We start from the raw sequence: 1,135,100 nt of genomic DNA, 5'->3' as shown, positions 1-1,135,100 counted from the left end.
TTAATCGATTGTTAACAGGTTCACTGCTGACGTATTTCTGCTCACTGTAAAGCATCAAAAAGCTGTAACTTATTAAATTTACATCATCGTTGATTTTAGGTGATTTTATTAGTGATTAATTGGATTAAAGAAAAGTGAGACACTTGTATTTTATTTATTCTTTTTGTAAATGTCTTTTAACAACAGTCCTGTTGACGTAATGTACTTGCGTATTCTCGTTTTCTCGCCTGTTTTATTTAACACTATAAAGATATAGACACCGAAGTCTTGGAACGTTGAATTTAGAAATGGACCACATGATACGTATCTCTTGCACCTTGAAGTTTCGATGTAGCCGTATTTACATTATGTCTGCAAATGACGCAAAACCTTCTCATGACATTAATCTTAGAATTTTAGGTTCTGAAGGCTTGATATTGCGAATTTATATCTTTAATATACGAGGAGAAGACGCTATGATGTGTATGTAACGCTATATGTCTTTTCAAGACAATAAAGCTGTCGTCGCCAGCAAATTAGTTTACGCATTACTTATTTGAGATAAGAGACAGTTGTTCCAGTTGCTCGAAGCTTGAAAATTTATTGCTTTAGGAATTCACAATCATCATTTGAAAAAACTTACTTATTTCATCGTATGTTCAATTTATATGCATAACTTAAATACCCGTAAGATTTTATTAAGCAAAAACAAGATATAGTACTTTTATACCGCATCGACTATTATTGAAACAGCTGACACGTTTAAGATAAAGAAATTAAGAAAGAAAAATTGATTAAAGTTGATTAAATACAGAATGAAATGGCGAAGTTAATAAAAAATCTATACTTGTTGCTGTTTTGTTTCCAGAACAAAGAAAATAGTAAAAATTGTTAATGTATCACACATGATATGATTTTGATATTGTAAATTGACAAAGAACTGGTCGTGTCAAAGATTCTTACATTCTTGCACGAACACTGACAAATATCAAGATGTTATGACGTAGGACTATATAATTGCGGAAGTGTAACAATATCCCATATGTTTTACACACAATAAAAAGGAAACGCACTCGCATGCGTATGTCATGCGAACTGTTATAAGAAGTCAACGTGAGCAAAATACGTGGTGGCATCGTTATTAAATACCAGGGCCATTAGTCGAGCATCGCCTTAAACGTATCTGATTTAATGCGTCAACCATAATCTTGTTCCTCTTTCTCACCCTGTATGCACCTCCAGGTATTTCCGTTCGACTTTAAGCGTAATTAATATTATCATATAATGTGCTAACTACACGATCCTTCGTGCAATAAAGTAACCACTAACGTAGAAACTTTATTCTCATTAACAAGTTCCAATAATATAAGAACTTGTTAATCTTCTAGTTTTCATTGATCGTTATATATTAAAGATAATCTGTCAATTGAATATATCTATATTGTATGTTACACAAATATTTGCAAAATATTTAACAAAATTATATAGTGTTGTTCATAACGCTTTCCAATACAGAGTATTTTAATTATGATTTACCAAAAATTAATTAATCTCGGCAACATTCGTACGCTATTGTAATATATGATATTAAATATGTAATAGTAACGCGAAGTACATGTTTCATTGCGGATAAAGTAATTAATATTTTCTCATGAACAAGGTATGCTACGTGGTACCTTTTCACGGATTATCCTTCGTACGCTCGCAACAAATTAACTAATAATAACGTCCATTCATTGGCATGTCGAAGGCTTGGTGAAATGTAGTATCGTACTCGCTCTCAAATTATAGTTTCCTTGGCAACAACGATGTTTCAGGATAATAAACTCGCAATCCTGCGAGGGAAACATTACGCGAAACTCGTTATTTCACAACCGATGAATTGCGGATGCGATTCATGAAAACGCCGATGTCCATCGCTGATCGTTTAAAACTTTCCGTCTTATGCGTTGAGACGAAACATTTCGCACCAAAAGTTCTCGAATCTTCCTCTTCGAAAAATGAAAATTAATATTTTTATTGGTAATATTTTGAGTCAATTTTATATAATGAAATAAATTTTTTAGTGCTTTTCCTATCCTTTCGTATTCTTTCCAATTGTGGGTCAATTGATTAATGTTATGCTATTAGCGATACTTTGAATACGTTGATCGATGTAACAAGAGGATTATATTTCTAAACAATTTTGGTGAACGAATCAAATATTGGCAGTGAAAGGAACACTGCCTGTTTAATATAGTAATGTCTTTGCTTAGTGAATAACTGAAGAGTATATATATATATATATAGTTAATCGATGCTTTTAAGATATTAGCTGTTTTTGTAAATGATAGAGTTTAATGTATCATTATCGTCTAAAATTAATATGGTGACTATTCTTTTTTAAAATTATATCAATTACGAATATTCCACAATCCTAAGATCTTATTAATATCTACATGTAGGTACATACTTGTTACCTAGTTTCAAATCCATTAATAACTTAGAAATCATAAAAATTCTTAAACTCGTTAAATAGTACTACGTACCACATGATAAGCGATGTCTGCCATTACGGCAGAATAAGAAATAAGCATTTGTTTCGTTATAAATTCTTGGAATATCATTTCATTCTCCTCATTCGTAATAACGTAACATTAGTAATGGATTTAAAACAAAATATATTAATATCATTAATGTCCAAACTGATTCATTTTAACTGAACTGTTTCTTTACTTGTTCAGGATCCAATTTAACTTTCCTTCGTCCATGAGACAATGGAAGTTTCGACAATACATCTCTCGCATCTTCTCTCGCGTACGTTTCACGTTTACTATATAGAAGAATGTACAACATTCGTGTTCTTGTTAACTGCTAGAACAGAGAAACTTCTAACTTGTTGGTCGATCTTCTTCTTCCTATTTCTAATCAGTATAGAAAGTTTCGCACAAAAACTCATCGCGATAATTGTTTGCTACCACAATGATCTTCTTATGCTATCTCTACTATGATCATGACTTATTAAGTAAGTCAATTATACCTTTCCAATCGAATAAAAAATAATAGTATCAATTATACCTAACATGTTGTTACTTTATTTAATTCGAAGAACAGCAGCGCTTAAATTAGAGATTAACAAGTTCGTACCACATAATAACTGTGATTAGCACTTTTTCTAGTTCATTTTATAATTAACACGTTCCGTGACTTGCGTATCGTCAACAGACGATAGATACCGACGGCTATAATTTCTTATCAACCGAAGAAAATATTCGTTTATTTATATATAAATGTAATACAATATAAATTTGAAAGGTTTCACGCTGTTAATAATTCACATACGTCTGCCCTGCGCATTAAACAATTCAAGCCGCTAATGAATTATATGTACAGAGAAAATCCATAATCTATCTCCGTCTCTACAACCTGCAACTTCCAACTTACAAATCCACCACTATTATTAAAATGATTTATCGTGCAAGTATTAATAATTTATTATACCCAAAATTCGTGTCATAAATTTTTCTCTAACTTTAATTTTATCTTCTTGATCCTTAAATTCTACAAAAACCTTTAACTTTGATGAAGATCCAAATTCTCGATACAAAGAAGAGCGCATATGCTACGTGTCTCCGTATACCATCTGCTTCAAAATCCTCGGAGAAGAGTATCTGGCAAATGTCCAGTCACCTCGATCCACATATCAGTTCGCCATCAATTTCGTTGTCTGGCCCGAATTTCACATTTCACATTGAAAGACGCGGTTAACATAGAACACAGAACGCTGTTACTCCTCTGGTAGAGTCTCGATGGATCGTTGTCGAAACAGCTCGTAGCGGAGGCTCTTCAAGGTTGCTCTGTCCGCTCTCACATAGTAATCTTACGCAATAGCACGCAGAGGGCTGGGTGGTTCGTTCAGGGGTGTCGCGAGGACAAGCGTGAGCCTCGGGCAAGCGTGGAAGCTCTGTCCGCATCCCTGCGTTCAAGGTTGATTTATCGAAGGTCGCGACTTTTACGAGCACGCCGCGCTCGTTCGAAAGCGAATCACCGTTAACCATCGCACCGGTGCCGTACGGTTCTGCAGCACGTGTTCAAGAGGCGGGAGAGTCGATCGATCGGCCGATAAAGGTCGAACGGATTCGCGGAAGATGAATCCCGTGGAATCCGTCACGGATATCAAACGTGATTGTAAAACGAGCGTACGATTATGCAAAGGAAACTGGCGTTGTTATGCATACAGTATTATTTACAGCATTATTTACGGCGCGTCTACTTAATGTGTATTTTGCGTTCGATTGATCCTTTTGCGTGTGCGCAGGAAATATCTTTTGATGCATTGCAGCTTACGCGAGGTTACATTTTAAGAGAAGGGGATATTTCGAATCTCAAAAAAAGAAAGGGAACGTGAAATTCCAACGTTTATAAGCTCGTATGAAAAACGTATTTTGGTGATTAATCCTTCTGCCCTTTCCTAATGGTAGAAATATCTTGCAATGTGTTGAAGTGGGTCCCACTTTAAGGAAAACTCCACATCTTTTCTAATGTTTTTGCCATTGAGTATTGTTTAACTAAATGAATTTGAAGGGCTCTCAGCCTCATAGCCTTTTCTAGGAACCTTATAAGCCTTGCACAGATGATGCAATGAAGCAATACAAACTAGTTTTTAATTAATTATTTAGTATTAATTATTTTAGTTATTATTAGTAATTGTATAAATACCCATAGATCTATGGCTTCGAAGTTCTTTAGTAAAATAACGCGGGTCTGGATTAGCATACATATTATACTTAAACTTGCTTAAATATATTTTCTATTGTACATTCATCCACGCATTTCCTCCCTCTCTATTACGAGATAAAACCTTAACACAATGTATCGGAGTTTATTTTACACTTTGGAAGAAATATTTCATGTATTTTTTGATTAAAGTAGCAGATATATCGCTCATAGATTCAGGTAAAAATTAGTTTACGAAATATCTTCTCTGCGGATGCGGCAGGATAACGATACTAAATGTAGGACACGTTAGGATGTTTCGTACGAAAGAAAAGAATTTGAAAATCTTTTGCAAACACATTCTTTAAAAATCTTTTTTATTCCAAATGACAAATAGTTCTATATACTGAAGAATAAACGTTCAAAATTTTTAGACGCAAAGAGTCGAATTCTCTTTACGTCAGCATCTCCATCACCGTCATCCTACCTGTTCTAGTAAAAACAGGTGTAACGAATAAGATTTAACGAATTGTTTCCCTAGGAGGTTGTGACTATTGACTTAAGGGTTGTTTTTAATATCAAATCATAGCTTGGAGTTTTGCTTTCCAGTTATTTTTCTACACGAGTTTTCTACAGCCTGTTATTATCCCTCGCGTTGGATTTTCATGTTCCGTGTTATTACTTCCTGGCTCGCTCCTATTTACCCTGTTTTCTCGCTCAATTTGCAAAACGCAGATAATTAGGCGATAAAAGTACAAGGTAATTACATCTTTCTCCATTATGAACAAAATCATTGCTATTTTAATTTACATATTTTCACTCCAGATTTATTGTACTCATAGAGCACTACGAGAAAAGAAAAATACGCTCTGTACTTTTCTTAACAACCCTGGATCCTCCTATCAAGCGGCTAGTTGGTAGGTTTAATAAAAGCAACTTTGCTTCATTAGGAAGTTGCTGTTATTTCACAGGAGAACGAGAATACGCACGAACTTCCCACGAAAGCGTGCTTCTCGAAATTACGCTAAAACTGCGTACAACCTTTCCGTTTTCCGGTGTACACGATCCTCCTATCATCTCATCTAGTTAGATTTTCACGACTGAAATGGAGGCACGCGTGTAATAACGTCAAGGAAATTAAAGATCTGGGATTTGAAGGTTTTCATCTACATAACACAGCGTTACCAGTTCGATCGAAAGAACGAATGACTTTAATTTCGCTTTGATCGGGTCAACGAACTCGTAACTTGAACGTCGAGAATTACCAGCGCGATTAAAACGAAATATCGACAAGAACAAAGGAATGTAATTAAGTCATTTGTTACAAAGCGGAGCGAATTTCGACGAAAAGCTTGGTTATCGAACTAGTTGCACATCGATCTTATATATGGAAACAGCTCTTCCTTCAAATAATTAACCATGCTCGCGTTTATTAACAGTTATAACGTGCTTCGACAGAGTTTCATCAGTTTTACGATTTCAGCATCGGTCGGATGTCACGTATTGATCAGTAAATATGCGTTTCGATGTCATAGTTGGCTATTATTTCTCATTAGTTCCAGATAGTGGTATTTGCGATGTAGAGATATGGAGAGAAAATGAGAATTTATGCCTTCACGATTGACACATGGTATTTAGATTCTCTTATCGTTATTTAAACAAAGTGGCATAGCTGTTTGTATGAAACTTTATTTGTTTCAAATTTTCTGAAGTATATTTGAATGGAAAGCATAAAATTCGGGATTCATTATAGTTTCGTGATTGTTATGTTATTACAATTATTCAGCAGTATCTGAATTCCTTGAAATTCTATGGCTTCTCTACTCTTTCTTAGAACAATTGTGAAATATTCCGATATGAAGCAAACTGTTAGGCAACTACGTATACGTTACTTCGTCCTCTTGCGAATCTTATCTTCTCTCGCAGCGTTTCTCCCTCTAACGTTTCGCTATCTTGAGAATGAACATCAAAAACGATAGGAGTCGTAGGAAATCGAACCGTGGTTCGTTGAACTCGAACTTCGTGCAAAACGTGATCCAGAGATCGTGGTTCCTTCTTGTATCCGTGTCATCGAACTCCGTGATAGAGATTCCGGCCTCGATTCCCTCGCTTTCACTGCATAATATTTTCTAATCCACAAGAATTGTTTCAAAACATCTATTACGTCGTCCGAAAAATTTCTTTCGTTTTATAAAGAAATAATGGATGGATAACATTTTTTGTTTTATATTATTTTATCGAATTACGTATGATCCATTTTGTTCTATCAAAATAAAGATCACAACGTTCGACAGATTAGGTTTCGCGTTTGTATAAGGATGCATCGTTGTAAAAGACGGGTCTGTGAAAGAAAGACACTTTTCCGACAACCTAATAGTTAGCTCCAAACCTTTCAACAATTTTTTATCTCCTAACAGTAGAAACAATTATTTCACGAAAACTAATGTAAATATATCTAAGTAATTGTATTAATTATTAGATGAAAAGTAACTTAATAATTATTCCAAGGAGAAAGTTAACGCCTAACAATAGGCAACGATTCTCTTTTTAATTACAATCGTTAAAGTATATTAAAAAATCATTAGGCTTCGTTCTACGTATATTCTGTAAAATTTTAATCACTTTAGTATAGCATAGTTGAATCAACAAGCTATTTTCGGATGTCCATGAAACAATTTACCATGGAAAATAGCATAGGATACCATGCATCCAATGATGCCATTACTGAAATGAACGACACATGACAGCGTGTAATAAATACTTAGATGACCATGTAATCTTGAAATACTGCAGCTGCTATGTTTACTCGTTCTAAATAAGCCGCAGAATTTCGCTATAATACACGTGAGATATAGATTAAGAGGTTGTTATGATTTCATCATCCTGGGGAGCACTCTATTTTTCCTTAACTAGATTACATTAGCCAGTGCAATTACACGGGGCGACACGACCTGGAAAACCAATTGACCTAAGTCCAATAAAACGTTGACACGTGCGTGACGAAAAGTATGACACGACCCGTCAAAAGGATCTATCAACTACGTCACGTAGCTGGTGACACAAATTTCCAGGTGATCTATTAATTTACCACTTCTAAGTATCATCTCAAATTGATCAGATATTCTTATCGCCTGAATTAATGAACATTGTTTGCATCAACGTCAGAGTTTAAGGGAAACGATACTCCTAAACTATCAGCAACAAACAAGATGCATATCGAGCGAAGAATTCCTCCAATAAAGCGCCCTTAAATTGATCATTTAAATTGCCAAAAAGCAATTACACGAAATCTGTGTTTCCGAACGCGGTGTCAATACCAATGCGAAATAATGAAATACACCCGCTATCGAACAATACACCGAACAAGTGGCATTTAAAGCAAGCGGAGAATGCCCTCAATAAAATACCTCATAAATTGCGAATAGAAATCGCACGAAATCCCTGTTGCCAAATTTTCTCTGCCATCCCATAAACGAAGATCGACACCCCGTAAAACTGTCCCGTAAAACTATCAAATACCTACCTAACGAAACTTGTTTCGTCATGCCGAAAAATCCCCAACATCCGCCGTGTCTCTTTCATTACCATGATGTAAAGATTATTTACTATACGGAGTCGACGGGTGGCCCGTAGGTCGTCGTGGTTCCTCGAGGTTAACTCGTTTAACCTTCTCCTACTGCTCGTGTGCCAAGAAACAGCGTAAGAGAGATAAGAAGGTCTGACCGATCCGCGATTCGTCTCCGTTCGATCCTCCACTTCCTCGTGTTTCGAGGACGCGGATCCTCGCGTGTATTGCGATATCTCGCAAGCACAGCAAGATATAAGTGAAACGTACGTCACGATCCAGTTGGTCGACCCATTCGATCCGGTACTGTACTCATCGTTGCATCGTTCTGGGAGGTCGTGGCAGATTTCAGACGTCTCGTTCGCTTCGTTTCATGTTCTGGCCGAGTTTCAACTCGTGACCAGCTGGCTGGACAGCTCGTCTTGTCGCTTCACGCCGACGCTCGTGTCTTACGAATTGCTTCGTTCCCTTGTATTAAGCCTTTCTGTATTAGACACGATGTTTGCCTAATAGGAAATTTATTGCGACTTCTTCGCAGTATTCTTTCATGTATTTGTTTCTTTTTGGAATGTTTAGTAGTCAAAGCCAATTGGCTTTCGATCGTTTATTTGTTTCGGAAATGTTTAGTTATCGTGTCTTTTCTGTCTTTTCTTTTGGATATTCTCGTTTCTGCTTCTTAAAAACGAATTTTTAGCTTAGAATTCTTTTCAATATTTCTGGAAATTGCTGCTATTATCCCTTTGTGCTATGGTTTCTCTATTTTCTTTATTTTGTTTGACAGGTTCACAGACTATTTATTGGAATTTTAGCAAGTTGATGAAACGTAGTCTCTAGAACACGGTGCAAACAACAGGTAAAGAGAGGGAAGTTATGTGCATAAGGGGATTACGCTTCTCAAAGTTTCAAGTAGAGATTCTATTGTAGAGTTGTGTTTCATCGTCTGTACGGTTATTTTTTATCAGACGACCTTGATACGTGAGAGGATTTAACAAGCTTTGGTCTCCCATGTCGTTTCAAGTTCGTGTCTCTCGAACGTAAAACTTTTCTCGTGATCTTCTTCAAAGGGCAGCGTAACACGTTTTTCATAGTAAGTTTATTAATAAAATAAAATATGAACAAATACAAAAAGAATAAACCCTTACCTACATCAACATCGGTCAAAAGTTTGCACTTGCTACGTATTACACAGAAACCAAGAATTTAAAAAACAAAAGTTAACTTAGAATTCTGCCATCTTACGAAATTTTGTTAATATCATTATTTGAATTAATAATAAAATTAGCAGCCGGTGGAATGCAGATACGATTGAAAAGTAATTCCGAAATTCCAAAATGAAATCCAAAGCGAAATGTTTGGCTGGTAGTTGTACAAACTATGATTAACATAAACAGGATTTCAGGAAAGAAAATTACTTTGTCGTTACATATATAATATATATTATATTTCCATATAATATATCGGTACATGTACATCCACCTTCCGATACGATACGATAACATCCATTATTGTATTTTTCATTAATAATTAGTAATGCATACACGTGCGTTTAAAATTTGAATAAGAGAGATGATTAATCTCGTGTCGTGAAAACGCGAGTTTCTCTCTTTCTCTCTCTCTCTCTCTCTCTCTCTCTCTCTCTCTCTCTCTCTCTCTCTCTCTCTCTCTCTCTCTCTCTCTCTCTCTCTCTCTACATCTCAGGAATCAATTTTATTAAATAGCTTCGTTCGATTATTCTACGAATCGGCCGTGATCATCCTCGTCAGCGATAAATCCATAGGACACCGACGTCTGATTGTTAAAAGTGACTAGAGGAAACACCAATCAGAAGACAGTAGAAGACCTATAGAATTTTTCTATTTCAATTTTTCTATTCCGTTCAATTTTTGATCATCGATCGAACGAGATGACGGCCTGAAACATCAGAGAATCGAGCCTGATGAAATGCTTTATTCACTATTAGTTGTTCATCCTCTCTGTATGCTAGTTTTATACAATCTTTTTATTTTTATTTTTTTTCTTTTTTTCTATTCCTGGTGATAATTATTTTATGAGGATAACAGGCACGATTCTCGATTACATGATAAGTGTCTTACGAGGAACAGAAAGTTTCAAGGGATTCATAGCAAGTATATTGGCAATGCAAAAGTCTATCACAAAGCAAAACGCCTGTTCGCTAATTTTTTTCCATTTTGTACCGTTTTAAGTTAATACAATTTAATTGAGTTTTCATCGAAAATAATTATGGAGCATGAAGTAATCGAAGGCTGACAGAATGTAGGCGAGTTTTAACTTAAAACGTACATCTCCTTGCGCTAGATACAGACATACAATTATTGTTGCATCGTTCGTTCAAAAACTTATTATCGTCGTTTAAGCGGAAGAATCGGTTTCCTTAACGTACGAACCGCTTCGTATTCCTTTTTCACATGCTACTCGATAGTTCCATTCGCCTCTTAGAGAAACTAAAAACGATCTATAGGAATGTAGTAAAATGCTCAGTCAAACTTTATTTCCTTACTTCTCGCTACGTCTCGATGGGGTTTGAGATTGCGCAAGGCCACGAAGTCCATCTTAATTAACAATAAAAACAAAGAAACGAAAGGACGCAAAGTGTAATAATTTCATTTAAAGAATGTAATAGGAAAACATAAGAGTAATAAAAAAGTGAAAGAAACTGGAAAACTGACTGTGGATGAAGTTTATCGTTCGAGTATAATACACGAGGGAGGTAGATACGAGATGTGCGAAGAAAATATAAGTAAAGAAAGATACCAACCAAAGGGATACATAGACTTCGTCGAGTATTTTCAACGATAATTAAAAAAGAAAAAAAGAAAAACCGAGGCAAAGGCAACAGAGAAAAATACCATAAAAACTCACACATTCGGAAGCTCGCTATTTTATCGATAGGTTTTTCTCAATGACTGTTTTTCTTCCATCGCACGCCGCAAATGAAATTCTATCGGAATCTAATCGATAACACGTAAAACTTTTAGACCGTGAACAGCGGACAACGGTAAAAAATTTGTATAAGAAAAACGCTTAAAACTGCAAAGCATTCGCAGATGGTGAAAAGGGTAATAGTATGAAAGAGGAAAAATATGGAGATACGAAACGAAATTTTGAAATGGAATTGTACGAGTGGTGCAGATAATCGCGTCGCGTGCTAAAAGGAGAAACGTTCTCGCCGAAAGAAAGGGGAAGACGGATGAGCCGTTTAGCCCCATTTCTGAAAGAGACCCATTCGTTGGCACTGACAGTTTGAGCCCCATAAATTGCATCTGCAACTGGAACTGTAGCAGCAGTCTTTTGGTCGGTGATCACAGTTTCCACCCCGTCTTATGCAGGCTCGCCTAAACAAGTAGATCAACGAGGTACGTCTACTCGAGATTAGGGGTATCTGAATAATACGTTGCAGAGACATCGAGACAACGATGGGAGAAGGATGCGTGTAAAAATATTTTCCAACTTTGTTGTCCAACCTTCGAGCTGCATGATCTATCAACACTTTGACTGCCACGTTGGTCATATACGACCAGCCACAGTTTCTCGTCGTCTGTGACTCCACGGTGGTCATTAATGAACGAAGCGCTTCAACTTCTTACAATTGTAAAAATTGTATGAAAATTGACAGTTAGGGCATTTTGAATATAACCGATAAATAGAAGATACTTTGAAATAAAAAGTGTCCCATTGAACAATTAAACATTTTTATTAGAACATCAATAAAAAAAAATGAGAACAAATCTTGCATCTAACGGTGCATTGTGTTTGCATCCATATCTTTGAGGAATAATCTACGAATATTATTATAAAATGTTATATTATAATAATAATCGGAAATGCTGCTTTATAATCATATAATTGAAGTTAGAAGTGTGCACATACCTTACTATTATATATAGAATGAGCAAATACCGTTTACTAATATCTTATACACGTTTCAACAATATATTCTGCACGTTTTGCTTATAAACAAATAACCAATGCGAATGGTTTGTTGAAATAAACGAAGCCTTGTTATAATATGTCACTATCAATTGTTACCAAGGTCACCCGGGACCACCAATGAGATAAACGATCCATCGGGGAAGAATGTTGTTTTACATCATCAATTTATTATTATTTTGCCATTATATGCTTTGAATAATAAAAATACTCCCGTGGCGTCCTGAGCGAAACATGTGATTTCGGCGTGGTAGTCAAAGTGTTAATTAATTAATCTATTAACCATTCTTCGAATCGTTTCTCTCGAATGGAAAAATTATTTTCTGCATATAACTATTCCGTGGATAGCAGGAAATTAAAAGAGTATTTAAAAAATATGTCAGAAGAGGAAATTTTAATTCTCAAATAAAAAATATATTAACCGTTGCAAGTGAAATTCATAGTGGATAAAGAAGATTCAAATTCTTTTTAATTATTTTCTTCAACTGCTTTACTGCTAAAGAGTTTTATCTTTAAACTTGTTGCAATTTTGCCGTCGAATCAGCGAAGGAAAGTATATTTTAATGATATGCAGATTAAAATCCAATCTTAACGCGAATGAGGATGTGCAGCGGTGTTTTAATTCGGATATCGCAGCGCAAAGGTTAATTGGAAAAATAAAAAAATTTCTAGAATTCTTAAAATTCTTAAAGGTTGATTTTCTATTTAACGATTATAAGAAAAACATGCGTCTATTTAATAAAAATATAAAAATTCCAGAAATGGTATTCGGAAGATGATGGGGAAGGATAAAAATTGGGTACAGTGATACAATAAATACTCACTTTTGTTGAGCAGCTCTCATCAGATTCTCCAATGCGTTGTCTGTATAATCCGAATCCGCAACCTGCAGCGAATCTTCCTCTGTAACGCACATTGAAAGAGTCGTTAACACCGTAATTACGTTGTTAGTAGAGCAAAGAATAATTGCAAAAAAGTAGAAATCGTAAAAATTAAAACTTCCATTCGAAAAAATATTCATTTTTTCCCACTAACAGTGACAACAGCAGCTTTTTCCGATAATACAGATCACGACGAATTGCATTAGTCAGAGGAAAATCGAAGGGTACAGAAGAAAAATGATATAAGCGAGAAAATCTTTAATTAAAGGAATCCGCGATGAAGCTGATAAATTTTGACAGAGAACAATTTCCTATAAAATTCTCTAAATAGATACGATGCATTTACCACTAAGAAAGAATTCTTTCTGTCGGTGGAACATTTCACTGTGCAAACTTTTACAACAGCTACACTGTATGAATTGTAAAATAAGTAGCTTTACAAAAGAATACATCAACAATTACATAAAATTACTAAGAAAGAGAGCACTTTGAATAATTCAGGATTGCTTTCTGAACCGTTGAGTGGTCTGGTCTTTGGAAAAATCGGTTGCCTGACGGAAGGAAAAAGAAAGTATCGTATAGCTAGGTCGATCAAATGCGGCGGCGTCCATTAACAGAGTTCATAAAAGGGTAAATTGTATCGCGAAGAAGAGGAAAAATAAAAATAGGAGCATTTCCTGAGCAAACCCTTTCAACGGATATATATATTTAGTTGGCGTGGTCGCCTACGTCCTTTTCTACTTATATTTCATGCAAATTGGTCCGCTTCTTTAGAGGATACTCGTTTCGCGAATAACGACATCCAGCTCGGAATTATTGACTCGTATTTTGCGACAATGTAAAGAGGATTACCAAGTGTAATACGCGCATCTGGCGAAATCGCAACAATAGCTTCGCTTTATTTGTTTGAAAAGTTACAGCCAATTAATCAAGAAACGTTTCAGAAATTGTACAAATAATAGTAATAAATTCTGCAAGGAAATGATTTAATTCATCTAGAGGATGAAATAAATATTTGTAGAGGAAGAAATATATCGTAACAGATTTGCAATTTTTGAGGAATTTTTGTTAAAATATCTTTCAATTGTGACTATTTATTTTAATCTGTGAAAATGAATACATTTTGTTATATTTATGTATTACTGAAGTTAGATATTTCACAGTAGAAGTTTCAGGATTTCAGGATCCTTACATTCATATTTGTGTATAGTGTTGTTATCCTTAAAAACAATCATTGAAGCATAATTTGTCATTATCTTAAACGAAAATACAAAATACAAAAGTACGTTTATCCTCCTTTAAAACAATAATTATAACCTTTGTTATATTCATTAATTAGATGCAATTAATTAATGCGTTTCGCGCGACAGCGACAAATTTGCGAAAGGCGGTTGGTTAAAGACTGTGATTCAAAAGAATCAATTCCTCTTTGGTGAATCCCATTCAATACGATCCAGTGAACGTTTCCAGATAAAGCGAGACATCGCATAACCGTAGCAAAAGTTTCATTCAAGAAATTACTCGAAGCGAGGAAAACATTTAGCGAAGATATTCGTAGTTCATTTTTCAACGACCACGATAAATATGTAAAATAAGTGAAGAAATAAAAGACTGTAATTGGCAATTTATTTATCATAGTAAATAATTCGAAGGAATTTTCAGCGAAGTGGAAATTCGAAAAATTTACTTCCACGCGATGAAAGATGTTGAATTTAGTTTTTAGAATGCAAAAGTCTTGAAGAAAAAGTAAACTATTTTCAATGAAAATTATTTGATACGCGTTACTTTATGAAGATACTTTGCAAAGCGGATCACGTAAATCATTGTCCTTAACAGGGAAGGTATTAAGGTTTGCAAAGATCTTGATAGAATCTCATTTTCTACTTTCCTCCCCGAAAGTCAAACATCATCGTCATCCTTCGTAAACATATTATTTGAAATTAGCATATTAAAACTGTGGTTAAAAAATGTTTGTTAAAAATTTCCAATGAAAATTTGTAATATTCAATTTAGTAATTTTAAGAAATTTTATTCTAAGAAATAATTTAGAAAATTTAGTAATTATTATTAGAAGAAGATTCAATCTCGATTTCATTCGTCGGAGTTAAAATTTTGAAAGATTTCAATTTATTTCAAATATTTAAACAATCTGATACGAACTGCTGTATCATCAAGTTCGTTGAAGCGAGCAAATGTGATTTTTCATCGCAGAAGCACCTCAAAAATTTCCCAAATAATTCATTTTAACCACCATCCTAATATTATATTTTAAAACAAATTTTACATTTTATACTCTGCATGAACAGCCTCTTACTCTGATCTATCGACGTCGTTAATCGCCCCAAAAAACCCTACCCTACCCTTCCAATCTCTTTCTCAAACACTAAATTTTTTTTCAACAAAATCTTATCATAAATTCCCATATTAAGTCCTATCCAATTTCCATAAAATTACCATTAAAACAAAATAAAAAAAAGGAAGTAATATCACCGGAACAGATACCTGCAAGATCAACCGATTTTCCATTCAACTTTCTTCAAATGTAATCATTTGAATTGCTCTTCCTTCGGTTAGGTTCAACGAATAATACACTTTAAAGTTCCAATTCCAATTCCAATGTTCCATTTACCAGAGTAATCCTTTGATCGAATGGAGAAATCAGTTCGCTCGAGTTCCGATCCGAAAAAGGTAGCTGATATTAGAAATCGACCCACCAAAGGGAATTCATTAATTCGTCGGGATAAGCCCAACTCTGGATTCTAACGGAAACAGATCGTATGGTAAACGCGCAATAGCAAATTGGTTACCCGCGTTTCCTCATTTTCTTCGTCGTCTGTATTCTCATCAACAGCCTTAAAACAGGATTAAGGTAATCCAACGCGTTGCCTTTGCCTCTCGTCTTTACTTCCGGTCGGTCGCGCACGACAATGCTGTCGATGTTTCAATATTCTCGCGATATTGAGGAATTTCTTAGGAAATTTCTTCTTCCTTTGGTCAAGAGATTTTGTGAAATTTTACAAAGTTTTTCCAATGGAAAATTATGATCGTTTGCTGGAACGATTCGGAAGTGAACCGAGCATCCTGTGTTTGTTAGATTTTTAAATCGATAGTCGTAATACGCGAGCTACGACGCCTATTTTGGTAGCAAAGTTATTTGCTAGAGAAATTATACGCGTATTAAATTATTGTATGAGTATCTATTTAGTAATATTTTCATTTCTGATACCTCCGATAAGTTAAATTTAATAAATCGTAATAATAAAATAAATTATTCAATATTAGATGATTTATTATTAAATTTTATTTAGCCGAGCTTGAAATTTTGTAATTTACACAAGAATATAATTAACAGAGAAGGGAATGGAATTTACAAAATTTTACGTATGTATTTATCGAATGCATACCATATGTATTACACTGTCGTAGTAAGCGAAGGTAAAGTTAATATGAAAAAAATGTATTCATTTCACAGGAATTTCCAATATATTGGAAAATTGTATTTCGCAAGGTTCATTTAAATTCACGTAAAATCTTCCACATTAAAATCGACCACTGTCGCCCGACTAATACACTCCATGCTAAATTTCGTATCGTGCTATACGCGTGTTACGTAAGATTTCCGGGCGAAGCCATCGAATCTAATTATCCGCACGTTCAATTAAAGTATCGCTTAAAGCGGTTAGCCAGATCGACGTTGATTTCATTTTCTTTTCAATCATTGATTGTTGCGTAACGCGCTTCCATCGGATACTGTTTCGTTCGCACCAATTAGTTACCGTGATAAATATAATGTTACCTTGAAAACGTATTATTTGTATCGAGATATTCAAATCCAAAAATTATATTCCATTTATTAACCAACTTTCCTCGAAACGCTTAACAAGATTTATCGAAATTAAAATTAAAAAATTGTATGTTAACAACTTTTCAGGGCGTAATCTTTTCACTGCTTCAAATTTTTAAGCGTCTAAATATACATAGAATGAAAGAAACTATATAAATATACATAGAAAGAAAGCAAAATTTGTGAACATTGTGACAATATATCGACTCTGCAGAGAAGGCGTAATGTGTATAAGTAATCGCTACTTGAGCGAACATGCCAGCGCAGTAGATTCGAATACCAAACGTCTGATTTCATACGGATTTATACTACTAGCCGCGCTCTGTAGAACGTAACATGGCTCTATCGAGTTAAATACAGCGTATCGCGATAAACTAAACTTTGTTGAATTTCTTTTAAATATCTAGTATAGAACATTTGAAGTGCACCAAATTTCTAAAAATTATAGAAGATTTCTATCGAAATGTCGTAAAGGATTTGTATGAGAAAACGAAAAACAAGAGAATATTTCAGGAAGAAAGCAAGATTTACAACGAAAAATTGCTTTTCTACTCTCGATATTTGAAATGTAAATTCATACTGTTACATTGAGGACACTTTTTTTCACGTTAAAGATGTTCATTAACTAGCAAAAATTTAATTACGCTTTTATACTATCCTTCGAGGAGATAATTAATAAAAATGGATAAAATGGACGTAAAATTGAATCGATTCTGAATTGCATTTAACTATTTAGTCTCGACAATTTAGTGCAATTGACATTTAAATATCATTATCATTGCAATTGAACGCTTCGTGATTGTCACGACAAATAATCATTAGCGTACTAATGCGATTAGGATATGTCGATCGTATATCTTTGAAACACGCTGGTTAAACGCGTTTAACAAGCTTTGAATATGAATGGAAAGTCGAACGACTGCAAAAATAAACGATACTATATTTTCTTCCTATTTTATCACCCACGCGAAGCTCGAATTACGTCTCGTTATTATGACGCTATCTAAGTTCACTTGAAACGACCTAAACTAGAAATGTCGAAACTCGAAGGAATCTAACATCTAAATATCGTTCGATTGAAATTTAAACAAACTGAATTTCAAGTTAAATTTGACAAGCAATCAGTTTCAACCCCCAACAGGAAACATCTACGCTTTGCTATAAAATTTCTAAATTGACCAAGATTTTACGAATAGCGTCACTCCCCAAAATCTCTACCATCTAAAGACAAACAAGCTTCGTTTCAATTTTCGATCTTCGATTCACCCTGGACCTTCTGAAAATTTGATGATTCCCCATAGTCACCACACCGATCGTCATCTTCAAATCCACGTCGTCTTTACCTTCGCATCCACTCCCTCTAATTCATTCGCGATACTTTTCCAATTGCTTTGCGAAACACACTCAAACGCAGTGCAGAAAATTAAATCGAAGAAGGAAATAAAATGAAACGAAGAGGAAGAGGATTCGTTCGTTACTCACCGTCATCGATGTAGGGGCTACCGAGAGTCCTGTCAGCGAAGACGACGAACAAGCAAAACAACAAGAACAGGCTGAACTTCATGTCTTCCTCTCAGATAGAATAATCAAGGATCGATTGATACGTGTACCGGGGATAGCTGACTCCTACTCGTAGAAGGATTCGTACCCTTTCCTGACCGTGGCCGAGGTGCAAGTGAGGTTTCCACGTCGGACCGGTAGCTTATATAGACGCGGGAGGCGTGGCGATCTCGCCCCCACGAGGATCTCTTTGCGGAGGGTGAGACCGTGGAGAAAACTTCGGTTCGAGGTTCCACGCGCTCGTACCGCGATGTCTAGACAACGTTGTACTCGGTGCTTTATGAACCAGGTTGGGAGAAGGTTCGTAAACCCAGGCGAGGTTAGAAAGTGGAGAGGTGAAAGGGGGAGGGGGTGGTGCTTTTTCGAGGGGATGCCACAGTGAGCTTAGGGTGGCCACCACCCTTTGAACGAGCAACTGGTTGCGAAGCAACTGGTAACCTCGCTGTGTGCCTATCGGTCTGATTATGTGGCCCGTAATACGATTTACGTTTCCGTCACGTTTCCCATCCGGCTTACCTTCAATCGCTTTATTTATTTTGCATCTACTTATTTCTGCGTCCGGTTCTTTTCTCCAATTCTATGTATCCTGAAATAAGATTGCAGAAAGAACATTTTGAGATGCTGGTGTTGAAGGCGAGTTTGAAAGGGTTGGTAGAAAAAAGAAGGAAGGATCATAACACGCAAGATGAAATATCGAAGGTTTTTTTTTATAGAGAAAGTTTGATGCGATGGTCTTTTTATGGGGATTTTACGTTCCCGTTTCGTGGTGTTATTTTGATGTTAGGTGAGGGTTGAATTGGCACGGTAAAGGGATAGGAAAAGGGTTCGCAAAATTTTTGATCTCAAAGAACGGCAAAGTAAATATTTGATGAAAGTTCATAGGGCAAATTTCATAGCTCCACCTACGATACGAAATATTTTAGCGATATGCGTAATACAAACTTCATTGGAGAGCAATAAATGAAATAAATAACAATTAACTCTTTGAATATCGATACGCAAAGAATTAATGTAAAATGAACAATACACTTATAAATAAACAAAATTTTTAAATTGCATTACTCGCAGAGAAAATAAACTGAAAAATAAAATATAATTTACCTAGATAATCCTGCAGTTATAATCCACGTGTATCGTTAAATTTCCTCCCTCAAATCTGATCTTCCCTCGTTCCAAAATTCAATTTACGTTCCGTTGTATTCGCAGCTTCAGCACCGTGTCTGCTTTCATTTATACATTCCCGTTTTCAGTGGATAAAATTGTGCTTGTTTTAACTATCATTGGTTTAAATATCGTCTATTATACTCGCAGTCATATCGTCTACACAGTAACATTAATCCATGAGATACAGACACCTGTTTATTTTTAATTAACGGGCAAGTTTATAGCAGTTTCGGGAAACCGCCCTACGCGAATATTTTTCTTCCTTTCATTTGTTATCTCTCATAATGTATTATTCCATCTAGCCAGTCAATTACGAAACCGTGGTTATCTGCTCCTTTTTAATAAGCTGGTTGCTTGTTATAGGACATTAATCTTCCTGTATACCAAACAGTGGTACAATGGATGTTAGTGGCAGGGATCAGAGAGACTATATTTTATACTTCTCCGCGTAGTCTTTGCGCGTATATCCATCCGCGCAATGGAAAATTATTTTTACATTGTTCCATCCATCTGCTTGTGTAGCTAGTAGCTTCAGGCAAAAAACAAATCTCAGTTAAATGAAATTTGTATCATATACCGATTATCGTTAGCTTTGTAGCAAGAAATCCAGAAACGTATGGGCGCAGCCCAATTTTTCTTTAATTTGACATTAAAAAATGTATCGAGGATCGTTATTAATTTTGAAGTAGTATGCAGAAAATATTTACAATTTTTCCCTCAAGATTAATTTTTTCAACGAAGTGTATTCTTTTCAGTAAATTTAATCAATATGATTTGCAAAGCTAACAAAAATCTATTTATCGCAAAAGTTTATTGTGGATCTCACCTCTTGAAAAACAAACACCGAGATTTTCTCCACTCTTCTTCTCATTTTTTCTTCCAAAGAATAAAATGGCTTGTTTCGCCTTATAATTCCGTTTGATCATCGAACTTGCAGTTAATTCGGCCGTTTAATTCTGAAAACACATTGGTTCGCTCCGCCGCACTGCAGCGATTGGAATTGAATGCGATTCGGTTGACTCATACTTTGTATCATTTACGTTCCATAATCGCAGCACCGAACAATGTTTCAATTACCGTTAAACAACACTTACAATGTTTAAATTTTTAATGTTGAAGAATTCGGAGGAAGAATATTGTGAAATTTTACATTCGTTAATACAAGTTTAATCTCGATGTGTATTAACGTATTGATAAAAGTTTAATTCAGTGTGCAATATTTCAAAACTAATTTTCGACCACGTATTTATTAGTCGAAAATAAGTTGAATAAAATTGAACGTACAATATTTATGTTAGAATATCGACTAATTATAAAACGAACAAGCACGTATTCTATAGTTTGATCGTACGTCCAATACGCGCGAAAGTTTTTGGTTTCCAAAAACCAAGACGATCGTTTTCCAGCGTTTCATTTTTTGCGAGCGATTTCTTCTCGCTTCCTAGCGCTTCTACTCGGAAATGTATACGAGTCATAGAACGACATTCTCTTCTGCACGTAAATTCCTGCTAGAAACAGTGTGCATTGCGATAAAGGAAAAGAAAAAGCAAGGTCTTTTACGTTTGTTGTCGTCACAACGAGACCTCAATGGAAAAAACCATGCACTTTTACATACCTTTTTCTATTCGATGTTCGTATGTACTCGTAATAGAATAACCGTTTGCCATATTATTGAGACGATATTATGAAACTAAATTAAGACTGCCGGAGATATTTTTTGCATGAAGGCTACTCTGTGTAAAAAAATATTTTTTACGAAATAACTGCAACGAATGTGTGCAAGAAATGTTGCGAATTTCCGATATCGTAAACGTGGGTTGCAACGTACGTTTCCAGTGACATATCGTACGGCTGACATTGTTGAACAATATTGACCGAACGAATCAACCTTTAGCGTAGATTTACGTAATAGTTATTTTAGAAGTTGCTTGAAATCGATGCTTTATAGATTGCTCTTTGAATTATCGAAATCTCTCGATTTGAATGCAGTCGCAATTTTACGGTTGAAAGCTTCTCAAGAGCTTACATTTGGAAATAAAAAATGATAGGTATTATTGTCGGTCAAACAAACACTTGAAATAAAATTTTTTAAATCTAGAATGATTTTTTTAATCATTCTACATTAAATGTGTTTCGAGATTGAATCTTACAAAATTTAACATTTGTAAATTAAAAATTTTGCAAATTACGATATTAAATTGGACTTTCCGGAATTTGAAGTTCCAATTTAATTCCTCAGAAATGAAAAATGCCAATTCAAAGTAGCGAATCCATAAGATTTAAGAGTTTCCACCTTCTTCTTCCTTTTCTTCTTACTTTCTCTTACGTTATTTCCCGTGATTCGTCATCGATGAATCATTTACGTAACTTCCACCCACTCGATCGGCCATCGTAAACCGACCCTAGAAACTTTATGCTACAAAGTAACGAAAGATAACTTCGAGAGGAACTTGGTGAAAATGAACAGAATAAACTCGTTCATCCCCTGAATTCCGGAAAGAGCAGCAAAAAAGACACGCGCAACGAAGAAGCCTCATTTGTCTTTTGAGGAGGGTTCGAATAAGTGCGTGGGTAGAATAGCAAGAGGGCTGTAGGAGTTAAAGGATATCTATAAGGTACGAATTTCCTCTTGCGAGTAACGAGGCGAAAATATTGCTCAGACAATTCTAGCAACATTGTTACTTGACGAAGATTAATTACTCCACGTCATTACAAACAGCGTAAGATTTTAATTATGCCTATCTTGTTACAGCACACGGTGTGTATACGGCCCTGCTACAGATCCACAAAATTATTTCCGCTCATTTGTATATTTTGTCTTCTTAAAATTCTTTCAGCGAAGAATTCGTTCGAAAGAATTTAATATTTATCGATTAAATAGAACGTATCGTCAATAAAACTTAAAGTGTATTGCAAATGAACTAAATTTAATAATATAAGAATTTATATTATTATACCCTTCATCCTTCAAGATATTCAATTAATCTTAACGAAACTTCGCATGTCGATATTAAATCGTTACAAGGTTAAAATAGAACATGGATATCTATTTTTCCAACCTTAAATGACGAGAGAAGCAAAAAAGAAGAAAAAGCGAGAGAAAAGAAAGCGTAGGCGACTCGCATCAACAAGGACGTACCTATAACAGGGAAATTCGATGTCATGTCCTAATTGGCGTTTATAGTACACAAGGGTACCATGCCTCACCTCTTGTTATATCGTCCTCTATAATGGATCGCGAGAAATCGGAGAATTATTAGACGTCGAAAGGCCTTCCTTTCGTATCCCTTTATCGTTCATTTACTTCACAATTTTCTGAACTTTTCCACAATGAATTTTCGTTTATGATTAATATTGCTTATTATCAAAAATTAAAGTAATATCAATAACAGATTGGAAATCTTCTAAACAAAAAGTCTTATACCTACTACACCTAACCTTCTTTCCTTTTCTCAACTCATTGTCAACAGTGTAGTAGGTTAAAGATAGGCAACTTCAAGATTTTTGTAACCTTTTCGTTGAATTTTACCAGGCATGATCGTTGATCATTGCGAGAAATTTTTATAATATTCGTATTATAAATAAAGAAAAGTCATGCTTCTAGAAGTGGAAGACGAAGCACGTGATTTTATAACGATATATAAAAAGGATTTCCCATCGAAGAAAACTGGTAGACCAAAGGAATACAGGTCACAACCCGAGTACCCTCCGCCTTTGAATAATTTAAATGGCCCTTACAGGAAGTGTCTGAACACGCAACGACAAAATGCTGCTCTTAGCTTAAACGAACAAACCGAGGATCCTCAACAAGCTTTAAACAGAGTAAACAAGTAACAATATTTGGAATTAACAATTAGTATATGAGTAATACCTCGTAATAAATATTTTTGTACTACGATATTGGATTATAATTGAAAAGCGTTAAATTCTTTTAATGTAGCTCATTGTGGAGTTGAAGTACATCGCATGGATTTTGAAACCAGACTTTAAACATGTAACAGTGTTAATATAACTTTAAAATATTTAGATTCGCAAGAAATATCCGCATTTAAAAGAATTTCTTTCGGAAGTTGTACCAGATGAGGATCTAATCGAAAGAGAAGAGAACGAACTTAAACAAACTGTGTATCAAATTGATTATTCAAAAGGTTTTATTTTAAAAATACAAATACAATTTCATTTACATACATATTTTAAAATGCAAATTTGATAATATTAGGAGATTATTCACCTCGTGCGAAAACATATGGAAAATGGAAGGACATTCGTTTAGCGGAAGATTGGATCATATCGGAAACGACTCAAAGGAATTCCTACAGAAACCCATGGAAAATTGCAACAGAAGAATTGATACGGCTAAAGAAAGCAAAGAAACCTCCAGACAATTTAATACCCAATAGAAAAGAAAGAGAAATTCTTCGTATAAGGTAGGAAGGCAAGATTACAACAGTTCTGTTGGTATAGATAAATATTATTTATCCACTAGTAAATTCGTAGTAAATCCAATAAGGATTTAAAATATCACGAGCAACGATTATTATCATTTGTCTTTTATAAAACTTTCGTACTTATATATATAATTTTATAGTAAAAAAGTAAGTATCCGCTATTAATTCTATAGGTTGTTACAATTTATTCTTTCTAGAACTGGAGATTCAGAATACGATGCAACGATAGGTGCTACCGGAAATCGAGTAGTAAAAGAATGTTTGTTTGGTCCACCGTTGCCAATTGAACCACAAATATACACTAAAGGACCCGACAGTCCATCGTCTGAATGCTCGAAAATTCTGGCAGACAAGAAATTTGTACTTCCTTCTAACATAATCTAATCTTTTGTCTGATCTTTCGGTTACCTCCCATTTTCACCAGAAGAAAATTATTTTCAGTAATCACTTATTAAAATTGAAGATAAACTATTGGTGAAGGATTACGTTAATTAAATCATCAGACACGAATTATTACAAAACACAACCCGTGTTGTTTTGCTTGTACATAGCCACTTTACAAATATATTATTTCCTATTTTCACTCAACTTAATTATTAATTTACAATAGTTCACATTCACACTGAACACACAGTATCATATTCCACGTATATCTTTCTTACATTACATTCGTACAAGTTATTTACAATTTTTCCCTACTTTAAGATCATTTAACAAAATATTTATGTATGAAAGTGAAACATTTCATCTCTTTTTATTTTAATTTCTTTATGTCTGTAAAGAAAAATGTGCTGTATTTTAATATGTGTTTCATTACATATGAGAGAAATTAATTATCATTATTTCCACTTTTAAAAACTAACATTTGAACTTTAGAAAAATACCATTTTAATAATATGTAAGAGATACATGTAGGAAAAAGTAAATAATAACCTAAATATTACAGAATTATTACAATAATGTTATATTTATCTGCACATATACGTTGAAATTAAAATAATTTTTTAAAAGTTTCAAATATTTGCAATCATAAATGTAAAGCCGAATTAATTTTTTAATAAATTTTCAAAGATTCCAACCATTCAGATAAATTACACGTTACATAGCCTCCCTTGTTCAGCCAAAATAGTTAACATTTCAAGATTAAACATGTTATTTACATAAGCCACTGCAAAAAATATGAGTAACTTCTTATAATATATTCTTAACAATTAACTATATTCCATAAAGCTTTTTTTCAGATTAAATTAATTGTACTCGCACGTAAAATTGTACAAAAAGTCTTATCGATGTACACACTTTTTGTATTTTGTTCATTCATCATTATAATGGAAGCTAAGATTAATCCATTTATAAAATCTAATCTAAAAATAGTACCCAGCACGTAACAATAAATTATATAGTTCAGTCTCTCGATTGAATGTGGCGATATGATTTGTAGAAAAATTTACACGTTTTGAAATTATAAATTTGATATGTAACACTGCAAACATTTTTTATGTACACAAAGTAGTACCAAATTTCTTTCACCAATTTCATTATAATGAAAGTTGATCTAATTTTGAATCCAATTTTCCGTTATACCGTGACATAATACTAATAGCAATAGTGTTAACCAAATCTGTGTTAGACTACGCACAAATTAAAAAAATATAAGTAAACCTTTTCATAACCTTTTCGTAGTATATACAGTTTTGATGATTCTTCACAGCATCTTGTTTTCAAAAACTGTTTGCATTATATCTCGCTGATTATTTACAAATATCAAACCAATCAACCAAGTTGATTATTTACAAATTATACTTTTGGAGATTAATGCAAACATATGTAGAGTGTCATCACTAACACATTTTTCGTTTTTGACTGATTAATTGTTCATTAATTACCTCAACTTCTAGTTAAACATTTATTTACATCAAGCAGTTGTTTGAGGTAACTATATCATCTTGAGAAATCATTTCCTGAAGGGGAATACCTTGTTTCTGTAACAAATGTCCAGACTTAAACTTACTTCAAAATTTTTGTACGTCATTCGAAAAAACATTTATATTTACTTCAATGACAATCGTCGATGCCATATTATCTGTGTCGTGATATTGTACACCTACATTTGCTGCTGTTATTGCTATAGTACGAACGGTATTGGTGCTGGTCGAAGTTGTGATGTGCTGGGTAATCATGGCGTTTTCATTTGCTCTACTGGAACCATTACACTCTTATATGCGTAAAATAATGAATGAGACACTGTGTTTATTTCGCATAAAGAAATATAATAAGAAACAGATATATATATATAGAGACTTACTTTCGTTTCTTTACTTGACCGGAATGAAAACGACCGCCTTCGCCACGAATTCTATTCATTGCATGTCGATGACGAGATTCATGGAGGTATTTCTGTAAGGAAATGCTAAGTTCATGTAAAGTGCATGAGCAATAAAATATATAATATGAAATTAATGGTAACTAAACATATATTTACAGGTCTTTCTTTAGGTATCTTCCCCTCAGCTTCTAATTTAGCCCGTGCTTGACGACGTTTTAATATACGCCTATATTGCTTAGCATTTACATATAAAGGTTCTTCTTCAAAAACTTCTGCATTTGGCAATGCTACCCTTTGAAATTGCGTTTGTCCGCTATTTCCTGGTACCATCTGAAATATCAACAACCACGTATGTTTAAGTGTCTCAAGAATACCTAGTTCATATTAAACTATGTACTTAAATTGTAGAGTAAAGAAACTAAAAAAAAAAAAAAAATAGACATTATGCTGTCCTTGTTGCTCCATAATCACTACAAGTCGGTATAATATATAATACACAGACTATGTAAGTGAAAGAGACACTTTAATAGTAATCACCATGAAAACATTTCCTGCCTGAGTCGCTGTTGCTGTAGGACTTGCTAAGGGTTGTACTGGTGTTGTGGTTGCTGCAGTAGTTGCTGGTTGCGACGTTGCTCCAGCAATTTGCATAAGATTTCCATTAATATTAATTACTACCAAAAAAATATGAAATTAGTATGCAAATTTTGCAATTTAACAACAACATTAATCATATACTTTTATACCTGTTGGCTGTGCTTGCTGAACTTGACCCTCTAATTGTACTGGCTGATAAATGTATGTTTGTCCATCTGGAGTTTGAATGATTTGAGGTGTTTGTGGCTGTTGAATTACTATTTGTTGGCCTGTACTGGTTAAACTAGACACAGGAACAACTTGTATTTGTCCATTTGGTGCTGCCATTTGTATAGCTTGAGGTAACATCATTGCTTGACCTCCTTGGCCCATTTGAACAACCTGGACGGTTCCTCCGGCACTACCAACCACAACCGCCTGCCCTTCACCCAGTTGTTCCATTGTAAATTACTCCTATCGCTAAACAGAAGACATTGACCTTACAACAAAAAAGACAGAATGCAGTTATATTGGAAAGTAAATTAATAGAAAGCTAAGTATAAATTCTCCGGTGGAAAAAGATAGGTTTAATGCGACAAAGATGACTACATACATGTATGTACATACACAAAGACAAAATTTGTGCATACACGTGAACTCGTATATACGAAGGTTCCATGAATCATGCAAGGGAACTTTCGTGTTTGTTGTATCAAACTAAAGATAAATAAATGCACTGCATAGAAAGGTTAGAGTCTCGATAATTTCTTTCATTCTGTCGGGCATAATTTTGTCTCGTACGTATTGATAAAGATCGCCAACGTGGCGAACACATTGAGGAACACAAGAGCCCACGTGCAGAATGTTAGATACGTAGGAAAGAGAATCGAGGCCAGCCAGCAATCATCACCTTCTATCGGGCAGAAATCGGTTCCGAAGGATATTGTATCCTGTTCTCGGTGACATGATTAACGTCGTATTTTCGTGATCCTTAACACGCAGTGAACGTCGGCGTACGAAACGAAGACCAAGTCTGCTGGATGGTATTCTGAATGCATGGAACGACGCGAATTTCGGACGAGAAACGCTCGTCTCGACAAACATGGCCGTGCAGAAAGACTTTTTCAAGCACAAGAAGACACGGGTTCGCAATTGGAACAAGTCACAAAACGAAAACGCGGTTAATCGTACAACGATGCGCGGTCGTACGCGTACCCCGTTGATGTTTGATAATTTGTGGACTTACATTGGATATTTTCGTGGGCACTTTCCCAATGATTGGTCGGCAAATTGAGGACCAATGGTCGGCGATAGAGAGTCCTCGGCTCTTGTGTATTGGTGGTACTGAACGGGGGGACCTGCCAGTCCGATAGCAGCCCGATGCCAGACCGGTCGATGCCCCTCCGCGCCTCGACGCGCCCAACCAATCTACTGGCTTGACTTATCCCCACCACCTACTTCCCGCGCTCTCATCAAACTTCGCGCGTTCCTAACAGCTCATTTCCCGCTTCCTTTTAAATCGATTTACCGATGTACTGTCCGTAGTGATCACTTTTCCACATTTTTATTATTCCCGCATTCATTTACCGAATAAAATTTCATAATGAATTTCGTAATTCAATCCTACGATATTTCAAAATAAATACTCTATATTGAATAATTCTGTTCAAAGTCGAAGTTTCTAAATCACGAAATAGTATTAGAGTAGTAAAATAGTATTCAATGTGTAAAAGGTGAAGCATTTAAATACGAAAAGAAAGTATTTTTATAAATATATTTTACGAAATAATAAATAACCAATATTGACGGTCTTTATGCGTTTGTGCGTATAGCTTTGATAAATTAATTCTTACAATTTTCAATAAACGTAGTTAATAATCTAACAAGTGCGGCTTATACAACGTTTAATCATCGTTTATTGTTGACTATAATTAAGTTTATTTAATATGACTGTTATTCACAAAACAATATATAATTTTACAATTTATATTGTTTATTTAACGCATATCAATTAATAAGGATGATAGCGGAGTAACAACTATAATAATTTTAATAAAATATAAAATTAACAAATTTTGATGAAGAAAATACATATAAGAAAAGTGGCAATGAGTAAAGAATATAATATTAGTAATAGTACTAATTTATATAAATATCACATGTGTACGTTTAAGTTAAGAACTTCTCCTCACTTGAAATTGTACATACTTTTTGCAACACTGTAGCAAATATAAAGTAAAAACAAAATACGTACAATATAAAAAAGACAAAGATGTGCATGTTAATTAAAATATACACTTTAATATGAGTAACGAAATATATTCCAGTCGCATTCGTGAATATTAATTGTTACTGAATCTACATATTAACTACCATGTTTCATATAATGCCGTTTACGTACATGAAATATTTTTAACGCTGATGGAACGTTAAAAAAATGTTAATTATTTACTTGATAAAACTTAATTTTGTAAATTTTAATGCGAAAAATGATAAATTTATAATATGATTGCGTTTATTAAATTATGACAAAATAGCCCTTTTATATTGTTTCTCGATATACATCTTAGTGGAGATTAATAACAGTGGTTTTCTTTTTACAGTATCGTATATAAATTATGGAAAAGCACTACCAAATTCAGCTTTTTCATTAAAAACTGGTCGTTTGGAAATATATTAACTTGTAACATCTTAAAACAATTTTGTATATTCAGAAACTGTCAAGCCATTTTAACATTTCATTATTAAGAAGTAGTACCTGAACTTTTGTCTACAATACACCAGATTATAATGCTTCATCAATATTCAAATTCAAGTAAGATAGGGTGGAGCTAAAAGTCCAGGCTATAAAAGGTTCCAAATTTAAGATCTTCGTATGACAAAGACTCGCACGAACGCTCGTAAACGAATGACGACTCTACAGTCCTTCCCACCAATGCTAGCTGTCTAAATAACATTTTGCGATATTCAACCGACTGTTTACAAACGGAGATTTAAAATTCAGGACATTTTACCCGTCGGACGTTTAGCCCCACTCTATTCTAAAATCTGAAGTAAATTCAGATTAACTTATCGAAAATTGATTTTGGAAAGATGTATGATGTTTTTAGTGTTGTGTAGTACAATGATTTCACTCAAGCAAGATGTAATCCTGCTGAGGAAATGCCAAAAGATCACGATAAAAAGGGAACTACTAAATCTTCCTTGTGTTCAACATTAACATCTTCTAATGCTGTCACAGCCTTATGGAGCATTTCTGTTATCTATAAATAAAAACATATATAAAAATTAATAAATATTTAAATAATAGGATGTTATATTGCATATAATATATGTTTACCAGTCCTTGATCTTCAGCATCAAGAGGTTCTGCTGCCAATATTTTTTCTGGGGCAGGAACATCTTTGAGTAAGCAAGATGTACTATCAGGTACTTTAATACCTCCAGCTTCTATACGTTTAGAATATGCACGTGATCTATCCATATATTCGTGCTGTTCTAAGTTGTGTGAATCTAGTGCTCCAACATCTATTACATTACTGAAATTAAATATTTCAACATAATAAATTGATCCTTATTATGATATTCTATCAAATAACGATAAAAAAAGGCAACATAAACATAAGGACTAAGAAAGGCAGAAACAAACACTCACGCAGCTGTTTCATGTAAAATTCTATTTAATGCACTTTGTTCATCTGTTTTTTTGGGTGCTGAACTTGCATATTGGTTAACATAATCATCACTGAAAGAAAAAGAAATGAAAAAGCTTGAACAACTTTTATCTATATCATATATAAATATATATATAAAAACACACCTGTGTACTCTAGGTATATTTGTGTTATTACTGACAGGATCTACCAACAAATGTGTCCTTTCATTTGCTTCCCCACTCTACAAAGATAAACAGATAAATTACATGTTTTAATTAATTTAAATTCTAGTCTTTGAATTTTATTTCGATTTTATAAATGTGAATCATATAAGAATATAATATACATTTTGACTATTTCAGTCTTGTATACGTAATCCGAATAAGTGAAATTGCGATAAAAGTTTATATGTATGCTTTAACATATCTAATGTTATACAATAAATTGAGCTTTCAAAACATCCCACTTGACTAAAATAATTTAATTTATTACCTGCGGATCGCTGTCTTCTTTGCAAAAACTGTAACAACATCCCATACTTATAAATGAATTGTTAACACTTTATAACCAGTGACGTATTGCTACAACGTATTATTTTTAATCTTCATTCCTGTATACAATCAAGTGAATCAGCTCTGGATGTGCCGATACTGCGCTTCAATCACTATCTAGAAATGCAATATACTGCGAGAGGAATGACAACTAAAGTGATTTATTGAGATGGATTTATGACAAAAAGAAACTAGCCAATTATACAAAGTGCAACGTGTGACAACCTTTTTAAACCAGATACGAAAACGCTAACAAAAAGGATATGGACATGCGAGATGCAACGTTCCTCTGGTGGGATTTATAACGTACTAAATCGAATAACATAACCTTAAATATTCACAAGATAACGAGTGTACGAATTTATCGTATTACATTGTTGTCTAAATTATTATCCATCAAAATATCAGACTTATCCGTTTACTATATAATATCATATAAGTTCTATATACAGATTTATACATGTATATCATTCAACAAAATAGTATACTAAAATAGAAAAGGAAATGATTTTTCAACTTTCTATATAAATAATACATGTTCATTTCCAATTTTTTCTTAGACATTAATAAAAACTGTTGAATTATATTTTTTTAAATTAGTAATATAATGATAATACTATATATATCTTTAAATCTTATAAAATTGGTATTGTAATTGGTAACTGAATAGTATTAAGGAAATTTTAATTAAAAATACATCTACATCATGGCAAGTATCAAGGTGTGTTCATTTTTACATTTTAATTCATTGATGTATTGTATATATGTATTTAAACATAATAATATCTTTAATACGTAGTTTTATTTCCAGGAATTACCAGAGTTAGAAGTCTTTAAAACAGTATTATTCCACTGTATGGTGATAATAGCCTTACCTGTGTTTTCATTTTTTGCTAGCAAGATTTTTATTTTTGATGGTATGGAAGCAAACAATGCTATTAGAATGTTTAACTTTTTTACGTACATTTAAAAAATTATATTTCGTTGATGATATTTAATAAAATTATATATATATATATATAAATTTAATATTTAGGAAAAATATTAAAGAATAAAATAGTTTAACATAAACATGAATAGTAAATAATTCTTCTTATTTGAGAGTATTTTTTGCATATTTTTTAATCTAGTAGCCAATATTTTATACCTTTTATGTACAAAATTTATGAATTGGAATGTTACATGTACATAAATTACTTAATACAGTACATCACAATATATACTTTTGATTATTACATTAGTATATATCCATGATATACACATATTTATGAATATAATTTTGACATCGTATCAATATTTTAAACAAATTTTTATACATTTTAGGATTATTGGGGCTCAATCAGGTGCCAAGCAACGTGTATTCAGCTGGAGTTGCGATTCTTGTCTTACACGTAGCTTTGGGCGCTTTTATATATCGCGCATACTTCGATGATCAATCGAAGACACAGACGAAACGAGATTAATCATTTTTTTTGTATTTGAAACACATATTGATTAAGTACACTTTTTTGATAACACATTTATTCGTGTATAATCATTGAAAAGAACATGTTACATTGTATTGCGTTACATTCTGCAATTGCATACTTTTTTGTTAATGTTTCGATATTTTCCTCTTGTTTTTTTTTTGTTTAATGATGTGAAATTGCATGAAAGACGAATATAACTGTACTTGTACCAATTAATGAAACGTAATTATTAAATAAAAAGAAGCAGTGACATTCCCACACAATATTTGCATATTGTACAGCATAAACCTTACAATATACATATATCTATATGGAATATAATTCCATTACATATATTTTGCTTTTATATTTGAGAGACCTTGTAGTTAGATTAGTTTATAATTTCTAGTGCCTCAATAAATCACACCAGATGCATAAATTAATTGTAGTGCACTTTACGATCACAGTACTAGATCAGGGGCGAATTTATAATCCTTTATAGTATTTAGGCTGATAATTTCGAAACAGCTACTTAAAAAGATACAAATACGAATTTTTAGAAAGAGGAATAAAATACAGAAGATTATTACAAAATTTCAGTACAAATCCGCCCCTAATGACACTGAATAGTAGCCATGTACTTTATTTCTACCTTTAAGGAAGAATAAATAACAAAATAAATCGTGATCAATATACAATGCAACACAATATACCACTGATTCCTTTTTAGTACCAATAAACAGTAACGTTGCAACTATAAAAAAAGATATTTATCAAATTAATTAGAACACAATTTGAAAGGCAAAATATTTTACTTTTATGAAAAACTATGAATTATGTACAATATACCTAACTATAATTTCATTTCTCGTAATTTCATGTCATCAAAGCATTGACAATGTTGAAATATCATAAAATATACACGATTCAAGTTAGCAGCCCTTTCAAACATACAAAGCTGTAAGCAAATCCTAGAACAAGCTTAATAAATTTCTTTAATGAAATATTAATTTATTTAAGTATCTTAAATGCAACAAAGGTTTATGTGACAGAATATTTTGCTGTCGGCCTGGGAAGTGTTGGAATGAATGCTTATTGTAATTAAATACATAAATCGCCTGCGATATTAACTACTTCACAATTTAATTTAGTCATTAGCTCTAACTTAATACTTGTTCTATACATTATAGGACACAATGTATTAAATCTTACTGGCAATGAAATCAGGGATCTCTTTAGAGTACTCCACTGATAAAAATTTTGTTATGCTTTCCTAAAAGCATATTAAAGCTTGAAGAATTTTGTAATTACATTACAAAAATAATATTCCTGTAACGTCCTAAGAAATAAGAAAATTGTTACAAATATTGTGTACTTTTAACTTAATTGATTATTTTTCATAAACGAATACAATGAATACATATACACGTGTCAAAAAAGAAAATTTTTATACGTTTTTCAATATAAAACGAAATTTAAAAATGTCAGCGCCTATCTTTATTTATTCCATGTTCATTTCTATTTTTATAGAAATTTACTTGAATGAAATAATTTTATAATAATATATTATTTAAATTAATTGAACGTAAAATATACATACAACTTCGTTTAAGTGATTTAGAGAAAAAAAGTTCTTCAAATTTCAATATACTTAGATTAATGATAGTTGTTCTTAAATAGGTTAACTTATCAATAAATTGCAAACTTAGCAATAAATTGTGATGGGTAAAGAAAAGAAAAAACAATCGCATCTGCTAACTAAAAACATATCAGGCGCTTTTGTGACATGATAAAAATGACTTGTGTAATGACATATTTTCGTTATTTTAATCATGGTAGATTTAATAATATTAAACACACATAAAATGGGATGACTGTTACTCAACATCCATTTTTTCTTCCTGGGGTTGTTGTTGTTGATTGGTTTGAGAGTGAGCATCACCTTGACTATTTTGATTATTTTTTTGATGAGTTTCAGAAGCTTTGTCTTTAGGTTTCTCTTCTTTTGGTGGATCGACTTTAGGTTTTGGTTTATTTAAAATTGGTACTACAACACTATCCAGTGACTGTTAAAACAAAGAAAATATGTAAAAGGCAATATCTATAAACGTATCAGTTATGCATTAAATTAGATATATGCTTCAAATACCTGTTTCTCTGCACGAATTTGAGCTACAGTAACTGGCGGTTGTTGTGTGCGAGGTGTACTGGCAAGAAGCATGCGTTTTTCTTCTAGCCACGTCCATTTTTCTTGCACTATTTTTTCAACCTTCTTTACCTCTTCTTCTGTTAGGTGGGAATATTTATCATCCTTTCCATTGGATGATCTAATGAGATCTATCCCTTTTTTAGCAAGTTGCAAAGCTCCTGCTAATTCATCAAGAGCGTAGCCTCTGCCTTCAAATTCCATTCGTCTTTCTTTAATTGGTTCACCTTGTGACTAACAAAAAATATACAATTTTCAATTTTGAAACGAAAATGTTTATTTGGTATCTAATACAAAGTATAAATATAACTTACCTTAAGGCGTGTTAACCGTTCTGAATAAACTTGTCGCTGGCAATCTTCACCTTCTTCATACAGCCAATTTTCAGTTTCATCTAATGTACAATAAAGTGTTTCTTTGTCATCTTCCGTAACAAATGTGGACAACTGATCCTCCTCCGACAGTTTAGCACGTAAATCGTAAACATATTCTTCTAATGCGTTACGGGCATCAACACGTTCCTTTTCTTGTTTATCTTCAGCAATCATCTTGGACTTGGATTTTAAAAAATTTATTAATATAGAATATACGAATTATAAAAATTGTACTAACATTTAAATAAATGTAATAAACATAATTTACCTCTTTTTCCAATGCGGCATCCAAATCACGCTGAGAAAGTCCGTATTCACACATATCCACTGGTAAATCAATGGTACGAATAGGAACTTTCTTTTTACCCTTACTTTCGTCATTTTTATCGTCGCCCTGAAAAATAATAAGATATCCAAATGAAATATTTTTATCTATCTATACATATCTACAATAAAATTTATATTAAAATTTATTTTTTTATTATTATAAATACTAACGAAAGAAATATATATAAAACATTCTATGAAAATTCTTTTATCTAGCATTCTTAAGAATATTAAAAATGATTCCTTATTCTTAATGTAATAATTCGTAATCACACACAATAGATAAAATAAATATAATAATGTCATAATAAAACTGAAACATTTTAAACCAAGGCACACAAACTGGAAGTCAGGTGATGATAGAAATGAGTAGAGGATAAAGAGGGGCATTATACTTATGCGAGCAGTTTTCAATTCGTCTTACTTTAACTTCAAGATATATTATGTAGTTATATAGAGAAAAACATTTACATAAAATATACGAATCGAAAACCGAACCGCATTGCCTGCCTTCACAATTTTAGCACATTGATAGCTATTGCATTATAAAAAGTTACTGTCTCTTTTCCTTCTGCGACCCAGTAGAAAAGTAACTGAGCAAAGACAGACAGCACGGCGTGACACAGCTGTATCTTGGACCCATATGCATCATAACACTTTGCATGAGATTATAATATGCATATGTTTATATTGATAATCGTTTTCAAATTAAATATTCTGACTGCGTTATTTTCTCTTATATGTTGCTATTATTAACCGAGTTTGCAGAAGAAATCGACACAGACTTAAAACCTTTGAGTATAACTAAATATCATGCACTAAAGAAACTACAATGTGTAGGAAACTTCTAGGTCATAAATAATTTATATTAGATATACACGAATCAATAGAATTTGATTAATTCATCAATGTATTCGAAATAGTAAATAAGTATAGAAACATATCACAAACAATTACATTGCAAACGAACCTAACATTTTCAGATCTTAGTTCTTTTAAAATGATAAAATATGCTTAGGAAAATGTTTTTTTGAAACAGTGAATAGTAACATATATAATACGTAGCACGCGGTTCTCATATCATGCAGGACATTTCATTTTATGATTACAATGATCTTATAACAAGTAATTGACGATGCTGACGTGATGAAAGAAATAAAAGTCTTATGCCACTTTTACACGCGACAAGCTATTCGCGTAACCATTGATGACTTATAATAATAGAACAACCTAAGCAAAAGTCACAAATTATTGCACATGTTTCAATTAACATATGGGTCCAAGTAATGATAGTGTGCCGCGTACCGAGCTGAGCCAAGAGAGAATCCTGGAGGAGTAGGAAGGGGCAGAACCCCCCGCACCTCTTCCACCATCATCAGCATCTGAGTTCCGTCGCGTTTTATCCATGCTCACCTAAACCACAACAAACTCACATAGTCATGCATCAGACATTCAAAGCATCAATACTGTTCTTCTACAAGAGTGTATTCCAAAGAATGAATTTAATGAGTTTCCATTTAATTTACACTTCGTTGTAGTATAATCGTTATTTATGCAATAAACCTTTTTTTTAAAGTATTATTTTATTTGACATACCATTATTATTTAGCTCAACAAACAGTTAGATAAACCTAACCCTAACTTAATATAATTTTATGAATGTATTACAAAGTAAATGTTATACTAAATGTTAATATTATTACACATAAGTTGATAAAAAACGACCTTAAATACATATAATTTGAATGAAAGGTCAAGTAACAATGAATATACATACTTCAGGTGCTGGTGGTTCATTTGCCTGTGCTTCTTGATCAGATTTATCTTTCCTGTCTTGCTGCTGATCAACGTCCATGTTATTTTGCTGTTGCTGCTGTTGCTGTTTCTCTTCTTCTTCTTTTTCTTGTTGTGTGAGTTCACGTTTCTCGATCAATGAAGCCGAAACAATAGTAAGAATTCCATTCAAGTTTATCCTTACTTTTACTTTTACTTTCGACAATTCACCTTCTGGCGTTGGCTTTACATTCTTAATTGTGTATGTACCTGTAAAAATGTTTATATAGTAAGATACTATTAAGTAATAAGAAAGAATTATTAAATAATAAAAGAAATTAAATGCTTACCAACATGAGTTCGAGGATATGATGCTAATGGCATAGTATAACTTGCAGTGAGGGTAAATGGATTTGATCGATAAAATGTCAACGTTTTCGAGAATGGTACAGAATGATTGTGTCCAAAGATCTCCATTTCACTAAAATAATAGCACAAAAATCAGAAAAATGTATCCTTATTTAAATATCCTTAATATTATACATAAAATGCGAATATTAATGTACCCGTCTTCTCCTTGAGTAGGATCCCAAGTTAATTTCAAGGGATATGGTTGAATATCAGTTACCGAGAAGTCACGAACTCTAACAGCAGGACTCAACATCGCACACTGAAGTGCGCATCCTCGTGAAACCGCCTCATCTTGATTTAATGTCATAGATACAGTACGACCAAACACTTCTTCAACCAATCGTTTGATAGCAGGAACGCGACTAGAACCACCCGCTAATTCAACTGAATGAATGTCTTCTAACTTTAATTCTACAAAAGGTATTATGGATTAATATATAATTAATGGAAAATATATTTTATGTAAAATTAAACAACATGTGTAACAACATTAAATGCAAAATAAAACATACTAGAATCTTCAAGGCATCGACGTAAAGTCGATTCAACGCGTTTAAATAAGTGTGCACACATTGCTTCCATATCTGCTCGTTTCATTTCACCATGTACATCTTTCTCATCCATAAAACATTCAATATTAAGAGGAAGCATCGTTGAATTGGCTGACATTTGTTTTTTCAATTTCTCTACTTCTGCTAGTAGTCTTATATATGCACGTGGATTGTTATGCGGATCAATATTATAACGTGATTGAAACTCCTTACAAAAATGTTCTGCTAAAATAGAATCTATATTCCTTCCACCCAATTGACTATCAAAAGTACTAGCTATCATCTAGAAATAAATATAACATTTATATATATGTAGGATTATTTTATATTAATTTTGTTTTTGCAAGTATATAACTATTACTACCAGTTAAGATAATTAAACTCATTACATACCTTTAGTTTTCCTTTGTGGAATGCACAAATGCTTACTTGTAAGCTTGCATAGCCACAATCAACAAAGACTACATTTCTCGGAGGTGCATCAGGTGCTGGTAAATCTTGTTTATAGATGCCATAGCACAAAGCAGTAGCTGTTGTTTCATTAAATAATCTAAGAACATTTAAACCAGCAATTCGTGCAGCATCAAGCAATGCCTGACGTTCAGCTTGTGTATAATATGATGGAACAGAAATAACGCAGTCATTAACAACAGTTTGAAGAGCAGTTTCAGATATATCTTTTAATTTTGTAAATAACATTGCAGTTATTTGCTCAGGTGAGAAAATGTGTTCCTCTCCTAAATATTGTACCTAAAATTTAGAAATAAGTATAAATATCTTTGCTTTGTACTTGTTACATAATTACTTTTATCATTATAGTTTTTATTGTACAAATTATATATGATATGATTCATCATGTTTTAACTGCTCTAAAGAGATATAAATAAGATATGAGTCCCTATAAATGTGAGAAATCTGGCACAACGCCCAGATTGAATCTAAGTAACGTCTAATATCACATTAAATAATTACAAAAAATCATATTATTTACCCATAACATTTTGACATGTTAATACAATAATTATTACAATTTTATAAAATAGCTATATATGTTATAAAATATTAATAATATAACCATAAATCATTAAATTTTATTGCTGAGATATGATAGAAAAGATATAATTCCATATCTAAAAACAACTTACATGTATACCAATACTCCCATCTGACTGATGAGTTACCTTAAAAGGTAATGTCTGAAGCTCTCTTTGTACCTGTGGGTCATTATATTTTCTACCCAATAATCTTTTAAATCCATGAATGGTATTTTTCATATTGGTCACCATCTGATTTTTAGCAGCTACACCAAGAATTCGATTTTTCCCACTGAATGCTACACATGATCTAAAATCAATATTTATATAAATAAAAATTTCACATACCACAGCATGCATAAAATTCACATTATATTGAACAAGCATATGTACATCAATATTCTACATAATTTCTAGAATAATCCAATCATCCTGAAAGTCCACTTTTCATACTGAAGTATATATATGCTAAAGAACACAAAAATTTTGAATTTTCAATTTATTAATTCTCTCAGTAAAAAATTTAATAAAATATTATAAATTATAAAATTATGAGAGAAGAAATTAATAATAAAACACCTATTACGTGCATGAAAAATATCAGTTTTTTTATTTTAAAAACGTAAATTTTAATAACATGACATTTATATAAGAACAGAATTAATAAAAATAAGTTATATTTAATGTTTTAACAATTAATAATGAAAATATTAAATTATTAATATTAAATTATTACATACACTTTAATATCTTTATTTTACAAATATTTCTTTTTTATATTTTAAACATTTTATTAATATTAGATAAAAAGATATAACAAATATCATAACAATTTATTTATGTAATAATACGATTATCAAATACTATCGATCTACAAACGAGTAATACATATAAGTTCGTCACATTCAGATACAAATTTCGATAACTCAAACGTAAAAAAAATAACAATTCGTATATATTTTGTACACAAAGAATGGGAAAGTAATAGTAGTAGTAAGTAGCAACGTCACGTCTTATTCATTACACTTATTCTGACTTAAATCGATTGTTGATTCCGTTTTACATGACTACGCCAAATTCAAATAAAGAAAAAATAGCTCGTGGACCATAACTACGTTATGGACTTTTTTGTACTTCTTAGTCATGTGAAAGTAAGCGGGTATGCTTAAATAGATAAAACGATTTGAACATAAATGGCAATGATCGAATACTGCATCATCTACTTTACATACTACCTGTACAAAAATGAATTATGTATTACTACTTTTAAATTGTTCTACTATTTTTACGTAAAATTTTCACGTAAATCAGCGAAACAAGAGAAATATTTGGAGATACCGGGTAAGCACCGGTATCTATCTACAAAAGAGAAAAAATTAGGTATCGATTATTATAATAAAAGAAACTTACGGTGTATTTCGAAGACTGTAATCATTAGCTATAGTTTCAATGCCTCCCGCCCGTGCTACAGCCACATAACAGCTTTCGTTACCAAAGTCAATTCCGATCACGGACATAGCAGCCATGGCTGAGACTGGGTACGACGTTTTCTTTACGACACTGAATAAAACTATCTTGCGTAAATTAAAGATTAAACGTTGATCCTGGACAAGGATAGACGAGTGATTGATAGTCGTTTAGATTTCGCGTTAATAATTATCTTGTACGGTGGATAAATTCTCGCTCTACACTCACGCAATAGTCTGAATGAAATGCTCTCCGCACGGTAACTGTGATTACTTCTTTCTGCTAACTTCTGCTGAAAATTCACCAATCATGGCGCTGCGGTATACGATTCCTATTGGTCAGTCGGCTGCTCTGGAACATTCTGGAATTATGCGCCATTGGAATTTTCCTCTTAGACATCGTCAGTTTCATTTCTCGAAGGATCGAAAATAATGGATCGATATACTACACTATTTTGCTACAAATTACCATGTCTATATACGAATAATCGATTAGAAGAAATTATGCTATTACATTTCCTTTCTCCCCGCGTATCGTTTCTCGCAGATTTTGAATTTATATATAGCAAATTTTGCGCACCAGTATGATTGGTTTGCACGACGGTATGTCTGTTGTGAAACAAATTTTGAATTACTGTAATTGAATATGTTACACAATGTCATTTTACAAATTTTTACACAGTTACTATTTTTTGATTATACCAAGGTTATATGTGGAATTAATGAGTAATATATATATATATATATATTACAAAATATATATATACACACATATATTACAATTATTACTATTACATAGAATTATAATTGTAAACATATATATATATATATATATATGTTATATTTTATATGTATATGTATATACAAACTGTATGTAACGTTGTAATAAAATTACTTATGTCGACTATATTTACGTATATAATCAAAAGTTGCTTCCTTAAGTATGTATATATTATATTATACGTCAGTCCAATTTCATAAAATGTTGCATGATATGTCGCGCTTGTATACAAGAGCGTGATATAAAGCAATCTTGAAATAAAGCGGTCAAAAACGTAAATATAGTGTGATTTGTATTACTGCAATATTATATGAATTATTGGCAGTTATTCAATGAATTCATATATCGATATACTAGTAACAAGTAGTAGATATAATCGTGTAATGTAAAAATCATACGATCCAAACGCATAAGTACATGATATCCACATTTGTAAAATGTCGCGTCTGTGTAATTTACGATTTTGTTCAATTATAAAAAAGAATAAAAATTCAACGACTTTGATGAATAAAGGAAATCTATGGACAGCAAATGAAATAAAAAGTGTGTTCTATAAAAATGGTAAAGGTTATGCCCAGCTCTATTGGAAACTTCAGGAACATATGTATCCATTATATAAATTTTTGGATATGTTTAAATCGAAGGAAATTCGCCCTTTATTAAGAAGAATGAAAGTCTTACGAAATAAGTATGACATTAATGATGAAAAAAAAAATTTCAGAAACTTAGGATTTATACTAGGTGGTATTGGCATAACCATAGCTCTTTGCGAAGCCAAAAATCACAGAGGTATATATTATTAAAGAAGATATGTCTTTGTATGTGTGATTACATGGAATAAATATCCATTTATTATCAATATTTTTTACTAGATAAACAGTTTTTTCTGGCTGCAAAATATGGCAATATTCGAGAGTTAACAAATGTGAGTATAAACAGATATTTCATTATAGTGTCAATTACTAAGAAACTGTTGGTTTGTAGATTATAAAAGAAGGTATTGATGTAAATGTGCGCCATCCATTAGGTTGGACAGCATTGCATCTTGCTGCTATTAATGCAAAACCAGAAGTTGTGAAACTTTTATTAAAACACGGAGCAGATGTTAATGTTCAAGATGAATTCATTAATGTTTATGGAACTGCTATAGAAAAAGGATTACATACTTTGGATGGTACAAGATTGAAACAAATTACAATAATTAAATAAAAATAGAATAGTTGTATATATTATTCATATTTTATAAGATATTGCATAAATTTTCAAATTTCCAGTGCTCATGATAAGGGAAGAAGAATTTTGTGATCATTTGAATAGTAGGGCCAGTTTCAGAGGTTTTACAGCATTACATTATGCCGTTTTAGCAGACTCTAAGTCTTGTGTACAAGCATTATTAGAAGCAGGAGCTGATCCAACAATGAAAAATGAATCAGGATATAGAGCAGTAGAATATGCTAAAGATGGAGAACTCAAAGAAATGCTTATAAAACGTGCGATAAAATATGATGAAATAATGAAGGAAAAAGTACATATGATTAAAATCAAGCTTTGATTTTTATGTAGTACTATTTTTGATCCATTTTTTTACCTGATATTGTAAACAGGAATTAGAAGAACGTCGTAGATTTCCACTAGAGCAACGTTTGAGACAGTATATTGTTGGACAAACTGGAGCAATATCTATTGTTGCATCTAGTAAGATTTATTCTATATGCTTAATAATTTATATATAAGCATAAGGCATATATAATACTTTTTGTAATACTCTATGTAATTGCAGCTATTAGAAGGAAAGAGAATGGATGGATAGATGAAAAACACCCCTTAGTATTTCTTTTCTTAGGTTCATCAGGAATTGGAAAAACTGAATTGGCTAAACAATTAGCTGCATATATACATAAAAATAAACAGGAAGGATTTATTCGATTGGATATGTCAGAGTATCAAGAAAAACATGAAGTTGCTAAACTGATTGGTGCACCACCAGGGTAAATTTTATTCCTATTTATCATGCTATATGTATATTTCAGATATTATAAACATAACCCACCAGTTATTTTTCTTTTTTATTGTATCGATTAGATATGTTGGCCATGATGATGGTGGACAATTAACAAAACTTTTAAGGAAATGTCCAAATGCTGTTGTATTATTTGATGAGGTTGATAAAGCACACCCTGATGTACTGACTGTTTTGTTACAATTGTTTGATGAAGTATGATTACTTCTGTGTGTTTTATTGAATATATGATATTAAAATATTATATCAAAATGAAAATCTAAATATTTGTTTAGGGAAGACTCACTGATGGTAAAGGTAAAACAATCGAATGCAAAAATGCAATTTTTATAATGACATCAAATTTGGCAAGCGAAGTTATCGCTGATCACGCGGTACACCTTAGAGAAGAAGCTCAACGTGTAATGGAGCAAAAACTGGATAAGAATGTTGATACAGAGGAGGATCCAGAACACATTGAAATATCTCGTAAATTTAAAGACGAAGTAGTATGTATTAATTTCTTTAAAATATTTTTAAAAAATTTTTAGAACGAATTTTTTAAAAAAATGTCCTTTTTACAGGTCAGGCCAATATTGAAATCACACTTTGGTAGAGACGAGTTTTTGGGTAGAATAAATGAAATTGTATACTTTTTACCATTTTCTCAATCTGAACTTATATCGCTAGTTGTAAAAGAATTGGAAACTTGGGCAGATCGTGCGAAGAAAAGGCATAAAATAGAATTGAAGTGGAACAGAGAAGTTTTATCACTTTTAGCCGAAGGATATGACACTCATTACGGAGCACGTTCTATTAAATACGAAATTGAAAGACGCGTTGTTAACCAATTAGCTGCTGCTCATGAACGAGGTCAATTAGGTATGTAAATTATTACTAATATTTAAAAACAATTTTTTCAAATTTTAATGAAATATTGTTTTTTTTCTTTTTATAGAAAAGGGATGTTGCGTATTACTTAAAGTGAAATGGTATAAAAATGGTGCAAATATAGCGTTATCAATACGACGCAAAGGTGCAAAAGATTTTGTCGATCTTTCTACAGAGAATTTGACAACAAATGTAAATTCGGCATTTTAATACCATAAAAGATTATTGCAGGTGTATAATTTCAACAACTGTAGAAAATGTATTATAGCTTGATCTCATAGTGCGTATAAATAAAAAAATTTGGGATGTTTTGTATTATTTATTGTAGGGATGAAACAATGTTTGTAATAATAATATATGTTTAATAATGCGCGATAATTTTGAGATCCATAACAAAACAAAATGTAAATAAAAATTATAAAATCCATCATATCCGTACAAATTTTTACAATTTCTTTCCATTACACTCTACACTTCGTTTCTAATATATAGATGAAATGAAATATACGATTCTGATGGATATTAGTAATTCTTTATTTTAAATCGAATCACGAGGATACATTACAAGAAAATATCGATTACACTTCACATTTAGGATACATTGTACATTCTTTACGACGTTAGTAAGACTAAAGAAATTTTCAAAACGTGCAGAAAATCAGTTGTGGAAACTGTTTCTCTGCCTTGCTTATCGATCGCCCCGTAGTACCATAAACCTTATTTCTTTCATCAATTATTATTTGTACAACGATCATAATCCAAATAGTATCATCGAGTAGTTCTAACCACTGGGAATCGCGATAGATGCGAGCGCTTTCATTTGGTTTAAATATTATTGTGCAAGGCAAATTCAGGTCCGACAAGGGGGTGTCCATCTATGTATTGTGAAAAGTAGCCGAAATAATCGACGCGTGAAATCGTTCTTGAAATAGGCGCATGAAAGTTAATGGTAGTAATACGATAAAAATGTAGCGTTTACAGAACTTCTGTTTCATCATTTATGATGAATGCGGAAACACGAAATTCATGTAGTCGTTACATGCCGTCACAACTATTACAAGTATATTCGGAATGTTAGACGCGCATATTGTATTAGACACCCAAAATGATTGTTTTATTACACGGTATACGTACAAGAACATTTTTATATGTATATAATATATACATATAAGATATATAAATATATAATATATATATAATATATTATATATGTATATATAAATAAAATATGAATATATGTGTACATATATGTCTTTTTTAAATATAAATACCATGTATGTGGAATATAATAGAAATACTGTTAAGTATAAGTTAAGCGTACGATTCGGACCACGCTCATAATTAGCTAAGCGTTTCTTCCCAACAAACCTTTTTTTTATTTTCACCAACTGTTACGTGTTGCGTAATCATATATCATTATATGTATATGTATATGTTTATATAACATATATTTATATTTACTTATAACATACTTAACGATGATCAACATTTAATTTTAATTTTTTCTTTTACCAGGTAACGTTTGTCACATTATTAGTATTCTCGCAGCCAACGAATCAAAAACATTTTAATCGCTGTAATACACGTATGTACGAGCCTAAAATATTTATAAGTACGGCAGGTTCCTTAGTCGAACTCTCTTAAATTAACAATAAATAGATATAAGCTCTGAAATTTTCAAAATTATCGGTATATATGATATGATAAACTTTGGTCGGAAATGTTCACATTTTCATTTGGTTTTCTTTATTTGTTCTTCCTCGTTATCTTTCGTATAAATCAGACTTCGTTATTAAATACATAGAATTTGATTTCTTGTTTCTGTATTTATTTATTTCTCTTTAACTCTTTAGCGGTGTTATATGTCTAGCAAAAGTGTGAAAAAGGAACGTAATAAATCGAGAAATATATATTCTATTATTTAATAATAATAGTTCCTCAGTAGATCCGTATGATATATCTTACTGCTTCCGAATGTTCATCCGCAGAATAATTTTAAGACTTATGTCTAAACGAACGTTACACGATAATAGTACACGCGACAATTTTTTGCATTTTCTGTTGCTGCTTATGTACTCGTAAATAATTACGACATTAACAACGATAACGCGATTATACTAATTTATCGGAGGAGAATCGTTTTCATTAGGCTTTCAGTTCGTTTCTAATTATTCAATGGCGCATCCACGCACACCTTGTACTTCTCTGAGGTCAGTTTTGTTGCACAGTACAAACTTAGGCCTAGGAAGTACATATGTATGTATACTAGTCAAAAATCACTGGAGTGATTTCAGACTATAATAAAAATCACATTAGGACTAGAAAAACATATCATTTACCAAATTATTCATCCTTCTCTCTCCTGTCTTTTATTCTTCTTTTTTTGTTTATTTTTATCTTTTATTCTATCGCCATCTTATTTATTTATAGTTCAAATCATCCTTTGAATGTCTTATCTTGAAATTACTTCGAGCAAATAATTTCATGATACTCTGTAACGGAAAGTACAGTGATGTGTTTCTTATCATTTGAAGTACGATTATCTATTATCACTCATATTCGTTACCACGAATAGAATAATTATCTTGCTGATTGTGTAAGGTACATTTAGCCGCCAGTAGAAACAAATACAATATGCATGTAGTGTATATACGAAACGATTGTCTCCTCCATACGCAAATTTTTCTTCTTCTTCCTTCCTTCAAAATGTTCTCCCATCCAATTTCTGTGATACGATTCCCTGTTTAGGAATAAACGAATTGTTTATCTCACAATACGTACCGTTTCCTTTAGATTAGACGATTCAATCTCGAAGGTCATAGTAAACCTACGGAAAATCTGGTGCAGTGAAGTATCATATTAATAGATTCTCGAGGATTGAGGGACATCAATCCTTGCGATTTGCTGAAACGGACAATAACGATGTATTTTTTTCGTGGTTTTCTTATTCGTCAATGGTCTCGAGTACATCCATAAAAGCGGTTTCACATATATAACACTGCTACTGTCGTTTACATATACCATTTAGCGATTATTTATCTTATGCTTTCTGATTGTACTATTTCCTTCGCAATCCAGCGAGGAAGTGAAACAAAAAGGAATAAAGAAGAAATTGTGTCCACGTTCCCATAAAATGGCCACGTTTTGTTTTTTTAGAAAACGGTACGCGACGAATATAACATCGATTGATTTTTTTGCTTTTCTATTCCTTTCTCTTCTTCTTTTTCTTTTAGTGTAACGTGTGCCACATGTCGATGGTTTTCCTCGGTGATTGAGTCATATGAAGCCAGTGTTCTCTTCCTTGACTTCCGCTTCCTTCCACTCCACGAATCACTCCTGTGGCTGGACCAACGATACAGGAACCGACGATTACGTTCCCTCCGATAAACTCGTTGCTCGAGTCCATCACACATACCTTGCAAAAGAATTAGTTCAATTATTTTATCAATTTGAACATTCCCATTTCTTTTTTTTTTTTTTTTTTTTTGCATACGATGAAAATGTTTTTCAGGAATATATTCCGAGTATTAAAATTGATGGATGTAGCAATTAGATCTATCGATATCTCATCACTGGGTTCAATCCGTTTCTGTGTACTACCCTCCTATTGATCGTGATAATGAATAATGATGTTTAGTATGATGAATGATGAATCGCTATTTGTTTGTAATATATAGACTGGCATGTTAGAGTTGCAAGGACTACTTTTGCAAATTTATTTCCTCCATTTACTTTCTTTCTATACCATTACACATCGTTTTACTTTAACGAAAAGTAAGATAGAATTTCAACAAATCACCCTATTTCAGAAGATATTTACAAATTTGTGACAAGTGTTTGAAAAAGTATTCTCGGTTCCATTGTAAAAGTTCCAGCGAACAACAAATTTTCTCTCATCTATGAATAGCTTTCTAAAGATCTATAAATCTTTACTATCGTTGTACGATATATATCTCATCATATATATTCTACGAGCTTCAAAATTTTAGACCAAAAGGTGATCACGCGAAAGAAAAGGTAGCGTGTCGCTAAGACTATTCTGAAGTTTCCAATCAGCTGGAATTGCCTATTTTGCAACGTTGGATCGATCGCTTAACTCAAGAATCATCCTTGAGGACTTTTATAAAAAACCACGGAAGTTCATCGATATTCAGTTTAGACTCGTCGTACGACTACGAAGATCATCTCTTTCTTGTTTATTTTTTTCTTTTTTTTTTTCTTCAAGGCTTTTTTCCGGACGCGACAACGCTCGTCGATAATCGCGACCGACATTTCGCCAACTCGCTATGTAAGCACGCGATTTCACAAAGCAAATAAATTTTCTATTCAACTAGTACAGGTTTCCACAGAGATAGTATAAGCACGAACTTCTGTTTTTCGTTACTACTAGCGTAACATTTAGCGTAGACGAGAGACGCGATATCGCTGCGGTTTTGTAAATGACACATTTGACAGTTCAATTTGTCATTCTTAATCCTGCAATATAATAGTAGGTCTATTCTACGTTCTCTACTTATTTTTTTCTCTCTGTGTAGTTTTAAGAGACGATTGGTCAGTTTTATGGATGCTTCCCGATTTTTTTTTTTTTTTTTTTTTTTTTTTGGCATGAAAAAACTATTTAATCGTAGCACTACGTTTGTTCGACGTGGTTGTTATACGTATGTACACATTTGTTAACGGATCATCTTTTGACGTCTTCGTCATCTTACAGAAAGTATTATAATCACGGTATTATAGTTCAATAGAGACAATTCGATATCAATTAAATCTGTTTATGGTTTTCGCCAGTGTAAATATGATATAATCTTTGCTAACCGAAAGAGAACGACGTATAAAAAAATAAGAGATCCCTAAATAAAGCAATCGTTATTTAATATTTGAAAGATTGGTGAGATCAATTGGCGAGATAGATTAATAAAATTTCTTTATTTAGGATTATTGGGTTGTGTATTAATTTCAATACGATCTTGTAGTTTTGCAGGGTCTAAGACACAAATTTGTCACTGCTGCAAAATTTCACTAAAAACCCACGTTAAAAGTCTATATCCAGCGAGCAACAAATAAAAACGTATCGATGAAAATTGTTCACGACCGAAGTTGTGGGAATTGATCGGAGTTCAACTCTACGGGGATCTGGTGTTTTCTAAATTGTTGCTAGGTTTTGTAAACGACTCTATGATGTAAATCAATAACTTGTAATCGACGGAACTCGTTTATAGTTGGCAAGGTTGCGTGATCCCGAGAACAATGCTGCAGAGTTTTACGTTTCGTGGAAATGGCTGCGGAGATATTGCTTTTGAAATATTCGACGCAAAGCAGATGGGATCTATCGCATGTAAAATAACTTGGCTGTATTTTACAAAAGTATGCACAAACATAGAAATAAGGAACTTCGTATTTAACGAAAATATATTTTACTTATATTTTATGAAAAACTCGTACTCGGAGCTAATTATTCCTGCAACGAAATTTTTGAATATCATTTTAATAAATGGAATTCGATACTTTTTGAAACTGAGTGGTTTTAGTTAATTATATCGATATCTATAGCGATAGCTTTATTAAGGTCAAAAAAGGACAGTCATTTTTTATCCTTCTATACTTAATTTAAGATAGATTCGTCGATATTAAACGAAACGAAATAGATGATACATACATGTGACTATATTGTAACTTTGATTCTTTTTTTTTTTATCATACTCGAATTACAGAAAAATTGAACGTATACACGTACTATGCCAATACGTACGTCGATTATTAAACAATTTTAATATTTCGAGCCATTAAACAAAGTTGCAAAGTGTGTTGAATTTTTTCGTTAATACGATTTTTATTTTAATTTTAGCATGATCTTTGACGAGAAGGAAAAAAAACGGCGAGCTACGTTTCGCAACATAAAATTTGAAAATTAAATTTTTCCCATGCTGGTGAAAATGTGATTTTTCTCTCTTGTTACAGAGCCGTATAATATAGTTCGAACGCTCACCCTCGTGGAATTTTGTTATGCATATCAATACACGAACCGTTGATTTAAATAATATTTTCAATGGGACAACCCACCGACATCCGACTGTCGTCCAGAAGATAAATCGTGTGCCTGAAGGCTCTTTTTCGAATTAATTACGCCAGAGGAGGATAGTTAGTCTACTTAAGGGTGACTCGTATAAAAAGTGGAACCTAGTGAACGTGACTTAATGAACAGTGTGATTTTAATATCTTTTATTTACCACGTGTAATAATAAATTATTCTATACGGAATTGGAAGTATGTGAAAAGTTTAATGGAAGACCGATACAATCGTATTATTTCCCAACAATAAGATAAGATAATCGAGGAAACGATTCGTAAAATCTGTATTTAAATGTATAGGATTTTGTTTCAAATAAATCTCCAAGCTTTGTGAAAGAAAAAAAGAAAATTTCAATCGTATTTCTCTTTTAATTCACCAAAATTTGCTCCGATTTTTGATTTAATGGAGTAGCTTTCTATAAAATGTCATAGATATAATGAAATTTATGAAAGGCAACGGATATTATATTTTTGAATCAGTTTGATTTAAATTATTGCTCTGATATGAAATCGATATTTTGAAATTGCTTCTCACCAGGACAATGGTTTTATTTACTCGACGATACGAGAGCCTGCATTATGGTGGAACTAGAAAAGCTTGATTAAACGTTGCACGTATATCTACCTCGATGGCTGATGATGCAAGATAGTTGGCAGGAACATTAAAGGACATTGCCTCGTTCCAAACGGGACTGGTTGTCGCTTTTCTTACAGCAGTTTTCTTCTTCTTCACTCTCTTCTCTCCGCAAAGGAGATTTACTTTCACGAAGGAATCTAAGGTTTCTTTGTCCTGCGTAACACAATCAAGCGCGTCACGTGGAATATGAAAATGCTCAAATCGTCGATATCTTTCACGACGCAAACGAACGACAGCAAGGAAATGTCAATTTCAGACATCAATTTAAAAAGGAATCAGCAATCAAACGAAACGAAACGAAAATGATTGACCGATGACCTTATGACTTTTTAATAGTCGCATGAACCAAAGTTAAGTAACGAAAGTTGATGGGAAAATTAAAGAATGAAAAGTAGAACGATTATTAAAATATGTAAATAAAATAACAAGGAAATTTGGTAAATTCGATTGAGTTACCTGTGGTGGAAACAGATTTCGCGCCTTCAAAATCTGTACTGTTAATCGTTCGGCACTGGGCAAATAAGAGAGCGACAGTAGAACTTCTTGAATTTGTTCGGGTGGCTTCCGTTCACGTTCAATGTCTCCCCAAACTTCTTCGGTTGAGGTAGGAGAATCTAATCGTAAAATATTTAGTGGTACTTTGACAGAACCTACTATGTCATTCCTGGAGAAACGATCGTAATCGAGCACCTGTTAGACAGAAAAAGTTTGACTCGATTAAATCACCAATTTGCTGGTGCGCGCAACGTGAAAAATGTAATTTATAACTCGTATCATAATAAATGTTAACGAAATATTAGCCTTTATTGACCGAAGGTTCTGCTAATATTTGTTAAAGGATCGATAACATATTACAAAAATCTTTTTATATGTCGAAAAGAAAATTAATAAAAAATTAAATGTCAAAAAAGATCGTGTTTAAATAAAACTCTGTTTGCACCAAAGAGACACGAATAATACCAGTATAATTTATTTGAAGATAAAGATTTTTAAACAAAGTAAGAACCATCCGAATTTGATACATCTGTTTCTCCATTTACATAAATTTATTGATTTCAAGTTCGTAGAAACCCGATGGTTTTGCTATATCGAGATAATTTATTGTATTACGAATGTTATCGAACCAATGAAACAAATGTAACAGATTCCACTTTTTCCAACGAAATAACACACAAACGAAAATAATTGTCGAATTGTTGTTTGATTTTGATACATCGAATAAATAGAAAAGAGGACTTGCGATATTTATTATGATCGAACCTAATAGCTAACACGGTAATAATGTGTTAATTGCCTGTAAAACTAGAGTTCTGTCTTGAAGTTCGTCGTTGCTGACGGGGAACTTGAATTGTTGGTCGAAGAACGGATTCGTCTCGTTACGGTATATCTGTGTCTGTCGTTTTCTCGAATCCACTTCAGGGCTGAGCGTCAGCTTCACGTAAGGATCGTTGAATCCTCCTTGATCACTTCCAGCCAGATCGTGAGCCTCGATCAGGTGTACATGCAGGTCCGATCGATCGAAGTCGTATTTGAATCGCAAATGCAGCCGGCCTAAACTCTTTCCATTTCTAAAATGACAGCCAGCATGAAGACGTGCGTTATTTCGACTTCTATTCGTTTCTTATCGAACGTATCAAGTGATCTGAATTCGAATGACACGTGTTCTCGTGGAAATGGTAGATGTATGTCAAGTTGACTCGAGTTGGAGGACCAATATTAACAAGCATAAAACTGGAGATGATATTATACACAACGATCGTTGTTTTTCTTAAGTTATGCAATATATAATTGAATGAACTTTGGTCTCTAAAGAGCCTCGTTTAAATTAGCGAATTCAGATGCTTAAATTGAAACGAGGCAGAGTTCGAGCGAAAGTAATAAGAGAGTTTGAGAGCATATATTTTATTTGAAGTAAATAACAAATTCAGACAGGCCAAGCGTTCTTAGATTGCTTGATCTCAAGTAAGCTAATTAATTTGAACAACGTTCGATAGTGGCAAAGTGATTTCAAATTGCTCCAGCTCATATCGATTGATGTCGTAAAAATTATGTAAAATTCCATACATTGGATTTGATCGGAACAACGTATCACAATCAAATGGAACGTAAAATTGTAAATATTTGTTACTATTTCGAATCAAGCTCGAAATACTTATCTATCAGTTATTTTCAGTTGGTGTCGAGTAGGTTGCATCGTATTTAACGATAAACACGAATCTACATGCGCACATTGTTTAGTCGTATACGTGGTACACGTTCTAATTAGCAGACGCGGTAATACGAAGCATTAACGCGTTCTTTGCTTATTGACCAGGGGATTAATCATCCGCGTGTCTCGCGTTCAAGTCAAATAAAACAGCTGACTTTCGTATCAGATTGCAGTATATCCGGTAACTCAATCCTTTTAGATGCTTTGCGTGTTCCGGACAGGAATAGATCGACATGTAGGTCGTGCGTATGTGCAAATATAATATGCGTACCTGCAAAGTGGGCTAAAGATCGTAGGAAAATATTAAACGTCCACGATAAATGATGACGCGTAATAATAGAAGCATAACGTTTCAATGGTATCGAATGATTTACTGTGAATATGATCATGATCTGAATATATTCCATGTTTTCTTTAACTGGTTTCTGGAACAACTGTAGCGACGTGAATTGGCGTGTTACGAACACGCACAGGATGTTAATACCGTTCATCAGAAATATCGTTTTAAAGTTGCGAAAGAGCAGCATAACGTAAGAATGACAAAGATTTGTGTATCAAATAGGTTCGTTAAAATTAGATGGTTCATTTTAAATTTTGATACGTATACATATATTGAGAATTCTATTGATTTAATTATCGAATAAAATTAATTTAATATTGATAGACTTTGTTGGTTGAACATTTAATAAATTTTATTCCTATTAACCGTGGTCTCTCATGTAGGAATAAAAAAGGAAAACGAATATTTGCGTGTTGGGTGATAAAATCTTTTGCACGTACCCTCGAGCCTTAAGATAAATAGGTCCATCTCTTCGTTGATAAAGATCAGGTTGTATGGAACCGAGTGGTGATGCTGGGGGAGGTGGTCCACCTTCGCTGTTGCATAAAAGGAGTACTTATTACGGTTCAAGATTATAGATTAAAGGTAATCCTTATAACAGAGATTTCTTTTTTGGATAAAAAGATTATAGGTGGGAAATGATTGCGAGGAGCAAAATAAAAATCAATAATTTATTCAGCCATGCACGATCAAACTGTGATTATATCAATGGAACTTAACGTCCATGCAATTCTTCATTTGTTATCTACTGTAAAGTGACTTTAAACGATTATGTTCAAGATTACATCGTATAGATTTTAAATGACAAATAACGATCTTCGTCTGGTCACGGAATGATCGGAGAATACTTCACCTTCCAGAAATGCGTGACGGTGGAATAAGAAGAGGTGAAAGACTTCGACCAGCTGATCTGGAAGCTACGTGGGCAACGCTTATCGAGGAACCACCACACGAAGAGCTCACACCTGTTGCCAGAGACGACAAAGAGCTCTGAGATGGTGACGCATTATTGCTCAGAAGACTTCCCGAACAACTGGCTGGACTCCCACAGCGTGCATCTAACGATGCTGCACGTCCAGGTGATGGTGATCTGTGCGTTTCGCAATCGAGTGCAAAGTGCGTGTCAATTTTTCTTCGTTATATAATCAATTACGAATAATACGAAGATGACGGGTGCAGTGAATGGCCAATGAACGACTAATGAAAAATCGATGTTTAACGACATGTACTTTGAAAGAGTGGTACCGATAACGATAGCAATAATACAAAGATCGATCCCTTGTAGTAGATTAAATTATTACTTTTATTATTTTTATTGTGACAGTTCAATTTATAAATAAATTACGACCAACTCTCCAATTTAATATTTTACGATATGATAAAATTTAATTAAGTCTGATATTAATGTACTACACGATTAATTAAGAAGTTCTTGAACGCCGTCAATATATTTCTTGAAACATTTGTCTCGCTTAATCGAGAGTAGTCGAAAAAGCTGGTCAAACTTTTGTCGAGGATCGCTTTGTCAGATTAAGAGTTCATTAAACATTCGTTATCCGAGCCGTCATGCCTGAGCTATGTCCGAGTAATTAACAAGATTTCATGAATTCAACGAAAGTTCGGATATTCGTCCAATGTCGTTTAATAATTCTAATGGAAACGTTTAATTTCGATTCTTTACATTATTCAGAACGTCCATCGCTTATAATTATTCATCTACCAAGAAAGAAACAAATAACGTAAAACGAATTTTTCATGTAGAATATAATCACACGAAGAAAAAATTTTGTCGTGCAACTTTGTTCAGTCATTTCACGTTAAAATCGCTTTACATTTTATAAATAGTCTCTCGTATGCAGAATAGCGGGGTTGATCGAGATTGACAGAAAAAAGCTCTTTTGTGTTATCAAGTTATTCGATTATATCTTTAATTAAATCATACCTCGAACTCCTGCTGGGTGGATAAGAAGAAGCAGCGTGCAAAGGGTCCCGATGATGGTGGTACCGTCCATCAGGGCCAAATGGTCGAATCTGGGTCGAAGTTCCAGTGCGATGGATGGACGGTCCAGGAGCACCTTCCAACGAGCTCTGCGAGCTCACCGACGAATTTCTCGTGAACAATCGTCCCATGCTTCCGGATCCGCCACTACCGCCAGGATAGCTTCGACTTTGATGCGGCAAGCTCCCTGTTTCAGATGGTAATTAGATGTAATGTCGTTTACAGGCAATATTGACGAAGCTGGTAACGAAGCGATGATCAATGAGTCCCCGTCTACTCTATTATTACGTTCCACTTAACCTTTCGAAGATTCCCTAACACGATTGATCAGAAATTTCAGTACTCTCGCAGTGATATTTTTTATGACCAAAAATTGTTTTTGAAGAGAGAAAGATCATTTAGAGTTCAATGTCATGGAAGCGCGGTGGACCAGAAGAACGTGAAGCGCTGAGGTCTGATACAACGTTGTTTTGAGTTTACAGTGGTGACACTATGTGATTTGATAAATTTACATGTGTTTTTATTATAATTGTCGTATTCCTATTTTGAAATGACAGGATAATCTCAACAGGATGTCGGATCTTAATCGACACATCGTACAAATGCAAGTGGAAGAATCAAATTCTGTAGCGACACTCGACAGCAAACTTTCCAACAGTGTCTGTCCCGTGGCTTGCTACACAAAGACCCTATCCTTCGGATAAGATGATTGCCAGATGTCCAAACATCTTTGTAGCATATTTTTAACTAGCCTAAGGATCCGCCATAAATCTTAGGATTTCTCTAGCTAAGGTCCTTCAAACGAACAAATAGTCTTTGTCTTAACAGTCCCTAAATCTATCAACTGTATATAGGGAGTGATGTTAATAAATGTACTGTTAATTATACTCTAGTACTTCTTCAGTACCTATCACGACCTATCCACCTCAAACTGATCACGTCGGGGTCACCAGTTTGAGGTGGATAGGTGGTGATAGGTACTGAAGAAATACTAGAGTATAATTAACAGTATATTTATTAACAACACACCCTATAATTCTAATACTCGAGATTGCTGAACAGAATTCTAATTATCGTCTTGTTAACTGCCAATTTGTCAGTGTTATACTAAATTTCTTCTTACTGCAATTAATTTCTTCACAGTCAATCGTTGCAATGACGCCGTTTTATATCGAGTTGCAATTTCGATCGAGTAAAAGATAATTTGCTATACTGTGCACGTTCCAGCCACGAGTTTGAAGTACAACAGCGGATTACTTGGCACACGTACAAACTTTTCATTTTCGTAACGTAATTTTAGAGCGCGACAGGAAAACTGGTATCTCTTGTCGATTGGTAATTTCAAAAGTAAGGATGGAAGAGATGGTTGCGATATAGCGAAATCGTCGAAGATGACAAGGTTCGTGTTATACTAATTTTCTAGTGAAGAACCTTACCTGACTCAATGACCACGGAGGAGCATGGCTGCACTGCGTGTTGTTCCTTGGCAACATTAAATTCCTGAAACAGAATGTATTTGTTAGAAGCATCGTTGGAGTAGAATTTATTCGATTTTTTCCACCTATCGTTTTGTTTCTCCGTTTCCAGATAAAACGAATTTTTTCAAAACACACGTATAAACATCTGTAAAAATAGATTCTACAGAAAAAATGATGCTTTTTGCCACGAAACAACGCAACATCCCGTCGCTGTCACTTATCCAGGAATAAACATTTTTTTCTTTTCACCTCCTTTCCTTTCTATTGTAACAGTCTTCTAAATTAATTGACCATTTTTCCACTCGTAAACCCGTCCAGTGATAACTCGAATTTAAAAGAGAAACAAAGCTAACAGTTTCCTTTAACCAGTCAGCGGAACGTTTACCCCCCAACATGCAAAAATATGAATTTCGATTTCAAAGTTAAATTACGCGCACGTACGTGCTATCAAACGCGTTCGTGTTACGTGTACGCCATACAATCTGGGTCAGCGTAAAAAGAAGAAAAATATCGAAAACGAAAAAAATATTGGGATGGAAAAATGGGAGAGAAGGAGGAGCACGACGAAATGCGGCAGAATGTCCGTGTTTCGATGTTGCGTAATATCGTCCGAAGGAGCCACAAAATTTTTAACGATTCGTTCAATTTCCTCGAAATATTCGACACAATTTCTTCGCATAATTTCCGACGCTTTTTTTTCCTGTTTCTGAACGAATCGTGTTCCCGTCCCAAGAGATCCTGTTTATTCCTGGATCCGTAACTAATAATTGTAACACGAATATATCGGCAAACCAGAGGAGGTCTACAACTCGTCTGTGCTTTTTGGATATTGGCAACGGACACACTCGACGCCGGTTGCAAGAAAACATGGAAATAAATCGTTCACTGATTGGGCACAGGCACCAATCAACAATTTTTAGAAAAACGTCTAAAAAATGTTGTTAACAAAGAAATTTAATTATTTCTTTTTTTAATGTAGAAAAATCTATTTTTTTATTTGTTTGTATTCATAAAATCTTTTTGGAGAGTTGGAAAAAGTTTGAAACACGTGCAGTGTGTTTTTAGTGGAGAATTTTTAAGCTGTTTTTTTATATCGAATATTAATTTTTCATCGAATCAATATTTTGCAAACAAAATTTTTTCAATATGTTTAAGTAAGTTTTACAAGTTGATGTTAAATATTAGTTAATAAAGAAATAGTAACAAAATCGTTTCACTACATATTGCGGTATTCTATTTAGTTTTGAAACGGGATGGCATCTAAGCAAGCATTTCCGCGGTTACGTAAATATTTGCACACAATTTTGCTACCAATTTTGCAACCTCTATACCAGGTAAATATCGAGACGTTCGTTCAATCTTTTAAATTCGCCGATAGCAAATCTGTGTACACATGGAAGATAAGCAAATAGTATTGCGTACGTTGAAAGTTGTTCGAATAAGTTGCTGAGAAATTGCAATAGAAGAAATTACTGAAGACGGTTTTCTTAAAATACTTGCAAAATAAGTTTTGTTATATCTTCTACAAATGTTATTTAAACATTAACGTGAATAAAATAGTAAAATAAAGAATTGAATATTTTCCAAAACATAAAACGATATCAATGAAAAACCAAAAGTTATAATAGCTTTTTGCATTTAACGATAAAAAATATCATGGATGGAACTAAAAAATGTTGTGAATAAAAAAATAAAGAATTAAAAGTTGATCGATCAACCTAATATCCTGCTGTCTATCTACTATTTATTCTTTAGTTTAGCGACAGTTTTGGTAAAAAGGTTTATACAACGCGAGAAGATCACGTGAGATTTCGTGCGTTTACCAATTTTCATCGAGGCTTAAATAGATACGCGTACAATGTATAACGTCACGCGCGTGGCTGAACGAAACAAAGTCCTTTTTCGTTCGTTCCTCGTCCAATCTTTTTATTATCACTTTCTAATTCCTACCGATATTCGTGCGTTTCCCAAAGGAAATGTTTTTTGGTTGTTTTGTTACGGACTGAATCCAGGAAACTCTGAATCAGAAAATTGAAAGAATTGAAACTGTAGAACCGGTTTGTGAACGCTACAGAAAAATCGTAAAAATTCGAATATTCTGCTCGTGAAATCTTCCTGTATTTCCGTGAATATAACTTACGAGAGAGAAGTCTTTCAGCTTTGATAAAAACCAGAAACAAATATTCTTTTCTTCACTTCGCTTATAACCTTGATACACAAAAGAAAACACTGATAATAAAGGCTTATCAGATAAACTTCTAAAAGAGAAATCGCTTTTCGTTAAAGTGTTTTTATTTTACTGTCAACTATAGAACGGGGAGAGACTATTTTGATCAGAAGCAAGACTAACAGATTTATTAGCTAATTTCTAAGAACAAATGATCTGTCTTTCTGTCAACTCGCTAAAACGTGTTACCTCGTTTTTTTAAGCGACCTCTAAAAAACATTATCGATGAATAAATGTCGCTCGGTTAATTAATATCCCTTATCTGGGCGTTTCGAGAAACATCGTAGATCTTCTCTATAAATTATCCTCACGCTAATCTTTATAACCGTCCTTTAACTCTTACGAGGTAACAAACAGACCGCGATCGCCGCGCAATTTTAACGAGGTCGAGGATACAAGCTAATTTCATTTCCGTTGTCACGATTCATCAGTTGAGCTTCGTGTTTTTCTTTCGCACTTTCTACGATTTCTAACGATCCGAGAAATATAGGGTAGCTTCATTAATTACCTCTCTGCCAGCTGACTACCACTTATCATATTTTCATACCACTCTGTTTCACCTATTTGTTCACCCTTCCCATCTTTTTCCTCGTTTTCCGCTTTTCTTTGTCGTTTAACCTTGCTCCAATTTCTCCACAAAGGAGTATAGGTTCAACAGTTGCGAAGTGCAAAGAGAGGTCCTGGTCTATCGATGCGTTAATTAAATTGTTTTGCCATTTCGAAACGCTACCGAAGGACGTTGCTGTTCAGAGATTATCACGGTGAAACGATTGCCAGATTGGAGAATATTGGATCGTTGAATCGTTTGATAAAATTCTCCGATAACGCGAAATCTACTTGCGAATCGACGCTTTAATTCGGAGCGAGATACCGTTTCGCGAAGGATATTTCTGTCTGCTCGGGGCTAAAAGGTAACAAGAAATCGTTCAATTCCCAGAGCATGGCGGAGAATCATTGCTTTTACGTATACTAAATGTTTTCTTGGTAAATATTGTCACTGAGTATGTTGCACGATACTGTAATACTTTGACTGTACTATTTTGTCAATTGACATAGGGTTTTATTTCTTAATTGGTAGAGTAGTTAAATATGTCTTTCATTGATTGAATTATAGATATTTTTGTAACGATTTATTTGTACAAAGATTCAGTGACTTTTACTATATTGTTATATTTATACGAAGGGCGTGTTGTTATATCACATTTGCATATGATAGAATTAAATTTAACTTACTTAAAATTTAGTGTTCTTTAGATAAAATGTTCCATTTCATGTTTGAAGGAATTTGTAACTAAGAAATGATCTAGTTAAGGTGTAAGTATAGAAATACTTTGGTTCATCGCGAGAAAGGTTATAAGTTCTTATGATAGTGGAGGGAATCTTTTAGAGCGGAAGAGGGGAGTTGCTTTTAAGTTTCCTTTTCCCTATGAAATTCTGGTAATATTGCCTCTTTTTAATTCTCGCAATAATTACCGCAAGCAAACATATATGAAAATGAAATTAGGTCGCCGTACAAACAATTTTCAACCGTAAATTAAACGTCCTGTACGCGCGTATAGAAAATATTTTCATACATAAACACGAAGTTAAATAGACAGGACTTGAAAATTGTACTGTACAACGAGTTTCAAATGAAGTTTATAACTTTCTTGATGCGTGATAAATAAAATGGACCTTCATTCGTTCAAGTTATCGTATTCACATATATATTGTATCTTCATTCATGATCTCTTACTGAAAATCCACTGATAACCCTTCAAAATTGTACCGATTTTTCCTCAAAACATATTACGTAAAATGTCAAGGATTATATGATATGATGTGACACGTAATGGAATACACATACAACAATCTTACGCATTCACCTGTTGTAACGGTGAATCAAATCGAGAGCCTAACATTATTCTTGGAGATACTTTCAGATCGTTTCGTGATCAACAAGATTAAAGCGCGTTTATGAGAATGCACATGATATAATAAATAATAACAACAACAACAATAATGATAATAATAATGTAATAATAAAATAGGTTATATAAAACTAGATATAACGCTCGCTACGCTACTTGTCTGACTTGTCTGAGGCGCAGCAGCTATCCGTTATATTCTACTTGTCTGACTAGGCAGAACAGTCGCTCGGTCTACTCTACTTGTCTAAATAGGCACAGCGTTTCTAGCTGATTTACACTACTTGTCTGACAAGGCATAATGGCCGCTCGACCTATTCTACTAGTCTACCTATACTTATACCTACCGACACAACGGTCATAGCTGATCTATACTACTTGTCTGATTAAAAACAACGCCTGCCCCTGTGCAGCTTAAGCTACTTACCTGATTAGGCATATCTTTAAGTGGCGCTTGTTTACACTACACTATCTACTTAGCTAGGCATAATGGGTTACTTCATCCATGTTACTTATTTAAATATGTACTTTTATTTTGCAACATCGAGTATGACGAAATTAGCAACATACTCACTCGTGAAACTCATTTATTTCATTTCTATGGTTACACATACGTGTAACATTGAAAACGTAATCTACGATTTTCCTGAATCCTTAATGTACCCTGTTTATCCTACCTGTCCCATTATGCGCACGCTCCCAGCGAGCTTTTGCTTCGATAACAAGTCTTGCAACGAAAAATCATTCCTCACATTATTTCATAATATTTCACATGTCATGTTATTTTCCCTTTATACTTAGAAGAAACATTTTATATTTCAGAAGTTCCTAGATAGGAATAATTAAAATTTCTATCTTAAATACCTGGCACATTGGTTAAGATTCATTAAAGTCAATTAACGGCTACGCACGCACAATTACGCAATTTCCATGTTTCTCATCTCGAAAGTCAATGACAGTTTTTTTAACACCGCGATAGCCACGAATCGAGCAATTCGAACGATTAGCGAATTTATACGACGAATATCGTTGAATTCACATTAGTATTAATTTTTATTATTTAATTTCTATCATTAGATTTACGTTATTTTTCCCTTTTTTAATGAGTTGGACTAGGATATCCGTGATTATTTCAATATGTTTGCGACGATACAATGGCCAAGGCATATTTCTGTGCATTCAACAGAGAATTGCCATTTTTAGTTTGATTCTCCCCTTAGACCTCTTTATTATTCAAAGGACTGTGAAAAACTGCGGCTGAGATTAAAGAGATTTTATTTAGATGTTCGGAACGAATGCCGTGAAAATTACGCTTGTGATATTGAGGAATATCCTATAGATCAGTGATAATTGGAATTACTTTTTTATATTAAAGCGAAGTTACAAATATTTTTTTCTTTAACTAATCTAAGAACGTTTTATAAAACATTAATTTCTAATTTCTATATATTTATGTTTAACATATTCAAATTTAACATATTGAATTAACACCTATTAAACGTATCGTAAGAAATAAATTTTGATGTTTTAATACTTAAAAATATTTATAGATATTAACTTTCCGTTCCAAATATTCTAAAAATAGATTTCTTTCGTCACTCATATTTGGCTACTGAGCTTCTGCCACGATTGAACGTTATGTTCATTATTCTTTCCTTCTCAAAACTTAAAGGAAAACATTCCGAGGCTGCTTTATATTCAGACACCGCTGATTCTTGTCTAACTGTCCCACCATCGTTCTGTGTTGCAGTGAGCTTGCAAGGAAATAGGAGGAATAGGAAATAGGAAATAACGCTTCCTCCTACTAACAATGAATCGAGGCAAGATCGAGTAGAAGTGAACTCGTGCAGCGAAAGAGAATAATATTAAAAGCACGGGGATGCTCGTTCCAATCCCCTCGATTTCAGCAACAATCGGAAGCGTCGCTTCTTCGTTTACGTTTCAAACAATTCAAACGTACGAGAAAACTATCCGCCATTGTGAATAAAAATACGGAGATAAACTTGATAGAGTGAATGTAAAATTATCTCTGTTAGTTCTTTCAAAGTGATGCTCATGAATGCTGTGCAAGCTTGTGGCAAGCTTCATATGTTGAATAGATTCGCAATCGATACTGCACGTTTCAAAATGGTCACTATTTTTATCGATAGGAAATGACAGCGATAAAAATTGAACTAGTACCCTACGAAATTTATTTTGATCTTATTTCATCTAGATGCATCAATCAATTTTAAGCAATTAGAAATGTGTATCAAGAATAAGGTGTAGAAATGTAGAGAAGAATAAGAAGAATGAGAAAAATGTGACAAAATGGATAGAAATCAAAATTTAGAAAAATGGAATATATATGTAAGATTGTAAATCTCAGGATAATTCAGGGGATCGATTCTGAAGTCTGAAAATCGAGATTTATTGTCAAAGTATTTAAATAAAATACAGAAGTAAACAACAATTGATATCAATCTATAACAATAAATAACAATAAATTACATAAACGATAAATAACAAGTTCTGTGCAATGTTTACCTGAAAATCGAGAATCGATTTTTAACGTCCTAAGCTACCGATCTTTCTCCGTCAATCTTCAATGTTTTAAATAATTATTCTGTGATCTTGTCTATCTCTGATGTTGCTCTCTGTCCGTCCGTTTGGGAAATGAGAATCTCTCAAAATGGTTGTCCGTAAAACAAAAGAGGGTCGCTCTGTCCGTGAAAAAAGAAAGTCGTGCCATCCGTAAAACAAAAAGAGTCCCTATCCCACGTGAACTCTAGGGAGTTTACATATATAATTAGGTAATTAGAGTAATTAAGCAGTTGATCATTAAAATTGTATTTTAAAGAACAAAAGAAATAGATGAATGAGTGGCTAAGTTTAGTAATGTGATATTCACTTATATTTGAACACCAAGTATTGTTCTTTTCGTACTTTCCATTCTAAGAATCAGACCATGTTCTGACAAATTTTATGTCGAAAAGAAATAAAGAAAAGTGAAGTAAAGCATTCATATTGACATAATAAGGCGTAAAAATGTTGAATCTTCTTCAAAAGTGATAAAGTAAATGTCGTTTTACATAGAGCGTTTAAATAAACATTAAAATTTACCGTAGGTGACGACAGCGAAACAGCAAGCTCAGTTATAAAACCGAGCATGAGACAATTCCAGTCGTTTCCAGCTCCTATCGTATTTTCTTGACAGAAGAATCTCTTACTTGCAAGCTACAGTGCTTAAGAATGCTCTTTTCGAACATGCTGCACGACTGTTGTTACTTTTGCACATAGTAGAACAGACGTTACAGTGTAATCAGTTGTTCAAGAAACCACTTTTAGCGACGAATTTTAAAATTGCATCATATTTGTTTATTTATTTTAATGGTCCTACTGTTAGGAAAGATCAATTGTTGAAGGTGCTTCCTTCATCGTTACATTAATATATTAGGTTGTCCGAAAAGTTTCTTTCGTTTCATAAGGTGATAATAGATGGACAACAATTTCTGTTTTATATTATTTTATTCTTAGACCTAAGCACTAGATTCAAATAGAATCAAACATACCATAAACACTTATTAATCATGTCATAGTACCACGTCAGATAAATTTACTTAAAATTTTCTAACGAGAATTGATTGTAAAATAAACGCAAAAAAAAATATTATTTTATTGAATTAGGTATGATACATTTCGTTCTGTTTCTATTATGTTCGTGCATAATTCAATAAACTAATACAAAGCAAAAAACATTGTGCGTCTATTATTTTCTCATAAAACGAAAGAAACATTTCGGACAACCTAATAATTTCTTCCTCTCGCTGGGTTCAAACAGAATTCGACCATAAATAATAATTCGAAAGTTTTGATAATTCGAAATCTTGAAATATTTCTTCCGATAAAAGAATATTGCTATTTGCTTAAAAATCTAATAACACGCGTTTGACTTTTAATTGTCATAAAAATATCATTGCACTTCCATTGTCTTGATTAGAATTAATCAATAGTTTTTGGTGGCTGGTAAAAGGTGAAAACAACTCGGTGTTGTTTGTTAGTCTTTCTGCAGTTTCTCGATTTCCATTCAATTTTCCTTTTCTCGAAATCTTCGTGAATTGAAATCACCTGTTAAATTGGTTTGCGCCAGCTATTACCTTTCTCGTATACGTCCTCTATCGCTGTATTTCTTGCTGGAATAAGGAATAACGTTTCCAAAGGTACAGAGTAAATCTTCATTGTTCCAGTTGGCGGTTGCACGGGTGGCTGTTCGCACAGTTTCGTACTATTTCTTCGGCTAGTAAAAACAATCCCTACCAATTTTCGACATTCGCGCTCGTGTGTGAGAATAAAGGCGTTACGAAATGGCAGTACCTCAACATTGTTTTTAAAATAGACCATTATTTTTTATTATCACGGTTAATGCAATATTTTATACTTTATAAAGTTACGTCGTTCAACTTTGTTTAGCTTCAGTTTCCTTTATGATCAAAATATTAACTGAAAATTTTCCATTATTTCGTTATTACTGAAATTTTACAAAAATTACGCAAATATTATATCTTTTATGAGAAATGCAGGAATATTTCGTATTCGACTAAAACTATAACGACAAGATATAATCTACATCGCGTATGTATTTTACAAAATTCAATATTAAATTTTACAGAAAAATGTTGATCTCCCATTGATGTTTTCAAACATTCTGCATAAGTAAAAATTTAAAAAAGCTCGAAGGGTGCGTATATATATGAAACGAGAAAAAAGGTAAATAATAGGGAAGTAGAAATACTGAAAATGTTATAGTGAAGTTGAATAACTTTTTCTCGATTTTTTCAACTACTTCTGCTCGACATCGCCTCATTAATAGTTCTTACAGTCAGAAGAAGTGTACTCCATGAGGTATTTCAGTACGCCACGTATACTCAACGTTCGATTATTTGATCTAGAAACCTCTATGTTTCCTTTTTTATTTCTTTTCCTTCTATTCGCTATTTTTCTTACAGTTTTCCTATTATCCGCCTGTTGCGAATTATCGACTAAAGAGCAACCGGTCAGGTCAAACCGATCGGTCGATATCGCGTACCTTGAATGACTTAACGCTCAAGGTGGAGGAGGTTTAATAGATCGAGTGTTAGAGTAATCTAGCACTGTATTTGCACTTGTTGTATAAAAGTAAAATGTGATATTATGAACACGGCGGTGCTAAGATCTTGTTGAGAGTGACGTATTTCAGCCGCACGGTACCATGTCTGATGATGAACTGTCCCTCTATGTTGCTGATTCTCTCTATCAGCCGTTGGGTTTTGTCTGTCCATCGTGCCTTACCGGCTAGTCTTTTCCCGGGGTTTTTTACCTGATCTCGGAGTCATTAGGTTCGTAGCTCGGGAAGGACATGTAATTCGGAATTTCCTAAAGAAGGGAACGAGCCTGAACATCGTCTATCTTACGATGTTTTAATTTTTATACTGTCTATTTTATTTTCATTATTGCTGGTTCGTGATTGCTAGTAAGAAGCATTATCACACTTTTTCATCCCTGCTTTTTACGCAAGCATCTCCAGCGTTCAGAATCAAATTAATGCATTTGCTTCAAATGAGATTTATTTCTGGATCTTTGGGATAAAGCAACGTTGTTTTCGTTCCGCCAATAAAGACGTCATAATTCTTGTAATAACGTTTCCAGCGATACACTCGTTTCTTGCAGCTGGATTCTCGTTGTTTAATAGCTTTGAAAATACGTAGCTACTTTCGAACAATGATAGTGACACAAGTTATTTGTCTGAGCGTACTACGATAGAAAAATGAACAATTTCTCGGCGATTCCTTTTATTTCGCCAATTTTATTTAACCAAAAATTTATGCAGCCGCAAATTTTCTTGCTTTGAAAAATACCGACATTATTCTTATTCCCAAGTGTCAGAATCTTAATGGATTCCTAGATTACTCGATTCTCAGGTTTCTAGATTCCTAAATTCCTAGATTTCTGAAAGCCGAGATTCATAAATTTCTAGGATTTGCAGACGAATAAGTCGGAGATGCTTTCTCGAAAAGTACAAGGGCACAAGCACGTCTCTCGTTTAAAAATCACAAAGTCTAAGTGATTTCGCAACGCTTCGATGAACGCAGAAGCGTTGATCAACATTCATGGTAGATTTAGATCGAGCGAACAAAGTAGAAAATTGTTGCGTTGTTTTCGTTCAACCCGTCTTATATGCAAGTAGGCATGCACTATGCTCAAGCATGATTCGATGCAACGTAACGTAATTACATGGTCGGGCGTAATGAATGTTCGTTAATTGTCACTTGTCTTTTGATTTGTGTTTTTCAAGCGAATAATTACGCGGGTTTTCAAAATCACCTACGAGTTATTCCGCTCGAGAAACGCGTGTAACAGGTACCGTGTACCATAGACAAGTCGTGTCTCGTCGAAGACACTAAATTAAAAACGTGTAGATAACGTGATTTAACATAAAAAATAATTTAAATTTTGTTTCAACGAGTGGTTCAATTGCGGATGCAGACGAACGAGGATTTAATTAAGCGGTAGAAAAATTTGTTCCCATCGATTACATCTACATGACCGAATAGAGTGTGCTTTTTAATTACGTAACATCGCTCTTGCTGAATGCAGAAATCATTCGGCACGGATGAAATACGCTGTTAAAACAGAGAGTACGCCCGTCACGTTGTACGCAGCTACATTATTGAAATCGTAGCTTTTTCGAGTTTCGCATCAGCAATCCGATGTTTTAACCATACATATCGGATATTTTAACGTTGTATACGTTATTTATATTTGTAGAATTGTCAAAACAGAAATTTCAGTCGCTTCGCAGGATTCCTCCTCTCCGTTGGATTTTCTATCTAAAGAGCTAGTATTTTAAATACTTATTAAAATTAACTTCAATTAGAATGAGAATTTACTTTTTGGTGAACGGTGTGACGTGTTGTTGGTTAAATCAACAACGAGACGAATTGATTTCGTTAAATATATTTACAGATATTTTAAAATATAGAATACAAAATTAATCGCAAGTGTTGTTCGCTTGATAATACTCGTTATAAGATTGCGCGATACTGCGGTACTGATACTAATTGTTATGCTGATTCGCTATATTTTTTCGCTCGACTGATGATCTCGATGACTCGATACTGATATTGATTCGCGCGACTAATTGACTATGTCTGGAGAACATGGTCGTTTATTTATACTGGTCGAGGGGTGTACCGGAAGGTTTGAGATTGTCGGCGGTTGTCGGTTGCACGTAGCAGCGAAATTGCTTTGTCCAGAGTTTGTTTATTACATTATATGCGTCCTACAGTGTTAATCCTCTGTGGCAAAACAGCTACGTGAGGCATCTTCGAATCGAAATATCCTAAGACGCATATGCCGCTACAACTTCGTAGATAAGATCAGGTAAATTTATCGATCATCATTAGACTGCAAATTTTCACGCATTTATGGCAAAATCAAAAGTGTTAAAATATACGGAAAAATGTATAAAATGTCTAAATTAAAACGCTCGATATAATATGTAGTGCGTGACATCTGTATCTGTGTATAGGTTCCATTTCTTCCTTTGAAGTTCTCAAATTATTGAGCACTCTCTAGCGAGGTCTCAACTCTATGGAAAAAAGGTTCCACAAATGGCGCTTCAAAATAAATGAAAATAAATCCAGTCATATAACCTTCACGCTGCGAAAACAATCCTGCCCATAGATGATCATAAATAATATTCCAATTTCAAACAAAGATACAGTCAGATATCTGGGCATGATCCTGGACAGAAATTTTTTTCTTCTTTTTTTTTTTTATTTGCGTTTATTTTACAATCAATTCTCGTTAGAGAATTTTAAGTAAATTTATCTGACGTGGTACTATGACATGATTAAGAAGTGTTTATAATGTGTTTGATTCTATTTGAATCTAGTGCTTAGGTCTAAGGTGTAATGTCTTTTTAGCCTGCGGATCTGTTCCGACGTGTCGAGTAGTTGAGTAATTAGAGGGTTTTGGTGGTTGTTAACTCTTGTGCTACGTCTATTGCTGAATTTTGATATTTCTTCTTTGACTGTGGGTATCTTGAGGTCGTGATGTATCGTTTCGTTGGTGACGTACCAAGATGCATCTATTAGGGATCTTAAGGTTTTCGATTGGAATCATTGGAGAATTTCTATGTTGGAATTACTTGCTGTTCCCCATAGTTGGCTGGACAGAAGAATGACATAGAAACGGCACATCGTAGATAAATTCTACTGGCTCATTGACAGACGCTCCAACTTAAACATACAGAGTAAAATAATGCTATGTAAAGCCATATTAAAACCTGTTTGGACCTATGGGACCCAACTATGGGGAACAGTGAGTAATTTCAACATAGAAATTCTCCAACGATTCCAATCAAAAACTCTAAGATCCTTAATAGATGCACCTTGATATATTACCAATGAAACAATACACTGCGACCTTAAGACACCCACAGTTAAAGAAGAAATATCCAAATTCAGTAACAGATATAACACAAGAGTTAACAACCATCAAAACCCATTAGTTACCTAATTACTTAATACGACAGATCAGATTTGCAGACTAAAAAGACAATACCCTTTAGATTGAAGCATTAGATTGAACTAGAATCATACTATAAACTCTTATAATCCAAGTTACAGTACCACGCCAAAATAATTTACTTATAATTCTTAATGAGAATTGATTGTAAAAAGTCTACCAAATAAAACTATTGAGTACGCATGAGAAAATAAATCCTTAGAAATTCAAGGGTTTCCTAGAACCTCAAGCAAGCAGAAAATGGAGATGCTTCGTGTCAAGAAAAGTCCCATTCTTTATCTTTGTGACGACATTCGACGACAGAACTTTCCGACAGCTTCGCGACACAAAGCGCTATACCATCAAAGCGTACGGCCGACATGCCTAATGTACCATCGATATTCCTACGGTCCTTCCGCCGAATATTCGGAAGAATGCATACGCGGCAACGGTCGCGGACGTCTAACGAACGCGTGTGTAGTGGGGATATCGAGAGACAACAAAAGAAAAGAATCTGTCCAAAGATTCATTCGATTTTGAACGAAGTGTGAAGAATCAAGTGTAACAGCGGAGAAATGTCACGACCGGCACACTTCAAAATCGATATGCTGATGACGGAGACCCACCAGACGGCAAGGGAGTGCACGCTGCAACAGAAGGTCCAGGGCCCAGACCCGACACCTGGGCGTCGCCCCCTATTTCATAAGATAACTACTTGAGTAGGGATGCGACCGAGTTGTAAGAGCTTCAATCTTGGAAAGTCGCGGCTGGAGCTCGGAATTAAACTATCATTATTGTAGTCAAGGTGTTAGTAAATAAAATCTCTTTTTTTTTATTTTCATCTTCGATTTTTTACGTGACGCAAACATAGTCAAGAAGCGAGGATTGTTCATTGTTGATTAAATAAATTATATTGTTGAACATCGAGAGTATTTCTTGGGCACCTTACATCAAACACCTCATTTTATTTGTTATTATAACTATTTAGAATCATGGATGTACATAGCGATGTATAAGTTTGATCTCAAGTTCTCATCTCAAATTCGCGTATGAATTTTAATTCTTCCACGTAACATGATGAAATTTCTCCTCACGCATATACAGTATACACGAAATGCATACAAGAAAGTTCAACGTGTACAATATCTTGTGTATCGAAAAGCATCGCATCGGTCGAGAATGCAATTTACATCATTATATCACGAAACGTATCACCAGTTTGGTACGCTGAAAGCTTCTGCTCCATAGTAGACATAGGCTCTGGAGCAATTAGTAACTACAATGACTATCGAGCATCTTGGGTTAATTTCAGACTCGATTACTGATATTCCTCCTCCCTCTCTCTCTGTCTGTCTGTCTCTCTTATACTCTCTTTTGATCTTCACTGTTTGATCGAAATTAAACCTTCCAACAATTGCGTAAGCGTCTTCTCAGAATTAGAAACATGGCGATAGAGAAACATCAAACAAGTAAAAATTATTGTTCGAGCAAGATTAAGACAGTATTAGATGGTTACAGTTATGCAAGGTACGAGGAAAGGGAAAGTGAAACATTTCGATTATTGCGCTGTAGAATGAGTTAAGCAGATTGGAATTTCCAAGACAAACTAGTCGCTTTCTTAAGCAGATTATTTGTATTCTGTAAATTTATTTATTTATTAGATGTATTTCTAACTATTTCCAAGATTATTGCTGTCAAGTTAGATTATTGGAACTTTGCTAGCGCGTAGAATGTGAATCAAACTTTCTCCAATTTTTCACATATACATCATCCACCTGTTATTTAAATTAATTTCTACTTTTTCATTCACGAAGAATATCATTATTAAACATTGGATAATTTTGAGATCTAAATTTGTTGTCTCGATCTTGCTTTCGCTTCAATGGAAAGAGGATTTCGAATAATTTAAGAAAATCACGTAATTAGAATCAGCAATCGCATATGAATAACCGATACTTTATTACACCTCGCATACTTAAATGTCCTAACAATATACGTAACAGTGTCAATGTCGCAGATATCAACACAGTAATTTCTTTCATTTCCATAGGTTTTTGTCTGAAAGTTAATAGGTTTTTTATTCTGTCAAATCTCAACATATAACGAAACATACAGCGTTTGCAAGCTGAAAACTTTTGGTCACTTTAGGTATATTCCAACGTATAGTCCAACCACGAGTTACCGCAAAACCAGAATTACCGGATATTCGAAATAATCGGTGGACAACGGGCAACGAAATTCACGCGACGGTTTAATTACGTATCGACGACCGAATCGTTTCTTACTAATTAATTCAGGACGTCGCGTAAATATTGCAATAATCATGCGGTCCGTTAATATTGTTCAAGTGAATTCAGGCCACAGGTAGGCAAATAATGAAGTTTGGGATCAACGACCGGTGGGCCGGTGCCACTGCGACTGCAACATGCTGCCCTAAGCCTACAATAGCAATGATGCTTTCAGTGTGCCTAATTGAAAGTGGCAATACATTTCGTGTGTGTAATAATGGAAATTACATTGTGTGCACGTTACTTCGAGAAGAGGCGAGTCAAAATTCTATCTTCCAGAGACACAGTATCCGATGTACTCTCGATATTCGCTTCAATTTACAACGCAAAGACGTTTAACATATTTTACGACCTAATTTTGTTCAGTTCAAACAAATCACGTTGAAAAAAACAAAAGAGCTAAACAGTTGCGAGAAGCAAGTTCCTCTAATGATCGATTTACATGCAAATATCATATTGGTACAGTATGATGCTATTCGTGCGTAAGATATTACACGGTATAGTTATAAATATATATTACTTGTATACTAGAAGGTTTTTAATAAATGAATAAGTAATAAGTTATGATTTTTTGATTTCCTAATTTTGATAATAATTCCGTTAGCTAAAAGCGACTAATATGACGTAGTTGGAAAAGGGAACGAGCTTGTTAAATTTAAAAATTATTCTCTTGTAAAAGACAAAGAATATTAATTATAATCTTCGTATAGGTATTATCCTGCTAATTGATCATCCAAGGGAAATATGTTTGAAGAGATGTTCAATTTATTTTATTTCAAATTCATTGCATTTAAGCTTCATTAACAATCGCATCTTTGATTAAGCCACACTTATCGGTAGAATGTTCCCGTCATACCGATATCGATCGATGGTTCATTAATATTCCTGTTGACGCATGTTTCATACTTTTAGCATCATGAATTGTCGTACTTGTTCGCTCCCTATAAGCGTAAAACTAATTCGAATGTGCCGAACGCATTTGCATATTGTCCATAGCTAATCTTGCTTGCAAGAGTCTATAATTAACCAAAACGTTGTATACCTGTAATTTAGTAATTTGCATGTAATTCAAGAGATTGAGATACCAATTTGCTTGTGATTCACGTTACAGCACACACTTCTTTTAATTCAATATCCTTTTACCAATGTTTTCTAATTTCAAAAAAGGAATTTCTTCAATTAAATTCTCAATTCTCTTAAATTTTAATTCATCTAATATATTATCTAGAATCAAACATACGATAAACACTTATTAAACACGAAAGTACCACGCCAGAATAATTTACTTATAATTCTCAATGAGAATTGATTGTAAAATTCTTCCAAATAAAAAAAAAAATCTAATATATTACATACTTTTTGCTTGTGTACTTCATTAACGTATAATTGGAATATAAATTTCCAATCGCATATATCTTTCCCGTTAAAATATCAACATTTCAAAAAATGAACTCTTTACTGGAAAATAATTTCAATTATGAAAATATCATAACGAAGCAGGAGAAAAGGGAGTAAATGAGATTAATATAAGGGAATGGTATCGATTTAGATGTAAAGTGTCCAATGAAAAGGGACAAACGTAACATGAATAGAATAACACGTAATAACTCGACTGGCTATCGCCCAACGACAAGGATACGATTATCCGACCAATTATTACTAAATGAACATGCAAATCGGATTCACATCAACTCGTATTATGGCACACATACCCAGCGATTATACATGCTCCAATTCAGATAGCGGAGATCTGCATACGTAAATAGCAATTTTGATTTCGTTTCTCCGTGCGATTCAAACGATAAACGAGAAGTTTATAAAATCTTTGAAATTTTTTACATTAAAATTTATTCCACTGTTCCGTGAAAACTATTCTTGAGTAAAAAGAAAAAAGAGAAATTGCTCTATCGAATTGTTAGCATGAAGTTTTAACCTTTTCCCACGAGGATTTTTCGCTCTTCCGAACGATTTCTCCGGCAATTGGCCTACCCAGCTGTAGTAAATAACCAATCTGTGTGTTCCACTTTGGAAACATGGTCGTTTCCAGAAGCATCAGCGATAGTTGCACGTCAAACTTGAAATCGATTCGTTTGTTGCATATTTTAGAATATTAGCATCGGTAAGAGAAAATTGTATTCAAGACACTACATAATAGATAAAGACAGATATAATGTAATTTTAACAAATTTATTATTAGCGTTTTTTAATGCGACATTTTTGGAAAATGTTGTGTTGCTAAAGGTCGACGGAAAAAGACCTTTCTGTCTTCCTCGTGAAATATGGAATAATAAATGAATAAATAATGTGACATATATTTGAAGTTCATAAAATAACTAATACAACCACCATGATTTAAAAATGTTCTTTAAGCCTATTCGTAAAATAAAAAACGGCGGAAGATTAAATCCCAGTAATTCGTACAAATCATAGATATTACATTCGTGGAAATGCAAATGTCGCTCTTTCGAGTAAAATCCCTGTAGAAATCAATGGAGACCGGCGTAATATCTACCGTGTCAAACAGCGTTCGACGCGTAAAATCCTATCAGAATGGCGGCATCAGGATTTTGCTTCAGGAACACGCGAGACCTTGGAAAGATTAATTGTCACGATGAAAGGAAAAGCAGCGTTTTAACAGGTCAAGAGAGAGAGAGAGAGAGAGAGAGAGAGAGAAAGAGAAAGAGACACACACACAAGTGAAATTAATATTTCGTCCACTGCACGCATGAAAATCTTTTGTCCATAATTACACGAATACACTGAGATAAATTGATATTTGTTAAACAATTAGTCTATAGTGAATCGACATGAACTTTTACAGCTTATTAGACAGTGCGTGTTAGATTGTCCCAAAAGTATTTTTTGTTTTATAAGGAAATAATAGATGCACAACATTTTTTGCTTTATATTATTTTATTGATTTAGATTTAAGCATTAGATTCAGCTAGAATCAAACATACTATAAACTCTTATAATCCAAGTTACAGTACCACGCTAAAATACTTTACTTATAATTCTCAATAAGAATTGGTTGTAAATAGTCTACCAAAGAAAAAAACAATTATTTTATTGAATTGCATGTGGTGTATTGGAACAATGGAACAAAATGGATCATACATAATTCAATAAAATAATATAAAACAAAAAATATTGTGCATCAAAGCGAAAGAAACTTTTGAGACAACTTAATATGTTACTAATGTAGTATCGTAAACGAAAGGCTTAAGAGATATCGAGCGAACTATAAACAATGTCGCGAGAAAGTGTCGACAGGCCCAGCAATGTACTGTCGGTCCTTCGATCGAATAGTTTCGCGGAAAAGTCCTGGCCACGAGCGGTTGCGAAACACGTGCGTGGTGGGGCTAAGACAAAAGATATCAGGCTAAGACAAAAGACAAGAGGTTGCTAAGGGACAAAGACGAATAAATAGTCAGTTTGAGTTGAGAAGCCAGAGAGTGCGAATTGCGTTATCGAGATAGTGTTGCTAGCGTTGTGAAGAGAGAGTTGGATCCGTGGTGACGTTGCAAATTTATCTAGTTGTCTTAATTATAATACGTTATTGTGGTTAGTTCACGTTAAATAACCGTCGTTTCCTGTTTAATCAACATCTGTTTAATCCATTTATTGTAAGTAAACTAACTGTAGTAAAGATTCTACACTAATTTGTTTTTAACAAAGTAAGTATTATATTTTACTGTGCTTTTGCATTGTATCAGAGTACAAAACGTTCAAAATTATTGAAAGTTACAAAGAAACTTGCTTTATATTTTCTTAAATTTTCGAAAGTATGACATTTTTTGTAAAAGTCCATCTCTATTCTCGATTGTGAAATTTTAATTTATTTCGAAAATATAAAGGAAAGAGATATTTTGAATGGCCATTGTTATAATTATATTCTCAAGCGTAGAAAATAATAAATTCGCCATTTCGTCTTACGGATCTTTCTCCTTGTGGTGGCCCATGGCACTCGACAGCAAACTTTTCAACGGTTTCTGTCCTGTGACTTGCTACACAAAATCCCTATCCTTCGGACAAGATAATTGCCAGATATCGAAATATCTTCATATTTTTAACTAGCCTAAGGACCCGCTATAAGGTTCTTCTTAGTTAAGGTTCTTCAAACGAACAAATAGTCTGTCTTAGCATTCCCTAAATTTATTATCTACTACGGAAAGATACGGAAAATCTGCTTTTTCTCACGTACGATGCTTCCTGCTAGCAGTTTTCTCTCGAGGGCGGTTAGCATCCTTCCTCAACCACCAACCTAGAGATTAACCAATTAACAGCAACGTCCATTTCCCTCACTTTCCTAACGAAGGTGTTCCTCGACGAATCCGATCATCTCGTATCCTTAGACACACCCCATCATAGTTCTCCTCTGCAGCATCATAGTGAGGGAAAGTCAGTTGGTAGTTAATAGTTGACTAGAGTTCCTCGACGTATCTTGAGCAATCATCATCCGAACTCTGCTGAATCGCTATCGTAACGCATCGTCTTGAAATTGAATTTATAGCCGCGAACCGCTAAGTGCAATTGCGAACTCTACGTAAAATGTACATTGAGAGTATTGTTAGTAAACATAGTGTTAATCCACTTCAGTTTCAAGTTGAAACGGAAAAAATCCAAACCTGGGAGAGATCAATATTATTGTACCTTTGAATATTAATATTGTTTTAGGTTACAAGGTCTACATTGTTACTGCTGCTTCTTGTAATCTTCAGCTAGAGATACACAAGAAGGTTAACCTTTTGTGGTAACATCCGTTAATATAAATATATGAACGTGCTCCCTATGATATCCTTTTGGTATTGTAATATTGAGCGAGCGAAGATCAAAATCGGCATACACTATCTCTGTGCATATACTTGTTTCAATATATCTTGTTATTACAAATTCAAAGTGGTGACCCCGACGTGATGGAAAACGACAGTGGTGAACGTATTGTGATAACAAGTAACAAGTGCTGTGGTGTCGAAGCAACAAATGCCAACAAAAATGTTTGCACGATGTGCACGCCACGGAGTGCATACAATCCGGATTTTCAATACACATTCCGCCATTCTGGCCCCAAAAAATCGAGCTATGATTCGTCCAGATAGAAAACCAGTTGAAGCTCGCTCGCATCACCGACGACGAGAGAAAATTTTCTACGACTGTGGCGTTCATCGAGTTACAATATTTAGATCAAATTTTTGACATATTTGACGACCTGCCGGCGACAGGACGATATGAATGGCTGAAAAGGGAATTTATTAAAAAATTCACCGATTCAGACCGTACAAGAACGCAGAAGTTCATCGACGACGAAAAAATTGGCGATAGAAAGCCGTCACAGTTCTACTGGGATCTGAGGAAGCTCGCCCCCAAGTCGATCTCGAACGACTTCGTGCTGGCAGTCTGGAAGAATCGCCTTCCCGAGAATATGTAATATGTCCTAACCGCCGTGAGCGTAAATGAGGCGACGACCTTGACGAAGGTAGCCGACGAGATGCACGAGATACGGTGCCATGAGGAACGAATGTTAGCAATAAACACAAGGCGAAATGCAACGAACAGCGAACAACAACCTCGCGCCTTAAGCATTGAAGACAAGCTAAGTCAAAGAGAGGCGCGAATTAACGCGCTGAGCCTCAACAATCGGCGCCAACCAAGATCACGCTCGAGACGCCGCGGATCGCGTTCCAGTAAAAGAGACCAGCTGGACAGGCCATGCTACTACCATGAGACGTTTCAAGACCAAGCAAGAAAGTGCCGTACCCCTTGCAACTGGAACCAGAGGAAACGAGACGGTTCAGTATCCCGCCGCAGATCCCCCGTAACAGACAGGAGTTCGAGGATCTCCTCCTACGTGCACACCGGCGCCAACTTATGCGCGAACCCATGCAATAAACAACGCGAAGGTAAAAATTTTATCATAGAAATGAATAAGAAAACCGTAAGAGTTTCCATAAACCGTGTAAAATCCGCTTTTGTTGCACCAGACAGCGTCGAGCACCAATAACAACACGAAGATAGAGCCGAAATCCGCAGCGCGTTAATCCTGCCCGAAATCCAAAACGATTGAAACGAAGGACGAGCAATTACGAAGGAGGAAAATGCGAGAAATAAGAACGCCGCGTGCGCGGACAAGGTAGTCCATTTTCTGAGCGAGTTCAGTACAATTTAAATAAGTCAATGGAATAAGCTTGGTATGTAAAACCTACCTAAAATGTTGTCACTGGTAAGGGGAGAGATGTAGCGGTCCATGACCGTAGAAAAAGTTTAAATTGAAACGGAAAAAATTCAACACTGGGAGAGATCCATATTATTGCACCCTTGAATATTAATGTTGTTTTGGGTTACAAGGTCTAGATTATCATTGCTGTTTCTTGTAGTCTTCAGCTAGAGTTACACAAGAATATTCTTTTATCTAAATATATTTTGGTATTATAGTATTGAGCGAGCGATGATCAAAATCTGCGTACACTATCTCTGTACATAAACTTGTTTCAATATATCTTGTTATTACAAATTCATTCACTCGTTCGTATCAAACAAGCCTACACGTCAATCAGCTCATCCTAAAATACTCTCCAATTTCTTTGTGTAATTATATAAATAATTATAACATACCTATATATAATATTACCTATATTACCTATATTAAATACTTATAACATACGTACACGTATACAAAATCACGATTCGTCAGAATTTCGTAACAATTCTCATAAACACAACACCCAAACGTCGTGTTTCGTGGGTGTTAGCAAGGATACCACCCCCACCCACACACACACATACACATACAAACACTCACATATCGTCTTCCAATATCGCGCTCCGTTATCGCGACCTTGCGTCTGGAAAATCAACCGTAAGCTTAACCTAGCCAACCCAGTATCTAATTCAAAGTGTAACGCGTCTGCCTAATAATCTGATTATGAAGATTAGGAAGTGACGTACTAATCGAGCAATCTGTCGGTTAAGGTCACTCGAAACTAAGGACGCGTTTCCACGGGGTCTAGTTCAAGTGCCCAGGGAGCTCGTCGTTGCTCGACAGAAATGGAATTAATTGTCCGGAGTTATTGGGATCGAGATTTAACTCCAAGAGAGAAAATGTGAAAGTCTTGCGGTGGATTTACGTAGGCGGTAGTTGCTGTCTCGGATATTATATTTATGGAGGGTAAACGTAAATCGCCTACGTAAAAAATATAAAATGGTTAAATTTGTCATTTATTTGGTAACCAGTTATTAAAATAAATATGACATTTTCAAATTAATAGAAGATTTGTAAAATAACTATATTAAGGACGGATGCGTTATAATAACCAACTATTAACATAAATATGGAATTTTCAAATTAATAGGAAATTTTTTAAATAATGTGCCGCTACACTATATTATAGTCCGGTGCGTTATAGTAATATAATAATAATATTGTAATTTTGGAAAGGAATTCCAAGAATCTAATGCGTCTTTAGTGGCCTAGAAACAACATTTACATTATTTTATTTCTATTTTTCGACTATTGCATCGCGACGTTTGATCAATAGCAATATAAATTTAAAATACGCAGTTTTTAAATAACTATTTTTTTTTTTTTTTAATCATCGACATCTCGATTCTTAGACGAACAATATTCTCCGTCAACTTCGTTACAAAATACATATTTCACTCGTCACTTACATACATATTTCACACTTCAAACACGTTCGATGCATATGTGGGAGAGTGGAACTTCCATTTTTCAGTATCCTCCTCCCGAGAAAACGAAGACCCTCGTAGATGAACCTTGTCGACAGATTTTATATCCTACAAGTTGATATGATTTGATTGGATAATAAAATGAATCAGGAGAATCGCAGGTGTCGCGATTGACGTCAATGAGGAATACCTATCATGTCATGCTCGTCCATGATAATGCATAAAAAAGTTTTCGAGAAAAGGGAGAGAAAAGTCTATATTCCTATGGGTATAGAAAATTGAACGATCGACGTGGAAACCAGGAGGAAACCTATTATTTCAAATGTGTCAGGGTTGTGCCTGCCTCGTTATGCAAGGTCTTTCTCTTACTACGCATTTTCAGTTTCAACAATTCTATCAGCATCGCTTTCATCTTATTTATGAAACTTCTACAGTTCATTTTTGATATGGAATTTAATAACCAATAGACAACCCTAGCATTTTATAAATCTAACAAAAAAAAAAGGGCATCTAAACAGTAACTTGTTTCATTTATTAAATATTACAACAAATATTCTACTTTGGATATTTTATATTATGTTTATTCTACATATATATGTATCTTTGTACTTTTACATTTTTTATAAATGCATCAAAATCGACAGTCTACTTGTATATAAACATCATAAAAATGTTACTATACTCGTTAAACATAGGAGTATTATAATTTCGCAAATCTTTCACTTTTATCGCATAGATTCTCTGTCACTTGAAGATTAGTTGTTGTTCATTTTAGCATCAAATAGACGACTCGAGGGGCCAGCAAGACGTTTCACCTGTTAACGAGTAACTGGAGGAGCAATGACGCGTCTGCTGGTAGGTAAACACTGGTTCCATTCCCTGCCACAATAATACGCTCTTCAGTCTGCTGTTTCTCGATCGATTCTGTATCAATTACCCGCCCCCTTCGCTCGAACTCTATTTTCTGTTCAGCTGGTAAACGTAAGCGAAGTTTTTCCCCTCGTTTCAAAGTACACGAGATATCATCGAGCGAGGACGATAACAAAAACGCAAATGCACTTTACCATCGCGCCTTCAAGTGGTTCCAACAATGATGCACGATAAAGGCATCGAATGATAGAGCTAACGTTCTCACCCTCTCTCTCCCTCTCTCTCTCTCTACTCGTGACGTCAGAGTGATTGCTTATCACCTCGCGCACCACTCTCAAAAGCGGTTTCTGCATAAAAGACGGGGCTGCTTGAAAGGCGACAGCTTATTCGTATAATCGATATGGAAAACGAATGACCATAGAGAAACAATTGAGACAAAATGCGAGGGTTGCCTATGAAGGTTCAGGTGTTATCAATTTTGCATTAAAAGCGAAGCATAGAGTTCGTAATGAATTAATATAAATTAACTTAAATAGAAATTTAGCAATAGAGATCTTAACAATGGTTTGGAACGATGTTCGAAAGGTTTGCAATAATAAGGAAGTAGCTTTATATTTAAATTATATTTGTTGGAAATGAAGAAACATATACATATGCAGATTTTATATTCAAATTACGTATTATACGAGTGAAACCCAAATGCTGGAAAAGACAGAATCTACTTCTCAAGAATAGTAATCATCTTATCATTACTCTATCACAAACACTGACGCAAACAATGACATAAAAGACCATCTGCCTCTTCTACAGGCTCTGACCTATCGAGATCATGCAATCCACATCAAAAGCCTGTATACAATAACCGGTTTCGATGCTTTACTGTTTCACCGTTAGCTGTAGCCCTTTGTCTTCCACTAAATTGTTCTCTTTGCTTTCGAATAAAAATTTCTGAAAACGATGGCTATTACATCGTACCGATGACAACTTATCATTGGCATTACTTATCAAGAATCTAGAGGATCCTTGATCCGCTTCAAAGCGGATTATGTCTGTTCTTTTTCTGAATTCTTAAACAGCCCTGACTACGTTTGTTCTATATTGTACGAATTTAAATGGATCGAATGTTTGGTGAATATAAATCCTGGACTCGTTTGAGCATCGAAAAAGTTATCTTTCATCTCCTGATCGTGAGTATAAAAATTTATTTCACGCTTTGTTGCCTTATTACTCGAAGCGAGGAGAATTCGAATTTCCTTTTATCTTATTTTTCATATCAATTATAACGTTCTTTCATCATTGTTAAAATTCATAATCACACAAAGGTAAGTTGCATTCATAGTTAGACAAAAGTTATTCCATCGAAGATATTTAAAATCTGAAAGGTATTTAAAATCGAAAAAGAATTAATAACTTTTAAAATCCTTTAAAATCCTTCTTCGAGGATCTTCTCGTTGCAACAATGTAAATCTGATTATTTTTCAACTTCTAGTCTATATGTTTATATAGTATTCGGTAAAAAAGACCGATTTTTATAATTTCCAACGTGGCTTTTGCATTTCTAATTTACATCATAGCAAATCGCACATTATTTTTAGGACGAATATTCATCTTTTCTCAAATAACATCGATCGATCAGGATCAGAGTCAGATGAATACGGAGGAACCACTTACGCTACACGATCGAGTACTTTGTAACAAGTTTATCGCGTATTTCTCGCGATCCTGTTCTACTTACCAAGCAAATACGATACATCGTAATCGCTCGATCGAGCTAGCCATATTTATCCAGCAGCAAAGTAATGTGGTTCTGCCCCTTAAGACATTCCGCTCGTATTTCCTTCTGACTATCCTGACGTTTTAATACGTGCCAGTTATCGATGCGATCCGATCGATCGAAATTATTAATCCAGGGCTGGCAATTTTACTCTATACATAATTGCACGATCGTTTTAATGTAAGACTTTGAAAGTATGAAAGAAATTGTGGAGAAGAAAATTTCGGAATTCGTTTTAGACGGCACGGTGTCGTTACCCTGTTTGCAATTTCCTAATGTCCGGAATTCCATTAGCAGGGACGCCAGTTCCGTTGCTTTGTTTCAAGGAGGAAGCTCAAAATTGCGAGCTAATGGTGCGTAACAGAGTTGTTACAGCCGTTAGGTTTAGAATATCGGTCGTTCGCTCGCGGAAACTGCGTTTTCGTTGTGTTTGATGACGTAAGCTACGCGATGGGGTGAGAAATTAAGGATGGCGCAGAAAATGTGTTGGTTGTGATGGATCTGTTCGGAGGCTGTAGATTATTATTTCTCAGGAAACGAGAGAATACTTTGTTAGAGAACAATCTCGTTCTCGTATGAGTGCAAAGCAAATTGCGTTACCTAATTTTGTATTTTATTTAATTATTTTATTCTTAATAATTTTAATAATTTTCTATTATTAACAATCTTTCTTAAATTGATTAAACTTACATATAAACGGCAAGAATAGAAAAAACAAAAAAAAAAATGAGAACTGGTCTTTTGAGATTTGAAAATTTGGAATGACGCAAAAGAGGAGAGGAGAAGGAATTTGCTAGGTCGGAAGAAAATTTGGCAGAGGAAAAAATCGGTTCACTGAGGAACAGAAACGAAACATTTCCACTGCCAATATGACGTTCAGAAAAACTACCAATGTTACGATAGATCGTTATTTAACAAGAGTATCGTTCGAAAATATTGATAGAGAACGGGCAAAAAAAACAGGGTAAAAAAAGATCAAGTAAAAGGGAAAAGAGAAAGCGCAAGAGGGGAGGGAAAGGGAATGGAAACGGGAAGAAGGAAAGAATAAAAGCAGAAAGTTGGGCACGAACGTACGTCAGGGCTCACAGCTCGATCATAAACGTACCGTGGACGATCGTGTTTCTGTCAGCTACTTCAATGCCAATTAACCGCTCTTCCGTTTCTCACCGAGTGGAAAGCATCGATCCGCGGCACGAATACCGAGTGCATCGCCGGCTAGGAGGCTGCTTGCCGGTCTTTAATTAATCGCGCGTGACAATCATTGCCTGTCGTTCTTAAGTTGGAGCCCGGAGGGCGCGCTTTACCCCGATCGGCGAAGACAACTCTCAACGACTTTCGATCGAACCTTGATAATCGATTTTCCGTCCATCTATTTCATTAACTGGGTATTAGCTGTCCCAACACTTGCTTTACGCGAAACAAAGTTTCTTTCCATCACGACGAAAGTACCGAGAAATGGTAAAAAAGAGAGTTGATCTACACGTGGAGAGTTCGAAGGATTTCAGCTATCTTTGAAATTGTAGACAATTCTTTATGGCTTTAAAACGGATTCTCCATTAATTAAAGCATAAAGCGTTTGTAAGAGAAAAAGTCAGTTGATTTTCGTTTGAAGTAAAGCAAGTATAACGTGTAGAATACTACGTTTTTCTTTAATTATCCCTTTTGTGCACGTTTATGTAGTTTTCTATGTACTCTGTTACGTCGAAAGATAAAGTGACCGGTATATTATTGAAATTTCAATTTTTCTAATTTTCTACCATCTTTCTCGCGTATATCGAACTTGTTTTCAAGACTAAATTCCAAATTCGAAACATTAGGAACTATTAGTTGTCGCTCGATCGGTAAAGTGGAGCTTCATCGATCGCGGCTGTTACTTTCGTGGTGACCACTTGGCAACTCGCAGTGCTGTTTATCACGATCCAAACTTCGCTTCCATCTATCCAAATCCTCGGTTAAAGATCGCGGTATCTGTTCAACAAACAGAAGAAGAAGAAAGATCGCGTTCGCATAAACTGCGAATTCTCTGTCGCTTTAAAGATTTCGGCATAAATTAGATTCTAGCGAATCGACATTTCCCATGATCTTATAAGGTTTATAAGATGCACTATTATCTAATTTGTCGAAGCGTTTTGTCATCAGCGAGGCAGAATATTTAATAGAACTAGCAACAACCTATCGATTGACTTTGAAATTGAAACTTCATAAGTTAATATGAGTGTTACGGCCGTTCGCGAAGAGACTCGATCGCGAGGAAACGCGTCAGCGAGAGGCGTAAATTCTCGCTACGATTCTGATAGTCGATGCCGCGAATCAGTCGTTCCTCTGTTTCGATTAGGGTAACAGAGGTAGTTCAAATGATTGTAACACTGAATTAACAGGGTTAATATAATTTTTAACAATATTTAATATTATAATTAACACGTTATAAATGATTTAACGATGATACAACTAGTTTATTATTATAATTCGACTCCACTTTATAATATTTCTCGACGTATTCGTTTGACTAAGCGACCTTGTGATTTTATTTCTCTGAACCTCTCAATACATTCGGTTTGAATCCTCGTATGATACTGATTGCCCTTCGATTTTTTCCTTTGTCTTCTCTTGGAGACGATCCCCACCATGCTCGGGTCTCGCAACCGTTCGCCTATGATCACGCATGCCACCATTTTTGTGTAGGTAAAATAACGGACCGAAGGCGAATCGATGTTTTTTAGAACTCGCTACTTGACGAAAACTATGCGCTTATCGCTATATTGTGTATATTTCGTCATGTAAGACGATCTGTCTGCGACACTGTAGTACCAAGGGAGACGGTTAGGAATACGACCTATAGTGAGCCTCGGGGCATAACAATGAGTTTACGATCTTCTTGTATTTCAATGACGTTTATGAAAAATACAATATACGCTATGCACGAGTACAATAATTTTTTCTTTACAAGCAACGATATTCACAGCTGCAAATATCGAAAAATAAATGAAAAAAGATATCTCGTAGCAAAATATCGCACAAATGAGATTTTGTCACGAGATAATTCGCCCGAAACACTGCGCGAAGAACATTGCGTCGTGAAATATGTATCTCATCTATAATTGCAACGAGGTTAATTGCTTTTCCTAGCTTTTTCTTATTTTTCCTATTTGTATATTTATATCTCAGTATATATCAACAGCCACTCGCTTACGTTTAGGACTTTTTATTTTTTTTAATGTATCGTACGTTTATTAGTTTTTCATAGAATGTAGCGACCCCAAGTATCGAACGAGGATATATATAGAGAGTATACATAGCAGAATACATACAAATCTGTTAAGGTACAGTTCAATCTGTATCAAATATTTATTCAATTTGTCAAAAAGTACGGCCATAAAGTCACGTCGTTGTTTCACTAGTATCATTCAGCAACTATCTACTTTAATATTCATTTCGTGCCAGACCAAAAATTCCGTCAATCCAATTACCCCTGATTTTCTGCGTCAGCTCTCTTGGAGCAACATGAAAAATTCAAATCAAGTTTCACTATCGCGATTCGTTCGGACGAACCACTGACACTATCAGGCCCATTACGTACACCGATCGTTGAAACTCGTTTCGTTGCTGCTCGCGGTTTCGTTTATCTCTGCTGTGCATTTTCCTTCAATCTATTCCCTTCCGATCTCTAGAAGCCCATTTCCTCAAACAATCGAGGATCGCGACGATACATGCGCTTTATAACATCTAAAAACCAAAACAATTATCCAGGTTGCATATGCACCTTGCAAAGAAATTGATATTTAGTTTGCGTATTCAACGAACTGTGCTGGAAATAGAATCGTTCGAATTACGGAAATGGTCGGAAATACAATAGAATTGGTCAAATAATAAAGAGAAACGTACGAAAGTTGAAATTAAGATCTTGTTTAGATTAGAATGGAGGGCTCGGTGGAAAAATTGTACGAGTACGTTTCCTCAAAATATTGTATTTTTCCTCAGGAATAAGATAAGTAGAGGAAATAAGGTTGTCGAGATATTCACGTGTTTCCAGATAAATTGGATACACTGTACGTCTCTAATTTTGTTGAAAATTTCCATGCCTCTCTGAGGATCTATAATATTATGCTTCGAATTTGGAAATATTCACGATACGATACCTTCTTGCATTAAAAATCTTCTCAGTCATTCTCTTTCTTCCGCCGTTTAATTTTCTCCCTGAGCTCTTCAAATATTCTTTCAAACGACAATTGCTAATATATTCTATTGTTCGAGCTTTACTTGCGAATAAAATAAACTTCATTTACTCCGTTATATCCTCTTCCTTTTGAGTATAAACGATACAAAGGTCACGGTCATGCCAAATCTGTTGATCTTTTTTTCAACTCTTTTTTTCTTGTAATAACAATATATCGAGAGAGACCTAAGTACATAAGAGGGAGTTCGTTTGTGCAGCGTTAACGTTAGCAGCGTAACAATCGTAGAGACCGAGGAAAAATGAGGGCCTCGGCAGCGGAAATCGCATCTTCTTTCCTATCGACTGGTAAGCGATGTCTTAAGCGAATTCGCCATTTTGCATCCGTTAATTCTCTGTTGTTATTACGTCGCTTGAGCTTCGAGACATTATAATCGTTTAGACCAATTTCCATATAAAATCAAATATTCTTTGTTATATAATTTTTTATAACTTTGATTCGTTACTAGACTACGTTAATTTAGGTCAATTTATATTTTTATAATCAGAACGTAAGAGACGCAATTATAGGGATTCGTTTCTTTCTCTATAATAAGCATTTTACTTTGGATATTTTGTACTATCTGCGCATTCAAATTTTTCCTAAATGCATAAACATTATTTATTATTATTTATTATATGCATAATATTCTAAATCGCGATAAACATTATGTTATCTTATAATATATATATAGTTAGCACGAACTCCTAACGAAATACAATTTATCTCAGATAGCAATCTTAAAAGAGATCGTTATCACCGTAAACCGAACACGCGTTTGAAGATGATACAGCGGCTATAATCGAGTTGCAAGCTTCGATTTCACGTAGGATATTCAAGCACGTGGGCTATGAGCTTATAAATATCAATCAGACACTGAATGACCGCACAGCCGCGTACAATAAATTTCAGATTTACCAGAGAAGCGAATAGACTCGATAAAATGATCGTGGACGAGAAGTGACCGATACGTTTCTTAATTAGTACGCAAACAAGCATGACGCGCATACTTGCACACGCTTTCAAAAATAACATAAAACGTTGCCCTCTGTTTGCACAGTGGCCAATTTGTCCGGCATATGCAACTGTTTCGTACGTAAATCGCGACCTCTTCTCTGCAAATTGTGTATGATTCGTGTAATTCTTCTCAATGATCCATATCTGCCTTTGCCCGTCATTTAATATTGGTGAATGCAATTAATACGCAATTAATTGTAGGCGGGAGAAAATTACGTGTGAGAGCATGTCGGTATTGGTGATATTAAATGTATTTTGTGCACATCTTTCTTATAATAAATTTATCCAAGGACTTTGTTACATGTTTCATGATCTTTGGATTTTTTCTGTTGCATCGCGTAAAATTAACATCACAACAGCTTTTTGATTCAAAAGATAAGCGATTAATTGTAAGCGAAAGAAAATTACGTGTGAGAGCATGTGGGTGTTGGTGATATTATTAAATGCATTTTATGCACATCTTTTTTATAATAAATTTATCCAAGGACTTTGTTACATGTTTCATGATCTTTGGATTTTTTCTGTTGCATCGCGTAAAATTAACATCACAACAGCTTTCTGATTCAAAAGATAAGCGATTAATTGTAAGCGAAAGAAAATTACGTGTGAGAGCATGTGGGTGTTGGTGATATTATTAAATGCATTTTATGCACATCTTTCTTATAATAAATTTATCCAAGGTCCTTATTACATGTTCAATAATCTTTGGATTTTTTCTGTTGCATCGCGTAAAATTAACATCACAACAGCTTTCTGATTCGAAAGATAAGCAATTTTTTGGAAAAGAGATTATAATAAAAATCTGTTTAATAAAAATGCTCCTTGCAAACTATGGTCTTCCCAAATTTGAAATTCGGACAATTTCAAGAGAAAATGTATGTACAGAAACGTGAGACTGAATATATGTAGACATAGAGATTGCAGGGTGTGTGATGTGTTCTAGCAAGAACAGACTTTCATAACGATGGAACTTTCCGTGAGTGGAAATGTTGCTTAAAGAATACAGACAGAACTTGATGATTTCCTTACTAAGCTGATTATTCTAAACGCGTGACCTAATCACAATGTTCAGAATCTCCAATAAATTTCGCAACAATATTCAAAATTGACTACGAAACTTATCCAAAACTACTTTGTCCAGACTTAATAAATGAATACTTAAACCAGAAGCATAAATAGATATCTCGGCATATTTTCTCCTATGTTAATATAACAAGCCAATTTCCATTATACTGCGGAATAGCCAATTTCTAAAATCTACGAGATAAGCTTTATCACAGATAAAGGTCAGGTTATAAGGATCGAGGATGATTGTTCGTATCGGTTCGCAGAATTTCCAGACGCACGTTTCTCACGAATCACGTAGGCTTCGTTAACGAAGTACTAAATGTAATCGAGGACGAAGATAGGAGATCGATGGCGAATAGGGAACCGGTGGTTGGAAGCCGCCAGAGCAAAGGAGCCAATTAAAAAGCAATTTCGACGTTGCCGTAAAAATATCGGATTAATCTAATTTCGGCTTCGTTATCTTGGATTTAATCTTTGTCGAGGCGGGTCCGGCGTTCAAAACTAATTTACATGTATATGGGAAGCGAACAGCTCTCGAGCGACCATTTATATTTGCAACTGCTCCGTCCACTTCAACGTCTGCCGTCTAATCGAGACACGCTGTATGCCGGAAAATTTTCACCAACTATCTGTAACTACCATAGTTGATTGCTCTTTAGAGCACGACCGTTTCGTCGTTTTACGGAAACGACGCGAATTCCACTTAACGTTCGCTGCGTTTCGCTCTACGTTTAACAGAATGACGCTCGGTTTACATCGAAACGAGAAGATGAGAACGGACACACTTATCATGCCGCTGTAGCTCAGTTTTCTCACTGCATGTGAAACCGAAGCCAATAGATCACGTGGCACTTGTTTTACGTAAAACGATAGTATTTGGTGCTTTCAAGCTTCTATGCGGTAGACGAATAGCATATTTGTTTCCGTATAGCCAAACCTCCTTACTTTATTAAATAATAGAGGGATCATTACTTAACGATTATCATTCTTTTCAAGAAATACTCGATAGGATCTCAGCTGTGCTTGAAGGGATGTTTTGAGTTAAGTAAAACAACGGGTCAACGTTAATAAAGTGGCCCCGATTGGTTCGAAGTCGAGTGACTTGACGATGAATGAGACGAGGATGAGTGTAGAAACTTGAAAAGATATCTCGTATCAGGTAAATTATAGTAATAAAATGACTTCAAATTGCTTGAACTCAGATAAAACTTGTTTTCAAAACGAGAGGATGTAAAATGTAACCGAGAAAAGTTCAGATTGATATTACACAAAGGGATCGATCAAATATATTTATCGGATTTAGGACAAAGTCTAGGATTTTCCAGCCGTTTTATATATTTCCTCGGTTTTTCTCTTTCGTCTTGCTTTGACGTCATGTCGCGGGATAAACGGCTGTAGGAACGATCGCAATCGCGTCGCGAGAACGACATCGAAAATAAGAATTGACAAGGCCTTGTCCGAACGAGTGTTATCGACACCGCAGCTTTAGAGCGTTTCTGTCGTTAAAAATGTTTCTGGCGTTAAAGATGTTTCTGTCGACAAAGAGAATTGACGTTCCTTGTTAATTGAATCGAAGCGACCTTGGATCTCTGAAACGAAAGTTTTCACAATTAGCAGCATCACGGTCAGGGTCGGTATGATCCACCACGAGGAACCATGAATCGAATCCTTGTATGGAGGATTAAAAGTCAAAAGTCCAAGGATATGTAATCGAAGAAACGTTCTTTTGCGTCAAACCACGAGAATGTAAAATTAATGCGTTGAAACAAGGACTTGGAATAGATCGAGTTCGATGAGCTTTTAAATATCCTACGATGTTAAAATAAATATAATACGACAAAGATAATCTCGTTTCTTCCTTTTCTAGCTTTTCTCAATTCCTTCTGTATGCAGGATTTCTCATCCTCTATCCTTTTGTATACATTGTATTCAATTCTGAACTACAATAGTATTGTTAGATTATAAATACGATTTGCGTCAAAGGTTTAGGTTACTTGATTTTCAAGTTCAATTTTTAATAAAGAGCGTGAAACTTAAACATTGTTGTAGATTTGAAATTTAAACATATTGTATGTATGCTCTTCATTTTACTAAAATATTCCACCATTTCAACTATTTAACGAGTACTATTTTTTGTCCACTGATTTTTCTTTGAATTGCAGCACAGAGAATTCTACATTCTGTAAACTCAATCTTTTATTATTTACAATTTTCAATTTATAACCCTGTGTTTTCTCAAGGAAAAAGAATGAGAACGAAGGAAATCGTATACCTTTGTAGTTGTTAATTCCCATTGATGAATAAACTTTACGAAAGCTGATAACTCGTTGGAAGAACGAGGACTAATAAACAGCTCGTGATAACTGCAAATCGCGTTACTACGAGTAATCGAACTACTTGCAGAGTTCTCCTTGGAGACGTACTTTTCTTACGCTTTATTTGGCGACGTAAACGCTTCGTTATGCCAATTGCACAAGGACCGCGAGAAGAAATGTTCGCGCCGAGGCGAAAAGGAGAAGAGAAATAAATCATACTACAGACTTCGTTATCGTGATCGTACGATGTAACCAGAGTTCTTCTCTTTTCCTTCTCCCTCATTATCGTGATATGATTTACGATCGCTAGTCGAGATTTTATTGATCGAAGCCGATTCCAGACTAACGTGAATTTTTTCTAATCTGTATCGTTTCAATGGAATGCATCGCATTCCCCTGTAAACGAATAAGGGAATCCTATACACGAATGAAAAGCTGTTGATTGTGACAGAGAAATCAGTTACCATTGGCTGTTTGATTGAAACTGGAACGGCGATCTATGCCGATAGCCTCAACCGTATTGATGAGAGTGATTTTGTCACTTGGAAAATATAAAAGAAATTCGAAACTCTGTGGAAAACAAGTCAAATGGTATTTAAGTATATCAGAGTAGATAGACTTTTTTTTTATTTTAAAAAGGATGCTAATCCTCGCACGATTCTACAATTTCTATGATTCAATTGCTCTTCAATTTCATGGAAGAAGAGGAAATTTTAATGTTTCTTTAAGAAGAACTTTCAATATTTTAAGGAAAGCTTTATTATGGAATTGAAACGAGAAATTACGTTCACGTGTTAAGAATCATTCTCTCATATATCTCTGGGAAAGAAATTTTTTAATAATAGAAAAACTCAAGTCGAAAATGAAATTATAGCAAGGATAGTTTTTATTTTATTGCGTTAGTTTGCATCGTCGTATTTCTCTGATAAAAATGTTTCTATCGAATCTAACGAGAATAATTGTCTCTTACGTGCAGACTGCTATCCATCTGTACGAGGAATGTGACCTAATTTCAAGTTGTTTAGGACTTTTCTAATTTTCAAATGAAGTACAAAGAGTGCCGAGAAATAAATTTCAACTGCAAACAAGGTTCATTATCGCTTTAAACTCATTTGTAAAGGGACAAAGGAAGCAGAGGAAGAAAATTTACTTCCTCTAGACGCTAACTAGAGAAATTCTTATTATTATGTACCAACTCTGTAACTGACTATAAATATTCGTTTTATATATATAACTGTTCCGCTGGTAGGTATACTACTTATGTATCTCGTGGCCTTTATGTAGAATACGATTGACGGAATTTGATTTCAAAGTAAAGTCGATGTGTCATACGGAAGGCATCGATTTAACAAGAATCCATTCAAATCTTTATGCGGGGAAAAACCACTCGCTACTTAATATAACATTTCATTGAATAAACTTTTATCGAATATCGACTTGGTCTCTTTCGATTGGTTATCTTTTTGGAGTTATACTATGTTACAGTTGAATTACATTTATTATATTTATTACTTGATTTAAATCTTCACAATTATTTTCAATATTAAAATCAAATTTCCCATTAATAAAATGCAAATAAATATTTCATGAAATTTTTTTTTTTTTGGTATATCTGCATTTTAAGCGACTTAATTTTCACAGTTTTTCAATATTAAAATAATCCTCGGTATATCGATATTGAAATATAAATAAATATTTCATATAATTACCATTCCGTGTATTTGCATTTTTAATTAGCTTAGTCAAATATGTACATATATTAAACGTATTAAAATCTCTTAGATGTATTGGAACGTGAATAAAATATGTCATGTAGCTACAAGCAACCGAATACAATAGAATCAAGCGTATCGTATGTAATCTTTGCTAGATTGGAAGTAACAGTAGCTATGCTTTAAACGCGATCAACTGCCGTCGATCATCGATACGTTTGTGTTTCTCGTCAGATATCGCGTCAAAATCACGATATGTTTAAATGCAATGACCGCAGCAAGATCGATGCAACAAGTGCGTCTACAGCTCAGACAACGACCACCTGCTTTTTAGTGTGGAATGCCATGGAGCATTTTACAAGAAATTTCCCCCGGGGAACTGCAATGTTTATGAAAACGTATTGTATCCTGAACGTCGTCAGATTACCGAATTTACGTACACGGCATATTTAGGAGAATAAATTTTTGAAAATTCGCTGATCTTTTAGAATCTCAAACAAACAGAAAATGAAGGTTTCTTTTTGGAAGTAAAAGTTCTGTATTTTACAGCAGGGAACAAAATTATTCGCACGCCTTACGAAATTGAAACAAACAAAAGTTTAAAATTGAAAAAAGCCGTTTTTTTTTAATTTCAACAAACGAGTAGAGTTCTTTTCTCTTGAAAGTTATATGGACCGTCTCATTAGACGACGCGTAGAAAAAATTTTGGGAAAATGCAACTGATCGGAATCGTGAACAAAATAGAGAACAAAGATCGTTTCTATAATTCTTTCTATTCGAGCTCGTGATAAAAATTTCAAGAACACATTTTGTAAATTTATGTCAGTTATATACACGCTGAAATGTTATCGAAATTGTTTAACTTGCTGAGCTACAAATGGTTAAAAATTATGAAAATTGCAGCATGTTTAAGAATTTGAGTCTATAATTATAATAAATTTAACGATTCTTAGATTTTTCGATGCTTGCCTCTTGTCTCTGCACCAGTCAATCAAATTTTCAGCTCAGTATACAACTAACATAAATCTGGAAAATGTAATTTAAAATTTTCATTACGGACTCGAATAGAAAATTTTAGAATTTTGTCCACGCATCATCCAGTAAACTAATTCATTTAATATCGCCAAAAAATTCAACTCGTTTGATCTAATTTTAGAAAAGCAATTCTGTTTTAAAGGGTGTACGAATACTTTTTGTCCCTCACTGTACATATAGCCTATTTTATTTGTTACTATAACCATCAGGTTTCGTAATTCCATTAGTTTTGTACTTTTCCTATGAGAATTTAAAATCCGAAGTGGTATGATGTTATCCCTGATCCATTTTTCTTTAACCCAGTTATTGGTCATATTGAAACCTGAATGACCTTTAGCAACTCTCTCTACACTGTTTTTCCCAATATTGCACTGCACTTCACCTGGCTCACTATGTACGATGTCTACATCTACATTCTCACGATTCTTCTTAGAATTAAATTTTTCATTTGGGAAAATTGCATCGTTCGTATAAGACACCTCGCACGAGATTTTTCCCAAAAGTTCAACAATACCTTTGACTTCTTTCGAATGCTCGTTTAGAGGAATTACGTCTCTAGTTCTCCTTCGTATTGTTTTAAAAAATTGGATAATGCTCGGAAAGAAAAATTAAAAAGGAGTCCACTGTTAAATGAAATTTTAACTCGCGAAATAACCTGCAGCAAATCGATTTTCAAAAGTTCGATGCTGTTGTAAATTTTTCCAGATGTCTACGAGGTAAAATTTTATTAGTTCCCAGAACCGAGCAGGATAAAATCGACCAATCTATAGAAATGAAAAATATCCATCGTCAAATGAATTTCAGTTCTCGGAACGCGGCAGCTTGTTTTTCTTCAATGTAACTTAAATCTTTGTGTTCTTAACGTCATTGCATTGTACAGTTTCAAAAGAACTCTGAAATATCATTTCTTTTAATCGTCGATGAAACGAGAATAGAAGAGAAGAGAGAACGAGATAGTGGAAAATAAAGCGCTACATCGTTGGCTAATAATACGTTTTCTTCGAATGCAATTTCTGTAAATATCGGCCGATGTATAAACGCACTTCATACGGAGGAAGAAGTGATACAGTGGCAGAAACAGAGCGCCATCCTGGAATAGCGTGTTTACTCTAACCTGGGAAGACAAATTATAACGCCGGACTAGTATAGTTATATTCCGTTATCCGATCTTGAAACTTGTTATCGGGAAACGTAATTGGATATTTTTATATCTTTCCCCTTGTTTTTCTCCCCGACGACGATTTTTGCGCGTTCTCCTTCTTCGATATCGGCCGGAAAGCGTCGCGTACTTCGCTTTTAAATAACAAATAACGACGTGATATCCGATATGTGGTAAAGTCCATTTACGAGCAGGAACGAGAGATAAAAATTGGAGAAAAGATAAAAGCAGCAGCGGAACATGGGGCGCGTACAAACTTCGAAGCACGCCTCGTTGTTTTTAAATATGTACGTCGATTTTTCGTTTCCATTCTATTCCCGTTAGATGCGATCGACTTCAAAGCTTTCAATTTATCGAAACCTCCCGGGTGTATTCAAAGGAGAAAATAAATTCCGGGATTCGATTATCCGACGACGACGCGTCTGTAAAATAATATTTTATTGAAACACAGACATGTGCGTTCTTTGATGGAAATTGCACATGATTCCTTCCATGCGGTTCGAGATCTGAATTCTTCCAGGAATAGATACGTCTATTTAGTTGATGTTTAATATATCGCGGTAGGTAGAAAAGCTTAAAGTATGAGTGGCGTAGAAGAGCATCATAATTTTACAAAATTACGCTTCACCAACGGGATAAAAAATATTCAGTAAAAATGTTACTATTATTCACATGCGCAAGTAGAAGCTTTTCACTTTCTTTTGCTCACCCCTATATTTTTTAGTATATCTAATGGTCTTATTAATAAGTTATTAATTTATATGTGTGCTTGATTTATTAAAGTTTTATTAAGATTTATTAAGGTTAAAGATTAGTTCAATTCAGTTTGCTTTTACGATCAGGTGAACGTATAACAGGTTGATGTTGCAAGCGATACGCCGAGACCAGAAATTGATTTCAGAATTCGACAACTGACGACAATTATATATAAATTTAGTGTTGCAGAAATTCATAACATCTTAATTTAGTGGTTGAGTTAATCTTTCTCGCAAGAATGTCGGGATAATACGTTTCAAGGTAATAAAGGCTCTATTACAAAGAAGGAGTTTGTTATATTTTTTCCGCCGCCACTGAATCACATACTGCAACACGTAATTTCATTATATTAATTAATAGGATTATATAGCCCCCGCATTGAATTTTCTTGAATTTCAGTATATTAAAATTCCTACTATTGTATTCTTATATTAATTATTAAAAATGAAATCTGTCCGAAAAGATCTCGTTTTCATCGTAAATATTTATACATTTTAATTAAATGTCTTTTTTAAGTGGACATTCATGTGATTTCCCAGTGCTATCGTTTCCTCGTTAATTTCTTCCCAATTATGCATAAATCCCAGCAAATTCTCGCATAAAGCACGACATCATTGACCCATACGTGTTTCGTAATATATTTATATATTCTTCTAAAATGCATTTTACGACATACGAAATTAGGTCCTGCGAAATATTTACCTGCCACGCTTTTAACGAAATTAAGTCCGGAAAGAAACGTTGAAGAAATTTCTAAGGCTTCTTGGCGAATTATTTTTCGTCGATTTCGACGCTGATTTGATTTTTTCCTAATACGAGCACGACATCGTTAACTATTCGAAAAGTGTCGAATATTTAATCCCCGAACGACGGACGATGCAAATACTTATCTCGATTTTCTTCCTTTTCTTTTCGTTCTTCCCTCTCCTTTTGTTAGATTAATAATGACAAACAGCATTGTTACCGCTTTTTATACGCTAAGAGGTTTCTCGTGTAGCTTTGGAAAAAGTTACGCTTAACGAGATCAACGAATATGTGAGGACAACGAAAGAAATTATAATAAAACGGGAGCTCGGCAGAGATCTCGAAACGCAACAATTTGTTTTCATTATAACCGATGAACAATTTTTTACCGTTTGCTACCCTTTCAAATAACTACCGCAAACTTTCTATGGATACGTATCGCGTGTAACACCATGAAATTTCATCGGTGTTGTAACGAGAGTCTGACACTGTATATCCTATCTTGAAAATGTATATTTCAATTCGAATTATGTATAAAGAATGTCGCGTAACACGTTAAGAGTTCGAATAAATTCTTAGTGAAAGAATTTGAACAACAGCTTTAAAAGTCGCTCAACAACTTTTTCAATCAACGAATTTCCAATAAGAAAAATCTATTCTCTAATTTAAAGCTGCTCCGTTGCTCCTAAAAAAAAGTATTCGGAACAAAAGTACTGACCTCCGAGCTGGTGGAAGTAGTGCTGTCGGCGCTGTCGGTATTGGCCACGGAGGATAGCGGTGATCTGTGACTCCTTTGAGCCCATTTGTCTCTTATGGTCGCCACACCGGTGACAACCCCAAACCTGCTCGCCGCGTTTCCGATCGACGAGTTGCCAGATTTCCCGCCAGCTTCGCTGCCCCTGCCGCTTCCGCCTCCGCTGCTTCCACCGCCGCCTCCTCCTCCGCCTCCCCCTCCACATGCTAGCTCCAGGACATCGCCCAGTACTTCTGACAATTTTCCCGGCACCTTGACGAAGGTGTCCAATACCACTTGCCGAGAATAAAAGACGTCGGGGTCCTCCGGGACCCCTCTTCGTCTTCTACCCCGCGCTTTCTTCTTCTTCTTCTTGCGTGTTCGCTTCGATAAAGGTCACGGTAATTCCACTTGCGACGACGGCTGCTCGGTCCTCGCGTGTTCGCCGCGGTCTCGAGGCGAAGAAACAATCCGCTTTCGTGCCAGAGATCGATCAGGTTAGGTACAACCAAGCGACAGTCGACGTTCAACCTGGATTAACGTAAACGTAAGGTCACCGCGGCGATAAAATGCAGACCTTGTTTGTCCGTGTGTTTTGCGTTCACTGTTCTATCGTCGAAATTTGCCCGAGCGGATAGCGTATCGTGACATTTGCCAGGAAACAAATGTCATGATATCGCGCCAGAGGATCGTTTGCTTGGTCTTCGACGCGAACAGGACGCGAGGGATATCTCGAGAGAATCGACGAGTTGCTAGGCTTTCGAATATTAAATGGAAGCCTTTAATGGCATCGTTCGAGATCTCTTGGGAAAAGCGGCATCGAAATTCTCGCCTGGATCATTCTACTAGGCTGTCTGACGAGTTTAAGGACTAGAAGGACTCTCGTTGGTAGAGCTGTCGGATGCATTCGATACGATTTCGTGAAATAAACGATTTTATCTCGAGACGAGAAGAAAATACCACCAATGAAGGGACTCTGTTCAAACGAAAGTCCAAGTTCCATTCGGATTTCCATCTGCCTTGAGCTTGAACGCGGCGGAGATAGAGCAATGGGTTCTATGAAGTCGAAACAACTTTGCGCGATCCTATTCTTCGATGCATTTAGCAGGGAGATTTAGCGAGAATTTTCCTAATGATTTTTCTCTGACCAGCCACGTTGGCATTTTACGGAACAAAGCGCCGTGAAACGTGACGTATCGAATCGCAAACCTAGAATTTTCATCGACTGCCGTTTTCTTTCCTTGACGAGATTGAACGCGAAATTAATTCGGCTGATCAAAAAATGTCCGAAGAACAACCGAATGCAGACGTGCGTGAATTTTTCTTCTATATAAAAATTGATCACGTTGTAACTTTCCCTTCGTTGGATAATATCGACAAATTTTGCAATTATTGTTAACTATGTATTTCGACTAAACTATTCTGAAATCTTGGAATCTTTCAATTTCAATATTCGAAAATTCGAGAATATTTAACTTTCGAAACACTCATCGATGATATTAACCCATTAGTGGAAAGTGTTCTGTTAGTACAAACATTCCGTCTTTAATTTCTTTCAGTTAATTCAAGCTATTGAATTGCGTTTTTTAATGTCTTGCTTATGGAACTCTTGTCTCTAGATGAACAAGTGTAAGTATTTATAGCAATATGATGAAACTATTTCGTCTTCAATTACAGAAATTCTTAACAAATTTGGGTTTCGAATAAACAATTTTTTAAACACGCTACCTCGACACGGACTATTGTCAAATTTGGTTTATTCGCCGCCTCTCCTCGCCCCAAAAAGAAGAAAATAAAGAAAAGAAGAGATGACGCGCCGCTTCAAAACAACGATTGCCATCGATCTATCCGACGTTTGCTAAGTTGGGAAATTAAGATTCGTTTCGCTAAACACGATGGCCGAGGGGTGAAAGTTGCGATTTGGAAAGTTTGGCGACGCTAGCCTTCGGTTTTTATTAGTCTCAGTGACAAACTTCGAAGGACACCGATGGCAGAAGGATTCAGACGAGATGAAAACAACGACATAGCCTCGTGTTGTATTTGAAACGAAGATCGAGCATTCGGCCATAAATTCTCGCTCGAATGCTTTTGTGCATCCAGCGAGAACTTGCAAGCAAAATGTCTTAATTAGCTTAACGAACGAGACGCGTGTAAATGTTCTGCAACTTCTGTATCCATTTTCACATCGATTTCAAATTTTATCGATACAATTGTGACTGTAGTGTCTCATTAAAGTGTTAATAGAATTTCCAAATGCGTGTCTGTGTGTATATTATGTAACACACATATAGGAAAGATCAGTCATAGTGTAGTAAGTCGTAAAATTCGTCTTGGCGTCAGTTACAATCCTATCAAGTCAGAAATACATAGTGTCAAATCAAAGACTAATTAACTTTCATATTGCTTTTGTGAGATTAACAACGCAACAAAAATGGTATATTAGACTGTACACCCTGTATATACTGTATATGCATATATATGTAGAAGCACATATTCTATATCTAAGGTGTCCAAATATTTTCGTGAGCCACTGTATGTTCGAAAGTGAAGGATGATCCAGAAGAAGAGGAACATTTGTTCGTTTCAATTTTATCTCCATATGACTCTTTCTCTTTCTGTCTGTTTGTTCGAGTTTCATAGCAGTAGCTTTTTAATGGAAGGATAACAGTGTCCTTTGATGCGTCCAGGTTAAACTTAAAGCGGATGAATTTGCAAGGAAACCTGGAGAAACAAGGGTCGAGATGACGATACTTTAAAGTTGGCCAAGTTGAAACAGGCTTGAAGATACACTTTCCATGCAACCTTGCATCTTCCCAACGAGCAAGTTACAAACAAAATTCCTTAATTACTTAAGCGAACCTGCCACTGAATCGCTGTAGAGTCATCAAGGACGCAGCTGATAACTTACTACGTTTTTCTTTGCCTATTGATATCGATTTGTCAGGCTAAATTCGTTCTAATCGAGTTTTTTACACTGAAAGAATGTAGATTTTATAAATTTTTCGAATAATCAACAGAAGAACGAATATCTTCGTTGATAGTCCAAACGAAAGCTGAACGTAGGGTAAAGGCGATTCTTTTCCGAGTAGTCGAAATCAATGATTTTTCCGTGCAGTGAGTGATTTTTCAAGAAGAAAATAATCTCCTTACGCGAAATATTTTTAAGTTTCTTTAATGTAAGAAACATATAAATTGTCTATAGAAAGATGTATAAATTTATGCAATTTTTATTTCCAATATTTTTCTTCTATCTTTTATATTTTATGATAATTCTATAATTTACGAGTTCCTTTAATTTTTATCATATTTTTGGTATAAAAAAAAGGTGAGATATTTTAACGAGAAATTGTACACTGTTATTCTTTAATTGCAAGACTTAAAATAAAATTTCAGCTATCCGTTGATGTTCATTAAACTGTCTAATATTTCCGTAATTCCAGCCATTAATATCAATGAAATCTGCAAAATTTCTAGCAATTTTCTTTTATACCAGTTACAACACGTTATATTGTGCTCGCACTTTATTGGATTTACTAGTTTTATACTCATTAATTTCGTTATTCGCGTCACCATACATTACATGATATAAGGCGCTGCACGTTAAATTTTAGATGAAATTTGCAACTTATAAGCGGCTCAAGAATGGAGAATGTAAGGAGCAGTACGTAACCTGAAGAGAAAGGGAACTTTCGAGAAAAAATTCATTCGTCGACAGCTTCAAAGACTACACCTGCGTCGAAAGCTATTTGCAAAATTAATCAAGCAAATTCTACTTTGAGTTTAAGTTTGAGCACTTGATCCTTTCTGAAGGAAACGATGTATGAAATTAACGCTCAAGTATAATAGTTCCCTTCATTTCTTCTAAAATATTCTACGGGAAGATATTACCAATCGATAATTTGTCAAATATACAAGGTGCTCTTTTAGTTCCTTCGATGAAGAATAGTAGCATGATTCACAAATATAAATACAAAAGATATTTTACGTGAAATTTATCTCTACCGATTAACTGTAACAATTTTGTTTCGAAACTGATATGGGAATATTTCATAGCGGAATACACGAAAGGTGGATTTATTACGAAAATTATTTCAACAGAAGAAATACGATACGATAATCTATCGCTATCGCTATAATCGATCACTGTAACATAAGAAAAATAAAAAATAAAAAAAATTCATCGTTATGCTTATAGTCAAATTAGTATTATTCTCCCACTGTTACTGATAATTTCTACTTATTGGCAGAAACGAAAAACACTGTGTATGTCGTGACGAGTAGAACGAAAAGGATTAATTGATCGGCGAAATAAAAATGGAAGTATCAAAGACGGAAAGAGAAATGTCAAACAATGCTGAATTGTTTTCCTGCTCGAGAGTCGGAGTAAAAAATGGCGAGGCCGATCACACCACCTGGTCACAATCGATATTTACTCTCAATTGTTGCTTCCGTTCTACTAACTTTGGCGAAATCATCTCGTACCTGTACGTGCATGTTCCTTAATAACTATCGATAATCTCGTGGACAGTCAATGTTCCAGGTTGGCAAACGTCCCAATGGAAGAAGCAATTGTTCCAGAGCAAAAAGGAACCTGATAGGAGTGATCGATCGCGCGTGACACCACTGGAACGTAGGAAGAAAATAATTCACGATTAATCGATTAATTATGTGGCTCAATCATTTCTGTACAATTGACGAGGCTATTTTCTTTACACCAGAGGATACAATAAATTTATATATCGAAGAGTACTGACGTTTTTGATGATAGATAGGCCACAGAAAACTACCCAAACAATTCTATTTGATGTTCGATCTAAATAAAAATTTCGACAAATATGATTGCTACTTATGAGTATGTTGCACGAGTATATAACATAACTTACAATTAATCGATGAATTGTCAATCATTTGTACATACTAATCTCTTTATTCAGTTACGTTATTCTGTTCTCGTTTCGTTTTTCTTGTCTTCGAAATTATTGACTATAGAAGTTTCTGGTTAAAGAAGGATCCGGTTAACAGGTCAAATAGCCTAACAATTCACAATGCTACACCATTTGTTTCTCATTTCATCAAGGGATACGATAAATATATATCGAACGATAGGGAGAGACGTTTAGAGCATAGATAGAACGAAAAAAACTACGATGAATTTGGAATAAAACCATGGGAACAATCCTATGGTAACAATTCTGTTTAATACTCGATCTAAGTTAGAATTTCGGTAGATTCGGTTGGAACGAAGCTCGATTCAGAATTTCATCGGCGCATCTCGCGTATACGTGTATATTTCGCGGACGAATGAACGCCGCGTTCCTCTGACCCCGACTCTCTGCTGCCGAGCGGAAATCACAATTAATTCGACGCGTCGAGCGTAACTGAATAAAACGTCCTCACATTACATTGAACAACTATAACGCGTTATATCGAATTGAGCACAGTCACCGACCAGATTCACGAGGTTCAGTAACCCTCTGCTGATTCGACATCCTGCCGAAACGTTCAACCTTCTGTCCGCCCGGACACGTCTCCTTCTACTAAAACGCCTATCCACGTACAAAACAGTTTCACGCACTTAAGGAAAAGCCATCACTGATGAAACGATACGCAGGAAATCGACAGTATCCAGAGACATTTTAGAAACTTCCAACAAAGAGACGCAAATCCAATTCAGAATGTTCCGCGAATCCGATCAAAGCAACTCGCGGCCACTTCGTCCGACCAAACGTCCAGTCGTACTACTTCGCGAGTTGCCTTCTTCGAATAAGATCGGGACACGTTGAAATCACGCGATCGAACGCCGACAAACCATAAACAACTATTGAGAAACAATTTACCGGGTCAGCTGGATTCGATATCAACCGGTGGAATAGCGACTGGATCTTCTTCTATCTGACGGAAAGCGTGTGTGTGTCCCTCCTTCGTGCGCTTGATACGTGCGTCGCTCACCACGTACTATTTGTCTCTGTTTTCCGATATATCGCCACTCTAACCGTGTTCTAAGCGTGTTCTAAACGTTCTTTTATCGTGCGTAGTCGTAGTCTCGTCGTCTCGATTCTGCTGGCGTAGTGGCCTGGCTGCGACTAAACTACTCTCGACCGTGTATGCGCTCCCTACGCCAGGGTTCGTCTGCCACCAGAAAACGGCGATTCGTGGATCGTAGCCAGAGACAGAGGGTGGTGGTCGAATCCCGTTGGTAGGGTGAACGGAGTCGCTCATCGACAAGCAAGACGGAGAGGTATCTATTCCGTTTTTCCAACGATAGACGAAGACAAAGCTATCGGGTATGTACGAGTGTTCGCTACCAGCAACATTGTGTGCGTTCTCGCGTGTACGTGAAATGGGTGAACCGCGAGGTTAAACGAAGAAGGACAGAGAGCGAGTATGCGTGCGTCGCAACAGGTTACTCTCCCCTTCGATACGCTCCTGGAATCCTCCTCGACCCTTTTTCCCTCTCTATCACCGCGCCTTTTCTTCGACCTTCTCTCCTCGTATTCTCGCTGTATCCTTGTTCCATCCTTCTCTTTCACCAGTTGCTATCGCTTCGCCGTTCCATCCCTTCGACCAATCCCCTTCAAATTCCACCCTTAACGCCTCCTTCTCTTTTCATCCTTTGGCTTTCTTCCTTCCTCCTTTCAACCTCCCTCGTTCCGGATTACATATCCCCGCAAGTTGTTCTCTACGTTTTCGTCTATTTATTTATCTACCCCACGGTTTCTCTCACCCTTAGCCTACTTGCCTTTGTGCACGTGCGTGTGCTTCGATCTCTCGACGACTGGAAATTTTAACGTACACGGAACACCGGCAAGCTTGAAAGCATCAGCTTTAGCCGCGACGTATGTCGAGGCATATAACAATTAATACGTTTGTTTAAACACGATGTACTATAGGAATACGAAGTAACCCAAATTCGATTTCTAGAAAATATATTACAGCCTGGCCATCCAAGTAAACTAAATAATCCGCTCTTAGTTTGCTTCCACCGTCTAACTGTTCCTTGTTGAATCTTTGTTTACATCTCTCTCGTGTTAAATTTTGACGAAGACCAAGGTCGATCGGTAGAGTTTGATATAAAATCAGTCTGATTTTTCTAATTTATTTCTTTAATTTCCCTCGATGATGAGATCGAAGATACGTGGCGATCGAGAAATTTGACTTTCTGTTCGTTGAATATCGAACATCATCGTCCTGGAATACGCGTGTATCGATCCAACTATCGCTGGATAACGAACTTGACGAGAATTTGTATGGGCATTTATTACTCCACTGGCTGATGAACGTCTTTTCACGTAACCCAACCTCGTAACCCAATTTTCCAGTTGATCATTAAGCTTAATTCGCATCTGAATTTTCATACGAGCACCTCGACTTCCGTCGTCGAAGATTTCCCTCCGTAGTACTTCGCCTTTATGCATGTTTATTACGCTGTATAATCCGCTTAAGTCGAAACGTATACATAAGTGCGAAACGTCGGTCGTTTCTAAGATCAGTTTACACGAATCACTGCGTAAGATCTGAGCGACCATCAATCCTTTAACGTCTTGTATTTGAAGCGTATACAGTTTATATATATATATATAAAGATGTACTATATATATTGAGAGCATAATTAGGACGATGAAACTTTTTATTTTATTTTATGGAGACTGGAAGATGTTTGGCGCTGAAGAGTTACGTTATATTATTTAAACTACTGGAATATCTAAAGTACGAGATTCGTATGACAGGAATCAAAATGGACGATAAATTATGAAAAAAGAAAAACGGACTTCTGTCCATATATCTTATAAAAATTATTTATTATAAAATTTCTAAAAATTAGATTCTTAAAAGTCTAATACTATTAGAAAATTTCTAAAAATACGTCGTTGTAAATATAGAAGAATTCCATGAAAAATTACGAATGGATCGTTCTGGTAATTCCAGAGTTGAAAAAACTATCGTTCGTCGATCTTGCCAGATCTATCATCGATTATTAACATTCGCCTTGTCGAGTGCTTCGCCCTGCTGAAAGTTTCATAATTTACCAAGCATTACTGCGCTCACAATGCACGTTTAATTACGTACGCTTATGTTCGTTCGTTTATCATCGACGCCGCGGTATTAATTATTAACGAAAGTTTATTTTCTCCTGTTGCGACGCACTAAATCATCTATTACATAAAGAAAAATTATTTTGAGAAGGAGAGATAAAACGATCTGTAAAAGAATTAGATTTAAATATCAATTAAAAGAATGGACAATTAACAAACGATGTGGTTTCAACAAGTACAAAGGAACGATGCTTCACCGAAGTTAGATAATGAAACGAACAATGGAGCTTACGAAACGGTAATAAATTAATTATAATTAATCAGAGATTATACGGAATATTTCAAAAAACAATTTTATTTTAAAAATCAGCCCAAGCTTCCCTGGTAAACCAATTTTCCCTAATGAATATCACCGGTTCTGGATGGCTTTGAGAAGCAATAACAGAGTCGGGTCGCATATTGAATGTTTTAATACGAACAATGAACACACAAGCCCTTCTCGTGATTTTCAATCTTCGTGCCGCGGTACCAGGAAGAAAATTTCATTTTTCCAGCAAAGATTGATCCCAAGGTCAAGGGACCAAGTCAACCATCCTTTCCTGCTCGAGCGAAGTAGCGCGTCAAGGTCGTGTCCTCTCTTCAGCTCGTTCCGGCTTCGTTTACAACGGAGGATAAAGTTATTAAACCTCGCGGGAAATTACAGAGGGAGGCCGCAATACCGGCGACTCGAAAATTTCTCCGCAGAAGTTATCACTAATTTTGCGAGCCACTTATCGCTGGCAACGATGAGTTTAAACGATTTTTCAAGCAAGATCACGGCAACCCGTAAACGTAACGCAACTGTGTTCCGCTCGAAGGAGAACACTTTTGACGAAGCAGTCGAGAGTAAAGGAACGTAGATAGGTAGCTCGTCTGGCAATTTTATAATCGGCCCCCGCGCGTCCTTTTACCCGGAACTGTATCGCTCAAAACGTTCTCGTTTTAATTACGAAGTTGGAAACGGTTGCGATAGAGTGATTAAGAGGTATCATGCAAAATCCTGCCACTCTGGAAATTCTTGACACGGGGATGATGTTTGTTGTGGCGGGGCAACTCTGATTTAGTAATTCTATAAGTTGGAAGTTTCTTTAACTTTCTATGTATCAAGTATATGCTTTCGGAGAGTTTAACTTTCTTTTAACTTGTCAAAATGGCAAATTGATTTTTAATCTTCTGCTTTCGCAATTATTAAAGGCATTCGAATGGTCTTTTGGCAAAATTGATTGGAATTTTGATTTTTATCGAGTCGAAGACACGATTATACGTATTTGCTTTTTATTATACTGCTTGCTAATTAACTACATTTCTTGTAATATTAATTATAATCATAATCTGTTTCATAGGGGATTTGTGCTTCTCGCGAAAAGTTAAAAATATGTAAATCTTTGCATGAACGTATGACATTGATTAAATATATTTTTATTAGTTATTTTATGGCTCGCAATAAAGAACTCGAAGTTACAGCTGGAAAATTCGACAAAAGATTCAATGTAATTCATTTTTTGCACAGTCAAAGTTTATACTCCAATCTGGCTTATTATTAACATTGTCTTATTAAAGTTCACGGTATTAACATGTTTTCAGTATTATGCGGAAACATAATGACCCTGTTGAAACGGTAGAAGGTGTTACTTGAAAAACTCGAAAGAAATTACCATTGAATTTCTACGTTTTTAATCTTCCTACTGAAATTAACTTCCGCGCGAAACACCACTTGAAACGTTCCGCGTACTTCAACCGGTGACATAATCGGTACATGAAAACGAAAAATTTCAAACAACGAGATTCAACAAAGAAACAATTTTCTGTCACAATTACTCCTCGTATGGAGTGCAAATATTATTTGATCGCAGTCGAGTTTCCCTTACACGCACTTAACAGGAAAAATGAACCTTTTAATTCTTCGCGAGTACGCTGTTCAATGAAAATCCACAGATCTGTTCGCGACGAATTAAACGCTCCAGCAAAAAGCCTGAAATTTTCTTCCCAATAAACGACAAGTTTTATTAAAATCGGTAATTTATTTCCACTTCGCTAGGAATCAATATTAAATTTACCGAAACGCGTGAACATTCAATAGCATTCATCGGAATAAAAATCCACGCGTATAAAAATCACATAGATAGCTTCCTTGCTGGGATTATAGTACGTCAATGCAGGTTACAGCAAAGAAATCTTCCGTAACAAATACGCCATGTATCTGACCAATCTTTCCAGCGGACAACTTTTCAATCCTCCTTGAGACTCCACGGACTTGTTAAAATCACCGAGGTCCACCGAATGGAATTTCATTGCAACGACCTTGTTTCCCTGACTGCGATCGAAAGACCAGGAATTCGTTCGATCGATTCTACGGCAAACAGAAAAAGAAACATCCTGCTCTCAGTCGGAATCGTTTCGCTTCGGTGCGCAATACAACGTATGCACTTCACGTGTAACCTGTGCATGCTTACGCGTGGTATGCCGTGTCTCGATTCTTTCGCGCCTCATTCCCAACTACGCTTTTGCATTATAGATCATCGTGTCTCGTCGTACTTACCCTGTTGTATGGAATTTTAAACGAGAAACTTCCGTAACCCGGCCCTGTCGTAATCTGCATTTTCAACTTTTCATCAATCGATAACGGAAGATGTGGAAGGATAGAAAACGAAGAACGAAAGAGAAGCAAAGGAGACGGTTTCAGAATTGTCAATTTCTCTTATCGATGCACGTTTAGAAATCAGTATATATATATATTTATAAAGAAATAATGGATGCACAACATTTTTCGTTTTACATTATTTTGTCGAATTACGTATGATCCATTGTGTTCTATCAAGATGAAGATCACAACGTTCGTCAGATTAGGTTTCATGTTTGTACAAAGATGCGTCGTTGTAAAAGAAAGACACTTTTCGGACGACCTAATATATAAATAAATTTTGCCGGATACTGCGGCGACTGATCCTACGTAGAAAATAAATATACAAGTAATAATAATAATAATAATAATTTAGAGGGAAATTTGTTTCAGTTCCCGGCGGATCGACTCGGTGCTTAATAGACGATCGTGTTGCATGCACGTGATATGTTGTTATCCCTGGTCAGGTTCTTTACGTAAACTGGAAAATTTCATTACTTTTAGAAGAACGAACGATAGTCTTTAATCGATACTTGCCATTTTATTAAATAAATGTCGTTTTCTTGCGGCAAGAATCCACTGATTTTTGTCGATGACTTTTTTTTATAATAAATTATATATTAGCTTAATAATTTCTTTTTCCTGTATTTGTTTGTTTTCTTGCTGAAGGTAATTTAATTTTATTGGCTTCTTTCTTTTTCTTTTTCTTTACTTTTCTTGTAGAATATAAAGATTCCTTCGTAATATGTATTTATACAAGGAATCTACAAAAGGATATTTTTATCTGTTTCTTCAATCTCATTAGACGCTAACAGCGTTTCCTTTTGTAGCAAACTTAGTTCAACTTTAACGAACACATATTTTCGCAGCTAATGAGAATCGATTCCTAATCTATATATATGTATGTCGGAGATGAAAGAACATCGGGGCCTTTTTTGGAATTTTGGGAAGATCCCCAATACTTTCGCCCAGACTTTTTATTATAGCTGTACTTAAATAATAAAACTTAGAAGTAGTTGTTTATGATTTGATCCGATTATGTTTGCCCAAGATTTATGACAGTAGACTCGGGCTCGAAGTGACACGTCTGATCGCTAAACGTAGCCACGATCACGGGATGGACGTTTTTACCTAACAGAGGTATGGAGTAGTTGTATAGCTCTCCTTAAAAATATAGTTTTCCCGAGGGGTACAGAGAGGTACAGAGAAGAGTATATAAGTGCAGTTCCACTTGGACTGTTAGTCCAGGCAGTTAGTTAAGTTCTACTTGTACTCTGGACAAGTAAGTTGAGTTATACTTGAATTGTGGATAAGTAAGTTCAGTTCGATTTAGACTTTGGAAGAAAACGCATTTACTATTGCTGTTATTGAACCTAAGATTATTGTCATTAGCATCTCGAGTATCTGATCACCACGGTTACTTGTCAAATTCTGCAATAATCATATTTGTATCATTAAATATCATTGTATAACAACAATGGCTAATCCACATGAAGATTCGTTACACGCCCCTAACCCCAATGAGAACTCGACATATATATTTATATCAACTACCCACGAGATTAGCTCTGTTTATCTTCATTATCTTATTATATCGTTATTTCTTCCTTGTTCATCGTAAGAACAGCTTGATTTCGTCGAACGCCTTTGTTTGTCTCTCTGATGCTGTGGTAATAAATGGTAAAAGAAAATCGGTAAAAAACGCGTTGAATGACCTGTGGTTACGACTACTAAAAAAGTAAATACGAACACGTGTCGTCCGGGAAACAAGTTCATCGTGCAATTCCTTTTCACTTCGCTTTCATTTCCATTATTTCTTTTACTTCTCCGCATCGAAACGTTTCAGGCTATGATTTGCATGCTTCGTTATCGGAACGTTTGTTGCGAGAAGCAACTAGTGGAGTTCCAATAGCGCGAGAAGAGAGTCCAGTACGTGTTTGAATAAGCAGATCATAAATGAAAAATGTTTTTCTACGAAAAGAACCGTACTACTATTCCCACTGATTAAAATAAGAAACGTTTCACTAGTCCTTAAAGGAATTTCAGGATCATTTATGATATTATATAGTCGATTAATATATAATTTTCAATAGCAATGCAACGTATGACCTATTTTATTATTCATTTTTATAAAATGATAAATAATTTAAATAACCTTTCAAATAATATTTGAACAACTTTTCTATATCTATAATTTCATAATATAATTATTCTTGATAATAATAATAAAATAATTAAATTATTCCTATAAATAAAATTTAAAAAATAAATAAATTCTCATTTTAATTATTTTTATTAGAGGAATTCTTATCCTATTTTCATATTTTTAATTAATAAAATATAAAAAAAATCAATTAAATTTGTTTTTTTTCCTAGTCTGATTGATATGAAACAACCATAATGAAGACTATTCCTTTTTTTTTTTTTAATCGGTAGTTATAATTTGTAAACGAATTATGAAGCAAAAATTAAAATGCAGAAACTACATAAAAAAACATATATGTACATTTGCTGGTTGAATGATAAGGATCATTTATGTCATGATACAAACAAGATATTTCATTCGATATTTCGAATTACTCGTATATAAGTTATATATACGTGTATATAACAATATATATAGCTAGAATCTGGCTTATACAAGGTTTATTGCGTTGTTCTCTGCCGATTAAGAAAAAGCACCGGGTCCGATTAAAATGCAAATTCCAGTGAATCGAGGTTCCTTGGTGTAGCAAGGATCAAGTAATTTCTTATTAGTGGTAGCGCCAGGTTACGCGAAACATTAACCTGATTATGAAGTGAAATTCGTGGAATAAACCGCGCAATATAAAACCGTACATTCTGTCTTGATTATACGATTCACGCTTCTCAAATAATCATCTCGCGATTATGTTGCCCAATTATACATTCAACTATACATTCATGCATTATAATATTTTTACGATGTCACGTCCCGCGCTCCGCACGAACCGTAACGAGAACAAGAAACCACTCTATACACAAATCTAAATAAACATACCAATAACCGATTTGCAATTTGAAACCGTGTTTACAGTATTTGAAGTGAAAGGCAGTTAAAGCCGCTAAAAGCTATATCTTGCGAAAATTTATCTATGTTTTTATATTTATCTAATTATGTTTTCATAATGATATTGAGACAATTTAAATTGTAAACAAAGTCGTCAGTTGAACAAACGTTGGAGATCTTCCCAAACATTTTCAAAGGAAGGACCCCGACGCTTTTCCATCTCCGACAGATATAAATAAATGTAGCGACTCAGAGAAGTCAGTATAATAATTATCCTTCGTCTATCGAATAACAATATTACCGTTCAAAGAGTTATCATTTTGTCAACCGAAGAATTTTATATCTGTCAGTCAATTGTCAATATCAAAATCGAGCAAGATTTGAATAAATCATTAGATATTGTTAAACTACTTTCAACCAGCTTTAATCCTCTCCCGTGCTAGTATCCCTGCACATAGCAGGTTAGCCGAAAAGTGGAATCGGTTTTCGCCAGTAGCACCAAACTCTAGTCGACGCTACCCGTAACGTTTGAAATAAATAAAAATTTGAAATAGTCCTTGGACTATTTCTGGTGGCAGCAACTACCAATTTCGATCTCAACTTGACTTAGAACAAATAAATACGTAACAACGATATTAATTTATTGATATTATCGGTATACAACAATTCTATACGATGTTAATTATTACGAGATAGGCAAGGCGTCTCGATTAAATTGGAACATTTCATTTATCTTCAATACAAGACGACCTATGATGACCTATGGCATTATAGCCTTGAAACGACTATAGACACTGAAATATCGATGTTTCGATTACCTCTTCCAGACACATGTAAAATGCTCTTCAGCAACTTTATTTCTTTCTGTACGTCGTAAAATCTTCACAACATCGTAGGTATCGAAATAGACCTTTTTATCATAACTGTAACGTGTGTTGCAAATAAAATGTATATAATATTTAATAAGATGTAACGTAAATAAGAGTGGAAGAAATACTTGTCTATTTTGAAATATCGTATCTCGAGTTTGTCCGATCTTTTTGTCGTTCATTTATAAAATTATCAATGCAAAGATTAGTAAAAAAGTAAAGAAATTGTGTCACGCCACCAGGCTTAGTATAGGCCGTATTTCTAACCGTCGCTCACAGTCCTACAGTGTCGCAGACTTATCTGCCCGACGAAAAATATACAATGTATCGACGAGCGTATAGTTGTCACTAAGCAGCGAGTTCCAGAAACGTCGACTTCGGTCCGTTATTTTATTCTCACAAAGAAGGTGGCCTACGTGATCATAGGCGCGAACGGTGGCGTGATCCGAGCGTAGTGGGGGTCGTCTCCCCGAGAAGACGGAGAATTGATCTAAGGGCAATCAGTACGTTTTGAAAATTCTAACTGCACACATCGAGAGCTCTGACGAATAAAGTCGCCAAGTCTAACGAATATCGAGAAATATCAAAAGTCGAGTCGAATTTCTATAAAGCATTAACTGTATTTATCACTAAATAATTTGTGACGTTTTTATTATTATTTAATTTATTGTTAAAAATACAAGTTATATTAACCTGTTCACACAGTGTTAAATTCACTGAACCACCTCTGGTTATCCTAACCGAAACAGGGGAACGGCTAATTCGCGGCGTCGATTATACGAATCGTAGCGAGAATTTACGCCTCTCGCTGACGCGTTTTCCTCGCGACCGCGTCTCTCCGCGAACGGTCGTAGCAAATTGTATTTTTTTTATATAACCGAGCCAACTTTGAAAAATCTCTGATCATCTGTGTCAGCTTGTGAAACGAGAACGTAGAATTGCCACGTGCTATCAAGAAACTGTAAACGTATTACTACAGAAACAGAGTTATGATCAGAATCGTACAACGATAAAAAAAAAAAAGTTACGCCCGATAAAACCATGTCTGTGTACGAGCACGCGTACGTGATATGCTTCTGGCCGCGATTCTTTATTAATACCTGAAAACATGGCAGCTTCGACGATACAAATTCCACGAGATACGCCGGCCACCTACACGCGTCAATTTTTTAAACGCAACACCTTCCAATGGATGTATTGGGTTGGCAACTAAGTGATTGCAAGTTTTGTCAATACCATCTAATGACAAAATCCGCAATCATTTAGTTGCCAACCCAATACATTTACCAATACACCATTGGGCGAAATTCAAATTCAAATTTCGATATATATTTCGATTACGTATAGATATGGTGACTTAAAGAAGAAGAAAATTAAATTAACGTAACGATATTCCTTTTGTATTTCGTACAAATCACCATATCGAGAGTCTATTTCCATGAAGCGTGAAATACCGTTACTTCTGTTAGTTTCGTAGCATAGAAATCTAGAATCCGCTATTTGCTAGACTAAGCTCTGCAAGACTTTATATTTTTGAAAAATTTTCTCCTTGTTTTTACCAAAAGGCAATATCACGGGTGGAGCTATCGAGGAAATAATAAAAATTCCGGAATTTATCCGGGCCAGGCGAATCCCTGTGTGCCGCCTTTTCGCCATTCGTACTGTGTACGTTGCGTTTCGAAGGCACGATATCTATCGTTGTGGAGCGCTGTATCGATCCGCATTCCATATTCTGGATTCCCGGTTGGAACGGCCAGTTTCTGTATCTGCGCGCGTACAGGTAGACGCGATAAAGGAGATTACGAATTTCGTTAAATTATACAGCGAACAGGGTGAATTTTAAAGCCAGGGAAAAATAAAAGCAATGGCGATATACTATGTTTCCCCGCGCTTATCTTTCTGTATCCTTGCCGAACCCACTTTCGTGAGTTACATTCGCAACGATCGGTACTTGTAAGCAGACTTTGTCGAATCGAAAAGCGGAAAGTCATACGTAAGCTGCGCACGAGCGACGAGTCTTAATCGGTTTATCGTGCGAAATTTCCATGAATTAAGCGCAATATAGCGTAAGTTAATAGATTTTCACGAGAAGTTTGAGCGTCAAACTGATGGACGCAACGCGAGGAGTAAATTGTTGCTCTGTTTCTCACTGTCTCGAGAACATGGATTTTCTAGGTGTGTCATTAAATGCCCGTGAACAACTGTCGTTTGATCGATCGTTCGAACAGAAACTTCGTTTTGTCTCACGGCAGAGTATCATTTTTCGTTCAGATTCGATGAAAAAATAATCCTTATGCGATAAGAAGCAATTAAAAGGTATTAGTTATTTTTTGAAATTCGTGTATAACTGTTTATTTCTTATTATTAAATGAATTTTGTGTTATTATTATTATTATTATTATGAATTATAATGACTTGTTGGTTTGGATGTAGAATTATTGGCAGAATTTTAAGCTGCGAAAAGTTTAAGGTAGTAGAAGAAAATTTAATTTCAATCTTTGGTTAAATTTATCCATTTCAAATATATGAGAAAGTATGGTATTTTTAATATTTAACAACAAGTAGAATAATATATGGAGAATTTATGTATTTTGAGTTACATTATGTAAAGAAATTCTGTTGTAATATACCCTTCGTGATAAAATTTATCCAAAGTCGAAAAATAAATATCGATCATCGATAAAGGGAGAAGCGAAGATGAGGAATATATGTTTCTTGTTCATCGTTGGTATTTTAGAACATGGAATACAAAACATAGGCTAGATAATGGTAAATATAAGGTTCCATAAGATGGTAAGTCCATACTTTCTACCTCGCCTGTGCCTTCAATCCTCATTTTATAACCATTTTATTTTATAACCAATGAGTGATAAGAAGGATATCAACGTTATCACTAGAGAAATAACATAAAATACTGACAATCTGTTTTACCTACATCGAAACGACAAGTTCTCTCTAAAAGCTTATCGATTACTTAAAATCTTTACCGACCCTGCTTTGTCGGTATTTTCCTAAATAGTTTTATAGATCTGTACTTTATCCACAGAATAAAACGAGGAACGAAATAAACTGGAATGAAAATTCAATTTAAAAAATGAAACAAAAATTAAAATAGAATTAAAAGATACAAATTAAATTAAAATAATTAAACATTGATTGCTTATCAAGAATTCTATAGACATTGAAAAATTATAAATTATCGGAATATCTAGAATCAAAGTTGATATAATTCTACTAAAAATTTCATATTTATCGATACTGCACAAATAAACTCTAAATAAGTACTACAATTAAAGCATTCGCGATGCTTTTTTCAATTAAATTTCTGTATGTACATATTGATTAAATAAATATGTTCATGACACATACGTGGATTTCTCTCGAACAACGAAACTACATGTTAACAAGCTGACACGTGCACAACAGCCACGTGGCTGTTACTAACGAGTCTAAAAATTATTTTTTACGAGTGACCTCTGTACGCCCTGTCTTGGAAAAACGTTCTTTACGAGTTTTATAAATGAATTGACATACGCACGTTTATTTTATTACACGATCGTTTTCCTTTTTCATCATTACTTTATAGAAACATAATTTAATTACAGTTTAGTAAAATATTTTTTTATTTTTTAAGCATACTTTTCCATAATAAATCAAAATATTGATACTTTTATATCATATAATTTTATATTATATAACATCAACGATACCGAATTAAATCTTTGTTAATATTAAAAACGAAGACACTTTTATCAATTTATAACTAACAACAATAAATGGTTAAAAAATTATTTCACGAATAAATTGTACGAATACGAGAAACCATTCGGCATCGATCAAACACAGTAATTTTTAAAGAGTAATTGTTAGAGTTATCCTGGATACCTTTAATCTTAACGGAACGCGCACGGCATGGCATTGAAACAATTATACCTTCGCATCGTGCAAACAATCAATTTTCCTTAAATTAGTAGCTGACTGTTAATTAGCAGAGCATGTAGTTCAATTGATAGCAGTTACTAATAGGATTTCGAACAGTTATGGTACGCGCTATGCAACGAATCATTATTATCAAATCTGCATATGTAATAATTTCTCATCGAGTCGTGAATTATTCGACTGTATATATACATTTTTAAATAAAAGTAAGAAATAACACAATCGTAAAATTTAACGTATAAAGAATTGAAAAAATTGACAAATTAAACATTTTTCCATTTTTCTGTAAAAACCGGAAAAACCTAATTAGATGTTGTGGATACAAGTTAATTTTTCATGCATCCAGTATGTTAGTCGATCGATATGTTAGCGTTTGAGAATATGGCAAACTATAATGCACATGTAATGATGTGTATGTGTTCCGGACAAAGAATATACGGGTGTATTACTGCACTGAAAGTAACGGTTCATGCTATTAAGCTAATATAAACAGTTGGGTAATTACGCAATGGTTCAGAACGGCTCCAAGTATGTTGACGTTGGTCAAATAATACCGAGACCATTAATTAATGGTTAATTTTTTTGCACGTCGAGTGATCTAACTGCAAGTGAATTAAGAACAGTGTTATTAAAAATCTATTACTCATCGATCGGTCAATAAGTTGACGAAACTTTCAGTCATCTTTCGATATATATTTTAAATTACGTTATAAAATATAAAATTGAATATGGAAAAATGCCAATTTAATGCTATCATTTGGAGCTAATTGATTTTTATAATGTTTATTAAAGGTAGGAGAAGTTGGGAGGAGAAGAAAAAACTATTTTACAAAGTATTCTGTCTAATTAGTCATAAAATTTGTCTACCTAAAGTAGTAAGTAGAAACTGAAATTAAAATGAATTGTACCATTGTACGAAACGCCGCGTCTGACTAATCACAAGCTTATCTACTTAGAGTAGAATTGTATTAACGAAGCTTCGCGTCAGACTACTTAAGACTTAACGTAAGTAGTGGAAAATAAGATTAAGAAGAATTGTACTAATGAAGCTCTGTGTCTGGCTGGTCACGAGATTTATCAACTTGGAAGTTCACGTGGTATTTTAAAAGTTTCTTTTACAAAATTACGAGAATTATTTAAAAATATAACTGATAAATATTCTTGTAAATTTATCATACAATAATATAAAGAAGTAAAATTTCTTATTTCTTATTAAAAATAAAAATAAAAGAGAGATACTTTTCGATCCTTTTGTTAAGCTAAGTTTTGTCTTAAGGGCATGAAATTTTGCATTACTTGAAGTAATATTCCAAATTACGCGATATAGCATCTACATAGTTATAAAACTATCCCACGCAATTTTGTGCCATAGATATAAGTTAGGGGAAACTTACTTGTGCGTGGTATTTAACATGCTAGATCACATCAAACTTACATATAGAGTATAGCCAACTTGTAATACCTCGTGTATCGATGATATTCTCGACATGTGATCAGAATAAATCTTAATTAAGCGGAATAGACGATTATAAAAATTGGCTGCTTCAATTAACTAGTCACTAATAATTTCGCAGATATTGGAATTAAATATTCGAAACAAATTCATTATACTTTTTCATATCGATTAATAATTCGATATTTTTCACTGAACATTCTAAAAAAATATCAATCTTAAGAAAAAGGAAATTATAAAACTGTCCAAAATTGTAAATTTTACAAGAGCAAATCACTACAAAAATTTAATATTGTAACAACTATGATTCAAATCGGGCAACAATCTTTTTAATTTATCGCGTTAATCTACGAACGAATATCCCGCGATAAAAATATTTATAAAATCAAACATACGATTCATAAAATTTATGAAATAAAAGAGCTAGAACAAAATTTCTAGTTTCCTATATGACAAAGCAACTTCGTATTCGAGTCACGTATAGCGATTCATATAGAGAAGTATATCTTACATACCGTAGTCTGCACTGCATGATAATTCTTTTGCTGTTTTCGCCAACAATTGAGCACGTGTGACGCGGAGGCGTCGTGACAATGCTCGGAACAGCCTTCTTGTCGTGTTTCCGACTTCTTCGTGCCCGGTGGATCTGGCCAACGATCCAGACTGCTCCAGTATTTTCCCTTTCGTCTAACCGCGTAATATCGATACACCACTATCGTCATTGCGACGAACAGGGCCAAGCCAGTTCCAGCGGCTGCCCCGAAGATTGCCGAGGAAACCATATCTTCCCTCTTTTCTTATCGCACTTTTCGCTCGATTTTTCCTTCTTTTTGAACCGTTGCCGCCAGTTAGATTCTCTTCAGCCTGAGATCTGAAAAAGGTTGGTTCCATTAGAACGAAAAAGAAAGCTTCCAAGATCAGTTTGATTGGATCGTACTCGTTGTCACGTTATACTTTTCCTTCTGGAAATTCGTTGGCATTATTGCTACCGAAACATAGTACATTTTTAAGAGATTTTTCTGTGAGGTTACGTGACATGTGCAGCGTGTTCCTGCCTCTTGCAATCTTAAAGATGAAAGTTTATTTGTTCGAGAACGATTTGGGATCATTTGAATAGATACTAAGTTTCACATTTATACGGTTTGAATCGTACGATATGATATATCGTAACGAAATTTGGAATATACGCTGATATAGGTAACCATAGCATTAGCGAATAGAAAGTTATTTTATGTCTAAATACAAATTGGAAATCTAGAATAAAATTCTTTCACTTAAAGTCTGAACGAATACATAGGTATTTTGCCAAGAATTAATCTACGCATTCAGTTTTCATGGAAACGAGGGATCAATTAAAAAGATTATATTCTACGTTTTTAACTGATTTTGCACCACGCGTTTTTCGCATATCAATACACATTTTGTGTATTTAGCAAGAGTATCCGAAGCTTCGGATAATAAAAGGATAAAGAGGGTGGAACACGGTTTCCCACTTAAAATTATCATTAAGCCGCTTTGAATTAAATCACTGTAAAATATTCCCAGCTACTTTACTGCTCTCCACACGTATTCAGATATATATTTCTTTTTAAATTTTTTAACCTCGTGCATATTTATTCCATGTTGCTCCTGGAATCGTCCGAATGATCGGCGTTCATTTTACTAACTTGCTTCGGGGAAGAATGAACATAGAATGGAAATTACCGAAGCGTGCCCAGGCTCCAAAGGTCAAAGTTTATTGGTCAACATCAACTACGTGAGGAAAAAAAGGAAGAAGTAAGAACGATGAAAAAAAGTTTAATACGCCTGCCAACATATTATACATTTCGCCGTAATCGTTGCGTTACGATCGCGTTTACGAGGGTCTTCTATGCGCGGCCGACCATTTAACGCGAATGGAGGGAAACCCTGAACGATGCGCAGACAACGAATCTGTGAATTCCCGACCCTGTCGATTTCGACAGGAAACTTACGAAGTGTCGTTTCTTTGCCTGCTTTTATTTGCCACACAAACCGAATTTCCACGTCGAAGAGATAACGAGAAGGGAAAGAAGAGCAGAATTATGTCGTTGTTTTACGGTGATGTTAATAAGATCATAATCGAAGAGAATGATATAAATTGCGACAGAAGAAAAATTTCGAGATGTTTGATACATTTCGTGATAAAGTATCATTGTTTGTCTCAACACGCTGCTGATTGGTTTATGATAACAGACCTGCCTTTATGCGTTAATTGATGCGTTATATTAATGAAGGTAATTAAATTTAAATATCATCCATTTTTCTGGAGTTTTGATATTTTAATTATGGCTTAGTTAAATCCTCTAAAATAACTGTAAACGCGTAATAATGTTAATAAGAATTTCTTTAGGTTTAATATTGTTAGTCTATGTATACGAGTACATATATTCTTTCGATGCTCGCTTGAGTCGACGGTTCGATAAAGAATGAAGGAGACACCTTTAGGTGTCTTTCTTTGCTCTCCTGTGAAAACCTATGAAAACTGAAACCGAATGACGAACGTAGAAAATTCTTTGCGAGAGAAAAATTTTGTTGAATTTTATACAGACGTCTATAATGGTATGTGTATGTATATATGTATATAACATATACATTTGCATATACATATATATATGTATATATATGTAGATATATAACGTACAAATATACATATACAGACATATGTATATACCTGTATGTTTATGTTGTGCATTTAATCCTAATTGTAAATATCTGTACAAAATTCAAAACAATTTTCTTCATTAAAGAATATATATATTTAGATACATAACGTACAAATATACATATAGAGACATATGTATATATTTGTATGTTTGTGTTGTGCACTTAATCCTAATTGTAAATATCTGTACAAAATTCAAAACAATTTTCTTCATTAAAGAATATATATATAGTATATGTTTATATATAGATATAGATGTATTTAATATATATATATCTTCGACTAGCCGTTCATTTCACAACCATTGTATGAATTTAATTATCGTATAAATGGTTAAAAGTTATGGACTAACGTGGAAATTAGTGTGTCCTCGTTATCGCTCGAACTTCAGGAATCTGAGCTTCTATCTCGCGCCATCCATTTTCGTCGTTGAATAGTGACGCTCATCGTGCAATTTCCCAGTCGAGTAGAACCAACAGCTTCGTCCGGCACGCACATGCACAATCCGACAACGCAGGGCTTTTGGCAAGCTCGTTGAACTTTCAAGTTGACATCTTGCTCCTGCGTCACGGTGCGTATACCGTGGATTAATCTATTCAGTTGCTATGGCGATGGCTTATCTTACTATGACGCTTGAATCAACGTATGATAATAAAAAGGAAAATGGTGCATCTCGTGAATAAGAAGATCGTGGAATCTAGGAAGGTATAGAAGGAAAGAATAAAATAGACTGGAATAGAGGAAAAATTGAAAAGCTGATCGAAGAACGTAGAAGACACTCGAGTAGGAAATGTAAAATGTCTTATGTAGCTTTGAACGAAACAAAAAAAAAAAACAATTCGAACTTTAGAAGAACTTTCTAACGATAGAAACAAACAACTGAGCGTTATTTAAAAGTGGATAAGAATTAATTAAGTCAGTTGTGCGGGCTGTTGACGTGCACGAACCGATCGACTAACATGCATATGCAATAGCGTCGATCGTACGATCCATAGAGCCCTCTCATCGATTAATCCTTTGATTGGCCGCGTTTTCACGTTTACATCGAGGCGGTGATTACATAGTCGCTTCTTCGCTATCGCGAAGCATATTAAAATGCTAACATGATCAATGAATCGTACGCAACTATCCTACCTTTTCACTTGTCACGTAAAGCTGTTGATTGATTGATCAAAACACGTTTCGATTTTTCAAAATGTTGTTCTCCAAAAGTGAAATATTTTACGCGTTAAGATAACTTCAGTATTTGTGATACATGTGTACACACAATACATATGTCGCAAATTGTTAACAAATGAGAAGCTGATGAAATCGATAGGATGTGGGGTTACACAAATACGGGCTGACCTATTTTCAGTTGTTAATATACATATTTTGGAATGTGCTCGACTCTCTATTTTTAAGGCCAAGCAAGGGAAATTATTGCATAGGGGCTGCAAGGGAAGTTCAATGTCATTTATGATACGCCAAATTAAACTATATCTATGGATATGCGACTCTATCACTGTGTTATGGAAATAAGTGGAAATTGAGTTTGGAAGCTATCGAATAACTTTAATCTTTCCATGTCAAATTGTTCTCAGAAAATATAGATAGCAAAAAGCCACTGTCTTTTAAAAATATAGTAAAAATACAATAGAAATGAACATTAGAAAATCATTCGTCGGAATTAGACTAATTCTTGCTGATGAAAATGTTTGTCTGAACATAATCGTAAATCCTATCATTTAAAGGAGAAAATGTAGATAGTGAGAATAATCAGTTTGAACATAGATTCCTGCCATATGTATATGACCTTCGGTCATATAAATGCAGTTCCACCGTATAGTACCGACATAGCCATATAGCTTAATCTTTTCAAAGATAGAATTACACTAAGAACAATCAATTTTGCTAGAATATGTGAATTTTAATATATCTTTTCTGCGTTCTCCTCTTCTTTTGGTAGAGTATGTGAATTTTAATCCTCTGCGTTCTCATAAACGTGATTAATATTCACTGTGCAAGAGCGGTGATTAATCGAAGCTCGATATTCCTGACAGTTTTAAGACAGTTTTAACAAATTCATGAGTTTCGTTTGAATTTAGACACGCGTACTATGCAGACGATGTCTATCGGATTATAATCTTGTTAGAATTGCAAGAAACAAAGAAGAGCGTACACGCGATTGCGGAAGATGTTCTTTAGGGGAGAAATTGGAGAAACGTGATCGAAGGGATTGGTCGAAATTGAGCATCAACGAGATTCTCGACTTAATAAAAAAGAATGGTTGAGATTCTGGTCGAATTTTATGGCAAAATATCTGCAAGAACATTTATTACGATACATATTACAAACAAGAATTACAACGTGGAAAAAGAATGGAGATGAAGAAAGAATCAGAAGACGTAAATGTTCAAGGTAATCATCGAAGAAACATAATCTTTTTCTTGTAAGATTTATAAAATATCCAACTGTTTTTTTTTCGTGTTAATTTCTTTCTGTCTTTCATTCCTTTTTAAATGTCGGAATGAGCTCTTTATTGAAATAATCCTTAATAGGATTGTCTTTTAAAAAGTCGATCAACTGCATTTTATATTAATTTTATAATAGATTGTATAATTTGTATTTTATAATAATTAAAGAATGTATTTAAATAATCATATAAGCATTTATTGGATTAGGTTTTAAATGATTGAGTGGCATAATTAATTGCCCATATAAAATCTATCTGAAATGTTAAATTTTATTTGAATTTCACTTGAAACTTAATAAGTATACTTTAAAAAGCAAAATAAGAATTTTCCATCAGTCGTTTCTTTGTTTGACGTCAACGTAATATTCAAACAACACAAGGTGATAATTAAAAATGCAATAAGACAACGGTGAAAATAAATGCACCAGGTGGAGATGAAAAGTGAGAAGGTTATTATTCAAGGATAATATGGCGATATTCTTAACTTCTTTTGTGTTTGGCTATTTACAAATAGGCGAACGTTTCATTTTCCTGTCGGAAAAGAATTTTATTTTCCAAATGCATCACCCATATCCATTAGACTTTTTTCTTTTATGAATATATACGAACGTGGGTGAAACTCTGATGTACAAAAAAAAAAAATAACTCCACGTGTCTGTATATTGCAAGCCTTTCATTTAAAAGCATCTATATATTTATTAAATTCTCTTTGAAAAAGTCGCATGTGAATAAACCACGAAAAAATATTTCACAAAATAAACGCACGATTATTATCCTTAAACTGAATCATTAATAGAATATTAGAAAATTAGAAATTTTTGACGATGTACATTTGATATTGATTTACGTACAAATTAAAAACCCGGCGAATTTGGTATAAAATTTTATAGTAATCTATGTGTAGCACATACGTAAAATTTGATGATATAGCAATAAGCTTTGTATGATAATTATTTGTTGGCAATGAGAGCGTTGAGTAAAGTTCATTTTTGTTTTATTTAATTCATTAATACGAGCAATTAATCTATTCCTATTTTTTGTTTATTCTATTTATTATTGTGTAATTCTATGTGAGCGCAAACAAAAGAACTAAATATCACAATTATTCTCTAAAATGTAATTCCGTGAATAAAATCACCTATACGTGTTCAGCAGTGTGCAATAACGTGTGATTTCGACCATCAGGGAAAAACAAATGAGATTTGTTCATCATCACAAAAAACGTTCATACTTGTTGAAAATTGAACCGTCACGGAAATAACGATTTGCACGGTCGATTGCACCGCAATCGAGTTTATACAGGTCAACGTGAAAGTAACAACAAACGCGATACACAAATCTAGAAGGAAAAGTTGCTGCAACTACGAATTAACGGCTTACAAGTTAAACGAGAAAAAGACTAAAGGCGCTAATTGAGAAATGTTTGAAACATTAATTTATCAGTGGCCAACGATGTCAGGTGATGAATCGTTTCTGTCACCGACGTTTTTAACGTCTTCTCCGAGGCTTCGACGTCAATGTCAATTTTATCGCGAGGGTAATCAAAGCCAATTTAGCATGGTATTTACGCAGTTCGATCATAAAGCTGCTTTTATAGCGAGGGATAACCAAACTTGCGTTTCGCGAACGAGAGTAGCTAATTCAAAGTTTCAGATTTCCTAACATATATAAATAAACGTGTTCTTCCTACATGAAATGGATGAAGCCAATAAATCGATCGCGTCCGATACGAATAAATTGAAAATTAAAAGTGTCGGAAACGCGAAACGCACCAGTTAGAATAAAATGTGTTCGTGGAAAATACGCGACAAGTTGAAATTCACATCGTTACAAAGTTATGGAAACAATCACAAAATTGTTTCGGTGAAAAGCTTCCGAAACCATATTTTGGATCGTGGAAATATGCACAGGGAAAGACTGTCGATACAAGTTAAAACTTCTGCCGATTTTTTCGATTCGTCCAATTAAATTATCGTGCGTTTGCTGTTTTAAAGCTATTTTTAATTACAATGGTTTAACGATTGTTCGTAAAAATTCGACGTATATAATAACTGAAGAAAAATAAATTATACAAATGAAGATTCCATTACTTTCTGCGCTAATGATATTGAATTAACTATTGTACTACCAACACGAACCAATTGCCGTTTTGTCGTAAATTGAAATTCATCGTATCGTTACCACAAACCGCAGTCACAATTTAGAGTGGATGTTTACTTTGCGGTGGACAATAATCGTGATATTCAGTTCTGTTCACGGCTGTTCGTGTAATATTATGTTTTTTTATAGCTGAAGTAGATACACATAGACTAATTTCTAATTCTATAATAGAGTCAATGACCCTAAGGAAATGGACATTTCTATTGCTTAAAAATTAAAATAATGCAATATTTTAAACATCGCTTCATTTATATCAAGGGGTAAAGAAATTTCTCATTTCTTTCTTAATCATGGAAACTATTATCCTAAAATTTGGCTTTGTGTTAACTATGCTATGGTAATCGGTATTATGGGATTAATTAGGGGAACTTGCTATTTTAGGATCTCTCTATAATTACCGATTAGAAGTATTTTAACAAGCCAAGTGCTAGGGAAATGCTATGATTTTCACGTGACGCAAGTGAGTTTCCGAACGAGAGTAAACGAGCCAACAGAGTAAAATTAATGGAAGTTGAGAACAGAGGGACAGCCGTCTTTGATTATTTTGCCTAATCTCGATTCCATCTGACGTTCTACTCCATTCGGATATTTAATCGTCCGCGAAAGAAATGATTATTCCCTCGAGATTTCCGTCCTCGCCTCGTCGAGGTGGTATCTGCAAGCGCGTAAAGTAAGATGTATTGATCCTTCGTTAATTACTGTGGCCGTTCACGCCCGGTCCTTCGATCTCGGATAATCCATTCCGAAGGCTGGATCCCCTCTGTCTTCCCCCGATTCTATTCCCCCGATTAAACATCTCGAAAAATTAAAAAATTACACCAAGGAAGAAACTTAGTGGATGATAATTAACATCGGCGCTGCTTTATGGTGTGCACGAATTAACTCAAATTTTGTCTGCACGATGGAAATTTGATATATAACTAATTTTATCAATATTTTTAAACTGTCTCATTCAATTCTCAAATTAAGTGGAAAAATAGTACCGATGTGGAATTGATTGAGAGGGGGGGCGGAATGTGGACTCGCGGAGATTATATTAGATCTAAAGTAATTAAACAACTTGAACGGAAGAAATTATTTTAAGAAGTAATAACGTTAAGAGATGAAGTGAATTGACGAGAAATTTATTATTCTGAGAAATGTAAAGACGCGGTTGTATGGAACGTAAATGTTTATATTGTACATGTATTTATTTTGTGGAAGTATCGTTATAGAATTGCATGTACAGCGACTTGTGCATGAAAGAAAATTTGAGCAAGGAATATCTCTGAATCAAAGCACGTACCTAACGTACGAAACATTGCCCAGATCATGAGTTTATAGCATCTACTCTGACAGGAGCAGTATAATATAACGAATCGCGACACGGATCTTCTACAAACATACATGACTTTAATTCAGTGGTATCTGCGATTCTAATGACAATCTTCAAAGAACCTTAAATGAATCCTGAAATGAATACTTTTGTTGCATTAATAAAATTACTATTAATTTACTACATATGTATAAAGTATTGTATTATTAGAACAGCTATAAGAAAATATACTATTTTTCAGAAAAAAGAAAAGATTTAAAAACGACGAGAATTAGAATGGATATTTTTATGTACCGATACAGTAACGCTTATATAATTTATATAATTTCTCAATATAACGTACACATACTTGATGTTTGTATCCTACTCTATATTCTTATGAAATGATCGACAGGAAAGATAATTTAACTCCTTGCACTCGAGGAATTTTTTGGTTGGGCGTAGCAGCTACTCTGGATGATTTAGCGTATACGTGACGCGTATCTTACAGCTAGCGTAAAATGATTTTATATACAAACTAACTTACAGAAAAAGAAATTGTAAATATAGATAAATTATTAGAATATTTTTTTTTTAATCTTTGAAAATATGATTTTATAATATTAATTTCTGTATTTTTTTTTTTTTTTTTGTATGATAATTTATAAAGTATTCACCAAGATGCATTCTTGAATATAATTGACCTCATTTTTCAACAGTTCAAAATCAAGTTCATCTTCATTTGAGCTAATTTCACTTTCGAAAACTATTTTTTTATGGTTTCTAAACTATAATACTTTTGCCATGATCGTCGAATCCGAACTAACGTTGGAGACGTTATTAGAACCATAGTTTCGGAGGGATATGGAATTAAATATTTTATCTCCATTTTAAATACACTTCCTAACAAAGAACACAAAGAGCTAAGGAACCAATTTACAAATTAATGTTGCACTTACATCAATTGGAGATATCGAAATCTAACATGAACAGGGACTGTTGCTTCTCGCTCGTCATTGGAGTTGAAACACGGAACGCCGTGGTGGCTGAATAACTACAGTTACAAAAATATTCAAAATATTAACATTCCGCCGGAGAATTTAATTTCGATATCGAAGTCGCTATATATCGTTTAATTTTGCACTGGGAAACCACTTATTAAGAGGGATCGACTCATTACTTATTCGCAACGTGACTGAAAATCAAGATGGAGGATGAGAAAGATACTCTCGAGCACGGGATTCTCTGTCAGAAGATACTAAGATTAGAGGATTTCTCGACAGTTGTCCGAGCATTAGCGTTATTTAAAGAAACTCACGAACCGATGAAACTCAAAGACGGGAAATCTCATCGGAAGACGACTAACGTTCAACTATGATCAATTTTCTATACAACTAAAATGTTACACAGAAATTATTATAGATACAAAAATAGAGTTTGTTATTCGTTTGTATATTTAGAAGTATATTCGACTTTATTTTGTTATTTTATTTCAATTTTTTTTGTATTCTAGTGATCAGCTTTCGCTTACTTTGACAAGAAGTATCGACAAAAAGTTTCTCGAGAGATTTAAATAGAGATTTCATTGATCTCGTTATTTCCTTTGCCTTTACCTTTCCTTTCCACCACTTGAAAGTAAAATTATTTATAACTCGAAAATATATAGCTTCTCCACCGTCTTCCGTATATTATATCTTCAAAAGTTAAAGTTACGTTATTCTAATATATGTCATATAAGGAACGTGCTTTTTAAACAAATAAGGCAAAATCGAATTCTTCCTACTTGAGACTTTTAAAATTCCCCAGACGAATTTTGAGCTTTAAATTCAAATTTCTTCGTTCCAAAATGCCAAGTCTCTAAGTTAGTGAACTTTAAGGTTTTTGCTAATTAAATGGAAGAAAAAACCAGACTGAAATTTGCCGCATTTCCTATTCAAAGTTACAGCACAGTAAATAAACAGTAGTAGTTGATGCATCGAAAAATCAGTATGCATTAAAAACAGACTATTACAGTATGCAAAGGCATTTAAAAAAGGATGTATCAATATCATTTGCTCTACTTTATATTCTGTTAAAAAATGGAAAACATTTCTTGATATTCTTACATACGATGTTCCTTGCAGTTTTATGATAAAACATCCTTTAATCTTTTTTTCCTCTTTCTTTTCTTGTTTCAAAGAACAGACTATTTAAGATGAGAAACAGAGGCACAATTTGTTCGTTTCAATGGCAAAATTCGTTGGAATGTAGGGGTGGCTGGGTTCTGAAGAATTCTAGAAAGAACAATATCATTTCCATCGGTAATTCGGCGATCAATAGCGGGTCTGATCGTCTCGATAGCGTGTCTTGAAAGCGAATGATGAGAAAAATCAGAGCTATAGGTACGAGGGTAGAAAGTTTACGATTTATCAAAAGTTACGGATTTCGAAAGATATGAAACTCGTGTGTACACTATGAAGTAAATCAAATTTCTTTCTGGATATTCCAGCCACACTTTATCTCGTAACTCAATCTTGAAACGAAGAAATTCTGCTGACGTGTGTGTAGAACTTTCTGATGCAAAGTGAGATTAATTATTATGTAATAATTAAATTTAAAATTAATTTTAAATCTAATTTTCATATCCCACTTTCGTCCCTTTTTCGATAGATAACAAAACTTTAGCATAAAATTGAAACAATAAATCGTGTATTATATATTAACAAAGATCGTTTCATATTTTTCTTCAAAGTTAAGAAATCCTTTAATGACAAAAGAAGACGAAACGATCTTCCAAGCAACGACTAACATTACAGTTTTCTCCATATATTTTCTCCAATGAAATATAAACGAAATTAATAATTTCGACTGCGTTATAGTTTAAATTATCAATTTTAAATGTGCTAAATATTTCTTCATTCGTCGTCAACATAATTTCTTACGTTATACAAACTTTCTACGCTGAATATTTTTTTTAATCCTGCTTTAATCTTGCGCCGTGATGAATCCGTAAAGTCGAAAAGTTTCTTACTACGACGAAAAGAGAACGACTCTTTTACAAGTAAGACCATCCATTCCGAAATCTATCCCTCGTGGAATACCTATACACGTATACCAAACTAGGGACGAAACTTTCCAACGGCCAAAGAAACAAGTAAATTCCCGATATTTCGCCGGTATCGAAGATATCGGATTCGACGAAATTAGAATAACTAGAAACGATACGTATCTCTAAATTTTCAATAGACTGAGATTTGTAGAGAAAAAGAATCTATCGAAGCACATAAAGTAGTAGATTTTTGGGCGACTGAAATCGCCCAAAAGAAAACTCCTTCGACTTTCAAACCCTTTTCATACGTTGTACAATGAAGAATCCGAAGGAAATGGAACGTTTTAAGGATACCTTAAAAACGCAACTCCTGCGTGAACAGGAGGATCTATTGGCAAATGTTGCACGATTGTAGCGTCAACGAGTACGAAGGATAGCGTCAAAATCAAATTGGAATCTTTTTATTATCGTTTTAACTATTGGTATTACTATAAGGAATTGGTAAGATTGGTATTATTATAAGGAATCTTCGTTCCTTAATTAAAATTTGTTTCGTTTTGAGATTATAATAAACGTATGATAGAATAATAAAAACGGAATTCTTCTTCAAGATTCGTCTATCCGCTTAAAGCTTCGTAAATGGAATTCGAAGATTTCATCGGTGATATTCAAACTTTAACCTTTTTCACCCTATTAAGGATTTCTAGGAAATTGTTTAAAAATCGATAAAATGTTCTCTGATGCTTTCACGGCGCATTACGTTAGCAAACATTAATTTCTTGTTGAGCGCATTAACTTCTTCGTGACTATAATTTATACAACATAAAAATGACATAAGGAAATTTTCAAATTAGAATTAAAAAGGGTGGAATACTGATATTCCGCATATCGTGGTGTACGCTTCATACAGAATGTCTTCGAAATACCACGGCTCATTCGCGAGATACCAGATCATTCTCTTCCTCAGATTAATGGTGCTTCAGAGCGGGGAGTTTATCTCCATCATAAGTGTTGAGCAGATAGCTACACTGAGTATGTACCTATCCACTTAACCGTTTCTCTTGAAACTTCATGAAGGATAAACCTGGGCCAACACGCCTGCTGCCCAAGTGTATTAATCGATTTAGCAATATATCAATCACCTCAGCTGTCTCTCGTTGCCGAAATTCCAGGCTATCTGTCCCATCAAAACCGCGACAAACAATGATAAGCGACGACAAACTACGAGATTAATTTGATTTTTGATCTAATCATGATGTGCAATTAATCTCGTCACGTGCATCCTCGAACTTGCGTACTTTAATTTTATTTGTAGCAGAGACTATAATTTAATTATCCTTATCAATTTTTACCTTTTTTCAAATTTTCTTTTTATTATTCGAAGATTCTTTGTCAGATATGTTTCACTCGTTCAATATATGCAGAGAAATGCAAAAATCCTTTTCAACCCTTGAAACAGAACCAGAATTCTTAAACTGAATTGACTCGATGAATAATTACACTGTTCACCAGGAACACCAGGAACGAATTTGCGAAACGTTTTTTCCCTAGAACCGACAGTTTTCGAAAAAATCAATTCTGAAAAAGAAATTGGAAGTTTTCAACTTTGCGGATGTTTTGTGCTTTTACAGTAACAGGTATCGAATTGCTGTTGAAATGACAATATCCTGCCCCGAATAAAATGGTATGTATAATATGTATGTAAAATGATATGTAACGATATGTTGTTGCATTCTAAACATTTAAATATGTTTGAACAACGATGGAAGTGAAAAGGACACCTAAGACGCACTGTTTGTTGCTTACACTTTTCACTTTATTTCAAAAACAAAAGATGTAGTGGAACATCTAACCCCAGTATACGATATAGCAGATATTTCTTTTAAGGAAAGCATCAAGAAAATCTAGAAAATCATCTTTGTTTTCCAATATAATTCGCGTGTTTAGCGATTCCGTTATACCGAATTTTTATATTTTGATAAAATAAATCGTCTGACGAAATACTACGCGATAACGCGGCAAATAACTTTTGTTTGTTGTTCTAGCCAGAGTTGATCGATTTTGTAATTAATTAATCAAGCCGAGCAATCAGTCAAATCGGTATTTCTGTGTTATCGTTTAACAAGGACTTTTCAGGATGAACATGCGTCACCTCGTTACACGAAAAAGAGGCAAAAGAATGGAGGACACGTTTCAATTCCGAATAACCGAGTTTGATTCCCAGAAAACGAACCGTGGCGAGGATTTGAAAGCTGACGACTGTAATCGAATAAGAAGGAACATGAACTTCGAAAATTAGAAATTTGTGAGTAACACACGACGTTAATTGATCTGCAGATGAAATTACAGATTTCAGCTGACATTTGACATACACTTTTTATAGATTTCAACTTTGTCTATCTTCTAACTTCTTTTATATCTTTATTATTTTCAAAGATATCAATTTCCTTGTTCTATTATTTTTTAACTTTTCCACATTTTCATTATCCTCTCTCCTTGCTTATTATCCTTTCTCTTCTTCATTTTTATGTTCCTATTTTTCATACTCGTTTTGTCATCAACTCTCTTTCTCTCCTTTATCTTCTTTTCTTATCCTTTAGAACTCCTTTTCCTTCCTCTTCTTTATCGTCCTTTTTCTTAGAAACCATTCTCTAAGCAAATGACGTAATGAAAGCGAATACGAGACAGTGATGTCTCAAGACTCAGATGTCTAACTTTGTCCTAATTAGAGTCTTCGCTTTTATTGTATGTGCAGCTATTGTATCAAACGTATTACAATATTTTACTCGTAACGAGCGACGCGTTATCAGTGAGGTGTTCGCGAGATATAATTAATGCAATTACGGTATTCGGCAGATAAACTTACGAAACGAACTATCAGCTGTATACAAACACAAAGACAGGTAATCAAGCATCGATGTGTCTCGGGTACGTTTCAGTTGAATACACCGAAAGTTCGTTCACTGTTATCACTCTGTAATTAACGCGTTGTGTAATCAGTTTCTCGATAGAGAACAAACTGGAAGCGCGCCGAATACGAACAACCCCAAAAAACAGATACATAGAAAGTGATCAAACACGATGTTCACTATAATGCGAATAAAAATTCTTCTATTTTACATTCATTGGCATCTAATTCTGTTTCAAGTATGAAATGTTAAATAACTTAAAAGTGCTCGACACAGGTATACTAAATTTCACTGAAATTGAAATATTTTTATAATTAAAGCGCCGAATAGGAACAACTCCAAAAAACAGATACATAGAAAGTGATCAAACAGGCTGTTCACTATGATGCGAGTAAAAATTCTTCTATTTTACATTCATTGGCTTCTAATTCTGTTTCAAGTATGAAATGTTAAATAAATTAAAAGTGCTCGACACAGGTATACTAAATTTCACTGAAATTGAAATATTTTTATAATTAAAGCGCCGAATAGGAACAACTCCAAAAAACAGATACATAGAAAGTGATCAAACAGGCTGTTCACTATGATGCGAGTAAAAATTCTTCTATTTTACATTCATTGGCTTCTAATTCTGTTTCAAGTATGAAATGTTAAATAAATTAAAAGTGCTCGACAAAGGTATACTAAATTTCACTGAAATTGAAATATTTTTATAATTAAATCCATATACAGTTCAACTATCAGAAAAGAGAATTTTCTAGCTATTTAGCTTTAATAAGTTTAGAAAGACGAAATAACAAGACGTTTCTCTCATGGAATATGATGGGAAATGGTCGCAGGAAAAAATACGAGCGTAAGAATATGAAATATATGGTGTATAACAGATATTACGTAAAAGTCAAGGGACGAAATCGACATTTTTTTCATTTTATTGAAAGCATGTTTCGTTGAAAGAGAAACTTCAAGAACCTTTCTTTCCACAAATTATGTGTATTCTCATCGGATCTAACTTTGAATCAGTTGTTAGTATACGGAATTTCCACTTGCTCTCAAACTACTAACACGAATTTTAATTGCACGGGTAATTACACTACTTTGAAAATTAACTATTTCGTTGGAAACACAGATTTATACATCGATAAATGTTTAAATATCGAATTATGTTGTTGGTAGCGTTAATAAAATCTGTACGCTGGTTTCCTCGAAACCAATTAAATCTGTAAATACCTCGATCGATAGTCTGCTATCGATTCGCAAGTTATAATACAAACATCTACTATTGGGAGTAAGTATACCGAATATGCAAGACGTTAATTAGAATGTATTGATTATTTATCGTACACACTTCAAAGAGAATGTTGGAAATTCTTAAAACAAATTCAATGACTTATCCCAAAAATTTATTTGAAATAGTTAAGAATGAAACAATTTCTCTACCTCTTTTCTCAATTAAAATTAAGAAATTAATCCTTAAGGCCATGTTCTCCCTACTTGAATCAAAATCCCGCAACACTTAGTGAATTTAATTAATAACATGCCATAAGTTATCTTTAAAAAAAAATATTAGAAATTTCTGAACCGATTTGAATGACTTGTAATAAAAATCGTTCATAATAGTTGAAGACAAAATCGTTTTTCAGATTTTTCTTTGATATTGAAAATCCTCAAAGCTATGCCTTTCCTAATTCAATCAAAACCCAATAAACTTCGTTAATTTAATTAATAGATTGCTATTAATTATATTTAATAAATTATGCCTGCTAACAGCTATAATGGATTTTACAGATAGCATAGATGGACATTAAGCCGCAAAATCGTTCGGCGGCTTGAGAACACACAGAAATCAATACAAACAATTGCTATAACAGGATACATCGGACACCATTTTAGCTTATTTCTGTCATCTAATTCATCGAATAAACCTACAAGTGGTTCCGTGGAATAAGATATCGATCAGAGGCGCATCAGTCTATCAGTAGCTGATTAAACCAATCAACCAGTTAACTTAATTCGGTAACTTCTTGGCATCTGGGAATTTGCAGTCTAAATCCATCACTCTAATCGATATTCGTCACATCGATACCTGTTAATGTGATTTAAATTTACTATAACCCTTTTCATTAATCCATAAGCTACCGTCGTTAACAGTTTAATTACAAGAACCAGGTGAATGAACTTGGATCCAATTTGAAATCACCCACGGCATACGTGAAATTTCTCCTTTTCCTTTGTCTCTCAAGCATAACTTCGACAGTAACAAGGAGCAAAAACGAGACGACGATTCGACCAAATTCGATATTCAACCGAACTGCCAACTCATTTCACGCTCGTATAACGAACTAATTAATTGTAAATTTAGGATCCCGTTATCAAAAAATATATATAAATATCTATATATTATATGGCTGGCTGAGAATCATAATGATTTAAATCGTTCCATTTTTACGTTTATCTTTTATAAAATAGTATTCTGTACTTATGGTTATAAACAATTCCTTATATTTTATCACATCATGAAAAGATACTACGGTTGAGAACAAAGTTAGAAATCAATTACGAAATTAAAGTGACTATTCTCTTAAAGAATCGAAATACGCGATTAAATAAAAAAATTTTCTCAAAATTTTAATTTACGCCGCAATGATTTCCAGCTTGTCGTATATGTAGAAGAAATACAATGAATTTTTGCTAATAAGAAAGTTTCTTTTGCCTGATATATTTTCACCGATTTGAAAGAAAGGAGTATCACAACAATAGTGGATGGATAACGTGTGGGCGACAGCTTCTACGACTGTGATCATTGAATACCAATGAGGGAGGCCGCGTAAATAGTCCTGCTCCTGTAAACAGCCTCCTCGACTCGATCGAAGTTACGAAAAATTAATGGATGGTCTAGGCAAGGACGAGGATGGAATCGACAATTTCTATTTGCATTGTTTACGACAAGCATGATAGATTAACTTCTGTAAGGAACAGCTTTTGAGTTAACACGTGGCTTAGAGTTTGCTCTGCAAATGACGTTAAAATATAACACATAATTAGAGAGACTATAGAAAGATCAGATCTAATTATACACGAAAACCAACCGTAGGATTTCTAATAAGCTAATAAATTCGAATAGGAATCTAAGAGACAGAGATTTTGGGATAATACCGAAGAATATTAAGAATAACGTTTTTGTGTGATTTTTGTATCTTTGATTTGCATATCGATCGTAGAGAATTTGGACGTGACTGGGACACATCGATTAACCGTCAGATTTGTTTCGACTGTATTTTGCACTCTCAATATAAATCGAGATATCGTAAACTTATGAAAGCGCTGTACGTAATCGGTTTAGAATGTACGAACTACATATCTTCTCCTCGAATTAAAATGTTCTGCAGCGTTTTTATGAAATCTTTTTCCGGGTCACGTAAAAAATCTAACAAGTGTAAAACATCTAACAAAATCCATTGCTGTGCATTTACGTTTTTAACAGCTGTATTTTAATATTTGCATTAAACAATTGTTTGTATACTCAATTGTTTACTTCTACGAGGTGGAATCTTTTTAATATAGATATACACGGAAATGTATGTTAAAAATGCGGAAAAGTATAAAATTCTACGATTCTTTTGACATAAACGTGACGCTTGCACGTATTTTTTATCAGACTTCCGATTTTATATTTTTCCGTTTTAAAATTGGAACAACAAATTTTGCCCAGATATTAATTGAACGAGACAATGGAAGATTTAGTCAGGGTATTACAAAATTATAAAAGCTTTTACAACATTCTGTTTTCGGATAGTTCATCCACTCTGGCCCGAAAATAGCAACGGTCCTCTAATCGAGTTTATCGGTTTTTCTTTTGTGTCGCTTAATCGACTTGATTGTAAAAAGAAACTGCGATAACGAGTTATTAAAATACATTTGTTTGTACAGTGAAATAAGAAAGACGTTCCCGTATGATAGTTTATGCCTTTATATCAATCGATAAAATTCGTCAATTAAAAAAGAACGGAAACTTGCGACTTAATCATGAGCGTTGATGTATGTTTAATCCCAATATTCCAACGAGTAAATAAGATCTTTGATATGAAGAGTAATTAATGAGTGGATTTATAAACTAAGATATATAACGAATTTTTGAAAATGATAAAACGACCGGATTAAATATTAAGAAAAAAATACTTTTAATCCCAAAACTTCCTAATTTTAATATTTCTTAGACTTCTCTTCATGCCTTTGTTTTAATATGAAACGAAGGCTGTAATGAAACTCATAAATAGTTCCATCAATTAGCATTAAGGATATCATATTTTAAATAAATAGATATAGCAGAAGTAACTACTTATTGTAATTGTGGATACACATGTTGGAAATATAATTATTTAACAAAATGTCTTCTAAATGATTAATTCGTTCAAGGCGGCATTTGTGGCGATTTCGTCAATGTAAATAACAAAAGCCACAGGGAGGTTCTTGCATAAAGTTGCAAGTTATGCGAGCAACTGCACAGTGGGATTAAGTACTATTTCAGAAGGATTACCACAAGAACTGAGAACGAATAGAATACATCGTATACTTTACCCTTGGGAAAGTTTCAAGAAATTGAAGTGCCTTCCCAACTACGTATCTCTCGCCGGCAAAAGAACAAAGTGTGCAGAGCGGATGGAACTTCCTGAACAAGAATTATGTACTTCGGAAATGAGAGGACAGTTTCGAGCATCATTATTCTTTTAACTTCGAATCAAAACTATTCCTTCAACACGGTACAACAAATTTCCCTAAAAAGAGGGAAACTCTATTAGTTGTTCGGTAAGCCATTTTATTTTATATTATTCTAAATATAATTATCCGCTGTATCGAAATATCAATGCAAAATATAACGCGCATTGTAGTTCGAAGCACGATCTTCCTTTTCCTTAATGTAATAAATATGTAATTACGTACAGACTAGATATTAATAAAATTTATTTTTGTTTTAGTTTAACAGCTCGAGCTTCGGCTAAGGAAAATACGACTTATTTACATTTCATGGAAAATAAAACAACTAAAATATTTTGTTTGTTAATTGCATTAGTCGAGTTCTCTCAATATCAAACTCCCCAAATCTACACAGATTTTAGAGAAACATTGCCTACAACTTTGTCAACTGAACAATAGCACAAATTCCATTAATAATATCATAAATTCCAATAGACATCGTAAATCACTATACTTGATGTTGTTGACCGTTGATTGTTACTGTCGATTTCTAAACTACAATATCTGTCGTTGGGCGAAATTTGCAAGTTTGCAATAACATGACAATCTGCCAAATGTTTAGTAATAGAACTCGATCACACACTCGTAACATGACGTTATTAGGAAAGATCAAAAGTCCAAACTCTAAACTATCACGTTTCAACGTTGAATCAATTACGTTTTGAGTTATTGTCGTTGTATATTTATTAATAAATTAAAATAAAGAAGAATAAAAGGACTCCACAAGGTGCCCACGCATTTATGCGGTTTATAGTGTTAATATTTAAACTATGGTTAAGCTGAATATGTGTCCTGATGAATGAAGTATCTAAAGAAAAATTTGCAATTTTTAATAATGTTTGTTAGTTATGATGAATACACCCAAAATCAAATAAACTTCCGGACAACTTGTTCGAAAAACAAATAATTTTAAAATCACTAACTAACTAAATTAAAATAAATAAATAATTAAATTAAAATAAAATAAAATAAAAAATAACTATATTAATTTCACGATTTTTTCATTGTACAAAATAAAATAGATAAGACAAAACCAAATAAAAAATAAAATTTCATTTCCAAGTAAGAAATAATAAATAAATTATTTTTTGCATAGTTTAAATAATTTTTATTTAAACAAGAAATTAAATTCTTATTCGCAGCTGAAATATTATTTTAATTTGTTATTTATTATTTAATACGTAAATAAACTCATCGCTGATACTCTAAGATCGGTGAGTGAAAAATAAGGAAGAATGAAAGGGAAAGAGGCAAAGAACTGTCAGACATTTAAGCCTTATCGATCCTCGACGTTAATAATGCCAGTGATAATATCTTAATTCCTATAAAGATGATTCTAAACATCTACTTGTTGGTTAAACATATTAATCCAGCTATTCCATTAGTTTATAATTTTCTCGACAGTTACATATATCATATTGCTCCTCGAGCAATGTTTATTTAAAGAATTTTAGACGACGTTGACAACATATTGTCTCCGAAGAACAATCGTATCGTTTGCCAAAGTGTCGTGGTTCGTAAGATTGGCCGATGTTGTCGAGCTCGACAACGACTACGACGAAATTCAGTCCCACACTAAAATACGTCTACGTGTAAGTACGTATCTATCGCAACGATTGACTTCTAATATATGTATCAACTGTTGTAAAAGTATTTGAGTTATTGATGTTTCCACCTCTGCACTTGATCCCGTGATCGTTCGAATTATTCTTTCTACTGATAATTCCGAAAAAAACTAAACTGCCGGATTTCTCTTATAAACGAACTTCTTTAACCTTTTTTTGTGTCAGAAACAGGTTCGTAAAAGAAGTTCAGATTCATCCGTTTTTAATTTAAATCGAATCGTATTTTATTTAACTGATCATCGGGCATTGAATTTGACAATATGTAGATTCGTTTTCTCTCGCGAAAAAATCATATTTTATATAACCTTTGTTCTACTTTACAGTATTACTGCGTTCGAATGGAACAAACGAATCGTTAAACGTTGAATCTGAACCTATTCGATGAAACTTTCATTTAACGCGACTTGCCTCGTAAGAACTCTCTTTTGCAGCTTACAAATGTCATGAAACGTTGTTTTAGAACTTGCCTCATCCGTGCATGTCTTTAATGTTTTAGTTTGCATCATATAATTTCACATAATCTCTAGGCGATACCTACCAGCTAATTCGAGTCACGACTAGAGATACGAGCTAAAGTCGACATTGCACGTGTGCTGTATGCCACCCAAGTGAAATAAAACGTTCTGTTAAATTTTAATTATTCGTAACGTGCGCTTCAAACTATTTTTACATCAACATTGATTTCTTCCCGCATTTTACATTTATACGATATTATACACGCAACAATTTTTAGGGAAATAATTAAATGTTACTGCAGTTTCAAAATTAATTTGCCACAGCGTATAATAGTAATAGAAAGAGAAACGAAATTGTGTTTTTTATGCAAAATTGATACGATCGAGACCATGCAATTCTGGGTAACAACAACGAATTTTTACCAACGCCGTGCCATTAACGCGAATTCCGTGTACCACGAACGGAAACCCATTAAATTCACCGCCAATTGTTCATTTCACTTAGCTTTTTCGATAATTCTCTCATTTTCATAATATTCGATACAAAGCTTTATTCGTGTATAAGCAACAATGAATTTCGAATTGAATGAAAAATGGAACAAACTACTATACAATGTATCTCGCAGTACTTCGATTTTTCAAAAAACAAAAAATTCTATAAGAAATTGATTGTTTTTCAACTTAAATATAAAAAAACTGTTAATTTAAAGCTTTAAAAATGATCTTTTTTTTGAGTTGGCATAGTTAATGTCGGATAACTCAATTCCCGTATTTATAATCTTTAAATGTAAACAAGACAAACCTTACTCTTGTCATATGCATACGTAGAAAGTGTAAATACGACACTTGAATCCAGAATTTTACAGGAAAATTCACACACTCCTTCATATTAATTATAGGTTACGTTAGTTTCATGTAACGGTGCTAAATGACAAATATGGATGCTTAGCGACGATTATAAACTACTTGAGATGGCTAGAGGGCGGCCTACTCCCAAAGGAGGTCTTGGCTAAATAAAACGTAATATGTTTAGGAACACTTCGGGATGCTGCCTAAGCGTTCTAAAATTATCGGTTGAAGTTAAAGTTTTATCGGTTAAAATCAACGTAGGAATATAAACTGCATCCTTTGCTCGTCTTTTAGAATAAACATGACATTTTTATGGTCAAACAAAGGTTAAAATATCACACGTGTAAGTAAGAATGCAATGAAATTCAAAAGGAGAGTAATCTTTAAAACAGAACAATCCGTAAAAGTATCCATTTTATAAAGAAAGATGATGCCGTGAAATAATGTTTTCTTCGACAAAATTTGTCTAATATTTAAAATATAACTTCGACAGAAAATTTCGGATTTAAGGAATAAACCAATAGTAAGGAATTTGATTAATTTTTTTAACTAATTTCGCTCATTTTTCAACCTTTCGATATTTCCTATCAAGTCGAACCTATTCCGATTTTTTCGATATTGAAAATTCTCAAGCGACTCTTATTGAATTCAAGCAAAACCGTTCTATTATCTGATAAAATATCGGAACTTTGTCAAAAATGAAAAGAAATAAAAGTAACTCTGGTAATACTTCTGCTCGTTTCTTTCAAAGTGATTGATAAAAGTAGGCAGTTTTCTCTGATGGAGAACCTAGTACAAGATCATTTTATGCTTAAACATCTAACATTTTATAGTTAAAGAGTCGACATAGGCAGTAATTACGAGGATTAAATTACAGAGAAAAAGTCCTTTGCCCAGAAGAGAATTACTTCAGTGAGAAGAATTGAACATAACAACTAAGCCATTATTACAATTAATTTGATCGTCACTGTTTCTTTTATAGTTTACTTTCTGACATCTAAATAATAAAGTTACGAAATAAAATTAATTAAATAATGAATTAATTTCATAAAATTGATATCGATTTCAAATTTTATTGCTGTTAATTCGCAGTAATAATGCTTTTGTTGCAAATAATCACTGATGTAACAAATAACCGCAATCAATTATGAAACAGATCGAAACAGGCGGGCTATAAAATCTGAATGACACGAAATTATCTGACATTTACCCGTCAATCGGTCGGGTTTAATTAAATCATTTCACGCAATCGTATTAACAAATCGAGCAAATCAATTTGTAAGTATCGTTTCTTCTCAACAGTCCATCATTCCATGTGGTAATTATGCGTTTGATCTTTCCACGGAAATTCACCTGAAAATGGAAACAAGATTTGATTCACAGACATGAAAAAGAAGAGAAATAAAATGTATTTTTTTTCACTTTTTTTTTATATGACCAATACCGCTCGTTTTTTTTTCGGTGTCAACTGCAACTCACGCTGTACATGACGTACATCAATTACACAGATCATTGCTCATCCATGGATGGTGAAAAAAATGTAAAAACGTTGCTAGAGTTGGCGTAAAAGATAATTACGTAATAATTTTAAACTTGAACGCTTTTATACGAGACATTTCTATAATCTTTCGATTTAACAACTGTTATTAAAGCGATTTTATAGTGAAATTACATTGGCATTTAATTTTTGTAAATTAAAAGCATAAAAAAGGAGCAATAAAATAAAGGATACCGGCCCTTGTTGCGGCATTAACAGAAATGGCAATAACTTTTGCAACAACTTATAACGAGACTGTTATTCGATAATGTTTTTTAACGAGGATTATTGGAATTTCTAATTGCGAATTCTGTGAACGATGAGATAAAAATGAGTGCAAATTTAATTTTGCTGAATTTCCCGATAATTTGATTAATTTATCACAGAGATTAATACTTATTAGCGTCCTACTTTTATTCCTCATAAAGAGATTTCATAAAATTGGCGGAATTCTGTTAATTCACGAAATTATTTTCAAATAAATAGCACGGAAGTATTCATAAATTTGTTGATGTAAAACCTGTATAATATTTATGCGAATATTATACCTATTCTTTATCTAAACATGTATTTCCATGAACCACTTAATCATCTTAATTAGTCATTAATTACAACGTAATAAAAAGTCAGATACATTCTACGTTGTAAATAAAGGAATTTATCGTATGAACAGTCGAATGCTCCATAAAGCCATCTTTCATTTTATGCAATAAGAGGACACAATGTTGAAGAATTTTCTTTGTTTTCCACTCAACGTACATGTTATTGCCACAATAAAGAAAAAGCTATTTGACCTATCTATATTTAATATAGAAGTAAAATTAGAAATATGAAATGTGATAAAGGTGTCCAAAATATTTGAAAAATTTAACACCGGTACGATACAATTTGAGATATTTTGTGTTTAATATTATACAGCTTTACACATCGTGAGATAACAAATACAATCTGATTTTCCTTCCGTCACTTGAAACGTTAAATCGGCGTACCTTCGAACCATTTATGTCCTTATATTTTATCGTTATATCAGAATGACTAGACTGTGACAAATGATTATAGTCGGTGACAAATCACTGTTGAGAGAAGAATATTGTATGTGTGCCAGAAGGGACACTGATTTTATCATTTCATCTTCACAAGAAATATTTCCCGCGAGAAATTTCTAATTCTGAGATACGTAATTTCAAATTTCATCTAACGTGATTGGAAAATCTAACTTCAGTTTATAAGAAAAAGAAGGAAAAGAGAAAAATCAGAGTTGTTAAAATAAGATCAAACTAAATTTCCTGATTAATAACTTTGTCGGTGAAAATAATGATTTATGAAACGATGTCGTGTTTCAAAGCAATGCGCATTAAGTATTACATTAAACAGAGAGGAAGCAAGACAGAAAGAAAGAAATAACGTCAAACTAGATTTTTATATACCCATATTCAAAAACTTATAATTGCGTTGGAAACTCGCAACGTAAACTAATTTATCATAGCTTCTTCAAATTTTATTTCCTCTCTGTACATGCCGTTTTTCCATAGTATTTTCCATAGTATTTTCACCGAATTAATATTTCGCTTTAAAACAATTCTATGTTAATAACACAGTGCACAACGAAGTAACGAGTATCTTAACTTTAATAGATTCATGAAATAACTTCAGAATCGTATTAAATTTTCCGTGTAATAGCAATAGTTTACTTAATATTTCATTGAAAATCTGTCCAATATCTGTAGGGCCTGAACTAGGAAAAAGGGGGAAAAATTTTTGCAGCGACGAACAAATCTAAAATGATGTTAATATGGCAGTTGTGAAAAAATTCAATTTGCATGGTCGTTAGTTACTTTTTTATGGAATTTCACGATGGTAAATTCCAGAATCTTTAGGCTTCAGTTTACATTTGCTCCAGAAACATCAGAAATTAAAATCCGGGGAAATACAATATACAAATTACCTGTTGACTTCGACATATTCTACGTATTGCCGTTTTATCTATCACGATAGTGAAAGCTTTCGCTGAGCATTCAAGATAAAATAATATAAACTACTGGCAACTTTTCTTATTTGAATTTTATATTATTTTATGTCGTTTTCGAATGTTTATATTGCATATTAATATTTATTTTGCATATTAAAGGTATTAAATTTCGATGAGGAAATTAGTAATACTGTCATCGCGATCAACATGTTTCATGAATTATCTCATTTTGTGACGCAATATTTTTCCTTTGCGGTGATGCTTACGTTTGTTTTATAAACAAATGAAATAATGAAAAAGATAAAAATGTACAAACAATTAAAATATTAAAATTCTAATCTGCTGAAATTATTTCAATAAAATAATTTAAATTGTATCGTCATAAATAAATATTTCATCATTCGCAGAAGTTATTTACCCGAAATTCAATATTAACTCTCAAAATCTAATAATGACTTTAGAAAGCATTTTATTGATCTCATTACATAGCAATGGCACGCCGAAAACCTCGAAGAATTTCATAAAAATGTGCGATATCTCAATCGTATTCTGTTATCTCGCCAATATTAAAATTTCCAAATATTCACCCCCGTTTTATATGGGTACTGTGTGCTACGAAATTACAAATAGAATGAAACAAATTGAAATGTTATAAACTATCCGTATACATGACAAAAAGAGAAATTTTACGTGATAAGTGAAAACAATTTAAAAAAACATGAACGCCTCAATGGGACAATAACACTTTTTTTTCGCGTACACTAGAATTTACCTTTCGAAAAGCTGTGACTTGCGATTAGAACCGTTTACACAGCGAGCTCGATAAGCAGTATTGATTCGCGTGAAAATTTTCCTCAAACCACGGTTTGTTATCGGAATATCGTCCAGTTCAACTTGGTAAGCTTCTGTGCCATCGGTATCGGGTATCTTCACAACGCATTGCTATTTCCTATAACGATCGGATGATTGAGAGAGGTAACCAACTAGTGATCGTATTTCAAAACACAGCTGCCACTCTCGAGCGCAATTACTTGCGTAGTTCATACACTCGCGTGAGAATTGCCTTAGGGCAACAACAACAACAACGGCATACTTGGATGTTTATGCTTGAAGAACCGTAGACGAGATACGTTCTTGAAAAACAGACAAATTTTATTTATGAAACGAAATTACAGGAATTATAAGAAACGAAGTCCGCTTTGTGTATGTTTAATAATTACAACTTCTATTTAATGTAATACTATTGTTAGAGATTCTATGGCTTTTTAAATTTACGTAATAAATAGACTAGAAATCGAAACAATCGAAGCTTGATCGTAATACAATGTGTCGTATAGATTGAGTATGATTTATAAGAATTTTAACTACTATGTCACTAGCTTACAATTATTTCAGACGGCTTGTACGTTTTAAAAATGTATTATACTCACAGTTACAATTCGCAGAGACTTCAGGGGCGGCAAATGGTTAACGAAATCGCAGGAACGCGCCGATGTTGAATCCGTTTGTCAATGTGCACGAACGCGCATATAAATCCTTTTACGAAAATTGAGTCCTAGGCAACTCTTTTAGTAAGGAAATTCCAAACACTATTCTACGATTTCACAATTAGTTCCTAGTCGGTAGAACCAATTTCTCAGAAAAGAGGAATAAAAGAAGAAACAAATAAAAAGTAAAAAGAGAAATAATAAACACGTCTTTTAATCACGAGCAAAATTAATTAATAAAAATTCTTTTGACTTGTTTACTCTGAAACGAATTGAAATGAGAACAGTTTATAGATTGATTTTGTGAATTTACGAAAAATTTATTAACCGTATCGATAAACGAGCTAGCGAGTTACTCGAAATGCGAAACAGTTCTTGCTCGCATCACGGCGCGCCGAGAACTGATCACCTTTCGACGTTGCGGATTCGCTAGAGGTCGGTGGAAGGAAAGCGAGTGGGGTTTAGATTAATATATTAATATAAAATATAAATATAAAATATAATATAAAGAAATTAATCGATAACCGAACAAAAATGATTGTTAATTGCGCGTTGTTCAATTATACACATATGATAAGACTTATTTTATGTATTATTTTACAGAAATTTGAGAAATTATTTATACTCATATAGAATACACCATTGTTTTAAAATTCTTCATAGACGTCTTGTGCTAGCTCAAATTAATTGAACATCATCGCTCACAAACAGAATCACAAACAGATTACACGTATAAATAAATTATTAAATCTTATAAAATAAACATGTATATTTATTATATTCATATCATATTCAAATATTAAGAAATATATATACATACACATATAATGTATATATAATTATACTTCATTATAATAAATATAGTATTTCAATATATTTATTATTTGTTTGTCGCCATCTGCATACTAGTTCGTTTCTAACTAGTAATTTTAAATAATTTTTCATTTTTCTCATATTTTCCATTCTTTTTCAATTTAGATATATTTAAAAAGATTAAGTTGACCTGTGGCAAATAAAAACTATTGGATCATATTTTAGAAACTGAAAAAGTATTCAAAAATTTTGAAGAATTTTTTAATACACAAAAGTCTCTAAAATACTACATGAACTTAAACGACCTAGTATGCATTGCGGACGACATCAGGAAAAATAAGATTGCAGTCAGAATATTATATACTATATTTCATTATATTTCATTTCAGACGATGTAATCGTATATTTTACTTTTATTATACTTATTAACTGAAATTTAGTTTTCAAATATTTAATGGTGTAACTTCAAAGTTATATACATAGTGTATTAATAAAAGTATATTATTATTATTGTTGCCATTTTCGCTCTAAAATCTAATTTAACTTGTGTAGTAAAAATCTAAAAGTTTTCATAAGCCCTATCTGTACGTATATATAAATATCTGAATGTAATAATGAAAGAGAGGAGAAAGGTATTATATGAAACGCAATCATATAAACCGGTCTCGACACTCGCTAGGGAAAATCGCTCAAAAATTGAGTCGTGAGAAATCAACATGGAAGACAACAAAGTTCTTACGAGATAGACAGAGGTAAGTGAAGTATCTCTGTTTCTGTCTGAGACATTCATAGCATGTCACGCATGAGCAGAATGCTTTATGGATGCTTTATGGTTTCGTCAGTACTTTCAGTATAGGAGTGTCCAGACCTGTCTGTACATCATACCTCCAGAGTCTTGAATACTTTTCATGTATATATATTGTGTATACATTCTTACATACACACTTAAATATCTTGTATCTATATTTGTACATATGTATATCTTGTGTATATCTTCCCACTGGTTTTGAAGAAATGCCTAAAATTAATTTAAAACTAGATTGATTTAAATGAAATTGGAAGCTCTTATATAGACCCTACCTATCAGAAACCTAATTCTATCAAAAAACTAAAGATATTCTCATAAATCTTACCTATCAGAAATCTATAGGATTTTTTTATAATTCCTGTATATATGTACAAAAATTTAAAAATCTATTTATGAAAATACTATCGATATAAAAGCAAGCATGATTACCGACACTAAAGTGATGCTTTATTTTGCCAAATTCCCGCCTAGTTGACTCCTGATTGGCTGGAGCAGCGAAATTGTATTATCATTAAAAAAATATATTATAAAGTAAAATATACGCATATACTGTTTTTTCTCAATATTATTTAATCAAACATTAATTACGAAATATGTATTATTTTTAACGCAATATTATTCATATTATTAATCCTAGGAACTAATTTTCTTTTTCAAGTAATTTTTATTTTTTATTTCTTTTATATTATTAGATATTTTAGCATATAACGTGGAATTATAAAACATTAAATTATTCAAATTTACTATTATTTGCAACTTCATATAAAAAATAATAATCACATGGTACATGCATACAATTATAATTTATACATAGAAGCTATAACAGCGTTTAAATATCTTTTAATTACATATGTTCTAAATAATCCTATTTTTATATTATCGGATTGTATGTGGATAAACAACATGTTTTAATTTTACTTTAAATTTACTTTTATTAATTTGGCAACATTCTTACTTTAGAATCACATTCTTCTAGTACTCACCAGAATGTATCTTAATTTGTGCGCGTGCGTAGTTCCGTTCTTTCCTCTTCATCATGGCGGTGAGTGTGGAGTCATCGTTTTGAAAACAAATTTTATAATCTTTAAATATCAAAGACATCATGCCTAAAAGGAAGATTGTTTATATATTACAAAGAAATCATCTTTACTTATTTAACATTGATCAATTTCTTTTTCATTAATACTTTAATATTTAAAGTTTTATATATGACAGTTAGGCAAGGTTTATCAGCATGTTCGCTAGTATAACCTAAATTTGTTTCATGATGTTTATAAGACTTATGGAATAGTTGCTTATAATACTAATTCAAGAAATTAATATGAATAGATTAAACATCTTGATATCATAATTTATTGTTATAAAACAAGTCAATATTTCGAATATTTTTTACGTTTGTATACAGTATTTAAAATGAGTAGTTTTCGTTGAATGAAGCGTATTGGCAAACTTTTTTTCAGGATGTAAAGAAAGTGGTAGCAAAAAAAGTGCGGAAAGAGCCAAAGGATTCATCCAAGAATGTGATGCGTGAAGTACGCATTCGTAAACTTTGTTTAAACATCTGTGTCGGTGAATCTGGTGATAGACTCACTCGTGCTGCAAAGGTACCAATTATGTTATTTGTATTTTGTTCATTTCAAATTGTTTTAACTTCTATGTGTTCTTTTATTACATCATAATTATTGACTTATATATGTATTATATATATATTTCTATATCTCTAATAATAAAAGTTGGTTTCTTAAAAATTAATCTTTTTTGTAATTAAATATAGATTAATATAAATAACGATTTTCAAATTAAAATGTTTCAAATTTTTGTAGGTATTGGAACAATTAACTGGACAGCAACCTGTTTTTTCTAAAGCAAGATATACTGTGCGTTCATTTGGCATTCGCCGTAATGAAAAAATTGCAGTACATTGTACAGTACGAGGTGCTAAAGCTGAGGAAATTCTTGAACGTGGATTGAAGGTAATTCTTTACTGATAAGAATGTTCTACATTCAATTTTTTTTTTAAGTGTTCAATTTTGCTTTTCCTTTTAAAGGTACGGGAATATGAATTGAGAAAAGAAAATTTCTCTGGCACTGGAAACTTCGGTTTTGGTATTCAAGAACACATTGACTTAGGAATTAAATATGACCCCAGCATTGGTATTTATGGCTTGGATTTCTATGTTGTACTTGGACGACCAGGTTAGTTTATGTTTGATATTATATAATAAATCAATATATTAAATATATGCACATCTGGCATAATAGTTACTACTATATTCAAGTTGTATCTATATTTATACAATATGTGCTAGAATATAGGCTTCGTATTTGCAACTCATGCTCACTTATAATACTGGGTGTGTTACTTAAATGAAGCTACAGTTTATAGTCATATTTATTTGAATATTAACATTGTTATAATTCTATTTTGATAAATTAAGAATTTAAATTGCAGAATATTGATCCTTTTACTTAATTTTAGAACTAAGAGCTATTTGATGCTGTAGACACTTTATTTCATAATTTATCTCTCTAACAAAATGACCTTTTTTTATTCTAATCAAAAATTTAATAGAGGATATAAATCTCTGTAGATGACTTAGACATTCAGCCCTTGACCTTCAGATATTGAGAGTTATCATAACTGAATGCCTTAATGCCTGAATTATTAGTTTTGAATAAGTTAACAGATTTTTTCATATCATTACCTTTATTTACAATCTATATGCATAGATTTATTTTAATTAATATAAATAATACATTAGCTTGTGTATATTGTAACTGTAAAAATTAAATCAAGCTATATTACAGTATAATCAAATATTCTTTTATATACAGTTCGCAATATTTTCTTCTGTTAAGGTTTCAATGTAGCTCACAGGAGGAGGAAAACTGGGAAAGTCGGTTTCCAACATAGACTTACCAAAGAAGATGCAATGAAATGGTTTCAACAGAAGTATGACGGTATTATTATAGCTGGGAAGAAGTAATATACGTATTTGTATTTTACAGTTCTTTCATAAAAATTTTAAAAATAAACTATTTGTTTAATCAAATTTTATTAATACCTTCATCACATATTTCACTATCCTGCTTATAAATATATTATTTGTCTAAGAAGCATAATTTGAATGCCAATTTTATAATATTAATGTTTTATAGAAATATTAGAAACAGAATTTTATAAATTGTATAAAGTTACTCAATTATTAATTTTATTACAGAACTTGTTTCTAATTAAGAATCGGTAACGTAATACTTCGTATTATAATAAGGAAAGGTTATAACAAGTAGATATACACTAATAAATTAGAATTTTAAAGACTTTATTAATGACTACTATATCGTCACCAGTGCGTTAATACATGAGTAGAATATTTTGACACATTCATGTTTCCATAAAGAAGATAACATAAGAATATTCCACATACAATTTACGCCATGGATAACTAAGGCATTGGTTTTAGCTTAACATTTAGTTCTTCAAATAATTATCAGATCAGATTTGTGAAAACCGTAGTAGTGATAGTATAGAATGTGAAAATACAAAAGGCCTTGTTGTATCAGTACATGATCCTATGTATTATTTTTTATATATGACTTATTTATCTATGCTATGTTTTTACAGAAATTATGAGTGAATAAATTAATATGGAAACTGGAACCTCATTGAATATCTTGACTTTTAAGTGTGCACATGCTTCATTTTAAATTATGAGAAAGGAACTTCATAGTTGTAGTTCTGCATATCTTTTAGAGCAAAGATACTACTTAGAGATGTGAACACATCGTTTAAAACTGATTTTGTCACACATTTCACTTTCAATTTCAAATTTTATTTTTTTCTTTTTATGATACACATGAAACATATTAGACTTTTCACCTTCAAATAATAAGGATAACTAAAGCAAAACGTTCACATTTCTATTATGAACACATTCTAAATATATTTTCTGAAGTGGAAATCAAAATTTGATATTTACCTAATCGTTATGTTTTATTTTTTTTATCATTTACCTTTAACATATATCTATAAAATTAAGATACTCAGGGTATTGGAAAACTATATTAGTACATTAATCTAATCTTTTAAATTTGCGTAATTTAAGTAAAAAATTGGTAATATAAATTTTCATTGCATGTACCTAGGAAACTTAATTATGATAATAAATAAGTTATTTGTAATAGTTCTAACTCAAATAATACAAAAGTGCAAACATTTCCGTATGAAACACTTATATAACTTTTACTTTCTGGAATATATTATACTAAAATTTGTATTATTGAATGACTGATATTATTATAAACACATCAGCTTATTATATGAGAATAAGCTTATTTTCCAGTACCCTTATACCGTGATACTATTATGAAATAGTAATAAAACTTGATGTATAAGGTTTATATTTTGGAACTCTATTACCTAATTAATATTAGGATACTTGACAGCAATATAGCAAAGCATATATGATTTTTTTTTGTAATCTGCAATTTATGTTTAATAATTTTTTACTATTTAAATTTATCTTTGGTTTTAATCTAATGGTACATATAATCAATCATTTCAAAACATGTGAAATAGAATTATAACAGATATATAAGAAATGTGCTTCTTTTAATATTCACATGTGACATCCATAAATAGTTACACCATTGCACTATAATACTCTCTCTTATCTACCTAACTCGACGTAATCAGACAGATAAAAAGGCAAGATATATCCCTCAGTCTCCAAATTGTTTCTTTATCTGGACGCCATATTCTTAATGATATAATTAAATATCTATATATACTATATTCTTCTTAATAACAATTAGATATATGTTGAAGAATTTAAATAATCTTGCAACATTAATTCACATTCTGTACAATTAATTCAATATAATATTTATGCCATGGTAAATTATACATATACATAATGCTTTCTACTTTCCACAGTAGAATTGATAAATTCTTTCCCTTTACCATAGATATGTAAATATATTTAATCTTTTGCATTGGTTGTATTATTGATAAATAAAGTTAACACATCAAACATATATGTATATTACATAAAGTGTATTTTATAAAACATACATTTAATATATCAAACATGTAATAATACTGAATGTGATAGTATAATTTGTACAATATGTTACATAATGTAATGCACGTTATACGTTCATAAAAACTTTTTAATATTTTTTATGGTGAGAATTGTAATTATTAGTTACTACTATGTAATATATTAGCTAATGTATTGTCAACCAATAATTTCAAGTGCAATGCAAAGGATTAAATCATTTACTGTACTCTGTACTTCATACATTTATACATATATGTATATACAATCTATATCACTTTTCATTTTTAATACATGTTTATCTGAGTCAATTAAATACCAAACTAATAACGCTAAATAGAAGAATTACTCTTGATAGCTTATATTATAAGCCTTATGACATATGTTAAGCACTTTGCATAATGTTACTATATCTTTTGACATGTTTTATTTTTAAAACATACCACAAATATTTTCATAATATTTTATAAATTTAAAATAAATTTTTATCATTTATTATTCATTTTCAATATTCAAAAAATTGTTAAACATATGTTTATGTCAGTGTAATAATTTCAGTGACTGAATTAATCAAATTGAAGATCTACATACAACAAGTTAATTCTAAATTTAGAACATAATTCAGAATCTATTTCATTTTTGTTGTAGAAAATAACTTAGTAAGTTACATTTATATAAAATGTAAAGTTTTGTTATTTAAAACGTAATTAGAGAAAGAAAGAGAGAGAGAATGTTTGCAATTGCTATATATTGAATAAAAATATATTAAAGTATTTATAAATTATAAATTGTAAATTATTTTAGTCATAATATAATAAAAACAAATTTATATGCAAAAATATAATAAATATCAAATTGTTTAATGTTAAGTGATACTCACTGTATGTTCATGAAATTGTATTCCATTGAATTTTCATATTACATAAAATTAGAAAGTCATAAAACATGATGTAAAAAAATATTCTTATCATTGTAAGTTATCATTTCCTGGATATAGCAAGTAACAATTCTCCATATTATCAATGTAAGAAATTTATAATACAATTAACTTTTAAATGATTTATGCGAAATAAATAAAATCGGTGAAGATAATTGTTTAATGACTTTCTTATTGGTTAAACGAATTTATTTGAAAAGAAAGAAAAGAAAAAATTAGTAAAATACATGATATGAATGTTTTATATTGGATTTCAGGTAAAATAAAATTTTACGTCATCAGTTATAAAAATATATAAGGTCACGAACAAAAGTACTGGCACAGCCTTTAAAGCAAAATAACTTTTTTAAAATTGAACCAATCGACTTAACTTGCTTTGAGAAGTTAGAAGGTTGATCGACAGTTGGTCGAAATCACGAAGCACATAGTAAAGGTCATTTTTTACAACTTTTTATCTGAGCCAGCAATAAAAATTTAAAAAGTATACTTTGTTGATTTATGTTAGTTATATATATGATGAAAATTTCGTCGAAATCTGTTAACGTTGCTATAAGCTACAAAGGTTAAAAATTATGAAACACAGTTTTCGTAACGATAATAAATCTATATTTTTGTTCATCTTTCGATACCTGTTTGTTTTTGCATCGACCGATTTCGATAAAATTTTTCGCGAGTATATAGCTGACATAACTCTTTAAAACGTGTTGTTAAAATTTTTATTACAGGTCCAGATAAAGAAGTCGTAAAAAATGACCTTTACTATGTTCCGACTAACTGTCGACTAACCTTCTAACATCTTTAAAAATATCAAATCATTTGATCCAATATAAAAAAATATATACTGTTTTAAACAGTAATTTTACAATATTTTTGTTCATGACTGCACAACAATATTATTTGCTATTTTACTAATGCAAGTATGTAACTCATAGTTTATGTAGACTGATCTCAAACAAAATGTAAGTCAAAGATAATTCATACCTGTTTACATATTTTTCAGTTGGCATTTTCTAAGAATAAACGAATTATCCGGAAATCCTAGATCTGTATATATTAAAATTTAATAACTAAAATGTTGAAAATATTACTTTCTTATTGATCGATATATTTTATCAATATTGTGCTTTTCAACTTCTGTGAATCCTAGAATGCTTTCAATTGCGTTCAGATGCCCATGATGATTTTCTTTATCCGTTAAGAAATAGTAAATCGCCGATTTTAGGAACTGCAATGTGATCTCTGGATCAAGGGCACCTTGATTATTTCGCGCTTCTATGATACGTCGATACATTGCCTGTTAAAAAAATGATATTTGCTAATAATATTGTTAATAACTTTTTCTTTACAGATTAACTTATGTGCTATTTGAAATTTGATACATTTCTTGGTTGTGTGCTGTAAATATTCGATTCAGATATGGTGTCAAATGAATGAAAAATGAGCAATTAATTATATATATATATATATATAATAATAAATGTATGTTATTGAAAGCTATAAACACACATTGAATGAAAAACTATATTAAAGTATATATATATATGTAGACATGTATATACATGTATATTATGTAAAGTTGTCTTTTTTTTCAAGATCTGACATGATTATAGTGATGTGATTTGTATGAAATGGTACAAGCATGTGATGCTTAAGCACGTGCAAACTTACATTAACTGAAGGATAATAAGAGGCTGTTTCTTTCAAGTGCACAAAATAATCTGTATTGACCTAATAATACTGCATAATAACAGGAACCACCTACATTTGTGCTTAACAATAACAATTCGCATGCAATCGCTGTGGCGAAGCATTTCAATTGTAAATACATTCTCTCATAAATATAAGTTCCTAATATGTATAACTTATAAAGGAAAGCACGTGAAACCAATTCTTGCCACTATTATAGTTTAAAAGCTAATAAGCTTTTGTTTTTAATAATTATCAAAATGATAAAATCTCTTTACAAATTCAGAATAATTTCTACTTTTTATTTATATTTCTTATAAGTATTTTTTCTGTAAGCAAAAAGCAGGTACCTATAAATATTAGTTATTATACGGCTAAGCTATTTTTAATAAACAATATGTTTGTTGATTATATATAAAAGTTATTATGAAAAAAATACTTAATATATTGACTAAAATTGATATTAGTATTATATAAGTTCCTATTATATGTAACTGACATACTAATTGCACTTAATACAACTATGAATTATACACTACTTTTTTAGAAAAATAAAAATAAAAATATATGCATTCATATAAACTATTTAACATTATGCTTACACATTTATTTTATATTTAATTTCATGCTTGTGCTAAATTAGGATATATATACAGCCTGATAAAAAAATTGCTCAAGATGTAATAAAATAAATTATGCATAAAAATAAATTGAAACACGATATATACAAATATAGAAAAAAATCTTTTTGGATATACATGTTCTGAACAATAATTATGTGGTGTTACTACAAAATTAACAATAATATTAGAACAAAATATAAGGTGGAAATGAATAAATAACAGTGAAAGGTTTATTCAAATATTAAAATTTGCAAAATTAACAATTTTATTTTGTTCCTTGCTAAGGAGAGAAATGCAGATATTCTACTAATAAACATTTGATATTATAAGAATCCATCATCTTGCAAAAAACCTCAAAAGGGCAAAAATAGAAAAGAAAGAAATATTCGTTTGTTTGTGCATTTGTACGTGAACAAATACAACATTAATGCTTAAAAAAGAGTGGATGAGAATTGCATCACGTGGCGATTCAGCAAAAATACAGACCTTACGTGTGCCAAGGACCCAGAGAGAAACAGCCTCCTGAGCACTTAATAAACTTTGGCTACGATCGGCTGAAATGTGAGGTTCAGGCGAGTAGCTTGTGTCCTGGAGTGTGAGCGGCGACCAAAAAAAGTGGCACATCATTAGTACAAGAGAATTGTGAATGACAGAGATGCACAGAAAGTGATGCGCAAACAACACTGATTCCTAAATTGTATCTTTTTCATTTATATTGAATTATTATGCATTATTTAAAAGTATTAAAAGAATGTAATTTTTTAAATCTCTATGAACGGATTTCAAACTTATGTAAGCAGTGTGAGAAATATAAAATAATAAATGGTACTGTATACAATCTTAAATTGTTGTTGTACTACAAAGAAGTATAAAACATCCTATTAAAATGTTTTTAGAGTTTATATGTGAAAAAGATAGTTAAAATAATTAAATAATGCTGGTTGTGAGTGCAAAAAGAAAAAGAAATTGATAAAATCAACAAATAAATGATATCAGTAAACAATATATGTATAAAATATTTAAAATCCGATAATACAGATGTTTCAAATTCAAAATTCAAAATTGTCTTTAGTATTATAAATAATAATTATATTAAATATTGCTTGTTATTATAAATACACTGTTCCCATATTAATAGTATAATTTAGTGTTATTATACAAGTTATAACAAATTTTAATGTGTTAAAATGAAGTTCATGCTACATATTTTATATAGCAATAAAGATAAAGCTTCAATTATAAATGACGTCAGGCATAAAGAATTTTATTCTTTCACTTTTAATGTGCACTGTGTATATTACTATCATAAGTATTAACTATATATAAGGCGATCCTTTTACTAGTTAACTCAAAGACGGCACCATCAATCACATCACAGCGGTAACATCGTGTCAGTATACGTATATATATAATGTACAAATGTACATATATATATTAGAAGCCAATATCGCCTCTGTGTCAAAGTAGACGGCTGTATAGCTGTGTGTACATGTAATCGTAAAGTGAAAACGGGAATATATGATGTGCGATGTAATCGGCGGTGCTTTTGAGTTAACTAGTGAGAGGAACTCCCTGCATGAAAGTAAACATCGTAACTAAAGCAAAAATATTTACCTTGATATTTTCTAATTCTGCTTGTGTAATTGTTAATTGTTGAAGTAGCTCTGCAACAGTAACCTTTGGTGGTGTTTGATGCGCATGTTCATATATCTGTAATAAATATCAACTTTTAGTGTTTACTTATACGTTTAAAAAATACTAAAAATAGTAAATATAAAATATTAAAAAATACTAAAAAAGTTAAAAGCATTAAAACTTTGTTTTGTTATCTCTTAAAAAAATAAAACAGTTAATATATTATGAAATTTTGTATCATGTTTATAGATTCAATGTAATGATCAATGTGCAATGCACCTGATCAGCTTGTTCTAGGCGTGCAGCTTCCTGCCCTTTGGCATACATTCTCAGGTACATTTGTTTATTTCTTTCTTCTTGCTCGTTTAATAAAGCCTTTTGTTCAGAAAGTTCTGTTTTCACGGTTTCTAGTTCCCCTTCTAATTCACGAGCACGAGCTTCTGCAGCATCAACAGAAGGCCTCACTTCGCAGTAACGTGTATTAACTTCAGCCAATTGATTCAATAAACTTTCCACCTGTAATATAAAGCAATTAATTATGCCAATTTTTAAAATACATATTGTATTAATGTATGTTGTTTGTTAATGCATTCTTACGTAAACAATTTATTTCTATTTTTACTGTAGTTCTAGCGTTTTACTTATCATGTAACATTAAGACTAATAAATTTCTAATTTAGAAGTCTACTTAGAATTTTTGCTTTTAAAAAACATTTATTATTTTATATCATAAACATTTCAAAACTATACAAAAGTTTCATATTAAGACATCGATGGTGCATAAGTAAAAAGAAATTAAATTATATTAATATTTGTGTATTTAAATAATCAATAATTTTCCAAATATTTAGCGATACTATAGGATCTGCACCGATCGACTTTCTCAATGCTGTGTTCATGTAAAGCGGGCAATAAAACACGAAGCTGTTAGCTCATTGCACCGAATTAATGGTATTGTGAATCAATACGTATACAAAGATGTTTTGCAACATCTTTTATATGATATTAAAGATATGTTATATATTAAAAAATTTGCGATTATTGATTTAGTTATGATCTTTTATCATTACTATTCTACATTTTATTAATCATTCAATGTTCTTATGAACCAGACTTCTTTGACTAAACTAGACTAAATACGAAACTTTCATTTTGTTTATTTTTTATGTAATTATAAATATTCAACAATATGATTATTTTATTTGATATATACCTTGTCGTTGTGTTTTTGCTTGAGTTCTTGAAGTTCGTCAACATGTCTACGATGCATTTCTTCAATTCTACTTTCATAAAGATTCACTAACTTGCGTCTCACTTCATCTCTTTCTGGTATTTCTGCAGTGGATCTTTCAAACGTATCGGATGTACTATTTTCGGGAATTGTATTAGGCGTTGCAGTAACATGTGTACTTTCTGGTTGCACCTCTGGTATATATACAGAATCTTTCGAATGGACGGATCCGTCTTCAAAGTGACCCGAGTCCGCAAGAGAGGAAGGTAGATCAGAGGGGGCACATTTTTCTGGAGTTTCTGGACTTGCGACCTTTTGTAGTGTACCTTCGTCCGGTAAGTCCTTGCTTGGCGATTCAGGTGAAAAAGGATTGTTTTCTCGTACAGTGAGTGCATCGCTACTATCCGTTCTTTCATCTGGGCTATTCAGAGAAGCTTTGTATAATCTTAATTCCACTACTTCCTTCGTTAGTCGAAATATCTCCTGGTCTTTCTCTTCAATCTCCTTTCGCGCTTCTTTTAACAAAGCCTGAATAATATGATTTTTATAATGATGTATATTATTCAAAATAGATGTTCTTGTTCTTATTACGATGATAAATGATACGGCGAAGGTGCTATATGCATCATATTATTAATATTACGAGGTGACATTTACTTTATTTATTTAACCAAAGGGTAAAAATACTTGACTACCATGATAAAGTATAAAAAGGCAGCTATTTTTAGCTTAGTAACTTACATATCGAATTACATATCGGTACATATTGATATATGTATTAAAAACATATTGACCGTCTTCACGAAGTACTTAAAATGTTAATTAAACTGTTAAAATGAAAAAAATTACAAATAATATGCAGATACGAAGAACGTATCTAATTTCATAAAAGCATTATATTTTTTGCATAGAAAATTTCTCGTAATATTTTGTTATATTTTATAGTCAAACGATTTGATAGAAGTTTAAGAGAAATATACAAGAAATATGAAGCGAGTTCATGTCTTAATTAGAGGCTCTAGACGCGTTACATTCTCTTACCGTCTGCGGTTTGAGACTGATATCATTACGAATGTGTTAATTATTGCAATAATGTGTTAAGTAAAAATTCCAACGAAGAACATTCCAAACAAAAAACAACGTTAGTTTTTACCTGAAATTTTCTAACTTGTCTAGCTGCTCTTTGAGTAGGCGTAAGATATTGTTCATTGTCCCCGGTATGGTTTGAACAATGAACAACGTATTTTCGTGATCTACCCGACCACGTGGTACCGTTGAGAGCAAACGTAGCATGGTCACAGGCGCTTGCGGTACTGCAGGCACTTCCGTAGCTTTTTACGCTTTCTGCATCGCTGTCATCGGCAATCCCAGTGCTTGATCCTCCGGAGGCCGCGTGTCCAGGTCGCGGCCTCGCCGGGGTCAATGAAAGGCTCTGCAGAGTAAAAAAAAACGAGACGATAGTTTCATTAATTTCGAGTAATTTAACCCCTTAAGGTCCACTTTTATTGAAACTGAACCTCCGTAATATTACGTAGTTGTATTCTATACATTCAATCTACTAAAAAAAGTGAAAGTCTTTCCCGAAAAATAGATCTTGTTATAATTTTATAAATTTTATTTATGTAATAAAATTCGTCCTTAAAGGGTTAATTTTTTTTATCAGAATTATTATCTCATATTACTCTTGTCATTTTATAAATAATTTCGTTACTATCTGTTGGATTAATTGAAAGCATAAGCATTATATCAAAGAACGTTACCTTATCAAAACTTAAATCATGCGAACCAGGTTAAGTCAACTACACAAAATGTACTTTCTTATAAAAGATAAGTTACAAATCCCTTAGAATTATTACTTTCTTTTTATATTTATGATTTACAAGATTATATCCATTTTGACTAGCGTTTCTTCAATATAGTATTTCTTCGTAGCTAAAATAGTATTTTTTCTTTATATTACACTGTATTAAATAAGAAAAGGAACACTAGAAAGGAATTATTATTAAGGTAAACAGTTAAATATCTTTTATCAATGTAATAAAGATCATAGATATATTTCGTTATAGCACACAGAGTATTTCAAAATGTGTGAAATGAAGTTTATACGATGTTGAGAGTTACAAATTAAGTTTGGAAGATTATCTTGAGATTTTATAAATTTCTCACAGAAATAAGAAAAAAAGATAAAGATAAATGTTGAGTACATTATATACAATATATATTGTTCATAAAGTTGAAATAGGAATCTGAAGAAGGCTGAACACGTAGTTCGACTAATGCATTATAAAAAAGGGTTACTCATACATAGAAAACTAGAATTAGTTTTGTAAAAGTTAGTAAATAACGTTAACAAGCAAATTAGTGTTGTGAATGGTTAAAACAAGTCATTTTTACCACGTTTGATTTCTATTTTAAGTAATTTCTAGTTTACAAGGTTTTTAAATAAGATTTTCTAATGTCCCCATTTATTTATCACAATCGCATTACTGTTAAATATAAAAGAAGAAAATTCATCTCGTAACATCAGTCACTCATAATCAGTAAATAATTCCACGTTTACATTAAGGTTGCATTCGAAAGATTAAACGTAAAGAAGAGTTCATCGCTTTTATATCTGGTTGACCTAAGGGTAATTTACCTTAGACTTAAGGAGAAGCTTTCTTGCTCTCTGACTAGGAACTTAGGAAGTCTGGTTTGAAAGTGAGGCAAAATCAAACACCCCATTGAGCAGAAAGATATGAAAGTCTTCCTTAAAGGCGAGAAGCTTGTCGAATCTGCACGAGAACAGTCTTCAAATAAAAGTGGCTAAAATGTTTTATAAATTACATACTTTTCAATAATAGATTACGCTTGATAAATGTGTCAATTATAAATACACTTTGTAACGAATAATGTATCACGCAAATTTAGTTTCCGTTGTTGCAAAATGATTTTATATTTTCGTGACAAGTGGACTAAAGTAAACTCGTAAGTCAGAGTGTCAAAAAATATTTCATTCTGAGCACGCTTTTTGAAAAGGAAAAGATCATCACATAATATTCTATCGTCTTTATTACCTATAATGAGGTGAGAAATAAAATTGACAGTATAAAGTCTGTTGAAATTATTGTACATTTTAGAAATAGTTATGGAAATATAATTATAAATTGCAACTACGGTTTCTTAAGGTAAACTGTAATTATTAATTAATTTTTAGTAGTCTACCAAAAAGACGGCATATTTTTTGTAACAAGGAAAGTCTACTTTTAGAACAAATTAAAAAAAATGCATATTTGTATCAGTACGATATATACATAGGTATTATTTAACTCAAATTTTTGTACTCTTGGATTGGAAAATACCCTTCATAAAACACATAGGAAATATTACAAATTTAATGGCACATGAAACTTTCCCTATCATGCATATTGACGCTGGTCTTTTTTTGTTTATTAAATATCAATTCAAATAAACAACTGTATATTATCAATATCAAAAATTGAATTAGCTGCTAAGATCAACATTCACTGGCGGACAATTGCGCCAATTTCTGTTATACCGCAGATGTCGATAATCGGAATATTTCTTGGTTCTTTATTTTTCTCACTACTTCGATGTCCGAAGAAAGAAGTGTTGTACTCTTCCGCTCAATTGATCAGTTAATATTAGAGTAATGTTATGCAGATTACTAAATAGTATTATGCACATTATGCAAACGATAAGATAACTGATATATATATATGTAAAGATATATATAATAGATATAATAAATATAATACATAAGATATATATATATAATGCATTTATATTATATTATATTATATTATATTCTTGTTATATATATTATATATTATATATGTATATATAAGAAAACGAAGCAAATCTAAAGTTTATCAATACAATAATGGGTAGATATATCTTTACTGAATGTTTAACAACTTAATTTAGACTTTAGATGATGATTACAGTCAACACCAGAATCTATAGATAGTTTTTCATTAAAGCTGATATTATGTATATAGTATTCATAGACCGTGCCGTGAATGAGGTTTGAAGCTAGCGTTAAGAATGAGAGAGTTAAACTAACGTAACACCTATTGGGATTAAAGCGTTGATAAATACCGAGCACGATCTCGCAGCACTACGATCTAGGAGCAATGGAGAAGTTTCATGTGCGCCGGCGCATTGCTTGCAGAAAGGTCAGACTGTCTCCATATTTTGTTGGCTATCTTGAATCTACTTGAATTTGGATACAATTGATATTTCAAATTTTGTCTAGGTAAGCGCCAGGCATCTTTTCATGCATACATGACGTCCCTCTTGCTTTTGTGTCTGTCTCTATGAAGGAAAGCGGCTCATAATGGAGGTCGTTACACGTTTATACGATCCTTCGCAAATATTTCTTATTTATTCAGGTCAGAGAAAGTGGAAAGTTGTTTATTCAATAATAAATGAACTTTTCAATTACAGCGAATGAATCGAAAGGGCTTTATTAAACGTGATATCAAATATATCAAAGGGAATCAAATTTGGCAAGTTGCCTATATTTACTCCATCGTTTGAGCAATTCCAATTTATTCGTTATTCTATGTTATTTAATGACTCAACTAAAGGATAACGCATTAGTTGTGCAATGGAAATTTTATTATACTGTATTAAACTTAAAAATAAAGCAAAGCTTCGATACGGCATATGTGCTGTAGTTATATTTTTATGAAGTCCGTAAATTATTGAAACTATTAACTAAAATCATAGCTAGAATAAATATTTTCTGTAAACACTACTATAATTTATACTACTATAATTTATATATTTTTTTCTGTTCCATATCTGTCACAATTATGTGTAACGCATAAAATATTATTACAATTATAAATAGTTACACGCTTACTACAATTTGAACAAGAAACAAAGAAAAAAAAATTTATGTACACGTACTTGTTTTACACCTCAACCATTTTATTAACAATAAAACGATAGTTTACCATCATTATTGCCTACAAAAGTCTACCGATGGTTGACAATAAATTCTTTAGTACTTGCAAAAAACAGTTTCTTTATACCGCGTTTAATATACACTGATAAGGCACGTATCATCCATATATCCTTTCTCCACTACCAATCTATACCTTTCAATAGCTTTTGTGTTTTAATCATTGCATTATAAATTGCACGAAAACAGAATGCAGTCTGGATATAGTCAATAAGACGCAATTGTCAGCACGCATCTGCGATCTGCATCGAACGAAGGATACGGCGTAATATTGCAGAAGGATGTAAGAAAACCACTTGGAGCAATTTTTATATAGAATATACATGAAAGATGGCTAATATCGGTTGACAAGGAAGATGAAAATACTTACGAGAGATCGTTGTCGGGGTGATTCGGTTCCATTCTCCGTGATGACGGGAAAAGTGCGATGGTCCAGATGATGGTGTTGCTGGTGGTGCAGGAGGTTAAAGCGACGACACTGTTGATAAGACCTACTCAGACCCGCGGTGACCGCGGTACTGGGTGGTGGTGGTGGATGATTCGGTGAAACTCGCTCACCGCGCATGCGCATGCTAACCGAACGACGTAGACCTGTCGGCGAGGGACGTGGAATTCGAGAATCCAACGAAGAGGATACCGAAGATACTGAGGGTGACGGAACGGCACTCGGTGCACTTCCTGTCGTGTAAACCACGCTGTTATCGGCATTGACCTTGAGCGTGCTGCTATTGTTGTCAGTACATGTTGCTGATTCTGACGATGCTAAGTCCATCGAGGGTGATTCATTGGTGTTGTTTACATGAGCTGAATAATCTGTATGCATCGATTGCGGGGAATGCAAGGACCTTTCGCTACCGTTACGAACCATCCTGTTGATTTAACTTATCTCATGTCTTCCTAAAATTCCTGTGCAAAAAGATCAAACTTCGTCGAATTTCACTTATAAGAAAATATGTACATATATGGATAGCACCAGTAAAGTAAATTCACTTTACATATATTTTTAATTGTTTATCCTATTTTGCCTTAGTTACTTGTTGTCAAAAAGGAACAAAATCTAGCCGATGGTTATAGTGATTTTGTAGCAGATGGAAAGATGTAAAATTATATAAATTATATATATATATATATATACATATATATTTACGTAATTATAAATCTATTATAAAATTATAAAATACTGTTAATAAATAAAATATAATGTACTATCACTACTAATGTAGTATTTACGTATTGTAGTTAATAATACACAATGAACAATAAATATTATATGTATTTCAGTTTTTAAAATTGCTCCGTTTAACTGTATAGTATGTGAGAATCTATCCCGTTTGTTAAACGGGATCATACATACTTGACTATAATACCAGCACTAACGTGGTTTATTAACATTTTAAGATTTCCATTCAAAAGCCGGAAATTCATTGGAGTTTATAATGCACTAGCTGCAATATTTGTAGAAAATCAGTTGATGATGGACAAATATTTATTAAAAGTAGAATTTAATAGCAATGTTTATACAGCTATAAATTTGTTCATTATTTTGTATGTTTTAATTGAATATTGTATTTTAAGCTTGCGTAAAAAAACTTATTCTAATATCTTTTTTCAATGTGACTACGCGATTAATTTTGATATACAACAAATTTTATATTTTATTTGTATGAAAAATTTTATTCTAAGTTCTAGATGTACTAACTATATCATGCTGAAAACTGGTCACTTGAAGAATATCGACCTTGTAATACAAAGATTCATTGCGTTGGATTATTCGTTTTAATGGAACTATTTCCGTTCGTAACAAATTTGTTCACAAGTATACTTGCTCGGTATGAATTTTCTTCGTTAGTACAAAATGAGTGTACAACTCATAGAGTTTTGAATTGTTTGAGAAAGTAAATAGTTATAATTTTAAAGCTATTGCAATAATTCTTTTTTTTTTTTAAATTTTACCAATACTAAAATTATTCAACCTTCATTACTATATATCACAAAAATATTAAAATTATTTTTATAAGTTATTAAGATAGTATAAATATAATCCATGTTTAATATTTTAGAATTAACTCAAGCCATGTAAAACTAAAAGCCGTAATTGAAACCTGCGTACAATTTAAGATGAAAAATGTTGGTTAGTTTTCAGATGGTTATTATTTTAAATTATTAGATAGGTAAGAACCTACACTAGTGTAGAAAAAGTAGCGTAAATATTAAAAATACAATTAAATGAAACATTAAGTATTGTACGTGTATTTACACAAGAAATAAGATATGAAATTATTAATTAACCGAGATGTGTCTACATTTGTCTTACATCGTTTTACACTTGTGTATCATTATGAAATCAATTGTATTAAAAGAAAACTGTTCTATTGTTAAATTAATTAATAAAGAATCCGAGTAAAAGAATTATGCTGACTAATTTGAACGGACTTTTACACCCCGAAGGAAAGGCAGTTTCTATCTTCATTTTCACAGAGTAATTCGACTAGATTTTAATAATAATAAAAAAAAGAAATCGTGTGAAGGTAACATCTTCTCTAGCTTCAATGACGCGTTATAATAGAGACAAAGGTTATTAGGTTTATTCTATAGTGGGTTAAAGGAGTTATACCGTTATTACAATTACAATCTCAAATTTTCTTATTTAATTAACGTTCGTTTGGTTTTATTTGAAAATTTTTTGCAATATCTTCTTTTGCAAATGTCGTCTTTTAACAAAAACAATATTTTTTGCGTAATAAATAATTATATGATGAAAGCTTGATATTTAAGACGAAATGCTTATGTACGTATCCTTTATCATTAGTGATTAAATAAACGTTGCATTATCAACAGTTTTTTTAGATACATATATTTAAATGTTATCTTATCTCTTTTTTACAAAATGCGCTTTTTGTTTCTTATCACATACCTGTAAGATTAACATTACTTTAGAGAGAGATAAAACATGTATGATTTTTGAATGAGTTAATATTTTTCTACAATATCTTCTAATAAATATTACCAACATACGAAGAACGTGAAATTTTGACACTCAGCGGTCGTGTATTCATTCGCAGAATTTTATATTTGTTGATATTTTCTGTCATGTAACTAAAATTCGTGTGGTTTCGTATCATTGTATCGCACACAACCGACACGAATTAGAGCAGGGAAAGGTCTATTGGTATAAAGTAATCGATCATTTGGTGTCCTATTTCAAGAACATGCTGCAGCATTATGCAGTGTCCACATTATCCTTAAAATTCTCGAAACAATATTACTCTTTGCATTTTTCTTTGATTAGGAAATAAATGCACGAGTTGATAGTGATGACATGTTTTAAAATTTATATCTTGTATTACCATACTCATTTTCTTTTAAAATATTCACGTTAAGTGCTTGGTAACTATTACATAATCTTGCATCTGCTCTGACTAGTTCTTACAAAATATGAAAGAAAGAAAAATTAGAAATTAAATCGATGTACGCATGACTGCTTCGAATTAAGTAATTTACATAGATAAAGTTTACCTATGCTGTACCAGCTACCATATTTTGTAAGTTTCTTATGACGTGTCGCACGAATGGGAAGTAATTAACAATTAGAAAGTAATAATTAAATCAGGTAAGGAATCGTATCTTACCTTTGAAACATGAATTTGGAATAATAACAGATTCCTTTGCTTGTACAAATCTTCAGAAAGTCCTAACATGTATTATAGACGCCTATGTGCAATTACTATGATTATGAGCTTAGAAACGAAGATAAAACACAAAAAAATTATGGATAAGGAACATTTGGTTTCACTATTAATTCGTGCCACGCGGGCTTATCGTGTGTGAGAGTTGAATATAGCTGCGAGTATTAATTCAGCGATTCTAAATCTGTTATACAACGTAAATTATAAGAATATGTTTATGCTAACAAATCAATGTTTATGAATTATGTAAGGAATATTCGACGAATAAGCCACTGAACACCACTTTCATCGTCGTACTTTTAGCACTTTTAGAATAGGATTAAATAACATGCTCACTACCCGAACATTATCCACCCACGATCCTAACACGACTCGTGCAAGCAGTGTTGCATTAAAGCAATCGCGAGATGTCGTATTGTGGGCACCGATCATTGACAATGTCGTGGTTTTGGTGTATTAGCGCCATCTAACAATGTTTCGTATACAATAACAATTGACTGATTGTAGGTAAGTCAGGTATTTTAAAATCCTAAAGTTGTCGTTTTCCCTCCTCTAGAAGAGGGTTTTTCCAATAAGCGGTTACTTATCCGACGACCAATGCGTGGCGCTTTTCTTGCTCTTCGTTTATTCGGTTCCTCGTTGCGTCCATGGATGTCTCATTGATTTTGATCCCCTTAACTACGACAAAAACAAATGACAAAAAAAAATGAGAAATTATAATGGGACACCGTATGCATTTAACTCATCAAATTCGAGCAGAGTGTATATACGTGTGAGCGAGGGGCGTTTCTAACGGCTATTTATTGATAGTTAGCAGGCGGCTTTTTAATGGATAGGGATGTATGTATGTACAGGATAGATCTAACACTATATGGATACTCGTCTGTCACGGCAGTATCGACGAAGGACTTTGTGTCTCATGTTCTGCAATAGCGACCTCGAAAAAGATCAAAATGTTTCTAACGCTCTCTATTTCTATGGTGAATATAAAAATTTATAATTCAATTCAATCGTCGAACGCGATAAAAATGGACTTGTCACATCTTACGGGTCATGGCGTCACATGTAATATCAGGTAATATATACTGTAATATCATTAACTAAAGACAGAATAAACGTGAAATTAAATGGGACCTTGTCTGAAATACCGACCGCTAAAAGTCAACGTTTCTCACGCCCTCTATAATTTATAACGTTATCGCGACGATTGTAATTAATCTAAACGCGCTCTGTTTATTTAAACAAAACTTTAGGTAGTGTTCAATTAAATAAATTTTTGGTCATTGAATTCATTTATCTGAACGAGAAATCGTAAATGTTTAGAAGTTAGGTATTTGTCGCACGACAGGTTCAATTGAACAGAATTCTATCGTAACATGAAAACAATAATTCAAAATAATCTTATATTAGACAGTAAAACAGAGTTGTGTGTGTGTGTGAAAACATGATATTTATATATTTATTAATTAATTAAAATATTATGATCGGTTGTAAAAATTAAAAATTTTGTAAAAGAGTTTCGAAAAATCTGTTATTATTACAAACTGAAATATTACATAAATTCTTTTCCCTTTGGTCAATTTCATGTTTAACTACTATAATATAATTATTTTTGCCATAAACTAGCGTTTTCACTTACTTATTAACAGTTTAATTATTATGTTATGACATTTAGATCTGATTGTGTTACATTGGAAAAATCGTTAACTTTCGACTGATTTTGACAAGGTTAAGTCACTTCGTATGTGTATCACAACAAGTATATATAAGTATACAAGTATATGAGTATCGAACTCGCACGCAACTCACATAGGCATGAAACCTCGTACACTGCGGATCGGAAGAAAATATACCATTTATAAAATAACTCTGCTGTTAATTTTAACAATATACCATTGATTTATAATAATTATGCTATTAATTTATAACAACTCTACAGTAAATTTAGAACAGTCACACTATCAATTCGTAATAATTAAATTAATAATTTATTCCTTTTTATCTAATATTAACTAAATCTTTGAAATCTCTCAAACGGTATCTTATTTCCATTTAATTTTATATTTTAATTTTTAATGCAGTACTTCAGTTTTCATTTAGCTATTCACTTAACTATTTCAAATACAATCGGTTACAACGCAAAGTATTACTATGTATACAAATATATAACTATGGATAGAGTTTATTTAACACTTCATATCCGTACAAAGCCACAAAATCAAATTCTGTTCATGGATTTGAGGAAGCAAATAACATGGCAATGAAAACAAAGGCAATGAAATCACGTCATCCAATCATACATGCTACGATTGGTAAGTTACATGGTTTGGTTCTTTTGATAATAAGTTCAATATTCAAACATGATTATTTAAGTTTACATACGAGCTAAACTTCCACGACTTCTACTCATGCACGATTCAATAATTTTCTAACGACAATCAATAACATTTTTATTGACAGATATTTGAAAGATATCTCTATCTTCGTGCATAAGGTTAACAGAGTCATTTTTAAATTTCATTTCTGTCTTAATGAACTTAAATTTCTTGTCATAACTTATGGTACTTTCTGGTTTTGAAAACATATTTAATGAAATTATTCAAGAGTCAAATATAACGTGATTTGGTGTCCATAAATTTCCTACATGGGAATAGATAATACTAACTTGCACATGATATGTGTGCTTACAAGTCTTTTAGATACATTCAGGTCCTTATTAATAAATTTCAATACTCAGTACTCCTTTATTATCAAAAAGATTTCCATGTTTTGTTCCCGCTAACATAATATTAATTACTCCTGTATCAAATATAATACAAGCATGTTTAAGAATCTTTTACACAATTTATCCAGTTTCTTCTGTCCAATTATGCATTAAATTAAAACAAACGAAACGTATAACGTAGAATAGATATTTTATTGATAAGTAGAATTAATTTATGATATATGCACGCTTTTTGTACAAAGATATATTGTTTAACTTAGAACGAAAGGTTGAAAATTTCTTTATTATTATTTTTAACAGACTGTTATAATTTCATTTTTTTTAAATTTTGCTTCAAGTTAAATATTTTGATACGAAAGGCTGCCGATAGGACTGTGATCTAATGTACTTTAGTAAGGACGTATTTATTGTACCATCTGTACATTTTAATATTCTTGGATATAATATACGGTATAAGTTTAATAATATTCCAACGGTCCATAAAATACCTCAGATTAGTATCTATTATCTATAGTTTAGTTTTACTTTTACCTAGGTTCTATTTCTAAGATTTCGAATAAATTAATATTAAGCAACTGTGTTAAACGGTGGAGGTCAACGAAGGACTCATTGTTTGTTTTTCGTTTTAAGTCGTAATTTCAAACATTAGTCTTAACCCTGAATTTTAAGTCCCAGCTTTAAGTTTTATCGTTAATTTTAATCATTACTTTTAATATATTTGTAAAGATCGATGTAGTTGATCGATATATTTGTTCGCAGAAATAAGATTTTGGTCATCTGTTTACTCTTTTCGTACATTTTCTTGTTTTTCTCTTTCGTTGGTCTTTTACTCTATTCATCGGACGTAATTTATTTGTTTGTACAAAAAGGTTGTATCCTACATTATTGACTCATTTTTACACATAGAATCACCACCATGGAACTACGTTATGAGCGATATCCTATATCTTTTATCTGTATTAGTAGATCAAGTAATTAGAACTCTTCTTGAAATAAGATATGTAAAATATAATGTACACATATACATATATTGAATATTTCATAATATATAACATTCTTGTATCTATATCGTATCTATGCCAAAACTTTATATCATTCGCATCTAAAACTTAGATACATGTTCAAAAGAGATTTTATCATGATGAATTATTCAATACGTATTTACATTTCAGAAAATTTTTTATTTCACGATATTTAATCTCACATATACATACGATAGTTTTATTATCTATGATGTAATTTTAATAAAAACATAATCGAACAATATATTGAAAATATCTTTAAGAGATTTATAATCTATTTCAAGAAAATTTATTTAGGCAATACACAAGGTGGACATGGACTCATACCTGGACAAGGTAATACACATTTTTGCGTTACACTGTTAAATTTCAAACTGTTTGGGCACGTAAGATTATATCTGATGATCGTTGCACCATTCACGTAACAGAAATAATATTGCTGACAAGTGATGTCACTTGCTATTGGAAATCTACCATTTGTAACGCATGTAGGACTTGGCGTCGTACTTGGCGTCGTACTTGGCGTTGTAATTGGCGTTGTAATTGGCGTTGTAATTGGCGTTGTAATTGGCGTTGTAATTGGCGTCGTACTTGGTGTCGTACTTGGTGTCGTACTTGGTGTCGTACTGGGCGTGGAACTTGACGTGGAACTTGGTGTGGAACTTGACGTCGTACTTGGCGTCGTACTTGGCGTCGTACTTGGCGTTGTAATTGGTATTGTAATTGGTGTTGTAATTGGCGTTGTAATTGGCGTCGTACTTGGTGTCGTACTTGGTGTCGTACTGGGCGTGGAACTTGACGTGGAACTTGATGTGGAACTTGACGTCGTACTTGGCGTCGTACTTGGCGTCGTACTTGGCGTCGTACTTGGCGTCGTACTTGGCGTGGAACTTGACGTCGTACTTGGTGTCGTACTTGGCGTCGTACTTGGCGTGGAACTTGACGTGGAACTTGATGTGGAACTTGACGTCGATGATGCAATTTGTTTACAGATATAATTCGAAGACGATGTGCAATATTTTAGCGAGGGATCAAATACCATCGAAGGTGAGCACGATGTATCGTATGACGTGAATTCAGCTCCGTTAAAAATACATATATAATAATTAGCACACGTTCCATCGTTGATTTCAAATGCTCCTTGCATTACACATGTATGGTTAGATGGAACCATTTGAAACATCCCAATGGGAATCGAATTAAAGATGAAAAGAATTTCAAACGCAACGAGGAATACGTTCATTTTGCGTATCTTACTGGTTTACAGAAAACAATGCACATTTGCCGAAAATCAAAGAGAATATGTTTCTTAGTTTCATCACTGCAGCGAATATATTACCATCGTTGAATTTATTGTTTTATTATCGCGTATTACGAATATCTGTTAAATTCTAAGAAAATACGAGCTGAAAATAAATATCTTATGATACTTGGTTTATGAGTAAAAGAGATATGCGGACTATTATTGCTTCCTTGTGTACGACATATGAACGTATTATTAACAATTAGTCTTCCTAGAGCTATTTTCTTCTGAAAGAATTTATGAAAAACAACCAAGAACATAGCGTAAGAAGAAGAAGAAATTAAATTTTTTATTTCACATGATATACGTTCTACACATTTTGTTCGGTAGTAAATTAGCTAAATTTTTTTTTAAATCAAACTGCTTCTTAAATTTAATATTGAAATATCATTAATCTGTCCAAATGATGAAAATTCGTTTGTCTGAAACAGAAGATACTTATACAAGCTTTGCTAGGTAATTTGTAAAGCGCAAAAAATTATTTATTTGAGTTTAATGAAACGATCCTGATTACTTAATCGATTAACAAGAATAAGTATATATAATAAAATATTATATAGCAATAAGCAAGTATAATGAGTAAACACAGTATCAGATATTGTAAAAAATGTATTTTTATTTGAAATAGGTTACTCGGTAAATAGAGTATATTATAGTTAATCGGTTCACCAGTTGTATGGTTTGTAACATTTATTTCGAACAACCCCAACAGATACGTAAGTTAAATCGTTTTCCAACAGGGGGTTCGCAAGTAAGAAAACTTTCGTAGAGATATGCATTGTAGAAGAGAGATTGGTAGGTAGAAAAGGAGTTCGATTCTTCGAGAGTAAGAGAAAGGATGAAAGAATAGAGAAAGAAAGAAAGAGAAGAGGAAGGAAAGAAGGAGCAAATGTATATAAGCGACTTGCATGAAAGACGCGCCAATGGACTCTCTCTTTGACCTTACTGAAGCGTGCACCTTTCTTCCCGTTTTTTCTTCGTTCTCCAATCTCCTTACTCTTCGAAGTTTTCTATAAGATCCTTCTATTTGACGTCCTTGCTCTTCAATCTTGATCTTGCCGTGAGGAAGTTCAGTAACTCTTTCACATCGTGCACTTTCTGATTATGTGTTACCAAATATAATACATCGAGTTTACGTCTCGTTCTTCGTTGTAATCTTCAAATAGTATTTGCAGTGATTTCAATAAATTCTTTTTTATCGAATTAAAATGTGTGACCATTGAATTAAAAAGTTTCACCTTGTTTCTTGTGATATGTTCCTGACGAAATGGACCTACATAACAGTATGCGAAACATGAATCTGCTTCGAGTGAGTATAAATAACATTTTAAAACATTATGAAAGTTTATTAAATAGAGTTATATTTCGTGACATAGTAATTTTAACTATTAAAACTTACTGTGTTAAACATGTAACAATAGTCCATTGATTAAACAATGTATCTCATATCGACCAAACTTTTTCCGTACCTTGACACAAGATAAGTAGCAAAAATTGAAGTTAGAAATTTATTTCTTTAATCTTATATTACACATTGTACATATTATACATATATTATATTTCTTTATTTACTCTATATTGAATTTTACATTTATATTTAACAATTTATATGTAATGTATGTATAATAATGTAAGGAAAATTATAAAATTTATGTTATTAAAATTATAGCTTGCCATATATGTATATACCTATACACTGTGAAAGTTTAAAAAGAATAGCGAGGGAGTAGGTTAATTTGTATGAAACAAATCTGACAGTTTCAACCTAGTGTTAGCATTAGTAAAGCTTGTTAATTAAGTTTTCCCATAGTTCTTTTCATAAAACTCCAACAAAGCTTTTTCATAGTTCTTTTCACAAAACTTCTCACAAAGTTTTTCCATAATTCGTTTGCAAAAGTGTACTAACAATGAGACTATTTCTTTTCTGTTTTATTATCGAAAAGTTGATTAGAGCATCGATCTAAGTATATACCTATTGCTTTAGGTACAAGAATAAAATGAAATGCGTGTTTAGAAGTCGTATAAAATATTAATTACTACTTTATTTGAATTTACTTACTTAAAGTTTTGTCGATAAAAATTTACTTTTGTAATTAATTATTCTACGATGTTTAAAATTTAACTTCAAAGGATGAATATGCAAATAGCTCTTAACTGTTAGAAATATCCTCCAAATTTCTCCTATATCTTTTTACGTTTCTTCAATTTTACATTTACAAATTAATCTATTTTATAACAGCATCAATTATTTATTTAGTGTTGTATGAAATAAGTGTTTGTTTAATTGAAACTTTTGTTTGTAAGGATACACTCTTAGTTACAAATTAATGGTTAGAAACTCTATACATATGTATTTCATTGATTTTGCATTGTACTTGTGAGAGTAGATGTTCGACTTTTTAACCATAGATTTTATGAGGCGAAAGCTATACTGACAGAGATAAATTACTATTTTTTACAATAAATTTATTTATATCATATAGATACAATTTAACGTCTTATTAGCGAATATAATATATAATAAATATTAATTATGTTGCTTTGATTTTGTTTTCAATAAGAATTTTTCTAAATCTTTTTGTTTATAACTTGATACAAAAAATAAAAAGGTGGGAAAATAGAACAGTGTTATTAATTAAAATAATTTATTTCTTATCAGAAAGTATACTTTTATTTTCCTTCTCCAATTTTTTCTTCTTCAACTTTTTAAAGAAGAATTTCTACAAATATTCCATGACATAAATAATAGCACTTTTCAAAAATATAATGAAATTAAATTTGTTTTACTCTAAATATAGTTTCTTTTAAATTATTATGTTATATATTACAAAACATGTTAAAAATATAATATTTATTGGAATGAAACATTGTATAGTGTTTATGTTCTTGTACATAGAATTCTGTAGAGGAGCATGTGCTTGATTTATCATGCAACGCGTACAAGGCGAAAGTTAAAAATCACCAATTCAAAGTCTGGTAAAACGACGCTCCAGGGGCATGACCAAATTTAACTACTATTTTAAGAAATATACCTACGACTAGTCTACTTTCGCTTTGCGAATTTTCAATTACCTGAGATTGTGAATTTTCAAGGAAGATAATACGTGTATTCATTTTCTTTATTTTATGAAATAGAAGTTTAACTTATTTGTAATAATCTATCACTCATAAGTGTTCGTAAAGAAATTTAGAACTAGCTTAGTATCTTAGTATATTGATTTCAAGATTATAAAAAAATTTCTTACATTTATAACGAAACCACTTTCAATAATATTAACGTCACCTATTTTTATTATATTATTATTTTAAGAACAGGAATTCAAAAATTCAATAAAATCAAGATAGAAATAAGATGTCAATTAGAATAAAAATAAAAGCAAAAATATTAAGGACAGATTAAAAAATAAATGCTTTATAATGTTCGTAATGGAACAATTTTTAAGCAATTTTTTTAATAGGATAATTTCTATAAACAATACATATTAGTATAATTATAAATATATATACCTTTAATATTTAAGAAGTAGCAAACGTTTATTTATTATTAACAACTACATGTCCAGTGTTATTTTTTGATGATACCTCCCATGAATTTTTATAGCGTAGCATTTGAATGCTCCTTTAAACTTCTGACTACTGACCATTTTGAACCACTAACAAACTTTTTGGCAGATTTTCAAGAAACAAGAAATTAACCTGTAGACATGTCCGGTTACAAAAGCTTCTGAAAGTTAGGTCTGATTTGTATACGTCGTGAATCGCCAATCGTTCACGATCCAACAAAGACGTGAACGATGTGAGGGAAACATATGCTCGACGCTTTCGAGTGATCCTTGTCGTTTGGCATAGTGCCAACATAGGAGCGAAACTCTTTCGTCTACGACCTAAATCTGTCGCTTTCCGTTTGCACGTTTCTTCCTCTTATCAGTGTCAATACCGATCATCTTCGAATAAGCTTTATGGCCTTATTAAACATTGACGTGACTCATAAAAACTTTCGTCTTCTGACAAATATTTGTGCATTATATAAATGTCACATGATTTATATAGCATTTAACCTTACCAATTTTTTCTTGTCTATAAAATTTTCAACAACAAGATACTCTCACAACTAACGTTATTAGCGAAATGTGATAAGACTGGAGTATCAAATTATCAGTACTGATAGATTTTCTTGTTTTTTATGACAGTAACAAGATTGATGATAAAATAAGTACAGTTCTACAAGTGAATTTTATAAATTACAAGCTGATTATCCTCATTCATGTAAACTTATAAAATTATAGAAATTAATTATGGAATAATAGTCGTAATAGTATGGAATGTATGACGCTTTGTATGTGTTTATTAGTAACATTCTAACATTCTAATCATAGTATTGATTATTTAGCATTTAAGAGATAGATCTCTGCTTCGACAGAAACATAGAAAAAACATGATTTATGGGTAGTCTTGTTTACATTGAGAAAACAAGAAAAGTTCAGAAAGTTAATTTTTATATTTATTTATTATATATTTTTATACTATTTTATATTTTATATTTACTCATCTTTTTTTATCATTATATTATAATGTTGCTGCTGAACTAAATAAAATTTATTTCACAAAATTAAGGAAGATATTAAATATATTTTATATCTATTATTTCCTGACATTCGTTTAAAAAATCTAATGCACGTGATAATTATACCTCTCATTATCAAGGTATTTCCACAACTGTCCTTCCTATGTAAACTACTTCGTTAAAACCGTTAGAGCTTGTTCGTTGTGAGGAATAAGACTTCAAGATTTTCACTTTATCTCTTCTCATCAAGTTCTCAAGGAATAGAGCCTTCCTGTTTGAAAGTTTATTTCTTACTATAGTTACATCACAAAAACGATTAGAATTTCTTTCTTTAATACATTATTTTATATACATAAGATGGCATGTAGAGTAATTAAATTATACATTTACATAAAACACAAGCGATGGAATATAAAGTGACCAAATTTTATTCGCTACTAAAATAAATCTTACTTTCTTCGTATCAATATCGCAAGCATTCATTTCGATTTCAATTGACTTATATATTTCTATTTTCATTTAATTATAATTCTATATCATTTAAGTTCATTTAATTATACGTACGAACGATTATTATAACTAAAATTAATATAACTGAAAAACCTGCAATATTAATTACTTTTTATTATATTTTTTTAAAAGTTAAATGTCTTAATATTAGAAGATCCTATTTGTCGTTATATTAACTTCATTAAAATATCAATGAAGAACTATAACAACGAAGAAATATACAGACAGACATACATTTGTTTGTTACTCTACAATTATCCTCCCTACGATTAGAAGATTTAAGGACAGCAGAAATTATTTTCGATAAGCAGAATGAAAGCTTTCTGATATTATTTCGATTTAAGATAAACAGCCAGAAGAAAATTACACACTCGTTATTGGCATTGGTTAGTCTCGATTAACGTCGGCATTTATTCTAGCACACGTGTTGCTCACACGAGCACACCAACACTTTGTTGAATACGCATTATACTGATTACATGCAACCACATATTACATCTTCTCACTATAGGTCGACTCTCGTAATACCCACAGCCCACTTACCTACATTACTCCTGCTACACAAGTGTCTCTTATATACTTCGACTATTACCGTGTGTGAACTACCTATTCTTCAATGAAGAATAGTTTATCTCACGATCAAATACAACCGATTATATGTATACTACTTTTCGGTAGCCAAAATTAGACGACAATGTAATTTTAATGACTCTTCGTTCATTCATTTCATTTTAATGAAATCTTTATTAGTCAAATTGTATTAGTTGAATAATAATTTAAGACTTTCTTTTACTATAATATTCCCTTCCTTCTTAACGAATGTGCTTTAAATAATAAATTTAATGCGAACGTACTTTATGTAGGATAAAAACTGGGAAAATACAATTTTCGCCTTGAAATGCTTCGAAATGAAAAGCGTTTCAATTCTATGAAAAGGCAAAAACGCGTTAATATTTAAGTGATAGCACATCGACGATGTTATAATTATTTCCTTGTAACTTCGACATTGCAATTATTTATTTTCTCTATAAAACTTATTCTATCTGTATATATTGTAATTTCTAGAATACAAGTTCAGAATGTTATAACTTTATAAAATACTTATTTACTTCCTTACACGTGCAAATAAATGTTAATTTTTGATTTTAAATGTAATTCAAAATTAGCTATAAAATAATTTTCGACGCGTAAAATTATCGAAATTAGAATTTCGCTAGAATTAAATATATTTGTATAATACTTTTTTTTATGACTTCAGAGATTTTATTATCTTTATTATTAAAAAATATTTCATGGTTTTGTTAAAGGTTCCCTTTTCAATACATATTATTGTTTTATATATCATATTACTCGTTATAACGATAGAATGGCTTGCTTATGGCTGGCTTGAAGTTCACTATCCTGTTAAAATGTTATTATACATATTATCTATTTTAAGTTAATTTGAAAACGTAATAACAGGTCAAGTAACTCTGTCTACTGGGACTTGTTTCAAAGCGATAATACAAAATGATATTGTTTGCTACTTTCGCTTGAGTAACTACTTCTTATCCGTTGCTAAGAATATAAAGCACACCGAGTTTGATGTTAATAGGTTTAAAAGTGATATGAGGGATCTCTTCCATCCTTTTTTTTCATTTGTTCACTTTCTTATGCAGTTCCGGTTCTCGCTGTAAGTACGGTGATCCGCGAGTACTCTCGTTCTCTCTCACACGTCCGCGCATTTCACGGTAAACGTAAAATAGCACGTGGAATTCCACGGGAACACCATTGAATTTATGTCTCGTGAGAAACTCGTAAGCAATAGTTGGTCGTTCAAATCTGTTCTGCACTCGATTTTATGCTATCCTTGCTCCCCTTTCACTCCTCACCCTTTGTTTTCGATAATTTAGTTGAATATCAGAACTTACAAACATAATAACGAAGATGAAGGCTGCTAATTATTCCTTACTCTTTATCATGTTGCAGAAATGTTTCTGCTTGATTAATTCAATTTCTATCAAAGATCTTATTTTTAGATTAAATTAAACAAAGATTTTCATATTAGAAAATTTTCTTATCACCTACGTCTATGAGTTTTACCTTCTGTTGGAGATTATGGTAAAGTTTGATTACTTTCCCAAATATTTATGTCTCATCGAATCAATAATGGACATAATTAATTACATACAAGACGATAGAAGAAGAATATTTATATGTATAATTATTAATATAAGTAGGAGAATACGAAAAATTAGTGTAATTGTCTAATCCAAGTGAAACTACATAGTTCTGGTATAATTCAGAGCGGTAATGAATGTTCCTCAGGAAGTGACCCACTTTAGTTTACCCTGTGTTTATTTTCCATGGTTATTGACCATTGTGAGAAGTGCACAAGCTTTTCTAAGCGTATTCGTTCATGAATTTTCATCTGCTGTTAGGAATGTGATGTATTTATTTTAATTATCATTGAATATATTTATCGAATATTCTAAAACATGAAATTTTTTATATCGCGCATAGTTTTGTACTAGAAACTATCTGTATGTAAAATATATAAATATAATAATAAAAACGGTTTAAGTTCGGTGTTCATCTTTAATCCAATTAACAACTTATATGCTTTTAGGTTACGTTAACGCTATCACTGCTCGTTTTTGCATGCAGTACGTCATCATGCTTGAAAAATGATCCAAGTGAACCATCCTTCGATAATGGTCCAAATATTATTCGGCGCAGTAGAAGGGCCGGATTAAGTGAATATTTAGTCCCACCTCCAATACCGAAACCTTATCCGGTGAGGTCTGGAAGAGTAGCAAATCCTTCGGCAGCGGAATCTCCAGGATACTTTACACAATTGATGAGCTGGTTGAACCCTTTTAATTATGTCTCTTCAACTTCTACGCCTCTAAAGACATCACACCTCGAACCACCACCTCTTTATTCTCCATTAACTCAATCTTACAGCCCTCCACCATATAATTTGCATCCTGCTTTGCAGCCTGGACCGTCTCTCCATCCTCCACTTGGACCTCAAATTGATCCATCTTTGCATTCTTCTATCGGTCCATTTCCTCCTGTTCAACATGCCGGTCCACTTCCTCCTGTTCAACATGCCGGTCCACTTCCTCCTGTTCAACATGCAGGTCCACTTCCTCCTGTTCAACATGCAGGTCCACTTCCTCCTGTTCAACATGCCGGACCACCTGTGGCAGCTCCTTCTAGTGGACATCCGGATACATCTCTTAATCTTCCTGCTCGCCCATCCTTACAATTTTACAACCCTTCAACGATCTTTCATGGTATGCAACGCGCTTTCCCAACTCCGAAAGACAATCGCGGTAGTTACGTAGCGGCAAATAAAGGGAAACATTGTAATCCTTGTAACAAAGTTCCTTGGATTCCGATGCAAGATAGCGGACTTCATTCGGACAAGTATCCGCTTCCTACGCAACTTTCGAACGGTTATCTTCCTCCTAGCAATCAAGGAAATCACGACGTCCAATACGCGGCTTCGCATGAAGTCAGAATACCAGAACTTTCTCAAATACCTGTTGAACAAACACCTTTCAACAGCGCATTACCGCACCCACTGTTGTACCATGACACGATACCTCCCCTTTACAAAGCAGAACCCTTTAATCGGCCGTTTCAAAATCCTTCTTCAATCGAAAATGTGGAACATTTCAAATCACCAGCTTTGCCTGTGACACCGTTAACTGATCAAGTACACAAAAGTCCTGATGTTAAAGACGAGCGTTATAATATTTATGGTAATGACGATCAAAGATCCATTGGAACAGAGATTAATCAAGGACATGTAAGTGCCATATCTAAAAGCCATGAGACCGAGATCAACAAAGAGCCTGTAGACCACAATGAATCATTTGATAGTTCGATTCTCGATGCTCAGTCTCCAGGATCGTCGAATCTCGAAAATCACGAATTTCCTAGTCAAAGTGGTAACGAATACCATGAATTCTTTCATCCAAATCCAACTCTTATCACCGATTTCAATTACTTACCGCCGGATCTGAAACCTTCGGCTAGCTTCGCAACTTCCACCTTCCACAATCAAGAAAGCGATAGTTTGAATTATCAATATTCCGGCGATTTGTCGCCTAGCGGCAGTGTCGTTAAAGATTCTCACGTAACGACGCAACCGTCTCTTGTGAGTTCTTTCGTTTCGGAAGAAAGGCCGATACACTTTGAGGAATCGCCGCTGCTAGATCTGACGAAAAAAGACGAAAGTCGCACCGATATACAATGGCCAACTTCCACTATTGGCTATACCGATATCGATAATGTATCCGACAATACAGCGAAGACAACTACAGATTATAATTTAGGAACCGAAAATGTATTTTTTGAAGATTCATCCGATTCTGTCAAGTCGACCGAATCCTATTCTCTTCCGGATATTCAAAATATTAATAATGTTTTTGGACCATCAACAATCGCAACCGTGGATTTCTCAAATAGTAATATTAATCAACATGTCGAGACGTCAACGGGTAGTAGAGAATATACAAATCAACAAGACGTTTCGTATATTCCACCATCTGGACAAGCAGGATATTTGTGGCCAAGTTTGTTAATAAATACACCAAACTTGAGAAACCATTCATCGAAGAATCACGGTTCCTTGAATCATCCTGCTCGATGGAATAATTCTTTCTCAGGAAATAAGAATTCTGAAAAGCAAGAGAGTATAGATACGAAGGATACGCCAGATACGCTTCAAAAGCCACAAAATATGAAGCGAAATAAACAAGTGAGCAAAATTATTCATATGAATGTAGTTAGGATTTTACGAAACTTAAATATAACAGTGGAATATATAAAATTCGAAATTTTAATTATTTATAAGTAACATAAGATATTCATTTACGTATTCAGAAATTTTCATTGAGACTTTGTTTACACGGTAATTCATAAATTGTATGAAAATAAAGTAAAATTCGATTATCGATGACAAAGATTACGAATTTATGAAAATAACGTAATGTTTTAGGTACAAGTTATTATACCATACACGTCGGAATATACACCGATTCCGTTCCAACAATCTTACGGAGATTGGAGTATCAAAACTAATTTTGAACGTACGCAGCCAAGAAAGGTTCCTTCTCGAACCGGATTGAACGCCGATAATTATCTTCAACAAGAATCTAGGAATGATATTCAAGTAGTTAATCAATTTCAATCACAATTTAATGTCAATAACTCAAAAAAGTTGAACGTGCAATCGATAAGACCATCTTCAATTACGGTAGAAGATTCGAAAAGCACTACAACAACAAGAGCAAACACTTCCATCGATGTGCGAAGGTTGCAAAAGAATATCGATAACTGGACAATACAAGTGAGCTTATAGATATATAGTTAATTATTTAATTATCATTAATATAAGTGAGATATATCTCGATGCTTCTTATTATTTATTACTTATAACTATCATATTTTTTCTTTCTCTTGAAATCAAAATTTTCTTTATTCCCCTTATTTTTGGAAAATAAAGAGTCGTCGCATGTAATAATTAAAATTTTATAAAATTTTGCCATCAAATTAGTCTTGTCTCTTTAATTGTGCATCATTTGCATTAACTGGTAAAAGTATCATAGCACATATTCGCGATGATTGATTCTCACCTTTCCGAATCTTTCAGCATTATTAAAAATGATACTAATATGTTGATGCTTTTTATAATGAATATCCTTCTTATGGTCATAAAGAGGAAAATAACTAATATAAGATTTTTACCCGTAGGAATATTCAAGACCTACAACGTCTAGTACAATTTTACCTAGTTCCTTGCACCCTTATCTTTCGCCATCGAAGAAAATTCCAACGGAATACTTAACAACAACAGAACCAGCCGATCGTATAAACGAGTCGAAAGATCACAATGAAATTGTGAAAACTTATTCTTTGGCTGGCTTTAGTTTCAACGAGATAGAACATGAAGGCTCTGCGAGTAATCGTATCGAGGAGACCCAATCGGTAATTTGATGCGATTCGATTGCACTTCACATTTTACCTTTTACGTATTTGATTATTTAATCTATTTTTATTATACTACTACGTTATATAATACAGTACTAGTAATAATAATTCTGTGTATCTACATATAATAATCGGTAAATCGTTATTTTATTATCGTCTAACTTATAAGTGACATTATACAACGATACTAACTGATATTAACAGTAAATTATAAAATTAATAGCAAAATAATATTATTCATATTGATTGTTCTGAATATTGATTTCCAGGCCGTAAAGGTTCTACGAATAGATAAACCGAAAGTGACAATTAACGACGTGCACAGCGTAGATAAGCCCACGATAGAAGAAAAGTCAACATGGAAGTCAGACTCTGTATCGATATCATCTATAAATAAAGAACGAGTTTACGTGGTAACGCCACAGCCGATATCACAAATACCCTCGAAAAATGATGTGGAAAATCGTAAGGGGCAAGGGGAGACAGAACAACCGGAGCAAACAAGTGAATCGACCGCCAGTGACATAAGCAACAGCAAGAATAATTTCAGTGAATTTGAAGCGATCGAAAAAGCCTATCAAGTGCTTCCGCAAGCGGTAAATAATCTTGCTGTTGCATCTACCGGGAAGGAAAATATTCCTTTGTGGGGAATTATGGAACACGAAGAGTTTGCTTCTTTGAATTTGAACGAAAATGACGAAGAAGCAACAGAAGATATCGTGGATGGGCCGATACTTTATTCTGGGCACTCAAAGGTGATAAATTATCGAAAATATTGAACATATTTTGTCAATTATTATCCTTCGAAATGGTAGAAATATTGCTATTTGTTAATTCTCTCTCTCTCTCTCTCTCTCGTTATTTATAGATAATTTATAGAAAATGATATTGTTTACAGGTGTCACGAGCTAAACGATGACAAGCAAGAATCTCTTAAATATGGAGGCTGAAAAACACAATTTTTAATTGTGAATAGTTAATTGTTCTATCGTTTTAATCTTAAAGACTTTCTATTACTTGATTTGCGTGTAACAGGACACGAATAAAATTGTTTTAGCGTTTTAAGCGTACAACCTGAACTTTATTACGGCCAGTGTAGACTTATACGTATTATTATATAAAAACACTAAGATGATTATTTGTAACATAATTAGATACGTCTGTCAAAAGTATCGTGTTACGAGCGTTGCGAATTAAGGCTTAATTTCGAATTTCCCCTTTTTGCTATATACGAAGAATTGCTATAAAAATACAATTTCATCGACGTAATTGTTATTTGATCGTGTAATTACTTTGTAAATACGTAAAAGTAAATATACTATAAGTTTAATAAATAGGATTAAATTAATTGTAAGTACGTACTGACAAGGTTGTATCCCGAAAAATCCATAATTATTTTTGTAAAATAATGGAAAATTCAACAGTTACAAGTTGCTATAGACCGTCGAATAGATTAGATCATGATAACGTTAATCATTACTCTGATGTTGTTAAAAATCTCTTTCAATTCTGAAGTTGAAGTTTGCCTTTACAACATTAAAGAGTAGAACACAGAGTGCACAACATATATGTACGCGTGAAATGTATAAAAATAAACATTCTTCGACTCGACGAAGTATAGTTATAAAATTAAAGGGACCATTATCCATTTTTTGGCTATTTTTAAGAGGGGCAGAATCAATTTTGTAATGTACTAAACCCTATTGTACTACTAATGTAAATGTAAACGTAATGTAACTAAATTCAAAGTACATTTAGAAGTTAGAAACTCAACTTTATTTTTAATTATCTGAATAAGTTTTTCTCTGGATATATAACTAAATATACGTTTTCTTATACCGTCACTTTCGATGATTTTGCACACTTGGAAGCCACCCAAAAAGAGCTATTTGTATTCAGATACTACAGCGATGCACTCTCATACGTATTCCGCGTACTGTGTGTTTGACAATGTTTAAGACTTTCTCGATTATATGGTGAAAGGAGACCGTATTCCGGTTCACGTTGTTTCATCAATTGAAAAGTGCGACCATTTTACCATGATTTCGTGACTGAAATTTACGATGATACTCTCTAATTTTATTGTGCTTTAAACTTTTACTGGACGATACGAGAATTATATCAGAAATTGGTTTAAAGCTGATTAGAAAGTTCTAAGAATGAATACTTGTAAAAAAGAGACACATTTGTATAAAACTTTTCTTGGATTCGTAAATACATATTGAAATTATAGGAATTATTAATCTCATTCTCCTTATATATATTGACTGAATACATTCAAAGAAGAATTTGACTTTTTATTAACTTACTTCTACCTATTACAATAATCTTAAAGAAATATTTTCTTATAATCTGGAACATTAACAAACAAACGAATGCTTCTACTAAATGTAATAAATAAGATATATAAAATACTTTTTTCAAAGTACCAAATTATTTGTAAATTATAGACCTAAATTATATATAAGTTATAGATGTGTATATACATTATATATACGTGCAAATATTATATACACACGTGTAGAAAAATAGAAAAATATAAAATGACGAGGCGTATGTATATTTCCTACGATGGAAATTAATTATTTCAAAATAGGGTTTTTACAAAAAAATGTTTATTCACTTAACTTATTCAAGCATACATATATACATATGTACAATTACATTTGTACCAAACCAGTTAGAAATTCTTGGCACTATCATGTTTATTTTTGAATATTTACATTAATCCATGTAATCGGCCCTTTTTAAAATATGTAAAACGTTTAATCCTTTGTGTTATGCCTTTAATAGCGTGTGAGAACTTTTACCGGAAGATTCTGAGAAAAAAGAATCCATTGTCGTTGTGCGGAAGATCGTGATTGTTAAAAGACCTGAGTTGCGGTAACGAAACACTTCACATCATTAAGTCTGTTCTGTGGCAAACAACATTGAATAAGCACACGACCTTAATTAAACTTGAGATGATATAGCAGTTGCTGTGATCCGTATAGAAAGTGCTGTACAAACTTTTCTTTAATAAACACTATATGTAAGTATAATCGTTAATACTTTAAATGTCGCATCAAGTATTATTTTTAAATACATATAGTAATTTTAAAAATTAGTTAACAAATTTTAATTATTCTATTGGATAGTTCGAAAAGTTCGTAACAAATTTTTTAAGAAATTACCTATGAACTTATTGAATAATTTCGTGATTGTCTTATTAAAATATTCTTTTACCTTTCTCAGCGATAAATTGTTCAAAGCTGTTTTGCAGGCATCTAAGGTGTGTTATAATGTATTTTTGTCATTCAGAATGTTTTGTAAAAATTTAATTAAAACGAAGAATGGATGATTAAGTGCATATCCAATGTACAGATGCATGGACGTCCAGTACCAGTTCGGAAAAATAAAATCTCTTTTGTCAATTATTTCTGTATATACAGCGCGCGAAAAGTAATCAAACTGAATCTCTATTGATATATGTCAATAACATTTCATGAGTTATCTTAATGAATACATTAAATTATAGCCTAACGTCTTTGTTGGTAAACTTTAGTAAATATTTAATCTTCTTATCCTATGGAAATATTTTATCGACTTCGTTTTTTCAGTGGAGAAACGTTATACGTAACATCGAACGTTGCTCAAAATTTGGAAAAATCACAACTACAATGCGCGTTATACATACCAATGGCAGCTCGTGATATACATTGATTCAAGTTTAATCAATTAAAAAAATTATTTTTAGTTACGAATAAGTGTATAGAGTATAGAGTCTTCAACAATTCAAGGAGAGTCTCGCTGCTCTTTTCGTTTCTGCATTTTTTTCTTTCGGATGATTAACATTTCCACTGTCCATATTATGACTGTTAGAGCCGTAACACAATTTATCACAATTATGCAAGGTGTAAAACTTCCAAAATTATCACGCATTATACCTACAATAATTACAGACAGAAAAAATGAAATATGAATAAAAAATGAAATAGTATAATTCCTAAAAATGATTAAATGTATCCCGTATTCCTTGTTTTTCGTATATAACACGTGTAAAAAATATATTTTTTTAAGGAAAATAGAAAAAGGTTTGACCGAATTTAATTCTCCGACGATAACACTTGTCGTTATTAATTCCATGTGTAAGATTTCCAAAAACTATTTGCAAGAATTATTGAAACTCAATGAATTAACAATTATGTGTTAGATACTATAATGGGCACTTTATAATACATGGAAAAAGTTCACATTAAACTAAATAGGAAATTTCAAGCAGTCTATTCAAAGTATGAATTTGACTTGTAGAATCATTCAGTTAAAATATAAACGTAATTGTGGCAAGAAATGTAATAATACTACTAATAATACACATAATAATAATACATATAAATATACTTGATGTATTTTAGTTTTGTACATACCAAGCATAGGACCGGCACACAAAAGAATTGCTCCATTTACAATCATTTGGATTCCCGATGCGTTAGGTAATTTATCTATTGGTACGTAACAAGGTATTACTAAACTCATGTATATTGAACGTATCCCTTTGGCAGCCCCCAATCCAACAGCGACGATTATCAATGAAATAAATTCATTGACGAATAATAAAGCTGTAATGAGATTAAACAAATTCATGTTACGAAGAGATATTCTATGCTAAAGTAGTAAGTTTGAACATATGTTTTAAATCTTAAATAATTTATCGTAGCTAAAAATGTCCTTTCACGTGCTCCATAGGCAAACTAGCTCGTTTCTATTTAAACTTATCTTTCTTACTCTACTAGATTCGAAAAATTTGAAAGATTACTATTAAGTCAAATTCTAAATTAAATCAAAAATTTGTCCATAAATGTTGGTCTACTTCCAATAAAAGTAAAAGATTCAGAGGAAAAAATTCAAGGTTGAAGCACTTAGATCATCAACGACCCAGTTTACCTATGTAGACTTACATCCTCCGTGGGCAAGCTGGGTCGTTTATACCTACAACTTGGTTTTAAAAAAATCTGGAGATATTCTGAGATATTTTTATCAAAGAATTCTTATCAACGCCTCTATGTATATTTATGAAAAATCGGTGAATTAATACCTTTTTTTTTTTTGACGAGGCAAGTGCTTATGAAACATTATTTTATTTTTAGTTGGTTAATTTAGAAATTAATGTTCTTTTATTAAATATGTAATAAACTATACGATAGGATGCTTACTTGATCGACTGATAATTAAGAGGCATAAGCTTCCTAGATACATTATTCTTGGTGGTTGGTGAAGCCACTCTCCGATAAAAGGAGCAAGAATTCTGAACATCAAATCTACACTGGCAATAACACTCATTACAGTCGCTATTTGATTGTTTGATATCTTCATATCCGACAGGAAAAAGGGTGTTAATTGAGAGAAATTTATTTCGGCAAAAATAGCTATGGACATTCCTAACATTATATTTACATAGATTGGATCTCGCAATAAATCCAGATCAAAATACTCTGATATCGTCTTGAATATTCGTTTTATGGTCGATTTCTTTTCAGACCTAAAATTCATTAAATCTGATATTAAATACAGTTAAGATATAATATTTTTATTTTTTACTCCCCATTCTTTGAATTCAGTATATCACTGTCTGTTATCATCCTTCAGGATTCGAGGGATTAAGATTTATTAAAGCTGTTTACAGCAATCGATTTGAACACTCATCCACGAGACTTCTTAAGATCCACAAAATGAGAAATTCGTACCAAATATTCTTTACAATTCTTTTGAAAAGAATACGTATATCCTTGAAAAAATCAAGTATTTAAAACAAATATTTATTTTTCAAAGTACACTTCTCTGTATTTCGAATCGACATTTATTATCACACTAAGAGTCGTACAGAGCGATGAGAAAAAATAGGAAAATATTTTTAACGAGTGATTGTACATAACAAAGTAAACCAAAAGGCAATAATGATCAAATTATAATTAAGGTTCTCTTTTTTTAATTATATATATATTTAAAAACTTGACCAAAAACTACCATACCAATCAACAATTTCGCGATCAAGCGTTAAAGAAGCAGTTTTACGTTAACATAATATCCGATATACGCTTAGTTTCAACAAGAAGACAGTAATATATTATTCGTGTATGACGAGTTTTCTGAGATTCACACTAGAACATGCACACGCACAGCCATACATATACTTTATATTATTAATTTCAGTAAAAAGTTTGTGTCCAAATAAATCTCATTCCCTTTAAATTTCACGTTAATCCGAATGTGTATACATACTTTCCATTGCTGTCAATATTTGCACTTGACACTGCGTTTGCATGATTTTTTGTTAATAATGTGTCGTTTTCCATCGTACTTTTATAATTATTCGTTTCAAGTTCATCTATGCTACTGCACTTAGTTAAAGGTTTCTCCTCAAAAATTTCTAAACTGCTGCCGAGATTGATTGTTTCAATGCTTTTTACTAAAATAAGAACGTATGTATTTCCAATTATTTATTTTATATTTTAATTAGTCTTGTTTAAAAAAAATTGATATACTTACACCGACGATTACAATGCTGAACTTTTCGCCGCTCCTTTCCCGTTTGACCATTTTCGGTAATTACGTACATATCAACTTCCTTTTCTCCTAACGAAGCTGCGTTAATATTTCCTTTAATTATCATCATTCATATAATTAAGGTGCACTAGCCTGGATATATCATAAATCAATCGCTTACCACTTAAGGTTTCAGACATCTGTCGAGCATAGGGTATATCAAATCCATATATACTTCCAATTTCTGCATCGTGATCAATACTTGAAAGAGTCGTTTTTCTTTGTACAATAACTAAGTCTAATATTGAACTTTTAAAACTTTCTTCGTCTTGGAAAATACTGCGCTTCCGTTCTAAAACAAATTTCATTTTAATCTAGAATTTTTCAAAATTTTGTTAATCTTGCCGACTTTGAAAATAATTATAAATGGAAAGCTAATTAACAGTCCATTATTGTTTTTATGATTAACCGTATAATTAATTTTGAAATAATTAGAAAAGATGAATTTGAAATAATTATAATATAAATTAGAACATAAATTTTGGGTAATAATTGCAATTAAATAAATACCGAATGATAGCAAAATTAAATAAAAAAAAAAAGTTTGTTTCTGTTCCTACTCCTTGAAGAAATGTTTACCTCTGATTGTATTTTCATTCTCATTCTTCGACGATTCACCGTTCACACTTTCTGATTTAGTAGCATTTTTCGTATGCCATTTAAGTGGATGAAGTAACGAGCTACCTACTAATGAGTGCAAAGTGAACGCTCCATATAACAATATCGTACCCTAGTAATATAAAATTGAAAAATGTAAAAGTTCTAAATATAGGATTAATTAAAAGTTTCTATTTGAAATTATTTTTATTTAGTTTAAGAAATATTATCTACGAATTTCATTACACAATGTGTAATGTAATATATGTAGCCAAATGTATATGGTAGAATTAAAATATAATTTTCTTTAATAATATACAATGTGTTTAAAAATACCTGAGTTCCATAATATGAAATTAATAAAGTGGTCACTTGAGGCACAATTATAGGGCCAACTCCAATAAGTGTCATTGCTAAGGATATTGCGCGTCCCCTTTTTGTTGTAAAGTAAGAGTTTAACGCATACGAGAAAGCAGACGATGTCATCGACGTACCCAATGCTGTGTAGAAAAAATACTGTTTAGAATTAAAACACAAGTAACGTTTATGTTTAAATGTAATATTTTTCATTTGGCATGGACATAAATAGTTAATGTTTGCTTACGTAGATAGCAAGGGCGCCATAAAACAAAGAGTTGACATATTCATAAGATTATGTAATGATCGTTACTCATACTTTCTTGGTAAACAATGGAACAAACTATTCTTAAATTAATTTAAAAATAGGAAGCAAGGCCTTCCTCTTTGCAGAAAGGCAGCAACCGTATTCTATTTACTACGCGAAGAAAATACACTACATTAAACGAAACGATAGAAAAGAATTTTATAAATAGTTTTTTTTTAAATTAGTTTTTACATTTTTTTCTATTTGTAAAAGTAATGAAAATATACAAGTGCACAAGATAAAGAAAACACCCTGTATATATGGTAATTTTCTTATTATTTATTTATATTATTTAGATATTCAAATAATTGCCTTTTATAATAGTATACAATGGAAATTTCACTTACATGCGAATATACCATAGAAGATCATTAAACAGGTAAAAGATTTGGCAAATGCTGTCATAATTACTCCACTGCTGAATATTATACTACCGATCATAGCCATTTTCCTATATCCGAAAAGTCGTAGAAGCGGACCGTTTATCAATCCAAGGAGCATGCCGAAAGCTAAATTTGTATTAATAATGATCGTTCCTTCCGTCGCAGTGAACCCAAAACGAGGGAAAATATCTTTAAATACTAATCCAAAACCTTGCATAATCGATACGGTACATATCTATATATAAGAAAAATTCAATGCTATTAATAATCGCAAAAAAATTCATTAATATACATAAAAGTACATCTTCAAGTATGAACTCAACTAAATGATAAAGCCTTTATTTCGATTAATAAAAAGATAGAAATTACCCTGATATAAACATTATTATTATTTTACAAACAATAGAGTACAGAAGCCACTTAAAAGAAATCATAAATTCTTTCTTATGATAAAGTAACGATATGAAGTTATCATGTTACGGGTGAGGAAATATTTCAATTCTAAATAATGAAAAAATTGATACTTAGGCTTAATAACGACATCATGACGATCATTTTGTTAACTGTACTATTTGAATGATGTAGTAAAATATAATAGTTGCTATAAATTTATTATTACGTTTAACGTACCCCGCTCATTGAATATGCCAGGACAATCATCCAACCCCAACTTCCATCTGGAGGTAATTTAGCAGTGTCTGATACGCTCATTTTGTTTTTTTTCTTTTTCTTTATTTTTGTTCAAATTGTATCACACCATAATAAAATATTATTGCAGTGGCTTCTTTATTTATATCATCTTCGTTCACAGAGCATTAACAATAAAAATATATTAACTTTTAAATAATCTTCTTTACAATTGCTCGGTTAACATCTTATGTATATTTAAAAGTTATATTACCTAATGTTGCGTTTCATATGGTTATAGCATTTACACTTAAACGAGATTAATTTCTAATAACACTGATAGTGATAACAACTTAAGAAATTAACACAACAGATTAATTCCTAATAACAAATAACAGTGTTATAGCGTAAAAGGTTTCACTTATTTTTTAGTGAACACATCTTGCCATTTTTTTCAACATAAGAAACATGAGTCACACTCACACAATTTCATGACAATGCACTTAAACGAAACTAAGACAGTTTTGTTTAAATAGAGTAATTACAATAAACGACGTTGATATCAGTCTTACATTCCTAACATGGCAGGTACTGAGAGAAGTTTTCGTACAAAGTGAATTCTACCGTGTAAACGGTAAAGTCAAGTACGTACCGCTGATTAATCTAATCTTTATCTTTATAATGCTTTGTCATTGCATATCGCGTAAACTGAAAATATTTCATTATTAATGTGAAATCATATATTGTCGTGTTGTCCTAATTTTTGTATTTACGTCATTTGGCACTTCAAGTGTATATAAATATCACCCGCTTACATTTTACGATTTACGTTACAACAATGAATTAAAATTGTTTATAATAATACGAAAGGATAGATAATCAGTAGTATTCATCTAAAATTCTATCTAAAATTCAATGTTAACATTGACATAATTGAAATACATTGTTAATTATTTGTTATCTGTTAATACACATGTATATGATCATACACCATTTTTTGTTATAAATAAATACAAAATACGTGCTTGTTTATTTGTCGTTGTAAAGATTCCATATCATAGAAAAACACGTTGATTGTCGAGGAAGTTCAGTTTCAGTGATCTAAATGAGACTGAACTAACAAACGGATTATTTTCTGCTAATTCATAAGTTTGTTTTAAATAATGAAAATCTCCATATTCAGAAAAAAGGGAAACAAGACGTTCTATTCATTCTACGTCAATGAAAAAGAAGAAGAACAATACTCGGTGTTAGAATAGCATGAATCGTCAGCGTGTTAAATGTTTAATTTATTTGATATCTTCTTCTTCTGCTCTCGTTGACTTTCGTTTCGTAAAGTAGATTTCTAACCACCACGAAATTGCAGTCAAGTACGTAAAAATGTTCAAAACATGAAGCATAATTGCGTAATTTAAAGTTACGTCTCTAATCCAACCAACTATTGGTCCTAAGGTCAATGAAACAATACCACTAGTTAAAAGTTGTATACCAGTCGCAGCCGGAAGCCTCGACAGAGGAACGTGATTAGGGATTGCAAGGGCCATAAAGATTGTTCTCAAAGCTTTTCCAACACCAATTAGAACCACAACTGCCAAGGTAACTCCAAAATTTTGAACGTGTGCTAAAACTGAAAGAAGTTGACAGACATATACAAATTATATGTTCTTTATATGATGCTTCTTACGATCTATATCTATGAAATTAAATATATCATTTACATATACATATAATAGTATACATATTATAGAAATGAACTAAACAACATCATAGAAATACGATAAATCTTGTCATTCTATTTCTATAGTTTGATCCGATAAAAATGAAAAATTTAATTGGTTCTTCTTAAGTACATATTACGTAGTTCTAATGGGAATTATGTAAGTAGGCAGAAAGATAATCCATAATGCTTAGTATTATACAAAACAGTAAATGATTTTAAATACAAGAATTCATATATTAACGAGATAGTACTAATTACGTGTAAAATATTATTAATCAAAATAATCGAAAGACGAGAGATGACGTTTTATATATCATATTGATAAACTGAAGGTCAAAGTGAATAGACATTCTCAATTTTATCATTTCCATGTAATTAGTTCTATTATATACTGAAAGAAATTACTAAATTTCAAGCAAATGACTGTATTGATTCCTTACCAATACGACCTGCCGCCATTCCACAAACACCGACTAGAAAGAAAGTCCTATTTTGCCACCCGATAAAGTCGGCAATAAAAGGAATTGTCAATCTAGTGACCACGTCGAAACTAGCAAGAAGTGACATTGCAGTCGCAATTTCAATTTTTGAGAATCCACGTTCGCCCAATATGAACGGTGTCAAGAGCGAAAAATTTAACTCTGCGAAATTAGCGAAGGTAATACCCAACATTATATTTACGTAAATAAAATCACGAAGAAGATCTAGGTCGAAAAAGATTATCAGTGCTTCCAAGAACGTTTTCTTTGTCGTCTCCTCGACACATTCCTAAAATTAATATATTTTTCTATGTTACTAGTTATCTATTCTTTTATTTTTAAATTTTCTTATCTCTTCATTTTTTTTCTTTGCTTTTCTTTTACACTTTTAAGACTCTAATCAAACTTACTTTTTTCAAGAATTGATTATTTTCATATTCTTCGAGTATTATTGTATTTTGCTGCAATTTATGTTGACAATTTGGATCTTTGCAATCTTCAAGATACGCACCATGCTCGCAAGATTCGCTAACGATAATTAATGGAGCGATGGATGATTGATAACTTAAACGTCTTCTTCGACTTTTTTCTGTCTCACTGTTTGGTCTGTAAATAATTCTAACGTAATAGTATATTTCATGTACGTATGTATATATGTATACTTATGCTTATATTTGTATCAACTAAGTGTTACATAATATTAATTACAAAATAAATAATTTAGAATTAGCAATAGCAAAAAGCTGATTTATTTACCATTGAAGATTAAAGTATTGGAAGATCAAAATATTTAATATCAATGTCAGATTTGACAGCGAAATACCCATATTGTATATATTTACCTATTAAGATTTTTAAACGGCGATTTTTTATTAAGGCTGGATTGTCTACTTAAATTTATTGATGGTGTTGGGCTTGGACTCAATGAAAAGCTTTCCTTTCTCGATGATTTAGACGTCATCGACGTAGTTGAAGTATTTCTTCTAGAGAACCTGTGTATATTTCATTTCCTATCTTTTAAATTGCTACACATAAAAGAAGCTTTTAGATCTTAGATTTATTGCACGTAAAAACGACGTGCATGCAAATCACGTTATTTAAGAAATATTACTTAGTGGAGTAGGTTAGCTAGTTTACTACCTGCGTATAATGCGTCTTGCTTAATAACTGAAATATAAATTTATGAAGTTCGAACTGTAACATTACGCTTCAAAAGAAACGATTATTTATAAAGAATCATTATCGTTGAACTAGTTTGTCATTTTTTCTATTGTTATTTTTTTATTGTTTCTTATCACTTTCTACATTGTACACTTCTAGTGACAAAACGAATCGTTATGAATCTCAGTTTTTACTGTTATTCCATACATTTTCACACCTACCATCCATCATTAGCTCGGGACATCATTGGTGTTCCAGAACCTATTACGTCTATACCGGAAGCACCATATTCTTCATCGTCATAATACAAATATTGGCTTCCAAACTTTCCTTTCACAAGATTCGAAATACTATAATTACTTTGCGTATCCTTGGCAACATTTTCCAACGATCTATTTTGAGAAGTAACATTCGTTGTTGTCTACAAAAAATATAACTACTTTTTAATACAAGTTTTAAACGTTAATAAGAACCATCTCTTGACATTGTAATTGTTTCTTATATTGTTTATATATGTTATTAAATGATTCTTACGATAGCTATTTTTACGCTATACCTCATCAATCATTGGCAATTCTTCGGTATTCACGTTTTTGTTATTCAGAGATTTTTCTATATCTTGTCTCTTTTTAACATGCCAAGAAACAGGTTGCAATAGAAGAGCACAAACTACAGCATTAAATGCAAAACCGCCTAAAATAAGTATAGTACCTTCCATACCATATATTGGCGTCAGCAATGTAATTATCTAGAAATTAATATAATTATTACTATATTGTATCAATTATAACTTAGCTCTTGTATTAAGAAAGAGCTAAGTAATATAGTATAACACAATGAAATAGGAATATAATATAATAACTAAGAGTTCAATGTAGGAATATAACTAGGAATAAGAGTGCAGCAACCTCTTCGTAACTGGCTATGGGCCTACTGTACAAATAAATTATTACATTATTGTGTTATTATTATAACTTAGCTTTCGGAGCTAAAAGAGATAAGCAACATTTAATATAAACTCATCTTTTCTGTGGAAAAAATCTGCTAGAATTAAAACAGTATGTACAGCTGCTCATATTTTCTTTTTAAAAGTAATTTCATGATAAACTTTTTTATTTCGTTAATACAACATAGCGCTATTTAAATATTTGTTATATCATTGTACTCGTATGTCGACATTTTTTAAAACTATATTTTTCCTCATAGATTACTTTTATAGATTTATAGATCATACTTGCAGGTATGATATCTCGAGTTCTTAAAATGGTTTCTTAAACTTTAATGCAACCATAAGAAAACGTCGCAATGTTTAATCTCGGTATCTTGTTAGTCAAGAACACAATGCTCCGTACATTTATGGCTTATGACTAACAAGTAACAATCGTGTATGTAAAGTTAGTCCTTGAACAACGTAAACGTTGCTCTACATCGTTTTGTCGACTATTCATTTATATTGTAAGGAAATATTCAATTTCGTTATACTTCAGAAAAAATGATCTATTCCACTATATTAATCTAGAATCAATAATTTAGGAATTATTTTATGTGGCACTAATTTTTTATAAAATTAAAAAGTTGTTACACAATTGATAATTGCACGGAAATATTTAAGTATAATCCACCTGACTTTTCTTTATTTATTGTACATTCAAAAATTATTATTTTCTTTCGTATAAATTATACTTACTTACTTGCGGCATTACTATTGGTCCTATGCCAGTACAGGTCCAGCTAAGGCTAATAGCAGTTCTTCTTTTCTTTTTGAAGTAAGCATTTAAAACTAAAGTATTTGATGACATCGTTATACCGAGTCCAGCACCTGAAATCAGCAACTCAAACCTTAAACATCTGTATTTTAATACTTTTTTTTTTTAATAAACTTATAAATAGAGTATCATCGAAATTTGCGCGATGAATATTTTATCATGTCGTTCTTTATATTTCACTGTTAACATTACCCAAATCTATTTATCTTGTATTATCACCTTTAACCTACCGTATAAAATAGAAAAGAAAATTACAGCTCCGATAAAACTTCTTGTCATTGACAATGCTGTCATCGATACAGCACAAATTAGAGAGCCTGCGAAAGCTACCTGCCTATAACTGTATTTTCTAAACAGGGGACCATTAGCTAAACCTACAATGTAAAATATCTTTATTAAAAACTTTTAGATAAATTCGTTAATTTATCACTGTTTATAATCATGGGGATATGGTACAAGAATAACAAATAGTAGTAATAATGATATTAACACTAACTTTACCAAATGACTTTTGTCAAATGACCGGTTTCAAAATTTAATTTAAAATTGTACATTCGTTGTTATTTCTTTTGTTCATCTAACTTAATGTAAATTCTTGTATTACCTGATTAATCAATTTCTTAATTTTTGTTAATATAAGAATTTCCATAAAGTTGGATGAACAAAAAAAAATGACAACGAATGTACAATTTTAAATTGAATTTTGAAACCGGTTGTTTGACCAGGCGTGTCAGTGTTAAGAAATATTATAATAAAATATAAATATCATATAACGTAAACAGCGTGATAACGTAAATAAATTACGCTCAACGTAACTTATAGATTAAAGTTTCTTTTCGCTACTTGAAAAACATGTTTAAATTATCGCAACTACTTAGGCTTTCCCATTTTAAATTCTTCTCAAGATCTATGACTACAATTGTTTGTCAGCAAGAACATTCGTTGCATTTAATTAAGTTTGATGAATTTGTGGGATATTCGTTCGTAATATTACGTAACTACCATTGGCAGCATGAAATGATAGGTAGTGACTGCACCTAGCGATACGTTATAAGATAATGGAAAAGCACAAAATCCCCATTCGGTGTTAAGATAAAATCATGCTTATTTTTATCAATACCACTGTTACGCACAGTAACGCACTGTTTCATAAGCTGATAGAGTTTTATATCGTCATGTTTAGCGAAAAGGTAATTAATGATGAAACGTAGTTAAAAAAATTACGAAGCATGTAAGCGAAAAATCAGTACGGAAGACAAATAATTGGAAAACAACTTACCAGTGCAAGAATTTACTGCAAAATTTATATTTATTATAGTCGTTGTTTGTGACGAATTGATTCCCAGTTCTGCAAATCTGTCTCTAAATATTAATCCGAAAGATTGCAATATTGTTAATATACAAAGCTGTAAAAATTCCATTCATAGTTGATTATACTTTTAGTAAGCGTAGATTTCCAATCTAAAATATTTCTTTATGCGAGAATGAAAATTTAACGATGATATCACACTATTAATAAGATAAGCTCTAAATTGTAGAATCTAATAAAAATGACAAATTTCGTAATTAAATTAAACATTACATATTTCTGATTTACATTTAAAATAAATCATTATAGTATAAACAATAAGCTTTATGTAGGAAAAAATCTTTAAATTTTATGCATCTTTGTTACATTAGATCATAAATCATATAAAATTTTTAACGTTGGTTCAACGTTTTATCATAAAATTGTTATTATATTATAGATACTAAAAATTGAGAATAACCATAACTTACATTAGAAAATCCAGCTGCTACTACTATAACCCAACCCCAACCACCATCAGGTGGATCAAAATTTTCATCGGAATTATGTACATTTTCTGTTTCTTTCTTTGGCATATTTTCATTTTCACTAAATAACTTTTCGTCTTTTTTAGTAGACATGATTACATGACTGAGTTCCACAAGATTTATACGGAAATTTGTGCATCTATTAGTTTTGTCTATATTAATCTGTTAAAAATAATGAACTAATACCTGAAAATATTAAGAAGCATTACACGTTTTGTTCTATTAAAGTTGCGATACAAACATTATTAAACGTATAAGACATTTTAAATTAACACTAACAGTAACTACCAAACTCTGTATTATTAAATATTTATTGATTAAAACAAGTATGTTTCGTACACGTTTATGGATCAAAAGTTCTTTTGCTTTATTCTACTAAACGCAGCAATTTTTTTTTTTTTTTTTACTTATGCGATATATGTATGCAATGCTATGCTCCAATTTAATGTTTCGAATTATACAGTTGGGACACGTTTATATCATACGTTTATAATATCTTGAAATTTCATTACGATGAAAGAATCGAAGAAATTGAATAATCTGTGGGTTATTAAATGTATTATACATTATTAAAAATATTATTATAAAGTTCCTAAATAATATCGAACGAGCATAGCAATACAAAAACATTTTCTTTCCACTATTAAACTTCCACTTAATAAATTTTTACTTTTAGAACTCAACACTATATTAGCACATACAACGACTCGACTCAAATCAACTTATCTAGATTATAGTATATTTCGCTATGTTAAAACGAAGTTCTTAATGCATGTAAAAAATTCATAGAAACTTGAAAAACAATGATAATTCTCGATAGACAGTCTGCGCATTCGAAGCATGAAAAGTTAAACTAACGTGTCCACAGTTGCAATTCAAGGTGTGTATTACATCTTGAAAACACATTGACTCATGCTTGATGATGACTGAGATTAACATTTGGCAACATTTCTTAGCTTCGGATTATGCATCTTGGACGTTATGTTATTCAATGACTGCGTCAGAGCTAAATATTATCTGCTTTACATATATGATTAGCTATGATTAGCCCACCAAGCATAAATTTATTGTTTGCAAAAGAATCTCATGTTGTACTAGAGATTCGTTTGAACAAAAAGAGCGATAACAATGTTGCATTGTAATGCGACGATGCTTATCAATTTATACTTGAGCTTTATTTACTGATTCCATGCTGGAAGCTATTGTTTTTCATATTTCATTTAAAATATGTATATTATTTGAAAGATTTTAATACATTGCAATTGTATGTGGAGTGCTTTAAAAAACGTTACTAAAGATTCTGTAATGTTTAATAGTACATATTTACTGAATATACATGAAACTGTATAAGTACAAAACGTTCAGTTTGTGCTGTAAAATTATTGTGTCATGTAAAATGATTATCAACTATATGCCGATAGTGCAACAATGTTTAAATAGATAGTACTTACGTATTCGCACATGTAATATGTATGTCAGCACGTATGAACGTATATATGTATACATATATATATGTATATATATATATATATATATATATATATACGAGGTCTCCCACGTAACAAATTGTCAAAAAGTCAAACTATAACTCCGAAACTGTAAAAAAATAGAAAAATATTTTATTAAGCGAAATTAAACGGTTTCAAATAACACACGATCGGGATCTTAAGTCACACATTTTTCATATCTATTTTTAAATCTATTTTTTTAAGTAGATTTATAAATCTTTTTTATAGATCAATCTGTACTTGTACCTGAAACTACATAGTTTAAAAGATTTCATCAAACTGAGTGTATGAAAGGCAAAGAAAAGAGAAATATGGAAATGTTGCGTGGTCATTTTCTATATAATAAATTTTACAAAATTAAGATTAAAACATACTTGAAATTAATCAGTTCTCGATATAAGTGCTTTAATAGCTTTTTATAGAGAATATAAAGATCGATCGATGTATACAAAAATTTATAATTCCATTTAAAGATATACAGGTGATTTTTAAATATTCAAAATAACGCTACTTTCAGAATGGACACTTTGGATTCTTTTCTATCTTCTACCGTTGCAAGATCATAGCATGTCCGGCTGCGTGGGACACCCTGTACAGAACAACAGCAATGTTATGATATCCTATACCTATAAGACCTATTCAATAAACAAAAGGCTCAGCTAATCTAGCTTTAGCTCTGCCGTTATTATTGTTGTCATATCACACAAACTATCTCGAATAATATCTAAAATGAGTCATGCTATAATTAGATCGATATGTTAACAACAACATCAATCAAATACATCGTCATTTCCAAAATTTAACGTACATCTGTGTGATGGTGAAGATCAACGAAGTTATAGAGATCGCGCTAAATAAATTTATTTTTGTTTTTTCAGAAAATATAACAGTTTAACAAAATTTTTTATCATGATTTAATAGATTTTAGCGAACTCTAAACATTTTTCTCTTTGACTTTTGAGATGCAAGATTTCTTTCTGGCAATTCCTGGCCATCCTATTATGATACCCTTCTTTACGTAAGGTTCTTCAAACTTTGTGTTCGTTTCCTCAAATATACTTTTTCTAATTCTTATTTATCTAATTCCTATTTGTCTAATTTTTATTTGTCTAATTCTTTTATAAATTTTATTCTTTCCGTGTTAATTCCTGGATTTATTCTTATCTGTCTGCAAGTAAATTTACCATTGATACTCGATAATAATTTCTTTTTTTTAATTTTATGCTCAATTTTGTGAATAACGTAAACACACACATATGTTTATATTTGTTATGTATGGTTGATATATGTTTATATATATTTTATAAAATCCGTGATTTACTATTGGACATAAGTTTTATATCTTCGCACGTAATTGTATCCATCTGAACTAAACATGTTAATTTACTTTTATTTGGATACATAGCTATATCTCAAATATCTTTATTGATATTTTGTTCCTTTTTACATCTTATTTTTATTATCTTTTGTGAAATTTAATCTCTTTCTCTGATTTGTTTTATTAATAGTCTAGTTTTTCCTTGCAACACAATGTATGGTACAATACAGTAAGACTGCCTATAACGCGAGACATACGTTCCGTGTTATACAGATTTCGCGTTATATGAATCCAAGAGAGCAAAAAAGAACTATAACTAAATAAATATGTAGACTTTTTTTAGTATGACAAAATAATATGCGTTCCGCGATAATAACTTTTACATAATGCACACTGTAAACAAACCCTCCTTGTCGCACAAGAGTTAATGCAAAACTGAGTTTCGAGTCAATTCAAACGTACGCATATTTTCATATCAGAAATGAGTCATTTCCAGCAACTTCTTCATCGCGTCATACGCATAGCGCAATTTTTAGTCCTTGTTATGGAAGTACCACGTTACAGAGTGTCCGACTGTACAGTACAGTATATCTATAAATTTAGGAATTGGTGTAACTGGTATTCTTTATTTCACCAATGTACATCAATGTCACCAACATATAAGTTGTGAATATATTATGTATTGATATATAATATAATATTCTATATACTATAACTATATACGTATATAAAATACAGGAATATGTAAAATAATAATACTAGTAAATATTAATATATTTGTAAATTTATTACCTACATCATAAGTGCAACATAAAATTGTAAACAAATTATTTGATAATAGAATACTTACAATATATTTGTACAAAAATAATTAAATGTAATCATTGTATATTTACATGATATTTATCAATAATTAGCAAGTGGTTTACGTTTAAGATCATTTATCAAGTTTAATAATTCTGTACGTTTTGTACGTACTAATTCTTTTACCCGGTCATAATTACATCCATCCATGTTTTCATTTTTTAAAATATGATTTGTAATAACATCTGCTAAACATAACACATAAACTCCACAATCATAACCATTGTCTTGTTGTGGACTATTTACCTCAATAAACTTCTTGTTAGGTTCATTCTTATCAAGTACGCAACTCATTACATTCTCTGCAAATTGTGAGGCAATAGTACCATTATATCCTTTTGCCGAATCAAAATGATAACATGTTTTATTTCCTTTACAAAATATTAATAAACTCCAATGTGTTCCTCCAGCTGCATCTTTTCTATCACAGTTATTCAAAGGGAAAAGAATACATTTGCATTCTGATATACTAAAAGGATCCAAAAATATAATATATTGTTCTGGTTCTGTCATTTTTAACAATTGCGTTAATTCAGGACTAATAAAGTAAAAGTCCCTTTTCTCATTCTTGTTAAATGTTTCATCCAGATATTCAAAATAAAATCCTATTATAACATCATTCAACCAGTGTGATCCTTGAAGCAATTCAACATCACTTGCTCTCAGTAAGCAGTCGTAGTAGCTCAAAACAATTTCATTTGATGAATCTTTTGCCATGTTGTAAAGCAATCAGAAACAATGCAGATGAAAATCTGTGGAAAGTTAAATTTGAATTATACTTAAAACCATACGATACAGCATATTCATGTGAAATAAATAGAAGCAAACCATTTAAGCTAATGTATCGTGATACAATAAATTAAATATTTAACAAGTTAATGAAGTTTAATGTATATTAACATTTTTAAATCGCAATGTCATTTATTCTATTGTTTTTAAGTAAATATTATAATATGTGAATAACTTTTCTGCTTTATGTTAGTACCATGTCCTGCATATTATATATATTACCATAGAAATTTAAAGATCTTTTTTAACAACTTTCTTCATCACTTTCGACATAACGAAAATCAAACCACCTTTGTTTCTTCTCTATGTACTAAATGTAAATTCGAATCCTCTCGTATCTTATAACGTATGTCATGTATAAATTAAAACATAAAATAGAGAAGAAACTTATATAATATAATAAACAAAATTTTCTTATGACAACAGTCTCACAGATGGCGCACATCCATTAAACATATTCTAGTTTGAAGTTAGAGGATTTGTTTTTATTTATCTCATGATATACAATTTTTCGTGTTTCGATTACATTGGCAACAATAACAAATATTCAACCTGATAATATCAAGCGCCTCACTCTGTAAAATATTTTCTTTTTGACTTTCCCGCATTTTATGACGAACCTTGCAGTTCTGCCACGGCGCAGCGCATTAAACACCACCATTTGTGAGCCAATGCTTGTGTTTCACATTTCACATCAATACGCCACTCTCGAATATAAATTTTTAGGGTCTAACAATTTGAATATAATATGTCAATCAATAAAATCATATAGACTGAAATATGTAAATAATAAATATCACAAAAATTCATTGATAAATTTTTTATTACCACGTATTTCAACAGTAATAAAAAAAATAAATTGAAAGTACGAAATTATTTCCAAATTATTTTCAGAAGTTAGTATTTTATAGTAATTTCTTATTCATTTTCCTTAATTGCAGCAAATACGTCATGAATCTTTTAAATTAGCTTCTGACGCGTATTAATTCGTATAAGATAAACTTTTTCTTCTGCAGTTCTCCACAAGTAAAAGACCATGGACGTGATATCTGGTAATCTCGGAGGCTAAGGCATTGGAATTCTTTATAGAATATACTAGTAAAGTTTTGCAGAGAAAGATTGGAACATCCTATATATACCTTGTAGATCTTTAAATACTAAGTTAAATTTTGTCAAATATTAAAAATATTTCTTTAACGTATTGATATATGATAACTAAATCGATATCATAGAACAGTTAATTCTATTTACAAATTATAAATTATGAAATAGAACCTTCTTTGGCTGGGTCACACATCAGTATGTATAAATAATATTCCTTGTCGAATGTCACCACTTCTAAATTTATGTAAAAATTCATTTGCTTTACCATCGAATTCGGGGCAATTTAACATCTCCGTGACTGCAGATTTTCCACAAACTATAATCAGTGGTTTGTCGAAAGCTAGTCTGATATCAACAACAGGTCCATATTTCTCAGCTAATCGACATCAGGTATCAGCATAATATTTCGTTTGATTTACTAATCTTGCGATATTTAATATATTTTCAATGTGGGGTAAATCTCGAGGACCTTAAATTTTAAAAAATGACGAATGTGCATCATTAAATATTTAATTGTTTACATACAAATATATAATTTAAAAAGTTCACATAATCGTATTGTGAATGAAATTTTAACGGTCGTTATAGTTGAACGATATTTTTATAATTATTACAATCACGAGACATAGAACGCCAATTCACATTGTCGGCTCAACAAATGTTCACGATACATTAACTCTTGCTAAATAAAAGATAATAAATAAATGATTAAGCTATTATTACGTGTCCGTAACTAAACGTTATGGTACGAATTTAAACAAAGTCCCTTACTGTTATACCTTCACAAATCTTGACACGGTCTTAAATTTTGATTATATCTAAACATTGCTATCTCTTTATCTCCTCCTAATAACTAAATAATCCCGGGCTCCCGAGTCTTGAGTCGATTTCTTCCGACTTTTGCCGAGCTGATACAAAGTTAAAGCACCCGCTCATGCTGATACATAATTACTTGTGGTTTAAATTAAATTATTTATAATTATTTCGTATGAAAGACATTGTATTAGATTCACTTTTATTATTATTAAATTATTATAAATATTATCCCTGTCCTATAAGAAATCGTTATATCCACTTCTTTCCCATCATACGAATTCGTTTCAATAACTTAGGCAACTTATTAGAATAGAAAAGTATCACTGCAGTAATTAAATCGTAGTAATTAAAAGCATTTCGAAAAATGTATTGATTCAGAAGCTATTGAATATTTTAAGAAACAGAATAAATACGGTTACAATTTGTTGCTAAAAGTGTCTAGATTTTAACGAATGCTGTTTTTCATTAATTGGAAAAGAATATATATATATGAGTTAATGTACGTTTGTATGTACAATATTTGTGTAAAGTATAGTTTCGTATATTAACACGATGACGTATTTGAATTTGAGAAAAATGTAATTCACTACCTTCACTATTTCACGAAATTTTTAAATCTGCATATGTATGCCATTTAAATCTTAATGAGCTACATTCTGTAACGAAATCGAAAACGCAACTAATGAGAAGAAATATAAGGTTACTACTGCTATTTTCTTAAAGACGTAACGCAAAAAGCAACACCGATTATCCCGAAGCGCGTTATATAGAGAAAATGCATAGTCCTTTCACTAAAGTATCAGTTAAGAGTACTAAGGTTCAGGTATGAAGTTTCAAACATGCTTCGATCGTAAAGAATTAGTATGCAGACCCGAAATGGTGTAACGTATGTAACAGCGGAGTACACTTGCTAAATAAAAAATTAAGTACCGCAATTGATTTAAACAATATAAACGTATTAACAAGATGAAGTTGAACAATGTTAATCATATAGGATAATATATAAATTTAACCGTTTAAGTTAATTTTTTCTTGATATTTTGTTTGATACGATAATGGTAATTTCAATGAAGCAATATTATCTTATAAAAATACCCATAGCTCGTCTCTTCATGGACACATAGATTTAGTTCCATTTGGCTACGATTTTATTTTTCATTCATAATGAAGACACTTTCAACGGGAACAGAAATGTCAATAAGACCTTGTTAATCATTATAGACAGTACACTCTGCTACAATTCGTTCGCATAATCTAGGAATTATACGTTTTCCTCGAGTATCCTCCTCCTTTCCTGTATACTCGCTGAGCATACGCGTTCATCAAGCTCTGATTTTCACGCACACCTTCCCCTTCACAAATTCTCGCACGGAATTTTCAGTAGCTGCATACCGAAATTGCTTCAACTATCTAAAATTGCAGTTAATAAAATAAAATAGGGTAGTAAGTACTAATATTAAGTACTATTAAAATTAGAAGCTGAAAATATCCACTGACCTTTAAGAATGAGGTCCCGTGGTCATCTCAAGGTAGATCATCGACCGTGAGAAGTTCTCTTCTCCAGCCTCCCCACTCTATCCCCTTACCGTCACCCCCATTTTCCCCCACTTCCACTCTCAACAGCCAGTATCATACACCGCTGTGACACACTTCTGACTGGAATTTTTTTCAAACATGTTCCACACTTCAGGGTTCAACGATCCATCCAAGAGTATGATCTGTTACTCGGTAAGCACTGCTAGTAGGACACTGATCTCGATAGCTCTTGAAACGTGTACAAGGGCTGGTACGAAAGTAATGCCTGTTCTTACTGGCTTACCAATTTTTAGATTATCGTTTATCATTAGATAGCAAATATTCATGCAAATTCATATCTATGCAATTCTCTAAGCAGAGATTTGTTTCAGCTGTTAAATATTGCAACGAGTATTATATTTTGGGATATTTCATATATTTTGTCGCATTCTACATGCATTCTTGCACCTTTAGATCCTTTATAGATTACGAAGAAATGACAAAATTCTAGCCCTGTTTGCTACATGTAATTGTACGATGCTTACTGTATTTTACCTCATTGACGTTAAATACGAAACATAAGGATTAAATAGTAATTACTTATTATTATAGGGGATCACCTATAGGCGGTATACTAAGAAATACTAGGGAAAATGAGCGAAAGATTCTAAAAATATCAGCGATAATTAATGACAAATTTAGACAACTTTCACTGGTTTTGTGTTCCGGTATAAGTGTTAATGTGTGTAAATAGTCATTCGATTTCTTGCATTTCACTTTTTACATACTGAATTTACGTAAAGTAAATTTACGTTAAAGAAAAAAATATCATGTAAATTATGGAAAACTTAATTCTGTATATACATAAGTAAAATTACTTAAAACATTTAAATATTAAGGTTATCGAGACTTTCAGCAATGTAAACTTCGTTTTAATTAAATATAGAATGTTTACATTATTTTTCGACATATTAGTTGCTTATTCCGTGATGAATACAATTGTGACAGTTATAACATTACTTTTTTCGTTGTTCCACGACCTTGGATTTTCCAAACAAGTTCTAAAATTTATAAATATACAATTTTGTTTTATTTAAAAATTAAAAGTATATTTGTTAAAAAATGAATGATTGGCATTTAGTTCAATAACGAAAGAATATTAATGAAAGTTTAGTTAATTACGATATTATTAATTACATTGTATTATTATCATTTTTCAGTATATTTAATAATGTAAAACATTTTTGAAACTGAAAATATTATATATCTTGTAACATATCACAAGTTAAACAAAAGGATATGTTAAAAAAGTATTTACATAGCTCAAAATTTTATATATAATTTTCTAAATATTTTATAATATTATAAATAAATAATATAAAAATAGGAAACTGCAAAACTGAAAGTGTTCATATAGAATGATATTCGTTCAGGAATTTCGTTCAGGAATTTCGTTCAGGAATTTTGTTCAGGAAACAAGCTTAAACATCTTCATTTACTTTTTGCTTTCAATTGTTAGAAACGCTTTCATTTATTCGATAATTTCAAATGAAATATCGATTATTTCGCTCCACTTACTTTCTCTCTCGTATTCGTACGACACCATTATTTAAGGTGAACTTGTACGTACAACCATCTCTCGTAAGTCGTGTTCTGTTTTCATATTTTGTAAAGTAGGTTTCTCATTTTCCGCTAGAGTTCCCCTCGCATATGCGGTCACGTGAATGCAAAAAATTTGGAATTCAAGCATCTAAGACGTGAAACCGGATTTTGATGGAAGAAGTGCTTCCATTTAAAGGAACGAACTAACGACACTTCAAAAAAGTTGCGCACACGCGAAAAGGGTACTGAACGGTATAGCTTCTTTTTTTTTTTTTTTTAAAGTCATGAGAACTTAAACGAACACGAAGAAATGGAAGAAAAAGAGAAAAGTAATGGTACCGCAGAGAAAAAAAATGTACACGAAAAGGATTTACCAAAGAATTTTTCATTTTATGCAACGATTATCGTACAAAGCTAGTCGAAACGAACGTACTTGCAAGTACGCGTGCTAATGCGATGCAGGAAGTAGAAGAAAGCGCGTGTAGCGTGTACGCTATTGGAAATGTAGGTGATTCAAAAAGCGTATTGTCAAGCGTGATCTGTCTGGTTTTCATTACGCATATCCGCCCATTGCGGACACAGGAAGAATCATACACAGGAAGAATAGAACAAAGCGTATTTTTTTTTTTAAATATCCTGCAATCAGATTCGTGAAATTTTTTGGAGAACACAGAGATAGAGGCAGGTAGAAGTGGGAGAAGAGGATGAGGAATTGATGAGGTGCTAGAGAGAGGCGGAGAAGAGAGGAGAGGAGAGGAGAGAAAAGAAGAGAAGGGGCCAGAATGACACCGTTTGTGTGTTACTCATTGTTTTGCCGAAAGTGGTAGTAGTAGGGCGCAATGGTGTTAACTACGTATTTACTAAACGACGAAGGTGTAGTGGTAGCCGTTCTAGAACGTCAGATGCTAGCGACGAAGGAAGTGGCTTTCATTAGTAGTGGTGGAGGTGGTGGTAGTGAGCGCGCGGCACACTTCGCGCTTCTCTTTGTAAGTTCTCACAGTACCACGCACCTTGGCTTACTCTCGCAGGTGAAATAAACTGTTCCTTCAGCGCGATTCCATTCCGTTTATCGTACCCGTGGAATTATTCTCTCTTTTTCTATGATTATTCGCGTAATCGTGTTTGTAAAAAATCGAAAATCTTAATGTGTTCAACCACGAGAAACGGCCTCGGTCCTGCTACTGTTACTAGTGTACTATGTCATTGAGAGGATCTGTTTGAACGAACGAAGAATCAGATTTCTCTCGGCGACCTTTCTGTCGCCACGTGCTTCGTGTTCTTCGCATCTTTTTCGCAAATTTGCCGATCCTCCACGCGTACCATTCACCGAATTGGCCAATTAACAAGCCAGGTAATTTCTTTTCTCTCCGAAAATAATTTATTATCTCCTTTTCCTGTAGAGAATCGCATGAACAATAGATACTTATACGACGGATTATATTACTCAACTTATCCTTGCCTTTTGCAATATTGTCAAGTGGCTGCTAGAACTCCACGATGGTCGATCTATTTGTTCCAATATTTTATTAAAATTATTTCGCTTTAAGATGACGCACCTGTGGAATGTATTTATTCAGGAAATGAATATGAAAAATCGTTCCCAAGGAGCGTTGGATAGCAAACGAGTCTTAAAAATATAGGAGAAAGTACACGGTCAAGTTGAATCGCGAGGACAACTCTGTAGAGACACTACTTTAATTCTCCGCTATATTTACTCTGCTTGTATACTAAAATTCTGTATAAAATAAAATGAGAAATGTGAATATTTGTATGTAATATAAATATATTATATATATATTATATAGCAATAGTAAAAAATCATGATCTATCTATAGATTATATTATATGCAATATAATTGAAATTATACTTAATAATATGTAAAATTATTTAATCAAATTTATTAAAATTCGATAATTATAGAAATATAACGACAAAGAAAACTTAAAAAATACGATTATCCTATTATCAGCGATGAAATCATGAGACATTGTAATGTTAGATAAATAAAAGAATAACAATGATATTTCGTTATTTCTGTATAGATTACACTATGATTAGGATTGCAACTTTAATATATTATATTACATAATCTTTATGTATATTTAATTTATTGCATATAATATCGTATAATATATAATATATAATATAATATAATATAATATCATATAATATATAATATAATATAATATAATATAATATCGTATATTTAAACGAAATCGCTAAGAAAATAATGAAATAAGGAATTTTGTATCGAATAAAATCTAATATAATTCTATTGGAATCTAATTCAAGTAAAATATGATTAGTAAAATGCTCAAATTTATTCTAGTTCGGTATAATTTAAATCTTTAGATTTTCTCGAACGAATATAGCTAACCGTTGCAGAGATTTTATAGAAGTACGTATTTTCTGATTGATCGACGACTAATTTTGTCCGAAGCCAATAATTGTAACCCAATTTTTTTAGCGAAGCCTTATATTTTTAGATTCTCGCTGACTCCGCTTAATAAATGATTATTATGTTCCTTTCGACATAAATCGATTTTAATGCAAAAATAACGAGGAAAATAGGAAATAGTATAGAAAATGTGAAGAAGCATATAAAAGTTGAATCTATGTGGATTGAAAACGTTTGATATATATATATATATATTATTTATTATATATATATATATATATATATATATATATATATATAATAACGTATTGCAATTTTCTTTAGTTCCTACTAGTTCGTTATAATTCACATAGAGGGATATCAAGCCTTGATCTGATTTTATGCATCGTGTAAGCCTGAAATGATACCGTTTTACAGTCATTTTATCTATTATGTACTACTAAAGTTATAAAGCATAATTTTGCAAAAGTTAAACACACAATTTGCAATTGCGAATATTACACAAATTGACTGATATTAGTCACGAGTAAATCGTAATTGACTTATATTAGTCACGAATAAGTTACGAATAATGTATAATAAATATATGTAACAATATTAATATTACATATAAAAATATATGTAATAACGAATAAACCTATAGCAGTATACTATATATCTTATGTAGTATACTACATAAAAACGAAGAATGACGAAAGGAAAATGTAATAACAATAATAAGATATTCCCCGTACGTATAAGTATGCGTAACAAGCTTATTAAATATGCCTGTAATACGTTATAATATTGTCGCTTACGTGGAAAAACAACTAGTTCCTGTTAATTAGAAACAGTATACTATCGAAACCAATAAATTCTTGGCATCGAAACTTTGCTCCTATGAAATAAGTTCTTGTTTAATTCGCAGAATGTATGGACCGATTTTCTTCGTTACCATTCTCGGAGCATTTCATGAAATTGCCGCCGCCTCGCAACACATTAACAAAGATCTCACGAATCACTACAATGCTCGTTTTCACGTTTACGAAGAACCGTACAGTATCGACTTCACGTATCATAATTACGAGCAAATGAGTCGTTTTCTTCGAACAACATCTCTTCGATTTCAAAACCTCACTGCCTTATATTCTATAGGAAAATCCGTGAAAGGTATGCTTCTCAAGAAACTTTCACTTCTTCTACTTACAATTAGTACCATTTTAGTATTAAAATATTTATCCAGATATATTCTTGTTCTATGACTGTATTGCGATATTATATCAATTACTTAAATACAAATATGTCTTTGATTTCTGTAACGTTACATATCTATGATAAAACAAAGATATACATATTTTACAGGTCGCGATTTATGGGTAATGGTTGTTTCTTCCTCGCCTTACGAACATATGATCGGTAAGCCCGATGTAAAATATGTGGCCAATATACATGGGAATGAAGCTGTAGGTCGTGAATTAATGTTACATCTAATTCGCGTAAGTTGCTGTATAATACATGTCAGAACTTCATTAATCCAAATTTCTACACGTTCTGAGGAAGAGCAGCGTTATATGTGTATTTACGTAAAAAAAAAAAAAAAAACGCCTGTATTTCATAGATAGAATTTATCTGCATATATTCGAGGATTTTATACCAATAGTTGATATTTCCGATAGTTATAGAATGCATTAATATCCCTTGCTTCTGCCTAAAATGCTTTATTACTCTTTTGATATTGTGTGTTATAATTATTTATGTATACCATTTTACTAAGTGCATTTTTAAATGAAACATTTACATTTAACGCGTAAATTCGAAGCGAAATTTTTTACGTAAATAATAAGATATTTTAAAACTTACTCGCTTCGTTAAATATTTGTTACATACGTCTTTTTAACGAAATGTAGAAAGAAAGGAGTAAAATTTAAGAGAAAAATAGAGGAAAAGAAGTTATTTTTGAAAACTTCATGAAAAAATTCGATATATTTGTGTCAATCGAACGATTATTCAAATAATGGAAAATCTTTGATGATACATTTCAGATTTTAAATTCTCCTCGCATATACATATACATATGAAAATCTCTTTATAATAAAGCGGTATCAATATACAGAAATTCTACTTCTTACTTCTAGTTCCTTGTCACCAGTTATGGATCAGATCCATATATTACGTGGCTTTTAGACAATACCAGAATTCATATTCTTCCATCAATGAACCCCGATGGTTTTGAAGTTTCAAAGGAAGGATATTGCGAAGGTGGTCAAGGCAGGTAAGGCTTTACAATGTTTCTATAATGTCAAAATTAAAAAATACGGAATGAAAGAAATATAATTTTACTAAAAGCAAATACACAGTAAAAAGATTTTGGGCACGTGTATGAAATATATTTACATCTTTTTCTTCCTATCTACTTTTGTCGTAGTAATTGTTCAGCTGTTTTTAAGGTATTTTTCTATACCATCTAACTTTTTCTTACGTCTAAACGAATAACTATGTTCCTTTAGGTATAACGCACGCGGTTTCGATCTGAATCGAAATTTCCCCGATTACTTCAAACAGAACAACAAAAAAAGTCAACCGGAAACAGAAGCTGTAAAGGAATGGGTCTCTAAAATTCAATTCGTTTTGTCTGGAAGCTTACACGGAGGTGCCTTGGTTGCAAGTTATCCATTCGATAACACACCTAACTCGCGTAAGTTTGTTTTTATACGTGTTTATTGTACAACATTCGTCTACTTTGAAATGTATTTCATATCTAAATTAAAAGATAGCAATATTATATTTAAAAAATACATAGTTGAGAATATAAATTAAGATAATAATGTCCTACACATCCGTATCTAAACATGCTACAACATGGCACACTAATGCTGTGATGTGAATTGTATTACGTAATTAATGTAATTGAAAGTAATCTGATGGTATTGTATAACTTTTCATGCTGTCAGGAATATGCCGGTCAGCGCCATTATGTGCAGGTATAGTATATTTACTAACTTGCTAAGAAAATTAAGGGTGGAAAAAAGTGAAAGGACTCTAAATAGATTTGGCTTTATCAAACTTTTCATTGGAAGATAAATAATTTTTTATTAAAAGGAAATAATTTGCTTCGGATAATTCAACTATTTGTTTTAAAATACTTGGTTTGTATGTTAAACATTAAAGATATCATCTCAGTCAACTTAGCTTCTACGGAAACAGTGAGGCGTCTATCTCAATTAAAAGTATATCTGTCCCGAATATCAAATATCCTCCGGAAGAGACAACACATCTTCCTATCTTCGTATTATGTATTGAAAATCATTTGTTTTGACAATCACTCCACAAACAAAGCTATTACCTACTTTACTTGCTTCTACGAAAAGAGAAAAAAGGTATTATTGCTATCGAAGATATAACTGTCGTTGGTATTTGCTTGTAATTGAACAACGACATAAGATTTTTGTAAATGGAGATTTTACTAAATTTTAATAGCAATGAAATATCTCACGTCAGTATGACAAAATACAGAGGCCCGACATATGAGTGTGTCCAAGAGTCTCTCGGAATAAATTGTCAATGAGTTAAATAAATCATAACTTGTAATATATTTAATGGATTTTATAACGTAATTCTATCAGTTCTAACTTCTTATTTCAAAATGAAAATTTTATAAAAATGTTACAAATCTTCGAAAGGATATATCAGATCCAAGACGTATACGAACAATTTAGTGTTTCAGAGTTATACTTCGGCGCCGAGTATTTGTCCAGACGATGACGTGTTTCAACACTTATCGTTGGTGTATTCCCGAAACCACGGATCTATGTACCAAGGATTACCCTGCTCGCCATCTCAACCCGGCTTCAAAAATGGTATAACTAATGGAGCACAATGGTATCCACTTACCGGTGGAATGCAAGATTTTAACTACGTGTGGAACGGATGTATGGAAATTACATTGGAACTTTCGTGTTGTAAATATCCTCCTGCTTCTGATTTACAATTTTACTGGGAAGAAAATCGCGTGGTAAGTTATTAAAGTGGCAAGAATATATCTCAAAAGACCAACACGTTATCGAACATTTCTTTGCAAGGTACCTTCTCTCGGTTCCTGGAATTATCTCGCCAATGTTTTAAATAGATGCTTAATATCGAAAATTAATTCGTGAAAGTCATAATAAAATAATGCAAACACAGTTTACCGTAATTGAATTGATACTATATGTGTACTTTACTTACACAATGTATTTTAATTTTCTTTTTAGGCACTCATTAAATTTTTAGCGGAAGCTCATAGGGGTGTCCGTGGATTTGTTATCGATGAAAATGGAAATCCCATTGAAAGAGCATCTATTAAAGTGAAATCACGAGACGTTAGTTTCCTTACTACGAAATATGGTGAATTTTGGAGAATTTTACTGCCAGGAATGTATAAACTAGAGGTAACTTGTTGAAAGTCAAGTTAACAATTTTCATACCTGCATCATCATTTAATATGTTCAAAACTCAAAATTGTGATAAATAAAGCCAATGTTATGTTGATATCTTATAAATTCAAAAATAATTTTAAACCACATTCGATACAATAATTTAATTATTTATACGATATTTATCGTTTTATTTTGTAGGTATATGCAAATGGATATCTTCCACGTGATGTAGAATTTAGAGTAGTAGAACAACATCCGACCTCTTTCAACGTAACATTATACAGAGCAAGTGTAAGTAGAATTTAAAGAATACATATGTATATGTAAACAAATACTTATACGTCCATTTTCTCGGCTGTTTTTGTTTACAAAAATGGCTTTGAAAATATTTAAAATCCATAACTAAACCTAACCGAGTCATCATATTTGATTCGAAGACAAAGATTCAAGATGTTATCTCCTCCCTTTCTCTCCCTCTCTCTCTCTCTCTCTCTCTCTCTTTATCTTTCTTTTTTCTACCTATCTATCTATCTATCTATTTCTATCGAAATATCGATATTTTTTTATTAATTGAAAGCTATTTTACATGCTTTGATAATAGAGACATCCAGGTGAGGATGAAACTGGATCCAATTTTTACAATGGGAACAGGGACCATATTAATCGGGACCATGTGATACATTTTCGACCACATTCTGGAACCAATACTGCGTCCGAGACAAATAGCGGAATTTTTTCATCCATTAGTAACGGATTCAACTCCTTCGTTAATAATTGGTTTGGGTGATTAATTATGAGTTAGCGGACAACAAATTGTTTAACAACACTGTTGTTTCATATTAATTTCATAATGATCAACAGAAACGAAACGATGTTGAAAATGTTTATCATTATTTGTTACTCTATCTGTTGTTATAAATGATGATATAATAATTTACAAAACGGCTATTACTGATGAAATTGAATCGGCTTCAAATAACAAAGAAACTTACTTTGTTATCTGAAGAAGTTCAGAGCAAACACGCAAAGCTCAAATTTAAGTATATAGATAAAATTTAACGTGTAGATATCATAATTTACATAGTGAACAAATATTTATATTTTCTTAATTTTACATTTCTCTATAACTTCGATAATTTATTTTTTATATACATATGTTCAGATTTCTTATTTATATTATTTAAAAATTAACAATGTGTATTAATTATTTTTATTTTTACTTTTATACATGGTTTAAAGTATTTATTAGTACTGGGAGAGATACTTAATCTTCCAAGAAAATTTCACTTTATAATAAAAGATATTTATGTTAAACACTTAAAAATTAATTTCCATAATTCTATTATTTAAGCAAACGAGATTATTTCTAGAGGTTTCTTCTCGTTAAGTTTTAATAGATCCATTTTATTTCTAATCTCCTAATGAACAAAATTCTAGTCTCTTAATTAAGAGAACATCAAGTTTTACAAGTTAAATTAATTAAAAGATGATTTGAACGAAAATTAAATGTTTCATACGTCAACATTTATATCTGATGTTCATGATATAAGATATAAATATCGATTAATTGTTCTTATAATGATCCGAATTATCTACTCCAAAAATGTCATGAAACAATATTTGATACAAGGAATAACATTTTTTCATGGGTATTCGTAATAGTTCAAATTCATATCACATATCGTATAATAAGGAAGACTGTTTAATGAAACAAAAAAATTACTCGTTATCATCTTCTAATGAAAGTAACAGACGCAATTATTTTATATATTATATATATATATATATATATTATTTTACTCGCACACAATAAGATAATGTTCAAAAAAATAGTTTTTAATTGCACTGTTTGCAACATATGTATGAAAAGGTTTATCATATTTGTTTTCTACATAAGAGGCATGCCGAAATATTGTGCCTTCACTATCGAAATTGTCATTCTCAAACTTCTTAAGAATAGCATCAAAAATGGCCTTAAAAATTGCGTGATAATTTTTCATCTTTCAATGAGAAATTATCATTTATTACCTACTCAAATTATGTTTTGTTGCCCTCGTATAACGTCTCCAATTAGTCATACGAATAAAATAAAATAAAAGTAGCTAAAAGTCGAGAATTCGCATAACGAAGGGACCTGCTGTAATATATTTTTCTTTGCATATTAAACACAAATTATATTTTTTAAAATACGCGTATATATATATATTAAATAAAAGAATTTTAAGCAATATCAACGTTATATGCTATATAATATTTTACTATAGAAGCCGTATCAACAGACAAAATATTTAATTTAAAGACAAAATGCAATTATAGCGAAAAAGAAAGTTATTGCAATATAGATAGTACGAGAATCTATATATACCGTAAAAAAATTATATTCAATGTTTTCAAGTACGAAAGTAATATTTTTCTAGAGCATTTAGTATCCAAAGAATAAAAAATTGAAGTATAGATACGTCAATAAAAAAGAACCTTATATTATAACTGAATTATACAAAAGTGTATTAAAATTTTCTAATTAAAGTTAGTTTAAACTAGCTATTTAATGTATTCAAGTAAAGCAGTATGTGTGTTCAGTGCAATTATTCAAAATACTAATTGCGATAAGTGGATTTCAATATTTTTAACTTTAATAGTTAATAGTTTACGGAAAACGTAGTTTCCAATAAAATGATCCCATAATATATCTTGAACAAACAGTTTTGCACAATAACATATTGAGAAAAATTAACTTAATATTCACAAATAAAGTATACTTATAATTGATCTAATTTTTAAGTCTGCAGAGAGTAACAATAATTTTGTATTTTCCTTTATAACTTTGTACTCTTCTATATATTTGTTTTCTTTAAGTTGGTAACACAGTTACTAATTGTAAGTATAGCACGCAGTATTTAAAACTGTTACGATTGACTACCAATTTCGATATATTATTTTAATATGATCAATATTTCTGAAATTTTTGATTATGTAATAACATTGATAGCAAATCGAAAATAAAAATTTAACTGGAGGTTAAATTATTATCGAAATCAAATAAATGTAAGTACTTAAGTCATACATTTAAAGCAAATCATTATTTCATATTACATCGTAATTTAGAATTGTTTAGTAAATTTACTACCACGATATAACGAAATAAAATAGCTTAGAATAGTCTTAAATATTAATTCAAATTACTGAAGAGGATTTTAAAACATAAAACTACTTATCTCCAGCTAACATTTCCTTTGTTATCTTATTATTATTATTATATATTTGTACTTTAGACTCAGTGCCTGTTACAAAGAAGTTATTGCATTCTTATTACTAGTTTCTTCTACTATATGTATTAGATTGATATATTGAATTCTATCTCTTGAAATAGAGAAGCATTGTTATCAACTCTTATTTAAAATGATTTAAGTTAAACATTTTCATAACTTTCCAAATGAATTTTATGATTTTGTAATCATACTAAAAAAGTAACTACCGCGTAACTTTTTTAGTATTATTTACAAAAATAAAGATAACCTTGATTATTTATTGAAAAAAGACATTTAACAAATTTTTGGTACTGCAATTTATTGTTTGATTGAGTGTTGACTAATTTTTGTTTGTAAAATTCTTTTTTGTTCGATTATAGTAAAACTGATACTAATATTTGAATTTAAAAAACAGTCAAATTAAAAATTAATAGTTTCTAATAAATAACTTCCACAACTTCTACTATTATTTTGTTTAATTTAAACAAAACAATTTCTCCTTCAAACTATTTTCAGAATGTACAATGACTGAAATCATTTTCGAACTATGTAGTAACTCAGCTTGATACACATTAATAGTGCGAGCATTTAGATCTCTCGGCGGGAAAACTTATGTACTTGTATGTATGTATGCGTGGCTTTTAACATAGGAATTTTATATTTCCATACAAGAAATTGAGAAATGTAAGATTTTAATCTATAATTTAGGAAACATAAATACAAAAATCTCCGGAAATTCACTACCGTAAAAGATTATTTAAAGAACATATTAATTTCCATTCGAAAATATTCAAAGGTAATCTTGCAATAGATCATTGAATTCATTTTACAAATTACTTGAAATATAATGAAACGGATATTCTCAATGAAAATGGTTTTATTCTTGATTCATGAGTTATTTCTGAAGTAGATGGTATAAAATGTAAACTATGTAAATATATATACGTACATAGAAAACGTAACAGTTGTTACGTAAGTTAGAAATGTGTTGGTTCACATGCTATAAATAGTTCACACATTTATTCTATTTTTACTTTTATACAGCTTATTGTTATCTATAGCTCACTAACAGAAATCACAGCTTTTGTTTGTATTTTTGTAGTATCAACACTAATATAGCAAAGTAGTGAAATCGTCAAAACGGAAAGTTTACATTATATGTATACACAAATATAGAATGAAGATATATATTTGTTATGTACTATAAATAATATAGTAGAAAGTAATTTAGAATACTAACAATTAAGTTGATTGTAGTAAATAACAATGATGACTGTATTGCATAAACAGTAAACACTGCCTTGAATGAATCAGAAAGGCGACATTAGTGACAATGTAATATAATTAAATATTAGAATTTATTGTTTATGTCTATTGTATCCTTTATTTCATGTAATAAATGTTTATGACATGTTAATATTTTGTAAGATTTTATTAACTTTGATAATGTAATATACAAATATTAAAAACTACACAGTAACAAAAAATATTTCGTCTGATCGCAAATAATAGTCCATTTTATCTTTTCCTAAGTGCAATTTATGCAATTTTTTATTAATTATTAGGAAACAACATACATTATTTTTTAAGACATATATATTACAATATATCTACGATAATATACAGTATACATATATTTCATTTAGTTCTAGCACAAAAATTATGACAGATGAATAAGTATACTTTTATATATTATTGCAGAAACACCTTTTCTTTTAATTATTTTAATGAAAATATTATGTATTGTGTTAACACTTAATCGAAAATAAATGATAGCTAATAAGTTATTTATCAAATACTAAAATTATACATAAACATCAATTATATATAAATATTTTAATTCGTTGTAATTTTGTTCATAAAAAAATAGTTACAAAACTTCATAGCTCTATTAATTTTCTATTAAATATTTGAAAAGTATATTATTAACTATGTTAACACATATCCAATTTATTATTAGTGGGTGGTGCATTCAATCCACCAATGTCACCAGATTCAAGTTGTTTAAGTAGGCGAAAAAGAGCTGCAGCTTCTCTAATGCGGCTAAATTCAATGCAAAATGCTTGCACTTCAATAAAGAGTTCTTTCACATTTATGATTTTGTTCCTAATTAAGGATTGCAGAAAAACACAAACCAAACGTACTAAACGATTCTGCATATAACGATCTTTTATAGTTTCACAAGTAGAAATGCAATTACTAATGTATAAATGAACAAATTCTGTAGGTAGATCCACAGTAGTAGTTAACCTATTAACTACTTCCATTGAATGAAGAGACATCTCCATATTTACCAAAACACTAAAATATTCTGTTATTTGACTGGATTGCATAAGTTTCAACAAAACCTCAATTGCGATCAAAGGGTTATTCTCTACCAAATCTGGTAGCTTTCCTGGAGTAAGACCAATATGATATACCAGTTTTGGATCTCTATCCAATTCATTAACAAGATGCTGTTGTTGTTGTAACGTCAGTACACTTTTGAACGCTTTACCCATTAATCTGCGAGCTTCTGCACCAGCACAATTTGAGACACACATATTAGTATCATATTCAATTGTAAATTGAGATGGTTCTGTTACATTGAACCATGGTAATTCATCGACTGAGCGATAAAGAGGAGGTACTAATCTTAAAAACTCAGGTTGATAACTTTGACTACATAAAGGTGGATCATTGGCTGTTAAAACTTCTGTCATATTTTTTGTTGCATTTTTATCGATCTCTGTTACTTTAGAATGATCCATATCAGGTAAGATCACAGGATTTCCACATTTAGCGATGGAAGGTAATTCTGAACGACGCTCTGCTAGTTGTACTTGTAAATTACTTAAATCAACAGGTGGTATAGATACAAAATACAATTCATCCACAATTTGTCTTGGAGTTTTCTTTAAGATATCCTTTTGGTTATATCCCAATAAACTTATTAAAAGATTTTTTTCACATTGTGATAAAACTGGTATGTGTCCTGAAAAATTTGTCTTTGGTACTCCATTATTTGTATCTTCTTGGGATCTTAAAACCTGTACAAAAACAGGCGCAAATGGTGTCGATGCCAGTGTTTCTCCTCTATAGAGATCAAATAACAATGCAACTGCTATTATACGTTGAACATTTTTTGGCAATAAATCTATATGCTGTAAAAGGAGAACCAATGTCATTCCCACTTTAAATCGATCTTCTTTCGGAAATATTTGATGTAACTGATTACAAAGATTTTCCAAACTCGTATCCAGGTTTTCTTCTTCAAGGATATCCAATAATTTTGTTAAATCTTTCGGAGTAAGCGTCATAATGCCTCAATAACAGATTGAACTAGGTTATAGCATCTCGATTATATTTTTTTTCCACGATTATATTCATGAATATCGAGGATCAAATATAGTAATTCATTTCTTAAATTATTAATTACATATAATATATCAACTTACAGTATTTTAGTATTATATACATTTAGTTTTGTCACATTTTTTAGTTGTTACTTTACAGGTTATGACTAGAATACATGTAGGATTACATGTAGGAATATATGTAGGAATACATATAGGATTCAATTATACCACCATACTATCAACTCAATTGAAAATAATGAACCATTTCTATCGTAGTATGGAATTGAGTGTTATAGAATTTTAGAAAAAACAGTAGAAACAGTAGAAATATATGTACTATATCGTAGTAACAGCAAACTACTTTAGCGCTATCTATTTCATTATTTGTATCGCGCCAATTTCAAAACTCATGCAATATATGTATATACATCAATATAATTTCATACATTTGTTGATACATTTATTTACAGATTACTTGTGTCTCAAATAATTTACAAACTTATACGATTCTTTTCAAAAGTCCATATTTTGAAATGCTCTATTTCTTTTTATTGTTCTTATTAATAAATATTATTTAATTAGTCTAAAACTAAAAACAAATATATATAAACAGTTTATATATGAATATCTCTGGCTACACTGTACAGTTCTGTTGTTAATATTATATAATAATAAACAGATACATATTATGTATATGTGTTTTCAAATTGTTTATTACAAGTAAATAATACTCATATATAATATGCTACATTCTTAATTGTATATATGGATGTAATTATTTTTTTCATTAACTAATTTCTTACTATATATATATATATATATATATATATATCCATATTTCATCCATATACAAATCTTCAATACATATCTTCATCCTGAGAAAATACTTAATATCTAAGATCATTATATGTAAAATTTCAGCTTACATAAAGAAAGAATATTTTTTTCAGATTACGATCTATATCTTTTTGCTTGAGAATTTCCGGTGTATAGAAACTATATAAATTAGAAAGAACTATATATATGTATATGTATAGAAATGGCGCATTATGACACGCTCAAAGTATAGTTAGGTTTGCTAAGATCAAAGATAGTTGTAAGTTCGATCATTCATAGTTTAGGGAATTTATAATTATTATCTAATAATATTAGTAAATGTAACTTTTTATAGTAATGGTACTTTTAAAACAACCTTTTTCCTTTTTAAGTCGATTTACACATTATTACACATCAGCAACAGTTTAGTTGAGTTTAGTTAAGTTTAGTTATCCTTACGTAAAATTTAAGTGATAAATAATAATCAATAACTAATAATGTTCTATTTTCTAAAATTCTATTTTCTTATTGAGTAATTTAACATCATATGTGAAAGATTTGAAATTTTCATTTCCTAATTACCTCTATACACATTATATGTATTCATCTAAATTACACATTAATCATTGATTTATTATCATTTTCTTAAATACTTTTACCAAATAATATATACTATTGGCTGATGTATGATCATTCAAGAGTTGTGAATTATTCTTGAGAAGTGATCTGTAAGAATAGCGGCGCGTGCATTTTCGCTTTATAAAAATTAATCCATATAAGAATCATTTCTTTACACTCCTACGGCTTACATTCATGCAATACTTCTAGGCTAGGTATGAGGTATGAGAAATACGGTCAGCTCTGAAACGGTGAAGGAATGCCAGGGTCCCCCACTGATCTCGCATACTCGTTCCCCCCTGCCCCCGGCCCCCTGTAAATTGTACAGAGATGGAATCCCCACCTCATAGGCAGAAGCACCTGTTGCGCAGCTACCTGTTTTACTCGATCCATGGGGCCGTTCTCTCTTTTCTCTTTCTCTTACTACTTCTTCTCTTTCTCTTTAGTATCGTGCACGGTGTCACGGCAGTAGGACGGTCTCCGATCGCGGTGCTGATTCTTCGGTAAAGGGCAACGACTCACGAAGTGAAAATAATGTCTTCTTGTGCACATCGAACGGAATCGCGGTGAACAGTGTGAAGCCTAGTCTGTTCAAAGGTTTAGGACGAATATTTCTTGGAGAAGAAACGTGAGTACGCTGCAGCAGCCAGGTTGGAAATGCATCGAAGGAGAGTTTAAGAAGGAGCAATGGAGGACGAGCCACGGGATACCTGTTTTGGGGCAGGAAATGTGGCAGGGGCTGTAATCGGTACTTTCCTTACAACAATTCTCCTGCTGCTGGTTGCTGCGCTCCTTTACAGACAGTGGCGTAGGCACAAGGGTGAGTCCTCGTATTTCATAGATATAGAAATCCTATCAACTGCCGGTAATAATGTGTCATAGGATCCGTAATGACAGATCGTGGTTTACATTCATGATCCTGTGTTCGCTCGAGCGCGCTCTAGCTGTTAAATTCAAGCTATCGCAACGACGTTCTTGCGACAACTAATTTGCTCATTCAAAGAATCAATGGTATTTTATCATTGAGGATAACAATTTGTTGCACTTACCGACTTGTAGTCATACTTTTACGATACCAAGCATATGCAAAGTCGATGAGGTTTATTGCACAATAAATCGGAATTTATTCCTACGCGTTATTTCTCCGCAACTTCTATAGAAATACATCAAATGCACGATGCAAAAGAACTCCGCCCTGACACGCGGAACAATTATATATATATTTTCTAATCGATCGACTGAAAGTTGGGCAATTTAGACACAATTGATGAACTGATAGATGAAAGAAATACAATTATGTAACTAATCGATGTTTCTCAACAATACAACTTCGTGATGTAAAACATTTTGTAAACCAAAACATCATGTGTCATTGAAGATATAGGAAAGAACTATGTATTGAAATGACCTACTAAGTAGATTGGTTAATCTTCAAAGAATTATCATACAAATTTTACATGAATAATTAGAGATAATATCGCGATACATATTATGGTAAAAGAAATTCAAAGAAATATTCCTTGCCATTTCGTACATTCTATCAACGTGTGTTGCATATTACAAACCTTTTCGCTATTGCGTCGCAATTGATGCGTATATCCACGCAAAAGGTAGACCTTGAAGTGCCACTCGAGAGACACAATAAGAGACGAAAGTCTCTCTAGCTCGATACATTGGAATCTCTATCTGATGGAATAATGTTTACAGATTAGAATGCAAAATATCTCCTACGGAATGTGCATTCTTTACTTTGGAATCCACTTTTAGGATTATAGAATATACTACATGTGGAACGTTAAATTGGTACAGAACCTATATAGATAGTTAAGCAGTATTTTTCAATTAAAAATAATATATAAATATAAGAAGAACTACCAATTCAATTTTTTAACTTTTCTCCTTTTCTTTCTTTTCTTTTATTTACCTCGGAATTACCAAATAGTTAGAAAAAATTATATATAATTATAATTACGTATATCGTTTAGCTTAAATGATAATTGCATTTATAAATATTTATTAATTCTGTTTGAAATTTAAATCACACGCAAAATTAATGTGTAGAAATGAAATTTTCATCAATTGCGAAATGAATAAGATTGTATAAATATATAATGAAAATAAAAGTTAAAATAATAATAACAAGTACAGTAGGAAAACATATTAACAGTGACAAATGAATGTTGTTACTTAAAAATGATGTTACTTAACAAGTATCGAATTATCTAGTAATGGATAAATGGAATCTGATATTATCTGAGATAAGCGATTCAAATTATAAGAACTCTGTTATAATTGAAAATATAACTAGCAATTAATTTAATGATAAAGATTTATTTATATTTAATATTTTTTAACTTTTATATAAATGTGTAGAGAAACAGACACATACGTATAAAATTAATCATTATCTGGTCAAATGATGAGCATAGTAGTAAAGTGATAATGTTTCAAAGTAAATTTAAAGCATTTATCATAAACAAATATTCTTGAAATACACAAATTGAAGTTATTGTTCGTACAAAGGGTAGTCGAAATTTACTTATACTATCTCGATAATATACTACATATACATACATATACCACGCAGTCTGTGTACCTTCTATAGTACTTCTCGGTACGTATATGATACATAGTACACAAGTACATACATATATTCTTATTATAAATTAGTTTTTTTAATTGTGAATTTTATTATAAATTAGTAGAAAGAACTGAATAATAACGAAACTTACTAATTGTGTAAATTAAATCTATCGGGGAAAATCGAACTTACAAGATGATTTAAGTTTCTTCGTAAATGAAAAATGCACTTTGAAACAACCAGAATAGCATGTAATTTTTAATATATGCGTAAACGTAGTAGGCAGACAAGAGTATGCTAAACGCGGTAAATAAGCGCAAATCTGTAGAATGATGTCACCGTATGTAGTAATACAATTTACGTAATATCTCTCAAATATCTCTAAAATGACCAATATCCATTATATTTCCTTATATACATAATTTTTTTATATTAATTCGACACGTTGTTTAATACGTTGTACATATGTACATATAATCTATTCGTCTAGACCGTTAAGTAAATATGTAATATTAATTAGTAATAGCGTAATAAAAGAGTTTTCTGTTGTTCATATAACACGCATTTGTATCTCAGTTTTTCTTTCAGGATCGTAAAACTTAACTTTCTTGACGCTTATTAAGATCCGTCTGTATATTATAACAAATGAACATAAATGAGCACGAACAGGCGGAATCAGATAATTCAAGCAGTAGCTGGCATCAACGAACTACAACGATATCGAATAAACGCGTATTATACATATACTATGAAAATCTTATTCGTTCTGTTAATTAATGTATCTTTTAAAAATTTTCTTATTTTTATATAACATATCGGAATATGTTACAATTTGTAAACAGAGAAGGAGTAATTAAATTACTATAAGCGTATTTTATGCGATAACAATGTCATGTAAAAAAATATATCAAATTCCGATAGATAGGCAATATGGTTAAACGAAAAATAATATTTATTTAACATTTACTGAGATAGAAAATAATTTAAAATTCAAATACTTATATAATAATTTTCGAGGCAAGTATTCCGCCATGAGAATTTATTTTATTTATTATAAAAGTATATTTTAAAAGTAGGATATAAAAACATAAGTCCTATGAAAACATTCATTTTTAATGCTTTGAAATAATTAATCTCGATGAATAACAATATCAAACAAATATCTTTAGGAAAACACTTAGTACTAGTGACTGATCCAGAAATCGTCGAAGAAGCCTATGCCTTTGACAATCCTTGTTTCAAGGATGTCACAACATCGTCAACTAACCGAATTCGAGAGGTACCGGTGTCTCTGACACCTGGAGATACTTCAAGCAAAGATTCTGCACGATGGTCTACCTCCTGGACATCCTTAGGACTGGGCTCGACTAACCGCACCGACAAACGAAAAACTCTCGACGATTCGTGCCTTGGAGTAAGTTTTGTCTCTTTTTCACCCGTTTCACGATGTAATACAGAAATTATATTACAAATGAAGTCATAACGCTGTAAGAAAAATACGAAAAGAATATGCATATCTTGCTCTGTAGTAAGCGATGTAAAAGTTTTATACGAAGCAGGCTACAGTGATTATAAAATAAACATTTCGTTTCAATATTCCAAACATAGAAGGTATTGTGCATAGCCAAATTTGGTTGGATGTACAGTTAATCTAGCCATCTTCGATACGTGCCTTTATGTTTCTTGGCGTGGAGGAAGTCCATGGTGTATGAGTCGAATTATAAAGCTAATTTTTACAAAATGAACGTTTGAAATGTATGTAAGAAGTGAATATAAAAAGAAGCACGTAATATAATAAAAAAGAAGTTTTCTATGTAGATCAAAGAACATTGATGATTTAAAGGAATAGGAAAAGTATATGTTAAATGCCATTTTAATATGTGTAATATGATTTATTGAAAGAAATAATACTTTCAATTAGAAAGAAATAATAATTGCAATTATCGATGATGTGTTATTTTCAATTCGGCTAATCAGAGATTTCTTTTTATGCAGCCGAAAGCAACAAGGATCAATATAGTTAGTTTAAAAAGCCGAGATTTCACAGGGCTGGGATTTAATATTTGTGGCAATATGAGAGAAGGAATATTTGTTAAAGATCTTCTACATCGTGGACCTGCATCGGAATCCGGTCGGATACATCCAGGTTAGTCGTAGGTTATTTTTATACCCGAGAACTGAATATTTTAAAGCAATCGTTATACCTTTATAATCAGTCGATAATTAGTCAAATGTAAATTTACTTGACATATTTTCAAATTCGATTCTCTTGAAAACGAAGATTCAGATAAAAGAATTTTATTCCACATCTTTGACTTATTCTTGTACGTAGAATCATCCTTATTAAATACTAAATATAAAGCAATAAACTAAAGCAATAAATTTGAAGAAACTTAATTCTTTTCCATTATTATATTCACAGGTGATCGTATAGCTAGTGTAAAAATCAGTTTTCGGAATATGGTTTACGAGGATGCCTTAACGATTTTAAGTTATGCTTCCCCATACGACGTAAAGCTTGAAGTAGAAAGCGGTGGAATTGGATCGAAGCCAACCACACTTTTGAAAAAAAGTGTTGGTCCTAGCGCGGCAAGAATTTGTCATCCTTTATACAGGAGTCAATCAATTCCAGAACTCTCACAATCGAAGAGTATTGCGAAGAGACTCTTCATAGTTGATCCGAATGACTCTATCAATTCTAACTATTCGACGATGAATTCGACTTTAAAATCCACAAAATCCACACCAAATAGTCAAATATTTGAAAAATGTCATGACGAGTCCAAGGGTAATCACTATAAATTTGGTATTAAAGTTTTACCCTCCCTTGATGGAACTGTTCATCGCATTGAAAATCAAAATGAACATAACACAAATCTTGAAAGAAAACATTCAAAGAAACTCGATACAGAGAAACATTTGTCAAATATGAACGAAGCTTCCAGAGTTGATGACAAAAAGGAAGAAGCTCAATGTCAACAAACGTCACAAGTATTGCAAGTTCCTAAGGGAAAAAATGATACCTTCGAACTGCATAACGATACATTAAATAAAAGCAGCAAACTTAGTGATACGTCGATTCATGTACCATCCGAAGTACCAACAGAAGTACATAACGCAGCTATGGCCGCTCGTAGAAACCGAAAAAATAGTTCTGAGCTATTAAATATCTCAAAAAATATAGATTCCATCGAGGTAGAGGATTCCAAAAATCAGCAAAAGAATAAAAGGAAAGCTCCACCACCACCAAAAAGCAATAATTACGATATCGAATGTACTTCTACTATGAAGAAAGATTCGTCGACTATGAAAGAATACGATTTGAGAAAGGAAGATGAAATCAATAGTATTAATGATTATACGGATTCTTTATCTGAATATATAAAGAAAGTACGCGAAACTACAGAAAGAATAGATCCACGTGTAGAAGAAAAAGTAGAAACTTTGATAATTGATGGAAGACATTCTGAATCTGACACTGACAGCGAAATTCAAAACAGTTTTACGACTATCGAATTGAACTCGGCTGATATTACAATTCATCGGACACCTGTACCGGAGACAAATAACGACGAAGATGAAGAAGACGATGTTTACAGGAAAGCTGCGAGCTTAGGTGATCTATCAAAGTACGAATGCAGAACATCGGCAACACTTGAAAGAGCACAAAGTCTGGATATGACTGATACCGGCACGAAGAAACGTAAAGCACCTCTACCACCAGAGGATATTAATGAATCTACGGAAGATTTAACTAAGCTTGATCAAATGGATACTTTTGATAGAAGATTATTGAAAAAGTCAAACGAATGGGGTAATTTAGAAGATGTTGTATGGCGTAAAAAACAGGATTCGGAAGATAAGTCGAAAAAATCAAAAATTAGAAAAAAGAGTAATGGTTCGCTCGAACGATCTAAGTCTTCTATAGAAATTAAGTTGAAAGATGAAACTTCTAACTCGAAAGAACTAAATCCTACAGACGACGAAACTAGTATCGAACTTTATAATCTTCCCTTGAGCAAAAGACTTACAGAAGAATTTATTCATGCAGAACGAATGTTCAATCCAGATGAAGATAATTCTCTGATCAGAATTGTTAATGATGGAAATGTTATTAAAAGTCCTACAGTTGAAGAAGTAGAATTACAATTTAGAAAGAAAATCTCATTACCCGATGATTTTAACGATGATAGTATGATACTAAATGAACAATTTTCAGATAATGATGAAAAAATAGTAAATAAAGATTTCGAGAAAGCTTTGAAACATTTTGAAACACATGTACAAAAGCCGACATTGTTAGATTCCTCTAAACATGACATATTTCGTTTCAAAAACTGGAAGGAAGATAGTTCATTAACGTCGAATGAAATGATTTCATATGCCGGTAAAAAATCTGTCAATGAAGAACCAGTGACAAAAATTAATATTAAGAGAGGATGCCATGCGTGCGATGAGAACTGTAATCGTCATGAAACCTGCAAGAAAAAATCATTTACAAAAAGATCATCAACCCCAATACCTTTACAAGACTATTCTCCCAATTCAATGGAAGGTAGTAGTTCCAACTCGATAACAATTAACGACGAAAAGGAACAAATTTCGATGTCCCATATTCATGGATCGACGTTTAAGGATAAAGAAAGTAGAAATGAAAAATCATCACTAAATTCGAACTCGTCGTCAAGGCGAGTAATTGGAGTCCCCATAAATCAAAGAATCGATCGAGAAATGAATGACGAAGACGAAGACGAATACGAATTCGGTTCTGGTGTAACTATAAATAACAAAAACTTATTTGATCGTGATGATCGTCGTAACATTAACAATATCAGTGTTTCAAGTGGTGAAAACAGTGAAGATAGCGGGTTAGTTGGTGAATCAATGGATTATAATCCACAAGACTTTGATAATCGACCACCACTCCCAGATACGCCAATGCCACAAAAAACGACTTATATTACGGAAATCAAACTTTCTACTAATAGAGAGGAATTTCAAGAAGATGACAACGAGAGCAGTGAAACGCTTTCCACAGTGGAAAGTAAGGGTAAGAAACCGATGCAAAACGAAATCAAAACGACTTCAAATGGAAAACCTACAACTAATAAAAAGCCTCCCGTTCCTCCCAGAAGAACAGACATTACGAAATCTAACAAAAAAGGAAATACAGAAAAACAAGTTATTTATGTAACCGAATATAAATCTAATGAATCGAAAGAATCAGATGGTTTAGACGCGTCTCATGAAATCAAACAACCAGATAATTGGTCCGCAGAGACATGATCGATAAATTATTTTAGGAAATAAGAAATAAAATTGGACATAAGAATAAAATATTAACGAATTACAAATAATCAATAATGTTTTCGAGGTTTTAGATTGAAAGTAATAAATACATATTATAAACTGAAGGAGCAATTCCAAACATTACAAATTATTAGCAACATTTTTTCTACTAACTATTTTTTTTTTTTTTTTTTTTTTTTTTTTTTAGTACAGGAATAAGACAGATATTATAATCAAGTATGAAAATTTTAATACTATATATAGCTAAAATTAGAATATACTGTACTTAAACTTCTTCACACGGAGAAATCACATCGATCATAATATGTATGTACTACTTATAGTGCTCATCCTGAATAGATCTGTTCTTGAACTAGTCGAAGAAAATTTTATCTAGTATCTTCCTCAATTTTCTGAAAAGACTGGCTCTTGTTTAAAAAAACATGTTTTTTGATCATTTGATAAAAATATTTGTTGTCATAATTATGTTTATTTTATAACACATTTCTTATTTTAAAAATGATTACAATTAGAATTTGTATTATAAATGATTCGTATCTGTGTAAAATAGTACAGTATTAAAGAATATCATGCATACCAAAAATTGTATGTATTTTGCACGCGCTCTTTTAAACATCATATTTTATTACAATAATAAGAAATTACAAGACTATGGTTTAAAATATTCCAAAAATTAATTAATGAAATTATTAATACATTTACATGGTTATAAATGAGCAATAATTATACAAGTCCATATTATTGAAATTTCAAATATAATAATATTAATTAACTTAAACATATAATTCATAGAAACATTATAATTAGCAAAATCACTCAAAATTCACATTTTATGAAAACAAATTTAAAATATTGTATATTTTTAAATATATTAATTATTGCTATATGTATATATATTTGAATATTTTTTATCTATCGAATGCTCGTATACTATCAGTACTGTGATAGATGATCTATCGCAATAAATGATTTATGCGTGTATTAAATCACGATTTATTAGAAATTTACATATACATATGTATAATTATTAAACAAATTTTAAGACAATAAGTACGTACTAACTAATGACCATATGATATATAAGAATATTAATAGTAAAATTATTGATTTGATTATTGATATTAGATGATATTTCACAATTTGATCAACACAAATTCAGTACGAGGCAAAAATATTTATTATAAGTTTTTCTAAATTTTTTTATATGTGTAAAAATATAAATATTTATGAATATGACTGTAGTAAAAATTCATTTTTTTATATTGTACTTTATATTAACGCAATATTAACAATAATAGGGTAACATGGGGCAAAGCAAAACTGTAACAATATGAAATAATGTTGTTATTATAATGTACGAATATTATATAATATCCATACTATTTTATTACCATACATTATCATTTCATATAAAAAATAAATTAATAATTATAATAGTATCATTTTTTAAATATAAAATGAATATTTTTTAAACACTGCTGATAATTATTAACATCTTTTTGCAAAAATAACTCATATGAAAGCTTATAAACAATGTTTATATTATAAAATGTACATAAAAAATATAATATAACGATAAACGACGACAAAACCAGTTATAAAGCTTTGGTTATACAAACAGTATAGCAATATGTTTGTATACGTTATCAAATTCTATTATATTATTATTTTACCGAATAAAAGTTTCTCTAGTAAACTTCTAACCCTCTAAACTTTCTACACTAGAAAATAATATGTTCTATCTGTTGTAGGAATCATGATTTTGATATTTTCATAATTCTTCTATATAATCATATTTTCTTCACTTCAAATGAATATTAATACAGACAAATTTACAGCAAAGTAATCATCATTGAAGAAAAATACAAAAAAATGACAAAAATGTAACAATCATCTTTACCTCATGTTACTCGTCATTTCACTGCAGTTTGCTGCAAAATACTATGAATATATGTATACAGAATTTTGCCACATTTGTTCATTGATATATATTATATATAGTAAACATTTAAAGGTTCTATTTCATGTCATTAAATCCGTCCACTATATATTGTTAATTGAGAATATTTGAAAAACAAGGGAACATAATAAGACATTATATTATACGTATATATGTATATAGGAAAATTTCAAGAAGCTAATTATACATTGATTTAACAGATTAGTAAAATAAGCAATTAATAATTTGTCATAATTATAATTACATGATATTATCTCTCACTTTATTCATCTTCACTTATAAATCATATCAACATTTTGTATGTGCATGTAATTTTAGGGTAGGAAGTGTTTCAAATTATTATCTCATCAATATATATTTGAAATGCAAAAATAATCACACAGTTTTATATTTAAAATTGTTATTGACGCAAATCCATTTCATCATGGCTTCAATTTCAAATATAGAAAATTATTTCTTATAGAAAAAAATAGTATTTATATATATATATATATCATTTACATAAATTCTAAATAAATCTATTCTTTTATACTCATCTTATAAATTAAATGAGATATCACAAATATAAATATAAAAGCATACTTTCAAAATTATTATATCAACCTTTTTCATATTTGGAACTTGACAATAATTTAATACATGTATAGGATTTTGGTTGAAGTATGGGTGCTTTTTCTAGTCTGTTTATTCGGTAACCTGTTTTAGAACCATCCCGTGTTTCAATTATTCAATAAGGCTATGTGCATACGTGAATATCATAATTCGAAAAATAATTTCTTGTATAAGAAATTAAATAAATATATAAATTATGCAAATTATGCAAACAAAAATACCTTAATTTTTAAATAAAATAATGATATATGTTTCAACATGCCTTAGATTGGTATTGATAGTGATAACTAAATTTTATTTCTTGAAATAATTTTACATGTAAATATAAGATCATGTTTGCTAAAATAAGTCATCTATTTCGTAATTTCTTCAAAATTAAAGTGCAATTTTATTTGTTAAATAATATATATGTACATTTTTATTAAGAAAAAGAGTGTACAGTTATAAATGTTTTTTGTTGTAAATAGAGGCCAGTTACAGATGTTTCGTTATGCATGATTCAATTCGAGAGGCAAATGATCAAAAATGAAAACTTTATTATAATTAAATTTTCTTTAGAGTTCTTAATATTACTAAGACTTAAATAACAGTTTGTAATTTTTAGGAAAGTAATTAATTAAGTAAAATTTCTTTATATGTACGCCAAAATAATGTATAATGTTGAATGATTTTACATTTTTCTTAGTATTAATTTAATAAATTAAACAAAACAGATTAGTTCATTTCGATGTTAAAAAAAGGAATTGAAATTTTAAAATAAAAAAAAAGGGGAATATCTTTAGTAGTATTTATCTGCTGTTAAAGTACTAATATTGTCCAAGGACATTTTGTACTAATCTGTAAACAATGCTATTTAAACCTTCCCATTTCTTGTATATTGCTATTTCTATGCGTTCCTTAATTGTTATGTACTGTGAACGATTCTTATTATATAAGAATCTAACAAAATGAAGGACTTTATTGAACCATATAATCATAAACTGCAAAATATTGTAATAAAATTATATACATTAATGTTAAAAATAAAGAATCAGACAAGTATTTACTAACAAAACGAATGTAACAGTTTAGAAAGTATCTATATAATACGCATACATATATTAGACAAAACTCCGTTTTCTGTATTTAAATAGACTTCTTGCAACGATACGAAATTTTTCGAATCGTCTGATGTATGTAAAATGTTGTAAATATATGTTATTGATACTTATAATCTGATGTATTTTAATCATTTCATTATATAGCTATGAGACCAGTTTTCTTCTATGCTTAACAGGATTTAAGCAATTATGATAATTAATTTTTGGTTTAGCTGTATAAAATAACAAACATACAAATTTGTATGTATTTTAAAAATATTTTTCATATCTTCACATTTAGTTTACAATTTCGTTGGCAACGATAATATTTTTATAAATTAAAAAATTATCGATAAAAATTTATCGAATTGAAGACACTACTCGAAAGATATTTCAAATGAAAAACTGAAGACCACAATTTCGTATAAATTTTAATTTCGACGTATACGTTTCATTTCGACTGAATTTTATCTGATAAAAGTAAATTCATTACAAAATACTGAATGACACACACAAAAATTTAAATAATTGTATCTAAACATATATTTATGAAGCGGTTGAATAAGAAGGTAACTATCTAAAAATCCAAAATCTGTAATATATATCATAAACTTTATACGTTAAACATGGTTTAATTTATTATGCTAAAATTTACATATTCACTTTGAGTAATATTAAACATATATAATGCATATTTAAGTAGCAAAAACTGTTATGGTATACAAAATACATAAACTTATGTTCGTGAAAACAGTACAATTTTGTCTTGTAGAAAATATGACAACAATATTTTTAAATATAAAATAAAAAAAAGCAATTTAGGTGTACATTTACCACTTAAAAATAATAACATGAATTCGTATGTATATATATTTCAACCTTATTTTAAATTATAAATGTTTTTATATTTTAGTAAATTGCATTTCAAAATAGGTATATTCCAGGTATAAACATTAATAATTTCCATTCTTTCAACTTTTGTTTTCATATTATCAGATGTTTTAAAAATAGTCACCAAGGTTATTCATATTTATGAATAGGTAAGCAAAATTAGATATAATGCTATATTATACATTTAACTAACATATTTTGTACATCCTACCATATTTTATTAAAATAATCTAAGGAATACTCTTATATATATATTTAATTATTAGTTATATCAAGACAAAATATCTGTCCAAGTCAAATTAATTTCTTTATATACCTTTATATACCTATCTAAATCTATCATAATGTAAATTTACAAATGAATCCACTAAGTTTAATTTTTAAGTAGCAGACTGTTTATAGTTCTTTGTACTCATTAGCTTTTTACCACACATTGCACATATAGCCTTTTTATATGCACATGATTGACAATAATGTGATCCAACTTGATGTACTTTCTGTCTACATATTCTGCAAGTTTCAAAGGTAACAGTATAGGGATTAAATCTTGCCTTCCCTGCAGAAAGTGCTTTATTTTCTCCAACTTTACGTCCCCCACTTTCTACTGTATTCCGTGCACCACTTTTCCAAGGATCTGGAGTTATGACTTTTCCTAATTTTTTTTCACATTTTTCACAGACCATTTTGAATCAGACTTCAAATTTCAATTCTGAAATATAGTAAAACTTCGTTATATGTGATCTTTATATTACATTGTATCATAAAATTAAATAATAAAGGTTAGATTTAGGACTAATATGTATGTAAAAAGTAATGAAAACTGATAAAAAAAAATTAACGTGAAATTAAAATAATTGGTCAATAACAAATATGCGTATAAATTTTTAATATTTTATATTTTTAAATTAACAAATTAAAATATTTTAATTTACCTTCAGGACTCTTATTAATAATTAATGATTAATGATGATCTTATTAGTGATATTACTCTTTTATATAACTACACATTTTATATGACTACATCCCACACTAGTTTTTAATCATGAACGATAAGTATAAATATTCGAGATATTAACTGCAAATAAATAAATTACGAGAAATATCTAACCCAAATACCATAGTCTTATCCACGGTCATATACACAAGTCTCAACATCTGGACTAGACACTTACATATCGAAAGCATAGTAGAAACCGCTCGAAAATTGAGTCATAAAAAAGCAACATGGAAGACAAGAAGATTCATGTTCTGCGCATGTGTAACGTGCTATGAATGTCTCACACAGAGACAGAGTGCTCTACTCATCTCTGTCTGGCTCGTAAAAACGTGAACTTTGTTGTCTTCCATGTTAATTTTGCATGACTCAAATTTCGGACGGTTTCCCTATTGAATACCAAGACCTGTTTACATGGCCGTAGTCTCAGTCTCATCCATATCTCATCACAATCAACAGTTATTAAATATATATAGCATCTAGTTGTAATTGCGCATCACTAATAGATGGCGCTTTTCTGATTTAGTTATTATTAATATCAATAAAAACTGAATACATAAGATTCATATTTGCGCTCATTGTATATGCACTTCCATATATACGTATGGTATATACACATATACAATCATAGATAAACAAAGCATATACTAAAATTCCAATAGCACTACACTTCTTAATGTAAAAAAATAATAAGGATAAATTAATGTTTGTAATATCTATATATATATATATATATCCTAAATATCTTTATTTATCATACTTTATATTTTAAATATTGGGCATGCACACACACATAGTTCAAGTTTATAAAAAATTACGCATACTCTATTGTTAGAGCAAATAAATTCATTTTATGCATTATATTAATGTATTTTATTACAGTTTATGTTCTAAAAACTTAAATATTACATAAAACTACAAAGTGATAGCATCTAATCATTAAAACAAAAATTAACCTCTTAAGCGGGGATAGCGGATATATTTGTTCCTGTTAATTGTTCGCTTGGCTCACCAAGCGAATACATGTAGATATCGTATTCGATAGTAAGATAAACATTTCAATATTCTAATGCCCCATTATGCAAAGGACTTGCAAAAAAATCTTTCATTTCTTAAGCGTTAATTTATTTAAATAAATTTAAATTAAATTAATTAATAATTTAATTTAATTTAAAGGTTAATAATTAAACATATGTAGAACATATTTTTTCTTAACATAACTATGATTAACCTGAAATATACGTTACTTGTTTCGAGATAATAGTGTCATTATTTTTATACAATTGAAATGATTAAAATGTACAAAGTTGGTAAATTAATTAAAAATCACTGTTTTCTTATTATTTCATTTGAAAAAATGGATTCTTTTTTTTTATTGATGAATGTAAATTGTAAAGTACCTATACGTACTATATAGTTCTTCTTGAACACGAAATAAGTAAAACATAGACTTCTAAACGCGATGCAATCAGAATGCAACAAACTATGCAAGTAAAATATAATTATGTATACATAATACCGGATGATACATATGGACAATGCATACATATATATGCATTTCTATTGTATTATTACCACTAGCTGACATTCTAAAAGAAACAAAACATACGGAAAAAATATATTATTATATATATATATACGTTTATTGTATTTAGTAATATTCTCAAACACTTAGATACTTTTAACATGAACAATGTACTTATCTCTGTTGTGTTACAGTGTTTACATCGTATATCAATCAATAAATAATGTTTACTTCATACCATCTATCTGATTTTTGCATAAGAATGATATACATATGTTTAGATAATGTTTAAGTAATAAAAGTATTTAAAGTATTTGTTTTAGAAAAATGAATAAAAACCGCAGTTAGTTGGTTGATTCCCTTTGATTATCTATTTTATGTTCAATTCTTGTTCAATTCATTTATCAGTTGTTTAAAACTAAAGATGTGATTTAAAATAGGGCAACCATTGCCTTAGATATAGCAACTAAATAACGACATTAAATTCTGTTAAATTCCTAAATAAACTTTTGATTCTATAATCATAATTTTATAAACATGTTTATAAACACAAAAATAATGACATAAAATTGATAGTAATTTATTAAGATATAAACGCATTAATTGTATAATTTTTCTACAAAAAGCAAAAGAATCAATTATATAAAGCAATATTTTACCTATACATATGTATAGAATATATCATTTTAAGACACATTGTCCTTAAATATCTTACAATAGTTTAGTATGACAATAATTAATTTTATATTTATGTATTTAAAAAAACTTTTTTTTATTACATATATGTATATATATATATGGTTAAATCTTTTAGAGGCAAGCAATGCTTTTCTCTGTATACGATGATATTCTTAATTATACTTTTGGCTTATTGAATTTCTGATGGACAAATTAACTAAAAGCATCAACAACTCTCTGTTATAGATAACTTTACGTAGTTAGAACTGGCGCTGACTTTCGTTAGTTTGATTAGAATCACACGATCAACCCTCTAGTCGAAAGCAGCAAGCAATGTTAGTGGAGTAAGAGGGTTGAAGGAAAATTCGACGCTAGGGGTGGCGTACAAGTGTTGGGCGCCATCTATTCGTTCAGTGTCTGACTATCCTCTGAAGACCTGTGTACTCGCGACCGTATTACCAGATTATTGCGACATTTCGTGTGACAATTTAATTCAGTGCATCGTGTCATAACAAAGTGACGAGTGAACGCATTAAAACGGATACAACAAGGTAAATAGAAACGATAATAAAATTTATCCTAAAAGACTTACTTTGTTCGGGTGGCTGCCATCCTCGATGCCAGACACGCGTTAACATGTTGGATCGATTCCTCTTTCTCGCAAGTCGTATTGCGATGGGAGACTCCAATAGAAGACCTGATTACGAATTTTTAGTCTCTTTTTTATAGTGAAAACATGCATTTTACTTCATTTCGTGCATCAAACGTCCATCTATTTTCGTTAAGTTCGCTCAAAAATGCATAATTTGATGTTCAAAGAGGTCAAGTCACCCTCGAAATCTCTGGATAGAAAGACGCCTACAGCCAAAGCCCTTCCTCTATTTTTTCATAAAATTTCTATTAAACGCATATAAGTTCATTGAAATTTCGTTGATTTACACTCATTTCAGATGTAGGTTCCATTCAAGTTTTCTTTTCTTTTACGAATGCAAATACAAATAAGATCGTACGATCGATTTTTCCTTGAGATTTTTTTAGATGTATTATAAGTAATAAATTCAATCTTGATTCTTAAAATATAATCCAGACAGACAATAGATAATTTGTACGTATCGGACGACAGGATTTGCAATATACATGATGCTCTCATTTTTAAACAGGTGTACTCAGTACCCATAAGTCTGCGTTTCATTTTTGTCAGAAATATTCATAAGAACAGTCGCTATACAATCAGATAAATTCTATTTAGAAATCTAAGCACAACCTTTTTTCATGATATTTGTTTTATACTATATAATTTACTATTGGTCTATAATCTTTAAAAATGAATATTTAAAAATGATTTCAAGAGAAATATTGTTTTTTCTTTCAATAAAAATTTTGCTGAAATGATACATAAAGAACATAGGTATATACATATTACAATTTCCATTTAATCAAAAAGCTAGTATTTTTAATAGTAAATTATCGATAATTATTAAAAATTATTATAATTAAAATTATTTAATGCGATTTTTATGGGAAAAAATGTTGAAATATGAAAAGATTTCAATGTATGAAGCACAATAAAACACAGTTAAGTATAATTTTGGATAATTATAGCAAACAATGGTGAATAAAAATAACAATGCCAATTTACATAAAAATTCAGCGTACGCAAAATATGAAATACATTTAATTGTATAATGTATATCACTTCCTCGATTATTTCCTAATAATTTTTAATTTATGTGAAGATAATAATAATGAACTTTGTTATTTTCTATATAAATAAATGCATAAAATACATTGTCTTAAATAGCGCAGATTTAACTAAATATGTAATCACCGACACCGTTTTTAACATTTTCTTTCAATCGCAAAATCGAAAAATTTTAATTATCAAATTACTGAATTTGAAAGTTGATATACTTGTATATAAGTACTACATGGATATATATCCATTTTTATTTCCGAGTGATTATATAAATATTACAGGAAAGATATCACAACATTTTAATACTCATCATATGTAAATGTGTACAAGCATTTTATTATTTGCACTAACTTTCTAATTTCCGTTTTTTATTTCTCATTACATATCTTTTGTTGCAAAAGCAAAAGCAAGTTGCAATCTCTAAATTAAAAACATTCACATATGTATATACGACTTACATAATTTAATAACATGCAAAATTATATTACGTATGTGTAATAACTACAGAAGTTTTAGAAAATCTTTTTAAAAAAGGTATTAAGTATATAACATTTATGAAATTAAATATCAATCAAATATCAACTTAAAAATTCATTATACTAATCAAATTATATTTTGTTATATTAATAATGTGTAACATGAAATATATACCACAAAACCATAATATAATATTATTAGCTTTTCATTTTGATTTTTATAGTAATTTTTTTATATTACTAGCTACAACCAATGTAGAGCTAGTATCTATACATATATTTACATCGGTACTCGAGTAACTGAATATTTTTCATAAACTTTTTTTGTAATTGGTGTTAAAGTTATTTCGTATATTTCATATGAGTTATATTTTTTAATACCTTAATTTTTAAGTCAGAATTGCAAGATCTATTTTCATGCGAACAATCCGCATATCTCATAGACTGTCAAACTGACAAATGAAAAAAAACGAAACTAACCTATACAGTAACGAAAGACGTCATCTACCGCTGACAGCACACGTGACGATTAACATGCTAATTTCAAATAAAAAAGTTCGTAAGATAGTTTTGTATAATATGATATTTTACAATGTAAATTATCAGTTATTTTCCTTCCATCATACTTACGAGTTAAAAACGAGTTATTTGCTAGCATTTCTTTATATGCACATGTACCAAAAACTGAACATTGTGCGTGTGAGAGAAATAAACGCATATCCATGACAACCTGCTATTGTAAGCTTAAAGTTACCAGCAGTGACTAAATTTAACATATACATAGATATTTACTACTACATCACGTAGATAATACTGTATAAAGTTCACAAAACTTATGCTATTAAGATTCATTACATATGGAAGAATTTTAAACAAAATAAAACACATTTTTGAAAATGATAACTTTCTTAGATTAATTTTCATTGTTTCATTGTTTCATTACATTATTATATATATTATAGTAGTAATATTCATTTCTCATACTTCAATTATTAATTGTTATATTTTTGATAAATTTTACATTCATAACTTATCGTTTTAATGTAATTTATAATTTTTCTGCATTTCATAGCGTTGGTATCGTACCAGACATCATCGCGGAAGAATAAAATTAATTATATTCGTATTACACTCATAACATACATACATGCTGAAGGTTAAAAGTAATACTTATAGGTTTATAAAATAATATTTCCATAGATAACAATACAATCTAATACATTTTAGAAATTTACATTTTAAGAATCAATAAAACAAATCAAATTCACTTACGTCTATTTTAGTACAAAAGTTACACCGAAATACAATGTCTTTTAATCATATGATACAATATTTAATACAAATTATTAATACAAATACAATATTTAAGTAACAATACAATATTACAAAACGTAATAATGTATCTTTTATATATAGAAGTATAAAATAAAGTTGATTCTTTGATTGCTTTGACAAAAAATATTTTATCTCATAAGTGCACGATTTCACTCTGTTTAAATCTTATTTGTTATCGAAAAGAATAATAACTATCGCTTCTGGATTAAAGTGTCATTTGTATGATTCATCCCAATGCTTGTTCTCAGGAAGAATGAGAAAAGTAAAAAAGGGAACATGGGAGTAAAAGAGATAGGAATAGAATGTTGAAATATACAGTGCAAATTATTATAATTACGGATATGCACATGTCTCGAATTAATCATAAAGAGAAACAGGGTCAATACAATAGCAAGCTGTGCAACACCGAGGTAGACTTAAAATGTGCCGATTGTATCTACTGGTGCCAGTGACCTCCTATTGATTCCACGCTCAACGAAGCACGGGCCAAACCCTCGTCTTCTCTCTAGCCCTTTCTAGTATACACTTTCTCGTCTTTCATCTTGCTTTCTTTATGTTTCTTCTGCTAGTGTTTTCATGTTTTCCTCAAATCCGCAAACTTCTCATCCTTTTGGCTTTGTCTCATTCTGTCCGTTTATTTTGACTAGAACTCGTCTTTCTTATTGTATACTTCCTTTCACCTCCTGACTTTTCGCTCTCCTTTTAGCACCTTTTCTTTCTTTTCACCGATTTTCATGTCTCATTATTCTATCCAGTTTCTTGCACCATTGTCATTTATTTATTTCATTTTGTCTCCTTTTTTATTTTCTTGTCTGCTGTTTTCCTTTATTTATTTCGCATAATTGTTATGAAACTATATTATGTGTCTAATGACAATTATGCAAATACATTTATATTTCGTAACATAAAAACGATATAAGTAGAATCTTAAAAAAGCATGATGGCAAAAGAGAATATAGAACAAAATTAGAATTCGGTAACAACGCTATATATATAGTAATGATATATAATGATATATATGTCATTACTTATGTGATTTGTTAAAATAAATGTAGGTCTGATAGATGTTGTGTCATTGAGTTCTTTTGATCTAAATTTTACAATTTCTGTAATAAAGGATATAACTTTTTACGTTATTAAAGTGTGAAGTTGAGTGGTCGGTGTTATGTATTGAAAATACCACGTGCTATGCATATATGTATTTACCTATCAATAATTTAATCAATAAGTGAGGTACCGGTTTATGTTTAGAGTTCAGGACTGTCCAACTTTATAAGTATTTACCGTATCGTAACAAGAATATCATAGTAAACATATTCTCACAATTTTACACTGTATTTTTTTTTTTTTTTGCTTATTATTATAAACATTCTTTCTTGCGATCGTATTACATAAAATACTTTCATATTAATTAACAAAATAAAATAAAATGAAATTTGATAAAGTAATAATACATTTTTACTTTTTCATGTTCCATTTTTTAAAATAAAAGTAAAATTATGAATAAGAATTATGTATATGTATTAAGAATAATCATTATATTTTAAGTTTTTTTAAATTTTACTGCTTGTTTATCAATTTTAAATGAGATCTCTAACAGGTTATTATTTTCTTCGTTAAAGATTTAATATTTATTGCATTGCATATTAATGATTCTTTACACATCAGTAAATATATATTGAGCAAAAGATTAAGATTATTAATTAGATATTAATTATATGTTAAGCAATATTCAAAACTTTCATCTGATATAAAAACACCTAACAACGTAAAAATTTAACCATAATGTAGTAGCATTCTACATGATACGGATATATAATGTTCCAGAATGGACAGGGTATTAAGAGAAATGAATGTGGCGTGGCGATGACAAGCCTGATCTTGGAAAACGCAGACTTGAACCGACTTTTCCCGAAATGTCGGCCTAGGGGTGGCCCACCCCCGAGTCCGGGGGCCTCCACACAGATCAGTCAGCCGCATGAGAGCCTCTGCCAGAAGGAGGCCGTCTCTGTTACCACCAGCCTCACGACTAGCCTCACAAATACACTCGCGACTACGTTCGCAAACACTCACTCTAAGAACACACATTCAACGCACTCACAAGCGATACCGGAAGACATGATCGACCTCGAGCGTGATATCTCCGATAGGTAAATTTATATTGATTTACCGATCAATGACTTTCTTCTAATCGGTAATTAAAATTAATTGATATAATAGAATTTTAAATGTTACAAGTTGCATTGCAACCATTAACGAACATTATTTAGACCCCCAAAATATTTAAATTATATAAATATAAATAAAAATATATTGCGACGAATGTCCAGTTTAAAAATGCAATGTTTACTTGCCAATACTTTATACAACTATTTAATTAATTTACTAAGTTTCATTTGAGAAACTAAATTATTTACTAATGCTTTGTTATAATAACTAGTAATTTAAAAAAAATTGCTTAAAAAATAAAAATATATACAACAAAAATAAATAAAAAATTTAATGTGTAATTTTTTGTTAGAGTTATATTTGAAAAGTACTATTCGTTGTTAATAATAGTTTATATTTGAAGGAAGAAATATTGTACATTTATAATCTATATTTTAAATACATCAGTAACTGTATTTGTGTAATTTTAGGTACTACACTGAATATCATTTATATAAATCTTTAAAATATTTGTGGAAAATATAGCTTTTTAAAATTCCTATATTTTTTACATCACAAAAATAATAAACATTGGGATAATTCATAGCTATTTCATAGAAAAATAACTTCATTTTATGACATTAAAAATATTAATAAGAAGAAAGTGGTATTGAAAAATAGAAATAAAATAATTAACAATCATTATATTACATATAATATTTCTAGTGCTACTGTAAAAATGTTAATATATAAAAAATCTAGATAACCGTTTCTAATCATAAGTAAAACTTAAATAACTTGTGTAGTTCTGTATATATATAAAATAGAGAATCTTTTTGTTATAGCATATTGATTTAAATAATAAATTAATAAATCAACTAATTTTATGGATGATGAATTAAAGCATGAATTTAAATCTTGGTAATTTCACAATATTGTATTAAAAGATGTAATTTAGTTTGTACTGGTTAAAATGGTTTTAAACAAGTTTGTAAGCTAGAAATATGTTTTATTTATTCATCAAGATGCAATGAGACTGTAGACTAAGAAACATATATACAAATGCATTTAGTGTATGGAAGATGATAGTGTATAAAAAATAAATAAATAATATTAAAAAATTAATCAATAAAAAATTTCATATTTAGTGAAGAATTTAATAAGAACTGTCATTTATTGGATTTTTACTGAAGTGTATAATCATAATGATAAATATATGTAATAAATAAAATTGATTTTAATACTTTCTAAGATCTTTAAATTAAACATAGGTAATAATCATAATTACTTTTTTCTTTCCTAGGACAACGAACATGGTGTCCGGTTTTACAGGTGACAGTCAACTATCTGTTGGTGTTAGCAGTGGTACAAGCAATGTTGGTGGTCCTCTTGGAACATTTAATTCGCTTGGTGCACTTAATACTAAACCGCTTTCTTCAAGCTCCTCGTCTGCCTCTGGACATAGTGAAGATGCACAACAATATGGTAGCCTTCCAGGTAGTGATCAGCAGAGTCATTCACAACAGGATGATAGTGGGCCTGAGGAAAGCCCTGTATACATTTTAACTTCTGCAAAGGGTGATCGCAGTTACAAATTAAGGGACTCCAGGTAAGTTACTTTAATTATATTGAAATATCTCTTCTGTATTTGGGGAATATATATGTAATGAGCCAAATTAATAAATATCAGAATTATATTATATTTTCCATAAATAGACTGTAATCTCTAATCTCTAATAAACTATAATCATTAATTATGTATATACAAAAAAAGATAGTACAATTCACAATATGCGTTTAAAAATATATGTTTAAAGTAAAAAATTTATAAACACACTGAATAATTTTTTAAATGTAATAATAAATACTAATGATAATACTTTCAACAAAGGAAAACTCAATATATTACGCTTTCTAAACTTTTTCAGGTAATTAAAATTTTTATTTCAAAATGTTATATTAATTATATTAATCTCAAAAAATTCAGATTGTGATATTAAATTTCTAAACAATGTTTTATATTTAATATTGATATTTTTTAACATTGTGTGTTTCATCATAAAACAAATTACATTTTCACAAAATAAGAGGAATGAATAATTTACTATTACTTTTTTAATTGCATAATAATTGATTTATTAATAATTGATTTATTTTAGTCTCATAGCCTATTACAAGAAAATTGTTGTTGGGTTCTTATTTCTAATTTCTTACACTATATTATATTCTTATATTGATTTCTTAGTTACTATGCTTTTTTAATTCTGTTATCTTTAAATTCAGTATTTGTAAAATATCTAAACGATTAAAGAATCAAATATTTATAAAAATTTTACCCACATTTTGAAACAATCGATAAACTTGTCAATGACACAATCGAAGTTTAGTCGATAAACATTACACAGCAATTGATGTTAGGTTAGATTGTATCACTTTTTGTTCTTAAACTTAATTTGTGGTGATTAATGAAAAATGTATATCATATAAACTGTTTATTATTATATTAACAACAAACTTTTATATAAACTAATTTTCTTTATTAACAAAGTGTAAGTACTAACTATATAATAAATGATATAGCATAATAAAGTTTCCTATACTCTTTGTTTACATTATTTTACAGATACTATCAGTACTCATTTCGTAATGATTTTAATTAAGATAATCAGTTCAAAGTGTCTTTAACAATACCATTTATTACGATGGAAAGTTATTTAATATAAATTTATTAAATAATATCGACGAAAACAATGTATTTTCATCTAGTAATTGTAATGCCTCTTTCTTATTGAAATTTGTTAAGTTGTAAAGCATTAAATATATTTCAGATGATCGTATTATTACAAAAATTTTTTAAATAATACTATTAATACTTTGTATTACGTTTCACATTTTTTCAAGAAAATTTATGAATAAATTTAATATAATTAATGATGTAAATTAATAAGTTATTTATGATTGCAATAAGAAAATATTGATCTCCTTTCGTAACTTTATTTTTAATATAATTATACATATGTACAAAGACAATACGGTTATAATATTAATGTAAATAAATATGAAAATTATATTAGATTTTTCTTATACTATAAACATATTTCTACAAATTTTCATAGATATTTGATATCTAAATAATTTATAATAAAATAAATATTGACTACATATTTTGTGTTCCCATTTGTCTTTTGTTATTTTCTACTGTTGATTTTACATCAACATTAGTATAATATTTCATAGAATATAGTAGCATTTAATATTTGTATTTATGAAATAAATAATATGTCAGCATATGTTCCAAAAATTTTATGTTTATTCTATTTAATTATTTAATTCCTTATGTATTCCTTTTACATTTTACTTCAATGGTGTTTAAACTTAATTTAACATGTAATAAATAATCATATAAACAAATGGATTAAATATAATAAATAAATTTAAGGTATTAATGTTTTATATTTTATAAATTTTTAACTTACTATATAACAATTTAATTTATAAAAAATAATTTTTACAAACAGTGTTTTAAACGTTAATTTAAATAATTATTTTTTTAGAATTATAGAAATTGCTGGTGGACGAGAAGTTTTTTCTCAGAGTCGAGGTAAAGTAGCAGCTAGAAAATCACGCTTTCTTGCGGCATCAAATTCCTTAAATAATGAAGACATTCAAACAGATAACAAGCTATCAGTTAAAAGAAATAATAAATCACCAAACACTCAAACTATATGGGAATTAAGAAGCCGGTAATTTGAAAAGTATTATCTACTTCTAATACACAAAATATATGACAAAATTGAACAAGAAAAATTTCATTTATTTATACGACTATCATATTTAATCAATTAGTTGTATATTATTTTTCTGATGAAGGATTATATATAATAATACAAATTATATATGACTGAATTTTTAGATGCGGTGATACAAGAAAGCAGCGTTCTAATAGAGAAGTTACAGAAACTGTATTTTCTTCAGAAATACATTCTGTGCGACATAATCCAACAAAATCTATTGACTATGATTCCCCTAAGAGCAATCACAGCAATCGTATTATTAACTATGACTCAATTTTGAATAGCAATAATGTAGAATATGGTATATCAAAAAATACTGCGGATCTTGATTATGGATTGTCAAAAAGCTGCATAGATTATCAATCAAATCACACTACGCCAGCAAGAAGCATGGCTATCGTTAGTGATGGTGAAGTAGTTGTCTTTGACGACATTGATGATAATTGGCAAAATTTACGACTAGACTTAACTTCTAATAATACCAATCAAGTTACACCAACTAATTTAAGCCTCGAAACTGAGGAATCTCAAAGAGGTCGCATTCCTCCAGAACCCTTAAGTTCTAGCATTGGAAGTACACCGAGCCCAACAACGGCATATCATCGTAATACTTCAGAATTTTTTAAGGTGCATATTTTTATTTGCTTGTTTTATCTATAATATATATTTTTTACACAATTAAATAAATGATCAGATTTCATTACATCTTCCTTTTTGTAGGATGAATATAATAAAATTATTTAAAACATTTAATATAGTAAAGTAATTGAGAAGTAAAATGTTTTTTATGCATTATTATCCAAAATAAAGTTTTAAATACTATATAGAACATATATTTTTAGGTTATTACTCCAGCTAGTGATTGTGAAGTAGACTCACCATCTTCGGAACGTAATCACAAAGTAACAAGAGTAATTGGCGAATTACCCATAGCACAATATTCTGAAAGTCCACGACGTTATGGAGTACGTGATACTCAACTTCCATGCCTTTTGTCATCACCATCTGTATACATGACACCAAGGCCTGGTTTTCCACAGAGAGTATTACCGACAACACCAAGTCATAATGAGGTATGTTTCAACTGAATAGCTATATTTTCCTGTATTATTATACAGAGTGTATAGTGTAGCTTAAACACCTTAACAATTTTTAGTCTTTTATAAGTTTATACATATGTATAATTATCTTTAAATTTAATAAAATTCAAGTTTGAGAAAGAGGAGGGATGGTTACATTATTATATCAAGAAAATAGAAATTATAGAATATTTTCATGTTTCTTTTTAGAAGGAGGATACTTCTGCAGAAATCATCGTAGAAAAGGCTGTGGTAGAAACAAATATAAATTATTCTGATGATCAAGCTGTAAATGCCTCTCCTCCATCTCCTAAAGTTGAAGATGAAGAAGAAGACTCTTTAAAACCATCAACTATACCCACAGATAATATAAGCAATCTAGTATCGTCTGGTGGTAGTACATTTGATTATTTATATGAATTCTCAGAAACTCGAAAAGTACTTGAGGAATTCTTTAAATGTCCACCACCAACAAAAGAAAAGGAAAACAGTACTGAGTCTTTCCCATTTCAGGTATCAATATTTTCTTTATTTTATATGTATTATAATCGACAAAAGTAAAATTTACATAAATACACATTTAATATTATAAACATTTTAAGTTTATTCATGCCTTAGTTAAAGCTTTAAATTCTTTTAATGTAACTTTATCTTACAATGTTAGCATATGATTTACATTAAAAAGCATTTTCTGACTTTTGTTGCTTGTAAAATTGATTTTTTTATTATGGTAATTATGTTTCGAACTACCGCTTATAATCATACTCTTTTCTCAAGGATTTGGATTATGAATTGCGGAGACAAGGAGGAAGTGCTTATGTTGGTCAACGATTAGCTAGTGGTCCACCAACAACAGAGGAAGTTCTAGTTCATGAATCTCCCAAGAAACAAAGAGCAGATTTTCCACAAAATGTAAGAATATTCATACAAACAAATTTCTAAATGTGTGTATATATAGTAATTTTTATTTGTATATAAGCCATTAATCAAATTTGAAGTTAATCGTCAAAAATCGATCTACAATAAAAAAAAGACGAAGTCCAAAATATATTACATAGCATCGTTTTACTTAAAATAAAATTATATTTACTTGAATTTTAGTATTTTGTCTCTTTTTAGGCCGGTGAACATGAAAATAATTTCTTAGACCTCTCAGTAGGTACTGGAAGTAGTGAGGATCTCGGAGAAACAGAGGTTGGATTGCAAGTCGGGCACTCTCGCAATTTTACGTTGAGTCCTGAAACAACTGATTGCGACAGTAATTGTGGAGATCTCGATAGTGAAGTTTCATTAATGATGATGGATAATGAATTAATACCAGCTAGTGGTCTTCTTGGATCAGTTGGTGATTTAGGAAATAATTCAGATTCATTGAGAATATATGCTAGCATGCCAGTTCTTGAAGATGGCTTATCTAGTGGACACGCCAGTGATACTGATAATAATAATCCAACTGTGATGTTGATGAAGCGACAAATTAATGAAATTGAAAAAGAAATTATTCAACGTAGTCGTATTAATGATAGTACTCATCCAGCTACCACGGAGAATGATTCAGTTGGGAAAGATCTCTCTGGTTTAAATGTCGGCAAAGATATTTTGCATTCCTTAAAAACTTCATCGCCTGATCTATTTGTTCCTAAGAAAGAAAATTCATATGATACAAATGAGCTTCAGCTTGATGGTTTGGATCCTCTTGGCACACCGCCACCACCAGCACCTCAGGCTAGACAAAGCGTTAATCTAGAAATAGGTGGTGAAGTTGAAGCTGCTATTAAAGACATTAGAATGGCTTTGCAAAGGACTAAGACTTTACCTGTAAAATCTTCTACAGAAGAACCAGCTGAACCTAATGTCAGTCCTATTTGGATACCAAGGTATTTCACTTTCTTTTTTTTAAAGTTTATATTCTTTTATTTGTTTTGCAAAATTTGTATATTTTTAATACGAATTAAGGCAACAGCAATTATATTCGAATTTTAATTTATAAGTTATGTATTAGTATTTTTGCTATTTCTCTTGTTCTTTGAAAATTTTAAATAAAATCTTTCAGTATCATATTCCATTCTTTTAAAGTTTGCATTAAAATGCCCGATATGAGCAATAAAAATTACAAACATGAATTATGTGTACTGTTAAACATCATTATATTTACATAAATAATTTATAACGTAAGATTTTATCTATTCTACAATAGTATTTATTGTTACTATCATACACATCAATCCACAGAGTATTCTTTATTGACAGTAATACGTATATTTATTTTAATTATTATAAACATCATTATTATAAATTTTTAATCTGAATATTTTCTTATATAAATATTTGTACTGTTTAAACGGCATAGTCTCAATAATCTATTGTAAAATTAAAATATTAAGAATACAAAATATTATAAAAAAGAAACTATTTTACATAATAAATTAATCATTCATATTTGTATTTGAGATATAATTACTGTTCTTTAAGAACATCTAACTAAAATGTAGTCTATCGGATGGCAGGCGGAGAATTTGCGTGGAAAATAATAGCGAAGAGTCGGAAGTTCGTCGTACGGGTGAAGAAGCAGATGTTGAAATCGAGGAGGGTCCAGATGAAGAAGAGGCAGATACTGACCTCGAAACTGATCGTTTACTTGGACAGCAAAGAACAGACGATCAGGGTTTTTACGACGACAAGGTAAGATATATAATAATAAAATAATATTATTCAATAAGGTTTTTTTAAATCACAATTTTATGAATTGACGAAATAGTCTTCGCGCAAATTAATAAAATTAAAACACACCTCTAAAGATAACAGTATACATATATGTACTATACATATAAACTGAAATCGTCATATATTTTGTTACAGGCGAAATGTACAATATTAAAAAATAATATCTAATCGAAGATACCGAATACATATAGTACCGTTTTCTTTCTAGTGCGAACTTTAACTTTTGTCCACTTTTATATTATTACAGTTATCTTCTTATTTTATCATGTTATCTTTTCAAATCTTGTATTTAAAAAATTACTGTTAATTTTTCTTATTCTAAATATCTATTATAAAAGCATTTATTCAGCAATTTAGAATATAGTCCTTACAAATGTTGAACCAGGTTCTGTCAAAGATTTTTAATAATTTTAACCTTTAATAATGAAAATTAAAAACTTATCGATATTTATTATTTATTCAGCAAAATTTTTCTTGTTATTGCCATTTATAATTCGGATTATACAATTAACAAAATACTTTGTATTAAAAATATTACTTTTTATATATAACCACGCAAATATATGTATGTACAAATTATTATTATCGATACTCTATGTTCGAAAGTATCTGTTGATTCAGTATTTTATTAGTAAGTAATTATGTACAGGGTGTTTGAAACTTATTTGTCATGAGCATCACAGCGTTATTTTACACCTCTGAATCGTCAAAGATCTGCAAAAAAGTAGCCACAAAATCGACTTTGACCTTGTTGATATTAAAGGTCAAAATCTTTTTTGTTGCATCGCATTTTACTCATCGTGAGGACAAAAAGTATCCAAGGAATCGTAAGTCGTAACTCAATAGTTTTCTTGGGGAAAAAATGTTAAAGTTCCATTAATTTTCAAATTCATTTTATTTGTAATTTGCTTATATTGTGCAGTCAGATGCAGGAGAAGTAGCATCTATTGTCATACATAGATACTCCAGATCCACTATTATAAATTCCATATCTCCCTTTTTTTTCTCTCTCTCTCGCAGCTCCGAACTCGCATTTCTACATTCCAAATCAATTTTTCTCCCAGATTACGCCCTGACTTTAGATGATAAGAAAATTGATGAATCGGTTGACTAGTGTGAGATGGAGCAGCATCATCGATCGATTCAACAATTTTTTTATCGTCAAAGTCAGTGCGTGATCTTGGGGAGAAATTTGGTCGGAATGTAGAAATGCGACTTCGGGTATAAGAAGGACTAATAACGAGAAAGAAAAAAAAAAAGAGATATCGAATTTATAATAGTGGATCTGGGATATTCATGTGTGACAATAGATGCTACTTTTCCTGCATTTGACTGCCAATTGTGCATAAGCATATTGCAAAGCGAATTTTAAAATTAATGGAACTTCGACATATCTTTTTTTTTTTCAAGAGAACTATCGAGTTGCGAACCACGATTCCTTGGAGACCTTTCGTCTTCACAATGAGTAGAATATGATGCAACAAAGAAATTTGATCTTTAACATCGAGGATTCAGGGTGTAGAAAAATACTGTGATCATGACAAATCAGTTTCGAATATCCTATACATATTAAGAACAAAACTCTTTTATTCATTAAAGATTAATAATTCTCATATTATACAACTTATTTGATGATATGATAACATATAATTGTTCAATGGTCTTAATCCTTTATTTAGTAATACAAAAAATATTTTTAAAATATTCTGCAATATCTAAGAAAAGTTCAGTAAAGTTCATTAATTATAAAATAATACTATTTAACAATAAATAAATTTAATAACAATAAAATATCATTTAACTAAATAAGATACTAAGATAAATATTATAGTTTACAAATGTTAATAGTAAATATTAATTTTTAATAAAGAAAAGGAAATATGGGTTTTATAAAGGAATTATAAAAACTCATAAAAGTAAAATTGAAATAGTTTCGTGTTTATATCTTATTTATATTTTATAACTATTTATGATTAGAAAAAATTGTTGAGGTAAAATTAACCGTTATTTTTATACAGAAAATATTTTAATTTATTTCACACCTTCTCGATCTTTTATTCCTTCTTTGTATTCTGCGAAGAAAGATATTATAATGCATAAAGACCAGTTTATTCAGAATACGTTAAACTAAGTAAAGGATTAAAGTAAATAAAAAATATGCCTTAGGTAGTGCATGATCTGTGTAGGGGTATTATCTTAAGGGTAAACAGACTAACATATTAAATATAATTGGTGTTACATAGGGGTGGAGGAAGCCTAAGACTAGGACAATGTTACCACCGATGAGTGGAAAAGTGCCAACTCCTAAGCAAACTCCCCCGAAAAGCCTGAGTGTCGTTCCGGTAGAAAGCCCGCTAGCACCTTCGGAACCCTTAGCTTCAACCTCAGCCTGTGTATCCACTTCCGCTTCTGCCTCTATTTCACCTCCTCCAGTAGTTTCCGTTATTCAAGCCCCGCCTTCCGATTGTGATGTTACTACTCCCTCACAACCTACGACAAGTCCACAGAAGACTCCAGCCAAAAATTCTCCCTCGTCCCCTCAGAGTCTCAAGGAATCCAGCAACAAGGTGAAAAAGGTGCCCCTTCAATTACATTTCATCAACCTATCTTCTTTTATTATGGCTGCTACTAATCATACTGCTACTACTCTCTTTTCTATTCATTTATTATTACCATTAGTGCAAGTAACATATTCAGTTAAATAACAACAAACAACAAATACCAATTGATATATTTACTACAATCTTTGTGTTATTTATTCTTTGTTAAAAAAAAATAATCTCTCATTATTTAAATATTAAATAATTATCAAATAATTATTAATTAAATTTTATCAAATATTATTAATTAAGTTAAATTATTATTATTAAATAAATAAAAATTAAAGGTACTTTTCTATGTTACAATTGTATATCATATTTTGATATTCATAAAACAATTAATAATTTCTCATGAATTTTTTTCAAAAGGATTTGTTTCTTATTTTATTAATTTCGAAAATAAATGTTCGATAAAATTATAATGCTTTTGGGGTTTTTATATCTATATTTATACCTTATATTTGAATTCTGAAAATTTCGAGTTTTAGAGTAACTGATTGCATTTATTTGTAATCTTAGTACAGTCCTCCTAATCAATAACATCATTTGCTATTTCTTCCACTATATACATAGAGACCATTATATGGAGGATTCAGAAATCAATCAGTGCAAGTTCAACTTTCCCTGAAAATGAATTACATAGTCCAAAAACTAATCTATTGTTAAAATATTCCAATTGATAAAGTAGCTACTTTTATACATAGATATACAATAGATTTCAGTACTTATATCGACCACTGAGTTACTGGTTAAAATTATTCAGCGGATGATCAATGTAAGTCACTTTAAAGTCGCGTAAAGTATACGCTTTGTTGTTTATTAGTTAGAGAATAATCTCAACGTGAGAGAAAAAAATGAAAATATGCATTTTGTGTTATCAGAAAATTATCTTTCTTCTGATAGTGGGTCTAAAGATAATTATTTAGGAATACTGCCCTAGATTTCGATGATTTTTTAAACTATTGTAGAAATTTTAAACAACTTTTTCCTTTGCATGTTACCGGTGGACTCTTTTAGTATTTGCAAAAAACTATCGCTAGCACTACAGAGAGTTCTATCTATATGCGTATACCTGTGACGTAGTTTACATCCATCAGCCATTGATCTCTTTATCTTTGTACCATACTTCACAAATCGAAATAATTATTCACAACTGCATACGCGAAGCTGCAAGAAATATGCTCGAAAATTTGTTCCGACGGGATAATGTCAATAAAATATAAAGCTTAGTATGAATTATAATTATGTTATTATTACCCAAATTATATTAGTCATAACGCAGCGACCAAATTTTAAAGACTAACTCGAACATAACATTTTTAATATGCTGTTGTGCACGAAACTGTAATACTAAAGATGCGTGGAATACTCAACCTCGTTCAACCTTCGTTTATATATACTACGTATAAATAAAAGATAAGATTTGGGCTTTCGTTAATTTTTTAAATCCGACCCAGCGAGGCGGTTAGCAAACAAACTAACGCACATTGCTATGGATGCCCAATTATATTCACTGTAACGATACCGATAGATTCTGCGAATATCTCGGAAACTAAGATCGAGTGGCGGTTACATGTATAGAAAAAAATTGCTTAGAATCATGCCCTTAACGACATATTAAAAAGTTATCGAAATTCAATGTGACGGCAGCTTTCTAAATAATTAGCAAAATTTGTTGTAAAGAAAGTTTGCAGAATGATCTTCTACTTTATGAGATCAACATATGAGATGAAAAGCCACATTGTATCCGAAGTCCAGAGTATCGACTCGTGGAAGAAATTAAAAAGAAACACATGTTTAATCTGATACGTTATACTCCGCTGCATTATTATAGGTTTTATCGAATCTTGCCTACAATAAACGAAAAAACACCAGCATTCATATCGAAGGCAAATCAAATGAACTTTGATGCCAGTGGCTTTAAAAGTGATAATCCGGACAAATATTTGACATGTCACAATTCTTTGGTTTAATCTGATTTCTATTAAAAAACATGGCCTTTCTTTCTTTCTCTTACAGTTAAGCTTATTCGTATGTCATCTTATAATAAAAATCGCTTTTTGCATCTTTATTAGTATTATCACTTTTTTAATATTTATATTTACAACTATATAAATTGTAAAAACATTCTTTATTTTGGTTTCAATGCTAATGGACTTATACTGATTTGCTTCTGAACCCCTCATATATAATTTCCATCTTTTCTTCCTTTTCGGTGATTAAATATGAATTGTATAATATACTAATCTAAAGAGATACATATCAATGCAATTTACAAATTATGTATACACGAAGTAGTGATAAATAGTTACATAGTACGTCACAAGTGCATGCATATTAACAAATTCAAAACAGTTTTCGTTATTTTCGCAATGCAAATAAAGTAGAGCCAAATGATAACGGTAATCTTTAAGTATGATTTTATTAAAAAAAGTAATTGCCTTATTTTTCATTTTTCAGTTTTTTATTTTCTTTCCTTCAGATTGCATTTTGAAAAATATTACAATATTAAAACAATATTGCAATATTAAGATAGCTAGACAATATAAAAGCAATGAAATAAAAAGCATATACATCCATACAGTATTTTTCAAAATATATATAAATGATAGATTTTATACACTGACGTTAAATTTAATTATTAATTTTATAAAAAGAGATTCATGGTTCGGGTTAAGGTCTTTCGAAACTTATTTAACTATACATTAGTTGGGATAAATATTTCTTCAAAACTTATTTATCGAGACAGTTAGATTTGAAAAATTATTGCATGAATGAAGCTTTGATAAGTGGTACAAAATATAATTTTCAAAAGCACGTATTCATAATATTGTATGATGGATTTTCGCTTGTTTTAGTAGTGAAGTAATTGCAAATATTTTTTATGTTTAATAGGAAAAAGAAGAGAAGAAGAAAAGCAGAAATAAAGAAGGTAATGAAAACAATTTACTATACTTTTTGCGAATACATAAAAAGTACATGCTACTTCATTATTTATTATCGCTTTTCGTAATAATTTTGTAATATTTGTAATAAGTGATATAACAATAATTTTTATTGCTCACTGTGGAATGTTTAATATCATGCGATATACTTTACTGGTTGTAAATAGTACAGAAATATAGTGATACTATGTATGTGTGTGCACTTTTTGTGAATTATTTTTAAAATTTCATGATAAATATTCGTAAATCAGAAAAAAATCGCTTATCACAAATATTTGTGAAAATTAAGATATAACATTGCTATGTTAGAAAACATCATGATAAGCTAAAGGTATATGAAATTAATTGTTTTTATCTTACTTGATACTGTATGATATAGATTAAGAAAGCAAAAAAGCTAATTAATGCTTATTTACTCTTCTGCAATAAAATTAAAATTTATGTGATGCTATAGATAATGTTACTTCTATGATCTTACTCCATAGTCGAATCAAAACAAACTCTAAAGAATATTCCTAACTCTATCATTTTGATTATTTTAACTATTCATTTTCAAATTATGTACATACTAATAAATGTATAAAATGTGTCTTTCATTTGCTGCATTCCTGTTGGATATACTCGGTAGGTAGTTTAAAATAAAATTTATAATTTTTTCAAACTTAAAACTTGCAATATAATCAGTTAACTGTGGAAAGTTAATCAAAATTGTTCTTCATTTTACTTAACTGATATAACGCAACTTTTGATTTTACATTGATGATTGAAGACTGTAAGAATTATGTTTGCAATTTTGCTATTTCTATAAATTTGGAAGGAATAAGAATATAAATAAGTTTACTAATGGATAACTTAAGTAACAACATTGCTTCCAATTTTACGCAACAGTTTTGCTGTAGCAAGCAAACTATCTAACTGATTTATAAGCATTGACATTACCGCATGTTTGGAAGACATGAATTTGTATCTCTTTAAACCCTTTGATAAGATGACAGATAGCTTGATAATATCCGATCGGCTGATAACTATTTGATCTAATTCCTTTTCCGAGAATATTTATGGAAGTTGATCAGTACTGTACGAAATGAACTTCTGTGATGTACTTATAATCTATTTAGATGTTAGATTTGTTAGAAAAAGCTAAAAATTAAGAATGTCCATTTCAGTGGAATCATTTTATCTATTTATTATGTAACTTAATTGTATACGTATATTAGTTATACAAAATTGGAAACTTCGAATCAAGCCTAGATTTATTGAAACTAGTGAAGAACTATTACAAGAAATCAATTATGGAATATAAGAAATATGGAGAATAAGAAGTGCAAAGAAAGGAAATTATATTGTTTTAATTAAATATAATTGATAATTATAATTTAAAGATTTATGTGATATTTATGTAATATTTATGTGATATATATAATTAATAATATAACGAATAAATATTCATATATGAAACATATATATTCAAACAGATACCAATTTTCCATACCTGACATTAGTCGTTGAATTTAAAGAGATAATAAATTAAATAAATCAACCAGAGAACGTTAAAGAACTATGTTAAAGAAATATGTTAAAGAACTATGAAGAACATTAAAATTGTACTATACTTGCTTGCTATACCAAAACTTTTAATGCATACAGAACCGTTTTGATACTTAATTACGAAACAAGAAAGAATTGGTAATTTTGTAAGAAGTCTAAAAAAGATCAGAAAACGACATCAAGCAAACAGTTGGTTAATAAGAGATATGGATATGACGTTAATAGACAATTTAAAAAATGATGAAACCGTGATGGGAAGCGTTCCTGTTCCAATACGCGCGTCTTCAATTAGACTTGTTCGGTCATTGTTTGATTATTCTTTGGTGTTCGGCAATTTGAACAAGAAGAGATTGTGTGAGAAGTCTAAATGGTACATTTCTTTGAACATTTCAGCTCTTCTCAACGATTCTTCAGTTTTGATCGAAGGAGTATTGTTCCGAGCCAGATACCTCGGATCTACTCAACTCGTCTGCGAAGGAGAACCTACCAAGTCGACTCGTATGTGTCAGGCAGAGGAAGCTGTGTCCAGGATAAAGGTACGCTTATCATTTTCTTATTCTATGTTTGCATTTTACGCATATGCTCTTTACCTTACAACTTACTTCTTTCGTTTCCCTCCTTCGAAATTATATTTTTAATTCTTTGATATCATAGGATTTGCTAATTATTCCACGTTAAATTAATTTGATTTGCGGAAACAGTAATTTACCAAGCGACTTTTTACGATTTATTTAATACGAAAATTACATTGTGCATTCAACTACATTATCCTTATTAACATTCCTTTCAAAAATAAGAAATTAAGAGATAATTAAAATATATGGAACAAGATACAGATGACATGTATTTAGAATGTCGGAAAAATTCTACACGCAATTTACTTCAAAATTACAAAGGATGAAAAAGTAAAATTAGAAAACGTAATTAATTTGATGTGGAATTTTCTTATGTATTTTATTTCGATGAAACCTATCGCTGAGTCCTATTCTATACGGTTATCTGATCATAACCATATGTATTTATAATTAGCAACATATTTAAATATGTTAGGATATCTAATGTCAAGTTAAACGTTACATGCACTCATTTACGCTCTATGTGCGCGGTAGAGATCACGTATAATTTTCATAACTTTCACATTTATAGCGCGTTACTTATAATATTATTATAGACGATTGCAACACTGCAAAGTAAGGGTAGATTGTCCACTATTAGACATATTTGTATCGTTTGCACAATTCATTCGGTAAATGCATGGCAGATCTTTAGTTCCTTCGAAACTTCATAATTCATAGGTAAAGACCTGCTGCTATCGTAAGCATTCCTCTTTTGTTCATTTCTTGTTTTGTCAATACAAATATGTTTGTATATACGAACAGTGGTTTATGTTGTGGAAAGATTACAAGAAGGGAAGAATAACTCCTACTTATAGAAGATTTGTGTTTGATAAACGTGAAATTTCTCGATCGTGAAAACAAAATGATTCGTACTTTAATAAAATATTAATGTGCATAATTAATTATTGAATTTCGATCAATCATTGTCTAAGACACGCATTCAATTTTTACTCTTTTAATATCAACATAGCTCTCAATAAGTAATATTAAAGTAACTTCTTAAGATATTAATTGTATCTAACTTTTACTTCGAAGTTTAATGCCTGCATATATGTATAAAATAATTATAAGATCAATGGCAGAAACATCCAAACATAGTAGTACATTGTGCGAATTTACTTAAATATCTCATTCTCTCCTTAATTAATATTAATTTCAATGTACGAGGAATCATTTTGATATTTGATAATTTTGTTATTTAATCTTGGTACTTTCCATTTATCAAACACTCTATAAAGAATATATTGCATTGAATTCAATAGGATCTTCAGATCTTATCTTTAGATAATCTTATCTTCAGATAGGATAAAAATTTCAATAATTTGAATAATCAAATGTCTCTTATTTGTTCTTCACAGTATTTTTTATTTATACCTGTAGATAGTTATTACATATACATACATATGTTCGTTTATACCTATTGCGTTATCTGTGCAATATATGCAAGCTGTTAAATATTGCGGTGATTTATCGAGATATATCAAGAAATTATTGTTTAAAATAATTTATGTTGAATACTCATAAAAGTGTAATATTTTTTCGGTAGCTCTATAAGATGTATGTATATGCGATTTATGTGTATAACAGTAATATAATGCACTGACGCGTCCTTGCATGTACAATAAAATGCAATATAGAATGTCATAAAAAATATGTATTATAAAAATTTATATGTATTTTATTAAATTTTAGCTGATAAATAGTCTAGTATAAAAGTATGTTCAAACAAAATAAATTAAAGTTTTTGCTAAGATACTTCAGTTAAACCTGAGAGTTTTTCCCACAAGTTAGGAATATCGCGAAAACGAAGGATTATATTTGAAGTTAACCTTTCCTCAGAATTTCAACACAATTCTTGTTTTATTGATTTCTAATCCTATATTATGTAAATGTAATTTCTGGTAATATAACATTAAGAAATCATTGACTAATGTACACCAAACAAATAATTTCTGAATCAGCAACACGTTGATTGCCAACATTTTACTTAATTGAATTATCAGATACGACTGTTTAAAATTAACAACAATCGAATTAAATCTAATAAAATAGAAATAATAATTTCGAACAACCTTATATATTAAACGAAACTTTGAATGTAAAATATTAAAAAGATTACCTTGTTTAAATTCTGATAAAAAAAAAACACGTGATTCGATATGCTGGGAATTTTAAAATATTTAACATGAAATGAATCACCGCTAATAAGAATCAACATTTTAATATAGAATGTTAATAATTTAGAAGTAGCAGTAAGATGAACTATCAATTGGTAAAAAGAATTGATCGTGTTGTGGATTCTAAATACTCTATTTAAATACGATATATTTTTGTATTTTATTATAATACCAGGCAGATACGTTGTTTTTAAGAAAGCAAAGGTACGGTAATTTTGAATTTTCTCTATGTATTTTTCATAAACTTATGTTTCACTCGGTATAAGAAAAGACTTACATTATTAGCATTTGACTGTGCTTTTTCTACACACATGCTTTGATCACGTCTCTTCTGATGAATTAGTGTTTTGTTCCATCTTTACACCGAACTATTTTATACAGTATCATATACCTTTGTAATTCAATTGTTTAGTATTCGAATAATTTTCTAATTACAATATTCTAGAAAAGTTACATAAAATGACAAAACTTTAAAAAAGATAAAAGATTTAGTTTCTCGATAAATTTCTATACAAAATATTACTAATTGAGTATAAGAGAACAATTTTACGCATCGTATGTTATTTAGATGTTATATTAGCTAATATATATAAAATTTACATAAAATATTTAATAAGCAGTTTCGAATAAAACAGATTGATGCTATCTCAAAAAATGCGAATATCAATGTAAATATATAAATTGAAGTAAAATATAATTAATATCTTGAATTAATCTTTTGGTCGAGATTCTTAAAAAACTTTAAACTTAAGAGAGATAATTAATATAAAAAGAGGAAAGTAATTGAAATTTACACGATAATTATAATAGCATGGTTCACACCACGTTGTAAAACGATATTTCTATCTATGTATAAAAATATAATGTCTTGTAATTGTATAATTTATTGTTAAAATTATACAGGATAATCTGTTACAGTATAAAACTATAAAGTATGAAAATCTTTGCCTGTTTGTTTGGAAAGTCATTTGGAATAAAAAATAACTTGTATTTCTCAAAGCTGAATTATAATATTAAACTTAAGACTTTCCAATAACAACAGTAAAATTTCGAATTGCAAGGAAACTTTAAACTGTAATTACATAAGTACATATCGAGATCTATGTTCATATTTATAATGATTTACATGCAGAATGATCACCCAAACAATCTGTTCGAAATTTTTATATTTTTCTAAAATTAGTCTTAACGTGTAACATACTATGCTATAATCGTGATAACACAATTGCTCAATACTGTTTGTATAAAAGTATTATGTCAAATATTCTACTAATAAATAAATTAGCAAAAATATTATAGTGTATTGAAATGACATTTAATTATTAAATTAGATGTTATAAAATAATTCAACTTCTATGTGAACTATTGTTTCTTATTTATATAATTTTGAAAATTCTTCGCATTTTCACCTAAGCATTTTTATATACATAATTACACAATATTGTTTAATCATTGTGTAAATGAATTTTTTAGGAAATATTCGAATACTAAGACATAGTTTGATTGTACACAAGACTAATTTGGGGATTGATCTGCATTAAAATTGATCACTACGTAAAAAAGTCCGAATGTTCTCTAATAGTCACCCCTTCCTCATGTTATTACCACCACCACCACCTACCTATCGTTCACTTTTTTTATGTGATTTTGATGTTTCTCTGTGTTTATCTGTCTCGGATAGGAGCTGGATAAAATACCAAATATAAGCATATATCTATAAATATAAACAAATAAAAACATTGCTTTTGTTAACTATGCCATGTATATACCAGTGATAAATTAATACAATAAGATTTGAAAATAAGCTTATGGCTTTTGCAAACCAAAGCACAATGAAAAGCAATCGTTGTATGATTGCATTGGTAAAAATTAACTTACTATGCATGTATTTACATGCTTGGAAGATTCGGACAATGTATTTTAAATATATTGGTATTATTTATGAAAAAGAGGCATATTTATTCGGCTCCTTTACGATTACTTTCTTGTGTATACATAGTTGTCTGCCCTACTTTGCTTCGTAGATTGTACGCAACACTATGTCTCTTTCTGCACGATCGTGTATTATAAAAATTTCGTGTAACATAAATCACAGTATAGAAGGAAAAAAATGTATAAAGTACATTTATATTGATGGACTTGTGTGCTTCACATTAGCGTATGAACTGATACGTTAATTCCGAAATAAGAATGTCACACTTTAATTTCAATTTGCCTTTGAAATTCTTTATACGCGGCAGTATCTGTAGCGCACAAAAAAATATAATAAAAAGTAAAAGTCGGCCTTGATAAAACGAAGCTAATATTTTATTATATTTCACTGTAACACGTACATATGTAAGGTAATTTTAGATACTTTTTGAGGAAAGAAAGAATATTCCACGTATCACACTCTAACTTCGAAAGTGACACAACTCGAAAATGCAAGAAACTAAGTACGCGCTCTGAATATAACAACACGTTATTCTGATAATCAACTTAGCAACAAGAAGAAGCATACTCGTAAGATGGATTTTCGATGTAACGTCACTTCTATTAAGAACGCGATATATGTATTTCAATATATATGCGTTATTTTCGAATCTGAAACGGAGGATATAAATACTAGAAACACACGGCGTCCTAAAATAAATGTGTCGTTAAAAGATGAACTTGCTTCAAGACTTAGTTTTAAAACATTATTAATAGTTATGAATTGTTAATATTTCTATAATTCTTGTCGAACAGTTTATTTTTATAATTGATATTTATAAGGTGCCGTATAATCAAAGAATTTGTAAATAATTTGATTTCAAGATATATTATCATAATATATCAGGAAATGATTCGTAACTCATATACGATTTTACGTCTAGAAACTGAATGAAAATTAATATTATTAAATTTGTTAAATGTTCAAATATTTCTTAAGAATCCTAAAAATGTATAGATCTGTACAGATCTGCACGATGTCCTAAATTTGAACAACAATAGGACATTCTCTGTGTGAGATGATGAATGCCAACATCTCGAAGCATGATACAGTACCAGCTTCTATCGTATACAATTCAGAGGTTCTGTACAGTATGTTGGCTTATACTTCAAACGCTTCACACGAATTTCGATCTGACCTGTGTGTGATTTCCATCATACCGATACTTGAAAGTTAATATTTAACAAACGTCAAGTTATTCCGTAACACACTTGCTCCAACCAAAACACGAAATAGAACAAATATAATACCGATCGTGTATTAATGTATTTATGTACGTATTCGGTAAAAGGAAAATAACAAGCCGATTAGGATCAAACGTAATGAATTTTCTTTGCTCCGAATCGAATTTAGTTCTGTATTTGCCGTGGTGAAGAATGTACGATAGAGGAGAGAGTAGAGCGACAGTAAATTTGAGAAATGTAAATGTAGAGGAAAAGCAAAAAAAAAAAAAAAAAAATAAAAGTGGGAAATGAAAAGACGAAAAAATTGTCCGCGTTTGCTCGTGGTGTCGGTGGTGCGTGGTAATGTGACTAGCAAGAGCATTTGTTTTGTTTATCGTTACGGAAGGAGGGGCCAATGGCTACGGGTATGCAGGCTACGCTGTTAAACTATGGGGGGCAGCAAGGGTTTGGTCGGTGCAGCGTTGCATCGCAAGGAAGCTTCGAGGAAGATGAATGCGACTCGAGTGAAGAACTCATAGGGAACGCATCTGGTGGGGGCCAGTCCGAGTCGCAGACTGTGGGGCTCCAACCAAAACTGGCCCCGATCAGTGGCTCTATGGAGCCCACCACCGTTTTCAGGCTTCACTTTCTCGGATCGGTTGAAGTTGAAGAGGAAGGGAGACGTAAGCGCCTTAACAACCACATAGTGCGGGAGGCTGTGACTAAGATCAAGGTCCGCCCTCCAACCCTTAGATGTATCATTATATTCTATTCTATAATCGTTGTTATGTTCGACTCTCCTACCTGCAACAGATTGCTTTTTTTATTTCTCGTTTCTCTTTACATTACACCTTCGCTTTTTTTCTTTCACTGACAACGAGTACTCAAATTTTACGTACATGTTACTTGCCTTAGTTCTTGAATCCTTCAAATTTAATTATTCGTCCGATATTCTAATAAATATATCTTCGTTTTAAAGAAAGAATTTTAGCGCTTTAAATAGCAAATTAGGTATTGAAGAGTGAAAACTCTTAGGTAGCTCGTAGTGTTACACAGCAAATGCTTTGTAGTGAATGCTACAGTTAACAAGATAAAGTAATAAATAGAAGATGCAAAAAATAATTTACTTAATAAAAGACATTATTCCATAAAAAAATATACTACGAAAATCTATCAGGTGTACGCAAGCTTTTGACATTTCTGACATCGTCTTTTTTCTCGTCGATTGTAGCAAAAATGTATGACGATACCTTTTAGGATATGTACAAGAATGGCAACATCTCGCAACATCGATAATGTTAGACATCTCTTGTCAGACATTGATTATTTTCAAAAGTAATGAAACTATTGCTTGATCAAATTACAGTGTTTTCTAAGAGACGCTTCCTTCCGTAAAAAGAAATGAAAAACAATGTTTATGGCGAAGAACAAACCGCACGAAAGAACGTGAAAGGAAGAATAATTAAGTCTTGCGCGTATAGCTTGTCTGTATAGGACTAGCAATCTGTGCAGGAATCCGTGTATTGTCCTGGTTAATAAGCAAAGTCCGATGCTAATGCAGATTTCAACGTATGGAGCGTGGCATACTAGCGAGTGTTCAGATTAGGCAAAATGTTCTACGGCCATTTGATCGTCGCTAAAGATGCTATTAAAGTGTAGCTTCCAATTTCGAATAATTTTACGTTTTTATTACTTATTTACCTACTATATACGTATTCTCTTAAGGAGCCCCTTTTTACTTACCAAATTTACGTCACAATTAAAGTAAAATTCGGTGATTATTACCGTCTCACAACACTGACTGATATATTATCAAGTAACAGTTTCTTATCAGTTGAAAACACTCAAAATCAGAGCTTAAAGCAAAAACGAACAAGAAAGTAAACTTTTATACATATTAATAAGAGAGAAGGATAAGATAATTATAATATTTCAAAGATAATATAGAAGAAAATTATCTTTCTTCGATAGATTAATAATTGTTTAATTGTTTTAAACGAAAATTATCTAGATTTACTCGTTGTCAATGAAAATGGGTGTAACTAGACATGATTATTTAAACGAATTGTACTTTGAATGTATAATGTTTTTCACAATTATACGTGACACACATATTTGATTAGGTTTTCTTATTAAACTCTCAGGTTTACGGAAGTTTCGAATTTCAAGTTTATTAGTACAGAAAAAATACATATGGACGTGAATTCTATTTCACCAAACTTACTAACAATCGCATTTTCGATATTGTGCATCATTCCTTGCAATAAATTTAAACATGATATATAGTAAACTTTCAGCATCTTTTCTTACTGTTCTTTACTGTATAATATTGTTAATCTCAATTAATTAATTAATTGCTTCCTTTATTTTATTCTACATGCTGCTTCTTCGTGATAGGCATTGGTACGTATTTTTTACAATACCATTTTAATTGAACATCTTTTCCATGTGTAACAAAGATATAAGATAAAACAAAATATGTAGGTAGTTGAAAGTAGGAACTTCCATTTAGTACTTTTATTCTACACTATTTTTAATGAATTCGACGACAATATCATTGATAACAATACTTTTATGATAAACTTTAAATTATTTGGTTTGCTAATAAATTGATATTGAGATAAAAACGACAAGATAATTAGTGTTTAATCTGACAATTTTTACTGTTTAAGTAAATATTTTTGAAGATATTCATAAAAAATTCATTGACAATATATGTGATGCAAGATACATATTGAAAAATATACATAATACTCGAAAGCACGTTAATAAATTTATTTTACTAATAATACTTGTAATTTTATAGAATAGAAGACATCTTTAGACCAACAAATCCAGAACTACAGCGTACTTTTTAATTTCATTTATAATTACATTTGATAACTGCCTTTATGAAAAGCTTTTTCAAACAGTCGGCAAATGTGTTGGTTTAAAAACAGATATTATTAGTAGTTACATACATATATTCCCTTTAAATGAAAATTAAAGATTAATCTCTCTGTTTGTAAAGAAGAAAGCTATTGATAGTGTAGGTAGTAGCGTAATATAAAAAGTAAGAGTTTACAATCGTCGAATTCCCTCATTTTCAGATTCATTTTGCTACATCTACCCTAGTAATCAGTTGAACAATCGTATAATATTTTTATACTATTCTGTTTGAATTTCTTCGTTTTAATTCCAAAGGTTACTGCATAAATACTTATCGTTGATTCAGCTTAGAAATTCGTAATTGTTGTCATTGAATCTATTACGTCGACGTAAAATAGACTTTCAGTGCTTTAATTTTGTATGTCATTCAAATATAAACAAATAAAAATTTGTACGTACAGGCACCGGATGGCGAAACTCAACCAAGTACAGAAGTTGATTTGTTCATCTCGACGGAAAAGATCATGGTTTTGAATACGGATCTAAAAGAGATCATGATGGATCACGCGTTAAGAACAATATCTTATATAGCAGATATTGGTGATGTAGTGGTGCTAATGGCACGAAGACGATTTGTACCACACGAAATGGAAGAGGCGCCAAAAATCAACAGAACTCCAAAGATGATTTGTCACGTGTTTGAAAGCGAAGAAGCCCGATTTATTGCACAAAGCATCGGACAAGCATTTCAAGTAGCTTACATGGAATTCCTTAAAGCAAATGGAATAGAAGATCATAGTTTCGTAAAAGAAATGGATTATCAGGAAGTACTCAATTCTCAAGAAATATTCGGTGACGAATTACAGATGTTTGCCAAAAAGGAAATGCAAAAAGAGGTAATTCATTAATTTCTATACTATATATAATCTAGTAGTATATTCTGTCTAATAAACTATCAAAAACCACTCTGACGCGAGCGTAATTTCTGATCTGTTAATGTCGTCCAATATCATAAAAAAAATACAGCAACGAACTGTATGAACAATACTATGAATAATATTTGCGCGTTTTATAAAAAATGTTTTCTCTCGCGCCAGATAGTTTCTTGATTGTACCTATTCGGAAAGAAGAGTTAAAATGTGGCCATTTTTGAGTATCAGAACATTTCAGAGCATCTCTCAAGGAACAAAAAATGTTATTAGCATTTATGGCAAATGTGATAGGAAAGTTGAAAACAATAAGTGTATAGATGAAAAATGGCAATGGTCAAACTTGTTTATCCGTTACAGTTAATCTTGGTCAGCAGAATTTCTGAAGAATTATTGTGTCGATATAGATGAATAATTATTCTGTAGCTGGATCAGAATTTTAAAGAAAATGAAGGCTAGGTGTAAGACGTGGGCAACTTTCGCCGTTGCCACATTTTTCTCTTTGCATTCACTCTTTGTCAACTTTATTGACAAAGTTTATTAACTCAAGAAGTATTTAAAAGTCTTCAAATTTAGATTGAACTATTCATTGGCATTTAAAGAAAATGCGAATGATATCGAAACTAAATGTTTCTAAATAGCAAAATAATAAGTGGCACGATTTTATTAATTGACCTAATATATGTAATGACGAACAAAAGTATTGGCAGAGATAAGTTTTCTTAAAAAATCCTGCGTGGGTGCCCCGTCTAATTTATGCATGAAAAATAATTTTCAAATTGAAATTAACGTTTAGATAGATCATACTTATCATTTCATAAAAGACTATTCATTAAAGAGACTAAGTAAAATAGTAATTACTTATGATTTTTTGATTGAAATTAACAAATTTGTATTATTGAACATTTACAGGTTGTGGTACCAAAGGCGAAAGGCGAAATTTTGGGTGTAGTTATTGTTGAATCTGGATGGGGTTCTATGCTACCGACAGTTGTAATTGCAAATTTGGCACCAGCTGGAGCGGCTGCTCGTTGCGGACAATTAAATATTGGTGATCAGATAATAGCCATCAATGGTGTTTCATTAGTTGGCTTGCCTCTCTCCACTTGTCAGACTTACATCAAGAATTCCAAAAATCAGACAGTCGTCAAGCTAACTGTCGTTCCGTGCGCGCCAGTAGTCGAGGTCAAAATCAAAAGACCTGACACAAAGTATCAGTTAGGATTTAGTGTACAGAATGGAGTAATATGTAGTCTACTAAGAGGCGGTATCGCTGAAAGAGGAGGTGTTCGAGTGGGTCATAGGATTATCGAAATTAACAATCAAAGCGTCGTCGCCGTGCCCCACGAGAAGATCGTCAATCTTCTTGCCACATCCGTCGGCGAAGTATGTATCATATTTCTCTTTTTTAATTTATTCCTATCTTCAAAGACATTCACTTTCATAACTTACAAGTTATTGCAGTATATTGGAAGTTACATTTGTATTTAAAATAATTGTTATTATAATACGCTTCTTACCAATTATATTTTATTTCAGATATTAATGAAAACAATGCCCACGTCGATGTTTAGGCTACTAACTGGCCAGGAATCTCCAGTGTACATATAAGCGTTTGATTGCCTGGCTGATATGCGTAGTGAACAGACAATACATCCGCCATCCACTACCATATTATTCAATACTCTACTCTCTGTACAGATTTATTCTACGCAAATTGCTTTGTGTTTCGATTCTTGTGAAATTCTATTCGTATATTCTCACCAGCTCCTGCTTAGCAAAGCAACAAAATTTACGTAAACACGTTGCGACAAATATTAATATATTGAATATTTACATAAAGCAAAAAAAAATATATATATATACATAATATATACATAAACATTTTATTTATGAATGAGATTCTCTATGTCTGTTTTCCAGTCTAGTATTCGTACAACTATTAAAAAATAATATCCAGATGCTGAAACTACAACTAATTGTTGCAAACCGAAAATACGTTTGATGAATTTTCATCGATTCTTCCTCACCATTGTCTAATGTGTTTTTATTTTCTATCGCCTTACTGAATAGTGGAATATTTTATCTATTGGGAAAATTATTTACTATATATGTGGAAAAGGTGTTATTGTATACTTATTTTCAAAGACTGTAATGTAAGTAACTTTTGAAGTAAAGAGCAATAATTGTGTTGCTTGCACTTTATACATGTATACATTTGTGTATATCTTTATTCATTGTGTATATTTGTTTTCAACAGATCTTTATTAAATAATACATTTGTAATGTATATTTATGAAAACATAATTTATTACAAAAAGGAAATGATAAGTAGATTGATATTTATATTTACAGAAGCTCTTTTTGCGAAACAAATACAGAGAGGAAGACAAAAAATTGAGTAATTAAATTCCATGTATTCAAACACAATGAATACAGAAATAATATATGTTGCGAAATCAGCATCGAGAATCGCATTCCATGCGCGATAAGAAAAGCGAAATATGCAGTGCACACGATTATACATAGCACAAAGCTCTTTACCACCGTTTAGAGCAGGGCTGGAACTCTCTGTACATTACATAGTTAACGACGGAGTATGTTTCTGGAAGGGCCTTCATATATTTTGTTGGCTTCATGTTAAATTACATCGTTTATTTAATCTTTTCTATCCGCGAGTTGCAATTCCTTTAGTTTTTTCATTTTTACTAATATTAAGATCTATTGTCTACTACATAATGTTTCGAATACGATGTGTCGCGATAAATATCACGGTAGTTATACTGAAGAGTACTCCGTGTAATATTTCATTATATCAACAAAATTTTTGTTTACAGTGACCTTTTTTAGAACTATATTTTTTTTTTGATAAAGGAATACTTTTGGTTGTTGTTAACAATTACTTCGATCAAATCGAATTACTAATACCAAGTATTATTGATACATAGAAAGAAATTTAATATTCAACGTTGTATGGGCATCGATATGTATTATCGAAAATTCTGTATTTCTTTCTTTGTTAAAATTATTATACCGAACATTATAACGCTAAATATACTTTAACAAGATGTCTTTCCATGATGTTGTATTCTAAATTTAAATTTACTTACGCTTTGATAATTATTGTAAGATAAAAAAAACTTTAACAACAAAATTTCACGTTAGGAAATACAAAAATATTTTTCTGTGTATCGATACCATAATACAGGAAATATGAATAATTATTTTTAGAATTTTACTTCTAAATTTTAAGTTTAAGATTTTGTTTAACAATTGAACATAACACTCTATGAATTGCTATTGGAGTAAATATATGATCAACAAAATAACATCTGTATGTAACATATTGCGTAAAAATGAACGCACTTATTTTTATTACTGATGGATGATGATATTTTAATGTCGTCAGTCGTAACCGACTTACATGGTGCAATATTACTCCATCATTTTTTCACAATTAATGTAATCAAGCGAGAGCAATCTCATTAATTATACAAGCATTTACAGTTATCACGATTGAAACATGATCTTATTAAACTATTTAGAAGATACTCTTTACTTATTGAATATAAATTAACTTAAAAGAAAAAGACGTTTTAATCTCGATTTTATGTAATATTGCGACTGAAAAATTATTAACATTTACAAATGGTAACTAAATAATATTAACATGGAGAGGAGTTCTCTTCTATGTAAATACCGCGCATCAGCACCCATTGAGTTCCATCAATTTTTTGCTGGAAGCTTTCCACCTCAACTAACGACAGATACGCGATATGCAAATCTTAAGATTTCTAATGAAAGTTTGATAAAATTTCAATGCCAAAGTACATTAAATAACTATATTAAATATGATATGTCAGATCGCATGATTTTCTTAACTATTTATCATGATATGTACGTAATAATAATTTTCCTTTTTGCGCATATCAAATTTCAATTCATAATAATTTCTGTCTTCTAAATAAACTTTCATAGAATATCAAGCTTAATATTTGTAAAAGATTACAAATGAAATTACGAAAAAAAAAAGCTTAAATTACTTTTGGTCTTTATGTAAACAACAATACCGAATTCATGATAGAGATTCCTCGTTATTTTTTTGCTTTTATATTTTTATTATCTCAAGGAAAATATCTTCTTTTTTCTGTTGTACAATAGGATTGTTTTTTCTTCGTTTTTGTTATCTAGTACTACTTCCAGATCCTTTTATTTCCATTTTTGTTACTTTATTATTAAGATATTGAGAAATTAAAATAATTCATGTATGTATATAGGTACCTCAAGATTGATTAAAACTTAATATTTGCTTCAAAAAGAGACTTTCTAAATAATATGCCATCGTTTAATAAATTCATAATATAAGAAATAAATCAACTGCGACATTTTTTGCATACTATTAATAAAATTCTCGATTAAATTTCCTTTTGATTAATGTAAATTAAGTGCAAAATTACGTACTTCTCGCAAAAAGAATTCTTCTAAATTTTTTACCATATTAATGTTTTCTCTTCTTTTTTTATTTTCTCCTCTTCATAATTATTTGAATTGCAATTGATTATACAGCACTATATTTACAACTTTCGATAGTATTTTTTTCCATAACAAAATATTTAAAAAATGATTAAAGCAATATTATTTTGTTGCATAGCTATTCTGTGTATTCCAAAGATGATATACGTAAAAATAAATATATTTTACAAAATGATGCAACCTTGAAGTATCTATGTTATAGAATACATTTTATTATTTATTGAATCTTTGTTTTATCATAAACAAAAAAAAAAAATTCACGATAGAACATCTTTCAAATATAGAAAGGAAATCAAAAAGAAAAGCGATTACAAAGGAAAGAGTGAATGTGAGAGAAAGTAATTGAAACGGATAATAATTTCGCCGCTTAAAGAATTATATGATTTTAAAAATCCTATTTAAACCGGTTTGTTGTAATATCAAATAATATGTACAAAAATGTAGTTTATACTAATTTTATTTTGTCTGCATTTAATCAGTGCCATTTATAATGCCCTGGAATTGAACTTTTTTATGTTTTATTACATATACAAAAGTTATGTTTTAGTAAATAAAAATATGCGCATGCTTGTGTAACGGATCTGAGTGGAAAATTCTACCATCTTAATTCTAATAGAATGATTTGACAATTTTTCGTTGGAACACTATTTGAAATGAATGACAAACAACGTTTTAATTTAAAAATTCAATTTAATATTGTCGAATGCACACAAAAATACAGCACATTTTTAAAGATAGTTATAGGAACATTGCTGCAACCAAAGAAATTATGTTTCTCAACGCATAAAAATTTAATAAATCAAATAAAAATGCTTATATACATATGATGCAACAGTTTTGTGTAAATTTGTTAAAATTTATTTAAATTTAAGTATATGTCTCTCAAGAAATACAATTCTATCAAACAGTATACTGGTATAAAAAGTTGATTTCTTCCATTTTGTCTAATACCTTATAATTCAGCTCTATAAAGATTCTTCAAAATTACTGTCATCATTTCCGTCGGGAAATATGCTTCATTTATTAAAGCAAAAGTCTATAATGATAAATCCACATACACCAATGTACACTTTGCAGTAAACTGATATAATTTATATTTCTTATATACACACATATAATATATATATAACATATATGTGTGTATAAATATATATATATGTACATATATATTATGTGTGTGCGCGCGCGCACGTACGTGCGTGTGTGAAAAAACGCAATGCGAAATTTCATATCTTTTTTTTTTACAGTTGAAATTATGCGTTTCGGAAAAGATATATACATATATAATTAATCTTTTCTCCGAAACGCGTAATTTCAATCGCAAAAAATATATTAAATTTTGCATTGCGCTTTTTTCAGTTCCTTATTTTATATCGAACGTAAACACATGAATCCATGATAATTTATGATTAATCGAAAACAAGGATAAATGTAAAAGTTTTTCGAAATTTATTTTCTAGAGAAGAAAGGTCTTTAAAACAAGATTAGTAATAATAATAATTCCTACGAATAATATATATTTTATTTTTCTATAGATTACTTTTAATGGAGAATATTTTCGCAGAATCTTTTATTGTCGTCAAGAACTTCAATTTAAGTTCAACTGTGCATTCATAGTGGACATATTATATAAATTATAATTTTATATTTGTATGTTTATTTCAAAATTATACAATCCTATGTACGATAACAAATCTGGTTTTAATTATTAATATCTGGTTATTTATATATTCCGTATTTCAGTTGAAATGTTTTACACTTTTTAGAATTGCATTGAAGAAGTTAGAAAGAACTTACAAATATACGCAAATACATTTTGTATAATATAAATCCACTCGATACGTTTCCCAAGAAATACTATTTTTGATGGCAGACGATTAATGCTGCTGTTCATAATCTATTTAATGCAAGATAATTTACATTTATTTATTCACCCAATATTATCATTCAGAAATCATTATTGCTTTTGCTTCACAAGGTTTTTACTGCATATCTGCATAATATAGATATTTTAAATAAATGGAAATTACTTTAGATCTAATACAGTGAACAGAATAGCGATACATATTAGAAATATATGAATTAAAAAATGATGTTAATTCTTGCTTCGTTCAGTAAAAACTCACATTGTTCGCACGTTGAATATTAATTGATTGATACGAGATAGGTACATATGAGGTGGTTGAGAATAGTTCATTACGCATAATGTACCGATTCGAAAATAACAAATAATATTTTCTAACAACATTGGAATGTACTTTGGAATGTTTATTACTTAATAATAAGTAATATTTCATTAATATCATTATTATAATACATATATAATATTTATAACAGTTACTTCTTTTATATTTTTGATCCTAAATTGTAATTATTCAATTGAAAAGATTCTTTATATGATACTTTACACATGCACATTTTATTATTTCTGCTAATGTCCTAACGTATTCTCAATACTTTTTTATACATTTGCTATATCTTTAGAAAAGGTTACATTTCTTACAATATTTTTGATGGAAAAACCTTATTTCACTGCGTAAATCACGAATGTGTTTTAATTATTCTTTTAATTTTTTTGTATAAATATCAAGACAAAAAACGCTTTGTTCTATAATATGAGGAAAATGATAGAGATAATCAACGTGTCAACAATTGCAGTTTCAATATATTGCACTTTTTATAATTATGTTTACTTTCAATCAAACTATCTTTCCATTATATAGATTTAACATACGCGTATTATTATACAAGTACTATTTTTCTATGTATGCGGTTTTTTCTTTAGATTATTTTATATCTACTTGCCATAATAGCTGATATCTAATTATACATGTCGTACAGATACGTTGTTTTATTGCTATTTTAAAACAGTCCTTACGACTAGATACAATAACGATATAAATTTTATATCATGAAGGATTTATTTATACATTTAATCCTTATGGGTGCTTTCATAGAATTATAGAAAAAGCAAGCCTTAAATAAATTCTGAATGTTTATATTCGATTGTAAAAGACGTAAGCAGCGTGTTGCACATCGCATATCACATTAAATATATACACACATATAATATTGAACAACACGCGTTTCCCTTCATCAAAAAATCCTGTCAAACTCTTTCGGATGTTTATGTTCATAAAATGAACACAATCGTTTACATATAGTATTATGTACTTCTTTTTTATTCTTTTACATACCGTTCATAAAACATCTACTCTAAGTGAACTCTAAATAAATTTCTTTTAGATCTTTGGTACTTTCCTGTCATTTTATAATTTACATTTTAATTATTTGAAAATATAAAAAATCTTACATCATTTAAATTTGTTACTTTTAGCCGAACGCTTTTTCGTTACTTATGGAATATTTAATATCATTTTTTATCTGCAAATTCATTGTATGAACACGTATATTTCTAAAACGTACCAGAAAATAGCGCCTTATACAAAGTGTTGTACGTATATCGACGAAGTTTTCGGGAAAAAGGGAAACGATAAAATAATGTTCTTTTGAGTTATGTGGAGACTGCGCCCGGAAACATTGACACAAATTTAGAATACAAATGTTCTATGTATAAAAAAAAATGAATTTTGGCATGGAAATTTTTATCCATATATTTGGTAAACAAAGGAATGATACGAATAAAATATATGGGATCAAACATGTTTATATTGGGTGGCCGAAATTTATCTAGTCATTACGCTAATTGTAAGGGTAAGATAAAACATGCATATGTACGTGTATACATATGTACGCATATAAATACGTATATATGCAGAAATCGATACAAATATAAATATAAATATAAATATAAAAATGAATGCAAATATAAATATGAATACAAATATAAATACATACATATATACGTGTGTGTGTGTATATATAGATAGATAGATAGATAGATATAAAGATAAAAATAAAATAAAATATACAGCCACCGTGAACCACCCTGACTGAATGTGTCTGTTTAGCCATATTTTAATAACATTCGCAAAATAATATTATTGTCGATCTGACCTTGCGTGATTGTTGATAGAACGTTTTTTTTTTTTTAAGCAGTAAAGTTAATGAAGTTATTATTAGTTGAATGTATCCCTGCATTTACTTTCGTTATACGTTGAAAAGTTGTAAAGCATATTCGTAAAGAAAATTCTAAAAGTGTAATATCAATACAAAATATCACATTTCATTGCATAACATGTGTTAAACGTATAAGAAACATACGCGGTATTGAAAATGTTATAGCATACTGTTAATCGCAGAATATATTTAACATAATTACATAAAAACAAAATTTTTAAAAGAATTATATCAACGCAAAGAACTGTTATAAATTAGAAAATTAAACTATACGGAATTTCTTATGGCTGCTTGTGCAGTAAAGACTACAGACATATACATATGCATATATAAATATATAGGTATACATATAGTATATACATATATATATGTATGTATGAAACCGCAATGATTTACAACGCGAGTTACTAGGTATACATATTACTCTAATGTACACGTGAAAGTAATCGCTTCTCGACAAATTGTTTAAAGAGCTTCGATACATTGAATCGAATAATTCGTATAAGAAAAAAAATTCAATGAAAATTCAAGAGATTGTTTTGTTTATTATACATTTTTTATTCATCATAAATGAAGAGTTTCGTCGATTTAAAATTTAAAATGATTGTTATGCAAATAAACTTACGTAGGTAGAACATATTCCAATAAAAATGCTCATACTATAGCAAATAATAAACATTCACGTGTTCGAAAAACAAACAGTTTATATTCGAAAGAATTGAAAAAAATATTTTTAATTCACAATAAATAATGTGATGATGTCCGAAAATTACTTGTATTGTCAAAAAAAAAAAAAAAAAAAAGGAAGAAAGAAACGCGTTGAAGAACGAAAATAAATAACAGATAAATAATTTATAGATTTTATATAAAATTAAAGACTTAAATTTTTGTCGAAAATATCCGTAAGTGAAAAGTAAAAAGTAAAAAAGAAAACAACGAGTTTTTATTTATCGGAGTATAGTTAGATCTTATCGGCTAATATTACACATGTAAAAGGTATTATGGTTAATAATTATATCATGGAAAACGTAAATTCTAAACATGTGAAATAAAAGTTCATGTTTATTAATTTTTGATTCGTTATTTAAACGTAATTAGATTTTATTGTATTCCTTTTCTTTATATCAATAAAGAACAGATGAGCCTGATGCATCAATTTCAGCTAAATTAAGCGAGCATACATATACATTTAAATATATTAATGTTTCATTAAAGCAGTTTAATGTTAATATTGAAACAGAAAAAACGTATAAATTGTCATAAAAATAGCCAATTTAGGTTAGTATAAATATACTTTTGATATAAGTTAATATTAATTTTAAGGGAAGTTTTGTATAGAAAGGGGAAAGTCAATTTTGAGAGAGGAAATGTTAATTTAATAATAATCACTAATTGGGTAAAGTCAGTGCAAACGATAGACACAACATTACCTTAAAGAAATCATATTGGTAAGATAATCTAAACACAATCATTTGTAATGTCGATACGATAAGTGATAAAATATATCTTATACATAAATAAAGCTTGCGCTATAGCTTCATCAGTCATGAAACATGCTACAAAATATTATGACTGTCTTTATCAATGTTTGTGGATGTATTATAAGTTATAAATTATAAGTAAGCTATTAAATGTGTACATCGTAATATTATATTAGTCCATATTAAGATAATAAAATGTAATTTTGAATTCAAATCCTAAATGTATCTTGATCATTATATTATATGTTTATATCTTGTTTCTTATTAATTTCGTACTTCATACCAATTAAAAAGACACTTTTGAATAATTAGGAATATGCAAAATATTTTAGTTTCTTTTCCTCAAAATGACAGAAGCATATTCTTATATTCCTATGAGTGAAAATAAGAAAAATATGTCATATAAACATATGTAGATTGTAGATTCATACCATGAAATATGAACGTGCATTTATGATTCACCTTGTATATGTATACAAAGTGTTCATCGTAACAGTCACCACGATATTTCAATTCCTTTCGTTAATCTGATAAAAAATTGTTTTAAATAAAAATAAGTCAAATAAGTTTCGATAACAAATTGCAATAATAGAAATAGCTAAAAAGGCTTTTATTCAATAAAAAATGAAATTCACCATAATGTGCTTAAATGACACTAGATATACATACATATGATTGTTTGTGTTCATTGTGATAAATTCATCGGTGTCATGCACATTTGCTTTCTTCCAATAAGATGTTAAGAAAGTCAACCTATTAAATTCCCTTATTAACACGTAAATTAAACAGAACATTATCCAGTAATACCTTCTAGCTAAATGTAAATCTACTTCTTATTGTCACAATAAATGCATTCTGTACTTATTAATATTAGAACATCTACCTATTATTGCAACAATATCATTTTTCGATTTCCAAAAGATTGACGTGGTGAGAGTAGAAGAGATACATACGATGCAGTAGATACATATGTACTTACATATGTAGGTGAATACTTACAAGGAAACTTACATTATATTTTAATAATTTTCTTAAGAAGTTATCGAAGAAAAGTAAATATGTATGACATCATTGAATCTGTCTCGGTAGATGCCATCTTTAATAATCGATAAGAAAAATTATATGATACCATTTAAAAATGTTAAAGTAACCTTGAATTTTTATTGAATAAAAAAAACTTTTTTTGATAGTGTTTACTGCAATTTTCTAACTTCTAAGTACTGACTAACTTTTTCCCGAAAGATTTTTTCATCAGATTAGCTAAAATGTCGTGGCAAACATTACAATAAATACCCTATACTGTACATGTAAGGTAAATAACATTTCATCACCAATTTTAATATAATTTACATGTAATATCTATCTAAATAAATTAGAGCAGGAGAATACTGTAATGGCCCGAATAATCACGGTATTTTCGAAAATTCTTCCAGACAAACAGCTCAACTAAATCTATTTATTACTCATTATAGTTAATAGGCTATACATATAAGTATGTATGTAGAAGTGAGTGAGCAACAATTTTTAACGATTTTCATGAACCTATTTCTTGTACACTTTTCCTCCAAATGTGCGCTACAGAAAAATAAAAAAGAGGATTGAAATTGCTGAATTGCTAAAAATCAAATAACTTAAAAGTAAAATAATATGCTAAACAGTTGCGATAAGAGAAGTTATAAATTTCATACCTTGCGTAAAAGCTAATTTTCAGAATAAATGAAAATCTCTTCTATGCGAACGCCTGCTTTCGTATGAAGTTTAAAGTCGCTAAAATTACCATTACATCATTTCATTCTAATATTATAAGGAAAAAGACCTTTTTTGTTTTTAAATGAGTTTAAAAATTTAAATTTTGATCAATCTGTCATAGCAAATATGTACTTCACTATGCTTCGTTCAGACGTTTTTTGGTATGTATCTCATGTATTACATGTATATACTATTTTACTATTATATTATTATGTTATATATGTATATATTTATATTTATATATGCATCAATATTATATAAAGTATATTATATACATATAGTTCAATATAATAAAATAAATTTATAATAATATAATCCAATGCTTGTAGGATTTTAATTTAAATTAAGACTTTAACATATTATGTAATTAAAATTTGCACCGTAGGCATTGAATATTGCATTCTAAGAAGTGCAACCACATATAACAAAACAGTAACAGTGCAAAGAGATTTTAACTGATTTCCAACCTATCACCAATGTGGTAACCTAGAATCGCCTCTCTAGTAGAATCATATTTTCTGGATGAAGAATAGTGCTTGTAAAATGCAATATGTCCACTTCTCAGGGGAAGAGTCTAATTAATAACTTTTTGGATTCCTTATATAAAAGTGTTAACATGAAAGTTCCTTTTTAATTTAGTGGTTTGTGAATTATTTGATATGTACAATGAGCTTTTCCGTAAAAAAGACAGGTGGTAGAATGTGGCATGAAGCACGAAAACAGGAAAAGAAAATTCGTGGAATGCTGGTAGATTATCGTCGTAGAGCTGAACGTCGACGAGACTATTATGAAAAAATTGTAAGAACACAAATTAAATAACGATTTTTATGTAAATTTTATTGTAATTATGAAACTTAACGTTATTTCTCTTCTCATGAGACCAAAATTTTTATTTTCCTCTTATTATTAAGTTAACCTTAAACTCATTCCTAAGTCTATTATAGATACATTATATCTGTTCTATAATTATTAATAGTCGCTTAAAGATATAACTTCAGGAAATTACACATTCCACTTTTTATCGCGCAATTATATGCATGTATACATTATACATTATAATATACATATCATACATGAAACACACATTTAAATTTTCTTTAGAAATCAGATCCTACTCAATTTTTGCAACTTCATGGAAGACCTTGCAAAATACATTTGGATCCAGCAATTGCTACTGCTGGTGACAGTCCTGCAAATATGTAAGTCTTTGTGTTATTAATCTGTTATTACACCTGTTGTCAAATGTATATGTGTTATTATATATATAAAATTGTGATATATTATGGCATGAAAATTAGATTTAATATGTAATATTTTCATATCATACATGAATATAGGAATTATACATGAAAAAATATTTTATATACTAAACAGAAGAATTAATTGAACATTTAATGAATTATGTTAAAAAACAGAATACTTGAAAATTTTATCATGTAGTAAGATATAAATAAATAACTCTGTCTGCAAAATATATGTTATATTGATAGGATGCCCTGGCAAGGAAATGAAGACAATCTTATTGACCGATTTGATGTACGTGCTCATCTTGATTGGATACCAGAAGCACCAGATTCTATTGATGTAGATATTGCTCTCACTAGTGAAGACAGACATATCAATTATGAACGTTATCGTATTATTGTTCAAAACGAATTTTTAGGAGGTGGGAGATTTATTTAAAATCTACATTTTATTTTTATTTAAAATTATTTGATAAATAATAGTCTTCAATGTAGTAACGGAAGAAAAATTTTTACACCAAATACATTTGGAAGAACAATTTGGTTCATCAACAAAGTTAGATTCTGCTAGGGATAAGAAGAAATCATGTAATAGTGTTGCGATTGGATATAATTATGAAACAGAAGAACCAATAACTGAAACAGTAAAGTCACTGGATACTGTTATATCTGATGAAAAAGCAGACGATGAAGACAGTGATATAGATCTAGGTATAACTTATATTCTATAAATAATTATTATAGTATTTTGTCTGATATATTATAAACATTTAATTTTTCTTTCTAGATATTTGTGTAGATGTATCTCAAATAGAGCCATCACAAGCGCATGAAATGAACTTAGTAGCTCAAAAATATGGGCTTTTAGGCGCCGATTATTTTAGTTTCTTAACACAAGATTTTGAAGAAGCTGAAACATTGAGACAAGCACGTAAACAAGAAGAAGAAAAAGCTATGTACTCGGTAAAATATAAAATTAAATTATTATATTTTTTGATAATATAATATGATTAAAGTTGTTAATTATATATTACTAATTATATTATTATATATACATTTAATTAATTCACATCACAGGGTAGAAGATCACGTAGAGAAAGACGTGCATTTAGAGAAAAAAAGATGATTGGTCGAGTTATGAGTCCACCTAGGTAGTCACTTTTATATTATAATTTTAATACACTTATTACTATAGTAATAAGTTTATTTATTAAGTCCTTATTATCAGAAATATATTTATAATATTTTACATTTTGCTTATTAGTTATGCAGCAAGAGAAAGTCCTGAATACAATCCCTATAGAAAATCTTCATCCAAATCTCGCTCGAGATCTGTTTCGCCTATAAACACTGGACAAATAACTTATATTACAAGTTTTGGCGGTGAAGAAGAGACTCATGGAAGTTCGTCTCATGTTACTTCTTCCAACTCGAAAAAAGTCAATTACTCTCATCTTAGACGTAGAAGATCAGACAGTCCAACACTTAATGAACGTACAATTAATAGAAAACTTTCAAAATCAAGATCTAGGAGTTGCTCTCGATCTGTTAATAAATCTAAATCATACAGAAACCGTGATAGGAAACGAAGTGCGTCGAGAACCAGGTACGTTCATCGATATTTACATACATAAGAGTATTTGTATATATAATGTATAAGAGAGAGAGAGAGAGAGAGAGAGAGAGAGAGAGAGAGTGAGTGAGTGTGTGTGTGTGTGTGTGTGTGTGTGTGTGTGTGTGTGTGTGTGTGTGTGTGTGTGTGTGTGTGTGTGTGTGTGTGTGTGTGTGTGTGTGTGTGTGTGTTATATATTTACTTATGCTACTAATTGATATATAATTTTTAGATCAAGAAGAACACGTTCGAGACATAGAAAAATCACAAGATCGCGAACAAGAAGTCGTTCAAGGCGATCACGAACTCGAAGTGAATCTAGATCTCGATATAGAAGTTTTACTAGATCTCGTTCGCGCACCATTTCAAGGTCTAGATCTAGATCCCGCTCTCGTCCAAAAAAATCTAGAAGTTCATCTTCAAGCAGTATATCTAGATCAAAGTCAAGATCGAGATCAAGATCTAAATCACATAACAGAAGTCACTCAAGAGATAGTTATCGTCGAAGACATTATTCTCCATCGAAATCAGTATCCAAATCACGATCCAGAACTAAATCTCAATCTAGATCTAGATCAAGATCAAGAAGTCAATCCAGATGCAAACGATCTCGTAGTGTCGAAAATAAAGTGCCAGCACTGCCAAGGTAGGATATATATTGTAATAAATATGAAACTTTCGATATGTTTATTACTTTTTAATTATATTAGATATTACGGCCGACGTGGGAAATCATCAAGTTTGGAATTAGAATTATCAGATAACGAAGAAAAAGTCACTCCGGCAGCATCGAAACTAACGGTTACTAATATCACGAACATGTAAATTTAATATTAATTATATTACGCTACAATTTTAAAACTAGCTTTAAGGAGTCTTTTAATTAATTTAAATATTTCAGGAACAAGCCAAAAGCAGGGTTAAGTACAAATTCTGGTGGCGGACACAAAGTCAGTAAGAACCATAACGCTTACTTAGTCACTTAAAGCACAGAGAATAAAAGACAGTATATACTCTTTATATAACTACCCTCTCGACGAAGAACTTCAACAAGTGCTACTTGTTTTCATTCTGTTGGATAATACAAGACGTTTAAATCACGTTCTTTATATTTCACATTTAATCAATTCATTTCGGGTTCTTAATGTCATTAATGTCTTAATCTCATGTCCAGTAGGAGAAAGCCACGAAGAATTTGATTTAATAGCTCTATTAATGAAGTTTCTCAGAAATTATTTCTGTGAAATTTTCATTTTTACTATTGACGTTATCAGAATGAAAACATTAAATTTTTTATGATTTAATGTATTTGTTTCGTAGACGTAGTAATACAAAAGAGTCTTCAGTATAGGATATATTTAATATCAATATCTTAATATGTAATAGCATAATAAATTTTTTAAAATTTTAATATAAGCTTCACTATATATGTAATATATCTTAAACTTACACAAAATATGAAACTTTATACTATTTAATAGCATATACAGGGTGTTAAAAAAGCCATTCAATATTTCTATGTTACATAGGACACATTATACTGATTAAAATAAATTTAATAAATATAGGTTGAAAGCTCAACCGTTTCGGAGAAAAAAATACTCTTTTATGTTAGTATTATGATAAATGACAGAAGAATTACGTAACCGAATCCGGTATACTTGTTGGATAATTCGACAGCGATCTGGAATTTTTGAGAGTGAGTTTGCGACTCTGCAAGAGAAAATGCCAATTGTCTATAAAAATTGAAGGAAAACATGTGGAACGTCCTTTATAAATATTAAGAAACCAATATTCACCTTTCGAACTGTATTTACTAAGATTATTTTACTCAGTATGGTGTATCCTATGTACCACATATATATTGAATAGTTTTCTGAACATCCTATATATAAATATAAGATTTCTTCGAAATTTTAATTTATTTAAAATCATTAATGAACTACTTGTACCAAAACGTTTAAATATTTCGAATAAAATAAAAAAAGTGTAACAGATAATATTCTTTGATGTCACAAAATTTATATTAAAATTTTAGAAATATTTTATACTTTGCTATACATATCAGAAAAAAATTGTAGTAATTGTAAACAGACTTTTAAGAGTTACATTTTTCAGTCACTGAAGATCACACCCCAGGAACGGCTTAAGAAGAAGATGCAAGCTTTATTAAATAGACAGTGTAAGTAAAATTTATCAAAACTTCTATAACAAACGTAGTTTTAGTATAATATAATTATATTTATATTTTAGATAAAGCTGATAAAAAAGCCGAGCAACTTAGAATTGAAAAAATGGAACAGCAAAGGCAAGATCGAGAAGATGAAATTCGAGAAATGTCTTTGAAGTTACGTAGAAAGTATGCTATTATCTCTATTCTACATATTCTTTATCTTTAATTTAATATTACTTATTATTATTATTTTGGTTTAACAATTTTTAGACAAAGAGAACGAAGACATCGTTATGAAGGTCATAGTTCTGATTCACATTCCTCTGTATCGCGTACGCCAAGCCCTGGTCGTAGTCCACGAATTGTCCGTCGAGAAAGGAAAGATAGGGATGTGAGGGATTTCGAACACGATCGTGAACGGGAAAGAGATAGAGAACGAGACAGACGGGATGATCGAGAAAAGTTTAGAAGTGAATCTCGTAGGAGATACAGAGATTCTCCACTTCGTTCTCTGAGTCCAAGAAATAGCCGGTAAAATTGCAAATACTCTTTACAGTACATTGAATTAAAATTAAGATGGTCTTCCAATACATTTCATTAACGTTTATTCTTTTAGGGGCCTAGTCGATTATTGACGAGAAAGCATGCGGTTAATCTTCCATTTGATGGGCTTAAAATTTTATTAGATACTTCCTGTATTGCATTCCTTTCATAAAATGCTATAAATGCTCTAAGAAATGCGATAAAGAAAGATACAAAACACATGATATGACTATAATTTACAATTATCCTTCAACCATTAATTAATATTGTTTAATCTTATATTATAAAAATAAATACAGTTGTTTATTTATATCTTATTATTATTATTATCATTATTATTCAACAGGAACTTTATGTCTCTCTGTTACAACTAAATATTATTATCTAAATCTAAATAAGATTAAGTAATAATTTCAATATGTTTCAATTTCATTTATATAACTTTGATTTTAAAATGTTGGCCACTTTTTAAACATTTATATTATGAAACTACTTTAGCATATAAAGTATTCTAATAAAATATTTTTAATTTCTAAAAAAAGTGCATAAAACTAATTTTTTAATTTTAGTAAATATAACTGGAAGATACATATATATGTATTAGTTTTTATAACAAAAATTCATTTTTCTTAAAAATTAATAAGTTTATAATTGTTTGTATTTAACACTATAATACTAAATAAAAGTGTTTTTTATTTAATTGCTACAATTTTAGCAATTAAAATTTTATGAATATATATACAATAACTTCAATTTCAATAAAATGATATAATTGAAAAGTTTATATATTTTAAGTAACATTATTAATCCTCGGAAATATAATAAAGTACTAGAATTATTTATTAATAATATTTGTATCATTTAAATTGCGCATTTCCCTCTTTTTGTTCAATATGGTAAGTATATGTATTTACATCTAGGTGTAAACTACTGCCATAGTCATATAAACAAATTTGGACAGTCTTATACCGAAAGTATTGACGAAATCGTCCGTCTTTTGAGTGGAAAAAATCAAGATGGAGGTCAAAGAAAGGTCTTGTTCTGTACATGCGCAATACGTATACACATATACATACATAGATACTATGAATATTTCAAACCAGAAATGAGTAGTCATTTCTGTTCGAACAGAGCAGATTCATACTTATACTCTACTTAAATCTCTAGCTCGCAGAACAATTCTTATTGTCCATCTTGATATTTTTTGACTCAAAAGATGGACGATTTTCCCTAGCGAGTACCAGACCCGTTTTTATGACCATGTGGTAGTACTTGTAAAGAACAAATTGAATGAAAGCGTTTATATGAACCCTTATTATGGGATTAATATAAATTTGATAAAAGAATGAAGTAATTAAAATCAATAATATAATTCTTTATTCTAATAATGTATCATTTTAATATTGTTAATTAAGGTATTGAAATTCATATGAGTATACCCTTGTTTTACACCGTACCTCAAATCTGTTAGTAACTAATATGGCGGAATAGATAGATGTTGACTTTTCAAGATCCGGATATCTCGGATTCAAATATTTCTACATAATAGAGTTTAAGAAGAGACAAGTTAAATGTAATTCATTTATGTCATTATTGGTACACGTTGTAATTATCATTGAGGTCACGTGTTGTGTACTTAATTGTACTGAGTATTATTAACAATAAGTGCGTATATTACCTATTAGAACAGTCTACTTGGCAAACAACTGTAACTTCGGTTCTTAACGTAAATGTATAATAAGCGTCATTTACAAAATCAAGAAACATACGACTTTTTAATTATTTTGATTTTAAATAAAGATAATACGACTTACGTAATGAGAGTGTTAATGTCAATTTTATATATTCCATCGAAAGGTTAAGAGATGCGTTTATTATTTAAAGTTCAATTTATTAAAGAATACCTATAATTGTATTAAGTACATTATTCGAAAGAAATTAAATGTACTTAATAATGAAAATTTTGTATTACTTTAATTATTACGTTTTAATATATCTATTACATAAATGTTTTACTAAAACATATCATTACAAGTAGATATATTGTAAACTTTAAAATTAAGACTATAACATAATAATGTCCTTTGGAAACATTTGAATCAACTTAATTTTATCATAAACCAAAAATCAAATTTTTAGAATATTTGTTATAAACTTATCATGACATGAAAAATATGAAATGTTAATTTTGTAGTGTTTTTAGTTAACTGAACAGTTTAGTTGATCTTTCAGAAAAATGTGTGATTTAGCAAAAAAAATGAAAGATTCAAGTGTTAAGAACAATGTGCAAAATGAATCAATGGATCAGTTTTATACAAAACAAAGTGTTGATAAGAAAGAATCTACATTAAAAAGTACAAATGAAGATGTTCAACGTGCAATTGAAGGTTTAAAGGATATACCAGATGAGGAACTTCAAGAATTTCTTGATGATGAAGATTTTATGGAAGGTTTAGATGTTGTTGATGCTTGGGAAGGCGATGAAGAAAAAGGTCGTGAAGTTGAATTTAAAACTACCCATGTTAAGGATCAAGAACAAAAACGTCCTTCTAGGTAGCATTAATCATATAGAATCCATATTGTTATAACTATTTCTTATTATATCATAAAAATGAATTTATTATATAATATTACGTAATAATTATAAATTATTATAAAGTATTATAATAGCAACAAACTTTCACATAGAGTCAGTTTATAATTTATAATTATACATATCATAATTTTAATAACTAATGTTACATTATAAAATCAATGTAGTCTATGTTTAAAAATTTAAATTCTTCCCTTTGAATAATTAGTAATATCCAGAAAAAAATTATTATAAGCCTACTTATAGGGAAAGATATCGACGTGATCACAAAGGATCTTACAATCGTGAAAGGCCGAAGAGAGAAGAAAAGAAACATGAAGAAATCCGTCGCGATCCTTCTAAAAGCACAAAAGATATAGAGAGGGACAAAATACGTACAAAAAGAGATAATGAAAGCAAACTTCTAGCTGAAAAAGAGAAAGCTATTAAACATTTGTTGGACTCTGATAATGTTGTACCTCCAGGTACAGAAACTGAAGCCATTCAGAGCATTACGGAGAGACAAAATATAGAACAAGCACAGATGCATGTACGTAGGAGCCGAGAGCGACGTAGAAGTATAGAACGTCAAAGAGGAAACTCATTACGGCGTAGAACTCCAGACAGAATTAGACTAAATTCTCCTCGACGTAAATCTCCCCTAATATTAAGTCCAGAACGTTGTAGAAGTACTTTCAAGATGAGCAATGAGAGACATCGAAGTCCACTGAAGTTTAGTCCTGACAAAAGAAGAAGTCCAAGATTTAATTGTACTCGTAGAAGCCCTTTTGGATTCAGTCCAGAACGACGAAGAAGTCCAATTAGACGACTTAGTTGGGAACGAAGAACAAGTGCAGATAGAAGATGGAGTGCTGAACGACACAGGAGACGTATAAATATACATGAACGGTGAGAGGACATTATTTTTAAGCGTATATAACTGCTTAAGTTTTACTGTAGATATAAAAGAATGTTTCTTATATAAATCTATTTTGTAAAACAAGTTCATATAAAATCTAAATTTGATGTAAAAGGTTTTTTGCTTTTATTAAATTATACTGGTGAAATTTATTAACGGTTTAAATTAATAAAATATTTTAATTTTTAAAATTTAAATTGTCAAGCCGAAGAAGTCGGTCCCGTGATCGACAACGAAGTCGCAGTATGGAACGTCTTAGAAGAAAGGTCAGCCGTTCACCAATTAGTAGACGTTACAGCCCTCGTCGTCGAAGTCGAACTCGAAGTAGATCATTAGAACGTCGAAGAAAACGATCTCCCTTTATTAATGAACTTACAAGGCAACTAAGGAATGAAGCTATAATGACATCACACATGAATTCTGGATATACACATCCTTCGCCTATGGATGGCATATCACCTCTAATGAATAATGTATATCAGCAAGAAACAGAATCTAGACCATCAATGCCAATACCATCTTACATGCATCAAACTGGATTAGCACCACCAATGTCATCAAATATAACAACTGGTGGTCCACCTTTCATGAATTTTGAAAATTCATCTCAGCCAATGAATTTTGATTCTGTTCCATTACATTCATTACCTCAAACTGAATATGTTTCTGGCCCAGTAATGTATAATCAACCAAATACTGGTTCTATTCAATCAACACATCGACCAGCTCTTCTTCCAGCACCAATTTCATCACCACAACATGAATCTGCTGCATCTACAGTGGAACATATACAAACATATAATTCATCTCATGGCATTCCTTCCACTCGTCAATCTCCAATTCAAAATTTTGAATTTTCTAATAAATCTAAGGACACAATCTCACAAAACTACAGGGAACGTAGATTTACGGATTCTTATAATGGATATCATACCTCACAAGAAGAACGATTGAAGACTCCTGAACCACCAGTCATCTCAGATACAAAAGTAATTTTGTTATATATTATAACAAAAAATTCTTTTTTATATAGCTATATATTTTATTCTGTATTATCACACACAAAACAACAAATATTACTTTGAAATTAATGAGTAATATCTTTATGTACCTTTTCATGTAGTGTGTAGTTAGATTTTTAAATCTTATATGAAAACATTAATATTTGTCTTATGAATTAATTTTACAGCAATTTGAAAAAACAAGTTTATCCAGTCTGTTAGAAGCATCTGTTTCCGCTAAAGGTGCGAATATATTTGATTTAATTACTATTCAAAGCTATATATACAATATTTCAAACATTTTTATGTTTAATAAACAAAATTATTAATTTATTTCTCACGTTTTATACATTTTTTAGATTCAACTAGTCTGCCAGTCTTGTATCCAGGTAAGAATAGTTTAATTTGCCAACTTATAATGGTTCTACAGTTTATCTTTAAGTAAAGCAACATTATTAAATAAACTTTTTAACATTATTTTCTTTTCAACTTAATTCAAGTACAGTGATATAGAAATGAGTAAATTAATTCTACGTAATTTTGTTTCTGTTTCACAATAGGATTCAAACCAGAAATATTACGTCACTGTGAACATGCCTTACGCGAACTTCCTATTGAAGATCTTCGTTTAAAAATGAAAGGACGATTTTTTTATGATCCAAAGAAGGAGAATATACAAAGTGAACAAAATGTATACTCGTCAAATTCGATTCTTTTACAAAAGAACAAAAGCAAAATCTATTGGGCAGAAGAGGAAGGACAACATCTAACTTCCATAAAGCAAAATGTACAAATGCACCAAAAAATTTGTCAAACTGACGAAGTAGAAACAAATACGAAATTTGTTCAAGCGAGTGTTACTATGGTAGATTCTGAAGTACAAGTATATCCTCAAGATTTACAATATGCTGTTAAAGAAGAAAAACGACCTATTATGGATCGTTTAGATTGGAATGTGCGTGAAACATTTGATTGTACACCTAAATTTCGAGAGGCTGACGACTTGAGATGGAGTTTAAGTAATTCTTCTCAAAAAAGAACTTGGAATAGAACGGTATCACCTCCTAGAAGAATTGATGATCGTAAACATCGTATAGATTCTATATCTTCCTTAGATCATGGTTCAAGAAATATGAAATTAGAATCTCCAATAAGAAACAGAGATAATTTCTCCAGTCATAAAGGATCTGTACGAGATCATTATGTCCATGAAAGATACTCACCTAATTACAGGCATTCTTTAGAAAGACGTGATGAATTTCATGAAAACAGAAGTGATCATAGTCGAGGTGAGAGTCCAATGATGCTAGAAGATTCTGCAGAAGAATTGGAATTGGAACATACATTCCAAAGGGGAACAGATTGGCATGGAAGAGGGAAATTACCAAGAGGTAGATCAAGTTCACTAATGAAACATGTGTACAGAGGAAAGCATTCAGGTGGAAGATCTTATCGCGGGCGTGGAAATTTTCGTGGAAAATTCTAGAATTATTTGCATAAAGCACAAACACTAAATGTAGAACCATGTAATCAAATATACCAATATATTAAAAAAGTTATAGTCTATTCTTGCAAAAATTTTGAAAGAAAGGCATGAATTTATCGTTTGATTTAAAAATTAAATTTTTGCATCATATGTTAAAATTATTCCAAAAATTATTACTAAAATAAACATACATTTGAAATACAGATTGCATTTGAACATTACATCATAAATAATCAAATGCATATATACATAAATATCCTTGACAAAATATAATAACATTATATTTAAGGTGTAAATTATAAAATCATTTATATGTAATACGTTTTGTTGAATAAACATTTTACGGGACAATACAAACAGGTGGAAGAAAAATACTGTTTATGCTATCATTGAATTACTAATCAAATGCAAATATGTGGTAATTATGAATTTCATGTATTACATTAATCATGGTTTATTGCCTCATTCTATTATTTATTATTAACCATTTTTATAAATGTAACTAAATTGTTCAACTATGACCAATATTGAGAAAGAAAATTGAAATAACGTTTTACTATACATATTATAATATGTATCAATTAGAAAAATTATTTTCATGTACAAAAAATTTCAAGTTTCATTTTAAATTAAAAATTGTTCTGTATTATTTATCTTCATTTTTCATATATTAAATACATATCCAAATTTTGTAATTTTAAAACACAATGTAAAATTAATGATTTTTCCATTTTAAAAAATTTTACAAATTTAGAAATCATTTTATATATACTCAAACATAGAAAAAACTTAATATCGAGAAATAATAATATATATATATTTCCTTGGAATTATATCTTTTTAAATACAAAGGACAATAAATATAATTAAAAGCGTAGAAATACTTTTAGGTTAAAATATGACGTCCCCACAAATGTTTTAAGACATGTGTAATACAATATGAATTTAATAATAATGATCTATTATGCAAAAAATGCTTATGATTTTTAGAAGAAAGAGACGAAATGATATATTTATTTTTATTTCTATTGCTTTTACACTTTCATTAAAACCATGAACATAGGAATATTGGGACCCCTAGGTCCATGATTAAAACAACACTACAAGTCATATTATCATTTTATCTTTAATTTATAATTAGGAATTGAAATCACGATCATATAAACATATTTTGACACTCGTATACTGTAGCCTAAGGAAAACTATGTGATAATTGAGTCGTGACTATCGTGACTTGTAAAATATCAACATGAAACATAAGAAGATCCTTATTCTGCGCATGCGTGACATACTATGAATGTCTCGGACAGAGACAGTGACACTCTATTCATCTGTCTCACAAGAACGAGAACTTTGTTGACTTTCCATGTTTATCTTTCGCGATTAGATATGACTCAATTTTCGGGTGGTTTTCCCTAGGTTTCAGTATATCAGTGTGAAGACCTGTTTGTATGATCGTAATCGTGGTCCAACGAAACGAGGCAGTAAGCGCAAACAAAATGTGATTGTTGCGACTGCCACTATTGGCTACTTACTAGTGATACTCGAGTTTCTGTCTTGTCCTCATTCGACAGATTATAGGTATATACATACATATATCATATAATAAATGCTCATATTTAAAACAACGTTACAACCCGTAGAGTGCTGAAGCATTCTGCTTGCGTTACAACTTGAAACAATTCGAAAACTAATTCAACGTTCGAATGAAGAAATACACAACGAGAAAGATTAACTTAAACAATAATTTATATTTAAAACTGATTCTATTTAAAACTGAATATTTATAATAGATTGACTATTTTAACAAGGATTTGTGCTTTTATAAAATTTATTTATACTCTGAGCTCAGCGTGACAGTTCTAACGGTTCAACGATTCTAACGATTCTCTATTTTTGGATCACAGAGTAACACATTTATTTGTCGAGTAGCCGATTTATTTGTTATTCAATAAGACAAATTCTTATTAACTAATGCTAATAAACATTAATTTGATTGGGATTTACAGTATTAGAAAGCGAGCGATTTATGCCTTGGTAATGTTTTTACCCACGGTAACGAAAGTAAATGCGAAATTTGAGAGTAATGACAGTTGTTACTGATAAATAATTTTAACATTTAATTAATAAATTTTTTAAATAACTTTTGTTCATTGCCTTGGGTGCGCTGCTATACAGTTAGATTCGCGGCGTTAGAATTAACCCTATTACCATACAAGATATTCACGTTAGAAGGGGCCACAGTCCTACACCAATTCACAACAATAATAACAAAATTGAACTTACAAGATAAATTTTTCTAAAGTAATTAAGTATATAGACTAAATAGAGGATAATTAAAAGTAAGTTAAAGTATATATAATAATATATGTAAAATTATAGTGTATATCGAGGTATTATAACAGTTGAAATGAGAATTCCATGTAAATCAATTTCATTTTGTAACTGCTAGTCAAAGATTAATAAAATATGTACATATATGTTTATATAAAATAAAATTGTAATAAAAAGTAGAAATAACAAAATTAATTGTAATATAAATGTGGTATATATTAATAATTTCAAATTTTTGTGATATCTTGTAAGTTTTTGTAAAAATAAATAGATGTTTTTTTAAATAGGTCTTTCTTGATAAATAAAATGTTTAAACTTGAAGAAACGATTAAAGAATTGTTATATTCATATTATTTTTGTATGTATGATTTTTTTTAAATATGTACTAACATTTATTTTGAAATACTCATTATTAATGAAAATAAAAATTGTACTATTGTACATCATACATTATCAGCCTTATGTAATTAATGAAAGTAGATATTTTAGTTTTATGGTTTATCTAAATCCATACATGATATAAAATTAAGCTTTTAAAATCTTTCGTTACATGTAATTAATGTATGGTATATTGATTTAAAAAAATACAATAATATTTTGAAACATTAAACAGCAATAAAATTGTTTAATAAAAAAGCAGCCTAAAATTTTTGTGTATATATCATATCAATACAAATATTGCAAATATTTCGTTTATTAGAATCATTTTGTATCATCTAATTTATATTACTTATTTTGTTATTATACAACTATTAATTACTGTAATGTATTTTATAACTTAATAGTTAATAAATAATCCTCTACAGTATGAAAATCATATTTATTAATAAAAGGAAGATTTGTGAAATAAATAGATAAGAAGGTTTATTTAAATTTAGTTTTGGTTTACTAATGACATTGAAATTAATATCTATATTTTTAAAAAATCTACAATAATCTAATACATTTTTGAAGAAAATTCATAGTTTATAATACAGATAAAGATGTAATTGCTATTATTTTTCATGTTTTGGTCCAGAATTAGGTACCTAATATACATAGTCAATCTTATATATATATGGATATAGTATTACGATTTGTTAAATTGTTGCATATGTATCAATGTTCGTTTTATTATTTCAGCTATCTTACTTCTAGCAAAAGAGGCAAATTCTTGAAAAACATGATCATCACAATGTTTATTACTTACAGTTAAAATTACTTTTAAGGGATCTTTCTTTTTAAATGTACAAATAAATTCTAAATTTGTTCTATTTATTATTTTTTCTTTACCACAATTTTCTATTGTTTGTTCTGACATAAGAGCTTCCTTTTGCAAACAACTCAAACTGGGATCTAAAACATTATTGTCAATTCGTCTATTGCGCCATATGCAATGGGTCCCAGTACAATGAAGTGTAACTGTTTGCTGCTTTTCTATATGCACATCTGATAACATCTCAACTTTTTGCTGCTTTGCTTCTGTTTCAACTGGAAGTACTTCAACCTGTACCATGAAAACTTTTTCAAAAATATCTTTTACTATGTTAAAAACAGTAGAATACCAGTCACTATTTAAAAATTTCGTTTTTTCTGTAGTGTTTACACATGTTTCCATACTATTTGATCCATATTGAAATTGATTTGCAGAAATTGTAATATTAAATTTACCTTTCTTTTTAAGATCTGTGGTGAGCAAAGTTTTCATTAAATCTTTGTAATCATTTTTACTAGATATTGCACAAATTTCTGCACCAATTTCACAATATCTTACAACAGAATCCAATGTGGAAAATTGTGTGCCTGCTGTAACATTATGACATAGTTCTATAGGGTCTTGTACACACATTGGTTTATTAACGTTGAATTTGAGAGATTCATCTTCTTTTACACATGCTTTATATCTATTCATGCATGATGGTAAATTTTTTATATTTTTAAACTCTGATTCTGTGTGTACCATTCCATCTATCGGACATATTACTTGCGATTTAAATTCAAAAGTCGCATAAAAAAAGAAAAAGCCATGAAGAAGTTGTGGAATATTATTTTTATTTGTAATTGGTGGTAATTCTGCATTTCTGTCAAAATTAACTTGCCATCCATTTATAATTTGTGGTCGACATGTATTTTTCAATATCATTAAAGGAGGAATAATATTAACAGATGGCTGTTGTAAGTAAAAAATAATTAACAACACTAAAGCGTAATTGGATATTTTCTGTCCACTTGATATTTTAAAATGTCGTGCCCAATATTTAATAAGCAACATTAGTGGTTTTAACCTGTTATCAAGAGATATGCAATATTTTATCAAATAGCTTTTATATACACCCAAACTATTTTTGAATGAAATATCACAAGAAACATTTGTTCTAACATAATAAAATTTTATAATAGGCGTCTTAGCTTTTGGAATTAATATTATGTTAGAAAAAACACAGTTCATTCGATACATAATTTTTTTTACTTCTTTAAAGATCTTATGCATAGTCCATGCATCTGTTGATGTACTTTTACTTTCATTTATTGGTTCACCTTCAATAAAAGGATATGTACTATTATTAAAAAGAATAATATAAATACATATATTATAAAATAATAATAAAATTGGATAAAAAATTGTGTCTTACCAATATCCATATATATATCTAAATCACATTCTTTAAAACCTAATCCAGTTTGAGTTGAACCAAACCTATATGTTTTACATCTTGGAAATATCACTTTAAATATTTTATCCATTTGTGTACAAACAGATTTGTATCTTGTTTCTAATTCAATATCAGTAAGTTGTACTGCATTTAAAAATATCATTAACTGATTATCAAACGTAGATTCTTCTTCAAATATATATTTTATGTTATTATAACTTATAGGATCTGTATTTTCCAAGGGACTATTTTGTTTCTCTGATTTTGATCTTTTTAAATCTTAAAAGAAGATATTTATAATTTATAAACATAAAAATATATATATATACTTCAAATGAATAATAATACTCACTATTATGTGCTTTTCTTTTTTCTATATTCAACTTTACATTATCTATCCAAATTGGTTTATTTAATAAAGCTTCAGCAGAACTTCTACATTGTTAGAAGATTATAAATATAATTACAATATCAAACAATACAACAACATTAAATGTAATTTTACCTGTCACAAAATTCAATTATGAGATAACTTGGACCAAATTGATGTCCTTTAATTACACCATATTGTTGAAAAAAATGAATAAGTCTACGAGCAGGAATAAATTTTGGTAGCAAAACAACAATTGATCTTTCCATAACTTGCAATCGTTCCAATCCTTTTAAATGTTTCTTACCTGCAAGATGACCTTGCAAGGCATATTCATCTTGAAAATACGTTGAGCATATGTCACAATATTTTGACATTTTTAATTAAGTATTTAAAAGCATATAATATTTTTTAATTCAAATTTATCAAAATTTTATCTGTTTTGTCTTTTTTTTTTAGTACTATTAAACATTTAATAATGTACACATCAATAAGATATTGAAAAGATTGATCTTCTTTAAATTATATCTTTTTTTAAATATATAATAATGTATATGATATTGGCTATTACATAATATTTTACTGAAATACAAATAAATCTTTATTTTGTACAAAAGTCTCTTATCTCATTCAAAATGCAATAATTGTTGTATTTATTTTTTACTTCCACCTTAAATAAAAAAGATAAGTAATATTTAGATTTAATATCATTGGTAATGTTTTAATTTAACATATTAATTTTATCAAGAATGTTTTACCATTTACTTTTTAAATTGCTTTTTGATCTGTTCACATATTCTACAATGTATTTTTAGAGTGATACATCGTTTAACTTAGTATTTAAATTCTTTCTTATAACAGAGAAATACAATAAATGCACTTTTCTCTGAAATTGTATATTTGAACCTGTAAATAATACGAGCAATGAAACAATCTAGTTTGTATAAACTTCAAATTTTAATATGAACATATAAAAATATTATTGTCAACTTATAGTAGTTATAAGAATCAAATATTAGATTTTAATACATTATATAAAGATAACAATAAGTAAATATAGAATTAGTATCTATACATTACACATTGATAAATAATTTAGTTTACTTTATTAATTTTCTTTCAGAGAATCTCTCACCGATAAATAATGAATATACAACATTCTACACTCTAACCTGTCCTAACCTAAGGTTTATTTCCATTGCTTACGATTTACAAACGTTTTGGGGGAAAATATCATATGTTCCTTACGGCGAAGTGCTGAATGTTAACGGAAATGACGTTTACCGTTATTCTCGTAAATGAAGCATATCAAAAAGTATTTTTAATTTTCGAAAATGTTGTAAATTTGTATTTGTAACAGTACTGTTACAAAGTTATTTAAAGTTTTGCCAAATTTTAAACGTGTAAAATGAAAGCATAACTCAAATTAATACATAATTTTAGTAATAACTTTATGAATAGAAGAAAGTGGCACAATAAAATGTTATCTAAGGTCTCAGGCATGCTTATAATGTTCACCAAATTATTTTTGGTATTGATAAGTGTTATTAAGTTTTACAAATATTTATGTTGGATGTTTTTACATATTTAATATTAATATGAATATTTCTAATGAAATATTTGATATACAGGATTTAATTTTGTTTTCATAATATTTTATAATATAACTTAAAATTTACTTTTATCTTTACTTTGGATTTCCAAATTTAATTTGACGAATTTCGTTTGGATGAAGTTCCGAGCTGCATATTGTGTAATTCTTTACATTACAACATTATTGTTTCTAGAATCTGATGTCATATGAAAATAAATATACAATATTTTTAAAAGAAATTCAACAAAAAACATTTTACAAATTTTGTTATAACCCATCATGTGTCTGTGTACTTTTAATATCTTGTAACTGCTTCAGACAGATTACTGAAGATTTAAAATATATAAATATATTTTTATAATGCAAATTCATTGAATGTAATTATTTTTGTTAAAAGGGTGCTGTTACATAAATTTAATTTTTCAATAAAAGGTTTCAAACTAAGTGGTATAAAACATGGTATATGTAATAAGTGGAAAATAGCTTTCGGTGCTTTTAAAAAATTTTTAATTTTCCAAACTTGATTAGAGGAATTACTTTAGCGAATGTAAGATTAAAAAATAATTTCAATTGCTTTTTATTAATATGATACTTTCAATTTGATTTTAGTGGATTAGATTCTTGTTTATGGATTAAATGCTTCAAAATACTAAAATATTGAAATTTGTTACGTCCCTTTTCAAATTGCTCCAAAAGCAAAGAAACAAATGGAATAGGATCTTCATAATTAGCAACAATATTATTTTTTATACTTTCTTTTATAATAAAATTATATATGTATTTCATTTCCAAGTTTATTTATGTCCAAAAGAACTTATCAAACTTGTATAACTTTTATAACGTGGTAAAGATGAAAATGTACAAATGAATATCTAATTCTTTATTTATATATTACAATTTATGATAGACATTTTGTTTAAGAAATATTTCTCATTTTTTGTTTTATTATTTTCTTAGCTTTCATTTGAGTTATACCTAAAATAATAATTTATTATTAGTAATTTATATCATGGTATTTTTAATTTTTTTAATCATATTGAATTTACATAAGTTTAAGGTTATTACATATAAATGATACATACATATAAAAGTATCAAAACGTATTTGAAATATCATAAGTATGATATTTAGTATGTAATATATCTGACACAAAAGGGCTTTAGGCAATGTTTCTTTCTGCAATTTTTCTTTAGTTCCTTATCTATTTCGAATGTAATGTTTTCAAAACATTCCTATAAATATTCCGATAATAAGCTCTATGTCATAGAGACTTCAGAACCAACATTTATCGTGTTAAAATAACATTTTATGACGTAAATAGTGCCTAGTTTAGAAAAAAGCAAAAAAATTAAAAGTATGAAAATGTAAATAAATAATGAAGATAATAATAAACTAAAATATGCGAACTGCTGAAACTTTGTATTAAAGGCTTTTTTTGTACTTCAAGCGGGAGAATTATCCATCGTTTATATTTTATAATTAAAAAGTCAATATGTGAAAATGACGATATTTTTTAATACAAAAAGAGCATAAATATATAACACCGGTATCAAAATATCAAAACTACTTGATTAGGGGAGAATGTTTGTATATGCGCATTAAATTGGTACGCAGCCTATTACGGATACGGTGAATATTTTGGATATCGCATTGTTTCTCCTTTCGTACGAATAGGATATCTAAATTATTAAAATGTTATCTTTTAAGAATCTTTAAATAATTTTTAATTACGATATAACTACTAAGGCAATAATCTATTTTTCATACAGTTATAGTTGTTGCATAAAATATTAACATTACATCAAAAAACTGCTATTTACAGAACAGATTGCATAATAGCGCCGCAAGATCTATTAAATATTACGTATAGAAAATTTATATATTTAAATTTATTTTAATAAACTGTACGAAAAATTGTATTTAATACTGGTTGCATATATATTCGATTTAAAAAATTATTTTCCTTAATCAAAGAGAAATTTAAGACACGAATTTTATAATTTCATAATTAAAATTTTTAATGATAATGTAAGGAAAATTTTGCATTTTTATATAATTCTTAAATAAATTGTCTTATAATATATATTAAAAAATAAAAAATTTTTCTGTATAGATTGATTCTGTACTTTATAAACGATATTTTACTGATTAGTTTTGCTAAATAAAATTATTGAATTGTTTCATTAGATATTACATCGACAGGTAGAGTATTACATCAATAATACTATCATAAGTATATATGTATGTATATATACGTTATTCTATAATATATATCATTTTAGAGTTTAAGATATGTAATACTTATGAAAAATCACTTAAAAATTGAAAGTTTATTAAAAGTCCATTTATACACTACCTATTAGAATTAAAAATTTTCAATTATCTAGTGCTTTGTGGTACTATATAACCTAGTTTACAAGATTATATAAATATATACATATATGTATATATATATTTTTTAATAGCAATTTGTTTAAAATAATGTAAAAAAGCTATATTTATATAATTTTAGTAAAAAAATAATTTTAAAAAAGTGAAGATGCAAGGTTGAAAAAAAGTGACATCATAAAATATTTATTTAAAAATAATTGAAATAGTTGAATTTACATCACAAATAGGGTTGGTAAACCTGAGTATGAGCAAAAACCACATGGAAAAGGTACTGATGATCAGTGGGAAGAGGTGAAAGTATTAAGAGACAGAGAAGAACGACAGATGAGAAGCGCCACAAAACGGAGATGCGGACGTTTTAGAAAACATTCGGCATGGATCGAGCTCCATGTTCGCCCGTGAAAGTGATGCGGTATATCCGCGATTAGGGGATACAAATCTCGTGTCTAGTGGGAGGACGTTGAATAGTTTGTATGCGTTAGTTTGTGAGTCAGTATTTGGAACCGGTCGTTTCGAGAGTGGCAAGGTTAGTTTAAGGGTGTGTAATCTCTCGGCGTGTCAGAAAGTAGCGTGGCGAAACGATTTTTGGTTTGGTCTCGGTGCACGAGGAAATCTTGGTAAAAACCGATCGCGACAACACAAAGTAATACAGTTTAATCGAAAGAAGATATCGGAAAGAACGACGGAGAGGAGAATACTAATAACAAAGGCAAAAATAATAACGTTAAAAGTGGTGGCGAAGGCGGCGACAACGACAACGACAGTGACGGCGACGACAGCGGTGGCGCAAGGTGTGAGGACGAGGTGAATGCACGGCGGCCGCGGTGTGTGCCAGTGGTGTGCGCGCTCGTCGCTCGTGGAAACCCGCCAAAACCCGCGGCCGCGAACAACCACCAGCAAGAGCAGCAACAATAGCAATAACAACAGCAGTAGAAGAAAAAGGAGAAGGAGGAGGAGGAGAAGGAGGAGAAGGTGGAACAGCATTAGCAGTAGTAGTAGTAGTAGTAGTGGTAGCAGCAGCAGCAGCAGCAGGAGCAGAAGCAGCGGTAACGCGCGACGTTGTGCTGTTTTGACAACTTTCCGCCGCGTCGGGGCGTCGCGCCGTTTCTCTCGCGGCGGCGGCGGCAACAGCAGCAGAGACAACAACAACGGGATCAACTCGTTTTAAGAAGGTCGTTCGTGACGGCGGTTACAGTTGCGACGCTGCTGACCCCTCAGCCTATACGACGACGACGGCGGTGGCGACGACGACGGTGGTGGCGGCTGCGTTGTTATTATTTTGCCGCGGTGCTTTTGACCCTACAAACCGGGCGAGTTCATTGCAGCGCTTTCGCGGGGGTGTCAGCCAGTTTTATTACTCCGGCCTTCTCCGTCCGCAGCAGCAGCGCCGACGGCGCCAGAACCATACCACGACGTGGTATATGCAGCATGTCTACTAGTGTATGTACTTGATCACACCAATAATCCAGGCACGTTGAACCGCCTATTCATAGGGCGAGAAGTTGCCGACAACTTCTGAACATTGACTTAGTGCGATATCTTGACCGAGTCAACTGAAAAGAACTACAGTGACGTTGCGACTGATTGTGAGAAAGGACGCGACGAACCACGTGATATACCTGTCGTCGGGCCGCGTCATGCAAAGCATGCTCGACTCCCCGATGGCCATAACCTGAATTGAGCCGATTTGACCCGATTAAACCCGATTCAACGTAGTCGCAGTTGAACGAACAAGCAAACGAACGAATGAAAGAAAACAAACGGTAGCCATTGACTTTTTTCGTCTTTCCTCGTGCTTGCGCTCTCGTTATTCTCTCTGCTGTTTTTTCCTTGTGATAAAGAACACGCTACCGCTTTTTGCGATTAACATGAGGATGTTCGCTTGTGAGTAACAAGTGTATTATGCTTTGATGGTATTATTCGTCTAGTGTGAAAACAAAGTAAAGATTTAATCACAGGAAAAAGATCAGTCAGTCTGCTTCTAACAGGTGACTAGTTGAACAAATGGACGGATTGATCGCGATACGTATACTGTTTCTCGTTCGTTTGGTGTCCTCTTATAACGGTGTTAACTTGAAATAATCATGCTATGGAGCACTTTGCACTTAGTGTCATTGATACAGTGTCGGTATAGTGTCAACCGTTACGTGTAATTGTCTGAAGGTGGTGGCGTGGGAGTCCGACATTTTAACCGCTCGTATTCACGAAAAGATACAAGTGTCCACGTGTGAAATACGGTCGCCACTCAGGCCCGTGAGAATCACAAGTCGAGCTTATCAACAAGATTTTTTAGTGTCTTCTCTGATAAGAAACTTACTATGCGTGCGGTTAATATTTGATTTCATGGTCACGATCTATTTATTTTTCCATTTTCGTGACCACACCGTTCATTACCAAAGAAAAAGGTGTCAAGCACGTTTCTTATTTCGCACAGTGGGTTATTTGCTCGATCTAGTTGGGCAAAAGTCAGTTTTGTTAAACTCATTACAGGTAAAAATAACTTTTTATCTGAGAAAGGCAAGTACCACGGAGGCAATAAACTGCAACTGTTTTCATCTTCACATTAACATGTATAGTTTCTTATGATTAATTGAAACTTGACCGTGTCTTACAGCGAACGTACATTTTGTTGCTTACTTCCGCGATAATAATCTTTCAAATTCGTCACTTTTTCCTTTCTTTAAAGATATTTGTCAGTATCAAATTATTTCCTAGATTTTCCTGAAGTAGGTAAAGATGCATAAGTCTCAAGCATTTTAGTTAAATTTAAAGGATCTATCATCATAACTTGAAAGGATTTGTTAAAACACATGAATCTCCTTATGATCATTATGAATATAATAAATGGTCATATGTGATATTTTTTCACTAAGGATTACTTTTACTTGAAAATTTTGTTTTTAGGACCATCTTGGGTTAAAACAATGACTCGAAGAGATATATATCAAAGAGAAATATATCAAAATATATTTTATATAATGCAACAAAAATAACATTGTAATATTAATGAAAAATTAAAATTTGTCAAAAATTACATTTTGAGTCATGAGGAATACTTGGAGGATTAAACCAAGAAAATTAAAAATAAATTTCCATACATAAAGTCCTAAATAAAACATACATTTTGTACACATATCTTAGTTATATTTAATTATATGTACATATTATTATATTTATCGATAATAACAATTAAACCATTAAAAACACATTCTAATGATTTTTTGTCTTTAAATTGTTTTAATTTTACCACAAATAATTCAGTAATCATGTTGTCGATCAAGCAAATAACAGAAGTAATTTTGACCAGCTAAATTGGAAAAACATCCCACTGTGTGTCAATTTAACAGTTTTAAGAAAGAGTAAATGATGGAAATTGTGTAATTTTGTTTAATAACAGAAAAAAGGAAATTATAATTTTTAGAAACCAGTGTGTCTATTGACAAGTTAACAGCATCGTTGAAAAATATCTGTGCTTTGTACTTTTTAGTGAAGTGTTGGATGGTATTTTATCAAGTGTCTAACAATGAAAAATACCTGGTGAGTCAAAATTTTAATATATAATATTTATAAAAATATGTAATCATTTGTTCTTGCAAAGCATATGTTTTAATTAGTTATTTGAGATAAAGAAAATGGGAGAAAAGAAGGAAAACAGAATGTGGGGGGGGGATTGGTAGTAGAAAAAAACTAAAGAAGTATAATTTTATACTTTTATTTATATTATTATTCTTTTTATTAATGTAGTTAGAAAAAACGTGAAGAAATGAAAGAAGGAAGAGAAGAATATTTATAAACGAAAAAATTCATTTATTTTGTTTTTAATTCTTAAAGCTTTAATTTTTAAATTATGAAATTTTATTGTATTGTGTATTTTAAAACGTTCGTACTGCATCGAAAAGGTAAATGGACTGAAAATAGTATATAATAGATTTAATTATTTTTAATGTCCTTGTATTTGTTTATATCAATTAAGTTTTTAATGTTATTTTTATCCTTTATTTCTTCTTTTAAATTTACGATTTTGTGATTCGTGTAGAAACGAATGTTTCTAGGTTAGGTTACTGATCATTAGTACTTAACCTCTAATACGGTTAATTATCTCATCTCTTTTTCTTGATCTTATCTTAATTTTATTGGCTTTCATTATTCATACATGTTAATAAACAAAAAAAGAATTTCAAACAATGTAATTGTTTTTTTCCTTTTCCTTCAAAATTGTATATCGATAATTTGAAATCAGTAAATGTCTAGTTTAATTGTTATCAACTTGTTACAATTTGTTATTATTTATAAAGTTTTACTCTCTACTTTTTGTAAAAAGGTGTATTTTTTATAAAATGAAGAAGGTAAAACTCAACTAGAGATGTGTTCAAGATCATTTTATTGTTCACTTAGTAAAGCGACATATCTTACTACATGAAATATACTGTTATTTTTGAAATTATATCAAGTATGATGTTAACTTGGTTATAAAAAATAAAAGTAATATCATAATGTTTAATATAAGTATTTCAAATGGTTACAAGTAGGAATTAAAGCAAGTTATTAATTGCCAGTATAATATTATATTTTTTATATTCTATTTGAATAGTTCCTATATCCTATTGTCAGTTGCAGATTTTTAACAAGTTATGATTATATTAAATTGTTAGACTTCATAGTGTATATGAAAATTGGTTATAGATTTAATTCCATTTTAAAATAAAAATTAGATTCTAACATATAAGAATAAATTTGATTGTGTTGTAGAAATTTTAAGTTTTATGTCATTGACCTTTTAATGGTTTTTTTATTTTAAAGTATTTTGTACTTTAAAGTAATAATATGAAACTTTTAAGTCTGTGCTTCATATATTGTTTATTCCCATATTGTAAATTCTAAATTATCATATATTTTAAAAAGGAAATCACATATTCTTAGAATATTTGGATTTTAAAATATGTAAAATAGTTTTGAGTTTTTAAAATCAATGTAGCCTCCATCATTTTTAAAACATTAGAGAGGAAGAAGCAAAGCGAAAAAGACTATTATATCGTAAATGTTAAATTGAGTTTATAAGATTTGAGAGGTTTTTCTGAAATCAAAATTACTGAGGGTAGACATAAAGATGGTATAATTCTTTTAGTTTCAATTATTAGTTGTTCTATATCTATTATATTATTTATTTTTATAATTTATTATAATACACGCAACAACAGATTAGGATCATTAGATTTTTCATACTTTGATAAGGTGAACAATTTTTTAAATATTTTACATTTGTTAAATGTTTACAACAATAAAAACTTAAAGATATACATGCAACAGTGTGTTAAATAATGTGATTAGATGCTCTTAATGAATATTGCAGTGTAAAAGAAACAACATTATTGTGTATATATGTGATATTTACTATTATCTTTTTAATACTGCACATTTAATAATGATATATAATTGTTAAAATACATGTATCTATAATTTCTATTATTGTTTAATTAATAATATATAATCTGTACAATCTGTAATTAATGTATAAGTGCAATGGAAAGAAACAAGTAATGTAGAATAATGTAAGATTTGCAATTTATTATTGATGCAAATTATGATTAAAATTGATTTATTGGTTGCAGTAATTCTTAATAGAAATAAAATTTTTAAATATAAAATTCATATCTATGTATAAACTAAACATTTAATTTTTTATGCTAATATTACAGAATTTTTTTTATATTCCATGTTATTCATATTTTAGTTATAATTTGGTAATTAATTAGTGCTAATATCTTGAATGTTATGACTTGTTTGATATTTCATTACTTTGATATTTATAACTTGTTAAGCATTGTTACAACTTTATTTATTGATTAATAAATGAGTTATTAAATTAGTAAAGTAGTACTGATTATGGTATTTAATGGTAGATTTAAAAGTATTGACTTTTTAAGATGATGTGCATTAGTACATATTAAATTATTGTCATGTTTTTAGTTTTCAACTGAGTTAACTATTTAAGATCAATAATTAAAATATTATAAATATATTAGATCATTTAATATTATAATACATGAAATATGTTCATGAAGTATAATCTCATTTATATTGAAAGAAGCACATTGTAAATCGCACATTATTTTATCTAAGTTATTTAAAAATGTAAAGTCACATAAAATTTTATAATAGATATTTTATAATAAATATGAATATTTGCAGAAGTACATAATATATGCCATGTAATTAATATTCTAGATGGTTATATAATATCATTCTTTCTATTTTATATTTCAGAATTAAAAAATAATGTGAGAAATTTTAAATTGGTGTTATGTGTACTATGTTATCATGTATATTATATGTTTATTAAATCTTGGATATTGATATTAGTTTTGTTGTTCTAAACATTCAAAAATATTAGTTTCATCATTTAATTAATGGAAGTAAAACTTTGTTAATAAGAAAAGTATAAAATTATGTCACATACATACACTTGGAATTTAAATCTTATTAAAAATTTGATTTCTTTAACTAGAAACATATTATATGTATATGGAGACATAAAGCAAAACAATGTCTGTGTTTTACATGATATATATTAAATTTTTTTTAATGTGCAGATAGAAATTATAATACTGATGATGAAGATTTGTATAAAGCAATGATTCATTTCATTAGAGGATTAATGAAGAAAACAGTTGCTTACTTTAATGCAAAATTAAAAACATTGTTAACTTTTCTTTTGTATTATACAGCTAATAATTTATAATTTATCTGTTTTTATAATTTGATTGAATTATCATAAAATAAATGAATATAGTCCACAATAATATTAACTTGATTATAATAGGGTAGCAATATACAATAATGTAAGAATTAAAAATCCAATATAAGAATCTAATGCATAATAGTATAAGGAATTAGAAATAAAAACGCAGCAAATTCCTTGTAATAGGTTCTGTGTCTAAAGTACAATGACATAAATAAAATGAAATAAAAAAGAAATGTTACTTTGATTGTTACTATAAATCTCTTACATCATTTCTCCTTTTGATAAAAATTATACATTGCTATACATTCACTACAGAAATCTTATAATGTGATATTTGATATCAAAGCTTTGTACGATACTTTTTGACAAAAGTTCAAATAACAATTTAATATATACTTTGTTTTAAAATGTTAAAGTATAGTTTTATGGAAGACATATTGTGGAAATATGCATCTTTTATAGTATATAATTTTATCTCTTTTATTACTATGACTAAAATTGAGGAAAAGTAATAATTATAAACAAATAAATATTTGTTTACATTTTAATTCCATTTTTAAAATGTGTTACATTTTGTTTTATGATATTGAATATTTATAATATGTGAAGATTAATGTTTAAATTCAAAGGATCTGTTATACATAGTTTATTACGATAAACATTAATGAATGAATATAGGCTAAATTAATTGATAAAGTGTAACTAGATTATGTATATAAATATCATTCCTTGTTTATGCAATGTTATTGATTTAATGTATATATGTATGTATAATCATAATTAATCTGAAGTACGCATTACAGGATATGATTAATAAAATAAATCAAAAGTTTAGTAAATAAAGCACCATAAAATTGAAATATTTTTCAAACAATTTTTATAATTTTATAATCTCTTTTATAATCTTAAGAACTACAAGGGCGATTTAAAATAATAAAGTTAGGTGAAGTAGTATTACTTATTTAATTATTATTCTGTTTTGTTTATTTCTTAATTGTAGCTTTGGTTTCTTGTTTCTTCGCTATTCCATTTTGATGAATATATAGAAATTTATAAATTCCAGTAAAATAAAAAGATATAATTTAGATGATCTTGGTATCTTGGATTCTTTATTGTGCCTGAAAAATGTTATGTATTGTTTGATTGTATCATGTTAATTTTTATACATCTTTTAGATTGATTTTTATACATATGTTATCGGTAATTGGTGTATTTTAAAATCTTATGTCACATCAAACGCTATTATTAGTACTAAATTATTAGTAAAAATATCTAAAGCTGCTGAATTATATATTTTTAAATAAAAATATTAACAATTAATTAAATAAATTGTTACTGGCTCTTTGTAACTAACTTTACCTAGTTTTATAACAGTATTTAACAATATCCATAATGCTATAACCATGATAAAATTGAGAAAATCTATATATATATACATCTTGATGAGTACCTAGAAATACATATTTTGTTCTTAAAGTAATTATTAATTATTATTCTGTAATATAAATTTTATCGTTCAAATTCCGATTGTTTAATGATATACTCGCGAAATTTCATGATTTTAATTTTATCTATAATACTTTTACATTTGTAAAATAAAAAAATATGCTGTAGGAAATACGTTCACGATTAAAACCTGTTAAGTTCGATTAGGATCAAAATTATTTAGACTATTTTACTTTTCTTTTCATTAAATAAACCTATATATAACACATCCTACGTGCGCGTATGCGGAAACGACGTGCCTAATAATAGGCGACACGTTTACCGTCGACACTTATTGGGTAGCTTACTTACGAGATATATTTTGGAAGTAATAGGATTGACATTATAAAATGTATTTTATATCCTATGTTTAAGAAGGAAGTTATATATACAATTATTGGTTGAAGTATGCTTCTCGAATTTTGCTAAAAATTTATATAAATATGTATTTCAATATTTAATTAAAGGCGTTTAAAAGGGATATCAACGAACAAGAATGCTTTATTTTCGGTGGAAAAGGAATTATGCTTTTCCCCTTTTTCTTCTTATAACTTGTAATGTGTGACTGTGGTAAAAAAGTAGGGTTGTATAGTATATTAAAACACATTAGTGATTTTCTCAATCCAAGTTCAAAATTCACGACATTGTTGAATTTTTTAATTATTAATTAATATTTATAGATGTACTAGATCATAAGTCTTACTGCAATGAATAGTATATATATCTTGTTCCCGAAATTTTTTGTAACATGAAAATTCGCTCTTTTTCAGTATTTCTTCTAATATCTAGACAACAATAAATAATAACTTAACAACTTCTTCTATTGTTATTCTACTGTTATTTATATAGTGTAGTGTAACATAATATACTACATTTTTATTGGTCCTTATACATTTATTGAAAATTGTACAGTGTCCGAATTTTTATAATCGACTGTACATACATATACATATATATCTAATACTTGCATTTTAAATAATAAAGCATTTAGAAATGAATTCTTTCGATAGTAATTTTGCGTTACTTTAGCTATTCGATATTTATCTATTTGATACTTAATTGTATTCGTTAAAAAATTCATCATTACTATTGTCACTATTAATTCTGTGTTCCTCTTGTAAGGGTTAAAGTTGCATGAATGTGTAACAAATTTAGTAACAAATACGTCTTAGATTATAAGCACGCGCATCAGTTCCTAACCTAACTTTTATACGCTGGGTGACAAATATATCACTGTAATTAGAAGTACTCGATACAATATTCTAAGATCTTTTTAAGTGTAGAAATTTTTAAGAAATTAAATTATTTCATAAAATTACCAATCAATAATATATGAATATATATGAATGTATTTACAAAACAGGTGGTACACGTGGTTTGTGGATCCATAATTAATGAAATTATAAAATTAAAAATTTTTCAAGAGTTTCTTTATATCAAGATGAACTTAATTCTTGATTTGCAAGAACTTATGATTCTTTTTTATAGAAAAATAAATTAGTTGACACAAGTATTAAATAGCGCTTTAATAGTTTACTGTTTGATTTCAGACATCAACATACAAAGATCATGGAAGTTGATAGTGAAATTGAATGAAAATTCGTTTCGTCGAAAAGTGGAATTTTCAGCGTAAGACGACAAGTGAATTGGTAGCAGTAAAAAATAAGAAAATAAAGAACTGAACGTATCGTTGCTGAAAATTGATAAAATTAGTTAAAAGAACAGAAAAGGGCTTAGGAACGAAAAGGATTACACGAGGGGGAGAGTATCGGAAAGCGAGTGTACACATTCGTGGATTGCGTAATAAAAAGGGAGAGAGAGAGAGTGAAAAAGAAAAAAACTCAGTGTGTTTGTAAATAAGAGTTATTTTTCGTATGAGGGAAAAGGAGCTACATCGACGTCGAAACGAGGAGAAACGAGTGAGAAGACGTTTAAAAGTCCTTGAACGAAAGAAGGTTCGGAGGACTTTCTCTCTCTCTCTCTCTCTCTCTCTCTTAGAAGGATATACGAAGGTGATAAAACACTGGTAACAAAGGATAAGAAAGAGGTGAATGAAGGAGAAAGAAATACAGTGTCACAATTATTATCGAGCCTTTTTTCTATAGCCTTCATTCAAAATCAATCGTGTTTCTTCCACTTCTAGAAGAATATTATTCGCGAAGAGTGACTAGTTTAGATTTGAAAAGACTGAAAAAATTTTCACGGGAAGCAAGAGAGAGAGAGAGAGAGAGAGAGAGAGAGAGAGAGTGAGCGTATAAACGGAAGTAATATAAGAAAAAAGAAAGAGACCGTGAAAAAGAACACCTGGAAAAGAAGGGCTGAAAAGAAAGAAAGAAGAGAAAAAGAGAAGTGTGTGGTGAAGAAGGGAAAGGAGGAAAGAGTGCACGCTCTGAAGCGGTATTGAGAGGGCTGGCGTGCCCCATGTTGTGAGCGTCTGAAGACTGCCGGGGGCAGAAGTGAAAGGGTGGGAGGGAGGGAAGGGTAAGGGTGCCGCTGGTATGGAGTATGGAAGCGGCGGGGGCGGAGGCGGTGGGGGCCGTGGGGGTGTCCAACCACCCTCCGCAGGTGCGAGGGGTATGGCGGGAACAGACACTACTGATGCTGCATGGCACAAACACGAACAAATGATCCTTATGGAATCGAGACATAAGCAACAATGTAAGTATACACACCAAAATTATGATATTCTTCTTTTTTCCTTCTTTCATCCTTTAGATCTGTGAATCTCTTTGAGGAATATCAATTTGATGGACACTGATTTATTTATCTATAGTTCGAATACAATTTACGTAAACTGAACTTTTGTGTTACTTCTGTTTTACATTTATCAGAAATTCTGGATATTTCGAATGTCTATTTACTATTATAAAATTTTATTACAATTAATGTTTTCTTCTTTTGATATACTATATCTATATTACGATACATTGAATAACAATGATAGTTTATGTGTTATATGAAAATGTAAAATATTGATATCTTATAACAGGACATGACTTGAGAAGTCAGTAGTTCTTGTATGTATAAACACGTGTTGCTTCGCAGCAGTGCCATTCTATTACAAGATTCACTAAGATTTTAATTTATTAGATTTTAAAATGATAACAAAAACTTATCCTTGGTAGTCGATGCAACTTTAAATGAAATAAATAATAATAATAACAAATACTTAAAATGTTACAGGTCTATTAGAAATGTTAATCGATGATTTAAATTTTTAAAGTTGCACTCCTATCTTTCCTTTTATTTAAATTCATGATGGATGCTAAGTACAAAATACGTTCTAGTTAGTATAATTAACATGCGATGAAATTTTCATGAAGATTCATACATTCATATATTTACATTCTAGTGTACCTGATTATTGTATCATAAATGACGTGTATCGTTTTATTTTTTGGAGTACGTTTCACTGTTCGCATTTAAATACAATGATAAAGTCGAATATTATATTGAAATAATTTTTATAAGAAAATTTTAACTAATATGTAATTATCATTTATAATGGCAATAACATACGATTTATGTATATTTGAGAAATATCTATACTTTAGACAAGAACATTAGAGTTAGGTTATAGCCTTACACGGTAGGAAATATTTAAAATCTACGCGCAGTTGACTTTTGTACAACGTGGATTTTTGTGTTTAAAAATTTTGAATTGGACGTCTGTTTATTTCGAATTAGTTTATTCAGCTCGTCATAACATAGCGTCATAGCTCTGTTTATCGAAGAAAAGACAGAATAAGTCCTTTTTATTCGTTGTAGCAATCATTCATATGTCCGTTGCTACCAAAAAATCATAAGAGATGTTTTATACATTACATGTATAGTACAGTCTCTGCGTTTAGCAGAAAATTTTCCTGCAATAAATACACATTAATAATGATGTATACAATAGTACACGAAATAAGGATTCTGATCGACAATAGGTTATTGGTGTTATTAGCATTCCAAACTTTCACTGTCACTTTCGCAATCCCTATTCAAAGATGTTGTATATAAAAATAATGTACATCTGTAGAATCGTTAGTTCTTCCAATTGAGTAAACAAATGAACTCTTTCGCTATCATCGTTTAAGAGGTAGATTATTATTCACAGTTCAAGTTTCGGTTTGAAAATAGTTTTGACCAAATATTTAATATTGTATTCAACATGAAATTCATATTTGATTTTATGTAGGGATATCTAAAACGGCCGATTTGAATAACTATCTAGTAGAAAAAAATGCATCAGACCAAACTTTCTTGGTTTTGAAGGAGCATGATCTGATGTTAATAGCTTCTTTATAGATGGAGGTATAAAAAATATCAAGGTCAGCTTCACTTTTTTAAATGAAATGGTAAATTTTTTTACTTATCTCTCGATAGAGTGATTTTAAGATAAATGTAACTATAAGTTAAGGTCGTTCGAGGTTGTTCAAGGCCAGGTCTGATTGGAAATAAATTACTTCAAGACACTGATCAAGCACTTCGGCGATTTACATTGCTAGTATGTACAAGTGTTCAAAGTAATGACCTTGATCATCGATACATGCTCTAAAACGTTGCAATGCAGATAACACATGACAGATTTCATTTGAATCAATCGCAGAGCAAGTTCATTTTATATGCTCTTTTATGTAGTCTTTGATTATTGGTATGTTACTATATTCTTGTTGTACTCGCTTAATTAGTCTCACAAATAAAAATCTAAAGCTGTTAAGTCAAAAAGGGACCGTGCAAGCCATTTGTTCGTTCAAAAATTTCATAACATTTCGTGCAGAATGAGCAGGGTATCTATCTTGCTGGATTGTCGTATATCGAGTGAAATGATTCTGTTTTTGTAATAAGTATGTCCTTATAATAATTTTGACGAAAAGATTGTTAAGGTTCAACCGTATTAGGGTTACTTAATGTTCCATCAATAGAATATGGACCAATTATTTAATTACTAACAAGTCCTCAGCAGACATATGCAGACCAAGATCTTTGCCTGTCCACATCTCTTAGCCACCGTGGATTATCTATTGACAAATAGTGCATGTCGTGACGATTAATTTCCCCGTGTAAGTGTGGCTTCGTCCATTCATCATTTTTACTTAACTGTTAGCGAAGTGAAATGTGGAAAAGGTGAAAATTGAAATGAAGTATCTTACAAAATATTACTTCGTCAACTGTTTCCATTTTCGCCTTCTACTTAACTTATATTAACATGTGGATTTCATGTTACAGCTGCTAAAATGTTTATAGCGCTTCTATCATAAGTCGTTTGTTGCGTCTTCTGTTACCCACGCTTTCGGTTTCATGAAAAATTTCTATAACGCTTGAAAAGGCAAAACGTAAGGATCTGACACGATCGAGAAATCTTTCAGTACACAAACGCACTGTCTGTCTCATAACTTTACGACATTCATCATAAATATAAACCATATTTACTTTTCACGTTTTTGTATAACGCATTTTGGAAAATTGTGTACTATAAAACTCCACACTTTAGTCGGTACCATATCTCAAGCTAATATATTGATAACAACATTCATGGATACACGTGAAGACACGAAAGTATTTGATTGATATCTTAAAGCAATTTATTTTTCATTCTAGTTGATTTTAGAGAATCTTTAATGATTTTCAACTGTAAGTTATTCTATTTAAACACATAGGTTCTTCTACCTAAAATGCTGTATCAGAAAGTATGTGAAAAACATATCATCCCATATAAAAAAGTGATATTGATCTTAATATCCCTTTTACACTTACAATTATGAAAAAAGCCATTAATATCAAATTATGTCTACCTCGAAACCAAGCAAGAACAAAGATCTGATGTATATTTTTCTACTATCAAAAGTAATTCAGGTGACCTGTTGTTTTATCCTGTAACTGTATAATATTTTTGCAATTTATGAAAATATAATTTATTTTAAGTAGTAACAATTTTTCTAAAATTTTTTTCGTATTGAATATCATTATAGTATTTTATATTAATTTTATATTCATAATTATGATTTATATATAAATCAAAATCCTTGTAAAATTTTAGTTAATAATACATAGTTTTAATAATACATAGAAGTCTTTCGAAATAACTATGTTTGATAAAATTGATTAAGAAAATTTTCGATATTTATTGTAATCTGAGAATTGAAAATATATTGCAATTTTGTACAATTTATTTAGAAAAATCATAAAGAATAATACGATGTGTTTGATCTTAAATTGTATTGGCGTAGATATGCGTAGATATAAATTCACCTTAATTAAATGAATTGAAATTTACTCCAAAATGTTGCTTTTTGTTTTCTTATATTGTTCTAAATCGACATTCCGAATGATAATTTTCACTGAATTTACTTTGCATATAAGACAATATTAAAGCTTCAATCAGCACGTATATTTCAAACTTTCTAAATTAGTGATTCATTCTTTCGCTTGTAATGAAAAATTGTTTTAACGAAAATCTGTATAACAAAGTGACGAGATGGACAATATTCAAAACAGAAGCTGACTGAAGTTTGCACCCTCCAATGTGAGCTTTTGCAAAAACGGCATTCGTTTTCCCACGACTTGTTCACATTTGTTCAACCAAAATTTTAGTTTGTTCAGAAAAAAGTTATCGCCAAATTAAAAAAAGGAGTGTGAAGTTGGCACCCCCAAATGCGAAGTTTCATAAAAACCAAATGGCATTCGTTTGTCCACGATTTGTTCACGTTTGACTACCTAGAATATCCATCTCTCAAAAAAGATTTATCATCCAATGGAAATTTAAAAAAACTGATAACTTTTTTTGAAAAGTGGACCAACGAGAATTTTAGTTGAACAAATGTGAACAAATCGTGGACAAACGAGTGTCGTTTAGTTTTTGTAAAAATTCGCATTAGGGGTGACAACTTAACCCTGTTCACAATAGATATATACATTGTGAATGAGAAAAGAGAAAGTCGAATTTATAAGTGACGAGGAAACGTTGGCAATAGTATAGTGAGATCCATTTTTGAACTCGGCGACTCTCGAAAAATTCAAAGACTTTGACTAGACTGTCCGGCTGGCTACTGACTGATATATATTTTCGACTTGGCACTCTATCCCTCTAGCATCATGTCTTTGTGTTTTCGCTTTCTTCTACTTGTAACTTCATTTTATATCTTCTGATTAAAGAACCGACACTGGCAAGAGTTGAACCTGTCGAATGAAAAACAACCGTATTATTTTTTAAATGGAAATTTGGAGGTATAAGAAATTTTCCGAAGAACTAGAATATCTACGAAGATAACAAACAATATTGGAGAACATTTTACGCGTAAAGTATCACGATATGTATTCTCTTTCTTCTGCGATCTTCGTAATTAAAGAATGACGATATTATTTTGTATTTTGTATACTAGAATTATATTCTAGAGTCTAATCAAAATATGGTTAAATTCATGCAATATTTTCCGCATTATGTAAAATATTTTAATATAAGGATTGAAAGATATATAGATAGAACATATATGTTATAGAAAGTCGTATTTTGAGGATTTATAATGTAATATGAATTAAAAATCTATGAATTAATAGTAGTGATATTTGTTATACGATATTGTGCGGATATTATTATCGTATTTAATTTTAATTTGTAGTTTATGTGAATAGATTTTGCAAATATTCTAGGAGTTGTTTGATCTACCATCGCAAATTCTGTAACAAACGCTGTGTAATTGAGAATACGAGTCGGTAACATATAACACATCTCTTATAATTTTTTTATGATAGGAAACATGTTAATAATTAGTATAACAAGAGAGAGGTGCTGCTCTAGCCCTTTCTCAATACGCAATAGATACTGCTGCTGTGAGCTGAATAAGCTGACTATAAAAAATTTTCGAAATTTGTCAAGAAAATAATCTACATATAACTGGAAGTGTATTTTTCATATGTCAATTACGTTTTGTTTGTAGTATCGGTCAGGTTTGATTGAAATTCGATATACATAATCATGTTACATAAAGGTAAAGAATCGGTGTTTATTTTTATATAAAAGTACAATTGCGTAAATTCATTTTGTTAAAGAGCAAACTATAAGATTTATGTAAATTAATAATGATTAAATGTGATCTATAGGAATTAGTTTATTGCATGATCTAATGCGAATTCATTGTAGTAATTAATCTTTAGACTAATAATCAATGTACGATACTTATATTGATATCTGATGGCGTCTGAAAAAAGATTGACTTATTTTTTAAAAATTACTTTTGCTTTCAAACAATTAATATGATAGAACATAAATCTTGAGTATCTGCAACATAAGTTATATTGATAATCATTTTTCGAAAACATTTGAAATGAGAATCTTCGTCTAACGATCATTTTATTTATTTAATCGCGGTTGGAAGGGACAGAATTTGTCAGAATTTTTATTTAAAAAAACAACATATTTAATACATGGGAATGTAATCAAGAAAGAGTAATCAAGTTGAAATTAGTAATAACAAATGCATTTAATAAAGTAATTGGGTTTTACCTAGAATATAGATTTTATATATTTTTGACAATACTATAAAAATTGATTCAATTTATATAAAGTACATATTAATTCATTAAATAAAAGAGAAAATTATCATTATCATCTTCAATGTTTCTTTTTAAGCTTTTATTATTATTCTCTAATGTAATTAATAAAAGCTTATATGCATGAGTTTTAATCACGTACTCATTGACAGATACTTTAACTATATCATCAAATATGTTGCATGCAAAACTTATTGTTACCCGTTTCTGCCTTCATTTAACATTATTTGAACTTTAATTTTGTTATTACATATTACATATAGTACCATTCTGTAGCATAGGCAAATTTCTGTGTAAAAATATTAAATAACTCAGGAGAATATTATATATATGAATATTATATACGTAGACATGAATAAGAGAACATAATAAAGTGAAGGAGATAAAGTCAGAAATATATATTAAATTTATGTATTTATTAGCTATATTTGAAACATATACTAGATAAAGCGTAATTCTCGTTAAATCTTAATGTGTTATGTGTCTTTTAAAATAAATGATTATATGGATGATATATATTGAATTAATAATATGTATGTGTAATAATTAAATTTAACAGTATCACATATCTATTTTTGCATCGAAAATTAAATGATGAAATATAGATACATAAATTCGAAATATTGCAATGTATTAGGAAATTTGAAATATCATACATATTGAAATAAAACCTTTAATATTAAAGTTCTCGAATGTGTCGCAAATATATACACCATATAACTTAAAGAGAACTATAAGGATATGATTATATGTAACCTCGTAAATACATAAAGTACAGAAGTACGTGAAACCTGCGAGCGACAGGTAGCAGACGTAAATAAGTTTGGATGAACGATACCAACGTATCATTTCACATTGTTTTTCTTCCAGTTAAGTCAAGAAATATCGAACTTGATTATCCAATTAACTGGTTCCGCTCGTGTATCCATTGTTGATTCGTGAAAGAAGTGGGTGGGGGGATCTGATAGCAATCGATGCGTAATATACTCTCTCATTTGTTCGTATGGAAATACAAGATAAAAAACCAGCATCAAAAGGAGAAGTAAAATGAATAACTGATAGAGAAGTCGCGGTCACCTGATTTCAAGGCGACGCACTGTCTTTCTCTCGGTCGTCTTCGATACTTTCTATTATAGCCTATGGTGTTGATATACAGACGGAGGCCCTGTTCTCGAAGGGCTACTCGCTCTCTTTTCACATTTTCCGTCTCATTCTTTGGACGCAACACGCGCCGGTATAGAAGACAGACCAGCCAGTCGGTCGGCGGTTACTCCACCCCCGTGCGACACGATCAATACGCGACTCTCCTCTTTTGCTATCGTGCTCACCCCCTATCTCATTCACATATACACGCGGCAGCGTGCGCTCGTGGACGCGCGCGCGCGCCCCAACTTTCTCGTTTCCCTCTCCCATTCCTTTTCTCTTTCCATGCAGATCGTACAGGCAGAGCTCCGTAGTCAGTAACGGTAACAGCAAGAGCGAGCAACACCATCGGCAACAGCACCAGAAGCGCTCAACTGTTCGTTTTGAAGCTGTCTTTCTGTTGCTATGCTGGCTGCCCTTATCCTCTCTTCTGTTTTCTCTACTCTCCCATCTCCTTCCTCCGGTCGAGCTCTTTCCGTGCGCTGTCATCCTACAGGACAGAGATCCTGCGTCGCCTCGCTCTCCGCGTTATTCTTTTCCGTCGTTCCTTGCCAAACGATTATCCAAAACTACTTTTTTCTTTCTCCTCTTTTCGTTTCTCATTTTTATTTCATTTCAATCTGTTCCTTTTACCGTTTTTGTTTATCTTTTGCTAACATTTATGTTTTCACAGGTATACGCATTGTTTTTATTGTAATCTCTCGGAGGAGCTGTGCAAAAATTGATTTTTTATTTTGTTCCTAACAGGTTCGATATATTTCTATTTCTTTTCTTCCTTTTATCTGTACTGTTCTTTTTCGCTTGTATATATTTCTGCATTCTGGAAAACATTTCGCCCACCTTCACGTATCTCTTTCTTTTCGTCATTTTATGCTTATTTTAGGTGTGACAATCTTGATGCCGATACGTTGTCAAAATACAAACGCAGTGTTCTAGAAGAGAGAAAAGTAAAATGACATTCAGTGGTGGTGGAAGTATTTTACTTTCGCAGTTTGTATTTAGTCGGTAAATGTACTTTTCTACGATCTGTATAGTTTTGTAGAAGTGTGTGTATGAGACAAAACACGCGTAGACATACATATATCCGGACAGCAAAACAGGTTGCATATTTTAAAAATATATATGGTGTGTAGAGATTAAAATCTAGATTTTATAACTTTTATTTTAATAATTGCAAAACTATCTCATCTTTCAAACTTCAAATATACAAAATAGATTTTTTCCATTTTTAGCTGTTATCTTAAATTGTGAACCTTATTACGTTTGTTTATTCATTATTTTATTATAGTTGAGAAGTGGATAACACACAAAAAAAGATTTCACTTTTTTGCTTTATAATATCGAGTAATACTCGTGATATCAATTATCAATAAGATTGAGCAAAGACAGAAGGTTACACTTCTATATTAAAGATAGATTTAAACTCTGATTTTAATTCAAAGTAGCAAGACTTAATTATCGAACGTAAATTGCTTATAATATTTCAATTTTTTTCTTCAGACAACTTTCAATACAACTATACTGTTAACAGGGAAAACAGTGTATATTGATGCACACATATATGTGACAATAGTGATCACGCAGTGATCACTGATGTATATGTGCACAAAAAATCATAAAGGAAAGAGTTAAAGGGAAGTTCAAAGTTAAGGGGAAATCAAAATACTTACTTAATTGCAAAAAGTTTTATTCTATAGAAAGAGTTAATTATAAGAATAAGAATATTAATTACGATATATGAAATATCTTTTAATGAAAGCACAATTTTAAATGTAAATATTCCGCTCTCATTTTTAAGGGAATTAATCTCCAACAAGATCATTTACCTGCATTTTACGTAATAAGAAATTCATCCATTTATAAAAAGCCTTATAGTCTTACACAAACATGTCTCTCATTGAAGAATGCTTATAGTGAAACGGTGCGCTAACGATGCAATTATCTGTGCAGCGGTACCGTTTCCGCAATATATTTTAATACAGGAAACTTATTTGTTTTTTACGATAACAGTACAGCAGAATTTATAACTACTGTGTTGCCCCATGTATATACATATATATATATATATATATATATATAATATTGTGCAATACAATTTAATAATTGTATTCGTAATGTATCAATTATGCTACATTAATATTATTTAAATATTATCATTTACGTTGGAAACATTTAAAGTTCGCAAAATAAATTAACTTTTAAAATATTCGCTCGGTTTATGGAGATCATAACATTTTGCATCTCATTTACAATTTCATGTGCACACTCTTATTTCTTCTTTTCTAAATGTTATAAAAACTTCGTTTCTATGGATATAAAACGAAGAGAAATTAAATTTTCGAACTACAGTGTTTGATAAATATCGTAACGCGTACACTATTTATGCTATTTGTATTATTTAATTTCCTAAATACCTTTAAATGTATCTAGATCATTAATATGACTAAAATCACTATCTGCTTAGTATACTCGGATTTTCTATATAATTCATAACCTAATAATTCAAATTCTTGAATTATTAAATCACTGTAATAAAAAGAAGGGCGTTTTCATTATTATTCGTTTTAACGGAAGACATATACTTTCATTTCTTAATCATCTGGCATCGTTGAATCATAGATGATAATAAAGGTTTGAGATAGATTTGGGTTAATTTTAAGACATTTGATTTTAATTTCTATTTTGTGTCTTATGTAATAAATGTCTTTTATGATTTTTATCATGCAAAACATAGCATATAGATTAAAATAAAGTACTTTTAAATAAAGTGATTGAATCCAAACTAATATAGATCATTTACGATCCAATTGAAAATTAATCGCATTGAATCAGTACTTTTTTTGTATAGTAGTTATTATTAATTTGATTACATCTCAACTCTTTATGAACAAATGATAGTGTTATAAAATTAATAATATCATAGAAAAATTGCGCAAAAGTTATCAACATTTTGTTCAACCTATTCGAAAGAGGTGGTCGTTTGTCAGACGTCAATGACCGATTATGATTTCTTATATCTTATTTTGTAATCGATCATACCTTTACATCTTACATCTATGTCAAAACTTCTTTCGAACTTGGCGATGCTTATGTTTCACCTGTGATGCATATTTCAGTTTTTATAAGAGGGTTATCACCTATTCTAAAGCAGTTACTCAATAAAAAGATATACGTATGTATTATGTTCATGAAAATATGTTGGCTGAGTCCAATAAGCATATTTACCTATGTTGTTTCAATATTAGCGTGAAGTATAATAGTGTGTACGTAATACCGAATAGTTTGTACGTACATTAAAACTGCGCTAGTGATTTTAAATATGATAGATCAAAGTTTGCGTTTGCTTATTTACTAAGTCATTTATAAATTAATGTAATATAAACCTATACAAACATTAAGATGAATAATTTAAATAAAATTGAACGTAGGGAAGGAGTTTATTAAGGAAAGAAAGTAAAGTAAGTTCTTTGAATTATGTTTTTTAAGTTTCTGATTTAATTATCGAATTATCTCTCACAATTATCAATCGAGAAATTCGAAATAATATACATAATGTACTTCGAACGTACAATTTTTATATTTGAGCACGTTCGAAGAAGTAAATTAGCGAAACAATAAGTTACCTTTATCACAATAACACATTTAATATTTTGGAAGCATTAAATATTAAGATCAAAAGATTACGATTAAATCGGGTCAAAGGTAGCACGTGCTCCCTTAATTCTCGTACCGAAGAAGCAGTTGCGTTACGTCGTCATTGTCGTCATCGTCGTCATTGTCGTCATCGTCGTCGTTGTTGTTGTCGTCATCGTCGTAGTCGTCGTTGTCGTCGTCGTTGTTGTTGTCGTCATCGTCGTAGTCGTCGTCGTTGTCGTCATCGTATCGTCGTTGTTGTCATTGTGTTGTCGTCATCGTCGTCGTCATCGTCGTCGGTAACAGAACACGATTCGACCCTTACACAGAGATTCTCAACACGTGGGGCTGCGATAAATACGCGAGCCACCCGGTAAACTCAATTGAAGCAATAAAACGGAGACATCGTTCAAATTTTGTTATTTTTTCGAAACTTTTATAATTTGTTCTATATTGATCTATTAAATATTATTAAAAATTCATCTATGAATAGATACCATAAAAAGTCAATTACTTAATAATATATAATTTATTACTGTTAATTTGTAAACAATTGATCAATAATTTTATGTAAAAATGGAAAACATATATTTTCACAAGCTTTTTTGATTAAATTATTATTTTATTTTTATTTAAGTTAATAACATGTGGTATTAACCCGGATTCAACTAAGTATATGATCTATTATGACCTTCAAAGTTATGTAAAGTCAAGAATGGAAGAAATAGTTTGAACATTTCGTAACACTGTAATTACTAGTATGTTTTATACTAAGGCTACGTATTATATTTAATGTAATTTTCATTAGCAATAGTTCTGTTAATTACATTTTTGATAGTTTCTGCCAATGTTGTACAGTGCATTGATGCACTTTATCTTGTTTCGCAAATTACATACATCTTTTAATAACAAATAAATTGTAACAAAGTACTCTTTTTCTTTCATCTAATGGCTTGTGATCGTAAAAATATTTCTTTTCATCTCTTACATTATTACTTGTTTATAAAATGATCTCAGAAAATTGTCATGTAATATAGAATGCAATTTTTACATGACAGTTATCACAAAATATCTCATTTAGTCAACAAAGATTGTGACTGGTAGTAGCTACTTGAGAAAGACTAGGTGGTGTACATTTACGAATACTCTCTGGGGGCAGTTTTAGAGAATGGTTGTATATGGGTGAAAGTCAGTCTATATCAAGAAACATGAATGAAGCGGAATGCGTGCTAGTTATCGCACGACCTATGTCAGTCTTCGTGACCTCGTTGCGTGGATTCTCAATCACATGTACTGTAACATTGTACATACGAGCTGTGTATACCGTGACTAAACTACTTTTAAGTGAACTTTCATCTTTAGTATCAAATTTTAATCAAATACCAACGATTTTAATATCAAAAGAAGATTTTAAAATTGATAATTTATACCTTAGGTCTTAAAAGAGTAGATACAATCATGAGAAATTAATCTCATTGTAACGTAAGTGCAGCTTGATCTGTTTACATTTTAATTCTAAATTATGATCGTCGACGATCAGATTCGAATTCTTTCATTTAGATAATTTTAATTTATAACTAGAGGAATTAGTATTCATCATTCAACGAATGACTCGCAAAATTATTCATTAATTAAGAAATTAAATACTTTAATATTTATTTCCTGCCAATTAGAGTAGTAAAAATATTAAGGCAAGTTATATAGCTATGTTGATTGATAGCCTAAAGTAATAAATAAACTAATCACTGGCGATAAATATATTAATAATTAGTATTAATTTGGTAATATTTAATTTTCAGTAAGCGGAAGAGCGGGTGCAGGCGGTGGCGGTGGTGGAGGCGGCGGCGCGCCCCTTTACGGTCGTCTGGTAGCTGAGGAGCCATTACCTCCTACAGTATGTGGGGGTGCCGGTACCGGTGGCGGTACTGGTGGGGTTCCGCAAGAAACCCCCGCGGATATACACGCTATGCAAGCTAGGATACCCCATAGGTTTCGAGATCCAGCTACGGCACCTCTTAGGAAACTCAGTGTAGATCTCATCAAAACTTACAAGCACATCAACGAGGTGAAAGATACTTTTCATTTAACAAATCATGCTTCTTTTTCTGTCCAAGTCTGTTTACTGTTATTCTTTTGATAAAATTATAAAATTATACTATCCTTGGATCTTGGCTTTGATTCACAGAAGAATAATTTGAAAATTTGTCACACCAAACATAACATGCTACTGATTTTTACAATAATTAAACATTATGAAATATTACTATTAAATAATTATTGACGTAGTTAAAGTAATAAAAAAGTAGAAGGCTAAGAATACAAAATTTACAAGTAAGTAATTTACATTTAAAATACGTATTCTGTTTCCTTTGTTTCGATTTTCAATAATAATAGTAAAAAATTCAGTAATGGATAGAAATTATGTCGATAAATGATTTTTATAATAAATAATTGTTACTAACCTCTGGTCAATAGTCTTTCGTTTACATTAGATTTACTCAGTGTGTTTAGAGCACAAATAATCAATATTCAAATATATTTGCCTTTAATATTATGTGCAAATTAATTGGTTATCTTTATCGTACCCCTTCCTTTCTTATCCGTCTTCCTCCACGTCTTTCACAGCATACCCACCTCTTCCTCTGCTTTGTCTCATCTACGCACGTAACTTCTTTAACTACATACTTACTTACCTAAATACTTATTTATTCACCTTCTTTTCTCTCCTAGCTGTCCATTCTTTTGCTAAACATAAAGACATAATTAATGGTTTCGTTGGTAACCTATAGTAATACTTCTCATTGTTTTTTTCTTTTATAAAAGAAATAATAGCAAATGGTTTGTAAACATCTAGAACCTAAAACAATTTTAATTTATATTTTTATTAATATAAACATTTTTGTATAATTTTTATTAATATAAACAAGATCGTACATTACTAAGTAGAATAATGAAAATGTTATGAGCAAAAGATCATTTAATTTTGGATGGAAAACAAATAATAACTTGCGATTTATATGTATCTCTTATAATAAAAATAATAGTGTCTTCAAAATTCTCAAATATTTTCTATAGCATTGCAAAAAAAAAAAAAAAAAGTACGAGAACATCCTACATTCTTCTAAAGACAGTCCAAGATTCTATTTTTCTCTTTCTTCATTCTTCTATGTCTTCAATCAAGTTCATCGGAAATTTTTCATTCTATCAATAATTTATTGATTATTATATTATAATACTTACCCAATTAATCTATTAAATGATAATTTACAATAATATGATAGCATAGCGTAATAATATAATAGTATCATATGCAACACAATATTACTATAGTGTTTTATACTTCTACTTTTCTTCAATGCTAAACATATATATTTATTTTTTTGACAAACCTTACATTTAACTCAACTACTAACTTTTTATCTTTATTTTGTATAGCTTATTTCTATTTCTTTGTTTCTGTCATAAAATATTGATAAACGAAATCTGTTAAATGCATTAATGAATAAAAAGTGCAGAAGAATTAAATCAGTGTTCTGTGCTTCTTCAAATTTTTAAATTCTTTTTATAATAATAATAAACAATAAGTCTTCATGAATTTTTATCTTGCACTTATCTCTATAGAATAATTTTGTCTTCCTTAATTATATCTTGTCACTTACAAGTTATGTCTTTCAATTCCTTTATCCTTATTTTATCTTTACTTGGATTTGACTAACTCCACGTTTTGTTTGTGCTATATTTTTTTTCATTTTATTTTCTGTTTAATTCATTCTACCATTAGAAAAAATTGAATACTAACTAATCTATGTATGAGAAAGGATGGAAAAACCAACAAAAGCATTTGAAAATGAAACAAAAATACGTTATGCATAAAATATGTTATAATACTTGCATTTATTTGAAAATTAATAATTTTTATTTGAATTCTGACTCCGTTTAATAATCAAATTATTATAAAATAAGATATCCGTATAATATTTAAAAAATTTGTTAATAGTTTATATTGTGTAATGTAATATTTTATAACCTGTAGTATATAATTTTCTGCTTCATTAATTTGTTCGTTTTTTTCATAGGTTTATTATGCTAAGAAAAAGAGAAGGGCGCAACAGATGCAAGGAGAAGATGGTTCCCATAAAAAAGAAAGAAAATTGTACAACGATGGTTGGGATGACGATAATCATGATTATATTATCAAGAATGGGGAAAAGTTCCTCGATCGTTATGAGATCGATTCGCTAATAGGTAATAGTGCTCTAGACTATAAAGATGCTCGGCTATGTTCTATTCTATTGAATATGAGTCATTTATAACGAGGAATCCGTTATTAATGTTATATAACAACGGGATTGGAAAAATTACAAAAGAGTGTTATATGAAAAATAATGTACAAAGTATCTCTGAGAAAAGTAACCTTCTTAAGTAAAATGGGAGAAGAGGGAAAACAATGTAAAAGATATTCTCATAATGCTAAATACCTATAGCTAATAGATAAATGTAGAAAATTCTCAATATGGTTATATATAAGTGTATTCTTTTATGCAAATTTAAATTTACAAAAATCATTGACTTATTCTTAATATATGTGCTATTTTCAACAATATTATTTGTAATTATAGTACAATCCTACAACTAATTTTAGAATTTATTTGGATAAACTTATTGTTTTATTACATTATATGTACCATTGTAAATATTAATGCTTTTAATCATTTTTTTAATGTTTATCTTCTTAAATATGAGTATTTTAAATATTTCAAAGACATATTTTTCTCTATTTTACCTGTAATACATTTAGTAATATTTAACTATGTATATCTTTTAAAAAGACTGTTTCCTTTAGCAATACTCTATATAAATATTACAAATTTAAATATTTAGTTAAATTAAACAGTTAAATACAATCTTTAATATATATCTTTATATGAGTAGTAAAGTACGATAAATATAATTTTTATGACATGAAATATTTGCATTTTATAGGTAAAGGCAGTTTTGGCCAAGTAGTAAAAGCGTTTGATCATGAAGAACAAACGCAAGTGGCAATAAAAATTATCAAGAACAAAAAACCTTTTCTAAATCAAGCGCAAATCGAAGTGAGGCTATTAGAAATGATGAACAGGGCGGATACCGACAACAAATATTATATAGGTTAGTTATTGTATCTTATAATTAGATATATATATACGTACTGCTTAAATCAAATTATTTGTAATTACTTCGTAATTAAAATTTTTTAATTACAGTTAAACTAAAAAGGCATTTTATGTGGCGGAATCATTTATGTCTGGTATTTGAACTGTTATCGTATAATCTATATGATCTACTTAGAAATACGAATTTTCGAGGAGTGTCGTTGAACTTAACAAGGAAGTTTGCACAGCAACTGTGTACTGCCCTTTTGTTCCTGTCTACACCGGAATTGAACATCATTCACTGTGATCTGAAACCCGAAAACATACTTTTGTGCAATCCCAAACGAAGTGCGATAAAAATAGTGGATTTTGGTAGTTCATGTCAACTTGGACAAAGGGTGAATATCTGACGGCATACCTTAATTTGATAATATCCAGAAACTAATTGTTATTAATATTACTCACAGATATACCAGTATATTCAATCCAGGTTTTACCGGTCTCCTGAAGTCTTATTAGGAATACCTTATGACCTTGCGATAGACATGTGGAGTCTAGGATGTATTTTAGTTGAAATGCATACAGGAGAACCTCTGTTCAGTGGGGCCAATGAGGTAACAATTATTAACTTATACTTGAACTCTCACCTATGATGTAATTTGATTACAGAATATTTTAGTATTAATTTATTTCGTATATTATAATATATTTAATATATAATCATCTAATCTACAATATATAATTGTTTTTCATTGCAACATTATAATGTACGTAATTCTGATTGAAAAATAAGTATTTTTTATTTATTATTCATTTTTCTGTTTCACAGGTCGATCAAATGAATAAAATCGTAGAAGTACTAGGAATGCCACCGAAACATATATTGGACCAAGCGCATAAAGCGCGGAAATACTTTGACAAAGTCCCCACGGATGGCTCGTATGTGCTGAAAAAGTCAAAGGATGGTAAAAAGTACAAACCTCCTGGTACAAGACGCTTACATGATATCTTAGGTGTCGAAAGCGGAGGCCCTGGTGGTAGAAGGATAGGTGAACCTGGTCATTCAATTTCCGATTACCTCAAATTCAAAGACTTGATCCTGCGAATGTTAGACTTTGATCCGAAAACAAGAGTGACACCATATTATGCACTTCAGCACAATTTCTTTAAGCGTACAGCCGACGAGGGGACCAACACAAATATTGCTGCTGCCAACAGTGCTAACACGAGCCCGGCAGTGGTATCGATGAGCCAAGATCATGGTAAGTTACTAAAACTTCATAATGCATAAAGCAGCATTTTTTGCTTACTGGGTCGTTTTACACGCGTGAAGGATAAAGATGTTTTCCTTTAAATCTGGTATTTTTTTTACCTATTACCATTGGTTTTAAATCATAGTTTAAGCAGTTTGTATATAATACAATTATTCTACTTTCAGTAAGATTTTTAATCATCTTCACTCGTTAAGTTGTCCTACACTGATAAATAAAATAAAATTAGATAAACTACACTGGTAAATAAAATGAACTAAATTCTGGTAAAATAAATCATGTGATAATATATAAATAAAAAATTTTAAGTGGATAATTTAATTTTTTTACATCAATTTTAAATAAAGTTACAATTGATATTTCTATAATTAGAATAAATCTAAATCTAGTAATAAATTTCTGTTTATTTAAAAGACGCACGAGCTGTTTACAATATAAAATGTATAATAATTACACGAATTATGCAAATAATCGTTGCAAAAAAACTATGTATCGCTTAAAAAGTACACAGTTTCAGTAAATATACAGTTGACATTCTCGCTATACGTTAAATTTATAACTTTGTTATTTAATTATTTTAACTTATAAAAAAATTTGTATAATCTTATGATTGAAAATTTGTCTGATTGTTTCCACTTGCTTCTCATATAATGTATAGCAACTTTTGTCTTATACAGCTAAAATATACTTCTTTATATAGATATATAAAATATAATTGAAGTAACATACATATAAACATGTTTTTTAATTCAGTGTTTATAATTTAACATCCAATCGAGTTCAAGCTTTTACGATAATTTACAAATATTATACATATCTAAAAGTTAATGAATTAGAGCAATACAGTGACTCTCTTGAACTTTTTAAGGAATTGCGGCATTGTATTGAAGATTTAGGCAGGCTTTAATTTGTGCAGAAAATAAGACATTTGCTTATATAGTTACATATTTCATAATAAATAAAAATTATTTATGAAATAAACAAAAGATTGGCACTTATAAAGTATAATTATTTATATTTATTAAATATTTGTTGAAATAGAAGAACTATTTTATTAATTACATTTTAGTAGAGATACAAGTCATAATATAATATCAATGAATAGCCACATAAAATGTATATTTGTGTGATATATTTTATTTTCTGCGCAAACTAAACGATACTTGTTGTTGCCCGTAGATATGATGGGGGGACAGTACGTGGCTCGATGACTGTCGTATCCGCGGGGCGGCGACGACCTGTCCTAGGCCCCAACCCTAATCTTACTTACTAACATAAGTAAGTTCTGTCTAACAAACAATCCTACAAGCTAAAAGACTAACAATGTCCCTGATAATCATATCCTGACCTCGGATGTAATATACGAAGCCTTGCTTGCTTGAATAAAAGAACTTGCACTTCTGATTTTTTTAAATATGAGATACGGATTCATATTGATTGCCCGTGTCTCTGTTCTTCGATACAGTGTACTCTTATAAGTTTTATATTTATTATCATAAATTCTATTATTTAAATTATTATATTATTATGAAATACATTAGATTTTAAAAGCAGTAAATATTAAATAGCATTCTAAGAATATGTTCTTTGTAATGTTCATATCCGCAATTATGAGAAATGCAAGCATAACAAATAACAATAATTTATATATGACATATATTTTATTGCATATATATTTTTTATTAATCCTTTCGTTTTCAGAGAACATATTCTTGTTAAAAGTAATTCAATTTGCATATCTGTATTAAGTTTTTATTCTGTAGAGCAACTACTTCATTGTCTTGTAATTTATTTCATGCATGTTTTAACCGCTTGCATATAGCATGCGAAGTGCATCTTCATCATATAACGTACGAAACATTAAATTCCGTTGTTACAGTAAACATTTTATTGATTTATAATCTGCACATTTATCGTTTTACATTCATTTTTTTTAGTATGATTTCTTCTTTCTCACTTGTACATTCTTACCTGAAAGCGACTATCTAAATGTTCATTAAAATGGTTTATATAGTTAATGTATAACTAATTGTAATTTTATGTACGCATATAGTGTCCTAAAAAGTACATATTTTTAAATAATAAGGAATCATAGAATACAAAGGAAGACGATTTTAAAGAGTAGTGTAAACAATACTTTTTTAATTAATTGCACTTTACGATGAATTAATAACTACAATGTTTAGTTGATCTCAATTTAGTCTAACTTATTTAACCATTTATGTAACATAAATCAAAATACATTACATAAAATATTAATGTGATAACATTAAGAAAGCTTTTTTATCGGCTTGTTATTAAAATTGTCCTTTAAATGTAACAATATCTAATGATAAAATCTAATAAAAAGAGCAGTTATAACATTATTAATACAATAGTAATATGTCATTAAAAACGCAAAAAACATATTACTTTTTTTTACTTCATAAGTTTATTTTTACCTTATAAGTTTATCAGATTTATTCTGATATAGCTAGCAAATAACAGATAATATAAATGTATTTATAGAATACTTTATATAAAATAGAAATTATATGAGATAATAATTTCGTAAAAGACACAACTCTTAGAAATCGTCTTTCTAATTTTATGTACATGAATCATAATTTTGGTAAAATATGTTTAAACTTGTTATGTTTTCGATTGACCCGAAACAAAGATGAACAGTTGGTTATTGCTTAGATATCGATCATTGATCAATCGGTATCGGTACATTTAGATATCAATGAAATCTAAATCAAAGCTGTTGACTATACGAGAAGAAAACGAAACGTTAAGTTCAATGCCTGGAATGTATCCCCGTAGTATTTTGAAAACTTTTTTATTTGTTTTAACTTTCTTATAGTGACATTCTATAGTAAGAGATAGTAATCCATTGGATGATCTTTGCATTAGTGTGAAAATGATTAAACTGTTTATCTAAGGTTGTGTTTTCTTAATGTCCCAGGACTGGTAACCATGTCAGGACAGGGAAGCAACAACAGTGGCAATCCGATGCAAGTATCAAGTCTCCCTGGTGGCTATCAGCCAATGGAGTGCGAGTCATCACCTCGTCATTTGGGGAATCGACGCGTTGTTACAACAAACTATCCGTCAACTTCGGCCACTGGGGTGTCTGCATCCGGCCCGATGTCCATGCAATCTGTAGACAGTTCCCTAATACAAAGCTCTCTTGGATCGTATAATAGCCTAATTCTCCCTGGTATACCCCATCTGCCTGCGATGATGACCTCACCGATGATTCAGCAGCAGAACTTTTACAATTACGGTTATTCAACGACTGATACGCACGGAATAGTCAGACAACCGTCGACAGTCTCAACCGGCAAACAAAGAGACCCAGAAAGGGAAGACAGTCCTATGGTTGGAGTATGCGTCCAGCAGAGTCCAGTTGCTATTCACTGAAACGAAACAGAATAAAAAGGAACTACGACGATGGTCAATTACACGTACTATCGTCGCGTTAGCGGTACCGTCAAAAATATATATTAGGTGATTATATATACTGTATATACGAAGTTCATGACGATACCGTAAAACCTATCATACTGTTTATGAAAAAAAAAAAGAAAAGAAAAAGAGGGAAATGAGAATGGGCAGTAGGAAATTTGAAGTCCTTCCCCGTTGCATTGCTTTGCATTTCGTCGTTTTATTGGTTATGAAAAATAATTTTAGACAAAAGCACTACAAATATAGTATTGCTGTGTAAATGTGTTAAAAAAATAAGAGTACATTAGTAACAGTACATTGCTTCAAACTAACAGCTTAAAACAAAAACGAAACATAAAAGACAGGTTAACAAAGTAATTCATCATACGAGAAATTCTTTGTTCGTTTATGAGAAAAAGAGATTTTAAAAATATATGAGTGGCTTCTTTAAAAACAAAAAGATGGGGGAGAAAGAAAAAAAGAAGAATGAGAAATATTCAGTTGATAAATAGAAATACGAAGGAATGCAAAGGAAAACATGAGGGAAACTTCCCTTTTCCATTTTGTCTTTCTCTTCTTAGTTTTTTTTATTTGTCTATCTTAAGAAGCCGACTGGTCTTACATTGGGCACGGATATACCGCGTCCGGCACAGAAGCTTATGATACTTTGCTTATGAGCACGGACAGACAAACATGGTCTAGTGAGGATGAACCCAGCTGGCCTCTCGGGTCCTGCCCGATTCTGCAAACACTCCAAATGCTTTAGTCGCGTGCAAACGTCGTTAATAAATTTTGGCACCCAAACTGTGTGGCCTAGAGAGCGAAAAAGTGATAATTACTATTATTAAAAATGCATTAAACAGAAGGAAAAATAAGAATTACCAGTGTAAGCATATACTCCAATAGAGTTTTATACACAATGTCACGAATATAAACGGTTTAGCAAGTAATTGCTAGCAAACAGTCGCGTCAAATGCTAGTTATTTGTACAATATACATAGATAAATGATAAGAGTGCAGCTTTAGGATTTAGCTTTTAAGTGTGAAAGAGGAGAACACTGACATTGTAAACTCGACTCTTTTATTTACTTTGATGAATAGAAAAGAGGACGTTGCAAACGTCAGTTTGTTACCGACGAAGGACTTTAAACAAACGAGGTTTGCATGATTTAACAACAATACATATTTATACAGAAGACAGTAATAAGAAAGTTAAAAGGCAGTATACACATAAGATCAAGATCGATATAATCATACAAAAACCTAGATACTTTATAATAAACGATACGCGCGTACTCATATACATATGTTTCCAATGGCAGTCGTAATTGATTTTTGCCGTTTCACTTTGGTAATAGTAACGTTATTTATATTATATTAATATACCTTCAGCATAAGTTTATAATCGTTTTCTGGCACTTGCACATTTCTTTTCAAGTTCTGATAATTGTATCGATCGATATTGCCCTTCTAATGTATTTCTCTTATTTTTTCATATTTGGTTATAGAGTGCCGACAACTAGGAACATAAATTTCGATGCCAGAATGCGAAATATTAAATAGAAACAAATTGTGTCAATAACGATAAGATAATATAAAACAAGACACGACGAACGATGTAAATTTTCGATACTTATTAATAACATATACTGCAACAAATAATTCTTGAGATATTTTGCATGTTTCTATTCTTTGTTGTGGCATATACATTAAACAAGTTGATTTTTAAAATTATTTTACGATATTTTATTGACCGTTTTGTATTATTTTACAGAAACGAAATATAGATTCAAACGATACTTTAATATTTTATTGTATGCAGTATGTCAGCTTCTTATCGGCTTATTCGAAGCATGTGATTATATAATTTTAACATTGTTTGATCAGGTTTTTAATATTTTGTTTTTAATAACACCGATTTTGAATATTTTTCATTCATAATATTATAATTTACATGAAAGGAGCTTAACTTAAAATATGCATCATTTTCTCGAGGAAATTTTTTCTGTACACCTCAAGAGAATTTCAAACTTACATTAATTGCCTTATTTTCTATTATACGAATTTATGAAAGAGAATGAAATGTTTGAATTTTCGAGAATTGCTTGTTTAGATAGGCTGCTTAGAATCCTGCATTTTTTAAATATTTGCATTGTGAAGATTTGCCGATAGACGTAATGACTCGCGAAACGACATTCGTTCGAATTCATAGATTTCTACCATCAAGTACTAAAAAATTTATATTAGTATTTTTACTTCGCCCTAATGTATGACGATCATTGCTTATGTTATGTTAACTTTAAAAGGTATAACGAATTTCTGTTTTAAGTGGAATAAATGAGAAATGATAAACGCAATGGTGTAAATTCGATCTAAAATTATAATTACTAACAACCATGAAGTTATTCTTAAATTTCTATGTTAACGAGAAACATTTTGCCGTGATGATATCTCTCAATAACTTTATAAAGAGAGTATGGAAGAGGGAAAGCGAGAAAAAACGAAAATGTGTGTGTGTATGTGCATGCGCGCGCGCGTGTATGTGTGCGTGCGTGCGTGTGTGTGTATACTTGCGTCGTGCGTGCGCGTGTATGTGTATGAGGAAGAGAGAGAGGGAGAGAAAGAGAAAGAGAGAGAATGATTTTTCAAACAGAAAACATTGTTTGTCAGATTTAGTCAAGATTTTTCATGACAATTTCTGACATTTCGATAATCTTGTTGAACGGCAAAAATCAGTACGCTCTATAAACGTAGACAAAATGTGTGATGATTCCACACATGCCCTCTTCCGAATTCACGTTATTATGTATTGTGCTCATCAGTCCTCCAAAGAACTAGAATTCCTGCTCCTTCTTCTCTTCTTTTCTCTTTTTCTTTTTTTTTTTTTTTTTTACTTATGTATTTTGGTACGAGGAAAGTTCACTTTTGATAAAATTGTAGCACAAGAAACTGTATTATAGGAAAATGTCGTCTTCTAAGTCCTTTTTTCGTTAAAAAGAAACGAGGAAAGATTTAGAAGAGGTTGACTTTTGAGCACAATGCAGTTTTTTCCAACGTATCATCGAAGCATTTTCTCATCTGACAATTATTAATTTTTACGAAAACGATTATCTTTACTTTGATTAGATAAAAGATAAAGTGATTGATTGTATCCTATCACTTACTAGTAAATTTAGTAGAGTTGCCGCTTGTAAAAAAAGGCGATGATCGTTACATAAAATTGAAATTCAAATTCGTTCAATATTTACAATGAAAAAGAAGGGGAAATGTTTTAAATGTGTGCAATTTCACTAATTACTATGGAGATCTTTAAAAAATACTCGGAAGAGTGGTGGTCGATTATTCGAAAAAGAAAAAAAATTGGTGAAACAAAAGAAGTATATGTCGGATAACAAATGAAATTGACAAATTTTCGTTAGAAAGTGGAATTCATATATTATACAACAATAGATTGATTTCAAACGCGCCAATTAATTTTTCATATAAAAACTTTTTACACAGAGAATACGTTTCAAAATATTTTCATATTTTTCCATTTGTAACGTATATGTTTCTTATAGTTTTTGTACCCCGAAAAAATTTGTCCACTCAACAATTGTCGCAAAATGTAGAGTATTTATGCCAATTAGCAAACAACAGAGTTGTATACATTTAAATAGTATAAGAACCGATCACGATTCGTGTTTCAAATAATTTTAATTGAATAAAATTTAATTAATTTGCTGTCGATATATCACTAAAAAACTTTTGTATATTTTTTATTGCTTCATAATGGGATAAAGAATATCTTCATATTTTGAAAAAACGTGTTATTTTATAAGTTTCTGTCTAAAAAAAAATTAAAACAACTTCATTAGGGTATTTATTAAAAAATTCACTTTACGCTTTTTTCACTCAAATTATTAAATTGCTTAAATGATTTGAAAACAAATTCTTTGAAACACATTGTGACTGGATTAAAATACCATAAGTTTCCTAACGTCATGTGTAAAAACATTGTGTTCAGAAAATATACTATAATACACGACTGATGTATGCCTGTTATGCAAAGTGCGTACGTCTATAGACGAGAAGAAATGATGAGTACACATCCATCATTTCAGTTTCTTGTTTGATGATTGCACACGCTAACCGACATAAAAAATGTAAGGAATGAATACAGAAAACAAACTGAATTAAGAAAAACCAATTTATTAAGATGAAAATTAACAAGCCTCCATACAAGATGAAGAAAAAGTTGTATCTACCCTGTAAACATTTTCATATTATATTATATTACATTATATTATTATTGCTATTATTACTACTACTATTATTATTATTGTTATTATTTTTATTTTTATTATTATTCATCCTGATATTACTTCTATCGTTATCATTACTATCACTATTATGATTATGTGATTAATATTTTTATTATTCTCTTTATTATGATTATTACCATTATTCTTATTGTTATTACCACTACTATTGCTATTCCTATTACTACTACTATTACTACCATTACCATCACCATCATCACTCCTATTACTACTGTTACTATTCCTGCTATTAAACTGTCACTATTACTACTACTACTACTACTACTACTACTACTACAACTACTACTACTACTACTACTACTACTACTACTACTGCTACTACTCCTACTACTACCACCACCACCACCATCACCACAACTACTACTACCATAACTACTACTACTACTACTACTACTACTACTACTACTACTACTACTACTACTACTACTACCACCACTACCACCACTACTACTATTACTATTACTACTACTACTACTACTACCACTACTACTACTACTACTACTACTACTACTACTACTACTGCTACTACTCCTACTACTACCACCACCACCACCATCACCACAACTACTACTACTACTACTACTACTACTACTACTACTATTACTACTACTACTACTACTACTACTACTACTACTACTACTACTACTACTACTACTACTACTACTACTACTACTACTACTACTACTACTACTGCTACTAATACTACTACTACTACTACTACTACTATTACTATTACTATTGCTATTGCTATTACTATTACCACTGTTATAATTATAATTATTGCGATTATTGCAATTATTGCGATTATAATTATTATGTTATTTCTATTTTATTTTTATTTTTATTATATATAATAATGTAATTGAAAATTTTTGAAACGATATTACATAAGGTTAATAATAAACAAACGCATCTTCATTTTTGTTGTTATATTTTTGTTAGCCTCCTGAAGTCCTGTTTAAATAAAAAACATTCAGTTATCTCTTCGAAAGGGAATGTAACAGTTATAGAATAATTTGTTATATTTTTATGAATACATTTGTTGTCTGTGGAAACTAACTACTGAGAACATTGTAAGTACTATAAATTAAATTTGATTACAATTTAGTGGAAACATAATCGTATTCTATTTTCCTTATTCCAGATAGGTAATTTTGGCACTAATCGAAACATATTTTATGTAATTATACTAGGAAAATGTAATGTATTTGGTAGTAATTTATAACATTTAAATAGTCTTACAATAATTAATTTACACTCCACTCGCAATTTTATTTATTCTTAGATAAGTAAATGGGATATCTATGCTGTATAATAAAAAAATTGATTATAAAATGTATATCTTCGTAGAGAAGAACAAAATTGTAATTAATTCATTTTAATTTTATTTCTTACTATTGTAGAAATTTAACAAATTTATCTTTATCTATGCAGCAATTATTATTTTACTACAAAGTTATCCGTACTTTTGTATATTAGAAGATTATTATATTATTAGAAGATAAACATCAAATATCGCGCCATAATATAATGTGGTTAGTTTTAATTAACATTTTCATTTCGTCATATCCAATCAAATATGAGAATGTTATAAACACAAGTTATTTGAAAATAATTTAAATTTTGGGTGAACCTAGTTAAAGTATTACATATTAATTCTTACTTAAAAAATAAAGTTTTTATATTGAAACATTGTCAAAACATAAAATTATTGACTTTTTTATAATACTTTACAGCTACAATGTAAGTAGGTACAGATGTTCCTACGACGTAGACAATAGATAACTAATTGAGTTTTCATTTACCTTCACATATATTGGTGATGGATGAACCAATATCATCGTCGGAAAAATCGAAGAAGATTAATATTATAAGTAAACAAACAATTCATCAAATTTGTTCTGGTCAGGTAAGGTTAACTTACGAGTAATTAATATTCAACCTTTATATATCAACGTTATATATTCAATATGTAATATTAATTATTTTTTAGCAAATAAATATATGTTCTATTATTCTTAGTTATTTATTAAAATGTATAAGGTTACCCTACTTTCACGTCTGTATCATAATTAGTGTAACATAATATTTCTTTTATAATTATAATAATATCATAAAAATGTCAGTATAGAGCATGGAGTATCGTAGCTATGAACAGCTAAATATTTTAATATGATGCCAATTTTTAAATAATATTGAAAAATGTTTGAGACATAGTATATATAATTTTGATTATATTGTATAAGAACAATTTTTTTAATCACGTTTTGTAGAATACTGATACTTTTTAAGTAATTCAACTTGATTTAAATTAAATAAGATATTCTTTATGTGGTATAATTGTGCTTTTAAATCTATTGCTTATTAAGTAGTAGGTAATAATGTATTATCGATTTAAGTTTATTAAATAATTAAATTATTTAACTATGGTAATAATAGTTATTATTATTTGTTCATTATAATGAGGCTTAAAAGCTACTGCAGTCTCTGTTAGAAACGTCTATATTTTATATAATTATAATATAATAAAATATAGCAAAATATAACATGATACATAATATATTATTGATTAACGTAATATGATATAATACAGCATACATATCCCAATATAATATATTGTAATATAGTATAGTGTATTTCAGATTTGACTTAAGTTTAATTTAATTTAACTGTCTTATCTGTTTCCTGAAGTTTCTTTGGTTTTAGCTGGATTTAATATTGTCCCTGTTAGTCCTCCAGACAAAATTTCCATAGCTTCATGCAAGCCTTAATAAATTTTGTCAATTCCCATATTTACTTCTCATATATATTCTGACATATATGATGTATAATAATAGTTAGGTAATATATATATGTATATATGTATATGTAAAAAATTTTACTAGGTAATATTTGATCTTGCAACTGCTGTGAAAGAACTGGTAGAAAATAGTTTAGATAGTGGTGCTACATTAATTGATATTAAATTGAAAGATTATGGAAAGACATGTATCAGCGTTAGTGATAATGGAAGTGGTGTTTTAGAACAAGATTTTGAAGGATTAGGTACATATATGCATTCATATATCTGTGTTTATTTAATATGGAAGAGAAATTCCAAAATAATTAAGTAATATTTACATACATTTTTCTTTAATCAGGACTGAAGCATTATACTTCTAAACTTCGAGAATTCTCAGATTTAACAGAAGTGAGCACATTTGGATTTCGGGGAGAAGCTCTTAGTTCACTTTGTTCTTTAGCTGACTTAAGTATTGTTACAAGACATTCTACAAGCGAACATGGTTTTAAATTACAATTTGATCACAATGGTGCACTGCAAAAAAAAGAACCATGTGCAAGAGAAATAGGAACTACTGTGCATATAAAAAATATATTTAAGTGCCTTTCTGTTAGAGCAAAAGAATTTCAAAGAAATCTTAAAAAGGAATATATTCGAGCTATTCAAGTACTATATAGCTATTGCTTAGTTTCTACTAATACAAAAATAACATGCTCCAATTGTGTATCAGACAAATCCCCTAATCTTGTAATCAATACTGTTAGTCCCAGTAATATTTTAAGCAATATTAATTTAATATTTGGCAAAAAATCTTCAAATGGACTTAGTAAAATTGAACTGTTACCTCCTGATGAAGCAACATTGCAAGAATATAACTTATCAAGTAATGTAGTTGTGGATTTTGAATGGGATTGCTATATTAGCAGCTGTGATCATGATGTTGGACGTTCTGCTCCTGATAGACAATTTTTTTATGTAAATGGTCGACCATGTGATCTGACAAAAGTCAGTAAATTAATAAATCAAATTTATCATAAATATAATAATAAACAATATCCATTTATTTTTTTAAATTTGAAGTTAAATAAACACTCAACTGATATTAATGTAACTCCAAATAAAAGAATCATCTTCTGTACACAAGAAAATTTAATTTTAGCAACTTTAAAATATAATTTATCATCTAGATGGGACAAATTACAAGGAACTTTGACTGCAAACCCTGCACCAGAATTAAGTTTTGGTGTAAAAAGAACAATTTCACCTACAAATGTTGATCGACCAATCAAAAGATTTCACAATTTAAATGCAATATCAAAAATAGAACATACAGAAAAACAAAATATACAACACATTAATAAAAATGAAACTATTCAATATGATAATGATAATGATAATGTACAAAATAATATAACAAATAAAACAAAAATATTAGATACCGTACAAATGCCAATTAGCATTCTGGCAATAAAACAACAACTTCAAGAAACGGAAAATCTTTTATCGAAATGTGTGATTTCAAGTACAAGGATCAAGTTTAAGGCACAGATGGATCAAAATTCAAATGCTGAAAATGAATTAAAAAAACAATTAACAACAGATTCTTTTTTCGAGGTTATTTATATTTTACTGAATTATTGGATTCTATAAGTTTTAATTTTTTAGCACATCATCTATTATTTTGTATTTTATTATCTTATAACTTTAACATGGTAGTTATTTTCTTATACAGTTTCTATAAAAAGAATATTTTACAGATGGAAATTATAGGTCAATTTAATCTTGGTTTTATAATAACTCGTTTGAAAGAAGATCTTTTCATTATTGATCAACATGCTACCGATGAAAAATATCGTTTTGAGAAGCTTAATAATGAAACTCAATTACGAACACAAAAATTAATTATTCCTAAATTTTTAAATATTTCTCCACTTAATGAGACAATATTAATTGAACATCAAAAAACATTTGAAGATAATGGTTTTTTTTTTAAAATAAATTCTGAAGGTGAACAAAATAAATTAAAAAATGTTTTAATTGTCATAAATAATTAGTACTTTTGAAAGAATGTATAATATATTTTTAATTTATTCAAATATAAATAACTATAGTTTCAAATATTTTGGTTTAGGTGAATCTGGTCATCGTGTGCAACTCACAGGTATACCAGTAAGTGGTCATTGGCAATTTGGACAAGATGACATCGAAGAATTGATTTTTCTTATTAGAGAAGGTGGTATAGAAAACCAAAAAAATAGTACATTTCGTCCAAGTCGAGTAAGACAAATGCTAGCATCAAAAGCCTGTCGCAAGGCAGTTATGATAGGTACAGCTCTTAATAACAATGACATGCGTAAATTAATTACTCAAATGGCAGAAATGGAAAATCCTTGGAATTGCCCTCATGGTAGACCGACGATAAGACATCTGTTATCATTGAATCTTATATATAAATAAATTATATTTTATATTTTATGTATTACATGTATGTGTATATGAAATAAAATAAAAAATATATATATATAAATTCAAATACTGTGGGCGAAACTGCAGGCAATTAGTTAATAATATGAAGTATACTTATCTCTCATTTATTTATGATGCGAAGAAAGACATTTTTTGACATTTAAAACCACTTTGAAATATGTAATATACAGGATGAGTCACGAGAAACAGGATAACAGGAAGAATATCTTTCTTATTCGTCTTTATATCAAAAAACTATTGAGAAAGAACTAAATTATTTGAAAGCTTACATATATATAATGGTGAGAAAAGATTTTCTTATGTGTCATATTTTTACAAAATTTCGAAATCATTAATGTTTTTTAAATGGCACCATAAATTTCTAATTTTATTGCATTGTAGCTAAAATGGAAGTATTTATGAGCTTATCTACACAAGAAAATACAAAACTATTTGTTATTACAAGATACAAAAATTTCAAAATAATAGAAAGTATTTTATAAACATTGGACTTTTTATTGGACAGATTATACACTAATTGTACGAAATACATTAAATCCTGAATGTGCCGTTGATATTATAGTACCAGGACATTGAGGATGCCAATGCAATTCTTTTATATCAGTTTGGCCTTGATGTATAAATAACAATTGTGGCGGAAGTTCCTTTAATTCATTGTCTTCTATCTCTTCCGATTGATCGGTTTCTATTGATAAATCCCACTGAGCAATTTGATCATCAGCTCCACCAGAAGCAAATACAGTAGCCTCTTGAGGGTGCCATTCTACTGTTGTAACAGGTGCAGTGTGTTGCTTAAATATGGCTAATGCTTTTGTATTACTAGCACTAAACTGACGCAAATCCCATACACAGACCAAGCCATCATCACCACCAGATACAAGAAACTGATTTTCTTTACAATTCCATGAAATAACATTAACATCAGCAGTATGTGTACTAGCTGCTGTTAACATACATGCAGATTGTGGACTTGCTCTTGTATCCCAAATTTTGATACTGTGAAAGTTACAGTATAATTACAAAAATATATTAAAAACTTGATATTAGTTATGATATTACAGTAAATAATAAAACGTATATTAACCTAATAGAAACTTATTAAAAATTTAATTAAGATCATACCTTTTATCAACAGAACATGAAGCAAGTACATGTCTTTCATTAGGTGACCACTGAATATCTTCAACACTGTATGGTGCATGTGAATTATAAGGTCGTTGATCCACATGCCAAGTTGAAGAATTACTAAAATGCCATATATGAATGTTACCCTTGCAATCACCAGAAGCTAACATGCCTACTTCTGTTGGACACCAATCAAGTCCATATCCTTCTGAAAGATGTCCTTTAAAACTAAATAATGGTTTGATGTTTCCATCATTTTTTTTAGACTCCTTATTATATGCACGTAGCAATTCATCATTATCAAGTGCATTTAATTGTTTATCCAAATCCCAAATATGTACACGTCCTAATTCACTCCAACTTGCTGCCAGAGCTTTATTACCAACTCTTTTATATCTATTGAAATAAATAAACACATTTTTACAACCAATAAATCTTATTTTTTTTAATTATATATATTGGAAATTTACATTATTGGTAACTTTATGTTGGTAATTGGTATTATGGTTATTAAAAGGTAATAAAAATATATATTTACCTAACTCTATTAACACAACCTTGATGCTTCATTGGTGCAACAGACAAAATTGGTATATTCGTATCACTTTCACTATGTAATTCATCATCATCTGATTCATCGTCAGAATTATCTTCTATACCACATAGATTTTTCATTTTCATAACAAGGAGATTGTTAACATGTGTCTTAGCAGCTTGAGTTCCAGCCACAAGATATATATTCAATGGGTAATCTTCTCTATTATTACCCAAGTCATCTAAAATAATATCAAAACTAAGACAAGGAGCTCCAGATTGGGCATGATGTAACATTCGATATGCTGTCTTGTCCACAATAAGTTCTTCTCCACATTCTAAAGACTTTCCAGGAAGATATATCTTAGATTTATTATTTTCTACTTCATCACTTGCAATAGAATCCTCTTCATTACTATCACTGCTACTTTCTTCCATATCCTCATCAACTTCACTCATTTGTTCATACTCCATTTCTTTAGAAATTTCTTTATAGAAAATAGTCATCTTAATAAAAATACATCTATAATTAGAAATAAAGAAAAATTTAAATCAAATACATATGCGAGTAATCTAACCTTAGTATGCAACAAAGCTATATATGTATGTATATAAATATAATGAATATTTTTTGATATTAACATTTCTAACATAATATGTTAATTCAACATATTATTTGAAAAATTTTCCAGTTACAAAATATATGTGTTAACAAATTTATCGCTAATATAAAAAATTATATAAATTACCTCTCACTTATAAGACAGATTCGGAGCACGTGGACGAAACAATATCGGATGAAAGCGTGGAGAAACGCTTTATAGGTTATAGGTTATATTAAAGAGTAATAGAGAGTAGGGAAATTAAAGAGTAATGGAGAGTAGAGAGTCGATTGCCGCCAATGCTTATGGATTTGAATTTATATCAATATAGCATATATTATATAACATATAATAATATATGAGGAATATATAATAACATATAATATATAATAATATATAATATTATATAACAAAGATCACCGAAATCTCAGAAGATGTAATGGTTTTACAATTTCACAAAAATATGAAATAAAAAATGTAAATGTTTAAAAAAAGGCGTTAATAGTAGTATTATTTACATACTATATAATCATTTTTCACTTAAAGCAAATGTAATAACTTTTTCGTTCGAAAAAAATCATTAAATGTTTATATACCGGATAGATGAAAGTTATTTAAATTCACCAATAGAACCAATTGAAAACATAAAATATAATTTAAAAAATTTTTTTGTTTTTAAATATATTTTTTCTAAATCTGTACATTGTACATATATTTAATTTATAAATATAATTATTATACAAAGGTCTCTCTGAAAACACTGTTGAAATAATCAACCTCCTTCAAATCGACACGGCGAAACTATGTACTTTTCTTTAAAGTTAGTTTTTTATTAATAATCGTTACATTTTGTAAAAAAAAATAGGAAACGAATTTATCTATGTGGCGAACAAGTATTAGTATATCTATTTGACATATTTATTAGATAATTATAACAAATTTTACTTTATTTCGGTTATTTCATTGCAATGCATACATGATACAAATGGAATAATAGATTTATAATAAATTAGCTAGAAAATAAAAGCAATGGAAAGCACGTAATTTATAAAATATGTCAATAAATGTCTTAGTACATGGTATGTACTACATACTTAAAGCTGGCTGTCTATGTTTACTCTGGCAGTGCTCCGTTGCCGTGCGTACGTTTCTCCTCTATTTGCGTTGCCGTAAGAATTCCCCCTTTATGGATACGTAGGATTATATATATAAAGGCAAGTAAAAGCTTTTACTAATGATTCTTCAAATAAATACTCGGTTCCGTGTGCATAAAGGATGAAGTATTTACTAGAAATAGTATTTACTTAACATTTACCATCATTTACTACCAAATACTAGTAAAAAGTTATGCATAAAAGTAAAAGCTTTTACTAGTGATTCTTCAAATAAATACTCGGTTCCGTGTGCGCAAAGGATAAATTATTTACTAGAAATGGTATTTATTTCAGATTTACCATCATTTAATACCTAGTACTAGTAAAAGGTTATGCATAAGAAATCTAGTATTTGTCTTTTACGTATACTTACAAGTATTTGTTTATTTTTATGCATATGGCATATGATATCACATTACCGGATTATCCCCACTGCCACTTTATAGTACGTCACGTTACGTGCATGATTACAAATTACGACACGCGCGATTTCTCACTTTTCACCAGTACAAGGTACGAGTTGAATCGTACAGTTGCACGACGCATTGTAACACATTTCTCTTCGCGCCATGCATTAGCATGTTTCTCCAAAACTATCGGGGACGATAGTGCAGCTATTGGCCACGAGAGGCTCTTATTTTTAGTGTTCATTTTTTGGCAGACTTTTTTAACATTGCTCTGATGATCTCTCGACTCATCTCTGATTATACATTCGTATCGGTACCACCAAATATGTATACATATTCATTAAAATAACCAATCTATGTACTAAAATTTTTACAATATTTTTTTACTGTGGTTTATTGACAACTTTTTGTGCGAATTAATTTGCAACAATTTAAATTAATGACAATAACTGTGAAATTATAATATTTAACTGCTGACATTTAGAAAGTCATACAAAATTTAAATACATAATTGCACAAAAGAAAATCTACAAAATTTGTAATGTACCCACGTATTTATATTTCGTTTTACATCAAATAATTTTCATATTAGCCTTTTTTAATGATTTATATAGAGAAAAATTTTACTTTCTTTAAACATATATTCTAAACAATCTCTAGTGTAATTTTGGAAACGATTTAGTTTGTAAACTAATATAGTGACCATAATATGTAAAATGTTATAATTGTCATATAAACAAATTTAAATTGTTATTCTTATCACATATCAACAAAACTTTTTTTCAAAACAAACTGTTCAGATACAGATATGTTTCATTATGATATTTATAATATTCTTTGAATATATTTAAACAACATGAGAGAAATATTCTAATTGTGGAATTTCTTCCCTTTTGCATAAAACACCATCCACTTTACGTATGAAAATTATGTGCTTATTTATATATGAAGTATAAGCATTATTTTCCCCACAAAATTATGACAAAAATGAGAACTAAATTGAAGAAACTGCTCCTTTATGGACCAGTTTATTAACTAATTTCTGTGAATAAGTATAACGTCGATAATAGCAAAGGCAATAATAATAATAATAATAATTGCTATTATGATAATAATAATAGTATTTGTAATAATAGTAGTATTAATAGTAGAATAGCAGTATCAATGACAATAGTAGTAGTAGTAATAGTAATAATGGTAGTAATTGTATAATAGTAGTACTAGTAGTTATAATAACAAGATCCACTGCAATTGTACTACAAATAACAAACAGAGAAGAATGAAAAAAGAAAAGGAAAGGAGAATATACAAATGGTATCATTTTACATATAAAATACAACTTTATATATAGTAATTGCTGTAACTGTACGAAAGGAAAGGAGCAGCAACAAATATCTAACGCTTGATAGCAAATTATTCACGCAAATGGATGGTATTTAATATTAGCTGTGTTTGTTAAGGTGAGGATTGTTACTAGAATTATTCATTAGCTGAATAGATGTTACAGTGGTATGTGAATGATGAGATGGTGAAATATTGGGATTATGTCGAGGATTAGTATTGTGGAGGCTGTGTATATAAGAACGCTGGACGGGCTTGTGCTGAGCAAGCTGAAGCAAGGCCTCTGGTATAGAGAACCACTTTCGCTTTCGACCAATAGCACGTGAATCTTCCCATTCTGGCAGCTCTTCGGTTACCTGCATAACCCATACTTGTGTTCTATGTTTATGTTCCACATTCTATAAAGAAAAGTTATTTTGACCATTCATACTTCTTTGGGCAACTCTATTCTTAGAATACATTAGTTGCATTTTCATTATATTTATACAAGTAATTGTGTTCTAAATATGAGCACATTAGCACCTCGAATATGCCAAGACATCTGCCTAATTGTCCTAAAACACCAGCCTCTTCTCGAACTTCTCTTAATGCTGTTACTGCAGGTTCTTCTTCTGGTTCAACACCCCCACCAGGTACTATCCAACTATCAGGTCTTCGACTGGATGTAACCAAGAGTACCTACATTATAAATTATATAAAAGTGTAATATTTATTTATTTTATATAATAAAAATAAAATATAACTGATATTAAAATAAATATACTGTATTAATAAAGGGAATAATATCAACTGCCATCTGCTGGCTTACCTCATCTTCCAGATCGTTTTTGACGCAGATACATGCAGCTCTACGTCTATAACCTTCTGAGTCGTAAATACGGATTGAGTTTGGTTTTTCCTTGACCATGATCGATTATTAAAGTTATGAAATTATGCCATAAATTCATATTTGTCAGACGGCCAGGTAGGCCAATCTGTACACTTGCATTGTTTTAACGTTGTTTGAAGCCGACATATCATCGACATAGAATTAATAAGCGAGCTCTAATTGCTCACATAATTTATTTAAGAAGTCTGTTTTACGTCCGAATAAGAGGACGATTCTTTACCTAAATAATGCTATATTACGATAACACTAGCAATGTTGTCCTTACTGAAACTTGCTATAACCTCAAAACTTACTGTATTCACTTCACAAGTAACTCCATCTAGACTACGTTTACAGTATAGTACATGATCATAGTCATAGTGTCATAGGCATATGACAGATCAGAGAAAATGAGAGTACACACAGTGCTTACGCTCGCGCCCGTAAGTTAAGTTTTCTCCTGATACAAGTGCTGCACCAAGCGGTCAAGTGTTACAAAAGCTAAAAGATAGATTTAACATCTTATGAGATTTTGTAATGTTTCATCTGTGACCTGTGGTCACTGAAATACCGATCGTGTAAAAAATTATACGTTTTGTTATGCCCCCTACGATTTAGAGTGATAATTTTAAGAATGTAGTGGGTCCAACTACTGACGAGGTACAGAATAGATGTGACATTCCGTCGTTTTTTATTTTTTCGTGTCTCATGTTTTGAGATCATACAACGTTATCAATTTAGCATAATAGTGATTTGAATTGAAACTAAATTTCCCTATGAAATTACAAATAAGGTACAGAACAGGATATTTTGTGTATGAAGTATAGAATTCTATATTTTTGCAATATATCCTTAATTATATAATTATATAATCGTATTATGTTATAATTGAATCGTAATTTCGTGTAGATCCTATTATATTCTTAATGTTTTTTAATTTTAATGCGTTCTGACTATAGTAGTTTTAAAGACATGTTTGTATAATAATTATATTGTAAAAAATAAATATGGATTATACATTATTGAAGGTAGAATTAAGTTATATTTGTTAATATACATATAACAGAAGGTTAACTTACGTTAATCACTGTAGAATTACCTTTAATTGTAAAGATTATTGTATAATTTTTTAAATTTAATCAACAAATAGGTTTTTTTTAAAGCAAATTCGAATATCTTATCATTTATCCTTGATTCTATCCACCTCCCACTCTCCTTTCTTGTTTTTTTCACAAATTAAAATAAGTGAATCGTAAAAAATTGAGAAAAATTTCCACCTTTTATGCTGTCATGTTCTCCTGATACGAAATCACAAAAACAATCCAAAGTTTTGAATATGATATCACTTTCAAGAATAGATGAAGTTGTGTTGCCTCCTTTGTTATTATGTTCTTCTGATACGAACTCGCAAAAGCGGTCGAAAAATTGTTCGAGGCACCAAAAATTTCAACCAAGAAATTCCTGGCATATGACGTTATTTCCAAGACTCCAAGAAATTTCACAGTTCAGACACACCGGATTACCTAGTGATAGGTGCGAAGCAGATCTTTGTGATGTCTAAGATATATATGTATATCGTATGTCGGGTTGTCTATGCAAAAATCTTCGAGGATGGGGAGACGTGCGCCGATCGGCTATAGTTTCCGCGGAATTCGAGAAGACGCTACCGTGTGGATTTCTGATACACCGGTCGTGTCAAGATATTCCATCTTCTCTATGACAGGTGTTACGATACGAGTGTCTTCTATTATTCTGAGCGGTTCTACGATTCCCAGAAGATAGCGATTTATAACAGCGGATTCGTATAGTTCGCGAACAAGTTTCCGCAATTCATGTTTATGACCAGCACGACGCATTTTCGGCATCGAGTTGTTACTGAAACTGACTTAACAAAAAAGGGAGCTAACAAAGGCCCAGGTTCATGACTAACGAATGGATTTCGTTCAAGAGTTACGAGCAGTGGTCCTCTCTGTAACTCAAATTTACGAGTACACTGAATCTATAATTTCGACTTGTCTCTATTTGCTCAATGCCAAAAAGAAATGGACTTAAGAAATGAATAGAATATTTAACTATTAATAAGAACTTATATTTAAAACCTTATATTCAGTATTGAAGAATATAAGACTGATACAATTATTATAAATCTTATATACTACGAAATATACTAATAGTAGGTTGTCCCAAAAGTTCTTTCGTTTTATAAGGAAATAATAGATGCACAACACTTTTTGTTTATATTATTTTATTGAATTATGTATGATCCATTTTGTAGTGTATACCACTATACGGTAACACTAAGAATTGATAACGTAATGGAAATAGTAATAGAAGTAGTAACGAGATATTTCGTAACGAAAAGGTAAAGGTATAGGATCTCAGTGGTTTCACACTAGCATAGACAAGAACCTATTTACTTCTACGTACCATTGATAAATCTCAATAAAATAGGTTTCTTCGTTAGTTGGTAAGATAGGGAATTTCTTTGCCCTGTAGTTGGCACGGCACACTTTTGAAGTTCGCTTCATTACTTACTTTACTTCACTATCTATGTATTATTTTATTACACTGCATACATATTTCAATTATTTTAATTTGTTATCAGCGTAAATTTATGCTAATAAACAGTTAGAGGTAAGAGTTCGGAGACGTGGCGAGCACAGAGGAAAATTTTGTCTAAGTTTATTATAAAATTTAGATTCGCGTTAAAATGTTGAAGTGTTTAAATAAATAAGTTAGATTCTGTTAATATAAAAGTAAAGTATTTATTTGTTTAAAATAAGTTGCAATATTCTCAAAATAATTACACAATGACCTCTTCAGGTAAAGAAATAACATTGCACAAAATGATGATGTGCATAGTCGATAAAGTTGATTATATTATTAACATATAAAAGAGATAAATCACACGCATGTACTCATATATAAAAATTCTTAAACATTAATTTTGAATGAGCTGAGATTTAAGTCAAACACAGAATTTTAATCATTGGGTAATTATTTTATCAAATAGGTTATTTCAACAATATTGATTTTATCTACTGCACTTTATATTGGAGATATATCTAATATATTACATAATAAATGATATCTACTATATATGCTATAATATTATATACATTAAATTCTTGCGTGTAAATACATATTACATCTAAATAATTGTGAATGTAATCTGCAATTTTACACTTCTAATTATATATTCATAGTGATTTTTATATTGACATTAATAATAACATTATATCAAGATACTAACAGTAAAATTGTTATGAAATTTATGAAAATTGTTATAAAATTGAATACTTCTTTCTTAATATTGTGTAGTTAAAATCACATGTATGAATGAGTATACAGCATCGTATTCTTAGTCAATGGTAAAACTTACGATCTGTATATAAAATAAGAACATAATTACAATAATGGTTTATCATAATAAATAAAATTATTAGATCATAACAAATTCAATAATCTCGCCTTTGTAAACTGCTGAAGCATTGTTTCATTTATAATGAAGTCATCGGCTTAACAACTTTAAATGAATATGAGTTTATCGTACTGGTAATTCCAGATATTCCATTGTACATATATACACATATATATTTAAAACGTTCTATATTATTCACATGCACAACCTATTAATAAATCATCTGTATTGACTTTAGATCTGTGTATAGATAACGAAACGATCACAGTATTGTACGCGTGAGTAGTTAATAATATGCACCCAGATTAAGTGTGCAAGCCGTAGAGGCATTGCAAATGACCCTGATTGGTTACAGATCCTCGCGATCTCTGGCGCAGCGGAAGGGAGGGGGAGGCATTGTGATAGTTGAAAATGGTCGGAGGACCAGAAGGGATGGGAAGATTGCTGAAGGACGCTCCTTTCAGACCAGAAACAAACGGTAGTGGGGAACTTAGATACACGTGTGACTTCCTTCCCTTTCTTTCTTTGACCTGCTCTATCTGTTTCTCTTCTTATAATCGCAACACATCGATATTTCTCTCTCTTTCAAACATGTCTCTTTATACGCACTATTAAATCATTACCGCGACCCCTGTTTCCCACCTTCCTGGAAGACACTGAGAGGCGTTTAAATGGTTTTAATATTCTGTACTTACTACAACAAAATTGAAGAATTTTGAGTATTATCGTTAATAATTCCAGATATCTAATATATTTAAATCATGTATGTACGTTACAAAATTGAAGAATTTTGAGTATTATCGTTAATAATTCCAGATATCTAATATATTTAAATCATGTATGTACATTACACGAAATGTTCTTTCTTTACATGTATGTCACGTATAATATATTAAATATGAGTGCATTTAACATGTAACATTTAAAAATATTATTTCTAATATGACACGGAGCACCATAAAATGAAAGTGAAAGCATAAAGTAAAAAACATATTGAACGGTGGAGTCAGGTGTGGCTGAAAAATTGTAAGGAGTATACAATGTATAATTAAAAATAAATTTCCGTATCTTCTTTTTAGCCAGACGATGTCATAGAATTTAGGTCGTTTAAATAACATGTTAAGATTCTTATTGCGCAATATGCCGATGTTTTTAAGTCATCATCTGTAAAATGAAAGAAAAAGAAAGATGAATAAAATGGAAGAGAGGTGAAGAAGAGCGAGAGAGAACTGTTATTTTAATTTCTACTATTCTTTTCATGACGTACGAGATTTTTCTCATGACCTATTGGTAGCGTCAGTCACGGAAAAATATGCCGTGACGCCGTTTGACTACATTAGACACGCGCCAAATACTTCAAAACGAACACGTGCGGTTTTAAATTCTATTGTAAGAATAATAGAACGCCTTAATATCGTTTCTAAGAATATCTAAGATATAAGATCTATCCTATTTTCGACGACAGATCTAAATGTAATTGTTAATAGAAAACAAATTGTGTATAATAAAATAAATGATCAAAACACGATAATTTTAAAAAAGGAATATTCAATAATTTACTTTATCATGGTACAGAAAGCAATAGAGCAAAGTATTATAATTTAACGACATCATAAATAACTACAATAGTTATCTTTACAGCAGTTTACTTTCATTCTTTCTTTTCTTCTTTTTTTTCTTTTTTTTTTTTTTTTTCTTCAAAGACAGCTGGACTACCTGGTACGGTTAGCTGAATATTAACGGTCATCATTTTCGAAATAACTGGTAAACGTACCGACAGCTGATTTCTCAATGTAGAAGGAATGACATCCCTACAATGATATGCGGTTCCACAAACCGATGCTTTTTATATATCGTTAAAATTACCGGATTTCTTTGATAAAATCGACATGGCGTTCGTAATCCACGTGTCGTTAGAGGAATTTTAATTCTTCGGTTACTCTGACATTTAGCATCCAATTTGGAAAATTTCCAACAAGATTTGTAAGAAATTATGGGATCAAAAGGAATAATTATTACGAACATATTGGAACCATACAAGTTCTCAGTATTAAGTTATAGCTTCAATATTAGTTTTATTCTTTTCCTTACTCCCTCTATATTTGAGAGTTTTTATTCCTATATTATTTTAAATATTTCCAAAGATATTAGACAAATATATAGATGAATATCTTTGAGAAATTTGATTGTATTTTCTACATAACTTTTAGATGTTGGTGCCCTGTCTGGAAAAACATAATTTTATGAAATATTATTGAACGCACATAACACAGACACACACTACGTGCATACTTGCAGCATTGAATTCACAAACTAAACATACACATACATTCTCTACACGAGGTACAAGTCCAACTATGCACTTCTTTGTGATGTACTTTGAGTTATTCCAATATTGGCGGCTCACTTTTCATTTCAGGTGCGATAAAATGGTAAAAAAGATCGTACATTAAGTTTTCTGAGGTCATTGTAAAAGGGAGACTTTGCTTTATGGAGGAATCTTAAATGAACTCCGAAAAAAATTTTTTTAATTCCATGCAATCGTTTGTATATGTAAAATTTTTGAAATAATTAATAGTCTGAGAAAATGAAGACAGCGCCACGAAAGAGTAAACTTGAAGCTTTAGTTGTTTAAAATGAATCAGGCCATGTCACGTGATTTTTTTTTACAATGTTACATCGATTTGGATATCGATAATTTTTCGTCGAGAATTTAATGATATTGATTGATAATGAATTTAATGACAAATATATACAGTGCATATAATATTATAAATATTATGCGTATCTAAAACAAACTAGAGCAACATTAAGATATTAGTTATGTATTTCAAGTTGCTAATGAGTTCATAAATTTCAAGTTATTCTTTATTTTAAAGGCATCTTGAAATGCAGAATAGATAAAATTGTGGAACTTGCAATTGAATGTCCACCTTTTTTCAAGATGGATATTTCTAAAGGCAAGTTTATTATTTTTTAATATGAAAATTAATTTCAATATCAAGATTATAATTTTTCATTTCTGGGAAAATCTGCTTCATAAATCTACGGGTTAAAAAAACATATCCGAATTTTATTTAGGGGTCAATGTCCCTTTCAGTCTGGGAAAGCGCTCTAAAGCCAAGGGCTCGTGTTTTGACACCTCACAGGCGCGTGAAACGGCGAAATTCTATGAAGCACGCGCGTCCTGCTTTGCTTTCCCGCGGAACCTTTCGGAAGATCCCATTCGAAGTGGGGATGCACGTGCCATGGCTTTTGTTATCGAGATTGTCGTAATGTCGAAGCTCAAGGCGCGTGCATGAGGATCGTGCATCTGCGCACGCGCGACCGTGTTGCTTGCAACCATGAGGGGGGATAACATGGCGGTACTCGATCGCCGTTAGTCGATGTACGGACACCGGTAGATTTGGATCGTTTTTTAAAATTATTTAGAATGAAAAGTGGTTGTGACTGAAAAATCCACAAACAGCCCGTACCATTGTCGTTTGCTCGCTATGAAACGATTTAATACTCGTTGTTTCGATTGGAAAATACGAACGATTCGTGTGTGTTGATCATAAAGACTTATTGCACGCGCTAAGTGACGTTTATGAGAGTTTGCTCTGACACCGGTCAGAAACGCGGTTTGAGAGTCTGTTGCCGAGTAAGTTCAATCGTCACGTTACGAAAGTGATTTTAACTGAACCGTTTAAACAGCTTCAATTCTGAGGTGATTGACAAGAGAAACAAAACGGTGAATCTTGTCGACAATTTGAATTTGTTTTGAAATCATTGGAACTGCATCGTAAAAATATCCTGTAAAATCGGTGAGTTATCACATGATATAAAATATTTATGTAGTCCTGTATCTACACGTATAATTGTATCTATATATAATTGTACCTCTCACTTGGTAACTAAGCATTGCACGTTTCGATGAAACATTTCGGTTATCACTATTTATTCTTCAATTTATTTGACCTATCATATGTGATTAAAATTAAAAAACTTTAAAGTTTCTGAAGCAAAATTTTACATATAACCTACATTTTAAACTTTAATACAATATAATTAGTATGTGCTATATGCAGTTGTCAATAAAGAATGGTCAAATTGCCGATTGATCAGTATGATCAAGTTTGCTATATTTTCTATCATATTTTATTATTTACACGAATTATAACTTGTTAAACAAATGGATATACTATAACATCCTTTAAATGCAATATATCTTTCTATAAGATATTAAGAGTAATAATAGGAAAATAATACAGTAGGTAATATGTTGACGTAAGTTTTGCTATGCGGTAGCATTTATAATGTGAAATAAATAATATATTCATTGTATCAACAGAACTAGTACAGTTCTATAGCCGAATAAGATTTTATGCAGTAACTATAGTACGTTGATGTCGCCACGTGCGATCTACTTAAGTCAGTTTCCTGTTGTAAATAATTCTTGACACAGCGATTATTTGTTCATAAATTCAGAACTTTTAAGTGATAACTCTTTACAAACGCATCATATTTAGTTTATTGTGTAAAATTTGTAAATATTTGGTGTCTCTAATGTATAAGAATAAGTTCCAGTAGCGGTATCGAAACGTATTAATCTATTTTAGATGGTTACTTCATATATCTTAATGTTAATTATTAATGTAGCAATTTAATATAACTTTTTTTTCCAAATATTTCGACTTAACAGATATCGTTCAAATAATTGATATTAATTATATTTTCAAAAATTCTTGTAACCTCAACGTTTTCAGTTTCAAATTTCTAAGAAATTTTAAATTTCAATTCCGCTTTTGCTGTACGAATCAAGGAAAAGAGTATTGAAAAATTGCTGTTAATCCAGGAATATTTCAAGAATGGGCAAACACGCATTATCGAACAGTCGTATGTTTCTATCAGATCAGCCACTCGGTCACTCTTTAATTGCGCAATTGATCAGCGAAGCATACGATTCTGCTCTAAACTTAAACCCGCGTCGTGTTGTCTCGATCTCCTGTCGGATCCGAGGTGTCCTGAAAAGCGAAGCAGCCCACGCTTCATCTTACTTGAGTACTTATTTTAGCCTCGAACTTGTAAAACGTGCGCCGATATACGTGATCACACGTGGACGACATTTACACGTGGAGTATAACGAGGGCTAGAAAAGTACTTACGGGAAGGTCAGCGAGAATTTCAATTTCCGCGTTCAATTCTTTTTTTATAGCGACGTCGTGCATCATATACTTACAAACGACGCGTATTTGCTCGATTTTTGACACGAGTTTAACAGATCTCTGATATATATTAAAGACGGATTGACGGAAGTTTTTAGGGCAAATTCGACGAATTTTTAATGTTGGGTAATGTTTCAGCTTGAGAATATTTGAAAAATTAAAATTAAAGTTAAAATTTTGTGAGTTTATTGCTTGAGAATGTAGTATTCAAATAAATCGAGTTCAATTGAAGACGTTTGTGGAAATTGATTGTGTGTGTGTAAACTTATTTTTACTAAGTATTTGTTATATATTTAATACGTTATTTAGTGCATTTGAATTTTTATACGAAATTATTCATTATTTTTTAACATTCCTTCAATGAAAAGTTTTGTATAAATCGAATATGTACTTATTTACTTAAATAATTGATTAATTGAACGTTCACTATATACCGTAATTACTTGAAAATTCTTGACACGTGCAATTAGACTGGCGGCGTTCTTAATAACCACGAGGAGTCTGCTAATGCATCGGAACGGGTTATGCAGTATTACTTGCGCCAGAACACGTGTAACTCGTATGACAATCGGTTGAAGCTTGCAGATTTTAAGTCACGTCGTTGATCGTGTTACGTGTTGTTTCGTCATAGGTCAATTTATCGATTCAGAACGTGCGTTACGCCTATATTCCTCCTATATTTTGAAAGATTCTGAGACTTGTTCTCGCAGCATAATATGCTAGCTGATAATATTAATAAATTGATAAATGACAAATTGTACGTTACGGACTTTTGTAGCATAAATTGTTTCTACAATTTCATTAATAATTTATAACTTGCGACTGATAATATTAGTTTAATCGTGTAAGAAGTACTTGAATGTTTACGAATGTAGGCTAATTGACCAATTCGTCTAAGATTAATGAAATAGAGCTGAAAAAAAGGAATTTTGCATACATGCACAATTATAAGTCGATTATTAGATCATCAGTGTTACATAATAACGATATGTTCCTATAGACTATAGACTATAGACTATAGACTATAGACTGTTATTTTATAATCCTTATATAAGATGAAGATATTTATATTCTGCTGTATCGTTTTTTTTTTAACGATAATAGCGAAATTCTTTTGTTTCTCTTTCATTCTTTTTATCTGCTTTTCCTTCTTTTATTACGATGTTAAAATTGTAACGCGTCTATCGAGCATTGATATTAATACCCATTATCGTTGTGTTAAATCATCGGCTGGCATTGAGTCACTTGCTTTGGAGACACGTGTACGTTATACTGTTAATTTCCTGGTATAGTATCACGAAGTAAATCGTCACGTCAGAGACAGTTTAAACAAGGCAATTGTAATTGAAGCTAAGCCTCGATTTTGTTAGGTATATGTATTAAGAAAATCAAGGTTTTCCGACAGTTATGCGATTTAATTTTATAAAATGCACGAGTCACTAATTTAACGAAAATGCATTTACACATTTTCTGATTTAAAATTGGTTTGCATCCACACTTACAAGTTTTATAACATTTGCTTTTGCTCTTGGTATTATTGTTCAATTTTAAATAATATTTATGATCCGATTTTGTTATTTTGAAAATATCGTTTTCTTAACATTTTGATTTATATTATTTTTATTCTTAAATGTAGTACAAAGTACATATTCAGTGGTATATACAAATGGTATATGGTATAAATGGTATATAGTACAAATATAAAAAGTATAACAAATCATATTTAATAGAAAGAATCGGTAAACTCGTCTTTCTACGTGAACTGCAGTTACATACATATACAGAATCCGGCCGAATAACATGTGAAAGTGATTCTAAATGATTCCTTGTGAAAAAATAAGAAAAGAATATGGAATAAAATTTTTATTCTTGGCTTAGTTTTCGAGAAAATCGAATTTGAAAGTTTAGCCAGTATACATGGCTAATTTCGGACTGGACGGAATTAAATAATCGACAGAAGGTCACCTACGTGTGAGAAAAAGTAAGTCGAAAATGTGGAATAATATTTCTTCACAAGATTCTTTGTTTCTGAGAAAAATAAATTTGAAAATTTATCATACGAATCTACTAGGCCGATTCTTAAATAAATATGTTCAAACTCTATTTGCTTGAAAATGAACTTTTAAGCAGAAAAATTTTATTCTGAATTTTCGACTTATTTTCACACGTAAAATAACCTCTTGCCGATTATTCAGTCTCGACATTAGCCATGCTCAAATATACTTGATAAATGTTCAAATTCGATTTTCTCGGAAACTAAGCCGAGAATGAACAAATTTTATCCTATATCCTTTTCCTATTTTTCCGTAAGGAATCACGTTGCGTCCGCTTTCACATGTTAATCGGTCGGATCCTGTATATGAACTTTTCTTACCCTGACCAATTCAGTAAGTAACCTATTCGTAATATCAATGAATTACATTCATTGAGACGTTAAATAGTATTAACTTGAATTCAGAAGAATTGAGAAATGAATAAGGCGAGAATGTCTCCTCGTTTTTCCGATTTTCGTAGAGCTGATGACGATACACGAACTATCATACTGCAGTGTACTTACTTCAGCCGTGCACACCCACGTGACGCGACGTGTGATCGCAATTGTAGCCAACGTGAGGCAACGTAACCGCTCAGTGGATATCTCACGCAAAGCAGAAGCAGTTCTTTCGCTTTAATTTCGTTAAGTGGTTTAAACACGTAACAATCGTGCTTTCGTATTTTATATTACGTGTACCGTCTTGTTAGCGGAAATTCGGTCACGTTTAATTTGCGTATTCGTTTTTCCTCTTCTTTTGATTCTTTCTATGTTATGATTCGAACAATAAATATTTAAAATTCTTTAACATTCTTTTATATTACAAGATACGATTGTGCTTAACGCTTTACGATCCAAGTCGCATTTCTTCGAGTCAATGTATTATCCTATTTATTCTATTCTTCTTCAAGTACGATCTAACGTTTCATCAGAATTGCATTTACCATTGTTACGTGTTTCATGAGAAAGATATATCAATCGTATCCTAATACATCAAACATAGATACTATTGCAATGCAGATGCATTGATGATATACATATATATGTTATCTTATTATAGTAGGAACGGAGCGATACTGATATGGTATGATCTGGTGCACTGATCTTGACAATATTGTAATACAAAGTGCATTTTTGAATGATTAATATTGTAATGATATCGCCAATTCTTTTTATGTATCTCTATCTGTACACGATCATTTAATTCTTTGACAATGCTAATGGTGGTACCAACGAAATGTTCGAAATCACCTGTAAGACGCTATAGCTTGTATTTGAAAGAACTGAACTGTAAAAATTATACAGAAGGCACAGTTAGTTTAGATCGTTGGTAAAATGTTCCGGTATAATTCTTATGAATAGTACGCATGACACATACAAACATATACAACACAGAAAGTATGAGGATATTATTTTCTATTGTAACCATGTTAAATGAATGTAAATGTATCTGATAATCAATTTGTATGAAGAGGAATGTTTGAAAAGAAAAACATAAATATCTATTTATCTTTATAAATATTTTACATATATGCATCAAATCAAGATACATCTCAAGTATTACAAAATTCAACACAAATATTCTAAAAGAAGCATCTCGTAAGTGAATCGTAAGGTTCTTTCAAAGAATTTCATTTTGTGGATTATGAATGAAGTACTCAAGTGGTACTTCTTAGAAATACATTTCAAGTAACGGCTAAGAACTCAAACAAAGTAACAATGTAGTCTTTTTAAACGAATCACGATCTTCGTTTCTTTTCTTTATGTTTAAAGTGGCACATCATATGGAAAATCGTATCGTGCCTTGTTACTTCGTGCAAGCTTCTCATTCGAAAATTCTATCTTCAGCAGGCCCCAATTACGATTTTCAATAAGTTTCTTTTAAAATGTTATCTAAGAATAAACGAAAACAAAACATCGTGATCCGCGTTGTGGAACGCTATCCTACATGTTCACGCACATGTTTCACCCATGTTATCGAACAACGAAATTCTATTTTATATTCGAACGCGCACATGGATAAGAATGTGATTTCTTTCATTCATGTTAGCACGAATCTACGTGTAACCGGCGTAACAGCGGACTAGCATTCTTAAAAATCGTATTATCATCGTTATATCTGTATTATCTGCCATGACTTTTATTCGCACGTGTTCTTTAAAGTAATACATATTTTCCTATGAATAATGTTACAGATAAGAAAGTGTTTCATTTGTTTGCACTGGTCTAGTGAAAAGAACGAGAAATTTTCTTGTTTAAATAAAATGACATATATATACATATATATCTTTTTTCTCTTCATAATTTTAACGAGGAATATGTAGATCTATTTGATCGCAGATATTAATGATAAATTGTCGATATTACGTGGTGGATTAATCCGCGTCTTTTCCATATCTTGAAGTTGCTCTTAATAAAAATTAAAAGATTTGATAAAGCTTCTGTTTATTCAAGTAATTACTTTGTCATATAAAGAGAAGTTAATAACTCTTATTGACAGAGATAATATTTACTTAAAAAGATAGATTATTTGAGATTGATTTTTAAAAAGAAAAATAAAATAAATCATAAAATTATTTAAAAAAGAAACGAATATTTGACTATAGAAAATGTTGGGCGTTTTAAAAATTAATTAATGAATAAGGTAAACTATTTGTCTTAAATTTTCTAATTTCACACAGCTTCATAGGAACTTTAAACACTTGCTGCGATCAAAGTGTGCATTATGCATCAGTGCTTCTTTTCCACGCTCGCATCCCCCCCCTCCCATTGGGAACCAAAAGTAAGAATCAAAAGGGATGGACGAAGCTGCGTGCAAAAATAGTTACGACGATAGAACAGTAGTAAGTGGGTGGTCAAAGAAAAGGGGAAAACGAGAGGAGCAAGATCGTTGATTGCAGACTGCAATGTTCTGCTTTAACGTAGTGATGGGAATGAGCTAATTGAAATATACTACAACATCAAAAGATATCCAATGATTTAAAAATGCTAAATTATACAAATCTAGAACTATTCCCGCCACCTTTTCATTTTTATGAAAGCTTTTATGAAACGGAATGAAAATTAAAAACTAAAAGCAGTGTTACAATTTACTTTGCAATTCTTTGAATCTTTAACTTTGTGATTAATTTTGTAAACTGTTAGATCTTTAATTTCAGCTATATTGTTTTTGTGATAAACAGCAAGACTTTGAAATATTCGGTTCCAATTTTCCTGCTATTGTCTTTCTTTGATTAGATGAATGTTAGCTTTTTTACTGTGACTCAATCTATTATCAGAGAGTACATCTCGTGGCTATCAAGATTAGCAATAAGCACTAGCTTTTTCGTTTACTCGTAGTCAAAGACAGTCGACGGTAGCCGTCGCTACTCGAGGAAAACGTTGCCAGACGGCAGAGTCGGTACCTCCTGGGGGGAAACAAGGGGACATCGTACGCATCCCCCACCGGTACATCACCAAAAAGCACTGCGTGAGGACGCACAAGCGAGGTCGTCGAACCCAACAGCGGTAGCCACGTGTATCCACGGGAATATCCCGTCCTTTTACCGCGAAGGGTGCGTGTAGTGTGAGTGTGAGAGACACGATCGTCAGCCAGCACGGGTTGCGGGGTGGGGATGGTATATACCCATTGGCGAGACACCAAGAAGTTCGATGGTGGGGGAAAAGCTGCACGTGGCTGTACTTGAGTGTGGAAGTAGAAGTCACAGAATGCAGCGACCTGCAATTCGCTAATCTTTCACATTTAATGGATCGATATTTTGCTAACGGTGCAGTTTGAAAACTGCAAATCTTATGATATTATTTTCTCTGACAAATAATCGAAAAGAATATATCACAAGAAATAATTAACAGAGTAATTGGAAAAACAAATCATCCCATAGATAGATTAATAAAATTAATTAAATTTTATGTAATTTTTTCTCTTCATTTTGTTTTATTTTGCATAACTGATAATCATTTCCATTTGGATGACTGCATACATACTTACTTATTTGATAGCCACGTTAAGCGCGTTTAATGATAATGTCTGAATTAAAGGCATATGGATCCGATTTGCGTCATATTTACTAAACTCCCTTTTATCTCGGTCCAATGTGTGTACCGTGATTGCAGAATGTTTTATCTGGACCGAATTTTCGCTTCCTGTAAAGGGAAATAAATCGAAATTAAAATTACGCCGCTTGAAATCTTACAATGACGCAGGAAATTACAATCTTTTTCTTTTATTGAATGATGAATTTTCTTTTCTTTTATCGATTTTCATCGCAATTTGCTGAATGACTCTTTTTTTAGGGATGATATCAAAGGCTTACATCAAGTTACGTTACGTTGATGATTTCAAGAAACGGAGCGCGTGTAGTTATTTAGTCTAAAATTTATCTCCTTCTTCTTTTTATAATTTATGATTTGTTAGGTTATCAATATTCTTGAAAGATTTATAGATACTGTTATTTTTTAATCTTATAACTTGATCTTCAAAATTAAGATTATGACAAATGCCAAATATTATAATACGCTTTTTTACGAATCGTAGTCGTAGTCGTGATATTACTGTAAATGTCGACGAAAGATGAATTTGACATCCTGGTCGTTTCAAATTAGGCTCTCAATTAAAATTCTGTATGCAGATTGTCAGTCTCGGTAACACGGTCATTTATAGAGTGATAAATTTCGAATGTATCTCATGCAAGATCTCGTACAGCTCGTGAAACGGTAATAAACAATCGATAATGCTGTCACAGGGGCAATCTAGTCATTCTTATGAGTTTCTGATACCGACAGCTTGTGCACGCCTGAATAGAATACTTAATAAGATCATTTTTCCTCGAGCGTTCGACACGTGGCACGTAAAACGAATGCATACGTGTCGCGAAATCTCGTATGAGATGTTTTTTTAAATGTTGACTGAATGAATTAATTGGAAAAACGTTAATAGAATTTTATTTTACGCAATAACTCCTTTGATTTAGTATAAAATATTATTTATACTTTATCTGTTTTTTTTTTTTTCTTTCTTTTTTTTTTTTTTTTTTTTAGAATTATTTTATCGTCAAGCTATTCTGCTTTATCAAAACAGTGAGTTAACGAATGTGCCTATCCTGCGCAATCGTTAATATAATACTTCCGGTTGTTAAAATTCCTAACCCAACCTTTTTTCTTCTATTCTCTCAATTCTTTCAATATTTGAATCGTGTTTACTTTTTATTCGATTTGAAAATGCAAGTTATTGACTACAGCTTAATTATACACTGTTATATACATACATTTCTTTATCTTTGTTTTGAAATAGACATAATACTATGTTTTAAAGGAAGATGAACGATTCGTGTAATCTTCAGAGGTTGTACTTATTGTTCATAAATATTTGTTCAATATTGCATCTAAGAACTGTTACGCTATAACTAATAACCATCACATTCCAAATAATATTTTATTCAGTGTCATATAATAATTAGTTTCATCATAAAGTAGCAAATTCCGTTTCAGAAATAAAAATATAGTTATGATTTATTTCTTTCTACATGTGAGAATGGGCATATATGCTGCTACGCGGATAATATTTTTACTCCTCAACGTTCAACGCTGACACGTGCCGACACGGTTTTCTTCCTTTCCCTTTTGCTTCTTTTTGGTCTTTTTTTAAAATAATAGGGTGAAAAAAATCGAAATAGTTTTTCACGAAGGTTGCATTGCACGTGTAACCCTTGGAAAGGCCGTGAATGGTCGCAACGATAAATATAACTATGCCTCTGAACTGTAAGTTCAGCACGTGTATCGGTGAAATTTTTATATAGGTAGACACAATACCTATGGAACCCTTCATCGCCCCTTTTAAGATCCAGTTTCAGTCAACTGGAAAGAAAAATCCGCGAAAACGTGATTGATTCGCAACTTTCGGACAGATTTTCCTTACATTACTGCAAATTTAGCTCTCCATGTCAAAATATGTTGTTTCAGAATTCATATTTTTTATTTTATGCTTTAGCTGCAAATTTTTAGTACGTGATTATATCGTTAAAGTTTCATTGAAGAATGTGAGGTAATCATTTAACGCCAAAATTTTGCTTGCTTATGAGAAAAAGCTGTCAGTTGATTACAACTTCTTATTTTAATTTAAAAAACAAGAATAGTAAAATAAGTATACATTTATAGAAAATATGGATGTAACTTTCAAGTCACATACTTTTATTACATGTTTATTACTAATTTCACGCATACTCATGCATGAACGTTTAAAAATTGTCATGCAACTTTTCAGTCAACGCAGTTCTTTTGGTACTTTCATTTTTAATTCGTGTTCTTCCTTTTTACATTATTATGCATTTACATTCATTCGTTTATACTGTTATCGCCACTACAAAAGTGAATCGCGTTTCCCAACGTGATAAATTGAATCTTCCTTTAAAAGAGGATTTCTAAACGCGCACGTGCAACGCTAGTATAAATTTTTAACGATGTCCTAGAAATTCAGTGCATCACGTTGACTCACGATAAATTCTTGGAAAATTGCCGTAGAGTTCAAATATGACACGTGGCCGTACTGTGCAGCCGTAAATATAGCGGATATCGACGAAACGAGATACACGTGTGCCTTTCTTCGTCGAAGGCCTTGCACTTCTCCCTAGCTTCGCACTCGTGATTCCCACGTAGTTGCATCATATTATCAAACAATTTTATTTTCCCTATCTAACTTTTATCTCGGAAACTTTACAGGAACGTGCTGATTATTGCGAGTATCAAAAATGTGTTACCATCACCTGGCTATAGTTTCAGCATTGTCACATTTTCATGGATAAATCGAATAATTTTTCGATTTCGATAATTTTATATTTAAGAAACAGACGTCGGAAATAGGATACAAACTTTAAAATATAGAAATAAAAAATGTAAAATATAAAATATTAAAATAACAGTTACAGTTATTCCCAAAAACCAATTTCGTTCTTCGCGAATAATCGATTGAATAAATAAGTAACATAACATTTAAAAAATATAGACATACATATAGAAACATAAAAAGTAAGAACTTAATTTCCAAGTTACATGGTTACTATGTAGGATTAACTGAAAAATTGCTATCATTTTCGCGACAAAAATAATCGTGCGGAGTGCGCAAATTACGGAATCGACGAACGCTATGAATTCGCGGAAATCGGGGACGCAAAGCGAAAGGCGGTAGATGAATAAAAAATTTTGCACGTGTACCCTTATTGAAGGCCATCCAGTTTCCTCACTGTTTTACTCTCTCCTGTTCTCCTTCTCTTTTTATCCACGATGCAACCCCTCTGCAATAATCCGTTTGTAGAGCTCCCAGTTGACCTTCATTCGTACGGGAAGTTGCCATTGACGAATGTCTGTATTGTAATGCCACCACTTTGCTTTTGCCCGGGTGTTGAGTGTTGGATGCGAATCCACGAACGTTCAGATACGATACCTACGATATGTCACAGCTGTTCCCCTCGTGAAATATCGTGAGCATATTCGTCATGAGTCAAAATTACCGTTACGTTTCTTTTATCCTGAGCCATGTGCATTGACGACTTAAGCTTATCCATTTAATGGAAAAGATCACACGGCTAAACTCGAGCTCATCGAATTCGATGGATTTTCGCGGAAGACTCAGAAATGTCGGACTATCGCCGGAAGGATTTTTTACACTTTCACGACTAAATATTTAGATCTAAAGGATAAGTTACGTCCTTTCTCTTAAGTCTAGAAGTGAGAATATGATATAATAATTGATAATTTACGTAATTTGGTAGGTTGATAAATTACACAATCAACTGCGATGATTAGAGTGTTTAAAGTTTTACAGATTTATATGAAATTGTTTAAAAGAGCGTAATTATACATATATTATCTAAATTTCATTTTGAAGTGACTTTCAAACTAAGTAGGTAAGTATATGTGGTGAAGGTAAAAATAAGCATATTCTGAGTATTTTATCCTCCTTATACCTATGAGTATATGCATAATAAAATTCAGTAGAAGAAAATGTATATACACGTCCATATATGCGCTATATACGTTATACGTATATACATGCACATGTATATGTTTATTCATTTATTCATTTATGATATATTACGAGAGTTATAGCCGCAATTGGATTATGCATGTTTCTTGAAGCGATTATCAGTATTGTTTCATAGTCGTACGTGGTGCGACGAAATCTGAGGTCAAAGCAGTCGGGGTAACCGGTCGAGGGGAGACGAGAAGTCATGCCAAGGCTCTATAGCTTTAGTTCGGTGCAGGCACGTGCACCGACGTTCACAGTAATCGGGTCATCGCCTGCATCGATCGCGTCGTCAACCGGTACGAGCGAACACGTGTAATTCATAGCCAAATCATACTACACACGTTAGTTTCCTCAGTAAAACCGGTGATTCTGCATTTTTCCTTGTTCTTACCTCCAAACTATACTAAGATCTGTCGTTTCTTAAAATGCATTTCAAATTATTCATGATAATGATAATATATTTGTTAAAGAATTAAGTAGAATTTTCTCAGCGACTTTTTCGCGTACTTCTAGATAGTAAATGACAAAGCAAAATACCTTGCAAGAATTAATGTTACCATGTAATTACAAATTCATTCGATTAATTAAGCCAATACTAATAATGTTGATACGTGTAACTCGATGATTCACATGTTCGTATCTTTATCGCGTTTAGGTGTCTTTATTTTAAATCGTTCCACGTACTTTCACATGTGTAAACATTGTAAGGTACTTGCTTTACATTGAGCATTACACAGGTGCGCACGTGCCTTCTGAGGTCAAGGTGCAACACACCGACCTGGCGGGTATTATTAGACGTCTGAAACAAGTGAAAGTCTTCTTGGTCCTTCGTTTATAAATAATTCCCTGATTGCAATGTGAGACGATGTTTCCACGCCAATGACAGACCTGGCATTAAATTATGCCTCATTAATCTTATAACCAGACGAGGATGTGATTTTTAAGGCTGTTACTTTTCATTTAAGCATATTTTATCACACTTTTCGTCTCTTATAGAGCTGCAATTTAAATATTGAATATGTTGTCGCTCAGTTTTATGTTATCAAAACTGTTTTTACTAATAATAGCTTTTTAAAATTTATACTAATGATAAACTACTGAGGACATTTTGTACAATGCAACTCAAACATACTTATCGCAGATGAATCATAATTCAAACATTAGTACTATTGTATTGAAATTTTTTAACAAATCTGTTATACAAGTCACATGGATTAGTCATCGATGAAAGAAAGTACTTTCACGCAACAAAGCGCATCATCGATGCGTATGTGGGTCATCGATCGTTCTCTGTTCGTTAAATTACGCAGATGACTAGTAGTAGGTATCGGTACATATCGCTGACAGAGCAATTATCACAATCAATAGACTGTAACGCATTTAATGTACATAGTAAGAAACGTAACAAAAATTACATAACAAAACGTAGTTTTGCGAAAACGTGGATGTTTTCATGAATGGCTTAAATACAACGAACATTCATAAAAATTGTTCCATCGGTTTAGAAGACAAACAAAGTTAAATAAAAATTTTCAGACAAGATATTTGTATTTTTGTAATACATACATATACGTATGTACATATGTATAATATATTTATTCACAAGTATAGCAATAGAAATTGCAATTATAATACAATCTTGTTATAAAGAATGTCATCAAAGATGACAAATCATTGGAACCCGAGAATATACTTTTATAATTTTATTCTCTCTCTCTCTCTCTTGAAATATGTACTCTATTTCTAGTCTTGTTCTATTCCTTCTGATTTCAGATCTTTCATCATAAAATGGCTCCGACTGTTTACTTGTCGGAACTACCAGTTGTAAGAACATCGACAATTCCATGCTCGCGACGAAGACAAAGGGTTCGTAACGGGGCCATAGCAAAGCAGCAGAGGCTAGAATTCAGACGATTGGAAACGAATGAGTCTTCTCGTGACGATACATCTTTAACGCCACCGGAAAGTCCTCTATGGGATCCAGAGAGTCCCAGTGTCTCTTGTGCCCCGATCATTGTCACTTCTTCCTCTCCGAACGTTTCGGCTAGAGTTCCAGCGGACATAAAGGAACACTGGAAGGTGTTCCTAGCGAGACGGAAAGGTGTGCCTTTTAGTGTAATTGACGGTAAATGGATAATATAGAAAAAGAGTAGTTTTTGTAGTGAAAGTTTTATTATAAAGTGAAGTGATCTTTTATTTGCGTCATTCTTTCGGGGAATAATAATTTTAAATATTTCTAATATTTCCCAAAGGGACTCCAAGTAATGATTTATCTATATCGAATATGAATTTACTCATCCAATAGAAATTGTAGAAAGGAGAATTTTTATTTAATTTTGGGATCATTGAGAAAGAAATTTGTGAATTGCAGAAATTATTATATATCGTTAAGTGTAGAAAATTTGTTGAAAATACAAGCTACTCTAAAATATATTATCATAAATCGCAGGTCTTTTAGATATCGTTGTACGTACGATGGCTTTGATTCGACGAAACAACATCCTTCAAGAAAGAGTGAATGCTTTGCGTGCAGAGACTCGAGATTTCATTCATTCGGTGTTGAATAATCCCGAAAACAAATGCATACAACAGAGATTGGACGCAATAGACTGCAAGGAAGCGGATGTGTCCTCGTCGACAGAGGAAACCATAGCAAGACCGTCCCTTCCGCCTACGCCGGACTCGACGAATTCTTCGTCGAATGATATCACATCGACCTGTGATGGCAGCGAAAACACTTCTGAACGATTCTCCAACGACGAATCATAATATTTGAGAATCATGCGCAAACGAAAAATATCAAGTTCGAAGCAAAATCAAACGGAATAAGATGTTGATTAGTTACTTGATTTGAGTAGCCTAAGTCGCTTTGTCGGTACACATACTATAGCAATCGAACGATTAATACGATCGCTTCTTAATCGAACAAGATGAGAAATGAAAGTTTTACTGATGATGATACGAATGAAGTTGAATCGATGAATTTCTTAAAGTTTGTTTTTTTAATCGGTTTACATATAAAATGATCGATATCTAATTTATATTGAATTTATATTATCTTTGTATTTTAGACATGTTAAGCATTTAAAGATTGATCCACACGAGGATTATAATTTTCGTTCATTTTATCTTATACATCTCAGTTATCAAAAATTCTATCGACCGATAAAGACTACCTATATTGTAGATTAGAATTCAAAAAGTAAAACTTCAAAATATAAATGATTCTTTAATGAAAGAAAGATTACATAGAATTGTACGTAATGTATATTATAACGAACTCAAAAGAAATTGTTCTGTTAAACAAAGATCGAGTTCTCCAAGATAATTTTTTTTTCTTTTTTTTTTTTCTTTTTTTTTTTTCTACTTCAGAAATTACATTTCTAATTCGTAAGCTCTCATTTCTCGTTTTACGAAGTAGTCGTAAAAAAATCTACATTATCAATGAAAGATATGCAGTTCCTTATTATCGACCGTTCTTTTACCTCTTATTATCTGTACCATTTAGTTGCACTTTAAGAAAAAGATTTAATTATTCGACACAAGGTAAAATACGAAAAATGCAATATTTTCAATATTAAGGGAAAGAAAAGATCTCAGCCACATTTTTGATACAAAAGTTAGTTAAAGAAATCTACATGTCGACGAAGTAACTCAGAAATTGTAAAATGATATAATGTTACAAGATCTATGTAACATATAACGTAGAATTATTACTATTACTAGATACTTATTAACATTTTCAATGCTACATTCAAAAAAGGACGTTGCGGTATATAAATAAAATTGCAGGACTGCTTTACATTTTAATTTTAGTATTCAAGTTTTATGCGTAAAGCTTTTCTAGACAAACTTGCGTTAAAACTAGAATAAATTAGAATTAAAAAAATAAAAAAAGCAAATGAAAATGCCCTGCAAATTTGGTGGCTGTGAAATTTGTATTCGCGTCTGTAATTCTGCCTTTTTCTCTCGTTTTTCTGTGCAACAATTTCGCGATTAATTAAATTAGAAATTGCTCGTCTTTCTCGAACAAAATCGCGGCATTGTCTGAAGAAGATCGTGCGATCGTTAACGGAAGTGTCCATATTCAATCGGCGAATATACTTTTAAGAAATCTACAATCGTATCGTATAGAATTAAGTGATAAAAGCTTTTTAATCTAGGAAGAGTAGATTTTCTAAACTCGTTTCATATTAAACTAAATTTGTTTCATTGGTCAACCTATGTTTCACTTACATACTTACATACTTAATTGATACTGCGTCAAAAAGGTATTTGCGAATTAAGTGTATCGTAAAATAAACGCCCATTTTTTATTCATTTCAACTACTATCATACGAACAATGTCGTTGTTCAAAATGTAAAAACTTATTGCGATAAATATTAATTTAAAAAAAATAATCAAAAAATATTCACAGTATTTCTAAGAAGAGAAATATTTCTTCTTTTAAACTTCGTTTATGTTGATAATATAACAAGCACAAGTTAGAAACATATAGTATACATTGATCTGCTTGATGTTAAATACCTGTAATCTTTTCCCCCATGCAAGAAAATTAGCAGTGTTAGCACGCATAGTAACCATTAACTAACCTTCTTAAGAGAGGTTTGTCTAATAGTTTTCAAATAACGTACCTCTTCGTTTATCGATTATATATGAGTGATATATATATATATATATATATACATACATATGTTATATGTATATATATTTTGACATATTTCATAAGAGTCGAACTTAAAAGCAATGTTAATTGTACTGATTCGTTAAAATCAAGTTGTGATCGTCTACTAATCATAGTATTTTGAAAATGTGGTTCATGTGAAATCTTATACTAAGTTCTTCTGACTTGGGTTTCTTGTTTTAGCGTCCATATTATCATGAGCATTTTTCTGGCATCACATTTTTCAAAAGAGGGGAGAGATTTACTTATAATTCTTCCATGAAAATCTACTAATTAGTCATAATAATTTCAATTCAGACTCTTCTCATCTTCATCTTCGATAACTTTAAATTCTCACACTGTCAGACTGCATATATTACGAAGAATCCGATTTAATTGCTCTTCCAACTGTATATAAACAGAAACGAACAAAAAAATCGCGATTTTCCCAAAGTACGAAAAATTATATTTACGCGAAAGATGTTTACTAATTTAAATAAAAGTAAACCTTTAGAACAGAATCATGACGGAAAGCTATATGTACTAATAACAAACTTGTACATTTATTTTGAAATTAGTACATTTTTTAAAAGAAATATTTTCTAGCTTAATTGAAATGATCGAATCAGAAATTATTCGAAGACCGAATTAGGGTTACAACTCATGTTTTTGCTCGGTACATTGTACCGTATGCATTAACACGTATCTCGCAATGTTTCCAACTTTATACCTATATAGATTGTCTCCTTGTATGGGATCGATAAAAATCTAACGCTAAAAAATGATAAAATGATGCAACATATCGTATCGATGAAACGAAAGTCCCTATAAAATGTGTATCAGTATTGAAAATAATATGCAAAACGAAAAAAAGGAAACAAGTTTTAACACCGATTATTCAATGACAGATCCAATCGACAAAAAAGTCACATAATTATCAACTTTTTTGCATTTCAATATTAAATTGCATTTCGATTAGAACATTCGTGAAAAGAAAAAAGATCTTATCCGAATAATCTAGCAGTTTTCATTTAAACCGAATATCGACCACCGTTTAAACGTATCTATTAAATCACAAAAATCGTGCCTAAAAAGTATATGAATCATGTATGCTGTTCTCCAGTTGCTAAAGCAATATACCTAGTTGTAATTTATTCTGCTTAAGCTTTATTCTAATTGTTACATACGAATTAGATCGTGTCGCGTTTTTTGCGAAAACGTTCAATATAATTGTATATCTTTATAAAGGTAAATTATAATACGATAGAGAATAGTGTAGATTACAAATTATGTGCTCAACAATAATAATTTGATGATTTTCAACAGAGGCGTAGCATTAGACAGTACTAGGTCAATCAGTAAGAAACTGCTCATTGTTTTAACTTTAAATTTCGTAAATGCGACTAACCACTCAAATGAAAAAGCAATTCTTTGAATATCAAACGTAAAATATATACATATGTATAGGGTATGTCCTGCTTAACTGGAAACGGTCAAATATTTGAAAAATATGAGTGATACGAAAAAATGTTTCAGACAAAAATTGTATGGTATCGAGGGTGACATATTGTGCTTTTATCTATTCGACCTTGAAACATCCTGTAAAAGTGATATTAACATTTTTATATAGATGCCTCTATTTTTTATTACTTTTGCATTATTCTTATTATCTTTTATTATCCTTGTAGTTGACATCTAGACTAACTTTTTTCAAAACTCGTATTTTTTGCACCGTCCACTATTGAGATATGAATTTTAAAATTCGCCGTGCCATCAGTATTAGCGCTAACCGATGTGTACACCACAGCATAAGACGCATAAAGATATTTCTTATGATGCTAAGAAACACAAGGCTATAGTTTTCTAATGTTTCAAAAATAGCTAGATAGTTGCGAACAGTCATTTTTCGGTAATTCTTTGTATTGCTCAGCCGAATCTGAAAGTTTAAATTTCGATAGTGGATGGTGCGAAAGACACAAGTTTCTACTATTTTAAAAACGTCTGAATATCAGCTACAAGAATATGTATAATAAAAAATTAAGGCATCGATCTAAAAATTTTAATGCCAGCCTTACAGGACTTTTCAAGATCCTCGCAAGGTCAAACAGATAAAAGTATAATATATCTCCCTCAATACCATACAACTTCATTCTGAAACATTTTTTCGTATCATTCCAGATATTTGAACGGTTCCAGTTAAACAGAACATATTGTATTGTAACTTACAGAAAAGTAGAAGCGCGAATGAATATACAGAATTTTGTTTGTTCGCATATCTCTGTTTTTGCATAGCATATCAAATTCTTTTCGTTTAGGATATTATAGTAATACATAGCAATAAGAATCAACCAAATCAAATTAACAATCGTAGGGAAATGTAAAGATAATCAATAATAATAACTAGTTAGGATATACCTAGTTAGATATTTCCGCCTTTTGTAATGATATATGTAAAACACATTAAAAAAATTTTAATTTTAAATTATTAATAAATTATTAGATATACATTGAAATGATCTTAAATTCTTAAAAGCGCATCTGCTAAATTACTGTTTTAAACGTTTTTCACAAAAAGATTTGAATCCTCTATGTGATCACGTTCGATTCCACATCGTTAATAGATACTAGCTTGCATAAAATAAACATTTAACTACTATAATTAATTAAATAGTGTTAAATTTATATCAATGATACCATATACAATTACAATTATCACATAAAAAGTAATGAAATCACAAATTCATTATTAACTTTCACACATAAAAATCATTTTTATCATTCGATTATTATTGCTCATTACAATATCCTTAGCTACTATTTCCAGCAATAAATAAAAAATTTTGTTCTTATATCTAGAAGTATCCATTTCAACTTAAAGAATAATATATAATAATATATAATAAGTGCTTTTTTTAAAGCATTTCATGTAGAAAAATTATAATACAAGCAATTATTTATTTATTTATTTATTTATTTATTTATTTAGGTTAGGTTGAATTAAATACATTATGTTCATTATATTTGCAGTATTATCTGTTTTTCTGTATAATGAAAAAATAAATGATAATTTGAATAAATAAGGATTTCATTGCTTATTAATGGTAAATATAGGATTTCTGTTCCATTCTAACAACAATTACGTACAAGGGGATATACTACACTGATCAACATGGTATACATACATATATTATAAACGAGATTCAATAAAACAATCATTCAAATACATTTATAAAAATTAACATATATATCTCTTTAGAAATACAATTTTCGTACATTATATAATATACCATTTAATGGTTTATAAAAAGTTACTGATATAATTAGTAACTAATATTAGTATATGTATGCACCATCCCAATGTAATATTTACAAAAATGTTTTATTACATGTATTGTAAATATTATACATTAATGCGCTTCTGGTGATTGCGATAGAAGAACTATAAGAACCAAAAACTGAAGTAATGCCTGTAAAAAATTAGAAAACATATAAAACAAACTTTTGTTAGCAATTACAATAAATATATTTATCAATAAGTATGAACTATTTAATGTTTAATTTGATATTAATTTCAATTACCTTTTATTGAAACTATAGTACTTCTAAATTAAAGTGTTCCTACTTACCATATAAATTAGTACTAAAATCCTTGCAAGAGGATACCTTCTTAAAAATACTCCTGTACGAATACTAATAGCATCTAACAATGAATAAGCTCGTTTTACTCTTCTAGTAACTCCAGTATCAAATGGAGTTTCTATCAAAAATGTGGGTACTTGAGCTTTAGCGTCATCTGTATCGTTTATGCTATTATACGAAACGTTACGTCGACTATTCCTAAATTCATGCTGTAAAGAAAATATCTCATTATATTTAGCTTAAAATTGTTAATATCGTTATATTTAACTAAAGAATGTTCTCCTTATATTTGGCTCGGATGAAAGCACTTTCTATTAATTAACTTACTTCTATTTTTTCTAATTGTAATCTTAAAGCATTTCTTTCAGTCGTTAAAATTTCTAATGCTTGTTGTTTTGAAACCAATGTTTGCGTCAGAGATGTCAATCTTGATTCTACTTTGCTGCTTGGTGTCGAAGCTGCGGATAATTGCACCCTAAGCCGAGCGATTTCAGAATCACTTTTTTGTAGTTGTGTAGTATAATTATTACGTTGACGAATTAATTCATCCTTTAATGATCTTATTTCCTACAATAATGATTAGTATTAATCGATTTCACTAAATATAACATATATAAAAGATAAAAATATATTAATTTACATCTGAATGTAATCTTGCATCTTCTTCTGCATCTAATCTTCTACGCCTTTCTGTAGCAAGAATTTCTTGAGCTTGTATATTTGCTTCAGCAGATTTTTGTCTCATTTTTTCCAATTTTACATCAGCATTCATTAATTCTTCACGTACTATCCTTAATTGCTCAGAACTTTGTTGATTTTCTTCTCTGAGTATATCACGTTCTTGTCTGCCATATGATAAAATGTATATTGAAAAGACCTTGTTAAATATTTATCCATCTTACATTTTAAATTTATATTTACCTCAGTTGGTTTAGTTCCATAATTGTTATATCATCCATCCCTGTAGACTCATTGCACCTTAATTCTGCTATTAATTTGTCTTTTTCTTGCAATGTCTTGAAAGCTCTAGCTTTATGTTGTTCTAAATCAGATCTAGTGGAGTTTAATTCTAATCTACTTCTTTCTAAAGCTGATTGTGATTGTATTACTTGCTTAGATAATTGTACTTTTTCTGTATATAAAGACTGCAATTTTTCATTTAGAACTATGATTTCTTTTTGATGATCTGTTTCTTGTTTTCCAAGTAGTTCATTCCTTTCTTCTAAGTTTCTTTCTACTTCTTTCAAATACTTTCTTATATACTTATTGTGAGATGAATTCATCAATTTATCTATTTCTGTATTTTCTTGTTTCACATCATACTCGTATCCTTGTTTTATATTATCAGACTTTTCCATAACAGTAGGATCTGAAATAAATTTGAAAATCTATTAAATTTTAAAATTGATGTAAATTAAATAAATTCAAAGTGTAAATTTACCATTATTCAAAACAATACCAGAAGTTTGATTTTCCATTATTCCATTATTTAGGGTATTTATTATTACATTTTTACAAAAATTAGCATTGTCTACATTCACATCATCATGATTAAGATTATCTGGCATCTCTACAGATGTATGGACAAAACTAGGACTAGAACGGCCACTATGAATTGATAAGTCCGATACAGAATCTGTAGTATCTGTTGGATGTTCAACCATGAGCGATGAAGGTGTTGATGGTGACATTGAAACTTCTGCTGCATTATTTTTTGGACTTGAATCTAATGTATTTAAGAAAGTTAGAAGCTCTTCGTCTTTAGACATAACAGAATTTGTAGTCAATGATGAAAGATTTGGTATTGAACGAACATAAGGAAATTCTTTTAATGATTCTGTATGTGTAGAAGGTTTCAAAATTGTATCATCTTGTGTGTTAACACTGAAATATATCAAAGGGATTGTTGTACGTTAGTTAACAATTATTGATGCATATAAAGATTAATATAGATAATAATAAAAAATAACAGAAATTAATTTATTTTTAATTAAGTAAAATTTTAATAAACTTCAATTATGCATTTTCTAAATTTTTAGTAATTAATACTTTTTACCATGACTCAGAAGAAATCCATGTAACATGTGTCAACTGAGATTGGGGTAACTCATATTTGTCTTTATTTAAAACAGCCGCGGTGTTTTTATCTATTTTATTTAATAAATTTTCTGCCTTATCAGCAAGACCTGACAACCATGCCATTTTCATATAAAAACGAAAATATACACTTATTATAACTTTAATGACGTTTAACACTTGACAAACTTCATATCCTCGAAACTTAACCTAAAAAAACAAAATATCCATACATACATACATATATATCTATACCCATCATTCAATCAGTTCACTTTATTATAATTTTTTAACATTTATTAAGCGATTCTTTTATTTTGATACTGTAATTCTTTAAATTTCTTAATTCAATTAACGAAAAGTATCCTAATGATTTAATAAATATTAATTATTATTTTATTAAACATAAAAATGATTTATGTTGTTATAAATAAAAAAATGAAATTAGAGAGTGATTACTTTTAGAACTTTCTGATAAATCTGTTAGATATACTACAGTCGTACATTTAATATTTCAATATATGTCATATACTTGAACTAGGTATATATATGTACTTACATGACTTTTTATAGATGTTTAATCATAACTCAGTTCATTGATAATAACCAGCTACTTGGAAAATAAAAAATATTAAATTGGAATGATTATACGTATATTTAATCATTATGCTTAAAGAATTATATGTAACAAAGCAAGAAGAAACAGTAGCTACTGAAATTTCTAAAAAATACTAATCTTCAAAAATTATGAATATTATAAATAATATAAGTTTAGTTGCTAATAAAAGTAATGACCCAACTTAGTGGTTCATGTGACTTAAAGTCACATTATATAAACCAGAATTAATAAAAAATATAAGAAATTATTATAAATATATATTCCACATAAAATTATAAATAAAACATATCAAATCTATAAATTAATCTAAATCAAACCCAAATAAAATTTACATATGAATTTTATATTACGAATGAAAAAAGTCACTTATGCATAATTTAGTATTAGTTCTCAATGACATTTATTCAACTTAAAAGATTATGTTTATTTTATTTATATAATTATTTCAACAGCTTTTGGATATTTTCATAACTTTTTTACAATGAACTAGTCCACATTACTAATAGTACTTTTATTTTCTCTGATTCAATTTATAAAATTTTAAGCCTTTGCAGAAAGACTTTCAAGATCCTTGATACACTGCAGGAGATTAGCTTTCTCCTGTTCGGGTGTAATAGCTTTTAATACACTATTTGTAATCCATTGTACCATGTGTTTTTGAGCAATTCTACGATCTATATTATCTATTTGGGCATGATAATCCAGGACTTTTTTAACCTGTAAGGAAAATATACACAAAAAAATATGCTATGTAACAAGTGTTATATTATATAATTAGCTTCTTTATTTGTCTTAATGTTAATATTAAAAAAAATACAGTAAATAATACAAATTTATTAAAATTTATATAAAAATACGTAAAAATAAGCATGTTACCTCTGTGTAAACAGTTGCCAGATTTTCCCTATAACTAGCTTCTAACTGCATCATAATATTTTGCTTTTTTATATCATAGATCATCAATTGTCCTTCTGTACGCCACTTTTCCTTTTCCAAATTATCAATTGCAGCTTTATGTTCTTCTATAGATTCATTTTTAGAAGAATTAAGATTATCTTCCATTTCATCAATCTTTTTATCTAGGAATGTTGCAACTTTGGGTCCAACTTTATATGAAGCATATAGAATAATAGAAAGCAAACAAACTCCACTATAATATTCATGTTCTAGAATATACCACTCCTTGGATAATAAGTATGTTGAAAAAGTTGTTAAAAATACATATGGACCTAAATACAAATTAAAACTTACATTTTATAATCTTATAATTAAAAATTACATCTTAAATTAAAGAAGTGGATGAGTATGTTACAAATTATCAATTTACCTGTTGCACCAGTTTTAGGGTAGAAAAAATGAAACCATTCATCTGGGATGAATCCAAACCTAACTGGAGGTGCTTCGATAGGACGCTTTGGACGTGGTATATTAGATGAGGTAACTGCAGTTGTTTGGATTCCACAAGAAGCTACAGCTTTCAGTTGTGAAGAAACTGTAAAATAAATTATATAGATAAAAGAATACAAAAGTGCAGAAATATATTCCACCTACTACTTAAAATTAAATATTAACTAAAAAACTGATTACAATTCATACTGTCAAATATGAATGTATTTTACAATTTATGCAACATATTGCTTGAAACATTATTATAACAATAAAATTAGTATAATGATATTTTAGAAGTAAAATATCATACAAGTGATATTACATTATTACATAATGGCAATAAAATAATCGATATAAATTTGACAATAAAAGAAATATTATACGGAAATGATATAAAATTAATAATACATGAAATCTTTTACAAAACAACAATTGTAATTTATTATATTTAGAATTTTATCTTACTATTACGGAAATTTAATCTTGACAACATTCTGTCTCCCTAATTGTCACGGAAGAATCCAGGACAGCTTATACGAATCCACGAAGTTAGCTGCACAGTAGTTTCTGAAGCATTTAATAGATAGAGCAATCTGTCATCTAATATAGTAACAAATTAATCGTACATTGTGCATAGTAAAATTTTCATAAAATATTATTATAATACTGTGCACATTTTATTGTATAGATATGGATTGAAATTATTTAGAATATTATAAATTCATTATTAATAAGTCCCTATATCATGTTTTTAATTGAAAACAGTATTTTAGAATGCTTATAATTTACAAATTTTGTAAACTCCTTAATAAAAATTACTGTGGTTTTTTTTTTTAAATTATGCAAATTTCTTTTTAAAAAGTAAATTTTTTTTCAGTAACCAATATGCAATTTCAATGTACAAGTTTATATGATATAAATAGACACTTTCGAAAAATACATATTTAACATTTATGTTTTAAAGCAGCATTTTTAATTTTGTTTGCTCTATAATACTACTTTTAAATTACCTTTAGTTTCTCGTATTACATGTATTAAATTATTTATATATGAAAAAGAACTAATTTGTAATTTGCTATAAATATTGAATTTTATATATAACTGTATTTAAATATGTTTAGTCGTTACATACGTATATGTTAATTATTAAATTATACATAATAATATTATATATTAGTGATTTATTTTTAACTTCAGAAATTTTTCTATAATAAATAATAAATGTAAATATAAATGTACTGATTAAGTAATGTAAAATAAGGAATTTACTAGAATTAGAATGAAGCATAAACATTAATTTGGAAAGTAAAAAGTAACAAAAAATAACATTTAAATAACGCCATAGGGCTATCGCGTGAACTTACCTTTAGTACAATTATGCGAAGTTGACTCAATGATCGTATCTAGAAACAGTCGTCTATAGTGAAACTTGAGTGACACTAATCGACAATTAATGATTACAGCCGCAGCAATCAAGTCTTATTTACATTTACTATAGAAATATCCGGTATAAACCAAGAACGAAATTTAAACTGATCGACTATGTACGCAGATGAAAAATTGTACATTTGTCCAATCATGTAATCGCCAAAAGTGACCGGATAAAGGAAGGCATTAACTCGGAAGACAGATAAACGCTTTGTAAACTGGCTTTAAAATATTTATTATTATTAATAATTAATAGTTCGAATTTCTTAATACAATTTCTTGTTATCTTTCCCTCGACAACTTTCGTGTAATCCTTCTCAGGACTTGAGCTGCAACTTTAGATTATTTATTAACGCATGAACTACCAATCCAAATTTCTTGATATTTCTTGATAAATAAAGTTAATAAATTATATGTATAAATCTCTAAAAGCATGTTACGCTATCGCGTGAACGTATCTTGTCTTACATATAGCTTTAGTAATCTAAAAAGATTGGCATGTATACTTGCAATGTTGTTAACCACGTACAAATGTTTTACAATTTTTTAAATAGAATGTATGTGGAAACTATCCAGAGGTTCGATATGTAGTACGGCGATGAAAAAATTAGAACTTGGAGATTCCGAAGTTTGGAATCAAGCAAATCCGAAGTATCACAAGATCGTTGCTACATGCAAATGTAACAACCAACAATACGTTAGCTAACTTTGCACTCACACGCATGTGCTATAATGGCTTCCAATCTGGTTTTACTTTTGTCAATTAATACGTAAACAGGCACTGTACAAAACTACTTGTAAAAATTATTACAGCGGTTTTACAAATAAAAGCTACTCATTAGTTATTATAGTTAGTTAGTTATTTTAGTAAAACGAAAGATTTTTATTTGAATATTTCCACTATTTCGACGAGCAGTGCAGGTCAGCGTTCCGCGAGTACCAACCCACGTTCTCGTTTCTCGAAAATCACCATAAATCTGTAACAAATAGTTATAAAATGTAAAATTAATAATTATTACTCTTTATTCTTGCCGTATTATTTTACAAGTATGGCTCTACTAAATACGACACGCTATTGTTTAGGAAACGTTGTAAATACACGTAAGAGCATATTATAATTCTATTAATTATACAATGGATTAATAAATTTTACTAAAAACTACTTTTTAAACTATCTACATATAAATTATAATTTTAGCTTAGTACTTTGAACTGCTCATACTAACAGGTGTTTTTTTTTTAAGAATGTTGAGCTACAATATATGACTTTTTTAGGAATTCAATACGCTTATAAAATGAATTATTCTAATATCAAAAGTCTTGATAAATATAAGACTTTAGCAATATCAGTACCCAAAAAATGGATTTATATGGTACAGTTAAATAGACCTGAAAAGCTTAATGCGCTAAATGATACTATGTGGAGGTATATATTTCTATTAAATCTTAATTTAGTTACATCTGAGGTTTGATATATTTAATTTGGTGATTGTACAGAGAATTTAAGATTTGTTTCGATCAACTAGCTACAGAACCAGAATGCAGAGTAATAATTTTGTCAGGTGCTGGTAAAACATTCTGTGCAGGTATTATATTTCATTTTATAAATATTCAATACAGCTGAAAAAGAATTTAATACCAGATAAATGTTCTAGGTATTGACCTACAAGATGTAATGAAATTTGGTCAAGATTTGGCAAAACATGAAGATATTGCACGAAAATCCAAAATTGTACAATTACGGATCAAAGAGTATCAAGAAAGTTTTACTGCAATAGAAAAGGTTGTATGACTGTATTCAAAGTTAATTTTCAATTACTTATGCAGCGTTTATTAATATTTCTTTTCTCTCTTTTTTTAAAATTATCTTCTAGTGCCCAAAACCAGTGATTGCATCCATACATGGTGCATGCATTGGAGGTGGTGTTGATATGATATCTGCAGCAGATATTCGCTATTGTTCTTTAGATGCATGGTTTCAAATAAAGGAAGTTGCTTTTGGAATGGCTGCTGATGTTGGTACATTGCAAAGATTTCAAAAGATTATAGGTTCTGACAGTTTAGTAAGAGAACTTGTTTATACTGCAAGGAAATTTTCAGCTGCTGAAGCTTTACAACAAGGTTTTGTGAGTCGTTTACTTGATAATCAAGAGAGGTAAAAAAATGTTTATATTTTATACAAATAACAAAATAATGAGATCTTGATTCTTGCTATTTTTGAGAATAAATAATTCAGTTAAAGATATATCTTTTTCTTTTTAGTTTATTAAATAGCTCACTTGCACTTGCAGAAGAGATAGCAAATAAGAGTCCAGTTGCAGTGCAAGGTTCAAAATTAAGTTTAATTTATTCAAGAGATCATTCTGTACAGGAGGGTTTGAATCATATTGTAAGCTTCAATATTTCTCCACCTGCAATAACAATTATTTATATATATATTTATACATCTTTTCTAAATTATATTTTAACAGGCTATGTATAATCAAAGTATGCTTCTAAGTGAAGATTTTGTAGCTGCCGCTGTATCACAAGCTACCAAAGGTGATCTACCAATATTTTCTAACTTGTAAAATTTAAATTTTGTGATACGTATTATATATATAATAATATAGGCATACAAGGTAAAAGTTAACATGTTCTTTCAAAGAAAGAATAAGAAATATGTTTTATACTTTTATAATTATTTTAATACTAACACCTTTTTTTAATAAATTGTACTTCCTTTAATAAATTGTTAATTCAATAAATTATACAACTGTATTAATCAAATTAGTGTTAAACAAGTGTCTGGTAAGTTAATAAAAGACTGTCCAATCTAGGTTTTTTAGGCATGACTTCTAATTTAGCAGCATCCAATGCATCCACAATGGAATATACATTGATCTCATCAGGTATTTTTACCTATGTATAAAAAGTATAGAAGAATATTCTATATTTTATTTTAATTACATATTTTAATTTCAATTCATTTATATCTAAATTTGAATATAATAATTTCACCATTTTTTATGGTAGGTATTGTGTAATAAAATTATAAATATAATAGCATATATTAAAAAGTATCAATACATACGAGCAATAAGTTAATATAATGTTCATAATTAATTTTTCTTGTTTGTGGATCACATGCAATAGCCATCATGTTACTTATTTCTTCTTTTGAAAATGGTTCCCCAATTTCCATCATTGCTTTTTCTAGATCTTCTCGCATAATATATCCTCGATTTTCGGGATCTAATAATTGGAAAGCTTTTAATAAATCTTCTGGTTCTGCTGGTTTAAATCTAAATAGAAATTCAAAATTAATAGCTTTGAGATTATATATATAAGATATATATATATATCAAGAATGCAAATATCACAAGTCACAATTTTTTATTTTTAATAAAACTAAAATTTATAAGAAACTTACTTGCGTTCATTAATAGCTTTAGACATATATTCTAAAAACTTATCTAATGGCACACTATTGTTTACTACATCTTCTACTTCAACTTGTATTTCTTGTAATTCTGCTTCGGTGATAATACATCCTAATGCCCTAATAATGGTTCCCAAATCTCTAACGTCTATTTCACCAGTCTTTGCAGTATCAAATATATCAAATATTTCGCACAGTCTTTTTTCCAGCAATGTTGGTTCTAAAACTGGCACTATATAAAAAGTATGTGTTAGATATGAAAATATATGAAAAATGTATAACATTTAATTACAATAAGCAAACAGTATAAATTAAATAATAATAATAATAATAATAATAATACAATATATTACATTGCGCCATTATATTTTTGTATCTCTTACATAAAAGTTATATGGTAAACTATATTTTATTTACAGTCTTTTGTAAACATACATACATATATGAAATTAGCTTTCAATAATTGTTTGATCAATATAATGTTGCAGTACATACATTTTTACACACCTATACATTTTTATGTATGTGAAATCAACCTTCCCCTCTCATAGTAATGTATAATATTTTATGTACCTATAATCTATAAATTATACATACATCGTGCAGATTCAAATCTCGTTAATCGCCGTGACATAATACTTTGTCTAATAGATTCTCGACTTGGTTGAGTTGCAAGTTCCTGTACTGCTGATTCCATTGTATATTTTAAATTTTAATTCGAATTCGTTTTGAGAGTATACCAAGTTATAGAAATATAGAAAAGATTTTAAATGTACTTCAATCTTTATAAAAATTTATTGCCTAAATTAATATTGTATACGTTTCCTTGACAAAATAACTCGTGAATTTAGCAAGTTAAAAAACATTACATTCATGATCTGTACAAAATTCATTTAGTTAATGTATTTATATACACTCACATTCGTTATAATGAATTATATTTAAATTTCAACTATGTTTACAAAAATCTTAATTTAACCATGTATGTTTTATGAAAAGTATAAATATAAGTAATTATTATTATTTGGAGTAGGAAAACTATTCCCTCAGTTAAATTTTTCACCATTCAAGAACCAAATGGAAGAATCTTTAAAATATTCTTCTTTTGAAATGGTGAAAAGGCACTATCTTAAAAATGAGCCGTTTGTCGATCTATCTCCGTAAGATCTTCTATTATTTCTTGTACACGTGTTCCAATCTTTTTTGCTACGTCTATCTTTTCATTGTTAGGTAAATAAAGATAACGCCAGACTAAGTCACCATCAATAATACCCCTTGCAGGATTACCTTGAGTTCGAATATGACTTTTATAAGTACTAAAAAAATAAAAAATAATGAATTGCAATAAATATTTATTATTTAAATGTTAATAAATAACCTTTTTTAATATAATAATTACCGATATGCTTTGGGATTTAAACCAGCAATGTGGCAAATGTGTGTTACCAGAACATTTTGTAACATAAGTAATCTTCTATATGTTTTTTCTGGTACAGGTAAGATATAACCAAGACCACCATCAAGTGATGCTAACAAAATAAAATTATTACAACTCTATTTAAATATTTAAGTGAAAAAATTTTTTAAGTTGAACTCACCATACATGGTAACGTGTCTTTTATCTGCACCAGAGAAATGCTTTTTATCATTTGCTGGATCTGAAACTCTGCATCTTATACGAAAAAATGTGTTTACTTTCTGTCCAAGATGAAAATCAGCTTTTCTAATTAATTTTTGTCCTCCAAGACTTTCTCGCGATTCTGGTTGATACATAAATAAAGCCATATTACTTTCACCATCAGCCACAAGAAATCCTAAATTAGTATTGTCAATTAAGTATTCAATAGTATAAACTTCAGCTGGCCTGAAATCCTGAGAAAGATATTCTCTTAAAAATTTCCCTACTGAAGAAATACAAAATTACAAAAATACTTGTACTTACTCTACTGACAAGAGATAATGTTCTATATTCTTCTTGAAATCTTAATAAACTAATAGATTTATATACATCAGCTATTAAAATTAAGCTTTTAATGCTTAACATTTGATGAATGTAAATTTGTGTATCTATGAAAGCAACCCCAACAAGATCATTATCTTTCAATTGCCAAATATAAATTTTTTGGCCAACTGCTGATACTAGAAAGCCAGATACTTGTGTAATTGCAGTAATCGGACCTTTTTGTTCTTTTGCATAAATTTGTTTGAATCTATTTTTTGTTAAAGGTTGACCAGGTTCAGGTACAACTTCAATTATATCAAATATAAGTATCTATAAAATAAATCTCTAAATAAAATCCAATATATATTTAATGCATTTCATATAAAAGTAAAATTCACCCTTCCTCTGCTTGTAATATCTTCACCATAATTATAATTTGTTCCCAATACTATGTAACCTTTTAAACCAGATCGTGTACCTTCATAAGCTAGAGAAACGTTCTTTAAACAAGTAACATGTTCCCACTGATCAAGTTCAATTTTAGTATTAGGAATAGTTTCCCACGAAACAGGTGAAAACAACACTATTGAAAATTGTTCTTGTGAAGGGTAAATAAATCGTTCTGGTCGTTCTTCTTCTGTAAATTCCTTAAAAATAATAACAAAAGTTATTTTTATTTTCGCGATTTTATTTTGGATGTTATGCTTTTATCTATACCTTATCTTCACCATTGAATCTATAATAACTTTTAAGTGGTTCAGCTATACTTGTTATGACACAGTAAGTTTTACTTTCAAGATGATATGTAACAAAATGTGGTGTACATCGTAATGGTACTTTTCTAACAGGCCATGGAGCATCATATGATAAATGAGTTGGTAAAACACATATTCTCAATTCTTCCTAAAATTAAGATATAAAATGTACACCTACACTAACTTAATTTTAGTAATTATAATAGATAATAATTATTAATCCTAATAATAAAAAATATAAATTATATTAATCTGAATAATGATACCTTTCTATTGAAATATAGAAATCCTTGTGGACAATTTATATTATTAAAAGGTGCAAATGAGGTAACAGGACCATCAATACCCATTGGATGAGTACGTAATTCACCACGTCCTGTAAGAAATATCCAATGAGGATAATCACTGCAAATAAATACACCATTGTATCCAGCGATATTACTAAAATAACGCATCATGCAATGTCGAGTTTCATTCATCATAGGTATATCCTCATCCCTTGGTTTTGGCCTATGAAAGAAATTAATAATTACAACTCATGAAAATAAAAACACTACAATTAAAAAATATATATACCTTAACTGTCCTGGTATTATACCATGATCTAATTTTTTAAATCTTAATTTTAAATGACCTTTTGGATATCTATATGCTTGATAAATCTGAAGTTCAGAATCAAGTCGTACTAACAGCATTGGTCTATTTCCATGATGACCCAATGCTACTATTAAAATTTCTCGCACCTAATTATGTGTTATTTAATCAATTCATAGTTAATTAATTAATTATATTTTCTATTTAATTTTATGTGTATGTTAAAGTATAATATTAAATTCAATTAGATTATTTACAATACCTGCATTTCAGGATTAGGAATTTCATTTACAGGCGTTGTTTGTAATGTTGTAGATTCCATACTATCATGTAACACATATTGTCCATATCCGAAATTGCGGATAAGATAGGATAAGCGTAAATCAGGAAGAGAATAAATTTCTAGCGTTCCGCTGTCTCTATATACTAATAACCAATATGTTGGTTTTATCTCTTGTAAATGTTTTTGCCACCTATATATGTCAAGAATATTTAAATCTATATTTTATTTTATATATTTAAATTTATATTTTAATATGAAAAGAATATAATATACTGAATTGAATATTTTAAATATGTTATGTAATAATATGTATATGTACATGTATTTAATATAATATTAGTAAATAACTTTGAATTGAAATAAACTTACCAAGGAGTTCTTTTAGATATCCCTTCAGATGTTTTAGTATGTGATGGTGCAGGCATTTGGAAAGCTGGTGCATCACCATACAGTAGATCATCTTCATTATCAATATTAGCAACAATAGGTGGTTCTTCTATATTATGTTCTTCTTCAGGTGCTTCATCTTCTACATTTTCAGGTAATTGTGTTGTAAATATTCCGCTAACGTCTCTATAAGCACATAATGCTTCTATTTGAGGACGCTAAAATTTGGATAAAATAAGAGTTAATCAAATACTACAATAGAACAATAGTAAACACATAATGGCATTATAAACTTACGAATAATAAATTGGCTGCTTGAGCATGCAATTTTGCAGTTCCGCGCCCTTCTCTCAGAGTCAATAACATGACTTGTCCATCTTCGGAAAGTAATGTCACATAAGGATCTGCACAGCTTGCATGTACAATTGGACATCCAAGATCTATGGGCATGTGTTGAATCTGTAATTGTGATATGAATGTTTATATTTAAGTATAATTGGAATAACATTGTATGTACCTGTTCAATTCCTTGTAGAAGACGTACACCCATTTGAGTAACTTGCACTATGTATCTATTTGCACCAAGATTTCCAGCAAATATTGTACTTCCTTGTGTACTGAATCCACTTTGATCTACTTCATTAATTTCTTGACCAGTTTGCAGTATCTAAATATAAGATATTTTAATCTTAAACAATATATTACTATATTTAGAAACTCAAAATTATGGTTACATAGAAAATATAGTACCATTGTTGAATCTTCTTGACTTAGAATTAAAAAAGCATGGCTTCCTTCTGCTTCCGGTCTTATTTGTTCATCGTTATTTAATGTACCAATAACAGTCCACATATCTTCACAACCTGGCAATTCAAATGTAGTAACAACCTGTTTTAAATGTAAACAGTATTTTTATCATATCTTGTAAAATATTTGAATTTAAATAATTCACAAATTATTCAAAGTATAAAACAATTATTTACTTGAGGCCGAATAGAACGTTGAAGGACACAAAGCGCCCCATTTTTACCATATCCAGAAGTTGTAACAAGTTCAACATCAGGATCTTGATTATGTGAAAATTCTTCTGATAGAAAAGCTGGTTCACCCATAGATATGTTGCCACATGGACCAATATTTAACAAACTATCACAAACCTGCAAGAATTTAAGTGTATGTTTGTAATACTTTATTGTTTTCAATCAGTTATTTGTCATAATATATAAAAATACTTCAAATATATATGATGTGATCTGGATGGAAGTATGCGTTTCTCTCTCGCTTCCATACACTTCTAATTCTTCTGGATCTTTTATATCTAATACATCAGATGCCATCCAATCTCCTATGAAATCTTGTTTTATTTTTTTTGCTGGAGTTTCTTCAGTTTCATTTTCTTCAAGTATTATTTCGTTCTCATTCGTATTTTGTAAATTTTCTGTTTCTTTTTCAGTAAATCTTAATAACAGTGAGTTACCAAGACGTGATCCCAAAAACAGATAATTATCTTCACACATGCACACCTAAGATTTATGATATTTTATACAGGGAAAGATGTTTTTATATAAAGTACATAAAATTAAATTAAATTACGTTATGCTTACACATGATGTTAAAACACTTGCTGCAGCTTTGTCGAAATGGAAACCTCTTACTGAACGCATACTATCCGCAAATAAGGATAACACATACAATTCTCCACTTTTTAATGAAATGACTAAACGATCTGAAGATATAAATGCAACTTGTGAACCTTCTAAGCTTATTTTTACTCCTTCTTGTGATTCTATAATAGTAAGAAGATATTAATAAATATTAATAAAATATTAATAAATTTAACTGTATTTTGAAATATATATTATTTAATACCAACTTAATGGAAAATTTGTACTGGTTTCTGCTAGACTATTTAGGGATACTCCATAAGGTGGTATACTTTGATTTAAATAAATAAGAGAATTGACTGCCATAACTAAAGTACCACCAAGTGGTTTCTTCACTGGTACTGCTTGATAGCAATCAAATGGTAAATTTGACACAGACCAAATTATAGGGTGCACTCTTTGTTGAATATTTAATGATATTGCAACCATAGCACAAGTATCTTGTCTAACTGCAATACGTCTAAAATTTTACATTATATTTATTATTTTATTAAAAGTTGAATCAAACAAGTTCAATTAAACATATTTAAAATCTTACCCAGAAAATGTCCTTACTGGTTCATATAATATTAATAATGTTGGTTCATAATAACCATGTAAGAATTGTAAATCTATTATATTATCCATTTTCTCTTCTAAGCTTTTTAGTACAATCATATATGATGATAATATAGGAGTTTTATTGGATAACGCTTTTGAATTATCTAATAAATCTCCATCATCAAGACTTGGATCCTTCTTGAAAGGTAAGACAACTAATTTTCTACCATATATTAACATTACTGCACATCTACCTTCAGGATCTACTCTAACTATAGGAATATGGTGATGATTTGTCCACCCATCCTAAAAAAATGATACAAATAATTATGTCATGTTTTGGATTTGCAATTTATCTTTTATTTTAAAACATATATGTTTTAAATATTTTTAAATATTACAATGTTAATTACCCGTATTTCTTCTTCTTCAAAGTAATGTAGAGATACTGTTCTAAGGTCATGTGTATCTTGATCATACTCTACAACTGATAATTTTGCATCACGAAAGCTTAACAAAAGAGAATCTCTTTGAGATCCAACAAGAGTTACAGCTTGCATTGACATTATGTTTCCGTGTAAAGTATATTGAGATAAACATTCTAATTTCATTTTCGGTGGACGCGATTCTAAAAAAAGTAATATTTAACTACGCTATTTAATCTGTTTCTTTTCAAATAACAAATAATTAGTTGAATATACCTGTGTATTTTTCTTTCTTTGTTATATCCACATCCGGAATTAAACGAAATATTCTAATAATATTTGCGCCAGCTACTACGAGACATTTTTCTGAACGATTAAAGAAATAACACGTTATTGCGTGCTCTACTCCTGTAGCCGGATGAGTACTTTTACATATCGAATACATTTTGTTATGACATTACAAAATCATATTCTGTAAAGGTTAGTATACACAGTACAATGCTTCCTTTATTGTTGTATGAAGTATGTACTTACATATTTTGTATTCAGTATTACATGCTATTTGATATAACGTACCACTACTCAAATACAAAATGCACTACTTCCAATTTATAACTAGTTGCATGTAACTATTATGAACTGGTATAGACCTGTGGTTCCCTCTAACGTGAATATCTTGTATGATAATAGGGTAAATTCTAACACTGCGAATTTAACTATATAGCAGCGTAGCCGAGGCAACGAACAAAAATTATTTAATAAATTTATTGATTAAATGTCAAAATTATTTATCAGTAACAACTGTGATCATTTTCAAATTTCGCATTTATTTTCGTGACCGTGGGAAAAAACATTTACCAAGACATAAATTGTTCGCTTTCTAATACTGTAAACCCCAATCAAATTAATGTTTATTAACATTAGTTAATAAGAATTTGTCTTATTGAACAACAAATAAATTGGCTACTCACAAATAAATGGGCTACTCTGCAACCTAAAAACAGAGAGAATCGTTAGAACGTTGAACAGTTAGAACTGTCACACTGAGCTCAGAGTTTAAATAAATTTTATTAAAGCGCAAATCTTTGTTAAAGTAGTCAATCTATTATAAATATTCATTTTTAAATATAAATTATTTTTCAAGTTAATCTTCCTCGTTGTGTATTTTTTCATTCAAACGTTCAGTTAGTTTTCGAATTGTTTGAAGTTATAACGCGAGCAGTTACAGGCTGCAACCGCGCTAAATTCCCCAAAATCTTGGAAAGGTCACACAACATAACTTACAGTCTATAGTTTATGATTCCAAGTTTATTAAATATAAAAAATAAACGTAATTATTGTATTACTTTTGTTAGAATTTTATTTTTGACCTAATAATTTAGCTATAATCATAATTTTCTGAAGTATGCAAAAATATGAAATTGCTTACTTTTGTAACCAATAAGATTAAAGAGAAATAAAATAATATGTAAAATGAATTTGCGTATCTTTTATATGTTTTATGTTATGTCTTAAACCAAACTGTTAAGTGTGTTAAGCACCGCGAGAACGGTGGACGGTAAATTGTAGAAAAGATACGAGATTGTAGATATTAATTTTGTAGTTATCATACGCAACGTAATGTTTATATAAGATATAATATTATTTGTGTGATTTGTTAAGATAGTTTATATTATTATCTATGTAAAAGCATAAATATAAATATATATTTATACTTAAAATTAAATACAAATAAAATATATTTTTTTATATTAAATATAATAAATATAAATATAAGTATTATTCGATGTTATATATAATTCTTCATTAAATATAAAAAATGTCAAATACAATAAGTGGAAAAAACTTGTTACGACCAGCTGGATTGCAATGTAAAAATCTTCAAGAATATTTAAAATCACGTCCACCAGAAGTATTAAACAAATTATATCATAATCCTCCAATTTGCTTGGCTGTGTTTCGAGAATTGCCAGTAATAGCAAAACATTATGTTATGCGATTATTATTTGTTGAACAACCTGTACCTCAAGCAGTTATTGCCTCCTGGTGTTCTAAACTTCATTTTGAGGAACATCAAAAAGTAGTTTTAATACTAAATGAACTAAATGTATGGAAAGAAGCATCAATACCAGGTGGACTACCTGGATGGATTTTAAATACTACATTCAAGAAAAACTTAAAAATCGTTCTTTTGGGAGGTGGAAAACCATGGACAATGTCAAACCAATTAGAAACTGATAGTAAACCTAGAGATGTTGCATTTTTAGATTCATATGCATTAGAAAGGTGGGAATGTGTTTTACATTACATGGTTGGTTCACAACAGCAAGAAGGTAATCTAGTTCGATTAAAGAGAGTGTTATTATTTATGTGTATATTCTTTCATATATTAATGAAAAATATTTTAAAATATATGTATCTTGATATTGAAAATATATCTTTTTAGAACTTTGATATGAATAATTACTATTATTTTACATTATAGGTATATCTGCTGATGCTGTTAGAATTCTTTTACATGCTGGCTTGATGAAGCGAGATGAAGCTGATGGAAGCCCAGTTATTACACAAGCAGGTTTTCAATTTTTGTTATTGGAAACTGCATCGCAGGTACCTAAACATAATTATTACCTCTTCTCATACTGTTAGTAAACTAAGATTAAATTTACTAAATAAAAGTAAAAATGTGTAAATTTTATGCTATATTTATTACTTTAAATACATTGTAGGTGTGGTATTTTATTTTACAATACCTAGATACAATAGAAGCAAGAGGACTTGATCTAGTTGAATGTCTTACTTTTTTATTTCAATTAAATTTCTCGACACTTGGTAAAGATTACAGTACTGAAGGAATGTCCGAAGGTCTGTCAACATTTTTACAACATTTAAGAGAATTTGGTTTAGTTTATCAAAGAAAACGAAAAGCTGGAAGGTAAAATGTAACATTTCTTTTTATTAAAATAGTTTTCATTATTTAAGATAAATAATAATGTTATATTAAATGAATATTTTTAGATTTTATCCCACAAGATTAGCATTAAATATTGCAACTGGACAAAATAAACCATTGTCTAGAGATCCAGAGAAGGAGGGTTACATTGTTGTTGAAACAAATTACAGAGTATATGCTTATACAAACTCGAATTTACAAGTAGCTTTACTTGGATTATTTTGTGAGATGTTATATAGGTATGTATTTGAAAAAGTCAAATACTCCCTATTGATTGACACTTCTTATATAAAAGCTTAAACTATTTTGTTTATAGGTTTCCAAATCTGGTTGTGTCAATATTAACACGAGATTCTGTACGTCAAGCTCTGAAAAGTGGAATTACTGCTGCCCAAATTGTAGGGTATGTCTTTATTGAAATAATTCTTATATATGTATATATTATTATTATTATATATATATATTATGCTATCAAAGTAAACAGTTAATTTGAACTCTGCTATATCAACAGTTATTTGCAGCAACATGCTCATGGTAAAATGATAGAAGCAGGTCCTCCAGTTTTACCACCAACTATAGTAGATCAAATTAAATTATGGGAAAATGAAAGAAATAGATTCATATTTAGTGAAGGAGTTTTATATAGTCAGTTTCTTTCTCAAACTGATTTTGAAGTGCTTAGAGATCATGCTCTTTCTACTGGAGTACTAATTTGGCAAAACGAAAGGTTTGTTTCTATATTAAATATTTTATTTATATATATTTTTTAGGAATTAAATAAATAAATGCTTACTTTAATGAAATATTTTGTTTTTGTAGGAAACGGACTATAGTAGTTACGAAAGCAGGTCATGACGACGTAAAAAAATTTTGGAAACGATATTCCAAAGGTTCCAGTTAGTACATCAAGAATAGTGCTAGAAAACTATTGTTTACAAACAATTCATATAGTAAAATTTCGTTTTCAATTACAATTATTTTTCCATTTTTAATATTTGCAAAATAAATGATTCATTAAATATTTTGTTATATGCTACAAAGTGTATAAAGTATAAATTTAAATATTATAAATGAAAAACAAAAAAGTGTAAGAATATAAAAATCTAAGTCATTTATTAACATCTCAGGTTATTTTAATGAAGAAGTTTAACCACTGCCAAGTAAAAATTAACAATTCGTCGTAATAAATTACATAAGCAAATACATATTGTATATTGAGATTTTTAAAGAGAAACTATTTTTGTTCTCATTATATAGTTACAGATTATCCGCATATACACAATATCTATAATTTTGAAACTTATTTTCTATTTAATAAAATATAAATAATTTTGATAAAATATACAAGATAATTTTTTTTATTATAGCTTTGTTTAAAAAGATAATGTAACAATATGATGGAATATTAAAAAATTAATACTAAAAATTAATACAAAATAAATCAATTCATTTGTATGTAATTTAAATTTGTTTAACGAAAGAAAAGATATTCAATTTTTTTTATAGAGTATCAGTCCCAAATATTAGATGATAAAAGAACTTGCTGTCAGTGCTGTGGTGGCGATGGTGTAGGTTTTGGCATTTTAGATAATAAACTTTGAATTTCTTTCTTTTCATCGTATGTTTTCCATAGTTCATATAAATTAATGATGTAACGTGCGATCTCTTGAATTTTTTCCATATCAGCATTTAATTCAGCAAACCATGCTTTTAAATCTTTTTGCAACATGACACAAGCTATTTGTAAACATCCTAAAAATATTTTCAATGATATATCATGATATAAAAGATATAATGCATTCTATTATTAAAGTACTCTTTATATTTTCTTACCAATAGCTATTTGGTGTGGTGGATATAATAAACATACATCTGTACGTAAACTATCATTAATTATACGCCAAGCCAATGTAAGTAATTGTTCATCTGGCCCTGCATCTTGAATGAGGATTAATAAAGGTCGATACGGTTGATATACTATTAAACAGCAATCTAGATGTTCCAGAAGATAAAATTCACATTCTGAGATATGGCTTCCACGATAAGGAAATTCTTGTGAATAGGCATAATTGAATTTATTCTTTACTGAAATATACAATAATAACTATCTTAAATCATCACATATTTTTTTTCTTTGATATAGACTTATTTCATTCAATATTTATCTTATTTTATTTATCACATATAGTATACATACAATTACGTACCTACAGTTTGACAAGCTGCAATTAATCTATTGTGAGAAATAACTCCAAATTCTTCTACCTTTGAAGCTAGAAAAACTGATGTAGGTGCTAATAATAAAGGGTCTATACACTTTAAGCTGTTACGAGCATAAAATCTTTTAAAATAAACAGTTGCTGTGGCTATAACTTGTTGTCTTAGTTTCAACTGCTCACCCAATACTTGTATTACTGAAAAAGTACAGAAAATACTTATTCAAATTATTTAATAAACAGATATATAAGCACGTGATGTATATAAATGATACAAATACAGTTACATTGGACTCATGGTATAACAACATTCCCTAATCTTCGCAATATTAAGTCACATTGACAACATTTTGGATTAATTGGCTAATCGAACGTTTAGCTTACGATTGGAAAAAAAGATGAATAATTTTTGATATTCTTCTTCTGTGAAAATTGAAAGATCATGTTGTCGTTCTCGCACTAAATCCTGTTTATCCAGAAGCCATTGTTGACTAAAAGCATGAAGTATTTATTTGTATTATGAAATAAAATTGCAAAATAGAGGCTTATGAGAATATCTTACTAATGTGAACTTTGCCAAAAATTGCCAGCCATATTAATATCAAATTAATTGTCGGAAAAATAAGCAAGTTGTATATCACTGTAAACGTCTCTCGATTATTTCCAGATTCTAAAATGTGTTCGTTTGCATTTATTCATTTAGTTGTTATTTACTTTAGTCACTACATATTTATAAAATCTAGTACGAACATCACAAATGTCAACATATTTTCATGGTCACTCGTATTATTTAAATTTATATTTTCTAAAACAACTTTAACATGATTTAAGTAATCTTGTGTTTGAAAATTTACCAATTTCAATACATTTAGTGACTTGTACCTATTTAATGCAACATTTCTTCATGTCGTCCCGTCAAATTTCCCTATGTTTTCTGCAACACTATTTGTTAAAAGTTAACCTCCGATAACTTAGATCCATGGTTAGATCCATGTTAAATCCTATACCAGTAACTTTTTAGTACCGGAAATACTTAAAAAGACGTTTTCCCGAATGTAACTGATAATGCAACGCGGTACAAATAGAAGTTTTAATATCTCAGATATAACATACTTCTAAAACTTTTCTGATATTTTATGTGATAAAATATATTACAGAGTACATGTTTTGTGTAAAATAAACACACATAAAATGACTTAACCAAAGAAAAATATGGATCAATGTTTCTTTCTACGCGTGGGAGTATGAGGATGAAGTAATGTATGTATGTTTCACGTCGTCAACACTTATCGATCATTAGTTGTAATAATTAGTTAATTTTTTAAAAATAAATTAAGAAGTTGTTTAATATTATATTACTATAATTTAACATTTGTTTCGTAAATTTGTATACTGTTGTATACTGTTTATTTTCATTGTTTATCGTATTTTAAATATACTTTATAGACATCTCTTTTTTTAACAATTATGAAATGTAGTGCTTAAAAGTTTTATACGTCTGAAAATTATTTAGATAAATTTAATTTAAAAAGAAAATTAATTAAATTAATAAACATCTTTTTCATTTATTTTATAATACTTCAAGTGTTTTAGTTTCACTTTTATTTTTTATTTGAATTATTCTATAAAATCGATATTTTCATTTATTCAGTTACTTTATTAATATAACACGCTACTAAAATTACTGACATTTTTCCTTGAGCTTCTTTATGAAAATAGCATATATACATATACATGTATGTATATTAGTTTTTAAACGTTTTTTAAATATCATTGAATTCTGTATTTATAAAACAAATCAAGCATTATATGGTACATATAATAAAAATTTGTTCTATTATCGATTCATATTTACGGTTTAACATCGACTAGATAAATGTACTGGAAAATGAACGCTTCAAGTTCAGGGACGTATTTAAATAAGGATACACTAACCGATAGAAGTAACAGAGTCAATACCGCGTTTTATAAAATAAGTAACTCAGTATTAAATTATATGACATTATTATATATATGGTAACATCTTGTGATGTACATTAATTGCTAAACTATAATTAGTAAAATATAAAGTTAAAAATAACGTATAGGTATTATTCATTAATGTTTGATATAATATAGGAAATGGTATAGTTTAATAAAATGAGATAAATATGTAACAATTTATAAGAGACTTTTATCAATAAGTTAAAAAATTATAATGCAAAATGATTTTTATGTAAATTTTATGGAAAAATAATGTCACGCGAGAATTCAAAGGCTTAAAGCATGATAAAATTATACAATAAAGGAGGAAAAGGATTATAGTGAAATATTTGATAAGTAATAAAGTAATTTCGCAGGATTATGAGTAACTTAAACGTACATTGTCCGCCATAGAGACGTTAGCGCGCTTAATTATTAACAAGACTGTATGGGCAGCATCGATGAATGAATCCTGTTGCGCAGACCGGTAGCTTTCATTGTAAAAGCGTCGATAGCTAGCATATAGTTAGTCAATTTTACGGGGTGAATGTCGATGCGCGAGTTTTTGGCCATTATAGTTTTTTGTGATTTCAGTGAAGAATCGCAACGAAAGAAGTTATACGGTACGGTTATATTTTGGCAAAATGATTGATATTTCAATTGTGCAAGGTGTATTGGAGAAGATACAGAAAAAGAGATGTTTTCGAAACGAAAGCGACGGTCGGTAAAACCTAAAGGGAGCAGGCGTGGACTGCGAGTTCGAGTCGGGCGTGGGGATGAACTCTACGGGGAATGCGAGAGGGAGGAGGACTAGGGCGCTTCCTGTGGTTGGCACTAGCCTAAAAAAGCTCCATAAACAGAATCGTGGCCGAATGTCTTTTCAATGCAACGAAAATGGTGAAGTGTGGGAAAAAGTGGGCATTGAGTAAAGGCTTCGACAGCTCGAACCATGACAGAGGCGTCGGAGGAGTAAGTAATATTACAATGTCTGTGATACTTTCTGACGATTGTTCCGCTCCGAAACCTGAAATGTCCGTGACTATGGCTTAAGTTTTGTGCTCCTTTGATATCACGTTTACAGTGCGGCACCTGACAGTTCTGTCTGACCTCGTCCTACTCATTCTCCTGTCAACATTTTCGACACTTATCAATCATTGCATTTCAATTTCCTCGAATTTTACATGATCCTTCGAACGATTCTTCCCTTCTTAGAAACGTGTCATGATCGCTGAACACCTATAAAAATTTACACGAGTAAACGTATGATTTCGATTCAAGTGTTGGTGTGTTATCCTCTGTCCGTGTAGGGGTGACCGTTCATTCATTAAATCGATGTCAGCGCGTAACATCTGCTATCTCGTACATAATAGCGATTCTTCGCTTTCGCGTACATGTCGGTCTTGCGCGTTTTTACAATATCTTTAAACCAATCTCGATCTTTTATTAGTTCCAATATTTCTTACTAAGTGTAAATTTATGAATAAAATTTAATTTCCTATAAACCTTATGTGACAGAAACAAATTCTTTATACAGCTGTGTAATATTGTTAATTAATATTTAAATATATTATTAGTTTTGTTCGTGATAAAAAAATAATAATATAAAACGCCATAAATATGCTTTTACTTTGCATTAAATAATATTATATGTAAGTTTTAAATATTGTTCTAAGAAATTTTTTAAGCAATTTATAATAAGTATGTTTATGTTAAAAAGTGTTATTGTTAATTAGTGGTCACTTTGTAATTTCTTGAAATTTTATTTTTAGTGGTAACTATTTGGTGAGGGTTCGTGCCCAGGTAATGACAAGGGATGATAGTTCAGGTGGTTGGGTTCCTCTAAGTGGCGGTGGTTTAGCAAATGTTTCGGTTAGACGAAGACCAACTTCTTCAGGTGGACATCAGTCTAATAATACCAATGCATCTGGTATTTCTACTACGACTGTCTCTATTACTAGCAGTATACAACCTGTATCAACTACAAGTGTTACTAATACCCAAAGTCATGGATCTTCTAACAGTTCTCCACCTGGTGCAACTGAGAAGATGCATGAGTACCTTATTTATGGAAAACGCATCACTGATCAATCAGTAATATATATATATATAAATATATTTATTAGTATTTTCAATATATTGTAATGTGTGTATTTGTTGTAAAATATGATACAGAGTTATTTTCTTTTCCTAGGTTGTTCTTAGCTGTACAATTAAAAAAGATTTCGAATATAATAAGGTAATGCCAACTTTCCATCACTGGAGGACAGGAGAGAAGAAGTTTGGATTAACATTTCAAACAGCTGCAGATGCAAGAGCTTTTGATAAAGGTGTTCGTACAGCTGTTGAAGAATTGTTAGAAGGTAAATTGTTAATTTAACTGTAGCATCTATTTCCATTATAACGATAGAATTAATATATCTTACAATATAATGCCATAAATTTTTATTAATTTTATTTTTTTGCGACTTTTTGTGGAATGTACAAATGGTAAGGATATCAATGTTATTTTAAATATTAACTTATAAATGTTTACTTCAAATATGGTTTTAACAATATATTTTCTATAATTCAGGATTGACCAATACAACATTATATGGCAACTCGTTAGATGTTGGGGATGAAGATGTTTTTATGGTATGTTATTTTGAAAAGAAATAGATAAGATATATCAATACATTTAAAATTGAATTTATTTCACAGACTTTAAATTTACCTGTGGAACCACCAGAACCACGTCCCTCATCGGATACACCTCATGGAATAGTACGACTGTCCAATTATCATTCCCAGTGTTCAGATCTTCCTGATTCACATAAACCTATTCATTATATTGGTGGACCATCTATAAAAGTGCCACCATCTCAGCATCCTTTGGCATCAACTGAAGATGTTGGATCAGATAGCTACTCTTATGTGCAGCTCACAACGCTTAATCATGAATATTTATATCCCATCATCGGTGATCATAAAGGAGACCGATTAAATAGACATAATACCGGCAGTTCTTTGAAGAAACCAGATATTATAGTATCCCAACCTTCTAAAAATACTATGAAACGTAATGTCCGATTACGATGTAAACATTGCCAAGAGCTGTACACAGAGCAGCACAATCCTAGGGGGTCCTGTGAATACGCACCTGATCCTATTAGACGAGGAATCGCAAAAATTTCGTGTTTGTCTTGTGCTCAGGGTATGTTATACCACTGTATGAGTGATGCTGAAGGTGATTTTACCCAGAATCCTTGCAGGTGAGTAAAATTTTTGCTCATATGTTTGTCTAAGCTATTTTTTTCGATTCTTTAGAACTACTTTCTCAGTTGTATCATAAAGAAGCTTTCAAATGTAGGTTTTTGATATCTATAATGTATTCGATAGTTATTCAATAACTAAATCGTTATTATTTACTTTTGGGATGATTATTAAGACATAGCTAAGAATACATTATAAATCAATATTGAATTGTGCAGTTGTAGTACAGAAGAAGGATGTGGACGCAGATGGTTTGGTTTGGCATTATTATCACTGATCGTTCCTTGCTTGTGGATTTATCCTCCACTAAGAGCTGTTCATTGGTGTGGCACGTCCTGTGGAATGTGTGGAGGACGTCACCATCCGATGGAATAACTGGAGGAACCCTTTGATATCTCTGCTTCATACTCAATTGAATCAACTAACTTTTCTTCATCACGAGGTGCTGTGGCTAATGTGTATGAATGTCACGATCTGAGTATGGGCCGTTGTCAGAGGTATCAAAGGGGTAGACAACTTCCAGTACATGCACTTATCCATCAGCGTCATCTTTGAAATAATTTGTTTTTAAAAAAGAAACAAAAAAATAGGAGCGCAAATTATCGCATTTAGCCCTGAGATCATGTATATTCCATACATTTTGTATATTTTATTAGCAAATGCATTATTTAGACACACCTGTACATTAACAATTTGAGAATGGACGTCGTTTAGTATTTATTCTGAATGATTGGTCCATAATAATATTATCTGGACTGACCAAGTATTTGTGATACATGGTGCACATTGTGAGAATTCAGTCAAGAAAAGAAATGTAATTTGTTATTCCCAGTTTGAAAGCTAGTTTTCACCTCGTATAAAAACGATAAAGAAAATGTTTGCTATATTATAAGATTAAATTCTGCTGCTATTATCAAGAAAGAGGATTAGACAGAAATAAATTAGAAGTCTTTTTTTTATTATAAATAAATTAAAGATATTATTTATTAATTTGTACTTTGTATTGTATTTCGAATTTCATGAAAAAAAATAAAAATAATGTGTAGAATTTTATACACATAAAATTATACATATTACTTAAATTAGCTTTATCTTTACTTTTTTTTTTTGTTTTTAAAGTAAGATTTCGTATATTTTTTGTATATTTGAATCCAATAATGTCAATATTGACAAATTTGTTTTTTTTAGCATTTTATATAATTTTATTAGAAAAAATAATTTGAATCAAATTCAATTTATTTTTATTCAAGTACAGATTTTGAATCTCTTTTGGTAATTAGCACAAACTGGTTGGTAAAAGTTAGTTGCACTTTCACAAATATGTATTGAAATTAATGACTAAAAATTGTATCATGTTTTATAAAGAAATTATACGATCATTCGGGAATGATTGTGAATATATGTAGTAGAATATAATTTTGTTTATATATCACTAACATGCAATTCTGTTCTTAAGGACCTTTTGTATTGTGCTCTTTGTATTTACAAAATATTAATATTTATATAAACTACATAGTCAGTTATCTGTTAAATGGAACTTCTTACGCTACTATGTTGGCACAGTGTTAAATGCTAAATAATATCAGTATTTACTATTTACTAGCATGGTACTTTTAGTACTACCAATTTTATTGTTACTTCATGCACAATGAAGATAAGTATAAGAAACTTTAAGTACATGTATTGTCAGTTTGAGGCTTATTATGTATATTGGAATATATTTTCAGTTTAAAACTAACTATATCTATATTGAAGGATAGTTCTATGTAAACTTGGTTTGCATAAAATAGATTGTTTACAGAGACGTGAAACTTTCTATTTTATAGTGTATTATAGTTCTTTAAGATACCTATACATACATGTATATGGCATTCTTTAAAAGATTCTGATTTATTGTATTATTTGCATACCTAATTATTTTTTTAACTACATTAGTAATTAGGAGGTAATTCGTTTCATTCTATATATTTTACAATAATTGAATGATATGAATATATCATTGTTGCATATTTAGGAAAGTAAGATATTTTTAAAAGAAGGACGTGGTTGGTTTTTAGCAATAATTCCGCTTATCGATGATCTGATTATGTATGCTTTATAAATAATTGGCTTTATAAACCATAATGTGTGGTTTTAAAGGTTTATTTGTTTTAAGAATCCATATTTTGTATTCAAATTTTAGTTGACAAAGAATTAATTCTGATCTCATTAAATTGCTATAAATCTTTAAGCGCAACACAAAAGCATAGTTGTTTTCTGGTTCATACTACATAATTATAAATGGTAATGCAGAAAAACTAATAATTTAAAATTGAAGCTTCTAAAGTGACATGATAGATAGAATCAGTGAACATGATCTAAATGTTGTAGGGTGTTTTTACATCATTTTTGAAATACAATTTCTAATACATATGCGATAAAGTCAGATGCTGCTTTGGAATAACAAAGTAAATTAATTACTAAATGGTTTGATTAATAAGACTTTTGCAAACACACTTAATTAATTTAAAAGGAGAAATATGTATTTTAAAAACATACATAAAGAGAAGAATTAATTATTATTGTTCAATAAGTTTCATTATGTCTTAAGTTTCTAGTCCAGTAATAATAATTTATGTGTTTAGTTCATTTATTAATTAAAACTCTTTTTTTATGTCAAAATTGTCTTATGCTGAAAATCTTAAGTCATGTATGTATAAATCTTGTATATCTGTGCAGTTAATGTAGTTTTATTAACAAATAGTTAAAATTATTTGACATAATGTATTATTTGACGTAATGTATTATACATATTTAATCTCAATTGATTTTAATTATTTTATTTCTCTTTTACTTTTAATTCGATCTAAAATATTTTTTATATTTCTTATTTAACATTAGATATTAAAATATCTCTTATAATTTACTAATCTTATATGACATGATTAAATACTACAAATTGCATTGGCATAACAAATCTTATATCTGCTTTTGTGAGTTGATTACTTCATGATTATACTTAATGTATCATAATATTTTATCTCTCTGAGCTTCATATCATTTTTTAATATATATATACATATATATGAATGCTGTGGTTTTCTAATGTTTCTAATAATTTTATTATATTTGTTTACTCTATAAATAACTTGTAAAAACCTACAAAATTTAAATAGAGACGGACAGAGGACAGAAATATCCATTTAATAATGGATTTAATATCTCTAGACAGCAACACTCTCTTATTCATAAAGTCAATTTTTATATTACAATATATTCGTTTTTCATATATAAATATTTCATTAATAAATATAATATAGATCTTAGTTTTGAAAGCACCAGTTTTGTGTTGTATAAAATAAGATACATTTAATATAACTACTAAATTAAATTTAAATATGTACATGCTAATTCTTTTAACAGAAGAGAGGGAGAGTATTAAATACAACTTATAATAAAGATACTTCCAAAAAAATAATGATCTTTCATTTTGATAATATATAAAATTGTATTTATACTTTTACTTAATAAGCTCAGGGAGATATACAACAAAAGTGGTATAATTAGGCTTCCTATATACAATATGCGTTTATCGTAAATCGATTAATATCAGTCGGGATTTATTTTATACAGGAAATTTTATATAAAGATCTTTAGAATTACAAATTCACAAAATTCGAAAGAATTTTATTTAAAAATTTGCAAACTATGTAAATATTAAATTGTTTACTGCCATAGAAAATCGATAGTTTAATTTTGATATCAAACAAATTTTTTATTTTTACTGATTCAAAGTATTCCATTGATACATTATATAATGTAGACAGTTTCTTTCTGTACAATATTTAATTAAATATCATGACCTGTTTTTAGTTACAAATAAGTACAAAAAATTATTTTTTCAATAAGTCCGTTGTGATGACTCATACCAAATGAGAGATACATATATAATCATATTCACAGTGTAGTTTTGTATGACATTGTGTGAATGTACTTCTATTTAAATTCTTTTACTTATGAAGTATGACTGTAGGTTGCGATTGATCTGAGATATTATAACGTGTCTATAATTATAGTGATCAATAATGAGCAGAAGATATAAATAAATATAGTTTGTACGATAATTATATGACAATGTTGATGATAATAATTATCGACACTGATATGTGTGGATGCATGAAAAGAAGCGCAGGTTGCGTAAGCATATATAACGAGCTAATGAACGTGGGAACGTATGCACATATAGAGAATATGTATACACAAAGCTATTGTGAAAGTTGTCAAACTGGGAAAATGCATAAAGGTGGTGCCTGCCAGAAATGGAAAACATGTAAACAAATTAGTGGCAGTGCTCAAAAACGATCAGTTTGCAAAAAAACTTATAGGGTATTTTCACTGATAATGTAAATGCTGCAAGATTAACAAATACAATTTTAATTTACAGATTCATTATATCATAAATGTTTAAATCTTGTATCATTGTAATTAAAAATATGTATCATAATCCAAATGTATAAGAAATAAATATATTGTATCATGACAAAATGTCATATAAATCAAGTTTGTTGTTCTAAAAGTTTATGAAATACATTTATGAAGTACATTCTGAAAATATGTTTTCATTAATCACTGATCACTAAAATAAAAAAAAAAAAAAAAAAGAGAGAAATAACTTATGTGCTACATAATATTCAATTTATACTACACTTACATTTTATATATAATAATATATAAATTTACAATTATACTAATTGAATAAATAAAATATGTACATATTAAGCTAAATACAAAGGAAAAAATTTATTAATGTGCAGCTGGTGTGTGGCCATCTACATAGAAATTTCTTGTTGCTTGGGGCAGTTCTAATTCTATACCATCTAATTCTTTTGTTAATATAATTTGACAACCTGAAAATACAAAATTGTTTCAACATTTGATCAAATTTACACATTTGCACTAGATGAGTAACACATGTGTCATTCAGGTTCCTTTACTAGAACCTGGCTCACACATGTATAAGTTTTTTGATTGTGCTAAAATGCTCTGATTCTGGTGTCAGACTGAACTCCAAATTCCTCAGTGCCAATGTGTCAATATTAAATATTATGTATGTCAAACTTGTTTTTGCTTACCTAATCTAGAATTTTCTTTCAAAAATGGAGCTAAATCTAATAAATCCTCCTCTTTTTCTTCAGCTGTTGGGAGTTTATCCATATAATCATGATGTACATATATGTGACAAGTGGTACAAGCAAGAGATGCTTCGCAAGCACCTTCCATTTCAATTCCATATCTATGGGCTAAATACAGTACATTATCTCCCACTTTCCCTTTTATAGGTATTCTTTTTCCCATTTTATCAATAAAAGTAACATTAACACTATAAGATTTAAAAGATCATATTAGTTAAGACCTAACACAATAAAACCTTTATTTTTTCATTTTTATATGACATACATTTCTTATATATAAATATTATAATTCTATGTAATTTTACCTACATATCAGCTTCTGATTTTGGGTCTTGCATTTCATATTCACCATGAAAAGAATCTGAAAAATATCCATTAATCAGGTAAAATAACCTTTTTTTAGGCGATCAAAATATATACTTCAGACATTAAGATTATTTGTAGCAAATAATATTTATAATATATGATATATATATATGATTAATAAAATTATAGTTACATTCCGACGTATGAATATCGAACTTTGATATTGTTATTATCTGATTCCTTGGTGAAAATGATCTTTTTATTAGATTTTTCCATGCTGAAAGCCTCAGAAGAAGTGTCATTTTTATATAATTTTAATTCTACGTTTTTAAATAATGTTGTGATAGTACCATGCACATTTTACAAACAAAATACTTTTATTTCATTGATCATAGAAAAGAAAGATCGAAAACTTGTAGTAAAAACCATAAAGAGATTGCAAACGTCAATGTTAAAATAAGTACACACTATTGTTTTATATTATTACTAGTATATTCAAAGAAATTAATTTTTCCTTAAATTATATATAAATTAATTAATACTAAATTAATTTTTCAAGTGGAATTTGATTTTGGGTTGAATTCCACTTTAGTGGTCTAAAAATTATAGACTTTTTTATTTGAAATCTTGTAGTTTTCGACGTGTAGAATCTGAAAATATAAGTTTTAAGTTACGGAATCTACTAGTTCAAAAATCACAACTATGTCAAACTGAGGATTTTTAGGGTATTTTGTTACGTTAACGCCATATTGGTTTCTATCCATGATTAATCCAATGAGTGGATCGCATAGTTAACATCTGATTGGACCGTATAAATGAGCATTCTCATGCTCTCGATTTTCGCTTATCTTATTCAAAAATGTATCTTTGGATCGCCCCCATCAACGATACCATTATATTGATGTTGTTATATATAAAAATTCGCGATCGGCAAACTAAGCGTTATGGCAGCGACCTCTCTTCCTCATCCAGTCCTTACCTGACCGCCAATTCGATTTTGTTTTTTGGATATGCAAACTCTCGGAAGCTGTAGTTAAAGTCGCTAAAAATTAGTTTGTACTGACGTAAAGAGGTTGGAAAATAAGTTCTAGACGAAACCAAAGTCAAACTCATTTACCTACACATTCTACACTGTGACTGATTCTTTTATATACGTATCCTTTTACAATCAATCAGGTAACACCAAACATATGCAGAACATGTGCAGCTAAACACATTTGACTTACTGCGTCAAAATAACCGCCACTCGTGTGCAGTCAGTAACTCTACAGACTCTACTTATTGGATGAATCATGGATAGAAACCAATATGCTGCCAACCTAACCTGTAAAATACCCTATAAAGACTCTGTGTTACATAGTCATAACTTTTAAATCAGTGGATTCCGCGCCTTAAAAATTGCAATTTAGTATTCTATACATCAAAAACCACAAGATTATAAATAAGGAGATCAACAACTTTCAGATCCCTAAAGTAAAGTTCAGACTGATTTGGTAATTTGCCATTGAAAGATGAGATAGTTAAAAAGTACTTGTGCATATAGTGTAAAATGTATTTGAAAAGTTGGCATCACTTCGCGCACATGTTTTTTGTAGTAGTGCATTTTTCAATGAATTTATGTGCGACAAATACTACTCTAGATCCTGATACTATCAAAGTATGAAAGTATACAGTTCGAATTATTACATCTTTTGTGTATTTTAACTTTGTTATTGTATTATTAGTTTTTTGTAAGTGCTTTAAGAACCTAGAAAATTGCCAGCGATGCAATGTATCAAGTTTTCATTAGTGGATACCGTTTGGCCGAAGTGTCACACGGCAAGCCTTATTATGTTTACTGTATTGAGGTTCTGGAGTCCGAAAGTGGCACCCGATACTTTATTGAGAGAAGATACAGCGAATTTAATGCGCTACATCGCACGGTATGTTATTTCATTGTTTCATATCAAAGTCTTAATATTTGTATCAAAATGATGTTTCTGATCATGCAAACAAATATATCACCGATAAATATCTAAGTATACAATATGCAAATAAAGTCACATTGTTCGTTTTTTCTCTCTTTAACATCAATATTTTTAATTATTCTTCTTAATTCCAATTTTAATTTTTTTCCGTATTTTAAATGAAACAATAATACATATGAATATCTTTGGAGATCGTGTTGGTATTTCTTTTATGTATAATAAGTATCGTCATAGAATTGTAAGTAGTTAAACTTTCTATCTTCGTTATGATTCTCATGTTGCGATGCAAGAAAGAGAGAAACATATGTATCTTTATCCATGTCTAGAATATTTTCTGCTTTGCATGTACAAGGATAGCGATTTCTTTATTAAGCTTTCTTTCTCCATTCAATTTCGTTGGCATGAATAAGTTAGACCAGTATCCACGAGGATGTACGTTACTACAAAATATTAAATAATATGTACGCATTACATAATAACGTATATGTTTATATTTATATCATGAATTATGTTTGATGCATTAACGTTGTTTTTATTGCGAGAATACTTACTATTGTATATATATATTATAATAATTATGTTGTGACTTCTTTCAATTCAGTTAATTTAGTTCTTAATATGATGCATATGTAATTTAGGGAATAAAGTAAAACTGAATTTGTCCTCATCATATTCGGTATAATATTTCTCGATAGTGTGCTATTAGTCATATTAATAACTTGTTTTATCAGTGTTTTAGCGATATATGATGTATCGACTAACTATATTGTCGAACTTCTACGTATATGCAGTTAGTATTTTCGAGCTTTTTTAGAGCGTAACTGGATTGCGCGAAAGTTGCATGCGGAATAAAGTTAGTGGTAAAAATATCTAATACGTGTGTTCAGTTATTTATTTTCAATCATGTTTCAAATCGTAAGTTACATCTACATAAAGAATTGACAGTGTTTCAAATTCTTTTTACACATTCAAATAATGTATAAATTTTTATTTGTGTATAATCATTTAAAAAGTAGCAGTCTCACTTGCGTTATTGTTATTTATCAGAAATAAATACAAAATTTTGGACATAAGCTATGTTTTTTTTTTACGTATTTTTACTAATTAACTATAATTTACGCAAAATCAAACGTATGCGTATAAATGCATACAAATTAATAACATACCGACTGTCCGATATACTTTATGCTTTTCATGTTTAACTTTTCAAAGTTTTACTAAACTTTATTTCTCAAAATATTTAAATTTTATCCTTCGAGATTCTGCTACAGTACTTTCCAAATTTTAACATATCGGTATCATTATCGTATATGGAGTTTATTGGCATTTGTTTGATTATAGCTGAAGAAAGAAAACGCGGATGTTGCTCCGTTTCCGCCGAAGAAGGTAAGAAATTCCCAACCGAAGGTGCTTGAGCAAAGGCGAGCAGCATTGGAACTGTACATCCAGAAAATGTTAAGGCTCTCAGCCACCAAGCAACAGGTTCTCAATTTTCTGGGTATAGAAAGTCCAACACCCGGTGCTCCGTATAAAAAGTATGTACTCATGCAAGAGAATTTATAAAACTCGTTAACTTTGTGAAATATTATATCATATTAGGTATTGTCTTCGTTATTTTGTTACTTTATTTTAGGATCACGTTATTAGATGATTTTATACGGTTTTCCCAATATGTGTAATTATTAGATTGCGAATGTAATAAACTTGGTCTTAAATATAGAAATGTATTTGATCTTTACAAGAGTTTAACCATGTATTAGTACACTCCGCGACAAAACGATATCACACCCTCTTAATTTAATGTTTTTGCAACTTTTGCATAATAATAAATGCATCCAATTTTAATACTCAATAATTTTTGATGCGTAATACAGTCTGTTACTATAGAAAGTTGTACAGTAGAGTCTTATTATCCAATTTATATAACAAACGTATTTCTCAACATATTCTTCTTCTTTTCTAAAATTGCATGCCATTTCGAAAATCTCATTGCATCGTCGGAAATATTCTTCTGCTTCAGTACGTACAAGGATACGGAGGGAGGACAATATGTCGACACCAGTGCTCTTGGCCATCAACCTGTGCTAACTTTCCATTGTGATCCATATGTTCAGTCGAACATTAGTTCGAACAGTCTTCCAGATATCGTTATCAGCGGAGTACTTTTGGGTGTATACAAGTCCTGAGAAGCTTATCCTAAGCTTCTGCTTGTTACAACATCTTTTACGAAAAGCATAGAAAGGATTACACGCTTCGTGAAAAACTGCAGCTCTATATTATTATAATTCGGATGAAAATTAGGAAGGCGGTTTTTGCTCGTTCATCCTTATCTCGCCAGAGATAAAAATAAAGCGGTTCCATCCTGTATATATATATATGTATATATATATATGTATATTTATATATACATATATATATACTAACGCTTCGTTGTCAGGATACGCGACAATGTGTAATCTCTTTCGAAATTCGATTAACGAAGAACGTAAGAGAGAGAGAGAAAATCGAGCTTGCATGTAACGCGATTGCGTTTGTACTAATGTAAAAAGACCGGATTTAAAAATAAGGATTTTATACACATCTATGTAATTAAGGGACTTCACAGAAGAAATATATGCTTTGATATATTTGAATCATCGTCTCGTTTATTTCATCTCATTATTTTCAGAGTTTACATTACTTGTGACATTCATCTTAATTCTATTTAACTTTATCGTACTGGATATCTGGATTGTAAATGTAAATGTAACTCATAAGCGGATCTCTTGCGGTATTCTTTATTCGCATTAATTCGTTTACTACCGTTTACAGTAGATATCACGGACACTCGATAAAAATCCATCGTCGATATACCCGCTAGGTCATTGCTAGATGTATCACGATGGCATTTCCTTCGCGTCGGGGACACAGCGTTTTTCTTTTCTCTACGAGATGTTTGGCTTCGAGCAACGATTAATGTCGAACGATTTTATAAATATTACCGTGAAAAAAGAACAGGTTTCTTACTGTTTCCAGATAACGATATGCGCTTCTCTTTTCCCCCTTTATCAATTGTTTTTTTTGTTGTTGTTGCTATTGGTGATAGGCGATTACGCGATAGATTAGCGAGTGATTCATCTAGCGTCTGGTTGATAGAATTATAGCCTCGAGGTTAATTTGTTATTATCATTAAATCGGACCTATCGATTCCCTATCCTTAAATTTCTTCCTGTCGAACGCTAAAGAAGAGTAGACAGACGGGCAGAAGCATGAAACGGGTGAAAACGGTGAATTCAAGCGATGTAATTTGTTTGGTCCACTGGATCGGGCGTGTTTGCGTTGCACTCGACGCGCAGTATTCTCATTCTCGATGTATGTACTCGGGCCTTTGCTGAAAAATAGGAAATCTCTGTTTCTTTCGATTTCGCGGTCGCGAGGTTTCTTTCTCGCGTTCTGTTTTTTTTTTAGAAAAACTTGGAAAAATGAGTAAACACCGCAAACCGGAGACGCTGTGACAACGGTAGTAACCATGTATGTATGTATATGTGTATGTATGTATGTATATTGGCGATAGTAGGACCTTGTTTCGTATGTACAATCATACAACGCTTTTATGCTGTTACAATTATTATGTTATGATAATAAACTGAACTTCCCAAAAGGTAAACGCCTCGTTTTTCTTCTTTTTTTTTATATCAAATGTACCGCATTAAATGTGTATGTAATTATATACAAGCTCCTCAGTCTTGTGCGAAGTGTTAGACGATTTTAGGTTCTAGCACTTCCGCCTCGATGAAAACTAATCATGACGAATATTATATTACTTCTCGAATCATTTCTTTTTCTGTCAAACGTTTCGTTTCATTTCTTTCCTCTTGTTTCGATCGCTTTTCCCTTTGTATTTTCTCGCTATCTCGTTATACGCGATCGTAGTTACCGTATAACGAGCAAACCAGTCGAAAGACGATTTTTTCTTCATTTTTCATAATATGACCTGTGTTTTCGTCACGAGCTGGCGAGATATACAAAATTGATCATTGAACAGCTTATAATGTTAAACGTTACATCGTAATTTAGAAGTTTATTGCCTGTGCGTGGCAGTTTGTTTCATTGAACTTTCAATCGATTCCCATTTTGTCGGTCGATCTCGATTACATTCGTTTTCTTATATATCTTTTTGTAATTCGAAACGAAACGAAGGGAAAATCTAAACGATAGGTACATGTGTATTTATTCGCTAACTATAAAAGAATTATAAAGAAAATAAAAAAAAGATGCAGATTTCTTTTCAAAATAAGCGAATACAATCCTTTTATGACTTTCGAGGGGTGTGATTTTTATTATTACCAGTACCAATAATGCATCTCTAACATCTAATGAATTACTTATATCGTACAAGTTTCGAGGTGTAACTTAGAGAAAAATGGAGCTGTTGGTCGCCATTGAATCGCGGACAGTATAGGTCAACGCATCATTTTATAAGGCAATGTACTCTCAAAACAATATGGTAAAATCATTTCTGTCGTTCATGGATAAAACTTAATAAAAAAAAAAGAAAAAAAAAGAAAAGAAAACAGTAGCATTAAACGGTAGTAAATAATACTAATGGTAATATGTCAAAGGAGCCGTTATTATCATTCCTATACGTATATACATATACGTAATACTTATGATTTTTCCAAATGAAATGAGTATTATTGTACAAATCAGAAATTTCATATGCCGTTCCATATGCATACAACTTGCACGCGTGTTTGGATGACGTACAACGTTAACCCTTTATCTGATCATGTCACTTTTAAGCAGCGGTCTTCTTACACCTATATATCTTTCTGGTTGCTTTATTTCGTCGTATCGTTGTATGTACTATACGTACGTACGTACCGCTGCTCGAATTTTTGCATTTATCAAATAAAGGATTAAATGTAGATCATTGTTTCTGGGCGCAACAACAGACGTACTTTGAGCAACCAACCGTTTTTAATGGTTCGTTCACGCGTCGACTGTTTTATTAACGTTCCTTATCGACACTTGGACGATGACTTAAATAATAAATGCAACGCCCTGAAACGAATACATTTTAAAGGTATTACACGTGATGAGAATGAATAATCGTATTATCTGATCTAAACTATTCAAATATTTAAACTATCAGTACTAATACTCAAAGAATCGCCTATTGCTTTCAGAATTCAAAGTGACCGTAATTTTAACGTCACTGGCAACTTTTCTCCGCTTTCATTCTACAGTGAACGCGCGAACGAAAAGTTCTCGATGGTTTTGTAAACCGGTAGAGAACGATATCAGCGATGTTTGCATAGTATAGCTGAAGAACGGCGCGGTTGGATGACTCGTTTTATGTGCCTTTATCGATTACTTCTACGTATATGCCATCGTCTACGTCAACGTGATTCCAGCTACACTCTAACTAATATTAATTAGGGCTACGATACTATGTACAGAAAACGCATTGCATTGGCACAGCAAACATGTGTGCCTGGACTGCCATCCATCGTTTCGACGCATAGCGTACACCCGTGTACTTAGCTACTCATTCGTCATGCTCTCGTATCTTATCATAGCGAAATAATCGTGACGTATACATTAAAGATTTTTCCATTCTACTGTAACATTTTCTATCGATTTTCTATTCGAACAATTCTTTTTTTTTCATTCAATTTTATCCAATGAGAATATCTCTGCCCAACTTCTACAGCTTACTACACTTGCTATGTTTCGTTTAAAGGTAGTAAGTTATATTACTGACATCTTTAGCAAAATATTATATTTTACTATCTTTTTTCGGGCCAAAGAAACATCTTCTATACTTTTTTTTGCAATTACTGCTATTTTCTATAGTTGGGCAGATCCGTTTGTACTATACGATACGATTATTTTCGAAATTATATTCGAGCGGTAGCATTTTGGTTTATTTACGAGTCTTTTGCAAAGATACAATCGTTTGATTAATATTTTTTACAGAACGTAAAACTAAATAAAATAAAACGGCATCAGCATTCCATGCATGTGGTAAAATCAACTGATCGGTGTTTCCCGGCACCGATCTCCAACGTTCTATGTGATTAATTATAAAATACAGTAGATTGTGGTGAGATTAGATAGTTTCTAGTACAAACGGTTCACTTATCAAGCATCGTTCTCTATATATATTTATGATATGAAGTTAACCAAGGTCTATGCATTTATCGTGTACGTGTTAGTAATTTCTAAAGTCTGAACGAAACAACAAAGCGCGAGTTTTTATTGTTACAATAATCGATGAAAGAGAATATTTCATTTGTAACTATTAAAAATGACTTTGTGTCAGTGAATTATTGTTGTCCAAATGGATAGCTTAATGGGTATATGTTTGTCGTGATAATGGTTCTACGACAGATATCTGCCAATGTTGACGATGTTACAAAATGAACGTTACAAAGAATAGATTACAGAGAGTTTAACTGATCCACGTAATTACGAAGACATATCAACTAATATTTTTAACCAATAATTACCTCGTTTATCGAGTTTGACCAATCATTTTGATAAAACATTTCAAGCGGATTATCATAATTGAAAATATCAGTTGTAAAGCCTGACAAGCCTACGTTATGACTTAAGATTTAAGCTTTTAAGAATTACGTATATCTTTTCGTCTCTTTTAATGATGAATTAACGATGAATTATATAATTTTGATGAAATAGGATAATCGGAGATCGGAGAAAGCTTGCGGGAACATAAATGTCGGATTATCCGAGAAATTCATCGATTCAGTCGATTTTCGATATATCATTCGTAGCTTCTGTGAATAATATCGAAGATATTTAAGAAATATGATTTACGTTCGTACAAAAGTGCCTTTTAAATTAATCTTTATTACTTGTTCTAAAGCTTACTACTTTAGTAGTTTTAATTAATTGCAAGGCATAATATCGATACGACTTTCCTGGACTCCCACTGGATCGTTCTTCCAACGATCATCTTCGTCATTCATTTTTAGGGTATTTTTATTCAAGCCATTGTGTAATATCAAAAGGAAAGGGGATCGTTACAACATACGGAACGAGGCTACGCGATATAAAAAATAAAGGAATGCTACTTTCACGCACGTTATTCGAATCTACAAGAAAACTTTGTAAAGGAACAGGCGATCATTAACGAGCGAACCATAGAACTTGTCCGGCTTTACGAGGAGTTAACAATTATCGAACTTTCTACAATAAACGCAAAACATGATAGACGTCTGACTCAAACTGACATGATTCTAAATTCGCCAATCGTTGCTAATTTTCATTGATTAATCTCCGGAAAAATCCACATCCGATAACCTTAACCTTGACACACGATATCAAGCTCACTCTCCTGAGTAACCTTGCACAGGTTTAAGCCACCCATCATTGGTTATTAAAAAACTATTAACGAAGAAAAATTGAAAAACCTACCGTAATTTTCTCAGAAATCTGAACTTTTTCACACCAATTGTTTTCATATTAGTTATTTATGTTAGTATTGAAATCCACCGCAAAAGAAACTAGGGTCTAACCTAACCTAACTCCGCATTTTCTGAACGATGGATAAGCCACATACGTCGTGGATACAAACTTGATATATTTATATTATTCGCGTTTGTTTATACGCGGAAAGGCGACAAATATTTCGCAAATATTTCCGTACTTGGTATGGCAAAGTTTAGATTTCTGGGAAAATTACGGTACGTTTTTCAATATTTCTTTGTTAATAACCTTTTAATAAACAACGATCAGCGACTCTAAACTTTTGAAGGTTAATCAGAAAGGTGATCGTGGTAACACATGTCAAGCTCAAAGTTATCGGACGTGAATACTTCTTCGGAAGTTCGTTTGCTGCTTATCAATCGATTGGCAGTCCTGGCTTCTACTTGGAATGTTGTATTTACTTTACCTAATTAATGCGATCGTTATTACGTTCTAACCTAGCGCTAGCGCGTGACGTGTTTTCGGTTTAACAATATGCGTCGGTAAATTTTCAGTGAAGATTTCTTCTACCGGATGAACGTCGCGTCGATTCGACTTTCAAATGTACGGGGAGGGAAAGAATTGTGGGAGCGTCTAAGAACTATGCAGAGAGAAAACGTTCCCGGTTCACTGGAATAACTCGAATACGTCCAAATTATTCGAATCGTTTGAATACTTGACCCATTGCGCGAGATATCGCGGAATCCTTCGAAACTTTCCAACTACGGCAAGACCGATTTTCTGAGTAAAACGGTCGACTCTCCCCTTACGAATTCGTTTGCCACCCGCAAAATGGATTTCTTCCCTTGATCCCTGGCGTAAACCGCGCGGAAGATTAGCATCGGGTTAACGTCGTTCGAGAATCGGTTTCTGCCTTGTGAATTCGATTTTTCGTTGAGTCAATATTGAAATGTTTGTCACTGTGTGTGCTGATTGTTAATTCGTGACAAAGGGAAACGTTGGTTAGCTAGATTTTTGAAACGTAGATAATAGAAAGTGACAATCGTGTATGTAACCGTATGTAACCAATGTTTTCAACGAATCGACTTGTACGTTCTTCCGTGTAAGAGTCTTCGAGTTTTTATGTCACAATCTCGTTTTTGTTTCAGCATGAAAATTAGTAAATTTCTTCGAATATATTTCTACATCGACAGTTTCATTTTCGTCACATTAAATTGTTTTATGTTAAAAACAGCGATTCACTTCTATAAAACTGCACGTAATAATTCGTACAAATACCATTTTCGCGTCACACGTGACTTTTGGCGCGTTTTTATGATCAGTTTCATCTTCTTTTTCCTCGATGTAAAAAATAATCTTACCGTTACGATCTCTCGATTCAAAGTGAACTCGAATATAATGTATAAACGATGAAATGCACATGCTCGGAAATAGGGCTAGCGTGCAAGCGTTTCTGTCTTAAAAATTAAATGAGAGAAACAATAAAGGTAAAAGAAAAACGAGTAGGAAAACATGATCGAGCAAAATCTAGTGTTCCCCTAACAGGGTAAATCTCGTTCTAAGTTTGGCGCGATCAAGTCAATTTTAAACGGAGTAATAATATGTACAATCGTCCTTACAATAACTAATCACGTAAACTCTAATAAAACGCTTTGTATACATGTACATCCATAATATTTTATACATATATATATACATATGAATATATATATATATATCTATATACATATGTATATATATATATTTATATGCCTCCTCGATTCCTCTAATTTAGAAATATTATAGCATATAACAATCCGCCAATATGACTTATATAAAAATTATATACATATATAACTTTCAATTTTATATATATATATAATTTCTCATCTCGACACAAGGTACCTAAGTTGGATGTGTTTTTTTTTTCTGTATAATATAAACATCATATTTCGTAAAATATTTTTTTTGCCGAACACTCAGTTGTTAGTCGTTCTTCGCGAAGTCGAACATTAACGAGATCATCGTGGGTGCTCGGCGGAATTTTAATTAAAAAAGATCGCGGACTTTCATAAAGACCGTCGAAAAAAGTGTGTAATTAGCTGCCTTTTTCATTTAACGCGATTTTTTTTCTCATTCGTATATTATATTTTATCTATGCGGATTAAAAAAAAAAATATATGAATATATATATATTTTTTGTATATACGTGTATATACATATACATGTACACACACACATACACACATAAATGTATACACTCGTATATGTATGTATATATGTATATGTGTGTGTGTATATATATATAGACATATGCAATAATGGAAATGCGATGTTTACATATACATGTATCAAAGATTCATGCGGCACACGCGTATACATGTATACGTAAACAATATTAATGCGTACCACTGCTGTCCGCGTGACGAGTAGCGTAGCGAATGAATGTTCTCGACCTTGCTTCTAAATGATTTCAACGATAAAAAACAATTTCTACTTATTATGTACACGACTTTCTTCTTTCTTCCAGCACGCAACTTCAGACCATTCTCTACGTTGCTCCTTCATTGTATTCAGACCGTGTCTCTCTATTAATGGCCGTTTCAATACGCGTATGTTATAATCTCTATCTAGCATGTGTGTTTGCGTCAAGCTTCCTCATTATTCGAATCGATCGTTTATTATTTCTTCTTTTCCGTGCTATTATTGGTAACGCTCAGTGACAATCAGTGAAAATCGATGTATCTACTTAGAATTCGTCTTACCGTTTCCTTTACTGTTCGAAGCATATCAGAATCGGCGTGGCAGTGTTGGTTCATGAGAGCAGCCGGACGTTTGCCCATTGATATTAGAATCGACGATGAAAAGAGCAGAGGGTACATGTATCCTCTTAACAACATCTGTCAAACGAAAGACGATGGTCTCTAACGATTTTCCAACCGTTCTAAAAGTCCATGAGTTTCTGAAACATCTCGAATATTCGCTTTTCCTGGCGTCTAAAAGCACGGCTAAAGCTAATTTTCGCAATCGTTCCATCTCTCTATACCGACACGTTAATTTCACGCGGAACTAGAAAATCGAATCGCTCTATTTTTGCGATATCACGGTCACCTTTCTTGACTTTCTATATTCAGATTCCTCCTTTGTTCTTTTTCCATCTTACTCGATATTTGGGACAAACGTTAGCCGCAGTTTGTTACAGGCGCTCTATCCGCCCTTAAGCTGTAAAGGAAATATGCCCAGTGTTCGCTATTGTGCGCTAGTAAGACCGATTTACGCCATTGTCAAAGACATCTTGCCAAACACGCCAAGACTCCCCTTCTTCTTTCAAGTTTCCTCTCCTCCCGAGCTTTCTTCGAGGATACTTTGTCGTAGAGAACTATCGTACACGCTACCAAGTTTTCGCTAAGGTGTCGGATAACACGCAGTATCGGCTCTAAGGAATACATACCAGCTGAAGCGAATCGCGCGAATGCGTTTATCTGAACCTTTGTCGCGTCCTCCTCTTCATTGATTTTATTATATTATATACTGATTGATCTTGGCGAAAGGAATTCACCGGAACTTTTCCTCCAGTTTCTAGCTTCTTGCAACATTTTTCCACAAAATCAGATCGTTCGAAGAAACGATTAAATTCATTTAAAACTATATCTCTATATACCGCACGATAGAATCTTTATTATCCGAATTTTTATATCTTGAACATTTTATTATTTGATCGTCTTTTCTACGAAGATGTACTTTGCTCTGCTTTAAATTTGATTAGGGTACAGTATAGCGTAGCGTAGCATAGTAGTACGTATATACACAATTAAAATAAGTTGAAAAACGATCTCCTTTTTAAGACGATTTCCTTTCTCTAAATACCTTTCTTAATTACACTAATACTTCTACCAGCGGCGAAAAATAAAATGCGAGAGATCATTGTTCTTAGTGTTTCACCTAACACTGGAAGAAGGATACCGAATTTAGAAGAAATTCAAATGAAAATTCTGAAATCTCTGTGCGATGAAATTACCGATAAAGGAAGATAGAAACTTTCGTATTATTTTTTTCTACTTACGTTATAAATATTCCTGTGTATTTTTTCTAAAACGTATAAAAACTATTAGCAGTTCGGGTATCGAAAGTTCTATCTTTCATTTCCACATTTATAAAACTTAAAACCATTTTGACCTCACGGAGGTATCCTGCAGTCAAATGAAGTCATCGATAATCGGATTCGAGCGATTCATTCGCAACGTAGTATCACTTCGTTTATCTTATAGAATAAAAATAAAGAAAAGAAAAAGATACACCTCCACACCTCGCCCGGAACACCGTTAACAGTGATAAATTGATTCGTAACACGTCCCAGCCAAAAATACATAACTTCTCGAAGGCGCCACAACGCGGTAAATGTTTCTTCCTTATTACTTTTCATTTTAATAACCGTACACGTGCTTCAACACCACGATTCTCTCTTGCTAATAACCAATATACTCACAGCACGGCAATAAGTGCACAACAATACTTTGAATAAGTCTTACATAAGTCTCTCTCTCTTTCTCTCTCTCTCTCTTTCGCTCTCGCGCGCTCGCTCTCTCTTTCTCTCTCTTTTCATCTTCACCAACTTATCATTGTCCTCTTCCACTATCGAATATTTATTTTTAAACGAAACGCATAAATGAGGCACTTGCCCGAATCTATACCGGTCGCATTCTCCCGTTCCTGTTTTATAAATCAGAAATTTGCCAACAATTAATATACGGAAGGCACGCCTCGTCTCGTGCGAATGCTTGGAACGTCGTTCCATGGGACCACGTTTCTCAAACTTTCACCCTTTCTGGTTGTCTCATTGAATATTTTCTCTCTCTACGTCTCAACTGTTGGAACTATCTCCAACTTTGTCTCGAGGATCGTGAACAAAGTGAATCTGATAGACATTGCGCAGCAAGCAACTTTTTCTTCTTGTAAAACGAGTAGCTTGTTTTTTTGGCGAGTTTTTGTCTACTGGGATTTTCTTGGTTGCTTGTCAACGGTCAAGGGGCCATGGGGGCCAAAGTTCGCAGAAGGTAGTTTGAGAAACGAGGATCCAAGTGCTGAACGCTTCGTCTTCGTCCTTAAATCACCGTTCTTAGGTTCTAAGCACCTAAGCAGGCCACTGCTACGAACACAGTCTCTCCTCTGATCGTATCACATTACACAGCTACGAGTCGATCCTTTGTCCCATCGTCGTTGTTGCATGGTTATATTCCTTTTTGTGTGGCCTTTCATTTCCCATATCCTTCCATTGCCGTACTGGTGAGAAACGGAAAGGAAGAATTCGAAAATCGATCGAATTCCGTACAAAAATTAGCTCAAGGTGTGGTTGGAGCGTCCGATACACGATGCCGCGCTTAAAGACATCGGAAAGAGCCTGAAGTGATATACCTTAAAAAAATATTTTCAAAGTCCGCGTGTCTCTGTTCTCGCGATACATCTCAGACGATATGACACGTGACACCGGAAGTGGTCTTGCAACGTACACGGTCGGTCTGTACACGATCATGAACGACGACAAAAAAGAAATACGTACATATCTCGAGTACACGTTCTCGAGGTATCTCAGGTAACGGCGACACTAAGTATGCATATAACATCGTGGTCTTCTTTCGTAGACTCGTTCTCCGTACAAGAAAGCATACGGATCAAGATGTTTTCGCGATCACGAAGGATAGTTGCAATAGGAAACGCAAGAGCGATCGTGGAAGAAGAGAACTAACTAAACCGCTCCGAAGCTAATCCGCTCGGTCTTTCGGTACGCGTTTCTCCTTCCGATCGAAATCTTTTCTCTCTCGATCGATCGCGGGACGACGGTGTTCTCTGAGAGTCGTCTTACGTTTCATCACGGGTTATCCAACTTTGTATTCTTCGCTTGAATCCGAAAGGAGACAACTTGCGTCACTTGCGCGCCGTTTCGTACGTCAATCCACGGCGGAAGAACATTGAGCTCGCACCGACGCGTTTCTTTCGACAACTCGAGCTCCTGAACAAACGACTCTCTCCGTCGGCCATCGATCGTGATCTGGGCGGTGGGCTTCGTCTGGCGTCGTACTGATTCCCCACGTACATCATCATGTCGTTAAAGTTCGGCAGGAACTGTGGATTGAACAGCGACAAGATTCTTTCATTGAGTTCCCTGGGATCACGAGTGGGTACCATGTAATGATCGCGCGTGCTCGATTCGTTGCCGCGATTCAAATCGCTGACTATTCGTTGATGTCCCTGGCAGAGACCATCGAGACTGTTCGCGCTGCTGCTGCTGCTACTGCTGTTGTAATCCTGAAGCCTGTTCACCGATTCCGTTAACGTTGTCTCCGTATACTCTCGCGCGGCGAACTGGTGGTCGTATCTTCTGTCGTAATCGGTCACCTTCGACATCGATCGTGAATCGTAAGGCACCCCCCTGTAGGTGGCAAGGAACTCGAGCGATCTCTCCTCATTGACCACACCTTCGTAGGCATCCCCGTCACGTCTGGCCAGATGATCAAGCAGGGAACCGGCGGTGACACGTGCCAACCGATTCTCCTCGTCGATGTTATCCAGATGATCGTCGTTGTCGTCGTCATCGTTGTCGTCGTCGTCGTCGTCGTCGTCGTTGCGATCGTCTGATTCCGCGAGATCGGAGGAAGAGGAGGAAGAAGAAGAGCCGGAACCCGTGGGGTCCTGCGGCAAGCCTCAGACGGCCCTGTGTCGTCTTCTATATCATATGTACGTCTTCTTCACTTTCTGCACCGGCTTGTTCTCCGCCGACGAGTTGGCGTTCTTGCCATTTGGATTCTTAGGTGGTACGTTCAGCACCAAGTTGATCGACTTGTTGTTGAAACCTGGAGATTCCGAACTTTCCGTCAATCGGTTCAGTTGTTGTCGTTGCTCCGACGGTTCCGGATAAGGGGCACTGCGTAGCCTCTGAGAAAACCAGAAACCGGAAGCGAATCCGGCTACCAGCGAGAAGAAGCAGGTTCCTATCAGGGCACCGGTCAGAGTCTGAGCGGAGTACACCACCGGTGTTGCGATCACGTCTGCAATGAAAGCTGAATCAGTATCGGAGGAGACTGGATAGCACGATTTATCGTCTCTTGAAGGAAAGACGGGCTTTTTCATGGACATTGTTCGCCGGAAGAAGAAATCGTAAAAGAGGAACGGGAAGGAAACAGATTTATCCGGCGAGGAACGCGGCACGTGTTTTTTGTTGCACGGGGTCTTTTGTAACCGATGATACGATTGGATTCTACGTGAAGAAGAAAGTAACTAAAGAACAGAGATCCTAAGGAAAAATTCGAAATATTTAGTACGCGGCTTCGTTTTCAATTTTTAGCGCGTGTTTTCCTTTTCCGATAATCCAAGCAGTTTATCGTACGATAAACTTCCGTATAGGAGAAAACGTTCCTAATTCGTTTTACAAAGAAATTTCTCATCCTTTTGCACCTAATAAATATTTCAAATCGCTGTTTTCACAAACGAAGCCTTGTACGTAAACACCTTGTTCGTACTTTCTAATAAATTCCTCTTTTCTCCAATTATACCAGCAATTACAAATTTCTGACAACAGCGACAAATGGAGTAGCTCGACTCGTGTCAGCCTTTCGTTACCATAACGTACGATCTCTGATCGTGTTGCGTCAAAGTAGCAACGAAAGAATCGATTGCTTCGTTCGCACATCGACGAACACCACGAAATCAGCGTGTCATAAAGTTTCTGTCAGAGCAAAGTATTCGATCACCCAACAGAGACGATGTAGATATTACACGTTCATCCGAATCTCCGTGAATTTCACGTATTAAACGTTCAAGTGTGAGATCGATCGATCTCATGCTTGCGATCTTGAAAAACGTGTCCGAGCGTTTTGCATTGGTCGAAAAACGCGATTCTATCTAGCGATCGTTCTATTCTCGGCTTGGACAGCATTTAGCGATCGCTCGTTACGTTCACCGTTACATTTAGCACGAAGAAATCGAATCATGAAATTGGATCATCGGCTGGAGGGGATCGCGATGTTAGCAACCATCTTGGATGCAATTCTCTTGGCAGAAGCACAATTTCATGGTTCGAGTTTCGTTCGTTGCGGTGGATGCGAGGCAGGATCATGTCCACGAGTTTTTCCACGCGTTTCTTTTCCTCTAGTTGGCTGCACTTTTAATAAAACCAGGTAGCAGGGACGCGAGTGGTCGGTGCAACTAGTTACAAACAACAGGGTGAGTACGGTGCACAAAGTTAGGACACACTGTATACGTGAAACATATACATATAGACGAGGAGAGCCGCAACAGTGTAACGAATGACGAATGAGAGAGCTAGCTTCAACTATCTGTACGTGTACAGTGAAAAATGGCTACTAAAGTTGTATGTTTACGCGTTGATTATATACAAGGAGTTCGAGTTTTTCTGTTGATCAAATTTTATAAGTATATTCTGTTGATATAAGTAAGAAATAAATGTTATACAAATATATGTAGTCTGAAGGTTTATTAAAAAGTTACGTCAAAAATACCAGACGCTAAGAAGACGATAATGAACTTGCCGTTACTACGGTACAAAGTAAGAATCGACAAAAAGCATTTGCGGCTTTCCTATTGGGAAACAAAATCAAATAATTTGTACATTATCGATGTCGTTAAAGCAGTGCTAATAGAGTTAATATCGTTCCATATACAACATTTCTCTACTTATATACAAAATCCTCTACTTGAAAGTTCAAATGTTAAAAATACAACATTTTTATTTTCGTCGTCGTAGCAGAGTATACGTATAAAATTTGACTAGGCAAAACTGGATATCCGTTAGGTTGTTGCAAAAGTTTCTTTCGTTTTATAAAGAGATGATAGATGCACAACACTTTTTGTGCTATATATATTTTATTTTATATCTGTTCTGTTGGAACAAAATGGATCGTACATGATTTAGTGAAATAATATAAAACAAAAAATGTTGTGCATCTATTGTTTCCTTATAAAACGAAGAAAACGTTTGAGACACCCTAATCTCTTGTATACGTACGGACTGGTGGATGACGATGGATTGAAAGCAAGGCGTGTATGTGTGTGTATATATGAGTATGTATATATATGTATGTGTGCGTGTAATCGAGATTAATGAACAAAAGAAACGGAAAAAATGTATCGTGACACGAGGTGTGGGTGGACCATCTGGATATTGCGCAAATGATTACCTTGAGGCTCGTTAGCTCGTGGCTGCGTACGACCGTACTGATTTTCTCGATCCAGCTCGATGACGATTTCATTGTCCCGTTCATCGGGCTGCTCGCCTCGCCCGTTTTCGGGCAGAATCGCTGGTTGCACGGGCTTCACCATCTCTGAAGCAACATTTCACTGATTTGATGACGAGAGCACAGATGGCAAGTCGAGTTTAAGACAGACAAAACAAAAAGAAATGATGTTCTGAGCGTAAAGTAATGATTCGTAAGTACGTTGGTCCCTTTTTCAACAGTTGACCACGGTGGGCCGAATTGCATGCGACTGAAAAATACCAATTAACAGAGGGGACGATGCAAAGTTAAGTCTGTGATCATGATTTAACAATAAATGATGGCAACTTTGGTTTGCATCGACTTCTGCGAGATCGATCTATTAGCTGCCAATTTTTTCTTTCTTTTTTTTACAGATTTTAATACTATTCTATGCCTTTCAATGCTTTTAAATAAATCTGTTTTTTTAATGTTCTATATCGAAGTCCATTTATTTACTTCATATTGGCAGGTAATGGATTAATACTTTATATTGCAAGATAATGGAGTAAGATTAGCAAGTGTGTAATTGATTAATACGAATAACCGAAACCATTGTTATTTAACACGTTCACGCCGATGTGCATTATTTGTATGTAGAATATTCTCAACAGTGAGTTGGTATACTACAAATCAACAAAATTGGTCTAATTAATCTGGAAAAAATCATAGTAAGGGAAGAAGACGATCAAAGATTTGCCCTAGAAACTACAAGCATACGCATAGGCGTGAACCATCAACGTTAATAATTAAAATTGTACTTGATCGGATTGTTAATGACACGAGAACAACATGTTTCTCTTAGATACAATTATTTATCAGCTATTAAAAAGGAGGCCAATATGATCTCGTAACTTTGCTGGTACTTGCCATTGAGAATGACACTTGGACATCTCGATGGTATAACGCACAACACGCGCGCATGAGCGCAATGTGGGCATACAAAGTGGTCAGGACGAGGTTGTTAAACAATGCGGCATCACGACATAGATAGAGAATAGCGGTAATAGTATGCGAGAAGCGTAGAGTAGGTGACGGTGAAAGGATTAAAGCGGTTTGCAAGAAAATAAATATAAGTAGTCGTCACGGTCAACGAACGAAAGGGGTCCATCGGAAAAGGATATGCAGCATGTGCTTTTACTGGTTCCGAGGCTCGATACATGGACGTACGTAATACGTTGTATTATGTTGCAGCTATTTTATCTACGATCTCAGTCTCTATTCGAAAGCTGGAATTTTAATAAGGCTGCAATTTTTATTGTTTTAACATGGCGAAGGAAGGTTCGTTGTGCGCAAATAGCAAACTAAGAAGCTTCTAGGTACAATCGATTCGGTAGAAACATATGGAAAGTTTGCTTCTTAGATTTTAATTTAGACGACAGAAGCAATTTACTGAGTTTTTAGTTTGTTCAAAGGAAAGTACAACGTGATGTTCATGTTAAGAGGGTTGTCGGATCGGGCTTCTACCACGGGTTTTATTTCTACGCGTTCCAGGGCTTCTCTACGAAGGTTCTTTCAAAAGTCGAATTTTCTGTAGATATCGTTCACGTCTTTGGAACACTTAAAAACAATGTTCAACGCGAGTTTTTGAAACGTTGCATTTTTCTTTACAAGAGTGCACGTACCTTAAAAACCACTTAAGCTGGAAAGTTGAAGTTTCAAGCAACACCGTAAATAACTACTACCTTTATGTTTCAAGTTTATATATATCTGACTAAGTTCTAACGTAAAAGTAGCGTGTTTTGTTTATCGTATTCTACAAGTTCTTTATATATAAAATATAAGATCTTTACGTTTCATCGAAGATGCAACGGTGTTTCAATTTCAATGTAAAGTTGTACTCGTAAAATAAACCTTGAAGCTGTAAGGAAAAATGTTTAAAGTTAAACGATATAATTTTCGATCTTGTAACGTTATTATACATAATACTTTCTTCTTTTTACTATTCTCAGCGTTGGTATAAGTATAGCTATATTTCCAAATACGTCACGTGCAAAGCGCCTTTGAAGAACAAAGCATTCGATAATAAAGCATCAGAAATCTACGTTATAATTTTTCTTCTCTATTGTGTCGATTAAAGGTGTAAAGGAAGAATCGTCAGCGTTATAAAATAAAGCTAGAATAACAAGCTCGAACGTCGTGTGAAATTCAAACGACGAGTCATTGTAACTAACAGCTGCAGTTTTCCTTCTTCCTCCTGCGTGTACACTGTGTACAGAGTTTCAAAACAGAGAAATGTCCTTTCGAAGATGATCGATTCAATCACGTCCGCGGCATATTTCCAACGTTTCGCAGTCCCGAGTTCCTCTATTACATATCGCGGTATCCAAAGTCAATTTATTTGTCCGCTAACCGTTTCAGCTTTAAAGAGATCCGTTATCGTGTCATGGCGAAAGAACGAGAACAGCGTTGCGAAAAAATCAACTTCTTATCAATTATAAAACACTTTCTAGATGTTCCGAGCAACTTAGTCTACTCGTTTTCGCGTACAGTTCCCATTTTGCCGCGAAATAGCGGTTACAAATTTTTGCGGTGGACTAGCACCGCGAGATTTCTTTCCATTCTGCTCTCTGCTCGATAAAAGGTATAAAAATTCAAAGAACCGTACGTCGTACCGGTTCTCTACGATCGATGCTCGTTAGTCGGGCAACCTGCGAGCGTGATAAGATGCACAGAGGAATAAGGTCCGTAGTTAGAAATTATTCCGTGGCGAGTTTATCGAGAGCACGTCTGCACTCCGAGGAAATTATATGTGTCTCGGTGATAAGCGTAGTGTGCGCGGCTCGTTCTTGCATTTGTGGGCAAAATGTTGGCAAATCGTGGCCACGCCTCTCTCGAATCTGTTCTTCAGAGAAATCGCTCTTTCGCGTCCCTATTTAACACGATCATCGCACACGCCTAGAATTCGCGATGAATTGTATTAGGTCACCCTACGAGTAACGTGATCTTTGCAACAGATCAGTCGGAAATAATGGATTATGCGTAGAAGGAGGAACAGAAACACTGAAAAATTCGCGACTGCATAGAAAGAATAACGTTTAATTTTGAATTATATTTTCATTATATTATATTATATTAAGTTCGAAAATAGTTTGGAATGGGATAATCAATCAATGTTAATAATTAAGTTCTATTTCCATTTTATCGTAGCAGTTCAGAATTAAATATGAATTTACAATGTTTCACTTCGTAACCGAAATTCTCTAGTGTTCTTAACACGTTGACTGCTGCGCGTGTTTTCAATGAAATCTCCTTCAGGCTACGAGTGCCGCTGTACCAAACACACTCTGCTAGGTACTCCCACCGATATTTTAGATAACTTAAAATTTATGTCCCAATTCGTTACAATGTTGAAAGGAAAAATGGAAAACTTATTTCTTAGTGAGTCAAATAGCAGTGAAGAAGAAAGCTTTTACGAGGCTTACACAAATTCAGATAGTAGCGATGAGGAAGAAATCAGATTTCCTAGAAATAGAAATATAAATAGAATTACATCGTCTGATTCTGATTCGGATATTGATAAGTGCAGTCGTAGTAAATAACAACTTATTGTCCAAATTGTCCCGACTAACCTCAGCTTTGTATAGAATGCTTCAAAGTTTTACATTCTAAATAATTTTCTTAATAAACCATTTTCGTATTACTTTTACAGCAATTCGATAGTTTTATTACTTCCTGTAGAAAATCTTTTCAAATACCTACGACGATCCTTTGCAAGTAGTTAAATAAGCGTCACCCGAATATGGGCGACGTGGCAGTCGAAAAAGGTTTCGACGAACATCGCGACAGTGTTTCACGAGAAATTTCACTGGCAGGATATCGATGCAGCGGCACTTCTCAGCGTATAATCGGCCGGTCAGCTGTAAGTATCGCAAACCCGTTGCAGCTGATTAAAATTAATCCGAGCGGGCTGAACCATTTCCGCGTGTGGATTTAAGAAACGAGCGCAGCTAGTTAGAGCAACAAGTAAGACTCGTTTGGACCGGAGATTTTCTCTCTTATTAAACTTTCACCTCGATGCAGACGTGGCAGCGGCATTCGGAGAAGCTTCTTTAACGCGCGACGTGTCCGCACGTTACCTGCAATAATGGCGAGTACCTTTAGCCTTAAGAGGCAATTTTCTTGCAGCGTGTGCGTCTCGAGTTTCAATGGAGCCAGTCTTTCCTGCAATTTCGTCTCGTGGATAGATCATGCGACCGATAAAAGAGTAATAGGTCAAACTAGTTGCCGAACACAAGCCTACGCACTTTGCATCGACATGCGATCGGTTCAATGGAACGTAAGAGGATTGAAGCTACGAGTGCAATTTTAACGGTCTGTGATTAACGCGCTTTAGCTCCGTACATTGCGTGATCGTGGTGAGAGTGACAGGATTTATGGGATTATTTGATTTAATTCCTAGATTTTGATAACAGGTCTAGTATTTACTTGAGACATTTTGTTATTTTCTTTGTTACTGCGAAAGGTTGCACCTATGATTTTCCGTGTATAAATTTCCGTGATTAATTAATCTCTATGATTACCTTGCTATCGAGATTCGTAGGTTTTATAATTTACAGGTTTTATCAGGGGAAATATTTGCACGTGTAGTACTACCGTTATAACTAGCTACGTGAATTATTATAAGTTGGAAAGCAAGATTTCCGCGATAATGGATAAGATTAGATTTCGCTCTTGTATATTTAGTATCAAGAAAATGCGAAACAACATTCGTTCGTCTCAAATTTTACGTAATACTCTTAAGCGGGATGATTCATACGCGTACGTAAAAGACGCTGCCTCATTCCCGTAAAGCGACATATAAATACTACCTTCGATTCTACCTACGAGTCAGCCTGACACAATCTCACAGGCAACAAATCATATTCGCAAACGTACTTCGGGTCTCCGTAGTAGAGGTAAAAGCAGTGTCTGATTCACTGGCTATCAATGCCGGCAGACAGGGCGAAGCTATCGAGCTACCAGCGAATTCGCCATTTTGTCACGGTGTTGTGACTCACACCGGTGATCTACACCCCGTAGAACGCGTTAAACCGAATGTCGCGTCATTTGCGGTCGTTTCTAGGCCAGTTACGGGGAAAAAGTCGATTCCATTAGCGGTCGAGCGAACCAAATAGCAAAACGCAAAGGGTAACGCAACTTGCAGTCGCTCCGTTCGCACTGACACGAGCGAAAGCGGGATTTTCTTTCGTAGAATGCTTCTTTGTAACGTACTTGAATCTTAGACACCACAAAAGTTGATATTCTATGGACAAATGATTTAGCTTGACGTAGGTGACGAAGGTGAGCTAAGTTGTAGAAAATAATGAAACTCCGTTACAGCATGATTGCTCGCAAGATGAGAAAGTGTACGTACATCTAACTGTGCTTTCGAGACTATAGCGGTTAAATAACCGCTTTCGTGGTGAACAGCGTAAGAGGAAACTCAGGAATTCTATGTGATGAAAACAAGCGAAGATAATAAATTGGACAAGAAAATTTGCGTTTGAGAAAACGCTATTCGATTAGCAGTAGAAAAGTAATTCTGTACTTCCGATGTTACATTCTGTTTCGCTACTTCGATAATTCTAAACCTCGTTAAAACGAAGGAAAGTTACCACGAGAAGTCGTAGACGATTTTGCCCGTCAACGTAAACCAAGCAAACACGACGTGTAACGTTACCTTCTAATCACCGCCGTGTTTCCCGTTCGATCGTACGGGAAATCGATTTTCCCCGTGACAACCGCTCCTGGCTGTGCTCATTGTGATCCCGTGATCTGGAGCACTTTTAGCAGCGGTGAACGGCCAAGTAACGCTCGTTAGGAGCGTATCGGACGACGTAAACCGACGCATAAATTCCAATTTATCCTGCAGGCCAGACGGTACACATTTGACGCTGTTGCACGCCGCGCCGTGTCGAATACCATAAATCGATTTCAGGATACATTTGCATCGGGCCGATAGCCCCGTTATCGCGTCTACGTATCTTCTAGCCCACGGTGACCAGTCGAAAGAAGCGTATCGTCAGTTCTACATCGCCTGCTACCGGTGGAATCGAGTTTGTTGCAACTAGCTTCCAACTGAACTGTAAAGTTTCCAACGCCTCGCGAGTACTTTGAAGAAAACACACGTATTTTCAAGTAAACACGAACCTAGATAAGTTCCAGCTCTTTATAACAGTATTTTGGCGTTTTTTGCTAGTTGTATTTGCGAATACGCGTCGAATTCGATTCCATCGCTAGACCGATTGCTATCGGCTATTTGTCAGCTGAAACATCGTACGAGCTATCACGAGAAAAGCGTACGGCGAATGGTGATGAATATAGGAAAAAAAGCGAAAGAAGACTGGTCGATTGAAATGGACGGCCAAATAACAAAATATATAGTTGTTATGGCTACGACGGAGAAAGAAATCACGTTTATGAACGGTCGCGATACATCCACGTAACACGCGTCCCCTCAACGTCGCACGTGCTACTACGTCGCTGGCCGATGCGAATTTGATTACGACAGAAATTGATGGCCGCTGATATAACCAGCGTGAAATATGAATATGCTGAAGCTTATAAGATCGTTCGCGAGCGTATAAAGTAAATGTAAGTTTGAAGTGGTTCTTCTCGCGTCGCGTTGCTCAGAAATATCGCTATATCCGCTAGATGGAAAATTCGTGGAGATATTCGCACGGTTCGTTTTTAAGATTTCAAGAATTTTTCCTGTTTTCTCCTTTTCTTGTTACTTATTTATTTACCTTTTTACTTTTCTTCTTTTTCATTTCTGACAAAAATTAGACAAGACCTGCAGCCGGAGTGGAACGGTAAAATTTTCAATTGCGCCCGGGTGAGTTTAACCCGAGAAATTCTTCGGTTTAATGGACAAATTCCTGAGAGAAATTCCGTTTAAAAAGTTAAAGCGACGATAGACATTTTTAACATATCCTGTTTAGACCATTCTTGTCTTGTCATTCTTTTTTCTCGATTCTACAAACATTTTTCGAACTTCGGTTCGCTTGTACCATCGCAAGACGAAATGAGATATTTTGCACTAAATTTATGGATTTTTGTAGAATTTATTACAAACGTTTCTAGGTAATAGATGCTGACAGCGATTAATCAAAATAGTTTTCCTCGTTACAACAAATATCTTACAATCTTTCGGATAACAAAATTCTACGGTTAAAATCGCTCCACTTCTAAGGGGATTTGCACATTTTTACAAATTCTCGGTTTTAAAAGTAGTATAGTTTTTTACAGGCAAAATGATTCTTCCTTTAAGGCCTAAAAATTGTCGCAACAGGTTTCGCATCTTTTGCAATTTTTTCCCCAAAAGATTATATTTTATGAATGGAAGTAAGTACAAAACCAAAAGTACGATGCAGGCAACGTAACGTTATAAACTAGTAATCAGTAGTAGTTTTAGTAGGAGATTATTCACAGACGTACATATCCGTTACGAAAATATCTCCTTTTAAACAACTCCTTTGATCGTAATTTCTCTTTTTCGTCGTCTAAAATAAGATCTCAAACCTACTTTAACTATCTATCTTGTTTAACACTTTGACTGCCACGCCGAAATCACATGTTTTCGCTCAAGACGCCACGGGAGTATTTTTATTATTGAAAGCATATAATGGCAAAATAATAATAAATTGATGATGTAAGACAACATTCTTCCCCAATGGACCGTTTATCTTATTGGTGGTCAAAGATGACCACCGTGGGCGCCTTGGTAACAGTTGATAGCGACGTATTATAACAAGGCTTCGTTTATTTCAAAAAACTATTCGCATTATTTCGTCGTAAGCAAAACGTGCAGAATATATTGTTGAAACGTGTAGAAGATATTAGGCTGAAATGGTAGAGGTCCGCAAAGAAAATTATGTTTGTGATAAACCAATAGTAATAGTAGAATACAACGGAGGAAAATTTGCTGTAGATTTATCAGATCAAATGATAGCATATTCTACACCACATAGAAGAACTCTCAAGTGGTATATAAAATTATCTTTAGAGTTATTGTTAAATACATCAATTTCAAACGCGATGATACTCTATAAACAAGCAACAAAAACAAAAATCAAGGTATCAGATTTTAGAATGTCACTCGCAATGTACCTTACACAGTGCCATTTACCAGAGCCGTTGAATATACTTATTCGACAAAGATTGCGACACGAAGTGCGGAAGAAAGAAGGGCAAGCGTTCCTGGCACAACAATTTTGCAGAGTGTTGTAAAATAAAATGTTAAGCAGTTAGGATTAAAAATTGATAAGAATCGGACCAAAAAGATGACCACCTATTGTCCACATTGTATTGATGAGCCACATTTATGTTTAAAGTGTTTTAACACAGTGCATCATTAGATGCAAGATTTGTTCTCTTTTTTTTTTTATTGATGTTCTAATAAATATGTTTAATTCTTCAATGGGGCACTTTTTGTTTCAAAGTATCTTCTATTTACCGGTTATATTCAAAATGCCCTAACTGTCAATTTTCATACAATTTTTACAATTGTAAGAAGTTAAAGCGTTCCAGTCACCAATGACCACCTTGGCGTCACAGGAGAAACCGTGACTGGTCATGTATAACCAAGGTGACAGTCAAAGTGTTAATCGACAGCAGTCGATAAAAAATTAAAAGGAAATTTGACCAACTATATTCGCTACTAACCTTCGCGAACGACAAAGTATACCATCCACACGAATTTGCCAACATTTTTCCTCGAAATTCAAATTACGAGTCCCTCGACTGCTCAACGTAACGTGATCTACGAAGCCCGAACGATACCGCATTCATAACTGTATTCAGAATCGTACGGTTACGCGGCAAAGGCGTTGAAAATTCCTGTCTAGGAAGCGTGTTTCATCCGGCGAGCAAAACTTCTCCGTCGAGACCTCTTCTAGAGGAGAGGCTGTGAAACCGATCAAGGAGCGTGGCGAGCCAATTCTCACGGATAGCTCTCTTCCCCGGCATTTTAGCCTCGGTGTAAACGCGAAAAACCGGCGAATTTAACCGTGCCATGGCTAAGTAAGCGAGCTACCGTCACGCTCGTTGAACGGGGAAAACTCCTACACGATTCATGTGGCTGTATACCGTGTAACTTTCCAACAATCGAACTTCCAGTCAAAATGCCTTGGCAAACGTCGAATCGAGTACCACTTAACCCTTTCGAGACTGGCGGCATAATCACGTCTAAAAGGTAGCTTTTAGCAAAATCTTTTTTATAACTTTTCCTAACGTCGAGACCTTTTGAGGTATAAACAGTATATTCGATTTAACCCTCTGCCGGGGTTTCTATGGTACACGTTACTATTTTTCTAATAAAAAATACTATTAGAGAACGCGTAATATAAAGAAGCAGAAGAAGGTCGCTTCTATAGGAGGAACCTTTAATCCTGAGCGAAATAAACTGCGTTCGATAATTTATTCCAATGTTTATACAGCTGGAGGAACTTCCAAGATATAAAAAAATCGAATTGCATCCATTCGACGAGTCTCTTCGAACGCAATATAATTCGTTTAAAACGTTTTTTTCGTATAATCAATAGGTAACGAGTTGTTCTAGATAATAATAGTTTTGATTGACTTACCCTCTATACCAGAGGGATCTAATTCTTCTAACGAATAAAACTTACATTTTTGCAGTTCAGTAAATTGACATATAGCATTTTTGATATTATCTCCGTAAGAAAATTTGTTTATCAGTTAAAAACGTCAAAGTGCTGTAGAGAGACCATAATTCGATTGTGCAATCTCTAGTGAATATGGAGGTTGTGCGATGACACTTTCCAATCTAATTCAACTAACTTTTTCGGCGTGACCTTCGCAAAGTGGTCGTGCGTCATCGCGCTATAGAATTACGTATTTATTCTTTTTCAGTGAAAAGACGATAGGCCCTTTTATTTTTATCTTTTATCTAGCCGTCCTTGATTAATCGTTGTATGGATAGATCTCCTGTTACTGCGTTTTTAGTATATAGGTATCATACCGTTCTGCCAAATTGAAAGCGTTAGTTTTTTCTTTCGTTTAAATTCTGCTTAGAAACTAACGTTTCTCGCTTGTTACGAGAACCTACAAATCTCACAGAGACTCGTCGTATTAAGTAATCGCTGCTATCAGGATTGCCAATCCTTTGATAGAAAATAAGAGAGAGATAGAGAGAGAGAGAAAAAAAAAGAGAAAAAAGAAAGAAACCAATCAGCGTGAATTCATTGAAAAAAAAAAAAAAAAAAGAAAATGGAAAAATAGAAATTCAAGCGAGAACGACAAGTTTACATTAGAGACGCGTCGATAACGTTTGATAATCTCGCGAGAGATTGAGCTTTAAATGTCTCAACTCAATTAAGGAGAGTTTGCGTTAACGGGAATTACCTTGCTCGTAGCCGCAGCCCTTGTGTCTGCCGTTCATAATGTCCTGGAAGAGGGTTTTGTCAGCATCGCTGTCGTGCAGCTTAGTCGACACGGCCACACACAGATTCTTCGTAGCGTCCCAAGCACAATGTGGATCCTGAAGTGCAACGCAAGACGCGCAGGTGACCGCCGCTGCCGCGTCGCAATGATGCAGTGGTACCGCACGAATTTCGGAGTCAGCAAACACGACCAACTTGCTCGCCTCGCCGGCCAGGTGGACCACCAACAGATCCTTGATCGCTTGTCCTGAACGTGAACGGAATTGGACGCTTTAATTCTCGTGTAGGGATTAAGCACGAAGGGATATCGGCTCGTAGTTCGGAAGAAAACGTGTTTGCTGCGGTTCGTGCGACGTTATCGGTCAACGTTTCACCAATGTTGGAAATTTGATCAACGAAGATTACTTTAATAAAAAGACTACTTTAATATTAATTAAAATTATTATGATCTTTGTAATACGTATTATTAGGATTTTTGCACATGGTAATTCAATAGTTTGATTAAATTCTTTGGCTTAGAATTTGAACATAGATAATGTAATTTCCATAATTGGATCGATGATTATCGGATGTGGAACGATCGAACGTTGAATTTCACGAGGCTCCGAGCGTTTCATTTGCAGGGCAAAAATGCGTGGAGATTTTCGAGGACCGCTTACCGTACTTGAGCACTTGAACATCGCTGACGATGACCTGGCTAACGTTGTTCAGAGAATCCGGCGCTCGAGTATTAAGCGCTTTGAGAACTCGGCCGTCGTCTACGAATAATTATGAAATTATCATAATTAAATGCCGTGCGAGTGCTTTTGTTCGCCGTGGCGCACAATTGCGGTAACTCACCTGTTCCGACGTACAGGATATCGTAGGCTTTGCCATCCAACGCCTTCACTTGAGGATCCACGGCGACTTTGGTAAATCTGTAACTGGAATATGACACTTCGGTTTGATCGTCGCTCTTTCAAATTATATTCCAACATCGTACTCTTACAATTGGTATCATTTTCGACACTCCAAATAATTGGAAACTCTACGAGATTACGTTAGCTGTGACTGTACCGGAAATTAACGTTGAACAAGTTGCGTTGCCATTTTGTATAATTCCATTCATTTAGCAATCTTGCTTGTTATAGTAAGTTGTTACGAAGCAATGTTTGACTTGAACATAAAGTTAGTTGCTGTCTAGTTCGCTTTTCGACGACTGCTGCTGCTGCTGCTGCTACTACTACTACTACTACTACTACTACTACTACTACTACTACTACTACTACTGCTGCTGCTGCTGCTGCTATTAACAAGTGTTTCGATAAAGCGGCTATCAAGCAAAGATATGTTCGAATATTAACAACATATTCACGAAAATAATAACGTTTATTCGTCTTCTATTCATAGAATAACTTGAGCAACTTGGAGAACCAAGGAAAGTATATAATTCCATTAAAAAAGAAAAATGTATCGATATATTTAAGGAGAAAAATCCTATTACAACAAGACAGCGCTTCGAATCACAAACAAAGAAATGACGAATAACGAGCAGCAAGCACTTACTTGAAGCTGACTTTGGTTATCACAGGTAATGAAAAGAAGGATTGGACCGCATCGTCCATGAGGGGGTGCGCTTTGACGAAATTTACGGTCACGTCTGGAAGTGTCCTGGAGTCGTTTACGCATGCACCGGGTCTAGGCTCGGGCACCTTTTCCGGAAGTACTCGCAACCAATTGCTGTTTATGGTTTCTTGTTCCTTGAACGCACCCTGGAAGACTTCGAGGACGTTCTTCATGGAGAAAGCGCAGACGGCCGAACCGCCGATCGAGTTCACGGGGGTTGTGAACACCCCATAAACCAAACGGGCACGCTCGCCGGCGTAAACTCCTTCCGTGACGTCGCTCGTTGACTCTGAAATAATTGTAAATCGCTCGATAAACCGCTCGTCCTCTACATATCGCGCTTTTCTTTGCTTCGTTTCACGCGTGGCTTACGGGCATCGATTTTCGACCATTTTTCCACCGATTTAGTCATGTTTCTTATTCCAATTGGTTGCTTTTGTAGCTACGTAATTTTTATTTCGCTGCTTCTCTCTTAACTAAAGGTCGAATTGACATTTTTCAATTTAGACAAATGTGTTTTTTCTTTTTGCAAGTTTCTCTGTGAGGAAAGAGTTGCGCGAATATCTTACAGTATGGCGAAAATGAATATTTTTAGAACTCTTTGCATTACTATTCATTGTAATATAAACGTATTCAAAGCTTCTTATTCAATATAGAACAATATTATTACAATTAGCTTTACTTTATGTGACGATGTTATCAAGTAAAATTACCAGTTTCAGCAGTTTATTTAAAGGAACAGTATCACAAAATCAGCTCTTTTTTAAAAAGGTAACAAATTTCCTTGAAACTTTCCCTAACATTGTTCCCTTTAACGTTAATAATTTATTATGCAACATACGAAAACCTGTTGTTACATAATTCTATTACACGTTTTAGAAGAGTTCAACGTTCGAAGCACTTCGAGCATCATAATTTAATTATTATCAGTACCTCTACTCCTCCACGTTACCGATGAAACCAACATCGCGTAATACATATATATGTGTGTAGATACGTATACATATATACTATACACTACAGAAAGATTAAATTCTACGTACGGCATTTTAAGAGAATTTCAATTTTCGATTAACTGGTTAGGAGGGTAGAAATTATTAATCAACGATTGCTACACGCAGTATACGCACGGTACTGTACTCCGTTAATGCGATACCATCGTTAAGTGATAATAACAATTTTGTGTTGGTTTGTCCATAACGCGCATTATAAAATTAGTATCCTTATAAAACTAACAGTTCAAGTGGGTGGTACATGCGAGAAATTGTAATTTCCTGGCTGCTAATAAGGTGTTAATATTAATTTGAACAGCGACCTCTTGCATAATGGGGTGAATGACGTTACGCCATAGCGTAATATCAATTATGCTAACTCGTGTGTGTATATGTAGGAAAACATGTCCTTTCCGAGGCTGTTCCGCTCCACACGTAAAATGTTAATATAACATTTTCACGTATTCGATTTAATTGAAAACCACTCGCTAATACGTCGTTGGTTAATGTATTACGAACGCTATAGATCATTTCATCATTCATGTTCAGTGTCATCGTTGGAACATTGAAAATTACTAATTTACATTAACGCGATAGTTCTTGTTAATTAAGCGGACACGAAATAACAGAGGCCATATGTTTGTCCCTGTGAATTAGTTCGCAACTTTCAGGGAAAACTAAAATTACGTATTACCGAAGGTCACTGTATTTCACCTCAATACTATTACACACAACGAGACATTCCATTTTGTGTCTTTTAAAGCAATTTTATAATATTTTGCAATTTTACAATTCGATACGTTGTCAGTTAATCCTATTTAACTAGAACTCTTTTATTTGTCTACTTGTGCGTTTAAAAATTACGCTATTCTTACGTAAACCATCCTGTTCTACAAAAATTCTGTTACTTTAGTATAACATTGTACTGTTATGCCACTTTGTAGCCATAATTTCCTCTACTTGAACTTGCAAAGACCAAAACGGATAAGGAAAAGAAATTGAAGGAAAGAACGAATAAATGAATGAAGGAAGGAAGGAAGGAAGGAAGGAAGGAAGGAAGGAAGGAAGGAAAGAGGCAAGAAGTATGAAAAAGAATCGATGTCAAGTGGAAAAGAGCAATCGTTGCAAAACATAGGATCGAGTATGACGTTAAAGAGGTTCGCCTAACGAGTTACCCTCATAGCCCGCTTGCATAGACAAAAATAAGGATCGGTCTCACAAAGAGCTCTTGAGTCATCTTAAATTCAAATTTGCCCTTAATGCATAGTTCGTGTGACACGAGCCGTGCCTTGATGTTAGCCTTTAAATCACGGACGTTTCGAATCGCTGCGCTAGTACACCGGTAGCCGATGATGGCCATTAATATTAAAAATTCCCCGGGAACAATAACGTTAAAGAACCGTAATCCAAGCGAGCAAAGACTGAATGGAAGTCGGTTGAAAGGAAACGTAGCGAAAGTTTTCTGTCACTTGCTCGTTAATTCCGCACGAGCGAGGCTAAAAACCATTAATGCGGCTATTCTTTGGGGGGCATTAGCACGAAGAAAGGGTAATTCGTGTTCGATAAAACATTGAATAAAACGTCGAACTGACGTCTCCCGGTTACGATATGCTGGGAAAACTCCCAAAGTGCTAGCTTCCAGAAATGACCAACATTTTATTGTTCTTTTTTTTTTTATTGTAGGTATATCGATTCGAAAATCAACTTGTTATCAGAAAATGATATTATCGTTTAGCTATATAATTAACAGATCACCAAGCATTGTCGTGCTTATTGGTACAAACACGTTGAGATAGTCGGAGCGGTAGGTATAGGTATTACTTCTGTGTAATTAAATTTTCTCGAGAATTAAGTTTCCTACGTTTCGTATAGCAAGTTCGACTAATTCGAAATAATTTTACGTGAATTTTAATACGATTTTTAGCGAAGAATTATCCACGTTTTACAGGAAATCGAGTTTAGTTTATCAGAGTTAAAAGTTTAGTTTCCTTTGCTCTTCTGGCGCTCGACTCATTCTTGTGCAACAGTTATCACTCGTTGGCCACCATGTTTACAAATTTCTCAATTTTTGCTGCACTGGATTTACGAGTTTATTACTCGCAGTAAACTTCCCCGGGAACTAAGCTAATTTCGCTAGAAAGTTACCGCTAAAGGCCAGTGTCCCAGTTTCTATCAGCTTAAGAAATCACCTCGGTGGAAACTCGGAATGACTTCGTCAAACTAATAAGGAATTTTCAAAAAACGTGTAATATTTGTTTTTCTCTCTTTCTCTTTATGATAAATGTTAACTTTCGCATATTTCTTATAAGATTAATAAAACACTAAGTACCAGACTTTAGATAGCTACAATTTTTAATCGTTTTCTATTATTCGCTATTTATGAGTTTCGGCACGGTACACCATGAGCTGCTACCATATGTCGGAATGCACTAGCAAATTACTTTTGAAATTCGACGATTCTTGTAATTTCCCGAATATTTTGGAAGAAGAAACCGGAAGCGTCTTATGTACCAATATTTCATATAATAACCAATTTAATCAATAATAATGGAATCCAAAAAACTCAATATCCCATGTGTAAGTTAACTTGAAAGCTTAACTTTTCTGAATATACATCTCTGTTATCGTGAAAATTATTATCGAGTAAAATCTAATCGATGAAAAGATACATAAATTTTTAGAATTCTAAGCTTGGAAAATCGTAAGGGAAATCACGACAACGGATAGTCACATTTAACAGGACGAAACGTCCACAAGTGCTCTCCGTAGTGCGATGAATTCAAAAGTGAATTTTGCGAGAAGGTGCGAAATGTAAAACGGTTTTCCACTGCTGAAAGAACTCGCCATGCCGTGCACGTTAAGCGGAATCATGTAATTACAAATTCGCCGACGGAAATTCGGGAAAAGCAGAAGCTGGAAGGATGATCAACGGGCCGAAAACGCAGCGACTTCGAGAATGCAAATTGTTGTTCGTTTCTTGTCAAAGCGGCAAGCACCTCGCTTTCAAAGTTGCGCGCTTACGGAAGCAGTTTTTAGTAAATATACTGCTAGCCTTAATAAAGCTCCGCATCCTTGATCACGAAAACACTCGACCAGCTGAATAGACGAACTAAGTTGAGGCTGCGTCAGTGTTACCAGGTTTAGCCTCTTTAAAAGGTTCGGTTAATTGTTTTCGTTTTTTATAGGGTCCGGATTTTAAAGAACGATGCTAACCCAGCGCTTCTATTTTTATTTAGTCATAGACTGATGGTATAGATCGATGAATTTTAATTAATTCATTGTTCCGCTATTATATAAGTAGCTCGAATAGAGGAAGTAAGTATGAAGTAAGTACGAAGATACCTACAAAAAGCGTTTTTCAGTTGTTTTTAAACTGGTTTCAAATTATTTAAAAAGTTTGCACGATATTTTAGTGCTTACTTGAATTCGCTTTCGACCAATACACGTTACAAACGCTCGTTCGGCGTTTTAATTTATATTCTACGTAATCCTTTAAAAATTGAAAAGTTCTTTGTGATCCATGTACAGGTACCACCATATAGGATTTTATTGTACACGTTTATTGCGTTTAAAATCAAAAGTTGTTCGTAGTACGCGGTACGGAATAAAAAAAAAGTATTGTTTTTACTTCCTAAGGCTTCGATTAGCAACATCGAAAAATTATAGCGAGCATTTTCTAAGCGGATATATGTACTAAAAAATATACTACTAAAAATCTGTAAATTATTAGAGATATTCGTTTCTCTTGGATATTTAAAAGCAAAAGATGATAATGGAAGTATAAAATTGTATACGTATTCTTTGCGAAATCCACTAGCGTGCAGGGAATAATGATTTCTGTTTAACAAAGATGCGAATAAAGCTACTGGATATTAAAACTGTTTGTTGACAAGCGCATGGTACGTGAATACTAGTTGGATGAAATTTTTGAATTTTCATCTGTGACGAAAAATCGAACGGAATGAATATACTAAACCAACTCGTACGTTTCCGCAATATCGTATAACGTTCGAAGCGCAAATAATTTTGCAGGGAAAGCGAACGATCTGAAACAAAGATTTATTCGCGATTATGTTTATTTCACTTTTATAGATCTAATATTTTACGCGACGAGAAGTCACTTTTCCTGCTAGTTGAAAAACAAGCACTTTCTCGCGATTCGACGTACGTAGCGATGCAAGAGGAAAACTTGTCGTAAACTCTGATCCGTATGTGTTTCCTTTCCGAATTTCAGTCTAAGTTCTTTTCGAAATATGTTTTCCAAGTCGGTGCTTTCTAAACGTCCACGTGAGTTTCCGTTCCAATGTTACGTAACAAAATGTTTTTACTCCGACCCAATGGCCCATGTTAAAACTCCTCGCCAATACATCGGAGGCGAATATACACGAGCAACCGTGCTACTTCGGAAATCTTCTTCTGCATTCGACAAACTTTCCACGAAGCCGATCAAACATGTATGTCACTCATCTATAGAACATATTTTCTTCCTTCTTTCGCTCGTAATCTGAATAAGTTCGTTTAACCGAGATGCAAATGCGTCTTTTACAATTACAGAGGAGATATTTTATTCTTAATTCATACGATCCTCGAAGGAAGATAAGAATGTTCCGACACCTTCGGTTTAAAGCAGAGGTTACAAGGATAAATTCTTAATCCGATAATCTTTAATATGATAATACGACGAGCTATGATCAATCTAGGTACTTTAATTGAATGGATAATACGCGCCAATAATGTTCGTGCATTCACCGATCTTTTTTTATCAGTCGCCTCACTTTTTTAACACGTTCAGGTCAGCGTGCGCCATCGGCGGCTCACGCTTGAATGTTCCATCGGACGGTGCGTACCAGCAAAAATGTAGTTCGTTTAACGACCAGAACAAATAAGCCATACAGTTGAACATTTAAATAATGGAAATTTAACGTACATTAATTGAAAAAAGGAGGATTTATTTAAAAAAATAATCATTTAATGTTATAAACTTATTATAAGTACGAATACGAGCACAGGAATAAAACAGCAGCGCCGGCGTGATCGTGTTAAGCCAACTCGTACTTCGTTTTAAATTCTTATCTGTTCCATCTCACTGCTTTATTTATCACTCTGTATCTCATACACGTACAATATTTTTTATTAATGGACTTTTTTCATCAATAAACAAATAAATAAATTAATTAAGTAAATAATTTTTGGAAACAGGTATCTCATTATTTGGATCGGAAACGTAAAATGTTTTATATTTTGAACGAATGTATTTCATTAGAAATGATTTTATACTTTCGACTATACACCGAGATTCAGTTTCGTTAAACTGCTATGCAGTGTTACTAACCGCTACAATGTACGAAATTACGAAAATTTTTCCCGCTTTTAAACTGAGAAGCTGAATATATTTTAAAAATGATTAGCTTGCGAAATGCACCGATTGACGAATTTTTACTTGATTATATGTAAGCAAAATTAACGAAGCCGCGAAATACTGTACGATATAATAATGTTGCTATTATATATATTATACATATGCAAGTATGGTATTATACTAATAGAATATTAATAGAATATCCGTAATTATACCATTATTAAAACGTTAATCTTGGCTTCGTTCATTTACGAGTATTTTGAAAATTCGTTTTACGATTATCATGATTATTCGCTGAAGATTCTAGTTGTGAGTGTGTAAAAATAATCTTCGGCTTTTCGCCGTACGATAAATCTGTACGTGAAAGTTTGTCTGGTATTGGGATGTGGTATTTGCAAAGGAACGACGTGTGTATGAGCCGGTTAGTTCTTACTTTAAATAAGCCACGCGGATGAACGTGTGGCGTACGATCGTGAAAACATTGGCGAATAACGAGAGAACCGACTGGGTACGTCGAAGGGGCGAGCGAACGTGGCTTTGTCCTTGTTGCTCGTCTCTCGTCCATTACCTTTCTTAAGTTTAAAAGTCGAATAAGCCAACCAACTTCCGCTTACGTTCCTCTCTTCGGAAAAGCACGCGTGAAAGTGGAAACTCGGCTACGTTGGCGAAAAACTTTTCGTAGGCGAATTATTCTTCCCCTTAAAATACGATAGGTGATATTTTTTCGGTCGTTCGATTTTAGTCAGAGACAAAGCATGGTCGAAGGAAGTTTGTCAAATTCACGTTCTTTCGGTTATCGATGAGGGTTCTAGCGAGATCGTTGGTGAAACGAGTAATCCCCTCGCTTTTTCTTTCCTTTTGAAAGGCAGTCACAGAGGCCGAGGCTGATGGAAAAGCAATTTAAGAATTCGTACACTCGTCCTAGTTAAGTGCCACCGTACCGTTCTAATATTTGCCGACAGGGCAATTCTCAGTCGTACAAGATGATCACAAATATTATCGGCTATTATATAAGAAATCAATATGGTCACCTATATTGACTTAGTTAATTAAAACTTCTTGCCAGTTGAGGCTTGGGCTATTAACACTCTGACTGCCACGTCGAAATCACATTTTTATTATTCAAAATATATAATGGCAAAATAATAATAAATTGATGATGTAGACAACATTCTTCCCCAATGGACCGTTTATCTTATTGGTGGTCACGGATGACCACCGTGGGCGCCTTGTTAACAGTTGATAGCGACATATTATAACAAGGCTTCCTTTATTTCAACAAATCATTCGCATTTGTTATTTCGTCGTAAGCAAAACATGCAGAATATATAACGTGAAGATGAACAGAAGATATTAAGCTGAAATGGTAGAGGTCCGCAAAGAAAATTATGTTTGTGATAAACCAATGATAATGGTAGATTACAACAGAGGAAAATGTGCTGTAGATTTATCAGATCAAATGATAGCATATTTTACACCACATAGAAGAACTCTCAAGTGGTATATAAAATTAGCTTTACAGCTATATAAACAGAGTTATTGTTAAATACATCAATTTCAAACGCGATGATACTCTATAAATAAGCAACAAAAACAAAAATCAAGGTATCAGATTTTAGAATGGCACTCGCAATGCACCTTACACAGTGCCATTCACCAGAGCCGTTGAATATACTTATTCGACAAAGATTGCGACACGAAGTGCGGAAGAAAGAAGAGCAAGCGTTCCTGGCACAACAATTTTGCAGAGTGTTGTAAAATAAAATGTTAAGCAGTTAGGATTAAAAATTGATAAGAATCGGACCAAAAAGATGACCACCTATTGTCCACATTGTATTGATGAGCCACATTTATGTTTAAAGTGTTTTAACACAGTGCATCATTAGATGCATGATTTGTTCTCTTTTTTTTTTATTGATGTTCTAATAAATATGTTTAATTCTTCAATGGGGCACTTTTTGTTTCAAAGTATCTTCTATTTATCATTTATATTCAAAATGCCCACCGTGGCGTCACAGGAGAAACCGTAGCCGATCGTATATGACCAACGTGACAGTCAAAGTCTTAAGCAAAGCCCTCAGAAATAGCTACGTATATTACGTTACACGTCGTAAATCTAATCAATCGAAAAATCGAGGAAAATCTGTAAAAGTGAAAATCATATTCGATATGACTCCTAAGTAGATACGCGGTCTTGGGTGACTACATTTTCATCAATTACAACGAGGCAACGACGACCGTTTAAATTTGGTCAGAGGAAAGTTTAATCGAGAGAAAATCGCTGATCCACGAACTTGCCGATCAGCGATGCTTTTCGTTAGATAAGTCCAAATGGGCGGGGATTTCCCTTCAAGGCGTAGATAGACATTATAGTTATGATAGTCGAGAGGGTACGGTCTTGACTATTAGAGACCACGAGTAAATAGAGATTTTTGACTAAATTGTGGCCGCTGATAATTCATTCGGCGAGGCATACTTTATTTTGACACTTTCCGTGTCAAGCCATTTCCGGATTTAAATTCGATCCTCTGTCGATTAAGGTTTTCATTGGAACGCGAATCGACTTTATAGCGGTACAATATCAGCCGAACAGAATCGGTTTTATCGTATGTGAAATACATCGATGATGTTTCCTTCCTTTGACACATTGGAACAGCTGTAATTTTGTGTAATTTAATAATATCGATTTCTACTTCTATCGAGCTAACTAGACGTTTCTCATCGTATGACAAAGTCGGAATTATTTCGTGCACGTCAAATTCTGCTTTCATTGACTGCAGATCTACTTGCAAAATATTTCGTTTCTTTCTTTTTGCTAGTTCAGTTGCTATCGCACAGCAATCAGCATCGCAAGCAAATTTCTATTATCAAAAGTTGCACGTTTCGTAGTAGAATCACGGAAATATTGCCACTTGTACAAATAACACGTTTACTGAAAGTGTGACACAGCTACGTTTTTTTTTTTTTTTATTGAAACAACGTTGCTTTTTTAAAATATTCGACGCAAAGATACGGCAGACATAGATGAATTTGTTAGAGTTAGTTCTGCATATAAGAGGTAGTTTGCGTTGAGTTCTCTTTGACCTATAATACATCAGGTGCATTAAAGACGATAATTAAGTATTGATTAAGGCTGTTATGAAACGTGTTGTGATAGCATTTAATTACAGAAGGTATCGGTTAACTCAAAGTCTCTCGTGAATCACCGAGGAGCGTGTTATAATAATAATTATCATTTTCAAGATACAGCGGATCTAACATCAAGAGAACGTCACGACAGGCTGTTTTCGACTCCTAGACTCGATCCTGAAATCACTTTTAATTTTTAATCCTCAATTGCCAATACGTTCTAGGAAAAGTAGATTCAACAGCTTTTTTGGTGCTGGCTTAAATTCAACAATAACTGGAAATAACTGGAGCGCGGCTAACACCATTGACAAAAAACTTTCAGGTAACAAAGGTACATATCCAAGTCGGAGATCCGGAAAATTATAGAACTTTGGTGATACGTAGAGCGTATATAAGCAAATATGCATAGACTTGTAAGTAAATTTAAATACGCGTATTAAATATGCGTACAATCTTTCCGAAAACTTGTTTCACTAAGAAAAACGGATTCAACCGGTATACGTTCCATGGTAAATTCCACGAGCCGTGTATGCTTTTGATAGTTTTTCATTGAAAGGATTTCCACTATTGTTCCAAATTCAACAGGAACAGTCGAGGAACAAAGATACGAACGGTAGCTGTAACCGATCGAACGTGAAAGAAATTCTACAAATTCTCGCGCGAAATACACGAGTCTCGAATGATTATACCGATGTTTAATTCGAAAAAACGCGTAAAAATTTATAGCGATTTATTTATTTGTCAGAAATATTTCAAACTTTCGAACAGATTTTTAAGAATAAAATATTTGTGATTAGATTTGTAATTAGAATCGTATAAACACACAAGAATCGAATATTAAGGTAAATCGAAAGTGGTTTGTTCCTTTCGAAACGAGGAAATTCCACCTTCTTTCTGATATAATGACGAGGACGGAAATCGCGCACCGACAGACTGAGTAGCTGGTTTTCGCGGTGAAATAAAAATCGATGGAATATGCCTGAGGCAGGCTTTTTAATCACGATATACGCCGTAAAGGATCGCCGATACCGATATTTGTTCTACGCGTTTTCAAAGGAAAACTGATTAATTCCAACGAGTGCGAGCGCGTGGCATTCACGCGTTAATACGTTATAAAAGTACGAGTTTGTTGGAGGAACTAGATGAGCTTTTTGAAACTGGGCGGCGAGACAAACTACGTATTTGAAGATCGTTTAATACATTTTTGATTATTTTAACTAGTTGCAGGAAAAGTCAGCCGTTTTCGGTTACCTTCGTTTCGCGATCGTGAAATATTGTGATCCGCGTGTAATGGGACATCGTGGAAAGAATCGCAATATAGCTTTAATTAATCGCGTGTTTTCCTTTCCGCGATGTATCTGTTTTCGAATTTTCAAGTTACCATTACTTGTATCAACGAATTTAATTTTTGCGGTACTCCGCAAAATTTGTTATGGCTTTCGAGTATTAAAATACCGTGGGAAGATATTTTCCATTTAATCTTTTACCATCTGTAATCACAATTCTACAACGTAAAATATTTCTGAAAAAATATCAAATTACCTTTGCACGTTCATTATAAAGTAACGAATATCGGTAATATAATAAAAATATGAATTCAATTGTAGAAATTAATTTCTATTTATTAGGCGTGTATCATTGCCTGTGTTATGAGAATAATTTCATATTATGAAACAAAGGAAAGCAATTCCATTAACGATGCAAATAACAATTACGTACTACGTTTCCACAAAGAACTAAATTATTCAACAAATTGTTATTATTTGTATCGTATTGTTGAATTTAATACGAAGAAATTTTTGCCCACTAAACTCGCTTGTTATTTCCCCACAAGTAATGTCGTTAATATTCTTTCCTTATATAGTAAACGTGTCGATGGCACTACAATGACGCGTGATATCCAAAGGGTTAGAGATCATTTCCATAAACTTGAAAAGAAACGCAATCCCTTATCGTCCTTTCGATTACAAGTATAATACCCTATACGTATATCGATCGATGGCATCGAGCCATAAAATAGCGTTTCGAACTTCTACCACGATCTTCTATTTCCTTTTATACCGGCATTTCGTTAAGGACCGAAATTTTCCCAGAACATATTGAATTCTCGCGCTTGGCTCCACCTCGGTACGAGTTACGATCAATAAAGAAGCAAAAGTTACAGCTACTTTGCATGCACAAGTATACTAATGATCTCTTTATTTTAGTTTACCCACGTGCCACCTACAAACCTAGTTACAGCTAGTTTCATCCGGAAACGAAAGAGGGTTGTTGTTAAGCTTTTCGTAACGGTTATCTCTGTCGAAAGTCAGTGGTACGCACGTTTGAGCGAAGCTCGTGTTACCATCGACCATCGATCTAATCGATGGAAGACAATCGTCTTCTTAACACTTCACCGATCGATAGCCGATTAATCGTCCTTTTGTTGCCGACAATCTTTCTCGTTATTTGAGCAATAATTTGTTATTTAGTACGAAGGTATCTTGCTCAGTTGCGTTGCTTTGTAAGCTCCCACAGGTTTATACCAATTTGAAAAACTTACCGTTTGAGATGAACGGAAAGAATGCTATTGGAGAGTCTAAACCGAAACAGAGCCTGCGCCAGGGAGAATCTGCGCCTGAGTTGCCGGTCGGACGTGCGTATGTTGTTGAATCGCTAGCGGCCGGTAAAGTGTTAAAATTGTATTCGCGAGAACAGATGTGCTCGTCACATTTTATACGAAGATTGTTTGGCGGCGAGCGGCCATAGTCGTAGGAATGAGAGAGTTAAATTTTAGGAAATTCTTTTGGAAGCTTGTTTGATTTATTCGGAAACCGCGACACCTCGAGCTCATTAGTTTTACGTTTCTTGGACGTACCGTGTTTCCGTGCCCCAGGAAACGTATTCTCGCGCAACTTCTCTATCCGCTCGATATGTCCCTGCGGCGCGGCGGCCCCTTGTCGTTCCCCGAGAATTTAATCTCGTATCGATTCCCCGACTTCTTGGTTTCTGGCGCTGCCAATGTCGCTGGATAATCTATTATTTCTAACGTCACCGTTACACCACTAATCTCTTAACGACGATTAAAAATCGACGAATGGTAATTAGGCGACTGATGGATGGCTTCGGTGCATGATTGCTACAGTTTACTGGCACTTGCAATTAGAATTAAGGGTGAAAGATCGAACGTGTTTACTTATAAACTATCTTCGAGTGCAGCGTCTGGATACCACCATTTGTAGCTACTATCGTAACGAATATCGATGAAATTAAATAGTTTCTGCTGATTTTTACGTTTAAACAATCACGTTATCGAGAAATGAAACGAATGGAGTTGCGTGCAATTTGTAATAGCAAAGATATGCAATTGATATATCTGATTAATATTAAAATAATAAATACGATCCAACTTTTCTGTGCTTATCACCAACGCTAATTTATCTACAATTTAATCGTAATTTATTTGAAATCTATCCACGATTTATCTATAATAGCGGGAGAAACGAACGAACGTATGCCGGTTGACTTGTCAACCGTGTCCAAGTCTCTCTTGGCAGCCACGTTGCTATTATGCTACGAGCTAACGATAGCCAGATGTAACATTAACGAAACGAGTTCAGGGCTATCGTTGAAAGTAGCTCGAATTCCTGAGCGTTTGAAAATTTCAAGTTGATAACGAAAACAATGACGGCTAGACTCGGTATCTAATTGTTATGCAGTAATAACAATCAGCCGTTTGATAAGCTGTCGCGATTAAATAATTCTCTGGCTGTCATTACGTGGAACGTTGGATTTTAACCCTCAACTTAGGATCGTATCGCGTAAAATATAGAATGCATCGTTAAAAATAACATAAAAGAATGGTAAAATTTAAACAAATTACTATTTAGCATAGCTAACATATAAGATTTGGTCGTAATGCAAAGGAATTCTTTGTCGGTGCAGGATCTTGGTATTCTTCTCTCCTCTGACTTCAATTTCGCGGAACAACATAAAATTTTTAGAGACATATAGTGTTTTTAGAATCTTAGGAGTCATTGCAAGAATTTTTAAGTTCTTCCGAAATGGCGGTACTCTGGTTTTATTTCTTTGTTTCCCTGGTTAGGCCAATATGGTTCCATAATCTGTTCAAATTCTGTCGACATAAATTTCTTCGCCTAGTTGTCCAACATTTAGAGACTTCCACGAACCTCAACTGTTTCGAGTTCAACGTCATCGTACATTGTATGGCTATTTTAGTTGCTTCAATAGTATGACGCAAACGTGTCAATAGTATACAAACATATATCTAGTGATCTTTTTTTCCGCAACCATTTCGCTTACTTAAACACCAACGATCTCATATATCGTTTTAGATCTTGTGCGTGTCATTATTTTTCTTCCTATTTCACCAGTTAGCAATTCTTGGTATCTAAATTCTATTTAAGCGCGTGCTTAGTTTTCTTTTTTCGTTTAATTACGTATTAGTCAGAAGCAGCCTTAGCTATTAAGTTCCTAGTAATTATAAAATTATTAATGGATCACTCACCTGCTTGCGTGTCTTTTCTCTTTTGTATTACTAATGGTATTTCCGTCACATACGATATAACGAATAAAGTAAAATAAAATAAAAATTAAATAATCGGACCAAACCGTGGCCAGTTATTTACGATCCAAAGATATCGATTAAGAGCTATAACAAGAGAAAATTGATCGTGCGAAAAACGATTTAATAGAAAATTTCCCATTATGTCGAAAATATTCACTTAGGAAGAAAATACATTTTATAAATACGCTTTATAGATTATTGAATCGATATTATTTTATAAAAGAAACGCGTTGCTTTAAACGCACGTCGAAGTTTATTAAGATGCATAGTATAATAAGCGCAATTCGCGCTTGGCAGACTGTCGATTAAAATATCATTTATTAAAAACTTTCCTCCGTGTATGCACGATACATAATGGCGAAGAAAGAGGAAAGTTTTCAATTTCTAGTTGTGAGAGAAACTCGAGCAGAAGCAACGCGCATCGAAGAATTAAGCGAATTAAAAACGGTAAGTGACATAAAGCTGAAACTTTGTTCACGAAGAGAAACTCAATGATTTTTTAGACAAGATGTTTTCTTATCGAGAAATCGGTGTATCGTTAGTTTTCATTAAAATACTTATAAGGGCTTTTAATTAAAACTATAAGCATTTTCTTTTCATTCGACGCAACGATATGGAGCAAAAGCTTTCATAAAATTCATGTGAGTTTTCATTCAACATAAATCTATATTATTCGAAATAAATTGCAATTGCAGCGAACGAGCTGTGGTTAATACAGCGATTAACTATCTCGAGCGAATTGCAATACTTTTTATTATTTCCAGTAGAACAAATGTTTCGATATATATGTGTTTAACGTCGATCTGATTTCTGTAACTTGTATAAAATAAAATTGTTATTTCTAGTTCTTGCCGGGGGAATCGATGTTTCTATATTAATCTTTTTAAAATCGATCCAACATTTGTAACTTACAGAAAAGAAACTACAAACCCGATAGTCTTTCACATTTTCGAACTTATATTTCTATAATATTTAACGTAAGAATTTCCAGGTATTTTTTTCTCCATCCGAATTATATAATAGTCACCTTTCAAAGCTTTCGCGCAGCTACAATTCTTTTGATTTTACGCTTTCTCAATGTCTTTACGAGTCAATAGAGAGTGCATTGATATTTGAATAAAGAATCCTTTAAAATCCCGCGAAAGGAGATGATTCCGTTGCAAAGAATATCATACACAGAGCACCGGAATTGTTTTCTTTCTGTTCATTTCTAGACTATAGTAGCGGAAAATGTCTTTATGTTAATTCCAAGAATGCCCGAGATATTCCTTACTCAGCTCTTATCTGATATTTCTTTCCCGTATTTTGCTTTCTTACGCTTCTTATTACTTATCTTCAGCTTCACGAATGGTAACACACTGCTTATTAGCTTGTTATACATTTTTCAATATTACATCCAGATAATAAGACTCTGATATCGCCGTTGTAAATCTTGTTAATATTCAAGCAATCTATATATTTAACTTATTAAGTTTCCCCTTACATTCTTCTATATACCGTCATCGACTCTGTAAATCGCAACGCATTATCCACAAACGAGATTATAACATCGAAAATGTGTTTAAGACTCGAAGGATTTTAAGGTTTCTCTTCTTTCTGGAAAACGTTCAACGCCAAAAACCGAAAATCCTCGTAGCTATATGATCCGACCACCTTCTCGAAACCACCGCCATATTCGACCGAAACCGACCAGTCCATCATCAACGATTTATACAGCCAATCTATCTCCCGCCGTTCACCCAAAGCAGCAGTCTACTCGTAGTCGTTTCAACGTCGGTCGCCCGGCGGACAGCTATTCTCTTTCCATGCTGCCCATGCCGTGGCGGTTTATTTTCCCGCGTACCTTTATCCATCTATCCGTCTATATTTCCCGGTTGGTTGCCCAGCGGCCACGTCCGACATTTTTTCTTCGGCCGTCATCTGGAAAGGACAGCAACGCCGAAGGGGGTCGGAAGGGAGTTGGACGGGGCCCTTCGGCAGCCAGATGAGCGTAGGACGAGGCAGACGGCGATGGAGGTGGGCGTGTAGGTTGTCCGAGCAATCGGCGGGATAGTCCGGAGCTGCGATTTGGCAGCGATCCACCGGCGGCTCTCCGAGCTGGACCATAGCCAACTTTCCTCGGCCGGATAGGGATTTTGGTTCGATGTGCGGCGACAATATTCTACGTTTATACGAGAACCAGCAGTCTGTGTCTCCCCTCTGCCATCCTCTGCCATCCACTGCCACCCTCTGCCGCTCCGGAGCCGCGACGCGACGTGTCTCCCGTCCACACAGTTCGTTCGATCCTGCGGGTCGACGGTGCACGGAGCGACCATTGTGTTCCGCACTCGAGGCTGCTGCTGCTGGTTCATTTCGCCGCTGCTGCATAACCAACCCAGCCGACTTATCGAGTGACAAAGTACATAGGCGCGCGCGCGCCGAGCTCTGAAAACCGCTGAACGTGCCGGTGAATATGTACCTAGAATATGTACCACACTGATGCGAGATGAGGAGACGGGGAGAACGACGGAGATTCCGAGCGTGATCGTGGAACTGATGGCGAAGGGAATGCGTGTCCGACACCGCGGGAACCGAGCTTGATGGCTCTTCCTCCGGGATCCCTGTCGGGGCTTCCGACATGGTTCCCGTTAGGGTTCTCTGCTCTCAGGTTTTGCCCTCCAGAGGCACATTTTCGAAACGCCTTGATTCCTTTTCTTTTCCTTTTTTCCAGAGACGGAATTTCATGTGGAAAGGGAGTTTATTCGATCCGGCTTTCTCATTGTTGTTTTCGATGCATCGTCTTCGTGTTGATTTTAGACCAACACTTTTGTTCTTCGTTTTTTAAACATCCGACGAAGGGTTAGGTTGTCCGCTGTGTGCCGGTTCCGCTTTGTTCTCTTTCCCTCCTCGTTTCAATGGCTATTTTTCGTTCGAGATTGTTGCAATGAACTTTAAAAGAACTTCAACGTTTTCTTATTTTTTTAAATCTTTTTACCGCGTTTGTATACCAGCGTAAGAATAATAGGTAGTAGTTAACGATGAAAGATAAATATATTTAACTTATATACGAGTAACATTTCAAAATAAATCAAATATATCCTGTTAATATTTTTGATAAAATTCGATTTATAATAAAACGAGCAACGTTTTATTACGCATCATATACGGCATGTGAAAGCTTAATTATTCGATAATTGGATATTAAGGTTTTGTATTGTTTTGTATTATACGCTTGAATATGTGTATTGTGTATTTTGTATATTTCAGTGGATTTTATACAATATTACTGACGCTCATCGAGCGCTCGTTCAAAGCGAAACAAAATAGGTATCAATGTATCGGACGTCTAGTGCCTCTTCATATCTTTCCGTGCTTTTTGGTATTTTTATACAGATGTCGAAATACAACTTTTTCACCAGATACGTGATCAATTTCACTCGCGTTCAAAAAAAGATCTTCAAAAAATCAAAAACAGGAAAAAATTATCATCGTATTCGTTCCTCTCTTTTTTCCATTCTTAAATAACCGGATTAATAAACGCGGTTAAAGATGAAATTTTCTTACGCGTAATTTACGAGATCGATGGACCAACCTACGAAACGGTAAACGGTAGCCTAACCTTGAATAACTATACGAAATGCTTAAAAGTTGCCAGTAATATCACCGTTGAACCCGTCTTTCTTCCTCTTATCTGACGTTTCATCGAAACTAATCTCAGCGTACGTTTCAGATAACGCTCCGAACGACACGTCTGGTCCACCGTATAGTCGCAACAAATTCACCTCGGTTCTCTCGTTCAATTAACTCTTGACCTCTTTCGAAGGGGACTTGGAAAATTCGTTGATTAAAAACTTTGTTTATGACACGAGATATCCGTGCGAGTGGCTATCAAAAATGAAAGCTTCAAAATCACGTTCTCGTGATTTATCCGCTCCATTGGTTCTTCGTTCGCGCAACAAAAATTCCAAAAGCATCCTAATCTTTTGGTAATGACAATAATCTTTTGGTCTGACAATAAGATCAGCCACTTTTCTCATCATCAATTTGTCGGTCTACAGCGGCTATCGCGAGCCAAACGTTTATGACGCTTTTAACGCAGGATCGTAAATATTTGTTCAATCGAGTAGTGTTCTTGCGACGCAGCAATTTTTTTCCAACTCGTATACAAGTTCGTAATCGTAAAAGAGTTACATAATCGCAAGTTCCTTCTATTTTTCGCTGTTCCAACGATTTTCATCTCAGCGATTTTGTAAAGAGCGTTGCTGTTGATTGATTCTCGATGGGAAGAGTGTTATTCACAGCAATCGTTTCTACCAAACAGGTACTTCACACGGCAAACTCTCCTTACAGACACCCAGCCAGCATTCTATTCCATCGAACGATAAGGACAACGCGAAACTAATCGGAGCGGACCCAGCAAACGAAATGAGACGAGCAACGTAACAAAGAAAAATCGTTCGGATGTTATTCGCGTGACGCAGCAGAAAGATATTAGGCGGTCGGGAGGCTGTATAAAACGAGGGCCGACGGAATGATAATGTAATAAGTGGCGGTGATAAGGAAAACTAGTTTGGCCGGACGAGAAGCGCCCTGGGAAATTGGTGGGTCAGCAAAGGAAAATCGCTGAGCAAAAGCGAAAACGGAAAAGAGGAAAGAGCAGAGCAGAGGAGGAGAATAGTGGTGAATGTAATGGATATTGAATCGAGTACGCGGTGACCAAGCAACGAATCAAATCCATTTGCTCGTCACCATGTCGTTAAGTTATAATTGCACGCTCCGCTCCGATCGATTGGTGCTCTTTCTTCTGTTCGCTATTTTCTCAGCTAAGGGTCGTTGAAAACGATTGGCCGCGATAAAACGTGCTCCATAAGAAGAAGAATTACGCGGGCAGTCGTTGATACACAGCTAGATACCGAGGCTAAGAGAAAGAGAGATGAAGCTGAATGGATTTCTAGTAAGCTCCGTAAGGAATATCGGAGGCGTCTTATCTGCGACGATATTTATAACCGGGAAGCCCGATCCTCTCTCTTGCCAATTTACGTTGCATCCTCGAAATTGCCAGCTAGCAATTACTCAGACATACTGACGTAAGAATGAAGAATAAACGAGTAGGTTTATCGAGTATCTACCAGGATCCAGATTTTCTCGTCTTTAGCAACGAAATTTCAACCGGGGAAACTATTATCTCGACTACGGATGAACAGAGAGAGAGAGAAAAAAATTTATTTGCGTTAACGGTAGCAATTTAACTTTGAAATAAAATTATTCTAGCTATTGGTTGGCGGGCATCCAGGTACTTTGATCGATTTGTAGTAACAACGTGCAAACCAATTTTACCATAGCGACAAAATATCTCTGAACAGAGTGTAAGCGACGTTTCAAACGCGAAACATTGAAACGTAAACGTTGGTCTGTTTTTCCGTTAATGGGAGTGAGTAATGGAAGTACAAGGAAATTTGTGAAATCAAGTTGCATTACACGTGGATCGTACACGAGATACAAAATTGGAGAGCATCATCCTTGAGAATTGTTAGACTATTTGGACCTTGGACTCCGGCCCAATTAGACTATGCACACGTTCAAGCTTGCTTTTAGCCAAAATTTGATCTCTATTTAGAGATTACGTTGCCAGACCTTTGTACTTACGAACACCATTTCAGATTCTTCGCGTATAAATTGCACGGGCCGAATTGCCAGTTCCTTTCTTAACGAAATTTAATTTCAAGCGTTGAACTCCTACGCTAATTGCACTATATAAACTATCAAACGATGTTGTGTCAAATAATTATATTTACGGATATACGTAAGTAGATGATTTTCTCGAACGAATGATCGTACAAAATTCTTCAACAAATTCATAGCGCCACTACTCCAATACTATTTAAATAAACGTTCCAATAGTTTCTCGTTCTTATTAACACTAGTACTATCACACCAGTAAAATTGACTGGTTTTACAATTTTATTTTAAAATTCCTACTTCATGTTATATTTTTATCCGCAATGATGTAATGACTTTTGCAACGATAACCAAAAGAATAATATAATGAATTTTATTTTGTTTTTTATGTATTCAAACTGAAAATAATTTTGTATCGAGGCTACTTATATCAATACCAGTGAAAATGACTGGTACTTGTCAAAGCGTAAAAGGGTCCTCCAATCTGTTTACTGAACCCCAATTAATCAGTTCTCTCATTTTGTACAACTTCCCACACGTTTTTAAAATTTTTACTGCGTACTATTCGATATGACGATATCAGTTATCAGAAAAATTTCAGATCGATCGCCAGATCGCTAGATGATAACACTAGAAATACCACATTAGTCTAAATGACTGGTTCTACAATGTTATAAATGTGCCAAACCTCGTTTAGGGTTCATGGTCCCAAATGGATTAATAATATTAAAAATGTACTACATAACATGGAATTCCTTCTGTAAGAAAGTAATAAATTAATAAATATAAAAATATTCCATTATTACGTATTTTTTAAAGACCATTCATTTTGGCTGCTTTTAGTAGAAATAGTTTCGTGTTAACTATCGGTAGTTCTAGTGTTAATACAGCACAATAATACCTATAAGCAACGTTTGTCCGTATCACCAACTAGCGAAAAAATTTCATTTTCTACCGTCTCCTACCAATGCCGTGGAAAAATTCACCAGACGAACGATAAATTTCGCGTGCCTTTCGCAACGAGGCAGTTTGTTTGTAAAATTGGTCGGATCCCACTCGATACGTCTGCAAGGTAGTACACCGGTTAGTCCAACCCCTTTGTCCGGCACATAGGGACCGGAGAGCACTCGACGAGGGTCTCGGCAAACGTCATACCATGGCGAACTTACGGGCGCACGTATATATGATGTGTGTACATGCAGGCATACTCACGTATTTCATTGAAATAGAAAGGGTATTCGCCGGGCACGGAACAGTTGAGCCTCGCTTTCAGGAAGCTCGTCCATCTGTCGCTGAACGCATGAGGTCCGCCCTTGTCGTGCTGGCACACTCTACCGACCCGCGAGTACACTGCCTAAAACACAAATGCAGCCGGAGCTTTTGAACAATCGGCTTCTTCGATTCTTTCCTCTTTACTCGGACCGTCTTACTCTACTCTGCATCCAGCGCTATTATACTGCGTTACTTTGCCACCGGGATTAGGGGCAAAAGGAAAGGAAATTGTCGGTGCGTGAAAATTTGAGAATACCAAGAATATAGGGAATAGTAGAGATCATAAAGCGTACGTTACATATGGCCATTTTTTAAGAAATCGCTCGTTAAAGTGCTTTCGCTGACAAAGAATGACATTTCGATATTGCAATTTCGTCGCTTTGGAAATTCTGCATCGTAAAACGGTCTTTGATATCGAGTAGGTAAATATAAATAGGTAGCGCGTCGTTAATATTTCGTAAGCCTTACCTTGCCACAATTCATGTACTCGACGGCTGTTTCTCGGTAAAAGAAGAAGACGTAATCTTCGTACGCAAACGAGCTGACAAAGTTCGGTCCTGTAACAATAACGTTCGAATTTGTTAGGGGCAATGGAATTCATTCGAAACAAACAAACCAACCAGCTGGCTGCTGAAGATTAAAAAGAAAACACCCCACTGACCTCGTTAAAGAAATAAAATAAAAATAGTCAAATGCGAAGATGGAATCCCGCTGGGGGAGCCATCCACATGTTATTTAGCAATTAAGTTAGAAAAATTTACCGAATGTCCAGCTGGACAAATTGTAAAGTACAAATTGAATAAAAAAAAAAAAAAAAAAAAAACAAGCAAACCGTGAAGCGACGGTACATTGTTCGCGCGAGCTTATGCTACTTTAAGATTTTGAAGGGTTAAATTCATCGCTGTTTGTTTGTTTCGACGGGTATCTCCATCTCCGTATTTATTTTCTTCTTCTCATATCTTTTCCTTTCTTCCTAAATTACGCTTCTCGTTCGATAACGTTCCACGTATTTTACAATGCAGAGGAAATTATGCGGCCGTTTCGGATCCTAGATGGATCTTCCAATAACTTGGTAATTTCGAAAGAGCGGGCAGTATGATAAATTGCCAACGGGATCGCCGCGTGGAAATTGCGATCGATCAAAAATTCCCGAAGCTTTGAATGGATTATGTAATTTATACAAAACTTGCATCGCAAATTCGCAACTCGCAATCGGCGATAAATAAGAGAAGAATGAAAAAAAAAAATAAGATAGAAAAGAAAAAAAGCACGTCTGGGTGGATACGCAAATTGCAGCATGTAATTTATGCAAAGCTTCTTACATCGTTTAAGCATCGTCCATTGTATACGAGCTGCGAGTATAACAAACACAATACCATGCGATAACTTTTCACGTGCGACCGTGTCGTAAAATTTTATATGGACGGGGTATGATGAGAAGATACGGGAAATTCAAAAATAGCACGGCAATTGCTGGACTTTCTGTCGCGACCGGTTTTCCAAGTGCGATCGTTAAAACGTCGATTAAATAAATATCGAATATTTCAATTACCAGACGCAACTCGAGAGTTCAATAGTTCGTGTAAAAATGATTTTCCAGTTTAAAATTCAATCTTATCCGCAAACTCTCTGTTTTCTTTCAATATTTTACGGTTAAATTGATCGCTGTTTACGGCTCTGCGTTTTGTTACCTAATTAAGGCCAGAATTATTTACCTCGGTAGACGTCTGGTATTTTTCATTATAAAAATAAAAAAATAAAATATTTTGTACTTCAGTTAACCATAATAGTTACGCGAATAATAGAACGCAAACTCTTTCTTACTTTACTTTCTTACGCGATACTATGACATAATACTTCCGAGATACAAAAAACGAAGCAAGAGATCAGATGGAGCGCAATTAAAATTTAGAAACGTGGCAAAATCCTGCGCTGGCAGGAAAATAGAGGCTGGCGAGTATCGCGATTAAAAAGCTGAATTCAACACGCGAATATTCCAATGCAATTTGCGTGACTTCCATTACCGTTCAGCTGGTTGAGATCGGAGCGTTCGGTGCGGATCTTCTCCCTGTGAATCAGCGGCTCGCCACCGGAGAAGTCGGCCACTGTCGCTGCGTACAGCTGCCCCTCTGAAACATAAGTAAACGCGGTTCTGTCAGTTGAGTCAGGCTTTACAACATTTGCCAGATAAACGAGCAGTCGTGTCTGCGGCAATCGTCGAAGGATTCTGCCAAAGACACCGTGTACTTCGTTTTCAACGTTCCGCTCGTGTCACGCTGCAAATCGTTCTGGAAACGCGTCAGCACTAATCACCAATGTACTGTTCTCTGTTCTATGCTCGCGCAAAGCGAATCTCTTTTACGGAGATTACGCGAGTGCTCGTGGAGGAATCGCACAGGCTTCGAGCCTGGCAATTAAAGAGTACCGAATTTCACGAGGGACTCGCGAATGCGCGTGCTTCGTATTCATTTTCGCTGTTGGGATTATAGACGTGAGCACAGCTTGTCACTCTGTGACGCGTAATCTAAGATACGCGTGTCGCTTTATGCAAATTACGGCAACTGTTTAGTAGCGACGCGACGATGGCGGAGATGGTATCGGGATCGAGCGAATTTCTGACATCAACGGGGAAAGAGATTGCAGAGTTGGAATAATCACTTTCCCGTGTCTCTAACGATACATAGAGGTAGAAAATAATCGAATGCTTTTTCTTCTGTATAATGAAAACGATGTTCGGTTTAAATTCCTTGTCAGATTGCAATTTGCATTGGCTTTAATAACAAACCTGCACATCTTTTTATTATACCTATCTACGTTACCACGTTATCACGTAAAAAGTATTCTGTTTAATAACGCACATTTATAAGCTAAATTGCACGAGTATCTTTTTATGCTCGTTTTTCACACGAGCCTGACCGACGACAGGTTTTAGTTCAGCGTCGCTGAATTATCGAGTGTCAGCCGATCTTTGATAACTGTACGCGAACGTTGAATAAATGACAAAACGCCGCCACGATATTACGGAATTTATTAGAAGCGGTTTAATTAAACGTGCCTTGAAAGGCGTTTTAATTAACACGGCAGCCACGCGATTACACCAAGAATCGTAGATTTCGCGTGGAACAACAGCCGGGAACACGATTCAAGTACACAAATTTTCTTCGCCACCGTTGTGGTTATAGGTATTAAAGCGAAGAAAAGATGGAAAGCGAGCTCTTTGTGTCGGCGAGTGCTAACTAGATTGGCCTTCCGTGCAAAGGCTTCTTCCTCGTAGAAACTGCGAACTTGATTGGCTTTGTTATTGCTCGTTTTCCGTGGAAACTTAGCTACCGGCGTGATACACTGAGATTACCGATATATCAAACGCGACTGCACGAGATTCAACGTCAAAAAAAATTCGCAACCACCGTTTCAGCGTGGTAAGTATCACCAAGGAAAATAACGATCGCAAGTTATCACATATCACATAGATATGGGCAATTTTATGAGAAACTTGAGCAAACGCTTCAGTACTGGCACATAATACTCGTCAAAATAAGCAAAGAACAAAGCAAAATCCTAACAAACATCATTAGTTTCGGCGTTACGAGATGTTTGGTGTATAATGAACCGATTGCTTCCTTAAATGAGTCGATACAACGAATAGAAAACTGTAACCAAAAGAAATGCCAGGGATCTTCACAACGTGTGGGTGCTTCTACGAGAAAACGTATCGACGTATGTGTTGAGATGAACGACCGGCATATCGAACACACGTATACTGTAAAGTATACTGTAAAGATAATGCGTTTAACGTCGTTAACGTCGTAATTCAGGAGTTAGTATTTTTTGAAGCCATGCTTATTGACACTCTTTTCCTTCTTTTGACGAATAACTATGCATACGCTCGTAAAGTGTTTCTCCAACTTTTTTCCTTTCTATTTTGTATATCATTTCCACTCTGGATATTATTGATACTATCGATGCCAAGTATGTACATATATTTCTTTAATAGCCTTTAACACTTTGACTGTCACGTTGGTCATATGTGACCAGTCACGGTTTCTCCTGTGACCATCGTGGTCATTGGTGACTGGAGCGCTTGAACTTCTCACAATTGTAAAAATTGAATGGAAATTGATAGTTAGGGCATTTTGAATATAACCGATAAATAGAAGATACTTTGAAATAAAAAGTGCCCCATTGAACAATTAAACATTTTTATTAGAACATCAATAAAAAAAAATGAGAACAAATATTGCATCTAACGGTGCACTGTGTTTGCATCCGTATCTTTGAGGAGTAATCTACGAATATTATTATAAACACACCTTAGAAAATAATCGGAAATGCTGCTTTATAATCATATAATTTAAGTTAGAAGTGTGCACATTCCTTACTATTATATATAGACTGAGCAAATACTGTTTACTAATATCTTCTACATGTTTAAACAATATATTCTGCATGTTTTGCTTACGATGAAATAATGCGAATGATTTATTGAAATAAACGAAGCCTTGTTACAACATGTCGCTATCAAATGTTACCAAGGCGCCACGATGGTCACCCGTGACCACCAATAAGATAAACGGTCCATTGGGGAAGAATCTTGTCTTACATCATCGATTTATTATTATTTCGCCATTATATGCTTTGAATAATAAAAATACTCCCGTGGCGTCCTGAGCGAAACATGTGGTTTTGGCGTGACAGTCAAAGTGTTAACATCCAGCGGTACTATAGCACAGGTATTTCTTCAGAATATTCAATGATGTAACTCGTGTCGGTATAATATTTATGTACATACGACTAAATAGCAGCAACCTCTGATAAACGCTAAAACACTTTCTTTGAACGTGTCTTATCAATCTTTCAACACGAATCTGTACAGAACCATCGAACGGAGTAACGAAGAAGAAAACAAAGTGCTGTTGTTGCCGCGCGACAGACGTTCCAGGATCAAGTGGATTCGACAAGGTCGACGAATTTACTTGAAAGCAGGATAGAGCGGCTGACAACAAGATCTGTCCCTAGTGAACTCACGTAGGTGACCAATTTTCTCGCCGTGTCATAGAAACTGTGGTCGTGGAATCCCGCAAGAAGCCGCGGCTTTCCTGTGCATCAGAGTACACCGATGGAGCCATACCCTACGCCGATGTACGAGGCAACGTTTGCACGAAAAGAGAAAGAGAGAGAGAGAGAGAGAGAGAGAGAGAGAGAGAGAGAGAGAGAGAGAGAGAGAGAGAGAGAGAGAGAGAGAGAGAGAGAGAGGAGGAGGAGGAGGAGGAGGAGTGAGGGAGCATTTTACCTGATACTCTCGCGAACCAAGAGATCTACCAAGGCCATGCACCCTCCTCCGGCTTCTCGCGAGCCTTCCATATTTCACGTTCAAAAAGCACGATGGGATTTGAGGCTGGCCAACGTATGCGCGCGATAAGTGTATATAGTGGCGGACTGGTCATATATAACCGGGCAAAGTAGACGTTAGACTTAGGGGATGAACGTGCCCGTTGCAGGCTACAAATCTACGCTGAGCCCAGCAACGCCGAAGCTCGCGAATACTGTACCGTCGTCGTCCTGGTAATACCCAGCGACTGAAGGAAGCTTTCTACTACGTGCCGGCTTCTTTGTGCCGCGCTGTCGACATTATTAGCCCGTTCGACCGACGTCGCTTCATCGCAGACCGTGCGATCGCTATGTTCCAAGGAACGTGTAGCTTCGCGTTCGGTTTATCGATTTCGATTACAATTCGGATTTTATGTATACATTTGCTGCACACTGGGCTGCCTGGATATGACGACATCGTAAAACTGCTATGCACGCTAGTGGTTGGAATTTTGAAACAAAAAATGCCGCGTTACGAGCTCTTTGAACGGCTACTCGAGCAAGAGACACGGACGCGGGATTCCTGTTTCAAATATTTTGGGTTTATGATTTTGCGTAAAAAGTACAGGCTAAATGGTATATGTAACGTGTTATAAGCTGATTTGTTTCCTTTGGAATTATTTAAGACAGCGAAAGGATGCGATCGAAAATCTGAAATGTCTGAAGGTGAGATGTAGACGAAAAGTTCGGATTGAACCTGAAACAATGGAAAAATTCCTGCAATTCTATCGATCGAACATTGTTTGTCATCGATCGGTTAGTTTTATGGGAGAAGAAAACGGTTGAGTTTTCAGCTAATGTTATCTTGTTTAACGAGGTCGGCCGCGTGTCTCACAGGGACACGCCTGAATTGCAAATTTATGCATGTTCGTGTTTGACACGTCCGTTAGCTGTCCATGGTTCTTTCGTTATAGTTGACAAGCTGCAGGATTTATTTCATGCTAGCCTATCTTGAATGATGTGTTATGCTGTTGCAACTTTGAAGTGCTTAACGATGAATGAAAAATGTTTGCGTTAGGATTTCTAGTTGGTTGATTAAATCCTTCAGCCGGCAATACATAGTTCAGCTTCGTTTATTGCTTTAGCATATGTATCACTAAGATCTAAACCTATCTCTACAAAAATATTGCGAAATTGTCTAAAAAATACAGGACTTATCATAGTGCTATTTATTTCACGTAGAAAAAACGTTTTTTATCTCGTTAAAACGAAAATATTTATCAGAGTTTCACCATTCGTTTCATACACTTTTGTTCGTCAAATTTATAAAACTAGAATTTTCATCGTGCTGTTTTAGCCATTGTCTTTCGCCAGGCGTTTAAAAGAATCGCTCACGATATTGTCTATGCTAGCAATTTTAGTTTGAATTCACATTCTACCACAGAAATACACCATTTGCTGCGACTAAATTATACGCGATAGTAACATCTTGCTACGTGCTTTCTGGCGTTATAAGCTTTATACGACAAGTATCATTTTCTAGATACACTTTCCGCTAAAAGCAAATATCCAACCACATAGCGCTTAACGAGCATTTTCATTATTTTTTTGCAAAATTAATTTTTATAATATCCAATGTCTGGTAGAAGCAGAATACAGCGATGCACGTATTATGTTTCGTTTAATGAATTTTACACGCTTTAATAAGATGACTTTTATAAAACAATATCCAAGTAAATATTACCGATGTTCTCCGAAAAATGTACTTTGCTACTGCCGATCGAATATTTGGTCATGAACAGGAACTTGTTAAGCTCGCTAACTAATTAATTTCGATCAAATCGTTTCGAAGATTAATCGAAATTAATTGGATACCTCGACGAGTAAAAGCTCATGGCTCCGAATTGTTTCAAAACCACTCTGGAATTTTCTTTGTCCGCGACGAAATTCACTCTCAGAAGCTTTATTACGATAATACTGTTCGATTCGATGAGCACTGGCTTCAATCAATTAGAGGTGTTAAACCGTCAGACGTACTTTGCCTTGAAATTATTAACACGACACACGAATTATTATTTTTCAACACGAAGCGTCGAATTTCTCGTGTTGACGCAAGCTTTTGTGGGATTAATTAAGAAATTTTTCCTAATTGATAGGCGAATCGGTTATTAGAAATTAATTGGACGGTTCGACGCAGAGGATGCAAAAATGTTTCTTGTTAATTAATTCTAAACCATCTTCTACACATGGAGTTCATTCGTTCTGCAAGGCGATTAGTTTTCAGGAAACTTATTTCGTTTTATCTAGAAGAAAAATTGTATTTTTTCTTTTCTTTTTTAATTAATTTTAGAGCAGTTTCTGTATTTAGAACAAAGTTATACTATATACGGATATTAGAATTAACTCATAATAGGAGATTTAAACTAAAAATATTTCATAAGAATTCAATCTTTTACTTTATATTCAACTTCTCTATCAAATTGTAATTCAAGATTGATAAAAATCTAGTCTATTCTCAGTAATAGAATTCGATTAAAAAGGATCATCGGCTTTTAATAGAAATTCCTGTTTTATAATACAAAACTTTTTGACAGCATAGTATAAATTACCTGATCTTATTAAATGATTTGCTGTTACAACTGTATTAACGTATAAAGTACAGCGTATCACAGAAAATTAATCGGAATCAATACGTGTTAATTCGAAATCGACAAGAAGTTTTCTGACTAATCTTCGTGGCGAATATATCCCTGAATTGGCACAATTGGTCGTATAATAACGCGTAATTAAAATGCAGCTGCAGATCGCAGCTAATTACGAATGCAATTCGCGTATCGACGCAGTTAATTTTGGAGCCAGCGAAGGAACTATCGACGCCACGAAACCAGGATAAATGCGAAAATTAACTAAAAAGAAAGTCGAAGAAAATTGGTATTGCACCGCCATTGAGATTAGTTTGAAGGAAAATTGTATTACCAAATACCAAATAGCAATTTTAATGGAAAATTGTATTTGCGATGTATGCACTTTGTTTACAATTGTTTTCAATTTATTCTTTTACTTTCGCCCGTATGCGTAGTTCAAATAGTTTAATTCCATTCATAGACGTCGTTACATTGATGAACTTAAGTTTAAACTACAAGTTACTTCGTAATTTTAGCACCTCGGTGTGACGTTTATAGAACGCGCTTTAAAACAGGAAGTATATGACGTAATTTGAAATTTGACAATTATCTTAAAACGGTGCTAAAACGAAATGACTTCACCACTCAAACGAAATTGATACAAAATTTAATCGTCAGCTTTTCGTTTCTTTCGTCGAAAAAACTCAGAACGTGGATTCGCTGTAAAGAAGATCGCGATACCAGCGTGGCCAGAAGCTTAAGTTTTAATTACTGACCCTTTCATTTCCGAAATTATGCTGATAAAAACCATTTGAGCGGTTGCCACGAGGAAAAAAGGAGGATAGGAGAAAAATGGCCTAACGATCGTTTAAAATGCACGTGTCCGATAACGTTGAAGATGCTTCAGAAAGGAAGGTTGAATTGGCCGATAAGAAAGATACGATAGCGAATAAAGATGACAAGATCGTTAACCTAAGAAACGTTTTATTTTTTCTTCTGTTAGAAGCTTATGGGATCATGAATCGACAGTTCGATAACTATCGTGCACGATATTTGTACTTTTTACGCGCGGTAACTTTGATTGATTCAACGTTCGACCAGCATTTCTTTGTTCTCTGGTTTTTGTTTAAACATCGGGAAACTTCCGATCAAGATGACGTCTTTACTCGAATTGAACGTAGTAGATGATCGTTCTTTTTCACATGGAAAAATGCATTGCCATTTGAAAGAGTATCTGAAAGAAAGTCGTTTCAGAGGTTTCTTTTTGATGTATGACTCTGCCATACAATACGAATCGCGATGAGAAAGAGATACTTTCATTTAACTTGCAGCAGGATGATAATAAACGTCTTTCTGTAATAAACTTTTAATAATAATAATAATAATAATAATAATCGCCTTTATATACGCAAATCTTTTTGTAGGACCGTAATGATAACGATTCCCCTTTTTTATGTTTTATTTTGTACGGTAACTCATTTCACTTACGTTTATCAGATTAATTAACGTGTCTCTTAATTGCACGTACTATTTTCGTCGTAGCTATCGTGGCCTTTTGTATTCAGCTTGTACAGGCTACAAATTATATCTACCCTTGAATCTGGAGAAAACCGACCGCAGGATCATCAGGTGAAAACACACAGAGACAGAAAGTTAAGGACTCGTGGTGTAGAAGGGGCGAACTCAGCGCGAATTACCTTGCTTTTGATGCAAGTTCGCGAAAATACGAATCGCCAGTTCGATAACAAGCGAATGTTCGTACTGAATTCAGCTGTGTGGTACACGCGCGTTATTTGTGTCACTATTATTAGAGCGGTATGTGGACATTGCACTTGGAGCAGCCGGAACGGCAGCAGCCACGTTGATTCGGCTTTGTTAACGACTAACGACTAAGGTCCGGCCCCCGCTTTATTCCGCCATATAAATTTTACGCCCGTGTATTAACTCGGGTTTGCCATAATAACGCGACAGAATGATTTACGCTGATAAACGCCGACTTCGTATCGTAGTTTCCCTAAACCGGACTAAGTAGAACGTCGACTAAATTGAATCACGCGTTGAAATCGTGTTCCGAGCTTCCCGCTTCTACATCAACTTCCCTCGTTCGCTTCGTTCGTTTCGCCGAAATACTCTGATTTAATCAAACCTCTTCGAGCGGTTAAAAAATATGTAACCTGACCATAAAATTTAAATCAAACGACCATGGGTCGTCTACGATCCAACGACATCCATCGATTAGCAAACGAAAGTCAGTCGCAGTTTATTAGCTCGACGCGTTGTATTAACAGACTATGACTGTTATGTGTCAAGAACATCGATCCGTTGTTCGGTAGTATCGTGTCACTGTTTTTCACTTTTCTGTCCTTCCTCTTTGTTGCTCGACAGAAGGGAGCAATAGAATGGCAAGCAGAAGGGTTCAGATCGATGAGGATCAACGATAGCTCCTCCCTGGATCCATCAGACTTACCAGGCTAAACCTTAAATACACGTTGCACGCTTGGATTCGTAATACCTAAGACAAGGTTTCCTATCCATCCTAGCTGCTTCAGTCCTCATCTGACGCTGGTATTACGCATATTACACGTGTCTCGACTATTCACGAAGCTCGATGCCGCGACAGCGTCGTGGCTGGTTAGGGATGATAGTAATTATGTTTTCAACATCATGCGCATCCACGTAAGTATTTTCTCCTTCAACATAATTATACGACATACCGTGGAAAACTTTTAATTGCTGTAACGAATAGCGAAAGAGCCTGTTAAGTAGGCGTAATTATTACTTTGTTTCGGACAATGACGTAAGAATTGTCTTTCAATTTATCAATTTTGACGTAGTCTGTATAAATAGTAGCAACTTTATCGGTAATTCTGAATCTGTAATTTTGCAAATAATTTACGCGATTGTTTCGGTTTATATCATCGAGTTATTAATTAAGAACAAGCCGTTGTTGCTTTGATCGTTGCAAATTATTATTAATCGTAGACGCGTGTCATATTTTACTACCATTAACCCGTTCACTGTGGTATTTTATCTCAGTTACCAGAGCGTTAATTACATTTATCGACATGCTACGAAAAATCGAAGAAAGATAGTTTATAATTTCGTAAGTATTTTCCGCTGTTTCACGTTTGACGAGACACTCTGCTCGAACGCGGAACGACGGTGAGGAAATTTCGAAATTTTCTAAAAGGACCAAAGCAGTTCGAAAATCGAAATAGCAAGTTACAGAATCGGAAATTTCGCATTAATTAAATCTAACTGAATAGAGATTTTAGAGAAAAATATCTAGACTAAAGTACGATCTATTGTGCGTTCAGAAAATACCAAAAAAAAAAGATGGAAAAAATACAGACGAAAGAGAAAAGAAATAAAAACTCGGGGAAAAACGGTGAAAAAGCTTTCTGAATTCCTTTTTACAGTTTTAAACCCTTGACTATCGTAGGAAATAACAAATTTAAATGAATCGATTCGCGTATAAAAACGTACAAATTAGAAATACGATAACACGACGAACATCTCGCATCTGTTACTCGCGATAATCATTGTGTAAGTACTTTGTCCACAATATATACACTCCTTATGGCATTATCGCTCGTACATATATGCCGTACAGACGTCATAAATAGTCATTATTCAAGCTACGTATTTATACGTCGAGCTCATTGCTCGTTCTAATAAACGAGAGAGGCAACAGGCGCGTTGCGAGATTTCGAGGATTTGCAGAAATCGTATTACAACTTCTCAATCTTTGCTTTGCTCTGATAAAATGTCTAATAACGATTAAATAAGTCTTAACGACGTACATATCTCGATACGAAGGCAGCCGAGTTTTCTAATTAAACATAATTACTGTATTTACTAACGAGCGGAAACGCACAAAGTTACTCTTCTTGAAATTATATATTTCTCAATTAGTTCACATTTTGAAATCCTCGCGACGCGAATCTTTCCTTAAATAGATTTTAATATACTATGTTGAAATACTTTAAGCGTTACGACGTTATTCTGCAACTCGACCGAATGAAACTCGCATTCTGACTTCATCACCCATTCACCAACTTCCTTCAACTTCATTCAACGAAACAACCTACCTAGTTCCATTCCTTAACTTCTTTCCTAGCCTCCGAAGAAATTTATTAATCTAGCAGGCATATCTCGCATTATCCGCAATACGAAAATCCAAGGAACGTTGCGTTCAACGAATTTTCCGTGTGCAACGAGTGCGAACGATTTAGCATGCTCGTAACCGGCTTCGTTATAAAATTAGCCATTTTCAGGTACACGCGGCCACGTAGTAAAAAGCAAGCTGTTGGCCGCAACCTGCACGATAAATCTACACGTCCATGAAATATGGATAACCAATCTCGCGCGCGACGAAAGGCGCGGGCTTGTTAGATTTTATACTTCGCTGTCACTGGTTACGGCACACACAGGACATACTACATACACGTGTACACAAGCTGTGTTACACACTGATCGCATTGACCGTGACAAACACGTTGCTAGTTCGCGTGGAATTTCTTCTTTCGACACGGGATGAAACGTGATTTCCAAGGATAACGTTGTCGCGGTCGAAGGTTAATTAAACTTCCTGAATACGGAGCTCGTCATCGAAGCGCACGGGAATCAGGCCAAACCCGACAGGCGAAAGTTCTTCCGTCGAGACAACGAAAATCGTAAGTAGCTCGCTTCTACTCGATTCCTTGATCGATCTTCAATCGCCGATTGTTGGATTTTCATATTCCAGTAATATACGCTGTTTCGATATCGACCAATTAATGATAATAATGAAACGAATAATGAAACAGGAGAAATAAGTTTCTGCGAAATACGAACACATCGTGTAAAATGAATAAAAACGTTCCACATCCGTGTAGAACGTACGCTTGTTACAAGACTTTCTCACAACTTTTTAGCCATAAAACTCACGTACTTTTCTCTCCAGTTTTTCTCAACATCGATATAAACATCGAACGTAATGCCAAACGATTAATTACGAGTTTCTTGGTCATAAAATCGTAACACAGACTTCCTGGATTTTCCGCATTGTGAACGGATGTCGCACGGTAGCTGACATCGGATAACGAATTATGAATGAATGATTTGTTAAGTAAATTCATTGCGAATGGTCTTCGTTAACCGAACACGCCCATGTTCATAAACTATAGGCTTTCGCAGAAAAGGAACGTTTGATAGAGATATTTACGACCATAGTTTATTTACTCATACATTTATATACTCGTATATTTTGTCTTGCTTCCAGATACTACGTTACGACTGAAATATACACATACATCTTCCATATCTCTCTCTTTCTCTCTCCTTCTCTCTTCTTCACACTCTTTTTATTTTACGTATTTTTTTTTTTGCACATAGAAAATATCGACGTACGATAATGATAAATTGGTCGGACTAACAGTTGCAACGAGACGTTTCGAGATTTTTAGTAGAGCAAAACGGTTTTGAATTCTAAGTACACAAGACAAAGTGGAGAAAAATTACATTTCTGACAGTTTAGAAAAGTATAACGCATTGGACGACTGGGGCTTGGAAAAAGTTTGATTCGTCGTGAATTAGTTGATTAAAAACTAGTCGGCGATGTTTCGATTAATACTTGAGCGTGTATATCGCAATTATGATCAAGTGATCAAGGAAGAAGCTCGAAAGAAACAGAAACGGAATTCCCTCGTTTATTTAGAACACGTCAGACGGTCGGTTCACCGAGTATCATTTATTTCCAACTCCATAAAACTTTCTCGACGGGGAAAATTCAATCGATTTGGAGCAGCAACTCGGTTCGAGAGCTCTTTCGAGTCACGCTTTTTGTTTAAAAATCGCTGGAACTTCGACCCGGCGATGATGCTACTCCGAGCTCTCAGTCAGAATGCACAAGGGCGTATATTTTACTTCGTTTTAAACAAACGGAATTCGTTTGAAAAATTCTCGACGTTCCAAGGGGAATCATATTTTCAAACTTCCTCTCTCGAGTTTTCATACTTGATAGTAAAACGACGTACAAAGTGGAGAACGTTTATGTTACAGAATTAAAAGATACTTGTAAATCAGACGCTCGAACAATGCCTCGATCAGCATATAACCAAGTATTGTTAGCGAGTTTCGTGGTTTAATAAACTTTAGTAATACAAACTAAGTAAAACCTTCCTAATAAAACGCTAATAAACAGTATTTGAAGTACCTTCTTCTAATTTCCTACGTAACTTCTTTCCTAACATCAAACCTCTTGCAATCTCTCAAAATTAGCTCCAACTACTTCGCTCTACTAAAGAACAACAAGAAACTTTGCTCCTTTCGTTTTCTCTTTTTCTTGGTCATTGGCAAAAGACTCTCTTTAAAATCTGCAAACCATTCTTTCGATACTCGCAAAGAAAACATAAAAGCACCATTGAGTTGAACAAGGAAAGTTTACAAGACAGTGATACTACTCGAACAATCACTCAAAATATCGCAGCGCTCGTTCTTTCCAACAAACGAAAATAACGATCACGAGAACCGTTGGTTGTTTTCAGCGGATCGGAATGTTAGCGTTAATTTTCAAGGAAAAATTGAACCGCGGACTTGGCCACAGCCGCGATTAGATTTCAGATTCGAACGAACTGAACGGACGCGGCGCGTTGTCTTGCAGAGGCGGAGCACGAGGGTGGAAAGCGAGCAATCGTTCCGGTAAATAAGCTTCTGCGGTTTCCTGGATTTCATGGTGGATTCGCGTCTACGAAATACAACCGTTCGTTCCGGCAGAATGCACGTTGCGATCCTACGATCGAACGGATCCCTGTAGAGTCTCTTAAATTTCTCCTAGAGCGGATGTTCGCAGCTCTGGTAGGAAAAATCATGCTCAACGGAGTTTGGAAAGCAAAGTTTAAAAAAAGTCTGATTATCGATTTTGACATTAGGAGTGATAGGGATGAGAGACAGAGATTCTATACTGTACGGACAAATTCTTTCGTTACCAAAGGTAATTATAGTCATCCGAGTGTGAGTCGTATACTATCCATTGATACCTGACATAATCGCTTTTCTACAGTACAGTTTATTGAGATATGTATAATTTTGTGTGCTAGACTAGATTGACCGCGTATTAGTGACACACGTATGTGAATATGAGTGTGTGGAAGTATATGTGTCTCGAAAAACAGATGAATGTAACTGTTCCGTTGGCAGTGTGGTATGGAAGATGGTGAGACAAAGAGAGTGCTGAGATGCGTGCAAATGTATATCAACGAAGATCCTGGAAATCGTTTATTAAATAAATCTAAAACTATTTTAATATGAATTCTAAGTGTAACCTTAGTGTTCCTTTACTTTTATTTCAGCGATTAAGATTCACAATTCTCAACACAGTTATTCTATTTAATCGCATTGTTTTCTATTGAACTATTGCATTGTTTATTAACGGTTATGCGTCAAGACTGGCGAACAGTCGGACTATAAATTTGCACGTTTGCCCGTTGGGTATATGATATGCGTAATCTAATAGTTATCGAATGATCGATTATTGGTTACGACGGCAGAACGTTGCTACAACGTTGCTACAATGTTGCTTCGGGCATCATAAAATCCCTTTGTGTTTTATTCAACTCGCTACGCACGCGGAATGTGACTAGTCGTCATCTGGCAAATATCTATTCCGACTATTAGGTTTTATTCAGATCAGTTTGCCGTTTGATCATCAAGGGTTTGCACAGCGAATGGATATTTATCCTGTTAATGGAACAGCCTTAAATTCAATTATCAATTTCGTACGCGTCTGTTTTCAATTAAAACCATCTTCCTTGATAGTAAGCTACTGGTTATTCCTGAAATTTTTCAGAAACGTTTAATATAAAAGAGATGACGCTGTCTCGACGAGTATGTAGCGGACAGTGTTGTAGCAAACTCCGCATAGGACAAGATGCCACTGCCTGTTCTTGTTCGTTACTCTGCGTCCTTTGTAAATTAACAAGGAAATAATATCCTTGATGCGCCAGGGGAGTCCGTGGAGCAAACAAAGCCAACGGGAGTTCCTTTGCCAAAACGGCGAGGACCAACTCGTTCCTTTAATATTTACGGAACAACATAAATATTTGCCACGGTCGTGTGGTAGTGAGATAAAAAATTTGCGTGGCGGTGAGATCAAAAATTTACGTGAATTCTGATCGACCCGGGACGGAAAAAGTCTGGTTCATGATTGAAAAGGAAGCTTTAACCGAGAGATCAAGCCGAGAGACTCTTTGCCTTTTAAATCGGATTCCAGCCAAGTCTCGAATGAACTTTCGCGTCAAGTTTGTCCAAGATTTCCAGGATTAACCACACCCCTATTAAACGATTCGACGACCGATACACCGTATCAGAAAGAGACTACAGCTGATTAAGGTTAAACAGAATCTGATAGAAGATTTACGAACAGACAAAAAGTTCTTGGCTCTAATCTAAACCGTCGTTTAAACGAGCAGCACCACCGTTTTTTGGTTTAGATCGAATAATCTCGCGCAAACATTACCTTCCGCGTTTAATGGATATACTTTTGCCTATCTTTTACTTCGTAACTTTTACCTTCTTTATTTTATCACATTATACATTCATCCTATTCATATTGGAATTTTATAAGATATTTAGTGATATTTAGTGGTTTAGCCAGCAAGCGATAATAATTTTACCAGGGAAAGCATGTCTTTAACTATCGTCAAGTTAAACATTCTTTTGAAGACGAGCAGTTGAAATTTAACTTTAAAGTCGAAGATATTTTATTCTCAATTGTCTCTGTCATTCTCGATTATCTGCCATTTACTGTACGATATTTTTAATAACCGCGCGTGTAACATTTTATTATTCGATTAAATTCGAGCACCTCGGCAAATGAAAAATATTAAAACAGGTCTAATGCATATTTCACGCTTTCGTTTTCAAAATTGAAGATCGAAAGAAAATCAAAACTAAATCATATTCCAATTCGCGTTTATCACGTCCGATTCATAATTTGCTCCATACGCGAAACCACGTTATCGACGACGATACAATCGAAATATCCGAAAATTCGAATCTAACTCAATCTGTACATCCTTCTTCTACGTGTAATACAATTAATAATCGAACGTTACTATCTACCACGCTAAAATCCACTTCTAGCACGCACCTTCCGTTCTCTAATTAACGATCAATCAAAATGTTTCCCGAAATCCCAAACGGCAGAGAGAAGCTTGATTTATGACACAGGAAAACGGCTGACAAATATTTCCCCATGTATTACAATGTGGCCGAGACCACTTTATCGGACCATATACCAATTTCTATAGCACAGCGCTATTTATCCACCAGGTATATCGATCTTGCTTGCATTTCAAACCTTGTTTTGTCGCAAAACGATAATTCCATGGTCTACTCTTCGATATATCGCGTCATTGATGCAATTAATCCAAGGCAATAACTTTGATGCTGGAAATTGCAGTCTCTAAACCTTCTCCACCTACCTGCCATTATTTTTCTCTCGTTAATTAATGAAACTTGCTTATTCAACCTAAACGACAACACGTGTTTTCTTCGTACACCGTAATCGAATTTTTGCAATTAGAAAATTGAAAACTTTTTCGCGATTGATTCGCCCGCGATAAACTTCCCTTTAACAATGTTTCGTTAGGACTCGTGGTTCAACTTCTTGAATTTCATTTCTTATGTTTTTCTTCTGCTCGTGAGAATTTTGATCAGGCAACGATATATTCAATCGTTTTATGATTCGAACAACGACACGAGACGGCATAGATGTGGATCGGCAAAATTAATTCCCTTTTGTAATAATTTTGTAAATGGATTAGGTCTTCTTTTGGTGCAAGTTTCATTTCTGTTCATGTTTAATATCGATACTGATACGTAGATATCATTTTAATTCCTCTTTTCTATCCGTTTGAACGATAGGGGATTCAACGATGTTGCAGATTCTGAGAATGTGCAATAAATAATTTATTTCTGTATTCGATATTTGACTGCTCTTTACTGTGAAAAAAATTTCAATTGTAACACGTAATAATATTTAATATTTCTTATCGTAATATGAAACTCGTATTATGTCACTAACTATTCTCCTTTTTATTTTATTTGAGTATCTATTGTCCTTCCTCGCTTAGTGGAAACTCCTACGTTTCCGGTTAATGTCGTGGCTTACCCGTGACCCACATAGCATGAAATGTGATAATTACTAACACGATGTCAGTTATATGAATTAATTGCGAGTTATGTGCATGTAATTGTCCAATTTGTCAAGGACGCGTACAACTCTGCGATGATATGTGTTTTCGAAAAGTTAGTATAACATCTTTATCTTCTGCAAGTACGTCGAATTAATTAGTTAAACATTAATTTTTCTTTATTTAATAACTTGCAATAATTTATTCGAATTAAACTTCGTTTTAAATGACCGAAGAATTAAGTTTGTAAGCATCAAGCATCTCATCTAATTACTAATCTTATCGGATATAATTACAATCTTCATACTTGTTCTATATATCATACAAACAAATATTAGATTCTTCCTAACAGGGAAAGTTTGCAATTTTTAATTGTTTCAAACTTTGTGTGCATTCTGTTACAGATTGTTCAGTTACATCGTTGAACATTAACGCACAGAATCTCTTTTCTTCGATACAGAAAAGCGTCCTGCTGCCAGTAAATTTTACAAAAGAATTATCTGGATATCAATAACACGTTCATGGCAAGTTTTTTACAGCGAAATTATATTCGATATATATTTCGATACGCGATTCGATTACTTTATATAACATAAGCATTCGCTAATAAGATTGTAGAAAATATAATTCATATACGTATTTACGAATAACTATAATTTCAAAAATAAATGTAAATGCCCTAATGTAAATATAACGTATTTCACAGGATTACCGAACAACCGCGTTCTAAACAGTCTCTTAATTGTTTTAAATTACATACATATTTTATGTGGCTGCGATAGATTATCTCAGGGAAATTTATTTCACTGAATGTAACGTGGCGTACCAACAACACGATTCAGCGATCGCTCATTGCTGTTTTTATATTAGCTGAGTAATCGTGTTGCACATTCGAACGGCACGCATCACACGTAAGTTACTCAAGGTACAATCAATCGGATCATTGGTTTCAGAGGTCTCTTCTTTGTTCGAAGAGTCGGCCGCCGTTTCTCCTTGCGAGCGTACCACTACCGAGGCGATTAAAACGTACCAGCAACACGAGAGCGTGCATGGTGAATATTTATGATTCCGTTAACATGTTCGCGCGGAACTTGATTTATGAAGGCCCATTGCACGCGTCATTCATCAACGTGTTTGCGATAACGAGAGCCGGGGAACCCGCGAATCGTATCTTCCTGCTTACGCGCGTTTTTACATCGTTTGATGTTGATACCCGTACAACTTCATCGACGACCAACAGACGGCTTGGTCAGATATCGATGCACCGAAATCGATATTCGCCACGGACAAACGCGTCGCTCGTGTATAATAGCCGCGAGATTGATATGACACGAAGAGAAAAGAAAAAAAGGAAAGGGAAAAAGGGAGGGGTAAGAGGGAGAAAGAGGAGAGAATATAACTTGCACGCCGTTATGACATCTGACGCAGCGAGACAGATATTCGGTGGAAAGGCTGACTGTCAAAAGTACAGATCTCTGCTCTAATAAATTTCTAGTTTTCGATTTCCGAAACGATTTCTTGCGCGTCGACCTTGTACGCCGGAAGTTTTCAGCCGCAACGAAAATCCAAGCATGTTTCACCGTATGAACGCAACGCGAAGAAGCAGAAGCTATCGCGTATGTAGTACGTGATCGAAGTGCGATCTAACGTTCCACTATATTTCCAACAGTTTCCGACGTATGGAGTAAAAAGATGAAAACGACAGGTAACAGACAGGAAAAGTATCGGTTATGACGTTATAAAACGTGCTTGGACCCTGTTCGTCTTCTATTCCCTTTTGTCACGAAGCCGAGATAGCGTTGGTCTTGGCATGCAAACTCTTTTCCTTCCTCATCTTCGTCTCTAACCGATCGCGTTCGATTCGTTCGATAATTTTTATTAAATTTCAACGTGAAACTTTTTGTCAGTCGAATCGATCAAACGTTCGTAGAATATGATGTATTCATCGCGGACGACAGGGTTTTGCTGTCTATCAGGTTTCGGGATATCGATGTATTGGGTTGGCAACTAAGTGATTGTGGATTTTGTCAATACCACCTAATGGCAAAATCCGCAATCACTTAGTTGCCAACCCAATACTTGCCTCAGCACGTGGAACAAAGATAATATTTTGTTCGGAGCAAAAAGCCTGATTATGAACAATGTTCGATATTACGCTATCGTAACTATTGATCTATAGTACGTATTTACACGTAAATATTCCATACGAATATCTTTTTTTTTATATCCTAAAATCTTTACAATTTGTCCAGACAGGAAATTTCATAAATTGGTATATATTAGGTTGTCCGAAAAGTTTTTTTCGTTTTATAAGCAAATAATCGATGCACATTTTCCGTTTTATATTATTTTATCGAATTACGCATGATCCATTTTGTTCTTTTAAAATAAAGATCACAACGTTTGACAGATTAAGTTACATGTTTGTATAAAGATGCATCGTTGTAAAAGACGTCTGTAAAAGAAAGACACTTTTCGGGCAACCTAATAATAGCGTATGTATCTCGAAGATGTCTATAATGAACGTAGATTTAATTTTCTAACGTTGTATTACCATTTAACACTTATACAATTCCCTCTTCTAACTTCCAATCTCTAATACTTTTCTCAAGCAACGCTCAGAAAAATCTAACTATTCATTGATACTATTCGCCTATTGAAGATTTAACAGACGTTCTTGACTCGTCGAGTTCAGGTTTCGGGGAAACGAATGATTTCAAATTTAAATAGCGCGAAACACGGCAAGAGCAGCGTCGTCCATTTCGCCATCCCCTTTTCTTTCTCTTCGTTTTAATATATATTAAAGGGATTATGACCGAGGGATTCTACCGAACTTTTAACAACTATGGCCGCTATTGTTTGAGTTTTCGGCCTCCTACTCTCCACCCTTGATGCTCGAACAGCGAGGGCAATCGCGAATTTCTAATGAAACGTTGCTCGTAGAAATTGTACGCTTACGTCGAAAAGCGGCGCTGATTATTATTTACAAGATAAAGAGATATTACGCATCGATAAAGAAATTATTACAAATATCGCGTATAAGTTGTCGGTATATTCACTTACTTCGCGAAATGGCATATTTCACCGTTTATTTCACGCGTGTACACTTGTACCCTAATGTTTCAGAATGAGTTTTATCGGAAGATAGAACGCGCTATCCGGTTAGTCGTTCCGTGTTCATTTATAACTCGACGATAATGTCCTCTTTTTCTTTTTTCTTTTTTTGGCAATTTCGTAGCTTCGAATGACTATAGTTAGCAACGTGCGTCGATTAAATCATCGATAACTGCAGTCTATTGTTTGCGCTCGTTTATTTCATTTATTAACAGGCGTAAAACCATCGCTGGACGCGTATGTACTTTTGATCAAAATGCCAGTTTGTCTATATTGCTTTAATCTAAATCACCTCTTTCATTTTGGGAAAATAAATCGAATAATGAAAATTTACGCAGAAAATACGTACTCTCTTCCATTCTTGGCTCGTCGTACGAAACTAAACCAGGAAATAGAGACGGCGCAAGCGAGTCCATTTCTCTTCTTTCATATGACAAAATGAAATAAGAAAACCTGGTGACAGGCATATCGAAACGCTGACGGTGAACGTTCGTTTGGTTACGCGGTCAAACGGAGTTTTAGGACGCGTAGGATGACTTCTCTCGCGACTTGTGATGAAATTAGCGTCACTTTGTGGTCGCCGAGTTTTTCCAACTGTAATTTTCGAATTTATCTGCTATTTACCGTTTCTGGAACGTTTGAAATTTACGTCATATCAAGATTACGTTGAACGCGTCATGTTCGGACGGTTCTTCAACTCGCGTTCTAAATACCGTATTCTTTATTGAAAATAATGTATAGTCTACGATGTTGGTGATTTTCATTCGAAAAACGGACTAAAAATACGTCGGTTAGATAAGAGTTGAAAAAAAGAAATCACTCGATAGTCGAGTTAATTGAACCTCTATTTTCGGGATAAGCTTCGCGGAAGAAATTAGGATACATTGGTGGAATCTTGGACGAAGTTTAATAAACGTTGTTATATCGTCGTTTTATGAAATGAACTGAAGCGGTAGCTTACGATTAAAGATGATATCACCGTGCTTGGTAGTAAGTTTAAAAAATGAAATGTCTAAATTACGTTGACACGGATAGACAAATTATCTGACTCTGCATAATCCATAATTTACACGCTTTGTACTCGAGTCTGGGGACTATTTCTAACGAAAGTTACCTCTCACCTTGCAGAGAAAGTCTGCATTTGCAATTTATACCTTGAAAATAGCTTCGGTTTATCATATTTTCCAACAATCCTATATAAAGAGCGATCCATCAAAATCAGGACATCTAATTATCTTCTTTGCTACTAAAAATACAAGAAAACATTGTAGGCGAAAGTTGGTAGTTCCGTACGGCGCCGAATGAGGTTTAGCGATAATCTTTTTTAAAAGTAATTTTTCTTCCAGCCAATCAAGATTACCTGTATCTCTCTAAGTGAAACCATACGTCTTTTCCTATGTAATAGTACAGATTTTTTGAGAGCAAATCCATCATCGTATATCGTATATTCATAAATCAGTTCGCTCTATCACCGTATATGAAAATGTAGTAATAAATATACAGTATTCCTCTAAAAATATTATAATAAAATACATGTTAACATGTTATTAACTGGAATATTCATCGCAGTGTAATTAACCAAAGTACATAAAAATAATGTAGAAGAACGACAACGTTAATTAATTAACATAATAAATCAATATTAAAAGTAGCTTCGTTCGAAGCGATAGCCACTAGCCTCGACCACGAATCACCAGAAAAATCTTCAAAATATATAAATGTTAAATAATATTGTACAATAGCGTTCATTTCGCTAAACGTACACGTATCTCAAGATTTTTGTCTTATCATCTAAATTCCACTATCATCTCGTATCTCGGGCGCAACATTATTTTAAGATAGTTGAGGTTTCCTAGAAATATATGTGATTATGCGAGTTACCATATACATATTCAAATTGTTTAATAACGTGTTTGCACGTACACGTGTATGTAGGAAACCGTAAATGGAACATGAGGACAAAAATAAAGGTAATTCCATACAGTTTTGTAGAATTTGCATTTTCCTTCCTATCTTCGATTTTCTCATTGATATGAGAACGATGTTTAAAGCGACCGTAGGAAAACAGAGCACAGGGTAAATAGCAGGGAAATTTTCGAAGGGTAATTTAATAATCTCAGAAGACGTTGGCCTGTGAAGAGGATGGAAAAATTCGCGGGTATCCCGCGTGACGAACTACATATCGTGCAACGATGATACAACCGCGTCACGCTTCTGCATATTTCTTCGTCGTACATTGCGGCTGAATTACACTGGGCTCCGTATCTTTTCTTTTTCTGGAGTAGGTCGCCTAACATGCGATTCAGTCACGCAAGCTAGTTTTATGTGCGCCAGCCTCCGCCTATCGCGTTGGTTAAATGCAAAAATTAAGATGTATTACTTGTAAACAAGATATACACGATACAGAACTATCGAAACGAAAACTAGCATTAGGCCATTATCCGCGTCCAGAGACTTTAGATATCTTTTCCTTTGTATTTGTAGTTACTGTGAAGCTGTATTTTTCAGGTTTGGTTATACGACGGCTCGTCGTTTATCTATCGCGTACGAACGAAAGAGCGCGCGGTTAAGAATATCTTAATCTTAAAAATTAGATTGAAACAGATAAAAAAGAAAAAAAAAAGGCAGTCGAAAAACTTTTAGTCTAGTAGACTCGAGCGCTTTACAAAATATCATCGTGTCTCTCGGCGGAAGTCCGCGGTCCTCCGGTTTAAAGCGACGCTTTCTAGGCTTTTCGGAATTTTCCACGCGAAAACTCGTAATTGTTGGCCGTGAATAACTTCGTTACCGTGAAAACTTCACTTACATTTGGAATAATATTTAAATTTCCCGCTCGCGTTCGCTGTTTGCACGCGATTCGAATGAGCTGAAAAAATAGTCTAATTTTCATTAAACGTACCAGGTTCACATCTACAAGAATTATCGATTCCGTTTGTGAAATTTCATCTATGTATTTATGTTATGAGCAAACAGTCGAGATTCGAACAACGTATTTATCCTAAGAATCCGATGCAAGGTAGTACGAGTGTAATTTTTCTCTAAAACTCTCATAGATCCAGGGAACTATATCTATTTGTGCCATCTGTATTTACGTAGAGGATTTCGTTATAAATTTTTAAACCTTTACAAATATGTGTGGTATAATACATTGTAGATGTTAGATATATTTCTCTACCGGGTTTAATCTCGTCCAAAATTTTTTCAAATTAAAGATTTTGTGATTTTCCTTCGAACTCCTCGTATACGGCGTGAAAATATGGAAATCGTGGACAATTTTCTAGAAAACAAATCATATAGATTTCGTTCGTTAAAAGTCTAATTCATTGAACGCGATATCGATTGTTACATCGTTAGTATTGGGTTGGCAACTAAGTGATTGTGGATTTTGTCATTAGGTGGTAATGACCCAGTCCAATATTTTCGTTGTATCGGATACAAGATGCAACCGCATAATATTTCTGCATATTTTGCATTAACGATGCTATCGAAAGTATGCATACTCTACATGTACGTGCATGCTACCTGGTTTATTTATCACAAACGTTCGTTTTCGGTTAATGCCTATCATAAAAATTGCTTCTTCATTTCCCTTCCAATTGTCTTCGTCTTTTTCATATCGTTCGTAACTCACGATCACATGTATTCTCGTATCTTTTACCATAGTGTACAGCATGGCACGATCTTTTGATCCACCGGAATATTTACAACATTTTTACAGACACCAACAAATTGCAAGTATTTAGTGAACGTAAGTAACAAAATAACATTATCCATCAAATTATCGAAGTTGGTATAATTCCTATCATTTTCGGATGGTAATATCGATAGCGATGTACGTTGCGCCGATTCATATTTCCTTTCGTGTTCGATTTTTCCTGAGAGACAACATCCTTGTAAATAATCCTCAATCACTATGTTGCATGTACACGCTCGTTCATACGTACTAAGACTGCAGCTGGTTTCATACAAAACGTGATAACTGACCCAGATGATCAAGGAAACAATTAATTGATGGGCATTTTGTATTCCTGTGAGATAAGGACACTAAACACACGACAAGAACACAGCTTTAATATTTTAGATTTAACTGACACAGATTCCTGGATTTTATATAAGGAAATCACAGATGAGCAGATATCCAGAAAAGATTTTAAGTTTCAATTAGCAAATGAACTTGCCGCTGACAATGAAAAATCACGGATAGAACAAAGAGCATCTGAAATCCAAAGTACGTCAAAGAACTCACCTTATTCACGCAAATGGTGTCAGAAGGGTACTGTAATAATAATAAGACCACCATCATTTGCAATCTTTGTAAAAAATATGTATGCGGAAAATGTACGCAGAAGAACCTTTACGTTTGTGAGAAATGTGATAACTTTTGTACCTAATAATTTAAATTATATTTGTATTTTATTTATTCTATTACGCTTATTATGCTTATTATTATATTATACTTCTTACATTTACCAATGAAAATTTATTTTAATATTCAAAGATTTTGGTACTAAATATTGTTATTATAGTTGTTATTATATAGTTCTTATGATCTTAGAACATGGAATTCCTTTTGTAAGATAATAATAAATCAATAAATATAAAAATATTTTACTATGACATATTTTTTAAAGTCATTTTGACTTGTTTTTGTAGAGATAGCTACGTCTCAAATATCGGTAGTTCTAGTGTTAAAAAATCGAAGCTCTTTCCTTGTGGTTGAAATAATGACGGGTAGTCGAATCGAGGTAATCGCGTAGGTTAATTTTACAGCCATAAAGTAAGATATATTTCAGGAAAGAAAGTGGAGAAACTCTGAAGCTTCGTTCGTGACTGTCTTCGTATGTCTACAAACAGAACTTATCGCGTACGAACTACAAAGCATCGTAGCATAAGACAGCAGAGATAAATTAGATTTTGCAGCCGCGTTTTAAAGAGACGTTGTTACGGCTAAAAAGAATTTTACGTCCAACGAACGTAACTTGATAAATTTAATGAATTCGGCTCATCTCTTTCACCATTTTCCTATGTTTCTTTATAAAAGCCTCACAGTCAGCGACTTCTTCATACGTGTTCGTTCGTGACATGACTTTCACGCAAGATATCGATATGCCACGAACGATGTAACCGCACTGTACTTCCGCATATTTCTCCTTTGTTGGAGCTCATTGACGCCACATGTTCGATATGGCCGACACATTCGCATACACGTTTGCCTTATTAACGATAGGAAAGACTGAACGCGTAAATAACGCAATCGCTTCTACCGTAGTATCTTCTATTATAATATCTGCTATAATAACTTCCAAGCAAAACTACGTGTTTTTCAAACTGAATTTGTCCGATTATTACTAATATTTGTTATTACCTATAATTATATATATTTATATATATGACTATTTATTAATTATAATTATTACTATCAATTTCGCATTCTTGATCGCCATTTTTATATAACTTTTTATTCACAAGATCTAGGGAAGATATTATTAGGTTGTCCGAAAAGTTTCTTTCGTTTTATAAGGAAATAATAGACACACAATGTTTTTTGTTTTATATCAGTTTATCGAATTATGTACGCACATAATAATAGAAATAGAACGAAATGGATGACACCTAATTCAATAAAATAATATAAAACGGAAATTGTTGTTCATCTATTATCATCTTATTAAACGAAAGAAACTTCTCGGACAACCTAATATAATTTTATAAACGAATTACGCACAACCTATGCCACGAAATATCGTTTGATAACGAAACCGAAGAATCAAGCTGTTAAGATTTATCTTCGTTTAAAGAAGAGATACCTTCGCCTCTGAATAAAACTACGAAAATAACGCGCTGTATTTTTATACGATATATTCTCTATTTAACATAAAAATTTCTCATTTTCCTGTGTGTATGATATATCAAACAGAAAAAGTAAATACGCGATTTAGAGAAATATCGAGAATAACAAGCGAACAGCAAGAAAAAGGGATAATCGCGGTATTTGTTACGCTCTGAAAACTCAGTTACAGTCGCGATCGCGCTCCGACGAGAACGAATCGTTGTAGATTCACAAAATGTAGGCAGCGTCGAGACGCGTTATTTATTCACAGCGATAAGAATAGTTTGTTTAGCATAAATTAGCCAAACGCGGGCTACGCAACTTGTTAAACAAAACGGTGGTAGCGCGTGATGGACGGCTGTCGATTACGTCCAAGCGTCACATACGCGTATTATGCATTTCTGTGTTGTTCAAATAACTTTGTCAAAAATTCCGCGTCTTTTTATTCCTCTTAATTTAATCGTCGCTCCAAATGCCAATCGCTATATGCGAGTTTTTTTATTAAAATTATTCATTAGAATTGATTAAAATCATTATCAGATCAATTCAATCGATTACGTAACGTTGAAGATTCGCTGGAGAACAAGAATTCTTGGCGTTTAGATGTTAACGAATTTTTTTATGCCAGCTTCGCTACAGAGAATATCCCCAGCTTAAACGAAAGATAAGAATCGTATTAATATTAACAACTTCCACCGTATTGGGAAAACTATCGAGCTGTTGGGAAGCTCATGACGAGATTTAAGCAGAAGTTAAAGTACATTTCTGTAGAATTACTACTTTATTAAGTAATATATATTTTGTTAAAATATCCATTGTATCTTTTCTCGAAAAAGATATCGGCAAAGTCGATGAAAACTTGCGCGTCAACAAAAAATCAACTCTCTGAATTTCGAAATAAATGATAGGATTTCCTTGTAACAAGGTTAATTAAAGAATCACTGTTAGAAAAATATTCCAATCGACGCAGAAGAATTCTCTTTAAACGATTTAATAATAAATTACATTTAATTCCAGTTCGTTTTACACGCGTTATACCACCTACGTCATGGGATGAACACATTCTCGAATCAGATGCATCATTTCTGCGGTAATGAAGCAATGAGCAATCCTCTTTTCCAATAAAACGCTACTTACGTAAAATTACCGATTATTTCTACCGCATACCTACTCGTTTAACGCAATTTTTATTTCCGTCCTTTCGTGTATTATAAGCAAAATACGTTTTTCTTTCACCAACTTCAAAATCATTAAAGTTAATAAGAGTTATTAAATATTTTTTTTTATATTCGATATGTCTGTGCTCCAGTGAAACTCGTTTTTAATCATAATTTCCATACCGTAGTTTAACCATGATGCTATATCTGCCGATAAGACCCGACGTTCATAATCACGCGAAAGATCCGTAAAGCAGAGCGTTGTAGACCATTTCGTAAACGATCGTACGCTGTTTCAGGGAAATTTGGGGTGACGGCAGAGATGACGAGTCCAGCGTGTTTATCAAACTCGCGAAGAGGCAACGTGTTGTTGCATATACCGTGTGGCAGCAGCGGGTTGCACGCGTACACGTGTCAAAAGCCAAAAGTGATTCGTGACTCGGTCACTGCGCTCCATCCACGTATTTATACGTATGTATGCACGTGGAGAGCGATCGGGTCACTCGAAAGAGAGAGAGAGAGAGAGAGAGAGAGAGAGAGAGAGAGAGAGAGAGAGAGGAGAGAGAGAGAGAGAGAGAGAGAGAGAGAGAGAGAGAGAGAGAGAGAGAGAGCAACCGTGGCTCTTTGCTTCTGTCGTCAAAGCCATGCGTCCGCTTCTCAAATTCGCGACTACGTGTTTCGTCAAATATGCAATCGGTAATCAGAAAGTTTTGCAGCAACTTTTGCCTATGTACTACGAGGCAAAAACGTTTTGTTGGTTTCGTAACGCGTCATGTCGAATGATTTCTCTAAAAGCAAACGATTTTTCTAAAACATATTTTCGAGAACAAAATTACTTTGTACGTCACCGTGTACAGTTTTCCATAGTTTCTCTTGTTTGCAGTAAAATAATTGCAATAAAAATCGCAATAACCATTGAATTTTGAAATGTCGTAGACGCTGGATCGTCTCTCAGGTCATAGAGTAAGTATCGCGAGAAAGATACTTATTTATACAGTGAGCGAATTGCAACTAACACGATTCGACAGAATATAGCTATTCGATGGTAGAATCAAATTTTCTTTAAACGAGATCCTTAGTGTTCTTGTAGTTAAAACTGTTAGAGGTTTACGGGTGTAAACCCTATACCCTTTTGGAACATTGTTTCCAAGTTTCGCCAGTATCGTAGCTAACTTCGTTAGGGATCCAAGGGATCTTATACATTATACAGTATTGGCGAATTCTCAGAGTCCTGATGAAACTAACAATAAGTACGATGCTGGCGAAACATCGAAACATTTTTCTCAAAGAACACGCTTCAGACTCGAAGGACTCTGTCGCCATCTGAAATCCTTGGCTAAAGAACCTTCGATTTCTTTAACCGTTTGCAAAACAGACAGTTCGAAGGGAAGCTAAGCGTTTGACGAACACTTACCGATAAAATCAAAAGTTTATTACTTTTTATCTCTCGTACATCGATAACTCTTATCTTTGTTACGATACTAGGCATTTGGTTTTGGTTTGGTTTGGAGCAAACGATAGGATTAACGTACAGGTATAGAGAGATTTTTCATTGAAATTTTCATAGAGTAAGCGACATCCTAAACTGAGCCTAGGAAAGCATAGTTCTAGTATCGACGATACGATAATCTTTCTAATTCGGTAGACGTTTAGAAAGAGGATGTATGCCTTCTCGTACGAAACGCGATTCCGGAAAGAAAGTTACCTACTTTGCTGTAAGCTCTTGAAATTCCCAGAAGAACAAACTCCTTTAAAACGTGCCCCCCTTTTATGCATAAAAAGGTATTTTCTTATCGTTCTCCGTGATCGCGAAACCCAGCGAAATTGTTACGCAAAACGATCGTATCGTCGCACGGCAACCCTAAAATAGTTCAACCGTTCCCTTCTCGGACAACTGCTGATTTCCATATTCATTTTCGATGCTAACCTTCGTTTCTCGCTCGCTTGACTCTACCACAATTTTCCATGAATCGTTCCTGGTAAACTTATAGACGTTTTGTCAAAATTCTTGTTACGCTTTGCAAAACCCTTGAAATTCTCGAATAAGCTCGAAAGAATATACATACGTAGAAGGCACATTACGTAGGCAGATCCGTAAAATAAATTCCATTGGTAGATAACAATACGACAAGGATTTTCCGCAACCACCTATCGCATTTCATTCGAGCAGACATTTTTACGCGATATTTCACTGCAAATAAATAAGAAGATATATTTGATTCTAACTCACCGACGAACACCGCAGTGCTGTTGTGCCGTGGATCGTAAGGGCACAGTCCCAGCCCATCCATATCGCTTTCCTGCGCGTACGCTCCATCCTGAAACACGAATCGCAAGTATCAACGTTAGAAATCGCGTGAGAAACTCGCACCTTTTCGTTCGGTGGTCAACAATCGTATTTCGCGGTAGTTAACAGCGTTGCATGTACGCTAACTTCTACGACGACTTAACGTCTTGATCGCTTCATTAACTTCCACTAGCCGCTTCAAAAACCTTTTTTCCTTTGTACCGAAACGTTCGCGATGAACGTTGCGGATCAACGTTCTTATTACATTTTACAGATTTTCATAGTCGTTCCATGCTTACGCCGCGATCGGAAGCAAGCCGCGAGGAATAGAAAAATGAAGATAGAGGGCGAGTCACGCAATTCCAAGGAATCGTATTTCCTGTTTAGAAAACGACCTTATTTTTCGACGAGGTGCGGCAACGCGCGTACAATGTTTAGCCACGGTTCCTGTCTTCCTTCCCTTTCATTTCTTCTTTTTTCCGTTTTCTTTTAACGAAGTCGCTCTGTTTTGCATATCAAGAAATTAGGATGCTGGCCCGGAGAAATGAATATTTCATGCAGCATTTCCAACTTCCTAATGAAGCGTAAAGAGCTTGTTTCGTACAGTTTTATTGTTTGTTCGTTAGTTCGTTGGTATGGAATATACAAAAAACAGTGGCTTTTTTTCAAGCTTTTGCAAGCTTTCAAAAATACGACTATGTGTTCGACTTTGAATATTTCCTAATTACTTTCGGTTCTTTCGTACACGTTGTTTATTATATTATTACGGAAAGTTTAATCTATTAACATCGATATAATTTTTAGGGAACGCGGGAAGAATCGAAAGGCAATGCACTTTTGTAGAATTGTTCGCAACGTATACCGCGTAACAACGTTTTAAGAACCGAATTCGATTAAGCTGGAGAAACCAACTTACCAGCTGCCTCGAATTCTATACTATGAGCACAATCGTATTAGTTAACGCCAATTCGATCAATTCGATTCAATGTACCACCTAACTATTAATCGAAGTCGAGCGCACAGTATATGAAGTGTTTCATGTAGTTAACTCTGGTCCAAGCTACATACCTTGGTTAATACCCCAGGGAAATTTCTTTGACAGAAATTTTCTCTAGTAAAGTGGCCTTTTCCAATCTGATTTCTAATAAAAAAAAAATCAACCAATAAAGAACGACGATATTCGTATGAAACTCGATTCGACTATCGTCCTACTTCGTTTTAACGCATAACTCTGTTATTATTCGTACAGTAGAAATATTAATAAAACTTTGCAGGAAGATATCCATCGAGAGAAACGAATCTACAGAGAACACCGCAAAAGGGGAAAGAGAGAAGACAGCGCAAAGATTAAATTTGTTTACCTTTCGCATCCGAATCTTTTTAATTTGAAGGAACAATATCGCGCAATTACAACTTCACGACGCGAATTCCCTCACCGGCTTCAAATTTCACCTTGCAATTTACTCTGTAACTACGTTTCTTTCACCATCACGCTGCCTCGCAAAAGGATTATCTCGTTATGCGCGTTTCTTCTCTAGCGTTAGACCGTTCGTGAACTTTTTGCCATTATAAGATCGCTTCTTCTTCTCGCGAACGTCGGCGAAAGAGAGAATCTTACACTTTTCAAAATTTTCTTCAGATATTTGTCTTTTAACGTTCTCGCACATTTGGTTATAACGAAACGAAGGTAATTTTGTATAGCTTTTCTCTTATTGAATTATTGGTTACCACGAGGCAACGCGACGCGACGCGACGGTGCGCTATTAAACGTCAGAAGTTACAATACAATACGACTGCGATTAGAACGAGCAAATAAACGCGAAATATCGCAATGAATATTGGATATTATACGTACAAACGATATTAGAGATACGCGTTATTTCGACGATAATACACGGAATTATTGTTTGGAATAATTTACATCTTATTATCCTTGCGAAAGCAACGCACAGTTAACACGCGATGACAGTTCACGGTCGAAGAATTCAAACGTTTTCACGTGCCATTTTGGCTGTTGATACATTTCTAATTTAACTCCGAGCGAATGTTATTACATTTGTTTCTATAAACGTAGAGTGCTGAAAAAAAACGCGTGAAGTTTTAACTTATCTTCGCGGTGATTCGTGAAAAAACAAATTTTTTTACACCGTATCGATAACTCTTTGTTCGTGTCCGAGTATCGTGGAAACGTTTAAAATTGATAGGAATGATTTCATTTCGTACAAATATACGATTCGTACCGACGTTTTACAGATTGCTCTTGTTGAAAACGTTCAAAAATTCTATTTCGAAACACGCAACACTCGATAATTTGATTATGTGAAAATATATTTCAACCCGTGACAGCCAATAAAATTTCAACACGAATAAGAGGCGTTTATATCATTTAAAGAAGTTATGTTCGTACGAGTAGCACAATAGCCCGAAATTGTTAAAAACAATAATCTGTTAGGATTGGAAACAGTACAGTTTTAGGAGTTTCTGGAGTTATAGAATCTAATTCATTATAATATAAATATAATAAGATTTATGCGTATCATAAGTTAGTCTATACATTGAAGAATTTATGACCGGAATTTCACAGGTTTTCAGGGAAATGGAAAACAAGAATTTAGTGCAGATTTGTACGGTTTCGAGTTAGTGTGCGACGTTCCCTTGTCCTTAACACTTTGACTGTCACGTTGGTCATTGGTGACTGGAGCACTTGAACTTCTTACAATTGTAAAAATTGAATGAAAATTGACAGTTAGGGCATTTTGAATATAACTGATAAATAGAAAATATTTTGAAATAAAAAGTGTCCCATTGAACAATTAAACATTTTTATTAGAACATCAATAAAAAAAAAAAAAAAAAAAAAAATAAGAACAAATTTTGCATCTAACGGTGCACTGTGTTAAAACACTTTAAACATAAATGTAGCTCATCAATACAATCTGGACAATAGGTGGTCACCTTTTTGGTCCAATTCTTAGCAATTTTTATCCTAATTGTTTAACATTTTTTTATAGCACTCTGCAAAATTTTCGTGCCAGGTACGCTTGCCCTTCTTTCTTCTGCATTTCGTGTTGCAATCTTTGTCGAATAAGTATATTTAACGGCTCTGATGAATGACGCTGTGTAAGGTGCATTGCGAGTGCCATTCTAAAATCTGATACCTTGATTTTTGTTTTTGTTGCTTGTTTATAGAGTATCATCGCGTTTGAAATTGATGTATTTAACAATAACTCTAAAGCTAATTTTATACACCACTTGAGGGTTCTTTTATGTGGTGTAGAATATGCTATCATTTGATGTGATAAATTTACAGCAAATTTTTCTCTGTTGTACTCTACCACTACCATTGGTTTATCACAAACATAATTTTCTTTGCGGACCTCCACCATTTCAGCCTAATATCTTCTACACGTTTCAACAATATATTTTGCACGTTTTGCTTACGACGAAATAACGAATGCGAATGGTTTGTTGAAATAAACGAAGCTTTGTTATAATACGTCGCTATCGACTGTTACTAAGGCGCCACGGTGGTCACCCGTGACCATCAATAAGATAAACGGTCTATTGGGGAAGAATGTTGTCTTATATCTTCAATTTATTATTATTTTGCCATTATATGCTTCGAATAATAAAAATACTCCCGTAGCGTCTCGAGCGAAAAATGTGATTTCGGCGTGGCAGTCAAAGTGTTAAAACGAATAAAGTACAGTGGCGAATTTTCATCGTCAATTTTAGTTATATCCTGTATAGATATTATTGTTTCGATGGAGAATTTAATGTAATTTCAACGTAATTTACGGTGTAGAGTAAGAAGAGCGTTTATGATTGCTCTACAATGTGTTATATTTTTATAGGACACACAGGCTCAGGAAAATATAGCACTTAAGAGTACTAGAACAATAGTATCTTGAACATCTATGCTTTAAGAGGTGAAACCGTGCGTCAAATAAAATATCGCGAGTCGTCGCTAAATTTGACAAAGCATTGTGCGATAAAATCCCTAAGCGATAATAGAATCTCGAAATTATTTTGTTAACTTATGCACCATAGCGAAAGTTGAAAAATTGCTGGATCGTTTGATCAAGTGTAATGCATTTACTTTGACACGAACGATAGAATGTCGAAGTAACTGTTTTTGTTATTCGAGTATCGTTTCTTCGGTTCGTATTCGTAAATAATTCCTTTAATGGAATGCAAGAATAGTAATTGAGAATACGTAAATGAATATGTAGGAGCTTGTCGAATTCAAAACTGCTATTATCGAAATCATACATTCTCAGCATAGAAAACAGGATTATTCTATTATTCATTGTCCGCCTTTCTCTCGGGGAATCATTTTCTCACCGAGTTATTTTGCTACCTGACCAGAAGGAATATTTTTCGCTTTAAATATTGAATCGTGCAGTAAATATTTATTCCTTCGAACGATAATCGTGAATATTAAGTGTTTATTTTCAATTTTTACACGATACATATATGTATTGAATTGGCAACTAAGTGATTGCGGATTTTGTCAATACCACTTAATGACAAAATCCGCAATCATTTAGTTGCCAACCCAATATATTCCGTTTAATTGATCTATAGATATTAGGTCGTCCGAAAAGTTTCTTTCGTCTTATAAGGAAATAATGGATGCACAACATTTTCCATTTTATATTATTTCATTGAATTGCGTATGATCCATTTTATTTTATCAAAATAAAGATGACAACGTTCGGCAAATTAGGTTTCATGTTTGTATAATGATGCAACGTTGTAAAAGTCGCGTCTGTAAAAGAAAGACACTTTTCGGACAACCTAATAGTTACACATAACGAGCCGTGTTTGTGCTTACTTGGTCCATTATTTAATTTGTCTATTTGTTATAACGTGGTTTAATATAAATTATCGTTGTATCTATTTTACTATTTATTATTTATATCGAGAGCTAAGAGCGAATAACGCTATTTCGTCGATATCATCGAATAATGGGAAACGAATTGTAAAAATCTCATAGAAAACGATTGTAAAGAGATCGAGTCAAATTGTGTACACGAAACAGCTCCAGACCACTCTCATCGCCCCGTTTCCCAATTCTCCACTTGTGCCAGTAAGATGGTACGTATACGACATGGTCACGTATACGTACACGTAGCTACTAGCTACTACTAATACATGGTCAGAAAAACAAAAAGAAAAAAAAAAAGAAGGAGAAAATGGGAAAAATCGCCGACATCCAGTGGCACTGCTTAGCTGCGCACAATCGATACATTGTGTGCACGTGAAGAAGCGTTGTCGAGATTGGCCCGTTTCGCCAAGCGCTTTATTCCCATCTCGCTTCGACCTTTTTCGTATTTGTATTTCCGGTGACGTATACCGAGCACCGGTGAACCGGCGAGTTGAGAGAAAATCCGCACGTTCGGCCAATAATTCGTCCCTTTTGTTGGAAAGGTTGGGATAATTTTGGCGAAAGTCGAACGCTATCGAACTGCTTCGATTGTTTCTTTTACAGTCACGAATCATTCGCCTTAAACATACACGAGCCACGAGTAAATGCATATTTTAGCGAGTATTAGGGTTAGTGAGAAAATTTTACGAGCATTGCTTTAAAGTCTAAGAAAGTTACCGATTTAACGAACTTCTAATTGATTTTCTATTTGTCCGCTTTAATTTAGAGTTTAACGGAATATTCGCACGGACAGACAAAAAGATACATGCGAATTTGTAATTACAAGAAAACGTCCAATAGACATTTGTTTTCTTGCTCTGGGCAAAAACGTTCATCCATCTCGCACACGATAATATACCAATTAATAACATTTATCTATTGATCGTAGATTGTACGTTACTGTCCTACAAACACCTAGTTGTCTCGTAATTTGTAAAATTTACTTATTGAACTTCACTTTGTTCGTTATCAAACTTGTTAGCCTTAGAGCGAAGAATTTATCGATACTAATACTTTGCAAGTTGTAAAATTTTACTAATAACACTTGATCAATCACTCTTATGCTTGAAAGAACCTTTACAAAGGCCGAGTCCGCTAGATTAACGAGAGGAAAAGAAAGTTAATAAGTAGATAATGAGTTATTCAGGAGAACAAACGAGGGAACAAAAGCGAATCACTTTACATATAACGTATAATGAAAATTGCATACAAGTATCGATATCGGTAATTAAAGAGTATAATACCATATCACAATTAAACGGTGTAATGGATTGCGAATAAAAGTAAATGGAACGAAATCAACACACGTTACTTTCATTAGAAGCACAAGCTGGTGTACGGTTAAGCTCAATAAAAAGGAAATTTCGTCATCGGACCATGTAACATATCTATATGGACGTTTATCTCGATAGGTGGCTCATCTGGAAGAAACATATCAGAACTAAATGAAAACAACGTAATCTTAGGATGAGAAAAATTGTACTGGTTGCTAGGGAAAAGAATCTCAGTTAACAATCTATGTGCAATAAGATTCTAATATGTGTAAAGTTATAATTAAACCAGTGTGGACCTGTATGAGATACAAGTTTCGGATTCTGTTGGTAATTTGAACATAGGAATAGTACAAGCGTTTCGGTCCAAAGCACTAAGAATTATTGCACACTCGCCATAGTATGTCACAAATGAGATATTCTAACACGAATATTCCTCGGAACACGAGCAGTGAAAGAGGAAATGGCGAGATTTAGCAGAAAATACTCAGACATATTAGATTCGCGCGATTCTCTAATATGTCTGAGTATTTTGTGCTAATCTGCTCGACAATAGCTCGACAAATACGCAGCGTTAAAAGATACCACGCGTCTGATCATCTCGCTGTTTTTCAAATCAGCCAAACACACCCTTGCATCGTACACTAGGTGAGTGTGGATTTTGTCATTAGATGGTAATGACAAAGTCCGCAATCACTTAGTTGCCAACCTAATATTTGTAGCCAGAAAACATAGAGGAACACATTGTGTATTGCTCCTGCCAAAACACCGTATCAATATCACGTTTGCCTGTAACCTTTTGCAAATAACAAATTAATAGCAAACTTGGCAGTATATAAAAGAAAAAAAATAGTAATTGAAAGACGTAGCGCGAAAGGTAACACGCGCAAGAAAATAAGGAAACAAGTACGTACACCAACGAGGAAAAAACAAAGTCAGAGAGAAGTGCATACTAGAGGAATGCATGAGAAAATTGGAGTAGCATCGTTACTCCTTTCATAGCGACACCCTTAAATCTAAAAACACTCGCGGTATATGGAGCAAGACAATCGTTATTCTATTCTAACGGGTACACGGGTATACATATGTAAGTATATACGGAATATATCTGGCGATTAATCGATTGTTTGAAAGATCGCATCGTAGAAAAGGGGGCTTCGTTCAATCGCAATGTCGAATCACAATATGATATTAACCCTTTGCACTCCTAAGTCGAGAGTGACTTGACATCAGTTTTTATCTCAACAGCTCCTTTGTCGAATCCCACTCGACATCCTCTCAATCCCACCTTTTTTTGTGAAAAGAAAACCAGGATTGTATCCTGGAAATTGTTTCAAGATATATCATACACTTAAAAATCATAAAATACAACAATAATGTGAATAAAACTGGTAATTAAGTGAATTTGTTTCTTCATTTATTTACTTAAATTGTCTTATTTTTTAGTTAAAGTAAATTTCAAATAAAACCCTTGAAAGCGCTGAGAGCTGTTGCTAACGAAATTGAAATAAAATTCGGAGTGCAAAGGGTTAACGATATGAATTTGATGTTATAAATTACCGTTGTCGGTTATCACAAATATCAAACGACGGGGCTGTTCTCCGATCAAAATTTCACTTGTGTATAGAGAAAGCAAAGTTTCATCCTGGAACAGGGTCAGCGTGACCTTTTGCGGGGTCGGGTTCAAAAATTTTGCGGGGCCTGAATACACATTCAAATCCTACACTTAGATTTTACAACGAGGAATTATTTATTTACGAATGCTGTTACATATTATATATTTTTTATAAGCAGTTTTTTAAACAAATCCAAGTAATATCTTTTCGCATCCATAATTCGCTTTCAAGGGACAAAAAATTCAATGAAAGTACAAAGTGTGTAATCATGTATGACTTTTGCAAAAAATTATTGATGTAGTTTAATTTCTCTACAAAATACATTTTTCTGAAAGGTACATTTCTCTGAAAGCGCCTGGGTCTTTTTATCTAAAGTAGTTTCCAGACTTTATGGAGTTACTTAAAGTTACTTAGAGTTACAAAGTTATGAACTTTGATGATATTTGTCACTCCTTTAAAGTGAATCATTGTTACTAAAAAAATGTCTCGCATCTGTTAATAGTACCATCATTCTGTAAAAAGTTAATCAAAATCGGTGTTTTTTAATTGGGTAATTTTCGTAGACCGCGGGGCCTCTCAAAACGCGGGGCCAGGTTCCGGTGAACGCGTTGAATCTGCCTTGCGCTGGCCCTGTCCTGGAATTTCAGCAACAAAAATTCATCGAATGAATGAAGATTCTACGTGGTTCGATATTATGCAATATGCTTTAATTATCAGTAACGTATGTACTTAAAAAGTGCTTAATACAAAGTGTATTAATGAGGACGGTCGACCAGGTCGATTTCACGCGGAGACACGTGTATCGGATACGCGTCTACCGCGATAGCAGTCCAACAATAAGAGCAAATCGAGTGTCATGTTGTCTGCACTAAACTCCTTCGAGGATTGAATATTTACTAAGCTCGTACGTTTGCCTCGACCGCATCGTCCTCTTCTTAATTAACGTTGCGTGATTACGTTTGTATTTATTGAAAAGAGGAGTCATTCGTCTATGGTGCTCCTTCAACTTTCAAATATTTACGTATTTACAAATCGAATTCTGCGCATTTGTTATTATTGAGATATGTATAATTTTGTGTGGTAGACTAGATTGACCGCGTAGTAGTATGTGAATATGAGTGTGTGGAAGTATGTGTATGCGCGCGTCTCGAAAAACAGATGAATGTAACTGTTCCATTGGCAGCGTGGTATGGAAGATGGTGAGACAAAGAGAGTGCTGAGACGCGTGCAAATGTATATCGACGAAGATCTTGGAAATCTTGGAAATCGAGAGAAGAGAAAGAATTTCTAAGAGTTTAATTTTCCTATACGTAAAGACTATCAACGAAAGTCGACTATCGTGTAATATACAATGGCTCACGAAAGTATTCGAACGCTTACATATGCAAACTTGAATGGCCGAAATAATGTACACTAAAGTAATTTGCTTAGACAAGTAGATGCCAATAGGAAGATGGAAGTGTTAAAATTGTCAGTGAAATTTGAAAAGGATTCAACAACGTAGATAGGAATTATGATACATTTATTAGAAACACGCATTGTAAGTGATTCAGAAAAGTATTTTAACGCTACATATGTACATATTATAAAGAAAAAGAAATTAGCACACCAACTTTTAGGTACAAAATTTAAATAAGCAATCTGACGGATATTTCGGTAATTATTTCCAGATATTCAATTTCCACGATTTTTTTAATATATCATAGTAATAAGCATTTTGAACAATTTTTTCCTATATATATATAACACCCCCTCGGCCTTAGTTTCCGATATATTCACCAACATATTCTTGACATCTTTTTACTTCGATGTGCGTTATACGTCACTTAGGTTTGGGTTTGGACTTATTTATGGGCGTCACGGAAGCGTGAGTTTCTCGAAGCAAATTATCTTGCAAATCCACATACAGAGAAACAAACGGAAGAGCGTTACAAACATTAGAAACAAGGGACGTCGGACGGCAACGACAAAAAGAGGATGGCGAAGAAGAAGCCGCTGAAAACGCGGAAACACAGGACTTTGGCTTGGAAAGCATAGAACACGATGCAGGGGAAAAGGTATAAACGAGATATAAGCGAACACGAGGAGAAAAGTTGATCCTGGGTTGGTACGTGAGACCCGCGACAACGTTGCTGGATGCACGAAAAGGGAACTGTCGCATCGCAACACGCCACAGTCTGCCGTTCCAATTTCTTTATATGCATGACGCTTAGAACGCGGCTACGTTCGCATCCGCGGCGTTACTGCGGGCTTGTCCACCCTGATATCTCTCTGGTATGTACGTGAAATTTTTCGAATCATCTTTGCGACAAGCTTTCGAGAAATGCAGCCTGCTATAGCAAACGCGCTTGCTTCCGTTGAGAAATGCGAAACAGTTTTAAAAGAGAGAAGAGGGAAAAGTACATACGAACATTCGTTGGAAATTGGTTGAATTCGTTTCTTTCGATCGTTCACGCGAATTGCAGATGGGTCTGATATAAGTAAAGGAATTTTAACGAACAACGTATTAGAGTAATACTCTATGACAATTAGATTATTTTCAACGAGAAGGCTAGTTAAATTAGACGAGCGGAGCCGAATGATTCGTAGTCGAATGATAAGCGACTATGGAAAAAGTACGTACATACGTTTGAAATATAAAAAGTTAGACGAGGAAAAATCACGAATGAAAATGTATTTACCTAGTAAATTACAATATTTTGATATATCGACCGTGTTATTCGGTTTTTTAAAATAGTAGAATAATATTGTTGAAGAAATTCTATTCGCGATAAGATATCGTATTATTTTGCGTAATATAATCTGAAAATTATTTTATCTCACGAGTAACCATATACTTTTTATTACAACAAATAAGAGTGTAGGAATAAATTTTTATTCGATTGGATCGCGTTGCATTGATCTTAAAACTTGGATATCGAGGTGTGTAAGAAAAATGATCTTTTCGTGTTGTATACGTATACTTCAGTGAAACGCGGAGGAAAAATAATTCCCGAGTATCACGCGATATTATTAATTATCTCGCAATTCGCCGACTGACATTAACGTTGAAAATTCGCGTATTCGGATCAGGCTTTATCCACGAAGCCTACCCCACGAAGCCTAGAAAATTGCCGTGTTCTCAACCAACTAACTCCAATTAGGAAAGCTGATAGAAGCATGCAATGCGAAACGCCGTGCATCACTTCAATTCGATGCACGAAAAGGGGGAAACAGGAAATAATAACAGGTGCGTAATAGAAAATGGGATTTGCCAGGGCTCATAGACGTTAAGGCGATATGAAGTTGAAATACATTTATAATAGAACACAGGATTATAGCGATAGATACGATCAACAATGTTTGTTATCAGCTTGTTTCATGAATTTTTACGATTTTAAAATATATTAAATAAAAAACATACTTGTTCGTTTGATGATAAATTCGTTACAGTTCCTTTCACGTTTCTCATCTCTGTCATACGTAATCCTTCGGTGAAGCATTCTTTGTTTCGCTTTTCTTTCTCATTCTTGCGAGAAAAGTTCCTTTCGAAACTTTTCCGACTAATACTATAAATTAGAGCTCCAACTTTAAATACTTTTTCCCCCGCGAATGGTCAGGGATGTTATCTTCAACTACATTAAGCGAAAGTAATAATCCCCATGAAATGTTCCTTTTCAAACAAATTGAATAATCGTTTCAATCTCCAACATTCTGTTAAAAACTTTTCAAAAATTTAGAGCAAATTACTATTAAATTAAAATTTCAATACACCGAGGATATTGGAACAGTCATTTTCGCTGGTTATCGAATAAGACGGTGATAACATGACAATACCGTGAAAATAATATCGATGACTGTTATCGTGTTTGGATGTTGTGGACCATTAATTTATTCGTCTATTTTATGTTTAATTGTTAAAGCTATTTAAGTTTGGTTTACATGGATACGACGAGTTTGGTGATCGTTGGTGTGCTGATATGCTTTCGAAAAGGCAATGATCGGAAAACGAAAATAGATTAATCAGAGAACAGAAGGAGAATACAGCTAAATAAATTTGAGCTGTCCAACTTTCCAATATTCCAATTCTCTTGGAACTATACGTTTCTTTCTTTCTTTACAAAAATATCCCTACGATATTTTACAGTTTTTATAAATCGAGACTCGCGATGTTATACGACCTCCTTATGCGACCTAAGAGACGTATCGTTACGTTATAGATGCGCTTGTCTCATCAATCGATTTAGCGCTAAACTAATTGTTCCCGACTTTTACAATTTCAAAGACACAGGGTTACATTAAGGCGTGGAACTTTGAAAATGAAGAACAGGAAGACTTTCAGGCGTTCAAAAGTTGAAGAACACAACGGTACTTGAAGTGCTCTTTAGATTTAACTTATGAAGCGACGTTACGTCAACAGCTTTTAACTTCCGCAAACTAAGAGATCTAGCGCTACGCCGAGAACTTCTAATTTTCACAACTAAGAAACGCTGTACCTACACCGAGAGAGCTTCTAATTTTCGCATTTCAAAGGTTGTAATAGAGTGCGTCGAGTACTCTTGGCTTTAACTTGGCTACGTGAAATCGTGTAGAACTACCTCCATGACCCTTAACTTCCACAGTCTAAAACACATATCATTATATTAAAGAAGCACGGTTAATAGACCAAGTAGAAGATTTACAACTTATAAAAAATACAGTATAAGAAGTACGATACCGATCGAAGATTTTAAATATTATTAACCGTTTACTATCGCCGAGTATGTATTTTTACCAACGAAAATCGTGAATCAGTAGATATAGGAATAACGAATCAAACGTACGCCAGTTCCTTCCGCTAATAATTCGTCTATTTTATTAGGTCGTCCGAAAAGTTTCTTTCGTTTTATAAGGAAATAATGGATGCACATTTTCCGTTTTTCATTATTTTATCGAATTACGTATGATCCATTTTGTTTTATCAAAATAAAGATGACAACGTTCGGCAAATTAGGTTTCATGTTTGTATAATGATGCGTCGTAGTAAAAGACGCGTCTGTAAAAGAAAGACACTCTTCGGATAACCTAATACTTACCGATAAAATTTCTATACCACTTTCGTATTTTTCTTCGAAACGCATGCACGATCGACCACAATAAAACCGACACTATTGGGTTGGCAACTAAGTGATTGCAGATTATGTGAATACCACCTAATGACAAAACCCGCAATCACTTAGTTGCCAACCTAATACTTTGCAACGTCTAACGCAGAAAGATGTTAAAATTCGATCCACCGTACTTGATACTTTACCATCTGCTCAAGCAGCCTACGATCAACTGTCAAACCTGCCATCTGCTCGCTGCAATCCAAACCATTTCGTTATCATTCGAAAGTTTCGGCAACGACGTATTTGACTCGCACGCCAGGGTATAACGTTCGTGATTTCCTGCTGGCGCATCCTCCGTTCGGAACGCAACATCGTAGCTCGCAAAGGAACGAAGAAAAGAAAAGAGGACAGGAGAGAAGATCGAGATAGCGCGGCGTGTAACTCGGTGTAACCGACGCAACGGAACGAAAGGGCAATAGAAGCATTTTAGGAGGAATTCGTATGCCGGTCTCGCGCAAGGTTCGCTTCGCCTGTCCCTGATTGAGTTAGCCGAGCTCGCGATGGGTCGCTGTATACGCGAATCGCTCGTAAAATCGGACGGTTGCTGCGAACGGCCTCGAACGAGACGAAGGCCGATGAATACGTGATATTACGAGCTTTTTCCACCTTTGTCGCGCAGTGCCACGGATTTCTCTTGGCGCCTGTTTGCCCCGTTGTAGCCTCCCCTTTCTCCACTTCCTACCACTCTTCCAGCTTTCTTTCTTGCTTGCTTTTAGTCGCTCGTCTAAAATGGGAAAACGCCGGGAATACTGGCAACGCCACGACCACCGGCTTTCAGGAATTCATTAGCCGCTATTAAGAGTCTCTTTCATGCGATTGTTAATTTGCAACGTGCCTGTGTTACGCTACAGGAACACGGTCTCTGGCGTGTTCCCATGCCGGAAATTCAACGTCGTTTCTTCGAGCTTTTCGCAAAATTTACTTGGCTCCACCGATACTCCATGTTCTACATAGACCAGGTTTTCGTATGGAAAATCTTGTTCTTCAGTCATTGACTTCGGTTGGATGACTTCGTTCCTGAGATGATTGCGTTTCAACGACTTTCGTTTTATAATATCCTACCTTGCTTCTGCTATCTATATGGTAAAAAATAATTTTCATGCAAAATGTTTTTTTTTTTAATATAGCAAGACTGCATATGTTTCGTTCGGTGACTCTTTGCGTAGCACGGAATCCATCCCTCGGTCAAGGCGGCCACTTGCTACGTCAATATAATTAATTGGACCGTAATAATCATAAGGAACTGTCGTAAAACTAAGCATTTCGATTTGACCGTTAAATGGTATAAAACACCTTCGAGTCAAGATGTTCCTTATGGTTATTGCTCCATCAGGTAAAACGTGGGTTTCTCATGTTTCCCGGGATTTTCACCCGCAAGCGACCGGTGGTGAGGCTAACACCCAGCAAGAGTTTTCCTCTGTGACAGCATCGTCACTAAACTTTACTCCTTCTACGACCACAGAACAATCAAGATCTCTGCACTGGGTTCGCTACTCAGTCAACATCTATTCACTAACTATATCCACTTTTAATCATTCATCTAATTAACGTATATATATCTATGCAAAGAGCGTAATCATCTTGTCCACAAGTTGTTGAATAAAGAGTAAATTATAACCTGTTACGTTATAATCCATTCAACTACCTCTATTGTTTTAAACGAAATAGGGGATCGATCAGTTTCGTGGCATCGATTGTATATCGCGACGGGAATTTACGACTCCCGTTGACGCGCTTCCTTGAGATCGCGTCTCTCCGCGAACGGTAGATAAAAGAGCATATGTGGTAGGTTTGGAAATTATTACGACAGCTTGTTTCAAACTGTCATGAGTTTTAATTTGCATTATATACCTGGATCGGTATTTCACAGATAGAGAAAAATGTTAACGGTTGAAAATACAAAAGATTTCAGGCATTCGAGAAAATGGAAAGAGTGGAAAGAAGCAAATGCGGAAATGTAATCTCGCATGGATTGATCGTGAGGGAATCTCGCGAGATAATATATACAGATTTATTCAGGTTTCATAAGAGTGGATGCAACGAATTAGAGTTGAAGGAATGAAGTAAAATATATTAACGTCCGTGGACTTTTTCAAATCCCTTTTGAACAGTTTTTCGAAATATTCAGTAGATATATAATTTCACAAGGTAAATCGAGCAATATGCATGTAATTTTGTTAAATTTCCCTAAAATTTCATTTGATCTCCATTGTCAGAAGTAACAATTAAATGGTTCAGTAGTACGTGTTACACAGAGTTTGTTACAAAGGGCTGGAATAGAGAAACAACTTTTCATAATACTCAGGAAAACAAAGTGTATCAGTGATGGCGATTGTGCACAGATAAAACAGCTATTTTCTCGATGCTTGAAACAATGAAATTTTCCTCACAGTCTACTAAATTTCCGTAAAAGAATTACGTACGATTAACGTCGTTGTCCCGTCACGAGCCAGCGACCACGTTCTTCGTCGAGTACGGTTTTCCACTAATTTGCCGTCACAATATTATCGTTTGATTCATTTCACCACAGCGACGTCATTCGTTAATCCATGACGCGACGCAAAAACTGTCAGGAATGCTACTCTTTGGAATAATCGAATTATATCACGGCCGGTTTGCGTCCAGAAAACTGGCATCGAAACAAAGAGAGTGTCGGCTTGGTGACATTAGTGATTGATACGCACTGGTAATTATTTGTCCTTTCGTTTCAAACCATGAAACCATTTTCAGAAACAATGTCTATGCCCTTTATATACATATTTTAACGTATTTCTCTGTTCTATCGTATGTCACAGGTCAGATCTGACTTGTCGTATCGCTTTTCATATACGAATCCTATTAATATTAATAATTTATCACGGACGGATACGAAAAAAAAATGTAACGTTACACCGGGTGAAACGGTAGAAAACTTGTTACGTAGCTAATACCTGTTTCATTGCGAAGGAAGACAAATTTTTAATTTACTGGCTTATGAAAATAATTTTTTTAATGTACGTAGAACAAAGAAGTTGACTGTTTCTGAACGTATTATTGGCAACTATGTGATTGCGGATTTTGTCATTAGGTGGTAATGTCAAAATCCGCAATCACTTAGTTACCAACCCCAATACATCGCATAATATCTCTGCCAAGCAATCTTCAATGATATACGTACACGAACGACATAAATATAACGCTTTTTCTTCTGACCTTATTTTAAAGAATTCACCAGCCCATAAATGAGAACTGAAAATGTCAACGCGTATTTTCAGACGTTTTTTCAGAAAGCTTAGCTAATCCTTTCTTCGATACGAAAGCGTTCTTTCATTCCCTAACAGAATAAAACAGCACTTTCCAGCTATAGAGAAGAAAAATTTCTTTATATCGAATAACAATAGGTTTCAACGTTTAATACAATTTCTGCGTCAAAATTCGTAATAGAAATGAAACAGGATTCAATAATTAACTATCGTTTCACCGCTTAATCTTAAGCTCCATCATCCATCCCAAATTATCTGACAACAGATTCCATTTCCGAAGCCAGACTTCGTTATATTATTATCCGTTCAGGCTAATCGATCGAACGTAGAAAATTTCATTTGTTAGACTCTGCTGGCATCCGAGTGAAACGCGATTCGAGAACTTAATGAATCAACGGACACTTGGCTCATCGATTCGATCGTAATTCCCCGGGAGGGAGAAAATTCATTCACGCTGGTCATAATGGATCAGGTTAAAAAATTTCAATTATAATTTCAACGCGTTGTCGATCGGTCGAGCCACCGGTTCAATGGTGGAACAACCATTGTTCGTTGCGACACCACCCTTCTCCTCTTCACCCTCATCGTCGTTATTTTATGGATTCTCTTCTCAGCTTTGTCCAATTAAAAATGAATACATTCGATATAAAAAAGTCTTTCGCACTCGTCATCTGTTCATTATCGACGAACCATCGTAAACTGTAAAACGTGGTAAGAAAACGCGTAACAACTTGATTTTCTATTTATCGTAGCCTAATGAAATATCACGATAACCGAATTTATTTCAAATTCCATGTGAATTTGATTGTTAAGGCCAATCGGCGTGGAAAAAACCTACGATTCGCCTATGACGAGAAACATTAATTATTCGAACATTTCATCTGTATCGTGGCTTTGTTCTACGAGCACGAGCGCGTGCTGTCCACGGGCGTACGAATGACGAAAGGCAATCGCGTGAGGCGAATGCAAAATTTTCTGCTCGCTTGTGGTGCAGTTCAGGAACATCGTTCTCTTTTCTTCGCTGCGCGAAATCACCAACGCCATTGCGAACATGAGCTTCGTTTTCGCGATGACTTGCTATTCTTCGTTTCGCTTTCAGCTGAGAAGATCTGCATGTTGTAGAAATTTTCTTTCTTCTCTCGTAGAAGAGAAAATAAAGCTAAGAATACGCTAATTTTGAATAGTTTATCTTATTATTCGCATATTGAGAAATGTTCTATTAATCTTCTTTTAGACTGTATCAGACGCTAAATATTTTTTCCAAGTTTTTAAAAGTATAATATCGTACAGTATCACACAGCACGTATGGTTTGTTTATAAAATTGGTTGATATTTAATATCATGTTATCCGTTATAATTCACCGACGGTGAAGTCTGTCTGTTCTCGACGAAAGGAGTGAATAGTGGAACTAATTAATCTAAATATTTCACGAATTAATTTAGTAATAAGGTGTTAAAGCATCGAGTATTGTTCAGCTCTATACTTCTATGGATGTCGTTTACGAACATATCGATAATTTCGACTATTCTAAAACATGGTCTTTCTCCGATGAAACAGATTTTATTAAAATTTCCGGACAAACAAGATGATAAACATCTTTTTAGCAAATTACTTCGAAATGAATTATAAATATATTTCCCGTGGAAAATTTTACTAGCTCTTCCTTCAAAGTAACGTTTCTAACTCGAGTTATTCAAGAAAGTACCGATAAAACTGGTTCAACTTATTCATGGACATTTATTTTACGAAATATCAATAGAAATAAAATGTAGCAAAGCACGTTATTTACCAGCTTAATATACGAAACTCGGAGCGTTTTACAAACTTGCTTATAAAGTTATTTATTAAATCATTCGTGTCACGAAGGGTAATATTAAAATAATTATTACAACGTGTAAAGCCACTGCGGCCAACAAAGAACATTATCCGATAATGCAATTAAAGTTTTATCTGATTACTATTTACTAATCACTGACATATTCTTCGACTACTTTAAATCGATCGATCGTACGCCGTTACTTTTCAAATATCCAACTCGAAATAAGTAACTGGCTAAATCGCCGTACGCTCTGCTTATATTATACAAACAACAACTCCAACAATGGCACTTCCACTTAAAATTTCCACTTAAAATGAGCGATCTACTTCACCAACGATCGCCTAGCAGTCCCATGTTTATCAAGCCTTGTATTCTCCTTTATGAATTCTATTAACCAGCTAAGCCGGTAACCACAGTCCCTCGAAAACAGTCGGTGTGTTTTCCTTTCCCAACTCAGCCAACCAGACTTCGTATTGCAGGTATTCGTGCGAGCAGCTAGTTTAAAAAAGGCTCGATCCGCTTTCTTTCATTTCCCTGCGCCGCTTTTCATGAGAATACTTTTCTCCGTCGGTTCGTGCACCAGGCATCGCCAACCACTTTAGCAGGAACCGTGTAATTGCGACCGGTTCAAGAAACACTATCCAGAAGGTAAACGAGCAAACGGATGCTACCAGCTAGAAGAAACGAGCGGCGATCTGAGATAAAAACGGCGTGTGTGTCACGTTGTGCGGCACCGTTCGCTAATTCCGCGTAACCGACACACTTGTTACGTCTTTTCGATTTTCTTCCTTAAGAACCGAATCAGCTTGCGCGTCAGGAACGTTTACCTTAGATTTTCTATTCTCTTACTTTGCATCGATCGTTTGAACGATTAACGCTGCAGTGTCGGTTCATCTAATTGTTCTACGCGAATGTCTTTGCGATTTGTTTTGGGTTCCTGTGTTATGACACACACTTTGGCATTTGCCGGCAACGTATTTTACGTAAAAATTGTTTATGCTGAAAATGACATGGTTTCGTATCTTTGTGTTCGTGGATTTTTCTCGCTATTCGGTGAATTCTTCGTATCGAACGTTTTAACGCAGTGAAAGAATCGCTTTGTTATTCGACGAAATTTTCACATAACAGGATCATCGAAGCGTTGGCAAACATCAATTTACGGACTTGATTAAGGCAGACATTTCGTTAGAGCTATAACGCTGGCAGTAAGAAAATTCCCTGCAACTTCTTCTTCCATCGTTTTCCCTCGCTTTCAATTGTCTTTTCGAATCCACCACTTACTACTTCACTTATTCCACCAACAAATGCACCGAACTAAACGGAGTTTTTCAACATAACTTGGAACTAATCAAAGCTGCGAGTACTAGCTTCGAGAATCCTTTAAATTGCATTTCTTAATAAAGCCGAGGATATTTAAACCTCTCTTTATCCTTTCTAGAAAGAATTCTTTATTTATTACACGATTATCCTACTAATTAATCTGCTTCCTGCTTCGTCTTTTCTTTTCAACGATTCTTCTATTGAAAATTTTACAAACACCGTTGGCTATGACGACAGTTCAAACGGGCTACCGACAGAAGAATTTTATAAAACAACAGCAACGGCAAAGCTGCGTTTCTTTCTCGGCGACGAAGATCCACGACGATTTTACGGGTGACCTGAGGAAAAATTATCATCCGGAAATGTTGCTACCGCGGTGTAATTTTCAGAAGGAACAATTGTTTCCAGGGCCGGCGCAAGGCAGGTTCAGCGCGGAACCCGACCCCGCGGTCTACGAAAATTACTCAATTAAAAAACACCGATTTTGATTAACTTTTTACAGAATGATGATGCCATTAACAGATGCAAGACATTGTTTTAGTAGCGATGATTCAGTTTAAAGGAATGAGAAAAATCATGAAAGTTTAATGTAACTCCATAAAGTCCTCATATCATGGAAACTACTTTAGATAAAAAATCCAGGCGCTTTCAGAGAAATGTACTTTTTAGAGAAATTAAACTACATCAATAGTTTTTTGAAAGTGAATTATGGATGCGAAAAAATATTACTTGGATTTGTTTAAAAAACTGCTTATAAAAAATACATAATATGTAACAGCGTTCGAAAATAAATAGTTCCTCGTTGTAAAATTTAAGTGCAGGATTTGAATGTGTATTCAGGCCTCACAAAATTTTTGAACCCGGCCCCACAAAAGGTCACGCTGGCCCTGGTTGTTTCTGAGAAAACACGAGAACGCTAATTAAAGGATGCGCACGGTTTTCTTTTTAAATTAAACTGCATACAAGCCGAGATAAGGTGAAGACGCAAGTCGTGTCGAAGAAAAGTTCGCAACGAGAGTGTGATTATTACAGTTCCTAAGTTGGGAAATAAGACTGCAACCCTTTTGTCACCGTTTGCAGGCGATAAAAGCGTAAACATCTCGCGGTAATACGTCATGGGGTAGTTTGTTTCATGGCTCGTTTCAACGTTAAACGATGGCTACGATACCGTAACCCGACGTCGTGTGTATAATTAGACGTTTAAAGAGCTTCAACACACTGATGCCAGTCATTAGCGCTTTGCTTTCTACAACGCGTCTATAAGACAAATAAAATAGAAAAAAAGACAACGAATCAAATCTGAATTTATTTTTCTGTTTATATTCGATAAATAAGAATCTCGTCGGATATTAACGAAGAATGGAAACGAAGATACGAGAAATAAAATGTTTGGAATAAAATCCCAAGGTTAGATATATGAACGAGTTAAAGTTAAAAAAATGAAGGAAGAGGAAATCAGGCGGCTGATCGCAAATCAGAACGATGGCATTGGAACAATGGCTGCGTATAAATCCCGTTTACGTACGATCCGTTTCTTATCGCGGTCTTAAAAAGTTCCTCTCGCGACCGGCTAATTATCATTAATTAGAAAAGTTTCGCTCGTGCGCGCTGGCAAAAATAAGAATAAGAAGAAAGGGCGGGCCGTTCGCTTTTCGCGTGGCCTTAAAACTTTCGCGGCGAGAGGGCTCGTGATAAATTTCATTGTGAAACAATAATTGCAAACGCCAGCGGAGATAGCCGCTGGAGGTTCGCCACGGCCGCGAACGATGCAATTTGTATTGCTCGAGCAACGCCGCCCCATGGCGGGAGAGGGCAAAAGAGAAAAACAGGGAGAAACAAGGCGAAAAGAAAAAGAGCACAAGCCAATGCGCATTTACATCGCGGTTTCTTTTCGGTACCGTTTCGCGAACGATAAACACGGCCGTGATTAACGATGCTAAATATGCTTCTGCATTCCGTGTTCACCGTGGATTTAATTCTGGCATTTTAGACGCCGTAGGAAAACGGCAGCCAACGGAAGCCACGTTTTTCTCATTTTCTTTCTGTGTTCGTGCGTACCGTGCTTTCCACTTTCCTGATTTCTCAGTTATCGGTGAGTTTCGATCTCGAAATCGGTGGACAATCGGTCGTGGAATTTTGTAAACACCGTGTTTGCGTCGAGGATATATCATCGGACCGACGATAAAAAAAATACTAATTAATGATACAACGTACATATGTCGCCTTGAATTTAATATGAAATTCAGTGCTGTCGATAGCCGACATTCTATCGAAATTTAAACGAAGATGTTAGGCAGGAAAAACGTTTGTACACACGAAATTCATGGGACAAAATGGACTGCTTTGTATGCAATACCTGCAATGCAATCTACGCTATCTGTAATCGCATAGAGATTGAATGATTTGCAAACTGAAAGCTCGAATATTTTTCGAATGACCAATTTTTGAACGTACGTTTAGGTCATCCGTTTACGAAAAACATTGAACATACACGAACAGATACGAGAGTTATCAGTTTACAGAGCAATGGTCCCGAAAGACAGATAACGGGAAATTTAAAAAATTACCGTAACATTATGAAGAAGGATACGTGGAAAGTAATTACATCGTCAAATTTATTCCTTTAAAATCCTAATATCTGTTTACCTAAAACGTTGTATATGTATAAAATTGTGAAAAGACGTAGTTAAATGCGTATAACTCTTGCTATCTTTAAACCTTTAACGCGGTATCACAAATTGATCAAGTTATCGGAAAGAAAGGTAATTTATAGGAACTGTAACAGTAAAAACAAAGTATACGTCGCTTCAAGTTTTATCAAAAGAAGAATTATATTAACGAGAAATAATAAATTACATTTGTAACATTTACCATCATGTTCTAGAGATTCGATTCAATTAATATTCGTTTGGTTATTCGGAACAGTGTCAATCCGGGTTTATCGTGGCTTTCCATTGGATTCGACCAATAATTTCGTAATTTGGTAAAATTTACCAACAATGTTCCACTTAAAATCGCATGTAACATAAACCGTATTTACGTTGATAGCCGATTAATTTGTAGTCATCGATAGGCAGCGATTCTGTTACAAATTTTGTGATAAACCAATATCGATAGTACCGGTAGATAATCGCGAATCTGTGTACTTTCGCAATAGCGATCCATTTGCGTTTCAAGTGAGAAAAATAAATGGGAAGAATAAGCGCGAAAACATAAAAATAGAAATAAAAATATCTGAATGCGCCACTGTGGTTTTCGTTGCGAATGAAACTGACACGACGCTGCACGCACCAGATGACTGCTGTCGACAATTTCGCCTCGAAAAGCAGACTATCAAAATATAGGAATATTCGCGTTTCTATCAAGAAAAATATTCCTCTGCTATATAAAGATGAAAAACACAGAATAAAAGGAGAGAAAATAGCAAAGATGCAGTTGGATCGCACTATCGAGTTTTATACGCAGCGATTATTTTTGTTTCTTCCAGTAGGTTGAAACGAAATCTTTCAGTTTTTTCACAAAATAATCTCTAACGATGATTTACCTTACATCTTTCAACCTTGCACTCTTTGTCCTTTTAAATAGACCTTCAACTTCGAACATGATGATTTTTTTATTTTATGCAAATTCAATTATCTTATTTAAACAATTTCTATGAAATTTTTCTCAAATGTGTGAATTTTTAATAGAGCAAGTTTCATATTGTTAAGCAACACGAATGGCAAAAGGTAATAGGTCATAATACATTGAAAGATCAATTTTTTCTTTTTTTTACTGGCATATTATCTGTCGAAATAAAAAAAGTAATTACTCTCGTGGCGATATAAAGACGATATAAATGGAAGCCATCGCAATATCGGTTAATAGATAAATATATGATCAATATATTACCGATATTTGATGTCGTGTTTGTAACGTTGTGTTTAATAAACGCTTAATTCAAAGGTTAACGAGTGCAATTAGTTATCATACATGTACTCGTTTCGAACTGACGATAAATATGAATATAAATTATTCACATGTAAACATAATACCAAATAGAGGCAATTATTTATGACAAAATTACTTAAAACTAATCGAGTGTGATTCTCGAAAAACTTATATCGATTCTCTGAAAATTCTAACTGACTTCAACATCAATTTTTTCCCAATTCTGTATAGAACCTGTGAATTCTTGCAATTACATGGCAGCTATTATATTATAACTATTTTCATTTTCGCTCTTCGATGTAATTTAACGCCACTGTATCTCTCTTCGCTAAGAGATTCGATTTTAATCCACGTGCTGTTAGAATTTATTCACTTTCACCATGAACATTAACAACGATCCTATACGTTGGTAATCTAAACAAAAATTTCTTTTTTCTTTTCTAAAAAAAGTACAGCTACTTGAAAATAGGAAAAAGTAACTACCTGACGTAGAAATTGATCTCCAAACTCTAAAAACAATTCCATCTATAACTTAATAACCAGGCAGAGAAGATTATGCGAGGCAAGCAACAACGACAAGAAGAGCTGCGATTGCTGCGAGGCTACTTTGATCTCGCCAAAAATCCGACCATCACCAGAGACAAACGTATACTTTGCCAAACACAGCCTCGCTCTATCTATACGTAATTTTAAATCCTGCCGCTGGAGTTTAAAAAGAGCGGTATAGTTAAATCAATAAAACCAAAACAGATAAAGAAAACAAGCAACAAGACGAAGACACTCGTCTTTATCCATTGACTGTTTTGCTCATAACCGTCAGTAAACTTCGAAATCTTCTCAGTGAAAACGCTCGTAGTATTAAACTCTTGCCACGTGCGTTCGACGAAGAAGGGAAGAGAGCGAGCGAGAGAGAGAGAAAGAGAGAGAGAGAAAGAGAGAGAGAGAGAGAGAGAGAGAGAAAGAGAGAGAGAGAGAGGAAAAACGTTTGGAAACGAGTTTCACCGGGGGAGCTGTAACAAATTACCCGCGTCACGACCGCTGTCTTCTCTAATTTGCCCGAAATCAGTAAACGGCCAGTGCAAATTATAGGGGTGTCCCGTGAGCGCGCGCACGCGTGAACACCAACGCGAACAATAATTCGTCGTTGTCTTTGTAAACAATGTTGCAATTATTCCAGCTACAGCATGAAAATTTGAATGGCTGGTATTCAAGCCTCGGCCTCATAAATCTCCCGATAAAACGATAATTATTTCAAAAGAGATAGGGTGGCAGGCAGTGGGGTTGAAAGGGAGGGTGTGCTGCGAGAGACAGGGACCATCTTCTCTGGCAATTTCTGCCAAGTACGAAAACTCGGTTACAAATTGCACAACGAGCCACCCTACGGCTTTGTTTCGCGACGATCAAAGCGACAACACGAGCCTGCGTGATAACATATCATTAATAACCCCCGGAGCGGGGTTTCCCTTTGGAAATTCAACTATGTGGCCCTTTAAATTCGTAAACGGTCAGAGGACGGTTGCATACACTGTTATGACCATGCGATGATGTATGACCAACAGGGACTGATACGTTTCATTAGCCTGAAAACCAGTTTCGTCGCCTATGAAAGACGATTACCAGAAAGACTCGAGGGAGATCGTCTGAATCGAGAGGAGTGAAAATTTATCTTTCCGATAGAATCCTCGACTTTGATCGACGCTCGTCAAAAGTTTACAAACGTGTTCTTTGATTCCTTTTGAAGAAGCGACCACTTGCTATCTATCAGTGCAGTATCGCGCGAAGAATAGTGTGTCAAAATTCCCAGATATTCTTCAACGAGAATATAAATTGAACGTTTGGCCGATCGTTTGAGGTCGTAATTACGATTTAACGAGAAGATCACGAGTTTGGAATTAATTACAGGTAGATCATAATAATATGCTGTAGGCATTTGTTTAATCAGTTACTACCTAACGTTAAATTCAATTGATATTCAAAATTAAACTTTCCTATTAAATGAATTCTCACGTCTCTCGAAAATAAATAACATATTTAACAAATGAAATGGAATCGTTTAACAAAATTATTTTACATTACATACATTAGAACACGCAGATAATATTTAAGATATTAATTTGCCTTATTTACGTTTTGCGTATTCCATTTTCTATTATTTCTACTATATGATTATGTACACGTGTATATAAGTATGTTACAGGGAAAGTATTTTCTAAAAATCTTTTACAAACGTTGACGATCGAAATCCAACCTTTGATAAATAACTTTAGCAGGCGTACAGAATCATTCTATTTAATTTCACCCCATTTCACGTGTCAGAATACCAAAGGAGGACACTTAATGTTGAACAGTCTGTGATTAATTTCCTAACACCTTACAAGTTTCCCGCACAAAGTTGTGCAAGTAAAATGTAATTAAACCGTAAAGTAAATGATCTCGATTTTTATACTTTTACAAAAATTCACCATACTAAAATTGAAAAAATCTGTAATAAAACAATTTCTAAGCACCGTAGAGTAGGAGTGAAATAACACGCTAATATACAGTAGCAGACGCGAGATATAAAATAGTTTCGCATTACCTTCCGTGCATTTTATACTTGATATTGTGCGCATTCTCTGTGACATATATTATAAGTTATGCACTCTACACTTTGCATATACATATATGAATCTTTATGCAGCGTCGTTCACTAATCATTAATATCTTAATATCTGCAAGAGTTGGAGGAAAGCTTGATGGAAGTCGCAAGAGTCTGGGAATAATCATTCGTTTCTATAAATGTCTCTATTTGTATTAATTTCTTCATTATCTATAAATCCTAGACTTTATTTTGGAAACGAAATTTCAAAATAGGCAAAATAGGAAATTTCATGAATTTCAAGTAATTCATACTTGGCGATCTATCTTTACTCTTGCTGAGTTTGAGGTTGACTGATTGAAGAACGAGTAGATGAATTCGTAATAGAAAAGTATATTGAAATAATTAAAGGTATAAGTATAATGTATAAGTTTATGCTGATTCAGATCATTACTCTCTTAGTGTTGTTACACAATGGAAAGATAGGAAGCACGTTCATATATTTATAGCAAAAGGACATTACCAAAAAAATTAAGCTTATAGCTTTGGCTAGGGGCTACAGGGAACACAGATAGAAATCTGTTTATTAGTTCCTTTGTTCCTAGACTTTGCAACCTAAAACATAATGTATATTCAAGGATACAACAATATGCACCTCCCCTTTTTTAGAATATTTCTGCATTATAGCAGTCTCCAGGTCACGAATATACATAAATAAAGACGTAGAGTTTTTCTTGAAGTAGTTACTTCAACAAGTTTGATTATCACGTTCATTGCTAACCGGAGCACTTGAACTCCGTTAGAATTACAATTGTAAAAACTGAATGAAAATTGAGAGTTAGGACATTTTGAATAACAGAAGATACTTTGAAATAAAAAGTGCCCCATTAAACAATTAAACATTTTTATTAGAACATCAATAAAAAAAAAAAAAAAAAAAAAAAGAAAAATGAGAACAAATCTTGCATCTAACGGTGCACTGTGTTTGCATCCATATCTTTGAGGGGTAATCCATGAATGTTATTATAAACACAGCTTAGAAAATAATAGTAAATGCTGCTTTATAATCATATAATTGAAGTTAGAAGTGTGCACATACCTTACTATTATATATAGAATGAGCAAATACTGTTTACTAATATCTTCTACACGTTTCAACAATATATTCTGTACGTTTTGCTTACGACGAAATAATGCGAAAGGATTTTTGAAATAAAGGAATTTATAACATGTCTCTATTAACTATTACCGAGGTGCCAATAAGATAAACGATCCATTGGGGAAGAATTTATTATTATTTTGCCATTATATGTAGCATTATAGCAGTCTCCAGGTCACGGATATACATAAATAAAGATGTAGAGTTTTTCTTGAAGTAGTTACTTCAACAACCCTAAATCTCCTTCTGTCGAAACAACAGGCACCGTTGTCTGCTACTCCAGAAACCAGTACGATATATGTACAACGTAATGTACATACATGTTTGTGTGTGTAGAACGACCGTGGTCGGTGCAATGGTAGATTACAATATCCGAGCAGTTTGCGGAGGCGACGCATACGATTTTAGTTGTGCCGCGTGATAAATTTTTGCGTTAAAATAATAATTATAGAACACATCCGGAGATATAAAGGTCCAAGGCCTGGCGTGTCCTCGCGCGCATCAGCCAGCGAAGACCGTGTGCTCTTCCAGTTATTGTTCGCGATCGAAGCGAAAATGCTGCGATGCAGAATTGTTTACATCTTTCGAGATATATGATATCAAGAGTTATTAATTGGTCTGCGTGCACCAAAAAGTACGATCGAAATGCCTCGAGAAGCTATCGAACCTTCGCTCTGTTTCGTTGCGAACAGAGATCCGGCTGCGCGTCACGAGCTAATTTGATTAAACGCGATTGCCGCACGAGCGCAAAGTGGTTTGCCTCGCTCTTGTTATGTATGTACGATAGACAGAATCCGTATAGGTGCGCTGTTGCTGGCATAAAGCAGTTTTGCAAAGGTTCTTTAGGACAAAATATTACAAACCAGGCTTCGACTTTTGTAGGCAAATAATTCGATAAATATATCACGTACTATATTTATAGATGTATAGACGGCATTTATTGTAACTTGTAACTAAAATTTCATTCCGCTACGTGTACTCGATGTTGCGTTCGTGAACAAAGAGTTTTGAAACACGTCACTCAAACAGCCGCAAGTCACCCGTTCCCATCGATTATACACAATCGATCGATAGCCGACATTCACCTGCGGCCAATTGAAACTTCAATCTCCTTACGCCTCTTGTTCGTCTTTATTAACGTCGCGGCTTATTGTTAGTCGTAATCGCTATTTACAACGCTCATAAATGTGCTTTCGTTCTCTCTCTCTCTCCCTCTCTTTGTTATCCTCTTCGTTTGAAAAATATGCTCGCTATTTGTATCCATGTTTCATTCGTATGATTAATCAAACGAAGTGGGCACTAATAACGATTAACTCGGAGATTCATGCCATGTGTCATGCGAGTCTGATTCTACTCTCAAAATTACGGAAACCTGCTGGAGAATTATAGGAACGAGGGAGGAACTGCGCGTGGGTACAATTGCAAAAGCCCAGCACCGCTGGAATTGTCGGTCCTTTGTTAAACCCGAGGGGAGTTGTAATAAGCACAATGAAGTAGAATCAAGTATTATGTCATCTAATGCGTCTAATTAAATTCCTGCCGGCGGCAGCGAGGAGGCCGGCTTTAATTGCAAAATATAATTCAAATAGCAGTTAATATACCTTCTTCTGCTTTACGCACCACGGTCCAAGTAATTATACTCGCTTTAGGTGCTGGGAATTATAATGTCTCGATAAACCGCGGTAATTCTCGGAATTTCAACGAGCTGATATTCTCCTTTTGCCCTCCTTTCTCCTCAGTTTTCTATTACGCGGTCCACAGTCGATATAAAAGAAAGAGGTTATTAAGGTTTAACCGTCGCTTTGCTGATTTTTTTTCCCAGCAAAATCCATTCTTTCATCTATTTTTCAATTATAACAGAAAATCGTTTCTAACGCAACAATGATTGCCACGTTTCTAATACTCTATTACCATCGCATTCTAAGACGTTAATTGGTAGAAAGTAATTAGCCGACGGAACACTTCATTCTGTATTAGGTACGCTTGTAAACGTAGAATCCATTTACTTGCGTGCCAAGTATTCCAATGATCTACCGTAGCTTGTTTGAAGTAGAATTTGCTTTATCACTGCTGTTAGACGAAGATAAGGTTGCCACGCTTCGAACGTTAAACGACCTTCGTGAATCGGAACGAACGCATGCAACGTTGCTCCTCTTTTCGATATTTGTTATAATTGACGGTAATACGTTTTGGCCGGTTACGCGCGTACCTTCGAAGCTTTTAACAAAACGTTTTATATCTCACTGATATCCTCGCATATCAGAATTTCAATTTCATTTCTATCGAATTTTAATTTGTAATCGAACTTTACAATTACGATACAACAATTTGCCTTCCTTTCTCGAATTATGATACCAAAGCCGGAATAACCAAAGGAAGAAACGTCCTGCAAAATTTTCAAACGTTCATTGTACTCCATTTTCGTATGCTACGGGGTTGAAAAATCGCCAAATAACCCAGCAGCAGGACGAATCATTATTTCTCCATGTCACTCAGCACAATTACGAAGCTCTTTTATCGCTTTTTCTCAAACGTATTGCACGCGTGCCCGCAGCTCGATTGGCAAACGCTACACACGTTTCACGCCGCACCGCCCCCTCGTTCGGCTAATTAAATTAAATTAATGAAACAACGGGCGAGGCGACCGCGTTAAATCGCGAACGTGCATAATCGTGTTGTGTGGCGATAAAGTTGCGAGCCATGGAAAAGTTGCGCGGTACACGATAAATTCTATGATGAAACAATAATCGTCCGTTGGCGAATAGCCGCAGGGTCCTCTGTTTTCGGACATTATTCGCGGCCAGCGGGAAAACTCGAGCGTGCAACGTCGCGTCGCGCTTACTCGCGCTATTGTTACGTGGCGATCAAAGCAACCACGCTCCCGGCTAACCGCACCTCCGCTTGCTAACTTATTGTTAATAACTGGCTGCCGGATCGAGGATGCGGCGTGTCAAATTAGCACACAAAGGGAAAGAACAATATCGCGACGTACAATGGTTGCGCGAGCTCAAGACGGGAGCGGACACGTCTCTGCGTTTAGATTGTTCGAGATATCATGTGTTTTCGAGATTATCCTTGCGTTCTGATGCATTCGAAATATCTAGTATCCAGTGGATTTGACATGTGAACAGTGAACATACTGTCACAGAAATTAGCTTTCGGCAAATATTTCACTAGCCAGCTAATCGTTCTCATAACATCGCAGATTTATCGCTTCGTTGTTGCCTCGTCTGCCTCGATATCGAACGATAGGTAATTCATTTTTTAAGCAGTAATTATCGAACGCAATAAATTCCTAGGGCTGGCATTCGATATCTCGCATCCTTTCAAACATTAATTTCCATCTGCTATATTCCATCCACTGATAAAATAACGAAAGTTCGCCGGTATGTTCGTATATGAACATTTACTCGGTGAAAAACGAACTTTTTGCAACAATTGTGTAATTTCGCTTTCGTGTCGTTCATCACTCCGAGATTGAAATTCAATTTTCCATGAAATACGATTCATTGATTCGAAAAACGCTGCCCCTTCCCCAAATGTCGAAAATATAGTAACAGCTGTGTGGTTTCTATTTAGAAGCCTCGGAGAAAATAAAAGATTATCAAAAGGTTATAAATTGAACAACGTTTAGCGAAAACGTTTGACCAAAAGGAAGCAATTCGGTACGCGTGCCGATGAATATAAACACTGACGCGATAACCTACGATCGATATCTTTAGAAAATGCATAGAAATGCGCGCGTAAGTAATAAATGCGTAAACGATATCGAGTTTCAAAGGTGAGTTTATCGTTTAGAAATGATAATAAGATATAGAAGAAATTTGCGCGCATCAACGTTTCACGTTATTTTCAAGTTTCGTTGGAACGCATTATCGAAACGAGAAATTGACTTTCGAAGTCTCATTCCATCGACTATGTTCTATACATATAATTCACCTTATAAATTTATAAATCTTCGACATTGCCAAAAGCATCAAAAGGGGCAGGAATTTAAATTTAGAGTCAATCTAATTCGGTCAGTTTAACATTCATGGGCGATTGACGTCGTCTGACGTCGTATCGTAAAGATACCCATGAAAGACAGTCGTCCAAAAAGAGAGTGGAAAGTCTCGTTGCAAATACAACTGAACGCCAGTCGCAAACACCTGCTATAATTCTCGGCAATTTTCCTGTAACGGGTTTAAGGTTGTTTAATTGCTACGAAGCGTTTGTCACGCATTCGCGCTTTTCCTTCTTCTTCTTAGCTCGAAAGCATTTCGAAAGTTCCTCATGAACGAGCTGTAACAACCTCGCAGCTGATGTTCGTGCCACGAAATTGGTTAAAGCGAAACTTCACATTCTTTCTAGTTAGGCACGATTTATTAGACGGACGCAATTTTCTTCTCTACGTACGCTCGAGTACGTTTTACACTCTATAACGCTTCGTTTTAACGCTTTTCCTTTAATCGTGATTTAAGTCTACATTCTTTCATTTCTTTTCATCCTCGATCAGTGGAAAAAACGTTCTACATCATCGCAATTTCTAATTATATGTAATTATATGTAAATAATTCTCTCTCTTTTTCCTAGCTTTACAACTCTGAAATTTGAAATTTCCGTAAAAATTCAATGAGAATTTCCACTACGTTCCACCGTATCTCTTTATTCTACTGCTGCAGTTCAAATATAATTTGCTTTCTTTGCACCTGCATTTCATAGTTCTCCAAATCATGTTCGTAGTGTACATTAATGTACATATTAGGTTGTCCGAAAACTTTCTTTCGCAAACGTGTTTTTTTACAACAGTGCACCTTCAAACAAACGTGAAACCAAGTTCAAAACCGACATTCCGATTTTATGTTCCCTTTTTCTTGTTCCTCATTACGACAAGATTTCCTGTTGTCTTTTTTCACTTTCCGGAGAAAATGTTCAAAGTATCGCGATGGCGAATCATCTTCGAAAGTTTAATGGACCGGCAAATCCCGATGAATTGTCGCCAAGTTAAACATTTAAATCAAGCCCAGCGTTGTTTTATGCACGATATACGCGCCGTAAATTGGCTGAACAGATTAGACCAACCTGGTTGTATTTTTGAAATAACGATGGATATATTAGTCCATTGATAAATAGACAGCAATTGTTAGTATTTCGTCGATGAAAGATAATACGCTTATGTCAAGGCATGCAGCGGCAAAACATGGTTGTTTACGGAGAGAAAGACAACGGTAAAATATGCCTTCACAAACTTTCCAAGATATCATCGCGAAGTAGCTTAGTGACAACCGGAAAACTAACAGCGAACTTGAAGTATCTATGAACTCTAATAAAGCGTTAATATTAGGTTGTTCGAAAAGTTTCTTTCGTTTCATAATAGATGAACAACAATTTCTGTTTTATATTATTTTATTAAATTACGTATGATCCATTCCGTTCTATTTTTATTATTATGTTCGTGCATAATTCAATAAACTAATATAAAACAAAAAACATTGTGCGTCTATTATTTCCTTACAAAACGAAAGAAACTTTTCGGACAACCTAATATCAAGTTTATAGTATGGTCAAACGAGAGAAAAAGAAATATTCATTTAATAAAAAGAAATACTTGTACCCATGCATTTAGCGCGTAAAAATGATCGGAATAAGACATAAATCAGAGAACGAGTATTTTTTTATTTAATGTAGTAAGAACCAATTTGTTGAAAAACTTGAAGACTTTCTTTCGGAATCTGTGTCCTTTTATCTAATGTTAACTAGAGTTTCCGTATATAAACTGCTTTGCTTTAACAAATGAATTATACAATAGCATCAATATTATAGCTATTTTCACAGGACTATAAGAGCGTAATAAGCCTGTTCCTTCGGTAATAAGATTTCTTTTTACCGATAGCAGAATAGTTTCTCTACTTGCTGCCATTATCCGAGTAACTTTATAATTTTATTCACAATTAAGATTATTGAGATATATATAATTTTGTGTGCTAGACTAGATTGGCCGCGTAGTAGTGACACACGTATGTGAATATGAGTGTGTGGAAGTATGTGTGTCTCGAAAAACAGATGAATGTAACTGTTCCGTTGGCAGTGTGGTACGGAAGATGGTGAGACGAAGAGAGTGCTGAGACGCGTGCAAATGTGTATCGACGAATATCTTGTAAATCACATATTAAATAAATCTGAAACTATCTTGATATGAATTCTAAGTGCAATCTTAGTGTTCCTTTACTTATATTTCGGCAATTAAGATCCACAATTCTTAACAACGATTAATCGTTTATCGACTCGACGATGAGCGAATACCACGACGCTTTTCTTTTTTTCACTTTCACATTTCGATATCGAAGTTGCTGCTGTTCTCTACGCAAAAATGTATTATATTGCACTTTGGTTGCCTCGCACAGGCGAGATCACTCGATCTTCCCTTTTCACGGAATACACGTAGTGGATGTGTTGGTCCAAACGTTGGTTAATTAATTCGTAATTTTGGCACAGCGTCGAATCCATGGAGATTCTCCGCGGAAGTTACCGTCTGTTTCTCCGGAAGCGGTCGGTTCTCGTCTCTTTCACGACTCGGAGGACGAACGCGAGCGCGAGCGCGCACACACGATGGAAACCGCATCTCGAGTCTATTTCAAAGTCACGACAAGCTCGCCGCACGACACAGACGACCCGATTAACCGACAGATCGAAATAAGCTCCGGCGCTTAATTAAGGCTAATCGAGTTAACGAATATACTTGCTGTACATTGCCGACCCCACCCTCAACCACTTCCACGAGCTTCTCGCCGATGTGTCTTGATACCAATCTATAGTTGCAGTCTGGCGTGCTACCTGGAAACCGAGGCTTACCCTCCAAATTAGCCTATCCTCTGTCGTGTGCTTCCTCTTTCTCTCTGATTCCCTGTGTTTCTCTCGATAGACTGCCTTTCGTGGCTAAACGCCGCTTCTATGCGCAGCTATTTCGTTGTAATTACTCATAATAAGTGGCCTCTGGTTCTCATCGGAACACCGAATCCGTCCTCTTCTCTTTAGCGTCAGATTTTTACATTTACGAGTATGCATCATTTCATTGAGATCTGTGTTGAGTTTGAGAGTTTGAGAGAGAGAGAAAGAGAAAGCGTTAGAGAATTTGCAAGCTTTCAGGAGTTGAGAATTATTCGTAAATTTAAATTTATTAATCTCGTGGAAAAACGTTTGACGTGAAAAAAACGTTACACGGACGTTTCGGTGTAGAATGTGGAAAAATTGGCTTCACTGAAAAATTGTTGTCCGTCGTTACGAGAACTTGTTTGTCGTTGAAACGCGAGGCAGAAAACGTTATTCTGTTAAAAGGTTTCCAATGATGCAATCCTCTCTTTAAAACGCAGAATCAAGGGCCACTTGGTTAGTTTGGTTGTTTTGACACGGCATCACACCGAGTTGCAAAAGTGGTCAAATATTTGTTCGATTGATTCGCTTTCCCTTGAAAATTAGAAAAGTGTTGTAGAAATTGTAGAAAGTTGACTTTCTATATACTGATTAATAGAATTTCACGGAAATGCAGGCAGATGACAAACGAAAATCCACAATTCGACTATAACGTATCCTCGCGGAACATTTTCGCGTAATTCGGCCTGTTTTTCTACATTGATCCGATAAATTAATAAATAATCCTTCTATTAATAATTCTTTAATAATATTGTGAAAATACATTCAAACGTTCTTTTAAATTAATTTAAACTCTTGTCGTTCCTCTTTCCCCCCTCTCATTCTCTTCCCCCCCCCCTTATTTCGCTGTACGTTCAACTAAATTCAGCTGATAGACTGAGCGTAAAAAGAACTTGCATCGTTTGAAGAGATCCTTCCATTTGTTTTGGAAGAATTGTTTTCGAGTGCATATCATATTAGAGATACACAGAAAGAAGGTACTTTGTGAGACAAGAAGAATTCTTTGTGTCGCAAGCGCCGTAAGGAAGTTTGCTTCCGCGGAGAGAAATCGAGGAATGAAAAAAGACTTGACAACCAAAGTCATGCGATTTTATCGTAAATAAATAAACGAAATGCAGTATGCACGAGCGCGGAAAATATCTCACGTCACACCACTCGAAAATACTGTAGAATACTTTCCAGCGATTTATCGGCTAATCTTATCCTTCAAATAGAAACGATAGAACAACATTTTATTTTATCGATAAGTTCGAACTGGAATTGAAGAAATAATAAACGCGTTCTTTCATAACGTAGATATAAAAGACTATAGTCTAAGGAACGAAAATTATGGTATTTGCAGTAATAGTTCGAGGTTTGGAAATTTAATCGTAATTTTTATTGCGAGTGTTGCAATTGAGCAATGATACAAAATTGATAAAACTAAACGAAAGATTTGATTTATGATAGACTCGTGTAATGATAAAATTGAAATTTAATAATAAATGCGCACCATGTGATGTTGGATTAATTTAATCCTATTACATAATTAGGAATAATCAAGTTATTGTTAAATAATTATAGAAACGCATATAATTTCTGATAAAATACATTATTCAAATATCCCAGTTAATCATACAAACATCGTTCCTACCTAGGTAACGTTGGCAGCGAATGTCAAATATAATACGTAACTTCGAATTAGAATATTCTAAAAGTACGTTCATTCCTTGTTTCATTTTGTAGATCGCGTTCATAGCGGAATAATGGGATCGATGAAAAAGGCGAGTAACTTTGAAATTTTCACGAGCAGCGATCCGGAGAATGCGGATCAAATTTCTCCTATCGAAACTTCTTCGATGTTAAATCGTAACATTTTCATTTCAACCGATCAATCATTCGACGAATAAAATCATTTGGAACTTTGCAAAAGAAACGTAGAAACGTTTCAACGTGCGTTGGACCGTTTCGTCGACTCTTTTGTAAAAAAAAAATATTTTATAGCGTCATTTGGCCGAGTTAGAGAAACCGAGGTAGAAAACCAACAGTTAGGCGAACAGTTTACTATTAGATAATATTCCGTGTAAATATGGAATGGCTTTTACCGAAATGAATAAATTATGCCCGGTCTCATAGTCGTCGCTCGTCAATACCAATTTCCAACTCTCGAACCAGATTTCTGGCTGGCAGCCGAGACCGAGACTAGTCGACGAAACTGGCTTCTCTCTCGTCGAACTCTGGCGTTAGCTATACCGTGCTGTGCTACATCGCGCCACCATCTTCTGTCGTATAGCCTCTTATCGACAATTTAATAGAGCATTGATGAAATATGGAGGAGAGACCGCGAATTAGCCGCGTACATTCTCGCGTTCTCAAGGAGATACGTTGTGTTAATTACATATTTAACGCGTTGAAAGTTCTACTCTTGTTCTAGTCCGAGCTGAGATTCGAGAGACCTTTTTGAAAATATTTTTCTGAAACTATACGACTGATTCTAGCAATTCGACGAGTACAGCTCCGTGTAATTTGAGTAAAGTTGTAAATTATTATTTAATTCTATTTCTATAAAAGGGTTGGAGATAACTTTTTCCTACTAACTTTTCATTCACTGCTAAATAACATTTATCGTATAATATTAGTACGACACTATACCTACTTGGAATTAAACAACAAGTCAGGCTGATAACTGCTATTTGCTCTTACCTGAAACAAAAGAAAAAAAAGGTATTTTAATATAGCTTGGTGTAAAAGAATTGACAAACAGAAGCGCGAGGAAGTGTTACAAAATTACGAATAATTTATAAAATATAACGCATTTAATCGTCTGAATTTAATCACAAATACAGTGTTTATATGAACCTGTCGGAGGACGAGTTATTGGGTTGTCCGAAAAGTGTCTTTCCTTTATAGACACGTCTTTTACACATCTTTATACTGTAGCGGCATATGCGTCTTAGGATATTTCGATTCGAAGACACCTCACGTAGTTGTTTTGTCATAAAGGATTAACACTGTACGACGCACATAATGCGATAAACAAACTCTGGACAAACAATTTCGCTGCAACGTGCAACCGACAACCTGCGACAAGCCTTTCGGTACCCCCCTCGACCAGTCCCCTCCCCCAGATACAGTCAGTTGCACGAATTAATATCAGTATCGAGTCAGTCAGTCAGTCAGTCAGTCAGTCAGTCAATCAGTCAGTAGTGCGAATGAATATCAGTATCGATTCAGTAAGTCAGTCAGTCGAGCAAACAAGTATAACGAATCAGCCTAGCGAACAACATAAGCATAACAATTAGTATCAGTACCGCAGTATCGCGAAATCGTATAACGATTATCATCAAGTGAACAATGCTTGCGATTAGCTTTGTATCCCACATATTAAAATATCTGTAAATATAATTAATTAAATTAATTCGCCTCGTTATTAATTTAACCAACAATACGTCACAACGTCCACCACAATACAAACATGAAACCTAATCTGTCGAACATTTTGATCTCTATTCTGATAGAACAAAATGGATCATACATAATTCGATAAAATAATATAAAATGGAAAATGTTGTGCATCTATTATTTCCTTATAAAACGAAAGAAACTTTTCGGACGACCTAATACAATACAATAGAAGTCCATTTATAACTTTTCGTTCATGTAGTAGGAGTTTATGCTTATATAAGAGGATTTCACGAAACATTCGTTGTTAAATACATAATAGTGTTGCACATTTGTAGCGACTGCGAAACATAATAGCGTGTCACATAACGCGTGTCCCTACCGTTTACATCTTATTGTTAAGAAACGTTCAGACGATCAGTGCTATTGTCAATATGATTGTAAATGATCGTTGGGTTCTCAACATTATGGTACGTAAGAGACCGCATAGACGACCGATATACTCATATTATAAATAGATATGAGAACGTTGAATATCGACAATAATATTGTTCGTCTAAGCGGTCCTTTAGATGTTCGTATTATTACAAATGGATCGACTGACGCACAGCGTTACTTCAGATGATAGAAACTCAGTTAAAGTTCTGTTAATCAGGCAGGACTAAAATTTCGTTCGTATAAATGCAATTCGTATACGCGGAGTTCCACTGTAGTGGTACTTTTTGCTAAAGAAAGTAAGTTAGTAGTAGTCTTTTGATAGGAACTAAGCTGCTTGTACAGGCATCTTTTTATAACCGATAGCCGAAGATTACGCTTTGCAAAACTACGCCAAGTTGTAGATTACGTGCTACACTATACTGTAATACCAATGTAAAACATCGAACACACATACTACTACATCAGCACGCTTCGTGACGGGTATGTCGTATTTCAACTAGAACCTCATCAACCGACCACAACGAATAACTAAAACCATATAGCGGTTAGATTCTACATTTAACGTTTAAAAATTAAAATATATTTAACTATCGAGCGTATTTAACCATAACCATAAAAAGTTGCTTAACTGTTACGTCTGACATTCTTGCCACGTTATTGTACATCCTATTATGGAAAACGCATGACGTGTGAAAGACATGGTTCGACGCTAATGATCCCACGATGAAATAATTCCATCCGATTACATTTAAACTTCAAAATGAATTTCAAAGTTTTATCGTGAATAACGTTGCAAAAGTTATCGAAACGAAGATACGATCTTGCATTTAACTTTAATCGTTATCGTTGTACAGTTAATCAAATTACAAGTACAATTCTAATTCGTTTGCAAACTATCAACAGTAAACAAGAAAACCTGGAACTATCGCTATCGAATATTTAAGATCGTAATACGAAGTCTATACACTTCGGATGCTATAAGATACGACGGAATAAGAACAAGTTCAAGGTATCGAGTTCAAAGTTACGAACAGTAGCGTAAGCTCGAAGAAAGGTATAAAATTTCTTAACCTTCTCTGCACGTCGTTATCCGCCGCGTAGCGACCATAACATGACGGCCATGAAATAAAAATAGTTGGCAGTCGAATTCGAATAGGACACATCAAGATTACCCACGTGTCCACCTTCTGTCAAAACCAGCCTCACGATGCGTACAAAAAGTTACATACAAATTATGATAGATCACTTGCTTTGGACAGATTTGTCCAAAATATTAGGTTGTCCGAAATATTTCTTTCGTTTTATAAGTAAATAATAGATTCACAATGTTTTTTGTTTTATATTGGTTTATTGAATTATACACGAATATAATAATAGAAATAGAACGAAATGGACCATACTTAATTCAATATTCAACCCTATTCAATAAAATAATATAAAACAGAAATTGTTGCTCATCTATTATCACCTTATAAAACGAAAGCAACTTTTCGGACAACCTATTATAAGCTCTATGAGAAACGTACACAGAAGCAGTTTCTTCGGGATAATTTGGAAGACAGAAAAGGCACGATCTGTTGAGATTTACCAGGAAAGCGAATTATCTGACACCCTCTCCACTCATGGTGTTGCTAATAACCTCGTAGTTGATGCGATATCAAGCTTTAATGTCTTTGGTCGATACTCGGCCGTGGTGACGTAAGTTCTCAGTAGTTGTCTACATTCACACCGAGGCTGAGCGAAAGATATATTTGCAATGGAAGATACGTTTTGTTATAAATAGATAGAAATTTATATAATTCTTTCGGGCTGTATTATTCGGTATCTTCTGCAGTACACAATTAGAAGAGAATTTACAGGAGCTATAATTATTATTTATATATCAGAGTTACTTTTAATTAATTTTCAGTCGTAAAGATACGTTGGTCGCCAAACAAATGGTCGCTTAAACCGATCACAAAGAAGATTACGATGTTAAAGTCGTAATATTACCAAGTGACGTATATGTAATTCTATTCTCTGATCAATTACTTTTTTATTCTTTGATTTTATCACATTTCTACCCCGGAAGCATCATTAATGTATCATCATCGTATTCCTTATTATATTGTACTTATTTCAATGATATGCCATCAGGCATATTCCACTTTCAGCATGTATCAATGATATTTCTATAAGATATCAATGTCATATATAATGCAATAAACCTAAACGTACATTTAACAACCAAACATAATTCCGTACATTCGTCATGCAAGTAAATCTGGTAAAAAATGCTGTACATAGACGGTTAATTTAATTCCTAATATTTAATTAAACCGCTGTTAACAGTTGGATAAACAGAATCGTAGCAATTATCGGATCAGCCGTGATTTAAAGATTCCACTTGTGGACGAGCTGAAATCGCAATTGACAGCGGACCGTGAGCAAGCAATATCCTGCCATCAGTTGAATCGTATTATTACACAATATAGGAATCACGTTCGCGACAACAAGTATAACGTAGGAAATAAATTCCCAACGTTTCTTCCTTCCTGGATCAGAGGCGCGTTTCCTTTTAAATAAACGCGATCGATTCCTTCGAATTCCTTACGCGCCATCGTGCCAATTTATACATCGTCGCCGAATTACCTTGACTGCTCGGCTCGAATTATATTGCGCGCACGTATTTATTTGCATTGCTGATACGACTGCGCCTCTTTCAGCGATCCTTCTACGAGCGTCGCGACAAATATCCTCCGAGCTTATCGTGCTTCGCCAGAAACGAGCATCGTGAGACTAGCCAGGAAGAAAGAGGGAGAGGGAACCGGGGGAAAGAAGATACGAACCAACGACGAGAACAGGCATCTGCCACGGGGTGAACGATTCTACGCAGCTACGATATTTTTTCGTGTCTTTGTCGCTCTTCGATTCCAGCTTGCTTGGAATTTCTGTGGAAAATTGCGTGCGCTGTGTAATCCGAACGGCGGTGGGGTGGAAAGGCGGCAGAGGGGAGAAAAGGAGCGAAGGAAAGCGATCTCTTGTTTAGAGAGAGAAAATGGTTGGGCGGAAAATTCGACCAATGGAGATTTATGCCATGTTCTGTAGATGTTGAATTTTGAATAAATCATTCCCCGTGACAGTTTAAATCTTCGGCTTCGAGGTTGCAGGTGTTGTTGGGTAATGCAATTTTTAACAACGCAGCTGAAATATTCGCGTTGGGATTAATATTTAGCCCGAGTTGTCCTCTTTTTCAAACTGTTACTTGTCATTATTGTAACGAAATACAATTACTCCTTATCCTACTAACGCTAAGATATAGTTCGTTTTGATAGGAGGCAGTTTGATAACAGATGCAATTGAAGAATATCTTTAGTCGCTTAAAGAACGTAAGCAATCGTCGCTCGTCAATCGCATTGGTCATCAAATCCAACGTCCAAGTAATTGATCGTTCAATTGGTTTGTTTGCCACGCGTTAATCTGCAATCTAAGATCGTACGTGCGGTATTGCTTCGTTGCATTTAAATAAGACAGCGCTATCGTCAGATGCTGTTGCATCAGATAGACCTTCGATCGTGAAACGTTGCAAGGTTTACAGATGCTCGATTTGCCGAACGAATTCAGGCATCTGCCCTGTCAAAACTTTAAGTAGACCTAAGTTTCTAAATAATAAGAATACCACGATGTTGCGAGTGAACTCGCAATAATTCACCTATCGCGCATGAATTTCAGACTCGCACGACCGATGGGAAGACGTTTAGTACAAGTTCGCATCAACTATCGCGATATTTTTAAGACGTACATTTAAATTAGTTTTTTCTAATCCTTTCAATCGTACGAAGGACTTCCGTACGAAAGATTACCCATCTGTCCACCTTCTGTCGAAAGAATCAGCCTCACGATGCGTACAAAATGTTACACACAAATTACGATAGATCATTTGCTTTGGACAGATCTGTCCAAAATATTAGATTGTCCAAAATGTCTCTTCCGTTTCATAAGGAAATAATAGACGCACAATGTTGTTTGTTTTATATTAATTTATTGAATTATGCACGAACATAATAATAGAAATAGAACGAAATGGATCATACGTAATTTAATAAAATAATATAAAACAAAAATTGTTGTTCATCTATTATCAGCTTATGAAACGTAAGAAACTTTTCCGACAACCTAATAGATTTACTTAGTCTGTTAAAAATACGATTAACGAATTCTCATTCATTGTTTCTTCTTTCGCAATAAATTTCAGATTACGTTTCGTTTCACTTTACATCAGAAAGACATTATCCAGTAAATCAAACGAACGTATGAAAAAGGGTTCCATAGACTTGTGACGCTGAAAAACGAATCAGTTTATACTCGTCGGGCAGCGTAGAATCGAGCGATCGTGAACGAGGCTCTTCTTGCCACGCGAATTGGCCGCCGAAATGGCTCGCTAAAAGCTAAAAGCCGGACGGACGAACGCGAGAAAAGCGAACGAGAGGGTGAGTGGGTGGTAAGGAAAGGGGTTGCGGAGGGAACGAAACGGACAGAGGTAGGAACGAAGGTGGAAGACGAACAGAAGAGAGCCGGCTGGAAAGAGAGTTTTTCCGGCGTGAGATTTACGCGAAAGGTCCGCGTGCACCGGAAGTACGTACGTATGTATACCGGTGTCTACACGAGAAACGGTTTCTGTTCGAACGTCGAGTCACCTCATCCGTCCCCTCACCACCCCTCCTGGTCAGCGCCACTTTTCTGTCTGGCAATTTCGTTCTTCTCCTTACGCGAGGAACGAAAAGCGGGCGTGGCCGGGACATAAATCGCTAAATCCCGTCTAGTCTTCGGTCTCTTCTCCGCGCTTTTTCTCAGCTTCCTTTTTCCGGCCGTTGGCTGACCAACAGAGGAGACCAGTCGCCGCTTTTCGAGACGTTTGGTCGCGTTCAACCGCTCCAAATATTTCTCCTCTCCTTTTTCTTCTTCTTCTTCGATTTCTAAGAAGAAATTTCGCGGTGTCAGTGGCGCGGACGCGACGCGACGTTTCTTCAATTTTCGCGTTCTACCGTCCAGCAAGAATGCAGCGTGGTTTATCGGCTTCCATTCGCATCTTTCCCGTGTTTGCCATCGCTGTTGCGATTTTGTTCAGCAGCCAATTCGTTCCAGATATTTGAAACTTTCCACACGATACTACGAAAATCTCCTTTCGCGTTTGTTTCAATCGATTCCAATGAAATTCCAATAAAACTGGATAATTTTCGAGAAAGTCGCGTGGAACGTCAGCGTGGAACAAACAAATTTCGGCTCGAGCTCACCGCCAGTTCTTTGCTGTGATACAAACTACGCGATATACGTACAGGCGTTGTATTCGCGGAATCGAGTTCCACGAAATTTGAATAGTTGTCCGATAGACGTGGATCCAGTGTAAGCTTGAAAGAGTTACAATACCGACGAATGTCTCTCGTTTCCGGAAATTCCATTTGCTTCTATGGTATCGTGCCTCGTTTACTTTTTTCCCTCTCACGTTCAAAATTATTTCAGCCGTTTTCACAGTTTAGGCAGTTTTTACGCGATTTCTGCTCAAAAATCGGTTACTCTTCGACTCGAACGTTTCTAATTAACTCTACAACCACGCCGTTCGAATAAAAATAATTGAAAAGAACATGACAAAGATCATAGACACAAGCTTTTTTTTTAAATAGAAGAATAAAGAAAAATATTCACTACGTAAAAAACAGATCGAGAAATTTAAAGAAGAAAGTAAGGACCTTCTATTTCTCACCGAAAGCACCATAAATCCTCGTGTTTCTTGTTCTCCTTTAAACCCGCGATTCCTCAAAAGCGGCAAGATATACGGCAACAGTTTGCAAACAGAATCTGCATTCTTCAAGCCGGCACACAAAGAGGGAGGATCGTTAAATCGGAGGAGAAGAAAGAACGGAGCATTATTAAATCAGAAGGAATAAAGAAGCATTAGCTGAGCCTACGTTTCCAGCGACTAGCAGCAGGTTTTATCGTTTCTTAATCCCTGTTCGTTCCTTCGCTGCGTCCGCGTCACGCCGTGCTGTAAAACACCGCGGAAACAACGTAAAACACATCGAATGTCCGATCCTACGTTATTTTGATAAATTTGAGTCGTCTTTGTGAACCCTTCCTTTTACAAAGAAGCGTCGGAAGCATTTTTCGTTTCGTGTCCAGAGATAAAGCGTCGTTCGTTCGTCGACCTGAAACGCTCGGCGACTCTTTCGAGCCACCAATGGTTGCCATTTCCTAACTTTCGTTTTTGCCTAAATAATCATCTCCAGCCTGACGATACTCGTACAATTTCACAGTGTAATTTTGCTGCACGAAGATCGAATTTTAACCGCGAACTAATCAGTTTCACGAACTTTCTTCGAATCGAAATTGCAGCTGATACCACGCAAACCACCGGTAGTTTTCGCGACTAGTAACAGTTTCTGGTTCATCGTCGGAAAATCGAAACGTTCGACACTTGAGAAAGTAGGTAGCAAGACTCGTTTCGCCGTATTCAGAGGATTTTCTAAAATCTCTACTTGGCGAAGTTTTCAAAATTACAATGACGTCGCTCAGACCAACTTTTTGATATTTATCTAAATTCGGTTATGAGTTCGCCAACTTGCGCGACGTTAAACGAAGCGTCGCTGCGTCGCGTCGCGTAGTCTACGGAAGAAAATTGCACGATAACGTAAAAATACTCGTACGTACACTACGTATGTGAATACAGATGTAGATTTCTCGGATTTTCTAGCTTCGAAACGATGCTGAAATGTATTCGCAATTTGTTTTCCACGCACACATTTCGACGCAAAGTATAATCGTTGTCTTCGGTAATGGTGAAACTTGAAGGAAAATCCCATCGTACGATTTCGTCGAGAAAAACGGGTTTGGAAGATGAGAAGTTCGAAGAGCGACTGATTTTCTAAATCGGAAAATTTTGCTCGATAACTGCACAATTTGAGGATACCGTGATGAGAAGTTCAAAGTGTGAACAAAGTTCAGAGTCTTTAGTTGTACTTTTTACATATACAATAGTTACAGTAGTTACAAGGGTACACATGTTTTTAATTCGCTAAGAGACCAAGCGATTCAGTACATTTCAATTTTGTCTAAAATCCAGAGTTTTCGCAGTTCTGTTACTACGGCACTCGCTATGGAAAAACAGAAAGAAGCTGCGAGTCTTCCATGTCCTAATTAAAGTTTAGAGTTTCCATCGTCGTAAACGAATAAATGAGAACGTCCGAGTGCATGAAAGCAAAGGCTATTAGCCACTTCCGAAATGTAAGCCACATTCTCTAGAAAAGTGGTTATTATCTCAAATTTCAATTAAAATTATTTTCCAAAAGAAGAGTAGAGAAAGAGAAAGAGAGAGAGAGAGAGAGAGAGAGAGAGAGAGAGAGAGAGAGAGCAGAACTTTCTTGCAGTAATATTCAGAAAACCATTATAAAAACATTATGTTACTTTGTACAACTTTGTTACGTAGAAAACGTGTAGAAAACGTAGAAAACTTTTTACGATGGCAATAGAGCATCGTTGAATTAATTAAAAAAAGCTTACCGAAGCTTAGCGGATGTTATAAATGCTAGCACATTCCGTGACAAACTAACGTCGTCATAAAACTAAATCTATACAACGCGTTTCTGCATGAAAGTTACACGAACGGTAGAAAGTTATTTCTACGAATGGCTAGTGAGCAAATTTGCGGGCAGGAAAAGTTGTTAATTAGGAATTAGCCATCGCACGAAATACTCTATTGGGAATGTTTAGAAACATTTAACCTGGACAACAGCGAACAAATAATTGTTTAAGCGAAAATTAGCTGAAAAACCCGGGGAAAATACGGAGATAGATTTACGACCGAGCGTGGCATAAATTGAAACTCTTGAACGTTTAACAAACGCTGTATTATTTGCTGTATCGTTAAATAGCGTGCAACGTTCGAGTGTTTATGCTCGTCGTAAAACATTAAAAGCTCTGCTTGCAACTTTCACCGTCGTTCCAAGATGATAGCTCTTCGCTTTTCTCTCTACGGATTAATTATTTCTTCTTTTATTATGACCAATTCATCACGCGATTTCGTTGCACAAACAAAGATGGTGAAAACGGAGAAAAAATTGACTCAACCAACCAACTCGACCAATCGACTCAATCTCAATCGCGTCCTCGACGAGTACATTCTTGGCGTTAAAATCGAAGCAGGATTTTCGTGGTCGGAGCGAAAAGCCGATACGTCGCTGGATTACCTGGCCGATCGGAATATTGCTAGGGATTACTAGCGTGTCATTCGACGACTCGGTTTCGAGATTACGACGTTCAGAATCGCAGCGTGGTCAACTTTGAAAAATTATAATCGCTCAGCCACCTGTTGTGCATCGATAATTTGTATTTGCGATTGACACGCGAAATCGAAATCGAAATCTTCGATGAGAAAGTACGAACATAGACAGTAGCCAGTTGGTCGTTTGTTTTATGACGAGTGTATTAAAGTTAGAAACGGGTGGTTGGAATTTGCTATGTGTAAAATAATTAAAGCAGCACGAGCTGACGAGTAACGTTAAACAACCTAAATTGTTAGCGAAGCCAATGGGAATTGAATATTAGCGGTTCTTCGTTCCTATCCGCTGGTATTAGCCGAAATGGCTTTTGGAAATTCGTCAGTTTCAGGCTGCTTTACTTACTCGTACGTCGTTTACGAATCAATTATTAGGTTGTCCGAAAAGTTTCTTTTGTTTTATGAGGAAATAATAGACGCACGTATGGTCCATTTTGTTCTGTTGAGACAAACACCGCGACAATTCATAAACTTGGTTTGTATGAAAGTGCACTGTTCTAAAAAACACGTTTGCGAAAGAAACATACTTTTCGGACAACCTAATACATTTGCATTCTTTCTTCGAGCATATGAATTCGCTTGAAGGAAATATGATTGACGAGAAAAGTCGAGGAGAAAAGAAATCTTTTAACGTTACAAGATAGAGAGTACGGTCCGATAGAAGGACATCGTGTGGAAAGAACGAATCTAGACCGTTCGATATCTTGAAGCGCGGTTTTTGAGAGCCCTTGCGAAGCTTCGGCTAGTCAAGGACGTTCGTGATCGGATAGAAGGACGACGTATTCGAGGATTACCGTGACGATCGGACTTTCCGTGCAAATTCCGAAGAGTTTACCGAGTCGGTGAATGCGAACACTAGTTTGTCCAGTATCGTCCTTGTGACAAACGTACTTAGATATAGGCAAATTCAATTCTCTCAACATGCGATTTCTACGGAATTTTTAACCAGTTACTATCGCGTTCCTTCGTAAAACAATACGTATATTCTCTTAATTGAAAGTTCGACATTTCCCGAAATTACATCGCACCATAGCTTTGTATTTATCGTAAATTCGGTGCAACGTAGAATATCGGAAACATTTTCTGCGTGTCACCGGAATATCCGAAATTGAACGCAGCGCGTAGTACGATTTGCGTGAGAAATATTTTTAGAGTAACACAGGCTGGCTGATCCTTCGAATCGCGATCGCTCGTGTAACAGGTACGCCTAGGCTTCTTTAATTTATTACATAGAGATTTGCATACGAACCCGCATAAACAGCCTGGACGAACGATCGGTACGAAGCATGTGATAAGAAAAGAACATCGAGTTTTCGTTCGTGACGACCGGTTTCCTGGCAATTACTCGTATAACGAACCGAACCGGCTAGTTTCGAGGACTGCCACTTTGCTACTATATAATTCTCGTTTTTTACTATTCGCGTCTGAATAACAACGAATGAGTATCATCCAAGGTAGCGACACTATGTTCGTACGAATGCATCGTTTCGACGAGATTTCAGACTGGTTTGTCCATACTGTTCAAGATATATCATAATTAGAATTGTTGCTGGTTTTACGTTGGCATAACGTAATATTTGAACGATAACTTCTTTTTATTATTACAGTCAGATACGATTTCCTTTTTTTTCCTTCTTTCTTTTTTTTTTTTTTTTTTTTTTGTTGAAAAATTTGGCTCGTTTAAACTTTGCTTCGTTAGTAGCTAACGAATCAATTAAAATTCAATTATTTCTATTTTAATAAGCGACATTTTCCGACAAAATATGTTCTATCCTGATAACGTTATATTATTCCCGTGTCGCTGTTTTACAACATAGTCAAAATTTTATATTTCACGTTTCCTGCGTAACGGTAATAAAAAATTAGCACAGCAATGTATTTGCATATGAACGTAATAAACTTGCCGTTCGACTGTTACTTTACTTTAATTTGAACATTATATTGCACTTTATTTGTGCGATATAGCGACTAACATTTAACGAAGTACATATCTCGCCTAATGCAAAGTTTAAAGGATACTGATTTTATGTCACATATTTTCCGTAATAATGTTCTAACGCAAATTTTACCCAATACATTGTTTGGATTTATGGAGACATATACTCGTGACGCATTTGCTATAGTAATTAAATTTATTTATGATAGTACGAAACAAACGATCGAACACACACAATCGTATGAAATTATTAGGTTGTCCGATAAGTTTCTTTCGTTTTATAAGAAAATAATAGACGCGCTATGTTTTTTGTTTTATATGTTAGTTTGTTGAATTATGCGCGAACATAATAATAGAAATGGATCATACTTAATTTAGTAAAATAATATAAAACAAAAATTCTTGTTTATATTATATTGATATTAATACTATTTATATTAATACTCTATTAATTTTTCAACTTTATTACCGAACAGATTATTGTCAGAAGCAAACGTTCGTCGATAAATTCGTCGCTACTTTACATGTTATAATTAAAAGAAAAATCGATCGTGAATTATTCCAATGTTTTTGATATACGGCGTACCGTTTCCTGAATTGTTCGTGGCTGGTTTCCATTTCTAATTGAAATTTCTCGGTCTCTTGATCGAAAACCGCTTTTATCGTGATTTTGTGCTTGCACGGGATATGATTAGCTTTGACAAAAAGTCTGTTCTGATCAGTGGAATCGGTGAATGTATCCGTCGACCGAGCGTTGACACTTCGTTCGATGCAATTTTTAGAGATAAAAGATATAGTGCTATGGAGATGAAAGTGACAACGATTTACGCGCACCAAGTTGACAGAGTTGTTCGAGATACTCGAAATATTCGGATAGTTTGAAATTCGAGTCGAATGAAATTTGCCGAATTCGACCGAACCGGAACACTCATTGTGAAATTTCACGATTCATGTTCGATGGAAACATCGACTGAAATCCTCGATCAATTGTTTGGGTACGAAATCGACCAAATCCGCGAATATTTATCGTTAGAATTTGTCGATCGATGATCTTTAACATTTTTCTTTCGAGGCACCTTCAATTAAATTTCAACTAACATTTCTCATACGCGAACAGGAATATTAATTGTGGTGAAAGGGGACTATGCTCTATGTTTGCTCTGATCTTAATAGTCGCATATCCGGTCGTTTATGGTCGTTTATGGTCGCTTTTGTGGTTTCCAGTTCCAGAAGGGGACGAGTTGGAAATTATACAAAATGGGGTTAGCGCTAAATTGGACTTTGGTCTTCTGGAATTTTATTTCCATTTCAACGACGCAACTTGCTGAACGTCAGGAACGCAGGTGCGCTTAATCCGAACGAAAGGTAAGCTTCTCGTTTAAAGCTAATTTCGTCCAGGTGCTCTTAATCTGAGAAAGGTGCCGATTAAAGCCAATTTATGACAGTTAGCCAAATTTTGACTAACTGAGGATTCCATTCAGAGTCACTTTCAACGTTGGCGATCTCCCTTTTTCTGCCAAATTGCTTGATTATTCGCGTTCGGTTACTCGATGCTCGATTATCTATCTATAAACGACTAGATATAAACAAAATACGTATTTCAAATTTACCAATCGCGTAAATGATTTGTAAAGGCAAGTTCAGGACTAATATTTAGCCTGAATTTTACTCGGTTATTTCCGAGTAAAACGTACAGCAATTTCGAGCAGCGTTCACGCGGTGGTTCAAAGTTAACGTTGAAAGCAGGATTTCGTCGAATCATCGTGGACAATTGATGGTGCGCGACAGCGTAAAAGTCGCCCCTATATTTCACACATCCATTCGAATGTCGGTCGACGCACAATGTGTTTGGCGAAGAATGCAAAATAGGAAGGAAAGTAATCACCATGCGGCGTCTGCAAAGAAACATTCCAAGGTTGGCGCGCAAATTGCGGTGAAATTATCTCGAAGGAAATCCCGGTACGTGAATTTCAAGCTGTCGGATAAAAAGAGAAGACTGTGTGAGGGAGGGGGGCAAGAGAAAAAAAAGAAAAATGAAACAGACGACCGACATATTTCTGTCTTTGTCGACGTCGCTATTTCCCAATCGACAGAAGTTGACGAGAATACCTGTATTTTCATCATTGTGAATTCAGGATTACGTTAACGCATAAAATCGCCGACCATGAAATTACTTGGTTGCGCTACAAACGTGAGTTTAAAGGTAAAGTGCTGCAAGGAAGAGTACCTTTGCCTTCTGCCTGCTTCTCTTCTTTCTGCCTTGCTGCTGCTTTTTGCTTCTTATCGTCGTCCTCTAAGATCGAGCTTCGTTTCACAGGAAAATGAAACGATTAAAACCCGGTTACGAGATACGCATTTCGCTAGAATTAACCGTAACTGCCGTTTCTGCAACCTTCATTCTCAGTTGTTAAACCTGCCTTCGACTCTGGCGAATCAATTTTAATAAGGAATTTTTCCTCGTTTGCTACGCGCTGCCGCCATCCTTCGTTCCTTAATGCTCGTTCTCTTAGCCGAAAGTAGGTATTAGGTTGTCCGAAAAGTTTCTTTCGTTTTATGAGCAAATAATTGTTTTATATTATTTTGTCGAATCACGTGCGATCCATTTTGTTCTGTTGAGATAAACACCGCGATATTTCACAGACTTGGTTTGTTATAAAAAACACGTTTGCGAAAGAAAGACACTTTTCGGACAACCTAATGCTTGTTAAATTCTACGAATCGTTTCTCGTATTCATAGCAAACACAAGGAAATCCAGCCTTACCTTGTCGTACAGACGCTTGCCGTAATTAGAAATCGATCGTTCGTATGAAATTCGAGGACAGAATACCGCTTATCAATTTTTGATTTTTCTTCGGAAAAGCTAGTACAGTTATCCTGTAACGTAAGCTTCAGGAATAATCACAAATTAAAACAGATTATCCAAACGGATTATCTGAAAAAGAAATGTGCTCGAGAGAGCGAACTTTTGCTTCGACTTTAAACCCTCCTTTCAAAACTCTAGGAACCTGTCAGGCGGAATGAAAGAGGAAGTCCTTGGGCGAAGCGCGAATGGGTTAGAAACTTCTCTCCGCTTCTAATGAAGATTTATTCGGCGCGGCTTAAATACACCCGGTGCCGATTAATCGCTCCACGAGAGTTCGTGGCCGTTTGGTGATAAACGATTTCGTACCATTTCCGTTTCGAATATTTTCCTCCATCCGATACTAAACGCAAGTTCTATCGAATTCTTTAAAAAAAGAAAAAGAAAAGAGAACGTATGTTTCTATTGCTCTAGCTTCAGCGAGTCTCTAAAGTCGGACATTCGTTTTATATTACGCGCATAAAAGTTTATAAAGCAAGAAAACAGATTTTGTCCTTATGAATGCGCATAGACACGCTGACAAGGTAGAAAGCACGTTCATAATCTAATGCGAAATAACCAACTCGCTATTGTTTGCGCAAATTCCTGTCTCTGTTTCACATGAATCGAAAGATTGAAGCTTGTTGCTTCGTTGCCCCGTGGGAAAACCAGGGAATTCCGTGGAAGCTTTTAACAAAGGGAAATTTATAATGAGAACGCATTTGAAGTTATATGGTGGTGGAAGCGGTGCGATGCTTTTCACTCGTTTCTTCTGGAATTCGCGAGGTTACAAGAAATATGGAAAATGACAAAATGACGTGTCCGGTGAAACGACTCGTCGTACCAAGCTCGCTTAGAGCGCAGTTTAAAGCGAAACGACGTCGCAATTTCTACTTGTTTAATTATTACGGAACTATCACGCTTTATGATAGTTTCAATGGAATGTTTACTTTTGAGATTTCCGCTCGCTTCGCACTCGCTAACTTGTACCTACTCTATGATATACTCTATGATAGTTCAATGAAACGTTCGTTTCCGCTATACCGGAGAGTTAGTTCTCGATAAAGTTTACTTGATTTCATTACACTGAAACTAATACGGCGCGCGCTTCAATACCAACATATCTGTCTTATCCCAACAAAAATATTTGTAGCGGCATATGAGCTACAGGACAATTCAAATCACGTTATTGTCTTACCTCGGAGTATCAACATCGTTAGGTCATACATACTGTAATAGTAAGTAAACTCCGGGCAAAAATAATATCGCCGCTACGTGTAACTGTCAAACAAAGACGATTGGAAACTTGCCGGTACCCCCTCGACGAGTATAAATAAACGAACGCGGTCGTAAGGTGATCAATTTTTCAGTTTCAGTCTCGAGCGATTTTAATAGCGATCTATACACTGTCTTAGCGAATTAGTTAGTACCGAGCGTTTTAGCGAACATTCTCTGTATTTATTAATTATTTTAAAATATATTTGACGGTTTTCAATATCAAAATATCTCGTCATTTAAACCATACGCCCAACTATCCTCCACATATTCATCGCATAAATTTTCAATTCTTGAGCGAATCTTCGATTTCGTAAGGCGTAAAAAGTCAAGTAGTCTCTACATAGGAATTTCCATAGTCAATTTTTTACATGTCCAATGTCGACTCATTGTCGGTTCGATTCAAAGCCTGCAATAATCAAGCATTGCTACGAACCACGTTGCATTTATTTTGCTTGCAATCGGTTTCTTGCTTATCGACTTCAAAGACCTTGATAGATCTCGATAATAATTTTCTCACTGTACGAGGATCGATCGGGTCGTTCGTAAAACGAAACGACACGAGGCTCGAATTAAAACCGATTAACTGACATTGTGCGTCGCAAGTAAAGAGACGTACGATTCTGTTTCCTTTGTTACCTTGCTCTTTTGTCTCTGAAGGCAGAAGTTTCCAGCTGGTATCACAACATCGAATTTAGAAGGAAACGGATCGACCTGGTCGAAAGGAAAGATACGAGAGCTCGCGAAGTTGTCCTTTACCAATCCTCTTCCGCAACCATGGAAAACTGGAGTCCTGCGAGTGAACGTCCTCGAGGAAATACAACTGACAGTTAACAGTGAACTGTAAGTAAAAATTTAGACTCAACGCTGTCTCGACGATCCTTTAACCTTTGCTGCGCTTTGTCTTCGTTTCCTTCCTGGTGCCCGTATTTATTAGAAGCCTCGACCGAGCAAAGAGGACGAACCTTCGAAATGAGTCGTCTAGCGTAAGTACATATCTACTTGGAAGAGGAGAAAGTAAACGAGTAAAACGGGGAATTAAGGGACTAATTGTGAGTCGGTTTTCTTGAGTTTTGAAGTTGCAATTTCTCAAATATTCTCGAGTAAACGGAAAATAAGAAAAGACGAGCAACGATGTCAACCGGCCAATTGCTTTCCATTTATATCGATCAAATTGTAAATCTAATTTCGTAGTGGCAATCGTAAGGTAAAATTTTTCTCTGAAAGCAACCGACGGTAGGCTTTTTACTTATTTCCGCCATAAAAACGATAAACTGTGATATTTTCCGAAAGTTGCAAAAATATGTATTAGGTAGTCCGAAAAGTTTCTTTCGTTTTATAAGGAAATGCTGGATGCATAACATTTCCCGTTTTATATTATTTTATCGAATTACGTGTGATCCATTTTGTTCTATCAAGATAAAAATCACAACGTTTGACAGATTAGGTTTCATGTTTGTATAAATATACGTTATTGTAAAAAAAGTGTCTGTAAAAGAAAGACACTTTCCGGACAACCTAATATTTGCAAACGACAGGACGCGACACAGCGGTAACGGAGAGAGCGTCGAAATTTACAGAATGTACGGCGAACGATCGATAATTTATCGCGTAGAGAGAAAAAACGTCGAAAGAATTACGTATCCCAAGGCGGTTAATCAAGATACACCTGTGCAAGCGTGCACGAATCATAGCCAACGACAGTATTAGTGGAAAGATCAAGCGGTATATTAACTAGGGTACTCTCGTGATAAAGTATATAGCATAATTCGTAGGTTGTAGGCGATAGAGCGTTTAGCATCTAAGTACAGTGTCTATACATGTCTATATACATCCACGGGTATACAGTACGATGTATATACTGGGTGGTTTAGTCAACGATAACTTCATATCGAACAGAGAAAGATCCGTTTCAATTGTTTCCACCCCATTTAAAGTCCCTAATCAAATATCTCAAGAGAATATAAAACTGCTACCGCTATTTTTACAATCATCCGATAAACATAGAACGCATCTACTTAAACTTTCTACTTTCGTCGCTTCGAAGCACGCGAATTAAATTTAATGCTAAAACTCCCGACAACGTATCGCCAAATCCTGAGACCCGTTTTATTACCTTTCGGCGTAAACGGCCAATTCTAAGACAAACGACTGAGTAATGTCATAGGAAAAATGAAAAAAAAAAAAAAAGAAAAAAGAAATTAGATGCTCGCGATGAAGGTAAATCAGACCACCCCGTATGTCCCGGCTGGCGTACGTAGAGAAAGAGATAGCCGTATATAGCGGTGAGAAGCGGAAGGGTGGCTCGGGTCTGCGACCCTTTACGGAGGTAGCGTACGATAGCCAGCTAGGTTAGCTGGCTACGCTCCAAAACACCATGCCGTACGCCCCCTATCTGGCATCTCGTAGCAGCTTGGCTCGCGGAGAGAAGCGCGCGATATTGCTTCGTGCTGCGCTTACCCTCCCCCAGGCAATGTAACCCGTATTATCTACCCTTACATCCGGACTGTCGTTTCCGTCGAAATTTAGAGACCCATGGAACCGATCGTCATTAGCGTGAGCATGAGACGGTTTTCGCCTCGCCACGCCTCTGTTCTGGCCTGGCTCCCGTGTCCCGTGTCCCGTGTCCTGTGTCCCGATCCCTGGTCGATAACTAACGGCCGGTTAATTAAGAAGGGGCTACGCGATTGCGTATTAACGGTGGCAAACTACAGCCAATAAGGGAGTCAGCGTCAGCAAGAACAGCGGTAACCGAGTGGCAGTGGCGTTGCTGTTAACGATACTCCAACAGCAACAACGTTCAAGTTAACCGTGAAACCGGCTGGTTATCGGTGCATTACTTATCGTCGAGAACGAGCCTGCTAATATTGCGAGGTTTCCTTCTTACACCCGTATACAGGGTGTTCCCGATTTTCCTGCTAAATCATTCTGTGGTAGTATAACGTACAAGGCTAAATAAGAAAGGACACGTCGAAAACGCGTAATTTCTTCGTCGTGGAGATTCTGACGTTACTGGTTTCGCATCGCGTGGGTTATTTGCCGAAAAACTCGGGACCAATGTGTATATGTACGCTCACAACGGAGGAGCATTTTTGTTAATCGTTGATACCGATTCGTTGTATAATCGCCTACTGGCGTCGTCGTGTCTCTCTGTGCTTCTTCCTAATTTCGCCATACTCGATATCTATTTACATTAGCTCCGTCTCTTCTCCTCTTTCGATATACTCGTCTGCACGTTACTTACAAAGAGAGTCGACCAGCATGGTGTAATGATGGTTTGTAATACAACTATCCCGCATAGGGCACGAAGAAAGAGAATACCCGAAAGATTTTAGTTAGAACGCGTTATTCCGTGCCTCATTTAAGCATTTCGTACGGAACAGGCAAAGAGGAAACCGATATTTACTTATTTCTCGAATTTGGCTCAACCCTCGCTCAATATGTAATCCCTTAATCCCCCGGCCGGCATTTCTCTCGTCGTGAAATATCTTACTCGTACTGGTGAAAGATTTAAGGCGAATTATACGGCCTGACGTTTGTATATATTGGATTGGCAACTAAGTGATTGCGGATTTTGTCATTACCACCTAATGACAAAAGGTTGGGTTGCCAACCCAATATATATACCATATATATATATATCACCTGTGCGAACAAGATATTTTATATATATCATATACACACACGCACGCAACCCGTCACTTTCAGAGATATTTAGAAATGACCGCACTAATTTGCTGCCGATAACAAATATGCATAGGCAGTGAATCGGCCGCGTAACGGATCGCTTAATTAAATTACAATTAGTTAATTATGAACGGTACGCATACTCGACAATGGGGTGACGTTTACAACGCGTCCCCTGGTCCGTTATAATAACCTGCGGATTTCCGATTAACATTTTGGAACGTGGAATTTCAAGACAAATAGGTCGGCTCAGAACGGCTGTTTACACGCTGGGCGAGCGAGGAATTCGATTGCGCTCATACAATCGAATAAAAGAACGATCGTCCGTTTGCAAATTTGTTTGCAATTTGCTAGTATTTTTGCTGTATCTCGATACGGTTAATTTTTCGACGCGTTTATTATTTGCCGATAACACGATCGATGTATATCGAGAGCAAACCGAAACGAGATTATGAGAGACAGCTTGGAGCTGAAATATTATAGAAAATTCACCGCGGCTACCGCGATTAATCAAAAGCAAATTCTGCTTGTATACTTCGGCACGCCGATTGGATTTTGGTTTGAAATCCTTTGTATTATGTATTTGTTTCGTGGTTTCAATATTTTATTTAAAAAAGGCAAATGGCAACATAGGTTTTCTTCGCAAAATCATATCACATTTCAAACAGAATAAGCTATCAAAGAGAATAACGAAAGCTTCCATGAAGCTATGAATGTAATTTCACTAATTAATTTATTTATGTAGCTACAATTCGACACAAGTTCCTTTTAATCCATAAAAATGTACTCTATAGACCCAAAAATTCCCTTAAAATACTTTAAAAAAAAACGCTAAGTATTTGTCATTCGATATTTTGCCTTGGATTCGATATTCTCATTTATAAAAGTCCTTTGATTTAGAACCTCATTAACTCTAGCGGAACGTAACTTAGTATTCTCGCTTCTGCTATTATTATAATTATCGTGCTCAATAACGCTTACAGAGACATCGTTCTATCAATTGCTTTGCAAAAAGGAATATATCCCGGTATTCTGCAAATTCGTATACGATATTTATAAGAAGTCGCGCACGGTCCATCGAAATGTAATTTCTCATCGAACCCGAGGCAGAAAAGAGTTTCAGGTACAGACACGTTGCAGACCGTTTAACTCGTTTCGGGTCGGAGAGTGTTCAGCAGACATGGAAGTTCGCGTTATTACCCGGTAGCCTATATTACATATCAGTTGAGACGTGCACGCGAGAGAATAAAAGCAAAGAACAAAGGAACGAGAACAAAAAGAGGAAGTAAAATATTCGAATGTTAGCTGGCAAATTATAGCGAGTTCGAGGCATATTCTCGCCGCTCAATCGAAGCTGATAATTTCGTTGCTGTGAATTCGTTTCCGCGATCGGATGTGAGCAAAACTGCAGCTCACAAACCTTTTTCTCCGGTTACGTGAACGCGAAACAAAACCTGTAACAAACGCGAAACATGTTTCTTCGTTACACGGCTGAAAACGAGAAAATGATTCGCACACTCGTTGATATCATAAGCTCGCAACAGTCTATGATCCCTGCACAGGTGTACATGACAGCCTTCGAAAGCAACGATCATAGTTTAACGTGTTCGTTTAAATTCGACCATGTTAAAAAGCTATCGCGTTTGTTTTTAATAGCAGCACACGATGTATCGATTTGCATTTAATTGCTAACATAATATAGATATAGATAATAATAGAATAATCGTAAAGTTTGTATCTTTAAATAACATAATTAAAAATTTTAATTTCTATCTACAGAGGTACGTTTTGTGAAAAAAAGATTTGTAAATGTGCACAGTTTGAAGGGTAGAAAGCTATTTTAAGGCTGTGCATTGCAGCGAAAAATTACGGTGATTACTCAATTTCAAACGCGAATACACACTTTTTAATTTATCATCGTTGGCCAAAAGTTGATAACGTCAATATTATAGTACCATTTCTACGAATCTGATAATTTACATCTTATCCTGCAAGTATTTATCAAAAATATGCAAAATGGTTAGCACAACGAATGGCGAAATGAAATTGAAAGTTAAATTTACCAATTCATACTCCCTGTCCGTAAAGCCGATATAGTTTGTTCACAAAATTGCTAGTCGAGAATTTTTAGTATATGGAAAGGGAGGAAAAAGGAGAATGGCAATTTTTAACGAATTTTGAGTTTAACATTTTTTCGTATGCTCGTGTATGCTCTGTATATCACTATGTCGCGTTACGAATTAAAATTTCCCGAGTTTTAGAGTAGCGTTAAGAAATTTAGATGTTCAATGAAAACTCGATACTTTTCATCTGTTAGAATTTCATGGCCTATATGTTATTGAATTTTTGACATTATATCTTGAAAAATAAATATTCCTTTTCCAATAAATACCAAAACTTGACATTCCTCCACTATTCCCGCAGATTCTTCGCATATTAAATTCTTATAGTGGACAATTTCTAGTTTAAATATTCGTTGCAGGAGAAGAAAAAAATGTACGTAGAAAAGAAAAGAGAAATCTCTAACAAGAGAGGATCGTAGAGAAACGTAAACGTAAAACGTCAAGGTAACGCCTGAGCTCGAGTTCACTGCTTCGACGTTTATTCGTCGAAACTTGTAATTGAATGTAATAGCACCGTTAAACGAAAGCTACACGGACGATCCAGTTCCCGTAGCCGAATTACCGAATACATCTGTCACAAAGCATTAAGTTTTTCTACGGAATAAAACAGAAAAAATATGGACAAAGGAAGAGAAGGAAAGCGAAGAAAAAAACAAGGAGAAAGAAGGTTGAAGCAATAACGCGAGTATGAATTACATGGATCAGCGTAACACGCGAACGAAACGCGCCACCCCGTAGATATCGGCGTTACAATGAGAAACTCATTTTCGGCAGGTTAAAATATTCGACAGGCGAGATTAATACGAGAACTCGGCCGCGCCACCGGTGTTTTCTCACTGTAAGATTCGAAAATTGGTCGGCGACCGTGCTCGTGCATCCACGACCACGCTAATTTTCGCGGTTTCCTGTTTACTCGAGTAATACGTTGAATAAATCTGCTACGATTAAAAAATATTTCTACGATATCGTTACGTCGAAACTCAATTATTCTGAGATCTAATTATTCGATGCAGTACGAAGCAGGGCTTTTAAAGCCTGCTCTTAAATTGCACAGATCATTCATTCATGGCACAATAATTAGCAGTTAAAACGATGGTTATATTATTCAACTGTGATAAATAATAGCTGAGAAATTACGACTTTATATAAAAATACATTTTTAAACAATTGTTCCAGCTGATCATTCTATCGTTACACTGAAAATTATATCTTTCATACTTTTCTCGTGGTTTAGCAATATTCACGACGTTTAATAATATTTAACGTATTTAAAACGAGAACAAGAGAATGATCAACGTCAGGAATTAAATCTAAATGCTCCTTCTATACTCTGGCCTTATTCTATGTTTAAATCTCTGTTAGTGATAACACGGAGCAGTCCAAATGTCACTCATCTTATAAAATTGTTTCAGAATCTGAATTATGAGAATCTATCATTTCCAGACGCGTATCGTTATAGAAACTGTCCGAGATTTAAACATTTCTCACATTGTATCTCTTTTTACAATGCTCCGTACAATGCATTCATACCATTAACAAGAGAACTGTATAGATTCGCATAAACGGGAAATACAATTCCGATGGTTCGAATTGCCTAAGAAATATTATAAATATCAGGGGGAAATTCGTTGAAAAAACACGATCATTTGATGTTTCGAAACGCATGAAAGGAAAACTGGAAGCTCACGGTGTGCATATGACTCGCATTTCGAAATTTCCGGATGCTAAAAGCGGCGAGAAAAAATTAGTTGGCAGATGTATTAATTATATTTTTGCAGCGAGACGTGCGTTCTCGCGTACTCCGATCACATTAACGATCTTCGTTAAATTGGAACGTGGCACACAGGTTCGCACGAATGAAATCAAGATAACGTGCGCATCGTGCAAACTGGACAAACACGTCAGATGTATAAACGTCTGTTTCGAAAGAGAATAGCTAGCGTAGTCTTCGCGTATAATACGTACAATATGAAACAAGGCGATACCGGAACAAAAACTTGTGTACACAGACGTGAACACGAAGCCGTCGATTAATTTTTATAATCGCGTTTTCCCCGTTAACGATCGATCGGTCATGAACGAGCAAACAAACGAGACCCGTGTGAATCCCAGCCAGTGGAAAACGTATCGACCATAATGCATGCAAATAAATTACGATTATAAATCCGCCATTATGGCTGGTCTATCTGTGACAATGAAAAACCGATCGCACTTGTCCGACGATTAATGCGCATCGGTCCCCTTATTTCGTGTTTTCAACGTGCTCACCGAGTTTCGTTGGATAAGCGCTATGCGATTCGTAGGTAGACACGTACATATATATATTTATACGGTTAGAATCGATGTGTTCGTGCGGATTCCTTTGCTTTCTTCTATTTGATGCTGCCGATCTGATCATTCAATCGAAACGATTTCAATTTCACAGCGAAAGATTTTGCGTGTGCCGAGCTTTCTTAAGAAATAGAAAAGAAACGTTCGTGTGTGTGTACGAATTACATCCTCTTTGTAGTGATTATATTATAGTATATTATATTATAGGAAATTATTATATTATTTTATTATAGGAATATTATAGGAAATAACTTATAATTGATCAGTTTCAAACGTAAAACTACGCTTTTATAACGAAGAAACTCGATACATGGGAAAAATACAGCGAGTCATAAAATGTAGAAACTTACGAATCTTAAAACTTTGCGCCCTAGTAAAGAAATCGTGAAAAGAGGCTGTGATATTATTGCTATCACGAAATTTTCTCCGATATTCCATCTAAAATGCAAATGAAAATTGCACTAACAAACTTTCGGTCTTGATAATCCCGATATTTACTTAACTAATTCAATTTTGCCGTCGAATGGCCGCAATTTGTTCTAGTAATTAAGATTTACGTCCAATGTCAGTAATCAGGGCTAAAATTTCAATCGGAACGCTGCATAAAAATGATTTCGCTATTATTGTTTTATACCGGAACTTGATCGTAGAATTTAAACTAACAAAAACTAATTGAACGACCAACAACAGCAATTGGTTTAAACGACGATATATTCAATTTAAAGTTCTACTCGACGCAGAACGCGCGCAATAACAGGGAAATAAATTTTCAATTTTTAAATTATACGGCAAAACAAGTGTGTGAAGCGATCAATTGTTATTTCGTGGCGTGTGAATCGGTGCATAAATCGGTGTATATTAAAAACGAGGTCGTCGACGTTTTAACGGTGTGTAATATTCGAGACGGTATGTTATCCGAAATGGTGACGATGCGCATAAGTTAACGAAGTTCGAAGTTGTAACCGAGCCAACTGTGCCGGCCGATTTCCCGAATAAATTGGGATTATTCTATCATTCTGTCGGGCGACAACTCTATCATAAAAAACAGGGTCAGAGGCAGAGATGCAGAGAGAGACAGAGACAGAGAGAGAGAGAGAGAGAGAGAGAGAGAGAGAGAGAACAAGAGAGCGATAGACAGGGGATGGAAGGTGGGAAGTTTCACTCGTTGGCAGCTCGACGACACTTGTAATAAACGTATTATTTTAGATTAAAGAGGAATGATAAATTTTCAGCATGTCATATATCATCGGCTTTGTAAATAAAATAAATTCTCCTGGTGGTCCTGGGAACATAATCCGTGATTAAATTAACGACCGATAACAATAATAATCTTTCGAATATCGTAGAGATAAAATTAATAACAAAAATATTATCATTTTCATCGTGGTTGTTTATTAAATACGACAGTATATCGCTTAAGTTAATAAGTTCATCGTTTCTAGCGTGCAACTTTTGCCATACGCCGACTTGTGATATTCCAGATGTTCTTTAAACACCAACGCTAGATAATACGAACGAGTTACGAGGAAAAACGATCCAGCGATCGACTATCTGCATCGAAAGTTTCGAAACAAGAGCGTGGGATCGTGCAAATCGGCCGTATTGTGTTTGCGAAATTAACCGGCGCATTATCGTCGCACATTTACGCTTTAATTAAGCTATATACGCGTAAAGATAATAGCCGATTAATGTTGCAACGTTATTTGGACACACGCTGGTTTCACAGAATAGCGAAAAAATTCTCTCTTAAATCTAACCAATGAACGATGCATGGTATATAAATTAACCACGTGCACAGGTGTTGCCGCGCCAAATGCGTTCGCCGATTCGTGGAAATAAATCATTATGACTCGTGTTCCCCGCATCCTGCGATGCTATCGTTCCACAAAATCTAACCTCGCGTATCACGATATTTTTCGAACCGGTTTTACCCCTGTGTAATCCATCCCCTACTACACCAATTTACCTACGAAATTTAACGGACCGTCTTTTTACGTTGAAACACGTTGAGACCACGTCTGCCTTCCACTAATTTTATAACGATTTGTATTATTCATTGGTTTCTCAATTAATAGAGTATTCCAATCGGTATGCTAAACATCGATCCGCGCTTCAACAGTCTGTCAACTGTTAAAATGTTCTATTCTAATCTCTGGTATAACCCATAAATAAATTTGAGCGCAGCACGTGCGATTTCGAATAGGTGGAGCGACGTTTGTGAATAATAGATAGGCACGACTGGATGGTGCAAGAATATTCCCCGAATACGATCAGTCGATGTCATAGAAAGTTAGCGAAGCGCGTGCTAGTAGCGGCCACGTCAAATGTATCGGTTAATTCAGGCAAATAAATCGCAATTATTCGTTGGTGGGCTCACGCGATTCTGTCGTTATAACGGAGAAACCACGTGCTCCGTCTTATTCGCTAACGCGACGCACCGTCCTTAAATTAATCGCACACTCGCCCCGTCGAAGACGATGCATCTCGCATGCAACAACGATACATCTATTAGTCGTCGTTGATCGATTTAATGTTTTAACGGCGAACACGATAGAAAACCTCGTTACCGTCAGCTTTGAAAATAGAATGCAGCGCGACGACCAATGTTCGCAATCTATCCTGTGCATCTATGCAAATATTTTTTTCTCAGAAATATATGCGTGCTGCTTCTTTCTCAACGTGCAATTAAAACGAAATGTCCGAAAAGATGATCTCGCCTGTTTTACGATAAAATTGCGTGGCAAGAAGATTTTCATACGCCGCGACCAATGCTCACTATTTAAAATACACGCGTATCCATGAAAATAGAAGTTTCTATTGTTTAGAAACAATCAAGTTTTTAATAAATAGAAATTCTTATACGATATACAAATTCACACGAATACAAATTTTGGTTAGTTGTAATCTGCCTTTAAGCAAGATGGAAGAAATACGTAACGTTGCTAATGTAGATGATTCATTCGCTGTATATACAACTTTATGCAACTGTATGAACACAGCGTAGTACGGCGGTGTTGCAGCAAAATCCATCGGTCAGATTGCATGAATATTTCCTCTAAAATTCTACGTGTGTCAACGGTTATCGCGGCGATCATGTTCGTAACTTCAAACGTTGTTCCAGCATTTCCGGGAAATTAATTTATAGAATCGCGACTATTCGTAAACAAAATTCAGCTCGTAATTGAATCTAGCAAAGTCTTTGACTTGCGATTAAAGAAACATCACCTGGATAATTTTCAACGTTTATCACGACGTTACGTTTTGCTTGCCTTGCAAACTACTTACATGTAACGTGTTTGCTTCGGTTTTGCTCTTTGCCTGTGTAAAATATAAGATAGTTAACGAATATTGCGTCGATTGAAATTTTAGTTTTAAAGTAATTTCACCGTATCAACAAGTAACGAGTACGAATCGATCGAATTTGATTTTCAGTTTTGCAATTCGTTAAGACACGTTACCACGGAAATGTCATTTGCGGTCTGAAAAATTATTTCATCGCGAGAGAATATAAATATCGCAAGCAAATATCACCTGGATCCAAGTAAAAAACAACTCGAGTCATTGTACGGTACAAACGACTAATGTTAATCATTCTACAATTGGATGAATTTTTTATGAAAAATGGTACGTACATTTTTCAAGGCGTACATTTTTTCTTTGATCTAAACATTTATTCAAAAGTTTTAAACGATACATATGTATTTTCAAGTTGTATTTAAAATTGGAAAAAATCCCAGCTCTAGTAACAAGTAGATTGTTATTAATATTACGATAAAATATAAGTGTATATACGTTTCTAACGATTCGCTATCCTGCGACTAATATTTGTCGATTTACGTTACGTAATATTTGTCAGGATCAAAATAAAAAAGAAAATAGTCATTGTAAAAATACGCGTGATAAAGCATCAGGTAATTTTATTACAAGTTCGATTAAACTTTGATAAACCGTTCAACGAAACTCTTGTTCGTACAACATCTTTCACTCAAAATAGCATCCCGATCAACCTATCGAACCTTCCTCTATCCACTCGGGTAACACCTGTTTGACACTCCCGTAAAATGCATCATCGCTAATTGAAATCACAGCATGTTACAAAGCCGCAGCAGTGGTTCTCAAACTGCTTGCTTTCCATTATCTTACCTTCGTTACGCTTACCATTTAAAAATGACAAATGAAAGATTTTTACATTCAGTTCGATATCGAATTCCATGGGAATAACGATTGTATTCGACCAAAAAAGGAATTTACCTCAATGAAACGTGCAAATAAAACGTGTATTCTTTAGCTCACATAAATTACATCACATTTCACCCGTGTTAGAGTCGATACACAGGATCTACAGTGTGATCTTAGGAAGTGAAATTTCGTGAGAATTTGATTTCATCGGTTGGAACAGCATGGCCAATTAGCAATCACCGAACGACCGCATCGTTCGAATTTCGGCCAGTGACAGCAATACACGAGGGTAAACAATCGACGAGGGTCGCTCACCGAATGGAACGCGTCGGATTTGCAGGGACGTCGGGAGATGGCGATTATACGCGCGCGATTACGCGCGATAGCGGTGTCAGGATCTCGCTGGAAACCGGAGCAAATGACGGAAAAATACGAGTCACCGGGCTTTCCGGTAAACAGCCAATCGATCGATCAGCCGCGGTTGGCGTGTGGTGCGCGCGTACACGCGAGCTTTGCCTGCGGAACCACGCGAGAGAGCGAGACAAGTTTCGCGCACCCTGTTCAATTCGAACGCGGCACGGCCGCAATCCGCTGCCCGGATTGTTATCGGCAATCCACGCTGGAATCACCTGGATTTAAGGCTAGCCGTGGATTTCGTGGCGGATTCCGGTGAAATTTAGAAGAGACGTCGATTTAGTAATTAACGTCCCCCGGTGTGCTAGTTGCTAATTGCAACGACCAAGAGAATCGACTCGCGACCAATGCCTCCCTAGTTCTCCAGTTAAGTTCGATGCATTTCGAATAGATGAAATAGCAGTGTCGGTTTAACTGCTCGACACGCGTCGGTACTTGCAGGAACAGGATCGGGACTCGCGTACGGACAATGCCACTGTACGATCGCGTTCCAGTCTTTCGTGAACGCGATTATTCGATCGGCAACGAAACGTGTTACGAGCGGTTTGGCTTGAAATATAAGGTCGTTCGACAGGCAACGTCGTTTCGTGACGTAAATTTTCATTGCAAAATACTGCCGTGTACAATATTTATATTTACCTTTCTAGTTTTGCAAATCATCTTTTCATTTTTTCTTCGGGAAATGTCCTCGATGTGAAGTTCTGCTCCGGTAAAGACACGGTGATAACCATTGTGGTTGAAGTTTAAGTTTGCCGAATGAAGCTCGTTTTTGGTCAGCGGTAACGATCCGATGGAAAAACGCATGGCCGCTTCTCGCCAATCTTCCAACGAAAAATACAAATGTTTGTTCGTTGGATACGATTTGTCACCAACGGGTCATCCGTGACCCATCTTCCACGTCTCGCTACCTTCCGATCTGTTTCGAGCCACGACGCACAACGCTACCACTGTACCGTAGTTCTTGCGATATTATTTCTTCCATAATTAAGCAAAGTTTTGCTTGAATTCCAACTTTGTCCAACACTTCGACATCGAACGCTACTTATCGGCTCAATTAATTTTCCTTCCTTTACAGTTCAAAACCATAGTACCATGTAAATCACGTAAGTAGCAACAATTAAACGACAAACTCAAATTTCTCTCTAATGAAGAACAAATATTACTGTTTTAAGTTGCTCTTAAATAATGCTGAATTTATATATAACAGTTTTGCCATTTGCATGCATACGAAGCATCGCGCTGAATCACAGAAATCCTGCGAACCTGTTCATGGTACAACGACATTCTCGCGACCGCATATATCTTTGAAGTCTCAAGATTTAAACTATTCAAGTGGAATATTCACGATATCCCTGTGAAGAGATAAAGATGGAAGATTTGCTGGGTAAAAGGCAATGTCCACAAGCCAGCGAATTCTACAAAATTCAATTGGGAACCGCGGATGTCCCTGTGGTTCATCCTCAATGGCTCAACACGTTCCTTTCAAGCTAACAACGGAACTGCCGGGGAAAATGGACAATGAAACGACCTTATTAATTATTCCAATTAACCGCCAGTGTCTCTTCCGCGATTCTTTATTTAACCGAGACAGGTTACCCGCTTAAATCTTCCTGTACTTCGTTTAACCAATATCTCGCGGAGTAACCGTTGTTAGAAGCTTGCCACACGTTTCGAGCACGACATCTTTCAAAAAACTTTTGGAAACAGCCTTTGGTTGTTCCGACAATGCCGGCGAAACATACATTTTTACGGCAAGTAATATAATAGTATGTATAATATAAATATAGTAGTAGCAAATATTAGGTTGTCCGAAAAGTTTCTTTCGTTTTATGAGAAAATAATAGACGCACAACGTTTCTTGGTTTATCTTATTTTGTCGAATTAACACCGCGACATTTCACGGACTTGGTTTTACGTTTATATGAAGGTTGTAAAACACATATTTGTGATGGAAAGACACTTTTCGGATAACCTAATATCGTCGATAATTACCATTATCATTCCGTGTACCCAGTATTCCGCCGATAGAATAATCCTCAAGTTATCGTACTAACGTAATTATGAAATTTCTTTGTGGCACGATAAAATCAAAAATAAATCATCCATCTCTATAGAAAATGTAGATGCAATATACACACATGTATGCCTGTGGTACAACGAAAAATAAAAAAGCGAGTTCGAACAAATGGCTTGTCGTAATTTTCGTACTTTCTGTTGATTATCCACTTCCGGCTTGCTGCTGCTTTGTTCTCGATAGCGATTGACCTGCCATGAACCTATGACGGAGTACCTACATGCAGTCGGTCACATTAATAGACACACACAGCAGGCGGTCCGATTTCCCTGTCACCTGCATCGCGGTTTTGTACGGCCCAGAATTAATAAGAATCGCTGATTTTAAAAACCCTCACCATTTCGAATAATAACCGCACAAATTTCCCCAATATTGATATTCGAGGAATCTTAATAATTTTGCGAAATTAAAACACTTGAAAAAAGTATCATATACATATGCATGTAATTATCAACACATGGTACTTTGATAAACCACAAGTATAAATTCGCAGGATAATTCATCTGCCACTAAGCCTCGTATAAATTCAACCGAATACAAAAAGAAACGTGAATATTAAGCACCCTACGACTCTGTGGAAGCCACCGAACGTGCCGTATAGTGAAAACCTTTCAACCCATTGGCAACACGCGCTGCTAGACACGCGGAAGATATTACGATGCAAGAACTCGGATATGCGTTCGTAATGATAGCTATCCGCGCAATTTTACCAGGAGGGAAGAGACGATGGGTCGAATCTCCGGTTATTCCGAACGGAAGAGGAGCCGCAGTGAAAATTAATAACCGCAACTTTTTGCGGTATCGTGTACGCGACTCGCAATCTGTCCGTGCTCGCATCATTGTAGGAACAAAAACTAATTTTTCAATCCGTAGGAAATTCTAGCTACAAAAGACCAAGTATCGTGCTTAAGACACGTTAGAGGCGGGCAATCGCAAAAGCGAAAGATCGCACGAGCCGGTATAGATGATATCGAGGAACGTGTACGTTAATTAACGTACTGCGACTTAATTAGCTTGCCTTAGCCGAAAGTACTTAGTAAACAGGCTCTAATGTAAATTATAGAAGAATGTAACGAGCGAACAAAGGCCGCCATCCTTCGCGATACGTCAGACCAGCTGCTGTTTTGCGTTTCAGCCGAATTCTTTTCAGTTCGTAAATGAAGGTTAGAGGAAGAGGCGATGGTGCTTCGAGAAAAAACTCGGTTCTACGCGAGAGTTTTCTCTCTTTTTTTCTCCCTGTCTATCCGTCTGTCTGTCTGTCTCATCTCTCTCTGTCTTTCTGTTCCCATCTCTGAGCGTAGCATATCGCGAAACTTCCACACGCGAATCAAAAAGGAACTTCTCCGTCGGTGAATTTCCCGTTGTAATTACACACGAGATATTTTATAATTGGTATTATCGTGCTTTCTCGTATTGTCCCCTTACGGTATGACGGCCACGTGTTTGTCATTCGCACAATGCATCATCCGTATCGTTGCATGGCGTGAGAAAACTTGAATCGCCATTGTCATGATAATACAATTATCTTGCTTCCGTTCGTAAGTGAAATGATAGATCGAGAGCATAACGAAGCGTGCTAAAGCATGCTGGAACGAGACGAGTCAACGACGGTGCTTCGTGAAAATAGATTCGACTGTTCGGATTTTCCAGATAGCGCGCTAATTTATTCTTTCTTGGTAGAAATAACAGTTTGATCATTATGACTGAATACGCTCGTTCAAGGATTCCAAAGGAAGAAGAAAACAGAACGGAACGAGTCATCGTCGACGATATTCGGAAAATCTAACTTCGTCCGATGATATTCATGGAATCTCGTGGAAAAATATTATAGCTCGAAACGCCAGTGAACATCATCCTCGATCAAACGGCTCATTCAGCAAATGAACGACTATAACGAGATCCGTCCAAGAGAAAAAAATGAAAAACTTTGTACGATCTTTACGGCAGGAAGATAATCGCGGTACGATTAGAGCAACTTGCGCGCAATATACGCTGCTTACACGTAATGCGTCCGGGAACTCAAAGATTTGCCGACGTAAAAATAGAAAACTGTTCGTCTGTATCCGCAAAAAACTGATGCTTAATGAAATTTTGATATCACTTGCATCCCGGATGCGTAGTTTTCTTTTACCTATAACCATCACCTAATATAAACGTTTTCTTCTCGACCAGCAATATTAGATGAAGAATCGTTACAAAATACGAGTAGCCTGTTATTCAGAAAAAAGAAACTTATTCGTAGCTTGAATAAAAACGCTACGACGACGAACAAGAATTTTTTCAGGAAACAGAGTATATGGAAATTCAGATGAAACTCCAGTCATTTATAGAGTTAACATATATATATATGTAGGTCATATTCAACTTATACACATACGTACCTGTACGCGTATCCGCGTAATTTCACAAATGGTCAGCTTTTGTCCATGGTCTCGTAAATATGCGAAATTATGGCAACGATTGCACGGGCTTCTCCGAGCGATTTTCATGATGGTACCAAGCATTCCGAACCATTTCCAAAGAAATGATTTGCTTTTTGACACAATATCAAACTATCGAGTGTAGGATGGATCACATAAATATTGGAAATATCCAAATTAGTATCGTGAACAAACTGCCTAAGAAATATCGAGTGAACTATAAACAATGTTACGAGAAAGCCTAAGTGCTGACAGGCCGAAAGGATCGGAAAACTTGAATGTGTCGTCGGTCTTTCAGTCGAATAGTTACGCGGAAAAAGGCGTACGTGATCATAATCGCAGACAATTACAGAATACGGGTACGAGAAAAGACAAAGGGATGATAGTTGAAGAAGTAGAAGAGTTGTAAACTATTAGTTGTGAGTTATGAATTATCTATTTAGTTCTCTTAGTTATAGCACATTACTGTATTTAGTTCATGTTAAATAACCGTCGTTTCCTGTTTAATTCATTGTATTAGGTTGTCCAAAAAGTGTCTTCCTTTCGCAAACGTGCTTTTTACAACAGTGCACCTTTATACAAACGTGAAACCAGGTCTGTGAAATGTCGCGGCGTTTATGTCAACAGAACAAAATGGATCGTAATTCGACAAAATAATATAAAATAAAATACGTTGTGCGCCTATTATTTTCTCATAAAACGAAAGAAACTTTTCGGACAACCTAATAAATAGATCCATCTATCAATAAACTTATCATTTAGGATAGAAATCATTGGAAACCCTAATTTCTAATATTTCTGAATAAATAAATCCTATAGTACGTTTCGCGAAGTTCCCGAAGAAGACAAGACATGACTCTGGATCATTATGTTTCCGGCGTAAAGAGCTATATTAAAGTTCAAACCCTTTCTCATCGAAGCTATCGTTTTAGCGGTCACCAGCTAGTGTCTTTTTATTTATTTATTTACTTATAAACACACAAAAAATTATTCCGGTTAAAGAGACATCGATAAAGTTTTTAGCAAGTCGAAGCATTGGATTGGTTTTTCAACTTTCACCTCGCGTTTCGTCTTGTTTCGTTTCAGGAAAGAGCAGGGGCTAGTTGCACGCTAGATTTCACGGCTTTGTTTAGAATTTCATTTACCGACAAAGTTGCTCTGAAAATTCTTGGCAACGTGACAACCTGGAATGCGTCGAGAAAATATAGAAACCAGAGATACACACGCGGGTGAACGTGACTGCACGTGCCACCCGTTATATGCGAGGATACGTTCAGCTATGGTCGAAGTGTTTGATCTTTTCTTGACTGTCGGCCAATACTAACGACCGAGAAACAAAGCAATTTTCCAGATACACATAAACGTAGGACGTTATGTTACGGGAATTCAGAGAATCCGAAGAGACATTCCGGGGCGGCGTTTTATTGCATCAAACCTGAATTCACGAGGAAACGTAAAATCTTCTTTGCCTTCGATAGAAACGAATTGGAAAAGTAGCATTAGAGCCGCAAATTGAAAAGATGATTCGAAGACTTATTTGCCTCGAAAATTCCAAGAAACGTAAATAGTAACGCGTCAACCGTAAAATGTCAGTACAGTTTCACATGGATTAAACGCGCAAATAGAAATCAACTTTGTGTCGCGTTGAACAGTTTCATGAAAAATGTGACCAAATTTCTTCTTTTCAAATAGGTATTTCCTAATAAACTGTGTAATATCGATTTGAGGTATACGAGTTTCAAGATTCTCGCGAGCAGAAAACATTCCTGTACCCTTCGCCCAACATTGTCAATTTCAAATATAACATGTCGTATCGTTATTATATAGAATCTGGAAACAGAATCGAGCGTATACTGTTGGAGCAAATTCCAAAGGATCTGTTTATACAGAACTGCAGAAAATGGCGTACATTAATAGCTATTCGAGGGATTATTTTACGTGACCAGATTGTTAAACTGGTGAGCGTTGCACGTACAGCGATGAAAAACTGCTTGGTATTCTTGCGAAACACGCTTGAGACGCCTGTTTAGAATCAAACGTAGAACGCAACGTGGTCTATAGGCCAGCGTGTTCCATCCGGTGACTTAGAGAATCAGCCGGAACGACGTTATAAAATCTTCTCAATGGGACTGATTCATCGATCGTTACACGTGTACTGCTCGCAAAGAGATCGTTCGCTGATTAACTTCATTACGCTGATATCGCGACGTCACGCGTATGTTCAATCGACGCACTTGCCGGCGAACAAACGCATCCAATTTCGCTCAATTTCGAATACATTGGAATCGCGTCATAAATTGAACCGTTTTGCGCGGCGGTAACGTTCCCTGCAGCAGAAGAATTACAAACGTTCTTTGTATTGCTTTTGCTCGACGTTCCGATAGAAAATATCTAGCTGCTTGTTACACCTAGGGCTAACTATAGGTTATCCCAAAAGTTCCGTTTGTTTTATAAGGAAATAATAGATGCATAATATTTTCTTTTTTTATATTACTTATTGAATTATGTATGACCCACTGTATAGTAATAGAACAAAATGTATCGTACATAATTCAATAAAATAATATAAAACAAAAAATGTTGCGCATCTATTATTTTCTTATAAAACGAAAGCAACTTTTAGGACAACCTAATACTATAAAATAAAAGCGAAATCGTAGATTTGATGATTTGACAGGCTTTCGTTGCGATAGTTTCCATTTGGCTTCAAAAGCAAATATGTACTTCGTAATTGCGGCAATTTCAACTTTCAATTTCATAATACTCTAATTCGACGAAAATGAGGTTACAATTTTACGAGAGACAATACGTCTGTAAAAATTCAAATATCGTTGGAAAGTTGGAATGATGCGGTCTTGGAGGGAAATTGTGCCATTTAAAATTACGAATTCTTACATACCAGACAGGAACCTGATAGTTGCGCTCAGAAGGAAACTCGGCTAGAGAGTCAATTTGTAGCCTCGCGTGTTTATTGCGATGTGGCGGTTCTCGTTCGTTGATAAAGAGGTAGAATTCAGGGTTCAGCAAGTTTGAGGTAATAGTGCCCTATATCGCGAACCGCTGTCGAGGGAGGTGTCCATTTAGAACGCTATGTCGAGTACACAATGGAGACTGTATCGTGTGTCTCCTCGGAACCGCTGTTCTCGTCCAATCCTTCGACTAGTTAACCTTCAGATTTACCAAACAATTACGCTAGCTATAAATAATTTCTATAACTTTATAGCTATCAAAATATCTATAAATAAGCGTTAACACTAGAATTACCGATAATTAACACGAAGCTATTTCTACCAAAACCAATAAAAATGACTGGTCTTTAAAAAATACGTAACAGTAGAATATTTTTATATTTATTGATTTATTACTTTCTTACAGAAGGAATTCCGTGTTATGTAGTACATTTTTGGTATTATTAATCCATCTGGGACCATGAACTCTAAACGAGGGTTGGCACATTTATAATATTGTAGAACCAGTCATTTAGACTGATGTGGTATTTCTAGTGTTATTATCTAGCGATCTAGCGATCGATCCGGCATTTTCCTGATAACTGATATCATCGTATCGAATGATACGCAGTCATAATTTTAAAAACGTGTGGGGAGTTGTACAAAACGAGGAATCTGGTTAATTGGGGTTCGATAAACAGATTGCAGGACCCTTTTACGCTTTGACAAGTACCAGTCATTTTAACTGATATTGTTATAAGTAGCCTCGATGCAAAATTATTTTCAGTTTCAATACATAAAAAAGGAAATAAAATTCATTATATTATTCTTTTATCGTTGCGAAAATCATTACAGCATTGTGGAAAAAAATATAATATGAAGTAGGAATTTTAAAATAAAATTGTAAAACCAGCCAATTTGACCGGTGTGGTAGTTCAAGTGTTAAACGAATAAAATGTTTTGCCTGGTTCGTGTGGAATCGAATAATCGCGAACGATATTACGCGAGAATTTATCAATGTTACAATTTATGTTTGCTACAAGCCTCTTATAGTATTAATATATCCCGTAGCGATTTATAAAAGATGAAAGACCAGCCCCACCCCGTGTCCGTTAAAACGATGAATTTAATAGATTGATAAAGGACGAAAGCGAGCGTGCAACATCGAAATTACGAAAATGTTCCGCGGATCAAAAAGTCAGCTAATAAATCAGTCGACATTATTAAATGGAAATGTTAACGGTAGAACAATAATAATATTTAAAAGCGATTAACTGGCACGCTACGTTCGCGTGGGAAATAGCACGCAGCAAACACGTCAGTGAAATGCATAAACCGGATTAAGTTGACCAAAGCAAACGCAAGCGTTCGCGCGAAATACGAAAAACTGAAAACCATTTGTCAACTTGGAATTACGTTGGAATGAGCCGTGCCTGTGGTATCGTCGTCGGAAATTATGGTCGTAACGAGAGCTCGACGCTGGTGTGAACTATTCCGTAACCTTGTACGTATGTAATTATATCAATAAGAAGGTTCGCGAATAATCGTCAAGAGCCAGCAGCTATTTCTTGGTAATGGCGATAGACATTCCTCCTAATCGTTGGAATCGTTACACGAGTTTGAAAAGTAGAAATAGCGTGGTTTATTTAATCGCGCAACGCTAATAATTCCTCGAAATTACGAGTGATTTATTTCCTATCGATTAATCAGGCGACTTTCGCGAATCCGACAAACTCCAAGAAGACTTGCGTGGTAGGTTTGCAGTCTTCCGGAATAGAAATTTCATTTAACCGTAAATTCCGTTGGAATCTAGATAAATTAACTTTCTTTATGTTGGTTGATCTCGAATCAATTTAGGGTCGCACCGCTAGTTTCTGCTTAGCTACCAGCAGAGGAGAGACTGCGTTCACGCTAATGATGATCGATATTCCGCAGAACGGTAGCGGTTAACGTCTATTTCGGTTGGTACAGAATTGAATACGTATTACGCTGTTCTAAATACGATTTTCTGTGCGCCTGTCTTGAACCTGCAACTACAGATATACGCATTTAGATATCAATCAAATTTAAGCGATTATTTTAACATAATTGCGAGTTTCTTAATGAAGTGGTCAATCAGTTTTAACTTGGTTACTTGGTTAATCCACTGGTTGCACTCAACTATAGACGGAATAGACGGAATTACTTTACTATTATCGATGCTTAGAAAGTAAGGAAGATTTAGTCGAGCGTAATAGCGCGAGTAGTTTGAAAATTTCAATTCTATTATCTATTATCTATTATCGTCTTCGTAACGCTAGATGTAATATTCATTTCGCATCATGCCCTACCGTTTCGCGCACTGACATTCCAAGTATCGTCTAAAATTATACGCTTTGCAAGAAAATCATATCTATGTGCAACAAATTACAAAGTTATCGGAAAACCTCGTTGCTCCTCGTTTGCAACTTAATCGTAGAAACTAGATGCATCTTACTCGAAGCTGATGAGTTCGATGCTCCCAACAAACCTGACTTTAACGTTCGTAACAAATCGAGAGTTAAAGCTCATTGCAGCTCATGAATACTCGTACTTCGCGTTTTCGTTGAAAAATGAACGAAATCTCTCGAACGAGTTCTCTAAACAGATACTTTTACACGCTGATTCGCATACTCCCGTGGCTATCTTTAACATTACAATTCTGTAGGCTACGGTATAGTTTTAAAAATTATTTATATCGACTAACGCGGTCACAGAGCGAACGATTCAAATTCTTCCAAAATAGTACATTTCCGCCGTTTCTACTGTAGCATAAATTCGACCTCGAAGTCGAGGAAGTTCGTGAAAAACGTGTGAGCGTACGAACAAAAAGCAAATTGTAAAATCGCCAAACCAAAACACGAGATAACCGTATTTTCTGGCACGTGGGCTTGCCCAAGTAGACCAAAATAAATTAGTTAACACTAGAACTGCCGATAGTTAACACTATTTCTACCAAAACCAGGAAAAATGACTGGTCTTTAAAAAATACGTAATAATGGAATATTTTTATATTTATTAATTTATTACTTTCTAACAGAAGGAATTCCATGTTACGTAGTACGTTTTTGGTATTATTAATCCATCTGGGACCATGAACTCTAAACGAGGGTTGGCACATTTATAATATTGTAGAACCAGTCATTTAGACTGATGTGGTATTTCTAGTGTTATCATCTAGCGATCTAGCGATCGATCCGGCATTTTCCTGATAACTGATATCATCGTATCGAATGATACGCAGTCATAATTTTAAAAACGTGTGGGGAGTTGTACAAAACGAGGAATCTGGTTAATTGGGGTTCGATAAACGGATCGCAGGACCCTTTTGCGCTTTGACAAGTACCAGTCATTTTAACTGATATTGATATAAGTAACTTTTATAAAAAATTATTTTCAATTTGAATGCATAAAAATCAAAATAAAATTCATTATATTATTCTTTTAGTTATCGTTGCGAAAGTCATTACATCATTGCGGAAAAAAATATAACATGGAGTAGGAATTTTAAAATAAAATTGTAAGGCCAATCCATTTGACTGGTGTGGTAGTTCTAGTGTTAAAGTAGCCTGACATCTTAGAGATCCGACTGCGTTTGATGAGATTTGGACTTGGAGCGTTGAAAAGCCTGATGTACTCGGATTCATTTGGAGTCGACGGTTCGTGTGGTCGATATTTTGTTCGAACTGTGTTGTGAATATCGTTTAAAATCAAACATAGTTTCAAAGCGAGTCACGCGAGCAAAAGCTGACGAGGTAGCGGCACGGCGCGGCGTTTCCTGGAGATCACTCCGTGACCGCCAACGCTGATTTCCTTCATTCCTATACAAATCGCCGACATACCTCGTGGAATTAATCCAGCTGACCGCGAGAGAGACGCAGTTATTCGGCGGGCCTCCGCGCTCCTTTTCCACCGTTCAACGCATAGTTTCTGCGACGATGGTTAATTTATTATAGTCGTGCTAATGGTAATTTATATTTCGCAGCGATCTGGTATACTCGCGTTCTTTAGAATCGATCCTACGCTTCAGCTTACGAACGTTCCGCGCCAAAGTCAGCCAGGCAGCTCCCGTTGCGATATCGATTTCTTCGTTAATCATAATTTTCATCGAACGTTTGATTGTGTGCCGAGAAATTTTCTCAAGATTTCCTCTAATATCCTCCACGTCGCTCTCGGCGAGAATGTTTCTCGAAACGAATGGTAAGGCCTCGGAAGCGTGACGTTAGACGTAGCTTTCTGCAGTTAGAATTGGTTGGCCCGGTAGCGGTTTCGACGAGAATTTACGCGATCAAAGTTTCCGTCCGATGTCTATTCAACTTTGATGAACCAGAGCTCCGAGTTAATTACTTGGCAGGACACGACTATGGAAACGGTCCATTTGTAACGACTCATGACAGATTTGACTGAAAAGAATTCTTCGATCGTTTGAAATAGTTAATTAATCAGAGGAATTGATAAAAAAAAAAAAAAAAGAAAAGTCATTGACAAGCATGCCAAAATATCACCAGAGAATTTCCTGCTGCTTGTCGGAATCCAACTTACGAGCACAAAGTTGAAATTAACGAGGATAACTTTCTTAAAGAGGTAGGTATATAATTCGTGGAACGACGATCGGCAATCGGCTCTCGATATGAAAGAAGAAACGAACAAGCGTCGAGAGCTGAAAACCGCGAGACAAAGTGAACGGAGAGCCACTTTTCGAACGAGACGAGCTTATAACGAATAAGAAAGCGGCAACTTTCAAATGGACTCGTTAAATCCGCGTTAACGGTGATCCATGTTCCTCTTTCCAACCTAAATTAATAACGCAAAATGTCTTTTAAAACCGACTCGGCATTAATAACCGATGCATCGATGTAATATTCACAGCAGTCTAACGAGCATCGTTGTCGCCAACGATTGTTGCACGAACTTGGTTGGATGTTTGATCGTATCTCTGGCGCACGATCCGATTGTCAATAGAGACACTCGATATCGAAATTACCGAGAACGAACTTATAAGCGCTGTTCGAAGGACGACAGTTGGACGCGAATCGAGTGTGCCACTTGTCTATTTATTGCACAGAACAGTCATATTCAGCGAGTAAGGTGTGGGCCTCGAGGTTCATTAAGTCCGCGATAATGGCGATCGATATCCCGCATCACAGTTCCGGCGAATGTCTGCTTAGAATCGTGCTCACCTCAGTGCCCTGAAAACTTTTTCCCATCGTCTATTCAATGTCCAATGGTCAGCTGTTATTATCCGTTTGCTCGATAAAATATTAAATTAGGACGCTATGATATTTAGCAAATTGTTGCACGGAGACCGTCTGCGACTCTGTGAAATATTGGCTTGGCAACTAAGTGATTGCGGATTTTGTCATTAAGTGGTAATTAGTTGCTAACCAATAGGTTGCAATTTTTAAAATTGCACGAGTTAAGCAAACGAGGAAGAGAAAGATAAAAGAAACGACACAGCATTGCTGCTAAAAACAAAAGACAGATATGACGCGACGATGTAATGGAAGAAACAGTGATAGCAATAAACTTACTGAAGATAACGAAGGTATTAGGTCGTCCGGAAAGTTTCTTTCGTTTTATAAGGAAACAGTGGATGCACAACATTTTTCGTTTTATATTATTTTATCGAATTACGTATGATCCATTTTGTTCTGTTGAGATAAACACCGCAACATTTCACAGACTTGGTTTCACGTTTGTATGGAGGTGTACTGTTGTAAAAGACGTGTCTGTAAAAGAAAGACACTTTTCGGACAATCTAATATGTATCTATTGAGATATGTGTAATTTTGTGTGCTAGAAAATTAGCTGCGTAGTAGTGATACACATATATAAGTATGAGTGTGTGTGGGAGTGTGTGGGTATCGTGCAGCGCCTCGTAAAATAGAAAAATGCAACTGTTCCATACGCATGGTGGTAAAGAGGATGGTGAGACAAAAAGAGTGCTGAGAATGCGTATCCACGGATATCTTGTAAATCACATATTCAATAAATCTGAAACTATTTTACTATCATTTCTACATGTAACGTGAGTGTTCGCATATATTTATTTTGACAACTAAGATCCATAATTCTCAACAATATCGAAAAAGAAAATATACCGTTAATTGGAAAGAATACACTAGCGAATTCATCGCGGGAAGAGAGATTTTTAATTTGCCTATAAAAATAAAGCACTATGTTACATAGAAATGACGCAGGTAATCGGCACGCCGCAGGGGACGAGTAATCGAAAGTGTATCCTTTGAAACGGGGAAATACGATGATAATAAAACGCGAACGGTGCAGCCAGGAAATCATATCGGGCCAATTACCAACCAGCTAATAAAATCATTTGAAAACCTTCGACCGTGCACCACGTATCAGGCGATGTTACACCGCGAGGGGTAGTCTTGCTGCTCTTGAATCTACTTATTATACGACAAAGGGTAACTATTCAACGATGAAAAGGAAGAGGCTCGGGGCTTGATTAAGTTGCCAAGTGCTGGCTGCTATGCTTGATATTCCACGTGGCTATTCGTTGACAAACGCCTAGATTATAATCTTGCTGAAGAGTTCGCGAGCGAATTTCGCAACCGCGGTAACACAACTGTAAAATATTCTGTTAATCTCTGTCAATCTTTGTCCTATTCGTGGTCAGGCAACAGAGAGAATAAACAACGATCTCGCGATCCGTGAATGCGGCTGCCTCTAGAGAAGCTTTTGAAAATCGGTCGCGATATATTCTACCAATGAACGAGCGACCTCAACTTTTCCAATGGGCGATTTGCTGGCAATTACCGCACGCGATCGTTGTTGGAGCGTTATACCGTAACAACGAGCGTTACACTCGGCTAACCGTTTCCGAGAAGATTTCTAAAAGAATTTCTAAAATATCCGACACATTGTAGCAATTCATAACCAAGCAAAGCTTAGGCTTAGAGTATGTGAGGCAACAGAGTAAGTGCATGATTCGTTTCATCTTATTTCGCGTTCTTTTGTATTATAAGTACGAGTTGATAATATTAAAATGTAACCTTCGTTCAGTTAATATACAATAAAATTAGACATAAATCACAAAAGATAAAGGTAAGGAAAGGTTCAATCGATCTTTAAAGAAAATACTTTTTTAATATTGTTTAAATAAGTACTACGTACGATGAAATATAACGATAGATATAACAATAGAATGATATTAGAACGGAATGAAATTATCGTTCGGTTTATCAATTGATTAAATGAATGTATTAATTAACCAAATTTAAATATCGCCAAATCAGCTTCGAAACACGCTGCGTGGTAGGTATTAACGTCTAGCGTTGTGTTGCATAAATGCAGATTTTTCAACTTGCTTCAGCATTTGCTATGCAGGTACCATTGTGCATTTTCTATGGAACAAGCAGCGCAGATTGCTAGTTTTTCTACATATTGTATCCTTGTACTGCATCGAAACACGTTACATGAGTTACCAAAAATAGAAAAACTGGCTCGCACCTAACGAATCGAGCAAAGAACTGTCCCGATTGTCACAAGTCGAACGCTGACAATCCTTCAAATCACTTTATTATCCGCAATTCTGTTAAAAGATATGGCTGTCGTTCGACGAAATTCAAGTTGTTGTTCACAAATTGAATAAATTTGCTTAGAAGCTAGATAAATAATATAAAAGAGACAATTGCCAAGAAAGATATTTCATTAGAGAAGTTTCTGTAATCACGCAACGAAGCCGCGTATCGCTTTGGCAAACATAGTTCGAACAGAATAAGCAAACCAATAGACATCTAGAATTTGAAAAGCTTCAGGTTTTAATTTCTACAAATTAACTGCGTACGTAGCTGCATGCAGTCTGTTTGTCTGAGACTTTGTTTTCGTAACGAAAATGTGTTCCAATAAAAGCTAAGGTTCTCGACGGAAGGAAGAGAAAAGGCGCGCAAAGGGCAAAATTTACGAATGCGAAACTTTATCGAGTCGCGCGTCGTGTTTAAATATCGCAATGAACAACATGTGTGGTACGTGAACAAGTCCGAACTCGAAAATATCGCAACCCTCGGATAGCTATGAGAAAATGAGCTCTTAAGCCATCGTATACATCCTACAGCCTTCGTCCCGGTAAAAGTCAACAGGCCATCTCCGGTCGATAATTTCTACTCGTACGAGCGTCTGTTTATAATTACGAGCAAGCGCCTATGGTGGAGTTTCGACGAGGTCCTACCACTTACCATTTCGCATTAGCCGTATAACTTGCATGCAATTGCTTGGGGAGGTCACTCACAGTTGCACCTATGTGGCGGGATGTGCAGCAACGAAACTCGACACCAACTGCGGCAACACATGGATTCAAGCGTAACGCGGATAGATACGTTGCGACAATAACCCATAGATCCTGTGCAAGCGGAGAACCTATCCTTCTCCATACACAGCCTGCGAAGGGGATCGTCTCTCGCTGCGCGTAATTCGAAACAGAATAATTCGAATACGACCTCGGTGTTTTTCTCTGCAGCCGATAGAAAATTCGATACAGGCTGGATAATAAAGGAAATTGTGAATGGCATTGTAAACGAGCGAACCGCTGTACTTTGTTTCCAACAAGTGAAAGGTTTTGCTTGTCAAGCTGATAATAATTAATGGAAAAGAGGTTTGGTCACGGCTACGTTCTTCGCGCTCTCAACCAATATCATTGTACCGTAGAGTAGGTGGTCATGATGCTGTTTATTTCCAATTTGCATTTTATATCTTGCTCGGTAACCACGTTATTGACGGATCGCGTGAAACACACGATACGAGGCTATTAGAGGTGAGGCAGAATAACTCGATGCCAAAACGGAGTTCGAGAATTTAGCGGGTCTAACAGCTAGGAACGCGCAAGTACTTTCGTTCCATTGGATTAATCTCTTAGTTACGGTTGAATTTTGCGCGGGACTGTTTCTCTGTACGACAAAGTTTTACGTGAATTACGCGTAAACGATACAACACTGTAATGTGTGACGGGTAATGCTGTTCTTTACGCAAGCACATTGCAATGAAGTTTTTGATAATTAACTTATAATTTTTCTTAAAGATATGATGGATATACTTAAAGTTTAATAATTTACTTTAATAATTAATAATACAATTGAGTGTGATATATTTTAAAGCACGGTATGACACATACACTCATGTCACAATTTTCATAGTCATAACGCGATAGTGTTTTTCAAATCGTTCTTTCTTTTCTATTTTTAAGCGACATTTTGAGGATGAAGATTCTAAAAAATTATAAGGATACAGATCGGCATGTTAAAGAGAGCATCTAATAATGGTATATTTATTTTAACGGAATACAACAATTGATATCTGACATTGGCGTATCAAAAACAAAGACTATATATTCTGTTTGTATATTGTTAATATTATTATAAAACGTTGCAAGGACAAGAAAAGTGTGAAGCAAGACAAATGAAAAAGATCGTTTAGTTGAAACGGTGAGCGAATGAGTAGCAAAGTGAGCCACTATAGTGGCGCGTCGTAATATAAGATGACATCCGCGAAAGCCACTATAGTGGCGCATCGTACCTAAAAGGTCAACATCTGGACGAAATTTTAAAAGCGTCTAATTTACGTGTAGGAAGAAGTCATAAGAGAAAAGACTTTGTTATTTCGGTCTGCGTAATAAGATTTTCTCTTTGCGGCGAAAACAAACAACCAGATAGCAAGTAGGAATTTCGTTTCAACGCGGTGTCGCGAAGTTTCTGCGTACACTTGCGCTGCTTTTAAAATCTCGATATTTGGTTAAATTTGATTTGCACCTCTATCCGTCGAATGCAACTCTCTCGAATATAATGTAGCTTGTTTAAATTAAGCTTGAATACGCGTGCACGCAATATTTTGAAACGTATTTTCATACATTACGTGCATACGCGTACGAATCGCAAATGGGTTCTGTTTATAAAGCTTAAAATGTCCAGTCTGTCTTTTAAAAAACGATCGCTTTCTACCGCGTACCGATGAAAAATATGCTCGTATCAGGAAACGGAAAGCTTTTGCCTACTTTCGTTACGCTTCAATATTTTTAAACGACTAGTCAAACAGAAACGCAGAAAATTTTCTCTGCAATTTCAAACTTCTCCGCTAAATGGGGATTATTAACGATAGGAGAAAGCAGATAAAACAGTAGTTAGCTGTTAAATTCGAACAATTACTCGGTGCATAGAAAATCTTTAAACACCTAAATAAGAAAGACAACGATTCTCTATCCGGAACTTCTCCAATTTTTAGCGATGTATGCTTTTTTCAAGCACATTTCTCGACCGTTTAATAACCCAGAAATCACAGACCGCTGTCTCGTGATAACAAAGAGGATGTAAATCTTGAGCAGAAGTTGGCGCGGTGTAGGTATCGAACAAAGAGAAAGAAAGGACGGGAAGAACGGAGAAAATATTAATTGAGGAAATGGCGAATCTGGATGCAATTGCGAATCGATGGAAAAACGTTCCGCAGCATACGTATTGTCGCCGATAAAAAATTGAAAACGTACGAATGTAACAATGGAATTCATTGCAGCTACAATAACGAAAGGTATTCTGTCTTTGTATGTGTTTTATGAAGGTAGTGAGGGCGGTTTTCTCGCAGCTTCTCCCGAGAATACGAGGGTCTTCTACTAACGAGAAGATAAGAACAGCAGGCCGGAGAGATTGAAAAGAAGAATAGAGGAAAATCGCGAGCAACGATATTTAGTCGAATTTTTAATGTCGCTGGAAACAGAGGTAATCGCACATCCCTGTATACGAAACGAGTCACGTAATTGCCACAAAAATCTGAACAGTATAACAAGGTTTTGTGTTTTCGTGGCCTCGGTCTTTCATAAGAGTAACGACGCACCCGCAACCTGCAATTCCACCTTTCTTTACACGAAAGTCATACACGTTCTCTCTCCAAAATGTAGCAAAACCTTCGGAGCAACTTGCTCCACAGTTGTATATTTTAAGAGATGTTTCAGTTTTCTTTTCTCTTCGTTCGAGAGACCTGCATTTTGAGAAGTATACCGGATTCGATATGGTTAAAAAGAGCTAACAAGCGCCTCAAATTTGGTATTAATAACGTTACTTAAGGTGTACCATGTAAAAGACACGATCGATAGAAGATAAACGAATTCCGTCGTCGCTTTTGTCTCTGCGTGCTTGTCGTTTTCAGAAGAGGATTTGAGGAGAAGTATTCGTTTCGGTGAAATTTCTGTACGAGAAACAAAAACACAATTTCACTGGAAACACGAACGAGATCAGAGTGGGGGATAGTGCAGCACTCGATTTTCCAGCACCAGCTTTACCGGCTTTGAAACGAACACAGAGTGCATCTACTTCCAGTTACCTGATTTGTCCTGCATATTAAAATAAAAGGTACGGAATCGATAAAGACAGGCTGATGTACGTGTGTTTTCCGCGTGAAAAGCAAGAACATTGCCGTGGCAGTACGGACCAAGATTAAGGGATAGTTAAGGCATTAAGGGAGAGAAAAAGCATGGAACGCGGCGGAAAGTGAATAAAATATGAAACCACGAATATTTGATGAAGTTTTTAATACAAAATTAAAGAAAGTAAAATTCAGCGAGCGGAAAGGCTGGGTCTGTAAGTGCGGAGCAACAATGAGCGCCGGAGAACAACCGCTAAGGGAGAATTTCGCGTCTACATTTCACGCGAACGAGAAAGAGGTGTGGTGTTCGCACGATAATTCCCACAGGAATGCAAGGGAGCAAGGAACTCGCTGCAAGACGTACGGCAACTGCGCGGAATAAAAATAAAAGCGACGAATTAAAACTCAGTGCGGCAATTTTACGCGAACAATGCCGAGGTAACGAAGCGCGGGTAACTTTTCAAATCAATTCTATTAACATATAATATCGAGCAACAAGCGAACAATTGTGTTACGTTTGCAGTTTATTCGAAAGAAGAAATCACATTACAGGAACAAATTTTCTTTCTTCTAATTATTAATCGCAATTACTTGCTATCGAGTGAACTCCAATTGCGAATTTTTATCTCGATCGAGCGTGCTGCAGTAGATTTATCTTTGTTCAAAGAAAAAGACGTATAGTAAATACCAAAGGTAAAATGGTTATCACGATGATTTTTAATTTGAGAGAGAAGATAACCAGCGTGTTTGAAAATAAAGAAAAAATTGAAGTAGACGTCGGAATAGTTGCGCGTTTCGGTGCAACATGAAAGAAAGCAATATTCTTCGGTTGTATCTCTGGAAATGCGGCATGACGGTATGAAAAATCTTCGCTGCGCCATTCATGTACGTATACATCGGGCGAAGAAGGGAGTACGAGCAGTATTCGTCCCGACAACTCCCTCAGGAAGACTATGGTACAAGTTGGAACAAACGTGGGAAGGGAAGGGAAGGATACACGCGAGAAAAGAGAGAGAGAGAGAGAGAAAGAGAGAGAGAGAGAACGCTTACATGGGTTCCTTTGAACCAAGAATTGGAACAATGGAAACTGGTTAACTTCAAACGAATATTCGATAGGATTGCCGACATTGGAGCAAGGAAATGAGAGAAAAATATTAGAAGAACTCCATTGATGTGCGTTGATACGCTAGGACAATGAAAAGTGTGTACGTAACCTTCGCCACACGACGCTTTCCTATTCTCTCGGTGGCTCCCACAGGAACGGGTGATAAGAATAGAAGAGAGTGGAACAAAAGGAAGAAGGGTATAGAGTAATAGAGTCGGGATATTGACATTCAGTTTCTGAGCTGCGATTTCAAAGAATAAAGGCGATTAGTACGCGCTGTGTCACGCTATCTTATTATGGCGTTCGATAAATTCACGAAATACGAAGTACGGAAATTATATTTTTTAACGTTATATGGTTGTCATTCGATAAGAGAATTGCACAAAATTATGGAATATGAAAAGTACATTATGAGGATGTTAACGTGGATTACAATAAACACGCATACAGAGATACAAGTGCAGGCGTTGGTAGTGAAACGAAGATTTATCGAACGAGTATAATAGAAGAGAGTACCGTAAGCTTACAAAATATAACGTTACTAAATTTTTATCGGACGAATCATCCGTATTAACGTATGATTTAAAGCGAAATAAACTTTCCACAGCTATTGTATTTATTTGAAATTTTAAACGGAAAACCGTATGACAAAAGGTGGAACAACAGCTAGAAATGGTAATTATATTTTGATATACTTGATGGAAACATCGTAGTAAAAGCTTCTTCGTCATTTTTTATCAAGTTTCCAATTCGTGCAAAATGTTAAACTTTCATGTTACGTAAATATGTACATATATTTTCCAATCACGGTTAAAAGAGTAGACCGCTCGCGGGGTGTTCTTCTGCATGGAACAATAAATAGGAAACAGGTAAAGGCTAGATGGAAAACAGTGGCAAACGAGGCGATTACGGCCATCGGTTTACATATTCCCTTGAAAGTTGCAACTGCAACTTGGGTATTAGCTTTGATACTTGTACATACGAGAATCTAGGTCTGTATCGTACGTTTATCCTTCTGTTCGTATATCAACATGCCTGATCTGATAGCCTCGGTAAATACATCCGGAAAGCAGCAAGTTGTTCGTCGGACAACTACTTCGGCAGGATTTCAAGATTGAAAATAGATCCGAATAAAGGCCAATCGGTTGGCTCGAGAATCGTAAGTTATTGCCTGTCGTCCAGGCCAACGGTTTTGAATTGCAAAAAACCAAGATTGAAAATGAAAATCAGGGAAACGGAAGTGGAACGATCGTCGTTGTACCGGAGTTCGCCTTATACAGCGAATGAAATAGAAGGCAATACAGTGCAAGAATGGAAGCACGGATGACCTGTAAGATAGAAACTGGGAATCCGAGCACCGCAGTACATAGGCGCCATATGATGGAAAACGGATTTATTCGATCAACAACTCGGTCCGCAACCTCGGGAAAAGATTCGAGACACCGTAACAACGATACACTGTCCACTCTCATTCATACACTGTTTTCCAATTCATCTCACGTCTCTACCATTCAATACGTTCCTTTGATTTTCCAATCGACGAGTTCTCTATACTCTATTCCACTTTCCGCAACGCTTTCATCGTATACGCCTATTAACTGCTGTACGATTCTACATTGTGCTTAAATCGTGTTTAATTTTCTGCTTATTAATAGTCGATATCGGAAGGTCATTACGGCATCTAATGGCTTCCCATTTTCTCACAGACGATACCTATCGAGTTGAGATAACTGTAAAGCAGAAAACAATAACTCATATATATATATATAGGGTGAATCTACCGTTAAACTAAATGAGATTTCGCCTCAGATTCGGCTTCGTGTTAATTCGATTCAGCGATTATCTTAAGCAAACACGATGATGGCGTTCCTTATGAGACAACACGATGCCAAGAATATCTTGAACAAGGTACAGCCTGAGATTTTCTTTCCAACTATTCTTTACGGTTTTGACATCGAAACGATGAAGAAGAGTTGCGTTTACCGTGTCCACGATATACGCTGCTATTTTAAACTAATTTTCCTGCAGTTTGATTTAATTCGCGTATTGTATAGTATGGAAAATATCTAAAGAGCTTTAAATACCTAACTAAAGGTGTCAGAGATATCTGTGAGATGAAAAACCAGATAGGAAAAATTAATTCGTCAGATTCGTGAAGGAAGAATCGAACAATGGTCCTGCATACGGGACAATAATTACGGTACATTGTTACATGCTTCTGGTTGCTGATATACGAGCCACGAGAGTGGCGGGGATGTTGATTGACAACTCCCTCGGGAATATGAGATCAGGTAGCAAACGAGAGACGAGAAAAGGTCGAACGAAGGGACGGTTTCAGTGTCAAATATTGGCAGAGGGAAGGAGGAGAGTCGAGTTACGAATCGAGGAAAAGGGATATTATGCCGGGACAAATACTCGTTGCATTAAAATAACAAATACAGGAAAGCAAAAACGGATCACGAAGCTAGATTCTTATCAAAAATATCACGAATTAATAAATGCGTAATAATATACACTGATTAAGAAACAACTAGAAAAACAAAATGATATTTCTACGATAAAATTAATAATTGAAAGAAAGAAACTAGTTTTTCAGCGCAATGTGTAATTTTATACATTTGCAAGAAACTGAAACGAGTTTCGTAATAACGTACGAAATGGAATGAAAACATTATATTACTGATATCGTCAATTATACAATTATATATGGACATAACGAAGCAAGAAACTTTACTTCCCTTTTCACAACAGCAGATTAACACAAGATTTGTATGTTTAAATTATTACATACATATATAATCGATATATCAGGTTGTCCGAAAAAAAATCAGGTTACTTTCGTTTTATAAGGAAATAATAGACGCACAATGTTTTTTTGTTTTATATTAGTTTGTTTGTGAAATATAACGAAATGGATCATACCTAATTCAATAAAATAATATAAAACTGGAATTGTTATTCATCTATTATCACTTTGTGAAACAAAAGAAACTTTTCGAACAACCTAATACTTATATCTTCCAATATGTATTCCTGTCTGCTCGTATGAATAAATTAAACTCGTTAGACATACCTAAAAAAGATCCCCAGATCTATGTTTTCGTAGATACTAGATTTCTACGAAATAAGAGAAGAAAGAATAATCGTAAAAAATCTCACGTTTTAACTAGAAGCCTGCAGGGTAACATAATACCAGTGTGTGGAAAACTTGGAGAAACCGAGAAAGGAGTACCGCGGTGCACAGCACGCGCGATTTGCAGGGCAAACCGAAAAACAGGTCAGAACATTGCGCGTAGAAACATCGTAACACTAAAGTAACAACAACTTGTGATATACATACCTGTATACCGAATAGTTCGTTGAACTCGTACACCCAACACGGGGTAGGTACTCTTAAGCTAAACGATTCCCTTCCCCTTGGATCTCATGGAGTAACGATATCGAATTGAGGCAAAAGAAACTGAAAGAGGATGGAAGTCGAGAGAATATGTAAAACGCAGGAGAGTCGAGTTGAAACGAAGCTGTAATTCCGAAACGGAAGATCGCGTAGTCGCGGTAAGAGACATCGCTACAAGTTTCCTTGATGCTCCTTCTCTCAAGAGAGGAGGGAGGCAACAGAAGTAACAGGGAAAAATAAGTTGAAGCTCATAACCGCATAAAAGAGGAGCGTTGAGTAAACAAGGCAAAAGACTAACCTAAAAGGGTGACTCGAGGAGCGGGAACGCGGTAAAGCGGAAACAATGTAACGAAACGAGATATGAATAATCAGAGGAAATCTAACGGTGCTGTTTTAAAACTGCGTATCGTATAGCGAGCTAATGAAACCGTGTACCGTGTTCCAACGAAAGGATTGCTGCGAGAACTTTAAAAACTTTTCCCGTATCGAACAGATGAATTTCTGTTTAAATTCAATGCGATGTAAAAATCAATGAGCGATTTAAGGTTGAGAAATATCAGAGAGAAACTCGAAGAAACGTAAGGTTAGATGTTGCGTCGCGCGCTTCCCTGGTAACTGAGTTACACGAAGAGGCTGGTTATGAGAAAATACTGTAGCCTGCTGAAGTCTAGGACGAAGATTCCGTGGGACGAATTTAGAAGAAGATGAGCGAATGGCAAACAGGGCTGAAAAAATTCATCATCGAGCCAAAGAACAAGTGGGAAGAGAATCTTCGAGTAACTGGATCGCCTGAAAACTCTGTATAAAACGCATGAGATATTACCCGGGCAACCGGCGAGGATGTCGAAAACTTTCGATCAGAAGACATACGAAAATGAACATCGATGAAGTTTTACCCGTGGGCGAGGAATAGCGTGGGCGAATTACCCCGGGAAATGACAGCATGGAACAAATATGGACGAAGAAAGTCGAAGAATCTTGAACGAGGGGAAGAAAAGAGGAGCAATAACGGAGAATCGACGTAGAAGATCCAAATGAGAAAAAGACCGTTTCGAAGAGAACGAGTTGGATGGTTAAGTGGAATGTTACTGAGAAAAACAAAATGAAAAAGAGAAAGCGTCAACCGTGGTTCGGCAGGTCCTATGAAATTGATGATTTCAGAGTGGCCACTTAGAGGGGTGCATAGGACTCGTCTTTCGATGAACAAGAGGTGAATTTCAGAAAAGGAAGGCTGGCCAGGTAGGAAGAAACGTTGGACCAACTCCAGAGTACTCAACCTACGAGTAGAGGAAGGAAGCAGCTAAAAAGTAGAGGGAGAAACGTGGCCCCATAGCTTCAGGAGGAACTCGACTCCTTCTAGCAAAGGACTCGACGGAAACGATGAAAGAAAGGGGAAATAGAAGGAAAAGGAGTTGAAAGAAGATGGACCAAAGGTACGGGCTCGCATTCGGAAGCCATATCAGGCCACGTGACCTGAATAAAGTCGGCTACTCGAATTTTTCTTCAGCTGGACGTGAGAATTAGGCTTCCGATAAAGCGTCAAACGACAGCTCGGATCAGTACCTGATGCTCTGTGGCTTTCGGATGTAGTCTGCAAGCGGACGAAAGGATACGCTCTCCATTCTTCGAATAGAGGAGAAAATATTTCCGATAAACTTCGACAAAAACGATACCGAGTCATCCACGATTTTGAGAATTCCGTCTATCCCTGTCGCCGATGGAATTTCAAACATTTCGCTCCGTTCGCTGCGAACAGACTGTTTCGGATACTTCGAATCGGAGTACGCAATAAACCTCGGTTACTTAACTTGATAATTAACATGCTTCTCTCGAAATATCCGTCTCCCGTTTTATTATATTTTATTTATATTAGATTTCATAGATATTAGAGAAACGTATCAATTTATTATAATGAAGTTATTATAGAGGTTCGTCTTTAACCGCGAAAATTGGGTTTTTCATAAAAAGATCGGCGAACTGCGAGTTTTGCGATTCAGTGGAATAACTGGTGAGTAAAGTGGCTACGGAATTCTTCGACAATAGGAAGTCGCTGTTGAGATGAAATGGAACTTCACCTTTTCCTTCGAGGATATACAATATCAAGAGAGGAGCGACTCCCTGATACATGACTTACTCGCCAGCCAATATCTCGAATCTATGGATTTTTCGATACGGATCTTTCCATTTTTTAAATTTGAATTGCCAGTTTATTTCTATACGGATCATCCGATTCGCCTTCGCGTTTCAACCGATTGCTGCAACTGTCAAACATTTTCCAGTGAATAGATTTCGTTTGAAACATTTTTAAAATCGTCAGATCTGCTTGTTAATTTTCAATGTACGTACTGAGAATATTTGAATATTTGAAAGTTTACATTTCTACGTTCAAGTCTATCCAAAATATAAAAATAAAAGTTCGCAACGAGAAAAAGAAAGTCTGAAAACTCGGTTCATAATGATGTGCAAGTTAAAATCCGCGAGACAGAGGTAGCGACAGAATCGATCAGATTAAACTTCATCTAAATTTTGAACCGGTTCTCATTCTTCGCGTGCGGATCTACCGCGATATTATCCCGTCGTCGAATATAATTCCACTTTTCCCAGAGAACTTTTTTCAATCGTTTTCCATTCAACAATTTCTTTACTATTCTATCACTCAGTTTTTCTTCTCCTCCCTCCCTCCTCCTTTCTCTGTTCCCATGTTTTTCCATTATTCGCACCCTTATTGGCTTAATTAATCAATTTTACGAAATTTCCAGCCCTCAGGCTCAATTTGTCTGAGCCAATGGACAAGAGCCGAAGGACATTAGTGCGGCAGAAATAAAATTGACGAGTTTCGCGTTCGAACGACAGGATCGAATTCCCCATAGACTAAAGCGCTCGAGTTTTCTCATAAGAGTCGCGAATCTTGTGCGTGCAAGATAGATGTTTTAGGACGGCCAAGAGATGATAGGGTATCGATGTCGTGGAAAGGAGACACCGACGACGTCTTCGCCCCGACCAAGTCCTTCGATAAGACTTTCGTGTCAAGACAGAGAACCGACCTCGATTGATTACACCAAGACTTCACCAAGCACTCGAGCAAACGACCGATACGTGACACTTTGACGCTCACGTGAGAATCAGACGTTCCATTCTGTCTCTTCGATCGGTCCATTCTCGTTACTCTCGCGGATATCGGTTCACGTGCGATCGCTTCTCTTCTCACATGCCGACAAGTTTGCCTTCCGCGCGGTAATTGTGTAACGCGATATCCTACACATCCAACGCTCGACACCATTCCCATCCCTTTTCTTTCCGTCTCTCACTCATCCAACTGCAACTCCAACTTTACCGTCGACTGTCTTTAATACAAATTCGGATTATTGACACACATAAAGCGATAGGCTTGCGAACGATGTGAGGAGAGACATTTTCATTTTTTGTATCGATAGTGTTAATGTCGCTGTCGAATTGTAAGCGGACACCAAAGACACTGCGATAAACGAATATTATTTTGAATCCACGACCTTTTCGCCAAAAAAAGAGAATAGATCACGAGCGAACCGTTGAAAGTATCGTTTGACATGAGATAAGAAAGGCAAAGAAACTGGTTCGCGTCGATTCTCCCCCTCCCCGCAAACAGCTGGTTTTTGTCGTGTATTGGCCTATAATGAAAAAGTTGTCGTAAATACCTTTATCCGTTTACCTCTTCGTTTACGAAGGTATAATCCAGTGTAATAAATGCAAAGCATGCATCGTAACATGTGTGCGCGCGCGCGCACACACACACACACACGCGCACTCTCTCTCTCTCTCTCTCTCTCTCTTTCTCTCTTTATCTTATCTCGATTTTCTCTAAAATGTCGATTGCTACGTTCCAGTAATTACGTTCCGCTAGTAACCACCGAGCTTTATATCGGTCACTTGTACCGACTTTCCCTGCTGTCGTTCTATCATCGACCAATGAAACGTAAACACGCGCAACCACAATGAAAATAATATTCAAGAGATAATGACATTACATCGAACGAATTATTGCATTTTTCAGATTGACGGCGCCTAAATAAGTGGAACAAGTTGGTTGGCGTTGATTTATGCAAGAAAAGTCGGGCTAAATATCTTTATTTTTAGGAGGCCTACTCAGAAGCTATTTTAACTGACTGTAATAGCCGCGAAACATGCATCAAAGCACGTACGTGCGCTCTTATCTGCCTTTCCTCTAAAATGTCACTTAACGAGGTCCTAAGGAGACACCGGTGCTATTTGCTGGCGAGATCAGGAGAAAGAAAGAGGGATATGCGAGCAGATAAATCACGAGTTCATGCCACTTTTCGTCTTCTTCTTTTGCTCTCTCATTCTCCGCCCTTGCCGGCATGACGACGCGTTTCCACGACGTGCCATTATTAAGACGCTGGGCGCCACGATGCGACGCCTCCTTCCCGCGCCCCTTTACATTGCTTCTTACAGCGTTTTAGCCTTAGTCGTTGTCGCGCGCTCTACGGTCGCATAAAGAAGTTATCTTACCGTTGCGATTTATTTGCTACAAAGTTTACGCTCAATTTATATATCGATAAAAATAGGCAAGTTCGTTTTCTCATGAAATACCGAACTGGTTCAGATATTGCTTTTTCATTATTTCCTTGTTTAACCATATATTCTGCTATAAAATACATATATAGTATATATATACACGTCTATGCTGGATCTAAGATGTTTCCGCGAACCTAACCTCAATCTAATTTGACGTAAAACTGATGGAACGTTTCTTCGTTCTCGAAATTCGAGAAAAATTGTCTTACCTTATTATATTATATTATACGAATAAACTGAGCGTTGATTAGAAAAACGACGTATAAGATTTGATCAAGATAAAACGGTCTTGGATAACATGTCTTTTCAGTATCGATTCGAGTTACTATTTGAATCGACTCTAACTTTCTGTATAAACATAGTATGGTTTTTATATTTTTAGACAAAGTACCTCGAAGAAAGTATGTAATTAACTTTTAACCGCACTCCATTACTTTAATTGTGTTTTTCTTTTCTCTTAAAAATCGTCTGATTATTTTCGATACATATAAATGAATTAACTACGCCTTTACTCAATTAATAACAACAATTCGCGAAGGATTTATGTGCATACGTAAAAACTACGACTCGAGTTACAATGTTTTATTAAGAGGACTGTAAGAACCATTATACAGTTGTTATAACGATAAACCAGTTTGTAAAGAATACCGCTTCTACAACCGCTCCATGATAAATTCTGCATCAGAAACAAGAACGAGATAAAAACGATTGTATCATTTTCAAAAGAACCAGTAAAATTACCTGATTTATTTTAGAGCCGCGAAACGAATTGCGGCTGAAACAAAGAACCTATCGTAGTTGTAAAACTGCGACAAATTTAGCGATCTATTTTCTTATCGGTCTGTATGCAGTGTACATTCGCGACATGTCCGTACAAGAAGACCGGAGTTTAACGAGTCCTGTGGATATACGTGGCTCACAGACTTAAAAGCGGACGACTAGAAACCGAATGTAGATTCGCTACAAGTCGTTACGCTCATCGGCGAAATCGACGGTTAATTTCTCTTTTTATCTGTATCCCTGATTAAAAATAGTGCCTTCGAGCGATAGCAGGTTGTGTAGAGCATGCGAAGCTAACAACACAAAGAGGCGAACAGGGAGAGAAGAGGAACGATTCGTCGGCTGTAAACGCGAGGGGAAAAGTGTATTACAAGCTGAAGCGCGCTTTTCTGGAAGCTGTTCATCGTTCTCTCTCTTTCTCTCGCCATCTCTCTGCCTACGGTTCTTCAGAGAACGGCGCGTTTCAAAAGTCCTTTTGAAAATCTTATAGCCCCTCTCTGTTAAAACTTCTTTGGTCTTAGCGGATATCCGGAATGCAACGGAGCGAAAATTCGATGCAACAAATGATATTAAAGCGCAATGTTGTGCACACGATCCAATAAATTTGATTAAAAGTTACAACATGGAAAACCGATAAAGTATACTTTCAAATAAACCTTTTACCACTGACAAAATTTCAAAGATTCCGGTGTTATGTGTCGTCAAGAACGATTCTACAAGCTTACTAGCTTATTCTTTATACTGTAGCATGCTTTATACGACATACGAACTTTCACGTTACACGAACATAAGATTGATATTTGAATTAAATATAGAAACGGAATGAATGGATTTTTCGTTAGTAATTTTTTTAGTAAATCTAGAACGGTATGCTACACGCTTGGCTTGTAGCAATTAATTCAGTTAGGAACATGGAAACGTGACAGTAAACTTAGTAGCTATGCAGATCAAGTGGATCGTTTCTACAGCTAAAATACAACAGGCGTTTGAATTCAAGATTTATCAGCGTTAGGAAATTCGTAGCGATTGTAGTTTCGACAAATAATTAAAAAAAAAAAAAAAAACGCAACATGCATTCTATAAAGAACAACAAAGCTTAAAACTCTTAAAAGATAGAAATTTAATATTCTTTTGACTTTCGACAATTTGTATTTTAAACGAATTTTAACGCACAAGATATTTCTTTTTGTTTTCAATATTATTACAATGAAACGTTTTTAAAACGAAATGACATAAATATTTCAGTTGCTTTGAAGTAACACAATTAACGAAAACAAAGTACAAGTATTTCGGTAATATAATCAGCAATATCTCATATGATCAAAGCAGTGAATTCAGAAGATATAAAATTCACAACTTATGAAGGCTTTTATCAAAATCAACGAGGTCAATCTCGAGATTATTAATTTCGCAACTGGTACGTGAACAACGTCAACTTCGATATGAAATTTGCATTAAAATTTGACCGTTTAATCTGACAGATGTATCGAGCTAATGACCGAGAGAATTAATATATCGCAAAGGATAACGACAGCAAACTCGTTTAGCTGACTAACGTTCTCCAGAAATGTATTAAATTCACAAGGATAATTGCCGAAATGTTATATCGCAACTCGAGACCATAAGTAGATTTCGTAAAATATCAAGTTTCCCTACGAATAAATTACTTTCGTGCAACCTACATAATTAAAATTCTTACATTTTTCGAAAGATATTCTTCAAAAATCTTCGAACTGAAGTTATTTAATTTTCCATTCTTTATTACATAGTTTAAATCATATTTTATATTTTTCTACTTTTTACGTCTATGCTCGCTCGGTGTACTTGAATATTTCATAAATAACATTTTATGAATTATTTTCTTTACTTTTTAGTTTCCTGGTTTTTATTCCTTCGCCCTTCCTTTCTTTTCTATTTTATCGTAAATTTCAATGCAAAGACTTACGATACATTTAATATCGAACGTCCGTAAAATAGATACCTTCCTCAAAGACGTTCAATTATTATTTCAATTGCTTCAAGCTAATCTAAGCTACTGAAAATTAGAAAGCAACGCTATGTGATTGCTTGATAAATACTCGATAATGGTTAATAGAACATATATTTAGAAAGATACATTATTATGCTACTATGAAAGATCGTTGTTCCTAAGAAAAGAAGGAAAAGAAAAATACGAAAGCGAGCAATATACGATAGCTTGCAGGAGTAAACTAGTACAGATAGATACAGTATTAACCGTGTTTTATGAGTTATTATATGATATTAGTAGTGCACCGTGATAAAGTAAAAAGTTGGGAAGAACTTCGGTCTACTCTAACCTCGTAAAAGATGCCATAAAAACCCCAACTTCTACTGCTTGTATTTTCCCGAGTCAACAACCCGATACAGTTTCGTTCTTTTTCTAATCAGAACTTTTTTAATCGACTTTCCTGTCGGAACATTAACACGCGTTACAACAATTATCACCGAAATTTGATAGATAACAGACGATCAATGAGATGTTTCGTATTTTATCATCATCAAGCAAGAGAAATTCTAACTTTATAAAATTGTATAAAATTGTTCCAAGTAAAAACTTTTTCACTGATTGATATTATAAAAATTATATTTATATGCTTGCTGGAAATAACGAACGATGATGCAAATATAATATATTTGTGAGGATAATTATGACTCTGGAAATTTATACAATGCGTAGATACTAAAAAGGAAAAAGAGAATCAAACCAAATGTATGATTTTAATTTCTATTAGTTTCTTAATGTAAAATGACAAACACCACGGTTCATTAGCCTAACGCAAGTTAAACCAATCTTCAAACAACTTGATTCCGGTTATCATTAAGTAGAATCGACGAGAATCTGATTATAGTTCTCATATCGTTCTCGCTTATTACGTATTACACGTTCTGTTTGTTGCGCTAATATTTAACATCGAGCAATAAATTATCCGCAAATTCTACGTTTCTAACGTTATTTGCCGTTTAGTTTGCTCTCCCTGTCTGACTTTGCAGTAACGCTGCTAAAATGCCACCCTTTCCTCTCGCGTTACGCTTCGCCTTGAAACATGTGTGTGCGTACACAGCTGTGTGCGCCTGATTATTAAATAAACAAACGAAGCAAAACCAAAATCTGACCATCGTCCGCCTTTGTTGAACGCTTGCTCATTAAGTATCCATGTATGGCCGTGCCATGTTGTGTTTTAGATAATCAATTTTGTTTCGAGAACGACCGACATACATTAATGTATCTATAAAGATTAAAATATGAAACGTTGTAAATTAATACGAACAGTGTTACCTCCATGTAGGATAAGACTGGTAATATTTTTTATATATCGTATAACTAATTAAATGTAAAGAAGGTAGAAATATAGGCCTACTGCATCTACTTGTTGAAATAGATTAACGTTATGAAATTATAGATTATTTGATTTTGCAATACAAAAGCGTTTTATATATACAGCTATTGACCGCATATACCAGTCAAGGTGTTTAACTTGCTTCGTATAGCTTCTTAGTCGCATACGTTGCTATGAAATTTAAGGAACTTATCGCATACGAGTACTTTCTGAAGATAATTATTCCTAGTATTATTTGATATTTTATAATAAACGTTAATCAGAGTTCGATATTATTTAGATCAATTTGTGTGCATATAGTTGATTGTTTCGATCCTATTACATTCATTATCATTGTTATTTGCTATTCTCATTTGTAAGAATTTTAATGGATATTGATTTAATAATTACTCATTATGATAAAATGGAAACAAACCGCAATACATCAATCGTACAATTAATATTAAATAAGCAATATTTTAATGGATGCGTAAGCCTGATATCGTTACATCTATAAGTAGAAAATTATGGGAATGTTGAATTATCCAGAATCAAAAATTATTTAAATAATTATCGAATCGAACGATCACAATGGTGTTAATATTTATTCATTTTAATTGTCATAAATTAAATAGAATTGCGTCTGTCTCTGATATAACTGTACATTCTCTATATATACTGTATTTTTATTAGTTTTTGTATGCAACCAACTAGTATCGCTTAAATATCCAAGCGTCACGATATTTTTGAGCTCGTTCCTTTATTAGTGAGACAAAAGGCAAAAATTCAAAGACTAAAAAAACAAAGACTAAAATTCCTTTGATAATGTTAGTAGTAATTCGAAATTCAACGCATATTATACAATATAATATATAGAAAGAAGAATAGAAAGCTTTGGAACAATTACATATTTAAATTTAATAAATAAATATATATAATATAATATATAATAAGTAAATCTTTCTTACAAACATGGTTTATTACCGTTGTGCGGTCGTTGTGCCGGAAAAATATATTGCATATTCGTTTAGGTATCTTTTTTATTTATCATCATTCTTCGATTAATTAATGTTCAAAACATGTGATACAATTTGTTACGATATAAAAAAAAAAGCACGCGCTATGAACTTTCTATGAAAGTATCTCACTCTGGATCGATGTACCCTAACTAATCGATTATTTCAGGAATGTCAAAATATAAATCATTATTTAAATAATCGTTTAAAAAGTATTGTATGCGTTTCAATCAAGTATCAGCAAACGAACGATACAGAATATTATTTGTAATAAATACCCTTCAGTGTAGAGATCTTTCGATCGAATCGGATAATCAAATTTAAAAATTACGAGCTTTCATTAAAAAGGTATAGAAGTAATGAATATTTGTCAACGGCATATGAGTGAACATCCGGAAAATTTGATTAAAAATATATATTTAAATATTTTTTGAACGTAAAGATCGAAAATCTAATTTTCGAAAACATAAAATTGGTATTTTTGATTTCTATTTTACCGGTGCGTAATTTGTAAATAATCGCGTTATAATAGCTTTTATACCAACAATAGAAATAGAAAGGCTGTACAGTACAGGCAAGCATGGTTTGCCACAAAGCTCAATTTCACTTAACGATTTTCTTTCGCATGCGCGGTTAACTGTGGTGGTCGAACATTAAAGTGACTGGAATCTGGTGGTTTGAAACAAAGGGCTACTTATCAAACGACCTTGATATTTCCGCCGATTAAAAAAAAGATCTAAAGCGCTTACCTTGATGGTGAATTGCCTGCAGAGCGGCTTGTATGCGTTCGTTCCACAAACAAGAAATCGATCAGGCCCTTGTCTGCCGAATACTCGTACATAATTCTGACACTGGTCCTCGCTACGTCCCTTCAGATAACAAAGTTCACGATGTGCCCCGCTGCTGGACCACTGCAACCTCTATAACAAACCAAATCAAACAAGAGTTACTTCAGAATCTAATTCCTAAAACGTAGTATTTCGTATTGCGTTACGAGCTACGCTAAAACATCCGATTGTAAATAAAATTCTGCCGAGTCGGATCGAAACACCGAACACATACATATTTACCTACTAAGTGCTAATTCCTAAGTCGTAATTTCTAATTGTGATAACACTGCTAAAGCATTAACGAACAGCAGAGATAAACTTTCTTCTTTGTGTCACTTCTTCGAATACAGTAACGTCAATCAGTAAACGATTTTTGCCACTTTTCTATAAAAACACGCGTATATTATTAATAACAACGTATCACCGATAAAGATTTATCCATCGGAACGATAGTTAGAGACGAAAGAGTAACGTTGAAGTTAATTATTAGTAATTAATATCAGAATTACGATGCACGCGCTACGAACATCCAACGCTCAGACGCCATATTGAAAAACTATTGCGCGCCAAATTTTGACTCAAGCACGGTCCTCTATGCGTGTATACGATATAGACCATATAGGTATAGGATCGTGTTACATACGCAGTTTAAACGTACACAAAGATTGAAACGCTTACTGCTAGCGGACGAATCAAAAAATTCCTATCGTTCATTAATCGTAGTAACTGAGTTGTGTATAGCGTACGTATGTATGTATATCTGACATTGTATTGTAGCGATGAATTACGTCGTATAGTACGTCTTACTTTATTTCAGATAAAGAAACGTAAACAGCAGTAATTAATAAATCGCTAGATATTTCCGGACTATTTTTTCACATTCTTTCAACCATCTTTCTTTCAATTATTCAACTGCCTTCTATTTATCGAATTAGAAATCGTTAAATTATTATTAACCGAACTATTTTACTTCGATTTGAAAGATTGTCGAAGGTGGTATTTCCATCCTACATTTATTATAAATTCATCGAATAAGATATTTGAAAAGGCAGATTAGTTTAAAAGATATTAAATTATACGATCTCAAATAAAAAATTAGACTTTTACTGATTCATTCAATAAAAAAAGACAGTTTATTTTATTTCAAAGCAAATTAAAAATAAAATGTATCTAAAGTTTCGAGTAAAATAGAATGTGCAATCCGTTGGACGATGCCGTTCGTGAAATATTCGTTATAAGCGAAAGAATACGCAATATATGTACAAACAGTTATTTCAAGAGAAGCAAAGGGACGTATTAAATCCCACCGAATGAATTCTGTTTTGAGAAAAATTTCACGTGTTCCAAAAAATGTACTTTAGAAGGAGAAATGAGATTCGCTTGACGAGTTAATGTAAAATAATTTCTTGCTTCCGCGCAACCTCCGATGTTTCAAAGTAAAACGTACATGGACAACATAATTACAAAATTTCGCTAAACGTAATTCAATAAGCCGTACGATGAAATTTTTATTCGTAACTTTCCTTTGAAAAATCTTCTCATTCTCCTAATAGATACTTATCGCACGGCATCTGTTCTTTTCTCAAACGCGAGATACCAAAATCACAATATGGCTGCTGGCCTGCGCTAGTAATTACATACCATTTAAACGCGATCAAAAAAAAAAAAAAAAAAAAAGAAAAAAAAAGAATAGCTCGATGCAAACGAGTATTGCCTCGAGAAAAATCGAGAAGTATAATTTGCCAGCAAATGAACGAACAATGTTGCAAACGTAGTTACCAGCTAAGTATATACAGATATACAATACACGTGCCTTATACACGTTGAAAAATCGAACGTCGTTCACCCTGACTGGAAATTCTGGATTTCCTTGCACGGACCGACGATCGCTCAAGGCGAATGCATAAAGATCCAGCGTATGAAACAATGAGAATCAAGGTGGAACGGAAGCTGGAAATCGCGAAAAAGTTAGAGGGTAGCGAGGTTACAAGGACTGCAGCTGCATACTATCGAACTAGAAATCCATGAGCAAGCTACCCAGAAGCTCCAGGAATCTCTAGATCACGTTTTTTCTCCGTGAGTATCCACACGCATTTCGTACTATCTTTTTTACGACTTCTCGTGGTCGACCTAGAAATTTTTTCCTTCGATAATTTCGAACCTACCGGCCGTTAGGAATACTTGCACGCCACGGAAGATAAATCTTATCAGCGTGATTGCTTCGTGGATGCACTTTTCCGAGTAGAGTAGACCAATGGCATTAGCCGATCTCGTTACGGTGCATTATCTAACATCGTATTTTGTTCTGACAATCTACATGTCGTCATGGGTGGTCTTAGGTATATACGTGGCTTCCATACCTGCATTCTTTTCTGTCTGCCTTACACATTTCCTTTTGTCATTTTAATATTCTTGTATTACTTACTTTAGACGGTCTCTTAGCTACGCTCCTCGACGTTACGATATACCGGTGAAGTTTCAATAGATCACTTGAAAATTTATTCTGATACCTTTCTGTGACCCGGAAATTTTGTCTACCGTGAAATTTCATTTTATCTCGTAGTTCCGCGTGGCCCGAGTGTATCACGAGCGATAGAAAGTAAGAATCAATTTTATCATTTAGCGTTACGTAGCTTCCTCCTTCCTTTTGTCCACACTCCTTTCCTTTTTCTTTAACGGAGTAGTGAAATAACGAAATACCGTTGCTCGATTAGTTTTTTCTTTATTACGCGTTCTTCTTCCTAGTCATACATACCTGTCGACTATTTTACATATCTCAGTGGTTACAGATTACAAAACGATTTTTTTTTTAAATAGTACCCGATCTAGTAACGATACTATCACGACGACTACTACAATTTTATATTTCAACAATTGCATCGTCTGCGTAGCAGAGAATTTTACACATGGATTACGCACAGAAGTCCGTTTTATCGAACAGTTGCAAAAGAACAATTTGTTACTACAACAATACTGTTGGAAGAGAAAACACGAAACAAGGCGTGGCAGAACGAGTTGTAGAACAAAGCAATATTGTCATTTCAAACTCGAATCTTTTCGCTCCTTTGGTCACTATCGCAATTGCAAAAGCATTGTGATTTTTTTGGACCATCTTGCGATGTGTTTGCATCGAATACGTGTATTCAACGCGCTATGAAACGAAATAATTCGAATACGAATAAATTATCGAATTCGAATCGCGTGATCTGACCATCGAATCGATTAGAAATGACATTTGACGATGAAACGTCTGAATGAACGCGTCGCCACCGCGAGAATATTTTCCTTTTTCGCTCACAGCTTTTCGATCAATGATCAAAACAATCGCATCGAAGCCAAAGAGATAGATAGCTTCGACAACCAACCAATAGCACGGTATTGCGACAAGAAAACCGATTATTTCGCGAACGTTGAAACTTGAGCTAACTCGACCAACAGAGACGTTTGCTCGAAATCATCTATCGAACCGTGTCAATTCGATAATTCGATCAACTTTTAATCATCCGTTCAGACATCGGCAGCCAATCAGACATTCGCGATGCAATTTCCCGTTTGGCTTACCATGAAAAGTAGATCCTAAAGGAAAAGATGGTAGAAAGGTTAGGAAGAAACGAAGATCTATTCGAGAAACGACAAAGAGAGCCACATCCCTTCTCTCGGCCGTAGTCGAAGAAAACCAATTATTTCCACGGAAACGGCGCTTCTTACGCGGCGCGTATTCAAAACTGTCCAATCTACAAATGGAATTGTCCAATTAAATTTGATGTAATCGTTATTCCGGGGCCGATGTCTAATTAATTCCCGGCTGGCCGGTGATTTCTTGCCGCACTTTCTACTAGCCAAAAATCAATTAAACCGCCGAACGCAGATTTCGGTCGAGTGTGATTTAGGAACAGCCCTGCGTTCTCCCTATACTCCTGCTATCTCCTTTTCCCGGTTCCGCGTGTTGCCGCCATGCCGTCACCTTGTTCTCCTCTGGTTTTTGTACTAATTAGAATACGTCTAGAGGATTCGGGTTCCACAGTTCCGTCGTCGCTTACCGGAGACCGCCTACGAGTTACAAGCGGAACCGAAAACTTTCGACCGCAAAATCGCGCTGCATATTCATCGGGTAATACGATTTCACACAGTTTCGAGGCTCCGGTTGCGAGCCGGTTTCACACTCTAACCTCGCGGATAAATTCGGCCCCGGACACGGCACTAATCCTCCGCGAGCTCTATCCACTAGCCAAACTTTTTTTCTGGGGCACTGCATACATTCTGCCGGATTCCGCCTTTACTTTGACCAGGACCGCGCCGCCCCGCAATGGCCGCGCATGGATCATACCAAACGCTATTCGCATTTGAAAGGGTAACGATTCCCCTGGCTGGGCTATCAAAAAAGTTAGCCGCTCTGTTTGGACTTCTTGCTGCGATAAGAACGATTCACGAAGATTCCTTCGTGTTCGTTTCTCTACCTTTTTCGAGCCGCCCTTTCTTCTTTCCATCCAAAGCAAACCTTCGATAGCATGTCTTTTCTTCCATTTCATTTGCTCCTTTTGCTTCATACTTTTTACGTAAACTGTAGTTGCAACGTACCGCGTCGATTGTATTTAAAGGTAGATACACGTGTATGCACGAGTATGTTATACAACATGTTACAATACGCGAATAGAGAAAATATCAAATAAGATATGAGCTTGTCCGAAATAACGAGAATGTAACGTATATAAACTAGATTTTTCATATTTAAAAAGTTCCAACGGTATAGGTTAATTATGCAGAGTTTATGCGAAATATGAAATTTCATATTTAGCTTCATGCGCAATTCAATCTCTCGAATACACGTATACAATACGCGTATATTTTTTTCTAAGAGAACTTACAACTTCCTCATTGTTGTATTTAGTGTGAGCATTACACGACTGAAATTTGCTGAATTTTTCCATAGAAAACATTCGATTCTCCGCATAACAGTAATCGATGCTTCGAGAAAGAGTTAGGAGTAACGTTGATACCTGTGAAGCGGGTTTTCCACCGATGTTTATTTACGTACATACCAGCGATGAAGTGGGAAATCTAATCTCGAGCATTGCTCTGGACCAACGTATGATCTCAAATCTGTTCACGCTAACGTACGTTGGAAAGTAAAATGAAAAATTACATCGATATCCTTCGTAAAAAGTGTAATTCACGTACGTCGATAATATTTCGATAATATGAAAAACGAGCGTTCAAAAGCGAAGGATTGTAAAAAGTGTCAACGAGACGGTGCAACGAGATTCCATGCGATAAAAAGCCATTCGAGCGCCGTGTTAATTCGCATTTGCCACGGTTTAATTGCGCCTCCGCGCGATTAACGAATCTTCGCGGTGGAGCATCGTTCACGGAACAGTTCGCCCGTCTCCAGGCGTAAAATGAAATTTTAATTACTCCGTTTACATAGCCGATCCTTAATAGACGCAACGATACGTTTTCCTTTCCCGTAAACATTTTCCGCGAAAGCGTGCGTATGAATAAACGCCAGCTGGATACGTGGTTTAATTTCCCCGACAGAGATGAAACCGGAGGATCCCTCTTTTCCATTTCTCCGCGCCACTAGCAGCTCTGCTTGAACCCGCGGATTAACCCATGACCGGTTAACGTGTACACCTGAAGGACACGGGGTCACGTCCTCTCTCGTAACGCATTGCCCACGAATTACCAGTTAATCAAGCAATTCGCGCTCGACAGAACATTTTTTCCACGACCTCACATACGTCGCTCCATTTTCGTTTAATCGGAACAGGGAGAATGTGCTGGAATTCACGGAATCGCCAGTCCCGCGCCATAATTAGAATCGGAACGCCAGGTTTCCTGGGATTTTAGTCTTTGAACGACTACACGCCGCCGTCTACGATGAAATTATCTTTTTAAATCTCGTTCAATATCGAAACATCGTGTGCCTGTTCCGTGTCTTTTCCGTTGCTCTGGTTGGGTTGTTTAAGATGTCGATATAATTAATAATATTCCAGCAAAACATCTTTGTACGTGTTTTAGCGATCAAACGATGAAAGTATCTGTTCGATTTCTTAAGAACGCACGTACGAACAAAGCTTTCCGATATTTTTAATTAAAGTAAGGTATAGCCTTCCATGTTTTGCCATCTGTTACGTGATAAAACGATATTCACGATTCAAACGCGTAACATTCGTTGAAACTATTACGTATTCGCAATGCAAAACACTCTTGCTACAACGAACAAAGATACCATGTCCCCACCCCGTTCCTCTGTTCCTCCCTCGAGTCTCCGCATTGGCTTCCTTGTCACGAGGTTGAGGGAAAGCGATCTGCATTTTTCAATTTCCCACCGGTCGATATTCTGTGCTTCAAATAAATCCACCGGAAAACGTGAAATATGCGCGCGACTCCGTTGGTCATTGCCTTCCATATTTGGCCAGAAACGAACTTTGAAATTATCGATGGAACGCGTATCCCAGGCTTGTTTAAACGCCGCGTCCGCTTTCATGCATATTCGTAAGATAAAGCAATTAATCGAAAAGGTTTATGCAGCCTCTAGCTTTTGGGAGGAAGGAAAAACAGCGAAACATGGAAAAACGAAGGGACGGGTTCAAAGAATTACCGTTTCGTTCGTCCCGTAATGATGTTGCTTTCGCATTTACGTATCTCGCAACATACTTCCTGTATACAATAAATTTCGTTGTTACATTTAAAAGATAACGTTAAACGTTTAATTAATTCATGCTGTTGCCTAACTCCTCCACCTTATGAAATTGCTGAAAAAACTTGTTCGAAACCGAGACTCTTTGACTTTTCTCGACCTTTGAATCGGATGTGTTTCAACCAAACCGCGTAAAAGATAGACTTCATTTATAACATTCGTACTTTTTGAGTTCTTTCCCTCCTTTCTTTTTATTGTTTTCTCCCATTTCCTTTGTTAATTTCGGAGTTTAAAACTGAAAGAATATCTCAAGTCGGTTCCAATGAAATATCTACGAAACGTGTTTTACTCTCCGTGAACGCCCATGCAAGCTATTCCACCGACGATCCACCGAACAAGAATCCGTTTTTTTTTCTCTTTTCTTTGCTTTCCCGTCTACCTCCCTTCGGTTACAGACGAACTTCCTTGTCAAGCCGAACTGAAAGTTTCCACGAAGTTCAAATGGTATTAATATTCATGCTTCTGCCATTATTAGTCTCGCGGGAGATTCCAGTTCAATTTATTCTCATGCGCGTTTTAAAATCTGATTGAACCGACGGGGAACGATTCGCCTGACAAAGCTCCGTAGATTACTCAATGGAGATTCGTATTTTTAATGGGCAGAAAGGAGTCGCAGAAAGTAGCGCTATTTATCAAGGATTCCTTCCTCCTTTCGTCCACGATTTCACAGCCTTTGAACCTTTCCACGTTGTTCTTTTAATCTTTACTTACGTAATCCTTTGCGGCAATCCGTATATTTATATTGTATTTAAATTCGACGCGGCACTGACAAAGCGAGAGACGATGTTAACCAAAGGAAAGTCTACTGAAATGATCGAATCGGTCGAAGCGACGCTACTCAAAATTCTAATTAACAGTTTGCCCCGACAAACGTAAAATTCATGAGAACTTTCAGCATCTACAAAATGTCTAACGGGATTTGATTGAGATCGAGGAAGGTGGGACGACGCGTTATCAATTTTTCTCGCACGGAAAATCTTCAGCTCGTAACTTGAATTGGTAACCACGCTCGGTAATTATCGCTTGATCCGTCGAACTGTAAATCAGGCTTTAATCCGCACGATTCTATAAACCCCGGAATGTACGGGCGAGCAATAAACGCGCGAGTTATCAGCCGTGCGAGTATATTTCATTAATTTGCAAGCACAGCGTGCCCGTTTATACATCGTCGTCAGCTGATGCACTCCCGGATTCCCGAGCAGTTTCATACGGGAATTGGCGCGTAACTGCGCAAAACAGACATCGTGCAACGAATTGATAATAATTAATCAACCAGCATCCGGTCAATTACACGTCCGAATCAACGAAGAACGTATCTACGTCCGGCGAAATCGACTACTAACAAGCGAGGCTTCCTTATCATCGCTATCTACGTAATCACTATAAAGCACAGCATAGCAGTCGCGCTGTATCAACGTGCCCGTAATAAAGATGTCGTAATCCTCGTGCCGATTTTTCCTAGCCAAGTGCAGCTACGAAAGAACCGGCAGATTTTTCAATTTCACCGTGGCGACAGCTGGCTTTAGCCCTTGACTGGATGGGGCTCGCGATGGTCATCACCTAGCCCCGCCGTGGAAAAGTTTTTCCGGCCGCGGAACTTCCTTCTAGCTGCAAACTTTCCTAATTCCAACGTGGGCTGCAACTCGAGAGAAAGAGCAACGGAAATAGAGAGGCAGAGAGAGACAGTGAAAGACAGAAAGAGAGAGAGTGAGAGCATCCAGGGAACACTCGACAAACACGTAAGAATAACGACAGGAAAACGTTCGATCATTCGCCCCGGATCCGTACGTTTACAAGCGCGATATTTTGCTTTGCTGCTGGATATATGCGAAATACACGCATCTGCGCACATATATACGTACTAACATAAAGAGAAACGTGGAATATACTCCAGGTTCAGCATTTCGAGTGATGGAAACAGTGCAATCCGTATACATATGCAATCAGCTACACTCTACACGCATTCCAACTAAATATACGTTTTATACAGCATCGAAAATATTTACCTTCCGTCGTTTAATTCGTGAAGAGATACATGACTCGTAGGATATCATATCTTTCTTTTTTTTTTTTTTTTCTATTTACATTCCCATATCATTCCAATACTCACTTTTATTCACTTTTACCATGACTAGAAATGGTAACAGTGATTTACAAATACCTCCATTCACCACTGAGTCGGGATAGTAATCCACTTCTAGCTACATACCTACATATACGCGTATCCTGGAACGCTAACTTCTTTCCCTTTTTAACAACGCAGTCGCGCTTTACAAAGCTCTCTGGCTGCCGTGCACAGGCTTACACACGAGTTACGGTTCTCATAGTAAATTGGCTATCTATCAGTGACACGCTTCGCCATACAGGCGAATCGATCAGTGGTATAATGCATATGCGATCAGGTCGGTGCGTGTACGATAGTAGAATTGAAATACGATATATCGAAGTTCGAAGACGTTCTTTCCACTTTAATTTAATCTGCATCGGTCCGATGGACTGTCGCGCACGAGTGTACCGAGGATCGCGAAATCGTCAATCGAAACGAATCACCCGATCGTAACCGTTTCGAAATGACACGCGACCGTAGGGTGTGTACGGCAATTTTTCTTCCATTCGACAATCTCCGTGGTCGACTGGCCACTTCGTTTCGTTATCCCAGATATACCACGTCCTGTTGTTACACGATGAGACAGAATCAGACAGAGTCAGGCAAGAAGCGCTCGTATATCGACTATTCAGTTTAAATATTTCACATTTCACACCGTTTAAAAACGTTACTCGATTTCGCCATTAAACATCATCCGTCAAGGCTTTTTCATCGCCTACAAAGGAATCGTTGAAAGAAGAAATAAAAGAAAGAGATTGATTTAAGCGTAGAGTAAAGTTTGGGAGGTTCGTAGCGTTGTTTTTGACAATTGATACATTTCGTTGTATATTTCACGGAATTGGAAAAGAATTATTTATTGCAAACTTCATTAACGAACGTTAAATTCGGATATGATGAATAGAGCCTCGGAGTTGGACAGTAAATTCAACGTTTAATAAGAAGAATCCAGAACCGGTTAAGATAAAGATAGGAAAAGATGTTGCTTTTCAACGCGTTAGATTCCGAGACATGGAAAGGTGTTGCATGATACTACATATTATTGAGATATGTGTAATTTTATGTGCTACACTAGATTAGCCGCGTAGTAGTGACACGTATATATGAGTATGAGTATGAGTGTGTGAAGTTTGTGCGTGCACAGCGTCTCGTAAAACAGAAGAATGCAACTGCTCCGTTGGTAATGTGGTATAGAAGATGATGAGACAAAGTGCTGAGACACGTGCAAATGTGTATCGACGAATATCTTGTAAATCACATATTAAATAAATCTGAAACTATTTTGATATCAATTCTAAGTGTCATCTAAGTGTTCCTATACATATATTTCGGCGATTAAGATCCACAATTATCAACACATGTACGCGATATTCGCTGAAATATCGATTCTATGAGAATACGTTGTTACAAGTTTTTCTGAAATTTCGCTGGCGATTTTCCCGACAATCCGATACAGTATATCCGTACCTGTGTGAAACGAAAGCGACAAGCATCGGCGAGAGGAAACTGTAGGCATCCTGCGTCCTTCGTAACAGAAACAGGGAGCAAACGAGTCTCTCAATTATCCAGCATCGCTTTAATATTCGGACCTACGTTCATTCGTCGCCTATGTCGCGGCAGAAACTGAATTGTAAATGAATCGCTGGACGTCGAAACCAGCAGTGAATACACAAAATTGTCGAACCGTGCAGATTGCTTGATCAGCGTCCTTGCGCCATTTCAGTTCGAATTCGCGAGAAGATGCAATTCATATCCGATACAACACGACACAATTTGGTTATAAAATGAACGAGAATTACAATTATTTAAGGTAAACACATACTTCGCACCTGGCATAAATAACGCACGAAACGACGTTTCAAATATTTTAACCCGAGTTTCGAGTCCACTTTGAAGCAAAGGTCCGAGTGTTCCTCCGCTTTAAACTCGATGCTTCGCAACGTGCAACTCTTGGCCTGTCACCGCACACCACAGAAACGGTAACGACACACGCTGGTGGCTTTAGTGTGTCTACAACATACGGAAAAACGAAGGTGTAACGATGCGACGCGACGCACAGCCCCCTTGCCCCTTTTAAACGCGTATATTTGTGTGTGCGTTGAACCAGGTAGTTCCGTGTCCCGCTGCGACCGACGCAGACGTTTACGTCTGGAACGAAAATGGAAAATGGAAGGAACCAAGTTGACGGGGCAAATTGAAGAAAATCGAGGAAGGATACGGCGGAATGTATTAGAAACTTTCTAAACAGCGAAATAATTAAACACCCTCAGCTGGCAACTTCCATCGCGTTGCTTTTGCATTCCGTTTCATTCGCCAAGATTAAACGAACGCGATTCCTTATCCGCGTGAACATGGATAATGAACGCGATCGCGACCTAGGTAGACTACCCTCGTCGAAGCTTTCCACGATCGAGAAGTTTCCAGTTGAATTCAAGCAACTTGTGCTTTCTCGTTGCGACGGGACATCGCTTCTTAATCCATTCAGAAACGAGAGCGCGAGAAAATTGTACTTTTCCTGTGTATTTCGAGCAACGTTCGAATTATAGTTTGCAGCAACGAAATAAATTTCAAACTCCGGTGAAGAATTTCATGTTGCAATTACACGTGCATGAATACTATGAAAGTAAAATGAAAATTCGAGTGTAAAAATAACGTAGGTACGACGACATGGCAGAGAAAACAAACAAAGAACCCGTGCATACAGAGGAGTGTGTTACGTTCCTTAGGTTTACGCGTGCTGCGTACTGGGTGACGTTAACATTCCTACCACGTGTACGCTACGACCAGTAATAATCCACTCCTTATTTACGATGCCGTTCTAAGTGTCTCTTACCTACCGTAACCATAAATGAACCCTTTCCCCATGAGCGCAAAGTTTTCTGCCAACTTACGAATTTCTACGTTGAAACGGGCGAAGTGAGCAAACAAACTTTTTTCCGTTCCTACGAGAAGTAGGATAAGTATTGGCCTACGCGATAACCAGCGAGCTGATTAGAATTTTAAAAAGCAGACAAATTTATTATTATGGAACATTTAAATTTTCTCTTAGTCGTTAGTTCGACGATCGTAAAAATTAATTCACCGATAAATTTCATATATCGTTTCAATGTCGTTTCGAACGTGCAAGTGAAATTGTGTAGACAGAATGTTTGTAATATTTAAATAACGCTTTCGTGTATTATATTTTTATCTTTAATAACGATGTTTTTCTTTTATCAAATATTGCGTTGTAGAAATTCAATATCACCGTAACTGAACGTTTATAGTTGTTTATACGTAGCAATGAAGAAAAGAAGTTTAATCAACATAGGTCGTAAAATACTTTCGATGAAACGCAGTTTTTTTACTTACTTAACGAACTCGATTCACTGGCTCGTCACAAACGACAGAAGTACATAAATTACATACGTATCATATGTAAATTAGACAATATGATATGTCAGGGATATTTGAAAATTACACGTAATTTACATTCCAGCGATAATAAATGCAACGGTACTTGTGAAACAGGAAATGAAGTTTTATGCAATATCTTTCTTTCTCTCTTTGATATCGGTGGCAATTCCTCGTCTAGACACGATATTTTTTATATTTTACATTTTTTATCGTCCTATTACACGTAACGTATTTAAATTACACGCAAAACATACTAAAATTTTCAGGAGTATTTTAACAGTTTAAATGTTTCACTTTTCACGTGTTGTATTATACACGAGGTTGCGTACTTATAGAATCGACAACAAATAGAAAACGATTCGGTTAAGATAAATAGGAGGAGCACAATGTCCGTTTATCAGATTTTACCGTAACGTAGAACAAACTTTACAATCTGGAATTAAATTTCACTGTAGCAACGTTTACCCTGAAATATTCAATGTTCGTAATTACAACTTCGATACGAGGATTGAAGCTATTCATTATAATATATACATCATAATGCAGGGATGTTGGTCATTAAGCTGAGAGTTGACAAAACTATTTTACCTCTCTATATACGTGTTTCAACGGCTACAGCTAGATTTATAGCAAAAAGTTTAATACTATTAAATTTAATAACAAGCTTGTTAAAATAATGTTTTGAATGCTAAACGTTCGCTGAAATACACGTAAGCTACTATAAGCCATGGGGAAGTCTGTAGAAATTTACTATTGCGCAAATATAAAGTTACATGTGTAAATTTAGGATGCGCAGCGTATCTATTACAATTATCCGTTCAAATTAAAGGAAATAATCACAGGCAAAGCGTTCCGTTTGTAGAAACCAATCACTGTACAGACGAATAATTTGTTCGTAGATTTAACATAGATACGAAGAATATCGATAGATTTGAAGTTATTTATATCGAATAGCGAAAGTTCCATCGACTAACTAAAAATAAATTTGGCCGATTCAAACTTTGCTTACTACCGTATCTCCAAAACCGTTCATATTTCCTCAGATGCATACTATGTACAAAAGAAGGCAAACTACATTTCGGACTTTAAATTACCTGGCATCATAGAAACCACGAGTTCTGATCTTATCGATTCAACAGCAACGCTCGCCAACAATGACGCGACGCTATCTCTCGGACTATTAAATGGAAAGGCAAAAAGTGTAATCGAAAATGGGATTCGACAACGAGGGGACAAGTTTATCGGTCAACTTTTCACGATATATCCCCACGACGAGATCTATCTTCCGTCACTTGCAAATATTCCTCGCTCTCACCGATCGCCGCCAACCATAACACGTGCTTTTTAGATCAAACACACGTATCGATCGCGACTGATCTTGAAAAAGCTCACCGCTACAAAGGCTCGATAAACTTTTCCCATTGATAAGCGTACGTACCACTATGTATTCGTAGGGTAAAGTCGGGACGCGGACACGTACGCGGAACACTTTATTCGCGAACAAAGACATTCCCATGAAAATTCCAACTATCCTGACGTATAACTTGGCACGGGTACCGTCTCTCTGAACGACGTCTCGCCATGATCAATTGTCATTCCACCGCGGAAGTACTATGCGTCGCTCTTCTCCAAGAGTATTACAAAATTATTCATCGTATCGTATTGATCGGTTCGCGGTATCCCAGCCAGCCAGGACCTGTATCAAATTATACGGGGTTGGTCTCTGAAGACGAGTCGTCTCGAATAATCGTACGCTTTCACAGATGAGAAGAAACGTCTTGGGAAAAGTAACACCGACGCGAAAAAGTGGCATAGCGCTTTATTTCTACCGGATGTGTCTTGGGTGCAGCTAAGCCTCTTGCTTCCACGATAGTCGCGTATATTTGACTGTATATTTAGAAGCAAGAAATACACCCGTATATGCTCTCTGTCGTTGCTTCGATAACTACGGTTTTGAAGCAATTTTTGGATAAAGAAATGCGAATAAGTATGTTACGAAAGTACAGAATTTCTACGTAATACAAATACATACATAATACATGTAATAACATTTATTATGTTATCTATTGCTGTGGATACATATTTGATTCAACTACATATTTATTCGCAACAAGATTTAAATTATATACGCTAAATCAATATCGTCCATTGATCAGAATGCCTAACGTATTGACCCTATAAATAGACGTTGTACACGTTGAACCATGAGTTATCGACATGCTACGTGTACCGATGCGATGTTTTCCTTGACACTGCGAGCTTTGCATCGTAATATCCCGTATCGCCCTCGAACATACGAAAGTTACAAAATCTACAAAATATATCAGCAGCCATTCGCACACGGAACTACCAGAATCTATTCTGTTGAATCTATGAGAGGTACGCAAAGACGAAAGCAATGCGTTTGCATATTCATCCCGGACGTTTTCTCTTACTTTCAATCCACATTTTATCCCTGCGATAAAAATTCTTTCAACTTCTTTCTATCGACTTTTCTTCTCGCACCGTCGAAACAAACTGGCGGGAGTCCTTCCCAACAGCTTCCGCAACTTTCTTAATAAACGAAACTACGACGTCCAAACGCGCTACTTAATCGCACGGAATCGCGAGAACGGCCTGTAATTAAATCATCGTTTTCTTTTTTACACAAAGAAAAGCGCGTGCATGGTGGTGATGCTTCTAGGGAAATAACGATCGGAGATAGCTCGGTTTAAAAAAGTTGCGTAACGAACAATACAGGGGCGTTAAGTTGTGAAGCCACGAGATATGCTGTTCGCCGAACAGGAAAATTAGAAAACTTGCTGCTGTAATAATAAAGTTACGATACGAAACAATGTCGTTAACATTCGCACGGTCGTCGGTAGATCTAAATGCATCCACCGATCAATTCTCTTTCGCAATTTCTTATAAAACTAAGATTTCTCATATTTCTCGGACTCTCGACGACTGATCCCTGCGATGTTTCAATGTACGTCGATATATGTATGTAGCGTATAACGTATACACACGGACAACGACAGCTATCTCGACGATGCGACGGCCGGGCGTTATAAAAGAGCCGATCAAGCGATATTTTCGCGATCCTCCCGCTGTTTCTTTCCTTTTCTTCTCACGAAAGAAACGATATTCCTCTTGCGTTTTCCATCGCGATAAACACCAAGGTGCCTTCGATGAACGATCGTTTCGTATTTAGCTGGGAAAGACACGCGGTGATGCTTTTTCTCGCCGAATCAAACCAACCTTTTCAAATAAAGTTTTCGAATACAGTCGCGGTTTTCTATAGTTGATCTCGTTATCGAATGACATTCGTACGTTATCTACCCTGAATTTATTTGTTTCGTTACGTTACCAACAATTTAGTTATCCTGCTTTCGATTTTTTAACGTTCTCCTTCGTCTTCTCATTGTTCTCGCAGAATCGGATACAGCGAACCGATGTTACACGCTGCACGTACGTGCTTCAAATCAACGTGGTTTAGGTGGATAAGCTTATCTGTGACGTCTAAATTCAAAAGATAATCAAAATGTCTGTTACGCCCCTTTGATCGTCCTCCGTTTTCCGACCTACCCTATATATTCTCGATTTCTAAAGGTAACACGTATATTTGAATGTTGAAATACAGAAATGATATATCTGCAATGTAAAAGAAAATCATAAAAATTTGAAACATCGCATAAATGTAGTTGTAGTTGAAACAGATCGACTTTTCCATCGATCCAATTATAAAAAGTAAGTAAAGTAAGCAAAGGTGTAATTTAAGCCACGCAATTTACGCTCGACCCAATTTTTTACAGAAATATCAATAGCGTTGTAAATTTAGCTAGTAATTTCAAGCGCCTCGCTCCGTATTATGTGGCTAACAATCGAACGAACGGTCGCGGGAAAAACGACAGTTGTCGCGAAAACACCGTCCGCGTTTTCATCCTTTCGTGACACGAATATCGAATTCCTTTGTTAAGAGAAAAAATATTTAACGATGCACGGCACACCGACCGAAGGCAAAGAATAAGCATCGAGCGCCACTGGAAACACCAACGAGCGTGTTTTCAACGTTCGAGCGAACGGAACGCGACTCTTTCGTGCGATATTTGTTTCTCCGCGTTAAAAAGAGAATTGCTCTTCCGCGTGGACGTTGAGTCAGCACCCTTTTTACGCTCGTAGGAATTCGCCTTCGCGATTTAAAAACCAGCCTGCTCTTCGCAACGATTCTCGGCCGAGGAAAGAGCCTCTACAACCCTCGACGCTCTAACCGCGTGTAACGTGCCGCGTAATGCGATACTGCGATGTTTATTAATTGCATAAAACGAACCTTGCACAGAAAATAGGGGTTCCGCAGCGACTCGGTATAATGAGGCTCGTAATGGCTACGAGGAGCGTAGCGAAGGATCGAGATGTACGGGCACGCGTTTATTCCGCAAACTCTCGTTGCAAAAGCTTTGATTTCAATGTAGTTTGTGATTTGCATCTCAAGATTGAAAGGTTTTCTATTACTATTTACCAGGAAATATATTTCCAACGCAATGTGAATATTTCAGCATCGATTAGAATTTTCATAAAACGGTCAGTGCCGATACTCGTAACCGAATTTACTCTTCTGTATTCTTAATAACAGCGATAACAATCTCGATAATTGTGTTGGATCGCTTACGAAGAATGTCCAAGTCGATCTTATTGCAAGATGAAATTAAGAAATTGAAGAAACATTCCTTGCGATGGCGTTCTAACGACCAGCCGGTAGAACCTGCATATTGCCATTAAGAATCTACTAAGATCATGGAAACAGCTGTATTCAGCGTCGAGGAGCGAATAAATAGCACTCTTCTTTGGGTTAAAATTTCCCATCGTCTCTATTGATTCGTAATTGCATCGTGTCTACGGAAGTGGCTCGGCCCTACCCTCTCGCAGCTTGCGCGCAAACTACTCAAGAAACGCTGCAACTTAATGCACGCAACTTTAAATCTCGCCGGGACGAAACACCGGGAGAATCCTCAGACGTAATAGGCGCGACAAATACGAGATCTGCGTTAATGTTCTCGTGGATGGGGTTCTCGAGGAACAAAGGCATACAGCATGAAAAGAGCGACAAACGCGTGTATCACTTGGTTTCTCGCGAACAAAAAGAACGCCCGAGAACCAGAAAGAGAAACAGAGAGGTCTGCGGATAGAGCGAGAAAAACGAAAGATGACAGAGTGAGAGAAAGAGTGAGAAGAGGAGAAGGAAGGCAGAGGAGAAAGGGAAGAAAAATCTCAAGCACTCGAACCTCAAAGTCTCGCTGAAAGGAGACGCCTAAACGTACTACACCTCCGACAACGTTTGGTCGAACACCTCGAACCCTTTCTACCCATAAAAGTCTCTCTTGGCGAAGAGTTTAAAGAAGGGGTGGCTCTCGCATATATGTACGTATTATCTAGCCCGTTCCACCCTTCGCTAGACACAGAGGCGCCTTTACCAAAGGCATACGATTTTGAACGTAGGAGGAAAAGGTTGCTGACTAATGGCGTGCGCTAATTGTGCCGCCTGCTAGCGCACGTAGCCTGCACACCCCCTTAGATGGGACCGGAAAACAGCTAGAGACGCGTCATGGCGTTCGTTGAACAGTGACAACGAGAATGAAACAGATAGGGAAGGAGAAAGGCTCGATCGTGCATATAATACACGTGTATCACGGATATGCTCGTGGTGGAAAGAGAGCCGACGAGGAAGGGGAACCGCTTGGAACCTGCGATAAATAGATTAAATTTGCCCCTCGACTCCCCCTTTTGACGGTGCGTTCAACGGAAATAGATGGATGGCACGCGACCGGTATTACCGCACCGTCGGCACGCTAATAATCGAGCCGCGATGCATTTCGCAGCGCAATATCTGCGCCACACTCCCGGAACGCTATCCTCCGCGAATCTCTGGTGATCGTACTCGCAAGGTTATATCGCGCGGCGAAACGAGATATGGCCAGGAAGAGTCGGATCGTGTGACTTATTTCCGGCAACCAGCAGACAACATACGCGTAATTATAAGTCTGATAATAAGTTAACGGGCCTCGTTAAAACGATCGTTGGAATAGATTCACCGTGAACGTCATCCCGCTGTGAGATAACGCGGCAACGTTCCACCGATACGTTGCCTGCTTCCGTCGTACGATCGAAGATGCTTTTGTTAGCTCTGCTGGTAAAACGGAATCGAGCATCCTCTGTTTATTAACACTTTTGCATCTGCGGACCAGCTATCTGGCAGTGTGATATCGATCGCACGATAGTATAAACGAACAGCTTTTAGAAAGAATTAAAAGCCTAAAGGACGATGTAAAATATCTGGAAACGCTACCTTCGATGATCATCTGTCTTCAGCACTAGAACTACCGAACTACCGACTGGCCTTTAAAAAATACGTAACAATAGAATATTTTTATATTTATTGATTTATTACTTTCTTACAGAAGCAACTACATGTTATGTAGTACATTTTTGATATTATCAATCCATTTGGGACCATGATCCCTAAACGAGGGTTGGCACATTTATAAAATTGTAGAATCAATTTGACTGGTGTGATACTTCTAGTGTTAGCATCCAGCGATCTAGCGATCGATCCGGAATTTTCCTGATAACTGATATCATCATATAGAATGATACGCAGTAAAAATTTTAAAAACGTGTAGGAAGTTGTAGAAAACGAGGAAACTGGTTAATTGGGGTTGGATAAATATATTGCAGGACCCTTTTACACTTTGACAAGTACCAGTCGTTTTCACTGGTGTTGGTAGCCTTGATACAAAATTATTTTGAGTTTGAATACATAAAAAAGAAAATAAAATTCATTATATTATTCTTTTAGTTATCGTTGCGAAAGTCATTACATCATTGTTGAAAAAAATATAACACGAAGTAGGAATTTTAAAATAAAATTGTAAAACCAGTCAATTTGGCTGGTAGTTCTATTGTTAAAATATCGCGACAAACAGCGAATAGCGAAAGACTTGCTGTAAACGTGTTTCTGGCCTAAAGGACGGAGAATGCACGCGATAATAGATTCGAGTTAATTGAGAGATTTTTATGGCTAGATAAGGGACAGAAGAAGATGATCGTGGTAACATAGACAATTAGAACGGCGTCGTGGTTATCTTTTGAGCAATTTCCAAGGACATATTTATTTCTTTGGGGAAAAATTGCAGTATAACGCAACCCTGTTATATAGAAGCCAATATGTATGTTGGAACGTGTATGTTGGGCAACGCCCAGGAAGCGATGAATGTGAACGTGAACGTAAGCTTTTAAGGGAACGAAGATCGACCAACGGATTTGCGAGATGCGAAGATTACACTCGAAAGAGTCAGCTTTTAGCGGACGTTGGAGCAAGTCTTGCGTGGTAATAATTCTTCTTTTTATTCTTACCATATATTTATCGGTACTAGAATTTTTTATATAAATATTATTTTTGGTTTACCCATCGACTGCAAAAAAATTATTTCGTGTCTAGCAAAAAATAGAGATCAGTCTCCAAACGTTACTTATTAAAAATATAAATTAAAAGTACGTGATAACTTTCGTAAAACGATCTACATATGTATTTCCTGTAACAAGATTTAAACGGGATCAAAAAAATCCCTCGATCGTCGAGTGCTTCCGCAACTTGTCTACTTCAGTTTCGCTAAACTTTTCTCTATACAGGCAACATTCCTGCAAAAATATCTACCGATGCATTTTCGATCGTTGAAACGCGTTGACGAGTTTCACTGAAATTACAGTGATCGAAGTAGGCGAACGATTGGGGCGTGCAAGATCCCGTAGAAAAGAATGTGAAAGTAAACAAGAGCGTTCCGACGTGTTTTATGTAACGAATATCGCGTCGATCTTTTTCCACGACCACTTTAACCATTCTTTCCCCAATACAAGCGAATTATTAACACTTTTCAAGTGGAATGGGTCATTTATATCCATCGTGATTGAGAAGGAAAAACGTAGAAAATTGTCGAGCGCAAGAAAAAGGGAAGAACTAGCGGTTAAGTGCGGATCATCGCAAGCGGAACGAAAGTTGCATCGTGTTGCTCGTTCGTTTCTCATTCCGAGACTATGAAATACCAATGCTTTACACGTTTTTTTAAACTATTTGCAAAAAACACGTCCTATTAAAATATAATACCGTATACTTAATATGTAATATATTCAAGGTATTTATAGCGCGGTAGTATCCCTTAAAAATAAAATACACCGAAATTCGAAAGTCATAATCTTCGTGCATATCTGAGATTCTCCATCCACCAAGATATTTCTTTGCCGTTTGTACTTTCTACGCGCGCGCATTAACGAACCATTCAGGAATGATCATTTAATTACCGATATTGCATATTTCACGTTACTTTTGCGCGAAAAATCCGGCCCGAGGCCAGGACTAAATTTCTCTTTAAAAAAAGATTCTTCCAACCATTTTAAGTAACATATTAGTTTTTCTTTTTTTTATCAACCTTCTAAGAACAGCTTTTATGGGTTTTCTGTAATTAATGAAAAAATCATTTTTTCAACCAGCTGAAGACGAATATTTCGATTCATCGCTCTCAAAGGTAATGTTAGGCTCTTTAAAAATTAAATCGTGTATAGCATATTATGCCAAATAACGTATCGTCAAAATTTCAAAGAATACTTTAAGATAAATCTGTGAAATATCAACGAACACGGTTCTCCGATTGTTGATATCAACAAAGAGAAATAACTAATTAAGGTGGAATTTCGCAAGGATAATATTTATATATGTGAAAGCGAATACACGTTATGAGTAAAGGAATCTAGAATTTTCAGTTGAAAAGATCATCGAGAACAATAGGAAATCCTTCGTAGAATATTTTGCCGGATTTTGCATGCTTGCGAGTGCGTGAAATCCGAATTTCATACGCGATCAGAGGAACCACGGTAGACGAAGTCGCTGGAACTGATGAAAATCTAAAATTATTTTAGAAAGTGGCGCGTGAATAATGACACAACAATGTGCATAGGTACATACTGTATTCGCTTTTCGACGCAGATTTTCCGTTTCGCCAACTTCTCCCTATATTATGAATAATGTAGATTCGCATTTCTCGGTTTGTGATTGTGATAGATGAATTAGGAGAGGCGTAGATTCACCACGACTGTCGTAACGCGATGACGTGCGATGTTGGATATTCAAGAAAAAACTCTGTACATAGAGAGAAAATCTTCTCAATTTTTGCGCAATTTCTTCGAGAATCAGGCGCAACTTGGCAAATTAATCGATGATTATCGATCTTGCTCGTAGATTTACTCGATCCCTTTGAAGTGCGCGATTTCTAGACGAGGATCGTTATAGGAAGATAGGAATTATTCGCGCAATATGTACGTTATTCGAAAATAATAAAATAATAAAATGACGTACGTGAACGATTTTTCTAATTTTCGTGTATCCGGTCCGTATGCGATACAATGGAACTCTAATTTAATTTCCCGAATTCACGGACATTCTATTCGCTCCTTAGGAACTCACATCATTTCCGCGATATTCAAGCGCACTCGTAATCGGTTGGATCGGTCGGATCGGTCGGTGAAAGATTTTTCATCAATTCTTCTCTAAGTTACATAAGATTTCGTTTAACGTAAGTTTCGTTTAACTTAAGATTTAACGTAAAATTTTGCTCTATTTTTACAGAAAATAGCTTAGGAATTGAAACAGTAATCGTAAAATAATTACTAAGGATAAGAACGCAAGAAATATCGTCGAATGGGGTTTAAAAATTATTAAAAGCCGATGGTGAAATTGCGTCACAGAAACTAACGAAAACAATGTTAATCGCTTCGTAACGTCGTTGAACTACGACTTTGAACGTTTATCAAAGGTAAACGAAATATCCTGCATTTTTTTCAGCGATGTTATTTCTCTCCGAGCATTCGCGTTTTATCATATTGGTCGTGCAACGTACGGAGGTTTTAAAAAACTAGTCTCCACCAGAGTAATAAAGTCGTAGGAGTAGGTGGATTGCTAATTATTTTTTGCGCCGTATGAATATATCTGCCCATGGTCACCATGAAAGTGCGCAGCAATTTCACAGAGCGAATGTAAAAAATGAACGTACCTGGCACGTACCATAATCTCTGGTTTATGTCGGATTAAAATATTCTTTATTTTACTTACAAGTTGGCAGTCGAAATCTTTACTTACGATAATGAAAATGTAATATGACGAACTACCTTACGCATCAATTATACGTATATATACTTACGCCTTAATTACCTTCAAGTTCATATTAATTAAATACTAAATAAGAACATACTAAATAATTTTCTAGATCTTCCTCGTCTTTTTTTCTACGAAAGTAACGAAACTCAATGGCAAATATATTTCCACACCGGCGAAAATATATTTCGTGAAAATTTATCGATTTCAGTAAAAGATATGTATGTATATACGCGTCTGCATGATATACGAGTAAAATACTGTACGTGTTTTCTCGTGTCGTACGATGACGAAATAGCATCGTAAAATTCTTGAGAGCGTTGCAAGTCGCAGGATTAGGAAAGAATTGCTAATGTACTTCAGCCTAAAACGACCAACGTCTTAAACAGTTTCAAAAGGATCTGCTTAATCTAATGGGCACAGCGTGCGAGCTCGTAGAAGATGGATGAGAATTCACGTTTAAAGAAAGAAATTGCCTCGATACGAAGCTTGTAGCGGAAAATTGAAAAAGTTGCCTCGCGTGATAAAGACACGCTCGCATGCTTAATAAAAATATAAGCTCATATTAATGTTTTAATATTTCCTCGTACCCCACTATATTCCATTCTTTTCATTATCCAGTTTTACGAACTCTCCTCTTAGCACTTTTGTTGAGGTTGAGGTTTACTGATTGAAGAACGAGTGGATGAATTTGTAATAGAAAAGTATATTGAAATAATTAAAGGTATAAGTATAAGTATAATGTATAAGTTTATGCTGATTCAGATCCTTACTCTCTTAATGTTACTAGACAATGGAATGATAGGGAGCACGTTCATATATTTATAGCAAAAGGACATTATCAAAAAAGTTAAACTTATAGCTTTGGTTAGAGGCTACAGGGAACATAAATAGAAATCTGTTTATTAGTTCCTTTGTTCCTAGACCTTGCAACCCAAACATGATGTATATTCAATACAATACAATAATACAGGTACAATAATATATATGCACCTCTCCTTATTTAGAATATTTCTGTGTAATAGCAGTCTCCAGGTCACGGATAAATAAAGATGTACAGTTTTTCTTGAAGTAGTTACGCCACGGTAATTACGCTACTGTGATGGCACGGTGTCATTGGTTAATTATTGGTAGTTGGTAAAAATTGAATGAAAATTGACAGTTAGGGCATTTTGAATATAACCGATAAATAAAAGATACTTTGAAATAAAAGGTGCTCCACTGAACAATTAAACATTTTTATTAGAACATCAATAAAAAAAAAGAAAAAATGAGAACAGATCTTGCATCTAACGGTGCACTGTGTTAAAATACTTTAAACATAAATGTGGCTCATCAATACAATCTGTACAATAGGTGATCACTTTTTTGGTCCGATTCTTAACAATTTTTGATCCTAACTGTTTAACATTTTTTTTATAACACTGCAAAATTTTCGTACCAGGTACGCTTGTCCTTCTTTCTTCTGCATTTCGTGTCGCAATCTTTGTCGAATAAGTATATTTAACGGCTCTGGTGAATGGCACTGTGTAAGGTGCATTGCGAGTGCCATTCTAAAATCTGATACCTTGATTTTTGTTTTTGTTGCTTGTTTATAGAGTATCATCGCGTTCGAAATTGATTTATTTAACAATAACTCTAAAGCTAATTTTATATACCACTTGAGGGTTCTTCTATGTGGTGTAGAATATGCTATCATTTGATCTGATAAATCTACAGCACATTTTCCTCTGTTGTAATCTACCACTACCATTGGTTTATTACAAGCATAATTTTCTTTGCGGACCTCTACCATTTCACCCTAATATCTTCTACACGTTTCAACAATATATTCTGCACGTTTTGCTTGCGACGAAATAACGAATGTGAATGGTTTGTTGAAATAAACGAAGCCTTGTTATAATACGACGCTATCAACTGTTACCAAGGCGCCACGGTGGTCATCCGTGACCATCAATCAGATAAACGGTCCGTTGGGGAAGAATGTTGTCTTACATCATCAATTTATTATTATTTTGTCATTATATGCTTTGAATAATAAAAATGCTCCATGTGATTTCGGCGTGGCAGTCAAAGTGTTAGCGACAACAATGGGATAGAGTCGGATATTATCTTGACTCTAGTCGTAAACTCGTAAATCGGTGTAAAGATGCATTTAAAGATTAAGAATTTCTATGAAGATAATTTAGAAACACGGCAAGAACCCTCCTAAAATGTTACTACGAGAAAACACACGACTAATTGTAATTAGCCTGTAGGTACATACGTACAATACAAACGATAGCTTCGGCTAACGTTTTCCTAACCGTACGACATGTACAGAACAGACATATTTCCTAACGCATTATGATCATCGTTCGAACATCCACGTCCCTAAATCCAAGAGACGCGAAGAGATATAAGACGACATATATATCGTGAACGTTTCAGTCAGTGGCAATATCAGTGGCAGTAGCTCGATTCGAGTGTACATAGATATTAGGTTGTCCGAAAAGTTCCTTTCGTTTTATCAGGAAATAGTAGAAGCACAACATTTTTTGTTTTATGTTATTTTATTGAGTTATGTTTGATCCATGGATCATACATAAATTCATAAAATAATATAAAACAAAAAATGTTGTGCATTTATTATTTCACGTATAAAACGAAAGAAACTTTTCGGACAACGTAATATATATACGCGTGCAAATAATCTGGCGCCTGAGCGCGAGCGTATCGTTCTCCTTAAAAGCGAGAAGTATCGAGTGCGCCACTCGCAAGGAGAGCAGCGACGACACTCGTCAGCCGGTCCGGCATGACTCGTTTTCCTCGATTCTCAACGAACTGCTGTCGCTGGCGATCTCTCCGCAGTCTGGCGAAACCTTTCGTTGGTCGTCCAAGCACGAAGGAAGAACGAGAACAAACCGATACGGTAACGAAGACGCGCATAAAAATGAAGAGCGAGAGACAGATAAACGCAGGAAGAAGTGAGAAAAGTAAGAAGCGAAGAAAGGTAAATGCAAAGCAATCGCGGTACCCAGGACACGTCACGTAGGAGGAGAACAAGCAGATACGGCGGACAAAACAGCAGAGTTGGAGAAAGGACAGGAAGAAGTGAAGAGTAATAGAACGGAACGGAAAGAGAGAAGAGAACCGTAGACGAAACACGAGAAAGTATTTCCCTTTGCTCATGTTCACCGATGGAAAGTGGAGGTTCTTGGTTAGGTCGTGACGTTATCGCGACGGTATTAACTCGAATCGAACTTCCGTTAGGTCGAACCGCAATCAGCTACAACGAGCGAACTCGACGGAGCGTAATCTTTCTCCTGGCCTTTCGTCCCCTCATCCTCTTAATCCCCACCTTGTCCCTCGCGTTCGATATCCCGCCATTATGCAGCATGAAGAGTTGCCTTGCAGACTGACACAGCAACGAAACGGAAGTGCAAGAGAAGAGAAAGAAGAACAAACAAGAGAAAGAAAGAAAGAAACAAAGGTAACCCAGAATGGGACGGGTGACGACACGTCGTGTCGTGTCGTGTCGTGTCGTCTCGGAGAGTTGGAGGGACGCGGTGAATACGAATCGAAGAAGTCGTGTGCAAGCTCGCGATGTTGGAGTTTCTATCCTCTGACTTTAGGTCTAGCCATCCGCCTATAGAACGGACATCTCTATTCTGACGGTAGAACGACTCGACGTTCTATCCGATTCGTTCTGACCGATCCCGAATTGTATTTTCCTAAAGCTCGATCTGTCACCGGCCGACCAACGGCGCTCGACTCGACTCGACTCGACTCGAATCGAACGCGCGTTTTTCCCTCCCCCGGGACCGATTGTAAAGGCAGACGGTCCTGGCATGTCTGTCGGACTTATGGCTAGTCGGACAATGAGTCTGACCCGTCGCGCACGTTGAAGAGGAACGATCTCTGTTTTGTAGGAATTCGATTCCGTTTGCCACTGCTTTTCCGCACAATTCTATTTCCATTCGTGTTCATGATCTTCGTTATACTTCTTTCTCCATTCATCAATTCATTTCGACTATCACCGACTACCTAAATTAACGATAGTTGTTTTATTTTATTTTATTTTATTTTATGGAATTAAAAGAGAAAAGATGGAGAAAACATATTATTAGCTAATGGTAAAAAGTTAATAATAATTTTCATATACGATCTCGTTGCAATCAACAAACTCACAACACGTCGTGTGCAACAGCGTCGGTTATCGATAATCGAAACTCATTCTATTATAACAACCTGTTAGATTCGCATTAAATTATGTACACGTTTGCTGCGATCAAAACCACCATTGATGTTTCTATTTCGATAGGAAATAAAATAACAAGCTACAAATAAAATATTTCGAATCTGCAATTCGAATAATCTGTTGAACTGAAGCGAATCGTGTTCCCGATACGTTTACGTAACCAGGCTCCGATATCTTTCGCCAGGTAACAAATAAATCCATTTTCAGAAATGACATAGAATCCGTAAGTCATGATCAAACCAATTTCAATGTTCGTAATCAGTTAAATCCAATCCATATTGCGATAATCATCAGACATTATCACAGTTAAATTCGATGATAGTTTACGTCGATTCTCTAAACCAGTCTGTAGAATCTTTGATTAAACGTAATACATTTTCCTATTCACGCGTCTATCTCCCATCAATTTGATAGATAGATTCGATAAATCGATATCCAACCTTTCGCCTGCGATAACAAAGATCTACTTTATATCTACGATTCGTCGATGAGAAATTAAGTAAATCAAGCAAGAACGAAAAAAAAAGATTTCCCGAGTAAAAGATAAAGGACGAACGATATCCGAAACGAGGATCTAAAATACATAGAAACGATAGAAAGGAAAAACATGGCGGTTTTATGGCCATCTTTCGCACCTGGAAATTGACCGGTACGCGTGAAACACGACCGAAAGAATCAATACATAGTCACGCACGACAGCAGCCGTTTGCGAACATCCAGGCGTACGTAACAATTCATTGTCACAGACGGATCCTTCATCAAAGTTCAATTTAACTGAAACGCGTCGCGTCCATATTTCCTTCGCGTTGCTACGATCACTCTTTTCTTTTTTTTTTTTTTTTTTTTTTGTAATTCACGGATATAGTTCACGGATTCCGTGTTTTTGACGTCAGTCTCATGGTAATTTCAATGGGAAACCGGTACGCTCGATTCTGCGAGTTACTTTTGATGAAACGCAAACTTTCCAACGACGATGAACAGTGACCATTTTCGTAGAATCCCTTTCTTTGTTCGTCTGCCAATTGTTTTTTTCTCATGCAAAGCCAAGCGGAAAGGCGCAGTCTACGTGTTTCGTCTGCGAGGAGACGCATCTTCCAAACGGGATATTAAAAACGTTGAAAGCTTCTTCGACTGGAAACGGTCGCGTTATTAAGTTAAAAAGAAAAGAGAAACGAGATCAGGACCTTCGCCAGTCAAATTTCTAGGAAATTTCACAGCTGACGTTTCTTACGGAATAATCTTTCCATTTATTCCGATCCGAGATAATATGTTCGTACAAATTTGACGCGCGTTTAACACGAGAATTACTGATAGTTAACACGAAGCTATTTCTACCAAAACCAGTGAAAATGACTGGACTTTAAAAAATACATAATAATAGAATAATTTTATATTCATTGACTTATTACTTTCTTACGGAAAGAATAGTATGTTATGTAGTACGTTTTTGGTATTATTAATTCATCTGGGACCATGATCCCTAAACGAGGGTTGGCACATTTATAAAATTGTAGAATCAATTTGACTGGTGTGGTATTTGTAGTGTTAGCATCTAGCGATCTATCCGGAATTTTCCTGATAACTGATATCATCGTATCGAATGATACGCAGTAAAAATTTTAAAAACGTGTGGGAAGTTGTACAAAACGAAGAGACTGGTTAATTGGGGTTCGATAAACATATTGCAGGACCCTTTTACACTTTGACAAGTACCAGTCGTTTTCACTGGTATTGGTATAAGTAGTCTTGATACAAAATTATTTTGAGTTTGAATACATAAAAAAGGAAATAAAATTCATTATATTATTCTTTTAGTTATCGTTGCGAAAGTCATTACATCATTGTGGAGAAAAAATATAACATGCATAATCTTTTCCCAGTCGAAAATGTTCGGATGATCATTTTAACGACTCGCGTTGCACGGTGCCATAACCTGCGTTTAAAGCAACTGATACGTCCACAAGCGTCCTTTATATGTAACGTAAGGAGGAAGATTAAAATGGAGTGGAACGATTAAACTTTTTGTCTCTGGTAACTCGATTCTGCGTTTGTTTTATCGTTCAAGTCCAACAGATATGGGACGAGCAAAGGTAACGGGACACGTTGATTGAATCATTAAGCGGCACTGGATAAGATTTATTTCACAAACATCCGAAAAGTTAAAACCATCCCCGTTAAAGCGAAAGCTTCAATCGGATCGTCAGGTTGGCTACTTCGGGTTCAACGTTCGTTGGAATCGATGGCTTGCAAAATTCATACCTTGCTGACGAATAATAATCGCCAATTTGACTGTTTACGAATTACCATTGTTTTATCGTTAAACGATTCATTCGGGAAAATTAGCGTTACGCTTTAATTTTTAATATCGTAATATCATGTTCGCCATAAGTATACATATACATTGTTTTTAAATCTCGATCAAATTTCATTAGAAATTTTATTTTACAACGATAAATTGACTTATGAGAATGAAAGACATAGAAATTCGCTATATAATTAGCTATATATAACCTTCAAGAATTGATTCGCTACAAAGTCTACTCTAACGATAACATAATTTTCTTCAAGAGAAACGAATGCAAGATTCGTCGGTGTCAGTGAAATTTGATGAAACACGAGTCTTTTTAGCTCGGACTTTCAAGTTCGTAAAATATTGAATGGATTTCGTTGAAAACGATCCGTTTTTGCATTAAACCGCAGACGTACGTGTTCGGGTAAGTGTGCACATGTAAGATACGTTTTATGGCGGAGGAAAAAGACGATGGTGAGGAACAATTTTTTCAGAGGCAGAAAGACCAGCGGAAACTCGGATGGGCAAGAACGGAAGTCACTTTGCGGGATGAGCTGGTTTCTTGAAATAATAATAAAAAAAAAAAAAAGAAGGAAAAGGAAAAAGTGGAGATGGAAAGGGGGAAAGGATAGAAGGGAAGAAAAAAAGGAGCAGAGCAAGAGGGAGGAAAAATGAGAAGTTAGTCAGCGAGTTTCAGTCGTCACAGGTGCGGTAAACAATCCCTATTTTACTTTAATTTTCCCGGAAGAATTCACGTTTTCAGCTACGTTTTCCTGTTCGCTGCATTCTTCCGTTTCTTCCTTCTTTTCTTAACGACTTAATCTCGCTTCAGATCGTTTCACCAAGTGCTAGAATATTTTCGGCCAGGCGTTAACGACCCCGGCGGTCGTCAATTTTTACGTCTCTTATTAAACTACAAATCTACTACAGTTCGTAATTCCAAAAATTTTACGTACGGCGATAAATTTATCCAAGCAGTTAAATTATATTTATCGTCGCGTCCATGTGTCCGCAAAATCAATGAATAAAATATTAAACGATCGTTAAATAACCCTGCGTTAAATTATGTACACCGTTTAAACGTATGAAATGTATGTTTCAAGAGAGATTTCAAGAGAGTTAACATAGACAAATATATATATCGTTTTGGAACCTGCGTTATATAAATAGATAAAATTGCTGCAAGCTCTGTCCGTTTACTTTCAACAAGCAGTTTCACGATTATAATACTGCTAAATTTCTAGACCTTCTTGCACACAGTTGGAAAACAGATGACGAAAAGGTTATATATATATATATAGATGCGAGCGATAATCGATCGCTGAAATTCCGGTGGAAACGTTAGAAACGACCAGCTACGGGAAACGACTTCGTAATTCGAAAGCGCACACTAATCACAAGTTCGAAAGGGATTACAGCTGGAGATAAGTTTTATATTCCATTCCGTGAAAGTTCCTGGAAGTTTATAGAATATCAGTCTAGATATATCTATAGACCAGCAATGCAGCCTGTCTTTCGCCTCACCCTGTAGATGCACTTATGAAGATGGAAAAAGAAGCTGGATACAGAGAGAAGAAGAAAGAATAGGAGGAGGAGGAAGAAGAGGAAGAGGAGAAGAAGAGGGAGAAAAAAAAAAGAAACCGGCTTTGGAATGGAACAATCCATTTCGAAGAGGCGATCACAAAAGCGAAGTAATATTTATCTCCTTTGCTCTTCAGTCTGCTACTATTTTTGTAAACGGAAGCGTATCCTGGAAAAGGGACTTTCGTTTACGTTATAAAGCCTTTAATATTATCCAAGATCGAGAAGAGAACACCACGGGTGTAGCATAGTTTCTGGAATTCCTTATTAATGAAACTCGCTGGTCAAATTTACATGCAAATGATTCCTGTTACCTTAAAACACCAGGGAAATTCATGGGATTCTCCCCTGGATGTATTTTTTCACTTCGGTCGGAAAATTATTCGTCATCCTTGCTTAGGGGATAAATAACACCGAATGAAAAATTCAAGCGAACTTGCTAAGAGGAGAGAAGCAGGCGAATCTTCCATGAGATATGTACAAGTTGAAACAAGCTGAATCATGTAAAAATGTAAATTATCGCTTCACTTATAACTTCGTTTATGTTCGATTTAATTATATCAATGGGAAATTACATACAGGATAAACCGTTTCAGCCACGCAAAATGATAAATTATATCCATTCGTTTAACAAAGTGTCAAGTACTAGTACGATCCTTTCTCCATTAGTTAATTAAATTTCGATGAAAAGTGATAAAGCTGCCTTAATTAAAACGATCTATACACATGTATCTATCATTACATCATGAAATTACATTCTTACGAACACGCGTATTTCAAAATCAAAAATTCAATGGAGGAATACAAACGCGGTTAGAGAAATGTATTCCGAATATTACGCGTATATTCGAGTTTTCGATCGCGAAGCCTCGCACCCAAGTCCAAAGCTACAGGTGGCTATTGCGAGTTTTTCTGCAGGCTTTTATTTCAACGAAGTCGCATTAGACGTTAATCCGGGTATTAATTTCGAAGAGAGAGAAAGATAGTGTGTGTATATGTGTTAAACCAAATCCGAGGATCGAGACGTTTCGTCGACGATCGTCCGAAAGCATCGGGGCGATCCCCGATTAAGCCAGTTATTTCCACATAATTAACAGGAATCGAATATTTTCAGGTCTATCAGAGCTGGTTCGAGAAACTTAGCCGATGAACTTCGCCAAGGAATTCCGGGCGTTTTAATCGAAGAAGCACATCGTTACCGGCTGCGTCTAAAGGGATTACCCCGCTTTGAAAAGTGTCTTCATTACCTTTGCAGCCGATAGTTCACAAGAGAACTGAACGTCTGATTTACCCGATATTTGCCAGCCTTTTTTCCCCCTTCCCCAGCTGTACAGATAATGGCACTCTCTAACAAATTTCGGTCTTTCATTCGAGGAAAGAATAAAAAGGAAGATTCCGTACACGAACGATTTGTTTCTATTGTGCGCAATTGCTTCTACAATTTTACCGTATTGTACTTTCTCCAAATTACCCTAATGACGTTTAGCGATTTCGTACTTTCGAAACCTCTTTTTTCGAGAACACGAACGGTGTAGCGAATGATGGCTGGCGTTTTCGCTTTGCTGCAATACACTTTTTGACGCTTTTCATTCGCCTTAAAAATCTTTTTCCTTGGAAATAGCACCGCTGAAAATTCTCTATTCTTTTAATCGTTTCATCGTTTCTCCTTATATGCTGTAGGTTCGCACAAGGACAAGGCCGAACAAAAAAAGAAAAAAATTAGGATGTTCCATTTAAAACAGCAAAGGTGGCGGTGTAACGTTAAAAAGGTACACAAGTTCGCAGACCACTGGCTCAGAAAATCTGTTTTCCTGTTCGAGCCAGAGCTCGAGTTTATTGCGTTGCACAGCGGTAGATCTTAAAAATGACACAGTGCAGACTTGTTTCAGCGTTATGCGCTCTTTAAGAGCACATGAGTTTAATGTTATCAGCTAACTAGACTTTCAGAGCACCGCCTTTCTAATCATTATGAAATGCATTTCATAATTTCCTTGTACTCTACAGGTGTAACTTTGTCAAGTTAATACGATTCTATTCTAATTTAGATTTATCATAAATAGTAGTAACTTTTATTTTTCTATATACGTACGTTGCAACAGTCAAGTTATTTTACATTCTTTTCGAATAGACGGATAAGACGAGTTTTCGTTCCATTTTGGTCCGCTGTTTCAATATTTCAAACGGTGTATTTACGACAAAGTTTTAGCCATTGCTACTCTATTTCGCAAAAGTTATTTCCAACTGTAAATGGAAAAACAACGAAATTCAATTTCAATTCGATTCGATTATACTCGTTGTTCTTGGTTAATGAAATAGCTAAATGCTTTGTCCTTTATTGCTTATTCGAAATTACTAATGACTAATGAATAAACGAGTAGATGGTATTATTTTATAATAAAATTTACACTGCAATATAGTAGAGACATTATTCGAAGGTTTCAAATAAAAAAGATCGATCAAAGTCCTTTTCCAATGCGAATTTTCTTTAAATTTGATTTCATCCTTCACCGACTGTAAAGCAACGAGACGTCATCGCGTCTCGGTTCGTCGATGCATTTTGTAGCGCCAAGAGACGAATACAAAGTTTCCCTTTAAGATAAAGCGGGCAAAAAAATTATTTTAAATATTAGTATGAAATACTAAACTGTCAATTTCAAAGGTTTGAAAAGTTCAGGAAATCGTTTAGCGATATCATCTTGCAATTTCTTCGAATGATTCGCTTGATAAATTATACAAACATGCGTACGCACCTCAAAATGATAAAAATAAAATAAACAGATAAAAGCGACGTACAGTCTAAAATTTGCTTTCTCCGGGAGAAACTTACGCGCATTATTGAAAATATTCTCGTCTCCCTTATTGCGGATTAATGGGAGTTTAAATCCATTTATCGGGAAAACTTTTAACCAAACGATAAACCATCGGGGAACAATCGCGATTAAGACTGTCGCAATCGAGGTCGCAGCGGCGCTACGAGACGGGAAAAATTGAAAAATCTACATAATTTCCCACGATGAATTTCCCTTAATTCATTGAACGACGTTCTGGCACGGCGCTGCACCGCGCTGAGCCGCTTTCTTGGCCAATGAAAAGCTGATCAATTCTCGCTGACACGGCGCGAGTAAAGCGAAGAACGCGCCTCGAATAAATTCTCCTCTCTTCTCTTCTTTCGCAACACGACGTTGAAACGAGCAATTTTAAAAGGAACACTCTGTGTATACCATGCGTTTGCACGCGAGATATCCTCTTGATCGCTAGGAACAGCACCGTGTCACTCTTAACTCGACCAATTCACCTGGAAATTCAATGTCGCTATCCGTAAATCCTTCTATCTGCCCTATTCGTTGCTTGATATCGGATCAAAACATGCAGATGAAACGACTTTCATACGTATTTTTAGATATTTCCCTCTTGCCAATTTAACTTCTCTCCGAAATTCTTTCGCGTTTCTATGTGTCTTATTCCACGAAAACGAGATAGAAAATTGCGATTTCAAAATATCCAGTATTTTCCTGACAAAAGTCGCAGCGTTTACTAGAGTATTTACTTCACGAATGTTTCAGAGTTTCGTATTTTTATACGCGAAATAACCCAGGATATTTATTTATCTATGGGAAAGATATGCGATTTTATTTGAAAAACAGTAGAATTTTAACTTTTATACAGTTCATGTTACGTATATAGTCGTTGTTATAAACAGAGCGACTTTGTTTCTTCATCTGAGTTTCATCCATCTAGTGAGAATCGCTTAACCGATAGAATTGTAGAATATGATACCGATTTGTCGCCAGTTTATTGCCACCAAAAATATAAAAGTTAACAGCGATTATTATCCAACTTTCGTTATCTGTCTAGCGACAAATCGATGTCATGGAATTTGTTATTTTTGCACTTGGCGTTACATTAATGTAGGAAAATGCTACTGAAGGCTGCGATGCCTGTGACTACGTTGCTACTTGCGCGTTCAACCGTTCGCAATTATCGACAAACATCGACGCTCAACTCTGTTACAAACAGGATCAACATTGTACAACGACGTAAGATTATAAAACCATTAACAAAATTTGTAAATTAATAAACAGTTATAGATGCGATCTTAACCTTCGGAAAACGATAGGTGTCGGTTAAAAAAGGAAGCAAGAAAAGAATAAAAACATCGAAGTATGTAGGAAATATGGATCAAGCGAATATCGATTTCAACACGCGATTATAAATAGTTCCAACGTGTGCAGATTCAAAGAAGGTAATTAAAAAATACATTCAGAAATCAGTAAAAAGTAAAAGATAATAAAAAGTAACCTTCACGTTTGTTCCATCTGTTTTCACGAGTCGAACATTTTCTGAATTTCCTTCATCTTATTCTCAAGTGATTTACATGTTGCGATTCGTGGTTCAGGTTTATACTTGGATCAATAGCGCGCAGACTTTGTCTAAACGAATATATATACCGCGTCTACGAGCACGTGATTGCTGCGGCTAAAACTATTTGACAATATATAAGTTGTGTTAATCGGTTTGGCATGACCAACTTTGACATCGTTCGTCTAAATGGCGCAGCGGTTCTTAACATTTTTTACAATACACCTACTATCAAAAGCATCCGAACGTTTGTTTCTTTTAACAGGATGCAATTTAATTAGAAAATTATAGACGAAAAGAGCCGCGATTACCTTCTGCTCTATTAACCACATAGTTAGGTATAGCGGATTATCGCAGCGCGATAAAGTTGATGTTTGGAAAGCATGTTACTCCGAGAAGGGTTGTTTCCAGCTACTGTTCGTAATAAATTCGGCAATTTTTCGTTAGAATTCTCGATGTCGGTCGACTTATTCACCGACCGAGTTAACGAACGCAAAAAAGAAAAGACAGAAAGTATCCTTTCACCGGGATCGCTGTACAGAAAGAATTTGCTTCGCTTGGAAACATCCTTGGAAAACGCGTGGCGCAATAATGCAAATTGTTTTCTTTTCATTTTTCGAACGGCTTATTTTTTCGGCTGATGGACAATTGTGCGAGCAAACACTTCTTACGTAATACTCAGTCCGATTAAGCTAACATTCAAGAGGATTAAAGAACGTCATTAGCATCGAGATGTCACATTTCGCTTCACCGAATCCGCGATTCTTGCGGAAGTCGACAAAGATGAAAATACACTGACTTTTAAAGAAACCAGGCGACCCAGTGGGTGCCGGTTAAAACGATTAAACGACGAATCGAGGACGCTGTAAGAGGTGACGAACGGAAACCTGGCAATTTGAATTGCTAAGCTGCGAGAAACACACGGGCTCTGATATCAATCGTTCTCGAATCCATTTTCGTGCCGTGGAAAAATAAGGAACAGAAAAAAAAAAAAAGGAAAAGAAAAAAGAAAATGTAGGGACGCGACAGCCAGATTCGCCTTGGCTCTCGATTTCCATAGGAACTCGAATACTCAACACTGCGAAATTTACTGCCATATCGAGAAATAGCTTCGCGTTGTTTTTCTTTTTCTTTTTCCAACTTCTCTCTTTTTCGTCCTTTTTACCTTCTTCTGCGTTTTTCTTTTCGACTTCTTGTTTGCTGTATGAAATAGCGCGAAGGTAGTCGGTCTGTCTGACTGGCTGGACTTATTGTCCTGCTTGAACTGGGTTGCACAGTTGAGAACAGCGGAAGACCAATTTGTCTCGAGACGAAATCTCTTTGGAAAATGAAGCGAACGAACATGTAAATTGCTCTCGTCAATTTTATTTTACGACGAAATCCTGCCAAGTCGATCTCTACGCGGAGCCAGCGCCAACACTGACGGTCCGCTAAGTCACTTAGATAGTTCGATATCATTGTACTCTCCAGTCGTGTTCTTCTCGTTTTATCGTAAATGAAGAAAAACTAGCTACGAGATACATGCTTGGATGAAATTTGTCAATTAGCAAGATCGAAGAATTATTAAATTAGAGCAAGTTGTCGATTTTTTAAGCATCGTCGTAAATTCTACTTTAAAAAAGAGCTTTGATCGAAGAGCGAGAAGTTAAATATTTGGTTAGAACGTTTTAAGAAACAGCATAACAAAGTATTACGTTTTGGCCGGGTATTTTTTTAACCGTTTCATCATTGCGCAACAAGCGTTTCGTGTATCTTTGCACCTTTCATTACGAAATTGAGGTAGTCACTAGACTTACTTTCGTTGAGTGCATTTCAATCCATGCTTTCAAGCCTTCCGCGGGAATATTCAGCTATGCGCACACTTTCTTTTTTTTCTTTTTTTTTCAACTTTTTGAGAACCACTCCATTAAAAAATTTGAAATATTTCGCGTAATTCTTTTTCTTTTAAAAGCTTGCCTTTGCACTTTATTAAGCAAAACAAACACTGCAAGAAGTTTGTATAAAAGAGAACAAGAATAACACGCGCTACGCAATTTAAAAGCTCACGTATAATACACTACACGCATAATTTAATCTCATAATATGTACATTCCGCATCGTAATTTTAACCACCCTACTACTACTACTACATTTTATCCCAATGCTCCAAATAATAATACCTAATACCTATTTACCTTGATATACATAACTTGATATACATACATACATAATGTAAACTATTGCAACACGTGATGAACTCTTTTTATAAAGCCATAATCGTTACTCGTGCACGAGTATATTCGTCGTGGTTTCGATAGCTGGTTATATTAGGTCGTCCGAAAAGTTTCTTATACGGAAATAATGGATGCACAACATTTTCCGTTTTATATTATTTTATCTGATTACGTGTGGAGGATGGTTGGTCGTGTGGTTTAAATGACGAGATAACTCGATGTTGAAACTGTCAAATGTATTTAAAAATAATTAATAAATACAGAGAATGTTCGCTAAGACGCTCGATACTAACTGATTTGCTAAAGACTGTGTATTGATCGCTAATAAAATCGCCCGAGACGGAAAAACTAATCACCTTACGACCGCGTTCGTTTATTTATACTGGTCGAGGGAGTACCGGAAAATAGAAATTCGTCTTTGTTTGACGGGTTAACGTTATTGTTTTTCCCGGAGTTTATTTATTAGTACACTATGTATGTCCTAACGATGGTGATACTCCAAGGCAAAATAACATGATTCGAACTGTCCTGTAGCTCATGTGCCGCTACATACGTATGATCCATTTTGTTCTATCAAGATAAAGATTCCAACGTTCGGCAGATTAGGTTTCATGTTTGTACAAAGATGCGTCGTTGTAAAAGACGTGTCTGTAAAAGAAAGACACTTTTCGGACAACCTAATACTAACTACTTTCGCGACAGCACGCGAAATGATTCGATGAAGGAGGGATACTCGCCGTTTCTATCCTCGAAACAGATTACGAAGAAAAAGAAAAAAAGGACACGAGGGGAGGAAAAAAGGCAGAGCGATAAACATCGTAACTTGATATCCGAATATTACATATCAATCACCCTTCGATCCAGCGAGAGAAAAAGGGGCAAAAATTTGAGCCGCCGTTTCACTGGGATAAAAGGATTAACGAGGAGGGCATTATATTCGATGGAGCGAATACGGCGACGCGCCACGGCTCCCCTAAATCCAGTGCACGCGGAAATCCACCGGTACACCGGTGACGCGGTCATTTTGCCCTTTTTTCCCACCGCTTCTTCTTTCTTTTTCAGTCTCCTCTATCTTTTTTTTCTCCCTTTTACTCTCTATTCTTTTTGTCACGTTTTATCTTCTCTCCGTTCGATCCAGAGCGGTGACGACTGCGCCGATGCGCCGTACAAAGCCAGTCACAACCTGTCCGCCAGACTCACGGTTACAGGCAAAAACGAGAGAAAGATAGGCGCGCGGCGTGCAGGGTGTCGTCGTCGACGATATTCGAGTGGGACGATTTGTCTCGTAGCGAAACGCGCGCGAAAGCTCGACCGACCGGCTAGCCGTACGAATCTTCCCCTATTTCTTCTCTCCCACTCTCTCTTTTTCTTCCTTTTATTCTACGTTTATCACGTATATAAAATGTATATTTATATGTATATAAAATACATCGATATATAAATATTGTAGTATCGTGGACGAGGGGCCTGGTGGGTGTCGGGCGAATTATAAACAAGCGCTTGCAGAGCATGTACATGGTGGGGCCAAGACAAAAGACAAGGGGTTGCTAAAGGACGATAAACGAATTAACAGTCATTGTGAGCTGAGAAGTCAGAGGGTGCGAATTGCGTTGTCGAGATAATATTGCTAGCGCTGTCGAGAGAGTTTGGTTTGGTAAGAGAGAGCGTTGGATGCGTTGTGACGAGAATTGCAAATTAATTATCTAGTTGTCTTAATTATAATACTGTTATTGTGATTAGTTCACGTTAAACAACCATCGTTTCCTGTTTAATCAACATCTGTTTAATCCATTTATCGTAAATAAACTAATTGTAGTAAAGATCCTACAATATTATTATATGTATGCAAATATATAACATATAGGATAGGTAATATGCGAAGGTAAATGTATGAATGTATATACGTTGAACACAAAGTACACACGAGGAGAGTGGATGGAAGGTAGCGGCAAGTTTTTACGCGGGCAGCTCGAGTGAATGACCGGTCAGAGCCGCCTCTCACTCTCGTCTCTCTTCCGATTCATTTGTCTCTCTTTCGTTCTGTTTCTTTCCCTCTCGAGAGAGCGTCGACTCTCGACAGAGCACGACTCGAGAGAGGAGAAACGGACAGGGAGAAGGAGATCGAACGGGAGAACGAGTAGACAGAAGGAGACGAGAGCAAACCGATGCAGTTGGTCGACTACGACGTACTTCTCTGTGGCTTTCTGTGGCCACGCAGCGCGACGGTGCATTAGGCGACGTGCACACTACAAAACGGCCAACAGGCTGCATGGACAAACGTGTTGCACGTCGAAACCGAAACGGATCCTCTCAGTCGGAACTCGGCCGACTAACCAAGGCTTCCTCGCCTCCTACGGGAAACCTATTGTCTTCGCGTTTCAATATTTCGCGTAACAGCCTTCCCCCTGTTTCTCCTACTTTTATATTTTCTCCTCTTTTCTCCCTTTTTTCTCTCTTGTTTCCTACGGTTTCGCTGCCTTTCCTCGTCCATATTTTTTTCTTTGTTTTTTTTTCCAGCCGTTGTAGCTGTTAATTCGTGACATGTCGTCGAGATACCGAGCTGTCGGATGCGCCTCTCGTCCCGGATCCTTTCGGCCACAACGATGACGACGATGGCGCGGGACGCGAGCGTATTATGTATGTCGCGGCGTTATTAAAATCTTTTAGCCAGCGACACGTATTTCTTGTCTCGTTTGTTTCTGCTGTCATCGGCTGTGATGGAAGCGCCAGCTTCTCGCCACCGTTTCATCGTTCAAGTTCCACCGATAGGCGACAACGCGAAGCAAAGCGACGAAACGCCTTTAACGTTAGAAAGTAGAAAGACGTCGAACGCACGTTGCGTTTTTACCTGTGCACACATGCATATGTATAGGTACATGTGTGCTTCCTGTTTTACTTTTGTATCGCGGATATTGTACACGAATATTTTTATATCGACAGAAAGATCGGTATATCGTTTTTCACTGTTTGGATACTATGGCGAAATACGAACAGCTATATCGTTACAGTTCGTACAGCTCGTACGCGTAATTCAGCTTTAAACTTTTGTCATTCAACAAACTCTCGCAGAAGAAAAAGGCCTTTCTTTTCCGACGTATCGTCGCGTACGATCCGCGATAATTTTCACTCAGAACATTATCAACGTTTCCTTATCCTTCTTTCTCGTATCTCGTTACGATTACATTAGTACTACCATCGTCGCGGACGTTTTATAATTGTTGCAAAATTCGTACGTTCTCAATTCTCGCTTTCAGCACAAATGAAATCGCTTAGAGAAGAAGCAGATGGGAAACAAACGGTAGAAAAAAAGAGGGGAAAGAGGTGTTTTACAGTAAGAGAGAAGAGTTGTGCCGCGCGAGAAAATACAAACGGCCATATTGTTATCGTTGAGCATCGCAAGACGGGGCACATTTATATCCCTTAAACCTCCGACGGATTTCTTATTTATTCCATCCTTGGCGAAATTTTTCAATTTCCTTCGGCTCCATTCAACGCCACCGCCATATGTATTCAACGTGCGCGTTACCATAAGAAATGTATTGCTTGTTTTCCTTCTACTCTCACGTGCTCCGTCTTTCTCTCTTTGCCTGCAAAGGTTCAGGATTCAGCGCGCATCCTATGTATTCCTGAAGGCTATTCCACAACAGGAAAGCTTAAGCGCTAAAGAGATCGAAGGTTCCGGCGATACCAAATACCGTACTTTGTTGCCATATACTCAATTTGCTTGCATCCTGTGTCTTAAGGTTGATCCATACGGTACGTCTGTGAACTGCGTTTTGCTTCCACTTCGGTACGTAGAATTTGGCCAGTCGGTTGTGGATACACACATTTCCGCGTTTCCTTCGCTTTTTAATCCAATTCTTTTTAAATCTCAGGAGTGTAACTTCTTCCTTACAGATACTTCGTGCAGCTTTTTCTCGTCGTGCTGTGATCGATCGTACGAAAAGGAAACGAAACAGAAAAGGTTTGACGGGAATGAAGCGATCAAAGGAACATCGAGCATTTTAATTCGTCGATCGCTTTTTTCGTAATATACGTAGAATCGACGATTCTACCAGGTTCCACCAGAAACTCCTTCGATCACGAAGTATAAGATATCGTAAGGAGCCTGTCACTTACAAAATTGAAAAAAGAAAATTCAATCGTGTACTTGGATCTTTCCAAATGTTAACAAGAAATATTTCAAGCAAATATTTCAGTGTACAGAGTTCACAACCGAAGGAGTACGAATACAAAGGCTGACACTGAGAATTTCTTGTCCAGTTTACAGCAACCTGTCTTATTTCGTTTTTGGTCCTAAAGCGCAAGAAGCGATACGGTCCAGGAAGTCGCGCGCAATTAGAGGAATCATGAAAAAAGGTTGAAAAATAAAATGAATGTAATTTCGGAAACTAATATCTACGTGTAGGTAACTTTGTGGCATCTCACAGCTAAAAAGATATGATTCGAAAACGTAATATAAACGAGACGATAGTCGATTTGGTATTAGAGCGATATAAGATCAGAATACGTCGATATTCTGTTTAATCATTTAGGATTTTGGAACGTCGATCGATATAAAGCTGACATTGACCAAGGACTCTATTTCCATACCAATCTTCTGCAAGTTTGTTGTCAGAAGTAAATTCATTATCGTCTTTTCTTCTACGAACTCTATAGTTCCTTGATAAAGTTGCATTTCCAGAGAAATTATCCTTGCGCTATAACGACATTAACAAGTAAACGGATCGTTTGAAGAAAAAGCGCATACATATCCACAGGGACGGCGTGACCTTTTGCGGGGTTGGGTTCAACAATTTTGAGGGGCCTGAATACACATTCAAATCCTACACTTAAATTTTACAACAAGGAATTATTTATTTACGAATGCTGTCACATATTATATATATTTTTATAAGCAGTTTTTTAAACAAATCCAAGTAATATTTTTTCGCATCCATAATTCGCTTTCAGGGAGTAAAAAATTAAATGAAAGTACAAAGTCTGTAATCATGTATGACTTTTGCAAAAAAGCTATTGATGTAGATTAATTTCTATAAAAAGTAAATTTCTCTGAAAGCGCCTGGATTTTTTTATCTAAAGTAGTTTCCAGGATATGAGGACTTTATGGAGTTACACTGAACTTTAATGATTTTTGTCAATGTGATTTTGTCAAAAAAATGTCTTGCATCTGTTAATGGTATCATCATTCTGTAAAAATTTTTTAATTGGGTAATTTTCGTAGGCCGCGAGGCCGGGTTCCGGCGAACGCGCTGAACCTGCCTTGCGCCGGCCCTGCATATCCTTAACAAAACGCTGCTTCTAGAATTCGATACGTGTAACCTCGTTTTTACAACAAAATTTCTACGAAACGAACAAATTCCGCGCATCGATCGAACAATTTGTAGAGAGAGAGAGAGAGAGAGAGAGAGAGAGAGAGAGAGAGAGAGAGAGAGATTGTTAATTTGAAAGAAAAAGCTGCGTGTTACTGAGAGTTCAAACGAACGGAAGGATTAACGAACGAAACGAAAAATCGTAAGAAGCTGTGATCGCGAACCACCTTGCGGCTCATGTACCGTAGAGAGTTCTAGGGTGAAGATCTCGAGCAGGACGAAATAACGCGCAACGTCCGAGATGGAGAGAGAAGACGCTTGGAGAGAAGGAACGAGCGATCGGCCAGTTTCCGGAGGCGCCTTATCTCCGGTACGCGGCAACAACAAGTACATCGTGCAACGCGCCATTACGTGCTGATTATGCGAGACAATGGCTGTTTTAGCCACGTATCCGGTCGAGAGTCTCATCCGTGCGAAACTCGCAACAATTTGCGGTACGCACGAACCTTAGAAAAAGATGGTATCGCGTGAGGAATCCGTAATTTTCTCATAGAAATACGATCGTGTCGTTACGAATGATTAAAAAACGATCAAAGATTTTCTCTATCAATTAGACGAACATTCGATACGAATATCTTTTATCCGCTTCAACGTTCAACCGGCGAAATATCGTAGCGAAGGAAAACAAATCATTTGGATGATTTGAAAAATTCGTGGAAATGGACGTCCTCCACGATTCATCTAGTTGGTTTGCACGAGAACGAGCCAGCCTATAGCAAGTCGACACCTTTGCTTCGTGAAATAAATTTCAACGACCGCCGCGCCAGATTTATGTACTGTCTACGGTCGGTAGAAACACGCGATTCTCTATCTATCGACAGGTAATCTTATCAAAGCAATGCGTGCAGCCATTGCGTGATACTAGACCAGACCTTGATATATTTACTTTGCAGATTTCCTTCGTAATATCAATCTTGCTCGAATGGAAGGAAAAATTCCGCGTATAGTACGTCGGTGAAACTCGAAGATGCATGGCCGCTTGAAAATCCTGTTATTTACAAATTGTGATGGCATTTTATTTCGAGTCGTCGTACTTACTCGCGACCTAAATGTTACCCATTTAAAAAATAGAAAGAGATATTATTTCACTCTTATATTATTAAATTATCTAGGCAGAAATACGAAAACCAAACTAGAGAAACAAATATTCTTTTATTACCTTTGCCATTTCGTTAAAGATATTCCTTATACTAGAAAGAAGAAGAAGAAAAAAAAAAGAACGCTGCTTTGATATCTAATCTAATCTCAAAGTAAACCTTTTTCATCTGTACTTTACGCTACTTATTAACTTACTGTGCTGGTGAAATAAAATGTCAGAGTATCGATAAGGATGAGAAGCATCGATGGTTTAGCAGCTTGTTGTCAACCACGGAATTTGAACTCGTTTCAACTTTTGCTGCTATCAGACGCGATGGCCGGTTGCGGAGTATTAAGAAGTTGGATGAATCATGAATAAATTCATCCGATAAACGACCGCCTTTGTACGAGGCAAGTTTCTTTATACCGGCTGGACCCTTACGACGCGATGATAAAACTTGTCTCTCGAGGGTACTTGAATTATTAGCGCGCGCAAATAGAACGGGGCTGTCGGTGAAATTCCCTGCAACTTGCCGCCACGTTCATTTTCTTTCATGCTAATCGTGTCACGATCGATCGGTTAGCAACTTATTAAAGCATGATTTAATCAAAGAAATGCTTATGTTTAAATGTAATAAATACACAGCTACGAAGGAATAAAAGAACTGGAATTGTGAACAGTTTCGTATAGTTAGGAAAAAGATACCTAGTTACCACTGTACCATCAAATATTCTTATTTTTTTTCGAAATAATCATAAGAAATAAAATTGTGTAAATTTTCTAAAGGAGATTTTAACAAATTTTCCTTCCCGATCTTATTTCTACAATTTCTAAAACCATCGAGAAACATGCAGATCGAGCGATATGCATCAAGATCAAGAGCTTCATTGGTAGAAACATACAAATGTAATTGTTTTACTTTTAAACTATGGTCTTCTGGAAAAAATAAATAAGAAGAAAGATATTAAACGATGTGATTTTTTATTATTTTTTATTTTTAACTTCCGATTTTTGATTTTTGAACGACGTGGCATAAATTAAAACAGAATAATAAATTAAACGAAAATAAAATAAAACTAAGAAATACAGGCTATACGACAATTAATGTTACAGTCGGAAACTACGTTCAGTAATCGAGAATATGCAACAAAATTAATTTTTACAATTTCGACTGAATCGATATATAAGCAAAATAACGAACGGTGAAATGACAAGAATTTTAACCAACACACAATTACATATTCAATATTAAATATTTATCATACAATATTACTTTTATGAATATCATACATCAAATTAAATTAAATGTAGATTTAATCGAGTTATTCGCTGATCGGAAACTTCTACAGGCGTAAGTTTAAAAATGTACAGAGAATAATTAAGCTGAGTTACGCGGAATTTAATTCAAGAAAATGGAAGCATAGTACATAACATAACGAGATTTTCATGCGAATGTAATAACGCACTAAAAAACAAAGGATCTGTGAAAAAGTAAATTATTACCTACAACTGAAACATGTAATCCACTTCGACTCATCCTTCGCTACCAGAAATTATTTTCACTTAACAAGAATTGTAAACAATTATTAATTCCGATCGACACGAAAATTAAATTTCAAATCGATACATTTTATTGCATACTTTCGATTTATTTTTGCGCGCAAATAACTGTATTCTTTATTCTATCGATCGCTGTTTGATGTCCTGTAGTATATAGCCACGAATTTAACAAACAAAAAACCAATTTTAACCGATTTGAACAATTGAAAAAATAGGGAATGTTTGTCGAAAGAGAAGAAAATCATCTAGCGAAATGCCGACAGTTAGAGATTAAAAAATCAGAGAATCGAAAAAAGTGAAATATCTTAACGTGCGAGTGGATCAGAAAATCGAATCTCCAACGTATTTACATATTAGCTCGATAATGGCTGGTCCTCCGTGCTATGCTCCAGCAGGACAATCGTGTTATCGGATCATGCGGATAATACTATTACGTGTACCAGTCGCATAAATACAGGTACGTGTAACTTCCAACCATACGGTGAAACTGCAAAAAATGTTACTCGTCTGATAAAATGAAAATGCCGACATTTCCGTTTAATGACCGTGGAGCGACAGAACATGCAGTTTTTACGGAAAATTCAAATTAGTAACTCAGCTTTTAATATCATACGTTAATTTTCAAGTGGCTCTAGATATAAAAGAAATCTGACCGTTCATCTGCGAGCAGATGAAATTGTTCAAAGAGAACAGATAAAAACGTTTTAAAATCTGCAACATCTATAACGAATAACATATCGTGTACAATAAAATTAATCTGTTCGTTAAAGTTTATTGAAGCCAGACACACACAGTATTCTAAATATTAATTTAACAAGGTTTCTCTGCTAGTAAAATTAGGTAGATACATGGTAGTTATTACAATTTTACTTTTGTACCGTAAGGAAAAATAATTCTTGGCCAACCCTTTACACCGAGTCCGATGAATTCTACGACGTCTGTAAACGTTTCAAATGATTCATCGAACGAACCCATTACTCGGTCGCAAGCTTTCAGAAAACAATAGAATTTTAGCAAAATGATATCTACCACACAGACGTATAGTTGGAAGGATTTTGTATAAAGAACGATATATTCCATCTAACTTCGTAACGAATATTCCACTGGTTTGAAAACAATTTAGAACTATGTAGCTTGGAATGAAAATAACGATATATTAGGTTGTCCGAAAAGTGTCTTTCTTTCGCAAACGTGTTTTTCACAACAGTGCACCTTCATACAAACGTGAAACCAAGTCTGTGAAATGTCGCGGTGTTTATCTCAACAGAACAAAATGGATCGTACGTAATTCGACAAAACAATAGAAAACAAAAAACATTGTGCGTTTATTATTTCCTCGTAAAACGAAAGAAACTTTTCGAATAACCTAATATGTGCTCTGCAAGAAAATCGATAAAAAAGCATGAAATGGTAATGAGAACAGTACGAAATATGCTGTCTACATCACTACGTTTTTTATATCGAGCGATTTAAAAGGATGAAGGAAACAAAAAAGACTATAGAAAGATTTCACATCGATAACGATTATTAACGAATTTTCTATCGATCGATCGGAAATAAATGAGATTTATCAGGACGCGATAAAAATTGATCGTTTTACGTTTCAATTTTTACCTTTCGATAATTTTTCCTGCATCTTTAATCGCTCGGCTACTTTTAACTTTAGCAATCACGTAATGCCGTGTATTGTTCGTAGTGTTCGATCGTGCGACTGACTGACTTCTCGTCGACTCTAACCAAGTTTGGACAAAAATGAAATTGTACGGTTGCAGTGCACTTGGGAAACTATTATATCTGCGCTTTCTTAGTTGGATTCTAGAATCCATTTACGTACCAGGGTTATGCGGATACCCGAAAATTTCGGGTCAGATAGCATCGAATATTTTGATTGGAATCTGGTCGGGATCTCAAAAGTATGGGACTGCATACGAATGCTCCGATACACGTAACTTCGGTTACCCAAGATTCGATTCTGGCGAATTGCGTTCGTAACTATTGGTTTTCTGACAGCCTGCGATATAAACTATTCCTTTTTTTCTTTCTTTTCACAAATATAGCCGTTTTATTAAAATTTCAATTATTTAAGTATTCGCACGCGATTTAACGCTTCAAAGCCTCCATCGCGTTTCGTCCAATTTTTGCAGAACTGATTTTAGTTTCGTACGATCTTCCAATAAATATTGTTAGCATCAACAAGGACAATTTGTATATTTTATCGATATATTTTATATATAATTATAATATAATATATAATTGTCTTATATTTTTCCAAATATTCGCATGTATAATACCAAACTTACAACCAGCTATCATCGAAATTGCAAACTTCTGCCACGTTTTCGTACCTTGCTCGTTTCCACGAGAAAATAGCAAAGAAATAGATGTCGAGAGACAGTCGAAGAAGCACAGTTTATAGGATAAACTTTACAAAAAAGTTGAAAGATAGATCGAAAATAAGAAAACCAATGACTCGTTCGATCCAGCAATCTTTAAGTCGCGTAACATGCGTATACGTTAGGAACGCAGTCCGCAGGCCGTACGAAGTCAGTTTTGTCAGAGAAATGTTACCATTACTTTCTAGCAAAGTCCAAAGTAATAGTCAAATAGCGATATAATCCAAACAAAATCGACATTGTTTACCACTAAGTGGCATTGTGAATAATGATAGATAAATCTAAGAGGGCAGCGCTGCGCTAAGTTGTTCCTTTTAAAACGAAGTATCAAGAGTATTGTTTTACGTATGTGTGTTATATTAGGTTGTCCGAAAAGTTTCTTTCGTTTTATGAGGAAGTAGTAGACGCACAATATTTTTGTTTTATATTATTTTGTCGAATTACGTACGATCCATTTTGTTCTGTTGAGATAAACACCGTGACACGTCACAGACTTGGTTTCACGATCGTATGAAGGTGCACTGTTGTAAAAAACACGTTTGCGAAAGAAAGACACTTTCCGGACAACCTAATGTAAAAATCCTGACAACTTTTTCACCGACAGCTTCGACGCGTGACGAATCGCGGACGGGGCCACAACTATGTCCGAAAACTATTATCCGAATATTTTATAAAATAAAATTCCAACTATTTAATAAAATTATTTAGTACGAGTTTGAAAAAATTTTTCTATGCCTAACCGAATACTTAGTTTGAAAAAGAGCGACACGACGAGCGAGATGAATAAAACAGGAACAACTTATAGCGCAGCTGTATATCAAATTTGGTAATGTTCACAAAGGGATAATAATTGCCAACAATGGTCAGCCAATGGTGAGCAATATCAATTTTGCTCACGTTATAGCGGGACATGTTCGCTATTCAACTGTTTCTTTGAACTTTCCCAGGCAGCGTTACAACTGCATGTAACGCTAAGATTTTCCAGACAAAGCCTACTTTGTATCTCTGCAGACTGTGACAGTAACTTGTATAGAATATTAACACTAGAACTACCGATAGTTAACACAAAGCCATTTCTACCAAAACCAGCCAAAATGTCTGGTCTTTAAAAAAATACGTAATAATAGAATATCTTTATATTTATTGATTTATTACTTTCTTACAGAAGCAATTCCATGTTATGTAGTACATTATTAATCTATCTGGGATCTCTAAACGAGGGTTGACAAATTTATAAAATTGTAGAACCAGTCATTTTCACTGGTGTGGTATTTCTAATGTTAGTATCTAGCGATCAATTCGAAATTTTCTTGATATCTGATATCATCATATAGAATGATACGTAGTAAAAATTTTAAAAACGCGTGGGAAGTTGTAGAAAACGAGGAAACTGGTTAATTGGGGTTCGATAAACAGATTGCACGACCCTTTTACACTTTGACAAGTACCAAACATTTTGACTGGTGTTGGTATAAGTAGCCTTGATACAATTTATTTTTAGTTTTAATACATAAAAAACAAAATAAAATTCATTGTATTATTCTTTTAGTTACCGTTGCGAAAGTCATTACATCATTGCGGAAAGAAATATAACATGAAGTAGGAATTTTAAAATAAAATTGTAAAAGCAGCCAATTTGACTGGTGTGGTAGTTCTAATGTTAAAAAAAACAGCATGATAACGGGCTATTTTTCCAGTATCTAATAAATATTCGAATCTATCTGAAAGTTGATTATTATTCAATATACCGATAAATGTAATCTTAACCGTCGATTCCTCGGAGAAGAATTCTTTTGCTAGAATAAAGTTCTGCTTATAACGCTATACATACCGAGGTATAATTTCCATGCAGAACAACATCTTCCTTATCTAAATAATAGAGCAGCGTCTCCAGGAAATCTTAAAACGTCGCGAAATGCCTCTAAACCGTATCGAGTCGTCGCAACAGCCTGCAGCAGTAGCTGTTGCCAAAAGAAACAAGCTGAAGAGCCGCGTTGCAAAAAGAGAAAGAGAATACTAAGAATATGAAGAAGAGGAAAAAGGAGACAGCCACGGAGGACGAGTCGCGGTAAGATCCGATCCTTCTCTTATCTCTGCCTCATTGTCGTCAGAAATAACGATGCATCGTCGAGTTCGGAGGTAACACTCGAGTCACGAAACTTGCAGCTCTAGTCACAGATAGAGGAAAAAGATGAAGAGAAGAGAAGAGAAGGAGGCCGTGCCCAGGATGGGTGGAGGGATAGGAGTCGCTAGACTCAATTAGCCCCGCGGAAAACTTTCGTTGTGGGATTACGACGTCAACAACGTCGTTCCTGGCCAACCGACGTTCCGCGCCTACCAGCGAAATTGCGGTTCGTCGAAAAGGCGTTCTCTCTCGACTCTCGGCAGACAGCGCGAGACCATGTCGTCCGCTGATCTCGACGGCAAACCGGTGTTTTCAGCCAGCGTTTCCTTTCTCCGTGCCAGCTTCCGCCGCAGCGTCTCGTTTCTGACTTCGACTCGTCGGCATCTTTTTCACTTCGAGTAAGTTTCCGTGTTTGTCGCACCACCGTTTCCACACCGACAACTTTTCTGGCACACTCGACCAATTTTCAAGCGAATTATCTTCGGCTGAAATACACTTGCCTATCTCAGAGTCTATCGGCGCTTCTTTTATCGACCATCCACATCTATTCGAAATGTTCGTCACATTTTTAAAGATCCATTCTCATTATGTGAAAGTGAAACGATCCGATCGGTAGGAAAAATCTTTCAACAATATAAATAACAGTAGATTACCTTTGATAACTATTGAGATATATGTAATTTTATGTGCTACACTAGATTAGCCGCGTAGTGACACGTATATATGAGTATGAGTGTGTGAAGTTTGTGCGTGCACAGCGTCTCGTAAAACAGAAGAATGCAACTGCTCCGTTGGTAATGTGGTATAGAAGATGATGAGACAGAGTGCTGAGACGCATGCAAATATGTATCGACGAATATCTTGTAAATCACGTATTAAATAAATCTGAAACTATTTTGATATCAATTCTAAGTATAACCTAAGTGATCCTATACATTTATTTCGGCGATTAAGATCCAAAATTATCAGCAATAACAAAAGTAAGTTAAAATTTCAGGAAACCGAGAATACCTTAAAATTGGTCTGTCTTCCGTTTTAATCGCGTAAATTCGAGACAAAACCGTATCTTCGGTGAACCGTTTATTAGATTCGATGATACTTTAATTCGTTTTCATGTAATGTAATGTAAAATCTTTACAGATTACTCGTTTCACGGGTCTGCTCGAACTTCGAAATAGAGTGGCGTATACCGATACAAAGCGATCTTTCGCTGTAAAAAGCGTTCGATATTAACCTGATATTAAGACTTTCTCGTCCAATTAGCTCGATTAACAGCGCAACTTGCTTGGTTTAACCAATTTTTCATTATCGAATCTTTCGGTAGCGTTCTTTCGAACCTTTCTTCTTGCGTTCTCTCCTTCTTTCTGCCTTCGATCTTCTGGCAGTTCTGTACTGCACCTGTTCGTTGAGCCTTCGATGCGGTGACTTCTCCCAAAGAAATTTCCCCCACAGCGCAACGCGACATGGAACGCGGAAGATCGGCGGAATAACAGAGTCACGTAGCTAAGCTGGATCGAGAATTCTCGCGATTCTGTCACTTTGTTGGATCGGAGTGTCTTCGCGAATGGCCTCGCGATCGCTCTCGTTATTTGCAATTTACAGTTTACACCGAACTCTGGCAGAGACTCCATACGAACGAAAAGAATCGGTTACGGAATAACATTGGCAAATGATTAACGTGCATTGAAGAAAGAAGAGGGTAAATATCTGTATGTTTGTTATATTTGTAAGAAGGCAACAAAAATGCGATACAAAAGTATACAAAAAATATAGAACAAACACAAGAACGTATTTTCATGTTATCAGTTTCCATTATTGCTATCATTTCTTCTTCTTCTTTTTTTTTTTTTTTTTTTTTTGTCCAGTTGCCATTTTTATGTTACCAGTATCCAAATAATTTCTCAAATTTCCCAATCGTGTTCCTATCGATATTTAGAGAGAAGAAGGAAGATTATTTTATTACACAACTTGGAATAAATAGATTCTTCTTTAGTCGTATTAGTTTCCGTTACGACTCCATCTGCTATTTCAACTTCTTGGAATAAGATTTTTGAAAAGGAAAGGAAACTTTGCGTGTGCCCATTCAAATGGGGAAACCTGCCGTAGGGACTTTGCTTGTAATCGATTGTTTGTAAACGCAGACACGAGAAACTAGAAAGGCAAGAGTGAAATGTTCTCTGAGAGAAACTCGCCTTGCAGCTCGCGAAACGTTGACTCCATTTCGGGTGGTTAACGGATGAACGTTAAATACCCAAAGGCGAGCTTTCCTGTAGTAACTCGATTGACTTTTCCATCCCTTTGTACGAAAGATGGATACCAACGTCCTTAACCGTTTTAGCGCCACCCACCGCGATCGCGCTGCTCGCGTACTATTGGTGAACTGTGTCGCAATGTTTGGTTACGATCATCAACTCGCAACGCGCTCGGTTTCAAATGTAGCTCGTCGCGAGTCATATCAGAGTTTCCTCTCGCAATTACCTTTTTTTTCAAATAATCGTAAACCACATGCATAAACGAAAAAAGAGCAGCGTGATTGCGTCTATCGGCATTTCTCGCAAATGAATGAGCGAAGCGCTATCGCGCTGCATGGCACAATCCGACACGGATTCTTAACACTAGAACTGCCGATAGTTAACGCGAAGCTATTTCTACCAAAACCAGTGAAAATGACTGGTCTTTAAAAAATATGTAATAATAGAATTTTATATTTATTGATTTGTTACTTTCTTACAGAAGCAATTCCATGTTATGTAGTACATTATTAATCCATCTGGGATCTCTAAACGAGGGTTGACAAATTTATAAAATTGTAGAACCAGTCATTTTCACTGGTGTGGTATTTCTAGTGTTCGTATCTATAATGTTAGTATCAATTCGAAATTTTCCTGATATCTAATATCATCATATAGAATGATACGCAGTAAAAATTTTAAAAACGTGTGGGAAGTTGTAGAAAACGAGGAAACTGGTTAATTGGGGTTCGATAAACAGATTGCAGAATCTTTTTACACTTTGACAAGTACCACTCATTTTGACTGGTGTTGGTATAAGTAGCCTTGATACAATTTATTTTTAGTTTTAATACATAAAAAACAAAATAAAATTCATTATATTATTCTTTTAGTTATCGTTGTGAAAATCATTACATCATTGTGGGAAAAAAATATAACATGAAGTAGAAATTTTAAACCTGTTTGGACCTATGGGATCCAACTATGGAGAACAGCGACTAATTCCAACATAGAAATTCTTCAACGATTCCAATCAAAAACTCTAAGATCCTTAATAGATGCATTTTGGTATGTTACCAACGAAACAATAAATCGCGACCTTAAAATACCTACAGTTAAAGAAGAAATATCCAAATTCAGTAATAGATATAATATAAGAGTTAATTATCACTAAAACCCATTAGTTACATAATTACTTGACACGATGGATTAGATCTGTAGGCTAAAAAGACATTACCCTCTAGATTTAAACATTAGATTCAGCTAGAATCAAACATACGATAATCGTTATTATTCACGTTATAGTATTACGCCAGAGTAATTTACTTATAATTCTCAATGAGAATTGATTGTGATATTTTTCCAAATAAAGAAAAAATAGTAGGAACTTTAAAATAAAATTGTAAAACCTGCCAATTTGACTGGTGTGGTTCTAGTGTTACCCCCTCTGGCACTAAAACGGTTAATTCTAAAGCGAAAAACCAATGGCATTTATAGCGTCGAATATAGGTATACGGATAGGTAGATATTATACAGCGTTTCATAGAACAATGTCAACATCGTTGGTGTCGTTCCATGAAATATTACATCGGTACGAAAAGACTGAGCGAACGAACTGTTGCCCGTTTTTCCTACAACGGCCGGCTCGCTTCATCTAGTGGCAGACTTTTTATCGAAGTTAGGGTACGTTTACGTTGGAGCTGCGATGAACGATAAGAGCAGCGATGAGAGCGAACCATAGAAACACATGCAATTCCGTTATATGCTTCTATTATAAAACAATTCCATGTATTTCTACGGTTCATGCTCATCGCCGATCTTGTCGTTCAGCGCAGGTGCAACGTAAACGTAGAAGAACTTAAAGAAAAAGACTACAAATCGTAACGTTTTGTATTTCTACCTTATTCGAGTCGCCAATCACAGTTCGGGTAATTTCAATGTGCTGATTGTCGGTGCTTCGCATTCAATTTAACACTAGAACTACCAACAGTTAAGACGAAGCTGTTTCTACAAAAAAAAATTATATAATTGCTTTGATTATCGCTGCAAAAGTGATTACGGAAAAAGGTGTTTGCGAAAAAAGAAATGTAAGACGAAGTAAGAATTTTAAAATAAAATTGTAAAAGCAGTCGTTTTGAGTGTTGTGGTAGTTGCAGCGTTAAAGATGGTCAGCTTTCAGAAAGTTCAAACCGTAGTATCGCATCGAATTAAATTTGAAGAGCCACGCTCGGCTTTAATCTGTCTACTCAAAATAATTGTACTCAAAATACTCGTACTTGTTTTATCGCCGCGAATAAAAGTAGGACAATCATAGACTTAACGCAGCAGCTCGAACGAAACGTAAATGATTCGATCGATCGGTTAGTTGAACCGACGATAGGGATAATTGTAATTGAAACTCGTAGACGGAAGTGTCAATTACCGTTCGTCGTCGTCGTCAAACAACCAAGACAGGTATCAATAACAACGTCGGTCAACGCTTTTTTTAATACTTGCACGCTAATGGATGATACGTTTGCACGACAGAAACTAATAAAAAGTGTTAAATAAATGGTATCGACATCTCGAAGATCGCGTGCTGAATTAAAAAGTCGATTAAAAGTCGAACGAGATATTCACTGTCTTTGCTCTTTCGAACTGATAATTCTCGAAATATAGGTCGAACGTAGGAAGTAGTATCGAAGTAAATTTAGGATTGCGCAAATAGAAGATTAGATTGAAAGGTGCGTCGATATTTCGAACGGTGTGAATTTATCTGGAAATCCATTTCTGTAAGACGAAGTTGTTTCTGCAAATACCATAACCGCGAAATCTAAAGCGTACCACGAAAATGTCGACCTATAGGAACTATAGGAGAATATGATATAATCGACGTACAATTCCCAAACGTATTGGAAACGAAGCAGTTTATAGTTGGCGCTATGCTTTCAGATATTAATTAGCACTTCTTGGTAATTCGATATCGTAATTTTCACTCACGCAAGATGGTTTCGAGCATCGAGATCGTCAATTTTATGCAGATGATTCCATTATTAAATATCCCTGTTCATCTCATTTCTTTCTTTGTTTTATCTATTCATCGATTATAGATAAAATTGGTATATTCTTGGATTGCGCGACTAACTTGACGTTCTTTCCGAGAAAATTCGGAATATCATTCATGCAGAATTTAATAAATTGCAGAAAGTAATATTAGAAATATAAAAGGCGAAAATACAAAAAATACGGTTGAACGTTTGCGAAATTGCGGATCGTTCGTGTCTACTTTGGAAGAGGAAGTGAAATGTTCCCATCAGTCTTCTAACAAAATTATAAATTAATTGCCAAAGGAAAAAATTGTCTGAGAAATTTTAGAAAGGAAACCTTTTTACTTTCCATCGTCCATATCAATGAAAGTAAATTCGATTGCGTGGATCGTGGAACGCTTACGCATCTCGCGGCTCCGGTATCAGCGCGGCGTAAGAATAATCGCTTGCAATCTGTTACAGCGTGCACAAGGCCTCCGGTCCACGGGTAGAAACGTCGATTAATACGTGTCACCGTTCTATCAAGCGAGCTGCACGATGACGCGTAAGCTCGTGATCGTAAGCTAAGTGTATCGAATCGATCATTATCGAAAGACGGATAGAGTGGATCAATTTACATTTCGTTTATTGATATAACCGAGTACATGCTTGCTGGATTTCAGAATTCACATACGAGATCCGTTATGAGCAAATAGCCACGTCGTCGACTGTGTTATTTTCGTAACGTTTAAATTTAGCGGATCGAAGAAACTGTCGAGCGTGCCACTGTTTCGAGATCACGATATACCGAATGAGCTATAAAGGCAAACGAATCGTGGCTCAAGAACTCGCTGACTTTTACTATTCTCTCCCAAACGACCAAATCTTACGGCCAACGAACATGTCGCATCGATTTCTTTCCATCCTTCCCTTTTTTTTTTTATGTATCTCTCTATCTCTCAAGCTACTTCTTCGATTCCCTTAGCAGTTTCGCAACTCACGTGCCTCTCGCTGCGGAACCGATATCCAGTTTGCGATTGCAGCTTCCATTTCACCTCCCGTGCGGGTGTTACATCGATTTCAGGCGGCCACAGGAGACATTACGACGATCCACTTGTTCTCCACCATGGCAAGACTCGGTTTGATCAATAGGACGCGCGAAATCGGTAAAATAAGCCGATAGAAAGACGATAGAAAGTCTAGTCGTGGCGGAAGTCGATCAACGGTCCTTCGCTCTTTGCAAAGGAATTCCAGTTGCTCGGATTACACGCGCAATTTGAAAAACACCTATTATCATGCAAATTCTATTCGCGCTCTTGTTCGGCTAATTTTACATTTTTTAGCGGAACGAGGAGACTCCCTCTTTTCGCCCGTCCCCAAGTATTTTTATCTTCTTCTCTCTTTTCTTCCCTATTTTCATCCGCGAGTAGAAACGCGCAATGTTCACGAGCGGAATTTTTTGGCCGTGGCCAGTGGATGTACAAACAGCGGCAAGTAGCAAAATTCGCATTGGCTGTGCCATCGTTTGCTTCGCGGCTTATCGTTTGCCGCTCTGTATGTCCAGGATCTTCTACGAAGATACACAATGACTCGCACGATCGTTGCAACGTTTTCTTTTTTATAGAAAAAATTTTTTTTAATTTGAAAGTAGTTTACAATCAATTCTCATTGAGAATTATAAGTAAATTATTCTGGCGTGGCATGGTACTATAACGTGAATAATAAATGATTATCGTATGTTTGACTCTAGCTGAATCTAATGGTTATAGAAAAATTGCAAACAGGAAGATTGAAAAAAACGTTCAATGAATCGTGCGACTCACCGTATCATACACTTTATCAAAATCTCCAACTTTGTCCATTTTCGATGAAGAAAATCAGCGAGTCTTCGTTGAAACGAATTTTCCCAAGCTCCGATTGTTGATTATACGTGAGTAGATGGACGTTATTCCACGTGAATAACGTTCTATCGATCGCGTTTGTCGCACTGGAATAGCGATGATCGTATTTATTCCGCGGTACTAAAAACACTCGCTACATATAAATCGGATAAAACCGTAATTTGAAATCTGGCAATAGGAATTTGTTTCGGTTTCTGACAAACCGCTCTACGAAGCTTTTGCGATGATCGTTCGCCCTTCTCGTAGCCGGAGAATTTCAAGAAGAGCAACGTAATCCAAATTCATTCGATCGTTCTTTATCGAGTTTCGAGTTTTTAAGCATTTCACTCACCTGATCGACAATCTCCGTTAGGTCGTGCAGGCTTATGTTGTAAATGGCGTTCCTGAAACAGAGAAAAAAACACGAAACGTAACGTTAAGTGTTTGCCTCGTAAATCTTTCGCCTAATCTCTTCGTATCTAGCATTCTTTCGCCCTCGAACGATCTCGAGTTGGACGCGGGATAAACATTAGTAATTACTATCAGCCTGATGGAACAACGACGGTTGAAAATCGAGCAAAAGCGCTCGGATGCTTCTCGCGAAACGGGGATAAACTTTTGGCCTCGGCGTAATCCCTCGATTTGTCCTTTCCTTTCCGCATTTGTCCGAAATCTTGGATCGAGAGTGTTTCAAGGATTTTCATAGATTATCAAATTATCATAGGAAAGTATAGATTTTTGCCTTAGGAAAAGAAGAGTTTACTTTCGAAAAACTTGCTCTGGTTAAGTATGCGAATTACGAATCGCTGAAATATTAAACACCGAAAGAGAGAAGAAGCGAAGCTCATATTTCTAAGAACATTTGCACAGCAGGAATGTTGATGAATAATAAAAGCATCGCGCCATGTCATGTCGTTTACGATACTAGAAATATGAATCATCTTTGATTCGATCGTGTCCTACATCTTTTTCTACCGAAGCGCAAATAATCAGTCTGCTGTTGTTTGACTGACTGCTGCTGATACACAAAGAGGCAGAACGTTTGCACGAGTCTGTATAGTCATAAAACTCCATAGGCCATAAATTTACAAAATATTAATCCCTTCCCCGTCCCAATCTTGCTTAAGATTTCTATTTGAACATCTACCTAAAGTGCAATCCAGATAAGTTCCTTGAAGAGGATATTATCTTGAAATATGAATGTCCTATCAAGTTGAAGACCATTTTGGAACAGCATTGAACGGCGCGAGCAAGATAAATTGACTTTTCAATCGAATTAAAAATCTAAGTGCTTTATCTTTGACGTTTTGACTTTCAATCAAACGTGTTTGTATTAGACGCGAGGCGATAAGTTTCAAGCTAAATTAATTAAGTTCGATATTAAGTTAGAACAGGTATTAAGCCAGCCCTAATGCATCGCCTTTAATATGTCACACGTAACGCAACTTGGAAACTTCGTTTAGCCGCGTTTCACTGCAATTAGTTTATTTAATCGCAACGACAAAGTTGCTTGCTACTTTTCCTTAATGGTCTAATCGCTCGGCCAATCTCCAGATTTTTGCAACTCACTTGTTTTTATTACTTTAAAGAGAGTAGTACTAAGTATGCAACGAAAGAATGGTCGATATTTTTCGACGAATAAGATTAATCAAAAACTGAATGTGTAATAAGATAATACTAATTAATTCAGTAGCCTTAGTTCCATCGAAAAGATGAATTAGAAATTATGTACCGATAGATTGATAATGGATGACAGGTAATAACGCCCAATGATCACCACCTTTAGCTTTTAACACTTTGACTGCCACGTCGAAATCACACGTTTCGTTCAGGACGCCACAGGAATATTTTTATTATTCAAAGCATATAATGGCAAAATAATAATAAATTGATGATGTAAGACAACATTCTTCCCCAATGGACCGTTTATCTGATTGGGGGTCACGGGTGACCGCCGTGGCGCCTTGGTAACAGTTGACAGCGACGTCAACTAACAAGGCTTCGTTTATTTCAACAAACCATTCGCATTTGTTATTTCGTCGTAAGCAAAACGTGCAGAATGTATTGTTGAAATGTGTAGAAGATATTAGGCTGAAATAGAGGTCGGCAAAAAAAATTATGCTTGTGATAAACCAATGGTAGTGGTAGATTACAACAGAGGAAAATGTGTTGTAGATTTATCAGATCAAATGATAGCATATTCTACACCACATAGAAGAACCCTCAAGTGGTATATAAAAGTAGCTTTAGAGTTATTGTTAAATACATCAATTTCGAACGCGATGATACTCTATAAACAAGCAACAAAAACAAAAATCAAGGTATCAGATTTTAGAATGGCACTCGCAATGCACCTTACACAGTGCCATTCACCAGAGCCGTTAAATATACTTATTCGACAAAGATTGCTACACGAAATGCAGAAGAAAGAAGGGCAAGCGTACCTGGCACGAAAATTGTGCAGAGTGCTATAAAAAAACGTTAAAATTGCTAAGAATCGGAGCAAAAAGGTGATCACCTATTGTCCAGATTATATTGATCAGCCACATTTATGTTTAAAGTGTTTTAACACAGTGCACCGTTAGATGCAAGATTTGTTCTCATTTTTTTTTTTTTTTGTATTGATGTTCTCATAAAAATGTTTAATTGTTCAATGGGGCACTTTTTATTTCAATGTATCTTCTATTTATCGGTTATATTCAAAATACCCTAACTGTCAATTCTCATTCAATTTTTACAATCGTAAGAAGTTCAAGCGCTCCGGTCGCCAATGACCACCGTAGCGTCACAGGAGACCTTGGCCGGTCAAAGTGTTAAAAAGATATCATTACGTTTATAATTTCGTGGTAAACGCGATGTAATTGTTCCCGTTGTTAATTGCGATCGCAGTACTGAAAGATGGTCGCACGGAAACTAGAGAAGAAATACACGTTGGGTGGAAAAATAAAAGTTATTTTGAAGTTAACACCGGTGCAATTTCGAAATATATATCAGCGAGACAAAAGCATCGCTTTATCTGAAAACGCCACACGATACTCGAACTACAGCGGAAAAATAAAGTCATTCAATCCGAATGAAAATAATAACGACGCAAAAATTTATGTTACTTGGACAATGCACGTGCTTACGCACACCGTGGTTATTGTTGCGCGATATCGATACGATTAGCCGAATAATTAACACGTAATTAAATGCATTCGTTTCAAGCAATCACGTGTTTAATATCAAATATCATTTACTAAATTGTCTTCTCTTATCTTTATCTCTTATTATTTGTTGGATTACGGACGATAAAGATCGCGTCTTCAAATAGTCCTCAGTTATCTTGATTTCTTGTTATTGTATTTTTTTTCGTTTACTAACGTAATTACACGTAATAAGATTTATTTGGTAAATTTAACGAACCGTTTTCCCCACACTATCCTATTTGCGTTAAATATTTAATAATAATACTAATATAATACGATACTAAAGCAGCAGCATTGACTGATATTTTATGACTGCGTTGCGGTCGCAAATTTGTTCGCTTCGAATAATTTTCTACTAACTGACAGTTACGTCCGACAGCTTAGAACGAGTTTAAATCTTCGTAAGAACATGTATGCAAGTTTGCGACGTGATCAAAGAGAATCGATTTACGGGTATAACATCGCTACTTCGTATCTTTTCTTTTTCTTTCTGCAATCCAATTCCGTAGTCGTTGGAGATAAAACGCAACGCCGAATGCACACGTAGCGACTCTATAACAAAAGCATGAAAAGAAAAAGCACGTTACCGTGTCGATTAACAACTTCTTCCAAGCAAACGTTGCGTTTCTGAAAACGCCGTGTTCTCCTTGGCGCGATCACAGTTTCGTTTTCCAACGTTTGAAAAGACAAGAAGTTAATAGAAATTTCCACGAGAGAAGAAATCCTTTGAATACGATTCCCAAACGATCAGATACGAACGCCAGCAAACACCGTGATCTCGTTTCTCATGAAACAACGATACATTAAAATATAATGAGCATTATCATATCTGTGCCCCATTCACAAGCTCCAACTTTCTACCATTGAAATCACCGAGACACGCGGTAATCGCGAAAGGAAAAGTTCAAACGAAGCTTGCACCGGAAAATTCGAGCTAATCTAGATCGATGTGGAATTGTTTGGAAAAACAGAGACTTACGATCCAAGTTTCTGTACCGTCTCCTCACAATGGCCTCTACGATAGTTAACAAGGCAAAACGTCGGGCTTGTTATTATTGTTACATCGGTTAGCCGAACAAATTATCCAACGTACACCGTAGTAATAACTGTTACATTGTAACAGCGACTAACTATCGAGCGTGATTTATTCGCTCAACTGCCATACCAATCGTTCGCGGCTCTAAATTGCAAACCTTGAATCGTACACTACGCAAGCTGATATCGATTCGTTATTGCATCTGTAGCGTTCGATGCTGCCACACATCGAAATCACGCGTTACGTTCTATTAGAAACATATTATAGCGTCGTTGTCACGTAGGAGACACAAGAAATCACGTCATTGATTTATTGGGCTTAAATATGTCATCAGCTAAAAATTTGCGTAATTGTTCGGAATCATACCATTCTCGCCGACTTCAATAATCTTTTAATATGCTGTAGAAATCAAATTTTGAATCAACCTTTATATATTTATTAGATATATATTTACACAATATTTTTGTATTTATTACTTTATGTATTTATTATATATTTATTATTATATTTTATACCTTTGCATATAACCATCGCTCGGTTTCAGTTTCCAAGATATTTGCAAAAAACTGTCGGTGCCACTGCAGTGAATTTTGCTTATAGTTATGCATCTGTGACAGTGTCACGTAAGAGACACAAGAAATCACGAAATTGACAGATCATCGGTGATCTCCTCGCGTCTCAGTTCGAACGTTTCACAAATAAGGTAAAGAATTGAACCTTAGATACAGTACAAAAATTTATCGTAAGAATCCAACAGAGTGACGGTTCGGAATTATAACAGAGAATTTCAAGAGCTGATGTATGTACCGGTGATGTATTTTGTCTATAATTGATTTAGTATGTTGCTACCATGTAAGTTGTGTGTCTAAGTGGAGTCCTAGGTATTAACTTGCCTTGTTTATGTTATATTGGATTTTTGGTGATTTCCGTTTTCTTAGTGTAAATGTAATATGTTGCATTTACTGAGCATAGCTTTTATTTATTTATCTCGTTGCTTTTATTTATTTATCTCGTTGCTTTTATTTATTTATTTATTTTTCTATTTTTGTGATGTGCTCTGTTTCTGGATCAGTGTGCCTGACTGTTCAAAAATGTGCGGGCCCTGGGAGTACTGTACGCAATGTGTTAAGAATGTTAGAACAGAGTGTTTGGAGAGCTGATTTTGGGAAGGTTTATATACCATGAATTTGGCTCTTATGAAGAGGGTGTCGCCGAAGGTGTCGCCGGGGCCCAGGTCAGAGATGGCCATGCTGTTACTGTTTTCTGACACTGGAATACTCTCTACGTTGTTGTTTCGATGGCCCGCGGAATGTTCGTCAGACCTCCTTGGTTTTTCTATCGCTAATTTATGACTCTGACATCGTTGTCGCGTCGTTCGGAAAAATCCACGATTACGTGATGCAACGACTATCGCGGATAATACAACGTCTATTTTAAAGACAATTGGCCAGCATTGCGTTGATAAAACTCGAGATCGCTAGGATAAGTACTTCTCGTATTTTCTTTTGTTTTCACTCTCACTATTGAAGTTATTAGAGAGGTGATCTTAACGGAGACTTGCCAGTCTTCAGTTTCTATCTCTTCATAAACACATCTTTCGTCTGTTTAAAAAAAGAACTTTATTTTACCTCCCACACGGAACAACGTGTTAATTTCGTCTGTCATTCTCGAGGTTATACGAAGGTTAATATCTTTAATGAATTTAGAGAAACGTTACATCCTTGAAAAGCAGTTTTCCTTTATACTTTTCCACGAATCAAAACTGAAAAAAAGCTGAAGTTTTTAAACAGACGATAGAGACAAGAAAGATGTAAAAACTGCAAAGAGATTAATGGGATCAAGAGAACGGTTATATTCAAGAGAGTAAAAGCATGCAATTCGAAACGTAAAAATTTAATCTTGGAAAATTCGATCTTCCTTTTCTTTCGTGCTTTGTTCGACAGACTTTAATCTTTAAAGTGAAAAATATTCACGCTAGAAAAGCGTTAAGAACGCGTTAAAAGCAGCGAAATACGGTGGTCCATAGCGAGGAAATACATCACCGGTGAAACTCGAAAACGTAAAATATAGTCTGCCGAAATTCAGTGGTCTTCGGTGCGACCATTACGATTTACGATTTTCTTCTCCGCTTTTTCTTTCTCTTTCCTTTCATAGGTACTTTCGCGCTTCTCATCTTGCCAGTTACTGGTCGTACTAGAGTTTCGATATAATCAATATATCGATTATATCGCCTTTATTCCGTTTATACACGTATGCATATCCTTTTCGTATTCGCCGATTACACACTTTTCCTTTACCGCGAACATTTATCTCAAAGCACCTTGAGCTTTTGTGATTGTAAAAAAATTCGATATTTAAAGTGGTGCGAAATTTTTGATACAGTTACCGGTATCTTTTGAAATTTGCGGAAAAATTAAAAATAAGAATCAAAGGAAATTGATTGGTATTACTGAATTTATTATTATATTAATATTTATTTAAAATACCACGCGAATCTTATTACAATATATAATGCATGATAAATTAACTCGATTAATTTTAATTCGATTTAATTCAATTCCAATCGATTTACATATTAATTTAAGAAATGCTTTAAAATTTACGTTCTGAAATATCGTCCACGTTATTGCATTTTATTAACATAATGCAATTATATTCTGATAAACGTTAATAAGCCCGAGATCTAATTGAGTCAAGCTACCTCGCAGCAGAACAACAGTACCCACAACGACGTGATAATTATTAAAATATATAATCCAGTGCTGTTTTATCTTCTCCTAAGTATCTTCACTGCGACAATTTAAAAATTACACATTTCTTAACTCGATTACTTATAATTACTTTCTCCAGATTACTTTTTCCACACCACGACAATTGATTTCGCTTTTAACCGTTTACGTCGGAAACAAAGCGCTTCGCCACACTGTTTCGCGAAAACGATCTCGTTCACAGATACAAAAGGGTTAAAGACTCGACGAGCGATGAAGAATGCAAGACAGAACAGGTGGTAAGTAGGAAGAAAGGAAGGTAGAAAGGAGACGATCACGGTACACCTCGACAATTGCCTCGCGTTTTTTCCGTTCTATTCGCTCGTGTCGGTAATTGAAAGCAATTTATTTCATATGAAAAAGACTGGTGGTGGTCGGGTCGGATCGATTCAAGGGAATACGACTCATGTAAAATGAAAGAGGACACGTCACAAGGGGTTGTGCGAGGGTGGAACCGCGTCATCGGGCTTGGTGCCGCGTAATCGAGGGAGTGACTCGACGGGAACCCGGATCGAACGACGGGAATATAGCCGATGACCATCTGCTGACCCTTGGCGGCACGGCGCGCCAACAGCAGCAACGATCGGTAAAGAATCGAATCACGTAACAATTACCTGGCGCCAATCAGGATAGAAGTGGTCGCGCGCTCTAAGAGCTTGAAGTGCTCCACGTGGCTCTCGTTTCCCAGGAACCGCTGGCCAATCACCTCGCCTGAAACAGATCAAACGGATTTCTTGAGAAAGTAGTTCCACCACAAATCTGCTGCCTCTTGTCCATTATAGCTGTATCGCTGTTCTTGTCACACGACATATGTATCCTGTCGTGCTAAAAAGCGTAATTCATCGATAAAATAAAAATTGTAGAAAGTACACGAGGAAACTGTAAAACGTTTGAAACGTTGTATCGTCGGAAGTGAATTAGAAGACACATTGAAACGCAAGCGAAACGGTCGCAAGGAAAAAACAAAGAAACGATGATTAGCGCGAAGCTAAACGGAACGTGGAATTAGTTACGCGTCATCGAATCTAGTTCGACGACTATTATAACGCGTACAGTACATGCAAGGTTACACGCGGTCTATTTCGCCAATTTCGCGCATAATTTACTCAAAATCCAAATCCGACTTCTCGTCAAACGCGCCTCCATTTACCCACGATAATAGCAGACGATAAATCATCCCCCGGGCGATTACGTTTGGAGAACGGCGATTCCGTGGAACGATAACGATCGGAAGCGATGACTAACACCGTGACGAACGAAAGGCGAGGCCCGTTGCGTCGATTCGTTTCTTCGCGATCCCCAAAGAATCGCTGTTTCTCCCTTCGTGCTCGAGTCATCGAAGCCCTATATGCCCGCGTCAAAAATTACACACAAACGGGAGATTTGCAGCAGAATGTTCATTGGTCGCGCTGCCCATTATATATCGGGCCTGGCGTGCTTCTCTCTCAAGGTTCCTGCTGATTACGGCGCGTTTTACCGCCTTATAAAACGCCACGTCATACTCGCGTATACTCGCGTATACTCGCGCTTCCCAGCCCGCGTCCTACGTCCATGAATGGATTTTGCCCGTATACGTCGTCCCCCGGATGGCTGCACTCCCACGCGGCTAGATTTATACGCCAGATATAGATGCGTGGGTGTATCGGCGGCGATGCAGCGCGTCTCAATGGACGAAGAGCTCGCTCGTCACTTGCTACGTACGATAGAACGCAGCAGGAACGGCTACGTTTACGGCTACGCGTGATCTAACGCGTAAGAAAACTGACCTACGAAAGAAGAAAGAGACTCGCTGCGACAGCTGCGAGTAGGAGAAACAGATCGAAGACGAGAAAGAGTAAGTCGACGAAGGGAGTAAAAAGTCCGAGGAAACCACCACTCGTGCACGATGCCGGGGCAAGGAGAGTGTTGGAAAACGGGTTATAAGAAGAAAAAAGAGAAGCAACGTCTTGGTCAAACAAGACCAGCTCGAAAAAAGAAGAAGAAGAGAAGAACGGATGAGGAGCGTAGGAGGACTAGCCGGAGGAAAGAGAGATAAACAGTGAACGGTGGAACGGAAAGCAGGTAAGAGTTACGAGGTAGGAGAAAAAAAATCACCGGCAAGAAAAAGAGGCAGATGGAGAGGAAGAAGATAGGGAAAGAAAACGGTTATGCAGAAGCGAAGAGAAAGAACACACGCGTAAGAGATTGCGGCAGAGTGTCTCTCAGGTCTTGGTCGACGATCAAGCGGTGCGCGCCTACTCTGTGGTGGCTGCCTTCTCCTCCATTCTCAACCCTTCTCGCCCTGCTAAAGCCCTCTCACTCGCAACTGCTGCCAGTAGGCTACTTCTTGCGCTATAACGTTTTACGACTCGGCCTCTCCGTTCGATGTTTCTCCTCTGCTGGCCTCCTCTCAACCTGCTACCCGTCCCCGTATCTGGTGCACGCTCCATGCTGGTACACACGCTGCATGCTGCATCGCGCGCGAGCCACTTTTCTCTCCTCTCCTTTTTCCTCTGTCTCCGTCTCCCTTGCTCCCCTCGTCTCTTTCCTCTCCATCTGTCCGTTTCTCTTCCCTTCACCACACGGTTATTCACGTTATACTTTTTCATGCACACAGTCCACAAACGTAGCCACGATAAAGACTCGGCTGTGCTCGCCAGACGCCAGAGAGGGGACCATAGGAGCGTTGATCGGTGCTCGTCCGATTGTAGAAATCATCCTCTGAATGGGGAAGTTCGCAGGGATCGAGAAGGCTCTGCGCTCGACACTTTTAGAGATGTTCGGGGAGAGAGTGCCGCGAATCGTTGCAAGCAGAGAGGAAAAATGGTCGGAGTATGGTAAGAGTCGAGTAATCGACCGACCACGAATTTATGAGTTTGAAGAGTTCCGTAGCGTACGACAGGATGGAGAGAGCCCGTATTTTTGTGTACTTGGCAGCGACTGAACTTGATTTACGTGGTTCAGCTTGTGTCCCCTTGATTCCTGGATAACGAGATCTACGCGGCTTTTAGAAAATGATCTTTCACGAATTCAAAAGTAATCGCGATGACGTGATTTACTTATTACATACGACGAAATGTTATACGATGATGCGTGATACTGAGACGTGATTAAACATCGTGTCTTCATATTATCTTTATATTATCTTTATCGTATTATTATATCTTTAATTTTCTCTTTCGTCTTCGTTCCTTTTGCAACTCTTTTTAAAATTCAACGAACGTCTACGAACAGTTCGCTGAAGCTTACTTTTTAGGAGATGCGGAAACACGTGCTTTTGGGTAGAGAGACGACAAAGGTGGAATTTATAATCGCGCTTCTAATTAATCTAATGTTTAATGTTTAAGGATTTAATAAATAAAAAAAAACCCGGTGCTGCTTTCAGTCGTCCATTTTCCGTAACCAGGCAAATTCCATTGAAACAATACTCAAAGCTTCGATTCCTAATAAAGTGACACGCGCTATTCTTAATTTACAACATTCTGCTTTTTCAAACGAATAAACGGTCTTACGAATATTTCACGCACAGGATAACAGACAAATGATCGAACGCGAGATTTTCACAGTTACTTAACTATACACAAAGTTTCGTTGAAATCGGTGAACAACGTAATACGCTCTCTCTCGTTAGAAATCATTCCGACTGCAAAAAGATTTCTCAAGTCGGTTACCAATGTGTATTTTTAATCTACCAACTGGAAAATTTATACCAATTTAAACGCATTCGTGAATAATTAACGTTTTCACGAATTGAAATTTATCGATATCGGATAGCGTACTTAAATATCGGAAACAACTACCTGTAATTTCGATGACTTTATATCAGTTTGTCCGAAAAGTTTCTTTCGTTTTATAAGGAAATAATAGACGCACAATGTTTTTTGTTTCATATTAGTTTATTGAATTATGCACGAACATAATAATAAAAATATAACGAAATAGATCATACCTAATTCAATGAAATAATATAAAACAGAAATTGTTGTTCATCTATTATCACTAGGACTACCGATAGTTAACACGAAGCTATTTTTAAGAAAACCAATCAAAATGACTGGACTTTAAAAAATACGTAATAATAGAATATTTTTATATTTATTGATTTATTAATTTCTTACAGAAGCAATTCCACATTATGTAGTACATTTTTGTACATTATTAATTCATCTGGGATCACGATCACTAAACGAGGGTTGTCACATTTATAAAATTGTAGAACCAGCCATTTTGACTGGTGTTGGTATAAGTAGCCTTGATACAAAATTATTTTGAGTTTAAATACATAAAAAACAAAATAAAATTCATTATATTATTCTTTTAGTTATCGTTGCGAAAGTCATTACATCATTGTGGGAAAGATATAATATGAAGTAGGAATTTTAATTTAAAACCGGCCAATTTGACTGGTGTGGTAGTTCTAGTGTTACCTTATGAAACGAAAGTAACTTTTCGAACAACCTAATAAAACTGTATCGAGCTCCCTACGCGTCAATCCTCCCCAATCTGCCTTAAAATTGAATTTATAAATTACGTCGCTGGTTTAACCGTTCCCCGTTCTAACTATATTTTCTTTCAAGTCCTGTAACGCGCAACACAATATTACGCATATTTCCGTTTCTGCTTGCGTCTCGAATAAAAAGCTTCTTGTATTCGGTTTTTCTTTATAACCGTTTCTCTCTAGACGTGCAATGTACTTCTCGTACGCTGTCTGATACACAACTAAAGCCGTCCTAAAAGAATTCAAAGGATTACTCCATTTACGAGTGTCTCAGCGCTCGTAACGTCGTGGCTCGGATCGCTCGGCGAAAAACGAAGATTTTCCTCTCTCGGTAATTTACGCACCACTTTCTTTTCTCTTTCTTTTCATTCGCAGAAACGTCCGATACAGTTCCCAGCGAGATAAATAACACAAAACGAAAACGGACACGAGCAATTGGATTTTTTCTTCTTTAATTTGTGCGTCTACGGAGAGAAAAGGTGGCACGTCAAACGGCACAGTCCGATCAGATTAAATGATTTAGCGAGCGACAAGTTGTTAATTACTGAAACGTAGAGAGAGAGGGAGAGGGAGAGAAAGTGAAAGATACGAAGTTAAATAGTAAGTATTAGTATGGATTACATTCACGGCACAAAGCAAAGCGTATCAGATTTGCAACCCGCAATCAAATACAACTTTTCTCCACATTTATCTCCGTGTGTTCTTAAAAGACCGAGCTTTTTATACCAAATGACGATCTATGAGCGTCGTCGAAAACGCGTACAATATAAAATAGGCGTGCAAGCGCCTAGAGGAAATTCGAGGGAACTTGAAACACACGGGCGATCATGGTCGAATGAATGAACGAACGCACGTCGTACGTTCACGAGTCGATGAATAAGCATTTCATCGGAATAAATGCATCGTCAGTCCTACGCTAAATGAAAAATCGTTGCGTTTAGTGTTACCGCGTTTTTCACCAAACAGGCGCGAGAACACGTGCGATAGATACAAACGATCGAACGTGTTGTTCTACAACGAGTTTATCGTTCGTACGACCTGATCTATATAGAGTTTCATCAGCTGCTTTGTTTCTCCACGGTTATTGCCTCGCTTTTCATAGGGTTTCCGTTTGAAAATAGAACGAGACGTTCCGTTCGAACCTACCTTATATCTTCGTACTTATATTTATCGTTGTTATTTTGAAAATGTATCACGCTGTACTTTCTCTGTGTACCGACGTTAACAACTCCATCAATTAAACATTGTCGTTAATAAACGACGTTTATTATGATCCGTGCCTTTCAACTATCCGGACGTTAATAAAACTGCGAGTTTCCACGTTTAGAGTATGAGACAGATACAACTGTGTCGAATGTTGTTAAAAAAGATCGTTTACTATTAGGTGGTCCGAAAAGTTTCTTTCGTTTCATAAGATGATAATAGATAAAAAACAATTTCTGTTTTATATTATTTTATTGAATTATGTATTGAATTTTGTATCAAGGCTACTTATACCAACACCAGTCGAAATGGCTGGTTCTACAATGTTATAAATGTGCCAACACTCGTTTAGTGATCATGGTCCCAGATGAATTAATAATATCAAAAATGTACTACATAATGTGGAATTACTTCTGTAAGAAATTAATAAATCAATAAATATAAAAATATTCTATTATTACGTATTTTTTAAAGTCCAGTCATTTTGATTGGTTTTCTTAAAAATAGCTTCGTGTTAACTATGGGTAGTTCTAGTGATAATAGATGAACAACAATTTCTGTTTTATATTATTTTATTGAATTAGATATGATCTATTTCGTTATATTTTTATTATTATGTTTGTGCATAATTCAATAAACTAATATGAAACAAAAAACATTGCGCGTCTATTAATTCCTTATAAAACGAAAGAAACTTTTCGGACAACTTAATATATTGCCCACGTAATAGACGATAGATAACCGTACGTTACAGCATACGGCGCTGCAAGTAAGTCGCGATAAGTTACAATTGTTTCAAACAAATTTGTCGATGTGACATTTGTTTATTGGGAGAAGGGCATTTTCTCGCTGCGAGATATAAATTTTTATCTCACTTATATAAAGATACAAAAATTAAAAAATCGCTGTGTATTAATTTCTACGCAACGGTCCAACATTTTTGGTTTTTTCTTTTTTTTTTTTTTTCTTTAAGGTTAACATGTACCACGTTTAAATGAAAAAAATTCAACTTTATTTTTGCGCCAGAATATTACGCTGAATTTAAATATACAAGACGATCGTTAAAATATTATTCAGTGTTGTTTACACGATCTTTTTCTTCCAAGATGTACCGCACCCCCAACCCCCAGTCTCCTTTAACCCTTTGCACTCCGAATTTTATTTTAATTTCGTTAGCAGCAGCTCCTAATGCTTTTAAGTGTTTTATCTGAAATTTACTTGAACTAAAAAATAAGACAATTTAAATAAATAAAGGAAGAAACAAATTGACTTAAATACCAGTTTTATTCACACTATTGTTGCATTTTGTAATTTCTAAGTGTATGATATATCTTGAAACAATTTCCAGGATGCAATCCTGATTTTCTTTTCACAAAAAAAGATGGGACTGAAAAAATGTCGAGTGGAACTCGACAAAGGAGTTCCTGAGATAAAAACTAATATCGAGTCACATTCGACATAGGAGTGCAAAGGATTAATCCTTTAATATTCGACGATCGATTGTTTCACGTATTTATTTTTACTTTGTATTTAAGTTTTACGCGAATCTCGGTGCTGTTTGATTTTTAGCGTAAAAATAATCACATAAATCGTTGTCGTTCTACTGGAATGTTTCGCTAACTTTCTTACACTGTGTTTTCGTAGATATAGTAAGTATAGTAGTGGCGTTAATTATACAATGTTGCTGCGTGCAAAGTGTCCATTATTTTTAGACTACTATATACTATGTTCACCGATTCGTAGGGGTTAAGTAGTCGACGTCTCCTTATCACTGAACTCGATCATTATACAGCAAGAGTTATAATCCTGACGTCATGCTTTCAACGCGCGGAAAATTGTCGCAAATCTTGTAATTTTATTCACGAATATAATATATATTAATTGTAAATTGTAAAAGGGAAATAGAAGCACCTCAAGCACAATAAACAACAGGAATCGTGATATTTATAAGAAAGAAAAATATCGCAACGAATAAACTATCGGCCTGCAATGAGTATTTTTATGTTTGGTATTCTTACGTTTGAGAGAAATTAGTGTATTAATGTAATTGATGTAAAGAAACACGGTATAGCAACAATAATTCAGATGGTAAACTTCATATTTGATTAAGAGTTGAGTGACATTTAAGCCAGAGAAATAATCGCGTTGCGGAAACGTAAAAATACACGACTTCTATTCAAATTCTATTCGATATGTAGCATTTCTAATTATATCGTATAAGTACGAATTTGTTTATTACTTAACATACTTTCGTTGAAAAACGTTTGCATTTATCGATGTAGAATTAGCTTTTATCAAACTATCGGAATTAGATTTCTTTCACACTCGATCGACACATAATATATCGTAATCTGAAAAATATAATCTAATTAATAACATAGAATCGTAATGAAAAAAGCAAGCATTTACTCTCGATTGACGTACGAGAAATTATATTCGAGTTTCAGATTTCAAATGTTTCACGGACTATGGCGGACTATAGGAACAGGTATCAGTGTGCAGTGTCGCTGGCGATTTAAAGTTGCAAGATCTGTTAACCGTACGACTAAACAAACGACCGATTTTCGTTGCAGATATTCGGTAAAGATTCCATTAAGGTAGGAATGGAAGTCGATGGATCTAGAAGATGCACGATTCCAGCCAAACCGACTTCCTTATACCATTTTACGAGCACATTCCACCTTACAACGCGCGTGCACATGTAGGTAAGTACGTCCGTGTATGTCCCGGCCTGCAAGCAATTTCCATATATTACAAGGAGAAACGAGTTTCATAGAATTTATCGAATGGATGATTACAACAGACGTACGTTAGCTGTTAATTACTCTAATCAGACGTCGCTTCAAGATGAACGATGGTCACCTTAATTAGCCGTCTATGCTTTCATAATTTCGTTGCAAGATTTCGTTCGGTAACACGACTATTAAAAAAAATATCGTTTGGTAAATTCCGAATAAATACGATACAAGATAAATCGTTGAGCGATATCTCCGTGCAACTGCGATTATAATGTTGTAACGTTAATGCAGATTTTATTATTTGCAATTTAAAACCACCGTCGCATATTGTAAATGTATAAGCTGCAACTTATACTAATTATTTCGATTCTCGTTATTATACGAATGCACTTTTCGATATGGCGATATACTGTTATCTGAATATTCGGTTTTATTCGTAAACGGAAAGAACACAATGAATATTAATAAATTTATGTTATATTAAAAGCAAACGCGCACACCATGAATATAAATGTACGACGACAACGACGAACAGGATAGGTCGCTAAATCAAATTTCCAACAAGATAAAATACAAGATAAAATACGAAATGAAGAATAATCTGTAACGAGTGCCTCGTAAGAATCGAATGGAAAGTTATTCTTCGTTATCGATGATTCTTACAACGTGTGACGAAAGAATAGAAACATCGCCACTGTTACAAAATTGCACTTTATCGAAATAAGGAAAATAAAAGTCTGACGTGCGATCAAGTGGCATGCGACGCACCGTGCAAGTTGCCAGTTGAAGAGCATCGTGAGTGCAACGGGTAAACCGTTAGTTACGGTAAATTTCCGTTCACTGTCTAAGTACATTGTACTCGCGGCCTCGATAGCAGGGAAGAAACTGCTTCTAATGTCAACGTCGCCATCGTAATCAGGATTTTTTTCAGTGTTGTTGCGGCTTCCAGCAATCCGCGGGAATCATAGTCGGCAACGGTTACACTCGAGTGCTCGCCTAATTTGTTTCGGTCACGAACGCCCGTAAAAGGTTCTAATATTCTTGGGCCGGGATTATAAATCGTGCGCCGAAGGACATTCCTTCGCAATCTTCGCCGGCCAACGTAAAAACTGCTTCCTTAAATTTCCCGCACGCCGCGAGCTGAACCGTGCCGCTTTCTAATTTATCGTAACCCTCGACTTTATTCTCCCCCGTTTCGATATCATGGTGACGTACGTGCTCGATACACAGAACTTTGTAAGCAGAAGGCAGATAGCTAGCTTCTCAGGACGATGACCAAACCTTATTGGCTATTCGAATCAAAATTTATTCTCTCCGTAACAGCGAACTCGCTGTTTTTCTACCTGTTAAATCTTTCTTAGTTTTTCCATGGGTTTTTGAAGAAACGAATTTCCACGAATCAAAGAAACAAACGAAGCGAACTGTTCTTGGGTAAAGGCAGCTTATCGAAGCGCAGCATCGACTACGATTCAAAGCCAAAGACCGCGAGATTGTAAGCGTAGCGCGAAATTTTCCTCGGTGCGCTATCGATGCACGACGATCGAAACAATTTGCCAGAAAATGATAATGTGGCTGAATTTACGTTGGCGCATATTTACAGCGTATCCGCACGATCGCAATGGAGCAGGAACACGGCGCGGCACGTGGAAAGGAGCGAAACTTTCTAAAGGCATTTGCAAGCCGCTCGTATCCTCCACCGCCATGGAGCGTAGCTTGCCTCCGTTAATTTCGCCACCGCTGTTCTTTACGAGCGGCCGATGCATATGGATGCGGTGACTGGCTGCTGCTACGAGTATGTACTTTGCAGCGGCGTATTCGCGATACACGAGACGAGTGACGACGAGGCTCGGCACGCGCGAACATTTACAACGTAATTTCTTATTCGCGAGCCACGGCAGTAGCCGCCTCTCCACGGCACGCGCGACCCGTGCCGATAGCAATCGATCTTTCCCACAGCGATACTTAAACCCATCGTCTGTCAATCGTCGATGATTCGTTTATCGTCTTAAACACTAGAACTGCCAATAATTAACGCGAAGCTATTTCTACGAAAACTAGTGAAAATGACTGGTCTTTAAAAAATATGTAACGATAGAATATTTTTATATTTATTGATTTATTAATTTCTTACAGAAGCAATTCCACATTATGTAGTACATTTTTGGTATTATTAATCTATCTGGGATCCCTAAATGAGGGTTGACACATTTATAAAACTGTATTGTGTGGTATTTCTAGTATTAGCATCTAGCTATCTAACGATCGATCCGGAATTTTCCTGATAATTGATATCATCATATCGAATGATACGCAGTAAAATTTTTAAAAACGTGTGGAAAGTTGTACAAAACGAGGAAACTGGTTAATTGGGGTTCGATAAACAGATTGCAGAACCCTTTTACACTTTGACAAGTACCAGTCGTTTTCACTGGTATTGGTATAAGTAGCCTTGATACAAAATTAATTCCAGTTTGAATATATAAAAAACAAAATAAAATTCATTATATTATTCTTTTAGTTATCGTTGCGAAAGTCATTACATCATTGTGGAAAAAACATATAACACGAAGTAGGAATTTTAAAATAAAATTATAAAACCAGCCAATTTGGCTGGTGTGGTAGTTCCAGTGTTAATTTCAATGCTCTGTGTCCTACTATCCAGTGTTAAAGAATAAAATATTGTAAACAAAAGTTTGATAATCCCGTTAGAACTAAACGACGACTCCGCTATCATCAACCGGTGCATATTTTCGAATATCGATTCGATCATGTTACGGTGACTCTGGTTTACCACGTCCGGTTGACAAACGTTTCGTCGAATATTAATCCTCAAGGTCTGCTACGGTTTGCAGAGAGGCACGGAGAGAAAGTTAATCGAATTCCCTTAACGCTTGACGATTGGATTTTTCGGTTGGATTCGGTAATACGTCACCGGTTCGGTCGCAGTTAGTTGGTGGAAGCAAGGAGCTGTACAACTTGGACCCAAGTAATTTGCTGGATCGAATTATCCGTTCCCGACCGCTGTTTCCATTAATCACGCGTCATTTTAACCGCGTTCCAAATACACCGTGTTAACGAAACTCTGAGTTAACCATGTAACGTAGCAAGTTGATTCGTCGGGATAGGGGAAAGTTGGATGCACGAGACGGCGCGTGTCGCGAACGAGTTCATCCGCCGCTATCGCGTTACCTTGTCGGTTAAATAACGAGACGCTCGAGTTTGCGTCTAATGTACGCACGAGAAGAACTTACGTTCGACCGTGTCACGGAACCAGGTTCTTTGAAATACTCGAAGAAGCGATCGAGTTTGAATTTAGGAAGGTTGTCAGATTGCTTGATACGAGACTTTTCGTGTTTGCTGGCCAACATTTGGGAAAAACGAGCATTCGCATAATACGTTTTATATTCGTCCATGTTTAGAGAAGAGACACGCACGTCTGCCATTTTTTACGCTGTCGTGCTACTGCAGAAACGTGCGCTATACTAAATTCACGATCGAAGGGATGACGAACGAGCCGTAACTAGCGTATATAATTAGGGTCTCGTTGTCGCCTGCTCAATGGCAATTGCCGTGTTATAATCTTGCTCGTAGGACTATCGTATTCGTGACAGGAGATTGACGATCGCACCCTCGGGTCGCCACTGCGTGACAGACACGCTCTACAATTTTTAGATAGCAATGATTACTTACTCGAGTTTAAATTATCAAACAATTCTGTTTATTGAAAATCGTCGGTTCTACGAATATCGCCAGATCGAACAGCGACGGCGAACGGATAAGCTTTCGCAAACTTGTGCAACTTTTTGCGAAATCTTTGGCAGTTAGAGATATTACGAAGTAAGTCTAGTTTATTATAAAGTAACAAGTGGATGAATTTGCAAAAAAAAAAAAAAAAGAAAAAGATTATGCCGTCAGTTTGCTGGGATTATAAAGGAATTCTGTACTTTGAACTTTTACCAAGAAACCAAACGATTAATTCAAACGTGTACGTTCAACAACTCGCCAAACCGAGCGATGCAGTTCAAGAAAAGCGGGCAGAAATGGCAAATCGTAAGGGTGTTGTTTTCCAGCATGATAATGCACATCTTTGGTCACTCGCCAAAAATTATTGCAACTAGATTGGGATGTGTTGTCACATCCACCATATAGCCTTGACCTTGCGCCTTCAGATTACCATTTGTTTCGTTCCATAGAGATCTCCTTAAACGGTAAAATTTTTAATGATGCTGATGATGCAAAATTATATTTAATTCAGTTTTTCGCTGGCCAAAAACACAAATTTCATGAACATGAAATTATGACACTGCCTGAAAGATGGCAAAAGGTCATCGACAAAAACGATCAATAACTAATTGAATAAAGTTATATTTTTAAGCAAATATTGGAATTTTCCCTCTTATTTAAAATACGCTATCACTTAGTTGCCAACTAAATATTAAAATAAGTACAAGTGCAAGTACAGAGATAATGTGTGCCAATTTTAATCGTCGCTCGCTCAATGCTACTATACCAATCGAATAAAGAATAATAAACTCGTAGAGAGCTCGTTCATACATTTATATCAACGGATGTTACCACAAAAAATAACAAAAACAATCTACTTAAAGTTCTTTCGTTTCCAGACGTTTCCAGCGTTTTGTAACCCAAAACACCATTAGTGTTCCAAGGCACAATATTATGGACCTCTCAGTTTTGAATTTTCCCTTTCAACTTGAAACTTTTTCTACGGCCATGGGCTGCTACATAATTCAGCCGGCCAGAATCGGATAGAAAAACGATTGCGGAATAAAATGTTGCGTTATTTATCAAGGTCTATCATAGCGTGATTTTTCCAGACGCACGTGGATATAGTTGCAAAGTAAAACCGAACTTCTTTCCCCGATAGAACCTTTCCATTTTTTCCATTAATTTTTCCTGTCGTTCTGAACAATGATGTACACATCGATTCACATTCACACATTCAATTAGATATTGTGCACAATCAAAGTAAAATCATAAAAAAGTCGTTTGTGCGCTCACAATATCGACAAACTTAGGCGATCGCAGGCGCGAGATACGATTCAAGCTAATGTCACGAGACCGATCTCGATCGTTTGAACGACCGGTGAGCGAAGTGGCGACAAAAGTAGCGTATACTATTTCCATTGCGCTTCGCTGTCTAATTCGCGGCAATTTTTCCACTAATTCCACGTCCTAATAGGATCTCGCGTAACTTGGCCGCGTTATTTCACTTAAACCACTAAATACGAGATATATTCAGTTCCTCGCATTTACATTTATATTGGCTTATTATTCCCGCGGTCGTATTACTCACACCATGCCGTTCCTCAACCGTCTCTCCTTTCTTCTTTGCTTCTTCGCTCTCGCTTGTCCCTTTCTTCGTCGTACACCGCTAAATGTATGCCGCTCTTAAGAGCTTACCGGCCGGAAGCATAGAAGATGAAATTTACTCAGCACTCTCGATCGCCCCTAATATTCACCGAGCGTCTGGCCTCCGGCAGAATTCCAGCCAGCTCGACGCGATAGTACTCCGAAGCTTGATTCGACTGGCGCGACGTGCACGGCCTATCTACCGATCTACCGCTGTGTCAATTAAATCAAACAAAGGCAAGCGTGACGATCGATTCGGCTGTCTACGACCGACAAAATGTCACGTCGCTGCTCTCTGCCCCTTTCGCTCTTTCCATACGCCTTTTCCTACCTTCTCTATGCATCTCAGCGCTTCGATTTGCATCGTCACTTTCTCCTTCCGATCTGCTTCACACTCTAATCTTCCATTTCACTTTCCCCGTCCGCGTGTCGCTGCCAATTTATTCCCTTTTTCTCAAGAAACGCGCGTACGCGTACACGTAGCTGCGCTACTTAGTTTATTTTCAAACCTCTGTATCCGCCATTTGTCCGCTCTCGATGCACGTCGCGCCACCGACGACTATCCTCGTCGGCTGGCGAAACGAAGTTTCGTCAGCTTGTGCCCGAGCCTGTTAGCGTTAAATACCGTGATCCGGTGGCACGATCGCTTTCATTTAGAGCCACGCGGCCACGTTCCGCAGCGCGAAATGGAATTTCGTCAACGTGCCACGCTCGCTCCAACATCCAGCCATGAAAATATCAAGATACAACGTGACAGGCATTCCGTGGCTCGCTGAACTCGCCGTTAGAAAAGCCTTCCTTTTTACGTAATTTCTGCGTGGAAAAATAAAACGGAAGAGCCGGAACGTCGCGCTGCTTCGACAAATTACTCCACCGATCGAGAAATCTATTTTACAAGATTTCCTGCAAAAAATACAAAGTGCATGCGACGAGTCGATGATGTTTTTGCAGCGTGTTCACGACCATGATCGTACAGCGTATCGGTGAAGTTTTACTCGATCGAGAAGAGAAATATCGCGAGGTATCGACAACGGGGATCAGGGTCTTGCGGGTAAGATAGATGACGATGGTGGCGATGGGTTTCCCCAAGTGGTGCAAGAAAAGATAAGATACCTTGAAAATAGATTTATATTCCAGAATGAACATGTTTGATCGACGGTTAAGAGATTGTGTTCGATCCATACGATATCTACGAATTCTTCTTCATAGTTACTTTTAAACAGACATAACGAAATTATGTTTTATTCGAGATATTCAACTGCAACTCTGTCGCGAACGTTCTGTATCGTTTTTTCTCCTCTTCGTCCCCAGCTTTCGAACCGCTCAAAACTGTGATCTCTTGATCGTTTTGTTTAAAATGTATAATTTTTTATTTGTCTATCGCAATGCCCGGAATCCGAGGAGCACCACGTACTTTATGGATTATTATGAAAACTGTCATAATGTATTAGGTTGTCCGAAAAGCTTCTTCCGTTTTATAAGGAAATAACAGACGCACAATGTTTTTTGTTTTGTATTAGTTTATTGAATTATACAAGAACATAATAATGGAAATGTAACGAAATGGATCATAGTAATTCAATAAAATAATATAAAACAGAAGTTCTTGTTCATCTATTATGATCTTATGAAACGAAAGAAACTTTTCAGACAAACTAATATATTTACAATCATATAAAGTTGCAAATTAAACGTGAAACGTAAGAATTATGACTTTCTTAATTCCACTATGTTACTGTTCAATAGTTTCCATACGTACAGGGTATACTTTTAAATTTAAATCTTTTCTCTCGCGTTACGATACGCAGATTAAATTGAATGTTATTTATTCAAAATATATTCGATATTAATATTAATCGACCTCTTACCATCAACTTGTATCGTTTAAATAAAATCATCCGTTTTTCCTAGTTCAATCACAAGTAGATATAATCACGAGTTTTATAACTCTCAAATTATTATACCTTAAAGCTTCGTATTCTCTTGCTTTATTTTTGGAGAGAATAATATTTTATCATTCAACTTCTAATGAAAATTTTGTCAATGTCCTATAAATACATCGTGTTATTTAATCACACAAAATTGCACATCTTTTACATAGATTTCACTAGATATCGTAGTTTTATCGTTACTATATCTATTATTATATCTTCTGTTATTTCGCTATGGTTACGTGTTTGTTATAACTTTGTATAGAGTGTGCAATATCCAATTTTGTAGCATAACATCCGATCGTTTGCACGAAGGTTGCATTAATTGCAAATATACGCGCGAGATATCATTTCTCCAAAATGTGAACCTGACTCGTTAAATGTTCTCCTACCGTTGATCATTTACCAATTGCGTTCAAACATAAATATTTCAGTGATTTTGTAATAGGTTCAAGCTTGACAAACACACAAAAGCAACGCAAGCAGGTTCTATTAGGTTGGCAACTAAGTGATTGCGTATTTTAAATAAGAAGGAAAATTCCAAATTTTTCCTTAAAAATATATTTTATTCAATTAAGTATTGATCCCTTTTTGTCCATGACCTTTTGTTCACCCGATCGTTGATCGTGAAAAGTCTATGCTTCCGGTACGATTCCTTTTGTAACCTAACCGCAATAAGCGCAACGCACTTTCCAAGTTAATTCGATCGATAGATCGGAGAAATGACAAAACTTCGTTGTAATTGGAATGCGTCGTATGGACGCGGCGTTAAGTTTCACCGGGTTATCGGATGGCAGTGTACAATTAGGAATGGTAAACGAGTGGAAGTAAGAGGTGACGGAGAAGAAAACAGAAGAGAGGGGTCTTTAGAAGCAGAGGCGAAAGTAAAAGGAAAGAAGCGCAAAGGTGGTCTCTGATGAGCGTAAAAAGTATAAAAGCGTCTTTGGAAGACGCTCGAGTTGACGTGGAGTAAGGTCATGCTCTCACTCACTTCGCCTAAAGTACACTAGATCAACGAGCTTCGCTATAGGCGATTCGATTCCATTAACAATAAAATATCTGCTGCTGTTGGTACGCCGAGTTTAATACTCGTTGCTCTGCTAAGCAAAGAAAACTATTGAAAGTTGTTACAGATCTCGCGATAGGCCGTTTCGATTGTTGCACGTAATCATAAAACGATTAGCCACGGTATATGACGTAAATATATTTTCGCTTTTGTCGTCAAAATTATCTGTCGCGAGCGAAAAATACGTAATTTTAGCCCCGTTATACCTTCTTAATAAATTTGAATAATCGTACCGCGGTAAACGATACAGGCGATAAATAGAATGATAATCAAGTAAATTTGAATAATTCGACGTTCTAACGTTTATTTGGAGAAAATGATGGTGGTTAAAAGTTATTTCTCTGTGAATTTCTGATATCGTGGGACATGGCTGTTTGCTACCGGTTCCCTCGATTTTCGCTTCGACGTGGAAAATCCCGACAGCGGTGTCTCGAAAGAAGCAGCGACCTTATCCAAGCGAGAAACCATCCTCGACGTGAAAATGTCGCGACAACGAGCACTGGTAACACCAAAAATCTCGTTTCGGCCATGACAAATAAATCAGACCTGTTGCGACATGATCCTATTAACGTTATGTACTGTGATTTATCGCGCTATTTGTATCGAAACGGCAGAAAGCACGGAGAAATGTTTTGTTTGCGGCCTCTGCAAACAGTCTGGCAATCCATTAAACTATTATCCCCGCGTACCATTCCACCTCGAGCTAGTTTATCCGCTCGAGATTCCACTACCAGTCATTTTTGACCGATCCTCGTCCGAGAATCGTTAAAACCATCGTTCAATATTACCGGTTGATAATATTCCACGATCGAAAATTCCTCGATAAAAATAATGACGAAATCAGAGCCGAGAAAGTGCCTATCTCTCGCCGCGTCGTAAATCCAACGTTTTCACCTGGCAATTCCAACGATTTCGAATAATTTCGAACGCGTATAACGTTCGTTCTCCACGCCCAGCTCGGTGTAATAACGCTGGTCCAATTATTCGATTTGCCACACTTTCTTTGATAATTGTGCAACCTGAAATTTTACACGCTCCGATAACCCCACGAATCTCGTAAACGTTTAAATTCCCGTGATATTTGAAACTCACCTGGAATCTTCTTATTTAAGTGTTATACGCAATTGTGAAAAAGAAAAAGAAAATAGAAAATTGATTTTTAATCTCGCGATATCGTCTTATTTTTCCTAGGGTAAAATTGCGAGACCGCAAGAAAACCGCAGCTGCTGAATCTCAACTAAAACGGCGAAAGAAAAAGAGTTCGGGAAAGAAAATACGGTTGAGCGAAAACCGCGATCTGCGGAGGTGAAATTAAACTCGTAAACGAAATTCGCCATTGTTTTTGGCAAAGATACAATATGCGAGCAAGCAGCCGACTGATAGTGATATGTTTAGCCAAAATATTTGCATTTGTAGAAATGCAAAAGCCAGGAGAAAAAAGAGAAGGTGTCCTTTCTGTTCCATCAAAGGACTTAACTTCCCGACAGCTCTTTGTAATTATTTCGTTACGCAAATGTAATCGCATTTTATCCTTTCGCGTTTGTCTAGAAATGAAATTTTCCATCTTGAAACATCCAAGATTAAACATACTCGTATATTTCGAAAATCTTCCTTGAAACGAAGAAATTTCGACGTGAAAAGTACAAGAGAGGTAGGTAAAGAATTCATTGTTTCCAATATCTCTGCTGCTTTCGGTATTTCGAGCAAATTTTGTTCCCCAGCCAAGTCGAAAGCTGGAAAATTCGTTAGCTTAAGCTTCGACTCGTTGCCCCCTTTTTCGTTATTTGTTTATAACGAATGGTAAGTGAAACGAAATATTTTTGCATTAGGCGAACTGTATCGAACGCTTTGCGAAAATACGCACGCCTTTAGCTTCTTTATTTTCCGCCATTTAATCTCTTTTTTCTTACACTTGAACGTGTAACATCCTACTCTTGATTTGACATAACGTTACAAATTTCGCTTGTAGTCCGAAATAGGTCGAAGATGTATTCTTCCGTAAAGCAAAAAAATATAGAACATGGTTCTTTGTTCATTTAACGAACGTTTCACGAATAAAGTATGCAGATGAATCGACGAACGACCAAACGTCAACGACGTACATTGTAAACGATTTTCGGAGCAACGGAAGCCGTAAATTTTTCAATATCGAATATTCAACGTCGAAGAAAGAAGCAAACCACCGCATCGAAGAGGAAGCATTGCTTCTCGTTTGATCGACCAAGTTCGGCCGCGTTAGCCACGGCCATTGCTTACAAGGAGAACGTTCGGTTCATCGATTTGTCTTTATACACGCGTTGTGCGGAAAATATAATAGCGTGCCTAGATACAATTTACACGGTTCTATTTATGTTCCTTTCTTGTTGTATATACATGTAACAGAGTTCATTTGTTACAAAAATATTAGGTATATTACAAATTACATCTCACCTTAATATACGTAATTTCTTTAACACTTTGACTGCCACGATGAAATCACATGTTTCGCTCAGGACGCCACGGGAGTATTTTTATTATTCAAAGCATATAATGGCAAAATAATAATAAATTGATGATGCAAGACGACATTCTTCCCCAATGGATCGTTTATCTTATTGGTGGTCACGGGTGACCACCGTGTCGCCTTGGTAACAGTTGATAGCGACATATTATAACAAGGCTTCGTTTATTTCAACAAACTATCCGCATTCGTTATTTCGTAGTAAACAAAATGCGCAGAATATATTGTTGAAACGTGTAGAAGATATTAGGCTGAAATGGTAGAGGTCTGCAAAGAAAATTATGCTTGTGATAAACCAATGATAGTGGTAGATTACAACAGAGGATAATGTGCTGTAGATTTATTAGATCAAATGATAGCATATTCTACACTACATAGAAGAATCCTCAAGTGGTGTATAAAATTAGCTTTAGAGTTATTGTTAAATACATCAATTTCAAACGCGATGATACTCTATAAACAAGCAACAAAAACAAAAATCAAGGTATCAGATTTTAGAATGGCACTCGCAATGCACCTCACACAGTGCCATTCACCAGAGCCGTTAAATATACTTATTCGATAAAAAATGCGATACGAAATGCAGAAGAAGGACAAACGTACCTAGCACGAAAATTTTGCAGTGTTATAAAGGAAATGTTAAACAGTTAGGATAAAAAATTGCTAAGAATCGGACCAAAAAGGTGTTTTAACACAGTGCACCGTTAGATGAAATATTTGTTCTCATTTTTTTTTTTTTTTTGTATTGATGTTCTCATAAAAATGTTTAATTGTTCAATGGGACACTTTTTATTTCAAAGTATCTTCTATTTATCGGTTATATTCAAAATGCCCTAATTGTCAATTTTCACAATTGTAAAAAGTTCAAGCGCTCCGGTCACTAATGACCACCGTGGCGTCACAGGAGAAAACGTGGCAGTCAAAGTGTTAAAATGGTTGCTCGTAAAAGTAATCGATTCTATGATTGAAAAGTTTTTAGAACGTTGCTTTTGCAATTTTTTTGTTTCGAAGCAATTTAAATTTGTTAAAACTTTTCGTACGACGACTTGATCGATTACGATTTCTACGTTGAAGCTTCCCTATGAAGGAACGATTTTCCTATCGTGGAAAACCTAAGTTGCCGACATTAATATCGATATTAAATCTTCTACGCTCGGTAGAATTCCAGTTCTCTCACGTAGAACGATAAGCCAAATCGAGCATTGTGTATTGTTCTTTCGAAACGAGTGATCGTGTGGAGACTGGTCGCGTGAATAGCGTGTCACGAAGTGCGGAAAAAGGAAAGAAAATGTCGTATACGATGCGTGGGTCGATCGTCGAAACTCTGATCACGTGGTGCTTGACTTTTCGCATCGTTGCTTTCGAGAACGTAGTACGCGTCGACACGAGATCAGTCGCAGTCCTTGTGAAATCATACAACGTATAATTATATTGCTAGTCGTGAAACGAGGAAAGAATTCCAGGCACGTTGTTACGCGCGTCTTTTAGAAGAAAAATTGAAGGAAAATCGAGTGCCGTGTGAAACACGCGTATAGCGTAGGAGAATTAGTTTCGCTCGTGAAAAAGCAAGGGCCGCGCATAAAACAGCGATGTACAAGAAACGACGGCCATTCTTGTCGTTGGTAAGCGAACGAAGATATTCGCGAATTTGTTCGCAACGAGAAAACAGAGACAATAGCGGTTGCATGGATGAACTAACGAATAAAAAATTCAGCGGCTGGCATTACGTACGTTTTCCCACAAGAATACTGCTTTCTCACCGTTGTCCCTTCATGAGAATACAATGCAGGTTCCATCAAGCATGTATGCGAACACGCCTCCAGCTGAGATGAGATTACGTTCTCGTCGCGATGACTCCGGCCGATCTGTGCCCGTGCAAACGCACCTACATAAGTTACAAACGTACATTGCGTACGTTAAAGAAGAAGCTAGCACGTTGCTCGAAGAAATTTCAACTAATGGAATTGCTATTTCATTCGTTAATCCGTCGAAACCTATTAATCGCAATTACTTTACTTATCCGAGCGGAGCTAACCGTTGCGAAGATACGAAGAACTCGACAACGCGCGAATACGCGCGCAACGAAGTCGAAAGACAGTCGCCATCGCGTTAGACAACAAATATATTTTCTTGTCGCTCGGATGGAACGAGCAGATTGAGTCGAGAAGACGTCAGGACGACGGGTCACGTCCGTGTCGCTCGTATGCCGGATAAACGTCTGCCGCGCGTTCGAGTTAACGGCGCAATGTCACGATTTATCGGCTGTCTATGTCGAAGAACACGGAATACGAAAGCCCAGAGTCTAAAGAGATCGCTGACGAGCGTAAGCGGGCTCGTTCGCGAGAAAGCTCGCAGTACAGAGCTGTTAAAAAGCCTGTTTCAAACGTTCGCGCAACGAGTGCACGCGGCCGATAAAAGGGGCGAAGAGGGGAGGGAAAAAAGCGAGCACCCTCGTTGGTGAGCTTCTCTGAGGAAGGAAGGAAAGGGTGAGGCCACAACCGCGGCTTGTCGCACCACAATGAATGGACACGGTAACCTTTTGCAGCTCTCTAGTGGCGTGGCTTTCCAGACACCTTTCTGCACTCCAGTCACTTGGAAAAACGCAGCAGCAACCTATACCATACGATAGCGAGTTTCAAAGCTTTCTATCAACTGGAATAAAGCCGGTGAACTTTCGCGACAGCTTTCACCGAAGAAGCGATTCCGCTTCTCGCTGGCTACTGTTTCACCGTCTCTCTAATGCACCGAGACCGGAGACGAATCCACGTCAGTTTTATCGGACAGCGGAGCTCGTCGAGATCTCGATAAAACAATCCGAATTGTTTTCTTTGTTCTGCTAGAGCACGCGCGTTCTTTCACTGTATCCGCCGCCATTTTATCACCGAACGTGATAAATCGTTCAACCATCGAACGCTGCCGGGAATAAACCGCTCGACCAGACCTACTGAAATTCCTTTCCGACACGAATCGTCTAGATTATCAACGTTCAAGTATCATTTATTACGCGAATCGTACTCGTCCAAGATCTTCTCATAACTCGATGGAGCGTGCCGTAAAGACCGATCTTCGTCGCGATATCTTTTCTATCGCGAAGAGTAATTCGTTGAATGGAGCGTTCATCCGTCAAAACGTGGTCCTTTTTACACGTTGGCAGCTTCTTTTCTAAAGCGAAATTGTTTGTAACGTAATTAATTCGCGTGCTCCAGCTCGTGTAATACCTTCGCATCATCCTACGAGTCTACGTCGTGAGACGTATTACCATTGGAAATTGGTCCATCGATCCTGTTCGTTAATTCGACTAACTAACGATATAAATATCTATACATCGTTAAACTGTAATTTTGTTACATCGATAACATATTTTCTCGGTCGTCGTAGAAGCTGATTTATCGTAACACTTGGATGTTGTATCGTTACGATTCTCGAATCGTCATACGCGCGTTTATCAAATTACGTGAATAATAACCTAAGCCCAATCGAGTTTTACTTGAAGAAACGCGCGGCCGTTCGCGAGGACGAGGCACATGACAAATACCCGATGAAATCTTTCCTCGATATAAATTAGTCGAATTATTAATTCGCAGCTTTGTACCAGACGGCGTCGCGTCGCGCTTCCCTCGAGTAATTAGGATCATTTGTAAAGCGACAAATACTTGGTCCGTAGTTTCAAAGGCGCCCTTTCGTGAATTATAATTCGAGGCATCGAGCTTTAGCTGCATAAAGCTCACTCGCATCCATGAAATTCCAGCTTCCTAACCCAAATCGTCGTCGATATATATCGTTCGTAGGATAATTTTCGAGTGATTCGTGTCGTATTCTAACGAATTAGCGAAAGATCAAATCAACCCTCGGTAACCAGAATTTCGTTCGCTTAAAGTAGGAAAGAGATCAGCATCGACTAAAATTTTTTAGTGAAATTTAAGCGATAAAAATTCCACGCTCACACGATCAAGTACCGAGCCGCAAACTTTCTCATTGGTTTGAAAATTACTTAAGTGATTTTATAACGCGACAGATACCGGACGACGTTTGCGAGTTTTCTTGAATGGGTAGCTATAAATTGGTGGCCTGCCAGCACCGTTAACGTTCCGCCTGGACAGTCGGATAATCAGACCTGGCTGAATACACCGGAAAATCCGAGAAACGACGATCAACCGAAAGTCTCGTCGGACCAATAGGATTCAAGGAACTTCTACTTCAACGTCTCAATGAAGCTACCTTTGTAAAATTAATATACAAGTCGCTGAACGAAAGAAAGTAAGAGACAAATATCTTGTCTGTAGTACTTCTACATTGTATGAGCGACCTGTACGAAATCGCATACTTAACTATGCTTAACTAGGTCTATAGCTTTGCAATTAATAAAGCAAATGGTACAGACCAAACTGTATCATTATCACATACTTTTATAACGAGCAAAAGCAAACTAAATAAAACGAAGAAATTTTATTTTAGTATTTAAAATGGCCATTCTACCTTTTGCGATTTTGCCCGCTGGGATGAGTATAACCGTATACGCTGTACGATCGTTAATTTCGTTTTATTTACGGCTCCCTCTACGTGTAAAATAATGCACGATAGAAAATAACGTTGCTGTTCAGACGAGAATAATACTAAGCATCGTTGTACAAAGTTTAGTCAACTGCACGTCCGCACACACGCATATATATATAAGTATAATTTAGAAGCATAGACATAAATTTAAAGCATATTCAATGAGATTTTCTTGTGCCCTAGCAACGAATCGGAGAATAAATTTACTTGCTTCACGTACTTATTCGCACTACCTACTATATATTGCCCTTAATCTGAATTAACAACGATAACATCGGAAATGATTAAGTTCTTCTGTTTCTCGGCCGGTACAGCCTTCGTGTGCCCATCTATTACATTGTGTACAGTGTACACTGTAGCCAACCTCGTTACAAGCTGTCCGCTCCATATTCCCCCTGACGATATACGAAAATGCCATCAACTGCAGATTTATCATTTGATTTAATGTTTCTTCTCTGTTTGTTGGTTGTCCGAAATGCGAAGCAGGTGTCCTTTTCTTCCTCCTTAATCCTTTACACTCCTATGTCGAGTGTGACTCGATATTAGTTTTTATTTCACGAGCTGATTTGTCGAGTTCCACCTTTTTTTATGACAAGAAAACCAGGATTGCATCCTGGAAATTGTTTCACGATATATCATACACTTAAAAATTACAAAATACAACAATAGTGTGAATACAATTGGTATTTAAGTGAATTTGTTTCTTCCTTTATTTATTTAAATTATCTTATTTTTTAGTTAAAGAAAATTTCAAATAAAACACTTGAAAGCGTTGGGAGTTGCTGCTAACAAAATTGAAATAAAATTCGGAGTGCAAAGGATTAACGTAGCGACGAACGTGCAGGATACAATCGTAAGCCGGTTCCACAACCACGTGTTCACAAACACACGTGAATACAACCGTTTATTTATAACAAAAGTTTTCTGATAAAACAGATACTGTCGATAATTATTATATATATCATATTATCATATAACTTATCCATCGATCGTAGCCTGTACACTATAGCGCAGCTTCAAGACCAGCCGAATGTAAGATCAGAACATTTGAAAATACAATACACTCGATAATTCTTTGGAACGTCGTATGTCGTTCGTGGCAAAACACCGTTGACCAACACTTCCATTTGACAGCAAATAATTGCAAAACATTCGGGGGATTTTTTCAATTAGTTATAATTCTTAACACTATAACTAGCACACCAGCCAAATTGATTGGTTTTACAATTTTATTTTAAAATTCCTACTTCGTGTTATATTTTTTTCCACAATTATGTAATGACTTTCGCAACAATAACTAAAAGAATAATATAATAAATTTTATTTCCTTTTTTATGTATTCAAACTCAAAATAATTTTGTATCAGGACTACTTATACCAATACCAGTGAAAACGACTGGTACTTGTCAAAGTGTAAAAGGGTCCTGCAATATGTTTATCGAACCCCAATTAACCAGTTTCCTCGTTTTGTACAACTTCCCACACGTTTTTAAAATTTTTACTGCGTATCATTCGATACGATGATATCAGTTATCAGGAAAATTCCGGATAGATCGCTAGATGCTAACACTACAAATACCACACCAGTCAAATTGATTCTACAATTTTATAAATGTGCCAACCCTCGTTTAGGGATCATGGTCCCAGATGAATTAATAATGCCAAAGATGTACTACATAACATGGAATTGCTTCTGTAAGAAAATAATAAATCAATAAATATAAAAATATTCTACTGTTACGTATTTTTTAAAGACGAGTCATTTTGACTGATTTTGATAGAAATAGCTTCGTGGCAACTACCGGTAGTTCTAGAGTGTTAACATTCGTATTACGTAAAAAGATATTCGTTTTACGTACTATGTATTTAACCTTTACATATACTCTAATAATATATTCGTAATTATACGTAGAAACAGAGAAAGCGGTTTAATATATTTGCGTTAGAAACTCAAACTCTTACGGACGCGACAAAAAGATTAAACGCGTGTTTAACCTTAGCAAAGATAAAACAGAATATAAGATTGAATTTCTGAGAATATCTACGTTGGAAAAAGTAACGATTCGAGTTCCTCAACTACTCGTGGCATAAAAGTTGCATGGTTTTAACTGTAGTTGTAGAAAATTTGCTCCAAACATTCCTCGCGTTGTTTCTTTCCATTTTTATAGCGGGAATACAATTTCCTGATTAGGATCAAATTGTGACACAATTCCACTTATAGATTAGCGCATCAAATATTTCAATCGAATAGTCTCATCGACGTTTCCATCCGATCCACCTTCGATTTCCTCTATTCTATGACGTGAAGCACACAAACGGGACGAATCGGCGCCGATTAATATTTCACTGGCGTTTCATTCGCGAAGAAATCCAGCTAGCACGCCGACGCGTCGTGCCGCGGCGACATCGCCGATTCCGCTGTCACGCATCAATTACTCCAGTCGATATCGAATCTGTCAAAACGTTTCGCCCTAACCGAGACAGCTCCCGTTTGGAGAACCGGGCGAACGTTATCGGTAAACATCAAATCGATGCTATCCTTTTCCCTTGCGAAGAAAATCTTCGACGAAATGAAAATCCGATCCGCGTGTATACAGCTTTCAATTTCTCCGAGCCGTTTAACAAAAGAAAAGCAACGAGAAGAGGGAAGTTTCCCAGGCGAAATCGAAGACCTGGACGCACTTCCTCGGCAAAACTTTCGAAAAATCGCAATTTTCGAACCGTCATCGCGTCTTCTCGCCGCCAAAGATTCCACGTACGACAAAGTAGCTTTACTCGATAGCAAAAGTATGCCAGTTCAATTGCGGATAAAGCGATCTGCCAACGTCTTAGCTTTTATCGTCGTTACGAACGTGTGTAATACGCAGAACGTTAAAGCGCGGCAAAATTTCTTTTTAACGGCTAATATGCGGTAACAAAACTGATAAATGTATTTTTAAATAGTTGTTTGCCAAGTGCGCGGCCGCGAGAAAAAGAAAAAGAGAGAGGAGGTTGGTCGGAGGGACAAGAGAAAAAGTAAGAAGGAAGAGGTTTCGTTATCGCGGTTAAATGGGTTACGCTGGATGCAAGCCGAAATCAGGGTTGGCTGCTGCCTCGACCCGTTACTAAGTTCCGCTCCTTTCGCTTCTTCTTATCGAGCCAGCTTCTTTGTTGTCTGGCTTTGTCCGTGCACGACCATTGTGCTTCATGGCTTCCGTGGCGTGTATTCAGCCACCTACATCGCAGCGGTGCAATTCGATGCGGTGCTTAAGGCCGATTCGTTTGTTCCGCGGGTCATTCGACGCCGTTCACGGTGCGCCTTCTTATATTTCTCTTTTGGCATGAGTCGTCGTAAAGTAAACTTTGATCGACATCGAGCAAATAGCTTGCCGCGGTATGTGTAGTAGCACAAAGACGGTACAGTATACACATTCGGTCGTTTAACCTTCCTTCGATTAATCCTATCGATTTCCGGTATCAGCGACCAGTATCTGCACGAGTATCTTATCTTATCTGGCTGCAGTCTAAGGTTCCTATCGGAGATCGAATGTTCATCGAGATCGGAGCATCTCTCGTACACGTTTCAAAGAGAAAGATCGTTAGTGGTAATTATCGCAGTTTCTAATTAGCCGAATCCCAATCAAAATTTTTGTCGAAATTAGGTAATTTAATTCGAATCGAACTGATTTAATCGATGTGCATTGCAATCGCTAACGATCCGCCTCACCTTCGTTTATAATCGAATCGACGCTCGTGTGATCGATGAAAAGAACATGTTAAAGAAGATGAAACATGTTTGTTGAAACATTTGAAACATGAAACATTTTTAGTTGATATATTCGTATAATACGTTTTGCTAGTCCCATGGTTATGCGTATTATTGCGTATGCGTTTTCTCCTTCTTATGGAAAAAAAACTGTTTCTCGAAAAGGCTCGTACAATTTTCATCGAGTCGAGTGCTAAACAATCGGTTTGAATATACTTTCTGATATTTGCTGGGCGAAATGAAAATTCAATAATAAATGTTATCGATGTTGTATATAGGTATATCGACGGCGGGGGAATATTCGTTCATAAAAAATTCATTGTTGAAAATTTGAACGATAAACGGGGCATGTGGGTTTTCAATAATTTGCACGGTCTTTGCGGCGTAAAAATTGTTCCGCACACGTTAGTTTCAGGATTAATGAAAAACGCACGTGTTTCGTAGCGAATTAATTCTGGCCGATTCGTTCCGTCTGAACGTGCGCAAATATTATATAAAAAGAAATCGCTTCGTCGCGTCGAACGTAAACTTTACCTCATTTTATTGATACATGTAAGTACACGGGTGTCCCAAAATTTGGAAGATACGATGCGAACGGAATAAAACAACGAGTATTTAATATAAGAAACGTCGAATACGAGTTACGTAATTTATTTATTCGCATCCGTTTCCTTCTGACAATGTTTTTTTTTTTTTTTTTTTAATTTCTTTCGGTCAGTGTATATTATCGAATTTTGCTTTTTAATATCCTGTTTACAAAGCTATGTATGTACGTAGTTGCACCCTTGCTCGTGTATGGGTTTTAAAAGACGCGGTCGAAATCGCGGAATCGATCGACACGACGCTTAAAAACTATCCAACTATACGTATTGTACGTATTTTTCACCGACCTATTGGAAATATTTTCGTTTTAATTATTGTACGAAATACGATAATTGAAAAATGTCAGGAAGAAAGAAGGAGCGAACTAAACAAAAAAGAAGAAAAAGAGAAAGAGAAAAAATGAAGAAGGAAGAAAGAAAAACGAGAGAAAAGGAGAATGAATCGACAAGCTAGCCGCGTTTTAGTTCTCTTTCACGAACGTTGCCCTCCAAAGAACTACGTTTAAACGCTTAAACACGGCCGTGTTTAAACGTTAAATCATTCTCTTCCGTTTCTTTACTCTCCAACTCTCTCTCTCTCTCTCTCTCTCTCTCTCTCTCTCTCTCTCTCTCTCTCTCTCTCTCTCTCTCTCTCTCTCTCTCTCTCTCACTCACACGCTCTTTCTTCTCGCACACGCGTCTTTGTTTTATTGATTTTAAAAAGAACCGTGGAAGAAGCTTCTAATTTCAAAACTTCTTTTAGAGTTTAGCAATCTTTGAAAAGGCAGAAATGAAGAGAATCGGTTGTCGCAGAAACAGGCGAGCAACGCGCACTCGCTGTAACCTACGTGCGTATTCGTTTCGACGCATGATTTACGTAATTAGCTTTTATCGGCGCATGTGGCCGAGAAACACGTCTGAAACGTGCAGTGATTTTATCAAGCACCGTTTCGATACAATTTCCTCAAATAAAAACTTCTATTGCGCGCCTGGCATAAATTCACCGACGTTCGTGTACACCGCGTTTTCTACGTATACAACGTAACGGAGATCGCTTCCATCGCGTACACGCATCTACATACGTACAAGCTATATTTCAAAAGTATCCCAAGACTCGTTCATTTTTTACAGTATCCGACCCCATACAAAAATTTCCATCGAAAAGACTAACGATAATTTTACTTTCTTTTTTTTTATACAAAACATATCGCAAATGTTTCTCATCGGGGTTTATCACGCGATAAGCTAATAATTCGTACATTTTAATACGATTCGCGTATCGTTGGTAAAAATTGAGCAAACTATCGAGACACTTGTAAACGATAGCGTAGAAGCGATAGAACCTTTTTCTCCTTTTTATTTCTTCTTGTCTCTATTTCCTCTCTTTTCTCTTGTGCCACTTTTCCATCGATTTCATTTGAAACGCGACTTAATCAAGGAAATTATAACGTAACGTTCTAACAACCTTGCTGCATTTTCCCTCGACGACGAGATCGCGCATCTCTTTTTCTCCGTTTCGTTCATTGCGGTGCAATAACAGCGAAAAAAGTTTCGCGCGAACCATGAAGAATAATCGCTGTGCGTCAAAGGCGTCTGAAGAATTCGAATCGCATTCTTTTTATCATTTGTATTATCCAAGTTGCTCACGCTGGTTGGCTGCTGATCGAACGGGAAGAGAAATAAGCTGCGATTCCACTCTCTTGTCCCGGGTATATCGCGTTATTTATTAATAGCGTTGCATCGCACGCTTCATCAAATCGAAAGTGTACACGAGCGTGATTCGAAACGCGCGTACCACGGATTCGATGAACGTTCACTGTAATTGAAATTAATTTCTACCCGATAAACGCTCGACTTGCGACTTCGATAACGCTTGCCGATCATGTTGCTCGATTTATAGCGCGTTTATCGACTCGTAACTTCTTTCCGCCACTACTTTCCTCTTTATCCCAATTCATTTGTAAACTAGGTTAACGAGCATTTGCTAATTCTATTTTCATCGCTTTACCGTATCCGTGGAATAATTACGCACATCTCGTCAACCTAACGTCTCGTAAGGAAACAAGTATAGAACTTTGTCACAGAGCCATAAATTAGCAATAGAGAAACCAAGGGAGTTTAACGAACATCCCGCAGGCCATCGAAACAACAACGTAGAGAATGTTCCAGTGTCAGAAAACAGTAACAGCATGGCCACCTCTGACCTGGGCCCCCGCGACACCTCCGGCGACACCCTCTTCGTAAAAGTCAAACCCATGGTATATAAACCTTCCCAAAATCAGCTCTCCAGACACTCTGTTCTAACATTCTTAACACATTGCGTACGGCGCACCCAGGGCCCGCACATTTTTGAACAGTCCGACACGTTACTACAAAAGCACATCACAAAAATAGAAAACTGGCTACGAGATAAACAAATAAAAGCAAACCCTAGTAAATGCAACCATATTACATTTACATTAAGAAACGGAAACCACCAAATATTCAATTGAATGGCACGCATATAACACAAACTAGGCAAGTTAAATACCTAAGACTCCACTTAGACATACAACTTACATGGAAGTAAGATACTAAATCAATTATAGACAAAATACGGATAAAAGGAAGACAAATGTACTGGTTAACTAGTCGAAGTTCTAAACTCAGCATAGGAAATAAATTAAAAATATACAAAACGATAATAAAACCAATTTGGACGTACGGAATACCACTATGGGGCACAACAGCAACGAGCCACATAAATAAACTAGAGTGGCTACAATCGAAGATACTGAGAACAATAGTCAACGCCCCATGGTATGTCAGAAACGAGCATATACGCAAAGACTTAAAAATATCAACGGTCAAAGAAGAAATCGGCAGGTACGCAGAAAAATACAAGGAAAGAATGGCAACACATTGAAACCAGCTGACTGCTGAAGCGAGGAAAACTCTCATAGAAAGAAGACTAAAAAGAAAAACACCCCATTGACCTCATTAAAGAAATAAAATAGTCAAACTCGAAGATGATATCCCGCTAGAGGTAATAACATCCACATGTTATTTAGCAATTAAGTTAGAAAAATTTACCAAATATCCAGCTGAACAAATTGTAAAGTACAAACAAATAATTAAAAAAAGACATTTCTGAACGCTGCAAGCATGCTTGGCAAGCAATAGAATGCATATATGCACATTTTTAATTTGCATTTGGTATTATATTTTTTATTCAGAATTCATTTCCGTCGTAAGTGTTGTTTGGTGCATCAGACATCAGACAAATCATCAAACAACAATTCACTTTGACTTTCATTTTCTTTACATCTATGTGTCATTTTGCTACTTTTATAGAATTAGGCCTATTTCATAAAATAATTTTTGTTATAAATTATCAGTAACAGATTGAAAGTGTAAATAATTTTTAAAAAGCTGTTTCCTTACAAATTAAAACACGAACTTTGAAGTAACAAAATGTACAACAATAAAACACTTTATAAGATACGGTAGACGATCGGCACAGATCTACCGATATTCTGGCTATACTGAATGATTGTTTTTACAACAATGAAATGAATGTCAACATTCAGATGTTTTGCCAATCATTTGTCACAAGAATGTGCAAGGTTTCATTACCCTGGTAACGTAACAAAAACATTTGTCTCTGGTTGCTCGAGTCATCGATTCAGCCAAAAAAACATGAAAACGAGATAATCTCGTGACCCGTACGCAATGTGTTAACTGTCGTTCTGTTGGATTCGCATAATAAGCTCTGTCTGTATATCTAAAACCTGAATTTTTCTTACCTTGCTCGTAAAACGTTTAAACTGTAGCAACACTCGACAACAAAACTTTCCAATTGTTTCGTCGGTACAAGTATTAGTTTGTGCGAAAAGTTTCTTTCGTTTTATAAGGAAACAATGGATTCACAACATTTTTCGTTTTATATTATTTTGTCAAATTACGTACGATCCATTTTGTTCTATTGAGATAAACACCGCGCCATTTCACAGACTTGGTTTCACGTTTCTATGAAGGTGCGTTGTTGTAAAAAACACGTTTGCGAAAGAAAGACATTTTCCAGACAACCTAATATATCACCGAAGCGTAAGAGCCGACAAGTCTAATGAGCCATCGATATCCTTACGGTCATTCCGCCGAATATTTGGAAGAAGATGGCAACGGTTGCGGACGTTTAACGAACGTGTGCGTAGTGAGGATATTGATGGGCGACAAAAAGAAAGGAGTCGGATCAAGAAAACAGTTGAGTTGTAACCGAGAAGTGAGAATCGTCAGTTGGAATCGAGAGTTGTACGTAAAGAGTCGAAACCGAGAATTGTTAACACTGCTGAGTGGCAATTTTACTGAGAATTTATCTCATGTCACCGGCTATTATTTCGTAATTGGATGTGGAAGTAAAACAATATAAATAAACTTTAGTAAATTTTATTTATTATTCAACTTTTAATATTTCTTTTGCGTATGATAAACAGTGTAACAATCACCTACGTGTAATGGTACACAACAGCTTTTGCAAATATATCTAATACAGTACATTTTATATGTATTGAACAAGGCGCAGTTTATCAGAAAAAATACTAATTTTTCCGACCACTTTAAACTTAAACAACGTTGATGCGAAGAAAAAGCGCATCACGAGTTTACTCGTGACTGGTCGGGAACATTTGGCCATGAACCGGTCAACAATGTGTTAATATTGGGTTGGTAACTAAGTGATTACGGATTTTGTCATTAGGTGGTATTGACAAAATCCGCAATCACTTAGTTGCCAACGCAATAAAAATACTGTTAAACACAACCGACTATCTCTTTGGCACCCTACACATTTTACACCAAAATCACCTGAAAACTTACGCGAGATCATTGGAAGGACGCGAGGAAACAACCAGTGATTTTCTTAATTTCACCACTCCCCGTATCTCCGACGTGACAGCGGCGACTTTCAAAGCCGCTCGGGTAACCGTCATGTAAATTCACGCGTTGCTTTTAATTCTACTAGCACGTTGACTGTCACGCGTGTTTTCAATGAAATCTCCGTTAGGCCACGCGTGCCGCAGTACCAAGCGTTCTCCGCTAGGTACTCACATCGATATTTTAGTAATGCGAGTCACTGAAGTGGTAATCTGAAGAATGATCTCTCGTTTCATTTGTTCGCAATATTAAAACCACTAGCTGTTGTTGAATACAATGCAAGAAAATGCGGTATAGATTTAGTTTCTTATGTCACCACAATTAGAAAAGAAATCAAATGGTACACAAAACTTGGCGTTCAATTCCTTCTGGGAATTTCTGTTGTAAATGCTTTGACGGTTTACAAAATTGCAACAAGGAAGGACATAAATATTAGAATATTTAGAGAGTTATTAGCTGCAAAATTATTAGGGTTGTCTGAAAATACAAAAAGTCCTTGTCTTCGACGGAGTTAGCATAATATCGCCGTTCGGAAAAATGATTCCGGAAGAAGCATTAGACGCGCATGCAAACTATGTTATAGAAATAAAAAACGTCGAATGGGCCGAACAAAGACACAAAAGAATTTAAAGAAAACAACAACTTATTGTCCAATTTGTCCCGACCAACCTCAACTATGTATAGAATGCTTCAAAGTTTTACATTCTAAATCATTTTTTTAATAAACCATTTTTGTATTACTTTTATAACAATTCGATAGTTTTATTATTTCCCCTGGAATATCTTTTCAAATACCTACGACGATCCTTCGCATGTAGTCAAATAAGCAACACCCGAATACGGGTTACGCGGCCCTACCAGAAACTTTGAAATACGCGTGTCGTGGCAGTGAACGTGCTAGAAGGAGGTTCGCGAAGCCCTAAAGAAGGATTAATAGTTAATAAACTGGAAAATAACGTCGTGCATTAAATAAGGTACGTCGCGACGAAAGATTCGTTAAATTCGACGTTAACCAAAAGCCATCTATAACCGGAGAGCAAGATAAGAGCAAGGTATAATGGAAATCCAACTAGCTTGCTAATTCATAATCGTATTATATTCGATTATTCGATACGCAGAATTGGAATAGATTAATTCGCCGAAGATGTATCGCAGCTAAGCCGTATCACCAAGAATATTCGCTAGAAGCAGCCGTTCACTGTCAACCGCATTAATCGCATTATTTGCTTGAATATTCGCAGAATTGTTTCGCGTCACTTTGTAAACGTAGCTCGCGGCTAATGGCATTCCAATGCTCGAGTAATATCCGGCCGCGAAGTAGCACGGCAAATTTAAATATATCTCGGATACGCTTGAAATAACAGCGTCCGTGATTCCAACACGTTTCGCGTACGCGTAAATTCATTAATGTATCGGCTCGTATCGCCCTGATTTTCGCATGCTCGACCCATCGCTATGTAATTTGTGTCGGCCATCGATTCCAAAGGAAATATCTTTCTCTTCTCCGAGTAATCGTATCCTTCGGTCGAGACAGGAAACCATTTACGCGGGTCACGGAAAAATACGCTAGCCGTATACAATTTCGCTTGCAAAAAATCTGCATTCCTACGAGCAAACGAAATTTCGATCATGGGATATTCGGAGGAATTTGATCGGCAAACGTGGAACGTTTTGCATTGGCTAAGGAATCGCTATCTGTAGCGATCTTTAGGAGCGAAAGACGAATTGTATCGAATATTTATGCAAGTTAGAGAGAAGTGAGAATCGAACAAGACGAGATGCGAACGTTTATACGCAGATCGGCAACTACCGATGTATTTACGTGAATCATAGAGTCTAATAGGTAAACTGCGACACGGTATTCCATCGAATCAGCGATCAGCGTTTAGGTGAATCATAGCGGTCAGAGGCGCGGTGCCCGTTGTTATGCCACCGGAATGTCCGTAGAATTTGTGGCATTGTCATCGATTGTGGCCTCGCTCGTCGAAGCTGCACGCACGTAATAACGTGCACGACCAAGCGCGCCACGTGTTACCATCGCCCAACGCGTCCATCGGCTCGCCAACTATCGTACATCGCCGCGATTAACGAAATTTTTGCAGCGCCACGACAACTGCCACAGACTTGTTCGGAATTTTAAAAGTAGAACGAACCAACGGTTGCAAGAAAACACGTCGTCTGCAGCTGGTACGATAGAACAGCTCCGGGGTGATGAGGTTTTTCGCGAGAAATTTCGTGTCAACGTTTTACGAGATTATCGTTTAAGGGACAACAAGCTGGGGATCGAACCGAGTATGCATGATTTACGATGTTTATTCGTTTATGGTTTTTATAATAATCCTGAAAGCGTATCGAAGTGCTTTTCCTGGTGAATTTATGCCCCTTCATGGATCATGGTTTATCATGCATGATGTACGGAGAGAGCGGCAGACGGTTCGTAAAATAAAATCCTAAGGGAGTCATTGCCCTAGAACAGCCATGAGACTGAATAATTCACAGAATATTTAAAAAAGTTATTAGAAATGATAAGGAGCCTGCGGATCGTCCTACCAACATCTATCACGGCGTCCATTTCTCGGTTAAATTTTAATTCGCGGCCACGAGCTCTGTGTGAATAATTGGACAAATTCTATTTCGCAGTCCATTGGTGAAACGTTGTAATCTACTGCGTCGTTATCGTATTCGACGCATAAAATATCGAGATATCACCTACGTCGTTCATGTTTAACGATCCTAGATCCGAAGACTCGCAGTTGAAACTTTAAGTTTGCTCTACGAATACGAAACGACCTGACTCGCCATTCGCTCGAAGCCTTAACTCATTTCACGAGCGTATTTCGATATTATAAATACGTCAACCTGTTTGGTGATCGAAGAAGCTACGTGAAAGGCTGATACAAAAATAAACTTCACGGAGATCGCTCTTTCCGCCTGTAGATAGATATCTCGCAGAAACTCGCAAACCGCGCGAACAGCGCACGAAAAATGCTGCTGCCGCGTGGTTTCCATGTATCCAGTTGTAAAGCTTTAAACTTAAATGCTCCTTCGCAACAGCCACGACTAATAATCGGGTCGCCGCGCAACACCTGAAGCACTCGGCTGCATGATAAATCTGCGACAGCGCATCTTATCGAACGCCACGATGAGAGTGGCGTACGTGAGCGCGCATACGCATTGCCAAAAATATATTGCTGTCGGGAAGCTGCGTATGTTCAGGGTAACGATGAATTCGTGATTAGGTCGCGAACGAGAGAAACGCGAAGAGAGAAGCCGATGCGATGGAAAACGGCAACGACGCGACGGTGTTGGTGAATGGCCCATAGGGATATCACGAGCCGGCGGACGGTCGACGGAAGAAGGGCAGGGACACCGTCGCGTCGAGGGAAGAGGGCAATCGTTGCGAAACGACCAGAGAAAGCAAGATAGCGAGAGAATGGGTTCGGTGAATCATCGGGTCACGCGACCAACGCGAACCCTCTTTGCACCGTCGGCCGTCGGCCACCGTGGCAGCTCGGTACCAACCGGTGCCATTCTCCCTTAACCTATCCTAACCTTACCTTGGAGACAGAAACCGACCGTTCTTCCTTCCCTACGTTTCCCTACCGCCGCGCCGCAACTCTCCTCCACCTTCTGCCCTTTGTCCTTGCCGCCTTTATTATTTTTTAAAGGTTTTCCTGCTCGTGGCAATGGCCTCTCTCCTCGTTCCTCTTTGATAGCCGGCCCGGTTCAACCCCCGGTTTAATCCCCTCGTTTCGTCTCTTCGACCCCTTTCGCTTTGATGATTCACAATGAATCTTATTTATCAGTTTAGCTCTGCTTTCCTTTTGTTTCTTGTCGTTTCTTCTAGCACGAGCACCGTTAGTTGCGCCGAATCGTTGTTCGTGTCTCATTGTTGGATATTTTCTCTGTTCGCCTTCCGGTTTCTTGTTCGACCACTGGCTGGCTCGCTGATCCGACTTTTTCGACCGCTCGCTGGTCACCATCGTATCGCGCGCTTTTGTTGTTCCGGTTCTTGCGGTTTAATGCTGCCGCATTGCGGAACGCTCCATCAACTGTACGAGCGCGATGCAAAATATTTTTTATTCCTTTCGAGGTAAGATCGACGTTCATCTCTGGCTGCGTTCTTTCTTCCACGCGATCATATGCAGTGGTTGCGTCGTATTAACGCGTGGTCTTTGCTACGTTTAGTATCTCTCTATCGGCGATTACGAAAGTTTGGAATATTTTCGAAAAATCGATCCGAGGTTCCTCTCTTCTTTCTATTTTCCAAGTTTGATACGTTCCGTTTAGTCGTATGGAAAGATCTGTGCCCTTTTTACGTGGAAGAATATAAAACTACGTGGCAAGCTCGACCTTCGATCCTCCAGTTATCGAATTTAGAAGGCCAACAACTCGTCAACGTGTAGACGGTCGATTTACCTTGTAATCGAAAAGTAAAATTAAAATTTATGTTTATCGCTTGTCGAATGTCTCGACTACCAATTAAGTCGATCGGATTATCGACGAACCCTTTTTTCGTATTTCACAAGTAAAACCACTGTCGCTTACGGATAGAACAGCTTGACAAATGCCACATGTCGACTCGCGAGATACCAAACTTGAATCAACACGATAAATAAATGTACAGTCTGGTTTTTAATCGAATTCAAGCAATCGAATTAGTGGATATCTGGCTGACTATTTTACCAATTAAATTAAACGAGTATAGTTGACGAATATTTCTCCGCCAAAAATTTCACGTACAATTATCTTAATTCTCCTTTCCGACTTACGAGCAATTTGTTCTGAAACATTACGACTGAGAAAATTAGGATGACCAACACACAGTTGAAAGAAAATCGAAAGCTTACGATGATATACATATTTGTGATACACACATGTGCGAACTTTGAATTTTCCGGTTTCTTTTAGCGGATTTTTAAATTTCTATTAAAAGCACGTTATATTTGCATTTGCTAAAAGAATTAAAGTTAGGTTAAAGCGGAAAAGCGAAAAACCACAACCACTGGCAGCCGTGAGGAGCAGACTTTTGTACGTAAATTGGAAAATGCTTGATTCCAATTTTCTCCACGGTTTTCAGCTGTCGAAATCCTCGATATGCTCGACGTATAGTCGCACTTCCAACTATGCGCTATTTACTTTCCACATATGTAGTTACCTTACTGCCACCACTTCTATTTCATCGTATCAACCGATCGAGGCAACCTTTGCAAGTTCTCCGGGTGGAAATTTGTGAAATCAATCAGCAAATCAATCAGAAGCACCGAGCTAACAGCATCATACTTAGTACGATCTAATTCGAGACTTTTCAGCATTCTAAACATCGTTTCAAATATTCGGACAAATAGTAACGCAGAAGTATGAAATAAGCGTAGAATCATATCATTGCGTTCGTTGCATATTTGCACGTAAGTAGATGCGTAACATTCGCCTTCCATTGGTCGTTAACTTTTTGCTCCAACAAATTTCTCATAGCTATAAATAGCTAATTAATGAAAAGTCCATTTTAAGAGCGACTCGATCAATCAGTCAGTGGTCCTACAATTGAATACTTTGGGATTGAATCGTTTCACGACTAGTACTTCTTTGCAAAACCGATATTTCTGCTTTTTTACGATATCGAATTCCTTAGAAATCCAATATGAAAGAGAAAATCGATAACTTTCCAAAACCACCGTCCGGCATAAAAAAGAGGAAAAGATTCGACGGGCGCAAACGGTTTTAAAACTTACATCGCCTTGTATAAACAATGTTTTAGTAAACTAGCGATCGTTCGTCACTTGCGACATACTAACGAAATATAGCTGTCGGTATCTCCGTTAAACGATAAGTAATAACGGCGCGATCGTTATCTCGCACGGTAGTCATCGGATTCATGGAAACACCGCAGCCGCAGCCGTAGCCGTAACCGCCGACACCCCACGCTCCACGCTGCAATTTCATTCAACTTGGCGACGACATTGATATTTTATTCAACTCCCTCTCACTTTTTGCTTTGCAACATCGACCGTGGTACGTCAGCCGCACGCTGTATCTGTAGCCGGCCATAATCCAGGTGAAATCGATACATGTATTAGCCCCTCCCTGCCGCTCCTCCTTCACCTAGCACACACAGGCTTGCTTTTTTACCTGCAGGGCGCTGTCATTCGCAACGATCGTCGACCTGCGTAAAAGCCGGCCGATACGTGACCGTATATAATAACCGGAAACCCGATGATGGTCAGAACTAATTACATTCGCGTTCCGCCTGTAACCTTAGTGTCGTTTACCTATACCGCTGAACCGTATTAGTGTGCTCGCTCGCTATACCATACTTTCAGATAAGAAGCTACTCGCACTTGAATGCTCGTTCCGATATAGCTGCGCTTCTATATATCTACGTAGCCGTCGATACGTCGCGTTTCAACAGCCTAATTACCGCTACCAATTAAAGTTATTAACAGTATCGTGTGACAGTGTTGATTGATAATCAGGTATACAGGCGATGCAATACGAAGTCGTGAGTAGCAACGTGCTGCGTTCACGAGACTCTTCGATCTTTGTCTTCATCCTTCTTCCTCCATCATCCTCCGATGAAAATCATCGGCAAGCTATCGATAATTCATCGACGATATAATCGTTAACACTAGAACTACCACACCAGCCGAATTGACTGGTTTTATAAATTTATTTTAAGATTTCTACTTCGTGTTATATGTTTTTTCCACAATGATGTAATGACTTTCGCAACGATAACTAAAATATTAATATAATGAATTTTATTTTGTTTTTTATGTACTCAAACTGAAAATAATTTTGTATCAAAGCTACTTATACCAATACCAGTGAAAACGACTGGTACTTGTCAAAGTGTAAAAGGGTCCTGCAGTCTGTTTATCGAACCCCAATTAACCAGTTTCCTCGTTTTGTACAACTTCCCACACGTCTTTAAAATTTGTACTGCGTATCATTCGATATGATGATATCAGTTATCAGGAAAATTCCGGATCGATCGCTAGATCGCTAGATTCTAACACTAGAAATACCACCCCAGTCAAAATCACTGATTCTACAATTTTATAAATTTGTCAACCCTCGTTTAGGGATCATGGTCCCAGATTGATTAATAATGCCAAAGATGTACTATATAACATGGAATTCCTTCTGTAAGAAAGTAATAAATCAATAAATATAAAAATATTCTACTGTTACGTATTTTTTAAAGTCCAGTCATTTTGACTGATTTTGGTAGAAATAGCTTCGTGTTGACTATCGGTAGTTCTAATGCTAATAACTGTGCTACCTCTAACGAAGAGTTTGACGGGAGTAATCGGTAGAGTGAAGAGAATCGTTAGAATTATCGAAAAGGATCGTACCTAGAAGAGATCTACGTATACATATTGTTTAATTTATTCGTTTACGGGTGCGTGAGTTGATCCGATGCCAGGTTATGCGAACGATTCGCTAACGCTGCGAAATGCACGTAATTATCAGAATGCGAACCACTGAATATGCATCGATGCATTGATCTCGCTGGTTTTTTCTACGTGATATTCGAAGCAACCGTACACGCGCTCCGACGGATTGGAAAATTTCTGCTTTATTTAGCTTTGCTGCAGTGACACGACATAAACACGAATCTCAATTAAGCGGCTGGTGAATTATTTTTTCGCGTAGGGCGTGGAACGCGGCAGGTTTTGTTGGGAACTCGTTCGCATCACACGTCACAGGACGATTGAGAATGACGCGGTACGTTCCTGCCATTTCCTGTTTTTCGGCTTAATTATATTTTCGAAGCTCTATCGATCCTTATGACAATGTTTGCGTTATCATTGGCTACGTAAAGTACGAACATCTCGCGCAACTTACGAACCGCATAGAATTTATCTCTTTGCTACATTGTCGCACTCCACAACACAAATATAAAGATAGAAAATTCATGTATCGACAAAAGTATACGTGTATCGATTATAAGAGGCGATTTAATCTTTTTTCTTCGCTCTGCTTCTTTTCACGAATTTGTTTCATTTTTGCATATAGTTGAACCTTAAAATAATAAGACGATCGAACAAATCGAAAGCCAGATATCGTTTCGATTCTCATTGCGACGTGTTCGATGTTCGCGTCAACCGTTACACGTTGCGCGCTACTTGAGGTATCGTAGCACCGATCGATGCGCTAATTAAAGATACAATAGGTATATCTCGTCCTCCGACCCTTTTTTTCCTTCCTCCGAGAATGTTGAAAACCTGGACGAATTCGACGTAACTTTAAAGTCTTGTGTAATCGTTTTCTAATCTGTTAATCGCTGTAACAATTGCTCGCGATAAATCGCGTATCTGTAACTGTATGTATGTACTATGGTGTACGGTCCATGGTGACACGATATCGCATGTGCGTGTCCGCGATCACGACCAAATCGATAGAGGAAAATAGGCGAAAGGGTGAAAGAGACGGAGTTGAGCTTTCAGCGACGCGTATCGCGCATTTATCAGCGTCCATCGTGTCACGGTTTCCATCGAATTTAACGCAGTCATTTGGTTCGAGCGGAAATAGTCGCCGAAGTTCTGCCATCGCTTTGGGGTTCCTTGTAAAGAGTCGCGGATATCTTTCTAAATTTTCAAGATTGGCCATTTTTACATCAGAAGGAAGATATACATCTCTCTGGCTGTCACACTTCGCTACGATTCCAACTTTTTAAATCCTCCCATACTTATGTAGCGTAGAAAAAGTTTCAAGTTGAAACGGAAAATTCAAAACTAGGAGGGACCCATATTATTGTACCTTGAATACTAACGTTGGTTTGGGTTACAAGGTTTAGAAGCAAAAGAACTTTGATTAGGTTGTTATTGCTGTTTCTTGTGGTAACGTCCGTTGATATAAATGTATGAACGTGCTCCCTATGATATAATTATACTTTCTTCGATTGGTATAATAGCATTGTGCGAGCGACGATTAAAACCGGCACATATTATCTCTGTACTTGTACTTGTATTTATTTTAATACATCTGATTATTACAAATTCATCCACTCGTTACTTTATTAATACTTTGACTGCCACGTTGGTCATACATGACCGGCCACGGTTTTTCCTGTGACACCACGGTGGTCATTAGTGACCGGAGCGCTTGAACTTCTTGCAATTGTAAAAATTAAATGAAAATCGACAGTTAGGGCATTTTGAATATAACCGATAAATAGGAGATATTTTGAAATAAAAAGTGCTCCATTGAACAATTAAATATTTTTATTACAACATCAATAAAAAAAAAATGAGAACAAATCTTGTATCTAACGGTGCACTGTGTTTGCATCCATATCTTTGAGGCGTAATCTACGAATATTATTATAAACACAGCTTAGAAAATAATCGTAAATGCTGCTTTATAATCATATAATTGAAGTTAGAAGTGTGCACATACCTTACTATTATATATAGAATGAGCAAATACTGTTTACTAATATCTTCTACAGGTTTCAACAATATATTCTGCACGTTTTGCTTACGACGAAATAACGAATGCGAATGGTTTGTTGAAATAAACGAAGCCTTGTTATAATACGTCGTTATCAACTGTTAGCAAGGCGCCACGGTGGTCTGCCGTGACCATCAATAAGATAAATGGTTCATTGGGGAAGAATGTTGTCTTACATCATCAATTTATTATTATCTTGCCATTATATGCTTTGAATAATAAAAATACTCCCGTGGCGTCCTGAGCGAAACATGTGATTTCGACGTGGCAGTCAAAGTGTTAACACATTGTTGACTGGTCACGAGTTAACTCGTATTTTCATGGCCAAACGTTGCGAGTAAACTTGTAATGCGCTTTTTTTTCGCATTAGCGTCTTTTCTCAGTGCGCTGTTGGAGATGATATAGTGCAAGCGTTGTACAGTGCGTTCGTTGTAAACAAAATTTCAACGATGACGGAACGTACCAATGAAGAATCTTTCAATGAAAGTCAGGATATAAAAACGATACGAAGCTTCTGGTGAGAATAGCAACGACATCCTACCACCGTCTTCATCAGAGCTTCGTACTGTTCGTGTTACTACACCGTCTTTGGTCTGAACAAGATCGTACAGCCGTCGTGATCAGAACGTCGAACTCTTCGTGTATATTAAAAGTGGAAATAAAGTACCAAACCATACTAACAGGACCGACGCAAAGCAAGTTCAGCGCCTTCGCCGGAATCCGCTCCCGCGTTTTGAGAGTTCCCGCGGTCTACGAAAATTACCCAATTAAAAAACACCGACTTTGATTAACTTTTTACAGAATGATGATACTATTAACGGATGCGAGACATTTTTTTAGTAGCAATGATTCAGTTTAAAGGAGTGACAAAAATCATCAAAGTTCATAACTTTGTAACTCTAAGTAACTTTAAGTAACTCCATAAAGTCTGGAAACTACTTTAGATAAAAAGATCCAGGCGCTTTCAGAGAAATGTACCTTTTAGAGAAATTAAACACTACATCAACAGTTTTTAGCAAAAGTCATACATGATTACAGATTTTGTACTTTCATTGAATTTTTTGCCCCTTGAAAAAGAATTATGGGTGTGAAAAGATATTACTTGGATTTGTTTAAAAAACTGCTTATAAAAAACATATAATATGTAATAGCATTTGTAAATAAATAGTTTCTCATTGTAAAATTTAAGTGTAGGGTTTGAATGTGTATTCAGGCCTCGCAAAATTTTTAAACCCAGCCCCGCATACTAACACTCGATATATTTAATTTACCTCCACCTTGAGCGTTAATTCACTCAAGGTTCGCGATATCAACCGATCGGTTGAACCTGACCGATCGCTATTTAGTTGAGAATTCGCAACAGTGAGTGACGCGGTTAAATAAAAAATATGAATTTTCGATAAATTACAACGAACCATCTTTGAACAATAATCGATTTAGTTTGCTTATTTGCGAGATTATGGAAGGTTAGCGAGTCCTCCATCCTTCCCAGTAGCATTATTTATCGCATCTCCTAGCATTCTTCTTGTCGCATCCATTGCGTGATTTCCTGCTAGTGCAACTAACGCACCGTCCTCGTCCTCTGCGAGAACGATCGCGATCTCGGAAAAACAGCAGCTCTCGTTATGGTCGCAACGAAACGACGCTGTGTCAGTAGAACGAGATACAGAACCGCGGAGAAAATAAACACGGGGAAAGAAAGAAAATGGTGGAAAAGGGAAGGAAAGCGAGAGAGAAGCGGAGAGAAGAAAAGAGAAGAAAAGAGAAGAGAGTCGGAACGAGGTCCGCGCTCGCCTCTGTAACGCGGCGCCGTATCACGAATTGCCTTGTTTTCCTCGTGTACACTTCGTACACGTCGCATACACGTACGCGCGATGCATTGTGCCGCATTCGAAGTCGAGTCAGGGTCCGTAACCAGTTTCCTCTCTGTTCTCGTCCTGTTCCCGTCTGTCTCTTTTCTCCTCCTGCCGCTCTTTTCTCCATTTCCTTCTCTGTATTTCTCTGTGTTTGTGTCTGTCGCGTTTCCAACACGCGGCCTACCTGTAAAAGCTGCGGAGATCTGGTTTACCTACGTGATTCGCGTCACCGTGCACGGTTTCCCAAACGTCTGGTATGTTTCAGCCAGGAAAATTGGGCCATCCATTCTCGGTCCACGTTTCGCGGTTTTTTCGATCGCCAAAAAATCCCAATCGATTAGTCTCTATGAGGATTCGTTTGCCCGAACCTCGTTTCTGTCTCCCATATTTTCTTCTTTTTCGTCCCTCTTTTCCGCTTTCTTTCCCCCTGCCTTTGTTTGTCCCTATTCTTCATCATCGAGGTGAAAACGGAGATTAACAGACAAACTACGGAATTATTCAAAGTCGATTTAACGTATCGTTCCCCTGACGCAATATCGATCGATAATCGACCACGCTTTCAACCCACCTGTACACGAGTAACACTCGTTCAGAAATGCAATCGCGATGAATGGTCCTCGGCTATACAAGTTCGTTACAGTCCGGTCAATTAGACTTCCGCCTTTTAAACTGAATACCCGTCGGTTGCGTTGTTTGCATAAAACGCGAACATTCTCGGTACTGGTATCAGTTCACAACGCGGTCAGATTGATTTTGTTTGTTGCGCGATTTCAGATAAAAAAAGGCAATACAGACGATTAGACGAACTTCCGCCAAGAAGGTTAAATATTAGGTTGTCCGAAAAGTTTCTTTCCTTTTATGAGGAAATAATAGAATAATTCATTTTGTTCTGTTAAGATAAACACCGCAATATTTCACAGACTTGGTGTCACGTTTCTATGATGGTGCATTGTTGTAAAAAACACGTTTGCGGAAGAAAGGCACTTTTCGGACAACCTAATACATGGCACATGTAAAGGAAAAAGAATGAAAAGACCGGATGAGCTGGCTTTTACCGCTCTATCGTCGTCTCGCGTATTATCTTTGGTTAAGAGCACCTCTGATTCTCTTCGTCGACTTAATCGACTGTGATCACGGAATTCCCGCTCTACAATTGACCGTTCGGCGAGAATGAGAATATCTTAAAAATCACGCTGTATCATTCGCTCTTCTACCGCAGATGTTCTCACGAGCTTTACCTTTCCTGGGTAAAGCTGTACACATGGCACTGTACGATAGTTGTGAACTATGTGTGCTATCGCTCTTATAATGGTAATTAAACGTATCTATTTCTGGAACATGTTTCCGGGTACTTTTAGGTTTAAAAACGAAGAGAAAAAGAAAGAGAGTAGAGCGAAAATGCGAAACCAGTTTGACGAAACGTTATTTGGCAGTAGTTGGTGCCGAGAAACAAAAAGAAGACGATCAGGGAAAATGTTAATCGTCTCTTAATTAAATAATTAAATACCTCTCGAGAAATCACGAGTGAATTAAAACGATATATATATAATGACTTAAAAATAAACTTTCTAAGGATACGATTTCGATTTCGTCGAAATGTTCGCTGTTCGAAAGTCGGATATCCAAAACAATAATTTTCGTTCCTGAAGAATCTCGTGCATTCGCAGTGTGTAGCCGCAATCGAGCATGCACAAACTCCTTGCGGACGAAACGTCTCAAAACTTTCGTCTTTTGTTGTTAGTCGTTTCCACTTGGTTGTAACTGCGCGCCCTATTCGAACGAACGTTGCGTTAATAAATCGCGTAAAAACCAGCTAGAGGATTTAAAAACTACAAGAACGGAAGTCAAACCCGTTCCCTTCTCGCGGCAAACGCTTCGATCGCGAATCTATATACGCGAGAAAAAGAGCAATAAAGAAACGACAGAAAAGTAGGCAGCGTTCGTTTTGCTAGGAAGTGGAACGAGGACCATCAACCGGTAGGACGTCTAGTCTCTGTACGATCGGCTAATTTCGCCGAGAGCTAACGCGCTAGCGAAAGAAGCGGTAAAAAGGGTCGCAGCCAAGAAAGAGATCCAATCGCGTTTGAACGTGCCGGCGCGAGTTTCGCAATCGCAACCGGTTACGTTAATCCCACAATCTCGTCCGACACGATTCGCCAGGCAAGTTGGAGCAGTCGCGGCTCGGCGATGGCGATGACTGAGCGCAAACCACGATTCATCCTACCTCACATCGTCAATGGCTTTGTGGTCTTCCAGTATATTTCTACAGCTCGTGACTCGGAAAAGTCACTAACCGACCAACCGATCTGTCGCAGCAGCCGATTTCAAACCTTTGCTTCGTACGATATTTCAAAATCCGGTTTACCCTTTTCATCGACAGATACGAATTGCTTGGCAATTATTTTCTTTAAAATAGCAGCAACGAATTATTAGGTTGTCCGAAAAGTTTCTTTCGTTTCATAAGATGATAATAACAACAATTTCTGTTTTATATTATTTTATTAAGTATGACCCATTTCGTTATATTTCTATTATTATGTTCGTGTATAATTCAATAAACTAATGTAAAACAAAAAACACTGCGCGTCCATTATTTCCTCATAAAATGAAAGAAACTTTTTGGACAACCTAATAGTGGGTGTATTTAAAATACACATGCAGCAGCAAATAAAATCGATCTTCGACGATCGTTTTTAAAGGACAGAAAAATGAGCGTTTAAGAATTGGCGAGTTCGTATTGGTAAACTGGTAACGTATTAAAAGCCAGCATTCTTGCAAAGTTTTCGTCCTATCTATGAAAGCTATCGTATTGATCACGAGCAATTCCTCCTTCAAACCAAAAACATACATCGTTCACGTCCATTTCTCGTATCCGCTATACATCTTCGTGTATATCCTTTTTATCCTGGCCGCAGTAAACATACGTGCTACTTCGGTTTTCCTCGATCGGCGACGAGTGCAGTCGACACTGAAACGCGGCCGATTTTCTCCGGTGACAAGTGTCGGCGAATGCGCCACAGTCGACAAGCACCGATCGTTAGCGGGAGATTCGTGCGAGCGGGCTAGCGAATTTTTGTAACGCGAACTCGATCATATTCGACACATCGAAAGGAGCTGTCATTAGCGGCCGGATCTCTCTTCCGCTTCCATTCGAACGAGTACGCCGTGTACGTGTTATTAGGTTGATCGATGTCACGGACGAGAGGTTTTTAACGGTGACTGGCAGAGCGATATCAATTTTACACCGCGCGGGTAATCGTTCCGCTAATGTCGCGCCTTTTTCCAACTCGTTTTTGCGTAATAACGCATAGTCGAACAAAGAAGCACAGCGTGATCGTGCGATCGTCGGCTTTAGGAAAACGAGAGGAAGGATGGCGAACTTTGCGTCGCTTCCCGGGAAACCCCGCACCTTTTTACGAATCTTTTTCTAAGGTTCGAGAGAGAAGGTTTTTAAAACGCGCACGTGTTTCAGCGAATGTAAAAAGATGAACCTTTTTTGGTACTTATCCGCCTTTAAGCAACAGCACGGGGAAGGTGTAAGTTTCGCGAGAGCAGAGAGAAACGCGCTGAAATATTAGAGCAAGCACAGTCGCTAAAAGTTTGCTCGGCGGGTTATCTTGGCGAAATCTTGAGCGAAAAAAGCCGAGTTACAGCTTGGCGATAAGGTCGCCAATATTAGTCAGGATCGTGACGAGTCAGCGGGGATGATAGGGAGAGAATGATAACGAAAAAGCCGACTTCCACTACGAATAGAATGCTTCGATCGAAACGAAAAATAACCGCCACCGTATATCACACCGCCGCGGATAATATATCGTGACGTTATAATTCCAAGCGAGTGGAAATGAGGTTCTGGTCATGAGATGTGCCAGATATATAATCCAGATATAATAACCGTACCGTTTTAGCCAAGAGCCGATCGTGTGATCATTTATCAAGCAGGTATCGGTACATATATACCTTTACCTTTATAGGCTTCACATCACACATTCCGCGAATCGCGCGTTGATCTTTCATGAGACTATCGCGTCAAGCTGCTGTACGCGTTATGGTCGGAATAAAACTTTTAATTGCGAGGAACAAGGTGTGCCATGTATCGGCGAACCTCGCCACGTGCTCCAACAGACACGCTTTAAATCGTCGCAAGTATCAGGCGATCCGAAGTCTAGCGAATAAATTAAGATAAGGTACTTACTTTTCCCGATGAAATATGGAAGAACGCGAATAAGAAATGAGCAGGAAAAGCGTTATTGCAGGCAGAAGAGTTGGGTCGTCTGGCTTTTTACGGGGTAATATCAATCTGGATTTACTCAGTAGCGATTGCTGGATACGTTTTTACATCGCAGGGAAGCGTAGTCAGGATAAGGCTTTTTGCGTTAGCAACAGCGACGATGAATGGTATCTGTTGCGAAGTTCAAGAAATCGAATATATGCGACAATGCGTTGTGTTCAAGTTTTTCGATTTATATGTATCATATAAATAAGATATATTGTTGCGAATTCTCTACTACAGAGCAACCGATCAGGTCAAACCGACCGGTCGATATCGCGTACCTCGAATGAATTAACGCTCAAGAAGGTTTAATAGATCGAGTGATAGTGTAATTTAGCACTTTATTTACACTTGTATGAAAGTAACGTTTCATGTTATGAGCATGGTGGTAGGATCTTGTTGGGAGTGAAGTATTTCACCCGCATGATACGATGTCTGATAACAAACTGCCCTCCTACGTTGCTGATTCTCCCTACCAGCCGTTGGGTTTCGTCTGTCCATCGTGTCTTTCCGGCTGGTCCTTTCCCGGGATTTTTTACCTGACCTCGGAATCATTAGGTTCGAGGAGGACATGTAATTCGGAATTTCCTAAAGAAGAGAATGGGCCTGCCTGTGTCATAAACGGACGGCCACTCAAAATTCCAAACATATATGCGTATGTATATATATCACATCTTTTGCAAAGTACCATAAATTCAGACGCTTTTATTCGTCGATGCAAATGACAGCATGTCGAGGTAAATGAGAGTATCGATGAGATTAAGCAACTCGTTAAAGATTAGCGATAAATTCACAGACGCTCAGCAAGTCGCGTGAAATTATCGGACGTCGGGACACGGCATGTCGACCGGACAATCTCCAAGTAATCTACGAGTAACGAAGCACGGAGATGAAAGTATGGGAAGAGAACGTGTACGGGCCGAATCGACGTTGGGGTATTAGAAAATTTTGAACCGCGTGTCGTCTTAACAGTCGCAGGCGTACGCGTATTACGAAACTCGAGGGATTTATATGCGTATTGATATTGCTCCAATATTACCCATTTTGGGTGCATATATCGGTGCAAAGTCGATTACGAAAACGGCACTTTAGCTTAAGCTTAAGTGGAAAATGTTCGTTGAATGTGCATCCTTCCGATTCGCCGTCACGCGTGCAGAGATGGGTAATTCTCGGAGAACGATCGCGCAAATCAGAACGAGCGGAAGTAATTGGGAAAAAGAGACGCGAGTATCGCGCAATTTCCTTCCAGTCGTCGTAAAATTCTCATCGTTTTGCGACCCGCTCTGCTGACCCGTATACGCGTACCATGTATAAAGAAAGATCGAAGAGTTACACGGCTGTTCCAACTATCGTTGGCACCTACGAAAATTTCTTTCGCTTTTCGATACTTCGTGTGTCGAAGTAATTACTTCAAGAAAAATTCTGCATCTTTAATTTTGTATATCGGTGACTTGGAGACCGTTGTTACGAAGAGAATAGAATTTAGTGAAAAATTTCGAAATAAGGAGAGGTCCATATTATTGAGCCTTATTGGGCCTACAAGGTGTAGAAACAAAGGAGCTGTAAGTAGATTTCTATTGCTGTTTCTTGTAGCCTTCAGCTAGAGAGCTACGAGGTTAACTTTTTGGTAATGTCCTTTGCTATAAATATATGAACGCGCTGCCTATCATAGCTTCCTCTATTGTATTGTAGCACTGTAAGAGTAAGGATCGGGATCAGCATATATTATATTTATTTATTTCAATATATTTTTCTATTACAAATTCATCCACTAGTTCTTCTATCAGTCAACCTCAACATCGTGGTTTACTAAAAATATTTCATCGAAAAATGTGCTACCATCGGCGACTTTCAGCTGGTTAAAAGAACGTAGTCCTATCTATCACAGAAATGATCCGTACGAACGCGAAAATGTCCTCTCCTCTTCTACCTTTGTCTATCGGACTCCGTTAACTCATTTTCCGGACCACGTTCGGCCATAAAATACCCACAGTGTCGTGATAAATTCGCGTTTCATTCAATAGGCATCCCTCTCACCTGATACTACATTCTCGTTTCGAGTTTGAAATAAAACGGTTCTCCCAAGACTTTCTAGATTAGAGCTTGGGCTACAGAACGTACGAATATATGTATTAGGATGTCTGAAAAGTTTCTTTCCTTTTTTTGGGAAATAATAGACATACAACGTATTTTGGTTGAAATTATTTTGTCCGCGACATTTCACAAACTTGGTTTGTATGAAGGTACACTGTTGTAAAAAACGCGTTTGCGAAAGAAAGACACTTTCCGGACAACCTAATACTTACTTGTTACTCGTAGATGTTACTCCGTGTTATTACATTGAACAAAAAAATTATCGCGCGAGAGAAACTCCTAGTCGAGATTCGAATATACTCGAAAGTATCAGCTTCTTCCTCGTTTCCCTTTTTTTCAAAACACTCGCGAGATGCTTGTATTGGGTTGTCTAAGAAGTTTCTTTCATTTTATAAGGAAATAATAGACGCACAATGTTTTTTGTTTTATATTAGTTTGTTATTAGTTTGTTTTATATTAGTAGTTAGTTGAATTATACACGAACATAATAATAGAAATATAACGAAATGGATCATACGTAATTCAATAAAATAATATAAAACAGAAATTCTTGTTCACCTATTATGAAATGAAAGAAACTTTTCAGACAACCTAATACTTCGAATCTTGTCAGATCTCATCTCCGACAGAAACTCTTGCGATCGTAAAATCAGTAGCCTCGCATTACGCGTTAGCCGAGGTTATCGCGCGAACGAAGGGGGAACCTTGCCGACAGATTCAGCGGACGTAATTTGATTCACCGACGTACATACGACTTGGACGATCCAATTCGTTCGGTGGGCTCGATTTCACGTGTTATACGCGGTTCGCTGGTAGCACGGGGATCGCGTTTACGCGACGCACGAACCCTTCGCGCCGATTCAGAGCTCGCTAACACGATAACCCGACGGGATTAACAGCGGCTCGGCCCAAGTGTCCCCTCCATTATGGAAATTGTTTTTACTCGAGCGGAAAACGCTTGTGGTTACGAGCGGCCGTTAGACGAACAGCACCGGTATCGTTGAACGCTAGCACCCCGTACTCGTAACCGCGAAAGAAAGAATAAAGAGAAAAGGAAAGAAAGAGAAAGAGAGGCATGGAAAGGGAAAGTATATGTATGTATATCGTATACGTATATTGTATAGTGTACGGTGGCGAGCGCGAGGCGCGTTAAGCAGGAACATGTGTAACGTTTCCTCTCTAATGAACCCATATTGTTCGACTTTGTGGTAAATCGTTGGTGCGCGACTATTCGCCAACTAGTTCCACGCGATTATGAAAACTGTGCTCTCGAACGAGCGTAGAATCCTGTCCTACTAACTGCGAAAACACTTTTTCCCAGCCTTTGTCTTTTATCGCCGCGAGGCCCACGAGTGCCTCGTATTAAAGGAAAATATTTGCGAATAATCGCCTCTGCTCTCTGGTCCGATGCCTCGCCGGCTCTTTCGCGATCCTGGTTACGAGCGCTTGGTCGATCTTTCAGAAAAATAACTGTCCTCTTTCACGCTAAAAAATTTAACTCATCTTCCTTCTCGTTTATCGGTGTTCGCTTCGATTTAAGATTATTCATTGAACGACGTAAAACGCATCGTTCAAGACGTACGTACAACGAAATGGAAATATCGTACATACGAAAAATACACGTTCGAGTGAGAAATTTTATACGGGGTATCTCGAAACGTGGATAAAGTAGAAATCTTGGAACGATTGGAAAGTGGTTCTCGTCGTAGATGCTATGTGCTGGATAGATACGAGTCGGATGTATACGCAAGTTGCGTCTGGCGAAAGAGGAAAGGAGAGTGGAAGGAGGGATAGATGCGAACGGAGGTTGCTATATTACCTCGGGGGTGGTCGAGTAGAGAGACAGAGGGAGTAAAAGAGTACATGTTGCACGCGAGATCGCGTGATCGACATTGACGCGGATCACGCACGCTCGCGCTGGCTAGTGTACGGCTGCTGTATTCGTTTCTACTTTCTCCCGGGGCGGAGCCGTGTAAAGAACGAGAGATCGCGTTGCGTCGCCGGACCGCGCCGTACCGGTTCGGTGAAAGGGAGGAACGGCGTCGTCGTCGTTGGTCGGAGAACGACCGCGCGGACGATGGGCAAGAGAGAAATACGAGGACGACGAGGGAACGCTGCGCCCCTCACGTGTAATATAGTAATAACGCGTAGCGAAGCTTTATCGCCGTACAGACTCTTCCATATATTATTTACGGCGCGTCCACGCAAGCGGACCTCGCATGGAGATCTTGTCGTTCTCTCCGGCGAACAAAGGAAGAGTGAGCATCCGACGAACAGAAGAGGAAGCAACGCACGGTGAGAACTTGCTCGGCAAGCGCGAACAGAGACTAAGAATAAGTAGAATTTCGTTACTAGTAGTAATTTCGACAAGGAATTCGAAATTAGTCGCAACGATCTTAACTCTTAACTCTCCAACTTTTAATTGTGAATATCGACCGGCAAGTCCAACTTATTCTCATCATACTTAGACTTGCAAGTTTTTAAATGTCAGATTTTAAATGCTACAATGACATGTAAATAATAATATTAAAAGTCATTCGAAACAATCTTTATTCATCTCAAAAGTAATATAATTTTAATTACGATATTTATATCGTAGTATCGTGGACGGAAGGCCTAAGAGATATCGGACGAACTATAAACAATATCACGAGAAAGCCTAAGTACCGACAGGTCCATCAATGTATCGTTGGTCCTTCGATTGAATAGTTACGCGGAAAAGGCCTGTCTGACACTGGCCACGAGCGGCTGCGGAGCACGTGCGTGGTGGCGCTAAGAGAAAAGACAAAGGGATGCTAAGGAAGAAAGACGAATTAATAGTTAGTTAAGAAGTCAGAGAGTGCGAGAATTGCGTTGTCGAAAGAGTGTGGTCCGCGTGAAAGAGAGCGTTAGAACCGTGATGACGAAAGTTGCAAATTAACTATTTAATTGTCTTAATTATAATACATTCTTGTATTTAGTTCACGTTAAACAACCATCGTTTCCTGTTTAACCAACGTCTGTTTAATCCATTTTAAATAAACTAATTGTAGCAAGATCCTACAATATTAATTATAATTGTGTAATGTGTGGAATTTTTAAAAATATTCATTGGGATACAAACCGGGTTTGCGTTCACAGGTCTCACAGTATTCACTGAAGAGTATTATCTTTCATTTGTAAACAATTATAACGACCCAAAAATACGTTTGGAATACATCACCGCACATCGGTGGTGCTTGAAGCGTTAAGAGTTAAAATTCGATATAAAGTATACAAGAGATACGAGAAGATATGAGAGGAACGCAATAACGTAGCAAAACCGGAAGATGTCTCGATACGAATACACCGTCGAGGTGGACGACGAGTCAACTCGTTCTTTTTGGTTAACCGGTGAAATTACCATACAAGTATTGGAGCGTAGATTGCAGACGCGTCGATCTCGCGAGCTGGCACGCTTTCACGCGACGAACCAGGGACGATATTAAGAAACGGGTGCTCGTGACGAGCTGCGAGAGCGGCGCGCCAAGGGGATGAGCTGAGAGAGAACGTTGCGAAACTCGGCTGGAATCTTAAATCAATGGACCGTGTTACTTGGTTTAATTGAATTAGAGCTACACCACCCTAGCGACCGGTACTCGTTTACAGAGACAAATTTATGAGAAAGTTTTTAATCAGTTGGGAAGCAAACGAGAAAAGTATGTTAATATCCGCGAGCCTGAATCCCGGCGAGTGGCAAACACGAACTTCGCTAATCGGTCGAAATTAAAATTCATTCTCGGAAAGGAAACGAACTTTGTTCCGCTAGGACAGCGCGCCTGCCCGCGATAAATAATTAAGATCGAGATTTCAGCTATCGGCCAACAAGCGGCAGTGAGTCTCTTTGCAAGATTAGCCGCGGCAAACAATGGGACAAGGATGACACGACGCGATCGACGTTATGCGTTCCAGTTCGCACGCTTCGTATCCGAGGCTATCGAACGAGTATCGATACCAGAGCTCAAATGGTTAAATAAAGTTTTAATTTTTATAACGCAAACGTTCAACGTGTATATTTCCCCAACTGCGCGCGCCAATACGTTTCGTCCAGAGCGACGCTCACTCATCGAGCGGCCCCGTCCGTGTCACGTCGAAGACACGGACAGTGGTGAAATGAAGAAAATCACTGGTCGTTTTCCTCGCGTCGTTCGAATGATTTCGCGTAAGTTTAAACGTTTTACGAGGAAGGTCAGGAAAAAAGTCAGACTTTAGATATACTGGCAGAGTTTGTTATGCGAATTCAACAGAGTAACAGCTAAGAATGTTAGAACAGAGAATGTCGAGAGTTGGTTTTACCAAGCTTTATATATTAGGTCGTCCGAAAAGCTTCTTTCGTTTTATAAGGAAATAACGGATGCCCAACATTTTCTCTTTTATATTATTTTATCGAATTACGTATGACCCATTTTATTCTATCAAAATAAAGATCACAACGTTCAACAGATTAGATTTCATGTATGCGTAAAGATGTATCGTTGTAAAAGACGTATCTGTAAAAGAAAGACACTTTTCGGACAACCTAATACTTGAGCTGGACGAAAATTCTAAACAAGCCTGCTCTATGGGTCGTTTAACGCGGGGGAACCGGTGCTGCGGTGTTAATTTGATCGCTGTCGCAACGTGGCGTCGCTTCGTTTTTCATTCCGGATGTTTTATCCGGTGTCTGCGAATAAAACTGAAGAATTTAATTAATTTACAGAGTTTACGGAGAGTGGCGCATGTGACCAAGCGTGATCGGAGTTGGGTATTGTGCGATGGTAGTTTATCTTGCGGTACTCGCACTCTTCCCCTATCGACTAAACTTCCGTGCCGATGATTTATCTTCGTTTACCGTTGCCCGTAACCAATTTCCGAAACTTCAGCGTGAATCAGTCATGAGTTTGCCTCGCTTTAAATAACTTTTGCACCCGACGTTTACCTTTACGCGTAGTTATATTCGAATGCAATTTTCACAGTCGTGCGTCTTAGCAGGCGGAAGACACGCGATCGAGTAGTCGCGTCGATTCCTTTGACCCCGAGCAACGCGATCAATTCCTCGTCCAGTTCCTAAAACGTGTAACCTCAATTTCACTTTCTAATAATAACTCGAGAATGTCATCGATTACGCGTCGTTTCACTGCCTTTCGAATATCGCTATGTAGATACACACCTTGCTATATTATAATTACGGATATCTGTATAATCTACACGCAATGCATGTAAGAGAACACGCGCGTCTACGCTCGTATGCAAAGCGCGTAATCGAATTTGCAATTTTAACTGTCGAGGTAATGCTATTCCACCTACTAACGATACGTTCTTTATTTAGTTTTCAAAGTCATCGGGAATATTACAAAACCGCTTTTTCCCTTCCGCGTACCTTCTTCTACTTTTCCCTGTCTTTCGTAAACTGTGAACGAAATATCGTTTCCTTGTAGCTACGAATCGTTGCAAACTCAACGTCCGATTCCTGAGAAGGATCGTTACGAAAGCGTGAAAATGTCTCCTCCGTCTCCCCCTGCTTCGATGGAACAGAGGTTCGTAATTTTGTAATTTCCACCAGAAATCCGATTTACATATATACCAGCGAGAATTTCCCCTTCATCGAACGATAAACAAATTCTGTTTTCCATTAACGATCTTGTGCAATCGCGTCGTTGATCTCTCGCGAGAGTTGCGCTTTCTTTCGCGATCGGTAGTTACCGCGACACTCGCCACGAAATTGGTGAATCTGAAAGCTCGAGCAACTGCTCCGGCCCGTCTGTTTGCTGCAACTCTGTTTCTACGTTACGCAACTGTTACGAATAAAGTAAAACCGACATAAATATTAATGTGGCGATTAAATCAGCATCTCGCCAGCAGGAGCCACCGGAGACAGAAACGGAAGTACGGAGAAAGAGAATAGGAATATCCGCCGGCTGCTCCTCGCCTCTCGAAATTCAAACGACGACGTACAAACAATGGCTGGTTCTTTTCACATGCTTCCTGTGTAGGAATAATTACTCCGCGCGGATTTCCTCGAGAAAAATATGTATTTAAATTTGCTGTTCGGCTGGAGTTTGTTAGCTCGAATCGGACTATACCTACCCTCGTGTACGTGTACGTGTACGTGTACGTGTACGGTACGATACTTGGACGCTTCTAAGCGGACATTAAAGCTCCAGTTACATCTGAAACACGAGCCACAATCTGTGCACTACGCGTCTCCACAGCTTACTATCCGTCTCTTAACGTGCGCGTAATATTCATCTTGACCGCGTTACAAGCTCGACGTCGGACAGAGGCCAAGAATCATCGACGCGCACCGGTGTACAATTAAATCCAGATGGTCTATTTATTTCGCGGCGATCCCTTGGGCGCGGCTATCTATTAGCCGGATAATTGTGCCTCCTTTTTCTTTCCGGGTTTCTTCCAGAAAGAAGATTTATCGCGTTCAGCGGGATATTAGCGGACTAATGAAGTTCCTCGGAGCGATTATTGGCTGCTATATGCCAGAGTAAACACTCGCTGGATTAGTAGCGCGATAGTTTGGACTGTCAACGCGAGATTTCCATATTCGAGCCACGTAGTCCCGACTAATCCTGTCCAATCTTTGCTGTAACTTTCGCGCGTTTTTCGTTGCCTTTGTTTCGAAGGAACATCGATTCCGCGAGTCTCGCGTGTATTTATTTGTCTCATTCGTATTTTGAAAATTATCGACCAAGACCTCTTCTACTTTAATGCAAGAGAAAATCGCTTTTCTCATCGCTGTCACGCAATTATAGGCAGAATTCAACGTAGTGGTGTGGACTGTTCTTTTCAAATGTCTCGGGAAAGAGTTGTTCAAGACGTTGATTTCTACGATGTATTCAAAAATGATCGAAATCGGCGAGGTGGATGAGATATCGATAACTACCCTTTTGCCAAATCGGACGATCGATCTCGACCTTGCATGTTGCTTCTGTATCCCATTTACGGTTTATTTTCGACTATTCTCATTTTATCTTCGTTGCGTTATTTTCGGTAATCGTGACTAGACTACTTTGCAAGTGGAGCAGACGTTAAACGCAGGGTCAGACAGCGCAGTGCAGGTTTTTATAAAACCAGGCAACCTACGTATGCGCCGCATTTTATCGCGTGACACGAATGACGCAACGAACAGCTACGTTAGACTCGCAATGATTCAAAATGATTCAAATACGGACGAAATATGGCGCTAGCGCTCGCTTTTCTGTATTTCTATACATTTCGACAAACTTGGTCTTACCGCCGAATTAAACATTTTTTCATCGTATTATTGCAAGCTAATTATCAACGTTTCCGCTGAAACGACCGAGTCACGACGTTAACGCGTTGAACACGGTTATCAAACGAGTACCGTCTTCCATACGTTCTTTACCGTAGTTCGAAACTACACGATAATTGAAACAGAAATTGTGTTTTGCAATGCAGAGCACGCAGCTGCGAGCTCATGCTGCGCTGCATCAGCTCGCGTACAATGTTCGTTTTGCAAGAAGGAAATCCTGCGTCGTTTCACTCGGAACTTGTACGGCGCTGTATCATCAGCGTACCTTCAACTTACGCTATGCGACGCAGAAATGCCTTATTGCGTGACTTTGAACTTACGCTATATCGTATGAGCGTGCGTTCGATAGTACAAAGAAATGCTACATCGGCCTCCAGGTTACACTTTAAGCCATACGCTTGGTTGCTGACGGTCCATGACGCTACACTCTGAACTCGTACGGCGTAGCATCGGTCTGCACGTTGAATCTGCGCTTTGCAAGAAAAAATAGATCCCAGATGAATACCGCGTGGAACGCGATGCTAGGCACTGGCTCGAATAACCGTAGGAGAGCGGTCGTCTATGGCGGTACGTGCCCGCAGGAATTTACAGGCGAGCTCGGCGTAATGCGAAAGGCGGACAGGTACACGTCGATGCGAATTACACAAAGCGGTCGGTCGGCTGGTGTTCGTGCGAAATAAATACAGGCGTGGAGCAACGTCTCCGGAGTGAAACGCCAGGCAAGAGTTGGCAGACGGCCAGACTCGTTCGTTCGTTCGTTCGTTCCTCGAGCCTACCGTTTGCGGGAGACGGCGGCGCGCGGCCGCATGCTAAAATTGAAAGAAAAGAAGCAGCAGCGGTTCGCGTCAGCCTGATTGGAGTCAGGGTGATACTCGAGGACACGACGCTGGCTCGCATTCGAATTCGCGTAATCGCGTCACCCTGCCGACGTGTGCATCGGGCCAAACACCGTCTGGCATCTTTGTTACGTTAAACGTTCGACGTTACTCGGCCGCGTGTTACGCGCGGGATTAAATGGAACGATCCTCGGCTTGGATTTAACAGCAATTTTCTGGCGGAGCGGAAGCTTTAAAGCTCGCTTCTCAACCGTCGAAAATTACGAACAACGACCATCTATTCCGTAGATTAAAACAAGAATCGATTAGTAAATACTCAACGCTAATACACGTGGTTGGAGAACACATAGAAACTAAGGAACTGGTCGTTTATTTACGTGCACTCGTATTCGTACTCGAAAAATGAATTAATCCGCGTATAGTAATTTCTCATTTAGATTTAAAATTGAAAATTTCTTATTGAGCAACGAGACGCAGAATACGAGGAAAGAACCTAACGCTAAATTATATAGCGCGTCAAAATTATATTATAAAACTTGCAAATATATGTACAGTTGAATTACCTAGATATTCGTGTCAAGCATGCAGATTATTTATAATTAGCAAATACGTATGAATAATAGCATCCGAATTATTTAACGCTCTAACCAGGTATTACAAACATATATTATTACATATATTACATATATAACGATAATAAATATACAAGATAATGTGTTTCAAACCTATTTCAAAGATATAGACGCAAGTACAAAATTGAGAATATTAATTGCTTTCAACGATCATTTTTTTCTTTTTTATCGCATCTGTTCCGTACAATGTAACGACGCTAACGCGTAGTTTTTGAAATTGTGCTTTCTATTAGAGTAATTGCCATTTTGGAAAAGCGCGCGGGCACTTATGAGTATGGAAAAGCGAACAGAGAATGAAATAACTGTTGTAGACGCATGATTACGCTATGAATTAACGAGAAGTTGTTCGGACTCTAAAACCAAGTTTATTTTATCGAACCACCCGCCTGCAAAGCCTCTCAACCAGCATCGTTATCGTTCCCGTATATACAGCGGGCGACCGATTTTTCCATAAACTACGTAACAGAATATCACGAGCCAGCTCTTCCGTTTCACAATGGAAGCGGTGGAATCGAAAAAATTTAGGGTTATTATTGAGCTGACGATGAAAAGCACTGGCATCGTTCTAAAACGAGAAATTATATCGAAAAAAAAAACAAAGGTAAATTTTTTTTCCGGGAACGTCGCTTTGACCAACACCAATTTTTCCACGACAATTTACCACAAAGTTTAAGGGAACAATTCCGGAATTTTTACGATAAGAGAGACAAATTAACTCCTGCGAACGATTAGCGATAAAACGTGCGATCCGCGAGAGAACGTAACAAGATCTCACCCGGGAAAAACGATCCCCATCGTCCCACCCATTGCGTGTCCAAGGCAAACAAGAAAACAATAGGCCAATGGCACGGCGTACCAGAGTCAACAGCCCTATTTCTCATACGCGAACCACTGGAACGTCGTTAGGAGAAACGACACGTTGGACGATAGCCGCCTCGCTGTGTCCCTCCGGATCCATCCGTGTCGCGATCTCCAACGATAAAGTCATCTTACTCAAAAAGAGGTAGAAGCCAGACAATTGTGTCAGGCGGATTGCGAGTTATAGAAGAAGTGTGACTGCTCGGCATACATTTGAATTCGTTTACAGCGTGCTCCGTCACGCTCGGATTCACGTGGCTCCTGCGGCTGAAAATCTTCGGGGAGATCTATTTTCTAGCCAACCTCGGCAAACCGTCGCTCCTCTTCTCTCTGCTTCGCCGATGTTTGTTTTTTATCGAGTGGAATTCTTATCGTACCTTCGCGTGCCGCTGCCGCGCGCCATGTAAGTATCCGCCTACTCCAATAGGTAAAGTTGGCTCTATATAGAAACGCGGTGCACGTTTTCCCTTCCGCTACTTCCTTACCGCTCTGCTTCCTTCTCTTCTATCCCTTTTTCTCTGCTCGACCGAGAGAATATCTCGACATGACGCGACGCGACGGAAGGACACGTTTTTCCTCGCCTTGCAGCATAAACCGAATTTCTTCGGACCATGGAAGCAAAACCAATGGCCAACGATTTATCCTGTTTAATGGGGTGGGGGTAAAGTCTAAGGGTTGGTACCGTGTCGTTCCGGTATCGTTGTCGCGCTCTCTCAAAGAAGCAAAAAGAGAATTTTGCGACAGAATTGGAACGAAAAAAAGAATCGGAAGGTTGCTCGCGTGCGACGGAAGAATAAGCGCGAATGTAAAAGACAAAGACAAAGGTAAGAAGATAGGAAGACGATAAGGGGAAACGAGGTTGCTTCTCTTTGTAAAAGCGATTCGTGAGGAGAGATAACATATGTAAAATGTAATATAAATATGTAATACGCGTAAGAAGCCGCTGCGATCCTTTGCGATGAAATGGAATATGTTGTGGTGACGATGAAACGTGTTGTTGGTTAAATTAATAGCGAGACGAGTTAATTTCGTTAACTATATTTACAGATATTTTAAAATGTAGAATATAAAGTTAATCGCAAGCGTTGCTCGCTCGATGATATTCGTTCCAAGACTGCGCGATACTGCGATACTGATACTAATTGTTATGCTGATTCGTTAGACTGATTCGTTATACTTATTCGCTCGACTGATGATCTCGATGACTCGATACTAATATTAATTCGCGCGATTGACTATGTCTGGAGAACATGGTCGTCTATTTATACTGGTCGGGGGGAGCGTACCGGAAGGTTTGAACTTGTCGCCGGTTGTCGGTTGCACGTTGCAGCGAAATTGCTTTGTCCAGAGTTTGTTTATTACATTATGTGCGTCGTACAGTGTTAATCCTCTGTGGCAAAATAACTACGTGAGGCATCTTTGAATCGAAACGTCCTAAGACGTATATGCCGCTACAATGTATTGAGTTGGCAACTAAGTGATTGGCAAATAAGTACTAACTAAGAACAATCACTTAGTTGCCAACCCAATAGAATGCACAAAATCGTCGGGACGAAATTCGTACGTTGTACTATGTGTTTAATGAGGTGGAAGTAAAAAAAGTAAACACAGACTTGTGTCAGAAAATGCTCTATCGAAGAGTTACGAGCATTGGAACATTTTTTTCAACTGCCCTGGCAGTTGTAATAAACGTTTGAAATTTCTTCGTTCAGCAAAAATACAGGTTTTCATTCCTCCAACTAACGAGTGTCGAAAACTCCTTCGAACGTTGCTGCTGCTGTAGAAACAGCAGTAAATACATTTCTGTCTGTCTGCGATTCTGTATAACGAGCCGTAAGAGCAACTTTCCCGGAAATCTTTAAACGCTTGTAACTCTTTCTACAACTTCTAGAACTAAGCATTTTCGGACCTAAGTTTATATGAATTTTCCTTTTCCTATTTGACTCGATTAACTTTTCGCCACCCTATATAGAAAGAAACTTTTGAAAAAAAAAAGATAGAGTCGCGAATAACATCTTTTTCCTTTTGAATTAAAACGTTATCGGTGGTGCCGTGTCTAGATAAATAGATAAAAGCGACGAGAGAGGCAATTGGTTTCACATGGCAGCTTATGAGCTTGCAGTTCGCGAACGTGACTAATCTTTTTCGGCTAGATCGTTTCGTAATGTTTAAACAACGGAAGTTGGCTCGCGTGAGATAGATTGAAACTTCAATAAGTTTCAAGTACCGATGCCGTGGAGAGAAACGAGCCGAAGAACAAACAGCGAGGTAAATGAGAAATCAATGCAGACGGAAGCCGTTCCCTTCCCGGTCAGACAAAGAAAACTGTATACGATTTTCTTTGTTCGTTTTCTTCAGACTTCTTTTGATCTATTTCCTCTCCATTCGTCTTCTCCTTTGTCGTCTGTATATCTCTACACTCTACACGACAGGCAAGCTTCCCTCTTCGTCGCTTCTTGCCAACGCTCATACCGAATCAACCCCACCACGGTATTTCGTTTCCTGTTGCGCGACCACTATAATCCAACGTAACGATAAAGCTATCGATTAATAATCGGTTCGAAAAGATTCGCAAACCTTTTCTCCGATATGGATCCTTTGTGCAACGATCGAACGTTCTCTACTAACCCTTTGGACTCGATGGCCTTTCCGGTCGGGCGTAGCAGCAACTCGAAGTGACTTTGCGCGTATGTGACGAGTGTTTTGTAGGTAATTGATTTTATACAAAAATTAACTTCAAAAAATATTAAATTTTAATAATCTATATATATTTACATCTTTGAACATATCATTTTTTAATATCTTTTCTATATTTTTTATGATAATTTATAAAACATCTGCCAAAATGCATCCTGGGCTTGTCGGAACAAGTGTCGGAATAATAAGGTGTTTCGTGTCCTTCTCCTGCTCTGGTCCGATAAGAACACACTTTACAATTCTTTTTTGTTCCTGTTAAAAAAAAATTATTGTGTTGGCAACTAAGTGATTGCGGATTTTGTCAATACCACCTAATGAGCTTTACCACATACCAATACCATATGGAGCTTTCCATTTAACCGAATTTCATCACAATTAACAGTGGACGTGAAAAAATATCTCCCCTCAACTGGTCTACTAAAATTTTTATAAGTCGCAGGTGATTAGGCCTTTCGTTCTTCTGCTTTTTTACAGAATATATAAATTAATTAAACAAATTTCTAAATCCATTTTTTTAGAGCTTCTAGATTTACGAAACTGTAATACTTGTGCCACGATCGTCGAATCTGAACTAACATCGGAGACCTTACCAGAACTATAGTATCGGAATAATTTGAGCATAAATATTTCACTTCCATCTTAAAGTGTAACACTTCACACTTTGTAACAAACTATATATAAAGTTAAGGAATCTATTTACGAACCAATACTGCGCAAAAACCAATTGGAGAAGACGAAATTTAGCATAAACAGGGACTATCGCCTCTTATTCTCCTCTCGAGTTGCCACACGAAACGCCGTGGTGACGAAAAATAGCCTCTCAAGTGCAAAAGGTTAATATATTTGGACATTTGATGCATTCCAATCGAAACATCAATATTTTTACTGTATTTCCAAGATTACGATAGAAGAAAGATATATCATAGAATATATACTTGGAGCGCAGGAGAAATGAAAAATGAGCAGATTATGGAAAAGCGAAGATCAAACACGAAATATAAAGCAGAAAAGTTGAAACGGACTTCAGATTAGAAAACGAATACTAAATGTACTTTTGGCTGGTTTCCTTTCCTGTTATACGTTTGTCCTTCTTTGCGTCGTATCGACTAGTGGTAGAAAGAATCTTTTCATCAGGTCGAGGCGGAGTTACTGGCTCGTACCTCGACAAATTCAAAAGTTTCGACTACAAATTCTACTGTCGCGAAGCAAGCGAACAGAATTAACGTTTGAGTTTGCGACAGCAAGCCTCGGTAAGCAGGAAACGAGAATAAGTAACGTGGTCGAAATAAGAAGCGAGTTCGCGAAAACTCGTCGAGAAAATTTTCATTTTCGCAACGACCAACAACTGCTTATAAGCTGCCTTTTTTCCGCTCCTCATCACCCATTTTCCTTCTTCGTTCAATCACAGGAAGAAATAACGATTTAAAGCGATTTGTGCCGCAGTTTTCTTTCTTCCTTGAAACGCAGATCCCAAAAACTTACAAAGCTATATTTTACTTGCTTCCTTCGTTGTTCCCGTCGTAGCTTTAATCAACGAATCAACGTTGTACCGATAAACTAATTTTTCCAAGCTGCCAATAAATAACGGCAAGGTTACGTATCGGCAAATGATTTGTTATACGATAGCATATCGAAAAATAGCGTTCTACTGCTGGTCCGTAAGTATGTACTTCTTATGTATAGTCTTTCGCGTTATTTTTCACAATACGAATGACGTTTGAACGCTGGAACTTCGGCACGCCAGGGATGCCATTTATTTCTCGTCGATCTAATAAAATTGTTTCATTATACTCGGCGTGAGAAAGCTCGTCGTTAATGTTCTTTACCGAGACAGTAGGAAACAGGACGAGATAAGGGCGGAAAACAAACATGGCAATAAATCAGAGAAACCGCTCGCAAAGTGCTCGTCCAATACGTAGAACTATCAAAGAGTACTGGCGCGTGTCCTCCTATTACCCTCATCCCATGTGACCCTGTTCGTTTCGATCCTTTTCGTTTGTCGAACTCTTCTTCCCGTAGAAAAGGCAACGTTTCCTTCCCTTTCCGCGCGATTCACTGCTTTACAGCAGTTCTTTAGGAACAGCGAGAAACGTGTTGTTTCTTTTTCTTTCTCCCATTCTCTGCCTCTTTATCTTCATTAGCTATTAATCTCTTTGTTACGGTTAAATTTTGTGCAGAGCTGTTTCTCTGTACGGCAGAGTTTGACGCGAATTACGCGTAAACGATACAGCACTGCAACGTGTGACGGATAATGTTGTTCTCTACCCAAGCACATTGCAATGAAGTTTTTGATAATTAACTTATAATGTTTCTTAAAGATATGATGGATATATTTAAAGTTTAATAATTTACTTTAATAATTAATAATACAATTGAGTGTGATATATTTTAAAGCACGGTATGACACATACACTCATGTCACAATTTTCATAGTCATAACGCGATAGTGTTTTTCAAATCGTTCTTTCTTTTCTATTTTGAAGCGACATTTTCAGCTTGAAGATTCTAAAAAATTATAAGGATACGGATCGGCATGTTAAAGAGAGCATCTAATAATGGTATATTTATTTTAACGGAATACAACAATTGATATCTGACACTGGCGTATCAAAAACAAAGACTATATATTCTGTTTGTATATTGTTAACATTATTATAAAATGTTGCGAGGACAAGAAAAGTGTGAAGCAAGACAAATGAAAAAGATCGTTTAGTTGAAACGGTGAGCGAATGAGTAGCAGAGTGAGCCACTATAGTGGCGCGTCGTAATATAAGATGACATCCGCGAAAGCCACTATAGTGGCGCATCGTACCTAATAGGTTAAGAGAAAAGTTCATTTACAAACGTAATCAATACGTTCTTACTGGACAATCGTTGCCCTTTCTCAATCGTTTAAAGCGTGAAAATGTAAATTATGGGAACGACACACATAGTAATTCGGAAAATACACCTTCCATGTGGATAAATGGAACATTTCCGAGAGACGGAGAACGAGACATTGTTTCTAACATCAACGAACGTATTCTAAAGACGACTTATGCCGCTAGCCTCTGGCTCGAACGAGGAACAGTTTTAATTTTTGGCGTGCGATCGACGATCGAAGACACAAGAACGAATGGAAATCGATCGAGCGGAATGACGCGCGGAGAAGAAAGAAAAAGGAGAAAACATTCCGCCGACATCGATATTCGTTAAACGAAAATTAAAATCACGTTGTCCAGTCGCGTGGCGTGGCGTCGTATCACAGCGATAATCAAACCTTAGCGAAATTCTTCTCCGGAGATTGCTGGCTGTATGACCGGCATGGGATGAAGCGGCGTGCAAGTCGTGCAAACTGCTCCAAGAATTTTCATTTGCCGCTTAAAGTCGTAAAAGGATTGCGGTCAGTTTCTAGCCATCCCCTTCGTGACCGTCGCGTCTCTCCTCGTATCTCCGGGGAGAGTGGCAGAGTAGAAACGTTCTTCGTATCCGGCAGCTCGACGTTAACCCCCTGCACGTTCGTACTGCTAGAAGGAAGCTCAGGGAGTACATCGATACGAGAAATATTTCCGGCTTGAACTTCGATTAACCGGAAAGGAGTAACAGCTTCTTTCTCGGCCAACGAGCTACGCTGCAAAACGTCATAGCAAGGCCGAATCGTCGTACCGTGCGAATATACAGAATCGAGAGACGAACGATCGAGATGGTCGAGGGGAAAGAAAGTAAAGGATCGAGAGATACAGAGAGAGGTACGGAGAAAAAAGAGGAAGACAAAAGGAAAAAGGGTCGATACAAGGATAGAAAAGATGATCGCTCCGGTTGGAAAATTTTTATTCGGTCCGCGTTTAACATCAACCGGCCGACATTTTGGACGGAACCGTGACCAGGGTTTAATAGCAGTTTCCATTGTAACGCCTTAACCCCGTCGCCGTACACAGTTATATGCGAGCGGAGAGAAGCCAAACGCGGTAATGCCTCTAAATTTAAACGCCGGTTTAAACGGGTTTATACGTGCGCAGGCACCGAACAACCAGGTCCGCGCTCGCTCACGCGCCATTCGTTCTGCCGCGCTACGCCACGTCGCCACGAATCGCGAAACGTGCAAATTCCTCGTGAATTAAGCGTCAACGTGCTCAACATCAGCGAACGCGTTCGTAAAAGACAGGTCACGAAAATCCTATACTATCGAGTTGATAACCGTTTGACTCTGTTCGAAACTACGTAGCTATGTACTCCCTTACGCAGGATGCAACGAAGCCGATTCCGGCTATTACCGGCAGAGTTAACGAAGCCCAGGGGACTCGCTGGTTTTACGACGCGCGATACGGTTATGGTTGATAAATGCGATTCCGGGGATCGAGGAAATTACGCGACGCGATATACGCGTTTATACGTGTGTTTTCCAACCTGCGGGAAACTTTCAGTCGCAAATTAAACCAGTCACGATCTGTTCACGATTCTGAAGAATCTATCGTTACCAATATTGGTAACGATAGACATTCCTCGTTAATTTTCAGCATCTACCTACTTCCACGCGTATTTGCTCCAAGCTTTGTCTTTCTTATAACTTTCTTGTAATCTTATAAGCTTTTATTAGGTTTTCAAGTCGACGTAACGAATCGATCCGACGAAACTTACATCTTCCGTTCGAGTTGTTCGTCTTGAACGTTCCATGGCTAGTGGAGAAGCTACGCTATTACGATAATTACGCGATAATTAATTTTACAAGAAACAAGTCGGAGAAAATTGCTTACAAAATTGATAAACACCCTTATATTTTATCGTCTCCGAAAACGCTCCCGCTGCATTCTCGTTCGTATTTTACAATAATAGAAACCTTCTAGGCTGCTAGTTAGCACACGATATTCCCGTGATCGTCGCGTTTCATTTTTTTCAAGTGCATAAATAACTGCGCTGTTTCGTTGGAATGCATTTTCCAGGTATCTTATTATGCGCTAATTAATATGTATTAGAGGATCGATATATTTTCACACAACCTTTAGATACTTCACGGTAACCTTTATCGCGATAAAACGAACGCTTCCTGCAATTTGAATGTTCGGTATACTCGAATTTATGAACAAGAGCCCGATAATGAAAGAGTTTGAACGTGACGAGCCTCGCCCATACGATGTGGAAGAGCGGCTGGAGCCAAGCGCACCGCGTGAAATCCGAAAATTCTAATTACTTGGGAAGTTGGTGCGCGTCTGGCGCGGTACGTCCAATTCTTCGCGATGCGTGCAATATCGGTGGCTCGTTGCCAAATGCAGTTTGATAAAGTTGCCGTCGCGCTGCTACTCGGCACCGATCGATCAAGATCCATCTTCCCATCTTCCACGTTCGACGAATCGAAGGAGCAACTTGCTGACGATTAGAAATCAGGATCCTGTCCTTAATTGACCGACATTCCGCGCGCAGAAAACTTGCCCCAGAGTCGTTTCTCAAGCGAGGAACTCGGACCTTTACCTCCACTGGGACTCTCGTGACGAATGCAGCGACATTGCGAGGAAACATCTTGGAAAAGTTTATCCGGTCAGCTATAGCGGTAGAAGGGAACACGCGGAAGAAAGTTGCCGTGAAATGAAACTAATTTAGCCTTCCCGGTGCGACTCGAATGACCGTACTCGATCTTGTCCGCGAAAAAACTGGAGCGGCGTGGCGCGGCGACGACGATGGCGTAACTCGGCCTGGCTACGCTCGTCTCGCGTCGTCTTTATCCCGACTCGGTGCGATTCGTTTGCCAGAGAAGACCGAGACGAATAGCAGCACCAAGGATTTCCCCGTAACCGGATGAACTCGAGAGAAGAAAAACCAAACTTTACGGCGAAAAAGAAGCACGCTCTAATGGCAGTCGTTAGACTGTGGCGCGTCACGATTTTACAGCCGTGTGCATGCACAGATATGTACGTGGCAATCCGTCCCGAGAGTGAGAAGTTAAATAATGCAAATTTCGCGGATCGTCGCGTGCATCGTAACGCCGTTGTTCCGATGACTTCTCCTCCCTCGTGTACACGGCTTAATTCGCGTTTACTGTTCGTTCGACGTGGTAATAGATTCCCGGCGGGAGACGTTTCTTGTTCTACAAGAAACGAGCTATTGTAACCTAACGCACCTATATAATAAATTGACTTTTAAGAAGACGTAAGGGAGAGATCGTAACTCGCGTTTCGAGTTTTTCCTTTATTTTGTTCTTTTATGGGAAGGCTAGTTCGAAACGTTGAAGTTTAAAGTTACCATTTGTGTTTTAGTCGCTCGTATTATTGTACGTAGCTACGATAACTCGACGGACTCCTATGACGAATCGTCTTCTAACAAGGCGACGCCTTTCAACACTCTGTAACGCCGTGTGAATCACAGTTTTTCTGCATTGTCATATCGTTACACTGTCCCATGACACTTTGTTCATACCGATCATCACTTTGTACTTGCAATCAACCACAATTTACGTTTTATTGCGTTAGCGTGGAGAAATTATCACGAAGCACTGGGAAATTAATTCGTAAACCCATGCTCGATCGACGTCCATAGGCTAAGAATATACAGGCTTCGTACATTGGTTTTCCAACCGACGTAACAAACACCATCCTTTGGCATCGATATCGAGAACAGTTGCAACGAGTTGATACACTATTGATGTAACACTCACGAAACTATATTAATACTAATGTTAAAGCGCACATCGGATAAAGTTTATCGATAGGAGCTGGAATTGATTTGGAAATTTGCAATCTCAATAACGACGAGCAAATTAATACGTAATTAACAGGATATACAATTCCTATCTGCACGTGATTATCGCATTATCGAAAGCAGTTTTCGTTTAATAACTCTTTCGAAATACCTAGGGGAAATCAACGAAACTCTATACCATACTGGCCTCTTACGACTAATTGAAAAAATTTTACGATCATTCACAATCGTTTACCGTGGTGCCGAGATACATCTGAGAGGAGAAAATCTACGATAGCCGTAGTAAGCGAAAGATTAATCGCGACAACGATCGAAAAGCAGCAAAAATAAGATCAAACGATTGAAGAGTTTGTCTTGTAAATTAAAAGACTTTGCATTCGAGTAACACTCGTAAAATAAGTATAAATAAGTATAAACAATACGAACAATCAGTTGTCGATAATCCCACGACGTACTTTCCTCGATTTCTTCCTCCAGCCTCAATCTGTTTTCTCGTCGTATAATTCCGAAAATTTCGTCTTTAGTTAAAAAAACAGACACGCTCGGTCGTGCGAGTGTACGTGATACGCGACAGAATCTAACATGTGCATCGACTATCCACGCACGTGTAGAGAAAACGATAGCCGGCGTAGATACCAAATTATTTGTTTATATATAATATAGGGACACTCGATAACGGCGAGCATGGTCAAGAGGAACAGACTCATGCATGCACGAGCATAGGTAGTATACCCAGGAGGCATTCAGACATCGTTGGTCTAACAAAGTCCGATAGAACCCGCTCACGGATAAAGGAGGTAAAGGCAGTGGGCTGGTGCGCTGGCGGACGCGCGCGTGTTCTCCACAACGTGTTGCAGGGGATGAAAGTGGCTCCGTCCGAAATTGGCGGTTCTTGCCAAAGCTCCGTTTAATAATCTCGATAGGTCGAGTTGGGCTACTGCCACAAGGGGACACACTCGGACGACTCCGCTCGCTTGAACCCTCCAGCCAAAGGTAACCGACTTTAGATCGATAACGTAGTCAAAGTCTCGCTCTGGCAACCTATTTTTTTATCCTTTTTCTTCGACTGCTTTCGGTAGGCTTACGCACAGGAACGTTACACGCACACTTTGCCCGTTGTCTGCAATTTAAAGATCGTGTTTCTGCACCGTTGGGAAGTCTCGTTAGCGCGATAGAAGTCGAAACAGCTTGCTATTTCGACCTTGGTGGAAGCGCAAGTACACGCATGTACCGGTATTTCACCCTATTATCCGTAAGTTTCGCGGTGGTCCCATACCCTGGTGCATTCCAGCGTTGGGGCAGCGCAATTCGTGTCTCTGAGAGAAGATACTAAACGCGTGGCGTATCAAAGAGAATGCCGTGCGATCAGACGCGTTTGCAGTCGCTGACGGAGAGAGGCTGAGAGACAGAGAGGTCGGATGCCGTGCGTTAGCGAGATACGCTCGTGCTGTGCATTCTTGTTCTCTCCTTTCTCTTCGGACTCCTCTAATGCACCCGGCCATTATTCGTACGTTACAGCCGCGTGTGTACCGCGCGTGTGCCGCGCGTATCTGCGAGCAACAACCGTATATGCAATACCAGTGAAAATGAGGAGGAGGCAAAGGGTAGAGGCGGAGAAGGTAAAGTGAAATAGTAGCCGTGAAATGGCATTCGCGAGCCATCGGTGGACGAGCAGAGCGAGCACGAGACGAAAAGCGTGGAAGAACGAGAGAAAGGAACGCCGGGTGTGCAGCCGCCTAGCCGCCTAAACACCTAATCACTTCGATGCTTTGAACAATACGGTAACTAGAAAAGGGTTAACGCGATGCGATTACACGGGGGTAGCTATGGCGATGGTGACGAAAGAGGGACAACGGCGACGCATCGGATTGCTACTACGCAACCGAAGCTGAATCGCGAGACGAGCGGATGACAGAGTGGCAGAGTGACTGAACGCTGACCGATGTGCTGCGTGTTAGAGCGCAGTGGGCGCACTCGCTCGGACTAATAGGCTAACAGGCTAATGTCGACTCGTTTTGCCCTCTGATCTCTGCTCGAGCCTCGCAATTATCGGAGTCAACTGGTACGAGTTGACCCACCGGCTGCTTTTTACCGGCCCTCCATTCATGAAACCGTGCCTGCTGGAATGTCGTACACAATAGTAGTAGACCGTGCATTCCGGTGAATCTCTGGATACGTTCGTTCCCAACGATTCTTTCCTCTCTCTCTCTCTCTCTCTCTCTCTCTCTCTCTCTCTCTCTCTCTCTCTCTCTTTCTCCCTTTGGCGAGCACAAACTGCGAACGTTGGTCCGTGGTCCTACTTGAAATTCTCTCAGGAATGGTTGGTTCGGTTTGAATTTTCTCGGGAACGACCGGCATTCGGTTTTATCACGACGATCTCTTAGCTCCAACGTTAAAGAGCAAAGGAAATCATTAAACTATCATTTTCTCTTCTGCGCTCGTAACGCGCATTCAGAGCGTTTGCTTCTCGACGAGTTAATGGAAGCGAAGGAAATAAACGGTGAACGAGACAAATTGCATGCTTTCCTTTTTCAAAAATGCTCCTCTCTCTCTCTCTCTCTCTCTCTCTCTCTCTCTCTCTTTCCACAAAGTTTCAAAGTTTTTACGTTTTAACATATTTTTACCTTTATCCTTTCCTTCCCTCTTTCAAAGATACTCTGTACCTACCGCTATTTTTTGTGCACAAAAACAGCGTAACAACGTCTCGACGAATTGTACCGGTTTCTTTCCCCAAGATAATTCTCTTCCTTCGATCTCTTGCTTTTTCGTTCCAACGCATTTTTGCTTCTCGTATCTTTGTCTCTCTTTTTGTCTCTGCTGTTCAATAAACTCCTTACGCGCGTGCGTATCCTACAATTACATGGTTTCCCGCTATTTCCAACAAATTGTCGGTAGACAAATAGTATAGAGGTATAACGTAATGGCGTATCGACAAATGCAAATGGTTTGTCTTAGACAGGAAGCCGCTTGTATTTTACTGCGGTACATTGCAAATAACTAAACCGTAGAACTTGCTATTCGACTTACTCGCCCTGGTTCCGTTCGATTTACATTAAACCACCATAAATGTACCGGCTACTCGATAGCCCAGTTCCACTTACATCTGTCGCTGTTACGGAAGTTTCTTCGATGCGAGTTGCATCCGTATCCAAAGGAGGTAGCTTACTCGTTAATCGTAGAAAACTTGTGCACTTAAGTAAAAACATTCACTCGAGCAGTTCTAACGTTGCACTCGAGTCCTGTCGCGAAACAATTTCCTCGATACTTTGGTTTCTCTGTTAAAACTTCGATTGAGGAATTTGCATAGAATCTCCCTTAGTGCGCTTTACAGAATAGCAGTACTTTGTATCTGCAGCTTTACATCCAGAGGAATTAGACGAAGCTATTATAGGAACGCGAGTCAAAATCAATAGCTAATCATGTATATCGGTTCTTTGTCCACTGCTTATCGACTATTTGTTTAACAACGAACGAACGTTATCTCTAACGCGTTAATAGCGACTACAACTATCATCAGCCTATCCAAATTAATTTTTTCATCGAAGGAAATCTTTTGGCTGTCGATGATCTTTCTTTCTAAATTTAGCGTCAAAAAAAGCGAAATCTTTCTGGAAAGAAGGAAACCGAGGTTGGATAAATACTCGAAATCGCTCATGCTTCAGCTCAACGTTGGCTAATACGTCTGTGAGAATTGTGGACCTTAATCGCCGAAAATAAATGTATATGAACACTCAGATTACATGTAGAAATAATATTAAAATAGTTTCATATTTATTTAATATGTGATTTACAAGATATTCGTAGATACACATCGCATGCGCCTCAGCGCCCTTTTTGTCTCGCCATCTTTTTCTCACCATGCGTACGAAACAGTTGCATTCTTCTGTTTTACGAGATGCTGCGCACGCACGTACTCCCACACACACTCATACTCGTATATGTGTGTCACCACTACGCGGCTAATCCAATGCAGCACACAAAATTACATATATCTCAATAACGTCACTTCCTCCGTATAATACAAATAGAAAAAAATGTGTAGAAATTAAATCGTCGTTCTATCTAAATTAACAGACGAAACGTTTAATAATGTAAAATAGTAAATTTTATCGCACTGAAGAACGTTGTACGCGGTCCGTAAAAGTATCAGTGAACGTTGCAAGAAGAACGTATCAATCTAGCCAATTAAACTTTTATTACACGCTTTTACGATCATGTAATTCCAGCGCGGCAATCTTATCTCCGATTTGCATCGTTGCTTATTTTCCTTCGATACAGTTTACAAGGCACGCGTTTTACGTCGCAAACAACCTGCATACGAAAAAGCAAGTGATTTTATTTAATTTATAAGTATAAGGACGATCAAATTTCCACGAAGAAATTAGAAGAAAAGAAAAATGGAAATAATCTATTCCTCTTTGAATCGTATTTCCAGGTAATTCGAGGAAACTTGCAATTATTTTTTTTCTCCAATGGGAAAGAACCATTCGCCTTCTTGCGTAAATGAATAGATCGTACTAATCGTAACAGATGTTTAATTCGTATTCGTTTGATTTGCATAGGCATTCATAATGCATCGAATACGCGAAACCATTCTCAAAGGGGACTTGAAACATTTCCCGTAAACTCCATCGTGAATAGAGAGGATTATCAAAGGCTAATTACTCAAAGGAGAACAAACTCGCGAAACGGAAATTTATGGCAAGATTAATTCGCGTGTTTCTTATCGCTTGACATCGGTCTTCCTAACGCGTTACATCTCCGTCCACCGATTGTTTCTGCGCGAACGCGTGCTATCAAAATCTGTTAGCCGAGCTACTTGGAGAGCCGAGTTTGCGCCAACTTTCGGTAGGTCATTGCTCTGTTAAATAACAAGTTATAAATACTCGTCTAGGTAATTTCATTTAGTCGTTAAAAAACTAATTATATCTTGCAATATTTTCCATACTGCGTTAAATTCGTGTTTTACATTCCGAGACGATTTATGCGAATTAAGCGGAAGATAAAAAAAATTACGATCGATGTTTCGGAACTTTGTCACAAGCAGATTATAAGACGTAAGACCTAACGTTTACCGTACAGTTTATTTATTATTTGAGCGATATTTAGTTATACGTCGATGACAAATTTACCAAATTTTCAGATCTAACATTTGGAAAAAAAGTTAATTAGGAAGGCCAATATGAAGAGAATTGTAAAACAAGGCGCGAAAAAATGTTTCACATTCGGTACATTAAACATGTTTCTTCGTCCATCACGTATTCTTCTTCGAATAAATACTCGTTCGATTGTATGTTTATTCAGCAGCGACCAATAAAATTTCAATGTTTTAACATATTTTCGTTCCTTATCCGTTAGCCGAATAAAATTTCGCCCAACGCTGGTCCGTTTTCTCAACTAAAATCTGCCTTCGAACTAAAAATACATTTCACAATGAACTTCTACAGACCACGAGCCACTAAGCTACCCAAGTTGTTATCTCGAAATATTTCATCGTGGGTAGATATTCGTAGAAATAAAATAATCGCGAGGACTGGAAGACTTGCACAATTAATCGACCGTATCGATCGTGTAATGGAATAAATTTTAAAGTCCAATCCTGCAACGCGACTATAAATAATTACTCGTACCCTTTATAAAATACTCTTATTTATTCGAACGACAAATGTCACATAACACCACAAAGCGTATGAATCCTTTGCGCTAGAACTACCACACCAGTTAAATTGACTGGTTTTACAATTTTATTTTAAAATTCCTACTTCATGTTACATTTCTTTTCCACAATGATGTAATGACTTTCGCAACGATAACTAAAAGAATAATATAATGAATTTTATTTTATTTTTTATGTATTCAAACTGAAAATAATTTTGTATCAAGGCTACTTATACCAATACCAGTGAAAACGACTGGTACTTGTCAAAGTGTAAAAGGGTTCTGCAATCTGTTTATCGAACCCCAATTAACCAGTTTCCTCGTTTTGTACAACTTTCCACACGTTTTTAAAAATTTTACTGCGTATCATTCGATATGATGATATCAATTATCAGGAAAATTCCGGATCGATCGTTAGATAGCTAGATGCTAACACTAGAAATACCACACAATACAGTTTTATAAATGTGTCAACCCTCCTTTAGGGATCATGGTCCCAGATGGATTAATAATGCCAAAGATGTACTATATAACATGGAATTCCTTCTGTAAGAAAGTAATAAATCAATAACTATAAAAATATTTTATTATTACGTATTTTTTAAAAATGAATGATTTTGACTGGTTTTGGTACAAGTAGCTTCGTGTCAACTACTGATAGTTCTAGTGCTAACAAGAGGAAAAATAATAATTAACTTGCTTTATCGTTGGTTCAGCAGGTATCGTAAATTTTGCTGCAAAATTCCTTCTCGTAAATATTTCAATCACTCTGTCCGTACTTTCCTGGTATTCGCTAAATTCTAAATAGGCTCCGCGCTGAAGATGCAGACTTTTCCGAGGGAAATGCTAAACGAACGGTTAGACGGCGCGAACGAGCGCACCAACGCCCACGTAGATTTCATCATTAATTCGATCTAAAAAGCTGCTTTAAATAAGCGCGATTACTATTTCTACATTCCAATCTACCCTCGTTTATAAATTGCCGCTTCTCCGCGAGAACATTGATACGTTGTATTTTTTAAACGACCAAGTTCCTCGAGACGAGTTCTATTAGCGCACCAAATAGAATTCGTTGAATCTCTATTTATAATTTGAAAGCTGCGCGGCACTTGTGCCGACGTTACAGGAACAAAGTTCCAAGGCTGCGCGAGAAACTTCCGAGCTTGCTTCAACGGAGACAATTCAACACACGAATAAAACGAAACGATCTAAAATATTAACGAAGAGCTCGGCATCCTTTTGGCTTACGCCGTTCCCTAATTCGGCCATCATCCATACAAACGTCATTCCCCTATTTGTTGCAGCATCGTTGTGATTCCTCGTTCGGATTTCCTAAATTTAAGAAAATACATATTTATCTGATTAAAAATATGCTTTCCAGCCTCTACCGTTGTCCTCGTTTCATCGATTAAGTCGGCTCCGCGTGAATATTCGCTCAAAGTCGCTTTGCCGAAACTCGAACGGCTTGGACAGAGTTTCAACGCGTAAACGACTTTATCGCGATTCTTTCTCGGTAATGCACCGCGCGCTATATAACAGATAGATAGATACGTATATATATATATATATATATATATATATATATATATATATATTCTCCAGCAATTTCGTGATAGCGCGTAGATGAAAAGACTCGGCGGAAAAGGGAGGCTGCGAGTGGATAGCTGTGCGAAAATGTAAGGACGGCTGGAGCGCGTTCCGGCTTGCTGATACCGTGGCCTGCGAGCATGCAGATACACCCAAGGTTCATCGGCCATTCCCCCTGGCATCCTTCTCCTTACCCATTCCCTAAACCCAACTCGTTTCCCAAGCTAGAGGCGCGTTCAAGCAGAGATCGAACTGCGCAGAAACGTCGACGAGAAACGACGCCGTCGGGGGAAGAGGTCGCAAGGGGGCTAGCCAGCCGACTAGGACAAGCTAGGCGAGAAGGTAAGAAGCGTAAGCGTCGGGCGTATGGGGGTACGCGAAGCTAAATCGAGAGAAAAGGAAAGACGCAGGCAGATAGAGAGAGGAAGAGAAAGGGAGGAGAGAGGGAGGGATAAAGGTTCTAGGGCCGCAGAGATACGAGGCAGAGAACCGTGAATGGCAGACGGGCAGGGGTGAGAAGGTTTGGCGTTGAATTATGCCGCGTATGCAAAGTGCAAGTTATCTTGGCAAGTGATAAGGGAGACACGCGAGTCGTGCATATCTCAAAGGATATAAGCAACGACACTTTGCCAGTGGTGCGGTCAGACCAATGCGAAACATAGGTATAATGATGCGACGTGAGGTATAAACATCGTCCACGAGCCTCCTGGTTATTTACATAATATTTACGCAACTATGGTTGCGCGAGCCATCCTTGCCACAGTGAGCGTGGTTCGCGCTTGCGGTCCGGTTTACGCCGGAGTTCTGGTTGAATTTCACCAGATTCGACCAAGAAGGAACCGACAGGTTAGCGAGGTTAAGGTTTCGTACGTGCGTGCGTACGTGTGCGTATGCATATGCATGTTCGTGTGCGTGTATGTGTGTCGGCCAACTCGATTCACTTCAACAGCGAGAGTAGCTTATCCACCAAGGGGATTTTCGACCGTGTAATCTTGTCCGTGTCGTTAACGCGAGACCCTTGTTTCGTCCGCATGGTGAAATAGGCAAGAAATTCTTTCGCTGGTGGTGGGTAGCATTCTGAAAATAATGATTAGGTAAGCGAGGAGAGTGTGAACTGCAAGTGGAGCTCGCTGAAAATGGGTCGCTCTTGCCAATAATATGGCATTTAGTTATTTTTGTTGGTGGCTGTTACGTCCGCGGCCAATTTAAAAGTAACGCCGGATCAAAACCCGTGTGCACCGGAGTCATCAAGATTTTATCCGACCTTCGATCAACGATATCGTCGGCTAGTTACAGAACGAAAATGAACGCTTCCTTTTACAATCGTATATATACCTACACGTACATACGTACGTATATGTACAGGCTGGAATGTCTGGCGATGATATCGCGTTGATTTAACATTTTATAGCGTGGCCAAGCGATACCGTGAAAGGTAATTTTCCAGCGGCGTTCGACGAAAAATCGTTTTCGATCACCGCCCATTATTCTTCGAATTCACGCGCAAAATGATTAATTTAATCGCGCTTGTTAAAACAGAGCAAAATCGAGCATCGCAGTAAATTACACGCAGTTGGTAACAACGATAATCTCGTTGCGTGTCGTTATAAAAATATCGGAACAACGCCTCTCGACGACCACGGGAATCCTCTTGGAAAGCGCCAGACACCACGGTTTTCGCATCGAGTAGTCTATTTTTAAGCGAACGCCTGTAAAATCGTATGAAAATAGAATCCATTTATCATGCGTAGGTAGGTATGTTCAAGGTCTGGCTCGTGCTCCCTGTATTCCGTACAATTTTTTCAAACTGATTATCTAACACGCAAAGTTAAATCGAATGTTAGCCAGGAATGACGCAAATCGCGTCGCTTCGGGTTTAACGTCGTTTCTCCGGCGTTTCTGTGTGCACGTGGCTGTCACAATGCGACCACCACACCTCGCAATAAACGACATTTACCATCGCTCTGTACAGAGTAGTCCATACACCATCGTTCGAAACGTAGGAGAAAGGGCCTCGAGTTTTCCTTCTCCGCCTTGGCAAACACGTTTGGCGACTTGCAATAGCAAGGCTTGATGCATAAAGAGATACGCGACCGGGTAATTAGGCGGGCAAACAAACTAACTGCAGACTCTTCGGATACGTATGTACGTAGATATTGGAGAAAACGAGGTACGGGTACCGATTAAAAGAAAATCTTAATTAGTCGGCTAGTTAAGTAAATATACGGTCAGATAATTAAACGGGCAGATCGACCGTGAACGGGAAACCAAGTGGCTGAATAACCGAGCGAATTAACACGGTGCAGCAGTTTTTCGAAAGGAAAAATCGACCGCGTGCAACTCCGACTCCGACGTCGACGACTAATCACCAGTGTCACGGAATTATTCCACCGTTTAACAACTTCTCCGTCGTAAAATCGTTGCAACGCTACGAATACGTATATCGTATTCAACGCATCTACCAAGCATAACCAACTTGCTTCCGCGTAAGTGATATCTAATGGCTTTTACAATCGATAACCGCTGCACCGATCGCGTACATGCGATAGAAAACTAGGAAAATGAAATAGTCGTCCGCCGCGCATCTGTAGCCATCTATCAATTTGCAACAATTGCCGTGCTACGTTTTCGAGTACGATAACAAATAACTATCGGTAATTACCATTTAATTGCGCTCGATCTGAAGCAATTGCCATTTACCTGCACGCGAATGATAATTCGCGGCAATTTTTAACGGTATCTTGAAAGCTTCTTTCGAAGCTTCTGCAGAAAAACAGATGAAAATAAATAAATTAGCAAATAAAGGGAAATCGTGGTCGCAGCGAAAAGTAACGTCTCTACGTTTCCACCTGTCGAATCTTTCATAGCACTTCCCTGAAACTCCTTTCTTCGTAGAATGTGACTTTCTTCGGTGCAAAAGAAAATCACGGGAAAAAAGCGAGCAACACGCGGAGAAAGCCAGCAATTTCGCAGTTTCTTCAGCGTCTATCACAGCGAGAATCGGCGAACGAACTCGAAGCAACCGGACGCGGGTAGAGGAGCGATTACTAACTCGGTAACGAGGCTTTCCCAGTTTATCGTCGTCATGGGCAGCACGTTCGGTAGCGCGGCGTTTAGTCAACCCTTGGATGTATAATCACGTACGAGTTGCGGCGGCCAATACAACCAGCTGCGTTGACTAGATGATTTACAACTATTAGGCGACCGCCGGCCGACTGAGCGAGTGGAGCTCGCGCGCGCCAACCACCGGAAGAGAGAAACGCGCGCGGATCGTCGCGCGAGAGCGTTGCACCTCTTTTCGCGACCCCGACGCGTCTCTACGAGCCAGCTCGCGCGCACACGCGCGTAATATTCACAATGGGAGGAAACAGCCACGAGCAAATTAGACGCGAGCGAGGAAACTCCCGCGCTCACGGTTAATTAATACAGCAGGAGGTGGTTAATCGGACCCAGGCCCTGCTGTTATTCCATGACCGAGCGATTCCATGATTTTTCAACCCTTCTTTCACACGCCTAACCGAACCGTAAATTGCCGCCACTTACTATTTATATATACTTACGAATGAACACTGTACGTCTTATCAAATATATTTTCCATTTACAACGAGCGACTAACGACGAGCGAGTAATTTTGTGCGCGTGATCAAACTTTCAATTACCAACTATTTCTAGGAAATACGTTGTATTTTTTATGAAATTTAATGTTAATGCAACCGTGTTGACCTTTAATTCTTAAAGCTACTAGCGTCCAGAATCGTTATATCCGAATCGATTAGTACAATTAAATAAAAGTTTGCAACGCTATCGTTAAATAAAGCGCAGACAATTAGTTTTCCGATATGAACAGAGGGTTCGTTCCTATTCAGTTCACGCTATTTATAACATGTACCTATGTATATGTAATATTCTTAAGAAACGCACCGATAAAGGCAGAATTAAACTTGAAGTTAATTAATCGTTTGGCTCTTAATTTTTATACATTGAAAATAAACGTATATTTCTAGAAACGTAAGTGATTATCATTGACTTTGAAATTTCAAGAGTTTAATGCATCGACTTGCTTGAAATCATTTTACTTGCTTGGCAACCGACTATCGACTTTTAGGAAAACGCGTTACCGTTCCACGGACCTTTCATCGAGTTCGGTGCAGTTGCAAATATCGGACCTCGGCACCGAAAGAAATTAGTTTCTTCGAGTTCGATCCTTGGTAGCTACTTGCACGAAGCGACCAAGAACTTGCACCGACGGATGTCCCGATTATCCTCGAAACGTCGACTTCTCGCTTCAGGTTCGACGCTACCTTTGTAACTCGACAGTCGACCGAAATGAGATTAATCAAACACTCTACGTCTCAACATTCTCCAATGGCTCGAAAATGTTTCGTTAAAATGATATAGAAAGCGTAGCCGGCGGAAAGTTGCGAACGATATTCGATCGCATCGCCGCTATTAATAGATTTCTAGGTTTATGACAACACCTAAGGCTACAGTTTAAGCGGAAATAGTTCGCAGAGTGTTCTACCAACCAGCAGCGATGGCAATTAACAAAACACGGGTGCAATGGGTTTTTGAAACCACTTTCCGCTCGAAAATAAAAACAAAAGAGCGAAAGAGAGAAAAAAAAAGGAAGCAAAGCCTGGAGCGAAGAAACGTTATACTTGGTTTTTCGTTTATTTTTTTCGCGACAAATCCGTTTTCTTTTTTGAAATGGCGTAGCCGTCCGTATAGATCCAATTAAGCGGGTATCGTCGAATCGTGACAAGTAAAACCCGCACGATACTTGCCTGGAAAAATAATTACGCGAACAAAGCGTCGTCAGCGCCAACAAAATCTCTGCGCTTTTAGACAGAACGACACAACTACGAGGACATTTTCAAACGGTCAATTGTGCGTCCCTTTGACTCCGTAGCTGTACCGGATGGATCGGATTGAGCATTCGACATGGCCAACCACGGATCGGTTGAACGTTGTAGACGGGAAAACAAGCGTCCTCGATTCGACGGATTCTTCCGTTACTATGGCAATTTCCGGCTCGTTTCTGGCTTGCTCGGTTCGCGGACATCGTTTCGCGCGTTCGCATTCGTATACGTGCACGCGGTAATCGACAAACACCGTGATAAAAGCACACGACTACGAGCGTACAAAAGATAAAAGGCAGACCGCACATTCGTCGTACCGCGTTACGTTGCGCACCGCGACAAATGCAACGCAAATCGCGGTGCATTAGTGTAAATGAATGCGGACGAGTTGGCGGTATGCAAAGCGGGGTCCTCCGCTTACGTGTACGCTTACGATTACGTATGCGTGTACGTGTAAGTAAACGTAAGTGTACGTAGACAGCAGCGCTAATATTAAATCGCATTCGGTAGGTACGCACATGTCGGAGACGCGTGGATTCGTAACGTTGGTGAAAATCCGGAAGAAAAAGCAGAACGAAGCTACGGAAAAACGACCGAGTCGAGAACTGAATCGTCTCGCTTCCGCCTTACAGCTTCCGCCAACAACGCACCCTGTCTCCCTTTTTCTCTATCCGCGCTTCTTTCCCTTCCTTCATCCTCGTTTTCTTTTACTCCTCGGACGACGTATAATTTATCAAAAATTGTTTCTAGTTGGCGCATTTCATTGCTGGAACGACCGTCGTTCGCCAAACTTTCACCGACGCAAAGTCGCCAAATCCTATTAACTTTTCTCCGTTTGCATTTGAATGCAACCTCGCGACACGCTTTGTTCCCTCGAATGCGATCATCGAGTCTCTGCTTTTTCCAACTAACAAACTCCACTCTCCGATCTCTGCCCTCTTTCTCTTTCCATCCTTCTCCCTTTCCTATTTTTTTTTTTTTTTTCTTCTTTTAATCGCACCGCACTCTCGGTTCCCGCTGCTACGCTATACAACCCAACAAAGTACGCCAACATAACTTCGCACCGTGCTCCCGACGATTTATGGCAATCGATGTTTCGCGTTCGTCCCGTCTAACCGATCTGCTTTTCCGCTGTTCGCGTTTCGTAATTAGTCGCGTTGACGTAATACATCGCTATTATGCGTCGTTCGAATGCATTGTTGTTGCTTCCCCTTATCCTGATTAGAATCGTTAAACACCGCTCCTCTGGCACGCAGAAAATTCACCGAGACTCGCCTTCTCGGTCCAAGTCACGTCTCGCTTAATTTCCTCTACCTCTGTCTGTCTGTCTATCCGTCTGTCTGTTTCTCTGCTCGATCATTCGAAAAAATGCGCAAGGCGATCGTGGAACGATTTTCTAAGAACATCGTATACGATCCTGTTCCCTTCGAAGCTCCAAATGCGATTCTTCGCGATAAAGCGAAACATGGAACGCGTAGAACCGATGAAATGTAAAAAGGAGATCCAGTTCGGAATCGTTTTAAGGCGTCTCTATCGGGCGGTATTCGAAGGAATAGCGTTGGATAGGCGGCAAAACGAACCGAGGGTAAAATTAAAGTTGAAAATGTTGCAGACGCTTTGTCGATCGATGCCTTTTGTCCCTTTTTGACCCACGTTTCAATTTTCTCGCGCCTTTCCTATCCTCATTCTCGTCTCCTCCACCGTACCTCGTACGCTTCGCCTGATTATTTCGATACATTAAGCATCTGCTTCTCTACCCGTGGCTGTGCCCACGCAATAAGCCTCGTTTCTGGAATAAAGTAGATACGAAAGGTAAATGGAACGAATCCACGGAGATAAGATTTCCGCGTGATTAGAAAATTGGTGCTTGTTCGGTAGAGGATTTAAACTGTTTGCTCGTGATACGATATAAAAAGAAGCGAAGTAGCGAAAGCTTGTAAACTTTGTTTCGTTCAATTATAAACGTCCATTTATATGGCAAGTCCGGAGAAAATTAACAAGACGAAACTAAACGCAAGATTTATCTGGTACTCTTGAGAAACTCTCGCAGCGAGTTCTTCTTCCAACAACGAACTCGTGTCTGATAACAAAAAATTCTATTGCGCACTTTCCACTAGTACTTGCGCGAGAAATCATTGTTGCGATCGCGTCTTCAGTTACGCCTCCTTGCTACACCGAGAAGCAACAGCAACAGCTCTACCTCACTGTTATTAAGCCTAACCTATTCTCCGACCAACGATATATTCTCCGTGCGCATCAATGACGCGACGATGCACTGGAACCTCTACCTCGAATACCAGTCGACCTTTACCTATTCCTCGCTGCACGTGCACGTCTATTAACCTTTCTGATCTAGAGAGTCGTGGCGTTCGTTTATCCTGGTCGCGTCCTTTTAACGCGTTCGTCTGGTTGTCGTGGCTGGAAAATAACAGTAACGGTCGTCGTTCACGAACTACGCGCGTATATGTGACGTTGCAACGCGCGTATAAACTAGCGTGCGCGCGAGTTTAACGTTCCAAAGGGACAAGTTATTCCGCGTCGTAAACTATGCCCATCCGCGAGATCTCTTTTACTTCACGCATGTCTCTTATTATTCCATTTCGTTCGAGCTGTCGGTCGTAGGTAGCCGTGTTTTCCGCGTAGCCTGTTCTCGCGTAGTCGCGGTGTCCACGTATAAGTAAGAAGTTTGCACGCGTATAAAGCGACGATCGTATAAATACGAGGGATCGTAAAGTCGATGCAGAGGAAAGTGACGCGCGCCAGGCGAAATGCCTTTCTGCTCCACTCGTAGAGTTTCTCGCTGACTGGCTGACCGAACAGGAAGGACCGCAGGAAAGAGAATGGCGAGCGAGCAAGCGAGCCGCCAGCAAATTCTCCGATATCTACTACTCCACGCGTCTATCTATCTCTATACGCGTATATGTATACAGGGTGGCGCGAAATTAACTAATCCAACTTTCCTCTCGTATTCTGCTATTTGTAGCGCTAATAATTTGCCTTTCTGAAACGAAGGATGCCCCTCCTTTAAAATTGCAACTGGCTTTTACCGAAAACAAATAACGTTTATCGGTTAGCCGGTTAGTTTAATAACTTTAGTTGGCGAACTGAAATCTCTGGAAGTTAATGGTAGTTTGCTCTCGTAGCTGAATAGTTATTTATCTAACAGGATACAAATTATTAGCCTTGCGAGTCCTCGTTCGAAAGAAATTATGGCTACTTCTTGTGTTCCTCGAAGCTCGGATTTACATCCACAACTCTTTCTATTATTTGTCAACGATATATTTCAAACTTTCCTGCTAAATTTTTATCACAGTGCCCGATTAATTCAGGATGATCTTAATAGACTTCGCGATTGATATGTATCAAACAAATTGTCACTCGACTCGACTCATCCCGTGTTTTTAAATATAAGCGCGAGAAAGGTTTAATCCATAATAGTTGTACTATTTATAAATAGAATACCGTTGTTTACGCTAAGCAGAGATTTAAGTATCACTTTCGAGTCCAACTTATCAATGACGATTCGTTACGGTAATATCATGTTTCGTGGTCTCAACATTTTGGGACTTATTCGCAAGGTCTCTAAATTCTTTGCGAATACCAACACTCCCAGAGTACTCTATCGTCAGCTGATTAGATTTATTTTGAAATGTGGAAGTATTATCTGGCCTTCGTATGGTAATTCGTATATCAACGACACTCAGTGCGCGATCCTTCCATTGTTCTCTCTTCACGTACTCGCAGATCGCTGAGAAACGACTCTCTTCTACGTACAATACAGCACCACATTATGGTTATATCGCTCTATATACTACGACTGTCACGTTGGTCATTGGTGACAAGAGCGCTTGAACTTCTCACAATTGTAAAAATTGAATGAAAACTGACAGTTAGAGCATTTTGAATATAACCGATAAATAGAAAATACTTTGAAATAAAAAGTGCCCCATTGAACAATTAAACATTTTTATTAGAACATCAATAAAAAAAAAAAGAAAACAAATCTTGCATCTAACGGTGCACAGTGTTAAAACACTTTAAACATAAATGTAGCTCATCAATACAATCTGGACAATGGGTGGTCACATTTTTCGTCCGATTCTTAGCAACTTTTGATCCTAACTGTTTAACATTTTTTTTTTATAGTACTCTCTGCAAAATTTTTGTGCCAGGTACGCTTGCCCTTCTTTCTTCTGCATTTCGTGTCGCAATCTTTGTCGAATAAGTATATTTAACGGCTCTGATGAATGACGCTGTGTAAGGTGCATTGCGAGTGCCATTCTAAAATCTGATACCTTGATTTTTGTTTTTGTTGCTTGTTTATAGAGTATCATCGCATTTGAAATTGATGTATTTAATAATAATTCTAAAGCTAATTTTATATACCACTTGAGGTTTCTTCTATGTGGTGTAGAATATGCTACCATTTGATCTGATAAATCTATAGCACATTATCCTCTGTTGTAATCTACCACTATCATTGGTTTATCACAAGCATAATTTTCTTTGCGGACCTCTACCATTTCCGCCTAATATCTTCTACACGTTTCAACAATATATTTTGCGCGTTTTGTTTACTACGAAATAACGAATGCGAATGGTTTGTTGAAATAAATGAAGCCTCGTTATAATATGTCGCCAGCAATTATTACCAAGGCGGCACAGTAGTCCCATGACCACCAATAAGGTAAACAGTCGCCATTGGGGAAGAATGTCGTCTTACATCATCAATTTATTATCATTTTGCCATTATATGCTTTGAATCATAAAAATACTCACTGGCCGTCCTGAGGGAAACATATGATTTCGACGTAGCAGTCAAAGTGTTAAAACGAATTTTAGTTTTCATTCCTCGCAACTTTCAGACCTCCGTGTATATCTTTCTCTCTTCCTTCTCTTTTTCTATATATTTTCATGCGTGATATCTTTTCCCCTGCATCGCATCTTTATAATCTCAAAGTTTACCCCGTTAACACACTGGGGACCGGCTGCTCTGACAACCATACAACTTGAATTCCCGGGTGTTTTTCAAGCGATTGCGAAAGATTCAAAGCAACCAATATTACATCGAATACATCGATAACGGTTTCGTATTATCCAAGCATGTAATGTAAAAACACTTTCATAACGTTTCGTTTACAGCGTCCATTGTTTCTTTTACCGTATATTTAACAGTAGTTAACATTTTTATGGAATACCGCATAAAGTATTAACCCTTTGCACTCCTATGTCGAGTCACACTCGACATCAGCTTTTATCTCAGGGGCTCCTTTGTCGAGTTCCACTCGACATTCTTTCAGTCCCACCTTTTTTGTGAAAAGAAAACCAGAATTGTATCCTGGAAATTGTTTCAAGATATATCATACACTTAAAAATTACAAAATACAACAGTAGTGTGAATAAAACTGGTATTTAAGCGAATCTGTTTCTTCCTTTATTTATTTAAATTGTCTTATTTTTTAGTTCAAGTAAATTTCAAATAAAACACTTAAAAGCGTTGGGAGCTGTTGCTAACGAAATTGAAATAAAATTCGGAGTGCAAAGGGTTAACACTCCCCAGAATTCTAATCACGATAATAATAATAATAATATTAAGTTGTCCGAAAAGTTTCTTTCGCAAACGTGCTTTTTACAACAGTGCAGCTTCATATAAACATAAAACAAAGTCTATGAAATGTCGTGGTGTTTATCTCAACAGGACAAAATGGACCGTTTGTAATTCGACAAAATAATATAAAACAAAAAGAGTTGTGCGTCTATTATTTCCTCATAAAACGAAAGAAGCTTTCCGCACAACCTAATAGTAGTAATAACTCGCAAAAAGTGTAACTAGTCTCGTAGAACCTCGAAGCTCGTAACGAGCGTTTATATCTCGAGAAAAAAGAGTTTCGTCGGACCTTGACGAACACATACGATATGGTTCTTTCTCATTTTTCGACGAGATATCAAAGTTTAGTTCACCCATTGCGAGTATTTGATCGTCACGCTGTATACACGCGGAGCTTAATCGTCCGCGTAAATCGAGAGTCTACGGAGAAAGGTAAAATATGTAGTACGCGAACTACTGACTGTCGGTAATAATATTAAATAGCCGGAAGCTTTAGCGTGAGCGAAATAGTCGGAAGTTGAAGTGGAAAGTCCGCGGATAGGAAGTTAGCAGATATTATTTGAGACGGAGGATGGCGATTCTCACGGCTCGATACGGCCGGAATTTCGAAAAAAGCACGCAGATATTCCCGTTCCTTTTGAAACGTAATCGGCCTCGAGATTCTCAAATGGAAACAACGACGAGAAAAAAATAGCTCGAGTCGAGACGAGAACCGTGAAAACAGCGTTCTTTCGTGGGAAAAGAATTTCCTAGCGTTTAACACTTACAACGACGTTATATTAGATCGTCCGAAAAGTTTCTTTCGTTTTATAAGCAACATTTTCCCTTTTATTATTTTATCGAATTACGTACGATCCATTTTGTTCTATCAAAATAAAGATCACAACGTTTGACAGATTAGGTTTCATGTTTGTATAAAGATGCGTTGTTGTAAAAGACGTGTCTGTAAAAGAAAGATACTTTTCGGACAACCTAATAGATGGAACATACGCGCATGTGTACGTTTTCCACAGGGTGGAGAGTTCGAACCGAGAGTATTTGCGAAAACGTGCCACTGGATACAAGAAAGTGTTTCATAGTGGCGATAGAAAAATACACAAGCACGCCGACGCGACGGTTTCGTTTCGGTTCAAGCAGGGCATGCTAAGAAGCCTTATAAAACAGTTAAGAAGGTATACGAACGTACTGAAACACACTGAATGGCGGCTCGCTGTTTACCTTAAAGTAACGCTTACACGCTTCGCGTCTAAAACGGTAAACTTTACAGATGTTGCGAGTATTTCCTTTGCAACGTTTTGCACAGAACGACTGGAAAAATCTGCTAGAAATGCCCCTCTTAAACTTTTTACCACTCTATATTCAACACGCCGTGTATACAGCCTCTGCTCGCATCGACTGTATCACGAAATAACGTATAAAACCAAGAAAAAATGAGACGTTCATCCGTGATAAAAAGTCGGTAGAAAGATTCTACGTGTCGCACCACTTTCTTTATGCCTAAAAACGAGAGCAACAGAGAACCGAGAGAGGGACGTCCACGACGAACGTGTCTGATCGGCAGGTGCGGTGAATATGCGCTAAACAAAAACCTTCGTTTCGTCGCACTTGTTGCAATCTTGTTATCGAAATTTCTATTGCAAGAAACGGTAATTTTGAGAAGTTGCTGATGTAGTCGCAATAGCTTGCTAGTAACTTTATTTTTCAAGTGTACCTGATTTACTAACGTCTGTATCCGTGTCTTAATAATCAGCAACCAGGATGTAAGTGCGTGAATTCTCGCGTTTGATTCAATTAAAGCGCCATCGCGTGATCAGCGCCAAAATAAAGTACGCTTTATAGAAGAGCAAATTCATTCGTAGCTCATCGTACAAAGAAATCAATCGCGATAGATCGCGAGATTTCTATTGATTCGACGAGACTTTGGTGTTCGTTGGACGAAAAACGTTGCGTTAAAAGAAGCCTCTCTATCAAAAAATCGCTTGTTAAATACACAGGTACATAAGATGGAAAATGGAAAAAGCGCGTAGAGACGAGTAAACGGATAAACGAACTGGCAAATTAATAAACGAAGAAAAGGAGAAGTGAAAGAGGCAGAATACATAGACAAACTAGAGTTTTGTAAAGGGAGTGATGGAAGGAAAAGCGTGTCGCGAGAAAAGCCACTTAATAACAATTTCGATCGTCGTGCGTGGCGTACAACAGAAAAGAAGTGCACTCGAGATTGAACTGAAAAGCTACGTATGTATCTACAATTGCAGTAGAGAGTGGAGAGCCATGCTACTCGCGCCTCTTTTCAAACAACGCTTATACGTATACGAGCGAGGGTGCCGCTTAAAGAGCCGAGTGGCTGCTTCTTCTTCTCTTCTTTCCTTGCTTCTTCTCCATCTCCTTCCTCTTCTTCCTTTTCTTCTTCTTCTTCTTCTCGCGTGTTTTAAGGCGTCGCTCTCACGAGCTGCAGTACGTTACCCGGCTCTACTTATAATTACCATGCCACGTCGGAAGCGAATGAAAAACGGGAAGTAGATGTGCGCCTATACACGTGCAACAGCGTAACCCGAATGCAGCGAGCTTAGACACGAGAGCAACAACGATCTTCTCCGATAAAATCCCAACGATAAATTAATCGAAATAACGGCTAAGCTTCTTTCCCTGAACGTCTTCGAGAACTTTTCCACGGCTTTCACTCGTCCTACGGATTTCCCCGATTTAATACCCAATCTATGATTGAAACAATTTTTTCTTCTAAAAAGTTGGTATTTCAACCTCGACTCGATTTTTCTCTGTCCATATAGAAACAAATAAAAAAAATACATATATACACACATATATACGTACGGAACCTTATCAACGTGACTCTAATATGCCTAATATTATTTTCGATCTTCTTAACGATTTGTGAAACTTTTAAATAGTTTATGGAATTTCGTTTCTTGTTTTTTCTCTTTTTTTTTTTTTTTTTTTTTTTTGCTAAATTTACCCTTTATAGAACCCACGCACTTTTCTAGAGTACCATAGACCTGTATAACGATAACAATACCGACTACGTCGCACGCTATACCGAGTTCGTTGAAAAATATACAAATAAAACGTGTTACCGTATTTGAGAAACGGGAGAATGCGCAGATGTATGTACAAGTTGCACATGACCTTTCTCAGAAAGAGATGGCCAAAATGCACAAATATTATGTTTTATTCGCACGTTTCCCAATGAAATCCCATAACGTATGGCATCGTTGTTGCATCTATCTCAATACGACTTTCGATTTGAAAAACCAAGCATCGAATTTACTTTCTGAAAAATTCGGATCGACAAATGTGATACGACGTAATTTGTTTTTTTTTTTCTTCGTTAGAGACAAACGATAACTGCCACGTTGGTCATATATGACCGGCCACGGTTTCTCCTGTGACGCCACAGTGATCATTGAGACCGAAACGCTTGAACTTCTTACAATTGTAAAAATTGTGTGAAAATTGACAGTTGAGGCATTTTGAATATATCCGATAAATAGAAGATACTTTGAAGCAAAAAGTGCCCAATTGAACAATTAAACATTTTTAGTAGAACATCAATAAAAAAAAGAAAATGAGAACAAATCTTGCATCTAACGGTGCACTGTGTTTGCATCCATAACTTTGAGGGGTAGTCTACAAATATTATTATAAACACCTTAGAAATAATCTTATAAACCTTAGAAAATAATCTTCAATGCTGCTTTATAATCATATAAGTGAAGTTAGAAGTGTGAACCTACCTTACTATTATATATAGAATGAGCAAATACTGTTTACTAATATCTTCTACACGTTTCAACAATATATTCTGCACGTTTTGCTTACGACGAAATAACGAATTCGAATGATTTGTTGAAATAAACGAAGCCTTGTTATAATACGTCGTTATCAACTGTTAGCAAGGCGCCACAGTGGTCAGCCGTGACCATCAATAAGATAAATGGTCCATTGGGGAAGAATGTTGTCTTACATCATCAATTTATTATTATCTTGCCATTATATGCTTTGACTAACAAAAATACTCCCGTGGCGTCCTGAGCGAAACATGTGATTTCGACGTGGCAGTCAAAGTGTTAATGACACGTGTTCTTCTCACCTATTTCCAGTTTCCGAGAAAACAATCACTTTAACATTTCGCGCGATCAATTTCAGTCGCGAGCTCTACAAATCTAAAAATCTGTTGTTATTTCTATATTCAGAGGTAAGATCACAATAGCTATTATTTTATTCTTTGGATAAATCTGTCACACCGTTCTGAGCTGAAAAACCTTTATTGCACTTTCTTACATGGACTAGGGATAAAAAGAAAAGAACAACTTAAATCTATCGATTGTATCTAGAAGTATCTTCTAGTTACTATTTATTGTAACTAGCGCATCTGCATATGGATGGCGAGCGCGAACTCACGTTGTCATTTTCAACAAAATCATCGATCGATGATCCATCTTAAAATAAACTGTATCGATAAGGAGAAAGGTAGTTACGAAAGTTCTGTAAAAGTTGACTCAAATAAATATGAATGCCGCGACAAACCAGGCTATTGATCTTGAGAAATATATGGGTAACTTATGTCATCAGAAATATGAACACTGCGCAGAAATTTTTCAGAATTTTCTAATTCGTTTCGCAGATATGAAATTTTCATGGGAACGAAAGGTAAGAGCTCGGAATATGTTTTATCAAGTAAACTGAAACAAAGATATAAAGAGCCAAAACAAATCTACCTCTTACGTGTGCCGATTATTCCTCTCTTTTCTTCGCTCACTCTGCGGCAACACAAAACGAGAGGAAGAAACAGGAAGAAAAAGAAGCGACTAGATGAGGATCCTCGACACACGTATACACGACTCGTAAATGGAAAAGAGTAAAGAATATAACCTAAGCGTGTAACGAAGCTTCTGAAATTCCACGCGTGAATTGTAAATTCTCTTATTTCCGCCAGCCAAGCGTACATACGCTGCTTTCTTCGCTAATGGAGATACACCTCTGAACGCGAGGGTAAATTGCCTCGCAAAAGGGACGAGTTTTCATTGTAGGGAAACTACGAAGACGTCAACACCAGTTCGTCGTGGTGGCCGATTATGCTCGTTGTCGTCCACGAACTGGAGAAGAGTAGCGTCGTGACGTTGGAGAGCACTGGTCGCGAAATCAGGAAAAGTACATTGTACACTGTATACTCTCAACGATTTAAACCGGCGCGGTTCTCATTCCGGTAAAATATAACGCAGAATTTCTGATTTGCATCTCGTATTCGATTTCCCTCTTGCGTCGGCTGTATAATTTCAACGCCGTTTCGTTAACGGCATTTCGTTGCGCAATTTTTAACGTCCAGTCAAATTTTACCTTTCGAAATGGTCTTTGGATGCTCTGTCTCATCTGTTCGTTTTCCTCCTGTAAAGCCAGCTACCGTTGATTATATCGGAGTACGCGCTGTTTTTCGCCGGAAACGTGCGGACGTTTATAATTTAATTATGTTATTAAAAATGACGCAGAAAATTAAACTTTGATCTTCGAAGAGATTGTACATGTACAACGTAACGTTCAAAGACATTCTAATCTTTGTCCTGTATATGAAATTTCCAGCTGACAACTCGATGAAATGATAAGATCGCGGCCATAAAAGAACGCACTGTTTCACCGCGTTATTTTAACTCCTCGCCGGAGTTGGCACCTCTGCGTTTTGGATTTTCTATGTCGAGTGAAATTTTCTCCAATTCACCAAGTATACTCTAGAATACTCTTTACGTTTTAATCTTGCCGTGTGTTTGAATATAATTAAATTACTTTCTAAATTCGCCGTGCTTGTCGTACATCTACGTAACTCTTTCAAAATTGCCTCGGTCGGATGAAAATTAACGACTTTCGCTATCAACTGTTACATCTACTCTTAAAACGGATTTATCAAAAGCTACCATTCGATACCATTTTCTAAAGGAAAATGAACTAGTTAAAACTTTCATCTTCGTAATATCGCGTAGCTGCATTTTGATACAGCTACAAGATAGAAGCCTTGTGAGAAAAATAAAAAGAGAAAAGTAACACACGATACAACTCAACAATTTTCAACAACGTAATTTTCAAACATAGAAACGTATATGAATTTATTTTACTTGTAAAAATGCTACTCGAATAACATAAATTTTCACAAAGAATTTGGTCGTGCTTTTAACTTCATTAACCTCCATGTCTAATGCGACTAATTTGACTGGCTGCGAAGCTTAATGCCTATTTCCGCATTTAACAACACGATATTCCAGTGACTTAAACGGCAGCCAGCATCTGGTCGAGCAACTTTTTCACTGTCCGTTCTTGATTCGATCGCAAAGAACGAAGAAAGTTTGCTCGATATTTACAGCGTTACAATTCACGATTATGTTTGTTGATCACGCTGTCTTTGAGGAACGTCTACCTTCTTCTAATAAAGTGGGCGATGCTCGTTGAGAAATTGGAGAGGTAAAGGGCACACGGTTTTGACGGAAAAGCAGTCAACGCAACGGATTGAAAAATTACCCAATTTCCACCGTTTAACTCGCAGAATCGCTCGCTGACATTTTCCAATTTGATCATCTCCACCGTCTCTGTATACCAATAGTCCTTCGCACGACACGTGGCATTTTGTTGGTAAAAAGAAAAATTGAAAATTATCATAGGAACTAATTTGTCACGAGTTACGTAACGCGACGACATGGAGAAAGGTCGGAATCATATTTAATGCCATCCTACTCGAAACATCCGTAATCCAATGTACAGCAGACAAGTACAGCTTTCAATTTCCCATCGTTTGGTTTACAGATCGCGCGGATTGCATCGACGCGTAATCTCTCGTCGGTCGAGCGTTCAATGAAAAATATCTCGACCGAGAGTTTCATTAAATTAACTGGACGTCAAGCCACGGACCGATCGCAAATACTTATGTATTATCACGCGATTTCAAGCCCCGATCGCGATTCCATATTTTTCTTTTCATTTGCAAATATTTGCTAACGCTCGACTGTGATTCTCCTGTACGATGCCTCGTGCCGATAATCGAATATTTATCGGCCGATGTCCGCCGCGGTTTATTCGACAAACGAAAAGCTTCCTTTCTCCGTGCATGTCGCGCAAACACGCTTGGACGCGACAATAATTTAATAAAATTGTTTCACCGACCAATCTGCATCGTCCACGGATCGAAACTTATTCGACACGGCGCGCGTGATATTTTCTTTTTTCCAAACTTATCACGCGAGCGCTGCTCCACGTTACACGCCGGTACCGAACGAAAATTTGTATTCAACCGCGCCTCGTCGCTCGTTATCAGCCTCTGGCCTTTATTGCATACCCGCCAATGTTATCTAAACTTTCTTCTCCATATACCTGTACATAGCCATCCGTATCGCACGTTTGTACCGTTTATCTCTTTTATTTTGTGCATCGGTGTGTCTAGAAAAACTCGTGTCTCTGGGCTATTATATCGTTGGTCGTAACTAGCATCGCGCTGTGCGCGACGGCGACCATATGGCATCCGCAATTTTCCCTGTGATCTACGATCGTGCGATTGTTGGACCACGGATAACCAGAAAATTCACTTTGATCTCTTTCATGCTGGTAGATGTTAATGCGGGGGATATAAAGATAAAGACGTTGCTGGGAAACGCGCAGGATTAACGTGAAGACGTTTCTCTACCTCCGCCTCGTTCCTTTTTACGGGCTTCGTATTTACTTTTGCCGGTATTCTTTCATTCACGCTACATTACGAATTTCCTGGTATTCCTACGAATTCTCCGAGGAGACACACGAGATACTATTTACCAATCTACTTATCATAGGTTTCCATGGAAATTCAATTCACACGGCAAATGTGAAAATCAAATATATTCGAGGATTTTTAATCAGGGAACCGTTTCAATGCGACGTAAACGCTTCGTAAACTATATATCCGATAAAAGCTGTTCGATTAAAAACCATCAACGATCCAACCGACCGACTAAACGCGTCAAACAGAAAAGATAATAAATATCGATTGATCGAACACGATTGCACAGAGAATAATGGAAGTGTATTAAAGTAAGCATATCAAAAGCCATCGATTAAATGTTTGCTTGCAAATTTTCGAGTGGCGATGGCACTTTTGAAGCATGTCGCTGACGAGCTACCACAAAGCAACGCGTCGGATACCCACTCGCACTCCAACACCTACATCACCCAAACTAACCATTCACACAGCTGTCTATACACACCTATCCGATCGCGTACTATCACCCGTGAACGACGTTCCTCTCGTTTATCCCCGCTTATTTCACGTGCATATCTATGAACGTGTCTCGTGTCTCGTGTCTCGTGTCTCGTGTCTCGTGTCTCGTGTCGGTGCATTGGCATAGACGATCGTAACTGCTTGCTAGTACATGTTTCGGACCGTGGCTTACTTACACACAAGCAACCAGAGAGGGTGCTTGCCTGTAGCTCGATATTCCCAGTTATCTATCTTCGAAATACGCGCCTGCCCGTGTACATACAGAGGTTCGTAAAAGGCCAGGTTTTCTCCTAGGGCGGTCTTTTTTCACCGGATATTTATTTTGCCGTGCAGCTTTGCCATTTCGCGCTTAATCGATATGTTACCAAGAGGAATGTTTGAATTATACAAGGCTAGATCTTTCCTGTCTTCGTTTCTAGCCCCGTTTTTCCACCACCCACGTCCCGTCGTAACTGGAACGCGAATATCTGCAACTCGATACCTTTTCGGAACGATCCCATATCTATTATTCGTTTATATATATATTTCTTTGATATAACTTGAAGATTCTCAAAGCGACTTTCCACCAGACGTCTTCTTTCCGTTCGTTCTACGACGTAACGTAAATACATATCAAGTACGAAATTTAACATTCTTCTTACTCTTCTCTCTTGTCGAGATATTTCCCGCAATGGAACGATCGAATTGCCTACGTTATAAATATGAGATTTCAAGATTACTTAACACTAGAACTGCCGATAGTTAACACGAAGCTATTTCTATCAAAATGACTGATCTTTAAAAAATACGTAATAGAATATTTTTGTATTTATTGATTTATTACTTTCTTACAGAAGGAATTCCATATTATGGAATACATTTTTGGTACTATTAATCAATCTGCGACCATGATCCCTAAACGAGGGTTGGCACATTTATAAAATTGTAGAACCAGTCATTTTGGCTGGTGTAGTATTTCTAATGTTAGCCTCTAACGATCTAGCGACCGATCCGGAATTTTCCTGATAACTGATATCATCATATCGAATGATACGCAGTACAAATTTTAAAAACGTGTGCGAAGTTGTACAAAACAATAAACAGATTGCAGGAGCCTTTTACACTTTGACAAGTACCAGTCATTTTCACTGGTATTGGTATAAGTAGCCTTGATACAAAATTATTTTCAGTCTGAATACATAAAAAACAAAATAAAATTTATTATATTATTCCTTTAGTTATCGTTGCGAAAGTCATTACATCATTGTGGAAAAAAATATAACATGAAGTGAGAATTTTATAATAGAATTGTAAAACCAGTCAATTTGACTGGAGTGGTGGTTCTAGTGTTAACATGGTCCCGTCGTTTCGCTTCCAAGTACACTATCTTAACACTACAAACTTTATTTTCTTCCGTCGATACATATTTATTTTCGTTATAGCCTCTTTTGTCGTTACCGATCGATCGATTTCCTATTGCTTGCTGATTATCGGTAAATTCCAGCCTCGGTATCACGCATATATCGCGCCTATGTCATATATGTGAAAAGAAAAAAAACAGAAAAAAAAGGAAAAAGTAGCTTAATACGCTTGACGATCGTCGTGGAACGTGAATGTCTGCCTTTTTCTATTGCCATCGGTCGATCGCCAACTCCACGGCTAAGCTGCTCGTAAATCGTTATTTATTCTTAATATAACGTTATCACGGCAGCGTCTTATTGATTTCCCGTCAGTCCTGCCACCGGAGAATTCTATCCCCGGACATTAATAAATCTATCCGTCGAAACGGCGTCCTGAAACGTGTGCGGGTCATGGATTGGCGCGACGCGGCGCGACGCGACGCGACGATCGCTCGGACGGCTCTCAGGGCGGCTCACAGGGCGGCTCACAGGACGAAAGCGGCGTCGTTCTCGCGGGACGATCAATCACTTCGAAAACCGTTCTTTCCTTTACTTTCCTTTTCTCTCCTTTTCTCCCTTTGCCTCCCTCCTTTCCTTCTTTTATCCATAGAAATCGTTGCTTCGTTCAACTTGGAAAACTCGATCGTTTCCGCTTCAACACCGCGGCGGTTGACCGTCAATGCGTAAGCTCTAGCCGAATGTGAATCTTTTATGGAACAGACAGCTTTTTCTCGCTAGATATAGTTTCGTACAGAGTTGGCAAGTTTTTTGACAAAGTTGATTTTCTACAAGGTATACATCGTTGACGCTTTGATAGCATATCCTCTGTCCATAAAATTACAGCTTGTTACGATTCGTAAATTGAACAAAACAGTGTATGAACGAAATCATTGCCAAATAATTCGCATTTCTGTAGAATCAACCATATTTACGTTATGTATAATTGGCGATCATCGCGGTCGTATTTATTATTTATTTGACAATGAAAGCTCGTTGCAACAACGACTTAAGCAAAACTCGGCGTACCTTTGATCCTAAAGATACGGCTGATGGTCGAGTGCGTTAAAATTTCGAGATGAAGTGCCTAGATACCTAGCGTACGAACCTTTCGGCATCGAAAAATTCAATCATTTACCTTTCCATGTCGTTGTATCGCGTGAAATTTCGGCTTTGTGATTTTGTCGGTAAAAAATAATTACGTGACAATTCGGTCTACGGTTAATTTAACCATCTGCATGGTATATCTCAGGATAATCAAGATAATATGTATATTGTTAAACAAATTTTTCATTTATTTATTTTTGCGCGAACAAAAGTTGCAGTGACGCTTTGTAATTTCGGCATAAAGCCGATATTTTAAAGTTTGCAAATATAATAGAATGAAATAATTTTGTTGGTAACGAAAAAAATTGCCCATAAATCGTTGATAGTGAAAAAGAGCTTTTAAAACTGAATTAGTAGCGTTAAAACGATTCCAGTCGATAAATATCTCCGTGACGTATCTTCCTATAAATAATAAAACTAATCGTTAATTCTACTGACATTTTGCTCGCAGAATATTATATTTCCAATTTAAAAGTATCCACGTATCGATAAAAACCTTTCCACGTTTTATGGCAAACAAATAAAGGTTTTAAAAAAACTCCTGTTGAAATAATATCGATAATTGTTATAACTATAGGAGAATATGCGCGTAAGATACTATCCGTAGGTGAGAGCACTAAAACCGTTAGCAAGATTGCACTGGAAGCTTTAATAAAAGCCCTAAAAGCTTTTGATAAAAGCTAGTACACAGTTTCGATAATTACCATCTCGTTGCCACTTTCATTTTACGTAAGACTTTAGTTGAGGCAGAAAATGCTATTATTTAGATACTATTAAACGGAGCTACCACTTCAACGATTCCAGCTACTAAATCAACTCTCTAACTACATAGAGATAACTTAATCTAGCGAAACGAATCTTCGTAGTTCCGTGCTCGCTTTTGTTAATGGTCAAAGTTGACCGGATCAAAAAGCAAATGGAAATCACGATGCGGTCGGTCCCTTTCGATGATAATCGCTATCTCGTTACCACTCTGTTCGGCTAACGTTTCTAGTTAAATCGGATCTAATCAGCTTCGCCAGAGTCTCCTTGCGATCGTTTGAAACTCGCAAACCGTTTCTTTCGTTCTCGATATTTTTTGCCACTTGTTTGCAAAAATAGATACTCGAAAATAGGCTGCGAAATGGAAAGAATAACAGCCTAGCGACCAACAGTATCCGCTATCAAATTTATCTCTGCACTCTAGAAATTATAGATTCATCGATAGTTAAGGAATAATTAAAATCGATGACTTCTCCGATCGATAAACGTTCAACTAACATCGTAATTACGTGGAAAAGCTATTGGCAAACGAAATCGACGATATTCCTTAGCGAAACGGAACACGTAGCCCACGAGTTATGATAACAGGGTATACGAATCGGTAGGAAAGTGGATTTGCAGATGTACGAGCCATGTGTAACTTGCTAGAACTTGCGAACTTCTGTCAGATCAGGTCCTGTTCCGATGGAGATCTTAAACCGCGATACGAAAGATTAACTAGTAAGTAGAAATACGAAGCTAGCCCGGTTGCCATCGATCACTATGCTATTTCCGGATTAGTCGAGAGAACGTACAATGTACGATTCCATGAATGCCATTTTTCCAAGAATTCCGCTCGGATTTAAATATCACACGATTGGCGATCGATACGTGGTTACATAGCGCGAGCCATTCGCCACTAATTAAAGTCTGATTATAATTTCAATGGTAATCTGGCACCGCGTTATCTAAATCTGTTATTCCGAATTGCACGCAAGATTCGAAGAATTTAATTATATTGCTGGCTGCTTCTATTCTTTTTTAACGTGACACACGCACACAGAGACGCGCGCGCGAACGAGCGAGCGACGCGGCAGGTCCGTGAATGAATTAACTCGGCCTGTACGCCGAGATAATAATTGTTAAAATCTCGAGCATGTCGACGGCATTGTACCTGAATTTCAACTATAAATAAACAGCGAGTCCAGATACCCAACGCGGTCGTTATGCTCGCTACACACAAGAACAGTTAATAGAAGCGGGCTACCTGTTCTGTCACGCGTTGTGTATGCATGCAGCTGAATTGCATCGGAATAAACATCTGTACGGCTCGTATAAACCGTCGTCGTGCTGACTTACATTTTAAAATACGACTTCTTGCGCCATTTAGACGGAAATATCGTACACTGTACGGAATAGAAGGAATACGTTCCGTAGCATTGCAAGAAAATCCGCGGGGAGAGACTGGCGAAAAGATTTGCAAAACGATAATGCATTTATAGGACGAGTTCCAGTGGAAAGGTGTGACCATTCAACGTTACACCAGGGTAGTTTCACCTTTCCATTCTCGATATTGGCGCGAGCCTGGCCCTGGATAACGAGGATAAATGTTCCTGTTGTAGCTGTACCATGCGTCATACTCGTTCAGCCAGCGTATGTGTACTTATAAACATACACGCGCGGAGTAAAACTCTCGACCGACGTTTGCGTCGAGCACGTTTACACGAGATCGTTAATAAATATCGGAAGCATTTTTTGCGAAACGATAAAAAAATCATTCCACGCGCGCCAGTTCTGTTCGACTATCCACTTGCTTACAGATGTTCTAATACGAATCACGCGCCATTTTATCGAAATGCGAATACAACATACACGTTGAACGTTTACTCGTCTAAATAACATAACATCGTTTCAAATGTACACCTGTAGAAATGTCGTGGAGATTCGAGCGGTAGGTAAAACCGTTGTCACAAGCAAAGATAGGGGCCGATTATTATGGCTGATTGCGTTAATATTTAACTATTGTTGGAATCACGTTCGAAGACAGTTCCATTAGTTGCACGATAGTTTGACTGCGCCGCAAACGTGCATTAATATCTCGCTTGAATTTACATTGATGAATGTATCAATGATTAACGGCCGTATCACCGTCACAAATTTCCAACATCGAACAAATACAATACCTCGTGAATGCAAACTACCATGTCTAACTACGCTTCTCTATACTTGGTCTACTCCTAGAAACTTCAACCCCTTTACAAATTCAGAAACCAGAAGTTTAAAGACAATCGGTTGAATTAATTTCTTAGCGAAAAGACACTCGTTAGAGAAATGCGCAAGTTCCAATTAACGATAGAACACTGGTAATGTCGTTTTATTTGCAATTCTGCCAGAGATTTTCTTCGGCGTTGCGTGCACATCTTTTCGCAGACATTCTTGTGTTAACATTTAGCCAATGGCGCGTGTCACAACGAGCTATACGTTTTCACCGTGCATTTTTCCTAAGCATCGAGGACTAATATTCACTACTTAAAGAACAAAGAAGTCAAAAAATTATTTAAATGGTTAATTCTATTTTGCGGTAATGATTTTATTTAACGATTTCACATATTGTTTATACAAAACATCAAAATTAAAAGTATATATTAAAAAATCTAGATAAAATTAAAAACATTAACATTAGAACTACCGATATTAACACGAAGCTATTTGTAGCAAAACCAGTGAAAATGACTGGTCTTTAAAAAATACGTAATAATAGAATATTTTTGTATTTATTGATTTATTACTTTCTTAAAGAAACAATTCCATGTTATGTAGTATATTTTTGGTATTATTAATCCATCTGGGACCATGATCTCTGAACGAGGATTGACACGTTTATAAAATTGTAGAACCAGTCGATTTGACTGGTATGATAGTTCTAGTGTTAAAGATGACTAAAGATAAATAACATGACTTGAACGTAAAATTAAAAATTCATAATGCATTTTAATATTTTTTTACAGTGTGCTATCGTTCTATATATTCTATAATGTAACTTCTTAATTAATTTTAACACCACTAAATTGCTGTATTCTATTATACACTATACTTTATGAAAGCAGAAAAGTGGCGCAATTAATTGGAAACAATTCCAGGTAAACGATAACTGATAGTAACAACAAAAAAAAAAAAGGAAAACGCGTTACTAAAGTCAAAAAGCGAGATCTCCGTTCTCCTTCTTCACAGAGGGGAGATCTCCCTATTTAGTTGGCTAAGTATTAAGTACAATTTCGTTCTACACGAAGAAAAATCTTACACCAGAGAGTCTCGAAAAGCGTACAAAATGTACCGGTGCTGTTCGAACGATCGTTTCGACGAGATCAGATACAAAATGTACCGATGCTGTGTAACTTCGCGCGCCAATGAAAGCTAGTTAAGATGCTTTCACGATCATGATCGGAAATGGTTATAGCGATATAGACACAGAGATGACTGTATAAGTCTGCAACAGCCGCATATTCGGACGACCATTGACGACTGCGCGCGTTCTAGCAGCTTAACAAACTTCTTCCGAGTCCTAACGAGCTTACTCTTGGCAAAAGCCACTCGAGTGTATGGCTTCCTTGGTTACGATGCAATGGCTAACCTACATACCGTCATATTATTACATCCGATTCCCGCTGCAATGAACGCTACCTGTATGTACGTGTACCAAGTGTGACAATATATTCTATTCCCTCACGGTTGTTCACTCGCAGCGTCGTCAGTTCGCTCAATCTTGCACCACTGTACCGCGTTTCGCTTGTTCCCGTCTTCCGATGAAACGAGAATACGCCGATAAATCGAATGCCATGTTTTTACCTTCACGGCCAGTACATGTTCCTGCGACCAATTTGCCTCCTCTTTTCGCAGATACCTTATTTCTAGCTATTAAGATATGTATAATTTTGTGTGCTAGACTAGATTAGCCGCGTAGTAGTGACATACGTATGCGAATATGAGTGTATGGAAGTATGTGTATGCACAGCGTCTCAAAACACAGATGAATGCAACTGTTCCGTTAGCATAGAAGATGGTGAGACAGAGAGAGAGTGCTGCGACGCGTGTAAATGTATATCGACGAAGATCCTGCGAATCGTTTATTAAATAAATCTAAAACTATTTTAGGATAAATTCTAAGTGTAATCTTAGTGTTCCTTTACTTTTATTTCGGCAATTAAGATTCACAATTATCAACACTAACTTCAGATGTAAAGAAATTCTTGTTGCAATATCGTCGGTAATTAGCATCGTGTAACTTGACTCAGCGAAAAATCAGCGTTTTTTAGCCCCACTATTTCTTTCCTCGCAATCTGCGAAAAGACGTGTTCTCATAGAATTATTGAAACATCTACAGAACTGTCGCTAGAGCGAAAGAAAATTAGATAGTTCTACGTAACTTGTGTATAACGTAGCTAATATTTACGACTGTTCATTGAATGTAATACTCACAGGTTCAATGTAAATTGCTATTACATGCAACTATTTGCCTGGAAATATTGGAGGAATCCACAAAAGTAAGGTGTGCGTGGCAACTGTTAAAACGACAAAGTCAGGTATTGTAAAAAGTTAGTCTCGTAACCACAACTTTCCAAAAGTACTTTAAAAAAGCTGTTTACTTGAAACTTGTTCAACATTTGAAAAAACATCGGATTGGCCTTGCGACGAACAGTCCATGCTACTTGACTTTCATCCAACCGTTCTCGGTTTCCTCTAAACTCTACACTTCACCCAAAAAGAAACTCTTAAATAAAGGCATAAGAAACTGCTAAAATTCTGCCCTAGATATAGTCCGACTATCCGTGAATATATTTTCATAATATACATATACACAATTGGAGCAATGCATCCGAAAGCACGAAGCACACGATCGCATGCCGTGGATTTGTACGCGGCACGGCCGTCCAATTTCATCCGAACCGAGCTAGAGTCAGCCAACTACGTATGTATCCCGGTCGTTCCCGACGTAATTGAATACTCAATAGGATTTACCAAAGCGGACCAACGCGGTGGCCGCGTCGATCGACACGACACACGCCAATATTTGATCCGTGTCAAAAGCTTCGACTCGAAGCTTTCGAGGCAGATTCACTCGCGGATTTCGCAGGGTCGTTAAACTCGCCGACCACCTGCCCTCCCTTCCCCACCTGTCCCACTATTGTTCCATCCCCTTACGTTTCTGCCTCTTTCCACTTCATTGTCTTCGACTTGAATTTTCGTTTTCAATTTCCTTGTCTCATTCTATTAACCAGTCGCTCGTGTCACACGCGTAACGTCTCTGCTTTCATCAAATCACCCGATATGCCGATTATTGCGGCATTTCCAACGTTTTTGCGCTGTTATATATCACTGTGCGCGGTAAAAATACCTGGATAAATTTATTTCAAAAAATAAGTTTAGTTACGTCTGTCGCAGTTTCTACGAGAAAGGATATCATTTCGAGATAGATTACTTTCTAGTTACGTGTTTCGGCAATCGTTAGTTTACTTTGCACTTGCTAACAATCCTATGCAGATCTTTCCAATCGCTTCTCCTTCCTCTATTTAAATTAACCGTTCAAAGCAATTAGAGTTTTAGCCAGAGCGCTAGTCAATCGTTTAAAAGCATGAAAATACAGAGATTAAACGAATTGGATTATTCGTTTGGAACGTGTGGATTAAGCACACAAACGAGAGGTATTTGTCTCGCAGCTGGTTACTTCTCGGTAACGTAATCTTCTAGCTGCTCCAACCAACTGTATAATACTACCTCTTCCACCAACTATAGAAACGAACTAGTCCTACCAACTACAGAACGTAAACTACCGTGAAATAAATACACAGAGGCCAGATGAAAATATCGTTTAACTATTAATTTCTCACCGACGCTTTGTACTTGCCAGCAATGACAAACATGTTCAAACATCCGACAGCGTCTAATGTATTTTGATTTTTTCCCACGCTTCCCCGATTCTTTCTTATCCTTTTCCATCGACATCCGCTCGACGTTTATCCCGGTCTCTAGCCGGATGAAGCGTTATCGGCATGTTGCGTTTAATGCCGGCATGGCACTTGCACAACTGAACGGAACGGCGTGGCGTGGCGTGGCGTGGTGCGAGGCCGCCAAATCCACAGGTGCGGCGAAAGCGTGCTCATGTCGCACGGAAATGCCTTTGAATCGACTGCGACGGGACACAGCCAACAACAACAACCGACGATGACAACGACGACGACGACGATGATGGCGACAATGCACGACGTATCTCTACATGTTCTGTGTACAATTCCTTTCCTCTTACCCCGCCTAGTCCCTTTACAAGCGTTCTGCTTCGCCCTTCCTCTGGCCGTCGTTCTCTTTCGACGATGCTCCTCCAGCTAAAGGATTCTTGATCACGTGGCGATAACCTTCGACGCGTTCACCTACAGATCGGTTGCACTCGACCGGTAAACGTGTGATTTCTAGCGAGCTGGTGCTCGCCGTCACCGATGTCTTTATCTCGCGCGAAGGAAATGAAATTTCCCGTGTGAAAAGATCCGCGTGAAAGAAGCGCCGGAATCGGGCGAGATACGAGAGAAGTAACTTTTTCTTATCGGCGAATTGCCATGGAACGGTGCGTTATTGTTCTCGGTAAGCTAGCGCGTGCAAACAACCGTATCGAGAGACTACGACTGGAACGTGGACAAAAACGAGGGATAAATTAACTTTTGAAGGAAGGCGAACCAACGGAATGGAGAACGAACCGATTTCATTGCCATCGATTCATCGGTCATCGTAATGCCGCTGTTAGTTTCTACCGTAGTTCTTACGCGACAAAGATTAGATTTCGGCGGATGAAAGACGGCCGCGAACTAGGAACAAAAGAGAACGAGGAGGACGAGTCGAAGCAAGCTTTTCCATCGAATTCACCGTAGAACGTGCCTTCTTGTTCCCGATAATCTGTCGCGCGTTATAGTAATTAAGTAGAACGAATTCAACGGAAATCTCTTGGGATAACGGAACGCGGCCGTTAATCCATGGAATTAATTTCGCTGCGTTTCCGCGGCGTGAAACGGCGTTTTCGGATCCAGCCGAAAGAACATCTTTTAGTTGAACTGCATTTACTCGATCGACAAATGATAAGAAACTCGGCCAAAGAAAAGGGTACGGAAGAAGAAGAAGAAGGGAAAAGCAGAAAAAGAAAGCGAATGGTTGCAGACGATCGTTTCTACAGAGAGTAAATTGCGACGCGCGATTATTTCCAGCATCGCAGTTAATGACGTACAATGAATGCGCGACGCGCGTTTGCGTAAAATGCATGGAAGATCCATTTGGCAATAGCTCTTTGATTTAATTTTAATTTCATATCCATACATATATCCTAAAATGTCGGGCGGGACCAATTTAATAATTCGATACAGGTATAAAATAGCGTGGTGAGTGTGTGGCTTCGTTTCATTAAATTTTCGCACGCAAAGGCGAACGACGAACCGAATTTAGCGATACATTACATGTTAAACGACGTTATTCGATAAAAATGCGTCTGGCTAAATAGCACGTTGTTCCATCCCTTTTTTCAAAGTGCTTAAGCACCGGTATAAGACGAACAATCGCTTTTTATATAAAATAACACGATTTTTGTTACACGCTTATGCAGGCAAAGTTACTCACGATGTTTGACATGCAGCCTAGGAACAGGATCTTGCGGCCAAGCCACGTTCTGCGCAACTAAGCTGATCAGTGCCAAAATTCGCAGGGATGTGCTCATTTTGGTAGCGAGTGGCCCTGCAGGGTATCCTATGAGTCAACGGTAACTTTCAATCCTCGTCATCGCCGCTCCGATCGTCATTCCTGAAAAAATAGAAACAAACCGTTTGCGTTTGAGAAAGGAACAAGCCCGACGGAACAAATTTGAATTTGAGATACGGAAATCCCTAAAAACGAACCAATAATAACATTAACGAAAATAGCAATAACAAAGACATCAGACCACGATACTAACGCGTGCGTTTTAACACTAGAACCACCACTCCAGTCAAATTGACTGGTTTTACAATTCTATTATAAAATTCTCACTTCATGTTATATTTTTTTCCACAATGATGTAATGACTTTCGCAACGATAACTAAAGGAATAATATAATAAATTTTATTTTGTTTTTTATGTATTCAGACTGAAAATAATTTTGTATCAAGGCTACTTATACCAATACCAATGAAAATGACTGGTACTTGTCAAAGTGTAAAAGGCTCCTGCGATCTGTTTATCGAACCCCAATTAACCAATTTCCTTGTTTTGTACAACTTCGCACACGTTTTTAAAATTTGTACTGCGTATCATTCGATATGACGATATCAGTTATCAGGAAAATTCCGGATCGATCGCTAGATCGCTAGATGCTAACACTAGAAATATCACACCAGTCAAAACGACTGGTTGTACAATTTTATAAATGTGTCGACCATCGTTTAGGGATCATGGTCCCAGATGGATTAATAATACCAAAGATGTACTACATAACATGAAATTGCTTCTGTAAGAAAGTAATAAATCAATAAATATAAAAATATTCTATTATTACGTATTTTTTAAAGATCAGTCATTTTGATAGAAATAGCTTCGTGTTGACTATCGGTAGTTCTAGTGTTAATTCTCCGCGATTTAGTAAAAGAAGAGGAAAGAAACGGATATTCGTCAAGGTAGGAAATGGTTAGGTACGGCGTTGCAAAAGTTGCAAAGAATTTTCATTTTTTCGCGATATTTGAATGACCGAGAACATCTTGTTTGTCACCGTCGTAAGAACAAGTTTTGCGCACAATCGTGTTAAAAATGCCAGTTCTTAACAAACGCTAGCTGCGGTGGATGAAACGGTGTTACAAAAAGAAACACCGGTACATATCATTGTTCTTTTTCGTAAAGAAGTTATACGCGCGACTTCTTACACAGCTGAGCCAACGATAGCAGCCGAGACGGTGCAATCGAGGAAGGAAGAGAAAGGCAGGGAAAGGAATGGAAAGGAATGGAAAGGAAGGGAAAGGAAGGGAAAGGAAGGGGAAGGAAGGAGAATGGAGAGGAGAAGGAAGGCGGCAGGCAAGCTAAAAGGCTAACGAAGGAACGGTAGAAGACCGCTGCCGACTCGAACGAGCTCGGCAACGACGATGAAGAAGGCGACGATGGTATGCATTATGCAGAGAGGTCGCCAGCTCAAGCTTCTATTTGTCCCCCAGCTTTCGCAGCAGCCAGTGCTGCTCTGCGACGACTTCGAATACATTCGCGATTAGGTGGCAAATCGGATGTACACCTATGCATACGTATGTAGGTACTTATACCTACAAGGTTTTCGTTGAATCGTGCAGCGTATCTAACAACGCGCCGCCAACTATTGTACCAGCCATTTCGTATATCGCGCGTAAAATGTACGGCTTAATCTCGTTTCCACTCTTCGACTGTGCAAAATCAGCCCTACCACTCATTTGTCGTATCTGAATTCGCGCTTACTATTCAAAATTTCCGCTCAAGGATTCCACATCGATCACACTTGTCACAGTTCTATATTCTCCCTTTTATAACTGTTTCGTGACAAATGCTATCGGTATAACGAGATTTGTCCATGCGAATCAAAAATCGTACAATGTAAAATCTGATATCGAATTTAACTTGTCGGGCGGGTGCGTGTCGAACCGCGTCAACCCTGAAACAAGGATGATCGTTTTCGACAAGAATCGCTCGTCGACGGTACGCGACTTCTCGTCCGCGCGACCGTAGATTTCGCAAAACGGTGGTAAAGGATCGGTCGAACAGGAGGGAGAAGTGCAGCGCAACGCGAACAAAGGTACGCTATACGCATCTGAAAGAGCGAGTCACCGTTAGGCGTGGCTCGGCCTACTTTCCAGATTCGAGAGACACGAGACGAGCCGTGGATCAAGACTTACTTCCCTGCAGCATCGTGGACACCACCAACCAGCGTCGGCTTCGTTTCCCCGCGCGATTATGGTAGCGCCACGCTGCCCCGACTTTCTCTTCTCTTACGTCGACCGAGTCACGAATCACGAGCCATCGGCATCGATACGATCGTCGCGATCCAATCGGAAACCCTAAGCGAGGTAGGAAAGAATCCGATTTAATTTTCCCCATCGGTGTCGGATCGGTGTCACGTTGGAAAAATCCAGTGTCCAACGGATTCCAAAGCCTTAAAGTAAAGAGGGCAGATTTCTCGTGGTAGGCAAACGCGTACACGGTGAACGAGCGCAGTCGGAGCAAAGTACATAATCGAAGGTGCGGAACGTGAATCGCTAGAATCGGAAGAAAATTCAGGCACGGTGACTCGTGCGCCTCTTTCTCCTTGCGTTTCCCTTCGTTTTTTCTCTCGGTCATCATTTTCTTTCAAATTCACTTACGGCCATGTGTATCACATGGGTGGAAGAAATCACGTAGAGTCACTGGAGAAGGTTAACTTTGACTGGTTACGTTAGCCGAGTGATAGCGTTCATCGAATTTCGATACAAGTCTGTAAAAAAATATCAGGTCGTTGAACCGTGAGAATATAGGGCAAATTCTGTTCTTCATATAAATCGGCTAAACATAGGGAAAGCGAAAAACGAAAAAAGAAAACAAAAGACACCTTTTATTCATGCCGTTTAAACGCAGCTATTCTGTAAAGAGGAAAAAGAACAATAACAGGCGAATCCTTGTATAAAGGGCCATAGAATCGCGATAACAATGAAAACGCTGCTGCAGGCGCAATCCCACAACGTGTTTCCAAATGGCGTTCGAACGAAACGTGATTTTAACGACATGATCGGCTCTTTCGGTACATTAACCTTATCTACCATCAATTTATGGTATTTATACGCTTTCGGGCCAAAAACAGGCCAAGAAACGCAACGAGAAAACGACCATGGGAAAACGAGAGAAAATCGAGGTTTGACGAAACGCTTCGACGGGAAACAACGACCAAGCGAAAGACACGAAACGAGCCAGGGAAAATTCACGGGCAACGACAATCACCTGCATCAACTATGCTGTATATTAGTGTTGCTAAAATACAAAGAAATGTCCATTGTCTTACATGGGTTCAGTTTTCACGAATTATGTCCTAAATTAAGTACGACATCGAAATAATACTTTGGAGCGATGTTTAGAACAACTAGGCCAATTCCAAACTACTTTTTAAATCTTCGATTTTCACTTTCTCTAGGTTGTTTCTGTAATCTCTCGAGATGAGTCGTTATTATTTCTTTTTTTCTTCTCTCGGTTCAACGAACCGACGATCGAAACAAAATCGCATCTTGCTCGTGATTTCTCGATGGTTTTCATGATCGTTTGTTTGTTTGTTTCTCTCGTAGCGACGAGACTTTGAAACAACGATTCTGCTTCTACGTACTTACGAAAGTGCGTGTGTCCTTTTAACTGCGCCCTTTCTCATCTTCCTTCACTCTGCACCGTCACAATACGGTTTTCTCGAGACTTTTCTATTTCTAGCGACGCGTTTACACCAACGTGTGGCGTCCTGTTCGGCATCCCGCCTTAGTATCACGATATTTATCTGATCGATAAATCGGTAAGGTGCGATCGCCATCCAGCGACGCGATCCATCTGTGTTCTCACTTTTACCTAGTCCAGCGAACAATACTATTGCACTGCTGCCCTGTTCGTGGTCCAAGAATTCACAGACATATACTACGTTACGCTCGATTTTTCACTGCATATCAATACCCATAAGCATTACCTGTCGATAAACGTTGCCAACTTTTCTCTCGCCGAGCATCAACTTTTTGCACATTTTATCGGCTCTTACCAGGATATACAGTATGTTAAAATGAGTTACGTCGCGATCTTGGCGGGAGATTCTTCAGTTTGTTAGACGTCGTGGCTTCAATCTTTTTCTTACTTGTGACAGACCCGCAGCCAAAGTACCAATGGTAAACGATCCCTGATCGGAAACAATACACGTTATAATTAAGGCTTTCCATGTAACTGGCGAAACTTCGCAGCTTCATCAGGATTCTCCTTCTTTCTTAACACTTTGACTGTCATATCTGATGAACTTCTTACAATTGTAAAAATTGAATGAAAATTGACAGTTAGAAATAGAAGGTATTTTGAAATAAAGAGTGCCCCATTAAACATTTTTATTGGAACATTAATAAAAAAAAATGGGAACAAATCTTGCATCTAATGGTGCACTGTGTTACAACACTTTAAACATAAATGTGGCTCATCAATACAATCTGGACAATAGGTGGTCACCTTTTTCGTCCGATTCTTAGCAATTTTTGATCCTAACTGTTCAACATTTTTTTATAACACTCTCTGCAAAATTTTCGTACCAGGTACGCTTGTCCTTCTTTCTTCCGCATTTCCTGTCGCAATCTTTGTCGAATAAATATATTTGACGGCTCTGGTGAATGGCACTGTGTAAGGTGCATTGCGAGTGCCATTCTAAAATCTGATACCTTGATTTTTGTTTTTATTGCTAATTTATAGTATCATCGCGTTTGAAATTAATGTATTTAACAATAACTCTAAAGCTAATTTTATACACCACTTGAGGGTTCTTCTATGTGGTGTAGAATATGCTATCATTTGATCTGATAAATCTACAGCACATTTTCCTTTGTTGTAATCTACCACTACCATTGGTTTATCACAAACATAATTTTTTTTTCCGATCTCTATTTCAGCCTAATATCTTCTACACGTTTCAACAATATATGCTGCACGTTTTGCTTACGACGAAATAACGAATGCGAATGGTTTGTTGAAATAAACGAAGCCTTGTTATAATACGTTGCTGCCAACTGTTACCAAAGCGCCACGGTAGTCACCCGTGACCACCAATAAGGTAAACAGTCGCCATTGGGGAAGAATGTTGTCTTACATCATCAATTTATTATTATTTTACCATTATATGCTTTGAATAATAAAAATACTCCCGTGGCGTCCTGAGCGAAACATGTGATTTCGGCGTGGCAGTCAAAATGTTAGCAAGCAATTGCAACAGCTTCTCGTTGGCATTGCGTAAAAGAAACAAATATCGCTCGATGGTATACGATTTACGTCTCGTTTACAAGCAATAAGAACATTAATTTTCGAAACGAGCCACCGAAGAAATTAACGTTCATCCAGTTGATTCTTCCAAAGAAATCTTTCAAACGATATCTTGTAGCTTCGCTCGTCTGATCGTGTAATAATTAATAAACGGTACTTAGATGTTCGCATTTTTTGTTCCATCGACAGCGATGTAATTTACGCGTAAAAGTCTCGAATTGTGAGAAAAAATTTAGGAGAAATTGATGTACGCGTTGAAGATTATCAAGAAATTCTAATGGCCTGTTCTGCGTGTACCTTATCCTTCTCTGATTTCTCAAGGTATACAAAACGAATTAAAAGGATTAAAACGTTCGCTAAAACAAATTTAAGGAAAGGCAAGTAGACGAGGTTGGCGTAACACACCGCGACGATCGATCGAAAGCAGAGAAAACGTAATCACGAGTGCACAGTAGTTTCTACAAACGTAATCCCGATAAATAGGCTTTCACAGCGGGTTGTCACGAATTTGTCAACGGTTTGCGTTAGCCGACCGTCGTATCGATAGTGTAATCGCCGACTCTCTGGCTCGCTGTGCGCAATACCTTCGCCGTATACGGTCGTTTAGGAATGGAATTTGTTACCTTCGATTGCGACAAGTTTCGAGAAAAAGATTGCGCTCGCAGCGACAAGTTTCATGAAGCCAAGAAAGAACAGGAGAGAGAGAGAGAGAGAGAGAGAGAAGGGGTCAGAGGATGGGGTAGCGTGCGGAAGCCGCTGTAAAAGTAGAAAAGCTACCGAGGGAGCTAAGGAAGGAGTGATAAGTCTAGTAGATGAAAGGCGCCAAAAAGAAGTACACAAGATATCCGTGCGACGAGGCCGATGAATGAGTCTACCAACGGTCTTTGAAGCTCAAACCAGGCTGTGATTAATAAGTAACGTCGATCTTGGCTAAAGTAGGTGGAGTTTCCGGAATCTTAGTCGACTGTGTGTGACGCTTCTTGGCAAGCTAGTCGAGTGTAAATAATTTTTCCGAAATAAATGTTCTCGCGTGTCTCGCAGAGTACATCACGAAACCAAAGTTGAGTAAGAAGTTAAGCGAGACAAGTTAAGTAGCGATCCAAGTAACCCGTTGCCATCTGACTGCATAACAAATTAAACAGAATATACTCGGCTGATGGATAGAACCAGGCCCGACAAACATGTAACGCACCGATCAAACTAACTGTGTGCCAAATTCCAATGCCAACATAGTATGTACACATCAAATTCTATTTTTCTGTTCTTCGTTTTTCTTTTACGTCCTATCGAATGTTTCACCAGTTGGCCGATATCGATCGAAAGTGAAGATCCAACATCCACGGAAATCGGTATTTCGATTTGAACTTTCTCCAACGAAATTGATAGACGAGAACATTTAACGGTCGTTTGTCAAATTTTTTGCGCAAATTTCACGACGTTTGATCGAAAGCGCGAAAACCAGGTCAGAAAGGTTGCCAATAACAGCTGAGATCTTTCGATGTCGATAATTCTAACTTGGAGAAATCTAAATTTGCTAATCATTAAATCTAATCGTTGCTTTTATCTTGGTTATCCCAGTGACGTTCGTTATTAAACTTCAACAGATATTCCTACCTACGAGTCTCGAAAGTTTATTTATGACGGACGGAAAAATCGATATCGAAAAAATGTCCGAGGAAATTACAATCGCGCGAATAATTTGTTCTTTTGCAATATACGCTAATAAAACTGACGTCTTAATTATTCAAAGGTTCATTGTAACTGCTGTCTTTCTCTATCTTACGATACCGCGATAGGAATCGGGCAAGAATTGTGCCCGGCGTCTGTCGGATATCGAAAGATTTTAACCATTCGAGTGTACTGCATGTCGACATGGAAAAGGCTAAGATTCGTGGGCGAGTGTTTACGGCTCGACAAACACCCAAACGGTAAATAATCCAAGTGACAACGTGACGAAGCTACAAAGCGAGTCAGTGACCCCCGACGATTAGATATACCGCGTATGCAGATTCCAGGGATATCTGTAATTCGGATACGCGAAGCGTATCGCCGATACTCGAATTATCGAGTCGCAACCCATTTCCTCGCGGTACACAAATACAGCTGTGTAAGTACGTATAGTATCTTGGTGGCGTTGTGTATGATCGAAGATATATGATATCGTACAGGTGAAAGGGTACACACAGATAAAACGGTTATGCGCCATTTCTCCGTGTAGCTACTTATCAGCGTAACGACCCGCCGCGAAATCGTCGTGTTACAAAGTCGCCGATGCACGATACCAGCGGATTATCGGGGCGAGAGAAGTGGAAGACTAAGTGGCCAGGCAGAAACTACGACGGCGAACGTGAAAGCGGGGAAATAAAACGGCGGAAAAGAAGGGATGGGAGGGAGAGAGATCGAAATCGAGAGATGGAGCCGCGCGTGATAGCGGAAAGAGACAGAGCTGGAGAACGTGGCGGGCTATTTAAACGGGCCAGCCAACTCTCACGAATGAATATTCAGAAGCACACGGAAACTGCAGAGAACGTGGTCTTCCTGCCCCAGGTGACCTCTCGTGGAAACGACCAGGTGAAATGGTCCAAATCACAGCGAATATTCAGATCCCAACCCTCTTACCGTCGTCCTTGTGCAAATTACTCTCGTTACGAATGCCTGTGATCGAGACTGCCAAACTATGTAAAAGAGTGTAACCAAAACCGCGATTCCCCTTGCAAATTTCTTCGGAACTGTCGTTGCATAGAGAGAATACGTCGCCTCGCGTCGTCTAACGTCGCAACTTCGCTTCGTCGGATCGCAAGAAACGTGGAAATTTAATGCCTCCTTGAATCACTGTGTTGTCTACGCTCGTTCAAATACCTACGCCGGTTGTTATGTTCGATATCAGCCCTTAGGGAACAGCCCGTCTGAATCTCAATTGCTTATAAATAATTAATCGCCCGGCATCCACTGACGTTCCAACGTGTATCATTCTTACGAGTGAAATAGTCTGCCTCTGACAGCATAGTAGATACCGAGAATCGGTAGCCCAAACCGCCATTAGTAGTCCGTTCGAATCCCTTTCCAAGACAATATTTTCAAAACTTTATCGTTCGAATAACTTACATCGTTCTACGTTTCAAACGGATACCTCGAACGACTTGTCGCTATATTTTTAAACGAAACGTTACAACGTTACCTAAGCATGTTCAAGCAACGTTACCAAATTACCTAAACAGAGTAAATATATTATACGCGCGAGACGTTAAAAAGCTAGATCGGATATAGGCTTTGATGAAAGAGAATATTAAGAGAGGCGTAAGAAAAAAACAGTAATTAGTCTTCGGATTAAAAAATGTCCAACGTGTAGCAGAGAACAGCATCGAACTACTTTACGGCGTTAACCGGTGATGCTCGCAAGGATAACAGCCAGCAATAAGGTAATTCACGTCTTTATTAAAGCTCAACGAGTATAATAACGAACTGGCCGATTTTTCTAATTTTCAAGACAAAGTGCAAAACGTGTGTAGAAGTTAACACAGCTACTTAGTTCGCTCTATAATTTTATACCCTTTGCTATAACAGCTTTTTACGAGTATAGGTCTCGCAGGTCGTCCAAAGATAACCGTTACCGTGGCTGCTCAACTATAACTTTAGCACCTGCAAACGACTTTTTCGACCATCTCATCGCCAGTCAGAATCGTTACGCTATTCAAATACTTGTGGCGTGTTCACGGGCTGTTTTACAACCGCTTCTCGTTTTTCTATTCCGAGACGCGAGTTGTCGCGTCGCAATTCGAGCCTTAAAAGATCGCATTGCGACAGAACCAGCAGCAGATTCTTTTTATTCCACTTGTATCAGCGATATACGACGAAGTTCTTCTTTCGCGCGTATCGACAATACGCTGCGGCTCACGGGTGTCGCATCATCCACGAAAATACCACGTAATATAATACATGGATGGAATAAATCGCGTAAATTCGTACCGCGACACGACCATAGATCTTCATCGAGTTGATTCAACCGATTTCTTTGCTTCCCGTATTTCTCCGAGACAACCAGAGTCACATGTTTAATTATGGAAATCATATTTGATCCACACGAGAAGCTCGCACTGCCTCAAAGTGTCCAAATTTACATTGGAAAATACGTTGAACCTGATTTCGAAATGCAAATATTTAATCGATTCGTTCGGCAAATATTCGCGCGGTGTAACTTTAATGTAAGATGTTGTAAAAATACCGTGATAATAAGAATTCCAATCTTCCGCTGCACCAAAATCCTCAATAGCTATTCGCGGCAATTCCAACTTCCCTTAGGTAATCATCGCCCGTACGAGATCGCCGCTGCAGTGTCCACTTCGAAGCTTCTTTCTCCGATAGGAAAACAGGTACCGAACGATTAAGCTTACTAGATGTTGCCGCTTAAAAACGTAGCATTGAAAATGGTGGCGAGCCGTAATAATAAGCCGTAATAACAAGCAACGAGAATCGAGCGTGCAATTAGCTCACAGTCGCGTATAGTTAACCGTATATGGCAAGAGGTCCACTCTCGTCGACTACCGGTAATTTCCTTGGGGAAGAATCCCGATGCTGTATACAAAAGTGAACATTCGGCCGTACGATTACGTCTGCGTCCTCGCGGATAATTCTCACCATTAATACACGGTGGGCGTTAACGGTAAGAGACGAAAACCGCGCGAATCGAGACGGTCGCGCGTGCACCAAACGTCAACGCGAGGAAAAAACGATGGAAGGAAACTGACATGAAAAGCAGGTAGATCGAGGAACGTTGCCTCGCCGTGCTTCAGCGTCCAGTTTCTCGAATGTACCGTAGCGAACACGACCGCGTTAGTGCACCTCACGTAATTTCCGTTAGTTAACCAATTCACCCACGTGCAGGTATTCTTCGTCGACGCAAGGTCTTCCACGACATGATAATTCTCGAGACTGGAGGATAAATATCATCGAAAAGTTATAGCGCACAGCGGAAAATTTCCGCCGCTTCCTTCCTAAAGAAAAAAAAGAAGAAAAAGGAAAGAAATACCTGAGAAGGGGTAACTTTTCGGAAATCGGTATTCGCAAGTTTTTTTCCTGTCGAGGAAAGATAACGGCGAGTTATACGCGATCGTCTATCCGCGGAAGGAAAACCGCAAAAAGAATTTCAAAGGCTTACTTTTGTTGGAAAGCCGCTCTACCAGTTGCGGTATCGAGAAAAATTATTACCATCTACGTACATTCATTTACCGTTGTTCGATTCGAAAGTGACGTTAGATAAGAGGAAGGCAGAAAGGCGGCAGCGTGTGGTTTTAAAATTCACGATATCTTTAACAATGAGTGCATTAAGTAGGCGTACTTTAGATGGACGACCGATTAGTTGGGATTTAACAACACGTTTGTAACTTTGCAACGCATCGATCCTCGGTGCAGCCGTCGCGAGCTGTAATTTGCTAAAACAATGCAAAGTGGATCATCTCGTAACATCATTGTACAATGTATCCTAATGTGAGAACCGCGTCCAGAGTAGGACGTACACAAGGACATAATCGTATTCCACGAGTCGATGCCCCGTCGATTCCTCGAAAGCAACGCGACAGGATCGTTCGTTCGCCCCTTCGATAGAACGATAACGCGATAAAACCAAGGAAGGAACACGTCTACGGAACAAGTTCAATTTCTACGTTCCTACGGACCTCTCCGCCACTGTTCTATTCAGCCCGTACGTTTTCCTTCGCTACGAAAGAAACCTATCGAAATCGCAAAGCTTTCCTTCTTTCGTTTTTCCCTTGGTCTCTTCCTCCGAATTCCTAACCCCCTTGCTTTTGTCCGTTTCATCTCGCGCACACGCGTCCATTCTCTCTCTCTCTTGCTCGCTCTCGCTCTCTCGTTTACCTCGCGTCACGCTACAAAATTCATTTTATCGCGACAGCGACGACGAATCGATATTTCTCGTTCCTCAGCACGAGCTCGCAATCCGATAAACGAATGACGAGAAGATTGCAACCGGCGTGCGATGCAATAAATGGATATAGGTAGATGTGGTAAACTATAGATATGTGATTCGTACGTAGGTACAAGCGTACGCGGTGCACACACCGTGACCAATGTGTGTAATACGCCAGGTGTCCATGCCACGGAGGTGCTCCCTGCCCCCTGCACCCTGCTCTCTCAGCTACGCGCATAGGCGCCGGACACCGTGTCTTAACGCGTTCGCTCGTCGTCCAATTTTCGTTACCTATATATAGATAAGAGTAGCGACAAATACAACCATCTACGTATAATATTTGCGCATCGGAGAAGTTCCTTACATACGCTACCCATGAGAAGCCTTTCTCTGTTTCTCTCTTGCGCGCGCGCTATCTTCTACGCTTTCCTTTTTTCGAATTTCCATTTCTAATCGTAGCTATATATCGGTCCTGCGGTGATAAAAAGAGATCGAAATTTTCTAACAGAGCGCCAAGTACCGTTAAACACACGCGCATCTATCATACTGGCAAATGCGCTGTCCAAACGTGTCAGCCGCATTCCTTGCATATCGATGAACCCATCTAACCAGTCTCGACCCATGACCTACTCCGCGATAAGGAAAATTCAATCCCGCCGATCTCTCGGAACAAATGCATCATAACTTCCCAGCGCTGCAATTTCCGTCGGGGTAGCTTATCCTGCCGACGCGACGCGACGCCATACACTGGCGTCTTCCATGCTCGATCGGAAAGCGCCGCCTATGACCGTGTGTATACTATACATCGGCGTAGGTGGGAACCGGCTGGTTCAAAGTACCTCACACGCCTGTGGACGATTGTCATCGATCGCCGGCGCACAGTTTCCACAGGCGGAAGCACGCTCGAAGACGGTGCAGGAGACAGAGCAGCGACAGAACCAGTACCGGTACTGGCACTGGTACTCGCACTGTCGCTATATATGTGTAAAGCTGTGGTGGTGATGGTACGTGTCCCCTTCCCCGTCAGCCGTCATCGTCGTCAGACGCCGTAGCTGCGGGGCAATCGAATTTTCATCGCCGTGAAGGCAAGCCCTGAATATTCATACGGTCGAATCCCTAGTACCTTGCACACGTCCCGCGGTGGTTGGTGCCCCCGTGTGTTAACGTATAGATACATAGCCGCTGGGTAATCGTGGATTCCCACCCCTTGGTCCTCGCCCTCCTCCTCCTGACCGTCAGCTGAATTTAAACTGATGTGGCAGGGAGGGCGCGTGATCGCCCTGGGGTGCTTAAGCAAATCGAAGGTTTGGGGGAGCGCGAGCGTGCCGAACCAGCCATATTCTTCTTCGAATGGGATACCGGGTCGAACCACTGTTCCACCTACTATTTATGCTTCTGCATCCACGGCACGCGAATCGATGCGCGCACACGTGCTACATCGCCGCTGATAAACGTGCTGCGATTATCGAGTTAGTCAATTATCAGCGAATTCGCAATCAATCGTTGCGTTAATCAGTTGGTTCTTCGTTGGACGAAACCTGGCTACCGGTTCCTCTACCGGTACAGAGTTGCTTTGACTATTGCCGGCTGGTTACGATCAACCGGTCCAACTTTGCACAAAGGCACGTGTACGGAATTGGTAACGAGCACACATGGTATAACCATGTGATAACGAGGGCAACCCCTACGAGCACGGGAATCGCGTTCAAAGAATAGAAGAAAACCTTACGCGTAGAACAGAATTTTCTGCCTCTGGTTTTATCATCTCCAACGATATTTTAGAAGCGCGCGCGTATTTGTTTCCTTGTGATTCCATCTGTTCGTTTATCCGATGCCGAGTATCTAACGCGATGCGTCGAGCTTTAGTAAAAGTTCGGCTGGCGGAAAACCGCTATTACGTACCTAAATATCGAAACGGAGCGATGGAGTAGGAAACTAAGTCGGGTAATTCTAAAATGAAAAGGAACGCGAGCTCTCGATACACCTCGCGATACGTGCGTTACATATATTCAAATTTTTCTTATACAATACATATCCTCCTTATATCGCTGCGCAAATAAATCGTCGTATAACTTGCCTTGTATAATTTATACGATTATTTTAGTTCGCCAAAGCTAACTCTGCGTGTATCCATATTCATAACGTTCCGCTAACGATAAGAGTGGTTTTCTGCTTCTTAGTTTGCGGAGGTGCATTACGATATACGTGATCTGTTTGTGCGGTAGAACCAAGAAACGAAAGGGCACCTTATCGGTCGTGGGGCGTCACGTATGTAGATACATACACTGCAACTCCGTTGGTCGACGTTATGATTATAAGGTTTGCCGAATTTCTAGAACCAAACGACTCTGTATCGGCTAAGAATTAGAAATTCCCTGTACGAACCTAGTTTGAAACAATAACAACTTAGACCACGTAACGCTTCAAAATAAGAGCCTTTCCAATAGTTTGATTGAACGCGAGAAAACGCGCTCTGCTGCCTTTACGTTACCCGCTAGAATTTATTCTTGCGACTAACAGGTTCCTGCAAGTAGGTAACTCTTGTATTTTTAACGTACTGTATGTATACTCGATTGTTTCGATGTGTCGGTCCTTAAAAAGTCGTAAACGCGCGTTTGTCGCTACAAACATTGCCTGTAATAGCCTCTACAAATATTTATTCACCACACGCAAGTCGAAGATGGTATAAATCGATACTCTCGAATTGGAATAGTTTCTCTATGCAATACGTTCGTTGATTATAAACGTATTATCCAGATAATGTTCTATCCCCGCGTCGTTATACCCGGTATATATGCTATATACGGTACAGATGCTGGCTTGGCTGCAACAACTTGCGGAATCGCCAAGAATGAAATTCTTGTCAACCTAGTTTCGACGAGACTCGTGCGACCAGCTTTACCGGCGTTTCGTACAAACGCACGTTTGCAATCGAATAAGAGAGAACGACGCGCGCTGTACAAAGCGAAAGGTAGAAAGAGAAGACGCAGGAGCGTGCAGAAATCAGCCGCTTTTCAGTCCAGAGCACTCGACGCTCCTTGCAGCCGGGTTGCAGCATGATCTGACCCGTGTGCAGCCGTTAAACCGAGGGGAAAAAGAAAAAAGATTAAAAAAAAAGGAAGCAACGGCCAAAGGGTGGCCAAAGAGGGGAAAGAGATGGAGAGAAATGTCCAGGGAAAACCAGTCGTTGGAGCAAGACGACACGGGAACAGAGAGGGATACAACTGGCAGCTGGCGTACGTTCATGTTGGCCTATCTTCTACCTCAATGACTGGGGAAAGCGAGAAAGAAGAAAGAGGAAAGAGGAAAGCTGCGGAAGGGACAGGAAGAAACAAAAGCGAAAGGGAAGCAACAAGAACGAAGAAGGGGCAGAGAAGAAAACGGGGGGGTAAAGAGCCTGTCGTAAAGACAGATCGAGAAACAGGGGAAAAGAAAATGTAAGAGAGCCGGCGCGCCACAGCACGGCACGCCGGCGCGGCGCTGTGAAATCGCTGTGAGAATCGAGGGCTCGCGGCCGTCGTTTCTTCTTCGAGATACTCGTTCAAAGTACACACTTCGCAAACGCGGGGCCTACATCCATTCATGATTTTTTCAAAGAAATCCTCTATCCTTTCATATCTTTCCCTTTCCTTTTCTAAACGGCCAGCCAGTGTGGACCACGGGCTGAAATTATTTAACCACAGCTTCTGACCGCTAGCAATGTGCTTATTTTTTCCGCCCTTTCTGCTTTCTCTCTTAACCTTTGAATATTCCACGTTCGTGCTAGATCGAAATGAATTAAACGCGAGCTCGTAAAGAGAACGACGATGCTGTTGCCACGATTCTCGCCAAGCTACTCGCATCGAATAATAAACCGTGTTTCTTCTGCGTCGCGAGGTTTAAGGGTGCGTTGGAAATTTATCGAACTTTCTGGTTCACAGGCAGGTTCGCCAGAGTCTTCTCCCGGTAAACTGTAACGATATTTGCCGAAGCAGAATTTAAGGAAGTGGACGGTGTTATATATGTGTGTCATCGATCATAAAACGGTTGGATATTTTTCTCGGTCAGAGATTGATGGCCCGTCGTGTTCGTCGCGGTCTTATTTTATTTTAATTTGACACCTCGGTGGACTTGGTCCGTTTTGATTGCGAACCGTCCACGTATATATTTCACACTGGCAAGTTTACGTTCAACGATAAATCGATGGTAACGAGTGCAGCTTTCCCGGGCTGCGGCTGTTTCGGCCTTCTCGATGAGTTCCGTAATTTTTAACCCACTGGCGAAACAGTTCGTTCGATCGTCGTAGTCTAAAACTGTTTTAAAACTTTGCTTTAGGATGCCCGTCTCGATTTAAAATGGATTTGTCGTGAACAGGATCGATCGCGCGACGATTAAACCGTCCGCCCGCCCGTTCTTTTCCTATGCAACACGAATCGAGTTCTGAAAAACGAACCAAAAAGGAGTGTCCAAAATTATTATAATCGAGTAACCGAAACAGAAACAAGCGATATAAACGAACAAGACGATAACGAAATAGTCGATGTACGTAGCTTTGAAAACGACAGAAGCGCAGTCATAAACGTTTCATCCGACAAGATTTCAAGAAAACTGCTGCAAAGTAAAGGACTATCGATCGGTCGGTTTATCATTCTCTGCGCTACTCTTCAGATTACTAAACTAATACTAGAGAAGTGGAACTAGCTAAAAAATTTATTCGATTCCAGTAATTCGATAAACTTCATTTCAACAAACAAATAGGATTCTGTTGGCAGCGAAAATGTTCGTCTCTTGAATCGTATTTGCCGCAAACTTCGCCACTATCAATCACCCTGATGTATCTGACAGGTACCTACATGTACATATGTAATGTTGCAAATTTAACAGTTAGCTCGACGTGTTTCTTCGTTAACAACCGAGAAAACATTCTTCTTAGGGAAGCTAGGAAAAGAAAGGTCGATTATTCGATCTTCGAATGATTTAACACGAACAGCCGACATTCCTAGCGAAGCGCGAAGACTATCTTTCTCCGTACCGTCAACCGCGGTAAAAGGCCGGAAACAACCGAGCTACAGCCGTAAGTAAGTACGTCTAACGGTATACCATCGTCCTTCTGCTCTTCTCCTCTTAACCGCGAGTTCGTGCTTGCAGTTTTCTGTCCTCCGTTCCTCGAGCTCGGTTGCTTAACTTCTGCCACTGTCGTCTAATCCTTCTATCGGAGATCATAGACCGTCGTCGTAATCGGACTCCAACTCTCAAGGCGAACCTCCATAATTTCACAGATATTCCTTATGTTCCTGTATTTTTACATCTCCGTCTGTGCCGTCTACACAACCGTTCCTTTCTAATTTCAAACGATATACATACATATGTATGCAATTGACTCGTTTGAAATTGCCATATGGAGAAGAGAACTTTCGAATAAACGTGATATTCGATATTTTGTAAATCGAAGAAATATGTAAAAACTACACGAATCGCTAAAGACGAGATTTGGAAATGTCAAACGTCGAAAAAGATTAGTATAGGAGATATCGAAGAGAGATATAATTATAAAATATTCAATGGCATCATATTTGATCACATAGAGATATTACGCAAGACATTAAAAAAGAATAAGAAACGCCTCTAAGTTTTGTATATTTTGTTCCATGCGAGATGAAAGTAATATGAGAAAGTAATATATCGAACCTAATTACATATTTATTTGATCATTTTCTTGTTTGATCGCGATCATTTAATTGAATTATCGTTACAGACTTCCCCGTTCGCTACGCTTATATATCGTAATTTATATAATTTGCACGATCGAGATGTTCGTGGCATTCTAATCAACAGGATACGATAGGCAAAAAGAGCATGGCAGCCAATGTCAATCGATTTATCGTTATTACAAACAGGATTGCCAACACTTCTCTGGATTGAACGATGCGTGTACACGAACTCGTGAAGAATACATACGCTACGTTTGTAGTAGTATTTCAATATTTCGGGAAAACATTTTCACGAAAACCTCAAAATCAAACAAGCTGCGCTGTAACAATATAACTTTATTACGGCACTTTTTGAAACAATATCAAAATGTGTTGTAAAAAAATATGCGGAAATTAAAATCTTTTATGTATAAACGAGCAAAACAAAACGATGAGAGAGGAGAGAGAAAGAGAGAGAGAGAGAGAGAGAGAGAGAGAGAGAGAGATACAGACAGACAGACACGGTTTCTGTGAGTATGCATATATATATATATGTATGTATAAAAAAATTTGAGCAAAACTTGGAACAAATTCGCGAATATACCTACTAAATTTGCCAAGTTTCGACAGAGAATTTAACTGAAATTTTTTATCAAATAATGGGGTTAGATAACAGAAATTATTCGAATACGAACTTGTAGAAGATCAAGTGCATCTATAAACACCTCTTTTAATCCGAAAAATAATTCGGTGGATTTTCATAAAAATGAACTAACCGCAATCGCAAAACACACACGAGTTTCATAAATTTGCCGGTCGTTTCTGAAAAAGACAACAGAAGGTTCTGGTGATTCGGTCGTTTGCAGTTTAATTTTAAACGGCGAAGGTAAACACGAAACAGACGCGGTGACGGTGCGTGCGAGGATAAAACTAGCAACGCGTGGACCTGGCGCGCCGCGTTACTCCTAGCTGACACAAGGGTAAAGTTAAACAAGAAAACGAATCAAACTAACTGCACGACCTCAAATTCCGTCAAACGTCGCCAACGTCGGAAATTTCTGTAACGAGCTTAGGGTTGCACGATAGAAACCGGTGCACTATATCCACCTCCGTAAACCTGCCTGCAGCGTAAACGCGTTAGAGTAGGTGTCTAGGTAATAACCTCAACGTAGCAGTCTTCTGCGTTCGCAGAAACTTTCTCGAGTTCGCGCTAAACTTACATATACCGATGGATGTACGATCTCTCCCCGTAAACAGGTTTCGCTACCGACAATCAGTTACGAACTGTACGTATCGAAAATGTCGGTTATCAACGAGAACCAATTATTACCTCGCTGTAATCTGCAAATCACGGAAAATTCAAATACCCACCTTTCTTGCTAGATCTATGCGATCGTTAACACTTTGACAGCCACGTTGGTCAAATATGACCCGCCACGGTTTCTCCTGTGACGCCACGGTGGTCATTGATGACCGGAGCGCTTGGACTTCTTACGATTGTAAAAATTGAATGAAAATTGACAGTTAGGGCATTTTGAATATAACCGATAAATAGAAGATACTTTGAAATAAAAAGTGTCCCATTGAACAATTAAACAACTTTATTAGAACATCAATAAAAAAAATGAGAACAAATCTTGTATCTAACGGTGCACTGTGTTTGCATCCATATCTTTGAGGCGTAATCTACGAATATTATTATAAACACAGCTTAGAAAATAATCGTAAATGCTGCTTTATAATCATATAATTGAAGTTAGAAGTGTGCACATACCTTACTATTATATATAGAATGAGCAAATACTGTTTACTAATATCTTCTACACGTTTCAACAATATATGCTGCACGTTTTACTTACGACGAAATAACGAATGCGAATGGTTTGTTGAAATAAACGAAGCCTTGTTATAATACGTTGCTGTCAACTGTTACCAAAGCGCCACGGTGGTCACCCGTGACCACCAATCAGATAAACGGTCCATTGGGGAAGAATGTTGTCTTACATCATCAATTTACTATTATCGTGCCATTATATGCTTTGAATAATAAAAATACTCCTGTGGCGTCCTGAGCGAAACGTGTGATTTCGACGTGGTAATCAAAGTGTTAACTCAAAATTGTCTTATCGTGTAAATTTGATATCTTACGACAAACAGGATCGAATAGAAAATAGAATGTAGATATAATCGCGTAAAATGTAATAGATAATAAAAAAAAGTCATCCAAAAATGATAGTCGATTTCAGTTGAATATCTTTAGTTGAAAAAACATCAACTATGCGTAAATATTTGTCAGTTAATCTGGTTCCAGCGTTGCGAAACTTTTTAAAAATATTAAAATCGGACAAACAATATACAATTTCTCTATGTTTAATTTGATACCGTTAATGCCAAGCATTTCCCATGTTATTTATGTTTAAAAAAATAGTACGCCTTTGCGCGTGTCTCTTAATTCTTTCTCAATCTCAGAAATCTCCGAAATCATCGAAATATACATACGAATCATGATCATGAATTTTCTTCTCGAGATCCTTGAGCTCTCGATACCTTCTCTGCGAGTTTCGTCGAATCAGCCTCGAGCACCATTCATATTTTTTTCTTTCTACCTCTGTCTTCGAGGTCGACTCGATCGGAAACGAAAGACCCTGTGATGCCACCTGAATGGATAATGACACACGTACATTGGCGAAAAGAAAAAACAATTTCGAAGAATACCGGGCTGCGAATCATCAAGTGTTAAATCGTTCCCAGATTTCAGGTCGATGCAGCTTGCGTTTCACCATTCAACTTTATACAGATCTTGTAACTGCTGTTACAAGCAACGGAATAATTCGATAAATTTTTTCGACGTAAAACCATTGCCTTGTTATGCGAGGACGAGCTGCACGGCACCACGAACAATTACGAGATACCCTGTGTATTTTCTCGAGAGCGCCGTTGCTACGCTTTGCTTCCTAGATATATGTATACCTATCCTGGAGAAGGTGGCACGTGTTAACACAGGCATTTGCTCGCAACCATGAATGAATAACGAGAGACACACCGTTCAAGATAACGTTTTGGCATCTTGCGTAATGATGCCGGAATAAGGTCGTCCAGGGAAACTCAATAAACGGTGCGTTCACGATAAACAGTAAAGAGCTTCATTGTTGCAACGATAACGCGAGTAGTTGCTGTGCTCTTTGAAAACAAGTCGGACGATTCGTTGTCGTTCTTGAAACGATCGAACGAAATAATTAAAAGGATTTATTATTGCAGCAGGTCGTTGGGTGGAAAATATCGTCCAATAAGATACTTTTTATCGACATAGTAGCTACTTTCGTTCCTCTCGTAATTTAAATATGCACAGTCAATTACTTTACGAATTACTCAAGGTATGAAAAGTTCTTTTTATAGAAGTAGCTTGGTTCGGGAAAGAAAACCTGTTAGTCGAATTGAATTTCCTTTGGAATCAATTTAGACTAGATATTATATCGTTGATGTACGTTTATTACACGGACTTCCATATGGGTCCACTTCACCAAGCCGAGCATACAACGTATAGTAGTATGCATACATACTACTTATAGTTATAGCAACCTACGACGATGTTAATAGTAATAATAATAATAATTCAGAAGGTATACCGAACAACGGTCAAGCGGAAATCAATTATCTTGGAATTAGTATGACGAAGCTAGGAGATGGAAAAACGTTTGTAACTGCGTCGATATGATGGATTGCTGAAATTACTAAAAGCTTGCAAAATATGAGAAGTCTCTTTTGATAAAAAGATTGAAGCGACGTTTAATCGTAGCCCGAAGAAAAATTCCTGTTATTTAGATATTTCGTACGTAATCTGTATCCTAGCGAGATGAACATTATAACAGCATACGTATCTGTGGTCTGGTAATTATTTATTAACTATTTAGAGAAAGCACGTACCGAAATGGTCATCAACGATTTAGGCAACGATACAAACGACAATTCAGCTGGAATTTCATAACGTTCTTACAATTAGTGTCACACAACATGATAAGAAAACACCTTGGACAACAGCGGCTGCAATTTATACGCTCAAATAAACACGCTTAGTGCTTTAATACAGAGACACCGCAAGCATTTTACGTGAATTATTTCCAACATAAACATCCTGCGTTTAATCATTCCTTTGACTCAGCGCGATATTATTTGTCGTTAATGTGTTTTCGCATAAAGCAGAATACCTTCTCGTTCAAAAACGATGTTATCTATGCGAGTAATTAATAAAAATATAATAACGACAATTGTACGGAATGTACACAGACGACAAATACCTACAAAATTGAACTAAAAACGAACATGAATTTACCAGAAGATAACGAAATAAATCTCGATAAATAACACATTACATACCGAGAACTAAGAAATTAAATAAAAGTACGTATTAGCTTTTTTGCTATCGATTTAAATTGCAAATGAAAAAGATTTCTTCCGATTAAACATTTTAATATCGCAAAGTAACTTCATAAGCCGACTCGATCGTGGTTACGATTTAAAAAGACGTTAATTGAAAAATGAAATAAGTCACGACAGCTCAGTGACTAAAACGTCAGCTATTTCCACAAGCTATTTCATCGCGTTCGCAAATTCCATTTTTACCTAACAATAGGTTTTCCTCTTTTAAAGTTAAACGCTACTTGAACAAGCATCAAGAAAAATACAGGAGTGTCGGCGTGTGTATATATGCATACATTGCATATCCACGCCATGGATCAATACGTATCTTACGTCGTAGCTGAACAACGTGTCCGATCTGAACATCCATACTTAAGCTCGAGACGTACAAAGTGATTGTACTGGGTACTTGCTAACATATATCGTAAAACAAAGGGTATAGATACTCGTTAACCTATATGTTTGCCTGACGACATAAATATACGCAGAAAGAAAAATGAGCATTTGCTTAACTTATACTGAGAAAGATGAAATTGATTACACCTTCCAACATACAAATAGAATATCCGTGATAAAAAAAAAATACAAATACAAACTTCTCCTTTCATAATTTTACTCGGACGATTCACTCGGCTCAAGCAGATTCGATTTTATAAACGAAGTAGCGAGCGCGATTAAATAAAACATTCGTAATAACTGGAATTGAATTTGAAAATAAATCTATTTCTGCTATTATAAAACATTTCTATTTTTGTCCGACAGAAAATAACAAGCGAGAAATAAAATTCTGATCACGAGTTTCGCTTAACGAATAATTCCTCTATTCGAAAGTATCGTAGAAACTCGATTGGAATTCTAACACGTTTCTTCCCTACCTTCTCTAACTGCAATCTAATAAAACAAAATCATCTAACTCAAACGAATATCGCGCCATTGTTCCAGCGATTCTGCCGATTCATAGAGCGAACGTAAATACTCGTTCGCAAGGAATTCATCCTAAAATTGCACTACGAAACGTACGAGCATGCCCGCATTTTCGACTTTCTCCGTACGCGGCGACAAAAATTTCTCATGGTAATTTTGAAAGAAATCTGAAAAATTTCATAATACTACCAGAGTCTCTCGAAGATTAAACGGAACGTATGGATACATGATGAAATGCCCGTAGCCAGTGTTGTACTACTACGCGAGCGACGAGGACGAGATGGTGGAAAGCATCAACCAACTCTCCACGCTGTGTCCGTCCTGGCTATAGTAAACTTCAAGGCTAACCGTTCGCCCGCGTACAGTCCCCGATATAAATTACCAACGAGTCCAGCCATTGGCGCAGCGGCCCTATCATGAAAATGTGCCACGCGCGCGTCTTGCCTCAAAGCCGTACAAACGCGATATGTATACACATGGAAACGCGGTGATACTATTCGCGAGCCAGTGGAAGGATCTTGTTCGCGATATTACATCTTGTAAGGTGTAAAGAAGATTAAAACGTCAAGATTGCGATAGATACCGGGGGGCACCGTGTTACAAACCCTACGTCGCGCCAACTGATTGCAAGCACTCGCTTGATGCACTAAGGTTGGCAGGTTAACGCTTCGAATTATGAAATTAGCTTAATGCATCTGAAATTTGTTGAACGTTACAGGGGATGGTTGTGTAAACTCGTGTTCAATTTGAGTTATACCCGTGGTATATGTGCAGAAGCGGGTTTACAGTGTGCGAGCAAAGTTGAGGGATGAGTTAGCAGTTAAAGGACGGTTCGTGTGTTTCACCGTATCGTCGACGTCAACGGTACAAGATTATATTAATTTACGTCCGCATCGATGTCATAATCGAAACTCCTACGAGACAACGTCAGATGTGAACAGTGGAAACTCGTCAGTGTAAAATATACATCTTGTTGTAATAAAGCTACACATACACAACGAAATTGATACTGTGATGTCATTGAAATGTTTCAAAAATCGCTGAAAATGATATAATATATATGTAGGAAATGTACTATGTTTATTTCCCCATAGATGCATAAATATGTATGTATAGAAATTAGAAGCATTTGAACAGTCTCCTAAGTAATATCTTTATATCGTTAACCCAAACGAATGCCGTACGATTCGAACGAAGTATATAGGATAGTGCTGCACTATTCCATTTTATCGTTACACCATTCATTTTCTTTCTAATCATTTTAAAAATACAGCCTATTTCATTTGTATGAGATATGGGATATAAGCACTTTGTCTTTCTTTCATTTTGCTTGGCACTAGAGTAGAAACAAAGACCAAACATTGTTTCAAAGTAATATAGATTTTTGGTGAAGTTGGTCACAACAAGCATATACTGCTAATTCATAACAAAAATTATTAAATAAAATATAAAATTCTCTTAACACTCGCGAACAAGATGAATTCCGTATAACTTCCACCAATTCTGTGTAACAAGTGCTATATCTCGAACGTTACAGTCCTACTCGATTCTATCACTTGAAGAAATGCAATTTCAAACTACGCAAAGGGACAATAAACATGAAGAAGAAAAGAAGAACAGTGTTCGTTTAAAACGGTAGGAAGCTTTTAAAGTATTAATCATCTTAACGAATAATTCGATGAACGTGGCAACCATGATGATACTATGCTACACGATATTATAATAATATCCGACACTAACGTCAATGTTTTGTCCATATTCTAGCTGTCCATATATCTATTTATAATATTTCTTTCATCCTTAAATTACATTACGCCACTCTCAGGTAAAAGTTTATTTTTCAATACACGCTACTCTGGGTCAACGGTAACCCGCCTTCCGATTGTACGCGGTTCTTTCTATGTTGGGGTTCAGAATGTTCCCATATTCAGCCAAGTTGACGAACGACAAAGCAGCCTTTTATTAAAAAAAAAAGTCTAACAACGCCTCGCAACAACTTTCGAGTCAAGTTGCAAAGAACTGTTGGTAAAACGACATCGACATTAGTGCACACCGTGCAACGATTATTCCATCGCGAAAAGGATGGGACAACTGGAAGAAAGTTCTCGAAACAAGAACTGTGTTTTGAAAGGAAGTCCTTTGAAATCCTTGTTCTATCCTTGCACACGGAGAACTTCGCCGCAGTCTACGAAGACATTTGCTTCTGAAAATATGGCCAAAGGCGTGAGAAAAGTAAGAGTGACGCGTGTGCTTGCATAACTATACCGGGACCGCGAGTTCCATGGAAAATTGTTCGTCCAGAAGCAACGATTCGTCGGATTAGCAACTAACCAGGAATTTTCCATGCCGTCGAATACAAAGGAAAGGATTTGTTCAGCCTTGTAGGAACGGTCGATCCCTCTGGCATCACGTGCAACCTATGCGTCTGTCTGTACGTGATAAAAGCTCGTCCTCCCTCTCTGGCAGAGCGCGCGGTGACGCGTTTCGCACCTGTTGGAATGCGAACCAGCGAACGAGAGAAAGAGAGAAAGAGGGAAAGTGAGCACGGAACTAGCGGATGTAGGTGGTTGCAAGGTGGTTGGAGGAAAAGTTGAACGTTCGACCGGAGGTTCGTGCATAGCCGTGGCTACGTAATACGTAGCCGAAAACTGGTGGGAAACGAATCGAATCGAATCCAATCCAATCCAATCCAATCGTAAAAGATTACGTAAAGGCATACGTTTGCAAAGGTCTGATCGAGTAAACGTGTGACACTGCTGAAACTAATCCAGTGGCCAATTAGACACGATAAACGCACGTGAAAGTCGATACTTGGAGGAAAACGATTGCTCATCATCGAACGATATCTGTATCGCCTTCTCCGAGAAAGCGTTCAGATTAAGAAGAAGAGGGAAGATCGTGTAACGTAGACGAGTGATCTCGTATCGGCGCCGAGTCTCGCGGGATTAACCCTTTCGCTTCGGCAGTCCAATCCGCCAAAGTACTGTCACTGAACGGAAACGCGCGCCAGAAATACGCACAGTGTGCGTGATTGCTGTATATACGTTTCCCTAAGTCTTAAATAACAATAATTCTTGTAAAAACCGTATATGAAATATCGTTTCACTATCAATGAATTTAATAAATCTTTTAGCATGAAACGTTTTGATGTTGTTTCAACAATGAGTAACTTTAAGAAGTGATTAATCCAATATGTCAATAAAATCAACAGAAAATGTTCTGCCGATAACGAAAAAATATATTATTAACTACACTTGTATATGCATCATTTGGATGCCGGATATATGGGGCCGCCTATAAGCGGCACTCGTATCCACAAATACCGAAATTGTTCAATGATCGCGTTCACGATTGGGATACGCTTATTTATTTCGCAACGTGGTACAACTACGTCGTCGCGCTGCAAAGTATCGAGTGTAAAGCGTGTCCCGAATCTTGTAAAGGAAACCTTATCCATCCGTTGCGCTACTTTTACCCCCGATATCTCTGCCTTAATTATCCGGCGCGAAAACTCGCTCGTTATACGCTTCGCGCGGTAATCCTAATCTCGACGTCTCGATCGGGGCTACGCCCACGAGCGCAGCACATTCGAAAACCGGAATCTTCCGTAAATCAATGCCAGCGAAAACTATACACGGCAGCCGGTACCTGAGTACGTGTAACGTGTAACGTGTAGATTCCATATCACTGTGGTTGCGTTATTACGATATAACGCACCTCAAACCACGCGTGTTACATAATTATGCGAGGCTGCAGGTCGCGAAAATGTTCGCCTGACGTTCAACCATCCGGTCATACGGACGACACGCGCGCTCGACGATTTCTGTTAAAATTATCATTTTACATGTTCCTACACATGTACGTTACGTAATAACGCGCGAGAAAAGGAGTAGAGGGGAAATATAAAGCTGTTCGGTCCACTCGACGGTAGTACGACGTGTACGAGGATTTCTCGGGTCGAGTGTACCTGGCCCACGCTGCCCGTTTCTTACTCTCGGTGGGTAATGGTCTCTTCCCACCCCGTTCTTCTACCTTCACGCTCGACCGTTCTGGCAACCGATGACAGAGCTGCTAGTAAGTACCCGTACCCGTAGCCGTACTCGTTCGTTCGTTCTTCCTTCACTTCGCCTGCTTGCTCACCATTAAAGAGGGAGCGAGCGAGACAAACACTCCATAATGGAAATTATAGCCAACGAAAAAGAACGACTCGCAAGCCTCTCCGCGTACAATACGTACGAAAATGAATGAAAAACTATCAGATTCTTTTTTTTTTCGACAGACCACCCGTGTTCCAATTTTTCTTCCGCGAACAACGTAAAACAGGGTAAACAGTAGGTTCGCATCCAGAATATACGTACAATTTCATTTCATAATTAATATGAAATTATAAAATGAAATAAATAGCATGAAATCGATGAAACGATAGCTGCGAACATTTATAATTATCTTAACAATTTTTCAAGTGACTGATTGACAAATTGTTCGAAGAATGGACCAGTGGTTCTAGAAAATAACAGATAATATTACTCGGCTGTAAAATACGTATACCATCATTTTTTTACGTTTGCTAGTTTTTCGAAATTTTCAATGTTTTAGAGTTAAACGGCGATAGATACGACGGTACCTATGAAAAGACCTAATAAAAACGTTAGCCAAGGTAAATGGTAAGACATAGTTTCGTATTGCGGTTGAGTCCACAGAGACTGATTGAAAATATACAGAAAAAGAGGAGAAAATGTGAAACCGCGAGAAATTATTACGGAATACTTACGGGATGGAGAACGAGGTAAGAGAACGGAAGAATAGGGCTGATATAAAATCTTTTCTTGAAAGTATACAACGACGTGTTTCTGTAACGTACAAGATGACATTTTTTACGCATGGTACAACGAATGAAAAGTAAACACAAAGTGAAAAAATATCGGAATAATTGAATAATTAACAATTAATCAAAGTCGAACCAATTTATTGTTTCTCAAAAACATCGATATTATTCATTACAGGGACCAAAGATAGAAAATTTCGTTCCTCCTAATTTACAGCAGCACAGGTTTTATTAGAAATGGCCAAAGGAAACAACGAGACGAGTTTGTTTCTTCCGACCGAGCCTTGTACTCTCTACAACCTACAACTTCGTTCATAATGATTGCATAATAATTCTTTAAAACTTTTCACGAAAGCATGGCGTGACAAATGGAAAAACATCGCACATTATTATGAATATCATAATAATAAGATACGGAAACAAGTAACGATCATATAATCGTAGATACAAGCTAGATAGCATAAAGAGAAACAAGAATATTTATTCGAAAATCGATATTATTCCGTGAAGCATACGGCGAACAGCCAGCTACCGAACATCATAGATATAGTTCCTCATACTTATTCAATGAAGGAAAAAACAGCACGCAAGAAAGTACTTTAGCGCTGTACGGCGTGCAATGAAATTCACTCGGCGATGGATCCTAACGATTTCAACTTCCATCTTATTTCTCTAAACGAGAATACTGAAATCAGAAATTTTCATTCACAATTCCAAATTAGTAAAATACACGCGAATAAAGAAAGAAAACGAAGCAAAGTGCGAGAAAGACGCGAATGGTAAGCCATGAATGGCGAACGAAATCTAAGCGAGAAACACTGAAAATAAGAAACAAAGGATAACGACATATCGTTACAAACATCGCTTTTCTACGCTTAAGATTTAAGACATGCAACTTGTGAGAAAGAACCGTATCCTCGTATTCGGCCCGACACGATACAATACGACGCGACACAAACAGGCCCAACGTTTCTCGTTACCGTATAAATATCTACTTGGCACGCTTCCGAATATTCCACTTGTCTCTTTACTCTTGCATCGGCATCCATCGAGATAGCAACACGAACAAACAGAAGGAGAGAAAGAGGCAGAGAGGAAAGGAAGAAGGAATGTTTTGTCTAGACAAGAAGGAAATCGAGAACACGAAAAGAATAGAGCGAGGTGGTCGTGGTTGGCGAATGTCCGCCGTCTACTTCCACGTCGACGTTATAATATGTGAAGGTAAAACCAGCACTTTCTCTTCCGCGAGCCTACCTACACGATTCTCAGCTTTAGTACGAATAGTCTACTCGTGTTGCGGTATCAACTGTTCCCGATGACATTAATGACCGGAGAAGAGCAACGTCGTCGTCCACCTTCGAAAGCTGAATAATCGACGACGTCGTCTTCACCAAACACCACGTCGCATCGTGTCGTGATCTACCGTATAATCCTAAGAATTAACCATTTCGACCTGACTTTTTCTTGGTCCATCTTTCATCTTCTTTCTTCTAGAAATTAACGCACCTCAGAGATTCTACAACATTCAAAAGGGTCAATTTCTTATACGCAACTTGCTATTTATACGGTTAAACTTATTCGTAGATAAATCACCGTGTCTCGGATAATTCGGAAAACTGGTAATCGACGACGAGATACCGTTATCTTCGGTATTTTAACCGAACGAGTTTAATAAATGCAAGCATAAGAAGACTCGACGCGATAAATCATCGCTGTAGGACAGGATTTATACGTGTGTACCATAGCAAGAAGAGTGTTCATAAATTGCAAGTAGAAGTCAAAGTTTGCCAATTAGAATAATATGAAAACCGCTCGGTTCGAGGATTTACATGAATCGTCTATTCGCACTACCGGTATCAACTCTCGTTCGTGACAAATCACCAGAATGGAATAATGCCAACTTTGCGCTACGTGATTAAGATTTTCGAGCACTCCGGCATATTCTGAATAATCGCTGGCGTACATTACGCATCGATACGAATAGAAGAAGTTGCGTATAAGAATTCAGATCGAAGAAAATATCATCTGAATAAACAATCCTCGATTCTCTTGCTTTACATTCGGTTAAAAAGAACGAGGAAAACGGTCGGTTGAAACGTCGATTAACAATAGAACTACAACACCAGTCAAATTGAGTGGTTTTACAATTTTATTTTTAAATTCCCACTTCGTGTTATATTTTTTTCCGTAATGATAACAATAACGCGATAACTAAAAAAATAATATAATGAATTTTATTTTTTTTTTTTTTATGTATTCAAACTGAAAATAATTTTGTATCAAGGCTATTTATACCAACACCGGTCAAAATGGCTGGTACTTGTCAAAGTGTAAAAGGGTCCTGCGATCTGTTTATCCAACTCCAATTAACCAGTTTCCTCGTTCTGTACAACTTCCCACACGTTTTTAAAATTTTTACAGCGTATCATTCTATATGATGATATCAGTTATCAGGAAAATTCCGGATCGATCGCTAGATCGCTAGATGGTAACACTAGAAACACCACACCAGTCAAAATGATTGGTTCTACAATTTTATAAACGTGTCAACCCTCGTTTAGGGATTATGGTCCCAGATGGATTAATAATACCAAAAAATATACTACATAACATGGAATTCCTTCTGTAAGAAAATAATAAATTAATAAATATAAAAATATTCTATTATTACGTATTTTTTAAAGACTGTTCATTTTGACTGGTTTTGGTAGAAATAGCTTCATGTTAACTATCGATAGTTCTAGTGTTAAGAAAGTTGCGAGCATCGATTATTCTGTTTCGTTGCTACGTACTTGCCATATACTGTACAAATAAAATGGTTACAAGCTTTACTAACTATAACCTGTTGCTGTATTCACAAATGTCCTACTTTATAAATATTTATACAGTAAAACGTGAATCGTAAGTTGTAATTGACATAATTCAGGACGAAACATTTGCAGTAAAAAATGTTCGAAAAACCAATTGTGGCAAACGAATTGTAACTCCATATTTCGACTAAAGTACATTTATATACGCGCATTTACATATAAGCAGCGTCTTAGACAATATATCGTTACTTTCTCTTTTCGCTAGGGATCCATCCAAAGCAATGTATATATTTCCATAAATACCTCTTTTTTACAGCTTTCTCTCGTCGAAGAGGTCTGTAAATGTTTGATGAAAGTTCATGGATCACGCAAAAGGTTACTGTACATATTTCTTTAACAAACATGACATACTTTACTCATCCCAATGCACATCTCGTGTTTACATCTACCGACATGTTCTTTCTTACGGTACAAAGTCAAGAAACAGTAAACGTGACTAAATGAAAGAAAAGTTCGTCTCCTAGTAATGTCAATATACATACATAATATTCTATTATCGTTAATACGCGAAAGAATAAAATATTACCCGTTAAACATTGAAAAAGTATACTAATAAATAACCGTAAAACGGTCTCTCTTTATTTCAATTATTCATTTACAAACAAGTATCGTATCTTGTTATTCATTTTGTACAACCAGCATTCCAATTAATTTTACAATACTAATTGCTCGTAATATAAAATAGAACAAAAGACTCTATTATCGTTGTTTATCGAATTACCGTTCATCCAATCTACTTGAAACAACGGATCATATTTCCACAACTGGAAACTTAACAAAAATTTAGTTGGCTATTAATACCATGATATACGTGAGCATTTTTATCCCGTAGATATCCAAATTTACAAATGCTAATTTTCAGATCCAGTGGCTTTTGTATTAACTGTCCTTTATTTTCTTTCAAAATAAAACTTGCGTAAAAGTAATGTTCAATTTCCGGTAAAGAAAAAAAGAAAGCATATATATCTACTAAAGAAAGAATTTATCAGTTAAATTTCAATTTTCATTTAAGTTAAAAATATTCATCGAGCATACTAAATGGACCTTGTTATATCTCGATGAGCAATTCAAGCAAGAAGCAAGAAGAGCGTGCCACCGATCTTCGAATCATTCGAGTTATTAAAAAAGAAAATAATTCGCTTATTATGAACAACAGCCAGCCATCGTTCGAATAATAGGCGTTATAGTAGCGATCGATTTAGATTTGCTACAGACAATTATGGATGTTCCCAGCCACTGGACTGTCATTAAAACACAATGAAAGATATCGAATAAAGATCATGCTTTATTAGTAAGCCCTTACTAACGAAGATAACGAATCATGGCAATGTAGCGTAGCATATAATCATAAAAATATACAAACGCAGTAATTACTGTACAGCGCGTGGAATATAATTGGTACGCTTCGAACTAAATTTAGATTTGTACAGAAAAGTGAAAAATATAGTCAGTGCAACAGTATCCAACGATGCCCTTACCGTGAATATTAAAATAGAATGCAAAGGTTCAATACGCGAGTAATCAATGTGAAAACACTGCCACAAATCTTATCACGAATCTCATTACGCGACGTTTATTTCTATTTAAACGCGACTTATGTTTGTGAACTGCGCACGCCTGTAAATCATAGGTGTCACTTGTAGACACTATCGTTGTGCATACTTTCAACCACCTGGAAACACTACAAATTTCCTACTGTTGAAAATATTTTTAAAGTATCATTTTACCGCTACAGTCTCAGTAATCGGATTGTTATAACCATCAAAATATTTCAAACATTTTAATCCGATTTATATGTTATTATACACCGTAAGTCGGTCATTAACCTTACTATTTTTAACTGCAAACGCTGTAAAACTTTTGATAAAAATGTTCTCGTATCGTCATGACGATCATACATTATACAAAGAAATATAGTCGATACAATCGACAATTTGGGATATTTCCCTGTAGCCTGATACAGGCCCAATGTGACCACAAGCTTATCGTGTTCGAACACCACGCGTCGTTACGTTCGAATCGTGGGGCCCCTCGGGCGAAAACCTCGAAACCGGTTCTGAGCGTACAGAATGGCTGGGTAGCCGGTCAGCATGTATATATACGACTCGCTACAACTTTCTAAACTTCCGTCGCGTATACCTAGACGCGTAAGTTCAAACCGTGCACTTTATTTTTCATTTTTCTTCGTCGACGTGTCGTGGTGAAAACGTTCCAGAAGAATTTACCTCGTTAAACGGTCACTCCACCGATGCTACGCGCGCATGTTTAGTGTCTAACTCCGAAAATACTATACCATCCTGTTACAATGATCCGTAATGGGGTGTAAAACGACACAAAACAAATATAAGAATGTATATCAAACTTATCGACACGATGAAACTAAGAATTTCATTGATTCGTTTATTTCGGAGTAATACGTAAATGAATTCGAATATTCGTTCGATTCCAAGCACTCATTTCTATTTGTTTACATTCTTGATCGTATTGGACACAAGTTCTAAGAAACGAGGGTGAAAGAATTGGGACGAAGAATGTTTTTAAACGATAACAACACACTGTTTATGCGAATCTTGTCACCGTTCATAAATGAGATGAAAATGTTCGAAAGCGTTCAGATGAAGTATATGTGTATCGTGTTTATATTGCTTGATGCGTATCTCCGAAAATGCCTATTCCAATTCTTCCGAAACGATATAGAAAAAAGCTTTTCCTTTGAAAAGGGAATGATAATGGGAGAGGGGAAGGGGAATCGCTTTTCTAAGGCGTAAAGCACGCTAGGACCAACACTTGACACATATCACAACACGACGCGACGTTGGCGTCGTCTCTGCACACGTGTATTTACTATTTATGACAAAGGATACAGCAGTTGTACGAACGAGAATAAACTAACCGTTATTGCACTTCGTGCCAAACGCCATGCGATTCTCGCACGCTACCAGCATTCTTAATTGCACCGGACAACGGTTCGTATTCACGACACTTTCCTCCTACTCTAACTCAGTGACTGCGAGCGTTCGTAAACTTCGAAACAGTGATAGAAGACCCTAAGGCGGAACGAGGGTCTTCTATCACCGGCACTTCGCGTCGACGATCAACGATTCGATGACGCTTTTGAAACAACTAATCCGAGCCTACGACGATTATGTGGCCGGAAACAAAAGTACGTATTTTTCAAACTTACCAGAAATATTGTCTGGATCGGTACAATGTGTATTCTACCAGTATGGGACAACCCTCGGCGCGTAGAAGTAACTCACAAAAAATCCCAATGGGTGTTTAGTGAAAAATCTTCGTGGTAAAACCTACGCGAGATGAAACTATTTCCCTACCATAAACGAACGTTAAACACAGAAAAATAACACTGAAAAAACATCACCGAACTCACTGTACTTTTTAATAGGACGTCCCACGTAATTATAAATTCCCTGGCGATGCCGTGTGGGCGCGAGTCGCAGCACAAAACGAAAAAAAAAGAAACGAATTTGATCGGCACGTAAAAGCTTCGGTAGCTATCACGAGAGGGTACACGAATAGGACGGAACGAAACAATACGCGCGCTGCTCGAGACGCAACTGCCGCCACTACCGACTCTATTTCCCGCTGTACCCCACTTCTTCTCCTGCGATCCCCACCATCTTTCTCTAGCAGTCAACCATTCTCCCCTCTGCCGCTGCTGCTGCTGTTGCTGCTGCTGCTGCTCCTATCCTTTCCGACCATTCTTTGGTCCCTTCTTCGGCCTTCGACGATTCTTCGATACCTATCCTGCACGCAATAGTATGTACTTACGCGACAAAGACCCTACAGACACTTGTCACGAACGTACAAATACAAGCACACTCGCAACCTGAAAATTTTTAAACGCCAAAACAATTAATTTTACACGATAAGCTTTTCGCACGTAATACGTGTAATTCACTGTCTAACGACTATTTGTCTTTATAAAGATAATCATTTCTAACGTCTATTTACGTTCAAAAATACATTTACACGTGCGCAAATAGCAGTAGGTATACTAATCTATATGTGCTTTTAACGTTGTAATTATCATGAGCGAATTTTGCTTAAAATCGTTTGTACAGAAAACAATATTTTACTTAATATACGACACGTATAATTTTGATCCTTTTGATCTGGAGACGTACTCTTTTTCTTGAAATAATACGATACTGAGTTGGACGCCTACTTGCATGTATGCAACGCGTAGACGCTCTAATGGACACTACGTACGGCGGCGTGTGATATGGAGTAAGTAAGTACAATTGTTCAGCAGACTGCGTGACGCTGCACACCGAGGGCGTGGCAAAGTATTCGAGTTGCTAATAAAGCAATTTATCGTTATGCAAAGAAAATAACGTTTCATATTCATTAAAATACTTTCACAATCTTTCTAATAACTTCTAAACGTCAAGCAATGGTATAATATAGATCGATCGCGTTGTAACACATGTTACGAAAGAAGAAAACTGTAATTCTACTGTATTCGAAACAAACATAAGAAAGTTTAGTTCATAAACATTTCTATTCACGACATAATAAATAATGAGTTTGACAAAAGAGATCTATAAATAAACTTAATAAACTAAATGATAAAGGTATATATATTTAGCACTCTACTAGCACTCAACTTTATCGATTATCCATTCTTGCGACTCCTACACGTAAAATACACGTTTTATAAGAATTTACTTTTGGAATATTAAATTCAATGTTAGGGTTTAATAGAGTCGTACAACGAATGACCTTCTATCTATATTGTAACTTTACGTAGATTGCGTACGAAACGAAACTCGGAGTCGCGTAAAATAAATCATTGCCGATGACAGTCGCGAATAGATATTAATTCGCGAGACACGAACGGTAGCAGAAAATTTTGTCTCTTCTTTGGAGTAGCTTTGTAAGCTGGCTGAAGGTATAGCGCAACCATTGGAGCTCAAGCTGACGCCGCGTAACCTGTTCTCATTTTTATCGTCAGCATCAGGTTTCAGCGCAGGTGAGCTGCGAAGGTGCTGAGTCGAGTCCAGCGAACCAGCTCGTGGTTCTCGAGCATTTCCTTCTCCCTCATCATAGAAACGCATTGACCTTCGGGACAAAATGCCGATGATCAATGCAAACGTTGAATCGTATTAGCGTTATTCGAGAATATAGCCAGGATTATGTGACTATCTAATAACTAGCAACGATTTTAATTAATTGCAGCAGCAAGCGTCTTATCCACCGTGAAATTTAAAACTACGCTCGATGACCGTCTACTGTTCTTTCGACTCAACGAAACGAACTTGATCGATACTAAAAATGAAATAATTTCCGAACTCGCGCGCTACTATAGCGCACTTTTATGTACTTTTATAAATAGCTATGCGTGTTAGAAAGAAAACAGAATTTGCACTCTTTGATCATTTATATTGCCTTTACCGCGTATCAAAGCGAAAAGTTTGTTCGCGTTCAAGGAACTTAATGTACTTCGTCACATCTGGAAAATTCTGTATCGTAGTTTGATAAAAAAGAATGTGCGATTGGGTCGTAAATTATTAATAGATAGAACATGATGATGTTTACTGTCATTTCTATAGGATTTTATTAACATTGTTACTTCAGTAATATTAATTACAAATACCAATTTTCAATGTTCGATAGTAAAAAAAGGAAAAGATGTTTAAAAAAAGAGCAAAAGAAAAAGGAACGGGATCAAGATCAAGTACATACACAATTTCGATTTTACAGAATAGCATGACAATGAGCGGCTGCATTATTTAAATATAATTCTACCGCTTTAACGAACGCGTGATAACCGATTGCTTAAACGGAAGGATGACGATATTTCCGGCGTGAAATGATTTATTCGATAAATGACTATTTATCGGCGATACCGCCAGGTACACCGATAAAATAAGCGGAGTTGAATAATATGGGCCTACAGAGGACGTTTGTATGATTTATACAACAATTGTACACTATTTAAACGTCGCAGGGCTTGACAAACTATATCGCAATGCAGTACGCTCAAGTCAAGTGCGATGGAAGTATAAAATTCTAAAACAACCCTAATCGGGTGCCCAGCAAGTGTATTTCAGACTACGCATTCTACACGATTTCGTAAGAAATAACGTTATTTCGCTTGGTATTATGTCTTTATGCACTAAATAAAACAATAATTTTGTTATTCAATCCGAGATACTCATCTTTCTTCTCTTTCTTCTCTTTCCTGCCCTATAATAATTTTGTAATGAGCTACATGTTATTTACTTATCAGACAACTAATCAACTAATTCATTTTGTGTTACAGTCGTTACACTTCGTGATACATATGACACTAACGATCGGTACAGGGGATCTCGTAATCTCTATCATTGTTATCTCCTCCCTCCCATCTCTTTAACCCATCTTCTCCCGTAAGTACATTGGTTACGACCGAATAGAACATCGAGCGTATTATTTCTAATACTTCACTTACACGCTATTATGTACAGTTATGAATACCGCACCGTGATTCGCGTGATACCCCCGTCCCCCTCAAAGACCATTGAGTACCATTTTACCGGCACGATGCAATTATGAAAGACGAAAGTGTTGTTCAAAACCGGTCGATTGCTTGACGCATATTGAGAGACAGAATAGGGTAGTAAAAAATAGTAAAAGAAATGAGCGAGAGAAAGAGAGAAAAAGAGAAACACACAACGGGAAACGAGAAAGAAAGTAGAAGAAAGAGGGGACACGTATGCATTCGAAATATGCTGTACAAAAGTTAGTTTCTATCCAGTTTTATAAACGATCAGTTCTAGTTTTCGGCGAGCACCGATCATTTTACTATTATATGTTATCTTTGCGGAGTTTTCTATAAAATCCTCTCTGAAATATCTGCCGTTTATAAAACTGGACACTTGTCGAACAACGGTATAAATTTTTTTTCACGAGTTACGTAATAATTGCGATACAGATCAATTTAACAGCGGCTACGTGAAAGCCAATGGAAGGGTAGCATCGGACTCTTTTTATTTCGGTACTATTATGTACCATAGACTACTCTAAAAGATTAATGCTAGAGGAAAGTGAATATAATGTTTGACAGTCTAGTAGAAAATTTTTCAACAACAATGTGAAACAAATAGAAAAAGTAATACACGTATAAATAACAATAATTAAAATTATCAAAGCTACGATTAAACGAACGAAAATATTTCGTATCCTTCAATAACGATCTATTAGATCGACCTTTCTTTTTTTAAATTGAATTTTTACAATCTTATATCCTCTTCCAGATAAGGTACTTTCAGATAAGTGGAGATGTAGCCAAAAACCATCGAAAAACGGAAGCCATGTATCATAAATGGATAATAAAAATATATTCACTTTCCGTTCGTTCATACCATCACAATTATACAAACATTTAATTTCAGTGTATACTTATAGTTTGAAGACATTCATAGCAATTTATTGTTTAAAAGACAACGAGGACGGGTAGAAATGTTCACGAGAATGCAAAATTAACATTAAAAACGAACAATCCCTAGAGAAATACATACATGTACAAGCGCCGATTCATTCCATTGGCTCCGTACAGTCATTTCACGTTGTCGCATACATTATACATACACTAGTAAAGAAAAAATTATTTAATTGTACTGTATTTACATTATCGAGATATAAAAATACTAACAAGAAACATACCTATAGACAAGATCCTCCAAACGATTCACCTCTTTAGAAATAAACTAATTCATAATCAAGTTTGGCAGTAATATTGTCCCTATCTAGTTGCATTCTTATTCTTATTGTTGTTTTCAAGACCATCATCTCATTCATTGTCATTAAAACATAACGTTTTTTTATGACGTCTTACACATACACATTTTCTTAACGCTATCCATTAACTTTTAGTCTCTATCCTAAATTCTTTGCTACCTTGGAAGATTTCCATTGTTCGCTGCACAGGCCTTTGCTGTGGGTCAATACAAAAACAAATGTTTCCATTATCGGTACAGCTATCATATATTCCGGTCTGAGTGACAGCGATTTACTTATAAAATCATGCGACTTCACGTAACATTTTTTTTTACCGCTGAACCTAATTTATAAAAGTCATAAAAACACGCAATGCAAAACACATCCCACATTCATTAATAAATCTATTAATCGTTACTTATTCTCTTTTCTTTCGGAGAAATAAGTTTAAATGCATAAGAAAATGATAAAATGATCAACAACAAAAGCATTTACAAAGTTGTCTGATTTTTTGATCAACCAATAATAATATAAAATTATATCGACGTTTAAATTAACGAGTATAGGTTCAGCGAAGAATTTTAGTGCCACGCACTTGCTACAATCGAGTATAATAGCATTCGTGGTAGCAGAAAGTATTTTAATGTAAGCCATATTCGACTCCTTAGTCTTAAAGAGAATGATGATAAAGATCAAATAATAATAGTAATAATAATAATAATGATAATAATACTTGACATATTTGTCATAACAACGTTTCACAGCGTACACTGCGAAAACGACTTACAACAAACACACGCATGCATCAGTATGTGTACGCATGTGTAGTAAGAATATTTAATATGCACAGATATATTATCTCATATCTCTAGAAATATAATAATTTTTATGTATATATCGTATATGTATTTATGTGCACAGTCTCACTAGCACTGTTACAGCCCGAATAAGTGTCGTGCGTATAAATCTATGATTTCTTTAAAGACAGTTATGTGGAAGAATAATGGAACGACAACTCGGCGAGACACGTGGAATTCATATTATTTAGTTAACACTTTGTCTCTAAAGTTGCTTGTTAAATTTTATCAGGGTATTCGATTTGTATAGTTCTCGCTTCAACTTCTGAATAACATTTCCCGAGCATATTCAACTGATGATGTCGAAAGTCCAGTTTGTTAAATACGATAATTCAGTTCTAATAGACGAATAATTCAAGATTGCTTCACTTGTTGACAATGTTGCACAACTCACCGACGCTTCTGCTTCGGGGTGTATACCGTGATTTTTGAAATTGTTTTACATTTGGCAACAAATTAGCCTGCATTGATGTTCTTTCTGAAGTCTTCGAACTAATGTCTATCTGTACGTTTATATGCGATGGACTCTTCGAACGTACAGCGTGGTGAGGACTTTCGAGATTCGCAGTGAATCGGGAAAGTAAACTGGAATCATTGGATAAAATCTTTGAGCTTGCAGCCAACCTACAAGCACAAGGAGAACACTTTGGTAAGTTTATCATAATTTTATCTGGCTCGATTGTCAAAGACGACCGACCAAATTTTCTTAACGGGCTGGAAAGAATTCTTTTAGCTCTCAGTTTCTTTTCCATTGAATCTTGGCTTTTTCCTTTATCTTTGCATGTTTTTTCGAAACTTTTACTTGCAAATTTACTACTCTTACTACTCCACGAAAACTTTTTTGTAGATTCTGCTGATTTTTCATTATGAACTTGTGATTCATGCTCTTCGGACCTCTTACCTTTTACAATTACGTCTTTACTTAAAATTTTAGTACAACAATGTTTCTTATTATTCTTCGTACATTCTGAATCCAAAACGGATTCTATACTACTATATTTGAATTGATTTATAGGAGATTTCCTCTCTATTTTGAACTGACTTTGAATACTTTTACAGTCTGAAATACTTTTATTATTATCATTAGGAATATTGGAAAATGACGACAGTGACTTTTCTCCGATCGCATATTGTCGGCAGTCTTCAACCTGTATGTCAACTAAAGTCGTATGAGATATTTGTGTATCAGCTTTCTTACTATGGCTTTGACCGAATGAATTTTTCAAAGTCCTGTGAACAATATTCTTTTGATTTTTACCAAATGGATTTTTTAAATTTTTCGGTAAAGAAATATGCTTTTTTGCAACTTGACCAATATGATTCAACCGGAAATTGTGGCAAATAGAGGTACTCCCTAATATCGTTTTACTGTGTTTGTTATCTTGAACATCTGTTACTATTTCCTCTTCTTTCATACTCTTCTCATCTTGTTGTATAGCTCTTTTTGAATTACTATCTAAACTGGAGTCATCATCTTCGGAACATGTTTCCTTTAAAGAATCTTTATAATGAACTTTCTGATTAATATCTATCTGTTGATCACGGAAGAAGAATCCGTCGTCAATAGAAACGAAAGATGATTCTTCGTCACAGGGGAGGACAGGTGCCTTCTCCCCTGTGGGAGGCGATTGCTAGACAAGCTTCTCAGTCTGTGAGCTTGTCGAAATAGAGCTGGTAGTATTTGAATTATTAGAAGTAGTGTGTCCTTGACTGCTCACATGTGTATGTCCTCCTCCCTGCCCCCCCTGATTCTGGGAGAGGCTTAGTCGCCGTCAGTTTATCAGTTCCACGCTTACAAATTGTTTCAATCGCTCTAAGTATTGATCGTACAACTCTACGTCATTATGGCCAGCACCCTAAAAACATAAGCGATAGTATTTATACGACTAAATTTCTTATCTTCTTTACTCGAGAGAAGAAAAGAAAGTGGATAATTTTGTATACCTCAACCCATAATGGCTCTACTGCTCTTGGACACCTCTCATAAATTGCCAAACCATGACTAAAATTTATTACATCATCTTCGGTTCCATGAATTACCAAAACGGGAGATGTCACCTTGGGTACTTTGTCTATACTGTAAAAAGAAAAGAAACTTCATTTTACATGTAATATTTATTTGATGTGTGATAAGTGCAAAATTTCTACAAAAGCATGAGAGTTTTATATTTACAAGTATATATAATAAATTAATAATATATTATAATAAATTAACATAAAAATTCGACAAATATTTAATTATTATTATTTAGCTTAATTTAATTGAATAAGAAAGGAAAAAACGATGGAGAGTAGATAAGCAACAGCAAAAGTACAAAACCTATTAGCGAAGTATATGTCAACGGATCATGTAATTTATAGGTTTCCATGACGCAAGTATATAGGTAAACTTTTATTGCTTCCTATACTTGAGCTCCGAAAAACTGTCATACCAACGCGGAAAAAATATATGCAGTCGCAGCATTGCTGCAAGCTTTCGTGAAACTCGTTATGCCAGTCAGAGCGTTCCACTTATTTTAAACTTCGTTTAAATTTTAAATACAGAATGAAATGTTTTTTTATATGTATGTACATATACATATATATGTACACCACGTGCATGGATGTACACCTGAACTGGATGATAGTGACATGCGCGTAAACTTAGCTGTGCGAATCATAGTATACGATAAGCGGATTATAGATCGCGTTTCATTTAACGCGATAAAGGGGGATATGTGCATGAAAAAGAATTGAACGTACCTAGGGAAGGCGTCAAAGAACCAAGTTCTTTTGGTGTTAGGGAAAGCAACTCGCATTCCCGACATTAGAGGTGAATGCAGAACAACTGCGCCAACCTCGTATCGCGCGGCCAGATCGACCGTGGGTACAGTGCCGATGCTTTGACCATAGAGGATAATGTTTTCGGGGCTAATACCGTAACGTGTTCTAAGAGCGTGCCACGCAGCATCTATGTCCGCATAAAGATTCTTTTCCGACGGTTTGCCACCAGAAACTCCATAACCCGAATAATCGTAACTGAATATATTACAATTTATTCTAGACCCGAGTCCCAAATAAAAACTAGACATCTGTCCGAGATCGACTGCATTTCCATGGGAATATAGTATGGTAAAACGTGCAGTAGCCGAACATCGTACAAACAAACAGGCAATTCGATTTCCTCGTGATGTTCTTGCATAGAAACCTTCCACCGACTCTTTCTCCCTTTCCGTATATTGCCATTCTGCTCTTTCAGACAGAGAAATTGTAACCTTGGAACCTTCGTCCTCAATAAACGCATAAGTAGGCTCAGGAGGTAGAAACGCTAATTTCGCAGCGATCCTGGACGGGCAAGGTGGACAGCAAAACAAGCAACACAATTCACTAAAACTTAACCCGTTCATCGTTCCACGGGGGTGTTACGCGCACGCGAAAACGCCGTTTATCACGTTTCTTCGTGGAATCTCCGCATCGAGATTTCCGCTTTGATTTAGAAATAACTCCATCCACTGTAATTTCCACGCCTAGTGATTCAACCACAATGTCATTTGTTATCACACTCCTAGAAGAGTCTTTTACGATGAATCAGCCATGACGGCTCGTAAGGCGGACGATTTCTCTCCCTCCTATTTCCTCTCTTTCTCACATAATACCCCCACCTACCGAATGTTACACACATCCATTGTATTCTGGTAAAACAAGATAGTACAAGAAAGGGATAGAAACCATGCTGCTATTTTGCTACGTTCTTCTTCTCTATTCATTGCTCGCTATTGGTGAAACATTTAAAACCAACAAGATGATTCGATATGCAACGAAGAATGATCGCGTATTCAAACGCGCGTTTCCTCGCTAACTCTATGTTACCAACATTCTAAATAACAATACAAACCGCATTATGAAAACATAAGTATGCGCCTTGCTATGCGACCGCGTCTAGTGATTTTTTTGAAAGAAAGCTACGAGGTTAGCAATAGCAACCTTTCGTGGAAAATCGATTAAATCCAGGTATATGGTAGAAACTCGACTAGTTTCATGTCGTTGCGTGATCGTTGCCGTTCGCCTATACAGTTTTGGCCGATGGCGGCTGTCAACTGGTGTAACTCTGTCTTTCGTCGAATTCATTTTCATCAATTTTCTAATCATTTTGAAAATTTCTATTCGCAAATAGTTATCACGCATTCGCGTTAAATTCATTTCTCTATGAGTCTGTGAAATTATCATTTACAACATTTGTATGACATCGGGAAAAGAAACAATGGGGTAAGTGAACGTGGTGGTATTCTGCACCGCCTTTTAAGGGTGTGTAATATATGTACACACCATTTTTATGTCGCATACAACTATGATAAACGATCCTTAATTCTTCTATTACTGAATACCGTCAATTGATACAAAATAGGTCGTGTCGCTTTCGTTGCGTTAACTAATGAACACTATCCTCCTTTCCCGTCTATTTACTATCATATTCCCGACATCATCGCAGATACGCATTTAGGTGGGTGCGTACATACATGAGGAAACTGGACCAGAATGTTTCTCTTTTTTTTCCCCCTCTGTATTCATATATGTATAACCATAAAATAAAACAGTGAAAGTGGGATAAGTCGACACCGCGTGAAATGTGTTTATTCTAGTTGTTTACTCGGGCACCGTTTCATATATTTTTAGACTCTAATTGTGAAAATTCATTTCGACGACCCTATAAATATTTATTACGTTAATATCTATTCGACAGTTTTCTAATGCGATTATATTTTTATTTCCGATATAACATACCAAGCTTATGTAATTATATTATTTCTTTTTAGATCAGCTTTATAAATATCATATTTTATTAAAGTGATGAATCCTTTATTAATGTTTATTTTTATTGTAAATGTTTATTTCTTTTTATTGTAGTTATTTTTCACATAAAGTATATTTATTACTTGGTAAAATTACGTATTTTAAAGAACAATATATATAAATTGTACATATATTGCACGTGTGAGAAATTAAAGAAATTAAGACAAAAGTATAATTGTTTCTTTTATGAAAACTGAAAATCTCTTGTTTATATTTATTTCTTTTGATTCCTTCCAAATTTATATGATATTGTAATGCTAAATTGTAACATTATTAGATTTTCCATTGGATTAATTTTAAGGCATGTAATATGATATGTATATTTGAAATTTTTTGATGTATTTGATTTTGTTATGTTTCTGTGGAATATACATGTAATAAAGTTCTACAAAAAAGATAAACTTTAAGATATTCGTTATTATTAAAACACCTATAATTTATATTTTGATTATATAAATCAAGGTATATATAAATAGATGCTGCATGTATTAATTAGATCAATATATTTAGATACCTAAGTCTTTTACTTTTAATAAATTGCAGTGAACAACCAATTTTCACATGTAAAGGGCACGTGTTTCATATTGATCCTAAGACAAAAAGATCTTGGGTATCAGCATCTACAGCAGCAGTGTCTATTTCATTTTTTTATGACTCCACAAGGAGTCTATACAGAATAATTTCTGTTGAAGGAACAAAGGTGACTGAAAAATGGCTAAACTGTTAAACAAAGTAAATATACACTATATCTAAAATAAACTTACATTATTTTATTTCTCTTTTAGGCAGTAATAAACAGTACTATTACTCCAAATATGACCTTCACAAAAACATCACAAAAATTTGGGCAATGGTCAGATGTTAGAGCTAATACTATATATGGTCTTGGCTTTTCATCTGAAGTAGAATTAGGAAAGGTTTGTGAAATATGTCTTAAGTTAATGTACAGTCACTTGTACACTGCAATCTCAGAGACAATACTATTCATTTGGCAGTTCATAGAGAAGTTTCATGAAGTGAAGGAAGCCACTAAATTAGCTAGTGCTAAATTACAATCAAACAGCTCATCCGTTACTCCTGCTACTAGTGCAAATGTTAGTCCGATTACATCACGATCGAGTATGCCATCGTCAGAACAAGATCTTATAGACCCGCCAAATTCATCGATGATTAATTCCAATATATCAGCATCGAATAATCCCAATCCAAATGCCAACATGATCTCCACTCAAAACAGTGTGTCTTTGGTAAGCAGCAGTCCCTTACCTGGTAGTTGTCAGAATAAAGTGGATGATGAATTGAAAAATGCAGTCCATTCAAGATCACAGAGTGTTTCTCAGCAGAGTACAGAAAGTCCACAACATCAAGGGAAATCATCGCAACTTAGTTCGACGCCAGGTGGACAATCAGCTGAAATGCAACTTAAGTATGAGAATGATAGGCTGAAACTTGCATTAGCGCAAAGCTCTGCAAATGCTAAGAAATGGGAGGTATGGTTTTATGTATCAAAATATACCTAATCATTGTAAAAAATTATCTAGCATATGATATAAGTTATCGCAAAAAATTTGTTTGCAGGTTGAATTGACTACATTAAAAACAAATAATGCCAGATTAACGAGCGCGCTACAGGAATCCACAGCCAATGTCGATGAATGGAAAAGACAATTACAATTATATAAAGAAGACAATGCAAGGATCAAAGCTAAGTATGCAGATCTCGAAGCTGGAAAAATAGCAGAAGGCAATAGCGAAGCATTAAGGTTGAGAGTTGAAGCATTAGAAAGTGAACTTAGAACAAAAAATGAAGAAATCAAAGCTCTTACTATAGCTACAAAAAATAAAGATTTTGTAGTACGTATATGTTGTAAAATAATCATATTAAACATTAATAACTAATGATTGTCGAATAATTAAAATGATATAAAAATGTTTTCTAGCTATTATATTTACTAAATATTATTTCAATCAAAAGAGTATAGTAATTTAATAATAATATCTAGTCATGCTTAATTAATTATTCCTCTATTTTAAATAAATGAATATATAAATTCATAATCTCATCTTTTTCAGGCTTTACAGAAAGAAAATGCAGAACTTCGTGAAATGTTAAGGGTTGTTCATGAACAATTAGAGCTTGCATTAAGCGCAAATAAAGTCCAAAAACAGAATTTGGATACACTGAATGCCAGATTAGCTGGATATATACAAGATTTGGTAACTGTACATCGAGAAATTACAAATACATTGCAATCTTAAGTTTCCATGTAGTGATGTCTAAGAATATTCTTCATGGGAGTTTTGTATTTATGATATAAGCGAAGTAAACAAATGGACGGTGTAGATTAATACAATGGGAAAGGTTCCAAAAAAAAACATGCATAGTAAAAAAAATCTTGAAAAAGTAAACTAAGAACACTATCTTTAAGTGATAAAGATTGATTACATCTCTTTAATGTATTTATTCCGTGTTAAGTTAATGACAGCATTTGATGTTTTCGTTCATAAATTTTTCGTGCCATATTCATGTCCTTATTGTATATAAAAATGTGTTCTTTTTAACAACGTATTATATATTGTGTTTCTTTAATTAGTATACTTCTGCACAGACGGAAACGTAACTATCATTTACATATTATGTACCTAGTATATTGTACTATAAAAACAATTTTACAATTATTTTTACAGGTTATTTAATTAAAATTTATTGTATTACGTTTTTTATACAAAATGTTACAATCAATTTTTATTAATCATACAAATTATTTACATATATAATTTGTTTTTTTCTGATGATTGTGTCTAAATGTTTGTGAAATAAATTATAGTTGCAATTATACTGCAGTCATCATTACTAATGCTGTTTCACTGATTACTGTTGATCTTTGACTCATTATTAAACTTTACAATTCTTACTATACTATTATAGCTATTATTATGATTATTAATGCTATTATAATTACCTCCACTATTGCTGCACTATTAATTGTTATTATTATTGCTCATAGTATCATCATTAGTGTTACTTCTATAACTGTTATTACTGTTACTGTCATTACATGTTCACAAAGGACTTTTATGATATTTAAAAATATGAAACATATCAAAAATGTCACGAGATTTAGTGTAATACATGTTTCTCGATGTTTTTTGGAACTTAGCCCCTTGAAGACAACAATAAAATTCAGTTCATTGTACCCATGAACACGACTAAAAAAACTGCACAATTAACATTAGTAACGTTTAGCGATACTCAATTATGTAGTATAACTATTTAATTCAGCTGTACATTGTATCCATATTCTTCTAGTTCTAGCACATATTATTTATCTTTATCAATAGTATAAAAATATATAAAATTGGAGAGTCTGGCATGAGCTGTACAGAACCATTGATATCTAATATAAAATGTAACATGAAAAAATATATTATAGGGCTCATTTACAATGGGTAACTTAGTGGTTTGAACATGGAAGGTTATCTAATACGTCAACAATGAGAAAATAATGTTTTTGATGTGTGAAATATTTTATTGTCTTTATTATGAAAATCAAGTTATTATTGTTGAAAAAATGAACATTACTCTTCGTAATATAAATGGATTTATATATATTATTTGCTATTTATTATTCAAATAATCTATAGCAATCAAGCCAGATATTCTTCAATATGTTGTATTTGAATAGCATTATAGACTCATTAGGAAACAAAATTTACCCAAGACTGATGACCGATTGTCTTAAAGATGTCAAAGTGATACTTCTTGCAACAATAATTTCTAGTAGTAAATGAAGTGCGAAATACTAAACAGAGCACTTTTTATTGTACTGACAGTATGTATGTATGTACGTAAAATGTTATGGAAATGAGTTTTAAATTTGAGGAATTGGAAACAAAAGCCTCGCTTGCCACATGTAATCCTAATAAAACATTTTCAGATGGCTTTCTTGTGTTCTATTATCAATTATGATATTACTATATCCATACTTTCATAAATTTTTTGACATTATATGATAAATTTAATTTAGTAATTGTTATTAATAGAATTTTAATACTTATCTAAAATATAAATATATATCGCATATACCATGATCGAAAACTAAAGTTATGGAAATTTAGTAAAAATTCTACTGTTTTGTTTCATTAACTCATTCATATATTTAAAAATTATGTAACATTTATAAAGATGCTGATTCTCTTCACCTTAAGCTATAATTTATATATGTCTATAAACTTACGAACTTCTACATAAAGTATAAAATGAAATTATGTTCTTACATCATGTAATCGTAGTAGTTTATAAATTATGTATACTGTATAACGAAATATATAAACATATAACTTTATAATAATAGATTAAAAATAGTAAAGTTTTATTAAGTTTAAAAAGATTATTAAAATAATAACAGAACGTATATTATATTAAAATAAATATGGAAGTCAGCAATAGCTGGTTGTATTTATATCATTTTGCACAATTAGAATGCTAACATTTTAACCGATATTTTAAAAATAAAATCAATTATTACCATTTATTTACTTCTTATTTCCCAATTATATTAAAATAATTTTATATGTTATGTTATATGTTTATACTAACATTATTTTTATGTAATGATTATTCATTTTATTTTTCAAAAGTTTACCTAAAATAACCTGATTAAGCTAAATCCATAGAATATCATCTTAATTTAACATTCTTTCGTAAACTACGATATTATAAATTTTTTTACATTACTGAATGTTTTATTTTGCTGTATATAGAGAAGGATTTCGAATTTAAAGTCAGTATTATAAATTTTAGAAGCTTCGATTAAATATTAATTTGATTTATATTTTATATGAAACGAGTAAAGTTAAATATCACAGCGATGTATTAATTTTATATGGTAGATGTAAAAACATGTAAATAGTAAATAGGGATTATTTTCATAGAAAAAATAGGAAGAACTTGTTTCACTTTATGCAAAATGTATGATAATAAATATTAAATATGATGGTTATTTACATGTATAAAGAATGTATAATAATGACAGCGAACAAATCATAAATAATAATTTTTCAAAATTAACAAGTATATATATATATATATTATATACAATTACAACAATGCGTTATAATACGCTTATTATATTTAAAAAAATGATTGAAAAATTGTTTACTGTTGTTAATAATTTCATACGTCTAACGTACTTATATATATTTATTATTATAATAGATTTATAAAATATTCTTATATAGTTTCCTCATTATCATGATAACAATAATTTTAAAATTGTAAAATAAATATTGTACCAATTAATAAAATAAAATATTATCCTATAATACAACAAAGTTGTATCTCTTCCCTATATATATCTTTTTTTCTTGAGAAGCTACTTGTTCTTCTATATATCTAAAATATTATTTTAATACTTCGTGCATTTTTATCAATATCTAAATTTATTCGCAATTCCTAAATCTTTGAGTAATTTACAATAGAATTGAAACAAAGAGAAACATATTTTTAAGAACCCAAAATTTATATACTTATCTGTAACATAAAATCATCAAACAGTTTAATATCTTTTTATTGTAATATCAAAAATATGCAACAAAACTTCCCGCCCTTTCAAGTATACTAGTGTAACATCTATGTATAGTTTATCATAAAAAAGTATTCTGCATTAATAAAGTAAAATACAAACACAACAGGGTGCGGAAAAGTTGTATATTTGCTAATATTAAAAAATGAAAAATCTTCATATTGATTGATTTTAGCGATTGTAAAGCTTTAGTGAACTTTGTCGCGTATATATTTCGAAACGTAAAAAGTGATCTCGAAGTATTGTGTAAGAATTAAAGTTATAAAATCGTTGTCAAGTTTACAAGTTCGTTCATTTGGTGGAGGATTTTCTCTTCTTATTTATAATTTGTTTGCAAAAACAAGTAGGTAACGAATTTATAGATCAATAGATTATGTATTAGCTAAATTGAGTATAAAAGACAAGTATTATAAAGCTAATAAGATTGCTATCTTAAGCATGCAATTACAATTTTGTTTACTGCATTTTACGTTAAATAAAGTGCATAATTAATTAGTTATGTTTCCGAACTTGTGTGTATGAAATTTATGTTATTGTATGTTATGAAATGTATATACGTATATTATATTATATTAATTTATATATATTTGTGTGTATAATATAACGAAATTTATAATTTTATAAATTCCGGCATAACCTTTCATCTATTTTTGTCTCCTGTCTGTATATTTGTCTAAATAATTGGTTCATTTAATCAAACGCTATTGGTCCTATATCTCAAGTAAATATTGCAGATAAAAGATGGTAGTGCTTAGCAATTTTCTTGCACCACAGGAGGGAATACGTCATGAAGAACTAAATACTACCGTGTATATTAATGATAGGGAAGTAGGAAAAGGAACTCTGTATATCACAGAGAGGTAAGTACTAATATGACGCAATCTTATATTTCATAATATATTCAATTTTCAATACGATGTTCATGTTGGCAGCTTACTTTCTTGGGTGAATTATGATACACAACAAGGATTTTCACTTGAATACCCTCATATATCTTTACATGCCATATCACGAGATGAACAAGCACACCCAAGACAATGTTTATATATTATGGTCGATGCAAAAGTAGATCTTCCAGGTATGTTAAGTTCCCTTTGAATGCAATTGCTTGTCTTCCAGTGAAGAATAAAATTTAAATAAAGTTCAGTAATATGTGAAAATTAAATTATATACAGATTATTAATACTAAGAATCTGATTTTACTTTCTATGTAATTTTTGCTAAATATATTAAGATTTCATGTTTTTATATTTTTTAAATATAATATTTCATATAGATGTACCACTGCCACCAGCTTCAGATAGTGGCTCGGATAATGAATTTGAAGATGCAGATACACCTATCACAGAAATGCGATTTGCCCCTGACAACACAAATAATTTGGAGACAATGTTTCAAGCAATGAACCAATGTCAGGCTCTTCATCCTGATCCACAAGATAGTTTTTCTGATGGTGAATAAAGCTGTTTTAATAATCCTTTATTAAACAATCAAATATGTTATAAAAATTTACATATCTTTGTAGCCGAAGAAGATATTTATGAAGATGCAGAGGAAGATGATTTTGAACAGTACGATGTTGGTGCTGGTGATGCTCCCTACATTTTACCAACAGGTAATATTTAAAATTTTAATAGATTTAATATAAAGAAATCAATATTCTATAAAGATCAAGATTCTTTATTCTTATCCCTTTAGAACAAATAGGGACAAGTCACAATGGTACAGAAGTAGATGATGCTATGGATATAGAAGCAGGTCAATTTGAAGATGCAGAAGAAGATCTATAAAGTATGGAGATAATATAATGCAAATATGCAATTTAGTATTAATTTATGATTACCAATATCATATACCAAGGTAGATATGTGATATTATGGCAGACTGTATAAGAGAGCAGTATCAAACATAAAAACAGCTAACATTTATTTATATTCATTTTGTACACCGTAATAATATTTTAGATAAAAATAAATAATTGTATATCAAATTCCTTATTTGTATGTATATTTGTATTTGTTTTTTAGAAAATTATTGGTTTTTTTACATTTATTTATACAATAAGAATGAAGCTTAATATAATATTTTTTCAAAATATCCGAAAGGTATACTAATATTTATAAAAGTTTATCCATTTTGACGAATAACACAATATCGTGATTAGTTCTAAACGTATTGTATCTTTTTTATTGTTAATAAAAGTTTAATTAAATTATTAAAAATATCGAAGTATAATTTATTAATACGACTTATTATATTATGTCAATATGTAAATTCTGCAATTAAAATTTTTACAATAAACAATCCTGATGTTGAGTATTAGCTAAACTGATTTTTTATTGGTAATTTTGTATATTTATAATGTGAAAGTAACAGAGAAAAGACATCTTATTCAAATACAACAGAGCTTTTTCTTCCATATGCATATATGCAAATACATATTGACATATATGACACATTTCTGCATATTTAATATAAAATATATTTTTACATTGAAATCTATATGATTGAGAATTCATATAAACAACATATAGATATGTATTTCAAAAAAAAAAATAATAAAGTATCACGAATTTGTTGCAGAACCTACACAAAAAGATGAACATCAAATAGTTCGTATTTTAGATTCTTTGTTTTCCTCTAACATGACAAGTATTGATTTCCAACAACATTAAAATACATCTACCGTATCTTTTTGGGGCCAAATATAAGATCTGCATCTGGTGCACCTTTAGGATGATTATATTTTTGTCGTCGCTCTCTATTTAAATTTACTGTCACTGGCCTGGTACTCTGGTTAATTGTTTCTTGATAATCTTCTTCTTCTTGTCTTTCTGTAATATTCAGTGTCAATCTTTTAACTCGTTCTTTCTCTTCTTTCTGTTCCTGTTCTCTATTTCGAAGATTCATTGCTAATTCTGATGACACAGGAACTGCTAAATTCTTGTATTGTTGCTTATTACCTTTCCTTAACATAAGTACGAAATCGACTGTACTATTATCAGAAGGTCTTTCTTGCAGTTGTTCATATGTTTTTTTAGTACTTTTTACATGCAAAGGAACTGAAATATCCACTTGTTGTGGTTTTACTGAATCTCGCATTCTATCTTGTATATTATCTGAAACCATCTTATCAAGAGCAGATAAGAAGTCATCATCTTCAGGACAACTTACTCTTCTAGGGCCAGCCGGTAATGCTGCATTTAATTCTGTAACATCCATAATAACACCATCAGTGCCACCTTCTGAGAGACTTTGATCTCCTTGGGTATTTTCTTGTGTACCCATAGTGTAATCTCTTTCTGCATCAGCAGTCCAATCTTCTTCTGATTGTGCTTCAGAACAATCTTCAGATTCTTCAAAATGCAAATCAGCCACACCTTTTGCATCTCCACTACCATTTCCAGATGTTACAGCTACATCTTCATCTCCTTCGGCAATTACACCCATATCAGGTTCTGCATCAGTACGTTCAATACCATCCTCTGCAATAGGATTTCCAAGAGTGGGATATAATGTATTTCGCAATTCTTCCACAGCACATTGTGCTTCTTTATAACTTTGAAACAATTGCATTTTTGGTCTCAACATTGTTAATGTATCACGGTACATATAATCTATGCCTACTGGAAATGGATTTTCTGGAGTCCAAATAGGATCTGTATATTTGAACCAATAATAATTTTGGAAAAATATTAGAAAGTAATCGAGTTTCTTCTTGCTAGAACCACCACTAAAGTACTGTCCACAAGTTTCCAATAGTGTACAGACTAATCGAATTCTAAAAAGGTGGTCAGGTGGATCTAAAATACTTGGTATGGAGTGATCCATACTGACTCCAAATGTAATCAAAAGATACAACGTTCGGAAAATATCTCCACTTTCTACCATGCGATAGTTATACAATTCTCCAAGATATTTAACCATAGCAATACGCCGTTGATTAAATTTTGGTAAATTAATTTCCATGCATAGTCTTATGTCTTCTAATACACCATCTACTACGTGAGGACCTATAGTTTCGTAATGTGCAACAAGCCCAGCTAATAAACTTCCTACACATCGAATGTTTAAATATTTAACATTGTATGCAGCAGTGAGACATTTAATAGCGTAGGATGATACACTTTCATCTTCCCAATCTAGTTTACGCATCCATTTGAGAACTTTATCTGTATTTGTTTTTGAGAGATCTTGGTATAATAATTTCCTTATAAATTCATGAATAGGTGGTCTGTCTTTCTTTGATACACCCCCAGTAGATTCTGGTGGATTTACATAATAATATGCATTCTCAATTATTGTTACATAACGTGAATCTAATGCAGTGACTGCCTTCTTACGCATCATTTGTTCTAAATATACTTTTGTCCTTTGATGTGAGTCTGATGAACAAAATAGGTATCTTCCACATGTTTCCAACAAATTACAAGCCATTTCAATATGATGATGTGTAAAGTCATGTAGCAAAACTTTCAAGCAATATAATGCTTCTATCTTTGAATAAAGTTTAAATTTAACAAGTTCACCAATGTATCTAACAACTTTTATTTTTGATTCTATATTAATTTGATCCTTTTTTCGTACATGATATTTAAAGTCATGTTTTAACATTGAACATAAATCATTGCCAACATCAGGCATAACAGGATAAAGAATAGCTGCCAATCGTGAATAAAATGGCAGTAGATCTAAACGAATTCTAGAAACACCAAACAATGCTTTCACTAGCTTTTTCTTGTTATGTTTCGTGTTGAGATTCATTAAGAAGTGTACTGCTGCATTGTCAATTAATTCACGATTTACGCAATTTGGCAAATGCGTTATAAATGCATCTAGAAGTATTTTATTACTTATATTCGAAACTTGTGGTTCTTCCACTTCTGCCTCAGGTTCATCTACTTTTTCAGTTTCTTCTAGTTCATCAAATGTTATTTCCTCATCTAAAGCTTCTTCGCTTATTGGAGCATCTTGTTTAGGTACTTCTTTCAAATATGATCCTGGAAGGAATACTGTTAAGTCTGGCAAAACTTCATAAAATCGTCTTGTTTCTTCATCACCCCACATATCCTCTAGGATACTATTTTCTTCTCCTTCGCTAATCATTTTCAATGATTCTTCTGCTTCTGTTTTCATCTCGCTATTTACAGGAAGTTCTGGCATAGGTTCATCTAAAGTATCAGAAAAACTTTGCACATTATTAAGTAAACGATCATAGGATATTTGAAGACTCTCAAGTTTTTCTTTTCTTTCAGAGCTCAGCTCGCCTCTGGTTTGTAAAATCTTTCGATTTTGTTTCTCAAAAGCTTGAAGATCCTTATGTTCTTTTAATAAATGTTTACATAATGAATTGTAGTAATCTCGTAACAATAATCTCACATTTTGTTGTTTATCAGGAGAAAGTAATTTGCTTTTGGGTATAGTTATATTCAACTTTTCGGATATTTCCCTTACTCTTTTAGATACAAGACCTGCATAATCTTCACCACAATGTTTGCAGAAGCTTAATATGATGCTTGCATTGTTATGTTCTTCTTTATCCATATTAATTAAAACCGTTAATGCAGAACCAAGCAGAGGTAATCCTTGCTTATGGGTGAAAATCCCTGCATTAACCAGTTCAGCATAAAATCGAAGATCTACTCTAAGTTTGCTTGGATTTGCAATCTTGTCTACAACCTTTAGAGATAAAATTCTTTGCCAATTCTCAAAAAAATGAGTTGAAAATTCTGCGTATGTCTGATGCAAAAAGCTGCACACCTTAATAGCAGGTGCAACATCTGTCATTTTTAATTTAGCATCCACCAAAGCAGTAGCAACTTCACTTACATATTTTGTCAAATTTAAATGTGTCATATCCTTTAGAACTGTGTCTAATTGTGTACTACTAAAATTTTTTAATTTCTTAACAAACGTAGTATTTCTTTTCAGCGTTGAATCTAATTTACTGAAATATGTTTCTGGTGGTCTATTAGGATTTAAATTAGCTGCTCGAAGTTCTTCTTTTGCATTTAGTCGCTGTTCTGTTTCTTTTATATAATCAGTCAAATACTGTTTATCTTCCTCAGATACAGCATCTTGTTCTACAGTTGCTTCTGTTGCTTCTGGTACTATTTCTTGAACTTCTGACATTGTTCAAACCTGTTATCTAAAATATATATTTTATTATGCGTTTTTACAAAATATCATTTGAAAAAGCTACTTATAATTGTTATGCATATAAGACAGTAATGATTATTATTACAATGTATAAATTAATTATCACTTATTGATCTTTCTCTACATTACAAGTTATGTTAACAATATTGGAATATTAACACGAAAATGTTATAAAGACGAGAATGAACATTCTTCTAATCTAAGCAATAAAAATATTCAATGAAATATTATAATTTGTGTTTGCAAATTTATATACTATCAGAAGTTATTCAGTTTTATATATAGAAATAAATTATATATATAAAATATGTTTATAATTAATAAATATGTTATGAGAAAATAATATTTACTTATACCGTATAAAAAGAATCTTTTATTTTTTACAGATGATATGATTTCTTTATATTTATTTAAATATATACTTGATATATGACATGTTTACATTCATAATAAGTAATACAAAATGCATAAAAATTAAATTATGTGAAATAGGTTGAAAATGAAAATTAGTACACTGATATTATTTTATAGAATTATGTTATAAACTTATTAAAATTATTTACTTTCTTACCTTTTCAAAGCAAATGAGGTTAGTTTATGGCAGACGAAAACTGATCTCTTACTAACATCTACTAACACCAAATGAAATTGCTTCAGCGTTTTGAATACATGAATATATATGTATACACATGCGCATATGACATTAAGAGAGATTTCCTTTCCGATGTTAATCACTATAAACAGGATAGAAATAAAAAATATTATGGATCTCTTACATTTTATTTTTGCGATAAAAGATAAATTTTAATTATAAAGAATGACATTTCTGCTTTATCTGAAGGTTCTCTATTTATTAAATTCTTTAAAATTTAAAAACTTCGGTATAGGTAACAAAATTAAAATTTATTGTAATACATATATAGTCGTTAGTAAGTAAACATACAATAATTGTACTGAAACAATTATACTAAAATTTATACTACAAAGAAATACAGTTATAACTTTAATTATTATTTTCTAATTTCTAGTATAATATTAAAGCTAATTTCTCTGTATAATACATACATATACGTAATGCCTGATAGTACTTAAATATATACAGTGCTATACGTACACACAGCTATATTTATTTATATATGTTATTCAAACTGTCAGTAAGCCGCCAAGAAGAAATGGTTTAAAAGTTATGCTGCTCAGTCGTAATCAGGCAGAGATTAGATTTATATCTACCTTCATGATAGTGAAAAAATATTCCAAGTCAGTATAATCAGTGTAAAAGTGACTTGTGAGCCTTTCGAAATAATTATATTTTGTTGTGTATTCACGATAATAACATTAGGCTATTTGTTTCATCCATAGTGAAAAAATTTAGATGACTGTGTAGTGACTGTGAAAAAAAGTTTTATTGTTCTATTATATAGTAATCGTTGATACTAATTAGATTAAATTGAATTATATTTAAATTTACGAATATACGTGAAGTGTGTTTTAGGGAGACAACTAAAATATTTATTCGCGGATACATTTTTTACAAAGCGGTGAAACAGTTTTTTTTACTTTCTAGGTATATTTCGAGATAAAAGCATGAATCGTTATAGTGATGAAAAGAATTTGCTTTATGATTATAAATTCATTATGTATTGGAGAAGTTGTACATTATTTCAGGTCTGACTTACTTGATCGTATAATAGATAAACGGGAACAAGATAGACAGACGGTTGAATTCAACAATACGTAAGTTTAATTTATCTTATTAAACTTTTTGTTGTTTACAATATCCTTTGTAAAAATATTTTTTTATATATCATAAAAATACATGGTAAAGAAATTTTTTACAATAATTGTGAAAGAAAGAAAATAAAAAGATATTTCTTACACTAAATACAGAGTTTTTAAACTTTATTTAGTGTGGAGTATATAAACAGAGCTTTGGATCTTATAATTTTCGTATACTCGGTAATTGAACGAGAAGGAGATGATAAAGCATGTATAAAATATAGACTAGTTTCCGATATAATAAATTATTATCATTTTAAGATAATTAGATTTTATAGGTACAACGATACATTAACTAAGGCACATTCTCTTTACATGTATAACAGTATCGACAAAAATACAAAGAATAAATTATTTATTATAGATAGTAAAATTTTATGTATGTTTCCCTTCTTTTCTATGCACTTTTTGAAAGGAATTGTGATACTAATATAAACTTTATAAAATGTCATACATTTAGATTTATAGAACATTACTAATAATACATATCTAAACAAATATTCTTTTAATAAATATCTTGCGTTTTTACTTTATATTTGATCAATGTACAATCAGCAAATTGAAAAACAGCAGTATAGAAAAAATAATTTTTCAAGATGAAAAACGTGATGGAATCGCCAAGTATTTCCTAATACATACATAGCATGACAAAAGATACGAACGTATTTATCTTCTCTTATCTTTATCAATGATTTTGATACACGCATTAGATTACGAGTATAACGTTTTCTCTATCCATTCTTCCATTGTGAATGTCGCCGTATTAGTTAAGTCTGGATCTCGTTCTCTAAAAATATCTGAGAAATGGAAATATTCGTTAATTTCTATATTATGATATAGATCTCCTATTCTATTTATCGATATTCGTTTACCTATCATTGTCTTGAGTCGAACTGCGCACATGATGTAATCATCAAAGGTGATCATACCATCCTTTGTTCCGTAACGATGTACCAAGATATTTAAAATGTGATTATTGAGTCGATAGCCTGCGCTATTTAATGCTTGCCTCAATTCAAACGCGCTCAAATATCCCGATTCGTCTTTGTCGTATAATTTAAATACAGCCTGAAAAGCAAATGTTTTGTAAAGCTTTTTGTTCTCATCTAATTACAGATATTTCTTTAATAAATGGAAAGTGGATGATCCACCAAAAAAATAATCTTTCCCATGTACTAATCTATTTATCTAATTTTTGTTTCAAATTGTGAACAATTGATAGCAATAAATTAGCGTACCCTCCATTTCCTTATGTCGTTCCATAATGTTCGAAATTCTTCAAATCCGAGTTTTCCAGAGTGATCTACATCTAGCATGGCCACCATACTACGGCATACATCCTTACTGAATCCTTTATCATTCGTTTCTGAAATATAGAAATCATTTATGTTTATAATATTGAACGTTATAATCGATTAAACTTAAATGTATTGTTTTATATTGTACATTTTGATCAACTACATAAACTTCTGAAACCTTACAAAGTAGAAGATATTAAAGGATTATCGTTAGATATATAATTGAAGGTGACAACATCACAGATATAAAAAATATAAATAGACAACAATAGGTTATAATTATAATAGGATTATATGATAGAGCTACAGATTTTTATCGACATTTTGCATTCGAAGTCCGATGAATTATTTTCAAGCAACATCGTTAATGGTTTATATGTATATGTTCTTTATGATAAAGGCACATGCACAAACTTTTTTAATTATTCGTTTTTTGAGCATTATTTGCCTCGCTTCTACAATTATACACATACGTTTGTTATTTGTTTCAAACAATTAGTTATAAATTACGTATTACATTTAACAATCGGATAAAATAAACGATGCCTTCTTAATATAAAATTTGCAGTACTATTATCGAGGATTGAGATGTTAAAAAAGTTAAAAGGAAGAATTACGATTGCGTTCTAATAACTCATTTTTCTTCTGAAAAGACCTAATGTTTCAAAATATCTGTCTCCTATGTTACATACGTATGACCTGTAGTGTGAAGTATGTACTATGTAAGTACTAGACTAGACGATGCCTTACCTACAATCTTACTGTACTGTTCATTATTACAAACAATGCCGCACAGCAGTGAGATGAGAGTGTCGATAAACGAACCATTTCCTTGTACAGTTTCAGGGGCATGAGCCTCACTACGACGCGCCGACTGTGGTAGTTCTACCCGTAACATACAGCTACATGTTAACATTAAATTTTACATATGTACATTCGGGTCAGATCGATCAATATACATGTTAAAAATCACAAATTTTTAATACTATTATAGATATTTTCATTAATTCGTATACAAATCGTATGTATTATCAGTACATTTGATTTTTATGTAAAGAAAAGCTTTGTCCAGAAATGTTGCCAGATTTCTATCACTTTTAAATTGTCTTGAAATTTTTAATCGTAACAAATGTTAATTTGGAAGTCAATTAAAAAATTCTAATCGAACAGTTTATTAGTCGTATCATGTTACGTTAAGAAACAATTTTAACCAGAACGTGAATTAATTACAGTATAATATGGACTCGAGGTATTTCTATCTCCCATGTGGACCCAAATGTATTTATGTATAGTACGTATGAAGTAATTATACAGCAAGAAACAAAACATGCACAATTACGCGAATGAAATTTGAGTTGCATTAGCGTTCACACAGTATATAATTGATTCACGTGAAAACAAATTAATCGAAGTGCTACGAAATCAGAATGCATTGTGCTATTTGCGTGTCTTTCCACAAAGTATTTTAAACGAATGAATGATTGATGACGAAAAAGCGTAATTACGTAAATTCTACTATGGTCAATAACAGCAAACGGTATTAAACAAAAAAGCATTATTTCGGAAGCTTATTGTGAGAAAGTAAAGGTATAAAAGCTTTCTTCTTAAATAATAAGCAGACAGCCGTAACAATTAAATAAAATCAATAACTTATTTCTAACAGAATTTTCTCTTAAAAATATATACAATACGTGTAATACTATTTCATGAGTAGCGTGATATAGTAAATACAATACTGTACATGTACATTATATAGTACATATAATAAACAGATATTAACCGCAATTATATAAGATGTACACATTTCGATTATATTTAAATACCTGTATAGTGAAATAAATTATAAATGCGAAACATTTTTCTCAATTTTACTTATAACGTGGTCTTTGGTATTACTGTAACTGAATTATTTTGATATGCGGCTAATATAAACAAATTAAGTAAAAATAACTATACCTTTTCGCATTGCAAAATCTAAAATTTCCTTTAGCTCCATCCAATCCACTTCCATATCGTCACCAGCGAGCTTTTTGAAAAATTCTCGAACTTTGTCTGCATTACGGTCTGGATCTGGTTCTTCTCGAACCTTGAAAAGATAAAAATATAAAAATTTAATAATACATATAAAGATAATTCATAAAGTCCAATATCACAGAGATTTTATTAATTATTATTAGACATACTATATTGCATTAGTTGCATTTGCATTTGTTATAAAAATTGTAATTGGATCTTGCTAGTGTGTGAATTTAATTAAAAACATATTAGCGTGCACATTACTTACCTTATCTCCATCTTCGTGTTCGTTATCACCTTTGGGATTAATGACCTAGAAGCCAAGCAACGTCAACATGCGAATTGTTACGAATTATTAATTAAGATTCATGATCATCGAGTAAATTTTCTTAGATCAATTTTGTTACACATTGGTAGTTGGGACCAAACACATACATGGTAGATCTATACTGTAAACATCGATATTCTTTAAAAGCATTATAAAAGCTTAACAGTTTAGATTTAGATTATCAATATGCAAATGCATAGTGTAAATAATGAACTGGTTTTCAATTCATTATTTGTATTACAATGCGTGTTAATGAGTTGTACAAGATTAATCATCATGCTGACTGTGTACGTAAATCAACTGTGCGATACATTGACTGTGTAAAAAACAAATATCAAACACTATCTCTCTTACCCTATCATCAATTTCTCCAACACCAACTTCATCGTCATTTTCTCTGAAAGAATATAGTTTTAATATCAATATTTTAGCTTCTTTCTCTCTCCTCCTCTCTTCTTTCATCTTTTTTGATTTAAGGAAGAGATTACTTACTCCATATTGTTCTTATTTTCGGAGAATATTCTCAGCAAAAATTCACCCTCTTCATTAGGGTCAAACGTACTTGGAACTATGCAATACACACCAGGTGGTAATTTGAAACGGCACGTTACTTCTCGTAAATTTATAAATGCTGGCGATCTTGCAACCGACGCGTTGTACTTGAAGAAATTAATGTCCAATGGCTTGGGTAACCGTTCGGGGTACTCCAACTGTATATTTACAATCATTGTAATCAGCATATTATTTCCCATAACCGTAACAAAATTGTACGAATATTTAAAAATTACTAGGATATGGATCTTTTTTAACATTATCAGTTCTACATAAGTACATACATGGTATATGGCAAATCCAATTGTCAGACATTCTGCACCCATTCTTCTCTGTGCTCGCCTATTTTTCTGCATCAACGCAACAATGACTGTACATTTATCATCATCTTCATCTGGGTACTCGAGAGTAATTCGGTATTGCGGATTATGCCAGAAGGTTTCTGCGAGCCACATCAAAAATAACATCTATTAGTATTTTAGAATAACAAGAACGACGAATACTAACGAAAAGGAACATTTACCTAAAAAGTTCCTACATCCTCCTGCCGTAACACCGCGTACCCATTCCCCTTCGAACACGCTCATCTCCCATTTCTTTTTCCCGGCATTTAGATCGTCTTCGGTCAACGAGTCTGGATTCAAGTTACATATTTCTAGTTGCGTAAAATATCGCGTAAAGTCCTGGAATGACATCCAAAATTCACCATCCATGTCGAAGGTTAAGCCTAGCTCTTCCTTCTCATGATCGGGAATGAATCTCCACTCCGGTGATCTATTAAACAAACATTCATTTTTGTAGTATCGTGGACGAGAGGCTTAAGAGATATCGGGTAAACTATAAACAATATCGCGAAAAAGCCTAAGTGCCGACAGGCCTAACAATGTATCGTCGGTCCTTCAATCGAATAGTTTCGCGGAAAAGGTCTACGTGACTGTAACATCAACCACATCTCAATCCACATCAGAGACCAAGCCGCACACCGAGAGCAAAATGGCAAGCAGATGTCTACACATCCTTACTGCGTACCTTCAATATTCTTAAGTAAATCTTGGCATTTTCATGGCTAAGGTCCTTCAGACCAAACAAGCATCTTTTATTTCGAGTGTTCTTTACATTTTTGTCTACTACGGGAAGATACGGGAACGTTAGTTTTTCTTACGTTCGGTATCTTTCGTTAGTAACTTTCTCTCAAGGGTGCTAACCACCCAATCTGATGAATAACTTACTGATCGCTCCACGGACCATTCCATTCTGCCTCGTTACCCCATGGATTTCTAAGTCTAAGTAGCGGTATTTTCCCAAATTGGTTTGGCGTTTGAATCTCCACATATTTGACACGTGTAATACTGTAAGCATGGCCTCTGATCAGTCCTTGAGGCGTCTCGGCTTCCAATATATTTGGATCAGGCTAAAATAATAATTAGCTTGATTAAGCTCGTCCAATGAGTACAGAAGATAAGAAACGTCGGGTCTACCTCTATCGAGCAGCCCATTAGCGAGTTCCTTTCGTAAGCTTTTAGCAAAATACTAAATAGATTTGGAGGGGTTTGGTCCATTTGATACATTTCCGTCACACCACCCGTAAAATCCTCCATGGCCTCACAGGTGGTTCCGCCTTTCAAAGCTTCGTACGACCCATGAAGCTTCGCGTACGCCTTTTCCAAAAGAGCACTCCAGAATTCGTTGATCTCAGCCGAATGCAGGTATACCAATTCGCCGCGGTAGGTCGGTAATCTGTCGTCAATCACCACGTCTACCCATCTACCGTACTGCCAGAATCTGTTTAACGTTAATACGTATATATGTATATAGATTTAGCCGAATAAACGTTTTCAATCTACGCAGTATGATAATCAGCCGTGGGAATACCTGAAATGAAATATACCGGCGTAGTTTTCTTCGAAACTCTGGTCTTCTGGGACTACTTGGAAAAACAAATTGGCATCCATAGTGAGATTCGCGACTGCTGCCAGCAGCCAACAATCTCCTAATTCGCCTTGCTGAACGTCGAATCTGGAAAAACCCTCGACGAACAGTTGAGGATTGTCTGCGATTTCCTGTAATCAAATACTCCCATGTAAATATTAAGAATTATCCTGGTTAAGACTACGTAATTAGACCGTCATCATCCCCTTGTAGTCGACGCTTTACTACGTTTTATCTCTAGATCGGATCTGTACATTTACAATTTTATTTGGAGATTTCTTTGGAGATTAGAATTTCATAAACACAAGTGACATCGAAATGGGAAAATGTTTTAAACCATGTACATTACGCAATATGAAATAAAGATACAAGCAAACAGCTTGAATAGTATTTTGACACTTAATCAACGTTATATATCATCGATGGCTTCCTACAGATTTTTATTTCTACGATACGATATCGCATACTTGGTCCTCGATTAAAGTTTTATCAGCCTCAAAAATTACAGCCGAAGAAAGAAAACATCGAAGCAAATTGGATGAATATTTTCTGTGTAATATTTTCTAGAACTCTGCAATTACGGTACAAATAAAAAAAAATAGCTTAAAAAATATAGATACACGATACATGACATCGTAAATTATAAAGAGTTCGAGATACAGATAAAGATGACCTACCATCGGTCGTTTCCATTCTATATATCTGTCTGGCCTTTTCGAGAAATATAACGATGAATCATCCGCTGGAAATTCGGGATCCTCGAAAAGTGTCCCCGTAGCCAAACATTCTTGCTTAAGTTTGCTAAAATCTTGAACCGCTGCTCGGGGTCTGAAGCCAGAACCCTTTTCTCCTAACTGAAACAGAAACAATGCCTTTCTACACAGTTCTAAACTTTTTCATACGAAATCTTTCTTCTTCGCAATGATAATTTTAACAAACAATTCCTACGATAGCCTACGTTATAGTAGGGTTTCCCAATAAAATTTGCGGTTGTCCTTAGAGGTTTGTCTTTGTAAGTGTTTTTTTCTTTTGTTGATTTCGATCGAGAATTTAAGTTTTCTTTTTCAGAGAATTTTGTATAAGATAGAAGTTTTCCTTGAGCGATATTAGGAACCGTGCTTTTTTTCTCGATACTGATATTTTTGGCATGTTCTAATTTTGGTGACAGTTTTAACTCAGCTACACCTTCCGCTATATAATTTAAGTATCTGTAATTCGTGTACTTTCGTCGTTCCATTTTGATATATCGACGAGTAAAAATGATCGTATACCGTAACCGAAATTACAATTGTGTGCACAAAATTCCACTAGAATTATCTTGTTCTGACTAAAAATTAAGAAGAACGAAAATATGTGCCTAGCTGTTTGAACGTTTAAATACTTTTACTATAATAAGCAAACTGAAGTGTATGTATAATCTCGATTGCGAACGGAAGTATACTGTGGCTGCAAACCTCCCATTAATTTTATCACATATGGCAATACGTTATTACAAACGGAAGAAAGCTTGACCACAGCTATTTCAGATTACGTATAAAGATATGGTTGATTGCGATTTAAAAAGTGCGCACAAAGCAACTTCTCGTCATAGACGTTAGTATCTTAGTCACTTAGCACCAGGTGATATCAGTGATATCAGTGATACACCAGAGCTTTGTTAATTTACAAATTTTATCTACAAAAGGTATATAGCTACTTTTATTTGGAAAGGTAAACGTTATCAAATTTTTATTGTAAGTGAAATGGTTTTCTACGTAGAAAAAGATGCTGATCGTTTTAAACATTTACTATATCGATTCAGTATGTAGCCGAGAGTATCGTGTAAGCGGACAAGAATTAATTCTTTACGCAATTATAGAATAAGACTTTTTAATCTGGATCTTAGTTTCGTGTGAAATCCTTTGTAGTTGTATTTATAGAATACTTTTTATTTATTCATAGAAGAAAAGGTTGTTTCGGATCTCGTGTAAATCAACTTAACAAAACACGTTTTCCTATCTAGAGTATTCTTCTTAGTGCACGTGCAATGAATGAGAAGTTGAGTAATAACGTGTACACATGACGCATGATAGGAGCATTTTATTTAATCATTTCTTGCAAACACATCACGAGAGATAAAGAATGCGTACGCGTTCATTGAATTGTCGCAACGGAACGTCATCATCTTTTAAAATGATCACTCTGACTTCGTTACTCCATTCTTCTCAGCACTTGGATTAATTTTACTGGAAATAATATCGAAATAACAATGCTACATTTTCTCCCTATTTTCTTTTTCATAATATAAAAATATTTCATTACCTCTATCTCTCACCAATCAAACTTTAACTTTAACTTATTTAACTACATCAACGAATATTTATGAAAAAACGATAAAAAGACGTTTACGAATCTAGAGACTTAAAAAGTCACATACATGCTGGAATGTTTGTAACACTTCAGTCGCGTAGCTTTATTCAATTCGAGTACGACTTCCGGTTTTAAACTGCTCTTAAGTATCATGCGTACACCGAATGGAAATGACATCTGTGAATCTTATTATTACATCAATTTTTCTGCAGTGAATTTGTTCAAGTAAATACTGACGTAGTTAAAGCAATTGGATTATATCATCACCGAAATGTGTCCGTTAATTTTCAAAGACAGTACCGAACGAATACAGATAAATGGTTTAATTAACACAGATGTAACGTAATACATGATATGTATCTAAATATGCGACCAGAATATCATTGTTAGAAGGTTGCTAGGAGTTTAGGATTAATTAAATTAATGGGTGAAAGTAATTAGGCAAAGCCCATATAATGATAAGTAAAGAGTATGTTTGGAAAAAGTAAATGTAAGGAAAGCAATAACATATTTTATGCAGAATTTGTAAAGAGTCACATATAAAACCTGAAACCGGTTAATTATCATAATAATTAAAAATAGATACCTGACGAAATGTCCAAACATGCAATAAAACGTGAGCGAAATTAGTTGGAAAGTTAGCGTCATCCGATACATACAGCAACGAATTAAACGCATTACATGTAATTTTAAGTTGCAGAATGCATCTGAGAATTAGTAACGTGATACACACACATACAAAGATGTTGAGGAAAATTAATACCATGTATATGATTGTTGTAGAAAATTCTATTTATTATAATTTTTTTATATAGCTAGGATCTATTTCATATTTCTCTGAAGCAAGATTATCAAATAATTATTAACATAAGATTAACGTGGTCATTTGTTGTTAATAAGTATAGGATATTATTTAGCGCGGTGAAACTGTAGAAAGACTGACTACCCTTCGATTTCGATGATTTTTGGATGTGTTCCAGAAATCGATGTTTTGAACAACTTTTTCCTATACATATTTGGACTGGACTCGCTTAGTTTTCGGGGTATTCGAAAGGAACTGCCGATACCGTTACAATGAATTCTGTCTATAGTTGTACGTCTGTGGCAACATATATATCGGTATTGGTTACCGGCAGTTTTTGGCGAATATCTCGAAAACTAAGCGAGTCCAGTCTTATACGTATAAGGAGGAGTTGTTCAAAACATCGATTTCTACAACATATCCAAAAATCGTCGAAATCGAAGAGTATTCATCAATTTTTCTACAGTTTCACCTTTAATGTAATAAGACGCAATAGCAATAAAATTTACGCTTTGTTTAGGTTTAAACTGAATGAAGAATTTCGTATAAATGACACAAATATTTCAGTCTTGTTAGTTAAAAAAATAATTACTTGTACAATTATTCCATATAAAATCAAGCAAATAGTTTATCGCTTCTACCACCACTAAATGAAATGCGAGAATATACAGAGTATTTCAAAACGTTAAATGAAACATGACCTATTAAAAGCGTTGTCGTTCAGATAAAATTATTTGAAACAAGTTTTTCAAGGTATTTTCAATTAAGAAGAACGATGACAATAACAACGTAGTGGAACAGCATTGTAAGTTGATTGATTAAAAACCTAACAATAAGAAATTGGTCGTTGCTTTAGAGAAACGCGTACCACTTTGATGTTGAAAAGCGACGGGAGGAATCGTTTAACTTCGACCGCCGCCTTAACGAATACATCGTCGAGCGCAGCTCCGTTCCCATCACCGTAATAACTCATTTTCCACAATGATTACACCCTGATTAGAGTATCTAGTAGCTAGCTTATGGCACGTGTTCGTTATATGCAGTCAAATAATTCAGACTTTAGGCGATAAACGAAAGTCACACAGAAATTCCAAAGCTGTTATTCCACGGGTTTTCACAGTGCGCACACAGAACCGTTACGTTGACAAGTCTGGAGACACGGACTGAGATCATTCTCCTCTTACCCTTACCTAGGTTTCGTCACGCAACACGGCTAAAGGCGCTATAACGCAGATGAGTCTTCTGTGGAATTTTTTTCTAATGGCAAATATCAGTCATTGTATACGAAAAAGAACGAATCCGATATGTTGACATTCCGTTCCCTGGCATAATTTTGCAATTGCGATTCGTCAAACTGTCCATATACACAAACTACCAGTATAAATAGGCATTATAACTCGTCTGTGTTCGACTTCATTCGGCTCTGTTCGGTATATTTCTATATCTTTGGACCCTAGCGCATGCGGTTCAATAGAATAACATATACACCATCTATGAAACATGTTGCGAATTAACATGTAGAGCGCGATTTTTTAAACTTTAAATACATCCTTGCGATCTAATTTCCAATTAACTTTATTGCGTAACCGATGTTGAACAGACGTTTAACAATTACTTTGACTTTATGTAATACGAACCTATTTATATAATTAATAGCCATAAAATTGTAGCTTCATACTAATACTCACTTCCGCTTTCGACGTTACTTGTTGTATAAATTCTGGTTCGACCACTTCAGGTTTCCATCCATACGAAAAATGATTCATTCTGCTGTTGTTAAGATTTGACAGATCTTTATTCAGGATTCCGAATTATCCGTCGTTGTCAGAGTCCCGGAACTGTACGGAAATGTAAAATCAATAGGAACGTGTCACGCGTCGTACAAAAAAATCTTTTTATTATTCAGATGTATTCGATGAGAGTCAGAATAAATAGCGTCGGCTGATAAGGGCGTCTTCCTGAAACGTTGTGAGTGATAACAACTTGCTACTTCGAGCACCAGTTTTTATGTGCTTCGACCGTACTGACACCTAACTCATTGAACAAAACTTGAAAACGTACATGCTTTTTAACGTAACTCGATGGTTTTCCGATCGATTGATAGAAAAAGGTTTGCTAAATTCACCTTCGTGAAATGTACGTTATACGATTCAAACTTACACATATACATGTATCACTGAATTCCAGATGTATTGTTGGTATTTCGTTGAACGTTCACAATATCACACAACGTAGATGTGGAAGACGAATGACTAACGATTTAACTGCGTATACGTGCATATATATGTCGTGAATTTGTAGCGAATATATGTATATAATTCACCTGTTATATACTCCTGTTTTTATTACAGTTTCGTAACGTTTCAGTTGATTCTGGCGTAACTAACCTGTCTTCCAGTTCCACAGTGGCTCACGCTATAGATTATTGCAACGGAGCGTAATGTTGCTTTAAATTTTGTAGTTTTTGTCGTTGTTGTTTGAAAAATCAATTTTCCTTAAAAGAGGCTGTTAACCAGTGAAGTGAAGGTGAAAGTGAATACATATGGTAAAATTGAAACATAATCGATTTAAAATCTCGTTGATAACCGGAATTTTAACAATATCACATGCAAGTTTTTCAATGGATGCGTTAGATACGAACAACTGTATATCTGAATTTTTTCAATCATAATAGTCGGCAAGTAAATAATTATAATGAATGCTTATTTGCGATATTAAAGATAATTACTCGTAACGATGAGTTTAATGTAACCTTATTATTTTTTAATTTTACTTGAATATTAGTAAAACTGAAAAGATTGATTCAGTTTTAGTATGGATGAGACATCATATTTTTGCGTAGTATAATGTTAAGAAAAAATATGATGCCCTAAAAGGATGCCATGCGAAAGTATAGGCATTAACGATGATGCGTCACACAGTTTTCGAGCATCGACCTCCAAATTTAGTCTGACGTATCACTACCTTGAAGTACCTAGACATTGATCCACATTGATAGTAATTATGAAATTTCAAATAAAAAAGATTCTGAGCAATTTTTATATTTCTGCATTTTTTGTTCCTCGCTTTTTTAATCAATTTCGCAAGTCAAAAGAATCCATCAAAAGAGTAATCGAAAGAAATTTTCAACGTCTTCTATACAATGTACGATATTCTTTGATCTTTCAATTCTGATTCATTCGTTTCAATTGCCAAACAAAACGATCATCCAATTTTTCGAATAACATATCTAATGGTTACCGAGAACTTTACTATTGAAATATAATTGAAAACAAGGCGTAAAAAATAAGTGTTATATTTTTTTAATCATTATGCTGCCATTATTGAAAATTAAGTTATTTTCTGCTAGAGTCGTTGTCAATTCTCAATTGATTTGTGTATCATATGTCGATATGTAATTTCAGTAAGACGTTCGTTTAAATAAAGTATATTGATGGATAGAGTGAATATCAATAGGAAATCAAATCGTTCACGGTACGTCGGTAGTGTCACAGTGTCAACATCACTACGATACGCAGAAAAGCTGTCATTCACCGTATTTTCCGGTTATCCAACGAAATTCAATTCTTCAGCGATTCTTCGGAGTAAAAGTGATGCAAACACAAAGAACTCTTCGTGTCTGATATTTAAATTTCGTTTATACCATTAATTGCCGACAACATTTACAATATGGTCGAACGATAATTTTACGACAAAATCCACGAAGTTGCACTAAATTTATCTTGTTAAACCTTTGTTAAGGTATTTTGGTACTTTAGTTAAGAAACTCAGCCACGATACCGTGAAAACATCTTCGATGCAGAAATACTCGAGAAACACTGACTTTTCTTGAGAGGTAGATCTCTGGAACGAAAGCATCCTCCCCGCTCGATGAACGACGGCGCGGTGTCGGCGCCACGACGCGTCGTGACGCCCAATTATTACACATATAAAAACATATGCAGTTGTATGCAAACGCTATAGCGTCTAAAATTTCTCTGTTTCATTATGTTTTTCTTTGCTCATTTATCTATCTAAATGTAGAAAGTTAAAAATTATGGAATTCCACTATTTATCTTGAATGAATCAAGTATAACAATGATAAGCTTTAGTGTTTACCAGTCTGCTTAAATTAAAAAAAAATTTTCTTTCCAGATAATATCGTTCGTGGAACTATTGTACCGTGAAATAGGCGCAGTAATAATGTATATTTAGCGATTATTCTGATAAATTGAACCTTGGGCGGAAGATCGTCAAATATCAGAGAGATGCAATATAATATAGGTAATGCAATAAGCGTAATCTGTTGCTACATCTTGCACGATGATATAGTTTAAAAGACATTCTTGTGCCAAAGAGAATAACGCGTTGTCTTGTAATCTTTACTGAGATGCTTTTGTAAAATTTAATTACGAAGATCTAAACGATATTATCTGATTCTATCGGTGCAATACTTTGGCGTTGCGTGTAAAATTCAGCCGAGCACAAGGAACAAGAAACGATCGATTAATTATTAATATACCGTACGTAATAAAATCTGAATAACGAAATCCCAAGCTTTTCGATTAATATTTCGATTTTATACGATATGTGTAAAATAGATATCAATTAAACAGTATCGTAAGTAACACGGAAATGATATTTTTCAAAGAGAAACAGTCACTAAATGAAAGATAGGGAGGCTTTATGTTGGAAGCTGGTTTGAAATGTGGCAACAGGAAAACTGGGGAACAACCTTGGCAGTACGAGACTAAAAATACAAATTTCGTTTCACGTTATAGTCGGCATCGTGTATACGAGGGGGTTCATTTTAGGTTAAGGCTAAATTTGGCAGCGTTCCAAATGGTGCTTGAGAAAAAAAAGGATTTCCCCTTACTGACATTACTCGAGCATCGTCCGCCGACGCGACGTCTCGACTTCATTCTCGCTTTTACCGAGTGAATTTATTTCACTGGCAATGTATTCGCTCGGTGGAATGTCTTTCAGGCGAGTAAATCAGTCGTAAAATGTTATTAAGAAGGCGGATAAAAGAGAAGAATAGAAGAGAAATTAGTTGATAAATCACCGGGTGTAGTAGTTTCTCGTTCTATTAGTTTCTCTTATCGTTTGTTTAGATATTACATCAATAGGCTTGAATGTTAGCGGTTTTAACGATAATCATTAAAAAGTATGCGACTGATCAAGCACGGACCTTAAAAACGGCATTCGCTGGATGATGGATATCACCTGAACCAGACAGTCCTCCTCGGAGCAACCGTGACAAAAGATTGTAGCGACCATATGTGGACCATGTGTCCTCTGGTGGTTTAAACAAGATGGGATTCCTACGAATAAATCACCTTTTCTGCAGAAATTAGCATCTATGCTGTTCGTACGAATTAGTGCGAACCACGTGCATTCCACACTGACGTTTTATTCCCTTTTAGGAATTTCGAGTAACGCGATCTATCACTTTTCACTCTGTCGGCGATCACACAGGCAATCTTGGACAGACGAATGATGAAAAGAGAGAAACCGAACATAATATGCCGATGATACGTCGTCGGAATATCGTCCTACCGAAAGCTTACCCTTTTAAAAATTTGTAGGTTCTCGAGTTATCGGTGCCGTCGGCGACAACTTTCACGTAATAGTAAGAATAATTCGACATCTCCTTAATGAAGATACCGCGGTAAATATAATCGCGAGCGTACGAAACTGTAGAGTAGGTGGCGAGATTGTCGAAAGGATGGCACAAACGCGCACTGTTCGTCGAAAACTACACTCGAATTGTCGTCTGTAGTCTGTACCCCTTCTTCTTCGTTCTATCGATGCCTGCTACTATCTGCTTGTCTGCTCGTTTGCAGTTTTCTTCGCTTATACATACCTATATTTTGAGACGCCTGGACATCTGTATGTTTGACCGAGCTATCTCAAGAATTTATATCAATATCAAGATGACAATGTTATTTCTGTTGCTCGACATTTTACGACAAAGATTTTACGACATTACGTTAGACGTTGCGTTCCAATTGTAAAGAAATTCATATTTCCGGTTAAACCACGTACAATGCGCGTAGAGTCTTTCGACTTTACTTACCACAATACCATGGTGTTTTTTCCTTCTTTTTTGTTTTTTAATAAAATCATTACCTTCTCATTTAAATGTTACAGAATGAAAAAAAAATACGAAAAAGATATTCGAGTCAAGAAATAGCACGTAAAAATTGACACTCGGTGACGTCTCTCGGTCTATCGAGATTGACAAATAACATACGCATCGTCTTTTCCACAAACATGTCTTTATTACGTTTCACGTACAGATATATGGTGGCTGACTTTCATACGCTGAGCGTACGTAAAATACGTCGTCGTTGTAAGAAAAATAAAAAAGGGCTTGTGCTCAACTTTTACGTTTCGAAAAATTTACCTTTTTCTTTGCCCATTTTTATGATAACGATCGTATACAACAAGATCGATGTTAAAATAATGAACTTTCCACCATCCATCGTTCTTTCACAAGCTAATAATCAACGAATCAACGAGGTAGGCGAGAATATCCTATTATTCATCTGTCATTTTTTATGCACCAACAATTAGCCGATAGGTTAATTAGCGACAAGAACGACGACCAATTAAGTTCTCGGTACTTCGTTTGAAATCGATTTTCACCCTTTCCTTTTAACAATTAAACCCTTTGTGAAGAAATTACGACCGTTGTACGATGGTATATATATTTTTTAAAATCATAATATATGGAGGATGAAGGCGATTCGACCAGCCTCGCCTAAAATTTCCCGACAAATATATGTATGTATACATACATACATATACACGTACACATTATATATATGTATATATACGTATGCATAAAGGTTTACAGATGTGTATAGAAAGAACGCCATAGGCTCTTTTTCTTCCCGTGATGTAAATTAAGTCTTGTATATAGCGTATTGTCTCTCCCTTTCACTCGTACTCTCTCATTTAAATTTCTTCTATGTATGTATATCACACGTTGTGTACTTCGCTTGTATCTTTAAAAAACGTTTCATATATTATGCGATTTTTGCGATTCTGACGATCGTCCTGCATACATAGTTCATAAAGAACAAGAAGGAGACCATATACGCGTGTATACGAATTTCTCGGATTAATCCTTCTGCAGGAGGAACATCAACGTTAACGGTTCATTAACAACTATATCTACATAGTTTTTCTCGATAATTTATAATATATCTGCTGCAACTGCGATAGGATGTACGTAAGTATCCGTTGATGTTGGCTGTTACAAAGTATACGTACACATATTGCGTATATACGTGACGACGTGATGATATTTGTCTCGGATTTAACGATTCGAATGCTTTTGTTTCGTGGTATGCATGCGTGTACCGGACACAACGATAATATCTCTACGTTTTGTTTCTTCCTCTTCTTCTTTTTATTTTGTTTGTTCAACTCTTTTACATACAATATAATACGTAGATACGTGTATAACTTTTACGTGTGTGTACGAAGATGCGCGTGTGTTCTTATATGCGTGTACGCAATTTCGAGAAAAGGGATTTAGTTGAATTTAATAACGGACGGTCTGAAGCTCGTAATGTTTCACGGTTATTGCAATTCCCTGTGTTCAGTGATTCGTCGATGATTTATGATTAATGTATGTCCTAATAGATATCGCGCGACCGCCCATCTAGTAAACGCAATTAAATTCTTCCCTCTTCTATGTGGACGAAAATAGCTGTTTTCGCGTTCGAAGAACAGAAAGAGAAGACGGAAAAGACAAGGAAAGGAAAGGAAAGAAAAGAAAACAGTGAGAAAATAACGCGAATTCACAAGATTCACTCATAGTAGCGTTTCTTCGGAGTACACGCGACGTGAATATTCTTCGTCACGTATCCAGAGAAGCGATGAGGAGTCCTTGAAACGCATCGCCATTGATACTACGGTTACCGTTGCAGAACGTCGTAATGATTTGGAGTTGGTCGCATGTATCGTAACATCGACGACCGGGGAGTCCTGTCACTCCCCTTTGTACAAATCTCAGCAGGAGCATTCCTCTTCCCTTGGTAGCTCGTGACCCAGAGGATCCTTCGTGTGAAGAACAGAGAGACGATAGTTCCATCATACATAGAACTGCGATTAAACGAATTCAGGGATAAGCGTTGCTGGATTATTCGAAATAAAAGACACGATATCGAGTCTCACGAACGTATTATGCTAATCCTGTGCACTCGAATCGCTTCACTGACAATGGGCCTTCAACCACATCTTGTACACATCGGGCGATACATTTCGTGACAGTAACTGGTACTTTCTAGAATGGAAAGTGAAGGTGGAGAGTGCAGAGGGTTACATGTGTCTCGCGTGTAAATGACCATGATTGGAAAAAAATAATCTAGTTTTTGTTGTCGACCAAACAACAAAAGAACAAAGGAATGTCTCGCTAAAGAAATTATCGTAACGTTTATTAGGAGCGCTCACTGAATGGATGTTGCGATTCTTTGGATATTATTCAATTTTTTACGAGAATTCAAGAGAATTCCGAAAAAGAGAGGAGAAGTTAAGTTACTCGAACGAAAGCCTAAATAATTCTATCATAACATCGCGGATAACGTTTCTTTGTCAAATAATCGTAAACGATGACACCAGTGGTGAGATTTAACCGGTTCGCATCGGTTCTTAAAAGTTTTGCAGTTCCGACAAACCGGTTATCAAATTATTCGAATCCCACCACTATTGGGCCACAAATTTCAGCAAAATATTCGATAAAAATGATGAAATTATCTACCTTCTTGATCTCCATACTTCCAGGTGTACTAGAACGCTGTGGTGGTGGCGAGAACGCTATTTTCTCGTATGGTATCGTTCCACGACATAGAGCGCTCGGGTCCAAACTGAGCGCAGCCTTTAAGGCGTTTTTCTTTAACATTCCATTTACATTAGTGGCACTCGTATTTAGGCCAGTGTGACTAGGGGAGCAGGTACGTGTATTCGGTGACGAATTCGTCGTGTCAGGCGGTGTATCCGACGAAGCAACGATCAGAGAGTCGGAGTTGGTGTCGATGGTAGTTATGCTGTCGTTACCATTCCTTCTATCCACGTCCGTCACCTCGACCGTGCTGCTTCGACGGCACTCGATATCTGCTGGACGGTTGTTTCCATTGTCTTCGATTTTTAACTTACCACTATCTTCGATGTCCTTTGAAGTTCGATGTACGCTTTTTTCTTCGCAATTTAAGCTGTCAACCTTGTGTTTGTTCTGCAAATTCGTCATAATCGTCACCATGATACATATCGTAAATTATGCTCAGCATGTTTCTTATAACATTGGTTGTTAATGCATCGTCGTTGCTACGTATACATGGTATATCGGGGGTTAACATAAAGTAACGTTAATTGAATAGATCGGACGATAGAAATACGGCAGAAATTTCATCAAATAAAATTTCGTCCCATCAAATAAAATTCGACGAGATTAAAGAGAAGGGAAATATCGATAAAATAAGTCATAGGGATATCTTTATTTATTCGTAACGCGCATGAATTAAACAAAAATGAACAAAGTTTTTACTTATCCTAATTTACGTAACAATCATTAGGATATGCGCTTCAATTGCGTTAGAAGCGAGTAACATTAACAGCCAATGTATTAAACACGATGTCACACTGCTCGTGCAACAAACAACATCCGAAGTAAAAACCAAATGATTTCAATCTCCAAGGAGATGATGCTTGAAAAGGGAAAGCATGACTTAACATTTGGCACGAATGCGAGTTTACTTTAGAAAAAAAAGGAAAAGGCAGTAGCGACAGCACTTTTATATGATATACAAACACATACATAGTTACTCACACAAATATTCCTCCATCTTATATACATATTTATACTTCATTATATTAAATATTTCAGTTATTAAAATAATTTTTAATTCGTCATAATATCAGTCATTATGGTCTATGTTAATATAAGCATCGATTAAAATTTAATTTCCATTCTAAGGCATTATACACAGTTATTAATAAATAATTCAATTAATTTTCAATTTATAATTTAAGTAGTTATTTTTAAGAGATACTGTTATCTGTGCAAATGATAAAGAAAGAAAAAATATCTGACCATCAATCGATTCATCGTTTCTCGGTTAAACGCATCCTAGTTTAAAGTATATTTGTTAATCAAGGTTTATGTAATACATATCCAATAACAACTGGAAGCTTTGAGTTGGATATATGTATAAGATAAGAAGCGAATATTTTCGTGAATAATTATATTTTATTTATTTGAATAATTTTTAATTCAATGTAATTATACTTTATGTTAGAGCAGTTAATAAGAAACTTGTAAAAAATACTGAGAAACCAAACTTCCAATTAGCCAAAATGATAAGCAAAAGTTTATTTAAACGATGATAAAAGAAATGTATGCCAGAAAAAGAAATATTTTCAGGCTTTATCCAATGTACCTCTGTATGATTATTCTCATCATTAAAATCATCGCGACTCGCGTTTCCGCCGAAGGTTTGTTCAGAAGTATCTGTATTAGAGCCATACGGATTAGATTGAAATCGTCCTTGCAGACGGTCTGTCGGTTGTACGTTATTTCTTTCATTTGAATTCAATTGGTTCGGATTTTCGTTTCTCGCATTAGGATTATTGCCCGCAATAGCTTGAGCCATACGTTGACTAGCCGATCGCGGATCGATAATTCTGGGTTGCATGTATCCACATGCGTCCAGCTATAAAAATTATAGTATTTACATAGGAAGTGTCGATGCTTAGGAAAGTGTCGCGAAACAGATAATTTGTAAAGTTAAAAGTTTAAAGGAAATATCAAACGATATCTGCTACTCACTTCTGACTGTACGTTAATGCATTCCGTTTCCGGATCTGGTCTCATGATCGTCACTTCCCGATCGCAGATTGGTAAAATGTCGAAATTTGGCGTTGGATGATTTATCACGTCAGGATCCTGAGGATAAACATTATTTATTAAAATTTACTTACTCCGTTCTTGACACATCGACGATAAAATATTTTATCTACAGTGACCCTTAATAATATTCGGACACTTTTCAAAACAGAATAACTTTTTCAAAACTGGACCAGACGACTTGAGTTTCTTTGATAAGTTTAGAGGGATCAGATTAGTTTAGTAGACGCGTAAAAAAATTTTTTAAAAAATTGTAATTTGTCGGTATAATGAAAAAGATAGTAAGCTCAATTTTTACAAGTTTTTTTATCTTAACCTGCAATAAAAGTTTAAACAGTACGTTTTATAGATTTATGTCAGTGATATACATACGTATGTGAAATCTTATCGAAATTGGTCGATGCGGAAACAAACAACAAGTTACGAAACATTTAAATTTGTCACAGTTATAGGTCAAAGAGCGGTAAACTGTGATTTTCGCTGTAATGATAGCTTTGAACTGTTTGTAGCTCATAACAACGTTAACCGATGTCGATGACACTTTTTGCACCGATGTATATCATTTAATTTTCGACTTTGCCGCCTAAAGAACGTGAACCTGATTTACACAGCCTCCTACACAACACGTACGATCATCCGTCTCTCTCATCCTCCAATTAATTATATCTCTAACGTTTACTTCTTATTCCAACTTATGCTCAGGTTCTTATTTGCTCTATCACTACCCTAATCCCTCTATCTACGGACGAATGTGCATATATTATTAGACGAAACACACACAATATGTGTGTACTTGAAATATATCCAGTCACGCTTGGCAATCTGTTAACGTCCATCAGCCACTGATCCATCTATTATCCTTCTATCATGTTTTACGAATCTAAACAATTATTTACAACTACTTAGAAGCTGTAAGAAATGTCTTCGAGAATCAGTTCTGACAGCAAAACGGTTTTGACAAACGATTAATTAAATTCCTTGATGTCCATGTTTCCAATTTCAGATAGTAGCAATAAAACATAAAAATTAAAACATAATGCAAAATAATAATATTATTAAAGCATTAATATGAATTGTAATTACGTTATTATCAGCCAAACCTGATAATAGGCCGAATTTTAAAAGACTAACCCAGACCATTAATGATAATCATTCTTAACATGCGTCATGCACTGGATTGCAATCTATAGTAGACTCAAGCTCGTCCAGCATTCGTTTATATACGTATATAATGTTGTACTGCGTACAAAGAAAAGACAAGGGTGTTAAGTTTGAGACAATATATTAAAGAATGGCCGAAATCCAAGATAATGTCTTTCCCAATACATAATTGCCAAGTGATATTTACTACTTTCTTCGCAATTCCGACCAATTCCAATTTTTCCAAGATATCTTTTTTGCACATTATCTAATAAACTGGTCCTTCTAGCATCTGCAAGTAGCTCAAGTAGTTCGGCCAAACTTTCAAAAAGTTATTCCCTTTTTAAAGTGTAATAAAGCGTATACATATGCACTGTAAACTAGTAAAACCACCAGAAAAGGATGTAAATTGTTTAATTTTTTAATTAAAATTAAAAGGATTAAAAGGATGTAAAACTGTTGTTAAATCCCTACAAAGCATCTGGCATACATATTCTAATTTAGAATATCTGAAGAGAACCGAATACCTGTTCCAAGATAATTTATTGTAAAAACTGAGAACGATAGTAAAAATAAATAGGACATTTTAAATTTAGGATATTTATCCGTAATTTTTCTGTTTATTACATGGTAGATGGACGATAGGTGCAAACATTATGACACACTTAGAAATACATGAAATGATCGTTTACGAAATTGCTTGTCGATCAGAGTATGACATTCTATTTCATAACTTTAAGCATGTTAATTACTTGAATTGTAATTAACGAATAAGTTAATGAGTTTTACCTGTAAGCAGTACCCAATTCTCTCGACGATAGTAGCAAAACTAGGCCGGTCTTCGGGACGTGGGTGCCAACATTGTGTCATTATTCCATAAATAGGATCAGGGCATCCCGCTGGTTTTTCTAGACGCCCTCCTAACGTTACCATTGTCATGGCTTCTCTATTAGTACAACCAGTATAAGGTATATAGCCAAAAGACATAATTTCCCACAGCAATACGCCAAATGCCCTACAGTCGGAGATTAGTCAAGTACATAGGTTTGTTATTTTCTTGCAGGCAGACTGATCGACGCTTTTAAATATAATGCTGATTAATCGTTCAAATCTGTTAGCAAGGCGGTAATTTCCAAAACACGTACACACATATACGTATAATTAAATTGGCTATTCGTTGGAGTTGCTAATTAACTCGGTGACTATGGATTTATCGTTCCTACCAACTGCTTTGTCAAATAGAACTCACCAAACGTCGGTTTTCGTAGTGAATATTCCATCCAAAAAACTTTCCGGTGGCATCCATTTGATCGGTAACATAGCTTTGCCTCCCTTCCTATAATAATCGCTTCTATAAATATCCTTGGCCATTCCGAAATCAGCGATTTTGCCTATCCGGCCGGGTCCTTTACACGTAAGCAAACAGTTTCTGGCAGCGATATCTCGATGAATGAATCGAGCCTCTTCCATGTATTTGCAACCATTCGCGACGTCGTGCCCGCACATTATCAAATCCAGCATCGTCAACGAAGTCGGCCGATCCTGCCAAAACAGGAATATACGCATGCACCCCAATGATGACGAGCGCCAAAAATTAACAGCTGTCCCTGTTTAAATCGTAATCGAGAACGACACATAGTTAACGGGAACTAATCGAACTAAATACAAAGAATTGGGTGCATAAAAATCCTTTCGATCGTGTAAATAGCAAATGGTGGAACAAAAATGAACATTCTTAACATAAATATAAATTTATTAATTCGAACTTAAGATATAAATGAATGTAAAATTGCATATTCAAGCATAAAGTAGTGTACAGGAATTTGTAGCATTTTTTGTAAAAGGAATTCCATTTACCGCACGTGGCCTTTCTTCTCGAAGAAAGTTTTTCAAATTTCCGCCAGCAAGCAATTCTAACACAATGTATTTTGGATTTTTATCAAAAGAAACTCCGATAAAGTGTACTATATTAGGGTGATTAAATTTGCTCATAATTAAAGCTTCCATCATGAAATCTGCTTCGGTTTGAGGCCTGGACGAAGAAGGTATAGTCTTCACAGCGACAGGGTGTTCTTCGTTGCGTCTGTATTTGTACACACCTTGGAAAACTTCGCCAAAAGCGCCTTGACCAAGGGGTCTGTCACACAAATAGAAGAAAATATGCTTAGTTCGAAAATATACGAAGAAGAAGTAACAAGTACGTTCTCTATTTTAACTAGATTCTAATCCGGAATTTTAACTCATCGTCACTGTCATCATCAAGGATCAATCGACCAAGTAACGCGTTGAAAATTCGCGACATTATCGTAGAATGTAAATCAAATAATTTATGCATCGTTTCGTCAAGTTACGAAAAATGCATTAACAAAATGCATTAGAGTAACAGGTACTTTACATTAAACGAATCGGAGAAAAAATCATAGGAATTATACGTATGCGATATACACATGTGTAAATTGTTAAGTGAAAAGAAAGATAACGACGCAACGTTGATCCTTAATAGATTCGATCGTTGGTGGAAAATTGCCATGAAATTTATACTTACTTTACCAAAGTGATATATTCGCGAGGGATTTGCGGCAAGTCTTTAAAGCTATAGAGATTTCCAGCAAACTCGTAGTTCGGATTGAATTCAGTCATCATAGTTTCGGAGACAGCACGTAGAGACCTTAATTCAGTTCCGTTACCAAACATTATTTGTCGTCGTTGTAAAAGTGCCTTTCGACTTTGGTAACGATTATCTATCGACAAAAATGATTCGCATTTACCATCGAAGTAACACTATATAGGTTACTATCTACTTTCAAACGTTTCAAACGTCGCTCGCGTTTTTCAAGATACGAAATCTCAAAGATTAGAGAAAATTATGTATGTTAGGGTATCGAATGGTTTCTTACAAAGTAGTAGGCAGAGTGCGGTGAAAGCAAAGAGTAGGCCAATGCTTACAGCTATCAGCAAAATTATATACGTTTGATGAGTAACCTTCGATTCGTCAGCCACTGTGAATAGAACAATTATTATATACGTAATTTTATGCAAATCGATAAAAGGAAAAGAAGTTGGCTTGTTTCTTGGTTTACTTACTAACGCAAGATCTCGAATCGTTACTTAATAGCCAGCCTGGAGGGCACAGACACTTTATCTCGCTAAGATACCGATCGAGACAAACGCAACGGAAGTCGCATTGACAACCGCTGACAGCAGGAATAATGTAAACCTCCCCAGGCCCGTGATTTATTCCTACCAGGAAATGAACGTGCATAAGTTCGGGACTAGCGTAGGAGTAACCACCTTCACCGTTACCCCGTTCCTTGTGACCGGTATTCCCACCTGAATCATTTTATTCATGGAATTATCGAGAAGTAGATTCTTTCGATAAGAATTAATGGTCAAGATAAAATTAGATTATCCTTTCATCAATCTGCCCTGACCTGAAATTCAAAATACTGAATATTTGAAACACAGGAGTTAGGAATTTCAAATACAACTACGATCGAAGACAACGTACTACAGTTACCTAAATTTGTGCACGATTCATCGTAATTTCGATGTTTGAAATCGCTTTAATACCGATTCGTTACCTATATAACCACCGCCACCGCCTCCTGTAAGACATCCACCACCTCCGCCACCGAATCCTCCGTTTCCGTGATTCGAATTTCCAGGACCGCAACCGATTCCACCTATGCCACCCGTAACAAGGGTCCCGCCAGCGGAAGATCGTTGACCCGAAACGCTAGTTGATGACCCGTTCCATCCACCACCAGGACCGCCTGTATCTATATCATAGATTTATGTGATTGACAGAATTTTGAAGCAACTTAGTTGGTTGACCTCCAGATCGGAAATTCAATTGAATTGTAAACTATAAGATTACTCATTTTCTTTTCGTACTTTTTTTTCTTAACGTTAATACTTTCGTTATTAAGGAAACGTATAGTTCTTTTTATGAAAAGTAACGATCTATCGAAGAGTAATTTTCTAAAATAATAATAATAATAATAATAATAATAATAATAATAATAATAATAATAATAATAATAATGTATATGTCACACTAAAGATGTAAATTAGGGTTCTAACTATAATTTACCTGCTTCTGCTGAAAGAATCGTTCCCGAAATGGGTTGTCTTCCGAAAGGAGCGGTTGCTTGTCCATGTTGGTCATGTTGATCATGTTGATGGCCATTACTGATAAATGGTCCCAGTCCTAAACCACCACCACCTCCTGCGATAAGTATCGGATGTTGGTCTCCGTTCTTTTTTAACTGTAACATAGGGAAGTGACAGCCGAGGACATAACAAATATTAGGCGATAATTTAATTACATTAATGGGATTAGGCACGATGATTTTTGAATATTTTAATAATTGAAAGATATTTGCTTACTGTAAAAATGTAGGTTGCTCCGCCGCCACCACCACCACCGTCTTTTATCTTGATATTCTTTACTTTGTGTACTTTAGAACCCCCTGAAGGAATGGAGGATCCGTACGATCCAACACTTTGACAGCTATCTAATTCTAATCCCAAGTTCTAAAAACAATTCATCATTCATCATGTATAGTTAAAGGATATTCATTTTCAAGAACTTTTTGGAATGATTTCTAAAAAATTCCGAAATAAATATTACACGTGTGTATGTAAAATCGTTTCATCAACGGAACATCGATGCTTTTATGTTGTTCGTACTATACAGTAAATATGTGATTCTTACTTTAGGACATGCGTCCATTCCTGGCTGTCCCACCATAAAATACAATTGTTCACCTTTTTCTAATTCAATTACACCACGGGCAAGTGCACCCAATGTACTTCCCATACCGCTAGAACCTTTTCCTCCACGGGCACCCATTGCAATCAATCTACATTCACGATGATGTAAATGTTAGTTGTTTTAATATTTTATAAATAACAATTCAGAGAATTTCGAATAAATTCTCACGTGTAATATCCACCACGAGGTGCTGTCCACCGTTGAACTCCATTTAAATTGAAGGGAAGAGGCTCTTCCATTGCCGCCGAAGGTGCAAGTACTTCTATATCTGTACTATTGTATTCCTCGGTACATTGTTCGCTACTGGGACCTGTTCTTCCCGTATTTCCACATGTAGTAATTCGTATAACTGAAAAAACGAATACAAAGAATAATGTGATAAAGAAATTTCGATATGTATTGTGTAAAAACTTCGTAGAATGAACAATGATATTTTTGTTAGAATAGTTGAAACACGGTACCAGTTTCGTTAACAAAGTCGGCATGTGGATCTGGAACTTTTTCCGAATCTATAACAGGATTGTAGTAATTGAAAGTTCCCACGACTTCAGGAGGAACCCCTAATAAAAGGTGTGATATAGTATATAAGTATTTTAATAAGTACACATAAGGTATCGTTGGTTATTCATTCGAAAGATTACCAATGCCGAAACACTCTGGACTCAGAGAAAAGTCATCGATCGCCACATCAGCCTTCGAATAATAGCCTCTGCTTGCCTCAAACTGCAGCAAATATCTGGACAAATAGTATATGTATTAGATCATCGCTTTTTTCATATCTTCGACTAAATTTTACAAAATCTTTATGATATTTAATATCTAAATGAAATTGAACGCTTTAGTAAATGAGCACCTGTATTTGATATCGGGCAGAGGAACAGCTTGATTGTACCAAACATCACTTTTGTCGCCGCTAAGATAAGACCACCATAATCGTTCCGTATGACGTTGATGGGGTTTCACCTGAATTAGATACAATCCAAGCGAACCGCTGTTTGCACCATATTGATGGTAAAAGAACCGCACCTGTTCACATACATACATATTAATACGTTTTGTATTTACTATAATATTTCGTTTATTTTGAGATAAAGCAACTTACTTGACACGATTTATGATAAGGACTTTTTGGATCGCCATTATAAGGTGGCGTTGGATTGTACAATGGACTCTCAATGGTACCACGACTACCATATTCCACTCGAGGTGACATACTTACATAGGCGTATGTCCCTGTAATGGAAAATTAACATGCAGATAACTGTTTACCAAAAGTATTTCTAGTCTGTCGTTTGGATAAAAGTTATATACAAGTTGCATTTGTATTTATATTTTATCTATTTAAGAGAAATTCGAAGATAAAAAAAGAAGCAATATCTTTGATAAAAATTTGCTCCTTTCAGGTCATTTCATAAATAACGACGTTTCTTATCTTACTTTAGATAAATGTGCGTCTCATATTTCGCTGATGCGTTTCTAGCAACATTTGTTAGAGTACCCTCTCGACATTCCGCAACCATAATGTGTATTCAAAGCAATTTGATCGGTACATTAAAAGAGGTTGTACACTGAGTGTCAACGAAAAGCATTCGTGGCATTGTACACTACACGAATTTAGAAAAGGCGGTACAACCAAGAACACGAACCAAGGATATGAAAAATACATAAGAAGATATAAAGCTTTGAACGCCTGGAATAGTCGCCTGGCCTTCGTTACTATGGCTATGTTATAAGAAGAGAAAGCGAAGACATTCGAAGATTTTTTCATTAATTAGACCCTCTACCTTACTGCGTGGTAGTGGGCTCTAACAGGCCACAATAGTTTTTTGCTTGACTGCCACGCCTAGGATACTTTTTCATTCTCTGTGCAATCGTCGACGCGGACGAACGTCGAAGAGTGTTCTACGCGTTGCGTTACGTAAGAATAAACGTAAGTATTAATTTGTTTCACAAAGTTAGAATTAAGAAACGACGTTGCTTATGAAACTTATGGATGACCGAATATTCGAACCGTGTTTTGTAATCGGTAACGTCACGCACATGCAACGAAAATTTCGTTATTGAGTTTTAATTATTTTTTGCAATTTTACAGTACGATTAATTTAATAAAAATTAGACAAAACTCCTGTACATGATTATTTCCATGCTTTCATTGATTCATTCATGAAATTAATAATAAATCTAGATAAGCGTAGTTAAAAAATCAGTGCAAATGCGAGGTTCGTTGAAACGTAGATGCAGACGAGGGCATATGTAACTATACGTGCATATATACATATACATATATACATATACATGTACACACCGGACGCATTGCGGTATGTATGATCGTAACTAGGTCCAGTTTTCTCGGACGGTGTTGCACCACGATGAAGCGTCCAATTTAAAGGTCTTTCCGGTACATTCTTCCAGCCGCACCATCCCTGCTCGAAATTGCATCTGGCGTTTTCCGGTATTTTGTCTGGAATACGAATACACCTTTATTATAGTCTGTCATGCATTGGAACGATGAAATCGGAGCGAAAAGCGCTAGGTAATAATTTAACAATTACCGCAATCACCGCCTTCGTCTTCGCCGTCGGCGCAGTCTTTCGTTAAGTCACAAACACGTGTTCTGTTTAAACAGGAGCCATTCTTACAGCGGTACATGTCCTCCGTGCAGGCCATCTTCACCGGTGTTGATTCTGCAAACAAGATGCATTTGTTTTTCTTTTCTCGAGCATACATCAACGTTTGTTCAGTTTCTTCACGTGTTTAAATTACACCGCGTCGAGCTTTCTAGTTCTAGAAACTTGAAATTTCCTTTACTATATCTCGTCCTATTATTTTGTTCTTTTTCTCGTTCGTTCACCAGTGGGACATGCAGAGAAATTCCACGATGTTTCTGTCTGAATGCGGTGCTGCTACGATTCTACTTGTTTCATACACGTTACTTGTACGGGTAATATGGCAATGCGATGCGTTTCATATACCTAGTATGAAAATTATCGTAGTTCGACATCATAGTTGACAAGCGAGTTTCCTGTCGCAAAGCTATTTACCATAAGAATAATCTCCAAATAGAGATAATAATTACCCGGAAAACAGTCGATCAGATGAATATTATCAACAGCGATGCTAGAGTTAGAATAGGGCACCGTCATCTCTATAAGTAATTGATGTGGCTGACTAATTGCTCCTAGTGTGAAACGCATTACTCTCCATCTGTAATGCAGCGAGTAAATCAAACTAACTCTGATTTTTATCCATACAACGAATAAGATTTTCATGCGATTACATACTCTGCGTAATTATTTCCTGGCTTTCCCGTGGCAACCCAACTTGTATTATTCTTGATTATGAGTAGTTCGATATCCCCACTGCTCATCTCCACTTGATACAGAGATAATTCTAATACACAATGTAATCCAGTGGGAGGAATCGTGGCGGACCATATTTGAGTCTTTCCAGGGCCGGTGAACCATAAAAAATGTCCTGACCAAAAAAAAAATAATTATCGTTAGAAAAAATTTTTCGCGTGAATTCCAGCTTTTAATTTGCATCCAAATCGATATTATACGTATGTCGTGTAAAGGTACAAGTATCGACTGGGCTCTATAACATACAGAACAAATTAACACAAAAACTATCCACCTATGATCTAACGCGTAGCTAAATACATTTATTTTTATTAAATATACATATATATTTAATAAATAATAATAATCGAAACGATTAGCTGATTAGATTTGGTAGATCTAATGTTTAAGAAGCGCATCTTACCCTTGGTCGAATTACTGGCATCGACGATAGGCCCGTGCCTATTTCGCACCGATGGCGTGGTTCTTTTGAAGGTTTCATCCCACGTCCAATCACAGGTCTCCTCAAGGTCGCAGTGGCCGAGCTGACTCAATCGGCTCAGAGCAATCTGTAAGTTGTTGGTCCCGCGCGGCATCCTCTCTTTCCAATCGCAAGTGGTACCCGTGATGTAAAACAGCCCAACAAGGATTCTTAACAATAGATCGCCTTTCAAGCCGAATTTACGCCGCCAACCGTGCACGGTGTGACTCGCCTGTTTGAAATTCGCGGTCAACACCCCAGACCGCGTTCTTTTCACCATTACTCTGTACTTTCCTCGTGTATCCGTTCGATATACCCTGCAAACGTAGCAGCCAATAAATTTTTACATACGTTTTCCTTCTGTCCTTCCTTTCTTTTAAGGATTTCTCTTCTTCTAGCAGCTGTTTTCCTTCTTTTTCTCATTACGTAATATACGTCCGACACCGGCATTCTCATCACTGTCGGAATCAGTGGTTTCAACGAAGCTTGCAGCTACCTGTTCGTCGCAGAAAACGCGCCTGATCGAGTAATTCATACGTTTCCGAAGCCTTCGAACATCGAGCGAACAGATTTCTAGCAAGCTCTCTAATTACTTGTACAATTGCAGTTCGAACTTTTACGGTTTCCTGTCCGCCGAAGCCTTCTCGGTATTTTTAATAAACAACGAACTCAGCGGTTTTTTCATTTTTACAGACTTTCAGGCAGCAATTTTCTGAATTATTATTACAGTCGTTTGGTACGCAAGTAACGGTCGAATGAGATTCTATTTATCTGCCTTCGATGTTGAAACCTTTGGCCCACAGAATCAAAGAAAACCGAAAATATCCAAGTTGTAAGAAACGTAAAACGTAAATATCGCGAGATGAAGGAAAATGTGGGAATGTTATTCAATAAGTCCGCTTATTTTGTTTAATATTTACATAATAAAAGTAATGTTTTTTACGCTGTATCGTTATAGCAGAGCTATCGGTAAAGCAAAGAAAATTACTCGTGAAAACGAGAGGACGAACTGGATGATGAAACGATGCGGTGATTGGCGGAAATGGAATAACTGATTCGTCGATATTTCATAATTTCCGGCATGTCGGTAATAACGAAGACGACCCATCGTACTGGTAACGGTGGTAATGCCAATAGCGAAATTTATCCGAATGTCATTTTCATTGCGCTTGCGTAGAATAGGGGCTACGTTCGCTTGGTCTATCATCTTTTGTTTTTCAACTTCTGAACACGACAAGACCTACATCATTCAAGTTCAAACTAACGAATTAAAGAAACGTGATTGTTCGAAGAACGCAACATTCGTACGATAGAATACCGATTTTATTATCGATTACTTTATATTACCAATATTTCATATTTCCAACTTCCTTTTCTTGCAGCGATAATTCAAGAAAGCAAAGATTTTTCAATGTCCGAGTGAAAAGATTATTTTCTATCTACCGCAAAACATTTTCACGCAGTTGCATTTTACCTAATACTCTACGTGAGTATATAGATAATACGAATCTTTTTAACGGAACAAACTATTCGAAACCATAGGAAATCGAGAGAAACGGTCGTTGTGCACCCGTTTTCTTTTTTTTTAATATTTAACCATAATTTACCCGTTGTTAACCGTTTGTCCAATCTTTTCTCGTCGAGTGAAAAGCGATAACTATCGTCAACTAGCGAACATCGATTGAAATTCAACGAATGCTTGCAAAATTCTAGCTAATTCTGGCTACTATTCAGCGACGCGAACTCGCTGAAAATGGATCCACCTGTCGTTCCCTCTTTATAAATCTTTGTCTAGTAACCCTGTACACGATATAATGGCTCGAAACCTGTATCTATTTTTCGTAGGTTCGTAGCGAACGAGCACCTATGTTTCTCGACAGCTTGTACCTCCTTCTTAACAAAAATATTCTATGGACAGAAGAAGAGATAAGAATTTGAAAACACGGTCGTGTAACTTAAAAAAATATCATAAGATTGTACTTTCTAATTATGTACATTTTTTGCAACGAAATAAAAGAAACTAGCAACTGCAATTCGCGAAAATCTCTGTGTCGGAGAATTGGACATGGAAATAACATTTGGGTAGATTTACAACTTGACGACAGAAAAGTCGAGAAAGAACGAACGTAGATAGGACGCTAGACGTATCAATAGATATCATGTGTCTTCAACTTGTATCCATAGACACCATGAACAAATTATTCAGGATATTTCTATCGATCTTTTAGTCGCTCTTGGTTCAAAAGCTTAACAACATACTACATATACTGTACTTGCCGTATAACGGGATATTAATAATGCGTAAGATATCAGGTGAATCGATAGCGCATCTAACGATTGTCCATTGCTCGTATCATTCCGTAGCAATAATACTGCGTTACGAGTATTATAAATATTCGGGAAGCTTTTGACAGTAAGAAACAACTGCTACACGCCAGATATTTAGCATATTTTTCCCTGTTATGAAATCGAATGTTGTTCAAAATATATACATATTTCAAACAGATTGGTCAACAATTTCGACTTAAGTTTTACGAAGTCTAAACTCGTACGTATGTATGGACGTACATATTGCATAAGTAAGCATATTTTCCTCTAAAAAGAACGAAATAAGAATAAAAATTGTTGGGACAGACTGGAGGCAAAATTAACAAGTTAGATGTTTCAAAATTAGTATGGTCGACATAGCGTTGGTTATACGATGAAAGATTACAATCGAAATATACACATCCATATTTTAACAGTCTAAAGTAGCCACGTGTAGCGAACGATATAATTTTTCCATGGCATAAAGTTGCTGTCTCTTAGAACAGTGGTTTAATATTTTGTTGCCGCCGCATCGTAATACGATACGATATTCCTAATAGCAGCGAATCCGTTGCAGTTCAAATTATGAAGCAACTATGTAGCGCAGACAGTGCGAGGCAGTGCCTCGTCCGAGTTGCCTCCTGCTGTCACATAGCCACAGAGTATGCGAGTCAAGAGAAGCAGGCTGAGCCGCAGTTTCCAACATCGAATACATCTCCAAACGAAGCGAGTAACAGCTCGTTCAGACGGTCTTTTCGTCGGTAATTTGCAAGTAATTGCGGTGATTTTACCGAAAACAGCGTCCACACGTTTCCGTATTTTCGTCGCACGTTTAGCTCCCAAAACATGGTTTCAATGAAGTGCGTAATAGCTATTACTGTAATAGCTTATTCGCGTTACGACGAATTATTCACTCGTCGATTCAAACGTCTGTTGTGTAAGTTACATACGTTTCATATATGTGTATATCGTGAAATCACCGATCCGGTCGCTGTTGACGCTCGGTTTTGTCAACGTACGAAATGATTCAGCAGTTAAAACGAATCGGTGGATATCGGTCGGTTTTCTTTTATATCGCTAACCTATTTTCAGAAGAGTCACGGAGACTATAGAAGAGTGGGAAATGATAAAAATAAATACGGGATTTTTAATATCGTTAGTGGAGCGAAGGTTCGCTATTTGGGATAAAAAGATTTTGATAAAATTAATAGACTAGCAAATAAAATTTCCCAAAAGTGAGAAAGAAAGTGATCGCATTCCATTTTCTAAAAGTCTTTTGTCATCGTTACGTATATTCAACGATGATGAAATTCTAGAATTTCAAATCGAAGTTATAAATATAATACAATAAATTTTTAAAAAGACACGCTCTTCTAGACGATCGATGAATAAATTGTACGAATGGGAAAATTATGGAGATCGAAAACGGCACCAGCGTAGTACATCACCATTTTCAATGGTAAGTCCAACGAAGCCCGTGGTTAGGTCGAAAGTTAAGAATCCGATCATTCAATTACAGTTTTGCATCGAACTACATGATTATATGTATATAATAACGATAATTTAAAAATTATTGTCATTTGGGTTCTGTAATATCTAGCTCAATTCTAATTTACAAACTTCTTCTTAATGTAATTTCAAAAATTAAATTGCATATAACGTATATAATGATAACGATTTAAAAATTAATCTTAACCGTGCCATCGCTTTCCCTTCGGGACTGACACTTAGTCTCATAACTTTGTTAAATCTCTTTCTACTTTTTTCAACAGATTATCAAACGTAGATATAGATATACGAAAATAGTAAAAAAATGTTACTTCGTTATCTGGTAGGAACTTAACCTATCTTTTACAACAGGATGCAATCGCTATTTTCTGTTGATTCTTTTTCTACGACGTTAGATAATACCAAAACATAATGAATCCGTTATGATTATTTATATCCATCTTGTCCGACTGCAAATAGTAAATTAGACGAATAAACGAAGTAAGCATAGGCTTTGATGGACAGTTGGATTTTCAGTAAAGACATGGCACTGCGTGAACGCTGCTTTCGGTAAAATTTTACCAAATCGATGAAAAAAAGTTGATAGATAAAGAGAAAACAATCGTAAGCGACCTAAAGTCGATTGAGGTCGAACGTAATGACACAGACCACAGCTAATGCGGTATTCATAAAAGATAGACATGTTTGAAAATCAAGTTAGTAACGTTGCAAGATATCTTGTAAACATGACCGTTGAATTCTAATCTTTCTGACATCGCCGACCGCGAGAGTCAGCTTTTTGTTGATTTATCCAAATTCCAAATTTTATTGGTCATCGCCGGAAAAGAAGTCTGTCTCGGCAGGGTTAAAAACAGGAAAAAGAAAAATAACGTTAAAGTATCTTATTGAAAGTATCGATCCGATCAAGAGTCGGGCATACCTTCGATCGAAAATAACGTTGTACAATATGCCAGCATAGTTTCCCGTGGTTCATCTGTTCCGTATCATTAGCAGACTCTCGGTATGTTCAATCGCCGAGCGCTTTCTTCCTCCAATCCCTCATCGTCCGGTAGAAAGTACGAACTTCAATAGCTTTCGATAATTCGTTAGCCACCAATTACGATACTTGCCGCGATTCTTGTCACCTGTGCGAAATGCAATACGTTTAGGGAATGTCACGTTTCAAATGTACAACGTTTTCGAGGAAACTGAAGAGACAGAAGATGATAACACGATCCTGACGAACGACAAATCGTAACTAGTCGCATCGCGTTATAGGATCTCGTACTCTCAACTGGATAATCTGTCGTCTGTTGTTAACGACAATGACAATCCAATGACGAGACAGTTTTATTTTTCTCTCTACTAGACAGCGTGCGTGTTATCCACCCTCTTCTCTCTCTTCCTTTCGTGATCCGATTCCCTTCAATTCTCGCGCGCTACGCGTTCCTCCACACATTCTCTGTCTGTCTGTCTGCCTATCTTTTCCTCTCTCTAGAACGCCATCTCCCTCTTTTCCGGAATATTCGAGCGGTCGTTCCACAAGTGCGAATTAAGTGCTCCCCCGACTCAATTCGACGCAGTTTCAACGATACTCGTTACTCTTATTTCCGCTTCTCTTTCCCCTTCTCTTTCCCTCGCGCGTACAATCACGCAGTCTTCTCCGATTTATCCACTAATTTTATGGATTTATCACTTTTATACGCTTTTCATGCTCTGTCCTTTACTTCGAATTCTCACAATGAGTTTACCCGAGTTTCATAGTTTTGCGTTAGTCGAGTATGTACGCTACCATCACGCGCAAACCAGTAGTAAATTTTCTATGCAACAGGAACGCGTGCATACCTGCGTGGCGTCGCGTTGTAAACATGCTTAGTACGAGAGCAATGAAACGCGTCGATGATACACGGAGGTTAACAAAATTGAGAGGTTACGTCGCAAGTTCACGCGTTCGCAAATACGGCGACGTTTTCCACCGACAATCGACGAGAATTCTTCTTCGATTCTTTCTCGAGTTGCCTCTCCGAAAAGTACTTTGGTTCTCGAAAATGTCAAATACAATACGGCGGATGCTTCTTACCAATTAATTTTACACACCAAAAATCACCAATGTCTCATATATCACGTGAGACATGAAGTAAAAATAAAAATTGAACAACTATTCGCCACGCGACAGTAATAGAGAAAAGCAACTAGTACAGCTCTGCTACGAACACTATTCACGAGTAACGAATAATTTTAATCATATTTTTATCTTTTATCGCTAATTCGATGATAACACATAGAATAGCCTATTAATTTATCGTTAGTATAGGAAACAGATTAATTATCGTTCTGATATCAGGTTTCCCTTGGTTCCTTCAGGAACAAAAAACTCAATCTTGAATTCATTCGGCGCGCAATCGTTATAATTCGTTGAGAAATACTAACAGATGACAGAAGCGTATAGGAAAATACATCGAAACTATAACGAAATAAGATAAAACGTTTCAAAGGTTAATGATATTTACTAAAAAATAAAAAAGTCGATGATGTTGTATTGACAAGTACGTGCTGCACATATTAATATCACGAATAAAGGAAAAGTTGATTTCTCTGGTGTTGCATAATTATTAATTAATTATGCGATGATCTTGGAAACAAACACGCGTACAATACGTTACGAATCGCGGAAAGATTATTTTTCAACTCGATTCAGCTGCTTTTAATATTTTTCGTCTTAATTAAGGTGTTTGATCTTCGAAAAATTGCACAAGAAAAATCACTGCTGTTTGGAAGAGCGAAACGGCAGAATAGGACGATCCGTGATTTGACACGATATCGAATTTTGATAAATCATGCTACGAAGGTATCACCGTTCCTTGCATTTCGTTTAGGTCGAGATATTTTAAACGTATGACAAACCGAGCTGGCTTTTCTCCGCTTTCTACACCCTCGAATATTGTTACGTCTGATAAATTTCAAGCATGAAATTTTAACCGTGGGAGAGTTACGTTTGGAAGCTCAAATATCAATACGGTACAGATCCTTTTTCCTACGGTCTGAAATATTTTTCTAAACACGCTTCCTCTCTATATATTCCGAATCTCAATTTGAGTAAAAATTGTACAAACGATGGCTAGTGAAATAGAGTAACACTTGTATAAGAATGTCATATTTATCTTGTTCTAAGTTCAAGTAGCAACAAGAATTCAATTAGATAGGTGGTACTTACATGGAGTAGTAACGAGGTCAGTCAGCTTCGAGTATCCGCGAATCGTCCCGTGTACACAAACAGATCACACATCTAATAACCGCGTTCCATCAACCGATCACATATTTTCTCCGCGGCGACCTCTCGCATCTGTCACCCCAACAACGAACCACCCTTTTCGCTTTGTCGCTCGCTCGCTCACTACCTCGCGACACACGCTCACCGAGAACGCTATCAGCTGAGACTACGAGGATCGCCGATAGCCAACGCGAGAGTCATCCCGACTGATCTCGATGAAAAATGCAACGTCGGTTGATGGGCAGCACGCGTGGACCGCACAAATTGATTCTATCGTAACGCAAGATCTCGCACTCCCGAATCCAGCACTACGTCTCCCATATCTCGTCCCGCGACGACAATCGATAAAAGTCACCTCTCTTTCTCTCACCCTATCCCTATCCTTCTCTTTCTTTCTTCTTCTCGTTCTCGTCTCTCTTATTCGTTTATCTGTTCGTCTCTGGGCATCCTGGTTGTCGCGAGCACTCTCTATTCTCGATTTTCGATTCGCGGTATCAAGAACGATTATCCCATGGAAGATCGCAGCGTGACATTTCTGAGCAATCGCGGATATTCGAGGGTCGGGAGCAACAGAGTAGCGCGGCTCGCAGCTAGCAGCGCGGCCCTTTGCGCGTATACGCGTGGACCGAGCACATCGGCTGGTTCAGCAGCCACCGATCGATGATACGTTCATCAGGATTCACCTTGGGCGCATATTCGAATCTCACTGAAACTCTGTCGCTCGTACGTTCGCTCTCTCGTTTCGTTTCTGCTCCCGATCGTCGATCCGCAGCTACGACACAACGCGACGCGACGCGAAGTCGCGACGACCGTCGCCCGTATCCGTATTCGTTTCCCTGTGGCTCGCCTAGTCAGCTCCTAGACAACGTGTCGCGGGTATATTTGCAGAAGCATAGCAAAAAACGTTGGTCCGCTAGGACGAAACCGTGGGAAAAATGGAACGGAAGGTCGGAAGTAAGGGAATACTGAACGTCACGAATGTAAGGAGGAAACGGAGAAAGAAGCGACGAAGAAAAGGAGAGAGCGGAAGAACGCGATTTAGCAGTTGAGGAAAGGAGCGAGAGCGAAAAGTAATGGTGGACGAGAGTGGCTGACTGTTTATACGGAGAGGAAAGGAGGGAAAGATCGGGAAGAGAACACGGGAGATGGATGTAGATGAGGACGAAGTGTGGTAGAGAGGAAGTTGCGAGCCCCACACCGAAGGCGAGCAGAGGAGAGGCAAAATAGAGGGATACGAGGCAGAGAGAGAGGGAGAGAGAGAGAGAGAGAGCGTGCTTTTATTGACAAAGGACAGGGACTCCGCCCCTGTCGAGAGAAAGTTACACTCACGTCTGCGCCTCTTTTCTGTTCAACGATCCACGCGCTCTCACAGAGATCTCTGGAATTTCGCTTCTGCGCTTCTTCCCCAAAAATCGAATCTTTCCCGTATCGTTTTTATCCCAACTATCACGATGTCGAAAGACGTATCATTCGTCTTTGGGCGTGTAGCGCTATGTTTACTCGCGTGAAACACGGATTAACGACGATAAAAAAAACACATATCTAATGCATACAAAATACCGTTTCGTTTCCTAGTACGTGAAAAGGGATGGCGTTAGATCTTGAAATATCCAACAACCGTTTTACATAAGGCATCGTTTGCCTATAACGAAAGTCCTATACGTGTAGCGAATCGTACGAAGAACGTACAAAAACATGCGTCAAATATTAATTTTTCTTTTTTTCGTCGTGTATACGTTTACGTTTAGGTTGTAACGGTCGTGTGCATAAGCCGGTAGTGCTTTTTCTCGATTAGATTTCGATACAGTTTAAGTATATAACTTCCGTATCTCTGAGGTTCAAGCTTCATACTGTGATAATTATGCGAATATTCGTGACGTACAACTCATTATCGTATCAGCACAGACAACCGTACACCGTGTATGGCTATTTCACAATTTTCATTGTACCATCTGCGGTAACACACAAGCGTAGTTGGTAAGAAGATATTGTGAGCTGTTTTATGTTTCCAGCCAAACAGCCACGCACACCAGCGATTTGTACATTGAAAACAGAATTTTATTGGCGCTGCTACGCAACATCGTGACACATTTTACATCCCCTGGGAAACATCGCATCGTGTCGCGTTTCTTGTATTCGTGAAATTATTATTAAAGGGAATAAGTAATTATTATAAATAGTTATTAATCTGTTAAATGCGGAATTTAATTTCAAAAATCCCTTACGGAGCGCGTAGGTAAAATCAAGCAATGACGAATATACACGTCGAATGCAGAACAAATGTTCTTATTATAAATTTTACAAAAAAAGTAAGTCAAAATGATGAAGGTTTATAGTTTTGTTCGATAAAAAATGAACAATTCATTGTTGTAAAAGGTATCGTCATTATGAATTTAAAAATTGCCAAAATAGCAATAAAATTCATAAAGAAGAAAAATTTAAGAAATTCAGTTGATTTCAGTGTGGTATTTTTCAAAGCAAGATACCACATAAAGCGACACTTCGTCAAATCGAGCACCAGTAATGTGACTTCTTACGAATTCCATTTTTTGAGCAGATGGCACATCTTCGAAGTGGATTTGCTTTTGATGATGGCTGGTATAAAGTTATATAAGCTGATATAAAACACAAAACAATTCGAGGAATAGCTGATATACACAGCAAAGTACACAAAACAATTCGGGGAATAGTCGATATACGCACTTATGGGAATAATCATATAATCAAACTTTTTTTTTTATAAAATATATGATATTTACTGAAAGTATAAAGGAAACATACCACTAAATGTCATTTATATTATTTTTTATTAAAATTTTGAGTATTTATAATAAATGGTAATTTTTATTTCACATGATAAATATACACGTCAATGGGATCGAAATAAAGTTTTGGATTGGCGTGTTTACACGTCGAATGTAGTTAATTGGTAAAAAAAGAAGAGTCTTCGAAAACGTGTAATCCCGTTTAGGAAGGAAATATTTTTGACAAACAAGAGAAAAACAAAAGACAATGATCTATCTATCTAAGGACTACGCTGTTTTCAAACACTGATATTTTCATCACGTGCTAGAAACATGTAGTACACTTCTCTCAGTTTATGGCGCTGTTCGGGTATCGGCAGTCTCGGGTATCTCCCTTCTACGAAAGCATCGCGAATGTCACGTTTCGACATCATTTGCATAATCGGAGAGAAGGAGCGAAACCAATGAGACGGAGAAACGAGAAAAATTGCAATCAACACGATATGTGGTGTTAGATCGATTTTTGCAGGCACAGTTCAAGGAGAAAACGCACGGTTCGCACGATTTCGTTCCCTACGTTGCACGTTTCGTCGAATTTCTATGACGCGCAAAACAAAACGACGAAAGAAAAGCCAAAGTCCCGGGTCCGGGACTCGAGCGTTTCGTTCGTTTCTCCGGAACGTCAGAAATGTCAATCAAAAATATACTGATTCGTAACACTTGGGGAAATTCTAGCTAGATGATTTTTCTCAGAATGAACGATAAATCCCGTAGTATCCATACGACGTGTATCGCTTCCATGCCAGCCAATTTATCGAACAATAAAGTAAGAGTTCCCATCGAATCGTTCGTGGACGATATACATATGATATTGCACGACATATTTGAGCGTAAATTTGTTAACTCGTAAACGGTCCGATCGATTCAATCCTTCGATAGGACAAAATATATAACGCGTTTTAGTTTTCAAAAGAAATTTCAAGTTTGTGAAGTCGATGATATAATTTTAAATATAAACTAGATAGTACAGAAAAGCTTATTTTTATGTCTCATCTCTCGAAATTTTCCTACACACATATTCCATACACGTAATTGTGTTTACATATAGTCGTGTAACTATGAATTTAAGCTATAGAATATAATATTAAGCATAATATATAATACAAGTTAATAAAGTATTAATGTCATCACTGCGTAAGATATAGTTTTCTGCTACGAAACTTCTAAAAATTTTAAAAGAGTAAGATTTGAGAATTAGGAATAAAAGTTAATATAATTATGATTAATTGCGGTTAACTATAAATCGTGATGATAATACGCGTGTTAATTATATATACGTATTACTTTCACGTTTAAGAATTTACGTGTCTTCATGCAAGAAACCGTTGTAAATTCAATCATATCGTTTCATCTGATACAGTTTTTAAAGGATTACTACAAATTGGTGAAACCTTATGTAAACGAGCATTTGTCCAAAAAAATTCCAAGTTTGGATGAATTAAGATCTCTGGCCGAACAGGAATTTATTAAGTCTTATGGATTAATCCCTACCTGCGCGGTATTTGCGCCCGGATGTTTAACCATAGCTGGCAAGAGCGCCAATCTCGTGGAAAGTAAATCGTTATCCATGGTAGGTGCAAATTCAATCATTTCTGCGATGGTGATTCATCGCGAGTTCCGACTTTTTGCTTGCACGATCACTGAATATGTACTTTCCTACGATCGTGCTGCACGGAAGCAGCAATAACGCGTGTAACGACACACACATACACATACGCACACATTTGCTTGGTTTATCTTCCCTTGAAATAAAACAGGCCATTCAACTTGTCACGTTAGTGGTTGGTAAACGCAATCACGGCAGCAAATGGTGCCAGGTTAAAACGTTCTTGGAGAATACCGACGGGGAAATGTTCAAGTTTCGCTTGGATGATAAAAATCTTCGCACATTAGCGGAAGAAACTTCGTGGATACGTTGCTTAAAAGGAACGATACGAAGTTTCAAAAATAGCCGAGGAGGTATTAGCCAGTTCGTTTTTCAATCTCCCCGACAATTAAATTCTTTTGAACGCAGCAGATTGTTTAACGCGTTCTTCGTTAATCGAATTTCCATTATCCATACGTAATTAATTATATTAGCTATATTTTCGCTAATAATCTAGGTAATTTCTGCTGGTATTGAAAGCAAGAAAAATATATGTAATCAAATTTTTTTTTTAACGTTTCCGAGGCTGACAGCCAAGTAAACAAATAGCAACAACGCGACGCAAAAAATGCGTACGAAACACGTGTTGGTTGAATGGAATCAATATTGTTAACAGCACACGTTCCTGGCTTTCAAATCGTAATCGTATCCAGCTTACCAGCTAAATACGGTCTCGGAAGCAGCTCCGCCCTGGTCGTGGCGTTGTATACATTTTTTGAAGCGATTACAAATACTTATACAGGCAATGTTATAGAGAAGACGTTGATATGCCACTTGGTGGAGAAATTAGCGTCAGACTCTTGCAAAGTTCGTATGTCGGATGTTTTAACTTCTGTTATCGGGAACGAGGATGAGATTTTCGCATTCGATGCACGATCCCTTGATATCGATCGATGCAATTGGAATGCCATTGATGTTCAATTGATTCTTATCGAATTAAACAATGTTAAAAAAGTTAAATTATCGAAACGGCGTGGAGACGAACGTAATCGAATACGCTACGAAGAAATTATGACAGTGATGAATACAATGTCTCGATGGCGTACACATCCGATCGGCGTGTCCATGATGGAATTTTTATTTCCGCAAGAAACAATGGAAACGGCCAATGATGTGATAGACGAGGATAAAAGAATAGTGGAAATGACGAATGCGATTAGAAGTGAACAGTGGGAAGAATTGGGTAGGATTTTTTATCAAATGTTTCGGTATATCGTGTAGCTTGATTAATTAACTTGATATTTTGTTTTGCCATTGCGTAGTATTAATATCGTATAATTCATATAAGCAAGTATTTTACATAGCTTGTTAAAATATTACACGGAATGTAAATACAATACACTATTTAGGCTGTAGTTTTTTTTAAATATATATATTTAGGTATCTTTTCTTATAATAGCAGGTCGCATATTCGACTTCAATTAATATGTTTCAAAATTAGTTTATTTATGTACCGCACATGTTTCCTTAAAAATAACTCAACTCTCATTACGTCTCTCTGTAAACTTCGATTTAACGTTCATAACGTACATTATAGGAAAGCTATTACGAGAAAATCATCGCTCTACGTGTAAACACTTAAACTTTTTACCTGATGATATTAAACGTATCAAAAACATATTCGAAACTACAGAAGGAGTTTTAGGGGCCAGTGTTATCGATTACGGTACATCTATCGTCACATTGGTAATTTAATTACCTTCTTTTAAAAATAAAATACCTACTTAAAAAAAAAAGAAAGAAAAACGGAACGAAATAAACGAAAACTAAATCTCTACACATTTTGCTCGTATCAGAAAGAAAAAAAAATCTAAATATAAATGAAAATACGTATTATACGATTATATTAAGTAAAATATTAATTAGCATATTACATTCCTTATGAGCCGAAAACCAAGTTCAACATTTGTTGTAATCATATAACTATATCTCCCAACAGGTACAAAAATCGAAACTAAAAACTTTCATTTCTTTTTTGACTCGTACGAAAATTCCTGAACAAGAATATTATTTAATGAAGGCATGTACAGGAGCATCTATAATTTATACGTACGAACGACCCTTATACCCTTAGAATATAAAATATTCTTCACGCCCGCAATTAATAATTAAATATCATCTTAGTGAGAAAAGTAATAGTGAAGAATATAACCATAGAAAATATGTCATACCAGACTTCGTTTATACCATATCATTATTTATGTGCAAATCTCCTAAATTTTAATCAAACTCTATTAAACGTCTCATATTTAATCCTTTTACATATTTTGTTCTTACTATGAATATACACATAGGAACCTTTATATCTGTGTACATTTCATCGTTTTTATATTATTTTAACCATTGTTTTTACGTATGGCAGCAACTGATAAACGAGTTCAATAAAAGAAAAATAGAAGAAAGAGTTTTACGAAATAATTTTCATTTGAGCAGAAAATATTACGTGGACTTGATATAGTGCAAAATTGATCTTTTTGATGGAATGTGTATTTGATTGGTCGTCAACTTGCGTACGCAAATTACGCATGCGCATAGTAATACTATATTTGCTTTTCTATTTCTCTCCTTCTCTCACGCCCTCAAGATTCTCTTACTTTTTCCTCTTCTTCTATGCACATAGTATTCGTTCTTTCTTTTTCATAAATATAAACGTTATTACAATGCGCGTGCGAACATACGAAGAGACAATACTATAATGCGTGTAACTCGTCTTTGTAATTGGGTACAAAGAAACGAAATTCGCGTTTGCACATCACATTACTAAGAGCACTTAAACCACGCGACACTTAAGTGCGTTATAAAAATACGTAATATTATTATGGTAAAATTCATAGTTTCCAGTTCGAACGACTGCATTTACTTATTGGAAAATGGAATTTTCGCGATGACAATATCTGTATCATAGCGTGCGGTAGTTTTGTTCATTGAATGTTCTATAGAATTTCCAAGAGAGTACACCGATTGCCATTAAACATGTAGCTAAAATGATGCCACCTAGAAAAGGGAAACGTTTTACTTAATCATGTGATAACTTCTCAAGCTTCAACGTACGCGTGTATTTTTAAAATCTCCAAGCGAAATGACTATTTGAGGAAGCAACAAAATGCACACAAGTAGAATGTATCGTTTTTTACTTACCTAAAAAGCTGAGTCCATCAAACTGTCGTTCTCTATAAGGTGGAGCAACTTTTGTCGATGATGGAACTGGAGTAGTTATAGGTGTTGATGAAACAATAGGTGTTGTATTGTTCGTAGTAGTAGGTGTAACTATAGTCGTAGATGTAGATTTTTCAGGCGTAGGTGTTTGTTTGGTTGTTATTGACGAAGTTGTAGGTGTTGAAGTTGTTGTTGTAGTTGTTGTTGAATTGGTGGATTCTGTACCGTGATCACTGTCAGGAGTAGTATCAGCTTTTGTTTTGTTACCAATAGTGGTGTTAGTAGTAGTAACAGGAATAGTAGCGACGGTACTGGTGATATTGTCATTGGCATCGGCATTTTTAGTTACATTGGTACTAGAATCCTTAACAGAATCCTTAACTGGTGCAGCAGGACTCGAGGAATTTTTAATAGGTGCAGTACTATTGACTAGATCCACTGTCTGCTGACTGATAGATTTAGTATCTCCTTGAGTTGTAGCAGCTGTGTAAAGAATTAATATTACATATATTATTATGAAATCCTTGCTTTGAAGCTGCGTATAACAAAAAGGAAAGCTTATTAAATAAGAAATGAATTAAATGTAATTATAAATGAAAACAATATAAACGAGATATAATTATTACAGTTTAAAAAGGAAATGAATTTGTACATTTTAAAAAACGGGTAATAACGTAAAATAAAATTAATCGAAGTAAAACGAGATCACGTAAAAGAACTGAAGGTCTCGTAGAAATGAATAAAATTGTGCATGATGATTATTTACTGTATCTAATAAACTTTAGCGATTATATTCGTTAGATCGCAAAATATCCTGCCGTATGGCTAAGCGTATATACAATCGTAAATATAAAATCGATAATGGTAAAATTCTACAGCAACATAGTACAACGATTAATTAAAGAGTGCGAATAAACGATTGAAGGATTAAACGATTAAACGATTGCACGATTTAGACGATAAAAAGATGAAGGATTTTAGGTACGCCTATGTTTCTAGAGACATCGAGAAATATAGCAAGGGTCTGTCTTGTGTAATACGAAACAAGTGAACGTGCTACTGCGTGCAAATGTAAAATGCCTGTAACAAATGCCTGAGACAGTACGTTATATATTGCTATTTCTCGCGCAAATCGAATATTTTACGCGTCGTTTCGAGAAGTGTTAAAAACATAGATTCAATATGTATCAACGTAACAATAGTTAAAGGTGAAACGTTTATTAAACGCCACGTAGATGACTGATGTTCGACAGAGAATTTTCCGTTAAAGTCGATTATGTTTCGTGCACATATTAAATAAACGAAGGCATGCGCCATCAACGATACACGTAGCTTGAACAAAATATTACAAGAAAACGGTGCAGTACCGAATTGATTAGTAAATTAAAACAAAGTTAACGAAGCAAATATGTACATGGTGAAATATTAATATGTATGTACTTACCATTGTCAGCCGCGATGCAGCTAATTGCCGTAGCTAATAAAACGCAGGTTATATACACTAATCTCATTTTTACGGCGAAAATGCGAACAATCTCAACAGTCGCGTATGACTTTTACCAAAAGCCCGATGTCGTTGAATGGATTCCCCGCTACAAACCAAGTACAGAAGCGTAGAACGTAAGCTTCTGCCAAAGCTGAAATTGAACTGATTGCTGTCGCTAGCATCAGCTTCCACTTCCACCAATTGCAACTGTACGAAGACAGTAGCGACGCTATACGTAGTATGTGTACAACTTTGGTTTTTAAACATATTCCCTAGATCATTCTTAATTTCTTATTTACCACGGATCTCCTCTAAACAATATTTTTTGTCGACAATCTCTAGGACTTAATTCAGAATTTAAATGCTGTAACGTACCTGAAACATACGCATTCAAAACACTCATTAATTACTCATCAACGATCTTCCAATTCAGAGAGAAGAGATTTAATATAAATAAATAAATACGCATACTTCCATTAATTATTTTTTATTTGGATAGTAAAATAATTTATGTGTGTGTGAGGACTTGGCAGCACCTGGAGATTAGCGGATCACAGATTAAAAATCGCTGCTGTAAATGGTTTGTATGACGTAATAAAAAAATTGTAGATATTATTTCTGCTTCATGCATTATCGGCAAAGTTTGATAAATTAAAATATTATATCACTCGTATAACGTTTTTCAATATACATGTCCTCTACACTCTACAGTGTTATATGATATATTATACGCGTTTGATTGATTTTATGTAAACCATATAAAATTAATTATTTGAAGAAAAAGAATATCGTAATACAACGGAGAATACTGAAATTTTCTCGAATAAAATACGTTATATGTATAGGTTACTCGTGTACAGGGTTATTCGAAATACGTGAAAACGTTATGAAAGGTAGGATAGATTCAGTATTTAATAGATGAAACTGGAATAAATTCGAGCTTTGAAAAGCGAAGAAAATGAAAGAAAAAGGAAAGGAAGAAAATGATTCGTTGCTTGGAATATTTGAAGAGCTTTACGATTGAAATTTTGAAGTAGTATCGACTAAGGGATAATCGTTGTAATTGGGGTAGAGAAAAAATGCACCAACCAGCAGGGAGTGGAGTAAAACCGGTGCGGTGCACATACCAAAGCGCATATGGACGTTATGTTGTTTTACATTCTGTTCTTGTTCGTGGCGGGTTGTTTGCAGGATATTGTAATAGAGTGGCGCACTCTGGCGTTGTAGCGAGACATCGAAGAGGAACGGTCGGGAATGCCGATGATGCGCGGTCAGCGGTCTGCTGGATCAGTGCTGGTGGTTGATGCGAAGCGAGTGTACGGTAGTGCACGGTCGCTTCGCGTACACGGCTTTGTACGAACTGTTTTCGTTCTGTCGGTGTTTCTTTAAAGCGTGCTCGTACTACTTGATGTAACCGCGTGAAAACATTCTCGGTAAGGAAGATATAGACGACGAAGGTTGATCACGAGATAAAAGCGACGAAGAGGTGTAATCTTTTCGAAAGAAAGAACAGTTAGAAGCGAGGGTAGCGAGTGACAAAGGACGAGCCGAGGAGCGTAGGGCAGGGTGCCTCGCCACCGGCCTACGAATAAACGACAAGAGAAATGGGCCGGTCCGTACTTACGTGATAGGAGGTGCATGAGCGCGCGCGCGCTCGCACTCGCCTGCGTGTGTATGTGCGTGCGTGTGTCATCATCGCTGCGAGTGTGTACGCGAGCGAGGGGGCGAGAAAGGGTGAAAATAGTTTGATTAGATTTGGAAAGTGATTGAGAGCCGATCTCGGGGGCTGGTGGCGGAGGTGGTGGAGGCGGAGGTGGAGGAGGTGGTGTTGGTGCTGGTGTTGGTGGTGGTGGTGGTTGTGCTGGTGGTGGTGGCGGTGGTGGTGGTCGCGATCGCGATCGCGTCCGTCTCTCGACTCTGAACTAACCGAAAAGCCGTGCGCAACCATCGTCACGCAAGATGACAGCGAAGTATGTTTTTATCACGCTGATGAACGCGGCTTTCCTTTGCCTGGCATCAAGTATACTCTCGGAATCGGCCGGAGCTTCCTGCAAGTGGTTGTCAGAGGGTGGGAACGACACGCGGTCCGCGGACTGCACCCTTCGAGTGTTGGATCCTGGCGCGATCACCGGTCTGGTTGCGTCGCTCGACGGCGCTCTCAAGCTACGGATACGTTGCAGCGACGTCCATCACTTCGAGAGTAGCTTCAATGCTCACAGTTGGCAACGTTTGACCAGCTTGCACGAATTGCACGTGCATGGCTGTAAGGTACTGCGGATACCAGAGGGTGCGTTTCAACCGCTTCTCGAGCTGAAGAAACTGACCGTGCAAACGTTCAACGCGGTATGGGGTGCCAGCCGTTTTCTCGAACTCGCGCCGGACTCTTTCCACGGTTTGCGCGAATTACATACTTTGGAAATCGTGGAGAGCAACGTGCAAGCGTTACCAGCGAAACTACTCTGCTCGCTGGATAATCTGCAAACGTTGAATTTAACGGAGAATCGTTTGCACGACGTGAGCGACATCGGATTAAATCGACGCGGTGGCGACTCGGTCGAAGGAATGGAAGTAGTCGAGGGAACCGACGGGATCGACGACGATTCGCCACCGTGTCGCGCGGACATTCGAATTCTAGATCTGTCGCGTAACGAGATCACGCGTTTACAAGAGAACAGCCCGTTGCTTGGCCTTCGTCAGCTGCAAGAGTTGCACCTGCAGCGGAACTCGATCGTCGAAATTGCCAGTGACGCGCTCCAAGGGTTGACCGTATTGCGTACGTTTAACGCCAGCTATAATTCGTTGGACTCGTTGCCCGAAGGTTTGTTCGCCAGTACGAGGGAGCTTCGAGAGATACACCTGGCGTACAACGGGCTCCGCGACCTGCCCAGGGGTATATTCACCCGGCTGGAGCAGCTGCTCGTGCTAAATCTTGCGGGCAATCGACTCGGCAGTGACCGCGTCGACGAGACTACGTTTCTCGGACTGATTCGGCTGATCGTTCTCGACCTCTCTTACAACATGCTGACGCACATCGACGCGCGTATGTTCAAGGACCTATTCTTCCTACAGATCCTCGATCTTAGGAACAATACGATCGATCGGATCGAGAGCAACGCTTTTCTCCCACTTTACAATTTGCATACCCTCGAGCTGTCCGACAACAAGCTTCACACCGTGGGAGCGCAACTGTTCAACGGTCTGTTTGTTCTGAATCGGCTGACGTTGTCCGGCAACGCGATCGCCAGCATCGATCCGCTCGCGTTTCGCAACTGTTCGGACCTGAAGGAACTGGATCTGAGTGGTAACGAGCTTACGGCGGTGCCGGACGCGTTACGCGACCTCGCTCTCCTGAAAACCCTCGACTTGGGCGAGAATCGGATTAGCAATTTCTACAACGGCTCGTTCCGCAATCTGGATCAACTGACGGGCCTGCGACTGATCGGCAACGACATCGGCAATCTGTCGCGCGGCATGCTGTGGGATCTACCGAATCTGCAGATTCTGAATTTAGCTAGAAACAAGGTGCAACACGTCGAGAGATACGCCTTCGAACGGAACGTGCGACTCGAAGCTATTAGACTCGATGGAAACTTCCTATCCGACATAAACGGCGTTTTCACCAATATCGCCAGTTTGTTGCTGCTCAATCTGTCGGAGAATCATATCGAGTGGTTCGACTACGCGTTCATACCTGGCAACTTGAAATGGTTGGATATACACGGGAATTTCATCGAAAGCTTGGGCAACTATTACAAGATTCGCGACTCGAAGGTGAAGACCTTGGACGCCAGCCACAACCGTGTTACCGAGTTGTCCCCGTTGTCCGTGCCGGACAGCGTAGAGTTGCTGTTCATAAATAACAACTACATCAGCCTGGTACGACCCAACACGTTCAGGGACAAGGAGAACCTGACCAGGGTCGACATGTACGCGAACATGATCGAGACAATGGAGCTGACGTCGTTGCTGTTGACCAAGGTACCGGAAGATCGAGCCCTGCCGGAGTTCTACATCGGTGGAAATCCGTTCAACTGCAACTGTTCGATGGATTGGCTGCCAGCGATCAACAATCAGACATCGACCAGGGAGTATCCACGTATCATGGACTTGGACAATGTAATGTGTCGTACATCCGGACCACGTGGCGTAGCCATTGTGTCCGCGTCAACGGCCAGGTCCGAGCAGTTCCTCTGCCGCTACGAGGCTCATTGTTTCGCTCTGTGCCATTGCTGTGATTTCGACGCGTGCGACTGTGAGATGACCTGCCCGGCAGGTTGCAAGTGCTACAACGACCGCACGTGGAACACGAACGCCGTCGATTGCTCCGGCCTGACCGTCGAGGAGATACCGCGGCGGATCCCGATGGACGCGACCGAGGTCTACTTGGACGGGAACGTGTTGCGCGAGTTGCAGAACCACGTGTTCATAGGACGTAAGAACATGCGAGTGCTGTACGTGAACGCCAGTGGCATCGAATCGATCCAGAACCGTACGTTCAATGGGCTGAACAATCTGCAGATCCTTCATCTGGAAGACAATCGGATACGCGAACTGAAGGGGTTCGAATTCGAACGGTTGTCCCACCTGCGCGAACTCTATCTGCAAAACAATCTGATCGGATTCATCGGTAACCTGACCTTCCTGCCGTTGCGTTCGCTCGAAATATTGAGACTCAGTGGAAATCGATTGGTGACTTTCCCGGTATGGCAGGTTACTCTGAACGCTCGCCTCGTCGAGCTGTCTCTCGGCAGCAACCCGTGGTCCTGTCGATGCAAGTTCTTGCAAGAACTGTCCTCGTGGGTTTCCGACAACGCGCATAAGGTGGTGGACGCGAGCGACGTTTGGTGCTACTACGGGGGGGACGCGAGGCCAGCGTACAGGCGCCGTTTGAACGTCAACGAAACGGTCTGTTCCGATTACTTTTCTCAAGGTGGCGTCATCGAGAGTATCATGGTCTCCGATTACTTGCCTCTGGTGGCCGCAACGCTCTCGGCGGTGCTGGTTCTTCTGGTGATCGTCGTGCTCGCCTTTATATTCCGCGAACCGGTCGGTGCGTGGGCGTACTCCAAGTACGGTTTACGGTTTCTGCGGTCCGGCAAACCGTCGGGCAAGTCGAGCGGAACCGCGACGATGCCGGCCGCGGCTGCACCGATGGCCGCCGCGTGCTGCGACGCCGATCGCGAACGCCTCTACGATTGTTACGTTTGCTATAGTCCGAACGACGAGGATTTCGTGGTGCATTCGTTGGCGATGGAACTGGAGCACGGCACCGCAGGATTTCGGCTGTGCCTGCATCATCGCGACTTACCATGCGTACTTCGTGCTTCCGCACCGGCCCCGATCGTCTTGGAAGCGGTTGACGCGTCCCGCCGTGTCCTCATCGTTCTTACTCGTAACTTTGTGCAAACCGAATGGTCCCGTTTCGAGTTTCGCGCGGCGCTTCACGAAGCACTCCGGGGACGAGCGGCGCAGTTGATCGTCGTTCAAGCGGGACACGCGTGCCCGGAAGTGGAACGCGATCCCGAACTACGACCGTACCTTCGAACCGCGGCTGCGATCCTTACGTGGGGCGAGAAGAGGTTCTGGGAACGTCTCCGATACGCGATACCGTCATCGGTCAATACGATGATGAATCCCGCCGATATATCCGTCGAGAGTAAATCGTCGCCCCTCGTTTACAAGCGTAACATCAACACGTACACGTTGGACTGTGTCGGTAGCGAGAAGACAAGCATGTCGACGCTACGCGCCCAAGAACGTGGCCAACGATCCCTCTTTAAAGACTCGTCGTCCTCGCCAACGACCGCGTTGATGTTGCAACACGCGCCGCCCGCCTATTCTTGCGGCACGGTTTCCATGCCTCAACAACAGCTGCCACCTTTGTCGCCGCAGCCTAGGCTGACCGTCAATCACGCCTATCGAGACGCGGTTACCGTGCCAGGTAGCAATCTCATCGGCACCAACAACACCACCATCAGCAGCGGCAGCAGCGAGGATCATAGGAGACCGCTGTCCGAGCACATATACTCGTCCATCGACTCGGATTATTCCACGCTGGAGAGAACCGCCTGGAGACAGCAACAACCGCCGCCTCCGCCACCGCCACCATCTTCCGGCCAGGCCTATCTCGTCTAGCTTCGCGCGCACCGATTCTCTTCTGCTTGTGATATACCTTGGATAAACGTGAACGAGGAGCTTCTCTTGCTTTTTGTGTTCCGTTTCACTGCCGTTTCACTACCGTTTCACTGCCATTTTACTGCCGTTTCACTACCTGTCGCAAAGGGGGCGGTATGAACGCCGAGCCTCTGAGTATCTAAGCGTCCAACTGGCTCCAACGAACTAGCCGATCAACCAATTTGGACAGTCGATAAACGAAACATATATTTTCTCGATTTTTAATTCGCGTATCGAGTGTCCAAGGTTACTAGGGGAACGGGAGAGAACATTGAATTCGATTCGCGTCGCCACTACATATGTACCTCGAGAGATCGTCGTCGAGCTGCTGTCGCCTTTTCACAGGCTGTGCTTAAAACGAGGGAGACGTTGTTAGTAGCGATAGAGGAACGCGCGATTAGCCCAAAGCACATACTATGTTCCACGCGACTACTATCCAAATATTTGTCCGCGACGATCTTTTTTCTTTTCTCGTGAAACGCGCTCTTGCTTTGTTTGATCGGTAAAGGCGTGATTGTTCACTTTTCCACTCTTGCCCACCCCCCTTTCACCATCCCCTTTCTTTTTTCCTCCCTATTCGGTCTATTCCCCTATTACGTCTCTCTTTTTCTTCTTTTCTCCTCTTCTATGTACCTCTCCACCCCCGCCCGTTATCTCTGGTCCCCGTCTAGCAGGCTCCTCTCTCTTTCGTTGTACAACTAATTGCGCGCGCGCGCGCGCGCACGAACTGTATCGTGCGAATTTCTGAATGGCGTCTCGCGAGAATCTAGTTCGACGGACACTCTCTTCACCGCTCCCTCTTCCACTTGGCTCGACGACTTTACACCGAGCAGTAAAGTATAAACACGCGCCGTCTCCTTTGCGCCGTGAAATCGGTTTTAATGGCGATTTAGGGCCACGCTCTTGTACATATCTATTATTATACGGAAGAAAGGAAACGCAATATGTAAATAAGATTGCAAAATTTTGCAAGTTTGTGTCGACGTACGTGTACATTGTATATATATATATTATAACTATCAACTATACATATACGAGAGGGAACGATACGTCGATTCGGACGTGTTACGGTTTTATCGGCGCGTAGAAAGAGAGAGAGTTTTAGCTTCGATTTTGAATTCTCGACTAGATAGACGATGACTTTTTGTAATTTTATATGTCCGATCCGATGATAACACTGTACGATATGTAAATATGTATATCACAAAACGTTTCGCCTCGTGTAAAATATTATTCGCCGCGTAAGAATAAAAAGGAAGGGAGGAAGAAGTTATGAAAATACAAATCGAGAAACAAAGCTCGTAATTATGAGTGAGAAACAGAAAAAATGGAAAAGCATGCGCTTTGCAATACTGTGAACCACGACACAGGTTGCGCGTGTGTCGTAAACTTAACTGTATACTTGATTTATTTAAATCATGTGAATAAATTTATAAAATACGTTATTACACGCTTGCGAGCCTGTACCCCGATTCTGCAACCGCTTCCCAATCCGCATACTGATTTCTACGCGCGTGAATACTCTAATATATTGTATACATCGTACATACTACAGTGTAGTACGAGTCTCGGACCATCCACTTTTTTGCCATTTCCGATCTTTGATAGTCCAAGACTATCCTTGTTGCTCTGTGACAGTTTCTCCGCGTGTAAACTTCCGCTCTTGCCTAGATTTTTCTCGGAAAGCTGATTTCCATACTCTTTCGCTCGCATCCTTTCGTAGAAACGTTTGCGAGTCGAGAGAAACTATAAACACGTAGGGGATCGCGATGGCAATATCTTCGATCTTGGTTTCTCTATAACAGCACGTGGAAACGTTTCTTGAAAGCATGTTCGCTTGCCACTGTGTAATATGGATAACGTGGATGGTCTGAAACTCGCCCACGATACTATTATACTTTGTTTCGATCAAATTTTCTCGTCTGTTGTACGAAATTAGTCACGTAATCCGCGCGTAAATATTTCACGCGGTACTTAAGTAAGTAGGTAAGTGTGCATCCTTCCTATTGTTCCGATGGAAAAACGCTCAAATTTTTCATTTTCGTTCTCCCCTTTTTTTCAGTGAGTATTTCTACGTTATCGTCATACGTCATTTATAGCGTATTTTTTGCCACTATATTTTACCTGGTATTGTTCAAACAAATCGAAAGAGATACAAGCCGAATTGATCGTGTGTTTACGCCACGTATGCTTGTTTTCAAATACATATTCCATCCCACGTTTGATCAGAATATTTGCAAATATATTCTATGGAAATGACCTGTGTAACAGTGTGTTGTTTCTCATATAACCGTCGTTGTCGTTACATATACCGTACTATGTACTATATAGATCGCGAACGGAACATTGATCCTAGTCAGCGCCACCGCGCACTCACTGCACACCATCTGCACACTTACATTATTAATGCGCCTACTCCACCGCCGCAGGCTCCACGTACCACAAAGACCAATGTTTCTATTTGGAAAATCTTTTTCTCTCTCGACAAACGGACAAACGATCGACGACATTCCCACTTCTCAACATCGACCAAACTAGAGATTCGTGAATCGTCGTCGAGAGTTCCGAGTACCTACCGACGTACTATATGCTTCTCGTTTTGTCTTCGATCGCGTTTCGTAAGCCAACTTCCCTCGTTGGAAAAATCTTTCAACGTACCTCGTTCGTAGAACGATGACAGCGAAAAAAAAAGTTATGCACGACGGTCGCGTACTCAACGTACTCAACGTGTAATACACGTTTTTATTCCATAGAGAAGAGTTTACTAGGTGTAGAGAAATAAAACGAGCCAGAGGAAAGTTTGTCAGTAAAGTTTTAAGCGCATAGTTGTTCCAAGTGCTGATAGAAATCTGTCTCGTTCTCTTTTATTTCCCTTTGTACGTTCGTTCTTCGTTGCTCTTCGTTCGTTCATTCGTTTACGCCTCTTTACCCTTCTTTTCTACGTATAGCGAGCGAGCAGCCAGGTGTCGTTGAAGCGCGCTAGTATCGCATAGATATTCGTAAAATATAACTTGCGCGGTGCTCCGGTAATCGAGTGCGAGTGGGCAGTACGCTGGAAACCAGTTTTCTCGGTTCACCGCGGTATGTAAGTACAGCTGTAATTACTCGCACACCGTACTTATGCCAGCCACGTGATCGAATCTAGCCATAGGCTCATAGGGAATCGAGTCTACGGGGCATTCTCGGCGTGGTGCGGCGCGGTGCGCGAGCGCGCGATCTTTGCGGTATCCGCGAGAACCGCGCGCCAATTTCCGTTCCGTATCGTGCCGGTAAGAGCGCGCACAAGGCGGGTCGATTCCACGAGGTTTGCTCTCACTACTGCACCACGCGATTCAGGAGAAAGGGAATTCACGGATAAAACGTTCGAGCGTCCTCGAGATTCGCGAGAGCACCTTTCACCGGAGATGAAAAGAGAGAGGAGGGGGTGGGCGCCACGCGTCGCGTCAAGTTCGTTATATGGGTCGTTCTTGCGAAACACCATTGAGGACTAAAGCCGAGCAATTGTCGGCCTTGAAGATCGCGTCCGATCCCAATGGCGCAACCGACAGGACATTGGCCTGCATCCGATCCCTGTATGCTCCGGTATGCTCCGCGATTTACATACCGGCCTTACGTACCTTACACGCTTCCTACATCCCGCTTGTTCCTTCTTCTTCTTCTTTTTCACCTATCTCGCCATACCTTCGCCTTCCCTCTTCTCGACGACAACAAAATAGTAGTAATCTTCCCGTTGGTATATTGCTCTTTCGATCGGTAACTCTCTTATCGATAATGAAATCAATTTTGCGCCGAGTTTCACCTCCGCCTTCGACAGTTACGCCCCTGCTTCCCGCTACCCCGCTTCCCTGTTTTCTTTGCCCTGGTAACGATGCAATGCCAAGCGGCTCAACCTAATACCGATTTTTTTGTCGGCAGATCTCCTTCCCTCTCTTTTTTCTCTTTTTCTCTCTCTTTCTCTCTACATCGTGACAATAACTTTTACATATTCTCCTGGATCGAATTATCATGCGATACATATGCCGATGTATTCCAAAAGGCTGGCGACCCGTGCTCCGGCCTTACGGGCGTCTAAGACGTTCCGTCAACAACAAGTCAACAACAACGGTCGTCGGCCATTGCACGTAGTGCCTTTCGAATATATACTCGTTTTGCTAGTATTTGTCGGTGAGTTCGAAAACCGCGATATCGTTGGCGGGCTTCGACTTGCGTGACGACTACCATGTTTACGGAGCGAAGTTAGCGCGTCTCGTACCGTCGCGCCACCTGCGCCGTTACCTGTGCTTCCTACCCACACGCACCTATTTACAACCACCAACCCATCTACCTATGACTTCGTCCGCCTATCAACTAACACTGGCTCGCTTCCTTCACCTTTTGTCCCGTGCTGGCACCCGTTAAGCGTACGCCGGTGAACCCAGTAATTTCACGAAAACTGCCACCACTGTCGTCACTGTCGCCGTTGTTGCATTCTTTGCCTCCTTTTCTACTTTCCTGCTCTTACACATGCTGTTATCCATCGCTACGACGACCAACGACAACGACGACGACCACGACCACGACGACGATGACGACGACAAGGACGACGATGCGAATACCACGTGTCTGCACGCGATCCTGTCCTGACATTTGGCTATCCTATTTCCAAGTGTTTCTCAGTATTTGAGACCTCGACCAACGGTTCCTTTAATTCTTAATTGTAACGCTAGATTTACGAGCGGCCGGCTTCTCCCTTCTCGGCAACCTGGCTTCTGTGGAAACGACCGAGGAAAAGGTCGCTCGGTCAAAAACCTCCAATTCGTTGCTTTTACCCCGGTAAACGGCACAAGGATCCTTTTGCAGTTACTCGATCCTGTGCTTAGACACGGGAACGGCATAAAAATCTGAGATTCCGTGAATCGAGTAGCTGGACTCTCTCGGTGGACTCTTTGAAACATGCGCGTACATACACTCAATGAGGCGGGTAAATGGGACGGATAGCGCGATCTAAACTAGAAGTCTCCGCTGCGTGACTTGTCACCGTGAACGCCACTAGATTTATATACGAATGCTAACTTGTCGCATATTTACTTGGTCGTCGAGTTCCCTTCTCGCGTATACTCCCGCCTTTCTCGACCTTTTTGAGGTACCTTTGCGAGCCTCTAACCCACCTACCAAGCCACTCTCGTCTCGTTTCTCTCTATCTTTTTCTTACCCTCTTCCCTCTTTTTCTCTCTCTACCATTCAGCCGGTCAGTCCTTGTCTCTTTTGGCTCGCACCCCTTCGCGATGACAAGCCGCAACAATGCTAGAGTAGACAGACTGCCCGACGCCACGAGCAGATACCAACTGCCACACAGCGACGACGACTACCTTTTTTCCTGCTTCCCTTGTCGTTTTTTTTCTACTACCCATGGGGTAGGTACCTATACCTGGCCGCAAACGCCGTGTCCAGGTAGCGAGCCAACCGACTGGTCTGCGTGTATCGACCACCCATATATTCAGAAACTCGTTACGGGGATCCGAGTGCAGTGATCCGCATAGAATCGTAACTGAAAAGATCGGACAACAACGGTCGGCTCGTTCTCTTAGATTTGTTTGTAACGCCGTTATCTGTTGCACGGGCTTCGCCATATCCTGGATGTGTGCGGATCCACCATGGAATGTGTTTGTTCGTTTGATCGCAAAGGCAAAATAAATCGATCGGGGGAGGGGCAACGTTATTTTTCAGTCTCATATTATCGCATTAACGGTGTAACGTTCGAAATGCTTTTCATGTAATTACCTAATCTGCTTTGTTCTACCGATGAATTAGTCTTATCCGATTCCGAACCATGTACATATGCACTTGATCGTGCTTAACATCGGTGTATATACGTGCAAACTACATAAGCATGTATCGTTATACATACGTATTATACTTTGTCTTCTCTGTCATTCATTTTTTTCTACCTTTTTACAGATTTTTATTCTTTCATGTGTTTTTACTTGTTCTTTTCTTCTTAATGTGAAGTTTTAATGCGCTGCTTTGGAAATGGTACAGCAAAGCAAAAGGATTGAAACAGAGAGAGAGAGAGAGAGAGAGAGAGAGAGAGAGAGAGAGAGATTACGATACAGCGGTTCTCGCGTTTTGTGTGCCCTGCGAGTATGCATTCGCTATCCATTGAAAAATTGAATTTATCTTCGATCAGTTTTCTCGCTAATTGTCAATGGGGAGGCTCGCTAAAGTTGCAGATGGAAATCACCGGAGAGTCATCCTTCCATCCAGGTATTTCGTTTTGTTTTCTCGCCAAGCCATCCGCCAGTCATACCGCGGACCGGCGCGGCGTGCGATATCGAATGCACTGAATCGCGTGAATCGCAATGGAACAATAACGATGCCAACGAACATTTTCAATCGCGAGGAATACATACGTCGATGCGGTGTGCCGTTCGCAAAAACAATGAACTAAAAAAGCAATGTAAAAAATAAAGAGAGGTAGAGGGAGAGAGAAAGATAGGAAAAAAGGAGAAAATCGTGCACGATTCTTTTTCCTACCAATTATTGAACGCTCGCCAGTGTTAAACGAACCAAGCACCGCGTGTAAATAGGGGAAATGATTCTCGTACTTTTAAAATATTCCTGCTTGCTCTCTGCTCGACGAATAAAACATGCTGCCGCGTCGGTACGTTTGACGTGGTCGGACTCCATCTACCAGGAGCGGAGCAGGCCGAAATTTTTGAAGGTTTTTAGCGAAGAATGTGTTCCATCGCATGCAATCTTCACTTATGCATTCGACCATCGCGTCGTGGCAGATGCATCCTTGGCATACCTCCACATGCCTACGTATCCCTACTACATTTATATGTATAAACTGAAACCTATGTGTGTAGAGTTCACACGTCTATATACGTATGTGTAAAGGGAACAGAGCCGGGTCATAGGTAGCCTAGAACTGTGCTCCAAATTCAGGGCAAATCGGTGATTCAATTACGGCGAAATGTGAACGAAAAACCCGGTGTGATTTATCGTGATACTTTGCGAAATCCAGTCTCAGCTGTCTCAAATAGCGACACGGTGGAAATGATAGAAATCTTTTATGTAATCGGAAAATTGGAACGGAAGATGCCGCTCGATTTTTTACGCTGTATTAGTTCCAGAAGTTCTATATTTTAACAGGCACATGCTTATGTAACAATGTATATTCCAATTCTAACTTCTATTATTTTGTCCGAAACAAGATTAACGAATTCGTACGTCGAGCGATCTTTCTAAAATTCAAATCAAATATTTACACAAAATGTTCGAGATGAAAGAGTCTAAGAGACTCTATGGGTTCGTACCGCTCGCTCTCAGGTAGAGAGAAGCAAAATATGCTTAACCAACGTAGAACCTAAAATCAATACTTGCTAGTATAAAATGTAATTTTACATCACCTCTTAGGGATATACATTGGACACAAACAATGTAATCAAAATACCTCGATGAATGGAAATTGTGTACGAACGTCGAACAATTTGATTCGTGATTTACACATGCGGATATTGTATTCATATTAAAGGATGATGTATCAAACATCTCCCTTGAAAAAAGAAAGTTTCGTATCTTATTATAATTTTTCGTTGATTTCTATACGATCTTCGTCGCTCGTATGATATAATATCGTTATCGTTCGTACGTGCTTTACATCTTTTCAATTAATATCTTTTTTCCAATATCTTCTTTTATCTCTATTTAACGCATCGTTAAGAGACAGAGGAGGAAAGAATTGATTTTTCCGTCTATGTTGGTTAATCATTCGTTACCCCTCTCGGCAAGCGGTACATGTTCATAAACTTTCTTATTTACCCCCTTATTTTTCAACACCGTATATATAAAATTCGTACTTAAAAATGCAAAATAACGCGTGCATCAAAAATACCGCGAAGATTCGTGAAATCGATGATGCATTAACGCGAAATTGATCTGCCTGCATGGTTAATTAAGTATACATATATTTTGCTTGTAACACGTGTTAACGGTGGAGAAAAATTAATTAAAACAGCATAAAGGTATATTTTATATACACAGAACGAACTCTTTGCAATATAAACTAACACTGCGATGCTTTATCACCCTGTATGCAGGGAACAAGTAATTACGTATATCGCGATCGCGATCGTGTGTTTAGGGCGCAAAAAAGTGGAACAAAGTAAAATACGTTAGATCGTAACAGTTGCGAATCAATAGTTTTACCAAAGTAAAAATCGTCAGTGTCATTCTCATCGGACGTTCAATGGGAACTGGTAGAACGGTAAGGAACATTATGAGGTCTTTCAAGGATCTCTAGAGGTCCCCTTGACAAAGAATGTCGATCATCCCTCCTTGCTATGCGAAAAGTTTATATTCAAAGCTAAACTTAATCACGAAAGATTACGTTGTCCCAATTTCGGTCGACGTCGCCGTGTGCCCGAGAGATTCTTTCCTCGATGTGCTACTCATATCCAAAAAACGTCGTTTCCTAGCGAATGTTGAGTAATTGCTAAAACTATACCAGGAGTGCGTTGCAGAGGAGAAAAGGTTTAGGCTATCTGACCTTTGCGGAATTTTCCTCAATCGTAACAGCATCCACACCAGCCGATGATTCTGTCAAATCATGTCTCGGTGGTAGCTTTGACGAAAACATAGCTTTTCTCGCTCGAATAATAAACGAGTTAGAGTCGAGCACCTCGTCGAAAGGAAAGCTTACTCGTTAGGGACTCGCTGTCTTTGCAGTCACGATAAGATTTACAACATCGGCAAGAATTACCCGTTATGGCCATCGAGCTTATTAGTCGAATCGTCGTTAAGACGTACACCAGCAACCTACGAATCGTAAACGAATGTCTGAATCGGTCAGGATCGGAGATACCGAACCGGTGACGAGCGTGGTTCACCTTCCTATAATCCATCCATTCATCCATTCAATAAAACCAATAAATCCAATTAAGGCTGGAGATGCACGAGCGTCGAAAAGATGTCCATTGTAGAAATATATTGTTGTATATTAAATCTTCTTGCCGATAGAATAGCTTTGATTGATTCGCGTCGGAGGTTCGTTTCCTAGTAGTAGCCGAAGGAAATGGTAGAACATAGCGGACCGCACGAGCGTGAGCGAGCGATCGAAGGCCGAAGCACGGCAAGCGGCGTGGCAGCAAGGAGCGAGGACTCGCCCCCTCCCGCACGAGCATTTCTTCGTAGTCGACTTTTTCTTACCTGGGATCGTCCTGGAAGCGCAGTAAACAGAGCAATCGGACGAACGAACAAACGGAGAGAGGAAAAGCGGCACGGAGTGCGAGCGCGTTCGAAGCACGATCGACGAAAACCAGGATCCCGGCGACCGTCTTCGGTGTACCCCTTGCTGTTTTTGCCTCGTTGGATTGACGTTGCGACCCCCCCAAAAAAAAAGAAAAAAAGAGAAAAATGGAAAGAGAAAGGGAAAGAAAAGGGACGGACACGAAAAGAAACGAAAAAGGGTGATGGGTGACAAGAAGGGAGAGGCGTTGCGACTTGCCTGCCCCGGTTCCCTGGCTACCGTCGTTCGATCCGATGATACGTATCTCTCGACGGGTCGTGCGTGCGTATACGCATACTCCTCTCTGCTCATTGTATACGTGTCTGCTGGTCGAGAGTACACACACGTGCAGCGTGTACATAAGAACGCGTATACTCGGGCAAAGAAATGCGGTCTTGTAGCTGGGCGCGAGATATACATACATTGCGTACAAGTACATCGGTAGATAGTATATACATACTTACGTATTAGATACATACTGTATTTGGTTCATTTTGCTCGGAAACAGTCTACTCGTTCGCTTGGTTGGCACGCTACGCCGAGAGGCGTAGCCTTCTCGAAGGTTAGATGCGTCTGATAATGTGATCCATGTCGTATCTTGGAAGTAGCTAAACGAATAGAGCGACGGAGAAGGATGTAAGAAAAGAAATAGAAAAAGGAAAAGCAGAAGATGAAGGCGGGAATGAAACGGGATGAGACAGAATGGAACGGAACGGACTGGAACGGGACGGGACGGGACAGCAGAGGACGGAACGGAACGGAACAAATCGGAACGAAACGAAACGAAAGGGAGCAGAGTTGTACGAAGAGGGGGCGAGAGGGTGAGAGAAAAAGAGTTGGTAAGGTATGTATGTATATAGCGTTGCTCGCGATGGAGTAGGTAGGTATGTACGGTCGGCAAAGTCCGCTCAGGCGCTCAGTCGGCACGGATAGAATGGCGGGTGTGGTACGTGACTATGCGCGATAGAAGGAGAAGGTCGAAAGAAAGGATAGAGGGGTGGGAGAGCGAAGAGATGGGTGAGTCAGAGAGAAGAGAGAGTAGTAGGAGGGTAGCTAGTGGAAGGAAGAAGCAGCGGTGGGAAGGTTGGGTGAGCAAGAAGAGCTACCGGAGAGCCACGAGAGGATGCGTTGGTTCCGTTATCGACCTGCAGCAGGGCGTGTCTCTCTCCCTTCTTCTCACTCGCGCGTCCACCTCGATACTTTTATCCTTGTTGCTCGTTCGCTCCTTTACCATTGGCCCGTCGCCGCTACGTCGATGTTTGTCGGTGTTACGGCAGCGCTCGCGGCGCTTCGCCTCTTCCGTCTTCGTCATCGGCCGGCAGCCAGCCACGGAGTCGCGGCAACTCGGCTAGAACCTAGAACCCAGCGCGAAGCGACCGCGAATCGACTCAGAACGGTTATGAGTCTTCGAGCACCCTTCGATCCAATCCCGGCTTTTATATCGTCCACGTCTCTCTCGACTCTCCGAACGCTCCACGCTTCGCTCGGGCCCTTAGTTATTGCCATTATTATTATTTGCACCTTCGCGCGCGTACACAGCACGCTGTGAGAACACCCTCGCCACGCTTTCTCCTCTCTCCTCTCCTACATTATATATACGATGATCGACCCAGCCGGCCTCGTTGCACACGGACAGAATGGGACAGCGCCAGCAGGGCAAGGGGGGATGACTCTCTCTCGAAGCTGCTGGCTTGTAACGAGTTAACGAGTTTAAAGAAATGACTCACTGCCTGCCTGTCTACCGTATAAAGGATAATAAGATGGAACGTGTGACGAATAATCGCTCGTTAGAAGCGGAACGATATGGTCGCGCGCATTCTTTGCTACGGCATCGTAGATCGATGACGAACGCCGGTACACGCACGCGGTCGTCCACGAGCAACCAAAGAACACGTCGCGTCGATTCGATAGACGCGAATGCGTGTTCATGCTTTCTGCGTATTTTGTCTAACGTTCCGTTGCACTCTCGTCTCATTTTTCCTTCTTTTTTCTGCTTCTCTCCTCTCTTTTTCAACCGATCCACCCTTTGCTCCCTTTTGACTCTTCTTTTTTTCCCCCCTTTCTGTTTCTTTATTTTGCTCGCCGTTTATTCTTATTGCTCGTTTTCCCGTTTTAATAATGGGCGTCTCGTTGTGCTTTTAATGCGAGACATTCGAGTCCGACGTATTAACGCGCGTGCAGTACCATTCGAATGAGTTCGTCATTTTTAATTTCAGTCCCGTTCCCGATCTATCGGAACCGCGCCCGTTCTTTCTCTCTCTCTCTTTCTCTCTCTCTCTCTCTTTCTGCTCCCTCTCCCTCTACCGAGCTCGTAAACTTTTATCGAAATTATTACAATTATTATCGCGAGCTTGTTGCGCGGTCCCTGTTGCAACGGGCATGCAGAGTGGTTTTTGCAAATGGCGTAATAACAAAGATAACGAGCAAAAACAGAAATGGCGAGCAGTTCGAGAAATTACGAGCAATTAAGTTGCAGCGTCGTTATAATTTCGATCGTCCCTTTCCTTCCTTTAAATGTCCATCGTGGAACTAGCATTCCCGTACATTTCGGGCTGTTTACAATACGAGATCGCGAGATCATCTAAAGTTGACAGCGGTCATAGTTGTGAAGACTTAATACGTTCAAACTTTGTCACGTTGCTCGGTGACGAAGCTTCTCGCGTACTACGCTACGAGTGAAATGTCGCGAGACACGTAATTATTTTACGTACGTACGTTAATCTTCAGACATATTTCTAAAAGGCAGACCCAATCGATTATCTGACAAAGTTAACCAAGATAATTTAACGAAATTTGCTGTGAAAACTCCGTTTTAGAGGATATCGAGGCCAACCAGCTATTTCAGCTCGGATAACGGCGAAAAAGACCTATTGGTATTTTATTCATTTTATTCTTAGAGGGCTGTTTCATAATGTTTTTCACTGAAACGTGTAACCTCGAACGTTCCGGAATGAAGGAAAGGAGAGAAAGACAGGCAAAACGGTGTGCATATTTCTCACGTTCACAATGTAACGAAACGCCTTCTAACTTTCTACGCGAGCTATATGGCTAAACTATTACTGAAATAGATAAAACAGAATTAACAAATCCGCTCATGCTATCGCTAAAGGATTTCGCGCGTTTACACCAAAATCGTATATCACTGGTACGTCGTCGCCGAATTAAACTCATTTTTAAAAGCTTCTATCGAGAATACCATTGCTCGAGTTTTCTCTTTAGCATCGAGGCTAAAGTTTTACTCACAACGTTGCCGTAAACTTTTCTTCCACGCCAATAATATACATAGCAGAGTTATTGGTTTTTCTCTTTTTTTTAAACTTCCCAAATAGACAAAAGTTAATCGCAGTTCGCTTCGTTACAATTACATTTATAACGGCTTTCACGAATAAGTATCTACCTTTCCCAGTAGCTGTATCATACATTAAGAATATTTTGATAGTTACTATATTTCGTCGTATAATACGCTGATGTCACGTCGCGTCATGTGTCGTGAGATTTAGCTGATATGCCACGAGCTATACTTCGCATCGCTCTTTCTGTAATCTAATGAATGTTGTATTCCATTCCAACAATAGAGAATCGAACTTGGAAGATACTCGAGTGTGTTTTATATTACGCACCTAATTCTGCACTATACTTTGATATATCTACCGAGAAACGAGTAAACCTAGTTTTGAAGTGGTCGATTAATTGTTCTCATCGAAACGAATCAAAAATTGAAAACTAAAATTGACGATGCTTTGCCGAAAAACTGCGATGAATCACGAAAGATTTCTAACGCTTTGTTATTTAACGATCAAATGCGCAAGCGAAGAAATAAAGCGTAAATGCATCTGAATCAGAGCAACAAAGAATAAAAAAGAAAAGATTACAGCAGTGACATCTAAAAGTGAGAAATTGATCGATAAAATCACGTACACTCGAATAGGATAGAAATATCAGCGTATCGAGCGGAAAAAGGCTCGGCGGTCACTTTAATACGACGTCCAGGAGGTTGACGAGACTGAGATAAATACCATATCACCATTTCTATGGCACGAGAAAAATTGCCACGAAATTGCCCGTATGTTCCCCTAAAAATCGTTGTCTCGTAGCGAACTACACGTCCTTGTGGATTCTCCACGTTCGTTGGTTCGTTTGTTGGATGCATCTACAGAGTCCTCCTCGTTTCCTCGTAATTACCGTGCCTCGCATACCAGCGTACGGCCGCGGCACGGCGTTTCTGGGGCGCGCACCAATGCGACACCGGAGACAAGAGTGGAACAATCGTGGAAAGAGACGGCGGGGCTAATCGATAAGTACGGTCCCAAACCGAAACTGACATTGAGAAAAGTGCTGATGTCGCTTAGTCATATTCGTTTATACACCAATCGATGAATAATTATTATCAAATAAATTTTAACAGGAAATTATACATCTTTTCGCGAAATCGGTTTTAATCGTAGCATCTTTCTTTCTTTTTATCTGCAAATATCTTTTATTCCTACAGTAGCGTTGTTTCATATTTCGAACTCGCACAGTTTTTCATTAAAACTGAAAAGTATTATAGAAACAAATTGTCAAAGGACGGTTACTATTGAAAATTATATTGCTTAGATATACGTTTCATAGCTCTTCGGTTAAAATTTTCCAATCTTTTTCACAAATTTATGCATTATCAGAAAGACATTAACTGACAGCGATTTCCTTCAGCTATTCTTTTCCATTTCGGTTGGTTTACTTGGTTGATTTTTTTAATATAATCAAACTCAAACGGGAATTAATGCAAGGAATGTTAATATTAATGATCCCATAGTATCTCTTTCTCTCTCTCTCTCTTTCGATTTCATATTATACATGGTTTCAGTTGAACAACATTCCTATTGGAATACAAATATCTATGTATCTTCCTTTGAATTGGATAATTTCAACGGGAATAGTTAGAATGCTGTATGTTACTTTTTCCATCCTCGTTCCATACGTATGATTTTGATTCGAATACGAAAACAATTACACGTACATTATAACTGACCTAAATAAGAACTATTAATAAAAAGAATTTCACCGATTTCGTCTTGTCGAAGACGACAAAACATGTATGAACAACGTCTCATCGATTATCTCTTTTTATGGGATATAACGTAAATGTTTATTTAGGACAATTAAAATAACTTTGCCTCGTCCTTGCTTTTTCCTCTTTTATTCAATGCGTAATACTCGATGAAATCTCAAAGAAATGCTGAACCTGACTCAAATCGAAGCTAATGACGAGAAGAACACCGATATCAACGGTTCTACAGCTTCGTGGACAGTGCCATAAACTTTAACGTATTTTCTTCCACTTGCAAGGGAAACGAGAACTAGTATTTGTTAAATAAATGCTTCGATAGAGAATTACTTTTTACAACAGCCTTGTTTCTTTACGGTTCGTGACTATTTAATGGCGATTAGTCAAGAAGATGTAATAGACGATAAAAGTTAACATAAAAAAGTGATCATTGCTTTACCATATTTGATATTTTCAATTTTTACCGTGTTTTATCGATAAGCACGTTAAGATTCAACGTCAGCTATTTGTACTTTTTATTCCAAATTATACACGCGTATTTCGATCTTGGATATATCGACATGCGTGTAAATATCTGTTTTAAAAAGTCGATAATTTTAGACGGTATTTATGTGGCTATACATGTAGCGTTTTTTTTCTGGACGCCCAAGTTATTTTCTTTTCTGTATGGTAAAAACTAAATATAATATCAAATTGACGGCTGAAAATGTAGCGATGAGTGCAATTCACGATATCATTGGTAGATAAGTTTTTAATACTACGATAAATCGACGAGTTAAATTGGTATACAAAGGAACGAATGTTCCGTTTATTTTGCAGATGCTGTGATGTATTCGATCTTTTCTTTCGTGTTTTTCTGTTTCATATGTAGAATTTTAATCGAAAATAGCAAAGAACATTTCAGCGTATAATAAAAGTTATATAATACAACGTAAGAAACGACGTAACTGATTGTTCTGTTTAAGTGTTATATTATGTAATGGTACACTATATCCCACATTAGTAATATATACATTATATCGTAAAGCTTGAAAAGAGTAACAAAGGTAAGATTTCATCGATATTTATATACTATATCACATGGCATTATTTTTTGTTTAATTAAACACCATTTCCTGCTTTTTCCAAACAACGAATAACGCGCGGTATATTGTATTTAATTTATGACATACTATCTGTATAAACAAATTGCCATCATTTTTTATGAAACATTCGATTGAACGAAAAATGTACATACGTGTGAATCAAATAAAGTGTTACAAGCTGTCTTTTAGGAAACCACGGTACAAACAGTTCTTTTTATAAATTAGCTCAAATTCCACTTACGTTGTTTGATTCTTATATCAAAATTTAATCAGAGCGATAGAAAGCGAAACAAGATACATTCAAACGTATTATTTACAAAACTAAAAATCGAAATCACGAAAAAGACTTGCACCACGCGTTTGAAAAAAAGCAGCATATAAAATTTTATTTGGTCCATCTTATGAAGGGTAGATAAAAGAAAGGTTCATAGTAAAGAAAATCGGTCATAAAACCTCGTGACCGTTCAATTTTAAATATCAAAATTCTTCCCACGGTGCACCGTAAATACGATACGACTACACATTTAATTCGAATCGTTCGAATAATTGGATGGGTTTAGAGTTTCTCCAGAGCGAATCTTTATTACAAATGCAGTCTATTTAACCCGGCGCGTGCAAATGAGATACATATACATACATAGATGACACCGCTTACGAAACTCTAGATTAGTGTAGCTCGTTCGTAATTCCTTATTAATCTCAGTGTATATAACTTGTCTGACGCGGTTGTCTTTTGGTATTAGCGCTTCCTTTGAATTTTCATAACTAGAATTTCGATCATAAAGCGATCAACACGAGCGAGAAAATATTCCATTCGAGTCGCAACTCCGGTTTAAAACGGTGCAGCCGATTCGGTTCTTTGAAACATTTCATCGGTTTCACCGGTGGAAGCCCGACGGTGCTACTCTGCCAATTTTTCATCTCCTCTCTCCTATTCGATTATAATATCTATTTCTCTGTAGGTTCGACCCATAGGCTCGTCATCCGCTGCCGGAATTTATAGGGTGGTTAAAATTTATCGTGGTAATCGTATCGACCATGATATCATTTGTAATTTTCATTCTGCCTGAATACCGGAATTAAAATATGTTGAAAAGGATGGAATAAGCCCTAGGGAAATGTTGGCTATTACGGACAGATGTCGATACGTGATTCGATAACTCGGTAATCTCTGGGAATTCGCATGCTCTAACTTTATGCTCCGATAAAAAAGATCATTATCGGATATGTTCTAAAGAAACGATGTTTAACGGCAACGTTAACACACAAAACGAAAAAGATCGCATGCAGATAAAAGGATCGCTAGCAGTAGGTAGTATGCAAATTTCGTAGCATTTGGCCGATCGGAAAGTTAGCTAAATATAATATAAATATAAATTGCAATATCTGTAATCCTTCGATTACGAGACGCGTGACGCGACATGGGTAATAGAGACTGCGTGGGCGTCAGTATCGGTTCACTTATACGAACGTATAGATACTATCTATTGAATCCTGTGAATAGCACGGTTACATCGTCGTAAAGCGTGAACCGGTCTCTGTTTCTTAAACGTGTACCTATATATCCATGGCTATCGATATTCTCTTGCTTTCTCTCTCCCTCTCTCCCTATCTCTCTCTCTGTCTCTCTTTCTCTCTCTCTCTGAAATTGCTTCCATGTATTCGCCTTCCTTGTCTATAGCGCTTCTCGAAAGGTCCAAAAAAGCGGATAACGACGTGTGTTATCCGCGTCTGAGCAGTGATTTCTCAGCAAAGAATATGAGCATAGTAGAGAGGACGATAAAGCAGATTTCTTTTCTTCGAACGTGGAACACGATCTGAATAATGGACGCCACGTGGGTGTCTAAACTGGATCGGATCACGTATGCTGACGTGAATGTGTATGAATGCGAATGACCACATATGTATATGTATATACACTTACGTGGCCATTAAATTAGTTCTTCCAAAAAGCGTTCGACGTTGTCATAAAGAACGAACCGGTCTCTCCCTATCGATATTTATCTACGCGTGCACTTACGAGTCTACGTATTGTGCACTTGCGCGTACGTGTACGTAAACACAAGTACCTACTTTGCCCTTTTGCCTTTTTCCTTTCTTCTCTTTTATTTTTCTATTTCTTCCTTGGCCTTCGTTCTCGTTTCTATTTGTTCGAGCGAAACGAAGCGAAGCAAATCAACAATTCATCAAGCGGACCGCGTGCTGCGGTGGAAATTGCGAAAAACAATCGAGAACATTATAAGCTTCGCCGCTTATGAAATCTCGTAATAACTCGATAATTCTTGTGGGATCTATGAATAAAATCGCGTCTATTCCAGGCACCGAACAATTTTCTATTCCCCTTTTCCTCTTCTCATTGTTCGATTCCCGGTTACGAGGATTTTTTCAAACCGCAGCACGTAGAGCAGCAGTTTTGTTTTTATCCGGCAACTACATACCTGTTTAATAGGGGCGGGGAAGTACAGCAGTGCTTTTATTTTTCGTGCACAGACTAGAGTTTAGTATATACACAGGCAATCTGCACGTGGAGTATACGAACACAGGTGAAGGAGGAGCGGTAGCTGGAAAAAAAAAGTAGAGTGGTGTAAGTATTTCTCACGTTCTGCCGTGCGATGAACCGTCTTCTAGCTTTCTACGCTCGTTGCATGCGTAAATTGCGCGATCCGCTCGCGATGCAAAAATACACAGCTGAAAAGCGCGGCGAGACTTATTCTTGTCGCGATGCGCACAGCACTTCGATATCGATAGAAATGCGCGTGCTCGTCTCGACTGTTTTCATGGCTTTTCGCGCGTGCACACGCGTGCCTGTCCCAGCGTTTGGCGAATAATCACGGGGACACGCGAAAATCCACTCGACCGCGCTTTCAAAAAATAACAACTGCAATGTCGACGAAAGCTCTTCGTTAATGACATTCGCATGTTCAAGTAATAGTTTCGATTCGAAAAAAAATCGAAAAAAAAGGAAAAAAGGGGAAAGAGGGATTGGACGAAGCGACGTCGACGATACTCGCGAATTACGATGCGAATTACGACGTCGTTAATTGCGTCTCGACACCTTGGATACTCTATTCTTTCATGATTCCACATTAAGGTCCTTTCATTCGTCATGTTTTCCACTATACCATAATGTTCTTCCCTACCGTCCTATCTTTCTTTTAGACACATTAAAACTGTTGAAATAGAACGCGTTCGATACCCCAAGTATCTATAAATATCTTTTACAATCGTTAAAATCGTTAAAATAATAAAAACTATAAATATGAATATCGATACAGGGTTATACGTTCCCAGAATCTTCTATCTTTTTGCGTGCCTAACCGTAACCTAACCCCAACCTAACCCCAAACTAATAACAGCATTGTTCTAACAAGTAGATTTCGTCCATAGATTTATAACAATATTTTAATGAGATTGCTACTTTACGGTACCTCCAAGACACAAACAGTTAACGAGGGTAAAAAATATTTGCGTAGCTTGCTGGGTAAATGCGTTACGCGATTATTTTTCTCAACAGAGAGAGAGAGAGAGAGAGAGAGAGAGTGTGTGTGTGTCGCGGTTTGTCACTCAAAATGTTTCACGTGTTTCTCACGTCCGGAAGGGAACAATGAACTAACTTTCAACTTTCTATACCCCGTGTACGTGCCGGTTACAAACAAAAGGAGCAAGAAAATGAATTCACTGGTACATAATGTAATACGTATCTTATAATTAATTCCAAGGCTCCGGCCAGGAAACGATCCGCCATAACGTTGCTTTGCTACTAATGTTTCCGATAAGATTCGCAAGAGTACCAAGTACATATCATGCACGATTCTAATCTCTTCATATTTCCATACATTTTTTCCAGCTCGTCAAAATAATATTAACATATTCATTTGCGAATGAATTTCGTATATCTTAACCAGGGTGCTGCAGCGTCGTTACTTATTTTAGAACGATATGCATATGCATATGTATACAGGGTGTTTTCTGCGATGCGGTATGCACGATCCTTTAAGCACTCTCGATAATGTAACAAAAAGGATGTTTCAAGAAAAATTGATCTGTTTTGAATCAGCTACAAATTGCGATACTTAAAATAGATAAGAAGTGCTTCTCTCTTTAAAAAAGAAATCAACGTCACCTTGACTTATTCACGAGTTTAACGATCTAACTTGACTATGAGCTTCGAATGACCTTCAGCTGAGAAATCTTGAATAATGAAAGTACAAACGTTATCGTAAACATCTGATCTAACGTCCTATTAAACGAAATTTTAACGCGTTAATGTTTCTACGAATCAATAAATTCACAAACATACAACGCATCGTGTCGTTTAAAAAAATCGAGGCGACCTCGACTTTTTGTAGAAACAAGCACTTTTTAACGATCTTACGTGTAGCAAATCAGTAGCTTATTCAAAACTGATCAACCTCTGTTTGTGCTACAAAATCGTGTACAATTGTACAAATGTACAATTTCGTTGAACACCCTCTATATACACGTCTTTTTCCATATCATTTTTTACACTCTTAAATGCTTTGTTAAAAAGTTATAAAGTTAAAAAAAAAATGAAATGATAACGGTCTGCTTTCTTCGTGCGATACCACATAGGAATAGATTATCAGTTCGCATTATGATTCCATTTCAAAATGTTGCCCTTTATTATGAATATGCTGGACTGGCATCGCGGAATACAGGAAACAGAATCTATCGCGTTACTAATTTCTTATTCGTTTTCCTTAATTGCAGCAAATACGTCACGAATCTTCTGCATTAATTCTTAATAAACTTTCTCTTTTACAGTTCCCCATAAGTAAAAATCCACTGACGTATCTGGTGATGTTCTTGGGGCTCTCTGCAAGCAATTGATTCTGCTCCACTTATCCATCGTTCAAGGTAACAATGATCATCTAACCATTGCCGAACTGGTTGACGAAATCAACGATCTCAGCAACTAAAACATTAGAGTTTGTGCGAACATATCAAACAGATATCGGCAATGTGTTCTTACGCAGTGTCGACGAAACACCAGTCCGTTATCATTTCGTATTTTTGTTATAATATTTTAATAATGCATTTAAGAATCTATGTTTGTATGACGTCCTTTTCATAGTTTTGTTTATACAATAGAATATGCTTGTAAAGTTTTGCGGAGGAACATTGAGACACCCTGTTTATCATTTTACATTTTCCTCTATAGTATGGTGAATATGTATCAATGACAAAATAACTGCGGAAGGATACGTTTTTTCATGGAAAATAAGAGAAAAATTACTTTTAGATGTTAACTTGTAGCAAAATATGTAGCAACATGTTACATTGAATTAATATTTGCAACACGTTCACGGATGTATCAATTCCGATCTCTTATTAAATAAATTACGTGGAAAGCGTAACAAAGCGACAGATAGTGTGTACGTACATTGAACATCCATATTACATAATAATATTTCAAACTATAAATAATTCATCGTTCAAATCACTCAAACCGTTGAAATCGTTGAAAACTATTAATTATTCGCGAGAAATATTAATTTCGACGCTATTTATTGCATCGTTGACAACTGTATTCGAACGATTTTTGAAAAATTATTCCCATACCATTTCCTACTATACCTGACATCTAAGGTACACTTGATTCGTACGTGTTGACAATGAGTTAAATTAAACAAATAAACTAAATAAAAATGAGAATTTTGATACCGTGTAAGAATAAAAACTGGGGATAATTAGTTCGTTTAAAAAGAAGATTTGACCAAGAATTTAACGAAAAAGGGGAAAAGAATGGCGTTACTCTGTACGAACGTTTTCTTACTCGAAACGGAAATTTTGATTAGGCAAAGCCATAGACTTGGAAATGAAATAACGAAAAAGGACATAAAGAAGAACATGGGACTTTCGTCCCATCTTCAAAAGTGGAAAGAAAGAAAAAGGAGCGTTCGCAGTGGAAGATGGAGCGTATGCAAAGTTGTCGCGTTGCAACAAATTCAAATTGGTGACGACCTAATGCGATAGTTTAACTGTATGTCGGGAAACCTGAGACTCGTTACGCGGAGCGTATTCGTTTGGCGCGGTGCGGCGTGGCGGACGAACGAGTTTATCTCTCGATCATTCCGCTCGAAATGCCCGGGCGGGTGTGGTACCGGCCGTATTCATTGGGATCGGTCAGCTAGCCGGTTGTAACGGAGCTATAAGATCTGCTGTTCCGTTTCGTTGCTTTGCATTGCGTACTCTCTCTTCCATCCGCCGTACATCGGCGTGCACCAGCGTGCACGGACTTCACCTCGGCTGGACAAGTGTGCGATCCTAGAAGGATAACGCGCATATACGACTTGCTGGACCATTTGTAGAGCCATGAGAAAGACGATGGACGCTTATACATATTAATAGTATATGTATTACCCATACCGTGAACCATCCTCTCGCAGATACATCTTTTCCACATTCCCTTTCCTTTCCTTTATTTATTTCATCGAACACATCTTTCTTTTCTCTTTACACCGTGCTATGATTTCGATATTTTCGCAACGGGTGCCCGCCGCAAATATACATATTTCACATGGAATACCGATGACGTGCCGCTTTGTGCACATGTTTTCGATCGTTCCGTTGGTTATGGGAGAAAAGACGAACGGTTGGCCGAAAATATAAATCGTGAAACGACAACTTTCAATTTTGCTTTGATATTCTCCGTTGGTTTCTAGTTTTCTATCTTCTTATCGACTCTTCTTGCCTTGTGATACAGTTGGTCCATTTAACGAACGCCCAAATAATCATCCGTGTACCATTACTTTTATTTACTATTCTTCGATTAGTATCGAAGTATTAGAGCAACGAATGGCTCGTTTAAATAACAATTAAAAGAATTGAGGTTTAAATGAAATACACGCTGATGTTCTTAAAATGTTTAACGCTTTTAATGTTATGGCGCGAATGCCAAGTATCAAATGCGTCGTAATACGCTTGCAAACAATGTTATTTTGTAATAAACTATATGTGCGTATACATATTACCATGCCAGGAGTAGGTAAACAAAAATTGCGGTTCGTTCTTTTGTAGACCGCAAAGAAGAAGAATTCTTTTGTAGTAACAAAGAAGAGTGTTTTAATCTTTTACATTTGCATATATTTTTCAGAAGGCAAAAGACGTATTTAAACATTAGAATAATTTGTTAAAAATTGATCAAGTACTTGCTCGCTGTAGTCGTAATAACGAAAAATAATTCGAATAACACGAATGAGATAATTTGTCATGCGTAATGGATAACTATTTCTCGAATAAATCGTTAAATTATTCTGCGGCTAAAGTAATATTATCGAATAAAAAGTGAATAAATATCTATCCAAAATTACTGGCGTATCATATTTGCTTTTGATAATTCCCCATATTTTTCTATTACAAAATTATTCTGACTTAACGTGACGAGATCAATATTGACGTAGGAACGAATAAAAATACATATTTTTCTTAATTAAAACGTTTATTATTGCGTGAAACTTTGGATATGTATATATACATGTATATGAGAGAGAGAGAGAGAGAGAGAGAGAGAGAGAGAGAGAGAGAACAATTTTTTAGCCTTCGCCAAAAACATAAAACGAAATAATCGAGAATACTACTGCTTTCGGATATTTCTTTGTGACGCGGCTATAATTTAGTTTCTGAACAGGTTTAAACGGTACAAAAAGGGAAACCGTAATACAGTATTGATATCTCTTATTAAAAATATAGAATGCATAAATGTTTACGTTCCCAAATGGTCGATAAAATGGGATGCGATATCGGTGACCGGCCGATATTTGACCCCGATATAGAGTACGTTTCAATTTGTATAGCTATAAAGGTAGAAATGGTTATCGACTTTATCGCATTCTCGTTGTTGCAAGCTTGACGTAAAGAAAGAAGCTCTTCGATTGTATGTGTATTCCTTCGTTTCAAAATTACGCGCGGTATAATGTCGATCACGTTGATAGTACGAGCCAAACATCCTCCTCTGGATCGACAATTTTCTTCGATATCTACTTGCCACGAACCAAAGAAAATAATCATCGATGTTAATTATTTATCTACCTATGTAAACGTAAAGAAAGCGAATATTATGTAACGAACGGTTTGTGTACAGCGGGAGAAATAATCTTGGAAAAACACGCCCTGCATACGAAGGAAAAGTACAATATGGATCTGAAAGTGGTGCTTGTATCGACGAAGGCTCTTTTAAATGGAGCACAGGTCAGCGCACATGAAACACCGGATTTGTAATTCATATATACCTCATTTATCGAACCTTGTCTTTACGTAATACGAACCAACTGACTTTATTAAAACCTCTAATGCTCCGTCAGTATTTGGCAGAAATGAGATTTTAATTTTGAAAAAGTATCGTGAAAAAGCAGCAATTCATATATAGCGAAATTAATTTTTGTATTTCCTTTAATTACTTTTAATGTGTTTCATTCTCTTTCCCTCTCTCTCTCTCTCTCCCTCTCTGTTTTTTATCTGTAAGAGTTCTTTTAATTTTATTTAATTTGATGGATATTGCATTATTTCTCGTAATATACGGTAGTAATTTAACGAAATGTAGGAAATTTTACGTTTTGTAAATATAAATACTATCGATTAGATGTACGTAATCAAATATAGCGAAAATGCTTTCCCAAAGAAATTTAATTAGTAGTAGATTTATTTGACATTCATATTAAAAAATTTTTAATAATACTACGCTATGTTCTTAAATAAGTTTTTACTTTATATTTATAACTGAATATATTAAGTATAATAATCCATGATTTAAAAATATGTGAATTAAAAATAAAATAGACAAATACGTAGAATATTTTAAAAAATATTCGTTTTATTTAATATTGTATTTCATGTAATATGTATGTATATACATTTCATAAATCCTTAATAAATCAATTTAAAAAGAATTAATTACTTAAATATAAAATAATCTTGTAATAGCACGGAAATATAAATTAACAAAATACAAAATTTGAGTAATGATTAAATTATTTATAAAATAAAAATTACATTAACGAACGTTGCAAAAGGAACATTAATATTCCCTAGTACGTAGTTGATACAAACTAGACAGCACTCAATATGCGATACATGATACACACCATCATTGTGTATTATAATAATGTACTTGTATTAAAAAAAAAAGATTAATTAGAAATTGAAGAATTGTATTTGTTCAACATTTTTATTATTTTATATACGCATAGTTATTAATTAAATGGAATAATACAAAATATTAATGAAATAGATATAAATAAAAGATTAAATTCTAATTTATATTGATACTAAATATATTATGCGATTGTATGTGAATTTGATAGAGAATCATACTTGGAGAGATTAAACAAAGAGTTAGCAGCTGAGCGCGCGTAACTTCAGTTTCGCTCTAGCAAAAGTTACTAGATGAATGCCCGCGTTTGTATTCGAAAACATATGTAATATGTACCCACCTTACTACCAGTCATTCTGTGTTTAACAGTACGCGCGTATTTCGCGGCTATCATCGAATTTAGCCGACGTTAACCGATGTTTAACGAAGCTTGTGAGTTCCGTGTGTGTTAAGTGTTCGTTGGTGTTCAGTTGGTGCGCCTCGACTGGACAAAATCGCGTAAAATGGAAACAGAATTTCGTTGTGAGGTTGAGGTTCGCCGTTGAAAAAAGTGAACATGGGAAGGTCCAAGTTTCCCGGGAAGCCGCCAAAGACGGTCACCAGGAAACGGATCAAAGTTCTCGGTCAACCCGAGACAGCCCAAAGCGATTCGGTAACCGTCGCCGAGAACATCTACTACGGACTTTCCCTGTTCAACGAAACATTTGGTGACAATGAAAAGGTAATTCGTAGTTTACTTTCATGAGGATTACCTGGTGTAAGGCGTCTAATTAGTTACAAATTGTATCATTCTTTCTCCACTTACAAACTATTGTATTTGGTTTATAAGCGCCATAAGGACGCATACGGTGCCGATTCGCTCGCCAGAAAAACTCCAACGTTTGCCTCTATATTAAAAGTTAACCTATTAAAAGAGAATCACAGAGTCGGAATGGCAGATGTATATAATACATACTGACGTACCGCTTACTTGAAAATGTCAATGATTCCATAAAAGATCGCCGTTCCGATCTTATTTTTATCTGTAACTGTGTTTTACCGATTAATTATTACCAATTTCTTTATTCTTCTTTCAAATAAAACTAATAAACTGCGATACATATCTTATTTCTTATTATAATCATAATATACCTTCAGATTACCGAATATCTATTACCATATTCAAAACACCAAATAAAATATGTTTACACGATAAAATCTGAAATATAAACATTTGATGTTTAATTCGATAATTTTTATATCGACAAAATGTTAATACAAAAGAAAATATATATTATTTATTTCTAAGACTTAATGCATTTTTCTCATAGGAACATCCTCCATTCCATGGTTTTAGCACTAAAGAAGCTAATCTTTCCGTGTCTTACATAAAAACGCAACAACATGACACAGAAAATACAACTGTTAAATCACCACCTGATGCTGTTGATAATTCTGTGCCACAGCAGAATGTACAGACTGTCGCAGATATTAAAAGTCCTCCATCGCATACTGAAAATAATACAGAAACATTATGTGATAAAAATATCAAACTAGCGGAAGATGATAAAAAAGATGTGACTACATTAAATTCCAAACGTACTACTAAATTTCACAGACCCAAGAGTCGTAGAGCTTGTAAAAATATAAAATTCTCCAATTTTATGAAAACACCAGTATTAAAATCAGTAAATAATATCTTAGATCAGCATCAACGAACGAGACAACTACGTAACAGTACTGCAAAAAGATTATTGCAGAGGGCAAAATCTAACAGTAACAATGCGCGCAATATGACGACACAATGTGGAGATAAACCAAATGCTGTAAGGAAATTTATTTTACCGGTTCGAAGTGCCCATTCTTCAAGAGTTATTAAACCAAATAAAAGATTTATCGAAGAATTAGAAGAAACTCCTGGAGCAGAACATAGTGAGAACGAAATTGGTACGCACGTAAAGAAAGCTAAATTTGCATTAAATAAACATTGTAATCAAGAACCAAAATTAAAAGACGGAAATATTACTAAACTCTACACAAAATTAAAAGATAAAGAAACAAAAAGTAAAGCTAAAAAGGTAATTCAGCGTGTAAACTCCAATGCCCAAACTCTTGTACAACCTGTAAAGAATCTTGAAAAATTAGCACCTTCTATACAAGACACACAATTAACAAAAACTGTTAGTACAGACGTTAAAAAGATTAATTTATCAGCTAAAAACAAAATGGTAAAGTGTTCATCCGATGAATGTAATAGTGTTCAAGATGGTGTACCAAATGTAACCAGAAAAACTCCAAATGCAAAATTAAATATCTCCAAAAATCAAAAATTAATTTCTGTTCCTACGAAAGTTCTTCCTGATTCTGATGTTCCAAGTTCAGAGTCTTCCAGGATTCAAACTAGATCAGGAACTCAAAATGATACAGTTGATTTAGAAGTTCAGACAACTTTTGAAGATTCAGCAAAAATGAAAGAAAATAATAGCGCAAAGGGTCGAAGCAATGTTGATAGCAGCAATAAAATTGCGGAGAAAAATTCAGATAATTTTGATACAGAAAGCACATTATCTGAAAGTGGAAGCGAACATAGCAATCATACAGAAGACGAACAGTCTGAATGGACTGGGATGAAATTAAACGGTGGAAAAGTTATTTTAAGAAAAGCAAGGCTAAAACTAGATAATAAATGTGTCAGTGGAACTGAAGGTCCCTTTTCAACGACAAATAGCAACAGTGTTACAAGTGGAAATACTAATTTAGGTATGAAAACAATAATGTTCACAATTTGTTACTTTTATACAGTATTTTAATTCAAATATTTGTATTGTACAATCGAATGTAGAATAGTGCTTCAAATAAATAAGTAATATGAACGATCATATAAATAATATACGAAATAAGAAAATAATAAATTCATTATACTTTTATAATGCTTTAGGCTTAACAGGTACCATCAAATGTGGGGTTTGTGGTGCTGTACGGTTTTATCGATTTGTGAAACAAGCTCGAAAATTTGGTATTCACAGTTGTGAATCATGTAGAAAGTTTATCAGTAAAATGATTAAACGACAGGCTTGTGCAAAATCTACAAATAGTACTCTTCCAGCCCTTCAATGTCATAAAGGCGATGGTTTATGCTTAGTACCACCTGTTGTAAGAAGTCAGCAATGGAATCTCATGAGATGTGTTTATAAAGCTAGATGCCCAGCTTGTTGGTTAAAAATGTGCTTGAAATGTTACAACATTCCTTCTTCTTTGAGAACAGGCTTAAATACATTGTTACCACCAATGATGAGAGATCCTCTGAATATTCCATTAATATTGAATCAAGAAGATAATGATCATCAAGGACAAAAATTAATATCTTCTAAGTTAGGTTGGCCTGCGGAAGATAGTTCAGAGAAGAACCTGTTCAAATCAGCTATGAATTGGAGAAACATAGAAATAGGTCAAAAGACAAGCTATCAAGGAACCGGTGGTTTTCTATATACAAAGTTAGATAAGTGTAAGATCGATCCTTCCAATTTATATATCCAATGTGTATACTATATATTTTTCCTTAATATGAATAATTTGCTTTTTCAATTTTCTAGTCGACTCATCACTGAATATATCGCCTAATAAAAAGAGAAGAAAAAACAATAGGATAAAAGTGAGAAAGAAATTGAAGAATCCAATGTTCTCCGTACCACCTTTAAATCAATGTCCACAACCTTTAAGACAGAGACTCGAATTGAAGGGACCAAGAGTGAAACATGTTTGCCGAAGTGCAAGCGTGGCTCTTGGTCAACCAATTGCAACTTTCCCCCCTGTAGATGGAAAAGAAGATACTGAAAGCAATAAGCACATTCCGAAAAATTTAAAGGAAAATGATAGGGTAGAGAAAAAGGATGACACAAAAGAGAAAGAGTCACAAAAACATAACGATGAGAATACTGTAAATCATAATACTGTCAATGCAACGCAGCAACCTCATCCAAAAAGAGGCAAATCACAACAAAATATATCAACGTCAAATTTTCAAGTAGTAAGCAAACGTCGAATTAAAATATACAGATATATATATTTTGTTAGATACATTATATTAGTACAGTAAAATATATAAAATTTTAATATTATAATTATATAATATTACATAACATGAATATTTTAATAAAACTAATCACATTGTAGGTGCCTAAAACGAATAATGACGCATTACACACAATATCGATAGATTTTTGGGAACAGTACGATCCTACAGAAGTTGGTGCAAAAGGCTTTGCCCTTATAGGTTCAGAACTCTTTCAGATTCCTGCTATTTGTTACCTTTGTGGAAGTGCTGGCAAAGAACCAGTAAGTAACGTATACATCTATATTGTTATATATGATCATACATTATAAAAATCTTTCCAGCTCATCCACTGTCAGTGCTGTTGTGAGCCATATCATGCCTTTTGTTTGGAACCCAGCGAATGGAATGCTTGCGCTCAACCAAATTGGTGCTGTCCTCGATGTACAATATGCCAATCCTGCCATCTAAGATCTGGTCCAAAATTGTCTTGCATTCGTTGTCGTCAATCATTTCACCATTCGTGTTTGTCAAAATCTGGTGTTAGTGCGAGACTTTACAGTCCTGAAAGACCTTATGTGTGTCAAAATTGTGTTAAGTGTAAAAGCTGTGGTAGTGAAGGAGTTAATGTCCATGTGGGCAATTTACCATTATGCTCCATGTGTTTTAAATTACGTCAACAAGGAAATTACTGTCCTCTATGTCAAAGATGTTACAACGAAAATGATTTCGATACAAAGGTAAGTGTACATATTTTATTTAGAAAATTTACTAAATATATATTTGTATGCGTAACTGTAAAAAATGACATGTGTGTACAGATACATAAAGATTTATGGGAAATACTACGATAAATAATTAACGCCTTAAAGCGGTATGTAAACTCGTTAAATAAACTCTGCATTTTATTTTTTAGATGATGGAATGTAGCGAATGTTCGTATTGGGTACATGCCTATTGCGAAGGAATTTCTGACGAGCGTTATCAAATTCTTAGTTATCTACCCGATACTATTGAATTTACATGCAGCCAATGTTCTTCAAATCCTAATTCTGTTTGGAGAAATGCCATAGAAGCTGAACTTAAGGCTGGTTTCATAGGAGTTATAAAAGCGTTAAGTAAAAATAAGAAGATTTGCGCTGCTTTGAAATGGAGTCCAAGAAAAGAATGTTTATGCATATCTGTTTCTAATGGGAAAAAATTGGACTTTTCAAATGAGAAAACAGATTCAAATATAACCAATGTCAAAGAAGGCCTGAACGTAGAAGAAGCTGAAGAAAATAATTGTGAAAAGATTAAAAATACAGAATTTGGACATAACAATAATAATTCAAAGTCTGATTCGATAAGTAAATTGGACGAAGATCAACCGAGCGATAGCTGTAACAGAAGAGGTTTAAGACGTCTTCGACAAAAATTTCATTTAAAAGAGTGTTCTGTTCGGGTAAAGAATTGCGCTGTGAAAGATACTCAAGACAATGACAAGAAAGATTCGGTAACTCAAGAAAATACAAATAGTAATTCTAATGATACAGAATGCCATTGCTCAGAGCAGCAAATCATTGTTAGACCTTCGCCTACACTAATGTCGGTGAAACGAAAAGTCAGTAACAATGAATATAAAACGCTGTTACAGTTTCATTGTGATATGGAACATGTCATAAGTCGTACTGGAACGAAGGATCTTACGGAAACTTATCACGAAATTTTACAAGATGTGTTCCCATGGTTTAGTCCGAAAAGTATAAGAAATAATAATGGCAAAAGCGATCCGTTAACAGCTACTAAAGATATTGGTAAAGACGATAGAGCAGTTACAAAATTTGATGATTCTATTCTGGAAGTATGGAAAGAAGAGGTGATCAAAGCACCAAAGGCAATCGCAGCTAAAACAGCAAATTTATATAACGTTCATGTCGAAGATAGTAGATCATGTTGTTTGTGCAAAGGTTTAAGCGATGGTCCAGAGACGAAAGAAGGACGGTTGCTGTATTGCGGGCAAAACGAGTGGGTACATTCGAATTGTGCGCTTTGGTCTAATGAAGTATTTGAAGAAATCGATGGTTCTTTACAAAATGTTCATAGTGCTATTTCAAGAGGTCGATTAATTCGTTGCGCAGAATGTGGAAAGAAAGGGGCCAGTGTTGGCTGTTGCGCGAAGAATTGCAGCAGTACCTTCCATTATCCTTGTGCTAGAAACGTTGGTCTTGCCTTCAACGACGATAAAACAGTATTTTGTTCTTCGCATTTAAATAACTGTACGCATAAAACATTGCAAAATGAGAATGAATTTAGTTTACAAAGACCAGTATATGTAGAATTGGATCGTAAGAAGAAAAAATACGCGGAACCAAGTAAAGTGAAAGTTATGATAGGCTCATTGATGATCGATTGTTTAGGTACAGTCATACCTGAATACTCTGATACAATTGAGAGAATTATACCTTGCGATTATAAATGTTCTCGGCTATATTGGTCTACGATAAACCCATTTAAAATTGTAAGATATTATATTAGAACGTACGTGCAGATGTATGTACCAGAGGTTTCTTCCAATTTAGAAAATAACATAACTATTGATCATTCTAAAGAGCAAGAAGAAGAAGATACATTAAATACACAGAAAAGTGAATATTTAGCTGTAAAACAAACTCTAGATGCTTTGATCGATGCAGTTTGTAACAAAGAAGTGGATGAAAATCTGGCAGAACAAAATAATACAGATCTTTTACCTCCAGAATTGAAAGAAGCTATATTCGAAGATTTGCCACATGATTTATTAGACGGTATTTCCATGCAAGATATATTCCCAAAAATGACGTACGAAGATTTTATAGCAATGGATTTGAAAAATGATGGAACCTTCGCGGCAGATCTATTTAAGGATGATATGCTGGCATCCGAAGTAGACGAAATGATAAAGCCATCTGAAAGTAAAGTTTCAAAGATAGATCCTTCTTTAGTAGAATTAGGGTCGCATAACGATTTATGGGTTCATTTGGAAACAAAAACGTCCGTTCAAGATCTAATGGATGATTTGTTTAGTTCAAAAAATCAAAAACGCGGAGGCAGAGAACTGAAGCGATCTAAATCGGAAGTAATATCGAATAGCCCGTTAATCGTTGGTGGACAAAGGCACCATCAACGATCTTGCAGTTTAACGTGGAGTTGTAAATTAGATGGTACTTACGGTCCCAGCATAAAACGAAGGAAATTGTCTAGGAATTCAAGCATGACGAAATCAAACGAGACAAGCGTGATGGTATTAGATTCGCAAAACGAACGGCCGCCTACTTTGCACGAGTTAAGGATTCCAGACAGTATCATGGTTACTGTAGGCAGAGCAAATACACCTAATATTTTATCCGATTCTATGCGGGAATTAAAATATTGCATCGAGGATGCTACCAGTGGTATTAATCGTAGAGTAATATCCAGTAGTCGCGAGGAAGGTAAAGAACATAAACGGCTGTTTTGGCACGCGAGGCAACAACCGCGAATATTACAAGTCGACGGCCCTGCCGATCCAGGCAGCGCCAGTGAATGCAGTTCACCGGAGTATAATATAGAAGAAAAGAGTACGGCATTACGCGTGGCAGAACATTTATCGATTCCGCAATTAGACGGCATCAACGATGAATCCTCGTGCGACAGCAGCGAAATTACTTCGTCTAACGAAAAGGACTGCTGCAACTCTTATTACACAAAGTCTTCGAATAATATTTTACGATCAAAACGTATATATGGATTTATTAGATCGCATATTGGGAAATACGAGGATAAAGCACAAAAAACGAAAGGAGGTGACGGCCTTTCCAGCAATTTTCAAAGATCGAACACAGCGCAACAAACAAATCCGAGGGAGAATAATTTGAAATTGAATTTGAAAATTCCGCAGTTAGACGGAGCCGATGATATTTCTAGCGACGATGAGTGCGTATCACCGCAACACATTGAAAACGAAACAACTACTATTACATCTCGATGCGATGCACCATTTGATCACATAGATCGCCCTGTAACTTGTAAACGATGCCGCTGTACATATAGAACGCAAGATAGTTACAATAGGCACTTGGCAAATTGTGATATCATGATAACGAGCGACAGCGATTCCGAAACTATGGATAATAAATTAACATCGCCTGATTCTAGATTTTCTCCGAGTATCGGATCCGTGTCTCCTCAATTTATAACGTTATCACCGTCTGAGGGGCATACACTTTCATCCGATTATCCAGATATGCAAGCTACTTCGCCTTTGGAAGCTTCCGTACCATCGCCTCATCCGGCTATTCAAATCGAACCGATAGCACAAGCGATTATTACGCCGCAAATTCATACGCACGCTACCGTCGAAACTGTTCATCAAACGGTATTAACATCGAACGATATGATCGTACAAACGCAATATACTAGAACCACAACTACATTACCGAATGCCACGGTATTACCTCAAGAAAGTACTGTTCAAATAACAGAAATCACAGACCCCCCATCTGTTGCAAGCGATTCCAGTATATCGCAAAATATCATCAATACGCCTATGAATTCTCCGGATGGTGCAAGTTCCCAAACGGTTCCAAGTCCACAAATATCGCCTACGTTTTCTTCCACTGGCGTACAAACTGCGTCTTCGACCGAATCGTCACAAGGGAACAGTATTCAGATAACGAAGTTGGCTAAATCAAAATCTCCCAGAGCGCCAAAGTCTCGGACGAAAGGAATCAAAACGCAAATTGTGAAAAATAGTATACAGCCGCACAACAATGGACACGTTAGATTTCAACCGATGCAGAACAATACTCCGATTATACAGTTGCAACAAACTCAAAGACCGAGTGGGCCAACTGTCATATTGCAACAAGCATCTCCTGGCATCATGTCCGCGTATGTTGAAACATTGCAACAACAGTCCGGACAAAACCTTCAGTACGTAACGACGATCGGTGGTCAGCATGAAACTGCTGCTGCGTTTAAACCTCAGTTCATAACAGCTAATCATTTAATTCCTGGTGCATATATACAAGCATCTTCCGACAACTTGTTGGCATTGCAAAACGGGGGTATATCGATATTGCCAGGTGTACAGATCGCTCAAACACAGCCAACGGTCCTTGGAACGATTATACAGCAACAACCTAGTGCGATTCAATGTGGAGTTATTTCGTCGGAACAGTTATTATTAAGTTCTACACCAACGCTAGAAATGTTTACAGATTCAACGGGCAGTATGTTTCTGTCGAACCAGCCGATGTATTACGGTTTGGAGACTATCGTAAGCAACACGGTGATGTCTTCCAGTCAGTTCATGACTGGCACGGTACCGCAAGTATTGGCAAGCAGTTACCAAACGACAACGCAAGTTTTTCAAGCTTCTAAACTGATGGAACCTATCGTAGATGTTCAGGCTGTTCCAGGTGTTCCCACTGTGACGGCAGTGCAATCCGTACAAAACGTATCCGGAGTACCAAGCGTACCAAACGTTGCTAATGTATCCAACGTAACCAATATAACCAGCATACCTAATGTACCTAGCGTAACGAATGTACCTAATGTTCCGACTGTTCCCGCTATACCGACTATACCCACTGTACCCACTGTATCCAATGTCTCTAACGTATCTAATATGCCAAGCATAACAAACATACCGAATGTGTCGAATGTACCTACGGTACCTAGCGTGTCTAACGTGCCTAGCATACCTAGCATACCTAGCGTACCTAGTGTACCTAGCGTGCCCAGTGTGCACAACGTACACAGCGTGTCTAGCATGCCTAGTGTACCTAGTACAATACCCGGTGCATCTAATACACCTAGCATACCTAATGTACCAAACGCATCCAGTATGCCTAGCGTGCCTAACGTATCGAACGTACCCAATATATCTGGTATACCTAATTTACCTGCCAACGTATCCAGCGTACCCGGTGTATCTAGTATACCTAACGCATCTAATGTATCCAATATACTTAATCCAGCACCTACTTTGTCCAGTACTTCTAACATTACTAACATACCGGCTGTACCTACCGTTCAAAATGTATCTAACGTTTCAACCTTACCATCCAAAGTTGGCAATATTTCCGATATGTCTACGGTACCCGGTGGTTACGTGGTAGTAAATCAATCGACCACGCCTATAGTAGAATCGTCTATCGCAACATCGCAGATTCATATTCCTGCGACACCCGAGCAAAATTTTCCAACGGCCACTTGTAACACTATGTTGCCTGTAACTTGTCAAAGTGTCGTAGAACCAGTAACATCGATAGAGCTATCATCAGATACGTGTGCATCCGAAGCTCAAGCTGCGGTAAGAGTGACATCGTCTCCAAAGTTATTGCAAAACTCAATACCGACGATACCGAGAGTAGCTGTACGGCCAAGCCCAGTTGCAAACTCCGTTATACAACCTAACAACGGACCATGGAAGATTACAGAACCGTTGTTTGGTTCGGAACAGATGATGAACAATAATGTCCGACCGTACTTTGACTCGAAACACGTGTCAGAGAATACCAGTATGATAAAGTCTAGCATATCATCCAAAATACCCCCATTACCTAATCACTGTATAACTCAAAGGGATATCATTGTAAATAAGTTAAACCACGATGTAAATAATGTGCATAATAATTATAATAGTACCGTACCGAATTCAAACAATATTAATGTAAGTACAAGTAATAATCCAGTGATTGCGAGCTCGACTGTACAAAATAAAATTACAATGTCTACGAGCAACGTACCAACGAGTAGACCGATGAACAGAGTGCTACCTATGCAAGCTGTAACTCCGAAACAAGATACGACCAAGAGCATGCAGAAAACAGAAATGATCATAGAAGAGCCAACGAAACCGGTAATTAAGCCAGCAGAACCGGAACAGAAGCTTGGAACGGAATCCGATAAGAAACAGATAGTCGAAGCTGTAGCGCCAACGGTGAAGAAACCAGCAGAGACCACTATAAACAACATAAACGAAACGCTGAAATTGAACACTGAAACGATCGAGAAGGTAAAGGAAAATCTGAAATTGGAACTGGACAAAGAGAAACTGCAGAATGCCTCGTTGAAGATAGTACTACAGAAGCAACTGCAAGATGGTTCTTACAAAATTACACACAATATGAAAGCAGTGGCGCAGAATAAGAAACCACCGCAAGTAACGTCCGTGGAGATATTACCATCGAAACAGGTACCGCAGATAACCTCTTTGCAATTGTTACCGATAAAAACGTTCACATTGAAAACGAACAAGATCGAGGAGAAGGTAAAACCTATTGATAACCAGTTTAACATACTGAAAACCAAAACTCCACCAGTTGCCGTGAAAAAGCCAAGAATGATCAGTAAGTCGATCAAATCTGTACAGCCGAATGTACCAAACATGCAAACGCAGAAATCGAAAGGACCGACATTGATGTATGAGATAAAATCGCAGGATGGATTCACTCATACTGCCTCCTCCATGGCCGAAGTATGGGAAACCGTGTTTCAAGCTGTGCAAAATGCACGAAAGGCTCATAACTTACCTCCATTGCCTCATAACCCTCTCACCGAAAATCTGGGCTTGGAAAATAACGCCACTGTCTACCTGGTCGAACAGCTACCAGACGTGAACAGATGTACCAAATACAAACCTCGATTTCATAATTTAGCACCGCCAAAACCGGGAGAAACGGAAAATGACTTACCGAATGCATGTGTTAATGGTGCTGCTCGTGCAGAACCGTTCAAAGGGAGGAAAGTTCATGATATGTTCAGTTGGCTTGCGTCAAGGCACAGGCAGCAACCAAAAATGATCGCTATCTCCGAAGCTGAGTCCAGGTAAAGCATCTTAATACGTACAATTAATAAATTCACTCTTAATTTTCTCTTTCTTTCCTCTTATATATATATATATATATATGTATATACATATGTGTGTGCGATCATGCGTGCGCGCGCGCGCCACTGTGTGTATGTATTCACACACTGAGACATCGTACTTCGGAGGTTGTATCTTTCGTTTGTTTTATTATTACAGACGAGTGGCAAGCACAAATTTACCAATGGCGATGCGCTTTAGAATACTTAAAGAAACGTCGAAAGAATCGGTTGGAGTATACCATTCTCACATACATGGTAGAGGTTTATTCTGCCTAAGAGACATCGAAGCTGGAGAGATGGTTATCGAGTATGCTGGTGAGGTGTGTAGAGAGATGAAAGGCGTTGTTATTTATATAATCTCTTTTACTAACTATTTATATATCGAATGTAGTTTTCTTGGGTAATATTTTATAATTAATTATGTTAACAGGTGATTCGTGCCTCGTTAACTGATAAACGAGAAAAATATTATGATAGTAAAAACATAGGATGTTATATGTTTAAAATCGACGATCACCTAGTCGTTGATGCCACAATGAAAGGAAATGCAGCAAGATTCATTAATCACTCGTGCGAGGTATTTATTCATTTGCCGAATTTATTTTATTTATTTTATTGAAATATACGTTTCGTTTTCCTTATGAAGTTGAATTTATATGAAAAATTGTATCGAACTAATTTTCTAACTTGGAAATCATATTTCAGCCAAATTGTTACTCGCGAGTGGTAGACATCCTAGGTAAGAAGCATATATTAATCTTCGCTCTCCGTCGTATTATTCAAGGAGAAGAGCTAACGTATGACTACAAATTTCCTTTCGAGGATATCAAGATTCCATGTACCTGCGGTTCCCGCAGATGTCGTAAATACCTCAATTGAGACTGCATATACAGCTATCGTAAGCAGCCAACCGTAAGCGGCACAGAAAAAAATATTGTGCTATAATTATGTGCGCTTTGGAATAGGATTCATTTTATTGAACGTTATTCATTTAATCATCAAACTATTTTCAGAGATTGCAGCTTTTTATTATTATAAAAGAAATAGATATACATTTAAAATATTAGAAGGCCAGATATAGTACACAAAACATCGCGTTATGACAATGTTACTTTAAACAGCTACACTTGGTAGTTGATTTAAGGGATATACTTATAGCAATAAATAATTGAATATGTCCTGCTTACGTACCCAACGAGCCTTGCGTGCTTTATCGCACTAAGACTCATGAAAGTGTTACTTTATCCACGCCTGTGCTTTTACGCACCTTCTTTTAGACTCTACTTATTATCTTGACTATCGAGGCTTGAGCGTACAAGTTATCGTCACTTTACACTAAATCGGAAATGCTTTTAGCTTATACGCATATATAAGATATATACGTACACATACATGTGTATGCAAATTTCTTCTCTATATATTATATGTTATTTTCAGTCGTAAATTAAATGATACTAAATGTAACTGAACAAGTCTAATTCTGTGAAATTAAACAAAATCGACTTGCATAGGATAGAATTGACGACCTATATCTATAGGAACATGAACGAGTTTTCCTCGACTAGGACTTACCTTTTTCTCATGACGTACTTGAATGTAGGAACTATACGCCTTTACTACACGACGTGTATCACGCAATTACGGATTATCGGCGAAACTTATGAAATGAAAACCACTCAACTTTATTGTAAGTTTCAATTTTACCAGATTGTACCATTGTAACCAGATAATTCAATGTTCTTGAAAACTTTATGTAAATCTAAAATTTAGTGTACAGTGTACGACTAACTTCGTGACATTTCATGTCTGATGTAGGGCCAGATTTCAAACTTTCTTGTAAAATATGTAATTGTTAGATTAGACATTGTCTTGATGTAAGTACAGCTACCAACTTAACTTAAGTTAGTAACGTAGATGTTTTAAGAAACAAAAAAAGAACATGAGCGCGCGCATAAGAGGATGAGAGGGAGAGAGAGTGAGAGGGAGAGAGAGAGAGTGAGAGAGAGAGAGAGAGAGAGAAGGGGGAAGAGAGAGAATGGCAAGAAGGAACAGTTTCCTGGCGTGGGATACTGTTTGAAGGTGTACCTACTTTGGCAGACATTGATGATATTTTAAGTCTTATAATAACAGGAAAAGAAATGAAAGAACAAAGAAGATTGGAAAGAAAGAGGCTTGCTTTCCCAAGAAATTGAAGCCTGTTCATTTGTTTCGAACGAACATATTACGTATATATATGCGCAATTATTTTGATATGTTTTTATAGATTTTTAAACGATGCACCCATGCGTTTGTGCTTCCGCCTTGCCAATATTACAATATTAATCTCGTTACTTTATTTTTATATTTAAAGAATATAAATCGCTAGAGAATAGAGAAAAATAAACTTTTTATTTTAGAGAAACTCGATAGGGCGGTATCGCTCTGTTCATATAGGAGATTAATCTTCATTTTTTTCCGTAGTTTCTGTTCAAAATTTGTCTATGATTTATAAGAGGCAAGTATAATCACACGTAATCGATTACGTTGACACAGAGTGTAAAAAGATAATTAGATCATTGTTTCAAGTAAACTTTTCTAGAATACGAATATTTCTAGAAAATATTTGTGATATTTTCCCACACTGGGGAAAGTTATGAATGTTCTTTATAGGAATATATTTCAGATTTTTACGGATATACGTGTATATAACGTATATTCCGTAAAAAGCACCTTTCTGTGAAATGCAGTTTTGCCTTACCTTTAATGTACCTACGCTTTAAACCCGGTGATAGATTTAGATATACCCTGATGACTTATATTCAAACTGAAAAAAAACTAATTGTGTCTATGCATCCATTAAGCTATAATAAAGTATTTTAGTGCGGTTAATCAATTTCTGCCGAGGTGGTTGTCCCTTAAATTTGGTGCTCCATGGACACCGTTAAGTGCACTTTACACGAAAAAATGGCCTAGAGTAAGAAATAATAGGTGGCAGCGGAAGAGTTTGATAATAATAAGAAATGCGTTATATATACGAGGAATATCGATCGCGAATTTATTTAACGAAGTAATATAAAGAAGTAAATGATGGCAGGAACATTATTTGAGCACGCAAGTATTCGTCGTCAATCGTGCATTTTAATCGGCCTGGTTTGGTACAAAATGCGTATGCTGATTTGTAAAAAGTTATAAAACAAGGGGAAAAAAATAGAAACTTGTTCTGGTCACGAGAAATTGCCATTTTTTAGGTATTTTGAATCTTTTCTTCTCCTTTTTTTTTTTTTAATACTATGATTATCAATAATTAATAACTATTATTGGAAGATGAATATTGTTAATATAATGATAATTAATTTTAATCTGTATAAAAAAAAAAGAAATAATATGACATAAGAAAGCTAATTACTTGAAAATATAATAAGCAATGTTAGATATTTTATTAATATTTATTATACTTATGGATGATGGTTTTAGGATTAACGAGATCTATTAATTACATTGAACATGATTTAGAGAACATGGTGCACACGATGGTCTAATATTGTTGAAAAGATACGGACGTCTGCTTTTTTTATGCAGGAGAAGAAAGAGCCTTCTTTTCTCTTTAAAATGAAAAAAGAAAAAAAAGTAATGCATTCTTGTAATTGTTATACGATATCACCGCGAGCAATTTAGGATTATGGGATATAAGCGATATGTTTCGCTATACTTTATATTCCCATCGCAGATTATTAATATCTCTATGCTGACTGTAACGATAATCTATAATGGGTATATATTTAAATTTAAACATGTCAGTAGGTAAATTAAGAACACTGTTTTTTAATTATTTTTTTATTTGTGAAATCCATATAAAATATCGTATGCTCTGAGAAAGAAAAAAAAAGAAGAAAGAAAGGAAAAGTAGATATTAGCGTTCGTATAACAGCATATGAACAATTATGTTCTATGCGATCACTTCTCTGGCGGAACTTTTCAGAGTTTACCGAGCGCTTTTCTGAAACATACTCTATATCCTCTTAAATGATTACTGATTACCTATCTCACGGAGTGTGTACAAACTCCTTAGTATTACGTATCCAGCCTTCATTATTATGGTTATTATTATTATTATTATCGATTAATTATAATCCACACGAGAAGATAGCATAATACATTGTCACTCATACTGTGCACCGTTTGTTTAAACTACACCCGTCAGCACCTTTGGAAAATGATTCATATGAAAAACAGTAAAAATTTGGACGTGTTAGAGAGAAAGAACTCGAATATGTATATGTATACCTTACCTCGACATAAATTTAGGTATTAGAAAAGTGTTGGATATTTACTACTTTGGTGTGATAATGAAACGAGTGGTTAAGTTTACTCATCATGGACCTGTACGGTGCCCGTTATTACCTTTTACGACAATTTCGAGAACATCGCAGCGTTGCATCCTCTTATGATCGAGAGTTTCATCTCTTCGAATCTTTGGGTTCTTCGTTTTATCGGTAAAGACAAGGAATTTAAAGAGACAGAAATTTCAAATGCAAAACGCTTTTTAAATCGTGTATGAACGAAACGAAACGAAAAAAAATGATAAGAGAAAGGAAAGAAAAGAATAGTATTATTCTAATGTTTAAACGAATTGTAGAATTTTTAATATTGTACTTGTTTAAAAGAAGATAGAAGAATAGAAAGATAATGCGGCAGCAAAAAGAAATTAAACGATGGTTTTGAGAAATTTAAAAATAAAAGAAGAAAGAAAGAAAAGGGAATGAAAGAAAAATTGAAAAAATTGTCTGTGATTATCAGTCATAATAATCTTTAGGTCAACATATTTTTTAGAGAATATTTTTTAGCAAATTACAAAATTTATGATATACCCCTATTATTGATATGATATTGGATCAGACACGCTACGCATAATATTAAAATAAAACGAAAAAAAAGAAATGAAGAAAAAGAATTGAAACTGTAAAAGTTGCAAACTGTTTAATAGAATTATGAATAGTTGAGATCGATGGCTGTTGTAAAATATTCAGTGTTTGGACGAATAATTATTAAAAACTATTTATAATATCGATCAATATCGAGGTACGATTATATATTATTGTATCGTATACTATAGTAGCGTTTCTATCTCTTTTGCGTTTGCATATTCATCGGAATAGATTATAGAAGAGAATTGGTCGTAGGTCCGTACAAGACAAAGTCGTGATGAATGTAAAATTAAACGAAGAGACGCTGCGGGTAAATGGGATGTATTTACTGCACGCGTTCAGCGTGTAAATTGTCGTTATAAAATCCATCTACTTATTGTAGAGAACTTATGAAATAATCGTAATATTTACATTAACCAGATGATATGCATACCACATAGAGACACATAACTACTGCTTTCATCACACGATACAAAAGTACAGACACACACACGCATAATACACACAAAGGATGATAAGAGACACTACAAAACCGTACGCCCATGTTTTGTAATTAAATGTTTTGTTAGTATTATATGAGAAATTAACAAAATAAAAACAAAAATGGAAGTATAAACATGTATATTCCGTGCTATGTAAAAGTACCCTCTACCGCTATGTTATATCTAGAATGGAATAGAAACTAAAACTGGTGAAGTCTGGTTCTATCTTCTACCTTACAATTCTCGTTAAACACGAAGCTAGATTTTTCTCTCCTCGCGCTGGTTTCTATGTTAGCAACCAGCGTTCAACCGAAATGCCGAGAGAAAAAGAAGAGTAAACTGCGATTCTCGTTTGTATCTCGTTAATTTTAAATATTGTCAGCGCGCAATTAGTTTAAGCATAAAGCGGCAATCTTATCTGCTCTTTGTTCGTTCTCACAAATGGGTAGACTGGGCAAGTACCATATTGTAATCTACGATACACCATTTGTAACAGCGACGTGCGTTATAGGTCATGCTTTTTTTCACGTGTGAGAATACTCTTCTTTTTTTTCCTCTGTTTTTTAATGTGTGTATTCGGTTGAGCGCGCGTCGCTGACTCATGTATGTTGCTCGGATGTTGTACGTACCTCGTCTAAAACAAGAAAAAAAGAACAGAATTTCTTCGAAAGTAGAATCGATATCTGTGCATTTGCTTGCTCACTCGATGAAACGTCCGCGAATTGGTAATTGATGTGTCGTTCGTTATCATTATGTGTCGAGAAAGCAAGAAGGAAACAGCATTAAAATTGTCTAATGTAATTTTGCAATATTCGAGATATTTAATTGTCGTCATCGTACGACGATGCAGCAGTCGTACCGTGAAAATTCGATTCAAATGTTTTTCCAGCGAGAAACAATTACTACGCGGATTACGATTATCCGGTACTCGAATAAGTAACTTTTTGGGGAAAAATCAGTATTAAGAATCTCAAGAGAAAATACGTACATACATGTAAATTCCTAAGAGCAATAAGTAGTTAATTCGGAACATACGACTCTTGTAGTAATAATCAATCGGCATTACAGTAACGTATCTCGTTTATCTCATTTGAATAAAATACAATTGCGGGATAAGATATGGCAGAAATCATAGAAACAGAGTATGTTGTAACGCTAGGCATACATTATTATCGTTATTTTCGCGTGTATTATTACTGCACAGTCCTTCCACAAACTATCTTAATCACATTATTAAACGAGTGTAGCGTAATAAAATGTTAGATGATGTAGATACAATGTAAATACGATAATGTATCGCTTGACAAATGAAATTTTATTAATACATTCGCTTGTTTCGTATTTAAAGAAAAAGGGAAAAAAAAGAGGAAAAGAAGAAGAAATATATAACGCTGGAATTATTATTTAGGGGTGCACATTACAAGTAAAAAAAAAAAAAAACTAAAGATTCTCAGATAGAAGGGAAAGGTATTTTTAATAAAATCAATTATTAAATAATTCAATGTTATTTAAGCGCAATGATACATCATAATCATTCAAAGTATATGAAATAAATGAGAAAAACAAGAACATAGTATTTATTACCTTATCGGTAAATTAGATTATTAGCGTAAACATTACGAATCAATTCGTACAACCATTGTGTATCGGAGATTATAAAAGGCACGTTACTGCAGTAACAGCATCGTGCTCGAACGTTTCCGTAGAACAGTGAATAACCTCCTCGTTCTCACGTACGGACACTTAAGAAGCATGGTTATCCTACTCCCTCTCCTTTTACTTCCAGTTTCAAGAAAAGCGTTACACGCGGACATTCGCCGCTCTTTTCTTTCTCTGTCTTTGTTCTTCGAGTAACATCAAAGTATGTACTTGTACTACGATTCCTACATCTCCGCGCTACCGCGTGTTCTCGGCAACGAGGGTTTCGTAGTTCCACTCACCTCCTCCTTTCCCTCCTTTATCTCCACACCACGATTTTCGTTACCCACCGCCATCACCATCTTTTCCACCTTCTCGACCGCAACAGCGCTTTCATGCATCTCTTTTCGTTCCCACATGCAGTGGACGACAAGGTGTTAGTCATCTCAAGGACGTTTGCTGTAATTGGGATAGGTCGGATAGATATGGTGGGAGCGGGGGTGGGGAGGTTGATAAAAAGAGACGGGACGAGGTTAAAAAGAGGGAGGTACGTTGAGAGTAGAAAAGTGGGGGGAAACGAAAGTAGCAAGAGCGAGAGGGATACACAGTTAGAGAGAACTAGCGGCGATGCGTGCGTTTCTGTAAATGGCGCCTGGCTGAGCGTCGCGCGTCACAGTGTCCTCTCTTTCTCTTTCTTGTGGCGCAGCCGTAAGCAGTGAGCACTAGTGAGCAGGGCTCGCGCGCGTCGTCGTAGCACGGTAGTGCGTAGTGCATCAGTCCTGGACCGGAGGTTGTACCGTGAGATACGCGAAAATCTGATGCGAGTGAACGGTTACCGGTGACATCTTTTTTTTCGTGGTTTGTCATGGCGTGTTGTGTCGCATTTATCGTAAGTGAACGTCGATGTTAGTGGTACTCAGCGTTGAATTGGCATGCATGCAACATGGAAGAAGGTGCGTTAGTGCTACGATAGTGGTTTCCAAGCCAGGAGAGTTCCGCGACAGCAACGCCGCCTGTACACGGAACGAAGAGTATATCGGCTGTTATCGCCTCCTACTTCTCTCCTCTTCTTCCTCCCCTTCATCCTTGTCCTTACTATCAACACGCAGCCGCCTCTTCGCCTTTGTTCGGACTCGTGCGAGCTCGTTGCCACGGGCACTACGGAGGCCGCCTCGCAGGTAAAGACCGATTCAGGGCCGATACTGTCACAAGATACTAGCGCGCGCGCGCGCATATACACAGGCACGCGCGCGCGCAAACACGCACATAACAAACAGAAAGATAGATCGAAAGGAAAAGAGAGTGCTCGTCACCGTTGATGCACCGTTCGTGTTTCATCATTTTCGGTGGGAATACCAGACAAAAAAAAAAAAAAAATAAAGATTGTGAGGTTAGGAATGGAGTCTGTTCGTAGTCACCGACGTAGGTGAAAATGTAATTAAGTTTCGTTCCACTCGGCTGACGTGAAACCGTGCGCCAGCGTAAGTCTTTCGATATACATATGTACTTGTGCGTAATACATTCAAGTGAAATGCGAAATATTTAGTAATATCCGCACAATGTGAAAATATGTAGAAATATACCAAAGATAGGCGGAGATGAAAAAAGGTAGATAACCAGTCAGTTTATTTTATATACACCTTCCTACGTACATATTACCAGATTATCGATCATCGTTTGGTCAGTATCGATCCTGTTTCGGAGCTATAGGATATGTAATATACGTAATATCAACGATCAAACGATATTAAAAATTAAGCAGAAAATATTATTTATAACACGTATTATAACCAATTTTTCAAAACAAAGATTCATTTACGTTTCTTGCATAGCATTTATTTAGATGCATAAACATGTTATCAAATCGGTTATTTTAAAATGTAGAAAAGACATCATAAAATCGTTACTAGAGTTGAGTGGTTTCACGTACTTTCAAAAGCGCAGTCAGTATTATAGCTGGAAATGAAAAGATCGTACGTTTTCTTAGCATCTCAAGTTCATAGATTCGTCTATGGTGCAAATTCTATCGTGCGAACCTGTGGAAACCTGTTCTCCGTCGCGAGTTATTTCGATCACAGCGATCCACAGTTTCATTTCTGCCTTGAGTGCGAAAATGCGCATGCGTTGCGACACGGCTGTTTTGCTATTCTCACCGAATAATTTACAGCACGTGAGCTCCACGGGATCGAAGGCGTTCGTGACACGAGCGATATGTATATGAATCAAAGATACGTATGCTTATCTGAACGCGATGCTTAGGCGTGATCCGACGATACGTAGTAAGTGCAACGTGAATAGCGAGCGCAGCGACCGAGCTCGGCGATCGCTTGTGAAAGTTACCATCGATCGGACCACAAATTCATTCCGTACGTTATTATTCAACATATCACCCTTATATGTTACTATTAATTAGATTATCTGTTATCATCAAGCTATATATTTTAATATGTACCTATGATGATATGGTGTTTTTCGAATCATCTGTAATTGCGTTCGGAATCGAGAAGTTACAATTTACAATCGAGGTAAGGCAAGTGTCGGCACAATTCTTGAGCATGATATTTATGTATGAGCGGTACTCGATTAGAGATGCTTTTGATAGGAAACGAGATGGAACGTCGTTTGCGGATTTCTCTCTTACATATAACGAAAATAAAAGATGTTCAATTTTTTTGTATCATACACCACTATATTGTGAACTCATTAGAAACAAATAGATGAGATTTTTCCACTGAAAGTGAGCTTAAACGCTCATTATATATCATTTTTTATTCAAATTTCGCATAACACCGTAAAACAAAGCATGCTACCGAGTTATACGATAAATATGTCGTATGTATATAGTCCTAACGAGATTGTATTTAGACTCGTTTTAATTGAAAAAACTCGATCTATCTGTTAATATTTTCATGAGTGTAGAATAATAAAATAAAAAATTTTTTATTTCCGTTATGCGCTGTTCGCACTTATCTTTCTGAATGCATAGCCAGTCGCCAACGGTGGGGACTTGGTCTGACGAAACGTGGTGGGGATACTACTGTTACAATGATCCGGGGTGAAAAACGTTACAATGATCTGCAGACCACTATACTTTCGCGTATTATGGTAAATGTTAACGCTTTTTTGCATTAATCTCGGCGTTATCATTAGTATTATTGTCATTTGACAGCGTTAACAGCCATTAAATCGATTGTTACATGCAATATTAACAGAAATGTTACGATTACATTCGACTCGCGTTGCAAATAATTTATTTTTACACTATGCAAGGTTCGATGAAACGATAGCTATAATAGATACTTGTGCAAAGCAAAGAATCGGTACTTCAACGTATGCAAACTCTCATCTTTTCTCGGTAAACATGATGATAGCTATATGTGGTGGTTTTTTACAGTATCACATCGGTTGTAACTATTATAACTGGCTTAGTTCCATAATGGCTTCACCATGCGTCCGTCTATTACCTTTCGGCATCACTTACAGTCAGCGCCATTCTGCAAGTTGTATTCTTTGTTCCGAACGATAATAATTCCCCGTGCATTTCTTTAAACAGCAAACTTTTCCAATGCGTATTAATTAAGAAGGTTAGGTTTTCATTGGCCGCTCAATGGCAAGTATTACCCACCTTTACTATCTATCGTATTACACACGTTTGCCGTCGTATGAAATATGATTTCGTAAAAAGCTCATGCAAGTGTATGAGATGGTGATTCTCAAGTAAACAAAAGAACTTTCGCTGCTCAGGTCACTGATGCAGTGCAACGATGAACTAAGCGATTCAGCTTGTGTGCACGGCTGACTAATAACGTTGCGTGGCAAAAAATATCTTTAATATTTTTATAAAGTCAGTCTCTTCGATAAGATGTTCCGCTAGAGCCATTGCATTATGCGCATAACCATTCTCGTATAATTTGAAATAGCATGTTGCTCCTTTCCATCGTTGTTTCTTCGTTCAAACGATGAAACAAGTGTAGTCGGAAGATTCTCTCTCTCTCTCCTGTCTCTTCTTTCCTATAACGAAGGTGGCACGTTTATGATTCACCGATACAGTTCATTATTATTCAACGCGTTTCATCGTCTTTGATATGTTAATCTTTTTCATAGATTTTGTTTTACAAATTATGGAACGTATTAAAAGAATCAAAGAGAAAACAAAAATTGCATTTCAGTATCCGTAGAATACTTAGCTCGATATAGAAATTTCTCGTATAGTCCGAGTCGAATGGTTGTTGCTATGTGCAGTTTCTTGCTCTTTCCTGTGTACGAGACCGCTCGTTAGTTCTTTTTAAACCTCCTACATATTTCAGATAATCGCACTTTGGCTGCTTTCTTCTTCTTTTTTATCTTTGTCACGATTAAATTCACACAGCAAAGGGGAATCAAATCTCAGGAGTCGGTTTCGCGTTAAAGTACGCGTTCTTACCACGCGATTATCGAATTTTCCTATAAATAGCCTACTACTAACGAAACACAGGTTATTAATATTACCATTCGTACGGTTGAGTGCGAGAGAAAAGGTAGGAATGGGGAAGACAACAGAGTGTTGGCGGTGCCGGCGGCAGGTAACAGTGCATGCCAAACGACCGAGGAATTCAACTGTCGTTTCCATGTATGTTCCATCACCATTGCCAATCAATGAGACATTGGGCACGTCGCCATCGATTATGAAACAATTCCGAAATTCGACGGTTCGTTACGCTCGTTTCGTTCTACCGCCGGTGAAAATATTAACCATTACCACTTACGTGGCACAGGCTTCACTTCCGGTCGCGTTGTATTTTATTATGGTGGAGGCAGATACACATTAAGCGGAACGCCACGCAAACTCGAACTGTTTTAGCAGTGGATAAGGTTGCGTTACCCTTTTAATTCGGGATCGGTAAATCCGATCCTGGTCAGATCTGTCGCTAACCACATCCGCCGCCGCTGTTGCCGCTACCACCGCCGTCGTCGATTCGACGCTTTACGAGAGTCACTGAGAAGCACATCGAGATGTCCGCGCATGCAACTCGTCATCGTCATTGTCGTCGTCGTCGACTATACGTTTGTGACCCTACCTATCGTATACGTATTACTGTATATGCTAGTCACAGGTGTGTATATATATACACACACACCTATATGTATGTATATATGTATATGTGTATGTAATCGCGAGGCTGCAACCTACTACTCTTTTAATAGACGACGGAATAGGTCTATAGACACACGCTAGACGTCGTCCACGGTCAATGCTTGGCACATGGCGACACCGGGACTGAACGTTGAATGAAATATTTTCGAGAGCGTATCCGGTTGCGTTCGCAGGCACCCGTCGATCGACTGACTTCGATGACAGTTTTAGCGTTACCAAACTGATCGGGAGATTGAACTTTTAATGCAACGCATGCATTTTCTATTTTTATACTCTTTTATCTTTTTTTTCAAATTTCTAATACCTTCAACTTATGTAATGAATTTCGGTATTTACTTGGAATGTTATGTAACGCTAATTTTTATCGCGAATTTTTTTAATTAAATACAATATATATATGTATAGCGAATGTTTTAAGAATTAATTAAAAACTGCAAGACGGTAAAAACTGCAAACGGTATCTCTATTTATTATATTAGGCTAGTTTATTTGAATATATAGGAATATAATACTATATTGGATTAGAATAATTATTAAGTATATGCGATATATTATCATTATTGTGATTGTTATTTTTAGGGCACATATCTTGTTGTTGAGTATGTTATATACTTTTATAGTATTGATAAACTGATACTTATGTGTATACATACACATACGATGTTAATTATATAGTATCATCGAGCCTTAATGTCAAACGGTTCATATTTCTCAGTTGAGATATGAATTTTTATTGTACTTGTTCTATTATAATTTTATATTTTCATACATTCCGAGCTTTATCCTATTTTCCTAGAATGTTACAAGACTTCATAAAAATAGAAGGTATTGCGTTTAGCGATTTATAAGTATCAATGATTTTGTTACCAAGCTTTTTTCACGCCTTTTCACGGATGGATCTAGAATCACCGTTATAGCATAGCATGTTTGATATATTTTTTGTAAAAAGAAAGAAAAATTGCTGATCGAACGTTATCTCTTTTATCGTGTACAACATGATATAATTGAAATAAATCCAAAAATTCTATCATCGTATCCAGATAAAGTAAACGATTTGTTTTACCGGCAATCGTATCTGATCGAAGAAATGGGACAATTTATGCTCGTACGTGAGTGATATTAACACCTACAATGGTAGATTGTTATCCTCCGGTGGACTTTTCGAGACTTTATTGTCGTATTTAAACATTTTTTGTTAATTGTCTTTTATCCAAAATAAAACAATACTTTATCGAAACAATAAACGATCGAGTAGTACCGGTAAAAGTTAGATTTGAAAGTCAACAAACGTGTATGTCTTTCTAACCAGTAATCTAGCAAGAATCGAAATTTTCTATATAAATTAACTAAATGGTGAATTGAAACATCCTTTAGACAGAAGAAAGAAGATATGAAAGCTGTTTCCATTCGATGGGAAATTGGAAATCTAAAAATTCTTGGGAAAAAAGAGAACATAAATAAATTAAGATACCAAATCGAAAAATTTTAACATTTTTGCTCTGGTCTTTTTCCTCTGATTAGATTTAGAATTTTCAAAGAATCCTCTTAAAAGATGAAATGCAAAAGTAAAAAACGAACAGAAGTATAAAGAAAATAGTCTAGAAGAGCGGAGAACAAAGACTTCTTTTTCTAGAACGACTAGCGTCAGTCTGGGCGTTCTTCGATCATGAGGCTCAATTGAGGTGCGTCGCCTGTATACTCTAGTGGGTGATCAAACAAATTACATTATGTGGAATTGCAAGCTCAAAAGCCCGCCTATTAACCACCGTCTGTGGGCTGCAGCGGTATACGTGTGTAGTATGCATACGCGTGACGCAAATATATAGAGACTTTCGATTGATTCTGCGTGTAATAATAGCACAACAGGGCGGTGCTGCCGTGCAGTCTGCGAGCTCGCAACTGATTATGAGGTGTACAAGGCAAAAGATGACTCTGCCAATTATCCTCATCGATCGTCTTCTTCAAACGAAATTTCGATTTCATCGCAATTTCACGTTTCGGTCGCGGGCCTTATTTGTTGCGCGACGACGTCGTCGACGAACATATCGATAGAGGAAGAAAAGGAAACGTCTCTGATCCACGTCATTACGCTTAGATACATTTCACTTAATACGATGTGCGCTTGATTAGAGTTTGAAACGTGCGTCCGAAAATCATCGTTATTCAACGCGAGGTCTACCCTTTTTTCATTCGAATTGGACTGCGTCGAAGTGAATCGCAAGTTTAGTTTTGCATCATCGATGATATTGGTGGGAAAAAAATATCCGGTTAAACGCGCAAACACTCGTACGTTGTTGATTCCGTTCGTTATTTCCTGGACTATTGTACGTTATAATTTGCCAATTAATGGCAACGAACGATGTGACGATCGAGGACGAGTGGCAGATCAATTTTTTTAAATTACTATCAGTTTTACAAGGGCGGCATTTTTATCGTAGATTCGTTTACATTCGATTTAGAAGGCGGTTTATTTCGTAGTCGATGGTTTTCTTCTAGTTTTATAAAAGTGGATAATTTGCAACTTGTAAACTTCCGTTAATTACAAATACTGGGTCGTGCGAGAAAATTTGGAATATCGAAGAATCGAAGAATTTTTATGTTGTCGAGTTTACCGCGCATTGACTGGTGGCCGGCCGGAAAAACACCACTGTATTAATAGGCCTGTCGCTACCACGTTGTATAAACTGATGGTGAAACCGGTTCGATTTTTGGGAGATTAAAAGAATTATTTATTGCAGGCGTATAGGTATTTATACCGCTGAAAAAATGATTTCCCTCGCGCAAATGTGAAAGTTCAACCGATTCTAAGACTGAATGAATCGTAGCCAGCTTATTATTAGCATGAGATCGATAAAGAATAATCTACATATCGGACACTCGTGGTTTTTCTTCGATAATTTGCGATATGATAAAGAGCGAGGGCACCTATTAAACTGATACGCCGGTAAATAACGTGAATCGTGACAGCGTACTCAATGCCGTTTTATCTAAGACTTGAGCATTTTCCGTGTTATGTCATTGAGCCACGAGGTACTATGAGACAACAGCCGGAACAATTATCTTGTTGCAATCGTGACTAACGATGCATCCAACTAAACGGAACACGATCGTTCTTGTTAATTTCATAATTTTTATGTTGCTCGCAGAATATATATTTGAACATAACATAATTGAATAGGGCAATTGGCTGATAGTTGCAAAAATATATGCCTATAATATAATTAGTCTGGTAAAAATAATTACAAGTGCGCAAAGTTACCGTGAAAAGACCAATGACACGATCAATGTTATAATGAACGATATTTTGAAAATATTCAAGAAGATGGCGAGAAATACGTATTTAATTTGAAAAAAGAGAGAGTTTTGTTAACGTAGAAGTGTATCGAATTGGAAGATGTGACTTGTCATGTTTTTTGTTGATCTTGCGTGATCTTAGTATATCTTGTATTTTGATTTTTTTTTTTTTTTTATTATTCATTACACGAGGTAAAGCAATAACCGTTTTAACAACAAAAACGATACAGATACATTTTCAAAAGATTTCTTTTTTAGTAAGTTTATTAGTATGTACATATACATGTATATATGTATATATATATATATACTCAGGTATTTTTCAATACAACCACCACCATTACTTGAACACTTATCGTAACGCGAGACGAGCTTTTGTATACTTTTCGACATATGTATATACACTTCCGTGGCGAGTTCATATAACCATCGTTTCACACCGTCCTTTACTTTGAAACTTTAAATCATCGTTGCGAGTGAAATGTTATCCATCGAAAAACTCTCAATTTTTCGAAGAAATGGTAATCTGACTCGTTGATGCCTACGCATTTTTTAAGACTCTGGGTGATGAAAGAACAGAACATTTACGATCACGCACAGTTTCTTTAACCGCATTGAATCCCTGTATTCATCGTTTTACGAATGATTTAATCGCAATCTACCGTAAACTCGATGGTGAATTCCTTTTCGAGGAATGTTTTCAGCGTTAAAAGATCGTAAAAGTGCGACAGGCCGCACTCGCTCATCCACAGGATTTTCGATTCACAACGCAACTTTAAATGCTACTTATATGAAACTACGACAATATTGCTTATTTAAAGACGAAATTCAAGCATATCCCATCGTTTCATATGGTTTCTATACGTAAACGGCTATTATTTCCTCGACGACCTTCGTACCTTACATTCCAAAATACTTTACCTCGTACAACACCGTTACGAAACCAGTTAAATCTGCACGCAATTTATCAATCAAGATACAGAAGTGCACAGGGTTAAAGAGAGCTTTCTCCGAATTATCGAGCTATCGCTTTATTCGACTACGCAGCGATGCAACAGTTCTTTTCCTCTTATTTCTGGCAATGTCAGCACGACTCAGTGTTACATTCGGTTACACCATTAAATACTCGTACTTCGCGTTAGTACTCGTTTAGAATTCCACTGACGCGGATAAAAAAATGCTTTACATTCCTTCCGTCAACTATAGCACACGTAATAGTATCGGTTCTACTATTACTACTATTACTCGCGATTACGCATCGACTCGTCGTCGTTCAGGCATTTATTTGTAGATTTTCATTCAACGAGTACTGCTAAGCGCTAACTGTAACTTATCGACGTCCTTCCTCTACTCGTTTCCCACTACTCGTCTTTGCTTGCTCGCAAACGATAACCAGTTATCGATTACCTATTACAACCAATGAAGATGAAAAAACGACATTATGCCGTATCGTTACCGTGGCTCGTCTCTTCTGCTCTCCCTCCAATCAGATTTATTACGTAATTCGTGTCTCTTCTTGGCTTAGGTGATTCTGCGATCGCGGTCATCGAAGCAGAGAGCTACCTGATGCCAGTTATAGCTTATTTTAAATATGTATCATTGTTCGATAGGTAAAGTGCGATTTTCCGAAATTCCAAGCTATTCAATCGATATTTTGCAAATTTCGAAGGATACCGATCCTTCTCCTTTCTAAATGTCTCCGCGTAAGGCGGTAGATAGACTCGCATCTTCTGTACATGGAAAATATCCATTTTTTCAATTAGCTTGGTAGACGTTTCTTCAAGCCACAGTTTACGCTTAGTTTGTTACGATTTTGCTCTTTTTTCATTCAACATCGATTTGTACATCGATAAGTAATATCAGTGAAAAATCACACAATAACATTGTTCAGGTATTAGTATATAGTACATAGTGAGAGAGCTAGAAGCGATGACGCCTGTGTAACATTTCGTTAAATCGGATAAGCGAATAATTCAATCGGTAAGAGTTCAATTAACATCGGAACTTCTAAAATCTTCAAAATAATGATTTATTAACTTTCCTGTTTTTCTCTTTCTTTTGTTTTTTGTTTATAGTTAAAGTACACGGATGCCTTTGGTAAGATCAATCGGTCATTAACCAACATTTCGTCCTAATAAGTGGATTTGTATGTTTTTGTCTATCGTTGATGTTGGTTCTATGACCGTCGACGATTTGTCGCTTCTTTGGTAGTCGAGTAAATAAATGTACGTCGTATGCATGATCAATAGTCAATGGACGTAGTGGCATCGTCGACGATGATTACTCATTCGCAAATATGTACTATCATTACTAATAGACCAATTCTACTAATGAAATCTTTGAATCTTGAAAATGTATATTTTTTTCTATTCTCTAATCTATATAATCGATTACGATTATCATATTATTTACTTATCGAAGAATATTTAAATAAATTTGCTTCTGTCTTATACGATTTGTTTTAGTCGAAGTAAAAACTAAGATAAGAACTTCTTTAATAGAAAACTTGAACTTTAACTCTGTCACTTGTATTAATATCATATTCACGTGCTGCGTCTTTCGATTCTTTGAAATTTATCAGGGATTATGAAAACGACCGATTGTTAACTGTTACTTTTTGTTTCTGTTATTTCTCTCACGCAATGCTTACACCTACCGTATATGTAGTAGCGATAACGCGCTAGCGTTTGAGGACAGATAAGAAAGACAGCAAAATGTACATATTTTTATATTACAATATTCGAACAAAAGCAATAATCCGTTACAATTTGTGGAAGAAGAAGTATTTAAGCAGTGAATTTAATAAATTAGAAATGAACGTAGCTTGTCGAAAATGCGTAGGCTCAGATTTGGATCGTAGTAGCAAGCGGCAAACGTACGTTCTTGACGTGTACCTATAAGTAGTACTCTGTTGTATCAACGAGACAAAGATTCTTTGGGTTCTAATGGTTCGTTTAACTATTCTTTGTTAGAACTCTGTGAAACAAGATGCATTCTGGAACATCGCTGATGCATTTTTGCCGACAGGATGAAGTACTTCTTCTTTGAACATCGGCCCTATGAAACCAACCATGCATGTAGAAACATACTTACGTGGACCAGTTGTGTGGCAGTAGAATGAATGTCTAGCGGTGTGCACGTGACCAGAGATCAGCCAATAGGTTGAGGCCCATTCAACATCGCTTTGACTGCAGTATCGTATCTACTCCGCACACACATTGTATGTATTTCGAACTTAAAGATAAATTCGATAGTCGATTACGCATTTTCATTGAATTTTTCGCGTGAAATTCATACAATTCTGTTCTCTGCGGCCATTGATTTTACCCATTCCCTCGTTCTCTCTTTATCGATTCATACGTTCGTCACCTAGCCACCAAGAAATCTTCTGTTCGCATATCACCCTACCTATTCCGAGCGGATTTCATTCATTCCAGTGGAAATATACCATTCCAAGGATAAGCCAATTGTATCATCGCGTTTTTTCCCGTGAAGACACACGTGAGATAGATAGAAGATATCTTGACAGTTTTATCGTATAACTTTGCAACAAAGTAGCTCTGCTATCGCGTCTTCATTTTCGATGGAAAGTAATTCAGCAAATTATTATGCGGATTATTATGCGGAGAATCTGAAATTTCAATGTTAGCTCGAATACATCGAATATATACAATTTTGCTTTTAACGTGAAACTTTGTTTCAAGCTAATTAACAATGCTAACTTATTTTGGTTAATAAAAATGAGTAATAGCTATAGATATATACATATAGGTACAACGCGTAATATTCGAAACTAAGCTTTTCGAATCTTTTCCCTCCTATCTAATGGCCAGAACCTTAATTTAAAAATTTTAAAAATTATCGTAAACTATCGATCGCCGATACGTCGAACGAAATTGTTTTATCATATTTTACATATAGGGACAAAAGAACGCACGCGCTTGTTAACCTTTCTCTGTAATATTTTACTTATTTATAAGCATTTTATAAATATCGATATAGTAGACGTCGAGTAGCCGATATCAGATATGCAACTTTCTTGTTCCAGTCAAGAAATATTCTTTATCTTTATAGCATCGATGTTAATTAAAGTGCGTTTCAACGGTTCGCAAAAAACTACGAAATCTGCGGAAAAGGAAATATAAATCTAGAAGCTATATAACTGTATCTAATATTTCTTTTTCTGTTACGATATTATTTTTGCCTGTGTCAATTTTATTTCATAATAATAGATTTGACGCATCATATTGTCTTTATCGGGTTCGAGCATCTTTATTTTCCTACAAATTGTCTTAGCTGCCGATTAATTTTGCTACAGTTTTTCATCTTTTACGTTGCAACTTCACTCTGGTTTCAATGAACAGAGAAACTTTGACGATTTGACATTTTAAGAAATACTTCTGTAGGGAAATAGCTGATAGTGAGAGAAGGTGAGGGGGAGAAAGAGATAGGAGGATGTAAGAAAGAGGAGGGAAAAGGAGCTACCTATTTCTCTACACTTGAACATACGATTAAAACAGGAAAGATAACGTGTATTTTGTTCCTAATATCGGACTCCAAAGTTCCCTGTATCGTTACTTCCTGTTCTGACGCATGTCGAATTTCTAAGAAACCTTTTTCGTGTCTCGCATGGAGTTAGTACACAGAGGCTATCCACGTGAAGTCCCATAACGAGGTTACGCCATTCATCGACAGCGCACGAAAGTCTATGAAGGGAAATGCAGAAGGGGAGTCGAGTCACTACAAGGTACTCCCGCAGTACCTCATTGATCAAGTCTTTACCGGGGTCGTGTTCTACCTCTAACAGAGAATTCGAGTGGAATTTGTAGAACTGTTTTTTAAACGAACTTCGAATAGTAGGTATTTAAATCTTTGCGGATTGATACCACGACAATAAATCGACAAGATAACCGAACGATCGTAGTCTTACAGTCTTTTTTCTTCGTATTACGCTAAACACATGGTACGATGTTACGTTGCTGTAAGTTTCATTTATCTCTATATTTTCTATTTTATTTCATATCTTGCGTTTTCTTCTCAATTTTATTCCGCTTTTGAGACAAGAGACGGAATTAAGACTAAAAAATGTAAAAAGTTTGGACTGGGAAAGAAATTCTATATACATTACATACAATTATATAGTAAATTACTAATTTATCTGTGAATTGCTATTCATTAAACGTTATTGTCTCGTTTTAATCATAAAGTTCTTCATAAAAGAATATTTTATTATATTCATCAAGGCATTGAATTGTAGTTTTATATTTAAGATAACCGGTAAAACTGTTGGTAATCCGAAACGATTTAGGGAAAGCGTTTTCGACTCTTGTCAGGAAGAAACTCAGAAACAGAGAAAATGCTTTTACGCCAATGAGATGCACGCACGGTAGTAGGTATATAGCTCTCTCTCTCTCTCTCTCTCTCTCTCTCTCTCTCTTTCTCTCTCACTCACTTGCTCACTCACTCACTCGCTTACTCACTCGCTGTGTACGCGCACTCTGCACGCATATACCGAATCTCTCTTTCTGTCTTTCCGTTTCTTACGCCGTACTTACACACTTGTGTATGAATTGCGCGCAGGGCTGTAGCCAAGAATCAGCTAGTTTGAAAATTTCACCGTCCAAACGACGTATATTAAAAATAATCAGTTAATAGTTGCTACGCTTCGTTTGGTTTCGCAGAAAAACACAAATTACTTACGAATTTATTCGCATGTCTTCGCATATAATACGAAGAAAATATGTTATGATTCGAGGTAACTTATAGTGAATTCGATAGAATAAAAAATCTCCAATTGTTTAAAGCTTAGCGTAGTATTGTTTAACGGTTATTATCATTCCTCGTGTAATGTAATACATATTAGTATAAATACCGTACCTAGTATAAGAACACATGCATATATATATATTCGTCTCTCCGTGATGCTACTTGTGTACATAGTAAATATATATGCATATGAAAGTATGTGTGACGCATGAGCCTTCTACAAACGCTTACGCACGGGATACGAGAGGCTACTGTTACGCCAGATGTCTACTATGTCTACGAGCCACGAGGCATGCGTAGATTTTAATTTATGATCATGGCACTTGACAAAAAGCAAGTGTTCCGCTTGGAGATTTAAAAAAAGGACATATTTTTGACGATTAACAGTTTTAGAACAAAAAATATTAATTATAATACCATACGATCTGGTAATTATTTAGATATCCATATGACTAAGTTTCTAAAAATATGTTTCATTCGCTTATCACTGCACCGTCATATTATATCGCTGTATTATTATACTCGTACTATCAAGCAATCTGTTTGTAGTGTTACTTGCTTCACAGTTTTCACATCAAAATAAGAAACTGCAATCAATTATGATAATCTGTGTGTAATAATTTTTGATATATCGAATTTCTATACATGATATCACATAGAATTGCAATGGAAAAGTAGAAATGAAGGGAGGTAATAATAGACGATAATGTAATGAGCGATACGAGCGATGTACAATATCTCACTACTGATCATTCTGATTCGTTGTATTATTCGAAGGCTTTGAACGATGAATAATGATGTTGACTTAGAAGTTGCTACGTCTAGGCAAGCAGATGATCATCTCTCACAAACAGTTTGAGTATTTTGAGCAAATATTTGTAGTTTACGAATAGTTTACAAATGCAGCTAAGAGAATATAATTATCGCGCGTTTGTGACTATTTTAATAGGAACAGAATAAGTAGACAGCGATGGACCAAATAGATGTAAATCCTGTATTAAAAGAGTTATTTTGTTACTCGACTAAAGTTGTTAAACGTATTTTTTTCGATCCCGCACGATCAAAGATATTCAACTCCTTTGAAAGGATTTGGATTCTTCGTTTTTGTAAACTGACATTATTAAAAATACATCAAATATTTTAATAGCATTTATGATGTTTAGCTATAGAACATGTAAACGTGCGATTGAAAATCTTCATTAATAATTTTATCGTATTTTATAAATAACATTTGCTTATTCAAATTATTACGAACCTAATAACCATTAGTTAACAACTATTAATTAAAGACAAAAGATTTGGCGAATATTTGCGTTAGACGAGTATTTAATAACCTTTACGTTCAAATATTTTTAACTCTTAACTGGTATTTAACTGATATCTGTAAATCACAAGCGAGCACAGTTTCATTTTGGCTTGTATTTTGCTGTTTACGCAACAAAAGCTATCGACAATCTCGTTAAAAATATCTAAATATAAAAAATATCAAAGAATTGAAATGTAATTCGTAATCGACCGAGAATTAAATAACTAAATACGTGATTAACAATATGAAATATAAATGATCAGATATTACAAAAGCTATGCTATAATTACTCGCTGATATATGTATATAACTAGCTGATAGTATGCATGTGTTCGCTACTTTTTGCGTATTTATACGGTACATCGTTTTATTCCTTTTTTTTTTTTTAAATATAAAATACTCTCTTTTTTCTTGCACATATCGTACACGTGTACTTCAAACTTTATCAAACTATCGATCATTATTTAATACCGATGAATTAGTATGCGCTGCTTGGTCGTTAAAGGGTGGGTCAAAATCATGGAGGGCACCAAGAATAGAATTTATCTCTTTATTAGAGAAGTCCGGATAGTATATTTATTTTCCATCCAAGAAATTTACGATAATTATATATCGAGCATTTGTTTATAAACTTTTTATATACACACATATATATATAAATGTATCGTAATTATCTTAATCACATTACTTTAATTCGTAATTACCATCATTTGCTTATTATTTTTTTATATTATTTGCTTATTAACTTCTAGTTTTGTTGGGTCGAGTATCTTCGTTAAATCTTTCGGATAAAGATATAAAAAGTAAGAGAGAGAGAGAAAAAAGGCTTTCGTGGCCATTTATGGCCGAAAGTGTTTGTCGTATATTTAGAGGAGTACGTGAAAATGGTGGTTACAGAAGTAAAACGTTAAGGTGATGACCAGAAAGCGAAACGAAACGAAATCTTACCGACGTTGCATTAAAGTAAATTCGAAAACATAATGCACCGTTCTTTAAAACAAACGAACAGACACATGGAGAAATTCCTTGAAACGAAGGAAGAGGCAATAGGAACGTGAACCTACGGGTCCGCGGGGAGCGTGACGACGGTCCTGAGACTACAGACCGTCGCGTCGGCGGTGTAGCACGCTTGCTAGTGTGCGTAGGTGTGTGCTCCGGGTTAGAGGCTCCTACACGTACACGAGGCTGGTGTGTGCCTCTGTGAGAGACCGTTTCGTACAGCAGGCTCGCGCTGGTGTGCGAGCAAGCCAGTCAGAATCCGTGAAGTAGCGGATTCCGAGTGTGTGAGTGAAGTAGCGACTGTCAGTGAATGTGCGCGCGCGCCGTTCTGGCTCGTTCGAACGGTTCGGTGGTGTGTACGCGACCATGCGCGTGTATACGTCTCTATACGCGGTCGACAAGATATGAAGTAAAGGCGGTGTGGTGGAGAACGAGGAGAAGAAGGTAGTAGTAGCAGTGGTAGCGGTAACGGTGGCGGTGGTGGTAATAGTAGTAATGGTAGTAGTATAGTAATTGAGTGTGTGCGTGATGTCTGGCTGGTTATATGGCTCGACAAGTCGCAGGCAGTTCAGTTGAGCAACCGAGCCTGAGCCCATACGTGTGCATGTGATGAAAAAGATCGAGGCAAAAAGAAAGAGAGAGGGATCGCGTGTATGTAATTCGAGTGAAAAAGAAAGAGAAAATCGAGGACGAAACACGTATACTTGACGAGGAAGATGTCAATAATTCGGTGGTACTGTGATTCGCGTTTCTTCAAACTATGGTAAATAAGAATATATCATAGAGCATGCATCGATGACGACGTCATGACCGTGTCGTGGTTTTGTAGTCACCATCTCCTCTCGGTTGGTCGTTCGGTCTACTGTGACGGATTTCCGTGATGCGAGTGCACGCGTATTCACTCGAAAGAGCCAACGACGAAAATTACAGCAACGGCAAGGGCGGTAGAAGCCCGGCACGTAGCGACGCGGCGCGCCGATGCTTCCCGGGAATTCGAGTCGATCCTTACGTTGATCGTCGATACTCACGGCACATACCTAGGTGACACGGTGGAGTGGCAGTCTCGAGACCACGACGATGACGACGACGGCGACGCACGGCGACGGCGACGATGGCATTCATAGCCCTGGTGTATATACGTGTGTTGCTACGCGCGCGTGTGTAAAGTCGCTTCGCGAGAATATTTTTTTGTGTGCGTGCTATTCGTTTGCTCGCTCGCGCCCGCTTGTGAGCTTCCTTCTGGGAACATAGTTGCGTACGGAGTATATATATATATATATACACACGTGTGTGTGTGTGTGTGTGCGCGCGCGTGCGCGCGCGCGCGCGCTCGCTCGCTCCACTGTATATACATACACGTGCGCGGACCTCTTGCATTGTGTGTCAGTGACTCTCCATGCTCTTGGTGGAAGTAAGTGAGGTAGTTCCATCGCTGTCACGAGCATCCACTACCTGCCCTAGGAGTCTTACTATACGATGCCTATATCGTCTCTCGTCTATTTATACGACGATCATACACGACTCGTAGTTGCCTCTTCTCCTTCACCTTTCCTCAATCACTCCTTTAATCTTCTCTCTCTCTCTCTCTAATAAACACATACACATACTCTGTTTCTCTCTCTTTAACCCTCTTCCCCTTTCTTCCGTTTCTCTCTTGCTCTCTATTTCTCTCTCTCTTCCTTTTTTCTGCTCTTTCTCATAGTTTCTCTGTCTCTTGCTTGCATTCACTCTGCTGCCCCACCAGGTTTCCTCTTTCGTATCGGATCCCTTTCTCCCACCTCTCTCCCCACGTCTTTCTCTTCTTCTGCCTCTCCTCTCCCCTCGGTTCGTGACGACATCCGCGAACGAGCAAGCGACTCGGCTCGAGTCGCCTCGAGTCGAGCCGAGAGAGCCGCGCGCCGAAGTCCGCCGTACACCCTCGTACTTACGTACACGCGGAATGTGCCGCCAGGAATTCTCTCTCACAATGGATTTATTGTGTTAGTGAGTAATAGCGGCGTGTGCGCGATAGTGTATCGTGTGAGACGACCAGAAGACGCTGACCAGGACGACAACGACGAAGACGACGATTACGAATTACGATTCCGACTACTACGACTACTACGACGCCTACGACGACTTCAACGACGACGACCAAGAGGACGACGAACAGAAAGAACGTGCGCGTCCGGCTTAACTCACGAGTCAAGATGGAGCTAGTAGACGTGGTACGTGAATTTCGCGAATTCAGTGCGATTTTTTATAAGAATCGTGCGCCTAGTGTACACCATATAAAACCCGATCTCACGATCTCTCCTCATGTTTCTTACGTATTATTCGTGCTTTGTTCTTCTCTTACCAGTTTGCCTGTTAAGTTTTGTGTCTCTAGTTCGACACGCGACTTTTATATTTTCGTGTATCACAACAGATTTTGCGGATCTCTTATTTTCACTGGGCCTCGATTCGTGTCCTAGGTTCTGTGCTTCCATAACCTTTCGCGATCCGTTACGCGTACGAGGTTCTCCATAAATTTGATCAGTCGCTTTGTATATATATAAATATACTTATATACGTCACATACATATGTACGTGCACACGACTTTCTGTTACTTTATTATGTTCACTTGCCTTTCCCTCAAAGTGTTTGTGCTATTGTTGAATGCATTTCCAGAAATCAGACAATAGTTACGAATAGTGTTCGAACGTAATATGTATATCGGATTTGCGCGGTACGATTGATCATGTTGCGGTGAAATTAGCTGAATGGAAAGTAATTTTCTCGATTTGGGATAATGATTAAAGAAAAGTGCACTAAACGAAACCAGCAGCAAAGGATTATCAATTCACTGTAATTCTTAGTGGTGTCTAGTAAGTGTCATGCAATTTTATCCGTTTCCAATTTATATCTACGAGACAAGATGTAACTGTTGGTATCGTGCGACATGCTATATATATACATATATATATATATATTTTTCAACGGTGAAATGTTATGCCAGTTCACCATAGAGATTCACTGTAATACGTCGAATTTTGTACAGTGCATCTTTTCCGTGTAACCTCTATCTCACTTTACACATTATCAAAGTCTCCTGTCTATCAATTTCTATATTAGTGTCTTCTTTAATGTTCGTCAAAAATAACGTTTATCGATACTCTATGACCGAAATAAAGAACCATTGTCATAAAATGATTCATACAATGGTATACATATTGGAAAAATGCACTGATGCTTTTTCTTCTTATGACGAATCAAGAAGGTCAATTCCTATCTTTTTCACTAGCACGTAATTTCTCTATTTAATTTATTCTTATGAACTTTTCTGTTTACAACCTTATCTGTAAATATTATTTATCGTTCGTTACTACAACGAACCGAAGATCGAGTTAACTGATATCTTTGGCAAATACCGCGTCGAGGCTGTTACAAAAGCACTTTTTCCACTTAATGTAAATAATTTTGACCAGTTAGCTTAGCTAGCTTCGCGCTTTCGAGAAATATTAGTCCCGTGGTCGATTTCATTTTTCAATGTTGTAATTACTCGTGTTTCGTTTAAGTGAAATAACATGTCAGAGGCGTTAGCTAGAGTTACGCTGTTCGGTTATGCATTTATATCTTGAATAGAGTTGGAATTAGACGTTAATTGGCTGGCTCCGCGTATCGTAAGCGTTAAAAGGAAAGTGTATTACGATAGACTGGCCGCGTTCGTTAACGATACTGTCCCGATATTTGCTCGAGCTACTATATACGCTAGCGACAAACATACATACGTTTCCGAGCACTAGGATTATCTCTTTCTATATAAATTTTTTAACAGCCAATGCATTAGGATAATAGTATACTACCATTTTTAAGTATTATTTCATTATATCTAACCACTTTATTGCAAACACCTATAACAGACAAATTTGAAAAAAAAAAAATGGCTTAAGTGTAATTTTTAAAATGATTGCCCGAAACCATCGATGGCAAATATCCCGATGGAATGTCTCAACGGCGATAAAAGAAAAATAACAACTACCGGCAGTCTTTGTAAAATATATCTTGGAATGTATCGCTGTACCAGTTTCGGAAGGATTATTTAACGTTAACAGCTCGAGAATTAGGATTACTTAAAACTTGACTAACCATCATTTTCATTGGATATGATATTTTTGTTTTAATTTTCCGGTTAAACGTTACCATAAAATACATCATTTTCAAAGTTTGAAAATTAACGTGTTTTACTTAAAGTTCCATGTATAGTAAACTAATAAATAATAAATAAAAGAAACGACGATTTTAGGTGGTTTCTAATGACAGTTTAGCTGGAACAGATACATAAGTAATGTATTCTTTTTTTATATATGTTCTAGCATATTTTGTATAAATGAAAATTCATATACATTTATATAATAATGTTTTAAGGAGTACACGTATAACTACTAATATCAAAGTCCCTAAAAAAGGGAGATCATCTATCTAGAAAGTATCAAGAATTAATAATATCATTAAATCAGTCTAACAATGCAACTTTTATGGTAAAACATTATTCTATTGTCATTTTACATTTATTTTACTCCTACGCTATTTATATCGTAACAAAAAAACATTCTTCACTCTTCACTTAAAAAGTAAAAAATACTAGAAAATGCTAGCATACGCAGATCTTATACGTCGATAGTGTTTGTTTTATCGAATAACGAGGCGACGCTCAATTTTTAAAGAAATCCGTTAGAGATGATGTTACTCGATCGCTAGATCGTTGATGCTATTCTATCCGTTCTAATTCGAAGGATACTTGTATTTGTCGTTCGAAAGTTCAAAGTTGATTTGTATAATCGCTGATAAGATTACAACAATACACACGTGTACCGGGTTTATTCTTCCGTAACATTCTTCAGAAATTCAACGCGGTTTTTGCGAATACTCGGAAACTCTTAGTCGTTTCGATTCTTCTCTTTTCTTTTCTTTCTTCCTTTTTTTTTTTTTTTTTTTCCATACAGTTACGTGCGGCTTTCCACGATATATGCATTATTTGTGAAAGTTCGTGACACAGTTATTTTTTACTTTGTAATAACAGATTGTAATCGCGTTGCGACATTTTTACAAATCAATTGACTTACGACAGTGAACGATTGATTTTGATTGGATTTTAATACGATTACACTGTTTTTCTTGTTTCTACATAAGTATTTACGCGTGTCGAGTTTATCATTTGTTCGAGTACGATAGTCACGGATTGGAACGAGACTATTAAACGTGCGTGATGCATACTTTTGTTATATCTCTTTGCAAATGTTAAAATAGAAGCAAGCGAAAAATAGTTTTGTCCTTCATACGAGTACAACAGTTGCAAAACATTGCAATTAAGGAACTTATCCTACTTGTTTCTTCTTTGAATATTTAGAGACTGACAGATTGTATAAATCAAACAAGGAAAGTAAAGCAGGAGGATCCTAGAAAATATAAGTGTAATTAAAAAGGATCTATGTAAATAGAAATTTATGATACGGTTAAATGCAAATTTACAAACCTTTATTATTATAATCATAATACCGTTACTACATTATTTTTAACTTAATAACGACAAAAAATTGAATTAATTATTTGTAACGTACCTGTTAGGAATTTGTTCTGGATTTTACTGGATTTTACGCGGAATAAGATATAAATGTGGAACAAAAGTAAATTTCAAATACTGAACATGAAAAAGGGAAACTCTTTTACTATTTGATAATCGTATTTGTTTACGCAAATAAAGAAGCATTTCAGTAGATATTAACACTAACTTTACTAGGTCCGGTCAAATGACCAGTTTCAAAATTTAATTTAAAATTGTACATTCATTGTTATTTCTTTCGTTCATCTATTTGTAAATTAAAAAAATTGAGAAATTGATTAATCAGATAATATAAGAATTCGCATAAAGTTAGATGAACAAGAGAAATAACAATGAACGTACAATTTTAAATTAATTTTTGAAACCGGTCATTTGATCGGACCTAGTAAGATTAGTATTATAATCAATAAATTCATCTATTTCATGTTTAGCTTATTTCATCGCCAACCGTCGACATTCGATATTCGATTATCGTAAACAATAGCAACGGGCGCGAAAATGTTGAAAATGACGAAAGGATTCACGAGAAACTTGTACTCTTCGTATTATTCCGAAAGAAAAAGATGTGTAAAAAATATGCCTCGCGATATATGTTGCGGGAAAAATCGGTATCTCCGTTGCGTAGGTCACGATAATGCTGTGGCTAATGTGTTAATGATTTTTCAAGCCAACTATCGATACACACATTTATATTTCTTACGTTATCTAAATTTTTTCTTGCGACGGCATCTACGTAAAACATCTGCTTCTCGAACTTCGTATTTTGATAGATCATTTACATGATTTTGTTGTATCGCGTCGAACTGCCGCATTCTTCTAGCTATAGTCGGAATGCAAAAGTTCGTGATTATTTTTGCAAATAATATCAATCGAAAGGAGAGGACGTTCGTAGTATAGGAGGAGGAGAGTCCATATCGGTTTCAGAGTTATCGGTCGATGATAAATGCACGAAATATCTGTTATTCCTTCCGGGTTGTAAATCCTAAATATCTGTAATCAATTATTCAATTAGTCTGAGTAATCTTTGTACTTATATAATGGGAGAGATTAATAATTAATAAGATCAAAGATCGTTATAACTTGCGTTTCACCAGTGCGTTCTGTTAATACGACGCTCATCGTTCGTCATCAGACCAGCCACTAAACACAAATGCCAGTTATTCGTGAAATTAATCCGGAAACACGAAATTTCTTGATTTAAATAAAATTTCTCTCTCTTTCAACGTATTATTTCCTGTACTTGATAAATTCTTCCCATTCAATTCCGAAAAATTATTATCGTTATTTTTCTTCTATAAACGAAACTTAGCTTTATGTTCGAACAATTTTTCAGCCAAGATTTTGCTTCAACCTATGAAATTAATCCAAGTATCAGCAGATATATAGTACCAACATCGATATAAATACAGAACGACATCTCGCCAAATATGTATCTATGAAACAGGAATAATTTTTCAGACTTTTAATGCAGATAACATATATCATATGTAATATGTGTGTGTATGTGTGTGTGTGTATGTGTATGTGTTTGTATATATCCTTAATATCCTTACTATTTATATTACTCGAAAAAATCAACGTTAGATATTTGGTGTGACGAACAAAGCATTTCAGTAGAATTCCACCCTTCCCAAACTTCTTAGCCATGAATATTCCAGACATCGATTTCTTTTTAATAAAATTATGTATACGCTTGTTTCGAATTCGTTTCTTTATTATTTTCAATTTCACAACGAATTTTTGCATATAAGATGTGCTTTCGATCATACCGTTTTTAGAGAGACGTTATTCGTTAATAACAGAAACAAAGGAAACATGTTACTCTGATTTAACTTTTTATTTAATGTGTCCGACAATCTTTTAATAATCTTTCCTGGAATATCTATCTCTTGAGAACGATCTTCAAGACCGTATTTCTAATCTCTGTTGTAGCGTACTAAGTGACATACGTAGTAAGGTACCGTATGAAGATAATCAAGATGTTTTTAACATTTATTAAATTACCTTAGACAATAATAATATAGCGATCTTTGCTATTGGGGTTTAAGGAACTGTAGTTTATCAAACAAACTTTCAAATCTACAATTTATTTAGAAAGCTAGAGTTACTTGGAAAAGACGTATGATAAGACAGAGATAAAGTATTTCAATTAGTTAACAAAGTTTATTATTGATATTTCTATATCAAATTCATTATTATTCCGAATTCTATGAATCTGTTCCAGCATCAACAATCTAAACTACAATCAGATTCATCGATGTAAAAGTGTATATATTTTTTTTAAAACGAATCGAATAATTTCTTTCGACGAAATTCTCGTTTCCGAGGTTATTCATTGATATATTCGAATATCGCGGTAGTATACATGTAGCACGATACAGTAACAATGAACGCGATGGCATACAAAAAGCTTTTAACATATTGTATTAATAGCGTGGTTATCGCGTATAATACGCTACATACACTTCTAAACTTGCCCACTTGCTACGCGCGTACGTATTTGTTTTGCCCCCGCTCTCTATTCACACCTATATGTTAGTTAATTCGATGCAGCAGCACGCATGCGCGTGCGCGCGCTCGCTATTGCTAGGATTTCTTAGCCGGTTGCCCCGTTGATGAAACCTCGCGATACCTTATCATTGCGTTCCTTGCGCCGGAGCGTCGTGTAATGACTTTTCTTCTCGCGCAGCGTCGTTTCATATTTTCAAGCAATATCGATAAGGCTAACCTCGACTTGTGTCGAATTCCTTTTATCACGGCTCGTCGTGTCGCCTCGCAAATTGTTTCCTTTTGGCTACGGCTGCCCGATGCTGACCCTGTTGCCTTTGTAGTTTAACTTTGCGACCTCTAGCGACTTCCTAATAAATATTGAACTGCACTCGAGAAAGAACCTGCCCTCTAACAATAAGCTTTAAACAATCGTGGTCGGCTCGCACGCGCTTTTATTTCACCACGTACTATGCACACGTCCTCTTGGTTGCATGCACCGCATTCGACACGTAACAGAGCCGCCGCCGCTACCGCCGCCGCTATCGCTGCCGACGACCACGACACATCGCGACATAGCATTTCTACTTCTGTTTGCCTTTGGGACATTGTTCGCGGGAGACGGTTAGATTATATTTCAATAGTCGGAAAGAACAAGCTGCATCTTTGTTCTTACTATCAAGTGTAGTATACTATGTTTCAGTGTTTTGAATTGATTCGATAGGCGAAATTGCTTGGAGTAATTGGAGTAGTTTAACCCTTTGCGGCGCTAATTGGATTTGTATGGATTTTAATTCGCTTGTGTTCAAATGGCACCTACCTTGCAATTTAGTTGCGTCGATATATATATATATATATATATATATATATGTATTTATGGCGACTAATTGTTTACCGTATAAAAATTTCTGCGGCTAAGTGGTTAGAAGCGATACCTCTTGATATTTAACGTGAAAGTAGGGCATATTTTTCCTAAAGTAGTAAACAATGCTTATATTTGTCCGCTACTTATCATTTTTTCCACTTTATATATGTAATAAACGATACAACTGCTTCTTAAAATATTCGCTGTTATAATTTAAAATAGATTGCGAATATTTTACCCTAAAATGTTTTTACATGTAATATCGATTTTCCAGGCAGTTTATTTAGCTTTGAAACTTAATTTATCACACAAATTATGACACCCTAAGAACAACCCAATTTTAATCTGATATATCTTACAAGAAAAAATATAGAGCTTGGCAAGTAGTAGTTAATGCAAGTAGCTAATAGCTCTAGTTTCTTCACCGATTGGATAAGGAATTACGGAAAGACACATAGCTTGTAATATGTTGAGCAATGTAAAGATATATATGTATATATACTTCATTTTACATCATTTTTATTTTCTCATTCTCATGAGGAACCAAAATACTTCTATCGATATAGAAATATAACGGAAAGTAACACTCGAACATATAATTTCAAAGTTGAATCGGACCATGTTTTTCATGTTGCCTTCATCGAGTTCGAAATATTTGATGTTATTGAATTGCAACGAGAGCACTAGCCAAGGAAAGAAAAAGTTTCGGACCGAAATATGGCTAACTAGAGCGTTCTTTAATCGATTCAAGTATACAACGGAACTAAGCAGCGTGTTAGCGGACAAGCGGAACAAAAGCGATTGCAACAATAATATTCGAGATTATTTGAATTTCAATGACACGTATCTTTCCGATCGACGGTTTCGACTTACGCCACTGGTCTGTCCGGGTATACAAAGCATCGCTGGTTGTGTTCACACACGATGCAATTTAATGTTCCATACATAGTATTCCATGTGTACTGGCTCTCGCAGAAAATGTGACGTCATATCAGAGTGGTTCGTGCCGACTTTACATGCTGTATGTGTTAGTCAATCTCTTTATGGAAGGAAGAGGATGCTTTCTCGCGTGTAACTCTATTGTGGTGCGGTGGTGAACCCCCCAGTCGCCATTCTGGCTCCACTGTACCATACAGTCTCTACCTTTTCTTTCTCACAAAGAAAAACAGTTGATTCCTTCTTGGCTTGTTGTTGTTGGCTTTAAAAAGTTTTCCGTTTTCTAAAAAGGAACAAACCTACAGATAATTAGGAAGATACATATTTGAGAACTCCTATGTGAGATGTTCGTTAATATTAGTATGTTATATACCTGTTTTGCTTTATACACGTATTAGAAGAAATACGCGAGAGTTACAAACGCACGAAATCGTGTTTTACACGATATCCGAATCGCGTTAGTATTTTCTCGACTTCGAATTACATTTGAACAAAGCGTCGTGTCAAAACAATATCCGAAAAAACCATAGAAAATCTGAATAATGTATAGCACACGAATCTGTTAATTAAAATTGAAGAGTAACTTCCCCATTCGTATCACTTCCTTTTCAAATCGTATTTGGCCGACAGACAGTAAAAATTCGTCTAACACGTTTTTGGTGTTCCACGAGGAAACGTACTGCACTCAAGTTTAAAGTTTAAACGGCACGGCAATATCGCAACGATTGAACGAAAAATACAGAATCTGTGCTGGCTCATCGGCGAAAGATCACAACTTAATACTACAAACAAATTATTATTACGCAAAAAGATTTTGATAATAATCTGGACACGTGGTTGCATCCTGTGTGGGCAAATTTAAATATTATTGGAATACAGCAGAACAAAATACTACGACAAATCCTAAACATGGATTGATATATACCAATAAGGCATAAATCGACAAAGAAATTGGAATATTACCAGGTTGAGGAAAAACAGCACGCGCTAGCAAACTTTATCACAAAAGGCCTGATGCCTAAAGTACAAACTGTCCAACAGCGAACCTGATATTTCTTCCTAATGAAGAATACAGACTACGTAAACATTGCTTCTTACATGTAGCAATTAGGTTGAGTTAAAACAACAAATTAGATATAAATTTGCATCGCTTTGTCACAAGCCATTGGACGTTGTATACGTTTAGCGCCACATACCGTATATCAAAGTTGGTCCCTAATATCTTCACTCGATAGATTGCACAGCAAGAAAGGGAACGAAAAAAAAAGTAATTATCCATTAACCCTTTGAACTCCTTTGTCGAGTGACTCAGCATTGATTTTATTCACAGGTACTCTCTTATGTCGAGTCACACTCAACATTTTGAAATTGCCAGTTTAAATATGTATTATACTTCGCAAGATTTTTTTTTTTATTTACACGAGCAATATCACATATTCGGTATAATTAGTAAAAAGGATTGTTTAAATTAGCTCCTGTCACTTAGCTGTCTTCTAAAGTATATTTCAAATAAGACGCTTGGAATAGTAGGAAACGATTAAAAGGAAAATTGGAAAAGAATCGGGAGTTGGAAGAGTTCGAATTTCATTTGTCTGTGTTTACAGTTTCTTTCACACATGTATATTTCGCTTTGTACAAATCGTCTAGATAAAACACGATGTCAAAAGCAACATCTTATTACGTACCGTGTCCATCGCTATTACACAGTTTGCATCGTGTTCAGCTAAATTTTGCTAAACTAAATTTGTCTTAATTTCTACGATATTACCATAAGTACTGTTACTCGCACGAGTAATTTCACATACCTCGTACATACCTTTGCATTTGTACATTTGTTGCATCGGTTCGGATCAATCTGCGATAAACTATCCGATTTACTCGATAGGTAAATTTTAATGGAACTTTTCCTTGGTTCGCGGTAACCGATAACCGGTAACTGGTAAACTGGTAATCCGTGGGTGCGAGTTCCGATGATGAGGCGCTATCACCATTGGGCCACATGGAAACGTCGATGGTATTAAAATTCATTCCTCGCGTGCTCGATGCAATATACTATGGTGGCAATAGTACGACCAACGAAATGGTAAATGCCTGCATATACATATATAGATATATTTAGAGACACGAATAGCACGGGACATTCGTAATTAGATTAATGCAGGTGACTGAACACTCGGGCACGAAGTAATCGTTATCGGCTTAGCGTATTTTTACTCACCTAAGCCGTGGATATTGATTTTAGTTAAATGAGTACCACTTGAATTTTTGAAGTACTAACCGGAGGGGAGACGCAACTACAAATCGATTTATAGTTCAGATATCTTTATCGTTCTGTGTTAATGTAAAGAAGATACATAGCGAGTGTACATTAACCAATGAGTAAAACAATCGATTTCATTCAGCTGAAAATCGCATTATGTTTCGTCGTTACTATGACCTACTTTTATCTTTGCCGCGACCTTGCAGTTTTTTAACAATAATTTTCAATAAGAATTTGCACGTTGAATTAAAGATGGACATATTTGTCTTGCGTATACGAATCTGTTCCGGGGTATTTCGATCGAACAGATGAAATCGAAGAGAATCTTACTCGCAATGAAGAATTGCCTATAGCAGTTTTTGCTCTGAACGGTTTCCTCTATTTATCCTTATCGCTTTTTACCAATCTGCAATATCTATACACGTATAAAGATGTTGTCGTAATTACGCTTGATCTACGCGACCCGCGATTACAAGTACAATCTGCCTTCCTTTATTACAATTATTTGATCCGAATTTCCAAAACGAAGTGAGAAATTGCAATCGATTTGATTTATATTATTACGAGCAAATAAAACGTCGGATATAGAAATTGCGATTGATCGTATACAACAGTATCTGAATAGAACCATGCCCCACTACTGCTCCGTGTCGGAACGGATAATATAAACCAATCTTTACGTTCCAATCATAGAATTTACGATCGAATTATGTAAGCGTCTATAATATCTTGGTAGAGGGGAGAGAGAGAGAAAGAGAGAGAGAGAGAGAGAAGGAAACTCTATCTTCCTGATACTTACAATTAGATCCCGTGTTCTTGTACTGGGTCGAGGCAGGATCTGGTATGACATAATGTGATGTGGAATAGTTTATGTTTACACGTGTATAATACATGGGCTTCTTACCTGACAAAGACACAAATTTGTTTTCGTGAGTGGGCACACGTACACCGATGAAACATTAAGGGGTAATGTCATGCTGTTATGAGTCCGGAAATTTATCGATACCTTGTTAAAAGTCTTTTACATGTGACTTAATGCACGTTTTACGTTTCTTCCTTTATTTATTTATTTATTTATTTTTCCTCTCGTTGTGATATTTTTGTGTACGGTATTAACATGAGATTTTATAAAATGCACGTACAAAGGCACGTGGATGACGCATCCTATGTGCTAGTTCGATATTTTTTTCCTATTATTTACTTCTCATCGCGTAATTTTCAATGCCCTTGTATATAGATAGTCCAGTCAAACTAGTCTTTTACGCAACATTAAATGGTATGTTAAATTTTCTTGCGTGAACTCACAGAAATCATGTTCAGGAACAAAAATCCTATTACGTTTGCCACTCGAGATTTCTTGCACGGACTTGGTAAACGATCTTCAAAGTTGTTGAGAACAGGTTTTCTGTATATAAAAACGAACCTAATAGTCGGATCACAGAAGGTTTCGAATAAAAATTGTACATGTTCAGAATATCTATCAAGTGAGACGTCACACGTTAAGATTATTTAATCCGTTGTGCCGTAAATAAATAAACACCGTCCAAAATCGCGCTGTTTCTAATTGTCCAATTATTCGTGCAAAAGTCGTTTTCATCATTTTCGAAAAGTTTGCAAGATTTCATCCCCAAACGTTTACTAGTGTAAGCTGTTTAACAATTAAAATACTTTTCAGAATTTTTGTAAGTCACAACTGGCGCGGGCTTTCTCTATTCTCCAAGAGTTAGTCTTTCACGTACAACTGGAAGCTAATCAATTTTTTAATTGTAAGCTATTAAAAAATGGCACCAAAAACTGCACATTGTTTTACTTTTTATAAGTCTATTAATCCTGACACGTTTACAATATAAAGAATATAACGTTTATGGTTAATATCTATGCTAAAAACGTAAAAATTATTAGAATTCGATAATATAGATAAAAATAAATGCACAATTATAGCGACAATTATTAAAAGTTTTTAATTATTTAATAATAAACTAACAATTCCATTTTTCTTAATGTTCGTTATAAAAATATATAGAGGCAATGCTAATGATTATGGTTAACGATAAATCAACGACAAAAGTAAAAAATTAAATGTAAACAGATAAAAATATTGATTTGGAAATCAATTTTGAAATTGTGCTTGTGAACTTTTTAATATCCCAATGTCCCATATCCCAAACTTAAAAGAACCTCTCATTTCGACCATTAGTTGCTGAGATAATCAACGTCGATTCATTTTCACTGCACGGGTTTAATTCCGTGCGCTGCTCGCGTCTGTCTCCAGTTGAGCCGCCACGCTCAACGGGTCATATTTTTGGTCGATTTTATTAATATTTTACTGACACGTTTTGTGTTCGATATAGTTGAGCCAAATTTTTAATAGTTCTTCCCAATAATTCTTATATTTCTAACGTACATATTAACCATAAATGTTATATTCTTTATATTACAAAAATATCTTATCAGTATTAATACAAATATCGCGGAGTAATCGGTTAACGAATTCAGTAAAATTTTCCGCACGTTATTTGTATGAATTTTTTTGTTTCCTTTTCATTCTTACGATGTTGGTGCCTACTTGAAAAAAAGAGTAGAAATCACACTGAAAGTACAAGTGTAGATATTGCTTGATCGAGAAGTTATTTTATCGAGAATACGTGAAAATCGAAAAAAAAATGATATTTGTTACTGAACAATTTTACACTGGCAATTATCTCTTACAATAATTTAATAACTACATAATAATATTAGCGAATCGGCAAGCTACACGATATAACTACGATATAGATTTCTATTGCATAGATAGCTTCTACAATTTCACGCTATTATAGTATCTCATAATCGTAGTTACTCATAATCGTTACTGGATTGTTACTACGTCGAAACATCAGAATCCTCAAATGCAATCGATTCGGTTGCAGAAGTGGTGTTTGCATTTTTCAAGTAGCTGTACATTCCACCGATACTATTATCTTTAAAGCAGAACGGAAGTCGCGGCATACTCGTGTGTAGGCTCAGGCTGCCCCAAAGTACGTTCGTTGTCGTCTCTTTCGCTGTACCAAATGTGGCGTATTTCTCTGTAAATATAGAAGATGATACGTTACGTCTCGCTATTTATCATATGTGGAGAAACAAGCGCAGAAAAGAAAATACTTAAGTTGTAAGTAAAAGAAATAATTAAGTTGATCGATATTTAACAGTTACTTTACTTAAGACGATTAATCACCACGATTTATTCCGATACGATCTACCGTACGATCGATGTATCGTTATTTTTGATGTCACGAGATTCTGCTATCTTCTTCCTTTTACCTTGATAGAACGGTTTTGCGTCTTTATCAGGAGAGAAAGAGGAAATTTTTTGCGCTTCCAACTTATCGTACATTGCGCATAATACATATATCGCATCACCTATAATGGTTACGATGTCGGCGGGTGTAACACAGGAAACGACGTGATTCGAATGGATTACTTCCCGTTAAATCTTCATTTTGCAAACAATAATCAAGTAAAAATATTATTGTCTGCCGCTGTTCATTAGCCGTGATTAACCTTCGGTCTTTTAGATTATTCTGCTGCGACTATGCTGCTGATGATCACGCATCGTATTAACTTGTTAACCGGTTTGTTCTTCCACAAAAAGCTTGTACAATTACAGGAGTCAAGATGATTAATAAAAACGAATCAATTTCAAAGTTTAATCGAACGAATATAAACAGGACATTACGTCTGATTGAAATAAATTCGTATTTATATATTGTATAAATAAATGAATTTAGATATACAGGCTGATAAGAAAAAAAGGGATTCGTAAATTCTAGGTAGATAATACTCGCCAAACGATGGAAAAAGTCCGAACAAGCACGAGGTTGAAAAATTAATATTCTCAAAGTTATAAACAATTTCTCGTTTTGGTTAAAGAGACTGACTCGTTTTCTACAACGTACTCTTCAACGATCAACAACATAGACGAAATACGTTGTATACATATACGATATACGTGAACAGTTGGAACACGTTTAGGATTTTTTGAAAGAATACATAATTTTCTAATAGAAAAGTGTGATGAAGCGGTTGTGGAAATATTAGAGAAGTTGCTGTAACCAGGAAAAGAAGAATCGATAAGGTAATGCGTTGTTTCCATATGGCATGATTGTTCCCGAAGCGAGAAAGTCATTTGTTTTAACCGCTTAACGATATAAACGAATAATCGTTTATAACATTGAAAATATTAATTTTTCGACCACATGTTTATTCGTGATTTTTTTTCATCATTTGACGGCTACTATCTACTCTAGAGGTTATAACCCATTTTTCTTATCAGCCTATAGATACAATTTTATAAAACAATGTACATAATGTATAGGTACATTCGACATATGTGAAGTCACATTCTTTATTTTTTCATGTTAGACATTAATATAATGCAATCGATGACGTACTTACATTACATGTCACTTACATTATAATCATATGACAAATCACTAGACGTACAATAGTAGCTCACTTTTATGTCATATGTGATCAAGGTTTCGTAAAACTTTTATGATGCTCGAACGTAAGCTTCTCGATAAAGGCTTAAATTTAGTAATTGATGTCATCTGTACGATGTCGTACAATGACAGTACGATACCGATTTCTATCAATCACACATAAATAGTTGTTCTCCTAACGACATTAAAATTACGTTGTAATGTCAACGACGATGAAAGTTTTCTTTACGGTAAGACTTAGTTTATTGCAACCGAATTTTAAATTGTAGAGAAGAAGCTATGGATATTAAGGTAATTTAAAGGAAGGAAGAGAGAGAGAGAGAGAGAGATGTACGACAATTTTAAAAGCAAACTTCGATTCAAACTAAAATACTTAAAGAGTATTTAATCTACTTATCGACTAATATGGTGCACTATCTTGTCTAAAAAATTGCGTGTATTAATAATAATTTTAGTTTATTATTTACTCCTCTTTCTTACTATTGCTTTCTTACTATTCTCTATTAAGAGACATACCGTTTCTTTAAACGAAAATTAATTTTGCTATTACTGTCATTATTAAACTAATTACTACATACCCTAGTTAATCAATTACTATCGTGTAGGAAGTTATATTATCCTAAATCGCATGATATAACAAATTATTACTTAATTGCAATCTGTCACAATATCTAACAAAAAGATATTTAAAGTAACGTGCGATATATAATCTGACAAAATTTCATTGTAATTCGATGATGCTTCATTCTATTGACTCGTACGTTAAGAATCATCTTATCGATCGCACTTTTATCGCATACTTCTAAGGTCAGTTGTCGGACTAACTTAAAAAGTTCTACTCACGCATTATCTCGCAATATCTCGAGCATATGTGCAGTCTATGTTACTACTTGCAATTAGTAAGACAATCGTAACGAAACCACGCCGTGGATGTACGAGAGCGATGATGTTAGCTGGAAAAGCAGGTGTTTCAAAAGACTGAGAGGCAGAGGTGCGCGTAACAATAGCGTAGAAAACGAATAGATGGACAATTGTCAGGGAAGATCGCCTTTCTACCTGTCACGACGTTGGTAGTACCGCCGCATATCTGATTTATGCCCGAACTAACCGAGGTCGGAGCACCACAGCCCCCCTGATCTTACGTTCCATTGTGGCGAGGTGCCTCGTAGATTGGTCGAGAGGCTACGTATACAATATTCGCGCGACGATTTGTCTCCTTTCATTCAGGCCATTCACCATAGAGAGAAGAAAAGAAACGATACGGGGAAAAAAGAAAAGAAAAAGAAGAAGCAGAAAGAGAAAGAAGAGGGGGAAGGGGCACAGGTATCGGTTACAAGTTGTTAAGGTCCGTTAAAAGGAAAGCTCCTCGGGATCCTTGCGAGTGAACGGCAGATCGGCGGGTGGTATACTTCTGACGGCGATGGTCGAGGTATCATCCACTGTTTTCTTTTCCATGCGTAATTCGTATGGCCGATTCTCTCTTCTTCTCCCTCTCTCTCTCTCCCTGAAGACTTCGTTTTAAAGTCAGGAAACTAATACCGAGGCCATAATACGCCCGGGGTAGTCCCCTTTAGTATACTTTGCTTGAACTTGAATGGCACCTGAACACCAGTAGGTATACCGTTTCGGGAATAGATATCGGGGAAAAAAGGTATCGAGTACAGGTTTGACATTTTTCGTGGATAATATACTTTAACGCTGGGACGTTGCTCCTTGTAGTCGTATTATGAAGTAACGTAAATGAAAAATTAGATAAATCTACTTTCATTTCTTGGGGTTTTTCTTTAACTTAATTATCGTTCCAAAATAAATAAACATCGTTTGATTGTGTATGGTATGTATCGCTTGTTTCTTAGAGTTTGAATTTTTATTTTGTTACTGGGTACGCTATCTAAAATCTCGCGAATCTCAGGAGTCGCGGCATTTGAAAACAAGATTACGATAACACTATACTGTGTAATTGTTCGTTTTTGTAAATTTTCTGGCTTAAAATAGGTCATCGTTTATTCAGCGTCGAAGATAAAATAGTAAGGTTAGCATATTCAAAGAATAATAATTGCGTTGAGTTTCGAATGTACCAGCATTTATATCGATGCGCATGACAGGTTGTAACGATTCACTATATACTCGAGTTCCAATCCGCCTTTCCTTCGCGTAAAAATACTCTCATAATCTCATTAAATAACCTTATCTATAAAATACAGTAAGTTTATCTAATCTTCGATGCTTATTATGCCTATAAATATTATAACAACTAGCGCTGTCTAAATGTAAAAACTTATATTTCTTCCGTTTGCAACGTGTGCAATTGGAAGTATATCGAGCACCAGGCTCGACGTATGGAACACCGAGTAGAAAGCTGCTCGTGGACGAGCGACCATGTAGTAGAAATTGATTAATTCTCGCTGGATGGTATAATATTATGATCGCGATAAGTTCAAATGGAAACGATTTTTTTCTTTTTTTTTCTAACAATAAGCTACGACTATTGCACAGTGGGAAAGCGGACCGCTAATAAAGACGTTACGCAAAGTACTTTTTGCATAATACACAAGCGTATCGCATAGGTATTCCTATACAACTTGCATTCGGATTTCCACGTGTAGCAGAGTACGCGCGGCATGTTGTAATCTAGTCTGTTCGTGCACACTCTAGTTTTCGAATTTCCACAGTCTTACGGAACATCTACCTGACATTTCAGAAATGTGTATACTGATTTCATGCATTGTATCACGGGATTTCACGTCGCACGCCAATTGTTTTAACCTACCCCATTTTCTCTCTCTCTCTCTCTCTCTCTCTCTCTCTCTCTCTCCTTTTTTATTGTGAAATTTGTTACAACTCAAAGGGATATCAATCGTTACGCTTACTTACAATTAATGCAACAAATTGCTTGTAAAGTGATGTGCTGTTATTAACCGTACTAAAATTACGTTTGCATTGCGAACATTTTTCTGAGCAAGTTCAATACATTTTTACAAACTTCTTTCCTTAGCTACTGTTCATCGATGAGAACGATACAATTACAAATAATTTTTACGTCATGAAATGTTGCAACAACGCTAGTAGAACGAGTAGAAAGAGTTAAAATATCATAATATCGTAGTTTTAGTTGTGAATTTAATCTCTTTTAGAAATATTATTCTCCGAGTACGTGGTGTTTTGGTTCGCACATCGAGTCCACCCTACTCTAATTCAATTAGAACGGTATTTTCGGTAGGCTTTTTTTGATCGCTATTGGGGTGACTTCATCCCTCGGTTGTCTTTGCTAAAGAAGTCTCCTGTTTTGAGAATATCGAATGACTAGTAACGCGACACGCTGCTGATGTCGACGTAAACAAGTATACCAACCAGATACCTGAAAGTTCTTTAGACTTTACTTTCTACGTGTCGCTATTTGTTTTTCTTTTTCTTCTTCTTCGTTTTGTATTGCTTTCATTTGATCGAAAGAAGTGGACAATTATATACAAGTATTAAACACATTCGTCAATGTTCACATTATCCGTTGCTCATTCATGACGATTATGTAAATTTTTTGTATTTATGAATTATTTATTAATTTATTTAACTTGGTTAGAACGTCGACGACGCATCAAGATACGCAACTAGTTGAATTATTTCCTTTTGTTTGTACATACCGCGTGTGTGCGTATACTATTTTACAGTAGTAGTATGACTATATAACAATTAGAAACCTACTTTTATCATATTACTCACACTCGATGACTCATTTTTGCCTTGATGGTAGCAAGTTAATCTCTACGATACACTCGTATATCAGTGCCACACATTCACCGATTTACGTGTAACGCTATTATACAAATCTATTACTAACCGTAAGTTTTCTGTTCGCATAACCTGAACGTCTTTTTCAAGCTTTCATTATTTCGGATATTATACTACGTACACTAATACTCGAGATGCCTATTTATCTCGAAGATAATTTCAGACAATAACGTAATATTCCTTTCTGGGAGATTCTCGTCTTTAACTACAGTTGGGATACAGTATTTTATTTCTCCAAAATATAGAATGCATATCTCAGTGAAACAGACAGCCGACATTTCACGATATTTGCATCTTTAAAATGGTATAACATATCGATGCGAAGTAAGATACGTTCGAACGTCGAACGGAGTCGATTTTTCATAGCAAAGTTGAGACAGTGAGAGATCCGTTTTTGCGCGAAATTCGAACGATCGAAAATAACAGCGAAAAACAGATCGAGAATGATTTTCTTCTCGTGGTAGAATGCGATCCAAGCGGAAATAGATGATGAGAATTTCGAATCTTCGAACGAACAAGTTCGGCTTGGCCACGTTATTATCTTCTGAGCGGCTTCACGTAACAGGTTTTGAATTTCGTCCCGGTACACATGTAGACATTTGACCACCCTCGCGTACCTGTAAACGCGTCTCCACAGTGTTACGATAACGTTGTGAGAGAAAAAGACGGAAACAAGGAGTGGAAGAAGAGGCAAGAGGAGTAGAGTAAAGGAAAGAGAACATCGGTAAGAAAAAGAGAAAGAGCGTGAGAGAAGGAAGGGAGAAAGGGGGAGAGAAAGAGTCGACCAAACGACCAACCGATACGACACAATGGCGAAGAGTTTCGGAGCAGGCAAGACAGGCACATTGTGAGTCAGCCTCATGGTAGGGAGCGTAGCGAGGTTAGTACTTACATTCCCCTTAACCACACACAGACACGCGCAGATATAACACACACAGAGGCACACGTACTCACATACACACAAGGCATCGATCACGGGAACGCGTGTTTTCCTCCCAAGAAGCCAGGCCACGGGGCGAACTCGGCTCTCTCTCGTCAGTGTCGAAGGTGGTAGGACGCGAAGAACCCCGTGGTAACATCTCTCTTTCCTATCTCTTTCCTTCCAGTTTCCCCTGTGTTTATCGTCTCACTCGTTTAAACGTGAGATAAGAACGTCACGCATACGCGTCTCATCCTCGTCCCACCAAACCAGACTAGCAACGTCATACCCTTTTCATCTTTCTTCCCCGTGTTTCTTCTCCGTTCTTTTTTTATATGCAGAGAGCCGAGACGTGATTGGGATAGACGTACTACCGTGCTCGGTGCGTTGCGCGTTGCGCGTGATTTCCAATCGATCCGCAAGATCGATTTTGTCTCTCATCTCGTATCGAAACTTTTCTATCGAGCTCTCGTCTCACGTCCGTTTCTTCGCTTTCGTAAGTGCGCGTCTCTATTTTGTGTGTGCTTTCTTCTTACTGTAATAGTTTATATGTGCTCGTTTCTACTTCTCCCGTAATCCGTAATTTGTAATTTGTGATTTGTAATTTGTAATTTGTAATTCGTAATTCGTAATTTGTAATCTGTAATTCGTAATTTGTAATTTGTATTTCGTAATCGGTAGCGGCTACGATCAAGTAGATCTGTTGACTACTAGGTACTCGTTAGTCACCCCTGGAATCTTCGTGTTGGGTACTGTTGCGGAAGTGAGAGTCGGCTTGAAGTGCGATCGTTTTTCTCCGATTTGAGAAAGAAACGCGATCATTTCTTGAATAGGTTATGTCGCGCGTGCCAATCTCCGCTTCTCGCTACGGCTCACACACATGAATCGTGGCTTGTGTATACCTACATATCTGTCGCTCTGTGTTTTTTAGCACGATCCCTGTCAGCCTGAAGGTCGAGGTGATATTCCAAGCTTGGACATTTTTCGTCTTTGTGATTTTATTCCGACCCTAACTGGCTGAATACATTCTAGTGCGTACTTACTCAAAATGCGTGTACCATGGTGTCCAGCGGGAATTAGCGTATCGATACTGTTTGCACAAATATCCGCCGGTTTTCCAAACGGTTAAACGTCCGAGAAACGATACCTTCTTCGTTTCTTCGTTATAAGTATTACTTCAAAACATTTTTTTACATATTGCCGTGTTAATGAGTCTATCGCACATACGGTCGATAATAGAAACAAAAAAATTACTCTACTTCTCTACATTTATCGATTTATTACTAAACATTGCCAATTATTACATTATTTCACACCGTGTGACCGATTACAATAAAATATTGTGCAAAATAGTTAGTCGAACAACAACAGAACAATTTCGTTCCTTTTTAATACCGGCTCGATAATAACTTTATTACTGAATATTGATTATTTGTGCGAAAAAAAAGTTAATTCAAAAACGCACGTTTTCTGTTTTAAATCCTTAAATAGCGTTCATCGCCAATTATGAGAAACTTCACTTTATTTTTTTACACTCGCGTATACAAGTCAAACACATTTCGCATCAAACGTAATTTCATATTTTATTTGCATACAAAAGCTTTTTTCACGACAGCGATAAAAATACCAAACATTTAAATTCGATATTTAACATTTTCTTTTTCTTTCTTTCCTCTTTTATGTTCACCCAGGATATTTGATATCTTAATTTTTTTCATCAATCTATTTACGCTTAATGTTTCTTTTACACCATCATCGGCTCGAATACTCGTAATAACCTTTTTAACGTTAATTTTCCATACGCACACGTATGAGTCAAGTGTTGAAAGAAATGTTTGGAAGAACGCAATCAACAGTTGTTTCATAAGCTTGGCGATCGTTTTGTAACAGCGTGCGTAAAATCTGATTATACAAATTGTATACTTTCCGTCACGTGTCCTTGTTCGATGCGTCGAGCCACGCTACCGAACGCTCGCTACCGGAATGTTATTTGGTTCCGTAGCAAGTGGACCGATTATGTTCAATATGATTTGTCGATTTCGACGCTATCTTTTCCCTTACGATGATGACGAGGATGATACACCGCGTGGCCGAGTGCCCGTGGTAACTCAAGAGAAAATTGCTTCCCGCCGTGAACGATAATCCAAATGCGTGTGTAATTCGAGAATGATTTCTATTATAATTTGTTCAGAAACCGTTAAGTGGTCTATCGTTTGAATGTTAATCTTTCTTGTTATCGTTACGCGACATGCTACTCAACAGAACAGCTATTTGCCACGCTGTGCATTGCCATTAGAACGAGATTCAAAAGATTTCGCAGATAAGAGTAGCTGTTTAACGTGGATTAAAATTCAAATTAAGGAAATAAGAGGTATCAGATGGTGCGTCGAAGGTGCGTCGTCGATGTAGGATAATGTGGAAATAAAATAACGAAGGAAGCCATTGTAGAGCAGAAAAGTTTCGGTTTGGAGGCTACCATGGTTTTCTCGATTTTAAGAAAACCAGGTTAACGTAATAGTCGGAGAAACTCCAAACCAAATGATGTGAGAACTGAACATTCGGAGAATCCTATAGTAACCACTTTGAAACACGTTCTTTGTTGTTCTCAGGACATTGACTAGAGTTACAAGAGAATTAAGAAAGAAGAGAAAAGTGTTCGCCTAAGAAGAGAATTTTCGGAGGAGGATGCTCGGCAGTTGGGGCTGGGAAGAAGAATTGGAGTTGGGAGAGGGAACAGCAACCCTGTCGCAAGATAGACAAAAACGAGAAAGCCCAGACTCGACGCATCCTGTCCCCGACAGCCGGGTGCTGAGGTATGCACCCAGCCGGTGTCACCACCCTCCCAGCTTCAACTCGCCACATTTCAGCACACAGCCTCCTCTCGACTGTACGGACTGTGAGTATAGATACATACTTACATGTATACGCGTATATGCACTGAAAAGTTTCCGATCGCTTTTAATATTCGCCTACTCTAATTATTCCGGCCAATTCTTTTTTAGCGTTTACTCCATTGCATACCCGTCTCTTAGCCTTCAAAGTAATAACGTTTCGTTATTTCTTTTTCTTCATTCATCTAAATCGATTGCCGGATAACTGTGATGATTTTGCGATGGTCAAATCAAATATATGGATAGTAGAAAGAGAAAAGATAATTTTTGGGATAGATAGACACATGGATATGTAATGTTTGAAATTACACGGCGTTATAGAGGATTAATTTATACACTTCGCTTTCCCATTGGATAAATAACTTTCTATGGTATTTACAATTTTCAAGGTTTGATACAATATATCAGCTAACTAGCAAAACTATAGTAGACTAAATATAAATTAACAAGTAGAATCCAACTCGTTTCTATTGCAGCTTTTTTGCATATACCAACCTAAGAGAAATTGTTTTGTGAAGCCTTCATTGGAGATATTAATATTTACCCTTGTACATGATTTGATGTGCGTAAAAATCTCCAACACAAATATATGAGAGATCGTAAATTGAGTCTCAAACGGGAAGTGAAATTTATACGTGCAAGGCATCCTTTTTAAGAATACTGACTTTGCGCTTGTATCCACGCTCTAATTGCATATGCCTTCGTGCATACGAATTAGGATAAGTTGGAAATCACATTATGTAGTAAATGGTGTCTATCGAAGAAGGTATCATTTCTGCCATAAAAACGAACTAAAAATGTATAGCATAAAAGTTAGAGATAAGAAACTCGATCTTCGAAAAAGTAGAATATGAGTTAATTAGCCATATTTTGATCACACATTTTCACATTTTCCGATAATAAAATATGCCGAAAATTTACTTATTCATCTTCTTTTGCTTAAAAAATAAAACGTGGATATTACGAATCATTCATGTGTTCGTAATGTGAACGTCCGTGGGTCAGAATCAATGAGTACCTGTTCTTTCTCCTCTTCCTCCTCCTCTTCTTCTTCTTCTTCATCATCTTCTTTCTTCTTTGCCATTTTTTCGTTCATTTCGAAGTGTAATGACTCATGGATTTGTTTGAATGATACAAACATGTTCAATCGTTTGGATTATGCATTTCTTCATTTTGCATCTATATATATAGTTCCTTTTATTAAAATCGGCGAAAGTTAATGATGATTGCAAATATGTATTAAGAATCTATATTTCCCGTTCGACGAATATAGAGATAACGCAATTATTATTCTGTCGTACGTTGTATGTGAACGAATCTATGACTCATAAATTTATACAGCCGTGTATAGTGAAATACGGTATATTTGATTCGTGTACGATGAGAAAAAAATATGTGGCAACTTTTGTTCTCTCTTCGTATCAAGTACTTCACATATTTACATAGCAGTGTGCAAGTTATTGCTGACTAGTGTAATATTTAAAATATAAATCTGTTATTGCTTAGATGCGCTTTTTCTTATTAATATGCATCTCCGGAAGTTATGAAATGGGGATTTAACGCGGCAATAGTTACATATCGACTAACAGTAAGTAACTGCTACTCAAGTATTATAAAATCGAAGGTGGAAATGCTTACTGCTCGTTACGATTCAAACGTTCCAAATGTTTCAAATATCGAGCACTAATGTGTGAAAGGTGTGTAGAAGAACGAGAGAGAGAGAGAGAGAGAGAGAAATAAAACTTGTATTTTAATACGATCAAGTTTAGATAATTAATTCGCTAAACAATAAGATCATCACAATATGAAACTAGATATTATCGTAATATGAAAAGAAAAAGAAAAAAAGGATATGTAGATATATGCAGTTAAGGAGAGTATAACAAAGATAATAATAATTATATATGATATTTTATTAAATGACACTTTTTCAATACTAGAAACTGTAAATCTAACTTAAACATTAAAATAACGGGAAATTTCCTGAAAATCTGCACTTGCTTACTTGTATACGATATTTTCTATGATAGAAATTAACTTTTTCTGATATTTCTCTATATTTTATTCCTTTTTGCCAATTTTTCCGATTATATGTTAGAAAAGGAGGATAGAATAATAGTTGTTAGACGTTCATGAACGACTATATGAAGTCCTTACGAAAGTCAATTGTGTAACGTCGTATTGTTAATTCGTAGAGCAGCGTGAGGTGGTCAAAATGCTGACTGCTCACTCTGAGATGCACGAAAAACGGGATCCCCTTGGGAGCGGACAATATGGAGCAGGCGGGGGTGGTGGAGGCAGTTTGATCGAAGAAAAATCTACTCCGGAACAGCCACCCCCGCCGCCGGCGCCTCCTCAGCGGGATCCATCGGATCCAACGATCAGTGCTAAGAAACTTCCAAAGAAACGAAAGTTTGATCCATCGGAGCTCGAAGAGATGGATAAAACCAGCAATGTAACGAGAACCATAAATAATATAGTGAACATACGGGCACCGAATATGCCACTCGGTCAATCAGGTTTAGTTCAGCAGGCAACCTTAGCAACTCGGCAATCGCCGCAGCAGCAAGAATCCGATTGCTATCAGGTACAGGTATATAACACGACACTATTAGATAATTAATTCTTACTAAAGTTTGATACTTGCTCAAATAATAATAGTAGATGCTTCAGAAATTAATTAACGTAAGGAATACTTTAATAGGTATCCTCGGCACATTCGGTGGTAGTTTTACCGCCTCAAAGTACAGCAGTGGATTATTCTGTTCGAGAGGAATCTTTACGTTCTCGTCCTCGGCCTGCTACTGTTGCTATTGATCTCAGTGAGTGGCGCGACCACAGAGTGTTAGCTTTAAGGGATTCATATTATTATCCAGGTGTTATTCGTAATGTTGTTCAAGGAGAAATTTACATAGAGTTTGACGGAGAAAGAAAACTAATGCGTTACACTGACATTTTGGGCGCGGGGAGGTACGATGTGATAGGTGATGCGAGCCCTTCGGTTGGCCAAGTGACTTTAGATGCGAAAGTTTGTATTAGGTGTCCAACGTCAAACAATCATATCGATGCTGCTAAAGTGTTTGTAAAAGGGACAGTGTGCAAAATTTTAACCAAACCTAAGCGTTTTGTTGTTAAAATACCAAGGGAAGATGATCAGAGTGATAGTTATGTTGTGAAACGTGCGGATCTACGGTTAGTGCAACCCCCATGGTGGGACGAGCTAGAAGAAGGATTGGAAGACTGTGATTCTTCGAGGGTCGAAGGAATTGGTATGGAATACTTCTGCGCAATACATGCATCTGTAAATGAATATCTTTTAACCGAGAAACTTCACTTTCATTTATTTAAATGCTTTGCGTCCTTTATTTGCGCAGAACATGGCTATCGAAATTCTTCAGAACCTTCAACAGCAGTGCCAATTTTGCAACTTCATCACACTTCTCATCATACATCTCATATATCAACTCATAGCGACACAGGTGGTTATTACAGAACTACTGGTACTAGCCCTCTCATGACTCTAGCCACCTCTGCACATCCTGCCACTACAGCATTAAGTAATGGAAGTCGACCGTATGATGATTTAGAAAGCGAAGATGACTTGGATAGGGAAGATATTACATTCCCTTCGGATGCAGGTTAGATAAAATTCTATCTCTTGTATGATTTAGATATAGCACATTTTGTTAATGAAGATACACAGCCCTTAAAGAGATGAGCATTTAAATTTTAAAAACTACATATTATAGTTATGGTTGTAATAAATGTTAACATAATATCATTTCACGATAATATTGTATTCGACATTTTCTCATTTTTATCATAATCGTGAATTATCGAGTATAAAACTAGGAAAACACAATAGTAACGTAATTATTCAATTGACAGATGCAAAATTGTCAGGCAGCAGTAAAAGAAGCAGCATGCAAAGTCGGGGAAGTACCAGTAGTTTAGTCGAGCAACGCAGTATAACTCCTCGTTCTCAAGCAGCCACGCCCAGGTAATAACGATAATTAAATGATTTTCCTTATTTGCGAATAAAGTATATAGGGAGCAAGCATAACAATCTATCGTTGAATTGTTAAATTGTTCGATAGATCTCAGGCGGCAACGCCACATAGATATAAAAAAGGTGATGTAGTGGCTACACCAAGTGGAGTTAGAAAAAAGTTCAATGGTAAACAATGGCGCAGACTCTGTAGTAAAGAGGGATGTTCTAAAGAAAGTCAACGAAGGGGATACTGTTCTCGTCATCTTAGTTTGAAAGGTTCTTGTCTTAGAGGTCCAACCAATACCTTTACTGGGTAAGAAGACATGCAATAATTCGCAACTAAATATCATCGCATTTAATAATATTACATATTAATTAAGAATACTTCTAGTGGTAAGATGGATGGCGAGGAAACATCTCGAGATTCTGACACTTCTCCAAATTATGGAGATAGAAGAATTGCTGGTCGATTTGATCAAGATGAAACTGAAGCTGCTAATATGCTAGGTAATTTTCCCAAATTTTTATATTTTACAAGATATTTGAATTGTTAACTTATCGACCTAATTCACGTAATATTTTATTATTATAGTTTCCTTGGGAAGCTCTAGATCAGCAACACCAGCCTTTTCCTCGCCAACTGGACAATCTTCTATATCTCCTTGTATCAATCAGTCTCCAGTACCACCTTTGGGATTGAATCAAAACAATGTGTTTATGCCTATTTCAAGTCCTGCTCATCATGCAACTCCATTAATTTCGCCTGGTGCAAAATGGAAACATTCACCTACTCAATCTACTTTCCTTACTCAGTATCAGCAGCAGGTGATAAAACCTGAACCTAATCGGGTGGTTAGATCAAATCGACCAGCGCCGACTGCCCCAGTCCCTGCTAGTATAGGAACAAGCGTGATAAGAATCTCTCCTGTGAGTCGTGGAATACCTGGATCTAATTTAACTTTGTCATGGTCGGAACAAAGCCCACCGCCGCGGCATCCATCAGTTGTGACGACTATAGCTCAACAACAGCAAGGCATCATTCTTCAACATGCACTCACAACAAATAATGGCTTTTCCAGTCACTCTGAAATATCTGAACAAAACCCGCAAATATTGAAACCATCTCATTCACCTCATATGCCACTGTCTGCACCAACACCACAAAATTTGACTCTTTTGCATAAGCCTTTAGAACAACCAGTTGATTACGCTCAACCACAAACGCAAAATCAACCAATATATGTGATGCAACATCAACACGAAAAAAAGTATCTTGTGATCAAAAATAGTATGGATGTGTCTGCAGCAGGCCATATAAACAATCAAGATGATAAATATAGACCAGCATTAATGAATCACTTAGGTCAGCTTCCAGCAACGTTACATCAAACGCAATGTCAACCTCCACAGTCACCTGCTGTTTCATCCGTCCATGTTGATAAATTATCCGTTTTACAAGTAAGTAGCTTTAGTATTGCTTTAGTAATTTTACTAGTAATTCTTTTTTTTTTATCATGAATTCTAAATAACGATCATTAGGCGAGTAAAGTAGCTACACATGCATCATCTCATATGGATATGCAGAGATCGCAACCACCACCTACGAGCGTTGTGATGACAACCACTACTGAAGCTTCAAACCCGCCTACCCCAACAAGTGTCTTCCAGCATGTAATTGTACAACCCGCGCACTTGGTACAAATTTCTAAAACACAATCGTCTAGGGAAGAAAATTCTAAAAATAATGGAGTTCTGTGTAAGTATATCAACATTAGAAAATCTATTATCATCTTAGTAAACGTTTATGTTTAGCTTTCAATATGACTTGTAGTTTGCGTGAAATCTTACCCAGTAACAACTGCGTTAAAAAATTATTTTTCATTTGTATATTTTGATCGAGCATAATTTCATTATGTAACTTGCTAAAACAGCCTGATATCAATTATCAATAGAAGAAATTAACACCTTATGCATATGAATCAATCTTATAAGATACTGAAATTCAAATTTACGTTCGCATTATTTTATTTTATCATTTTGCATCAATATCATAACAGTGAATTTGACTAAACGGTAAGACTTTCACAGATGGCAACCATGATGTACCTCCTGCATACCAGCCCCATCCCCCATCATTACTGAACAATGCAGTGCGCAACTGGAAAAAAGGTTTGAATTTTAACTGCCAAACAAAACGTGTGACTATCCTTACATTTGTTGTGAAGTACATACGTTATCAACGGTGCATAAGATTACGCATGTCCTCTAACATTCATTAAATAGTAAAAAATGTAAGCTTTGCTTAGTAAATCTTGGTAAATCCTATACTATAAGGATATTGTTATATAGTTATAAAGTTATTGGAAGCAGATATTGATATTTGTTATTTTAGTTTGCGTACTAGCAATTAAAATTATAGTATAATAAAATATATAGAATACTATATTTTTAGTATAAAAACGTATAGATATAATAACGTTATGACTAATACAATTTAACTTTTAACTGTTTATATATATACTTATTTATGTTTAACGAAATATACTAGGATTTAATCATGATATTATAAAGAGAGTAAATTTATGTATAACATATATTTTGATAATTTTATAGTTTCTGCAACTTATTTTAAAGGAATGCTTGTGAAAAATACAAAATGTATTGTTGTATATTTTACAGCAAGTACTATCTATTAATCTTTTGCTCATGTTTTAACTATGTATTTTACCTCATTTTTTAAAATCAGAATACAAATCATTATCATATTTTATGTTTAATGTTACTTTAACATTGTCGAAGCGTGACTAATAACGTTCGCTTATTGAATCTTTATTAATGCAAAAGAAAATTATGTTAAATCCTAAAATATCAAAAGATTCAGAGTATGATACTCTTTTGCTATTTGATATCTTTTTGTTGCATTTGAAATCTATATTATACTTAAGGATAATATTAACTACTTTGCTAATTTTATTAATACAATTGTTTTCATGATACACCAACACATATTTTCATTGCTCTTCTCACATCATTATTAACTCTTTGCGGACGGGGCCGCTCGACGAGCGAGCATCGCTGTGGACGAGAGGTATTGGCATGCGCAATTGAGAAAATATACACGTTGAACGTTTGCGTTATTCATTGTCGAGGCTTGTATTATTTTCATCAATATTTAGTTCATCATCATTGTCACTATTACTAGAAATATTCAAACATCTGAGACGATTCCTTGTTGGACGGAGTTCGTTCTCACTGTCTGAAACACCATCGTCCTCTTCTGTCTTGTCAGGTTCAAAATAATGTTCGTCATCACTACTATCACTATCGAACATGTTCTTTCTGGATCTTTTAGGCATCGTATATAAGGTATTATAAAAAATATATAAAATATATAAAAAGCTTGCTGATTCGTCTGGTAATGTCATTAAAAGATTGAAATTCGTTCTGACTCGACCATCATCCTACACCGCGAGTTTACGTTAAACGGAAGATAAGATTTCTAAGGATCTATAATTTTCTTTTATCAAAAACATAATACTGTTTAGTTTACTGTACCCATGCGTAAATACGCATAAAGCTATCGCTCAGAAAAATAGACGTACGCCAGCCACTTCAAAATAACAGTCCGGAACTGTGAACAGATTCGGGCGGCTATATGCCGACACGCGTCCGCAACGGTAAAAAGACTTGGGCGGCTATTTGCCGACTCTCGTCCGCAAAGGGTTAACCAAAATGATTGTGACTAACACGAAAATATCATTACAGCTTTCCCTTGGCAGACAACGGTACTGGATCAGTCAGAAGTAAGTCCTCCACCATCTGCATTAAGTCCACCTTTGAGTGCGCCTCCAATTCCAATTGGCATGAGCACGCCTGGTGAAGATGGATCTGGACCAGGTCCGGATCCTATAACTCCCGCTGAAGAAGAAGATGACGATGTTTTTGAAACAGAACCGACAACTCCCGTAGAAGTTGAGGCTAATGCTAATAAGAGACGCAGTCAGTCCCTTAGTGCATTGCATTCTAAAGAGCCTCAGAGTCCACTTAAAGTAAGTACTATACTTCAAATAAGCAGATGGTGAATATGTTATTATTTTTATATGCAAGTAATATCATGTCCTAAATTTATTCCAATATAATGTAATGGTTAGCCAAACATATAAGCATATCTCATTCATAATATAATTTTACAGACTAAAGACAGAATACGCCGACCGATGAACGCATTTATGATTTTTTCTAAACGACATCGTGCAGTGGTGCATCAAAGACATCCGAACCAAGATAATCGTACTGTGTCCAAGATATTGGGAGAGTGGTGGTATGCTTTAGGTCCAGAAGAAAAACAAAAATATCATGATCTTGCATCGGAGGTGAAAGAAGCACATTTTAAAGCGCATCCAGATTGGAAATGGTGTAGCAAAGATAGACGGAAATCTTCAACGACAAGTTTCAAAGGTAGCGAATCCCGGGGGAAATTGAACAGTACTGGGGAAGAAACAGATACGGGACCACCGGCAGACGATGTACCATTAACGCCAAGAGCTACAGACGAAATTACTGTTCCCGTTACTACTGTATACAATGAAGCTCCCACGATCGATGTAAATTTTATTTAGATCACTTACAATTTTAACATGTTATTTTGCATTTTATAGAATTAAACAATTTCATTCATATTTAGGTTATCAATCAGTCGCATACTCATAGGATAATGGAAATGCCTCTGCCACTTGAAAATACAGAACCTGATTTAAAACAGGAGGAAGATGGTAATGCATCAGACGAAGATCAAATGGTAATCTGCGAAGATCCACAACCTGAAATAGATTTAAAGTGCAAAGATAAACTAACAGATAGCGATAATGACGTACAAGATGACGATGCTGAAAAAAAATGTTACACACAATCACGATTTTCACCTGTAAGCGGTCAGAAGAGGGAAGCAATGAATGTTAAACAAGAAGTAACCTGTAGACCTAAACCGATAAAAGGTTCGCTTTCACATCTAATGAAATAAAAAACATAATGCATTAGTTATGTAGTATAGTATGGTAAAACCAATTTCTCCGTTTGTCTAGCACGAATACCTTCAACAGGTATTGAGACAACAACAAAGTATCATCATACTTCTATGGATAAAGGAGGAAGCGTTTCGGTTCTATCCAGCACATATCCTTATCATAGTCCCGTCAATCCGACTGGAGTATCAGGTTTTCAACCTACTGGTGGGGCTTTTATTACCATGCCAATATCTCCAAAAGTTGTTAAACCAGAACCAGTGAAAAATGAACAACAGTATAGTACCCAATATAGTATGAGCAATTTGGTAGCAAGCATTCATGAGAATGGAAGAAATATGCCTAAATTTACGGCTGCTCCGGTATTACATTCCGTAAGTATTAAAGATAAATTATTGAAAGCTTGTGATAGTAACATACATACCTAAAATAGTCCAGACGAAGTGAACCTATATATGAACGTAACTGAATTTAAAGACATGTAAAATGTTTTGTTTCCTTGAAATCCTCTGTAAAATGCTCCTTTTTGTCCAGGCATGTGTGAATACTTAAAACATTTCATGCTCATCGTTTGAATGAAGGATGAGTGGTAACTGAAAAGCTTGTTTTAATGGTTAACACTAATAGTTACAAATAATACTTTTAATACAAGCATAATTATGTTTTCTACATTCAAACGATTACTTATTCATTATCTTGAAAATGTTTACTTTATGAACTGTCTGAATACAAGGTATGAATAGTTACTATAATGTTTAAGTATAATTCGAGTGCTATTCGCACGTGCCTACTTACCTTGCTGCCTTATTATTTTTCTTTTTCTTTCTTTCTATTTTCTATTTTTTTTTTTTTCTCTCTCCAATGTTAAAACCTGAATTGAGGGAGCAGCGAACTCTTGGATTTCTCAAAGAGTTCTATGTAAACACATGCGAATAAACTCAAAGATTGAACTACAAAAGTTTAACAATACTGACAGATTGGATCGAAACCTATGATGGCTCTGTTTAAACAACAGCAGCCGTTGCAGTCTTTAGGCACTATTCTTCGCCCCCTTACTTCAGCTGTCCCTTATCAACCATCGTTCACTCTAACATTGCTCGATAACGATTTGGTGGCTGTTTCCAAACCGCAGCAGGGATCGCAGTATCTTGGTCCAACATCACCTCATCCCCGGATGTACTGTGGATTCAATATACCAATCTCTGGTAAGTTTCTATAGAATGTAACCGCTTCAAAATTGATCTAATATTTGTATAGTCTATATATATATATATAAAATTATACAACAAAACTATGTTTATAACATTTTCATATCATCTTTTTACCAGTTTTTCTTGAAAATATTTTTAATTTGAAATCACACTGATTCTAAAATTACAAAAAGGATATAAAGTAAATGCATGTTGTTAATTATAGACGCTGGCAATCGCAACATATCCTCACAAGGTTTAGTTTCTGGTAATAAGATGGAAACCCAAAGTGTCATAGTGAGCAAACCATACTCGGTTTCAACAACTTCTACTACGTCGACTTATCGAGGAATTGGTCATTCAATAACACGTCTTGCAGAATCAGAAAAAGGTGAAAATCAAGTAGGGAATAATCATGCCCAGTTTTATGGTATGTTATCATTGATTTCTTTAATAATTTTCGAAAAACTTTCTTTAATATACATAGATTGTTTTCAATATGGGATTTATAATATATGTAACAATAACAACATGTGTATTTCGAATGGGAACTATTAAAGGTTTCTTCTATTCCTTTTCAGTAACCAATGTAAAGTCTGATCAGGAAAGAAAAGATACTGTGAATATTCTTCTGCCTGCTACGAATGATAAACATAAACAGCCATCTACTCCACATACTCCCCATACACCACTCAGTAACCATGGTAGTGCTGAAATTTCCACAAATAAATCATATTCCATGGATGAAACACAGCTTAATGATATAGGCCCAAGTAAGGGTCCTTTTATGCTTGCTCCAACTCCAGCACAGCTTGGCCGAGCACCGTTACAAAGGAGACAATCAATGGGTACAATTTTATCGCTCCCATAATATTTCTACCGTAACAATAATCTATTTAAATGATGGTATAAACATCAATTCTTTTTAATAATGAAGCTGAATTTGCAAGTTTTAAAGATAGAGTTTTTGTATATTTCGTTTTCTGTTCCTTCATAGCAATGCCTCCCACATCAACTGCAGGAGACCATGGGCCTCTGGTGTCTCAACATTGCGACAATCGTCCACAAACGAATACATCTCAAGCGACAGAGCAAATACAGCAACAACAAAATTTCTCAGAATCTCATGCTTCCCCATCACCATCTACTAAAAAGGGTTCTTTCTTCAAGAAAAATGTCGAAGATGGAATGGACCGGTATGTCAAATTAACAGTTGCTTGAATTTTTTTATAACTATGTCACTTGTTTACATCTATGACAAGCAAATATGAGAAAATATGATTGATTACAGAGTTCTCGAGCAAGTGAATTTCCAAGAAAAATTCTCGTCCTTACCAGAATTTAAACCAGAAGATATACAAAGTCCAAGTGCAATCACTATCAATACAGCGGGTTCATGTGGTCATGGTTCAGTAGTAACATCTGGCTTACATGCTTCAAATTTACAGTCGTCAATGCAAATACAAAGTTATCGAAAAAAATCTGCACAAGCACCTCATAGGCCCACAAGTAATTATTTTATTAATATGATACCATAATGTGACACTACAAAAGAACATTTTTATCTTTCAAATTTTTATTGTTACTTTAATAAAAGTATCTTTTGAAATAGTGAATGAGGACGACATCGAATCAGATACGTCAATATCTGCTACTCCAAAATCAACTTCCAGTGTCAAATTGACAGGAAACACGTTCTTTGGTCCAGATTTCAATGTTGATGCATATAGAACTAACACCGATCTAGTGGGAGATGTTGATGCTAGCTCTCCTAGGACACCAAAAACGCCTGGAGGAGGTGCTGGAAACTCTGTAGGAATTGGCAGGAGCGAAAATGACCGGGGTCATAGGAAAGTACTAGAGCAGCGTCGACACCTTGTAATGCAATTATTTCAAGAACACGGTTACTTTCCTTCAACGCAAGCTACTACAACTTTTCAAGCAAAACATTCAGATATATTTCCTAATAAGACAAGTTTGCAATTAAAGATTAGAGAGGTCAGGCAAAAATTAAAAGCTAATTCAACACCTATGAGTGCTAACAGTCTAGTGAGTCCACTACCTGTCTCTGAACCTTCACCTAACATAACTGGTAATTATTTCATATTTTTTTTATTCCTGAATATAATAATTGTAAGAGATGATGTATGTTATAAAATTTACGACCATTTCCATAGGACCATTGACTGCTCCCCCTACGTCGATGGGAGCTCCACATATACTGCCTGTAAGCAGTAGTGGTAGCTAGCGCCCACGTGCCAACTGTGATACTATGCATCCACTTACTCCACAGCATGAGTACATCATTATTCATTGAATGAAGGAAAGTTTTTATCGAAAAAATTGTTGATGTACAAGTTTTAGCGAGTTGTAAAGTGCTGCAAGGCTTTAGTGCAATTCGAACTTTGATGTAACCTGGTGCAGGTAACTTAGACAGGCATATCAAGGTGAGTTTGATGTACACATATCAGTAAAATCCTCTTCTTGTATATAAAACTGAAGAAATATTGAGTCGAATGTTTCTCGAGATTACTAATGTTGACTTAAATGCGTGTTCGAGTATCTGTGTTCCATTGGAATAATAACATGTAAAATGTTGGTGTGATTAAGAATCTACTGTATTTTAGCAACGATATAACGTTCACTAGAAATTTAAAAGCTCAACTTACAGGCTTAATCATATTATCCTGTTTAATAATGAAACAAGGAAGAATCACATAAAATAACTGTTTCGAAATATGTAATTCGAAAAAAAAGAGCTTTCTTCTATCAGAAGAAAAGACAATACTCTTCTGTATTCTAAATCTAAAGATGATTTATGAAATGGTAATATAGAAGTGAAGAAATTATTTTACTACATTATAAAATCACAACTCATAGTTGTACAGTACCAAACGTACATGACCGATATTTGTACATCGAAACACCTTGCAAGGATTATGGAAGGCCTAAGCCATTGTTAAACATTGTTAAAAATACTATGAGATGCAAGTAGAAAGAAAGAAGGAGTATGCATGATATAGAAAATGAAGTTTCGCATGAGTGTAGGATGTGTGTGGGTGTTTTTGTGAGAAAGAGGAAGAGAAAAACGTAATCAGAGAGTATTAGAATTAATGAAGCATTATAAGATGAAATCAGAGTTTATATACTTTAGTTATACTTTATATATGATATAAATGAAAAAGAAAACTATAGAAGAAAGAAAGAACTGCGATAAACATAGCACAAAATTTATGTAATGCAGTCTGCAGATATGTTTATTTTACTTGTAAATACTATGGCATGACTTGGAGTGGAAGATATCTGGAGAGTTTAAAGTATCTATGATGCTGTGTCTGACAATTTTAAGACGGAAGCATTCTTTTGGTGATTCATAGATTATTATAATGGAGATAAAAATCGTGCCATTGTGCGGCGACAAACAAGGGAATGCATGCGTAATAAGAAGTCCCTTAATAATAAAGAATTAATTGTTAGACCCCATTTGATAGGTAATATGTAATATGTTTACAATATTCTCGAAAGTACTTATCTACTGTTTTTAGAACTCTGCTCAAATTCAACGCGTTTGATTTATGTTTTATAAGCATTTTAAAGTCAATCTGCTTTTTTCTTTACTTCTTTTCTCTTTTTTCCTTTTGGCCAATTTAGATGTAAGCGGTTTTATGAAGGCCGTATTTTTTTTCTGTTTTTTTTTCTTTTTTTTTTCTTTTTTTTTTTGGCCATGACAAGTTATTTGCTTTTATCTTTAGCATGCTCTAATTAAATGCGTATGTGATCTACTGGAAAATATAATTGCAAATAGATGAAATTTAATACTAATATCAAGCACCAAGCTAAGAAAAAAGGTGCCGAGGAGGTTTATTGAATATGTTGTTCCAATTCAAATTTTGTTACTACGCTTTTAACAGAAATCGTTGTTCATTATGAAAATTATATATATATATATACATATTTCGTTTATTTTAGCGCATTTTATCGGTCAAATGTATTTTTACGTTATAGAGAAATATTCATATCTTTAGTGGAAACGCGTTGAATTTCAACAGAAATTGTTGAATTTGGCTGTAAAATAGATTATGTAATTAGTGATATGTTTATAAAAAAAAAGCGCACCTTGAGAGGTTTAAAAGTCTCGCGCCACGGCACGCATATTGTAGTTAGGATAGGAACAATGTCTATTCTACATATTTTGTAAATAGGAAAAATATACAATATACTGAATATATATATATATATATTATATAAAAATTAGGATACATCCGAAACGGTAGAGTAGAGCATTGTAATTTGTAGAATAATAATTATAATGAAAACGCAGGCAGGATTAGGATAAAACAAAAAAAGAAAAGATTTATAGATTGTGGGCCTTCAGATATGAACTGTTGCGCACGGAATGGTCCCCCAACCCTCCTCCAAAGTTAACCCTTTCCTAAAGTGTTAGGATATTATTATTTGTGTACACACACGCGCCCGTGCGCGCGCACGAAATTACATTACTCTCTTACCATTTCTTGATTATTGTTTTTTTATAGTGCGTTAAACACACAGGTGGCAAGCGATTACCGAAGAGAAGAGACACTTGAAATCTGCATTGGTCACTCCTGTGAACAATACTTTGAAAAAGTTTTGATTTCTTTTTAATATGAAGTTTCTTCTCTCTGTCTGTCTATCTCTGTCTGTCTGTCTGTCTGTCTGTCTCTGTCTGTCTCTGTCTGTCTGTCTGTCTGTCTGTCTGTCTGTCTCTGTCTCTCTCTCTCTCTCTCTCTCTCTCTCTCTCTCTCTCTCTCTCTCTCTCTATCTATCTATCTATCTATCTATCTATCTATCTATCTATCTATCTATCTATCTATCTATCTATCTATCTATCTATCTATCTATCTATCTATCTATCTATCTATCTATCTATCTATCTCTATCTATCTATCTATCTATCTCTATCTATCTATCTCTATCTCCTTAAAAGTATATTTATTGTGTAAAAAATGTAATTTAGCGATGATATTTACACATTTATTAGACGGCTTTATTAGAAATCATATATTCCGTGTTCATATCACATCTTTTAAACAATGTTACTCTTCTTATTTACCGCGTCACTTTTATCAGAATTAGTACTCAGAGAAAAATTTTAAAGTCGTTTATAATAGCACAAATTATCTCAAATTCAATATCTTTTAACGTTCGTTTTATAAATACTACATTATTTAATCAAAAGGAATATTTTAGGTATAATAGCTTTACCTTTTTTTTAAAAATATCTTTGTTTTAAAAGTTGTGGTTTTCACGATATTTTATATGAATCATGTAATCTAATTTATAATTTACATAAATGAAAGTGATAAAATATTTCCCACGTTACGGATATTTAAAAAAAAAAAAGGAACATTTTAATATATCTGGCTTTTTCTGGAATGATCACATTGTTTTTTGAATAGCTTCTTCTTGTATACAGGAATGGACGTTAACAGAGATTGAGTGTCTCTAAGTACTTGCCCCTTTCAAAGAATTTAAATGAAATATTATATTTTGTACTTGTGTAAACTAGTGAACTATCTTTCCAGTATTGATAAGATTTTGAAGTTACTTTTCATATTTTCTTCCCCTTTCCTTCTTTTCTCTCTTTTTTTTGTTAAAAAATATTGGTGACGAAATATGTTCCGTGATTTAGCAGCCATACATGTGACTGTGATTTAGGAAAACAGAAGTAAAGTAAAGTGGCGGCTACTCTACTGGCATTTTCTTCACCACATTATATCTATTTTTCCAATTCCTCCCTCTGAATCCTTTCTCTAACATTGTGTAAAATGAACGCACTTGAACAAATCCTATGTACCTATTTCCTCATTTTGTTTTCCTCTCTTTTTTTATTATTCTCATTACTTGTAATAATGTATTTTTATTATGTTCTAAGTTGCTATTCATCTATTATAGTCATTCTATTATTCCTTGTTTAATTCTGAAATATTTTTAAATCTGTTATATGGTATATAATATCAGTCACGGAATAACGTTATGAAACAGAATACCGAACATAGGAAAAATAATAAATGATACACATAGAAGCAATGAAAATGGCTCTGTGTAGAAAGCATACCATGAATCTTTGTTATGTACAGCATCGATGCACTGTACTGAGGAAAATACATACCATGTACGTGCGTAGGTAATAAAATGTAATCATATGAAAAAAAACAAAAAAAGGAGAAAATATTAAAGACATAGTGAAATATTTGACAATTTGCAAGTGCAAACATATACACGATACATATGCATATGTACATATGCATATATACATATATATAAAACACATTATAGGAACAATTGGCTGAGGCATTAAAATCTGTCCGAATCTGCGCATTGCCGTTTGCAAATAGCAGACATATAAAATTCTAAAAATATTCTTCTTAGTACTTTCGATACGACCGCATGTTTAAAAATTAATTTTCAACTCGAATCGGCGAAATACAGGAACTGAGCTATCTTCTTAAAAATATCTTAACGAAAAAATAACGTTATCAGCACCATATTATAAATTATACATTATGATACTCGAGATATAAATATTGCATTTTCAAAATCATAAAATCGCACGAATGAAATTCTGTAACATATTTAATACATGTATAATTATATGTGTAATTGATTTTCTCTCTGAATTGATCTCTCTCTCTCTCTCTCTCTCTCTCTCTCTCTCTCTCTCTCTCTCTTCGTTTCTTAGTTTTAAATTAAAAATATTCTCACATTTTTGGAATATGCAGAAAATATTGGTAAATAAATATTTTTCTGCTACAATAGATCAAATTATATCTTTTATCAATTTTTAAGTAATTATCAATTTACATCTTTTATCACCTAATTACTCTTGGAAATTGTATAAAAGAAGAAAATGAAAATACATAAATGAATGTTAAAAATGAAAATAGCAATTTTATAAGTTTCAAGAATACATTGAAATTTATGATTTATGATTGAAATTATGAAAGAAATGTTAAATAATTCTAAGTAAAAAAAAAAAGTAACAAATTTTAAATAAGTTATATTACATCAATAATAGGGAACAGTTGCATTATGCATATTTACGCATATTTATACATATGGTGTTTTAAATCTTAATTATACTTAAAGTTGATCAATTCCTATATTTAATAATACTAAGTAGTATTTGAAAATTGCAAGAATCGACAACGAATACCATTATCAATTTACCGTTTGTATCTATTTCATTAATTTACAGAAGAATAAAGAAAATAAAATGCGCTTGTTATGTAAAGAGTGTGTAAAAAGTAAGTGTAAAAGCCATCATAGGGGGTTTCCACACGTTTGGATCGGCGGAGATTTCTAAAAAAAAGTTCGTGCAAAATTCACTTTGAGCTTGAAATTCAAAGTCAAATTTTGTTATTGCATCATATTCTACTCATCACGAGGATCAAACGTCTTAACAATCAACGAGCATCAATATGTATATATGTGTATATATATATATATATAAAACTGATCTTATTTATAATATATTTCCGTTTCATAGCCAAATACATGATAAATGGCATCTACCGTCGCACGCAGATATCTTTCTTTCTTTCTTCCTTTTTGAATCTGCATAATAACCGTGCTAACTTTCGTATGGCCATCATTTAACACGTTGTTTGAACAGCCCAGGACTCGCATTTCTACATTTCGGCCAAGTTTCTCCCTAAGATTCAATTCGATATTTTAATTCATTGTTCAACGGATATAATCTGTTCATCTGAACTGAATTGATCCAATCGTAAGAAATCACGACGACCTGGAACTTCTGAACTGCAGTGATCTTTCATTATTCTTTGCCGATTGTCAATCAATTGTTTCACGCGCCAGAAAATAATTGACAGCGGCTTCGTCAATAGCACGCTATGTAAACTCTGCCTGATCGCAAGATGCAAATATATTATGAGTAATATCAGTTTTATATAGGATGTACCGAAGATCGTGGTACAGAGTATCACGCGTAAAGTGACAATTTTTGATACAAGGCTTCGTTTTCGAGAAATTCAGCTATGAAGCTGCATCTATTTCATTCTCGTTGCTTTTCAACTGCACATGATGAAATTTCATAGTTGGTTTTCAACAATCACCATTCTACATTTTCGACTTACCTTTGCATGGCGAATCTCCGCCTCTCGGCTTGTACAACGATTTTCGGTACACGATGTATATACGTACATATATACATACACGCGTACATATATGGAATTAATAATAAAACTTTAATAATCTTCTCCAAGAGAACAACCGAGTGCGACTCGTGGTTCCCTTGAGGCGTTTGATCCTCGTGACGAGTAGAATACGATGGAATAGAAAAAATTTAATCTTGAACTTCAACGTTAAGTTCAATTCTGTAGGAATTTTTTTTTCGAATCTCTACCGTTCCAAAGGTGTAGAATTCCGCTATGGTATTTTCCAAACTTACCTTTTGTACATCCTACACAAGTTGTTTCAAAATGTAAATTTAAATCGAACAAAATTCTACAATATTTTATGTTTCATATTTCTAATTAATTTTTATACAAGAAATTCTTTCTTTCAATTCTCAATAGGATCGTGTATACTAAAAGGTATATATAAGATTCGTGAACTGTAAATATATGAACAAAGAGTATGCAAACGATCTGGACGCGATTGGCAGATTTTAAATCCGATGCCCTTATACGAGAACCACGTACGTGTTGGACCAAATTTGCCAGTATGGCCACATTTTGTGTTACAAATATGTTACATTTCCTGAAGAACGATATGGACGATATGAGACGTTAGTATAAGAAGAAAGTAAGACAGAATTTGCAGTGTAACATTTGCGACGGACATGTATTTACGTGGCGGCGAGCTTTTGAAAAGATATACACACGTCTTTGACGAGAATATCCTTTAAAAGATAAAAGATACGTATGTATATTGTATATACGCGTATTTAACACTAAAGGAATAACGAATCAGCGCGAACAACAGTTGGTTGCCATTCCTTTTTCTTCTTTTGATCATTTAACGAATTATGGTATCCATAATAGTTTCGAAAGAATTGCGTGAATAAACGATATCATTTTTCTAGAAATATGAATAGCTCATTGACAACAGCATTGAATATTTAACAAACGAAATTTCCTATTTTCACTTCACTACAAAATTTTCCAACTTGTCTGGAATCTGTATAATGTCCTGTTCACAAGAATAAAGGAAATTGAAATCGGGCATAGTACGCAAGAACTAATAGCTACCGTGAAACTTCAGAAAGTGCAGTCGGTTGTATCGTCTCGTTAACGAATCGGTTAATGTTATTATTTTCACAAACGAGTATAATTATTTGCAAATTCTTCACTTTTTAAAGAGGAACGCTTCCCCATGTTTCATTTAAAACGATAGTTTGTTCTTAAGAAGAATAGTAAAACACGGACAAATTTTCTTTTTTTTTTTTTTCTTCTTTCTTTCCTTCTTAACATGGTCGTTTCGTGGAAATTGTTTATTCATTTTTTTCCAAGATAATCTAACATGAATATCCCTTATGAAAAGGTAGTAAAGGGATCCATGAATTTCAACATGATTCATTTTTAGCGCGAGAGAAGATATAAAGATGTCTTTAAATCTAGGAATATTTATTACTTATGCGTAACGAATTGTGCAATGTTACATCGTTCTAAGATGTAAAAAAAAATGTCATTTATATATTTATGGCATTCATGCTTCTTCGAAGAATTCGTAAGTTCATTTTGCCGATGATATTTCCAAGTATATATTGCTGTATTTAAAGCAACCGAGACTGAATCTCATTTTGTTCAGCGATACAAACCGAATTACGAATCGACGATAAAACGTTCACTGTCTGCGGTATCCTCTATTAATCGTACAAGAACAACACGAATAAACATAAACACTGGCTTTTTATACACGTAAAGTGTTTTGTATTGCTTTCCGTACGTACATCTCAGAGAACTTGAAGAAAAATCGACTAGCATCGCAAACAATTATATTAACACACCCCGTAAATAATGTAATTTTCTGCCAATATATTTGGTCAATCAGTAATATACTCTCTTTTATTTCTATTATATAATTGTTGGCGTAGTAGATATCTTTCTACTTGAACTTTTCTATCCTCTTTTCATAAAATTCCTAACCACGTAACGACAACTACCATCGCTTTAAACTTAACTGTCAGAAAAATCGCATTATTTATGGGATGACCGACCTACAATGTCAAAGTGTAAAATATTTTTATTAGACATGAAAATTTGCTGTATTTGTTTTAAAAATGAAAAGTGAATGCAAATGGCAAAAAAGAAGAAAAAGAGCAACGTCGATGTACAAGTCTGACATTGTATTGCCGAAAAATTATATATCGTGCTTAAATGAAAAAATTTGTTTCCTTGCACGCGATCTAACAATGCCGCAGCAGCATTGATAGACTGTATTCTACTTTCATGCTTTTAAAGGCTTTGCATAAAAACGCGTTAACGAGTAAGATTATAGTAGGGTTAAACATCGATAGAGAACATTTGATTTCTTACAGGATAGTACCGTCAAAAAGATAGAAAAAAGAAAAAGAAAAAAGGAAGAAGAAAGGAAGAAAAAAGGGAGAAGAAAAAGTGACTCATGCGTCAGATTTAGATTTAGATTTATTATAACTTTAATACAAGTTGTAAGATAATGTATACCAATGCTATAATATTTATATTGCCACTATAAATATTATATAATAGGTATGATATTATTGTTGTATAAAAGAAAAAGAGATTAAAAAAAATGAAGGAAGAAAGACAGAAAGGACACTTACAGCTAATACAGGAAATAATCTGTCTAATCCAATAGGATGAAATCCTTCATTAACACGAAAGAACTTAAGAATTGGCTTTTTCCTTCTTCAAGTAAATTTGAACATTATAATGCGAAAAATATTTTTCGATCAAAGAAGACAGATACTGTTCCAACGTTTACACGGAAATATACACTTTTCTCGGGGAAATGTTATTTAAGGGCCTCTGTACATTACTATTGCTAACATCATCATATATGTAAAGAAAGAGTAAGCATATAAGAAAAAAAAAAAAAAGAAAAAAAAGAAAGAAGAATCTTAGCAGGTTACCGATTACAAATTTTCAGAAAGCAGATAAATAAGATAAATAATTATTCGCAAGAAATATTCTTCACGAAATATATATATTAAAGAATCATATATATTATATACCGATGTCTAATTAATAATTAAAACTATCGAACAAGTGTTATTAAATAAAATGTTGTAATCTGTGTTGACAATCGCCGACATTCTGAGTCTGAAATACAACCATTGAACAGGTGTACATCGTCATGCCTTGAAGATACTTAAATAAAATGTTTTAGTCATGCATCACGAGATGATAAAGATAAAGAAAAGGAGGAAAGTGGTAAAAGTTGTGTATAAAAATTGTCAGACTGAAATCCTGTGCAAAAATCGCTCATTCTTGGCAAGTCGAAAGCCCGTGATTTGCAAAAGTTTATGTGATCACAATGTCAAACGATGTCATGAGAACGACGTTTAGCGAGAATTATTGTAAAATTGCAAACCGAATAATGGATATGATGCGGTGATCGTTTGATAATCGTTTGCCTGTATTTTATTAGTAACTCGAGATTGAAAGTTCGACAATGTTTAAACGATTGTAAACGAAGCGTGGATTTTTAATCTGTATATAGACGATATGATTTTTGCTCCCAGGACGTGTTATTACCGGTGAGAAGAAATGGATATATAAACTGAATTATACGTTGTTAGAGAATTATGTGGGAGAAATATTTAGCAGCTTTCAGATGTACAGATCTTCGATAAAAATGCGTACAATCACAAGTATATTAAAACTTATCAAAGACACTATCGATAAGTTGTGTTTAGTTCTTTTTTCAATGACAGATTAAACGCTAAATATATACATATATGCCAAACATGTCGTCACAATTTAGTCATTCGTTTTGTATATAATGCACGTAACATAAACCTGGAGTATAAATAAATACGACGGAATATATACGTGATGCGTATTGAATTTTCTGTTACTAATTTCACAGGATAATTACACATCTAAAAGTAACAGTAAGAGAATGTAAACGTCGCATTTAAAATTATTTCTTCGACAACGTAAGTTTGAGCATATAATGGCAATGTTATTAATCAATATACTGAAATGTACATCATACCTTGTACACATAAGTAAGTACTTGCATATATCGACAAAATGTTCCGTTTTTCCCCCTAAGTTGTTCACATTTGCTACATAATATATATATTACGTAGCAAATATATATTATATATATATTAAATATATGTTATATAATATATATATATATATATGTAAGATTTTAAGTAATATAAATGGATCGTAAATTTTATATTTTATTTCTTCCTGCATATACTTACAAAAAGTATGCATGAAGGTACATACAATTGTATGACAATTTTATTTCAAATCGCTTTCCGTTTCAATATTAATGTTTTTTTACCGTCACCCTTACTATTAAAGAAACAATAGTGTTCTTTTGAAATAATAATATACGTTTGCTTAAAGTATAAGTTATAATTTATTTACATATCTCGATAAGAAATCTAAATATCTTTAAACTATAAGAATCCTACAACCCTTCTTCTAGTTGTATCATTTTATATATTTTTCAAATATCTTAAACTCATAGAACTAACGCAAGGAATGATTTCATGAATCTTGCAATGATTTCACATCGTTTCTTATAATGCATAAATGGTTTAACATGAATCTCAGACGATAATTATATATGTACATATACATACATATACAATATATATATATATAATTGATAATCATTGATAGGATAATTATTTACAAAGGGGTATTGCTGCCCACCGATTTCAATAACTTTGATATTTGTTGTCAAAATCTTTATTCTGAACAACTTTACCTTATGGATATTACCGTCGCTCAACCTTAGTTTCCGATATATTCAAGAAAAAGCTTAAATCAATCTTAATTTTTACTTCACTCTGGTGTAAACGAGCGCATAAACTCCCCCTAAACTTAACTCGCTGATGACAATCATCCTTAATGTAAACAGAAAAAGACAAATCGATGGGTCGTAACTTAGTGAAGACTAATATCCTCGCGCTGGCATGATTTAATTTTTATTTCATTCAATTTTGTAAGTATATCGTAAATTCGACTATTGTTTATGCATATGCACTAGCAAACGTGCTTTTGTATATAACTCTAACACTAAAAGCATGCGTGATTATCACTAGGTTGCATGTGAAGCATATATATATAGGTACTAGGGACATACATATATTATATATATTATTAGTTATTACATATATATATATATAAAACAAAAAGATCAAGAAAATTCTTAATCAATAGGTTTATTGTTATTGTTCATATCAAAATAAATAATTTACTTTATTTTTACGTTGAATTTATCATGCTTGTTTTATTTAACAATCATCAAAAAAAGAATGAAACTTCGAAATTTGCAACTTAAGTATTCATTATTTTGTCAATCTTCGACATAAATTATTTATTTCAGTACATACGTTAAAGATAGGCCTATTGATTAAGAATCTTCTTAAGTTTTTTGTTTTAGTCTATCTAAAGTTCCAATCACCTACATCAGTGAGATACGACCTCTAAATGCTAATTTATTGTGGGTAAGCTAAAACCAAGAGGCAATTAATTAAAACTGTATACAAAATGATTATGTATGAAGAAGAAGTAACAAAGTAAACTACGAAAAAAAGTTACAACGTTGGACTACATCTTCAACTTAAAAAGAATTCATAGGATAATATCCCCTTAAAAGTACATAGTGATAAAAATATCGCGTATATCACCGAAACTAAGGCCGAACGACGGTAACATGTATAGGGAAAAGCTATTCAGGATTATGTCCTCGACAGCATATTTCAAGGTCACCGAAATCGGTCGGAAGTGCCCTTTCTTAAATAATTACAGATAATAGATTTAACTTTTATTTATGAACACATTATTAGTATAATGTACTCAAATATCATTTGAGATAGCACCGAAAATATAACAAAATAAATAAATTTTATGATATATATTAGATCAGCTACTAATCTTTTTATACATTTCCATAATATGAATTAGTGCTTTACCTTATTTAATTCTTCCGCAGTAAAACGCAATACTGTAGAAATAGCGTTTAGCATATGACGTTTACTAGAAACATCGCTTGTAGTTAAATAATTTATAAAAACATTTTTCAAATATTCAAGATTTGCACCTTCCCTAGACTTGCAAGCTTCGAGCCTAAAAATCGAATAATATAATCAAATGTAAACGTATCTTTCTTCCAATTTTTTAATACATGCATCACTTTGAAATTTACCTCGCAATCTGAGCTTGCAAAGCTTTTATATTTTCTTTCTGTTTCTCCTTTATATATATGACTTCTCTTTGTTTTTCCCGTAATGTTGCTTCTAATTCTAAAACTTTTTTTCTAGATGCTGATACTTGCACCTCTTTTCTTGCTAACTCTTGACTGTAATGCAATATTGGAGGACTGTCATTTGTTAATAATCCTGTTACTAAATCGGTAATAGGCTCTGTTCCATTTTCACATTTTGATGCATTTAGCTTCCTTTCTGCGGTATTTTCCTTTTTGGGTAATAACGCGTGAAAAGATGTTTTTAAAGTTAAAATTTCTTTATCCTTTTCTTCGATGAGAGCCATTGATCGTTCTCTTTGACGTAATAATTGTTGCTCTAACGTAGATATTTTATTACGAAATTCATTGTCCTTTTGTAATAACAAATGTCTCAATTTTCCATGTTCTTCTTGAGATGACTGTAAAAATAACCAATTGTTGTTTATACCACAGTTATTTTAAATATAGTTGATTTAATTTGTCACCGAGTGATCAAAGAAAAGAAAAAAATTTGCCTTTTCCTGATGCTCCAATTTTAACTTCAATTCCCTTTCCTTATTCACAATTTCGTTATTTAAAACACGTATTCGTTCTTCTAGATTATTGTTATGTGCTTTTAACATATGTAATTGTGTTTTGCTATTTTTATCATAAGATGATGCAATATTTTGACTCTGAATATTATACGATATGTTTCCAACATTACTATACTTCATTTGCTGTTTATAATCTTCGAATTCTTGTAACAAAGTTTCATACTTTTCTTTATAATCAATAACTTGTTGTTTATCATATAAATCTAAGCTATGTAATAATGCTGAAAACCAAATTTGCTAATAATTATACAATGTATTATTCATATAAGAGAAAAGTATTTTTAATTAACTAACATTTAACATGTGCTGATTCGCTTTTTTTATTATCTAAATCTAACAATTTGGTATACAGATTTTTTATTCTAGAAATGATCTCTTCAGGTTCATTATTTAATGTAATATACTCATGTTCAGAGTCTTGTAAATTAATTAGTTGATCTTTCAGTTTCTGTATGGCTTGTTGATCTTGCTGTCTGAGTCTATCATATCCTCCAACAATTTCTGAAAGTTCAGCTAGTCTTGCTTCTAGACCAGCTACTCTTGCTTCATGAGTCATTGCTAATGCTCTAGCTTGCTGTTCTGCAGCAGCAGCTCTTTTTTGTTCCTGCAAAGTTAATTAGCCATTCTCATGCCTACAGTAGACAAAACAATCTCATACAAATAGATATATTTTTTTTTAAATTACTTCATGTATCGCATTTAAATGTTGTTTCTTCATTAGAGCCATTTCAGATTGGAGTGATAGTAGAATCGGGGGTGTTTCTTTAGCTGCTTCTTCTGCTTGTTTAAGCTTATTTCTAGCTATTTCTAATTCAGCTTCAAGTATTTTACATTGTGTCTTATGTGCAAACTGACTTTTTACTTGTGCTTCAAGTTGTTCTTTGTTTCGTCGTTCATCATGTAATAATTTTTGTAGTTCTCTAAAAAAGAAGAGAAATTTTCTTAAAATTTCTCTTAAAACTACAAATTCTACGTATATTTTTCATATCTTACTACATACTTTATCATTTTTGCATGATCAGCTTGCTCTCTTTCCCTCTCGTGACGTTCCATAATTAATTTACATTTCACATGCTCGATTTCAGAGTAATTCGTAGTTTGCACTTTGTTTAATTTTTCTTTCAAATCCTTGATTATTTTTTCACACTGCAAATATTTTATATTTAACAAAAAGAATATAAATGATTTTATATAGATATGAATATAAATATGTATACATATACACATATAGTGTAAACTCACTTCGTCTCGTTCGTTTCTCAACTGCTTTTTATCCTGTTGAAAATTTGCTTCCATTTTAGATTTTTCTGCCGAAAGAGTAGCTAAAGAATTCATCAGCGTATCTAGCCGATTTTTTAATTTTCCTACTGTTTCTGTATATGCGATATCCGTTTGAACTTCGCGCGACTGAAAAATGAATACAAACATTTATTTAAAAATAGTCGCTATATGATTATTGGTAGCAATCATATCAGAACTTTTATATTATTATACTTGTCGCGAATGAATTAATTCATCATTTCCAGTGTTTGTAGTATCAGATTTTTGAGACTGCACATTCTTTGTATTTCCAATCTTTTTCGTTTGTGAAGAAACGTCAGATTTATCTAAAATATAATTATTTATTGTTATTGAATCGCTAATAATATTTTCAAAAATTCATAATTTAACAATAATATTAGATATGTACCTTTTTCATTTTCTACAATTATTGATTTTTTATCCATTTTTTCCTCGTTCTCCATTGAGTCTCAATAAGAGATTAATAAATTAATAATTAAATATTTCAGTTCAAACGAGTATAGTAAACAACGTTAATATTCCGAATCTTTTAAACGATCTTTTATTCTGGATGACACATACGTTTACACGTTTATACAATAACATTTATCGCTGAAATAAAAACGGTAATTGTAGATTTATTGTAAAATAAAAACCTGTAGTAATTTTTATATATGTAAATATAAAAATATAAGTAATTTTTATGCATGAGTTAATGTATTATCTGCAATAATAAATATTTTCAATATAATAAAAACTCTCGAAAAAGAATTATAATTACATAGCATATTTGATGCTACGTTCAAAACATTTAAATGTGACATAAAAATTAAAAATGTTAATGTAATGCAAAATGATACCCGTATAATAATTCCGTATATGATAATACACATGTATTTGCATTTATTTTCAATTTCTCATATTTGTACACACTGATTGAATTACATACTACATAAAACTATTATCTTAATTACATAGAAACGTGCGTAAGTTTATTATTATAATACAACATTTGAAAATCACTTTCTTTATTTTAACATAAGGTACCTCGCTTTGTCACTTACCCTGATGATATTAAAATCTTTTCTAGACATTTTATTTGTTTTTCTTACAACGATGTATCCGGCTATTTTTAACGTCAAGCGTTTTATAACGAAGTTATAGTGTGATCAAATCGAAGAAACGATCTTCTAACAAAATATGTAATCCTATATGACGAATAACATTAATGATACGTATTATAAACAAAATTTATAACAGTATTTCACTTAAAGACAAATTATGTGTACATCTCTTCAGCTGATTCTATCTATATTATATCTGTTAATATGACGACAACGTGCATTATATAAATTTGTAAAGATTTTACCTATCAAAATTATATAAAAAACTCAAATAATTAAAATAAACAAATATATATATATATATATATATATATATATATATATATATATATTTGCAATGTGTACATCAAACAACATTCTTAAAAGAATTATTAGTATTGTATTTATACCACCACATTAAAAATTAAATTTATAAAATTATATAGAAATTAATTGGGTTCAAATTATATCATGCAAGAATAATGTTTATTAAATATAGAAAGGGAATGAATTTATCATAGAAACTGTTAAACGATAGAAAAACATATCTATATATAAAAAGAGGGGAAAAAATTAGAAAAATATATAAAACTATGTATTTAATAACATTTATTGTATGTTTAATTAATATTCATATATTTTCATTTTGATTTTTCATCAATATTCATTGTGCATCATTACATTGGTTTGATTTGTTAAGTTTAAGTGGAGATTCTATTTCTAATGTTACAGGTCCACTGTTTTTTATATTAACTTCCATCATTGCTCCAAATTTACCATCTGTAGAAATTATTTGATAGAATGAATATATTACTTTTCTGAACAAACATCTAATAACGATTTGATAGAAGTTCATTCTATTTTCATTCTATTCAGATGCAATAAACAACATATTTTTATATGAAGTTAATAGCTTATAGTTATTGATTATTTACCTTTAATTAATTCTGGTTTATAATTCTTACCAAGTTCAATAAGAAAATTATTATAAAATGATTCAGCTGCTTGGGCAGGCATGGCTTTATGAAAATCTAATCTATTTCCTTTTAGGGTATGGTACAATGTAAACTGACTAATACATAATATTTCATATTCTTTATCCATAACATTTTTACTCCACTTTTTATTATTATCATCATCAAACATTTTAATATTCAATATTCTTTTTATTCTAAGAAAAATAAGATTTTACTTTATCTTTTACACTGAGCTAGATTATTTTGTTCAAAATATGTATTATAATAATATTATATATTACATATATTTCATGTCTTCTATTGTGTCATCTCTTTTTATACCAATTAAAATGCAGAGACCATTTCCAATGTTATTAATAATTTCACCATTAACTGAAAAATTATTTCATAGTAATATCAATAGAGAATAAATTGAGTATATATAATGATAATAGCAAAAAACGTTTTATACGTTCTAATGAAATTAAATTGAAATAAATGCTAATGCATCGCTTTATGACTTTATATTCTATAGAAAATTATACTGTTCAATACTTCTTACATGTATTATTATGTACATATGTATCTCATGAATTAGAAAGGAGAAACTGTGTTCTGACCATGTTTTATTCAATTTAATACAATATATAATACATATATAATTTTTATTTTATAGACATATGGTAACATTTAACATTTCTTTTTTATTCTTGTTTCTTAAAAGACGACAAATTAGTTACTATAACAAAACATATAACCTAATCATTACCTGAAACACTAGCTTTTGTCACACGTTGTATTACTGCTTTCATGTTCAAAGTTGAGACTAACGTTATTTTTTACACCGTTGAAATTATTGTTATTAGTATTAATATACATATATCCACGTAAATCCTTTACAGTTAAATATTTCTTGAAGGAAATACGCTACTATCATCGCTAGTAATGCTCTATGAATGAACCAATAGAAAAGCAGAGATAATCAGAAAGCTTACTTCCGCATATAGACTTCCTGTAATGCATTTTGACTTTTCAAAGATTGTTTACAAGCAAATTGCAGAGCGTATAATCATTCCAAAAATTTAATAATCTCGGAGTTGTTTGTCGTGGACTTATTGAGATTAGTAAAAATGAGCTTATTAAGACTTTGTAATATATTGTTAAACCTGGGATTATAGTTCAAACTAATTTTCTGTGACCCACTTGTTGCGTTTAGGTTATGGTGTTATAAACAAAAATATGTTGGCTATAAATGTTTGGTTTTTATGATAAATTCGTGTATGCCAGACGATAGGAATGGAGGGTCCAGGTCTGAGCTTATTTTTAGGTTCAGAAAATATCCAACTAAATACAAATATACAAGACTTAGAAGAAGATGAAGAACAAGAAGATGCTAAGCAACGTAATAAAGAGGTGCATCTTCCTTTACTTTATTCCTTCCTTTATTTTAACTTTCCAATTTCATTACTTGATTTGCGGTTTAATTAAAAAGTTCTACCCAAAAGAGTTTATTCTTCAATGATTGTAATTTTAATAGATAATGTTTAATATTTTAGATCAAGGATCTCTTGGACAATGCATTTGATGATTTAGATGATGAATCTGACACTAGTTCTATCAATGACAGCCATTTTCAAGATAGTACTAAAGGATCAGAAGTTACTAATACTATGTTAAATTCTCCTCAGAGAATTGTATCATCCAAAGATCAAACTGTATCTCAATTACAGAAAGAATTTGGTATTTATGATCATGTCAAAAATTCAAATAACTATGATAGTACTATAATAAATCATAGGTCGGAGATGGAAATTGCTCCTTCAATCTCCAATATACAAAGAGACTTTGATGTATATGATCAAACTGACACTCCATATTCTAAAAATAATAAGGATAATGATATGCACAATATTATTGCTGAAACACCTTATGAACTAACAAGATTACCAAACACTGCATTTCCTAAAGATTTAAGAACCCAAGTTGAGGAAGATTATACATTTAATGAAAATTATTCGTATAATTATCACACACCAGCTAATCATTACGATGCTCAAAGTAAAAATTATTCAAATAATGGTTATATCGATGGATATGACAATAATGTACAATGTAAGCAAATTCATGAGTTTGGAGGTGGTGACAATGTTACATCTGATCATATAAATCATTGTTACAAAACAAGTCCAAATGGCAGATCAACAGATGATGGTGTAGCTTATAAAATGGCCGAGTATGATAGTAAGGAACAATTAGAAGTTTTATATACAGTGCGAATGAAAGAAGTTAAGCGATTAACAGAAGAATTGCAACAAGTTCAGTTGGAAAAAGAAGAAGAGAAGAATCAGCTTAGTAGGAAAATAACACTTTTACAGGCTGATATTGAAAGATCAAACATATCTAGAAATCAAACGCAACATGCTTTGGGTAAGATTTAATGAAACATGTTCATAAAATGTTATCTAGATAAAAGATTATAAAATTAAGCGTTTCTTGTAGTTGATGCAAAAGCTGAGATTGCTGATCTTCATAATCAAATAACATCATTGAAGGAGAAAAATGCAGTTTTAGAGAAAACTAATCAAAATGTAAGACTTTCCTGTACTATTTTGAACAATGGTTTTATCGTAACAATAGCATTAGATGCATTAATTACCTAATTATAAAAATTACAAAATTTAGATGACAGAAGAATTAAATGTCGCAAGAGATTCTGTAATAGAATTACAACAAAAAATAGCTGTATTAGAAAGAGTACAAGCATTACAAGCAAATGATAAAACACATGAAAAATTTTTGAAACAAGCGCAAGAGAAACATGCTGTTGAAATGAAGAATATGCAAATTCAAATAGATGTTCTTACTGACAAACTTAATGCAAAGGTATTTCTACTATTACATTATGTATTACATTTTGCTCATATTTATTTATAACTTAATTTATATTGATAGATAATTAGATTTTAGTGTATATCTTTTTATTATAAACTATTATAATAAAGACACGCTAAAATATTGTTATTTGTTAATATTCATTAAGTTACAAATATAATAATAATAATGATTATGGTGATGGTGGTGATGGTGATGGTGATGGTGATGGTGATGGCAATGATGATGATGATGATGATGATGATGATAATAATAATAATAATAATAATGATAAACATTTGTGTCATAGCTGTTCAATATGGATTCCAACAATCATTGTATTTGGGCAAGTTGTTGATATTGTATTTTTTGAGAATTATATTGCTCTTGTAAAGAACATATTGTATAATTATATAAGTTTCTTGGTTTTCACATATGTACTTATTTTCTTTGCATGAGAGTACTATTAAAAAGTCATATTTATACCAGAAGAATTATATTTTAACTCATTAAATTATCGTAATTTCATGTTTGATTTTCTTGAATTTTAATAGGAAGCATCTTATGTCGCGTTGGAAAATAAATTAGCTGATGTAAGAAGGGCGAATGAAACATTGATGGTAGAGAAAGGAGATACAATGAATCGTTTAGCACAAGCATTAGAAGAAAGTCAGGCGCAGTGTCGAAATCTTATGGCTACAAATAACGCTCAGCAAGTAATGCAGCTTCAAGCACAAATTAAAGTTTTAACACAAGAAAGAGAAGAAATGCAAAAAATGATTCAAGAATTACAGGTACTTAAAGTATTAATTTACATTTAAGGTACAGCTTCAATCCACTATATATCCTAAAATATGTTTAAAAAATGTGCAAGATTTATATTAAAAATAATAATGTATTTATATATATATATATAGAATAAATTAGAGATAGCAAAAAATGATGCTGCACAGTATGATTCATTGTTAGCTACAACATTAGAAGAAGAATCTGATTCTATTAGACAAATGAAATTAGGCGATTTTCATAATAAATCAAAATCAAAGCCCTATGATGATATCACAAATAAATTAAGGGGAGAATTGCAAAGGTAATTCGTTTTAATTAAAAGTAATTTTATATTGGATGAAATTATTATGTGGTAGAATATTAATTTTATTGTTATCTTGTTATCTTTGTAGATGTTTAGCTGGACAAGCTGTCAAAAGGAAAGAAATAACTCGATTAGAAAATACTTTATCACAAAAAGAAAAAGAAGTTGATAAAGCTTTAATTGTAGCAGATACATGTCGACAAGAAGCAACTCGATACGCTAAACGTGTTAATGAACTAGAACAAGAATTGAAATCTGTACTTACGAATGAAGCTTTAAAAGCAAATGCTCAAATACAGAAGTTGTCCAATCATCTCAGTGATGTAAAAAAACAATGTGAATCATTGAGAGAAGAAAAAACAAAATTAGAACAGAAATTAAAAGAAACATTAGCAATTAATGAAGAAACACTTATAAAATTACACCAAGAAAACATAAATCAGCAAGAAAAAGACACCATTGATGAGTACAATAAAGAATATTTAGAAATACATGCTAAAGCTGTAGAAAGAGTTAGGCAAGAAGCACGAGTTGAAGTAGTGCAATTATCGTAAGTATTAACATTGTTTCTGTTATTGTAAATATATCTTTTGCTTGTTAATATTATAACGTTTAAAATGGGTGAGATAAATGTTTTAACTTACAGTGTGCAATTGGAACAAACGCAAAAAGAATTGGATCGTGTTAAAGAATTGTATATAGATATCTGTAGTACAAAAGAACAATTAATAAGTGAACACAAATCTGAAATCAAAATGTTAAGAGAAAAATATACTAGCTTAGAAGAACGTGAAATAGATATAGAAAGATACCAACATGATTTAAAGGCACAAGTAAAGATAGCAGAAAAATTAACGGAAGAGTGCGACATGTACAGAAATAAAGTAATTGAATTAGAAAAAGATCTAAATTGTGAAAGGAAGAAGAAAGATGAATATACAAACAAAATTCACCAAGAAATTGAAAAAGGTAAAATTGATATCGCTTAAAACAATAAAATTTGGATGTCTTTTATTCTTTCATATGTTTAAAAATTTTACTAAGACCTATTATAAATTTAATATTTACAGCTAAAGAAGAAGCTTTAAATGAATTACGCAATGCCCACCCTAACCAAGAGATAAGTGTTCACTTGCCAGATCATTGTTCCGAACATTTAGAAAAAATAAATCAGGTATATATATCTTGTTTATTATTGTTTGTCTGCTATATATAAATTCATCAAACTTAATACATTTATAGTTAGAAGAAGATTGTAAACGTTTAGAAGATAAACTACATGCTGCAGTTAAAGAACATAAAAAGGTATTGGAATATCAATCTGCCTTAGATGATGCTAAATTGAAGACAGCACAGATGGAAATATCTCAAGAATCTTGGAAAAAGAAATATGAAAATGCAATTAGTGAAAGGAATAATCTTATTACTAAAATTTCTAAACTTGATTCTGAATTATCAAGTATCAAGCGAAATTCAAAGATTGAAGACTCTGATGATGTAAAATTAAAAGTATCTCGGTATCAAATAGAAAATGAAGATTTAAAAAATAAATGTGACAGTTTAATTAGTGAAACAAGCATTTATAAAGATAAAATCGCGCAGTTAGAAGTAGAATTATCAGAAACGAAAAGTATAATTGGAAATTTCGAGGGTAGGTTAAAAAAAAATAGTGAAATATCATCAAATTCAAAATGTGTATTGGAAAAAGAACTTTCTCACTACAAAGATTTGGCGACACAATTAAGTATTAAGATAAATCATCTGAAGGCTGGAAGAAAGAGTAATCATGTTATGGAGCAAAGAATCAAACAATTAGAAACAGATTTACAAGGAAAGGAAGAGGAACTAGAAAGATTAAAAGACTTTGACAAAATAAAAATGGAAAGGGATCAATTTGTTTTAAAGTTAAAAAATCAAGCTAAACAATTTGAACAATACATTAAGCATCAAAAGCAAGTATTTCCTGAATTAAATTTATCACCAGGTAGTTCAAGTGATGGCACAGATTTTCTAAAAATAAGGGAAGTTATGGTAAAAGAGTTACGCGAAGAGATGGAACAGAAGGTACATGAAGAACTTAAACGTATAGAGGAACATGATCGAGAAAAAAGGAATGAGTTGGAAGAAACATATAAAACAGTTTTAATACAGTTTTCAAAATTAAAAAACATATGTCACGAAAAGACACAGGAAGTAGAAAATTTAAAAGTGGCGAAGGAACGATTTAGTCAAATGATTGAAACTTGTTATAAGGAATTGGTAGCGAAACAGTTGGAAATCGAAAAGTTGCAAGAAGAATTAAAGCAAAAAGAAAGTGATGTGGATGAGGAGAGAAATCTAATGGCTAAAGTTATGACTAAATGGGTTAGAGAAATTTGGGAAGTAAAAGATAAAGAAGTTGAAATGAATGAAAAATTACAGCAGTTACAGGAAAGTGAAGAAAATTTGAAAACAGAGATAAAAACGTTAAAAGAAAGAGAAAAAGAAATGAAAAGTAATATCGATACGTTAAAAACTAAATATCAGTCGGCAAAAAAGACTGCGATCAACTACAAGGTAATTTTGTAATAGAAAAGTAAATCATATCTATTTTACCCATTTTATTAATTTCCCTCTATGTTACGAATTTAATATCTAAAAATTGTTTAGGAGTATGCAGTGAATCAAGAGAAATTTTCATTAAGTGAAGGTAAACGTATAGAGGAAGGATACAAAAAAGCCATGAATCAGCTACAACAAAAGCTTGATGCAATAGTTAGTACTCAAGAAGAAAAACTTAAAGAAATTGAATGTCAGTATACTGAAAGAATAGAACAAATGCAACTTACACAGAAGTACAAAAGTAAATGTTGAAGTATATATTAATATTTAGTTTAAAAAAATATATATTATATATATTATATTTAATATATATATTATATATATATTATATTTAATATATATATATATATATTAATATTTTAGTATGCAATATAGTTTAAAGGAAAAAAGTAGTTAGAAGAGGCTAGATATTTTTTAATTTAAAGCACTTTATTGTACAACATTCTATTAGGAGATTTTTGTGTTAGGGACCAATCACTTAAAAGTGGCAGATGTATATTGATAGAATTAGCAATACTTATTTACTGTACCTTATTTTAAGGAGTAGTAACATAATTATAAACAGTAATGTCATCTAAACGATAATACTAAAGTACAATTTCCAGTTAATTAATAGAGAATACTAATTATAATTACTGAAATTTATTACTAAAATTTATATATTAATCGTGGGACAATGTGAATTTGTAAAAAGTGAAGAGAATCATTTTTACATTCATTAATATTATTTCGTAATTTTATAAATTGTCTATATTTAAACCATAAACAAGTCCTCCTCTCTGTATAAATGAGACACTCAGTCACATGTTCTTACTAAACATATGACATAATATCATAATGCAAGACTGGAATATATAGATCTTTTTCCTTAGTAAAATAAACATAAATTCATTGTAATTGAAAATATCAAAGTATACCTTTGAGTATTAAACAATTGTTTACGATTTATATGTATATCCTAAAAGGAATTAAAGATATTAATATTAAGATTGTACAAAATAGACAATGAATGACATTATTCACGTTAAATTCTAAATTAAAAATTCACGTTATAAATAAAAATTTTACGTTTATGTTTGATGTGCGAAGTCGAATTATTAAATGTAACCGATATGTTGTACATTGAAATTGAATATTCATCTGGCATTTAGGACATTGCCTCAAAGTTGATATTACTTAATTTTTGAGCATATACGTATAAAATGTTTTGTACAAACTAATACGTGTAAACATTTCTGTAAATGAATCACGAAGCCATAATTTTTTTCTAATCTTATAATTTATAAAATAAGATCAATTTAATGCGTGTAACATACTCTTAATTATCAAACCACAGACTGTTGCGATTAGTTTTCTTTATAAAATTTTTATACAGATTTTAAAAGTAATTATTAATAAGCGTTTTTTAATTCTTAAAAAAGAAAAATATATATTTCAGGAATTTTTATCACATCTTAAGTATGGTTTATGATATTTGTGCATTATATGCCATACATTATAAACTATTAATTTTACCGGTGTCATTACTGTCATGCTTTGATAATGATGATTCTTGATAATAATATAATTATTAAATCATCACTAAATAGAGAGTATTATTAATATTAGTTGTATTTTTGTATGTAGAATGAATTAATTTATTTTTTGTAATAAAGATTTTATGTCAGTGTCTATTAATTAGTCAATTTAAATTAACTGAAACCCTAAATATAATTATATTAACATAATTCATTACTAATAAGAATAGAGACCAGGATAAGAGTCATGAAGTTCGAAAACAAAACAGGGAGAGGTAACAGTTTAATGGAACAATGTTTGAAGGAGAAAAGGATAAAATCAGAGGTTACATTAAATACTAAGGAAGGAAGAGAATTATGTGGAAGATTGAATGGAGTCAGAAAGAAATGGAGCAGATGGGGAATGTAGAAAGGAAAATGGAGAAAAAGATTATAAGGGAAAGAGACAAGGAAATGCACAGTTAAAAAAAATACAACAGAATAAATAGAAAAAGATATAACAGATGATATAAGTTTACCACTTGTTTCTGTCTACTTAAGTCAAGTACTTAGAAAAAGAAGGATGAAGGGTGAGCTAATTGTTGGTCGCAAGAACTGTTGGTTGAGGTATGGGAATGTTGAAGTGAACAACAGATTTTGGGAAAATAAAGAAAGGAGGAGGTATATTTTATGATGAAATATTTATGGTGAGAAGGATTTGGAGATCCTAAAGCACTAATTGAAAAACTACACAGGGATGCGAGGATTGGGGAGGGGGGCAGAATATGCAATATAGAAAAATTATTAAATGAAGAAGGAAGAATGTGAACTGATTAAGAAAACATGGATAGGACAATAAAGAGGAAGGGAAGGACAAGAGAAGTGGTTAATCTGTAGTTTGTAGATCATAGTAATATATTTTAGGATAATTTAGATTAGCAGAATCAAACAAGTAGGCTTAGGCAAAAGTTTAGATATAAGTAAAAAGATGTTTGATGTTCTCTCTGATGTTAGCAACAAGAATAGACATTAGGTACCAAAATGACATCCAAAGAATAGGGGTATGTGCGGTATACAAACTAGGAGTACAAGGCCATAAAGGTATGATATGGGATGGAAGGCTGTGTGATTTAATATGTTTTGTAAATCAAATCCCATTCTATGTCCCCTAGGAGTGAAAATTATATAATAAATAAAAAAATATAACTTATTACTATACTATAAATTTTTATATATATAGTAACTATAAATTTTTCTCAGTAAATATTTACAAACATAACTTAACTCTTATTTTTTCATTATGATTAACAAATACAAAAATATGAAAATTAATTATGTATACTTTTATATATATTTGTTACATGTTTATATATACAAACTGATACAAATGAAACAATGTGAAATGAAATCTATATTATAGTCTTTTACATTAGCTACCAAAATTTCCAAATAAATTACAATCCTCAGTTTAACAATACTCGATGAGGAAATGTTGCTTAATGTTATTGTAAAAAGTATATCAAGCGTCGTACTTGAAATTTTTTCTTGAAATATAAAAAAGAAAATAGAAAGTCTCTCCTCTCTCTCTCTCTCTCTCTCTCTCTCTTTCTCTTTCTATAGAAATTGTTTTAGAAGAAATTATTCAAATCATAAATTGTCTTTCGTTGATTTAGAGAAGTTTAATATACTACAGCAGTAATTACCAGAAATTTATTCCTACTATTATTTATTATGCCTAATTCTCCCTTTTCGGGTTTGGACGGACTTCCGAATATTTACAACATCCTATACAGGATGTTTGGCTACAGGTGTAAAAAAATTTAAGAGACGATTCTTTATGCTAAAATTCTTGAAGACAATTCAAAATCGGCCGAAATATTCCTATGCGCAAACAAATCTAACAAACCTCTTTACTGAATTCACCTCATAGATCAAATAATGATCAGCTACCGTAAGGAATTATGTGTCATTGTTCATTTCGCCCGTTTACCTGGTAGATATATCACAACCGATATTTGTGGCCGCGATATATTATACTATTGACTTCATCTATGGCCAAGATACAGATACAGATTGAGCGCTATCGTATGAAATATCTGAATAGCAAATTTTGTAAAGCTTAATTTCAATTTCATAAGAGCGTCTATATATATACCGATACTTTTTTCTGTACCCATAAAAAGATTATTTAGCTATGTGTCGATGATAAATTTTATTAAAGAACGAATATCCCTAATTTTCAAAAAAGCCTTTAAGAATCATTTCAAATGCAATTACAAAAAGTTTCAAAGAGTGTAAACTCATAATGTAAAAGATATTCAGGGTATTTAGACAGATAATTAAGCATTCAAAATAAGCCATGTAGGCATCTTCGACAGAAAGCAACACAGCAGACTCTTTGTACCTACCTGGAGTTATAAGTTTTATGGTACTTTTTGGTAATTTTGATATGGTAATTTTTATAGACTTTTGTAAGACTTCTATGCTTATTTGATGATTTCTATTTAGAATAATACTGCAAATCAGCTTGTAAAGTTCTATTTGCCTGTTGGAAAACACCGTGCATGAGCAAATTTCAGTAATAATCATGTTTGATAATTTGTGAAAAATTAATGATCTATTTTATCCATATTTACAGTTTAGATGTATAATCTACAACCTACACAAACACTTTACATAAAAATAGATAAATATTTACATAAAACATTAATGAAGAAGTATCAGATTGTTACGTCCGGTGACTCTTTACATAAACCAGAATCCATCCCTCGGTCAAAGCGGCCACTAGCTGTGCAAATATAATTAGTCGGACTACAATAATCCTAAGGAACCGTCGTAAAACTAACCAATTTTACTTTACCGTCAAGGCCCTTAATTGCTACAAAACATCCTTCAAGTCGAGATGTTCCTTAGGGTTATTGTTCAATCAGATAAAAAATGGGAAAGTCAGGTTTTTCCCATGTTCAACAGCTATTTCCACCCACAAGCGACCGTTGGTGGGGCGACCAACATCCCAGCAAAATTTATTCTCTGCGACAGCATCATCACCGAACTTCACTGATTTTTCATCTGTTGACCAGACAATATCTTGACTGGTTTTTCATCCCTTGATCAGTCAATATCTTATATGGCTTTTCATACCTAGGTCAGTCACCATCTCTTGACTGGTTTTTCGATCATTAATCAGTCATCAGTTTAACTTACTATTTACACTTCGCTGAAAATACATCTACACGCACCACGCGTAACTATTTATATCTACAAAGTTGTTGGGATAAAGTGCATATTTTAATTTGTTAACTAAGTGTTATCATCAGATCAACCACCTCTATTATCCTAACCGAAATAGGGGATTGACCAATTCGTGGCGTCGATTATCAAATCGTAATGGGAATTTATGACTCTCGTTGGCGCGCTTCTTTGCGATTGCGTCTCTCCGCGAAAGGTCGAACACAGATTGTAATATATTCTTTGAACAAATGGACTTTTAAAAAATCTGTTTACACAGTTATATCCCCAGCGGAAAAAAATCCGCCTGGATTAACACCATTCCTCTATTTCGACTAGTTTCCGAGATATTCCAGAAAATGTTTTAAAATATAGCTATGCTAATAAGTTTTAAATGAATTGTATGAAGCGTCTTAGCTGCATCTCACATTCACCCTTGTTTTTCATTCTTGCACTCAACGTATTTATAGCAAAATTTTTTATTTGAATGTGTCTTTTCAGAAGTATTTTAGATTGTCAAAGCCGTTATTTTTAATAGTAATAAACAGTTTTGAAAATTCAGCCTTATGAATATTTGACCGACAAAAATCTTAACTTTACAAATCCGTGTAAGGCCGTGATCCTACAAAGCAGTAAAACAAGCAATGGCACAACTAATGCCAATGCATCAAATGTTAATTTTACCATTTACCGCTGTTTGTACAATCACAGTCTAACAGGCCACCTCGGCATGGTGGCCGGAAAATAAAAAATAATCCAAACCTAATCCAATACAATTCAAATGCATACAGAGTAAGCCATACCAAATTTTTAAAACGATCTCAAAAATTTCTAAAAATTATCATTCTAGTCGAATATTTTGCAGTCTGGATACTATACAAAAGCCACAAATTTTAAATTATAATATAGAAAAAATGTTCAAATCGTTAAAAATAAAAAATGCCGATCGAAGTAAGAAAGAGTTGTATTGTTTGTAAAAATGCGAATATACATGAGTATTTTTCAAATGAACTCTATGCGTGTAGTAGCCACTGACACCGGACTCCCTCTGTGTTCTCGTTTATAATTAGCTCTAGTTGTAGCGGTAATTTATAGGTGGTGTATGTCATGTTTTGACTGTAGTGTTAAAAGTACGTGTGGCCATGTGACCATTTTCCAAGTTTTGTATGTCGGGTTTTAAGTTAATACACTGTAATACATATACGATTGTGAATAACCCTGTATATATGTATACACATATGTGTGTATATATATCAGTAACCTGATACGGAAATGCTCTGAAGACAGTTGTTGCCGATGTTGGTTTATCATAAATTAATTCAATTAATGTCAATTAAAAGTTGGAATCTGGAATTCATTGATAGTGTATTGAGATGGGACTGTACAATATTTTAATATTCCTTTTTATTGCATTATGGCAACCTACCATGCAATATATCCTTTTAAATAAATTTTACGGAAACTATCAAAATCAATTACGCACTCAAAATGAGTTATACAGCGGGAAATACAAATATGAGATTAAAACAATTGATATGCCAGTATGTAATATTAAATTCCTGATGTAGAACTTTTATCGGTGACATTCGTTACGAATTATTTTTATATATTTACTTTTTTTGCCTATTTAATGTACATATATTCTTACATTTATAAATTATCGATTATTGCATGTGCCTTATGAGAAAATTACTCAATATACAGAGATCTAAACTTATTAAATTACTAAAGTTCTATACATTACATACGTGTATGAATCTTATTTATAGTTTCTTTTGTATAAAAAATAAATTATTTTAAATATATCACAGGTGGATCACTTTAGCTTTTCAGTGTCAGATACATTTAAATTACGATATCTCGTAAATAATACTTGGCAAATCAAAAAAGATGCACCTATTTTCTTTTATACTGGAAATGAAGGTAACATTGAAAATTTTGCTCAAAATACTGTAAGTATATAACCTATAGGATAATTAACTAACGTATTTTATTTAAACATAATTTAAAATTTTGACTTAATTTTTATATTTTACAGGGTTTTATGTGGGACATAGCTCCAGAATTTGGAGCTTTATTAATTTTTGCTGAACATCGTTACTATGGAGAATCTATGCCTTATGGCAATAAATCCTACATGGATTTGAATCATTTAGGATATCTAACATCTCAACAAGCCCTTGCAGATTATGTTGATTTGATTCAATATGTGAAATCTAAACCAGAATATAAGTATAGTCCTGTTATAGTTTTTGGTGGTTCATATGGTGGTATGCTTAGTGCATGGATACGTATGAAATATCCTCATGTTGTACAAGGGTTAGTGAAACAGTACCAACTAGAAATACAATAAGAATAATATATAATATAAATAAAAATTATATAATATTACAGAGCAATTGCATCTTCAGCTCCAATATTACAGTTTAGTGGAGTTACAGAATGTGAAGCTTTTGCGCGCATAGTTACCTCAGATTTTAAAACAGCTCATACAAACTGTCCAAAACTTATTCGTAGATCATGGAATACTATTATCAATATAACATCAAGCGGTAATAGGGTAACCTATTATTTATATTGTCTTTTTATATTTTTAAAATTATTTTCTATTTTTCCTAATAGACAAAGGGAGAGAGTGGTTAGCAGATAGTTGGAAATTATGTCAACCATTAAAAAATTCAAGTGATGTCCAACAACTAATGTCTTATTTGGAGGATATTTATATAAACCTTGCTGTAGTAAATTATCCATATGAAGCTAACTTTTTGACACCATTACCTGCTTACCCCGTTAAAGTAAGTATCTCAATTTACAGTTAGTCTATCGTTCAATTAATCTCTAAATAAAATTATTTCATTTATATATATTTCATAATTTACAAGATATTGTTGTTATTACAGGCTGTATGCAAACATCTAACAAATCAATCACTCGTAGGAACAGAGTTGTTAATAGCAATACAGAAAGCAATTAATATATTCACTAATTATACTAGTGAAACAAAGTGTTTAAATTTAAATGATTCTGTGCCTCAATTAGGTGCTGTTGGATGGCCTTTCCAAGCTTGTACAGAAATGGTAATGCCAATTTGTTCAGATGGAATAAATGATATGTTTAAACCTCGTTCATGGAATTTGGATAGTTATACCAAGGACTGTATGAAGCAATATTCAGTAAAACCACTGCCAAACTTAGTATGCGAACAATATGGATGTAAAGATCTATCTACTGCAACAAATATTGTTTTCAGGTATATATATCGTCAAGTAATATCAACTTTTTTTACTTGGAACAATTGAAACAAATGTGAGATTAATATATGCATAATACAAGTCTACATATATATATATATATATATACTAATATTTCACATGAAATACAATTATCATTTATAATGTAATCTTTTATTTATTCATTATTTTGTTTCATTTAGTAATGGTTTAATGGATCCATGGTCTAGTGGTGGAGTATTACAAAACTTATCTTCTTCAGCAGTAGCAGTAATAATACCAGAAAGTGCACATCATCTTGACTTAAGAAGCAGTGATGCCAATGATCCATATAGTGTTATTTTAGCACGGAAATACCATCGCTTCTTTATTAAAAAATGGATTCAAGAATACCGAGATAAAAACAAAATTTATTAGCTAAATTTTTATACTGATGTTGTGATGGGAAACTTTAATAAAAAACGAATATGCGGAAAACTATATAAGTACATAATTATTTATTTTTATTTCGTAAATTATATATTTAAAAAAGCATAATATACACACAATACTAATTACATCTAGTATCCTTAACTGATTTAAATAATTGGTAAGGAATTGAGAATAATAAGAATTTTTATTATCACAGTACTTAATATCATAATAAAAAGTTAAAACTCAGACAAAATTTTTAAATATTTTCGATAATATAGAGTAAAAAATAATTTAAGTGCAGTTAAAATCCTATTCTGCCATAGAGATGTGCTTTGCTTTTTCTATAAGTTTATTGATATAAATGATTAAGCAAGCATTGGTACACGTTAAATTTTAAACAAAACCCAAGTTACTTTTTGTTAAGTTCTTTAAATAATTATCATAAAATGTTTTAATGACAAAATTTAACGTTATATAGAAATACTTATTGTAATACTATTATTAAGCTAAAGAAAATCTGGTCTTTATCAAATTATAATACATAAATGACAATGTAAAAAGACATAAGATTGCTAAGTTTTTGATAAAGACTGCGTTCCTATTGTTTTCAGTTACATTTAACTCTAATTTCCTATATCGAGCTAAACGATCTTATTTTTTATTACACAGGTACAGCACATACTTTTTCCTCCCTAAAATCTTTATATTAATTCTCCATTTAATAGTAACTTGTATAGCATGCTATTAAATATGAAAATGTAATTTCTGTGGAAGTTGATACTCATTGATTTAGATTTCATCATCTAATATTTCATAGACATCGCAGAAAAATGTATCTAAATACATAAAACATAAAATCTTACTGTTATAATTCTTCTTTAAGTATTAATGGTGTGTACAATATAAGAAAATCATCCGAGTTGAAATAATAATAACTCTACCGAACTTAATTCTAACTTCTGCAATTTATGTAAATTAGCAGAAATTAAGTACTTTGTATAGCATGTAGTTTTAAATTGTATGATCATACAACACAGAAATTGTAGCTCTTAATAAACCGGTCTTGTTAATTAGATATCGTTCTATTATACTGTATATACCCTTTGCTTCTATGGAGTACTTAAGATCAGTGTGAATATACCTAATTTAGAATAGAAATAAATGTATAATTGTAGAAAATACTCATTTTCTCGTATATATTATATAAACAAAAATAAATTAGAATAATGCTTTAAAAAAATTCTAAAAAATCATAGAATTGAATATTTCGTGAAATATAAATATTTTTATCATTTTATAGATTAAACATAGTTTTAGTGTGGTGTACGTCTATGTGCTGTAGTTGGCCTTGGAACTCCAGATCGGCTTCGTATTTTTTTTGGTTGCACGAAAGTATTGTCAATTCCGTTATTGTAAGAGAGATATATATTTGACATATCAGGTTGAATTTGCTAGGAATAGACATTATTATAAGTATGATGATTTATTACATAAATATGATTTATTGTTAATTTTGAAAAATTAATACGTACATCCTTGTTAGTTCCTAATGGTGGCGTGATTTGTGCTTTGCGCATATTGTTACCTGTATATGCTACGCACTTTAATTGCCATTCCCCAATATCTTCATTCCAATGAACATATCTTTCAATCGTTGTCTAAAATAGGATTAGTACATAGACGTTTTGGCGAAAATATTTATTTTTTTAAATAAAATATTACACTGTTATAGATACCTGATATTCAACAGGAATGTAACTGTTTACTATTAGCTCTTGAAGTTGTAATTCTCGCCCAATACCTCTAACTCCTTCCAAAAGACCTTCCATCTCTCTTTGATGTTCTTGCTGTAAATCAGATAACTCTGCTTTAACAGACATTAACATCGTATGTACGCGACTTAATTTCTTAGTTTTCCCTGCAGCTTCCTCTTGCAAGGAAGAATATTTCTCTTCTATATCAATACGTTCAGCTTCCTTTGCTTCAATAGCTTTTTTCAACTGTTCTTCTCTGCTTTTACGTTGTTCAAGTTCAATTGCAGCTGCAGCCAATAACTGTTCTTGAGCTTCTGCTTTTTCCAACAAATTTTCACCTCCGACTAAAATCTTATTTTGTAGATTCTGCATTTTCTCTCGTAATGCTTCTTTCTCGCTCCTAGAATAATTAATATCTTATAGATATTCTTCAGCGATATTTTTTAACCAATTCTCTAAAAACTTACTGAGTTCTTTTTAATTCGATAACATCTTTGTCATCGGGACTTTTATCTTCTCTTTCAGCTTTGTCAATTTTTTCATTGGAATCTATATCCCTATCTTCTAATTCTTCCATTGTTAATATTTGACTTCTTCTACGTCGTGCTTTCTTCTCATGTCTAGTCTCCCCTGTTTCTTCAGAATCTTCAGATTCGTCTTCAGATTCAGACATTTCAGCACCATTTTCTTCCAATTGTTTACGTAATTGTTCGATTTCAACTTGAAACTGCCGAAGTAAAGCATCTTTTGGATCTTCATTAATTCTCGCTCTATTTTTAATATTCTTAGCGCGGTTCGCATAACGAAGTGTACTGATAGTTTCGTCATAGTTTATATCTGCTGGACTTATATTTGCACACTAAATTGAAATAATTGAAATAATTATTTCATGAATAATGGATAAAGAAAACGTAGAAAGGAAAGAAAATGAATAATGTTACCATTAAAGTTTTCGAGTTACCACCCAAAGAATCTTGCAACAATCTCGTGAGTTTGGAATTTCTGTAAGGCACATGTGAACTCTGACCGTCAACTAATGCAGATATTACGTTACCTAGTGTTGAAAGTGATAAATTAATTTTTGTTGCTTCTCTTAAACGAACTCCAGAAGCTTTTGTCTTGCTTTGTCTTTCCGAACCCTAGAGAATATCAGTGGCATGAATTAGAAAATATGTTAAACTAAAGTACAGTAGAATAATGAGAATAAGATACATACAGCTAAATCAACTAAATGAAGTTTCCCCATTTTTACATGTTGTTCACCATCCTCACCAAGTTGACTAGATTCAACTGTGATTGTAAATATTACATGAGACCTTGAACTCGATACGTTCATTGCTGTAGCTCCAACAACACCTATGTATTATATAAGAATTATATATCATATGGTTGTTTATAACAATTTATTATAACATTAGAAGCATGGCTATTTCCACTATTATAGGTATTAATACTTAAAATTATATATATAAAATTATATATTCTACAAAGGTGCCTGACAAGATACTTACGATTCTTATTACCAAGAGACATTATTCGATCTAAATCATCAGCATTATTGACAACATAGCCACTGAGATCTTTTACAAATACTCCAATATCGGGTCTTTCCTTTACTTCTAGTCTAGTATTTTGATCTTTACCAAGTAAGTCTCTAACTTCTTCATTATAAATCTCTAAATATGTTGCACGTACAAGGAATCTATCAAACATTATTCCTTTACATGTTTAATTCACACAAAATACTTAAATATAAAATTGAATACTAATGAAATTTTGATTTATTTTCTTTTTCATGAAAAATACTTACTTTTGGTTGTCATGAGCCTTAGCTATGTATCCAAAAATATGTGCAAAGGTATTAGGAATGATTCCCCTAAGTTGTGGAGATGTCTTTGCACCTGACATAGTATATGTTTTACCAGTGCCTGTTTGTCCATATGCAAATATAGTTCCATTGTATCCTTGAAGAACTTTATCCACAATAGGTCTCGCAGTTTCATTGTAAATATCAACTTGAGTTGAATCAGTATCAAAGACAGCGTCAAAGGAAAATACTTTTGGTGGTTCTCCTTGTGCAGCATTAGGATTTTCAACTGTTATTTCACTATTTATCGTATCCACGCGTACTATATTCTTACAGTGTCCGTCCAACTCCTTTCCATTTAAAGGTCGAACACGGACCACAACCCTAACATTTTCTATTTCTCCGAGTTCTGTTGTATTGTCCTAGATAAAGGATTATTATATTATTAAAATTAAGAATATTAAATCATGAAAAAGTTATACGATACGAGAAATAAAAGAGTAAAATATCGATAAAATTTAAGTTATATTCATTATTATATTTCTTTTCCCAAATTTCTAATGAATAATACGATTACGATAATAATACGATTTGACAGCCAGAACTGTCAAAAAAATAATTCAGTATCTCATTTCAAATGCATGTTTCTGTGATACATAAAAATACTAACTTCAGTCCCCGGCATTGCAGCTTTATTTCCTTCTAAAGTCACATAAACACAGGATTTAAAGCATAATACTATTTAATCTAAAAATACTGGTAAAACGCAATGGACTAGCAAACGACCTCCGTAAACAAATGGATCGATTTGTATAATTATATTGCATGAAGGTAGATGCAAGCAGGTCACGTCATCTATAGTCCATCAAATTAAGAACTCAATGAGTAATTTACCGATATTTTATTAGAGACATTTTAATCAATATTACAAAATCCTGTAGTTGTATAAATAAAATATTTTTTCTTATTTTATCTCCATTTGTACTTACGTTTTATCTTTCAGATATTAGACTATTAGACAATAATATAAATGAAATGCAAATTCATAAACAAAAGACAACGTACTTATAGACCTTAATTTTTTGACGATAAACAATTTTTATATTTCCGTTGTTGTATTATTTAGTTATACTATATCATATTATAGTATAAATAAATAAGATGATTGATTTTTCATTTGTCTTACTTGTTATGAAATATTCTTATATATGTATGTACAAATATAATATATATTATGAAACGAAACAGTTTGATAAAAAAATAAGAGAATAAATGAAATTAAAAAATATAAGGTTACAAAATGTGTGTCTAAATGTAAGTGTCATTTATTGAATTAAGATTGAATTCTGAGAGTGTCAACTAAGGTCAGATTAAATGTTCAAATCAGAGTATATCTTAGATAAACATATATACATATATCTCTTGTTGTATAAAATAAGTTAATAACTGTATAATTATTGAGCTAATATTTTTTTTTCGTACGCTGCAATTATACCACTGTCGGTAATTCCATTTTAGCACTTTAACTTGTCTTCTATACATATGTGTTATATCATATATGTGTTATATATCAAGATATATGCCATTATATGTATATCATCATATATATAATATAATAAAATATAATATATATGATTTCATATTATATTATATATTGTATATACATAATACTGAATGTCAAAAAATATATTTTAATTTGTATTATTAATAATAAACAATTTGGTTTCCACGAAGCTAAATTTTGCCTCCGCGGGGCTACATTTCACATTAGTGACTCATATAATTCTTTTATGCAACTATTAATAATAATATTCGTGTATCTGTACCTCTCCTGCAACAGGAGACAGAAGCGAATCATGATTACATTTACAAGTAATAAGAATAAAATTTACCAGTTTAAAAATTTTATATAATATTATTATAACATTATTATAACAAAATTAATGATATTGAAATAAAATGATAATAATTAACTAGTAGGAGAAAAGGAATGAACGAGGAAACGTACGAAGTACGCTCAGAACAAGGAAGTATTTATATACAGGACAAGAGTCACTGAGATTTATAAAAAAAAAAAAAAAAAAAACGGGGAAAAGAAAGAAACGTTAACCTTAGAAAAGTTCCATAGGCGACAAATGTCCAATTTACAGTGACAATCGTTGAGCAAAGATTGCATGCATATGCAGCGCGAACAATAGGAAACAAATCCCTCTCCCTGTGTTCTAGTCATTCCCCTCTGTATGTCGTACCCTGGGACCCTGATGCATATCCCCACCTAGAGAAAGAGTGTACTCGTTTGAAGCGAAAGAGCAGCTGACGACCGTAACAATACATTTTCTGCACGCGAGAGCAATACACCCTACGCAGGGTTACGTTACAAGAAAAGACGGTGAACTTGGTGATACGCACGGCACTGTCTGCTAGCTGCTAGATATACCGGTGTTACAGTGATGTAAAGTTATCAGGACGTGTAGGCAGCAGGTAAGGACCTATTCGCTTCGACGAAATGTCGATCTTCCTACTCCAATACATATATGAACAATCAGACACATTAATATATGCCTACATATATAGAAATTTCTTCTGCTCCAACATTATCATTTCTTGTAAAATGTCGATGTATATTTAAAGTTGATCTGCAAAAAAATACGATATAATACATAGTGGAGAAATAGGGACTTATAATATGCATGTTATGTATTTTTGAAAATGATTAATCTCATTTGTTTGAGATTAATGGAACTAATAAAGAACAAATTATATGTAATTTGTTTAAAATTAATCTTTATATTGGAAAATGTAATTCCGACGCTGCAGGGTGGCTTTACGTTAGCGGTAATTATGGAAATAAAAAAGCATAATTTAAAAATTATAAAATGAGATCATATTTTAATGATTTTCCTTAAAAATATTTTTTATATGGTTATTCAGTATGTATTTAAATAGTAGTTTAAACGATTGTATCTGGTGTTTGTTGATCTTTTTTTCTATTCATATGTAAAGAGGGCGTTTTATCAAAAAACCGGTTACTTCGAATTAGGCTTAGCTTTAGGATGGCGTGTATGTTTATATATATTTGTGTACGACAACAACATTTTCGGTTTTATTCTAAACAACAATATTTTTCAATTTCTTCCATATAATGAATGCAAAAATTGACCAAAAGATTTATTATATTGTTATTTCGCAAAGTAGAATATTTTATTATATCAATCGAATATATCTACTCGCGGAGATCTTAATCGAAGTGGATGTTACTCATTTCTCATTCAGACATATGTACATATTATTTCATTCATCTTTCTAAAGCGTGCGTATAAAGAATATTCGCAAAACGTAAACTATGCATACTTTAGTCTTACCTATACATAATTAAAATGTCGTTTAAATATAACAAAAATATAATTATATAAATAAAATATAATTATAATATACAGCAGAATGGAGCATATTTGTATACTACTACATTTATAAATTACAATAATATTTTATTTTAATTTAGAAATCCAGAAACTATTAATTGCTATAAATATAATTAGTCAGTGTCAGAGAATGGTACACCAAAGAAAAAAAAATAAAATGGAATAGTGATTAGTGCATAGATAGAATAAGATTTAATATATTCTATTTTCGCAATACACCTGATTTCTTGCATAAAAGAGATGAAGAAGGGAAAAAAGAAGAAAGGAAAGGAGGGAACGAAGCAATAGAAAAGATCTATTAAAGCAGTGGAAATAGGAAAAAGACAGACCCAACAATTTTGTGAAGAAAGAAAGATAAGGGATACAGAAAAGAGACAGGGGAGGGAAGTAGAAAGAAGGAAAGTCAGAGGAAGTACGAAATACAGGTGTAAGAAAGAAAAATAAGATAGGAAAGGCGAGGAGAAAGAATAGAGAAGATTAAGGAGGGAAGAAAGGAAAAAGGTGGAAAAAGAGGACGGAGAGCGAGTGAAGCAGAAAGAGAGGACAGGACGGGAATAGTAGGGAGAGGTTCTGTTACCTCTTACCTGGTTTGCTCTCCTCTCGTGACGGCAGGTCAGTGTTTCTATACTCGTGAACGAGGACGGATGCGTCGACCGGTTATGCGTGGTCATTTTCACGCAAGAAAGTCTGTCTTCCAGCTCCTTGCTCGTTGTCGTCGAATTGTGTATGATCAGTGAGATTGGTTTGAGGATAGAAATGTGGAAACGTACGCAAACGGAGCAACAATTTCTCTACGCTATAAGATAGATAATTTTGACATAGGGTATGTATGTTATCGTTTCATTCTAATTACAACTCACGAAACTCTAATTATACTGCACGGAAGTTATGGAAAGCACGCTTTCGCTCGCAGGACCAGGAAAACGACATATATGCATATGTAGTTATGTATGTCATTCGTGAAAGTGTGAAAGGATTCTTATATTATGCATATGTACATATACTAGCTATCAAGGTCAATATATTATCCACGAAAAAGTAAGACATTCGTTAATGGGTAAAATGCTATCACACGCGTTGAATCGTCGAAATTGCTGGTCTCATACGTATGTACATTTGTATGTAAATAACGTACGTAAGTACATACAATTGACATACCACCAAACAATACGCGGCTAGAATTGTATATATTACTTTCCAGCGCACGTGTTATTACCACGTGAATTGGCTCATAATGAATTGTCGCTTTTCCCTACGCTGGAAAAGCTTGATGTGGTCGCTTGACTCGTATAAACATAATCCGTAAAACTAGTTTAACGGAAATAATTCACTTCGATGATAGCTACAATATTTTTCACGCTGTCCCGCGTAAAGAAAGCTGGTGCAGTTATTAGTTTTATGAAAAGAGAAAGAAATGAAAGACACTGAACTTGGTATGCACATGTTGCCAATAGAAAATTCTTATGTCGACTAACTTACGATTAATTCTATTGGTATTCTATTTATAGGTTATATTTTTCGTTTCGTCATTTTTTCTTCGTTTCTTTATTGCCTTGAACAACTTAAATGTTATTCACCTTTTAAAAAGAACAAATATCTTTCTTAACCAATTAATTAACGCAACTTTCGTTAATTAATTTAACAGTATGCTATTTTGTTCGGTCCAGTAGTTTAGAAATAAGAGAGCAAACAGATAGTTGACAGATAATTTTAGAAACGAAGTCTGTTAACATTAATTGTGGAAAGTAAACTAGTGCACATCTCTCACAATTCGCATGTATACGCTGGTATATCAGTATAAATATGTAAATAAGTTCAGAATAGGAAGCTAGTCAGAGTGTCAATTCCTTCGACAAAACAAGAACAGGTTTCAGAAAGAACTTCACCAACTCTGTGAAAGGTGTTGTCTCCTAAGATGCCTGTATACGTAGAAATATGCCAGAGGAGAAAAATACATTTACTTTAGAAGTAAATTTAATAAAATCCATCACGAGAAAATTCAATGATTTCACATTATTAAACGTCGATCATTCGTATTTAATATTTATTATGTTACTTCGTGTAAACGTCCAATTACAGCAGATATATACAGATATATACACATATTTTATTATTTCTTTATAGCTGATATAAATCAAAGTTGTTCAACACTTTTGCTGTTAATAAAATATCTTTTGTCAGAAACCACAGTAATGTTACTCTTTAATATGATAATGTTTAACTTAACATCACTGGTCATTGCTTCATCTTTCTGACTGATGTTTTCCGTCTAAATGTACAATATATGGTGCGACAGCAGCACTATCAAATGCATGATGCATACGCATGTATATATGTACCTTTTTTACACAGTGTTGGTGACGCATGCGTTTCAACTACTTAATAGTACTTAATATATGTACAACTAGTTCATAAATGAGGCAATTAAGTATTTAGTTGATTTTATTATGATTTTATATGTATGCATATATATAATTTTATATTTTTATAATTTTTATAATTTTATATATATTATATATTTAATATAAATAATTATTGCATGTATATATAAATGAAAAGAAAGCTATGAAATATTAAGCAATGCAAATTATGTTTCATAATATGTTAATAGCAAATACATAAATTTTGAAATCATCGCATATCGAAATGAAATTTTTCGAAACAATTTCAAAAACAAAATTGTGCTTGACAATTTTTTTATTCGTATGATGTTGCCTCTTCGTTTGTTATTTAACAAATAATATCCACATTGTTTCGGTAAAGTCTCTCTTTAGGGATGGATTCCCAGTTGGAAAATGTTATAAATTGTTGCTCTTTTGTTAGAAATAATTTATTAGGCTACACATTGGAATTTTCGGCTGTCAACCATCAACTTATATGATGCATATATCAAGAAAATTATTATCTATTATGAGTTTGCTTTATTTTGTAAATTGAATTCTTCATTGAAAATTGAATCCCCATTATCATCCCAATATACTGGAATATCAGATAAAGTTGGTATTGGAACAATTGGTGTTGAGAATAATGATATATATATATATATCATCAATTACCATATCTTCAACTGTACAGACATCGGTGCTATCTGACAACGAACTGTCAGAATCGCTACGTATAAGTGGCGTATCTTCTGAATTATCGTTCAAAGCATCATTTCTAACTCTTCTTAGAAATGTATAAGAGGCTCCTTAAACTCTTTTGGATACCTAATTTCTTTATCAGCTATTCTATTAATGAATCAATGGTAAATCGACGAGAAATAACATTTTGTCTGTAAGCGTGATGACGCAATAATAATATTTGATGAAAATAAAAACGCAATAGGTGCAACGCATTATTGAAACAAATAACGAAACTCAACAAATGCATCGGTAGCATTATTAGAACAAATGATATAACGTAACATATATGTCAGTTGTAACGAAACTGTTAATCGATTATATCATTTTCGAAGGAAGTGGCTCTCACGTCTATTTACTTTTACTTCTTGTATGGTACGTATGTAGATATCATCTATATTTATCATGAATTTAACAAGATGCAGTGAGCTAACGAGATCTTTCGACTACATATTTTCTTCATTCATAAAGAAATCAATTATCCATTTTCCAAACGCAAAACAATATTCATTGTATATTATATTTCGATCTTAATTACAAATAAATAAAAAATGAAAGCATTACATATACACGGTTATTATAACTTTTATATTAGCGAAAAAATGTTATTTTAAATAAATTCCACAATGAAAAGCTATCAATTTTCGCACATAATCGACACAGGGCGACGCATGAACGGAGATGCGTCCCTGAGGTGCTTTTTTTCGAGAAATTCTCTGAAATTCTCGAGGTAGACGGTGAGCACATTGCACCATAAACGCGGAGTCGTTGGATCGGTACGTTATGTACGGGTTGTGGCAATGTAATGCGGTATAGTAAGGTATGGCGCGTAAGACAGATGTTGGTCAGGAAACAAATAAAAGAGAAAGAAAAGGAAAGAGAGGTCGACGACGAGAGCTGGTAGTTTGAAAGCAATCCCACAATCTGACGAGTACTGCATTACTATCATTAGTCATTTCAGGATATCTTTTACAAAAGATCTTAATGATTTATAACGTTAAGCTTAATGTTAAGCCGTAATACATACTATTCTCACGAACGAATAGCCTTTAGTTTTGGAAAAATTAATATACCATCGGATCATTTTTCGTTCGATTTATCGAACTTCATTTGCAAACATTCATCTAGATACGTACCATGATATTGTCGATATAATTACTATTTTATCTTAGTCGTTTCATAATATAACAATCGGACAACATGTAGGTACATATTTAGCGAAGTGTTCGCTCCAATTCCTAGATAACTTAAGAAATGAAAGAAACTCCCGATAAATCCACTAATGATAGGAAACATCGAATAACATTATACACACTATACACAAAATATAAATTATTATTATCTATACATATAATCATATCCTATTACTATTATTATTATTGTTGTTGTTGTTGTTATTATTATTATTATTACGAAACTGTCACCACTACTATTACCTGTTATAAAGATTTTTAATAGCGCCAGATAATATAGATGCTATATGAAAATGTCTTCTGGAGTGGAAATTTTACTTGCGACATGTTGCACGCACAATGCCGTTAAGCAATGGTCCCTATTTACAAACGCCATTAGCATCATAGATTTCAGGGACCAGCATAGCGATAATGCACTCTTACATTGCGCTTGTTTGTGCACACGATATTAATCATTGATCTAACATCGTCCTTCTTCGTAGTAAATATGATAGTTGTGAATATGTTTTAAATTTAGATAATTTATTATTATTTTGCAAGATAAAATACTATATATTACATAAATATTAAAATATAATTCGTATCGGAAAAGGTTAAACAAACTTGGAGTATACAGAGATATAATAAATTTAATAAATAGTTTACTTCTATTGCCTACATTTCATGGAGATTGCTATATATTTATTAAAACGAATTTAATCGTTGTAAATGGATAAATTTTTATTGCCTTAAAATTTAAAAAAAGGAAAGGAAAATGAATTATGGATTATCATATAAATGTGAAATAAAGAAGAAGGGAAATCTTTCTAATGAGAAATAATAAATCTTCTTTAACAGATAACAAGATTTCGTACTCATAAATACATATAGCATAAAAAGATAACTATATGTGTACAATGTACACCGATCCTTGATTAATCAATCCTCCAGTTTTTAGAGCAATACAGTTCTAATCAATCGCAGAAACATATTTGTGTTCGTGACTCGTGATAAGGGTGGCGCAAGCGCGAATATAACCAGTTCTTTTCGAGAAAACAGATGGCCGGTGGCGTCCTTGGCGTACTAACAATTTGTTCGCATCCAGTACGAGTCCGTGTGTCGGTAGGAAAGGATCCGCGTTCTTCCAATAACAATGGAAAATACGAATATGAATCCCCGTCATCCATCGATTTCAATTATTATGGTGCCGTGAAAAATGAAAAACGGATTATCTATTAAGATTATTTACTGATTTAAGAGAAATATTGTTGAGAAGAAACGAGTTTTATATTCAATGAATCGGTGCGTTTACACAAAAGTAAATTTTTCTTTGAATTTCGATTAAAAATGTTAAAGCTTGAGGAATTTAATAAAATATATTTTATTAATACATTTTAGCTTATGAAATCATTCAAGATAATCCAAATCAGAGTCGAAAATTGTTGTGCAATTATTCGTTTCTGTAGTCTAGACTCTAAACTCTAGAGGAAAAAATCTTACTTGAAAAGATTTGTAAACTTTTCGTGAAGAAATTTCTTTCATTCTCTCTAATGCAATTGCAGAATTTTTTAATTATTCAGATAACGTTCAGAAACAATTCAAACGACGATAAGGACTTGGAGACGAAAATACACTGAGAAACAATATGTGAAAATTGAATAAATTTTTCGAAATATAATCTTCAACTTAACATTAGGGAAGAAAGCGTCACAGAACGATATTGAAAAATTTCAGTAACGTACTTACCTCGTGTCGAAAGAAAATTTTGTACAGCTTATCAAAGAGCAGTTATATTATATCACGAACTCCATCAATCGTAAGTGTTTTATTTTCTTCTTTCGAATTACTTTGAGGCACGACTTCTTCCTTGCTTATAGCATTGTGTTTTTACGTTCAATGTCGAATCGCTTGTTGAAATCGTTCGTATCATACGAAAATTGCCGAGTGAACACGTACATAGGTTCAAATTAACAGCACCGTAAGAACGCAGCTATCAAATATTTATCCTTAGAACGATGATTCATTAAAAAGAACCGAGCAAGGCGAGGTTTCCAGTACCCGTATTTCTATTTAAAGATCGTTAACTCTATAATCATTTTGTGTACGCTTTGTCAAAACATTCCTGGTTGGTTAATGTTTCTATTTGAGGTCTTTAATCGATGATTTTATCAAAATAAAAGTGACGGACGGAATAGGACGCCACGGTGAGAGTATCACGGTGAAAATCAAGAAGTCGTTCAAAAAACAAGTATGCAGCTACTTTCCAGCTTTATGACGAGGCACCTGACGCGAGGAACATCTTTGAAAAAAGGTATGGTACTTCGGTCCGAACATCAGGTGAACACTCATTTGGAACAATAGCACCGTAATTACTACAACAGAAATACTAGCTTCTCGGACTACGTTTTTCTTTGCTAGACTTCTCTTAGTCGTCGATTATTTTCTTTCCTTTTCTTTCTTCCCTGTCTTTCTCTTGATACATAGACACTCAATAACGATCCTCTCACGATGAAAGGATGTATCGAAACTAAATTGTAACAATTTTTAGTGTATATTTTTCTATCGTATGGGCATAATTGTAACATATTCATTCATTTCAATTTCCAATTTTTCGTTTATAATTGGTACAGATTATAACCACCTCCGCAGTATGAAATATGAAACAAGTTAAAGTTTGGTGTACATATTCAAAGAGGAAATATGCTATTTAACACTTGTGTAACGCATCGTTGACTTATATTACACGTTGAAAGAATTTATCTTGAACAAAAATAAGAAAGAATAAATAAATACAAGCTTACTATGATAGCATTCTATTAAAGGTAGAAAGCGCATGATCTACATTATTTGATCAATATGAACCGAAATATCCAAGTGCAAGTAAAGTTTGAAAGAAGGTCTTATAATCACGCGATATTAGTATTCTACGATCAGTGCGGATAGTGCAGTGATTCTTAATTAAAGCATTACCTTTTGTATTCAAGACATACACTTTCTGTAAGTGTGGCCCAATGAATGTTAATTGCAGTTCGAACAGGTTTGGATATTTTGACATACATATATAAATATATTTCGACTACTTTTGGTTTTACGATATAATCAGTATATGGTACTTTAATCGCTTCGCAAGCATATACGAGATATATCGCGACATAATATTGTTCGTACGATGGTCACGGACGAGTTATCCTGCAACGCAATACCGTTCGTATAACAGCATTACGAGATTACGAGATATACCGCGAGTCTGCTTTTCTGTAATTACAGCTTCTAATAAACAAACACGCGGGATAACTCGTCTGTGGTTATTGTACGAACAATATTGTGTCGTGAGGTATCTTGTTCGTGGTAGCGAAGCGGTTAACCGAGTAAGATATCTTAACGCCCCTTAGCGTTACATACCTATCATTTAAAAAATGTCGTGCCCTTTATTATTGTATTTTTGAAATAATGTACAACTCAGAAAATGATCATGCAAAGGATTAAATATACCGGTTGAAAAAATGCATTTTCAACACAGCACTTCTTTCGCGTTTTAACATAACAGACAAAAGCTGTTTCCGGTGAACTCTGTGAACTCACATTGTGAATGTATCGTATGTAGAAAATAATATTAGGGGACACTGCAAAGAAGATTTTCCTTTCAAAAACTAGCCATATGCCTAAAAATTGCTACGTTTTTAAGAATTCGAAATCCACCAATAATTTTTGGATATCAATATGGTTGAAAAATAAAGAAGAAGCATCAGGTTGATATCATTGAAGGATATTCGAAAGATTGAAATTGTTTGTAGATATGAAGATACGTTTTATTTATAAAAACAATACATTTTTTTCTATACTTGATATTTAAATAATTATAATAAATGATTGTGACGTGAATTTTATATTAATTTCTATTCGTTTTCTTTTTTTTTTTATCTATTCGCATTTGAAAAGAATTGGCTTTTTGACTTTAAAAAATATGGATTCACAGTTCTGTAACCCGAGTACTAGAAAGTATGTTAACGCTTGGAAAGGTTGTGGTATCAATTTTTATGCAAGGGGCGTTTGTAATGCCAAGGTCTTGTCCTCGATTGATCCTGCTTGTAGCCTTAAGTATATTAGAGATACGTACTGACGTTTCACTTTTCAGTCATAAAATCATATCGTTCAGAAATCTGTAAACGAATCCAAGATCTCCAGACACATACGTAATATGTACGTAATATGTAGGGTAATACATATTGCCGTCCATCAAAAGAACAAAAACAATATATGTACATATCTAGTAGTAAAAAAAGTATACTGTTCTTTCAATTAGAAATTATCAAAAAACTTGTGCCAACTTGTAGACTACAATAACATTGAAAAATATGAAAAATATTCTATGAATGTTACATATAATCACTTTTATCTTTTTAATATCGAATGTTTAAAAGCACGTACATACGACAATCATTTTTATCATAACCATTTTAATCATAACTACTAAATATATAATTTTTCAAATGCTCGTAATAATTATAAATTCATACATGTATGTATACAAGAAGGATTTATTTGTATTTAAAATTAACGAAAATTTTCTTTCTTTTATTCTTATAATTTTCTTACTTTTATAAGCAAAGTGTATAAACGAATGCTGTTTATGAATGTTTTATACAATTCAAACGAAATATAATGCCTTGGAAATTTAATAATTAACGAATTAGACAAAGTTATTTCGTAACTGGTCAAGAATAATAAAATATCATCATATTTAGATTTATAGATTTAGTTTATCGATGTGCAAGTAGAAAACGAATAAATGCTAATGAATTCAATCAGTAAATTGTACCACGCATCAACATAATTAATCTTTTCTATTCAAAAAGAAAAATATGATATTTTTTCATTGAAATATAAACAATAAAAAAGGGATGTAAGATCGCAGATATCTTGTTTATCGGTTTCAATCTCGGAATCGCGTTCAGGATTCACGCGACGTTTACAGGGAACGAACATAAATCGAGGTAGACAACTTAACAAATGAATCAAGTAAACGCGACATTTCTCGAAGAGCGTCCTGAATTCATCGTACATGTAGATTGCGGTATCATTAATTGTGTTCAAACGACGCCCATCCTTGTACTTTCAGTTGGATTGTAATTGATATGCATAATAGTTAGGAAAACATTAAGCACGAAAGAATCCCAACATCGTATGAGAACATAGTCATTAACCGTGCGGTCAGAAAAAACCGAGTCGACTAATGCATTTTATGTGAAAATGTGTTGTATGGATCGTACTTTAAAAAATTAACTTTTATGCATATCCATAATATTATAGTACAATATGTTGCATTTTTTTGGATTCAATCGTATGAATTTATCTACATATATTGGGTTGGTCGGAAAGTTCGTTCCGATTTTTAAAGAAAATTCAAACGCACCACATTTAAATTTCGATATACATTTATTAAATTATACAGGTGCCATTTTGTTCCACAACCTTTCTCCATCTTTCACGTAATTTGAATATTCCATTCCTTCCAGAGCCTTTCAGGTTTTTCGGCGAAAAACTTTTCAATATGATTTTTTTATGTCGACCAAAGAGTTAAAGTTTCTGCCATTAAGAGAATTTTGTAATGACCTAAATAGGTAAAAATCTGAAGGCGCAATGTCTGGTAAATACAGTGAGTGGGATAGCACATCTCAACCAAGCTCCAACAGTTTTTGTAGAATAATCAAAGATACATGAAGCTGCGCATTGTCCTGATGAAACACGATGTCCTTCTGATTCGCTAGTTCTGGATATTTTTGTTCAATTGCCGCCTTTAATTCGTCTAAATGCGAGCAATATTTTTCTGAATTTATCGTTTGGTTGTTTGGTAGAAGCACATAATACAGGATTCCTTTCCAATCTCATCAGGCACAGAGCATAACTTTCTTCGGATGAAGACTGGCTTTTGGAGTGGCCAAAGGTGATTCATTCAGCTCTTCCCAAGATCTTTTCCGCTTAATATTATTACAAATAATCCATGTTTCATCTCCCATCATTATTTAATTAAAAAATGAGATCTCCTTGTTGCGTTTATAGAGTGAGTTGCAAATGGAAATGCGATCCATCAGATGTTTTTCCGTAATCGTTGGGAACCCATACATCAAGCTTCATAAAATGCTCGTAGGTAGTGGATTTTGATTTCTGCTAATTCATGTATCGTATAGCGTGGGTTATTCTCGATCAGTGTTTTGATCTGATCTTCATCAATGGTTGAGGGGGTCCTTGATCTTCAAGATTGAAGTCACCAGCTTTAATGTTAACAAACCACTTCCGCACAGTTCTTTCAGTTATAGCACCGTCATCATAAACAACGCATCTTGTTTGCTACTTGTGTAACATTTTTGCCTTTCCGGTAGAAGAAAAGTATCAAATACCTATGACGCACTTTGTTTTCTCCCATATTTAAGAGTGTATAAAATTAACAAAGATTAATGTATTCTAATCAAACTTTTTTCTAAACTTCCCTAAAATATCACCTTTTAGAATATGTATACATGTAATTTGTTTTTAATCATTCTGATACGTTCAGACCTGTCCTAATGTCACCTACCAAAAATCGGCACGAACTTTCCGAGCAACTCAATAATTTTGCTTAACTTCGGTAATTTAAAAAAATACCTTTTGATATGTAATTTAATATCTAGTATTTAATAACTTGTAAAAAGTACTACTTCTTTCTTATACTTATTGTATTTATTACATTATTAATTATACTTATATTGATTGATTGATGTATTTCATTTATTTTCTTCTACAACGAATAGCTTATTGTTAGATAAGAATATTAATTCTTAATCTTAATCATCTCTTTTCGCTTTATTTTATAAATACATCGTACATATATTATACATATATGACTTAAGTTAATCGATTAGCGTTAAGCAGTTATAATTATAACAGAATATCATAAGATTTTTCTAGAATAAGATTAACAATTAACTTTTTTGTTTGCCTTTCTTTCTTTTTTTCAGGGAAACGTGAAATTACTAGAGGCGGTAATTGTTCAGGTTTCATAGGTGGTCCACCCAAATCGATTAACGATACCATTCGATACGGTACTGTACCTGGGGATGCCAATATGATCCCTGAGGATACTGCACCCGACGAAGATTTCGCTTTAGCTATTGCTCAAAAATCTCAGGTGCGACAAATTCTTTTGTTTAACCGCACATATTCATAATGCATGTCGTATTTATCTATTACAACACATCAAAGTTTGTGACACAAAATAAATGACAGACAAATTTTTCCATGTAAATGACATTAACAAGTGTCATTTAGTAGGAAATTAAATATTTTCCAAGCTGTAACATGTATAAATTTAATATTCTAATAGCAATAATAATAATAGTAATAGTAGTAGTAGTAGTAATAGTAGTAGTAGCAATAATAATATATATAGGGAATACTTTCCAGTATTGAAATGTCCTTTCGCTAGTTTTACAAAATAAACACCTCTTTTCTTCGTCACTCACCCAAATATATATACGTTCTCCAAGTTATTACACGTTGCTCTTGTTAATAGCTTTTGCTTTCCCTCTTTCCTTCTTTTCTTTAAATATTTTGGTAAACTTCCTGTGGTTATTTTCCTGTACTTCATATTGTATCTAGATCTTTGTATTTCGCTCCATTGTTTCTGTCTTTTATCTTTTACATCTTCTTTCCTCTTTGGTAGAATCTCTCTTGCATCCACCTTTCTCTCCCATAATTACTTTATTTCTTCTTGGCTATACCTACATTCTTTGAAGTGTTCCAGCATTTCTTTCAGTCTTTTACTATCTCCTTTTCCGGTTTCTCTTTCTTTTAGGCAGTGTTTGAAGAGGTTTTCTCCTCTATCTTCCTTTCGTATTTCATCGGTCATTTTGGAGATATAATCTGGCGTCTGTTGGTCCAGAGTAGTATCCTAACATCCATCTAATATATTTTTTCCAAGTCCTTTCAACTTCTTATTAAACTTATTAAATATTACAACTTATTAAATATTAATTGATATATCTTATACTAGATCACATGAATACTTATTTATCTACAGAACAGTTTTCACAATTGATCCAAAAATAAGATCCTTTTTTATCATCATTTACCTGAAAAAAAGATATTCAATTATAGTTAATCAGAATTATATCCATAATGTTTAAAGGATGAAGCGATATGGTAGAAAAAAAAGTTGAATGATTTCAAATGAAACTACACATGTGTATTTATATAATTTAACAAATTTATATTGATACTTTTTAATATCGCTCTCCGTTTATGGTCTTTAGATTGTTACCAACAACTTAGTATTTACAATTAGCTGTAAATCAATCTATCTTATATATTAAATGTTTAAGTTAATAATATAGATACCATTTTATCTATTATATTATTTTGTAGGCAAAAGTCTTGATTATTTGAAAAGTATTTCAAAAATATGTGTACTACTACGTTATTACTCTTTTAATCTTTTATATACATGTATGCATTTGAAACGGTTATTTAAACTAGATTACCATGTATACACGTATTGTTATTATTTGATGAGAAGATCATTGGAATCACTATCGGCTAAATTTTATTCATTGGACAGGATTATGAATATGTGTACATTATACATACATATGTTTTCTTACGATCACATAGTTAATGAACATATTGAGATTAATAGTGTACTTCTAATATTAATCACCACCAGCTTTTGCCAACATATTAAATAATTCATTCGATAATACCGCAAAAAAGCTGTCACAATATGATATCTATTACAATTTTTCAACCACTTAATATGTATGACTAAAAAGTCGTGGATGCCACACCGTAATTAACAACCGATACTTGAAAGTTTCTATCCGTGGTACTTGATAAATTAGTACCTACCTATCTATTAAAGTAAAAAAATACGTATAAACATCTCCGTATGATAATGATGAAAATTATCACAATACGAAATTGCTATTGTTCATGAAAATGTCTTATTAACATTGTTTCATTTCATGCAAAATGCATTACACGCAGCTATATATATACATAATTCTAATGGTCCGTGTTCTTGCAACAGCGGTAGGAATTTTTTGACGGAATTTACGTGATTCGAATTGTTAACCTCACCAAAGGAACAGGCACACAAGAGATTTTCCGGGAAATATTCCTTTAGGGTTCTCGAGTAGATGCGACTGAACGTCGCGTCGCGTCGAGTCGGTTGAATCATTGACTTGAAAATACGTTGTGTATTATTTCTTATACTATATATACTTTCACGAAATTAAATTATTCCTTTATGAAAGAATTATAATTTATTAAAAGAAGAAACAGTAATATCTGAGTAACATACGTATATTACTTTACTAAACGACAAGTTTGTAATGTTACAGAACATAAATCCACTTATATAATGGATTCACCGTTCCCAGCGTGTAATAGTGGGATATTTCAATCTTGAGTAATTAGATATTCATACTAGATGCAAAAGAAAAATTATTATATACGTGGGAAATACTCCAAGTAACGCTTTCCAGAGCGGAACTCGTGAGACTTGTTGAGTGATTTTTATCACTGCATTCCTTACCTTGTCGACGCCATAGAGAAAAGAATCGGTCTCCCTATTAAGATGCGAATTCCTCGAAGAAAAAGTATTTATTTCTATCACAAAAGGTCTTTATTTCTTGCACAATGTTAGTTCTGCGAAGAAGAAAACAAATTTATCAAAACAAATTAATAATTGCAACACACGAAGCAAGCTAGAATACGTTAAAATATTTTGTTGAAATTCTAATGTTTTATTAACATTTATATTTAACGCCATAACGAAAGTTTTTTACGGTATTGTTATTTATAATATACACTTGTTTCTTTAACGACACTATTTCCACTGCTACATGCTAAAAAATTCCTTCAACTTTCGAAAATAGGTACAGTTAACATTCATAAATAAAACATATTATAGACCCGTTATACTCGATCACGTTCTACAATCTTTTAGGCATCTATCGTTTGCAGGAAAATTGTCTCGAAAATTATTGTTCCGAAGTTATATTCTTTACACAATTTAGATACATCTGGTGCACTTAGAAATAATACCAATGCAACGCGACGCACGGTACATGCATATACGTATACGCTTAAGTATACATGAAGGTACAAATTGCGATGTAACATATTCGTCAGGTTTGATACGCTTTCAAAAATTCCAGGATATCCTCATACGTTTGTTTACGCTACGCGGTCTCATTGTCGCGGCGTGCACCAATGTGATTATTGTCCAAGGATACCTATTTCGTCTTGAAACACCACAGATCGATATAATTATTTACGATCGATGTTGATCATAAATAGCTTAGCATTGGGCGACTTTCTAATTAATGAAATGTTACGTTCTTGACAAGACAGATAGTATTACTATCATGCAAACGTACATAAAAGCTATAAGGCAAGTTTTTCTTCATGATCTGGATATCTAAAGTTTACCAGGTAGGATCGAAGGATACATGGAAAGAATACGTTTGTACCAAGCAAAACCAAGCCACATCATCCCTAACGGTTTATTAATATATACTTTTAAATCTTCGTTCGTATTCAAACGTTAGTGCATTGATTTGATAACAACATTTTTTGATTATCTATTAAGACCTATTTGGGAGACTATACGCTTTTACAATTATTTCTACATGATACATTAAGACACTATCTTCGTGCAAAAATATCGTGATTACTTTATTATGTGCTAATTAAAGAAAGATGGAAAAAGATAACAACATTAACTTCACTTCGATAATATTCAATATCAAATTTAGATATGCGCACATAATGTAAATATTAATGTTTCCCTAGCGATTTATAGAAGTGTAAAACATTTCGTACGCAACCTTTCTATTCCAATCAATTACTTTCATTCGTATATATTACAATTAATCTAAACATTGTCAGCTTAATGACGTTTTCCATAACGTGACAAAGAAAAGTTTCTTCCATACCTATATATACCTAATACTTACCTAATTGTAACAATTACAAATACATAATAGTACGTACACGCGATGTTGCGTGAGTATGTACATAGGTACATGTACATATGTATACACTGCAAACATTGTGGGTCGCGCACTGTATCCTCGCCAGATGAAAGTATACATAAAAACTTTTATCGTATACAATTTTCGCTTTACTCCCTTTTTCACTAGGCTGATTTTTTCGTATACTTTCTCAAGAACGCGTTTAATAACATTAAACTGCGCGTATGCATATGCATTTTACGTCATTTACAAAATACTGACATCACAAAATAAATTTTATATTGATATTACAAAAGAACGAAAAATAACATAACCAGATTAGATTATTCGTATAGTAGATTATTCGTGTACAAGGTGCAAAAATGGTAAGTGTGAAGAGGATCGTAGCGTGATTTTACACCTTCTAACCGATGGAGATTTGTAAAAATCGAAAAGTTTATGCGAAGACGACCTTGACCTTGAAATTAAAAGTCAAATATTTTTTCATCGCAACGTATCCTACTTATCACGAGGAACAAAAGTCTCAAAGGAACCATTGGTCGTAAATAACCCCTTCTCCCAGAGAGAAAACGGTAAAGTTTTAATAATTCTGAAACTGGCTTTATTCACAATGTGTTAACATCCTGTAGTCAGTAGTGCAAGAAAAGTAATATCTACTGATACAGATTAATACCCTAAATATATCATTATATATTGTGTATCTTCCTTTCTTTGTTTCCTTTTTTCGCTATTTAAGCAGTTCCGAACTCATACTTCTCATTTTGGTTAACCTTCTCCACCAAATTACGTATAATCCCTCTTTCACTCAGTTAATAAAAGCCACGTTCAATTCGATATATTCCACTCCGGCTTCTTTTCTATGGTTGATTTGATAGATATACTAGATAGTATTCTGATAGACGTCCATGATCCTAAGTAAAATACAATAAAATTGATCGTAAGCGACGCAAATTATACTCAATTTGACATTACTTTTCAACGGATGCAAATTATTAAATCGAACTCTGAACGATATATTTTACTCCGCAAAGAAAGAAGTCCAGTAGTGTCAACTCTGGAGAACGAGATGATCCATGGGGAGCGGCTCTGCATTCTGTCCACGTTTGCGTAATTTGCCAAGGAGTCGTAAACGTAAAAATCGCAAATATACTGCACTTGTTCGATAACAAGTATCTAGATACATAATTCTTGCCCAGTTTTTATTAAATCTTCTAAATTATTTCACGTAGTCTTTCGCGAGCACAAATCCTGGCATCTGTTGATTGAGGATACTACTGTATTTATTACGCGGTTCAAAAAGTGTGGTTGCAACTTAAGTAGTATCCAATGGAAAAAATTTCGTCGAGCAATATAGCTATTTGGAATGCTTGAACGCGTCGAATTTTATAAAATTCGTATTCGCCGATGATTGATTCAACAACTATTTTATGTAAACCCATTAGCAAATAATAGGCATGAGCAAGGACGACAACGAACCTATTCTTCTTTGGGGATGCGGAGCCGATTTGATCTTCGATATGGATTTAAATGTTGCAATATTAATTCTTGGTTATCGAATTATTACCTCAGTCGCTGAAAATCTCATTGTCGCGGAACCTTTTCTGCGCATATGGTGTCTTCTATTGTTCATATGTCTCCAGTTTAAGAATTATTGAAAATGTAACATTTCCTTTCCGGGAAAAGGGATCATTTGCAATCTATAGCTTTCTCGAGACTTTTGTTCTTCGTGATGAATAGAATATGTTGCAATGAAAACAAAAATTTGATTCCGAATTTCAAGTGTAGAATCACGCTACTAACCTCTTTACACTTACTTTCTTTACACCTTGTACAATGATACTTTCTTCATTTTTATCCATGTAAAAAATATTAAAAAATCATCACAAATGTTACGTGATAAACCTTATTTTTACCCAGCAATATCAAATTTTTACCAAGTTTAACATTTAATAGCATCTTTTTACATTAAAGAACAATCAAAGAACAAGTTATATCAATATAACTGGAAAATTTTGTATACCATCGAAACAAGTGATTACAAATATAAATGTTACATTTATAAATGCAAGATTAAAAGTAATTCATCCTCGAATAATATTCGAAGAAGAAAGCTACAGCAAATATGTATAATATACCTACTTACTTTTTCTGTAAATATATATCGATAAAATAAAATAAAACGTTCTTCACGGAACATAGTTTCGCCATGAATAATGGAACAATGCTATTTTTACTTGTTAGTAAACTGTTCATAAAATATAATGTTGCTTCGATCAAGAAATACAATAATCAATATATTTAATACCATCTTTATGTTTTAACGTGATATTTTCGTTAAGAACAATAATTTTTTTTACAGAGAGATGTAGAAGCTATTCGTGGTGCTTTATACCTTGGTGTGGCTTTTGCGATTGCGTGGGTGATAGGTGCAGCAGATTTATCAATAGCATGGCTAATGTTAGTGCTAGCATTAGCATCGACAATACTTAAAACAAGGATGTCCCGTTTTCTTGAATCGACCGTTCAACACGAATTAGCCAGGCTACGTCGAAAAAGAACTTTATACAAGGATGAAACTGCTGAATGGCTAAGTTTACTTCTGAATAAATGGTAATCATGTACTTTTATAAATATACGTAGTAGATATGTATAATTATCGAATAACTAACCTTTTTTATTATTATTTCGTAAAGAAAGTTGAAATCATTTCATGCATAAAATAACTGCAGTTCCTTAGAGTAAAAAATATCTCTCTTAAACTGAATTTGTGTAACAACAAACTTAAAAATTCCATGTAATTAAAGGAAAATAATGTTAATTATTATATGCCTATATTCATAATTATTAATTACTGTGTTGCTTATTTCTTAAATATCAAATAAGACTAAAAGGTAACAAAAGTAGTTGTATTTATCTACTGCAAAGTATCTTGATGATACGTTTTTTATTTGAAATGTTGTACCTACGCGACATAAATTCCACTCTTTTTCTCGACATTAAATCGTTTCTGTCGATCTTCATCGTAATACCTTACAATATTACATTTACAGTGCCGTACGAACCGAGAACTAATAAAATCAAATTCAATTTATCAGCGAACATACATTTATATATGTACATGAATCGAAATTATCCATCTTGTATTCGGAAATGTGCGTGATCGTTAAAGCTTCGAATGTCTCGTGTAGGTGAACGAATGTAGTTCAAGAATCAATAGTATGCGGGTATTTGTAAATATTCCACATTCCATAAGTGCAACCGTTGCCTTTCACATTTCACCGCGTATTTCATACGTATGAATACTGTTGCTACTGATGTGTAGTTGACAAAATTAGATTTTGAATAGGAACCTCTGTTCGTAATATGCTTATTTTGAAGTTAGTTCTTTTTTGATACATATATATACATATGTACCTCCTATCTCCTCGTAACAAATATCAATATATACGGTGTATTTTGAAGCTAATAGCTTTAAAAGGTTTCAATTCAACAACAATAGTAATTACATTGCCTCGCGATATAGTACTTAGGTAAGACTGTTCAGGCGAACAGTAATAGCTACAACGCAACGTTTTTTCGTTTGTTGGAATTGCCCAAGGATACTAAAATAACACATAAGAGCTCGACTGGGAAAATGTAAAGGCAATACTACTTACTTGGATAGTTGATAGACCCGTTCAAGCGTCTCTAGCCATCGAGCAATGCTTACCAATTTTCTTATTAGTATTATACGTTTACTATTGTAATCCTTACTATTTTAAATTAAAAAGACAGTGGAAAATAAAAAAATCAACCATTTACGAGGAAAAATGATGTACGAATCGAACGAAATGATCGAATTTTGTATTTGAGAAAATATACATAATTTCTTTTGAATAAAATTCAACTCTCTTACAAGAATCTATAAGCTTCTAAACATTAAAAAAATTTATCATACGTAATCATGAAGATTTGGTAATACAACCTTAAAAATATTTTGTGCTTGTGCTAATAAGAATGTATATAATAATAAGGATACAATACGATTATAATTTATTATGTATACAATTAAATGGGACAAGTATTCCAAAATCATAATCCATAAAAAATACGTGAAACTAATATTTAATAAATTTAAGCTGGCAAAACATCTATTTATATTAAATACATATACGTATATCAAGTAAATCAAAGCGAATGATAAAATTCGCAAGTTTCTCGCTGAAAGCTAGGAAATTACCAGCATTATCAATACACTGAATTATTAATGTTGATCTATAGCCCATTTTACTTGATTTCGAAATTTTCTTGAAATAATTAATTAAATTTAATTTATTAAATATTATAATCAAAATATTTAGATAATTAGACAATGTTTTTAATTATGACAAATATAAGTATCCTACATGCAAATTACTAAAATCTGTACCGATAAATACTTCGCCTTTGATTAAAACTCATTTCTATGGCATCCTATAACCATTTTGATGAAATTAACAAATTGAAATATACATATTTCTTTAATCGAGTAAAAATTTATTTTTCAAGATTCAAAATTGATTTGTTTCAATTTTATGAAGATTAGTTTCTAAAAAATAATATTTAAATATTGAGCTTTCTATTTAGTGATCTTTAAATGTTAATTGTTTATATAATGTTATATTAATGTTTAATCAAGAACTAATTACCTCTAAACGTACATACATATGTATCAATATAATATTTTTCTCTCGTATCTGCAACTTACCATCTCATTTATAACGTAGGTGGAGATTTAGCGCCACCAGTATATTTTCTTTAGCAAAAGAAAGACTGGAACCTCTTCTAAATGAAGCCAAACCTGGAATACTTGGTGAGTTTTCGCAATATGTAATTATAATGAGCTAGTAAAATATTGTAGATTATGCTATTTAAAGTTTTTGTAGAATAGAACTGTTTACAATATAAAATAATCAGTCAAAAAGTAAAATTTATTCTAAATAAGCACGTAATATAAGAGAATATCTATTAGAAAAATAATATTTAACAACAATTTGTAAACTACTATCCAATTTTGAAATTCGGTATTAAAAATATAGTGTTAGTATGCTTTGTGTGTATTAAATTAAAACTAACATAGTAAATATCTACAAGATACCTTTTTTGACTAATTCTAGATCTCAGAGTAATTTATATCAAATTGTGTAATGCTCTTCTTTCTTCCTTTCTTCTTAACATAATAGATGATATTTTTAACATTTTTGATAAATCGTCACCTTAGTTCTTAACATTCTTAGTTAATTCCACTTTTCAGAAAAATGTAATTAACGAAATCCACATGTGTCGCATTGATATAAAAAATACAGATTCATAATAATATGGCGAAGATTATACCGGAAATGCAATAGATATTCAGCTCATTTAAATCCTAATTTCATACAATTATATTAAACTTACTAACAATAAACTTTAAATTCAGTTTTATCAATTTACAAACGAGTGGAGGTAGACAACAATTAACGACTAGAGCAACAAAGTACTCTCTCTAATTTCTGCAAGAACATAAACTTAATGAGATTGATCATTTATAGGAAACTTTACCATTGATCTAAATATTTATGAATTTATAAAAGAATAATTTCAATGGAAAATATCATTCTAGGACCACTGGAATTAAGAGAGCTCACATTTGGCGAGCAAACCCCATGTATCACACGCATAAGAACGGTAGATTATACGAACAACGATGACGATTGTCAAACAAGACAAATGAAATTGTCAATCGAAGCTGACTTACGCCTCGATTGCGAGCAATTTCGTATGCTCATCACAACAAGACTATTTGGAAAAGGGTTAGTATATAGTATATCATCTACATGTATAACAAATATACATAACTGGTATAAAAAAGAAAGTAAGATTCGATTACATTCATAATAATTTCAAAAGCCTTCAATTTTTTCATTTTAACAAAAAGAGAATATAGTTTTCGGAAAATGAAATCCGTTGCTACTTTTCTTTTGACTAATTATACTTAGCACGAAGAAAAAGATATTACACATATTTTCCAAAACCATAAAATAATATAATATAATTAAAATATTATTATTTTTATTATTATTATTATATAATTAAAAAATATAATATAATTCCGTTTCATAAATAGCAAATAAACCATTGTTCACGACATACATTCGTGCCAAACACGAAAACGTGCCAAAAATTGAAAAAAAAGAACAAACTAAAGAGAATTATAAAAGATGAACATTTGAATAACTTAAAATAAAGGTAATTGTCCGGAGTTCAAGAAATGACATTAGATTATTTTAAATATTTGATTACGTATTATATTGTTAATGTATTAATATGTTAAAGTAAAAAGATTTATTTTAAATATTACTTACTGTAATAGCTGATTCTCTGGTCTTATTACGTTTCAAAAAGTTTAATCTGGAATTAAAGGGTTGGCATGGACATCGATTTGGCCGTGGAGAAACTGTCTCTTTCGGGTACCATTCTTGCCACCCTAACTCTTGATTCCATGGCACCGTTTCCTCACGCAACATCTTTAAGCGTGAGTTTCTTAGAGAAACCGGATGTTTGGTTCAGCGTGAGAATCTTGCGAGCAGTACAAATGATGGAATTACCTTTAATTAAGACGTGGATTCATGCGGTGGTCACAGACGCTTTGGCTAATTGGATTGTCGATCCGGGTCACTTAGAGATGAATCTGAGAGCTCAAGAACAACCTGGACCCAGATTCGATTCACTAACTAATTTCATACCACAAGGAGTGCTTACCATCGTTTTGTCTCAAAATGGAAGTTCAGGTACTGCAGATTATCGAAACAATTTAATAAACGACATACAAAAATCCACAGAATTGACATATTAGTAATACGAAAAGAGAATATATCAAATATTGAAAATGAATATTCAGAAAAGTAAATATGATAGAGAAGAAATTAAAATCTTAAGTAGTAAATAGAAAATATTACAGTTTAATAGCAAGTAGTACAGTTTAAAAGCAAATACAAATAAGTTTATGGTTCAAATGAAATCTTAAGCGCAATCATGAGACTGCAAAATACGCAACATACAGAAAAGTTGCGTGTATTACCTCGTAAAATAATATTATATTACAATTCTGAAAATATAATTTGCTGTTTCTCAAAATGCTATTTCACAAAAAGAAAAAAAGAAAAATAGTATTTGCGTTTTTTAATTCATAGCTCCCATCATCGCGGACGAAGTGAGGTGGCTCGTGGTAACATTAGGAGATCAAAGGCGAATCACAACTCTTTTGAATTCCACGTGGAACGAGAACATGTCTTTCTTAATGAGTGTCTTGGATAACGAGAAAGTCTCTATCAAATTAAAAGCAAAACGACTCGTCAGCACCGTCACATTGGCTCAGTTCGAACTTGCGCTCGGAGCATATAATTGGGATAACTCACAAGTGTAAGTTAATACACAGCTTACAAATCAGTTACATCAGCTTAAGACTACAGAAAAAGTAACAATATGAACTGAAGAATACACATTTATATACACAATTTTAACATTTTCATCCGAAAGTATCGAAACCATATTACAACCAAAGAAACCGTCCCGGACCAATGCTAACATTCCAAACATCAACGCCCGATTAGAATATACTGCGCTACCAAAACTGGATCCAGACTTGCCACAACCGGAATTGATAGAAGATAATTCATACTTGTCGGGTAATTGAAATTTTTTATATTTTTATCTATTTCTATTATATTCCATCACTGGCCAAAATCATTACGTAATTTTTTTAACCGATGTCATTCTATCTGATATTTTGAGTGCCACGAAAGTATACCAATTGAACGCAAAAATCAGGTAAAATAAAACAAACATCGTAACATTGGTATTTCAAATTCGTAGCTTTCAAACATGATCTTTTACTATCCCATACTTCATTTGCCTTTATTAAAATACGACACACAATCATTAATCTATGTATTTTTTGTCAATTGTGTTGCAATATTATGGTACTCTGCATTACCATTGAATGATGATACATATTTGATAAATTTGATGTGACTCGTTATGTATATTCGTATGTAAATTCATGTATAAATATCATTTTCAGGAGTACTTGTCGTTTATATTCATTCAGCGGAAAATCTAAATAGCGGTAATTCCCACTGTAATCCTTATTGTATATTATTCAACAATCGTAAAAAGGTACGCTTTTACATATCCCTTATTATAAAAGAGAGACTTGTTAATTCGATTTCCTATTTTACCCACCTAAATATTGTTTATTTAACATTCAGGTAAAAACAACGCATTATATTCGAAGCACTACATCGCCGTGTTGGGAATCGAGAGCACAATTTCTTGTTCAAGATTATACTCAAGTATCTCTAAGTTTTGTCGTATACTCTTGGAATATATCAAAATCGATTGATGGCGATATGCTTGGGCTCGCTATATTATCTTTATCTCAAGTAAGATTGCATAATTAATATGCAGAAATAACATTTTGGTATATACATTTTTTGACAAGTATTTCAAGTATTTATCAGATATTTGTTACATAGAATACTTGAAATTACACTTCAAAACATATCATAAGGTGTGAATGCTCTTTAATATAGTTCATTAAAAACACGAATAATATACATCATTCATCTTCAATTCACGTCGAGATAGAGCAAATATTCTAAGAAATTTGTTCGGGGAGAGAAATGCAATTTCTTCTACTCTTTGCATATAATACCTATCACTTTATTTTCACTGTATCGGTGTATTAATTCTTTAGACATCTGTATAATTGGTTTTAATTGGTTTTATTGTGCTACACGAATCTAATTAATTAACAATATATTTTTGTTTAGGAAAATACATGGACAGTTAGAAAAGAATTGATTCTCAGTGGATCGAACATTACGTCAACAATGACCGTTTCTGTATTATTCTACCCTGTTAAAAGTATACAGCAAATGATCACTAGCCGAAGAAGTAGTTTGATTTTTCCAATATCAGACGAGGAGCCAAAATCTAAAAGAAACAGTCTACCGTGGATGCAACAGGCAGTTAGTACAATCGATGAAAACAATTACATACGCGTATTTATTAACACCGGTATAAATGATACTTCATCTTTACTTTCTTACGTATTATCTGTTTCTTCAGAAATTATTATTAACTCACAAGGATATAGATCCCGCCTCATCGGATGTATCCAGTTTACTTTCCACTGGAAGTGGACTAATGGAAGTGACACTAATACGTGCGAAAGATCTTGTTGCGAAAGATCTAAATGGCTTCAGCGACCCTTTCTGTGAATTGAAACTAAATAATGAAACAAAGTATAAAAGCAGCATAAAGAAGAAAACGCTGAATCCTTGCTGGGATGAAAGTTCTATCATGGGTTTGCCCAGAATCGGCGAAACTTTGGATGTCGTAAGATTTCTATTTATACAGCGTATTTAAAAAAGGTCCGACGCTTAAGTTGGACTTATAATATTCATCAAGAGAAATATAAAACGTTTGATCGATACAGGTCCTAAAAACAATATTTTCGCAATACATTGAATATACAAATTTAGAAGACACGAATTTAGGATAATATAGCATAAATCTTCATATTTCTAAATATTCGATATACTATCCTCCTATTTCTATATAAAACTGATATCTGTGAATCACCAGTTCCTTCCATACCATGTATTTTCTTTTCGTTATAGTAAATCCGGCACATTATTTATCGGTGATGAGTAGACTTTTGATAAAGCTTTTAAATGAGTATACGCCTATAGAGATATTTTTTGACTGTATACGCGCTCCAATTGCAAATACCAAACATAAAATGCATTTTCATGTTAACACATTTCATTTTCGACTATACCTGCACTGTAGAACCTCGTATCGGTTTAATCGAAGGACGCGGCCAAGATAAATTGATGCCCAACGGATAATAATCGAAATCCGAAGGGAAATAAGTGAAAACATGTTTTCTATACCAAACCAAGCTCTTTATTTTTTAGAAGATCTATTTCCTTTTACAATATAATCATTTTTTTTATTTATAATATAATTATTTATTATATTGTATAGTCAATTTATTTTTTCAATTTTGCACATACATGTGCTTTATTACGGCAACTTTTCAATCATAAAATATATATATACAAACGTTTGTTATTAGTAAACAGAAGATTTCGGATAATCGCAAATAGATTAATCGAGATCCTATTGTACATTAAATGTGTTGCGAAGAGCTTCATTCATGATACCGAATATTAAATAATGAATAAGGTAAGTGTACAGATCAAACTCAACATCTTCGACTTCGATGATGTTTTAATATGTGATGGGGGATAGGAGTATGATTCTGAATAAGTTTTTCCTATACATGTCACTAACGGTCGGCCATAGTTTCCAAGATATTCGCAAAATACAGTCGGTACCACTTCAGGTAATTCTGCCTATAGCTGTGTTTGCTGTAGCAGCTGCGTTAGTTGCCGGCGGCAGGTCGCTTATCTTCTGTTCATAAATGAGGATCGGGCGAGCTTAAGCGACCGGCTACCAATATGTGTATGCTGCCACAGATGCACAACTATAGGCAGAATTCATTGTAGTGGTACCGATTTTTTGCGAATATCTCGAAAACCGTATGCGATGCCGCCAGCTATATGTATAGGAAAAGATTGTTCAGAGTGATGCCCCACCTTAAAAATCCACATATCAAAATACCGAAATAGGAGAAATTGAGTTCGATCTGTACATTTATCATAAATAATAATAAAAACCAATTTTACATCGAAAGAATTGCTTTTAGAATTGCTTTTATGTTGATTGAATTCTTTTTACTCCTCTCGGCGAGTACTACTAACTTTTCAAGTATCGGCCTCTTTTTTAACATTCTGCACTTTCTCATAGTATAAATATATATTCAATGAATGATAATATTAATAAAATGGCAATATAAAACAACGTCATAACCATAAGAAACCGGAATAGGCTACACGGACAGGCTACACATCAGATATAACGCCGCGGCAAAAACCGTACATCAAGAATTCGCAATAGAATATCAATTAATACAAACACGCATGCCAAACTACAAATATACATCCGAAAACATACTTGAAAACCGATAACTATAGGACAAAACAATACATACCGATAAACAATTACATGTAGTGGACTCCATATCACATTTATAAACAAAAGAGGAAAGAAAATCTATGGAAACAAGAGAAAGTGACAATAGTATATCTGTTACAATAGTCATATCCGTTACAGGTATCACAAGAAAAAAATTTCTCCAACCACCTTAAAACAATAGGTATAAACACACACATTCATCTAAACATATAAAAAGTTACAATACTCCAAACATCGACAATAATCAAAAAAACACTACAGCAGTAACAGAAGAACATATGAATTGGTGAACAAGAATCCGTCATACAACCTTTAAAATCACAAAAGTGTGAATGAAGATAGTAATAATTTAATTAATTATTAAATAATATTAATAATAATAAGTAGAAGGAAAAGAATAATAAATACGATACTTTTATGCTATTTTTTCACGTAGGTATTATGGGATCATGATACTTTTGGTATGAGGGATTATCTTGGAAAAGTATCATTGACTCTCGATGACATTAGAAAATTATCAAGCAGCGATCAGTCCCATTGGTTGGTGTTAAGGGAAACCAAAACGGGATCTGTAGAGTTGAAAATTAAAGTTTTATCCGAAGAGTGCGAGGTACATATTACCACATTTTTGTTTCAAACAAAAGCAACATTTCAAACTACCTATTTGATATTTTTTCATCTAGTCTCAAAGCACATATGCAGCCAGTAATATCAGCGAAAGTTCAACCCAATTAAATATTGAAAGTTCTGAAATGGTGTCAAACATTATAAGAAGACCTTCGATGGAAAAGTCAAAAATGAGATTGCATTTAGACGTTGTACCACCACCGCCGCCCCCGCGTACAATTACCTTATTAAAACCAATTATTTCTAGTCAATCCGGTGAATTATTTTCCAAGAGTTTAACATAATATAAAATTTGTATAAAGGTTTTTTTATCTCATTGATTACTTATTTCCAATCTAAATTGTTTCAAATAGACAAAGCTAGTATTGGAAGTAAAGACTCCAGCGAAATGAATGGAACCGAGAATTCATGGGTACCTAGTGTTGTCACAGAATCCATAACAGATGTAATTGGTGAAACTGACACGTCAAAGTTAAGAGAGCGACCATCTCCTCACAACAGTTTAACCCCAAGTCCAGAACAGAATTTCGGCAAAAAATTACCACAGTATAACAGTTTTCGCGTTATGAAACAAAAGGTGATCATAATAATCAATAAAATAAATATTGTCCACCTACATACATATATGTAATTAATATATTTATTCTTAAAATTGAAATACATGTGTACAATAACACTGACTTGACAAACGATAATCTAAAATATTACTATAGCCAATAGCGTAAATAATAAAATTGAAAGTTATTTAAATTATTCATTTATCATTAATTATTATGAATGATTTTAGGTGAAAAGAGGATTAAAACTTCGTAGATTTCGTTCTGAAGTAAATATAGAGGATAAAAATGAGTCAAAAGGCGTAACATTAAGTTTGGAACCTAGAGGTGGAGGAGAAGCTGATGCTACAGAACTTTTACAAGGATCTGGTTTAGCGCATGCTATATCACAACCTGATATGCTTGGCAGAATAAGACAACCTAGTCCGCGTTTAAGATTAAGACCAAATGGTACGTAAATTTTACAATTAACATAGTTATATTAACAATCAACATAGTACATACAATAATGTGCTTTGGTTTGTAAGATTTCACGAAACTAGAGATCATATATCGTATCAATGACTGAATCTCTATCATGTCATGTTTATATTACTTATATGTATAACCAACAAATTTATTCAATTAGAATTAAAAGTTGTCAATGGCACTAAAGAAAAATACTCGGGAATAGAAGGAAAAGTTTTACAAGCTCAAGGTCTTCATGTCGCACATATCGCTCAACTATATTGTCGGATAAAGCTTCAAATGTAGGTACTTATATATATATATATATTGATACAAAAAATAATATAAAAATCCTTTATATTTATTAGATGTACCAGTCCCGATAAAATTACATCTTCAACAAATAGTGGTAAAACATTAGCGAAATCTCGACTTTTACCTGCAATGCCTAACCCGCAGTTCAGTATAGACTTTCACATAGAAGGTGATAATGTTCCCAGGCAGTCCTTGTTAATATTTGAGATCAGAAGTGCTAGTAAAGAATTATTAGCTAGCCGGCGTATCACTCTTCATGAATTATTAGGTAGGTTTAAATATAATTTACTTTGCACTTTGATATAAAAACTAGTTTGAAATGAGTAAACAAATAACAATCCTTACAAAAAGGACTAAATACTTTATATAATTATCATTTTAACTGTCTACTAAACTATCATCACAACAATAAATTTACTATGCGCGTACATTATGATAAACTTATTTGTTATGTCTTACTATGTCTTTAGATATTTAAAAGTTTCAAAAAATTAGATCAAATATGGTACAATACATTCATTGATAGAATATACTTTTCAATAGTGTTTAAATAAATTGACACATCCATCTTCTACTCGGAATATCTATAAAAGCACTTTTATCTTGTACCATATTAAAGTAAATATTTTAAAGTGAAAGTGACCTTAAATCCATAAATCTTTTCGCTCTCATGTATGTAATATGAAAATACAAAATTGATATACAGGATGTTTTAGATCGGATAGAACAATTGGACAGGGGCTGATTCTATCACGAAAAATAAATGAAAAAAAGAATACATTCTTTTTATTTGAGATTTCATTTTCGAGAAAATTGAGTTCAAAAATTCGTCCAATATATATGTGCGTGCAGTCGCCAGACTGAATGCGTTCAATATGGGCGTTTGTTTACGGGCCAATGTCGGCATTGTACTGTTCGGTACAGCTATATCAACGATCGAAACCGCTCTTTTATGATCGGCGATTCGTTGTTTAATTATTTCTTAATGATTATATTAGAATTTTTATTATTTTAACATAAATTTAACACAAATTAAAATTAAAATAAATTAAATACTAAATATATTAATACAATCTTGTTACCCATTCACAAACAGACGCTAACACTTTGTTTGTGGTCCATGCTGAACACGTTCAGTCTGATGGATGCACGTGTACTCGACGAATTTTCAAACTCAATTTTCTCGAAAACAAGATGTTAAGCGAAAAAATTTAATTTTTTTTCTTACTTTTGCTTAAAGAATCAATTCCTGCCTTATTTTACTACCCACTCTGAGATACCCTGTATGTATGTATAAAATTTGAATATGTAAATTTTCTTCTATATTTACATATGTAGGCGTTTCCGCGGCAACTGATGAAATTCATACATGGTTAGCATTAAACAATGGAGCATCATTGGAAGTACAAATGGTTCATGGAAGAGAACTAAAAAGTAAATCCACAAAGAAACTTTTTCGATCCTGGTCAGTACATCGGATAGGAAAAATATAAAACATTTTTAGTCAGTGTTATAAATATTTGTGAAAATTATAATTTGCCAAACATACATATGTAAATTGAAAAGTCCCCCTTGAAACAGTATGACATGACAGTAAGCGTATTTACGAATACCTTTTACATTTTACATATTTCATTACGTGTACATATACATGTACATAAATAAACTTACTAATATTATCTCAAAATGAAAATTGTAACATTTGTCTTTTGTACCATAAAGTGTATACATATATTTCATTTTTCATTATAAAACAATTTATAAAAAAAGCTATGAAGATAAATAATTATCTTTTTCATCATTCCTTTAACTATAAGTTAAGTAATGTCTAACAACAATTCCTTCTTAGTACTTATAGTATTTTACAAACTAATATGTATTTCTTAAATAAATCCTATATTTGATCTAGAAGAGATTACAAACTATACATGTATTTGTTGTTAGTGAATAGTAATATATACTCTAAAAAACTCATTGAATATATATAAACATTTATTTATTTTCATTAATTGTACAATTCATTAGGCTTTTAATCATAACAAATAATTATACCCATAATAGCGCCATACAAATATTCTTCATTTAAACATGTATTTTTTTACTTTTGCTGTTAACAAACTTATTTATACATAAACGTACATTTACATTTAATGACAGGTATTATCATGATTACTAACACTACAGCCAGCCTACACTTTACATCATTTTCAATGTATCTATCACATTATAGAAAATAAATATAAATTAGTTTTATATGTATCATTAGCCTTGTATTTTTTACACAACTACATATATGTATTATTAATATTAAATGAAATTTTATAAGAAAGTGACTTTCATTTTTAATTTTCTTATTAAATATGCCACATGAATAAATAATATATTCTAGTGTGTGCTGAATATTATACAATCTTAATAAAAGTATATCCAACAATAATAACAAAATATAAAGAATTTGGTTATGATAATCTTATATACATATAGTTAAGATAATGTTTTACAAAACAATATATCTATTTATATATATAATTAATGTTTTACAAAACAATATAATTAGATTATTAAAACATTAGACGTTTGTGATATTGAAATATACATATATATTAGGATGAAAAATATAAGTAATATTAAAACAAAAATCATTAGATTAGATGTAATAATAATTATCCATAACATAGCATATATCTTAGTGACACGCTTAGTCACATATTACAATTACATTTTTAATTATATATCATAGGAAATATTGGTATAATTAATATAAATATTTAAGGCACTATAAAAAACATAATCTATGAAAACAGATATACATCTATATATGCAAATGTATATATCTTTAAATATTTATATTTTGCAAAATGCAGATCTGCAACATTACTTTCTTTAATTTCTATCAATAAATAGTACCATATAAAATACACCTTTTGTACATTGCATATATTCTTAATAATTCCAACTTGTATATTTTTGAAAATTTGAATATTGCAGCAAACTCCACCCAAGATTACCATTAACTAATTTGCCACTAGAATAATAAAAAAAAAATAATTATTTTATATAATATAGTTTTTTTACTTAAATCTAATTTAAAAAAGTTACAAAATCACCAAATAAAGTAACTATTAGTATTTTAGTTTTAAATATAATGTAACAATATATAGACTGTTAAAACAAAATTTCTTTCTTTAATACAATTCAATTCTGTATCAATTTGGCAATTTTTACTCAGTTCTCTTAGTTAAAACTTTAGAAATTCAAATTCTTTTCTTAAAAAAATTAAACATCTTACCTTTAAATTATTTTGCATATTCCTACTCCCAACTTCTTCTTGGCGCTTCTCACGTAATTGATCTAGCCTTTCTTGTCTTCTAACGGCATCAGTATTTTTAATACCTCGATTTTGTTGCTCAGCAATTCTTCTTTCTGCAGCTTCCATTTGCTTCCTTCTCCTAGTTTCCTAAACATAAATGTATCTTTTTCTGTATTAAATTTTTTGTAATCATCACTAAAAGTAATCTTTAAAAGTATCTTTAAAAAGATCAACATTATTCATGTCTTGAATTTCTTTACTACTAGTTACTGTTAATTATTATTCTTATTGTAACTAAAATTAATGCCCTAAAATAATTCTTTAATGTTTGAAATTAAAGGATATTTCATTATTATAAATATTTATTTGATTATTATAAAGAATTACGACCTAAATAAAAACATAATATATTTTTTAATATGACAAAAATTCGTTTAAGATAAATTTTTAATACTAAGTGCAACAAATATATATGCATGTACAAAAAATATAGTATTGTGCAAAAATTGAACATGCAATAACAATTTAAAATATTAATATATAAGAGAAAAGATATTTATAAAAACAAAGATGTTAAAGTAACAGTTACATTATATATATATATATATATATATATATATTAATTAAAAAGATGTTAATAAAAACACTGTATACGTACTTAAGTACATATTACTAAATAACCTCCAATTTTTTAATCTTACCAAATCTGGTGTTAAATCTTCGCACGAAGATGATTCTTTGCAACAAGATAGGCACAGATTTCCCATGATAAATGCAATTAGCTTTTACTACAGTTAAAAATTAAATTATTTATACTATAATTTTTACACTACTTTCAATAAACATACAACTTTTGACGTGTATGAATGATAAGAGATGTCATTTACTATACTCTGTTCAACGAGAAGTTAGCAGAAGTAAACAGAACGGCCATGTACTAATCAACTGACAGATGTAAGGGCTGTATCAGCTACTGGGTGGCAGATATTGAATTCAGGAGCGGTTTAGTTATTGGGTTACTGTTAGGGCTATCTTCAACTTCTGGGATTTATGACACGGACATTTATGACAGACAGCAGTGTTAAAAGCACGTTACGAAGTATAGGGATAAATTTATATTTGTTTTATCATTTAAAAGATTTGTCGGTTGAACAAGGTATTTTTACTGATTTGTCAAATAAGAACCAATTTCATTAGGGCATCGATTATCTACTGTAATATTATATTGCATTATTTGTGCATATTATTTATTGTACAGTAGTATATTATATATTGTATTATTAGTTTTATATACATATATAAGCAATTAACACAAAACTTTTGCGTTAATTATGTATACTCATTTTAAGAATTCCGTCTGGAAAGCAATGCCAGAAAGTTGTAAACACGCTCCTGACCAGTCATGTACGTCTGTTACCTCTGCTGACTCTTCATGTTGAACAGGATATGATATATATATATGTATTTTTTTCAATCAATAAACAAATAAACCTATCATATAATTATCATTAAATCATGTGCAATGACATATATAAGATTTCCTTTCTGATATATGATATCAGCAATTCCACGCTAAGTCTAAGAATTTTACTTCAAATAAATTAAAATATTTTATCAGAGAGGAAATGAGATTGCTCGCGACCGTAGTTCTAGTTGTTTCACAGTACAGGTGCTGCACCATACGACCAAGTCTTGAAGTTATCTAAAGTTAGCGTATATAACAACCTATAAAATTAGGGATCTGCCTTGTTTGGTTGCACACTAGCACAGACAAGAACATGTTGAGTCCCACGCTACAATTGTACGGTTCTACGGAAAAGTTCATATCCACTTTTCTCACCGAGATAGACAAGTATGAGAATGACAAAGTTGCAGAATAATTAAACTAATTGTGACGTAAAAAAAAGAGGATGAATCCCGACATCTTCGTCCGAGAACAGGATGTTTCGACGCAGAAGGCGAGGGTACAGTTACCTGCTGACCGCGGAAACTCTCTTATTCGTAAGGTAAAACAAAACGATCACTATAAAGTCAGCGTACAAAACAATCGTGTTCCGAATTCCACAGTTTCTGAAGAATCAATTTCTTCAATGATTCTAGGAGCATCTGAAGGAAAGTTTTCCATTAAAACTGAGGAAGGTCCGTGCCCGAGAAGATTAAAAAAGAAGAGCGCAAGTCTCAAGAGTTAAGAGGAAGGGTGAAGAGCAGTTGGGATTTCTTCGAAGACACAAATTTACATTTGAATAATATAAGTGTCTGACTCAAACGTTTTGAATGGTTTTTCTTTATAGGATAGTCTATTGGTATAGAAATGTATATACATATTAGGTATATCTAATATTTTTAAATGTATTGTTTATTTTCTCTGTTTTTTGTTAATAAATTATTATATTTTGACATTTTGTACTATTTCTCACCCTTTTATATGTGTCATCGTTCAAAAATATAGTATTATTAATAATTAATGAAGTAAACAATTAATTTCTCTTCCTTTGGCAACTTACAATTAGTTTCATTATTGCATTATTTGTCATTTTCATATTTGTTTATCTCGAATAGAAAAGTAAATACGAACTTTTCCGTAGAACCGTACAATTGTAACGTGGAACTTAACAGATTCTTGTCTGTGCTAGTGTGCAACCAAACAGAGCAGATTCCTAATTTTAAGTTTAAATACATAGGTGCTCGTATATGCTAAATTACAACCAAACAGGGCAAATCCTTAATTTTATAAGTTGTTATATACGCTAACTTTAATTAACTTCAGGGCTTGGCCGCATGGTGCAGCACCTGTACTGTGAAACATCTAGAACTACAGATGTGAGCACTCTCGTTTCCTCTCTGCCCAATGACACTACATTTTTGAATAAGGTAAGCGGAAGTCGCAAGTATCTAATTACTCCTCTTTGTGGACCAATCAAGTGCCATCTGTACTGTCCACTCATTGAATGAAGCATGAATAGAAACCGATATAGCGTCATGCTAACCTATAAAATACGCTAAGAATGCTGCGTTTTACATACACGTAGCTTTCGTGTTCCTAAAGTTAATACTTGCATTTTTAGATAATATGCGCCGAAAATTATTAGGTGACAGATAAAACAGGAAATAATTTTATGTCCAATAAATCAAAGTTAAACCATTAGAAATGATTATAATACAAAAGTAATGTTCTTATTAATATGTTAATATTATTATAACTGCTAATAATAACAATTTTAAAAAATACGTTTAAATGAGTAATCATTCCATAGTACTCGTCTGTAGTACTTAGCTATATTTAATTTACTGCCTTCACAATTAATATATATTTCCATTCAAACATATATCGAATGGAATAGTATCAAAAGGCATAAAATTTTTTACGTTTAATATTTTAATCATTTATTTATGAATAAAAACATTAATCAAATAACCATCGAATTATTTAATGAATACAAATCACATACATACGCGCACGTATGCATGCCTGCACGCAGTAAAGCATACATATGACAGATCTGTTTAATGATAGAAATATAGTATCGTTATCGTACACATTTGTTTAATGTATAAACTTTGCATTAATGGATCTATAAAAAACAACGAATATCATATAGTTTAATTAAAATAATTATTATATTAAAATATGAAAAAAGTTTGTTATGTGTAACGAAGATTATGATTATTGCTCAAATATCTATTTATAATAGTTACTTTTGCATTAAAACAAGGTGTAATTTGTGAAGTATATGTGTATAAATTTAATATCGAAGTATGTGATAAATAAGATTATTTTATAAAACAAACAGATTTCTAAAATTCTATTATTTCTTAATTCATAATACGGCATTGGGCATAAATTTTGACAAGATTTGTATACAAATAAATATTCCTTAATTCATACACATGTCGTAGTTCGTAAAGCAAATATGGTATCTTCATGGTGTTATTTCATTTTCCCGGTAGTATTACTTATTGGATTACTTCGAAAATCTCGTGAACATACATGGGGAAAATGTGAAAATACAGACAGTTTACTAGATCGAGTATTCATTGTGACAGGTGCAAACTCCGGAATTGGTAAAGAAACGGTAAAGGAATTGGCTAGAAGAAAAGCTACAGTTATTTTAGCCTGTAGATATTTAGAAACCGCTCAGAATGCTATATCTGACATACGTACTCAAATATCTACTGGAAAATTGGTAATATTAGTTCCTAATTATATATTTCTACCCCATAGTTAATATAACAATATACTATCTATGTATCTGTAAAATATATTATTAATTTTTCAGGTACCAATGAAATTAAATCTGGCATCATCTTCATCCATCAGAGAATTTGCTGCAGAAGTAATAGAAAATTTTGCAGAGGTTCATGTGTTAATTAATAATGCTGGAGTATATGTTCCTTTTAAAGAACATGCTTTAACTGATGATGGATTTGAAATTCATTTTGGAGTAAATCATTTAGGGCACTTCCTGCTTACAAATTTACTTTTGGAACATTTAAAACGAAATGGACCAAGCAGGTCTGTCATAAAGTAAAACATTTACTTCAAAATACAAATTTGTTATTTATTTATTTCACTTTTTCTTTGACAATAGAATTGTTATTGTGACATCTAATCTTTTTGAGTCTGGAACAATTGATTTTTCGAACCTAAATGGTGAAAAAGGTTTGGAAATCAAAGGACGTATGAATCCTGCCTATTGTAATTCAAAATTAGCAAATACTTATTTTGGTATTGAACTTGCAAAACAAACAAAGAACAGTGGTATTAATGTATATATGGTTTGTCCTGGATTCACTTACACAGGATTATTCAGAAATGTGAAAAGGAGTTGGTTTCACTATATTATTTTTTCGCCTGTTGCTTTATTATTTTTACGTACTGCAAATCAGGTAACTGTCTTTATATGTTACATATCATTTTTTGTGGGATTATTTCTTATTTGATTTATTATAATAGATATTTTATTACATTCATATTTATATTTTTGTTACAGGGTGCACAAACTGTATTACATTGTGCAATAGAACCTTCCTTATCTAATGAAAGTGGTAATATTTACCGTGATTGTAAACTTTATGTTTCAAAAAAAGAACTAGACCCTGATGTAGCACTGCGTTTGTGGGATGTGAGTGCAAAACTGACTAAAATTAATGAATCTTTAAATTAAATATTTTAATGTATATTATACATATTATTTTACTTTTAACATAATTAATCACCATTTTATATATTTATTTTTATATGTAAATATTATAACGCAATAACATAGAAATGATAAAGACATTATTGCCATAAATCCTATAAGATATAGTAAAATATTTTTGTTTTCATTGTTACAAATAAAATATCTTATTGTATAATTTTTTAAAATACTAGAATGTTGAAAATGTCATAAATTTTATTGAATCCTCTTAAAATTATAGTAAAAGTAAAAAAGATCTTCAAAAATGCCAATAATAAAAATTCTTATATTTTAGTCTTATAGTGTAATATGTATTCTATATGAATTATTCCACATATGAATCAAATTACAAGAAAAGGTTTTTTTATATATAATATTGTTTTTACATTCATTATTATTATACGTTGAGTAAGTTAATATGTTAATATGATTTGACATGTAACTCATTGTGTACGTAGTTAAATAGAATACTGTGAATAGTAAACAAGAATATTAAGTAGAATAATTTGAAGATACTATGTCAAACTAATCAAGCGTGTTTACTAATTTTATATTTTATAATTCAAGCATGCTTGACTTTTTTATTTATATCTTTTCTATTGAAATAAGTTACATATCAGAAAATTTCAATTTTGTCTTCCTTTTTTATTGAGTATCAGTATTTTTCATCGTAAATTATCACATACTTAATGTTATTACATATGTATAGTAAGTAATGCTTTAATTGGTCCTCTTATAGATAGTTTATATAGATATTAAAATTTCATATAACAAAAATGACAGATGTAAAGTTTGGACACTATTGGATTCAGATGCTCAAGTCTTTTAAATATTATATAATTATTTTGAAACATTGTTTTACATTACAAGAAGAAACTATTATTAAAACAACTTAATAATATTGGCTTCACACGGGAATGTATAACAATATCAGCTTTAGATAGTGACATCACAATTAAAAAAATGTAAACATACACTGATCCCTATATTGTGATATTGATTCTTTGCCCATATAAGGATCATTATTATGAAAATTTTTTCTTATTTAGCTATTTGATATTATGTAATTAATAAAAAGTACAATTATTAATTGTATGACCCACCATACAATACACACGCGCCTTTGACACACGTATGCACAAAAAGATTTAAATTTACACATTATACTAGAATTTATTATATGCAAATAATAGTACCTAAAATGTATATATATACAAGGTGTCTGATCTCATATTAATATCTTGATTTCCATCCCTATTACTATCTGTAGCGAAAAATGTTTTAGATAAAAGTTGTGGTTTCGAGGGAGGCATATTCTAATGTTATGTCCTTTTGTAGATGGGCGCGAAAAGGTTATGTGAAGGTCAACTTTATCTTTTTAAAGTAAATAATATATACTTTTTAATACATTGGTAGATGCAACTAAACATTCTCTATAAAAGAGTATTAACTCATATATGTATGTTGGAAAGTTATTAGTTTATGTATTTTTTTAACTTCTATTTTATAAAAGCTACCGTAAGAAAGATAATGAAAACAAACACACAAGTACATATATTATTACTTATTAGTGCCTTACATCTTTCCTTGGTTTTTATACGATAGGTTTTATAAAAGAAAAGTTAAAATACTTATTAAACTAGTAGTTTTTAAACATAAATAATTTTTTACAGAGAATGTCGACCTGCGTCGATTAATGTATTAAAAAATATATGATTCCATTAAAAAACAAAGTTTTTGATCTTCATTCGCTCACCTACACAAAGCCTATTAACATTGAATATACATATTAAAATATACCTGTCTTCTTTGAAACAATTCAACTTTTATTTGAAAGATTTTTCGCTATAAGTAGTAATGTATGATATAAATTAAAATGTTAATGTCAATGTCAAGTGAGCGTGAGGTACCTTATATATATATGTATGTATAAACAGGAATCATCTTGAAATGTAAAAGGCGCGTTCGCCTAAGAACAAGATTTGTGACCATCACGAAATGTCCCCTTCCGAAACAAATAAATTCTTCTTGAAACAACTTTTTGAATAACGAATACCTAGTTCAGGAGATAAAATTTCAAATGGGACAACCTGTATATGTATGTATATAAATTTATTTTAACTGAAATCGATAGAATATCTTGAGATATAGAAATTATCAAAAAAATATTCTTACAAAAAATTTTTGGTATAAACAAAGGGGACATTATATTACATAAATAATTTTTTTGTTGGTGCAATAATGGGGGAAACTTTTAAGTCAAATTAATTTTATCATTCGACAGAATACAATGGCATTTATTGATGCGAATTCAATGATCTGCCGTTAAAGTCATTTTATACATATGGTAGAAGTATTTGTGAATTCCTAAGGAATCAATTGACATCTACTAAGCTGCTTGAACCGGCTGGTTCCAACGTCCCAACATGATGATGGTTCTTCAAATTATACAGCATTAGCCTGAAAGTGGTTGGAACACAATTTCAACAACAAATAGATCGATTGTGATGGATCAGATCTCATTCCATAATCTCCATGCGAACTTTTCTCATGGGATCACTTGAAGAAGATAGTTTACAAAATAATCCGGAAATGTCTATAAATTACAGAAAAAGATTACAATCGCTTGCAGGAAGATGACAGAATAAATATTGAAATATTTTTAAAAGGAATCTTTAAAAAAAGAGTGGATAGATATAATTTTGAACATTGGTGAATACATATAAAGCAAATTTTTAATGATTATTGTTGCTGCTTTAATTAGATATTGGTAAGTACAAATTAACTTCTTTCATTTATGACATCTTGAATGATCCTTCATTTTTTGTACTTGTTATAATAGTGATATCCTTTTAATTGTAGATTGCATATATCTTCTAAGAAACAAAATCAAGGAAGATAAAGGAGCATCACGGTAGAAATATTGCCTGCCAATTCGAGAAGAGAAAGTTAATAAGAAGAAATTTATGACATTATGCTAAATAATCTCATATGGTCATTGATATGATCTCAATAAATGCCATTGTATTATGATTAAAAAAGTATAGACTCTTCTCAGTTACTTCACTTACCTCAATTGTTAATTATACCTAACAATCGAGGAAACGCGATATAAATATATGATAGATATTTTTAACACAATCAACAAATATAATTCATTCATTTTCTATTTAACAAAATAAGTAATTAGAATAAATATAAATTTACTTGCTTTCTTTTTTCTTTCATAATGAAAAACATTTATGAGACCGCTACATTCTCGATTTTCACATAGTAATAATAATGTCCATATTGATCTAATCTTTTTTATACAACATGCAGTGAACTTTTGTTGGGTCTGGTGCGTTTAGAAACCAACTATTACAACAATAACAGCGCTTTGTTCGATTCTAGAATGCAAATACTACAGTCGTGGTTTCATAACTTTAAAACTGGTTTTCTTATTAGCTAAAGCTTCAGTGCGTGCATATACACTTTCTGAACTACGTCTAATAATATCTATGTATTCGTCTGATGCTTGAAAGTCATATTTGTTTGTTTCATCATACGAATAACAATCTGATTTCTGTGCTGTTTGCATCAATTCTGTTTCCACCTGAAATATATAAAAAGATAATTATATCACTTTACCCATAACACTTTAATAGAGATTTTTTGATAAATCTACATACCACTGATTCTCTACTTGTGTTTTTGTGGCACAAATTTTTAGAATGTACAGAATCTATTCGATCTTTTCTATATATATATATAGAAAGAAATAATTTAGTTATTGATATTTTTCATATTTATATTTTGTTATCTTTGTTACATACGAATGGTAACATGTACTTACTTCGATTCAGAATTATATCGTTTTCGAGACGCAAGATATTTCGATGAAAGGTACTCTTCTGGATAACTACAAATAGAACTTGTTCTTTCTTTCTTTTCAGTTTCTTCATAAGCACAAGATATTATATCATCTAAAGATAAACACGATTTAGTAAAATGTTCTTTTCTATACGTTGAAGTTTCTGTTGTAACTGGCATATGTTCATGATCACTACAACTTTTATCACTAGCTGCCATTTTAAGATTATCAGAATCTTGTGGAGCTTTATTTTTTAAATTATAATCTTCGCTGTGCTTTCCATTTTTTAAAGTATTATCTACAACATCATTGATATTTATTAAGATTTCATTAATAATTGAAATAGATTCTTTAGCTTCATCTTTTTTAATTATGTTGTTATCGTTCGAACTATCGTCCCCATTTTGACTACTAGTAAGTGCCATTTCGCAACTACTTATAGAATTTGAGCTTCTATCTCTTATATTTACAGGACTGTCAAAATTATCTGTAATGTTAGTTGACTTTGACACTGAAGTTGGTATCATGATTTCAATGTTATTTTCTATTGCAGTTTCATTATTTACTTCAGAACTGTTTTCAACATTTGTTATATTATTTAGAATAGCATTATTTAAAGTTTCATTACTACTATTACTTGACCTATCTTTTACTAGTACCAATGTTTTATTGTCTATGGCACTTTCTTCTGATTTACAAATTCGTTTTGATTGACTGCCTAAAACAAGGGATTGCACGGGTTTATCTAAACCTTGATCCAAAGAAGAACCGAGAGAAGATTTTATACTTTTCAATTGGCTCATAGATCGTGAAGATCGATGGCATTTTTCAAAAATTATTTTTTGCATTGGTGGTGTTATACTTTGTTTACTATTTCCAACTTCGATATCCAAAGATGAAGTAGAGTATGTTCGTTTCGAATTATCCAAACTATAAAAAGAAAGATAAATTTTGTGAAATTAAAAAATATTTTATATCATTTAATTAAAATAGAAATATAACATACTGTGATTGATTTGGTTTAATATTTATCAGAGTAGCAAGATTTGGAAGTGTTGCCCTTAAATCCGTTGTTGGAAGGCCGCAGTACCATCTTAATTGAGCTATATTCTTATTTAATAAGTAAACAGCATAACGAAATTGTAGCTTATCTTTACTTCGAGCAAATAAAGGAAACCTAAAACGATAATTATGTATTACAAAAATTAGAAAGATGAATAGAAAGTAGAATACTCACTGTCTTTCATTGTCAGGTAAATTTTCTGTAATATGATCTATAACTTTACTACGTGATCCATAGTGTATAATAGGATATCTAGTAGGTATGTTAAGAAAATTGGCTATCATTTGTGTAGTATGTGCAACGAATCCCAATGCTACAGCAACTACAGTATCATTTGATAATTCTAAATCTTCGCTATCTGGTAAATGAACATCATGTATTCTAAATTTTCCATTTCCTCCCTGTATAGCATGTAAATACATTAATTTATTTTGATTCACTTCATATTATTCTTTTCTAAAATTTCACATTCTATCAAATATCTTACACACCTGAGAAATAGGATATATTAAGCTTAATTCTGAAATTAATTGTCTTCTTCTATGTGCAAGTTGACTACTCAATTGAATATATGTTTCTCTTGTATCTATTTGATTTTGTCGCCATTCATGTAATCTTTCAATATCTTTATTCAATTCTCTATACCTTTCCATTAAATCGGAACCTGATTACAATAAATGTGTTAAAATTATTTTAATAAAATTATAATACACATATATAGTCTCAGCTATATGGGATCACCTAAATAACTGCCTTATTTGCGGAAAAACTTCTAGGACAAACTATTTCAAGGAGCACATATAATGGTGGAAAGAACTTTTTCTCAAGATTATTTTTCGTAAGATTTCAAGGTCATTTGTATACTTTTAAATGAAACCCTATATTTCTTTATCCATTGATTGATGCGTTTGTTTATTTTTTATTTTTGTTTTTTTATTTTTTTATTTTTTTGTTCTATACAAAAGTATTAAGGTACTTGGATCTGAAAATGTTTAGTTTAAAAGATATTTTAACCTTAATTTTGTAAAACTTGGCATATGAAACACAAGAAGAGACACAAAGTTATACTCTTGTGTCAGTGTTTTTCTTATCTTTCATACATTACATTTAATGAAATTAAAACTAAGAGATCTTTTAAGTTATGCATTTTCCGACATAAGTATCTTAATACTTTTGTATAGAGAATGAAGAATCACATCCACTGATGAAAAAAAATTTAGAGTTCTATTTAACAAAATACTAATTAAATGATTTTAAAATCTCATAAAAAGAAGCTAAATTTGAGGAATTATATATGCACATTTAAATAATATCACTTTGTCTTCAGAAATTTGTTCATGCAATAATAAATAAGGTAGATATTTTGGTGATACTATATATATATATTATAAGAATATCACTTAAAAGCTAATACCATAGTCTTGATTTTCTTCCATAATATTAGAATGCATCTGATTTAACATTCTTAGTTCTCCCATTTTTCTTGCTCTTTCTTGTTCTAACAATTTTGTTCTAAATTTTGCTACCTCTAATTCCTTACGTATTTTTAATATCTCTGCCTTCTTTTCCCTGCTCACTTTACGAGGTTGAAACAATCTGTTTAATGAAGATTGTGGATACTTTGATGGGTGAAAGTTATCTCCAGAAGCAATTTGTATCCGAAGTGTTTGTACCGATTCCGTTTGCTGTTTTAATGCTTGCATTTTATTTCTTAAGCTGGTAAGCTTACTCACTGTATAACTATCTCTTATTTCAGATGCATTGACCTTTATATGTAGATACCTTTTTAATTCAGGAGTTTCAATGAAACAATATACTGGAGTGAAAAAGCCACCATGAAATTGAAAAATCAGAGAATTTTCTTTCAATATGGTTTCTAAATTATTTGATAGTTTTGGGCCGATATATGCCAAACCAGTGAAAGATATGCCCCATGTAAATATGGTTAGATCAGTAGTTGCATTATTAATGATTATCCTTTTCCACAATCTTACAATGACTTCTATTACAAAAAATAAAGAAGAAGAGAAAATATATTACAAATTTAATTAGAATTGCATATTGTAGTTATAAATATATTAGATACCAAAGCATCAATTTTAGTCATCTATGAGTGCATGATTACTTTTGAGGTACTAACAGATTATAAAGCTCACCACTGGCAGTAGAATAACTGGTGGCATATATAGTTGGTACTTCTAGACTTGACCATCTTGGATTTGTATTATCAATTGCCTCGCTTGTATATATAGGAGAGGACATACTTGTTCTATGTAGGGTATAATAAAACCAGCAAATTTCATTATTTATATCTGTTTTCAGATTGCATCCTATTATTTGTACAAGATTCCTAAGTCTCAACTGAAAATTATATGTTCCATGAAATAAATTGGCATACGTTAATCTTATTGTATAAGCAGATATAATGTTAAGACATAAATAACTATTATGATAATTAAAAATCTTATTTCAAACTAATTAAATTGAATAAATGATTACATACAAAATAAAACATATCATCATTGTAATTGATAACTTGTTTGTATTAAAAATAAGATATATGATCATATACGCATACTTTCATAAATACAGTCATAAATTTATAACGTATGGAATTTTATAAAACTGAGAATGGAATAATCATTTTATGTGAATAATTACCTGCTGTGTAGCAAGAGGAAGCCAAGATTTATATCGTGGAAATATGCGAGGTTGTAGAGTTAAGTCCAAATCTCTAACAAGGTTTTTTGTTTCTGAAACCTCCATTGTATATCTTCATAATACTGCACAAATAATATCATGAAAAAATAAAACGACTTAATGATAGAATATATTACGTGACAAGATTTAATTAACATTCACACTTATAATGTGCTTTGAGGTTATATTCTTATGTCTACATATATTTAATGCTTAAGTAGATAATAATAAATAATATGGAATATAATATCCTTGCATAAGATTTTAATCTTCTTAATTCTATCTTTGACAATAATTATTTTTTTTAACTAGACGTACGTCCGTTATAAAACACTGTCATTTCTTAAATTTTGACAGTTCTTTGCATTGGCATTTCGCATATATCTCTATGTTCATTAAGTTCTTTGATCAGACATCTCTCAGTACCGCCAAGCATCTAAATTCGAAGTTACTTTATAACTTCTACGATTTTTAACATAAAGTCCACTAACACAATACGAGTAATACATTAAATTTAAATTAAAGATCATTGTCACAGCCACAGCCTACTTTAGATACAAGCCGTGGTGACAGACAGTAAATCTGACAACAGTGCCCTACCAGGCCTCTCATCTCGATATAATGTAGAAATAATCTAGTAACTATGGCCTCCCGCGATTTTATGAAATGTGGTGCCATGATAAATGATATTAAACAAATATCAAAATACAGCAAAACAATTACAGTTCAATGGAATAGAATGTACAATAATATCTATCTGATTTAGTATCGGCTTTCCACCGCAATACAATTATAATACTTCAAACATTAAGTAACTTCGTATTATGGTCTGGAAATATACAAAATACACTAGAAGACAATTAATTCTTTTGCTGCAGAATTTAATGAAGACACCATTGGTGTTTTCCATCATTGGGATAAAAATTATGTATCATACATACAATATTTTAAACAATTATGTAAATATATACTTATATATTTTTAAATATATAACAAAATGGTACAAAATATTGTACAACAAGCGTTTTGGCAATGTGGTCGCCGTTAAGTCGGCACACAGTATACCAATAACAATCTGTTTATGCATGTATCTGTATATTATATAACATAAGTTAACGCCACTTTCATATGTTAATTATCTACTAACGATTACTTTATCACTCTGCGATCTTATACGTTAATGGCAGTAAAAGATTAACTTGGATATCATAGATAAGATCAATAAATTATTTATCGTGTATGGACAATTAATTGATCTTTTTGTGCGTCTTCATTTTCCGTTGTTGTTAATGAAGGTAATTCTGCTTTAGTAGCTAATTGTAAAGCATGGAACCATCTGAAATGAAATTTGACGAATCTTAGATCGATTATAGACGAATCGATTGGCAGTCAACTAGCGAGAAATTTTAGTCAGTCGCTTTCTGTGAATGCAAAAATTTGGATGACTATAAACAGCTAGTAACCGTAGCCGCAGTAATCATATTCTGTTTGTGTTTACTGCCTCGTCTCATTGAACAGACTATAGCCTTAGTTGACTATTCGACTCGACCAGCTCTATCGTAGTCGATCGATTTAGTTGGCCTGTTTATGGCCGCTCTTATAGATGAGCGAATTCGCTGGTATTGTATGCAATTACATATGTATACATACATGTATGTATATGTATATATTATACGAATATCAAAATATACATGATAAAACTTACTTCTGTTTATCTTCATTTGATAACGCTTGTAAATAGTAACTTTTCCTAGAATGATGCATTTTAAGAGCTTTGGGTCTGTCCTTGTGACTTAAAGGATCCTCGTCAGACAATTTAATACCTTCCGTAACAATGAAACCAGGCATAGGAGTTGCCGTTAGAGCCATATTTTCAGATTCAGACTTAAAAGTGTACAAAACAAAATCTGCATGTAATGCAAACCATCGTCGTGTCCAAGATTTACTTGGTTGTGTTTTTAACATAAGATATCCAGATATAACGGACGATGCGCTTGCTGAAACTTGTAATAAACTGGGTACTGGCCCGGACGTAGATGTCGAAGAAGGTGATTTAACAAGCGGTTGCGTTAAAGCAGTATAACAGAGGCGGCAAACTCTCATGTTTTTGTTATCCTCGAATAATAACTTTTGATTTGAACATTTACCGCAGACAACCTACAAATAACAAGTAAAATATTGTAAAATATTATAGGAAAGGATATTATAGGAAAGGAATATTATAGGAAAAATATTATGGAAAATGTGGATGGATGTGTTTAACTTCAAGTTAAATAACAACTGTTAACTGATAACTGATAATATGTTTTACATTCCGATTGTTCACAGGCCAATGGTTGCGAAATACCATCGGCAAAAGGTGGTACTCACTATTCCGCAAGCTCTGCAATTATGTTTTCGTTTCATCACGGAAAATATGACTTCACATATCATACATCTAGATACATCATCAGTCTTCACGACAAGAGTCTTCACATCGCCAGTTTTTAGACTCGCTTTTCTTTTCATCATTTCTTGCATAGTGTCGAACAACGCTTCGAGCCAAGCTGCCTTTTCTTCAGCCACATGCGTATATAGTTCAACGCTTTTATCTTCATCTCTTATATAAAATGTGTTTGCTGTTTCTAGGTTGTCTCCTTCGATCACTTGCAAATTTTCGATCAGGAATTTAGCTCTTAATCGATACAATGGCCCGGGTATTAATCTTATCGAACAAAGTAATAATAAATCAGTAAACTGAAAGGCAGAACAAACAAAGAACATTTCCATCACTAAAGTCTAATATATGGTATCGATTGAATAAGTATTTATTATATGCATCAGTCAACAAATTTATGCACCAGCGACTATACATCCATATTGTATATTTAAGGTATGCATGTACATACCAGAAACAAATGTCTTTCTTGATGATCACCGCTTCTTGCTGAAATTTTAACAATACGACCCTCTTTTACAAGCTCCCGCGTAGCACTAACTAGATCTGTCGTATCGTATATACTCTCTTGTATTTCAAGAAGCTTTTTAAACTTGTCAATCTTCTTCATTGCATCATTCGTGTGATTAGCAGCAGTAGATACTAATTCCAACGCCTCTACGAGAAAGAAAGCCATGTCTGTTCGTTTGATTCTACGATTATTATCGTCGCCATCTACAGACGTCTATTTAAACGTGCCCCGTTCAATAGACGTTTAAATAGAAGCCAGTCCTTGCTAGATGCGCATTACTTTATGCGGAAGTAACTCATCGAATCGAATGGAACTCGAAAGATCCTTACTTTTAGTATCCTTGTAATCAGCATTTTCTTCTGTGAGGTTTCTCAAATAATCTTTCAGAAGAAGCTCGTATCTTGGTAATCTTTGTATAGGGCTTAACATATGATGTGGCAACGATAACTTGGCACACTCGTCCAATTTTTGAATCTCGTTGATAATCGCAGCAAATCTAGCGACTTTAATTTGAAGAGTCTGTATCAAGTTCATGGCATAATCAAAGTTTTTTACATATTCTGTGTACATCTTAAGAAAAGGTGCAAAATTCTTCATTATATCTCCGATTCTACGATCCGATTCCCAATTTTGCATCCTCTCTTGAAGTTGGGGTAACAGAAAATCGTTGTGAAACTTATAAATCGATTTGATATTAGAGAACATATGCTGAACAGTTTCTGGAGGAAACATAGGATGTGCTCTATTCTCTTGATCGATTTTGAACTGGAATACTTGATCGATCAATCGTAAAATGTTAACATAATTCTTTTCAGTAGCTAACAATTCTTCTGCAACTCGACGTGCATTTTTCCTTTTAGAATCTATACAAGCTGTGTCATCAACCGACTTTAATTTGGGAACCGAGTCATCAGTATGATCCACGATTATCGCGGAATTTGTGTCCAATGATTTTGTTCTTTCGGATTCTTCTTCGCTCTCAGACTCGCTTATCGTATACGATTCCACTGCATATCGACGGGAATTTCTATCTGTGGTTATATATCTGCACATTAAATGTCTTATAAGGTACTTTTCCTCAATTTTTCGCAATGAATTATAGTTTGCCCTAGTTAACTAACTCTATTAACTTACCTACTATTCCTGTATTCTAACATACTGTGTGATACTCGTACAAACGGTACCTGCATTGAATTCTCTTCGCTCTCTTCAATGTCAATATGTTCCATTGAACTTCCAGCTGACATTACAAATGAACGAAATCGTGGAAAACCTCTGAAGGAAGCAATTTTATGGAATGAATGTCCATCATAATCTTCTTGTTTCTTATCTTGTGCTATCATGTTGGAATGACTGGAATCTTCATCCTGGCATTTCTTCGATTCATTTAGACCACTTTTTGTATCCATTACTTCATCAGGCTCCAACTCTGCGTAGAAGGTGCTGTTTGACATTTGTTTTTTTGATGCAAACATTTTAAGTGTTCCACTAAAATCGCTTTTATCTTTAGATTTTAAAAATGATCTTGTTGTCCAAAGTGAAAAGTCTATTGACTGGTCCTGTTGCATTCTAAGCCTGAATTCGTTAATCAATTAAACATTACAATAATTAATCCTTATATCAAACAGTGTACAAGAAATATGTAATTCTATAAAAAGAAAAAAGAAAAGATAGTTAGTTACCTTTTTGCAATATAATTATTTCACTCAATAGATACATTGGATGCTGAATTAATTGAAACCAGCATCGATTACCAACAACTAAGCCCCTACGAGCATCGTTGATTATACGTTTGGCGAACATGAGTATACATCTAAGTATACCGTTGTATCTTGATACAAATCAACGAATTACTGTTCTATCGACTCTGTCAACGTGTTGTAGTTTTGCATTAAAACAAATATAATTAGATTTTCCAGCGAGAAAATTAAGATCATACGAACTAAATCCGTATCAAGCAACTATTATTTCACTGTTTGACATAAATACTTCTTAATAAAATTTCCTTTCATTCCTAATCCTGGATCAAAACGGATCACAAAAGATTTTTAATATTTTATTAATTATTAACAATAACTGATAAGCAAAGATAAATAAAATCTTTCAGTTACAATCTTCAATTTTGATCTATTTTGATCCGTTTGCTATTAGTATTAGTAATATGGGTTAATATTGACGATATATGAAAATCAGTATAGACAGATACATATACACCATACACTTTGGAATAACGCATACGTGCCACCTATACTTTTGTAAGTATATGCATACTCATGATGCGTGACGTACTTGCATGTATTTACGCGTGTCTATAATATATTTGATTCTCATAGATACTGCATATTCATATATTTAACGAATGCACAGAATAAATTCGTAAAATTGTTAAAATATTTTTGTGAACAGTAAAAAGTAGGCTACGTTTATTATTTTTCCTTACATTCATATAGTTACGATAGAATTGACCAATAGAGAGCAAGATTAGATCAGCAACATGTATAAAGAGGGGGAGAGGGAGAGAGAGAAAGAGAGAGAGTTAGTGGTTCAAAAACTATAAGTGTCAAAAGCATATGTCATATACATGGTCATATACACGATCATATAATCGAGTCTCAACATACGCCAGGGAAAACCATCCGAAAATTGAATCGTAGTCTAGTTGTGAAAAATCAACATGGGAGATTAACAAAGACCATGTTCTTGCGAGAGAGACATAGATAAGTAAAGTGTCTCTGTGTCTGTCTGAACGGTAACCTTCTTGCTTTCCATGTTAATTTTTCACTAGTCACGCTTCAGTTTTCGGACGATTTGTCAAGACCTGCTTATATGATCGTTTCTTACACAGAGATAGAGACATTTTACTCATCTCTATCTGTTTTGCGGAACAAAAACTTTGTTGTCTTCCATGTAGATTTTTCACGACTCAATTTTCGAATGACTGTGCCGAGATCTGTTTATATGGCCGTGCTTTACCCCACTTATAAGTATACTATAGTCGGTCTAACACATCGAGATATAAAGATAGAGTGCGTGAGTGAGCTGAAAAAGCCATATCGGAATAAAAGCCAAGCTGCACAGAAACTTCATGTGTCCTTGTCTAATAACGCATGTACATTCATACAATAAATATCTGTAGTCTGATCAACGAGATGAGGCATAAATGTAAATAAAATTTGACTGTTGCGACTGTTGCGACGATTGTCAACTAGTAACAATCGAGTGCGTTGACTATAAGTGTAGCACCGACCAACGAGTGGCGTCAGCGTGCATGCCCGATTAGGCAAGAACAGAAGGGGTCTCTATGCAGTATTCTCTTTCTATTTCCATATCGCATCCACTTACAATTAAGTGGTAACACATGATTCGTTTGACTACTCCATCTTTATATATATTTCTGTGGTCTAACGCGATGAGTCCATAGATGTAAACAAATTCACGTGTTCGATAGGGCAGAACAGGGTCTCTTCACAGTTTGTTCCTGAAAAAATGTTAATTCACCTGGATAAAGACCCTCGGCAAAGATCTACTACAAATTTATCCCCAGACATCGACACTAGGCAGCCAATAACTGACAGCCGCAGCATCGATTACGTGAATATCAAATGACCATTTTGTTTATAGGTACTATCTGATTAGACTCGTTCAACCACTCAAATCTAAACTACGTAGGTAGGTAGTTTAGTAATTTAGTTTGTAGTTTAGAGTTTAGTGCCTTGAATCAACTATAGTATAAAGTATAGAGTATAGTATGAGTATACATATCAGTATCAATGGTCTACCCCCCACCACGGGTCCTGTACGTACGGCTGTGTTCAAAAATGAGTTGTCGTGCGTTTAAAGAGATACATTCACCATCTATATAGTATTGTTTTTCAGAATAATATGTTGATGAAAGATACCAAGATTGTGATGAACAAACCAAATATAAGAACTGAAAGTCAAGCGGAAAGTATGTAACTATACTAAAACTATAGGAACATACAAGACTACAATTTGGAGAAGGTTATCGATTATGTCTTTTCGCTTCACGATGTAGCTTCGAATAAAAATCATCATTGAAACTGCTTATCTAGTGGTGCGTAAAATTTTTAAGCATTTTTACGGCATTAAAATTTACTGAATTGATTATTTTCATCTTATTTAATATGTGTATTCTCCGTCATGAGGTTTCGCGGGTGTACGAGTTTATGGGTAATATTTCCCAAGATTCTTTGGTACTAAATTACGAGGCTGCGCGAAACATCGAAAGTTGAATTCGCTATATGATGAAAAAAGACAAAGAAAATCGGAGAGAGAAACAAAAGACATTCGAATTTTATCCGACTTAAATACTTTCAATTTTGATTTATAGTTGAGGCATATTTCAATCAACAAATGGCGAATTTTTCGTGTATACGTCTTTCACTTCACGATAACTATTACGACTCATCGGTTCAATTTTTTCGTAATTACCAATGCAATAATCAGTATTACTTTTAGATATCGTCGTTCCTAATGCATAATTATAGGTACATATAGGAAATATTACTTGCGAGATGTAGTGATACACCGCGAGTCTTATGTTATCGTTATAATCGTTATGCGAATACATGTTGTATTTAGTAGTTAATCAATTGGTGTATCCTCTTGACTGCACGAGTAGTGTTCTAAATATTCATATCTCAAAATATTCAGTGTTTGTGGGTAAAAAAATAATTTGGTACAATAGACACTATAGTAGAATTTTCAATGCATCGCAAACGAGTTGATGCTGATGATCCCTGTTTTAAGACAGATGCTTACCTGCGGACATGAAACTAAGACACAAAATAATGATGTGGATCATCGACGATCATCGCGAAACGTTCTTTGTTCGCAGCTCTGGATTTGTAGAGAAATATGTCAACAGAAGGCGCAGAACTTTCAAATCGTTTCATGACTCGAGATGTCGAAACTATGTCGGACGAGACACAGGTAGAAACATCTTATTTAGTATTCATTCACTGAAGTATTCATGTTATATCAAAAATACCTATTCATGTTATATCTGCAGAACAATCGTATGGATATACTGGAGTGTCTTTCAGTTTTAATTAATGAAAATAATTCTGGGAAGGATCAAACAGAAGAATTAACATTAGATGAACACCTATTGAGTGGTGGTACAACCTTGACAGCAGTAACGTTGCCTGATGGAACGCAAGCATTTGTTACCAATAATTTCAACGATGATGGTTAGAAATTAATCAACACACAAGAGGAATATGCATAAAATGTTGCTTCTATTAATAGCAAAATAGATGCCACCATTTTACTTATCTGTTTATGATTTCAAGATTTAATGCGTGTACAAAGAATAACATTCAAATATTGATAGAGTTAATCGGTCATTGTAATTTGTATTCCATTATATTTCTAGATCTGTTATAACATCACAGATTCGTTTGTTTTATAGATATGAATTTAAAAAGGCAAACAACATTCGAATTGGGGAGTGGAGATACCATATTGCTTCGAGATATAACAGAGTTTGCAGAAGGTAAACCACTTCAACTGGAATTAGAGCCAGCAACATTAGTTCAAGCTCGTGATACTACCATAGAAAATGTTGAAAATTATCCGCATGTAGAGTTTATCGATGGCAATGCTTATATGGTAGCTGGCCATCTTGATATTAGCAAAGATTTATGGGAAATTGAAGATGGAAAATTGAAGAAAAAGGATTCCAAGATTTTATTAAATAAGCTATCTACATCAAGAATAAGACATCCTTGTCCAAGGGAGGGCTGTTCAAAGGTTTACAGTACACCTCATCATCTTAAGGTAAAGATTCTTCCCAACATTATTGCAAATTACAAGTTGATTCAGGTTTCTTCACAGAGACAATGTGAATGAATTGCAATATCAATTCTGTCAGAATCATGTTCTTGATTCAATCATCATTGTATGCCATATATGAAAGCCGTTATCAGAAAAGTTTACTAACAACCTCCCCACCCCTCAAAAAATTCTGGATCTTTGGCGATATTTAGAGGATATATGTTAGGTATGTATTACGCAATATCTTTTTACTGCCCAAATTCACTTTAAGGGGGTGAAATTGGCTCTTGAAAATCCGGCTCTTTCGTAATTATGCGTTATAATTCAATATATACTGATACATTTTTTATGTAATGATAGTCCTAAGTAAAAGAAGTAACTTCTGTCTGAAAATATTTTTTCTATTTCTTACATTTTGCGAGTTAAAACACAAAATCGGGAAATAATCGAATTTTCAAGGGGCAATTTTATCTCCCTAGAATGAATTTAGGCAACAAAGAAAAATTGCGTAATATATACTTATATAAGTCAACAAAAGTGAGCCACCTAAATAACTTTTTCAATTTTTGAGATATAGAGAAATGTGCGAAACAAAAGCCGTTTGATTCCGTGGTGAGGGGGGAGACTACTATGAGGTAGCCAAATTCTTTTCGAGTAAATATGTTTACAAATTTTGAAGGTCACCTTCATTTTTTTAAATGGAATCATGTATTTTTGAACACAAGAAAGATCTTTCGAAACATCAAGATTTTTGAAAATTCTTAACAATCGACGATTGTTCAATAGCTGGAGCTCCTTGTCTCTATCATGTATTTAGTACGCGAGTGTTTTGTTTATGCCTACTGACTTTTGTCGTTGAACGGACTACATACATTGTATGTGACTGTGGATGTCTGGAAAGATCACACTTCTTTGTATCAAATAAATGAAAGAGCTACATATCTTCAGTTTCATAATTTTTTGAATTTGCGAGTTAGATATCTTCCCTTGTAAGTTTGGGGCACATTTTATTAATCTATCATACGCTTTACCATATTCATAAATTTAAATAATACCAATGTCCGGGTGAATGAATTTGTTTGATTTTCGAAGATTTAATTACAGTTAGTTAAAAACGATGAAACACTATTATCATATTATATAAAATAGTATTGTTAAATCAGGTTCACGAACGATCTCACACCGGTCAACGACCATACAGATGCACACATCCAAAATGTAAGAAGAGCTTCTCGACAGGATACAGTTTAAAAGCGCATTTGCGTACGCACACAGGAGAGAAACCTTACAAATGTCCAAACGAAACGTGCGATAAAAGTTTTAAAACATCCGGAGATTTGCTAAAACACGTACGGACCCATACTGGAGAACGGCCCTTCGTATGTCCCTTCAATGGATGCGGTCGTTCCTTTACTACGAGTAATATTAGGAAGGTAAAAATTTGACAATACAGTGTTTCAGGTTTGCGATTAATGGAACAAATTCTGTGTACTGCATATGTACTAGGTTCATGTCAGAACGCACACCGGGGAACGTCCATACAAATGTACACAACCTAAATGTGGCAAGGCGTTTGCTAGTGCGACAAATTATAAGAATCATATACGAATTCATTCGGGTGAAAAACCTTACGTATGCTCTATAGAAAACTGTGGAAGGAGATTCACAGAGTATTCTAGTCTTTACAAGCATCATCTCGTTAGTAATTTCTTTACTCTTTGTATAACGTGATTACCTCACATTCAACATATTTCTCTATTTTTTAGGTTCATACGCAACAACGTCCGTTCGAATGTAAAATTTGCTTGAGGAGGTACAGACAAAGTAGTACTCTCGTGATGCACAAAAGAACTGCTCATTCATTAGTCGATAATGATGATAATGTCGATGTTCTTTGCCAAGAATCTGTACAAGAGTCTTTTAGTCGAAGTAAAGATAGACGAAAAGGAAGCATTATGCGAGATAATGGTAATTCATCGTTAAAGGTAATTCAGAAGATATTTTGCATTTTGAATACGTTTGGAGAAAAATTATCAAATTTTTCTTTTTACATAACCGAAGATCACAGAAAAAGATGGACAAATACAGATTTCCAAAGCGACCGATGATTTAAATGATAACGAAACGCAGATTTTATTGGTCGGTGATCCTTCACAAATTGCAGCATTACAGGTTCGTTGTGTTTTATTTTCCTCTGTTTTCAACTTGATTTATTTCTAGAATGTAATAATAGGACGCTTGGTTATATTTGTTATATTTTATATCTTATTTTTAGCAGAAAATTGAGCTAAACGGTGGTTTCGACGAACCTGGTATTGATACTTCATTCGAAGAACTAAATATAAAGATTGAAGATATAGAACTTGGATGGCATTGATACGTCTTCAAAATCATTCGATGAATATTAAATAGAAACAAAAATTGTCTATTCCTCCTTTTGTCTATTTCTTCAATTATCTATTGTTTACTGAGTCTTTTATATATGTACGTATAATTTGTAGTTCTATCGATCTTAGCATTGGGAATTAAAGACAACTTTGGCCTATTACGTCATCGGAGATAGTCTAAAATGGAGCATTTTGTTTATTAATTTGAAGATACATTTTGTCATTATCTACAAATAAATTGGATTGGAATTTTGAATCGTTCTCCTCGAACATATAATAGTACAAAAGTTACTTCGTTGAAACTTTTCTTTTTTCTACTTTTTCTTTTCTTTTATTCGTATTATGAAATTTTGTAACTCATTTCGATGTTATACGTTTACATCGAGTGAAACCCGTAAGCAGGTGCACATTTATTTCTTGTTTTGTATTTTTAAGGCGCGTAATATATATATATATATATATATATATAGTGAAAAAAAGCATATAGAATTATAGATATATTATGAGTTTATAATGACACATACATATATCTAATTTCGAGATACAAAATACGATTAAAACAAGAACTTTTGATGGTACAAATTCTTTTGAAAGGCATACTTTTGATAAAATATTATCCCTTAGAATCCTATGATATCCTTCCACTGTATAATAAAAAACACCGAAAATTTGCGGTAAAAGTGAATGAAAACTTGATCGGATATTTCATTGAATAGGAGAGAACATTATGTGTAAATTATCTGTAAACGGTTATACTTGTTGACCGTGTACAGACATCAATTGTTATTAGCACGAGTTTACTAACTAAATAACTATATTAACGTGTCTAAGTACGAAGTTTGAATTATTCAAAGAGAGGTCATTTTTGTATCAGTTACGTGTGAGCGTCGAGTCGGGTATAATTTTTGCAACGCGATATTGCGAGTCGTAATAGTTGAATCTGCTTTTTCTTCCAGTTCTCTCTCTCTCTCTCTCTCTTTCTCTCTCTCTCTCTATCTATCTATGTATCTGTCTATCTACCTATCTCTCTTCTTTCTGTCCATATTTCTATTCCCGCCGCATTTGCTCCATTTTTTATCTCGCTCATTTATTTAACCATTTTATTCCTTTCTTCTGAAAATTCTTTCAATGCATGTACTTCGAGTAGTTTCGCTGTAGGTCTTTTTAAATAAATTTAGTTTCGTTTTAAATCGATAATCGATCGAAATTTTGCGATAAGATAAAAAGGTGTTTTTTATTGATACAGTGTGTTTTACTGCTTTTTCAAATTTAATTCTTTTCTCTTTCTACATAAAGTTGTTGACCTCAACGCTTAGCATTATTATGACATACTTTTAAGCAAGGGTCGCTTAGAGTTACTTCCAAAAGTAGTTTGAGTACGTGACTGGTCATCAAAGTAACCAGCTTTTGTCTTTTATCCTTTCATGAAAAAAGATTTTATGATCGTGTTACGCGTAGTTCTTGTGCGACTAAGATGCGTTATAACGGGTAAAACTTACGAATATCGGTGACTTATTAAAAACGTGATTTTACCATTTTATAAGTCATTCAATACGTGTTAATCGCAAGCAACGGTAATAACTTATTTCTCTTATATAAATGTAAAATGTTCCTATTAACAAATAGTATTTAGATAAAGCAAAATCTAATTTCTATTGATTTCTATCTTGTCTATCGACAATATGAGACAAAATAATAGATAGTAACTCGCAAAATTTGTAAAGTTGGAAAAGAAATATGTATCGTGAGAAAGGTAAAATTGTGATAGGTATGCATATAATCTTTAAGCCGTGATAAAATTTAAATGATATAGAAGAATAAAAGAGGGAGAAAAGCTGATAACATTAATGTTATTACAAATTCCTTCATTTCTTGCTATTTTTCAAAATTGCAAACTTTCGGTAAACTTTTTGTGACAAATAACAAATGGTTCGCAATCGAGGATATTCGTGATAATACGAAAATTAAGGTGTCTCATACCATCGGTTTTTATGTCATTTTAAAAAAATTCGTGGCTTGAAGCGGGAAAGATATAGTAATAGCATCAGTGGAAATTTCAAAAACAGAGTTAATTGGAAACGTAAACCACGAGGAAAAGGCAAGGGATGAACGAGGATATATCGGGAGACGTTTTAACGTGGCAGTTATCAGTATCGAAACGTGTTTGTACTCTCCAGATCGCAACTGTTGTACAGTATATTCTATTTCACAACCATCAAGGTACATACTTTCGTTTTATTCGGAGTTGAAATAGATTATCACGTTTCGATTGATATGAATCGCGATCGAAACATTATCGCACTTAACTATATTATTTAACTTTCGATAGCTTATTATCAATAATGTTTTGTTCTCGTTGCTAATACTGATGTTTAATCCGCCTTTATTCGGTATCTGCCTTAGTGTCGTCTCAATCTCTATGTGTAATAAAGATAAGCTACTGCATTCCTGTATACCTATACAGTCTCGGTGAAATTTACATGTATAAAAAAAATTGGATACGTAACGTTTGACATCGATTTCCCAAATTTTGTAACAATTGGATAATTTGATAACGTTCTTTTAATATCCGTTCCTTTAATTTCATTTCCGTCCGTTTTTCTTTTTACAACTGAAGAAGGTGTTACACCGTGGTTGGTTGCCAGTGAATAATCATAATCATAGATATGGAAAAGAAAAGTAAATAACTGACTGAAACGTATTCTCTAAGCGATAAATCATGCATTCGATCGATCTTTTCTTTCGATCTTTCAACTAGCAAGAAATATTGCGTTTTACAAAGTACATACATCGTGCAAGTTACGTAAAAAGCATCAAGGGAACATTTTTGTCGTCAACTGCGCGGCAACTGCGAAAATTGTAGTCACGCGGCAAACGTCCCTAAGTTCAACTGCAGCCATCGAAACGATCAGTGTTCTCCAATAATGTGTTACCTACATTCAAGAAAATATTCGATTTAATAATTATCACTTCCAACACAATTAAGTTACTTTGTTTCAGATCTTTTGTCTTATTAGAATCGTCGTTCTTGCAACCGGTAAGAATTGAAAATCGTTCATATTCTTCTTTCATTGTCGTTCAAATCTTTGTTATGTATTAGAAGAAATCTCTTATACTACAACAAGAGTCTTTCTTACGTTCATTCATTGCAGTTTGTATATTCATCTGTCGTCATTTAGTTGATCGGTTTCGTGTCTTTATACTAATTGTAAGAAGAATTGTCATACAAAAAGCGTCGTCAAATTTAAGTGAACCGTAAATATATTTCAATGTTGTGTATTAAGGAAAATCTCTAAGGTAAGTCTCTTATGATTTCTTATATTATTACAATGCGTTTTAACAATATCTAATCACGAAAGTTGTACATTCTTAAGTTTAACATTCTTTTTCTAGGATATTCGATAGAGTTTATATTATGTAAAACAAAAAAAAAGAGAAGAAGTGTAAAACGGAAATGAAAAACGATCGTATTATTGATAAAACGTTTAGCTGATGGCACTTAGAATCGTATCGGATATCTAATGGAGTTGACATCGAGGGAAAAGAAGGTGACTTTCGAAGGTCGCAAAGTCAGAGTCTAAAGAGTTATCACGCGATAATGTCGTAATCTGCCCGACTGTCCAATAATCTGTTTTTAGTGCAGTGGTAGTAAGAATCGCGACAATTCGCGAACCGGCCGTTTCATCGTGGATTATTGGATGTACTGTCATCAAGAATTGCTTTTCATAGACTAGCGTCGTAGTTTTGCAGGTATCAAACAACAGAGACAAAGTTTAAAAAGCAAAGGACGAATCAATGAAACTCAATGAAATTTGACATTGTTATTTTATTATAGATTTTGGAAGTAGTTGCTGATACTTCATTGTCATCTCATTTCAGACGTTCAATTAAAGAATGTCGAAGAAACAATGGTTGGTCCTGTTGATGCTGTTTTTGACTTACTTGTTGCTAGGTGCTTCCATTTTCTACCATATCGAGAGTCGCCTAGAAATCAAACGCGTCGAAGAAGCCAAACGTGAACGCATCGAAATTAATGGTGAGCACAGTCGGTCGTGTAATTAAAGAACAAACTAGTATATAGATGATTCGAAATCTTAACAATACAACCTATAAAATTGTTCCTTGCCATTTAATGTTCATTTATAATAATTTATATGAATTCGCTATTCGGCAGTTAAAAAATCAATGCAAGTTATCGCCGGCAAATAATATGAGCACTTAAAAATCTATTGTACCTTTTTCATTACCGATCAACATTTATTAAAGTTTTAAAAAAGATTCGTCGTAATCTCTCTCTCTCTCTTTATTTCTCTCTCTCTCTCTCTCTCTCTCTCTTTCTGCTTCAGTTGAACAACAATGAGCAATTGTGATAAAAGATAAATTCGTTGGATCAGTTACTTCAATACTGAGTTACGAAATCGATAGCATGTGAAACCATTCGGATCAGCCACTCCTCAGAAAATTGTTCAGCAAATTTATCGGTTCCCTTTACAAACCAACCGTAAATGTTCATGAATAGAAACGTTTCAACTACTATCCTATCATAGAGATTAGAAGTACAACGTATGTACAATTGTGCGCAACATCCAATTTTTTGGGGAATTTTCATTAACTTTGTAACTAGCATTATCGTGACATTAACCATTAAAATTAATAGTTTTGGTCGATTAGAAGATAATTACAGTGTATACGATGAACGAGCAAATTTTACTTTCACATAATTTGTCATACGTTGCAGAGGCAATAATAACAATCAGTTAGCATTTTTGATCGAAACTAATTTTATGATATTATCAAAAATGCATCTTATCGAATTGAGATCAAAAAATTGTAAAGAAATCTGATAATACATTTGGATTGATTCTGACGAATTGAAGAAAATCTTTACCTTTACGGTATGAAATTTGTTATCCGATGTGTTCTTTGTTGAATTGTATTGATGTGACTTCTTTTCCCGGTACACGCACGCATATAAAGTTCCTTAACTAATTCGAAGCAAGTAGAGAACATAAATGATAAACGAATAAAGTGAAACGATAAGATAACGTTTGTCCGAGAACAGGTAGTTTAAATGGGGTATCATGCGAATTTTAAAGAGTGTAGGAGAGCGGGTGAAGTTTAAATTTTTGTTGATTATATCACAATCACGACACGTGTTTCATTAAATTCGGATTGTGATTCCTCTCTCTCTCTCTCTCTCTCTCTCTCTCTCTCTCTCTCTCTCTCTTATGATAAATTCATTTTATTTTTTCCAATTTTTAAGCACATTACAGATATTTAGATTATGTACGAGTATATTAGATATTAGTATTCAGACTCTGATGCTCATTGTTTTTCAGCTTTACTTCACGCACATTATGTGCCTAATCTTAGTCACGATCACGATGAAATTCTTGGAAAATTGACGCGGTACTGTGGAAAGTCGGTTTATAATTATACCGACGGCGAGACGGACCCCCTTAAATGGGATTTTTATAACAGTTTTTATTTTGCTTACACCGTCGTCAGCACGATAGGTACGTACCCGTGTAATATACACGATATATATATATATATACATTTTTACACGTTTATGCACAATAAAGATCAGGGGAAAAAGCAAGTGAAGATACATGTACTTACATACGAATGTATATTTACGCGATAGTGAATCGGTATCAATTTGTAAAAGATTTGGAATGAAATACGGATTTTTCAAAACAACATACCGTATAGTTCGTGAAAGTCTGAGTTTCATTTGAAAACTTGAATATTATCGACATCATACTAAAATTCCAAATATTGTTTGGTTAATCATCTATTAAATATACGCAATATAGGTTACGGGAATTTGGCTCCGACGAACATGCTTGGCCGCATCCTGATGATATTTTACGGTCTGATAGGGATACCTATGAATGGGATTTTGTTAACACAACTAGGAGAATTTTTTGGGCACGTATTCGTCAAAGCTCATCAGAAGTACAAATCGTACAAGCGTGACCATAATGACTATTATACCAGAAAATTAACAACGTTCGAAACGGGAAAAGTTGGGTTGGCTGCACAGATATTCGCTCATTTGATGCCAGGCTTCGTCATGTTCATTTTTTTCCCGGCATTTGTCTTCTCCCATTATGAGGGTTGGAGTTACGATGAAGCTGTTTACTACGCTTTTGTCACATTGACAACTATTGGTTTCGGAGATTACGTGGCAGGTTAGAAAACATTTTGTCACGTTCTTTCGCCAATTCTATTTTTAGCATGAACAGTAACTTGTATAATAAGTTGAGTGAACTGAAATACGCTTGTACTAAAACTGAGACATCGATCAGAATATATCTATGCACAACGTTCTCATTTACTTGACGAAATCTTCTTCACACGTGCTTGCATGGATTCTACGTCCCTATTGCTAGATAAATAGATCGACACTAACTTTTTTGTACAAATATTCATGTCAGGTTACATTGAAAAAATGCGTATGTAATGAAAAAATTGTCGATGACCTTGCATCGTATTCGTATTCATATTCATATTCGATAGGACAGGACAATAGCAAGGGTAGCGGATTTTTCTTTATGTTATACAAGACCTTCCTGATCTGTTGGATTTCGTTTGGACTGGGATATACTGTCATGATTATGACGTTTATCGCACGAGGTATGCGCAGTAAGAAGATTACTAGAATCGAGCATAAACTAGCGATCAATTTGAAGCATACACAGAGTAAAATCTGGAACGAATTCAACAAGGAGATAAACTACCTGCGTCGTGCTTTCAACGAGTTACAACTATCTAAGGTCAAGGTAAACGAAATCGCATCTCTGATTCTGTATTTCGATTTTTCCCGCTTATATGCTTATTTATATAATGAATCGATATTTTTCTAATATGTTATTATACATTCAAAAATTTTATTCATATATTTTAATACATTTCAGAGAGTATATATCGATGAATGTAATTATGAGATTCCACCTTCGAAATTTCCACGTAGCAATAGCTTTCCTGATCTTCGAGATTTGCTCTATGGTTCAAAAGAGAAAGATAAGTTGTGTAACAGACCTCGACGTCGCGCCAATAGCGAAGTGGTACCGACGGTAAGCAATTTTCTCGAATACGAGCATGATCACCACCAAAAGCTATAGTCCTGTAATTTGAGCGAGATTAACATATTGTTGATCGAAGAATTTATGCAAAAAATGCTTTTTGACCGGCGTTTGCTATTTTTTATGAAATGTTGCCTTCAATCCATTCTTCTGTGGAAGCAAAGGTGCATTTTTTAACACCGTGCGTATCATTTTCACTTTCAGTGTCACAACCAATCACTAATTCTAAGGTTTTTTGTTGATCTAATATTCACGTTTGAATTAGAATTATTATAATATATTATTTTAATATGTAGAATTATTGTAATATATAGAGAACTATCATTTTCCGAATTGTTACTCGAACAATCAAACAAAACATTTGCATAAAATTCATCAAAAATTCCTTCTTCGCTAAAAAATTAGCGATGCACCATTTTTGAAAATATAACGCTAAAAAAGTTGCCTTTATAATATGCAAAAGGTTAGAAGAAAACCTAACGTGACAAAAGGTGAATGATAAACACGATCACAAACTCTATAATAAGCACTCTATAATAAATTTTGAGCTCTAACAACTTTATACGATGGTTCTAACTGAATCTCTCTCTATGATCTAAACGCTATCTCTTTCTCTGAATACGTCCCCGGTCAACAACATTTGCGTAATACAACAATCTGTTAATACATGTTTTTCATTGCTCCATAGGAAGATCAAATAACTCGCGTCGTTTCTGAGACTGATCTTCAAAGAATCGACAAAACGGCAACATTCGCAACTCATGCGATGGTTCAGCCAGCAGAATTGTTGGCAAGATTGGTTAATATTCTTGGTTACATACCACCAGCTACAGAGGATATTGGAGCTGATGATTCGAATCAGACAACTTTCGTTAGCCAAGATATCGGATATCGCGGTAACAGGCTCGAAGAAAATAACAGTAAAGTATATTCGGAGGAAGAGCCAACTTACACGTCCAGTACTGGACCTGGACTCTGGACCATCGGCCATGAAAAAATACCAGCATATCGTTTTACTAATCCTCGTTCACGAGCGGCTAGTGAGATCAGACTACACGAGACGATGAAAGAAGATCGAAACACGGAACGAACCTGGTCCGGTCCGACAGCAGCTAGAAAAATTAATGAATTGATGAAATCGCGAATAAGCGAATCATCTGGCAAAGAGCATGGCATTAAAGAAAGAAAATTTTCTAAACTTCGTAACTTTGCATTAACAAGATCTGTTTCCAAAGCACTGGTTTCATCTACTCCTTGGAAAGGTCGTTTCTCAATAAGTTCAGAAAAAAAGAACTCGAAGTTAGATCACGAGATTAACAGAGACACCGGACAATCATTCCCATTGGGATCGGTAGCGATCGATGATAGACGAGACTCGACCACTTCAAATCTACGGAGACATTATTACACTCACACTGGTGCAGGTAGCAATCTTAATACAGAAACTACTAATAATTTGCTCGAGGAAACCAGTTTGGCCGATTTTTTGAGAGCCCTCACTGCTCTTCACGCGAGCGTCGTTACAAATGGCAGTTGGACCTCAGCTACGAACACGGATCAGATTCAACGTAATCAACCTCGAAGAAAAATGGGCACCGCTTCCTTGACGCCGCCGAAACTTCCCAGTTTGTTCACGTTATTTTCGCCTTCTCCGCCTACATCAACAACTCAAAGTAATCAAAATACGATTACGCAAGAGTTTAATGTAAATTCGAACGAAAACAAGCTCCCTTGGCCTCAAAACCGACGAGAGTCGAGAAGAGGTAGTTTGATATTTGTCGCACCTACTACTACAAAATCAAGAAGATTTTCTTTAAGACCAGTAGCGACACCCATTAGTCCTCCAACGCCTCCGAAGAACGATACACCATTCTTATCGGTGAGTTCGGTGATCCACCAAGAATCGATTAAAACGTTTTTTGCCTTCAAAAACGAAAGGAATTCTCAATTTCGTCGCCTTTTATCCCGTTTCGTCCTTTTACGTGATATCGCGTTTCATGCTATTTACACTTACCTACTTTTACTTTTTTTTTAGGATTCACAGCAAATGCCATACGGAAGTAGATCAACGTCCTTGTTTGAATCACTCAAAGAACCTCTTATTTCAACAGAGAGAGCACCGGGACTTTCAACGCCAATAAAATCATTTTTAAACGATCGACGCTTCTCGCTACGACCTACTCAAAATCCGAACGGATGTTTAATAGATAATAATCCCGCCGCTCTCGTTCCTACACTTAAAGCTGTACCTCGTTGGAAGGCTGGGATGTTACAACGACAAATTAGTCAAATGAATCTTCGACGTCGAGCTAGAGCCTTCAGTTTGAGCGACGTTCACGCTGAAGATCTCAAAGAAAGAGCCGAGCCTTTTGATCTATCATCCAGTAATTGCAAGAAACATAATTATGATGCAAAAGAATATCGTAAAAATATATCTCCGAATAAATCCGAGAGAGAAGATTTGAAAAATGATGGATTCGCAAAATCCATTGAAAATTCAGATCAGTTTGCGTCTTCGGTTTGTACTTCAGTTGAACGATATTCGTCGTTTTCGCAAGAAAGTGCTTTAACGAATTCTGTTCGACTTGAAGAAAAGAACGTGCGAATTTTTGAACCACACACTCAATCCATTTTAAGTATAGCCTCGACCGAGAATATCAATCATTTGAACGAACATACTTCTTGTCCTCCGTTAAATATATACAACGAAGAAAAATTCGCTTCATCCAGCACAGAGAAACAGGTATCCTCGAACGATTCTTCTACTATTAATGACTCTACTCTCAATTATAATTCATTCACCGATATTGATACATTACAGGAATTACAGGAATCATTAGTGGAAGTGAAAATAGAGAACCCCATTACGAATATCGTTCGTAATCCTTTTACAGCTGACGTTTCTCTAAATAATTCGCCTGATTCACTTTCAGAGCTGAAAGTCGAAAAGCATGGATCGCACTTGCCTATTAATAAATCGTGACATGCGGTATTTGCTGAACGTCAAACTTACATATATCTGCACTCATTTTACAGTCGGACTGTCCTTCGGACTGTATCAAAGTACAGCAAATCTCAGACGATAAATGAAAGACCAAACGACGATATGACGATAAACAAGGAACGAAGAATTTATATGTATATACATTGTACAGAAACTTTCAGTCTTTAGTCATTGTACAGAAACTTTATAATTGTTTCCCAAAAGCTGTCGCTTTCTGTTATGATTAATTTCAAGGAAACAAAAGATTGAAATTTAAATTGGAGAAGAGAGATTATTGCAAAGAAAAAGAGAGATCGAACGTTCTTTTCTCCTTATATTTCTTTAAGTTTCTTTAAGTATCCCTACTTTTACTGTTATACTTATTTACTAGTTTTATTTCCTACTCTTTTCTTTTGCTTTCTTTTACCGCTACAAATGACCGTTACAAAAACGAAAATGGACGTCGAGTTATCACGATTTCTAAAAGAGATGATATTTCGCGAAAAGTTATTTCGAAGATCTAATATTTTTGATACCCATGTACTTTTATTCAATCATTCGATACAATAAATTATGTATAATTTAGTTTACACAGGAACGCAGTTTTCTTTTTTCTTCAAATGCCGAGTTTCAAGCAAGTTACCGTGCTATGTATCGGCAAAAAGTGACACTTGACAAAGGATTGAATAATCACTGTTTGGTATGATACTATTAGACTGTATAAATTAACGATCCTCGATGTTTGAATAATGTAGTGTATATTTCTACAACCTTTTTCTTATCTCATCAATTAAATGTGCTCGGGGGATCGAAATTTCTGTACGCGACATAACGTCTCTCAATGTAAGTTCTCCCCTAGCCAATTCTCCTTCACCAATTATTATAACCAACGGTATTCCACTTTCTTCGCAATATTGTAATTGCGCAAGCAATTTTACGTTTCTTTTATAAGACTGTTCGGCTTTCACTCCAGCATCCCAAAGAATTGACAAAAGTTTCATTCGTTCTTCATGCAAATTCTTTTGTGCAGTTGCTACAAACACCTCAACTTCGGTGGTTCGCGTTTTCACACCTTCCTTATTCAACTTTGTCTCTAGGACGTTGAAAATTCGTTCGACGCCCAACGACAAGCCAACACAGGGAATCGATTTGTGTTTGCTATCAAACATTCCAACCAAATTGTCATAACGACCACCACCTGCGACGCTACCAACGCCAACATCGTCACCTGCAAAAGAAAATAAAATAACTCGTTTCCAGATGAAAGAACTCTTCAAGTTTTTGAATCCTATTAATACAAATTGTTTTAAAACGTTGCGAAACTCTTTAAGAATTTACCAGTCAATATCGCTTCGAAGATTACACCTGTATAATAATCAAGTCCTCTAGCAAGGCTAAGATCAAAAGTTACTTTGTCTGTCACTTGCAATATATTGCAATACTTGTATAATAATTCCATAGATTCAAGGCCTTTCGTCGCCGATTCGTATTTCATTAATTCGCTGTCTTCCTTTAGCTCAGAAATTAATTCTATTCCACCGAATCGCGACACGTAAATGCCAATTTTGTCAGTACTGGATTCATCCAGACCTTTCTCTTCAATTATTTCTTTTTTTACTTCTGACCACGAATTTTTATCCAGTTTATCAATAGCAGAACACACAGCACGAAATTTATTACTTGGAACACCACAGGCAGCAAATATACCATCCAATAGCAATCTGTGGTTCAATCTAATTGTATAAGGTCCTACATCCAGAGATTGTAATGCCTCGGAAATAATGCGTATGCATTCTGCATCTGGTATCATAGGGTCGTACTGCCCCGCTATGTCGAAATCCTTTGATATGGAGAAGATCAAATATCAATGATAGGTTCATCAACAACATTATTCTTAATATATCTTATTGAACTTACGCATTGGTAGAACTCTCTGTATCTACCCCTTGTCGTAGATGGATTGTCCCTTCGATAAACTTTTGCAACATGATACCTTTTTATGGAAGAGATTTTTCCCATGGCCAGATATCTAGCAAAGGGTACAGTTAAGTCATATCTAAGGGACAAAATTTCTCCACCTTGATCCTTCAAGTCATAGATCAACTTTGAATCTTCTCCATACTTCCCTGTTAAAACTTCCTAAATTGGAAATAATTTTTACTTAAAATATGGAACAGAAAATCTGGTTACTCAAATCATAATGGACAATTTTTGCATACTTTCCGTTCAAATATAGGAGTATCTATTGTTTCTGCACCATGCTTTTTAAACACTGCAACTATTTTATCCAATACTGTAAGTCGTAGTGCCATTTGTTCAGGACCATAATCCCTTGTACCTTTAGGTGTTTTCAGAAGAAGCTTGGAAGGTGCCTCGCCATTTTTTTCTCCCAGTTGAGCTTTTAATTCCAATAATTTAGTAACTTCCTCTGCAATCTACACAAAATTAAAAATTGATTGATGCTTGTTTAACACACAGATTTCAAATTAACTTTAAAGATGGGATATATTTAATACAATCTTTCTTTTTATCGTTGTTCATCACAGAAAACTACCTATATAATTTGCATACCTTTAGCCTCGAAAGCATCGATGCATGGTAATATTTTCGTGCAGGTAGTAAGGCATTGGTCCACATCAAACACAACATCACAAACGATCCAGTCATTTAAAAGAACCAGAATCAAAGAGAAAAGTCTGCCTCAATGTTGATTATTAAACTAGCCGAAAGAACAAATAGTACCATATAAGTAGACTAGCAAGCAAATGCTATAAATTATATGGTTTATGTAATATAGCTGATATAAACATGTACAATTAATACAGTTTCCCAAGAAGAGAAATTTCATAGAGAGACGTTAACCGATGTGTGCAAATTTTTATAAACATGCCTACATATAATTTATAGCGATTTTGTTTGCCAGCAAACAACCACCTCACCTTTCGATCAATTATTTTTCGGTCGGAAAGGCGAAGGTTGCTTATGTGATCGACCTTTCTCATCAGAGGAGTAATTGATCCTTCCGGATCGGGAAACGTGTTACGTTCAATTCGATCAAAATTTTGAATGTTTGCGAACCATCTTTTCAAATGTGGCCATTTGGAGAGCCGATCATTAACGAAGGTTACGCAGAAATCAAAGAATATTGTATCTTTCGTAGTAGGAACCCATCCACACACATAACTGACATCCGCGAAATCGTGGTTAATATTTTCTAAATGCGCTTCTAAGTTCGAAGTCGTTGAATCCTGAAGAATGGAAAATGATGTACTACGGTCTCTGTCAGAGGTTAGATGCAGACGAAAGATCGAAGATGTTTTGTCATAAGATGCTGGTAAATTTATTCATGAGAACAAGTCAAAAAACGAAAAATTCATGGACAAGGCATTTGTAAAAAGACCCTAATCACAAACAATTGTTACAATTACAATTATAATTGAAACGTAAACTCAAATACAATTCAAGCACATGGAGACGAAATTTACTGTTACCAGAAGGTATCGCCTGTTCAGTTAGATTTAAAAATTCGTGACAAAAAGGATATACAAGTCCGTAGTACGTAAAAGTAATTGCTCCTACCTGAACATTGTTGGCTTTAGCAGCTTTCAGTTTCCGTACAATTTCTCCTTGTTGTTTCACCTGCTCCAGCAACTTTTCATCGATTTCGTCAGCCATAATGCGTGATTCGGTCTTTCTCCGTCTAACTCCAATTCCAAACGCTTCATGCAACACGGCATCACTGCGCCTTCCAGCAGGTTACATCCAACGATTGTACTCAGATTTACTACGGTCTGCTCATTTGACCGACTTTACAATTCCATTCGATTCGCGTGTTTGACGCGTGTGTTCGTGAAAGGATGAACAAATTTTCTTCATCACATTCATATCCAATCTGTTTTTCGAATAGATACGAAATGGTGGACAATACTGATTCATTTGTCATTAATGCTAGAAAGAATAGACTATCCAACTTTATTGATAACTAATGTTTTTCTTTTCTGTGATTTATCGGAATCAAAAAATGTCAGTACAAAATTGATATGGAATAGCTTTCAGAATGCGATGATAAACTTTCAACATCTTGATGAATTTTGAAACCGATAAATTTTTAAGATTATACAATATATTTTCAATAATATTGTAAATATATACGATAATATTTGTTAATAAGGGAGAAATTCTTCAATAACAAGGGAACAACATGTAAGAAACGTATGAATTAATAATTTAAACACTATAGTTTGGCTTACAACGCAGCATTAGTATTTGACGTGAAATCTCACACAGAGGTTATGTGTATAACCCAAATATATATACATATAGAGCTTATACCAACGAAGGAGCACTAGTAGTGCGTGTCGATAGGATTGATAAAGAGAGAGAGATATTTTTCTGTCTCAAATCTCAATTGTACCCGCTGGCCACTTGACCACTACCCGTAATTATGTCATCTGACAACCCTGTTCCATTTTATTGCTTAAACTCGAATCACTAATAGTGTTTAAGTACTTCTTTGATCGTTTATTAAAATTTGTGTACAATTAAAAAATATATAATAATAATAAAAAAATAATAATAAAAAACATATAATACTAAAATCAATAAATAGGATCCGAAATGACATGGTGTAGAACATAATTTAGTTTTTAAAATAATAAAAAAAATATAAACATAAAAGCAAGTAAATAAAACAAATACATATGAGTATACATAATATTCATATAAATATAATATATATAAAACAAAAAAATCATCTACAATCTTGAGAAAGAACACAATATTTAAGAAATATTAAAATTGCTGGGAATATTGAATTAAATACAATACGTTTTATCAAGTTTTAAAATAATCTATTTTATATTTATTCATTACGAAATAATATTAGTTGTGTCAACTCTTCGCTCTTTACAAAAAGATAACGATGACGAACACTGCGAAATCTCGAATGAGTTGGCTGTCTCAAAGAACAAATTTTCTCTCTAGTTATATGTGCATTCGATTACAGCCGAGTATACAGCTTAGACTTTTCATCTTATGGGATTTTGAATTACCCTCTGCGATTTACAGCTATGAGTGTAGGAATTATATTCAATCCAACTAATAAAGTTGGTAAAGTCACAGACGAGCGTGATAAAATTAACAGCAGTAAAAATCTGTTGTAAAGATACCGCTCTAGTCACAAGAACTATACAATGAAATAAGTTCTTGTAGCGTAAAACCACAGCGAATATAATTCGTTTGTGGTAGGATTAAATACAATAGATTCTTGTATATTTTAGCGTCAGAAAGGAAATGAAAGTGCTCATGCCCGTAATTCAAGTTGTTTCACAGTATAGGCACTGCACCATGCGGCCAAGTACTGAGGTTAACTAAAGTTAGCATATACAAAAACCTATAAAGTTAGCGATCTGCTCTGTTTAGTTGCAATTTATAATATACAAGAATCTATGTATTTAAGCTTAAAGTTAGGGATGTGACCTGTTTGGTTGCACACTAGCATAGACAAGAATCTATTAAGTTCCACGCTACAAGAACCTATTTAATTCTACGGTTGTACGAAAAGGTTCATATCTACTTTTCTATCCGAGATAGACAAGTACAAGGATGACAAAATCACGCAATAATGAAAGTAATTGTAAGTTGTCTAAGAAAAAGAAATTAATTGTTTACTATATTTATTTAGAGAAGAAGAGAGAATATTCCGTTTCAAACGATAATGAATCAATGGAATGATGCGATAATTTTAATATATCTTTTATACACAATATTGTTTTAGATTTAACATTATATTTATTTTCGACTAATTTGTGCAATCATGTAACTAACCACGCTTTCTATCCATCTTACTTTCATTACTGACTCCAATTTATTAATTCTATGAATATTGTTTTTGTTAAAATTAGGAGGATTATATTAAGATGAACATTTCACATTATATTGAAAGCAGACGACACTTCTCATGTGGTATCCAGCGAAAGAATGACAAAAAAATAGAAGAGGGATTGCGAAAAATGAAATAAAAATACGAAATCTTTTAACGAAAATTTAAAATAAAATAATTGTTTTAAAAAATATGGGAAATTATGTCAACATTGGTAGCGAAAATTTCACTTCAGAAGAAAATCTAAAATTTTTGCAAAAATTTAATATATCTATGAATTTTTTACACAAAGATGCGGCAGTCTGGGAAAACGATGACACATATAAAACGGGGATAGAAATAGTACCAAATGTCAGAATATAATAATTTATTAACAAAAAACAACGAAAATAAACAATATATTTACAAATATTAGATATACCTAATATGTATGTATGTCTCTATGTCAATATACCGTTCTATAAAGGAAAACTATCCAAAATGTTTAAGTCAAATTTTATACTTGTATTATTCAAGTATAAATTTGTGCCTTCGAGGAAATCCCAACTGCTCTTCGCCCTTCCTTTTAACTCTTGAGACTTGCACCTTTCTTTCTTGATGTCTTCTCGGACACGGATCTTCTTCACTTTTAATGGAAGGCTCTCCTTCGAATGCTCTCCTTCGAATGTTCCTAGAGTCATTGAAGAAATTAATTCTTCAGAAACTGTCGAATTCGGAACACGATTGCTTTGTAGGATGACTTCATAGTGATCGTTTTGTTTTACCTTACGAATAAGAGAGTTTCGGCGGTCAGCAGGAAATCACACTCTCGCCTTTTGCGACGAAGCGTCCTCTTCTCGGACAAAGATGTCGGGATTCATCCTCTTTTTAGTAATTAATTTTCCTCTTCCCGTACGAATATATGTATACTACTATGCATCTAATAGAAATAAAACCAGGAAAGTAAGACGTATTTTTTCCAAAAATATTTAGTAATATTTATTTCTAGAATAGCATAGTACGATTATATACGAAGTTGGCGTAAAATCATTAAAATTTACTTTTTACAAGGATAAAATGACAGTGACGCTGAGATAAATTTAGAAGTCAGTATATCGGCATAACATACAGGGTTATCCATTTAATTCGGAACCTGCGTTTACAAGACATGGAGAATGACAATAGTGTAACATGTACGCTTACTACTAAAATCAAATATTGCAAGCCATCTATGAGCTGTCGATCGATCTGATCGATGTCTGTGTGAGGTGTCCTGTTGTGTCTCAACTGTTTAACTTGTTCCTTATTCTTACACTCAACATATTCACAGCAACACGGTCCAAAATCAGGTAATAGTAGTCAATTTATAGAAACAAATTTTAAAGTACGACGTAGTAGAAAATGTTTAATATGGTAAGGATGAAAATTTCTGAATTAAATAAAAAAAGGACCTCGATTTTTGTAAGAATATAAAGAATTTCATCATAATTTGCAATAACTGTAGCACTTGTAAGAAAATCTGAAGTTTGAACACCTGGGTCGGCTGCCTGGCCTTCGTCACCCTTGAATGTCGGAAGAGAAAGAGTGAACACTTGAGAGTATTATAAATTAAGCCCCCCCCCCCTCCATATGATGTCATGGACCAACGACCCCGACGTTTTGCGACTGCGACGCCTGATTTTTCCGAGTATTCTTGATACAATCATCGATATGGACGAACGCCAAGTAAAATCACACGAGTTCAGCATTTCCGAATCTAGAGAACGTGCTGTGAACGTGACTACCTTGAATTCGCTTCAAATATTCTTTTACAGTTTTGAATGCGGTTTTAAATAAAAACAAAAATACGTTATAATTATATTTCAGATAAGATATCAGATAATTCAAGCTATCAGTTGTTAAAAAAAAAAAATTGAGCTATATGTGGGAATAAAAGAATTTGCTTGCTCGCTTTGAAATTTCGGAGCGCGCAGGAACATGAAGTTGTCGGGTGAAAACCTGCGAGGTTTGCTTTTTCAGTGATCGTTCTCTGCTTATTGTAACGTCTTTCATTTACAAAGAAATATTTTCTTTTTTATTTTTTTTTAACAAATTATATCGTACTTCGTGTCATTTTAATTACAAAAATATCACGGACATGTTGATGAAAGTTTCATTAAAAAATGGATCAATAATATAAAAGTTTTAATATAAAAATTTTCTCGCCACTATCTCTGTAATCAGTAGTAATAATTCAATAAAGAAACGCTATGTAATTGTTTTATTGTAAATCCTAAGATATCATCAAAATGCTAAAATGCCTTTATTGTGAGTATATCTTAATTCAACTTTGTCTACAGGCACAATTCTTTCTCAACTATTGTTGCGTTTTTTGATAATACAGGAAATATTCGATAATTGTACAAAATTCGGGACCCAAGTGTTGTAATAATGGAAATGTAGAAACCTTTTATTTCTCCAAACTGAGATGTTAGACGTATTAGACATAGAAAAGGACAATGAGAGTGAAAGAGAAAGAGAGACTGACAATCAAAGCGATCTACAAATATTAAAGGCCAGCCATAAGGTGAGATCTTTAACTCAAAATTTAAACTTTTTTATCTTTTTTATTTGTTATTAATGAAAACATATAACCTCATATGCAAGATAGTTGAATTGGTCTCAACAAACACCGACGTACATACTAAGGAAAAAGAATATGTGGTTCCATGCAATGGTGAAAAAATGTTCATACCAGTACAATTACATGTATGAAAAAATATACACGCCAAGTGTCAAAGATTAACGTTAAATTTAAATGGTGTATTGAAAAATTAAAATTACTATATCATTTTATTGATTCATTATCGTTTGGAACAGAATATTCTCTTTATTGCGTAATCTAATTATTGCGTTATTTTGTCATTCTCGTACTTGTCTATCTCGGATAGAAAATTAGATATGAACATTTTTGTACAACCATACAATTAAATAGGTTCTTGCAGCGTGGAAATCAAAAGATTCTTGTCTATGCTAGTGTACAACTAAACAGATCAAATTCCTAACTTTAAGCTTAAATATATAGATTTTTGTATATTATAAATTGCAACCAAACAGGGCAGATCGCTAACTTTATAGGTTTTTGTATATGCTAACTTTAGTTAACCTCAGCTCTTTGTCGTATGGTGCAGCACTAGTCCGGGAACCAGATTTATAAGCGTGAGCACTTTTATTTCCTCTCTGGCAGTAGTAAAGTTAGTGGACTATAGTGTACGAATAAGAGTGGAGGGACAAATTCATGTCACGTGATACAAGCGACATTTAAGTTGTTGAATGGTAGTACAGGTAATATGACGTCATGTATTTCTCGAGAGTCAAAAGGGAAAGGAATTTGAGGAGAGAATTCTCCTGGCAACAGTGGCGGCAAGCGGTAAGATAGTTGGCAAAGATGGAAACATGGCAGGGGTACTCACTAATTGTGGTGTATCCCGAAATGATTGTCTAGTTTCTCTTTTGGTGCGTTTGTAATTTTTAAATGTAATTATTACATGTTTATTTTATTTTATAGAATTTTCCTAGAAGTTTTTTCAAATAATACATAACTATTATAATAGCTAAATATAAAATATAAATATTATTTTATTGTAATTTCTTGTTATTTTAAAATATTATTTTTTTATTTATTAAAGGAGATTTTACTTTATATTTGTACATTTAGGCAGGAAAGAATATTTGAAAAAATTCAATTAATTTGAGTCTGTTTTCTACAAATATTTCATGCTGCTGTATTTATTTATAATATTTATGTAGTATTATTAATAAGATATATCAACAAATACAATATCTTGGTATTTTTATTAAGTAATGTAATAATTTCTTACTACTTTTTGTACACATTTCTGTCATCTTTTTGAAAAATAGTAAATATTCAGTTTAGTGAGGTTATGTTGAGTTCTAAAAAATGTTTGTTGATATGAAATAATATTTATAATGTAAAGAATAATTATAGGTTATAGGACCAGCAGAATTATGTCACAAAGTTTCTGAAGGATTACATGAAAGTGCAAAAGAAAGGAAGTGGCGTATTGTTGTACATCAGTGTGAACTTGTTGATAAAATTATAGAATCGAGCTTAAGTCTTGGTATAGATTTCATTATTTTTGTTTTTGACTGGAGAACTACTCAATCTTTATCCGAAGTAAGTAGATATAAGTATATGCGTCTAACAATTATAGTCTTTATGATATAATATTAATATCAAAGAAAATTATTTCTCAAGGTAGAAACAAATATAAGTCTCATAGATGAACATTATATCATTTCTGGAGCTGTATGCCTTGTAAATTGTAGAGGAATTTCAAATATTATGGGATTGACTTCCCACAAATCAGCAAAAATACGAGAGAAATACAATATTCGATTTTTATCTGCTAACGTTTTTGTAAGTTGTATATGTATATATTTTCTTTTGTAATTTATAATTATTCTATTAATTTTTATATTCCTATTAGAAACCACAAATTTGTGTTCAATTAAGTAATAGAATACTGAATTTAGTGGAAGCTATATTGGGTATAACAAGTGGAATTCCTACTACTGGTCTACTGATATAAAATTTTGTAAAACTTGTTCTTATATTATTAATATTAAAATGAAGAAAACAAATAGTAAAAATCAAGCATATGCTTCTAGTCAAGAAGACAGTGAAAATGATAGTGATGAAACTGAATGCAGTATTGGCAGCAATTCAACTGCTGGTACCCATCGCAGTGATACACCTACCCGCAGCGCTCGTTATAGAAGAAAAGGTCGGCGTAGAAGTAAAACAGCAAAATATAAACCATGTACAGACAAGCCCCTTTACAAATATTGCTGCAGTGTTAAAGAAGATCATGGACAACCATTATTTGGAGTACAATTTAATCATCATTTAAAAGAAGGTGAACCATTAATATTTGCTTCAGTAGGAAGCAATCGAGTAAGCATTTATGAATGTCCAGAAGGAGGAAATATCAGATTACGTCAGTGTTATGCAGATCCTGATCCAGAAGAAAATTTTTACACTTGTACTTGGACTTATGATGATTCTGGGAAACCTTTATTAGCAGTTGCTGGATCACGTGGTGTTGTAAGAGTTATTAGTCCTGTAACTATGACTTGCATCAAACACTATATTGGACATGGTCATGCAATAAATGAATTAAAAATTCATCCTAGAGATCCAAATATATTACTTTCAGCATCAAAAGATCATGCTCTTAGATTATGGAATATAAAAACTGATGTATGCATAGCAATATTTGGTGGTGTTGAAGGTCATAGAGATGAAGTCTTAAGTGCTGATTTTGATATGAAAGGAGAACGTATTATTTCATGTGGCATGGATCATGCTCTGAAACTATGGTCATTGGATAAGGCAGATATGCAAGAAGCAATAAAGCAGTCTTACTATTGTAACCCTAGTCGTAATGGAAGACCTTTTGATTCGATACTTCAACACTTTCCAGATTTTACTACACGGGATGTTCATCGTAACTATGTTGATTGCGTTAAATGGTATGGTGACTTCATTTTAAGTAAATCTTGTGAAAATTGTATTGTTTGTTGGAAACCAGGACGCCTTGAAGATTCTCAATTACGCAGTGGAGAAACAAGCGCTACAGTTTTACATAGGTTCGAGTTTAAGGAATGTGATATATGGTTTATACGATTTTCAATGGATTTTTGCCAGCGTACAATAGCTTTAGGAAATCAAGTGGGTAGAACATATGTGTGGGACTTAGAAGTTGATGAACCTGGTCAAGCACGCTGTTATTCACTGCAGCATCCGCGATGTACTGCACCTATACGTCAAACAAGTTTAAGCAGAGATGGTTCAGTTTTGTTATGTGTTTGTGATGATGCTACTGTATGGAGATGGAATCGTGAACATTAATATCTCCATAATACATACAATGGTGCCTTTTTATATTTACATAACATACTGTATTAGATGCTTATTACTGCCTTTATAATTACTATAAATAGTAAATTGTAAATTTATAACAGCGTATATTTATAAAGTAATTATAATAATTTCTCTATTCATAAGTAATTTATGAAAAATTAAAATTTAGATATTTATATATTTTATTACTAATTATAATATCCTCTTTATAAAAAAATGTGGAGCTAGTTTTTTATACGTGGAACTGTATCAAAAGGAATTTGAAGAATTACATTATGTTGTATTCATAGCAATTTTAGAAAGCTTTATATACCTCTATATGGCTCTAATTCTTCATACATAATATTTTGCGCACTAGTATAATTATTTCGTAAAATAAAGTTGTTTTGTACAAATATTTAACTATTCCATTTCATAATTAAGCTTTAATTTAAACCTACTTGTAACAATATTTCACTTGTGATAAAAAATTAATGCATTTTCTTATAAATAGTAAACAACAAAATATTTGATTAATAACAGAAATGACAATAATATAAAATCAAATATTTAAAAAACTTTCTCAAAATTAAAATAATTTCTAATTCTTTTTTATGATTAAAATAATTTCGTTTATAAACATAGAAGTGTAGAATCTGACAAGACCTCGATTCTCATATTTTTCGATGTCCCACGACTAAATTTGGAATATAAGCACAAGCAGATGATCTCAAAAGTTTGGAGAATCCGAACAATACAAAAGTATTAAGATCTCATTCGATTTCATCCAAATTTTTCCGACCCTCGAAACTCAGGTTTCTCATATAACTACAACCCGTGATATAATCCTTATATTTTAAAATTTTTACTATAAATTTTAAATTTTCTTCAATTTACTATTCTTCAGTGACTGATTTATACATTGATTTGATAATAATCCTATAATTGAATTGTAATAAAAAATGATGGCTATGGAAGACCAAAGCAATTATTTGAAGTTATATACTTTTTATCCATAAAGAAAAATCAAAAAATACATAATCATTAAAAAATTGAATATTTATATATTTCAAATACAATATTATTTTTGAAGATGTAATAAATAAGTGCCAAAATGTGATTTATATGTAAGCAGGAAATGTATCATAAATAGAAAATTTTGATTTTATGAATAATTGCTTAATAGTGAATTAACAACTACAGCACTTCTTTTTGCTTCTTTGGAATCTTTGTCTTCACCTTGTCGTTGTTGCATATCCTGTTGTCCTCTAATTCTAATGTTGTGCTTCTCTTTGAATTCATTTATTTCGAGTCCTTTTTTTGTTAACTGATCATTTAGGGCATCTATGACTTTAATTAACTACAAATTTTCAATGTTGTATTATATTTTTAATTGCATAAAAATAAAAAATTATACATGCAAATTATTTTAACTAACAATGAACAAAAATAGAACAATTCTAACCTGTTCTTTATTTGTTACTAATGCAGGCATTACATCCTCCACAGTACGTTCACATAAAACTCCTCCAGTCATTCGATAGCATTTTCTTTTCGGCTCTATATTTTTCAATGTATCAATTACGATCCTAAAAAATGATAAGAGTATATCATTTAAGAAATAAAATGGTAATGTATGCTATCTGAAAGAAGATACATTATAAATAAATTTATAACATTGTTTCATTATAGAACTTTCATTAAAATTTCGTGACATGAAAGTTTATGTCAAGTTATTTTTGCTACCTGTTCAAAATATTTAAAATATATTTATAGTAAGCAATAAAAATAAAGAATATAGGTTAGGAAACACATACTTATGTTCATTTAGTTCCATTTCCATTTCTGACAATTTATTGGCCATTGCCCTTTGTTCATTGCGAAGCATTTGAAATTCAGATAATATTTCTGTGGTAGACTTCGTACCTTTTGAAGACTTTCCTGATTTTTTATCGCTAGCCATATTAGGAGCACTATATTACTTCTTCATCCGTGAGATTCAGCAATTCAGCATGGATTCAGCGATGCTTTTGGCACGTGACGTTCCTTAGTTAAGATCGATACATAAATATATCGATTAAATTTTTAAATTCGATACATTTGCAACTAAGTAATATCAGAGGAAATGTTTATTACATTACTTTAAGTATATTCAAATTTATATTGTACAAAAATAAATAAGTAATTAAAAATTCAATTTTGCTATAATAAAGAAAATTAGGTTTTAATTTTATCATATACATTATTTTATTCGAAACTATAAGAAATATTATACATAAAATATACAAAATGAAGATTTTATTTATATTACGTATGTATTTCATGTATTAGTTTAAACATATATATATTTTGGATTAAATGGTTTAAGATTTATAAACAAAAATTAAGGTAATAATCAAATCTCTTTATTATCTTTTTTTACATTCTATGAGATGAAATTTCATTTTGTGCGTTGTTTTTTGCTACAAAATGTAGCAAAATCCTATAAAAGTAAATTATCCATATATTGCATTCTATACAGAAAGAGAGAAGAGCAATCTATCATATCTAAAATGAATAATATTTAGACATAGAAAGTATATTTTCTTCACCAATTAATACATTCAAGCTCACAACATAAATAAAAAATCTCATATAAAGCTACTCACATCATCATATATTTGTCAAAATGTTGCATTAGAAGAATTGTTATGTCTCTAGACATAAATATCTTTAACTTACTTAAATAATACGATTAATCTTAAATAATACAATTTATGAGCAGTGGCAAGTGACATACATTTCTTTTGTTATTAAATGATGATATGTTATAAATAATTTTTTAGGCGTATATAAATTTACTCATCATATCTCATACATTCATCATATCAAATTATTTTATTCTTTACTATCTAAATTTAGATATTAAACAGGAATGCAAAGAAAATGAGTATTATAACATTAAACCTTCTTTTGTATAACAAGTTTCATTATTATATTAATCACTTCATTATACATTCATGAGATGTATATACTTTATATACATATATTAACGTGAATGTAAAGTATTACACATATTATTTACTGTACATGTATTCTAATAGCAAGCATAGTCTCAAACACAATATAATATTATCAGCCTTCCAAAATGAAATATAGGATAATAACAGTTTAATGTAGAAGTTATGTAAAAGATATACAAAAAATGTTAAAATTAATACATTCAATATTATTATATGTAAACGATGTAAATAATGTAGGAATATAGCATTCAACAACAGTTATATGAGGAAGTTAATATTTGATCCTAGCAATCAAATATTAAAGTTATGTATTAAAATAATGAAATAAGTTTAAGCAGACATTTTGCAACATATTTTCAGTATTTAATGAAAAATTATACGATATTTAAATTATATAAATATCTTATAATTCATAATAGTTTCATTTGATTGCATGTCTTTCACAAAATATAAAATTATAAATTTCTAAAAATGTTTTGTTCTGAAGTCTTATTTGATTATCACAACTGCAATCTTTTTTATATTTGAGAATTTAAAATAATACTCTTTCAATTGATAATAATAAATTCAAATAAACTAAAAATGATTTTAAATTAAATTTATAAAATTTTACTGTAATATATTCTATATTGTAAATGTATATATATATATATATAGAACATATCATAAGAAAAACTTAATTTGCTTTATGTCATGGAAGATATTATACTTTTGAAGTAATAGATACATATGTCACCTTACATATTATAAATGTATTTGTATGAATTGAACAGCACATTATACAAATATATTGCGTGTAGGAATGTATTTCTTTTTCCCCAGAGTGTCTCATTTTAAACACTTCTCTTATCTATTGCAGAAGTTGTTATAATAAATTTCAATAAATAAAAATTTTCGTATAACGAAAATTTATGAATGTTAAATATGCAATAAATAATGTATTAATTATAATACATTTCATAATACTATTACATTAAAGTAATTCTGTAAAGTTCCTTAAGAAAGAAAATTTACTCAGGGGGATATATATTCAAGATTTAGTTTTCCAATTACATGTATACTTACTGAAAAATAATTAAGAAGTTTTAATTACTGATGTAAAACTACCCAAAAATATAGTAAGTTTATTTTACTAATATATAAGTAATAATATGTAAAATAATGAAATAAATAAATATAGATGTGTTCACATCATAAAAATATGAATTTCTCTTATCTACAATTATAAATGGGAAAGTTATATTGTCCTTTTATTTTGCTATTATCTGCACTAAAGAAGATATGTAAACGTTATTGAGATGAACACTTCCTGTGATTCTGCATAAAAAACTATTTTATCATTTCCAAAACTTCATTCCCTTAAAAAAGCTATCTTTAAGTGTACTATCTTCCTGCATGATTCAATATCAATTTTTTTCTATAATTATATTTAATTTCCAGTATTTAAATATGTATTATTGTAATTTTCTTCACTTATATACAGTAAAAAATTTTGTAATTTTAACCGTTTGAGTCCCAGAGGTCTCTGAAAAAACAGGGTCGAAAAACCCTGAGCAGTGCGATAGCGCCTGTCTTAATTGATTACGGAGAGAAACAAGCAGCGCAATAGTGCTCGTTATATTTGTTATTTTTATGAAATACATCTATATTATTATATATGCGTATTATTAGTTTATAAATATTTCAAGTTTTGTTCAATAAAAATTACTGAGAAGATAACAATGAAATACAAAATACCGTCAGTCGTCCGTAGCATTCAAATGTACTGGGATTTTTCAACACAAAATCTAAACAGTGCGATCGCGCTGCTTGGGACTCAAACGATTAATAAGTTTTGTTTCCATTAAAAATATCAGCGTTTTATGTAAATTATTTTAAAACAAAAAAAGCTATTGGTTTTATAATGTTCCTAAACCGACGTTTCGGAATTCAATCTTAGTAAGAATTTATTAGATTTAGGATGTGCGAGCTGTTCTGTAAGGTGAAAATGAGGTAAATGATATACTGTACATAACAGAGCTACTTCACCTTGTCGTAACTGAAATTCGCAACCATTTGCGAGAGGTCGTGAAGGTAATTCTCCTTCACAGACTAAAGCCCAATGATGCGATTTTTTCTGTCGTTCTTTTTCGTTTGAAAGAACAGGGCTGGTTACAAAAAAGGGTTCTAAAAATGCGCGCGGTGCTGCATCTTGAGCCAAACATCGTGCAAGTCGATTTAAAATAGACTCAACAGAATGACGAGGTTGTTGCCGCGTAACTCTTAAATATTTCTGCAAAGCTCTTGCCATAGATGGAAATACTGCTTGTGCAGCTTCCATGGGATCCATAGGACCAGGATTTGGAGTAGATTCAACTTCTGAATGCAAGCGTTTTATATGTGCAAATGCTTCTTCAGCGGCAGTGATTAATCTTGCTCTACGTTTTCGTACTCTACGTTCATAATCATGTTCTTCATAAAAACGTTCGTTGTGACTGGAATCTCTACGACGAGTTTGAGTTGTTATGACTGCTCTATCACCACTACCTCCTCGTGACTGAACACTGCCAGTTACTCCACCATCAACCTCATAAAACTTGAAGCTTGACTGTTTTCTACCAGATTTTGATACTGGGAGTCTTTCTAGATATGGATTATAAATAGGAAATTCTGTATAATATCTTTCTAATACCCATACTGCTGCTCGCTGTATTGACAATTGTCCTATTGCATAAGATCGGGATTCACCATCTGGTGATCTTACAATCTTAAATATCAACATTATTATAAATATAATGTACTAAGAATAGATATAAAGAAGTAATTACACAAAAATGAAATGCACTTACTTTCAGATAAAAGATAGGCTGTTGATGGCGAATTTCAATTAGCAATATAGCAATATAATGTATGAATAGTAGAGTATCTGCAAGAGTACCTGCATAATTTACTAAATTTTTATATTCTGTTATTTCACCATTAGCAGCAGTCTTAGCACTCTCAGTAACCTATAATTTATAATGATATAAAAATACTGTAATTGAGGAGATCTTGAAAGTTAATAAAATTATGTACCTGAACAACATAAAATAACCAGTAAGTACAAATGCATAATGTAGTAAGAAGCAACACTCCCGCTCGGAATAAGAATATGCGTGGCATAGTAGCATTTTTTGAGCGTAAAAACACAGCCCAACTCCCAATACCTAATAGCACCAATTTAAAGGCTAAACCTAGTAATTGGCCTTTACATTCAGCATTACAAGATAATAACTGAAGCTTTTGTTGCATAGTTAAAACAGTTGTAGAATCAGGAAAAAATCCTAACTTAGGCAATATAACCATTGTTATAGGACTAAGAAAAGCACTTAATCCAAGCATCATTGCTATAACCGGCCCCATAAATCGATTACAGGAACTAAATGATCCATCATTCTCATTTGGCCAATGGCTCACATCTTCAGTTGATTCTGATCTATCAGAAGTATTTCCAGTGACAGCTGTAGTATTTTCACCCCAGTTTTCATCTTGAGGTAAAATTTGTACTTCTATAACTTCTTGACCCAAATTATCAACACTATCTCCTCTTACATTAACGGTTGTTTGAAAAGGTGCCATTTCTGTGGAATCTAAATTGTGTCTTTCTTTCTTTTGACTACGAGTTGTCCTTTAAAAAAATATTTATGTTAACAAAAGGGTCATAAAAGGTCATAAAAAGAAGCTTAACTAAGTTATATATATATTTTTTTGATTAACTAAAGTACCTGGTACTTCTATGTGAATGTTGCCTGTGATGAGATTTAGAACTATGAGTACGATGATGTTTTTGAGAAGTTCTACTATGATGGCTATGGCTATGCTCACTAGCCCCCGATTTTACGCTCTCCGTCTCCATTCCCCGGCAAAGGCTACCGCCCTGCTGTTACCCCATAAGAGCATACCCTCTTCCACTCGTGACCGAACACCAAGCACATGTACTTACGTAAATGTATCAAACGTAAAATTGAAATTTTATCGAATTATAAAATGGTATGATATGAACAACGAAGCATTTTTCAAGCTTGAAATTTTTTGCTGCTTTGACATTTTAAAGCAAAGAATACATTTCTTTTACATATGATATTAGTTCCATTAAAAATTATTATAATAAAGTTACTTATTTAGAGCAGAATTCTGTTAAGGTACTAAAAAACAGACGCCGACACGCCTAACGTTTATTATTCTGACCCCCTCTAACTTGTCTTGTTACCACATTCCGGAATAATTGTTAGGGAAAAAACAGCATGAGTTCCTAGGGTTGTTATATAAAGAAATAAACAGTATTAAATTTTTATGAAAGTAATATATATATATAATGTAAAAATCTTAAATTTAGTCGTTTTTTCACTAATTATAAGTTGCTTTGTAATCATATTGATAATATTGATATATCATTGAGAACAGGTCAAAAATGTTGCTGCCAATGCTGCTTCAATAAAACGTAGCTTTAGGCTTCTGATCTTATTATCATACCTAATGAACACAAAGTACGCAACAATTGACGAAATTATTTGAACAGTTAATTCTTTTTTCAAGGTAGGCTTTTTTGTATATATGATCTTACTTCACTGAAAAAAAAAACTAGTATATTATGGATCACCAATCGTAAAGAAAACTCCTTATACTAAATTTGCGATAATGCTAACAAAATCGTGACAGATGAAAAGTGTTAAATAACCAGCTAAACAGGTAGGTACACAAAATAAACAATAATATAAAACAGTATTATTTTATATATTGTTGAAACTATTCTATTATGAATTATACTTATGCATTAATAGCTTTCAAAAATCTTGAAGAATATTAGTATTTTATGTAAATATTTGATTAACTTTTTTTTTAATTTCTGGTATATTTTACATTATAAAAATAATTGCATGCAATGCATTGAAATGATTAAGGATAATTATTACATTACATTAATATAACTAGTTGTTGATTTTTGGTTTTTATGTATATATATATATATATATATGTGTGTGTATGTGTGTGTGTGATTATAGAAAAATATAAACATGGCATTACGTACATACGGTGATAAACCAATAAGTTTCCAAGTAGAGGAAAATGGAGAATATTATTGTATTGGTTCAGAAGTGGGCAATTATTTGCGCCTATTTCGAGGATCATTATACAAACGTTACCCTGGAATGTTCAGGAGATCCATTACAAATGATGAACGTAAAAAATTAGTAGAGCTTGGCTTAAGTCAACATGTACTTGCATCTAGTGTATCTCTCTTAAGAGCTAGTGAAGTAGAAGATATTATCGAGGGTAATGATGATAAGTATAAAGCTGTATCAGTACATTCAACAGAACCTCCAGCTCCTAGGGAAGGAAAATCAAAAAAATCGATGCCTTGGGTGCCTAGTTTACCAAATAGTTCACACTTGGATGCTGTACCTCAAGCTACACCAATTAATCGTAACAGAGTACACAATAAAAAAGTCAGAACATTTCCTTTATGGTAAATACTTAATCTCTTCCATATTTATATGAAAACAGATACTTAACAGATGATTTTTATTCTTTAAAAAGTGATTTATACATGGTATTATTCAACATAGAACATTGTTAATACTATAATAAATTTTGAATAACATTTATTATGTTTGTTGTATTTTTCTAGTTTTGATGACACAGATCCATCAGCAAACTTAGAAAATGCAGCACAACAAGAAATGTTAGTTCCAATTCGATTAGATATGGAAATTGAAGGACAAAAATTGAGGGATACTTTCACGTGGAATAAAAATGGTATGGTTTCTTATGTACCAATTATATATTATATAATCATATGTTATCACAATAAAACACTAATTTTTTTTAGAAAGTCTCATAACTCCTGAACAATTTGCTGAGGTATTATGTGATGATTTAGATTTAAATCCATTAACCTTTGTGCCAGCCATTGCACAAGCCATAAGACAACAAATAGAAGCTTTTCCACAAGAAACAATTTTAGAAGATCAGTGTGATCAAAGAGTTATAATTAAGTTAAACATACATGTAGGAAATACATCTTTAGTAGATCAAGTAGAATGGGATATGTCTGAAAAAGAAAATAATCCTGAAAAATTTGCAATGAAACTGTGTGCTGAATTAGGACTTGGTGGAGAATTTGTTACTGCTATTGCTTACAGGTAAGTACAGTTTTGCCTTAAAATGAACAACTCGTTATTCCCTCTTCTTTATTTGAACTCGCCAAAATGAGAATATGCACAATGTTTTCTCATTCTGGTATTAGCGATTCTGACGTATTATATCCTACTTGGCCAATCACTTTTTGATTTGCCGCTATCTCGAGCTTCCCGCTCGTTCTGTCTTTTTTGTCTCATTTGAAAACAAAGTCAAACTGAATAGTATACCCGACTCGTAATAAGCAACTGACCGGCCTCAAGCACTTTGCTTATTTCTAGGAAAACTATATAAGTAATCTGAATATTTTATAAAATATTTTAATAAAATTTATTAATATATCTTAATCAAATTTACTTTAGTGTACGAGGACAATTATCATGGCACCAAAGAACCTATGCATTTTCTGAAGCACCTTTACCTACTGTAGAAGTACCTTTTAGACCACCTTCAGAAGCTGATCAATGGGCTCCATTTTTGGAAACATTAACAGATGCAGAAATGGAAAAGAAAATACGCGATCAAGATAGAAATACGCGGTAAAAACTATTATGTTATATAATTCAACAACTATAATATGCATAAAATAAATATGTAATTACAATATTTTTATACTTTTTGTTCCAGGCGTATGAGACGTTTAGCAAACACTACACCTGGATGGTAAAGCATGTAAATTATAACGATAAAAAATTACGGCGTTATACTTGTAGATTTATTCTGAAGATATCCATTTTTAGAATTTTTTTAACTTTAAATATAATAAATAAACCCTTATATCAAAATTTAAATAGAGAATAAAATACATTTTAATAAAAATTTACACATTTACCAATATCACGATATAGCTAATTAATATAAAACTTTATTATCAAAAAATATTTCTATCTTCTTATAATCACTCCCTCTTTGCATGTTCTTACTTACATGTCGTGATTGATGTTACATAATCAAAGAAATAGAAAAAAGGTCTTGATAATCTACTTAATTTTAACTGTTTATGAAATATATGTCATGTGATCATGTAATGAAACACTCATAATATTGATAAGTAATTTTTAATCTCTTCTATTTACTATAATCCAGACTTTCATGTTTTAAAAACGTTTTACAGTAATGAAATAATCAAAAGTATATGGCTAAATAACATTCATCTTATCTACTTAATTAGTCATTCATTTTATTCTGAATGCTCAATTTTGGTTATCTTCATAATTATTTATTTTAATATCAACATGATAAATAGAAGAATATCAAGTAAAATTTCTAACTTGTTGAAAAAATATGCTATTTAAATCATACTGTTTTACTTATAATTTTGTTATACTTATAAATTACGAACAATTAGCAATATAAATAAAAATATAATATTTATAGATAAAAATTAATGCAATAGAATTTGGATTAAAGTAGCTTATAATCCTTAATCTATAAATTTTAATTGTAGTTTATAAAAAAAGCTAAACTTAACTGATTAATAAACAGATATGTATTGCAAAAATGTATTACTGATATAAAAAATTTCGGTCACTCCATGCATAATCGCCTGTTCAATTATCATTACGTATCCTGATCCAGTATCGAGTATAGGACTGTCAATCTATAAAGTGTGAGTAAGAGAAGTTGATTGAGGAAGGGGAATACGCACCGAAATGTACGGATATTAATCGACTCAGTTCACATTTGATGCTTAACGGGACAAGAGTACTGGCAGGCGAAAACAAATTCCAAACATGGATATCGGTTCATTGATATACAAATCATCGCAACAAACAAGTACAATTTCAACATTCCATAACAATCCTTTTCCTCGTAGACCTTGGATTACTGATACTGGAGCTGCAGCGGCTGTCAGTCATAGCGGTGTTAAAGGAATTGTGGCTGGTAAAATACATTCTTTTTATTATATCATTTCTTGTATTAATGATTTCATTTTTAATGTGTTCAGTGCTCTTTATTATTTATCGGAATAGTCTAATAGAATACAAACACATTAGTCAAAAGTGAGAGAGAAGTGTAAGCAAACTAGAAGAGCGACAAAGATAGATAAACTGAGTCAGCGCATTCGAAACATGATAGATTCAAAGATGAAGAAATATTTAACCTTTGAAATATGCGCTAGTACAAAAATTTTTATTTTAGAGATTATGAATGAAATTGTTTATATATTTTTCTTTTAAATATATATCAATGGATTCATTAAGTACTTCTTTACCAATTTTTATCAATCTTTTAAATAATAAAATATTAATGAAATTATGGGTATATTATAGGAGGTATTACCGGCGGTATAGAAATATGTATCACTTACCCAACTGAATATGTAAAAACACAGCTACAACTTGATGGGAAAGCTGGATCTGGTAAACAATATTCAGGAATATTGGATTGTGTGAAAAAAACCATAAAAAATCGTGGATTCTTTGGTCTATACAGGGGTCTTTCAGTATTACTTTATGGTTCAATACCAAAGTCAGCTGTACGCTTTGGTTCCTTTGAAAAAATGAAAGAATTGTTAGTAGATTCAAATGGAAAACTTACTACACAGAATAGTCTTATAGCAGGACTATGTGCAGGTGCATCTGAAGCTATTTTTGCAGTTACTCCTATGGAGACAATTAAAGTAAAATTCATAAATGATCAAAGATCTGCTAATCCAAAATACAAAGGATTCTTTCATGGAGTAGGGATGATTACCAAGGAATATGGTAAATAGAATATTAATATATATTATTTTATAACGAGTTCAAGTCAATAAATATAATTTTTTGATCTATAACATTTACAATCTAATTTAAATATGATTTTAAAAACAACTAAAAGCTTAGTTATTGCTTAATTAAATTGCTTAGTAATGCTCTGAAAACAAGTAAATTCCTCTTGAACCATATGTGCAACAAGTCCAATCAAGGGCTATGTAAAGAGGTCAAGTTATATTAGTTATGTACTTCTTAATTTACATATATGACAGTAAAGTAATGTCATATATGTCACAATAAGTTTATTGTGACATTCAACCATGTGCTACTAAACATTTGTTATTACATTATACAATGTGTATAAGTTATGTGTTATATTAATATTAGTACAAATAAAAAATATAACTTTTTATTTGCTAGGATTCAGAGGCATATATCAAGGTCTAACACCTACAATTTTAAAGCAAGGATCAAACCAAGCAATTAGATTTTGTACCATGGAAACATTAAAAGATTGGTATAAAGGTGGAAATAAAGATGTAGTTATACCAAAAGTAGTTACTGGATTTTTTGGTGCATGTGCTGGGGCATTATCTGTTTTTGGAAATACTCCAATTGATGTTGTAAAAACTAGAATGCAGGTAAATATGTTTTTCTTTTATAATCATTAAGTTATATATATATATATATATATATATATATATATATTTTTTTTTTTTTTTTAATGTACTTCACTAAATGTGTATCATATTTTCAGGGTTTAGAAGCCTCAAAATATAAGAATAGTATAGATTGTGTAAAACAAATATGGATCAATGAAGGTCCAATGGCATTTTATAAAGGAACTATCCCAAGATTAAGTAGAGTATGTTTAGATGTTGGCATAACATTTATGATTTATGATTCCTTCAAAGAATTTTTTGATCGGCTTTGGCCTTGAAAGTTATTAATTTTGCAACTGTATATTTTAAAATGTCAGTGCAAATGTAGCTTTCATAATTTCATCATTATTTATGTAATATATCTATAATCGTACATGTTAAGAAATGCCTTTATTTCAAATATGATACATACCAAAGTATTCTGTTATAATGGACATTTTAATGAATGAAAATGAAAGAAAACAAAGTCATATCGAAAAGTTTCAATTTTTATATTAATCAATGTCGGTATTGAAAGCTGCAGTTGCATAGAGCACAAATTCCATTACATATATATTTTTATATAAATTTTTATTTAACATAAAATTATATGTATGGAAGGCAAATGGTAATGTAAATTTATTCATATAATTATTTCAATTTTGTTTATCAGTTTATAAATTTTATTTAAAATATTGTTAAATATTTAACATTCCTATAGATTTGAGTCATCGAATGAATGTTTATATTGTGAAAGTGATTTGTACATGGTATGCATAAGTTATGTAGACACACACACACACACACACACACACACACACACACACACACACACACACACACACACACACACACATCTAAGAAATATTGTACAGTTTCAGTACAAAAATATACAGAATGTTAACTAAAATAATGAGAATAATAAAAGATGTTTATTACTTGAGCGAAGGGAAATAGATTGACTTTCTAATTAACTCTTTTTAATGTAGTAACATTCAAATAAGATTAGAGTAGGTAGGAGGTATAAAAAGGTATTAATCAGAAATATTTTTATTTATGTGCACATAACATTCCATTAAATATAATTATCTTCGTTCAGATATTGTAATATATTTTAGTATTAATTGAACAAAATTTAACTATAATGGCTGTGACATTCAAATGGAGATAAACATGTAGAAGTTCCTTCATAATAGAGACCTTGTAATCTCATAACAATTGCAAACTATCTATTTTATTACTTTAACAATAAGACATGATGGTTCATAATGCTTTGTATTTATATTTGTACTTGTACATTGAAATATATATCTTTACAGTACTATTTATAAATGTTTTATAAAAAAACCTGTTAATATCTTTAAAGTATAGAAAACCCTCATTATTAAAATTATAAGATATTTTTGTATCTAAAAACCTTTTTCATATATATGCTTATAAATGATTATTGTCTTACAAATAATTATGATGTATTTTTAGTTGAAAGAAAAGATATTTATAGTATTTGCAAATAATATATTGGAATAACAATTAATTTAACACAATTACTGCTATTCTTTATACAGAACACTATTTACATTATACAATATTTCTATTCACGTAAAACATAATTTTGTAACATAACATAAATTTGTAAAAATAATTTATAAAGTCATATACGTCATATATTATTTCAATAAATGAATTCTACATTTCTATGCATGTATATATACAGCAGCGTAAATTTATGAGCTATACATGTAGAGTCCAATACATAAAGGTACTTACAAAAGCAGACAGTGCCGGCCCCACTCTGGGCCCAAGGGGGAGCCCGGGGTCACATTCCAAGATGGCTGTGCCTGAGGAATGCAGTGGGTGCCCTCCTAAGACGCCTTACTCCCTCCTTTTTTATTAATCGAATCAATTCACCTATCCTAGCGAATATTCTGATTACTAAGACGAAATAGTTTATTTCAGCGTGTATCCGGTGAGTGCTGCCTAGATTTGAAAGTAGCATCTTGTAGAAAATAAATCTGAATGAGGGAAAGAAAGGTGGTACAGGAAGACCTAGAAAGGTCTTATACTCTAAAATGTGTGGTCTTATCTAATGAAGCTCCTTTGCTGCAGATAATGCTCATGCAGGAGGATGCTACTTGCTCGTCTTAAGCAATGTCTCATAGGGATATCTCTGAGGTAACAAGATCCTACAGTACAAATATGATGACGAATATTATTATCATATTTTAGAATTAAAATCATTTAATTTTATAAATTTGTGTGCTTTTTATTTTTGTATTCATAAAATTTGGTCTACTATTTGCAACTTTGATAATAAATTATGTTCTTAAGATCATATTGTATATATTTATGGATATATACATAAAAATAAAAAACAACAAAGATTTGTATTAAAAGTGATAAAACAAGAATTATGTTGAATTGTATATTTTTTATACAATAATTGATAATAATATTGATTAATAATTGATATAAAAAAAATAATGAAATTTAAGAATTAAATATTAGATTTTAAAATATGAATGAAAATATTTATTTAAATTTTTTATTTAATAATTATTTCATTAAATCACTTATTTCTATTTATAAAATGCAAATTGATATAAATTAATATTTATGATAATTATATATGTAATAATTAATGTTACCTTATATTAGCTTAATATTACTTAAATAAGTTTAATATTACCTTATTTTTTATAATAAATTTTTTATACAATGTTTATAAATAATATTTAATTAACACAATGATAGTAGCAATATAATATAACTCTGAAATAAATACATACACATATATGTGCATAATATATATAAATTATATATATATATAAATATTTATAAGGTGGAGCCCGAAGGTACGTCGGCCTTGGCTGCTGGATCAAGATCTCTATTTTTAGAGACTGTACGTCGTAGCAATGCAGCATGTCAAAATGGTGATTATGCTCTTGCTGCAAGTTTGTACACAGAAGCTCTTGCTTTGGATCCACTTAGCCATGTGCTATATTCAAACAGGTCAGCTGCCCGGCTCAAAATGGGTTTATTTGCACTTGCTCTTCAGGATGCTGTTAGAGCTACCGAACTTAGCCCTCAATGGCCAAAGGTAATAGCTGCTTTTGTTTGTTACTTTTCAAATAATTAGTAAAACCAATATCTCTATTAGGCATACTACCGTCAAGGAGTAGCCTTACAATGTCTAGGGAGACATGGAGAGGCTCTTGTAGCCTTCAGTACAGGTTTGGCACATGATCCTACCAATTGTCAACTATTATCTGGTCTTGTGGAAGCATCCTTAAAATCACCATTGCGTGCAACACTAGAACCAACATTTCAACAATTACGTGCAATGAAACTTGATGAATCTTCTTTTGTTGTCATTTCTGTTGTTGGCCAAGAACTTCTTGGAGCAGGACAGTATAAGGCAGCAGCTGGTGTATTAGAAGCTGCTCTTACTATTGGTTCTTGTAGCTTAAAATTAAGGGGTTCTGTATTTTCTGCTCTATCTAGTGCATATTGGGCATTAAATTCTTTAGATAAAGCTATCAATTATATGCAACAAGATTTAGGTAAATATTGAAGATAGATAAAATAATAAGTATGTATTAGTAGAATATTTCTTTATATTCTGAGTAAAAATATTTGTAGGTGTCGCACGATCTTTAGGAGATACCCAGGGTGAATGTCGAGCTCATGGAAATCTGGGCTCAGCATATTTTAGTAAGGGCAGTTTTAAGGAAGCTTTAACAGCACACAGGTATCAATTGGTTTTAGCTATGAAGTGCAAAGATACTCAGGCTGCAGCATCTGCTTTAACTAGCCTGGGTCACGTTTATACAGCTATTGGTGATTTACCAAATGCACTTGCATCTCATAAACAATGTGTACAATTAGTAAAACAAATGGGAGATCGACTTCAGGAAGCGCGAGAGATAGGAAACGTGGGAGCGGTTTATTTAGCAATGGGAGAATTTGAAAGTGCTGTTGATTGTCATACACAACATTTGAGAATAGCAAGACGCTTAGGAGATCGTGTAGAAGAAGCAAGAGCTTTCAGTAACTTAGGTTCATCTCACCATTATCGAAGGAATTTTGGTCAAGCAATGGCTTATCATGAAAATGTGCTAAGAATAGCTCAAGAACTTGGTGATAGAGCAATAGAAATGAGAGCTTATGCTGGATTAGGTCATGCTGCAAGATGTGCAGGTGAACTTTTTAGAACAACAAATAATGAGAAACTTAATGAGGAATTAACTTTATTGTAAAATCTCTTTCAAATATATCATTATTTAGGTGATCTTGCACAAGCCAAGCTGTGGCACCAAAGGCAACTTGATGTTGCTTTAGCTACAAAAGATAAAGTTGCTGAAGGACGAGCATGTAGTAATTTAGGAATAGTTTATCAATTACTTGGTGAACATGAAGCGGCACTTAAATTACATCAAGCTCACTTAGGAATTGCTAGATCATTAGGAGATAAAGCTGGTATGGGTAGAGCATATGGAAATATCGGAAATGCTTATAACGCATTAGGATATTATGAACAAGCTATTAAATATCATAAACAAGAATTAACAATAAGCAAAGAGGTAAATTGTTTAAGATATACAATGAAAAATAAATTTAATAACAAATTTATACCATAAAACATTATAAAAATTGTTGTTTAATATAGGTCAATGATCGTAGTTCAGAAGCTAGCACACATGGAAATTTAGCAGTAGCGTATCAAGCTGTACAAGGTCATGAAGCAGCATTAAGACATTACAGAGCTCATTTAGCTATAGCGCGCGAGTTGAAAGATACAGCTGGTGAAGCCTGTGCATTGCTGAATCTTGCTAATTGCTTGTCATCTCGTGGCAGATTTGAAGAAGCTGTTCCATATTATGAAAATTATCTTATGTTATCTCAGGAACTACACGATGTTGAAGGAGAAGCTAAAGCATGTCACTTCTTAGGTTATGCTCATTATTGTTTAGGCAATCATCGTGAAGCTGTTAGATATTATGATCAAGACTTAGCATTAGCTAAGGATTTACAGGATAAATCTGGGATGGGAAGAGCTTATTGTAATTTGGGGTTAGCACATTTAGCTCTTGAAAATTTAGATACTGCACTAGAATGCCAAAAATACTATTTGGGTAAGAAAATCGTGCATCTACATATTTATATTTTAAAAAAAACAAAATATGTACTTAATATTAATAATTTATCTTTCTATATAGCTATTGCACATATGACTAAACATTTAGCTGGAAAATTTCGTGCTTTGGGAAATATTGGTGATTGCCTTTTACGTCTTGGAGAAGCTGAAGAAGCAATAAAAATGCATCAAAGACAATTAAATTTAGCACGGCAAGCAAGTGATCGCAGTTTAGAAGCTGCTGCTTATGGAGCTTTAGGTATTGCACATCGGACAATAAAAAATCTTGATAAAGCATTAGGATTTCATACTCAAGAACTAACTTTAAGACAAGAAGCTGGTGATTTACGTGGCGAGTGTAGAGCTCATGGAAACTTAGGAGCGGTACACATGGCACTAGGTCAATATACTCATGCAGTGAAGTGTTATCAGGAGCAACTTGAAAGGGCAAAGGAATTAGCAGATTCAGGAGTTGAGGCTCAAGCTTTAGGTGAACTTTATTTATAATGTTTAAACTGCTTAAATTTACAGCAACAATGCTCACTATTTTTCTTTTAAATAGGAAATTTAGGAATAGCTAGACTTAATATGGCACATTATGAAGACGCAATTGGATATTTTGAACAACAATTAGCAACTTTAGAACCATTAACTATGGGCACAGCCTTACTAAATAAAGCTAGAGCACTTGGCAATCTTGGCGATTGTTATGAAGCCTTGGGAGATCCAGAAGAAGCTATAAAATGTCATGAGCAGCAATTAACAGCTGCTACAAAATTGAAAAGTATAAGAGAACAAGAAAGAGCATATCGGGGTTTAGGTCGAGCTCGGGAAGCAACTGGAAATTTACAAGAAGCTTTAGTTTGTTTTGAGAAAAGACTAGTAGCTGCACATGAAGTTGATAGCCCAGAATCAAGAGGCGCAGCTTACGGAGATTTAGGTAATTAATATGTAAAATATTATACTATAGAACTTATAAATATATTAACTTTTCTTGATGAGTGTTATAAGTTGTTAATATCAATTGTGTAGGTCGAGTACATGCTGCATTAGGTAACCACGAACAAGCTGTTAGTTGTTTATCACATCAACTGGCGCTTGCCAGAGGACTCGGAGATAAAGCTGCTGAAGCAGAGGCTGCTAGTGGGTTAGGAGCTGTTCATCTATTAATGGACGATCCAAATTCTGCATTACGACATCATCAATTGGAACTTTCAATTGCTGAAGCTTTAGATGCAGCTGGGTTACAAGCTAGAGCTTGTGCAAACTTAGGTGTAACTCAAGAAGCTTTAGGACAATTTGAAGAAGCAATAAGATTACAAGAACAATCATTAAGTCTTGCAGCAGCAGCTGGTGATCAACCAGCAAGAGCAGCTGCATTTTCCAGTTTAGGTCGACTTCATCATTTATGTGGTGATTTATCACGAGCTTTGAGTTACTTACAATCGGGATTGTCTTTATCTGAAGGGTTAGGAAGAAGAGAAGAAGCAGCTAGATTAAGACACAGACTTGGTCTTGTTCATTGGGAAGCTGGAGAAGCAATTATAGCTGTAGAACATTTAGAGAAAGCAGCAAATTTATTAGAATCATTAGATGGAATTTCTTCAACCCTTACTTGTGGACAACCAAACAAATCTGAGTTATTATCAGAAACGTACAGAATGTTACAAAAAGTACTAATTAGTTTAAATAGAGCTGAAGAAGCTCTGAATTGGGCAGAAAGATCGAGACGAAGTAAAAGTAATTGTTTAGATGATGCTGCACATTATTCCGAAATTATTGATAGACAACGTGGAGTTATTTTATATTATAGGTAATTTAAATTTATTAATAAATAGTGTGAACAAATTGTAATTCCATAAACCGGCTAGTAAATGTCAAATAACGTTTCAGTGAAGTAGGGTGTGAATTACATGCTTGGTGCTTAGCTCCTGGTCGGGGATTATTACGATTTCATTCTACTAGTTTGGATGATGGTATAGGATTAGAGAAGCGAGTTTTGCAAGCACGAGAAGCTCTTTTAGACGAAACAAGTGAACTTGTTGAAGAAACAAAAATACCATCGAGAGGACATCATCTCAATGCTAGTTCATACAGTTTGAGCAGTCTGTTTAGTGTGGGTTCAATTAGTTCACGAGCAGGAAGTGCTCGATGGGGACGAGGAACCAAAGGACCAACATGGCAATCACCATTACCAATTCAAGTACTTTATGATTTACTTTTAGCACCTTTTGAAGATCTTTTACCACCAGCAAGGAAGGAACTAATTATGGTAGTGGAGAAGTCTTTATATTTGGCACCACTTCCAGCTTTACAATCAAACCCTGGAGAAGATTATCTATGTGAAAGATTTTCTTTATTAGTAGTACCATCGCTTGCAGCTTTAAAAAAGCGATCAAAGACTCCTATGCCAGAAGGAGGTGCAACGGTAGCTGCATTAGTTGCAGGAAATCCTGTGCTTCCTGAAGAAATCAGGGAAGAATATAGATGGTCAGAAAGTGTTGCTTCTACTGAAACAGAATCTGAGATTGTTGCTGAATTACTAGAAGCCCGTGCTTTAACTGGTAGATATCATTACGAATTTAAATAAATTAAAGAAAATTATAAATAAATAATCTTTTCAATCTTTATTAATAGGGATAGAAGCTACGAGGTCGACTGTTTTAAGATCTTTACCTGATGCAGAATGTGTACATTTAACAGTACCAGTTTTCTGGAATTCTGCCAGTTTAGCATTAACTGCAGATCCTTGTGAAGATCCATCTGTAAAACCAGAATACTTGTTAAGCTATTCAGATATTACAAAACTAAGAATAGCTGCCCGTTTAGTTGTAATATCTAGTGGCCACGGTTGGAATAGTACAGAAAATACAACTGCTACATCAGATGGCGTACAAAATTTAGCCAAAGCTTTATTAAATGCAGGAGCACAATGTGTACTTATAGGAATGTGGGCAGTTCCACCTACAGCTGGTAGTATATTATTACGAGCATTTTATAGTGCTATGTTACAAGGTGCTAGAGCATCAAGAGCATTGGCAGAAGCTATGCAAACAGTTCAACATACAAGACATTTCGCACATCCTGCAAATTGGGCTGGTTGGTTACTTATTGGAGGAGATGCAAGATTGTCAAACAAGGTATAAATCTTAAAAAATTTATTAAATTTAATAATTCATGTGTAAGTGATAGTTCATGAAATATACATTTAGGTTGCCTTAATGGGACAAGCACTGGCTGAATTATTACGCGGTGGCCCTGAACAAAGTCGTGATGCATTACGTGTAACACTTCATTTAGTAGAAAAATCATTACAACGAATACATCGTGGACAAAAAAATGCTATGTACACAACTCAGCGTAGTATTGAAAATAAAGTGGGTGCAGCCACTGGTTGGCGAGAACTTTTAATGTCAGTAGGTTTTAGATTTGAACCTGCTGGAAACGGAATACCATCCTCTGTATTTTTCCCACAAAGTGACCCAGAAGAAAGATTGACAAGATGTAGTGCAAGTTTGCAGGCATTATTGGGATTGGGACCATCGTCATTACATGCTCTTGCTAGGTTGTTGCAGGTAGTAAATAAATCTGTATATTCTGACATTGCTACTTGTAAGAGTTAATAATCTATAATATTAAAGGAAATTTTTATTGTAGGCACCAGAAGCAGCAGAGGATGTTATTGCTGCAATGAGAAGAGCTACATGTACGACGGAAGGTCAAGAAGTCACATTACCAGTACAAGTATGGAGAGCATCAGGATCTCATGAATTATTTGCAAGTCTAGGCTTTGATCTCATGGAAGTTGGTCAATCAGAAGTTACATTAAGAACAGGAAAACAAGCATCACGGAGAGCTGTTCAATTTGCTCTTCAAGCTCTTTTAGCTTTATTTGGTAAGTCTAAACTGATCATGTGTGTATAATAAATAAAAATGAAAATATGTCATCTAAATTATAATTATGTTCTTAGATACACAAGAAGCACCTAAAAGTTTGACTTTAGATTCTAGTAGTTCAATGGAAAGTCTAGCTTCTGTTGCTCATATTGAAAAAAATGTCATAGAACGACCTAGATTAGGAGGTGCATTTGCAAATTATGTTCGACATCGAGGTGAACCTGATGGAAAAACTATGGAACCACCAAATGTTCCAATTCCTACATCACGACAACCATGTCAAAATAGTGGAGGTATAAATAACTTAGACTAAAATTTAGATAAGCATTAAATATAAAATTATAATCATATGTATGTTTTGTAGGTGAATCGGATGTTGCTTTCACTCCTAGTCCTCCTGTAGCACTCAATTTAAATCATCAAACACGTATCAGAAATCTTTATCCCGATCAAAGCTTAAGACCAGGGTCTAGTTCAAGTAGTTCAGTAACAGATTGGGATAACGGTCATGCAACAGTTTTAAGGCGACAACCATTACCACCTTTACCAGCAACAGTACTAGAAAGATTAAGTGTTCGAACAGAAATTGGATCTAATTCTCCAAGAAAGCCTCGTCATCCTACAACAACTGAAGATATTTGTTCTCAGACTGATTCTGCACAACCTGCAGAAACACATAATCAAAATTTAAGAAACGTAGCCACGTCCCTCACAAGTTTAACACGTGAATTAACGCCTACGATTTCAGATGTATATCACGAGCGAAATTTAGGATTAGGATTGGCACCATCTTTATCAAAATTATTAGAAGAAGTAGGTTCTGTGTCTGGAAATGAAGAAAATCAATCAACACGAACGAATCATAATCAGACTCAAAATTGGATGCAAAATGAAGAATTATGTCGAAGAGATGAAGCTGATGGCAGATCCATTGCTGAGTCACAATGTAGTGCTACCAGCTCTAACAAAATACATCGAAAAGCACCTCCTCCTCCAGTGTAGATTATTTATATACTATTTATAAGCATTAAATGATATTTTAAATGAAAATAATAGCACGAGGTACCAAAGAATGGAAGATATTTTATTGGAAACAAATTTCTTAATGTTTTGTGATTTGAGCTGGGAATAATTTACGGTGATTGCTTATTTTGTTGCAATATGACTCTAATTATGCACTTTTTACATAATATATTTTCCAATACAAATATCAGTAAATGCCATTTGCTTACACTGATAATAAAATTTGATATTAACAAGATACTGTATACAATGGCACCTAATGCTATACTCATGTTTCTTAATGCAAAAGTGTATTATATTAGCATAAAAATGAACATTGTTCATGTATGTTATATTTAAATTTATTAAATGAAATTTATTATTATATATAAAATGCGACCAGTGACTGAAGTAATGTTTCAATTTAATAACATATTTAAATTTGTATAAAATATTGAACTAAAAGTTTGTACTTTTTCATTTTTGATAAATATATTGATGCATTTTTTAATGGGATGCATCATTTTATAAAAATTATGTGCATGTATTTATACTTATATCATCAACAAAATATGAAATTGCTGTATTTAATTATCTTTTAGCATATGAATAAAAATCTAATAATGAAATTAGTAAATCATGAAGAACTGAATTAAAAAAAAGATAAAAATACACTTAAAAATTAAATAAAAAATTAAGATACCTTTATTTTGTTCATTATTAAAACAATTTTAAATGACCAGTTACATTATCTATCAACTGAGCTGGACCTGGACCAATAGCACATACTGTTTTACTTCCTGGCTTTACTTGTGTCTGTCCAGCATCCTGTATTATATTTGCCAAAAGTCCTACAGCTCTAGCTTGTTTTGCTATTTCTTTCAAAGCATTCTCGCTATCCACCTAAGCATTTTTTTATTTACTAATAAGGATTTGACTTAAAACAAATAATATTACATGTAATATATATATAGGAAGTATATATACCTTAACAGTAATTTTAGTTTGCCCACACTTTTCCCAAGCACATAAAAATTCAGGATACTTTGTGACTGCCTTATAAGCTGCAACGGCAGCATGAGCACATTGTGCTGCAATTTTTCCTTTTCCCATTTTTAAATCAGTTCTAATAACTAAAACAAGCTTGTAATTATCCGAATACATTTGCTGAAAATAAAAACTATTATTTTTGTTTGTGTATTTATTAGATTAATTATAAAAAAATATAAATATATATATACAAATTTTAATTTCACTTACCATATAATTTAAAGTTTCATTGCAATTATCATTAGAAGATTGCAATTTTTTTCTATTTATCACTGCTATTATTTTATATAAAGAATAACCTATTATTGCTGAAATTATAAATCCTACATTTGCATCTGTAGCGTTTTGCAAAAGTATTTGAATAATATTCATCTTACTAAAATTTATCAAAATTCTGTAACATTAAAAAATATTCGATCACACTATTGAAATTTATTTAATTCGTCACAAAGAATTTAATTTTTAAACATAAATTAGATATAAAAAGTAGATATTTACATCAAAGTAATTTTACAAAACGTATATATCCTTAGATTAACTTTTTCTTTTGATATAAGCAAAACTTATATTGTTCCATGTGATAGCTTCTATAAGGTTAGGTATCATTTAAACATATACAATATAAATGTACATAGTACATCATACACATATAACTCTGATAGAAATTAATAATCTTTAGACATAATTCGAGACATAAAGTATTATATTAGATTTAATTTTAACTCGTTTTTAAAGATACATAAAGTAACATATTTTTTAAATATCTACAATAAATTTGAAAAGAAAGTAATATAATATATGTATACATATATGTATGTGTAGAAATTTATACAACAATTTTTAATTGAATTAAAGGACATTCAGTTTCATTTTTCTATTCAAAATATAAAATTATTTGATAAATTTAAAGAAGACATTATATATATACATATAGGGGTATTATACATGTAACTGTTATGCAATAATTTTACTATGAACGCGCTATAAAGTAGCATGAAAGTAACGCCTCTAATAATGCAAATGTTTTCAGATTTAAAGTATTCTCAGTGACCCAAGCAGAAGACAAAAAAAGTAAAATTAAATGGGAATTATAGCGCATTCGTCTTTTCGTTTGTATATCTGTGGCGCGTTTTGGTTCATACGCGGTTCAACAAACACCCAATGTGGCGCTTGAGTTTGGAAGGTTATGGATTAAAGCTTCGGGGTGTGGCATCATATTGTGTTTTATAAAATAAATAGAATATTGTATGCTCTTGTGATGACGGGTGAATTCATTTTCTAAACGTAACGAATGTGAAGTATCTCCTTTCAACGGTGCGTGTGATGCTTACAACATTTCAACCACCGCTTGAAATTTGTTTTTCGAAAAAAATTTTTAAATGTATTTACGACGATATCACGTTTTTGGTGCTTTACTTTGAAATTTGTGTTGTTTGAATGAAAAAATATAAATTCAAAAATGTTTATCATATTTTTCAATTAATTTGCATATTGATGCATATTTATGTGTAACGTTGACACAAGGTAGTTGATTGTTGCTTGATAGGATACGGTCCATGAAATCACGTGTATTAAAATCTACGTGGGATGTTGGGCGCTATCACCCCCACGAACCCCCACGAGTATACCGAAATGTCTCGGTTAGCCGACTACTTTGTTGTGGTCGGCTACGACCACGAAAAAGAGAGTAAGTTTTTATTTTTAACGAAAGTAAAAATATATTGATATTTTTAATATACATAATTATTAAACATTTAAGATGTGTAACAATAAATAATCTTAGCAAGTAAGCTTATAATAAAATGTACACACACACACACACACACACACACACACACACACACACACACACACATTTTGTATATCTTCAATAGCGTAAATATTTAAAGATATTTACAGTAAATATTTTTTATTTGTGTTACTAATTATTGAAGTCATATTATTAATATTTAATATTGTTTAAGAAATTAAAATATTTGTACTATAAAGATATAGTTTATCAAAGTATAATAACAAAAAAGTTGATATAATATATAATTTTATTTATGTTTATAGGAGGGGGTATAAGTAATGGAATCATTTTACAAAGGTTTCCAGAAAAGGATTGGCCAGATACACCATTTATAGAAGGAATAGAATGGGTAAGATTTTTCTATATTATATTTTTATTTCTATTATTAACTATTAACTATTAACTATTTGTATTCTATTATTATCTAATCTTTTCTCAATTAATTTTATTTTATAGTTTTGTCAACCACAGGGATGGGCCTTATCTACAGAAAGACAAGAACCACGATTTTTTGTATCTATTTTAACTGATATTGATGCAAATCGTCATTATTGTGCTTGTATGTGTTTCAATGAAACAGTGTCTATATTGCCAAGTAAGCCTGTAGATGAAGAAGAAGATCCTGTAGATGGTGATAGTCGTTCCTTGGTTAGAACAATACCCACAATAGCACATCACAGCATTATGTATGCACCTAAATGTCTGGTGCTGGTTTCCAGACTTGATTACATTGAAACTTTCAGAGTATGTGACATTTTGCCTAATTTGAGACTATAATCATATTTCTATATGTAACAATAATATTTTTACATTGTTGCTTCAGAATTGCCTTGGTATTATATACACAGTATATGTAGAAAATCTTGGAATACCATTAGAAACTTTGGTAGGAAACATATTAGGTTGTATACAAGTACCACCTGCTGGTGGACCACAAGTAAGATTTAGCATTGGTGCAGGCGATCGTCAAGCACTTCAGCCTCCAATTAGTCCTTCCCTTCCAATAACACACAGTAGTGTAAATCTTTTATTTCAACAACTAGGTAAGCGTAAAATTATTATTACAAATATGTTCTTGTTTATACTTTTCATTAAAATATATTTATATTTTATAGGAATTCGTAATGTACTAGTATTGTTCTGTGCTGTTATGACAGAACATAAAATACTTTTTCATTCTGCAAGTTATTCACGATTAACTGAAGGATGTCGTGCGCTTACTGCACTAATGTATCCATTTAGATACACACATGTTTACATTCCTCTTCTACCAGCAGCTTTAGTTGAAGTACTCAGTACACCTACTCCATTTATCATGGGTGTACACAGTTCATTGAAACATGAAGTTGCAGAACTTGTAAGATGTTCAATAGAATTATATAATATTTTTTATTTTATTATAACGATTTTTTTATTAAATGTTAAATTCTTTTACAGATGGATGTAATAGTCGCTGATTTGGATGGAGGTTCTATTATGGTTCCAGATGGAGTAGCACTTCCATTACTTCCAGAACCACTTCTATCACAAACACAAGATGCATTATCTTTAGTATTACAACCAGAATTAGCTTGTGCAGATTATGCTTTTCCACCACTTGCAACAAGAGCTCCTCACTCTCCTATGTTAGATAAAGAATTACGAGCAGTTTTTATGAGAACTTTTGCTCAATTATTGCAAGGATATAGGAGCTGCCTGACATTAATAAGAATTCATTCAAAGCCTGTCATAACATTTCATAAGGTCTTTATATTATTATTGGTTCTATTCACTTTATAGTGCTTAAAGATAAAAGGGAAACATATAAATTGTATTTCTTATTTCTAGGCAGCTTTTCTTGGAGAACGTGGCTTAACGGATTGTGACTTTACAACCAGAGTTCTGGATTGTATGTTTTTTACTTCCTTTATTGCAGAAAGGGGACCACCGTGGAGGCCTTGTGATGTGTGGGACGAATTGTATAATAATTTAAGTGATCAGTTAAAACAGGAAGCACAAGATCATAGTAAGTAACAGTAACAAAACATATAATTAATAATAATAAAATATTATATACAATAAATATCATTCCGATATTAGGGCTTATTTTAACACATATTCAAGAATTAGCACAACAATTATACACAAATGAAAATCCAAATCCTCAACCATACGTACAAAAAATTTTAAAACCACCTGAAGGAGCATTTGCTAGAATACATCAGCCGCTTTTACCGCGCATTAATCCAGAACAAGTTCAAGCAATTATAGATGAGGGTCTTGCCAAAAATAATCTTAAAGTTAGGTTAGTATTAGAAATAAATTTGATATATTTTTATATATGTATCATGACTATGATATTTTATACTTATATTGAACATTTTGTTTATAGATTATCATCATTAAGACCATCACAGCCTCGTATTGTACCTATGGGTCCACATATTTCATTTGTTCATGATACTAGACATTTGGTTAGCAATTCTGCACGTAGACTGGAAGTTCTGCGTAACTGTATAAATTGTATATTTGAGAATAAAATATCTGATGCCCGTAAAACGTTTCCAGCTGTTTTAAGAGCTTTGAAAAGCAAAGCTGCTCGTTTAGCGCTTTGCATGGAATTATCACAGCATGTTGTTGGAAACAAAGCCATGCTAGAACATCAACAATTTGATCTTGTAGTTCGGTTAATGAATTGTGCATTGCAAGATGATTCATCCATGGATGAGCATGGAGTTGCTGCTGCACTTCTTCCCCTTGCTACAGCATTTTGTAGAAAACTTTGCACAGGAGTAATTCAATTTGCTTACACCTGTATTCAAGAACATCCTGTATGGCAAAATCAACAATTTTGGGAAGATGCTTTTTATTTGGACGTTCAGAAAGATATTAAACGTTTATATCTCCCTGGTGAAAATTCTCCACCACGGCTTATAAATGATGGTATCTTAAGTCCTATTAGTCCACGTGATGGCAAGGAATTTCCATTTCGCGATCGGTATTCAATTTATCAAATTCAAGAACCATCGGCTCTTGAAATAGCTGCTGAACAAATGAGGATTTGGCCAACAATAGATCCAGAAAAACAAAAGGAACTTACTGCAAGTGAAGAAAGTACCATGTATAGCCAAGCAATTCATTATGCAAATAGGATGGTTTATTTATTGGTTCCGTTAGATATAGGGGCAAAGACTCATCGTCAAGATAATATTTATGATGATGAAAGAGCAAGTAATAGTATTACAAATAGTGTAGCAAGCGATAGTGGTGATGCAGAGTCTGGTTTTGAAGAAACTGATCCCGGAGAAACTGGTAGTGCTGTTATTCGAATGGTGTCACGATTTGTAGATCGTGTTTGTACTGAAGGAGGTGTAAGTGCTGAACATGTTAGATGCCTACATCAAATGGTTCCTGGTGTTGTTCATATGCATATTGAAACTCTTGAAGCTATACATAGAGAAAGCAAAAGATTACCTCCTATTCAGAAACCTAAAATTTTGACACCTAATATGTTACCTGGTGAAGAAGTTATTATGGATGGTTTACGTGTTTATCTTTTACCAGATGGGAGGGAAGAGAGTTCTGCAGGGTTACCAAAGATACCACCACTCTTACCAGCAGAAGGCGCAATTTTCCTTACTAATTATAGAATCGTATTTAAAGGAATACCTTGTGATCCATTTGCTTGTGAACAATTAGTAGTTCGTGCTTTTCCTGTAACATCTTTAACTAAAGAGAAACGAGTTGCGGTGCAACATTTAGCACATTTAGATCAATGTTTACAAGAAGGTCTTCAATTGCGATCATGTACTTTTCAATTGATAAAGTTAGCCTTCGATGAAGAAGTTACACCTGAGAATATTGAGACTTTAAGAAAATTAGTTCATAAAGCTCGGTATCCACCACACATTTTTCATCATTTTGCTTTCAATGGACAAGTATTAGTTACTCAGACTGCACATCACAAAGGAAAAGAAAAGAATGCTACTCTTAAGTAAGTGACTTATTATTTAACTTTTTTTATGTTTATCATTTATCACAATAAAATGATTTTTCTTTTAGAGGGTTTGCTAAGAAAACACTTTTAAAGACTGCACGTAAAGCTGGTTTTAAACCAAAACAGTCATCTAAAAGACAAAAATACGTCTTGCCAAATATGAACATGATTACTAATAATAAGTACATGACATCACCTGGTCGAATGAGTTTACCAGTTACAGATAATAATGATTTAAGTCATGATGATGATCTTAGTGGTAAGTTAAACGTTTAATATTTCTGATATTCCAATAATTCTCAGTCTACTTACATATACCATCCTTACAGTAGATGATTTTGAAATTCCTGGTATTGTAACTCAACCACCAACTGATGCTAAAACCTTAGAACGATTATCGGAACGTAGTTATGTTAGAGATTGGTATCGATTAGGATTGTATTCAAATGGGCCACACAATAATCGTAGAAATGAACCATTTCGATTATCTTCTGTGAATTGTGCCTATATGATTTGCAGAAGTTATCCTGCACTTCTTATAGTTCCCTCATCAGTATCAGATGAAAGTATTCGTAGATTTTGCCGACTTTATAGACATAATAGAATACCTGCTGTCACATGGAGGCACCCAAGAACAAAAGCACTTTTAATTAGAGGTGCTGGTTATCATGGGAAAGGTGTCATGGGCATGCTGAAAGCCCATCCAGCATCTGCTGGTAATTTAAAAGGTATCTGTTAAGAAAGTGTTTTGAAATGTGTAATCTTTTATAATATTCTTAAATATTTGTTTTATATTCTTAGCAACATCATCAGAAACCACATCATCTTTAGAGCAAGAAAAATATATTATGGCTCTTGTGGCTGCTACTCCGTTATCTGCGCTAAGACAAGGTTCTGCATGGGGAATGTCTGATAGTTCTCTTAGTATTGATTCTTTATTGTTAGCTGCTGAAGATCGCAATGCTACACCCGAACAATCACGACGAAATCCATTTAATAAAGCTATTGGAACATTAAGGTATATACGTACATATACCTTTTAATTAAGATTTTATGAAATCAATAAAAGATTGGTTAATTAATATATGTGTTATTCTTTACAGTTCATCAGGAGGTAAAGGACCTAAGAATTTTGGTCGTTGGGGTTCATTAAAAGATAAGAGACATAATTCTCAAGTCTCTTTAACTTCAGTTCATCAACGTGGAACTGTTAGACATTCTGCAGATTCAGACAGTGGTACTGAATGCGTTCATACTTTCCAACGTGCTGCATTATATATTCTTGGTGAAAAAGCTCATATGAAAGTAAGATAATTTTAAATTAAATTTTTTTAGTTGTATATGGTGTAATTTCACAAAATGAATCATTTGAATGCAATAGGGCGTTAAAGCGGAATCAGCACCAAAAACAGACTTTATTCCAGTGGAATATTACGATGTAAGACATACCAAAGCTGCATTTAAGAAACTTATGCGAGCCTGTGTTCCTAGCTCTCCAAATGTAGAACCTGACCAAAGTTTTTATAAGTATGTATAATCTATCTAGAGAAAATATGATTTCATTAGATATAATTTCTGATAAATAATATTGGAAATTTCAGATTAATTGAAAGTTCAGAATGGTTACAACAACTTCAAAATTTAATGCAATTAGCTGGTGCTGTAATAGATTTAATGGATGTTCAAGGCTCATCAGTAGCTGTTTGTTTAGAGGAAGGTTGGGATACCACAGCAACAGTATGTTCTGTTGCTCAAGTATGTCTTGACCCACATTATAGAACTATCGACGGTTTCCGAACTTTAATCGAGAAGGAATGGCTTGGATTCGGACATAGATTTGGGCACAGAAGTAATCTTGCAGCAAATTCTCAAACAACAAATTTTACGCCTACTTTTCTTCAATTTCTCGATATAGTGCATCAAATTCAAAAGCAGTTTCCATTAGCATTTGAATTCAACGAATATTACCTAAAATTCTTAGCATATCATTCGGTTTCTTGCCGTTTTCGTACATTTTTATTGGACTGCGAATTCGATAGAGTGGAATGTGGCATTACTGCTGTTGAAGACAAAAGGGGATCACTGACAAGTCATCATAAAGGTGTAGATACAGGTAGTGATGATGAAACAATTTATCCTGGAGGTAGATTAGCAGGGACAAATACAGGATGCAATCTCGGTCAAAGCATATTTGATTACATCGAAAAACAACACGCACGGTGTCCCTTGTTTTATAATTTCATGTATACTCCCAATACTGAAAACACGGTATTAAGACCCGTATCGCATTTGCCAAATCTTGATATTTGGCAATATTATTTAGAAGAAGAACTGGCTCATGGACCTGCATATGACTTAGAAGTATTACAACAAGATTCCCAACAAGAAGAAGAAGCAGAAGCTGCTGATGGTGTAGTTAAAAGTAATCGCAAAGTAGTTACACAAGGGTAAGATTAAATTTATGTTATATTTTCCTCCGTTTTCGAATTATACTATTTATATTGTGATGTATTATAGGTATGATGGTGTAAGTTCAATGGTACCCGATCAATTTTCTCATCTTTTAGAAGAGATACATAGATTAGAAACTGAATTGGGTCATTTACCACAAAAATGGAAAGTTCTTTGGGATAAACTTGAACTGCCAAATACAGATTCCCTTGCTGTTAGTAACAAACACTGTAACTATTTAAGAATGATGTACTCATCTATAGATATATGATGTAAAAATGATAACATCTTTTATTCTATATATAGAGACACGCATCATTTAGCACTGCATTAGTCAGATATCATGGTCGGTTGATTCATAAACGTTCTACATTAGAACTACTTTTAAGAGGCAAACTTGCTAGTGGAAGTACTTCTGGAAATGATGGTTCCGTTTATGCACATCCCCATAGGTAATTTTTATAATCATAAAGCTTTCTTTAAGATGAAATAACTGAATGCTGAATAACTTTATATTCTCGTTTTTAAAGGTTTGAACGATTAGATTCAGCTACACCAACTCACTGTGATGCTTGTTCTGGCGTATTATGGGGGCCAGTAAAAGCTGGTTTACGATGTGTAGACTGTGGCCATGTATGTCATGACAAGTGTGCTGATGCAGTACCAAAAAATTGTACAAAATATAAGGCAGTAACTGATAATTTACAAACACATACACTTACGCGAAGCGGTGGTGATAATGGAAGCGTAAATTCAAGTATGAATATTACATTATGACTTTATAAATTTTTCTTGTAAACTATGATTATATGATTGAGCAATGTTATGTATTATTTTATTTAATAATATTAACAATTCACATCTAGGTGTTACTACAATACAAACCTCTTCACAACAATATTACGAACAATTCTCTAGTAATGTTGCTGAAAATAGAACTCATGAAGGTTACCTTTATAAACGAGGTGCTTTGCTTAAAGGCTGGAAACAGAGGTGGTTCGTATTAGATTCTATAAAACATCAACTAAGGTATTATGATGCCATGGAAGATTCTCATTGTAAAGGATATATAGGTATGTAGAAAATAATTCAAAATTGGAATACTATAGTATAAATTTATAAATATTTATAATTTTACAGATCTAGCTGAAGTAGTTTCTGTAACTCCAGCTCAACCAATGCCAGGGCCACCAAAGAAAACAGATGATAAATCATTCTTTGATGTAAATGTCTCATTTTGTATCATTTATTATATTTTCAAAAATGAAATTTCTATTATATGTCTTTATATTTGTAGCTTCGTACAAACAGGCGAACATATAACTTTTGTGCTGGCGACGCAGCAACTGCGCAAGAATGGATCGAGAAAGTCCAAGCGTGCTTACAATAGTTTGATTATAACTCTAATTTAAATTGTGCAAGTGACTGATAGATTAAAACAGATTTTAATTTTGTTACATACAATTGTATAGTCTAATAGTACGTATTATAGACTGCAGTAATTTGCTTTAAATATTTTGAATCCAACAATCGTTGGAATGAACAGTATCATAAATTGAATGTGATGTACTCATATCCTTGACATAGCATTATTATATAAATGTATATTGTAACTATATATAATTACGTTAAGTTTTAATTATTTCAGCTGGAAGATAAAAGATCATAACATACTCAATTAAACGTTACATTTTTTATTTTGTTTATTATGTTTTTAATTTTAGATGGATATATATAGAACAGAAAATATGTTAAAATATTAGATGAAATACCTACTCTGCGAATTATTGTTAGTATAATTACAGTTATAATTGGAAAAGTTACGACCTTGCTTGTTAAAGAATAGAACACGAATTAAAATAAGGGCGTTTTTTTTTAAATCTCATGTAGTATTTGTTTAGTAATTCTGCTATGTTTATTAGTAAAATTAAAAGAAGTCTCCTATATCTTTAATTTTTAGTTGAAATTATTCTCGCATTTATAGCACTTTTTATATGAAATATATAATCTTTTTTATGCTCGCGTTGCACATACCACGAATAGATTTTCAGATAAACGAAATGTTTAAATTTAGTAAAATAAATAAATTACGTATTTGCAATTCATTTGATAGTTTGTTCATATTGTTATGAATTTTAAATATATATTCAAAAGTAGTGTTTCAAATTTTGTAATAATGGGGATTAAAATAAAAATTGCTTCATATTTATTAAAGCGTCTTTATTCGAAGAAGGTTACTTATATTTCAAATTTATACATTTTCCAAATAAAAAATCAATTTATAATCTATTAGTTCTCGTTACATACAGAAAAAGTAAAGTCGTTACTTATATACAAGGTAGTCTATGGTTTAAGACTGTAGGATGGAACCACGCCGCGTACATATACGACCGTGTCTCCCACCACAAAAGATCTGACAAATCATCGGATTTGTGCCTACGTATTACGTATACGACCGTGATCGTGAGAGTTTCTACTCCATGATTGGAGGGCGTTTTACTCGTAGAATTGTCAATGTTCTGTCAGTGGATAATTTTTCATATATTTTCGATTGCTTGAAATAGTTCAGGTATTTTAAAAGGAAATATTCTGTTAGTAACATTTCTTAGTAATCGTACCAATTGTCGTAAATGTTAATGATTAGAATTTCATAAACCTTGTAAAACGAAAGCATATAGAAAATAAGGATGTTACAAGATTTTTAATTATGGATCGTTATTATATGGTAGTTTATATATTTTTTTTATAAAAATATAAAAAATACTTTGATTTTTTATTGAGGGTGACAAAATTCTAAATATCTCATATTGTAGTTAGTATTAGTAGAATGCTACTATATATACATATATCTTGACATTGATCCAAGCTAAGGTCTGCTATATTGGATCCTTATTTAATTTTCACACAATATTATTGCATTCACAGTACATCGCTATTTGTTTTCAGAGTGTCGATTTAATTATCAACAATATTATTGTGGAAAGCTCTTCCAAAAATCTAAAATGACAGATTCAAAATATTTCACCACTACTAAAAAGGGGGAGATATTTGAACTTAAATCAGAGTTGAACAATGACAAAAAGGAAAAAAAGAAAGAAGCTGTGAAAAAGGTGAGTTAATTTATTGTTAAAATGTCCTAATTATTCATAATTTTCATATATTCAGAATTTTGTATGAAATGGAAATAAGTTATAAGCAATAACAAAACATGTGACAATTTGATATTCTTTCAATTAAACATTTATATTTCATAAATAGTTGAGTAGTTTTATGCAGCATTGGTATGCTTTTAAAAGGCAATATATTTTTATAAAAGGTAAGTTATAAAAATCATTATTAATATCAAAATATTGTGCTTTAGACATTTATAAGTTATAAACATACAATTTTTTTTGGTAAATCTGTTTCATGCTGCACAAAGAAAAGGATGAAGTAAAAGCATACAATAATTTCTCAAATTTGAGAAATTTCAATAATACTATAGTATATGCATTATATTAGACATTACATTTTAGGCATCTTCTTTCTACAAAAACACAAATCTACAATGAATTATTGTTTGAAATATTCATTTTTATTAAACTAAGCATAAATTATAGTGGTATCTTTACTTAATTAATAGCAATATTATTTTAACAATTGATCATAATCAGTATAGTTATTTTCAACTTTATTATGAATATTTTTTTATTATATAATATCAATTATGTTTAGGTAATTGCATCCATGACAGTGGGTAAAGATGTATCAGCACTTTTCCCTGACGTGGTCAACTGTATGCAGACAGATAACTTAGAACTCAAAAAGCTGGTGTATTTGTACCTGATGAATTATGCCAAAAGTCAACCAGATATGGCCATTATGGCTGTCAACACATTTGTTAAGGTAATGTAGCTTAAAAACTTAATAAATACTTACTATGTTTTATTAATGCACTTTTATCCTCTATATATTTTAATGACACTTGGATGATGTTGAGAGTCTCTGTCTGCAAAGAGGCAAGCTGGAAAAACTTTGTGTAGTAGCTCTTTTAAGTTCTAAAAATTTTTCAAGTAAATTTGACATTAATTTTGCAGCCTGCCTCACATCATGTACAGACCGTGCTTTGCAAATTACATCAGTTTGCACAGAGCTGTCTGCGTTATGGGACGGAATGTATTATTTCTTTTTCTTAATGAATTGCTTATTTTTCAAAGGGCACGAGACTGGAATTTGGCTGAATGAAATATGGCACTCATCTTAAATATCTTAAATTACATAAGAATATATTAATAATCTTTTTATTGGTTTGTGAGTTGTTACCACCAAATTCCAGTATTTTTCTTCAGTTAAGCATTGAAAATAGGAATGGAATTATAACAGTTGTAATATTTAGCAAAACTATTAAAAAATTCACTGAAGGAGCTCACAATATATGTGTTAGTTTTTTTTAATATTAATGCACTAATATATTTTATGCTGATTTTCAAAATTGAGCATGGAACTTTTTCTACAAGCCATAAAAATGTTATTTATATTTAAACAGCTTATAGAAAAGTTGTATAATAACACAGCTATATATAATTATATTTAGGACTTAATTGGCCTTACAAGAAGATTAAATGTAAAATAATCTCAGTGGTAGAATCAAAAATTTATTTTTTAGATATAATGTTTACCATATAAACAGCATGAATAAACCAGTTCCTTAAATGTCCATTTTATATGTATGACTGCATTATAAATTGCTGCTTGTACGCAGTGCATATATTTACACTATCTGCACGCAAAGTGTTTTGTTCTTTATACAAAATTTTAATCTTCATTGATAAATGTAATCAGTGTTAAAATTAATATTTCATAATGCAATTACTATGAACACTTTGATGTATACATTTTTAAATGTTTGAATAAATATCATGTAACATATTCTTATGTGCATGACACTGAACTCTCTTAATGTGAAATTTATAATTTAATCTTAATTTATAAATCGCTATAAAAAGTAAAGAACTAGAAACAGAAAAATTTTAAGATGAATATCTCGTGCTCTTTAAAAAATGATCAGTTCTGCATCACATTACATTAAATGGTTGATAAGTATAATATTTAACAATTAATCAAAATGGTGACGGTGACCAATTTGACCTTTTTCGTTCTGACACGCAAAAGGAGCTAGCGACATCTCCGATGACAAAGGTACCATACCACTTTCTACTTCGTTAAAATTCATGGGTTGAAATAGATAGCCACTGCTGTGACTAGACTTGAATCCCTGGCTTGCCCGATTTTTGCGCAGGATTGCGAGGACCCAAATCCGCTGATCCGAGCATTAGCAGTTCGCACAATGGGTTGTATACGTGTGGACAAGATTACTGAGTACCTCTGTGAACCACTGCGAAAATGCCTGAAGGATGAGGATCCATATGTTCGTAAAACTGCAGCTGTTTGTGTGGCCAAGCTTTACGATATTAACGCAGCATTAGTTGAAGATCAAGGATTTCTGGATCAATTAAAAGATCTTCTGTCTGATAGTAATCCCATGGTAAATAACTTAAATTTATTTCTCACTTAGTATCAACATAAAAATCATTATTTATTATTCCATTCAATTTTTATATTAGGTTGTTGCAAATGCAGTAGCTGCTTTATCTGAAATTAATGAAGCAAGTCCTAGTGGACAACCTTTAGTTGAAATGAATGCACAGACTATTAATAAATTATTAACAGCACTCAATGAATGTACAGAATGGGGTCAAGTTTTTATTTTAGACTCCCTTGCAAATTACTCACCAAAAGATGATCGTGAAGCACAAAGCATTTGTGAACGTATTACTCCTCGTTTAGCTCATGCTAATGCAGCAGTTGTTCTATCTGCTGTTAAGGTGTATATCTAGTGAAAAATTAATATTTATAGTTAACATTAGAAATGATTATTTCATTCTTTAAAAATAGGTTCTTTTCTTATATAGGTACTAATGAAATTAATAGAAATGTTACAATCAGAATCTGATTTTGTTGGCACATTAACAAAAAAATTAGCTCCACCCCTGGTAACTTTACTTAGCTCTGAACCCGAGGTGCAATATGTAGCATTGCGAAATATAAACCTTATTGTACAAAAACGTCCAGATATTTTAAAACATGAAATGAAAGTTTTCTTTGTTAAATATAACGATCCTATTTATGTTAAACTTGAAAAGTTAGACATTATGATTCGTTTAGCTTCCCAAGCTAATATAGCTCAGGTTTTATCTGAACTGAAAGAATATGCTACAGAAGTTGATGTAGATTTCGTACGAAAAGCTGTGAGAGCTATTGGTCGTTGTGCCATTAAAGTTGAACCATCCGCTGAACGATGTGTTTCAACTCTTTTAGATCTCATACAAACAAAGGTATTTCAAAATATACTTAAAACAATAATTATTAGTTTGGATGTTCTTATACATATTTTTGTTGTATTAGGTCAATTATGTTGTTCAAGAAGCAATTGTTGTTATAAAAGACATTTTCCGGAAATATCCAAACAAGTACGAAAGTATTATTTCAACTCTTTGTGAAAATTTGGATACACTTGATGAACCTGAGGCACGTGCATCTATGATATGGATTATTGGAGAATATGCAGAACGTATTGATAATGCAGATGAATTACTTGAAAGTTTCTTAGAAGGATTCCATGATGAAAATACACAAGTTCAATTGCAACTACTCACAGCAATTGTTAAATTGTTCCTTAAAAGACCTACGGATACTCAAGAACTAGTTCAACAAGTTCTTAGTTTAGCGACTCAAGATTCTGATAATCCTGATTTACGAGATCGAGGATTTATTTATTGGCGATTACTTAGTACAGATCCAGCAGCTGCCAAAGAAGTTGTACTTGCTGAGAAACCTCTTATTTCAGAAGAAACTGACTTGTTAGAACCAACACTACTAGATGAATTAATATGCCATATTTCAAGTTTAGCTTCTGTATATCATAAACCACCTACTGCTTTCGTTGAAGGTAGAGCAGCAGGTACTAGGAGATCATTGCCTGCTAGAAGTAATTCAAGTGAAGATTCAACTCAACATAGTGCACAACCTCATGCTCAAGTTATTCCTGCTCAAGATTCTTTAATAGGCGATCTTCTTAGTATGGATATTGGTACACAAAACTTTTATTGCTTACTAGTATTTCCATTGACCTTATAAATCGTGTTACATTAAATTGTGTTGTAGGTGGTTCAACTATGGTCACTCCAACACCAGCTCCTCAATCAGGATTGGGTTTAGACTTATTAGGAAGTGGGATAGATGGAATTTTGGGTGGGACTGATGCTGGAAGTAGTGCACCTATTGTGTCTCAAACTACTACTGGGCTTCTTGGTGACATATTTGGTTTTAATCAAGGTCCTACTTCTTATACCGCACCTAAAGTTAATTGGTTACCTGCAGAAAAAGGCAAAGGATTTGACATATGGGGAACATTCTCAAGGAAGTAAGTACATAAGATATAAATATTTATTTATTTATTATATATATATTTATTTATTTTATAACGAGAGTAAGACTTTAATTGACTAATATGTTATAATAAAAATTTATTTTTATTTATTCTTCAATAGAAATGGACAAATTAGTATGGATATGACACTTACAAATAAAGCAATGCAACCTATGGGTTGTTTTGCAATACAATTAAACAAAAACAGTTTTGGTTTAATACCAGCTGCATCATTGCAAGTACCAAGTCCTTTAAATCCTGGTGCTAGTATAGATACTAGTGTAATATTATCTACTGCTGGTGCAGTGCAACGAATGGATCCCTTGAATAATCTTCAAGTCGCAATAAAAAATAATATTGATGTATTTTATTTTGCTTGTATTGTTCCTATGAATGTATATTTTGCAGAAGATGGACAATTAGATAAAAGAGTATTTCTTAGTACATGGAAAGATATACCAGCACAGAATGAGGTATTAGTTTTCTTATCTATATTGTCATTAAATTCTCCAGCACTTTTTAAATAAGTGGAAACATTTAAATATTTCAGGTACAATACACATTAAAAGGAGTAATGCTGACGGCAGATCAAGTTGTACAAAAAATGCAACAGAATAATGTATTTACAATTGCTAAAAGAAATGTTGAAGGACAAGATATGTTATATCAATCTCTTAAATTAACAAATACTGTTTGGGTATTAAATGAATTGAAAATTCAACCAGGAAATCCTGATGTTACTGTAAGTTAAAACACATTTAAATTTCTATAGTTTTACAGATCTAAATTTTAAATAATTTTATAGATCTAAATTTTTGTAGTTTTTATCTTTTAAAATGTTTAATAATCAACTTATTTCAATTACAGTTATCTTTGAAATCTCGTTCGGTAGAAGTGGCACCAGGCATATTTCAAGCGTATAATGCAATCCTGCATTCTTAAATAGTGAATTAAAAACCATTTGACATTAAGTTATATCATATTTCACGCCTTAATCCAATAATTTGTTTATATAAATCATTTTTATGTATTATTGCATATAACTTATCCAGCTGGAAGTTATTAAAAATATTTGTTCGTATTTTATCACAAATAACAAATTTAATATACTGTTAAACTTATCATAAATGGATGTAACTCAAAATAAAAAAGAATTGTGTTAATTACCTATATTGCATTTTTTATATAAAGAAGGGGACAGGCGAAATGTATTTTATATATAACTAAGCTCACTTTTTTTTAAACCATATGCTTCAGCTTCAAAATGATTGAAGAATAAGACTGTTTTACAGTTCTTATTACAAAACTGGGATATAATAAATAAAATTAATTTTGTTCATTTTTACAATAATTCTGTTTATTGAATATAAAGAGAAATGTCTGTGTATATCATTATGTTGCCTTAATCGTGGTTACATTAACATTGGACCTTTCTCCTAAATGAGCAACCTTCTGTCAATCGTGCTTTGCCACCTGTAGATGTGCATAATATTGTACGACATCCATCACATTCTACCGATCTCTGTGCATGTGAAAAAATGGTTTTGATGGCATAACATCCAGGGCATTTCACATCCATAAAATAGCTATTTGGTTTTTGTACAAGTCTTTTTAACTTGTGCTTCCTTTTCTCTTCAGCTGGACTTGGATGAAGAAAATCTTTAGCAAGAGGCATTCTGCAAAAGAATTGTTATTATAAAATATAAATTTTAGATTACTTTTTAGATTCATATTATCAAATAAAATATTCTATGGTACTTTCACGATATGGTGTAATACAATAAATAATTATATTTTGGTTTGAAATTTATATGTCCTCAATTTTTAAATAAAAACTAGATTTAACTTAAAAATATAAATATCATGTACTTTATGAAATTTTACTTGTTGGTATTTAGATGTTATATGACATTATATACACATTCTAGTACTGTTTAGCAACGTTTATCTGACATATAATTTCAGTTTAATTTTAACAATCTTCAACTTAATCTATAGACAGCAAATAAAAAATTTAAGCAATTAATATTAAATTATACTATATTCGTTACTCCATGTATATTTAAATAATTACAATAAATATTATCAGTATGCGAATTGATGCTACATAAGTGTACATACTAATATAATAAAATAAAGTAAAAGTAAATGATTCCTTTTGTTACACCCATATAGAATATAACTTAATATTTAGTCTGACACCCTTACTTACGTAATTACTTCCGTATTTCGCTTTAAATTCAATAATCACACTCTTCACCACGTGTTTCTGCAACAACGTTATGAACTGAAAAGAACACGGACCGACTGATTCTACACAAGCAAATTCCCTATTAATGATTTGCTGTTGCCAACTAATTAAATTTATATTACTCAGTCGTAAAAGAAACTAAAAGGTAAAATAGTCTGTCCAACGAGATAAGGCAGTAAACATAAATAAGATTTGATTGTAATTATTGGCTGCCGATTAGTGACATTCGAGTGTTACGTAAAATAAAAATGACGAAATTTTCTGGGGCTTTTGCTAGATTAAAGTTAGATATAAGTTTAGTTCTAAAATAGAGTAAAATTAAAAATACTTATTAATATTGTTTGCAACACTTTTTTGTGATATTTTGTTCATTTAAATAACCCTTTCAATATATTAAAGTTTGAAAAAAATCAGAGATACTGACCAAATTGCTAACTTTACCAAATATTTAATGCATCTCTAGTCTATTTTTTGAACGCTGCAGTCAAGAACAAATATTAAAACGAAAGCATATCTAACATATATATGATTTCAGTCTCTAAACTTCATAGGCCATCTTGTGCATTGTTCAATTTAACTGTGTAAAAGTATTGCTTATCATTTCGTTTTGAAATGTTAAAACTTAGTTGATTGATATCATCGAATATCCACGTCTTTAACGCGAACGATTATCATAAAGCGACTGCTGTCAAACACTGTTACGCACGTAGTTGAAAGATAACATACATATTTTCTGTAACAAAGAACTTTTCAATATCTTCTATTAACCTTGGCCTGGTCATCATAACAGTAAGTATCGTCTTCAAAGAAAGTTAAAAATAGTTCGATTTAACGAAAAGTTTAACTACACATATAAAATAGTCTTTTAAATTGAAATATTGTTCGCTCTGCGTAGTATATAAAATTTCGTAACATAGTGTTTAATTTTTGTCTATTACGAAATTAAAAAGTTTTCGATTTCTCAAATTATTTAGACATTTCATTTGATGAATAGGCAGTTAAGATAAAGTGCAATTTTGTAATTGAAGAATACTGTTATACCGTATGGAAATTTCATGGACTATAAATCGTTGGTAACCTATCACTTTCAGATAATGATTGAATAGAAATGAGAACATTATGTGAGGTAGTGAAATTGCATCAAATCATATAATTTATATGGACTAAGATACATCAAGTAACAAAATTCTGTGAGTGATTTTGATCTATTCAATGTTAACATGTTGGATCAAATAAGAATGTAAAGAACAATATACAATGCATCTACTTTATGTTGATACATTATATCAAGAACTGTGTTGATTCTGTGGTTAGTATAATTTTTATCAAATTTATGTTTTTAAAATAAAATTTGAGAATTCATTATGTTTTTCATATATATACATAAATTATAATATAATATAAGTATAAAAGTATATTAAATTTATTATTAAAACTTTTAATATTAAAGAATGTACGTAAAACTTTAATCCACAATATTTATCATTTCAGTACACATTGTTTTGGCACTTTAAATTACAATAATGAGTAGTGAGAATTTACAAGAACATCTATATCAAAATACTGAAGATATGGAGCTACCACCATCTTTGTCTACTTTCCAAAATTTTAGTCATTCATGCGTAAATGTATGGATGGAAAAAATGAATAAAGGAATACTGTCATGTATTCATTTTAATGAGCACTGGAGAGTCTGGGTTCCACGGATATATAGTCCACAACGAAATACCAATTGTCTAGATTGGGTTTTTGATGAAGAAGCAGCAAAAAAAGTACTTTTTAATACTTTAAAAGAATTTATTTGTAATGGAGATCCAAATATTGTACTAAAAGAACTAAGCCAAATGGATAATGTGATATGCGGTAAAGTGTTCAAAATGGGTGAGGCTACATATAGTTGTAGAGAGTGTGGTGTGGATTCAACATGTGTCTTGTGCGCAGATTGTTTTAAGCAATCAGCTCATCGTAATCATAAGTATAGAATGGGTACTTCTAGTGGTGGGGGATTTTGCGATTGTGGGGATATAGAAGCTTGGAAAAAAGAACCATTTTGTAACACACATCTAGCTGGAATACAAGCTAAAGAATCTCGTGGAAATAAATTACCTGGAGATATAGCAGAAAGAGCAGTAATAACTTTTGAGGCAATATTAAGATATTGCCATACAATGTTATCTTTGGAACATACAATTGGATTACCTCCTGATTTGTGTTCTAATAATACAGTGGATGATGATTATTGTATAGGAGATTATTGTACAGTTCTTTTCAATGATGAGACTCATACATTTGATCAAGTAATTAGTACTCTTATACGTGTTATGCATTGCTCACAAAGAGACGCATTAGAATTTGTAACAAGTGTTGATAGAGATGGCAGAGCAGTTGTAAAATGTGCAGAATTCCATGAGTGTAAAGAATTACAGAATGACATTGAAAAATTCACATCACGACATAGCAATCGAGCATTAAAAGTACTTGTAGTTCATGCTCATGTAATTGCTCACCAAATATTTGCTATGCTACTTTTACATTGGTTACAACAATTTATAAATCCCTGTGAAAGTTTTAGAGTGCTTTTCAGTAATGTTGCGCTCAATACAAAATTACCAGTTATTTCCATTGTAGAAGGTATACTTATGAAAGATTCACAATTATGGAAATCCGCAAGAACAGCATGGCACAGATTACTAATGTCTGGAATGCTTATGGAATATGAAAGCAAAAGATCTCTAGCAATTGTTTTTACGTATAATTACGGTTCTATTATGAAAGATTACATAAGAGATGATCATGATCATTCATTTTCTATTGTCTCGTTTTCTGTACAATTGTTCACAGTTCCAACATTAGCACACCATCTTATTGCACATCATGATGTACTGTTTATCTTATTAAATACATTTATTTCGGAAAGTTCACGAAGATGTAATGCAGCAGGAAAGTTGGAATTTGAAAGAGATACTCCTAATACTTCATTTAAAAGAGCTCTATATATGCTCCAAGATTTACGATATTTACTAAGCTCCAAACCAGATGTTTGGACTGATGAATTAAGAAAAAGCTTTTTACAAGGACTTTCACTTTTGCTCACATTACTTAGCAGTATGCAATGCATGGATTCTGTAGTGAGACAAGTTGGTCAGCATATGGAATATGAACCTGAATGGGAATCTGCATTTAATTTACATATTAGACTATCTCCAGTTATTAGTCTTGCATTACAATGGTGTGGTTCAGATCAAATTGTTCTAATAAAAGCTTTTCGGTTAGTTTTAAGAAAGCTATATGAACAACCAGGACATGAAATTGGTCCACCTCAAGTGAGAGAATTAGCAGATCATAGTGCAACATGTCTCCAATATGATGTATCATCTGAACCAGTATCTATACATCTCCCACTTTCCAGATTTTTAGCAGGTCTTTTTCCATATCTTGAAATGTATGACTTACATTTTCAGTGTGCAGAGTTTATCAATCATACAAAGCCAACATTAGAACAGATCATAGAACCGGTATTAGCAACTCAAGTAATGATTGCACAAGTACATAGTGGTATGTGGAAGAGGAATGGATATTCATTGTTGAATCAGTTATATTTTTATCACAATGTTAAATGCCGTTCAGAAATGTTAGATAGAGATATTATCTTGCTTCAAGCCGGAGCATCTTTAATAGAAAGTAATGAATTTTTGATCCATGTTTTAAATAAATTTAATCTTTTACAATGGGCAAGTTCAGACTTTGATGTGAATGCTGTCAAATATCTTGAAGATGAAAGTATCAGGCAAACTTTAGTTGAAGAATTTCTAGGGTTACTTATAACAATAATAGGAGAAAGATATGTACTTGGAGTTGGACAAGTTACTGCTGATGATATTCTGAAAAAAGAAATCATTCAACAATTATGTATTAAACCTCTTTCTCATTCAGAGCTTAGTAAAACATTATCAGATGATACATATTTAGAAACTGAAATGGAAAAGGTAATACAAGATATTGCAGATTTTAAAAAACCTTCACAAGTATCAGCAGGGAAAGGTGTATATGAACTAAAACCTCACTTATATTCGGAATATAATGTATTCTTTTATCATTATACAAAAGAGGAAGTAAGTAATTCTGAAGAAACACAACGAAAACGAAGAAAAGCTTTAGGAGAATTACAATGTTGTCCACCTCCTAAACTTCCTAAATTAACAGAAGTATTTAGTTTAGTAACTAATTTATTACAATGTGATGTTATGTTACATATTATGCAAATTATATTAGAAAGAGCACTTAATTGTAAACCTCGCAGATTTTCAGAATCACAAGTACATAAAATTTTACATCTTATTGGGTATGCTCTTCAAGAACAAGAATCTGGTTATTATCCTTTTTTTGCTTTTACAACAAGGGCTGCAAAGTGGAAAATCTATAAATTGTTAGAAGGTTTATCTAGTACTCCACGTATAGAAGCTCATAAAGATTTATTAACATGGATTTTAACAAAATACAGAGAAGTTGCTGGTAATACTCCAATGGATGTTAGTACAACACCTACTGCATCACGTACAGAAAATGTTGAAACTGATAAAGAATGGAGAACAAAAATGGCAGCAGAAAAACGAGCAAGAATAATGGCACAAATGGCTGCTATGCAGAAACATTTTATGAAAAAAAATGCTGAATTATTTGAAGAAGCAGCTTTAGATGTGAATAAATCTAATGACCAAGACTCTAGTATGAATTCAAAAAAATGCCCTCAAAAAATACCTGTTGCTGTTGGTATTGGACAAACATCCAGAATATCCGGTGAAGAAACTTATAAAACTTGTATTTTGTGTCAGGAAGATCAAATTGTAACAGCAGCTGGTCAAGCAATGGTGTTAGCTGCATTTATTCAAAAATCTACAGTTCTCTGTCAACAAAGGGCTAATACTAATGAATCTGATCCATTATATCTTTCCGCAAAGCTTGGTGCATCACCACACATTGGTACTTGTGGTCATGTAATGCATGTTAATTGTTGGCAAGAATATTTTAACAATGTTCTTGCAAAAGAGAATAGAAGACCATTCCGTTTGCGACAACCGGCAAGTTTTGATGTGGAGAAACATGAATATCTTTGCCCACTTTGCGAATGTCTCAGTAACACTATTTTACCTCTTTTACCAGCTTTAAGAACATTACAACCAACTCCTCAAAATCAACCTGAACTTGATTTTCGTACATGGTTGGAGGCTTTAAGTATTACAATGCAAGTTAGATGTGGATTAAGTGAAAATTTACATAAACCAAAATGTATTCAAGACGAACATGATCCGACATGTCGGTATTGCATAATGCCAGTTCCATGTCATATACAAGCTATTCGTAATCAACTTGGAAATGTAGAAAATATGTTTGAGTTAAATTATAATCAAACTGGTCCATCCATTTCAGAAAATTTAATATCTACAATTCAACTTTTTGCACAAGCAATATACACAAAAGAATTTGGCACCGAACCAGATGAAGATGATGAAAGGGTACCATTATTAGCATGGAAATCAACAGCATACAGTATTCATGCTATAGAATTTCTTCTCCGTGACATGAACAAACCTTTATTAGGTGCTTTGTCATCTAGACAAAGAGACAGTCTAGAAGGACTTACAAGGATTTCCGCTGTATTAGGATCTAAATGTCAATTACGTACTAGTACAAAAGTGACATGGACAGATAGGGATATTATCCAAAATAATGCAATTTCTCTTTTAACTCTATTGTTAAAAACTTCACCTGAAGGCCCAAGTATTTTCGATTGGGATCCATTTGGAGTGCTTATTCCTTTAATTAATTCATTTCCTAGTCTTTTTTGTACAAGCTTTAAGGCTGTACCATCAATCATTACTGGCGGAATATTTGAATTTTATGCCTTGCAGCTTATATTTATATCCCTAATAGTAAAAATATTATTAACATTAGATTTTAATGAAGAGATGGATGTAGATAACCCAGAGACAACTGAAAATACATTCTCCGAATCTATCTTAATATTGGCTCAAGTTTTAAACATTAATGTTGGCACTCAAGTAGTTGCTAATATATGGAGACGAGTCACAAATGCTTCTTTGCCTTTTCTTAGATGTTGTGCTCTCTATTTTCATTACATATGTGATGTTCCAGCACCAGAAGAACTAACTAAAATAGATGGAGCTACATATGAAAATATCTGTGCATATTTGGGATTACCGACAACGTGTGATGAATTAGTAAAGCCAAATTTAGATATAATTATAAAATTAATAAATATTTGGAAAAGTCATCCTACTGTTCAAATGCATCTATCTGGTGCTAGTACAGTCACAATAATAAAAGAACCTTTAAAAGTTAACAGATTAGTAGAGCTTCCAGAAGATTATAGTGAGTTGATAAACATGATATCATCGTTTACGTGCCCAAATAGCGTCCGTGAAGATTCTAAAACACCGACGCTGTGCCTAGTATGTGGCGAAATGTTATGTTCTCAAAGTTATTGTTGTCAATTTGAATTGAACGATGCACTGGTCGGTGCGTGCACATATCACGCAAGTAAATGTGGAGCTGGAGTAGGACTATTCTTACGAATACGAGAGTGTGAAATTCTTTTCCTAAGAATCTCGAATCGAGGATCGTTTGCTTGTCCGCCTTACTTGGACGAATATGGAGAAACAGATCAAGGTTTACGAAGAGGAAATCCACTTCGACTGTGTCATGATAAATACAGGCAACTGAATCAGATGTGGTTAGGGCATGGGCTATATGAATCCATATCAAGGGCTATTGAATCTTCAAGTAGTCCTATGTCAACCCGGTGGCAGCATCTATAACCATTCTAGGATTTTTATGCTCTAGCCTGGACATTTAGTTATGGATACTAAATCTATATTTAGCAGAAACGATCATAGCATACTATGATTGTTAATTATCTGTTTGATCATCGAAAGAAACTGGTGAAATTATTTATTTTGATGATACAGTGTGGATAGCTTTGTATATTTAAAATGATTGGATGTTATTCTCGTTGCAACGTCCTTTTAGATTATTTCAGAGTTTACGGAATTTTCTATTATTGTGTAAATTAAATATAAATTTCTTTATAATTATTGACAAATGTTTGAATATCGTTGCTTGTAGAAATTAGTTTGTAATAGTATTTGAATAATTGTCACATTGTTTACAAAATTCTAGGATCATATGAACAATCGAAGTTGTATAAATGGAAAATTTTCTGTATTAGCTATTTTAAAATACTACTAATGATAAACATCACTTTTTGTGTCATTTCATATAAATTTCATAAAATATTTCGAAATCATCTTTTGTTATAAATTATTAAATGCTTAAAAGAATCGAGTATATACAAATTTGAAAGTTATTGCAGTAATTAAATATTTATTTCAGTTTTAGAATTTCTTAATCAGTAATGCAACACACACACACACATAGATAAATGTTGAAAAATCATAAAATACAAAAATTATTTCCGTAAATTCAAATAAATACTGTGACATAATATTTGTTTTCTCATTGCTAGTCTTTTAGATAATTTGATGACACCTACATCTTGCATAAGATTAACTTTTTTATATTAATTAAATTAGTTTCTTTTGCATCTAATATTGCAATGAGTTAACTTGTATATTGTACAGTTACTTAATATAAATTTATTTATGTATAGGTTTATAATATATTTACATACGATATATATAAATATTACTTATATTCTGGATAAGTTCAGAAAGTTTAGAATCCTTAATTAATAGTGCTGCCAGAAACTGCAATTATAATTATTTTCAATTTTACTTATATGCAATAAGTTTTAACAAATAGCATTAGTATTTGTAATGACATTTAAGATGTTTTAATAACGATTTTATTACTAATAACAGAGTCGTTATCATTTATCATTTTCTTTTTTGGAGTGCAATATGTACTTCTTGTTTTATCTAATTAAAAGTATGCAGTAAACGTTAATAATAGGAACAAGATATTTTACATCTGCGAATATTAAAAAATTTTGTTTTAACGAATTATTTATATATTTATAATATTTTATGTTACATTACAAACATTTTCAATTTAATTAGTGAGAAGAAATGTTCAGTTTTGTCAATTATGTATAATATCCGATAATACATATACGTATTGACATTGACTAAGTATAGTATAGATCTATCACTCAATATACCTTTGTGTCATGCTTCCAGAGTTGCAGAGTTCCTTTACCATTTTATTATCGTTCCCAATGTTATTGATTCAGTGTAGAATATTATTAAAGCGTTTGTAGTGGTTGGAATTAAAACAAAATTTTATTATGAAATCATTAATTAACTATTTGCTATGTGAGATATAATATGATTAAGTATTTACTATAATCGATAATGTCGCATGTGACTCGAAAATGGTACAGCGGTCAATCAGGTCAGGTGACCTGTGACTCGTGAACTAGTGAACCATCTTCATGACAGTCTTGATTCCCAAAATGTAGGACACGAGACACGACATGACACGAAAAAGGATTGCATCTGTATGTCAGGTGTATTCTATATTGATCCTGTACTTCCTCCGTAACTTTATCATTGATTTCAGTCATTTTTAGTCGAAGACTTCATAAATATTGAGCATGTATGAGGACATCTGTCTTTCAAGTTAATTGCAATTGACTGATTCAAATGTGCACTGTACCTTGATTATGGGATTAATATAAATAAATGATAAGTAGGCTTCGGTTTCAATCTAGAAATAGCTTTATACGTAGCTTTTTTCATCATGTTTCTTACTTTAAAAATATGTAGTCGAAATTAATCAGCTTTGTAAGTCACTATATAGGAAAGGCATGGTTTTTACCACAGAGGACTGTGGTTTCTACGAAGATACAAGCATTCAACCAGTTTCATCTTTTTTCTAATGCGTTAGACATTTCATTTTTCTGAATGATGATATTAATATCCAATACCATTGAAACAGCTGGATAACACAATGAACTAAATTTTCTGTATCAAAGCAATGAAATAAGAGGTAATTATATTTACAAAATCAGTATCTTCATCTGTTAGTTTTAATATTCAATACAGTAGTGGAAACATAGAAATAAAATTCCATAAACATTGGAATAAATAGAGATTACAGAGGCAGCCCAGTGATTAACCTCCCAAGATAATGTGCATGATAAGAAAGTTTTATAAAATTCATAAAATGTATGACAACAATAATTTTTTGTTTCTCTTTAAAGAAGAAGAGAAAAAAGAAAAATCTTGTTAAAGAAAAGTATAAAAGTATAGCGTTTCTAGAAAATTCGTTAATATATTTCGATATTAATACACGTGAGAAAACGCGCAGTCGCAGAAGAAAGTAGAGGGTACTATACTCGGCCGACAAGGGAATGGGTCGCAGTGTTGCGTAGTAGGAAGGAAGATTATCTTATTGGTAGCAGGATTTGTTTTTTAATCTTATGAGAGGAATCAGTACGATGATGAGTGACACCAGTTCACGTATTTACGTGCGCTGTATGAGCACATTAATGGAAAATGTCAGGACTAAGTGTACGAGCGGTGATAATGAATTGTGATCCTAGTAGTTATCCTCGTTTGACAAAAGAATCCTTGTCGAGTGTCCGTCTCTTTCCTGGTCGTTTACGTTGGTACTGGGTAATACCGGTCTATCGATACGGTCAACCGTGGAATGGCAGCAGCCTTAAAAAAGAATCATTCACGCAGAAGGTTGGCCGCCCTAACATTTCTTTCGAATATTTCTCTCGATGGCAGCCACCGCGATACCAAATTAGCTGTTCTATCGCGGAATAGTGTTGCTCATGCACGTACCCTGAGTGATAGTCAGGCTCATCAGGTTGAGGTTCGTCAGGCTGATTTGACTGTTTCTACTGAAGAAGTTGTCGATGACTCTACAGAAGAGCATTTAATATCCTCATCTGCAAAGCAAACAAGCTCTCCGCAATTAGTGCCAAAAAGTGGTGAACACAATTCATTTAGTTCAAATTCTGACGGGATACTGACTCCTGCAAAGGCAGCAGTGGCTGTATTCCTAGAACAAGAAAGAAATTATCCACAGCTCTCTACTGGATTTCATAGTTCATTCAGAGAACGGTAAACAATTGTTTGAATTTCTTTCAATGTAACCTATACTCTGTTCCACCTTACCAAAGATATTAACTTTAGGCTTGATTTTTTGTAATTTCGCGGTTTATATATGTGAGGTGTGTGTATTTACAGAAACTAAATCATCGATTGTTTATATTATAAAGATTTCCTTCAGCTGTTTTGATGTTCTTTATGAGATAAAAAGTAAGATAAATACTACTTAGAGTTGTTCGTAAACATTACACAAAGCTTCTTACATATAAATAATTAAATTGTTGATTTTATTATATACCCTTATTGAATTAAATAAATCGTTTTATATAACTAGAATAATATCAATTGATATAATTATTCATTCCTAATAAAATTAATTATAATTATTATAATTTTCATTATTTATGATCATTATCTATATGTATGCAATTAGAGAATAAATTTTAAATAATAAATTGGAATTCTATTAAAAGTTATGTAATATACAATGCTTTTATCAAAATCATGTTCTTTTTTATTACATAGCTATTTCTTACAATTATTACAGTTAATATTCTATATTCAATGTGTTATATATTTTGTAATATACTTAATAACATGTCTTTCATTTTTATCATTTTTGTTTTGTACATTAGTAGTAATCTATAACAGTATTGATTTTATTCATTTTATAAAACAAATAGGAAATATATTCATTAAAGATAAGAAAAAGATAAGAAGAATGTAAAAGGTACAACATAAGAATATATAGAGAGAGCAGCACATTTAACCAGTATTTGTCTTATTTTTCAGAATAATATTAAATAAGTTATATATTGAAGTGATATAACTCCAATAGTATAAAGCCAAAGTATCACATGTTCAATGTTATAGTTCATTTAAAATTATTATAACTTTTTCTACATATAAAATTAACATTTATGCACATCAGATGATAGATTTAGAACTAATAAAATCTATATTCCATGTAATATTCATTCAGTAATAACATTTTGTGCAATATTCATATACTATTAGGAATAGAAAATATAAGGTATTTATTTCTGTTTCTTAGTACTGGTACAACTGGCAGTGAATATTCTTTACCTGAAAGGCGAGTTGGTTCTTTACAATATAAAAAGCGTATAACTCATCAAACATCAACTCTTTCCGAAGATATAAAGCATCAATATAATAGTTCCAATGAAAGTATTGGTTCTTTACGTTCAAAACCACAATCCTCAAAATCAAAATCAAAGACATCAAATAATATACAATCTGGTTCTGCAAATAGTGGCATAATACCAGAAGTTACAAGAGAATTGCGTTTAATGCAACGACCTGTAAATGGTTATAAATTTGGAGATGATAGATTGGTTTTGGTTTCTAATAAACGTGTACCATTTCTAGTATTTTCTGCTCTTCCATATAATAAAGGACAAAGATCTAGTTGGTAAGATAAATATAATAAAAATTGAATAATGCTATATTTAAAATACATAATATTTCTTGTATTATAGTATAACTATAGATCTTTTTTTCTTGTAGGTCTGAACTGCGTAAAGATACAGGACGAAGAAAAAATATATCTTCACAGAGACCATTATCAGCAATTAATGATAATATTGACCCTTTTGGTTTATTGGGAATAGAACGTGCTAAAGACGGCCAGGTATTTAATTAAATAATACAGGATGACTCTTTTACTAGTTAATTCAAAAGCATTGTTATTGTAGTGATAATATTATATTGTTTTATATGATCTGTTATAAGAAGCTGATATTGGAGAATGTTATTCACAGTCTGATTTGCAACACTGCCTTTGCTAACTAACGAGATCATCTTCTATATGCAATGAACTTATAACTTTAAATTCCTTAAATTTTGAATATTTTTAGGAAATATCTTATGGGCAGTTGCTTGTCCCATCTAGACAGTTTCAAAAGGACAAAAAGTTACATTTTAGTGATAATGAGGCAATAGAACTTATACCTAACAAACATCCTGTAGTTTCAAGGTATTTATTTTGTGTAATTACTTAATATATTTCCACTTTTGTTTAGTATTTTATCCCCATTTCGTAAGTATAAATATTTTGTAACATTATATTACATAATTTTGAAAAAATTTTCCATATAATATAGTATTTTTATATATTTCTTGTTTTACATATTTTCATTCATCTTCCATATTTCACTTATATATTCTCACAGAATATGCATTGCACAATTTTTTTTTGTCTTGTAATGAAACTTTTCAACCATATTTTGCAGGACAAAAACTATTACATGGAATGTGGATCACTCTAAATGGTAAAACATATAAGCATATTGTTCCAAAAAAAGATTTATATTACAATTTTGTACAGTAGAAAATATGAATTATAATTTATATTGTTAATTAATTTGGTATAGATTTCAATTCTTATTAGTATATAACTATGTATATTTTCTTCAACACTAAATACATAGCACATGTATTATACTACAGGATTTGTATGATTAGTTTCAAATAAAAAAATATGTTTATTATACATATAGAAAAAAAATCTTTATTTGAGTGATAATTGAATTTATATTGCTACTGTTAATGAAAAGTAATTAGTTTTGTGTGAATATTATATCTTTACTAAAAATAGAAACTTTCATTTTAGAATTGGTGAATAGATAAAATATTTGCGTATCATCATTAATATACATATCATGTGCATTTTCATTTATATGTATACATATAATCATTTTTAACGCATATATCTTAATTAATTTTTATTAGTTATTCTTAGATTAATTATGCCGTATTATGTATAAAATATTTGAAGGTTATAATAAATTACACGTGTTTGTTACTTTTCCATGCTGTACTTTGTACATTAAAACCTTTTCCAGGTGTCTATCATATGATACAGCTACATATCGTACTCAGCATTTAACGCCCGAATCTCCACCACTATCTTTTAATACTGATTCTAAAGGTATAGTGTATAAATCATTTGAAGTAGTAAACAAAATAATATATGATTATGAAATATTTCTCTTTGTAATTATAGCTTATGATTGGGATGAGCAATCATTACAATACAATCCTAATTTGTTGGATGATCCAGAACTCATAGCTGGAAAGCATAGAACACTGCTTACATTTACATCATACATGGTATATACATATTTTATAAACTTGTGATATAATGTACAATAATATATTTTTTAGTAACTAATTATCTTTCATTTTTTATATAGGCATCAGTTATTGATTATGTAAGACCATCTGACTTAAAAAAAGAATTGAATGACAAATTTAAAGAAAAATTTCCGCATATACAACTTACCTTGAGTAAATTAAGAAGGTCAGTATTAAAAAATATGACGTTATCTATAAATATGTAGTACTTTTTATGCGATATTTATTTATATATTACAATGATATATACCTATAGTTTAAAACGAGAAATGAGGAAAATAGCAAAAATGGAATATGGTATTGATCTCCTAACAGTAGCAATGGCTTATGTATACTTTGAAAAACTTATTCTTCGAAATGTTGTTACGAAACAAACGCGGAAATTATGTGCTGGTGCATGTTTGCTTCTTGCAGCAAAATTGAATGATGTTAAGGGTGATGTCCTCAAATCATTAATAGAGGTATTTATTTCATATGTAAACATTTGATATCAATATATTATATTATTATGTGAATCAATATTATATGGGGAATACTTTTGGATTAAAGTTTTATGCGATTTACAGAGAATTGAAAGTGTATTTCGTCTAAACCGCAAGGATTTAATTACATCAGAATTTGCTGTTTTGGTGGCCTTAGAATTTGGTTTACATCTTCCAACATGGGAGATATTTCCACATTATCAGAGATTAATATACGAATCTTGACCTTCTTTCACAACGTTTTTCTTACGTAGGCCCAGAACATTTTCTTCATAAAGTTAAAATTTCCGAAACAATTATGAAAAGTACAATACATAGAGTTTTTTTATATAATAACGTACAAAATTATAAGTAAAAGAGAATAAGAATTTAAAAGTGAATAGATACACTATGGTTACTAACTAATTTATTATTCTGTAATATCGTAAAAAAATAATATGTTGGTAACAGTTATAAACAGCTTGATAGGCGTGAATAATTACAGAAGGGATATTACAAAATATTTCATTTTTTCTTAATATGACTATTTACAATAAGTGGGCTTTAATAATATGAAGCTCTTATATGATAAAGTTGTTTAATACTTCGTAAATTTATAAATATGCGTATTTGTAATTAGAGTAATTGTACGGAATGGCGGAAATTACTGCATTGTGTGTTATTATGCGTAACAAGCTGTAAGAATTGCAAATAACAGTGTATACTTTCGAAACATTGTAAACACTTAAATATGTTCAAATCTTTTAAGTACTTATTTAATTTTTGATTTGTTTCTAATGATCAAAAAATTACGTTATGTATAGTACTTAGTGTAGTTAATAATTCCTTTCTGAGACACAATAACTTATACACAAAGATGATGTTAATTATACAAAGTGGTAGGTAATCTGACAAACTTATAAAGAGGAAACAACAAATGCTAAGTTTAGAGTCAATAGAGTACTTTTAAATCCTAGAGACATCAGTTATAGTGATTTAATCATATAAATGTAAATGCTTCTTCCAATTTTTATAATGTATAAATGAAATTATGTTTCTGAAGTTTTTAAAGTTCTAAGGTTTACTATAGATATTAAAAAAAGATTTTCGTGCTTTAAAAAAGTTGCATACAAATTTTATTGTTTCACGAAAAGTTTATCTTAAAACATATGTATTTAAACATTTAAAGATTTTATTTAAATATTACAAAATTTTATTGTTGTTTTAAATTGCTTTTAGTTTTGTAAGTCTTTTAACATATGATAAATATCTAATTATAGAGTCGTTATTTACTGGAAAAAGGTAATTATTAAACATCCAATTCTAAAAATTAATATTATTGGAGTAGAAAAATTATAGATGAAACTACCAATGAAGTACTTTGTTTTAAATGTAATGAAAATATTTACGAAGTTAAGTTATACTTTTTCTTATTATTCATTATTTTAATTGCTTTTGCAGCAAACTTGTGATGTTTTAAAATGATAAATTCCAAACAGTGTCTTATTTTTTGTATGTTTCTTGGCTATTAATAGGATGAATAGAAGAGAAATTGGCAAATATATTATATATTATTAATTAATATATTGTATATTATATATATATTATTAGATATTTGACGTAAGTGGAATCTTCTCTGAATGAAAACTCAATCGTTTTTCTTCTTGTTTTTCCCCTTTTTTTTAATCTAGTCAAACCAATTCACAATTCAGTT

General features: G+C 34.5%; 79 protein-coding genes and 10 long non-coding RNA genes across 208 annotated transcripts; 43 read left to right on the top strand and 46 right to left on the bottom strand.

The window, feature by feature from the left end:
- Positions 1–10,235: 10,235 nt before the first annotated feature.
- LOC139988812 (U8-agatoxin-Ao1a) lies at positions 10,236–19,017 on the bottom strand. Of its 2 annotated transcripts, none has more exons than XM_072006572.1 (3): positions 18,395–19,017; positions 13,012–13,090; positions 10,236–11,619 (listed from the first exon to the last, which is right to left on the bottom strand). In XM_072006572.1, the coding sequence occupies exons 1-3, from the start codon at positions 18,474–18,476 to the stop codon at positions 11,457–11,459; spliced, it is 324 nt and encodes a 107-aa protein (XP_071862673.1). In that variant the 5' UTR covers positions 18,477–19,017; the 3' UTR covers positions 10,236–11,456. The 2 variants fall into 2 exon arrangements, with proteins under 2 accessions (XP_071862673.1, XP_071862674.1); XM_072006573.1 differs by having other exon boundaries at positions 10,236–11,592; positions 18,395–18,785.
- A 4,091-nt stretch (positions 19,018–23,108) lies between these two features.
- On the top strand, positions 23,109–24,871 carry LOC139988731 (uncharacterized). The gene is made up of 4 exons (XM_072006429.1): positions 23,109–23,458; positions 23,664–23,784; positions 23,856–24,063; positions 24,282–24,871. The coding sequence occupies exons 1-4, from the start codon at positions 23,231–23,233 to the stop codon at positions 24,466–24,468; spliced, it is 744 nt and encodes a 247-aa protein (XP_071862530.1). The 5' UTR covers positions 23,109–23,230; the 3' UTR covers positions 24,469–24,871.
- A 994-nt stretch (positions 24,872–25,865) lies between these two features.
- On the bottom strand, positions 25,866–28,391 carry Nf-ya (nuclear factor Y-box A). Of its 6 annotated transcripts, none has more exons than XM_072006423.1 (7): positions 28,233–28,391; positions 27,157–27,466; positions 26,948–27,084; positions 26,567–26,740; positions 26,390–26,481; positions 26,139–26,283; positions 25,866–26,066 (listed from the first exon to the last, which is right to left on the bottom strand). In XM_072006423.1, exons 2-7 carry the CDS (start codon positions 27,446–27,448, stop codon positions 25,995–25,997), a joined length of 912 nt encoding a protein of 303 aa, XP_071862524.1. In that variant the 5' UTR covers positions 27,449–27,466; positions 28,233–28,391; the 3' UTR covers positions 25,866–25,994. The 6 variants fall into 6 exon arrangements, with proteins under 6 accessions (XP_071862524.1, XP_071862526.1, XP_071862525.1 ...); XM_072006425.1 differs by having other exon boundaries at positions 27,157–27,485; positions 28,233–28,341; XM_072006424.1 differs by lacking the exon at positions 28,233–28,391 and adding an exon at positions 27,897–28,226 and having other exon boundaries at positions 27,157–27,485.
- A 1,098-nt stretch (positions 28,392–29,489) lies between these two features.
- Lamtor1 (Late endosomal/lysosomal adaptor, MAPK and MTOR activator 1) lies at positions 29,490–31,277 on the bottom strand. The gene is made up of 5 exons (XM_072006949.1): positions 31,135–31,277; positions 30,807–30,883; positions 30,642–30,731; positions 30,327–30,525; positions 29,490–30,249 (listed from the first exon to the last, which is right to left on the bottom strand). The coding sequence occupies exons 1-5, from the start codon at positions 31,177–31,179 to the stop codon at positions 30,160–30,162; spliced, it is 501 nt and encodes a 166-aa protein (XP_071863050.1). The 5' UTR covers positions 31,180–31,277; the 3' UTR covers positions 29,490–30,159.
- A 238-nt stretch (positions 31,278–31,515) lies between these two features.
- Positions 31,516–33,406, top strand: LOC139989047 (vacuolar ATPase assembly integral membrane protein VMA21 homolog). Its single transcript, XM_072006950.1, has 4 exons — positions 31,516–31,655; positions 31,754–31,914; positions 32,005–32,110; positions 32,517–33,406. Exons 2-4 carry the CDS (start codon positions 31,900–31,902, stop codon positions 32,654–32,656), a joined length of 261 nt encoding a protein of 86 aa, XP_071863051.1. The 5' UTR covers positions 31,516–31,655; positions 31,754–31,899; the 3' UTR covers positions 32,657–33,406.
- On the bottom strand, positions 32,802–41,074 carry Hsc70cb (heat shock protein 70Cb). 2 transcript variants are annotated; one of them, XM_072006931.1, is made up of 12 exons: positions 40,728–41,074; positions 39,429–39,627; positions 38,677–39,033; positions 38,245–38,566; positions 37,888–38,143; positions 37,672–37,802; positions 37,326–37,591; positions 36,854–36,961; positions 35,490–35,615; positions 35,162–35,401; positions 34,791–35,081; positions 32,802–34,707 (listed from the first exon to the last, which is right to left on the bottom strand). In XM_072006931.1, the coding sequence occupies exons 1-12, from the start codon at positions 40,841–40,843 to the stop codon at positions 34,519–34,521; spliced, it is 2,601 nt and encodes an 866-aa protein (XP_071863032.1). In that variant the 5' UTR covers positions 40,844–41,074; the 3' UTR covers positions 32,802–34,518. The 2 variants fall into 2 exon arrangements, with proteins under 2 accessions (XP_071863032.1, XP_071863033.1); XM_072006932.1 differs by lacking the exon at positions 36,854–36,961 and having other exon boundaries at positions 40,728–41,072.
- Positions 41,075–41,678: 604 nt separating this feature from the next.
- On the top strand, positions 41,679–44,886 carry LOC139989036 (mitochondrial disaggregase). Its single transcript, XM_072006933.1, has 10 exons — positions 41,679–42,353; positions 42,437–42,489; positions 42,549–42,738; positions 42,839–43,089; positions 43,169–43,259; positions 43,345–43,552; positions 43,647–43,779; positions 43,860–44,072; positions 44,148–44,445; positions 44,522–44,886. Exons 1-10 carry the CDS (start codon positions 42,002–42,004, stop codon positions 44,662–44,664), a joined length of 1,932 nt encoding a protein of 643 aa, XP_071863034.1. The 5' UTR covers positions 41,679–42,001; the 3' UTR covers positions 44,665–44,886.
- Positions 44,887–46,823: 1,937 nt separating this feature from the next.
- Positions 46,824–144,783, bottom strand: Sytbeta (Synaptotagmin beta). Of its 4 annotated transcripts, XM_072006935.1 has the most exons (11): positions 144,342–144,783; positions 140,616–140,758; positions 117,711–118,066; positions 57,145–57,208; positions 55,652–55,895; positions 54,563–54,799; positions 54,150–54,245; positions 52,455–52,728; positions 51,617–51,850; positions 51,149–51,313; positions 46,824–47,869 (listed from the first exon to the last, which is right to left on the bottom strand). In XM_072006935.1, exons 3-11 carry the CDS (start codon positions 117,975–117,977, stop codon positions 47,684–47,686), a joined length of 1,767 nt encoding a protein of 588 aa, XP_071863036.1. In that variant the 5' UTR covers positions 117,978–118,066; positions 140,616–140,758; positions 144,342–144,783; the 3' UTR covers positions 46,824–47,683. The 4 variants fall into 4 exon arrangements, with proteins under 4 accessions (XP_071863036.1, XP_071863035.1, XP_071863037.1 ...); XM_072006934.1 differs by lacking the exon at positions 140,616–140,758; XM_072006936.1 differs by lacking the exons at positions 140,616–140,758; positions 144,342–144,783 and adding an exon at positions 139,364–139,726.
- A 2,193-nt stretch (positions 144,784–146,976) lies between these two features.
- Rpl11 (ribosomal protein L11) lies at positions 146,977–149,072 on the top strand. Its single transcript, XM_072007690.1, has 5 exons — positions 146,977–147,061; positions 147,480–147,623; positions 147,843–147,992; positions 148,068–148,215; positions 148,879–149,072. Exons 1-5 carry the CDS (start codon positions 147,056–147,058, stop codon positions 149,004–149,006), a joined length of 576 nt encoding a protein of 191 aa, XP_071863791.1. The 5' UTR covers positions 146,977–147,055; the 3' UTR covers positions 149,007–149,072.
- A 253-nt stretch (positions 149,073–149,325) lies between these two features.
- Qtc (GRIP domain-containing protein quick-to-court) lies at positions 149,326–166,491 on the bottom strand. 3 transcript variants are annotated; one of them, XM_072007688.1, is made up of 8 exons: positions 165,793–166,491; positions 162,534–163,069; positions 158,345–158,623; positions 157,174–157,719; positions 156,240–156,476; positions 155,940–156,035; positions 154,812–154,913; positions 149,326–153,310 (listed from the first exon to the last, which is right to left on the bottom strand). In XM_072007688.1, exons 2-8 carry the CDS (start codon positions 163,029–163,031, stop codon positions 153,101–153,103), a joined length of 1,968 nt encoding a protein of 655 aa, XP_071863789.1. In that variant the 5' UTR covers positions 163,032–163,069; positions 165,793–166,491; the 3' UTR covers positions 149,326–153,100. The 3 variants fall into 3 exon arrangements, with proteins under 3 accessions (XP_071863789.1, XP_071863788.1, XP_071863790.1); XM_072007687.1 differs by lacking the exon at positions 165,793–166,491 and having other exon boundaries at positions 162,534–164,039; XM_072007689.1 differs by lacking the exons at positions 154,812–154,913; positions 165,793–166,491 and having other exon boundaries at positions 162,534–164,037.
- Positions 166,492–168,133: 1,642 nt separating this feature from the next.
- LOC139989496 (uncharacterized) lies at positions 168,134–170,910 on the bottom strand. The gene is made up of 2 exons (XM_072007950.1): positions 168,988–170,910; positions 168,134–168,934 (listed from the first exon to the last, which is right to left on the bottom strand). The coding sequence occupies exon 1, from the start codon at positions 170,837–170,839 to the stop codon at positions 169,886–169,888; it is 954 nt and encodes a 317-aa protein (XP_071864051.1). The 5' UTR covers positions 170,840–170,910; the 3' UTR covers positions 168,134–168,934; positions 168,988–169,885.
- Positions 170,911–171,757: 847 nt separating this feature from the next.
- Positions 171,758–185,303, top strand: LOC139989493 (uncharacterized). The gene is made up of 9 exons (XM_072007943.1): positions 171,758–172,208; positions 178,582–179,017; positions 179,126–180,726; positions 180,967–181,317; positions 181,722–181,955; positions 182,228–182,713; positions 182,857–183,981; positions 184,752–184,989; positions 185,193–185,303. Exons 1-7 carry the CDS (start codon positions 172,167–172,169, stop codon positions 182,875–182,877), a joined length of 3,171 nt encoding a protein of 1,056 aa, XP_071864044.1. The 5' UTR covers positions 171,758–172,166; the 3' UTR covers positions 182,878–183,981; positions 184,752–184,989; positions 185,193–185,303.
- A 348-nt stretch (positions 185,304–185,651) lies between these two features.
- Positions 185,652–191,640, bottom strand: LOC139989495 (uncharacterized). Of its 2 annotated transcripts, XM_072007948.1 has the most exons (11): positions 191,086–191,639; positions 190,815–190,983; positions 190,149–190,419; positions 189,474–189,637; positions 189,120–189,270; positions 188,662–188,832; positions 188,484–188,579; positions 188,217–188,403; positions 187,151–187,476; positions 186,365–186,556; positions 185,652–185,884 (listed from the first exon to the last, which is right to left on the bottom strand). In XM_072007948.1, exons 2-11 carry the CDS (start codon positions 190,893–190,895, stop codon positions 185,733–185,735), a joined length of 1,791 nt encoding a protein of 596 aa, XP_071864049.1. In that variant the 5' UTR covers positions 190,896–190,983; positions 191,086–191,639; the 3' UTR covers positions 185,652–185,732. The 2 variants fall into 2 exon arrangements, with proteins under 2 accessions (XP_071864049.1, XP_071864050.1); XM_072007949.1 differs by having other exon boundaries at positions 190,815–191,640.
- A 68-nt stretch (positions 191,641–191,708) lies between these two features.
- Positions 191,709–201,254, bottom strand: LOC139989494 (uncharacterized). Of its 3 annotated transcripts, XM_072007945.1 has the most exons (13): positions 200,090–201,254; positions 199,793–200,005; positions 199,225–199,369; positions 197,717–197,959; positions 197,217–197,343; positions 196,168–196,311; positions 195,863–195,990; positions 194,728–194,919; positions 194,393–194,592; positions 193,853–194,002; positions 193,421–193,616; positions 192,972–193,299; positions 191,709–192,438 (listed from the first exon to the last, which is right to left on the bottom strand). In XM_072007945.1, exons 4-13 carry the CDS (start codon positions 197,864–197,866, stop codon positions 192,101–192,103), a joined length of 1,953 nt encoding a protein of 650 aa, XP_071864046.1. In that variant the 5' UTR covers positions 197,867–197,959; positions 199,225–199,369; positions 199,793–200,005; positions 200,090–201,254; the 3' UTR covers positions 191,709–192,100. The 3 variants fall into 3 exon arrangements, with proteins under 3 accessions (XP_071864046.1, XP_071864045.1, XP_071864048.1); XM_072007944.1 differs by having other exon boundaries at positions 197,717–199,369; XM_072007947.1 differs by lacking the exons at positions 199,225–199,369; positions 199,793–200,005; positions 200,090–201,254 and having other exon boundaries at positions 197,217–197,299; positions 197,717–197,834.
- A 111-nt stretch (positions 201,255–201,365) lies between these two features.
- Positions 201,366–202,606, bottom strand: LOC139989497 (sentrin-specific protease 8). Of its 2 annotated transcripts, none has more exons than XM_072007951.1 (2): positions 202,475–202,606; positions 201,366–202,215 (listed from the first exon to the last, which is right to left on the bottom strand). In XM_072007951.1, the coding sequence occupies exon 2, from the start codon at positions 202,178–202,180 to the stop codon at positions 201,506–201,508; it is 675 nt and encodes a 224-aa protein (XP_071864052.1). In that variant the 5' UTR covers positions 202,181–202,215; positions 202,475–202,606; the 3' UTR covers positions 201,366–201,505. The 2 variants fall into 2 exon arrangements, with proteins under 2 accessions (XP_071864052.1, XP_071864053.1); XM_072007952.1 differs by lacking the exon at positions 202,475–202,606 and adding an exon at positions 202,292–202,412.
- Positions 202,607–208,199: 5,593 nt separating this feature from the next.
- On the top strand, positions 208,200–218,747 carry LOC139988672 (carboxypeptidase D). Its single transcript, XM_072006343.1, has 9 exons — positions 208,200–208,640; positions 210,596–210,837; positions 211,030–211,163; positions 211,803–211,939; positions 212,175–212,362; positions 213,384–213,679; positions 213,918–214,094; positions 214,281–214,373; positions 214,684–218,747. Exons 2-9 carry the CDS (start codon positions 210,597–210,599, stop codon positions 214,867–214,869), a joined length of 1,452 nt encoding a protein of 483 aa, XP_071862444.1. The 5' UTR covers positions 208,200–208,640; position 210,596; the 3' UTR covers positions 214,870–218,747.
- Positions 218,744–221,043, bottom strand: Not11 (CCR4-NOT transcription complex subunit 11). Its single transcript, XM_072006344.1, has one exon. The coding sequence runs from the start codon at positions 220,627–220,629 to the stop codon at positions 219,265–219,267; it is 1,365 nt and encodes a 454-aa protein (XP_071862445.1). The 5' UTR covers positions 220,630–221,043; the 3' UTR covers positions 218,744–219,264.
- A 1,430-nt stretch (positions 221,044–222,473) lies between these two features.
- On the top strand, positions 222,474–233,778 carry LOC139989483 (uncharacterized). The gene is made up of 4 exons (XM_072007932.1): positions 222,474–222,922; positions 225,853–226,097; positions 226,679–226,829; positions 227,106–233,778. The coding sequence occupies exons 1-4, from the start codon at positions 222,790–222,792 to the stop codon at positions 229,967–229,969; spliced, it is 3,393 nt and encodes a 1,130-aa protein (XP_071864033.1). The 5' UTR covers positions 222,474–222,789; the 3' UTR covers positions 229,970–233,778.
- Positions 233,779–234,856: 1,078 nt separating this feature from the next.
- On the bottom strand, positions 234,857–236,989 carry LOC139989484 (cysteine-rich PDZ-binding protein). Of its 2 annotated transcripts, none has more exons than XM_072007934.1 (2): positions 236,860–236,989; positions 234,857–235,244 (listed from the first exon to the last, which is right to left on the bottom strand). In XM_072007934.1, exon 2 carries the CDS (start codon positions 235,216–235,218, stop codon positions 234,916–234,918), a length of 303 nt encoding a protein of 100 aa, XP_071864035.1. In that variant the 5' UTR covers positions 235,219–235,244; positions 236,860–236,989; the 3' UTR covers positions 234,857–234,915. The 2 variants fall into 2 exon arrangements, with proteins under 2 accessions (XP_071864035.1, XP_071864034.1); XM_072007933.1 differs by lacking the exon at positions 236,860–236,989 and adding an exon at positions 235,468–235,522.
- A 1,028-nt stretch (positions 236,990–238,017) lies between these two features.
- LOC139989394 (uncharacterized) lies at positions 238,018–278,122 on the top strand. Of its 9 annotated transcripts, none has more exons than XM_072007716.1 (16): positions 238,050–238,283; positions 243,067–243,389; positions 244,691–244,996; positions 246,942–247,130; positions 247,301–247,808; positions 248,024–248,254; positions 248,471–248,773; positions 249,038–249,172; positions 249,380–250,137; positions 250,753–250,942; positions 253,228–253,551; positions 256,480–256,516; positions 258,492–258,613; positions 267,336–267,770; positions 268,716–269,189; positions 269,343–278,122. In XM_072007716.1, exons 2-16 carry the CDS (start codon positions 243,106–243,108, stop codon positions 269,412–269,414), a joined length of 4,368 nt encoding a protein of 1,455 aa, XP_071863817.1. In that variant the 5' UTR covers positions 238,050–238,283; positions 243,067–243,105; the 3' UTR covers positions 269,415–278,122. The 9 variants fall into 9 exon arrangements, with proteins under 9 accessions (XP_071863822.1, XP_071863821.1, XP_071863817.1 ...); XM_072007713.1 differs by having other exon boundaries at positions 238,051–238,283; positions 258,471–258,613; XM_072007715.1 differs by having other exon boundaries at positions 238,051–238,283; positions 253,228–253,560.
- LOC139989395 (uncharacterized) lies at positions 244,531–246,119 on the bottom strand. Its single transcript, XR_011800327.1, has 2 exons — positions 245,728–246,119; positions 244,531–244,956 (listed from the first exon to the last, which is right to left on the bottom strand). It is a non-coding gene; the product is annotated as an uncharacterized lncRNA (long non-coding RNA).
- On the bottom strand, positions 264,673–265,395 carry LOC139989396 (uncharacterized). Of its 2 annotated transcripts, none has more exons than XR_011800328.1 (3): positions 265,257–265,395; positions 264,913–265,082; positions 264,673–264,806 (listed from the first exon to the last, which is right to left on the bottom strand). It is a non-coding gene; the product is annotated as an uncharacterized lncRNA (long non-coding RNA). The 2 variants fall into 2 exon arrangements; XR_011800329.1 differs by having other exon boundaries at positions 265,168–265,305.
- Positions 278,123–280,162: 2,040 nt separating the features above from the next.
- Positions 280,163–285,530, top strand: LOC139988683 (CLK4-associating serine/arginine rich protein). 2 transcript variants are annotated; one of them, XM_072006364.1, is made up of 14 exons: positions 280,166–280,444; positions 280,748–280,845; positions 281,137–281,312; positions 281,386–281,601; positions 281,678–281,853; positions 281,968–282,041; positions 282,155–282,496; positions 282,735–283,148; positions 283,213–283,323; positions 283,404–283,452; positions 284,621–284,684; positions 284,756–284,861; positions 284,946–285,206; positions 285,292–285,530. In XM_072006364.1, exons 1-14 carry the CDS (start codon positions 280,313–280,315, stop codon positions 285,308–285,310), a joined length of 2,238 nt encoding a protein of 745 aa, XP_071862465.1. In that variant the 5' UTR covers positions 280,166–280,312; the 3' UTR covers positions 285,311–285,530. The 2 variants fall into 2 exon arrangements, with proteins under 2 accessions (XP_071862466.1, XP_071862465.1); XM_072006365.1 differs by lacking the exons at positions 284,946–285,206; positions 285,292–285,530 and having other exon boundaries at positions 280,163–280,444; positions 283,404–283,456.
- Positions 285,531–286,542: 1,012 nt separating this feature from the next.
- On the top strand, positions 286,543–291,399 carry LOC139989402 (uncharacterized). Of its 3 annotated transcripts, none has more exons than XM_072007732.1 (7): positions 286,543–286,791; positions 287,439–287,771; positions 288,058–288,699; positions 288,915–289,698; positions 289,899–289,953; positions 290,070–290,099; positions 290,271–291,399. In XM_072007732.1, exons 2-7 carry the CDS (start codon positions 287,455–287,457, stop codon positions 291,194–291,196), a joined length of 2,754 nt encoding a protein of 917 aa, XP_071863833.1. In that variant the 5' UTR covers positions 286,543–286,791; positions 287,439–287,454; the 3' UTR covers positions 291,197–291,399. The 3 variants fall into 3 exon arrangements, with proteins under 3 accessions (XP_071863833.1, XP_071863834.1, XP_071863832.1); XM_072007733.1 differs by having other exon boundaries at positions 286,544–286,791; positions 287,451–287,771; XM_072007731.1 differs by having other exon boundaries at positions 286,544–286,944; positions 287,451–287,771.
- A 2,994-nt stretch (positions 291,400–294,393) lies between these two features.
- On the bottom strand, positions 294,394–298,060 carry LOC139989403 (poly(A) RNA polymerase, mitochondrial). 5 transcript variants are annotated; one of them, XM_072007736.1, is made up of 6 exons: positions 297,638–298,060; positions 297,292–297,439; positions 296,669–297,203; positions 296,516–296,598; positions 296,143–296,442; positions 294,394–296,047 (listed from the first exon to the last, which is right to left on the bottom strand). In XM_072007736.1, the coding sequence occupies exons 3-6, from the start codon at positions 296,908–296,910 to the stop codon at positions 294,600–294,602; spliced, it is 2,073 nt and encodes a 690-aa protein (XP_071863837.1). In that variant the 5' UTR covers positions 296,911–297,203; positions 297,292–297,439; positions 297,638–298,060; the 3' UTR covers positions 294,394–294,599. The 5 variants fall into 5 exon arrangements, with proteins under 5 accessions (XP_071863837.1, XP_071863835.1, XP_071863840.1 ...); XM_072007734.1 differs by having other exon boundaries at positions 297,669–298,060; XM_072007739.1 differs by having other exon boundaries at positions 297,299–297,439; positions 297,669–298,060.
- Positions 298,061–298,992: 932 nt separating this feature from the next.
- On the bottom strand, positions 298,993–299,661 carry LOC139989404 (uncharacterized). Its single transcript, XR_011800330.1, has 3 exons — positions 299,535–299,661; positions 299,210–299,451; positions 298,993–299,102 (listed from the first exon to the last, which is right to left on the bottom strand). It is a non-coding gene; the product is annotated as an uncharacterized lncRNA (long non-coding RNA).
- A 1,050-nt stretch (positions 299,662–300,711) lies between these two features.
- On the top strand, positions 300,712–310,963 carry LOC139989277 (uncharacterized). Its single transcript, XM_072007477.1, is given in 6 exon segments — positions 300,712–301,670; positions 301,672–301,720; positions 301,723–301,779; positions 301,781–303,008; positions 303,423–304,055; positions 310,296–310,963. Coding segments are annotated over 4 exon segments (627 nt in total). The 5' UTR covers positions 300,712–301,326; the 3' UTR covers positions 301,958–303,008; positions 303,423–304,055; positions 310,296–310,963.
- Positions 310,964–311,228: 265 nt separating this feature from the next.
- Positions 311,229–334,248, top strand: Mnb (minibrain). Of its 2 annotated transcripts, XR_011800307.1 has the most exons (9): positions 311,229–311,403; positions 323,856–324,121; positions 326,133–326,301; positions 327,040–327,207; positions 327,303–327,589; positions 327,659–327,805; positions 328,021–328,453; positions 331,410–331,954; positions 332,497–334,248. XR_011800307.1 is itself a non-coding variant. In XM_072007471.1 (8 exons), the coding sequence occupies exons 1-8, from the start codon at positions 311,244–311,246 to the stop codon at positions 331,865–331,867; spliced, it is 2,088 nt and encodes a 695-aa protein (XP_071863572.1). In that variant the 5' UTR covers positions 311,229–311,243; the 3' UTR covers positions 331,868–334,248. The 2 variants fall into 2 exon arrangements, 1 of the variants encoding a protein (XP_071863572.1); XM_072007471.1 differs by having other exon boundaries at positions 331,410–334,248.
- A 3,519-nt stretch (positions 334,249–337,767) lies between these two features.
- Pms2 (mismatch repair endonuclease PMS2) lies at positions 337,768–341,519 on the top strand. 2 transcript variants are annotated; one of them, XM_072007473.1, is made up of 5 exons: positions 337,768–338,122; positions 339,099–339,258; positions 339,354–340,609; positions 340,753–341,002; positions 341,157–341,519. In XM_072007473.1, the coding sequence occupies exons 1-5, from the start codon at positions 338,036–338,038 to the stop codon at positions 341,450–341,452; spliced, it is 2,049 nt and encodes a 682-aa protein (XP_071863574.1). In that variant the 5' UTR covers positions 337,768–338,035; the 3' UTR covers positions 341,453–341,519. The 2 variants fall into 2 exon arrangements, with proteins under 2 accessions (XP_071863574.1, XP_071863573.1); XM_072007472.1 differs by having other exon boundaries at positions 337,769–338,122; positions 341,127–341,519.
- A 437-nt stretch (positions 341,520–341,956) lies between these two features.
- Positions 341,957–345,702, bottom strand: L(2)09851 (WD repeat-containing protein 1 l(2)09851). 3 transcript variants are annotated; one of them, XM_072007476.1, is made up of 4 exons: positions 345,271–345,702; positions 343,146–343,664; positions 342,605–343,003; positions 341,957–342,478 (listed from the first exon to the last, which is right to left on the bottom strand). In XM_072007476.1, exons 2-4 carry the CDS (start codon positions 343,646–343,648, stop codon positions 341,989–341,991), a joined length of 1,392 nt encoding a protein of 463 aa, XP_071863577.1. In that variant the 5' UTR covers positions 343,649–343,664; positions 345,271–345,702; the 3' UTR covers positions 341,957–341,988. The 3 variants fall into 3 exon arrangements, with proteins under 3 accessions (XP_071863577.1, XP_071863576.1, XP_071863575.1); XM_072007475.1 differs by lacking the exon at positions 345,271–345,702 and adding an exon at positions 343,891–343,984; XM_072007474.1 differs by lacking the exon at positions 345,271–345,702 and having other exon boundaries at positions 343,146–343,702.
- Positions 345,703–345,839: 137 nt separating this feature from the next.
- On the bottom strand, positions 345,840–347,930 carry Aps (diphosphoinositol polyphosphate phosphohydrolase 1 Aps). Its single transcript, XM_072007478.1, has 3 exons — positions 347,454–347,930; positions 347,168–347,323; positions 345,840–347,043 (listed from the first exon to the last, which is right to left on the bottom strand). Exons 1-3 carry the CDS (start codon positions 347,550–347,552, stop codon positions 346,747–346,749), a joined length of 552 nt encoding a protein of 183 aa, XP_071863579.1. The 5' UTR covers positions 347,553–347,930; the 3' UTR covers positions 345,840–346,746.
- Positions 347,931–366,469: 18,539 nt separating this feature from the next.
- LOC139989075 (uncharacterized) lies at positions 366,470–372,496 on the top strand. The gene is made up of 3 exons (XM_072006994.1): positions 366,470–366,489; positions 367,967–368,294; positions 368,643–372,496. Exons 2-3 carry the CDS (start codon positions 367,982–367,984, stop codon positions 368,960–368,962), a joined length of 633 nt encoding a protein of 210 aa, XP_071863095.1. The 5' UTR covers positions 366,470–366,489; positions 367,967–367,981; the 3' UTR covers positions 368,963–372,496.
- A 98-nt stretch (positions 372,497–372,594) lies between these two features.
- LOC139989078 (uncharacterized) lies at positions 372,595–372,797 on the bottom strand. The gene is made up of 2 exons (XR_011800259.1): positions 372,673–372,797; positions 372,595–372,642 (listed from the first exon to the last, which is right to left on the bottom strand). It is a non-coding gene; the product is annotated as an uncharacterized lncRNA (long non-coding RNA).
- A 1,010-nt stretch (positions 372,798–373,807) lies between these two features.
- Positions 373,808–376,787, bottom strand: Golgin84 (golgin A5). The gene is made up of 7 exons (XM_072007699.1): positions 376,553–376,787; positions 375,938–376,380; positions 375,418–375,865; positions 375,137–375,341; positions 374,824–375,063; positions 374,484–374,705; positions 373,808–374,324 (listed from the first exon to the last, which is right to left on the bottom strand). Exons 1-7 carry the CDS (start codon positions 376,702–376,704, stop codon positions 374,265–374,267), a joined length of 1,770 nt encoding a protein of 589 aa, XP_071863800.1. The 5' UTR covers positions 376,705–376,787; the 3' UTR covers positions 373,808–374,264.
- Positions 376,788–377,567: 780 nt separating this feature from the next.
- Atpsynb (ATP synthase subunit b, mitochondrial) lies at positions 377,568–379,186 on the bottom strand. The gene is made up of 4 exons (XM_072007704.1): positions 379,046–379,186; positions 378,519–378,683; positions 378,068–378,420; positions 377,568–377,908 (listed from the first exon to the last, which is right to left on the bottom strand). The coding sequence occupies exons 1-4, from the start codon at positions 379,071–379,073 to the stop codon at positions 377,732–377,734; spliced, it is 723 nt and encodes a 240-aa protein (XP_071863805.1). The 5' UTR covers positions 379,074–379,186; the 3' UTR covers positions 377,568–377,731.
- Positions 379,187–380,062: 876 nt separating this feature from the next.
- LOC139989389 (delta(3,5)-Delta(2,4)-dienoyl-CoA isomerase, mitochondrial) lies at positions 380,063–382,777 on the top strand. 3 transcript variants are annotated; one of them, XM_072007703.1, is made up of 7 exons: positions 380,063–380,221; positions 381,284–381,434; positions 381,506–381,594; positions 381,664–381,791; positions 381,883–382,163; positions 382,271–382,397; positions 382,480–382,777. In XM_072007703.1, the coding sequence occupies exons 2-7, from the start codon at positions 381,304–381,306 to the stop codon at positions 382,576–382,578; spliced, it is 855 nt and encodes a 284-aa protein (XP_071863804.1). In that variant the 5' UTR covers positions 380,063–380,221; positions 381,284–381,303; the 3' UTR covers positions 382,579–382,777. The 3 variants fall into 3 exon arrangements, with proteins under 3 accessions (XP_071863804.1, XP_071863803.1, XP_071863802.1); XM_072007702.1 differs by lacking the exon at positions 380,063–380,221 and adding an exon at positions 380,488–380,688; XM_072007701.1 differs by lacking the exon at positions 380,063–380,221 and adding an exon at positions 380,948–381,109.
- Positions 382,291–384,126, bottom strand: LOC139989391 (dynein regulatory complex protein 8). 2 transcript variants are annotated; one of them, XM_072007706.1, is made up of 4 exons: positions 384,027–384,126; positions 383,421–383,661; positions 383,082–383,292; positions 382,291–382,419 (listed from the first exon to the last, which is right to left on the bottom strand). In XM_072007706.1, exons 1-4 carry the CDS (start codon positions 384,124–384,126, stop codon positions 382,405–382,407), a joined length of 567 nt encoding a protein of 188 aa, XP_071863807.1. In that variant the 3' UTR covers positions 382,291–382,404. The 2 variants fall into 2 exon arrangements, with proteins under 2 accessions (XP_071863807.1, XP_071863806.1); XM_072007705.1 differs by lacking the exon at positions 382,291–382,419 and adding an exon at positions 382,784–382,909.
- Cpsf1 (cleavage and polyadenylation specificity factor subunit 1) lies at positions 383,779–390,546 on the bottom strand. Its single transcript, XM_072007698.1, has 20 exons — positions 390,296–390,546; positions 390,008–390,222; positions 389,593–389,900; positions 389,264–389,514; positions 388,995–389,176; positions 388,623–388,913; positions 388,374–388,547; positions 388,141–388,278; positions 387,908–388,057; positions 387,688–387,849; positions 387,373–387,608; positions 386,983–387,193; positions 386,703–386,869; positions 386,393–386,636; positions 386,089–386,274; positions 385,770–386,018; positions 385,372–385,701; positions 385,028–385,301; positions 384,829–384,958; positions 383,779–384,745 (listed from the first exon to the last, which is right to left on the bottom strand). Exons 1-20 carry the CDS (start codon positions 390,462–390,464, stop codon positions 384,559–384,561), a joined length of 4,254 nt encoding a protein of 1,417 aa, XP_071863799.1. The 5' UTR covers positions 390,465–390,546; the 3' UTR covers positions 383,779–384,558.
- A 789-nt stretch (positions 390,547–391,335) lies between these two features.
- Positions 391,336–394,081, top strand: Mrn (general transcription factor IIH subunit 4 marionette). Of its 2 annotated transcripts, XM_072006981.1 has the most exons (7): positions 391,338–392,352; positions 392,505–392,629; positions 392,749–392,954; positions 393,038–393,211; positions 393,289–393,375; positions 393,484–393,699; positions 393,792–394,081. In XM_072006981.1, the coding sequence occupies exons 1-7, from the start codon at positions 391,839–391,841 to the stop codon at positions 393,871–393,873; spliced, it is 1,404 nt and encodes a 467-aa protein (XP_071863082.1). In that variant the 5' UTR covers positions 391,338–391,838; the 3' UTR covers positions 393,874–394,081. The 2 variants fall into 2 exon arrangements, with proteins under 2 accessions (XP_071863083.1, XP_071863082.1); XM_072006982.1 differs by lacking the exon at positions 393,792–394,081 and having other exon boundaries at positions 391,336–392,352; positions 393,494–393,661.
- A 79-nt stretch (positions 394,082–394,160) lies between these two features.
- Cycc (cyclin C) lies at positions 394,161–396,064 on the bottom strand. Its single transcript, XM_072006993.1, has 5 exons — positions 395,751–396,064; positions 395,573–395,679; positions 395,180–395,386; positions 394,806–395,057; positions 394,161–394,724 (listed from the first exon to the last, which is right to left on the bottom strand). The coding sequence occupies exons 1-5, from the start codon at positions 395,780–395,782 to the stop codon at positions 394,519–394,521; spliced, it is 804 nt and encodes a 267-aa protein (XP_071863094.1). The 5' UTR covers positions 395,783–396,064; the 3' UTR covers positions 394,161–394,518.
- A 171-nt stretch (positions 396,065–396,235) lies between these two features.
- Spred (Sprouty-related protein with EVH-1 domain) lies at positions 396,236–404,941 on the top strand. Of its 4 annotated transcripts, XM_072006984.1 has the most exons (7): positions 396,236–396,448; positions 397,745–398,119; positions 398,920–399,241; positions 399,342–399,510; positions 399,723–399,784; positions 399,851–400,401; positions 400,621–404,941. In XM_072006984.1, exons 2-7 carry the CDS (start codon positions 398,100–398,102, stop codon positions 400,775–400,777), a joined length of 1,281 nt encoding a protein of 426 aa, XP_071863085.1. In that variant the 5' UTR covers positions 396,236–396,448; positions 397,745–398,099; the 3' UTR covers positions 400,778–404,941. The 4 variants fall into 4 exon arrangements, with proteins under 4 accessions (XP_071863085.1, XP_071863086.1, XP_071863084.1 ...); XM_072006985.1 differs by lacking the exon at positions 396,236–396,448 and having other exon boundaries at positions 397,507–398,119; positions 399,759–399,784; XM_072006983.1 differs by lacking the exon at positions 396,236–396,448 and having other exon boundaries at positions 397,529–398,119.
- On the bottom strand, positions 404,800–406,617 carry Fdx1 (Adrenodoxin-like protein 1, mitochondrial Ferredoxin 1). Its single transcript, XM_072006995.1, has 4 exons — positions 406,073–406,617; positions 405,883–405,934; positions 405,514–405,761; positions 404,800–405,288 (listed from the first exon to the last, which is right to left on the bottom strand). Exons 1-4 carry the CDS (start codon positions 406,179–406,181, stop codon positions 405,185–405,187), a joined length of 513 nt encoding a protein of 170 aa, XP_071863096.1. The 5' UTR covers positions 406,182–406,617; the 3' UTR covers positions 404,800–405,184.
- Positions 406,618–407,451: 834 nt separating this feature from the next.
- Positions 407,452–411,288, top strand: LOC139989077 (sorting nexin-24). The gene is made up of 3 exons (XM_072006996.1): positions 407,452–407,801; positions 409,188–409,381; positions 409,867–411,288. Exons 1-3 carry the CDS (start codon positions 407,649–407,651, stop codon positions 410,030–410,032), a joined length of 513 nt encoding a protein of 170 aa, XP_071863097.1. The 5' UTR covers positions 407,452–407,648; the 3' UTR covers positions 410,033–411,288.
- Positions 410,465–421,958, bottom strand: LOC139988861 (uncharacterized; the record flags this gene model as incomplete). Its single annotated transcript, XM_072006647.1, has 1 exon — positions 410,465–421,958. A coding segment is annotated over one exon (777 nt), but the record flags the coding sequence as incomplete, so codon positions are not given.
- LOC139989066 (semaphorin-1A) lies at positions 421,957–790,534 on the bottom strand. Of its 3 annotated transcripts, none has more exons than XM_072006978.1 (15): positions 790,115–790,530; positions 756,924–757,103; positions 650,975–651,071; positions 643,721–643,772; positions 586,584–586,754; positions 487,930–488,017; positions 459,517–459,621; positions 457,961–458,049; positions 457,433–457,574; positions 436,456–436,804; positions 435,751–435,833; positions 435,570–435,668; positions 434,873–435,157; positions 424,451–424,594; positions 421,957–422,302 (listed from the first exon to the last, which is right to left on the bottom strand). In XM_072006978.1, exons 2-15 carry the CDS (start codon positions 757,018–757,020, stop codon positions 421,986–421,988), a joined length of 2,118 nt encoding a protein of 705 aa, XP_071863079.1. In that variant the 5' UTR covers positions 757,021–757,103; positions 790,115–790,530; the 3' UTR covers positions 421,957–421,985. The 3 variants fall into 3 exon arrangements, with proteins under 3 accessions (XP_071863079.1, XP_071863080.1, XP_071863081.1); XM_072006979.1 differs by lacking the exon at positions 790,115–790,530 and adding an exon at positions 789,824–790,004; XM_072006980.1 differs by lacking the exon at positions 424,451–424,594 and having other exon boundaries at positions 790,115–790,534.
- A 1,950-nt stretch (positions 790,535–792,484) lies between these two features.
- LOC139989072 (uncharacterized) lies at positions 792,485–796,924 on the bottom strand. The gene is made up of 2 exons (XM_072006990.1): positions 794,599–796,924; positions 792,485–794,524 (listed from the first exon to the last, which is right to left on the bottom strand). The coding sequence occupies exon 1, from the start codon at positions 796,922–796,924 to the stop codon at positions 795,875–795,877; it is 1,050 nt and encodes a 349-aa protein (XP_071863091.1). The 3' UTR covers positions 792,485–794,524; positions 794,599–795,874.
- Positions 792,485–799,287, bottom strand: LOC139989073 (alpha/beta hydrolase domain-containing protein 17B). Its single transcript, XM_072006991.1, has 3 exons — positions 798,252–799,287; positions 797,454–797,586; positions 792,485–797,365 (listed from the first exon to the last, which is right to left on the bottom strand). The coding sequence occupies exons 1-3, from the start codon at positions 798,893–798,895 to the stop codon at positions 797,282–797,284; spliced, it is 861 nt and encodes a 286-aa protein (XP_071863092.1). The 5' UTR covers positions 798,896–799,287; the 3' UTR covers positions 792,485–797,281.
- Positions 799,288–799,508: 221 nt separating this feature from the next.
- On the top strand, positions 799,509–804,282 carry Homer (homer protein). Of its 3 annotated transcripts, XM_072006988.1 has the most exons (7): positions 799,509–799,754; positions 800,883–801,039; positions 801,125–801,256; positions 801,335–801,586; positions 801,683–801,829; positions 801,918–802,193; positions 802,413–804,282. In XM_072006988.1, exons 1-7 carry the CDS (start codon positions 799,729–799,731, stop codon positions 802,596–802,598), a joined length of 1,176 nt encoding a protein of 391 aa, XP_071863089.1. In that variant the 5' UTR covers positions 799,509–799,728; the 3' UTR covers positions 802,599–804,282. The 3 variants fall into 3 exon arrangements, with proteins under 3 accessions (XP_071863089.1, XP_071863088.1, XP_071863090.1); XM_072006987.1 differs by having other exon boundaries at positions 801,335–801,829; XM_072006989.1 differs by lacking the exon at positions 800,883–801,039 and having other exon boundaries at positions 801,335–801,829.
- Positions 804,283–805,971: 1,689 nt separating this feature from the next.
- On the top strand, positions 805,972–807,917 carry Icln (chloride nucleotide-sensitive channel icln). Of its 2 annotated transcripts, none has more exons than XM_072007030.1 (6): positions 805,972–806,271; positions 806,659–806,784; positions 806,857–807,002; positions 807,201–807,377; positions 807,450–807,539; positions 807,623–807,917. In XM_072007030.1, the coding sequence occupies exons 2-6, from the start codon at positions 806,666–806,668 to the stop codon at positions 807,712–807,714; spliced, it is 624 nt and encodes a 207-aa protein (XP_071863131.1). In that variant the 5' UTR covers positions 805,972–806,271; positions 806,659–806,665; the 3' UTR covers positions 807,715–807,917. The 2 variants fall into 2 exon arrangements, with proteins under 2 accessions (XP_071863131.1, XP_071863130.1); XM_072007029.1 differs by having other exon boundaries at positions 805,973–806,267.
- On the bottom strand, positions 807,829–812,952 carry Upf2 (UPF2 regulator of nonsense mediated mRNA decay). 2 transcript variants are annotated; one of them, XM_072007010.1, is made up of 2 exons: positions 812,860–812,952; positions 807,829–812,072 (listed from the first exon to the last, which is right to left on the bottom strand). In XM_072007010.1, the coding sequence occupies exon 2, from the start codon at positions 812,054–812,056 to the stop codon at positions 808,607–808,609; it is 3,450 nt and encodes a 1,149-aa protein (XP_071863111.1). In that variant the 5' UTR covers positions 812,057–812,072; positions 812,860–812,952; the 3' UTR covers positions 807,829–808,606. The 2 variants fall into 2 exon arrangements, with proteins under 2 accessions (XP_071863111.1, XP_071863110.1); XM_072007009.1 differs by lacking the exon at positions 812,860–812,952 and adding an exon at positions 812,655–812,777.
- Positions 812,953–813,822: 870 nt separating this feature from the next.
- Calpa (calpain A) lies at positions 813,823–824,963 on the bottom strand. Of its 11 annotated transcripts, none has more exons than XM_072007022.2 (15): positions 824,822–824,963; positions 820,660–820,836; positions 819,926–820,113; positions 819,532–819,835; positions 819,283–819,464; positions 818,577–818,827; positions 818,338–818,495; positions 817,994–818,211; positions 817,856–817,898; positions 817,442–817,486; positions 817,114–817,243; positions 815,908–816,042; positions 815,098–815,225; positions 814,732–814,927; positions 813,823–814,656 (listed from the first exon to the last, which is right to left on the bottom strand). In XM_072007022.2, the coding sequence occupies exons 1-15, from the start codon at positions 824,897–824,899 to the stop codon at positions 814,571–814,573; spliced, it is 2,319 nt and encodes a 772-aa protein (XP_071863123.1). In that variant the 5' UTR covers positions 824,900–824,963; the 3' UTR covers positions 813,823–814,570. The 11 variants fall into 11 exon arrangements, with proteins under 11 accessions (XP_071863123.1, XP_071863126.1, XP_071863116.1 ...); XM_072007025.1 differs by lacking the exon at positions 824,822–824,963 and adding an exon at positions 824,324–824,538; XM_072007015.1 differs by lacking the exon at positions 824,822–824,963 and adding an exon at positions 824,002–824,309.
- Positions 824,964–826,463: 1,500 nt separating this feature from the next.
- On the top strand, positions 826,464–829,466 carry LOC139989091 (uncharacterized). The gene is made up of 2 exons (XR_011800263.2): positions 826,464–827,079; positions 827,268–829,466. It is a non-coding gene; the product is annotated as an uncharacterized lncRNA (long non-coding RNA).
- Alk (Anaplastic lymphoma kinase) lies at positions 829,377–852,373 on the bottom strand. 9 transcript variants are annotated; one of them, XM_072007004.1, is made up of 26 exons: positions 850,773–852,372; positions 848,499–848,703; positions 843,707–844,475; positions 843,226–843,418; positions 843,021–843,148; positions 842,497–842,628; positions 842,250–842,405; positions 841,047–841,177; positions 840,798–840,970; positions 840,586–840,680; positions 840,406–840,504; positions 840,113–840,293; positions 839,885–840,032; positions 839,557–839,703; positions 839,261–839,435; positions 838,749–838,946; positions 838,252–838,497; positions 838,065–838,166; positions 837,713–837,908; positions 837,025–837,304; positions 836,417–836,709; positions 835,957–836,182; positions 833,950–834,066; positions 833,561–833,833; positions 831,886–832,356; positions 829,377–831,185 (listed from the first exon to the last, which is right to left on the bottom strand). In XM_072007004.1, exons 3-26 carry the CDS (start codon positions 844,041–844,043, stop codon positions 831,138–831,140), a joined length of 4,545 nt encoding a protein of 1,514 aa, XP_071863105.1. In that variant the 5' UTR covers positions 844,044–844,475; positions 848,499–848,703; positions 850,773–852,372; the 3' UTR covers positions 829,377–831,137. The 9 variants fall into 9 exon arrangements, with proteins under 9 accessions (XP_071863105.1, XP_071863101.1, XP_071863107.1 ...); XM_072007000.1 differs by having other exon boundaries at positions 843,707–844,259; XM_072007006.1 differs by having other exon boundaries at positions 843,707–844,080.
- Positions 846,880–849,214, top strand: LOC139989090 (uncharacterized). The gene is made up of 2 exons (XR_011800262.1): positions 846,880–847,007; positions 847,163–849,214. It is a non-coding gene; the product is annotated as an uncharacterized lncRNA (long non-coding RNA).
- Positions 852,374–853,078: 705 nt separating the features above from the next.
- On the top strand, positions 853,079–857,024 carry LOC139988859 (galactokinase). The gene is given in 5 exon segments (XM_072006643.1): positions 853,079–853,138; positions 854,994–855,203; positions 855,296–855,362; positions 855,365–855,592; positions 855,895–857,024. Coding segments are annotated over 5 exon segments (1,305 nt in total). The 3' UTR covers positions 856,635–857,024.
- Positions 856,520–860,092, bottom strand: LOC139989088 (uncharacterized). Its single transcript, XM_072007028.1, has 3 exons — positions 859,879–860,092; positions 858,417–858,917; positions 856,520–858,272 (listed from the first exon to the last, which is right to left on the bottom strand). The coding sequence occupies exons 1-3, from the start codon at positions 859,943–859,945 to the stop codon at positions 858,178–858,180; spliced, it is 663 nt and encodes a 220-aa protein (XP_071863129.1). The 5' UTR covers positions 859,946–860,092; the 3' UTR covers positions 856,520–858,177.
- A 922-nt stretch (positions 860,093–861,014) lies between these two features.
- Toll-7 (Toll-like receptor 7) lies at positions 861,015–867,539 on the top strand. The gene has a single exon (XM_072007008.1). It carries the CDS (start codon positions 861,880–861,882, stop codon positions 866,053–866,055), a length of 4,176 nt encoding a protein of 1,391 aa, XP_071863109.1. The 5' UTR covers positions 861,015–861,879; the 3' UTR covers positions 866,056–867,539.
- Positions 867,540–891,019: 23,480 nt separating this feature from the next.
- Trx (histone lysine N-methyltransferase trithorax) lies at positions 891,020–908,111 on the top strand. 2 transcript variants are annotated; one of them, XM_072006829.1, is made up of 10 exons: positions 891,020–891,327; positions 891,917–893,345; positions 893,524–894,090; positions 894,179–894,612; positions 894,759–894,920; positions 894,981–895,376; positions 895,553–902,469; positions 902,669–902,831; positions 902,942–903,088; positions 903,217–908,111. In XM_072006829.1, the coding sequence occupies exons 1-10, from the start codon at positions 891,163–891,165 to the stop codon at positions 903,388–903,390; spliced, it is 10,554 nt and encodes a 3,517-aa protein (XP_071862930.1). In that variant the 5' UTR covers positions 891,020–891,162; the 3' UTR covers positions 903,391–908,111. The 2 variants fall into 2 exon arrangements, with proteins under 2 accessions (XP_071862930.1, XP_071862931.1); XM_072006830.1 differs by lacking the exon at positions 894,981–895,376.
- A 1,441-nt stretch (positions 908,112–909,552) lies between these two features.
- Cic (Putative transcription factor capicua) lies at positions 909,553–970,762 on the top strand. 3 transcript variants are annotated; one of them, XM_072006833.1, is made up of 22 exons: positions 909,553–910,713; positions 949,960–950,246; positions 952,442–952,828; positions 952,946–953,510; positions 953,616–953,879; positions 954,130–954,241; positions 954,339–954,545; positions 954,624–954,739; positions 954,825–955,690; positions 955,772–955,988; positions 956,321–956,401; positions 957,998–958,281; positions 958,426–958,836; positions 958,917–959,226; positions 959,314–959,627; positions 960,269–960,458; positions 960,670–960,873; positions 961,025–961,291; positions 961,441–961,639; positions 961,735–961,952; positions 962,056–962,535; positions 962,621–970,762. In XM_072006833.1, the coding sequence occupies exons 2-22, from the start codon at positions 950,166–950,168 to the stop codon at positions 962,689–962,691; spliced, it is 5,844 nt and encodes a 1,947-aa protein (XP_071862934.1). In that variant the 5' UTR covers positions 909,553–910,713; positions 949,960–950,165; the 3' UTR covers positions 962,692–970,762. The 3 variants fall into 3 exon arrangements, with proteins under 3 accessions (XP_071862934.1, XP_071862933.1, XP_071862932.1); XM_072006832.1 differs by having other exon boundaries at positions 960,230–960,458; XM_072006831.1 differs by having other exon boundaries at positions 952,442–952,834; positions 960,230–960,458.
- LOC139989004 (uncharacterized) lies at positions 943,725–948,565 on the bottom strand. The gene is made up of 2 exons (XR_011800246.1): positions 947,386–948,565; positions 943,725–947,048 (listed from the first exon to the last, which is right to left on the bottom strand). It is a non-coding gene; the product is annotated as an uncharacterized lncRNA (long non-coding RNA).
- Positions 970,763–971,071: 309 nt separating the features above from the next.
- Positions 971,072–978,100, bottom strand: Gcc88 (GRIP and coiled-coil domain containing 88 kDa). The gene is made up of 11 exons (XM_072006839.1): positions 977,803–978,100; positions 977,148–977,350; positions 976,952–977,064; positions 976,700–976,864; positions 976,458–976,603; positions 976,143–976,377; positions 975,752–976,061; positions 975,377–975,678; positions 974,823–975,280; positions 974,590–974,743; positions 971,072–971,746 (listed from the first exon to the last, which is right to left on the bottom strand). Exons 2-11 carry the CDS (start codon positions 977,200–977,202, stop codon positions 971,699–971,701), a joined length of 1,986 nt encoding a protein of 661 aa, XP_071862940.1. The 5' UTR covers positions 977,203–977,350; positions 977,803–978,100; the 3' UTR covers positions 971,072–971,698.
- Positions 978,101–978,427: 327 nt separating this feature from the next.
- On the bottom strand, positions 978,428–979,753 carry Dtd (D-aminoacyl-tRNA deacylase). Its single transcript, XM_072006841.1, has 4 exons — positions 979,567–979,753; positions 979,100–979,190; positions 978,777–979,012; positions 978,428–978,621 (listed from the first exon to the last, which is right to left on the bottom strand). The coding sequence occupies exons 1-4, from the start codon at positions 979,607–979,609 to the stop codon at positions 978,506–978,508; spliced, it is 486 nt and encodes a 161-aa protein (XP_071862942.1). The 5' UTR covers positions 979,610–979,753; the 3' UTR covers positions 978,428–978,505.
- A 66-nt stretch (positions 979,754–979,819) lies between these two features.
- LOC139988999 (uncharacterized) lies at positions 979,820–987,546 on the top strand. 3 transcript variants are annotated; one of them, XM_072006835.1, is made up of 12 exons: positions 979,820–980,210; positions 980,354–981,224; positions 981,297–981,385; positions 981,480–981,680; positions 981,979–982,014; positions 982,223–982,462; positions 982,586–982,758; positions 982,850–983,311; positions 983,408–983,730; positions 983,832–983,935; positions 984,004–985,317; positions 985,411–987,546. In XM_072006835.1, exons 1-12 carry the CDS (start codon positions 980,094–980,096, stop codon positions 985,612–985,614), a joined length of 4,134 nt encoding a protein of 1,377 aa, XP_071862936.1. In that variant the 5' UTR covers positions 979,820–980,093; the 3' UTR covers positions 985,615–987,546. The 3 variants fall into 3 exon arrangements, with proteins under 3 accessions (XP_071862936.1, XP_071862935.1, XP_071862938.1); XM_072006834.1 differs by having other exon boundaries at positions 981,979–982,018; positions 982,227–982,462; XM_072006837.1 differs by lacking the exon at positions 981,979–982,014.
- A 3,657-nt stretch (positions 987,547–991,203) lies between these two features.
- LOC139989002 (lysosomal Pro-X carboxypeptidase) lies at positions 991,204–993,801 on the top strand. Its single transcript, XM_072006840.1, has 7 exons — positions 991,204–991,627; positions 991,898–992,038; positions 992,125–992,405; positions 992,481–992,638; positions 992,709–992,881; positions 992,987–993,336; positions 993,520–993,801. The coding sequence occupies exons 1-7, from the start codon at positions 991,460–991,462 to the stop codon at positions 993,731–993,733; spliced, it is 1,485 nt and encodes a 494-aa protein (XP_071862941.1). The 5' UTR covers positions 991,204–991,459; the 3' UTR covers positions 993,734–993,801.
- Klp64d (kinesin-like protein 64D) lies at positions 993,795–998,119 on the bottom strand. The gene is made up of 9 exons (XM_072006838.1): positions 997,962–998,119; positions 997,295–997,713; positions 996,996–997,186; positions 996,701–996,840; positions 996,426–996,623; positions 995,952–996,343; positions 995,467–995,884; positions 995,263–995,388; positions 993,795–995,181 (listed from the first exon to the last, which is right to left on the bottom strand). The coding sequence occupies exons 1-9, from the start codon at positions 997,974–997,976 to the stop codon at positions 995,044–995,046; spliced, it is 2,037 nt and encodes a 678-aa protein (XP_071862939.1). The 5' UTR covers positions 997,977–998,119; the 3' UTR covers positions 993,795–995,043.
- A 9,036-nt stretch (positions 998,120–1,007,155) lies between these two features.
- Positions 1,007,156–1,031,062, top strand: LOC139988682 (uncharacterized). 2 transcript variants are annotated; one of them, XM_072006363.1, is made up of 19 exons: positions 1,007,156–1,007,318; positions 1,012,003–1,012,172; positions 1,018,379–1,018,629; positions 1,020,765–1,020,850; positions 1,021,640–1,021,829; positions 1,022,440–1,022,807; positions 1,023,210–1,023,438; positions 1,023,556–1,023,704; positions 1,024,100–1,024,194; positions 1,024,287–1,024,460; positions 1,024,851–1,025,048; positions 1,025,170–1,025,418; positions 1,027,562–1,027,735; positions 1,027,809–1,028,007; positions 1,028,106–1,028,329; positions 1,028,540–1,028,759; positions 1,028,938–1,029,058; positions 1,029,125–1,029,339; positions 1,030,410–1,031,062. In XM_072006363.1, exons 1-19 carry the CDS (start codon positions 1,007,258–1,007,260, stop codon positions 1,030,562–1,030,564), a joined length of 3,528 nt encoding a protein of 1,175 aa, XP_071862464.1. In that variant the 5' UTR covers positions 1,007,156–1,007,257; the 3' UTR covers positions 1,030,565–1,031,062. The 2 variants fall into 2 exon arrangements, with proteins under 2 accessions (XP_071862464.1, XP_071862463.1); XM_072006362.1 differs by having other exon boundaries at positions 1,025,149–1,025,418; positions 1,030,410–1,031,061.
- Positions 1,031,063–1,031,731: 669 nt separating this feature from the next.
- On the bottom strand, positions 1,031,732–1,033,558 carry Svip (small VCP interacting protein). Its single transcript, XM_072006580.1, has 4 exons — positions 1,033,230–1,033,558; positions 1,033,083–1,033,169; positions 1,032,361–1,032,528; positions 1,031,732–1,032,096 (listed from the first exon to the last, which is right to left on the bottom strand). The coding sequence occupies exons 2-4, from the start codon at positions 1,033,146–1,033,148 to the stop codon at positions 1,032,082–1,032,084; spliced, it is 249 nt and encodes an 82-aa protein (XP_071862681.1). The 5' UTR covers positions 1,033,149–1,033,169; positions 1,033,230–1,033,558; the 3' UTR covers positions 1,031,732–1,032,081.
- A 638-nt stretch (positions 1,033,559–1,034,196) lies between these two features.
- Positions 1,034,197–1,034,778, top strand: LOC139988815 (uncharacterized). Its single transcript, XR_011800217.1, has 2 exons — positions 1,034,197–1,034,387; positions 1,034,482–1,034,778. It is a non-coding gene; the product is annotated as an uncharacterized lncRNA (long non-coding RNA).
- A 658-nt stretch (positions 1,034,779–1,035,436) lies between these two features.
- Positions 1,035,437–1,038,310, top strand: LOC139989028 (retinol dehydrogenase 11). 2 transcript variants are annotated; one of them, XM_072006919.1, is made up of 5 exons: positions 1,035,437–1,035,470; positions 1,036,279–1,036,565; positions 1,036,659–1,036,894; positions 1,036,971–1,037,268; positions 1,037,373–1,038,310. In XM_072006919.1, the coding sequence occupies exons 1-5, from the start codon at positions 1,035,452–1,035,454 to the stop codon at positions 1,037,544–1,037,546; spliced, it is 1,014 nt and encodes a 337-aa protein (XP_071863020.1). In that variant the 5' UTR covers positions 1,035,437–1,035,451; the 3' UTR covers positions 1,037,547–1,038,310. The 2 variants fall into 2 exon arrangements, with proteins under 2 accessions (XP_071863020.1, XP_071863021.1); XM_072006920.1 differs by lacking the exon at positions 1,035,437–1,035,470 and adding an exon at positions 1,035,584–1,036,135.
- Positions 1,038,311–1,038,359: 49 nt separating this feature from the next.
- Positions 1,038,360–1,040,588, top strand: LOC139989030 (uncharacterized). Its single transcript, XR_011800253.1, has 2 exons — positions 1,038,360–1,040,331; positions 1,040,424–1,040,588. It is a non-coding gene; the product is annotated as an uncharacterized lncRNA (long non-coding RNA).
- Positions 1,040,279–1,045,738, bottom strand: Uvrag (UV-resistance associated gene). Of its 5 annotated transcripts, none has more exons than XM_072006895.1 (10): positions 1,045,604–1,045,738; positions 1,045,139–1,045,260; positions 1,044,634–1,044,838; positions 1,043,892–1,044,479; positions 1,042,969–1,043,141; positions 1,042,652–1,042,878; positions 1,042,421–1,042,591; positions 1,041,397–1,042,344; positions 1,041,233–1,041,299; positions 1,040,279–1,041,156 (listed from the first exon to the last, which is right to left on the bottom strand). In XM_072006895.1, the coding sequence occupies exons 2-10, from the start codon at positions 1,045,241–1,045,243 to the stop codon at positions 1,040,965–1,040,967; spliced, it is 2,676 nt and encodes an 891-aa protein (XP_071862996.1). In that variant the 5' UTR covers positions 1,045,244–1,045,260; positions 1,045,604–1,045,738; the 3' UTR covers positions 1,040,279–1,040,964. The 5 variants fall into 5 exon arrangements, with proteins under 5 accessions (XP_071862996.1, XP_071862997.1, XP_071862995.1 ...); XM_072006896.1 differs by having other exon boundaries at positions 1,041,397–1,042,132; positions 1,042,202–1,042,344; positions 1,045,139–1,045,734; XM_072006894.1 differs by having other exon boundaries at positions 1,045,340–1,045,732.
- A 394-nt stretch (positions 1,045,739–1,046,132) lies between these two features.
- On the bottom strand, positions 1,046,133–1,051,761 carry LOC139989024 (FYVE, RhoGEF and PH domain-containing protein 4). Of its 2 annotated transcripts, none has more exons than XM_072006900.1 (8): positions 1,051,624–1,051,761; positions 1,049,808–1,049,992; positions 1,049,260–1,049,700; positions 1,048,455–1,049,170; positions 1,048,066–1,048,271; positions 1,047,548–1,047,913; positions 1,046,883–1,047,334; positions 1,046,133–1,046,513 (listed from the first exon to the last, which is right to left on the bottom strand). In XM_072006900.1, exons 3-8 carry the CDS (start codon positions 1,049,691–1,049,693, stop codon positions 1,046,408–1,046,410), a joined length of 2,280 nt encoding a protein of 759 aa, XP_071863001.1. In that variant the 5' UTR covers positions 1,049,694–1,049,700; positions 1,049,808–1,049,992; positions 1,051,624–1,051,761; the 3' UTR covers positions 1,046,133–1,046,407. The 2 variants fall into 2 exon arrangements, with proteins under 2 accessions (XP_071863001.1, XP_071863000.1); XM_072006899.1 differs by lacking the exon at positions 1,051,624–1,051,761 and adding an exon at positions 1,050,237–1,050,390 and having other exon boundaries at positions 1,049,808–1,050,139.
- Positions 1,051,606–1,056,567, top strand: LOC139989027 (uncharacterized). 7 transcript variants are annotated; one of them, XM_072006916.1, is made up of 9 exons: positions 1,051,606–1,051,746; positions 1,052,984–1,053,078; positions 1,053,158–1,053,338; positions 1,053,560–1,053,927; positions 1,055,088–1,055,357; positions 1,055,431–1,055,622; positions 1,055,691–1,055,909; positions 1,055,986–1,056,096; positions 1,056,200–1,056,567. In XM_072006916.1, exons 2-9 carry the CDS (start codon positions 1,053,004–1,053,006, stop codon positions 1,056,299–1,056,301), a joined length of 1,518 nt encoding a protein of 505 aa, XP_071863017.1. In that variant the 5' UTR covers positions 1,051,606–1,051,746; positions 1,052,984–1,053,003; the 3' UTR covers positions 1,056,302–1,056,567. The 7 variants fall into 7 exon arrangements, with proteins under 7 accessions (XP_071863017.1, XP_071863012.1, XP_071863015.1 ...); XM_072006911.1 differs by lacking the exon at positions 1,051,606–1,051,746 and adding an exon at positions 1,051,899–1,052,200 and having other exon boundaries at positions 1,052,900–1,053,078; XM_072006914.1 differs by lacking the exon at positions 1,051,606–1,051,746 and adding an exon at positions 1,052,010–1,052,200.
- A 947-nt stretch (positions 1,056,568–1,057,514) lies between these two features.
- Positions 1,057,515–1,066,983, top strand: Ork1 (open rectifier K[+] channel 1). Of its 13 annotated transcripts, none has more exons than XM_072006876.1 (12): positions 1,057,515–1,058,079; positions 1,059,312–1,059,348; positions 1,059,464–1,059,608; positions 1,059,705–1,060,061; positions 1,060,147–1,060,347; positions 1,061,651–1,061,827; positions 1,062,131–1,062,508; positions 1,062,837–1,063,099; positions 1,063,235–1,063,393; positions 1,064,091–1,065,281; positions 1,065,438–1,066,145; positions 1,066,224–1,066,983. In XM_072006876.1, exons 5-12 carry the CDS (start codon positions 1,060,206–1,060,208, stop codon positions 1,066,383–1,066,385), a joined length of 3,180 nt encoding a protein of 1,059 aa, XP_071862977.1. In that variant the 5' UTR covers positions 1,057,515–1,058,079; positions 1,059,312–1,059,348; positions 1,059,464–1,059,608; positions 1,059,705–1,060,061; positions 1,060,147–1,060,205; the 3' UTR covers positions 1,066,386–1,066,983. The 13 variants fall into 13 exon arrangements, with proteins under 13 accessions (XP_071862977.1, XP_071862976.1, XP_071862983.1 ...); XM_072006875.1 differs by lacking the exon at positions 1,057,515–1,058,079 and adding an exon at positions 1,058,102–1,058,531; XM_072006882.1 differs by lacking the exon at positions 1,057,515–1,058,079 and having other exon boundaries at positions 1,058,538–1,059,348; positions 1,059,705–1,059,859; positions 1,059,950–1,060,061.
- On the bottom strand, positions 1,066,910–1,070,650 carry Hisrs (histidine--tRNA ligase). Of its 6 annotated transcripts, XM_072006902.1 has the most exons (7): positions 1,070,636–1,070,650; positions 1,069,965–1,070,333; positions 1,069,325–1,069,633; positions 1,068,605–1,068,820; positions 1,068,303–1,068,524; positions 1,067,724–1,068,225; positions 1,066,910–1,067,613 (listed from the first exon to the last, which is right to left on the bottom strand). In XM_072006902.1, exons 2-7 carry the CDS (start codon positions 1,070,058–1,070,060, stop codon positions 1,067,150–1,067,152), a joined length of 1,809 nt encoding a protein of 602 aa, XP_071863003.1. In that variant the 5' UTR covers positions 1,070,061–1,070,333; positions 1,070,636–1,070,650; the 3' UTR covers positions 1,066,910–1,067,149. The 6 variants fall into 6 exon arrangements, with proteins under 6 accessions (XP_071863003.1, XP_071863002.1, XP_071863004.1 ...); XM_072006901.1 differs by lacking the exon at positions 1,070,636–1,070,650 and having other exon boundaries at positions 1,069,965–1,070,494; XM_072006903.1 differs by lacking the exons at positions 1,069,325–1,069,633; positions 1,070,636–1,070,650 and adding an exon at positions 1,068,957–1,069,104 and having other exon boundaries at positions 1,069,965–1,070,477.
- Positions 1,070,651–1,075,535: 4,885 nt separating this feature from the next.
- LOC139989360 (uncharacterized) lies at positions 1,075,536–1,076,909 on the top strand. Of its 2 annotated transcripts, none has more exons than XM_072007632.1 (4): positions 1,075,536–1,075,654; positions 1,076,234–1,076,422; positions 1,076,504–1,076,665; positions 1,076,736–1,076,909. In XM_072007632.1, exons 1-4 carry the CDS (start codon positions 1,075,583–1,075,585, stop codon positions 1,076,835–1,076,837), a joined length of 525 nt encoding a protein of 174 aa, XP_071863733.1. In that variant the 5' UTR covers positions 1,075,536–1,075,582; the 3' UTR covers positions 1,076,838–1,076,909. The 2 variants fall into 2 exon arrangements, with proteins under 2 accessions (XP_071863733.1, XP_071863734.1); XM_072007633.2 differs by having other exon boundaries at positions 1,075,560–1,075,740.
- Positions 1,076,876–1,078,566, top strand: LOC139989356 (polycomb protein eed-B). Its single transcript, XM_072007628.1, has 2 exons — positions 1,076,876–1,077,164; positions 1,077,225–1,078,566. The coding sequence occupies exons 1-2, from the start codon at positions 1,076,876–1,076,878 to the stop codon at positions 1,078,157–1,078,159; spliced, it is 1,224 nt and encodes a 407-aa protein (XP_071863729.1). The 3' UTR covers positions 1,078,160–1,078,566.
- Positions 1,078,567–1,079,184: 618 nt separating this feature from the next.
- Pfdn2 (prefoldin 2) lies at positions 1,079,185–1,080,201 on the bottom strand. The gene is made up of 3 exons (XM_072007635.1): positions 1,079,968–1,080,201; positions 1,079,616–1,079,739; positions 1,079,185–1,079,510 (listed from the first exon to the last, which is right to left on the bottom strand). Exons 1-3 carry the CDS (start codon positions 1,080,111–1,080,113, stop codon positions 1,079,316–1,079,318), a joined length of 465 nt encoding a protein of 154 aa, XP_071863736.1. The 5' UTR covers positions 1,080,114–1,080,201; the 3' UTR covers positions 1,079,185–1,079,315.
- A 506-nt stretch (positions 1,080,202–1,080,707) lies between these two features.
- On the bottom strand, positions 1,080,708–1,085,397 carry Vang (Strabismus domain-containing protein Vang). Its single transcript, XM_072007627.1, has 4 exons — positions 1,084,896–1,085,397; positions 1,084,207–1,084,798; positions 1,083,981–1,084,139; positions 1,080,708–1,083,898 (listed from the first exon to the last, which is right to left on the bottom strand). Exons 1-4 carry the CDS (start codon positions 1,085,024–1,085,026, stop codon positions 1,083,062–1,083,064), a joined length of 1,719 nt encoding a protein of 572 aa, XP_071863728.1. The 5' UTR covers positions 1,085,027–1,085,397; the 3' UTR covers positions 1,080,708–1,083,061.
- Positions 1,085,398–1,085,564: 167 nt separating this feature from the next.
- Positions 1,085,565–1,088,189, top strand: Snr1 (SWI/SNF related, matrix associated, actin dependent regulator of chromatin, subfamily b, member 1). Of its 2 annotated transcripts, none has more exons than XM_072007630.1 (6): positions 1,085,565–1,085,706; positions 1,086,174–1,086,637; positions 1,086,800–1,086,927; positions 1,087,001–1,087,313; positions 1,087,671–1,087,847; positions 1,087,936–1,088,189. In XM_072007630.1, exons 2-6 carry the CDS (start codon positions 1,086,186–1,086,188, stop codon positions 1,087,973–1,087,975), a joined length of 1,110 nt encoding a protein of 369 aa, XP_071863731.1. In that variant the 5' UTR covers positions 1,085,565–1,085,706; positions 1,086,174–1,086,185; the 3' UTR covers positions 1,087,976–1,088,189. The 2 variants fall into 2 exon arrangements, with proteins under 2 accessions (XP_071863731.1, XP_071863730.1); XM_072007629.1 differs by lacking the exon at positions 1,085,565–1,085,706 and adding an exon at positions 1,085,719–1,085,859.
- On the bottom strand, positions 1,086,934–1,087,801 carry LOC139989362 (uncharacterized). Of its 2 annotated transcripts, none has more exons than XR_011800321.1 (2): positions 1,087,666–1,087,801; positions 1,086,934–1,087,585 (listed from the first exon to the last, which is right to left on the bottom strand). It is a non-coding gene; the product is annotated as an uncharacterized lncRNA (long non-coding RNA). The 2 variants fall into 2 exon arrangements; XR_011800320.1 differs by having other exon boundaries at positions 1,086,934–1,087,594; positions 1,087,666–1,087,799.
- A 710-nt stretch (positions 1,088,190–1,088,899) lies between the features above and the next one.
- Positions 1,088,900–1,091,972, top strand: Sea (mitochondrial citrate transporter scheggia). The gene is made up of 4 exons (XM_072007631.1): positions 1,088,900–1,089,192; positions 1,089,582–1,090,016; positions 1,090,428–1,090,648; positions 1,090,765–1,091,972. The coding sequence occupies exons 1-4, from the start codon at positions 1,089,042–1,089,044 to the stop codon at positions 1,090,945–1,090,947; spliced, it is 990 nt and encodes a 329-aa protein (XP_071863732.1). The 5' UTR covers positions 1,088,900–1,089,041; the 3' UTR covers positions 1,090,948–1,091,972.
- Positions 1,091,973–1,092,458: 486 nt separating this feature from the next.
- On the top strand, positions 1,092,459–1,101,318 carry LOC139989347 (uncharacterized). 3 transcript variants are annotated; one of them, XM_072007607.1, is made up of 16 exons: positions 1,092,459–1,092,614; positions 1,092,755–1,092,820; positions 1,093,488–1,093,745; positions 1,093,806–1,094,208; positions 1,094,288–1,094,845; positions 1,094,933–1,095,228; positions 1,095,315–1,095,780; positions 1,095,865–1,096,272; positions 1,096,345–1,096,722; positions 1,096,815–1,097,595; positions 1,097,676–1,098,346; positions 1,098,420–1,098,922; positions 1,098,995–1,099,357; positions 1,099,440–1,099,677; positions 1,099,754–1,099,972; positions 1,100,044–1,101,318. In XM_072007607.1, the coding sequence occupies exons 2-16, from the start codon at positions 1,092,797–1,092,799 to the stop codon at positions 1,100,679–1,100,681; spliced, it is 6,204 nt and encodes a 2,067-aa protein (XP_071863708.1). In that variant the 5' UTR covers positions 1,092,459–1,092,614; positions 1,092,755–1,092,796; the 3' UTR covers positions 1,100,682–1,101,318. The 3 variants fall into 3 exon arrangements, with proteins under 3 accessions (XP_071863708.1, XP_071863710.1, XP_071863709.1); XM_072007609.1 differs by having other exon boundaries at positions 1,092,468–1,092,679; XM_072007608.1 differs by lacking the exon at positions 1,092,459–1,092,614 and having other exon boundaries at positions 1,092,681–1,092,820.
- Positions 1,093,320–1,102,388, bottom strand: LOC139989349 (peptidyl-tRNA hydrolase 2, mitochondrial). 2 transcript variants are annotated; one of them, XM_072007615.1, is made up of 5 exons: positions 1,102,230–1,102,388; positions 1,101,942–1,102,125; positions 1,101,669–1,101,848; positions 1,101,385–1,101,584; positions 1,093,320–1,093,958 (listed from the first exon to the last, which is right to left on the bottom strand). In XM_072007615.1, the coding sequence occupies exons 2-4, from the start codon at positions 1,102,101–1,102,103 to the stop codon at positions 1,101,402–1,101,404; spliced, it is 525 nt and encodes a 174-aa protein (XP_071863716.1). In that variant the 5' UTR covers positions 1,102,104–1,102,125; positions 1,102,230–1,102,388; the 3' UTR covers positions 1,093,320–1,093,958; positions 1,101,385–1,101,401. The 2 variants fall into 2 exon arrangements, with proteins under 2 accessions (XP_071863716.1, XP_071863717.1); XM_072007616.1 differs by lacking the exon at positions 1,093,320–1,093,958 and adding an exon at positions 1,101,148–1,101,298.
- Positions 1,102,389–1,102,720: 332 nt separating this feature from the next.
- Positions 1,102,721–1,111,633, top strand: Sbf (SET domain binding factor). Of its 4 annotated transcripts, none has more exons than XM_072007613.1 (22): positions 1,102,721–1,102,935; positions 1,103,278–1,103,418; positions 1,103,787–1,103,872; positions 1,103,980–1,104,267; positions 1,104,347–1,104,566; positions 1,104,639–1,104,880; positions 1,104,961–1,105,266; positions 1,105,351–1,105,528; positions 1,105,603–1,105,807; positions 1,105,895–1,107,496; positions 1,107,565–1,107,758; positions 1,107,829–1,108,227; positions 1,108,301–1,108,517; positions 1,108,603–1,108,804; positions 1,108,881–1,109,026; positions 1,109,101–1,109,946; positions 1,110,017–1,110,164; positions 1,110,257–1,110,402; positions 1,110,481–1,110,707; positions 1,110,817–1,111,023; positions 1,111,091–1,111,173; positions 1,111,248–1,111,633. In XM_072007613.1, exons 2-22 carry the CDS (start codon positions 1,103,319–1,103,321, stop codon positions 1,111,338–1,111,340), a joined length of 6,135 nt encoding a protein of 2,044 aa, XP_071863714.1. In that variant the 5' UTR covers positions 1,102,721–1,102,935; positions 1,103,278–1,103,318; the 3' UTR covers positions 1,111,341–1,111,633. The 4 variants fall into 4 exon arrangements, with proteins under 4 accessions (XP_071863714.1, XP_071863712.1, XP_071863715.1 ...); XM_072007611.1 differs by having other exon boundaries at positions 1,102,721–1,103,045; XM_072007614.1 differs by having other exon boundaries at positions 1,102,721–1,103,418; positions 1,107,832–1,108,227.
- A 737-nt stretch (positions 1,111,634–1,112,370) lies between these two features.
- Ap-1-2beta (adaptor protein complex 1/2, beta subunit) lies at positions 1,112,371–1,118,590 on the top strand. 3 transcript variants are annotated; one of them, XM_072006890.1, is made up of 12 exons: positions 1,112,371–1,112,519; positions 1,112,897–1,113,060; positions 1,113,665–1,113,835; positions 1,115,102–1,115,128; positions 1,115,229–1,115,474; positions 1,115,554–1,115,814; positions 1,115,902–1,116,324; positions 1,116,395–1,117,079; positions 1,117,154–1,117,412; positions 1,117,540–1,117,891; positions 1,117,969–1,118,160; positions 1,118,286–1,118,590. In XM_072006890.1, the coding sequence occupies exons 2-12, from the start codon at positions 1,112,953–1,112,955 to the stop codon at positions 1,118,358–1,118,360; spliced, it is 2,799 nt and encodes a 932-aa protein (XP_071862991.1). In that variant the 5' UTR covers positions 1,112,371–1,112,519; positions 1,112,897–1,112,952; the 3' UTR covers positions 1,118,361–1,118,590. The 3 variants fall into 3 exon arrangements, with proteins under 3 accessions (XP_071862991.1, XP_071862993.1, XP_071862992.1); XM_072006891.1 differs by having other exon boundaries at positions 1,112,396–1,112,541; XM_072006892.1 differs by lacking the exon at positions 1,115,102–1,115,128.
- A 158-nt stretch (positions 1,118,591–1,118,748) lies between these two features.
- Rps27 (ribosomal protein S27) lies at positions 1,118,749–1,119,786 on the bottom strand. The gene is made up of 2 exons (XM_072006921.1): positions 1,119,631–1,119,786; positions 1,118,749–1,119,094 (listed from the first exon to the last, which is right to left on the bottom strand). Exon 2 carries the CDS (start codon positions 1,119,091–1,119,093, stop codon positions 1,118,836–1,118,838), a length of 258 nt encoding a protein of 85 aa, XP_071863022.1. The 5' UTR covers position 1,119,094; positions 1,119,631–1,119,786; the 3' UTR covers positions 1,118,749–1,118,835.
- Positions 1,119,787–1,120,195: 409 nt separating this feature from the next.
- Ubr1 (Ubr1 ubiquitin ligase) lies at positions 1,120,196–1,129,383 on the top strand. Of its 4 annotated transcripts, none has more exons than XM_072006874.1 (3): positions 1,120,196–1,120,458; positions 1,120,761–1,120,978; positions 1,121,161–1,129,383. In XM_072006874.1, the coding sequence occupies exon 3, from the start codon at positions 1,121,193–1,121,195 to the stop codon at positions 1,126,503–1,126,505; it is 5,313 nt and encodes a 1,770-aa protein (XP_071862975.1). In that variant the 5' UTR covers positions 1,120,196–1,120,458; positions 1,120,761–1,120,978; positions 1,121,161–1,121,192; the 3' UTR covers positions 1,126,506–1,129,383. The 4 variants fall into 4 exon arrangements, 2 of the variants coding, with proteins under 2 accessions (XP_071862975.1, XP_071862974.1); XR_011800252.1 differs by lacking the exon at positions 1,120,196–1,120,458 and having other exon boundaries at positions 1,120,728–1,120,978; positions 1,121,161–1,128,205; positions 1,128,278–1,129,383; XR_011800251.1 differs by lacking the exon at positions 1,120,196–1,120,458 and having other exon boundaries at positions 1,120,728–1,120,978; positions 1,121,161–1,128,696; positions 1,128,969–1,129,383.
- On the top strand, positions 1,129,360–1,134,212 carry LOC139989026 (CDK5 and ABL1 enzyme substrate 2). 3 transcript variants are annotated; one of them, XM_072006908.1, is made up of 10 exons: positions 1,129,360–1,129,781; positions 1,130,824–1,131,201; positions 1,131,297–1,131,420; positions 1,131,647–1,131,765; positions 1,132,022–1,132,060; positions 1,132,634–1,132,719; positions 1,132,795–1,132,901; positions 1,132,985–1,133,091; positions 1,133,182–1,133,386; positions 1,133,492–1,134,212. In XM_072006908.1, exons 1-10 carry the CDS (start codon positions 1,129,360–1,129,362, stop codon positions 1,133,630–1,133,632), a joined length of 1,728 nt encoding a protein of 575 aa, XP_071863009.1. In that variant the 3' UTR covers positions 1,133,633–1,134,212. The 3 variants fall into 3 exon arrangements, with proteins under 3 accessions (XP_071863009.1, XP_071863011.1, XP_071863010.1); XM_072006910.1 differs by having other exon boundaries at positions 1,133,475–1,134,212; XM_072006909.1 differs by lacking the exon at positions 1,132,022–1,132,060.
- The last annotated feature ends 888 nt before the right edge of the window (positions 1,134,213–1,135,100 follow it).

Source organism: Bombus fervidus, chromosome 7, assembly GCF_041682495.2.
Source record: "Bombus fervidus isolate BK054 chromosome 7, iyBomFerv1, whole genome shotgun sequence".
Taxonomy (NCBI): domain Eukaryota; kingdom Metazoa; phylum Arthropoda; class Insecta; order Hymenoptera; family Apidae; genus Bombus; species Bombus fervidus.
Note: the sequence above shows the minus strand (reverse complement) of the source record. Positions and strands in the feature narration are given on the sequence as shown.

Excerpts from the sequence above, each read along its gene's own strand:
- LOC139988812 (XM_072006572.1), bottom strand. The coding sequence starts at position 18,476 with ATGAAGTTCAGCCTGTTCTTGTTGTTTTGCTTGTTCGTCGTCTTCGCT. Across the intron at positions 13,091-18,394 it reads TAGCCCCTACATCGATGACG|AGGAAGATTCGCTGCAGGTT; the intron begins GTGAGTAACGAA and ends TGTGCGTTACAG. Across the intron at positions 11,620-13,011 it reads ATGAGAGCTGCTCAACAAAA|ACGTACCTCGTTGATCTACT; the intron begins GTGAGTATTTAT and ends AATCTCGAGTAG.
- LOC139988731 (XM_072006429.1), top strand. The coding sequence starts at position 23,231 with ATGCTTCTAGAAGTGGAAGACGAAGCACGTGATTTTATAACGATATAT. Across the intron at positions 23,785-23,855 it reads TCAAATTGATTATTCAAAAG|GAGATTATTCACCTCGTGCG; the intron begins GTTTTATTTTAA and ends TGATAATATTAG. Across the intron at positions 24,064-24,281 it reads AGAGAAATTCTTCGTATAAG|AACTGGAGATTCAGAATACG; the intron begins GTAGGAAGGCAA and ends TATTCTTTCTAG.
- Nf-ya (XM_072006423.1), bottom strand. The coding sequence starts at position 27,448 with ATGGAACAACTGGGTGAAGGGCAGGCGGTTGTGGTTGGTAGTGCCGGA. Across the intron at positions 27,085-27,156 it reads TCAGCAAGCACAGCCAACAG|TAATTAATATTAATGGAAAT; the intron begins GTATAAAAGTAT and ends TTTTTTTGGTAG. Across the intron at positions 26,067-26,138 it reads CATCGACGATTGTCATTGAA|AAACAAGGTATTCCCCTTCA; the intron begins GTAAATATAAAT and ends CATTTGTTACAG.
- Lamtor1 (XM_072006949.1), bottom strand. The coding sequence starts at position 31,179 with ATGGGATGTTGTTACAGTTTTTGCAAAGAAGACAGCGATCCGCAG. Across the intron at positions 30,732-30,806 it reads AATATACCTAGAGTACACAG|TGATGATTATGTTAACCAAT; the intron begins GTGTGTTTTTAT and ends TTTTTCTTTCAG. Across the intron at positions 30,250-30,326 it reads ATGCTGAAGATCAAGGACTG|ATAACAGAAATGCTCCATAA; the intron begins GTAAACATATAT and ends TTTTATTTATAG.
- LOC139989047 (XM_072006950.1), top strand. Across the intron at positions 32,111-32,516 it reads CAAGATTTTTATTTTTGATG|GATTATTGGGGCTCAATCAG; the intron begins GTATGGAAGCAA and ends TATACATTTTAG.
- Hsc70cb (XM_072006931.1), bottom strand. The coding sequence starts at position 40,843 with ATGGCTGCTATGTCCGTGATCGGAATTGACTTTGGTAACGAAAGCTGT. Across the intron at positions 38,567-38,676 it reads TCCACAAAGGAAAACTAAAG|ATGATAGCTAGTACTTTTGA; the intron begins GTATGTAATGAG and ends ATTTATTTCTAG. Across the intron at positions 35,082-35,161 it reads AACGGTTAACACGCCTTAAG|TCACAAGGTGAACCAATTAA; the intron begins GTAAGTTATATT and ends ATTTTTTGTTAG.
- LOC139989036 (XM_072006933.1), top strand. The coding sequence starts at position 42,002 with ATGTCGCGTCTGTGTAATTTACGATTTTGTTCAATTATAAAAAAGAAT. Across the intron at positions 43,260-43,344 it reads AATATCTATTGTTGCATCTA|CTATTAGAAGGAAAGAGAAT; the intron begins GTAAGATTTATT and ends ATGTAATTGCAG. Across the intron at positions 43,780-43,859 it reads TGTTACAATTGTTTGATGAA|GGAAGACTCACTGATGGTAA; the intron begins GTATGATTACTT and ends ATATTTGTTTAG.
- Sytbeta (XM_072006935.1), bottom strand. The coding sequence starts at position 117,977 with ATGGTTTCCTCGGCAATCTTCGGGGCAGCCGCTGGAACTGGCTTGGCC. Across the intron at positions 54,800-55,651 it reads CCACCCAGCAGGAGTTCGAG|ATCACCATCACCTGGACGTG; the intron begins GTATGATTTAAT and ends CGAAACGCACAG. Across the intron at positions 52,729-54,149 it reads ATTTATCTTAAGGCTCGAGG|AAATGGAAAGAGTTTAGGCC; the intron begins GTACGTGCAAAA and ends CTGTCATTTTAG.
- Rpl11 (XM_072007690.1), top strand. Across the intron at positions 147,624-147,842 it reads GACTCACTCGTGCTGCAAAG|GTATTGGAACAATTAACTGG; the intron begins GTACCAATTATG and ends AAATTTTTGTAG. Across the intron at positions 147,993-148,067 it reads TTCTTGAACGTGGATTGAAG|GTACGGGAATATGAATTGAG; the intron begins GTAATTCTTTAC and ends TTCCTTTTAAAG.
- Qtc (XM_072007688.1), bottom strand. The coding sequence starts at position 163,031 with ATGGTTCGTAACGGTAGCGAAAGGTCCTTGCATTCCCCGCAATCGATG. Across the intron at positions 156,477-157,173 it reads AGCAAAAACACAACGACAAG|GTGGAAAGTTTATTGAATCA; the intron begins GTATATATCAAA and ends TTTATATTACAG. Across the intron at positions 154,914-155,939 it reads CAGAATTAGAAAATATCAAG|GACACAAGCTACTCGCCTGA; the intron begins GTAAATATTTTT and ends CTCACACTCCAG.
- LOC139989496 (XM_072007950.1), bottom strand. The coding sequence starts at position 170,839 with ATGAACGTATTCCTCGTTGCGTTTGAAATTCTTTTCATCTTTAATTCG.
- LOC139989493 (XM_072007943.1), top strand. The coding sequence starts at position 172,167 with ATGGACCTACATAACAGTATGCGAAACATGAATCTGCTTCGA. Across the intron at positions 180,727-180,966 it reads ATATGAAGCGAAATAAACAA|GTACAAGTTATTATACCATA; the intron begins GTGAGCAAAATT and ends GTAATGTTTTAG. Across the intron at positions 181,318-181,721 it reads TCGATAACTGGACAATACAA|GAATATTCAAGACCTACAAC; the intron begins GTGAGCTTATAG and ends TTTTACCCGTAG.
- LOC139989495 (XM_072007949.1), bottom strand. The coding sequence starts at position 190,895 with ATGAGCGTATCAGACACTGCTAAATTACCTCCAGATGGAAGTTGGGGT. Across the intron at positions 189,271-189,473 it reads TTTCATATTATGGAACTCAG|GGTACGATATTGTTATATGG; the intron begins GTATTTTTAAAC and ends TTATATTACTAG. Across the intron at positions 186,557-187,150 it reads CTTAATTATCAGTCGATCAA|CTTTATTATTCGTCAATGAA; the intron begins GTAAGCATCCTA and ends ATCTCATTACAG.
- LOC139989494 (XM_072007944.1), bottom strand. The coding sequence starts at position 197,866 with ATGTCTACTAAAAAAGACGAAAAGTTATTTAGTGAAAATGAAAATATG. Across the intron at positions 197,344-197,716 it reads TAGCAGCTGGATTTTCTAAT|CTTTGTATATTAACAATATT; the intron begins GTAAGTTATGGT and ends GAATTTTTACAG. Across the intron at positions 192,439-192,971 it reads AATGGCGGCAGGTCGTATTG|TTTTAGCACACGTTCAAAAT; the intron begins GTAAGGAATCAA and ends AACTTCTTTCAG.
- LOC139989497 (XM_072007951.1), bottom strand. The coding sequence starts at position 202,180 with ATGGCAAAAGATTCATCAAATGAAATTGTTTTGAGCTACTACGACTGC.
- LOC139988672 (XM_072006343.1), top strand. The coding sequence starts at position 210,597 with ATGTATGGACCGATTTTCTTCGTTACCATTCTCGGAGCATTTCATGAA. Across the intron at positions 212,363-213,383 it reads CGATAACACACCTAACTCGC|TGTTTCAGAGTTATACTTCG; the intron begins GTAAGTTTGTTT and ends CGAACAATTTAG. Across the intron at positions 214,095-214,280 it reads CAGGAATGTATAAACTAGAG|GTATATGCAAATGGATATCT; the intron begins GTAACTTGTTGA and ends TTTATTTTGTAG.
- Not11 (XM_072006344.1), bottom strand. The coding sequence starts at position 220,629 with ATGACGCTTACTCCGAAAGATTTAACAAAATTATTGGATATCCTTGAA.
- LOC139989483 (XM_072007932.1), top strand. The coding sequence starts at position 222,790 with ATGGAGGACGAGCCACGGGATACCTGTTTTGGGGCAGGAAATGTGGCA. Across the intron at positions 222,923-225,852 it reads ACAGTGGCGTAGGCACAAGG|GAAAACACTTAGTACTAGTG; the intron begins GTGAGTCCTCGT and ends AAATATCTTTAG. Across the intron at positions 226,830-227,105 it reads ATCCGGTCGGATACATCCAG|GTGATCGTATAGCTAGTGTA; the intron begins GTTAGTCGTAGG and ends TTATATTCACAG.
- LOC139989484 (XM_072007934.1), bottom strand. The coding sequence starts at position 235,218 with ATGGTCTGTGAAAAATGTGAAAAAAAATTAGGAAAAGTCATAACTCCA.
- LOC139989394 (XM_072007712.1), top strand. The coding sequence starts at position 243,106 with ATGACAAGCCTGATCTTGGAAAACGCAGACTTGAACCGACTTTTCCCG. Across the intron at positions 253,561-256,479 it reads CCAGCAACAAGGTGAAAAAG|GAAAAAGAAGAGAAGAAGAA; the intron begins GTGCCCCTTCAA and ends TATGTTTAATAG. Across the intron at positions 267,771-268,715 it reads AAAAGGAAATGCAAAAAGAG|GTTGTGGTACCAAAGGCGAA; the intron begins GTAATTCATTAA and ends GAACATTTACAG.
- LOC139988683 (XM_072006364.1), top strand. The coding sequence starts at position 280,313 with ATGAGCTTTTCCGTAAAAAAGACAGGTGGTAGAATGTGGCATGAAGCA. Across the intron at positions 280,445-280,747 it reads GAGACTATTATGAAAAAATT|AAATCAGATCCTACTCAATT; the intron begins GTAAGAACACAA and ends AATTTTCTTTAG. Across the intron at positions 282,042-282,154 it reads CGAGTTATGAGTCCACCTAG|TTATGCAGCAAGAGAAAGTC; the intron begins GTAGTCACTTTT and ends TTTGCTTATTAG.
- LOC139989402 (XM_072007732.1), top strand. The coding sequence starts at position 287,455 with ATGTGTGATTTAGCAAAAAAAATGAAAGATTCAAGTGTTAAGAACAAT. Across the intron at positions 289,699-289,898 it reads CAGTCATCTCAGATACAAAA|CAATTTGAAAAAACAAGTTT; the intron begins GTAATTTTGTTA and ends TTAATTTTACAG. Across the intron at positions 289,954-290,069 it reads AGCATCTGTTTCCGCTAAAG|ATTCAACTAGTCTGCCAGTC; the intron begins GTGCGAATATAT and ends TACATTTTTTAG.
- LOC139989403 (XM_072007736.1), bottom strand. The coding sequence starts at position 296,910 with ATGTCAAAATATTGTGACATATGCTCAACGTATTTTCAAGATGAATAT. Across the intron at positions 296,599-296,668 it reads ATAATTGAATTTTGTGACAG|AAGTTCTGCTGAAGCTTTAT; the intron begins GTAAAATTACAT and ends CTAACAATGTAG. Across the intron at positions 296,443-296,515 it reads AAAAAGAAAAGCACATAATA|ATTTAAAAAGATCAAAATCA; the intron begins GTGAGTATTATT and ends TCTTCTTTTAAG.
- Mnb (XM_072007471.1), top strand. The coding sequence starts at position 311,244 with ATGGAGTATGGAAGCGGCGGGGGCGGAGGCGGTGGGGGCCGTGGGGGT. Across the intron at positions 326,302-327,039 it reads TGAGATCGATTCGCTAATAG|GTAAAGGCAGTTTTGGCCAA; the intron begins GTAATAGTGCTC and ends TGCATTTTATAG. Across the intron at positions 328,454-331,409 it reads ATCGATGAGCCAAGATCATG|GACTGGTAACCATGTCAGGA; the intron begins GTAAGTTACTAA and ends TTAATGTCCCAG.
- Pms2 (XM_072007472.1), top strand. The coding sequence starts at position 338,036 with ATGGATGAACCAATATCATCGTCGGAAAAATCGAAGAAGATTAATATT. Across the intron at positions 340,610-340,752 it reads CAACAGATTCTTTTTTCGAG|ATGGAAATTATAGGTCAATT; the intron begins GTTATTTATATT and ends AATATTTTACAG. Across the intron at positions 341,003-341,126 it reads TTTTAAAATAAATTCTGAAG|GTGAATCTGGTCATCGTGTG; the intron begins GTGAACAAAATA and ends ATTTTGGTTTAG.
- Aps (XM_072007478.1), bottom strand. The coding sequence starts at position 347,552 with ATGGTCAAGGAAAAACCAAACTCAATCCGTATTTACGACTCAGAAGGT. Across the intron at positions 347,324-347,453 it reads AAAACGATCTGGAAGATGAG|GTACTCTTGGTTACATCCAG; the intron begins GTAAGCCAGCAG and ends TTTATAATGTAG. Across the intron at positions 347,044-347,167 it reads GATGTCTTGGCATATTCGAG|AATGTGGAACATAAACATAG; the intron begins GTGCTAATGTGC and ends TTTTCTTTATAG.
- LOC139989075 (XM_072006994.1), top strand. The coding sequence starts at position 367,982 with ATGGCTCCGACTGTTTACTTGTCGGAACTACCAGTTGTAAGAACATCG. Across the intron at positions 368,295-368,642 it reads GTTCCTAGCGAGACGGAAAG|GTCTTTTAGATATCGTTGTA; the intron begins GTGTGCCTTTTA and ends CATAAATCGCAG.
- Golgin84 (XM_072007699.1), bottom strand. The coding sequence starts at position 376,704 with ATGAAAATGGCATGGTTGTCAGGTCTTGCTGATAAGGCAGAAAATTTA. Across the intron at positions 375,866-375,937 it reads TGGTATTGTTTTGAATAATG|ATCCTACTGTTATGGAAAAG; the intron begins GTAAATTTACAC and ends AATTTATTTCAG. Across the intron at positions 374,706-374,823 it reads TACAATTAGAAAAAATAGAA|CATGAATTTAGGAATAGTCG; the intron begins GTAAGTTAATTA and ends TTTTCTTTACAG.
- Atpsynb (XM_072007704.1), bottom strand. The coding sequence starts at position 379,073 with ATGTTGTCAAGATTAAATTTCCGTAATA. Across the intron at positions 378,684-379,045 it reads AAGATTAAATTTCCGTAATA|TTTCTTCACAACTGAAAGCT; the intron begins GTAAGATAAAAT and ends TTTATTTTACAG. Across the intron at positions 378,421-378,518 it reads CCCTAAAACTGGTGCAACAG|GTCCATATGTATTTTTAACA; the intron begins GTAAATTGATAA and ends ATTTGTATTTAG.
- LOC139989389 (XM_072007701.1), top strand. The coding sequence starts at position 381,058 with ATGGCTCTACTAAATACGACACGCTATTGTTTAGGAAACGTTGTAAAT. Across the intron at positions 381,435-381,505 it reads CTAAATGATACTATGTGGAG|AGAATTTAAGATTTGTTTCG; the intron begins GTATATATTTCT and ends GTGATTGTACAG. Across the intron at positions 382,164-382,270 it reads TTACTTGATAATCAAGAGAG|TTTATTAAATAGCTCACTTG; the intron begins GTAAAAAAATGT and ends TTTTCTTTTTAG.
- LOC139989391 (XM_072007705.1), bottom strand. The coding sequence starts at position 384,126 with ATGGAATCAGCAGTACAGGAACTTGCAACTCAACCAAGTCGAGAATCT. Across the intron at positions 383,293-383,420 it reads AAAGCTATTAATGAACGCAA|ATTTAAACCAGCAGAACCAG; the intron begins GTAAGTTTCTTA and ends ATTTCTATTTAG. Across the intron at positions 382,910-383,081 it reads ATTATATTAACTTATTGCTC|GTAAAAATACCTGATGAGAT; the intron begins GTATGTATTGAT and ends TTTTATACATAG.
- Cpsf1 (XM_072007698.1), bottom strand. The coding sequence starts at position 390,464 with ATGTATTCGATATGTAAAAGTACTCATCCGGCTACAGGAGTAGAGCAC. Across the intron at positions 387,194-387,372 it reads ATATCTAAAAGAACTCCTTG|GTGGCAAAAACATTTACAAG; the intron begins GTAAGTTTATTT and ends TGACATATATAG. Across the intron at positions 386,019-386,088 it reads GATTCAATGGTGAAGATAAG|GAATTTACAGAAGAAGAACG; the intron begins GTATAGATAAAA and ends ATTATTTTTAAG.
- Mrn (XM_072006981.1), top strand. The coding sequence starts at position 391,839 with ATGTCAAATACAATAAGTGGAAAAAACTTGTTACGACCAGCTGGATTG. Across the intron at positions 393,376-393,483 it reads ACTGCTGCCCAAATTGTAGG|TTATTTGCAGCAACATGCTC; the intron begins GTATGTCTTTAT and ends CTATATCAACAG. Across the intron at positions 393,700-393,791 it reads CTAATTTGGCAAAACGAAAG|GAAACGGACTATAGTAGTTA; the intron begins GTTTGTTTCTAT and ends TTGTTTTTGTAG.
- Cycc (XM_072006993.1), bottom strand. The coding sequence starts at position 395,782 with ATGGCTGGCAATTTTTGGCAAAGTTCACATTA. Across the intron at positions 395,387-395,572 it reads ATTCATCTTTTTTTCCAATC|TAATACAAGTATTGGGTGAG; the intron begins GTAAGCTAAACG and ends GTACTTTTTCAG. Across the intron at positions 394,725-394,805 it reads ACCACACCAAATAGCTATTG|GATGTTTACAAATAGCTTGT; the intron begins GTAAGAAAATAT and ends AAATATTTTTAG.
- Spred (XM_072006984.1), top strand. The coding sequence starts at position 398,100 with ATGACAGAGGCGTCGGAGGA. Across the intron at positions 399,511-399,722 it reads TGTTGAAGAATTGTTAGAAG|GATTGACCAATACAACATTA; the intron begins GTAAATTGTTAA and ends TCTATAATTCAG. Across the intron at positions 400,402-400,620 it reads TTTACCCAGAATCCTTGCAG|TTGTAGTACAGAAGAAGGAT; the intron begins GTGAGTAAAATT and ends TGAATTGTGCAG.
- Fdx1 (XM_072006995.1), bottom strand. The coding sequence starts at position 406,181 with ATGACACTTCTTCTGAGGCTTTCAGCATGGAAAAATCTAATAAAAAGA. Across the intron at positions 405,935-406,072 it reads CGATATTCATACGTCGGAAT|ATTCTTTTCATGGTGAATAT; the intron begins GTAACTATAATT and ends GATATTTTTCAG. Across the intron at positions 405,762-405,882 it reads CCAAAATCAGAAGCTGATAT|TGTTAATGTTACTTTTATTG; the intron begins GTAGGTAAAATT and ends TAAATCTTATAG.
- LOC139989077 (XM_072006996.1), top strand. The coding sequence starts at position 407,649 with ATGTATCAAGTTTTCATTAGTGGATACCGTTTGGCCGAAGTGTCACAC. Across the intron at positions 407,802-409,187 it reads TTAATGCGCTACATCGCACG|CTGAAGAAAGAAAACGCGGA; the intron begins GTATGTTATTTC and ends GTTTGATTATAG. Across the intron at positions 409,382-409,866 it reads CCCGGTGCTCCGTATAAAAA|TACGTACAAGGATACGGAGG; the intron begins GTATGTACTCAT and ends CTTCTGCTTCAG.
- LOC139989066 (XM_072006978.1), bottom strand. The coding sequence starts at position 757,020 with ATGAGCACATCCCTGCGAATTTTGGCACTGATCAGCTTAGTTGCGCAG. Across the intron at positions 435,834-436,455 it reads ATAACCAAAGTCAGCTTCAA|TTACAGATTTACCAAAGTCG; the intron begins GTAAGTGCTTGC and ends GTCATATTCCAG. Across the intron at positions 422,303-424,450 it reads ACGAGCTAACGAGCCTCAAG|ACGTGATCGCAACACCGGTG; the intron begins GTAATCATTTGC and ends CTTTCATTGCAG.
- LOC139989072 (XM_072006990.1), bottom strand. The coding sequence starts at position 796,924 with ATGAAAGAAGAGGAAATAGTAACAGATGTTCAAGATAACAAACACAGT.
- LOC139989073 (XM_072006991.1), bottom strand. The coding sequence starts at position 798,895 with ATGAACGGGTTAAGTTTTAGTGAATTGTGTTGCTTGTTTTGCTGTCCA. Across the intron at positions 797,587-798,251 it reads TTCTTTGACGCCTTCCCTAG|TATAGACAAAGTACCCAAGG; the intron begins GTACGTTCAATT and ends TTCTTTTTACAG. Across the intron at positions 797,366-797,453 it reads TAGAGCCATTATGGGTTGAG|GGTGCTGGCCATAATGACGT; the intron begins GTATACAAAATT and ends TTATGTTTTTAG.
- Homer (XM_072006987.1), top strand. The coding sequence starts at position 799,729 with ATGACATCGGGAAAAGAAACAATGGG. Across the intron at positions 801,830-801,917 it reads CAAATGCTAAGAAATGGGAG|GTTGAATTGACTACATTAAA; the intron begins GTATGGTTTTAT and ends ATTTGTTTGCAG. Across the intron at positions 802,194-802,412 it reads CAAAAAATAAAGATTTTGTA|GCTTTACAGAAAGAAAATGC; the intron begins GTACGTATATGT and ends CATCTTTTTCAG.
- Icln (XM_072007030.1), top strand. The coding sequence starts at position 806,666 with ATGGTAGTGCTTAGCAATTTTCTTGCACCACAGGAGGGAATACGTCAT. Across the intron at positions 806,785-806,856 it reads ACTCTGTATATCACAGAGAG|CTTACTTTCTTGGGTGAATT; the intron begins GTAAGTACTAAT and ends TCATGTTGGCAG. Across the intron at positions 807,003-807,200 it reads TGCAAAAGTAGATCTTCCAG|ATGTACCACTGCCACCAGCT; the intron begins GTATGTTAAGTT and ends TATTTCATATAG.
- Upf2 (XM_072007010.1), bottom strand. The coding sequence starts at position 812,056 with ATGTCAGAAGTTCAAGAAATAGTACCAGAAGCAACAGAAGCAACTGTA.
- Calpa (XM_072007011.1), bottom strand. The coding sequence starts at position 821,219 with ATGGAACGACGAAAGTACACGAATTACAGATACTTAAATTATATAGCG. Across the intron at positions 818,212-818,337 it reads TTGGATTTGCCATATACCAT|TTGGAGTACCCCGAACGGTT; the intron begins GTATGTACTTAT and ends GTAAATATACAG. Across the intron at positions 814,657-814,731 it reads TCGACTCAAGACAATGATAG|ATATTTTTAGAGAACGAGAT; the intron begins GTAAACGAATAT and ends TCCATTTCTCAG.
- Alk (XM_072006998.1), bottom strand. Across the intron at positions 843,149-843,225 it reads CCAGGAAATAATTACGCAGA|ATGGAGAGTAATGCGTTTCA; the intron begins GTATGTAATCGC and ends GCTGCATTACAG. Across the intron at positions 839,436-839,556 it reads GAGCAACCTACATTTTTACA|TTAAAAAAGAACGGAGACCA; the intron begins GTAAGCAAATAT and ends CCTATGTTACAG.
- LOC139989088 (XM_072007028.1), bottom strand. The coding sequence starts at position 859,945 with ATGAGATTAGTGTATATAACCTGCGTTTTATTAGCTACGGCAATTAGC. Across the intron at positions 858,918-859,878 it reads CTGCATCGCGGCTGACAATG|CTGCTACAACTCAAGGAGAT; the intron begins GTAAGTACATAC and ends TTCTTTACACAG. Across the intron at positions 858,273-858,416 it reads TGATGGACTCAGCTTTTTAG|GTGGCATCATTTTAGCTACA; the intron begins GTAAGTAAAAAA and ends TCCCTTTTCTAG.
- Toll-7 (XM_072007008.1), top strand. The coding sequence starts at position 861,880 with ATGACAGCGAAGTATGTTTTTATCACGCTGATGAACGCGGCTTTCCTT.
- Trx (XM_072006829.1), top strand. The coding sequence starts at position 891,163 with ATGGGAAGGTCCAAGTTTCCCGGGAAGCCGCCAAAGACGGTCACCAGG. Across the intron at positions 902,470-902,668 it reads ATCTCCGAAGCTGAGTCCAG|ACGAGTGGCAAGCACAAATT; the intron begins GTAAAGCATCTT and ends TTATTATTACAG. Across the intron at positions 902,832-902,941 it reads TTATCGAGTATGCTGGTGAG|GTGATTCGTGCCTCGTTAAC; the intron begins GTGTGTAGAGAG and ends TTATGTTAACAG.
- Cic (XM_072006831.1), top strand. The coding sequence starts at position 950,166 with ATGCACCCAGCCGGTGTCACCACCCTCCCAGCTTCAACTCGCCACATT. Across the intron at positions 955,989-956,320 it reads TAAAAATAATGGAGTTCTGT|ATGGCAACCATGATGTACCT; the intron begins GTAAGTATATCA and ends AGACTTTCACAG. Across the intron at positions 961,292-961,440 it reads ACAAAGGAGACAATCAATGG|CAATGCCTCCCACATCAACT; the intron begins GTACAATTTTAT and ends GTTCCTTCATAG.
- Gcc88 (XM_072006839.1), bottom strand. The coding sequence starts at position 977,202 with ATGGAGAACGAGGAAAAAATGGATAAAAAATCAATAATTGTAGAAAAT. Across the intron at positions 976,378-976,457 it reads GATCATGCAAAAATGATAAA|AGAACTACAAAAATTATTAC; the intron begins GTATGTAGTAAG and ends CTTCTTTTTTAG. Across the intron at positions 976,062-976,142 it reads ATTTAAATGCGATACATGAA|GAACAAAAAAGAGCTGCTGC; the intron begins GTAATTTAAAAA and ends TTAACTTTGCAG.
- Dtd (XM_072006841.1), bottom strand. The coding sequence starts at position 979,609 with ATGAAAGCAGTAATACAACGTGTGACAAAAGCTAGTGTTTCAG. Across the intron at positions 979,013-979,099 it reads ATAGAAGACATGAAATATAT|AATAAAAAGAATATTGAATA; the intron begins GTAATATATAAT and ends TATTTTTCTTAG. Across the intron at positions 978,622-978,776 it reads TAAACCAGAATTAATTAAAG|ATGGTAAATTTGGAGCAATG; the intron begins GTAAATAATCAA and ends TAATTTCTACAG.
- LOC139988999 (XM_072006835.1), top strand. The coding sequence starts at position 980,094 with ATGGAGGGTCCAGGTCTGAGCTTATTTTTAGGTTCAGAAAATATCCAA. Across the intron at positions 981,681-981,978 it reads CTGACAAACTTAATGCAAAG|CTGTTCAATATGGATTCCAA; the intron begins GTATTTCTACTA and ends TTTGTGTCATAG. Across the intron at positions 982,759-982,849 it reads TTAAGGGGAGAATTGCAAAG|ATGTTTAGCTGGACAAGCTG; the intron begins GTAATTCGTTTT and ends TTATCTTTGTAG.
- LOC139989002 (XM_072006840.1), top strand. The coding sequence starts at position 991,460 with ATGGGACTGTACAATATTTTAATATTCCTTTTTATTGCATTATGGCAA. Across the intron at positions 992,039-992,124 it reads AAAATTTTGCTCAAAATACT|GGTTTTATGTGGGACATAGC; the intron begins GTAAGTATATAA and ends TATATTTTACAG. Across the intron at positions 992,406-992,480 it reads TATCCTCATGTTGTACAAGG|AGCAATTGCATCTTCAGCTC; the intron begins GTTAGTGAAACA and ends ATAATATTACAG.
- Klp64d (XM_072006838.1), bottom strand. Across the intron at positions 997,187-997,294 it reads AAGGCTCATGACAACCAAAA|ATTCCTTGTACGTGCAACAT; the intron begins GTAAGTATTTTT and ends AATGTTTGATAG. Across the intron at positions 996,841-996,995 it reads GTCTCTTGGTAATAAGAATC|GTGTTGTTGGAGCTACAGCA; the intron begins GTAAGTATCTTG and ends TATAATACATAG.
- LOC139988682 (XM_072006362.1), top strand. The coding sequence starts at position 1,007,258 with ATGCAGCTACTTTCCAGCTTTATGACGAGGCACCTGACGCGAGGAACA. Across the intron at positions 1,025,049-1,025,148 it reads TACCGTGGATGCAACAGGCA|AAATTATTATTAACTCACAA; the intron begins GTTAGTACAATC and ends CTGTTTCTTCAG. Across the intron at positions 1,025,419-1,027,561 it reads TCGGCGAAACTTTGGATGTC|GTATTATGGGATCATGATAC; the intron begins GTAAGATTTCTA and ends TTTTTCACGTAG.
- Svip (XM_072006580.1), bottom strand. The coding sequence starts at position 1,033,148 with ATGGGAAATCTGTGCCTATCTTGTTGCAAAGAATCATCTTCGTGCGAA. Across the intron at positions 1,032,529-1,033,082 it reads AAGATTTAACACCAGATTTG|GAAACTAGGAGAAGGAAGCA; the intron begins GTAAGATTAAAA and ends ATTTATGTTTAG.
- LOC139989028 (XM_072006919.1), top strand. Across the intron at positions 1,036,566-1,036,658 it reads AAATATCTACTGGAAAATTG|GTACCAATGAAATTAAATCT; the intron begins GTAATATTAGTT and ends TTAATTTTTCAG. Across the intron at positions 1,036,895-1,036,970 it reads AAACGAAATGGACCAAGCAG|AATTGTTATTGTGACATCTA; the intron begins GTCTGTCATAAA and ends CTTTGACAATAG.
- Uvrag (XM_072006895.1), bottom strand. The coding sequence starts at position 1,045,243 with ATGGAGGTTTCAGAAACAAAAAACCTTGTTAGAGATTTGGACTTAACT. Across the intron at positions 1,044,480-1,044,633 it reads CAGTTATTCTACTGCCAGTG|AAGTCATTGTAAGATTGTGG; the intron begins GTGAGCTTTATA and ends TTTTTGTAATAG. Across the intron at positions 1,041,300-1,041,396 it reads CGATATAATTCTGAATCGAA|AAAAGATCGAATAGATTCTG; the intron begins GTAAGTACATGT and ends ATATATATATAG.
- LOC139989024 (XM_072006900.1), bottom strand. The coding sequence starts at position 1,049,693 with ATGCAACAGGACCAGTCAATAGACTTTTCACTTTGGACAACAAGATCA. Across the intron at positions 1,049,171-1,049,259 it reads TTAGAATACAGGAATAGTAG|ATATATAACCACAGATAGAA; the intron begins GTAAGTTAATAG and ends TTTAATGTGCAG. Across the intron at positions 1,047,914-1,048,065 it reads AAGAAAGACATTTGTTTCTG|TTTACTGATTTATTATTACT; the intron begins GTATGTACATGC and ends TCTGCCTTTCAG.
- LOC139989027 (XM_072006916.1), top strand. The coding sequence starts at position 1,053,004 with ATGTCAACAGAAGGCGCAGAACTTTCAAATCGTTTCATGACTCGAGAT. Across the intron at positions 1,053,928-1,055,087 it reads GTACACCTCATCATCTTAAG|GTTCACGAACGATCTCACAC; the intron begins GTAAAGATTCTT and ends TTGTTAAATCAG. Across the intron at positions 1,055,358-1,055,430 it reads CTACGAGTAATATTAGGAAG|GTTCATGTCAGAACGCACAC; the intron begins GTAAAAATTTGA and ends CATATGTACTAG.
- Ork1 (XM_072006876.1), top strand. The coding sequence starts at position 1,060,206 with ATGTCGAAGAAACAATGGTTGGTCCTGTTGATGCTGTTTTTGACTTAC. Across the intron at positions 1,063,100-1,063,234 it reads TACAACTATCTAAGGTCAAG|AGAGTATATATCGATGAATG; the intron begins GTAAACGAAATC and ends AATACATTTCAG. Across the intron at positions 1,066,146-1,066,223 it reads CATCCAGCACAGAGAAACAG|GAATTACAGGAATCATTAGT; the intron begins GTATCCTCGAAC and ends GATACATTACAG.
- Hisrs (XM_072006902.1), bottom strand. The coding sequence starts at position 1,070,060 with ATGGCTGACGAAATCGATGAAAAGTTGCTGGAGCAGGTGAAACAACAA. Across the intron at positions 1,069,634-1,069,964 it reads CTAAAGCCAACAATGTTCAG|GATTCAACGACTTCGAACTT; the intron begins GTAGGAGCAATT and ends TCCATTCTTCAG. Across the intron at positions 1,068,525-1,068,604 it reads CTCCTATATTTGAACGGAAA|GAAGTTTTAACAGGGAAGTA; the intron begins GTATGCAAAAAT and ends TTTCCAATTTAG.
- LOC139989360 (XM_072007632.1), top strand. The coding sequence starts at position 1,075,583 with ATGTATTTCTCGAGAGTCAAAAGGGAAAGGAATTTGAGGAGAGAATTC. Across the intron at positions 1,076,423-1,076,503 it reads CTACTCAATCTTTATCCGAA|GTAGAAACAAATATAAGTCT; the intron begins GTAAGTAGATAT and ends TTATTTCTCAAG. Across the intron at positions 1,076,666-1,076,735 it reads TTTTATCTGCTAACGTTTTT|AAACCACAAATTTGTGTTCA; the intron begins GTAAGTTGTATA and ends TATTCCTATTAG.
- LOC139989356 (XM_072007628.1), top strand. The coding sequence starts at position 1,076,876 with ATGAAGAAAACAAATAGTAAAAATCAAGCATATGCTTCTAGTCAAGAA. Across the intron at positions 1,077,165-1,077,224 it reads TAATCATCATTTAAAAGAAG|AAGGAGGAAATATCAGATTA; the intron begins GTGAACCATTAA and ends ATGAATGTCCAG.
- Pfdn2 (XM_072007635.1), bottom strand. The coding sequence starts at position 1,080,113 with ATGGCTAGCGATAAAAAATCAGGAAAGTCTTCAAAAGGTACGAAGTCT. Across the intron at positions 1,079,740-1,079,967 it reads ATGGAACTAAATGAACATAA|GATCGTAATTGATACATTGA; the intron begins GTATGTGTTTCC and ends ATCATTTTTTAG. Across the intron at positions 1,079,511-1,079,615 it reads TAGTAACAAATAAAGAACAG|TTAATTAAAGTCATAGATGC; the intron begins GTTAGAATTGTT and ends GAAAATTTGTAG.
- Vang (XM_072007627.1), bottom strand. The coding sequence starts at position 1,085,026 with ATGGAGACGGAGAGCGTAAAATCGGGGGCTAGTGAGCATAGCCATAGC. Across the intron at positions 1,084,799-1,084,895 it reads CATTCACATAGAAGTACCAG|GACAACTCGTAGTCAAAAGA; the intron begins GTACTTTAGTTA and ends ATTTTTTTAAAG. Across the intron at positions 1,084,140-1,084,206 it reads GGTTATTTTATGTTGTTCAG|GTTACTGAGAGTGCTAAGAC; the intron begins GTACATAATTTT and ends TATAAATTATAG.
- Snr1 (XM_072007630.1), top strand. The coding sequence starts at position 1,086,186 with ATGGCATTACGTACATACGGTGATAAACCAATAAGTTTCCAAGTAGAG. Across the intron at positions 1,086,638-1,086,799 it reads GTCAGAACATTTCCTTTATG|TTTTGATGACACAGATCCAT; the intron begins GTAAATACTTAA and ends GTATTTTTCTAG. Across the intron at positions 1,087,314-1,087,670 it reads GTTACTGCTATTGCTTACAG|TGTACGAGGACAATTATCAT; the intron begins GTAAGTACAGTT and ends AATTTACTTTAG.
- Sea (XM_072007631.1), top strand. The coding sequence starts at position 1,089,042 with ATGGATATCGGTTCATTGATATACAAATCATCGCAACAAACAAGTACA. Across the intron at positions 1,089,193-1,089,581 it reads TGTTAAAGGAATTGTGGCTG|GAGGTATTACCGGCGGTATA; the intron begins GTAAAATACATT and ends GGTATATTATAG. Across the intron at positions 1,090,649-1,090,764 it reads TTGTAAAAACTAGAATGCAG|GGTTTAGAAGCCTCAAAATA; the intron begins GTAAATATGTTT and ends TCATATTTTCAG.
- LOC139989347 (XM_072007607.1), top strand. The coding sequence starts at position 1,092,797 with ATGTCTCATAGGGATATCTCTGAG. Across the intron at positions 1,095,229-1,095,314 it reads AATTAACAATAAGCAAAGAG|GTCAATGATCGTAGTTCAGA; the intron begins GTAAATTGTTTA and ends TGTTTAATATAG. Across the intron at positions 1,098,923-1,098,994 it reads ATGCAAGATTGTCAAACAAG|GTTGCCTTAATGGGACAAGC; the intron begins GTATAAATCTTA and ends ATATACATTTAG.
- LOC139989349 (XM_072007615.1), bottom strand. The coding sequence starts at position 1,102,103 with ATGAATATTATTCAAATACTTTTGCAAAACGCTACAGATGCAAATGTA. Across the intron at positions 1,101,849-1,101,941 it reads ATGAAACTTTAAATTATATG|CAAATGTATTCGGATAATTA; the intron begins GTAAGTGAAATT and ends TTTTATTTTCAG. Across the intron at positions 1,101,585-1,101,668 it reads AAACTAAAATTACTGTTAAG|GTGGATAGCGAGAATGCTTT; the intron begins GTATATATACTT and ends AAAAATGCTTAG.
- Sbf (XM_072007613.1), top strand. The coding sequence starts at position 1,103,319 with ATGTTGGGCGCTATCACCCCCACGAACCCCCACGAGTATACCGAAATG. Across the intron at positions 1,103,873-1,103,979 it reads TTATAGAAGGAATAGAATGG|TTTTGTCAACCACAGGGATG; the intron begins GTAAGATTTTTC and ends TTTATTTTATAG. Across the intron at positions 1,111,174-1,111,247 it reads ATGATAAATCATTCTTTGAT|CTTCGTACAAACAGGCGAAC; the intron begins GTAAATGTCTCA and ends TTATATTTGTAG.
- Ap-1-2beta (XM_072006890.1), top strand. The coding sequence starts at position 1,112,953 with ATGACAGATTCAAAATATTTCACCACTACTAAAAAGGGGGAGATATTT. Across the intron at positions 1,117,080-1,117,153 it reads TCTTCTTAGTATGGATATTG|GTGGTTCAACTATGGTCACT; the intron begins GTACACAAAACT and ends ATTGTGTTGTAG. Across the intron at positions 1,118,161-1,118,285 it reads CAGGAAATCCTGATGTTACT|TTATCTTTGAAATCTCGTTC; the intron begins GTAAGTTAAAAC and ends TTTCAATTACAG.
- Rps27 (XM_072006921.1), bottom strand. The coding sequence starts at position 1,119,093 with ATGCCTCTTGCTAAAGATTTTCTTCATCCAAGTCCAGCTGAAGAGAAA.
- Ubr1 (XM_072006874.1), top strand. The coding sequence starts at position 1,121,193 with ATGAGTAGTGAGAATTTACAAGAACATCTATATCAAAATACTGAAGAT.
- LOC139989026 (XM_072006908.1), top strand. The coding sequence starts at position 1,129,360 with ATGGCAGCAGCCTTAAAAAAGAATCATTCACGCAGAAGGTTGGCCGCC. Across the intron at positions 1,129,782-1,130,823 it reads CATAGTTCATTCAGAGAACG|TACTGGTACAACTGGCAGTG; the intron begins GTAAACAATTGT and ends TCTGTTTCTTAG. Across the intron at positions 1,132,720-1,132,794 it reads TTTTAATACTGATTCTAAAG|CTTATGATTGGGATGAGCAA; the intron begins GTATAGTGTATA and ends TTGTAATTATAG.